At 53.6% G+C, this 1088457-nt stretch overlaps 13 protein-coding genes, 6 long non-coding RNA genes, 4 other non-coding genes and 5 pseudogenes across 117 annotated transcripts, besides 242 other annotated features; 15 read left to right on the forward strand and 13 right to left on the reverse strand.

Moving 5' to 3' along the window:
* Positions 8128-8422: a silencer, noted in NCBI's record as "tiled region #13438; K562 Repressive DNase matched - State 12:CtcfO". NCBI's record gives its function as "represses a minimal TATA promoter and a strong SV40 promoter by Sharpr-MPRA in K562 cells {active_cell/tissue: K562}" and the evidence as "EXISTENCE:reporter gene assay evidence [ECO:0000049][PMID:27701403]".
* Positions 48590-49091: an enhancer, noted in NCBI's record as "H3K4me1 hESC enhancer chr7:1847611-1848112 (GRCh37/hg19 assembly coordinates)". NCBI's record gives its function as "activates a minimal SCP1, AML or CMV promoter by ChIP-STARR-seq in naive H9 embryonic stem cells {active_cell/tissue: H9 hESC(naive)}" and the evidence as "EXISTENCE:reporter gene assay evidence [ECO:0000049][PMID:30033119]".
* Positions 49092-49591: an enhancer, noted in NCBI's record as "H3K4me1 hESC enhancer chr7:1848113-1848612 (GRCh37/hg19 assembly coordinates)". NCBI's record gives its function as "activates a minimal SCP1, AML or CMV promoter by ChIP-STARR-seq in naive H9 embryonic stem cells {active_cell/tissue: H9 hESC(naive)}" and the evidence as "EXISTENCE:reporter gene assay evidence [ECO:0000049][PMID:30033119]".
* Positions 53646-54221: an enhancer, noted in NCBI's record as "H3K4me1 hESC enhancer chr7:1852667-1853242 (GRCh37/hg19 assembly coordinates)". NCBI's record gives its function as "activates a minimal SCP1, AML or CMV promoter by ChIP-STARR-seq in primed H9 embryonic stem cells {active_cell/tissue: H9 hESC(primed)}" and the evidence as "EXISTENCE:reporter gene assay evidence [ECO:0000049][PMID:30033119]".
* On the reverse strand, positions 56410-473560 carry MAD1L1 (mitotic arrest deficient 1 like 1). Of its 6 annotated transcripts, none has more exons than NM_001013837.2 (19): positions 473487-473560; positions 471164-471339; positions 470599-470758; positions 466025-466165; positions 463190-463369; positions 459947-460071; positions 458577-458658; positions 456772-456902; positions 456500-456614; positions 453827-453888; positions 389767-389853; positions 309809-309953; positions 255117-255257; positions 242680-242736; positions 221068-221156; positions 198244-198334; positions 177302-177512; positions 138815-139005; positions 56410-56843 (listed from the first exon to the last, which is right to left on the reverse strand). In NM_001013837.2, exons 3-19 carry the CDS (start codon positions 470746-470748, stop codon positions 56685-56687), a joined length of 2157 nt encoding a protein of 718 aa, NP_001013859.1. In that variant the 5' UTR covers positions 470749-470758; positions 471164-471339; positions 473487-473560; the 3' UTR covers positions 56410-56684. The 6 variants fall into 6 exon arrangements, with proteins under 6 accessions (NP_001013859.1, NP_001013858.1, NP_003541.2 ...); NM_001013836.2 differs by having other exon boundaries at positions 471164-471342; NM_003550.3 differs by having other exon boundaries at positions 471164-471379.
* Positions 79256-80161: an enhancer, noted in NCBI's record as "H3K4me1 hESC enhancer chr7:1878277-1879182 (GRCh37/hg19 assembly coordinates)". NCBI's record gives its function as "activates a minimal SCP1, AML or CMV promoter by ChIP-STARR-seq in naive H9 embryonic stem cells {active_cell/tissue: H9 hESC(naive)}" and the evidence as "EXISTENCE:reporter gene assay evidence [ECO:0000049][PMID:30033119]".
* On the forward strand, positions 79282-88397 carry LOC100127955 (uncharacterized). Its single transcript, XR_108730.5, has 2 exons — positions 79282-79483; positions 87863-88397. It is a non-coding gene; the product is annotated as an uncharacterized LOC100127955 (long non-coding RNA).
* MIR4655 (microRNA 4655) lies at positions 84795-84868 on the reverse strand. The gene has a single exon (NR_039799.1). It is a non-coding gene; the product is annotated as a microRNA 4655 (primary transcript).
* Positions 88428-89137: an enhancer, noted in NCBI's record as "H3K4me1 hESC enhancer chr7:1887449-1888158 (GRCh37/hg19 assembly coordinates)". NCBI's record gives its function as "activates a minimal SCP1, AML or CMV promoter by ChIP-STARR-seq in primed H9 embryonic stem cells {active_cell/tissue: H9 hESC(primed)}" and the evidence as "EXISTENCE:reporter gene assay evidence [ECO:0000049][PMID:30033119]".
* Positions 97322-98129: an enhancer, noted in NCBI's record as "H3K27ac-H3K4me1 hESC enhancer chr7:1896343-1897150 (GRCh37/hg19 assembly coordinates)". NCBI's record gives its function as "activates a minimal SCP1, AML or CMV promoter by ChIP-STARR-seq in primed H9 embryonic stem cells {active_cell/tissue: H9 hESC(primed)}" and the evidence as "EXISTENCE:reporter gene assay evidence [ECO:0000049][PMID:30033119]".
* Positions 98130-98937: an enhancer, noted in NCBI's record as "H3K4me1 hESC enhancer chr7:1897151-1897958 (GRCh37/hg19 assembly coordinates)". NCBI's record gives its function as "activates a minimal SCP1, AML or CMV promoter by ChIP-STARR-seq in naive H9 embryonic stem cells {active_cell/tissue: H9 hESC(naive)}" and the evidence as "EXISTENCE:reporter gene assay evidence [ECO:0000049][PMID:30033119]".
* Positions 98938-99744: an enhancer, noted in NCBI's record as "H3K4me1 hESC enhancer chr7:1897959-1898765 (GRCh37/hg19 assembly coordinates)". NCBI's record gives its function as "activates a minimal SCP1, AML or CMV promoter by ChIP-STARR-seq in naive H9 embryonic stem cells {active_cell/tissue: H9 hESC(naive)}" and the evidence as "EXISTENCE:reporter gene assay evidence [ECO:0000049][PMID:30033119]".
* Positions 101364-102181: an enhancer, noted in NCBI's record as "H3K27ac-H3K4me1 hESC enhancer chr7:1900385-1901202 (GRCh37/hg19 assembly coordinates)". NCBI's record gives its function as "activates a minimal SCP1, AML or CMV promoter by ChIP-STARR-seq in primed H9 embryonic stem cells {active_cell/tissue: H9 hESC(primed)}" and the evidence as "EXISTENCE:reporter gene assay evidence [ECO:0000049][PMID:30033119]".
* Positions 102182-102998: an enhancer, noted in NCBI's record as "H3K27ac-H3K4me1 hESC enhancer chr7:1901203-1902019 (GRCh37/hg19 assembly coordinates)". NCBI's record gives its function as "activates a minimal SCP1, AML or CMV promoter by ChIP-STARR-seq in primed H9 embryonic stem cells {active_cell/tissue: H9 hESC(primed)}" and the evidence as "EXISTENCE:reporter gene assay evidence [ECO:0000049][PMID:30033119]".
* Positions 103933-104607: an enhancer, noted in NCBI's record as "H3K27ac-H3K4me1 hESC enhancer chr7:1902954-1903628 (GRCh37/hg19 assembly coordinates)". NCBI's record gives its function as "activates a minimal SCP1, AML or CMV promoter by ChIP-STARR-seq in naive H9 embryonic stem cells {active_cell/tissue: H9 hESC(naive)}" and the evidence as "EXISTENCE:reporter gene assay evidence [ECO:0000049][PMID:30033119]".
* Positions 113448-113617: an enhancer, noted in NCBI's record as "experimental_98143 CRE fragment used in MPRA reporter constructs". NCBI's record gives its function as "activates a minimal promoter by MPRAs in K562 erythroleukemia cells, with activity observed for both the introgressed and non-introgressed 7:1912554 or rs73046375 variant alleles {active_cell/tissue: K562}" and the evidence as "EXISTENCE:reporter gene assay evidence [ECO:0000049][PMID:34662402]".
* Position 113533: a transcriptional cis regulatory region, noted in NCBI's record as "Neanderthal adaptively introgressed variant 7:1912554 (GRCh37/hg19 assembly coordinates) or rs73046375 in the experimental_98143 CRE". NCBI's record gives its function as "modulates activity of the experimental_98143 enhancer by MPRAs in K562 erythroleukemia cells {active_cell/tissue: K562}" and the evidence as "EXISTENCE:reporter gene assay evidence [ECO:0000049][PMID:34662402]".
* Positions 114248-115220: an enhancer, noted in NCBI's record as "H3K27ac-H3K4me1 hESC enhancer chr7:1913269-1914241 (GRCh37/hg19 assembly coordinates)". NCBI's record gives its function as "activates a minimal SCP1, AML or CMV promoter by ChIP-STARR-seq in primed H9 embryonic stem cells {active_cell/tissue: H9 hESC(primed)}" and the evidence as "EXISTENCE:reporter gene assay evidence [ECO:0000049][PMID:30033119]".
* Positions 123989-124778: an enhancer, noted in NCBI's record as "H3K4me1 hESC enhancer chr7:1923010-1923799 (GRCh37/hg19 assembly coordinates)". NCBI's record gives its function as "activates a minimal SCP1, AML or CMV promoter by ChIP-STARR-seq in naive and primed H9 embryonic stem cells {active_cell/tissue: H9 hESC(naive and primed)}" and the evidence as "EXISTENCE:reporter gene assay evidence [ECO:0000049][PMID:30033119]".
* Positions 130989-131489: an enhancer, noted in NCBI's record as "H3K27ac hESC enhancer chr7:1930010-1930510 (GRCh37/hg19 assembly coordinates)". NCBI's record gives its function as "activates a minimal SCP1, AML or CMV promoter by ChIP-STARR-seq in primed H9 embryonic stem cells {active_cell/tissue: H9 hESC(primed)}" and the evidence as "EXISTENCE:reporter gene assay evidence [ECO:0000049][PMID:30033119]".
* Positions 131490-131990: an enhancer, noted in NCBI's record as "H3K27ac hESC enhancer chr7:1930511-1931011 (GRCh37/hg19 assembly coordinates)". NCBI's record gives its function as "activates a minimal SCP1, AML or CMV promoter by ChIP-STARR-seq in primed H9 embryonic stem cells {active_cell/tissue: H9 hESC(primed)}" and the evidence as "EXISTENCE:reporter gene assay evidence [ECO:0000049][PMID:30033119]".
* Positions 141253-142113: an enhancer, noted in NCBI's record as "H3K27ac hESC enhancer chr7:1940274-1941134 (GRCh37/hg19 assembly coordinates)". NCBI's record gives its function as "activates a minimal SCP1, AML or CMV promoter by ChIP-STARR-seq in naive H9 embryonic stem cells {active_cell/tissue: H9 hESC(naive)}" and the evidence as "EXISTENCE:reporter gene assay evidence [ECO:0000049][PMID:30033119]".
* Positions 152252-152752: an enhancer, noted in NCBI's record as "H3K4me1 hESC enhancer chr7:1951273-1951773 (GRCh37/hg19 assembly coordinates)". NCBI's record gives its function as "activates a minimal SCP1, AML or CMV promoter by ChIP-STARR-seq in primed H9 embryonic stem cells {active_cell/tissue: H9 hESC(primed)}" and the evidence as "EXISTENCE:reporter gene assay evidence [ECO:0000049][PMID:30033119]".
* Positions 152930-153563: an enhancer, noted in NCBI's record as "H3K4me1 hESC enhancer chr7:1951951-1952584 (GRCh37/hg19 assembly coordinates)". NCBI's record gives its function as "activates a minimal SCP1, AML or CMV promoter by ChIP-STARR-seq in naive H9 embryonic stem cells {active_cell/tissue: H9 hESC(naive)}" and the evidence as "EXISTENCE:reporter gene assay evidence [ECO:0000049][PMID:30033119]".
* Positions 153564-154197: an enhancer, noted in NCBI's record as "H3K4me1 hESC enhancer chr7:1952585-1953218 (GRCh37/hg19 assembly coordinates)". NCBI's record gives its function as "activates a minimal SCP1, AML or CMV promoter by ChIP-STARR-seq in naive H9 embryonic stem cells {active_cell/tissue: H9 hESC(naive)}" and the evidence as "EXISTENCE:reporter gene assay evidence [ECO:0000049][PMID:30033119]".
* Positions 171327-172275: an enhancer, noted in NCBI's record as "H3K4me1 hESC enhancer chr7:1970348-1971296 (GRCh37/hg19 assembly coordinates)". NCBI's record gives its function as "activates a minimal SCP1, AML or CMV promoter by ChIP-STARR-seq in primed H9 embryonic stem cells {active_cell/tissue: H9 hESC(primed)}" and the evidence as "EXISTENCE:reporter gene assay evidence [ECO:0000049][PMID:30033119]".
* Positions 172529-172698: an enhancer, noted in NCBI's record as "experimental_98173 CRE fragment used in MPRA reporter constructs". NCBI's record gives its function as "activates a minimal promoter by MPRAs in K562 erythroleukemia cells, with activity observed for both the introgressed and non-introgressed 7:1971635 variant alleles {active_cell/tissue: K562}" and the evidence as "EXISTENCE:reporter gene assay evidence [ECO:0000049][PMID:34662402]".
* Positions 180534-180583: an enhancer, noted in NCBI's record as "active region_25500". NCBI's record gives its function as "activates an Ori minimal core promoter by ATAC-STARR-seq in GM12878 lymphoblastoid cells {active_cell/tissue: GM12878}" and the evidence as "EXISTENCE:reporter gene assay evidence [ECO:0000049][PMID:35858748]".
* Positions 180580-181165: an enhancer, noted in NCBI's record as "H3K4me1 hESC enhancer chr7:1979601-1980186 (GRCh37/hg19 assembly coordinates)". NCBI's record gives its function as "activates a minimal SCP1, AML or CMV promoter by ChIP-STARR-seq in naive H9 embryonic stem cells {active_cell/tissue: H9 hESC(naive)}" and the evidence as "EXISTENCE:reporter gene assay evidence [ECO:0000049][PMID:30033119]".
* Positions 181004-181093: an enhancer, noted in NCBI's record as "active region_25501". NCBI's record gives its function as "activates an Ori minimal core promoter by ATAC-STARR-seq in GM12878 lymphoblastoid cells {active_cell/tissue: GM12878}" and the evidence as "EXISTENCE:reporter gene assay evidence [ECO:0000049][PMID:35858748]".
* Positions 181214-181263: an enhancer, noted in NCBI's record as "active region_25502". NCBI's record gives its function as "activates an Ori minimal core promoter by ATAC-STARR-seq in GM12878 lymphoblastoid cells {active_cell/tissue: GM12878}" and the evidence as "EXISTENCE:reporter gene assay evidence [ECO:0000049][PMID:35858748]".
* Positions 181284-181383: an enhancer, noted in NCBI's record as "active region_25503". NCBI's record gives its function as "activates an Ori minimal core promoter by ATAC-STARR-seq in GM12878 lymphoblastoid cells {active_cell/tissue: GM12878}" and the evidence as "EXISTENCE:reporter gene assay evidence [ECO:0000049][PMID:35858748]".
* Positions 186451-187266: an enhancer, noted in NCBI's record as "H3K4me1 hESC enhancer chr7:1985471-1986286 (GRCh37/hg19 assembly coordinates)". NCBI's record gives its function as "activates a minimal SCP1, AML or CMV promoter by ChIP-STARR-seq in naive and primed H9 embryonic stem cells {active_cell/tissue: H9 hESC(naive and primed)}" and the evidence as "EXISTENCE:reporter gene assay evidence [ECO:0000049][PMID:30033119]".
* Positions 187267-188081: an enhancer, noted in NCBI's record as "H3K4me1 hESC enhancer chr7:1986287-1987101 (GRCh37/hg19 assembly coordinates)". NCBI's record gives its function as "activates a minimal SCP1, AML or CMV promoter by ChIP-STARR-seq in primed H9 embryonic stem cells {active_cell/tissue: H9 hESC(primed)}" and the evidence as "EXISTENCE:reporter gene assay evidence [ECO:0000049][PMID:30033119]".
* Positions 195433-196157: an enhancer, noted in NCBI's record as "H3K4me1 hESC enhancer chr7:1994453-1995177 (GRCh37/hg19 assembly coordinates)". NCBI's record gives its function as "activates a minimal SCP1, AML or CMV promoter by ChIP-STARR-seq in naive H9 embryonic stem cells {active_cell/tissue: H9 hESC(naive)}" and the evidence as "EXISTENCE:reporter gene assay evidence [ECO:0000049][PMID:30033119]".
* Positions 198440-199120: an enhancer, noted in NCBI's record as "H3K27ac-H3K4me1 hESC enhancer chr7:1997460-1998140 (GRCh37/hg19 assembly coordinates)". NCBI's record gives its function as "activates a minimal SCP1, AML or CMV promoter by ChIP-STARR-seq in primed H9 embryonic stem cells {active_cell/tissue: H9 hESC(primed)}" and the evidence as "EXISTENCE:reporter gene assay evidence [ECO:0000049][PMID:30033119]".
* Positions 201916-203115: an enhancer, noted in NCBI's record as "P300/CBP strongly-dependent group 1 enhancer chr7:2000936-2002135 (GRCh37/hg19 assembly coordinates)". NCBI's record gives its function as "activates an origin of replication core promoter dependent on BRD2, BRD4, P300/CBP, MED14 and CDK7 cofactors, with strong dependence on P300/CBP, by STARR-seq in HCT116 cells {active_cell/tissue: HCT116}" and the evidence as "EXISTENCE:reporter gene assay evidence [ECO:0000049][PMID:35650434]".
* Positions 220379-221578: an enhancer, noted in NCBI's record as "MED14-independent group 3 enhancer chr7:2019399-2020598 (GRCh37/hg19 assembly coordinates)". NCBI's record gives its function as "activates an origin of replication core promoter dependent on BRD2, BRD4, P300/CBP and CDK7 cofactors, and independent of MED14, by STARR-seq in HCT116 cells {active_cell/tissue: HCT116}" and the evidence as "EXISTENCE:reporter gene assay evidence [ECO:0000049][PMID:35650434]".
* Positions 220773-221424: an enhancer, noted in NCBI's record as "H3K27ac-H3K4me1 hESC enhancer chr7:2019793-2020444 (GRCh37/hg19 assembly coordinates)". NCBI's record gives its function as "activates a minimal SCP1, AML or CMV promoter by ChIP-STARR-seq in primed H9 embryonic stem cells {active_cell/tissue: H9 hESC(primed)}" and the evidence as "EXISTENCE:reporter gene assay evidence [ECO:0000049][PMID:30033119]".
* LOC124901573 (uncharacterized) lies at positions 221124-226954 on the forward strand. Its single transcript, XR_007060190.1, has 3 exons — positions 221124-221204; positions 224278-224391; positions 226868-226954. It is a non-coding gene; the product is annotated as an uncharacterized LOC124901573 (long non-coding RNA).
* Positions 238683-239404: an enhancer, noted in NCBI's record as "H3K4me1 hESC enhancer chr7:2037703-2038424 (GRCh37/hg19 assembly coordinates)". NCBI's record gives its function as "activates a minimal SCP1, AML or CMV promoter by ChIP-STARR-seq in naive H9 embryonic stem cells {active_cell/tissue: H9 hESC(naive)}" and the evidence as "EXISTENCE:reporter gene assay evidence [ECO:0000049][PMID:30033119]".
* Positions 242203-243191: an enhancer, noted in NCBI's record as "H3K4me1 hESC enhancer chr7:2041223-2042211 (GRCh37/hg19 assembly coordinates)". NCBI's record gives its function as "activates a minimal SCP1, AML or CMV promoter by ChIP-STARR-seq in primed H9 embryonic stem cells {active_cell/tissue: H9 hESC(primed)}" and the evidence as "EXISTENCE:reporter gene assay evidence [ECO:0000049][PMID:30033119]".
* Positions 255653-255909: a silencer, noted in NCBI's record as "fragment chr7:2054673-2054929 (GRCh37/hg19 assembly coordinates)". NCBI's record gives its function as "represses an EF-1alpha promoter that drives an FKBP-Casp9 reporter gene in an ReSE screen in phorbol 12-myristate 13-acetate-treated (for megakaryocytic differentiation) K562 erythroleukemia cells {active_cell/tissue: K562(+PMA)}" and the evidence as "EXISTENCE:reporter gene assay evidence [ECO:0000049][PMID:32094911]".
* Positions 260227-260276: a silencer, noted in NCBI's record as "silent region_17862". NCBI's record gives its function as "represses an Ori minimal core promoter by ATAC-STARR-seq in GM12878 lymphoblastoid cells {active_cell/tissue: GM12878}" and the evidence as "EXISTENCE:reporter gene assay evidence [ECO:0000049][PMID:35858748]".
* Positions 260417-260566: an enhancer, noted in NCBI's record as "active region_25504". NCBI's record gives its function as "activates an Ori minimal core promoter by ATAC-STARR-seq in GM12878 lymphoblastoid cells {active_cell/tissue: GM12878}" and the evidence as "EXISTENCE:reporter gene assay evidence [ECO:0000049][PMID:35858748]".
* Positions 260608-261427: an enhancer, noted in NCBI's record as "H3K27ac-H3K4me1 hESC enhancer chr7:2059628-2060447 (GRCh37/hg19 assembly coordinates)". NCBI's record gives its function as "activates a minimal SCP1, AML or CMV promoter by ChIP-STARR-seq in primed H9 embryonic stem cells {active_cell/tissue: H9 hESC(primed)}" and the evidence as "EXISTENCE:reporter gene assay evidence [ECO:0000049][PMID:30033119]".
* Positions 272027-272708: an enhancer, noted in NCBI's record as "H3K27ac-H3K4me1 hESC enhancer chr7:2071047-2071728 (GRCh37/hg19 assembly coordinates)". NCBI's record gives its function as "activates a minimal SCP1, AML or CMV promoter by ChIP-STARR-seq in naive H9 embryonic stem cells {active_cell/tissue: H9 hESC(naive)}" and the evidence as "EXISTENCE:reporter gene assay evidence [ECO:0000049][PMID:30033119]".
* Positions 273391-274070: an enhancer, noted in NCBI's record as "H3K27ac-H3K4me1 hESC enhancer chr7:2072411-2073090 (GRCh37/hg19 assembly coordinates)". NCBI's record gives its function as "activates a minimal SCP1, AML or CMV promoter by ChIP-STARR-seq in naive H9 embryonic stem cells {active_cell/tissue: H9 hESC(naive)}" and the evidence as "EXISTENCE:reporter gene assay evidence [ECO:0000049][PMID:30033119]".
* Positions 290081-290684: an enhancer, noted in NCBI's record as "H3K27ac-H3K4me1 hESC enhancer chr7:2089101-2089704 (GRCh37/hg19 assembly coordinates)". NCBI's record gives its function as "activates a minimal SCP1, AML or CMV promoter by ChIP-STARR-seq in naive H9 embryonic stem cells {active_cell/tissue: H9 hESC(naive)}" and the evidence as "EXISTENCE:reporter gene assay evidence [ECO:0000049][PMID:30033119]".
* Positions 295743-296258: an enhancer, noted in NCBI's record as "H3K27ac-H3K4me1 hESC enhancer chr7:2094763-2095278 (GRCh37/hg19 assembly coordinates)". NCBI's record gives its function as "activates a minimal SCP1, AML or CMV promoter by ChIP-STARR-seq in naive H9 embryonic stem cells {active_cell/tissue: H9 hESC(naive)}" and the evidence as "EXISTENCE:reporter gene assay evidence [ECO:0000049][PMID:30033119]".
* Positions 296747-297300: an enhancer, noted in NCBI's record as "H3K4me1 hESC enhancer chr7:2095767-2096320 (GRCh37/hg19 assembly coordinates)". NCBI's record gives its function as "activates a minimal SCP1, AML or CMV promoter by ChIP-STARR-seq in naive H9 embryonic stem cells {active_cell/tissue: H9 hESC(naive)}" and the evidence as "EXISTENCE:reporter gene assay evidence [ECO:0000049][PMID:30033119]".
* Positions 297301-297853: an enhancer, noted in NCBI's record as "H3K4me1 hESC enhancer chr7:2096321-2096873 (GRCh37/hg19 assembly coordinates)". NCBI's record gives its function as "activates a minimal SCP1, AML or CMV promoter by ChIP-STARR-seq in naive H9 embryonic stem cells {active_cell/tissue: H9 hESC(naive)}" and the evidence as "EXISTENCE:reporter gene assay evidence [ECO:0000049][PMID:30033119]".
* Positions 304369-304663: a silencer, noted in NCBI's record as "tiled region #15277; K562 Repressive non-DNase unmatched - State 8:EnhW". NCBI's record gives its function as "represses a minimal TATA promoter and a strong SV40 promoter by Sharpr-MPRA in K562 cells {active_cell/tissue: K562}" and the evidence as "EXISTENCE:reporter gene assay evidence [ECO:0000049][PMID:27701403]".
* Positions 310228-310783: an enhancer, noted in NCBI's record as "H3K4me1 hESC enhancer chr7:2109248-2109803 (GRCh37/hg19 assembly coordinates)". NCBI's record gives its function as "activates a minimal SCP1, AML or CMV promoter by ChIP-STARR-seq in naive H9 embryonic stem cells {active_cell/tissue: H9 hESC(naive)}" and the evidence as "EXISTENCE:reporter gene assay evidence [ECO:0000049][PMID:30033119]".
* Positions 310784-311338: an enhancer, noted in NCBI's record as "H3K4me1 hESC enhancer chr7:2109804-2110358 (GRCh37/hg19 assembly coordinates)". NCBI's record gives its function as "activates a minimal SCP1, AML or CMV promoter by ChIP-STARR-seq in naive H9 embryonic stem cells {active_cell/tissue: H9 hESC(naive)}" and the evidence as "EXISTENCE:reporter gene assay evidence [ECO:0000049][PMID:30033119]".
* Positions 312824-312973: an enhancer, noted in NCBI's record as "active region_25505". NCBI's record gives its function as "activates an Ori minimal core promoter by ATAC-STARR-seq in GM12878 lymphoblastoid cells {active_cell/tissue: GM12878}" and the evidence as "EXISTENCE:reporter gene assay evidence [ECO:0000049][PMID:35858748]".
* Positions 313511-314064: an enhancer, noted in NCBI's record as "H3K4me1 hESC enhancer chr7:2112531-2113084 (GRCh37/hg19 assembly coordinates)". NCBI's record gives its function as "activates a minimal SCP1, AML or CMV promoter by ChIP-STARR-seq in primed H9 embryonic stem cells {active_cell/tissue: H9 hESC(primed)}" and the evidence as "EXISTENCE:reporter gene assay evidence [ECO:0000049][PMID:30033119]".
* Positions 314084-314584: an enhancer, noted in NCBI's record as "H3K4me1 hESC enhancer chr7:2113104-2113604 (GRCh37/hg19 assembly coordinates)". NCBI's record gives its function as "activates a minimal SCP1, AML or CMV promoter by ChIP-STARR-seq in primed H9 embryonic stem cells {active_cell/tissue: H9 hESC(primed)}" and the evidence as "EXISTENCE:reporter gene assay evidence [ECO:0000049][PMID:30033119]".
* Positions 318842-319411: an enhancer, noted in NCBI's record as "H3K27ac-H3K4me1 hESC enhancer chr7:2117862-2118431 (GRCh37/hg19 assembly coordinates)". NCBI's record gives its function as "activates a minimal SCP1, AML or CMV promoter by ChIP-STARR-seq in naive H9 embryonic stem cells {active_cell/tissue: H9 hESC(naive)}" and the evidence as "EXISTENCE:reporter gene assay evidence [ECO:0000049][PMID:30033119]".
* Positions 319412-319980: an enhancer, noted in NCBI's record as "H3K27ac-H3K4me1 hESC enhancer chr7:2118432-2119000 (GRCh37/hg19 assembly coordinates)". NCBI's record gives its function as "activates a minimal SCP1, AML or CMV promoter by ChIP-STARR-seq in naive H9 embryonic stem cells {active_cell/tissue: H9 hESC(naive)}" and the evidence as "EXISTENCE:reporter gene assay evidence [ECO:0000049][PMID:30033119]".
* Positions 319981-320550: an enhancer, noted in NCBI's record as "H3K27ac-H3K4me1 hESC enhancer chr7:2119001-2119570 (GRCh37/hg19 assembly coordinates)". NCBI's record gives its function as "activates a minimal SCP1, AML or CMV promoter by ChIP-STARR-seq in naive H9 embryonic stem cells {active_cell/tissue: H9 hESC(naive)}" and the evidence as "EXISTENCE:reporter gene assay evidence [ECO:0000049][PMID:30033119]".
* Positions 320551-321118: an enhancer, noted in NCBI's record as "H3K4me1 hESC enhancer chr7:2119571-2120138 (GRCh37/hg19 assembly coordinates)". NCBI's record gives its function as "activates a minimal SCP1, AML or CMV promoter by ChIP-STARR-seq in naive H9 embryonic stem cells {active_cell/tissue: H9 hESC(naive)}" and the evidence as "EXISTENCE:reporter gene assay evidence [ECO:0000049][PMID:30033119]".
* On the reverse strand, positions 329527-329667 carry SNORA114 (small nucleolar RNA, H/ACA box 114). Its single transcript, NR_145797.1, has one exon. It is a non-coding gene; the product is annotated as a small nucleolar RNA, H/ACA box 114 (small nucleolar RNA).
* Positions 341074-341123: an enhancer, noted in NCBI's record as "active region_25506". NCBI's record gives its function as "activates an Ori minimal core promoter by ATAC-STARR-seq in GM12878 lymphoblastoid cells {active_cell/tissue: GM12878}" and the evidence as "EXISTENCE:reporter gene assay evidence [ECO:0000049][PMID:35858748]".
* Positions 344003-344669: an enhancer, noted in NCBI's record as "H3K27ac-H3K4me1 hESC enhancer chr7:2143023-2143689 (GRCh37/hg19 assembly coordinates)". NCBI's record gives its function as "activates a minimal SCP1, AML or CMV promoter by ChIP-STARR-seq in naive H9 embryonic stem cells {active_cell/tissue: H9 hESC(naive)}" and the evidence as "EXISTENCE:reporter gene assay evidence [ECO:0000049][PMID:30033119]".
* Positions 344889-345183: an enhancer, noted in NCBI's record as "tiled region #12408; HepG2 Activating DNase unmatched - State 12:CtcfO, and K562 Activating DNase matched - State 5:Enh". NCBI's record gives its function as "activates a minimal TATA promoter and a strong SV40 promoter by Sharpr-MPRA in HepG2 and K562 cells {active_cell/tissue: HepG2 | K562}" and the evidence as "EXISTENCE:reporter gene assay evidence [ECO:0000049][PMID:27701403]".
* Positions 346003-346670: an enhancer, noted in NCBI's record as "H3K27ac-H3K4me1 hESC enhancer chr7:2145023-2145690 (GRCh37/hg19 assembly coordinates)". NCBI's record gives its function as "activates a minimal SCP1, AML or CMV promoter by ChIP-STARR-seq in naive H9 embryonic stem cells {active_cell/tissue: H9 hESC(naive)}" and the evidence as "EXISTENCE:reporter gene assay evidence [ECO:0000049][PMID:30033119]".
* Positions 350132-351036: an enhancer, noted in NCBI's record as "H3K4me1 hESC enhancer chr7:2149152-2150056 (GRCh37/hg19 assembly coordinates)". NCBI's record gives its function as "activates a minimal SCP1, AML or CMV promoter by ChIP-STARR-seq in primed H9 embryonic stem cells {active_cell/tissue: H9 hESC(primed)}" and the evidence as "EXISTENCE:reporter gene assay evidence [ECO:0000049][PMID:30033119]".
* Positions 350132-351753: a biological region, named in NCBI's record as "CDK7 strongly-dependent group 2 enhancer GRCh37_chr7:2149574-2150773".
* Positions 350554-351753: an enhancer, noted in NCBI's record as "CDK7 strongly-dependent group 2 enhancer chr7:2149574-2150773 (GRCh37/hg19 assembly coordinates)". NCBI's record gives its function as "activates an origin of replication core promoter dependent on BRD2, BRD4, P300/CBP, MED14 and CDK7 cofactors, with strong dependence on CDK7, by STARR-seq in HCT116 cells {active_cell/tissue: HCT116}" and the evidence as "EXISTENCE:reporter gene assay evidence [ECO:0000049][PMID:35650434]".
* Positions 350749-350918: an enhancer, noted in NCBI's record as "active region_25507". NCBI's record gives its function as "activates an Ori minimal core promoter by ATAC-STARR-seq in GM12878 lymphoblastoid cells {active_cell/tissue: GM12878}" and the evidence as "EXISTENCE:reporter gene assay evidence [ECO:0000049][PMID:35858748]".
* Positions 351195-358355, forward strand: LOC105375127 (uncharacterized). Its single transcript, XR_001745063.2, has 2 exons — positions 351195-357130; positions 357275-358355. It is a non-coding gene; the product is annotated as an uncharacterized LOC105375127 (long non-coding RNA).
* Positions 364306-364806: an enhancer, noted in NCBI's record as "H3K4me1 hESC enhancer chr7:2163326-2163826 (GRCh37/hg19 assembly coordinates)". NCBI's record gives its function as "activates a minimal SCP1, AML or CMV promoter by ChIP-STARR-seq in naive and primed H9 embryonic stem cells {active_cell/tissue: H9 hESC(naive and primed)}" and the evidence as "EXISTENCE:reporter gene assay evidence [ECO:0000049][PMID:30033119]".
* Positions 368762-369360: an enhancer, noted in NCBI's record as "H3K4me1 hESC enhancer chr7:2167782-2168380 (GRCh37/hg19 assembly coordinates)". NCBI's record gives its function as "activates a minimal SCP1, AML or CMV promoter by ChIP-STARR-seq in naive H9 embryonic stem cells {active_cell/tissue: H9 hESC(naive)}" and the evidence as "EXISTENCE:reporter gene assay evidence [ECO:0000049][PMID:30033119]".
* Positions 369361-369958: an enhancer, noted in NCBI's record as "H3K4me1 hESC enhancer chr7:2168381-2168978 (GRCh37/hg19 assembly coordinates)". NCBI's record gives its function as "activates a minimal SCP1, AML or CMV promoter by ChIP-STARR-seq in naive H9 embryonic stem cells {active_cell/tissue: H9 hESC(naive)}" and the evidence as "EXISTENCE:reporter gene assay evidence [ECO:0000049][PMID:30033119]".
* Positions 369959-370556: an enhancer, noted in NCBI's record as "H3K4me1 hESC enhancer chr7:2168979-2169576 (GRCh37/hg19 assembly coordinates)". NCBI's record gives its function as "activates a minimal SCP1, AML or CMV promoter by ChIP-STARR-seq in naive H9 embryonic stem cells {active_cell/tissue: H9 hESC(naive)}" and the evidence as "EXISTENCE:reporter gene assay evidence [ECO:0000049][PMID:30033119]".
* Positions 379136-379275: an enhancer, noted in NCBI's record as "active region_25508". NCBI's record gives its function as "activates an Ori minimal core promoter by ATAC-STARR-seq in GM12878 lymphoblastoid cells {active_cell/tissue: GM12878}" and the evidence as "EXISTENCE:reporter gene assay evidence [ECO:0000049][PMID:35858748]".
* Positions 380577-381182: an enhancer, noted in NCBI's record as "H3K4me1 hESC enhancer chr7:2179597-2180202 (GRCh37/hg19 assembly coordinates)". NCBI's record gives its function as "activates a minimal SCP1, AML or CMV promoter by ChIP-STARR-seq in primed H9 embryonic stem cells {active_cell/tissue: H9 hESC(primed)}" and the evidence as "EXISTENCE:reporter gene assay evidence [ECO:0000049][PMID:30033119]".
* Positions 387988-388174: a silencer, noted in NCBI's record as "fragment chr7:2187008-2187194 (GRCh37/hg19 assembly coordinates)". NCBI's record gives its function as "represses an EF-1alpha promoter that drives an FKBP-Casp9 reporter gene in an ReSE screen in K562 erythroleukemia cells {active_cell/tissue: K562}" and the evidence as "EXISTENCE:reporter gene assay evidence [ECO:0000049][PMID:32094911]".
* Positions 398353-399302: an enhancer, noted in NCBI's record as "H3K27ac-H3K4me1 hESC enhancer chr7:2197373-2198322 (GRCh37/hg19 assembly coordinates)". NCBI's record gives its function as "activates a minimal SCP1, AML or CMV promoter by ChIP-STARR-seq in naive H9 embryonic stem cells {active_cell/tissue: H9 hESC(naive)}" and the evidence as "EXISTENCE:reporter gene assay evidence [ECO:0000049][PMID:30033119]".
* Positions 399303-400251: an enhancer, noted in NCBI's record as "H3K27ac-H3K4me1 hESC enhancer chr7:2198323-2199271 (GRCh37/hg19 assembly coordinates)". NCBI's record gives its function as "activates a minimal SCP1, AML or CMV promoter by ChIP-STARR-seq in naive H9 embryonic stem cells {active_cell/tissue: H9 hESC(naive)}" and the evidence as "EXISTENCE:reporter gene assay evidence [ECO:0000049][PMID:30033119]".
* Positions 406578-406907: an enhancer, noted in NCBI's record as "active region_25509". NCBI's record gives its function as "activates an Ori minimal core promoter by ATAC-STARR-seq in GM12878 lymphoblastoid cells {active_cell/tissue: GM12878}" and the evidence as "EXISTENCE:reporter gene assay evidence [ECO:0000049][PMID:35858748]".
* Positions 406578-406942: a biological region, named in NCBI's record as "ReSE screen-validated silencer GRCh37_chr7:2205752-2205962".
* Positions 406732-406942: a silencer, noted in NCBI's record as "fragment chr7:2205752-2205962 (GRCh37/hg19 assembly coordinates)". NCBI's record gives its function as "represses an EF-1alpha promoter that drives an FKBP-Casp9 reporter gene in an ReSE screen in K562 erythroleukemia cells {active_cell/tissue: K562}" and the evidence as "EXISTENCE:reporter gene assay evidence [ECO:0000049][PMID:32094911]".
* Positions 408897-409570: an enhancer, noted in NCBI's record as "H3K27ac-H3K4me1 hESC enhancer chr7:2207917-2208590 (GRCh37/hg19 assembly coordinates)". NCBI's record gives its function as "activates a minimal SCP1, AML or CMV promoter by ChIP-STARR-seq in primed H9 embryonic stem cells {active_cell/tissue: H9 hESC(primed)}" and the evidence as "EXISTENCE:reporter gene assay evidence [ECO:0000049][PMID:30033119]".
* Positions 436049-436343: an enhancer, noted in NCBI's record as "tiled region #12216; K562 Activating DNase matched - State 5:Enh". NCBI's record gives its function as "activates a minimal TATA promoter and a strong SV40 promoter by Sharpr-MPRA in K562 cells {active_cell/tissue: K562}" and the evidence as "EXISTENCE:reporter gene assay evidence [ECO:0000049][PMID:27701403]".
* Positions 440333-445815, forward strand: LOC105375126 (uncharacterized). Its single transcript, XR_001745062.3, has 3 exons — positions 440333-440408; positions 444906-444954; positions 445739-445815. It is a non-coding gene; the product is annotated as an uncharacterized LOC105375126 (long non-coding RNA).
* Positions 443310-444284: an enhancer, noted in NCBI's record as "H3K4me1 hESC enhancer chr7:2242330-2243304 (GRCh37/hg19 assembly coordinates)". NCBI's record gives its function as "activates a minimal SCP1, AML or CMV promoter by ChIP-STARR-seq in primed H9 embryonic stem cells {active_cell/tissue: H9 hESC(primed)}" and the evidence as "EXISTENCE:reporter gene assay evidence [ECO:0000049][PMID:30033119]".
* Positions 449363-449896: an enhancer, noted in NCBI's record as "H3K27ac-H3K4me1 hESC enhancer chr7:2248383-2248916 (GRCh37/hg19 assembly coordinates)". NCBI's record gives its function as "activates a minimal SCP1, AML or CMV promoter by ChIP-STARR-seq in naive H9 embryonic stem cells {active_cell/tissue: H9 hESC(naive)}" and the evidence as "EXISTENCE:reporter gene assay evidence [ECO:0000049][PMID:30033119]".
* Positions 450392-450541: an enhancer, noted in NCBI's record as "active region_25510". NCBI's record gives its function as "activates an Ori minimal core promoter by ATAC-STARR-seq in GM12878 lymphoblastoid cells {active_cell/tissue: GM12878}" and the evidence as "EXISTENCE:reporter gene assay evidence [ECO:0000049][PMID:35858748]".
* Positions 473059-473478: a silencer, noted in NCBI's record as "silent region_17863". NCBI's record gives its function as "represses an Ori minimal core promoter by ATAC-STARR-seq in GM12878 lymphoblastoid cells {active_cell/tissue: GM12878}" and the evidence as "EXISTENCE:reporter gene assay evidence [ECO:0000049][PMID:35858748]".
* Positions 473456-473834: a silencer, noted in NCBI's record as "fragment chr7:2272476-2272854 (GRCh37/hg19 assembly coordinates)". NCBI's record gives its function as "represses an EF-1alpha promoter that drives an FKBP-Casp9 reporter gene in an ReSE screen in phorbol 12-myristate 13-acetate-treated (for megakaryocytic differentiation) K562 erythroleukemia cells {active_cell/tissue: K562(+PMA)}" and the evidence as "EXISTENCE:reporter gene assay evidence [ECO:0000049][PMID:32094911]".
* Positions 473469-473763: an enhancer, noted in NCBI's record as "tiled region #7916; HepG2 Activating DNase unmatched - State 1:Tss, and K562 Activating DNase unmatched - State 1:Tss". NCBI's record gives its function as "activates a minimal TATA promoter and a strong SV40 promoter by Sharpr-MPRA in HepG2 and K562 cells {active_cell/tissue: HepG2 | K562}" and the evidence as "EXISTENCE:reporter gene assay evidence [ECO:0000049][PMID:27701403]".
* Positions 473549-473678: an enhancer, noted in NCBI's record as "active region_25511". NCBI's record gives its function as "activates an Ori minimal core promoter by ATAC-STARR-seq in GM12878 lymphoblastoid cells {active_cell/tissue: GM12878}" and the evidence as "EXISTENCE:reporter gene assay evidence [ECO:0000049][PMID:35858748]".
* Positions 474413-474945: an enhancer, noted in NCBI's record as "H3K4me1 hESC enhancer chr7:2273433-2273965 (GRCh37/hg19 assembly coordinates)". NCBI's record gives its function as "activates a minimal SCP1, AML or CMV promoter by ChIP-STARR-seq in primed H9 embryonic stem cells {active_cell/tissue: H9 hESC(primed)}" and the evidence as "EXISTENCE:reporter gene assay evidence [ECO:0000049][PMID:30033119]".
* Positions 474810-482820, reverse strand: MRM2 (mitochondrial rRNA methyltransferase 2). The gene is made up of 3 exons (NM_013393.3): positions 482777-482820; positions 480033-480322; positions 474810-476179 (listed from the first exon to the last, which is right to left on the reverse strand). Exons 1-3 carry the CDS (start codon positions 482782-482784, stop codon positions 475737-475739), a joined length of 741 nt encoding a protein of 246 aa, NP_037525.1. The 5' UTR covers positions 482785-482820; the 3' UTR covers positions 474810-475736.
* Positions 477430-478629: an enhancer, noted in NCBI's record as "MED14-independent group 3 enhancer chr7:2276450-2277649 (GRCh37/hg19 assembly coordinates)". NCBI's record gives its function as "activates an origin of replication core promoter dependent on BRD2, BRD4, P300/CBP and CDK7 cofactors, and independent of MED14, by STARR-seq in HCT116 cells {active_cell/tissue: HCT116}" and the evidence as "EXISTENCE:reporter gene assay evidence [ECO:0000049][PMID:35650434]".
* Positions 477915-478314: an enhancer, noted in NCBI's record as "active region_25512". NCBI's record gives its function as "activates an Ori minimal core promoter by ATAC-STARR-seq in GM12878 lymphoblastoid cells {active_cell/tissue: GM12878}" and the evidence as "EXISTENCE:reporter gene assay evidence [ECO:0000049][PMID:35858748]".
* Positions 481353-482204: an enhancer, noted in NCBI's record as "H3K27ac-H3K4me1 hESC enhancer chr7:2280373-2281224 (GRCh37/hg19 assembly coordinates)". NCBI's record gives its function as "activates a minimal SCP1, AML or CMV promoter by ChIP-STARR-seq in primed H9 embryonic stem cells {active_cell/tissue: H9 hESC(primed)}" and the evidence as "EXISTENCE:reporter gene assay evidence [ECO:0000049][PMID:30033119]".
* Positions 482527-482746: a silencer, noted in NCBI's record as "silent region_17864". NCBI's record gives its function as "represses an Ori minimal core promoter by ATAC-STARR-seq in GM12878 lymphoblastoid cells {active_cell/tissue: GM12878}" and the evidence as "EXISTENCE:reporter gene assay evidence [ECO:0000049][PMID:35858748]".
* NUDT1 (nudix hydrolase 1) lies at positions 482841-491760 on the forward strand. 11 transcript variants are annotated; one of them, NM_001367554.1, is made up of 6 exons: positions 482841-482904; positions 483540-483590; positions 485178-485341; positions 490472-490617; positions 491257-491350; positions 491444-491760. In NM_001367554.1, exons 3-5 carry the CDS (start codon positions 485190-485192, stop codon positions 491310-491312), a joined length of 354 nt encoding a protein of 117 aa, NP_001354483.1. In that variant the 5' UTR covers positions 482841-482904; positions 483540-483590; positions 485178-485189; the 3' UTR covers positions 491313-491350; positions 491444-491760. The 11 variants fall into 11 exon arrangements, 10 of the variants coding, with proteins under 10 accessions (NP_001354483.1, NP_945190.1, NP_945188.1 ...); NM_198952.2 differs by lacking the exon at positions 491257-491350 and having other exon boundaries at positions 482841-482907; positions 483540-483663; NM_198950.2 differs by lacking the exon at positions 491257-491350 and having other exon boundaries at positions 482841-482907.
* Positions 486571-486620: an enhancer, noted in NCBI's record as "active region_25513". NCBI's record gives its function as "activates an Ori minimal core promoter by ATAC-STARR-seq in GM12878 lymphoblastoid cells {active_cell/tissue: GM12878}" and the evidence as "EXISTENCE:reporter gene assay evidence [ECO:0000049][PMID:35858748]".
* Positions 489877-489956: an enhancer, noted in NCBI's record as "active region_25514". NCBI's record gives its function as "activates an Ori minimal core promoter by ATAC-STARR-seq in GM12878 lymphoblastoid cells {active_cell/tissue: GM12878}" and the evidence as "EXISTENCE:reporter gene assay evidence [ECO:0000049][PMID:35858748]".
* Positions 491761-492384: 624 nt separating the features above from the next.
* On the reverse strand, positions 492385-595112 carry SNX8 (sorting nexin 8). 5 transcript variants are annotated; one of them, XM_017012084.3, is made up of 11 exons: positions 594837-595112; positions 518715-518920; positions 515727-515844; positions 512465-512586; positions 510174-510254; positions 504913-505073; positions 503845-503977; positions 498350-498418; positions 497980-498129; positions 497489-497638; positions 492385-495784 (listed from the first exon to the last, which is right to left on the reverse strand). In XM_017012084.3, the coding sequence occupies exons 2-11, from the start codon at positions 518853-518855 to the stop codon at positions 495671-495673; spliced, it is 1239 nt and encodes a 412-aa protein (XP_016867573.1). In that variant the 5' UTR covers positions 518856-518920; positions 594837-595112; the 3' UTR covers positions 492385-495670. The 5 variants fall into 5 exon arrangements, with proteins under 5 accessions (XP_016867573.1, NP_037453.1, XP_011513631.1 ...); NM_013321.4 differs by lacking the exon at positions 594837-595112 and adding an exon at positions 554943-555056; XM_011515329.3 differs by lacking the exon at positions 594837-595112 and adding an exon at positions 553019-553285.
* Positions 492780-493129: an enhancer, noted in NCBI's record as "active region_25515". NCBI's record gives its function as "activates an Ori minimal core promoter by ATAC-STARR-seq in GM12878 lymphoblastoid cells {active_cell/tissue: GM12878}" and the evidence as "EXISTENCE:reporter gene assay evidence [ECO:0000049][PMID:35858748]".
* Positions 498130-498192, reverse strand: MIR6836 (microRNA 6836). Its single transcript, NR_106895.1, has one exon. It is a non-coding gene; the product is annotated as a microRNA 6836 (primary transcript).
* Positions 498527-499306: an enhancer, noted in NCBI's record as "H3K27ac-H3K4me1 hESC enhancer chr7:2297547-2298326 (GRCh37/hg19 assembly coordinates)". NCBI's record gives its function as "activates a minimal SCP1, AML or CMV promoter by ChIP-STARR-seq in primed H9 embryonic stem cells {active_cell/tissue: H9 hESC(primed)}" and the evidence as "EXISTENCE:reporter gene assay evidence [ECO:0000049][PMID:30033119]".
* Positions 499307-500086: an enhancer, noted in NCBI's record as "H3K27ac-H3K4me1 hESC enhancer chr7:2298327-2299106 (GRCh37/hg19 assembly coordinates)". NCBI's record gives its function as "activates a minimal SCP1, AML or CMV promoter by ChIP-STARR-seq in primed H9 embryonic stem cells {active_cell/tissue: H9 hESC(primed)}" and the evidence as "EXISTENCE:reporter gene assay evidence [ECO:0000049][PMID:30033119]".
* Positions 499407-499496: an enhancer, noted in NCBI's record as "active region_25516". NCBI's record gives its function as "activates an Ori minimal core promoter by ATAC-STARR-seq in GM12878 lymphoblastoid cells {active_cell/tissue: GM12878}" and the evidence as "EXISTENCE:reporter gene assay evidence [ECO:0000049][PMID:35858748]".
* Positions 500007-500076: an enhancer, noted in NCBI's record as "active region_25517". NCBI's record gives its function as "activates an Ori minimal core promoter by ATAC-STARR-seq in GM12878 lymphoblastoid cells {active_cell/tissue: GM12878}" and the evidence as "EXISTENCE:reporter gene assay evidence [ECO:0000049][PMID:35858748]".
* Positions 510672-511282: an enhancer, noted in NCBI's record as "H3K27ac-H3K4me1 hESC enhancer chr7:2309692-2310302 (GRCh37/hg19 assembly coordinates)". NCBI's record gives its function as "activates a minimal SCP1, AML or CMV promoter by ChIP-STARR-seq in naive H9 embryonic stem cells {active_cell/tissue: H9 hESC(naive)}" and the evidence as "EXISTENCE:reporter gene assay evidence [ECO:0000049][PMID:30033119]".
* Positions 511892-512501: an enhancer, noted in NCBI's record as "H3K4me1 hESC enhancer chr7:2310912-2311521 (GRCh37/hg19 assembly coordinates)". NCBI's record gives its function as "activates a minimal SCP1, AML or CMV promoter by ChIP-STARR-seq in primed H9 embryonic stem cells {active_cell/tissue: H9 hESC(primed)}" and the evidence as "EXISTENCE:reporter gene assay evidence [ECO:0000049][PMID:30033119]".
* Positions 512502-513110: an enhancer, noted in NCBI's record as "H3K4me1 hESC enhancer chr7:2311522-2312130 (GRCh37/hg19 assembly coordinates)". NCBI's record gives its function as "activates a minimal SCP1, AML or CMV promoter by ChIP-STARR-seq in primed H9 embryonic stem cells {active_cell/tissue: H9 hESC(primed)}" and the evidence as "EXISTENCE:reporter gene assay evidence [ECO:0000049][PMID:30033119]".
* Positions 528426-528485: an enhancer, noted in NCBI's record as "active region_25518". NCBI's record gives its function as "activates an Ori minimal core promoter by ATAC-STARR-seq in GM12878 lymphoblastoid cells {active_cell/tissue: GM12878}" and the evidence as "EXISTENCE:reporter gene assay evidence [ECO:0000049][PMID:35858748]".
* Positions 528526-528575: an enhancer, noted in NCBI's record as "active region_25519". NCBI's record gives its function as "activates an Ori minimal core promoter by ATAC-STARR-seq in GM12878 lymphoblastoid cells {active_cell/tissue: GM12878}" and the evidence as "EXISTENCE:reporter gene assay evidence [ECO:0000049][PMID:35858748]".
* On the forward strand, positions 528530-529043 carry IMMP1LP3 (inner mitochondrial membrane peptidase subunit 1 pseudogene 3; annotated as a pseudogene).
* Positions 529706-529825: an enhancer, noted in NCBI's record as "active region_25520". NCBI's record gives its function as "activates an Ori minimal core promoter by ATAC-STARR-seq in GM12878 lymphoblastoid cells {active_cell/tissue: GM12878}" and the evidence as "EXISTENCE:reporter gene assay evidence [ECO:0000049][PMID:35858748]".
* Positions 541809-541858: an enhancer, noted in NCBI's record as "active region_25521". NCBI's record gives its function as "activates an Ori minimal core promoter by ATAC-STARR-seq in GM12878 lymphoblastoid cells {active_cell/tissue: GM12878}" and the evidence as "EXISTENCE:reporter gene assay evidence [ECO:0000049][PMID:35858748]".
* Positions 541859-542359: an enhancer, noted in NCBI's record as "OCT4-H3K27ac-H3K4me1 hESC enhancer chr7:2340879-2341379 (GRCh37/hg19 assembly coordinates)". NCBI's record gives its function as "activates a minimal SCP1, AML or CMV promoter by ChIP-STARR-seq in naive H9 embryonic stem cells {active_cell/tissue: H9 hESC(naive)}" and the evidence as "EXISTENCE:reporter gene assay evidence [ECO:0000049][PMID:30033119]".
* Positions 542862-543362: an enhancer, noted in NCBI's record as "H3K27ac-H3K4me1 hESC enhancer chr7:2341882-2342382 (GRCh37/hg19 assembly coordinates)". NCBI's record gives its function as "activates a minimal SCP1, AML or CMV promoter by ChIP-STARR-seq in naive H9 embryonic stem cells {active_cell/tissue: H9 hESC(naive)}" and the evidence as "EXISTENCE:reporter gene assay evidence [ECO:0000049][PMID:30033119]".
* Positions 548308-548607: an enhancer, noted in NCBI's record as "active region_25522". NCBI's record gives its function as "activates an Ori minimal core promoter by ATAC-STARR-seq in GM12878 lymphoblastoid cells {active_cell/tissue: GM12878}" and the evidence as "EXISTENCE:reporter gene assay evidence [ECO:0000049][PMID:35858748]".
* Positions 550094-550603: an enhancer, noted in NCBI's record as "H3K27ac-H3K4me1 hESC enhancer chr7:2349114-2349623 (GRCh37/hg19 assembly coordinates)". NCBI's record gives its function as "activates a minimal SCP1, AML or CMV promoter by ChIP-STARR-seq in naive H9 embryonic stem cells {active_cell/tissue: H9 hESC(naive)}" and the evidence as "EXISTENCE:reporter gene assay evidence [ECO:0000049][PMID:30033119]".
* Positions 550604-551114: an enhancer, noted in NCBI's record as "H3K27ac-H3K4me1 hESC enhancer chr7:2349624-2350134 (GRCh37/hg19 assembly coordinates)". NCBI's record gives its function as "activates a minimal SCP1, AML or CMV promoter by ChIP-STARR-seq in naive and primed H9 embryonic stem cells {active_cell/tissue: H9 hESC(naive and primed)}" and the evidence as "EXISTENCE:reporter gene assay evidence [ECO:0000049][PMID:30033119]".
* Positions 551115-551623: an enhancer, noted in NCBI's record as "H3K27ac hESC enhancer chr7:2350135-2350643 (GRCh37/hg19 assembly coordinates)". NCBI's record gives its function as "activates a minimal SCP1, AML or CMV promoter by ChIP-STARR-seq in primed H9 embryonic stem cells {active_cell/tissue: H9 hESC(primed)}" and the evidence as "EXISTENCE:reporter gene assay evidence [ECO:0000049][PMID:30033119]".
* Positions 552706-552775: an enhancer, noted in NCBI's record as "active region_25523". NCBI's record gives its function as "activates an Ori minimal core promoter by ATAC-STARR-seq in GM12878 lymphoblastoid cells {active_cell/tissue: GM12878}" and the evidence as "EXISTENCE:reporter gene assay evidence [ECO:0000049][PMID:35858748]".
* Positions 552796-552965: an enhancer, noted in NCBI's record as "active region_25524". NCBI's record gives its function as "activates an Ori minimal core promoter by ATAC-STARR-seq in GM12878 lymphoblastoid cells {active_cell/tissue: GM12878}" and the evidence as "EXISTENCE:reporter gene assay evidence [ECO:0000049][PMID:35858748]".
* Positions 553166-553245: an enhancer, noted in NCBI's record as "active region_25525". NCBI's record gives its function as "activates an Ori minimal core promoter by ATAC-STARR-seq in GM12878 lymphoblastoid cells {active_cell/tissue: GM12878}" and the evidence as "EXISTENCE:reporter gene assay evidence [ECO:0000049][PMID:35858748]".
* Positions 553286-553415: an enhancer, noted in NCBI's record as "active region_25526". NCBI's record gives its function as "activates an Ori minimal core promoter by ATAC-STARR-seq in GM12878 lymphoblastoid cells {active_cell/tissue: GM12878}" and the evidence as "EXISTENCE:reporter gene assay evidence [ECO:0000049][PMID:35858748]".
* Positions 554732-554971: a silencer, noted in NCBI's record as "silent region_17865". NCBI's record gives its function as "represses an Ori minimal core promoter by ATAC-STARR-seq in GM12878 lymphoblastoid cells {active_cell/tissue: GM12878}" and the evidence as "EXISTENCE:reporter gene assay evidence [ECO:0000049][PMID:35858748]".
* Positions 555072-555341: a silencer, noted in NCBI's record as "silent region_17866". NCBI's record gives its function as "represses an Ori minimal core promoter by ATAC-STARR-seq in GM12878 lymphoblastoid cells {active_cell/tissue: GM12878}" and the evidence as "EXISTENCE:reporter gene assay evidence [ECO:0000049][PMID:35858748]".
* Positions 555072-555660: a biological region, named in NCBI's record as "H3K27ac hESC enhancer GRCh37_chr7:2354180-2354680".
* Positions 555160-555660: an enhancer, noted in NCBI's record as "H3K27ac hESC enhancer chr7:2354180-2354680 (GRCh37/hg19 assembly coordinates)". NCBI's record gives its function as "activates a minimal SCP1, AML or CMV promoter by ChIP-STARR-seq in primed H9 embryonic stem cells {active_cell/tissue: H9 hESC(primed)}" and the evidence as "EXISTENCE:reporter gene assay evidence [ECO:0000049][PMID:30033119]".
* Positions 555661-556161: an enhancer, noted in NCBI's record as "H3K27ac hESC enhancer chr7:2354681-2355181 (GRCh37/hg19 assembly coordinates)". NCBI's record gives its function as "activates a minimal SCP1, AML or CMV promoter by ChIP-STARR-seq in primed H9 embryonic stem cells {active_cell/tissue: H9 hESC(primed)}" and the evidence as "EXISTENCE:reporter gene assay evidence [ECO:0000049][PMID:30033119]".
* Positions 594233-594788: an enhancer, noted in NCBI's record as "NANOG-H3K27ac-H3K4me1 hESC enhancer chr7:2393253-2393808 (GRCh37/hg19 assembly coordinates)". NCBI's record gives its function as "activates a minimal SCP1, AML or CMV promoter by ChIP-STARR-seq in naive H9 embryonic stem cells {active_cell/tissue: H9 hESC(naive)}" and the evidence as "EXISTENCE:reporter gene assay evidence [ECO:0000049][PMID:30033119]".
* Positions 594459-594528: an enhancer, noted in NCBI's record as "active region_25527". NCBI's record gives its function as "activates an Ori minimal core promoter by ATAC-STARR-seq in GM12878 lymphoblastoid cells {active_cell/tissue: GM12878}" and the evidence as "EXISTENCE:reporter gene assay evidence [ECO:0000049][PMID:35858748]".
* Positions 594701-621360, forward strand: EIF3B (eukaryotic translation initiation factor 3 subunit B). Of its 9 annotated transcripts, XM_047421000.1 has the most exons (21): positions 594701-594810; positions 595139-595731; positions 595849-596035; positions 601325-601517; positions 603260-603379; positions 603685-603742; positions 604247-604375; positions 604987-605144; positions 606932-607063; positions 607140-607206; positions 607614-607660; positions 610087-610297; positions 612392-612464; positions 613288-613410; positions 615143-615221; positions 616004-616142; positions 617565-617690; positions 619304-619381; positions 619749-619857; positions 620009-620126; positions 620796-621360. In XM_047421000.1, exons 2-20 carry the CDS (start codon positions 595537-595539, stop codon positions 620110-620112), a joined length of 2328 nt encoding a protein of 775 aa, XP_047276956.1. In that variant the 5' UTR covers positions 594701-594810; positions 595139-595536; the 3' UTR covers positions 620113-620126; positions 620796-621360. The 9 variants fall into 9 exon arrangements, with proteins under 9 accessions (XP_047276956.1, XP_011513901.1, XP_047276957.1 ...); XM_011515599.2 differs by having other exon boundaries at positions 595139-596035; XM_047421001.1 differs by lacking the exon at positions 595139-595731.
* Positions 595329-595468: a silencer, noted in NCBI's record as "silent region_17867". NCBI's record gives its function as "represses an Ori minimal core promoter by ATAC-STARR-seq in GM12878 lymphoblastoid cells {active_cell/tissue: GM12878}" and the evidence as "EXISTENCE:reporter gene assay evidence [ECO:0000049][PMID:35858748]".
* Positions 595649-595738: a silencer, noted in NCBI's record as "silent region_17868". NCBI's record gives its function as "represses an Ori minimal core promoter by ATAC-STARR-seq in GM12878 lymphoblastoid cells {active_cell/tissue: GM12878}" and the evidence as "EXISTENCE:reporter gene assay evidence [ECO:0000049][PMID:35858748]".
* Positions 595789-595898: a silencer, noted in NCBI's record as "silent region_17869". NCBI's record gives its function as "represses an Ori minimal core promoter by ATAC-STARR-seq in GM12878 lymphoblastoid cells {active_cell/tissue: GM12878}" and the evidence as "EXISTENCE:reporter gene assay evidence [ECO:0000049][PMID:35858748]".
* Positions 617375-617874: an enhancer, noted in NCBI's record as "H3K4me1 hESC enhancer chr7:2416395-2416894 (GRCh37/hg19 assembly coordinates)". NCBI's record gives its function as "activates a minimal SCP1, AML or CMV promoter by ChIP-STARR-seq in naive H9 embryonic stem cells {active_cell/tissue: H9 hESC(naive)}" and the evidence as "EXISTENCE:reporter gene assay evidence [ECO:0000049][PMID:30033119]".
* Positions 619963-620463: an enhancer, noted in NCBI's record as "H3K4me1 hESC enhancer chr7:2418983-2419483 (GRCh37/hg19 assembly coordinates)". NCBI's record gives its function as "activates a minimal SCP1, AML or CMV promoter by ChIP-STARR-seq in naive H9 embryonic stem cells {active_cell/tissue: H9 hESC(naive)}" and the evidence as "EXISTENCE:reporter gene assay evidence [ECO:0000049][PMID:30033119]".
* Positions 622597-632890, forward strand: KIF19BP (kinesin family member 19B, pseudogene; annotated as a pseudogene).
* Positions 630065-630961: an enhancer, noted in NCBI's record as "NANOG-H3K27ac-H3K4me1 hESC enhancer chr7:2429085-2429981 (GRCh37/hg19 assembly coordinates)". NCBI's record gives its function as "activates a minimal SCP1, AML or CMV promoter by ChIP-STARR-seq in primed H9 embryonic stem cells {active_cell/tissue: H9 hESC(primed)}" and the evidence as "EXISTENCE:reporter gene assay evidence [ECO:0000049][PMID:30033119]".
* Positions 633713-634801, reverse strand: NGRNP3 (NGRN pseudogene 3; annotated as a pseudogene).
* Positions 640518-641205: a transcriptional cis regulatory region, noted in NCBI's record as "candidate enhancer chr7.493 targeted for multiplex CRISPR interference". NCBI's record gives its function as "positively regulates CHST12 gene expression with high confidence in K562 cells {active_cell/tissue: K562}" and the evidence as "EXISTENCE:mutant phenotype evidence [ECO:0000015][PMID:30612741]".
* Positions 643703-643802: an enhancer, noted in NCBI's record as "active region_25528". NCBI's record gives its function as "activates an Ori minimal core promoter by ATAC-STARR-seq in GM12878 lymphoblastoid cells {active_cell/tissue: GM12878}" and the evidence as "EXISTENCE:reporter gene assay evidence [ECO:0000049][PMID:35858748]".
* Positions 643893-644262: a silencer, noted in NCBI's record as "silent region_17870". NCBI's record gives its function as "represses an Ori minimal core promoter by ATAC-STARR-seq in GM12878 lymphoblastoid cells {active_cell/tissue: GM12878}" and the evidence as "EXISTENCE:reporter gene assay evidence [ECO:0000049][PMID:35858748]".
* On the forward strand, positions 644063-689099 carry CHST12 (carbohydrate sulfotransferase 12). 16 transcript variants are annotated; one of them, XR_007060070.1, is made up of 6 exons: positions 644141-644165; positions 673178-674661; positions 678419-678535; positions 683165-683389; positions 684238-684361; positions 686232-689099. XR_007060070.1 is itself a non-coding variant. In XM_011515444.3 (2 exons), exon 2 carries the CDS (start codon positions 673255-673257, stop codon positions 674497-674499), a length of 1245 nt encoding a protein of 414 aa, XP_011513746.1. In that variant the 5' UTR covers positions 644063-644165; positions 673178-673254; the 3' UTR covers positions 674500-675815. The 16 variants fall into 16 exon arrangements, 6 of the variants coding, with proteins under 6 accessions (XP_011513746.1, NP_061111.1, NP_001230724.1 ...); XR_007060074.1 differs by lacking the exons at positions 644141-644165; positions 683165-683389 and adding exons at positions 644226-644260; positions 679808-679945 and having other exon boundaries at positions 686569-689099; XR_007060066.1 differs by lacking the exon at positions 644141-644165 and adding an exon at positions 644226-644260 and having other exon boundaries at positions 683162-683389.
* Positions 644353-644522: a silencer, noted in NCBI's record as "silent region_17871". NCBI's record gives its function as "represses an Ori minimal core promoter by ATAC-STARR-seq in GM12878 lymphoblastoid cells {active_cell/tissue: GM12878}" and the evidence as "EXISTENCE:reporter gene assay evidence [ECO:0000049][PMID:35858748]".
* Positions 646623-646742: an enhancer, noted in NCBI's record as "active region_25529". NCBI's record gives its function as "activates an Ori minimal core promoter by ATAC-STARR-seq in GM12878 lymphoblastoid cells {active_cell/tissue: GM12878}" and the evidence as "EXISTENCE:reporter gene assay evidence [ECO:0000049][PMID:35858748]".
* Positions 647593-647712: an enhancer, noted in NCBI's record as "active region_25530". NCBI's record gives its function as "activates an Ori minimal core promoter by ATAC-STARR-seq in GM12878 lymphoblastoid cells {active_cell/tissue: GM12878}" and the evidence as "EXISTENCE:reporter gene assay evidence [ECO:0000049][PMID:35858748]".
* Positions 649350-649409: an enhancer, noted in NCBI's record as "active region_25531". NCBI's record gives its function as "activates an Ori minimal core promoter by ATAC-STARR-seq in GM12878 lymphoblastoid cells {active_cell/tissue: GM12878}" and the evidence as "EXISTENCE:reporter gene assay evidence [ECO:0000049][PMID:35858748]".
* Positions 649420-649539: an enhancer, noted in NCBI's record as "active region_25532". NCBI's record gives its function as "activates an Ori minimal core promoter by ATAC-STARR-seq in GM12878 lymphoblastoid cells {active_cell/tissue: GM12878}" and the evidence as "EXISTENCE:reporter gene assay evidence [ECO:0000049][PMID:35858748]".
* Positions 672750-673642: an enhancer, noted in NCBI's record as "H3K27ac-H3K4me1 hESC enhancer chr7:2471770-2472662 (GRCh37/hg19 assembly coordinates)". NCBI's record gives its function as "activates a minimal SCP1, AML or CMV promoter by ChIP-STARR-seq in naive H9 embryonic stem cells {active_cell/tissue: H9 hESC(naive)}" and the evidence as "EXISTENCE:reporter gene assay evidence [ECO:0000049][PMID:30033119]".
* Positions 673643-674534: an enhancer, noted in NCBI's record as "H3K27ac-H3K4me1 hESC enhancer chr7:2472663-2473554 (GRCh37/hg19 assembly coordinates)". NCBI's record gives its function as "activates a minimal SCP1, AML or CMV promoter by ChIP-STARR-seq in naive H9 embryonic stem cells {active_cell/tissue: H9 hESC(naive)}" and the evidence as "EXISTENCE:reporter gene assay evidence [ECO:0000049][PMID:30033119]".
* Positions 683241-683741: an enhancer, noted in NCBI's record as "H3K4me1 hESC enhancer chr7:2482261-2482761 (GRCh37/hg19 assembly coordinates)". NCBI's record gives its function as "activates a minimal SCP1, AML or CMV promoter by ChIP-STARR-seq in primed H9 embryonic stem cells {active_cell/tissue: H9 hESC(primed)}" and the evidence as "EXISTENCE:reporter gene assay evidence [ECO:0000049][PMID:30033119]".
* Positions 689078-689261: a silencer, noted in NCBI's record as "fragment chr7:2488098-2488281 (GRCh37/hg19 assembly coordinates)". NCBI's record gives its function as "represses an EF-1alpha promoter that drives an FKBP-Casp9 reporter gene in an ReSE screen in phorbol 12-myristate 13-acetate-treated (for megakaryocytic differentiation) K562 erythroleukemia cells {active_cell/tissue: K562(+PMA)}" and the evidence as "EXISTENCE:reporter gene assay evidence [ECO:0000049][PMID:32094911]".
* Positions 691851-692506: an enhancer, noted in NCBI's record as "H3K27ac-H3K4me1 hESC enhancer chr7:2490871-2491526 (GRCh37/hg19 assembly coordinates)". NCBI's record gives its function as "activates a minimal SCP1, AML or CMV promoter by ChIP-STARR-seq in naive H9 embryonic stem cells {active_cell/tissue: H9 hESC(naive)}" and the evidence as "EXISTENCE:reporter gene assay evidence [ECO:0000049][PMID:30033119]".
* Positions 692507-693160: an enhancer, noted in NCBI's record as "H3K27ac-H3K4me1 hESC enhancer chr7:2491527-2492180 (GRCh37/hg19 assembly coordinates)". NCBI's record gives its function as "activates a minimal SCP1, AML or CMV promoter by ChIP-STARR-seq in naive H9 embryonic stem cells {active_cell/tissue: H9 hESC(naive)}" and the evidence as "EXISTENCE:reporter gene assay evidence [ECO:0000049][PMID:30033119]".
* Positions 692507-693168: a biological region, named in NCBI's record as "H3K27ac-H3K4me1 hESC enhancer GRCh37_chr7:2491527-2492180".
* Positions 693089-693168: a silencer, noted in NCBI's record as "silent region_17872". NCBI's record gives its function as "represses an Ori minimal core promoter by ATAC-STARR-seq in GM12878 lymphoblastoid cells {active_cell/tissue: GM12878}" and the evidence as "EXISTENCE:reporter gene assay evidence [ECO:0000049][PMID:35858748]".
* Positions 711707-712310: an enhancer, noted in NCBI's record as "H3K27ac-H3K4me1 hESC enhancer chr7:2510727-2511330 (GRCh37/hg19 assembly coordinates)". NCBI's record gives its function as "activates a minimal SCP1, AML or CMV promoter by ChIP-STARR-seq in primed H9 embryonic stem cells {active_cell/tissue: H9 hESC(primed)}" and the evidence as "EXISTENCE:reporter gene assay evidence [ECO:0000049][PMID:30033119]".
* Positions 714537-715082: an enhancer, noted in NCBI's record as "H3K4me1 hESC enhancer chr7:2513557-2514102 (GRCh37/hg19 assembly coordinates)". NCBI's record gives its function as "activates a minimal SCP1, AML or CMV promoter by ChIP-STARR-seq in naive H9 embryonic stem cells {active_cell/tissue: H9 hESC(naive)}" and the evidence as "EXISTENCE:reporter gene assay evidence [ECO:0000049][PMID:30033119]".
* Positions 715343-717013, reverse strand: GRIFIN (galectin-related inter-fiber protein). Its single transcript, NM_001394787.1, has 5 exons — positions 716987-717013; positions 716535-716614; positions 716284-716443; positions 715756-715922; positions 715343-715500 (listed from the first exon to the last, which is right to left on the reverse strand). The coding sequence occupies exons 1-5, from the start codon at positions 716996-716998 to the stop codon at positions 715485-715487; spliced, it is 435 nt and encodes a 144-aa protein (NP_001381716.1). The 5' UTR covers positions 716999-717013; the 3' UTR covers positions 715343-715484.
* Positions 718455-718524: a silencer, noted in NCBI's record as "silent region_17873". NCBI's record gives its function as "represses an Ori minimal core promoter by ATAC-STARR-seq in GM12878 lymphoblastoid cells {active_cell/tissue: GM12878}" and the evidence as "EXISTENCE:reporter gene assay evidence [ECO:0000049][PMID:35858748]".
* Positions 719174-719769: an enhancer, noted in NCBI's record as "H3K27ac-H3K4me1 hESC enhancer chr7:2518193-2518788 (GRCh37/hg19 assembly coordinates)". NCBI's record gives its function as "activates a minimal SCP1, AML or CMV promoter by ChIP-STARR-seq in naive H9 embryonic stem cells {active_cell/tissue: H9 hESC(naive)}" and the evidence as "EXISTENCE:reporter gene assay evidence [ECO:0000049][PMID:30033119]".
* Positions 727801-728685: an enhancer, noted in NCBI's record as "H3K4me1 hESC enhancer chr7:2526820-2527704 (GRCh37/hg19 assembly coordinates)". NCBI's record gives its function as "activates a minimal SCP1, AML or CMV promoter by ChIP-STARR-seq in naive H9 embryonic stem cells {active_cell/tissue: H9 hESC(naive)}" and the evidence as "EXISTENCE:reporter gene assay evidence [ECO:0000049][PMID:30033119]".
* Positions 735300-736061: an enhancer, noted in NCBI's record as "H3K4me1 hESC enhancer chr7:2534319-2535080 (GRCh37/hg19 assembly coordinates)". NCBI's record gives its function as "activates a minimal SCP1, AML or CMV promoter by ChIP-STARR-seq in naive H9 embryonic stem cells {active_cell/tissue: H9 hESC(naive)}" and the evidence as "EXISTENCE:reporter gene assay evidence [ECO:0000049][PMID:30033119]".
* Positions 739963-740929: an enhancer, noted in NCBI's record as "H3K4me1 hESC enhancer chr7:2538982-2539948 (GRCh37/hg19 assembly coordinates)". NCBI's record gives its function as "activates a minimal SCP1, AML or CMV promoter by ChIP-STARR-seq in naive H9 embryonic stem cells {active_cell/tissue: H9 hESC(naive)}" and the evidence as "EXISTENCE:reporter gene assay evidence [ECO:0000049][PMID:30033119]".
* Positions 740930-741895: an enhancer, noted in NCBI's record as "H3K4me1 hESC enhancer chr7:2539949-2540914 (GRCh37/hg19 assembly coordinates)". NCBI's record gives its function as "activates a minimal SCP1, AML or CMV promoter by ChIP-STARR-seq in primed H9 embryonic stem cells {active_cell/tissue: H9 hESC(primed)}" and the evidence as "EXISTENCE:reporter gene assay evidence [ECO:0000049][PMID:30033119]".
* LOC107986759 (uncharacterized) lies at positions 746472-749686 on the reverse strand. Its single transcript, XR_001745066.2, has 3 exons — positions 749345-749686; positions 748620-748732; positions 746472-748239 (listed from the first exon to the last, which is right to left on the reverse strand). It is a non-coding gene; the product is annotated as an uncharacterized LOC107986759 (long non-coding RNA).
* Positions 748376-749231: an enhancer, noted in NCBI's record as "nonconserved acetylation island sequence 106". NCBI's record gives its function as "activates a minimal heat-shock promoter by reporter assays in Jurkat T cells {active_cell/tissue: Jurkat}" and the evidence as "EXISTENCE:reporter gene assay evidence [ECO:0000049][PMID:17135569]".
* Positions 748578-749105: an enhancer, noted in NCBI's record as "H3K4me1 hESC enhancer chr7:2547597-2548124 (GRCh37/hg19 assembly coordinates)". NCBI's record gives its function as "activates a minimal SCP1, AML or CMV promoter by ChIP-STARR-seq in primed H9 embryonic stem cells {active_cell/tissue: H9 hESC(primed)}" and the evidence as "EXISTENCE:reporter gene assay evidence [ECO:0000049][PMID:30033119]".
* Positions 748751-748904: a silencer, noted in NCBI's record as "fragment chr7:2547770-2547923 (GRCh37/hg19 assembly coordinates)". NCBI's record gives its function as "represses an EF-1alpha promoter that drives an FKBP-Casp9 reporter gene in an ReSE screen in K562 erythroleukemia cells {active_cell/tissue: K562}" and the evidence as "EXISTENCE:reporter gene assay evidence [ECO:0000049][PMID:32094911]".
* Positions 751999-752048: a silencer, noted in NCBI's record as "silent region_17874". NCBI's record gives its function as "represses an Ori minimal core promoter by ATAC-STARR-seq in GM12878 lymphoblastoid cells {active_cell/tissue: GM12878}" and the evidence as "EXISTENCE:reporter gene assay evidence [ECO:0000049][PMID:35858748]".
* LFNG (LFNG O-fucosylpeptide 3-beta-N-acetylglucosaminyltransferase) lies at positions 753144-769792 on the forward strand. Of its 4 annotated transcripts, none has more exons than NM_001166355.2 (9): positions 753144-753316; positions 753772-753943; positions 765310-765358; positions 765834-765933; positions 766029-766182; positions 766300-766385; positions 766859-767024; positions 767451-767536; positions 767761-769044. In NM_001166355.2, the coding sequence occupies exons 1-9, from the start codon at positions 753270-753272 to the stop codon at positions 767825-767827; spliced, it is 927 nt and encodes a 308-aa protein (NP_001159827.1). In that variant the 5' UTR covers positions 753144-753269; the 3' UTR covers positions 767828-769044. The 4 variants fall into 4 exon arrangements, with proteins under 4 accessions (NP_001159827.1, NP_002295.1, NP_001035258.1 ...); NM_002304.3 differs by lacking the exons at positions 753144-753316; positions 753772-753943 and adding exons at positions 758478-758559; positions 759163-759213; NM_001040168.2 differs by lacking the exons at positions 753144-753316; positions 753772-753943; positions 767761-769044 and adding exons at positions 760389-760908; positions 769489-769792.
* Positions 759915-760444: a silencer, noted in NCBI's record as "silent region_17875". NCBI's record gives its function as "represses an Ori minimal core promoter by ATAC-STARR-seq in GM12878 lymphoblastoid cells {active_cell/tissue: GM12878}" and the evidence as "EXISTENCE:reporter gene assay evidence [ECO:0000049][PMID:35858748]".
* Positions 760455-760564: a silencer, noted in NCBI's record as "silent region_17876". NCBI's record gives its function as "represses an Ori minimal core promoter by ATAC-STARR-seq in GM12878 lymphoblastoid cells {active_cell/tissue: GM12878}" and the evidence as "EXISTENCE:reporter gene assay evidence [ECO:0000049][PMID:35858748]".
* Positions 762496-762625: an enhancer, noted in NCBI's record as "active region_25533". NCBI's record gives its function as "activates an Ori minimal core promoter by ATAC-STARR-seq in GM12878 lymphoblastoid cells {active_cell/tissue: GM12878}" and the evidence as "EXISTENCE:reporter gene assay evidence [ECO:0000049][PMID:35858748]".
* Positions 762666-762725: an enhancer, noted in NCBI's record as "active region_25534". NCBI's record gives its function as "activates an Ori minimal core promoter by ATAC-STARR-seq in GM12878 lymphoblastoid cells {active_cell/tissue: GM12878}" and the evidence as "EXISTENCE:reporter gene assay evidence [ECO:0000049][PMID:35858748]".
* Positions 763592-764104: an enhancer, noted in NCBI's record as "H3K27ac-H3K4me1 hESC enhancer chr7:2562611-2563123 (GRCh37/hg19 assembly coordinates)". NCBI's record gives its function as "activates a minimal SCP1, AML or CMV promoter by ChIP-STARR-seq in primed H9 embryonic stem cells {active_cell/tissue: H9 hESC(primed)}" and the evidence as "EXISTENCE:reporter gene assay evidence [ECO:0000049][PMID:30033119]".
* On the forward strand, positions 767689-767760 carry MIR4648 (microRNA 4648). The gene has a single exon (NR_039791.2). It is a non-coding gene; the product is annotated as a microRNA 4648 (primary transcript).
* Positions 768984-769958: an enhancer, noted in NCBI's record as "H3K4me1 hESC enhancer chr7:2568003-2568977 (GRCh37/hg19 assembly coordinates)". NCBI's record gives its function as "activates a minimal SCP1, AML or CMV promoter by ChIP-STARR-seq in naive H9 embryonic stem cells {active_cell/tissue: H9 hESC(naive)}" and the evidence as "EXISTENCE:reporter gene assay evidence [ECO:0000049][PMID:30033119]".
* Positions 769959-770932: an enhancer, noted in NCBI's record as "H3K4me1 hESC enhancer chr7:2568978-2569951 (GRCh37/hg19 assembly coordinates)". NCBI's record gives its function as "activates a minimal SCP1, AML or CMV promoter by ChIP-STARR-seq in naive H9 embryonic stem cells {active_cell/tissue: H9 hESC(naive)}" and the evidence as "EXISTENCE:reporter gene assay evidence [ECO:0000049][PMID:30033119]".
* Positions 769964-770023: a silencer, noted in NCBI's record as "silent region_17877". NCBI's record gives its function as "represses an Ori minimal core promoter by ATAC-STARR-seq in GM12878 lymphoblastoid cells {active_cell/tissue: GM12878}" and the evidence as "EXISTENCE:reporter gene assay evidence [ECO:0000049][PMID:35858748]".
* Positions 770544-770643: a silencer, noted in NCBI's record as "silent region_17878". NCBI's record gives its function as "represses an Ori minimal core promoter by ATAC-STARR-seq in GM12878 lymphoblastoid cells {active_cell/tissue: GM12878}" and the evidence as "EXISTENCE:reporter gene assay evidence [ECO:0000049][PMID:35858748]".
* Positions 771364-771513: an enhancer, noted in NCBI's record as "active region_25535". NCBI's record gives its function as "activates an Ori minimal core promoter by ATAC-STARR-seq in GM12878 lymphoblastoid cells {active_cell/tissue: GM12878}" and the evidence as "EXISTENCE:reporter gene assay evidence [ECO:0000049][PMID:35858748]".
* Positions 771908-772880: an enhancer, noted in NCBI's record as "H3K27ac-H3K4me1 hESC enhancer chr7:2570927-2571899 (GRCh37/hg19 assembly coordinates)". NCBI's record gives its function as "activates a minimal SCP1, AML or CMV promoter by ChIP-STARR-seq in naive H9 embryonic stem cells {active_cell/tissue: H9 hESC(naive)}" and the evidence as "EXISTENCE:reporter gene assay evidence [ECO:0000049][PMID:30033119]".
* Positions 774066-774986: an enhancer, noted in NCBI's record as "NANOG-H3K27ac hESC enhancer chr7:2573085-2574005 (GRCh37/hg19 assembly coordinates)". NCBI's record gives its function as "activates a minimal SCP1, AML or CMV promoter by ChIP-STARR-seq in naive H9 embryonic stem cells {active_cell/tissue: H9 hESC(naive)}" and the evidence as "EXISTENCE:reporter gene assay evidence [ECO:0000049][PMID:30033119]".
* Positions 774987-775906: an enhancer, noted in NCBI's record as "H3K27ac hESC enhancer chr7:2574006-2574925 (GRCh37/hg19 assembly coordinates)". NCBI's record gives its function as "activates a minimal SCP1, AML or CMV promoter by ChIP-STARR-seq in naive H9 embryonic stem cells {active_cell/tissue: H9 hESC(naive)}" and the evidence as "EXISTENCE:reporter gene assay evidence [ECO:0000049][PMID:30033119]".
* Positions 776616-777117: an enhancer, noted in NCBI's record as "H3K4me1 hESC enhancer chr7:2575635-2576136 (GRCh37/hg19 assembly coordinates)". NCBI's record gives its function as "activates a minimal SCP1, AML or CMV promoter by ChIP-STARR-seq in naive H9 embryonic stem cells {active_cell/tissue: H9 hESC(naive)}" and the evidence as "EXISTENCE:reporter gene assay evidence [ECO:0000049][PMID:30033119]".
* Positions 777118-777617: an enhancer, noted in NCBI's record as "H3K4me1 hESC enhancer chr7:2576137-2576636 (GRCh37/hg19 assembly coordinates)". NCBI's record gives its function as "activates a minimal SCP1, AML or CMV promoter by ChIP-STARR-seq in naive H9 embryonic stem cells {active_cell/tissue: H9 hESC(naive)}" and the evidence as "EXISTENCE:reporter gene assay evidence [ECO:0000049][PMID:30033119]".
* BRAT1 (BRCA1 associated ATM activator 1) lies at positions 778425-796139 on the reverse strand. 21 transcript variants are annotated; one of them, NR_146879.2, is made up of 15 exons: positions 796097-796139; positions 794920-795062; positions 787939-788093; positions 785524-785671; positions 784205-784577; positions 783819-783938; positions 782735-782826; positions 782333-782451; positions 781913-782099; positions 781594-781667; positions 781386-781509; positions 780401-780503; positions 780159-780257; positions 779794-779966; positions 778425-779379 (listed from the first exon to the last, which is right to left on the reverse strand). NR_146879.2 is itself a non-coding variant. In XM_011515179.3 (15 exons), exons 2-15 carry the CDS (start codon positions 795044-795046, stop codon positions 778684-778686), a joined length of 2727 nt encoding a protein of 908 aa, XP_011513481.1. In that variant the 5' UTR covers positions 795047-795062; positions 796102-796139; the 3' UTR covers positions 778425-778683. The 21 variants fall into 21 exon arrangements, 20 of the variants coding, with proteins under 20 accessions (XP_011513481.1, XP_011513483.1, XP_011513479.1 ...); XM_011515179.3 differs by having other exon boundaries at positions 778425-779559; positions 780401-780522; positions 781445-781509; positions 785524-785668; positions 796102-796139; XM_011515181.3 differs by having other exon boundaries at positions 780401-780522; positions 781445-781509; positions 796102-796139.
* Positions 787828-787994: a silencer, noted in NCBI's record as "fragment chr7:2586847-2587013 (GRCh37/hg19 assembly coordinates)". NCBI's record gives its function as "represses an EF-1alpha promoter that drives an FKBP-Casp9 reporter gene in an ReSE screen in HepG2 liver carcinoma cells {active_cell/tissue: HepG2}" and the evidence as "EXISTENCE:reporter gene assay evidence [ECO:0000049][PMID:32094911]".
* LOC124901849 (uncharacterized) lies at positions 791485-791580 on the reverse strand (annotated as a pseudogene).
* Positions 795894-796133: a silencer, noted in NCBI's record as "silent region_17879". NCBI's record gives its function as "represses an Ori minimal core promoter by ATAC-STARR-seq in GM12878 lymphoblastoid cells {active_cell/tissue: GM12878}" and the evidence as "EXISTENCE:reporter gene assay evidence [ECO:0000049][PMID:35858748]".
* Positions 795894-796723: a biological region, named in NCBI's record as "H3K27ac-H3K4me1 hESC enhancer GRCh37_chr7:2595065-2595742".
* Positions 796046-796723: an enhancer, noted in NCBI's record as "H3K27ac-H3K4me1 hESC enhancer chr7:2595065-2595742 (GRCh37/hg19 assembly coordinates)". NCBI's record gives its function as "activates a minimal SCP1, AML or CMV promoter by ChIP-STARR-seq in naive H9 embryonic stem cells {active_cell/tissue: H9 hESC(naive)}" and the evidence as "EXISTENCE:reporter gene assay evidence [ECO:0000049][PMID:30033119]".
* Positions 799476-799985: a silencer, noted in NCBI's record as "silent region_17880". NCBI's record gives its function as "represses an Ori minimal core promoter by ATAC-STARR-seq in GM12878 lymphoblastoid cells {active_cell/tissue: GM12878}" and the evidence as "EXISTENCE:reporter gene assay evidence [ECO:0000049][PMID:35858748]".
* Positions 799594-855343, forward strand: IQCE (IQ motif containing E). 15 transcript variants are annotated; one of them, XM_017011902.2, is made up of 22 exons: positions 799594-799832; positions 807640-807778; positions 809569-809614; positions 812141-812269; positions 812807-812941; positions 814033-814103; positions 818857-818970; positions 819091-819141; positions 823195-823265; positions 824252-824324; positions 824851-824900; positions 826823-826986; positions 828437-828492; positions 830522-830721; positions 833637-833741; positions 835501-835591; positions 839080-839247; positions 842056-842079; positions 845496-845606; positions 846491-846612; positions 847739-847842; positions 850659-855343. In XM_017011902.2, exons 2-22 carry the CDS (start codon positions 807674-807676, stop codon positions 850775-850777), a joined length of 2109 nt encoding a protein of 702 aa, XP_016867391.1. In that variant the 5' UTR covers positions 799594-799832; positions 807640-807673; the 3' UTR covers positions 850778-855343. The 15 variants fall into 15 exon arrangements, with proteins under 15 accessions (XP_016867391.1, NP_689771.3, NP_001397794.1 ...); NM_152558.5 differs by having other exon boundaries at positions 807731-807778; XM_017011903.2 differs by lacking the exon at positions 799594-799832 and adding an exon at positions 800030-800135 and having other exon boundaries at positions 807731-807778.
* Positions 800206-800275: a silencer, noted in NCBI's record as "silent region_17881". NCBI's record gives its function as "represses an Ori minimal core promoter by ATAC-STARR-seq in GM12878 lymphoblastoid cells {active_cell/tissue: GM12878}" and the evidence as "EXISTENCE:reporter gene assay evidence [ECO:0000049][PMID:35858748]".
* Positions 807167-807346: an enhancer, noted in NCBI's record as "active region_25536". NCBI's record gives its function as "activates an Ori minimal core promoter by ATAC-STARR-seq in GM12878 lymphoblastoid cells {active_cell/tissue: GM12878}" and the evidence as "EXISTENCE:reporter gene assay evidence [ECO:0000049][PMID:35858748]".
* Positions 807458-808060: an enhancer, noted in NCBI's record as "H3K4me1 hESC enhancer chr7:2606477-2607079 (GRCh37/hg19 assembly coordinates)". NCBI's record gives its function as "activates a minimal SCP1, AML or CMV promoter by ChIP-STARR-seq in naive H9 embryonic stem cells {active_cell/tissue: H9 hESC(naive)}" and the evidence as "EXISTENCE:reporter gene assay evidence [ECO:0000049][PMID:30033119]".
* Positions 807627-807676: an enhancer, noted in NCBI's record as "active region_25537". NCBI's record gives its function as "activates an Ori minimal core promoter by ATAC-STARR-seq in GM12878 lymphoblastoid cells {active_cell/tissue: GM12878}" and the evidence as "EXISTENCE:reporter gene assay evidence [ECO:0000049][PMID:35858748]".
* Positions 807877-808046: an enhancer, noted in NCBI's record as "active region_25538". NCBI's record gives its function as "activates an Ori minimal core promoter by ATAC-STARR-seq in GM12878 lymphoblastoid cells {active_cell/tissue: GM12878}" and the evidence as "EXISTENCE:reporter gene assay evidence [ECO:0000049][PMID:35858748]".
* Positions 808061-808662: an enhancer, noted in NCBI's record as "H3K4me1 hESC enhancer chr7:2607080-2607681 (GRCh37/hg19 assembly coordinates)". NCBI's record gives its function as "activates a minimal SCP1, AML or CMV promoter by ChIP-STARR-seq in naive H9 embryonic stem cells {active_cell/tissue: H9 hESC(naive)}" and the evidence as "EXISTENCE:reporter gene assay evidence [ECO:0000049][PMID:30033119]".
* Positions 812267-813466: an enhancer, noted in NCBI's record as "CDK7 strongly-dependent group 2 enhancer chr7:2611286-2612485 (GRCh37/hg19 assembly coordinates)". NCBI's record gives its function as "activates an origin of replication core promoter dependent on BRD2, BRD4, P300/CBP, MED14 and CDK7 cofactors, with strong dependence on CDK7, by STARR-seq in HCT116 cells {active_cell/tissue: HCT116}" and the evidence as "EXISTENCE:reporter gene assay evidence [ECO:0000049][PMID:35650434]".
* Positions 825573-826144: an enhancer, noted in NCBI's record as "H3K27ac-H3K4me1 hESC enhancer chr7:2624592-2625163 (GRCh37/hg19 assembly coordinates)". NCBI's record gives its function as "activates a minimal SCP1, AML or CMV promoter by ChIP-STARR-seq in primed H9 embryonic stem cells {active_cell/tissue: H9 hESC(primed)}" and the evidence as "EXISTENCE:reporter gene assay evidence [ECO:0000049][PMID:30033119]".
* Positions 850688-851261: an enhancer, noted in NCBI's record as "H3K4me1 hESC enhancer chr7:2649707-2650280 (GRCh37/hg19 assembly coordinates)". NCBI's record gives its function as "activates a minimal SCP1, AML or CMV promoter by ChIP-STARR-seq in primed H9 embryonic stem cells {active_cell/tissue: H9 hESC(primed)}" and the evidence as "EXISTENCE:reporter gene assay evidence [ECO:0000049][PMID:30033119]".
* Positions 851262-851835: an enhancer, noted in NCBI's record as "H3K4me1 hESC enhancer chr7:2650281-2650854 (GRCh37/hg19 assembly coordinates)". NCBI's record gives its function as "activates a minimal SCP1, AML or CMV promoter by ChIP-STARR-seq in primed H9 embryonic stem cells {active_cell/tissue: H9 hESC(primed)}" and the evidence as "EXISTENCE:reporter gene assay evidence [ECO:0000049][PMID:30033119]".
* On the reverse strand, positions 855198-862803 carry LOC107986760 (uncharacterized). 2 transcript variants are annotated; one of them, XR_001745069.2, is made up of 3 exons: positions 862493-862803; positions 858265-858416; positions 855198-855591 (listed from the first exon to the last, which is right to left on the reverse strand). It is a non-coding gene; the product is annotated as an uncharacterized LOC107986760 (long non-coding RNA). The 2 variants fall into 2 exon arrangements; XR_001745068.2 differs by lacking the exon at positions 862493-862803 and adding an exon at positions 861928-862010.
* Positions 862810-863104: a silencer, noted in NCBI's record as "tiled region #835; K562 Repressive non-DNase unmatched - State 7:EnhWF". NCBI's record gives its function as "represses a minimal TATA promoter and a strong SV40 promoter by Sharpr-MPRA in K562 cells {active_cell/tissue: K562}" and the evidence as "EXISTENCE:reporter gene assay evidence [ECO:0000049][PMID:27701403]".
* Positions 863894-864403: an enhancer, noted in NCBI's record as "H3K4me1 hESC enhancer chr7:2662913-2663422 (GRCh37/hg19 assembly coordinates)". NCBI's record gives its function as "activates a minimal SCP1, AML or CMV promoter by ChIP-STARR-seq in primed H9 embryonic stem cells {active_cell/tissue: H9 hESC(primed)}" and the evidence as "EXISTENCE:reporter gene assay evidence [ECO:0000049][PMID:30033119]".
* Positions 872026-872757: an enhancer, noted in NCBI's record as "H3K27ac-H3K4me1 hESC enhancer chr7:2671045-2671776 (GRCh37/hg19 assembly coordinates)". NCBI's record gives its function as "activates a minimal SCP1, AML or CMV promoter by ChIP-STARR-seq in naive H9 embryonic stem cells {active_cell/tissue: H9 hESC(naive)}" and the evidence as "EXISTENCE:reporter gene assay evidence [ECO:0000049][PMID:30033119]".
* Positions 872026-872951: a biological region, named in NCBI's record as "H3K27ac-H3K4me1 hESC enhancer GRCh37_chr7:2671045-2671776".
* Positions 872542-872951: a silencer, noted in NCBI's record as "silent region_17882". NCBI's record gives its function as "represses an Ori minimal core promoter by ATAC-STARR-seq in GM12878 lymphoblastoid cells {active_cell/tissue: GM12878}" and the evidence as "EXISTENCE:reporter gene assay evidence [ECO:0000049][PMID:35858748]".
* Positions 872601-905417, forward strand: TTYH3 (tweety family member 3). Its single transcript, NM_025250.3, has 14 exons — positions 872601-872893; positions 887468-887637; positions 887757-887868; positions 888033-888253; positions 888574-888669; positions 890182-890254; positions 890528-890603; positions 892802-892857; positions 893533-893625; positions 896707-896799; positions 897013-897149; positions 898901-899074; positions 899555-899630; positions 902283-905417. The coding sequence occupies exons 1-14, from the start codon at positions 872771-872773 to the stop codon at positions 902352-902354; spliced, it is 1572 nt and encodes a 523-aa protein (NP_079526.1). The 5' UTR covers positions 872601-872770; the 3' UTR covers positions 902355-905417.
* Positions 873490-874222: an enhancer, noted in NCBI's record as "H3K27ac-H3K4me1 hESC enhancer chr7:2672509-2673241 (GRCh37/hg19 assembly coordinates)". NCBI's record gives its function as "activates a minimal SCP1, AML or CMV promoter by ChIP-STARR-seq in naive H9 embryonic stem cells {active_cell/tissue: H9 hESC(naive)}" and the evidence as "EXISTENCE:reporter gene assay evidence [ECO:0000049][PMID:30033119]".
* Positions 874002-874111: an enhancer, noted in NCBI's record as "active region_25539". NCBI's record gives its function as "activates an Ori minimal core promoter by ATAC-STARR-seq in GM12878 lymphoblastoid cells {active_cell/tissue: GM12878}" and the evidence as "EXISTENCE:reporter gene assay evidence [ECO:0000049][PMID:35858748]".
* Positions 874955-875687: an enhancer, noted in NCBI's record as "H3K27ac-H3K4me1 hESC enhancer chr7:2673974-2674706 (GRCh37/hg19 assembly coordinates)". NCBI's record gives its function as "activates a minimal SCP1, AML or CMV promoter by ChIP-STARR-seq in primed H9 embryonic stem cells {active_cell/tissue: H9 hESC(primed)}" and the evidence as "EXISTENCE:reporter gene assay evidence [ECO:0000049][PMID:30033119]".
* Positions 877714-878387: an enhancer, noted in NCBI's record as "H3K27ac-H3K4me1 hESC enhancer chr7:2676733-2677406 (GRCh37/hg19 assembly coordinates)". NCBI's record gives its function as "activates a minimal SCP1, AML or CMV promoter by ChIP-STARR-seq in naive H9 embryonic stem cells {active_cell/tissue: H9 hESC(naive)}" and the evidence as "EXISTENCE:reporter gene assay evidence [ECO:0000049][PMID:30033119]".
* Positions 878388-879059: an enhancer, noted in NCBI's record as "H3K27ac-H3K4me1 hESC enhancer chr7:2677407-2678078 (GRCh37/hg19 assembly coordinates)". NCBI's record gives its function as "activates a minimal SCP1, AML or CMV promoter by ChIP-STARR-seq in naive H9 embryonic stem cells {active_cell/tissue: H9 hESC(naive)}" and the evidence as "EXISTENCE:reporter gene assay evidence [ECO:0000049][PMID:30033119]".
* Positions 881662-881801: an enhancer, noted in NCBI's record as "active region_25540". NCBI's record gives its function as "activates an Ori minimal core promoter by ATAC-STARR-seq in GM12878 lymphoblastoid cells {active_cell/tissue: GM12878}" and the evidence as "EXISTENCE:reporter gene assay evidence [ECO:0000049][PMID:35858748]".
* Positions 881662-882481: a biological region, named in NCBI's record as "H3K27ac-H3K4me1 hESC enhancer GRCh37_chr7:2680771-2681442".
* Positions 881752-882423: an enhancer, noted in NCBI's record as "H3K27ac-H3K4me1 hESC enhancer chr7:2680771-2681442 (GRCh37/hg19 assembly coordinates)". NCBI's record gives its function as "activates a minimal SCP1, AML or CMV promoter by ChIP-STARR-seq in naive H9 embryonic stem cells {active_cell/tissue: H9 hESC(naive)}" and the evidence as "EXISTENCE:reporter gene assay evidence [ECO:0000049][PMID:30033119]".
* Positions 882242-882481: a silencer, noted in NCBI's record as "silent region_17883". NCBI's record gives its function as "represses an Ori minimal core promoter by ATAC-STARR-seq in GM12878 lymphoblastoid cells {active_cell/tissue: GM12878}" and the evidence as "EXISTENCE:reporter gene assay evidence [ECO:0000049][PMID:35858748]".
* Positions 882424-883095: an enhancer, noted in NCBI's record as "H3K27ac-H3K4me1 hESC enhancer chr7:2681443-2682114 (GRCh37/hg19 assembly coordinates)". NCBI's record gives its function as "activates a minimal SCP1, AML or CMV promoter by ChIP-STARR-seq in naive H9 embryonic stem cells {active_cell/tissue: H9 hESC(naive)}" and the evidence as "EXISTENCE:reporter gene assay evidence [ECO:0000049][PMID:30033119]".
* Positions 885500-885619: an enhancer, noted in NCBI's record as "active region_25541". NCBI's record gives its function as "activates an Ori minimal core promoter by ATAC-STARR-seq in GM12878 lymphoblastoid cells {active_cell/tissue: GM12878}" and the evidence as "EXISTENCE:reporter gene assay evidence [ECO:0000049][PMID:35858748]".
* Positions 885850-886144: a silencer, noted in NCBI's record as "tiled region #8408; K562 Repressive non-DNase unmatched - State 7:EnhWF". NCBI's record gives its function as "represses a minimal TATA promoter and a strong SV40 promoter by Sharpr-MPRA in K562 cells {active_cell/tissue: K562}" and the evidence as "EXISTENCE:reporter gene assay evidence [ECO:0000049][PMID:27701403]".
* Positions 885850-886419: a biological region, named in NCBI's record as "Sharpr-MPRA regulatory region 8408".
* Positions 885856-886419: an enhancer, noted in NCBI's record as "NANOG-H3K27ac-H3K4me1 hESC enhancer chr7:2684875-2685438 (GRCh37/hg19 assembly coordinates)". NCBI's record gives its function as "activates a minimal SCP1, AML or CMV promoter by ChIP-STARR-seq in naive H9 embryonic stem cells {active_cell/tissue: H9 hESC(naive)}" and the evidence as "EXISTENCE:reporter gene assay evidence [ECO:0000049][PMID:30033119]".
* Positions 893126-893893: an enhancer, noted in NCBI's record as "H3K4me1 hESC enhancer chr7:2692145-2692912 (GRCh37/hg19 assembly coordinates)". NCBI's record gives its function as "activates a minimal SCP1, AML or CMV promoter by ChIP-STARR-seq in primed H9 embryonic stem cells {active_cell/tissue: H9 hESC(primed)}" and the evidence as "EXISTENCE:reporter gene assay evidence [ECO:0000049][PMID:30033119]".
* Positions 900768-901268: an enhancer, noted in NCBI's record as "H3K4me1 hESC enhancer chr7:2699787-2700287 (GRCh37/hg19 assembly coordinates)". NCBI's record gives its function as "activates a minimal SCP1, AML or CMV promoter by ChIP-STARR-seq in primed H9 embryonic stem cells {active_cell/tissue: H9 hESC(primed)}" and the evidence as "EXISTENCE:reporter gene assay evidence [ECO:0000049][PMID:30033119]".
* Positions 901577-901646: an enhancer, noted in NCBI's record as "active region_25542". NCBI's record gives its function as "activates an Ori minimal core promoter by ATAC-STARR-seq in GM12878 lymphoblastoid cells {active_cell/tissue: GM12878}" and the evidence as "EXISTENCE:reporter gene assay evidence [ECO:0000049][PMID:35858748]".
* Positions 901727-901826: an enhancer, noted in NCBI's record as "active region_25543". NCBI's record gives its function as "activates an Ori minimal core promoter by ATAC-STARR-seq in GM12878 lymphoblastoid cells {active_cell/tissue: GM12878}" and the evidence as "EXISTENCE:reporter gene assay evidence [ECO:0000049][PMID:35858748]".
* Positions 905490-905784: an enhancer, noted in NCBI's record as "tiled region #3776; K562 Activating DNase unmatched - State 8:EnhW". NCBI's record gives its function as "activates a minimal TATA promoter and a strong SV40 promoter by Sharpr-MPRA in K562 cells {active_cell/tissue: K562}" and the evidence as "EXISTENCE:reporter gene assay evidence [ECO:0000049][PMID:27701403]".
* Positions 920137-1005753, forward strand: AMZ1 (archaelysin family metallopeptidase 1). Of its 12 annotated transcripts, none has more exons than NM_133463.4 (7): positions 920137-920286; positions 940849-941370; positions 943337-943504; positions 949203-949331; positions 949690-949859; positions 950255-950431; positions 952945-960298. In NM_133463.4, exons 2-7 carry the CDS (start codon positions 941067-941069, stop codon positions 953491-953493), a joined length of 1497 nt encoding a protein of 498 aa, NP_597720.1. In that variant the 5' UTR covers positions 920137-920286; positions 940849-941066; the 3' UTR covers positions 953494-960298. The 12 variants fall into 12 exon arrangements, with proteins under 12 accessions (NP_597720.1, XP_011513453.1, NP_001371671.1 ...); NM_001321766.2 differs by lacking the exons at positions 920137-920286; positions 952945-960298 and adding exons at positions 928817-928911; positions 1005327-1005753; NM_001384740.1 differs by lacking the exons at positions 920137-920286; positions 952945-960298 and adding exons at positions 928817-928911; positions 979474-980445.
* Positions 921436-921941: an enhancer, noted in NCBI's record as "H3K27ac-H3K4me1 hESC enhancer chr7:2720455-2720960 (GRCh37/hg19 assembly coordinates)". NCBI's record gives its function as "activates a minimal SCP1, AML or CMV promoter by ChIP-STARR-seq in primed H9 embryonic stem cells {active_cell/tissue: H9 hESC(primed)}" and the evidence as "EXISTENCE:reporter gene assay evidence [ECO:0000049][PMID:30033119]".
* Positions 929516-929785: an enhancer, noted in NCBI's record as "active region_25544". NCBI's record gives its function as "activates an Ori minimal core promoter by ATAC-STARR-seq in GM12878 lymphoblastoid cells {active_cell/tissue: GM12878}" and the evidence as "EXISTENCE:reporter gene assay evidence [ECO:0000049][PMID:35858748]".
* Positions 939997-940076: an enhancer, noted in NCBI's record as "active region_25545". NCBI's record gives its function as "activates an Ori minimal core promoter by ATAC-STARR-seq in GM12878 lymphoblastoid cells {active_cell/tissue: GM12878}" and the evidence as "EXISTENCE:reporter gene assay evidence [ECO:0000049][PMID:35858748]".
* Positions 950159-950258: an enhancer, noted in NCBI's record as "active region_25546". NCBI's record gives its function as "activates an Ori minimal core promoter by ATAC-STARR-seq in GM12878 lymphoblastoid cells {active_cell/tissue: GM12878}" and the evidence as "EXISTENCE:reporter gene assay evidence [ECO:0000049][PMID:35858748]".
* Positions 950159-950873: a biological region, named in NCBI's record as "H3K27ac-H3K4me1 hESC enhancer GRCh37_chr7:2749197-2749892".
* Positions 950178-950873: an enhancer, noted in NCBI's record as "H3K27ac-H3K4me1 hESC enhancer chr7:2749197-2749892 (GRCh37/hg19 assembly coordinates)". NCBI's record gives its function as "activates a minimal SCP1, AML or CMV promoter by ChIP-STARR-seq in naive H9 embryonic stem cells {active_cell/tissue: H9 hESC(naive)}" and the evidence as "EXISTENCE:reporter gene assay evidence [ECO:0000049][PMID:30033119]".
* Positions 950419-950578: a silencer, noted in NCBI's record as "silent region_17884". NCBI's record gives its function as "represses an Ori minimal core promoter by ATAC-STARR-seq in GM12878 lymphoblastoid cells {active_cell/tissue: GM12878}" and the evidence as "EXISTENCE:reporter gene assay evidence [ECO:0000049][PMID:35858748]".
* Positions 951019-951238: an enhancer, noted in NCBI's record as "active region_25547". NCBI's record gives its function as "activates an Ori minimal core promoter by ATAC-STARR-seq in GM12878 lymphoblastoid cells {active_cell/tissue: GM12878}" and the evidence as "EXISTENCE:reporter gene assay evidence [ECO:0000049][PMID:35858748]".
* Positions 951249-951298: an enhancer, noted in NCBI's record as "active region_25548". NCBI's record gives its function as "activates an Ori minimal core promoter by ATAC-STARR-seq in GM12878 lymphoblastoid cells {active_cell/tissue: GM12878}" and the evidence as "EXISTENCE:reporter gene assay evidence [ECO:0000049][PMID:35858748]".
* Positions 951939-952098: an enhancer, noted in NCBI's record as "active region_25549". NCBI's record gives its function as "activates an Ori minimal core promoter by ATAC-STARR-seq in GM12878 lymphoblastoid cells {active_cell/tissue: GM12878}" and the evidence as "EXISTENCE:reporter gene assay evidence [ECO:0000049][PMID:35858748]".
* Positions 953757-953956: a silencer, noted in NCBI's record as "fragment chr7:2752776-2752975 (GRCh37/hg19 assembly coordinates)". NCBI's record gives its function as "represses an EF-1alpha promoter that drives an FKBP-Casp9 reporter gene in an ReSE screen in K562 erythroleukemia cells {active_cell/tissue: K562}" and the evidence as "EXISTENCE:reporter gene assay evidence [ECO:0000049][PMID:32094911]".
* Positions 956192-956241: an enhancer, noted in NCBI's record as "active region_25550". NCBI's record gives its function as "activates an Ori minimal core promoter by ATAC-STARR-seq in GM12878 lymphoblastoid cells {active_cell/tissue: GM12878}" and the evidence as "EXISTENCE:reporter gene assay evidence [ECO:0000049][PMID:35858748]".
* On the reverse strand, positions 968720-1084923 carry GNA12 (G protein subunit alpha 12). Of its 4 annotated transcripts, NM_001282441.2 has the most exons (5): positions 1055492-1055845; positions 1054927-1055004; positions 1035543-1035758; positions 974066-974116; positions 968720-972365 (listed from the first exon to the last, which is right to left on the reverse strand). In NM_001282441.2, the coding sequence occupies exons 1-5, from the start codon at positions 1055543-1055545 to the stop codon at positions 971796-971798; spliced, it is 969 nt and encodes a 322-aa protein (NP_001269370.1). In that variant the 5' UTR covers positions 1055546-1055845; the 3' UTR covers positions 968720-971795. The 4 variants fall into 4 exon arrangements, with proteins under 4 accessions (NP_001269370.1, NP_031379.2, NP_001280021.1 ...); NM_007353.3 differs by lacking the exons at positions 1054927-1055004; positions 1055492-1055845 and adding an exon at positions 1084468-1084923; NM_001293092.2 differs by lacking the exons at positions 974066-974116; positions 1054927-1055004; positions 1055492-1055845 and adding an exon at positions 1084468-1084923.
* Positions 974354-975341: an enhancer, noted in NCBI's record as "H3K4me1 hESC enhancer chr7:2773373-2774360 (GRCh37/hg19 assembly coordinates)". NCBI's record gives its function as "activates a minimal SCP1, AML or CMV promoter by ChIP-STARR-seq in naive H9 embryonic stem cells {active_cell/tissue: H9 hESC(naive)}" and the evidence as "EXISTENCE:reporter gene assay evidence [ECO:0000049][PMID:30033119]".
* Positions 998603-998892: an enhancer, noted in NCBI's record as "active region_25551". NCBI's record gives its function as "activates an Ori minimal core promoter by ATAC-STARR-seq in GM12878 lymphoblastoid cells {active_cell/tissue: GM12878}" and the evidence as "EXISTENCE:reporter gene assay evidence [ECO:0000049][PMID:35858748]".
* Positions 1002646-1003175: an enhancer, noted in NCBI's record as "H3K27ac-H3K4me1 hESC enhancer chr7:2801665-2802194 (GRCh37/hg19 assembly coordinates)". NCBI's record gives its function as "activates a minimal SCP1, AML or CMV promoter by ChIP-STARR-seq in primed H9 embryonic stem cells {active_cell/tissue: H9 hESC(primed)}" and the evidence as "EXISTENCE:reporter gene assay evidence [ECO:0000049][PMID:30033119]".
* Positions 1003706-1004234: an enhancer, noted in NCBI's record as "H3K27ac-H3K4me1 hESC enhancer chr7:2802725-2803253 (GRCh37/hg19 assembly coordinates)". NCBI's record gives its function as "activates a minimal SCP1, AML or CMV promoter by ChIP-STARR-seq in primed H9 embryonic stem cells {active_cell/tissue: H9 hESC(primed)}" and the evidence as "EXISTENCE:reporter gene assay evidence [ECO:0000049][PMID:30033119]".
* Positions 1012061-1012205: a silencer, noted in NCBI's record as "fragment chr7:2811080-2811224 (GRCh37/hg19 assembly coordinates)". NCBI's record gives its function as "represses an EF-1alpha promoter that drives an FKBP-Casp9 reporter gene in an ReSE screen in K562 erythroleukemia cells {active_cell/tissue: K562}" and the evidence as "EXISTENCE:reporter gene assay evidence [ECO:0000049][PMID:32094911]".
* Positions 1013542-1013591: an enhancer, noted in NCBI's record as "active region_25552". NCBI's record gives its function as "activates an Ori minimal core promoter by ATAC-STARR-seq in GM12878 lymphoblastoid cells {active_cell/tissue: GM12878}" and the evidence as "EXISTENCE:reporter gene assay evidence [ECO:0000049][PMID:35858748]".
* Positions 1048533-1049390: an enhancer, noted in NCBI's record as "H3K27ac-H3K4me1 hESC enhancer chr7:2847552-2848409 (GRCh37/hg19 assembly coordinates)". NCBI's record gives its function as "activates a minimal SCP1, AML or CMV promoter by ChIP-STARR-seq in primed H9 embryonic stem cells {active_cell/tissue: H9 hESC(primed)}" and the evidence as "EXISTENCE:reporter gene assay evidence [ECO:0000049][PMID:30033119]".
* Positions 1049391-1050247: an enhancer, noted in NCBI's record as "H3K27ac-H3K4me1 hESC enhancer chr7:2848410-2849266 (GRCh37/hg19 assembly coordinates)". NCBI's record gives its function as "activates a minimal SCP1, AML or CMV promoter by ChIP-STARR-seq in primed H9 embryonic stem cells {active_cell/tissue: H9 hESC(primed)}" and the evidence as "EXISTENCE:reporter gene assay evidence [ECO:0000049][PMID:30033119]".
* Positions 1054255-1054457: a silencer, noted in NCBI's record as "fragment chr7:2853274-2853476 (GRCh37/hg19 assembly coordinates)". NCBI's record gives its function as "represses an EF-1alpha promoter that drives an FKBP-Casp9 reporter gene in an ReSE screen in K562 erythroleukemia cells {active_cell/tissue: K562}" and the evidence as "EXISTENCE:reporter gene assay evidence [ECO:0000049][PMID:32094911]".
* Positions 1061622-1062311: an enhancer, noted in NCBI's record as "OCT4-NANOG-H3K27ac hESC enhancer chr7:2860641-2861330 (GRCh37/hg19 assembly coordinates)". NCBI's record gives its function as "activates a minimal SCP1, AML or CMV promoter by ChIP-STARR-seq in naive and primed H9 embryonic stem cells {active_cell/tissue: H9 hESC(naive and primed)}" and the evidence as "EXISTENCE:reporter gene assay evidence [ECO:0000049][PMID:30033119]".
* Positions 1062312-1063001: an enhancer, noted in NCBI's record as "OCT4-NANOG-H3K27ac-H3K4me1 hESC enhancer chr7:2861331-2862020 (GRCh37/hg19 assembly coordinates)". NCBI's record gives its function as "activates a minimal SCP1, AML or CMV promoter by ChIP-STARR-seq in naive H9 embryonic stem cells {active_cell/tissue: H9 hESC(naive)}" and the evidence as "EXISTENCE:reporter gene assay evidence [ECO:0000049][PMID:30033119]".
* Positions 1065076-1065718: an enhancer, noted in NCBI's record as "NANOG-H3K27ac-H3K4me1 hESC enhancer chr7:2864095-2864737 (GRCh37/hg19 assembly coordinates)". NCBI's record gives its function as "activates a minimal SCP1, AML or CMV promoter by ChIP-STARR-seq in primed H9 embryonic stem cells {active_cell/tissue: H9 hESC(primed)}" and the evidence as "EXISTENCE:reporter gene assay evidence [ECO:0000049][PMID:30033119]".
* PFDN4P1 (PFDN4 pseudogene 1) lies at positions 1076224-1076700 on the forward strand (annotated as a pseudogene).
* Positions 1079921-1080090: an enhancer, noted in NCBI's record as "active region_25553". NCBI's record gives its function as "activates an Ori minimal core promoter by ATAC-STARR-seq in GM12878 lymphoblastoid cells {active_cell/tissue: GM12878}" and the evidence as "EXISTENCE:reporter gene assay evidence [ECO:0000049][PMID:35858748]".
* Positions 1084230-1085047: an enhancer, noted in NCBI's record as "H3K27ac-H3K4me1 hESC enhancer chr7:2883249-2884066 (GRCh37/hg19 assembly coordinates)". NCBI's record gives its function as "activates a minimal SCP1, AML or CMV promoter by ChIP-STARR-seq in naive H9 embryonic stem cells {active_cell/tissue: H9 hESC(naive)}" and the evidence as "EXISTENCE:reporter gene assay evidence [ECO:0000049][PMID:30033119]".
* Positions 1084230-1085304: a biological region, named in NCBI's record as "H3K27ac-H3K4me1 hESC enhancer GRCh37_chr7:2883249-2884066".
* Positions 1084397-1084446: a silencer, noted in NCBI's record as "silent region_17885". NCBI's record gives its function as "represses an Ori minimal core promoter by ATAC-STARR-seq in GM12878 lymphoblastoid cells {active_cell/tissue: GM12878}" and the evidence as "EXISTENCE:reporter gene assay evidence [ECO:0000049][PMID:35858748]".
* Positions 1084787-1085116: a silencer, noted in NCBI's record as "silent region_17886". NCBI's record gives its function as "represses an Ori minimal core promoter by ATAC-STARR-seq in GM12878 lymphoblastoid cells {active_cell/tissue: GM12878}" and the evidence as "EXISTENCE:reporter gene assay evidence [ECO:0000049][PMID:35858748]".
* Positions 1085010-1085304: an enhancer, noted in NCBI's record as "tiled region #5898; HepG2 Activating non-DNase unmatched - State 4:PromP, and K562 Activating DNase unmatched - State 4:PromP". NCBI's record gives its function as "activates a minimal TATA promoter and a strong SV40 promoter by Sharpr-MPRA in HepG2 and K562 cells {active_cell/tissue: HepG2 | K562}" and the evidence as "EXISTENCE:reporter gene assay evidence [ECO:0000049][PMID:27701403]".
* Positions 1085287-1085416: an enhancer, noted in NCBI's record as "active region_25554". NCBI's record gives its function as "activates an Ori minimal core promoter by ATAC-STARR-seq in GM12878 lymphoblastoid cells {active_cell/tissue: GM12878}" and the evidence as "EXISTENCE:reporter gene assay evidence [ECO:0000049][PMID:35858748]".

The raw sequence follows: 1088457 nt of genomic DNA on the forward strand, positions 1-1088457 counted from the left end.
ACCCACCGCGGGTGCCTGGAGCGCCACGGGATCTGCCGGCCAAACGGCCCAAGTGGCAGGATTCCTTGGACCTGAGCCTCGAGCTGTGGCAGAGTCCTTGCATCAAGGCGCCACTTGAACCTGGCATTTTCCATGCCTGTTGATGAGTGTGGCAGAGCCGTTTTACCTAACGCAGAATAATCTGCTCCTGCATCTAACACAGCCTACGGAGCCCGGTGCTCCTGTCTTCGTGGTAGAAGGTACTAGGCACCGTCGCTTGTCTTTTACCTTTCAGGAAACATCCCAGCCTGCCAAAGACTGTTACCAGGGGCCCCCTGGCCACCTGCCGAGTGGGTGGGGGCAGTATCAAGAGGTCATCCTTCAGGTCTGCAGGGCCACGTCTGGTACTAACTGTTTTAGGCTGAGCTTGCTCGAGGCAGAGCCTGAGACAGGAATTCTTTGCAAGTGATTAGGGGGTTCTCTCAGGAGGAAGAGGAGAGTTGTTTGTTTTTGTTTTTGAGACGAGTTTCGCTCTTGTTGCCCAGGCTGGAGTGCAGTGGTGCGATCTCGGCTTGCTGCAACCTCTGCCTCCCAAGTTCAAGTGATTCTCCTGCCACAGCCTCCTGAGTAGTTGATGACAGGCACCTGCCACCATGCCCAGCTAATTTTTGTATTTTTAGCAGAGATGGGGTTTCATCATGTTGGCCAGGCTGGTCTCGAACTCCTGACCTCAGGTGATCCTCCCGCCTCGGCCCCCCAAAGTGCTGCGATTACAGGCGTGAGCCACCACGCCCGGCCGGAAGAGGAGATTTGAACACGGACCACAGAGGGCCGGTGTTGTGAGGCTCCAGGGAGGAGACGGCCATCCACAAGCCAAAGAGAGAGGCCTCAGGAGGAATCAGCCTTGCCACACCTTGACCGAGGACTTCCGGCCTCCAGAGCTGTGAGCAATAAATGTCAGTGGTTTAAATCGGCCAGCCTGGGGTGTTCGTTATGGCAGCCCTCGCAGACCAGCACGGCCAGGACGCTGCCAGTTCCCGGCTCCACCTGCCCTTCCTCTGACAGGGAAGGAGAGTGGAGAAGTTGAGCTGCTTGGATGCCCTATGCCCTATGAGGCCTCTGCCTGATCCCACAGAGGACTCTGCAACACAGAAGGAATCACAGAATCTGCCCTGCCCTGGGTCCGTCAGGAACTTACTGCAGGCAACCAGGGGTGGGGACCGAACTTCCTGATACATCATTGCATTAGGGTGGGCAGCTCCAGGGGCTAAGTCTCCAGGGAGGGCTGCAGGGCCGCCACCTGCAGCTATGGGACCTGGGGGGCCAGACAGGCAGACAGACCCCACCCACCAAAAAGTCACACCGAGGGCCGGGTGCGGTGGCTCACACCTGTAATCCCAGCACTTTGGGAGGCCGAGGTGGGCGGATCACAAGGTCAGGAGTTCAAGACCGGCCTGGCCAATATGGTGAAATCCCATCTCTACTAAAAATACAAAAAAAAAAAAATTAGCTGGGCATGGTGGTGGTGGGCGCCTGTAATCCCTGCTACTCGGGAGGCTGAGGCAGGAGAATCGCTTGAACCTGGCAGGTGGAGGTTGCAGTGAGCCAAGATTGTGCCACTGCTCTCCAGCCTTGGGGACAGAGTGAGACTCCATCTCAAAAAAAAGAAAAAAACAAAAGCTGCACCGAGGCATGTGCCCATGGGCCCATGTTTATTTTGATGTGAAGATGTTTTGAACGCTTATTTAACAAAATTTATCCATCTCTTGTCTTTACAGATTCTGTTTTGTTTCAGAATTTCATAATAGTCCCATTCACAACAGCCAAAAATAGAAACGACTGAAGCGTCCACCAACAGGGGAAGGACCGAATTACAATATGACCAGAGACTAAACGCCGGCAGCGGTGAAGACGGATGGATCGCTGGCATTCTGCACAGCACGGGTGAGCTGCACCACACCATGCCATGCCGCAGAGGCCTCACCTGGAAGATTTCCACAGGCCCTATTTTTAATCACTAAGAAACCCAGACTGCTCCTAATAGAAAATAATATATAATTTGCTTTTTGTTTTTCGATATCTTTTTTTTTCTTTTGGAGACAGAGTCTTGTGCTGTCGCCCAGGCTGGAGTGCAGTGGTGCGATCTCGGCTCACTGCAACCTCCGTTTCCCGGGTTCAAGAGATTCTCCTGCCTCAGCCTCCTGAGTATCTGGGATTACAGGTGCCCACTACCATGCTCGGCTAATCTTTGTATTTTTAGTAGAGATGGGGTTTCACCATGTTGGCCAGGCTGGTCTCGAACTCCTCAACTCAAGTGATCCGCCCGCTGTGGTCTCCCAAAGTGCTGGGATTACAGGCATGAGCCACCGCGCCCGGCCCAATATCCTTTTATCTTAAACATTTACTACTCTGGGATTTATTTCAGTTTGGCATACAAAGTAGGGAGCTTTGGAATTTTCTTTCAAATGATTGACCAGGTGTTCGGCACGGTTATCGAGCAATCCATTGTACACCCACTGACGCGAGACGCCACTCCCACCTCTCACTAAATCCTCGTCTAGGTGCTGTCTGTTCCCGGCTCCTGCGTTCTCACTCATTGATCTATCTGTCTCTTCCTCCCCAGATTCAGGTTGCTTTAGCTGGTTTAGCTAGTGATGCATTTTAATGTCTGATAGGGTAAGCCCTCTTCATTATTCCTTTCTATTCCCACATTTTTCTCTGCTGTTCTCATGAGAGCATTCTTCAGATGAGCCTTAGAATCACGATCCCACATTGCAGAACGCTTGCTGGGCTTTTGTGTGGGATTGCTTTAAATTTATAGACTAACTTGGAGGGAAATTACATCTTTATAATATTGTCTTCAATGCAGCAACATCGTAACTTTCCTTTTATGCAAAGTGGGTTTTTATATGCCCCAGTGGAGAAGACATTTCTTTTTCTTTTTTCTTTTTTTTCTGTGTGTGCGTGCGTTTGCGTGCGTGCGTGTTTGTGTGTGCACGTGTGTGTGCATGTGTGTGCGTGTCTGCACGTGTGTGCGTGTGCATGTGTGCATGCGTGTGTGCGTGTGCATGTGTGCGAGTGTGCATACGTGTGTGCTGTGTGTGTGCACGCGCGTGTGTGCATGTGTGTGCCTGTGTGTGCATGTGTGCCTGTGTGTGCCTGTGTGTGCATGTGTGCATGTGTGCATATGTGTGTGCATGTGTGCATGTGTGTGCCTGTGTGTGTACGTGTGTGCGTGTGTGTTAGTATCTACCCAGCAACCACTACCCCGGCCTCAGAGCCTCTTTCCTTCGCACTCCCAGGGATGCCGTCCCCACCAAAGGGGTGAAGCCATGAACCAATCGGAGCCAATCAGAGAACTCCATCTCCCCAACCACAGCAATGGATCACAGCCCGGCCGTCGGTCCCTCCGTGAGATTGGGTATATGGGTGTTGGGAAATGAAAGCATTTTCTTTCTCTGGAATTACCATCTGTAAGGATGGGATGGGTCTGGGGAGAGTCTGCCTGCCTGAGAAACGCAACAATAAAAACATTCGCGGAGCCCTTGCTGTGTGCCAGGCCCTGCTCTCCAAAGTTTACAAGCATGGACTCCTGTTGTCCTCACAATAACCGCATGGGGACAGATAGGAGTGATGTTCAAAACATTTAATAACTGGGCTGGGCGTGGTGGCTCACACCTGTAATCCCAACACTACGGGAAACTGAGGCAGGAGGAATGCTTGAGGCCAGGAATTCAAGACCAGCCTGGGCAACATAGTGAGACCCTGTCTCTAAAAAAATTAATAAATTAGCCGAGCGTGGTGGTGAGCACCTGTAGTTCCAGCTACTCAGGAAGCTGAGGCGGGAGAATTGCTTGAGCCCAAGAGGTCGAGGCTGCAGTGAGCTAGGATTGCACCACTGCATTCCAGCCTGGGCCACAGAGCGAGATCCCGTCTCAATAATAACAATAATGATGATGACTGGCAGGACCCCAGCACTGCCTGGTTGAAACGGACCCCACACCGGTATGTGCCAGCCGCATCTCAGCTCCGACAGAATCATCGTCATCCCATTTACGAGTGTGGAAACGGGGCACAGAGAAGTTTCATAACTTGCCCAAGGCCAGGAAGCTGGTCAGTGGTAGAGCCTGGGCTCTTTCCTCAACCTGGAAAGTGGTCCAGGAGTGAATGCTGCAGGCGACAGACCCTCACAGTGGCTGGCCTGAAGGGGACAGGTCCAGGGAGAGGTGGGGACCCTCACCCCCAGCTGGAAGGACAGTGGCCCTCGTCTGAGGGTAGCACGTTGGTTTAGGGGCCTTGCTGCTGGGATGCATCCCCTGCCTGCAGAGCCTGGAGCCCCAGCGTGGGAAATGCCCCCAGCGTGGAGTGCCCCCAGCATGGGAAATGCCCCCAGCGTGGGAAATGCCCCCAGCGTGGAGTGCCCCCAGCGTGGGAAATGCCCCCAGCGTGGGAAATGCCCCCAGCGTGGAGTGCCCCCAGCGTGGGAAATGCCCCCAGCGTGGGAAATGCCCCCAGCGTGGAGTGCCCCCAGCGTGGGAAATGCCCCCAGCGTGGGAAATGCCCCCAGCGTGGAGTGCCCCCAGCGTGGGAAATGCCCCCAGCGTGGGAAATGCCCCCAGCGTGGAGTGCCCCCAGCGTGGGAAATGCCCCCAGCGTGGGAAATGCCCCCAGCGTGGAGTGCTCCCACCGTGGAGTGCTCCCAGCATGGAGTGCTCCCAGCGTGGAGTGCTCATGGCGGTTCCTTGTGCCTTTTGATACAATCGCATAAGAAGGCTGTGTGGTGGTTCACACCTGTAACCCCAGCACTTTGGAAGGCCAAGGAAGGAGGACTGCTTGAGCCCAGGTGTTTGAGACCAGCCTGTGCAACATGATGAAACCCCGTCTCTACTACAAATACAAAAATTAAGCAGGCATGGCCAGGCGTGGTGGCTCACGCCTGTAATCCCAGCACTTTGGGAGGCCGAGGCAGGCAGATCACGAGGTCAAGAGTTCGAGACCAGCTTCACCAACATGGTGAAACCCTGTTTCTACTAAAAATACAAAAATTAGCCGGGCATGGTGGCACACGCCTGTAATCCCAGCTACTTGGGAGGCTGAGGCAGGAGAATCACTTTAACCCGGGAGGCGGAGGTTGTGGTGAGCTGAGATCGCGCCACTGCACTCCAGCCTGGGCAACAGAGCGAGACTCTGCCTCAAAAAAAAAAATAAAAAATTAGGCAGGCATGGTGGCACAAGCCTGTGGTCCCAGCTTTGTGGGAGGCTGAGGTGGAAGGATCACCTGACCCTGGGGGTAAGTCAAGGCTGCAGTGAGCCATGATTGTGCCACTGCACTCCAGCCTGGATGACAGAGCAAGACCCTGTCTCAAGAAAATAATAATAATAATGCAAGGACAGGAATGCAGCTGTGAACATTTTATTTTATTGCATTTCATGTATACGATCATTCCAGTCAAAAAATAAGTGACTTTTATAAAACCAAAATATCTTCAAAGCTACAATTTAGGCAACATCTTTATTTTCTTGAGTCATTCTTTAGTTTTAAAATAAAATTGGCTGGGTGTGGTGGCTCATGCCTGTAATCACAGCACTTTGGGAGGCCGAGGTGGGTGGATCACCTGAGGTCAGGAGTACGAGACCAGCCTGGGCAACATGCCGAAACCCCGTCTCTACTAAAAATACAAAAATTAGCTGGGCATGGTGGCACATGCCTGTAATCCCAGCTACTCAGGAGGCTGAGGCAGGAGAATTGCTTGAACCCGGGAGGCAGAGGTTGCAGTGAGCCGAGATCACACCACTGCACTACTACCTGGGTGGCAGAGCAAGAGTCTGTCAAAAAAAAAAAAAAATAAGAGTAAATTTCAATTAAAAATATATTAGCCAATTTTAGTAAAATATCTCACATATGAAAGAAAATTTGCATTCACCAAATCAAAATATGACACTTTGCAATTCATACTCTGTGTCACTCTTGAATTTTAAACCCAGATACAATCTCCACGTGGTCACAGAGAATAAAGGGCTGGCGGAAGTGGGGTTCCGTGTCTGCGCTTTTACGTTGCTATGTGCGGTGGGCAGAGCGATGGCCCTGAAGATGCCCAGGTCTGGACCCCCGGGACCCGTGACCCTCGTGCTTTGTGTGACAATGGGGACTTTGCAGACATGACTCAGGCAGGGCTCTGCAGAAAGCGAGTTTCCTGTGTTCTCCAGGTGGGCCTGAGGTCATCACAAAGGTCCTTATAAGAGGGGGGCCTGGGACATCTGGGCACAGAAGATGCTACTCTGTGGGCTCTGAAGATGGAGGAAGGGCCCCTTGCCAGGGAATGTGGGCGCCTCCAGGAGCTGGAAAAGCCAGGAAACAGATTCTCCCCGAGCCTCCAGAAGGAATCAGCCCTTTGGACGCCTTGATTTTAGCCCACGGAGACCCGATTTGGACTTTACACCTAACCTATAGAACTGTATGAATAAGTTTGTATTATTTTAAGCCACCTAAATGTGTGGCAGTTCATTACGGCAGCCATCGAAAACTAAGGCACTGGGTTAAATTTTGTTTTGCTTTTTGTTTTGTTTTGTTTTGTTTTTTGAGATGGAGCCTCGCTCTGTCACCCAGGCTGGAATACAATGCTGCAATTTTAGCTCATTGCAACCTCCTCCTCCTGGGTTCAAGTGATTCTCCTGCCTCGGGATCCCAAGTAGCTGGGACTACAGGCGTGGACCACTACACCTGGCTAATTTTTGTGTTTTTAGTGGAGGCGGGGTTTTACCATATCGGCCAGGCTGGTCTTGAACTCCTGACCTCAGATGATCCACCCGCCTCGGCTTCCCTAAGTGCTGGGATTACAGGCATGAGGCACCATGCCCAGCCTGGGCTACAATTTTTTTTTTTTAAGACAGGGTCTTGCTCTGTCACCCAGGCTGCGGTGCAGTGGCGAGATCATGGCTCACTGCACCCTCCAACTCCTGGCCTCAAGCGATCCTTCCACCTAGTCTTCCTGAGTAGCTGGGATTACAAGCATGCACCACCATGCTGGCTAATTTTTAAATTTTTTTGTAGGGACCAGGGTCTCACTATGTTGCCCAGGTTGGTCTTTTTTTTTTTTTTTTTTTTTTGAGACAGAGTCTTGCTCTCTTACCCAGGCTGGAGTGGCACAATCTCGGCTCACTGCAAGCTCCGCCTCCTGGGTTCACGCCATTCTCCTGCCTCAGCCTCCCAAGTAGCTGGGACTGCAGGCACCTGCCACCATGCCCGGCTAATATTTTGTATTTTTAGTAGAAACGGGGTTTTACTGTGTTAGCCAGGATGGTCTCGATCTCCTGACCTCGTGATCCGCTTGCCTCAGACTCCCAAAGTGCTGGGATTACAGGCGTGAGCCACTGTGCCCGGCCAACCCAGGCTGGTCTTAAACTCTTGGACTCAAGCAATCCTCCGGCCTCAACCTCCCAAGGTGCTGGGATTACAGACGTGAGCCACTGTGCCTGGCTAATTGTTTACTTTGAACCTATTACTCAAACCTAGGAAAATATAAGACCACAAGGTGAAAACCCAAAACAAACTGTGAGCCCAAATCATTCCAAACCTTTGTGAACTTACACACAGAATAAGCATGTGTCACTGTGTGTGTGTGTGTGTGTGTGTGTGTGTGTGTGTGTGTGCTGGGGCCTGGCATGTAACTGGGAATTCTCTGAATTAACTTCACGTCTTCTATGGTGTTTATTAAAGGCTAAGTAGTGCAAACCCACTAAGTAACAGCGTACACACTGCCTCACTTTGCTAGAGCTGCCTTTACAAAGTGCCACACACTAGGAAGCTCCAACAACAGAGACATATTGTCCCACAGCTCAGGAGGCCGGACCCCCAAAAGCAAGGCATGGGCAGGGCTGGTTCCTTCCCAAGGCTGTCAGGGAGAGTCCGTCCCTGGCTCTCTCATTTAGCTTACGATCGTTGGAGGGCAGCCTTGGGTGATCCCTTGGCTTCTAGAAGATTCACCCGATCTCTGCCTTCATCTTTGCATGTGCATCTCTGTCTCTGTGTCCAAATGTCCCCCTTGTAATGGGGTCACTGGTCATATTAGATTAGGGGCCACCCTAATGATTTCGTCTCACCTTGATCATCTGGAAAGACCCTGTTTCCAAACAAGTTCCCGTTCACACGCACTGGCGGTTAGGACTTGAACACTCAACCCATGACACCCACGCACACACGCCACCCATGTCACGTAACCACCACCCAGCCATTTAACTCTGTGTGTGTATGTGCCTGTGCATGTACAACACACACAAACACACACACACACACACACACACACACACACAGAGTTAAAATTCACCAGGGAGAGCAGCAGTTGTTTAGAGCAAAGACACCACAGCGCCCACACGTGCCTCGTTTGAGGTCCTGCAACCAGCTGGCCTGGGGAGCCGGTGACACCACCCACCCCCGTCTGCTCATGCAGCTTCCAGTGGGCTCTGTCACTTCCATCAAGAACAACACCCCAGGGCTACAGGAGCAACACCCCAGTGCCCACTGATATTCACTCTAAGGTCGTGGCATTTTTTCCGAGACCTAAAGCATTTTTAATTTCATGTTATTATTATTTTGAATGGGCTATTTCCCCCATGTTATTCTGATGGCTGTTGCTAATAGGCAGAAAAAAAAGTCTTTAGCTGGGCGCAGTGGCTCATGCCTGTAATCCCAGCACTTTGGGAGGCTGAGGTGGGTGGATTACTTGAGGTTAGGAGTTCAAGACTAGCCCGGCCAACATGGTGAAACCCCGTCTCTAGTAAAAATACAAAAATTAGTCGGGTGTGGTGTGGTGGTGGGCACCTGTAATCCCAGCTACTTGGGAGGCTGAGGCAGAAGAATCACTTGAACCTGGGAGGCAGAGGTTGCAGTGAGCCAAGATCGTGCCACTGCACTCCAGCCTGGGCAACAGAGCAAGACTCCTTCCCCAAAAATAAAAATTATTTTGAAATACATCTTTCTTTTAAAAGTTTGTTTGAATTTACATAGGTAAAAGTCAGCTTTTCTGGTGTGCAATTCTAAGAATCGGACAAATGTACAGAGTCACGCAACCACTGCCAAAATCAAGGTGCAGCTCCTCAAAAATAGCTCTCAGGTGCCGAGCCTCTGCAACCAGCCTTCCTTGAACCCCTTAGCCCGCCCTGTGCCCCTCCCAGTGCTGTTGGCTGCCCGGTCCAGCCACCCTGCGGCATCACCCAGACCCAGGACTCCTCCAGCGGGAACCTTCAGAGGTTCCTTCAGCTGGCGTCTGATTGATCCCAGTAGGTATGTGTGTCATTTTAATTGCTGAGTGGTATTCCTCGGTATGAAGGCATCACGGTTTCCTTATGCACCAGTTGAAGGCTGAGTTCCGTCTTCAGTAAATATGAACAAAACTATGAACTTGCAGGCATCGGTTTTTGTGTGAGCACAATTTTTCAGTTTTCTGGATAGATATCCATGATATTGAGGCAGGAGAATAGAGAATGAAGGTAACCAGGGGTTAAGGGAGAAGCAAAAGACCAGCAGGTGCAGCCAGTTCTAGGCAAGGTGAGGCAGCACACAGGCCGCCTTTAACCTGTGATAACAAGACAGACCCCTCTACTTCAGCCCCTGATTGACTGCGGGCCGAGCCTCCACTTCAGCCTCTGATTGGTCAAAGGCCAATCCTTCATAGGTGGGTAACCAATCGGAGACCTCTAAAGGGCACCGAGGGGGTGGTGCCAAGTTTTCTTGGCCTTATAAAAGCCCTGGGAGCCTTGCAATCAGGAGACTCTTGAGCCACATGCTGGGGCGTCTCTTGCTCCGTGAATTGTGCCTTTTCTCCTCCCCTGTCCTTTCTCTTGTCTTTCTTTGCTTCATTCTCTTGTTGCTTTGTGCGTGCATTTTGTTCCATTCTTTCTTCAACACGCCAAGACCCTGGACAACTCGCAGCCGAGACCTTCCATCCGGCCACCCGTGTTGGCGAGCAGGCCGGGAGGTAAGCCCGAATTTGGGGATGTGTTTTTTTCTTCTTTCTTTGTCGAAGCTGTCATCTGTGGGCGCGGGTTGAGCAGTGAAAAGCCACCAGGGCACCCGCCGCTTGAAGTCTCCGGTGACACGATAACTCGGTCAGGGAACGGGTCGTTCAGGTCCTGCCGAGCACAAGACACGTCCGCGCAACAGCCAGGGCGATGTTTGTGCTGCAGAATGTCTTTGCGGAGCCGAGAGCCCCCGTTCCGGTCGGTGTCTGTGTCCCTGTGCCGGAGGCGGTGGTGTGGAGTTACGTTTTTAGGGTCCTCTTCTGAGAGCGGGACAGGGGCCCCCCGTTTTATGTGTGAGTCTTTCTGCGTGAGAACCCGGAATTCTTCATGGTTCCGAGGGACGGATCCCTGACTTTGCTGTTAATAGTGTTAAGGTCTGTGGTGAGGTCCCGTGTCTCACGAGGGTTACCGGCTGAAGAAGCTTATTTCACTTGGGACGCAAATAGCTAAGCATTGCATCCCGGGACTAGGGGAATCACAGTAAATCAATCCATCGCCTACGGGGGACGCCTCCAAACCAGCGCCAGGGCCCACCCTGGGGTTCGGGATGTCTGACACCCTAAGGCTGGGGACGTCGCCTGACCCCCTGAGGTCAGAAACGTCTGCAATATGCAGGCCCTCCCTAGGCCAGACCACTATGGGAAACACCTTCCAGAATCCTGCAATCTGTAAAGCTTCTAAGACGGGCCCTCAAAAAAAAGTCCTGAGGCCGGGCGCGATGGCTCACACCTGTAATCCCAACACTTTGGGAGGCAGAGGCAGGTGATCACTTGAGGTCAGGGATTCAAGACCAGCTTGGCCAACATGGTGAAACCCCGTCTCTACTAAAAATACAAAAATTTAGCCAGGTGTTTGATGGCTCAAGCCTGTAATCCCGGCTACTCAGGAGGCTGAGGCCAGAGAATCACTTGAATTCGGGAGGTGGAGTTGCAGTGAGCCTAGATCGCGCCACTGCACTCCAGCCTGGGCAACTCGGTCTAAAGAGACTGAGTTTTAGACCTGAGACTTGTTCTTAAAAAAAAAAAAAAAAATCCTAAGACTGAGCTGGATGTTGTGGATGACCCCCTCTTACAAGGGCCACTTGTCTCTTGTCAAATCCTCCTCAGCCCCCCACATCCCCAGAGCGGATCACCCTCTTCCGCAGGTCCCATGGCACCGTCCCTCTCGGGAGGAGTGGGGTCCAGTCCAGTGCAAGTCTCATTTCCCACAACTGATACCCAACAATGTCAGGGAAAGTGGGGAAGGTACTCGGAGGACCCTGGCAGGTTTGTGGACAGGTTCCAAACCTTGGCTCACAGCTAACACCTTCCAGCCAGTAACAATGGGATTGCTAGCTCAGAAGGTCACTGTAGGTCTGAGAAACTGTGAAACTGTTTTCCAGAGTGGCCGTGCATGGGACGTTTCCTCCCGCCACCAAAAATGATTCTGTTTGCTCTAAATACTCACCAGCATTTCATGTTGCCCAAATTCTTTATGTAACCATTCTTTATTATCATTATTATTTTTAGAAACAGGGTACTCTGTGGCCCAGACTGGAGTGTGGTGGTTCAATCCCAGCTCACTACAGCCTCCAACCGCTGTTTGTTGCTAGTCTATAGACATATATATTTTTTTTTCACTTTTTACTTATTTTTTTGAGACAGACTCTGACTCTGTTGCCCAGGCTGGAGTGCAGTGGTGAGATCTTGGCTCACTGCAACCTCCGCCTCCCAGGTTCAAGTGATTCTCGTGCCTCAGCCTCCCAAGTAGCTGGGACTACAGCGCCACCACCACGCCTGTATAATTTTTGTATTTTTAGGTAGAGATGGGGTTTTATCATATTGGTCAGGCTGATCTCAAACTCCTGACCTCAGGTGATCTACCTGCCTCGGCCTTTCAAAGTGCTGGGATTACAGGCCTGAGCTACCGTGCCCGGCCAATTTTTGTATATTGACCTTATTTCCCATGACCTTGCTAAACTCATTTATTAGCTGGAGGAACATTTTTGGAGATTCTATGGGATTTTGTTTGTTTTAATTCAATTTGACAATCACTCTCTTTCAACTGGTGTACTTAAACTATTTACATTTGCTTTTTTTTTAGTTTTAAATTTTAAAAATAATTTTATTAAAAAAATTTTAGGCCAGCCACGGTGGCTCACACTTGTAATCCCAGCACTTTGGGAGGCCGAGGCAGGCAGATCACTTGAGGTCAGGAGTTTGAGACCAGCCTGGCCAACGTAGCGAAACCCCGTCTCTACTAAAAATACAAAAATGAGCTGAGTGTGGTGGTGGGTGCCTGTAATCCCAGCTTCTCAGGAGGCTGAGGCAGGAGAATCATTTGAACCCAGGAGGCAGAGGTCACAGTGAACCAAGATCGTGCCACTGCACTCCAGCCTGGGTGACAGAGCGAGACTCCAACTCAAAAAATAAAAAAATTAAAAAAATTTATATTGACAAATTATAATTATTTATGGGGTACAAAGTGATGTCATGATACACATATACAGTGTGGAATGATTGAATCAAGCTAATCAGTATATCCATCCCATCAAACACTTACCATGTATTCATCCTAACTGAAACTTTGTCCCCTTTTACCAATATCTCCCCATTTTCCCCACCTCCCCACGTGCGACAACCACCATTTTACTCTGCTTCTGAGTTTCGTTGTTTTAGATTCCACGTGGGAGCGAGAACATGCAGGGCGGGCGCGGTGGCTCACGCCTGTAATCCCAGCACTTTGGGAGGCCGAGGCGGGCGGATCACAAGGTCAGGAGATCGAGACCATCCTGGCTAACACGGTGAAACCCCGTCTCTACTAAAAATACAGAAAATTAGCTGGGTGTGGTGGCGGGAGCCTGTAGTCCCAGCTACTCGGGAGGCTGAGGCAGGAGAATGGCATGAACCCAGGAGGCGGAGCTTGCAGTGATCCAAGATTGGGCCACTGTACTCCAGCCTGGGTGACCGAGCGAGACTCCGTCTCAAAAAAAGGAGTGAGAACATGCAATATTTGTCTTTCTGTGCACAGCTTATTTCACTTGGCAAAATGTCCTCTGGGTTCATCCATGTTGTTACAAATGACAAAATTTCATGCTTTTTCAAGGCTGAACAGTATTCCATAGTAGTATACCACGTTTTCTTTATTCATTCAGCCACTGATGCACACCCAGTTTGATTCCATAACTTGACTATTGTAAATAATGTTCCAGTGGACATGAGAGGGCAGATATCTCTTCAACATACTGATTTCAAATCCTTAGGAGAGATATCCAGAAGTGGGATTGCTGGATCACATGGGCATTCTGTTTTTAGCTTTTTGAGGAAGCTGCATCATGTTTTCTATAATGGGTGTAGTAGTTTACATTCCCACGCAAGTATACAAGGGTTTCTTTTGCCCCACATTCTCACCAACCCTTGCCATCTTTCATCAATTTTTTTTTTTTTTTTTTGAGATAGTCTCACTCTGTCGCCCAGGCTGGAGTGCAGTGGCACAATTTTGGCTCATGGCAACCTCCGCCTCCCAGGTTCAAGCAATTCTCCTGCCTCAGCCTCCTGAGTAGCTGGGATGACAGGCATGTGCCACCACACCCAGCTAATTTTTTGTATTTTTAGTAGAGATGGGGTTTTGCCATGTTGGCCAGGCTGGTCTTGAACTCCTGGCCTCAAGTGATCCACCCACCTCAGCCTCCCCAGGTGCTGGGATTACAGGCGTGAGCCGCCGCACCTGGCCTCTTTCATCTTTTTGATATTAGCCATCCTAACAGACATGAGGTGGTATCTCATTGTAGTTTTGATTTGTACATTTCCCTAATGGCTTGTGATGATGAGCATGTTTTCATTACCTGTTGGTCATTTGCATGTATTCTTTAGAGAAATGTCTATTCAGGGCCTTTGCCCGAGTTGTTTGCTTACTGTTGAGTTGTTTGAGTTCCTTATGTATTTTGGATATTAAGCCCTTATTAGATGTGTGGCTTGCAGATATTTTTTCTCAATCTGTAAGATGTCTCTTCACTCTGTTAATTATTTCCTGTGCTGTGCAGAAGCTTTCCAGTTTGACATAATCCCTCCTGTTATTTTTGCTTTTGTTGCCTGAGCTTTTGGAATCAAATCCAAAATATCATTGCCCCGACCAATTGCCTGTGGTTTTCCCTAGTTTTCTTCTAGTAGCTTTACAGTTTGAGGTCTTACGTTAAGTCTCTAATCCATTTTGAGTTTTTTTTTTAATGTGGTATGAGATAAGGGTCCAATTTCATTCTTCTGTCTGTGAATACCCAGTTTCCTAAACTCTTTGTTACAGACACTGTCCTTTTCCCACTGTGTGTTCTTGGTAACTCTGCTGCAAATCAATTGAGCATCAATGCATGGGTTCATTTCTGGGCTCTGTACTCTTGTTTCATTGGCTGATGCGTCCATTTTTATGCTGGTAACATGCTGTTTTTATTTATTTATTTAGAGATGGAATCTTGCTCTACCGCCTAGGCTGGAGTGCAGTGGTGCGACCTCGGCTCCCTGTAACCTCCGCCTCCAGGGTTCAAGCAATTCTCCTGCTTCAGCCTCAGAAGTAGCTGGGATTACAGGCATGTGCCACCACACCCAGCTAATTTTTGCATTTTGAGTAGAGACGGGGTTTCACCATGTTGGCCAGGCTGGTCTGGAGCTCCTGACCTCAGGTAATCCACCCACCTCAGCCTCCCTTTGGGATTACAGGCATGAACCACCCCACCCGGACCAACATACTGTTTTAATTACTTTAGCTTTTGTAATATAGTTTGAAGTCAGGTAGTGTGATGCCTCCAGCTTTGTTCTTTTAGCTCAAGATTCCCTTGGCTGTGTGTGTGTGTGTGTGTGTGTGTGTGTGTGTGTGTGTGTGTGGTTTCATATGAATTTTAGGATTTTTTTTTCTATTTCTGTGAAATAGGACATTGGAATTTTGATAGGGATTGCACTGTATCTGTATACAACTTTGGGTAGTATGAACGTTTTAACAATATTTATTCTTCCAGTCCATGAACATGAAATCTCTCTCCATTTATTTGTGTTTTAATTTCTTTTATCAATGTCTTAGAGTTTTCAGTATACAGATATTTCTCCTGCTTGGTTAAATTTATTCCTAAGTATTTTCTTGTTTTGTGGCTATTGTAAATGGGGGACAGTTTTCTTGATAGTTTGTTGTTAGTGTGTAGGAATGCTACTGACTTTTGTGTGTTGATTTCGTATTCTGCAACTTTACCATAATCATTTATTATAAAAGTTTTTAAAGAATCATTTATGGCCAGGCGCAGTGGCTCACGCCTGTAATCCCAGCACTTTGGGAGGCCAAGGCGGGTGGATCACGAGGTCAGGAGTTCGAGACCAGCCTGCCCAACATGGTGAAACCCCATCTCTACTAAAAAAAAATACAAAAATTAGCCAGACATGGTGGCGGGCGCCTGTAGTCCCAGCTACTCTGCAGACTGAGGCAGGAGAATCGCTAGAACACAGGAGGCAGAGGTTGCAGTGAGCCAAGATCGTGCCACTGCGCTCCTGCCTGGGTGACTGAGTAAGACTCTGTCTCAAAAAAAAAAATTATATTTAATGTGATTATGAATATGGCTGAATTTAGAGCCTCCATTTTGTTTTTGTCATATCTGTTTTAAATTCATCTGTTGGATTATTTGAGTATTTTTTGTTTTCCACTGTATATATCTATTGGCTTTTTTGCTATATCTTCTTGTATTTTTTAATGGTTGCATTAAAGATTATAGTGTATATGGTGCAACTTTTCACGGTCTACATAGAGTAAATATTTTACCACTTCAGCTACATTTCGTAAGTGGAGAATTCTCTCCACCTTTATGTTAAGACTGTCATACATATTTATGTCTGCATACATTGAAAACCACCCAGGTAAATGTTACATTTTTTGCTATCAATAGTTATATGTATTCTAAAGAACTTAAGAAGAAACACTCTGTTATATTTACCCTGATATTTGTGTTTCTACTGGTTTTCCTTTATTCCTAAGTTCCAGTTTCCCTCTAGCATTACTTCCTTTCAGTCTGAAGAATTTCCTTTAGAATTTCATTAAAAGAAGGTCCACTGATAACAAATTCTCTTAATTTTCCTTCCTCTGAAAATATCTTCATTTCCCCTTCATTCCTGAAAGATATTTTTGCTGGACATAGAATTGTAGGTTGACAGTTCTTTAGGCACCTTAAGTATGTTGATTTTCTGTGTTTTCTGAGGATAAACCCAAAGTTACATGAGGTATTGTTTTTCCCACGGTTATCACGTCCTCCAGCTGCCCTCAAGGCTTCTTTATCTTTCTTTTTCAGCATTTTGATAATGATGTGCCTGGGCATTGTTTTCTTTGTGTTTATCCTATTTGGAATTTGCCGAGTTCTTGAATCGGCAAATTTATGTTTTCTACCAAATTTGGAAAAGTATGGCCACAATGTCTTCAAATATAATTTCCTGCTCCAATTACTTCTCTCCTTTTGGGATTTCAATGACAGGAACAATCGAGCTTATCGTTCCACAGGTTCCTGAGATTCTATTCCTTTTCCACCCAATCTTTTATACTCTCTGTTCTTCAGAGTGGACCGTTTATAGTGACCTGTCTTCAGGTTTCCCAAAGCCTCCTCTTTTCATCTCCATTCTAATATTGAGCCCATCCTATGAATTTTTTATTTTGGATAATGTGTTTTTTTTTTTTTTCAATTCTAAAATTTCCATTTAATTCTAGTTTCTCTCTCTCTGCAGAGAAATTCTATCCTTCCATTCACTTCCAGATTGTTCATCTTAACCTCATGAATTAAAAAAAGTTACCTGGGTTATTCTGGGACTGCTGTCTGTTGATTGTCTTTTTTCCTTAAGTATTGAAAAACTTTCCTTTTACTTTTTTCTTTTCTTTCTTTCTTTCTTTTTTTTTGAGACAGGGTCTCACTCTTAATTTTTTTGTATTTTTAGTAGAGACGGGGTTTCACCATGTTAGCCAGGATGGTCTCGATCTCATGACCTCGTGATCCGCCTGCCTTGGCCTCCCAAAGTGCTGGGATTACAGGTGTGATGCACCGCGCCCAGCCCAGAATACACATTTTTAAGCTGACTGCTTTATTGGGCTCTTATGAATTCTAATACTTTTTTTTTTTAAAGAAAGCTATTTGACATACAATAACATATAAAAATAGATATAAAAATCAGGGAGTTTAGGAACAGAACAAGTACCCGGGAACCTGTTATGCGCCTTGTACCATTCTTTTATCCCATGCTCTGGACCCCAGAGGTGACCACTAGTCTGAATTAATTTTTATTATCATGATATTGCTTTTCCTTATAATTATTCTAATGATACTACTTTTAGGTACATCCATAAATAGTGTTTACTTGTTAATTTTAATTATACATAAAAATGGTGTCGGTGTATGTATTCTGTTTTTTTGCACCTTGCTTTTTTTTTTTTTTTTTTTTTTTTTTTTTTAAATAAGCTGGGTCTTTGTTGCCCAGGCTAGAGTGCAGTGGTGCAGTCATGGCTCACTGCAGCCTCAAACTCCTTGGCTCAAGTCATCATCCTGCCTCAGCCATCCAAATAACTGAGATTACAGATGCACGCACCACCATGCTCAGCTAATTCTTTTTATTTTTGTTGAGATGTGGTCTTGTTATGTTGCCCAGGCTGATCTTGAACTCCTGGACTCAAGCCATCTTCCCATCTCAGCCTCCCAAAGCACTGGGATTACAGACGTGAGCCACTGTGCCTGGCCCTTACGACTTGTTTTTTATTCAAAATTATTTGAAGATTCATCTACTGGTGGGCATGGCTGTAGTTCTTTAATCTCCAGTTCTGTGTTGTGCTTCATTGTATGAATATACATCCATATATTTATTCATCTGTTACATGGAAATCGAGTTTTTTCTGGTGGTTTGATCTTGTGAACCATGATGTAGTGGTCTGTCCTGTCCTGGAGCTCTGGTGCAGAAGTTTGTCTCGGGCCTGTACCTAGGAGCGGAATTGCTGGGCCAAAGGGTATCACATCATCGGCATGGCTAGATCATTTGAAATTCATTTTCAGAACAGCCATCAGTGCACGAGAGTCTCTGCCAACCAACATCCTTGCTAACACTGGACATCATTAGACGTGATCATTGTTGTCAGTCTAGTCTATACAAAATGGTGCCCTGTTAAAGTTTTCATTTCCATTTCTTGTAATACTTTTTTTTTTTTTTGAGATGGAGTCTCACTCTATTGCCCAGGCTGGAGTGCAATGGTACCATCTCAGCTCACTGCAATCTCTGCCTCCCAGGTTCAAGCAATTCTCCTGCCTCAGCCTCCCGAGTAACTGGGATTACAGGCGTGCACCACCACGCCTGGCTAATTTTTCTATTTTTAGTAGAGACGGGGTTTCACCATGTTGGCCAGGCTGGTCTTGAACTCCCGACCTCCTAATCCGCCTGCCTCAGCCTCCCAAAGTGCTAGGGTAACAGGCATGAGCCACCACGCCTGGCCATTTGTTGGAATACTTTGAGATGGACCATCGTTGGCCATTTGTGTGTTGTTTCCAGTGAAAGCCTATTCATGCCTTTATCCATCTTTCCATCAGGTTGTCATTTTTCTCTTTTGGATTTTAGGAAGTCTTCATTCTAGACGCTAACCCTTTGTCAGTTAGGTGCATGCTGGAATTGTCTTCTCTGAGTGTGCGTCCTCTGTTTTCACCTTCTTTGTGTTGACTTTTGATAAACAGACATGCTCATTGTGATTATAGTTGCAGATAGTACTTTCTCTCTTTGTGGTGTGAGTCTTCTGCGTCACACTGTGCTTTTTGTATCTTGTGCTCTTTGTATCTCATGTTTGTACCTTGATTTCTGTTTTTTGATATGAAGTGATGGTTGAATACCATTCCTGCTCCCCTCCCCACGGGGATAACCAGTTGCCCAAGCACCATTTATCGAATGTCCGTTTCCTCCTGCTGATTTATGGCACCCCCTTTGCCATGCATCGAGTTTATATAGTCACACGTGCCTCTCTGAGCTCTCAGTCTATCCTGTCCCTTTGACTAGAATGACATAACTCCTTTAGTTACTACAGATTTACAATATGCCCTATGACCTGGGAGGCGAAGTCCCTCCTAGCTTCTTCAAGAGCGTTTTGACTGTTCTTGACTCTGCTCTAAATTCTAGAATCAGTTCATCAAGCTTCATGAAAATCCTGTGTGTTCTTCCAGAAGTCATCGCTGCTATACCATGTGGCTGAGGTTTGGGGTTAAGGAAGTTGTCTTCCCTTTGCTATGCATTTTTATTATGGATACATAGATATTATGTTTTTTTAAATGTTTTTCCTGGCCAGGTGCAGTGCCTCACGCCTATAATTGTAGCACTTTGGGAAGCCGAGGCAGGAGGATCACTTTAGTTCAGGAGTTTGAGACCAGCCTGAGCAACACTGTCTGACCAGTCAGACGTTGGAGACCCTGTCTCCAGTGAAAGTTTAAAAAATACTAGCCAAGCATGGTGGTTGCACACCTGTGATTCCAGATACTTGGGAAGCTGAGGAGGGAGGATCGCTTGAGCCTGGGAAGTCAAGCCTGCAGTGAGCTGTGATTGCACCACTGCACTCCAGCCTGGGTGACACAGAGAGCCCTTGTCTCAAAAAATAAAAACAAAATTAAAAAAGCATTTTTCCTATGCTAGCGAGATGACCAGAGATGTTCCTTCCTTATTCTGTTACTATGGAGAATGTATAAATGTATTTCCTAATGTTAAGGCACCGTTTCAATCCAGGGATAAACTTGATTTGGTCATAATGTGTTACAGATACAGGCACACACATAAAGAGATCATGCTATCACATTATAACCAAATTATATAGATAAAGCACATTATGGGCCAGGCACAGTGGCTCACACCTATAATCCCAGCACTTTGGGAGGCCAAGGCGGGAGGATCGCTTGAGGCCAGGAGTTTGAAACCAGCCTGGGGGCAACATAGCAAGATCCCATCTCTACAAAAAATAAAAAAAAATTAGCCAGGTGTGGTGGCATGCACCTGTAGTCCCAGCTACTTGGGAGGCTGAGGTGGGAGGATCACTTGAGCCCAGGAGTTCAAGGCTGCAGTGAGCTATGATTGTGTCACTGCACTCCAGCCTGGGCAACAGAGTGAGACACTGTTTTTTAGAAAAGCATTATGACCAAATGTATACACAGTCGTGCGCCGCGTAGAAACATTTTGGTCAGTGACTAACTGCACATCCGACAGGGGTCTCATGAGAGATTGTAGTGGATCTGAAGATTCCCTGTCGCCTGGTGCTGTGGTGGCCATCGTCACGTCACCGTGCAGTACGTTACTCGTGTGTGTATGTGTGTGTACGCACCCGTGATGCTGGGGTAAACAAGCCCTCTGCACCACCAGTCATAGGAAAGTCTAGCACATACAATTACGTCCAGTGCACAGTACTTGCAAATGATGATAAACCACTGTGTCACTAGTTCATGTATATACTATCCTATACTTTTTTTTTTTTTTTTTTTTTTGAGATGGAGTCTCACTCTGTCGCCCAGGCTGGAGTGCAGTGGCGCGATCTCGGCTCACTGCAAGCTCTGCCTCCCGGGTTCACGCTATTCTCCCGCCTCAGCCTCCCGAGTAGCTGAGACTACAGGCGCCTGCCACCGCGCCCTGCTAATCTTTTGTGTTTTTAGTAGAGATGGGGTTTCACTGTGTTAGCCAGGATGGTATCGATCTCCTGACCTCATGATCCGCCCGCCTCGGCCTCCCAAAGTGCTGGGATTACAAGCGTGAGCCGCCACACCCGGCCAACTTTTTTATCATGATCTTAGAGTATACTACTACTGATTAAAAACAAAAACAAAGTAACTATAAAGCAGCCTCAGGCAGGTCCTTCAGGAGGGATTGCTGAAGCCCTCCATTGGGACAGGATATGGAGGGGAAGTCAGTGATATTGGCGATCCTGACCCCGTGTAGGCCTAGGCTAATACTGGGCTAATATGTGTGTTTCTGTTTGTAACAAAAAATTTTTTAAGTAGAAAAAAGGGTACAGTGGGTCATGCCTGTAATCCCAGCACTTTGGGAGGCCGAGGCAGGAGGATAACCTGAGGTCAGGAGTTCAAGACCAGCCTGGACAACATGGTGAAACCCCGTCTCTACTAAAAATACAAAAATTAGCCAGGCATAGTGGCATGTGCCTGTAATCCTAGCTTCCCAGGAGGCTGAGGCAGGAGAATTGCTTGAACCTGGGAGGCGGAGGTTGCAGTGAGCTGAGATCGTGCCACTGCACTCCAGCCTGGATGACACAGCGAGACTCCATCAAAAAAAAAAAAAAAAAAAAAAGGTAGAAAAAAGTTTCAAAAATACTAGGTTGGTGCAAAAGTAATTGCAGTTTTTGCCATTAAAAGTAATGGGATTAAAAAGTAATGGTATTATTTTTGCACCAACCTTAATAGAAAAAAACTTACTTACAAAATAAAGAAAGAAAATATTTTTGTACAGCTGTACAACGTGTTTGTGTTTTAAGCTAAGTATTACCAAAAAGTAAAAATTTTTTTAAAGTTTACAAAGTAACAGTAAGCTAAGGTTACTTTATTATTGAAGAAAAAATATTTTTAATAAACAGAGTATAGCTTAAGTATACAGTGTTTATAAAGTCTTCAGTAGGCCAGGAAGGGTGGCTCACACCTATAATCCCAGCATTTTGGGAGGCCGAGGCAGTTGGATCACAAGAAGTCAGGAGTTCGAGACCAGCTTGGCCAACATGGCAAAACCCCATCTCTACTAAAAATACAAAAATTAGCAGGGTTTGATGGTGCACGCCTGTAGTCCCAGCTACTCAGGAGGCTGAGGCAGAAGAATCGCTTGAACCTGGGAAATAGAGGTTGCAGTGAGCCGAGATGGTGCCACTACACTCCAGCCTAGGCGACAGAGCGAGACCCTGTCTCAAAAAAATAGTCTCCAGTGGTGCACAGTAACGTCCCAGGCCTTCACACTCACTCACCCTCTCTCACCGACTCACCCAGAGCAACTTCCACTCCCGCAAGCTCCGTTCGTGCTAAGTGCCATATCAGGTACGCCACTTTAAAGTCACTGATCCTGTGTTTTCACGGCACCTTCTCTGTGTTTAGATGTGTTGAGACATACAGACATACAGTATTGTGCTGCAGTTGCCTGCAGCGTTCAGTGCTGTCACCTGCTGTGCACATTTGGAGCCCTGGAGCCCAGGAGCCACAGGCCACACCGTACAGCCTGGCCATGGGGTAGGCTCTGCCATCTTAGAGTACACTACTGGATCTGTGGAAGGTCACTTACACGTGACGAAATCGTCCAACAACATGCGTGCAGACAAACAGATATGGTGCTATAACATTATAGCAATATGCATATAATATTCTACGCATGTCTCAGAATGTATCCCCAGGGTTGAGCATTGCTTGACGGTACATATAACACTATTGAGGTAGGAGGTGGGAGTCAACTCCAGACCTGATTGAAGACTAGCTAAAACACAGAAGAGGCACTGAAAGCTCTTCTCCCTAAGACAGGCCCACCAGCGCCGCAACAGTTTAGCATTGCCATGGCAACACCCGAAAGTTACCACCCCTTTTCATGGCAGTGACCTGGAAGTTATCATCCCTTTTCTAGAAATTTCTAAATAACTTGCCCTTTAACTTACGTATATTTGAAAGTGAAGTTTGGGCGTAGTGGCTCACAGCTGTAATCCCAGCACTTTGGGAGGACAAGGAGGGCGGATCACTTGAGGTCAGGAGTTTGGCACCAGCCTGGCCAACATGGTGAAACCCTGTCTCCACTAAAAATACAAAAATTAGCCGGGTGTGGTGGCGGGCACCTGTAATCCCGGCTACTCGGGAGGGTGAGGCAGGAGAATCGCTTGAACCCAGGAGGTGGAGGTTGCAGTGAGCCAAGATAGCACCACTGCACTCCAGCCTGGGTGACAGAGCGAGACTCTGTCTCAAAAAAAAAAAAAGAAAGAAAGAAAGTGGGTGTAGGTATGATTGCAGAACTCCTCCCAAGTTGTTACTCTGGACACACTGCCCGCGGGGTGGCCCTGCCCTGTGGGAACAGCCATGGGGCTGTAACCCCGCCACCTCAGTAAAGCTGCCTCATTCTACCCCACTGCCAGCTTTCCCTTGTAGTCTGTCCTAGGCGAAGCTAAGAACCCTCACCAGCTAAGCCCTACTCTGGGGCTCGCCTGTCCCACATCACTGCTAGATGGTTTGATTTTTGTTGTTGTTGTTTCAGAGATTTTGTGTATATGCTTATTAAAGAGAGTGTCATTAACTTCACTTCTCTTACCACCCTTGTCTATCGGGCACAAGGATTTTCTAATCATCAGAGAATCTGCTCGGGAGCACTCCCTTTGGCTGTCTTTCCTGGAAGACTTTGAATAAGATGGAAATCATCTGTGCCTGGAATGCTTTGCTAGAACTTGCTCACAAAACAAGCTGAGCCTCGTTTTTGTATTGTGAGAAGATTTCTAAAATACTGATTAAATCTTTGTTGTTGTTTATAGTGCGATTCAGGATGTCTCTTCTGAGTCTGTTTTGGGAATTTGTATTTTCCTGGGAATGTGTCCATTTCATCTAATTATCAAATTTATTTGCAAAAAGATGTTCATAATATTCCCTTTTTCTTTTTTTTTTTTTTTCAGATGGAGTCTCACTGTGTCACCCAGGCTGGAGTGCAGTGGTGCAATCTCGGCTCACTGCAACCTCCACCTCCCAGATTCAAGTGATTCTCCTGTCTCAGCCTCTCAAGTAGCTGGGGTTACAGGCAAGTGCCACCAAGCCCAGCTAATTTTTTTTTTTTTTTTTTTTTTGAGACAGAGTCTTGCTCTGTTGCCCAGGCTGGAGTACAGTGGCGGGATCTCGGCTCACTGCAAGCACCACCTCCTGAGTTCATGCCATTCTCCTGCCTCAGCCTCCCGAGTGGCTGGGACTATAGGTGCCTGACACCACGCCCAGCTGATTTTTTATATTTTTAGTAGAGACAGGATTTCACCATATGGGTCAGGCTGGTCTCGAACTCCTGACCTCTGGTGATCTGCCCCCCCCCCCCCCCGCTCAGCCTCCCAAAGTGCTGGGATTACAGGCGTGAGCCACTGCGCCCAGCCCATAATATTCCCTTATTAACTTTTCAGCCTCTACTCTCCTGTGTAGTAATGTTCATTTTCTCTATCCCAATAGTTCTTGTGTTTTCTATTTTTTAAAAAAATTGATTAGTCTTGCTAGAGGTTTAGTTCAGCTATATTAGTTCTTCCAAAAAATCAACTCTATAATTCCTCCCCATTGTATTTTTATTTTCTATTTTATTAATTTCTGGTTGCCTTTATTATCTTCCTTTCATTTTCTTTGGAATTATTTTCCTGTTCTAACTTTTTAAGTTGGGTACTTATTAATTTTTAGGGGATTTTCTTCTAATATATGCGTTTATGACTACAAAGTACTTATCACCATATGGTGTTACAATTCATGATCATTTTTGGTATTTTCACTATTTAGTCTTAAGTATTTCTGAATTTCCATTATGAGACTTTTTTACCCGTGGGTAATTAGAAATATGTTTTTAAATTTCTAGATTTATTAAGATTTTTAGGCTTTAGGTTTCTTTCATTGTTATTGACTTCTAAACTACTTGGCGTTGTGCTCAGAGAATGCTGTTACTATGGTACCAGTCCTTCCAGGTCTATTTAGGTTTGATTGATGGCTGAATATGTAGTCAGTTCTATAATGTTTCTTGGGCCCTGGAGAAGAAAGCATATTCTCCGGTTATTGTATACAGAATCCTATAAATATCTTGCGGATCAAGTTTGTTACTTTGTCGCTCAGATCTTCTAAATCCTTACTGATTTTTATTTGCTTGTTCTATCAATTACTGAAGGAGGCGTGTTAAAATCTCCCTGTGTGCTGCTGGATTGATCAGTTTCTTCTTGTAGCCATTTCTTGTGTAATTTGCTTTCTTTATAAAATTTAAAGTTACCCTAATAGGTACATACACGTTCAGAATTCTTCTGTAGTTCTCCTGAGTCAGCGCCATATTGTGACCTCTTTATCCCTGGCAATGCTTTTTGCATTTTGATCAGAATATTATTTTCCTGGCTGGGCACAGTGGCTCACGCCTGTAATCCCAGCACTTTGGGAGGCCGAGGTGGGTGGATCACCTGATGAGGTTGGGAGTTCGAGACCAGCCTGACCAACGTGGAGAAACCCCGTCTCTACTAAAAATACAAAATTAGCCGGGCTTGGTGGTGCATGCCGGTAATCCTAGTGACTCGGGAGGCTGAGGCAGGAGAATCACTTGAACCCGGGGGTGGAGGTTGCAGTGAGCCGAGATTGTGCCACTGCACTCCAGACTAGGCAACAAGAGCAAACTCCGTCTCCAAAAAAAAAAAAAAAACAAAAACAAAAAGAATATTTTTCATTCTTTTTTCAACCAATCCCTGTACTGTATTTTTTCATTCACCCAATCCCTGTACTGTATTTTTCAACCAATCCCTGTACTGTGTTTTTCAACCAATCCTGTACTGTATTTCAGTCTCACACAAAAAAAAGAATATTTTCATTCTTTTTTCAACCAATCCCTGTACTGTATTTTTTCATTCAACCAATCCCTGTACTGTATTTTTTCAACCAATCCCTGTACTGTATTTTTTCATTCAACCAATCCCTGTACTGTATTTTTCAACCAATCCCTGTACTGTGTTTTTCAACCAATCCTGTACTGTATTTCAGTCTCCAAAAAAAAAAGAATATTTTTCATTCTTTTTTCAACCAATCCCTGTACCATATTTTTTCATTCAACCAATCTCTGTACTGTATTTTTTCATTCAACCAATCCCTGTACTGTATTTTTTCGTTCTTTTTTCAACCAATCCCTGTACTAACATTTTAGGAGTGTCTTTTTTGTTTTTTATTTTTATTATTTATTATTTTATTTTTATTTTTTTGAGACAGAGTCTTGCTCTGTCACCCAGGCTAGAGGGCAGTGGTGCAGTCGCGGCTCACTGCAACCTCCACCTCTCAGGTTCAAGCAATTCTCCTGCCTCAGCCTCCTGAGTAGCTGGGACTACAGGCACCTGCCACTACACCCAACTAATATTTTGTATTTTTAGTAGAGATGGGGTTTCACCATGTTGGCCAGGCTGGTCTCGAACTCCTGACCTCAGGTGATCCACCTGCCTCGGCTGGGATTATAGGCATGAGCCACCACGCCTGGCCGTGGGCATACAATTTTAGAGCTTTTCTTTAACAGTTTTTTTCTGTCTAAACTTGGAAGATAGTTGTTCCTGTTCCTTTTTTGCTTCTTTTATGTGTGATAGGAAGTCGTAGGTGGTCTGTTTGTTGTAGTGTATGGGTGACCTGTATGTTCTCTGGTGCAGCTTTTAAGCCCTGTGTGTCATGTTCTGCAGTTCCACTATGAGGCACCTCTGAATGGATTTCTACTCTTCCTGCTTGGATTCATCTGGGTTTCCTTATCTGAAAGACTATGTCTTTCATTCATTCTAGGAAATCCTTTGCCATTATCCCTCCTGACAGTGCTTCTCTCCTATTCTGTGCAGAATTTCTTTCTGCAGCACCAATTAGCCCTGTGCCGGACCTTCTCCCCTGACCTTCTGTGTCTCAGAGCCTGTCTTTTCACCTCTGATTTTCTTGGTGCTACATTCCCTGTAATATCAACTTCCAGTCTACTAATTCTCCCTTCAGCTGTGTCAGTCTGTGTTCAGCCCTTGTGCTGCAGTCTGTGGATTTTCCGCAGGTCTACCTTCTAGTCTGCCAATTTTTTCTTTTTCTTTTTCTTTTTCTTTTTTTTTTTTTTTTTTTTTTCGAGACAGAGTCTCACTCTGTTGCCCAGGCTGGAGTGCAGTGGCTCAATCTCAGCTCAATCTCAACCTCCATCTCCCGGGTTCAAGTGATTCTCCTGCCTCAACCTTCGAAGTAGCTGGGATTACAGATATGTGCCACCATGTCTGGCTAATTTTTATATTTTTAGTAGTGACAACGTTTTGCCATGTTGGCCAGGCTGATCTCTACCTCCTGATCTCAGGTGATCCACCTGCCTCGACTTCCCAAAGTGCTGGGATTACAGGTGTGAGCCACTGTACCCGGCCCCAATTTTCTAATTCTCTGTTTAGCTGTATTTATCTGCTGTCTAATCTTCCCAGTGATTTAAGATTTATTCATGACTATATTTGTTTTACTTTGTTTCTTTCCTAGTTTTTAAATTCTCTTACTATGTTTTCATTTCCCTATTTCAGGTCTTTAAAAATATTAAACGTTGTGTTTTATATGCTGTTTTCATTAAGACCAATATCCCAGGTCTTTCTGGGCCAAGTTCTATTTGTTATTTGGGCTGATCTTTTACATGGTGTCTTGCTTTCTGGTAGTTTTTTTATTAAAATCATATTATTGTACATATTATATGTAAATATATATTTGAACTTGACCTTGGACATTCTCTAAGGCCTGGGTTGAGGCATATTCCTCCAGAGGAAAATGTGTTTGTTTTGGGCAGGTTCCTGAGGCACTACAAATCCACATTAAATTACAATTCTCAGTTGGGCACGGTGGCTCACGCCTGTAATCCCAACATTTTGGGAGGCCGAGGCAGGCAGATCACCTGAGGTCAGGAGTTCAAGACCAGCCCGGCCAACATGGTGAAACCCCATCTCTACTAAAAATATAAAAATTAGCTGGGTATGGCGGCGGGCACCTGTAATCCCAGCTACTCAGGAGGCTGAGGCAGGAGAATTGCTTGAACCTGGGAGGCAGAGGTTGCAGTGAGCCAAGATTGCACCACTGCACTCCAGCCGGGGTGATAAAGCGAGACTCCATCTCCAAAAAATAAATAAATAAAATTAATTACAATTCTCACCTTGTCATTTTGGGGTCATGCAAAGAGCAGAAGATTTAGGAGCCAAGCCCGTGGCAGGGCTGGTCAGTGCTGCACATTCTCTCGGGATTTAAGAAATAAACTTGCCTGGTACTAAGGTTAAGACAGTTTCCCTGCCGACTAAGGCTCAGGATGTTTCCTAGTTCGCCTTTTCCTGAAGGGGGCAGCCATTCCAGAATGCTGGCTTCAGGCTGGGTGCTCTCTGACCCCTTCCCAGTGTGGTCCCCAGGCTTGGTGCCCCGTCCCTCTTAGGACAGAGTCGCCGTGTCAGAGCCACCTTCGCTCCCCGAGTATCTGCTGGCTTCAGCCCCTCTCCTGCCTCTTGGACTCTGGCTGTCATTTTGTCCATGGACTCCCAGAATTTCTTTTGGTTGCTTGCAGGTTCATTCTGGCAATGTAATTTAGGTGTTTTGCAGGGAGTAATTGCAGGGTCTCTAGTCCAGAGCTCTCAACCTTAGCTTATATCCGAGTCCTTGTTAGCAGAGCTTGTTAGCAGAGGTTCCCAGCACCCCCTCCAGAGTTTTGGACCAAGACAGGCTGGGGCAGGCCTGAGAATCTGCATGTCTCAGGAGCTCTCGGGTGATGCTGGTACTGCCGGTGCATGGGCCACACGTTGGGGGCATCTGCCCCTTTTTCCTCTACAGCACCTGGCGGGCACAGGCGCTCTCATCAGGCACGGAGGAGCGCCACATTGGGGGTGTTCAATTAATCTGGTGTATCTGCCTCGAAAGCCACCTTCACAGTGACTCAGATTTTAGCATGTGTGAGCATCACCTGGACAGCTTCTTAAAACACACAGTGGCCGGGCGCGGTGGCTCGCATCTATAATCCCAGCACGTTGGGAGGCCAAGGTGGGCGGATCATTTGAGGTCACGAGTTCGAGACCAGCCTTGCCAAAATAGTGAAACCCCGTCTCTACTGAAAATAGAAAAATTCACTGGATGAGATGGCTCATGCCTGTAATCCCAGCCACTTGGGAGGCTGAGGCAGGAGAATTGCTTGAACCCAGGAGGCGGAGTTTGCAGCAAGTGGAGTTTGTATCACTGCACTCCAGCCTGGGTGACTCTGTCTCAAAAAATAAAATAAAATAAAAACACATAGCGTACTTGCCATCAGACTGTTAATATTAGTTACAAAGAATCAACTTAGAGTTTCTACGTGTCACTAATAAACTATTATTCACATAAATTCTGTTTTTATGTATTGCTTCCTCCTGCTTTCTTGACATGTGTCTTGATGTCTTTAACCCACTAGCTTCATTTCTGCTTGTTAAATAATGAAAACATTTAATCCTATGTATTTTTTTTTCATAGTCTTAGCTGGATCTAAGTTTAAACAGCGATTATTTTCTCCATCGTTACAGAGTTTAAGTGCAGTTTTTATTTCCTCTTTGACCCAAGACTCATTTAGCAGAATGCTTTACACGTGCAACTGAATCATAAAATGCTTCTTAATTTCAAGTTATAATGCATTGCTGTTTGAGAAAATGCTCCACTCAATTTTTTTTTTTTGCATCTCAATGTATTGTCAGTCTTTCTGTCACATAGACACTCAAAAGTTATATTCTCTGCTTGAATAAAAAATAATTTGAACATATATTTATCTCTTAAGTATATCTCTTTTACAACATTTAGATTTTCTCCGATTTTTCCCTCCTTGAGCGAGCCTTATGATTCTCCAGAATCCTGCCTGGAGAGTTCACAGACCATGACACAGGGAGGGGGACCCCGGCTGAGCTGCTGGACTCACAGAGCTGAGGAAATGGAGCTGAGGGTCCAGGGAGATAAGGACGGATGGAGAGAACAAAGCAGAATCCTGGGGAGGAGGGAGCTGCAGAGAGAGCTGGAGCTTTGTAGAGGCTCCTCCTCACCCACTCCGGAAAGCGATTCGTGGACTTTAATGCACCTAACAGCAGAGTTTCAAAATACACTAAGCTGGCCGGGCGTGGTGGCTCACGCCTGTCATCCCAGCACTTTGGGAGGCCAAGGTGGGTGGACCACCTGAGGTCAGGAGTTTGAGACCAGCCAGGCCAACATGGCAAAACCCTGTCTCTACTAAAAATACAAAAAATTAGCCGAGCATCGTGGTGCTTGTCTATAGTCCCAGCTACTCAGGAGGCTGAGGCATGATATATCCTTGTACCCAGGAGGTGGAGGTTGCAGTGAGCCAAGATTGAGTCACTGCACGCCAGCCTGGGTGACAGCGAGACTCTGTCTCAAAAAGCAAAAACAAAACAAAATCCCCCCAAAAAAATACACGAAGCAAAACCCAACAGAATGGTAAAGAGACGTAGAGAAATCGATGACAGTGATTTCAACACTGCCCTCTCAATGACCAATCAGACAGGCACACAGAAAACCACTAAGAGCTCACAAGATCGGGACATCACCACTGGCCACCTCGATGGACTTGATATTTACAGAATGTTCAACCCAGCAACAGGAGAATGAGTTCTTTTAAGTTGCACGTGGAATATTCACGAAGGTAGACCCTATTTAGGGCCATAAACAAGTCTCAATAAACTTGAAAAGATTCAAATCATACAAAGTGTGTTCTCTCACCTCAATCGAATTAAGTTAAAACCAGTAACAGAGGCTGGGCATGGTGGCTCACGCCTGTAATCCCAGCACTTTGGGAGGCCAAGGCGGGTGGATCACCTGAGGTCAGGAGTTCGAGACCAGCCTGATCAACATGGTGAAACCCTGTCTCTACTAAAAGTACAAAAATCAGCTGGGCATGGTGGCAGGCACCTGTAATCCCAGCTACTCAGGAGGCTGAGGCACGAGAATCACTTCAACCCGGGAGGCGGAGGTTGCGGTGAGCCAAGATTGCGTCACTGCCCTCCAGCCTGGGTGACAAGAGCAAAACTCCATCTCAAAAACAAACAAGCAGTAACAAAGATTTCTAGAGAATACCCAAATATTTGGGGACAAAAATAAACACTTCTAAGCAATCCACAGGTCAAAGAAGAAATCAAAAAGGGAAATTAGTAAGGAGTTTGAAGTGAATGATGATAGAAACACAACATAGCAGAATTTTTGAAATGCTGCCAAAGTGGTACACAGGAGGGAATTTAGAACACTGAATACTGGCCGAGCGCAGTGGCTCACACCTATAATCACAGCACTTTGGGAGGCCAAGGTGGGGGGATCACTTGAGGCCAGGAGTTCGAGACTGGCCTGGGCAACATAGTGAGGCCCTGTTTCTACAAAAAACAACCAAAAAAAAAAAACTCCCCAAAAAATGAGCTGGGCGTGGTAGTGCACACCTGTAGTCCAAGCTACTCACAAGGCTGAGATGGGAGGATCACCTTAGCTTGGGGAGTTTGAAGCTGCAGTGACCTGTGACTGTGTCCCTGCAATCCAGCCTGGGTGACAGAGTGAGACCCTGTCTCAAAAACAAAAAATGCTAATGAGATGGAATAAGCAAATTAATATAAATAAGTGATGAATATAGAAAAGGAAAGAAGTAAAAATGGAACATAGAACGTTTCAGACAAGGCCAGACAAGGTGGCTCACACCTGTAATCCCAGCACTTTGTGAGGCCGAGGCGTGCAGATCACTTGAGGTCAGGAGTTTGAGACCAGCCTGGCCAACATGGTGAAACCCCATCTCTACTAAAAATACAAAAATTAGCTGGACATGGTGGCACGTGCCTGTAATTCCAGCTACTCGGGAGGCTGAGACAGGAGAATCGCTTGAACCCGGGAGGCAGAGGTTGCAGTGAGCCGAGATCACGCCACTGCACTCTAGCCTGGGTGACAGAGCAAGACTCTGTCTCAAAAAAAAAAAAAGTATCAGACAAATATAAAATATATAAATACATAATGTGATGTATTTAAACTTATCTATAGTAATTATATTAAATATAAACTGACTAAACACTTCAAATAGAAGGTAAAAATTGGATGAAAAAGACTGAAGTATAAGCTATTTAAAAGAAACATTTAAATATACACTGAACTCAAAACTTTAGAAAAGGAATAGCAAATTTCATTGATTTTTGAAATCATCATTTTTTTTTTTTTAAGATGGCGTTTCATTCTTGTTGCCCAGGCTGGAGTGCAATGGCACGATCTTGGCTCACTGCAACCTCTGCCTCCCAGGTTCAAGCAATCCTCCTGCCTCAGCCTCCCAAGCAGCTGGAATTACAGGTGCATGCCACCACCATGCCCAGCTAATTTTGTATTTTTAGTAGAGATGGGGTTTCTCCATGTTGGTCAGGCTGGTCTCGAACTCCTGACCTCGGGTGATCCATCCGCCTCAGCCTCCCAAAGTGCTGGGATTACAGGCATGAGCCACTGTGCCTGGCTGAAATAATCATTTTTTTCTATCTAAAAATGATTGCAAAAATCAATGACATAAAAGGAACATATACAAGAGAAATTTAATAAAACCAAAAGATGCTTCTTTTAAAAATATTAATAAAATTAACAAATCTCTGGAAAAACTGATCATAGAGAAGAGAAAGATAAACAATGTGCTGACATCAGAAATGAAAAAAGACATCAGATCTTAAAATCAGTAAAAGGATCATTAGAAATTATTATGGGCCAGGCATGGTGGTGGCTCCCACCTGTAATCCAGCCCTTTGGGAGGCCAAGGCAGGAGGATTACTTGAACCTAGGAGTTTGAGACCAGCCTGGGCAACATAGTGAGGCCTTGTCTTTACAAAATTAAAAATTACCCAAGTCTGATGTCATGTGCCTGTCGTCCCAGCTACTTGGGAGGCTGAGGCAGAGGCTTGCCTGAGCCCAGGAGGTCAAGGCTGCAGTGAGCTATGATCCTGCCATGTCACTGTACTCCAGGCTGGGAGACAGAGTGAGACCTTGTCTCAAAAAAATTATGAACAACCTTATGCCATTGCAGTAGACAATTTAGAGAAAACAAAAATTTACTTGAAAAACACATCTTATTGAAACTGACACAAAAAGAAATAGAAAATCTGAATAGACATATATTTGTTAAGGAAACTGAATATAAATTTAAAACCGGCCGGGTGCAGTGGCTCACGCCTATAATCCCAGCACTTTGGGAGGCCGAGACAGGCAGATCATGAGGGCAGGAGATGGAGACCATCCTGGCTAATACGGTGAAACCCCGTCTCTACTAAAAATACAAAAAATTAGCCAGGCGTGGTGGTAGGTGCCTGTAGTCCCAGCTACTCAGGAGGCTGAGGCAGGAGAATGGCATGAACCTGGGAGGCAAAGCTTGCAGTGAACCGAGATCATGCCACTGCACTCCAGCCTGGGCGACAGAGCGAGACTCTGTCTCAAAAAAAAAAAAAAATTTAAAACCTCCCCCATAAGAGAACACCAATCTCAGATGGCCTCACTAATTTTTCCACTTAAGAAACAAATAATACCAATGTCATGTGAATTCTAGGGAATAGAAAATGTGGAAATACTTCCTAACTCATGTTATAAGGCTAACATACATTTGATAGTAAAACATGGCAAGGGCATTATAAGAAAAAAATTACAAGCAAATTTCTCACAACTATAAATGCAAACATTATCTTAAAATTAACAGATTGGTAGCATAAGGGATCCTTATGGTATAAATATAAATACCCTCTACTTCTAGGGGGTGATCAGGAAACCATGGGCTGAGATTATTACAGGATTCTTTTTTTATTATTTTTTAATAGACACAGGGTCTTGCTACATCGCCCAGGCTGGAGTGCAGTGACATGATCATGATTCACTGCAGCCTCAAACTCCTGGGTGCAAGCGATCCCCCCAAGAGGATTCTTGTAGTTGGTGGAGGAGCAGGATCACCGGGAAAGCCTCACCCTGAATTTTAGGATCTGCCCCCTTTTCTAGGTTACCAAGGACCAAGTAACCATCAACAGTCTATCACTGAGAGACAATTGCATAGAGACAAGTTCTTTTTTTTTTTTTTATTTTGAGATGGAGTCTCACTCTGTCCCCCAGGCTGGAGTGCAGTGGCACGATCTCGGCTCACTGCAAGCTCTGCCTCCTGGGTTCATGCCATTCTCCCACCTCAGCCTCCCAAGTAGCTGAGACTACAGGAGCCCGTCACCATGCCTGGCTAATTTTTTGTATTTTTAGTAGAGATGGGGTTTCACCATGTTAGCCAGATGGTCTCGATTTCCTCACCTCGTGATCCACCCATCTCGGCCTCCCAAAGTGCTGGGATTACAGATGTGAGCCACCGCACCCGGGCGCATAGAGACCAGTTCTAAGGAACAGTCACACAGGAAAGTCTGAAAGCTGACTGTAGGGCAGGAACATGGAGAAAACCTCTATAACACAATCCCCACACTAGATCAAAAGGTAACGTTAGAGGAATTTCAAGCCAGTGTTAATCACAACAATAACAAAACCCAGGTCCAGCTGAACTTCTGACTAGAATAACTCAATTCTCTATACTAATGATCTGGCAGCAAAAGAGGTATGCACATTTTCAGTCATTACTACCATCTACCCTTGTCTCTACTAAATACTCAGCATTACTACCATCTACCCAAGTCTCTACTAAGTATTCAGCATTCAACCAAAAATTACAAGATACACAAAGAAAGCAAGGAAATAAAACGATCTACTATGAAGAGACAAAACAATCATTGAAACTAGGTTTACAGATGATGCAGATGTTGAAACTACCAGACAGGAAAATTGAAACTATTAAAAGCATAACCATGATTTGTATGCTATTAGCTATGAGAGAGAAGGTAGAAAGTATGTGAACAAATGAAGAATTTCAGCAGAACAATGGAAAGTATAAGTCAAATGGAAATTCTAAAAGCAAAACAAAAACAACCAATAACACAGATGAGGAATATCTTCAAAGGGTTCCTTAGCAGATTAGACACTGGCAAGGAAAGAATTATTGAACTTGAAGACAGATCAATAACAGATGCCCAAGTGAAAGCATACAGATAAAAAAAAGTGAAAATAAAAACAATAACAGAACAGAGTATCTAAGAGCTGTGAGACTCTAAAGGAACATACTACATGCAGTTGGAAACCTAAAACAAAAGAGAACAGGACAGAAGAAACAGTTGAAGAAATAAAGGCTAAAAATTTTTCAAAAATAAGAGATATCAAACAATGGATTCAAAAGGTTTGAGAACCCCCCAAAAGATAAATAAAAAAGGGACACCTGAATACAACATATGAAAATTGCTGGAAACAAAAGGTAAAGAGGAAATCTTGATGTCAACCAAAGTATAGAAAGTACATTACGTAGAGAGGATCAAAGGTAAACATTGCAGCAGATTTGTTGTTTGAAACTATATCAACAAGATAATGGAATGATATCTTTACATAAGCTAGAGAAAAAAACTCAAACCAGAATTCTATACTCAGAAAAAATATATTTTAGAAATCAAGACAAAATGACTTTTTGCAGACAAACAAAAGCTGAGGGAATTCATTAGTAGCAGATCTATCTGCATTACAAGAAAAGTTAAAGTTCTTTGGAGAAAAGGGATTATGGTGTCAGACATAAGTTTGGATCTACTCAAATCTTTGGAAATGATTAAAATAAATATAGTTAAGACTCCTTATATTTAATCACTGTAAAAGGAAATTGACTTTCTAAAGCAAATACAGTAGCAATGTATTACAGGTTTATAGCATATGTCAAAGTAACATTAAAGAAAAAGCACAAAAGATGAGAAGGAAGAACTGGAACTATACTTTTGAGCAACCATTAAAAATTTTTGAAAAAGAGTTACAGACAAAAGTGGAGACAAAATGGAAAAGGAAACACCAAATTTATCCAAAATTAGGCAGAAAAAGTAGAAAACGGAAAAATGGAACAAAACAAGAACAAAATGGTAAACTTTAATGAACCATGTCAATAATTGTATTACATGTAAATGGTCTAAACATGCTAATTAAAAGACAGAGATTGTCAGACTGCATGAAATACTAAGAACCAATTATTTGTTGTTTACAAGAGATCAAATTAAGTATAAATACATAAACATTAAAATCAAAAGGATGAAAAATATATACTATGGGTTCTATAATACTAAGCAATGTATTCTCAGCTCCTAATTCACCTTCAATGCCTGATCTTTGAAATTGGTTATTTTTCCTTTACAGTTGGCAAAACATTCATCAGTAGAGGGCACTGGAGAGACATGGCAGGAAGAGGGGTCTTGATTCTTGTGGCTTATTCACCATTATCCTGAAGAGCACTGTTTTCCCCCTGACTGCTTCTGGTTTTCTGTGGTGCTAGATGCCACAGGATTCAACTTTCTCCAGAGTATGGCTCCATGTGTTTTTTCCATATCTCAACCTGTGCAGATCTCAACCTGTTCCCACCTGGTATAGGTAGGAATCTGAGACAGTCTGGTCACAGCTTCTTGCCAAGTCCTCATCTCCAGGAGCATGCACAATGGGGATGCCATGGGGGTGGTCATCTATTGAGCTGGCCATTCAAATTTCATCCACACAGACACCCAGAGCTGCCTCAGCTCTCCACATCCTCTTCTCAGCCCCAAACACATGCATGTTGGGGTCCTGGCAGGGCTGGCTCACTGGGTGGCCAGTCCCTCAACCTGCATCCCCGACATTGGCCCAGAGTGATGCTGGTCCGAGCCATACACAGAGGTGTGCTAGGTTACACACATGAGGAAGCCTCTCTGCATGAAGAAGCCTCTCTAGCTCCCAGTTCCAGCAGAGCCTGCATAGAAACTTGTCCCACCACCCTTACACCTGACTCCTTTGGCCTGCCTCCATCATCCACAGCTTACCTGTATTTTCTTCAGCCCTCCAAATGCAGACATCATGAGTTCTAGGACTCTTTCCGACAGTGTCACTGAATACTTCTTTATGCCTGACATCCTCTGCACACCTGTTTGCTAGTGTTAGCTCACATGCTCCCCAGAGGGCTGTTCCTGCTTTCCCAGTGACCATGGACCAGCTCTTGCTCAGGCAACCCAGAAAACATCTCCACCTTCCAGTAGCTGCAACCACACCCTTTTCAATGAGGCCTGAATCTCCCCGCTGCCCCCAGTCTGTCTTTGCTCTCCTCAATGAAGAGTGTCCTTAGAGTTCTCTTTCCATTTTTATACTCTTCTATCCTAGCTTGATAATTTCTAAATATTAAACCTCTCCTGTTTAAATTGCTGTGTGATTTCTGTCTGATGATTGGATCCAGATTGGAACTTGAAAATTAAGAGCAAATTAAACCCAAGGCAAGCAGCAGGAAGGAAAAAATATTTTTTAAGAGGGCAGAAACAAGTGAAATTGAAGAGAAAAATAGACAAAAATGAATGAAACCAAAACATGGTTCTTTGAAAAGATCAATAAAATTAATATGTCTTTAGCCAGACTGAAGGAGGAGGAGGAGGAGGAAGAGGAATAAATTATTATCATAAATGAAGGGGGGAGCATCATTACAATCCCTACAGACTGCTAAGGGATGATGACAAACAACTTTTCGCTCATAAATTCTACAACTTAGAAGAATATATTTCTTGAAAGGAATATATCCCTTTCCTACAAACTACCAAAGCTCACTCAAAAAATAAAAATGAAAAATAAATGGTCCTATATCTATTAAAGAAATTAATACTTGCAAACATTGTAAAAATAAAACTCTGGGCCCAGATGGTTTCACTGACGAATTTTACCACATATTTAAGGAAGAAGTAACGCTAGTTCTACACAATCTCTTTCAGCAGTAGAAGGAAGACTTCACATTTGTTTATGAGGTCAGCATTACCCTGATACCAAAATCAGACAGACATTACAAGAAAAGAAAACATCAGAACAAAAGCTTTTTAACATAGACCCCTTCAAAATTCTTTTTTTTTTTTGAGATGGAGTTTGCTCTTTTTGCCTAGGCTGGAGTATAGTGACATGATCTCGGCTCACTGCAACCTCTGCCTCCTGGGTTCAAGTGATTCTCATGCCTCAGCCTCCCAAGTAGCTGGGATTACAGGTGTGCACCACCAGGCCTGGCTAATTTTTGTATTTTTAGTAGAGGTTGGGGTTTTACCATGTGGTCCAGGCTGGTCTTGGACTCCTGACCTCAGGTGATCCACCTACCTCGGCCTCCCAAAGTGCTAGGATTACAGGTGTGAGCCACTGTGCCTGGCCGCAAAATCCTTTTTTAAAAAGGACAATATATAACAACTAAGTGGGGTTTACTTCAGGAATGAAAGGTTGTTTCCACGTTTAACAGTTAATGTAATTCAATTTCTTGATAACGTAGAAACATATGATTACCTCAATAGATGCCAAAAATACACTGAAATAGCGCAACTTTTCAAATTAAAACTTTCTGACAATTACAAATAAAACAGAACTTAAGTTGACCAAATATACCAAAATAACTTATAGATAACATCATATCAATAGTGAAATATTGAATGTTTGCTCCCTTTGTAAACAAAATAACACTATCACCACTTTGGCATGACATTATGCAGTAGATTCTAGCCAATGCAATGAGGCAGGACAAATTTAAAATGGTGATAAAAAATGGATCTGCAGAAGTAAACCGTCTTTATTTGTAGGCACCATGATTGTGAGCCTAGTAAATCTAATAAAAAATCCACAAGCTATTAGCCGGGCGTGGTGGTGCATGCCTGTAATTCCAGCTACTCAGGAGGCTGAGGCAGGAGAATCGCTTGAACCCAGGAGGTGGAGGTTGTGGTGAGCCAAGATCGCACCATTGCACTCCAGCCTGGGTGACGAGGGAAACTCTGTCTCAAAAAAAGAAAAAGAAAAATCCACAAGCTATTAAATTAATTTAGCGAAATTCACCGGATACAATATACTAAAACTAATATACAAACATCAATTGTATTCCTAGAGTTTCAAAAAATTAGAAAATTAATGAATTTTTACAACACTGTGGAAAAAGAATCAAATACCTGGGGATCTAATGAAAAATATGTAAGGTCTCTATACTAAAAACAATAAAATGTGGCTGAGAAATTAAAAACTGCTATGTAAATGAAGAGATATACTGTGTTCATTAATCGACTCAGTATTAAGATGTCAGTTCCCCTCAAATTGATCTGTAGATTCAGTGCAATGTCAAAATCCTCACGAGTTTTATTGTGAAAACTTAGAAATGAACCACCACATCCATAGCCCTCTGACTTATGACAAAGGCACCAGTGTAATTCAGAGAGGAAGGGATGGGCTTTTCAATGAATCGTTTTAGAGTAACTGGATATTCATAAGGGGAAAAGTGAACCTTGACCTCACACCATAAGTAAAATTAATTTGAGATTAATCATACATCTAAACATAAAAGCTAAACCATAAAGCTTCTACAATAAAATATAGAAGACTATCTTGATCACCTTGGGCTAAACAAAGATGTCTTAAATAATATACAGAAAACATTAACCATTAAAAAATGCCAACTTAGGGGCTGGGCACAGTGGCTCACACCTGTAATCCCAGCACTTTGGGAGGCTGAGGCAGGTGGATCACCTGAGGTCAGGAGTTTGAGACCAGCCTGACCAACATGGTGAAACCCCATCCCTACTACAAAAATAAAATTAGCTGGGCATGGTGGTACACACCTGTAATCCCAGCTACTCGGGAGGCTGAGGCATGAAAATTGCTTGAACCCGGAAGGCAGAGGTTGCAGTGAGCCAAGATCATGCCACTGCACTCCAGCCTGGGCGACAAAGCGAGACTCCATCTCAAAAAAAAAAAAAAAAAAAAGGCTGGGCATGGTGGCGCACACCTGTAATCCCAGCAATTTGGGAGGCCAAGGTGGGAGGATCACTTGAGTCCAGGAATTTGAGGTCAACATAGTGAGACCCTGTCTCTGCTAAAAATACAAAAATCAGCTGGGCGTGGTGGTGGTACATACCTGTCGTCTCAGCTGGTCGGGAGGCTGAGGTGGGAGGATTGCTTGAGCCCAGGAATTCAAGGCTGCAGTGAGCTATGACTATGCCACTGTACATCAACCTGGGTGACAGTGAGACCCTGTCTCAAAAATAAACCCATGGTAAGATACCACCACACACCCATCAGAATGGCTAAAATGAAAAAGGTGAAACATACCAAGGGCTCTGAGGACATGGAGGACCGGCATTCCCAAACACTGCTTATGAGAGTGACGCCAGTCACTAGAAATCTGTTTGGCAGTGTCTGCTAAAGCCGATGTGATGGCCAGGCATGGTGGCTCACGCCTGTAATCCCAGCACTTTGGGAGGCCGAGGTGGGTGGATCACCTGAGGTCAGGAGTTCGAGACCAGCCTGGCCAACATGGTGAAACCCCATCTCCACTAAAAATACAAAAATTAGCCGGGCGTGGTGGTGGGCGCCTGTAATCCCAGCTACTTGGGAGGCTGAGGCAGGAGAATCACTTGAACCGGGAGGCAGAGGTTGTAGTGGGGTGGGATCATGCCACTGCACTCCAGCCTGGGTGACAGAGCGAGATTCTGTCTCAAAAAAATAAATGAAGCTGAGGTGGATGTCCTTTGACCCAGTGGTTCCATTCCTGGGTCCGTATCCCACAGAAATGCACACCTGTGTTCCCCAGAAGACGTGAACAAGAATGCTCACAGTGACCCATTCTTGATGCCCAAAGTAGAAATCTACCCATCAGCAGCAGAATGGATAAACTATGAAATCATCATGCAGTGGAATCTACGCAGTAACGACGATGAGTGAAAATAACCACCCAGGCCGGGCGCGGTCTCTCATGCCTGGAATCCCAGCACTTTGGGAGGCCGAGGTGGGCAGATCACGAGGTTAGGAGATCGAGACCATCCTGGCTAACATGGTGAAACACTGTCTCTACAAAAAAATACACAAAAATTAGCTTGGTGTGGTGGTGGGCGCCAGTCCCAGCTACTCGGGAGGCTGAGGCAGGAGAATGGTGTGAACCTGGGAGGCGGAGCTTGTAGTGAGCTGAGATCGCGCCACTACACTCCAGCCTGGGCGACACAGCGAGACTCCATCTCAAAAAAGAAAAGAAACTAACCACCCACAGCAATACTGCTGAATGTAATGCATACAGCATTTGGGCAGAAGCCAGACACAAGTGAAGACACGCTGTGCGCAGTTTCATTTCCATGATGTTCACAGCAGGCAAAACGTCTCCCTGGTGGGAGGGGTCGCCCTCGTGGGCACAGGTGGTTCTGTGGGGGCGTCTGATAAAGTTTCCTGTTGGGAGCTGAAAAACGAAGATTCACTGAGCTGCACCCTCATATTTGTGTATCTTTGTTACACTTCAATAAAAATTTACATGTTAAAAACTCAAGGCCGGGTGTGGTGTCTTACGCCTGTAATCCCAGCACTTTGGCAGGCTGAGGTGGGTAGATCACTTGAGGTCAGGAGTTTGAGACCAGCCTGGCTAACATGATGAAACAGCATTTCTACTAAAAATACAAAAAATTAATCAAGCGTGGTGGTGGGCGCCTGTAACCCCAGCTACTTGGGAGGCTGAGGCAGGAGAATTGTTTGAAACCCGGGAGGCAGAGGGTGCAGTGAGCCAAGATTGTGTCATTGCACTCCAGCCTGGGCAACAAGAGCAAAACTCTGTCTCAAAACAAAACAAAACAAAAAAACACTCTTAGGAAAAAAGGAATAGATTGGATTTATTCCAGATTTCTTATCTGGAAGAAGGGATCCAACTATAATTTATAATAGTGAGACACTTGATATATTCTCCTTAAAAACAACAAAAACATTGCAAGAAGCTAGCAGCCCCCTCGCGGCCCCTCCAAGTCACTGCCCACCACCCAGGAGTGACCCTGATCCCCTGTGTGTGGAGCTCAGTAATTAAGAGAGTTTGGCAGGAAGGCTGGGATAGACGTCGTGACTGAGGAAGAAGAACAAAGGCGCAGACGCTGATCCACGCGTGTGTGGAGGCCTGATTTATGACAGCCCGGGCGGTGGAACCAGCTTGGGAAACAGGAGACTGTTTAATAAATGCTGCTGAGACAATTCGTTATTCATGTGGAAAAAATGAAATTGAGTTTCTGTCTCACGTCATAAATAAAAGTCATTTGCAGAAGACAGTGTGGGAGATTATGTTTATGTCCTCACTGTGTTGGGGTTTCTTAAGACGCAAGAGCGCCAACCATAACAGAAAAGATTGATAAATTCAACTACATGAACATTGAGAACTTTGTTTATCAAGAAATGACATAAAGAGGATAAAAACAAGTCACAGGGTGCAAGGAGATCTTTTCCACGCATACAACAGCAAAGGATGGGTATCCAAGTATAAAAAGAATTCCACAAGATCAGTAAGAAAGAGACCAAGCCCACAGAAAAATGAGTAACAGACAGGAACAAACATTTTACAACAGAAGAAACGTGAATGGCAAATACTTCTATAAGAAGATATCTAGCTTCTTTGGTATTCAAGAACAAGTATGTTCAAGTTGCCATTTTGTACCCAGTAGACTGGAAAAACTTGGAAAGTCTGGTAGTACAAAGCATTGGTGACAAGATGTGGCAAGATCTTGCACCTTGGCTGGGCGCAGTGGCTCACACCTGTAATCCCAGCAGTTTGGGAGGCCACAGCTAGAGAATTGCTTGAGGCCAGGAGTTTGAGACCAGCCTGGGCAACACAGTGAGACCCCATCTCTTAAAAAAAACATTAGCCAGATGTGCTGGTATGTGCCTGTCATCCTAGCTACTTGGGAGGCTGAGGCAGGAGAATTGTTTGAGCCCAGGAGTTCAAGGCTGCAGTGAGCTATGATGGTGCCACTGCACTCCAGCCTGGGCGACAGAGCAAGACCCTGTCTCTAAAATTTAAAAAAGAAAAAGATGTTGCATCTTGTTAGTGGAAAGGTAAATTTGTCTCAGCACTTTGGAAAGTAATTTGGCTTTAGCTTGTAAAGCTGAATATTGACAGGTGCAATGCCCCAGAAGTTCTACTCCGAGTTAAATCCTAAATAAACTTTTCTACATGAGCCCAAGGAGACAGGTAGTGGGATGTTCACACCACACTGTTTCTAGTAGCAAAAAATTGGAAACAGACCAAATGTCCATTTGATGGATAAATACATCTTTGTTATATTCATACTATGGAATTTTACACCGTGGTGAAATGAATCAACAACAATCCAAGAATAATATGGATAAATCTTAGAAACAGAACATTGAGTGAGAAAAAGTTCAGTTGCAGGCCAGGCGCAGTGGCTCACGCTTGTAATCCTGGCACTTGGGGAGGCTGAGGTCAGTGGATCACCTGAGGTCAGGAGTTCAAGACCAGCCTGGCTAACATGGTGAAACCCTGTCTCTACTAAAAATACAAAAATTAGCCAGGCGTGATGGTGGGTGCCTGTAACCCCAGCTACTCAGGAGGCTGAGGCAGGAGACTCTCTTGAACCTGGGAGGCAGAGGTTGCAGTGAGCTGAGATCATGCCATTGTACTGCAGCCTGGGCAACAGAGTGAGACTCTGTCTCAAAAAAAAAAAATTATTATTCATGTTTCATTCAGCTTCATAAACAGGCTCACAAAATCATTTTGGCTTGGTTCTGTGTAAACTGTTTAAGGTTCTGTGTCCATTTCCTGCCTCCAAGGGGCACATCTGTCCTGCCCACACCTTTCAGTTTCCTCAAATCCCTGCCTTGTCCCCCACTCTCACGTCACCATGTTTACCTTGCACAGACGGCATCTTTCAGCAGCAGTTTTCTTGGTCACTTAAAGTTTTTCCGATCACTCATCCCTAAACTAGAAACCGGGCTTCAGGAGCCCCTTGGTGGCTTGAACAGAGGAGATGGCCAGTGGCTGGTGTGGGGACAGCCCAGGAGAATGACTTGTTTTGTGACATCCGAGGCCTCTCTGGAGTCCCTGGCTGGGGGTGGAGATGGTGCTCACTCTAGCAGAGAAATTCAGCTTCTGCCTGACTCCAGGTCACACTGGGCCAGCAGCCTGCAAGAGAGACCTGGCTTCACACCCTCTACATGGGACAAACTCTAAGATATACACAAAGAGGAAAGAAACACAAAAAGCAGCCCAACAGTCAGAGACAGGTTTATTTTGGAGGAATAAACCAGAGAGGGGCTTCTGGCCGATTTTTGGTCAGGAGTGCTCTTTTTTTTTTTTTTTTTTGAGATGGAGTCTTGCTCTGTCGACCAGGCTGGAGTGCAGTGGCGTGATCTTGGCTCACTGCAACCTCTGCCTCCCGGGTTCAAGTGATTCTCCTGCCTTACCCTCCCGAGTAGTGGGGACTACAGGCACCCGCCACCACGCCCAGCTAATTTTTTTATTATTAGTAGAGATGGGTTTTCACCATGTTGGCCAGGCTGGTCGCAAACTCCTGACCTCATGATCCGTCCGCCTTGGCCTCCCAAAGTCCTGGGATTATAGGTGTGAGCCACCACACCCAGTCAGGAGCGCTCTCTCTTACAGAGTAAGGGTATATATTGGTTTTAGGGTGAGGGGGCTTATCACAAGTTTGGAATGTTTCTGTGTGGGGCAGAAGTTTTATGGTGGGGTTGGAATGTCTCTGGGAGGAGGGCAGGTTGTCTGTGGGCTGACTTCTTTCCGGCTGGAGGGGGGTTATCTCAGGGCTGGCGTATCTCTGGTTGGGGAGGGGTTTGGAATGTTTCTGGACGGAGATGTTATTTGTGGTTTATGGTCATGCTGACCTTAGCCATTAGGCTGATGCCCTTTGGATGTAGGCGGCTTTTGATCAAAGTGAACTTTAGAATGGTGGTATTTGTCCAAGATGGGAAAACTCCTGCTCTGTCACAAACTGTTACCGGAGAGGGGTCCCGATCCAGACCCCAAGAGGGGGTTCTTGGACCTCACACAGGAATTCAGGACGAGTCCATAGCGTCACATGAAAGCAAGTTTATTAGTGAAGTCAAGAAACAAAAGGGTAACCACTCCATAGGCAGAGCTGCCGGGGCCGCCGGCTGGCTATTTTTATGGTAATTTATTGAACATATGCAAAACAAGGGGTGGATTATTCATGAGCTTTCTAGGAAAGGGGGCGGAGAGTTCTTGGAACTGAGGGTTCCTCTCCTTTTTAGACCATAGAGGGGAACTTCCAGGCGTCCGCATGGCATCTGTAAACTGTGGTGGCGCTGGTGGGAGTGTCTCTTAGCATGCCACTGTATTATAATTAGCACATAATGAGCATCGAGGATGACCAGAGGTCATGTCCGTCGCATCTTGTCAATAATGACCAGAGGTCACGTCCGTCGCCATCTTGGTTTTGGTGGACTTTGGCCAGCTTCTTAGCCACGTCCTGTTTTATCAGCGGGGTCTCTGTGTCCTGTGTCTTGGGACCCCCTGTGTCATTCTGTGACGAGGAACACCCAGCCTCCTGGGCTGCAGCCGCGCAGGTCTCAGCCCCATTTTTCCCAGCCCCTGTTCAAGATGGAGTTGGTCTGGCTGGAAGGCCTCTGACGAAAGCGCCTCCTCGCGTCTCTGTTCCGGGATCTTTCATCTCCAGGGGGCTCCTGCGTATGCGGAAACGCCCTCCCGCCTGTCTCTGCTTGTCTCCTGATCAGTTCACTCGCCTTACAAACCTCCTAAGTCTATGTCCCTAAGTATTTAAACACAATTGCACAATTAATGAATCCCAATTTAAAAAATTAACCAATAACATTTCCCAGGTATTTAAGTATTGATTACAGACTTTAATCAAATACTTCTAAATATTAAAATCACAAGCTAAATGTGCTTAAATCACATAGCTAAACGTGCTATGGACCAAATTGCGCGCTCTCCAAATCCACGGTGCAGCCCCAGCCCACGTGTGACCGTGCTTGGAGATAAGGCTTTAAGGACGTGATTAAGGTTGAATGAAGTCCTAAGCGTGGGGCCCTGATCTGATAGGACTGTGGCCTTATAAGAAGAGAGCTCTTTCCTCTCTCCTCCTCTTTCCCTCTCCCCCTTCCTTCCCTCCCAGCCATGGGAAAAGACACCACTCACAAGCCACAAAGAGGCCTCCCCAGGAACTGAACTAGCCCGCACCTTGATCTTTGCCTTCCAGCCTCCAGGACGGAGAGAAATGGATTTCTGTTGTTTGTAAGCAGCCTGGTCTATGAGATGTTGTTGCGGCAGCCTGGGGGGACGCACACACTACAAGTTATTCCCAGGACTTAAAAGCATAGTGCCAGCTGGGCGTGGTGGCTCACACCTGTAATCCCAGCACTTTGGGAGGCCAAGGCGGGCAGATCACGAGGTCAGGAGTTCAAGACCAGCCTGGCCAACATGGTGAAACCCCGTCTCTACTAAAAATACAAAAATCAGCTGGGTGTGGTGGTGTGCGCCTGTAGTCCTGGCTACTTGGGAGGCTGAGGCAGGAGAATTGCTTGAACCTGGGAGGTGGAGGTTGCAGTGAGTAGAGATTGCACCACTGCACTCCAGACTGCGTGACAGAGCGAGACTCCGTCTTGGGGGAAAAAAGAAAAAAAAAAAAAAACCCAGTGTCAGAGGGTGGGAGGGTTTTGGGGTATGATGGAGTGGTGGGTTCACGACTGCATGTTTTTCTTTTCTTTTCTTTTCTTTTTTGAGATGGAGTTTTTTTGCTCTTGTCGCCCAGGCTGGGGTGCAGTGGCGTGATCTCGGCTCACCGCAACCTCCACCTCCCGGGTTCAAGCGATTCTCCTGCCTCAGCCTCCCGAGTAGCTGGGATTACAGGCTCGCGCCTCCACATCTGGCTAATTTTTGTATTTTTAGTAGAGATGGGGTTTCACCATGTTGGTCAGGCTGGTCTTGAACTCCTGACCTCAGGTGATCTGCCCGCCTCGGCCTCCCAAAGTGCTGGGATTACAGGTGTGAGCCACTGCACCTGGCCATGTTTCTTTTCTTGAGACAGAGTCTTGCTCTGTCGCCCAGGCTGGAGTGCAATGGTGCGATCTTGGCTCACTGCAACCTCCATCTTCTGGGTTCAAAAAATTCTCCTGCCTCAGCCTCCCAAGTAGCTGGGATAGCAGTCATGTGCCACCTCACCCAGCTAATTTATTTATTTTTCATTAATTAATTTTTTTTTTTGAGACAGTCTCATTCCATCAGCCAGGCTGGAGTGCAGTGGCGTGATCTCGGCTCACTGCAAATTTTGTCTCCCAGGTTCAAGCAATTCTTGTGCCTTAGCCTCCCAAGCAGCTGGAATTACAGACATGTGCCACCACACCTGGCTAAGTTTTGTATTTTTAGTAGAGACAGGGTTTCACCGTGTTGGCCAGGCTGGTCTCGAACTCCTGACCTCAAGTGATCCACCCGCCTTGGCCTCCTGAAGTGCTGGGATGACAGGCATGAACCACCGTGCCTGGCCAGTGCTTTTTCTTTAAACTACAAACTCCGTCTCCTTCCCACGTACATTTCTCCCGCTCTCAGTGACCACCACTGTATGGCTGTGTTGCTGGTCTCCCTGAGCCTCGGTTTCTCTTCTGCAACCTGGGGGCCCACTCCGGGAGTGAATTGGGAAAAAGCAACTCAGCTGAAGCCTCCAAGCCTCCTCCCGCTCCCTGGCGATCTCCCGGGAGGCTCCTGTAAGGCATGGGCTGGAGGTCGGGGGGCTCGTGGCTTAGAGGTGACTGCTGAGAAATAATCATAACGAAAGGGAAAAACTGAATTTCCTGACAAAAAGGGGGAATCAGATATTTAAGGCAGTCAGTGGGGCTCTTGGCGGCCGTTGAAACCACACTTCTGGAGGAACATAATGGCGTGGACAGAGCCTCATATTCTAATTTTCAGTGAAAACAGAAATAACGTAAAACAGCATATGCAGTATGGTCCAAATTCCCTGAAAAAATTATTTGTGTCTTCATAAATATGGTATATATTGTCTGTAGAAATGTGTACATATTGAGATATTTATCTGTGTAGATATAAATATATGTATAAATATGTGTGCATAGGCCAGGTGTGCTGTCTCACTCCTGTAATTTCAGCACTTTGGAGGCCGAGACTGGAGGATCACCTGAGGTCAGGAGTTCGAGACCAGCCTGGGCAACGTGGCGAAACCCCGTCTCTACCAAAAATACAAAAAATCAGTCAGACGTGGTGGTGGGTGCCTGCGTTCCCAGCTACTCGGGAGGCTGAAGTGTGAGGATTGCTTGAGCCTGGGAGGTGGAGGTTTCAATGAGCTATGATCATGCCACTGCCCTCCAGCCTGGGCAATAGTGAGACCCTGTCTCAAAAAGAAAAAAATGTGTGGGCCAGGTGCGGTGGTTCACGCCTGTAATCCCAGCACTTTGGGAGGCTGAGGCGGGTGGATCACGAGGTCTGGAGTTTCAGACTAGCCTGACCAACATGGTGAAACCCCGTCTCTACTAAAAACAAAAAAATTAGCTGGGCGTAGTGGCGGGCGCCTGTAATCCCAGCTACTCAGGAGGCTGAGGCAGGAGAATCGCTTGAACCTGGGAGGCGGAGGTTGCAGTGAGTCGAGATTGCGCCACCGCACTTCAGCCTGGGTGACAGAGTGAGACTCCGTCTCAAAAAAAAAAAATATGTGTATATATGTATACATTTCCGTGTGTATATATTTAAATATATAGTACATATTTCTCCGTAGACATATATAAACGTGTGTGTGTGTATATATATATATATTTCTATGTGTATTGTCAAAAAACAGTATTTAAACAACTTGGGTTTAATGATGGGAGTGGCTCCTGTTAGCGATTCCCGAATTTGGCAGCTCCATCTGTGTAGCTGCTTGTCTATATGACACGGTGCACACATGATGACTGTAACTGTCTATATGACACAGTGCACACGTGATGTCTGTAGCTGCTTGTCTATATGACACGGCGCACACATGATGTAACTGCTTGTCTATATGACACGGTGCACACGTGATGTCTGTAGCTGCTTGTCTGTGACACGGTGCACACGTGATGTCTGTAACTGTCTATATGACACAGCGCTCACATGACTGTAACTGTCTATATGACACGGCGCACACGTGATGTCTGTAGCTGCTTGTGTGTGACACGACGCACACGTGATGTATGTAGCTGCCCGTGTCCACATGTTCTGGGCATTTCTGTTGTGTGTCTCCAGGCGTGTGTTGCATGTATAACTCCAGTGTCTGTATAACTCCAGTGTCTGTACCTAGAGCCCACTTGGATGCGAGCTGTGAAAGCTGCCAAGATACCCCCTTCCTGAAGATTCTGGGGTGTTAGGGGAGGGCACCGCACCCGTCCTCACCCCACACATCCATGAAAAAGGTGACCAGGGCCCCCGACTGCACCAGGGCTCTGAGCAGCTGTGGGGTGGCCCTCATGGGGTCATGCAGGGCTGCGTCAGAGGAGGGTGGTCCCACCTGCAGAGCGTCCACCTGGTGTGCAAGTGAGACCTTGATGAGGACATATATGTGAGAGCTGCGGGTCCCAGGGGTGCTTCTGCCTGTGTGTGCGTGTGCATGCAGACAACACACAGGTATGTGTGCACACTCACAACACACACGTGCACACAACACGTGTGTGCACACTCACATGTACACATGAGCACTCACACAACACACGTACACGGAGGAGGGGTGGGAAGACAAGAGCCTCCAGGAGCATTGCTGAGTGGGCGTGTTTAAGTGACTTTTTGAGATGGAGTCTCGCTCTGTTGTTCAGGCTGGAGTGCAATGGCATGATCTTGGCTCACCGCAACCTCTGCCTCCTGGGTTCAAGCGATTCTCCTGCCTCAGGCTCCCGAGTAGCTGGGACTACAGGTGTGCGCCACCACGACTGCCTAATTTTGTATTTTTAGTAGAGATGGGGTTTCTCCATGTTGGTCAGGCTGGTCTTGAACTCCCGACCTTAGGTGATCCGCCGGCCTCAGCCTCCCAAAGTGCTGGGATTACAGGTATGAGCCACCGCACCCGGACTTCAGTGACTTTCTTTTTTTCTTGAGACTTTCCCACATTTTCTAAATATGTTACAGTGACTGAGTATGAATGTTATAAAAAACCAAAATTCTAGTGTATGTTTGTTTTTAAAGTAAAAACTCCTGAAGCCATCTCCTGTCACAGGGCTGCCATGGGGCAGCTGTGAAGGCTCCAGGTCTGGGGCCCACTCAGCCCTGCCATACTGGGCTCGGGGGGAGGCTCCCTGCCAGATGGGTGGCCCCAGGAAGGGGCGGCAGGAGCAGCACCTCTAGCCGTCCGCCTGAGGCTTCGTTTACCACTGGGCCTCAGGGCCTTCCCCTCTCCGGCCAGCTCTGAAGGGGTTAAAATGCTTCACCAATGCAAATAGATTTAATTAATCCTTTCATCAGCTGCAAATATACCTTCTGAACCCTATTAAAAACATGAATATGCAAATATAGACCTTTTTGAATTCTCATTTTCGAGGACTTGGTGTTGGGTTTGATTAGCGAATTCCGTTAACAGCCTGTAAACCTGCTGCAAAATTTAATTTCCATTTTAAATTAAAAAAAAGCATGAAAGCGGTGGGTAATTGGGCTAATTATAGTGTTATGCTGAAGAGGCCACATACTGCGCCCTGGGGTGTCCCCTACCTGGGCTGGGTGCTGGGCCAGGTGGACACCCCTGGCAGGTCATGTGGTCCGTTTTCCAGATGCGAAGACTGAGGCCCAGGGAGGGGAGGACCCTTGCCCACGACCATCCCGCAGGCTGGGCTGAGCCAGCATTCAACTGAGGCCTCCTGATGTCCCGGCCGGGGTGCGCCTGGCTGCCCAGCCCCTGGCTCCGTCTGGGAGGAGGGGGTGCTCAGAGGAAGCTGAGGGGCCATGAGCTCCAGGTCCCCGGTCCTTGGTGGGCAGTGCTCACTGCTCACCTCTGTCCCTCTGCCCAGGAGGGAGCCAGGCCTGGCTCTGCCACCGCCTCCGCCCGTGCCCAGCGACACCAGAGCTGGGACAGCCGCTTCCCCTGTTCTCTGGTTCCAGTTTTCTCATTAGTCGAGTAGGGACACAGCACAACATCACCTGTCACCACGCAGCATGGATTCACCCGCACACACCTGTGCACCGGTGTGAGCCAGGACTGTCAGGCGCCAGCTCCCTCGGTGAACGTGACAAGGCCCCTCCTTCCCCACGGGGGTGACACGCCAGAGCCAGGGGCGCCCGGGGTGGCTGGGCCCAACCGAGAGGGACAAGTGGAAAATCCAGCGGGATCCCCGAGACCAAAGCCGACTGTGGAAGGTCCCATTCACCGTTCGCATTGGTCACACGTCGACACGATGCCATGTTGGATAGATTGGGTTAGAGGTGTATTTGCTAACATTAATTTCACTGGCTTCTGCTTACTATTTAACGTGGCTACTAAAAAATGTCAAGTTACGTATGCGGTTCGCGTGGCGTCTCTATTAGCGCTGTTCTGTGAGGACGCTAATCTGTCTGAAACATGACTGTATCTGCTGGAACAGATGTGCAGTCTATGTCTATCAAAAATAAACTATGCATTGAACAAAACGCCAGGTAGTGGGGAACGCCGGAAGAAAGGATAGAGCTGGCTCAGGAGATGAGGGGAAGGGAGGGCTTACTCATGGGTAAGGATCAATTGGGCAGCTCCTGCCGCTGTAAACAAACCCCAGACTACGACCCGCCGGGGCGGCCTCCGCCGCACCAGTTCTTTCTCGAGGTTCTGGGGGCCCAGGTCCAAGATCAGGACATCAATCGGCAGGGCCTGTTTCCCCGGAGCCTCTCCCCGTGGCTCTCAGAGGGCCACCTCTGCTCGTTGGGATCTGGGACTCGGTGTTTTGTTTTGCTTTGAAAGATAGTGACACAAATGGTTCAGAACTATGGAAGTTCTGAAAAATGCTGTCAGTTTTACTTTAAAATGAGAATCTGGTGTTTCTGTGTGTCACCGTTTTCAATAAAATTTCTTGAGAGTGTTGGCAACAACAGCAAAATCCAGTGAAACAGATCAGTACACGCGTCTATGGAAAATTTCCAAGACATATTGTGAAGTGAGAAAAAGCAAGCTGCGGAACAATACGTAGGGATTTTAAAAGCACACAGACCACCCAGGGAGGCAGAACCGTGTGTTTTCGTGTGTCCATATGGTAGGTGTGCACATCCACCCACAGGCGGGAGAGTCTGGGATGGGGGCCAGAAGGGACTTCTCCTTTTCACTCTACGTTCCTCTCATATTGTTGGAGGGAACTTTGTTTTGTTTTAGTGTTAAAAATGTATTTGAATTGTGCAGTTAAAGAAAACATAAAACAAAACGAGACTGCCAGGCTGGGCCAGCTGATGTCTGGACCGGGCTCCTGGCGCCTCCTTGCCGGCCGTCTCTCACTGTGCGACTTCGGACAGGGAACTCCTCCTCTCTGGGCCGCAAGCAGCGATTTAAGCATTCTGGTGAAGCCGCCTGTCCTCAGGTGCACACACATGCAACCATGTGCACACATGGCTATGCACCAACACACATGCAGTCATGTGTGCACACATGAACACGTGTACACATGGCCCACACCAGTACGCACATGTGAAGTCATGCTTGCACACAGGAGCACATATGCACCTATGTGCACATATGACACACCAATACACGTGGTCACACATGCACACATCACATGTACACACATGCTCATGTACACAAACCATACAGGGATACATGCACGTACACACATCTGTACATACACATGTGCACACAGGGCCACACACCAATACACAAATGCAGTTATGCACACACACGGCACATGTATACACACAAACCAAGCCTGGGGACATGCACTGCACATGCCTATATGTGCACGTGTACACGGGTCATGTGTCCAGGAGTGGCAGTGGTGCATGCCCACACCTCTGCATGTACATGCCTGTAAACACACTCCTGTATGTATAGCCCGAGGTTCTGAGCCCCTGGACCTCTGAGTCTCCCTCCAATGCTGTCTCTGGATGAAGGTCCCAGCCCTCGCCTGCCCATGGTGTCCTGGTGACATTTTAACAGGAGGGCAATGGGCCAAGTTTAACTCAGACGCTGGGGCCTGGAGGGGCAGCTGAATTTGCAGTCAAGAGAGCAGGGTTTGAGTCCCTGCCCAACACAGACTTGCAGGAGGCGTTGGTGGGCCAGTCCCTGGCTTTCTGCACTGAGGTCTCCTCTCCTGACAAGACCAGACTTGCAGGATCAGTATGGGATGAGGATGAGCATTGCCAATTGGCAAGTTCCAAGCCGATGAGAGCCTCTGTGTGTACGAGCTGCGGGAGAGACTTGTTAAAGGTAGATTCTCACAGTTGCTCCAGGCAGGACCTGAGGACCTGCCTTTCTCAGGTGCTTCCAGGGACCCCACTCTGAGAAGTGAGGGGCTGCAGAAAACCCAGGGATTTCTCCAAAACTTGCACGAGTTGTCTGTGGGAAGGAAAGAGACAGACTAACCCTGCAATGGTCTTGTGCTGGCTGCCCGGTGCCAGGTGCAGTGGGAGGGAGGGAGGGAGGTTGATCCCTCAGAGGCCCCGGCAGGTGGCACTGTCCTCTCCAGCCTGCCGGGAGGCTGGAGGGAGCCCTGGGGCCCCCCAAATCCTGTTACATCCTGGCAATTACAGTTGATTGCTGTAGCACTAATCCCTTAAAATTAGTCATTAGCGGCTTAAGAACCATTTAGCGTTGGGTGCCCACTAAGGAGCTGGGGGGAAGCGGGGAATCTGCCAGAACCAGAACTTTCTCTGGCCCGGCAGCCAGGGCTGGGCAGGGACAGGGGACCGGTGGCGCCTCCTGGGGTCCTCACACGCTGTTTCTTTCCCATTCCACCTGGCAGACGCGTGAAGAGGATTTGACAAACTCGTGGGGAAGGTTTATTAAATCAGCCCGCAAGGGACACATGTTATCAGAGACCTCTGCTCTCTCCAGCCCACCCAGACACGTCCCTTGGGGGTGTGAGGGCTGCTCCAGCCCCGCCTCTGCCTCTTCCCGGGGAAAGGAAAATCCCATGATCAGAGCAGAGCCGCCTGCCGGCCGGAGCTGGTGCATCTCAGCGCTGGCTGGGGGGCCCAGCCTCTTGTAGACCCTCCCGGGGAGCCGGCAGGGGAGGTGCCGGCCCCGGGCTCCCCGAAAGGAAGGTGCTTTGGAGATCCCTGGCTGTGGAGGGGGAAGGGGAGACCAAGGCAGGAGGGTACCCCTGGTCCGGATGCGGATGTGGACGGGGAAGGGGAGACCAAGTCAGGAAGGCGCCCCGGGTCCAGATGCAGACTTGAGATTGCACCTGGGGACAGGGGGCTTGTTTGTGGCCCTTTAGCTGCCAAGCCCGTCTTGATGCCACAGAAGCCGGGGTGGAAGGCAGGTGTGGGCCGTGGCCCAGGCTGCAGCAACCAGAAGGTTCAGCAGCCTCAGATCTTGGGAAGGTGACACAAGGGCTTGGGGACAGTGGGTGGAGTCCTGTGGCCATGAGGGTCTGTGGCTGTGGGAACCCCTGCTGCGGTTTTTCTGGTGTGGTTGGAGGCCGTGACCATTGCTCCTCAGCCACCAGGTTATGCATCGGTGATGGCAGAGCCAGTGGTCCCAGGGTCCCGGAGCTGAGGGGTGTGTGTCCACCGGGGGAGTCAGTGGGGTGTGTGTCCACCGGGGGAGCCGTGGGGTGTGTGTCCACCGGGGGAGTCAGTGGGGTGTGTGTCCACCGCGGGAGTCAGTGGGGTGTGTGTCCACGGGGGGAGCCGTGCCAGTGCCTCCTGAGGCTGAGCCCACCTCCCCACTCTCCATTTTCTCAGCCTCTGCCCCAAATCCTCCTGGTAAGTTCCATTCCCACCTGGGCTGGCTGGAGTTTAGCTCTGGCCTTGCAATCAAGACCACCACCTTTGGGGGGGCTCCTGCCTGGACCTGGACCCGGCTGTCGCCCACCAGGGACCACTCCCCCTGCTGCCCCTGGGGCAGAGGCTGCGGGCTTCTGTTCTGCCTGAGGGCTCAGCCCTCTGTCCTCCCCCAGGATGGCCCCTGACCTCCAGCCTCTGGGCCCACCCTATCCCCGCTTCCTACCTGGTGGGGTCCCATCCGCCTTCAGGGTCCAGTCGGACCCCATCTCCTAAATTGCCTTGACAAGAACCGGCCCCTGTCCCTCTGTGTTCACAGCCAGGGTGGTGCTGGCTCCCTGGTCCTGAAGGGCCAGCTGAGTGGGGCTCGGTCCCAGAAGCCCCAGGTCCATGAGTGTGTGTGGGGGCCGTCACCGGGGCTGCTGGCGGTGAAAGGGTGGGTGGAGGCAGGCACCTCGGCTCTCAGGCTGTGGCACGGCAGGAATGGTGATGGGGAAAGCAGGGTGGTGGGGGCTGGGGTGCCAGGACCCTGGGATTGACCTGGGGGGTATTGGCAGAGGACAGCCCAAAGGCTAGACCAGGGCCCCGTTCTGATTATCTGTGGCTGTGGGAGCAGCATCCTGTGTGGGCCCCGCTGTGCTCAGCTGAGACATGGGGCTGTGGCCACCCCAGGGCTGCGATGGGGCCGAACAGTCTGGGACTCCGGGTTTCAGTGTGAGAGCCAGTGGTTGCCCAGCTCTGGCGGGGCTGTGTGTCTGTCTGAGGCACATGTGTGTCCAGGGGCCGAGCCAGGGCAGAACAACCTTCACGTGACATGGAGACATCTCACTTCTCTTGTCTGCACAGCCTGCGTCCCGCACAAAGCCTCGTGAAGCTGAACCCCATGGGCCTCCGAGGACCCCTCCGTCAAACCCCTTGCGCCCAGGAACAGAAGCCAACACTGAAAGGTGACATTGGGGGGTAGGGAGAGGACACGCAGGAGGAATCAGGGGCTTCCTGTCTCGAGGCTGGGGGACACAACACATCCGTCTCTCCCAGTGGGCCTCTTAGTGGACGGCCCCCCAACTTTCCCCTGAGACCTGGAGGAAAAGGGCTTTCATGAAGGGTTTGTGGAACCTGACGGAGTGTTCTAATGGTGGGCGGGGGGGGGGGGGGGTTGCTGGGAGTGGGAAGTGGGACGTGAGGCGGGGGTGGCAGAGCCGGAGCTGCCCCACCTTTGAGGAGTCTGGGTGGAGGCGGCAGTCCCGGGCGTGGCCCTGGCCCAGGCCCACAGTTCGCAGGCAGGTGGCAGGGTCCACGCCTCCCTGCTCCTTCCTCCCCCTGCCCCCGCCCCCACCATGGGTCTCCCTCCGTCTCAGCATTGGAGGCTCTGGAGCAAGGCCGTTCCCCTGGCTGCACCAGCTCCCCTCTGCTGGGCTCAGATAGCGGCAGCTGCACCTCTGAATCATCGGCTCATATTCCCCATGGCTGGAGAAGGCCGGGGCCGCCGAGTTGGGAGGAGGGGACTCGCTCTCCAGCCTCCAGGGCCAGATGCTCCATCTGCCCCATGGGGCGGAGCCACCCCACACCCCTGGGTTTGGTGCTGCCAGCCGGGTCCAGGCCCTCTCTTGGCCCTGGAGAGATGGGCACAGAGGGCAGTCTCCCCTCGATGCACCCTTATCTGTGAGGACAGTCCCCCCAGCCCCTGTGCCTCCATCCGGGTTCCATCAGCAAAGGGAAGTCCTGGAGCTGGGGCCCGGCCTTGAGGCAGAGCTGGAAGCTGCTACGCGGAGGGGCCTCAGCCCATGGTGGTGGGGAGGGCACCCCAGCCACCCTTGGTCCCAGCTGCCACCTGTGCACTCCCTGAGCAGAGATGCCTGACTCACCCTAACGTTGTCCGGGCTGCAGATGGCGGCGGCTGCTGAGGGAGCTCCTTCCCCTCCTCCCGCCCACCCTGCTAGGGCTAGGCCACAGATACACAGGGCGAGTGGGAGTGTCTAGGGGAGAAGATTTTATTTCACAAGGTGAGGAACCCAGGCTGGTGGCCGACGCCCACACACCAGGCTCCGGGACGCATGGGGTCTGCACGTGGAGAGGGTGCTGGCCGCCCCAGCAGGAAGCCCGACGTAGGTCCCAGCGTGTCTGTCAGTCATGCTGCTGCCCTGTGGGGCTGGAGAGGCAGGACGTGCACCCAGCCTGTGGCTGGCGGGGCAGGGGACCTGCAGGTCAGGCCAAGCAGAGTGGCTCCGGCTATGCCCCCGAGCCTGCAGGCTACGCCACGGTCTGGCGGCTGAAGAGCTCGAGGGTGAGCGAGCTGAGGAAGGCAGGGATGCTGTCCTGGCGCCGCAGGTGCACCTCGATGAGCTCGCCCACGGTGTGTGAGAACTCTGTCTCCAGTAGCTGCATCTTGGAACCCGAGGGGCTGGTGGCCTGCGGGGCAGTCAAGAAAGAGACAAGACAGCGGTCAGCCCGACAGGCCTCTCCCTCTCCCCTCCCTCCCTACACAGCCCCTCCAGCCATGGGGGCTTCCCTCAGTCTGAGGACCTGGACAGGGGTAGATGCGTCCTCAACCCTGCCAGGCCTTATTCCAGGTCACCTAAAGGGACTGAATTAACCCAGGGCAAGGTCTCTGTTGTCTACACTGTCATCTACCCAGGCAGTTGGGGGTCCCAGGCACTGTGGGGTGTGCCCACCCAAGGGGCTGCCACCTTGCTCCTTCCTCCACCTGGGGGGCTCCAGCACCTGTGCCAGGCCCTAGTGCCACTCTTCACTGAGGCTGGAGGACCCCACGCCCTGGGCAAGTCCTGCAACGCCTTCCACACTGCCTGGGCCCCATGACCTAGTTTCCCCACTTGTGCAGGGGGGCGCTGGGGGCCCAGGGGGAGTCTGGCTCTGTGGATTCTGCAGCCCAGAGGGCGGCCTCCTGTAACTGGAGAACGGGCAAGGAGGAGCTTCCAGACAGCGCTGCAGGCCCCAGGGGACACAGGGCAGGAGTCACACAGCAGGTCTGAGCAAGCTGCTGTGCCACGGTCCTGGGCTGTGTGGGGAGTGGACAGAGGCCCTTCTGAGCTGCCCCCGAGAGCCAGCCCCACCCCGGTCAGCACCCACACAGCCCCAGGTCAGGCAGGACACAAACCCGGCCCACCACAAAGCTCCCTCTGAAACCACGTCCCTGAAAAGTCCTGTACCCAGAATATGCCCAGAACTCCCACAACTCCACCATGAAGAGGAAAGAGCCAATTAAACAAGGGGCCCTTGAACATTTCTCCAGAGAAGAGCCACACACGGCCAATGAGCTCATGCCAGGACGCTGGGCACCGGGGAAACGTGAACCGCAACTGAGCGAGACACGGAGCCGCCTCGCGCCGACGGCCACTGAGAGCAACCACCATGAGCTGCTGGGTCGAGGGGAATCAGACCCTCCGCGTCGCTGGCGGGAGCGTGTGTGGTGCGGCCACTGCAAACAGCCGGCAGCTCCTCAAAGAGCTGGACGCAGAGTCCATGGGCCCAGCACCCGCCCGGGCGCGCAGCCAGGGGGTCTGAGCGCAGTCCACGCACAGACCTCGGCACGGGTGTCCACGGCAACACGATCCCATCACCAACAGATGGAACGCGGAACCAGCCCTCAACCGCCGGAGGGAGACACAAAACCGGGTTTACCCGTCAACACCGCTTCGTACAGCCGAACTCTGATACACGCTGCCACGCGGGCAAACCCCGAAAACACGCCCAGCCAGTCACAGAGACCTGTCGACACAACTCCGTGCCCAGGGGATGTCCTGGAGGGGCACGTCAGGGCTCAGGGCCAGTGGAAATGTGCCACGGTTAGACTGGTCGCGGCTGCGCACTGAATGTGCCGGGAGGAACGGAACGGTAGACTAATGGAGCGCTAGACGTGAGGGTGAGCTGCATGTGTGTGCATCGGAGCTCAGGAAACCGTTTTGGAAAGCGCTCCCTCCGCCCGGCAGCCCTCTGGGAACCCTCCCCAGGAGCCACAGGGCGGCCTGGCTCCATCCAGCTTGGTCCTGGCAGCTCCCCTGTCCACCGGAGCATGCCTGGGCTGGGCCCCGCCCTGATGGTGTCGCCCCTCCCCTCACCACCTTTGGAGCACGTGCTGCCCCAGAGGCCCTGCGACCTGACCTGTTCCTGCACCTCCTGTTTCTCAGGAGCCGTCCCCGTGCCCTCCCCCTGCCCTCCCCCTGTTTCTGCTGCCTTAGTACATTTGGCCTTGTCATAGTTCAACACAAACCATTTTTAAACAAAAACAAGAGAAACCACTCTGACCTTTCGCTGAGAAAATCCTTTCACTTCTGCCTTCTGCTCTTGATTCTGAATTTCTCCCCCTAAATGTCAGAGGGGCTGATTCTCCTGCAGCTGCCGGGCAGGGGTGGGGAGGCAGTGTGGGAAGAAGTCTCCTCAGCCGGCCCTTCGCCCTCCTCCCAACCCAGGGCTGGCAACCTGGCTGGGCCTGACGCACTGTGGTGCAGACTCTGGCCAGGCTGGACCAGAGAATAGCTGTTTTCCAGGCACCCGCCTTCCCCGGCCCTCAGAGGCTGGCAGGCTTTGGGAGCCTGGCCGTTCATTTCTAAAAATATTTTTTTTTAGAGACGAGTCTCACTCTGTCACCCAGGCTGGAGTGCAGTGGCATGATAACGGGTCACTCAGCCTCGAGCTCCCGGACTCAAGTGATCCACCTCAGCCTCCTGAGCAGTTGGAATGACAGGCATGTGCCAGCACACCTGGCTAATTTTTAAATTTTTTTGAGAGATAGATAGACTTTAGCTATTTTGCCCAGGCTGGTCTCAAACTCCTGGCCTGGCTGGTCTCAAACTCCTGGCCTGACGTGATCCTCCTGCCTCAGCTGCCCACGACGTGAGGATTACAGGCGTGAGCTCTGATCATTCTTTATTTGAAACAGGTGCACCCCGCCAGCGTCAGCAAGACAGCTGCTCCCAATGGTAGGCCGGGCAACCCACTCACGGCTCCTACAGCACCTCCTCTCTGCCGGCCTCAGGCGGCTCTGGAAGAATGATGCCCTAATATACCGCGCTGCCCTCCAGGTGGGGGTGGGGGTGGACGGAGACAGGCAGGAGTAACCAGTGCTACTCTCCCAGCTCAAACCCCACACGAAGGCAGACCCAGCGTTTGCAAAACACCAGCCCCCGGTGAACAAGTCGACCTGCTGTGCAGCCCACCTCTGACTCCGTTTCCCCCAGCGTACCCAGCCACATTGGGAGGCTCCACCTCGGTCTAACGCTCCGGCATTAGCAGGACCTGCTGAATGAGTGGCGCCGGGCCCATCCATCTCTGCCATCGCTGCTCAGCCCTCTGCCATGTTCAAATATCACACAGTCCCCAGGTACCTCGTAAATCACTGTAATTACGGGCTGCTCACTTAAAATTAAACTGCAATTTTTTAAAAAGCAAATTGCCAGTAAGACACGTTGGCTGTGGCTGGAAATACTTCTGAGGCTGCCTGCGCGCAGGCTCTGGCTTCCTCTCCCTCTGCCTGGCCGGCCCGAGCTGCCACCTGTCTAGTCTGCGCACATAGCGGCCCTGTGGCTGGCGGGCGCCCTGGGGGAGACTGAGACACTCACTCTTAATGAAGACACTCGCGGCGTCCATTGTGGCCACTGCACTCTAGTCCAGACCCTCGCTGGCCTGGCCTGGGGCTCACCTGCCCCTCTGGAAGCAGAGAGGGCCTGCCCTGGAGGGCCGGGGACCTCTGCAGCATGTCCGTGGAACACGTGGGCCAGGGATTGTGTGCCCGGCCCCCATTCCAGCTCTGCCACGTGAGCAGTGCTCACTCGGTGCCTAGGGCTGACTAGTCTTACTAAGCGCTGGTCCCACCATCCCCTGAGCCGAGCCCCATGGTGTCCCAGCGGGCACGGACAAGAGGCACGGAGTGAGGGAGGGGTGGGGGCTGACAAAGGGCTTGGAGAGCAGAGACAGCGCACACCACCAACTCTCTCCACACACCACTTTCTCCACACACCACCAACCGCAGGATGTGGTGGGGCTCGGAGGCCAAGGGGGAAGTGTGAGGGATTCCTGTCAAGAACAAGACCCCCTGCTGCTGAGGGTCCAAGAGAAACTCCATGAACTGGGAAACTCGAGGGGAGGAAGCTAGAGATGGAATGAAGGAAGCCCTGAATCCTGGCTCAAACAAGGAAAGCTGAAATAATGCAGTAAAATGAGAAGACACGCAGGAAATGGAAACGATGCTACTTCGAGATACTGGGAAGTTATGTGAATGCTGTTCATCTGTGGGGTGGCGTGAAGAGGTGGAGGCCACACCAGTGGACATCAAAACCAGAAACCAGTCAGAGAAAGACAACAGGAAAACTGTAAGTGCCTGGAAATTAAACAGCACACTTCTAAGTAATCCACGAGTCAAATGGGATGCCTCGAAGGAAATAAAAAAGAGAACAGAATGGAAACAAGAATACAGCATAATGAAATTTGCCAGACGCACCCAAGGCAGTGCTTAGAGGGAAACGGACAGCACTCAATGCCTGTATCAGGAAAGGAGAAAGATCTCAAATCGCTTCTCTAAATTCCTACTTCAAGAAACGAAGGGAAAAACAAGCCCGAAGCAGGAGGAGGAAATAATACAAGTAGGAATGAACAGGAAAACAAAAGTTATTAAAACCAAAAACTGCTTCTTTAAAAAATAGCAATAAGGCCGGCCAGGAGCAGGGCTCACACCTGTAATCTTTGCACTTTGGGAGGCCAAGGTGAGAGGATCACTTGAGCCCTGGAGTTTGAGACCAGCCTGGACAACACAGTGAGACCCCATCCCTATAATCAATCAGCCAGGTGTGGTGGCATACACCTGTAGCCCCAGGTATGTGGGATCACGTGGGCCTAGGAGTTTGAGGCTGTAGTGAGCTATGATCACACCACTGCACTCCAGCCTGGGCAACAGAGTGAAACCCTGTCTCAAAAATTTGTTAGAAAGACCAGCAACGATAAATTGATAAACCCCTGGCAAAACTGACAAAGATTAAAAAGGGGGAACGCCTGTAATCCCAGCACTTTGGGAGGCCGAGGTGGGCGGATCACGAGGTCAGGAGATCAAGACCATCCTGGCTAACACAGTGAAACCCCATCTCTACTAAAAATACAAAAAATTAGCCGGGTGTGGTGGCGGGTGCCTGTAGTCCCAGCTCCTTGGGAGGCTGAGGCAGGAGAATGGCATGAACCCAGGAGGCGGAGCTTGCAGTGAGCCGAGATCGTGCCACTGCACTCCAGCCTGAGCAACACAGCGAGACTCCATCTCAAAAAAAAAAAAAGGGGGGGGGGAGAGTGAAATGACCAATATCAGAAATGAAATGGAAATATTATAATAGATCCAGAAGCTATTAAAATAACAATAAAAAATACTACAACAAAACTTGATGCTCATAACAAACTGGATGGATTCCTCGAAAACCACATACTACCAAAACGTGCCAAGATAAAATAGCCTCGGTAGTCCTATAACCATTAAATAAATCAAGTTTGTTCTAATTAAAATGCTACTCAAAATCTCCAGTCCCAGATGGTTTCACTAGAAAGTTTTACCGAACATTAAATATGAATTAATACCAATTTTACACAATCCTTTTTCAGTTAACAAAAGACAGAGAAACACCTTTCCACTATGAACCCTGTACTGAAACCAACAAGGATGGTGCGCACACAAAGAAAAATAAGTATCAGTCTCTCATGAGCTTAGCTGCAAAAATACTCAACAAGGACTAACAAATGGAATCCAGCAACACACGAAAAAGAGTATCACACCCTGACCAAGTGGGATTCAGTTTAGGTGTACAACGACGGCTAGTTCAAATTTGAAAATCAATCAATGTTATCCACCCTATCAACAGGCTAAAGGAAGACAATGATATGATCCTATTGGCACAGGCAAAGCATTTGAAAAAATTTAATCTCCATTCCTGACAAGAACTCTTGCAAAGCAGGAATCAAGGGAAAGTCCTCCGACTTGGTAAAAAGCACCACGAAGAACCCTCAGCTCACGCTGCTTCACGGAAGAGTCTGGCCGCCTTCCCTCATTCGGTCAGCGGAGAGCTGGCTTTCCCCACTCATCCTCAACCCAGCATGGGAGCTCCTCACGCCAGGGCATGCAGGTAAGAAAAGGAAAGCAGCAGCATAGGGATTGGAAAAGAACAGAACTGTCCCTACTCGGAAATCACATGACGGCACACGTGGAAAACCCTAAGCAATCTGCAGAAAACTCCTAGAATGACGTGACGGCCCACGTGGAAAATCCTGAGCAATCTGCAGAAAACTCCTGGAACACTAAGTGAGTCCACGAAGGTTGCAGGAAATAAGATGAACATACAAAAATTAACCACATTTCTATAAAGCAATTGCAAACAAGTGAAAAACAAAATTAAAAGGCAATATAATTTACAGAACATCTTAAATACTCGGGTATACATCTAACAAAAACTTGTATAGTGTCTGTTTGCAGAAAGTTAGGAAATACTGATGAAAGGAATCGAAAGGAATAAAAAGAATGTTTGTATAAATAGATACAATGTTTATGAACTGGAAGACTTATAGTAAATCAATTTTTCCAAAATTGATCTTTGGTTTTAAGGTAATTGCTGTCCAAACCTCAGCATATATATATATATTTTTTTTTTTTTTTTGGAAAGAGGGTCTTATTCTGTCACCCAGGCTGGAGTGCAGTGGTGTGGTCTTGGCTCACTGCAGCCTCAGGCAATCTTCCTGCCTCAACGTGCCAAGTAGCTGTAACTACAGGTGCGCACCACCACTCATGGCTGTATTTTTTTCATAGAGATGGGGTCTCCCTGTGTTGCCCAGGCTGGTCTCCCAACTCCTGGGCTCAAGCGATCCTTTTGCCTTGGCTTCCCCAAGTGTTGGGATTACAGGCGTGAGCCACCATGCCCGGCCAGCATTTTTTTTTTTTTTTTTTGGTAGAGAGACACAAGATTATTCTAAAATGTATATAGAAAGCAATTCCAAAAAAGAAGAGTAGAGGAATTGCCCTTCCTGATGTTGAGAACCGTACAGCTACAGCACAGCGTTATACGGCTCCTACGTCAGACAGACATGGCTGGGGCAGCGCTGGAGGGGAGATGTGGAGACCAGCAGAACAGAACAGAGGAACTCGAAAGAGACCCACAGACGCGTCCAGGCCACTTTCTAACAGAGAATATTATGCCGTGACCAAGTGGGACTTCGTTTAGGTGTACGAGGCTAGCTTGGTATTTGAAAATCAATCAATGTAATCTGCTATATCAACAGGCTAAAGAATAAACAACATATGACCCTATTAATCGATACGGAAAAGTCACAGAAAAGTCACAAAGGCGCTTCAGTGGAGGAAGGGCAGCCTTGTCTTTGCTACAGCTGGAGCCGGAGGAGCTGGACACACTTAGTTAAAAAAAAATTTTTTTGACCGAAACCTCACATCTCAAATAAAATTTAACTCAAACTGTATCACGAACTTACATGTAAAACACAGAATTATGTTAAAAAAGAAATCTTCAGGATCTGGATGAGGCAGAGCTCTGACACTCAACACCAAAGCACAATCCACAGAATAAAATTAAAATGGATAAATGGGCCTCGCCAAAATTTTAGGAAATTGCACAGTGGAAGAGCCTGTGAAGCAGATACAAGGATAAGCTACACGACAGGGCGCCAGCGTCTCCCTGCCCATCTCTCCTAGAACGCCACGGCCACAGGGGACCCTGGCACCTGGAGGGGTGACTGCAGCGTCTTAACCCCAAGTGGGATTCCTGCCTGTGCCCTGGCCCCACAGGGCAAGGCCCACATCTGTCTTGCTTCTCTCTTTTCCCAGAACAGACCTCACCAGGCTGGAGAGTGGCCTGGGCACAGAGGCCGGGCCTGTGGCATCAGCGGCCATCGTGAGGGCAGAGCGCCCAGGCATTCTCAGACACACCCCTGCTCCCACTGGCCTTCCTGGGAGAAGCACCCCCTTGTTCCAGATGAGAAGCCGCAGCTGCTGGGCCGGGGGAGGCATGAATATTTCATGCTTGGATCTGCAAGCGCCACGCACCTAACTGGACACAGCTCCAGGCGCCTGCTTCCCTGAAGCCCAATCCTCCTGTCATTGGTGTGCTGCAAGCGCCGCTCCGGAGCAGGGCTCTGTGTGGGGAGAGGAAAGGAGCCCTCGGGGGAAGTTATGCTGGGAGCCCATTTGTGGGGGGACGGAGAGCGGGAAGCAAGGTCCATGAGGATGGGGTGTCCTGCAGCTGGGTCCTGACCGGGGGCTGCTCCCTCTCCTGGGCCTAGGCACTGCAGGAAAATGGCAGGTAGTCAGCCTGCCACCACCTCCCGGCCACCAGCACACACCCTCAACAGACCTTCCAGATAGACGGCTCAATCCTGACTTGAGCACTGCCGGCCCCAACGCCTCCCCTCTTACACCACCTGCTTGTGCGGGCCTGGTGGCAGAGCTGCCGACATCGGGGGCTTTCGCACCCACCAGAACTAGCTTCTAACCTCGGCTTGGCCACCAGGAAGCTGCGTGACCCTGGGCACACCGACACACCTCTCTTGAGCCTGGTCTGCACGCTGGGCATTGCCGAGAAGACTAACGAAGTCAGGTGCGTAAAATCACCGGGCTCAGGGGAGACACAGAGCACAGTGGGATGAGGAAACCCTGTGCCCACGTTACCCCGGGCCATGAGGACAGCAGCTGCCCCGTGCCCTGGCGCCATCGGATGGCCTCTACTGGGAAGTGAGCTGCTCCCGGCCTTGTCCCCACCTCGCTGCAGCAGGACTGGTTGTCTGCCAGGCCCCGGAGCCCCCAGGCTTCCCACAGAGGCTCCCCCACCAGGACCCGCGGGAGAGGAGAGGGGCGTGCCTGGATGGCATCTGCCGGGGCAGCCATAGGTCCCTGTGAACCTCGCTTGTAGAATACACCTGCTCTCAAAGCCAGCGAAGGGGAGATTTTTTTTTGTCTTGAGGCTGTCAGGAAATCAAAGTGTTTTCAACTTCAAAAGACTCTCCGGGCGTCTCAAGTTGAGAATCTGACGCGTCCCAGGCACTTTCATGCACACATGGGGCGAGCCGGGGAGAAGACTCAGCAGCGTCCGCCGAGAGTCAGCCCTGAACTTCAGGGGTGAGAAAACCCTTCAAGTTCACACTGCAGCACGACACACACTCTCACACCCACACTCACAGAGTGCAAAAGGACTCTTAGAAAATCAAAATGTTAATGGCGGTTAACTCGGAGTGCTGGGACGGAAAGTGACTCATGGTTCTCTGCATTTTCCAGATTTTTTTATATGCTGCATATTTGTAATTAGGAAAAATGTATATCTAAATTATATCTGCAAGAGCGGAACAGCTTCAAGACAGGCCGCTGAGCACACGGGTTCCCCACTGCGGACACATGCAAGCCCCAATCCTTATCCACCTGGCCTGCAACCCTCGGGCGTCTTGCTCATCTGCCCGTCTGCCTGGAGTGTCTCCAGACACTCTGTGGGAGGCCCCTCTGTGGGCTGCTGAGGCCGGTGCTGCCCACCCACCTGCCCCAGATGTCCTGGGCCTGGGGTGCCAGGCTGGCGTCATGGCTGGCATCTTGGCTGGTGGCACCACAGACGCCAGGCGTGGGTCACAGCGTGAGCCCAGCCAGCTGGTTGGGGTGGGTGGCGCTGGTCAGGTGGCCACAGCAGAGTCCGCTGAGGCTACCTGTCATAGGGCTGCTGCTGAGGTGTGAGAGACACGGGCCCAAGCCCCTCGGCACCCAGCGGCCAGGGCACCCAGGTTGGGCTTGTGCAAATCCCAGGTGGGGCACAGCTCTGTCCACGGGTCTTTGCGGTGCCCGTCTGAGCGCCTGTGAACAGTGCTGGGCAGTCTCACCATGCACACAGCTCTGCACGAGCCTCCACGGCCAGGGCTGCCCTCCCTTCCCTAAAACGTCTCAGGGGCTGAAGGCCTTGGACCATGGCATCAGGGTCCAGAGGTGATAAACCTGGGTAATGTGTGCTCTCATCCCAGCAGGTGCTGCTGGGGGTTAGAGGTCAGCACAGTCCCAGCCCCGGGGTTGGAGGTCAGCATAGTCCCAGCCCTGGGATGAGCACAGTCCCAGCCCCAGGGTTGGCGGTCGGCACAGTCCCAGCCCCAGGCGGGGTTGGAGGCCAGCACGGTCCCAGCCCCAGGGTTGGAGGTCGGCGCGGCCCCAGCTTGGCTTCATGACCTCGGCAGCAGTGATCTGTATCCCAAAGTTCAGGCGTGATAACGTCAAGACCGTGCTGAGCCTGCCGGGTACAGCGTGAAAATGGCTGGTGCTACCGTGGTCTACGCAACCTGTTAGACCGGGATACCGAGGACTCCTGGCAGCCTCACAACTCACAGCTGGGCTCTGCACAGGAGTCTCAGGTGCTGTGGGGCCAGCCTGCCTGCTGCACATCCACGGCCCGAAGGTGATCCAGGAGCAGCAGCCACCACCGAGCCCTGACAGTCACTGCCTGGCCCGTCCGCGCTCTGAGGAGGGAGAGAGCAAGCTTCTCGCTGCTGGTGTATTACCTCGGCCGAGGGCCTCCTCCTCCAGGCTGGCCACAGGACTTGTTACAGCCTATGCCTGACTCCCCCGCTCATGGCCTCACTCCCTCATGGATGCCCATGGCCGGCCCAGCCCCACCCTGCACAAGCCCTCCAGCTCCAGGCCCAGCCCAGCTCAGCTCCGCGGAGCTCCTGGTCCAGAGGTCCAGGTTTGACCCCAGGACACCCTGCTGTGTGCACGACCCTCAGCTCCCACCCCTCTCTGCCCCACTGTCCCTCCGGCGTCCCTCGGGGGAGACGACACAGCCGGGCCCAAAAGAGGCCTCGCAGATGCTGCCGCGTGAGCACCGCGCTGAGGGCCTGGCGGCAACTGGGTCAGGACAGCTTGGACAGAACGCCGAGAACAAATGTCCCGGCATGAAGTTCCAAAGAACGGAAGCTGGCAAAAAGTGTGTCCGGCACGGGGAAAATAGCTCAGCCAATTATTCCTGCCTAATTGTACCGAGGAAAGCATCTAAATACTGCCTGTGCTAATTATACCAGCGTTATTGGGGTTTATCTTCCCGGCGAGGGTGACCTTTCCTTCAAGAGTGACTGGCGGGGCGGGCAAGGCCAGGCACCCCAGCAGTCGCAGAAAAATCCCAAACCAACAATTATTATTATTATTATTCTATTTATACAGCTCCCCCTCGCACACGGGCGTTCTGCTTTACAGCCACACGCAGCTGCTCCTGCAGCCGCAGCCGGAGGGGAGCCGAGGGAGTGGGGGCGCCGGCTCGGGGTGGGGCGGCCTGCGCAGCCCCTGCTGTGAGTGGCATCCGCCACGGGCGGCTCCAAGGGCCGTGGAAGGGCATGGAGGCCACAGGGATGAGTTAGAGGAGGTGGCGGGGATGGAGAAGGTGGGAGAAGGGGCTGAGTGTGGGTTAAAAGACAGGGACTGGCCCCGAGGGCAGCAGGAGCACAGAACACAATGAAGGTTAAGGGAAGAAAGGGGACGCAGCGGGCAGGGAGGACAGGTGCTCAGATCAGGCACACGGGTGAGGAGGGAGGAGCTGCAGCACAGCCCTCGCCCAGTGGCTCCCTGAGCCCCGCCCAGGTGTGGGGTCCTCCCCTCCTGAGCCCGTCGCGGGTGTGGGGTCCTCCCCTCCTGAGCCCGTCGCGGGTGTGGGGGCCTCCCCTCCTGAGCCCGTCCCGGGTGTGGGGTCCTCCCCTCCTGAGCCCGTCCCGGGTGTGGGGGCCTCCCCTCCTGAGCCCGTCCCGGGTGTGGCATCCTCCCCTCCTGAGCCCGTCCCGGGTGTGGGGTCCTCCCCTCCTGAGCCCCGCCCGGGTGTGGGGGCCTCCCCTCCTGAGCCCGGCCCGGGTGTGGGGGCCTCCCCTCCTGAGCCCGTCCCGGGTGTGGGGGCCTCCCCTCCTGAGCCCTGCGTGGCTGTGGGGTCCTCCCCTCCTGAGCCCGTCCCGGGTGTGGGGTCCTCCCCTCCTGAGCCCGTCCCGGGTGTGGGGTCCTCCCCTCCTGGGCCCGGGCTAGACAGCACCACCCTTTCCAGATGTAGCCGAATGAGAACAGGAGAGGACGTCAGCGGCCTCTGCGCCTTCTCACCTCCCACCCAGGCGAGGCCCATGCTGCTGGCAGTGACGTTTCGTGGAGCGCCACGCTTAGGGCAATGTGATGCTGGGGATGCGGGGTGAGGAGGGCCGGAGATGCAGGCCCGCCCTCCTGTGAGGCTGCCCCTCTTATGTGCTGTGGGCCCCGGGGCCCATCAGTTTGTCTCTCTGAGCTGAAGTTTCCTGAATGTAAAATGGAGACAAAATGCCTATTTTCCCACCTCAGAGGGCGGCCGGCAGCTTCCGGCCGAGACAGAGCCACAAGGACAGATGCACCTGCCATCTGAAACAGCCAGAATATGAGGCATCAAATGTGAAACAACAGTTTTCAGTCAGGAAGGGTGGCGGGCCCTGAGAGACGGGGCGAGCCTGGGGAGACAGTCACAGCCCAGGCAGGGCCTCGCGGGACCCGAGTTGAGGGACAGGGCTGGAGCTGGAGCCAGGGCGCCGAAAAGAGTGCCACAGAGGAGGGCTGAGTTCGCTGGAGTGCTCAGTGAGAGGCTGAGAAAACCTGGAGCATTAGAGAGAAAAACCCAGAAAATGGCACCCGAAGCTCACACTGGGCTGGACCAGTGCCTGTCTCCGGCAGCCTCGCGGGAAAGCCTGCGAACTAGGCGGCTCCAGGGCACAGCACTGAGATGGACACCCCGCAGCAAGGGGCGGTGTGAGCCCCAGACAGACGCTGCCCTGCTCCCACCTCACATTTCCTAAACCGAGACCCAGAGAACCAGGCTGTTTCCAAGTACCTGAACTGTGTCTCCGAACAGAGCTCACGAATATTTATAGGAACACACACACACGTGCATGCACAGGCACACGCACACATGCACACACAGCCTCGCAGCACTCAACAAAGAGAAAATCAGCTGAGTGAAACAGACCTAGGGCTGACCTGACGTCAGAAGCGGCAGATCACATTAAGTCACTGTAACTTTGCTCCATATGCCCAAAAAATTGAGGATAGACATAAAAGGGACAAAAAAGAGCCAAATTGACCTTCTAAGGATGAAGACAACAAGTACGGGGGACGGATCCATGCCAGATCAGACATGGCGAAAACAGGATCAGTGAAGCTGCAGATACAACCACGGAAACCGTCCGAGATGAAACAGATGAGAAAAAGAAAGAAAAGCGCATACAAACAAAAAGGAAAAAACGGAAAGACAGACATAAAGGAGGCAGCACATTGGGCGTGGGCTGTGGGGCGACGTCACATGGCCTGACACGTAGGGCAGGAGTCCTGGAGGCAGGCTGGTGGCACTTCTGAAATGGCTCCTGATGGTCCCCACCTCCAGGCACCACCCGCATCAGCGCCAGCCCTTCAGCGTGACTTACAGCGGATGCAAAGTGGGGCGCAAGTGCTGGCTTCCCCTCTGCAGTCACGTCACAGCAGCCGTGACTTCTGCGGCTCCCACCCTGGTTCTCAGAGCTCTGACCCGCCAGCTGCCATGCGTGAGCGGCCCACACGGCGAGGAGCTGCCATAGGACCAAGCGCGGCAGCCCAACCACGGATAGAAGCAGAATCCTTCCGACGGCCACATGGGTGTACCTGGACGTGGGACCTTCCCCAGCAGAGCCAAGAGGACTGTGGCTGGTGAGGTCTCTGAGCAGAGAGCCAGCTCAGCCACACTTGGATTCCTGACCCCAGAAGCCACGAGCCAGTGAGTTCTGCAGCGATGTTATTCAAGGACTGGTTGCCAGTGGTGGGGACAGCAAAGAGTCTTGAAAAAGTAGTGGCCCCAATTTTCTGAAATGTGTGGAAAAGTGTAAACTGAGAGATCTGAGAAGTTCAAAGAACCCCAACCACCAAAAAAAAAAAAAAAGGCAGGGGGAGGAAACAACATTAAAGTACACAAAGTACATCATAATCAAACTGCTCAAAACCAGTAGTACAGATGAAATCTTAAAAGCAGTCAGAGGAAGAAATGACAACTGACCGACAGAGGAACAAAGATGAGAATGACAGCAGACTTCTCAGAGGAAATACTGGAATTAAGAAGACAGTGAGATCACCTCTGTAAAGTACAGAAAGACAAAGCCCAGAATTCTCCACCCAGTGGAAATATCTCCCCCCAAATAAAGACTTCTTCAGGTGTGCAAGAGCTTAAAATATCCCAAAAAGCAGCTGATTCACACTGCAAGAATATTAAAGGAAGCCCTTCAGACAGAAGGAAAATGAGGATGCAAACAGGGGCTTACACAACAGGCCAGGCCGGTGGCTCACGCCTGTAATCCCAGCACTGTGGGAGGCCGAGGTGGGAGGATCACCTGAGGTCAGGAGTTCAAGACCAGCCTGGCCAACATGGTGAAACCCTGTTTCTACTAAAAATACAAAAATTGGCCACGTGCAGTGGCACATCCCTGTAATCCCAGCTACTCGGGAGGCTGAGGCAGGAGAATCGCTTTAACCTGGGAGGCGGAGGTTGCAGTGAGCCGAGATCGTGCCACTGCACTCCAGCCTGGGCGACAGAGTGAGACTCTGTCTCAAAAAAAATAAATAAAAATAAAAACAAACATGGGCCTACACAAGAAGAAGGAAGAACAGCTCTACTCCTTCCATGAATGAGGGGTGGGAGCTGCATGGGCAGACATATACAACATTTACAATTATTATTTACATCTCTTTCAAAGATAGCTGACTAAACAGAAATAAAAACAAAGTATTGTGGGGTTTATCATGTGCATAAATAAAATATATTATAAGCAGATGACTAAGGCAGGAAGGAGAAGACTGGAAGTATGTGACTGTCAGGTTCTCACACTACACATAAGGCGGTGTCGTATCATTCGAGGATGACTGTTAAAGATCTACGTGCCCTAAATCCTAACACAACCTGTAAAAAATACAGTTAACAAATCAAAAAAGGAGGCACATGAACTTGTAAAAAATTCAATCCAAGAAAGGCAGAAAAAGAGGGAAGAAAAAAGAACAAAGGACAGACAGGACAAACAGAAAACAAATAACAAGATGATAGACTTATCTAATCAAAGTAGTAATCAATTTAAATGTAAATGGCCCAGTGAAAAGGCAGAGAATGTCAGATTCTATGCATATTTAAGACTCAGCTATATCCTGCTTTTAAGAAGCACATTTTAACTATGAAGACGCAGTAGATTAAAAGTAACGTGAAGCAGATACAGCGTGCTCACAGAAGCCAATTCGCCCTGTGTTCACATGAGCACACCTCGCTTCATCCGTGGCCTGACTGTGCCTCACAGACACTGCATTTTTTACAAGTTTAAGGTCTGTGTCTGGCAAGTCTATTGGCACTATTTTTCCAAAAGCGTGGATTCACTTCATGTCTGTGTCGTATATATTTCCAACTTTTTCATTACTAGTATATCTTTTATGGTACTCTGTCATCTGTGATCTTTGATGTCACCATTGTAATGGTTTCGGAGCTCCACAAACAGTGCCCATAAGAGAGCAAACTTAACTGATAAATGTGTGTGTTCTGACTGCTCCACTGACCAGCCATCCCCCATCTCTCTCCTTCTCCTTAGGCCTCCCCATTTCCTGAGACACGACCGTCACAACAATATTGAAACCAGGCCCATTAATAACCCTAGAATGGCTTCTAGGTGTTCAAGTGAAAGAAGACTCACATGTCTCTCACTTTAAATCAAAAGCTAGAGATAATTAGGTTTAGTGAGGAAGGCATGTTGAAAACTGAGGCCAAAAGCTAGGTCTCTTGCACCACACAGCTAGCCTGCAAAGGAGAAGTTCGTAAAGGAAATCACAAGGGCTATTCCAACGAACACATGAATGATAAGAAAGCAGAACAGGCTTACTGCTAATATGGAGACGGTAAATGAGCTCTTGGGGCCCTTAAGAATGATGCTAAGTCTTCTCTGTCTGTGCTCTATCAGTGGAACAACAAAGCCTGGATGACAGCACATCTGTTCAAACGTAGCACAGTGCACTGAATATTTTAAGCCCACTGTTGAGACCTCCTGCTCAGAAAACAAAATTCCTTTCAAAATATTATTGCTCACTGACAATGCAACTAGTTACTGGGCTCTGATGGAGATGAACGTTGTTTCTATGACTGCTAACACAGCATCCATCCTGTGGCCCCTAGATCAAGGGACAATTGACTTTCAAGTGTTATTATTTAAGAAATACATTTTCTAAGGCTATAGTTGTCACAGAGTGCTTCCTCTAATGAATCTGGGCAAAGTCAACTGAAAACCTTCTGGAAAGGAGCTGTCATTCTAGATGCCATTAAGAACATCAGTGATTTATGAGAGGAGGTCAAAGTATCACCATTAACAGGAGTTTGCAGAAGTTGGTTCCAACCCTCATGGATGACTTGGTTCAAGAAGAGGTCAGTGGAGGAAGATGGACAGATGTGGTGAAAATAGCAAGAGAATTAGAATTAGAAGCAGAGCCTGAAGATGTGACTAAACTGCTGCAATCTCATGATCAAGCTTGAATGGATGAGGAGCTGCTGCTTATGAATGAACAAAGAAAGTGGTTTCTTGAGATGGAATCTGCTCCTGGTGAAAATGCTGTGAACATTGTTGAAAAATGACAGCAAAGTACATCAACTTAGTTGATAAAGCAGTTTGAGGGGTTGAGAGGCTTGGCTCCAAGATAGAAAGAAGTTCTACTGTAGGTAAAATGGTTTTAGAGAGCATTGCATGCTACAGAGAAATCTTTCATGAAAGGAAGAGTCAATCAATGTGGCCAGCTTCATTGCTGTGTTTTTTTTTTTTTGGCGGGGGGGGGGGGGGTGGGGATGGAGTCGTGCTCTGTTGCCCAGGCTGGAGTGCAGTGATGTGATCTCAGCTCACTGCAACCTCCACCTCCCAGGTTCAAGCGATTTTCATGCCTCAGCCTCCCAAGTAGCTGGGATTACAGGTACGTGCCACCATGCCCGGCTAATTTTTGTGTTTGTAGTAGAGACAGGGTTTCACCATGTTGGCCAGGCTGGTCTCGAACTACTGGCCTCAAGTGATCCACTTGCCTCAGCCTCCCAAAGTGCTGGGATTACAGGCTTGAGCCACAGCACCCAGCCCACTGGTGTTTTTAAGAAACTGTCACAGCCACCCCAACCTTCAGCAACCACCACCCTGATCTGTCAGCAGCCATCACCATCAAAGCAAGAACCTCCACCAGCAAAGAGATTACAACTGGCTAAAGGTTCGGGTGATCATTAGCATTTTTAAGCAATAAAGTATTTTTAAAATCAGAACATGTACATTGTTTTTTAAAGACATAATGCTATTGTACACTTGACAGACTATAGCATAGGATAAACATAACTTTTATATGCACTGGGAAACAAAATGCATGGCACTTGCTTTATTGTGATATTGGTTTAATCACAGTGATCTGGAACCAAATGCGTGATATACCCAAGGTTGCTTACTGACAGTGCAACTCTGTATCAAACAAAGCAGATTTCAGAGCAAAGAATATTACTAGCAATAAAGGTCATTTCATAATGATAAAAGCGTCCATTTATATATGAAACAAAAACTGGAATGCAAGAAGGAATAGAGAAATCTGTAATAATAGTCAGAGATGTCAATATTCATCTATCAATAACTGATAGAACAGGAAGACAGAAAATTGGCAAGGATATAAAAGCTTCGCAAACATTATTAAAAATGTCAGCTACTTGACATCGATATAGCACATTCCAGCAGGATACAGGATACACACAGATTTCAAGTACACACACAACATTTACCAAGGCAGTAACATTCTGGATGGACCTTAAAACAAATTTCAAGAAATGTGACCAGATGCAGTGGCTCACGCCTGTAATCCCAGCACTTTGGGAGGCCGAGGCAGGTGGATCACCTGAGATCAGGAGTTCGAGACCAGCCTGGCCAACATGGTGAAACCCCCTCTCTACTAAAAATACAAAAATTAGCCAGGCGTGGTGGCACGTGCCTGTAATCCCAGTTACTCGGGAGGCTGAGGTAGGAGGCAGGAGAATCACTTGAACCTGGAAGGCAGAGGTTGCAGTGAGCTGAGATTGCGCCATGCACTCCAGCCTGGGTGACAGAATGAGACTCCGTCTCCAAAAAAAGTAGAAGGATTTAGACCGTTCCGAGAATGTTCTCTGACAATAATGAAATTAAATGAGAAATTAGTAACAGAACGGCATCTGGAGATTTTCAAAAAATGTGGAAACTAACACACTTCTAAATAACCCATACGTCAAAGAAGAAATCAAAAGGGAGGTTAGTTAAGTCATTTGAACTGAATGAAGATAAAAACAAAATATCAGAATTTGTGGGATGCCACTAGAGCAGAAACTAGGGGGAAACTTATAGCACTGAATGTCCACATTAAAAAAAAGAAGGTCTCAAATCAGAGACTTCAGCTTCGACCTTAAGGAACTAAAGAAGGGCAAATTAGACAAAGTAAGCAGAAGAAAGAAAATAAAGATCAAAGCAACAATGGTGAAAGAAAACAAAAAAGCAGTAGAAATAATAAAACCCAAAGCTGTTTCTAGCCAGACTGACCTGGAATAAAAGAGAAGAGACAAATTATTAACATCAGGAAGAAGAGGGATGATAGCACTACAGATCCTACAGATGTTAAAAGGATAGTAAGAGAAATTATGAACAACTTTATGCCAATACCTTTGAAAACAGATAAAATGGACAAACTTCTGAAGATACAAACTACTAAAGCTCACCACAAAAGAAAAAGACAATGTGAATAACTCTATGTCTATCAAGACACCGATGTGTAGTTAAAACCTCAGGAAGAAAACTTCAAGGTTCAATGGGTTTACCGATGAATTGGATCAACTATTTAAAAAAGAAATAATATCAATTCTACATTAACTCTTTTCTTCCAGTTTGTTTTAATCAAGAATTCTACATGAACTCTTTAAGAAAACTGAAGAGGAGGAATGCTTTCCAACTCACTCTGTGAGACCAACATTACTATGATATACAAATCAGAAGACATTACAAGCCGCACCCCCCCAAAACTATGGAACAACCCTAAGGAATATTTATGCAAAAATTCAAAACAAAACGGTTAGCAATTCACATCCAATAACATATAAAAAAAGATAATGTAGTATGACTAAGTGGGGTTTATCCTAAGAATACAAGGTTGGTTTAACCCTAGAAAATCAAAGTAATTCCACATATTAACAAAGTACAAAAGGAAAACCATATGATCAACTCAATAAATGCAGAAAAAGCATCTGATCAAACCCAACAGGCATTCCTCAAAAAAAAAAAAAAAATCTCAGCAAACTAGGATTAGAAGAGAACTTCCTCAGCCTGAGAAAGGGTATCTATGAATGACGTACAGAGAATACCACACTTAATGGCTGAAGATTGGATGCTTCTCCCTCAGATCTGAAACAGGACAAGGATGTTCACTCTCACTGCTTGTATTCAGCATCATCCTGAAGGTTCCAGCTAGTGAAATAACACAAGAACAAGGAACTTCACAAGCATCCAGTGTGGGCAAGTGGAAGTGCAAGTGTACTTACAGATAATATCATTGTCTAAGGAGAAAATCCCATCAGATATACTAAGAAGCTACTGGAACTAACACATGAGTTTAGCGAAGTTGCAAAATAAAAAGATCAATATACAAATGAATTGTTTTTATATAGTAGCAACAGAAATTAAATGTAAAAACAAAACTCTTTTATAATAATATCAAAATCTAAAATACTTGGGATAAATCTGAAAAAGATGTGAAATACCTATGTTATCAGGAAGGGGTCTCAATCTAGACCCCAAAAGAGGGTTCTTGGATCTCACACAAGAAAGAATTTGAGGTGAGTCCATACAGTGAAGTGAAAGCAAGTTTATTAGGAAAGTAAAGAAACAGAAGAATGGCTACTCCATAGGCAGAGCAGTGACGTGGGCTGCTCGACTAACACTTATACTGTATTTCTTGATTATATGCTAATGAAGGGGTGGATTATTCATGAGTTTTCCGGGAAAGGGGTAGGCAATTCCCAGAACTGAGGGTTCTTCCCCCTTTTAGACCATATAGGGGAAATTCCTGACATTGCCATGGCATTTGTAAGCTGTCATGGCACTGGTGGGAGTGTCGTGTCATATGCTAATGCATTATAATTACAGTATAATGAGCAGTGAGGATGACCAGAGGTCACTTTCTTTTTTCTTTTTTTAAGACGGAGTCTCACTCTGCCGCCCAGGCTGGAGTGCAGTGGCGCAATCTCAGCTCACCACAACCTCCGCCTCCTGGGTTCAAGCAATTCTCCTGCCTCAGCCTCCTGAGTAGCTGGGATTACAGGCATGCACCACCGTGCCCGGCTAATTTTTGTATTTTTAGTAGAGATGGGGTTTTACCATGTTGGTCAGGCTGTTCTTGAACTCCTGATCTCATGATCTGCCTGCCTCAGCCTCCCAAAGTGCTGGGATTACAGGCATGAGCCACCGTGCCTGGCTGACCAGAGGTCATTTTCATGGCTGTCTTGGTTTTGGTGGGTTTGGGGTCAGCTTCTTTACTGCAACCTGTTTTATCAGCCAAGTCTTTGTGACTTGCATCTTGTGCGGACCTCCTATCTCTCATCTTGTGACTACGAACGCCTAACCTTCTGGGAAAGCAGCCCTGTAGGTCTCAGTCTTATTTCACCCAGTCCTTATTCAAAATGGAGTCACTCTGGTTCAAATGCCTCTGATACCCGCACACTGAAAATGAGAACACATTGCTGAGAGAAACTGTTCATAGATTAGAAGTTTCCATATTGTTAAGATGTCAATTATCCCCAAAATGATCTATAGAGTCAGCGTAATTCCAATTAAAATCCTAGCAGGCTGACAAAGATGCAAAAGGCTATTCAGTAAAAAAGAATGATCTTGATGCTGGAGTAACTGGACGTTCATATGCAATAAAAAATGAAAAAGAGTCAATCCAGACCTTGCACCATATAAAAAAAAACTCAAAATGGATCATGAACACAAATGTAAAATTTAGAACTATAAAACTTCTAGAAGAAAAAAAAATGGAGGCAGTCTTTGTGACCTTGGGTTAGGTAAAGATTTCTTAGATACGACAGCAAAAGCACACTCCATAAAATAAAAGACGGGTAAGTTAGACTTAATCAAAATTAGAAATGTCTGCTCTTCAAAAGACATTGTTAAGAGAATGAAAAGACATGTCATATATAAGGAGAGAACACCAGCAATGTACATATTTGATGAAGGATTTGCATCTGGAGTATACAAAGAACTCTCAAAACTCATTAAGGAAACATAGAACCCCATAAATAATTAGCAGAAGATGTGAACAGGCACTTCAGCGAAGACCAGCAAGATGGCACAGGGACAGATGCTCAGTGTCATTCGTCATGAGGAAAATGCAAATTAAAACCGCAATGAGACGCCGTCAGTCACCTCTTAGAAGGACTGAAATTAAAAAGACTGATCATGTCAAGTACTGGTGACCGTGTGCAGAAACTACAAGTCTCCTATACTGCTGATAGGAATGGAAAATGGTGCAGGCACTTTGGAAAACAGCTTGGCAACTTCTTGTAAAGTTAGGCGTACACTGACCACACAATCAAGCAGTTCCGATTTAGCCAAGAGAAAAGAAATAAATGTCCGTGCAAAGCTTGCATGTGAATGTTCACTGTACACTTTATTTGCAACAGCCCCAAGCTGGAAGCCACCGGAATGCCCGTCAACATCTGGATGGATGAAGACATTGTGGTCTATCCGTATGACTGTAAAGGGATAAACTGTTGATACCATAGCAACACGGATAAATCTCAAACTAACTACGCTTAGTAGAAGCAGCCAGATGAGAAAGGCTAGATACTGCGTGATGCCACTTACAGAAACTCTGGAAAACGTGGATGAACCCGTGGTGACAGGAAACACAGAAGGATCAGTGGCTGCCTGGGGTCGGGTTGCAGTGGGAGGGGCAAGGCAGGCTGCACAGGGCCTGGGATCTGGGGGCGAAGGGTCTTGCCTTGATGGCCTCACGGGTGCGTGTATACAGATGGTAGCTCATCAATAACGCAGACTCAGCAAACAGGGAAGCCCTGGCAGGAGGAGGTGGTGGCATCGGGGGCAGGTCCAGCTGTCACAGGCCAGCCTGGTGAAACACGGCAGCGTGCTGCTTCTCCAGACAAAACTGCTCCCTCTTGGGTGTCTAGAGGTGATTCCCGCGTAGCTCTGCCTGGACTGGGAAACATATTCCTAACCCCGTGCAGGGGCTGCAGTCCCTCTACCCGAAACCCACGCCAACACCCACTTCACATTTTGCATTTGAATCTCAGGAGGTTCACGGACCCTCTAACCCAGCGGCACCCGCAGCCCCTGGGATGGAAAAGCATCATAAAAGCAGACAGTGGCGCGTGCTGGGGAGGACGGGGAGAAGCTGGGAGAACAGGCAGCTCCTTACAAAGCTCAAAGTTAAATTACCATGTGACCCTGGCACTTCCGCTTATGGGTGTACACCCAAGAGAAACAAAAATGCATTTCCACACACAAGCTTGTACACGAATGTTCACAGCAGCACTGTGTGTAATAGCCCCAAACGGAAGCAATTCAAATGTTCTATCAACGGATGAACGGATAAACAACCATGGTCTATCCACACACTAGACCGTATGATTCATCAGTAACAAATGGAGCGTCAGCACGTGGTCCAATGTGAGCGAACCGTGAAAACCTTACGCTCAGCGAAAGATGCCAGATGCCAGAGACCACTCGCCGCTGAGCCCATCTCCCTGCAACACTGCAGGTAGCGGAGTCTAGAGACAACACAGACAGCGGCTGCCGACGGCTGGGACTGGGAGAGGATGGCTATGGGGCACGTTTCCTTCCAGGGTGATAAAGGCATTCATTCCAAGATAGACTGTGATGATGGCTGCACGCTCTGTAGATGACATCTCAATCAAGCTGCTTCATGAGAAAGGCCCAGCCACTGACCACGGGGTGAACGTCCTGCCATCCACAGTCCCTGGCCGAGAAGAAGGTATGACTGACAGGTAAGACTACCTAAGGTTCCAGGCACACCCTGGGGCGGGGAGGAGGCTGGGGACAAGGACAGAGTGTGCAAAGACACGCCGGGCTCTGGGAGGTCAGCAGAGAGTCTGGACCCCAGATTTGAGGCAGCCAGGAACTGCCTGCCAGTCCCAGCTCATATGGCCTGAGCTTGGCCAACCGCGGCGGGTCCCACTCGCAGATGGCCAGCTGCCTCCGTGCCCTGGGGCAGGGATGTCCTGTTCCTGCTCTTTAGAGCAACAGGGAGGCCCTCCCTAACAGACTCCTCAGTCATTTAGGTTGGGGGCAAAAGGGGCTGGCCGCAGCTTCGTGTAGGTGGAGCAGGGCTTGGTGGGAGGGCGGGGCTAGGTGGGCTTGCCCGGGGTCGAGGTGGTGGTCACCGTCTAGTCCCCACCCAGGACAGACACTCGGGGTCCCAGGGAGGGCTCTGCCTCCTGCCTGGCAGGAAAGCGTCCTGCCCCCTGCCTGGCAGGAAAGCGTCCTGCCCCCTGCCTGGCAGGAAAGCATCCTGCCCACCCGGTGCCATGGCCTGGGGAGTGCTTGGCTCTCAGGCCAGCTGCCCGCAGGACAAGCTGGGCCTGGGGCGGGGAACCAGCCTGTTCGCTTCCGAGTGGGGCTGACAAACCCCCAGCCTCTTCACAAAGGCTCCAAAAACAGAATGTCGTGGAGAACTGGACGCAGATCCACAGGGCCATAGAGAGCATTTCCGGCTTAGTCAAAGGAGTAACTTTCTAACAGTTTAAACGCGCGAGATGGGATGTGCAGGCTTGGGAGGCAGTGGACCAGATAAAACCATTGGCCAGAAGATACAGAAGGGCTCTAGGCTGCCCAGGCCCTTCAGTTAGAACATCCCCCCCGCCTCCCCCCGGCTCCCAGGGCAATGTCAGAGACCATCTGGATGGAGGATGGGGCTGGTCCTGGCTTCTCACAGCTTGGGAGGTGGGGCAGCTGGGCACCAGGTCAGCAAGCCACAGGTCCACCCACGGCCAGGGCCCAGGCTCCCCGCCTCCCCCCATAACCACCTAGGCATGGAGCACAGACCCTGCCTGGCCATCGGCCCCCCAATCCCTGCTGGAAGACGTGCCCAGGCGGAGCAGGACCCCCGCATTACTGCTGCGCATCCAGCACCTGCAGCGGGGCCCAGCACGGCGGGCATTCCACATGGGCGAGGGCCAGACGAGTGAGCCACACCCCACCCTTTCCTCAACCATCCCCCATGAGGACGACATCAGAGTCATCCCCCAAGCCCAGGTCTGACACTCTCTTTCCCCAACTTTGGCCTGGAGCCCGAGGCCTACCCCTCTGCTCTCCCTGCACGCTGGATGCCCTGGAGCCGGTGAGCGTGAGCAAGTGAGATCCTGAGGCCAGAAACATCTCCCCAACCCAGCCAGACAAACTCTAATTCACCCGTGAGCCCCAGCTCCAGGCCACCTCCTCCAGGCAGCCTTCCTTGACTGCAGTGCGCCCCGGGGTATCTGGGAGACGCCTCTGCACAGTCTTTGAATCGGGCTGTACAAGTATCTGTCCTAGCAGCAGCAGAGCCGCGTCATAAACAGTAAAACAAGCCAGGCGTGGTGGCTCACACCTGTAATCCCAGCACTTTGGGAGGCCAAGGCAGATGGATCACCTGAGCTCAGGAGTTCCAGACCAGCCTGGCCAACATGGCAAAACCCCGTCTCTACTAAAAATACAAAAAAAGCCAGGCATGGTGGCGGGCGCCTGTAATCCCAGCTACTCGGGAGGCTGAGGCAGGAGAATCGCTTGAGCCCGGGAGGCAGAGGTTGCAGTGAGCCAAGATCGCGCCACTGCACTCCAGCCTGGGCAACAGAATGAGACTCCATCTGACAACAAAACAAAACAATAAAACAGCAACAGCAGTTCAGGGCTCCTGCAGTTCAAGGTTTTAGCGGCCTGGGCATGCGGTTTCTCTGCCTACTTGGACCTGAGCAGCCTCCCTCTGCCCAATGTCACTGCACACTCCCTGCATGCCCCAGCCCTGACTCGGGTGAGTGGACCGTGCAGACGGCGAGAGGCCACGCAGGCCAAGCCAGGATAGAGCAAACCCTGGCGGGGCCAGGTGGTCCCCGTGCGTTTGCAGCCTGGATGTGATGCCCAAATCTCTGGGCCAGGCACAGCTCTCCACTGCCGGCGGCTGGTGGGATTAGATGTGACCAAGGCCGCTCCCGGGCCGGCTCTACTCTGTGGGGGGCAGGTGCGGCTCTGGGGGTCCTGTTGGGCCTGAGCACGTCCCGATAACCTGGCTGCTGCCCACTGCCCAAGCGCCAGAGCACACGGCCACCAATGAGAGCTGTGCTTCCCTGGTCCTGGGTTAAAAATATCCCCGTAAGTGACAAGACTTTGAGAATTTCGTCTCTCCAGTCACTCACATGGGGGGCGAGGACAGCTCTTGGCTCCGCGTCTCGCCCGGCTGCATCTGATGCCTCCCTGGGCTGAAGCTGCATCTCATGAAACAGACGAGAAGTCATTCACAGCCCGACAGCACAGGCACAGAAATTTGCTGTTTTATACCAAGTTGAGCGGCCTGTCATCTAGAAGCTTCTGTCCTGACCTCCTCAGCAAAGAGGAAGTCACGGAACCGGCTGCTGAGCCTCCTGACCTCGGCCTGGCCTCTCCTGGCAGCTGTGGGCCCCAGGATGAAAGCGGGCACCACGTCACTCACGAGACAGAAGCTGTCGTTCTCAGAGCCTCCCAGGTGAGTGGCCGGGCGCCTGCCTGAAGCTGGACGAGCCCACAGTGGCTGAGGCCGGTGGGGACCCAAGGGGCCAGTCCGGCCTTCCCGGACCACCAAGGAAGGTGGGCGCTGCTTCCCTCGCGGGGCAGATGGTCTCGGCCGTCACTCTGCTGTCCCCGTCCTGGCTGTGAGCTCAGCCTCAGTGTCCCCACCTGTGAAATGGGGAGACCCCCAATCCTTCTGGGCGGGTGCCTCGCTTCTGCCCTCGCATGAGTCTCCCCTTCCTGAGCTGGGATTCCATCTCTGCTGGGAATGAGGTGCTCCCTGGCTGAGAACCCGGTAGCCAGGCACAATCACGCCGTCACCACCCCAGCCCTCAGCCAGACCCTGCCTGCTCGCCGCGCTCGGCCGCCATCTTCCTGTGGACGCCACTTACCCTCCGGCGTCACCATCCGCTGCAAATTGCCTTGTTTTTCGTCTTTGGCAGGGCTGAAAATTTGATCATGAAAGGGAATTTTCTTTTTTTTTCTTAATTAGTACTTGGTAATATCACCAAGCTGTGAGTTTATGGCTTTGTAGATCTTGTGTGTTTGACACTAACTACTCACAAAGGCTTTTAAAGCTGCATTTCAACTCTGCAACTACCATGCCGGTAATTAAGCCAGAGGAAGCGGCGACAGATTTCACTTTTCACAGACACCCTTCCCACCTGTGCTCCCGCTCCGTGTGGCCGCAGCCCCCGTGGCCCTGTGGAAACCCAGCAGCTCCCTGCGGCTCCGGCCCTGGAGGCCTGAGGTGGCCTTGCCTCCAGGAGCCCGGCCTCAGCCGTCACAGCCGGGCTTGGCCCTGCACTTAGGATCCAAAGGGCAACTCTTGGCAGCTGGAAAGGTTCTCCCAGTCCACAGGCCGCCAGAATCCCTTCCGGCGCATGCCTGCCTGAGCTGCCACAATGCCGCGTGCTCACTGGCCCCCCAGGCCTGTCCCAGGCGAGCTGAGTAACTGCAGCCACCTGAGCCCCGGCGAGGGACAGACAGCTATGCTTCTTCAGGTCCCCGAGGGAGGCCTTCGTCCTTCGTCCATCGCTGGGCCCATCATTTACTGAGTAGCTACTGCCTGCAGCTGCAGAGGCCTCCACCTCCCACTCCTCACCTGGGCCCCTGCAAGGCAGCCGAGGCCCAGGGCACGGTCAGGCTGTGTCCTGGAGGGGAGGGTGGGCAGGGCCTCTGAGTGCTGCACAGCTGCGTCCCACATGTCAGCCCCTCGCCCAGCTGGCCCTCCCTGTGGCTCAGCACACGGGCTGCCTTGCGGCTGGTTCCCGGATGGGGAGGGTACACTGCCTGGAGCTCAGGGGCTGGCTGGGGTGAGTCCGAGGCCGGGCTCCAGCACAGCCTTCAAGTGAGGCCCACAGTGGGGCTGCTGGTACTGAAATGGCATCCTGGCTTCCCAGTAGCACATTCCTTGAGTGTGTCAGTCCCTCTGGGGACCATCTGGAGGACGGGGGCTAGAGAGCAGCCCTGGTCATTCTCCACCAAGACCACACATGAGGCCCCGATGGCACAGTGCCGGGATCCTGTGTAATTAGGGTCTGGGTGCCCTCGTTGCCCTACTCCTCTGAAAGCGAGCCAGGTTCACCTTGAACCCTGCAGAATGATGCTCTTTCTGGCGTCTTTCTCTGTCTTCCTGGGCCTTACAGGTTCTTCGGCAGTAAATCAACTAAACGGTAACACTCTTCCCTCCATCTTCCACATTCAGGCAAAGCTGGCCCCGGGGAGCTCCTGCGCAGACGTCCCTCACGGCCAGGGAGGCCGCAATGAAGGCTGAACCTGGGGAAGGGGCCCAGGTGCGGTGTAGACCTCCTCTGTCATCCAGCCCCTCCTGAGGGGGCTTGATGGGCGTCCACAAGTGGGCAGCTTTTCCGCGCTTCCCCGTGTCTGACTGTGCTGAGGGCCTCCTGAAGTGCAATTGGTTAGTCACGGTTTAGTGTTCTTTACTGCAATGCTATTTTAAGATGCAATTAAAACGTCTCATTGCCAAAGTGCGTGCTTCCTCCTGGGGGCCTCCTTCCTAACACGAAGGAGTCAGAAACCAAGGCCGGGAGGAGACCTGAGCTGAAGACTCACTTCTGGAGTGGGCACACTTTGTCCCAGCTCCGTCTTCCTGGAGCACCCAGGAGAGCCCGCTGCAAGAAGAAGCCCCACGGCAGGCCACGTGGAGGCGAATTCACCTCCTACCCAGACAGCGTGGGCAATGCTGAAACGAGCGTGAGCTCCGAATGATTTTAGTGAGGTTCAAACCTCCCCTCGGCTGTCAGCCTCTGAATCTCTTCCACTTCAGCCACGGCCACTCCATGGCTAGGGGCGGGGAGGGGACACTCAGAAGTTTGGTTTCTTCTGAGGGGCCTGAGCACACACTCAGGATGTGAGTGGGGCCGGGAAGGGCAGCAAGTGGAGCCTATGCAGGAACACTTGTGCAAGGCTGCACGGTTTCACTACCACCAGAAGGCAACTAAAAATCCCCACAACTCCAGGTGTGTCCTGGCTGGTGTCACGGAGCCTCACACACGGCTGAACCGCTTAACTCACATCCAGCCACAGAACGGCCTGCCAGGGGCTCCCCGGGGACCTGACGAGGGTCAACACTTTCCCACGACCCTCTGCCATCCCCGGTGTGCCCTTGGGGAGAAGTGTGGTGGTCCCACAGGCCCCCCTGCCAAAACCTCATGCTTGAGGAAGCACTCCCAGTGGACAGGGAGCCCCAGCTGCTGCTGCTGGACAGGTAGGGGCCCAGGGGCACAAGGGGCCACCTCCAGGCTGGGGGGAGACCTGGGGAGAGACGCCGGTTGGGTGCTCCACTGCAGACCCTGACACGCGAGGTGTGGGACATGGACGGCATTCGAGGTCCCACCCCGCTGAAGGAGCTTGACACGGAGCCCTGCAGGGGGCAGAGGCGGCCCAGGGAGAGGCGCAGGCAGGGGACGCAGCTTGGGACGGGCCTACAGCTGGCCCAGGAAGGTGCTCCCCGAGGCTGCCACGTGCCCAGCACCTCCCCTTGGTGACCATCCCCCCAAAGCTGGGGGGAGTCCAGGGCCCAGCACTCCTTTCTCCAGGCTTCCCCCAGGACATCCTGCTGTGGCTTGGCACAGGCCGGGCACTGACAGAGGGGACCCGTCTGGTTGCATCCGATCCTTCGATGCTCCTGCAGGGGTGGAGGGGCGCGTGGGTACAGTCAGCAGGGCTGTGGCCGTACCGTGCAAGCCACTCCAGCACCTGAGCGTGTCCTCCTCTGCGAGTGGGACAGGAAAGCCTGCCTCGCACAGCTGCTGCCAGGACGGAGACAGTATGCTGCTGGTCAGTGAGTGGGCACAGCCAGGGTCACTGTCCCGCCATCAGAAGGAGGACAGGGGTGCGGGGAGGAGGGGCCTGAGCCCGAGGCTCCTGGACTCACAGTGGGCACAGGGTCTGTGCAGCCAAGGCCCCACCTGGCGGGCGCGGGAGGCAGGCCCTGACTGCAGCGGGGAGAGCAGAGCGAAGGGGTCTCCTCTTCCCTCCTAGCAATGCTGTGTGGCTGATACGCTGACCAGCTACTTGACACCTGGCACAGCCTGCTGGGCTCAGGGTGGGGAGACGCATGATTCCTATCTTGTCTGTAGCTTTCCTGAGGCTGACGCAGGGCCCAGCGCTCCGGAGGGAGACTTGATCACACACAGGCAGTGCACAGAATGTCAATGTGGGAGAGGCCGGCGGCTCTGACCTTGGTGTGTTACAGCCCTTGCCACCTCCCTCCGCTGCCCTGCATGGGGACTCAAACCACAAACAGCAGCTCGGAAACAAGCAGACACGCGTCGGACTCTGGTTCACGGGGAAGAGCGCTGTTTAGGAGATGGACGTGCTCCACGCAGAGACGCGTCGGGCTCTGATTCATGGGGAAGAGCTCTGTTTAGGAGATGGACGTGCTCCACGCAGACACGCGTCCGGCTCTGGTTCACGGGGAAGAGCGCTGTTTAGGAGACGGACGTGCTCCACGCAGACATGCGTCCGGCTCTGGTTCACGGGGAAGAGCGCTGTTTAGGAGACGGACGTGCTCCACGCAGACACGCGTCCCGCTCTGGTTCACGGGGAAGAGCGCTGTTTAGGAGATGGACACGCTCCACGCAGACACGCGTCGGGTTCCGGCTCACGGGGAGGAGCGCGCTGTTTAGGAGATGGACACGCTCCACACCACCTCTGGCGTCCTCTCTGCCCTCAGGCTCTTGGGCATTCAGAGCCAGGAGCTGTTTCTGGGGAGGCAGAGATCCCTCCAAGCCCCAGGAAAGGCCTCCTGCTGCCTCGGGGACAAAGCTGTGTCAGGCTCTTCTCTCCACGCTCCCCAAGGGAGGGGAGGTGCTCAGAAACAGACCAAGAGACTCAGTTGGTGCCAGGATGGTGCCCGTGACCAGGGAGATGTGCACATGCGTTCAGCGTCACTGGGGAAGGGACAGCCACACAGGCAGTCTCAGGCTGTAGCTGAAACCCCAGGCATTTCCCTAAAGCACCAGCGTCCAGAACTGAAGAAGGGACCAGCCCCATCCGGCCCCAGACCACAGTGGGGAACCTTCCAGGGCCAGTCTCCCCCTGCTGCCCTTCCCGCAGGGCCAGGGGCTGGTCAGCAGCACAGGCCGCCCCCGGCGCTGCAGTCCTGGACGTCCATGGCTGACAGCTCCTGGGCCTGGAACACTGCCCTTTCCTCCAGCTCTGCAAAGACACTTGAGGTTCCAGCCAGGACACGGGACATAAAGGGGGTCAGCCCTCACGGACAGTGTTTCCATAGAGGGTTCAGGAGGTTTATAAACACCAGCAGGATGGATGACACCACAGCCACCACAGGAGCCAGCATCCAAGAGACCCCGTGAGATGCCAAGGGTCACTCGTGCCCGAGGTGCCCTCCGGAACCGGAGACTACAGATACCAGGGGATGCTTGGGCCAAGTGTGTCCAGCCACGAAGGTTACTGCCCGGCCCTGGGAGGTCACTGGGACCAGGAGCTGCCCCCACAAGGAATGGGCGGAAGGAAAGGGTGACCGAGTGCCCGGCCCCGTGCCCGTGGCTCAGGAAGACATGCTGTGTTTGCATTTCTGTTGTTCCCAGAGCGAGGGGATGAGAAGCCTGAGGCCGGCCCGTCCCTGCTCCAGACGCCCCCCCACCGCTCCCCCTCATAGGAGCCAAGGAGGAGGAAGTGCTTCATTCTTTGCAAAGAATACTCCGCCTGATGCAATTTGCGTGTGCAAGATGTGTGAAGTGCCTTTTCCATTTCATCAGCACCCGCAGCCTGTATGAAGCTGCTGTTTGCTCTCTGCCAGCTCGTGGGGCTTGAATGGTATCACGGGAGGTTCTTCATCTTGCGGTGGGACGGTCGCCTCCTGCTGATGGCTCCGCGTTTTCATTGACCACATTCATTACAAAGAGACATTTCAAAACATGTTCTGCAGCTGATTTGCTCCTTGGCCCCAAGAATGGAATACAGATAATCTGCTCACATCCATCAGGTATCTTTCTGTGATTTCATTTTGGAAATGATGTTTTAAAGGCCTCTGACTTTCCCGTCTGTCCTGGGAACAAGGAGTTCCTCCCTGGTCCAGGGTGTTTGTTTGAAGGCCACACATCTTTTCCAACTGACGCTTGTCCTTTTCTGTTTAGGAAGCACTGGTTTTCTTTCGGGACACAACCGAACGTGCCAGGACTGCAGGAGCCGCTGGATTACAGAGCAGCAAACCAGGCATGGCAGGCGGTGCTCGCGGAGGTACCACGGGGCGGACCAGGGTGTGCAGCGTTACGTGACTTGGGAAGATGTGGGGGGCCCGATGTATCTACCAGGAGACAGTGGAGACCTCTACCCTTTAGCTGTCCTCTGTCCCACACAACCCAGCCCCCACTGGGCGGCCACTGCAGGGGAAGCTCAGCTGGAAGGTTCCATGGGAGAGACCAGACCAGTCCTGGCACTGTCCAGCAGCTGCCTTCGGCCCATGTTCTGAAACCGGGATGCACACAGCATGGAGATCTCAGCCCTGGGCAGGCCTCGCCCCCTCCAGCAGCTGCCCTCGGCCCATCTCCCAAAGCCTGGACGCATACACTGGGGAGACCTCAGCTCTGGGCAGGCCTGGGTTCCCATCGCTTCGGCGTCCCTGGGCCCGGGACACGGAACACACTTGCTGCGTGCTGTGTACAAGAATGAACGAATCGGCCTGCCTAGCACCCCTTGGCCGGCTCCAGGCCTCCACTTGCTGTGTCAAGTGAGGCTCCCACGTGCTGAGGGGACAGAGGGTCCCTGTGACCTGCAATGCTCCCACTCTCACCCACGCAGCTGCTCACCTACACAGCCGGTTTCTCCAGGGCTAACAGGCCACCCAGATGCAAGCCAGTCTCAGCCCCTGACCACACTGGTTTTCAAATGAACTGTGGACTCTCATGACAGAGAAGCGGCTGGGAGTCCCAGCGTGGGATGTGGTGGGACGGGGCTGGGGTGTGCAGAGACGATGATGGAGGAGCTCCTGGGGGCACACAGACCTAGTGTCGCTCTCAGGGCTGGGTCCGCAGGCCACTCTCCCTCCCTCAACAACACTCACGCCTGCTGCAGCCCCAGGAAGGGTCAGGACTCACAGATGCCAACAAGCAAGCAGCCCGTGCTGGAAGCATCACCACCACCGGCCCCAGCAAAGGCTTCCTGGTGTGTGCGGCTGACCATCGGCCACTCGGGTAGACAGAAGTGTGGGTGGGCTGTGTGCATGCCAGGGCAGACGGACAGCCCGGGGTCTCAGGCCAATGGAAACAGGAAGTTTCCGGCTCCATTTGAATACTGGTGGAAATGCCGGGCCCTCATGCTGAATAGGACACTCCATCCAAGCTTGCCGCCTCCTCGGAGGCTTGGGCCAGTCACCGGGCCCGGCTGTGCTTTCACAGCTGCTTTTCTTATGGGAGAGCAAGATCTCCTGGGATTCAAGACCCTACCAGGAGTAGAAGACAAGGGTCATGGGAAGGCTGTGTGAGCCCTCAAGGGGCACCATGGACCCCGAGCACCAGCGATTTGCGCTCCTGGTTCCGAGAGCCCAGCGCTGAATCCTGGCAGATGGGGAAGCTGAGCTCTGTCTGACCTGCTCTGGAAAACAACTGGTCCAGAGAAGGACGAAGATGTCACTTAATTCTGAGTTGCTGAGGATAAGCCAGGGGCCCTGGAGGTGACTGTGCTGCCCACAGCATCCCAAGGGATGCCACATCCCCACAGGGGCAGCCCAGGTCCCCCAGAGGATTGTGTGCCCCCCACCACCAAGGTCCTTGCCCACTGGTCTGTGCCTCAATAGGACAGCCTCCTTCTCACACTATTTTGAAATATAAAAATAACACTCATCACCCATCACCCAGTCACTCAGAATCACACCAGCGGGGGCACAGAGGCGACGGCATGTAGTTCTCCAGCCTGTTTGTGAGCACGGGTGTACATGTACACACACACACACACACACACACACAAATGCACATGCACGGACACATGCACACACACATACACGTGCACACACAGACATGCACACACACGTACACACATGCACACACACACACGTACGCACATGCGGGGTCAGGGAGCTGATGCTGTGCGAGGCTGTCGAGGGCTTCTTCACTCAGCGGCACTTGGGAAGCGCTGCTCTGTGGGAGGCCCCTCATCCATGTCCTCGTTATTGGCAGCACAAATCTCCAAGTGAGGAGGGGCCATGTTTACCAGCCGTCCTTCCAGCCCACGTCTCCTACGGTTCCTTATTTTCACAGGTACTGTTTTGCAGACACAGAGCCCCCAAGCAGCCCACACGTCTTAGCCGGGTGAAGCTTTGCTTTATGAAGTGCTGCCTGGACCCCTGATGGTCGGCCCTCCCCGTCGAGACAGTGGCAGGCAGGCGGGGGTGCTCAGGGCTGTCTGCAGGGGGCAGCCAGGACCTCACTGAGGTGGCCGACTGGGTCCACGCCCTCCTCAGCCTGCACTGCTGGACAGGCCCCAAGAAGTCGTGCTCGGCGTGGCCCAAGAACGGGAAGCGGCAGCGTCCTGGCGTCCTAGGTGAGACTTCAAGACGGCTCCCTGCTCCCACCTGGGCTAAAGGTGGAACCCCAGGTGTAAAGAGCCCCCTGGGGTACAGGGGAGGCTGGATCAGCAGACGCCGGCTCTGGGAGGGCCCTGAGGGGCTGTGGAGGGAAGGTGACCCCGCAGTGGCAGCGGCAGCGGAAGCAGGACGGCGCGGTGCCCGACACCTGAGGCCACTCTCCCTGGACGGGGGGCGGGCGGCACTGAGAGGCGGCCATAAAAACCGGAGTTTATTTAATAAAACAAGAGCCCACGCGGCAGCAGTTGCCTCCAAGATGAATGACAAGCGCTGGAAGGGCGGCCACCTTCCTCCAAGGAAGAAACAGCCCCGCTTTGATTAGGAAAATATTGGTTAATTTTCCAGTGGAGTGAGTGACCTTAAGGGGAAAAATCTAATTTCCGGAACAGCTCTGTGAGGCGTTTGTTCTCACCACTCTCGTTCGCCTTAATCTGAGTGGTTGTGGGTGAGCGGCGGCCGGGGCAGCGGCTTCCCCTGGACCTGGTGTTCGGTCCTGAACCCCTGGGCAGGCCTCCCCTTCTGGGGCAACAGGACGGAACCGACAGGCGCCCAGTCAGGTCCCGAGGGCCCCTCTGGACCCACGCCTCCAGGCAGCTCCCATCGCTAGACATCCTTTCCCACAAGAGTTCTATCTTACGAGGCGCCCACCCTGCCTCCTAGGAACTCACCCCCTGCCACCTCTGGAGCCACCCAGCTGCCTGGGCCCAGCTCAGCCCCCTGGTACCATGAACAGAAGCTGCTGCTTTACACTGGCTGTGGGGCCCAGGCTTCCTCTAGTGGGTCCAGGTGGGGGTACCCCAAGTTCCTGCAGGGCTCCAGACGGTGGGTCAGGGCCTGGGCAGATGATCTCACTGCCCCGAGCCTGTGCTTGACTCCGGGGAGCTGCACAGGTGACTCGGCAGAGCCGGCCTGGGCCGGAGAAGGCACGGGGCTGGACCCAGGTCCGGGGACCCCCAAAGCCATGGTTGCCCAAGTTCGCAGAGGGGAACAGGCACCCCAGGGCACAGGGCTAGCCCTGTGATCAGGCACCGCACTATCCACCCCTGCATACTGGCCCTGCCCAGCCACTGGTGACAGCAGTGATTGCGACAACAGCAAACACATGTTCACTGCAGGCCAGACCGTGCACAGAGCAGCCTCAGAACTAGGAGCTCCTCCCCTCCTGGGATGGGGAGTGGGGAGGGCACACCGAAACCTGCCTGACCCCGTGTGGGACCCCCATAGGAAGCAGCTTCCGGGCATCAGAGAGCAGGAAGAGACACGAGAAGGGCCTGGCGTCGCGTCCGTGGGTCGAGGACCACAAATGTGTTGCCCTAAGCTTCTGTGACCCTGCGTCCACCGTGGCAGCCCGGCTGGAGCCAACAAGGTGGCAGGGAGGGCAGGAAGTAAGCCCACAGGCCACAAGCGTCTGTGCCAGAATCTATAGGCACTCATGTGGCCCTCCCAGCCCAACTGCTGACTGATGGCGGCAACCCTGTGGGGTGACCCATGCCCAGACCAGAGCGGGCGGCAGGAGCCCGGCCTCGGCCGGCACAGGGTGGAAGGTGGGGGTGACCCACGCCCAGACCAGAGCCGGCAGCAAGAGCTTGGCCTCGGCCGGCACAGGGTTGGGGGCTGATGGCTGAGCCCATGGAGAAGGTGGGGGAGGGTGTCTGCACGTTCGTCCTGGAGATGGGACTCGAGGTCACGGGAAACCCCGACAGGGAGGCCGTGCTGGGACAGCTCAGACCTCGAACGTGCCATCCTCGTGGATGAGAGGCGTCCCCAGCAGTGCCCAGGAAGCCCCTGATGAACTGTGCGTCACCCCAGTGACCAGGGCCAGAGGAATCTGCTCGGGGCCCCGGGACAGCACGGCTAGTCTGAAAACTCGAGGAATGCACGATTCCTGGAAAGTCACCAATCACCAACCAAAACGGTCCCAAGAAGAAGAAAACTAGAATGGAACAGTTAGTGAAGGCGTGGCGAGGAAGACGGCAGGAGGTCCACACAGGGGAAGGTGCTGGGGACACAGCCTTCAGTGCCGGCGACCTCTGCTTTCTCAGGAACAGGCACTTACAGTGTCGCGAAACCTGTTCAGCATCCCAGGCAGGCGCAGAAGGGCCTAACTGATCTGTGACGCCTGCCTGCCAAAGGCCAGGCCTCCTAGGTGCTGCCCAGGGAGCTAGAGTCGCCTGCCTGCCAACAGCTGGTTCGCCTGGCTGCTGCCCGGGAGCTGGAGTGGCAGAAACAATGGGTGGGACCAATGGTGGGAAGAGCTCGGGGAGGCAGGGCCCGGCACGGGTGGGCGGACAGTGTCAGCGGCAACGAGAGGGGCTGGGAACCTTCACTGGTGCCCACGTTGGGGGCAGATGTCACAAGATTGTTCTGGAATCTGTTGGCCTGGGGAGGGGCCCTCCTGAGGCCCGAGACCCAGGGCAGGACCCAGACTTGGGGCAGAGCGGGTCGGGGAGAAGCCCCAGGGAAGAAAGTGCTTCCTGTGGGGACACAGGTTGGGATGGACGTGACCCAGCACTGGGCGAGGATCCTGCTGACCTGGCGAGAGGCACCGTTTGGGCAGTTTCTCAGGGATGACGGCAGCTGGGTTCAGGCCCCCACACCTGCAGCGTAGCACTAGGCTGTGGAGCTCACTGGGTTTCCCGGACTGGGAGGACCTGGCTTGGGGCTGGTGTCTCTGCCACCCTTAGACTCAGAGCCCCAGGAGCTACCACTGCCCCTCCAAGGGTCCCCCTCAATGGACCTTGCACTGGGGGGAGTCCAGGCTCAGGATCCCTGAGGCTGAGATGGGGCAATGCCCCGCTCCCTGGGCGGAGAGGCTGGGGCAGCCAGGCTTCCACCCTGGCCCGACCGCCGCCATCTGAGAGGTCCGGGTGACGTTATGTGATTTAAAAGTTAATTAAACTGAGTGGTATGAAGTATAACAGCCCCAGGTGTTTATTTCCAAAGAGACTTTGGAAGGAAAAGGGGAGAAATCTAATAAAAAGCTTTGCGAGATACTGCATTAGGAAGTAATCATACCGCTAAATCACCCGGTGTCGGCACAGGCCTTGTAATGACTCCGGACTTGCTGTTCCCCTGCCTCCTGAGCCCACCCAGCCAAGACGCCCTGCTGGGACCCTCGGGCTGCCCTCTAAGGCCAGGAGAGCCAACAAATGAGACTCTGAGAGCCGCACGTGCTGAGCCTGGAAGGGGCGCCTCCGAGGACGGGCCGCTGTCCCTGGAGCCCATGTCTGCATCATTTATCCGGGCCTTCACGTGCTCCTCTAGCACGCACCAAGCACTGAGCACATGCCAGCTCACAGCGCAGGGCGGCCGAGGCACCCGCAGGACTCAAGGCTCAGGGTCCTGTCCCAGTGTGGAGTGGGAGCTGATAACGACATGCACCAGGAGACTGGAGCCCGGGAGAGCCAGGGAGAGCCCCGAGGAAGTGCATCTGGGCTGAGACCCCAAGGATGTACAGGAGGTGGGGGCCCTGATGCGGAAGGGACTGCGGATGTCATCTCAGTCCACCACCACCTTCTAACAGCAGCGGCACTGCTGACTGTGGGAACTTGCCACCTCACGGGACTGCCCTCTGTGTCGGGACAGGCCTGGCGAGAAGGCCCCACGCGTGTGGAGCTGACACCTGCCTCCCCTGTGGGTGGCACAGCAACAGCAGGTAGCCCGGTCCCTCTGGAAAGAGCGGAGGTGGAGGGGCCTGGCAGGGAGGACGCACACGGCAGCCCTGCCTTCATTCAACAAACACACGCTCAGCCCGGTCAGGCATCAGACGGCAGTGACAGACAGAAGCAGGTGACAGCAGACGCTTAGCACCAGTGTCCTCCTGGGCACAGAGGACCTTATGCCATGCTTCCTTGCCACTGCCATGCCTGACCCCGCTCCAGCCCCCACCCTGCCTGCCTGACCACAGCAGACTGATCACCAGCTCAGAAACACTGTCCCCGCCGCCCTGCACACCCACACGCCTCCCTCTGCACGGGGGCCCCCTGCCTCTCCCAGGCTGAGCTCAGAAGGACACTGCCTCCTTCCTGTCCCACCCTTCCATCCCCGCCCAATGACAGGAGGCAGCTGGGACTCGCCTGCAAGGGGCCCTGCCTCTGCACCCCCTCCCAACCTACGATTTCACTCCGAGCAGCCTGGGTGGCCGAGCAGGGGAGGACCGGGCAGGCCCCACCTGGCCGTCTGACAGGTGGACTCTCGGCCCTGTTATCAGAAAGTCCTGTCAGGAGCCAGCCAGAAAGGCCATCTTTTGGTCATTTATCAGGCTAATAAATGGCTTCTCCTGCTGCCGCCAGCTCCCGGCGCCATTCTCATGCCGTGCACTGGGAGCTTCACGATTAATATCACTCATTGTGAAGGGTAATTACCAGCTCGATCACGGGCGTCGGGTACATTTATCCACCCCATCCAGGCGTGGCGGAGGCCACATCACTCACGGGGCTGCCCAGCCTCTGCCCCTGGGGCACCTCCACCCCCGCCCCAGGCTCTTTACATTCTCTGAGCCCCAACACTGAGCACCCAGGACAGGCCGCACCCACCATGGCCCCGGTGCCTCGGTGTTGGGTACTGAGCCCGCTGGGGCTGGGAGTGGCTGAGACTGCCCCAGCCCCAGCAGCGAGCGGACGTCCTGGGCCCCGGCAGCTCGTCCCCAACCCCCGCTGTGGGGGAACCTACCCTGTGGAAGCCTGTATTGGTCCACTCGGCCGCTGCAGACTAGGTGGCTCGTAAACAGAGTTCACTTCTCACAGGCCTGGAGGCCACAAGGGCAGGGTAAGGCACAGGCAGACTTGGTGTTTGGTGATGGAGCTTTCTCACTGTCTGTCACACGGGGGAAGGGGCGGGGGGACTCTGGGGTCCCCTCTATAAGGATGTTAATCCCATTCACGAGGGCCCCACCCTACCACCTCAGCACCTCCCGAAGACCCCGCCTCCTCATGCCCCTCACAGTGGGGATTCGGTTTCCACGTGGGAACTGCGGGACACAAACCTCGGTCCCCAGCATCCTGCCCCTGTCCCCACAGAACCCACATCCTTCTCCACCCCAGCAGCCCCAACAGTCTCACCAACCATCAACTCCAAAGTCTCCTCTCAACCTCACTGGCGTCACATACGGGGGAGACAAAGGCAGGACAGGAGGGGACGGACGCTCCCATTTCAAAAGGGGGAAAGGCAAGAGGGAGGGTGCCAGGCCCCAGGCAGGCCAAACCCCGAGGGGCAAGTCCCGTGAGGCCCAGAGGCCTGAGAGCTGCCGCTGTGGCTCCATGCTCCACCTCTCGTCCACTGGGGAGGCCCCGCGCCCACCGCTGGCAGAGCTCCTGGCCTGTGGGAGGCACGTGGGCTGCGGTCCCCTCTGAAGAAGGCATCGGCGGCTGGGAGTTTTCCGAACCACCTTCAGGGTCACCCTTCCTCTGCGGTGAAGAGCCGCGCGTGTTTGCCGGCCGACAGCTCTGTGGTCCTGTCATGTCAAGTCCAAGTCGACAGCCTCCCTCATCCTTCCCGTCTCCCTCCTCTTTGGTTCCAGCTGGCGGTGTCTCTGCCGCAGTGGCAGACGGGGCCTGAGGTCACACCCACACGAGCCTCCCTATCAAACGGTTGCGGGCCACACCCTAGGGTTCTCTCCCTAGGGTTGCTCTCGTTTTCTCCAGCAGCGATGACAGCGACAAGCTGAGCATTCCCCAGGTGCTTAAGTTCCGCTTCCTTCTGCTTGATGCCATCCTAGGCCGCCCCTCTGTGCCCGCATCTGACTATAACAGCGGGAGGAAAGGCTGCACCTCAACGCCTGGCCTGGAAAGAGCTGTGGCCAAATCTCCAGTCTCATCCCTCACACACTCACTTTCCAGAAAACACGGCCCGGGCCCAGCCCAGCCCAGCCCAGCTCCACCCGAGGCGGGTCTCCCCTCACCACCACACACACCCACGGCCTCCTCAGAGCGGCCTTGTCCGTGCCCCCTCCTAAGATTCTGGGAGCATTCCTTGTGCAGGAAGATGGGGGCTCCCTCCACAGTGCTCCTCCCTTCCTCCTGAGCCCTCACCAGCATCACCTTTCATGGCCTGTTCTCGGCAACATCTGCTTTTCACAGGCTCCACCCCAACCCTTCCAGCCTCTCCCACTCCCCAGCTCCAGAGAGGCTTTCGGGGTCTGTTACAGCTGCACCCCACTCTTGGTACCAATGCTCTGTCTCTTTGCGTCCAGCTGCTGGAACCCCACAGACAGGGTGGCTTATGAGCAGCAGACATTGGCTGCTCAGGTTCTGGAGTGGAAGTGGGAACTCAAGGCGCCGGCAGACGTGGTGTCTGCTGAGGGGAGGCACTTCCTCGCGGTGCGCTCACGTGGGGTGCGGTGAGGGAGCTCTCGGCTTCTTCATAAAGTGCTAATCCCAGTCCAAGGGCTGCACTTCCTAATCCCTCATCTTGGGCGTTAGAATTTCAACGTATGGATTTTAGAGGGACACAGACCTTCAGCCTGTGGCAAGGCCCCGCGCCCTCCTGCTTCTGACGCCTCTCCACACGTGCCTCTGAATAGGGACATGGCTGGACCGGGGAGGGGTGTGCCTGTGGGGCCAGCAGGTCGGGTTGGGCGCAGGGAGAAATGAAGGGAAGGAACATCTCGCTTCGGTTCTGGCTGAAGACGTGGGGCCACGCTCTGGGCTCAGCCTGTCCCAGGTGCTCGGGGAAGAACCCGCCAGTCCCCACAGGCCAGCCTCTGTGGGGGCCCCCTGCCTCCAGCGGCCCCTGCCGGGGTTGGGGGATGGGAAGGGGGAACCAGCGCGCGGAGCACCGCCCACCCCCACAGCCCCCGCTGGCCAGCTGTCGGCTAATCTGCTGGCTACGAGCAGGTAATTTCTCATTGGGGCCTGCTCGCTCTCTGCTTATCACCCGCGGCCTGTATCCGCTGCGTGCTGTGTGAGCAGAGATAAGATTCATTAATAAAGAAAAGTTCAGGAGGAGCTGCTCGCGGCTCCTCCACAAACCCAGAAGGGAAGATGGCACAGCCCCGAAGATGGCATAGCCCCGCCGCGCTCCAGACCAGTCCCTGCTTCCTGCCAGCGGCAGGGCCCACGCGCACCCCGCGTGCCTCCACGTTCCACACGTAACCCAACCCTGGAACGTGGTCTCGGGCCACAACGGCTGGAGGGACTCCTGCGGGCCTCTCCCAGGCTCTGTCACCCTGGGGGAGGGAGAGGGAGCCTGGACCTCGCTGCCTGTGTGTCCCCAGGGAGGCCTTCAGACCGAGCTGACCATGAGCTGCCACACAGCAGCTCATCCTGTTTCCTGGACCCCCCAGGAAACCCTGACTGTGCTGGACCCTGCTGGTCACGCCTCCTGCCAACCCTCCAGCAGCACTCGGGTGAGGACGAGGAGCTGCGGGGAGCAGACTGGTGGGGCAGGCAGGACAGTGTCAGGGTCTCCCCCTCGGTGCCCGAGGCTCTGGGAACCTCCAGGACTCCTCACCAACAGCAGCCAGAGCCACGGTTTCTTAGGCAAGAGCCGCGAGCGCGGACCGTACTGGCACCTTCCCGAGGATTTCATCAGCAGCCCCACCAGGAGGCACGGCTGTCCCACGTCTCGGGCGAGGGTGGGTGCGATGACTTTCCACAGCCTCTGACTCAGTGCTCAGGGCCCCTGAAACCCGCCTTTGCTGTGCTCGGGGGGCGGCACAAGGTAGGGCTGCCTGCCGGTGTCCTGGTCATGCCCCGGGAGGCAGCCAGCCACAGCCTGGTCCCTTGCTGGCCCCATGACCCACAGTCAGGCCTCTGCTGTCACATAGGCACTCCTCACAGTCCCCCACCCCGCGTGTGCAGCTGAGTTTTCAGACAGAGGAACAGGACGGTCCCCTCGCTGCCATCTTTTGAGTTTCTGCCCTGCTGCGGCTGGGATGAACGGGGCTCAGGTGAGGGGGCTGGGCCCGAGGATGAGCCCCTGGACCAGGGCTGCCTGGGAAAGGACAAGGAAGGGCTGGGCCAGCTGGACAGGAGGAAGAGGGGCCTTGGAGCAAAAAAGAGGACACAGGAGTGTGGGCAAGGCCAGGGCTCACCAGGGGCCGGGGGACGTCCTGGTCCTGCTACATCTGAGGCCTGCCCGGCTAGGCCAGCACGACGCCCCCTCTGAGGCTCTGATGTCCCAGCCAGTCCTTGTCTTTCTCATCCACTCAGTCCAGGAAGGCAGGTGGTGCCTGGGGACCTCCAGGCTGGGGGCCCAGGGAGGCTCTTGTCCACCCCGGCCCTGCAGAACCTGCAGAGGCAGCCCTTCCTCCCGTCCCCAGGGCCGAGTCCCTTGGCTGTGGCCCACGCTGGCAACCGCTGTCCACAGAGCCCGAACTTTCCTCCCTGCCTGTATTAATTATGACGGAGTAAACAACAGAGTTCTGGAAAATGCACGTTTCCATGTGACTGCTTTTTTTTAATTGGTAGGTCTAACATTTAAAAGCTGCTTTAATTTCTTAGGCTTGCTTTTCCTCAGCACGGGCTCAGGCTGAGAGCAGGGAACTCATCACTGGCGCGCCCGTCGGTGGCAGTGTTGGGAGTCTTGGAGCACAGGCAGAGTCCCCTGCTCGCCACAACCAGGAGATAGCGGTGCTGGGATCTGAGTGGGGACATGGGCTGGCCAGTTGCACCCCAAGGCCGGACCCCAACTCCGTTCCTGGCCCACTCTGGGCATGACAGGGGATGAATGGCTTTTGTTTTTGCCTTGGCTCAGCCTCCACCTGGCTTGGAGATCTCTGAAATCCTTGGTTTCTGAGGCCTCCCTTCCACCCAGGGGCTCTGCGTGTGAGAGGGTGGCGTCCACGGCGTCTCCGGCTCCCATGTGGTGCCCCCACCTCTGCACACCTGAGGGACAGGCGTCCTGGGGTCAGCCCTGAAACTCATTCAGGTCTTGCTGACCCTGTCCCGGCACCAGGACGCCCGCGGTGCCTCCTCCTACCTGGCGGGGCTGCTAGGGTCAGACCCACGCCACAGTGCAGGGCAGACTGGGATAGTGAGAACATGCGCAGGGCACATGGTGGCGAGGACGCATGGGCTACACAGACACGAGGCCCACAGGAAAGCCACAGAGGCCACAGACTAGGCCACCATGGGGTCCCAGGGCAAGGGGCCCCCAGCTGGAAAGTAGGCCCAGCAGGAATGCTTCACGAGCACGGGCAGTCAGAGCCTCTGCCCCTCCTGGCTTCAGGGACAGGGCCTGACCACCTCTGGGAGATCCCAGGTCAGGGCAGGGGGCCCAGGTCATGACTTGCAACCCACCTGGACCACCACGCCTTTCCACTGAGGCTCTGAAAGGCCACCCAGACACAGCTCAGATCTGGGGGGCGTCCCCCGACTCGGCCTGCATGGGAGAGGTGGAGGGATGGAGCAGACCTCCACACCAAACCCCATACGCAGGAGGGCCAGGCACCTGAGAGAGGCCTGCAGAGACGGAGCAGACCTCCACACACAACCCCACACGCAGGAGGGCCAGATGCCTGAGAGAGGCAGTGGGAGATGGCGCCGGGCTTCCCCAGCCTGCCTCCCCCTGGTGTGAAGGAAGAGCCACTTCCCAGAACGCTCAGGCAGACAGCTGGGTGCGCAGCAGCTGTGATGATCAGAACCCTGACCAGGCCACAGTGGCAACGACAGCCTCCTGGGGCTGCAGGTTCACCAGGCGTCTCCATATCGGCCCTTCCAGCTTGCATCTCCCCGTTGATTCCAACTCATTCTGCACAGGGAAGGATCAGGGCAGAGCCACAGGGATATGTGTTTCGGCTACCGTGCAAAGGGCTTTGAAAAGTCAGTGCTGCCCACAGGTGGGGCAGGTGGCTGCGAGGCGGAGCGCATCCCACCTGGAAGCCCCACAAGTGGGATCTGAGTGGCCCCAGGTGCCAGGACTTTATGTTTTTCTCTGGGGACCTTATGGCACCCATGATGGGGACCTTGCCAGCAAGGAGTGGATGCCAGTGGCAGCCCTGCAGAGGAGGGAGGAGACAGGCCCCAGGCACAGCCCCAGCCCCTCAGCTGGTGCTCTCCGTAGACCTGACACCCTGCAGGGCTCCCTCTGTTCCCTAGACGTGACATCCTGCAGGGCGGCCTCTGTTCCCTAGACCTGACATCCTGCAGGGCGGCCTCTGTCTCCCTAGACGTGACATCCAGCGGGGTGGCCTCTGTCTCCCTTAGACATGATACCCGGCGGGGCGGCCTCTGTCTCCCTAGATGTGACATCCGGCGGGGCTGCCTCTGTCTCCCTAGATGTGACATCCTGCGGGGCGGCCTCTGTCTCCCTAGACGTGACATCCTGTGGGGCTGCCTCTGTCTCCCTAGACGTGACATCCTGTGGGGCGGCCTCTGTTCCCTAGACCTGACATCCTGCGGGGCAGCCTCTGTGTCCCTAGACCTGACATCTGGCGGGGCGGCCTCTGTGTCCCTAGACCTGACATCCTGCGGGGCGGCCTCTGTGTCCCTAGACCTGACATCTGGCGGGGCGGCCTCTGTCTCCCTAGATGTGACATCCTGCGGGGCGGCCTCTGTGTCCCTAGACCTGACATCTGGTGGGGCGGCCTCTGTGTCCCTAGACATGACATCCTGCGGGGCGGCCTCTGTTCCCTAGACCTGACATCCTGCGGGGCGGCCTCTGTGTCCCTAGACCTGACATCTGGCGGGGCGGCCTCTGTCTCCCTAGATGTGACATCCTGCGGGGCGGCCTCTGTGTCCCTAGACTTGACATCCTGCGGGGCGGCCTCTGTCTCCCTAGACCTGACATCCTGTGGTGGCCCCTGTCTCCCTAGAGGTGACATCCTGCAGGGCAGCCTCTGTCTCCCTAGGGGTGACATCCTGCAGGGCAGCCTCTGTTTCCCTAAATGTGACAACCTGCAGGGTGGCCTCTGTTTCCTGTCCCTCGTCCCTCACAAAACGCTTTGTTCTTCCCCAGTGAAGGTCTGGAAAACGAAGCTGCCCAGCTCTGCCTGGGGGCTCCCTTGGGTGCCTAACCGAGGGCAGGGGCTACTGGCGACTGCACCCACATGGCTGCCGGCCTCAGGGAATAAGGATCCCCTGGGCATCATCCTGGGCATCACCCCGGGGCCTGACCTCCGCTCACATCTCAGGATTCTCTGAAGTGCTCTCTCTCGGCCTCAGGAAGGGATGCCGTGAGCATCCCGAGCACAAGGGCACTGCACTGAGGACAGCTCAAGGCTGCCCTGGGTCACCCCTGTGCCTTCTGGGCTCTCCGGCAGCTCCAGCTCATGGCAGACAGGCCGGCCGTCAAATCTCCCACCCAGTTCTGGGTCTTGCCTGGAGGGGCTAGTCTATAGGTGGTTGTACCAGCAGCTGCCCCGATGGAGTCCACCTCTGTCCTGGCCCGCCCCTCCCCTCGGAAGCCGTCACTGGGACACCCAGTCTGTACCGCACAAGTCCCAGCACGCAAGCCCAGAGGCGGCCGCTCACCCTGCCCCTGACTGGACAACTGCCTCCATATTCAAACCACAACCACCAAAGACGGGCAGGAGGCTGGTGACCCCCCGGGGCTGAGGCTGGGGCTCGGCCACGGCTAGGCTCTGGGGAGCAGGGCAGGTGCTGGGTCCGGTGGGGGCTGGGCTGAGACCGGGCTGGTCCCCCTCTAGGCAAGGGCCCTGGGCACATGGCTCCACCTGGCTGAAGCTATCCTTTCCCAGTGACAACGGGGCTGAGGTGGGGACTAAAGGCCACAAGGGCCAGGACACGCCTCTAAACAGAAGCGTCACTGCTCCGCCTGCCCCCTGGTTGGAGGGACACTGCTCCGCCTGCCCCCTGGTTGGAGGGACACTGCTCCGCCTGCCCCCTGGTTGGAGGGACACTGCTCCGCCTGCCCCCTGGTTGGAGGGACACTGCTCCGCCTGCCCCCTGGTTGGAGGGACACTGCTCCGCCTGCCCCCTGGTTGGAGGGACACTGCTCCGCCTGCCCCCTGGTTGGAGGGACACTGCTCCGCCTGCCCCCTGGTTGGAGGGACACTGCTCCGCCTGCCCCCTGGTTGGAGGGACACTGCTCCGCCTGCCCCCTGGTTGGAGGGACACTGCTCCGCCTGCCCCCTGGTTGGAGGGACACTGCTCCGCCTGCCCCCTGGTTGGAGGGACACTGCTCCGCCTGCCCCCTGGTTGGAGGGACACTGCTCCGCCTGCCCCCTGGTTGGAGGGACACTGCTCCGCCTGCCCCCTGGTTGGAGGGACACTGCTCCGCCTGCCCCCTGGTTGGAGGGACACTGCTCCGCCTGCCCCCTGGTTGGAGGGACTCCTGGCCCCCCAGCCCAGGAGCTGCTGGGAACGTAGAGGGCTGGGGTGTGCCCTCAGCCTCAGAGCCCCACCGCCATGCAGGGGACGCAGAGTGACTAGAGAAGTGAGTCTCTTGAAGGCCTCCTAGACCTGCAGAGCCTCTGGCATCAGCCATGGCTGGACACCCCCACCCATTTCCTCCACAGAGAAACTCGGGGAGCTGCTCAGGGGTGTCTGGGGCGTCCCCAAGAGCGGCACCCCGCAGCCTCGGTGCTCTGGACTTCGGGAGCCAGGTTACTCCGGGTTGGTCTCCTCAGCACACCGAGCAGCACCCCGGGCCTCTGCCCACCAGAGGCCAACAGCCTGGCCCCAGCTGTGAGGACTGAAATATCTCCAGATGTTGCCACGGGTCCCCTGGGAGGCAGAAGCAGCCACAGTTTGAACTGTGCCCTAGAAGACGGCAAAGCTCCACAGAGGCCTTCCCTCCTCATGTCCCTGTCCTGTGCATGAAGTCTGGTGGGGACCCCAGAGGCAGGGGCTTGAGGATTTGTGCCGGAGAGTCCCGAGACTGCAGCAGGGCCGACCTGGATCCCTCCCTCCCTGCCTTGCCCCTCCCAAGCTGTGTGAGTCTCTCAACCTTTCACAGTGTCAGAATCCTCTGTACAATAAAGTTCATCAGATCCACTCAGGGGGCATTGCTGGAGGCTGAGGGCATCGGCCCTGGCCGGTCCAGCAAGTGGCTGCCATCTAGGTAACGGTCTGCCTACAGGCCTGTTATTTACTTAGTATTTTCTTTAACCCAACTTTCCTTATTAGCTTCAATAGGCCCAGTGAAAAAGGAAGCTTTACATCACTGCTGTAAAATGAAAAAAAACAGTGCTTGCTATAAATAGAGTGACGATGAAAACAAACTCAAAAGAGACAAAACAATTCACCGAAACCCTCATCTACTGGTCTGAGGTGGGCTCTGGGCCCACAGCTACTTGCCGGCCGTAGAAAGGGGCCCGCAGGGTCAGATGTCAGGGTCCCATGGGCACTAGACTGAGTCCGTGTCTTCAGGGGATCAGACAAGTCCCACATGTGTTGGGGAGACCCAGAGCCTCCTCCTCACTGCCTGGTTGCTGATTGTGGGGCCGTCTTGCACAGGCCTGGAGGCTGGGAGGGGACGCTGCACTCCGCACCCTCCATCCAACCCCCCAACCAGAGGAGGGAGCCCCAAGCCCCGCAAGCCAGGTGGCGTCCAGATCTGAGCGCACGAGGAGGCCGCCTCAGCACGGGCTGAAGACCTCACTCCTTCGGCCTCCGAAGACGGGGTTAGCGGAGCCCAGGGCGGGGTGAATGCCGGGTGCGGCTCATCAGGCCCGAGAGGGCAGGGAGGAAGGCCTGGGGCCAGGATCTAGTTAGGCACTGGTGAGGGTCCGCAGAGAGCCTGTTAACAGTCTGGCTGCAGAAAGGCAGCTACCGGCAGGCCCGGGGCCAGCGGCACGGCCGTCACAAGGCCTGGGCGGGGAGACCTCGCGGTCCACTGAGGGCCTCTGTGAGGAGAAAGATGAGACAGCACTTCAGTCCTGGGGAGGGTCTGGAACAAGCCCCCGCACAGCACGGCCTGGCTGAAGGCCCGGGAGCCAGTACTGAGGCTGACCCCTGAGCAGCACTTCAGCCACATCTCACCCCCAGACCCAGGAGGAGACTTGGGCTTGCAGAGACCGTCACCTGCCCACACCCCACGCGCTGGGCTCAGCCTGTGTTCTCAGCTGCCCTGCCCTGCCCCATCTTGCCCCTCCGCTCCCTGGAGCTCCTGGGTGGAGGGTGGCCGGCCTGCAGTCCCGGAACACCGTGGGCTCCCGTGCTCCTGCAGCCCCGTCAGGCACCCGGGGGCCCAAGGATAGAAAGCCCCGAGGAAGGCCAGGCGCGGTGGCTCCTGCCTGTAATCCCAGCACTCTGGCAGGCCGAGCCAGGTGGATCACAAGGTCAGGAGTTCAAGACCAGCCTGGCCAAGATGGTGAAACCCCGTCTCTACTAAAAATACAAAAAATTAGCCAGGCATGGTGGCACGCACCTGTAATCCCAGCTACTCTGGAGGCTGAGGCAGAGAACTGCTTAAAACTACTCTGGAGGAGCAGAGGTTGCAGTGAGCCGAGATCGCGCCACTGCACTCCAGCCTGGGCCCCGAGGAAAGCCGAGGGAGAAACTGGCCAGGATGGGGACGGGGCGGCCCTGCGGAGGAATTCCCGCAGCCCGGTGGGACTTGCAGAGGAACAAAGACCCCGGGCCAGGGTCTCCAGGAGGGTCAGACAGTTGGGGAGCCGCTTTCCTGGCCACTTGTGTTGCTAGCAGAGACACCTGAACACCTGAAGGAGGAGGGGAGGCGGCTGCAGGGCTCATGGCCTGTCTCAGCTCAGCACTGGCTCCCTGCAGGGCAGACCCGGGGCCCCTTTCCTGGACGGGACTCGGGGGAACTTGCCTTTGGCCAGAGCTCCAGGGAACCTGCAGATCAAAGGTCCAGCCCTTCCTTTTGACTGGGGCTCAGGGCTGGATGGGTCATTATCCAAATTGCTTCTGGCTTCTGAACACCCCCCTGCCGGGAGTCTTTAAAGGGTGGATTTGCAAAGTCCCCATGACACAGTTGCTGGGCAATTTGTCAGGACGAGGAAATATTCCTTAGACATCCACACGAGCTGATGCCCAGAACTGCTGCAGCGGTGCCCTTCCCCCATGCGGGGCTGTGGCCTGGACGTCTGTCTCCCGACCTCACGTGGACCCCTGATCCTCGATACTGGAGTGGGGCCTAACCGGAGGTGTTTGGCCGTGAGGGTGGGCCCTCGTGAACAGACTGGCCCCCTCCCTGGGGTGAGGGGGTTCCCACTGTTGGGAGAGCCTGGTGCCCCCCGCCCCCACTCCGCCCCTTTCTCGCTGCGTACTCTCTGCACACAACAGCTCCCCTCGACTTCTGCCAGGAGTGGATGCGGCCTGAGGACCTTGCCAGATGCAAATGTCCAATTTTGAACTCTGCAGCCAGCAGAATCCTGTGTCGAATAAGCCTCCTCATAAACCACGCAGTCTCAGGAGCTCTAGTATAGCCACACTGAAGCACTGAGACACCTACCACGCCCGCAGCTCAAGTCCCCACCTCACGCCCACTGACCACGCTCTCACTTGTCTAGTGACACCCTTCCGGGAGCATCCCTGTCCCCAGTCTGCCCTGTCCAGAGCAGGTGACCAGGCCCATCCTGTCTGGGACTCCCGGAAGGGGGCACATGCGTGAGGCGTGCACAAGCACCCACCCTATGGGATCTGGCCCACAGAGTCAGGGGCCCAAGGCTTCCCACCAAGACCCCAGCTCTCCACAGTGGCTCCTCCTTGGGGAAAGAAGGGCCAGAGAGAAGCTCTTGGGGGTCTGCAAGGCCTGTCTGCCTGTCCCTTGAGTCAAAGCTGACCTTGCCGGGCACAGATGGGGCCCCCAGGCCTGGTGCCAGCCCCGGGGCATCCCAGCCCTGCTGCTGCCCGGCTGTAGCCCTGAGTGCCCACAGCAGAGCTTTCAGAGGTCTCAGGACACCCTGCCCTGCAAGCTTCCCTTCAGTCTCCTCAGAAGAAATTGCTTTAATATTATTTACAAGCGCAGGGCGACGGAGCAGCCAGATGGGAAGATGAGTCTTTTTACGATGCAGGGAGGACTGGAGACCTGAGAAGGGATACTCAATATTAATACCATCACCTCAGTGTGGAATTGAGGCCTCTTGGTAACCAGAGGCTGTTCACACAAGATCCCTTGAGGAATGCCTTCCACAAACTTTGATGTGAACTAATTAAGTTTGCACAGTTAATCAGGACTGGCTGCCTTGGAGACGCAAAGGCACAGACCCAGAGAGCGGCTGCTACGGGATCTACAGCGACTGCTCTCTCTCTCGAATGGCAGCCCCTCCTGCTTGCAGGCCCTGTGCACCGCCTGGGGGCTTCGGGGCTCCACGAGCCAGATGACAGCCTCTAGTGAGCCACTGGGCCCTCGGGGAAGCCCTGGACAAGCCTGCCAGCGTGACAGGCACCATCGGCCCGCAATGGGCCAGGCAGACAGCCGTGATGCGCCCCAGGGGAGGGTGGGGTGGTCCTGGGTCTGGAGAACCATGCTGGTTTTGAAGCAAAACTCTTGGGATAGCCAGGGATGTCCATGTCAGAGACCACGAGTGCCCCCTGACAGACCGTGGGTGGGAGCACAGATGCTCAGCAGGGCTGGTTGGTGGGAGGGGGGCCAGAACGCCCGGGTGCACACTGGGAGCCAGGTGCCTGGGTTGGGAGTATAGGGCCTCAGTACATGCTGGAAGCCAGGTGCCCAGGTTGGTGGTGCAGAGCCCGGGTGCGCTCTGGGAGCCAGGTGCCCAGGTGGGAGGAGATAGACGCCTAGGCCCTTGCGCTGTGGGTCCCGACAGCCTCTGCCCTCCAAGACAAGGGTGGAGCCTTGCAGAGCCTGCTCCTGGAACCCTAACTGGTTCTGTAAAGCTCCCTGTGCCCCCACTGCAGGCTGAGGCCGTAACATGCTCCCAGGAACAAAGGGCTGAAGCAAGAGATGAGAGCGAGCTCCACCCTCCAGACGGTTCCAGTCTCTGGGGCAGAGACACGAGGGTGCACTGTGCTGAGGAGAGGTCTTAAGTGGGGAAGAGGAGGCTCAGGGAGCGCTACAGAGAAGCTGCTGGTGTGAGACGCCACGGGAGGCTGCGGACAGGCAGGCAACGCAGAGGCCATGGCACCTCTTGCCGGCCAGCCCCAGAGCAGTCCTGCTTGGCGGGAGCGTTGGGGGCAGGCAGGGGTGAAGGGCAGGGAACATCGTGAAAACCAACTAGATCTGTTCCACGGGCTGACGGGAGCCCTGAGGGCCTTCAGTGAGGGTGTACCATGACTGGGGAAGCAGCAGGAGGCAGCGACATAGGGCCCGGTGAGGGCCAAGGAGGAGAGATGGGCAGCTCAGCTGCCAGCGCTGGCTGGGCCAGGCTCCTGCAGGCGTCTCACTGTGCTGGCCTGCTCTCCATGCCCACAGCGGTCCTCCTGCAGTAGGGATGGGGAGGTGCAGCTCGGAGGTAGGGGAGGTAGTGGGCAGCACTCACTACAGGGCCCGCTGGGCTCCTGACCGCAGAGTGGGTCACCACAGCAGCACCTGCTGGCCCAGTGGGTGAGGGGCTGAGGTCGGCTGCAGTACTTGGAGATCTAGGGCCAAGCTGGGGCGAAGTGGGAGACAGAGGCAGGCAGAAGCTGGTGAGATGGATGGCACGGTCAGTGCCACAGACATGGGCACCGTAGGCCTCCCCTGGCATCACTGACCACATGCCAGGGACACACATGAAGCTCATGCCCAGCCCAAGCTCCAGAGGCCTTCGGGGCTAATGGAGGAGGGGAATGCCGGGACAAGGAAGTGTGGGACAAGGAAGAGGTGCTGGCTGCCTCCGCAGGACCCCCCCGGAAGATGTAGAGGAGAGAAGCGGGTCCAGCATGGAAGGCGGCACTGCAGCCTGAGCTCCAGGTCTGGATGAGGCGGTGGCAGCAGCTTCCTCTGGGGGCCGCAGGAATTGGGACAGATCTGGCCCTTCTGCTCGCCCAATCTTCTGCAGAGTGCAAAGCGGGCCATGCATCCCACTGCAGGTGTGCAGTGAGTAGGAGCGAGGTGGGCCATGGGGCGCGGAGGCTTCTGCACATCTCAGCAGCACTCTGCCAGATTCTACCGGTGGCTCGGGCCCAATTTCCATTCCAGGAACCTGCGCCTGAGGCCTCCTGCAGGCAGGGAGAAGGGCCACGCTTCCTGGCCTCCGGGGCAGAGCTCCTGCAGGGTGGCTGTAGGGGATGGGAGGGGTGGCACAGGGAGGTGACACAGTCCCTCATTGGAGGGACTGGACGGGCTGAGCACTGGCCCCTGCCATCAGCTCTGGGACAATAATTGGAGCTGAAGTTGTTCCAACGACTTATTAAAAATAAATGGCGATGCATCGGAGGCAGTCCCTGCCCAGATGAGAGCCACATAATTAGAGCAGTGTCTGTGCTCGCTTCTCCCGTCTTCCCTAATACGGGGCGACAACCGTCTCTGAGGGGCCCTCCACATCTGTCCTCTGTGTGGCCAGTGCCCTGCCCTGCCCCACATGGCGCTGAGCAGACGCCAGCAGTAATTCCCCTACTGACCTCTGTAAGCACTGTCCCTGCCGTGCCCGCTCAGAGTGGGCCCTCCTGCACCCTGCCATTCAGCCCAGCGAGGTGCACTGTGGCCCCCCAGACACCAGCACTCCTGACCCCACAGTGGCCCCTGGGGTGGACAATTTGGCCAAGATAACCTTGAGGCAGAACAGGGAGCCAAGCCCCACCTGCTGATAACCGAAATCAGTTAGAACTTTCTGGATTTTTAAGGAATTGGCTCTGAGATTTCAAGTCACTGCCTCCCCAGCTCCTGGGTACTGTGGAGGCAGCGTGGACTTCCATGGCTGCTGCCGCCCAGCACACACCACGCTTCCCGGGCTGCTCCCACGCAGGCCGCGCCTCCCGGGCTGCGTGCTGCTGGAGTGGGGCCCTCCATGTCTGTCCTCCCCAGCGAGGCCTCCCACCCACCCCACCCCACGGATAATTTACACAAAGAAAGTACAGGCTCAGCAGGGGGTGGGGAAGGGAGCTCCTGGAGGTCCCTCCAGGGATGGAGCATCATCCTGGGGTCCTGGGATTAGGCTTGGATTTCTCCAGCGCGTCATGCGATACCCTTGCGGCCTGCCTGGAAGTCAGCACAGCCCATGCCGGGTAGGAGTGACACGCACTGCGTGTTCACAGCCTTAACCAGAGGCGAGAGTTCTCACAGTTGGGGATGCGGCTCAGCACCAAGGGGCCAACAGGACGCAGTGACGACCACCAGGGGAACGCCCAGAAGACCAGCATGTCAGCTAAGGAGCTGAAGGTGTGACCTCCCCACACAGGGGCCCAGCGGTGCAAGCCCTGGCACACCAACCCTCTGCATGGAGAACCTGGCCTCTTCCCCACACGGACGAAGCTGAGCACGGAAGCGCCGCCTCACCGCGCCAGGCAGAAAGCTAGCCCGGCACAGCCCAAACCCTCGCGTGTGTAGGACTCCCCCAAGGCTCTGTGAAAGGCAGGCTCTGGCTCGGCAGGCTGGGGTGGGGCCCGAATGGCACCGACGCAACTGGTCCAGGCCACACGTGGACGGTGAGGCCCGGGACGGGAACATCCGAGCAACGATCCATGCCCAGGCACCATCGCCCGCCCCCATGGCTGCCGGCATGGGGCGGGGTTGGGTCTCAAGGAGAAGGCACACACGCTGCTGTGGGGGCCACAGAGGCCCGGGGGAACGCCAGGGAAGGAGCAGTCAGCCCACGTGGAGAGCACCCCTTGCCTGGGACCCCCTCCCACAGCCTCTCCCAGAGGCCTCTCTGAGTTCCCAGCATCTACCTCGGCGCAGGCTCTTAGCTCTCCCTGAACTCCACCTTATAGGCTCTCAAGGGCAAGAACCAAGTCCAGGTTCCTAAACTCCCCAGGTTTCCTTAAATCCCCAGCCCAGGGTTGGGCACAGCGATGGCCTGCAAGAGCTCAGCCCACGTGCAGCTGGGAGCAGGTGACCTCCCCAGGGCCCTCTTCCCAGCGCCTTTGCTGCCTCCCCTTCTCTCCAACCTCAGTATCACAGGGACCCGGGAAAAAACACTGAAAAACGTGACAAAACGGAACATAACCATGTTCCAGCCTGGCTGTGCCATCCATCTCCAGCTGCCGAAGGGTAATTTAATTAGCCTGCGTCGGTAATGAGCTACGATTGTCAATCAGCACTGTCACACTAGCACGGGTTGAGGGGGCCGAGGACCACAGCCTCATGGAGATCACGTGCGTGGGCTCCATGGAACACATCACGACTGTCCCTGCAGGAGGTGATGCCACACCACACCTAGACTGGGCTCCCGCAAGTGCCTCCATGGGGCAGGCAGGTTCAGGTCCAGCTGCTGACGGAGGACCCAGGCTCGTCCCACAAGGCAGGCTGTGAGCCCAGGAAGCAACGGGGTCCAACAGGCGGCTGGCTGGAGCACTTCATAAGCCAAGGGGTGCCTCGCCCGTGCCTCCCCTGCCCCTGCCGTGCCAACCCGGAGTCCACATTGGTAGGTGAGGTGTGGGAGGCCCAGACACGGCAGAACAAGCCTGACCTTGAACCGAGACAGGGAGAGTGACTGACCCCAGATGCGAGCCGCTGCCCAGAACTGTCGGCAGGAAGGCTGTGCAGGTGGCAGCTCACGATGTGTCACATCCGGCCTAGTTGGTGCCCAACATATGCCTGCCATGCTGAACCCAACATATGCCTGCCACGCTGAACCGACCATAACACCTGCCACGCTGAACCCAACATATGCCTGCCACGCTGAACCGACCGTAACACCTGCCACGCTGAACCTAACATACGCCTGCCACGGTGAACCTACCGTAACACCTGCCATGCTGAACCCAACATACGCTTGCCATGCTGAACCCACCATAACACCTGCCACGCTGAACCCAACATACTCCTGCCACGCTGAACCCACCGTAACACCTGCCACGCTGAACCCAACATATGCCTGCCACGCTGAACCCAACATACACCTGCCACACTGAACCCAACATAAGCCTGCCACGCTGAACCGACCATAACACCTGCCACGCTGAACCCAACATACGCCTGCCACGCTGAACCCACCGTAACACCTGCCACGCTGAACCCAACATATGCCTGCCACGCTGAACCCAACATATGCCTGCCACGCTGAACCCACCGTAACACCTGCCACACTGAACCCAACATACACCTGCCACACTGAACCCACCGTAACACCTGCCACGCTGAACCCAACATATGCCTGCCACGCTGAACCGACCATAACACCTGCCACGCTGAACCCAACATATGCCTGCCACGCTGAACCGACCATAACACCTGCCACGCTGAACCGACCATAACACCTGCCACGCTGAACCTAACATACGCCTGCCACGATGAACCTACCGTAACACCTGCCACGCTGAACCCAACATACGCCTGCCATGCTGAACCCACCGTAACACCTGCCACGCTGAACCCAACATACGCCTGCCATGCCGAACCAACCGTAACACCTGCCACGCTGAACCTAACATACGCCTGCCACGTTGAACCTACCGTAACACCTGCCATGCTGAACCCAACATACACCTGCCACGCTGAACCCACCGTAACACCTGCCACACTGAACCCAACATACGCCTGCCACGCTGAACCGACCATAACACCTGCCGCGCTGAACCCAACATACGCCTGCCATGCTGAACCCACCGTAACACCTGCCACGCTGAACCCAACATACGCCTGCCACGCTGAACCCAACATAAGCCTGCCACGCTGAACCCATTGTAACACCTGCCACACTGAACCCAACATACGCCTGCCACGCTGAACCCACCGTAACACCTGCCACGCTGAACCCAACATATGCCTGCCACGCTGAACCCACCGTAACACCTGCCACGCTGAACCCAACATACGCCTGCCAAGCTGAACCCACCGTAACACCTGCCACGCTGAACCCAACATATGCCTGCCACGCTGAACCCAACCTACGCCTGCCACGCTGAACTGACCATAACACCTGCCACGCCGAACCCAACATATGCCTGCCACGCTGAACCCAACATACGCCTGCCACGCCGAACCCACCGTAACACCTGCCACGCCGAACCCACCATACGCCTGCCACACTGAACCCAACATACGCCTGCCATGCTGAACCCAACATACGCCTGCCACGCTGAACCCAACATAACACCTGCCACGCTGAAGCCAACATACACCTGCCACGCTGAACCCAACATACGCCTGCCACGCTGAACCCAACATACGCCTGCCACTCTGAACTCCTGCACCTGTGATGGCGGTGCAGGCTTCCCCGGAGGGCCAGCAGCTCGGAGCCCCAGAGGAGATGTGGAGGGGACATGGAGGGGACAGGGTCTAGGGTCCCCACACTTGGGGGTGGAGGAGATGAGAAGAGAGGGGGCAGAACTACGGTGGCTCAGAGCCCACAGGACAGAGAAAGCAGAGGGAGGGAGAGACAGGATGAAGACCTCTCATCTCCAGGCTCTGCTGTGTTCCAGCATGACTCCCAGGCGGCAGCTCCTGCTGACAGATACAGGCCCAAACAGCCCAGTCCAGGCCCCAGGCCTTGGGGAGCCTCCTCCACACCCTGCAGGCCATCTGCGCTCCCTCTGTCCCCTGTCCCGCGACAGAGAGGCTGACACCTACCCCGCAGGGCTGCCTGCAGGGTCAGACATGCACACTGTGAGCCCCACGGGGTGCTGCAGGCCTGGGACTCAAACACTCTATAGAGAGGATCGGGGCCACACTGGGGCTGCCGCACCGTTTCCCAGATGACAGGTCATGCCCAGCGGCCTGGCCGATGGCCCTGAGCCCCAGGAAGTGAGGCCCCTGGTCCAGGTGCACCAGGCCTCCCCACAGCACCTGCTCCTGGGTGAGCCCTCACCCTCTGCGCTGCGGCTTCCCCGTCTGTCTCTGCTCCCAGGCCCTGAGCCTCAGGGCAGGCAGCTCCTCCTGTTCATGTCTAGCCCATGTCTGGCATCCAACAGTCGCCTGCGACACCGAACTGGGCTCAGCTGAACGAGAGGCCTTTCTTTCCAGAACAGGATCCAGGCTGAAAATCACCTCCAGGACGCAGCCCAGGGCAGAGGCCGCTCTCTGCTCCCGCCGGCTCACACTCACACGGGCAGGTCTCCAGGGCTGTCCTCCTGGCTGCGGACTCCTGGGCACTGGACCGTGCCTCTCTCATCTGCCCCCAGCACAGGGCCAGACACGGGTGATATGGAGAAACGCTTGCTGAACGAATAAACACAGGAATGAAAAGCCAGCTCCGAGCCTTCTGTGTGCTGAGATCGAACTCCACAGTGAGGATCGTTCTGTTTGGAGAGGACACCGCGATGGACGTCAATAAAACGTCAACGCTTCCAGTCAATTCAAACACCCAGGGTGGGGGGCGCGTCAGAAGGAGAGAAAGCCGGAAACTGTCACGGAGAGAGAGATGGCCGTGATCTTTAATCCAGAAATCCCACTTTGGGGACTTTATCCCCAGGTGAGAAACGGAGAGAAGAAAGGGCCCAGCCCAGCAATGACGCAACGAGTCACACAGGGAAGGGCTGCATGCCGAGCCGTGGAGGAGCGGGGAGGAGCCCCCCGTGGGGCTGGTGGGCCCGGTTCCAATTCTGGTGCAGCCTCTCCTGCCTCAGTGTCCCTTTTCATAAGGGGGGCCTTGACCCCCACCGTAAATGTGTGCAGGGAGCCTGGCTCACAGGCCCCATCCCCGGCTGGGGAGTCCCCTCTGGACCTCACGGGCTGGGGCGCGAGTCCGGGTCCTGTCCTGGGGCCTCAATGGGCTAGAGAGCGCCAGCCCTAAATGGGGTTGTAATTACAGCAAGAGGGTGGGAGCAGGGGCAGGGCTCTGGGAGGAGGTTGGGGAGGCCTCAAGGAAGGTGGCATTTGGGCTGAGTCCTGGAGGATGCGAGGGGCGGTGGGGAGGGGCAGGTGGGGAGCCCTGGTGGAGAGCTAGTAGGAGCACGGCACGGCCGGGGCTGGACAGTGCTGAGGGGTACGGGCAAAGCACCTGGGCTCTCTACGGATGGGGGCCAAGGGGCTCTTCTGGGGCTGGGCAGGGGGCTCTGCGGTGGATGGAGGGGTAGTGGGAGATCCTGGCAGGGGACACACCAGCTGCCCACTGCTGCCTCCCTCACTGTAACCCCCGACCACCATGGGGGAGTGGGCACCCCGGGTGCAGGATGTGCCCTGACAAGGGCCGCAGCTCACCCCTGATGGACACCCCCACCGAAGCCCAAGCTGGCCCTGAAGCCCAGTGGGGAGACGTGTGTTTGGGGAGCAGGCAGGGCTTATCCTGCCTCCAGATGCTGAGGGACTCCTGGCCCTGAAACTGCTCCCCGTGGCTGAACGAGAATGGATGCTGAGCCCATCAAGTCGGCACCAGGGAGGAAGCGTGGAGCACACAGGCCCAGGCTGAGGCCAGAGGGCCTCTTGGAGCACCCCACGCCAGGGTCAGTTCCGGTGGGGAGGCGTGGAACACACACAGGCCCAGGCTGAGGACAGGCGGGCCTCTCTGAGCACCCCATGCTAGGGTCGGTGCTTCTGCCTGGCCACCGGGGATCCCGGGACGGTGTTCCAGGCTCTCCATCTGCACCGGAGTGGGGATGGAAAACGAAGGTCAGGCTGCCCAGCAGACAGTGGCTGGCGCCAGAGGTCAGTGCAGCGAGGCCGTCTCGGTGCACGGCTGGTAAGACCCGGGGTCTCCCACCAGCGCATCAGCTTTGGGGAGGTGACACACACTGGCAGACAACCGTGTCATCGCACGGCCAGGCTGGGCCACAGTGCAGAGGACAGAGGGGGTGACCGTGGCTTGGGATGGTCAGGGAAGCGTCTCAGGAGGAGACGTTGCAGCAGCACCGGGACGGGGGTAAGACGGTGGCCAGGCCGTGACATCGAGGGTAGCACCCGCCGTGGCCAGGGTGAGGCTCTGGTGGAGGAGAGGAGGCGGAGGGCTGACCTTTTGATCTTGATAATCCTATAGCTTTCCGCACAGCTTGTGGCTGAGTGCGGCTTCCTTAAAAAAAAAAATAAAAGCGCTGTTGAGTGGCTCTCACCTATCAGCATTACCCAGAGGCAGGTGGCTCTTCATCGATCGCCTGGTGGGCTTAGGAATTGACCCAGGAGGGAAAAGCAGCTCGCAGCACACCACCTGCTACCTGCTCGATTGGGGCCTTGTGTGGCTCAGCAGGACCCACAGGCCCTCCCGCCTGGGCACTTAGTGTACACGGGGAGGGGTGGGGCTGGAGGGCTCCAGGAGAGAGAGGTTGGGTAGGATGGTAGAGAGGAGGGGCAGGTATAGGGAGGAGGGGAAGGCAGGGAGAGAACACAGAGGCCTCCGGCTCTGCAGCATGGAGACCGGCCACACCCCAGGCCTGGCCATAGGCACCCTGCACCTGTGCCCAGTGAGTGGCCCCCACCCCGGGCCCCGGCTGGGCCTGGGAGCTCCAGGGCAGGCATACTCCGAGCCAAGGGCCTCCTTCCCCTCTGCAGGGCAGGCTGGGCAGGTACAATCAGGACAAGCTCCCTGTGAGACTGGGGACCCAGGCCCAGTCCCAATCCAGGTGAAGGTCCCTTCCTTCTGCCCCAGAGACGACTAACGAGCAGCTCCCCTGGCTGCCCCAGAGCCCCCCACAGGGGCCATGGCTTCTGACCCTTCAGACTCAGCTGTTCCCAGGGGCCCTGCTGCTGCCCTGCCCGCCCCCACGGCTGCACTCAAGCCTGCGCTGTGCACACCGAGGCCAGCTGAGTACCGGATAGGACCTGGGCTGAGGCTGCCCAGCTCACAGGGAAGCAGAAGCCGAGAGACCAAGAAGAAAACATCCCCCAACTGGCTGACAGTCGCCCTCCTCGACCCCAGATGCCACTAAGAACAACGCGAAGTTCTGGCACGCAGGGAGGGAAGTCCGTGTTGACTTGGGGGCGGGTCTGCAGCAGGAAGGCTGGGCACACCCTCCACTGGCTGCTCACTAACTCCCCTGCTGGCAGAACCTTCCGCTGCACAAGCAGAGGAGAAAGGAAGGCGTGGAACACAGCAGGTGGCCCACACGGGCTGGGAGGGGCAGGGAGAGGAAAGGCGGCAAGGTTCCCAGCAAAAGAGAAGACGCCACTCCAGGAACCCCGGGAGGTATAAGGGAACCCTGTTTAGTAACGCTGCATGTGCAACAGATAACAGGTAGTTCACGTGCACAGACGTGTGCGAACATCTATGATGTAACCGAGCGGGGCTGTGCAGAGCAACTGTTACAGGCTGAACTGTGTCCCCCAAATTTAGATACTAACCTAATCCCCATGTGACTGTATTTGGAAATAGGACCTTTAAGGAGGGAAGTTAAGTCTGATGAAGGTCATAAGGGTGGGTCCTGATCCAGCAGGGGCACCAGAGCTCTCCAAGTGCACAGTGGAAAGGTCACACAGGAATACAAGGGGCGGCCGTCCACAAGCCGGGAGGAGAGTCCTCCCCAGGGGCCAACTCCGGTGCCCTTTGATCTCAGATTTCAGCCTCCAGAATTGTGTGAGACACACGTTTGCGGTCTCAGCCCCCCGCCGTGGGGCTCTGTGACGGCAACCCCAGCCAGACCAGCAGAGTGGTGGACACGGCCAGGTCTTATTTTGGTGAACTAGCCCCTTGGCTCCATAGATCTCTGTAACGTACTTATGCGGGAGGATGGTAGCGGCATGGCAGCCCCACCTAGGAAGCAAGGTCTCCACAACCATTGGTCATGTTAAACCAGCTCCTTCTCTGGAGGCTAAGGGCCTCACGTGGTCAACTGCAGCCCAAGGTCCCGAGCCCCCCGTCTGGTCCAACACCAGGTGCTTTGTCTCTCTTCTCCTTCGCACAGGTGGTCACCCTGCCGGACGCTGCCCCTTTCCCCACCGTCCTCACCCACCGAGACCAGGTCCTACCACAATAAAAGGACTCTGGTTAGGGCTTTATGGAGTCACCAGCCCTTCAGAGACACATGCTACAATACTTGAATGATTGCAGCTAAATTAATTACGATACCTTGGATTTGCTTCAGAATAATCCAGGAAGGGGGAAGAGGGTGGGATGGGCTCACAGGGACTTCTCGATGCTGTTTTCCATATTTTTATATATATGCTTAAAACTTTCCATGGCAAAAAGTGAAAATAAACACAAACAGAAACCAAACCAAAAGCTAAAAGATGACAACTCATCCTAACCAGGCCAGGGTAACCTCCTCTCAAAACCTAGGCTCTGGAAGGACATCTTGCTCCTACCCCCAGAAGGTGATGTCCTTGGCCCCAGAGCCCCTGCCAGGGCTGCCCGGTCTTTACCCCTCTGCTCAAGGCCACACGCACAGGATGTCAACAGTATTTGTAGAATTAGCGAGGCAGCATGGGAAGGTGCGGTTCCATCTCCAGGCCCCCCGCCCTGGTCCTCCTCCCACTACTGCCAGAAGCAGTAAATATGTGAATACAGTTCACGTATTTAAATAGGTGAATACACTTCAACAAGCATTTTTGAATCATTTTAATTTAGAAGATAATGTACTCTCTAAAGTGAAAAAATAATTTCACAAAAAAATTTTGTGTAAAAATTACATAAAAAGAAAAAATGGAAAAATACTTTTAAAATGCTCTATGTTAACTAGTAAGATTATTTGAAAACAGACTGACATAGAGCTGGGGTCATCAAACTCCAACCCATGGGCCAATTCTGGCCCACCGCCCGCTTTTGTAATAAAGTTTTACTGGCACACATTTGAGCTCATTATGTAACAGTTCCTTCTGTGCTACAACAGCAGAGGTGTGACACAGACAGTATGGCTCCCAAAGCCTAAAATATTTGATACCTGTTTCTTTACAGGAAAGGTTTACTGACCCTTGCCCTAGAGCAATAACTAAACCAAAACAGAAGAAAACCAAAGAGGTATAATTAATAAGCCAATGTTGGAGAAAACATGGAATACCAAAAAACAGCCCAAAAGAGGCAAGAAAAATGAAAAAAAGAATATACGAGACAAAAAGAAAACAAATGACAAGATGGCAGATTTAAACTCAATGTCATAAAAATTATATTAAATATAAATGGCATAGATTATCAGTCTGAATAAAAAAAGCAAGATTCAATTAGATGTTATCTTCAAAAAATCCATTAAAAATATACAGACACAGGTAGATTAAAAGATTAGAAATATAGATAGGTATATATAAATATTAAAATTGTAAGAAAGCAGGAGTGGCTATATTAATATTACTCAAGTCAGACTTCAGAACAAGAATATTTAAGAGATGAAGACAGACATTGCATAATTATAATTACAATTGCAAGTGATCAAGAAGATATAACAATCTTAACTGCGTATGTACCCCAAAATAGGGATTAAAAATATAGGAAGCAAAACCTGACAGATCTGAAAGGAGAGAGATAAAAAAATCGATAAAACTTAGAGTGATGACGAAAAAAGAGATGATATGTATTGCCAAAATCAGAAATGGAAGAAGGGATGGCACTACAGATGCTATGGGTAATACAAGGATAATAATGAATTATTATGAATGATTTTATGCCAATAAATTTGACAGTATACACAAAATAAGCAAAAACTCAAGAAGATACAAATGACCAAAACTGACTCAAAAAACATCTGAGTAGTTCTATATCTATTAAATTAAATGCATAATTTAAAAAGCTTCCCACAGAGAAAATGCCAAGCCCAGATGACCTCACTAGTGAATTCTATCAGATATTTAGGGAAGAAATATCTCACACAAATTCTTCCAGAAAAAAGAGGAGGAGGGAACCCTTCCCAATTCATTTTTGAGGCTAGCATCATCCTGATACCAAGGCAAACAAACACATTACAAGAAAAACTAAACCACAGATGAATATTGCACAAGATCATAGATGCAAAAATTCTCACTAAAAATTAGGAAATTGAATCTATCAATTGTATAAAAAGGGACCCAGTGCGGTTTATCCTAGGAATGCAAGTTAGGTTTAACATTAAAAAAAATCAACCAGTATTACTTACAATATCAACAGAATAATTAAGTTCATATGAACATCTCAATAGATGTAAAAAAAAAAACTGACAAAATTCGACTCTTAGCAAGTAGAACAGAAGGGAACTTTCTCAGCCTGATAAATGGTATCTATGAAAAACTCATATTTAACAGCATACTAATGTCAAAATACTGGATGCTTTCTCGCTAGCATCAGAAACAAGGTAAAAATGTCCCCCCCCCCCCATTCTTATTCAGCACTGTACTGAAATTCCTAGCCAGTACTGAAGGGCAAGATAAGGAAATATAAGGCATAAAAGTTGAAAAGGAAGACATAAAACTCTAACTTTATGCACACGATACAATTGTCTATGTTGAAAATCCTGAAGAAACTACAAAAACTTTCTAGAACTAATAAGTAAATTCAGCAAGGTTACAGAATACGAGACCAATATATAAAAGTCAATTATTTCTATATATTAGGAATGAAACATTGGAAAATAAAAATTTTAAAGCACATTTACAAAAGCATGAAAACATGAACTAGTTAAAGCTAAGTATTTTAAAAATACACATAACCTGCATGTTGGAAAATAAAAAACATTGCTGGGAGAAGGTAAAGACCTATATAAATACAGAAATATACCATTTTCATGGATTGGAACACAATATTGTTAGAATGTCAGTTCTTCCCGGCCGGGTGCAGTGGCTCATGCCTGTATTACAGGCAGGTGGATTGCCTGAAGTCAGGAGTTCGAGACCAGCCTGGTCAACATGGTAAAACCCCATCTCTACTAAAAATAAAAACTTAGCCGGGTGTGGTGGCAGGCGCCTGTAATCCTAGCTACTCAGGAGGCTGAGGCAGGAGAATCGCTTGAACCTGGCAGGCAGAGGTTGCAGTGAGCCGAGATCACTCCATGGCACTCCAGCCTGAGTGACAAGAGTGAGACTTCATCTCCAAAAAAAAAAAAAAAAAGAATGTCAGTTCTTCCCAAATTGATCTACAGATTGAATGTAATCCAAATCAAAGTCCCAGCAGGCTTTTTTCTAGAAATTGACAGGCGGATTCCAAAATTTATGTGGATCTAGAATAGCTATAATTTTGAAAAAGAACAAAATTGGAGGACTTATGTTACTTGACTTTGAGACTTACTATAAAGCTGCAGTATTCAGGATAGCAGCACAAGGTCACCTGAATGGAACACAGAGTTCAGAAACAGAACCACACATATGGCAAACTGATTTTCTTTTGAGACGGAGTCTCACTCTGTCGCCCAAGCTGGAGTGCAGTGGCGCGATCTCGGCTCACTGCAAGCTCCTCCTCCCGGGTTCACGCCATTCTCCTGCCTCAGACTCCCCAGTAGCTGGGACTACAGGCACCTGCCACCACACCTGGCTAATTTTTCGTATTTTTAGCAGAGACGGGATTTCACTCTGTTAGCCAGGATGGTCTCAATCTCCTGACCTGGTGATCCGCCCACCTCGACCTCCCAAAGTGCTGGGATTACAGGTGTGAGCCACTTCGCCTGGCCGGCAAACTGATTTTCAACAAAAGTACCAAGGTAATTCAATCAGGAAAGGATATTCCTTTAAACAAGAGTTGCTGGAATAGGCCAACTAGGACTCGCCACAACTCCTACAGGAGTGACAGGTGAGAACCGGACACACCTTCCGTATCCTCACAGTGTTCCTAATCAGCACCCCTCAAACCTGGGCTGATGACATCCATGTTTCCTGGGAGCCTGCCAACACCCGGGTTCCTGGATCCTACCTGTGGTGACCCAGGCTGGGCAGATGGGGCCACAGACAGCTTTGGGAAGCCCTGCACCAGGTCATGATGTCTCTGCAGGGCCCCCAGAAACTGAGGCTGTCCTGGTTAGAGGAGCTGGGGAGCTGCTAGGACCTCCCTGCAGAGCCCAAACTTGAGGAAAGCTGGAGCCTCAGAAGGAAGGGAGGCCACTCGACACAGTGATGACAAAGGGCCATGGCCAGGCTGCCCCAAAGTCCTCCCCTCCTTGAGCCTCCTGGCCTTTCCCCGCTCACTACAAACTGACTTCCTGCAGTCACAGTGGGCCCTCAATTTGGCAAACAGTGTAGTTCTTGAACCTGCGTGCGTCCCATCTCAGGGGCCCCACACCAAACCCCAGAAGGATGCTCACATACAATCTTCACTGCCATTTCCAAAGCAAGAGGAAGTACGGTGTGGTCAGCAGAAAGCACCCGGCCCCTGAGGGCAGGCAAGCTGTAGGGCGTCCCAGTCACTCACAGGACCCTGTGGAGGCAGGGATCTCACTGCTGATGGGGAGCCTGGGATCCAGAAAAGAGATGGAACTGAGAGACGGTGAGCTGGGAACAGCCCCATCTTCCCCGCTGCTCCCTGCCCAGGCCACTGCAGCCCCATGGTTCAGCTTAGGAGTGGAGCCTGGAGCCTGGAGGGGAAGTCTGGGCTGCAGAGCTGAGCTGACAGAGGGCTCTCTAGGCAGGATGCCTGGTTCTTTGCTCAGACCCTGTCCATCTGCAGAACCTTAGGTGAACCAGGGCCCCGGTGTGCTGATCTTCATAAGATGGAGACAGGAACTGCTCCATTACATACCTGGGGTTTCATTAAGATTATGAGCCATGACAAAGTCCTCCCAGCTCTGCAGTCTCAGAATTACACGAGATGAGCCAAGTCTCATTCCCGGAAGTCTTACATGGCTGAAATAGATGCAAAACAACTCAAATATGGGTTTAAATGGTCACGCATTTGAATTAACCCATTTATGCCTAGTGTTCCATTATTGGAACACTAAGCTTGTGGGAGTTATTTATATCCTGGTGTTCAAGGTCATCGCCAAGGTCTGATTTTTCACAAAAAAATTTGCAACCTCCAGCATAAATGGGTTAATAATTTATCCAATTAATTAATTTTATCCAAACTAATAATCAATCTACGAGGACCCTAATCTAAAGAAGTAGCCAGAGAAAGATCTGTGTGGACAGATGATTGCTGAGATGCTTTGTTACACAGCGAAAGATAAATCAACAGGTGAGTAAATAAAAAGAGGAGCTGGCTAAATGTCCTACAACAAGGAAATATTTTAAGTAAATTATGGCACAACTGCGAAATAGCACATTATGCAACCATTAAACACCATCATCGAGGAAATATTTAATTGAGCGTAAAATGCTCACGATATAGTGTCGAAGGGACAGAGCAGGAAACAAAACGATCTGTCACAGACCCGACTTCACCAGGAAACAGACATGAAGATGTGGGGAGGCAGAGGTGGTGGGAAGGCAGCAGACACGACCCGAGGCCCATGGTGCCCCCTCACTCCAGGTGACGGGTGATGAGCCACTGGCATCTTCTCCTACATACTTCATTAAGCCATGAGGAATTCTCTATGCGGATATGAGGAACGCTGTGATTTTGGTCAGCAGTCCTGTGTGGCTGGTGCCACGGTAGAAGGGTGATCTGAGCCACAGGCTTGCCCGTGTCCTTGGGCCCCACAGCTGGCGACCTCCCCCACACCCTCTCTAAGGGACCGAGAATCACTCTGAGCCTCCGCCTGCTTGAACCTGGCGGTGGGCAGACACCGTTCACCATGCACATCCACCAGGAAGGTCTGTGGCTGGGGCCAGGGCACGAGATGAGGAGGGGCAGCCTTGGGAGGGCAAAGCTCACCTTACTGCAAGTACCCCACCCTGGGCTGGATGCCCACACCCCGGGGTGCCTCGGGAGGCGAGTGTGCCGGGCAGAGGGCACCTGGGAGATGTTAGCACACGCGAACATAGTGCTTGGACATCCTGAACCACAGCTGAAGCAACAAGATGGGACGTGAAGTCAGCATGCGTTGAAAGCAACTCCACTCTCAATTCAGGGGACCCAGAGAGGCAAATTCAAATTAAGCTGTCTGTGTAGACCTCATTGCTCCAGCGGGAGATGGGAAGGCTTCAGAAGAGACTGTGAATGGCCTTGCCTGCCTGTCAGGGAGGGAGGGAAGGGGTGAGGGGCGCGCGGGCCGTGTTTGACGTTGCTCTGGCTGGAGTCTCCCAGGGACTGCTGGGGTGGCCTTGTCAGTTAACTACTTCCTATCAGCAACACCCGTGGCCACAGGGTCCTGCTCACCTCCTTTCCTCAGCCAGGCCTGGAGCGTGAGCACCTCTGAGGATGCCACACACCTGCACAGGGAGCAAGAAGGCTGCTGGGTGGGCATGACATGGGCTCCAGCCACTGCCCTGCCACAGGCCCGCTGCATGGCCCCTCGCCCCCCTTCCCACCGCTGGGGTCCACACCCAGGCCTGCCCTCCATCACCAGGGCGGCCGTGACTCTGATCCTGGGTCGGTGCTGAGGTGAGAAGGCACTGGCAGTTTTGCTCCTTTAGAAATGTAGAGAACTGAAGTCTTGAGAAACACCAAACCCTGCACCACAAACGGCCCCAGGAACCAGCTCTTTAACACCAAACCTGGTGTCACAAACGACTCCAGGAACCAGCTCCTTATCACCAAACCTCGTGCCACAAACGGCCCCAGGAACCAGCTCTTTAACACCAAACCTGGTGTCACAAACGACTCCAGGAACCAGCTCCTTATTACCAAACCTCGTGCCACAAATGGCCCCAGGAACCAGCTCTTTAACAGCAAACCTGGTGTCACAAACAATTCCAGGAACCAGCTCCTTATCACCAAACCTCGTGTCACAAACGACTCCAGGAACCAGTTCCTTAACAACAAACCTTGTGCCACAAACGGCCCCAGGAACCCAAACTACCAAACTGTGAATCACAAATGTCCACCCCTTCCCCCACCATGAGCTCCTTAACACCCGAATCCTAATTCACAAATGACCCCTGGTATGTAGGAGCTCCTTAACACCAAACTGTGACTCACAAACGGCCCCGGGGATGAGCTCCCTTTCCAGAGGCAGCAGTCTCTTCTGAATGCCTGGGGCCATGAGTCATGGGGAGGGCTGCCCATGCCCGCAGGATGCCCATTTCCATGGGAATCAGCCCAGCTCCCCACTGGCTGCTGCCTGAAGGCCAAGCTCCAGTGTCCCGGAGACCCTCGCTGACTTCAGCTTCAGCACCAGGGGACGGACAACTCCCTGACCTCTCATGTCTCCAACCTCCTCAGGCACAATCCACACAAAACACTTCTGCCCTGTCCAGGGCGGCAAAGAGGGTACCGTGGCTGGGGTCGCGGGGTCCAAAGCCTGATTTCACGGAGGCCGAGGCAGAGGGTGCAGGTCCAGGCTCAGAGGGCAGTCTGTGTGCCCCAGGCCGTATTAAAAGGAAGGCACCATGTGTCTCTATTACCCAGACAGCTTCAAACCAGATGCCAACTCCCAGCTCCGAGTTCCAGGACTCGACCGGAGCAGGAGCCTCGAGCGAAGCTGACTCTGACCTGCAGACCCTGACACACGGTCAGGCCAGGGAGCCTCCTGGATACCCGGGCCAGGGGAATCGCGTGCAGCTGAAGGAAGCCTGGAGGAGGAACCGCAGGCCCCGCGCTGCACAGTGCAGAGCCAGCTGGGGACTCCCCAGCATCTGACCGCTCCATCCTCACAACCACGCCAGAGCGAGCAGCTCATTCGAGAGAGCATGTGGCCAACAGGAGGCAGCACTGGGACCGCAAGCCAGAGTTGGCGGCTGGGCCAGTCTCCACTTGGGGCAGGGCCAGTGGCCAGGAGGGACGCAGCCGAGGCATGCACGGTGTTTGGTGGCACAGCCCTGCTCGCAGCTGCCCTGGCTGAAGAGACGTGGCCACCCACCCTCACACCTGGGCGCCCAAGAGCATGCCCCTGGCCACCCACCCATGGATCTCTGGCCATCCACCAGTGCACCCCTAGCCACCGACCCACATGTCCGGGCAGCCACCAGCTCCCCTGCCTCTGGCTTGGGAAGCCTGAGGTGAGCCCTGGACTCCTGCAGCCTCAGCGCCTCTGGCTGAGTTCCAGGCCTCAATGCTCTTGAGGAGCAACGTTGGGTCAGGGGCCTAGCCGGGATTCCCCACCACATGGAGGCCCTGAGGCCGTCCTGCTGACCTTCCCTCAGCCCAAACTCCCATTGCATCTTCCTGCCTCTCAGCCCAATCACTGCCGAACTTTATTTCTGTTCCAAAATGTCACCAGGTCTAAGAGACGACCGAGAGTGGCCTGGTGAGACAGCCCGAGAGGGGCTGGGCAGCAGGGGAGTTGTCTGAGTGGGCGGAGGAGAACCCCTGGTCCCACATGGGAAGACTGTGTGGAGCGGACCACGCCTGCGCCCTGAGGCCCCCAGCCCAGGCCTCCTGTCTGCTGTCCCACAGGTCAGAGCCCTGGGGGCAGCCTGAGCCACAGCAGGGAGGCCACAGCGCCCTCAGACGCAGGCGGGGCAGGCCGTGGGGCAAGGGGGCAGAGGGCATTCTGCAGCTTGGGGCAGCTGCTCTGGGGACACAGTGTGGTGGTGCGCACCCCTCACGTCGCCCTCCGGGAATAGGCAAAGTTCATCTCAGCTTTAGAATCGGGGATCACTGTGCATGAAGTTACCCGTGTTGGTCAAAACCCATACATGTGAATGGTGAGCACACTTCTCCAACAACCTAAGTACTTAGTCATCACCACTGGACCCAAGGCGGGGACCCAGGAGCAGAGGCCCTGTGGTAGAGTCATAGCAGGACAGGGGAAGAGAAAGGACCTCGCTGCTCCAGCCTCAGAGATGGCTCCGGGCTCCTGCATGGACGCCCCCACACACAGACACTACTTTCAAGGAACTGGTCTCAGGAACCACTCCCTGCCCAGAGCTCCACGAAGGGCTGCCTCTCACATGCCCTCTGCCCACACCACAGCGTCCCTCTCGCGGGTCCTTTGTTCTCGGTCTATCCCCAAAAACCCTGTGTCCCAGCTCTGCCTAGAGAAAGATGGAGAGGGCTTAACGAGGGCTTTGAAGCTCAAACTCACAGCAGTGAGCACCAGGCAGAGGCCAGTGCACTCAGACAGGAGAGAAGTCCAGGGGGCTGGGCTGCGGGTGTGTGTGGGCCACAGGGGTGCGGTCGGAAGGGCAGATTTCAGGCGAATGTGTGACACGTGGAGCTGTCCCACGGTGGGCCGCTGTAGCTCCTGCTTCCTGAGTGGCCCTGCAGGGTACGGGCTCCCAAATGTCCGGCCTTCAACCCCCCAGTTCCGTCCACCTCTGGCTAAGAGCTGTTGCCATGACAACCCCAAGGTGCCCACTCACCTGGCCCCGTGGCTCTGACTGCTGCCCCGTGGAGCAGAGGCAGATCCCCGAGGGCTCGGCAGCCCGGCGCCCAGAGCCTCTCCCTGTCTCGGCCCTTCCAGTCCTGTCTCTCTCCCTCCAGCCTGGCCCCTAGGCCGGGTGGGCCCACTCCTCAGGAAAGGAATGAGGAAAATGGAGCAGGGCAGGCAGACACCCCAGCAGGGACCCCTGCCCGGCATCTCTGGCCCCAGCCCTGGGGGCCACACGCCTGGCTTCCCATTCTATGCCCCCAGCAGCAGCTCTGCCTCCTCTCCTCCACCAGGTCCTACTGCCTCCACCCCACGACCGCCCCACCTGGGCCCTCACCAGCCCTCGTCCGCGTATCAGGGCAGCCTCATCCCAGCAACCTGCAGAGACCCGTGGGCATGTTTACCTTCTCGTCAGCCCAGCAGCACTGTGAGGGCCAGGTTCACTTCTGGGCACCTGGCGGCAAGCTCTGGGCCTGGAATGGCACAGGGCTAGTCACTGTCTAAGGGGCTTGTCCTCTGGGGGTAAGTACCCCTCCAAGAGCCTGGAGTCCTGAGTCCTGATCTGTGCAAGATCAGTGCACGGGAGATGGTGGGCTGGCAGATATGCCCACTTATTCACAAGCCTGCTTCAGAAGGAAAGAACAGGGCAGCTACCAAGGTCATGTCTACACCCGTTGGCAGCAAAGCGGATGCTTCATCTGAGAGTGATAAATCCTGTGCAAATCTCAGCCTGTGTCAACACGCCCCAGCTAGACAGCAGGTCCTCGATTCATGAGTCGACACCTCTGCATGGGCTCGGTGACAAGAATGGGCGGCTGAGTGGGAGAGCACGGTGGCACGGGCGGGAGAGGGCCCACCTGGGGCTCGCACACCACACTGTGTCTGCAAACAGGCGTGTGGGCGTGTGCAGGTTCTCTGCTCTCAACACTTCCAGGACAGCAGGGGTCAGCAGGACCCTGGGCCAGCCTGGCAGGAAGGAAGGCCTGAGCCTGGGCCTGTGATCTGGGTGACCCTGGGCAGGCCCTGCTCTGCTGGTGCCAGCTGTGGCCAGGCACATGGCACTGTGTGCAGACAGGCAGAGACCTGCTGCAGGGCTGGGGCAGCAGGTGAGGAGTGAGCACAGGTCTGTGGCCCTAGCCCTGCACCCTTCCTGGCCCAGGCCAGCAGCTCCCTGGGGACAGTTGGGGTGTGCAGCCGGACTCCAGAAGGTGGTGCCGCAAGCTGCTTCTCTCACACAGTCCTGCCCCGCAGGTTCCTGGTGAGAAGGCTTCAGGGCTGTCAGTGACCGCATGGCAGCGGCAGGGAGAACAGGAAGAAGACTCCACATCTCTTTTTCTAACATGGCGCTTTGCATACCATGGGCCTTCACAGCCCTTGAAACACTCACTCAGGCTAGGGGGGCTCCGGCTGGGCCCATGCTGCCTGACTTGCTTTCCCTGCCTCCTCTGGATCCAGATCACAGAAGCAGGTGCCACATGGGACGCCTGGGAGAGACAGAGGCCAACTGTGAGCATGTGTGTGTGAGCATGTGTATGTGGGGGTGGCTGTGCATGTGTGGGCATGTGTGCATGCATGTGTGTATGTGGCTGCCTGTGTGTGGGCATGTGTGTGCATGCATGCGCATGCGTGGCTGCCTGTGTACGTGTGAGCATGCATGTGTGTGGGTGGCTGTGCATGCGTGTACATGCATGTATGTGGCTGCCTGTGCATGTGTGTGTGTGCATGCGTGCATGTGGCTGCCTCTGTGTGTGCGTGCACATGTGCATGCATGTGGCTGCCCGTGTGGGTGCATGTGTGCATGTATGTGGCTGCCTGTGCGTGTGTGTCTGCATGTGGCTGCCTGTGCATGTGTGCAAGCATGCGTGTATGTGGCTGCCTGTGTGTGTGACCATGCATGCGTGTATGTGGCTGCCTGTGCATGGGCATGTGTGTGCATGCATGCATGTGGGTGCCTGTGCATGTGTGTGTGAGCATGAATGCATGTGGGTGGCTGTGCATGCATAGGCATGTGTGTGCATACATGCATGTATGTGGCTTCCTGTGCATGTGTCCATGTGTGCATGTGGCTGCCTGTGTGTGTGCATGTGTGCATGTATGTGGCTGCCTGTGTGTGTGTGCATGTGTGCATGTATGTGGCGTCCTGTGCGTGTGTGTGTGCACGTGTGTGTGCAAGCATGCGTGTGTGTGGCTGCCTGTGCATGTGTGTGCATGCATGGCTGCGGCTGCCTGTGCACGTGTGTGTATGCACATGTGTATGTGGCTGCCTATGCATGTGTGTGTGCATGCATGTGTGTATATGGCTGCCTGTACGTGTGTGTGCATGCGTGAGACTGAGCATGTGTGTGTGAGCCTTCATCCGTGTGGGTGGCTGTGCATGCATGAGCATGCATGTTCATGGGGCTGCCTGTGCCTGTGTGTGAGCATTGTGTGCATGTGGCTGCCTGTGCATGTGTGTGCATGTGTGCAGCTGCCTGTGCGTGTGTGCATGCATGTATGTGGCTGCCTGTGCATGTGTGTGCATGCATGCATGTATGTGGCTGCCTATGCATCTGTATGCATGGGTGCAGCTGCCTGTGCATGTGTGTGCATGCATGCGTCTATGTGACTGCCTATGTGTGTGTGTGCATGCGTGCGGCTGCCTGTGCATGTGTGTGCATGCATGCGTGTATGTGGCTGCCTATGCGTGTGTGTGCATGCGTGTGGCTGCCTGTGCATGTGAGCATGCATGTGGCTGCCTGTACATGTGTGTGCACGCATGTATGTGGCTGCCTGTTCATGTGTGCATGCATGTATGTGGCTGCCTGTTCGTGTGTGTGCATGCGTGTGTGGTTGCCTGTGCGTGTGTGTGAGCATGCATGCATGTGGCTGTACATGTGAGCATGCATGCGTGCATGTGGCTGCCTATGCATGTGTGAGCATGCATGCGTGCATGTGGATGCCTGTGTGTGCGCGCATGTGTGTATGTGGCTGTCTGTGCATGTGTCCATGCGTGTGTGTCGTGTGTGGCTGCCCGTGCATGTGGGTGGCTGTGCATGGGTGGGCATGTGTGAGCATGCATGTGTGTGTGTGGTTTCATGTGTGTGTCAGCATGCATGCATGTGGGTGGCTGTGCATGCGTGGGCATGTATTTGTGTCCATGTGTCAGTGGGAGCGTGCATGATGCCAGTGCGAGGGCAGGGCCTAGGACACGAGAGGTCGACCTGCTCCTCCCGCAATCACCCTGCAGTTCTCACTGATGAGCCATGAAAGCTTCCATGATGCACTCACTGACCTGCAGATCCTCGTGGCCTGATGTCGGCAGACAGTGGCAGGGATCCACTCAGCGCAATGTGGCAGGCATACGGGGTCCCCAACGTGCCTGGCACTTGCATACATACTGGCCAAGGTCACTGTCACCACGACCCTTGGGCAGATGCGATGATCCTGGCCCACATAAAGGAAGACAAGGCTTGAGGAGGTGAAGCCATGTGTCCAGGTCCCGGGGCTGGCAGAGGCAAGCGACATCCACACCAAGGCAGTTCTGGCCCGGGTCCAGTCCCTCCCACCACCCGACGGGGGCTGACTAGCAGTGACACCGCCAAAGACCACCTCCATTCAGCAAACACTCGGGCAAGGCCTCAGATGCTGAGGAGGCTGGGGGATGGCGTGGCTGGTGTGCCCAGAAAAGGTGGCATCCTCACGGGCACTCTTGCCATTTCCCTGGCCTCTGTACTGCTAGGGTCCCTCAGGAGGACCCCAGCAGCTCTGGACCCTAGGCCAGGCCCAGCCCAGGGGCTCCACAGCAGCCCAGCTGCACATCCTGAGGCTTGTCGGGGCCAGGCCTGCACCGGTGGTTCTGAAAATGCTCTCCCCAAGTGGAGCTGCCCCTGCACCATCTCCTATGTTCCCTGCAACGCAGAGAGATGCTTCACGGAGGCAACAGGCTCAGCCATGCGGCCTCCGTAGGCTCACCCAGCCAGGCTCTTGGAGTTACACGCTTCTTTCCCCTGGGCTGACTCATGCAGGACCTGGGCCACGTCCCCTCTGCAGGCCGGATGCTGCTGTCAGCTGAGCCTGCCATGTTTGTGGCTTGGCCCTTCCTCACCTTCTAAGCAAGCATGGTGGCTCCAGACCCAGCTAATTCCTTCCCCTCACCCCACCCAGGCAGAGGCCCAGCCACCCATGAGACTCCAAAGCTCAGAGCTGGGGGGCCTGCTGCCACAGCTCGTCAGGGGCCACAGCAACAGCTGGGCTCTGGGCCCCAGGCTGGTGGTGCCCTGAAGGCTGCCCACCCACAGGGCTGTGAAGGCAGCTGGGAGGTGGAGCTGCCTCCACTCTCAAGACACACAGGACCTGGGCCTTCCTGGCCCCTCTCTATGGCAAGAATGGGGAATCATCTCCTGGGAGGGGCATGTATCCGTGGGAGGGTCTCACTCCTGGACCACACGCTCTGTCTGGTGTGGGTATGGTGGGCTCGGATCCCCGGGAGGGTCTCACCCCAGGACCACGTGTTCTGGTGTGGGTACTGTTGGTACGTCCCTGACAAGTCTCATATTGAAATGGGATCCCCAATGTTGGAAGTGTGGCCTATGGGGAGGAGGTGTCTGCGTCATGGGGTCACAGGCCTCACCCACAGCCTGGTACTGCCTTTGAGGGAATTAGTGAGGTCTCTCTCTGTTTCCATGAGAGCTGGTTGTTAGAAGGAGCCTGGCACCCCACCCCTTTGGCCTCCTGCCATGTGATCTCTGCCCAAGTGGGCGGTTCCTCTTCATCTCCCGCCATGAGTGGACGCAGCCTGAGACCCTCACCAGGTGCACACGTGCCCACTTTTGAACTTAGCAGCCACCAGAATTGTGAGCCAAATACACTCCTTTTTCTCTAGAAACCACCCAGTCTCAGATATTCCTTTATAGCAACATAACAGGCAAAGACACCAGGCAAGCCCATCCTGCCAGTTTCCACGGAGGCCCAGGCTGTGCCGGCCACTACAGGTATGTCGGGGAGAGGAGGAGGGAGCCCCGAAACCAAGGCCACCTGTGCTGTTTTATCAGCTCTCCATCGCTCAGCACCTGAGAAGGGGTGCTCACGGGCCCCACTTTGTCCTTGGGGAGCTGAGGCCAGAAGTCATTTCCCAGGGCCAACCTGCTGTGGTAGAGGAGTCTGGACCCTGTCTGACGCCCATGTTCTCATTTTTCCTGGGGAGGTGCACAGCCTTCCTGTCTGGGATTTCCACAGTCCATGCAACAGTGAGAATGCGGGACCCCAGCAAGATCAGACAGACGCCAGCAGCGGGCTCTGTGCGGGACCTCGGCGGGATCAGACAGACGCCAGAAAGCGGGCTCTGCGCCACCTCCCCTTCCCCTGCTGAGGTCCGGCAGGGGCAGCAAGGATGGGCAGAGGGGAAAAAAGGGTGCACAGAAGCGACACCCCGGGCCAGCACAAGGACGAGGGGTGCGGGGCTATTTCTTCTTCCCAGGAAGGCTGCTATACAAAAACATTTTTCTATAGCTGTAGGATGTGCTTGTGCTTTAAGCTAAGTGTTATACAAAACAAATTTTAATAGGCTGGGTGCGGTGGCTCACGCCTGTAATCCCAGCACTTTAGGAGGCCGAGGAGGGAGGATCACCAGGTCAGGAGATTGAGACCATCCTGGCCAACATGGTGAAACCCCGTCTCTACTAAAAGTACAAAAAAATTAGCTGGGTGTGGTGGCGCACCCCTGTAATGCCAGGTACTCAGGAGGCTGAGGGAGGAGAATCGCTTGAACCAGGGAGGCAGAGGTTGCAGTGAGCCGAAATCGCGCCACTGCACTCCAGCCTGGTGACAGAACAAGACTCTGTCTCAAATAAATAAATAAAATTAAAAAGTTTATAAACTCAAAAAGTTACAACAAACTTTATTCTTATTATTATTAGAGATGGGATCTCACTCTGTCACCCAGGCTAGAGTGCGGTGGCGCGATCATAGTTTTCACCGCAGCCTCTAACTCCTGGGGCTCAAGTAATTCTCCCGCCTCAGCCTCTGGAGTAGCTGGGACGATAAGCAGGCGCCACCACGCCTGGCTAAGTTTTAAATATTTTGTAGACACAGGGTCTTGCTATGTTGCCAAGGCTGGTTTTGAACTCCTGGGCTCAAGCGATCCCCCCACTTCAGCCTCCCCAAATGTTAGGATTATAGGCACAGGCCACTGTGCCCAGCCATTCATTTATTATTGAAGAAAAGAACAGTATTTTTAATAGTTGAGTGTAGCCTAAGTGGTACGGCATTTATAGTCTCCAGTTGTGCACACTCATGTCCTAGGCCTTCACACTCACTCACCCTCATTCACCAGCTCGCCCAGAGCACCCGCCAGCCCTGCGAGCTCCGTTCACGGTGAGCACCCTACGCAGGTGCACCGTCTTCCACCCTTCATACATCATGTTTATGGCACCTTTTCCATATTTAAACACGTACAGACACGCAGATGCTTAGCACTGCGCCACGGTGGTCTACTGCATTCAGCACAGTCACGCACTGCACACTTTTGCAGCTTGGCAGCAGCCGGCTAAACCATGCGGCCCAAGGGTGCGGGAGGCTGCACGGCCCAGGCTCGTACAAGTCATTCTAGGAAGTTCCCGCAAAGACAACACTGCCCACCAGCACGTTCCTCAGCATGCATCCCTGTCATCTGGCAAAGCGAGACCGTACTAGACTTACACATATACACACAGGTGAGTGCTGAGTATCCCTTATTGGAAACGCTTGGGACCAAGTGTCTGGGATTTCCAGATTTTCAGGTTGTCAGAATATCTGTATTACGTGCTTACTGGTTGAGTAAGCATCTCATGCAAATATTCATCCCTAATCTGAAAATCTGGTATCGGAAACGCTCCATTAAGCATTTCCTTTGAGTGACAGACCCACAATAAAAAAAGCTGTGGATTTTGGAACATTCCCGACTTCAGGTTTTCGAATCGGGGAGGCTGGACCTGTATACCTTTCCCCCTCATCCATATGACAAACCCGGTAGGTCGACATCGCCACATGTTTGTGCAGTTCCGGAATCTGTGCCGTCCACGCCTCTGGCCCTGACGCCCACCCTGCAGGCCTCTGAGCCGGGGAAGGCCCTGGACAGCAAGGAATGAGGAGCCTGCTGGAACCAGTGTGTCTCCCAGATCCCAGAAGCTCACGGTTTTGCCCCAAACTGCATTTGCTCTGTGTCCCCGGCCTGGTCACTCCACTTCTTCTTACCACTGATTTTCTCCCTCTCGTAACAGAAGGCTTCCTTCCCTGGGTTTTGAGAAGAGGGGAAAAGGGAGGTGGGGAAAATTCCGTGAGAACCACTGGGAGGAGTGCAGCCGGGATGGAGAGACCAGGAGCTGAGCCTCCCCGCTCCAGGCCCAGGCAGAGTATGGCCTTCCCAGGAAGCTCTAGGGACTCTGGAATCTCTATCCCCTCTCAGGAGGGAGAGGAGCAGAGGCAGCAGGTTCCCGCTGGGAAGAGCTGGAGCTGAGATTTGCCTGCCTTTCCCCCAAACGGCAGCCCAGGCAGCCAGCTCCCTCCACCCACGCGGCAACAAGAGGTTTGGTCCCGGCTGGGATGGGAAGTCCTGGCTGGGATGGGAAGTCCTGGCTGGGATGGGAAGCAGAGTGGCGGGGGACTGTGCGGCAAACCCTCAATTATCCCAGCACACATCTGTGGAACCCGCTTGACTGGAAACGGCTTCGGCTATTTCTAACTCTGTCTGCAGCCCCCTTTCTGCCTGAAGAATCATTTGGGGGAAAATCTGATAAAATAAATGACATGGCCAGGAGGCTGGGGTTTGGCGAGATCTTTCAGGAGCACGGGAGCCACGTATGCCAGCCCCCAGGTGGAGTGGGTGGGGCAGGGGGCCTGTCTCCCTGCTCTCCCTGCCCTCCCACACTGGCCTCTGCCCTCCGTGGCCCTATCTCAGGAGGGTAGCTCAGGGAAGACCCTCCTGGGCACACCTAGTGATGCTCAGCCCCCTGAGGATGCCTTTCTGAAGCCAGGAGGCCAGGGTCAGGGCCCCCAGGGAGCACCCAGACCACATTCCTCATGACAGATGGGGAAACTGAGTCTCACAGGAGTGCAGTGGCCTGGCCAAGGCTGCACACCAGGGTCAGGAGCTGCCCGGGACAAGGTGACTCCACAGTGTCTCTTATCTCTCCTCTGGACAGTGGAGACCAGGGCCACCGCTGCATGGCCCCAAGGAGTCAGTGACCATCTGCAGGCAGAGGTGCCAACATGAGCCCTGGCCCTACAGGTTGGCTGTTGTCTGTTCACTGTTTGTCTCTTCCCTTTTGCTCCACTGAAACCTGTTTTTCTGTCTGTCTGGCAGAGCCCTAGACTGCCCTCTCCATAAGCCAGGCCCTGAGCTGGGGGCGTGGAGCTGCTGCGAACAGTACAAGTGCCTCTCCTGTCACCAAGCTTGGTGTCCTGGATACAAAGGAGGCAGGAATGACAGGTGGATGGGGCAGGACTGATGCTGATCTCCTGGTCAGAGCTCCTGCCAGAAGACTTGGCAGCTCTAGCGCTGTCTTCTTGGAACCCAAGGGGGAGGATTTCTCAGGAGGCCAACGGCCTCACCCAGTGAAGGGCAGCTCGGAGGAGGACTTGGGAAGAGTCGGCTTACAGGGAGCCTTTGAAAGCTCCCTAAATGTTGCAGGCCCTCCAGAAGGTCTGCAGGGACCAGGACACACAGGGCCGGCAGAGCTAGTCACAGCTCTGGGAGAAGCACGGGTGCACCGTGGGCTGGAGCTGAACCAGCCAACAGGGATCCCGGTGCAACATGACCCCTCCCCAGCTCCACAGGTGGCACTTATGAGACTTGCCTCTTGCAGCCTCCGAAGTGAGCCACAGTTACTTCTACTCCACAGGTGAGGAGACTGAAACTTGGGGAGGTGAGGCTGCATGCCCAGTGTCAGCCCTCATGAACATGCTCTAAAGGCCCATATCCAGCAGGCGATCCCTCCACATCAACCAGATGGGGCGCAGGAAGGTCTGGGAGGCCCCAGCCCTCCAAAGAGGGGAGGGGGCGAGCGGGGTGCTAGGCACAGCTGCTAGCAGGGCACATCAGCTGGGCAGGACAGAGTCTGGAGGAGGAGTGGGAGAGGGAGGAGGAAGAGCAGGAGTAGAGGGTGGGGGTTGGGTGAGGCTGGGGGAAAGAGGCTGTGAAAAGAAGCCTAGGGAGAAATGGAGCAAGAAGCATCTTTAAGAACCAGGCACCCAGCAGTGGGGGAGAAACACAGGAGGGGCACACTTAGGCCCCCTGGGGACCCTCAAGGGACAACGAACCCAACAGGATAAAACCTCCGGCAGACTCGCCTGTCAGGAAAAACACAAGGTGGCACGTGTCCTAGGAGGGAAGCCAGCGGAAGAAGGGTCCCACATCTGGGGAACCCAGGAGGGCTTCCTGGAGAAGGTGTCTACAAGCGAGCTGGGCCCAGGTGAAGAGGATGGAGCAGGTGGGCCTTGATGCTGGGGTTCCAGGGAAAACCGCAGACACAAGTTGGCAGCTTCTTCCTGCGGGGACTTCACTGCTCAGAAATGAAACCGATGGACCAAGGTGGGGTCTTGGCAACCATGATGGATGTGCCAGGAACATGGCCCCACTTACTCCTGTGGGTCAGACGTAACTGTACCTGCTTTACAGATGAGGCAGAGGCCCAGCCAGCACCCCCCTGGCAACAGCTGCACTTGGGCACCAGCCCACAAGCTCACCTAGAGTCAGCCCCCTGCCTGGGTTGCCCAGAGCTCCCCATGCCAGGCCCACCCCGCAGCTCTCAGCCCCGCCTGCAAACATCAACTTGTAAAGCCCTTCCATACTTTACTTAATCTCCCTGATCCTGTGAGCTTCAAGCATGAAAACACAGTGCATGTCACACATGGGGAAAGTGGGTAAGCTAAAAGCAACCTCGTTCCCTGACACTGTCCACCTGAGCCAGCCCCCGGAACACGGCCCAGAGCAGGCATGGTGGGTGGCCGGAAGGGTGGGGAGCGGGGCCTCTGCGGGCACCAGGCCTTGCTGGTGGAGCACTGGGCCAGTGGACCGTCTGTCCTTCCGGAGGCGGCTGCCTCAGCTCCATGGCTTCTGACCCAGCACATCCAGCCCTCAGGACCTGCAAAGTCACATTCACACGGGCCTTGGGCCAGGACAGGCCGTGGTCCAGAAGGTCAGGTCAGGCCAGGCCTGCCACTGGAAAGAAGGGACAGCAAGGGCTGGAGGATGGGCAGTGAGGGGGCGGCCTGGGGAGGCGCCAAGGCTCCAGATCACAAGAGTCTAGGAAGGCGGGCAGGATGCCTGGCAAGAGCTGCGGGGCCCAGGCCAGACCCCTGCAGGAACCACGGCTCCTCAGGGCGAGCCCGGCCTCCCGTACGCTGTGTGTCCTTTAGGCCTGGGGCGAGCAGGGCTGGGGAGCTGGCCAGCTCCTGGGCTCTCTGTCCGCCTGCCTCCTCCTCCTGGGGCCCCCTTCCTGCCTCTCCCTGACCTCAGGAGCCTGGGGGCTGAGAGGGCTCCAAGGCGGAAAGGAGGGCAGGGGTTCCTGCCCAGGCCATGGGGGCTGAAAGTCCGGCCACTGGCAAGCTGAGGCCAGCCCAAGCCTTCTGGTCTCAACATCCTGCCATGGCTGGGATCCTGGGCGGGCGGATGAGGGCCGGGGGAGCTGAGATGCTGGCTCGAGCAGGAAGAGCGGCAGGGCCCATGCTCGAGGGTATGACGGGGATGGACCTGGTGTCCAGCAAACCTGAGGACATTGGGCAGGGCTGCGCTTCAGAAGCCCATGCAGGGCTTACAGTGGTCAAGATGCTACTTGCTGACGGTGTTTTTAAAAAGTGACACAGGAGCACACACAATGGAACCCCAGGATCCCGAGTTCCCAGGTGTAAATGAACATGCCTAGGCATGTGCCTACGTATGAAACACCGAAAGGAAACACGGCGAAGCAGGACAGCGGCCACCTTTCGCGGGAAGATGACGAGTGGCTTGCTTCCCTCTTTTGGATTTTCGACACTCTCAACAGAAAACACTGTGGAGGGTGCCCCAAGGTTCCGCTGCAGTTAGTCTTCCTAAGATTCGCTTCAACTACAGCACACGCAGGGATCCGGGGAAAACGCTGCCTCTTAATTTGTAAATGTTGATGTAACGAGTGATATGTTAAGTGATAACTGTTCATGGTACACCTTTATTAATACCTAATCATTTTAGAAACCTATGGAATTCGTATAATGCATTAAACACCTCTGTGAATTATTCAAAGTATACAGAATTATACAAAAGCGAAGAAGTACATTTCTGATAGCTTAAAGACTTGGTGTGTTTTTATTATTCAAAGGTTTGAGAGTTTCAAGAGTGTAGAAATGGATGACTGTGATCTGAGAAGCAGGAAATCCACAAGGAACGCAGAGCAAGCCCGGCACGGTGCCCCCGTGCAGCGCAGGCTGTGAAGACGGGCGGGTTGTGCAGAAGGAGGAGGAAGAGCCGGGCTAAGGCTGAATCAGACAGGCAGCGGCTCACCGCTGTGAGACGCTGACGGACATGCGTAGGCCGCACTGGGTACAGCTTTTATACAAATCAAAGTTGGTTCTCGGTTCCATAAAGACACGCAGAGGCTGCAGACTGCAGGCAGTTTAGACGCCCGTTCCAGACCACAGCAGTCCCAGGTGGGGCCCGTCTCTGCCTGTCCTCATCTCCCACAGCCACCGCCCCCTCCACCCTTCCTGAAGCAGCCACATGCCAAGACGGGGCCACGAGGTCATGCCGGGGCCACAATGCCACACCAGGCCGACGGCACCATCCTCACAAACCGGAGGTTAGCTCACCGGGGCAGTGATGAACAAGCCCCTGTTGCCCTGGGTCTCCAGCTGCTGGAGGTCCAAGTGGGGCCACCTCCACCCTGAGGGTCAACACATAACACCCCAATTTCTGCTGTTGGACCCCGCTCGCCCGAGGACTCTTCATGTCCACAACGGTGGACCCAGTCTGGCTTCACCAGCAAACCAGAAGAGCGCCTGCTGGCTCGCAGGACGCGAGTGTAGAGATGCGGCTGGCTCTCCTTTCCTCTTCTAGTCTGTCTACCTTGCCCTGTGCTGGCTTCTGGGACTGCGCTGTCCCACTGCGCAGCCTGGCATCTTGGAAGGCGTCCCCTGCCCCGGCCCCACACGGACTTCAGTCCTCCCCAGGCACCACTGCCTCTGGACACACTGACACACACGCCTACGGCCGCAGCCCTCATGGAACGAAGCCCAAGTTGCGACAGACAGAGGCTGAGAAAGTCAGGGGGACAGCCTAGGGTCTTCTGCACCCAGGAGGTCCAGGGCTGCAAAGCCACATAGGGTTGGCCCAAGGCTGAGAAGCCTCAGGGGGTGACGAGGACGGGCCAGTGCACCTCCTTCCCGCCCAGCCCTCCACACCATCCCCTTTGGACGCGAGGCTGCTCCTTTGCTGAGGGCTACGGTCGGATCTCCCCACAGGAGGAGACAGAGAGCGAGACAGCCGGAGAGCCGTCACACGCAGGACCCACCTTGAAGATGAGGCAGTCGCCTGGGTGCTCGGCGTACAGCGAGGTCAGCCGGTACTGGTTCTCCGTGGTGATGTCGATCTGGTAGCCGGTGAGCGTGTAGCAGGCCTTGCGGAACTCCTGGATCTTGGTCTGGAAAACCTCCTTGAGCCGCTGGTTCTTCAGCTCGGCACTCTCCACCTGCTTCTTCAGCTCTGCGGGAGGGACGGAAGGAGACAGTGAGTGCGGCACCAGGCCGGAGGGGTGGGGACCCGGGAGCGGCCAGGGCAGGGAGGAAGCCGAGTACAGGTGGGAGTGGCGGCTGCCCAGGGACACAGCAAGCCCCCGTGTCACACCAGCCAGCCTCCATCGGCATGCATGAGGGAACGGGAGTGAGGGGTGAGCTGATAACGGCTGACCCTCTGGTGGTGGCAATAATAAAGTTACTGCATTAAGAACGGTAACTCTGAGAGCCAGACTACAAGCAGCCAGGGCCCCTCCACAGGGATCAGCCCTCGGCCTGCAGAATGACAACCCCTGGAGCCAGCACAGTCACTGCCAGGAAGCCACAGGGTCAGGAAGCCACAGGGTCAGGCGTGACTCGGGGTTCGCTTGCCCCAACACTCCGGGGATTTAGGCGAGAACCGCGTGAGGAGCCGGTGCTGAGGATGTGGGTCCCAAAGCGAAGGCCTGGGCTGCCACGCCACCCAGTGATCCTGACCATCCATTCCCAGGTTGCCGCCTGGGTCCTTTCTGAGGCTGGACGCCTACCCCACAGGAGCCAGCACCGACAAACAGGGAGGCAGGCAGGAGGCCACCGGGACGTTCCGGATCCTACTGCCCCGGGGCTTTACCTGCCAGCCACCTCTGAGGTCAGGCCATCGTGAGACGACAGCCGGCACCCCCAGGCCCACTGCCCCTGACATGGCTCTAAGTGACTATTCAGGGTACAGCCCCACACCCTGCCCGTCAGAGTTTACGGCTGCTTGGGGAGGAACTGCTCTGCAGAGCCATCAGGAGGATAACAGCGATTATCATGAATTTCTCACCCGAGAGGCCTTCCAAGTAGTTAAACCTCGATTTATCCCCGCGTTAATTATCAGGACTGGCTCCACTTAGACGCACACAGAGCCGTCCCCTAGGCCGGGTGCTTCCCAGCAGTGCTGTCTGGAGCTGGCAATGGGGAGCCCTCCAGGGGCCTGGGACTGCTCCAGGCGGGGACGGGAGCCTGCTGGACCCTATCCTGCAGGCCACGGGAGCTGGGCCAGCTGCTAGCCTCCCTCCACTATGACGAGGGACTGAATCACAGGACTGCTGTAGGCGCCCACAACCAGGCACGGGATGGTCAGCTCCCTGGCTAGGCTGAGAAAGAGGATGTTAAAGTCAACCATGGCCATATGGTTGGAGAGAACAAGGGTTCCAACTCCAGGCAGCGCCCGGGGGGAGGCTGGTCCTGAGTTAGAGATGAGTCTGAAGGCCCCAGAAAGGGTGTGGGGTCCCCCACAGTCCACTCTAGGGGAGTGTGAGGAAAGGTGCAGTGTGAGTGCCTGCTGGCCAGGTCACAGTGAGTGAGAGAGGGGCTGCCGGGGAGTTTGTGCACAGCGGCCCGAAGAGGCTCTGATGGGCCAGTTTAAGGTGGACGATGCAGTCCAGGTTGCTTCCTGGAGGTGAGCAGGGACAGGGGAGCCAGGTGCAAACCAGAAGCCCTCAAGTCTGCAGAGGAAGATGGAGGACGCGGGAGGGGCCGCGGTTTCAGCTCGGCTCTGCCTCCCTGACCTGTGACTCTGAACCTACCCCTTCACCCCATCTCCCAGGACTTCTGCCTGCAACACGGACACAGGCAGGCAGCTGCCTTCAGAGGTGTTAGGCCAGATCACGTGCCGGAGGCCACCGCCGAGAGCGCAGGGCCGCTGGGCACCCCCGATGGCGTGAGCTCAGTCGAGCAGCCCGTTCCGAGTGCAAGCTCACTCACTGCCTGGCTATGACAGCTATGAACACGATCCGATCCCCAATCCACACACAATGACACCCAGGCTCACAGAGACTCGCTGCTTAGCTGCAAAAGCAAGGGCGCTGCCTGCCATGGGTTCTGGAAGGAGCAGCGGTGCAGGGACCACGTTAGCAGCATCCAGATGTCAGGGGCTGGGAGGATATGGGGCCTGTACAACCGCAGGCCTGTCAGCAGAGGGGCCCTGGCGCCCATCCACCTGTGGGATGGCAGCATTGGCACTGATTCAGCCCTCGCCCCAACCTGGCCTCCTCCCTCCGTTGCTGGCAAAGACGGCCCTGGGGGACACTGTTATTCCACGGCCCAGCCCCTCCAGCAGGACGAGGCTGGGGCCCTTGATGAATCGAGCAATCAGGCTGTGAAATCTGAAGGCTAATTGGCAGCTCTGACCCCAAGACTCTTCCCTGCGTCCCTCGGCTGATCCTCCCGAAGATGGGGCTATCGGTAGCAGGAATTGCCACGTGCACAAGGAAGAACGCAGAGACCACATTTCAGAGGCCATATTTCACCCTAACATGGCCCGTGCTGCCTTTGATAGATCTCAGGCGTCCAAAGGGGAAGAATTAGATTTTGGTAATAAATGCAAGCCTGACCTTGGAGAAGGAAACAGCCCTGTTTTCCGATAGACTTCAAAGCTGCCTGTGCCGCTCACAGACCTCTGGAAGTTCCGGGGCTCCAGGCTGTGTTTGCCCACCCATAGCAGGTTGGTATGAGGTCCCAGGGCGAGGAAGGCAGTGTGTGGGGCCCCCTCTCAGAGGCGAGACCACCACCCATGCGGCTGGGAGCAGCATGGGCCGCCGCACTCACTCCTGGGGCCACTCTCTCACCCTCTGACAGACAAACCCAGGGCCCTGGAGGGGAAGGGTCCATCCTCCATGCCACACAGACCCTCGGAGGTGAGGGGGCCCTGATCCTGGTCTCCTGTCCACGTAGGGAAGGGTCCATCCTCCAGACAAGGCTGCCTCGACGGAGTCGGTTCAGTTTGGGGCAGATCAAGCCAGCGTTCTGACCCCCCTTTATCCCTGTAGTTCAGTGGCTTACATCAACGTGAATGAATAATTCACACGATGGTTTGGATTAAATAAATAAAAGATGGGTTTTCCGCCTTGGAAATGTCATTGCTTTCTTGTCGGTTGCTCTCACGTGGTCTCCTCCCAAGTGAGCCAAGAGCCCGGGGTTCCTCTGGACTGGGTTCTATGGGCCTGGATCCTGGGCAGGCTCCTCTCAGAGACCCCAGAAGCCAGTGGCAGAGACCCCCAGGGTGAGAGGCGACAGCCCTGTGCCCGACCCCAGCCCTGGGACCACATAGGCACTGCCCAGGCTGTTCTCAGGCCCGACCTGCAACAGCAGTGCATGGGCTGAGGCGAGACAGTGGTGCAGCCTTCAGCGCTCCCATCCCCTGCCCAGCCCGGCTCGCTGTGTGCTCAAGGCCTGCTGGGCCAGGGGTGCTCAGGGAGGGAGCCCAGCTCTGCAGCCCTGCTCTCTGGGGTGGCCTCACCAAGGCTTTTAGGCCCTCTCCGCTGACCTCCAGGGCTACCCCAGGCTTAGAGCCAAACCGTAGGGAGGCCTTGAGCCCAGCCCACCCACAGCCCTGGCTCCTGCCTTCCCTGCCCGGGGATGTTGAACTCTGGCCACACTGACCAGGAGCACCTGCCTAGGAAGCAGCAACTCCCCTCTGCCTAGATACCGGCCCTCCTCGGGCCCCTCCTCCACACCCCTGGGACCCCTGCTTTGGGCAGAACCGGCCCTCTTAGAGGTACCTGCTACCACCTTGCAGGGATGCAGGGACACAGGCCTGGTACTGATGGGCTCTCAAGGCCTCGGTGAGGGGCAAGAGAGGAGGAAGAACAGCAGGTGTTCAAGTGGGAGTCAGAGAGGATGCAGCGGCGGCTGCCCAGGGCCCGGCCCAGTGGGGTGTACCAGGGGGCTGAAGGCATCCACGACACTGGTGCCTGAACAGCCACCCCCTCACCACCTTAGCCCCACACCTGCCTCCTCCTGGAATCACAGGAGGCAGCTGTGAAGAGGACAGAATAAAAATAAATTGTGCTCCATTAGGTAAAGGCTAGCTAGCAGGAAAGAGAGGCTTTACAGTACTGAGGGCCGGGATGTCAGGATAAAGGAGCATTTACAGCACTTATCTCAAGAGGCCCAGTTCACAGCCTGAAACGCAGAAAATGCTTCTACCTTGGCAGGGCAGGGAGAGCCAGCACACAGCTGTGACCCACGGGGATAGGGACAGAGATGCCGGGGCCCAGGCCTTTCAGAAGGAGGGAAAAGGAAAACGCGGTACTTTTCTCTACATCCTCTTTACTCCTTCGAGTGTTACGGGGCACACGCAGATGAGAGCAAGCAGAGAACCTTTTAAAGGTACCGACGGATCTTAGGAGTGCAGCCCCAGGGCACTGCCTGTCCACTTCCGCCCTTCCCCGGGGCCTGAGCTATACCCACGCAGAACCAGGTCGGCCGGGCTACGTGAGCCTCAGGGTGCAGGGAACCGTCTCAGGCTCCAGCCTCGCTGTACGTCCTGCAGTGGGAAGGAGGACCCAGCAGCAGGCACCGTTCCAGAAAGCAAGGACGCAGTGGCCTACGGAAGACGATCTTGCGGAACTCATGATTGATGAAGCACTGTTCCAGGCAGCAAGGATGCAGTGGCCTATGGAAGACGCTCTTGCGGAACTCATGATTGATGAAGCACTGTTCCAGGCAGCGAGGATGCAGTGGCCTATGGAAGACGTTCTTGTGGAACTCATGATTGATGAAGCACTGTTCCAGGCAAGCGAGGACCCAGTGGCCTACAGAAGACGCTCTTGCGGAACTCATGATTGATGAAGCACTGTTCCAGGCAGCGAGAATGCAGTGGCCTATGGAAGACACTCTTGTGGAATTCATGATTAATGAAGCACTGTTCCAGGCAGCGAGGACGCAGTGGCCTATGGAAGACGCTCTTGCGGAACTCATGATTGATCCAGCACTGTTCCAGGCAGCAAGCACACGGTGGCCTATTGAAGACGCTCCTGCGGAACTCATGATTGATGAAGCACTGTTCCAGGCAGTGAGGACGCAGTGGCCTACGGAAGACACTCTTGCGGAATTCATGATTGATGAAGCACTGTTCCAGGCAGCGAGGACGCAGTGGCCTACGGAAGACACTCTTGCGGAACTCATGATTGATGAAGCACTGTTCCAGGCAGCGAGGACACAGTGGCCTATGGAAGACGTTCTTGCGGAACTCATGATTGATGAAGCACTGTTCCAGGCAGCGAGGATGCAGTGGGCTACTGAAGACGCTCTTGCGGAACTCAAGATTGATCAAGCACTGTTCCAGGCAGCGAGGACGCAGTGGCCTATGGAAGACGCTCTTGCAGAATTCATGATTGATGAAGCACTGTTCCAGGCAGCGAGCACGCAGTGGCCTATTGAAGAAGCTCTTGCAGAACTCATGATTGATGAAGCACTGTTCCAGGCAGTGAGGACGCAGTGGCCTATGGAAGACGCTCTTGCGGAACTCATGATTGATGAAGCACTGCTCCAGGCAGCAAGGATGCAGTGGCCTATGGAAGACGCTCTTGCAGAATTCATGATTGATGAAGCACTGTTCCAGGCAGTGAGGACACAGTGGCCTATGAAAGATGCTCTTGCAGAACTCATAATTGATCAAGCACTGTTCCAGGCAGCGAGGACGCAGTGGCCTATGGAAGATGCTCTTGCGGAACTCATGATTGATCAAGCACTGTTCCAGGCAGCGAGGACGCAGTGGCCTACGGAAGACACTCTTGCGGAACTCATGATTGATGAAGCACTGTTCCAGGCAGCGAGGACGCAGTGGCCTATGGAAGACGTTCTTGTGGAACTCATGATTGATGAAGCACTGTTCCAGGCAGCGAGGATGCAGTGGCCTACTGAAGACGCTCTTGCGGAACTCAAGATTGATCAAGCACTGTTCCAGGCAGCGAGGACGCAGTGGCCTATGGAAGACGCTCTTGCAGAATTCATGATTAATGAAGCACTGTTCCAGGCAGCGAGCACGCAGTGGCCTATTGAAGAAGCTCTTGCGGAACTCATGATTGATGAAGCACTGTTCCAGGCAGTGAGGACGCAGTGGCCTATGGAAGACGCTCTTGCGGAACTCATGATTGATGAAGCACTGCTCCAGGCAGCAAGGATGCAGTGGCCTATGGAAGACGCTCTTGCAGAATTCATGATTGATGAAGCACTGTTCCAGGCAGTGAGGACACAGTGGCCTATGAAAGATGCTCTTGCGGAACTCATAATTGATCAAGCACTGTTCCAGGCAGCGAGGACGCAGTGGCCTATGGAAGATGCTCTTGCGGAACTCATGATTGATCAAGCACTGTTCCAGGCAGCGAGGACGCAGTGGCCTACGGAAGACGCTCTTGCAGAATTCATGATTAATGAAGCATTGTTCCAGGCAGCGAGGATGCAGTGGCCTATGGAAGACGCTCTTGCGGAATTCATGATTAATGAAGCACTGTTCCAGGCAGCGAGGACGCAGTGGCCTATGGAAGACGCTCTTGCGGAACTCATGATTGATCAATCACTGTTCCAGGCAGCAAGCACGCAGTGGCCTATTGAAGACGCTCCTGCGGAACTCATGATTGATCAAGCACTGTTCCAGGCAAGCGAGGACGCAGTGGCCTATGGAAGACGCTCTTGCAGAACTCATGATTGATGAAGCACTGTTCCAGGCAGCAAGGATGCAGTCGCCTATGGAAGACGTTCTTGTGGAACTCATGATTGATGAAGCACTATTCCAGGCAGCAAGGACACAGTGGCCTACGGAAGACGCTCTTGAGGAACTCATGATTGATAAAGCACTGTTCCAGGCAGCAAGGATGCAGTGGCCTATGGAAGACGTTCTTGTGGAACTCATGATTGATGAAGCACTGTTCCAGGCAGCGAGGACGCAGTGGCCTACGGAAGACGCTCTCGCGGAATTCATGATTGATGAAGCACTGTTCCAGGCAGTGAGGACGCAGTGGCCTACGGAAGACGCTCTTGCGGAATTCATGATTGATGAAGCACTGTTCCAGGCAGCGAGGACGCAGTGGCCTACGGAAGACGCTCTTGCGGAACTCATGATTGATAAAGCACTGTTCCAGGCAGCAAGGATGCAGTGGCCTATGGAAGACGTTCTTGTGGAACTCATGATTGATAAAGCACTGTTCCAGGCAGCGAGGATGCAGTGGCCTACGGAAGACGCTCTTGTGGAACTCATGATTGATGAAGCACTGTTCCAGGCAGCAAGCACGCAGTGGCCTATGGAAGACGCTCTTGCGGAACTCATGATTGATGAAGCACTGTTCCAGGCAGCGAGGACACAGTGGCCTATGGAAGACGCTCTTGTGGAACTCATGATTGATGAAGCACTGTTCCAGGCAGCGAGGACGCAGTAGCCTATGGAAGATGCTCTTGTGGAATTCATGATTGGTGAAGCACTGTTCCAGGTGCTTGGAATAGCTCTGTGGGCCTGGGCTCTGTGACCTCCCTCTGGGACCTCTCCCGTGAGTGAGGCCGGCCTGACCCCCATCTGTGTCCTGGGATGATTTTAAGAGGAACCTGGGGCTGGGCACAGTGGCTCACACCTGTAATCCCAGCACTCTGGGAGGCCAAAGCAGGCAGATTATCTGAGGTCAGGAGTTCAAGACCATCCTGGCCAACATGGTGAAACCCTGTCTCTACCAAAAATACAAAAATTAGCCGGACGTGGTGGCGCACATCTGTAATCCCAGCTACTCGGGAGGCTGAGGCAGGAGAATTGCTTGAGCCCAGTAAGCAGAGGCTGCAGTGAGCCGAGATTGCGCCACTGCACTCCACGCTGGGTGACACAGTAAGACTCCATCTCAAAAAAAAAAAAAAAAAAAAAAAGAGCCGGGGCCTAGCTGTTTACCAAGCACCCGCAGGCACCAGGCAGCACTGCCCTGAGGAGACCAGCCCCTGCACAGCTGAGGCAGCTGGCCCACGTGGGAAGACCCCACAGGAGGAAGAGACGCCAGCCCTGGTGCTTCTGTAGGGTCCCCGAACCCCAAGCAGCCTCTTCCCAGGCTGGCCTCGGTTGTGTATGCCAACACCGCTCCTGCTACCCCGTCCAGGATAACCCCGGCCATGCAGACAGATCTCCATGCTCCCACAGCAAGACTTGAGCTGAGGCAGGGCTCTCTCCTGGGATATTCATGCCCTGCTGGGTGCCCCGGCCTGGCTGCCACTGCAGCTGCATCTGGCCCTAGCCTGACCTGGTCCCAGCCCCGCCCCAGGGCCCTGAGCCACCCTCCCTTTCCAGCTGCCTCTCCTGCACCCTGCTTCTCCATCGCTCCAGTCTCTGGCTCCTGTTCTCCGCATGCTCTTTTCCTGCAGGGCACAGATTGTGGCGTCCACAGAGCTGTTTGAGATGCCTGGGCCTCACGCTCTTTCCCTGCAGTGCAACTGGGCCTCATGCTGTTTCCCTGCGGCGCACCCTGAGCTCAGGTGGGCTGGGCCAGGCCTGTGCGCACTGTCACACCTGCCCTGCACCTGAGAACCCGGAACATGGAAGTGCGCGACGGGTGCGTGTTGAACACGCAGGTGAGCGAAGCCACCATCCCCTACAGACCTGAGCTCCTGCCCCTGCGCAAGCTACACAGTCAGCTTAACCACAAGCAAGCACACACACAGCGGACGGGACACACACGCCTACTGCTGAACGTCCGTTTATCCCCGAACACGTGTGCGTCTGTCCCTGAACACCCGTGTTCATCCCTGAACATACAGCCTTCCCATGGCCTCAGATGAAAAGCCCTTAAAATCAAGGCAGGCCGAAGAGAGGCCATGCCACTGCCCCGCCCCCAAGCCCCCAACCCCATCCCTGCTGTGGCTAACAGGGTCACTGTGAGAGCCAGGGGCCTCCAGGGGCTTCAGCCTGCGAGGGGCGGTGAGGGCACCCATGGCCTCAGAGCAGCTCCCAGCTGCTCAGCCCTTGCCACGCCCCCATCCCCACTATCTCCCCACTGCCACCGCCTTGCCCCTGTCCCACGGTCCCCCAGCTCCTGCCCGACCTGGACCGGTGCCCCAGTGAGGAGCTGGCCTGGGTCTGGGCCCTGCACAGCTGCCACCGAGGACCCCAAGCCCCAGACTCTGCAGCAACTCTCGATTTAGGGACTGGAGGCAGCTTCGGAACTTTTCCTTCAGGGACTCACGGCACAGCCATTTTTCTTTCTAAACAATGAATCAAATACAGTTAACCAATGTTGGGATTTTCAGGCTTTAAAAAACCCACAAAAAGGGACTAATATTTCACCATTAAACAAGGCAGCCCCTGAGGCCCAGGCCAAGCCAGGAGGACAATCCTACTCGGCGTAGGCCCGGCCCCACTGATGACGCCGCCACGGGGCCAGGAGGAAGGGAGTGATTCCAGGCTCCATACACTGCCTGTGCGTTCACGGACAAGTCACCTCATCTCTCTAAGCCCCCTTTCCTCCCTGGGTGTGGCAGGAGTGGGGGAAACATCACCTGCCCCCGGGTCAGTGAGACAGTGGAGGCGAAAACCCTCTCGGCAATAACGTGTTCCTCTTAATAAAACACATCCCTGTGTCGTCAACAACCACTTGGCTGTCTACGGACATCACGGGTGCTCGGCGCGGGATCTGAGTGGCGGGCCTGAGTCCAGGTGTGGAGTGAGGGGGCAGTGCGGTCTGGGCCGCAAGGACACCCAAAAGATCACCTGAGCATGGTCCGGAGAGACAGGGTGACCGCCCTGGCCCCTGCAGTGTGCGGCCCCCTCAGGAGACAGCGGCCCGTGACCCCAGAGCTCAGGAGTCCGGCCAGGGCCACCCTGCAAGGGTGAGATGAAGGCTCTTAGCAGACATGGGTGACCAGACAGTACGTTTGCCCACACACGGTCCCAACGATGTAGCACAGCCTGGGCACAGCACCTTTCCCAGCTCAAAGGTTGGGATTCCAGCATGACAGGCCCAGCAAGTCTGTCCAGGCTGCTGCAGCTGGAACTGGGGACCACCTGGCTCAGGGCTGCAGCTGCCCCGCAACTCTCGCGATCATACCCTTCAGCAGGTCCCTGATGACGTGAGACAGGGAACAATGTCTGGAACCCTGCATGGCTGAAGACATCTCTACCTCACCATCAGAGCTGATGGGTAATTTGGCCAGATGCAGAATTCCAGGCTGTATACACTCCTCCTTCAGTTGTGTTTGTTTTGTTTTTTGAGACAGGGTCTCACTCTGTCACCCAGGCTGGAGTGCAGTGGCGCGATCGTGGCTCACTGTAGCCTCGAACTCCGGGGCTCAAGCAATCCTCCCACCTCAGCTTCCCAAGTAGCTGGGACCACAGGGAGCACACCACCACACTGGGCTAATATATATATTTTTAGGGTCTTTCTATGTTGCCCAGGCTGTTGTTGACCTGCGGGCCTCATGTGTGCCTCCCACAGTGTTGGGATGACGGGTGTGAGCCCCGCACCCGGCCTCTCTTTCAGTGCTGAAGGCATCGCCCTCAGGTCTCAAGTGCTCAGCACTGCTGTGGAGAAGCCTGAATCCGTTCTGACTTCTGGTCTTCTACAAGTGACTGGTTCTCACTCCCCGGAAGTAGCAGAGCCGTGTCTCTGTTCTCAACATTATGAAACTCCCCCAGCATGCATTTCTCTCATGACCCCCACCACACGGCCTGGCTCCCCCAAGTGTCTATTTCCCACCTCTCGTTAGATGTCTCCCTGGCGGCGGCTGGGCGCCTGGCATGAGCAGCGGCCCCAGGGGGTCCTGCTGGACTGTTTCTGGGAGGCTGCCAGCATTGGCATCTCCAGATCTTCCCTCTAGGATGGGTCTGATGGGTCAGAGATGACTCTCAGATGCTCAGTGCCAGTGGGAACACAGGGCAGGAGGGAACGTGCCCAGACTCGGAGCAGCGGGACCAGCCTCTGAAGGAGCCCGACACCGGCGTGGTGTACTAGTAGGTGACGCAGAGGCCTCCACATCAGGCCGAGGTCTGACCTCGACGAGAGACGACCAAGGATCCCCTGCACGCTGCGGACACAGGAAGCCAGTGGAGGCCCAGGGCTGGGGGAGCCGCCCGAGTGTCCCTGCAGAGAGTACTCTGGGCCCTGGCAGGCACTGGCAGCCCCGGTCCTGCCCAGGCCCAATGCCGAGCCAGGCTTCCCGGGACTGAATTATTCATGTTTTGCAAGCTTCTAAACTATTTCAGTTTTACATTTTTAAATATTTAATAATTAGGCATCAAATATTGATGCAATTTTATTAGCAGCCATGGGCATGGGGCATTGCAGTGGTTATGGCTGTGCGATTTGTATCCGGGTCCTGGCTGGCTCTGCAAGAGACTGTAGGAGGTGGGGACGCACCTGTAGGCTGGCCGGGACCCCCCGGGATGTCACCCGTGAGAACCGTACCCCAGCATGCCCCACAGCGCCCCACCTGGCTCATCCCAGGGGCTGCCGGCCCCAAATCCAAATTCCCGGAGACCAGCCCGAGGGGCTGGCAGGCATCATGGTCCCCAGGAACTGGCTTTGGCAACAGGAGGATGGGACGCCACCACCTGCCAGCCAGGGCCTGCTGCTGCCCCAAGAAGATGGTCGCTTCAACTCTGCTGGTACCAGACGGCCCTTGAGACACGGCCTCCATGATGAGCCATGAGTTCCCCTGCTGGGCAGAAACTGCACACTCTGCTCCAGTGAGAAGACACTCGCCCTGGAATTACACACGGAGGAGCCGCTCCCTGGCCCACCACCTGGCAGGCGCTGGCTGGGTGAGCTCTGTGCAGCTTTCAAACAGGGCACCTCTTGTGTGATTAACGACTTACTCCAGCAAGCAGCTTGTCACCTTGCACAAAACTGATATGAAAAGACACCAGCAATTACAGCCACCAGATTACGGGGTGGGAGAGTCCTGGGGTGACAGGCGGGCGCGGATATCATATTTGGAGAAGAATCCTCCCCCAGCACCGAGAACACAGCAGCTGAACCCCAAGGGACAGCCCCCTCCCCCGGCACCAGGCTCCACAGCCCCCATGGGGTCCTTCGGCAGCAGAGGCCCAGCGGAACCTTGGCGGAAGGAGGGACATTGGCCCCCGTGTCAGTGATCCTCCGGACACCCTGCATATGTGGGGGGACGTGGCACCTGCTGAATGGACAGAAAGATGCCTGCAGGAGGCCAGAATCCAGCTCCACGGTCTCTGGCCAGCAACAGGACTACAGGGAGGGCTGGTCGCAGCAGCCGTCCGACGCGTCAGCACAGGGCCACCTCTGCGATGCCAGCACTGTTGAGGGGACCCCTTGAACACCCGCCGCGGAGCCAAAGCTGGAGCCCACGCTGGGCACTGCCCTGGGGGCTGAGCAGCTGTCTCCATTGGTCATTCAGGCTTCAGTTCAGAAAAGCCTCCCTGGGCCACCCCCACCAGTGGTCTTCTGGGCACCCCACATTTGCTTTCTCCCTAGAGCTCACGAGCATCTGAGATCGCGTGTTTGCCCGTGTCCTGGCCTCTCTTCCACCTGGAACACGTTCGTCAGGTGAGAGCCTGCTCGGGCTTTGAGTAGGTGCCTGTCCGGGGCAGGAACACGCAGCCTCGCTGCACCCATCCCAGCCGGGCCCCGCCCTGGGGAGCATGGCTACGTTTGTCCCCACCTTCTGGATGGGGAAACCGACGATGAGAAAGCAGGGAGAGGGCTCCCTGTGACGCCAGTCAGGCGGGACATGGGCTCCAGCATGGCGATGTGGGGCCACAGTGTCTCTCTCCTGACCCCCAACCCTGCACCCATCCCGTGACCGGAGGCCCTGGCGGGGCCTGGTCTGGGCGCATCAGTCCTTTCAAGTGGCCTCAGCTGCCTGTGCCCACAGCCCTGATTAGCCGTGAGGATTCATAACTGCAGGCGTGCCTCATGTCTAAGTGCTACTCCCACAGTTCCCGCTCCTGGGCGGCCGCCTCTCCCTCCATCCCCCGCACCCCTTGAGCCAGACAACTTGAGTTGCCTTCGGCCTTCCTGGATTCAGCACTCAACACCCGCTGGACACCAGGTTTCAACGCTCTGTCCTCACCAACCCTCCCTGGCACCACCTCTGCTCGGGGTCTTTCTTTACTAGAGTCCAAATTCTACTTCCTGTCACCCTCCTCTCCCTCCTCCTCAGGCCCCAGGGGTCTTTCTTTTGACGCAGAGCCCAGCTTCGGAAGGGGAGCACTGCCCCCGGCGCAGTCACTTGCAGAGTCAGAGCCCAGCTTCGGAAGGGAAGCGCCATTGCCCAGCACAGTCACTCGTGTGCAGCCCAGGTGTTCTGTCCTCTGCCGCTACAAGTCCACAGTCCTCCCAGACACCCCAGGCACACTCAGAACGCATGGTGCTCATTTCTGCTGCCACAATGTGGCGGGCACATTTGCCTTCTGCCAGGGGACGATGTTCACCAGCGAACTTCTGCAAGGCCAGACTCCGGCGTCACCTCCAGATGAGGCCCCTCTTGGGCATCCCAACCCTCTCCAGTCCGGCGTCACCTCCAGAACAGGCCCCTCTTGGGCATCCCAACCGTCTCCAGTCTGGCGTCACCTCCAGATGAGGCCCCTCTTGGGCATCCCAACCCTCTCCAGTCCGGCGTCACCTCCAGATGAAGCCCCTCTTGGGCATCCTATCCCTCTCCCCTGGACTGGGTCTGAACCTCTGCGGCACACACACGCCTTTCCAGCTGCGGCCACCTTTGCAGGGCTGCTTCCCTCACTGTGTGAGCTGCCTGAAGGCAGGGGCTGGGCCTCACCTGTCCAACCCGCCCTCCATGCAGCTGCAGGGCAGAAGTGGTGGGAGTGGGCTGGGTTCCACATCCCCTCAGACACTTGTCGGGGGTCTGGGGGCTGACGGGAACCATGGCCAAACCCAGAAGTCTGCAGGAGTACACATAGCTGTCGGGATAGTTTCCTTCTGACCCAAAATCCTGAAGTGGGGGAAACTGGGGTGGCAGGGGTCCAGATGGCGGCAGGGGCCCTGCGTGCGGGTACAGACCCCAGAACCAGCCAGCTCCGTGTGTGTCAGCAGTGGAAACCGCAAGGCCAGCCCTGTCGACTGGATGAAGGATGGCCATCTGAGAGACAGACAGCAAATGGGGGCATGTGTGGCTCAAAAGGAAAACTTAACCTATCCTTTTGGGGAACATGAGCTGAGAAACTCTGGTAAAAGGAAGCAGTTGGGGTCAGAGGTGACTCCTCCTGTTTGGGTGAGGTGAGGCAGGCGGCAGGTGTGGGCACCAGGAGAGATAAGAATGGGTGGCCACTGCAGAGACTGCAGGCCCTGCACGGAGATGCCAGCCCACAGAGGGCAAGGGGTGCCCATCCTCTCACGGCTCCTCCTGGCACAGGCAGGGCTGCGGTCCCTGCCGCCGATGCATCAGAGCCACCGGGACCCTGTGCTCCCCATCCCTGCACCAGTGGGGGAACGGTCCTCAGAGCACTCCCCTCTCATCCCACCAGCTCCAGGCAGACCCAGCCTCACAGGCCCACAGCCAGGGCCCCTGTGCAGGCAGGGAGCCCACCGCGCACGCACCTCCCAGAGCCAGAAACACTCCAGAGGGAGCAGTGCCCCACAGCGATATCACAGCCGAGTCAAGACGTGACCACAGAACACGGCCACCTCATCTGTTTCCGGAAGCTTCCCTCCAGGAACATGCCCAGCAGCTGGTCCGTGGAGAGAGGCCTGGGGTGGCGGCGGCGAGGTCCTGGGAGACGTGGGGGCGGGGCTGTGTGGGCTCCGGCCGCTTTGCATGCCGCGTTCATGATTAATTTCCCACCGAGGCTTGCAGAACCTCAGCTCCCCGGCAGGCGAGCCCCCTCTGAGAAGAGGGAAGCCTTTCCAGAGCTCATCTTTTATTGACTGGGTCATTTTCGAGTCAATCTGTCTGCTTTCGGCAAGACGAGAGTTTTAAATCTCCTGTCTCTTTTCCCCTTTTGGAGATGTGGCAGTCTATGAAAACCTGCTAATGTAGGCAGCGAGGCCTCGGATTCCTATGTAATGAACTCTTCAGATAGCAGGAGACTCGGGAAGAGGACACGGAACTGCTCCAGTAATTGGAGCAGCCAGACACAGGGCTCTGGAAGGAGAGGGGCAAGGAGCAGGGTTCTGGGCGGGGTGGGTGCAGGGAGGACCCCTGAGTGCTGAGGAGCACTCCACCCGGAGGAAGCGGCCTGGGGTGGCGTGGGGTGGGGGATCCATCAGGGCAGACGGGCTCTGCATGAGGAGGAATCCGCGCGTGCACGCCCGGCCTGGAGAAGGGAACCGTCGGGGGAGGCTCTCTGAGGCCAAAGGCTTTACCTTCTGGGAGCTGTAGCGGCAGCCAGGCCCCTTGCTCCCCCAGGTCCTGGAGATGGCCCTGGCGTCCTGGGGGTTGGCGTGGGGTCAGCAACCTGGGACCTCGCAGGGGCTCTGGCTCTAGAAGTGGCGGGGAGGGGGAGCCCTCGGCTGACACCATGAGGATTTCATGATTTACAGCTGCTATGGGGGGAGGGAGAGCAGCCCCCAGTGGCCTCTCCCCCAGGACAAAGCTGAGGCTGAGAGGGAAGCAGCTGGTCGGGGACACAGCAGAGCCACTGGGGCTGCAATGCAGGCCGTCCGGATTCCGTGGGGAGTGGAGGGGAGGCTCCCTGGCTGCCTCCGCCATACAGACTTCACCCCTATGGGAAGAATCCTGCAGGAAACGCCACAGACTCAGTCATGCCCCCTCACAGTTCCTCCTGGGCCCTGCTTGGAGTCCTGGGTGGCCACGCTGGAGGGAACGCCCCATGTCCTGCTGGACGCCATGCTGGGGGGGGAGAGGGTAGACAAGCTCCCAGGGCAGCGTGGGCAGGTCTCCCCCCCCAGCACGCCTGTCCACCTCTCCTCTCCTGCAAGCCCAGGCACCGCGTCCAGGTCCCAGGCCCGACCCCACAATGGGGGACATACTCTCCACTCTGCCACACGCCCTCACTGGCTCTTCCCAGCCCCCTCCCCTGGCCAGTGCTGGCCTGGAGGCCTCAGGACCTGGGAGTCGGAAGGAGGAGATGGCGCTGTGATGGGTGGCAGGAGACCAGACAGGCATCAGCAAGCGGTGGCTATGCCTGGGCCCAGGACCGCACGTGGGAAGGGACTCTGCAGATGTGTCCGGGGCAGGGATGGTGAGACCACGGGCGTTCCTGCATTATCCTGGTGGCCCGCTACAATCACGCGGGTCTTCACACGTCAGAAAGGGAGGCAGGAAAGTCGGCTAGAGATCCGAAGATGTGCGCTCCGGCTCTGAGGGTGGAGGAAAGGCCGTGTGCCAAGGCACGTGGGTGCTTCTGGGAGCCAGAAAAGGCCGGATGTGGATTCTCCCCAGAGCCTCTGAAACGAACCGGCCCTGATGACCCCTGGCCTTTAGCCCAGGGAAACGTGTGACTTCCAGAACCCGAGATCACATCGTGTTGAGTTTTTGGTTTGTTTTTTTGAGACGAGGTCTCACTATGTTGCCCAGGGTAGCGAACAGGGGTGCGATCACAGCTCACTGTGGCCTTGACCTCCCAGGCCCAAGCCATTGTCCTGCCTCAGCCTCCAGAGTAGCTGGGATTACAGGCAGGTGCTACCACACCCGGCTAATTATTATTATTATTTTTATAAATAGGGTCTTGCTATGCTGCCCAGGCTGGTCTCCAACCGAGCCTCTGGCAATCCCCTGTACCTGGGCCTCCCAAAGCGTTGGGATGACAGGCATGAGTGCCGCGCCGGCCCTGCTGTGTTGAGTAACTCAGTCAGTGCTGGTTTGTCATGGCAGCAACAGGAGCCTCATGCGGTGGCATCTAAGGATAGTGTGGGCCTCTGGTTTTCCAGAGCCGAGCCCTCCCTGCTGGGCCACAGAGCAGCAGGAACTGGGGTCTCACTGGGAGCAACCCTGGTGCCAGGGTCCTCAGAAGCGCTGCTCAGCTATTCATTCACCCAGCAGGTATGTGTGGAGAGGTGCTGGGCGCCTGGTAACACCCCAGGCCCTGAGGACACAGTGTGTATGGAGAGATGAACCCCCTGCCCTAATGGATGTTGCTTTTCAACTAGGGAAACAGATAAAAAATAAACGAAGTGCAACAGTAGCACCTTGGAGCGGAAGTGCTACAGAGAACCGCAGCCGGGAGGGACGGGGAGATGGGAGGGGGAGGGCTGCGGTCCGAAAAGGCGTCCTGGCAGCACCTGGCTGGGAAGGAGACCTGGGGCAGACTTAGGGGAAAAGCCACGCGCTTCCCGGGACAGAAAGCTGCAGGGCCAGGGGACGGCGCAGGCAGAGGTGCTGAGGACGGTCAGGGGCAGCGAGGAACGCCACAGGAGGCCGACGCGGGACGTACGTGGAGCGGTGTTCCACGGCGGGCTGGAGGACGCACGCTGCCTGCCTCCAAGTCTCACAGTCAAGGAAGGACCGATGGTCGGCTGCGTGGGACTGCTGCGGGTACAAGCAAATGTGTCGCCGGCACAGAAGACAGCCAGGACGAAATGTTCAGCGTTGAGTGCTTTTCAAAAAGCAAGTGAAAGCAACTCCACGGGGAAAGAAAAGTCTTTTCCGCCAGCGGGGCCAAAACGACCCAATGTCCACACGGAGACAGTGAGATGTGGACCTCCCCTCACGCCACGAACAGAACCAGCGGGATAAGGGGCTTAGTCTAAGGTCGATTCAACACTGGGGTCAGCAGGGAATTCTTGGGACAAAGCACTACCACCATCACTACCACAGGAAAAAGTGATTCGTTATACTTCATCGAGATTTAAAACTGCTTATCAAAAGAAAGCATTGAGAAAATGATGAGAACACAATCCAGTCGAAAATGGCAGGGATTTAAGTAGGTATTTTGCAGAAGATGACCTAGGAGAGGCTAACAAGCCACGTCGGTGCCCATCATCCTCACCTGTGAGGAAGTGCAGGCATCCCCACACACTCCGCACCCACCAGTGGGGCTGTGGTCAGAAAGAGAGATGCCACCAACACCGGGAGGGTGTGGGGCCCCTGGAGCCTCACGTGGGACATGCAAACGGGTGAAGCCGCCTCGGAAACCGTAAGGCAGCTCCTCTCCTCCCTAGAATGTGGAAATTCCCCTCCCGTCTGGAGGAACGAAAACTGTATCCACACAAAGACTTGTACCCAAACGTCCACAACGTCCACAGCATGACTCATGACAGCCAAAAAGTGGAACCACCCAGACGTCCCTCAGCTGAGGACTGGATGAGTGAATTGTGGTCCGTCTGTGCTAGGCAGCACGCTGGGCAGTACAGAAAGAGGAGCAAAACACACGTCATGGCACGAGGCGGGGACAGCACGCTGGGCGGTATAGAGAGAGGAGCAAGTCACACGCCAGAGCATGAGGCATGGCGGGGGAGGCGGGGACACACGCCCAGCAGACAGTGAGCCCTCAAGGAAGGGACTCGACTTAGCCCCTCGGACTACGCATACCCTCCAGGCCCTGCAAGGGAGTCAGCAGCTGCCCAGGCCAGGCCTGGGGGATGATCACTGGCGGGGAGATGAATTCGTGTCCATGCCCTGTGCTGCGGGTGTCTTGTTGCCTCCCTGCAGCTCCCCTCCCTCATGAGTAGAAATGACAGTAGTCCCGATCCCACGGTGGGGGCCAGGCTGGGCTCCCAGGAACTCCACTGCATGAACAGCCCGGGCACCCCCATTTGCCTACCAGGCACGACCCTGGCGCATCTCCCGAGCCAGCGAGAAGCGAGACCAGGGCACCCCCATTCACCTACGAGGCACGACCCTGGCACATCTCCCATGCCAACGAGAACCGAGGCTGGGGCTGGCAGAGGACACGGCTTCTCCAGTGTCCTCCAGTCATCACAGCATCTTGTGACAGGAATGTCCTCCACTCCCCACTGCAGTTTTCCTCCTGCTTTTCCAGGACAAGGATGCCCACAGCTCGAGGTTGGTTACCCTCCCTGGACCAGGCACCCAGTTCCCTCCATCCATGTGCCCCAGGGCCGAGCGTCCAGGCGATGCTCAGAACACACACGGACAGAACAGTGTGGGCTTGGCGCTGGGGTCCAGCGAGGGAGCCGCGGCATGGAGCCACCCGCCCTGCACTGCCAGCACATGGGCCTCCCGCTCGGCTGCCCACCTAGCATGCAGACCACCCAGCCCTGCACACGTGCGCTGTGCTCACAGGAGCCTCATGACAGCCTGGGGCATGAGGGGCCACACCCCTGACCAGAGATAAGGACATGGGGGCCGAGACAGGGCTGGGTGCCCACCCCGGGTGAAGGGCGCACCTCCCCTCCAGACAGCCAGAGCTCCCAGCAGCGCCGCCCCTCTCCGCCCTCAGCACCGCCTGGCCGGGGCTCAGGGGAAGCGCCTGTTGGATGTGTCAGGCACTGAAGAGCTCCCACTTCAATCAGGTTTAAATGCAACTGTGAAGAAATCCCTAATTGGGTACTTGGCTTGAGTTACAAGCAAAGTTTACAGACGTGCCAGAAAGAAAGAGGAGAGAAGAAGGGTGTCGCGGCGACGGAGCTGCTTGCCACGGCTGGGGACCGTAGCAAGAGCAAGAGGGCTCCTCAGCAGTCCCTGTGGCTGGCACACGCTGCCCGGGCGTGTGGCCGTGCACAGCCAGGACAGAGAAGTCATCCTGGGCACTTCTGCCAGACACAGCAGGAAGGGTGGGGCCACCTGGCTGTGCCAGGAACATTCTTACCTATCTCTGGTTCCCCAGGAAGACAAAGCCCCCAGAGCAGCAAAGAGAAGGGCTAGCGGGGACGGAGGGCGGCCCTGACTGTGTTGCATCAGGCCCCACCCTGTGGTTCAGCCCAGAGCCCAGCAGACTAGATGTGGGGCTGGGGAGGGGCCCAGGCAGCGCTGTATCCCTACAACCTGAATCGTGGGCCCACATATCACACCCCACCTCGCAGACCAGCACCTCTGCCCAGTCCACGGCCAGCGCCCGGCTCAGCCTGCCCCGGACCGTGCTCCACTCTGCAGCCAGGCCACCTTCCAAATTGACAGAATGCCTCCGAGGCTCTGTGTGACCCTCAGGATGGAGCCCAGAAGCCCCACGATGGCCCAGTGGGGACCGCCCCAGCCTGGTCTCTGGCCCTGCTGCAGTGAGGCCCACCTGTGTCCCAGCCCTGGGACCTCAGCCCCAGCGCAGTCCCCTCCCCACACCTCTGCTGACTTCTCACTGGTGCTGCAGAACCTGGTTCTGGGAGCGTCTGTCTGGATCCTCCCTCGGCTCCGTCTTGGGGCCCCCGAGCATGTTCCCAACACACAACCGCAGTCACGCCACTGGGGACGGTGCTTCAGCCCTCCGCACTGCCCAGGAGCTCCGAGGCCCAGGCCGGGTCCACGGCATGGGGGGCGCCCAGTCCAGGGAGGATCTGTTTGCAGGCAGCCAGGCGGGTGTGCCCAGCACAGAGGGTGGTACCCTTCCTCTACCCCGCTCACCTGCAAACCCTGTGATTAAATCCCATGATTCCTTTACAACTCTAATTACACACCTAATTAATGGTGCTGGCCTTTATTACCCAACACCAACACCAAAGAACAGCATGGAGAGAAGGGCCTAGGGTGTTTAACTGGAGTGCCAGCCAGCCTTCAGCAAAGCCACTGTGCTCTGAGGCCACTGCCCCACCTGGACTGCACTTGGGCCCACCTGAGGAGACCACAGCTCCCGGCCCCAGGGCGACTGGTGCTGTGGCTACTCCTGGCCCCAGCCCCCCTCCCCTCCCCTCCCCTCTCTACAGGGCGCCTCAATGAGTGCACAGGGTGAGAGCACGTGGCAGGGCAGGGGCACTGATCCTTCCAACACCCGTCCTGTCTCTGGGTCACCCCAGGCTCTGGCGGCTCTTGCCAGCAGGGCAGTTCCCTCCGGCCCATGCCGCCGTGATCCGGCCCCTCCCCAGCAAGGACAGGGACCTCCTCCTATCGTTCAGTCCCAGGAGTCTGCAGAGATCGTCCGCCTGTCACGCTCACCCTTGGTGCGGGGACAGACGCTCACAACTGCCCCAGGACCTGGGCCGGTGGTCCCGTTTCTCAAATGGGGAAGCTGAGATGCAGAGAGAAAAGGGTCCACCCAGACCCCCAACTGTTACGACGTGGAGCAGGACCTCCATCCAAGCCTTCTGACCTCAGGCTCCCAGGCCGTCCAACACGGCTGCCCCGGCCTCAGATGGACACACGGTGTGTTGGAGCCAGGGACACCTGCAGCCTGCAAGGTCTCCTCTGCCTTCTCTCCCTGACCTGGTGCAGGAGGTCCAGGTGGCTGGCACTGAAGGCAGAACTGTAAAGCCAAGCCTGCCGTCCTCGCTGGGGACCTACCACACAAAGGGAGGACCGCACTGGGGAATGGGCTCATTGGGAGCCACTTTTGTTTCTCTACCCACCAGCCTGGCTCAGCTTCTACCAAATGGGCTCCTGCACGGGCCCAGAGGCCAATGGGCTCAGGCCACAGCCGCCATCGTCGCCATCACCATCATGCTGAGCACACATCATGGGCCAGCGGTGCCTCTGCTATAAACACACCCTCCACAATGACCGTGATTGGAGTGAGCCACATGTCAGAGCTGAGAGAGCTGAACCCAAGGTCACATGGCTGCTGGTGCAGAGCTGGGACCATGGCCCAAGTCCAAAACAGCTGACAGTGTGTGGCAACCCCTCCTCCATCAGCTCAGGAGCAACTTTGCTTTGGAACTGAAATTTAACTTTGATCAACAAAAAGAAACTGCAGATGACTCTGGGGAGGGAGCTGAAGTTGCAAAGTGCCCAGGGGTGGCAGGGCGGAGTCAGCCTTACCCACACCCCTCCTCCAGTCCACCCAACGCTTATAGAGGGCCAGTGCCAACAGCTCCAGTGACACGGAGGTCCCCAGTGACACGGAGGTCCCCAGGAGGGCGCACAGCAGGGCTGCAGCAGCGTTAGGAGACAGCAACCCCCAGAGTCAGAAGCCGGGGCTGTGTGGGCCCAGCATCCCTGTCCTTCCCCAGTACATGAGTGCTCCTGGGTCCCCGGCTTGCCCCCAACCCTGCAGCTCTCGGGACTTGCCTGTCATTGCGTGAGCCAACTCCCTGTAACAAGCATCTCCGTGTGCGTGCGTGCGTGCGTGTGCATGTGCGTGTGTACACACATTCTACGAGTTCTGTGTTTCGGCAGAACCCTGCCCAGTAAGCTCGCCCGGGGCTGTGTTGTCTGCAGATGGAGCAGCGACAGTGTGTGGGAGGAGCAGGGGCAGAGAAAGTCGGGGAGACTCGGCTGCCGTGGCAGCCTCACACTGTGTTGTGGACCCAGCGATTCCTCAGAGGCACCAAGGGAAGTGGTTAAAACAGGAAGACCCGCTGCACGCTCTCACCCACGGGAGCGGGGGGAACCCATCGCATGGAGTTGGGGGAGAAGGAGGGTGCAGGTGTGGGGTGGGCGGGGATGAACGGAGGCTGGTCAGTGGGTACAGACGCACAGCCAGATGGAAGGAGTAAGACCTCACGTTCCACAGCCGAGTGGGGGCGGACTACAGTCAGCCACATGTGCTGTCTACTTTAAAACAGTGAGAAGAGAGGACAGGAGGTCTTCCCAACACTTAGAAATGACCAGTCCATGAGGTGACGGATACCCCAAATACCCCTGTGTGGCCACTGCCCATTCTGGGCATGCAAGACAACATCACCTACACCCCATAACGATGCACGAACACTGTGTATCCATTTAAAAACCGACAGCAAAAAACCCTAATCTTCATTGACTGAATAAAAAAGATTCACGGGACATCCGGTCCAGACAGAAAAGGGTGCAGATTCATGTTCCCTGCTCCTCCTGCAAAGCTCGGCTCTGAGCCCTGGAGACGACGAGACAGGCAACCCAAAGAGAGGGTGGGGAGGTGGGAAGAGGGCGGAGAGGCGGCCTGGAGCCAGCAGTGGGGACTCAGGACCCCTGCCCAGCAGATGGCAGCCCAGATGACACACTCCTGCCTGGACCGGAGCCTGCAAAGGGAACCCCGGCACGCTGCGGGTCTGAGACGTGGTATCGGTGAGGGAGGCGGCCCTGAGGCGCCCTTCCCTGCTCAGACACAGACGCTGGAAAGCCAAAGATTCTTCCACTAGATTAACCTATAACTTCAGTGTAATTTCAGTAAAAAATAAAACCTTGATACCTTTTTTTTGAATTTGACTAATTCTTTTTTTTTTTTTCTTTTTGGAGACAGGGTCTATCTCTGTTGCCCAGGCTGGAGTGCAATGGTGTGATTTTGGCTTACTGCAACCTCCATCCCCCAGGTTCAGGCGATTCTCCCACCTCAGCATCTATAGTACCTGTAGCTGGGACTACAGACACCCTCCCGCCACGCCTGGCGTTTTGTGTTTTTAGTAGAGACAGGGTTTCACCTTGTTGGCCAGGCTGGTCTTGAACTCCCGACCTCAGGTGATCCACCCGCCTCAGCCTCAGTGCTGGGATTACAGGCATGAGCCACCGCGCCTGGCCGTGACAAAGTAATTCTAAAATTAACTTAGAATAATAAACAGGTAAGAAAACCTTTAAGTCAAAAAAAAGGATAAATGAAATTAAAAAAAACAAAAGATCTGAATACAGACCCGATTTTGCCTAAGTTTTAATAAAGATGAAGGTATAAATCTACGGGGAAGGAAGGATTCTGAGATAAATGGCCCTAGGGCAATTGTTTAGTGATCTGGAAAAAAAATCAATTTAGATCTCGACCTCATACCATACACCAAAATAAGTTTCAAGTAGATTAAATCTTTAAATATAAAAATAAGCTCAAAGAGCCCAGAAGAAAATAGAATTATTTATCAAATCACTAAAGTACTTACTAAGCTTAAAAGCAACGGAATTAACAGATAAGAGAGAACCTGAAGACGAGGGGTTCAGGTTCTGGGAAAGATGAAGAAACCAATCAGCCCTGTCTCTCCCTGAGGCAGCTCTGACGATGGAGGGAGTGCAGCCAGCAGCCGACTACAGACCTGGAGAGCCACAGGCTGCAGGCGGGCTGAGGTCGGAACCCAGAACCACTAGCATCACCAGCCCAGCGGCGAGCGCCCTGCTTCCAGCTGCGAGAGACATGCAGCTGGACCTGGCCGCGCCGCGTCTTTACTGCGCTGCACCCCACGAGCCACGAAGGCAGAGTCTCCATTCACACAGACCTCCCACGCCTCGCCTCAGCAGCTTGCCGTTGTCGGCGTGCTGTGGTGTTAGTGATGCCTGCAGATTTCATCTTCAGAAGAGTGAACAGAAACGGCATGTTTTTAATTTCGGTTTCCACATGTGCACTGCTATTGTGTAATATTTACAGAACTACACAGACACACGGACATATTTCTCATAAAGTGAGCTCAGCAAGGTTGCAGGATACAAGAGCCACACACAGAAATCCCGGGTGAACTCGCTCGACTCGTTTTTATCTTGTGATTTTCGACATAATCACGCCACCTGTGAAGAGGAAAAGGGTCGGTCCTGCCTTTCCAGTCCGTGTGCCTTCGACCTCCTCACCCTGCTGCCCATCTGGGGCTCTGGGACATGGACCAAGGCGGTGAGAGGGAAGGCCTCTGCCTGAGTCGGCGTTTCCCAGTCCCTCACCAGCCAGGTCTGCGGTGAGCTGCACGGTTTCTGCAGATGCTCTTTGGCAAACTTGGGGGTTCTCGGCTTCTCCTGGTTTGCCGAGTTTCCCCATGAACGTGTGTTGGGCCTCGCTGACTGCATTTGTGCATCCGTTGGTTTGGCCATGTAATTTTTCCTTTTGGCGAGCTGACGCGATGGATTGTACCAGCTGACGCTCGACACCAACCCAGCCTTGCACTCTCAGAAAACAGAAAATAGCCCCGCAGTGTTCTTCAGTTTTGCCACTGGTTTTGAAGTTGGGGTAAATGCTTGCTTCACAGAGTGAGTTGGGAAGTGCTCCCTCTTCTGTTTTCTTGGAGAGTTTTGGCAAATTGGTGCTAAGTTTTCTTTAAGTGTTTGGTAGAATTCACCAGAAAACCATCTGGGCCTGGAGATATCCTTTTTTGGAAGCTTTTTGATTGTGGATTCAGTTATTTAATGGTTCTAGGATTAATGAGACGATCTATTTCATACTGGGTGAGTTCTGCAGTCTGTGGTTGAAGCTTGCTGGAGTTTCTGTCACTGGTTGGGTGTTTGCCCTGGTGCTACCCAGTCTGGACTTGGGGACCCCTAAAACCTGGGAGTGAGCACAAGACGCACACAGCTTGTCAAGAGAAGCCTGAGAGGCAGTGTGGGAAATTCTGTCTGTCTCCATCCTCTTCTACCCTGACACCCAGGCAATCCTGCGCTCTTCCGCCCCGGCACCCTGGCACCCCCGCGCTCTTCCGCCCCGGCAGCCGGGCAACCCCGCGCTCTTCCGCCCCGGCACCCGGGCAATCCTGCGGAGGTACAGCCACAGCTGGACAGACGCCTAGAGCCCAAGAGTGGGCCCCTCCCTCCAGACAGGGTGCGTGGGGCATGTCCTGCCCTGTTCCAACGCTGTGGCTGGCGTTGGCCGTGAAGGCGGCTGTGGCCGTGGGACTGACTGCACAGCACAGTGGGCAAGCCTTGCCTGGCTCTGTGGCCAGAAGGCAGTGAAGGGAACCCTGGGTCACCTGGGAAGTGCTGGGTGCTCAGAGTGGCTCTGGAAGGTGCCCTCTAAGCTGGGCATGGGGCTCTGACCCTAATCAGCACCCCACAGGTGTGAGAGTTGGACTCTGAGCTAGACCACACCAGGACCCAGCCAGGACTGTGGAGGACACAAGGTTCAATGGCCTGGGAAACTCGGCAAAGAGCCTGAAATGGAAGTGCCATCAGGAAATGCTGAAACCAACAGAAATTTACATTCTCCAGAGAACTTAAGAAAGACCTAGAATCTCGGGATATTCAAAACATCCAGAATGCAATCTAAAATTAAGCAGCATGAAAAGAACCGGGAAAACAGAAACCTGCCAGGGAAAACACGACCAACAGGCGCCAAGATGACGGAGATGCTGGAATTATCGAGTGAGATTTTAAAGACGCTCCAAGAAGCAAGTGATTGGAAAACACAGACTTAACTTTTCACAGTATCTTAGAGATGATGCCGTGCCACTAAGCTTGGTGTAGAAAGCACATCACCACAGGAGTCCTTCTCGCGGCAGGGTGGCAGGCATTACACCCACACACGCTGGAACCCAGCAGACAATGTGGGCACATGAATTCCTTCCCGTCCTTTAACTTAAAACACCACCACACTTGGAGTGTCTGAAAGCCTCTCTCATCTGCACGGAGGGGAAAGGGGAGATTTCTTTGAGTGACTGCAGGTTGCTCATCAGAAACCACAGAAGCCAGAAGATGGGGAAACAGTGTCGATTTTTAAAGTGCTAGGAGACAAGAACCACTCTCCCAGAACCCCACATCCAGCAATGGTATCCTTCAGTAACGAGGTGGGGTGAGGACACTGCTGGGCAAGCAAACGCTGAGAGAACCTACTCTAAAGAAGCCCCGAAGGAAGTCCTGCCAAACCAGAAATGATCCCAGGGGAACCCAGGAACGCCAGGAAAGAAGGAAGAGGCAAAACCACAAACTACTTTTTGCCTCTTATGTTTTATAAAATAGGCATGACAGTTAAGAGCAAGAATTGTAATATTTCTTGGTGGGGTTTTCCACATATAGAGAGTAAGTACATAGGACTACTACAACATAAAGGGAGGCAGGGAGAAGCCTACGTCGTGGTGAAATCCTGACGTTTCCACCTGAAATGATAAAATATGAATTATAAGTGCACCGTGAAATGTTAAGCTTGCACATTGTAAACCACAGAAAAATCACTTTAAAAGTATACAAATAGATATAATAAAGACATAGATACATCAAAATGGAGTATAAAAAAGGCCAAATAACCTGAAATAGGTAGGAAAGAGAAAACGGGAATAAAAAATGGAGGACAAACAGAAAACTAATCATAAAATGTACCTAAATCCAAATGCATAAAAAATTACATTAACTATAAATGGCCAAAACACATCTATTAATCGGCAGAACACACATACCTATCAGGTGCACATGGGACATTTTGAGGTTATCAAATTATCAGCTACCAAATAAACTTTAAATTGCAAAGAAAGTGAATCGTAGAAAGTGCGTTCCCTCAACATAATGAAATTGAACAGAAATTACCCAGAAAATCAGGGAGAGACACTTTGAAATTAAAAAGCATCCTTCTAAATCTGTATGGATCACAGCAGGCATCCTAGTCTATTGGCGGCGCTATCACAGAATACCTGAGATTAATTTATAACGACCCGAAGTTTATAGGCTCACAGTTCTGGAGGCTGGCAAGTCCGAGATCAAGGCACCAGCTTCTGGCAAGGGCTTTCCTGAGGCGCCATCACATGGTGGACGGCAGGAGGGCAGATACAGAGAGCCAACTAACAGAAGCCCCTTTTACAACAGCACGAATCCACTCACCAAGGTGGAGCCCACGTGACCTCAACGCCTCCCAGGAGGCCCCACCTCCCAACACCATCACTCTGGGATGAAGTTTCCAACACGTGGACTTTGGAGGCCACGTTCAAACTATGGTACATCTTAATGGAAATTTGAAAATGTTTTGAACTGAACACACATAAAAATACAACATTATCAAAATGTGTGAAATGCTGCTAATGCAGCACTCAGATGCAAATTTCTAACACGGAACGCTTACGTTGGAAAGCAGAAAAGATCTCAAATATGCAATCTAATCTTCCACCTGAAGAGGCCAGAAAAAAAGGAGAGCAAACTAAAACTAAAGCAGGCAGAAGGAAGGAAACACAAAACTACAACAGCAAAATATCAATGAAACCAAAAACTAGGTCTCTAAGGAGATCAGTGAAATTTATACATCTCCAGAAAGGCTAACAGACAAAAAAAGAAAAAAGAAAAAAAAAGACATAAACGACCAGTATCAGGAAGGAAGGAGTACCGCTACGAACCCAGCAGGCACGATAAAATCAGCGAGGCAAGAGCACAGACAATTCACTGCTCATACATTTGATCACAGATATAATGAACCAGTTCCTCACAATAAAAAAAACCCCAAAACCTACATTCTACCAACATTCAGCTGAGATGAAAGAACTCACTATTCCTGTAATGATTAGAACCTGCCACAACCACAATCCCTAGGCCCAGATGGTTTCACCAGCAAATTCTACAAAACATTTAAAGAAGTAACACCAATTCTATATAATCTCCTCTAGGACATAAAAGGGGGAATACTTCCAATTCACTTCATTCATTACGTGTATACTACAACCAGACAAGGGCAGTACAAGAAAGCTACAGACCAATATGAACACAGACGTGAAGATTACTGACGATGTCAGCAAGATGAACTCAGCAACATGTAAAAATACTATGCCATAACCAAGGGGGGGGTTTATTCCAGGAATGCAGAGTTGGCTCAACGTTGGAAACTTCCCAAAAAAATCACAATGACACACTGTCAATCACACTAACGGTGTAAGGGAAAAAAAACATACGATCCCATCAATTGATGCAGGAAAAGCATCTGACAGACGCCAACATCCTACATGATAAACACTCTCAGCAAACTAAGAATGGAAAGAGCGTTTTCAGCTTGATAAGGAAAAACCACAAATAAACTGCAGCTAGCAGCACGCCTCATGGAGGAGGATGGACTGCTCTCCCTGCAAGGTGAGGAGAAAGGCCAGGATCTCTGTTGCCCCATCTCCTACTCAGCACCATACTAAGGTCCTAGACAGGGCAACACAGCAAGAAAACAAAATAGAAGACATATGGATCTTAACAAAATAAGCAAAACTGTCCCTATTCACAGGTGCTATGACTGCAAAGGATTAGAAAACAAAATCAAAACAGCAACTAACCCAGATGTAAGAAGTGAGTTCAGCAAGGTCATGGGTTACAAAGCCAGCATAAACATCCGTCATACATCTACACACACGCACTGAACACCTGGGACCCATAAAAACAAGCCTACAAATAATTACATAGCTCCAACACTAACAATAAAACCAACAAAACCATGTGTATTTCTAACAAAAAAGGGGTGGGTGGGTACGGTGAAAACCACAAAATGTGGATGAAAGAAAATAAGAAGAACGTAAATAAATGGAGAGCTACATTGTGTTCATGTATCGGAAGACTCACTGCAACCAAGATGTAGATGCTCCCCAGACTGACTGACAGATGCAGTAATTCCTCTAAAAATCTGAGCAGGCGTTTTGCAGGTAAAGACAAGCTGAATGTAAATCTTGTCCATAAAGTGGGGGATTGTGCTGCTGATTTCGAGACTTACTACGAAGCTACAGTAATCAATACCGTGGGGTGTTATTAACAGCAAAGGAACAGACGCTTAGATCAAGGGAACAGAAGAGAAGGTGTAGAAAGAGACCCCCATAACGCATGGCCAACTGGTTTTGGACAAAGGTGCAAACATAATTCAATGGTGGCAGGACAGTCAGTTCAATAATAATGGCACAATTGGACATCCATATAAAAACAAAAAAGAAAAGTAGCTTGAACTCAAGCTCACACCATGGGCAAAAACTAACTCAAAATGGGTCACAGATTTAAATGTGAACTTAAAACCTTTTAGTAGAAAACAAGAAAAAATATGTTTGGCCTGGAGTTATGCAGAGAGTTTCTGGATCTGACCCCTATAAAAGAAAACCTGATCATCAGCATGCACCCAGATGAAAAGCATTTGCTCCGAGGAACACAGGGTCAGAAAATGAAGAGGCTCGTCACGGGCTGGGAGAAGATATTTATCAGCTATATACTCAACTTGGATTCACCCCAAACTCAATACTAACAATTCAATTAAAAAATAGGCAGCACCAAGCAGCACGTGGGGGGCAGCTACTTCTCCAGACAGTGGAGAGCCACCAGCTCGTGCCCGAGGCCTTGGCTGACGTCACATCACTTCTGTCTCCAGCACTACAGTCGGAGCCCACGACGGAACACCTGCCACACCTGCTGCTGCTCCCCACGACCCGCCGGTCCCTAGAGGAGCCCATGACGGAACTCCCGCCACGCCTGAGACTGTTCCCCACCACCCGCCGGTCCCTAAAGGAGCCCACGACGGAACTCCTGCCACGCCAGACACTGCTCCCCACCACCCGCCAGTCCCTAGAGGAGCCCACGACAGAACTGCCACACCTGACACTGCTCCCGACGACCCGCCGGTCCCTAGAGGAGCCCACGACGGAACTCCTGCCACGCCAGACACTGCTCCCCACCACCCACCAGTCCCTAGAGGAGCCCACGACAGAATTGCCACACTTGACACTGCTCCCCACGACCCACCGGTCCCTAGAGGAGCCCACGACGGAACTCCTGCCACACCTGAGACTGTTCCCCATGACCTGCAGGTCCCTAGATGGCAGGACCCAGGCAGACGATCTCAGCTTGGCACAGGACTGGGCCAAACAGGCATGGTCCTGCACTTCAGACGCCAGCCCTTCTTCTCCAACTCCCACTAACTGCCGAACAGGGCTGGAGCCCCTGCACCCCCATCCCATTTGAACCGCTCAGCTGTCGGCATTGCACGGTGTTTGTACTGAGCAAACAGAGGCGTGGGCAGGTGGCGGCCCTGCCCAGGTGGCACGGGGTGGGGGCATGACGTAAACACAGGCCTGTGCCACGTGAGAGCTGGGCACTGATTTCTGGCCGTGGGAGGGCACAGCTGGCTTGGCACTGCCAGGCCAATGGGTAGCTCTCCACAGTGCTTGTCCTGGTGGTCCACGGAGCAGCCATTAGGGCACCTCACTGAGGCCACCTGTGGGGCCAGCGCCAGCCAAGCAGGAAAAGTGTGAGTCCTGAGACTGCAGAGGACACGCGCCGATACAGACAGAAGCAGTGCACAGGACGCAACAGAAAGGCAGTCACTGCTCCCGTCCTCAGCCCAGGCAGGGACACCAAACCAGGCCTCCCCTCGAGGGCACCCTCCTCCCTGAGGCCGAGCAGGTGGATTCCAGGCAGAGCAACTCTGTGGCCAACCATCTTCCCCTCCCTCCTCCCCTCCCGGGCCTCCCCTCTTTTCTTCCACCTCCTCCCTTCTCCTCCCTGGTATCTCTTCTCCCTCTTCCTCGCTCCTCCATCCTCCCCCTGCCTCCCTCCTCCCCAAAGACACCTCTAGGATCAGCTGTGCCCACACAGGCAGTGACAAATTTGATCACCTTCAATGTGCTGCTAAGATTATTTTAATATTAATGCATTCCCTAATTAAGCTGCAATTAACAATCTCCCTGGCCCAGCCTGGACGTGGCAGGGGGGCTGAGTGAGGAGTCAGAGCCAGCACGGGAGGCCGGGCTTTGGGGCTCCTATCCGCCAAGGGCCCGTGCCGATGGCAAGGGTTGTTTAGTGACTGCCTTGTCAAAGACACCAGGAAAATCACAAGGGTGTTCCTGCCTGAACTTCCGAGCAGGGACTCAGATCCCCGAGAGCAGGGGCCTCTTTATGTGTTTCTGTGTCTTCTCTGACCGGAGGTCTGGGGCCCACACCAGAGACAGCCCTTGGGGAAGCCGTGGCAAACACGAAAGGGAGCTCTTGACTCTGCAGCCCCGCTGCCACGTCCCCTCGCCCATCCCCCACTGCCACGTCCCCTCGCCCCGTCCCCACTGCCACGTCCCCTCGCCCCGTCCCCACTGCCACGTCCCCTCGCCCCGTCCCCACTGCCACGTCCCCTGCCCCGTCCCCACTGCCACGTCCCCTCATCCCGTCCCCACTGCCACAACCCCTCATCCCGTCCCCTACTGCCACATCCCACCACCACGTCCACACTGCCACGTCCCCTCGCCCCGTCCCCCACTGCCACGTCCCCTCGCCCCGTCCCCACTGCCACGTCCCCTCATCCCGTCCCCACTGCCACAACCCCTCATCCCGTCCCCTACTGCCACATCCCACCACCACGTCCACACTGCCACGTCCCCTCGCCCCGTCCCCACTGCCACGTCCCCTCGCCCTGCCCCCACTGCCACGTCCCCTCATCCCGTCCCCACTGCCACAACCCCTCATCCCGTCCCCTACTGCCACATCCCACCACCACGTCCACACTGCCACGTCCCCTCGCCCCGTCCCCACTGCCACGTCCCCTCGCCCCGTCCCCACTGCCACGTCCCCTCGCACAGTCCCCGATGCCACGTCACCTCGCCCCATCCCCCAATGCCATGTCCCCTCGCCCCGTCCCCAGTGCCAGGTCCCCTCGCCCCATCCCCCAGTGCCACGTCCCCTCGCCCCATCCCCCAGTGCCACGTCCCCTCGCCCCGTCCCCACTGCCACGTCCCCTCGCCCCGTCCCCACTGCCACGTCCCCTCGCCCCATCCCCCACTGCCACGTCCCCTCGCCCCATCCCCCACTGCCACGTCCCCTCGCCCCGTCCCCACTGCCACGTCCCCTCACCCCATCCCACCACCGTGTCCGCTCACCCCACCTCACCGCTGCGTCCCCTCGCCCACCCCACTGCCACGTGTCCCCTTGCTTCGTCCCACCGTCACATCCCCTTCACCTTGTTCCTTGGGGGCCCTGATTCCCCAGAGCAGGAAGAGACATCTGCTGACCCCCGAGATGCTGGGTGATCAGGGTGTGAGGGGACTCCCCTGGGACTTGCTTCCTGGTGGGACACTGGGCGCTGTCTCAGGCCACGCGGCTCCCCCTTAAGCCAGTGACAGGCCTGCCATCTGCAGACCTGCTGGCCTGAAGCCCTCACAACTTACCCTGGTCTCTCTCGTGACCCAGGAGACCCACCCCTAACCCATGCTCAGGGCCAGCCAGGCCGGGGAGGAGCATCCGTCTCTGTCTCAGGCTCACACCTGCCATCTCACCCTTTGCAGGGACTGTGCAGGCAGCCTACCCACGGTCACAGGAGCGAGGGCGCGTCGTGGGGTCCACGTCAAGGGTCTGCTGACACCACGGGAACACCCCCAACTCCTCACCCCACCCACGGTCACAGGAGCGAGGGCGCATCATGGGGTCCATGTCAAGGGTCTGCTGATGCTGTGGGAACACCCCCAACTCCTCACCCCACGCACGGTCACAGGAGCGAGGGCGCGTCGTGGGGTCCACGTCAAGGGTCTGCTGACACCACGGGAACACCCCCAACTCCTCACCCCACGCACGGTCACAGGAGCGAGGGCGCGTCGTGGGGTCCACGTCAAGGGTCTGCTGACACTGCGGGCACACCCTTGCTCCTCATCTGGAGAATGGGGAGGGGACAGCCCTCTCTGGCAGCAAGCGGCGTGACCTGGACTTTTCTCTTTTTAACTTTAGATTTACATGCACATGAGTTAAGAGCCCAGGAATTCTGTGGGGTGTGTCAGGGAACAGCGGTCTCCACACTTCTCATTTCCTTCCTTTCTCTCCAGAGTCCACCATGTTCACCTCTCAGCCGATCATGTCGGTATTAACTGCATTTCTCTGGAATACACATTCTGTGGCTCCTTCTGGACTTGAGCGCTCGGACGTCCTGCTGACTTCCCGAGAGACAGCGAGGCTTCAGCTCTCCCTCCCTCCCACCCTGCAACACGCGTCTCCCTCCTCCTGGTCCCCTTTCTTAATATGAGGCTCAGGGCTGTGTTCAGATCAGGCCTCAGCTCCCTTACGACTGTGTGAGGCTGCTCAGGGCCAGCTCAGAATGCAGGACACTGCTGCTTCTGCTGCTTCTCATGCAACTCTGCTGTCCCCAGAGCCAATGGTCGTCCTGCTTCCCACGCACTCAGCCTTCTAGGTGCTCATGGCTCTTGGCAGCCATCCCTCTTTGCCAGCTGTCTACACAGGTGCTTCCCAGTCTTTTTGTGCGGGGCAGCAAACCTAAAACCTGAGAAATGTGTGTGGCACGCAGGGAAGGAGGAGGCTGCCAAAGAGTGACCCAGGGACCTGGGGACCAACGTCCATGGCAGCCCACGCCTGGCACACACGTGTGGAAAGCTCCGGTCCGCATCATGACACCCAACGCACCAGGTTCTGTCCTAGAATCTCTGGTGGGTTCCAGCCCCCGCTGGAGGCTGCCCAGGCTGGGGGCTTCCTTCTCTGCTCTATATCCCAGAAACTCTGGCCCGTTCTGGCCCCTGCCAGCTGCTCCCCAGGCCTAAGGCTTCCTTCTCTGCTCTATATCCCAGAACCTCTGGCCTGTTCTGGCCCCTGCCGGCTGCTCCCCAGGCCTGAGGCCTCCTTCTCTGCTTCCGCGGCAGAAGCCCCTGTGGTCTGCTCTGCGTGCCACAGCCACACTCTTTCCTGGTTTACTCCCTCATCCTTTGGGAGTGCATCCTCTGCCAGCTTCCTGAGAGACGGTGCGGGGCCGTCAAGTTTTTAAGGCCTTGAACCCTGCAGATGCCCGTACTTCTTCCTTCAGACCTGATGTGGGGCTGGGGGGCTATGAGATCCCGAGATGCAGGTCACTCTGCTAGAAACTCGGAGGTGCTGCTGCTAGGAAACGCTAGATGACTGATCCCGGATCCTTTGACAAGTGACCTCTGTGTTTCTTCTCTGAAGTTCTCAGGGTCTTCCTTTCGTCCTGTGTCCTGAATCTTCATGCTGCCGCACACTGTGCGGGTCTATCCCCAACCACAGACAGCCCAGTCTGAGCCTCTCCCGGGAGGCAGGGAGCTGCGTCCTTCCTTCAGGGAGACGTCCTTGAGGCACTTCTGTTATCATCTGCTTTTTCCCTGTTCCCTCCTTCCATGTTCCTGTTGTTCAGACAGTGGGCTGTACCTCTAATGTTCTTACTTCTCTTCTCCTGTTTTCCATCTCGTTGTCTTTACTTTCAGACTTTCTCAACGTTACTTTACAAATCTTCTTAGATTTCCATTCACTGTTCCCTACTTTTGCCTTCCCCCTGCTCACTGCTTTCTCTTGGTGTGTGTTAAGCTGCCCTGTTGTTTGGTTGCTGAAGCCCCGTCTTCTCTCTGAGGAGATCCAGGAGACAGTTTTTGGAGATTTTCTTTGCTGGGACAGTGGGTTCCCTCCCCGCTGACGCTGTGTTTCTCTGCGTTTCGCTGTGCTCTGTTTTCCCTGCTCGTTTCCTGTCCTTTCCCTTGGGCTGTCTGACAATCCCTGGGTATCAGCTCCTCACTAGGGGAGGGCACTAGGGGCCCAGGGATACTCCGGGTAGGAGCATGGAGCCGTCTGCCACGGTTTTCCCCAGGGAGCGATCCATGGGAGCTGTCGAGCTGGGGAACTGCCAACGCCAGGTCCTTCTGGGCTGCTCGGATACACAGGGAGGTCTTTCCACCATAGCCTACAGGGTCACACCTGCTGCCCGTGTTCTGCAGGGCACGTGGCGGGGGTGTGCGATCCAGGCCCACACCTGCATCTATCAATCCGGGCTCAGTTCAAGCCTGTTGTCCTGACTTGGGTCTGTCCAGGGACCTTGCCAGCCCTCTCCAGAGCAGCGGTCCACAAACGCGCTGAGCATCCGCGTGGTCTGTAGGGCTGCCTAGCACAGACTGCCGGCCGCCCCCAGGCCTCTGGCTGAGCAAGTCTGAGATGAGACCTGAGAATCCACATTTCTAAGAGGCTCCCAGGGAGGCAGCGGCCGACCTGGGTACTGCACTTTAAGTATCACTGCTCCAAGAATAAACTGCTGGCTTGTTTTGGAGTCTTCATCTTTCCCGGGGAGCGGCAACTGCCCAGGGCACACAGATGGACAGATGGTTCCGGGGACCCATCTCTTAATTCAGCAATCAAGCCTCCAGATCCACTGTGCTTCAGTCAGTGGCATCCCTCCCCTAACGCCACTTGCAGCCAGTTCCTGGGCTGCGTTGGAGTTTTGAGGTGTAACTCAGGCGGGTTCTCAGCTCCACCCGCCGCCGGCTTAGATTCCGGTTTCCCAAGTCTACTCAGTCCTTTCACTGCTCACCCGCCAATTCCAGACTCCAAAAGTCTGCCTCTGTATCCTCTCCCTCTGTGGGGTTAGGCCTTACATAAAACAGAGGCCACCAACACTGTGATTTTTGGGGGCACAGACACGCGCTGCATCAGCCACTGGGGCCTGGACGCCCGACCCACCCTCACCTCCTGGTGGCGCCATGTGGCGCGGCCCCCACTATCCCAGGCCTCTGCTCATCCTCCCCTTCCTGCTTCCAGACCACGCTGGCCCTGACTTCTCCATGGTCAGCTCAGACACGCCTCTTCGCACCCCCCACTCCCAATCAGCCATGGCCCGGGCACCTGTCACAGCCAGATGCCGACCACCCGCGTGCCTGAGACGCGCAGAGACCCAGACAAGAGGTTAACGAACAGACGGGCGAACCCGAGACAGGCAGAGACCCAGACAACAAGGGAAGGAACAGACGGGAGAACCCAAGATGCGCAGAGACCCAGATAACAGGTGAACAAACACACGAGCGAACCCTAGACAGGCAGAGACCCAGACAACAAGGAAAGGAACAGACAGGTGAACCCGAGATGCGCAGAGACCCAGACAACAGGGGAACAAACACACGAGCGAACCCGAGACAGGCAGAGACCCAGACAACAGGGGAACGAACAGACGGGCGAACCCGAGACAGGCAGACACCCAGACAACAGGGGAACGAACAGATGGGCGAACCCGAGACAGGCAGAGACCCAGACAAAAAGGGAAGGAACAGACGGGCGAACCCGAGATGCGCAGAGACCCAGACAACAGGTGAACGAACACACGAGCGAACCCGAGACAGGCAGACACCCAGACAACAGGGGAACAAACAGATGGGCAAACCCGAGACAGGCAGAGACCCAGACAACAGGTGAACGAACAGACGGGCGAACCCGAGACGGGCAGAGACCCAGACAACAGGGGGACAAACAGACGGGTGAACCCGAGACGGGCAGAGACCCAGACAACAAGGGAACGAACAGATGGGCAAACCCGAGACGGGCAGAGACCCAGACAACAAGGGAACGAACAGACGGGCAAACCCGAGACGGGCAGAGACCCAGACAACAGGGGAACAAACAGACAAGCGAATGGGTGCACAGCCAAGGCACAGGCCCGTGACAGCAGGGGATGGAAGGCCCCTTCCCAAATCCTCTCCCAGGGTGCAGAGCCACCTAAAAATATGGCTCCAAGTCTGCATCCTCAGCTCCGAAACTTGCCAATAACACCTGCAGAATGCAGGGCGGAGAGGGAGCCACGGCTGGACCAGAAAGGGGGCTGGGGACATGGGGGCTCAGGCCCTCACAGCCACAGTGGAGACCGGGAGCAGCCCTTGTGCAGGTGGGGAGCTGGAAAGGAGCCCCCGACTGCCATCAGCTCGCCCCTCAATCTGGCAACACAGGCCCCCCCTTCTGGCTTTTGTCCTCCAACCCCACCATACTACTCCAGGAGGGCACACCACCCGCTAGCCAGCCACTAAGCCCCTACCTGCCGGCAGGGTGCGCCCAGACTCAGGGCAGTCTTGGCTTATGGGGGTGGGGCACAAGAGGGAGGGAAGACCCCACCTAAGACCCTCCCCACAAAGGAGCGGGGCAGAGGACAATCACTCCTGATACATCAGCCTGGGTGCTGGGCTGTGGGAAGCGGACAAGTCACCGCCACACAACCTCTGCACCTGCATGCTCACAGGGAATGCTCTCCCACAGTACAGGGCGCGATGGCAAGTAGGTGGGAAGAAACAGAAGAAGGTATCATCGGATGAAAGCTGAGTCTGAAATCACCTCGAGATGCCAAAGGCCAGAAAGCAGCAGCCTCCAGGCCCCACCACAGATGAGCCTGCAGACACCCCCAAGGGAGGGGGCTGGCAGCCGGGTGGCTCTAACACAGGAGCAAGGGGACGCCGGGCCACGCTCCAGGCTGCTGCTAAGGGCTGGACAGGGAACCCTCCCCCAGGTCCCCCCAGAACCAGGAGCGTGGGGCAGTGCCCAGCTCCCTCCAACAGCAGAGAGCAACACAGGGGGCAGGGGTCTCCTGAGCCCCACAGCCTCGCTGGGGGTGCAGACTGCACAGTGACTCTGGACTCCCAGCCCTGCTCCTTCAGGGGCACCCTGCAGAGTCGACACAGCCCCGGCAGCACCCTCCGAGGCTTGGCGTGGGCAGACCCCAGCACCACCTCCCCACATCAGGGGATAGGCTGGCGTTCCAAAGGCCGTGGGCCTCATGTAGACCTGGAGGGTGTGGGCAGGCCCTGCTGGCCCTCATGGAGGCCTCATTCTTCCCTGGGACGCCACAGGCCTTGGCCTCAAAGGGCTCTCTGGACGCCATGAAGCACACTTAAGCTGGTGAGAGATGGACTTGTTTTCGTGGAGGACTGGATTTACTTGTGATTAATGGGGTACATATAAACTGACAAATGATACGAATTAGTTTAAGGGCCTGAAATTTCAGCCCCTTGCTTCTCCACAGCTGCCTGCAGACTCGGATGGCTCCACCTGTTTGCACAACCCCACGGGGCCATGGGGACACGGGGCCAGGGTGCTCTGCCCCAGCAACCACCAGACCCGGCTGCCCACAGGGGAGGACAAACCCTCTGGGGATGACAGGCAGGGGCGCCTGAGGCTGCCCCAAAGGCGCACGGATGGACCTACCCACGGAAGGTCGAGGATGGCAGGGACCGGGGGTGGGGGGTGCCTACCTGCCACCTCCTTGGACGATGGCAGACTCGCGGCGGCAGCCTCAAGGTCGGCTGGGACGGTGCCTCCTCTCTCCATGGCGCGCAGGAGCCCGCGCAGTCGCTCGCACTCCGCCTGCAGCTGGCTGTGGTCCTCGCGCAGGCGCTGCCTGGCCACACTGGTGGGGTTCAGGCTCATGTGCAGCACTTTGGTCCTGCTCTGGTCATAGTCACCCTGCAGGAACACACACAGCACAGGTCACCATGGCCCAGGCACACACGCAGCACGGGTCACACACAGCATGGGTCACCATGGCCCAGGAAGACACACAGCACGGGTCACACACAGCACAGTGCTCAGTTCTTTTGTCTTCTTGAGCCTGCCTGGCAGCCATCTCTCCTGGAAGGAGTGGCTCCTTCCCTGTGCCCTGTGGACAGGTGCAGGAACAAGGCCTGGCCACCTGCTGGGTCCCTTCTGCCTAACCACAGGAACAGGGTGAGAGGGGACATGCGGCCTTTGCTCAGCCAAGTGCGGTGCTTCCCAGAATTCCACACTCAGTGCCCGGGAGGGAGGCTTCCTCTCCTCTGAGGTTCCTGGCTGGGATGAGACTGGGAGCCCGTGTGGCCATGTTCCCATCTCTTCCCTACCAGCCTGGAAGGTGCCCCGTGCCACAAGAGAAACAAGGTCAACCACACAGAGATGGAAGGCAAGGGAGCCTGGCATCAGCGTGGGTGGCTCAGGAATGCGCCTCGCAACCTGATGTTCCCACGAAACCCAGGGCCGGGATGTGTGTGGCATCCTTGAGGGAGGAGTGCGCCTGGAGGCCCAGCCTGCTGACCTGTGGTGGGTGACCGACCCCCAGCAACAAGCACCATGCAGCCCTGCAGCAGGGACAGCCCCCCACAGCAGGGGACAGCCGCCCACAGCAGGGAACAGCCGCCCACAGCAGGGGACAGCCGCCCCCAGCAGGGAGGTGCAGGGTCACTGCGCACCCGAGACCCCGACCTCACGCCACACACAAACATCAGCCGCCCACAGCAGGGAGGTGCAGGGTCACTGCGCACCCGAGACCCCGACCTCACGCCACACACAAACATCAGCCGCCCACAGCAGGGAGGTGCAGGGTCACTGCGCACCCGAGACCCCGACCTCACGCCACACACAAACATCAGCCGCCCACAGCAGGGAGGTGCAGGGTCACTGCGCACCCGAGACCCCGACCTCACGCCACACACAAACATCAGCCGCCCACAGCAGGGAGGTGCAGGGTCACTGCGCACCCGAGACCCCGACCTCACGCCACACACAAACATCAGCCGCCCACAGCAGGGAGGTGCAGGGTCACTGCGCACCCGAGACCCCGACCTCACGCCACACACAAACATCAGCCGCCCACGGCAGGGAGGTGCAGGGTCACTGCGCACCCGAGACCCCGACCTCACGCCACACACAAACATCAGCCGCCCACGGCAGGGAGGTGCAGGGTCACTGCGCACCCGAGACCCCGACCTCACGCCACACACAAACATCAGCCGCCCACGGCAGGGAGCTGCAGGGTTACTGCGCACCCGAGACCCCGACCTCACGCCACACACAAACAACAGCCGCCCACGGCAGGGAGGTGCAGGGTCACTGCACACCTGAGACCCCGACCTCACATCACACACAAACATCAATTCCACCACATTCTGTCTCCTGGGAGTAGACACAGGTTACTCAAACAGGGTTCAGGAAGTGCTGGCCGTAAAAGAAAAAAAAAAGAGTACAACTGACCTTATAGAAATTAAGAACTTCATCCACTGAAACAGTGGAAAGGCACCCACAGAGCAGGAGGTGCTGTTTGAAAATCACATTTCTGAGAAAGGGTTCAGATCCAGAACATACGAAGAAGTCAGAAATAACCAAGGGCATGTCAGAAATAACCAAGGGCATGTCAGAAATAACCAAGGGCATGTCAGACAACCCACTCTAAAAATCTGCAAAACATGTGAGCAGACACTTCCCAAAAAGACACCCAAAAAGCTGATAAACATATGAAAAGGTGCACACACATGGGCCAGGGCTGGGGCCAGAGGCGCGCACGCACACACACACACACACACACACGCACGCACACAGAGACCAGGACTGGGACCAGAGGCGCACACACACACACGGGCCAGGGCCGGGGCCAGAGGCACACACACACACACACACACACACACACACGGACACAGTCCAGGGCCGGGGCCAGAGGCGCGCACACACACACACACACACACACACATACAGGCCAGGACCGGGACCAGAGGCGCACACACACGGGCCAGGGCCGGGACCAGAGGCGCACACACACGCACACACACACACACACACACACATGGGCCAGGGCTGGGGCCAGAGGCACACACACACACACACGGGCCAGAGCCGGGACCAGAGGCGCGCACACACACACGGGCCAGGGCCAGAGGCGCGCACACACACACGGGCCAGGGCCGGGACCAGAGGCGCACACACACATACGGGCCAGGGCCAGGACCAGAGGCGCTCACACACACACACACACACACGGGCCAGGGCCAGAGGCACACACACACGGGCCAGGGCCGGGACCAGAGGCGCGCGCACACATGGGCCAGGGCCGGGGCCAGCGGTGCACGCACACACATACACACACACATACACACACACACAGGCCAGGGCTGGAGCCAGCGGCGCACACACACGCACACACACGGGCCAGGGCTCCCGCCAAGTGCTGAGATTCTGCAGCTTGTGGCTGTGAGCTGTGGGGCAGTGAGACTGGATGGGCACCCGGTCCCTCAGGCACAGACATGACCATGGTCATGACATGGGTCATGTCAGGCACAGACATGACCATGGTCATGACATGGGTCATGTCAGGCACAGACATGACCCAGCAAGCCAGGCCAGCACCACGCATAGCAATGGCCTCCTCCCCTTTGGCAATGAGTTCCTGCCACCCTTGGGGCTTCTGCCCACGCACTCTCCTATCTCCCAGAGGGGAACAGGGAAACACATCCTGTGTTCAGATCACCCCACGCTCTCAGGAGAGGCCGGTGTGGACACACCCCACGGGGTGAAGAGACCGGGCGCAGTAAGCCTCCAGCCTCCCAAGAGCTCAGGCTGCTGTGGGCCACTGCTCTCCAAGTCCCCGAAGGACGGCGAGGCCTGGCTTGGGCTGTACCCTGGGGACCTCACTTGGGCTGGAGCTCATCAGCCATGGGCAATCGTGGTCCCAGAGCCCAGAATGTGCCTCCAACAGGGAGAGAGGAGAGGATGGGGAAGAAGGGAAGAGACCTCACCCCTCCTGGTGCCACCCCGGACTCTAAGACATCCCCCTGACGTCACGTCACACAAGCTAACTGCTGGCCCTGCCACCCCCCTCATGGAAGAGGCCAGTGGAGATGGACATGCTGACCTGGACCAGGGACCTCCGGCCCCATGGCACGATGGCAGAGGCCGCCGCAGAGGGAAGCGGGGTTTGCAGACACGGCTCGCTTGGCCGCTCCCTCTGTGCTTCTCCTGGGAAGGAGGAGGGGAGGGGAAATCCACCCACTCAGGCCCAGGGGAGAGGGAGGCGGCAGCCCTGCCGCTGGGCCGGGGCAGGAGAGGATCCGCGCAGCTCTTCACAGGTTTTCTGAGAACCTTGTAAACCTCAGAGGATGAAGAGACATCTTGTAACTCTGGCTGAATCACAGACTCTTGGGGTTGAAAGGATTGCTACTTCATCCAGTTTTCACAGCCGGGGTTAAGATAACCCAGTATGCAGAATCCAGCCACCCACACGCACTCAGGAGACCCCTCTGACGGGCGGCACTGGCTTTCCGGGGCCTCTGTGGGCTGGACAGCATCTCAACCTCTTCACCATCCTACGGAGCCTCGAGGAGCCAGGGAGGATGTGGGCAGAGGGTGGGGCCGCCTCCTGCGGAGAGCAGCCAGTCACGGGGCTGTGCAGTCACCCTGCCCCCGTCCTAACCACGTAGCGCTGCAACTGCACCCAGAAAGCCGCAGGGCACACAAGGCCAGCATGGGCCCCGCTGACGGAGCTGCGGGCACGGAAACACGAATCTGAATTTCAGATAACCCGCGTGTGTCCCAAAATATTCTTCTTTTGATTTTCTTCAACCCTTCAAAAATGTACAACGGTTCTTAGTTGAGGGGCTGCACAGAAGGCGGGGCTGTAGTCAGCTGACCCCTGGCAAGAACCAGGCCGCACAGCGTGTACTCAGCCCTCCTCTGACCCAGAGCAGTGAGACCCTCCTCCCCCAGGCCTCACCCTCCTCTTCCTCCCCCCGCAGGCCTCACCCTCCTCTTCCTCTCCCAGGCCTCAGCCTCCTCTTCCTCCCCAGGCTTCAACACCGCGGACCTCCTGAAGGGACCTCCAGGTGGGAGGAGGTAGTGACCATCCTAGAGGCTGCCCAGCAAGGCCTCGCCTGGCCCCAGCATCCTCCTACTTAGCAGATAGGGGGACTTGCAGGAGGGGTCGGGGGTCAGCGGTGGTGCGCCCAGCGCTGGCGTTGGACCCAGCAGTGCCTGAGGACGTCAAGTTCCCCGGGGTGGATGTCCTGGCAACGTTCAACGTTCCACGGGCAGGAACGAGAGCCAGAGGCACAGCCCCAGCCCCCAGCCCCCAGCCAGGGTGCCCCACGACCGGCCCATCATCCTGGGATGAGGTTTCCCCCCTGATGGGGGGCTTGAGGTCCAGGAAACAATTCTGTATATTAGAGGATTTAAGGACCAAAAGCCCAAGCCAGTAGAGATGAAGGAAACCAAATCAAAACAGAGAAAAGATAAAACTGAGAAGTTCTTCTTAAACACCAATCCTGTCACCCTCTGGCCCCCAACAGTGCAGCGCCCTGCACTGCTGGCCCCGCTGGGGGCGAAGGCTTGGTGTGTGCAAAGCCACCGTGTCCGGGCTGGGACCAGCCCCCAGGCTTGTCCTCCTCAGCCGCTACGCATGCACCACCAGGTCCTGCTCTCCCGGAGCCACAGTGTGAGGCCAAGGTCGGCGCAGGTTCCCGTGGCCCGGCTTCCACCTGCAGCAGGAGGCCCTGGGTCACGGAGAGCATTCACTGGGCACCTGCGGCTGGGGCTGGAGCGACCTGCGATGGCACCGCTGACCAGGGCTGAGAACAAGCCTGGGCTCCATAACTGGTGGCGTGGAGAACCCACCTCCCAGGAGGGCGAGGGAAGTGGGAGGACAGGCGCTAGGGCTCTGTGCAGATGGCAACATTCCAGGCACCTAGTCGTCTTTCTGTAAGTTCAGGGGACTTTCCCTGCCTAACGCCTGGAGAAGGCAGAGCCCCTAGAGGCAGCACGGGAGGGGCAGACTGGGCACCACCCACCCGCTCACGTCCCCACCGTGATTCTGGGCCAGGCTCTTGACCTCCACGCGTTCGTTCCTGCCATCCTTCCTTTCTTCCCTTAGTCCATCCACCCGCACACCTGTCTGTCCATCTGACATGATTTCCAGGCCCTGGATGCCCTCAGCACAGCTGTGAATACAGGGGTGGAGCTGCCACTCATGGTGGGAGCAGCTGGCATCCCACAGAGGAGCCTCCTGGGCCAACACTCAGCAAGTGGAGGGGACATTCCCGGCCCCTCCAGAAGGAGGCCACGCCTGAGCCCCTGGGGGCCCAGGACCTCTGCTCCAGGTGAGACAGGACCGTGCCCCAAGGTGGCTGGGGGCGACAGCCAAACTTCCAGCCTGCTGCTGTGACCACAGCCTGGGCAGCGCAGAGTCAGGCACACCATTCCATGCCTCGGAGCCCGCGCGCCACACATTTCAGCAGGTGCTGGAAGTGCAGGGGTAATGGGAGCCCTGTGCTGAGGCCCGTCTCCAGGGCAGCCGAGTGTCGGGATGGGAGGACGGCCCTATGTCCTATACAAACAGCACCACTCCTGCACCCACCCCACCAAGAGGAGCCATTTCAAACACACAGGCAGCAAAACAGCATGGGAGGAAACTAGGCGGGATCTAGGTGATTAGGAAACATCCCATGTCTCGGATCAGAAGACCCGGCGCTGTCGGGACCAGAGACTCCCAGGGCTGATCTGCACATTCTGTACAATCCCAGGACTCAGCCGGCCTCCCTGAAGAACTGATAAGCTGATTCTGAAACTCACACGGAACTGCAGGGGCTCAGAAGAGCCACCACAGGCTTGCAAAGGGGGAACACGGGAGGAAGACTCAGTCTCCTGATTTCAAAACTTACTACAAAGCCACTGCAATCAGGATGGTGTGGTGTGGGCATGAGGACCGACGTACAGACCAACAACACAGTGGAGAGTCCAGGAACCAACCACACGTTCATGTTAAGTGATTCTGAGAAAGGTGTTAAGACCTTTCGATAGGGAAAAATAGTCTTTTCAACAAATGCTGCTGGGACAATGGGCTGGCGCATGCCAAAGAATGAAGCTGGGCCCCACCTCCCACCATAAACAAAAACTAAGTAACAATGGATCCAAGACCCACGCAAAGCCCAACCGTAAAACCTGTGGAAGAAAACAGAGGAGGAAACCCTCCTAACCTTGGATTTAACAAAGAATTCTTAGCCCAAAGCACAAAGAACAAAAGAAAATAACAGGTAATCAGACTTCATCCAAACTAAGAACTCTTGTGCTTCAAAGGACGCCAGTGACAGGCAAAAACAAGCCACAGAATGGGAGAAAATGTCTGCAAATCTATACCCGAAGAACTTACACCTCAACACATGAAGCACTGTCAGCAAACGACCCAGTGTCACAATAGGCAAGGCGTCTGCAGACAGACTCCTATGAGGACCCAGTGTCACAATGGGCAAGGCATCTGAAGACAGACTTCTATGAGTTCAATAGACACATGAAAAGCTGCTCGGCATCATCCGGCATCCAGAGACAGAAAGTGAAATCACAGCCAGGTATCACTTTGCGCCCCCAGGACGGCTGGGAAGTCACGCAACAACACGTTGGTGAGGATGGGGATAAACTGGAACCCTGGTGTGCGGCAGCCCTGGAGAACAGTCTGGCAGTTCCTCCAATGGTGAAACGGTTACCATGTGATCCAGCAGGCCCAGTCCCAGGCAGACCCCCGAGAGAACTGCACACACATCTACACAGACTCGTCCGTGAATGTTCAGGGCAGCTGTGTTCATAACAGCCCCAAAGCGGAAACCATCCAGATGTCCATCAGGCGATGACTGGATATGTAAGATGTGGCCGTGCAGACAGTGGGGTGTTTCAGCCACAAGAAGGAACACAAGGTCCACCAGTTGATGACTGGATATATAAGATGCGGCCGTGCACAGTGGGGTGTTTCAGCCACAAGAAGGAATACACCACCGACACCTATGACCACATGGGTGAACCTTGAACAAGGGAAGTGAGAAAAGCCAATCACAAAGGCCACAGGACTCCCTTCCCAGGAAATGCTGGTAATGGGCCACGGGACTCCCTCCCAGGAAATGCTCAGAACAGGCCACGGGACTCCCTTTCCAGGAAATGCTCACAACAGACAGACCCACAGAGGCACGCAGTAGCCGACTGGTGGCTGAGGGTTTGAGGGCACGGGAGACAGCAGGGTGATGGATAACTAGAGGGTTCGGGCTTCCTTGAGAGGGGATCAAAACGTTCTGCGAAGGGTGACGGTGGTTGCACTAGCCGTGGACATAAAAGTCGCTGAACTGCCCCCTTCAAAGGGACGAGGTACGTGGAATGTGCGTCGCATTTCAATAGAGCTGTTAGAAATGGCGGGCCGGGTGGGGAGTGAGAAACAGCAGGAAGCGTGGATGCAGCTGCCAGAGCCTGCGGGGCTGAAACCAGCCTCTTCCTTTGCATGTACCACGATTTCAACTTCAAGAGCAGCTCTCCACGGGGAGGACAAGGGCTGAGAGGGGCTGCCTGGAGGGAGCTCCAGGGTGAAGGAGAAACTCTGGGGCTCCGTAAGGAAATGTCCTTACTTGTATCCTGCTTGGGCTGGGAAATGTGAGGCTGAAGGGGATCCCTGCCCCCAAGACCCTCCTCCTCCACAGCCGGAAGAGCCTCTAGGGCACAGTGGCCTGACCATCACCCCCCACCCCGTCGGCCCTCTCCCACTCCTGCCAGCTGGGCCCAGACACCAAGTGCAGTGACCACAGTCTGCAGGACCAGGTGACGTCAGGGTGTGCCCACAGGGCCCTGCCTTGGTGGCTTCTTGGAGCCTGCAGGCCACCTCTGCAGCTGATGGGGACAAAGACCCCTGTGAGTCAGCAGCTGACAGGCAGGGGACCGGCTGGCCTGGCTTCTGTGGCTTGGCAGCCCCTGCAAGTGCACAGTGCAGTGGCCACCAAGGGAGCCGGAAGCAGAGGGAGACGGGTACGGGCAGCCCCTCACCTGGGCCGTCGGCCACTGGGAGAGACAGTGGACACCGAGACCCTCCCGCTAGATGGGGGCTGCGAAGGGCCAGGCCTCCGTCTCTCTCTGCAGAGCAGGGAAGCAGCACGGTGCCTCGGCGCCCGCTCAGCAGGGGCCCAGCAGAGGCCGGCTGCCAAGGGTGACTGCTGTTGCCAGCGGGACACCCCGATCAGCCTAAACACTCATCTCAGTAGGCGTCCTCCACGCCAGAAGTCCAGCTCCGCGGTGACAGGGACTCCTGTCCACCACCACAGCCCCAGCACCGAGGACTATCCCGGCACAGGCTCCATGTGGAAGATGTGTTTGCTGAATGAATGCATGATGATGATGAACACTTACTACACTCGGATGTGCTCCTGGGGCTTAAACCAGGTGGCTAGAGTGGTTAGAGTAACGCAGGAAGTAAGAGCAAGTAGGTCCCACGAAAGGGCTTGGAACCCTTCTCCAAGTCGTGGAGAGTCCCACTCTCACTTCCTGGGTCACAGCCGCAACCCAGGAGAAGCAGAGGGTGTGGGAGAGGTGCTGCTGCTGCTGGGCCCACCCTGGAGATGAAGGGAAGGAGGGTGAGGGCAGCGGCCATCTGCAGACGCCATGGGGTGCCGGGCCCGGCCAGTGCTCTGTGAGCCCTCTTTCATGTATTCTGCTGCTTTCTGGAGGAGAACGGTCATGCAGCACTCACGCGACCCCTCAGAGGTGCGGGTAAGGTGGCGGCGCTGGGCCGCAGACCGGGGTTAGGGCTCTGCATGGCGTGGCTGTGGCTGGGGGCCCCAAGGGACTCAGAGGGTGGCCTGAGAAGTCTGGAGGCAGTGGGGGAGGGACCACCAGGGCAGGAGGTGGTCCAGGGGCATCCCAGATGAGGCACAGGCCAGTGCAGCCTCAAGATCCTCCTACGCAAAGACCCAAGCACTTCCCACCATGGACATACCAAGCCTCCAGCCCAGAGGAAGGGCCAGTGGGTTCTGCACTGGGGCCAGGAGGCAATGGACACACCAAGCCCCAGCCCAGAGGAAGGGCCAGCGGGTTGTACACTGGGGCCAGGAGGCAGCGGATGTGGGGTGGGCTCTGCAGCCCAGGAGGCAAGATCACTTCCTCCCAGGCCCCATCTGCCCATCCGCTCAGGGCCACCCCTGCCCTCTGTGCATTCTGGCAGGACGCCTCCTGCTCACAGAACCCACCTCTAGCTGCAGGCCCAGGGGGTCAGTGTGAGGCTCCAGGCGTGGGGAGAAGCCCCTCCAGTGCTGCCCCGGCCCCGTGCACCCCACCCACCTAGGGCGCTGAGCACTGTGTGTGCCAGCAAGCAGGAGCACCGTTGGGGGCTGGCACCACTCAACTCAAGCAGATGGGAGATGGAGCAACCTTGCTGGAATCGGCTGTTAGCTGACAGCTTCCAGGAAGAAAGGGGAAAATGGCTATAATCTTCTGCTAAAATTTGTTGCCTTGTTTGATTCACAGCTGAGAAAACTGTTGAGACGCTGACGAGAATCTCAAAAGGAAAAGTTTGGAGCCTTCCTTTGATGCGATGGTGCAATCATTGACTCAACAGAAATCTTTCACTTGCAGAGCGAGCAGGCGCTCTGGTGCTGCTACCCAGCGCGGTTAAGCGGAAGAGCCGGCTGGCGGGTGCAGCGGGAGAATGCTGGGACGGGCAGGGCAGGTCCCCGGCCACTTGCAGGCCTACTGTCTGTCCAAGCTCCCCTCCAGGCTGGGCCTAGGGTTCTGGAGATGACAGGGCCCCACCTTCAGACAAAGCGGTCTTGGAGGGGTCTGCACAGGGAGAGACAAGGCCCAGAGAGGGTGCGGGTGCTCCCGGGCTGCCTTGTAAGCCCACACCTGTGCCTCCAGGAGGCCTCGGCCTCGACGGCCCGTTTCTCTCTGTGTTCAGGGGACTGTCTACAGCCCAAGTCCTGGAGGAGGAGGCTGGGTGGGGGCTGGCGTTGGCTCCATCTCTGTTCCCACTGTGAGTTCCGCCCCTAACTCGCTGGTAGGTCTCCGTCCTCTCTGGGCCTCGGCTTCCCATCTGTGAGGGTGAGTGTGGTGAGTTTCACCTTAAGGACCTCCCTTCCGGCCAAAATGCTCATAAGACCCGGAGCAGAGGACAGGAAAGCCCTGAGCCCACGCCCTGGTGCGTGCAGGAGCTGGGTGCCATGGGCCCTTGGCTGCCCCGGGCAAAGGAAATGGCTTCTGAGGGGCCCTATCCTCAAGGTCCCTGCTGGGGAGGAGGCTGCCTCCAGCAAGGCCCAGGCAATACTTGGGGAGGGAGGCGCCTGTCCCCGTGTGCCTGACGCGCATGCCGAGAGCAGAGAAAGCGCTGGAAGGAAGCAGCGACAAGAGGGGAATGGAAAACACAGTTAAATAACCACCAGTCCTTATGCATATTTATAGATCGTCCGGCGTCAAAATTCAATCAATACCTCTCCTGGCTGAAGGAAATGGCTCACGGAGGAGAGCGAGGCAGCTCGGGCTGTGCCTGTTGGGCCAGGGCATTGCAGAACCAGGCCCACCAAGAGGCACAGGCAGAGGCCCGGCCTTCCCATCTCCTGCCCGTGGCCTTGCCTGCTTGGCCTTCCCATCTCCTGCCCGTGGCCTTGCCCGCTTGGCCTTCCCATCTCCTGCCCGTGGCCTTGCCCGCTTGGCCTTCCCATCTCCTGCCCGTGGCCTTGCCTGCCGCACACGGCTGGGTTGTGGAACCTGCCTCTGTAACAAGCCCAGGCGAGGGTCACACCTCCCAGCCCTGCCCTCAGCAGCGGCCTGACCTTGGGCAACTTACTCAGGGCCAGCAGGAGGGCTGAAGGGCTGGATGCACCTATACACACCTGTCGCCGAGGGGCCTGCGGGGCCGTGTCCCACCTATTCCAGGAAAGCAGCTCCCAAGCAGGTAGAGGCACATGGATGGGAGAGGGCAGCCTGAAGCAGACAGAGAAACTGAGGCCCAAGGAGGGACAGAGGCCATGCTGCTGTCCGTGACCAGTGCCCGGGAGCGGTGGGAGGATGAGAACTGGATGGGGGTAGGACAGAACCCCGAGAGCTCCCTTTCTGCAGAGCTGAGTGCTCCACCATGGGGAGTGAGTGTCCCGGGCCTCATCTGGGGCACCTGCAGGGGGCGAGGGAGTGGCCCGGGGTCACAGGGCGGAGCCCCTGGAGGCCCCTCCAGCACACGCACCATGGCCAGGCTTCACCAGAAGTGGAAACTCCCCACAGCCAAGGCGTCCACGGCAAAGCCAGCCTGCGAGTGAGCCCACCCACCTGCGCCATGGGCCCCAGCAAACGCCCCCCATGAACCCCCTCCACCCCCCAGTGACCGTGTGCTGTATAGCCTCCGCTCAGGGCCCTGCCCAGAGGCTAAGCGAGGGTTCACCAGGGCCTGAGGGAGGGGCCGCAGCTTTCCCCAGCAGGACACGCCCTGTGAGCCAGCACGTCTGCCAAACCAGTGGAGCCGGGACACTGGCACCCAGGAGACGGCGCTGAGGCCACCGCACAGCTCCGGAGCTGGCCTTCCCGGCCTGAGACCCTGCTGGGCAGCTCCACGTGAAAGGCCAGGGGAGGAGGGAGCTGGGAGGGGTCATGCCTGTCCTGGTTCCAGCAAGGGTCAGGGGCTCCTCCCATGACACCCCTGATAACAGCCTCTGTGGTTCCATAGCAGAGAAAGGGCGGGCGGCCTGCCGTGGCCAGGGAAGACGGCATGTGAGAGTCTCCACTGGTCAGCGGGGCGGGGACAGCATCCCCTTCCTAATCTGGCCAAGGCTGAGACCAGATCACCCTGGGCTGAACTCCTGGGCTCCAGGGGCTGTGCCTGTGGTGAGGAGGAGATGGTCCTGATGGCACCCAGCAAGGCTGACATCTGCCCCACCTGCCTGGAGCAGTCCCTGAACAGAGACGAGATGCATAGCTCTGGAGGGAGACCCAGGCCAGACACTCGTACAACACAGGAGGGGCTGGGCCCGACACACACACAGGATCCAGGAGGAAGGACACACAGCTGCTGCCCCAGGACGCCATGTGGGGCTTCCCTGGACCTGTCAGCAAAGGAAAAGCCCAGCTGGGGCAACGCTGCCCGGGCCCTGCTCCTTGAGGCTCCAGGGTGGCTCTCCTAGGAGGGGCCCGGGGCACGGCCCCTAGAGCTGACACTCTGCGGTCCAGAGTGTGTGCACACGCACTAGCTTGCTCTCTGAGCCTCGATCTGCTGTCTGTAGAGTGGTGGCTATGGTGACCTACCAAGTCCATGGAAAGGTCGGGCGGGTTAACGGACGTGCACATGGTCTCAGGCTCTAAGGAGCTCTGCCGGGCACGCAAGCATCGCCCGGGGGGACCCGCGCAGTGAAACCAAAGACGTGGATCTCCTCCCTCTGCCACATGCGCCCGGCTCTGAGTCCCTCTTGAACTCCATCCCTGTCTGAGGACTCAAGACGTCCTTGAGAACCGAGGGGCATCTGGCAAACCAGGCCATGGGCAGGCTCCAGGTCCAAACCCAGTTCCTCATGAGAGAAGCAAAGTGCTTCCCCTTCCCCAGAGTCCTGCCAAGTGGAGGCGGCGGGGAGGGGCCTCTTCCTGGCCCCCAGGAGAGCCGCAGCCACTTTCCACCTCCCCTGAAACCCCACAGGCACCGGCAGGGCCCTGTGCTTCCCTTCTCCTCTAAAAAGCTGCTCTCATCCGTTTCTCTGCAGATACGCCCAGGAACCAAAGGACATCGGTCCCTTGGACGCAGTGCCTGCAGCAGCGGCTGCTTGGGGAGACCTCCATCGTGCCATGTCCAAGAGCCGCGGGGACTGGCACCCCGTGCGGGGCACTTGCAGACAGGGCCACGGCCCTTGCTTCCCAGAGGAGGCCCCGGGCCTCCAAGAGGCTGCAGACATGCTCAGGGATATCAGCTTTGAGGAGCCCGGACCCCCCAGGTCCCGCCTTTGAGTTTGGTTTTCTACCCCAAGTGCAAGACATGGCTTCAGTCCAAGTGGCAGCAGCAGGGACAGGCTGGGGGAGATCGAGGTGCTCAGCAGTGGGTCCCTGGGCACATCTCTACTTGAGGGGACAGCAGAGACTACTAGACGATCTCTAGACAAAGGACAAGGGCTCGTGGGCCAGGCGTGCATGCCCATGCCTGCCCAGGCAGCAGACGCAGGGGTCTGGCAGAGCCCGAGCTGGGTCCCAGTTCCACCAGCCACAACTGTGTGACTCTGGGCCAGTCCCCAGCACCCTGACCTCAGTCTCATGTCACCCAGCGGCGAGAATGGTCACCATGTGATAGGGAAGTGAGAACTCGGGCACACTCACACCATCCGTCTGTCCGTCCGTCCAGTGGCTCTGCCGCCCTCCTGCACGTCCCGCGCCACCTCGAGGCCCGCAAGCCCTCATGAAAGCTCCCCTGACCTCAGGCCTCATCAGCAGATGAAGGACTCTCAGCACAGCCAATTACCCGGTGCTGGTAATCACCCGCTGACTTCCACCCGAGTCCTTCAGAAGGTAATCTGCGGAGGGCGACTTGTAAACAATTTGGAGGGAGAAGATAAAAACCCCAATCGTCAGAAGGGTTGGACAACAGTGACTTGGGCTGAGGCCTGGCTCTGAGCGCCAGTCGACCCCACACGGGAGCCCCTCAATGTCTGCCCCCAGCTGCAGCTCTCACCTCCTCCCCTGCACCCAGGCCCTTCGCCACCCTCTGCTGCCTCTGTGAGCAGCTGCAGGCCCACAGGGGGAGGGTGCTCTAGTGGGGCCGTTGGCAAAGCTCAGCATGGGGGGAGCAGCACACGTGGGCAAGTGGGGGATGAGCGGGCAGAGCCCAGTGAGCACCGCGGTGGGTCCTGGCTCTGCCACCCGTGCTCCTCGTTCAGCTCACAGCACATCGCCTGCCCCATCTGCAGACGAGGCATCTACCTGAGCTCCCACCACGGCAGTGTGGTCAGTGCACAGGGCACCCACTGGCCACCCACCCTGGGCACGAAGCCCATGCTTCCTGGGAGGAGGAGGCGGGGGACCAGCACTGTCCTGGTCCCGCTGCAACCACAGGTCCTCCTCCTCCTTCCCAGACACGTGGGCTTCACCCGGGAGGCTGCTCCCCTGGCCTGCCGAGGAAGTGAACTGGGTCCCTGCCAGACTGGCGGATGAGCAGGAGCCCTGGACAGCCTCTGCTATCCCAGTCTCCCCACTACAGGGCACAAACAACAGCCAGCGCCTAAACCATCCTGCCTGAGGCTCAGCCAGAGCTGGCAGGAGGCCTCAGGGGCTCAGGCAGCAGGTGCAGGACCAGCTGGTGGATGAAGGGCCTGAGGAAGGCAGGAGTGACCGAAGGACAGAGGCCGTGTGAGGGCAGGGTTGGAGTAGTCACCTCAAGCGCCCTGCCCCTCCCGTCCGGGGTGTGGCTCACTCCTAACAAGCTGCCTGCTGGGTCTCACTGTGGTGAAACGCACGTGACAGGAAGCTGACCGCCATAACCATTCTAAGTGCACAGCTCCCTGGCATTCAGCACACTCTCAGTGCTGTGCGGCCACCACCACAGCCCATTCCCAGAGCTTCCTCATCTCTCCAGGCTAAAGCCCACATCCATCAACACTCACTCTCCATTCCCCTGCCCCAGCCCCAGCCCCTGGCACCGGCCTCTCCACCTCCTGTCTATGGATCTGATGACTCTAGGGGCCTCGTGTAGGTGGAATCACATAGCCTGTGTCCTTCTGGGACTGGCCGGTTTCACCCAGCTCAGCGTCCTCAGGTCCATCCATGCTGCGGCAGGTGTCGGGACGCGCCTCCTCCTTGAGGCTGTATCTATCATGCTCCACCGTATGGAAGGACCACACTGTGTCCATCCATGCATCTGTCCACAGACGCTGGGGTGCGCTCACCTCTGGGCTACCGTGAGCGAGGCTGCTGTGAACGTGGGTGCCCGTATCCATGAGTCCCTGCTTTTGGTTCTTCTGGGCATGTACGCAGCGGTGGACTTGCTGGTCAGTGTGGTGAAACAAAGCCACTCTTCCATCAGTGGCAGCACCATGGCCAAGCCCCCATCGGTGACATTTCTTCTAGAATCTCAGGCTTAGTCTGCAAACTCCCATGGCAGGAATTACCTAAGTGATCACACTTTCCTTTCTCCCTAGGCTGCCAGGAAGCTCCGATTAAAACAGACGCCCAACTTCACCAGCACCTTCAGCCCTTGTGGGCAGAACATTCCTGGTTTCCCACACACAGCATCGGCTGCCGGGAATCTGTGGAGCAGTGAGATCTCATGGAAAGAAAACGAGCACCATCATAGAAAACACGATGCTGCTCCGAGGACTGCGGCCGACTCAGCCTCCCCGGCGGCCCGGTCCGGAGTGGGCGCTTCTCCTGTCCTTCCACGAGCCACGGGAGGAAACCAGGAGCCCTTGGTCCCGCCAGGACCTAACGTGGGTCCCTGGGGCCCCGTGCCAATGACCTGCTTCCTTTCACGGACGGGAAGCACCTCATCCGTCTGAACCATCAGCTCGCTGTATGACTCCCACAGAACAGGGGCCCAGAACATCCGGGCTGTGGCTCCTTGGCCCCCGCTGTGCCCTGGCTTAGAGCAGCGCCTGGCACAGAGGTGCGTGAAGGTGGCTCACGCATGGGAGGGGAGGGCTGGGCTGGTGAGCATGGAGTCCCATGGGCCCTGCAGAGCTGCCCTCCCGTGATCCTGCCTCCCAGGAAAAGTCCAACCCCCTTGCCTCACAAAGGAGGCCCTCAGGGCACAGAGAGGAGCACTTCCCGAGGCCACCAGGTAACACCAGGCCCATCGTCCCGGTCCAGAGGCCACACTCTGTCCAACATGGTAGAAGGTTCAGGAGAAAGAGCCGAACACAGAATGAAGGTCCCACTGATGAGCCACATGCGTTACTAAGAGTCCAGCGAGCGGGAGAGGCCAGACCTGAGGAGGTTGGCTCAGAGCACCCGCCGGGAGGCCCCGGTACAGGGACACGACCCCAGCCCACCACACCTGGGCATGGACGCCAGCACAAAGGGGGCAGCTGTGGCTCCAGGAGGGAACGCGGCCCTCTCCCAGGGCAGCTGCAGCGTTGGTGGCTTCAGAATTCCAGGGATCTGGGGGCCACAGGGATGGCATCTCAGGGAGGGGGTGAGGAGGTCTGAGGAGAGGTGACGGGCCCGCCCCACCCTGGTCCCAGGGACACGGACCAGGGATGTGAGGTACCGCACCACCTGCCTGCTGGTGCAGACGGGAGCAGAACGGTCTCCGTGTGCTTCCAGCTTCTGCTCACAGGGAACCCGGCAATCTTCTACCCACTCCTTCCCAAAACAGATGCACTTATTTAAACGTCACAGGGCTCTTGTCTGGTCTCTTTCCTGAACAGCACTTGGGACATTGAGGTTGGCCCCGGCCACAAACCCCACCCAGGCCCCCGCCAGGGAGGAGCAGGCAGGTGGGGCGGGGAGGGAGCCGCACTGGGGGGCTCCACCAGCCCTGACCACCAACCTGCCCAAACAAGCACCATGATGAGGCCACATCGAGGAACGGCTGGAGCACGGGCTTCAGAACCCAAAGATGAATTCTACTTAATTACACGCACACTGAGGCATTTAGAGGAAGCGTGCAGATGTCTGCAATTTACTTAAAGCGCGTCAGAAGAATAAAGTGGCGCGGCGGCTGGGCGAGGGATAAAGAGATGTCAGGAAGCCCCGCGGCGGAACATCCGTGGTGGAGCCTTGGTGGCGGGTGACCAGGCGCTCGCTGCAAACTTCCCTCAACTTCACAACGTATCTTTAAATGTTCATCATCAAATGCTGAAAAAACCCAACAGGGTTGAGTCTGAATGCTGCTCCCATCACTGCTGGGTGACACGGGGGCCCCACGGGGCACAGGTGCCGGCCCAGGCTGCACACTTCACACACACAAGCTGGAGGCTCCTGGGTGGGACTGTCAGGTGGGGATGCGCCCGCCCAGCCAGAAGGTCAGTGTCCTGCCCAGTGCGGCCTCCACTGGACGTGCCCCTCTCTACCCAGGGCGGCCTGTGAGCCCCGACTAGCCTCACTGTGTGTCCTGCCCCGTAGCCTGTGAGCCCCGACCAGCCTCACTGTGGGTCCTGCCCCAGCTCGGTGCCCTCCATCCCCGCATGTGGCCCATCAGAACCACAGACGTGGAAAACGTCCAAGTGTCTTGGAGGTAAGGACGACGGTATTATGACAGACAACAGGAATGGCCACCATGCAGGCCTGGTTCACCAGGTATGTGCAGGGCCCCCCAGGAGCCATCACCGGAGATCTCCAAAGACAGCCTGCGGGAAAGGCCCGTGCCCTCCACATCCTTGGGAGCACACTAAGGCCAGGCTGCAGCCAGTGGGAGACAGAGCTGTGGCCCACCCCAGGCTGTGGGGTCCAAGCTGACAAGGCCCAGTGTCCCAGCTATGAGGTGGCGCATCAGAGGGCAGCCGGGAGCCAGAAGAGAACAAAGCGCTGGGGCCCCAGCTCCTCAGTTCTAGGCCTGGGGAAGAGCACAGGGCACACTCAGGAGGTGGGGACAGGGGTGGGGCAGGAGGCCGTGGCTGCAGGTGGGGTCAGGGACTGTGCCGCCCACCTGACCTGACTCCTGCGGCTGCACCAATAGCCATGGGGGTCCCTCTGCCGCCAGATCTGGAGTTCCACGGGGTCCGCCCGATTTCTGTCTTCACTTCAGAACACTGCAACACGTTCAAGACTCATTCTGCCTCCTAACATGGAGAGTCTGAGCTCCTTCCTCCTTCACACGCAGGCTCCCTGTGGGCCTCACTTTCCCCATCTAGAGAGGGGGCGCCAGAAGCCCGGCCAGCCACCGTCCGTGGGTGCCCCGAGCTCTCCCACCCCCACCACGGGATGGGAGGGCTTGCAGTCCAGGAGCCCCGCCCACCCACTTCCAGCCCCTTCAGCGACACAAGGGTGCACCCAGTCGGCCCTAATGAGTGTGTGGACAGCTCTGGGCTCTTAGGGAGACCCAGAAAGGCCAGTGCCACAGCAGGGCCCAGTGACGGCCCTCCCAGGAAGGCAGCACGAAGACCTCCCAGGCCTGGTCTCCTGGCCTCAGCACCGCGGGAGGGCAGCGGCACTCGCGCCCAGCTCTAAGGGGTAACTGAAATTCTCTTTCCTCGCCAACCAGCTGTGAACTAATTACAAAAAGTTCTAACTAGTCAAGCCCCTCTCCAAGCATATGTTCCCAATTAAGTCAGACTGCAGCTGATTTTAATCAATCTTCCTTGAAGCGGCCCAACTTGAAGGCTTCTCCAGAGGGAGCGGGAGCAGGGAGAGGAGAGGGCATCGCATAGTGGGTGCAGGGGCGGCAGCCGGCTCCTGGGGCCTCGCTCTGTCACCCAGGCTGGAGTGCAGTGGCGTGATCTCGGCTCACTGCAATCTCTGCCTCCTGGGTTCAAGCGATTCTCCTGCCTCAGCCTCCTGAGTAGCTGAGACTACAGGTGCCCACCACCATGCCCAGCGAATTTTTGTATTTTTAGTAGAGGCAGGGTTTCACCATGTTGGCCAGGCTGGCCTTGAGCTCCTGACCTCAGGCAATCCACCCGCCTCAGCCTCCCAAAGTACTGGGATTACAGGCGTGAGCCACCATGCCCAGCCAAAAGAGAGATTTTCAATGGTCTTGCAAGATTAGGTGTCTGGTGGGCAGGCACACCCAGCACGGTGACAACAAGCCATTTATCCCCTAGTGCGCAGGCCCCTCCCCCGGTTCCTCACAGGCTGAGTACTCTGGGGTCACAGTCTTCCTGGATGTTGCCTACTGGTTGTTGGGCAGGGGCTATAGGTGTGTTTTTAGGGTTGTCCTGTTGCATTTTGTTGCAGCCCACAATGCACTGCAATCCTCGTCAGCTCAGGGGCTCTTCAGTTATTTGACTTGTGACCTAAGTAGCTGGGCAGGCTGATAAGAACAGATGAAACGAACTATTTTGCAGAGTAGTATAACTTCCATCTTAGACTAAACTTCTTTGGTTTGGATGAGGGCAAGTAAGGTGGGTGGGGGGGTGGGGTGGCAGGGGGGAGCGGGAGGCCGACAAGCAGGCATTGGTGATCCAAGCAGGGGCCTAGTATATCCTGTTTCTTCTGTAGTTTGGTGACCTAAGCCGGTTCAAGGCACTTTATCTTGGAAATGGACCCCTATTTACAGTATTTCCTTCAATGGCACAGCCCTGGGCATCCAGAGCCAGGGGCAGCCTGAGCCACCACAGGGCCTGTGAGGCCTCACCTTCCCCAGGGCCACCCTGGACGTCCCCCCACTAAGGGTGTAATCGCAGGGGGTGTCAGAAGTGGTGGCAGCTGGAGGGCTGTCTGGAAGTTTCCAACACTCCACAGGCCGAACCCCAGTGGCCTCCCCGCTTCACTGCTCTGCACTTGCTTCTCCCACGCCATCCGGGCACAGTTGTCCCTGTTGCCCTGACCCAGGGAGGAACAGCTCCTGAATCCTGGGCTAGGCTCGAGGTCACCATATCACGGCATAAACATCTGCTTCCCCAGGACCACCAGGCCCAGCCCTGTCCTCTCCCCAAATGGCCACACTGGCCACACTGCAGCACCACGCCTCAGCTCTGAGCAGCTTCAGGACATGCCTAGGGGCAGAGCCCCCACCCCTCCAAGGCCCTGGCAGAGCTCAGGAGAGGGTCACAGGTGACACTGCCAGCCACTCCTCATGCCAACCCCACGGTACCTGACAGCCCTTGGCATCTCCCACAGAGGAGTGCTCCGCTAGTGAGCTCCCGAGCACACGCCGTCTGCGCAGAACAGGGATGGTGGCCAGGCCCCATCAGGTGTTCACCAGTGCTGGCACCGCACTCACCCACACCCCTCACCTCATTCAAGCCTCAACAAGCTCCAAGGGCCGGCCACTGAGGACACCTTGGGGAAAGGGCTGGAAGCTGGAGCAGGGAAGCCGTAAGTGGTGCCTGCAGGGATGCCTGGCCCCCAGTCAGCAAGCAACGTGGGCACCAAGGAGCAGGGTTCAGGCTCTGCTCAGCCCAACACCCAGAAAGACGTTCAGCAGCTCTGACGCAGAGCCTCTGGTGGGCGGGCAGCAGCCCCGTGACCGCTCCCTGTACACCACGGCCCAGTTAAAACAAGATGACAGGTCCTAGGCTGAGGACAGGCCAGCGCGGCTCGGAGCCGCCCATCACCACAGATGTCACTCCTCCCATCGTCAGAAACTGGTCATAAAAAATAGATTTGATCTGCCTCTAACAGGTGCCAAGATAAAATCAATGGCCTGTCCAAAAACCCGGTAACCTCGAACCTGAGGGCTTCCTGCCATGCAGCAACTCAGGAGGATGAAAACCAAAGAGAAAGTACAATTAAAAGAACACAAACAGCAGTCCAGCCTCGCCACAGCAGATCCCGGGTGGGCATAGTGCAAATCTGCCCAGAGCCCACTCCACCGACACCAGGCGTGTGGGTGGTGCGGGCCGCAGAGGACTCCAGAGGCAGCCAGTGCAGGCCTGTCAGCGGCATGGCCTCCCTGCCAGGCAAGGGGGTGCACATGGGAGGGAGGAGAGTTCAGACAGACGAGCCAGAAAACGGGTGTTCTGTGGCAGCAGGAACCACGGTCGTTCACGACGCCCAAAGAAATGAGAGGCCCAGGCAGTGCCTCACCCAGAGGCTGCCCCGCCCTCACCTGCAGAGCTCGCCGCTCCAGCTGTGCCTCCAGCATCCTCTTTTCCTCCTCCAGCCGACTCCGCTCGCCTTCCAGCTCCTCGACCTTCAACCTGCAAGGACAGCAAGACGGTGACCAGGTGTCCGAGGCCAGCCATGCTGGGGAAGTCCCACCCTCTGGGTGATAAGGAGGTGAAAGGTTAGGAGACCCAGCTATACAGCTTTATTTCTAAATACATATCTGTGAAGCTCTCAGAGTCCAGCGATAACATCAAGAGAAAATTGGAAAACGACACAAGTACAGGATGGGGGAGTCCGTGGCGGCCCCTGCTCAGCTGGAGGAGCCTGTGCGGAGAAAGTCTCTGTCGACCACACCTTGGCTGGAAGCACAGAGGGAACCAGCCCGAGGCAGGACGCCTGGGAGTCAGTGTGTCCGTGTCCGTCAGCCACTCCCAGAGGGTGATGTGATGGCGGAGTGCAGGGGACACTGAGGGACAGGAAAGCAACCTCGGGACATCTTCAGAAATGAGGAAAAGACAGGAAAGGACTTCTACTGCGGGGTGTGGAAGAAGCTGATGACAGGGGACCACAGAGGCACAATTCAGATGAGAAACAAAAGCACGCTTCCAGGCGACCCATGGTGAGTTCCCTTCTCCACAGTGGGAATAGAATACAAAACAAACCTCCATGGCCGCAACCGGAATGGGGCCAGTTTTAGTTCACTGTAAAAAGCTGTCTAGTTTTGTCTTCATTTCTAGATCTAATATTTTGAATGGAAAACATATTCATGTGGTTTAAAAATAAAAAAAGTCTGTCAAGGCCTGTAGTGATGGAAAGATTACTCGACACCGCACAGGGACAGGAGCAGGGACAGCTATTCCAGCCTGAGAACTGCTCCAGGGCGTCCCAGCACACCACAACAGCAAGACCCGAGGAAACCCAACTCTTTCCAAGAAACCTAACTGCATCTCTGAAAAAAGATCAAGAAGATTGATACAAATGCAAAAACATCTAGAACACAACAAGCTAAAATTCACAATGCCTGCCATCCAGTCAAAGATTACCAGACATTTAAAGCAGCAGGAAGACACGGCCTATAATGAAGAGATTAACCAAACAACGAATACCTACCAAGACGCAGCATTGCACAGACGGCAACACTGGCAAACAGGGACATTTAGACAGTTGTTAAAACTACTGGAAAAATGCAACAGTTCAGACTCGGAAGAGACACAGGTAGAAGTGGAAACTACCTGTCAGATAAACATGCTGGATGGGATTAATGACAGATTAGAATCCGTAAGAGAAAAGTTTAATGTCCTCGAGGGCACAGCAATAGAAACTATCAAAAACAAAACACAGAGGCCAGGCACGGTGGCTCACGCCTGTAATCCCAGCACTTTGGGAGGCCAAGGCAGCTGGATCGCTTGAGGCCAGGAGTTCAAAACCAGCCTGGCCAACATGGCGTAACCCCTTCTCTACTAAAAATAAAAAAATTAGCCGGGCGTCGTGGTACACCCCTGTAGTCCCAGCTCCTCAGGAGGCTGAGGCATAAGAATCGCTTGAACCCAGGGGGTGGAGGCTGCAGTGAGCCAAGATCACCCCAGTGCACTCCAGCACTGACAGAGCGAGGCCCTGTCTCAAAAACAAATAAATAAGCAAACAAACACAGAGAGGAAAAGATTCCTGAAAAATGAAAAGAGAATCACTGAGCTGTGGGACAGCTTCATGAGGCATAAAATTCATGAACGAGAGTCCCCAAAAGAAAGAAGGCAGAGGAAGCGACGGGACAAATACTATAAGAAAGTTCCACTTTCAATGGAAAGGATAAAGCCACAGATGTAGAAAGCTCAACAGACACGAGGCAGCGCAAGGAACACAGGCCCAGGAAAGAAGACGCTGGCAGCCCCAGAGCACATCAGGACAAGCCTGCTCAGGACCACGGCACGGAAAACCATCTTAAAGGCAGAGGTGGTACCTACAGAGGCACAAGGCGGGGTTCTCATGAGAAACAGTGCAACGGAGAAAAGAGGAGGGAGAAATTTCTGAAATAACGAAAGAAATAAAAACCGCCACCTTAACGGTGAAAACATCTCCCAAAACAGAAGCAAATAAAGATGCCTTCAGATCAGACACGAAAGCTTAAAGAATTCATCATCAGCCGACCTGCTCTACAGAAATGTCAGGTAAGGCCTGCAGGTGAGGGAGGACGAGGGCGGGGCGGGGCAAATACACCCAGATCTGCACGGAGAACCAGGAGGGCTGGAACAGCAGCTGCATTTAGGGAGGATCTTTCTTACATTCAGGTCTCTTAAAAAAATTTAAATTATTAACTTTTTAAAGTGATTAATAGATTAAACAAAACTAATGAAAATATATTGGGGATTTAATATATAGAATAAATAAAATGTATGACAACAGTATAAAGGCTGGAGGAGAAAAACCAACACTGTGGCTGTAAGGTGATTATACTGTGTGTGAGAAGACGTAATATCACTTGAAGGTAGGCTGTGGTAAGTTAAAGATGTATACTATATACCCTACAGCAAGCCCTAAAATAACAAAGACTTATAGCTAAGATGCCAAAAAAGGAAATAAAACAAAATCAGAAAAATACCAAAGTGGATTGAAAAAAGGTAAAAAGAAAAAAAAAAAAGGAAACAGAAATGAAGAAGAGACAGATGAGTAGAAAACAGTCAAATGACAAGATCAAAACTAATTATATCATAAACAAATTAGATGTAAGTAGCCTAACTACCACAATTAAAAGGCAGACACTCAAACTGGATTAAAAAGCAACACCCAATCAGACACCGCTGACAATAATGCACTTTAAATACAAAGATGCAAAAAGACATAACATGCCATCACTAAGAAAACCAGCAAGAGAAAGCCAGAGACGCTACTAATACCAGAAATAGTAAATTTCAGAGCACATATTATTACCAAGAAGGTAACTTATAATAATAAAGAGATTGATTAATCAAAGGAAAATAATAATCCTAAACATGTGTGTGCTAATAAAAGAGCTGCAAAACAAATGAAGCAAAACCAGCCAGAAATGCAGGGAGAAATAGACGGGTCCTCAATGACAATCTGAGACTTCAGTATCCCTCTCTCAATAGCTGATAGAACAACGGGCAAAAAATCAGGAGGACAAGGACCACATGATCAGCCAACTTGACCTATTTCACCTGGATAAATGCTTCGACTCTTAAGAGCAGGAGACCCAGTCTTTTCAGGAGCACTTGAACTATGTACCAAGAAGACCTCATGCTAAACCATAAAAGAAGGCTCAGTCTATTTAGGAATTTCATAATTCTAACTATGTTATAGGACCATCATGGAATTAAACTAGCAATCAGCACCAGAAAGTCATCTGGAAAATACTACTGACAAAAGCATCCAACACCATGAAATACACAGAGATGGAACGGAACAGGCCAAGAAAAACCTGCACGTGACAAGCTCCGAGCACTGTGAAGAGAGCTCCAGGGCAACCTCCACACAGGGAGAGAGAGAGGCCTTGTCCACAGGCTGGGAGACTCTGGGTGTTGGGAACGCACTTCTCCCCCAAATTAATCCACAGAATCAGCAACCTCAGTCAAAATCCCACAGGCTTCTTTGTACAAATTGGCAAGCTGATTCTAAAATTCATATGGAGATGTAATGGACCTAGAATAGAGAAAACAACATTGACAATGAAAAAGGAGGGGCTACCTAATTTCACCAACTACGTTAAAGCCGTAGTAATCACAACAGTGCAGTACTGGTCTGCAAGACAGACAGACCGATCAAACAAAACAGAGTCCAGAAATAGGAGCACAAACACAACCAATTTTTGAAAAATATATGAAGGCAATTCAGCGTAGAAAGGACAAACTCTTCAACAAATGGTTCTGGAACAACTGGGTGTTCTTGGGGGAAATAAAGAATTAAAATCTTGTACAATAAATGAAAATCCTGCTCAATCCTGAACCAAAAGTTACAAAGTTATTAAAAGAAAATACAGGAGAAAATCTTGTAAATTTGGGACAGCCAAAGATTTCTTAGCTATGATACCTGATAGGGTTTGGCTGTGTCCCCACCCAAATCTCATCTTGAATTGTAGCTCCCATAATCCCCATGTGTTGCGGGAGGGATATGGTGGGAGATAATGAATCAGAGGGCAGTTTCCCCCATACCATTCTCGTGTGTTGTGGGAGGGACATGGTGGGATATAATGAATCACAGGGCGGTTTCCCCCATACCATTCTCGTGTGTTGTGGGAGGGACATGGTGGGAGATAATGAATCACAGGGCGGTTTCCCCCATACCATTCTCGTGTGTTGTGGCAGGGACGTGGTGGGAGATAATGAATCACAGGGTGGTTTCCCCCATACCATTCTCGTGTGTTGTGGGAGGCCTGTGGTGGGAGATAATGAATCACAGGGCGGTTTCCCCCATACCGTTCTCACGTGTTGTGGGAGTGATGTGGTGGGAGATAATGAATCATAGGGCGGTTTCCCCCATACCATTCTCATCTATTGTGGGAAGGACACGGTGGGAGATAATGAATCACAGGGATGGTTTCCCACATACCATTCTCGTGGTCGTGAATAAGTCTCACAAGATCTGATTTTATAAGGGGTTTCCCCTTTGGCTTGGCTCTCATTCTCTCTTGTCTGCCACCATGTAAGATGTGCCTTTTGCCTGCTGCCATGATTGTGAGGCCTCCCCAGCCATGTAGAACTGTGAGTCCATTCAATCTCTTTTTCTTTATAAATTACTCAGTCCGGGTATGTCTTTATCAGCAGCATGAAAATGGACTAATATCCAAAGGATCATATATAACAGAAAACATTGAAAAATTGGACTTTATCATAAAAAAACTTCTCTTCAAAATACCTGATGAAAGAACGAAAAGACAAGACACAGACTGGGAGAAAATATTTGGAAAGCAAATAATCTGATAAAGGCCTTGTATCCAGAACATATAAAGAGCTCTCCCAAACTCAACAGTAAGAAAAATAATCAAATTTTAAAATGGACAAAAAAACAGGTGCTTTACCAAAGAAGATCTACAGATGACAAGTGAGCTGAATGAAAAGATGTTCAACATCATTAGTCATTTGTGAAATAAAAAATAAAAGGCCACAGTGAGACATGACTGCCAACCTATTAGAAAGCCTAAATGAAAACCTTTAAAAAACTAGCCGGGTGTGGTGGTGCACACCTGTAGTCCCAGCTACTCAGGAGGCTGGGGTGGGAGGATCACTTGAGCCCAGGAGTCAGAGGCTGCAGGCAGCTATGATCCCACCACTGCACTCCAGCCTGGGCAACAGAGCAAGACCCTGTCTGTAAAAGAAACATTTAAAAAAATAAAAGAGGGACTAAGGAAAAAGACTGTGCTGCATGCTGGTGAGGAGAAGCTGCACACCAACTACTCTGGAAGACGGGCAACCTCGGAACACGTTACACACGTGACCGCCAGCCACTCCACACTAGGCGTTTACCTGAAAGAAAACGAAGTCGATTTCTACATGGGACTTTATTTATAATATCCAGCAGTTTCAGAATAGCCAAAAACCAGAAAAACTCCAAATGTCCATCGCAAGGGAACGTATAAACTGGTGTCTCCATACGACAGAACACAACTCAGCAGTGAAGACAACACAGCTGTGTGCACAGTGATCTCTCCCCCAACCAGCCATGCTGCGTGGAAGAAGCAAAAAGAGGGAGACCACATGCTCCAGGACCAACGCCATGCCCAGAAGACTCGACAGCCGCCCGCCAATCTACAGTGATGGAAAGCACGTCGGCGGGTTTGGGGTGGGGAGAGGAGGCAGGGAGGAGGGATTCCTGTCAAACAAGAGCACATGTCTGGGGGTCTTGAATATGAATGTGGTAACGGCTCCATGGGTGTATGTGTGTGTACATGCAAATTCACCACACTGCACTTGACATCGCGCAGCTTACTGCACACCAGTTATACCTCAGGAAAGCTGTAAAAACCATACTGTAGTGAATGACCTCTGACATCTGCTTCCTGCTTGTACGGCGCACCTGCAGGACATGCTTCCGGAGGCGAGGCTGCTGGCCAGGGGCAAGTGTCTCTGTCATCCCAGCAGACGCCGTGCGCTGCCCTCCCTGGGTGTCTGGGGCACTCCCACTCACACCAACATCCTGAGCATGGGCCTAGAAGGTACTTCTGCAGCAACAATGCTTCGCTCCTCTTGAGGCAGGGAGCGCCGGCAGGGGAGACATCTGAGCACAGCCCAGTGTCACCGTCTCTCGGCAGGGTGGCCGTGCAGTGTGAGACCTAGCACACACCTCCGGCACCAGCTGATGCCTCCTGGAGAGGTTTTGGGAGCCCCGCAAGTGCTGTGGCTTTACAAACAACCCCCTCAGTCTTCACATCAATCTAGCAGGGAAGTCCTGGTGCCTGAGTAAAGGGGAGACTGAGGCTCAGAAAGCCATCTGAGAGGCCCCTGATCACAGAGCTGGTAAGGGGCCTGGCCGAGGGCCCAGGGTGGGTGTTCCTGACCCTCGCCTCCCAGGGCTTCATAGGGGAGTGAACCTGCCCAAGGTGATGAGTGACGACATGGTGGGGGCCTCCAAGGCCATCTCCGAGAAGCTGCCTTCTGCAGGGGCTTCTTGACTTAGGGAGACGCTGGATGAAAAGGCCCCTTTTAAAATGATATTATGGATTCTGAAGGCTTGGGAGCAAAATGCTTTCAAGGGCTGAATTGGAATGAGCGCACGCGTGTAGCTGCAGCCATGTTAACAGAATGACCTGCGTGACCCACCCTCGCCGCCAGACAGCAAGCCCACATGCGGGCTCATTTGTGCACCGAAGGGGTGCGCTTTCTTCTGCTGCCCTCCTTTCAGACAAACTGCTACCGCACAGAGAGCGAGAAAGAGAACAAACGAATAAACAAGTTGGGGGGATGGTGCTCAAAAGCTCAGAATTCTGGTTTGCCTTCAAATGGCTCAAAGCAATCAGTTCTGGCATAAGCTTCTTGAAATTGACTTACTGCAACTTTTTTAAACACGAGGAGCGCTACATAAATTAGCTGCCAGCCTAGATCTTTCCTCGAGAAGATGACGCCAATCAAAGCAGGTGCCTGTCTCCGAGCGTGTGCGTGGAAAGCAGGTGGAGGGTAGCCGGGATCTTGCTTATAACAAACCCATCACACACGGGGGAAACTTTTGCAAGAAAAATGATTAGTTGTTTTTGCTGAACTAAAAGATGCATAATGGGGGCGGGAGGCCTGGGTGCCGCAGGTGAGGCTCCTGGGGCCTGGAGAGGGGACAGTAGGGAGACCCGAGGCCCAACGGGCAGACAGCATCCAGTCCAGGAAGCCCCTCACCCAGGCCAGCCTCCCACGGGTCCCAGACCCCTGCACTGCCCGCCAGCCCCTCCCCAGTGGGCCTTGACCACCACACTTCACATTTTACTTCTCTGTCCCCTTCATCAAATGGCTAGCTCCACGTTTCCAGCCCTGATCATGGTGTCTGGCTCACAGCAGGCATTGATGACCATTTCCCTTGAACAACGGGTGTGGGAACCCCACCAGAGAGGCTGGCGAGTGGGGTACGTAGGACCCCCAGCCCTGGAGATGGTCACACAAGGGTGGGTGGGGCCCAGCTTAACCCAACACTCGCTGCGTGTCCTGACACGGAGCACCTCGCCCCTCCAGGCTTGTTTGTCATAAAGAGAGCACGTGACAAAGCCGCGCAGACATGGCAGTGTGACGGGTGCCCACGCCTGCCCTTCCTCTCCCACAGACAGGGCTACAATGCCTGGACACGTGCCCGGCTCTGGAAGGCCCACCGCACTGGTGGGTAGGGAACATCGTGGCTCTTCTCTCGCATCCCCTGACCTCAACCTCGTGCCACCATCCAGGCAGTGGTGAGGCTGCTGTACCAGGAGCTCAAGGCGAAGTCCTCCAGCACTCACCTGGGGGCCGGAAAAGAAAGCCACTGAGCTTCAGGAGCGTGGGACCCTCCCTGCTCGGAGTATGGACTCCCCGGCCCCCGTGGCCCCTGCCTCTGCTCTTCGCACACTACCACGGGCTCAGCCCACAGGGCTGCAGTGGCGGCAGGGAGCCTGAGGCAGGAGCCGTGCTCTCTGTCTGAAGCTGCTGTCGTTCCAGATGGGCAGGACAAACTCTAGCTGCGTTTTCCTCCCTGTCCTCCCTCCTGCAGGGCCGGGCGTGGGCCCAACCTCCATGACACCAGCAAAGTGCAACAGACGGTGCGAAGAGAGCCCCACGTCCCTGGAGGACCACAAAGGGGAGACCCAGAAACGTGAAAGGACCCGAAGATCACAGAATGGAAGGACTGAAAAGCGTAGTCCTGGAGAGTTGGGGGGCATCCCTGGGTCGGCCCATGCCTGGGTCCCATCCACACTGGCATCTGAAGCCGGTGAGAGCTGAGGGCGTCCCTGGGTTGGCCTGTGCCTGGGTCCCATCCACACTGGCCTCTGAAGCTGATGATAGCTAAGCTGACAGGCACTGCCAATGTCCCAGGCCAAGGCCAGGAGCGCTGCCAAGGCTTCACAACCTGAACTGGGATGGGAACCGCGCCCCACAGAAGGTCGCTGGGACCTGGGCTAGAAACCACCCAGGTCGGCTCACTGCTAAACTAAAACACTCTCATTTCTCACAGGACTTAAACACAAAACCTCTTCTCACAATGCTCAGGACATAACCCCAAATTACTCGGCACATGAAGAACCACAGAGATTTCAAGTCAGCCTGGAGAGAGGCAGTTCCAGCTGCTGGGGCTGAGGAGATGGGGCTGGGTTATCTGGGAAGTGCGGCGGAGAGGGGCCACAAGACGGCCCATGCAGACGAGTGTGCACGCTCTCACAGCACACGGAAACCCAAAGGTCTCAGCAAATTCACAGAAAAGTGAATTGCTGAAAAAGTATTTAAGGAAATAAATGGCTGAAATATCCCAAACTTGGCAAAAAAAAAAAAAAAACAAAAAAAATCCCTAGAGATTCAAGAAGCTGAGCAAACTCCAAACAGAATAAACCCAAAGAAATCCACACCCAGACACATCCAAACGAAACTGCTGAAAACTGAAGGCAAAAAAAATGGTGAAAACAGAAAAAAACTGTGTGACCTCAAAGGGAACAGCGATTCGAGCGTCTGCAAATCTCTCCCCAGGCAGGAACCGCGGTGAGGAGGAGGAACGCCGCAATCGTGGCGTGCTGGGAGGCGAGGGCCGCGGGCCGCGCTGCGTGCGCAGGGCAGAGCTCCTTCAGGAACACGAGAGGAATAAAGACGGACCCACCCGAGGGAAACCGTGAGGAATCGTAGCCACCTGCTCTCCAGGAGAGGCTGCCGGAAATCCTTCAGAAGGAAAGAGGACATGAAGGATACCTGGAGCATCGACAATGAAGGAGGAACAGATGGCAGCTATCTGGGCTTACAGATAATACCCGGGTCTCTTACTGCCCTTTTCAAAACACTGTATGACTGAAAACAAAACCTGTGGCATTTCCATGTAGGTAGAGGGACAGCAGGAAGGGAGAGGGCAAGGGACCTGCCGGGAGGGGCTTCCAGGTGTGACTTCAAGTGGGATGAGGCTGATTCTCAGTAGGCAGTGATAAGTACTCTAATTCCCAGAGCAAACACTCAAAACATCAGACTGAGAAATAGTCAGATGCCCATCTGCTAAATTAAAATGAAATACTAAAAACCATTCAAGTAACTCAACAGAAAGCAGGAAGCATGAAAAGGAAAAACAAAAATGGAGGAGACACACAAACAAATAATAAAATGGTAGCAATGAAAAGACAGAGATTGCCATGATGGTTTAGAAACTGACCCGATGACATCATGTATACAGAAACTCAAAGAACGGGTACAGGTACGCTGCAAGTAAAAGGACAGAAATATTTACAGCACGCAAACACTACGGTAAAGGCAGCTGGCGGGAGGGTGTAGAAGCAGTGCCGTCCCAGGAGCCACAGGCATACCCAGACCCTGACCTGGGCTGCTCAGGACTGTGCTGCCAAGAGAAGGCTCCGGGCTCCCTGGAGGAACGGATGATTGGAAAGCTGGGGCAGAGGACACGAGGTGAGTCTGGAGCACCCTGTGGTGCCAGAGAGTGAGGAAGGGCTCAGAAAACCCAATGACGGGGCACAGCAGGGCGCGGCCGGCCGCGGGGAGATCACGCAGCGAAACAAGTCCCGCTGCATGCACCGGATCAGAACACAGAGCACACGGCAAACACCCTCCAGTCCACACTGCTGGCAATAAACAAGTTCCGGTGCGTGCACCAGATCAGAACACAGAGCACGCGGGAAACTCCCTCCAGTCCACACTGCTGGTAATAAACAAGTCCTGGTGCGTGCACCAGATCAGAACACAGAGCACGTGGCAAACTCCCTCCAGTCCACACTGCTGGTAATAAATGAAGAAGTGAATAAATGGGGAAGAGGAGACACCTCCCTCACAGAACTCCACATCATACATGTAGAACTCATCCCTCCAGAGGGGGAGCGTCGCCTGTGCCCTGAGGGATTCGCTTCCAAGGAAGAGACTGGAGAAAGTGCAAACAGCTTCGCGGACGAGGCACCCGGCAGAGCACGCCTCAATCCGGCGGTCAGGTCCACCGTCGACGCCTCAGTCCGGCGGTCAGGTCCACCGTCAACACCAGCGGTCTTGTCCACATCAACGCCTCAGTCCAGCGGTCAGGTCCACTGTCAACGCCTCAGTCTGGTGGTCAGGTCAACCGTCCACACCTCAGTCCAGTGGTCAGGTCCACTGTCAATGCCTCAGTCCAGCGGTCAGGTCCACTGTCCATGCCTCAGTCCGGCGATCAGGTCCACCGTCAACGCCAGCAGTCATGTCCACCATCAATGCCTCAGTCCAGCGGTCAGGTCCACTGTCCATGCCTCAGTCCGGCGGTCAGGTCCACCGTCAATGCCAGCGGTCATGTCCACCATCAACGCCTCAGTCCAGCGGTCAGGTCCACTGTCCACGCCTCAGTCCGGCAGTCAGGTCCGCTGTCAACGCCTCAGTCCAGCGGTCAGGTCCACCTGCTGTTGCGTGGATGTCAGGGGCTCCCTGATGGGACGTGGTGAGAAAGGACTTGTCGTCTGTGATCTTCCTTCCAAAAACCACCATCTCAGGTTAACAATGAAACACATCACACAAGCTCGCTTCGGGGGCGTTCTAGGGACTCCTAAACATACTGAGGTCAGGAGAAGCGAGGAAAGACAAAACTGTCACCGACCAGCGGCAGAAGAGATGTGACGACTAAAATCAACACGGTGCCCTGGCTGCAACATGCAGGAAAGCCTGGTGGATCCAAACAAGGGCTGGAGACAGGCCCAGAGTCACACGCCGGTGACGAGCACCATGGCAGCGTGAGATGTCAACAGCGAGAGAAACCGGGTGAAGAGGGTATGAGAACTCTCCGTCCAATTTCCGCAACTTGCCTATTGAATCTGGTAAACAGTGTGGCAATTCCATCTTTTCAAAAAATCGACTGTTGGCCAGGTGTGGTGGCTCCCGCCTGTAATCCCAGCACTTTGGGAGGCCGAGGTGAGTGGATCACCTGAGGTCAGCAGTTTAAGACCAGCCTGGCCAACGTGATGAAACCCCATCTGTATTAAAAATACAAAAATTAGCCAGGCATGGTGGCACATGATTGTAATCACAGCTACTCGGGAGGCTGAGGCAGGATTCACTTGAACCCGGGAGGCAGAGGTTGCAGTGAGCCAAGATGGTGCCACTACACTCCAGCCTGGGTGACAGAGCGAAACTCCACCTCAAAAATAATAAATAAATAAATAAAACAAAAAACCTATAGCTTATGTCAATCTCAATGGTGAAAGGCTAAAAGCTTTTCCCCTAAATCAGGAACAAGACAAGAATGTCTGCTTTTGCTGCTTCTATTCAACATAGCCAGAACAATTAGTCAAGAAAAAGAAATAAATTGTATCCAAATTGGAAAAGAAAAAGTGAAACTACTTCTCTCTCTTTGCAGATGCCAGGCTACAGAAAACCCTAAAGAAGCTGCAAATAACCTGTTCTAGTCAATAAACAAAATCAGCAAAGTTGCAAAATACAAAGTCAACACACAAAAGATCAGTTGTATTTCCCTGTATTAGGAACAAGCAATCTGACAAGGAAATCAAGAAAACAATTCCATTCATAACAGCATCAAAAAGAACAAAACACTCTGCAATACATTTACCCAAGGAGGCATAAGATTTGTACCCTAAAAACTGCCAAACATTGCTAAAAGAAATGGAAGAAAACCTAAGTAAATGTAAAGCCATCTGTGTCAGGGAGAAGAAGACTGCCCACTGTTTACCCGTCAGCGGAGTCAAACCCCCTGAAAAAGAACCACCACCAGGGAGACTCATAGCTCCTGACCTCAAAATTTATGAGAAAGCTACCTAAGTGAAAAAGGAACTGACTTTTATACACAAACAACCTGGATGGATCTCGCTCGAGGGCGTTGTGCTGAATGAAAGGAGCCAGTCTCAAAAGACTGCATGTTGTAGGACTGGGCTGGAAAAAGCCGAGCCGCAGAGTTGAGCAGACATGTGCAGCTGCCGGGAGGTCCCTGTGTGGCTGGGTGAATGGAAAGGGGGACCATGGAGGATTCCTGAAGGGTTGATGTTATTTTGCACTCTGATTACAGGGTGATTAGAGTTCATAGAGCTGTATCCTATAAGAAAAAAGTTAATTTTACTATATAATTTTAATTTTTACTTTTTTTTTTTTTTTTTTTTTTGAGACAGTCTCACTCTGTTACCCAGGTTGGAGTGCAGTGGCACGATCTCGGCTCACTGCAACCTCCACCTCCCAGGTTCAAGTGATCCTCGTGTCTCAACCTCCCAAGTAGCTGGAATTACAGGCACGCGCCACCACGCCCAGCTAAGTTTTCCATTTTTAGTAGAGACGGGGTTTCGCTATGTTGGCCAGGCTGGTCTCAATCTCCTGACCTCAGGTGATCTGCCGGCCTTGGTCTTTCAAAGTGCTGAGATAAAAGGCGTGAGCCACCATGCCCAGCCTATTATATAATTTTAAAAGTAAAAAATTTAAACACCTGCTGGGCTGTGTCCTATATCTTACTGTGGTGGCTGCATGCTTGTGCATACATCTATTGAGACGTGACGGTGGCATCTGGTGGGGGAATGGTGGTAGAATTGTAGATCATTGCTGGCATTCTTTAGAACTGCAGGCATGTGGTGGTAAGAAGTGCATCCACTTTTATTTACTTATTGTTTTAAAACTCTGAAGATAATGTAGCCTCTATGACCTGCTCCCCGGATAAGGGTACCACCGCCCGCCCTTGGTACTCGCCGACCATGAACTCAGGTTTAAATGAATCCCTTCCATTGTGTGCGAGTTGCGCTAATACAGTAGATATCCTTAAACTCCTTCTCAGGCCTGCAGTTAGAATTCAGTAGTGTGGAGATGCATGCAGTGCCACCCGGGGCCCACAGCCAGCCCTTCGGTGTGCGAGTTCCACCTCAATACAGTGAATATCCTTAAACCCCGTCTCAGGCCCGCAGTTAGAACTCGATCAACGTGGAGATGCACGCAGTGCCATGCGGGGCCCACAGTGAGCCCCGCACAAACATCACTTGCCTCTCACTGCAATCATGGCCACCGCTGCTGCTGGGGGCTGTTGCCGTCACCAGTAAGAAACACAAGCGATGGGATTTCTCAGTGCAGCCAGGCTCCTACAGGCTACAGTTGGTCTTTCCAGACACACAGAATTCTCTCGCACAGAAGTCAAAACATGGCCAACAGTTCACCTTCATTCTCACTAGGTGAAAACGCGAAACCACTCAAGCTCCAAAAGGGGTTAATCAACTATACATTAAGACTTACAAAAACCTATAAAAACATGGGGAAGTGTTTATGTTATAATATATAGTGGAGAAACAGGATGCAAATGATGTGTGTTTCACTTAAAATATATATTATATAAACGGAAAAATCATCAAAGACTTCAGTTAAAGACGGTAGCTTGAACACGTGCACTTAAGTGTAATCTCTCTCAAAATCCCGGTAAAACAAGGGTAAAGGTTTTGCTTACTTTTTTTGAGGCATTTACCTGAAGACAAAGAAAAGAAGGCACAGCATCAAATAGCCTTTAAAATGGAAGCTGGAAAGCTTCCAGACAGATGAGTGGCAAACGACCCCAGAAAAGCTGAATCCCACGCCAGCAATGGAACAGCCAAGAAGCTTTGACACCACAAGCTCCCCAGGTTCAGGGATACCCACCCCAGCAACAATTTCCGGAAGCAGGGAGGAGGGAGCGCTGGAACTGCAGGGCTGGCTGGAGACCTTTAAAACAGAATGAAGACCTCATCACAGATTCACAGCAATTTGTGGGAAACGTACAAGGAGGTCCGTGTCCTCTTTACCCAATCTCCCTCGATGGTAACAACTTAAACAGCAATATCAAAAACGGGACAACTAACATGGGTACAATCCAGAGACTGCTCGCCTGCCGCCAGCTCACAGACACTTCCCTCCATGTCTACTCCCACGTGATCTGTCATATGTGTGGATGTGTGCGCCCACAACTGCCATCCAGACACAGGCCTGTCCTGACACCGGAAGGCTCGCCCCGCTGTCCTTTTGTACACACATGCACCCCCGTGCCTAAACCCTAGCAATCTCTTCAATTTTCTGTGTCAAATTGATCTTAATTATTAACTGTTTGGTAGATTTCTCTAGGGAAACCATTTGGGCCTAGGGATATCCTTCGCATCTTTATGACTTCAATTTTTTTTAAAAAAATAGTTTACAAGATTATTCAGATAACCTATTTCATCTTGGTCGAGTCTGGTGGCTTGTGGGTTCTGAGGAGTGAGTCCGCTGCTTCAAGTTGTTTGTGGCATAACACCCTCTGCTTAATGGCTACAGGGCCTGTAGTGATGGCCCCTATTTCATTGCTGATATTGATGATTTTGGTGGTGTCTTTTTATTTTTGTCAAATTTGCTAGAGATTTGTCAATTTTATTGAATTTTTTTTCCAAAAAAGCCAGAACTTATTGTTTTAATAATTTTCTCTATTTTTTTTTTAATTTCATTGCTTTTTGCTCATGTTATTTCCTTCATCCATGCTTGCTCTGGGCTATTCCACTCTCCTTTCTCCAGGTTATTGAGATAGGAACATAAATTAAGAGACCATTCCTCTTTCTCAACGTGAACACTGAGCATGACGTACTTCCTTCTCAGCACCGGTCTAGCTGGACCCCACTTACTTAGATGTGTGTATTTCCATTATTGCCCAGTGTACTTATTTGTACCGGGAGACCTCCTCCCCCACACGGGCAATGCAGACATGTGTTGCTAATCTCCTAATGCTTAGAGACTTCCCTGTTGTTCTTCTGTTACTGACATCTAGTTTGGGTTCATTACACTCAGAGCACACAGTCTGAGTGAATTCGATTCTTTCGAATTTACTGGGGTCTCTTTGATGACCCGTGATGTGATCTGTTGTGACTGTCCCAGGTGAATGCAGAGGCAAGAGTCCTCTGCTCTCGGACAGGGTGTTCCACAGACACTGATTAGGTCCTGCGGGCTGATGAGGACACTCAGTTCCGTCAGTCGTGGAGGCTGAGGTGTGAGTTCTCAACTGTAAATGTAGATCTGCCCGATTCTCTGTTCATCCCAGACACTTCTGCGTCCTGGGTTTTCTAACTGTTATTTGGCTTGTGTACATCTAGGAGTGCCAGACCTGGGGGCAGAGTGGGAGTTCTGCCACCGCACAGACCTGGCGGACACCATCCTGGTACACGCGGAGTGCGGACGTGCACCTGCTCACAAGGGCGACAGACAGGCAGGTGTGAACTGGGCCCCTAGAGTGGGGATGCGTACCCCACTCACGAGGGCCACGGAAGGGTGGATGCGAGCTGGGCCCCTACAGTGGGGAATGTGTACCTGCTCACGAGGGCCGCAGACAGCTGGGTACGAGCTCAGCCCCTAGAGCGGGAATGTGTACCCCACACACGAGGACCACAGACAGGGGGGTGCGAGCTGGGCCCCTGCCTGTCTCGCCACCACCACGGACAGGAGGCATGAAGGGCAGCGGCAGCCTCCCTGCTGCAGGGTGTGGGGAAGGCCCTGCTGAGCCTCTGACATGGGGTCCTGGGGGTTGAAGACCCCCCTCCACATCCTGCTCTGCCTCGGTGCTGGGTGAGGTGTAGGCTCCGATCCCTGTTGGGCATGGCAACACTACTGGACCAGAGAGCCAGAGCTGGGCCTGCCTCTGCTGAATGGCACCAAGGTCCCTGCCATCAGCCCTGCTGACCCTGCCCAGCACAGACACAGGAGCAGTGCCGGCTGCTGAAGGCTGGGGCAGGAGACGCGCTCCCCGAGGGGCCACGCTGATGCTGCTGGGCGGGGACAGGGCACTCTGCTGGCTTCTGCTTCTGGGAGTGAAGGGCAGGAGCCTGCATGTCACTCTGCACATCCTGCATAAGATCTCCGGGCTGAGACAGGCCCTTAGGTAAGGCACGGACAGGGTGCCCCACCGCAAGAGGAGTCCTGCATTGGCGACACACTTCCCTGCTCAGCCCCCAGGAGCTGGCAGCACAGGCCCCCACGCCAGAGTCACCCAGGCTGGAGAGGAAAGATCAGAGGCCCCTCCCAAGGGCTCCCCAGTGGAAGACCCAGCCGGATTCCTCGGAGAAGCACAGGGCAAACCCACCCTGGCACAGGCAGCTGGGACCACCAAACGCTTAAGGAAATCATCCAGAAAGAAAAGAGTAAGGTCCAACACTGGCAGAAAAACAGCAACTTAGAGCAACAGAGAACAGGGTTCACTAGGAGAAGAAAACTCCAAAAAGCACTATTATTAACATCAAAGACACAGTGACCCCACTGCACTCATGAACACTGACAGGATGCTTTATACATAAAAGAATCCTCAGAGAACAGAAACAGACTCTCAGGAAACGAAGAGTATAGCAACAAATAAAATAAGAACAGGTTAACAAAGCTGAGAAAATACAGAAGGTAGGACAAAAATAAGGAAAATAGGATCAAAAAGATTTAAGAGAGAGAAAACTATTCGAAAATCCAACATCCAAGTAACAGTTTCAGAAAGAAGACACAGAAAACAGAGGAGAGGAAATGATCAGTGAACAGAGCCAGGAAAGCTCTCAAGAGCGGAAGGGCGTGAGACGCCAGAAGGAAAGGCCTGGAGTGCCCAATGCAGCGCACAGAGCAGGCCCCGGCCAGAGTGTTCGGGTAACCTGAGGATGCTGGGGACCAGGGGACCAGGGGAGGTGGGCAGGCTTTCGGAGAGAAAGAAGCAGGTCCGGGGTACAGGACCCAGGCAGGCAGGGCCCTGAGGACCCAAGCTGCAGGCCGGACCTGGGGAGCGCACCTGCCTTCACTGGCTGTGGTCACCGGCACCACCTGCAGAGCCCAGGCGCAGGGGCCGCTGTCGCTACCGGCAGCCAGGCAGTGGGCTGGGGACAGCTCTGGTGGTCACGGGCCTGCTGACAGTGCTGCCCAGCCAGGTGGAGGCAGCTCACCAGCCTTCACCCTGTTGACCTGGCTGCCTCAGCCTGCTCCTGAAGCTGCTCGGGGGAGGGAGAATGAGGCCACAAAGGCTCCCCAGGTCCTGCCCTGGGCTCCTGATCCCCAGATGGGCTGGGCAGTCCATCACCAGGCCCCCTCGGGGCCACGCCTTCCCACCTGGGACCATAGCATCTGAGGGTGACCTCTTTCCAGCCACAGCTGCCCTTCCAATGGGACCAATCACTTGTACTCCAGACCCGGCCCAGCCAGCAGGTTCTCCACGGTGGGCAGCAGGAGCGGCTGCAGAACAGGACAGAACCAGGGAAAACCAGTTCCACTTTCCCAGGCTGAACTCTCCCTGGCGGCCTGGGCTGGGCACGGTGAGCTCAAAGATCAACCCACTGCCCTAGAAGCTTGGCAGGCAGGGACTGTCTTTCCAGTTACCTCTATGTAGTTTCATGAGGGGACTTAGAGCAGCGGTGTTTAATGGAGATTTGTTGGATGAAAGATGATAATTTCTACAAAAGAACATTAAAAGTCTAGCACCTGGCCCTCTGGAAAGGACGTGGGCCTGGGCACTGGGTCCCTGGGGTGTGAGTGGAGATCACAGAGTGTCCTGAAGAGTGGGGACCTCGGGTGAGTGGGGTCATGGGTCACCTCTCGTCCCCTGAGGCAGGCCGGCGTCTCCAGGGCCCCCAGCACCTCCCGGGACCCAGAAGACATCACACGGCCGGGAAGCGAGGGTCCGAGTGTGACTAGCAGGCACTGGCACAGATAGGCAAGCCTCTGGAATTAGCAAGCGTCTAACCAGTTGCTGAATCTACAGGCAACATTTAGGATTTGCTAGAGCTGCTATTTGACAGCAGAGAGGACGGGCTCAGATTTGTTCTGGCTGAAAGGGCTCCTCAGCTGCTGCCTCTTAAAAATCCCCACCGACGCTCTCTCTAGCTTCAGTGTTGAAAAACGATGCTATGTGATACATGTCATTCACATACAACAAATAAATGGATGTGAAAATGTGAGTGTGCATCTGGGCAAGAGCAGGCACACATGTGTGGCTGTGCATGTGTGTGTGAGGACCATCCCTGGTCCTCCTGTGTCCGAGATTGGTGGGTTCTTGGTCTCACTGACTTCAAGAATGAAACCGTGGACCCTCATGGTGAGTGTTACAGTTCTTAAAGATGGTGTGTCTGGAGTTTGTTCCTTCCGATGTTCGGACATGTTCGGAGTTTCTTTCTTCTGGTGGGTTCGTGGTCTTGCTGGCTTCAGGAGTGAAGCTGCAGACCTTCATGGTGAGTGTTACAGCTCTTAAGGCAGCACGTCTGGAGTTGTTCGTTCCTCCCAGTGGGTTCGTGGTCTTGCCGGCCTCAGGAGTGAAGCTGCAGACCTTCGTGGTGAGTGCTACATCTCATAAAGCAGTGCGGACCCAAAGAGTGAGCAGCAGCAAGATTTACTGCGAAGAGTGAAAGAACAAAGCTCCCACAGCGTGGAAGGGGACCCCAGCGGGTTGCCGCTGCTAGCTCTGGCAGCCTGCTTTTATTCCCTTATCTGGCTCCACCCACTCCTGCTGATTGGCCCATTTTACAGAAAGCTGATTGGTCTGTTTTGACACGGTGCTGACTGGTGCGTTTACAAACCTTTAGCTAGACACAGAGTGCTGATTGGTGCATTTACAAACCTTGAGGTAGACACAGAGTGCTGACTGGTGAATTTACGAACCTTGAGCTAGACACAGGGTGCTGATTGGTGTATTTACAATCCTTTAGCTAGACATAAAAGCTCTCCAAGTCCCCACCAGATTACCTAGACACAGAGCACTGACTGGTGCGTTTACAAACCTTTAGCTAGACACAGATTGCTGATTGGTGCATTTACAATCCTCTATCTAGACATAAAATTTCTCCAAGTCCCCACCGGACTCAGGAGCCCAGCTGGCTTCCGACAGTGGATCCCACGCCGGGCTGGGGGCAGAGCTGCCTGCCAGTCCCACGTCACACGCCTGCACTCCTCAGCCCTTGGGTGGTCAATAGGACCAGGCGCCGCAGAGCAGGGGGCCGCGCCGTCGGGGAGGCTGGGCTGCGTGGGAGCCCACGGCTGGGGGTGGGTGTGGGCTCAGGCATGGCGGGCTGCAGGTCCCAAGCGCTGCCCCACGGGGAGGCGGCTGAGGCCCAGTGAGAATTCGACTGCAGCGCAGATGGGCCAGCAGTGCTGGGGGACCCAGTGCACCCTCCGCAGCTGCTGGCCCAGGTGCTAAGCCCCTCACTGCCCGGGGCCGGCAACGCTGGCCAGCTGCTCGGAGTGTGGGGCCCGCCAAGCCCACGCCCACCCAGAACTCGCACTGGCCTGTGAGCACCACGCACGCAACCCCAGTTCCTGCCTGCGCCTCTCCCTCCACACCTCCCCGCAAGCAGAGGGAGCCGGCTCCGGCCTCGGCCAGCCCAGAGAGGGGCTCCCACAGTGCAGTGGCAGGCTGAAGGGCTCCAAACAAAATGGTGGGGACGAGAAGCTTTGACCTTGATGTAAAAGATATCAATGATAAAGGCCTTTTCTTAAATTGTAAAAATGAATAAACCCCAAGCATGCCAGCCCACACAAATCTGACACACGCCTGGCCATGCTCCCATCAACTGCAGAACGAGAGGTTCTAGGTGCCAAAAGGCCCAGCAGAAAGCAGAGTGCCATCTCAGAGAGCGGGGAGCCGTGCAGCGTGACGCAGGCTCCTGCGTGGGCAGCCACGGGCCGGGACACGCTGACCTTCCTGAAACCTTCACAGATGCTGGAAGCCACAGCTGCAACTCCCCAGATTTAAGAACCTACTCCACCACCTCCCACGTGGCTCCTGGGGACTGGAGGACAACGGTGGAGACCACCCTGCCTCGCGTGGCATTCAGGACCTTGCAGGGTCAGGCACCAGCCACACCAGCCCAGACCTTCCCGATGCGCTGCTGTGCACGGCCTCTCCCCCTGCGCCCGCGTGCCTCCAGAGGCCCTTTCTCCATGATGACAAGGTGTGGCCTCTGCTGCTGGTCCCAGCTCCCCCTCTCACTGCAGACACACATTGAAGCCTGTCTGGCACGTCATCCAGCCTTGGCCTTGGTGAGCTCCTGACCTGCCTGGGCTGCCCTTCTGGGCCATTCCTTCTGTCTCACTACACACTACCCCCTCTCCGAGGCCTCCAGGCCCGCTGCTCTGTGTGGCAAGGGTCTTTCTCCCCAGGTGGGGCTGCTCTTGCAAGTCAGGGTGTGTGTGGGAGGCATATTTTGCTCATCTCTGCAAAGGAAAAGCCAACTCCGGCTTCGGAGGGGCTCCCAGCACCAATGCTTGGTGAGCAGGTGGTGGGGACGGCCCCTCTGCCACTCTCCTTCCCCTCCCCAGGCCTGGCAGCCAGTGCTTTCTCCAGTCACATTCTTCCACTTTAAAGCCTCTAGTGCCTCCCACTGCTGCTAGGAAAGAGACTGCATGCTCACCATGGCACCTGCCCGGTCTCCAGCTTCCCCCACCCCACACCCACACTCACACACAGCCCCCAACCCCATCAACCCGAAGACCACACGCAGACGCACTTCCAGGGGGAGACATCCACTGTCACAGGACCACGTGCACCTCACAGGCTGTAACGACAGAGCCTCTAGGTGAAGAATGGCCCCCAGGTCCCCGAGACATGGAGACGCAGATGAAGACGGAGAGCGCGTCGGGGCCCACTCACCACTCCATCAGCCTCCATGCTCGGCCCTAAGGACGCCACGGCACACACTCAGTATCTGAACACTTGAACGGCTGAGCAGATGTAAATGAAACCGCTCAGACTCCGGCAGATCCCAGAGAGGGCGATGTGTAAGGCACAGCCCATGCATGAGGAATGCTTCAGAGACGCTGGAGGAACATCGAATCTAGAAGGCATCATAGCTGCCATGTGCAGAGCACTTCCTGGGCCGGGGCCACACTAAAGGCAGCCCTTTTCCTGCTTTACTCTCGGCAACCCTGAGAAAGAGGGGCCATCCACAGGTGAAAACTGGAACCCCAGGGAGTGGGTGTGACGGACGAAGCAGAGGCTGCTGCCGCGGGGGGTCCAGGGGCCCACACACCAAAGCTGTGTGGCCTAGGAAGGGTGCTCTCTCCCCACTGCCACCCCCATCTCACTGCAGGGCCATTTGATGTCCCCTGGAGCTGTCTCAGTCCCCTGTTCTCAGTTCCTCTGATGACCAGGAGAAACCCTGGATGCCCAGGGCCTGGCCTGCTGCAGACACTCAGAGCAGAGGAGTGGCCAATGCAGGAAAGCCATGGGCCTCCTGCCACCCCACCCTGTGCCCACAGCCACCGCCTCCCACATTGGATTCTGGCAGGATACTCGGGTTGCCCCACAGCCACTTTCAATCCGCACTGGATGGGGCAGCGCCAACACAGGCACCAAAGCGGAGCCCGGAGCTCCACCTGCATCTGCCTGGAAACCTCTTGCCTGAGGACCCTGATGGGTCCACAAGGCGGGGGAGAGGCAGAGAGCTCTAGAAAAGCAGCCCGGCCTGCAGACCCTGCTCTAGGGGCGCCGTGTGCAAGCAGGAGCTGGGGTGAGGGTGGCCTAGGACAGTGCAGTGGCAGAGAGCTGGCAGCATGTCTGAAGCGGAGCCCAAGGGCTGCTGGACACGCCTGGCTGCTGCACTGCCTGGGCTCTGCTCTGAGCCACACTCCCGTGCAGCCATCTCGGCACAGCACTGCCATGCAGCCCCTGCGGCTGCAGACCCGGCTCCAGCGCCGCCCCCTGATGGAGGACCTGCTCCCTTCTGAGCGTCAGGGACACTGAGAGACCCCTGCTGTCAGTGCTGGCTGGAGAAGTGCTGCTGAAGAAAGGGCCACACCAGCAGAGACGAGTGTCCCTGCAGAGAGGAACCTAGGTGGATGGGATGGGACTTACAAAGAAAAGCCCTTCCAGGAAGGCAGCAGAGGAGCAAGACTTTACTCCAGCCACCCACGGGGGAGCACACAGAGAAGGTCACGGCCTGGAGAGGGGGACAGGAGGCTGCCGGTGGACGTGTCTCCCGCACTCCCCTCCTCTGGAAAGGGCACACCTGAGCGTGCGCACCTCCCCGCTGGGGGACACGCCTGAGCATGTCCACTTCCTTCCTGGGGGACACGCATGAGCGTGCCCACCTCCCCCCACCCCACAGGACACACCTGAGCACGTCCGCCTCTTCCTCCGTGGGACACACCTGGGCGTATCCGCCTCCTCCCCCACAGGACACACCTGGGCGTATCTGCCTCCTCCCCCGCAGGACACACCTGGGCGTATCCGCCTCCTCTCTGGGGGACACACCTGGGCGTGTCCGCCTCCTCTCTGGGGGACGTACCTGAGCGTGTCCGCCTCCTCCCTGGAGAACAGGAAGCTCTGTTCGGCAGAGCTGGACTGAGACTTCAGCATCTTCAGCTCCATCTCCAGCTAGGAGAAAGCAAAGGATAGAGGGTCAGCAGACACGAGCGCACCCAGGTGTGTGGGGAACCCCAGCCCAGGCCCCTGAGACCACCCCTGGCAGCACCCCCGCCCTGGGCTGGGAGCTGCGGGAGAGACCTCTCTCCTGGAAGCCTGAAGCTGCCAGGCCAGACAGCACTCTAACTTTGCAAACTCAAGTTCTCTCATTTTTTTGTCACTTCCATCTCCTGAATAGCAACAGATGCACAGGCTCACGGTGAGGTGTGTGGGGTGCATGTGAGAGTCTCTGGAGAGTGGACACGCAGCTGGGGAGAGAGCACGCTCCAACGCTGCCGTCGGTTTGGTTTAACAGCCACAAGCCGTCGTTTATTCCGCTACTTCCAATTCCTCTACAGAACAGCGTGAGATGCTGCACCGCCCGGGAGGGAGCCTGGATTCTGTTTTTCTTTTCTGAGATGGAGTCTCGCTCTGTCACCCAGGCTGGAGTGCAGTGGCACAATCTCGGCTCACTGCAACCTCCACCTCGCAGGTTCAAGTGATTCTTCTGCCTCAGCCTCCTGAGTAGCTGGGACTACAGGCGCGTGCTGCCACGCCTGGTTAATTTTTTGTATTTTAGTAGAGATGGGGTTTCACTGTGTTCTCCAGGCTGGTCTCGAACTCCTGACCTCGGGTGATTCACCCGCCTCCGCCTCCCAAAGTGCTGGGATGACAAGCGTGAGCCGGTGTGCCCGGCCAGGAGTGTGGATTCTAACTCGCCCCTACACACCTAGGGTGGGAGGCATCAGGGGCAGCAGACGGTGGGGAGGCCAGGAGCCAGAACGGACTGCGGGCTCAAGGAAGAGCAGGGCACAGACGGGGGCCTGGTCAGGCAGGCTGGCGCAGGCTGAGGGGCTACGTAGGCACCAGCTCCAGGGCCCGGGGGTGCTAAGGAAGGCCCACCCAGAGACGCCCCTCACCACTCCTGGGGTGTCTCATGGACAGGATCCGATGGGTTTAGGGAGGTAAATCCTGCCCCTGGCCCAAGTCAGAACCTTGTTCCCACCAGTCCTGACCCACTCCAAAGCCCAGCTCACTCCGTCACGAAGGGAGGAGGAAGGGCAGTGTGGCCTCAGGGAGGGAAGGACAGGTGCCAGCAGGTACCACGGCAGCCGGAGGCCCCCAGCAGTGAAGCTGCAAAGCCTGCCAGACACCCAGGGTGGAATGATGTGAGGGGGACAACACCCCCTGGGCTGGGGGCCAGCAGGAGCCTGGGAAAAAAGGCACTGGGGCAGGGGGTGCACAGTGTGCAACAGGGCAGGATATGCTAATTACCCTGATCTAATCACCATATGTTACATGTACTGAAACATCACTATGTACCCCATAAATATATACAATTATCATGGGTCCATTAAAAAGAAAGATCCACAGTTCAGACAACAAACACGGATGCCCATGCCCTGAGCAGCCTGTCCCCAACTTCCAACCCCAGCGCCCCAGGCCCCCGACTCTCAGCCAGCCAACGTTCTGAGGTTTGAGCATATGTTCCTTCCGGAGGCTGCTGGTGCGCATGCCAGCAACATGTCTATGTTCTTCCTCCCACCACACTTCATTTTATTTAACAAAAATGGTAAGATGTCCTACACATCATTTGGTACCTTGCTTTTTTTCACTATATATATAAAATATAAAAATATATACATAAATATACATATATATTCTGAGACAGAGTCTCGCTGTGTCACCCAGGCTCGAGTGCAGTGGTGTCATCTCAGCTCACTGCAGCTCCCAGGTTCAAGCGATTCTCCTGCCTCAGCCTCCCAAGTTGCTGGGATTACAGGTGCACGCCATCAAGCCCAGCTAATTTTTGTATTTTTAGTAGAGACGGGGTTTCACCATGTTGGTGAGGCTGGTCCCGATCTCCTGACCTCAAGTGATCCACCTGCCTCAGCCTCCCAGAGTGCTGGGATTACAGGCGTGAGCCGCCGCGCCCAGCCTTTTCTTCTTCTTTCTAACTTATCTTTGTATACGTGATTTTAAATTTTTGTTTCCCGCCCCCTTCACTAAATTCCGACCGACAGCAGCAGTTCTCAGTTGATTCTCTTGGCACATAATCTTATCAGCAGCAAAGAGGGACGATTTTCCAATTTTCCTCCTCCTTCCCAATATTGATACCTTGGGTTTCTTTCCCTTGTCTACTTTGGATGACTAGTATCTCCAGAATAATACGAAATCACAGTTGTGATACTGGACATCCTTAGGTGGCCTGTGGCTTCACTGGAGCTGAAGCCAATACTTTCTTATTTACAGCACATGACCTTTTTTTTCAAATAGGTATTTTCTATCACAGTGAGAAATTACCCATATATTCCTATTTTATTAAGAGTTTTTAATCAAGGCTGAGTGTTGGATTTTGTCAAACGCCCCCATGAAGAGGGTATTCTATAAATTGATATCCTAAAATCAAGCTGACAGGCTGGTCCTGGAATAAATCTTACTGCATATGATGTATTTCAACCTGCTGTTGAATTTCACTCGTGACATGTTAACAATGACACTGATACACGTATGCGCGTGCATGCACACACACACACGTGCACACACGCACACACACCCACAGACGCGCGCGCGCGCGCGCGCGCGCACACACACACACACACACACACACACACACACAGGCTTGTAAGGCCTTTGCAGTTGTTGGTGTCAATACAACACTTCCAGAATGCCTTCCCCTCCTTTTCCCACAGTCTGAACTGGTTTACACAGTGCTCAAAGTATCTGCGCTTTGAAGATCTGGTAGAATTTTCCCATGAAACTGGCTTGGCCTGATGCATCTTCTGTTTCTTTCCTCTTGTGGTGGGGGAGAGCAGCCATGGCAATTTTGGGACAACGTTTTTCTACAGTAATTGATCTGTTTAAAATTTCTCTCTCTTCTGGAGTTGGGATTGATAGGTAACATTTCCCTAAAACGTCATTCATTTCCCACAGATTTTTAAGTTTATTAAAATGGAACTGAGATATAATTCATAATTCTTTTTATAGAAATCAGACAAAACTCATAATTCTCAATTTTTTAATTTTTGCTTTTCTTTCCCATCGAGGTATACATAATTTACACGCAGTAAACTTCTCAATCTTATGTGCACAGCCTGATGGCTTTTTATACATGTCTTCACCTACGTATCCACCGTCCAGATCAGGACACAGAATTCTCAGCACGCCTGAAAGCTCTCGCATGCTCCTGCTCAGTCAATAGCTCCAGGTAATTAGTCTTGTTTCCTATTTTGGATGGTGATACTTTCTATCAATTTTTTATTAGAACTGTGAATAATTCATATGTTTTATTGGTTTTATTTCAAATAACAGGTATTTGGACTTATTTATTATTTCTACCATTTTTCACTTTCCTATTAACTTCTGCTTTGATCTTTACAAATTCCTACCTTTTTGTTTCACTAAGGTTTACTTTCCTTTTGTTCTCTGACTTCTTGGGTTGAAGGTTTAATCCATATATTTACATGCTTTCTTGTTCAATGATATAAATATTTAAACTTGTGAATTTAGGTGGTTCCCACAGGCTCTGATGAGAAGTGTTTTCATGACAATTATTTTCTACATCTTATGCACTTTTGAATCGTACTTCTTTGAACCAAGAATTGTTTAAGACACAGTGTTTTGTTCTGTTTGGGTTTTGTTTTTTAAATTCCAAGTGTTAGGAGCTTTTTTTTCCCTGATTTTGTTCTTGATTTCACATCACACTGCAATCACAAGAAGTTGTATTAGTTCTACTTATTTTAATTTATAAAGGCTTTCTCTATTACCGAATACACAATTAATCTTTGTGAATGTTTTCTATGCACTCCTTTTAACATGAGTATATTCTCTAATTTGGGGGATATGGGTTTTACGCACATATGTATTTTTCTGTTTTCCATTATTCTTTGCCCACTTGCTATATCGCAGATTAGGACATAAATCCTGCTACTGGCATCTTTGACAATTTCGCCTTGAATCTTTCCTCATTTCTGCTTTTCCCAACAGCGGTGATGTGTTATTTGGCTAACCCATCTGAACCTCACTGTGAAAAGCGCCCACCTTTGTTTCTGAGCGGCTTCTGGCTTGAACTCACACTGCATGGAGATCATAGCTCCTGCTTTCCAGGTTCACTTCACCAGGATGCCTTTGCTTCCCGTACTTTCCAACATGTTTGGTTTTGCTTTGCAATCCAATCAGGAAGTCCTTTCCTTTTAATAGGAGAGTTTAGTCCAACTATAACTGGATTTGTGTCTATTTCTGTTGTATTATGTTGTTATGCTTTCGATTTTGTAGCTTTTACATCTATCTCATTCTGTGGCCTTTTTAATCTAGTTTACTTTTTTGCGTGTAATTCTCTCGAGGCTTAGAAAAGTGTGCATGTTTTACCCTGGTTGCTTTTATAACTCAGCTTTGTTTCACACCGATACTTTCCTACTAGACAGTACCTACTGTATCTCCTATGTTGGGTGCCTAACTAGTCAGATACATCATCCTCCCTGTTGAACTTTATAGTCTGTGACGGTTCATTCCATGTGTCCACTGGACAGGACCTGGGGTACTCAGATCAAAACACTTTCTGGGTGTGTCTGGGAGGGTTTGTGGATGAGATCAGCATTTGAATCGGGGACTCAGCAGACGGCCCCGGGCAGCATGGGTAGGCCTCCTCCAACCCCTTGAGGCCGGAATGAAATGAAAACTGGAGGAGGCGACCGTTCCTCCCTTGCCTGCCTGGTGGCCTGAGCGGGGCAGCTCCCGTTTTCCGCCCAGGACTGGGGCTTTCACCACAGGCTCCGCTGGTTCTCAGGCCTGCAGAGCGGACTGGGCACAGCACAGGCTCTTCCAGGTCTGCTGTGCACAGATGCAGACCACGGGATCCTGGCTCCATGGCCAAGAGCGAGGGCCTCACAGTCACTCTCTCGGGATAGACCAGTCTACCGCACCTGGTGCTCTAGGGAGCCTAACATGCAGCTCGATCTGCTCTCCCCACCTGATACTACCTTTAGATGGTGTGTCTGTGTCTTCGGCTCTCAACAGCGAAGCCGCCATCCTCATGTTCTCTCCTCCCTCTGCCATCCTGACACTTCTTTTTGAATACATGACATGTAGCACTTACATTTCCAGGCTTCCACATTCACTTCATCTTCCAATTCAGGAGATGGAACTCTTGCTGCGGGTTCTTTAGGTAGTTTTCCCCGTGATTCGCCTCCCCGTGCATCCGGTCACCTTCCTTCCTGTACTGCCCCCTACTGCCCCCTCTCCTGCTCTGAGACCCTCCGGGTCCTGTCTCATGCAACCCCCGGCCTCACCGTCTCTTCTTGGAGCGTGTGCGTTCCGCCCAAGCCTCACAGACTCTACCGCCTCGTTAACTTTTGTTTCTTGGCAAAATGTCTGGATAGAATTTTCATCTGCTCAATGTCCACCGTTTTTCTGTGAAACTTTTTCTGCCACTTGTTTTTGTTCTTTTTCTCCTTTGCTCTAACACAAATGCATGGAGTAACCTTTACTGCTCACTGCTGAAGATGAGTTTTATTGAATCCGGCTCCGTGCACAGGTTCACAGTGGGGAAGGACAGGCCTGCTTCCTTTTATCTGAAATCCAGTGACAGTTTTGCTGCGAGTCCAATCAGCCCCCAGTAGCTCCCTCCGGCAGGAGAGAAAGGACACCGTGAGTTTTCCTAAGAGCAAATGTTCTGTCTGCCACAGATGCGGCTTCAAGTACGTGTGATGCACCTGTGTGACCCCTCAGCTCAGCACCAACCTCTGCTGCAGCTTGGAACCACACGCCAGTCCAGCTTGGAACCACACGCCAGTCCAGCTTGGAACCACACGCCAGTCCAGGGACCCCCGTTCCAGCTGCCGCCGGCCCCCGCACTGCGGAGCCAGGGTCAGGGGCCGCCTCTCGCAAGGGCTCACGCCGGCAAGGGAGTTCTACTCCGCGGCTCCCTCGCGCCGGCAAGGGGGTTCTACTCCGCGGCTCCCTCGCGCCGGCAAGGGGGTTCTACTCCGCGGCTCCCTCATGGAGCTGCCTCCACCCGCACTGCTCCAGGCTTCCCCGGGGATGTGTCTGCTCACTGCGTCTGCTCACTGCACTCTCCTGCACCACGGGCTTCCTGCCTCTGCCTGGGGCTTGGTTTGCAGCTGCATTTCTGTTTTGTCAAAATTTAAGTGCCATTTTGGTTTTCACGCTTCTTGTTATTTGTAGATGATTTCCAGGAAACAAGGGGGAAATGCTGACGTGTGCCACAATGTTCAGAGCAAAAAATCAAGCCCTTTTATTTTAATGTGTAACCTTAGACTCATAAGTAAGCTCCCAACTGTATTCTCAGAGTAGCCAATGCCTGCCCCCTTGAGCCTGTGCCCGACACCCCCAGCCATGCTGCAGGTCCTCCACCCACCCTGCACCTCCCCGCCAGGCCAGCTCTCACCCCTACATCCCCCTCCAGGCCCATGGCACAGGACAGTAGCCACAGAGGGCCAGACCCATGATCCATGTCTGTGGGCCACCTTCCACCTACACCCCCCGCTCCCATCCACCATTTAGATCCAGTGGAAATGCCGCCTTCCCCACAATCTGTCCTGGCAGCTCCCTCACCCCTCCCCTGCCAGCTGGAAGTGCCCACCCCCACTCCTCTGTGACCGCACCCTCTACTCCACCACACCACATGGTGACTGGGCACGTGACTCTCCTCCCCACTGGATGGGACGTTCCCTGGAGGAGACGTGGTAACCATGTAGGGCCCCATTGCCAGCACAGAACCTGGCACACAGTCGGTGCTTGGACGGGCACACGGGTGGGCAGATGGTGGGCACAGACGCGGCAATGGCCACTTCCCAGGCACGTCCAGCGTGTGTGCGGCCGAGCTCGGAACGGGGAGGTACTGGGGCGGGTCTAAGTATCCCGGATGAAGCGAAGAGAGCCGCCCATGCTGAGCACACAAGCCCCGGAGTCTGCTCTGCTGTCCGCCAATTTGAGAAGCCGTGTAGACATATCAGTATTTAAGGGAAGGAAAGCCATCGGGGAGGGGGGGAGAGGCAGGTGGGGGAAGAGCAAATGCGAGGATGGTCCCGGGGTGCTCTCGGCACCAACTGCAGTGCCCTCGCCCAGCCGCCGGGCCCGCACGGCAGGGCCACGGCCGCCCGGCAGCCCCGGCTCCACGTCTTTTCTCCTGCGGGCTCGGCAGCCGAGAGTGGAGGGTGCAGAGGGCTCCTTGTGAGGACCTGTGGGACTCGCTGGCAGGGCACAGGCCCGGGGCAGCAGCGTTCTCAGAGGTAACTCACAGGCACCTGTGCCTCCAGCCCTCACCGTGACGACGGGGATACCACCACCTGTCCCTGGGTGGGAAACCCGGGCTCCCAGGCACGGGACCATGTCTGAAGCTCCGATCTCTGGGGCAGCCTACAGCCTAGGGAGGAGGCTGAGCTGGCAGGAAGTCAGGCAGGCCCCTAGGAGGCATCCTCACCGAGGACCTGTAGAACACCTACTCACACCCGGGGCAGGCCCATGAGAGGCGAGGAGCGGCAGGAGGCCCGTGAGGGAGGGGAGACCCAGAAGAAAAGGAGTAGCAGGTAGATGGAGCAGCGTGCGGAAGCACGGGTGGGAAGGTGGGATCCAGGAAGAGGGCGCTGGGGACAAGGAGAGGGCCCTGCTGAACGCTTCCTGACATGGCGGAGGGCCCATTCATTATTCATCCAATGGTCACAGAGCAAGACTCACCTCCCACACCTCCCAGGGGCAACTCTGCCGCTGCATCAGGCAGCGCACACAGCAGCCCGGCCGTCCCCCGTTCAGGTGGCACACAGCAGCCCAGCCATCCCCACCACAGGGACCTGAGGCCCAGGCACTTTGTGGAGCGCCCAGCCTACAAGACTTCAGCGCAGACAGATCAGGGCCCCACCAATGCAGTGACAGGGCAGGGAAGCCCTCCAAAGCCAGGCCTGGGGACAAGACACTGCTCTGGGCCTGGCCCAGGCACAGAGCACTCAGTACCTAAAACTTCGTTTTCTGTGTTTACTCCCTCATGCCTGTGTCACGGTGGCTGTGAAGCAGCAGCACAGTCCCTGACGGACTCTCTGGAGGACCCGGCCGCGCTCCAGGGTGGCCCAGGCGCACAGCGTGGCTGGGGAGGGCAGCGCCACAGGCAGACTTCTTGGGAAGGGCCGTGATCCCACGGCAAAAGCCTGGAGGACAGGATTCCCGGCGGCCAGGGCTGCCTTCCAGGGGCCCTGCGTGTGCTCCGGGCAGTCCTAGCACTGAGCCTATCCTGTGGAAATCATTCTCTCTGGCCAAACCCTGTGCCCGCACCAGGCTGCAGGAGGCAGGGCCACGTGTGCCTGGCCCCTCCATGCCCCTTCCCAAGGCCCACAGATGGCCATCTCCTCCCTGACAAGGCCCTGATGCCCAGCAAGACTGAGAGCCCTTCCTGGGCTGCCTCACAGGAGCCCCTTATATCACATACCTGAGAAGGGTCTAGTGTCTAGAACACATGAAGACTTACCACTAACCAACAAAACAACCCATTTACAAAGTGGGCAATGGATGGGGCAGACACTTCTCCAGAGAAGACAGATGCGTGGCTGATAAGCACAGGGTGAAGTTCAGGACCACTGGCCTCAGGGTAACGCAAACAAAGCCACGGGAGCCACTCCACACCCGCCAGGACGGCTCTAACGAAACGTGGAAAATTTCACACCCGCCAGGACGGCTCTAACGAAACGTGGAAAATGGCGGCACCACTGTCACTTCTCTCACGCCCAGGAGCGTTCATTTGTGTCCTCTTAGTTACGATTAGTCTGGCTAGAGGTTTATCAATTTTATCTCACAGAAACAGATTTTGGTCTCATTTACGGAACTCAACTGTATGTTTGACTGAGATGAAGCAACCTGTTGATCTCCGGTGGGGCCGACAGGGAGAGGGGAGCAGAAAGCCAGGCACGGGCTGGGAGCCCTCGGCGGCGGGAGCCGCCTCACCCTGGAAGACGGAGCTCGCACAGCAGCATGTGCGCTGCCCAGACCCAAACTGGAACAGGTGTGGGGACCCTGGGAGAGCAGCCTGAGCGCGAGCACAGACGTCCCGGCAGCGCTCCAGCCTCAGCGTGGACCAGCCCCAGCGTGGACCAGCCCCAGCGTGGACCAGCCTCAGCGTGGACCAGCCTCAGCATGGATCAGCCTCAGCACAGGTTGGCTTCAGCATGGATCAGCCCCAGCGTGGCCCGGCTTCGGCATGGCCCAGCCTCAGTGTAGGCCGGCTGGCCCCATGTTCCTCTGCCTACAAGGTCCCTCCCTCCTGGAGTACAGGCCTGGCCTACCAGATCCACTCATAGCCCCAACCTTCATGAAACATTCATGCTAATGGTCCTTGTGGCAAACTCACTAGCGCAGCATAACCTTTAAATAGAGACCTTGCATTCGGTTTAATTTGGGAAGATGCAGGGTGTGCTCCCAGGGGCCTTCCCTAATGCCACAAACTAATAACAAGAGGAGGAGCTGGGTAACTCCCCCCACCGCAATTCTAATTAACGAGGCTGCCGCTGAGTGCCAGAGTGAGGGCGTCCACATGCGCGTGCACCCGCCGCCTCATCGCCAACTCACGTGGCATCGCTGAGTCTCAGCTGCAACCTGTGCCCGGGAGGTGGTGAGGCTGAGGCCCAGAGCCTCACAGAACCCTGGCTGCAAGGTGAGGGCTCACATCCCAGGGCTCCCTGGGGCTGACTGGGGCAGAGGCTCCAGGTCTCCAAGAGATGAGAGGGTGCTGAGGTCACAGCTGGGCATCCTGGCCAGAGGCCACCTTTCCGCTCAACTCTGCACCCTCTGGCACCAGGAAGGCTTCTGGAGTGGCTGTGGCTTCCTAAGGAGGCCTCGGGGGGATCTTAGGTGGAGTCCACTCTCCAGCTTCCTTTCCAGCCTGGAGGAGACACAGGCGCTGTGGGCCATGGACAGCCCCCTTGGCTCACCCAGACATTTCCTCGTGAGCACAGATGTGCGCCTGAGCTGGGAAATGCTTTCTCCTCAGAAAAAAACAGCCCAGCCGGAGGGCATGTCCCGGCCGAATGTTCGCCTGATGCACCGCCCCTGGGATGAGGCCGCTGCAGAACCAGAGCAGCTGTGCTTGGAGGAACCGGGGCCTCACCACCAGGGCTGCAGCGTGCCCAGGGCCGCCACTGCTGGCCTCACGAGCACCGCTGGGTGCCTGAGCACCTGCCCCACCAGAGCGCCACTGCTGGCCTCACGAGCACCGCTGGGTGCCTGAGCACCTGCCCCACCAGAGCGCCACTGCTGGCCTCACGAGCACCGCTGGGTGCCTGAGCACCTGCCCCACCAGAGCGCCACTGCTGGCCTCACGAGCACCGCTGGGTGCCTGAGCACCTGCCCCACCAGAGCGCCACTGCTGGCCTCACGAGCACCGCTGGGTGCCTGAGCACCTGCCCCACCAGAGCGCCACTGCTGGCCTCACGAGCACCGCTGGGTGCCTGAGCACCTGCCCCACCAGAGCGCCACTGCTGGCCTCACGAGCACCGCTGGGTGCCTGAGCACCTGCCCCACCAGAGCGCCACTGCTGGCCTCACGAGCACCGCTGGGTGCCTGAGCACCTGCCCCACCAGAGCGCCACTGCTGGCCTCACGAGCACCGCTGGGTGCCTGAGCACCTGCCCCACCAGAGCGCCACTGCTGGCCTCACGAGCACCGCTGGGTGCCTGAGCACCTGCCCCACCAGAGCGCCACTGCTGGCCTCACGAGCACCGCTGGGTGCCTGAGCACCCGCCCCACCAGAGCGCCACTGCTGGCCTCACGAGCACCGCTGGGTGCCTGAGCACCCGCCCCACCAGAGCGCCACTGCTGGCCTCACGAGCGCCGCTGGGTGCCTGAGCACCCGCCCCACCAGAGCGCCACTGCTGGCCTCACGAGCGCCGCTGGGTGCCTGAGCACCCGCCCCACCAGAGCGCCACTGCTGGCCTCACGAGCGCCGCTGGGTGCCTGAGCACCTGCCCCACCAGAGCGCCACTGCTGGCCTCACGAGCGCCGCTGGGTGCCTGAGCACCTGCCCCACCAGAGCGCCACTGCTGGCCTCACGAGCGCCGCTGGGTGCCTGAGCACCTGCCCCACCAGAGCGCCACTGCTGGCCTCACGAGCGCCGCTGGGTGCCTGAGCACCTGCCCCACCAGAGCGCCACTGCTGGCCTCACGAGCGCCGCTGGGTGCCTGAGCACCTGCCCCACCAGAGCGCCACTGCTGGCCTCACGAGCGCCGCTGGGTGCCTGAGCACCTGCCCCACCAGAGCGCCACTGCTGGCCTCACGAGCGCCGCTGGGTGCCTGAGCACCTGCCCCACCAGAGCGCCACTGCTGGCCTCACGAGCGCCGCTGGGTGCCTGAGCACCTGCCCCACCAGAGCGCCACTGCTGGCCTCACGAGCGCCGCTGGGTGCCTGAGCACCTGCCCCACCAGAGCGCCACTGCTGGCCTCACGAGCGCCGCTGGGTGCCTGAGCACCTGCCCCACCAGAGCGCCACTGCTGGCCTCACGAGCGCCGCTGGGTGCCTGAGCACCTGCCCCACCAGAGCGCCACTGCTGGCCTCACGAGCACCGCTGGGTGCCTGAGCACCTGCCCCACCAGAGCGCCACTGCTGGCCTCATGAGCACCGCTGGGTGCCTGAGCACCTGCCCCACCAGAGCGCCACTGCTCTGACTTCCACGCTGGATACCCAGCCCCATTTACACTCACGGAGGAGCGTTGGGAAGCCAGATGGGTGGTGTCTCTCTATGTGGCTTCCAAGGGCTCCAGAACCTTCACTGGGATCAATGAGGCTGCCTCCTCAATAGGAGCAGTTGTTAACGCTGGGGAAGGGGAACAGGTGTCAGAAACCTTTTGAAGATGGCAACTGCTCTCTGGAGAAAAACGTGTGCAAGTAACGGAAATGTGTATGCAGCCTCAAGCGCTTTGTGGAGAACTGAGCACCTGCCCTGGGATGCTGGATAAAGAGCCCCTGCTTAGAAACAAGCCTGAATTTGAAAGTTCTCCCTACAGAAAGGGCCTCCCTCCCTCCTATCAGCTCCAATCCTACATCTGCCTTTTTAGGACATCTGAGGCCACCTCCTGTCCCTGTGAAGCCTCTCACTGTGGAAGTTAACTCTGCTGGGGGAGCTTGGGGAAGGCTGTCTGCCAGGGCTGCTGGCTGAATCACAGGCAAAAACAAGCCCCCAGGCGGCCCAGTCCAAGGGAAAGTCCCAGTGTCTCCAGGACAGGTGGATGTGAGGATGGCATGGGCTCTACGTCAGGGAGGCAGGCGGCAGGGGCAGGGGCAGGGGCAGGTGACACCATTGTGGGCCTGGGGCCAGAACGGGATCAGCTTATGGAAGATACACGTAGCTGAGAAAAAGCTTAAGCCAGAAAGGGCCACTGCAGAGACACGACAAGTTTAAATCACAGGAAAATGCTTCGTACTTAGGATGAGGGTACTATATTTCCCCTATACAGAATTACTCCCATAATTTTTCAAGATAAATGAACCGATTTCCTTTCTCGTGGTTATTATAGACTCGATCTAAGTTTCGTGGAGTGGAATGCACGGGGGACTTCACTGCTCTGAGTCTGAAGTGCCCACCTTCTCCTCATCCCCGCCCCCAACGCCCAAAAGATGCCCCCATGGGTCATATGGCAAGTGTGCAGACAGCAGTGACATGCAGGTGACTGAGATTCTAAACCACCCAGGAATAACCCTAGTAAGCAGTGGGCAGGACCCACAGTGCAGGGAGGGCACAGGGCTTCTGGGGGAGCCACAATGCAACCAGCTTGCCTTCCCATGTCAGTCCGCAGACCAAGGCAATGCAAGAGGACTGGCAGGAACCTTGGCAAGCTCCCTCTAAAGTTTACCGGAAAAAACATTGGAGAATATCTAAGATCATTCTGAAAGAGAAAATAACACAAAGGTCACGACGTATCAGACACACTCTGAGGCTCTGCTAGCTCACACACTGTGGCACTGGCCCAGATAGAAAACAAGCTTACGCCTTCCCTCTGCACTGAGATTTTCTTCTGTTTTTTGGAGGAGAAGCAGGGATCCAAATCCTCTACAACCAAGGCTCAGACATTATGCCTGAGAAATCTATTTTCTGGGCGAAGAAACCATCTTCTCAGCTACTTTTTCTAAAATGCAGATGATCCTTACAAGGTAACGACATTAAATCACCAGCATCTTCTCATAAGATCTTTGCAAACTGGTAAAAACTGAAAAGGCTGGGTCCTCACACTGGGAAAGGGGACAGAGGGAAGATGAAGCATCCTCCTCCCACCTGTCCCCACTCAGCACTCGGCAGATGCTTTAAACTCCCCAGCTGAATGCCTGGCCCTGGGCTAACGCTGGAGCCCCAGAAAGCCCTGGGTCCTGTCCTGGTGGATTTCACAGACAGCCTGATATGAGGAAGCCCCTGCAACTGCCCTGGCCACAGGGTCTGGGGTCAGCCTGCCTGGGTGTGAACCCTGGAGCACTCTCCACCACTGCCGGTGCCAACACGGGCAGGTCACTAATCCTGGCTGCCCCTGTTCCTCGTCTGAGTATCTGGGGCCACAACCAGCTTGTGGGTTTGCTGCCAGGATCACAGGGGGATAATCTGTGTAAACAACAAGTGTGTACTCATGACATGGTGAGCAACAGCACACACTGGCTTTGCACGTGCCACCGCCACACCCAGGGCAGCACAGGGACGATGGTGGCGGTGATGGTGAAGGTGCAGGCCCCGTGAAGGCAGGGAGGGAAGAGCGTGTCTGCGATGCAGGGGCAGCAGCACGGGTCCAGCTCAATTCCCAGGGGGCCTGAGGCTCCGCTGAACTGAAAAGACATCCTCAGAGGGGGAGCAGCACAGGGATTGCTTGGAAGGGCGTGAGAAGATGTGCTCAGAGGGTGGGGACATCACCGTAGGCAGGGCAGGCCCATCGGGCACTGAGGGACCAGGCAGAGACCCCCCAGTAGGAGGACTGGGCAGGGCAGTGAGCGCCCACCGGGTCTCACACAGCAGGAAGGAGGTGGGCCCATGCCATGGACTGTGTGCTCCCGCTCTCATGCTGAAATCCTAGGAGGGAGCCCGGGGAGGTGAGGAGGCCACCGGGCGGAGCCTCGGGGGGGGGATTAGCACCCTCATAAAAGGGACCCCAGAGCTCCCTCGCCCCTCCCACCGTGTGAGGACACAGTGAGAGGGCGCCATCTGGAACCAGGAAGCCTCAGCAAACACCAGACCGGCCAGTTCCTGATCCTGGACTTCCAGCCTGCAGAACCGTGAGCAACAAATGTCTGCAAGGGTTTTGTTTTATTTTATTTTTTTAAACAGAGACGAGGTCTCACTCTGTTGCCCAGGCCAGTCTCGAACTCCTGGGCTCAAGATTTCCACCCACCCCAGCTTCCCAAAGTGCTGGGATTACAGGCGTAAGCCACCACGCCCGGCCAACATCTGCTACTTTAAGCAGCCCAGTCTGCGGTGTTCCTGTTAGGGCAGCTGAATAGACAGATGCGCAGCCACAGGGTCTCTGTTCCCTCAGACAACAGCCTAGAAGAGGCACTCAACAAATGCTTGCTGAATTAGACAACTTCCCTCCAATGCAAGAGGCATTTAAAGCAAAGGTTGCTCCATGTGACACCTGCTGTGGCCAGCACGATTCCTTCCACTCTGTGGAGAAGCCTCGGGGGGCACCTCGGGGCACGCACTGAGGATGAGGCTGGACGCAGGGAAACCTGAGCTGGTGAACGGGCAGCGAGCCTGGAACCAGCCCCGGGGCTGCTGAGGAAGATCAGGCCCCTGTTCTCACCCAGAATCACTTCCCAGAACAGCCTGGATCTTCCCAGCACACGAACTCACTTAGCTTTGTGAGACTCCAGGGAGGCTCCCCGCTTCCTCTCTCCACCCTGAGGACCAGGCAGTGAAGCACCTGCCTGTGGCCACACAGCAAGAGAGGTGACAGGTGTGGCTGAGGGAAGGGACCAGTTGTGTGGGATGGAAGGGCGGGCGCAGGAGCCCCAGGCGGGGGGCCCAGGAGAGGCCGCCTCCAGGGCTGGAGAGGAGGAGAGTGAGCTAAGGACACAGTCTCAGACTTTGAGCCATTCCCCAGACCTGCCCCAGACACATCCCTGGCCCCAAAGAGCCTCTCCAAGCTCAGGACACCTGCACACCAGCGCGCGCGGGGACATACATGCTGGTGCAGCGTGAACTGAACAGGTTTCCAGGGACCAGGAGGCTGCCAGCAGCCATACAGAACCCCGGTGCCACCAGCCATACAGAACCCCGGTGCCAGCAGCAAGCCCCTCCAGCATGCCAAGCACGAAGCACTCCAGTCAGAAGTAGCACTTCGTCGTGGAGCAGGATGGGTCCGGAAGGTGAAATGAGGTACTGTCAGTTACCACACCAGGAGGCTCTCATGATCATTCATCTGCAGGCACTGGCCATGCTGCTGGATGTGACCAGACAGATTCCGGGCTGGGCACAGCCATGAGGACCAGCACTGACGAGGGGCTCACAGCTGCCTGGTCCATCTTCAGTAGCAGCACCAGTGAAGATAGAGGCACCAGCCACGCCTCCCGTGTGTGCCGGGCCCTGCCGGTCTACACACAGCTCCTGGGCATGCAGGGTCCCCCGGGTCTACACACGGCTGCTGGGCGGGCAGGGTCCCCCCGGGTCTACACACGGCTCCTGGGCGGGCAGGGTCCCCCCGGGTCTACACACGGCTCCTGGGCGGGCAGGGTCCCCCCGGGTCTACACACGGCTGCTGGGCGGGCAGGGTCCCCCCGGGTCTACACACGGCTGCTGGGCGGGCAGGGTCCCCCGGGTCTACACATGCCTCACTGGGAGTCTCTTCAGGGAAGCTCCGCCGGTGTCCTCAGCCTCCCATGAGAAGCCAGAGGCTCTGAGAGCCACACGGACCACAGGCTCCTGCACAGGAGACCCCAGAGAGCCTAGAGCTTCTTCATGGGCCCACGGGACCTGCCCTGCTCACGGTCGCCAGATTTCAGAATCTGTCTGTAAAGCACCTGCCGCTAGGCCCGACTCAGAGTGGGCCTCGACACCCTTCCCATTTCAGAGATGGACAAAGAAGGGTGGGGGACGGGAAGCAGCCTGTCCGGGCCTCAGTGCTGCTGTAGCCACGGCCCTTGGTGAGGCAGACTTGGCACAGGGTGCCCCTGGGAGCAAGGAGCAGGCACAGAGGGGCCACAAAGGGAAATCAGCAATCAAGGAAGATGCTGCTTAATCAGAGCTGAGAGCGGCGTAATTCCCTCTGAATCGGAAAATAAAGCTTCACTCCTCACTCCCCAAAGTCTATAAAATATTAGAGGATATTTTAGAGCTGAGAGCGGCGTAATTCCCTCTGAATCGGAAAATAAAGCTTCACTCCTCACTCCCCAAAGTCTATAAAATATTAGAGGATATTTTAGAGCTGTAATCAAAAGACTCCCATCTCCAGCCACTGCGGGCCTAGCTAATTAGGGGGGTTCGCTAATGATACGACGATGGCCCAGGAAATCTCTCCTTGCGATATTAATTGCATTTAAAGAAAAAAACATGAATTGTACTTATGCTTACTAATTAGTACGGGTTTGCTAATTAATAATAAGAAAGTCAGAGTGCCTTTGTCTTGTCATTGGCAATTAACTAAAGATTTAAATTTTTCTTTTTTCTCTCTTTTCTCATTTCCTAAATAACAAAATGACTTTGGGTTGGAAAATAGCAGGTAAAGGAGCTGCAGGCTGGGAGACGGGACGGGCACTAGGGCCATGTCCCAGACCACTGTGGACAGAAGGCGTGAGTGACACAGTCAGCCCTGCCTAGAATGTGGCTTCTCCACACAAGCCCTGAGGGTGCAGACCACCTAGGCCCCAGCCTTTCCAGGGACAAGGGAGCCCCTTCCCCAGACAGCACCCACTGCCGAGCCAGTCACAGGGAACTGGGTGGGAGGGGCCTCAGAGCCAGACCTGGGTGACTCCAGCCATCCCAGCTCAGGGCGAGCTCCCGCTCAGGTTCCTCCACCATAAAATGAAAAGGGAGTCAGGCTGTCCCGCAGCCCAGAGACCCCCTTCAGACAGGAACATGCACCTGTAACCCCCGGGAAGAAGCCATGACACTGAGGGCTCTGGGTCACACAGAGAAGGGGCAACCTGGAGCCCAGGGCTGCACAGCCCAGTGCGGTGGCGGGGGGCAGGGGAGGGAGGCCACTGGCCTTCAGGCATGCCTGGCAGGGGCCAGCCCCAACCACGGTGTCTGTAGCCCCCTTGCCTGGCACTGCTCTCCCCAGGACCTCCTCTGAAGGGCTTTGCATGGCAAGAGGGGCACACAGCCAGCGAGACCCCTCCTCTCGTCCCTCGGGAGCCCTGCGGCTCCAAACAAAGGACGGGGCCAGGAACAGGAGCTCAACCCAGGGAGGGGTAAAATCATGATTCTGCTTGGGGGCAATCCTCCCACCAAATTCGAAGTCAAATGCTGCAGCTTGGGGCCCAGGCATTAGCGCTTAAACGGTGCTGCGTACGATGAATAAGGAACAGAAATTATATGGGCTAAAAAAGAGAAAAAACACAGGTTGAAAAGCAGCCAAACCTCCAGCCCAGCGCTGCACCAAGCGCACCTCACAGCCCCCTGACCAGAACCAGATATCTGGAGAAGCCAGCACTCCAGGGGCGGCCACACCCACCCCACCTGAGGGCCCAAGACCAGTTTCTGTCTCTCTCCCCACAAAAGAGGACTGGAGTGAGCAGCTCCTCCAAAACCACCTGCAGCCAGACAAGGGCCGATGCCCGGGTCAAGATGCCAGCTCCGAGGCGTCCGTGCCTCTGTTGGACATGGGGAGTCCATGCTCCAGGGCAGCTGCAGGTGCCGGGCAGGTGGCTCAGCCATAATGCCGAGGGCTTGGCCTGTGCTCAGACAACTCCATTTCTAACCCTCCTGGCCTCCTGCACATGCAGAAGCATGGCCCCCAGGCACGTTTCAATTCAGGCCAACAGTGAGGCAGCCAGCGTGTTGACACACAGAACACCAGGGTCTCCACAGGGCATCTTCAGATGGGAGCATCCCTCCACCCACCCCAGGCTGTTCCAGAGGCAACAGGAAAAGGGTCCTCACTGAAGGGTCCAGAAAGCTCAGTCACTGAGAAGGAAGCACCGACAGCCCTCAGGGCTGGGAACTAGGAAGGCTCTGGGTGTGTCCCCCACCAACCCCCTGCCAACCCCCCGCCAAGCCCCCACACAGGCAGAAGAGGACCCTGGCATCCTTCCTGAACACCTGCACTCAGGGGAACCAGACCCCACAGTCCACAGACCCCCTAACCCCACTCACTGCTGGACACCAGACCCCACAGTCCACAGAGTCCCCTAACCCCACTCACTGCTGGACACCAGACCCCACAGTCCACAGACCCCACAGTCCACAGAGTCCCCTAACCCCACTCACTGCTGGACACCAGACCCCACAGTCCACAGACCCCACAGTCCACAGAGCCCCCTAACCCCACACACTGCTGGACACCAGACCCCACACTCCACAGAGTCCCCACTAACCCGCTCACTGAAGCAGGAGCATCTTTCAGGCCTGCCCTGAGCCATCTCAGATGAGGGCAGAGGAATGGAAACCGAGTCTCAGACCTGCCATTAAACAATACAGTTACAATGGGTTCCCCTGCAAACTACATCAGCAATGAAAGGTCACAGCAGAACACAGAGAGGAAAATAAACAAAACAACAACCCCACCCCCCAGTATTTCTACAGCCTAAAGAAAAACATGGTTGATACTCCAATTTCTCCAATTTTAAAACCCAGACCTGAGAAAGGCCTGTCCTGGAGCCCCCAACAGCCTGATTTTCCCTCCGCTGAGCAAAGCGTCACATCTCCGCCTCCCTCCCTCCACTGCGCTCCCCTGGCAAACCCGCCCTGGTAAACCCCATTCCCCATGACTGTGTCTGCTGGGAAGCACCTGAGCGTGGCAGACAGAAGCCTGACGCCCAACCTGGCTCCAAGTTTACACCACAAACCTCAGCGGGACTGCGGGGACCCTCACAGGCCAGTGCGCCTCATGCCCACTTCAGGAGGAGACAGGAAGCTCCAGCAACCTGCTGGCCCCAGCCCCTTTCGATGCCCCTCCACTGCCCCAGCCCTACATCATGCCCGTCACTACAGTAAGGCTCCCTTCAGCATAAACCGCTCTCCCACTGCCCATCGGTAAAGCGAATCTTCCCTCCCGGCTCCAGGCCCAGCCCCTGACCAGGCCCTTCTGGGCCTCTCCTCTCATCAATGAAACGCCGGCCGCAGGGCCCAGGGCAATCCTCTGCTCCCCTTCCGGGTCTTCTCTGCAGTCTGACTGTCCCCTGAAAACACTTCCTTCTCCAGGGCTCTGTGACTGCACCTGCCCTCCACGGAGTACCCCAACTCATGGCTGCTCCCCAAGACTAGATGCCAGGATGCTGGAATGCCCCAAAGAGGCTTGAGCCTCCAGTTCTGACTTCTCTGCTACCTACTCATTCCCAACAACAGAAACACCATGCAGAGCAGATGGGCACCTCTGACCCCAGGGCACCGACTCAAAGCCTCCAGCCCTGTGCATCCAACGTGTGGCAGGCGTGAGACTCCCACACTTCACCCTCAATCTCCCCACCCCATACCATGAGCCCACCCGGGGCGGAATGCCGAAGCCGTCCTTGATTCCCAGCCCTCACGCTCTCTACCTCACCTGCATCTCCCTTCAACGCAGCGGACTCGGACCACGCCTCCGCACGCCATTGCAGTCCTAGCCCAGGGCACCTGCGTCTCCCACCCCGGCCTGCCACTTCCCACCCATTGCGGCCCTGCACAGAGCAGCCAGGCATCCTTTACGAATGGACACCAGGTTGTGTCACCACCTCCTCCACCCATGAAACCACAGCCCTGCCGTGACCACACAGGGCCCACAAGGTTGGACTACCAACCACCGCGGACCCCGCTTCTGTCACCCCTAACCTCACTGTTGGGTCCGGGACCTGCCTGCCCCACCATTTCCACCACCAACAGTCGGGTCCCCCAGGCTTGGCTCAGGACGCTCTGCAGAGCGGCCCCGGGAGAATGCGGCTCCTCCATTCGCCACCACCGGAAGTTCTGTCTTTCACTCTCCTATGGGCCACTGACTACTCACTTGGCAACAGTGTGCCTCCAGGAGGGCAGGAGCCTGTGTTGCTGGCTGCCGCGTCCCCAGCACCAAGAAGAATGTCCTTAAGCAGCTGCTGAGTGAACAGCGACCATTCCAGAGGCTCAGGACAGCTGTTGCCAGCCCACCTGGCCTTGGTCCTGCAGATGCCAGCTCTGCCCAGACCCGCGCGGTGCCCTGCTGTTGCCTCTCTGCGCCGCTGGGCAGCTTCTTCCAGGGTCTGCAGACAGCCCTCGCCCATTCCCAGCCTAGGCCCTGGTGCCCGTACCTCTCAAGACGGTGATTTCCAACCCCATCCAACCCTGTCCCATGAGAAGGGCCTGTAACCATGGCCGCACCCACAACCGCCACAGGCTGTGCTGCCAGCCCCAGAGCCTGTCAAGCAATGAACCCTCAGCACACCCCTGCCGGGTGGAGAGGAAGGCCCTGAGGCCCTGAGAGCCAGGACACCGGCTCACAGTCACGAGCTGGCAAGCAAGGATGCCCGACGGGAGCCTCGACCTGGGCTGCAGGCCCTGGGGTCCGTACAACGCCGACAGCAGCTCTGCCTGTGACCCAGGCCAGCCTGACGCATGGCCCAGGGCAGAACATGCAGACACACGCACGCACGCATGCCCCAGGGCCGTCCTTGTCCTTCACAGACATGGCCAAGGCCAGGGCAGCATGGAGGGAACCTACACTTTGTTTAGGCCAAAACGCTTCAAAAGCAAAGCCCATTTGTTCCCTAAAACAGTGGGAAGCTTTTGACACTGGAGGTCCAGAAACCAGGAGAGCCTGCCTGGTCCCCCACGGGCCCACACTGCGGGCCCCCCACCCAGGCTCGGAGGCAGCCAGGAGAGTGGGGCCCATGTGGGCTGAGGAGAAAACAGCTTAAAAGCACGCCTGCTGCATTCACAGAGGGCAGATAAGCACTCACTAGAGACGTCCCTCTCCTGGTCAGGACCCATGCTGAGTGGCGCCCAAGCCCCGGCTGAGGCACTGTCCCACTGGGGACTCGGGTCCTGTGTGGTCGGGACAGGGGTCCATGAAGCCACAGCACTGATGTCCAGTTCGCTGCTGGACAGACCCCTCGTAGGCTCTCACACCTGCTTTGCCCCGACACCGTGGCCTCATGCGGCAAACATGTCACTGGCCCCCTGCCACAAACACGGTGGTGGGGCCCGAGGGGCTGTGCTCCCCGCCGGCGCATGCCACCTGTCACTAGTAGAGATGGGACTCAGGCTCCTCACACACCCTTCCCCGCTCAACGCAGCTTCCGACGACAGAAGAGGCAGCCATGCACTGGCGCCTGCAGCCTAAAGGCTTATGGGGACAGGCGTCCCTGCCCAGACCCAGGGTCCAGGTGCCCTGAATCCCAGCCACTCCCGCGTCTGACTCACCATGTCTGCTCTTTGTTTCTGGCCTCCCAGCTCCTCCAGGGCCTGCGACAGCTGAGCCTGCAAGACAAGACAGGATTCGGCCTGAGACTGTGGTGGGCCAGGCCCCATTTCTAGGACTGCAGGGAACACAACCCCCACCACCCCGCAGCCTCCACTCTCTGGGGAGCAACGGGACCCAGGAGCTGGGAAGTGGGCAGCCAGAGGGTGGGCAGGGGCCAGTGTGGCTGCCCCGCGAGGCCGAGAGCCCAGTGATGGAGACAACTGATGGAGACGAAGACCGAGTGGGCTGCGGGAGGCTTCACAGAACCAAGGTCCATTCCTAAAACCTGCCTCAGGAAACTGACTGTGAATGGGGTGGACAGGGGTGGGCCCAAGAGGGACTGTGGAACTGGGGAGAGACGGAGGGAAAGGTTCAGCATGGGACTTTCAGTCAGAGGAAATCAATTCACTCTCCCTGGCAGGCTCGTGCTTAAAGAACAGAATCAGGTGACCTTCCAGGCAGAGGCCCCACCTCAGAGCATCTCCTCCACCACGGCCACCCCCAAGCAGGACCCCGACCCAGGCAGGAAGGGTCTCCTGCCCCGACACACTCCCCAAAGGGCACCAGGCTTGACCCCACACTAAGGGTAGAAAAGCCAGCAATGAAAAGCCAGCCGCCTCCTCCTAACAGGCCTCATGGAGCAGCAAGGCTGGGTCTGGTTGTGGGGCCAGGATGTCAGCAGTCCAGCTCCCTGCTGGGGACAGTGACCCTGCACCCATGACCTGCACGGTGCATGGGGCTCAGGACCTCGGAGACCCCCGCCCTGGGCCTCTGCCCCTGCGGTTCCTACCTTCCCCCACATCCTCTCCCTCTGCCCCTTCCTGACTCCTTCCCACGACCCCGCTTGGCTCCCCACTGCCCCCACCACCTAAACACATTGCGGCTCTGTCCTAGAACCTGGGAGGAAGGGCGAGGCAGGGGGCCTTGTGAGACCCCCCCAGGCCACAGCACACAGGAAAGTCCGGGAAGGAGATGGAGGGCCAGCCCAGGAGTGAGGCAGGTGGCTGTGGTGGGGTGTGGGATCTGCGGGGTGGAGGCCCAGCAGGCCTGAGGGTGAGGGAGAAATCGAGAGGCAGGCAGATGCCTGGCCCAGCGGCAACTGGAAACCACCAGGCAAGTCACCAGGAGAAACGGGAGAGAGGCGGGGAGGCGTGTGTATGTGCGTGTACACAAGTGTGGGTATGTATATGCACACCTGTGTGTGGCATGTGCACATGTGGTGGGGATGGGGGAAGTATGTTTGGAGACACAGAAAACAAGGCACTACAGCCCCTGGGGACACAGCCTGGGGAAAGTGGCTGAGGCAACAGCCCACAGTCCTCAACCTGTCCGCTCTGCAGACCATGGGCCCCCAAGCTCCCCTACAGGCCCAGCCAGAGCCAGGCTCTGGACTTCCCACGGGCTATCCTGGTGCCTGCTGGTTCTGGACGCCACAGCAGAGTCAAACCCAGGCTCCAGGTGCTCCCGTGGAGGCTGCAGGTGTGAGCACCTGAGCCTCCCAAGCCTCTGGTGTGGGGCCTCACTCAGTGGGGCCACCGGAGGGACCCCCATTGCCCAACACCCCTGTGCAACGCCTGTGGATGAGGGGAAGGCCTTGAGCTCTGCCCATGACCAGCCCCGCCTGCTGCCCTCACACTGCCCTGGGGGAGGCCCTGGAGCCAGCCTAGCCACTGTCATCAGGAGGCAGGTGGCCGTGGCCACGCTGGGCTGTGTGGACCCCACACTGGAAAGCTTGGTGCCTCGAGGCCTAGGAGCAGCACACTGCCCTCCTCACAGCCAGCTGAACCCTGGATAATCCGGCCACTGCTGGGGTCACCAGCAGCTGGGACTGGGAACGGCAGATGGAAGAGGGACATCCCCCAAACTGGGCCTAGACACAACGCACTTCACCGAGCTGCAGCCCTGGGCACTCCCGGGGGCACAGGGAGCCGGGTCGGGGCATCCAGGGCACCCCATGCCCCTGGGCAGAGCCTCAGCACATGGGAGGCAGCTGCAGTCCACACTCAGGCTCTCCTCACGCAGCCCTACACCCCGCCCAGGTCTACCAGCACCCACAGGCCACCAGGCCAGAGAGCAGCCCAAACAGGGGGGACGACAACAAGGCTCTGAGGTGGCCTGGGCAGTGAGACGCACCCATGAGAGCTGCCCGCACCCCTGGCAAAGCTCTGAGCTGGCCTGGGCAGCGAGATGCACCCGTTAGAGCCACCCACACCCCTGGCAGCCCGTCCATGTCCGCCACACCCGGCACACTGTCCTGGGCACACAGGCGGCTGGCACGATGGGCACCGGCCTCAGGTGACAGCTACAGGTGAGGCACATCGTCATCCCCATTTACATCAGTTCACATGGCAACCTTGCAAGGTCAAAGGCACTTTACAGGAGCAGCTTAGAAGAGGCAGGGTCGTCCGGAAGCAGCAGGGCTGAGAGCTGTGCGCGAGGCCCGGACCAACCACGCTCTCCTGTGCCTCCCGACACAGAATCACTGCAGGGTGGAGCCGTGACCACGGTGGCCAGCCCAGGGTCCTGCCGAGGCCAGGCAGGCCACAGCAGCCTCAGCCTTCACAGCCTCCGGCGCCACGCGGGCAGGCTGCAGGCATTTTCCGAAGGCTTCATCAGGTTTCTGTGAGGACAGCACTGAGTGATGTGTGTCTGAAGACAAGTTCATTCACAAGCGGCTCATCAGCCTGAGGCCGAGGCGTCCACCTCCGTACCAGCCCCATTCAGCCTAGCACTTCCATCGATGGCTGGAAAAAACAGAACGCATGCATCTGAAATCCTCACATGACCCAGGGCCTGGAAACACAGACACCAGTGAGATTTCTGATACATCCTCAAAGCCACAGTCGCTGGCGAAAGGTGACTCGGAGCCAAGGAGCCCTGAACTCAGACTCGCGCACTGGTCTCGGGTACCTGGGCAGGGCCTGCTTGGAGCAGCTCCCGTGAGAGTGCAGCCCCGGGATGCGGCCAGGAGGACGACCGCACGTCAGCAGGAGCAGCTATGGCTCGGCTCACACGCAGGGCCCTGGGTTCAAGAAGGCAGACATCGACGAGCTGAGTGCTCCCCAGGAGGCGACCAGGACAGCAGAGGGCATCACAGGAGCCATCCAGCCATGAAGACAGACGGCTTACAGACAGTGAGAGCCACCTTTCACTGAAGACTGAACACACAGGTGTCACTCAGACTGCAAAGAGACATCCACGGGGTCCTGTGTGACCCAGGAAGTTCTGTGTCTTCGCCTGCATTAGGGGGGTTACACACACACTCGCTCTGTCGTCCGACAGGCTGAAAACTTACAATCTGTGCACTTTGGTGTATTGTGTTATATTTCCATTAAAACATATACTCTAGCACCCTGGGGGACGAATTAGGGAGGAAAAGAAGGACGGTTCTGTTACCATAAAGAGAAATGGTTTCATCCAGGCACCGTGCTCATGCCTGTGACACCAGCATTTAGGGAGGCCAAGGCAGGACAACTGCTTGAGGTTAGGAGTTCGAGACCAGCCTGGACAACATACAGAGATCCTGTTTCTATAAAAAATTTAAAAATCAGCTGGGTGTGGTAGCACACAACTGTGGTCCCAGCTACTCAGGGAGCTGAGGCAGGAGGATCTCTTGAGACCAAGAGGTTGAGGCTGCAGTGAGCCATGACTGGGCCACTGCACTTCAGCCTGGGCAACAGAGTGAGACCCTGTGTCAAAAAAACAAAAACGAAGATGTAAAACAAAACAAAAAAAGTTCGTTTGTAACCGGCTGCATCTTCCCAAATGGATGGCCAAATGGGACACTGCACAACCCTGAGTCAGAGGTGACTCCAGGCGGAGGGTTCTCAGCAGAGCAGCCACCAGACAGAAGCTCAGCACGCAGAGGGGCCGGAATTCCAGGAGTGTGAAATGGAGAGCACGCTCCATGGGCATGGAGATGGGGGAGCGGCAGGGAGGCAGGAGGGAGCTCAGGTCTGGCTTATAGACATTCTACAGCACAAGGTTTGTGGGTGCAGGACACCTCAGCCACCTCTCACTCATAACCTGAAAAGACACGTGTGGGTGCTCCTAAGAACAGAGCCATGGAACACCGAGAGAACACAGACGAGCAGGCCCTGTGGCCATTCAAGGACACACACTGCTGTCTGCAGCTCCAACAGGGTAAGTGGTCAGACATGAAGTTTCCAAGTAACAAAAAAGAATGTTTTACATGGGAGCGGGTGTGGACAGGGCAGGAGGGAGTTGGGAGAACGAAGGTGGCTGTGGCCTGGGGTGTCAGCCACAATGCGTGCCTGTCCTGGGCCTCCCCAGGTTCTGTGGAGGGAGGGTGTGAGAAGCTCACAGCAGAGTCCCAGCACCGAGGAGCATTTGGCAAACGTCCACTCCTCCCTCACCTTATTGTTCCAAGAACACAGCTAAAGTAAGAAAAACAAAGAAAACACCGAAACCCGCACGGCCCAGCACAGGAGAGACGGGACATCACTAAACCCGCACGGCCCAGCACAGAAGAGAGAGGACATCATTAAACCCGCACAGCCCAACACAGGAGAGACGGGACATCACTAAACCCACACAGCCCAACACAGGAGAGACAGGACATCACTAAACCCGCACGGCCCAGCACAGGAGAGGCGAGGCAGGACATTGGGGTCCCGAGAGACCCAAGACGACGCTCTCTGTGTGCGCAGAGGAGGCTCCCAGATGGGGCACCAGGAAGCTTTGGGGGACAGGCTCTCATGGGCTCCAAAATGCGCTAGAACTTCTCCTTCTGGACAAGCTGTAGGAACCAGCACAGACACACCCCCCACCTCAGTCCCCAGACACCAGATACAACACAAGGAACAGTGGGATTCCTGCGAGGGAGGGCAGGCAGCTCAGAGCTCAGAGCCGCGGGAGGGGATGGGGTGAGTCCCCCAGGACGCAGGCCGGGGCAGTGCCACAGACAGAGCCCAGCAGGCCTGCTGGGTGAGGAGAGAGGAATGGGAACTCCAGGAGGCACAGATGGGCAGCTGGGCCTGGCAGGCCAGCACCAGACAGAGGGAAGGGACCTGAACAGACGCCACCAGAGAAGAGGCGCCGAGGTGGAGAAGCACGGGAAACGCTGGGCACGTCAGTCACTGGAGACACACAGATTGAAGCCAGGGCTAAATGTGCTGCTGCCCCGCTGGATCCAGATACCAAAGCCGACAGTGCCACAGCGGAGCGTTCTCCCAGCTCTGGTGCCGACAGCCTGTGCAGTAACGCGTCACTGGACCCCGCGTGTTGCCACGGTATGGCCGCTGGGAAGAGCCTGGCAATGTCTTAAGAAGTTAGGGCCCGGCCCGGTGGCTCACGCCTGGAATCCCAGCACTTTGGGAGGCCGAGGCGGGTGGATCACCTGAAGTCAGGAGTTTGAGACCAGCCTGGCCAACATGGTGAAATTACTAAAAATACAAAAATTAGCTGGGTGTGGTGGTGCATGCCTGTAGTCCCAGCTACTCAGGATACCAAGGCAGGAGAATCACTTGAACCCGGCAAGCGGAGGCTGCAGTGAGCCAAGATCACGCCACTACATTCCAGCCCGGGCGACTGAGCGAGACTCTGTCCCCACACTGTCCCCGCCAAAAAAAGTTAAACCCCACAATCCTACTCCTGGATGTAGAGCCCAAAGGAATGAAAACCTGCATTCACAGGAAGTCTGGCACGCAGATATTCACAGCAGCTCTGTCCCAGCTGGCAAGAATGGGAAACCACCCTGGTATTGGTCAGTGGGTGAACAGACGAGACCATTTTGGTAGAGTCTCAGGATAGAGAATTATTTTGTAATAAAAGTAAATGAACTGCTGATACAACGTTGATGGGTCTCAAAAGCTCTGTGCTCAGTCAGAGATGACAGACACAGCAACTGCAGGACTCTGTTTACGTGAAGTTCCAAGAAAGCCCAAAACAACAGTCACAGGCCCCAGACCGGTGTCTCTACGAGCCAGGGGTGGCAGGAAACTGACGGTCAACATGGATCAAATCATACAGATAAAGCTGGGGGATTTTACTGAGTATAAATCATATTTCAATAAGGCTGCCTTTAAAACATGGAATCCCCAGAGCTCGGGGAGAACCACACTCACAAGGGCGAGGAGCTGGCACAGCCCGTGTGTGCACTGGAGAGCAGCTCCCGCAGGGCCTCAGACAGCGCAACTCCAGGCTGGTCTCGGTAGGGTTCCTCCAGGAAACCGCATCTGTGATGGAGGCAGTGGGTGGGCGGCAGAGCACCCCCTGTGGAAACACCCTGGACAGTGCACTTTAGCACTGACTGTGGGGCTGCCCAGTCACCTTCGGGGGACACAGACACCTCTCACTCTCTGGGTGACCGGGTGGAGCCCCCAGGCCCTGGCCACAGCGTCCTCACCTCTGAGACAAGAGCTCCCCAAGCTCAGGTTGGCTCCGCAAGGCAGTGTAGGGTGCAGCCTGTTCTGATGCGGAGATGGTGGGATGGAGAGAGAGCTTCCCAAGGCCCGGGGTGGGGGCTGGGCTGACGGCTGGGAACACCAGATGCCAAGCCTGCTCGCAGGCAGGCCAGGCACTTCCCCAGCCTCAGCCCCTCCTCCACAGCCCACCCCGGGCTGGGTGCAGACACACAGGAAGCTCAGGTGGGAAGGAACACGGCTCCATCCCAAACAGCCTCAGACGCAGACACGCAGGAAGCTCAGGGGGGGAAGGAACACGGCTCCATCCCAAACAGCCTCAGACGCAGACACGCAGGAAGCTCAGGTGGGAAGGAACACGGCTCCATCCCAAACGACCTGACGCAGTGCTCGGGTTCCCCAGGAGAGGCCAAGCCCACTCGGAGCCAGGCTTCAGGGGCACACACCAGGGAGCACTGAGGGGTGCGGAGGCTGTGGGGAGAGGGTTTCATCACATGGCGGGAAAACCAGTACGAGCAGGCCCCCAGCGCAGCCACGCCCCGGCCCCGCAACCCTGGCACCGAGTGACCAGGGAGCTGCCTCCACCCAAGCAGCTGAAGGGTCACACACAGCTCTTTCCGGGTGGGACCACGTGTCCCGGGTGGCTACGTGTGCTGAGACACGAGCCCCGGGCCCTGGCGCCCTTGGCACCACCGAGGTGCTGCACAGAGGCCTCAGCCGGGCTATTTTTATCCTGAGGTGAGAAGTTGCTGCCTGTGATCCAACACTCCTGCCAGCCAGGACATGGCAGAAAATGGCTAGGACAGGCAGCCACAGACCCCAGCAGCCACAGGACAGCCGGACTGAGGAGGACCAGAGGGCACCAGGCACAGACCCCACACACGGTACAAAGGCTGGAGCTAGGGGAAGGCAGCCCCACCGGTGGTCATGGTCACGGTCACGTGGAAAAGGATGGGACGGAAGCTCAGGCCTCCACCTTCCTGGCCAGGTCTCCAAGTGGCTTGTGACACAACGTGAAGAAGCAGGAGGCGGCACACCACAGGGTCCCCACAGGGCTAACCAGGCCACAGCCCCAGCACCTGCCCCTGGGTGAGGCTGTACACAGAAGCTCTCCCTGTGGGTGGAGGTCTGAGGATGACTGTGAGCCCAGCGCTGGCCACAGAGCACACAACAGGCAGTCAGTGCACGGTCAGGGGCTCCACTGCAGCCCCTGATGCAAGGAAGGCTAGGGGGTGGACGCCCAGGCCCTGGGGGATGCTCTGAGGGTGGCAGCAGGTCCTCCCATGGTGGAGAGGACAGAGCCTGCCCTGGGCTTATTCCTCACGCCCAGCAACGTCAGCTCCTGTGCTGGGCAGCGGTGCTCTAAGTGTGTGCTGCCGGGGGTGGCACCGGCGTGTCACGGGGAGCCCGGCTCAGCGCAGTTCTGTACTGCACAGACGCCCCGTTCTGGGAATGGAGCCAGCACCTCGCGATTCCCACTGAGGACCTGTGGCCACACAGCAGAGGCTCCCACAGCCCAGACTCCAGGGTGGTTTCCATAAACCCCTTGGCCCACTTTTCTTCACTGCATGATTTTTAACAGGTTTTTTTTTTTTTTTTTTTTTTTGGCTTTATCTCTGCTTCGTACAGTACAGTCATCTCAAGTTCTTTCAATGAGGGAAACATCACCAACACACTCACAAGTATTGGGCCTGGTGAACAACCCGAGGCCCTGAAGATCAGGCTCTCCCCAGCCCTCCTGGAGCCAAACCACCCACGGCAGCCAAGTGACAGCACCCGCAGAGCTGCCCGAGCCTCTGGGAGGTCACGGGGAGGAAGGGAAGACGGAAACACCGTGACGGCCACTTCTGCCTAAATCGTTAGGAACTATTTCAGAGTCCCTGCAACCTGAAACGGGGATTCTCCACACACCTCCACACGGCCAGCAGCGCAGTAATCGCTTTTAATTAAATAAATCGGAAACACAAATCAGGCCAATGTGTTGAATCAAGGTGGCGTGCACTGCGTATTTATAGCTCTATCCACAGAGGACTCCTGACACATGCTACGGGCTCCCGCAGCCGCTTTATTAAATGGAATAAATAACACCGTGCAAGACGGCAAAACTTCACCAGACGGGTCTGGGGTTCTCCCAACTCAACACTGTTTTCCTGCAACGTCTCTGCTAGAATGAAAACATGGTCCAGATGAGAACAGACTGGTGTCTGGTTTAGCTAACGGGTGGGTGGAAGGGAACCACTCTCAGAGCGATGCTGCATCCTCCCGCTGGCGACTACCCCGAGCCCACCTGGCGGTCAGGTAGCAGATCCTCACCTGCCCCGAGAGGCGCCTTCCCCAGGGGCATGCGCAGGGCCGGGCAAGCTTCCAGGGAAGGCTTGCGAGGCCCGAGGTCAGAAGACATAGGAGTGTGAGTGGGGGACAGAGGGGTGAACAGAGGCCAAGGGAGAGGGAAAGATGGAGACAGGAACTATCAGACATGCGTGCAGAGGACAGAAAGAAAATCAAGAAGGGAAAAGGAGACGGGAAACAGAAAGAAAAGAAAAACCGGGTGGAGGTAGCAGGGAGAGAGGGAGGCAGGGGGTTCGGGGGGAGCACCTGGGCTCTGTGGGGTCAGGAGCCCTCCCCGGCTGGGGCGATGGCGGCCCCCCACCCCCCGACCGTGAGGAGAAGAGGAGACGGGCCCTTCACAGAAACCAACAGCCAGAGACACGCGGCATGTGCAGGGTCTCCAGAGCAGCCCCTTGGCCCTCCACGGGGGCATCCCTGGCTTGGGCTGGCGTCCCTGCCCCAGGGGCTCCCTGTGCACAGAGGGTGCAGCCACCCTTGCCACACTTCATGTGCAGCCGCGCCCCAACCTTCCCTGGAGCATAGCACTCCTGCTGGGCCCCCGCCTTCACCTTGCAAACATGCTTAGTTCCCAGAGTTGGGGCCACGTTCTCCCGAACTTGCGCCACATCCATGAGGAGGTGGGGAGCCCCCAGCAGATGCTCCCCTGAGGCAGGAACCCAGCCCAGGAGCTGGCGGCACCCCCAGCCTCCCACCCGACTGTCACTTCAGGGAAAGGCAGGGCACAGGCTCCGCAGGTGACCTGGTCCCGCTGAGGCAGAAAGGCAGGGACACCTCTCCCAGGCTCCTGGGAGGAAAGAGCTGACGCGGAGGTGCCCCCTCTGATGAGGCAAGGCATCAGGTCACGCTGTCATGCAGGATGTGGTGGTGGCTGCTCCACAGACCCCAGAGGGCAGTGGCACCTGCACAGGCTCAGGGAACAGCCAGGGGCCTGGAAGACCTCTCTGGAATCTGTGCCAGCAGCCGATACCGTGGCTGTCTCCATCAACACAGACAGGCCAGTGCAGCGGGGTCCTGGGGGGAGACTGCAGGTGCTGGCCTGCTTCTGGAGGGTACCCAGGGGGATGGGCAGAGGAGGCTGTGAGGGCTCAGGGAGGACCAGCCGTGTGAACTCCCACAGTGAGGACTAGTCAGTGCTGGTGGAGTCTGACCCTGCTCTAGCCCTGCTGGGCCCAACTCTTCTATGTGCCTAATTCTCCTGAAACCCCAGGAGACAGACAGGAAGGGGAGTAACCTGCCCCCACACCCCACCATGGGAAGGGAGGGGCAAGGTCCGCAACATACATCCCACTAGCAGGGTGAGGGCTGAGGCTCCAAGCTGCCCGGCAAGGGGGCAAGCACGGTGCCCAAACAGTGCCAGCATCTGGTCAATGAGTCCTGAGGTCCCTGACAGCCCTGATCGCCTTAACACACAAAACACCAGAACCCAGGACTCTGGATGTGCCCACGGCCAGGCCCGTGACGAGCCAATCACAGTGCAGAGGGCAAGCACAGGCTGGAGAAATCGCTCAACGTGGAAAACGCCAGGGACGGCAGAAGGGGTCAGAGACCCTCCCCGCAAATCTCTCTTCATTAATGCTTCACAGGGAGCCAAGGGTGTTGCAATGAGATGGCTATTAACGCACTTAGGTTTACGACAGCTCCCAGGTACAGCCGGAGCTAGCCTTTCCCGTGACGACTGAAGGTCAGTGTGCAGCCCTCCGCAGCAGGCCCTGCACGCACGGGATGGCTAGACACAGAAAGGAAAGCCAGGAGCGGGAGGAAGGAGGATGGACAGAGGGGGCAGGGCATCAGAAGAACACACCAGGGGGCAGTACCAGTGCCTGAGGGTGGTCTCACACCCAGGGTTCACTCTTGTCAAGCGTGGTGGTGGTTGAGGGCTCACCCATAGGTGGGGACACGGCATAGTTCCAGGGCCCTTCGGCGTGGCCTCCATGTGAGCAAGGGGTAGCGAGTGCATGTGGGCCCTGGGCCTGGGGCCTCCTGGGCTGGGACCTGTCATTCTCGCCAAGTGCCATCCCCAGTGCCTGAGCCTCTGTGCCCACGCCCCCTCTAAACCACTGAACCATCTGCCAAGCAGCTTTCTAGATGTAGTTTGGCGACCTCCTTCTCCCATCTTCCCTGAACAGCTGCTGGGACGCCCATGCAGCGCAGCTCCCTGAGACCCTCCATTACAATCCTTTCTCCAGAAATTCAGCTCCTCCTAACATCCCACATGAATTATGTTTGTTCATTAAATGTCTCCCCTACCCAGCAGCTCGGCTCCAGGGGCCAGAGGCTCTGTCAGACTTTCCCTGGCACACGGCCCAGCCTGCTGTGTGTGCTCAGCAGCCCGGCTGGAAGGTGGCTGTGGTCACGCCTGTGAGGCTGGCTCTCCATCGGGGGACCCAGGTCATCTTCCAGCTGGTCACTGGCTGAATGAGGAAAGGACACAGCAGCCTACAACAGGGCAACAGGCCACACCGATGCCATCATCTGCATCTCCATCTCACCGCAGTCTCCACCATCAAGGCCCAGCCCAGACACAGTGACCCTTGAGACCAAAGAGCTCACAGAGCTCGGCTGTTCAGCTGTGCTCGCAGACACCACAGGCCCAGGCCCTCTGAGATGTGGCCTGGCGGTGTCACACACCAGCTCGGTGACCTGGGCATGTCCCTTGACGCCCCCAGGCCTGGGTTTCCTCGTGAGCGAAATTCGGATCACAACGGCACCCACTCCATAGGATACGGTGACAATGAGACTGAGCAGTCAGGTAAAGGGCCAGGCAGAGCAGAATGGTAAGGCACCCGGCGGCGGCGTGTGCCAGCGAGGCCAGAAGACCCTGGCAGGTATCCCACCACGCCCAGGCGGGGCTGCACTGTGCCCACGGAGAAGTGGTGCAAATCCTGAGAGGAGAACACGGGCCTTTCAAGCTCCAGGCTGGGAACGGTGTGCTAGGAGCCCCCGGCCCCAGTGTAGATGAGAAGTGTGGATGGGGAGTGTGGACGTGGCCTCCGCCCAGGCCCTGCGATACCCAGCTCCTTCTTCCCACTGCACAGGTGAGAGCTGCTCAGAGCTAGACAAGGGCACGGAGCGTCACGGTGGCCCATGGGGCAGGGAAAAGGCAGAAGCCAAGGCTGAGGCCACCTCTCCTGGGAGAACCCTGGAGCCAGGAGAGGGATGCAGCCTGGAGGCTGCAACAAGGAGGAACACCTCTCCCAGTTCCACAGGGAGCTGGGCGCCCTGGGCCTCACACCCTGCCCGTCAGGCCCCAGCAGAGCCTCCCCAGCAGCGGGGACTAGAGCCCTGGCAACAACTCTGAGCACCCGGAGACCAGGTCTCCTTGGCAGATGCCCCTCACAGGGGAAGGACCTTGAGTGCCCCTTTGGCAGGCATCATGAGGCGGTCCTAACCAGTCAAAGGGGCACTGTCCCTCTGTCATCCGCTTGCAGGCTGGGACCACCTGAGACACCCTGACAGCGGAGGATGCTGCAGGTGCCATCGTGAGAATTAACGTGGATCCACATGCAGAGGAAGCAGCCCGTGGACACCCTCCCTGACAGACACCTGCCAGCCGGGAACTGGGGAGGCGGGGTCCAGACCTCCACCTCCCCGCCGCAGGCTCTGCCAAGGCCCACCGGGAAGAAGCCCCACCTGGCGACGTGAGCCCCACGCCCGCGGCCCCTCACCTCCATCTCGGCGCTGTGGCTGTGCACCTTCTGCACCATATCCTCAGCCTCCCGCATGCGCCGCGTCAGCTGGGGTGAGTACTCGGCCGGGGTCAGCTCGCTGTCGTAGGACCCCAGGATGGCCCGCATACCGTCCCGCTCCTGTGGACACAGAGGGCAGCTGATCAGGACCCGGGACGGGGGATGAGGTAATGATGGAGACGGCTCAGGGAAGGCCCCACGAGAGCTGGGTCACGCGGGGGCTCCCTCGTGAGGACCCAGGCCAGCACTCAGAGCCCACCCCTGAGGGCCCACCAAAGTGAAGAGGGCCCCAGAGTTCAGCATCCCCAGACCCAGTAAATGCCAGCAGCCCTGGCTTTGCCTCGGCACCCGCTCTGACCACGTCAGGCCTTCACTACAGCGGGTGTGGGCTCCACCTCGTACCGGCAGTATGGCTATGGGGTCGGCTGGGAGCAGACGCCTCTGCCCCTGTGGACACAGCACACACAAGGCGAGGGCGCACAGTGGGCAGAAGCCCAGGTTCCCCACCCCAGCCTGTTCTATTGGGTCTGCGTGACTCCTCTGAGTCCCAGTCACACTGGGCCCAGGGAAACGACAGTGGGCAGGCCCAGAGCTGGGTGAGTCCCCCTCTTCCTGGGACCTCTGCCCGGACCTGTCGAGGGAGGGGACAGTGTGCACCAGGAAGCTGCTGCGTTCCAATGGGACAGGAAACCCATCGCTCGTCCAACCGCCCAGGGCTCTCGGGAAGGCTGAGTCCCCGCTTTTCAGCTCTGGGCTGGGGAGCTCCTTGTCTTCCCACAGAGCTCCCAGGATGTCGGAGGCCACACGCAGATCCCTACAGAGCAGCCAGGCCCAGCAGGGCTCAGCTTCCTGGGATGACACTGACCACAGTGTCAGGGCTGATTCCTAGAGCCGGGCAGAAACCCCTGCTCAGTTGTGTCCTGCCAGCCAGTCAGGGGCCCCGGGAGCTGTGTGCTGCCTCCAGACCCTGCGGGTGCCCATGGGTCGGGAACTGAGCTGCCAAGATGGCCCCCAAAAAGGACGTGCTGCTGCGGGGAAGTGTGGTCTTCCCTCTGGCCTCCCATTGCCTGCACTCCCTGCCCCAGGTGTGGGCCTGAACCACAGCCCCCGGACCCTTCTGGTCTCAGACGCTGAGTCTGGATGGAGCAGATTCCAGGCGCAGGCTGGCGACCTTCTCCTGCCTGTCCGCCCTGCGTGAGCCCACAGGAACCACATGATCAGGGAGCCAGCCCTCCAGACACCCACCCAGGTGTGCGGGAGGGCAGCTTCCAGATCTTCACGGGCATCTGGATGCCCTGGACGTAGATTCAGGGTGGGCCTGGGAATCTGCCCTTCTAACATGTGCCCCAGGGACATCTAACTGATGCTCTCAGCAGCCTCTGCTGAGGGGCTCTGCCCCATTCTTGAGAGATGGAGGATGAGGATGCTGGGGTAGTAGAGCCCAGGAAGAAGCGGATGGGTATCTATAAGATGCAGGTTCAAGCCCCAGCTCTGTCCTGAGGCCAGCTATTCAACCTCCCTCCCCAAGTCTCAGTTCCTTTGTTGATAAGATGGGAAATGGGGTGGCCATGAAGACTGATGCTGTCAGGAATGAACTGTCCAGCCAGCTGCCCTGGAAACAACAGGTGCTCAAGAAGCGAGAGCCAGGACCTCACAAACCCGGGAAGCGGTCTCCACTGGCCCACACCCCTTCCCAACACACATGCTGCGCAAGGGGCCAATGCTCCGGCACAGCCCTGCACCACCTCATTGAGTTGTGGCCAGCGTGCTCCCCACCAGGTGAGGGCAGGAGAGCTGTGGGGACCGCCCCCACCAGTACTGGCTGAAAGGGCAAATTCATGGCCCTGATAGAGACCAGCTCACTCAGGCAGCCTGGGGAGCAAGACCCCCACCCAGAAGCGGAGTGCACAAAACTGCCAGGGTCCCTTCCGTGCGGCCTCCTGAGTCTGCACGTACACAAGCTGAGCCCCCGCCCAGGCCCCGCCTGGCTCCTAGGAGAGACCGACCCAGTGCTCCCCAGCACTGATGACTGCCTGGCCCCTGCCAGGCCCTCGGTCTATCCCCCACAGGCGAGGAGGGCGAGGCTGCAGGGGCTCAGGAAACCCCGGCCTGCTCTCTCAGAAGACCCTGGAGCTCAGGCCGCCACGTCTGGGGCTCTCCTGCCGTCTGTCTCTTGAGCCAGGGACACAGGTGCCACCCTGGTGTGGACTTCATAATTAGCTGATGACAAAAAATTCAAAATTCAATAAGTGAGAAATTAAAGTTACAAATCCAACTAGAACGGGTCACGTATCTGTGGAAAATTTGTTTGCACAGGAAGGTTTATCGTGTGTCATAATCTTATTGAAATCCTATATCTTCCCATTGACTTTTATCGTTTCAAGCCAGTTACCGGAGTTGTCAGTACCAACGCGCGGACGCCGCGCAAGGCCGGGGCGGGGGACTTCCCTTGGTAAACAAGCTGTAATTGTCTCTTTTATTGATCAGTAAATCTCTGAGAGCTTCTCTTCGTGACGGCTCTCTTCAGCCTAACTCCAGGCTAGCACTGGCTGGCACAGAAGAAAAGCATTAGAAAGTTTGTTGTTTGTACCCTTTCAAGAACCTGTTTTGTCACCGGTAGTGAAACAGCAGGCACGGTGTGGGTGTGACTTGCTATGACTTTTTAACAGCTGACTCCACCTGCGGGCAAGTCCACTTCATTTCCACCTCAGCAAATGCGGTGATTAACTGCTGAACAAACAGGCGGCTGGCAGTGCTGACGGGGGCGTCCCAGACTCGCTTTAAGAAGCACCCAGCAGAGTTACATTGTCCACTGGCTGCTCCTCCTTAGGTACAGAAACGTCCCGGTTCTAAGGAATAGAATGTGCTCATCATGCAACGAACGGCCATGTGAAGAGAAGGTGAGCAGTCGGCATCACCTGGAAGAAGTCAGCTGAGGACAGGGCCTCGGTGCCCTGGATACACCGGCCGATGGGGGCCGGGGGCAGCAGTAGAGGGCGGCTCTGCCCTGGCCTGCGATAGTCGGGCAGAGGGGCTGCTCACCCAGGGAGGCTGCAGGAAGGATCTGGGCGCCCTGGGAGGCAGCGGTGGGGAAGGGCACTCCAATCAGAGGGAACAGCGTTGAGTAGGCGCCCAGAGGACCCTTGCGAAAGAGCAAGAGAGATAATGACGCTCATTCCCTCATCAGCAGGTGCTCCGGCGCGCTAATTACCACAGAGCTTTTGAGTATAAGCCCCAAGCATGCCGATGATTCCCACGCAATGAGAGACAGATTCCCAAAGAGGCTGAGAACGCCATAGCAGGGGGCAGGACACCTGGGCAGCAGGGGCTGAGACAGTGGGCAGAATAGGGCCCAGTGCCCTTGGAAGAAGAAACCCAGGGCACAGCCCTTGGGCCTGGGCTTGGGAAGGGCAGGGGAGATCAGAGCAGCGAGACCAGGAAGCCGAGACAGAGACCAGGGCTGCGGGTGGTGAGAGCACCCACAGGAGCGGGAGACTGCAGGACGCCGGCCCTGTTGGAGGTGCTGCAGGCAGGGGAGATATGGACGGAGGCACCGCAGTGGGCAGAGACCGGCCCCGTGGCCCCCAAGCAGCGGTCACTTGAGGTGTGCATGCCCAGGCCAGCCCCCAAGTCAGACCCAACACACACACCCAACGAAGCCCACATCCTGCCTGGACCGTAACTAGATGTGTGACCTTGGGAAAAACAAAGAGCCTCTCTGAGTGTGAGGACACTCAACCACACAGGAGAGGGCAGAGAACGCCTCAGCCTCACTGCGAAGTTCAAATGCAGCATGGCACAGAAAACCAGGCACACGGAACCCGCATACACAGGCGATGAATGCACGGCAGCCACGGTGGTCACTTCTGTCCTCGCTGCTGTCTGCCTGGTTCTTCCACTATGACTACAGCTGCTCGTGAAAGATGGCCAGGAGAGCAGGCAGGTGGGGCAGGCGCGTCCCGCACGATGGGGACAGCCTCTGGCCATGGCCACGCCTGGTGAGGCAGGCGCCCAGCACTCCCTAAGTCCACACCATGGACACAGAGGGCTTCCCTCCTGGGAGTCAGTGGCAGCCTGAAGGGGCTGTGTGAGGCAGGCAGGCAGCTCCATATGCAGAGGCCCCTCCTTAGAGCCCCAGCACCAACCCCCACTTTCCAGAGAAGCCCAGAAGTAAGCTGAGTACCGCGTGCCCCCTCCAATGAAGCAGCAGCCCCTCACCCATCTTCCTCCCTCACCCAGCCTCCGCCACCCACTCCCGCCCGGCCTCTGCCACCAGTGCTGTGGAGCCTGCCTCCCTCCCTCCGCCCCCTCCAGCCCAAGGCCGAGGCCCACTCTGCAAGGGCTCCAAGGCTGTTCTGCACATGCGACATTCTCTGCAGGGCCTCTTCCCAAGCCCATCCCACCTCAGCTCAGCCACCTCCACCCAACTCTGAGTCACTCCACAACTTCTCCTTTTTTTAGAAAAGGAAATGTATGGTCATAAATAGCTGAAAAGCCCTGTTCTAATTACCTCTCCCGACGCATGGAGCCACCACAAGAAACTGAATAGATTCAGGCGGGAACGTGGGGCTGCAGACACGGCTCTGCCCACTGACGCCGGCACCATCTCCTCGCTGCCACCCGCCTCCCCAGAGTCCTCTGCCCACTCTTTCCCCAGACCCCCAGTCACCAGCCTGGACAGGTCTGCTGTGACCCCAGCAGCAAGATCGCCCCAGACAGGAGAAGGCCCTGCTGGGACAGAGGCTGGGAGAGGCAGGAGGCCTCTCTCTGGAACCCTCATCCCAGCTGGTCGTTTCCCAAATGAGCAGGACTCTGGCATCCGTGGGGCCCATCGAGAACATGATGACAGGCGAAAGCGGCAGTAATAAGCGCCTCGGAGGACCCACGCGGGTCAGACAGTCCTGCGCTCCAATCTGACACAGACCAGCTGTGCACCCTTGGGCAAGGGACCTAACGTCTCTGAACCCACCCTCCTTGTGCAAAACGGGGGCACGAATGCCCCAAAGAGTGCTTAAAAGGTGCACCAGGATTAATAAGTACATGGAGACAGCACCCGTCAATGGAAAGGGCAGCAAGGAGGGCCACTTACGGCCACAGGGGTTGGGGGTGGGGGTCGGGCTGCCCGGCCCAGCCCCAGCCACCCCCCACACAAGGCCACGCCTCGCCACCCTCCACCCACGCAAGGCCACGCCTCACCACCCCCAACGCAAGGCCACGCCTCGCCACGCCACAGTGCTGAGTGCACATGAGGCGGCGTCCCTGTGCTCGGCCCACGCCTGCTCCTGGGCCGGATGCCCTGGCCCCCACAACCAACTACAGAACGCTTCGCCTCCTGTCTGTCCCTCGCTTCTCTTTCCTGGGCCTGCTGCCCCTAAACGAGGTTTTTTTTTTTGACAACTGACTGTTTTCAAGTATGATTCACTCAGGCAGATTTTAATTGGTGACATCAGCACAGCATGCTAATGCTACATATGACTTAAGCACACGTTACCTCATTTGATCTTCAGAACCGCCAGGCAGGCACAGGGCTGAGGGAAGAGGACTCAGCAGCTGCGAGCTGTTGTGGCTGCCCTGTCGCTCAGACCACGGAGGGGCAGAGCCCCGGCTGGTGCTGCAAACAGAGGAGCCGCCCAGGCTGCGGCCCTACAGTCCCGGGGTCAGCGCCCAGCCCGGGGAGGCAGTGCCATGGACAGCCTCACTGGTGAGACCACTGGAAGTGGCTCTCCATGATCGGGGGGGGCACTAACCCCCGCTCTGGGCTGCCGGAAGGAGGAACTCACGAGGCCCGAGATTGCTATCCACAGCCCCAGCGTGACCCCAGCATTCCCATCAAGGCGTGCACCCGGCCCCGGCACCATGCGGCCCCCACCCTTGCCTTCCTGCGGCTCTGACCCTGCAGTTCCCAGCAGCCTTCAGAGGACGGAACGCCATGGGCACACGGCAGCTGTGAGACCGAGCCGCAGGGGGACGCCCGGCCCTGACATCATGGGAACAAGCTAGAGCAGAACACCATGAGGACCCCGCCTCTGTGAGAGCAAAGCCAGCTCCCTGGGTCCTCTCTCACCTGCCCGGGCTGCCCTGGTACCCGGAGTCTAGGGGCCTCCTGGGAGGGAGGCTGACCCGGTGGCTGTGGGCAGAGACGAAGGAAAACATCGGACGGACTTCAGGCACTAGTTAAAAACACACACAAGACAGGAGAAACTTCATCTGAGACGACAGCGGCCTAAGCAAAAAGAATACTTTTTTTTTTTTTTAAGACAAGGTCTTGCTCTGTCGTCTAGGCTACGGTGCAGTGGCACAATCTCAAGAATGAATAACTTAGAAGAAAATGTATTAATTTAATGGTTAGAGTAGAAAGGCTAAAACTGAAAGTAGCAAGCTAACTAACCAACATAAAAAATGAAAAAAAACAAAACAACATATGCAGAAAGTATAGGAATAAAAATAAAGATGAGAGCATAAATGAGCAAATGTAAAAACAGGTCCACAGAAACTTCCCGTACTAAAATGCACTGAGGAAAAAGCAATGAAAACAAAAGAAGAGGCGACCTAAGAACAGTGGGATGACCGTGAAGGTGGAACCTACTCATGACAGGAAAACCAGAAGGAGAAGGAGGCGAGGAGCGAACACAGTAAGTATCTGCCGTGATAATGGCCGAGATTTGTCAAATCTAAACCCCAGATCCAGGAAGCTCAGAGAACATCAAGCAGGAAAAATACCAAAAACTCCACACTTAGCCATATCATATTCAACTGTGGAAAATAAGACAGCCTGAGAAGGGAGAGCCCTTCATTATCAACCAAGAGAGTGAGAAATGCATCAGACCTCCTGACCGAAGCCACTCAGGCAGCAGAGAGGGGAGGGAGGTATCCAAGTACTGAAACAAAACAGCACCAGCCTGGAATTCTGCATCCAGCAAGATGATCTTCTGTAAGAAAAGCAGAAAGAAAAACTCTCAGCGGGGCACACTGGCTCACACTTGTAATCTCAGCACTTTGGGGAGCCAAGGCAGGCAGATGGTCTGGTGTCAGAGGAGTTTGAGACCATCCTGGACAATGCGGCGAAACCTCGTCTCTACTGAAAGTAGAAAAGTTAGCTGGGCATGGTAATAGGCGCCTGTAATCCCAGCTACTCGGGAGGCTGAGGCAGGAGAATCGCTTGAACCCAGGAAGTGGAGGCTATAGTGAGCCAAGATCGCACCACTGCACTCCAGCCTGGGCAACAGAGTGAGACTCTGTCTCAAACAAACAAACAAACAAAAAACACTCTCTTAGACAAACGAAAACTGGGGGAGATTGGTCATTGGCAGCCCTGGCCCCTGTAAGCAGTGTGAGGTGGATTCTCCAGAGAATCCCATGAGAGGTCAGAAACTCAGATCTATGTGGAAAGACAGAGCAGAGAAGTAACAAATAAGGAAAAATAAAATCTACTTTATTCATCTGTTTTTTTCGAGACAGAGTCTCACTCTGTTGCCCAGGCTGGAGTGCAGTGGTGTGATCATAGCTCACTGCAACCTCTACCTCTGGGGCTCAAGTGATCCTCCCACCTCAGCCTCCCAAGTCGCTGGGACTGCAGCTGTGAGCCGCTGAGCCTAGCTTACTTTCCTTAGTCTCGTTCATCTAATGGACGATTGTTTGAAGTATAGGAGCAGCAATGTGTGGGGTGACGATGGTGCAGGGATGGGTGAAATGAAGCAGCAGGTGGCACGGGAGGCAAGGGGAATGGGCGTGTTCTGCGGGAGGCGCCCACCCTGCCTGTGACCTGGTCAAAGGCCATCTGACCATGGGCTTAGATTCATGCTAAATGTATGCTGCAAACTCTAGGATAATTCTGTGCTTGGCTCATGCCTGTAATCCCAGCACTTTGGGAGGCTGAGGCAGGTGGATCACCCGAGGTCAGGAGTTCAAGACCAGCCTGGCCAACATGGCGAAACCCTGTCTCTACTAAAAATACAAAAATTAGCCGGGCATGGTGGCAAGATCACGCCACTGTACCCCAGCCTGGGCGACAAGAGCAAAACTCTGTCTCCAAAAGAAAAAAAAAATTCTGTGCTAACAGAATTAAAAAATTAAATCATATAACATGCTCAGTTAAAACCAAACAAAGCAGATAAAGAAAAGAAGATTTAAAAAAAACAAAGAACAAGTGTCCCAATAGAAAAGAGTAACAAACATGGCAGGTATTAACAGTATCAACGATCATTTCGAATGTGAATGATCTAAACACACCAATTAAAAGACGGTCAGGATGGATTAAAAAAACAAGACCCAATTATATGCTGTTTATAAGGAACCCACTTAAAATATAAACACACTTTGAAAGGAAAGGAAGAAAGCTAGACCACACTAAGCCCAAATAAAAGAACGGTGGAGCAGCTTGATCAATCTCAGGCAGAACAAGGAAACGATCAGGAATGAAAAATGGCACTCCATTCCGATAAAAAGGTCATTTCTCCAAGAAGACATGACCGCCCTTAACATGCATCTACTTAACAACAGTGTCTCAAAATATGCGAGGAAAACCTGAAAGAACTACAAGGAGAAATGGCTCAATTCACTGTTACAGTTGGAGGCTTCAACACCCTCTTATCAGAAACGGACAGATCCCGCAGGCAGAAAATCAGTGAGGACACAGCAGAATTCAATAGCCCCATCAATCAACTGGGTCTAAATGACAATGACAGAACACTGCATCAACAGCAGAATATATATTCCTCTCAAACTCATATGGAAAATTTACCTAGACAGACCACATTTGGGCCATAAAACACACCTAAAGAAATTAAAAAGAATATAAAGTATATAAAGTAAGCTCTCAGACCACACTAAAATTAAACTGGAAATCAGTAACAGAAAGATAACTGAAAAATCCCAAGATATTTGGAGACTAAACAATCCACTTGTAAATAACGCATGGGTCAAAGAAGTCTCAAGAGAAGTTTAAGAATAGTTTGAACAAGAAAATGAAAATACAACCTATCAAAATTGTAGGATGAAACAAAAGCCATGCTTAGAGGAAAATTTATAGCATTGAATGTAAATGTTAGAAAAAAAGAAGGATCTAAAATCAATCAACTAAGCTTCCCATTAGGAAACTAAAAAAAGAAGAACAATGTAAGCCTAAAGCAAGAAATAATAAAAATTGGCCAGGTACAGTGGCTCACGCCTGTTATCCCAGCACTTTGGGAGGCCAAGGTGGGTGGATCACCTGAGGTTGGGAGTTCAAGACCAGCCTGGCCAACATGGTGAAACCCCATCTCTACTAAAAATACAAAAATTAGCCAGGCGTGGTGGCAGGTACCTGTAATCCCAGCTACTTGGAAGACCGAGGCAGGAGAATCGCTTGAACCTGGGAGGCGGAAGTTGCAGTGAGCCGAGATCACGCCACTGCACTTCAGCCTGGGAGACAGAGCAAGACTCCATCTCAAAAAAATAAATAAATAAAAATAAAATAAAACAAAATAAATAATAAAAATTACAATAAAAAACAGTGAAGCTGAAAACAGGAACTCCATAGAGAAAAACCAACAAAACCAAAAGCTGGTTCCTTAAAATTCATAAATCTGTAGCCAGGTTAACCAACATTAAAAAAAAAAAATAAAAAAAAGGAAGACACAAATTACTAACATCAGAAGTGAAAGAGGAGCCATCACTACTAATCCTATAGGCATCTAAAGGGTAATAAAGAAACATTATGAGCAACTCTACGCCCAGAAATTTGATAACTTAGATGAAATGGACCAATTCCTTGAAAGACACGAACCACCAAAACTCACATGAGGAGGAAGAGATCACATGAATCGGTCTTTCTAGTGGCCTGCCCACCCCCAGCTCCCTTTCTCTTTCCTGACTGAGACACACAGAGGGCCTTCACCACCATGTGAGCCAGGCAGCTGCATACTTCCCCTGTGGGCTTGAGCATTCCATTACTGCCTGAAACAGAAAGATCAGCATGTTGCTGTCACATAGAAATTGGCGGTGAGCCAATTTCCTTCAACTCCCATAGAAACTCCACAATGAGACCCCTCCCTGTAGACATACTCAGGTCTTGCTGTGGTCACAAGGAAGCTGCTGCCCCCTCTGTAGGCAAGTTCCCCTAATAAACGCTTCAAATGATCACTCAGGGTTTAGTGCTTCTCTCTTTGGAATCCCAGCCAGCCCCATCTCAGGCGGGTTTGTGGCTATCCCTTGTGGGCACTTCCTACAGTCACTTTGGCGACGACCCCAGCCCTGGGTTCAGCCAGAAAAAAAACAGGCTGTATCTATGAAAGAAATTAAGTTGATCACTAATAACCTCCCAAAAAGGAAAGCACCAGACCTAGATGGCTTCACTGATGAATTCTACCAACTACTTCAGTGAGAAATGATACCAATTCTCCAAAATCTCTTCCAGAGAATAGAAGCAAACTATTCTGTATGACACTGTAATGAGGGAAACATGATATTATGAACTTATCAAAATCCATAGAAAGACACCACACAAAGAGTAAACTTTAATGTAAACTATGGGCTTTGGTTAAAAATAATGTGTCAGTACTGGTTCATGAACTGTAACAAATATACCACAGTAATGTAAGACTTTAGTAACAGACAAAACTGTGCTGTGGAAAGAATCATATGAGAGCTCTATGCTGTCTTCTTAGTTTTTCTGTAAACCTTAAACTCTCCCGAAAACAAACTTTATTAATTAAAAAATTATAGATCTAGAGGAACATTTCAACAACACTTCTCCTGCCAAAAAGAGAACAATCAAAAGAGCTAGGGAAGAGGAGAGGAAGACAGATTAACTTAAAAGAAGCAACAGTGAGACTGACAGCTTGTTTCCGAGCAGAACCAATGGGAGTCAAAAGACAGTGGAATGATAGGTTCAAAGGGTTGTAGGCTGGTGGATAGGACAGGCATTGATAACCTATGATTTTATACCCAGCAAAACTGTTCTTCAAAAATAAAAGTGAATTAAATATGTTCCGGACCCCAAGAAAATTAGATAATTCCTCAGCATTAAATCTGTATCAAAGGAAACAAGGGGTATTTTGCAGACAGAAGAAAAACGATTGCAGATGGATGCTCAGAGATACAGGTTGCAACACAGGGGAATAAAAAGGGTTAGAAATGTGTACATATAAATGAATATACAAAAACAGTATCTTTTCAAACACGTAAGTGTATGAATAAAGTACTTTATAGCAATAGCCTACGAATGGAGCAAAATGTAAACAGAAGAAAGGATTTTAAGACCCTTGGATTGTCTAGAAGGAAAAGAAGTATTAATTTTATTAGACTTTGTTAAGTATATAATAATAGTCTATCTTATAATCACCAACATAGCCACTAAAATTACATAAAAGCACACATAACAAGATAACGATCATAAAAAAATTTATTCTACGATTAAGATGTTTTCATAAAAAACGAATAAAAACTAAAGGCAACTATTAAGATGGTTAATTTCAATGCAAATGTATCATTAATTACATCAGTTACAATTAGATTAAATATTTCGACTAAGAAATGATTTTTACGCTGAATATAAATACTTATATATTTATAGTATACTACATTTATAATGAAACAATTTAACAATGCTCAAAATGAAAAGTGAAAAAGTAAAAGGTGCCAATGCTATTAAACACTGGAAGCTGACATACCCGTATTAATATCCCAGAAAGGAGATTTAAAAATCAAAACAATCCGCAGAGATAAAGAATGTCTCATAATAACAAAAGGCAAAATTCACCAGGAAGATAATTCACAATTTATATGTGCCTAATAAAACAGCATCCAAAGACATACTGCAATAATTGACAAAATTAAAAGAAGAAATAGACAAAACTCACAATCATAATGGGAAATTTCAACACAACTCTTGCAGGAGCTGAGAAAAAACATCATTAAAGAAATGTGAAGAATAAGATTAACAAATGATATGTAGCTATTTACAAAACACTGCACTCAACAATTGCAGAATACATACTATTTTCAAGTGTGTATGGGCCATTTACAAAACTGACTTCCGATGGGGCCATAGAGCATTTCTTGGTAAGTTTTATGGGACTGGGGTCATTCAGAGGATAGTCTCTGAGCACAGGGAGATAATGCTAGAAATCAATAAGAAGATACCTGAAAATCACCAGATGTTGGGAATTTGAGAAATTTGTTTCTGAATAGCCCATTGGTCAAAATAAAAATCACAATGGAAATTGATAAATGACTTGAGCCCAATGATAAGGAAAATACAACACATCAAAACGTACGGTATGCAACTAAATTGACAACCTTAAATGCATATACTGTAACACAAGAAAGGATAAATATCAATTATCTACATATACAACTCAAAAGTTAGAATAACATCAAATTAGACTCAAAGAAAGTAACAAATTAATGAAATAAAATACATATGGGAAAAAATCAATAAAGCCAAAAGATGGTTCCTCCAAATGACTAATAAAATTGATAAACTCTTGATGAGACAGATTACAAAGAATAAGCAAATAACAATATTGAAAAAGACATAACTAGAGATCACAAAAATATTAAAAACATGACAATAAACAACTTTACACAAATGAATTTTAAAGTTTTGATAAAATGAAGTTTTAAAAGTTAAAAACTAACTTTTACCACAACTGAATAAAGAAAAAAAAAGAAAATCTGATGTTTCAAAGCTATTAAAATAAATCAAGCCCAAATTTAAAATCTTGTAAACAAGAAACCCCTAGGCCCAGATGCTTTCACTGGTACACTCCACCAAGCGGTTAAAGAAGAAATATCACCAACCTTATAAAACGATTACAGAAAACAACAGAAGACAACTTGCTAATATTTTCTAAGGCCAGAAAAGCCATAACATCACAACCTGAAAACGACATTCTGAGAAATGAAAAGTAATGACCTTTCTCCCCAATAAATGCAGATGCAAAATCCCTAATTAACGTACTGGCAAACCAAATAAAGCATTACACACAGAGCATAACCCATAGGCCATGCTCATTTATTCCTGGAATGTAAGTTTGGTTTAACATTTGAAAATCAATTAATTTAATGCGCATTAACAAAATATAGAAGAAAATCAAATGATCATCTCAATATTTGCAGAAAAGGCATTTGATTAAAATTCAACATCTATTCACGATAAAAACTATGAAACAAAACAAAAGCAAAACCCTCTTGGCAAATGAGGAATAGGGAGAACTTTAATCTGAAAAGGATTTCCTTACTAAAGTCGTCAGCACGATCTTTAACAGTGAAATGTTGAAAGCTTTTCTTCTGATGATGCAAAACAAACACCAGCTATCAGCATGTCTGTCCAAAGCAGCACTGGCTATGCTAAGCCACAGATAAGAAGAGGCATGAAAGGTACGAAGATCAAGAAGACAATGAAAGCTATTATTAAATCACTCAATTATGAACATAGAAAAGTCAATATAATCTACAAATAAATTATTAAAATAAGTAGATTTAGCAATGCTGCAGGACCAAAGTTAATAATCAAAGTCCAATTAGATTTCTACATTATTATTCAAAGCACAAACATTATTATTCAAAACAACAAAACCCATGATATGTCCACCCAGAAAACATTATGAAACAATTTCGAGAGAAAATAAGTATGACCTAAGGCCGGGCGCGGTGACTCACGCCTGTAATCCCAGCACTTTGGGAGGCCGAGGCAGGCGGATTACGAGGTCAGGAGATCGAGACCATCCTGGCTAACACGGCGAAACCCCGTCTCCACTAAAAATACAAAAAATTAGCCGGGCGTGGTGGTGGGCGCCTGTAGTCCCAGCTACTCGGGAGGCTGAGGCAAGAGAATGGCGCGAACCCAGGAGGCAGAGCTTGCAGTGAGCCGAGATCATGCCATTGCACTCCAGCCTGGGCGACAGAGCAAGACTCCATCTCAAAAAAAAAAAAAAAAAAAAGTATGACCTAAACACATGTTAGCATATAGTACGTCCATGGATTAGAAGATTCAATATTGTGCAGATGTCATTTAATCAATGCATTCTCAATAAAAACTCTAGCAAGTCCACTGGTGAGACTGACAGGTTGAGCTGTAAAATCTACGTGAAGAGGCGGATGGCCAGGTAGAGCCAGGGCAGCCCTGATGCAGACAAGCAGAGAGGGCCACCCTATCAGGTAACGAGACTCTAACATTCTCAGGAATTGAAACTTGTGGTTTTGCCAAAAAGAGATGAACACACCAACGAAACAATACAGATTCCAGAAACAGCCAATACAGACAGAGCCACCTCACGTGAAGGTGTAACCAGCACTGTGGCACAGGCGGAAGGAGCAGCTTTGCAGTAAGGAGTGCTGAGTCCACTGGATACCCACGTTGACAAGAAAAATGAAAAAAAAAATAAGGCTTCACACAGTGCAACAAGGCTGCGCAGGGCAACAAGGCTGCGCAGTGCCACGGTCAGTGTGAAGAAGCAAAGCCACCAAGAAGACAGGAGTGAAACCCTGGAACAACCTGGAGGGTGGCGAAGCTTTCTTAAACAGGACACACACAAATCACAACCACAAAGGGAGGTAAAGATTGATAAATTAGATTTCATTCAAATTAAGAATTTCTGTTTAGAGTGTGAAAAGCTGCTACAGAATGAGAGGAGACATTTGAAATACAAATACCTAACAAAAGATGATATAATCTCCCATTCTGTAGTGTTAGTCACAGTAGCCAAGAAATAAAGAAATTCAAACGCCCATTCACAGAAAATTTTAAAAATTATGACGTGATATACCCATAAGATAGAAATGAAATAACACAGCAACAGAAACCAAACACGAAAGATTACACGCTGCATGGCTCCATTTCACAACATTTTTAAATGGGCAGAACTGGCGTGTGAGAATCGGGAAGGCAGGGCTTTGGGGGAGGTGGAGGAGCCGGCAGGTGAACTTGGGAGCCCTGGTGACACCGTGTTCCCGACCGTGGAGCTGAGACATGGATGGACTGATTTCATCATAGCCCTCTAAGATGTACTCTCAGGACAAAGCACTTTCTGTATGTCTGTTATGCTCTAATAAAAAGATTAAAAGGCAGTAATTTTTTTTTTTAAACGGAACTCCATAATTTGAAGAGCTTGGCTGTGGTTGTAAGTCCCATTTACAAACAGCTCAGGGCAAACACACTCAGATGGAACCGTGAGCCCAACTCGGACTCCAGAGGCCTGGAGGCCTAACTTTCTGGCAGTGGGAGAGCAAGGGCGGTGGGAGTTGGTGGCAGGCGCAGGGCACTCTGCATGACACACCCAGGGCAGCAGAAGAGGAGGAGCCCAGCAAGTTTCTAGGCAAGAGAGTGATTGATAGAGGGTAATTTGAGGTTGATGTGCGAGTTATGATTACAATGAAATGAGAGAGGGGAAAAGCTTCAGATGGAGCTGAAGAGAAGTAAAAATCCAAGGAACAGAAACAAGATCATCCCTAGCGCCCAGACACGAGTGCCAGGAGAAAGGTCTCTGGAAAGGGCAGATGCTGGCTGTCCCCTCCTACACAGTCCTGTGGACACCGGGCTCACCACATTCAGGGAGCAGATGGAAATCGAGTCTTTGGCCCAAGCTGCTCCCCGTGTAATCCTAGCCTCATTTCTGCAGGGCACCCCTGGCTGGCAGAGAGTGCCCCAGAAACGCGGAACCCAGAGCTGTGTACAGGTGCATGTCCGCTACGCCCCGCCCCGCGCTCCACGGAAGGTCCACACACAGCCTGAGGAGGTTCCCCCAGCCCACAGTGACGCCCGGGGTGGAGGTCACAAAGTTTTCAGAGTCATCCAAACTCATTACCTTGCTAACTGGGTAAAAAGTCCAGTTCAATGGATGGTGACTGAATTAGAGGGCGATTGTAACAGAATGCAATTCTACTATTAATAATTTCCGTATAGCAGCTCGAACAAAGCACTGACAAAGTGTCACCAAATGCATTTCTTGCTTCACTTCTTTCATGAACAGATAAGGCTAATTCACTTGCTTACGCTAATTAGAGCCTGTTACACGCGGGCCCCTGAACAGCCTTGATGTGCAGAGGCCCCTGGGTAAGCCAGGGCGCCAGTGACAGGTGGCCGGACCCCGCAGGAGTGGAACCTGCCCATCTGCGCTTGACGAAAATGCCTCCAAAACAAACCAGACGCCGCCCCGGCAGAGGAAACTGAGAATGAGGAGAAACGGTCTCTTTTCCCGATGAAAGGGTTCTCTGTAATGGGCACCAATGACCAGGTTTTGAAGGGCAATACTGTGGGTCAGCGAGGGTTTCCGGGGCCCCGTGGGAGGCGCCCTGCTGTCAGACGCGTTTCTGTCCTCCTCAGCCCCCAACCTGCGCCTGGTGCTCTCGGCCAACCTTGCTCAGAGCTTGATGATACCATGTCTCTCCCTTGTTCCCATTCCATCCTCTCTGTTCTTCCTCATTTTTGCCTCAAGTTCCACAAGTCTCATTACAAGGTTATCTTATCTGACCAATAAACCCGGTTTACTGTTGACAAAGCTCTATTTCTGCTGGGCGACTGGATTCGGAGGAGCCCCCAGGAGAAAAAACGGTCCCCAGCCTTCAGCAGCATCCTCCCTCCAGCAGCCAGCTGTGCATTCTCCATGAACTGCACCTACGCGAGCTCTCCTGAAGGCAGCAGGAGGCTGAACACCAGGCCGCTCAGAGAGGAAGCACGGGGTCCTCTCCCACTACTCACCCCTCTGCCTGCAGCTGCACCAGGCACACAGAGCACGCTCCCTTCCCTGCCCCACAGCTGTCTTGGGGTTACCCTCAGCCAGCTCCTCCTCTGGCTTCCTGCCGTCACACCCTCCCCACTGGCCTCCACCACCCACGTGTAGCTGTGGGGGAGGGGGAAAAGGGGCTGTTCTGGGCTCCCCACCAGCAAGCCTGGTTTTTACAATTTCAACCTCTGATAAAAAGCTCTACAACACCTATTGTAGGAAGGAGTGGAATCAATTATGATTTCCCGAGGCAATTTTACTTACATTTCACACTGCTCTATGACAAATTCCACTTCATTTGTGTTCGCTGTATAAATGCATTCCCCAGCATCCACCTGAACCAGCACCAGCCTTGTTACAGCAGCTGCTCACACCTGCGCTATGACGACGTGGGTGCCGTGCACATCTGGGAGGGCACTGGGACCATCCTGACAGGAAGCCATACCCAAGCCACAGTGGCTGCAGACGGCCCCTCACCAGGGAGGAGGACGTGACCCTCGCAAGGTCTCGCCAGCATGCCTGACCCACGCGGATATGGGGCCATGGGCCTGAGACAGGCCCTGTGCCGCATGGCTCTATTTTGAGTGCAGTTTATTTGACAGGACAGGGAGAAAGGAGAGCAGGGCAACGTGGGAAACAGACAGCACAGTGGAGTCACGGCTCTGGGGCCACTACTCAGCCTGAGCAGTCAGACGGGTTCCTTTCCTCTCTAGGCCTCCAGCGTTCCTATCAGCAAAACAGGGAATTAGATGGACTTGGTCTTCTACAGTTCAAAAATCTTACAGTGCTGCAAAGTCTAGGTGGCTTTCTCCACCGACGGGTAACAGGCAGGCAGCCAGTGCCCAGGGTGCCAGGCACACTCCGGGCCTTGTGCCAAGGAGTTTCCATGCATCAGCTCCCTGACCCCTCATTCATGCGGGACGCCCGGCCCCAGTCCCTGTCCAGTGCCTGGAACAGAACAGGTGCTCAGGAACTGTGTGTTCAATTAAAAAATGAACGAGTGAAACCATCAGCCAATCAGTCCTCGGAACCACCTCCTGAGGCAGGCTGGAGTCCTCCCTTTCAGATGAGGACAAGGCTCCAGGGGAAGGCGCGCGCCCCAGGTCTCCAGCCTCCGTGAAGCCGAGCCTGGGCTCTTGGCCATCATGCTAACGGGCAGGTGGGAAAGCGCTTGCCCAGCCCTGGGCTCTAATAGCTACCTAAAGCCCCCGGGCAGCAGTGACCCCACGAGTCCTGAAAAGATTTGGTGCACATCCATGGCCAGGGGCAGGCCATTACCCAAACAGCTCTGACATCAGGGTCCTTCCTCAACTGAAAGCTCATCTCAGCTGGGGAGAGCTGGCCTTGCCTTCGTCTCCTTCAGAGCTGTGCTGGGCTGAGTGGGGCCAGAAATCAGCATGAGGAGAATTCAAAACAAGATGACTCGCCCATGGGAAGTACCTCCCACCAGGCTCGAGGGACCCTGTGCTGCTTCTGGCATTTTGAATTCGCGCCCAGGGCTGTGGGCTCCCACCAGGGTCAGGCCAGCTCCTAGCAAGTGGTGAGGGGGGTGGCGCCGGCCTGCTCTCCCAGAACTCAGCCTGGAGAGGGAGGCAGACGTGAGCACTGTAAGAACAGGCGAGGACAGGCAGGGCACTCAGGGAGCCCCACACCAGGAAGGAAGACCCACTCTGCACACAGGGAGAGTGTGCATGGGGCAGGGGGGCAAGGCGCCCCCGCAGAAGGACGTGGAGAGGGCACCAGCTGAGAAGATGCCCCCAGCCCACTGGTATCACGTGTCTACTGCCTTCTTGGGGTACAGCAGCGTGGGCTGAGGACACCCAGCTGACGCTGCCACTGACTGGCCATGATAAACAGACGCAGAACTCCGAGAGCTCACGCTCCCAGCCCAGCACCCCACTCATACACTCGCCAGCCAGGCACCACGTGCCAGGCCCTGTGCTGGCCAGGAGGTGGGCCCTTCGATCATCCCATTCTCACAGAGACAGCCCGGGTGCTGCAGGTGTGAGTAACGCACCCCGGGGGCACAGAACACCTGGGTGCGGAGCCCCAGTTTGAACCAGCCCAGATGACCCGGTCACCCCTGCCCTCGCCTGCTTCACTGCACTAGAACTAAAGGAAACAAGATGGATACTCCATGGAGCAAGGCCCTGAAAGGCTGTGGGCCCCGAAGCAGTGGAAGGAATGACAGAGAAAGACCAGCACGCTTCGCCACACCAACACCTCCGTGGGTCCCAAAACGCCACTTAAAAACACAAAAGGTAAAAGACAAACTGGGGAAAACGTGCCACAAATACATGAAAACCTTTTACAAATCAATAGGAAAATCACTAACACGGTAATAGAAAACTGGGAAAAATCAACAATCAACAGAAGAAACGTAACTGACAAACACAAAATTCATTAAGACCCGTTCCTCACCTGGAGTGGCAAGAAGTAAAATGCTAACACTCAGCACGAGTGAGGCCATGAGGGCTGCACGCTACACCTGCTGGGACAGCAGTCACGGGCGCTTCTGGAAAACGAGTCAGCAAAACTGGCCAAGGGTCCTGAAGGTGTTCACACCCTTCCACTCAGTAACAATTGCCTAAAAAGTAATCAGACTGCGGTGGCTCACACCTGCAATCCCAGCACTGTGAGAGGCCGAGGCAGGAGAATCACCTGAGACCAGCCTGGGCAACATAGTGAGACCCCATCTCTACAAAAAAAATTTTTTTTTAATTAGCCAGGCGGGGCGGCATGCACCTATAGTCCCAGCTACTGGGGAGGCTCAGGCAGGAGGATATATTGAGCCCTGGAGTTCAAGACTGCAGTGAGCCAAGATGGCGCCACCACATTGCAGCCTGGGCGACAGAGCAAGACCCTGTGTCTAAACAAATAAATAAATAACAAATGAATCAGATATGGGGAAAGCACTGAGTCCAAGGATGTTGCACACATTAGCAATAATCATGAAAAAATTAAAAACAAAGCTAAATTTCCAATAAAGAGTCTCCTTTTTTTTTTTTTTGGAGACGGAGTCTCGCTGTCGCCCAGGCTGGAGTGCAATGGTGTGATCTAGGCTCACAGCAACCTTTGTCTCCCGGGTTCAAGCGATTCTCCTGCCTCAGCCTCCTGAGTAGGTGGGACTACAGGCACACACCACCACGCCCAGCTAATTTTTTGTATTTTAGTAGAGACGGGGTTTCACCGTGTTGCCCAGGCTGGTCCGAACTCCTGAGCTCAGGCAATCCACCCGTCTCAGCCTCCCAAAGTGCTAGGATTACAGGCATGAGCCACCGCAGCCGGCCAAGAGTTTACTTTTGGTATGTCTACACGAAGAAACATCGTACAGCCAAAAAAGATTTTATTTTCAAGGAATGCTTAATGGCACAGGCACTGGCTGCAATAAAATGTCACAAGTGCAGGAAGCACACAAGGCTGCCAGCTCTGCCACAGCAGTCCCCACACTCGGCTGCCTCCATGGCACCTGCGCACGTGGGTGTCCGTGAGTGCTTACTGGTTGGCTGATAGATTGGCTGAATGAATGAACAGGGGAGGAAAGGAGAGAAGGGAGACGTGGAGATGAAATGCATGCCATGTTCTTGGTGCTACCTCTGGGTGCAGGAGTCAAGGTCTTTTTCAATGGCCTCTTTATACTTTTTGATCAGTCCCCAAGCTTTGCACATGTCCAGTGTCACAGTCAAAGAGGGCTGCATGTTTTAAGAGTCCAGTGGTCAGAGCACTCACACCCATGTACTCCGCAGACCCAAACCTGAGGCCCAGCAGCACAGGGGGCCACAAGTCCACACTGGGGCTGGCCCCACAGAGGCGGGAGCTCAGGGAGGGACACAAACTCCACAGGGAAGCCAACAACAGATGCCTCATTTCTGAATAAAGAAATGCCAGACACGATGTGGGAGAAAAGGAAACCAGGCAGCCCAGAGGGGCCACATGACCCCACAGACAACCCCAGGGACACGCAGACCACACACAGCCCAAGGACACGCTGAGAAATGTAAACCGGAGTCCAGGCTCCCAGGCATGAGCGCGGGAGCGCTGACAAGTCGGGACAGAGCTGGGGTCCAGGCTCCCAGGCATGAGCGCAGGAGCACTGACAAGTCGGGACAGAGCTGGGGTCCAGGCTCCCAGGCATGAGCGCGGGAGCACTGACAAGTCGGGACAGAGCTGGGGTCCAGGCTCCCAGGCATGAGCGCGGGAGCACTGACAAGTCGGGACAGAGCTGGGGTCCAGGCTCCCAGGCATGAGCGCGGGAGCACTGACAAGTCGGGACAGAGCTGGGGTCCAGGCTCCCAGGCATGAGCGCGGGAGCACTGACAAGTCGGGACAGAGCTGGGGTCCAGGCTCCCAGGCATGAGCGCGGGAGCACTGACAAGTCGGGACAGAGCTGGGGTCCAGGCTCCCAGGCATGAGCGCGGGAGCACTGACAAGTGGGGACAGAGCTGGGGTCCAGGCTCCCAGGCATGAGCGCGGGAGCACTGACAAGTCGGGACAGAGCTGGGGTCCAGGCTCCCAGGCATGAGCGCGGGAGCACTGACAAGTCGGGACAGAGCTGGGGTCCAGGCTCCCAGGCATGAGCGCGGGAGCACTGACAAGTCGGGACAGAGCTGGGGTCCAGGCTCCCAGGCATGAGCGCGGGAGCACTGACAAGTCGGGACAGAGCTGGGGTCCAGGCTCCCAGGCATGAGCGCGGGAGCACTGACAAGTCGGGACAGAGCTGGGGTCCAGGCTCCCAGGCATGAGCGCGGGAGCACTGACAAGTCGGGACAGAGCTGGGGTCCAGGCTCCCAGGCATGAGCGCGGGAGCACTGACAAGTCGGGACAGAGCTGGGGTCCAGGCTCCCAGGCATGAGCGCGGGAGCACTGACAAGTTGGGACAGAGCTGGGGTCCAGGCTCCCAGGCATGAGCGCGGGAGCACTGACAAGTGGGGACAGAGCTGGGGTCCAGGCTCCCAGGCATGAGCGCGGGAGCACTGACAAGTCGGGACAGAGCTGGGGTCCAGGCTCCCAGGCATGAGCGCGGGAGCACTGACAAGTCGGGACAGAGCTGGGGTCCAGGCTCCCAGGCATGAGCGCGGGAGCACTGACAAGTCGGGACAGAGCTGGGGTCCAGGCTCCCAGGCATGAGCGCAGGAGCGCTGACAAGTCAGGACAGGGGAGGACGATGCATTCCTGCGCCACCTCCGTGCGGGGAACCAGAGCTCCAGCCTGAATCCCTTAGGGTTGGCTCAGAGTCCTCTCTGGATGAAGTGTCTAGTCTGAGGAGGACAATCCATCCGGTCGTGAGTTTGGACTCTTCCTACACACAAAGGCCAATATATCAAAATTAAATCCCACGGAAGCCCAGGTTGTCACTGGAGAGCATTCCCCAAGCTCCAGGCAGTGGTAAATCAGAGGCCTGAATCCACTGTGGGCCCTCTTTTGAACAGAAGACAAAAGGAAGAGCTTACCCCTAAAGGCAACCCAGCAACCCAGACGTGTGCCTGTCCCACCTCCCCAAGGCCAGGGCTCCTGATCAGAGGTGCTGTAAAGACTCAACAGCCCTGGCAGTACAGGGAGCCCAAGCAGGTGTCGGAAATGACACTGGGTACCTAGAATCCTAAGAACTAAGCTGTCTACAGATGCAGACCAACCAGGTGGGAGGTGGTCAGCTAGATCCCACCAACGCCACTCATACCCACCAACGCGCACGAGGCACGCTCCGCCTCCTGAACACTCCTCCCAGGGCTCCTCCAGCACTCCTCCCACAGCTCCCCCCACAGCACGAGCTTCCGCGTGCCCACCCACGCGCAGAAGACCTCCACCTGCCGCATGCTCCTCCCACAGCTCCCCCCACAGCATGAGCTTCCACGCGCCCACGAAGGTGTCCAGCCATGCAGCAAACGTGGATCAGGCCCAGGTACACATCAGATCTCACCGGTTCCAGTGCCTTCTGCCACGTGGAAATTTCGGCTCCTTCTTTGTCTTCTTAATAGACTCTTCTTTTTTTTTTTTTTTTTTAGAACGGGTTTAGATTTAGAAGAATGGAGAAGATGGTAGAGACTTTTCACATATTCCACACCCAGGTGCCCCACTGTTAACATCTTACACGAGCACAGTGTGCTGGCCACAATAAGGAGCCAGCATGGACCCAGGCACGCCTTGCTCTCCTGGACTACACAGATACTGTGCTTCTTACAAATGGAAGGCTTGTGGCCGTCCTGCCTTCGGCGAGGCACCATGTTCCCAACAGCATGTGCTCCCTACACGGCTCTGTCACATCTGGTAATCCTCATGGCGTTTCAGACATTGTATCACTATTATATCTGTTGTGGTCTGTAATGGGTGGTCTCTGATCTTACTACTGTCATTGATTCTGGGGCGCCACGTCCTGACTGTACTTCCGACATTGCATCACTGTTATGTCTGTTGTGGTCTGTGATCGGCGGTCTCCGATCTTACTGCTGTCATTGATTCTGGGACGCCACACACTATGCTCCTCAGACGGCAAAAGCTTCACCGACCAACGCTGCTTGTGTCTGGCTGCTTCACTGACCAGCCATCTCCCTCCCTCCCTCTCCTTGGGCCTCTCTATTCCCTGGGCGACACAACAGTATTAAAATCAGGCCAATTAATAACCCTACAACAGCCTCTAAGCATTCAAGAGAAAGGAAGAGTCGCATGTCTCTCCTTTAAACCAAAAGCTAGAAAGGATTAAGCTTAGTGAGGAAGGCGTGCCAAAAGCAAAGATAAGCCGAAAGCCAGGCCTCTCGTGCCAAACAGCTCGCCAAGTTGTGAATGCAAAGGGAAAGTTCTTGGAGGAAATTAAAAGTGCTGCTCCACTGAACACACCAACGATAAGAAAGTGAAACTGTCTTATTGCTGATACGGAGAAGTCTGAGTGGTCTGGATAGATCAAACCAGCCCCAACATTCCCTTAAGTCAGAGCAAGTTCCACGAGGCTGAGAGAGGTGGGAAAGCTGCAGAATTCAAGTCTGAAGCTAGCAGAGGTGGGTTCATGAGGTTTACATTAAGAGGCAGTCCCCATCACATAAAAGTACAAGGTGAAGCCGCAAGTGCTGACGGAGAAGCTGCAGCAAGTTCTCCAGAAGATCCAGCTAAGAGCACCAATGAAGGTGGCCACACTAAACACCAGATTTGCAGTGCACATAAAACAGCCTTCTGCTGGAAGATGCCGTCTAGGGCTTTTACAGTTACAGAGGAGAAGTCGATCCCTGCCTTCAAAGTTTCAGAGGACAAGCTGATGCTGTTAGGAGATAATGAAGCTGATGACTTTTTTTTTTTTTTTTTTTTTTTTTTTTGAGACACAGTCTCACTCATTCTGTCACCCAGGCTGGAGCACGGTGGCACAATCTTGGCTCACTGCAACCTCCGCCTTCTGGGTTCAAGCAATTCTCCTGCCTCAGCCTCCCAAGTAGCCGGGATTACAAGTGTGTGCCACCACGCCTCACTAATTTTTTGTATTTTTAGTAGAGACAGGGTTTCACCATGCTGGCCAGGATGGTCTCGAACTCCTGCTGACCTCAAGTGATCCGCCCACCTCGACCTCTCAAAGTGCTGGGATTCCATGCATCAGCTACTGTGCCTGATCTAAGCTTTTTATTTTGATCCAATTACAGATTCACTTGGAGCTATAAAAAATAATACAGAGATCACAAGTAGCATTCATCCAGTTCCTCCCAATAGCAACATCTGGCACAACTACAGCACAGTATCACAACCCGTATGCCGACAATGATACAGTCAAGATACAGCACATTTCATCACCACAAAAACCCCTCGGGTTGTCCGTTCACAGCCACGATTCCTCCTGTGCGTCTCCGTAACTCACGGCAGCCATCCACAGGCTGTCTATCACTTCAGCCTTTTAATAACGTCATGCAAATGGGATCATGCAGCACACGACCTTCAGGGACTGGGCTCTTCGCTCCGCTAAACTCCCTGGAGATCTATTCAAGTATGTTTATCCACAGTGAATTCCTTCTTAGTCCTGAGTATTACTCTGTGTGACGGAGGCACTACCGTTGTTTAACCATCACCACCGAAGGACATCAGAATTCTTTCCAGTTTTTGGCCATTATGCAAAAGCTGCTAGGAAGAGTCCTCTGTCGGGTTTTGTCCGAACCTCGGTTTTATTTCACTGGAATCGACACCCAGGAATGCGACTGCTGGTCATATGGGAGCTGCAGTGCAGTTTTTAAGAAACCCTCGAGCTGGTTCCAGGGTGGCTGCACCCTGTCACTCTCCCATCAGCAAGGCACCAGAGATGGAGTTTCTCTACACACTGACTGGCATCTGATGGTGTCCGTTTCTGAACTTTGACAGGTGTGCAGTGACACCTCACTGTGGTTTTAACTTGCATTTCCCTCATGACTAATGATGTTGAACATCTTTCCACGGGCTTAACTGTCATCTGTATATGTTATTTGGTAAAAAGGTCTGTCTATATCTTTTGCTTGTTTGCTAATTAGGTGTGTCTGTTTTGTTTTTCTATTACTGAGTTTTGAGAGTTTTCTCATCTATTACAGATAACAAATCGTCTTTGTCAGATATGAAGCTTGCAAATAGTTCCTCTTTATCTCTACCTTGTCTTTTCATCTCTTCACAGGAACTTTCACGGGGCAAAAATTTTAATCTTGATGGAGTCCAACTTCAGTTGACCCAAGCAGAAGGAACGAAATAATAAATATTAGAGCAAAAATAAGTGAAATAAAGAACACAAAAACAATAAAAGAAATCGGTCAAGCCTAAAGTTGGTTCTGTGAGAATAGCAACAGAATTGACAGAAACTTTTAGCTGGGCCAACCAAGGAAACAAGAAAGAGGGTGCAGATCACTGCAGTTGGGAGTGAAAGAGACACTAGCTGACCTTCCAGAGATAAAGGCTGTAAAGGAATACTACGAACAGCTGCATGCCGAAAATTAATAACGGAGGTGAAATGAACAAACTCCTGAAAAGACAAAAGCTACCAAAACTGACTCAAGAGAAACACAGACAACCTGAGTAGACCCACAGAACAGCAAAGACACTGGATTAGTTTTGAAGACGCTGCCTGCTGCCTCTGCGGCTCCATCTCAGCTCCTCCGGACCCTCCCAGATCCCCACAACTGGAATGCTGGATCTTGTGTTGTGGCCCCACCGGCACCGGGGACTTTGTTCCTTTTATTCCATCGTATTCCCAGGTCTCATCGGTGTCGGGAACTTTGCTCATTTTATTCCATCGTATTCTCTCTGCTGTTCAGAATGGGCAGATGGGCAGTTCCTATCGGTCCATCTCTGAGTTCACGAACGCGCTCCTGTCGCCTCCATTCTGCTGCTGACCTTATATCCATTAAGTTTTTCTTTCCATTATTGCTAGGCATTAACTACATTTTCTGTCTTCCCAGCTGCTATTTACCTAGTCCTTTGCTGGGGAGCGTCGGCATTTTGGGGATGTGCTTCCTTAGCTCCAAGTCTGGGATGAAAGAGGCAGACGAGGAAACCTGGGCAGCTCCCCGCCAGGCTGTTCCGAGGCCCAAGGCCCCTGGCCTCCATCCCGCAGAGGCTCACTATGCTCATTCCATAGATAATGTCCAGGACTCTTCATTATACTTAACAGAAGGATCAAAGAAAATGCGTCAACTCCATCTTCCTGCAAACAGAGGTGTTGGCTGCTCTTTGGAATCGCTCATTCAGCCAATGCTGATTTAAACCTTCTACGTGATGTGTGCCGTCATAGGGGCTGCCCTGAGAAGCCTGGCTTCACAATCACGTGTGTCTCTCACTGTTGGCTGCTGAGAACCACAGAAGAGCTCTCAGCACACAAGGGCTCCATCCTACCCCCTGCACTGAGACACCGCCCACCACAGCAGGACTTCCTGAAGCCTGAGCTACAGCACCCCCAGAGTTCCTGTCGGAAAAAGCTCAAGGCTGTCAGGAGGATTTGCCCTTGGTTCTACCACACCTGACAACAGGCCCCTGCCCTGCCTCCCCTTCCTAGCACAGTTACTTCAGAAAATCCGAGCTGACAACTGTGAATCCTTCCTCAGTCCCTTGGAGACACACATGCCCGCACCTCCTACAGCTCTGGGATGTCCTTCTCAAGGACCGAGAGCCAACCCTTTGGAACGTAATCATCAGGAAAACAGGCCTGTCTCCTAGTCTGGGGCTGGGGAAGGGGAGCAGGAGCCCATCCCTGCCAGCCCCAACCTGCCAGCTCGTAGCAGAGTCAGCTCATCACATTCATGCTACCCAACCCTCTTGCTGCTTTCTGTAATTTTTCACTTCCCTGACTCCATTTGGGCACCTGTTCCCCACACTCCCTTTAAAATGCCCAGTCACATCTGCACAAACCTGAAAGGAGCTCAGCTCTGTCCCCTGCTGTCAGCAGCGACTGAATAAAATCTGTTTTCTCCACTTTAACTTACATCCAGCTGCATATACCTTTGACATGGGTCACGACTGACGCTTGACATGAGTTGAATGAAACCAGATGAGGAAGAGCTTTGAAGGCATACCATCAGGTGTCAGGTCACTAACCCTCTCTTTGCCCGAGAGGAGTAGAAAACTCCACAAGACAGTCTCACTTCCACGCTGCAAAAATGTCAACTCTCACCATGGCAGCCCACAGGGGGGAGGGATACTGAACACAAAACTCACTCAGGTGCCTGCTTTGGCCTGGCCACGCTGCACCCAGCTCCCCGCAGCACCTCCTGCTCTGTTCCAGAGAGGCGAGCAGAGCCTGCATCCTACCCAGCCAAGGCCAGAGAGAACTAGCTCCCTGGGAAAGCAGCAAGGGACCATCCAAGAAAGACTTAGACACACACACGCACACGGACATGCACACAGACACACAGATGCACGTACACACATATGTACACACACATCCACACACGCACATGTGCACACACACACGCAGACACACATGCACACGGACATGCAGACATGCACACACATATGTACACACATACACATGCACACACACACGCACATGGACACAGACACGCACACAGACGTGCACACACAAGCGCATGCGCACACGTACACAGACACACATACGCACATGCACACACACGCGCACATGGACACAGACACACGCAGATGTGCACAGACACACAGGCACACGGACACACGCACAGACACACACATGGGCACACAGGCACAAGGGCATGCACACGGCATTCCTAACTGCCACCACCGACCTTTTCACACTCCAGCCACCCCAGAACCCTGGCGTTTAGAATCTGCAGCTAAAATACACCCAATGATGGTATCAACGTTCATTTATTCATTCAACAAATACTTGGCGATATGGTTTGGATGTCTGCTCCCTCCAAATCTCAGGTTGAAAAATGTTTCCCAAAGGTGGAGGTGGGGCCTGGTGGGAGGTGTTGGATTATGAGGGCGGATCCCTCACGAATGGCCCAGAGCCATCCCGAGTGAGGAGTGTTGTTGGAAAGATTCTGGAACCTCAAGTGTCTCTCTTGCTCCTGCTCTTGCCATGTGACGTGCCTGCTCCTTGCCTTCTGCCATGATCAGAAGCTTCCTGGTACCTCAGCAGAAGCAGATGCCGGCGCTGTGCTTCCTGTACAGTCCGCAGAATGACCCAGCCTCAGGGATTCCTTTATAGAGACACAAGAACGGACTAATACACCTGAGGAGCCTTCACGCACACACATGTCCACGTCCACGTCCACGTCCACATCCACGTCCACGTCCACATCAAGGCAGTGCTGCTGAGGGCCAGAGGACGCTGCCACAGGCCGACCCCGTGAAGCTGAAAGTCACCTTCGCCAAGAAGGATGGGCTTCTGGAAAACACAGCCCTGCACTTAGAAACTTCAGACCCTACTCTCCACAATCTCTTTATTTATAAAATTGCTTATGCGAAGATATTTCCACGCAGAATGCATTCAATTATGCAGTGTAAGGGGGGGCCTGAATGGAGAACATCCAAGTCAGCCACGAAGACACTTCAGGAAATACAAGAAAACGACCCTGCCACTGACTTTCGAATGTGTCTGCATCCACGCCCCTGTCCCATCGGAGGGGCACAGGGTAATACATAGCACTGCGCTCCCCTCCTTCTCCTGTGGTTCCCCTCCTGACAGCGCAGTGCAGTGCGGCAGACACCCCTCATCCTCGGTGTCAGGGCAGCATTAGCATGTAAATAGCTGGCAGACACAAGGACGTGAAAGCAAGGAAGAGCTCTTTAATTAACTTTAATCCTCCAAAAATCCATGCTGCAATCTGTTCTGACAATCCCACGCTCCTTAGGAGGCCCTCGGCACGACCTGGCACATCCTGTGGGCTGGAGGTGGCCGGAATGGGCGGGCTTGGGAACGTGATGCCCGGGTACCGTGCCTACAAGGACGCTGGGTCATGACTGTTCTCTGGAGGCTACGGGTGCCCTGCAGAGTGGAGGCACGCGGAGGGCCTGGGGGGGCTGGGGATCCAGACTGGCTGAGCGCCTGTTTCCCACCACAAACAGCCCTGCGGAGTGCCAGCCTTTTTCTCGAGAGTGGGGGCAGCACCACCCCAGGCCTCCTGCCAGGCCCCAGGGAGCCCTGAGGCAGGGGCCTCTGCCCATTCTCTCCTCCCAACACCCCGCACTGCCCAACATAGACATAAGCTGGGCCCAGGGCTACTGAACAGGGCCAGGGAGGGCCGGGCAAAGCCTGCCCCTGGAACGTGGCAGACCTCACCGTGCAGGAACAGGGTGTGGGTGGCGGCCGCGGGCTCGGACGTGACTCAAGCACAGATGGGTGCCCGTCCCGTCAAGAGAGCACACGCAATGGACGGCGGCAGCAATGCTCCAGCAACCACAGCAAAGGCCTGATGGAGAGAGGAGGGGAGACAGCAGCATGGGAGGACGAGCTGCCTAGAGCTGGCGGCCACAATGCGCCGCAGGAAGGGGAGCAGCCAACGGTCTGGAATAAAAATCATAGCGAATGCTCACAGGACAGAGGCAGCTACTACAGGTCCTGATCCAAGGGTCACTCTTGCTCATTCCTCCCAACTTGTTCAGTCCGCCAACAACACTGTGAGGACACGCTGGGACAATCTCCGCTCTCTCCAGCAACGAAACTGAGACACAGACGAATGACTTCGGCTGGGTTCCACACAGCCAGCACCTGGGACCAGGATTTGAACTCACGCACCCAGGCTCCTGAGAGGACGCTCCTGCCACAAAGCACCTCAGGTGTGAGAGGCCAAAGAGAAGCTGCCCGGCGCACGTGGAAGAAGGTGGGGACGCTGTGAACACACTGGGAACAGTGCTTTAGAAACAGCAGCAGTGAATCCCAGAGGAGCCCGCAGCATGTGTGAGATGATAACACAATTTCCCAAATGGTTCAGCAGGGCACAGAACCAGCACGGGGGTGCGGCCGGGAGGTCTGGGTCCTGAGTACACATGAAGTCCCCAGGCGATCGACCACACAAGCCTCTCCACTGCTCCAGCCTCGGTTTCTCTTCCTGTACAGCGAGGGCGACTCAGCACAGCCCACGTGTTTCCCGCTCAGCTTTGTGAGATTCAGTGAGGATGACAAGAACTGGAACTGGAGTCCCAGCTCAGTGAGACAGACCCCAAGAAATGGAGGCCATCAGTATGGCGTAGTCCCCCGGGGCGTGGACACCCTCTCAGCTCCTGTGCCAGTGGTGTAGACAGGGGAGCCCAGGGGAGGCAACAGCATGAACAAAACCCGAGCCCCGGGCCAGGCCTGTCACCTCCCCACTCTGATGAGCAGCAGCAACCATTCTCCGCACTTCACAGAGGAAGCAGAGGCTCTGACAGGGGCCACACGCCCAAGCCACACGGCCGCAGAGGCACGATCTGAGCCAGGGCGCCCTGACGGCAAGCCCCGGCCTCTGATCACCTCCCAGGGTGAAGCCATTCAGCAAGGGAGCTGCTGCCACCAGGGGCCAGAAAGGACATGAAAGGCTCCGGCCTCCCACCCGGCCTCCACACCCCTCTCTGCTCCAGGCCAGGAGCACCAGCCCGTGTCTCAGTGGCTGTGAATCCCTGTAAGAGTCCCCTGTATCCCTGTGAGAGCCCCCGTATCCCTGTGAGAGTCCTCGTATCCCTGTGTCCCCGTGAGATACCCCACGTCCCTATGAGAGTCCCCCATGTCCCTGTGAGAGTCTCTGTGTCCCTGTGAGAGTGACTCCCAGCCCTCAGGCTGCCGGGTGCCCTCTCAGGTGCCTCTCATGGCCAGCCCAGCACTCTGCGTGTACATAGCACTATCCCTCTCGGGAGCCCGCAGGGTCACACCAGCCTGGCTTACACAGAAATAAATTGTGCTTCTGTAACCAGCAATATTTCTTTAACTGGAGGTTAATAAAAATCACCGTTGGAGGCTAACCAGTGGATCTAATTTATTTAGAGACTTTTCTGAAGCTGTGGATAAAGCCCTTTATTAAAGCTTAGTACAGCACCTGACGATGCCCTGGAAAAGCGACAGTCGCTTAGTGGGATTTGGAGGCCGTGGAGCAAAGTGAAAAGTCTAACAGGATTCCTTGAAGGAAGGAGAGTGGGGTGGGGGAGGGGAGCGGGACATGGGAGCCAATTTCTCACCTGAGGAGCCCAGCCTCAGCCAGACAGCACTTCAGGGCCCGTCCCAGGCCTTCCCTAAGCCTCGGAGCACATGGTGAGCCCCAAGTAGTCCTTAAATCCAAACGTTCTGCCGAGGGCCCCCCATGGAGCTGAGCCATCATCTTTAGGAGACATGGCACACGTCCCCTGCACCACAGGCCGCCACAGCCCTGCTCCCTGAGGGCCTGCCCATGACAGAGGCGGCAGTGGAGGCCCTGTAAGGGAAGGACTTCCTGGGGAAGACCAGCTGAGTGCTGCAGTGGCCACCTCGGCTGCCTCTAGGGAGTCAAGGAGGGTCCCATGTAAGCCCCAGGCCGAGCCCTGCAATCAGTGCCTCTCCTGGGATGCGGGTGGTGGCGCAGGCCCCACGCCCCAGGTGGACTGAAGCCCCGCCCTCCCTACAGAGGGGAGTCCCATCCCTTTCCAGGCCTGCACTCACAGGCACCCTATGTCCCTGTCCTCAGCTGGACGGCAGCGCAGGCAAATAAGATCGCCTTTCAATGTGCACAGAAATACAAGACCCCTTTCAGCCACCAAAGGCCCCCACAACCTCAGGGCCGTCCAGCGAGCTAGGAAACCCATGTTGTCCTCCTCCTCCCAGGCCCGGCGCCCGTGCCCACCCAACCCTCCCCTCCAGACAGGCTCCGGCTGGGGCACTGCCCATGAAATGATTTCGACACACAGAAGCTCACTTAAAACTTCTAGTCTACAAGAGGTGAAAACTTTGGAAGGGTGAAGTTCAAGAACTGTGCAAATCCTCTTATTTTTCTGGAGACGGAACTCTGCGTGGCGATCATCTCCTCAGCTGCTAAACCCCTTCCAGATCAGAAGCGACACAAACCCCGCCTCACCCGCCTGCCCTACACTAAGCCGTGAGGACGTCTTAGTGTAGGAAAGGGGTGAGCGCTGCCCGCCTGTGCCCAAGGGGCCACATTCAACCAAGGGTGGGAAAAGAGGTGAGTCCTTTCCAGACCATCTGTCCCCACTGAAGATTCCGTAAGCTCCTAGGTGGAGGGCTAGACCTTGCCCAGACAGGAGCCTCAGGTCTAAGGAGGAGGAGCAGCGCTCCCTGTGCCCACACGCACAGTGCCCGGCCCCCTGTCCCAGGTGCTACCTCTGCACCACACGCTGCGCACACAACACCCCCTGGGCTGAGCGCACCCACTCACAGACGACAAAGGAAACTGGAGGATCAGTAATGAATGGCCACCAGCGCGCACATCCATGCCCCAATGCCAGCTCCCGGGTTGAACTCCTGGGTTGAACTGTTTACTGCGTGCCACCCTCCTGGGCAAACAGTCTTCGGCTAAGGCCCTCCCTTCCCAGATTCTCAGGTTCTACAAGTCAGTGTCTTTCCTCCGTTCACCCCAGCTCCCCAGGGCTGCTGATGAGCTGACCTAAGGCAAAGCAGGCAATGAGAACTGTGGAAAGGGACCCTGAGACACCGCTTGCTCTGAGCCGCAGCTGCGTAACAAGCTGCAGAAAACCCACCGGCACGAGGAAACCCTGGGGGCCTGTCTGCAGACCGTGCCGATGATTGCTTCCGTCTGGAAGAACCTCCCTTCCTCCCCTTGGTGTTTTATTGGGGGCAGTTTAGCTCTTTATGGGTGAAGTTAACCAAAAGAATATTAACTCCATTCTACACTCCCTGCATCTGACTGTTTTCCATTTGATGATGGATGATGTTTAATACCTCCCAGTCTGAGCACACTCTGGGTCTGTAAATACAGATCCTGCTTTATTGCTGTTTAATAACTATCACAATGGTTGGGGCTGGCCTTGTCTGCTGGGCTTAATGTTCCATGAGGGTCTCGTGGGAAAAGAAGCCAAAATGCATAAAAGAACCAGTGTTCCAGAATGGTAAGCACAGATGCACACACATGTGCGCACACAGCACTCACACATGTGCATGCTCAGACACATGCACACACAGAGCTCACACAGCACAGACATGCACACTCACATGCATACAGAGAGCTGCCTCTGCAGACACATGCACACTCACACACGTGCACTCACATATGCAGAGAGCTGACTCCACAGACACATGCACAATCACACACGTGCACTCACGTGCACACAGCTCACCAGTACAGATACATGCACACTCATGCTCAATGCACAGTTCACACAGATGTGCATGCACAGCTCACAAAGCACACGTGCACACTCACATGATCACATGTGCACACAGAACTCACACAGCACAACATACATGCGCACACAAGTACACACGTATGGACACACACATACACAGCACTCAACACAGATATGCACACACGTCTCCTACACAGAGCTCATGCAGCACAGACACGCACACAGTAATGCTCATGTGTGCATGCATGCACACTGAGCACCGACACGGGTGTGTTCATGAACACCCGGGTGCACGCATGTGCACACTGACGCACACGCGTGCTCTCAGACACCATGCTCCAGCACCCTAGTCGGGCAGCGGGGTAGGTGTAGAGGGACTCGGAGAATGAGCAGCTACCTGGGCTGCGAATCCTGCCTGTTCACCCAGGCAAGTTCCTTCATCTCATCCAACGACAAATTCCTGTTGCACAAACACGGGATTTCCAAATCTGAGCTCAGAATTCTCCAAGTGAGTTTTAAGTGAGATGATTAGAGGGATGTTAATGAAATGAGAAGTTACTCTGACGAATGCCAGCAGTGACCGCTATACATCGAATGCCCACTCACTGCAGGTCCCATGCCAGGTATTTAACATAGGATTTGTCAGGAAATAAATTTGATGAATGGTAATAAGCATCAACCACACTGCATAAGGCCTGGCACAGGGCAGGCAGGTGGGTCAGCCAGGAAGGGGCTGTCCCATAGGATGTTGAGTGATGGCCAAAAAGTCCCCCTCCGCCCCTCTGTGAAGAACCTCCTCCAAGACGAATGCAGAAAACCGCACTCAGCTGAACGGAGCTGTGATGGGAGCCTCCCGAGCCTGGCTGAGCCCCCTGTGCCACACCCCTCCAGCTTCAGGTGCTCTCCCCACTCCACAGTGACTCACAAGCCACCACTCCCACTTCCCCAAGCCAGCGCCAGGCCTTCTCGAGGCGAAGAGCTGTGCCGATTGTCACACTTGCCTGTGTCCAGCCACTGACCGCGTCAACCATGCTGCCATTTTCATCAGGGTCCCATCTTATTTTTAATGTGATTTTGTGTAGCAGGGTGACTTTTAGGAACACACATCACCTTAGAATAGAACTAACCATATGTTTGTTGAGTGAGTTGATGATGAACTACCTCACACATATATTTGAACATTACAATTTAAAAATATTTTCAAAGCATTCCCTCATGTAATCTGTGAATCGGCTCCCCGTGCAGATGGGGTGAGGCGTGCATGCTTCATTCTTCCAGAGAGGAAGCAAAGGCAAAGAGAGGGAAAGGGAGCTGGCGCCAGGCACAAGTGAGAGAGTGACAGAGCTCAGGTTCTAACAGGTTTTCTGATTCCAGCTCCTAGGCTTCCTCCCCCTAGAAGAGAGGAATTCCAGCAGGGCTGGCCTCAGGCCTCCACCTCCCTTCCCGGTGCCCCGCCCAGGGTCAGACCCTCTCCCTGCACAGTGGGGGCCCCCACTCCATGGCCTCTGCTGACTCGGAGCCGACTCAGTAGGTGGCTCATGCCCACCATGGGTGGCAAAAGGCTCGGGGGCAGCTCACCAGCTCACGGGCCTTCTGATGGCACTCAAGAAATTTAGTTTAAACACACACAGATTTTCAAAGAGGCGGTAGGAGGAAGGACTCACCTAGTCCGCCCAGGGGCCTCCTGCAGAAGCAAGATCTGTGCCTGGACCTCACAGACACCTGGGTCCAGCAGCATCCCCATGTCTTGCTGGAGGGCAGGAGCCACCCAAGGGGCACTGGGCACTGCCTGGCGTGGGTGGCCAGACTCGCTTCATCAGCACCAGTGTCCAGGAGGACTATCGAGCACTGTAATTCCCAGGGCACCTCATCCAATGTCTGCAGGCACCAGACCACAGGTTCACAGGGCACCTCATCCAACATCTGCTGGCACCATCTGCGGGCACCAGACCACACGTTCACAGGGCACCTCACCCAACGTCTGCAGGCACCAGACCACACGTTCACAGGGCACCTCACCCAACATCTGCGGACACCAGACCACACGTTCACAAGGAACCTCACCCAACGTCTGCGGGCACCAGACCACACGTTCACAGGGCACCTCACCCAGCGTCTGCGGACACCAGACCACACGTTCACGGGGCACCTCACCCAGCGTCTGCGGGCACCAGACCACACGTTCACGGGGCACCTCACCCAGCGTCTGCGGGCACCAGACCACACGTTCATGGGGCACCTCACCCAGCGTCTGCGGGCACCAGACCACACGTTCACGGGGCACCTCACCCAGCGTCTGCGGGCACCAGACCACACGTTCACGGGGCACCTCACCCAGCATCTGCGGGCATCACCGCCCCTTCCACCTGTTGCACTCCTACGAGAGCTAAGCCAGGTATGAGGCCAGACCAGAAACCAGAGACCAGGATGGAACCTCACGCGCCTGCTGGAAGCAGGGAATCCCCTAGCCAGTGCCTCAGACCCATGTCCACACCCACACGGGCAGACGGAAGCACCAGGCTGAGGGTGGTGAGCCAGGGGGTTCCTGGGCCGCCTCCACTCTGGCTGGTGTCAGGCTGTGGCTTGACCTTTCTGGCAGCTCCGTTGAAGCACCCACAGAACCATGGAGACCACAAGCCAACAGTGGCCTATCACCGGCCTGGAGAAAGTCCAGACACTTCACACCTTCTGACTGAGGCCAGGGACCTCTCCCAGGACCATGGACACAGGGACCCAGGCACCCACCCAGACTGTGGTGCAGGGAACTTACAAGGCTCTTGGGTGTGCCGTGACACCAAGGACAACTGAAGGGGCAGAGGCTGCGGAGGGAGCAGCCCAGTACCCCCGAGGGCGGCTCAGTCCTCAGCAGGCCCACCCACCTGTGCCTCACAGGCCAGGAGCAAACACACCTGTGCGGAACGGCCAGGTGAGGCTGGCTGTCACCTTTAACATCTCTGAATGTCTCCAGGAGGGGCCTAGAGAGGGTTCAGACACCACCACCAGGATGCTGCAGCTATTTTTAGTAGAAAGACTCAAGAGGCTTCCTTGGCAGGGAACCATGCCTTTGAGCATGACCATCAATTTTCACCTGCAGCTAACTTCCTTTCCTTTCAAGATCAAGGTTATTCAAAGATTTGGATTTCTTCGAAACTGAGTTTAAAGAGAGCATGTTTCTCTACCAAACAGGATAGGGGATTTTAAAGCACAAACAAGGACAATGTCAGGCCAAAGCCTGGGTAGGCAGGACAAGGTTCCGGGCCTGGTCCCTCCAGCCCTTCCCAGACACCCTGCAGGCCCTGCTTGTGTCCCCCCGAGGCTGGGCTAAAGCCACCTGTGCCAGCTGGATGATGCCTGGCCTGGGCACTGGAGGAGCCTCCCTGGGCTCCTCTCTAAGCCTCGGTCTCTCTGGTATAAACCTCCAAAGCTGAGGGGGACTGGGAATTCCACAGCCTCTCTCCTAGCAGGACACTCCAGGTTTCTCGTCCATAACCCACGTGGTGCTGTGGAGCCTTGGCCTACAGGACAGAAGGGGCTCCTGGGATCTGGATGAAGTGGTGGCGAGGGGGGCGCTGACCTTGTCCTTCAGGAAGAGCCACGTGGCTCAGCAGGCAAGATCCAAGACGTTTCAACGTGGTATGTTAGAAACTCACACTTAATGCAGAAAAGCCCAGGAACGAGACATTGAAACCGCACATGAAGACTGGGCCTTCCCTGCATCCGCCGGGTCACCTTGCTGTCCCCCACCTCCCCCACCCCCCCACCAGCTGCCCTGCGCCTGCCGGGTCACCTCGCTGTCCCCTACCTCCCCCAACCCCCCACCAGCTGCGCTGTGCCTACTGGGTCACCTTGCTTTCCACCCCCCACCACCCCCACCAGCTGCCCTGCGCCCGCCAGGTCACCTTGCTGTCCACCCCCCAACCCCATCCCCCACCAGCTGCCTGGGGCCCCTGAGGGCTCCTCAGAGCCATGGACAAGCTGAGCAGCAGGTGCCGTGTCAGGCTATACCACATGGGGTGCCAGAAACTGATTTCACTGGGAAGTCTTTTGTTAGGAGTACTCCAAGGGCAAGCGTCCTCTGGGAAGCGTGTTGGGAATGGATGTTTACAGGGGCGTCAGGCAGGGAAACAGCCAGGCGGAAAGACAACCATTCATGCAGAGTCAACACCTGTGCACCCCCTGCATTCCACGAAGGAGCCCCCGGCAGGCCAAGACCCACGCTCCGCACACATCAGAGAGGAGGGGCTGGCCTCAGAGAAGCGAGAGCAGGAGCAGGGTGACCACGGACAAGGGCAGAACCCTATCGTCCTCGCCACGCGCACAGCCACAGCTCCGCCACAGCCAGCCATGGCATGACTCCATATGCCAACAGGCTTCCCTGGCCCCTTCATGTGAGCAACAGAGCACAGGCAGCGGCGTAGTAGGAGCCCCAGGCCTGCCGCCACCACAGTTGGTAACAGCCTCAGGAAGACCACACAGACAGAATGCCCAACAGACAGCAAGCAACAGCACCCAGGAGGGCGCCGGACAGCTCACTAGGGCCCAGGCACAGCAGGCAGGGAGGGCGCCGGACAGCTCACTAGGGCCCAGGCACAGCAGGCAGGGAGGGGGCTGGACACTCACTGGGGCCCGGGCACGGTGCCCAGGGAGGGCACCTGACAGCTCCCTGGGGCCTAGGTATACAGTGGAAACCCTACTTACGTTTATAAGTCCTTATATCTTACAAATAAATGGGTGTGTTCATTATTGGCCGCAGGTCATACCTATCCTTTTTAAACAAATATGCACGTATCAGTGTGCAAATTCCACAGTTTTTATAAAGGGGTACACCATCAAAATAAACCTGGAGCAAACAGCTGGGACACAGCTACGGCAGCTGGCATGGGCATGGCCCTGGCGCCACAGACTGCTGCCCGGAACAGACAGAGGAACCGGGAGGGAGCTGGGGCCCCAGCCTGGAGCATGGGGGAGGGAGGCGCTGGACCTCCGGGGCCATGGGGAGATAGGAAGCCATGTGTCCCCAGCAGGACATGTGGGAGGAGGAAATCCAGAAGGGAGAGCTGCCCCAAGTCCCGGGACAGCGGAGGCTCCTCCACCAGCCTGAGGAGGGAACGGGTGGGTGCCGCCTCCAGTGCCTGCATCTGAAGGCCGAGCCGTCCCTGCCCTGGCACCTGCTCCCAGCCACTGCCTACCCTCCTGCTCTGCCACTGACAGCTACACGTCTTGCGACTTTGGTTGTTGGGAAAGTTGAAAGCAAGTAACACCCTCTTCCACATTGCTGACATTAGCTCAGGCATCAGAAGCAGAAGCCTCGGGATCTGCTACCTGGTAGCAGGCCCTTCCTGAAAACCGGTGAGTTTGGGGGCCGCGGAGGCCCATGCAGACGGTGAGGCTGGGACCAAGAGTCCTCCGGGCGGGGGCAGAGCACAGGGCAGGTGAGGCAGAGGCAGGAGAGCTGCTCCCTGGCCACTCCAAAGGCCTCAGCACCTCCTGTAGGTGAAGGAGTCCAATATTCACCAGGCATTTACTCAGAGCCTGCTGTATGCAAGGAACTGTGCCAGCCGCCGGTGAACAAGGGAGAAAAGGGCCTGCCTCAATGCTATGAGCCGGACGCCGGGGATGATCTGGGTTCCGGGAAGTAGAGAAGCTGTGTGAAGGCCCCAAGGCCCTGGCGGGCGGCAGGAAAGCAACGGGGAAGCAGAGGAGGCTGCAGAGGTGGGGCCCATCTTCCCCGCACAGCACGTTCCAGCCAGGGCCTGGGGACACGGGTTATGGGGGTGCCCCAGGCCAACAGGGTACAGGGCCAGGGACAGCCCCTGGGTGAAGCCAGGGAGCCTGTGACCCAGGCCCTGCATTCTGGGCTGCAGGTTTCAGTAGGCTCCTGTGACCGAGCTCTCCAAGTGTGATTTGCCACCATTAAGTGGACGCAGGCCATGACTCCTCAAAAAAGAAAGTAGACCTGGCTTCCACAGTGCTCCAGGGGCACCCGATTCTAGCCACCCTCAACACGGAGACCCGAGGAGACAGCCTTATCTCAGCAGCACCATCCAGAAATGCCCTCATCGGGGTTTCTGATGACACACCTGCCACCAGCACCCTTCTGCAGAGGGAGGCAGGGCGGGAGGGGTCAGGGCTGCACCCGGGTGCCCGCAGACAGGGCACTCCCACCAGGGCCAGAGCCCACGAGCACTGCTGCTCCCAGCCCACCTCCCCCAACACAGTGCTGTGGCCATCTCCTCAAATCTCCCTGAAAGGGCCAGGAGTTCCACAGCCTCACCTGGAACTGTCCAGAAAGTCCCACCCATGGGCGGGTGGGGACAGGACTGTGGTCTTTTCAAAGAGCCAAGAGTAAAGATGGGTGACCTGAATCCAGTGTAACGCAGCCTCCAAACTCCACGCACCTGAGGCAGAGACGGCGGTCGGGCGCACGTGGAGGGCTCGGGCTGGTGGAGGCGGTCCACGCTCCCACAACCCAACCTTCATCATCTTCACACTGGAGACGGGTAAAATGCATTGTTTTGATTTCACCGTATTTCCTAAAATTGCTTTTCTCCCTGGAATTTTTTTCTGCCACAGCCAGGTCCAGCTCCCTCTCGGAGGGAGAGTGCAGCAGTGTCTGTGACAAGGTTGGCTTTCTAATAACTGTGCAAATGGCTTTGTCCCATAACAAAGTGGACATTCTTTCCTGAATGGATGTAATAGAAATGTCAGTCTAGAAAGGTAATGGGAAAGGGCGATATATTAACACCTGGAAATTAAATTCCAAAGCCGAGAGAACCCTGCTTATCTGTGGAGGGAAGAGGCCCTCTCACTGAGCAGAGCAAACACGACCCTGGAAGCCGGGCTGGCCAGCGTCTCAGGGCCCCTCCTGCAGGCTTTGCACCGATCCAGGTGTACGTGGAGGGATGTGCTTTAAGTATGAACAAAGCAAGGTCTGAAGCTGAACTTGAGCTGCGCTCGGCTGGGCCGTGCCCTCGCAGTGATGGGAGAGCGGGGAACACATGCGGTACTCAGGGCTGCTCCTTGGACATCCCCAGAGGCTAAAGCCCAGGAGACAAGATGGGTTGCATGGGTCACAGTAGCAGGAGGAGCCGAGCGGTGGGGCCGGGACTCAGGGACGACGGCAGGGCCCGAACTCCATCTGTCCTGTGTTCACGTACACAGTGCAGAGCTTGTCACAAAGGGCGGGGGCAGCAGAGACAGAGGAAGCGGGGCCAAGCCTCCCTCCAGGCACTAGGCAGGCAGCACAGCGAGGCGGTGCGTGCCACGACAGCACCAGGCAGAGGCACGCCACAAACCCTGACAGAAAGCAGGGAGTGAATGAGCACACGCCAGGACGTGTGTCCTCTCGGAGGCAGACAGTGAGGACAGCAGGTAGGCAGTGGTCTTCAGAGGGAGCTGGGGGTGAGCCAGGCCTAGGGCCAGTCAGCAGCATCCACATCAGCTGTGTGACCCGGCCCCTGTGGCCCGCATCGTAGGGCACGATCCAGGCCTCTGCCACCCCTGACAGAACTGGCCCGGAGCAGCACAGGAGCGCCACCAGGGAACCGGTGAGACATGGGGACCGCAGGCTGCACCCCAGAGCTACCAAGTCACACTCAGATTTCCACGATCTCTACAAAAACACAAAAGAATTAGATGGGCACGGTGGTGGCACCTGAAGTCCCAGCTACTCGGGAGGCTGAGGCAGGAGAATCACCGGAGCCTGCGATGTCGAGGCTGCAGTGAGCCGAGACCACACTACTGTACTCCAGCCTGGGTGACACAGAGAGACCCTGTCTCAAAAAAAAAAAAAAAAAAAAAATCTAGGACCAGGCACAGTGGCTCACAGCTGTAATCCCAGCACTTTGGGAGGCTGAGGTGGGTGGATCACTTGAGGTCAGGAGTTCGAGACCAGCCTGACCAATATGGCAAAACCCCGTCTCTACTACAAATACATAAATTAGCTGGACATGGTGGCAGGCGCCTGTAATCCCAGCTACTCGGGAGGCTGAGGCTGGAGAATCGCTTGAACCCAGGAGGCAGAGGTTGCAGTGAGCTGAGATCATGCCACTGCACTCCAGCCTGAGTGACAGGGCAAGACTCCATCTCAAAAATAAATAAATAAATAAATAAAAAACACAAATCTAGCATCAAGGCTGGCCGCATGGCCTGGGCAGTCTCTATGCCACTCTTAAGCCTCGACTTGCTGGGCTAAAACGGGGCCACAGAGCTGACCCCCCGACGCCTCAGCGGGCGCCACAGGGAACATGATGACTGTCTGACACAAACCCCTGGAGGGTCACAGAGGATGATGCTTTCCAGATGACACAGCAGGTACTGGGTGTTATAAATACTCCCTTCAGTGCTACCTAAGACCAAAAATTTTCAGTATTAAAAAAGAAAGAGCAAGAGAAATCGTGCCGATCATGAAGCCTCAGACCTAAAGAGGGGTGTGGAGCAGAAGAGACGGCGATCAGAAGCAGCATGGGGCTCGCGCAGGCTCTTCTGTGGGAGGGATGGAGGCCCTCTGCTCTGCTCTGCTCTGCTCTGCTCTAGGGAAAGAGGGCTAGATCTCACACCCTCAGGGGAGGGAGGAGCACACAGCCAGATTTAGGCTCCCACTGGGGCAGAGGAAGAAACCACAGAATGGCTATCCAGGAAAGACGTGGAAGGAAGTACAAGACTGGCTCCACGACCCATCTGCAAAGCGACCCAGGAGATACCCACGTGAGCGAGGGCGGTGCTCACCTCGAACCAAGGCCCACCACAGAGCTCCCACGGGCTCCCACCCAGCGCCCATTATCACAGAGGGGTGAAGGACAAGTCCTACTCAACACTAGAACCAGGACAAGGAGTTGGTGTGGCTCCAAGAGGCAGCCCAGGGGGACTGTTGTGGGGCCACAGAAACCTACACAAGCGGCCGATCGCGGAGAGGAACACAGGCTGTGCTAACGCCAAAGCCCCTGGTCTTCCCACTGCACCACGACCACCTACGGCATTGCCACGGGGAAGCCGGGGAGACGTGGCACCTCGCCCCACAACCTTCCCAAGTACCCGTGCAGCTATCATTACCACAAACCAAGCCCCACCACGGTCTAGCACGGCAGATGGACACAGCTCTCCCCGCAGTGACCTTCTGGGCTCAGCAAGGGCGCCTGTTCACCGGCTTCCCACACCCTCCCTGACACACGAGCCCTAAAGCGCCTCCCTTTCTTCACAGCAGCCATCACCGCCTCAACGCGACTGACACCTGCCCCAGCCCCACCTAGAGAGGGGCCCTTGAGCTCCGAGTCTGCTGTGCAGCTCCCTGCTGTTTTCCACAGCACCTAAATGTGCCAGGCTCACAGGAGACGCACAGTAAGAATCTGGGGAATGACCGAGCGCGGTGCCTCATGCCTGTAATCCCAGCACGTCGGGAAGCCAAGGTGGGCAGATCACTTGACGTGAGAAGTTCCTGGCCAACGTGGCAAAATCCATCCCTACTAAAAATACAAAGAATTCACCGGGCATGGTGGTGTGCACCTGTAGTCCCAGCTACTCAGAGGCTGAGGGGAGAACTGCTTGAACCCGGGAGGCAGAGGTTGCAGTGAGCCAAGATTGCACCACTGCACTCCAGCCTGGACATCAGAACAAGACTCCATTCCCCCCACCGCCCCCCCAAAAAGAAGAAGTTGGGGAATGAAACATTAATGATCGAGTGAGTGAACTGAGTCTGGGTTTCTCCTTCTCAATCCCTTTTCAGCTGGCCAGTCCACCTGTATTATATGCTTTGTATGCGTTAAATCCTGCTGGAAGGCCAGACTTTCTAAATCCACAGAGAATATCAGAAAATGTTTTGAACTCAACAGTAACAAAAACAACCCGCATCAAAATTTATGGGGTAGGCCTTCGTGACAAAGACTCTTAGAAAAGCACAAGTTGGAGAGGATTTCATTAATTCAGTAAAGAGTATCACACAGAACATCTAGCACACACCACGCTTACTGATGGATTACCAAAGCGCCCGTCACAGCCTGAAGGAGACAAGGTGCCTACTGTCATCATTCCTCCATGACACTGCACCTGGAGGAAAGGGGCATGGAGAGAAGCAGGGCCGGAGAGGGAGTGTGGCCAGAGGAGAGGAGAGGCGCGGGGCTGGAGAGGGAGTGTGGCCAGAGGAGAGGAGAGGAGAGGCGCGGGGCTGGAGAGGGAGTGTGGCCAGAGGAGAGGAGAGGCGCGGGGCTGGAGAGGGAGTGTGGCCAGAGGAGAGGAGAGGCGCGGGGCTGGAGAGGGAGTGTGGCTAGAGGAGAGAAGCAGGGCTGGAGAGGGAGTGTGGCCAGAGGAGAGGAGAGGCGCGGGGCTGGAGAGGGAGTGTGGCCAGAGGAGAGGAGAGGCGCGGGGCTGGAGAGGGAGTGTGGCCAGAGGAGAGGAGAGGCGCGGGGCTGGAGAGGGAGTGTGGCCAGAGGAGAGGAGAGGCGCGGGGCTGGAGAGGGAGTGTGGCCAGAGGAGAGGAGAGGCGCGGGGCTGGAGAGGGAGTGTGGCCAGAGGAGAGGAGAGGGGCGGGGCTGGAGAGGGAGTGTGGCCAGAGGAGAGGAGAGGCGCGAGGCTGGAGAGGGAGTGTGGCCAGAGGAGAGAAGCAGGGCTGGAGAGGGAGTGTGGCCAGAGGAGAGGAGAGGCGCAGGGCTGGAGAGGGAGTGTGGCCAGAGGAGAGAAGCAGGGCTGGAGAGGGAGTGTGGCCAGAGGAGAGGAGAGGCGCGGGGCTAGAGTGGGAGTGTGGCCAGGGGAGAGGCGCAGGGCTGGAGAGGGAGTGTGGCCAGAGGAGAGGAGAGGCTTGAGGCTGGAGAGGGAGTGTGGCCAGGGGAGAGGAGAGGCGCAGGGCTGGAGAGGGAGTGTGGCTAGAGGAGAGAAGCAGGGCTGGAGAGGGAGTGTGGCCAGAGAAGAGGAGAGGCGCGGGGCTGGAGTGGGAGTGTGGCCAGAGGAGAGAAGCAGGGCTGGAGAGGGAGTGTGGCCAGAGGAGAGGAGAGGCGCGGGGCTAGAGTGGGAGTGTGGCCAGGGGAGAGGCGCAGGGCTGGAGAGGGAGTGTGGCCAGAGGAGAGGAGAGGCGCGGGGCTAGAGTGGGAGTGTGGCCAGGGGAGAGGCGCAGGGCTGGAGAGGGAGTGTGGCCAGAGGAGAGAAGCAGGGCTGGAGAGGGAGTGTGGCCAGAGGAGAGAAGCAGGGCTGGAGAGGGAGTGTGGCCAGGAGAGAAGCAGGGCTGGAGAGGGAGTGTGGCCAGACGAGAGAAGCAGGGCTGGAGAGGGAGTGTGGCCAGAGGAGAAGAGAGGCGTGGGGCTGGAGAGGGAGTGTGGCCAGAGGAGAGAAGCAGGGCTGGAGAGGGAGTGTGGCCAGGAGAGAAGCAGGGCTGGAGAGGGAGTGTGGCCAGGAGAGAAGCAGGGCTGGAGAGGGAGTGTGGCCAGAAGAGAGAAGCAGGGCTGGAGTGGGAGTGTGGCCAGAGGAGAGGAGAGGCATGGGGCTGGAGAGGGAGTGTGGCCAGAAGAGAGAAGCAGGGCTGGAGAGGGAATGTGGCCAGAGGAGAGGCACGGGGTTGGAGAGGCAGCGTGGCCAGAGGAGAGAAGAGGCGTGGGGCTGGAGAGGGATTGTGGCCAGAGGAGAGGAAAGGTGCGGGGCTGGAAAGGGAGCATGGCCAGGGGAGAGGAGAGGCAAGGGGCTGGCGGGGAAGCATGGCCAGGGGAGGGGAGAGGAGAGGCACGGGGCTGGTGGGGAAGCGTGGCCAGGGGAGAGGAGAGGCGCGGGGCTGGAGAGGGAGCATGGCCAGGGGACAGGAGAGGTGTGGGGCTGGCAGGGAAGCGTAGCCAGGGGAGAAGAGAGGCATGGGGTTGGTGGGGAAGCATGGCCAGCATCTCTCAGAGAGTATGAGTGTGCACGTCAAACACCAGCATCAGAGCAAGGTTGTCATGTGCAGGGTCAATGTGCAGGACCCAATGGTACATCCACAGGCCAGGAACACATACATAGAAGATCAAAGTCCAAGAAGACAACATGAAAACTGCGTCGAATGTTCAAATACGCAGGGCAGAAAGTCTAATGACATGTAAGAATCTACCCTAAAATCCATCAAACTTGCTGAGAGAAATTAAAGGCCATCAAGGTAAATGGTGGAACATGTGGCATTCATGGTTCACAAGATACGCCGATGCCGAGATACACCGATGCCGAGGTATCAAGATACGCTGATGCCAAGATACGCTGATGCCGAGATACGCCGAAGCCAAGATGCCGAGATGTCGAGATACGCAGATGCCAAGATACGCCGAAGCCGAGATACGCCGATGCCGAGATACACCGATGCCAAGATACGCAGATGCCAAGTTACGCCGATGCCGAGATACGCCGATGCCGAGATACGCCGATGCCGAGATACGCCGATGCCGAGATACGCCGATCCCGAGATACGCCGATCCCGAGATACGCCGATGCTGAGATACGCCAATGCCAAGATGTCGAGATATGCTGATGCCAAGATACACCGATGCCGAGATGTCAAGATACGCTGATGCTGAGATACACTGATGCTGAGATACGCCGATGCTGAGATAACGCCGATGCCGAGATAACGCTGATGTCGAGATATGCCAATATCGAGATAATGCCGAGACCGAGATAACGCTAATGTCGAGATACGCTAATGCCAAGATAAGCTAATGCTGTGCTTCACCTGGACACAGGGAAACACTGGAAGGAGGAGGCAACGACGACAGCATGGAATCGTAAACAAATAAAAAAAGAGCCCATGGAACACACCAGAAAGCCCTGAAGTGGACGGCCACGAGGGGTCCCCGGGCCACGGCCATGGCAGCGCCACGCGTGGGGAGAAGGCGGCCTTGCAATAGAGGCTGCCAGATCAACAGCATGTTTCACAGAACAAAAGCAGCAACATATAAAAGGTAAACAATAAAGTGTTTAGAAGAAAACCACTGAGTATCTTCACAACTTTGGCAGGCAAAGACTGTTTAATCATGACTCAAAAGCACCAGCATCAGCAAACGTCGGTGAGCTGGCTGCATGAACATCAACAGAGAAATTCCGAGAGTGAAAAAGCAAACCACAGGCTACGAGAAGATAACTAAATACGTTTCAACAAAAGACTTTCACATCCAGAGTAAAGAACTACAACTCAGTAAGAACAAGGCAAACAATCATTTAAAGGCCCAGGACGGATACAGTGGCTCACGCCTGTAATCTCAACACTTTGGAAGGCTGAGGCAGGCAGATCACGAGGTCAGGAGTTCGAGACCAGCCTAACCAACATGGTGAGACCCCATCTCTACTAAAAATACAAAACTTAGCTGGGCGTGCTGGCGCGTGCCTGTAGTCCCAGCTACTCATGAGGCTGAGGCAGGAGAATTGCTTGAACCCGGGAGGCGGAGGTGGCAGTGAGCCAAGATTGAGCCATTGCACTCCAGCCTGGGCAACAGAGTGAGACTCCGTCTCAAAAAATAATAATAAAATTAAAATAAAATAAAATAAAAATAAAAGCCCAAAGGGGTAGGAACAGAAAGCCTGTCCAGGTGCCCCCAGGAGTCGGTGTCTAACCGGCCAGTGAGCATGTAAAAAGCAGCTCAGCTTCACCAAGCCTCAGGAAAGTAAGAACAACAGCTTTCGAGTACAGGCCCCCACCAGGGAGAAAACCAAAGGCAGGAGGTGAGGACCCGGAGGGACCAGCACCATCCACACCCCAACAGGAGTGCCACCTGGCACAGTAACTCTGGCGGGGGTGGCAGCCCCGGGAACTGACCCTATGCCACACCTGGGCATGCCCAGCGCAAGGGCACCCAGGGGATCACCAAACGTCATACACGTGTTAAAACGTCCACGTCAGCAAGAGTCAACACCCCCATGCTGGAAACCATCCGATGTCGGGTACAGCCAAGTGTATTTTAAAAAGTGGTATTTTTATACAATGGAAAACTTAACAGAGTAATTAAGAAAAATCAACAAATCTCAGCTATACACAACACACATGACTCTCACAAAGATAACGTGTAATGGAAGCCAGGGACTAAAGAGTACAGGTATGTGATTCCAATATGTGACGCTTAAAAACAGGGAAGTGGGCCAGGCGCAGTGGCTCACGCCTGTAATCCCAGCACTTTGGGAGGCCGAGGCAGGCAGATCACCTGAGGTCAGGAGTTCAGGACCAGCCTGGCCAACATGGTGAAACCCCGTCTCTACAAAAATACAAAAAAATTAGCTGGGTATAGTGACAGGCACCTGAAATCCCAGCTCCTCGGGAGGCTGAGGCGAGAGAATGGCTTGAACCCAAGAGACGGAGGTTGCAGTGAGCTGAGATCGCGCCACTGCACTCCAGCCTGGGTGACAGAGCGAGACTCCATTTCAAAAAACAGCAACGACAAAAAAAAAAAAAAAAAAACAGGGAATTGAAGGCCGGACACAGTGGCTCACGCCTGTAATCCCAGCACTTTGGGATTGGGAGGCCGAAGTAGGGGGATCACGAGGTCAGGAGTTCGAGACCAACCTGGCCAACATGGTGAAACCCTGTCTTTACTAAAAATACAAAAATTAGCCCGGTGTGGTGACGCACACCTATAATCCCAGCTACTCGAGAGGCTGAGGCAACAGAATTGCTTGAACCTGGGAGGCGGAGGCTGCAGTGAGCCGAGATCACGCGACTGCACTCCAGCCTGGGCAACAAAGAGAGACTCTGTCTCAAACAAAAAAAAAACAGGGAAGTGAAGTCAGGAGGCGCTTGCCCTGGAGCTGAGGGAGCGGCTGGAACCAGGCACGAGGGTCTTGCTGGGGTTGCTAACTACCTGCTCTTCTAGAGTCTGTCCTGGGTCTGTAATTTGTGCACACTAAACTTCAACACGGAGACTACTGAGAACAAGCCTCCCGAGGTGGGGCTGAGCCACACCCACTGTGCAGCACCCACCGCAGGAAGGCAAAACTGGAACACCTCACACGTCAGGTCACTAAACCGTGACCCACTCCCTGCACACAGCATCACAACAGCAGCAAAAAGGAACACGCTGCATTCCCAGGGACGAAGGTCAAAAGGATAACGCTAAGATAAAAACAAAGAGAAGCCACAGAAGCGTGGCTCTATGTACAGAAAACATAAAAATGGGAAAAGCGGAGCAATGTTTAAAGATATACACACAATTAAACTAGAAAGAAAAATGAGGGAAGGGACTGCTCTACGTTTAGAGCACGGCTCCGTCTGACAGCGGAGGCTGTTCTGTTTCTTACACTGGGACTGAGACACGGGAACTTGCTGTATTCTTTGAGCTGTATGTATATGTTCTATATGATCTTTGCACACGCAATGTGTTTCACGAGAACAGTGAAAAGAAAGACTGGACGTGGGGTGGGTGGGACCTCACTGCGCCAAAATCTTGCTCTCTGATCCAAGAGTGGGCAGAGTCCTGGGCCCCTGGGAGTCCCTGGCTCCGCGTCCTCACTCCAGGCTGTGCCGGATCCCAGGACTTAAACAGACACCATCAGGGAAGATCAGGGCTTTGAAATAAAGGCAAGCCAGTGACTTGAAGTGGCACTCAGCTGGAGGAACAGCGGCCTTGTCTGTGGCTGGGACAGGCATGAGCTACATTAACCTTGTTGGGGTGGTCTCCAAAGTGGAAGCTGCCCAAGCTGTATGAACACAAAATAAACAACAGCGCTTGCCTCTGCTCCATGTCCCTTCCACCCACACGTCCTATGGGAGCAAAAACATGCATCAGGTGTGTCTCCACCGTGCTATTCCAGGAGAGATGAAAATAACCTGTTCAAAAATAAAAACACTCCAGCAACGTGGGCCCATTTCTAAATCGCTGCGCAGCCTGGGCACGGTGCCAGCGAGGCCCTGCCCTCTTCCCGTGGGCACCACACCCGCCTTTGTCATGGCCAGGGTGCGGCCACCAGAACACACTCCTTCATGATCCACGGGCCACTCTGACCCTGAGCACCTGTGGCCTCAGCTCCCTCGGGGCAGCCAGCCTCCCTCGCTCTGCCCTCAGCACACACAATCCTGCAGAGGAGAAGAGACACAGTCAGAAGGAAATGGAGGGGCCTCCTCAAACCCCAGGCCTGGGAGAATCCCAGCGAGGACTGCACTGCCTTCCTAGGATGGACCAGAAGGGGGCCTGGAGCCTCTCCCGTAGCAGGCCGGCTCCACAGATGACACTGAGCTTCAGCAAGGAACACGCATGTCCTGTTCTGGGCCTGGCCTCGCGGCTAACCCTGCCGAGACACTGAATCCAAGGAGGCTGGGGATGCAGCCCAGCAACCCCCTGGCGAGGGAGCACACAGGAGCCCAGCCTCAGGCAGCCGAGTGAATACACAGGACACGAAGAGCAACATGTCTTCAAAACAATCAACACCAATATCCAGGCGGGCCCTCCACCAGAAAGGGCATGGGAGACTCCAGCACAGCATCCTGGGCACAGAAACGACCCCCAAGAAGAGAGGAGGCCCTGGCAGAGTCAACTGAGAACGCGCAGGGGTCCCTGAGCTAAGCCTGGCTCCCCTGCCCCAGATTCCCTCGGGAAGGCACCATAGCATGGAGAGGAGGCCTCAGGAAGCGGCTCTGGCCCCTGTAAGAGGCTGGGATGGCTCAGGCTCACAAGAGCTGCCTCTGGGCCAGGAACATAGCAGGAAGAGAGCAGCTTCTCCGAAGAGGACAGAGGCTTCTCCCCGGAGGACAGAGGATTCTCCTAGGAGGACAGTGGCTTCTCCCGGGAATGTGGCAGCTTCTCCCAGGAGGACAGAGGCTTCTCCTGGGAGGACAGAGGCTTCTCCTAGGAGGACAGTGGCTTCTCCCAGGAATATGGCAGCTTCTCCCAGGAGGACAGCGGCTTCTCCCAGAGGATACCAGATTCTCCTGGGAGGATGAGGATGGCAGCTTCTCCTAGGAATATGGCGGCTTCTCCCAGGACGGAGGCTTCTCCCAGGACAGCGGCTTCTCCCAGGACAGCGGCTTCTCCTAGGAGGACAGTGTCTTCTCCCAAAGGATGGCGGCTTCTCCAGGGAGGACGGTGGCTGCTCATGGGAGGACAGAGGCTTCTTCCAGGAGGACAGCAGGTTGTCAAGGGAGGACAGAGGCTTCTCCCGGGAGGATGGTGGCTTCTTCCAGGAGGACAGTGGCTGATCATAGGAGGACAGCGGCTGCTCATGGGAGAGCAGAGGCTTCTTTCAGGAGGACAGCAGATTCTCAAGGGAGGACAGAGGCTTCTTCTAGGACTCTCTTCTGGATGTGAGGCAGGAAGAACATGGAACTCTTCTGAGGGGTCCCCCCTTGTACTTCCTGCATTCTGCCCCCTATTTAACTGTTTCTTAAACAGCAGCAGCCCCCGCCTTCTTGGGCCCAGTCTCCATCTGCCTTCAGCTGTCTCCTGGATGGATCTGGCCTAAACTGCACCCAGCGAATACAGACACCAGCTCTCCACACTCTCCCATCACTGAGGGTGGCAGCCGTGTCCAGGGTCCCAGCCCTCCTGTTAAAGCTCATCCGCTCCCAATCCCACAGCAGGCCCAGCCACGTTGGTTTTGAGACCGTGGATCATCAGGAATGTTTGTGGACGGTTTTTTGATTGACAAAAGGAACTTTATGGCAGTGGGCAGATCTGATGCCCCAGGCAGCGAGGACGTGGGAGAGGGGAATGTGTGTCGTCACCAACCCCAGCTTCGGAGGAGGTGGCCGAGGAACGTGCTCATTCAGCCAGCCCAGACCCAACACCCCAGCCCAGAGCTCGAAACTCAGACCCTCAACAACTCCAGAAGACACAAATCTGTCTTTCCCAGTGTGCGGGTTCCCAGGGCAGGGTGTCACCATGACAACCACAGTCTGTGCTCAGCAGCCACGACGTGAGTCCGACGCCGCTGGACACCCAGCGTCAACTGCTCCCCCCAAGCCTGGGGCCTCCAGTAACTGATCTGCTGTGAGACAGGGCGGGAGGGTGGAGTGCAGACAACAAGGGGTGGGAAGCGGAGGCTTTTCTGTCATTTGAAAAGTTTCTTGCTAAAAGTTAGCTTGTATCACTGATATTCCAGAAACAAGACTCTGCAGCCATACTGCGGAAGCTTGGGGCACTGGAGAAACGGCTCATTTCAAACAGGAAAATGGTTTGTGTTCACCCAGTTCCAGAAGCCAATTTTCAACTGCTTAAAATAGTCATGATATTTTACCAAGGTAATTATACTCTTAGCTATCAGTAACAATTAAATCCTTAGACTAGAGCCGTTTAATAAAGGTCTCGAAATAAAACCACACACTCCAAGCACCGTGTACTAAAATGTCAAGCACACAAGGAGAGCCTCCAATGGGAAGCAGAGGCCCAGAGCCCCCACCAGCCGGAGGCTCGCAGCCCTCCTGGGTGCGCCTTGAGAGAAGGCGCTCCTCGACCACCCCAGCTGGGCGGGCTGCCATGCAGAGCTGAGGTGGGCACTGGCCGACACCAAGGCACACAGACCCAGAGCAGCAGGCACGCCGCTCCCTCCAGATGGCTGAGTGAACAGCTTCATCACGGCTGGCTGGACGGATCCTGCATCCCTGGCCTGGGGCTACACGGGCGACTGGGATCAATCCTTCGTCAGGATAAACAACCAGTCCATGCCCGGCGATCAATACCCACCTTCTTGCTAACACAGAGCAGGCCCGCGAGCACAGCAGGGTCGGGGTGAGGCTGGCGCGGGCCAGAAAGTGCCAGAGGCTCTCCACCTGCAAAGCAGAGCAGAGAAGAACAGAAACTTCCTGCCCTGAGCGGGCCGGGGTGGCCATCAAAGAGCAACGGCAGGAAGGAAGCCGGGCACAGACTTCCCAGAAGGCTGCGGGGCTCCACTAGACCATGAGGGAGCCCCACAGGGATGAAAACCACACCAGACATCCAGTGACTGCATGTAACTCCTCATCACGGCCGGGAGCCCTGGCACTAAGAGGGTGTGGGCAGCAGCACCAGTGTCGCGTGGGTCACAGGCTGCAGGCCAGACCCAGCACACAAGAACACTCAGGCCCACACGTGACCTGTCAAGGGAACTCTGCCCATCAGCTTCCAACCGCTGGCCTCACTTAAGAAACCAGGAGGTTCCCAAGGGATGAGCCTCAGCTGAGGCCGGGCGGGGCTGCCCTCCTGTGGGGGCCACACTTGTAGCCCAGGCCAAGACCCAGGCCACGCATGGAGGACCAACCCAAAGTGCTGCCCGCCTGGCCGGTGTGGGCCGATGTCACTCCCCAGCCCCGACCCAGAATCGGGGACTGGGCCCAACAACAAGGTGCACTCAAGGGGGTGCCACCCGAACACAGCACGTTCGCAGGCACCCGGGGTCATCAGGCCACGTTCGCAGGCACCCGGGGTCATCAGGCCATGTTCGCAGGCACCCGGGGTCATCAGGCCACGTTCGCAGGCACCCGGGGTCATCAGGCCACGTTCGCAGGCACCCGGGGTCATCAGGCCTGAGCCCAAAGTTTAGCAGAAAGGAGAACTGAGACCCAGAGAGAATGAGGGACATCTGAGATCCCAGAGAAAGGCCCAGCTCCCAGCCCAGCCCTCCCACTCTTCCTCCCCCAGGAAGCTCTGAGCTTCCAGCATCACGGGACCACAGCACGTCATCACGCACCCAAAGATCACCGAGCTAAGGTGTCCCGCCACTCTGAAAGAACACAGTGTCGCCCCCTCTGCTTCCCGGGCCTCTCCTCGGCGGCAGGGTCGGGCTGCACTTGCCTGAACCCCCGCAGTGGTCAGCCCAAACCCCCGCAGTGGTCAGCCCGAACCACCGCAGTGGTCAGCCCGCGTGCTGTGGCCTGTGGGCCCAAGCCGCTGTCTCCTCCCGCTCCAGGCCTCGAGGTGACTGCAGCAGCGCTTTGTGATGACCTGCCTTCTCTCCCTCCGCCGTGGTTCTCCACACACACTTTCGCAAAGGGGAAATTCTTGGGTCCCCACAGGAATGCCACCTCCTGAGAAAAGCCCTTCTGCGGCACCACCACGGCGTCCACCTCTGTTGAGGTGCGTGGCAGGTGCTGGTCTGGTGCCACTGCCTGGCCCCGCTAGAAGAGCGAATCCTCCAAGGGCTGTGCCCACACATCCACGCCACGTGCACCTCACGCATCTTGCTTAGAAGCTCACACACTAGCAGACACGGTGTGGAAGAGAAGGGAACACAGAGGAAGGTCGAGAGCTTGCTCCACAGAAACGTACCGTGCCTGACCATGCAGCAGGGCTGGGTGTCCCCTCTGCCAGAGGCAGCAGACAGCTCCGGCTGAAAAGCCATGTGAGAACATTTTGGAGTGTCCCCTGTCTGGGGTGCACCTGCAAAGCCAGGGCTTTGGGGTCAGCATCTGAGCTATGCGCAGGGGCCAGCTCAGCCTGTGTTCCGGGTGCCCACACAGTCAGTGCCCGAGGGACCTAGGCCCATGTGAACTTTTCCTTTAGGAGACAGCATGGAGCCGCCCAGAGCGAGCTGGAGAAGCTGTAAAACAGCATCTTTGGAACGGAAATGTTACTCATTTTCTAAAAGCTCCACAACCAAGAGGTCCCAGCAGCAAAGAGGCTTGGTTTTCATCAAAAACGATCAAGAACAGGTAAACATCCATGAGGCACAACTCCCAGTACTTGACAGGTGCAGCATGCATCCTGGGCCAGGGTGGCACAGCCCTCCGCCCACTCAGCACTAGCTGGAGGCAGGCAGGGGGAGTCTCCGCCCAGCAAACTGGACACCCGCCCTGGCCCAGAGAGCATCTGGGGACAGATTGACTTCTTTCCCGCCTTGTCTTCTGAAATTTCAGTGCCCAAGGAACATTTTAAACAGAACTCACAAAAACCGTCTTTCATGCTCCAGCGACCTCTGCTCACGGTGCCAGGCATCAGAACCCCCGCAGGCACTGAGGCTTAGAGTCGGGCCATGGAGCCACCCACAGGTGGGGCACACCTGGAAGCAGGTGACAGCCTTCATCCCAAGCCCAGGCCAAGACCCACACAGTGTAAATGGCATCACTGGATGGGAAAGCATGAGGGTGCTGACTGCAAGGCACGTGGGAGCCTGCAGGGGGTCCGCAGTGACAGGGAACCCTCTCCAGAGCTCAGCACCAGGCCAGGGGTGGACACTGAGATGCTGGAGGAACTGAAAAGGGTGGGGCACGCAGCAGGCCCAGAGAGTCCCACAGGGAGCACCGGGGCTGAGCACTCTCTGGCATTCCCAGAACCCTCCTGGCAACCCAGGGCCAAAGTGCCAACCCTGACCCGGCTGCAGCACTCCTGCCTCCACAGTGAGATCCAGCTAACCAGGTGTGCACTGACCCGCAGCTCCCTGCGACTCTGATCAAGATGTAAGGGCATACATCACCTTGGTGAGCAGCAGGACCCGTTTCTGGAGCCTCCGGGCCAGCGCCTCGTGGGTCTCGCGCTTCTTCCTCTCCTCCAACAGCTGGCCGCTGACCTGCCGGAGCTCCTCCTGCAGCTGCTGCCTGGCCTTCTCCAGCCCCCGGGCGCTGCATGGGAGAGACAAGAGGGCAAAGCAATGAAGCCTGGGGTGACCACCCCACCAAGCCCCGCCCCACCCCAGGAACGAGCCCACCAGGACATCCTAAAATAGAGCTGCACGTGCAACCCCCTCACTGCCATTTCCGCACTGCTGAATAGCTACTTAAGGCCTTTCAGGAGTTTCTGGATTTCAAATAGACTCCCAGGGTGATCCCAGAACACGGCAGGGAGGGGGAAGGGAGCTCAACTCCACACACAATGGGAAAAATTGTCGGCGACGCAGCCCTTCAGGAGACGGGACTTCTGAATGAGCGAGATTGCAGAGCCAGCGCTTCCCCTCTGAATCACCGCAGATGTGCAGCGTGGTGCGGGGAAGCAAGCGCCAGGCGCCTGGTTGGGGGGCCTGTTCTAAAAACATTCTGTGAGGTTGAAAGCCCAGCCTGGCGCTAAGCACTGGGAACCCGAGAGGCCTCCTGTGGGCCGACGCCAGAGGCAGGGCCAACTCCAGGCTGCCCAAGAGGCCTCTCCCTGTCCGCCCCTTCGGGTGGCTGATGGTTCCTTTCAATTCTGCTTTTGAAACCTCCCTTTTCCCTGCATGGTCCCCACAGCCACTGCCTCAGTCCCTGTGCTCGTTGCCTGTCACCTACGTTACCACAATAGCCTCCCAACGGCTCTCACTAGACCCCTCTGCCACTGGGCACCAAGCTGTCTCCTCAGACAGCAGAGAGGGGCTGGGTCATGCGATTTTTAAGCCTTTGGTGGCTCCCAACCACTCTTGGTGAGCTTCCGAGTTCGTGGCCTGGCAGTAGCGGGCCTCAGGGGTTTGGATCTTGCCCCTCTCTCTCTGTCCTTCAGGAGCTGACTTGGGACCGGACAAATGACAGCGTCCACTGACCCTGACTGCAGAACCCACCCATGATGCAACGGCTTTCTGTGATTCCGGGAACCCCAGGACTCCACCTCCTCACGGGAGGGGCTCCCAGGAAGGGCACAGTGAGGCGCAGAGAGGAGAGGCTGTCCCAGGGAGAGGGTGAGTCAGGACTCCACCTCCCACATGGGACAGCCGGGCACACAGGTGCTCCCAGGAAGGGACACAGCCAGGAGAGATGAGAGGCCGCCCGAGAGGAGGAGAGTCAGGACTCCACAGTGAGGTACGAGAGCTCTCCCAGGAAAGGACACAGCCAGGAAAGAAGAGAGGCCACACCGGGGAGGGTGCGAGTCCGCGGAGGGAGGGCCCATCCCTACTCAGACAGCCCAGGCAGGCGCAGAGCGGAACGGCGCTGGAACACGGGAGCTGCACACGACTCTATTGAGTACCACAAACTTCTTTCCAAAGGAAATCTTAACTAAATCTCAAGGAAATAAAACACAGCACTGGGATAGAGAAAAGCTAACAGGGACCACAGCCCTGTGAGGCAACCATCAGGGAGAGCCAGGAGGCTGCTTGGAAACAGGAATGTGGGATGGGGCCATGACCTCCACCCTCACGTTCACACCTTCCCAGCCATTGATTGCTTCTGCTCGGCCTTAGTTGCATGACTTGAGGAAAAGTTTCATCCCTGGACTGACAGATGGCGCTTTCTTGGGCAGTGGTTTGGGGAAGGGAAAGCTTCATCCTGGGGCTGGTGGATGGTGCTTTCTTGGGCAGTGGTTTGGGGAAGGGAAAGCTTCATCCCAGGGCTGGTGGATGGCGCTTTCTTGGGAGGTGGTTTGGGGAAGGGAAAGCTTCATCCCAGGGCTGGTGGATGGTGCTTTCTTGGGCGGTGGTTTGGGGAAGGGAAAGCTTCATCCCGGGGCTGGGGGGATGGCACTTTCTTGGGCGGTGGTCTCCACTGGACTCATGTTTGAGTGAAGTGAATACGGGGTTTTTAACTGTAACTTAGTAGAAGTCTTGAAATAAAGGATAAGTTGAAAGTGAATGTGAATCCAACACTCACAGAACGTCAGAAGGGACTTGGTGGCGGTCCTGACCCAGCCAAGCATGGCGGGAACCCCAACCTGGCCACCCTCAGCCGGCCCCAGCAGAAGCCACACAAGCCCACAGACTGGGGCCAATGTACTGGCGTCCAGGACGCGGGCGTCTCATTTCAGCCGCGTGTGATCTTGTGAAATATGTAACTGATCGTCAACCCATCTACCAGAACACAGCTCCTAAAACCCTCGGGCTTTCCCGACTGAGGCCTTCCATGTGCCAATGACTGACGGTGGCTGCAGCCCCTGGGCAGCTGCAGGATGGGGCGGGACACCAGGAAGATCGAGGCCGGACTAGAGGCTCGGGACTTCAGCCCCACCCCTAAGCTGGGGAAGGAGAGGGGCTGAAGGCTGAGTGGTTCACCAATGAGCAGGGGCGGAGTCAATTATGTCCGCCTGACAAGGCCTCCATCAAAACCCAAAGGTTTCTCACCGGAGCAGGGAGCGCTTTCACTGTTCCTGGAGGGTGGTGGCCTCCATCAAAACCCAAAGGTTTTCCACCAGAGCTAGGAGAGCTTCCACTCTTCCCGGAGGGTGGCGGCCTCCATCAAAACCCAAAGGCTTCTCACGGGAACTGGGAGAGCTCCCACTGTTCCTGGAGGGTGGGGAGGGCACGGACGCTCTGCACCCTTCCCCCACATCTCGCCCTGCGCATCCATTCATCTGCATCCTTCGCAGTAAGCTTCATAATAAACTGGTGAACATACGTTTCCTTGAGTTCTGTGAGACACTCCAGCAAATTTATCAAACCCAAGGGGAATCCCAACTGGGTGGTAGGAACCCCAGTTTACAGCTGGCCGGTCAGAAGCACACCTGCGGCTCGCGACCAGCACCAGAAGGTGGGGACTGAGCCCTCACCCAGGGTCTGACAGCACCTCCAGGTAGACAGTGTCAGAACAGAACTGAGTGAGACTGAGCTGAACGGCTGGTGTCCCAGGCAGAACCAACTGCTTGCTTGGTGGGTGGGGAAACACCCCACATCTGGTCAGAGTCTTCTGTGTTGACTGCTGCGACGTGAGAGCAGAGGAAACCGTTCTGAGTCTTTCCTATCCCATCAGCCGCCTCGGAAAGCCCTACACTGACACTGGCCCCAGGTGCAGCACTGGCCAGCGGCCCCCCTGCCCCCTCCAGGCGCTCCATAACCAAAAACGCAAGACAAAATAAAAAGCAGGCACAAAGCTCATGGGAAACACATATTATGAGGCTACTTTGGGACCCAGTTCAATTTTAAACTACTCATGGGCCAATTTAATACTCAAGGGCTGTAAAATCTACTCTTGAATCACTGAATTCAGGTGGGAACGTTCACAAGTGCTTTAAATCACGGCTCCGTGTGGTCATTTAACTAGAAGAACGCCACCATTCCCTGTACTCTGCTTCAAAGCCAGAATGTGCAAAGGCAAGAATGTGACAGGTGCTGTCTTTCAGGTGACAGGCACAGCACAGGCATCTGGCCAGAGAGAAGGGTAAGGGGCTGCGCTGGGAAGCACCCTCAGCTCAGCACAGGATGGCTGGGCAGCCTTGAAGGGGGCCCAGCAAACCCACACCCTGCATCCTGAGTGAGGGTGCGCTCACATCTGTGTGGGGGCACATGTGGGGCTGGAGTCCCCCCGCCACGCAGAGCAGATGTGAGTAACGCACACCCACAGGACAGTGGCTGTCTTGCTTCAGAGCCCAGGCTCCCGGCACTTGAGGACCAGGGCTCAGTGCAATAGAGCCAGGGGCCAAGACTGGGTCCCAGGAACTGGATGTGGCCTGAGCTGCTTCCCTCAGGCCCACATCCCACTCTCTGCAGCCTAGGCCGCCTCGGTGAGGCAGGACGGCAGGCACCGAGGCGCCCCAAGCCCGGCCCTCGGCCTGTAACAGTGGCTCAGCAGAACTAGCATATCCCTCCGCCACTGCTTAAAGGGTCTTTACCTACTCCTAGCTTTTAGAGTACTGAGATAATAATGCAAAAATAGCAAAGAGTAATAATGCAAAAACTCACTCTGGGATCAAAGGGGAAGTGTGGAAACAGCTAACTAGGCTTTGTTAAAGATCTGCAGGAGTGCTGTGGCCTGGCCAAGGACAGAGCAGTTCCCGACCCCTCGGACCCTTGCTGGCACCCAGATCTCTACGATCGTCAGTCACCTCTTGGACCCAACCCCCTCCTCTTGCCCCTACCCTTAGCATAACTAGAGCCTGGGATCTGTACTGACTTCAGATGGTCTTTGTGACTGTAGGTCACCATCTCCCCGATCCGCTGGCTCCCCGAATACGCCTGCTCTTCCTCCGCCACTCTCGCCTCTCGTGTCTGGCTGTCAAGCATCGAGCAGCTGAACCTGGGCTTCCTTACAGACCCGGTCTGAGGAAATGCAGTGGCTGCAGGATGTAGCGTGAAGCGTGTGTTCTGCAGCACCCCAGAGGGTAGACAGAGGCATAGGGGCGTGGGGCTGAGCACAGGCTGGAAAAGCTCATCCGCCAGGTTGTGAAGCAAACCTCTCCTTCCTGGCAGTGAAATCCACATCATGAACGGAGATGGGAGAAGTGAACCAGAGCAACACACATTCCCGGCTGAGGGACGGCGTGGGCAGCAGAGAGACACCCACTCCAGGACCGTCCAGGTGCAAGCACTCGGGCCCGCGTCATCAGGGCCACATCCCCAAGGCCTGATGGCTGACACTGAAATCTTCTGAACAACAGAACTAGACTGTAAAAATCCAACACCAAGACGTGACAAGGAGACGACACTGTGGAATGCTCGCCAAGAACCATGTCCGGGATGTTTGCCACTCACACCTGACTGGCAGGCGAGTCTACCCAGTCTGTTCAGCACACGGGATGTGGGTGAGGACGGCCACATGCCGTTCCAGGCAGCAGAGATGGCAGCACGGAACACCGCAGCCAGCCTGGGCTCGCTGGGCCTCCATTCTACTGGGGTGGGAATCTCAAGCAAAGAAGCCACGCGTGTGGCATGAGCAGAGAATCTCACGGCGGGTGCAGGTACTGAGGTCACCGAGAGCAGAAGGAAGACCCTCAGGCGCCAAGGACGCAGTGACTTCAGGAAGCAGCTCCCAGCCCTTGGGCTGTGGGAACACGGGGCAGAGGCTGACATCATTAAAATGTAGACACTCAGAGATGGGCCCCATGGAACAGGAACTGAGGCTGCTGAGGGAGGCCATGCTGGTGTCTGCATGGGGACCCTGGAGGGCCTGGACCCAGGCCTCTGAGAACAGGGCAGCAGCCCATGGAGCTGGCACCTCTAGGCGCTACGGAATCTGCAGGCTGGCAGGCTGCTGGGAGGGGGCAAGGCCAGCGGCTAAAGAGCTGCCCCACTTGCCTGCAGGCTGACCCCGGGCCCTCTCCAGCGCCCCCAGGACAGGCACTCCCTGGCGAAGCGCAGGTGTGGGCTGCAGCCCTGGCACCGCAAAGTAGGGCTCAGAGAAGGGAGTGTGGAGCTGCGAGGCAACAACTCAGTAACCACAATGGGCAGAAGACAGGCCATCAGCAAACCAGCAAGCAGGTGCCTCCTGACACTGGAGGGGAAACCGGAGGCTGGGGGGGCCCTCGGGGAGGGGTGGCGGGACAGCCTGTGGTGTCAGAGACAGGCGGTGTCAGAGCCGGGGACGCTTCCAATGGGCAGCTGGCGTGCTCATTCGTGGTCAGCCCAGTGGGCCCGAGGTTGGGCCAACCGGGAGCAATGGGCAAGGTCACAAGAGGACGAGCAAACCAGGAACGGCCTCTGCACGGGACGTGGAGAGCGGGCTGAGCCAGAGGGGCAGGAAGGCAAGGAGCAGGCTGGCATGTGTCCATGAGGTGCCGGCGTCTCGAGAGGAGGGGAAGGTCCAGCAGAGGCAGCCCTGTCCTGAAGACCCGAGGAAGTGGCAATTAGGAGCCAAGCCCTGGAGGTGCAGGAAGGGCCGGCACAAAGTGGACGGCCCCAGAGTGCAGCCTAAAGGCCCCCCATCTAGCGTTTCAGACACCGCCAACAAGTGGTGCTGCCCACCCAGGCGTGCAGGTAGAGGCGCTCCGGCAAGATGGCCTCTGCCTCCCACCCCTCAGGCCCTGCAGGGCACCGGGACCCAGCACGCTGAGCCACAGCGGCACCAGCGACGGCGGGCTCTCCCCTGTTGGGGATGTTCTCTCTGTTCAATCCCGGCCTTTCTTCTGAGGTACAGAAGAGAAAACTCAAAAAATTAAGCCTCTAGTTCCATGCTTGGACTGAACTCTGAGGTCACTGGCATTTCCGTGAGCCTCTGGGAGTTCAGAATGAAGTTCTTAGTTCCTCAAGGAGAAGCCAGGCATGTTTATCAATCAATGGCTCTCTGAGCCAGCCTCTACTCAAAGAACAAGCTCTGAGCTTCTGAGCATCCATCTGCGCTGTGACCAGCCACTGCCGGCCACTTTAATGTGATCTTCATCAGAAACTCCCGGCCTAAGAATACCGACTTTCAAGGAACAACGAAAGGACACAATGTATCCCAAAGTGGCAGGAGACATTTTAACGACCTTCCTCAAGACACTGCTGAGCCAGCTCTTCCACGCACGACCCATTCCTCCCACACACTCTTTGTCTACCTTCTCCCAAGTCCCAGCCCACTGTGAGCACCCGCCAAGGCAAGGGCAGGCATCGCACAAACAGGCATCACTGGACTCTCCCCAGAAACCATGGGGCTCTGGAGCACAGGAGCCCACGGCGTGGCCACCGCGGGAGACAGGCTCTGAGAGAGGCCAGGACAGGTGGTGCTGGGGTCTAAGGCGAAGCAGTTGTGTGCTCCCGGGACCTGATCCGACCCTTGGGATGGTATGAGGCGGCTGTTCCCGCCCCAGTCACAAGGCTGAGTGGTGCCTGGAGTGTGGATCCACAGGGTATGAAGACGCCTCCACAGCCACGCCCGGGCCCAGGGCAAAACCAGCACGTTTTGGGCAGTGCACAGAATGCCTGTGTCGTCCCAAGTTCACCTGTGAAAACCCAGATCCCCAATGTGATGGTGACCAAACGGGGGCCCCTGAGAGGGCATTCGGTCCTGAGGGCGGAGTGCTCCCAATGGGATGCGCAAGTTGTAAGCAGCACAAAGCTCGAGTCCTCTCCCTCTGCCCTGTGAGGACAGGGGCTGGTCATCTGCAAACCAGGAAGAGAGCCCTCCTCAGACCCGGCACTGCCATCCTGCACTCCTCAGCTCCACAGCTGTGAGAAACGGACGTCTGTTCAGATCCCCGACTATGGTACTTTGTTAAGTGAGCCCGAACACAGACGGTCTCCTAACCCATAACGCCCAGACACACTGTTCACACATGGGCATGGGGTCACACCGAGGCTTCCGGGCTGATGACTGCCCCAACACAGTTATGACACAGTGAGCCCACAGCACAGTTAGCCTGCAGCACAGTGAGCCCGAGACACAGGTATGACACAGCGAGCACATGGCATGGTGACCCTGAGACAGGGTTACGACTTGGTGAGCCCGCAACATGGTGAGCCCAAGACGGTTACGACATGGTGAGCTCACGGCACAGTGAGCCTGAGATGGTTACGACACGATGAGCCCGCAGCACGGTCAGCCTGAGACGGTTACAACATGGTGAGCCTGTGGCACGGTGAGCCCAAGACAGGGTTACGACATAGTGAGCCCACAGCATGGTCAGCCCGAGACAGTTATGGCACAGTGAGCCCGCGGCACGGTGAGCCCGCAGCATGGTGAGCCCGAGACGGTTATGACACAGTGAGCTCACGGCACGGTGAGCCCGAGACAGAGTTACGACTTGGTGAGCCCGCGGCATGGTGAGCCCAAGACAGAGTTACGACTTGGTGAGCCCGCGGCATGGTGAGCCCGAGATGGTTACGACATGGTGAGCTCGCAGCACGGTGAGCCTGCCAGTGGCCTCAAGGGTTAAGATGTAAACACAGCCGCATGCACGGTGATCCTCAGTGATGACGTCTGGCATGAAACTAGGAAAATACTAATAAAATTGTATTCGAACCTTGGCAAAATCTCTAAAAGCACCTTTATTCTTAGCTATCTGAGGAACATAGATCAAGACCCACCCACAAGTATGATTTTTAATCATCTCGATTTTACAGATGAGTAAATTCAAGCCTTGAGCGACTGAGTCATGAGCATGAAGCCACCGTGTCCCCCAGGACACCACTGTACTGACCTCCAGGGTCTCCAGGGCCATGCCTTGAGCACCCCCATAGGGCTGGGGGGAGACGCCCCAGTCGGGCCAAGCAACAGCACTGCCACACAGGTGACACGTTCCATGTGTCTCTCAGGAAGAGAGCAAGTGCACGGGCTTGGCTGAGCCAGCGGTTGGGAGGGCTGCGACCCAGCGGGGAGCAGTGAACTCTAACTGGTGGCCTGGAGCAGGTACACGAGACAAAAAGCAGTGCCGTTCTGCAGGAGGCGCGCGGGAGCAGGAGACAAGGATCCAGGAGGCTAGCAGGGAGCAGAGGACAGGCTCCAGCCCCAGTGGACAGCCTGCCCTGCTCTGCTCCGGAAGCACCCACAGGTTCTGAAAGAGGATATCGCTGGACAGAACAACCTCCCAAACCACACGTGCTCGTCCTCCAGTCACAAGAACTGTACACAGAGCTGTGTTCACAGGCGCCCGTCGGGGAGCCTCGCAGCAGCCTGGATCTAGAGGCAAAATTTTAAATGGAGCACGAACTGGTTTCAGAAATACTCTCCCGGAAGGCCAGGGTTCCCAGACAGGGCAGAAGCAACACTGAGCATGTTCAGGCATCCACATTCGCTCCTTGCTAAGAGGGAACACCGGGGAAGGGCCCCCACTCACCACAGAGAGGAGCCGTCTCTGCCATCGAAGCCCCCAGCTCCGGCCTGGAGACCGGCACGACAGACGCAGGCTCCTTGTGTATCTGAGGAGCCGCCTGAGAATGGGAATCAATAGCTGCCTCTGCAGAGAGGCAGGGAAACAACTGCCCTGGGACCTACAGGGTTGAGAGGGTCCCGCCTACCTGCAGGATCCCCCACGTCAACCCACTATCCGGAGGCTCTGAGCGCTCCATCCACCTCTGGCCTTCTCCTTCCTCTTGGATGGAACTGAGGCCACCAGGCCCCTCGCTGCGAATGGGCAGGGGAGGACTGGATCAGACGCGTGCGTCCGTCGTGAAGCACGAGAGCATCAAGAGGTCCCAGTTCCTCCCCTGCCCCACGCTCACGGGGCCTCCGCGGCTGAGCCAGGAGATGCTCCCTGATCAGGAGCTGCTGGAGATTCAGATCAGAGTTTATGCTTCTCATCTACCCAGGACTGAAGAAGAAAGCAGAGGAGGCTGGCGGCCAGGGCCCCTCCATGTCTGAACTCGGAGGCCGAGCCTCCTGAGCAGTTTCCCACTCTCGCCCGAGCAGCTTTCGGCTGCAGGGGGTGCTCCTGGGTACATGACCTCGTTTAGTCTGCACCAGAATCTGGGAGGAAAGCAGCAGCGCCACCCCCACCCCACATCCCTGAGGAGGAAGGGGCTCAGAGGTGGCATGCCTCGCTGAGGACTTGGGTTCAAATCTCCACCAGAATCTGGGAGGACAGCGGCAGCACCGGCCCCAGTCCCCACATCCCCAAGGACAAAGGGGCTCAGAAGCCACCGTGTCCCCCAGGACACCACTGTACTGACCTCCAGGGTCTCCAGGGCCGTGCCTTGGGCACCCCCATAGGGCTGGGGGGAGATGCCCCAGTCGGGCCAAGCAACAGCACTGCCACACAGGTGACACGTTCCATGTGTCTCTCAGAAGAGGGCAAGTGCAGGGGCTTGGCCGAGCCAGCGGTTGGGAGGGGGTGAATGCCTCGCTGAAGACTCGGGTTCAAGTCCACGTGGCCAGCTCAGCCCCCACACCGTCATGAGGTTGGGGCCGGGCAGCCGCACTCAGTGGCACAGGTGGGCACTTGCAGGTGAAAGAGAGGGGCAAGCCCTCCTCCCTGGGGGGCAGGTTCAGACTCGGAAGGGGCTGGGACTCCGAGAGGGCAGGTGCCCCAGGACATCAGGCTCAGCGTGGCACGCAGCTGTTGTTATTTACTCTATCTAATCCCAATCTTAAATGCCTCCAAGTGTCAATACACATTTTTCTGAAAAAAATAAAAATCCAAACAGCGGAAACAAAACCAGAGAATGAGAAGACCAAAGGCTGAAATAATTACCAATCAAAGGAACGGCCAGGGGAGCAGGCTCTGAAGCTGCAGCCTGGCCTCCCGGTCACTTCTCCCCGACTCTGCCTCTGATGAACGCTCTGTTCCCAACATCTCGTCAACTGGAATCACCAAATTCAATTTGCATTCCCAGATAAACAGAGGCCACACGGCAAATACTCTCATCTGACCTTGAAATGTGAGAAGGAAAATTGCCCTTTGCAATTTCAATTCACTCCCAACCATAATGAATAATCCAGTTTAGCTGATCAGCTACCAACCTGTAATCGCCTGGGCAGGGCTCCTCCAAATGCTGGGTGGGGAGCCCCGGCAAGCACGGCCGCAGGGAGACCATAAATTCACTTCCGCCCCAGGCTGCTGGAGATTAGGAAATGAGAACTGCAGAGACAAGGGGGCAAGTCACCTCCCCAGGCTCTACTAAACAACCGCCCCATGCCCTCCAGCTCTGACTTGGAGAAAAAAGAGAAGCCACAGAAGATAATCCGGTGCCTGGAGTGACGCAGAGAGGCACAGCAGGTGTCCTGGACACATCTACCGTCTCCCGAGGTCAGAGAGAAGGAGACCATCCGTGCGTCCGTCAACCCTGTCAGCGCTGGCTGCCTGCTCGCCTAATGCACAGGACAGAAGCCCCAAGGGGCCACATGGCCAACAGGCAGGCAGCAGGCGGGTGGGCCAGCCTCGAGGCTGGGGGCTTTCTCTGCACTGCTGCTCAGCAAACAGCCCACCACCTATGGTTGTAAGGAAAGTTTTCCTGGAACAAAGCCACTCCCATTCATTGACATATGGCTTACGGCTGCTTTCCTGTGACAGAGCCCGTGGCTCAAAAAGCCAAAAGTATTTACCATACGGCTCTTTACAGAGAAAGGTTACCAACCAATACCCTATACCACTACCCTATACCACAGATATGAGGTTTAGAAACGCTAGCATGGGTAACTAAAGACATGAGTTCCCACCCACCTGAGGCCGGGCGACTGCATGTCCCCCACAAGAGAGCAAGCTCCTGCCGGCTCCCCGCCTCGGCCACTGCAGATGCACAAATTCAAAGGCAAAAACAGTAATAACCACCCTCTGACTAAACCCACCCACCCACCCTCATGTGCAGAGCGCCTCCCCCACGATCACAGGCCTCTGGTAGGAAGCCCAGGATTCCGGGGCCCCTCATTTCCAAATGGGAGCAGGACTCAAAGAACAGCGCTGGGCTCTGACGCCAAGTCCATCCCCAGGCAGCTGGAAACTCCCGGGTCGCAGAGCAGCCCTGCTGTCGGCTGCACAGGGCCGTGCATTCAGATGAGGTGCGGAGCCAGATTTTCCCAATGAAGATGCGTGTGGTTGGGCAAAGGGAACTGCCATTTCTTCAAACACACCCTGAACCTCCCTGCCAGGGAGGGAGACGTTTTCGCCTCATTTCTCGGTTAGGGACACAAATGCTGGGGGAGAGTGGCATTCCAGGGGACCTGGCTCACAGGCGGTACCGCCGGGACGTGGCCTGCACTTTGTGACATTATATCTTGGCCTCATTAACCCTCAGCTGCCTCTCAGCATGCCCAAGGTCCAGACTCTGTGCCCCCTCTCCCTGGTTCCCCGTTCCTGAAGGGTGAGAAGATGCCTGAGCCCAGGAAGAGAGAGGAGAGAGCTGCTGTGATGGTCCAGGAGCCAGGCCAGGAACCAAGGACAGGACTGGGGATGACGCAGGGTGGGAATGGCAGAGCCAGCGGGAAGGGTGTTTGGAAACAGATATGGACAGACAAGCTGGGCCGGGGTGGGGAGGTGGGGAGGCTCTGAGCCGGTGGTGGAAAGCGGCCTGTGGGCAGAGGAGTCACTTGGGGCCAGGGTTGCCACACTGGGCTCCTTGCCCCTTCCTCATCTGGATCATAGGTTCTAGCGAAAGTCCATCGAGTTCCCTCAAACTGACGCGTAAAGGAACGAAAATCACAGCATCCACGTATCAGTCCCACTCCACCAACACTTCTCCAATTTCCAGAACGCCATCGTGCGACCCGGGAAACCTCAGGACACATCTCAGCTGGAGGACACCAGCCTGTGGAGGGACTGTGGGTCTCAGGGACTGCCAAAAATCCCCGCATCGGGCCGGAACCCACCCCACACAGGAGGCGGGGGGCGCTCCCTGCATCACTGCAGCCCAGGACACCATCATGCACCCCTTCACTCCCTCGACCAGCCAGCAGGCCCCAGGACTTCTCTCTTCCGGGCTCTGTCCTCCACACAGGGGTCCGCCGTCACTGTTCCAGCCCCCGTGGTCGGCGGAGCACAACGGCCCAGGCCCGGCGGAGGGGGCAGGAGCTAAGTGCGAGGGAGAAAAGCCGGAGCACAGGTTAGAGAGGGGAAGGCCGCCTGGCCTAGCTGGTGGGAAAGCGGGAGACACACCTGCCGTCAGGGTGGGGAGGCTGGGCCTTCATGCGAGTGGCCAACAGAGATCACGGGACCCCTGGGGAGACAGCAGGGCACGCCTGACATGGCCCCAAGGTCAGGAGCAATAACAGCAAGGTAGCAGCTTCCAGGGACAGAGGAAAATCTGATCATGGAGATTAGGAGAGAGGTTGGAGCCAAAGATAGAGACTCTGAAGTCTGGCCACACTGAAGTGACAAGAAGAGATGTCAAAGCACAAGAACTTATGTAAGAAGGAAAAGCAGAGACCGAGGAATAAAGAACGGAGAACAAGCTCCCGGGAACACCTGCGCAGGAGATGCCAGAGAAAGGGAAGGGAGGCAGGAGGGGGAGGGGACGGGGACCAGGAGGCCATGTGTGAGTGTGAGGGGGCTGTGCACATCCCACAACAGCTGCACGGGAAACCAGAAAAGCCAGGGAAGGAGGGAGGGAAGGGAAGGAGAGCGGGGACCATGGGGCCGTGTGTGAGACAGAGTGCAGGAGGGAGAAGGGAGAGAGCGGGAGAGACAGGAGGGAAGGAGCCAGGCCTGGGGAGCTCAGCAAGGGAGATGGGAGAGACAGAAGGAGAGACCAGAGGGAAGGAGCCGGGCCTGGGAGCTCAGCGGAGCTGCTGTCGGAGCCGTGACTTCAGCACCATGTGGCCAGTGAATCAGAGCCGTGAGGCATGGAGCTGGGCTCTGGCCGGCGTCGCCGGGTCTGGTGTGGGAGTGCAGCACTCTAGAGAGGCAGCAGGCCAAGTGGAAGGACCAGGCTGAGGAGATTGAGCTCTGAGGATCAAGGGGCTCACATACCCCGTTTAACTGAGGCTTGCATCAAATTAGACAAATAGTTAAAAGAAGAGGCAAAGCGATCTCTGTGGCGTCTCTCTTTGGAATCACCCGATAGCCCAATTAGCAGCTCTGAAGCTGAGGCTCTAGTGCCCATGACAATTGATGGAGCCCGGCGCCTGCACTCGGCCCAGCCTCCGCCCACGCCTGTGCGCCGCACGACCACTCCAGCTGCTTCAGCGCTACCTGGGTAATGAAGCACATTCGGCCTGTTTATTTTCCCATTGATTTTGCCATCCTTGACCCAAAGCACAGAAGTCAATACCCCGTTAGGTGTGGCACCTTCATGGGGCCTCTGCTGTCTCTCGCGCTGCAGGGAGAGCTCCCCTGCCCGTCAATCAGGAACGGGTGGCACAGGCCCCCAGGGGGAAGAGCCGTCCCTCCCTGCGCGTGACGTCCTGGGTACCCAGGGCTGACAGCCTCTAAACGCTGTCACTCGACCAATAAAGAAACATCTCCAAAGCATTCCCCGTGCTGAGTAACAAAACTTTAAGGAGAAAATGAGATTTTCGGAATTATTAGTTTCCCTTTCATTCCTTTCTAGCAGGAGCTGGAGAGAGGAAGGCACCCATTCGCCCATCACTGAGTCACCCGGCAGCTCATTTATGAACCTCGCTTCCTCCGTGCCGGGCGGGGGGCTTGGAGGGCTGACACTTGACTTGAGAAATGCCAGCTCTAAGCAGTTTATTTCCTCTTGAACTTTAAGAACTGACAAAGACAGGAATGACCTTTAAAAGGCAGGGTTAGTGCTTGTTGGAATCACTGAGCACTTCTTGGCTTACACAGCACGGAGAGGAGGTGCGGGGTGAGTGCCCCCAGTCTCGAGGCACGGCGCTCAGCACTCGGGCAGGTAAATCAGCGGAGAGGCCTCCAAGGTGGGTCAGTGGGTGGAGGCCAGCGCAGGGCGGGCTGTCGGGAGACTCCAGACGTAACAGACTGCAAGATGTCCCCCGTGGCCAAGATGGAAGAGGCAACGGCATCGGACGCTAGGAAGACCTGGGAGACCTGGGTTGAAACCCGGCCTCCGCCACTGACCTGCAGCAGGCTGTGTACCAAGAAGACCAACATTTCCTCCTCCCAGTTCTTCAGGGAAAAGCACGTGGGAAGAAACAGATCTGTTCCTGATACTGCAGGAGCGCCCGTTCCCATCTCCAGGACCTCCTGGTTGGTCACTGTGAGTGTCTGCTGGGCCCATCCTGTGGGCCGGCTGCAGGATGCTCCCAGTGATTCCAGCGCAGTCAGACCCTGGGGTGGGGAGGAGCTTGGGCAAGAAGGCACTGGGGAAGCGGGCGCAGACTGGGCATGGACCCCCACCCAGTGAAGGTCCGGTTTTCCACATGCACCCAACTCGGAGAAGAATGCTCACATCCGAGCCGCCATTCCCTTTCTCGCTATCAGTTAACCAGCGGCTTCCTCTGGACACCCGAAAGGCATTCCAAGGCAGCACTGCTGGCAGGGTGTGCGGTGGACACTCCGCAGGATCTGGAAGACTTGGGTCAAAATAATTCAGGAAACACAATGGAAGTTTCTGCGTATGTGTAGAAAAATAAAGCTCTGCTGTGCTGGTGAATACTGACTTCATTTCCTCAAAGTCCAGGGGGGACAGAAAGGGCCTGTCCACAGGTGTGGCCGGACCCGCCACAGAGACAGCCACGGGCAGCGCGAGGCCAGGAATGCCAAGGGCCATGACCTTCACTTGCTGGGAGCAGAGCACTGCAAGGGGGCAGAGCATGCGAGTGGCGCTGCCCGGGCAGGGTGATGCCAGAGAAGGCCCTGCGCCCACGCAGACGTGCCGGGGACGAGGGAGCAGGTACCTGTGCTCACGGAGGTCCCCAGGCTCTGGCAGGCCTGACTGCTGGAGAGCAGATTAGAGGCAGGAAACCCAGCTCAGTGCGGAGTCCTAGCCCAGAAAACCTACTTCCTGAGCCACGGTGGCGGCCACTGCAGCCGCCAGCACACCACTCAATGTGTCACCTACCGCCAGCTTGATCCCTGCATTGGAGAACCTCCCTCAGAACTTGCCTCGCACCTCTGGACATCTCCTGGAACGTCCTGATGTCCGGCCCCAGATAACCCTGGGAGCCACCAGAGCCAGACTGGGGCAGGGAGGAGAAAAAGGAAGGAGCCGTGACAAATACAGGGCCAAGCACGGGGGCAGGAGGGTGCTCCCAACCCTCCAGGTGAAGAGCCTGCGACTCTGTAGCCTTGTAGAGTAAGAAACTCGCCACATGTGGGTAAAAGAGACCTTATCATTGCCGTCATCGTTTCCTGAACATACATCGTCACGTTTATGTGTTTCCCACCACCCCAAGCCAAGGACTATCATCATGTCCTTTACAGACGAGATGGCCCAGCTGAGAAGACATCAGAGAGCCTGCTAAAGGGCCAGCAGTCAGTGATGAGCAAGAATTCAACGCCGGTCTTGCTCAGTCCTGACAGTGACTACACTGTTCGTTACTGCAGCTCACATGCTAGCCACGGGTCTCAGAACCGTAACTCCACGCTCACCTCAAGCACCCACTGTGTATCAGCCACCATTCCAGGCAAAGCAGACACAATGGTGACTGTCCTCAAAGAAGCTCAAAGGTAGAAAAGGTTAACAAAAGACAAGTGTAACGGAGCAAGTAACGGTGCCTGCTAACAAGCTCCACCCTCCCACCTCACCGTGTGGTCTGTCTCCCCGCCGCACAGCCACGCAGTACACACCCCAGGAGAGCAGCGCATGTAGCTGTCCCTGCCTGCAGCCGCCATTGCCTCTCGGCCACCTGGTTCTCCCAGGGCAGTGGCCACTCTGATATTTCTGCCCACAGTGAGCACATGAGGCCACGGCAGTGTCTCAGGAATGCCCTGCTTTGAGTTCGGGACTTTGCCTATTCTGGGCACTTCATATTAATGTCATCATACAGGTGGTGGCCTTTCATACTGTTGAATTGACTTGGCATCATGTCTTCAAGGCCAGTCCCTGCTGCAGCATACATCAGCCTCCATCTCTTATGGCTCAATAACTCCTCGCTGGGTGGACAGCCGTGTTGTTTTTAGTCACAGCTGAGGGGCATTTGGGTTGGCCCCATCTCTTGGCTACTATGAGCAATGCTGCTATGAACGATGACACGAGTGTTCGTGCAAACATGTTATCAATTCTCTTGGGTGCGCACTTAGAAGGGAAGTTGCTGGGTCATCCAGTGACCGCCTAACCTCTGAAGACCCACTGGACGCTCACGGCAGATGCAGCTTCACAGGACCACCAGGTGCGTACGAGGGCGCCGACTGCCCACTCCCGCCAACTTCACAGGCCCATCAGGCATGTATGAAGGCCTGGAGGATGGTGAGACCCATCACCTCCGTGCGCAGCTCCACCTACCCCCAGGAATCCCACCCTGCCCGGGAGGACTCCACGCTGCGGGGGAGGACGGCAAGACCCGTCACCTCCCTCCCTCCTGGCCAGCAGCCCCAAGGAGCTCCTAAAGACAAGCAACTGAGCTCCTAAGGATGAGCCCCTCCCTCCCCACAGGCCCAGTGAGGACAAGATGCCTGGTAGGGAAGAAGCTCAGATTCTCCGTCCTCCTCCCCAAAATGCATCCCATCCAAAGGAAGGTGCAGCTCAACAACTCAGCACTGGGTAACGCATCACTGAAGCACAGGCACGCCCTCGCTCACACCACAGCCACAAAACCTGCCAAGTCCTTATGGCATGGTAATTAGGGGAAGTGCTGCCAGTGACCTTTAATTGGAGGCTCCAGACAGGTCAGTCAGTCAGTGCCAAGGAGCACGACAGAGACAGCACAGCCGGCTGGGGACGGAGCCACACACGGCCTCTGCCCATGGGAAAGCCGTAAACGCTGCAGGCAGGGAGACAGGCCAGCCACAATTGCTCTTTTTCTTTTTTTTTCTTTTTGGAGACAAAGTCTCGTTCTTGTCCCCCAGAGCTGGAGTGCAATGGCACGCTCTCGGCTCACTGCAACCTCCGCCTCCCAGGTTCAAGCAATTCTGCCTCAGCCTCCAGAGTAGCTGGGATTACAGTTGCCTGCCACCACACCCAGCTAATTTTTTTTGTATTTTCAGTAGAGACAGGGTTTCACTGTGTTGGCCAGGCTGGTCTCGAACTCTTGACCTCAGTTGATCCACCTGCCTCGGCCTCCCAAATTGCTGGGATTACAGGCATGAGCCACCGCGCCCAGCACAATTGCTGTTATCTTCTGCGACTAAAAGCAAGGGTGGCAGAGAAATCACGTGCAGGAAGACGGGAGATGTGGCCAGGAATCCTAAGAGTTACAAGCTGAGTTCAGGAAAAAGTTTTAAAACAAGAAAAAGCAACATCACTTTGAGAAGAGCATGGAGGAGGTGGTGGTCATGCATGGAGAAACTGGGCTTCAAACCTCATGGAAGCTCTTCTCTTTAAAAACGTACCCACATGGCTGCTGGCGGCAGGGGAAGAGCGCTGTGACCAAGGGGAGGCAGGAGAAACTCTTAGGGTGATGGAACTGAATCATGGCTGTGGTGGGGGATGCTCAGTGCAACTGTCAAGACCCACAGAGCCACACACCTCAAAGTGAATTTTACTACCAATAAATAATCGGGAAATGGACCAGGCATGGTGGTTCATGCCTGTAACTCCAGCACTTCGGGAGGGTGAGGCGGACAGATCACTTGAGGTCAGGAGTTCAAGACCAGCCTGACCAACATGGCGAAACCCTGTCTCTACTAAGAATACAAAAATTAGCCAGGCCTGGTGGCGCGCGCCTGTAATCTCAGCTACTCATGAGGCTGAGGCACGATAATCACTTGAACCCGGGAAATGGAGGTTGCAGTGAGCCGAGATCGCACCACTGCACTCCAGCCTGGGCAACAGTGTGAGACTCCGTCTTGAAAATAATATTATTAATACTACTACTAATCAGGAAATGGAGAAGCCCAAATGGAATACAACTGTTGAAGGCAGCTTCTATACCACAGTCTGCACAGCTCCACTGACCCAGGCCTGGCAGGGCGGACCTCTCCTGCCTGTGCCGATCGCAAAGGAACAGTGGTACTTGGGAAGAGACAGGATCCTCTTTGTTGTAAAAGGAATGATGTCCCATGGCCAGGAGCAGGGACTGGGGAGCTGAAAGAAAGCTAGCGCCAACTGTATGTTTAGAGAGATCCTGCCTGTCCACAGAGAACAGCTTCATGGAACACCGTAGGCGCCCCTTAGCATCCAAGACAGCACGGCGCTAGCAGCTGAAGGGAAAACCACAACAGCGTGTGGGGAGAGGAAACAGAATTCAACAGCCGGTGCCTCTGAGAAGATCCAGTGAAACTCAGCAAAGCTGCCACTTCCCCTCTCACAGCTAACTGGATCCGTTTCCCAGCAGATCGAGGCTTGAGGCTCTAGGAGAGTTAGAGAAGAAGAAGACTGGGACTCGGACCACACTGACTTCTCCCCTTTAAAAGTCTACACACAAAGCACCCGCACAGGCTGAGTGGAAATATGGGGGCCCACGTGCATGGCCACAGAACAGTGGACGAGGTCGGGCAGCAAAGCGACCTTGGATCACACATCGCGCCTCTTCACGCCTCCTCACACCCCTGCCTGAAACCTGCCGACGGGCCTGTTGCCGCTGGAACACAATCCAGGCCCCCATCACAGGCTGCGCCATCTGGTTACCAGCACGGTGGTCTCGTGCTACCCTGGTTCCGTGTCGGCGCCAGCCCTCCAACCTTCTGGCCCACACTGAGCCACCTATTCCCACCACAGCCCCCGCCCCGCTCCGTCCCACCATGGCAGTCTGAGCTCCACTGAACCCCAGAGAGGCTCCCCGCTTGCCTCCAGGGAACACCGCCCCAGCCTCGAGTGCCACCATGACAGCTCTGGAGCTGCCACTGCACGTGCACATCCATCTCCCTGGGAGGCCGGGGAGATCAGGACGGTGTGGCACAGCCTGGGGCACTCCCAGCACTCAGCAGTGGCCATGAGCGAGAGGCAGCAAGGGGACGGGTGGAGGGAGTGCCATCTGTCACACTCCATGCAGCTCTTCAGCCTGAAGGAAGGACACCGACGGAGCCGGGCCATCTCTCAAGTACAACCTAGACGCCCTCAACTCCATTTCCTGGGTGCCCCAAAGCACACACCAGATTCTCACCAGCAGTGAAGCCAAGTCCAGGGTCCACAGAGGAGTTGTGAAGGTTCACACAGGGCTGGTGCTCACCCTCTGCCACCGACCCGCACGCCTCCCACACAAGCTGCCAGGCCCACGGTGGGGGTTGTGCCTGCAGAAGGCCTCCGAGCCACGCATGCAGGCGCCTCACCCGGTGGCTGCCATGAGCCAGGACAGGCTATTCATTCTGCCCCACTCCACTGATGGCCTGAAGGTCACCAAGTTCAGGTCAAAGCAGGCAGGGATGGGTGTGCTTTGACAGGGAGAGCGGCTCACACGGCCGACTCGGGCCCTGCTGTGCAGCTTCCTCGAGACCACGCAAACAGGCAAGGAGAAGGCAGCCACGGAGACACAGCTCTCTGTGGCCAGTCCCAGGCACAGTGGAGGCCACAGCCAAGGTGATATGGTTTGGCTGCGTCCCCGTGGAAATCCTAACTGGAATTGCATCTCCCAGAATTCCCACAGGCTGTGGGAGGGACCCAGGGGGAGGTAACTGAATCATGGGGGCCCGTCTTTCCCATGCTATTCTCGTGATAGTGAATAAGACTCACGAGATCGGATGGGTTTATCCAGGCTTTCCACTTTTGCTTCTTCCTCATTTTCTCTTGCTACCACCATGTAAGAAGAGCCTTTTGCCTCCCACCATGATTCGGAGCCCTCCACAGCCATGTGGAACCATAAGTCCAATTAAACCTTTTTGTATTTCCAGTTTCAGGTATGTATCAGCAGCATGAAAACAGACTAATACACAGGGAAAGCAACCAAGCCCCAACACCTGTCCCTGGGGCCCACCGCACACGCCCACCCATCACGTGCATCGTGTTTAATCACACTTCCAATACCTGTCCCCGGGGCCCACCCCACACGCCCACCCCATCACGTGCATCGTGTTTAATCACACTTCCAACACCTGTCCCCGGGGCCCACCCCATCACGTGCATCGTGTTTAATCACACTTCCAAGTGCACACCTTCTAAAGGAACGGGCTTCCAAAACAAAGTGTCCAATAATCATGCTGTTCTGACATCCATCTCGAAGGCCAGGCTTAATTAAGGCCAGGCTAACACACACCTGCCATGAGATCAGAGTGGGCTGAAGGGCTGCTCTCCCCAGACCTTTCGAGCTGCAGAAGGAGCTCCGGCCAGGGACAGGGAACACCAACCCTAGTGATGTTGGTTTGCTACCAGCTATGCAACGAAAGCTTTGAGGGCAGGCGGACAAGGAAGAGTGACAGGAAACGGCAGGTTCCCTTGTCAGGAATGGCATGGTCGTGTTTAACTTCATTAGGAAGAAGTCATTCACCGCCAGGGACTCCTCACCAAACACATCCAAATGGTCGGTAAGGGGCCTCAAAGGCTAGTGCCGAGCAGGCACCACCCCTGGGGTTCTAAGGTGGAGGTGAGAGAAGGGTAGGCCAGAAGACAAAGCAGGTCCACTGAGTCACCGGCGCTCGGGGAGGGGCCAGGTCCACTGCCAGTTGAATCTGGTTCTGCGGTCGCTTGCTTTGGGGAACTCAGGCAAGCGTCCTGAACACTTCAAAACCTCCCAATGATCCTTACCTCAGGGGTTTTTAAAGTAAATTTTGATTTTGATTTTGGAACGACTAGGTGTACAGAAAAGTTGTCAGGACAGTACAGTGAGTTCCCAGGAACCCAGCCTCCCAGTGCAAGCACTGGAACGGTGTCACGAACGGACCTGGGACTCTGCCTGGACAGCACCAGTGTGTCTGTCCTTCAGCGTCCTTGTTCCTTCCCAGGGTTGGATCAGGGTGCCATTAGTTGCCACACCTCCTGAGTCTCCTCTCATTTGTCAGCCTTTCCTTGTTTCTCATGGACTTGGCAGTTCTGAGCAGGACTGGCCCAGGCAGGCCCCCCGCAGGGTCAGGTGTGTGTTGAGGCTGGACTGGAGCTACAGGTCTGTAAAGAACCACAGACGCAGCGTCCCCATCATCCCTTGGAGCCCGGGCGGGGCCCTCATCGCTCCGGGAAGGTGCTGCCCACCAGGCCCCTCCAGGCAGGCAACGTTACCTTTTGGGTACTCCACTCTTTGGAAGGAGGTCACGGAGCCTGGCCTACCCTAGGGGGATTAAGTTCCATCTCTTGAGGGCAGAGAACTACATCCATTTTATCTGCAATCCTTCCGGAGGGAGGAGCTGCATCTGCCCCATTGAGTCACGCCATCATTTATTTCGGTCAGCCTGATTCACCCGCGTTTATTTGACGCGTCGGGTTATAAGTCACTCCACTTCATTTTCTTGCTGCAAGTGTTTCGCCTTCAGCCACAGGAATGCTTTCCTCTGGCTCCTGTGTCCCATCCACACGCCCCATCCTTTTGGGTTTTCTGCATTTCCTTACTTTCTGGAACTAGAAGACACTCCAGGCTCCTCCTGTGTATTTCCTACCCCAGTCCTAAAACCAGGTATCTTTCCAAAGACGCCCAGGTCCTCCTACCGAGAACAGTGCTTGGAAGCCCTGCTCTGGGCCCCGGTCAGCTCCCTGTTGCTGGGTGTGCCTGCCTCCGGGCCCCGCAGCAGTACAGGTATGTGCCAGCCCTGCATACACAGACGCATCTGCCTGCAGTTCCTTCTGAATCTGTCTACTTGTGTTGAGCCAGTCAGGAGTTCATGCTGATGTCTGGCTGGGGTCTGGCTTTTCTCACTTAGAAAAATACATTCAAGATCCATCTGGCCGGACACGGTAGCTCACGCCTATGATCCCAGCACTTTGGGAGGCCGAGGTGGGCGGATCACAAGGTCAGGAGATCGAGACCATACTGGCTAACAGGGTGAAACCCCGTCTCTACCAAAAAATACAAAAAATTAGCCGGGCTTAGTGGTGGGCGCCTGTAGTCCCAGCTACTCTGGAGGCTGAGGCAGAAGAATGGCGTGAACCCAGGAGGCGGAGCTTGCAGTGAGCAGAGATCACGCCACTGCACTACAGCCTGGGCGACAGAGCGAGACTCCATCTCAAAAAAAAAAAAAAAGATTCATCTATGTTGTTGTATGATCGATACCTTGTCCCATTCTCTCACTGAACAGGATTCCATTGCACAAATGTACTAATTTGTTTATCTGTTCCTCTGTTACAGGGTGTTGTGGTGCTTCTGGTTTTTAGTTAACTATGAATAAACCTGCTATAAACACGCACATTCAGGTCTCTGTGTGGACACAATTTTCAATTCCCGTGGTTAAGAGCCCACAGACAGGGCCATCAGGTCATACGATAAGACCGTGTTTGGCTTTGTAAAAAGCTGCCACGCTGCCTCAAAGTGGTGGCACCATTTTGCACTCCTCCCAGCAGTGCGTGAGAGTTCCTGTGGCTCCACGTCTCCACCAGCATTTAGTGCCGTCAGTGATCTTACAGTTTTTAGCCATTCCCACAGTGTGTGGCCATGTCTCATGGTTGTACTAATTTGCAATCCCCCAAAGACAAATACTCCTGAGCATCCTCTTTTTATTTTTTAATTTCTGAGACAGGGTCTCTCTCTGTCTCCCAGGCTGGAGTGCAGTGGTGTGATCACAGCTCACTGCAGCCTCAAATTCCCAGGTTCAAGCAATCCTCCCACCTCAGCCTCCTAAAATGCTAGGATCACAGGTGTGCATGACCACGCCCCACCCAAGCATCCTCCCTCACGCATCTGCCCTCTGGATATCGGTTGACTGTCTTTTCAACCACGCCCCGCCTAAGCATCCTCCCTCACACACCTGCCCTCTGGATATCGGTGACTGTGTTTTCAACCATGCCCCGCCCGAGCATCCTCCCCTCACACACCTGCCCTCTGGATATCAGTGACTGTCTTTTCAGACATTTTGCCCATCTTTCAATTAGGTTGCCTGTTTTCCTATTATTGAGTTTTAAGAAGGCCTTATATATTCTGGATACCAGTTATTTGTCAAATATCTGACTTGTAAATATTTTCTCCCATTCTGTGGTTTGTCTTTTCGTCCTCTTAACAGTATCTTCCACAGAGCAAGAGTCTTTAACAAGGCAAATTTATCAAATTTTTTCTCTTATGGATTTCCTTTCAGTGTTATACCTAAAAACTCATCGTCCAACCCCAGGGCACACAGATTTGCTCCTCTATCTTCCTCTAGCAGATCAGAGGGCCTTCTTCATGGGTAACCAGGTAATGCATATAAAAGCATTTGGGCCGAGTGCAGTGGCTCACACCTGTAATCCCAGTACTTTGGGAGGCTGAGGCGGGTGGATCACGAGGTCAGGAGTTCAAGACCAGCCTGGCCAATATGGTGAAACCCCGTCTCTACAAAAAAAAAAATATATACAAAAATTAGCTGGGGATGGTGGCACAAACCTGTAACCCCAGCTACTCGGGAGACTGAGGCGGAAGAATCGCTTAAACCCAGGAGGCAGAAGTTGCAGTGAGCCAAGATAGCACCACTGCACTCCAGCCTGGGGGACACAGAGAGACTCCGTGTCAAAAAAAAAAAAAAAAAAAAATTCAGAGGGAGGGCAGTACATAGCCAAAAAGTTATGTTTTAAAAGAATATTTAACATGGAAAATGTTCACAAAAGATTAAACAAAACAAGATGACTCAGTAAATAGTGCATGCAGTATTTTCTCCTAAAATCCCATTAGAAAAACATGTTCCATGTATATAAAAATGCCAGGAAGGATCCTGGCCAAAACAGTCACAGCAGCTTTCCCTGGGAAGAGGGACGACGGGAAACCTTTCTTCTCAGCTTTGCTGTCTCCTCCACATTCTCGAGTGTTCTGAATCAAAGTGTGTTGCTTTTGTAATCAGACTCAGAAAGGAATTCAAATAAAATGCTGACATCCCCTTCGCTCTCCTCCTCCTTCCTTCCAGGTGTGGGAACACAGCTCACAGAATGTGGGGAAAGCAGATCCGGCGAACCTAGAAGAGGAAGTGGCCCCCAAGACAGCTCCGTCTCATCCACCCCTATGAGACACACTGGCACTGGCTGGGCAACGCACGGGAGAGTCCACAGCTGCGCTCCATCAGCCAGAGGAGCACGGAACGCGGAACCCAGGAACGCAGACAAAGCCACTGTGGGGCACGGGGCAACAGACAAGGAGAGGCTCCATCAGCTGAAAAGCCTCAGGTGACGATGTCAGGTCGGCAGTCGGAACCCCCAGAAGCTGCTCCCGAACTCATGACAGCAAGGCAGGGAGAGGACAGGAACCTCAGAGCCACAGCATCCACACAGAGCTCTCAGGCCACGCGGGCGCAGACGGTCGTCTGTGCAGCTTGCAGGGCCAAGGAAAGCAGAGGCCAGGGAGGACAGCACTGGTGAGTGGGGAGCCCGCTGGGAGCACACGCCCAGCCATGAGCAAACTCACAGCCCTTGCTGAGCTGCTGGGAACAGGTGGCCTCAACGCCAGCCACAAGGGACAGCCCTCCCAGGAGGCTGAGCAGGGACCCACCCATGGTCAGTGTGGAGGAGTGTGTCCCTAAAGGGCTCCCAGTGGCCAGCACTCCCTCTGGATGCAGAATCCCTCTGGATGCAGAATCCACAGCTCTCACATCGGGAACGGGACACGCACTCACCCACACTCTCGACAGAGGATGCCCGAGCACCCCTGTGTGTTGGAACCTGTTCACAACACTGCTGAGGAGGCGCTACCCTTCAAGTGACAAGACGGATGAGAAATAAGACACAAAAAACCAAAGTCTATAATGTGCTTGACGGGAAAAAGTGACAGCAAGACAGGGAACAGACAGTCATGATGTTTCACAGGTGGGCAGGGAAGGCCCACGAGGAGGTAACAGTTGTGAAAGACAGGAAGGAAAGTCAGGAAGGCTGCTGCTATCCAGACAGGGTGCTCCAGAAAGAGGACTGGCCAGTGCAAAGGCCCTGGGGCAGGAGCGGGGCTGGCAGGTGAGAAGGCCCCGGGACAGGAGCGTGGATGGCAGGTGCAAAGGCCCCGGGGCAGGAGCACAGCTCGCAGGTGCAAAGCAGCAAGGGGGAAGGACTCCAACCAACGAAACCACATGACCCATCTACATAGAGACCAAACACGGCAAAAGTGACCCAGGGCGATGGGAACTGGGTGGGAGTTCCAGGAACAGGAAGTGGGGGGGCAGGAGGGACTCAGCTGATCACGCTGTTTCCTGACCGGGTGATGGTGATGCCGTGTTCATGGATAATTTGTGCAGCTCTCTATATACACACTACATACACTACAGTGAAACATGAGCAAAATGAAGTTTTTCAAACTGAGCAATCATTAAATAGTAAATATATATATATATATCTCCCCATATTTTTTTTTGAGGCAGAGTCTCGCTCTGTCGCCTAGGCTGGAGTGCAGTGGCTCCATCTCAGCTCACTACAAGCTCCGCCTCCGGGGTTCACGCCATTCTCCTGCCTCAGCCTCCCAAGTAGCTGGGACTACAGGCACCCGCCACCACGCCTGGCTACATTTTTTTGTATTTTTAGTAGAGCCGGGGTTTCACCATGTTAGCCGGGATGGTCTCGATCTCTTGACCTCGTGATCCACCCGCCTCGGCCTCCCAAAGTGCTGGGATTACAGGCATGAGCCACGGCGCCCAGCCTGCAAGAAATATTTTAAAATAAAATGTTTTTGGAAAGATAAAAAAAGAAAAGAAAAGAAAAAGCCAAGCACACATCCCTTTATCCACACACCCTTAACTTCAAATAGCAGAAGAGATGCAAAGCAGCCTGAGTGGGTTAGCGCGGCTCCCAGGCTGCAAACGGAGATGGGCAGTGCTGAAGCCGCGGTCGCTGTTAAAGAGAAGGGCAGCGTAACCAGAGGGGAGATAGTGCGTGCTGTGGCTGTTGCTAAACAGAAAACGCAAGGAGGCGAGGTGGACAGCAGCAATGCTGGGCAGGGTGGGGCGAGGCAGCACTTCCTCCCTGAGCCGCTGTCATCACCTGCCTACTGCGAGAGGGGCACAGGGACACACAGGCGCACAAGGCTCAGCCGGCGGGGCCAACGCAGGGAAGCCGTGAGGAGAGGAGGGCAAGGACAATAGGGACAGCTGTGGGTGCAGGCCGGACACCCCAGCCGTCTCTAAGGGGAAGGGCAGAGTGCATCCACGCACACTTGCCGGCAGCCCTAGGGTGGGTGGGGGTGCCTGAAGGAGAGAGGCGAGGTGTCTCCCTCAAGGGAGCTTTGCTTCTGTGAAGGAAGGAGAGCGCGGGTCCGCGGGGAGACACAGCAGGAGAGACGGGGTCCCTCATGAGCCTCAGGGTCGTTAGAATCGGGCTCCCCCAGGCCTGATCAGGACTCAGTCACGTAATGACAGCTCGCAGCCCACAAACAGGAGAAAGCAAGGCCGGCGGCCAAGGTGGCCTCTGGGTAAGGCCATCAGAGCACACGACGCCACACAGGCTGTGCTCAGAAGAAAGGTGAATTCCAGATGAGGACAGGGAGGGTCCTGAGGGACCAGCCTCCAGGACACTTGCCAGCCACAAGGTCGTCCTCGTCGGACACAAGGGCTCCCAGGAGGAAAGGGCCCTGTGATCCCAGGGAGAACTCACACAAAGACCCAGTCCTCCGGCGCAAAGAGCTGTGGTGCTGACCCTCTGCGCCTGCACACATCTGGGGGTGGCGGGGCTCATGCCTGCAATCTGGCTCTGGGCACACATGAGCCTGGCCGAACCTCAGTGCGGACTCGGCTTTCACTCTCAAAAGCCAGGTCTCCTCCTACGCTGCTTTTCCACAGAGCTTTGAATTTGTTAGCTGCCTTCATGGGACCAGGGGACTCTTCTATTTTATTCTGTGTGTGCATTGGGCAGGGCGGGGCGGGCACTGAAACAGCTCTCCAAGGGGCATCTGAATTGAAGACTTCGAGGACAGCTTCCCCCGCTACAGCGAGACCCTACAGCTCCTCGGCAGAGGACAGGAGGAACGAGGCCAGACTCAGCCTCAGAGAACCTTCCTGCATGTGTCTCAGGCAAACTCGTCAACTCAGGCCCCTTCACGAGGCCCAGCCACAGACATAAGGGAGGGGGCAGGCTGCAGCTGCCCCACGACCACCACCACCCCGCCCAGCAGAGGCTGGGGGCACAGACCCATGGTACAGCCCGACAGCAGAGGACGCTGGCCCAGGCGTGGGCCCCACCCTCATAGCCGGTGACCCCCGGCCAGCAGGTCTGCCACTGTACCTCCAGGCTGCCACCCACAGGCGGGCACCCTCCAGGACTGCCAGGAATGACAGCGCACCCGGGGACCCTGCCAGGCACAGAAAGCAAGCAGTGGACCACAGTTGACATGGTTATGATAAACGCACCACGGGTATCCCCCACACCAGCTGCAAGGCGGGAGATGTGAAAGGGGAAGGGGGCAGCCTCCAGGCTCCTGGCTCCACCACACCCCATGGCACCCAGGCACAGGCTCACCCTACTCGGCTCCACCACGCCCCACCCCACGGCGCCCAGGCACGCGCTCACCCCTCTTGGCTCTGCCACACCCCACCCCACGGCACCCAAGCACGCGCTCACCCCACTCAGGCCTCAACGTCCTTGTTTCCGGGACACACAAGAGGAGATGACCGCTAAGGCCTCCTCAGCCAAGACCAAGTGGACAGGACTCAAAACCAGCCCAAAATCCAAAGCAGCACAATGCAGGCAGCGAGGACGTGGGGGCCAGAGCCGGGACACCTGGGGAGGGGGTCTCACTCCGCCCAGGCCTCAGACAGGCGACTGCTCCAATTCATCTCAGTCCACACCACTGAGAAAGCAATGGGGCCGAGGAACAATGGGTCCGAGAATGCCAAGGAACCCAAGCTGGGAGCCAGGCAGTGAATGAGAAAGTGCTTCTCACACCTAGAGAAGCTATGAGGGTGAGAACCCAGGCAGCAGGAGGTGCGGACACCCACAGCCACAGCCGGCCATCCACGGGCACCAGGCCTCTGGAGGTGCAGAAGGGCACGCCCCTGGCACAGGGGATGAGGCAAGAGACACACAGCAGCAGCAGGGGCTGCCCGGACCAGCAGGGAGTGGTGCTGAGTGGGGAAGGGAGACAGTGAGGCCTTGAGGCTGCAGAGGCGTCTGGGACCCCTGGGAGCAGCGCCTGCATCGAGACTCAGCCCATTCTGAGGCTCATGCCTGGGCAGTGTTCCTCAGCAAGGGACGAGGGCCGGGAAAGCAGAAGGGGTGCCCCTGCTGTAGGCTTCTGCACTCAGGTCTCCCAGACCAACGGGGAGGGCACGCTCAGCAGCGCGGTGTCGCACTGGATCAAAGTAAGACGGAACTGAGAGGAAGCTTCACCTCCAGCGGGAGGAAGGCAGCGGAATCACTCATGCGGCGGCTCCATGCCACACAGCTCTGTCTTCTCGGGGCACAGAGGACAGATCAGTGAGGACGCCCGCGACTTCAGACTCTGAAGACACACTTGGAATCACCTTGCTTTGGAGGACTCAAAATGACCTTGAGTCTTTGAGGCCCCAGGACTGGGGCTGACTGCACAGCGCCGTCCTCTGCCAAAGCCCCGTAGCACCAGAGCGCCAGTCACACACCAGGCCTCTGCGCAGAAGGCGCATGGCAAACACCCTCCGTCCACAGATGAGGCCTGCGCAGCACACGCCACGGGGACCCAGGTGCTCAGTCCAGACAGGAACAAGAGACCTCGGGCCCTAAACCCTGTGACAACCAGACACAAAGTGGGCAAGAGTCCCTCCCACTCACCGCAGAGATCCAAATAGCCAGGGTCCCTCTCCCCTGCTGCCTGGGGTCCCACCAACCATGCCGTACGCAGCAGCAGTCACCCAAGCCATCATGTGTATGGTCTCTTGCCTGGTTAACAAGTCAGGAAGGCTACGCTAAGGACGGCCCCCTCAAACAAATGGGCAGGGAGCACAGCACGGCAGACACGTCCATCCAGCACAGCCCTGGTCACGGAGGACACGGCACATGCAAGAGCCGCCTGCTGCCACTGCTCCAGGAGGCCCAAGGGAGCGCACTACCACACCCGATAGCTGCCCGGCATGAGCCAGAGGCAATGAAGATCTACACACCACAGGGCTCACACCACACGCCAGGCATCACGCACCAAGGCCCGGCGTCCCCAGAGGTGGGCCCAAGGGGAAATGGAGGAACAGAAGGAAAGCCCCTGGAGGGCCAAATAAAGGGGTCAGAAAAGACGCTACTCGAACTGGACCTCAAAGGCTGAGCTGGAATTTGCTAAGCCAAGAGGGCAGGTGGGAATTCTTATAGAGGAAACAACAGGAAGGTGCCGGAATGTCTGGGGATGGAGGGCACCCTGGCATGGACACGGAGGCCTCCTGACACGATGGGTGGCAAGGGTGACAGAAACACAAGTGACCCCAGTGCACGTGGCTGAAGAGGGTGAGCTTCACTGAGGCTCCTAAGCGCAGTGGTAGCACAGCCTCCCATGGTCCAGGAAGGAGCATCCCCCAACGCACCGCTAACACTGGTGACCAGACTCCACCCCGACCGCCAGGTCAACATGCAGCAGCCACAGCCTGTCTCACCTGGACCCACAGCCCCGCCTGCCCTGTGCACTCCGGCGCCCGGCCCACTGTGGAGGGTGCAGGTCAGGTGCTCGCTCTGTTCCTCAACAGGAGTTGTTTCCCGCAGCCCCTGCCGCCTTGGCTTCGTTAGCATTCAACAGCAATTTATTCCTCTCTCGCTGCCTTCTTTTGTGCAGCAGAGATAAGTAATGTTTCTAATCTGTGCTATCTCCCAGCTGCAAATGTTCAAGCACTTTTTTCTTTTTATTTAAAAAAATGAAATCTCATTTTAGATTTGCAAAAGAGACAGCTAGCAATCTTTACTGTACTAACAACCCGCCACCCAGAGGCCAGGCGGGAGCGTGGACGGAAGTGAGCGCATCGGGCTGGGAGACAGCCGAATCTCAGAAGTCAGCACTGGGAGATTCATTTCTCTTCTCTTCAAAAAACCCATTAGACGTGGTTCAGAAGAGGTACTCCTACCCGAGACCCAGGAAGCACCCGGGCCGTGGCTTCCTGTGAACAGTCCTCAGGCGTGAGCTCTCAACCCTGCAGGGAGGAGCCCCTGGTAGGCCATTCTGGCCATGAAACTATCCCCAGTGGGACTGGCTGCCGACTGTGAGGAGTCACCTCCCACCAGCCCAGCCCTCGATGCCCCAGGCATGACTCAGAAGAACCAGCACCAATGCTCTTGGTGTCATCTGGGCTAACCTAGCACATGGATTTTCAAACTTCTCACAGCTCAAGCCAAGGGGCTGGCTGTGAGCTCCTTACAGGTAGAGGTCATTCCTTACACTTCGCCCCCAGCCACACAAAGCCCAAAACCGTCTCAGGGACATGGGCATTTAATAACTACCTGTTGATGGATAAGGACATAGGTGAGAAGCAAATCCCAGGCAACCATTGAGGTTTGAGAGACAGGTGCACACTGCTTTACGACGGCCAGCGCAGTCAGCTGCAAGTACTTTCTGTTCCAGACCAGCAGGGAAAATGAGGAGGAAAAGGTCTCAAAGCCCAGCCTGTTTCTGAGCAGAGCTAGGAATCCCAGCTGACTAGATCTCCGCGTTCTCCTTTACTCTTGAAACTCTATGGCAGAAAGCACGGCCTTTTGACCTTGAGCCTTCTGACAGATAGTAAGAAGCATGCCACAGCCAGGCGCTTCTGAGCGTGAAGCACCTGCTTCCTGGAGGGGGTGCCACACTCCAGACATTACAATGCTGGTGCCTTGCTCTGTGGTACTGCCGCTTTGCTTCTGCTTTACCCTACCCACCTGCCCACCCGGCGCGTCTGCCTCGTCCTGGCAGGACAAGCCCTGAGCGGGCCCTGCACCATCTGCAGGCCTCCTGACACCTGAGAGCAGAGATGCTGTCCGTGTCCTGGGCCCTGGCTGCAAACCGGAAGGCGTCCTTGGAAACGGCCGCACTGGGCCAGCACACAGCAAGCAGGGAGAGTGGGAGCCGCGTCCACCCAAGCCCCAGGTCCTGGCCGCAAATCATCACTTCATCTTGGCAGCTCATTCTGTTTTTATCATCAGTTTTAAATAATTAAGCTGGCCCTGAAGGGGGTTGGAGGGTGGGAGGGGAACAGCTCGTTGCCCAAGGCCAAGCCCCAGCGACTGGAGGCGCGGCTCCAGCATGACTCCTGTCGGGAGGGGCGCAGGGGCCTCCAGTGCCCCCCACCTCCACTCTGCAGACACGCCTGACAACTTGACGTTGGTGTTAAAGTCGTATCATTTCTGTAACAGTGCAGTTATTAACGAAGCCTCATTTGCACGTGTCAGGGGAAGAGAAAAATCACCTAATTAACCACTTTCCCCATCAGCAAGAGGATGGGGGGAGTGCTGCCAATTTGTTTTCAACGGCTTCCTTCCCACCCTCAGAAACTTGCTCCCCTTCAATGGGAAAAAACTCATAATCCTTTGTCACAAGGGACTGGAAAAACCCTAGTTTCCACTGTGGGAACATTCATACACCAAAGAGGATGCGGGCTTTTGTGCTATGGGGTCTGCCCTGGGGGGAAGGGCCACAGCCACTGTGCCTGGCGCGAGACTGGGGCTCCACTCCTAAAGGGTCTCCATTCAGGTGGGTGGCATGAGACTGGGGCTCCACTCCTAAAGGGTCTCCATCCAGGTGGGTGGCATGAGACTGGGGCTCCACTCCTAAAGGGTCTCCATCCAGGTGGGTGGCATGAGACTGGGGCTCCACTCCTAAAGGGTCTCCATCCAGGTGGGTGGCATGAGACTGGGGCTCCACTCCTAAAGGGTCTCCATCCAGGTGGGTGGCATGAGACTGGGGCTCCACTCCTAAAGGGTCTCCATCCAGGTGGGTGGCAGGAGACTGGGGCTCCACTCCTAAAGGGTCTCCATCCGGGTGCCTGGCGTGAGACTGGGGCTCCATTCCTAAAGGGCCTCCATCCAGGAGGCTGTGCACCTGGACCCTGAGAGCCAGTAAAGAACAAAGACGCTTCTTCCCTCAACTTACCAAAGTGAGCAGCCTCTATGCTGCCACCCACCAGACTACCGGCTCCATGCTCACCAAAGTGAACAGCTTCTATGCTGCTCACCCACTAGACTGTTGGCTCCGTGCACACAGGGCCACAGCTGTCTCAGTCACCATCACAGCCCAAGCTGGCCCACGCCTGACACATGCTGGATAAACACATACCAGGCAGGAGAAGGAGGAGTGCAGTCCAGTGCACACAGGGGGCTCTGCAGCTGGGAAGACCCTGACTGGAGGTCTGAATCTGCCATGGGTGGGAGTGGGCAGATCACACAGCCTCGCTGACCTTGGACCCTCCTGTCTGACTCAGGACTGAGTCTCCCCAGCAGAAGAGGCTGAGAGCACAGGATAAGGTGAAAACGCAGGCTAGGTCCTGGCACCAGTCACAGGGCAGACTCTCAACAGATGCCAAGTCCTGCCACTGCACCCACCATCATCACCAACACTGCCACTGTCACCACAACCACCATCACCACCGTCACCGTCACCACCGCCACCGTCGCCACCGCCACCACCACCACCGCCACTGTCACCATCACCACCATCACTATCACCACCACCACCGCCACTGTCACCATCACCACCGTCACCATCACCGCCGTCACCATCACCATCACCACCGCCACCATCACCACCGTCACTATCACCACCGTCACCATCACCACCACCATCACTAGCACTCTCACCATGTCACCATCACCACTGTCACCCTCACCACCACTGCTACTGTCACCACTCACCACCACTGCTACTGTCACCACTCACCACTGTCACCAATAACCACCATCACCACCATTCTCACGTCACCATCACCACCACCGTCACCATCACAACTGTCACCATCACTCTCACCACATCCCCATCACCACTGTCACCATCGGTGACACCACGGTCTCCACCACCCTCGCACCATCATCGCCACTGTCACTATCTCCACTGTCACCAGCACTCTCAGGACCACTCTCCACACCATCACCACCGTCACCAGCACTCTCACCACGTCCCCACCATCACCACTGTCACCATCAGTGACACCACGGTCACCGCCACCCTCGCACCATCATGGCCGTCACCGTCTCCACCGTCACCAGCACTCTCAGGACCACTCTCCACGCCATCCTCAGCATGAGACGCATCCTTGTCACTCCAGAGACAATGCCCAGAGATGGCGTCTTCTCCTACCCACTCCTAAAGCGGGCCTCTCCTCAGGTGTATAAGGCACACGGAGAAAACAGGTTCGGCAGAGGTGGCACTGTCCCCTCTCAGGACATCAGCTCCACAACTCAGAGGAGGCAGCCTCCGTGATGCTGCCAACACCTGGGTCAGCGCTGGGTCAGGCCTGGCCACGCTGCCTGCCTGCTGGAGACGCGCGTCCTCTCCCACCTCAGGGCCCCTGCGCTTGCTGCTGCCTCTGCCTGGAACGGGCTCTCTCCCCTGCCCCTGCACCCTACAAAGGGGCAGCTCCGACCACGCTTCAGCTCTCAGCCCACATGGTGTGTCCAGAGGGAGGCCGTCCATCCGGCCACGCTGAGGGCCGGGTCGCAGCCCAAGCCATGGCTGCCCCGACGGGCCCTGCACACACAGTCATACCTGCGCTCCTGCACTCAGTGAAGGCCTGGGCCTGCCTGCCCCGCCGCTCAGTAGACGGCACATGGGACATCGCCATGCCTAGTGATGACGTTTCTGTTTGGAAGAAGTGGGTGAGCACCTGAGAGGACAGAGGGTGAGGCGATACAGCAGTGCAGCAGATCTCACCCGCCCCCGAGGCCACTGCACAGCGGCGGGGCTCTCGACCACCGTGCTCTTTGTTGGGCGGGGCAACCGCAGATGGGCCAGCACTGGGGCAAAGCCCACCACCAGGCAGCCCTGGGAGCCCCTGCGAAGGCCTCTCAGGAGCCGGGCAGCACAGCCAGAACACTGAGACTCGATCCCACAGGGGAGAAGGAGGGAGCGGCCACGAGGAGGAGCCAGGGAGGCGGCTACTCAGAGGGCAGGTGCTGTCCTCCTCCCTGCCCAGATCCCAGCAGTGTGGCATAAGCAGACCCCCTGAACCACTGTGCACGGAGTCCCTCCGCATCCCCAGGCAGAGGGACAGTCTCACAGGTGGTGTCCGGACTCTGGAGATGGGGTGGGAAAAGGCAAGGAATGCGGGGAGACCACCAGTTCTGATGCCACGCCATACAACACTCCACCCCGCTGGACGTCGGAGAAAGAGGCCCCCAGACACATGGCAGAGAATCAAATATGCAGCCGGTGTCTGGAAATCATTCAATGAAGGTAAGGAGTGTGCTCCTCAGCAGCCTGCCTTGAGCAAAAGCATCTCGTGGCAGATAAGTAATGATCAGAGCTCTCCGGGCCAACTGCACAACAGGCCATATCTGTTATTAAAGGCATGCTGCTTTGATGACCAGAAACCTGGATTAGAACCACGGCAGGCTGGGCCTCCATTTGGGGAACCAGGACAAAGGCAGAGCAGATAGCGGCAAACTCCTCCACAGAGGCAAGCCCGGAGTCCCCTGTGCACTGGCGGAGGCTGCTCAGCCCGAGTGGCACTGCACAGGCTCCTGAAGGCAGATGAGGCCCCGGAGAGAAAACACAGGAAGACAGCCCCCACAGCCCCGCCCCTCCGCGAAGGAGAGCCGTCACGGCGGCGCAATAGCAGGCCAAGGGGGACGCAGTCTGGCATGTGGAGGCGGCCTGTTGCGTCAGATCCCTGACCCGCATGTCAAACACGCTGGTGCCTACAGGGGGCGGCTGCGGCACCTGGACACTCGGAACACGCGCTCTGCCACCAGAGACAGGCTGGGCTCAAATGAGAAGGAATGAAATGCCAGCAACTACAGATCTTCCACGAAAGCTCCCCTTAAGCCAGCTCTTCGGTTTAAATGAATTTACTCCTCGTTAAATTCTTAACCTGAAAACATAACTGTTTTATACTTACATGCCTCATTGTGACATCCCTAACGCCTTTGAAAACATAACTGTTTTATACTTACATGCCTCATTGTGACATCCCTAACGCCTTTGCCATGAAAGACCTCACTGCCAAATCCCACTTTAATTATCTGAGCACAGGTCACATAAATCACTGCAGCTCCCACGCCAGGCCGTGCACAGCCATGTGGGCTCAGCCTGCAGCTGCCTCTCCTTCCAACGTGCAATGCAGGGTAGGTCCCCCCGCAAGCCCTGGGGACTCTTTCCGGAGCTCAGGGAAGGAAACCGCTCACCTCCTAAATGTTAAAACACGAAGGGAACTACGCACAGCCCGCCTGGAGATGGGATTCCTGGCACAGCCTGAGGGCTGACCCACCCAGTCAGAGCCCGGCTTCCCCAGGGGCCGGACACCGCAGTGAGGGGCTGTTCTGAAAAGAGGTCTGCCGGGAAGAAACTGGCTGTGCCTCTGCAGCCCGGGAGAGCCTCACTCTCTGAGGCCACAAACACCGCACCGTCCTGCTTGGGGATATTCCAGTGAGCAGAAAGGGAAGGTCTCTGCCGACAAGGGGTTGGTTACTAACAAAGGGCACTAACACACGAGCTGGCTTCAGGTGGTCACAGCCTGAAAGGCAACAAAGCCAGCAGCGAGGTGGAGTGAGGGGGCCCAGCTAAGAGCAGGGGAGGAAGGCCACTCAGGGCAGAACAGGCCGCAGAAACCGCAGTGCCCTACGGGGCGGTCTCTGCTGGCCTGGCAGCAGCAGGCAGAGCAAAGCGTGGGCTCCACGGGAGGGTGGGCGGGCACAGCCTGCGCTGGGGCAAGGCAGGGAGCGTGGATCATCACCCGAGGCATTCATAAAGGACAACCCAAATGTCTGCTTTGTGGCTGCTCCTACACTGCCCTGAAGCCAGGAAGTAACGAGGCCAGGAAGCCCTGGGACCAGCCATGCAGCCTTGCCAAGGCCAGCCACGCACTGTGAAGGTTCTGAGGGAAAATGGGGCCTCTCTCACCACAGCCCTGCTTTACCTGGTGGCCTCGGCCTGTCTCCTCACCCCCGCACGGTCCAGTAAGAGACCACCTTCCAGATGAGACCAGAAAGTCCAGGCACGTGAGACGCCCAGCCAAAACCCCAGTACCACCAGCTCCAGCTCTCTCCTCCTCAACGCTCCTCACCCACCCCGCTCCCCAGCTCCAGGGTAGGGCAGCAGGAAAGGCCCCCATCGTCACAGATGCCACCTAGCAACACCTTCTGGAGCACAGTCCCAGAGCCCTATCCAGCTGCGGCCCCACAACCAAAGGGCACCAACACCTCAGCCCTGCCCCTGCCCCTGCCCCACATATGGCCCCGCCCCTGCCCCACACATGGCCCCGCCCCTCCATTCTGCCCAGCACGAAGCCCCACCCCCCAGACCTATCTATCACACACAGCGCCAGCCATCACACAGCCCCGCCCCTCCACCCTGCCCAGCACACAGTCCCGCCTCCCACCCCCAGCACAGGGCCCTTGCCCCATTACGCCTAGGCTAGGAATTGGGCCCTTAGTGCTGGCACATCGGCAGCACCCCTCCACTGCGTCGGTGCCTTGCGTGAAAGGTGCGAGCACGGCAGGCCGCTTCTCTATCGGATCCACATGTCCATCCCTGGAGACGGCCATGGTCACTCACACTCCCCACTTCCCAGGCCCGGCCCCACCCTGCCCTTCCTTCTCTATCGGATATACATGCCCATCCCTGGAGACGGCCATGGTCACTCACTCTCCCCCTTTCCCAGGCCCGGCCCCACCCTGCCCTTCCCACATGCGCTCCTGGAAACCTGTGCCAAGCCAGCAGGCTCTCCGAGGCTCCCTCTCCAACCCTGCCTAACACCAAGGAGGACACGTGAGCTCCACTCTCCCAGGGGTGGGGGGAGAAGGCAGGCCAGGGGCACAAATCCCTCCTAGGAGACCGCCTCCCTCCTCTCCAGCCCACCAGACCCAGGCTAGCATAGCCCGTCACACTCTCGGCCCATCCCGCAAAAGACGCCTGCAGCTGCACTGGAACGTGTTGTCCCGCATGGGCTGTAGGGCCTCCACGAAACCTGAGAGAGGAAAGTCACCATTCAGTCCCTTCTGCAGGGCTGCCCCTCCCCAGCTGTCATGAGTCCATGCTGCAGCCGGCTCTCTCAGCTGGGAGCCAGTCACCCTTCAGCCCCCAGGAGGACTCGTGATGGAGACCCTCCTGGCCCTGGCTGAGAGACAGCTGAGTGCAGACCTGGGCAGGGGCCCGGGGGTCCAGAACGCAGCTGGCCCAGTCCCCTAGAGGAGCGTAGTCTAGTGTGAAAGAGCCAGGAGGCTCCTGACGCCGTGTGTTCTCACAGGGCCCGGCCCCACAGCCTGGCTCCCAAGGACAGGAAGGGCACCCACATACAGCATCACTCAGCACCTGGCTGCCTGGGACAGCCGGAGGGCCTGAGGATGGCAGCGCACCGGGAGGCGTGGAAGGAGGCAGGGCCAACATCCCTAGCAACACAGAGGAGTCGCAAGCACCTTCCCTGCAGGCGGTAAGCCAGGAGTGTGTGGGGCGGGACAGTCAGAGTTGGTGAGGTCTCGCTGCCGGAGCATCCGGTGGCAGGAAGCCCAGTCCAGAGGCTGCAGCCCAAGCCACAGCAGCCCTGGGGCAGAGGGGGCTGGCCCTCGAGGATTATGTGGTCACTGCAGGGTGGTCTTTGCCACCCCACCACCTCCCCCTGAACTACCCACAGCCTCTTCGCTGGACCCCTGCATCCTCACGCACCGACACACTTCCTGCTCCCCATCCCGAAGGCCTCTTTCTCCAGGTCGCTCTTCCGACTGTGTGAGGTAACCATGCCACTGCCGCGCTTCCAGTCTTCAACAGCTGCCCGCTGCAATCATGCTGTGATCCCCGCACTGTGCCAGCCCTGCTGGCGTCCCAGCAGCTCGTCTGTCCCGCTTGGTCACCCCTGCCCAGCCCCCGGCTGCCCTCAGGCCTCTGCTCAGATGCTGCCTCCTGGTAAGGCCCTGCCTGGCCCCCAGTGACGTCTTTCCCACCCTGTCATTCCACAACACCCAAAGCATTTCCTTCACAGTGCTTTCAATAATTTCAACGCACTTCCTATGTTTCAAAACATTAGAGGGTATTTGAGGGTCGGAGATGGTAAATGCTTGGACACAGTGATGGGTGAAAATGGTTTCTCAGCTGCCACCCAGACCTGCAAGGGCACCCATGGGGATGGTGCCTGGCACATGTCGCTGGACTGTGTCCCGGGCTGTGACACCATAGCTCTCCACAGAAGAGTCCAGGCAGGGGACAGGAGACACCGGCACCCCCCCACCCCCCACCAACAGGATGCTCAGTGGGGACATGAAACCCATCCAGGTGCTCGGAAAACACCTGTTTTAAAACTTGCTGACCAAAAACCCCAAAATGGATCATTTTTAAATACAAGGAGCACTAAAGATTTTCATTATGTACGATAACATTCCCATCAGAAGAGAACAAACTTGGGGGCTGTAGCAAATGAATTCCGGTGGGATTCATGTCCGCTGATCACTATTCAGGCCCCACCTCATTATCATAGCAGGCTTAATTGGCATTTCATCCCCACATTGTGTCTCACAAACGAACAAGGTGTAATTATGGTAAAAAGAGCGCTCCGACGGTTTTGGTTTAATTCATGTCATTCATCCGCGTCAGAATCAGCACAGATGTTCTACTGGAGGACAGAGAGGAAGATGAGTGGCTTTCAAATTATACTTTTTTAGTTTAAAACTTTATTTAAAATAAAAAGTTATTTAAGTAAAATTTACAACACAGTGTTTTTCTCCCTTTGTTTTACTTGCTATAGGGCATTAACTTTCAAAGGCTGGTTCTGCTTAATTTGATTTTTCATTTTCAAATGAACATCTGTGTTTAGGTCTAAAAAGCTCTTTGTTTAAACATACAGAGCCCCAGAAAGGGTCTGAACAAAGCCTTCCTCTGTAAACACTTGATTACCAGGAAGGCTTTTCACAGGGAGCCAGGGGTTGGCAGAGGGGGTTTCACTCTGGCTTTCTCTCTAAGGTCAGTAGAAACTTTCATCTCCTTTCAGAATGGGAGAAACAAAGGCAGCAGCCCTGGGGAAACGGCTCAGCCTCGAGCTCCTTCTGAGCTAGGGACGCGGCAGGAGCGGCTGTCAGAAATGGGCCCAGGTGGCCTCCAGGAGCCGGCCCGATCCACGATCAGTTCCATCCCTTCTTCACTGGCACATCTCTGAGGCAGCTCCTGGGGAAGTGCAGGGCCCCCGCGAGGGCTCGCAGGAAGAGCACGGGACAGACCAAACAGGCGCTACCAAGTATGGGTTCCAGACCCCCACCCGGCCATTCCAGACGCCTCCCTGTGCTGCGCACACAGCCTCCCCGCACCCGCTCTGCAGCTCAGAGCTGCTCACCCTCAGCTCTGGGTCCTCCGCACCCACTTCGGATTCCCATCAGAGGACAGGCCCTGCCTGTGGGCCCATCACCATCCCATCTCCCACCTAGACGGAAAACCCGAGCTCTGCTCCTCCTGAAATGAGGCCAGCCCTCTGGTGTCAATTACATGCAACTTCCCCGGGCCTCGGCTTCTTCTTCAGGCCACATGGATAGTCCCTGCCTTAAGCAGCCCATGAGAGCACTGGAGGCGCACACACAATCAGGTGACGAGAAGCGGCTGCAGCAGCCGCAGGGAACACGGCAACACAGGAGCCGAACCCGGCACAGCGGGAGCCCCACGCCCGCCAACCCCAGGAGGACACTCAAGAGTGGGGCCCCAAGGACTCTGTCATTTCAACTCACTTCCTATGTTTGTAAACGTCAGAACTCATAGCAGGGAGGTGTGCGGCCTCAGGATCCCAGCAACAGCCCCCAACAGCCTCGAGATGCTCTGGCGTGTCAGCTTTAGGGACTACATCAGAAGACTTCCCCACAATCCAAGATTGTCAAGAGCTGGTTAACGTAGGAAGTTTAGCAAGAGCTCACTGCGGCTGCGTGGGTCTAAATAGTTTTAAACACTTCTGTGTTTTTATAGCATTATATTTAGAAACCTCTAAATAAAACTCATGGCGAGTGTTGCAATAATATACATTTTTTAAACTAATTGAATGTTGCCATTACAAGTGCTATTTTGGACAATCTGCTAAATATGTAATTTAGGAATTAAGATTCATATCTTACAGGATACGCTAATTATTCCTTTGAATCCGTTTGGGTACTTTCTGAACACACACAAGAAGTCTGAGAGTTGGCGACAATATCCACCCTTCTCCACAGCGCAGAGGTCAGGCCACTAGTAAGGGCACAAGCGTGGGCTCAGCACAGTTGTGAGAGTGCAGACCCAGCTGCGCAGGCCGGAGGTGGCCATGAGGCCCACGCCTTTCCAGTCCAGGAGGCTCCGGCTCAAAGCAGCGGGAAGTTCAGTTTATTAAACCACAGCCGATTTTCCTAAGGCTCCCCTCCACTGATCTCACACACGTTATCAAAATGACACAGATGTCCAGATGGCAGCACCTCGAAGATTCTTGAAGCCTCCTCCTGTGACTTCAATGACACAGATGTCCAGATGGCAGCACCGCAAAGATTCTTGAAGCCTCCTTCTGTGGCTGGACTGTGCGCTCACAGCCGTGCCGCCATGCCCCACGCCTCGGTACACAGCAGGCACAACCAAGCGAGCAGCTGCCCGGCTGCTCCTGTTCCCTTGGCGCCTCGAGGTCCCGGCTCAGAAGCCACGCCCAAAGCGGAAATCAGACCCCGCAGGGCTGTGACTCGCACAGACACCTCCTCTCCTGTGAAGCATCTACTTCTATTAATACAGCCTGAGACAGAGTTCACTTCTTCTGAAGTCACAACCCAACAGTGATTCGCTCTGACTCACACTGGCAGTGGAGAAAACTCTGGAGTGACTCAGACGTGCGGCAGATGAAGGCCTCCTTCCCATCCTCAACACAGCCAAGTCATTTTGGGTCTCAAGTGTCTCCCTTTTGTCCCAAATCAAATTTTTCTTGCTGAAGAGCCATCATTTCAGACTATTAAGATGCTTTCAGATCTGTGACGGGCTTCACCAATTAATAAAAGCTACTTCTATACCGATACTCACCGCCTGCCCCCAGTGCGGTCCGAGCAGGGAATTCCATGGTGCACGCCCATAAGAAGCGCTTTCTGCATCTCACAGGACAACAGCCGTCTGCGCTCAGACCCCACCATCTCCCTCAAACACAGTTTCCCAGCAGAGCCGAGGAGATGACGGCGCGGGCAAACCCTTCCTGTCCAAACAAAGCTCACTACATCCCTGGCTTGCTCTGCTCTCACCCCATCCCTCCCTCGAGTCCTGTACACAAGTGAGGGGAGGAAGAACGGATCAGGAAGCAGCAGGGTACAAAGAGCAGAAGAGAGCTTCGGTCTCAAGTCCACAGGGCACGCTGCGGCCAAGTCCTCCGACGAAAAGTAAATTAAAGACAAGAGGAACAAAGAAGAAACAGGGAGAGAGGAGGAGCACACACACCGAGCGTCCACTGTGCCCGCCCCTCGCTCCCCCCACACCATGCGGTCTGTGTGATCGTCCCACAGATGAAGACTAGAGGGGCTCGGGAAGCCAGGCCTCAGAGCCCGCAGGCGCCTCCATGCACCCCTCCACCTCTGCACGCTGGCTGCCCAGCCCCCAGTCCCAGGCGTGGAAGCCTCCCAGGCGGCAAGGAGCTTTCGAGACCGTGGCTGCTCAGCCCTTGCTCTCTGCTCTAGTCAAGGAGCGTGCCTCGGAATGAATGAGGTACAGTCTTTCCCTAAAGTCACCGGAGAACAGAGATCAATGAAAAAGGAGGAAGGGAGGAAAGACAAAAGACTTGAGAGGAAGCAAAACGAAACCAGCTTAGATTTGATCCCGATACGTGGGAAATCAGGTGGGGAAAAGGGGCTACAACTCCATGATGACCACAAGTCCAGAGGGCTGTGCAAGCCAACACGGCTGGGGGCTGCAGAAAGCACCACAGCAACTGTCTGACGCCAGGTTGGGGCCAGCAGCCGCACGCTGGAAAACGCAACACACAGCCCACACAGCCCTGTGGGGGCAGCTAAGCCCAAAACCCTGGCGTGGCCCAGCAGGAGCAGGCCTGTGCGGAGTGGACCTGCACACACAGCAAACGCACACACCGCGAACGCACACACCGGATGCTTCCCGCTGTGGAGACCCACAAGGCAATGTCTTCTGAAGTTAAAAGGATGCCAGGATCCAGCAGTCCCACTCCTAAGTATGTGCTCAAGGAAAAGTAAGAGTTTAGATCATACAAAGCCAACATTTCCAGCAGCTTTACTCCATTTCACCAAACCCAGAAACAATACAGATGTCCTTCAACCAGTGAACGAATAAACAAGTCCCAGAGCAGCCGTGCCTGGAGCATCACTCAGCAACGAAAAGCAGCGCTGCGATTCACACAGCCACGCGGTGAGTCCCAAATGCACCTCCATGAGCCAAAGATGCCATATTTGTATGACGTTCTGGAAAAGGCAAAATCACCAGACAGAAAGCATGCTGGGGTGGCCAGGGAGGGGAGTCTGGGGTGGTGGGGCCGCAAGTCAGCCCCAGGCATGTGAAAATGCGCAGCTGCACAGCAGAAGGGCAAATGAGGCTGTATAGACAGTTTTTTTTAATCAACCAGAATGAAAAAGACTCAAAATGAAACACCAGCTCTAAGCGGTAAACCTAAGGGAACCACAAACAAAGAACACAACACCAGGCAGTGGGAAACACAACGGCACCCACGGTGCTGAGAAAACGCCACTTCCACTGGGAACGGTAGGCCAAGGACAGAACGGCCTGTCCACAGACACTGCACCCTCGCAAGTCAACCTCTCCTCACAGAGCCATGGATTAGCAATTCCAGAAAGACCCTGTGCGCACGTGAGGACTGGATGGGTAAGTAAAACATGGTGTGTGCTGACACCTGGGCTTCTCAAGACCAAGGAGACAGCACAGGAGGCGAGGACAGCCCAGGGGTGCTGGATGGAGCCAGTGTCAGGGTGTCCACCGAGGGGCCCTGGGGCCCTGACACACCCGGAGCAGGCAGCACCCCACACCCACATCTCATCTCTAAGCAGCACTCGGCAACAAGAGGAAACAGGGCTCACTGGGAAAGTGGCGGACTGCAGGAAAAGGGCAGGAAAAACATCTAAGTTTAGAGCATCCTGCAGTGCCAGATAGTTTGAAAAAAAAAAAAGGCTTTAAAAAAAGATGAGGGCAAATCACAGGGCACGAGAGCCCAACTGTGAGAGCTCCCAGTGACCAAGGCTGAAATACCGTGAATGAACCGAATCCGCAGAGCACTGGGTCACGGCCGTGAAGTAAAACAGAGAAGGAAGCAACTGACACAAATAACCTACTCGACGAGGGGCAGAGCCTCCCTCAGCAAAGCGTCCCACTCAGGAAACGGGGACGAGGGGCAGAGCCTCCCTCAGCAAAGCGTCCCACTCAGGAAACGGGGACGAGGGGCAGAGCCTCCCTCAGCAAAGCGTCCCACTCAGGAAACACGGAAGAGACGGGCGGACAGAAAACCGCCCTGGGGCCATGGTGACAAGCCCCGCAGCTGAGATGCACCAATAGATGCTTGAACTAGGAGGAGAAGTTTTTGTAAGAAATGGGGGCTGGGCACGGTGGCTCACAGCTGTAATCCCAGCGCTTTGGGAGGCTGAGGTGGGTGGATCACCTGAGGTCAGGAGTTCAAGACCAGCCCGACTAACATGGCGAAACCCCCTCTCTACTAAAAATACAAAAATTAGCCAGGCGTGGTGGCAGGCGCCTGTGGTCCCAGCTACTTGGGAGGCCGAGGCAGGAGAATTGCTTGAATTCGGGAAGCAGAGGTTGCAGTGAGCCAAGATTACACCACTGCACTCCAGCCTGGGCAACAGAGCGAGACTCTATCTCAAAAAAATAAAATAAAATAAATAGGATATTTGCATATTCTCAAAGCATCTTCCCCAAGATACTTATTATCAGAACAAAAGCCGCAGCCATGCATTTAGGGAGGCCTTCGCCAGGTGACCGGAGTGACCACACCCGCAACAGAACATGGTGATGTCGCACACCCCGACATCACACACCCAGAGGGACATGACATCCCTTTTAAGATTTTCTGTCCAAAAATGCATAGCTTCAACCTAATCATGTATAACATCAGACTCGCTCCAACTGAGGAACATCCACAAAACACCAGCCCGTGCTCTCGAAGAGGCGGGGTCACGACGACAGGAGAGACCGAGGAGCAGATTCTCTCCTGTCCCAGAGTGCAGGGCAGGACAGGGCCACCAAACGCCATGGGGATCCCAGGCCAGATCCTGGCACAGAAAAAGGAGCTCAGTGGGAGAGCCGGCAAGACCTGAACGCAGTCAGGACCCGCGCCTGCTGCACCCAGGCCTTACAGCTTCTGATAACTGTACACGGGCTCACAAGACGTTACCCTCGGGAAAGCTGGCGGAGGGTGCGTCGAAACATTCTCCACGACTTCTGCAACTTTCCTGTCAGTGTAACATTATGTCAAAATGAAAAGTTCCCAGAAGAACATGCCAGACACATGAGAAAGACAAAAGGGCAAATGGCCGGATGGTAATGACTCATCCCAAAGGCCATCTCAACACACCTCGGGCGGGAGAGCCCTGAGCCAGCCCACGGTCTGAGCAGGGAACCAGGGGGCCTTCCCTACACAGAGCACAGCTCCCACCCTGCAGCACCGCCCAGCCGGGGCCAACACCAGAGGACGCCATCCTCCTTAAGGCCACAAAGTGTATGGTCCTAGGGCATCTTTCCTGAAAGAGACAATTGCGAGAAATGAAAGCCTGGCTGCCGGGATCAATCTTGCGGGTCACCTCCCTGCAGCAAGGCCCAAGCCGACGTCACGTGGCAGAAGGATCTTCATGAAGATGAGCATGGCTACGACTTGAACGGTGGTTTCTTAACAGGGTCCAACAACTACAGCCTGTGGCCAAATCCCACCCACAGCCTGTTTTTGTAAACAACTTTTGTTTTTTTAACAAAGTTTTGATGGAGCACAGCCACCCAGAATCAAATACGAATCGCCGCTGCCGCTCTCACAGCACGATGGCAGAGTTCAGCGTCTTCGACAGAGACCACCTGCCCGGCAAACCCCAAAGAGTCCGTTCTGGCCCTTCACACAAGACACTTGTCAGACCCATCTTTTGAGGCCCACAGGTAGTTCTGGGATCTCGGTAAGAATCTGCTTTGCAAACACAAGGGCCTCGAAGCCCCGCCTTCCGGTGAGCACCGCTGCAGCAGCAGGGAACCTTCCGGAAGAATCTGTTCCCAGGGTAGAAACAGTGACGGGCCAGTGCAGCAGAGAAGAGCAGAGCGCCTGGGAGACCTGCATCAGAGCCCGAACAGCTGGAGGCGCCAGCTCAGTCTGTATCCCCGCCCCGCGACCCAAGGCTCCCCCAGAAGCCGGGGCCCACCACTGGCACACTGCGGAAGCACTCCCGCAGGAGGACATGAGGCCACGTTCACACCACGGGGCGCTGGCTCAGGACCCTTCCCAGCAATTCCCGCATGTTCCGGGGTCAGAGGAGGCGCTGGACAGGGTCCCCACGTGTTCCAGGGTCAGAGGAGGCGCTGGACAGGGTCCCCGCGTGTTCCGGGGTCAGAGGAGGCTGGACAGGGTCCCCACGTGTTCCGGGGTCAGAGGAGGCACTGGACAGGGTCCCCGCGTGTTCCGGGGTCAGAGGAGGCGGTGGACAGGGTCCCCACGTGTTCTGGGGTCAGAGGAGGTGCTGGACAGGGTCCCCGCGTGTTCCGGGGTCAGAGGAGGCTGGACAGGGTCCCCACGTGTTCCGGGGTCAGAGGAGGCGCTGGACAGGGTCCCCGCATGTTCCGGGGTCAGAGGAGGCGCTGGACAGGGTCCCCGTGTGTTCCGGGATCAGAGGAGGCGCTGGACAGGGTCCCCGCGTGTTCCCCGGTCACAGGAGGCTGGATAGAGGCTCCACATGGCGTGTCAATGCCGGGCCTGTGGACACTCAGTCTGCATGGTTCCCGCATGGCCACATCCAGGGAAGCCACGGCCCTGCCCCCAAGGTCAGGACTATTCCTGGCCAAACAGAAGGACCTGCCGCGCATGACCTGCATGGAGCGCTCGGAGCAGAGGGAACGCACTGAGGTGCTGCCATCAGGAGGGGAACGGTGGCGGGCCCTGCGGGAAGAAGCTCTCAGAGCAGGGCGGGCTGTCCCACTTCCCCTTCCTCCTGCCCCAGGCCCACACCCTCTCCTGCCAGCACCCCACCACCTAAACACAGAATGCGGCTGCGCTGCCGGAGACGGTGGAGGGGGGATAAGGCTCAGTGGGAATGGGGCCCAGCCCCACTGCCCACCACTTAACCACACTCCCTAACCCGAATATCCCTCTGTTTCCTCAACACTAAATAAGGGCCAAGGTGACCACAGAAAAAGCTGAAGGGCGTGAGCAGGACCTCACTGTCCACACTGACGTGTTGGCTGCTGCTCCCAGTGGCCCCAGCTCCAGGATCCTCTTGTGCCCCTTCCCAGCACAGAAGGGAGCGAGAGCCAGGCCCAGGGAGCGGAGTGCGTGGGTGCAGCTGGAGGGCAGGCGGCTGTGTGTGTGCCAAGTGCCGGGAGGACGAACAAGACTCAGGCCTGACTCATCTCATATTCCTGAAGCACCTAAAGTGGGCTGCACACAGCAGGTGTTGAACAAACGCTTCCTGAACGGGAGCGACAAGGAGCCTCTGTCCTCTAAGAGACAAGAGCCTTGCCAGGGAGGACTGGGGAGCCCCCAGAGAGCCAGCGCAGACGATGAATGCCAGGGCAGGGAAACCGAGGTGTCCCCAGCAAGACCCCAGGTGGGCAGGGCCTGGATAAGGCAGGTACCCACACGTGGCAGGCCAGAGGGTTGGGGGGGGGGGGGGCTCCTGTGTGTACACAGGGCTGCAGGAGGTGGCGGTCAGCGGAAAAGCAGTAACAGGCCATGTGTCATACTGTTGCAGGGGGCCCAGGTCCATCGGACTGGAGCAGAAAAACCAGAGAAGAAGCCTGAGGAAGAAGCAGGACAGGCCACCAGACCCAACGGGGAGGAAGGCGTCTGGATGTCCCAGAGTTAGTGAGAGGGCCTTAGCCAAGGAGGCAGGCACATCACCAAGTACGAGGTGGTCTGCACCCTGCCTCTGCAGGCCTGGGCGGTGCTGCACAAAGTCCCAGGAGATCCTGAAGTGTGCCCTTGGTAAAGAGGACAGTGGAGACAAAGAAGTATTTGCAATGAACAAGTGAAGGCCCACAGCAAACACCCAGCATGGCACAGCACTGGGCACCACCCGAAGACAAGGAAACCCGACCTTGGGGAGCTCCCAATGCAGCAGGAGAGGGATCCAGGCTCTAACGCTGGGAACACAGCCTTTTCTAGAGATAGGCCTGGCAGAGGCAGCCAGGCAGGCAGCCAAAGCGGGCAGGAAAGACCAGAAGCAGCTAAGAGTCTCCTGCAACATCCACGTTCCCCAGGCCCCTCCTTCCTGAACAGTCTAGCGGGCCCTGGGGGCCACCGTCAGGGAGGAGCAAGGCTCTGCAGGGAAGCTGCACCCCATTCCCAAGGGCACCTTCCCAAGCCAAGTCAACCCCTGTGCAAACTAACAGGCAGTCCAGCTCCACAAGCACTGCTGGTGCGGACGGCACAGAGGCTGGGAGAAACCCACAAACAGAGGCCACCCACATGGTCGTGGTCTCTACAGACAGGCAGCTGCCCATTCACAAGGAGGAGGCATGATATGATATGGTCTGACTGTGTCCCCACCCAAATCTCATCTGAAACTGTAGTTTCCATAATGCCCACATGTCATGGGAGGTGAGTGAATCACAGGGGCAGTTACCCCCATACTGCTGCTCACGTGATAGTGAGCTCTCGAGAGAGGTGACTGTTTTATAAGGGACTTTTCCCCCTTTTGCTCGGCACTTCTCCTTCCTGTCACCATGTAAAGAAGGACGTGTTTGCTTCCCCTTCCACTATGATTGTCATTTTCCTGAGGCCTCCCCAGCCATGATAAACTGTGAGTTAATTAAACCTTTTTCCTTTATAAATCACCGAGTCTCGGGTATGTCTTCACTAGCACTGTGAGAGTGAACTAACACAGGGGTAAGAGAAGAGAGAAGCCCTGCCAGGGAGAGGACAGCAGCAGGAAGCACCCAACCATGAAGTGTGTGTATCCACAGGGCCCCACTGGCCTTTGGCGCAAAGCAACTCACTTGTATCCACAAACATCCCAACAACTGCCAGACACTCAGCATCCCTGGCCCCAGTCCCTTGCACAGCAATGGCCCCTCAAGTACACCCCCAAATGTTCCCTAGTGTCCCTCAGCATGGGGCAGGACAGGAGAGGATCAGGCCACCCAACTGCCCTAGGAGGCTCCAGCCCATCAGGCCAGCTCAGTGCCCCTTACCCACCCTCCACCCTGTGCACCCGACACTCATCCCAAGCCGCCAGCCGGCCACTCCTGACCACAATGCCGGACGCTGTGCTGCCAGGGGTGCCACTCAGCCACAGCCTGTCAGACCCTCCACTGGAGTGGATGGGGCAGCATCCAGGGCACAGTGCCAGCCCTGCTCTGGGGGCTCCTCTGCAGAACGGGGCCTGAGCCTGACACACGCAGGACGTGGTTGGCGGTCACAGATCTACACGGCACACTGTGCAGGTGAACCCTCCCTCCTGACCAGCAGGACCTCCCCCTGTGCTGCCATCAGGCTCCCAGAAGCAGGAGGTCAGCCCTGAGTGGTGTGTCAGAGCCACGGGAGCTTGGCCGTGTGGGCGCGGTGAGCACACAGGGGTCTGCCCAGCATCCGTAGTGCGTGGCATGAACGCGGCAAGATACACACTACTCAACACACTGGGCCAGCATTTTCTCCCCAGCAAGCACTATCAAGGCTGTTGTTGGTGACAGGCCCTCGATGTCCAAGTTCCCTGGGGCAGGTGACGGAAGTGAAGGAACAGGGCCGTCCCTCCCAGCCCCTGCCCACATACTGCTGCCCACACACTGCCTCCATGGCAGGTTCATGCCGCCAAGGAGCAGGCTCGGCTCACAGTCTTCCTTCCGGATAAGGGGCTACCACCAGCTAAGCACATCCCTCCAAAAGCCACGTCATATCTCACAGGCATTTCACAGGTGACGTGAGGCACGCGCAGACACGTCCCTAGCATTCCACAGCCGTCTGGGTCACAGCCTGCTCTCAGAGGAGAAGCCACCCCGCGATTGTGCCTCCCGTCTCTCTCCTTGACCTGCAGTGCAGACCTGGAGCTGAGACGTCCTCCATCAAGGCCAAAAGCTCCACACGCCCAGCTGCCTGGGCTCGCCCCAGCCTCCAGCCCCACGTGACGGTCTGCCTCCCAGACCCCTGCGCGGACAAGCAGGAGCGGCTGGGCTCGAGCTCCAGGGCTTCAGGGTGACTGCTGCCCGGTGCTCTTGGTGAAGCCGTGTTTCCACAAAGCAAGAAGGTTCAGGCCAGGCAGCCTGGACTCCTGCTGTGTTTCATCTACTGTGACATTTCTCCTGTCCCAGTGCCCTCCTCTCCCTCTCCATTATCCCCCCAAAACAAGTGACCAAAGGAGTGCCCCGCCCCTGGTTCACAGACATGAGAAGCTCCCAGGCCATGGCTCTCCGCAGCGCCTTCCCTATCGCATCTCCATCACCCACCCTTTCTGACAGTGGCCCACATGGTTTAGGACGGGGTGAGAGTCCTCCATCTCCCACCCAGATGCGATGAGCAGGAGCTGTCGTGGGGCGCACACTCTCTGTAGCTGGCCAAAGCTGGACGACGCCACAAGAGCAGCTCTTTACATCCTCCTGGCCCTGTGCAAGTTGACCCCAGGCAGCTCTCAGGTCCCGACTGTGGGGACAGCACGTGCCCGAGCTCTGACCCACATGCAGACATCAGAGGCCTCCAAGCCCTTGACTTAGTGGCAGGTGGGCTACAGCTGCAGGACAGAGGGCTGGAGCTCTGGAGGGTAACCTGTGCTGAGTGACAATGCACCCCGAAACCCAGAGTGCTCCTGAGGAGGGAGAGCCTGCCAGTCCAGCAGGGGACCCCTCAGCACAGTCCTGGCTGCACCCATACAGCTCACACAGATGGCAGCCACACACGTCCCACGACAACTGTTCCAGACCCCTAGGCTCTTTCCTGCTGGCTCCTCGCTGGGGTCCAGGACTCTGATCTGGGATCTCCCCTCCTTCCAAGCATCCAACCAGGAGCTCCTTATTCCCTGAAAGCCGCCCTCAGCATCCTCCTCACTCCACCTCCTCCCAGCATGCGCCCAAGGCATCCCTAGCAATGCCCCAGGTGGAGGAGCCCCAGTTCATGCTCTCCATCCTCAGATCAGGCCCTCCAGCTCTCCCTGGGGACCAGGTGGCACCTGCCTTTTCACTCCTCCAAATGAAGTGGAGCCTCCTGCAGTCCCACGCCCCACACTGGGTCTATGGTAAGGCCACCTCCCCCTCTCTTGGCCCTCTCCACCTGCTGGCTTTGCCCAACACAGTCTCCCTTCCCCAGTTGCCTGTCCTTCAGGACCATTCCTTACAGACTGGCTGCGGCGTGTGCTTACCCCAACAGCCCCGCCTGTATGTTACAGCAAATGGCACCTCCTAAAGTCTGACCCAGCTCAACACCCGCCACCACTTCCTCCCAGCTGATAACGAAGGCTGCGCTGCAGCAGCCTCTGCCTCCACAGCCAGCACCACCTTCTGAGAAAGCCTAGGACTGGCCGCCACACCCTGGAGAGCCTGGGGGCGCAGCCTTGGGGTCACCACCCTGCAATCTGCACGGCTTCCAGAGCCTGGCACAGGGAGGAGGCACTCGCAGTGCAGGAACCAAGCGGAAGCCCCACACCCAGGGCGCTGCCTTCTGCCAGACTCCCCGTGCCCCCACGGGTCTGACTCTTGCCCACCCCACCCAGAGGCTTCCTCAGAGCCAGGAACTGTGTCTTCTGTTGCTCTGTTTCCCCAACAACACAAAACCAAGGCGTTTCAGAAACATAATAATTATCTGAGAGTATCACTTCGAGAGAGACTTGTAAACAAGAGTATATGCCAAGAAAGACAGGGGGTGCGGGACAGGAGGCGGGAGGCAGCCTGCGAGCCCCCATGGGAGGAACTCGGGGGACAGCAGGGCCTCAGGAGCTGCTTCCGTTTCCAAGGCTGCAGGCAGGGATCAGAAAAGGATCCCAACAGGCTGGTGTGGCCTCCAGGGCGGGGCGAGGAAGGTCTTCACCCCTGCACCTGCTCTAGGGCAGGCGCAGACCTGACGTGGGGAGGCCCAGCAAGGAAGACAGGCGGCTGCCATCACAGCACAGGTGGACTCGAGGGAGATGGGCCCAAGTGGAGTCGCACGGTGACGGCAGGGCTCCTGCAGAGGCACACCAGCCCCAGCCGCAAGGACACTCCCGGCGCAGGCTCCCAGGGCAGGCGCCCCGCCACAGCATTCACCAGGACGAGCTGGACCAGGTGGCTCTGGGGCCCTTCCCGCCTGAGGCCTCACGATCTGAGTCTCCACTCACTGGTGAGCCCCATTTCCATGTGAGGTGTAGGCGCTGGGTGCTGCCAAGAGGACAAGCCCAGATGCGGCTCCTCCGCCTCTCCCAACCTCTGTTCAGCGTCAGAGCGAGGCTCTGCACCAGGCCCCCAGCACCTGCCAGGCACCGTGGGGACAGGCAGGGATGAGGGAGGCTGCGGATACGCCACACACACTCGGTCCAGCTGGAGCCTCCCGGGCAGTGGCAGGCACGACCTCACAGCCCCCACGGGAGGGTCGTTAACAGAGTCCCGGTGGCCAGAGGTGTACCACCAGGCAGGTGCTCACTGACACTGTCCCCATGGGTCAGGCTTCATTAGAAACCACAGACCTCAGAATAACAGGCCTCTGGGCTCCTGGGAGGGAGTGGGGCAGGACTATGCTGCAGATCACGGCATCCTGGAAATGTTGCCAGCAGGAGGCCGCTTGGGCCCAGAGCCAAGGTGGCCAAACTCAGCCTCCAGCACTAGAGCCTGGGGGCCAGGAGTCCTCGAGGGTTGGGTGGGGAGGGAAAGGTCACACCTTTCTACGAGCCTGATGATGTCCCACCTCCCTCGCAGGCCTGTGAGGTCTGTCTCACTGTCCCTCCAGACGGTGAGGTGTGTCTGCCTCGCTCTCCACCCTCTCCAGCACCGGGCAGGGGCTGGCACAGCAGGAACACAGACCCGTGCAGCAGCCAGATGTGGGGACACGTGGACACCTGAGGGACCGGCAAAGGCGCACAGAAGGGCTAGAGAGCCAAGACGCACCAAGACACTGGGGAAAAGACCCTGGGTGTTAAAAGTAGCTTCTGGGGTGGGGAGGGGGAGACTGGAGGGACAGAGGAACTCTTGGGAAAAGGCCTTGAGTTTTAAAAGTGTCTTCCTGGCTTGTCTGGAGGGACAAGCAGAACTGCCACTGTCTCATGTCATCCACAGAAAAGCCATCACCAAGAGAGGTCGGAGCAGTGGCCACCCCGCATGTGGCCAGAGGGCTGGGACAGAGGAAACCCGCGGGGGCTGGAGAAATGCTCAGACTGCCCGCGTCAGACCTGTCCACCTCGTGTGCCTTGCCTAATCTCATACCTCAAAGTGTCTTAAAATATTATCTAGCACCTTGATAACTGTTACTTAAAACAGCCAATCCCTGGCTGGGTGCAGTGGTTCACGCTTGTAATCCTAAAAGTTTAGTAGGCCGAGGCAGGCAGATCACCTGAGGTTGGGAGTTCGAGACCAGCCTAACACGGACAAACCCCGTTACTACTAAAAATACAAAATCAGCCAGGTCCCAGCTACTCGGGAGGCTGAGGCAGGGGAATCACTTGAACCCGGGAGGCGGAGGTTGCCATGAGCCAAAATCAGGCCACTTCACTCCAGCCTGGGCGACAGAGCGAGACTCTGTTTCAAAAAAAAAAACAGCCAATCACCAGGTCCCAGAATCACAAACCAGGGAGTTGACGCTGGCCTGCTCCAGGCAGGTGAGACTCAGGCAGGAAGGATGCAGCCTTGGTCCAAGCAGCTGGCAAGTCAGCCCCAGTGCCAGAGCCACGACTGCCACCTGTGCAGGTGCACGGGTGAAGGGTTGCTAAAGCTCACCCCCAGGCGCAGCTGGGAAGTCAAGGCGCAGGATCTGTCCAGAGCTGCACATGTGCAGGCCATGGCGTCAGTGTGGGTGGTGACGGCCGCCGTCCACCCAGCGCCCCTCCCAGGTGAGCTTCCCCGTCACCGTCTGCCCATCCTGCCCTGGTAGAGAAGTGTATTATCAAGGCGACCGGTACCTCACCTGCCTCCCTTCTGCTGAGTCTGGCTTAAAAAGCAGCAGGGGAGCCGGGCGCAGTGGCTCACACCTGTAATCCCAGCACTTTGGGAGGCCAAGGCAGGTGGATCACGAGGTCAGGAGATTGAGACCATCCTGGCTAATGTGGTGAAACCCCATCTCTACTAAAAATACAACAAATTAGCCAGGCGTGGTGGTGGGCGCCTGTAGTCTCAGCTACTCGGGAGGCTGAGAGGCAGGAGAATGGCATGAACCCGGAAAGCGGAGCTTGCAGTGAGCCGAGATCGGGCCACTGCTCTCCAGCCTGGGCGACAGAGCGAGACTCCATCTCAAAAAAAAAAAAAAAAGCAGCAGGGGAGCTCAGCCAGCTCAGGGACTGAGATGAAACTGCACGCTACAGCTTGGAGACATTGCGGGAGGGCTCCCAGCAAGCGAAACTGGGCTGGGGTGCAGGACGGAGAGAGGGCGCTGGTGAGGCCCTGGTCCTGTGTGTGAGGGCGGCTGACACCCGGTGGGCTCTGTTTGCGCTTGAGCTGGTGACGGTAGGGTTTCCTTCCCTGTCAAGCAGGAGAGCACCCCAGTCCACCCAGGGAGCACCCAGGAGGAGCCAGCCCCGCCAAGGGCACGCATGGGAGGCGTCAATCCGCTGGAGGGCAGCAGCCCTCAAGCGAGGACTCACGGGGACATGCGATACCAGGAAGCGAGTCGGAGGCAATTAAGCCTGTTTCAGAGTGCACTTCGCAGGCGGCGCTGAATCGATAGATCCTCCGGCGGCGTGGTGCTGCAGGTGAGGAATCAGTCAGGTAAATGCCTCCCAATCTGTTCCTGCTGTGCAAAGAATCAGCGCTGTTTACCACTCAAGCCAGAAATAAATAAATAAAGCTGCCAATTAGCCAGCGCCCTTTTCCGCTCTGGCAAGGGCTTTTTAGCTTCTCCAAATACACCAGAGTCCTGCAAGGCTGCACACAAGCAAAGGCAGCCCAGGCAGCAAGGGGCGGGGGCTTAGGCCCCGGGGGCAAGAACTCTGCTTCCTGGGAAGCCCCCTGTAGCCAGGTCAGGCTCCTCCTCTAGACGGGGAAGCCGGGCAAACACCTCCAGGAGCAAGGCGAAGGCTCTCAGTACCCCCAGTACAGATGCAGCCGGGAGCCCCCAGCTCTCCACAGGTCAGAGGCCACGCCACGCCCCTGCTCAACTCGCAGAGCAGCAAGGCAGGAGGGGCAGGCCATCGGGCAGCGGTGCAGGACCCACAAGGGTCGAGACATGGAGAGGAGGCAAGCCCACCCAGACAGGCCTCTTCCAAGACTCCAGGGGCACGAGGGCTCCAAAGACCCTCGCCCAGGAGCAAAACGCACAGACACGGGGGTGTGGAACTACCACGGGGCGTGGAACTGATTTGGGAAGAGCCCAACGTGCCGAAAGGAAGAGCAGGCTCCCCCAGGACAGAGAGTAAGAAGACCTGGGAGATGAGTGGGCAGAAGGCCTGCCTGCTACCAGGGCTAGTGAGGAAACAGCTGCACCCACAGCCTGAGGGGACAGCCGGCCTGCATGTGGCCCACCCCAGCCAACAGAGGCAGACTGCCCAGGGGTGCAGTGAGGGCAGGATGGCTAGGAAGACTCTGGCAGAGAGGAGGTCACGAAGCCCCCGCTCTGAGCTCGGCAAGGAGCGTATGGGGCTCCACGCCTCCCCAGGGGCAGACCTGCTGGGTTCTCACACACCCCGGGAGGGCCAGGCCCACCCTGCCCCACCCTCCTCTGGGTCAGGAGACAGCCATTCCACCTGGGTGCCCGGCGCTTGTGGGAGAAACTCTGAATTCAGGAGCCTTGCTCAGTGCCAAGCACGGTGACATCACATACAACAGAGGCACCTCCGGGTGAAGGAGGACGCAGGGGCTCGGCCAGTGATGCCAGCGGGCCTCCCTGGAGCTTGAGAAGGGTGCAGGAGCTGCAGGCGGCCTTCCAGCCCCAGGGCAGGAGACACCAGTGAGCACGGAGGACACACATGGGCATGGCTGAGGGCACAGGGATGCAGGTGGTTCCTGCTCTGCATCCCGGGCCCCTTCCCTGCTGGGCTCCCGGCCCACACTAAGGATCCGGTCCTCACAGCGACCCCAGGAAGTCCCTGCTGTCAGGGCTGCACTTTACAGACACAGGACCTGCCACAGAAAGGTTGCGTCAGACCCCGGGTCATGCAGCCCACAGTGGCACAGCAGCAGCAGGGCAAGTCACCGCCACTGTTGCCAGGTGCACTCCAGCAGGTCCTGGACCCAAGGGTGGGGGCGGCGCCACGAGGCAGGTGCTGACAAGGTGGGTGGGGGTGGTGCCCCTTCTGATGACTGGACAGATGCCCAGGTGGGGACAAAGAGGACACAAGCAGCAGCCCTGAGCCGAGCCACCCACGCATCCTTCCTCCTCATGCTGGCCCCATGTGTCCCCCGGGCGACAGCTCAAAACAATGGGTAGTGATGTCTCCGCAGCCTGGTGAGCGAGCTCCACCGTACACTCAGGATGAGACTGTAACAGGGCATCTGAGATATCCTTTGAATATTTACGAGTTCTCATCTGCCCAGGTGAGCGAGGGCCTGCTGTGGCAAACCCAATTCTAGCTACAACCCCCACCAGGTGAGGCAGCACCTCACCGGCAGGAGGCTGGCTCGAGGTTTCTGACGACTCCAAACAGGGCAGTGAGCCACTGGCCCTCTCACCCAGAGGCAGGCGCCCAGACACCAAGCAGCACGAGTGCTCCAGAAACTGCAGCTCAGACTGAGCTCCCACCTCCAGCTAAGGGCTTCCTGGGGTCATTTACCACAGCTCTGAAAAATAAACTGAGGAGACAATATCAAGAGAGACTCCTGACATTTGTCCCGCTTTAAAATCAGGAGAACGGACTACCTGAAAGTCAGCTTACGCGTCTGTTTTAAGCGTTGAGCCAGCACTGGCATCTGAGGAAGCAGCCAGTTGGCCCCTGGGCCTCCTCACGTTTACAGCGCCACAGGTGAGAAAGTGAGTGGGGCCAGGCGGCCTCCTGGAGAGGGGTCATCTTCCATGGGCTGCTTTCCACAGGTGGGGCTGCAGCCCGGGGCGCTGGAGCAGTGGACTCGGGGACAGACCCAGGCTTCGGTCCTCACTGCCACTTCCTGCCAGGCGGCCCTCCTGTGAAGCGAGGGATGGCACCTCTGCCATATGGCCTAGGTTCCTGCAAAGACCGGGCAGGATGAAGGAGAGCGTCTCGGGAGCCGAGAGCAGACACAGGCAAGGCTCAGTGCGCGGCCCATGGACGGGGGACGCCCACAGAGTGCAACCCTCGGAGGGCCCCAGGTTGAAGACTCCACCTAGAAGGGGATGGTAACAAGGGCAGCTTCGAATTCCATTTTCAATAAACACACAGGCACTCGGGCATGCACAGAAAGGGCAGAACCCCAGGGCAGCAGATGTGGACCAGACCACTGGAGGCCCCCAGCCTGGACCCCAGGAGCCTGGAGGTCCTGTGCACAGCTGCGGAGCTATCTTCCCCCCTCAGGCCTGGGGGGCAGCGGGGACACCTGACCTGACAGCCCAGGCCAGGCACAATGATTGTGCACCATATGGCCACTAAGAATCGACACAGGCCGATGCCGCCAGCCTTCCTTGGGACCAAGCACAACCCAGGCCCAGCCCAGCTCTGAAAGGCAGTGTGAGGAGGCCCAGGAGCATCTCTGGGGACCGGCCTCTTCTGTCACTCAGAGTTTTTAAACATGCAGCTTAGTAGGTTCCTTCTGCAAGGAAGCAGAGTGACCGCTGGGCAGCTTTACACCTGTCGTCAACCCTGCAGTGAGCCACGAGCCTCCGCCAGGCAGGTGCTCACTGACACTGTCCCCATGGGTCGGGCTTCATTAGAAACCACAGACCTCAGAATGAATAACCCCCTCTCACACTGCCAGGCAAATCAGCTGATCAGCAATGCTTCTATGTATCCAGTAGGGCATTTTAAACAACGGCAGATTACAACTGAGAACCTGGGATAAAGCCAGCGGGCCAAGTCAGGTGTGAGTTCAGTCACGAAGCACATCCGAGGCCTCGTTCCCAGGGAAGAACAGAGCAGACGCGGGTGGGATGAAGACATCTGAACACTCTCCTGGAGGGGGCCTCTCAGTGACCCCACTTTGGGGACAGTCTTCCACAGTGCTGGCCTGACCCGCTTGTTCCAGAAGAGAGGTGCTCAGGGCTGGCATGAGCCCACGGGCCTTTGCTAGTCATGGGAGTGCCACAGAGAAGACGTCCCCGCCCTCCCCTACTTATGACAAGGGGGAGATGGACGAAAATCTGAAGTGATCAGAGGGGCACAAAGGAGCGGCAACTCACCCAGCCCCAGCAAGACACAGGAGGCTGTAGAGTGGGGCCCCTGATGGAGCACCCAAGGGGCAAGGAGAGGGCAGCAGGGACAGCCCAGCACACTTGCTCCAGAGGGGATTCTCCTGAGGGCAATGGACACACAGCCTCTTGGGAAGCTGCTTCGTGCTGTGCCACGGAGGAGCAGCTGCACACGGGGGAGCGGGCCCGACCACACCGACCGGTAGGAAAGACCAAGGTCCAGACGTCAGGAACCTGGTGTAGGTGGGCAATGAGGGAGCAGAAACGACCTGGGGTCTAGGGTGGGGAAAAAAGGCAAGAGAGGAGGAGACCCACAGGAACCCACCTGCAGAGAGGAGCGGACCCACAGGAACCCACCTGCGGAGAGGAGGAACCCGCAGGAACCCACCTGCAATTACAATCTCACGCCCACCAAAGACCCCTGCACTCCGGGAAACGTGCAAGAGCAGCCGGCACTGTGGGCGTCAGGGGAGCAGACGCCTGCTAGGAATGAGAAAGCCTAGGGTGGAGTTGCTGGGGCCTCAGAACCCCACTACCCACGCAGGCACGCAGCTGGCAATGGCCCCAGAGCCGGTCTGAACTGACTCCGACCAGCGGCTGTGACCTCAAGCAAGAGACTTCTGCTCGCACCTGAGAGATTAAGACAGTGTCCACCTCTCGGAACTTCATGATGAGAACAAATGGATGAAAGGCCCTGACACTGAGAGACATTCGATAAATAAAACGCTTTTTAAATCACAGTCGTCGGTTACAACTCATCAACTCGGGCTCTGGTCCGGCCTCATCCCCTGTTGAGGAGCTGCTGACGCCCTCCCAGATTATTTCTAAATTAACATGGTTCTCATGAAGCCGGACAATTGTCCTGGTTTGCATACATTCTTTAGAGTTCTCTGGTCCCAGACTAATTATTCTGCATTTTCTGTCACTGAATCGCATTTGTCATCAGCAGCTCAGCCACCTCTCATCTCCCAAACAGCACTACTGAAACCTGGCAGGGCCATCCATGCCTAGAGTCCCCGAAATGCAGCCCTGGTGCCAGAAAGAGAGGGCGGAGGAGGCCAGACCACCGTGAAAGACCTAGGCAGTTCAGAGTTCATGAAACACTCGCTCATCAGCACGGGAGTCACAAAAAGCACAGAACACGAACAGGAAGGCTGCTTCTGGAAGATGGCCGTTCAGGAGAGGCCAGGTGACCTGCCCTGCCTGAGGGAAGGCCCTGACGGGAGTCCCTACACCCAGAGGCCTCGCAAAGGGCACAGGCACGCCACCAGAGGCTGTGTAACATGGAAGGATGAGCGGCAAAGCAGAAAACACGATGTGTCTGCAAGAGGGCTGAAGGCTCAGCTGGGGCCTTGGCCATTGCAGGGATCCTGGCGGGGACACAGAGGGGCTGAAACCGGCTCCCTCTGCCCTTCTCACCCTGGGGACAGGACAGGTGGCTGCTGGGACCTGCCCTCAGAAGGTTCATTCGGCCACCCTCAAGCCCGTCAGGCCACACCACGCCTCCCCAGGAGCACAAGGCCCCATCTTCAGCTCACACTGCAGTCTCTCTGCTCCCACACCTTCAGGCTTCCCACGCGGCAGTCAGGCACACGGACCACAGGGAGGAGGAGAAAAGCCAGAGGGGGACACAGACCTTCCCAAGGCTTCAGGGCATCTGGACCTTGAGGAGATGGGGAGTGCTGCTGGCGCTGACCAACTGGGCAGAGTGGAGGTGGTGCACGACCCCACCACGAGGACAAAATTGGGTTTGTGGGCAGGCAGCTCTCTGATCGGAAATTCCTTCCAGTCCCAGAGCCAGCTGGAAGGGGCAGGGACCGGGCAGGCGCATTCCATGAGGGGCCCGCAGGATCCCGGGGGAGCTGGGGCCACCAGGGCTAACCCACCGCCAGGCAGCTCACATGTGCAGCAGGCCAACACCAGGCAGGCCAGGGGGCAGGGAGGGAGTGAAAGAACAAGACGCCTGGAAGAGGGAAAGCCCAGGTTTTTGCCTGTGGACATCTGAATGTGCTGTGGCAGGTATAGAAGAGTAAAAGGTCTGTCTCCGCGGGACTGTGAATGTGGACAGGCACGAGCAGGCCAAGCCACCCAGCAGGCTCACGGCGGCTCCTGTCCACACGGCTCCTGCTAGGCAGCGCCCCTCCTGCCGTGGGTCTGAATCCGTCACCTGCCAGTGACGAGGACGCGAGGAACACGCGCTTCTCAGAGTCCAGTCACACACGAGGCAGCAGGACAGGAACCCCAGGTGCCTCCCGTCATGAGGAGAGAGCACACACACGATCCCATCCCTCTGGAGGCTGCCTGTCTAACAAAGATGGTCTCCCTGACGAGAGCAAGGTGGCAAGACAGACACAGCTGGACACGCAGGCTCGAGCTTCTGCCCAGAGATCAGAAAAACAAATGCAGTTATTTTTACACGCATGTCAGAGACAGTCCAAGGAGTGCTCTCTGCACCCCAGGCTCGAGCCAACGGCCTCCCCCAGGATCCTGTCTACACACAAGGAAGGTGCACAACACAGCCACCACCGTCGGAGGGGCACACAGGCAGGCAGCTGGGTCAGCAGGTGCAGACGGACTCATGGTTCCCATGGCACCCGCTGCCAGGAAGCTCCCAACCAGTCCAAAAAGCTGTCCTTCTGGGGCCCAGCAGAAGGGTGAAGAAAACACTACCCAACAGAGGGGCAGGGATGGGGTTAAAAGCACCTGGGCAGGCAGACAGACTCCAGCACCAAGTGGGTGCAGGAAATGCCACCTGGCTGCCCCGATGCGCCTCACTGCATCAAAAGCACCTCCACATGTCAGGAGGCAAATGCCCTCCTCTTGGATTTCCCTGCCCTGCCTTCGGCCCGCAGCAGGTGCCTGGCTGGGCGCAGCCATGGAGCTCACCTGAGAGGTCCAGGGAGCTGTGCCAGCAGCATTCAGGTGCCTCCCCGCTGAAATATTTCAGTCACCACGTCCTGGGGCTAGAGAAAAGCTAGCCTGGACACACAGCACCTCGAGGCCAAGTCCCCAAGCCCAGAGCTCTCTCCACGCCATTACAGCCCCCAACTCCCAGGAGTTCCCCAGGGGCACACCAGATGAACAGACCGAGAAATTTGGAATAAGGAAGCAATTGAGAGGCCAGAGCTTAACTCTCTACGTCGTCTGCGGCAGGTCTGGGAAAGGAGACCAGCTTCCCACATAGTCTTGGGCCTCTCTCTCTCTCTGGGACCCCAATGATTCCAAACATAAACTCAATTCCAAAGGTGTGTCCTATCACTCCTACTTGTAAAAGAAAATAAAATGTCAGGACCCTCTCAGTTTATTATGCCAGGGGGAAAAAGTTAAGCCCCGGAGGCCGAAGCTGGGAGCGTGTCCGCGACTCTCTCTTCCTCTTAGCTCTTGTTCCGTAAATAACTAGGAGAGACCAAACACCACACCTCTCCCACTTCCAGTCACCGATCTTTGTGATGGATTCACTGCCTCTTTCACTGTCCTGCACCTACAGACCAGATGGCACAAGATGCCTGCTACATCTTCAGTGCGAATGCCAAATCAACCTTCCCGGAAAGATAAAGGCCACCGCATCGAATCCGATCTTTCTAATGATGCATTAAGCCTCTCGCAGAAGGATGCTGAGATCTGCTAAGCTTCCCTAAACTTGTCTACATGAATGATCCGGAACTTCCACGCTTCGGAACACTGACTTCCATTCTTTGGAATCTGTGCTTCCCTGGTGGCCGTCCTGGAAGAACCTTGCACTTGAATAAGCTCTCTTTAAACTAGATTCGGACGCTTTGGAGTATTTTGGGTTGACATACTGCACTATGAGCTCCTTCAAGAGATGGATGAGCAGCGTGTCAGCCTTCTTCGGGCCCCAGAGCGGACCCTGCACACGATAAACACTCATCCCAGGCACTTCAGGAATCTGCAAAGGCAGTCTTGGCCCAAATGCTTAAAAACAGAAGGGACGCATGTACTATGGTCTGGAGAGGCACAATCCCCCTCACTTCTCCACCTTGTGATGAGAGGCTACATTAAAAATGGCTTACGCACCATAAAATCAGTTCTATTCATGGTGAGGAAATACGGAAAGGCAGTAAAATTGGCAGAGCATGGAGATGAGAGGACACTAAACTCCCTGGCTCTCTAAGGAAACAGGGAGCAGCTGAGACTGTGACAGGAAAAGGAATTTAACCAATTTAAAATTCAAAGCGCTGCTTCTGTTCCCCGACGAGCTTGTCAGTCCCAGGGGACCTCTGCGCAGGCACTGATGGTGTCCTTGCTCAAGGCCTCCCAGCTCATCCTCACAAATGTGCTGGAACATTCGTGCCTGCACCAGCTGGGCCCCCAGGTTCTCATCCAGAGAGCAGCAACAGGGACAGCTCAGGTGTGTCCCCCAGGCCCACACGCCTCCCCAGGGGTGCTCTGTGCCCTTCAGCCCCCATCAGCCCTTGTCCTCACCCTGGCCCGAGCTGGCTCAGGCTGGGAAGGTCAGCAGGATGTGACAGCCATCGCACCTGGGGTCTCTCTGGTCATGACAAGGGACCTGCTTCCTTCTTTCGGCAACTGGCAGTCACACAAGTCCTGTGAGCCCCCCACAAGGGCCTGACCATGCACACGTGAAATGATGGAGGGCTGCTCAGGTGCCTCTAATGGAAAGGCTGGTGAAAGATGTGCCTCGTAGACCCGCCGCGGCGCTGCCTCCTGACGCTCAGCGTGGTCCCTCTCTTCTCCAAGCAGTCAGTGAGGCTGACTCAGGAGGAAGCTGGCCCCAACTGCATTTTGTCTCAATCTGACCCCTGGGACAGCTCTCTCTAGCCTCATCTTACTTGCTAATTTTTGTTTTAAATTTACAGATATTCTTTTTTCAAGCAATTATAGGTTTACAGGAAAACTGAGGAGAAATGAGAGTTCTCATCTACCCTTCAGCCCCCAGGCAGATTCCCCTGCACCGTGCACGACTGCAGTCCATTCATTACAACTGATGAACCCAAGTCCACAGTGGACACGTGGGCTCACTTGTCATGTCTTACATTCTCGGGTTTAGACGAACGCATGTCTGCAGTCCCTGTGCGACCGCGCGTCCACCATCACGGCCGCGTGCAGTCGGTTCACTGCTGCGTGCGACCGCGCGTCCACCATCACGGCCGCGTGCAGTCGGTCCACTGCTGCGTGCGACTGCGTGTCCACCATCACGGCCGCGTGAAGAGTAGGTTCATTCCCCAAAAATCCTCTGGGTCCGCCTGCGCATCCCTCTTGTCCATCCCTGGCAACCACCGATCTTTTTACTGTGTCCACAGTTCTGCCTTTTCCAGAATACCACGGAGGAGAAATCCCACAGTACACCGCCTTTGCAGACTGTCCTCTTTCACTGTGCAATATATATTTAAGATTCTTCCACGTCTTTTCACAGCTTGGTAGCTCATTTCTTTTTAGCTCAGAACAGTATTTGAGTGAATGGACATACCATCTTTTATCCATTCACCCATGGAAGGACACTGTTACTGTGTGGTTCCCGACCCCTCCAAATCTCAGGTTGACAACTGATCCCCACGATTGGAAGCAGGACCTGAGAGGAGGGGTTTGGGCCATGGGGGTGGGTCCCTCATGACGGCTCATGCTGAAGAGCAGTCCTCACTTCATCAGTTACCAGGAGAGATGATTGTTACAGGGAGCCTGGCGTCTCCCTGCTCTCCCCCTTCCTGCGTCTGCTTTGGTGAGGCGCCTGTTCAGAGCTCACCCATTTTCAATGCTGAGCATCTCCTCACGTGCTTCTCCGTCACCCACGTGTCTGCTTTGGTGAGGCACCTGTTCAGAGCTCACCCATTTTCAATGCTGAGCATCTCCTCATGTGCTTCTCCTTCACCCACGTGTCTGCTTTGGTGAGGCACCTGTTCAGAGCTCACCCATTTTCAATGCTGAGCATCTCCTCATGTGCTTCTCCGTCACCCACGTGTCTGCTTTGGTGAGGCACCTGTTCAGAGCTCACCCATTTTCAATGCTGAGCATCTCCGCACGTGCTTCTCCGTCACCCGCGTGTCTGCTTTGGTGAGGCGCCTGTTCAGAGCTCACCCATTTTTTAATTGGGTGGTCTGTTTCCTTACCACTGAGTTTGAAGAGTTCTTTGTATAATTTGGATAACAGCCCTTATCAGATATGTCTTTTGCATGACGGTGAAAAATATTTTCTCCATTTGGGGCTTCTCCTTTTATTCTCAACAGTTTCCTTCGCAGAGCAGCCATTTCCAACTCTAACGAGGTCCATCTCATCAATTCTTTCAGACTGTGCCTTTGGTGTTGTACGTTAAAAGTCACTGCCTAATTGAGAGTCAGCTAGATATTTCCGCCGCTATCTTCTAGGAGTTTTAAAGTTTTGTGCTTTACACTCAGGTATGTGATCCACTCTGAGTTGATTTTTGAGGAAGGTGTAAGGTCTGTGTCTAGATTTTTCCCCTGTGGCTGTTCCGCTGTTCCAGCACCATTTGCTGAGAAGACCGTTTTCCTCTGAGCTGCCTTTGCTCTGCGGTCCACGATCAGCCGAGTATATCTGTGTGGGTCTATCTCGTGGCTCTCTGACCTGTTCCACAGACCTGTTCGTCCATTCTTCCATCAACAGCGCACCACCTTGATCACTGTGGTTTTACGCTAAGTCTTGAGGTCGGGGAGTGTCAGTTTTCCGGTGTTGTTCACTGGTGTTGTGCTGGCCATTGCCATCTTTTGCCTTCCCATATAAACTTTAGAATCTGTTGATATCCACAAATATAACTTGCTGGGATTCTGACTGGGACTGCACAGACCCTCTGGGGAGAACTGATAATATATTGACTCCTCCTACCCGTGAACATAGAATGCCGCTGCATTGATTTACGGCTTTGATTTCTTTCATCAGGTCTGGTGATTTCCTCACACATAACCTGTACCGGTCTCTGTGTCTACACTGTTTTTTGGTGCTAATGTAAATAGTACTGGGTGTTGATTTCAAATTCCCTCTGCTTGTTGCTGGTACACAGGAAAGCAGCTGACGGCGTGTATGGCCCATACCCTGCTCTCTCTCACCACTCATTATTCTACAAGTTCTTTTGTTAGTTCTCAGAATTTTCTACATAGACGATCATGTCATCTGCAAACAAAGACAGTTTTATTTCTTCCTTCCTTTATTCCCTCTTCTTGTCTTACTGCACTATAGCTAGTACTTCCAGTACGACAGCGAATAGGAGTGGTGAGTGGGACTCCTTGCCTCGTGCCTGATCTTAGCGAGAAAGCTTCTAGTTTCTTACTTGGTTTTAAGACGGAAATAGTTGACAAGTAATAAGAAATTAGCTTCTCTATGACAACAAAAAGAAAAATCTGCCCATTTAAACAGGACCAGTCACCAGAGCCCAATTGTGTCCAGCAGCTGCACACGTCTCTGGAGAGGCCACCCTCTCTTAAGGACTAGTCTTGGATTTGTGGGGTTCTCAGAGAGCAACTTGTGGCTGCCCAAGTTCCTGGCTCCACCAGAAATCAGGTGGGCATGATCTCCAGGCCCCAGGGACACCCCTGCTGCTCATCTAGGGCAAGAACACCTGAAAGAAGTCAGCTCTGCTGCTTATGGGTTGAGCCATCTTCCTTCAACTGCCCGGAATGCTGCAAAGTGGGCCTTTTCTAGGATACATGAGTCACCGTTTCCAGAAAAACCAGAACTGAGGACACCTTCCCAGACATTCAATGACTGACGTTCATTAATGATGTTCATGTTCAACACACAAAAAACACCCCCTACAATCTAATCAGAATTTTGAGCAAACACTACCCAGAAAGGTAAGACTAGCCACGAAAGGTGTGAAGGAACGGTGAGCGCACCTGCCTTCAGCCCTCACCCACCCAGCAGGCAAGGCTGAGCAGAACCTGTGTGTGGGGCCCTCAGGCCACTAGGCCCTCCTTCTTCCAACTGCACACCTGTGCGGGGCCAGACTTATTCCACAGACTCCAAAAGAAGAGACCGTGGCAGATGGACGCAGACACGAGATGCTCCCATCTTCTATTTCACCAGACACTGAAGAGATTTGTAAAAAGTAAAAAACAATGCCATTCCTCTCACTGTCTCGTTTTGTGTTAGAAAATGCATTTTTCATAAATATATTTTGTTAAGTGATAATGAATTGTTTTTAATGAGATTATAAATATAATTGTAAATAATGATTTAATTTTAATTTTAATTTCCAAAGATGGTAAATACTGATAGTTATGATTCCCCACAAATAAAAACTCTTTGTTTTCGGTAATTGTTTATCATTAAAGGGGCCTGGACTGACAAGTGAGGGCAATGCTGGTGCAGAGGAAGGCTCAGGTGGTGGGCAATGTCCGGGCCTCCTGCCCCCCAGCTCTCACAGCGACCCTCGGGACAATGCCCACCAGCTCTCGCCACCTCTCACGGCCACATATGGGAGTCCTGCCTGCCACCTCTCATGGTGACGTGTGTGCACATGTCCCAGGCCCAAGGGAAAGTACACTCATGAAGGGAGCAACGGCCTCAGCAGAGACCTGAATCTGAGCCTTTGGAGGTGAGTCCAAGGATCTCTATTTTCAGGCTCTTTTCGCCATATAACTCACAAGCAGCCAGGCATTTGGGAAGCGTGGCCATGATCAGGACCACGCGGCCCAACGCTCTCTAGTCCCCTAAGGGATTCACTGCTGGTTTCTCTTCCCAGGCAGAGGGAAAGCTCCTTCAGGGCAGGGGTCACAGCCTTCCTTCTCCTAGAGCCCCTATGTCCACTCCAAGCTCAATGAGACAGAAACAGGAAGCCGCACTTGCCCCACGCTGACCAAAAATGCCTGTCACAGCCACGTCCACACTGTTCCTCCTGCAGACTCTGCGCAACTGTGTTTCTCGGCCACAGTATTAAAAAAGGGTCAGCATTAAGAGGCTTCATGCCCTGCGGAAGCGACCTGTGATATCTGAGCTTGAAAAAGCATCGCCCTGATGAGAGGCAACGTGGTGAGAGGGCACAGGCTTAGGAGACAGCCAGCCCTGAGCTCACAAGCAGACTCCAGGCTGAGTGGCTCCACAACCTTGGGGAAACTGGGGCAAAGCGAGAGGCTCCCCGCCAGCAGGCAGGATCAGTGCCAGGGCAGGGGGACACGTGTGGAGTGCCTGGTACCCACAGGTGCCTAGCAGTGGATGTTTCTTTGTTCCGACTCTCTTACCCAAGTTTCCTAACAGGATCGAGAGACCCTCCCAGGTCTATGGCACCAACTCGAGCTCAGGATGCTGGCAACACCAACACCCTCCCTCAGACCAAGTGCACTCACCTGCCCAAAGCCTGCCCCTTCCAGGGGCTCCTGTTCTCCACAGGCAGACTCTGAGCCAGCTGCATTCCTCGGTGGGGGCCCTTCCCATCTCTTGGCATCTCCTCGGGGCTCAGCAGTGGAGGCCATGGTGGGAGGGCCTGAGACTGATTTTATGTTCTGCCAAACAAGGAAGGAAAGCGTACTCCAATCGCCTGATGGCACCGGAGCTGCTCTCCACACCTGCACACCAAGAATCCCAGCTCGGCATGGAAAGGAGCCGGCAGTGGCCAGCTTCAAGGCTAAGAAGGAAGCTCTTGGCTCAGAGCTTACAAAGTTTACAACAAGTTACAGGGAAACTCAAGAAAAGCGTTCATAAGAGGATGCTCCCAAGTCCACTGATGATGCCCTGGGCTTGGCAGTGCCGGGCATGAGAGAGGAGGCCTCGAGGACCCCACCTCAGTCTCCCCAGATAGCAGCTCCTGGCAGCCCTGACCCTGCTCTAGGCTCCGCTGTGGGGTGTGGGCTGCTCTCCTGGGGTTAGGCTCACACAAACCCCTTCAAAATAAGCAAGGAAACAGAAGTTCAGGGCACCAAAATACTTAGGGACCAACCCCAGCAAGGGCCCTTCTCCCATCTCCCTATTCTCTTCCTGAAGCAACAATAAACAACATTCAAGTAGTATTCATTTCTGTGTTTTCTCCAAATGTTTGAGGAAATCTACATTCTACTACCACCTTTTGGGGGCCAAGAAAGATGTTCGCTTGCAAAGGACAGAACTGACCCAAGCACCCTCTTCTCAAACGTATATGGCACTCCAGATGCCGTTTTCTGATTTGGGGAGCTGAGGTCAGACACCTTCCGCTCTCTAACAGAAACGTCACAGAGCGGCAGGCATGTTACCGGTCTGCTTGGCCCATGCAAGTGAGGGGCCCACACTGCCTCCTCCTTCCCTTCTGCACCTTGCACACACCACCTCTGGCCCAGGTGAGTGAGGGGCCCAGGCTGTCTCCTCCTTCCCTTCTGTGACTTGCACGTGCCACCTCTAGCCCCAGGTGCAGACAGGCTTGTGCCATGGCACTGCCTGAAAACCTCAGCCAGGAAACAGAGCGCTTTCCCCATGGTCCCGGGTCACCTCAAAGATGCCACCTCAGGCTCCCACACAGGCCAGATCCACAACCGGAACAGAAACTTCTCCAGGAAAGGTCTCCTGACCAGCAGTTTCTGAACTGTGCTCCTCTGGCCCTGGAGGCTCCAAAGAGGGGAAGCCAAGCAGGAGGTGGACGTATGGGGCAACTACACGAGGACACGATACCGGCCATGATGGCAGCTGCTGCTCACAGAGCGTTTCTGTGCCGACGGTGCCATGTCGGATAACTATGCGAGGGCCACACGACACCAGCCACACGACACAGGCCATGATGGCAGCTGAAGTTCACAGGGCGTTTCTGTACTGACAGCGCGGGCCAGCCCATGATCAGAGCACAGAGCTGTGAGTCCCAGGCCCTTCACCAGGGCTGCACCCACGCTGCGCTCTCACCACCACTGGGCAGCCCCTGACACTGCGGACCTGAGACTGCTGTTACAAAGGGTTTCATGGGGGTGGGAGGAAATGCCAGCTTTTTTTTAACTTGCTAAAGAGGGTGAGAGAATGCAGGGGTGCATACAGGGTCCAAAGGGAAGGAGAAAGGAAGGGGATGCATCTGCTGCCCCAGGGGACGTGCTCCCTGGCCACCGTCCTGGCTGCGGCAGCGCTCAGCAGGCTGGCGGTGGGGCGGTCAGCTCTGCAGGTGCACTTAGTCCAGAGCCACTCAGCCTAATGAAATGAGGCATCCTGAGAACCACGACGAGGTGGGCGCCAGACCAAGTGGCCTAGAGAGATGAGCACTTCAGCATGCAGAGGTTGAAAACAGATCCTACTGACAAAACGGAAGGAACCACATCAAGAGGTGGGGATTGGGGGCATGAATGCCAGACGCACACTTCCGGCTTGTTAGGAGAAGTCAGCCGGAGGGGAAGCAGCAGATGGGGCCTCCCCCGCTCTCAAGGCCACACCGCCATCGCCTGCAGCACCTCACTCTGAGAACCCCAGGCCCAGGGGCCAAGCAAGCACTGAGAGGAAGGCCAGCACTCCGCTGCCTTCCCCCAGGCAGGCTGCACATACCCTTCAAAGAAACCCATTGAGGGTGGAACTGACCCTAATACAAATGAGGAAAGAAAGGCTCGGGGGTCAAGTGAGCAGGACCCAGTGACAGAGACCACAGACCCCACTCCTGCAAACAATGCCGCCATTCCCTGAGCACCTGCTTGATGTTGGGAACTTCTGAAATCTTCAATTCTCCACTCATCTTGCAAAGCAAGAGTCCTGGACCTGATTTTCCAGATGAAAAGCAGGACAGGCAAGGAGAACACCTCTCAGCTGGAGTCAACATGCATCGGAGAGGCCCAAGGTCCCAGCAGGACAAGCGGTCTTCCTCCTCAGCAGACGCCCCGGTACCGAGGCCAGAGGCGAGGAGGAAGAGCAGGCGAGGCTGCCTCAGCCTCACCCTCCTGTGTGGCCAGCCCACCCAGACAGGGCGAGGACTGTGAGGAGGGCCCAACCCCCAGGAAGCACCCCACACCATGTCCACAGCCTAAGCCCTGGCTGCCACGGGGATCACACGGCCCGACCCCCTGAGCCAGCAATGTACTCTCAGCCAACCCATGGGAGCACCCTCCCCGCACCCCCACCCCACCCTAGCTCACGGGACCACCCTCCCTCTGAGCTCACAGGCTGCAGTCCAGGGCTTGCCAAGGCGGGAGCGCTGCGGGCCCCAGGACGCACACTGAGATGCCCCCCACCCTCAGCAGTGAAGGTGACTCCCCCAGCCATGCCCCCAGGGCCACAGCCCTGAGCTCTGTGTCCTGCCTCTGGTCTCAGGAGGAACCAGACACTACCAATGACCCAGCACCCTGAGAGTATGGAAAATACAACACTCATGCTGGGAGAAGCTGCCAGGGGCTGGGGCCAAAGGCAGACTGCTGAGAACTCCACAGCCACAGAGGACACCCGCCGCTCTCCTTCAAGGCTGAGAACTCCACAGCCACAGAGGACACCCGCCACTCTCCTTCAAGGCTGATGGGGGAGGAAGCCGGGCTTCGGCAGACCCCCGTCCAGATGGCTCCAGCAGGGGCCAGTGTGAGGGGCTCTGCGTGGAGAGGCCAGCTGCAGCTCGGACCACACTTCCCCCGACCCTCAAGGCTAAGGTTTTGTGGGTGGTTTAGGCCTGAGATGATAAAAAACAATTTTATGCCTAAAAATATTAAAAAGTAACAATACAGATCAGAAAAATCCATGCTCTAGGCTTCACTCCACCAAGTAGAGTCTCTTTCCCCCCACAGGCCTCAGTTTCCCTGTTTTTATGGTCTACTATCTGGACCCCGCCCCCCCCCAGTCCCTGCCCTGCTCCACTGCAGCACAGCACGCCACAGGCCAGGTGGCCAGGCTTCCAAAGCCCTCAACTACTTCCCTGCAGGACGTGCATCCTTCTGTGACCTGTGCTTGGCTCAAGATCACCTACACAGCGTCCAAGCCCAGGTGGCCCCTGCAGACGCCTCTCCCAAGGCCTCCCACTCTTGTCAATCCTTGGTGGCTTCCTCTGGGCCTTCCCCAGGCCAGTGTCCCAGAGGCAAAGGCTCAGCCACATTCACCACTGCCCAAACGTAAAACAGTGACTCCAGCACCCCTCCAGCAGCCCCCGTCCGCCCTGCACATGTTCTTACACAGGACCCTCAAAGGACCCTGAAGGGTGAAGGGTGCCGGTGCCACCCTCCACGCCTCAGAATCGGAGAGTGCACCAGGGCCGAATGGCCCTCCGAGGCCCTAGCTGCAGCCGCAGCCGCAAAGCCGGGAGCAAGAGGCCAACCAGGGCAGGGACGCCGAGTGACCAGGGAGAAGGGAGAAAAGAAGCCAGGCATCCCTGGCTTAGCCACTTCCAAGATGAAGAGCCTCGTCTGCCTTAGACACTTCCTCCAAAACAAGAGCCATGGATGTGGGTGGGAGCCGGCCCCGCATCCCAGCACGAGGCCAGGCCCCCGCCAGGAGAAACCCCAAGGAGCAACCAGGCCTCCATGCCCAACCTCGGCTGGAAAGCAATGCTGATGGCAGTTGCCTTCCCCCAGTCCCTGCATGCCAGAAAGGGCGGCTCCATGGCCCTGGGACCCACTGGCTTCTGGAACAATCTCCTATGGCAACTGCCACAGAGCTAAACACTCAGAAAGTGATTGCATTTGGGATGAAATTTTTTTCTAGTGCTTGAATAAAAGGGGGAGTTTCACATTTCATCCACTTCCACATCCCTTAACAATAAAAACTTATTTAAAAAGCCATGAATATGTAAATGCCATTTTAAATATGGAAATGCAAAACATTCAGGGAAACAGTCTGGGTGTGAAATATTAACGGCAGCTCATCTTGCTGAAAGAAGCAACACAAGCTGGCTAAAGCAGCAGGCGGAGGCACCCCGGACAGACCCCAGAGCCCAGCGGCAGCGGACGCTGGACCCGGCCCCGTCATGAAGGAGCGTGTGCTCGCCTTGCGGGCTCTGCCTGGGGAGGGAACAGGTTCAGACACCCACCTAGAGCAGGGCCAGCCTTGCCAAAGCCTGCCTGCATCCTACAGGGCCACGCAGTGCCCCACTGCGGAGGCCCCTCCAAGCAGGCAGACACCGCGTGCTGCGGGGCACAGCCATGACACCCGACCATGCCTGCTGATGACCCAGGCTTTCCCCTGGAGCCAGGATGGGCTGGACCCCCTCTCAGGAGAGATGGGGCTCGATCTCAGGCCCAGCAGCCAGCTGCAGCCTGAAACATGATGGTGCCTCAGACAGGCCCCCAGACCATACTGGGGGGCCACAGAGAACCCGGCATTGGCAGGATGGGCACCGGGTCTATGTCCCCCAACCCGGGACTTCACTAGCCCTGATCAGGAAAGGACTGGAGGAACAAGAAGGCACCGCATGAGGGAGGGAGGCCCCAAGACAGACGCCCGCTCACCCAGACATCTCCATGCCATGCCCCCCTTCTCTCTCTCCCTCTAATTGGCCACAAAATGTACAGGCCTGGTACCCACCCACCCCCGCTGAGGAGGCCCCACGAGGAGGTTCTAAGCTGAGCACAGAGGAGCGGGCGGCTGCACATGCCACAGGCACCATCTCACGTCCAAGTCTGGGCACTGCAGGCAGGTGCCGCACAGACAGCCTGGGGAAGGCCCAGCTCCTCCACATGGCCTGGCTCCCGGGACAGGTGCCGCCAAGTCCTCTTTTCCTACTAAAGTCCCAGTGGAGAAGAGAGGGGGACTGAGAACCAAAAGGACAGGCAGAGGCCACCAGCCAGGCCAGGGTCGCCGGGGCAGCCATCACCGGCCAGCAGGTGGACCGCACAGCCGTGAGCACAGAATGGGCCTGCTCCCCTGTCACCTTGAGCAGCGCACTCTGGGGCACCTGACTCACTGAGGGGTCCATGTTCAAGTGCATGGTGCCAGACCCCAGGCACAGGGATGTCCCTCACATTTCCCCAAAAACCCGCTCACTGGGGCTATCCTACAGACAGACAACTGACTCACGAGAGAGACGGCTTTTCAAAGGGCCCACACTAGCCAAACTAACCCGAGCAGCCTTCGCCAAAGAACAAGGCAGGCACGTGCCAGCATCCGCACTGGAACCACCACAGGAAAGCAGATGCCATCAAGGGCCCCGTTCTAGAGACAGACAAGGAGCCTCAAAAGGCTGTCCCCTGGTGCAGGGCTGGGTTGGGGGCTGAGGCCTCTATGGCGCAGGTGCACTGTGCGTCCCAGGCATGGTCCGGGGCTGCGGGAGAAACTCTTGGGACCAGCCCCACATGGGACGCACAAGGGGCAGAGGGGGACAGGAGCAGGATACAGACAGATCACGCGGGTTCTCTGCTGCCGGACGGAGCGCCCCTAGCTGCCACTGAGCCCACGGTGAAGGGCACGGTGCCACCCAGAGCTCCTGGCGCGTGCCCTGCCACAGCCCTGGACCAGACAGGCATGGCAGGCTGCCACCGTGGAATACATGGAGACAGCCCATTAGACTCAGGCTGATTCCACACCTTCTGCCAAAGACCATTTACATCGAGTGGCGCCAAAGCCGAACGGACGCAACAAGGCCTCTGGCCATGTCAAACCCCAGGGGCCCCCTTATGCCGAGAGCAGGTGGTCAGGTTGAGCATGAGACTTGCTGGGAACACATGGCTGAGGCCATGGTCAGTTCAAGGGCAGGCCAGAACTGGCCATCCCGATGTGCTCTCTCACCCACACTGATCCACGGCAAATTCCGTCACCTTGACCTCCCAGATGCCCCCACCGCCTAACCCGTCTGATCATCACCACTGGCCACACACAGGAGACATCCTGCCCCACAGAGTCCCCTGGAAAACTTACCCCTGCCATGCCCTGAAGGCTCCCAGAAATTGTACTTTCCCATTACCTCAAAAAGTGACAGCAGGACACGGTGCCAGTGATGACAAGGACTAGCTAAAAACCTGCACCCTGAGCCAGCACCGTCCACAGGCTCCATAGAGGCGACTGCACTGAGCCTCAAAACCCCCAACAGGAGTCACCATCACCAGAAAGACTCGCTCGGAGAGCCACTCCTGGTAGAGCCAAATGCAAACACAGGCCCCAGGAACCTGGGCCAGTGGTGGCTTCTCCAGCGGGAGGCCCCTCAAGTGCAAGAGGGGAACAGCCCAGCCACCATGGATCTCGTATGCCTTGCTGGTCTCTGGATGACTCAAGTGCACCATAATTCAGATGCCAGGTGACAAGGCCTTGTTACGTCCTTGAGAGGACGGCCTAACCACCTGGGACCAACAGCAGGAAAGACTCATAACTAGTAAACTGATCTTCACTCACTCTTGGGAGGTGACAGAAACCTGAGGCAGGAAGAGGCTCAGAAAAGCACCGTCTGTGACAGAAAACATGGTGATATCCACTCATCACACCCAATGACTCTCGAGTCCCTTATGCTTGACAAGGGCCTGACTCCTCCTGACGCTGCCCAGGCCCCTGATGGCAGCAGTAGATGAAACAGGCCAGGCCCAGGCACCTGGAAGCACCACACGGCCAGGTGCTCCAGGACATGCCAGCCTTGTGGCTTCAGGCCAAGGGCTCTTCTGCCTGGAGGCAGCAAGGTGGGATCTTCAAAACAAACTGCGGCGATCACAGCCCAGGCTGGAATGCACTTCTGGGAAAGCCGATGCACAGAGGGGAGGCAGGGGAGGCCAGGGCAGACCCCAACATGAAGAGCTCCATCTGCATCCACGGCCCTCAGGGGCTCCCCTCTGTGGACTTCTCAGCCGGCTCTACCTTAAGTCAGCATCGAGGAGGATGCCTGGGGCTTCAAACAGGCAAAACAGCACCAGGCAGGATCCATGACCCAGGGTCTCTGCTGAGGCAGAGAAGCAAGGCCAAAGCCGAGACGGCAGCCACACAACGTGTCCCACAGGGACCCAGGAGCCACCTGCAAACACATCCCACAGAGCTCTGGAGACCCACAGGCCTGGACGCACGTCCTGCTTTCACCACCTCCCAGCTGTTTAGCCCGGGGCTCAAGTTCCTCCCTGCAAAAGAGGGAATCATAAGAGCTTCCAGCTGGGAGCGTCTGTGAGGCTCAAGTGAGAGGCTGCGCATGAAGCACAGCGCAGCGCATGGTGAGGGCAGATGCGAGACAAACACTGACTGCTCTCAGCGTCCCCATCGTCATTCATCGCCGGGATTACAGATGATACACCTGAACCCTGGAGCCCTCACGGGGTCCTGAGAGGCCCCGCTCCCGCCACCAGCCCTCTCCAAAGCACGGTCTTATTTCCAGCACAGCAGAGAAACCGCCAAGAGCATGGCCCCACGCATCCCTGCCCGAGCTTCCCAGCCCTGTTCTTCACGAGCCCTCAGAGCACGCTGGCCTATTCCCCCCCAGATCTGAAAGATGACAGCATGGCCACGGGCTGGGCCACAGAGGACTGCAGCCTCCTGTCCCGGCTCTTCCCACGGCAGAGCTGGGGACGCCAGGCAGAGGGGTGCTTGGGTCCCTAAGGGCCAAGGAGACTAAGAGGGCCCGGAAAGGGAAGGGAGGCTACAGGGCAGCCCCGGGGTGCCCTGTGTGAAGCGTGAGCAGAGGGCGCACCAGATCCACCCACTGATTCTGAACAGTATGCCCTGTCCTCAGCCCCACAACCAGGAGGTCCATTCTCAGATTCTAAGAGCCGAAACGAGGCTTGAGCGTAAACCAGGCCAGGCTCCCCTACACTGCCATGAAGCTCCTGCTCCAAGGTAAAGAGGCCCAGGATCTCTGACACGCTCTGCTCACACCAGTGACCAATGACGCCCCATCTGTCCACGGCTAAAGGAAGGGAGAAACACACAGGAGGCAAGGTTTGGTGGTTCTGACCCAACCCCCAGGCTGCAATGCACTCAAGCACCCCACCCTCCTGGAGCGCCTTACGGCCAGTGCCCTGTAGGCTGCCCCGCTGCCCACTGAGAGCCCTGCCTGCTCCTGGCTCCACAGCCAGCCCCGGACCCTTCGTCACAGCACCACGTCCCGGGGACTGCCGAGAGCTGCTGCACCAGGCACGTTACCAACGTCATCCCGCTGAATCCTCAAGCAGCCCCACAGACACTCTCTCTGCTGTAAGACAGGAATTCCAGTGCAGCACCTGAGCAAACCCGCATAAAGCTAACAAGCAGGCTCCTCGCAACCCTGGAAAGCAGTAAGTCCTACACTGAGAGTTCCAGAAGCTTCTTGCCTCTACCAACTCCAGCCCCAAGACCAGAATGCAGCACAGGTGCCACCGTGGGGCTTCCAGCCTCCAGTCCTAAGAGCGCAGAAACATTCAGACAGAAACTTCAGTCCAGCTCACAGCAGCGTTTGGAACTGTGCTTCACCAGTAAAAGGGGTCAAAACTATAGCTCAATGCTAGGAAAATTCCTTCTTGCTCCAGGCTGGTTGGTGGCCCAGCAGCTAACTCCGAGATATGGTGTCATTTTCTCTTCCTCAAACAAGGGAGGTGATGGCTTCCGGCTCGGCATCTGCTCACTGCGGGATGATCTGTTTCCTGCACCAGGTTGCACGGCAAGCTGACATCAGACCCTCCCTGGGCGGCCTTCCCTACCTTGGAACTCCTCTGGGTGGGAGAGCTCCAGGATCCTCCCTGAAACAGGCTGGAATGCTACTGCAGTAACTATGGAGAGAAACTGAGGCAAACTTTAAAAAGGCAGCAACGGCAGGAACTCCGCAGAGGAGCCCGACCCACAGGACCTGCTGAGGTACCTGCTGGCTTCTGGCTTCACGGACGTGGACATGTGTCATGTTGGTGAAAGGAACACCAAGTCACCAAGACAGCGACTGTGGGAAGGGCGCTCTGTTCCGCACATCAGATCAGCAGAGAAGGAAAGTTACACAACACCCAGGAAGTGCATCAAGACTGCGTGGTGTAGGCTGCTCACAGCGGCACACTACGCCGGCTGATAGGCAACATTCATCTTCTAAAAGCCAAGCTCCTGAAAACAGGCACACGAATGACCCAGCCGTCACTTCAGAAGCTCGGCCTGAGGCACAAGCATTCCGAGATGCTGCCACGTGAGCTACCCCAGCGGCACCGTCACAGCAGCACCGCCTGGAAGAGGGAGCACCGGGCACTGGGCTACGAGGAACAGGGTACCACCTCGATGAGGGAGCACCGGGCACTGGGCTACGAGGAACAGGGCACCGCCTCGAAGAGGGAGCACCGGGCACTGGGCTACGAGGAACAGGGCAACGCCTCGAAGAGGGAGCACCGGGCACTGGGCTACGAGGAACAGGGCAGTGGAGCCGCACCCTGAGAAGCTCCTCAGATGGCGAGAACAGCGTTCACTACCAGGGAAAGATGGACACGGCCAACATACTTGGTAAAAACTGCAGAGGAGAACATACGTGGTCACAAGCACGTGCCCGCTGGTCCGCACAGACGAGGGAAAATGCCCAGCAGCTGCTCTCATGACCCGTGACCTCAGCTGGACCAGGGCTCTGTTCTTCAGTGACTACAAGCTACTTTCAATGAGAAACAAACAAAAGTGACTTTAAAATGAGGCCCGCCTGGCAAAGCCCTCGGGGATCTGGGCCACCGTGGCCTCCCATCTTCTGCCATGCCGCCTCCTTCACGCTCATCTGAATTTCTGTCCAACTGCCTGTAAGAGACTTGTAGAAATGTGCTCAGCTGTTCAACCGTGCGAGGCTCCCTGACCCCGCCACGGCAGGCCGCGACGAACACGGTGTCCCGCCACGGAAGAGAGCAGCAGCCCAGAGGCCAGAACGCAAGCACCAAGGCCACGACGGGACTCATCCACACCTCATTGGCCACTGCCAGCGCTGCCTGTCCTAGGGTCTGCCTCCTTCCTGGGCCTTGGAAGTGCACAAAAGGGCCAGGCACTCAGCGTCACCAGGCCCCAGAAAGCCTTGGTCGGGAAGTGTCCACCCACCAGCAAGCAGCACTGAGACCCGGGGACGGCTCAGTGCCCAGGCGCAGTTCAGGAGGCTCAGACCTCACAGCAACCCAGTCGTTACTGCCAGTACCTTTCAGCTCACAGAGATGAAGAGAGGACCAGGTGCCTGCCCAAGTCACATGACCAGCAAGGAGCAGACCAGCCGCCCCCCAGGACCTGCAGGCAAGAGGGACCGGGAGCTCCAACCTCACGCCCAGAGGCCTCCTGCGCCTCTCCACTGCCCCATCTCAGGGAAGCGTCTCCAGCGCTCCTGGCGACGGGTGACCAGCGCCATCTGGAGCCTGCACCTTGGCTAAAGAAGCCCACACAGGGCAATAAGCCACACGTGGGACAGAAGCCAGCATACAGACACACACATGAAAGCAAGCTGGAAACGCTTGTGAGAACCCAGGATTTCAGGGCAGCTTCTCCCTTTGGCCTCCCAGACCAGCGCAGTACTGAGGACCTCGTCTCACCCCCAAGACCCCATTTCACAGAACAGGACGGAGCACCAAGCGCGTCCATGGGATGCCCCAAGACTCACCCTTCCCCAGGGCGGGTGCCCCAGCTCTCAGAGGGAGCCCACAGGTCCTGAGAGGCCAGCCACAGCTGGGGTTGTGAGGACCACCTGCCCACTGTAGAGGCTGCTCCCTGAGACAGAGACCCCATTCCCAAACCAATCCCCCCATGGGCTCAATCCACATCTCTGACCACAGCGAAGGCAACATGGGCAGCATGCAGATGCGAATGTTCCCTTCCGTGTGGCCCTGGACACAGAGATGGGCCTGCTGCTGCTGGTCAAGGCAAATAATTTTAGGAAGCACCTCCCTGTTTGGTGGGAGAAAAGTACAGGCAACTTTCCTTTCCTTTAATAGTTCATTCTGTTTCATTTCCAAAGTAAAATGATGAGGATCGCCTGGTAAAGTGTGAACGCTTTAACTTCAAATCACTTTTAATGCCTGTTTCATCTGACAGCGGCTTTGAAAGCAAAAGGCAATCTTTATCATTTGAGGTTTTTCAGTAAATTGATGTGATTATGTCCAACACAACCAGATGCTTCTAAAAGCCAATTTTCAAAGTGACATCAGCCCCCAAAATAAGAAACCTCCTTCTGGCTATTAATAAATTATTAAAACACTCTCTCCACAGGAGGACAAGGCTGAGCTTGATCATCAATGGCAAACAGGTGAGCTTCAGGCCCTCCGCACAGACCCACGGCCTGGTCAGCCGTGCAGGGCGCAGAGCTCCCCTGGGGCCCCGTTGCACGGCCCTTCCCTCTGCCGCAAGCCCACCCCACTGCCCACCAGCCCCACAGGTCCCACCGGATGGGGTTCAGTCCCTCATGGTAGCTCCACCTTCTGGTCAGGGGCAGGCATAAGACCCCTTCTTAGCCAAGGAGGCATAAGGGGCCCTTGCTGGCAGTGGGGGTCCTAGGAAACGCTTTCTTGTACAGAAAAGATCCAAAAAAGAGGCCTCTCATTTCCGCCTCTGGGTGTGATGCCGGAGCCTGGATGGCCCCTCACAGCCACGAGCGAAACCAGAGAAGAGCCGGGCTGTGGGATAAGAAGAAATACATATCTGATCGTCATCCCAGGTTCCCTGAAGCCCTTGGGACTTCCTGAGTGAGGGGCATGTCTCTTGGTATTCATAGTGAGCCCCTTCCAATCACGCCTGCATTCATGCTGACGTGAAGACTCAGGGTGGGCCCGCTAGTGACCGACGGGCTGGTTCCCAAGACCACATGAGGCCCCAACCCTGCTGGGAAGACAAGAACCCTCCTGATCCAAGGAGGGACCCCACAACAGGAGGCCAACCCCCAGACCCCATGGCAGTTTAGCACATTGTCAGAACGATGGACGGTGGTGCCTCAGCGGAGGCTCACAGCACATGGTGGAAACATGGGGCAAACCCTTCCCTCAAATCCCTGCTCCCCCATCTCCTCCCAGACCAGGGCCAACCACATGATGAAGGACAGCCATCCCCCAAGAGCCAGGGGGCACACACTCTCACTCACCCCTAACTCTCCAAAGCAAACGCATCCCCACAAGCACCCTGGGCGGCCAGGTCTACCTGCTGGTGACGGCGCTGTTCTTGTCCTTCAAGGCAAGCTCCCTCTGCTGCAGCTCAACCACGAATCTGGAAAGGTCTTCTGGAGTCCTGCAGGATAAACAAGGCACACTCAGTTCCAGCTGTCCCCGAGAAGTAAACCTGATTCTGCACACAAAACAGAAGGCCAAAAGCAACCTCTGTAGCTGATGCTCTGGGACCCAGGATGTGTGAACTCTGTGGACCCAGGTCCAGGGCAGCATGCACGCACTACAGCCTGGGGTCAACCACAGCCCCCACCCCTATGCAACACCGGGGAGATGACCTTAGAAAGCCCCGATTTTACTTCACCTGTAGAAACAGAGACACGACCTGACAGTGTCACTCTTCAGAGGAAACGAAATCATGTTTAAAAAGCACCCGCCAGGCCCCTGGCACAGGGGAGGTGCTCAGCGAGTTTTAAGTTCCTTTCCTCACCTCTCCTTCAGAAGACCCACATATAACAACAAGAGTAAAATCAGCGATCTCCAGGTGTAGCGCTTTCTACTTTCCAGGACGATTCCAGATTGTCTCAGTGAATGCCCCAGCAACCCTGTTGTTCACCGTTTCCATTTTTTAAACGAGGAAACTCAGACTCCAATGTGAAACAGCCGCTTCAAAGTTCAAAGTGCACCCCGATGATCAGCAACAGCTGAGCTCGGCCCGAGCCACATCTTCTAACTCAACGCTGGGACTCCGGAGGACACAGCAAGGATCTGAGCCATGCATGCAAAGTTACGCCAGTGGTGTGTGAGCATTCCCAGCCTCACAACCTGGGGCACAAAGCCAAGGCTCCCTGGCTAGACTGACCCAGTGGCATGTGAGCTCAGGCCCGAGGACCCATCCTTGTTCTTCTCTTCACCTGTCATGGACCAAGCGCAGGTCCACATAGAAAGCAGGCGCTGGCAATGCTGTGAGAGCCCCACCCAGCCCCACTCAGGGAGCCCGCACCGCACCACTGAATGAGCAACGGGGACCCCGACATTGGCCAAGGAGGCTACCTGCACCCCTGGAAGGAGAGGTCCCAGTCACTCTGTCAGCCAGGCCCCCAGAGCAGCCTCGGGTGGATCCCGGGCACACCCTCCCAGCAGCCTGCCCGGGAGCTCCTCTCTGCGAGTCAGCCACGGCCACGGAGAGGCACACTGCAACCACGGACCCCTAACAGAAGCCATCCTGCTGCCTAAAACGCGCACGCTGCAAACCTCACGCACTGGGCCCGACCAGACTCTGCCCTGAGACAGCCACTGACCTTTCCTGTCACTTGAGCACCCTACCCATGGGCCCCCGAAACCCTCATCAGCTCATCCAGCGCTCACACAGCCCCTCCCCCGGTCTTCCAGCACCCAGCTCCTCCTCCAAACAGAGGAAGGGCCACTTCCTTACAGTGTCTCTGGCCACCCCCACGCCCCTCGCCATCCCATGCCTGTTTTGCACGGCACAGAGGACAGCTGGAGGCCGCCTTGCCCAGCATTAGTTTGGTGTTTCTGGAGTGTCTTCCATCACTGGAACAAAGCTACCAAGAGCCTGTGAGCAGATGTCCTGCGGCCTGGCCCAGGCCCTGAGCCCTCACACACACCCAGGGCTGGTCATAAGCCCTCCCTCTGACCACAGCCAATTCACACAGAGCACGCCACGGCCTTCTCCCTTCCACGTCCCCCAGAGAGGCCTCCTCTGCCCACCCAAAGAACAGGCCCCTTGCTGAACATCTAGTGGGGACAGCGATGGGTGCAGAAGGAGTAGCTGGCACCGGGGAGACCCCATCTGTCCTCACACACACAGGCAAACCGGGGTTAGAAAGCAGCTCCGTGGAAAAACCATTTATGACTGAAAGACCTTGGAAGAGAAACTGAACTCTAGGACAGAGATGAAAGGTGCAGCTGCCCTTGAACGCCGTGACCATTCTCTCCAGTTTCCCAAAGCTTCCAACCTCAGGGAGTTAAAAATATCAGTACGAAAGTAAGGAAACCTTTCCAAGCCAAGAGATATTTTTTCTGAAACATTTGAATGAGATATTTAAGTTGTTTTGCATTAATCAAAGGGGCTTGTAAATTTTCACTAACTCAGTGCAAAGAATTTATTTACAACAAATAAATAAAAATCGCATATATCCACATCTGCAACGGCGCCTCCCAGCCCCTGTGCCCAGAACCAGCGGCAGGTGGGGTGGTCACAGGCGGCAGGCTACAGGCTCCACCTACACAGCCAAGACCACCCCGCCTCACACCCCTCAGGGACCTCACATGTCACTGGACCTGAAACAGCAGGAGGCCAGTGGAGAGGCATTTGGCAGGCAGTACCAGGCCCCAGGGTTCTCCCAGCTGGGATGGTTCTCTCTCACCAGAGGGCACACTGCCTGCCACCTCCCTCTGTGGGGAAGCCTCCCTGCAGCCTGCAGAGCAGAAGGCAGGGTCAGGAGCATTTGACACCGATTTAGAAACAAGCTTCTTGCCCCAAGGTACGAACCCACCCAGCAAAGCTGGGAGCTGGGGTAAGATCTCAGAGGGCCAGGCTCTGCTAACCATGTTCTGCGATTCCCAGTGATGCCAAGACCATGATAAATGCAACCATTTAGCAATGAGGGGGGAAATGGGAGTGGTTCAAATCAACTGAAAAGTGACAGTGACAGAGCTCTCTTCTGAAGTGCTGGGCGCCCACAGATGGCACACGCACCAGGCAGTCTCCTACGTCACCCAGGAAGGCCTCTGTCTCATGTCATGGGGTCAACGCCTCATTCTGGCACTGATGGGCCACAGGAGAAACCTGAGTACTCTGGAGCCCCGGGGCATCCATCTCCATCACCCAAGGAGCAGGCTGGCTCTCCACATTCCCACCGACTCTGCAGGAGGCTGCTTCCGGGTGGCTCCCCTGCACGCTCCTCCTTGCCTGAGGTGGGTGTGACCTGGAGTTGTCCTGCCCCAGGCAGGAACAGAGAGCATGGCTTGCCCTGAGGCAGAAGGCTGGCGCCTGAGGCGGATGGTCCCACACAGACCCCAGCCCTCGGGAGCACTGTCACGTGATGGGCTCTCAGCCTGGATACTTGCTGGCCACATCCCTAGGCCCCCAGATCCCTGCCGGCTCTCAGTCCCCATGCGACCAGGCCCCCATCATAGGGAGGACTGAAGCTGCAGGGCTTGCTATTCCAGAGCCCTCCAACCACAGGGGCAGCCGTGCCCAACACCTCCCACGGGCAGAAGCCGCTGGAGGGCACAGGGGCACCAGAAGGAATCCCTCCCTTCGCAGCCTCTTGCGCTGAAAAACCCGCAGTCACCACTTTGGCTAAACCAAGCCTCACGAGCCCTGTCTGGCCATTCTTGCTCATGACCAGGGTTCAGCTTCCACTCAAAAGCACAAGCACAGTGAGCTCGATGACAGCCTTCAAGAACGTCACACGGGACCAGTCTACTCTACTTGCAGAGACAGAGGGAAGGCCAGGACATCCTTAAAGGAAAAGGAGATGGACCCATGGGAGAAAACCTGGGTCTCAGCCCCAGCCCTGACCCCTCCAGGCTCAACTCCCTACCTGCTCGGCTGGGCTTCCTAAGGCTCACTTCCAAAACCCTACGGCACAGGTACAGTGCACTGCTATTACCTGACAATCCCTATGCCGTTAACTTTATGGATGTGGAAGGGACAGGGAGGCTGGAGGCTGTTTTCAGGGTGTGCAATCCAAGCCCATTTTCACACTGGCATTGGGAGGCCGGGAGAGGACATGCACCGTGGAGGCGGTGTCTGGATGTCGCCGGGGACATGAGGAGAAAACACTTCAAGTACAATCATCAACCAGCATGTTAAAAGTTGTGAAATTTTGTATACCCTTTGTTCGGCAGTGTCAATCAAAAGAAAATGTGTTCCCCATATACAAAAATCAACTGGAGATGGATTACAGGCTGAAACCTAAGACCCAAAAATATAAAAAATACTAAAGAAAACAAGGAAAACACTTCAGGACATTGGTCTAGGCAAAGATTTTATAGCTAAGACCTCAAAAGCACAGGCAACAAAAACAAAAATAGACAAATGGGACTACATCAAAGTAAAAAGCTTCTGCCCATCCAAGAAAACAATCAACAGAGTGAAGAGACAGCCTCTTGAATGCAGGAAAATATCTGTCAACTCTTCGGCCAATAAGGGACTAACATCCAAAATACAACTCAAAAGAAACTCAAATAACAACAATTAAAAAAACATAAATAATCCCACGAAAAAGTAGGCAAAGGACACAAAGAGACATTTCTCAAAGGATGACATGCAAATGGCCAACAGGTATATGAAAAAATGGTCAACATCACTAATCATCGGGGGAATTGCAAATCAAAACCACAATGAGATACCACCTTACCTCAGCTTAAAATGGCTAATAAACAGACCAAAAAACACACAGACAGATGCTGGTGAGGATGCAGAGGAAAGGGAACTCTCAGCTGCTGTTGGAAGGAATGTAAATTAGTACCACCGCTATGGAACCCAGTATGGAGATTTCTCAAAAAGCTGAAAACAGAACACCACCACATGATCCAGCAATCCCACCACTGGGTATTTACTCAAAGGAAATCACTGTATCAAAAAGATACCTGCATTCCCATGTTTATCACAGCAAAGATGGCAAAGATACGGAATTAACCTGTGTCTATCGACAGACGAATGGATAAAGAAAATGGGGATGTACACACAGTGGAATGCTATCCGGCCGTAAGAAAGAACAAGAGCTGGGCCGAGCGCGGTGGCTCACGCCTGTAATCCCACCGCTTTGGGAGGCCGAGGCAGGTGGATCAGGAGGTCAGGAGTTCGAGACCAGCCCGGCCAACATGGTGAAACTCCATCTCTACTAAAAATACAAAAATTAGCCAGGCGTGGTGGCACACGCCTGTAATCCCAGCTACTCAGGAGGCTGAGGCAGGAGAATCACTTGAACCAGGGAGTCAGAGGTTGTAGTGAGCCAAGATGACGCCACTGCACTCCAGCCTGGCAACAGAGCAAGACTCCATCTCAAAAAAAAAGAAAGAATGAGAGCCTGTCATTTGTAACAACGTGGCTGGAATGGGAGGTGACCGTGTCAGGTGAAACCACCAGGAACAGAAAGAAACTGCACGTCTTCACTCATGGGAGCTGTGGAAATTCACCTCCTAAAGGCAGAGAGTAGAATGACAGGAACTAGTGGATTGAAAGGTCTGGGTGAGCGGAACCACAGATGAAGAGAGTTGAGTTAATGGGTACGAACATACAGTTAGATGAAAGGTATAAATTCAGTTGTTCCACAGAAGAGGAGGGTGACTAGAGTTAACAGTGTATTGTATAATTCAAAGTAGCTAGAAGAGAACCAGAATTTTTCCCAATACGTGGAAATGATAAATACTCAAAGTGATGGTTACCCCAAATACCCTAAACTTGCCCATTCCACATTCTGTGCACGTAAGAAAATATCACAGGTACTCCATAAATATGTAAAATATTATGTATAAAAATAAATAAATGGTAAATAAATAAATAAAAGAAAATGGGCTCTCTGGGGATGAAGTGTATGAGCTTTAGCTAGTGGAAACAGAATGGGTTTAAGGCAATGGTTTCAGAGCACTCCATATCAGAAAAAGAAAAGATGAAATGGTTTTGCCAACATGTGGACATTTCTGAGGCCACAAAGGAGGTCCCATCAAGAACAAGGTGGAATCCGATCAAACGGGTCAGGAGGTCACCTCCTGAACTCTACAGGAAGCATTCCGGCGCCCTCTTCTCGTATTAACAGCAGCCTGTGGAGAAGGACGGAGGCCACCATCTGGAGTAAAGGACATACCCTTGAACCAAGCGGGGTGGGGAGGAGGAGCCCAGGAGGCTCTGGGCACGCGGAGGAGTCCACAGGGGTGGACTGTGAGCTCTCAGAGAGGCTTGCACGGAGAAGCAGCACGGGAGCCGGAGAGCCGCTCCTCCGGCTTGGGGCTTCTGTGGCCTGGCAAGAAGGCTTGCTACCTGAGGAAGACTGGACCCTCCAAAAGGACGAGGCTAAGAGAGCGAGCAAAGGGGGGTCCTCAGGCCTGACCTGCTGACCTGCCACGCTCTTCCAAGAGGACATCCTGAGGAAACCCAAGACAAGCACCACACCTGGCCACGGTGGCATCCTGCCACCGTGTTGGGATGTTTTTAATTGTGGTAAAATACACTTAACATAAAATATACCATCTTAACCATTTTTAAGTCCCCAGTTCTGTCGTGTTGAGCATATTCATGTTATTGGGCAACCAGCACCACACCTATCCCCAGAACTCTTAATTTTGCAAAACTGAAACCCTGTCGCATTAAAGAGGAACTCCCACAGCCCCTCTGCTCCCAGCCCCAGCCACCTCCATACTACCTTCCGTCTCTAAGAATGCGACCACTCCAGCCACATGAGTGGAGCCATAGAGCATTTCTCTGTGACGGGCTCACTCTACTTGGCATCACGTCCTCAAGGCTCATCCATGTTACAGCATGTGGCAGACTCTCCTTCCTTTTGAAGGCTGAGTAATACTCCATTGTGTGGCTACACAACGTTTATCCACTCACCCGTCGGTGGACACCTGGGCTGCTTTCACCTTTTGGCTGTTGTGAATAATGCTGCTAGGAACATGGGTGTGCCAATGCCTGTTCCAAACGCTGCTTTTAATGATCTCGGGTGGATACGCAGAAGCGGCACTGACAGAGCATCCCCTTTTCGGTTTTTCCGAGAACCACCACAGGCTGTTTTCCACTGTGGCTGCACCAACTTACTTTCTCCATCTCATAGTTTTTAATTTAAAAAAAAGCTCAACAATAAAAAAAATAAGCAAGTCCTCATAGCCATAACATTGAGCACTGAACACCCATTAAAGCTGATGCTGGGCAAAAAGGTGGTCAGGCAGTTGCTGCAAAAAGCGCAGGACACGAGGATGTGCTCGGCTCTAACCAGGACAGTGGGCGCATGGTTTCACGGCGCGTGTGGCGAGGGCAGCGGGCGCACGGTTTCACGGCGGGTGTGGCGAGGGGAGCGGGCGCACGGTTTCACGGCGCGTGTGGCGAGGGGAGCGGGCGCACGGTTTCACGGCGCGTGTGGCGAGGGGAGCGGGCGCATGGTTTCACGGCGCGTGTGGCGAGGGGAGCGGGCGCATGGTTTCACGGCGCGTGTGGCGAGGGCAGTGGATGCATGGTTTCACGGTGCGTGGCGTCATGACGTCGGGCTAATGGCATGGACCACCTGCACCAGAGTCATCTGAGGCAACTCCAGCCTGCCCCGCCCCACCCCACCCCACTGAATCAAGACCCCCCTGAAGGCGGGGCTTAGGGGCTGCACACAAACTCCCTGGTGATTCTTACACACAACTACTTCCGGAACTACCGATCATCTGCATAAATAGAGAGGGGAGGCTGGGCGCGCAGTGGCTCACGCCTATAATGCCAGCACTTTGGGAGGCCGAGGCAGGCGGATCACCTGAGGTCAGGAGCTCAAGACCAGCCTGGCCAACATGGTGAAACCCCGTCTCTACTAAAAATACAAAAAATTAGCCGGGTGCAGTGGCAGGTGCCTGTAATCCCACCTACTCAGGAGGCTGAGGCAGGAGAATTGCTTGAACCCGGGAGGTGGAGGTTACAGTGAGCTGAGACCACGGTATTGCCCTCCAGCCTGCGCAACAAGAGCAAGACTCCATCTCAAAAAAAAAAAAAAAGAAAGAAAGAAAAGGAAAAGAAAAGAAAAGAAAGAAATAGGGGAAAGTCTAAGCAGAAAATAACCCTACAGCCTTCTGGGCAAGTTACCAAAGGCAATTCTTTATGTCACCAGGATGCCACCCACCACACGTGTGACAGAGAAAACACTGCCTGCGGTTCTCTGTCAATCTGAAGGACAAATATTAGGTTACAGAATTTGGTCCAAGTCTAAAAGAAGAATCCTACAAATGTCATCACAAGAATTCTGGAAACTCGAACACCTGAAACTGCATGACACCTTTGGCTTCTACGTAGGACAAGGTTATGGACTTTTGATCATTTGATATATACTGGAACGTCTTCAAAAGAGTGCTAAGTAATACAATATTTTAAGAATAGAAATCAATAGTAAGAAGGCGATGGGAACACTGTTGTGGGGAGGCCTGGCTCCACTGACCACTCCAGCAGTGCAGGTCACCGTGATCAGGAAGCGGTAATGATGGAACAAATCACAGCACTCAGAGGGCTCCTCCCCTTCATGTTACCATTTGAGCTCCCCACCATGCAAGTCCACACCTCACATGCGTAAGAACCCGCAAAAACTAAGAGACTGAGAAGAGAAAAGCAGCACAGCATGCTCCCGACACGGAAGACGCTGCCCATCTGGGAGGAGTGGGAGAGCCGGTCCCCTACAGTCTCTGCTCAGTGCAGCACAGGCCCAGGGCCCTGGGACACAGGGCAGAGGGTGTCTGAAAGAGGAGGGCAGACACCTCCCGAGAAGCCCTGGGACTCAGGAACCCGGCTTGTGCCTGTGGGAAGAGAGGGCTGGAGCTCCACCACCACTGGCTGTCACGAGCTCCACACAAGAACAGAGGAAAGTTCTTGAAGAGCTGTTGAATCATGAAGGGTTATTAAACAATTGCAGCCTTCGCCACACATCAAATCCAAGACCAGAGCCCCAACACCTCCAACTGGCAGGAAGAGTGTTTATTTTCCAGAAGCCTCCTGACCTGTGTGTGGTTAAAGCTACTCAGAGATGTTTACCAAGGGTGCTCTGGGGATTAGCTAAGTGCTCGTAACCAGGAGGAGCCGTGCCAAGTATTATTACGGCCTAAGAATAACTCCCGACAGTCCATTCTGAAACCCGCACTTCACCAACTACAAAGTGGAAGGCATTCAGAGGCCTCAGGAGCCTCAGCTCGGAGATGACACGGCAGTGACAGTTCCAACTGCAGTCCAAGCTGTGACATCTGCTGCTGAACACGCGGGCTTCAGCTGCGAAGCCTTTTAAATTCTAACTGGTGGGTTTTCAAGGGGAAGAAAGTCTTTTTGTTCTATCTGCAGCTGAATTTTGACTCAAGCCCAGCTGCACGCAGAGCAGCAGAGGGCTGTGGGGAGTCCGGCCTACTGCTTTCCTTCCGAGGCGAGAGCAGCTCCAGCCCAAGCCACAGCTATTTTGGGGCTAATAGCAGATGTTGGGGCTCTAGCTGAAGCCCAAAGTGCCAGTTTCACCGAGTCTGAAAAACTGGAGACCCAGAGGACTCCGAGGTGGAAAATGAATGAAACAGCAACAGCCATCAAACTAATTAGCAAACAAGACACCTCAAGCTTTCAAAGAATAGAAATCCACAGGGCCTAGGACCACAGTCCAAAACTGCTGAGGCTGGGGCTCCAGCCAGAGCCCTGCGGAAGGCAGGGAACACAACCCAAGCGACACAGGCTGTCTCTGCAGGGCTTGTTTTGCGAAAAGTATGCAGAAATAGGAATAAAATACATTAGACAGCAAAACCTCAGTGCTACAAACCAAAGGACAATCAGCATTCACAACTGCAAAGTCACAAGGGCAACAGGGCGTCATGTCAGCCGGACTTTTCTGGCTGATGCAACACAATTGTGTGGAAAGGTGGGGTCGCCAGGTTGGGAGAGATGCATGGCCCCAGAACACGGGAGGAGCAGCTGGTGTTTTCCTGAAGACAGGGGACTAATGCCATGCTGTGCAGTACCCGGCCCTGGGTCAGGTTCTGCAGGAGCCACCTGCCTGAGGCTGCACCTGCTGCACCTGCTGCACCCAGCCTGAGGCCACTAAGCTGGAGCTCAGACTCTCTGGTCCCAAGATCAGAGGAACCCCAAGTCAGGGGATTCACATGGGGCACCAGTCCCTCTCACCAAGAGCCTGGGCCGCTCCGTGACACCCTGGCCACATGGCAGACGATGCCACTCACACTCTTCCCAGCAGACAGAGGAAAGGTCACTCTTACCCCATGGAAAGGGACCCAGGCAAGGTGTGGTTTCAGGCCTGGCTGCTCCACCACTACTCTCCAGCCCCATCCATAAGCCCAAAGGCCCACGCAGCAGCAAACCCTCGTCACGCTGTGACTCCCACAGGGAGCAACCACTTTCCTACGGGGATGTGGGTCCCACACACTGCCTGTGCAGGACAGGGGTGCAGGAGGCATCTGCTTCTCCACGTCACTGCCTCAAAACCTCCCACAACGGGAGCCACATTCCCACCTCAGGTCCTCTGCACAGCCCTCTTCCACAACACCGCACCCCTAGATGCCTGCGTGGCCTGCCCCCTCTTCACTTGTTTGAGTCTTCAATGGAATGTCACCTGAGCCCTGGCTCCTGGCCGCTCCTCCTGGTGCTCTCCTCCTTCACAGAACACCACCAGCTGAGATCCTGCATCTTTCTACCTGCTTATTTAGTGTCTTTCCCCCTCCACTGGAATGCAGGCTCCAGAAAGGCATGGGACTGTTTTTTATTTTGTTCTGTTTTTTTCCACTGGCCCAATAATACGTTTTCAATAAATACTAAGAGAATGAGCAAAAAAAATCATATCATTCCAGAACAGTAACTATCCGACTAAATGCTACGCAAGTCATTCTACTGAACTCAGACCACTGGATTAAAAGTTCGGTATAACAGGTTAAATGTCGTAGTCTATCCATACAATGGAACTTGTGTAAGAGGAAAAAAACACATCTTTTCCTATATTAACATGAAAGATCACCAAAAAGGCAGTGCTAAATACAGACACAAGAAGCGGACTATAAGTATGCTATGCTGCCGTGTGCAGAAAAGTCAAAACCTGCATGGCTGTGTTGATTCATTTTTGCACAAAAGAAGTCTGGCCAGGCGCAGTGGCTCATGCCTGTAATCCCAGCACTTTGGGAGGCAGAGGTGGGTAGATCACTTGAGCCCAGGAATTTCAGACCAGCCTAGGCAACATGGTAAAACCCCGTCTCTGCAAAAAAAATACAAAAAATTAGCCAGGCCTGGTGGGGAGTGCCTATAGTCCCAGCTACTCAGGATGCTGAGGCGGGAGGATCTCTTGAGCCTGGGAGGCAGAGGCTACAGTGAGCTATGATCGCGCACGGCACTCCAGCCTGGGTGACAGACAGAATGATACCCTGTCTCAAAAAAAAAAAAAAAATCTAAAAGATAAACAAGAAAATAACAATGGCCTCCTGCTGGAGAACAAGAACATGGCAGGAGGCTTGCCACTGGATCCTATTTTTTTTTTTTTTTTTTTTTGAGACAGAGTCTCACTCTGTGGCCCAGGCTGGAGTGCAGTGGCGCAATCTTGGCTCACTGAAAGCTCCGCCTCCTGGGTTCACACCATTCTCCTGCCTCAGACTCCCGAGGGGCTGGGACTACAGGCGCCCACCACCATGCCCAGCTAATTTTTCTGTACTTTTAGTAAAGACGGGGTTTCACTGTGTTAGCCAGGATGGTCTCGATCTCCTGACCTTGTGATCTGCCCGCTTCGGCCTCCCAAAGTGCTGGGATTACAGGCGTGAGCCACCGCCCCCGGCCTATTTTTTTTTCTTTTTTGAGACAGAGGCTCGCTCTGTCGCCCAGGCTGGAGTGCAGTGACATGACCTCAGCTCACTGGAATCTCCGCTCTCCTGCCTCAGCCTCCAGAGTAGCTGGGATTACAGGTACCCACTACCATGCCGGGCTAGCCACTGGATACTTTTTGAATGTTTTCAATATTCTGTACCAAGAAAATACAATAGCTGTTCAATAAGTAATTTTCAAAGCCTAGTATTGCAACCTTATATTGCAGAATCAGGTACTACATAAAAATTTTATAAAAAGAAAAATAATTCCCACAACAAATTAATGCAGAGAAAATCTAATTATAAACATTTGTAACAAAACAATTCTATCATTCCTAACTGACGCTCAGCTATGCATAACAATGCAAATAACTGGCACTATAAATGGGGCAGCAATATATCACTGCAAGGTTTCCTACCCAGAATCATCAAGACGATAATGGAGCCCCTGCCCCTCCCCCTCCCTCTCCCCTTTGCACGGTCTCCCTCTGATGCCGAGCCGAGGCTGGACTGTACTGCCGCCATCTCGACTCACTGCAACCTCCCTGCCTGATTCTCCTGCCTCAGCCTGCTGAGTGCCTGAGATTGCAGGCGCGCGCCGCCAAGCCTGACTGGTTTTCGTATTTTTTGGTGGAGACGGGGTTTCGCTGTGCTGGCCAGGCTGGTCTCAGCTCCTGACCGCGAGTGATCTGCCAGCCTCGGCCTCCCGCGGTGCCGGGATTGCAGACGGAGTCTCACTCACTCAGTGCTCAGTGTTGCCCAGCCTGGAGTGCAGTGGCGTGATCTCGGCTCGCTACAACCTTCACCTCCCAGCCGCCTGACTTGGCCTCCCAAAGTGCCGAGATTGCAGCCTCTGCCCAGCCGCCACCCCATCTAGGAAGTGAGGAGCGTCTCTGACCGGCCGCCCATCGTGTGGGATGTGAGGAGCCCCTCTGCCCGACCGCCCAGTCTGGGAAGTGAGGAGCGCCTCTTCCCGGCCGACATCCCGTCTAGGAAGTGAGGAGCGTCTCTGCCCGGCCGCCCATCGTCTGGGATGTGGGGAGCGCCTCTGCCCCGCCGCCCCGTCTGGGATGTGAAGAGCGCCTCTGCCTGGCCGCGACCCCATCTGGGAACTGAGGAGTGCCTCTGCCCCACCGCCACCCCGTCTGGGAGGTGAGGAGCATCTCTGACCGGCCGCCCTGTCTGGGAAGTGAGGAGCCCCTCTGCCCAGCAGCCGCCCTGTCCGGGAGGTGGGGGGCAGCCCCCGCCCGCCAGCCAGCCCGTCCGGGAGGTGGGGGGCAGCCCCCACCCGGCCAGCCACCCCGTCCGGGAGGTGGGGGGCGGCCCCCGCCCATCCGGGAGGTGGGGGGCGGCCCCTGCCCATCCACCCGGCCGCCCCGTCTGGGAAGTGAGGAGCCCCTCTGCCCGGCCACCACCCCGTCTGGGAGGTGTATCCAACAGCTCATTGAGAACGGGCCATGATGAGGATGGCGGTTTTGTCGAATAGAAAAGGGGGAAATGTGGGGAAAAGAAAGAGAGATCAGATTGTTACTGTGTCTGTGTAGAAAGAAGTAGACATGGGAGACTCCATTTTGTTCTGTACTAAGAAAAATTCTTCTGCCTTGGGATGCTGTTAATCTATAACCTTACCCCCAACCCTGTGCTCTCTGAAACATGTGCTGTGTCCACTCAGGGTTAAATGGATTAAGGGCGGTGCAGGATGTGCTTTGTTAAACAGATGCTTGAAGGCAGCATGCTGGTTAAGAGTCATCACCACTCCCTAATCTCAAGTACCCAGGGACACAAACACTGCGGAAGGCCGCAGGGACCTCTGCCTAGGAAAACCAGAGACCTTTGTTCACGTGTTTATCTGCTGACCTTCCCTCCACTATTGTCCTATGACCCTGCCAAATCCCCCTCTCCGAGAAACACCCAAGAATGATCAATAAATACTAAAAAAAAAAACAAACAAAAAACCAACTTAAAGGGGTAAATGATATCTTAAAAAAAATCCATTAAAAGAGGAAAACACAAAGAATAAAAATAAAGTTATCTATAATCCACCACTCACAAAAAAAAAAAAAAAAAACGTAATGGATCCCAGAAGTTGGCTAAGTGAGGAATCAAATGATGCGTGTATCTCAAACATTTCAACTTAAAACAGAAAAACACACAATTATCTTTCAAGCTGCAAACTTTTTCTTCGAACATGAGTCCATTAATTGGAGTTTCATCTTTTTTTTTTTTTTTGCATGAACCATGTCCACGACACACCGCTCATGATTGTTAGCTTTGTTTCTTTAAAGTGGATCCCTGTCATCTTCCCAGACCTTACAACTTTTCCTCATAATCTTTCACTATTTGCTTTATTCAATAGCAATTTTTTAGCAATTTTCCTTTGGGACTTTCCAAAGCATTCAGCTTTGTCTTCACAGAAACATTGCTCTACACATAATTATTTTTCATCAGCTTCCATATTTAATTAAATGATGTAATTACAATGACGTGCAACAGGCACAAACCGGCACATTAAGGATGGGCGGCCAAGGCCTCCAGGGAGCAGGACTGAGTGAGCACCACAGTGTTTACAAAACTCAGGAGTGATCACAGAGCCCAGGGGCTTGCTCTGGGAGTGTGGGTTGGGGGCGTAATGGGATGGAACTAGGGAAGGTCCACATGTTTTCAAAGAAACTTTCCTTTTTCTTGAGAATGGGCACACAGGCGACAGTATGTATTCTTTGTTTTTTGTTTTTTGAGACAGAGTCTCACTCTGTCGCCCAGGCTGGAGTGCAGTGGCACAATCTCGGCTCACTGCAACCTCTGCCCCCCCGGTTCAAGCGATTCTTCTGCCTCAGCCTCCAGAGTAGCTGGGATTACAGGCGCATGACACCACACCTGGCTAATTTTTTGTATCTTTAGTAGAGACAGGGTTTCACTATGTTGGCCAGGCTGGTCTCCAACTCCTGACCTCATGATCCGCCCGCCTTGGCCTCCCAAAGTGCTGAGATTACAGGCGTGAGCCACAGAAGCACACTTTTCTACGTATAATGCATTTTAAACTTGGTCATGAGAGTTGCTGTGCAGCAGGAATCGACACTCTCCTAGGCAAGCCTGGGGAGCACTGGACGCCCTGGAGGCAGCCTGGGCCTGGCTCCTCTCAGAGCTGCCCCCTCCTCACCATGCGAATCTGACACAAAGCATCTCCCTCATCCATGCCAAGAATTACTGGGAACAGAAACGTGCATGTAAATAGTCTTGTTTTCAAAAAGCAGGTTCTGCAAACCATCCCAAGCATAAAGAGGCAGCAGAGTTAACACCTTAGTGTCTGCAGTCAGTCAAGCACTCAATTCTAAGTCCATTCATTGCGAATCTGTGACTCTGAGCTCTCCAAACCTCAACCCCCCACCTCAGGAAAATGGGAACAGTTACAGTCCAGCATGGACTCACTGAGAAGCGGATGCATGCAGACACCTATGTCCTCTTCTCAATAGGTTACTTGTATAACGAACCGCTGTATAAACAGAGACTACAAGATCAGAAATAAATATTTCTCTATCCACTGGCCTCTTTCCAGAGGAGACATAAGGTGATTCTAACATCCTCAGGCACTGTTCCAGAGTGCCGACTGATGCAAAGGAATGGGAGAGGCAAGAGAACAGCCTGGCACAGCAGAAAGCCCGCACTCTGGAGGCAGCCAGGTGAAGGGCCCAGCTGAGCCTCAGTTTTCTGGTCTATGAAACAGACAATTCGACCCTCCTGCAGGAGCTCTGCGCTGAGGGCACCCGGCAGTCAGTGGAAAACCCTGGACCCCTGTGACGGTTGCTGGTGCCCACGCCCATCGCCCGAGCAGGGGCAGACGGCATGCCTATCAGGTTGTAGGTCACATCAAATGGAGACAGCAGATATGTTAAGTGACAGAATCAGAGTCTAAAACCACACTAAGAAGCAGGAAAAATGGGGGGGGGGGGGGTTGCGGGTGGTAGAGGAAAAATAAATTTTTTGACAGTTGCACCAAAAAAAAATCAATTGTAGAAACATATGGTGGTAGGGCACACCTGCTCCATCAGCATAATCTGTGAAGATGCCTGCAGAATCTGCATCCAGTGAACAAATTTAACTGAGCACCTGCTGTGTGCCCAGCAAGGACACTACATGGACAAACAGACAGAGTCCTTGGCAGCTAGAGCTGAGTGGCTCGCTAAGGAGGCCGACCATGACAAGAGTGGGCAGGTGACATCCCCAAGGCCCAGAGGAGGTGACAGTGGCTTGATCCAGTGGCCGGATCTGGAGAAGAGTGGAAAGCCTGAGGCTGAGGGAAGGGGGCATGTTGACCCGGGAGGGCCAGGAAAGGGCTCTAGCTAGGGAAAGGTGACACCTGAGCACAGATTCAACGAAACAAAAGGTGGGCAATACAAATACGGCTGGGCGCAGTGGCTCACGCCTGTCATCCCAGCTATTCTGGAGGTTGAGGCAGGAGAATCGCCTCAACCCGGGAGGTGGAGGTTGCAGTGAGCCGAGATCGCACCATTGCACTCCAGCCTGGGCGACAAAGTGAGACTCCATCTCAAAAAAAAAAAGAAAAAGAAAAAAAATAGAAAGGGAAGAATTTATAGGAAGTTCTACAACAAACAAGGCTAAGCTACAGCTGCCGGGGATGAAGGGCTGGACTGGGGGGACCCCGGGAACTCTGGACTGATAGAAGTGTGTTATCTGGACGAGTGCACATGTTCCACTTGTCATGACTCATCCAACAACACACCTCAATCTGTACACTTCAGTGTCCAGGCTCAGGGGATGCCTGAGCCGTCAGCATGAACCCACGGTCACACTCTGGGATGCGAGCCACCATGGGAGGATGCTGCTGCCTGCCGCACTCCAGCCACCAGGACCACCCTCTGCAGAGCGGGAAGAAGCAGCCGTGCACAGCAGGGAGCTGAAATGGGGAAACGTGGTCCAGGGGAGAGGGGACTCTGCGCCGTGTTTCACTAAACCAAGGTGGTGTCCACGGCACGAAACGACCAAAACACGCGTCTCAGCTCAACAGAATGGAAGGGGTGGGACAAGTGGGTGCTTTGCTAGGTGGCAGACTCCCCATCCCCAAGAGGTACAGGGAAAGACTGACGGGCAAGGTGGCTGGAGGCTCAGGGCGAGACAGAGTGCCCCTGAGGACCACGGTGGGGCTTGGAGCAACATGGCCATGGCTGGATGGCCACCCCATGCTGCCCACAGCCCCGCTGACAAAGGCAGGTCTGTGTACGCAGAATGACCGGCCCCCAGGGTACACCTGTGCCTGGAACTCCAGTGTGGTTACTGTGGGTCCACATGCTCTGCGAAAGAGGAAGTAAGTCCTGGGGTCCATACTGATGAACGTCTTAGAGCTATTAGGGTCACTCATTAAGTGACTTCAGTAAAACCACACGTTCTCCCATGTGGAAACTTCTGACAAGAACAGGCCGCCAGCAGCAAAGTCCACGCCACCACGACTGTGACGTGGTCCATCCAGACCTCGCCTCCCAGGAGGGGATCCCGCCGCAGCCCTGGACCCAGGCCATGTTTTACAGCTCTTTTGCCAGAAACTGGCCCCCATCTCTCTGAGCTGTCCACAAGTCAGCAACTTGGCTCAACTGCTGCAGGGACATGAGTTACAAGGGTCCCCAGACACATGTAAATAAAATGAAGAAATGCCGGCTTTACAGTTGCTGCCCTCGCACTCTTTCTCCCAGCTCAGGAAGGATCTCAAGGGCTTCAAAGCAGCCTGGGTTCCAATTAAGCCCGTGTGACCACCCCAGGGATGCCAGAACATTCCTGATTAACAAGAGGCGCTGTTTGAACTGTTCAAGCTAAAAAAAAGCCCTCAGAACCTTTCAAACAAATGCCATAATTTTCTCTCCCTGTTTCCTCACTCTTTGGAAAAGCTGATCTTTTGAATGCTTTAAACGTTCAAAAAGAAAGCTAGATAATGGCCCCAAACACAACTTCGGCAAGAAGCTCAGAACAGGGGCAGCAAGTGGAGAGCTTGGGATGCAACCACACACAAGCAGGCCCGCTTCCGGGAGGCGTGGCCCGGCCGGCCTGAGGCTGTGACAGCGTGTGTCCACTGTCCACAGCAGCTGGGCCGGGAGAATGACCTGGGCGGAACCACGCCTGGCAGGGAGCTGCAGGGCCTCCATCATCATGCCAGGCGAACCCAGTGACAAGGGCCTCAAACAGAAGAGGCCCAGGGAAGGGCAGCCCATGGGCCTGAGAAGCACCACTACACACCTGGGCGGCGCACTCCGCTCACAAAGCACTCTTCCAGGAAGGGCCCCGGGCTGCTGGAGACTGAACCGGAATCTGCCTAACTGGTGGAATCCCCTTTTACAAAGAAGTGCCTGTAGCTCACGGGGCTAGAACCCAGGAAGGCCCCAGGTGAGCTCGAAACCCTAAAGCAACCCCGCTGTGGACAGTGGCATCGCAGATAGGAGAGTGCCGGTGAAACAGTAAGACCAGGGCAGCATGCTTCACTGGGCAACGGAGGTGCTGCTGCAAGTGGGCGCAGTAGCAGGCAGGTCAGGGAAAACCAAGGGACTATGACTTCAGAGATAACAGGTGACATTCCTGACTGTTCTACCTTTAGTCATGATTAGCAGGCCGGGCGCGGCAGCTCATGCCTGTAATCCCAGCACTTTGGGAGGCTGAGGCGGGCGGATCACGAGCTCAGGAGATAGAGACCATCCTGGCTAACACGGTGAAACCCCGTCTCTACTAAAAATACAAAAAAAATTAGCCGGGCATGGTGGCGGGCGCCTGTAGTCCCAGCTACTCGGGAGGCTGAGGCAGGAGAATGGCGTGAACCCGGGAGGCGGAGCTTGCAGTGAGCCGAGATCACGCCACTGCACTCCAGCCTGGGCAACAGAGCGAGACTCCGTCTCAAAAAATAATAATAATAATAATAATAATTAAAATTAGCCGTGCATGGTGGTGGGCACCTGTAATCCAGCTACTCAGGAGGCTGAGGTGGGAGGACCACTTGAGCCCGGGAGTTCGAGGCAGTAGTGAGCTATGATCACATCACTGCACTCCAACCTGGGCAACCTCATCTCTTAAAAAAATTAAAAAAAAAAACACAATATTTTAGACCAGGCATGATGGTGTATGCCTGTAATCCCAGCACTTTGGGAGGCCAAGGCAGGAGGATCGTGTAAGCCAGGAGTTTGATACCAGCCAGGGCAACATGGCAAGACTCTGCCTCTTAAAACAAAAATTTTTTAAGAAGCAAAATAACCATTCTGTAATAAATTTCACACTCCCCACCGCACCTATCTTACCTGCAAAGATTTATTTTGGCAAAGAGGCAGCAGATTGCAGAGTAAAGAACAGTAAATTGGACGGGCATGGTGGCTCACGCCTGTAATCCCAGCACTTTGGGAGGCCGAGGCGGGTGGATCACTTGAGGTCAGGAGTTCAAGAACAGCCTGGCCAACATGGCGAAACCCCATCTCTACTAAAAATACAAAAATTAGCCAGGCGTGGTGGTGGGTGCCTGTAGTCCCAGCTACTCGGGAGGCTGAGGCAGGAGAATGGCTTGAACCCAGGAGGCAGAGGTTGCAGTGAGCCGAGATCGTGCCACTGCACTCCAACCTGGGTGACAGAGCGAGACTGTCTAAAAAAAGAAAAAAAAAGAACAGTGAATTGAAAATCAAGTAAATCTGGCTTCTAGAGAAACAATCAAAGGCAATGTGGGAACAAAGGACTTTAACGAACAGAAACTCAGAAAAAGGTGCATCATTAGCGAGATGTTCTTTGAACTTGCTGAGCAATAAAGGGAGAGAAAAGGCCTCAGAACTCTAGAAAGGCAACAGCCATGCACCTGCAGGCCTGGGCTGTGGCCCCAGCTGGTCCCTGGCCTGCTGTGTGGCCTGGGCTTTCCTGAACTTCAGTTATCTGTCCTTAAAAGGGAGGAAGGGACCAGGAGACCTCATCCTGATCTGTGATTCTCCTTCAGCAAACAAAAATCGCCTAAGAATCTCTTCCTTCTGATGATGTGGCTGGTGTGGGTGAACCAGCCGCGAGAAGGCACAGGACGATACTCCCGCGTGGAGGGCGCCACGAGGTCAAGGTCCTGAGGCCGGAACACCAAGGAGCTCTGGGAGGGTGGAGGAAGAACACAAGCCTGGAGCAGGGGGCAGACACACGGGGCGTGGGGCCCAGAGGCCACCGGGAGGACTCAGGTTTTATTCCGAGTGTGCTAAGGAGCCAGGGATTGTGGCTGAAGCGGGAGGAACACGCTAAGGAGCCAGGGATGGCGGCTGAAGCGGGAGGAACACGCGCTCGGACTTGCTGATGGGCTCTTACGTGGGCTTTTCCCCAGCTGAAGAATGAGTTACTAAATGTGTTTTAAAATGCAAAAATGTGTACCCGGTGCTTGTCCTGGCGCTGTTCAGAACAGGAAGAACCGGAAACAACCTGAATATTCACAGGAGGCAAACGATCCGTGACAGGACAAGCGTGGGATGGCCTCCTGTGTGGCAGAAAGGACATTCGGGACCTATGACGCAAACGCAGGCGGCTACACATTCGCCTGCAGGACTGCACCTTTTAAAGTCCGCATGTAGACAGTGAAAATCTACAAAGGTAAACCGGAATCTCCTAAGAGCGGGTAGGGATGCGACTGGTGGGATTACGGGGGATTGGCAGTCTTCTTTTTATGTATCTGTATTTCCCTACTTTGTAAAGAACATTACTTGTGCAATAAAATTAAGAAAAAAAGTTCTATAGCCACCTTGCTCAACTTCGTCATGTCAAGGAAAAAAAGTATTTAGGAACATAAATTGTTCTTTACTTGGAAAAAAAAAATCTCTTGCTCCAATCCAAAAAGGCATAGGAAAAAAGGCATAAAGAGCTGTGCACATTAGCAAAGGGGCCCTCTTGCACTGAGCGGTGGCCAGTGTGTCTACACTGCAGGTGCCAGGCTCCGCGCTGCGTGCAATTAACAGGTCAGGTGCATGGAGTTTAAAGGAGAGCAGAACAAGCAGCGGGTCAAGGTGCCAGGACTGAGATCACAAAGACCCACAGGGGGCACATGGAGCAGAGGCTGGACCACAGTCTGGGTGGAGGGGTCGGCCAGGACTGAGAGCACAAAGGCCCACTGGGGGCACTCGGAGCAGGGGCTGGACCACAGTCTGGGTGGAGGGGTCGGCCAGGACTGAGAGCACAAAGGCCCACTGGGGGCACTCGGAGCAGGGGCTGGACCACAGTCTGGGTGGAGGGGTCGGCCAGGACTGAGAGCACAAAGGCCCACCGGGGGCACTTGGAGCAGGGGCTGGACCACAGTCTGGGTGGAGGGGTTGCGGAAGGCTTCCTGAGACGAGACAGGATGCAGATAAACCCTAAATGATGAATGCATCCGAAGGGGCCCTGCCTCCCGGACTCGTGCCCTCAGGTCGTCCCTTCCACAAACACCCGGGCCAGGCTCTGGCCACAGCTACTGCAACCACAACCAACAGGCTTAAGGAACCTGCATGCCAGGGCTTGTCCCTATGGGCTTTGGCAGCCACGTGAAGCAGCTCGTCCTAGCCAGAGAGAGCCCCTGAGGAAAGAAGGCAGCCCTGCCTCCTGGCCATTAACAAGGCAGCACACGTGCACATAAAGCCATCCTGGATGTCCCATCCCCAACTGCCACCAGATTGGCCCCAGGCAACCTGCAGAATCCTGAAAAATTACCAAGCACTGTTCAAAGCCACTAAGTGTTCGGGGCTGGAGTGGGCCGTAACAGGGAAAGGGGAGGGCAAGTGGGAGGGCAGAGGGAGTGGGAGAAAGCACAGAACTCATGTTCGGTGTGGCTGGTGCAGAGGCTGAGGCGAGGGTGACAGAGAAGCGGGAGAGCCAGGCAATGGCAGGAGGCTTCTGGTCAGCCACATGGAGACATGAGGACTTCATCGTGACATCGGCAGGGACAGACAAACAGCTTTGAGCAGGGTCTCGTGGTCATTGCTTCATCTCAGGCAGATCCCTCCAAGTGCTGGAGTGAAGAATAGTTGCAAGACGCAAAAGTGAAGCCAGGGACGGTAAGGTGGCCACTGCACGAGAAAGGGTTTCCAAGTGGCGTAGCGGCAGTGGGGATGGGCTGGAACTAGCAGGATCCCAGGAAGGCAAGGAGAGGAAATCACAGGAAAGGCGACACAGGCTGAGAAGGGAAAGTCGGGGCGTCAGAGATGAGAACCAGGTGCCTGCCGTGGGTACTGAGTGGATGGGCCTGCCTCTCCCAAGGATGGGAACCGGAGGAGCCCCAAGCTCCCTGTGACCAGTTAAACACAGGCAGAAACACATGGGGGGTTGGCGGTTATAGGTGATCAAACGCAAAACAACTTCTGGCCTTCAACAGTTCAAAGAGCACAGTTGGAACACAGATGATTTAGCAAGACAGGCAGAACTCGATAGTGCTTCAAAACGGCCCAATTTTCCTTGCTGCTACGCCACTGGTGGCTGCCATTAATGAATGGGGTAGAAAAGAGAACTGGGGAGAACTTTCAGAGAATCCTAATAATCTGCTGAAGAGAAGCAACGTTTCCTGCGTATCGTGCCAGCAGAGCGAAGGGCACTCTCATTCTCCCCAATTTAAAGATGAAAACATGGGTGCAGTTCCATAACCTGCCTGAGGCCACACAACCAAAGGAGGCAGCAGGCCTCAACCTAGGCTCTTACCCAGTAGGCTCACAGGACTGTCAACACTGTGGTGCTGGAGCCACAGCATGCACACACGTGCACACATGCCCCACAAAGATTCCTCAACCTCACCCCCGGAAGTGCTTGGCGGATTACAGCAGGGCCACGTATGGGTCACCTCCACCCTGCAAAGGACAGCAGAGAAGGACAGCAGCCGGAGGGTGGAGATGGGACACGTATGGGTCACCTCCACCGTGCAAAGGACAGCAGAGAAGGACAGCAGAGAAGCCCAGCAGCTGGAGGGTGGAGATGGGCCACGTATGGGTCACCTCCACCAGGCAAAGGACAGCAGAGAAGCCCAGCAGCTGGAGGGTGGAGATGGGACACGTATAGTCACCTCCGCCATGCAAAGTACAGCAGAAAAGTCCAGCAGCTGGAGGGTGGAGATGGGACACATATGGGTCACCTCCGCCATGCAAAGGGCAGCAGAGAAGCCCAGCAGTTGGAGGGTGGAGCTGCTGTGTTCCTGAGGCCTCACCGTGCCCAGTAAGAGGGCACCATGCAGGCTGCCAAAGGGGCCATGAGACCACGCAGCCCAAGACCAGACCCGTAAGAGATGCCAGAAATCAGCCACATCTGGAGGGTCCCTGGGATAGACACACAAGCTCATCACCACGAGGCCTAAGTCTGATGGGAAGAGCACACGGCAATGCAACACTGCTGTGTGGGTTCAGATCCCAGCCACTCATCGGCTGTGAGTCCTCAGGACAGCTGCTAACCTCTCCTGCCTGTACTTCCTCACTCATAAAATGAGTATGACAACAGTGCCCCCACCTCAAAGGGTGGCAGGGAGGACTGCTGGAGTGAAGGCCCAGGAAGTGCTTGGAGCAGCACCTGGAAAGGGCCTGGTGAGTGTTCTCTGCCATTATTCCTCACCACACAGCTTTCATTCTTCACAGCCTTGCGAGACACCACGACCCTTCCCATTCAACAGACAAGCACACGAGGCTCGGGTGGGACGTGTCTGGCCCAAGATTACACCGCTGGGAAGCTGCAGAATCCCATGTGAACCCCAGACTCCAACTCTCGTCTGACTCTCGCCCCTGCAGGCCTCGACTCCACACAGGGCCCAGGGCCCAGCAGCAGGAAGTCACGGTGCCGCTGCGAAAGGCCCCGGGTCTCCAGAGAACATCCACGCCTCCTCAGGACAAAGGGCTCCTCTGGGAAAAGGCACAAACACTGCCTGCACCGTGTGCTTCCCAGAACAGAAAACGGGAGGGCGCCGCCGCCAGGACGGGGCAGCCCAGGCGCAGCCACTCGCCACCTTGGCCGGCTCAACTTCCCAGCAGCATCCAGCAAAGCCGTCAGTAGTCCTCGTGGTGCCAGCTCGAGTGCCTGATGGGCCCTCGCACGGGTCTCCGTGGGACAGAGGTAAGGGATAGAGGACCGAGGCCCTAACCAGCTGAGAACCCACGTGGCTGGCCGCAGTCCCATCCCAGCCCTGCTGGCTGCCAGGTCAAGGCTGGAGCCCCAGATGGGCTCCCGTGGGGCGAAGTCAGAAGTCAGAGGTGCTCGAGGCTGCCCCATCAGATGGCTCCTGGGAGCGTGCACACCGCGGTCTGTGCGCACAGAAGACCCCAGACGGTGCCAGGCACCCTGCACACATGCCTCTGGCTGAGACTACAGCACCTGCTAGCATGCCCCTGGCATTCCCAGTCGAATCTCCTTTTCTTCCATGTATACGTATTCCTCGTGAAGTTACATAAACAAAGTGTACATAGTCAAACTACAAGGCTTGTTATGGCAAGCAGCCATCCCCAACTCCACTCTGCATCTCCTGGCCCAGTTCCCAGCCTCAGAAGCAAACACTCTAAGTTATTTGAGTCAATTATGTTGAAACGGACCTCCCTTCCTCTAGACGATAGGCTTTCATTGCCACTTTCCTAATTCTTCAGTTTGGGGCATTACCTGTGACTTCTCAGGATGGAAGAGGAGGCCATGGCTCTGTGCTCCCACCACCCCTCTGCCGCCCCGCAGGTACCACCATCACCACAGCTCTAGCTGCCCCGCGTCTGGCTGAGCCCCGCGTCTAGCTGAGCACAGCTGGGTGCTCAACCACTCACACTGAGGCCACAAAGGAAACCATGGTGACTTCCAACTCCTTCCTACTTTGTGCTTCCCCTCAAGCTAACAGGAGAAGGGGTTTTTCACTTGCTTAGCTGTCTGTTTATCGCTCATTCCACCCTGGCTCTTTAAACTGTTCAAATCTCCTCTGGAGATGTCCATGCTCACCCGGCATCGGGCTGCCTGGCAATCTCGTCTTTGGGGAGACTTTCTCGGCACCACTTCCTGCTCTGAGGACTGAGCACCATCTGCCCGGGCACAGGCATCATCTTCAGCTGCTTCTCCCCCAGTGACGGATATCCTGCTCCCTGCGTTCCAATCCTTCCTCAGTCATCAGTCTCTCTCTTCCTTAGTACAATGCACCCTCCAGTAGCTTTCTGAAAAAAGATTTGAGGGAGATAATTTGTTTTTAAGATAGGGTCTCACTCTGCCACCCAGGCTGGGGTGCAGTGGTATGGTCATAGCTCACTGTGGCCTCCACCTCGTGGGCTCAAGCGATCCTCCTGCCTCAGCCCTCCGTACCCTGAGTACCTAGGACTACAAGCAGGCCAGCACACCCAGCTGCTGCTGCTATTGTTGCTGTTGTTGGACAGATGGGGTCTCACTCTCCTATACCATTACCCATAATGGTCTCCAACTCCTGCGCTCAAGTGATCCTCCCACCTCAGCCACTGAAAGTGCTGGGATTACAGGTATGAAGCACCATGCCTGGCCAGGATGACTGACTTTTTTAAAGACTTTGCAAATCTCCATTGTGCCTTTAGTCTGCTCTCTCATGCGACTGTTAGTTTCACTGGGTATAGAATCAAAGGCTGAAAATTATTTTCCTGCAACTCTAGACCACATTGCTTTACTGTGCACTAAATTCCAATGCTGCTGTCTAGAAGCACAAAGCCATCCTGATTCCCGCTTCGTATGTAACCTATTCTCATCCTTCTGAAGGTGTGTAGGATGCTGTCTTTACCCTGATATTTGGGGTCCAGCAACATGCCATGGCAATGGTCTTTGATCACAGACGTTCATCCACTGGACTGGGTACTTGGTGGCTCCTTCAGTCTAGAAGAGGATGACGCTCAAGAGAGGGTTTTTCAATTGTTTCATTATGCTGTCCTCCCCGCCGTTTCTTTGCGGTACTTGTTGAATGTGGTCCACAGAACCCGATCCTCAGAGTGTATTCCGTTTCTCCTGTTTGATCTTTTTTTTCTTTCCGGATCTCCTTAACTTTTCCAACACTTACACTGATTTTTTCCCCATATCTGTTCATGTAGTTTTAACTTCCCAGAACTCTTCTTGTTCACTGAATGTGCTTCTTCCAGAGGACATTTTTCTTGTTTCATTATCTTCTCTTGTTAAAATAACCACTTTTATCTCACTGAGGATGCTTATGAGAGGTTTCTTCCTGGAAGTTTTATCCTTGCATAATTTCCATTTCCTCTACACTGTTTTTCTGTTTGCTTGGTCTATACCTTTTACATCAGAGACTCCTTCAGATGTCTAGGAGGCTCTGAATGAGCGACTGTGACGGCCACCTGTAAGTTTCACGGCAACAGAGTTGTGAGGTGGCGACTTCAGTACCTTTCTGTCCTCCCTCTGGATAGTCTCAGTCCCCACAGGAGGCCCTTCTACTCTTGCTTAGTGGACAACGCTCCACCAGCCCAGACTCAATGCTGAGTGGGGACAAAGCTGGTCATCTCGGCGGTCACACAGAGTTCACTTACCGTAGTCCATAAGGCACCCCGTCCCGAAAAGCGCCAAGTGCACGACCATCGGCTTTACCGCCTGCTCAGCACGCCTAATGCCCGCCCCGGCTGCACTGGGCTGAGCAAGGACCAGGGCCTCTGAGCAGCCGGCTCACAACACACTCTTATGTCCTCGTGTGGCCACTCTGGAAGTAAGCAGTCACAGCTCCCAAGCGTGGTCAAAACTCTGCAGCACAGATCAAGCTAGCTCTCAGCTTTCCCCACTCCCAAATTAGCATTTGGTTTTCTCAAGTCAGCTAAGTCCATCACCAACTCTCCAATTACATTCCAGCTTCTGAAATAGGAATGCTATGACTTTACTTTCTCCTTATTCACATGAACCTTTGCCAAAAAAAAAAAAAAAAAAAAAAAACCCACCACACTTCTCACTGCAGTATGAGGTTTCAGAAAGAAAAAGGTAGGTGTATGTATTCAATCTACCATCCTCTCCATCCCCCAAACTGGTCCTAGAAAAACTCTGGCAACATACTTTTCTATTTTACCAGTAAGCCACATTCCTCAGGCTTGTTGAATGACTGCCAAAGTAGGAGCCATGTGCAGCCCAACAGAGCTCAGGCATTCCCACCACAGAAAGGGTGGGGCTCATCCTCCTCCTGAAGCCCTGGTCCCTTCCGTCCAGGCCATCCCACACAATCACCCAGGAAGTTTTGTAAGCATGCAAAATAAACCCAAAGACAGGAAATAAAGATTAAAAACAGATGGAAAAACTACAACGGTGAGAAATCAACCAAGTCAAAAATCAGTTACTTTAAAAGGCTAATAAAGTTGCAGACATCTGAAGATATTAAGAGAGAAGAGAAAAAGCACAAATAACCAAAATCAGGCAGGAAAAAAGGACTATCATCAGCCATCCTGTCTGCATTGTACATTTTCTTTAATTAAATACGAGTCTAAGGATGAGTCTGGGTGCGGTGGCTCACACCTGTAATCTCAGCACTTTGGGAGGCCAAGGTGAGTGGATCACTTGAGATTGGGAGTTCAAGACCAGCCTGGCCAACATGCCAAAACCTCGTCACTACTGAAAATACAAAAATTAGCTGGGCATGGTGGCACATGCCTGTAATCCCAGCTACTACGGAAGCCGAGGCAGGAAAATCACTGGAACCTGGGAGGCAGAGGTTTCAGTGAACCGAGATTCCACCACTGCACTCCAGACTGGGTGAAGAGTGAGACTCCGTCTCCAGGAAAAAAATAAATAAATAAAAGAGTGAAATATTGAACATTTTCCCCCAGATCAAAAATAAGAACAAGCTATCTGCTACCACCACTGCTATTTCACGTCGTACCAGAGGTCCCGGCCAATGTAATAATGTGATAAAAAAGAAACAAAAGGTATAAAGCTCAAGAGGAAGGAGTAACATTGTCTTTATTTGCAAATAGCACTATTTTTATACAAAAAAAGCCTAAGGAATCTTAAAAAAAAAAATTTACTGGCACTAAGACTGAATTCAGCAAAGTCACAGGACACTGTCAAAACACTAAAACTATACTGTCTCTATACACGAGAATCCAGCAAAGTCACAGGACACTGTCAACATAGTAAACTATACTGTCTCTATACACGAGAATCCAGCAAAGTCACAGGACACTGTCAACATAGTAAACTATACTGTGTCTATACAATAACAGCAAATATTGGAAAGGTGACAGTCTTCAAAATTCTACTCAAATTATCATCAATAATACAAAATTCTTAGGATTAAATTTATCAAAAGATAGGCAAGAGCTCCTCTAAAAAACATACGCTAGTAATAACTGTTTGCTTGGTGAGCTGTGTGGCCAGGGTTGTGAAATCAGAAGAGACACCCAGCCTTCTCCAGGTGAACTGTGAATCGCTAATATGTTATTAAAAGACGTATTTCAGAAATGGTGCGCTTCAGTGGAAATCCCTGGAGATCTGTCAATGCCTTCACATTCCATAATATGTTTTAATGTCAGGAGAAACACAGACCAAAATGCTTATGAAATAGTCTGGTCAAGTTTTTCTGTATCCGAGTCCTTCAAGTGCTCTCCCTGATATCAGGCAGTAACAACATAGTGTTACAGCCACAATTTCAATGACCTAAAATGATTAGCCACATTACTTCTTTAATTTGAATCTGGCACTTTCTAGGCCACTGGTTCTCAAGTGGCCTAGTGCTATGCATTCATGTACAGCAGATGTATTCATGAGGTTTTATGAAATTAAAAATGGTTCACTCTATCTCAGACTTACCCAGTCTCTTCATTTGATATGCTTTGGTATATTCCGGGAATATTTTGTCTCAACATTGTACATCTCAAGACTGTTTTCTTCATAAAAATTATGTTCACCCATTTCAATGAATCAGATGTTAACATCCACTGACTTCTTTGAAACAGGCTGAATTATTATCCTTAGTAATATTTTGTCTAATTTTTTAATCGCCTTTTTATCTTTGTTTTGGATGCCACAGAAACAACCCAATTTCCTCATTAGTTGCATTACTATTAAAACCACATCAGACATTTCATGTTTGAAAATTATATAAAACCTCATCAGGCATTTCACACTTAAAAATTATCAGTAAGAAATTAACCATTGCCATCAAGTCTTTGTCATCTGTGAAAAGTTTCTGCTCGACTCTGTAAACGCCTGCCTGAAAGCTCGGGATAAACTCACAGGCCAGAGTTTGCATCTTCAACAAGAAGGGCAGTCTCAGTGGCTCTGGAGAAGGACTGCAGCCGACATCGCCATGACTGACACCTGTGGGGACAGGCTCTGGAGGCAAGAGCAACCCTTACACCACTTTCAAACACACCAGGAGGTTAAGTCCACATTTCCAAATTCACTTTAGGCAAGAAGCAATGGTTTCATGAGTTTATAAACCCTAGATCTAACAGGATAAGAATTAATTACACAGAACTAAATGAACTGAAGAGGGAAGTTTTACTGAGGTTATTTGTGGATGCTGGTTTTATGTTCTATTTTCTGGATACAAGGGGAAGTCATTGCCTTTTCTTCTTAAGCTATTTAACCTACAACAATTTGTTGAACTCAGCTTTGATAAAAACGAAATATTTTCAAATGATCTTTGACCTTCACTGGTATCCCAGAATTCAGAAACTCTTACTGAGTCTCCTTAATTTTCACAGCAGTAGGTTCAATAAGAACCTTTCCTCCTTTTTAACGTGATAGAATTGGACAAACCGTACAACCAGTGCCTTACCTGCGTGTCATCTGAGAACAATGCTCATTCAATAAAGCATGACAAACTACTCTGAAGGGTCAAAGATGGCGGTGCACATGCAGCCAACAGCAACAAAACTCTCCCATCTTCCAGATGGTTAAGACCACTTGCTGGAAAGACAGGAACCTCAGGATACTGGGAGGACCTCAAGAAGAGGGGAATTCACCCAAATGTACAGGTAGAAAACATAAAATAAATTTGCAACCATGAAATGGAACAGTTCTTAAAACACAGAAATTAGGCTGGGCACGATGGCTCACGCCTGTAATCCTAGGACTCTGGGAGGCCAAGGCGGGCAGATCACCTGAGGTCAGAAGTTCGAGACAAGCCTGGCCAACATGGCGAAACCCTGTCTCTACTAAAAATACAAAAATTAGCCGGGTGTGGTGGCGGGCGCCTGTAATCCCAGCTACCTGGGAGGCTGAGGCAGGAGAATCACCTGAACCCAGGAGACGGAGGTTGCAGTGAGCTGAGATCACATCACTGCACTTCAGCCTAGGCGACACAGAGTCTCAAAAAAAAAAAAAAGAAAAGAAAAGAAAAACTACTATCACAAAAGAAAAAATTGATGAATTGGATTTCATCAAAATCAAAAATTTTTACTCATCCAAAACACCATTAAGATCTCAGTAAAAATGTCAGAGTAAGAGCCTATGGAAGTTCACTCCACCATAAAAGCAACAGAAGAGTGACTAAAACGGTCAGAATCAGATTTTTGAACTCTGAAAACTAACCAAAGGCTTACAGCAATCCGGGAACGTTTGGTCAAGAAAATCAGGTGGCTCTCAAGAAGAGTGCGCCTGGGGCATTTTAACTCACCCTGGTCCCAGCCCCCACACCACAACTCCATGGTGGCCTTGAAAAATCAGTCTAGACCGGGCACGGTGGCTCATGCCTGTAATCCCAGCACTTTGGGAGGCCGAGGCACATGGACCACAAGGTCAGGAATTTGAGACCAGCCTGACCAACATGGTAAAACCCCGTCTCTACTAAAAATATAAAAATTAGCCGGGCATGGTGGCGCATGCCTGTAATCCCAGCCACTCAGGAGGCTGAGGCAGGAGAATCACTTGAACCCGGGAGGTAGAGGTTGCAGTGAGCCAAGATCGCGCCATTGCACTCCAGCCTGGGCGACAACAGCGAGACTCTGTCTCAAAAAAAAAAAAAAAAGAAAAATCGCACTCTACATTCCCAGGACAGAGGGAACAGAATGGGGCTGGCATCTCTCAAAATACCATTCCCAAAGAAGAGTTATTACTTGACCCATCTGGGTCACTTACTACCTTAAGATCCCAATTAAAAGTCCTGTCTTAGGCCGAGCATGGTGGCTCACGCCTGTAATCCCAGCACTTTGGGAGGCCAAGGTGGGTGGATCACCTGAGGTCAGGAGTTTGAGACCAGCCTGGCCAACATGGTGAAACCTCATCCCTACTAAAAATACAAAAAATTAGCTGGGCGTGGTGGCAGGCACCTGTAATTCCAGCTACTCGGGAGGCTGAGGCAAGAGAATCGCTTGAACCTGGGAGGCGGAGGTCACAGTGAGCCAAGATCGTGCCACTGCACTCCAGACTGGGCAACAAGAGCAAAACTCCGTCTCAAAAAAAAAAAGAAAAGAAAAGAAAGAAAGTCCTGTCTTGATTTCACCTCCCCTAATCTCTCCCAGGGCAAAAACTTGGTTGGGGAATGAGTCTGTCAACCACTTCAACATCACAAATGCCTGAGTGACAGCAGTGGCAAACAAAAGACTCACCAGAACGCTGACACAGAAAAGCTAAGAAATGAGCTGTCCATGGGGACTGAGATTCTAAGGGGCCATGTCCGTGCATGTTGCGCACAGGCTCGGAAAGGCCTGTGAAGGCCCTGGGTTCTCCCTCCTGCTCACCTTGAAGCTCTGAGCAAGCAGGAAATGAGGGCAAAGGCAGAGTGGCCACCACCTGGCCCAGCGTGCACCGGAGCTCCTCATCAAGGACTCACCAGTTCTAGGTATCTCAGGAAATCTCTGGCTAATATTCATTCTGAGACTGGCCTTTGCTTAAGACCGAGCATCTAGCCTAAAGCATGCCGAACTTCCAGACAAGCATTAGAGGCAAACAAAAAACTGTCCACAGATCACAGAGACTTGATGGCCATGGTTAATTTACGACTGAGAGTTTTCAAATGTGAAATGTCTAGTGAGGTTTTGTAATAAAAATAGTGCAACTGTCAAGGAAACTGGGCTTGTTTCTGTAGCATCTGAAACAAAGCAAAATGCCAATGAGAAAATTAGACAAAATATCTCTGGGGATAATAATTGTTGTCAGATTGTTCACTGCTAACGTATAATATTAAACATTATCTTATATTAAATATAATATTAAATATTGATCTTGTATCCTGCAACTCTGTTGAACTTGTTTATTAGCTCTAATAATTTTGTAAATGTGTATTCTTTCAGTTTTTTAATGTATAAAATCATGTCTTCTGCAAATAGAGACAGTTTTCTTCTTCCTTTCCAATCTGGATGTCTTCTATTTCCTCTCCTTGCATAAACGTCCTGGGTAGAGCCTCCAGCACAATGCTGAACAGAAGTGGAGAAAGCACGTATCCTGTCTTCATTTTTCTTCTCTCTCTGCTTTATTCCCCTTACCGGAGAATCCTGACGGACCTATCTTCAGGTTTGCTGATTCTTTCTTCTGCTGCTCAAATATGCCGGTGAGCTTATCTACCAAATTTTCATTTCAGTTGCTGTACTTTTCATCTGTAGAATTTCTATGTGGTTTCTCCTTATAGTTTCTTTTTATTGATATTCTGCTTCTACTGATTGATTGCTTTCTCCACCATGTATGAATTATACTTTCTTGCTTCTTGCATGTCTTCCGAATTTTGCGGCAACTCTGGAATCAGATTCTCTGCCCTTGCCAGGGCTGGCTGCTGGTGCTGCCAGCTGTAGTTGTTTTTTACTTGTTTCATGACTTTTCTGAACTAATTCTGTAATGTTTGTGTCTCTGTTCTATGCAGCCACTGACGTTTCCACACGTTAGCCATGAGAAATACAAATTAAAAAGCACATAAGATTTAAAAAATGCTAAATATCATTAATTATCAGGGAAATGCAAATCAAAACCACAGTGAGATACCACCTTAATCCTGCCAGAATGGCCATAATTTAAAAGTCAAAAAATAACAGATGTTGGCGTGGATGTGGTGGAAAAAGGAACACTTTTACATTGCTCGTGGGAATGGAAACTAGTACAATCACTACAGAAAACAGTACAAAGATTCCTTCGAGAACTGAAAGTAGAGCTACCGTTTGAGACAGCAATCCTACAGAGGAAAAGAAGTCATTCTACGAAAAAGACACGTGCACACGCATGTTCACAGCAGCACAATTTGCAACTGCAAAGATACGGAACCAGCCTAAATGCCCATCAACCGAGTGGATAAAGAAAATGTGGTCTCTATATATATATATATATCATAGAATACTACTCAGCCATAAAAAGGAATGAAATAATGGCATTTGCAGCAACGTGGATGGAGTTGGAGACCATTCTTCTAAGCGAAGAAACTCAGGAATGGAAAAACCAGACATCTCACATCCTCACTTATAAGTGGAAGCTAAGCTATAAGGACACAAAGGTGTAAGAGGGATATAATGGACTCTGGGGACAGTGTACACTGCTCAGGTGACAGGTGCACCAAAATCTCAGAAACCACAACTAAAGAGCTTTTCCATGCAATCAAACACCACGTTCCCCAAAAACTATTGAAATAAAAAATAAAATCCCATTAAAAAAATAAACTACTACTGATATAAACAATGAAGATCATAAAATGTAACTGGAAATAATTTTTTGTCCCACAATAAGTCATTGTTTAAATTATGGTATATCCATCCAATGAAAAATCATGCAGTCATTAAAAAAAAAAATCCACTTTAAGATACCACTCCACACCCACGAGGCTAACCATAAGAAAAAAGACATCATAATAAGGGTTAAAAATTCAGAGAAACCGGAATCTTCATATACTGCTGGTGGGAATGTAAAATGGTGTAGTTACTATGGAAAATAGTTTGGCAATTCCTAAAAAAGAAAGAGCTACCATGTAACCCAGTGTTTCCACTCAAGAGAAGTGAAAAAAAAAGGTCTCATACAAATATCTGTACTTGAATGTTCGTAATAGCCAGAAAGTGAAACAACCCAAATGTCTACAGCTGATGAATGGGTCACTGAAATGAGCTCTGATGACACAATGGGGTATGACCACGTGCCATGTGGTGGAAGGGAGCGCTGATCCGTGCCACAGGGTAGACGCCCCTTGAGAACGTGCTGAGAGGAAAGCGCCAGCACAGAGGCCACCTATGGTGCGATTCCACTGATACACAACGTCCAGAACAGGTAAACCCAGAGACAAAGAGCAGAGGAGTGACTGCCAGGGGCTGGGGAAAGGAGAACAGGGAACTTCGGCCAACTGGGCTTCCTTTGGGGACCATGACAATCTTCTGGAATTAGACAGTAGGTATGAGTGTACAACCTTACAAATATACTAAAAACCACCAAATTAAACACTTTAAAACAGACAAGCGGCAGGGCATGGTGGCTCACGCTTATAATCCCAGCCCTCTGAGAGGCCAGTGTGGGAGAACCACTTGAGGTCACAAGTTCAAGTCCAGTCTGGACAACATAGTGAGACCCTATCTCTACAAAAGAGAAAAAATTAGCCAGGTGTGGTGGCTCACACCTGTATTCCAAGCTACTCAGGAAGCTGGATCACTTGAGCCCAGGAGTTAGAGGCTGCTGTGAACTATGATCGCGCCACTGCATCCTGGCCTGGGTGACAGAGCAAGACTCTGCCTCAAAAAAAAAAAAAAGAACAACAGTCAGTCTTACAGTAGTAGTCATGTATATTTTAATAATTTAAAAACTAAAGAAAATGACAAGCCACAGACAGGGCAAAAATGTTGACAAGACATACACTGGATGAAAAACTTGTATCCAGAATAAAGAACTTGGAAAAATCAATAATAGAAAGAAAGCAAACCAATACAATTTCCCAAAAGACTAAGAACAGACACTTCCCAAGGAACAGATACAAAGCTATGTTTATTGCGGCACTATTCACAATAGCAAAGACTTGGAACCAACCCAAATGTCCAACAATGATAGACTGGATTAAGAAAATGTGGCACATATACACCATGGAATACTATGCAGCCATAAAAAATGATGAGTTCATGTCCTTTGTAGGGACATGGATGAAGCTGGAGACTATCATTCTCAGCAAACTATCACAAGGACAAAAAACCAAACACCGCATGTTCTCACTCATAGGTGGGAATTGAACAATGAGAACACATGGACACAGGAAGGGGAACATCACACACCGGGGACTGTCGTGGGGTGGGGGGAGCGGGGAGGGACAGCATTAGGAGATATACCTAATGCTAAATGACGAGTTAATCGGTGCAGCACACCAACATGGCACATGTATACATATGTAACAAACCTGCACGTTGTGCACATGTACCCTAAAACTTAAAGTATAATAATAATAAAAAAATAAAAATAAAAATAAAAATAAAAAACAAAGCTATTAAGCAAAAGAAAGAACTCAGCCGGGCGCAGTGGCTCACGCCTGTAATCCTGGCACTTTGGGAGGCCGAGGCGGGTGGATCACGAGGTCAGGAAATCGAGACCATCCTGGCCAACACAGTGAAACCCCATCTCTACTAAAAAAATACAAAAAATTAGCCAGGCGTGGTGGCGGGCGCCTGTAGTCCCAGCTACTCGGGAGGCTGAGGCAGGAGAATGGCATGAATCCGGGAGGCGGAGCTTGCAGTGAGTGGAGATCGCGCCACTGCACTCCAGCCTGGGCAACAGAGCGAGACTCTGTCTCAAATAAAAATTTTAAAATAAAAAAAAAAGAAAGGGCTCAACATATTCACTGACTAGGGAACTGGTCATTAGGGAACGTGAGTTAAAGCCAAAAGTCGGTAACGCCACACAACCGCTGGAATAAATAAAGGATGTTTTAAAAATAAACAGCCACACCAAATACTGGTGAAAATATAATGCAAATGGAATCTCATACATTCCAGGTAGGAGCATAAAATCATACCACCACCTTGGAAGACAGTTTGGCAATTTCTTATGAAGTTATACACGTACTCATTAAAAGGCCCAGCAATTTGACTTCTGGGTGCTCACTCGAGAGAATGGAAACATAGGAGCACATGAGATGTGGATGTGAATTAACCACAGCTATACTCACAAGAGGCAGCTACTGGGAAACAACCCAGATGTCCTCGGACAGCAAACGGGGAAACAAACAAGCAGATTCGTACAAGTTAAAAATGAACCACTGGGCCGGGTGCGGTGGTTCACACCTGTAATCCCAGCACTTTGGGAGGCTGAGGCAGGCGGATCACCTGAAGTCAGAAGTTCGAGACCAGCCTGGCCAACATGGTGAAACCCTGTCTCTACTAAAAATACAAAAATTAGCCAGGCGTGATAGCGCACGCCTGTAATCCCAGCTAGTCGGGAGGCTGAGGCAGGAGACTCACTCGAACCCAGGAGGCGGAGGTTTCAGTGAGCCAAGATCACACCATGCCACTCCAGCCTGGGAAACAAGAGTGAAACTCCATCTCAAAAAATAAATAAATAATAAAAATAAAATGTAATGTACCACTCATCTCCCCAAAACAGGGCTGAACCTCAAAAGCACTCTGTTGTCCAAAAGCAGGGCCAGGACAAGGGTGAAGCAAGAGAGATGCCGGCGTACAAACTTTCAGGAGGTGATTGCTCGGAGAATCTCACTCTTGGGGTGTGCAGTGTAGATCCCACACTCTCTTGCCTCCCCCCTAGTCCCAGCCCTGGGCAAAAGATGACAGCAATTTAAGAATAAACACAGTACAATTCCATTTATTTACAATTCAAGAACACACAAAACTAATTTATGGTAATAGAAATCAGAACAGTGCTTGTCTCCCGGGGGTAGGAATTGATTGAAGGGACGAGAAGGAACTTCCAGAGGTAATGGAAACTTTCTGCAGCCTGACGGAGGCAGTGATGACACAGGTGGTACATTTTCAATACTCACTCAATTATATACATAAGATCTGTCCATTTCACTGTATGTAATTATTATCTCAAAAAAATGTTAAAGGAATAGATAGTTTCTTTTTTTAAAAGACCACATTGAATGCCACTGTCAAAGCAAGGGAACTGCATCTGGCAACACAAAGGCATTTTCTAAGCCACGTGCATGCTTCTAGATTTTTTTTTTCCTTTTTTTAATGCTTCTAGATTTCTAAACAAGTTTCATGAGAGAGAGACCATTTTAATCCTGGGAAGCTAGTGTGACTGGGGATTGAGGTGGAAAAGGTGAGAACGTGACGGTCAGGGTGAGGAGAGAAAAAAATCGAAATAACAGGCGAGAATGCGTCCTCTACCTCCATTTGTCATCTAAGCCACCGGACTCACCCCCACCCCCAGCCTACCTGTTCAGGAGGCCCTTGGGCCAGGGTGGGCAGCATTTTCAGAGCCCTTGACCCCAGTCGGTCCATTAGGGAGGGTGCCTGAGAGCCTGAAAGCTACCAGGGCAGACAGATGAGCCTGCAGGCAGGAAGCACTGTCATCTGAAACATCTGTCACAGAAAGCACTGTGCTAAGAATACAGCAGCTGACTTTAAGTAAAGGGCAAAAATCGGAAACACTAACAACATCAATGAATGTTATCAGAAAAATGGGCAATCTTAAGTACTGTTAACAGAAGTATAATTTTGGAACGTAATTTGGCAAAAATTATTAAAGTGTTAAATATTCATACTCTATGTCTTAGCATTCCCATCAATAAAAAGAATGTTTCAGATACACTTAAAAAATATGTTTAATGAAATGGTATTCACTAAATCTGTGTGTTAATAGCAAAAAGAAAAAATTGGCAACAACTGTAGTGTATGCTAATAAGGAAATAGTTAAAATATGTGCATTCTACGATGGAATAATGGCTACTAAAGAGTAAACACCAGACATTTCAAGTAACTCAATCCAAGGGAAAATAATATAACAATACAGGCCGTATGATGCCATTTGTTATGTACGTAAGACGTCCATGCACATAAAAATTATGTAAGGACTTATAGCAAACTGCTAATGTTAACCTGGGATACAGCAGAATTTGAAAAAGCAGAGAAATCCAAGAAAGTTTCACTTTAATTCTGTACTGTTTGAGCTTTCTTTGTAGTGAGGATGGATTTACATTATCCTGTACAATATTTTTGAAAAGCATGTCACAGAGCTGTAGGATCACATGTGAGTCCAACTTGTGAGCCTCTTCTCGCCTTGAGGGACTAAGCGCTAGGACAACAGTTCACTAAGTGTGGTCTGCAGACACCATTCTAGGCAGTCTTGTAACATCAAAACTATTTTCTTTTTCTTTTTTTTTTTTTTTCTCTGAGACGGACTCTCGCTCTGTCCCCCACGCTGGAGTGCAGTGGCACAATCTCAGCTCACTGCAAGCTCCACCTACCAGGTTCAAGTGATTCTCCTGCCTCAGCCTCCCCAGTAGCTGGGATTACAGGCATGCGCCACCACGCCCGGCGAATTTTTTATTTTTAGTAGAGACGAGGTTTCGCCATGTTGGCCAGGCTGATCTTGAACTCCCAACCTCAGGTGATCTGCCCACCTTGGCCTCCCAAAGTGCTGGGACTACAGGCGTGAGTCACTGTGCCTGGCCATCAAAACTATTTTCATAATAATACTAAGTGGATCACTTGAGGTCAGGAGTTCGAGACCAGCCTGGCCAACATGACAAAACCTCATCTCTACCAAAAAATACAAAAATTAGCCAGGCATGGTGGCGTACACCTGTGGTCCCAGCTACTGGGGAGGCTGAGGTGGGAGAATCACTTGAATCCAGAAGGTTGAGGTTGCAGTGAACCAAGATCATGCCACTGTACTCAAGCCTGGGTGACACAGCAAGACTCTGTCTCCAAAAAAACAAGGAATAATAATAATAAGCTATTATTTGCCTTTTTTCTTCTAACTGTGCTGACATTTGAACTGAAGATACAAAAGCACTGATGGGTATAACACGTTAGCAAAACAAACCAGGGGCACCACGTGGGGTCTCGCTATGCTGCCCAGGCTGGACTGCAATGGCTACTGACAGGCACAATCACAGCTCCCAACAGCCACAAACTCCTGGGCCCAAGCCATCCTCCCACCTCAACTTTCCGAGCAGCTGGAACTACAGGAGTACTGGGCCCAGTTAAAATATTCACTTCATTAAATCTTAACCCCTTGATAAGATCTCAACATTCTGTGTGAAGAAATAGAAAGCACATGTAAGACATTTCTGGTGCATACTAAAGTGCGATGGTTGGTCTTCCATGTTTGAGTTGTGAACTGAACTAGCCCTTTTTATGTAAAATATTTTACTTAAAAACTAACTGACCAACAATAGTTACTCAGGCTTGAGCATCTGGTAGACATTTTCTCAAAAACGAATTAAATAAACGTTATCATTTGAAAGAATACAACCACGAGTATTTGTTGACAATAATAAAACTCAAGCTGCCAAACACATATCTAAATTCTTAAAAATTTGTATCTACCACCACAAGCTTGATGGATTCCTAACGTTTAAAGACTTTTCAATAACTTGTGGTGATTAGCTTGTAATTTCTTTAATAAGGCATAATAAAAGACCTACATAATTCAGTGCGTCGATATTTTCAAATGAGCAATGTATGATGTTACATAACCATGCATGGATAAAGGTCCATTCAAAGTGCAAGAGACCAATGAATTTTAGTACGACAGTTTGAAAAGATTATTCCGTACCACAACTAACCTTCCAGAAACCACTACGTGTGGAACACTTGCTGTTAAGATGTCAACACCGCCCAAAGCCATCTAGACGTTCAATGCAATCCCTATCAAGACCTAACTAAATATTTTGCAGACATAGGAAAATCTATCCTAAAATTCATATGGAATCTCAAGGGACCCAAAGGTCCCTCGCCAAAGCAATCTTGAAAAGTTAGAACAAAGTTGAAAGAGTCACACTTTAAGTCAAAACTTACTACAAAGCCACAGTAATCAAAACAGTGTGGTGCTGACAGAATGACAGGCATATGGACCCATGAAATACAGTAGAGATCCCAGAAATAAACACTTTCGTATGCTCAAATAATTTTTGACAAAGGTGCCAAAACCATTCAATGAGGAATGGACAAGCTTTTCAACACATGGTGCTGGAAAACTGGTCTCCACATGCAAAAGAATGAAGTTGGGCCCTTAAACCATACACAAAAAATTAACCCAAAACAAATCAAAGACCTAAATGTAAGACCTAAAACTATAAAACTCTTAGAAAAAAACAGGGGAGAAGGTTTATGACATGGGATTTGGCACAGATTTCTTGGATATGACATCAAAGGCACAGATAACAGCAAAAAAAAAATAGACAAATGAAATCTTGGTAAATTTTTAAATTTTAAATTTGTCAAAGGACACTATCAACAGACTGAAAACACAACCTATAGAATGGGAGAAAATGTTTGGAAACCGTATCTGTAAGAGAAAAATATTCAAAACATACAAGGGAACTCCTAAAACAACAATGAAAATAACGCGATTCAAGAACAGGCGAAGAACCTGCATAGACATTTTTCCAAAGAAGACACACAACTGGCCAAGGAGCACATGGAACGGTGCTCCACACCACTAATCATTAGGGAAATGCATATCAAAGCCAGAACAAGACACCACCTCACACTCATTAGGATGGCTACCACCAAAAAAAAAATCACATCACATGGTGATGATGTGGAGAAACTGGAACTCCTGTGCACTGCTGATGAGAACGTAAAATGGTACAGCCACTGTGGAAAGCAATGTAGTGGCTCCTAAAATAGTTAAAAGTTGAACCACAGGATCCAGCAGGTTGAAAGCAGGGGCTCTAAGAGATATCTGCCCGCTCGTGTTCAGAGCAGCATTATTCACAGTAGCTACAATGTGGAAGCAACCTAAGTGTCCATCAACAGGTGACTGGATAAGAAGAACGGATCGTCTATCCATACAACAGAATATTACTCAGCCTTAGAAAGAAAGGACATTTTGGCACATGCCACAACATGGATGATCCCTGAGGACATTATGTTAAGTGAAATAAGCCAGTCACATAAGGACAAATATTTCATGATTCTCCTTCTATGAGGTCCCTACTGTAGTAAAAAATCACAGAGGCAGGAAGCAGAATGGTGGGTCCTAGAGCCAACGGGGGAGCACAGGGAGCGAGCGTTTAATGGGTACAGAGTTTGGCTTTGGGAAGATAAAGTTTTGGAGGTGGATGGTGGTGATGGTTGCACAGCAATATGAATGTTCTTAAAGCTACTGAACTGTACACTTAAAAACAGTTAACAGTCAATTTTATTGTATATGTATTTGACCCAATACAACAAATCGGGGAAAAGAAAAGCATCCTCCTCAACCTGATGAACAGTATCTCGCAAGACCCTAAAACTAACCTCATGCTTCAGGAAAATCTAAACGCTTTCCCTCTAAGGCTGACAAGGCCAGGACAGCCATTCTCACCATGCCCAGGTAAAACTGCACTGGAGGTCCCAGTGAGTGCACTAAGGCAAGAAAAAATAAACGAAATAAAAAGTAAATGGGGGGAAAGAAAACAAACTGAAAGCTAAATCTAAAATTTATCTGAAAATAAAAAAACTAAAATAGCCAAGACAATTCTTACAAAGAAAAAGCTGGAGGGCTTACTATGTTCTTTCAAAGAGTATTAGGAAGTGACAGTAATTACGACCTTACCATACTGGAGAAAGGACAGACACATGATTCAATGAAAGAAGACCTCGAGCAAAGGCCCATGAATGTATGGCTGACAGGCTTTCATCAGAGGTGCCAAGGAAATTCAAATGGGAAACAGACATACGTATTGTGGGGCAGGAAAGCGACCCTCAACTGTGACCACACTACACACAAAAATTAACTCAAAATTAACAGTAAAGTTAAAGCTAGAAAGTTTCTAAAAGCTTGGGTTAGGCAGATACAAAAAACACAAACCATAAAGAAAATGAATTGATAAATCAGACTTAGCAAAATTAAAAGTTTTTACCCTTCAAAAGACACTAAGAAAATGAAAAGGAAGCCACGTACCGGGAGAAAATATTCACCATACATCTGACAAAAGACTCTGTCATGAATATATATAGTACTCTGCCAACTCAGAAGATGACAGTCCAATTAAAAAATGGGGAAAAGACTTTGAAAAGACACTTCACAAAAGAAGATATATGGCCGTCAAGTTAAGTACATGAGTAGATGTTCAACATCATTAGTCACCAGGGCAACAGGAATGAAGGCCACAAGGAAATACCGCACACACCCACCAGGATGGCTAAAGTGAAGGTGGCCAATGAATGCATTCGGGATGCGGGGCCAGCGGAATTCAATGAAAGAGCTCGGGATGTGGGGCCAGCGGAATTCTCACACACGGGTGGCCAGGGGACAGAATTAGGCAGCCACTTTGGCTCATCAGCTTTTTCTAAAATTAAAACATACCATATCACCCAGAGGCCCCACTCCTAGGTATTATCCCAAGAGACAGGAAAACATACATAAAGAGACTTCAATACAAATGTTCACAGAATCTTTATCTGCAAGAGCAAAAAACCGGATTAAAAATTATGGTATATCCGTTCGATATAACAAGGACAACCGATACAAGCAACAAATGTGAATGAATGCTTTTCAGAAAACATTCTGCCAGTGAAATCACCAGACACAAATGACTGCATGACGTATGATTCCATTCCCACATAATTCCAGACGAAACAAAACCACGGTGACAGCCAGACTGAGGGCAAGTACGCTGGGAGCCTGTTACCTCCACCTGCCACTAGGAAGTCGCAACAGGCAGCATGAGTCCAGACACAATAGCAAACAGCCCTCCTGGAAAAGTGGGATTTCTCAAAGAACAGGAACATGGCCCTTTGGAAATTTCTTGTTTATTTCACCTAATGGTCATTTAGAGTTTGTTTTTACTTTTTTAATAATACAAATGTATCTAAAACTAGGGTGGAGGCTAACACCTGTAATCCCACCATTTTGGGAGGCTGAGGCAGGCGGATCACTTGAGCTCAGGAGTTCGAGACCAGTCTGGCCAACATGGTGAAACCCCGTCTCTACTAAAAATACAAAAATTAGCTGGGCGTGGTGGCAAGTGTCTGTAGTCCCACCTGCTCCAGAGGCTCAGGTGGGAGAATGGCTTGAGCCCAGGAGGCAGAGACTGCAGTAAGCCATGATTGTGCCACTACACTCCAGCCTGGGCCACAAAGCAAGACTCTGTCTCAAAAAAATTAAAAAAAATTAAGCCGGGTGCGGTGTCTCACGCCTGTAATCCCAGCACTTTGGGAGACCAAGACAGGCGGATCATGAGGTCAGGAGTTCGAGATCAGCCTGGCCAACATGGTGAAACTTCGTCTCTACTAAAAATACAAAAACTAGCCGGGCGCAGTGGCAGGCACCTGTAATCTCAGCTACTCGGGAGGCTGAGGCGGAAGAATTGCTTGAACCCGGCTGGCAGAGGTTGCAGTGAGCTGAGATCGCGTCACTGCACTCCAGCCTGGGTGACAGAGCGAGCCTCTGTCTCGATAAAAAAAAAAATACATAAAATAAAACTTAAAATTAAAAACTAAAATTAAATCAGGGTGGAGGTAGCACGTTAAATATAAATCCATGGGGTTTTTTGTTTTTTTTGTTTTTTTTTGAGATGGAGTTTTGTCCTGATTGCCCAGGCTGGAGTGTAATGGCATGATCTCGGCTCACTGCAATCTCTACCTCCTGGGTTCAAGCGATTCTCCTGCCTCAGCCTCCCAAGTCATTGGGATTACAGGCACATGCCACCACGCCCAGCTAATTTTTGTTATTTTTAGTAGAGACAGGGTTTCACCATGTTTGCCAGGCTGGTCTCGAACTTCTGACCTCAGGTGATCCACCCACCTCGGCCTCCCAAACTGCTGGGATAACAGGCGTGAGCCACCACACCCGGCCAAATCTGCGTTTTAAGCTGACAGGGAAGACACACCAGCAGCTATGATCGTGCATGCTCCTCTTCCATCTTCCGAAAGACAAGAGCTCTGAGTATTGAAAAACAATTCAGGAAAACTATCAGCCACCTAAGCCGGTAAAGCAGCAAAGATGAGAATGAAAGTGTGACTATGCCCCAGGCTCCTAGGGAACTGATTCTCCACAGAGTAAAGTTTTTTAAAAAATTCTAAGGAAGGGCGGGGAGAAGGGTGGTGTTTCTCCCCACCTCCCTCATGCTCCTAAACTAACGTCATGCCCCAAGGAAACGAGAGAAAAGGATGTCATTAATAAATTTATACCAAGTTTCTTTTCAATGGTGCTGAAAAGTATATGCAAATCCATCTGTAATTAGGTTTAAAATTCCATTTCATGGGATAATCAGACTTCAAAAAACTCAATTTTAGTTTTAATCAGATTTTAACAAGGATATTAAGTCCATTTCGTTTAGAAAAGGAAAAAACTGTGAACTTAACACAAAATGTATTCAAGCTTAGCCCTGGGAGATAATTAAATAAAATTAATTTGGCAAGGGTTGTCAGTAAATGGAAGTGCTCCAAACAGTGGTTCATGTTTTTGATGGAGACAAAAGCAACTCCTCACAGTACAAATAGACCCGGAGCTCAGCACTCGTGGAGGAGGGTGGAGCCTCTTCCCAGGGGCAGGGAGGCTGGAAACCCTAACCCAACCCTCAGTCAGAACAGGGACTCACACGCCCCACAGGGAGCCCAAACTGAGGCTGACAGGTGCAGGCTCACAAACCATCGGCCCAAGCCACGCCCCAGCATACTCACTTGCCCAAGCAACCGGGGTGAGACAAGGGCCACCCAGCTCCGACAGCCACCACGTCCTGGAGAGAAAGCGTCCCCGCCCAGAGGACGGTCCTTGTCCTAGAACAGCAAGGCCCTCCAACTCTTGGTCCTCAAAGCCCTTCCCCGCCTCCGCACCCAGCACCACATTGCTGTGCTGAGTTTCAGCACAGGGACCGTGCGTCCTGCTCTCTGCTGCATCTCCCAGCCAGTATACACCACGGTACGTCATAAGCCCTCAACAAATATTTGTTGAATGGAACAGACGTGATCACAATATGTGCTCCTGGGAACCCTCGGCTACCAGAAAAAAAGGCGAGACAGAAATGAGCACTTCTCAACCCTGGGAGCAAATTTATAAGGGTTTTATCCCTTCAAAATTATTACCAAGGGGTAACACGGCCGCGGGTAACTCCAGATTCCTCCGGAAAACCTCACTGTGCACTGCCAAGGCTCCAGCCAGAGCAGGTGCTGAGCCGCGATCCGGGAGACGCCAGTCTCACCCTAGGCTCTCTTCCACAACCACCCTCAGGCAAGGCCACACCGTCGCCCAACTGTCCCAAATCTGGAAAGGAAGAAACCACCATGATGCTGTGTGGGCAGCAAAAGGCTCTGCATGGGAAAGAAAAGCTGCAGGGAAAAGGCAGCAAGGCTCTGCATGGATTTTTTTTTTTTTTTTTTTTTTTTTGAGTCGGGTTCTTGCTCTATCACCTAGGCTGGAGTGCAGTGGCATGATCTCGGCTCACTGCAGCCTCGGCCTCCTGGGCTCAGGTGATCCTCCTGACTTGGCCTCTCGAGTTGTTGGGACCATGGGTGCGTGCCACCATGCCTGGCTAATTTTTTTGTGTGTGTGTGTATTCTTTTGCAGAGATGAGGTCTCACTATGTTGCCCAGGCTGGTCCTGAACTCCTGAGGTCAAGCAATCTGCCTACCACCTCAGCCTCCCAAAGTGCGGGGATTACGGGCGTGAGCCACTATGCCCAGCCTCTGCATGGATTTTTTAAACCAAAATTAAATGGCTAGCCCTGTATCCTCAGGTAGGAGTTAGCAGGCATGGCCTTCAGGCCAAACCTACTCCCACCCCAGCTGTCTTGAAAATAAAGTCTTACTGGAACACAGCCATATCCATTCATTTACGCACTGTCTACAGCAGCTTTTGCACTAAAATCAGTGACAGTCCTGTTTCATCCTGGGTCATCTCAGTTTTCACATGAAAGGTCCCACCTCCCAAGCAAAACTCCTCAGTCTCAGACAAGCCGTGAGGGCTAATCACCCTATTCTGGGCTAGAAAGGCAGAGCCAACTAATTGTAACAGAGACCTTATGGCCCCCAAAGCTACAAAGTAAATATTTACTATTAATACCCAGCCCTTTACAGAAAAAACGTACCAGACTCTGCCCTAAATCCATCCCAACCTATCATAGGTACCCACTGTTTAGTTACAGAAACTCAAAGAAAACCTAGCATACTAAATGATGAAACAAGAGAAAGTACCTTTTCTATTATTAAAAGTCTTTGGGCTGGACGCAGTGGCTCATACTGATAATCCCAGCACTTTGGGAGGCCGAGGAAGGCAGATCACCTGAAGTTAGGAGTTCAAGACCATCCTGGCCAACATGCCAAAACCCCATCTCTACTAAAAAAACAAATACAATAATACAAAAATTAGCCAGGCGTGCTGATGCGCACCTGTAGTCCCAGCTACTCGGGAGGCTGAGGCAGGAGAATCGCTTGAACCTGGGAGGCTGAGGTTGCAGCAAGCAGAGATCATGCCACTGCACTCCAGCCTGGGCAACACAGCAAGACTCTGTCTCAAAAAAAAAAAAAAAGTATTTGAATCTAAAGCTCAAGCTTAGAAAACTTACAGATAACTTAGCAGTGACCCCTACTGGGTTATCTATGCCACTTCAGCTAAGCTCTCGTAAACAATAAAAACACCTAAACTAAAAGAAATGCTTGTAATAGCTACCAATGACACTCTTTTCAACTCAGTCTACTAAAAATACCTACTTTTCTTATCCGAGTCAATAAAAAGTGAGCTTTGATTTAAAGGAACCTAGTTGATACCTGCATTTTGTAATTGCAATCCTAATAAAAGGCAAAATACTCCTGAGACCTAATTGCAGTAAACGCTAGCAATGCAGGAAAAGTAAAAACTAGAAAGAGCAAATGGGAATACCAAGAATTGTGTGTCAAAATGTCCTCCAAATAGACTCGTAAATAATTCCTATCAGCTCAAAAGCAGACAAACAGCAGTGCTCTGAAAAATTACACGGGGTGGAAGCCTGCCCCTCCCTTGCTGTGGGAGGACTGTTTGATTCCATGAAACTGAAGAGTAGTTTGCACCTGATAAAAAATTAATTGCTAATCTTCTAACTCAGCCACCTCCGCGAACAAGATAGTATTGTGTTGCAGCCTCAGAAGTTAAACGCTTCCTCTCCCAAGTAATTACTGCTCTTACTCTACCTTGCAGAGAGCCTCCTCCCACTGAAAACCAAATCCCAGAACTGCCAGGAGGTGCTTGGCTCCCAGCAAAGGCAGGCAGGTCAGCCCTCCAGCAGGCTGGTAGGTCCTTCTTGCCAAAGTTCGGCTGGGAGCCATCAGGTCTGAAAAAGAAGCTATCAGCTGATGGGCTTCATGCCCGCACATGTGCTGAGTTCCGCTCAGGCTAAATGGATGGCAGCTCCCAACAGAATCCTTTCAGTGCCAGCATCGGGCTGATCAGCTCACAAAAATGCAGGATCCAGCTGCATGGCACCATGTGGCCAGCCAGATGGATGGAGGTTATTGAGGGCACAGCTCACCATACTCCAGGATCAGCCAAGCATTCCGGCAACAGGGCCACAAATTCACTGGATGCCCTTGGGCCAGTCAGCCCCTCCCAGAACCCAGCTTAGTCCACAGGGTTCTGAGGAAGAACGAATGAGACGCTGATTATCAACAGGCTTTGTCAACTACACAGCAGCTCTCCAGAGCCAACCACCACCGTCAACAGTGCCATCCTGCCAGCAAAGTGAAGACCCTCTTGAGAACAGGCTCTGTCTTTAAACAAATAAACTCTAGAAACTCTTGTAAGCCACCTGTTTCCAAACCAGGGAAAACGTCTGGCCTTCATTCCCACCAGCGTCATTCATATCCAACAAGGCCGTCTCCAACTAAGATACTCCCGCAAAACGCTCCTGCGGCATCTTCCAAAAGATTGCATCTGAGGAGGCACCCCTGTTGTTTTCATTGTTTAAAGCTGTCTGTGTGTGTGCACTACGTGGGCAGACTGTGCTGTGCTCGTCACAGCGTCGCCAGAGCCAGCCCAAAGCCTGGCAAACGGCAGGTCTCCAAATAAATGTTCAGATGAACAAACAAACGAGCGTCTCCAAAATCACAGTGCTACCCACAGACACTGTGGTCACAAAGGAACAGGCATTCACCTGAAGAGGAAACAGAAAAACAGGGAGAGTCTGGCCTTCAACACGAACCCTCTTCAGAAGTCAGAAGGCCTCGGGCTCCCTGCTCACAGGAACAGTGCGGCTCAATTCTAACTCTCACTACAACGCGGCTGACTCCACGGCTCCTACTCCATGAGGCTCTCAACTGACAACAGGAAACACCGCCCACCCTCCCCACACTTCGGGGCTGCTGAAACCTGCAGCGGGTCAGACAGCCCCAGGGACTTCCACCAGCAGGGTCCTGCCAAGGCGCCAGGTCCTCGCCCTGCGAATTCAGTGAGGAAAGAGGCCCCTTCACAATTGGCGGATGTGCTCCTCCCTGATGAAGACCTTCTGCGGCTCCTGTGACCTGCAGGACGCGGTCCAAACCACCCTCAGGACAGGACAGATCCCTGCCAACCTGTCCAGCTTCTGCCACATCCCAGGAGAACTGTGGTTAGAACCAGCTGGAGCCACACAACACTGTCCGAACACGCAGCATCTGGCCAACCTGTGTGCTGCCAGCACCCACCCTATCTGGAACATGCTGCCAGCCTCTCAAGTGTCATCTCTTCAGGAGCCACGCTTGACCTAGCAGACATATGCCCGGCTAGATCTGAGAGGACTGGAAAACAGCCCCTGACTTATAGCTGTATCCCCAGCACCCAGCACCAGGCCTGCACACCTATGTGTTCAAGAAGCACTCACCAGTGAAGAAGAGGAAGAAACCCCACTGCTCTGGAGGCTTCTAGCCTCTCCTCACTCCTCCTCTCATCTCCCGCCCCGACCCACGCATCACTCCGCCGACGCCTGGTACACACGACGTGCACTGCACAGCCACCTTCTCCCTGCACACGGGCCCAAGCTCGGACACAGGCACGACCAGGACTGGCGGGCTGCAGAGCTCTCTGACCCGGTGAGGCACTGGCCCTCAGGCTCAAAGCCACCTGCAAACGCCAAAATCCCTCCAGACTCGGGCCAGCTGTCTGCTCCTCTGGCTCTGCCACTCCCCTAGGCCGGCTCATCCCTGCCCCTCACTGGGCAGGCCAGCCCTAGGGCTCCTCTAGGAGCCATGCAGGCCTGACATCGGCTGCTGTCTGACACCTCCTTCTGGCTACATCACTGACACTTCAAACACACATTCCCAAAACAGAGTTCACAACCCCTCCCTGCCTGAGAGCCAAAACTGGTCCTAGCCCCCGGGTCCCAGCCCCCAGGTCCCAGCCCCCAGGCCCCAGCCTGTGACTGACCCCATCTCCCTGCACCCACAGGGCCCATCAGCCCCTCCTCTAAGAGCAGGCCTGGGAACAGGCCCAGGACGGGGCAACCACACCCAGTTCTGCCCCACAAGCGCCCCCGCTCATCCCAAGGTCCACCATGAGTTTGGGTTTTTTTTTTTTTTTTTGGAGGAAGGGTTATCTTTATATTTTTATTTTTAAAAATAGAGATAGGGTCTCACAGTGTTGCCCAGGCTGGTCTTGAACTCCCAGGCTCAAGCGATCCTCCCACTTCAGGCTCCCAAAGTGCTGGGATTACAGGTGTGAGCCAAGGCACCCAGCCCAGCGTGGATTTGTGCCAGGAAGAGCCAGCAGGAGCTGACCAGCCCCATGGAAGCCTCCAGGCCGGCTGCCTGCTCTCATCTCCCAAGAGCCCGCCTTTGCTTCTGCCAGCCACTCACGCTCTCCACAGGCTGCAGCCAGGTACACACCCCCCTTCAAGCAACAAAACCACTGCCTGAGCACCTGGCCTGCTCTAAGCCCAGGGCTGAGACAAGGGGGAGCCAGCCACACACAACACCAGGAGCGCTGGCATCGCCGGAGCAAGGAGCCCGTGATGGCCGTCCACCCGGGACAGCAATCGCGCTCTGCGGCACGAGGCTTTCAACAGAGGCGAGTGCTTCCTGGGGGTCAAGAGCATGGAACACACACTTCAGGCCCCCTCTCCAGGCTGCAGGCCAACAGGCGTCCATGAGACAGACACTCCCTGATGTGTCCCACTCAGTTCTCCTGCCGCTGAGTGACTCTCCCAGGGAGGCCCAGAGCCACATGCTCTTGGTAGCCCCTACTCCTCCAGGTGTTAAAGCAGGTGCCCATGTACAGTCCACAAGCACAGGCCATCAGGCTGGGCAAGGATGGGCAAGGAACCAGGCCCCTGCCCTTTGAGGCTCAGGAGCTCCAAGCTACAGAATAGGGTTCCAAAGCTCCAGCCACTCGGAGGACACACAGGCCACAGGAAGCCGGCGACCAGTCCACAGAGAGACGCGCTGTGGGGCCCGACAGGCTGAGGTCAGGCAGTGGGATCCCCCCTTCACAGTCCTCCCGGCCTTGGGCGGGGCTATCCAGGAGGGGGCTGCCCCTCCCTGCCAGAGTGCACTGGGGCCTGTATGATGCCAGCCTGAGAAAGATGCGCAACTCCAGCTCCACCTGCACGGAGATGCCCCACAGCAGATCCCTGCCAAAATGGCATTTGCAAAGCGAGGAAACTGAGCCCCAGGAAGGCCACAATGATCAAAAACGGTCTCACTGCAACTTCCAGATACATTTTCTAGGCCTCTGGTTTTGGCCTTTTTAAATGTTGGCATATGGACTAAGGAATGGAATACCTAACTGCTCTCCAAGAAAGGAGTTTGTTACTTCTGGGTCACAGATTCCACACGTTCACCTTTCTGGCCTTCATACCTCACGTGTCACAGCCAAGACTCCTAGGAGGTCCCCTGCCTGCCGTCATGAAGGGCGCCTGCAGCCTGGTGCGCCACCCCCACATGCCCTGCACGCGGCAAACCGCTCAATAAGGACTGCAGTGAACACTTTCTTTAAATCATTGATGGTTTTCTTAATCATCTTAGAATCACTCTGCTACACGGATGTCCCTGGAGTTTCGATTCCTAAATCAGCAGTCTTCCACTCCGCATCCGCGCCCCCGCAGTGCCCCGCCTGGCACGGGCAGGGGTGCCTCCCAGACAACGGAAACCAGACGAGGGCCAGGCCAGGCAGACACACCGGGCAGCCACTGAACTGCTGGGCCAAGACCTCCAGCCTCCCAAACCCAGATTCCTGGTCCTAGGAGACGGCTTTCTCAGCTGCAGCCCAGACTCCGCGGTAAGGCCACAACCCAACCCACCACCCACCTAGGTGCTTCCCAACGCCATGCTGGCCAGCAGGGCCCACACTCCGCACCATCCAGGTCAGCTGGACCAGTCCCCAGCTTAGGGCAGACAGTGAAGCCTGGATGAAAGGGATGGGAGAGCCCCCTGCAGTCACTGGTGACAAATCCCCCAGAGTTCCAGGAAGCCACACTCACAAAGGCCCGAGGGCAAGGGAGGGGTAACTGCCCAACACTCTCCATGAAGCCAAGGGTCTCAGAGCTCTTCCCACGCCTGCCCTCCATCCTCCACCCCTCCCGGGGCGCACCCACGACAGGTGGAGGGTGAAGAGCGGGACCAAGGCCTGCCGGCCAGGTGTGCACCACCCTACGCTAACATAGCACGCGGGGCGCCCACCCAACCACCCCACACCCGCCCCGGGCCGCCTGCCACCCTGGAATGCAGGGTGGACACTTGCGTTCACCTGGAACCTCTTCTCCACCTCATCCACATCCTCCTCAGGACTCCCCACCAGACGAAAGTCCCATGGCAACAGCCGGATCTTGTTCTCCACTGGGCCCCCGACACCAGGCACCAGGCCTGCACACAGGGGGTCTAAGGAAGGTTCGCTGGCCTGGCTCGGAGCCCTGCTCCTCAGCACCTGGCTGTGTAACAGAGCCCCAGGGTCCACACACAGCTGCCAGTGAAGGTCTCTGCATTCTGCCCAGGTAAGACACGCACACGGTACTTCCGATCGTGGGAGATCAGAGCTCTCTGCACCTGGATAACAGTGGAAACATCGTCAAACAAAAGCCAGGAAAGTCAGATCACTTAGTCCACATGAGCCGCCCCACAGGCTGGTGCTGACTGGCTTGTGATGAAGTGATCATCTCACAGCACTTCTGTGAACGCAAGCCCGCTCTCCCCACCGCGGCTCTGCACAAACGGTGCTACCACGAGGACCGCCTGCTTCATGCACACGGCCCCCCTGCAGCCACTGAGCGTGCAAAGGCTGGTCCACCCTTCGGCCCAGCCTCCCCTCCCGCCTGTCCAGCAGAATCAGGGCACCTGATTCCAGGTGACCACACCAGTGAGAAGCGTGCAGGAGCTGGGAGGAGCGGGATGCGGGTGCCGAGTGACCGTGGGTTCCAGGAATTCAACAGCTCAGGATCTCCTGTTCCTCCCAAGAACCCAGGCCACGCAGGGTAGGTGGAGGGCGGGAAGGGTGGGTGGTGCAGGCAAGACCAGCAGCTCCTGACACAAATGACAGCTACAGCTGGCTGCAGGGAGTGACCCCAGGTGATCCTGTAGAGGTCACACCTCACAGCCCCAAAGCTGACGTTGAGGAATGTTGGGTGGGGAGCTGTGGAGCCCCGTAGCCTGCCTGAGACCCCAGCTCTCCGAAGGCCATGGCACTGCTGGGAAGTCCTCGGAGAGAAGGGCAGGTAGTGGTGGGCTGCCCAGAGGAGGCCTTCAGCTTCTCTGCCTCTGGCCCTCGGCTGGCGCTGGCTTCAAGCCGCCTGTCAAAATCCCCCTCCTACCAGCCCTGTCACAAAGCTGCCCAGACCCTTCCTCCATTCCACGCCAGGGCACCCCCTGCTCTACCTGTAAAAGTAGGGACGTGGACACCCTGGGAGCCCCTAGCCCACAAGGAGGGGACAGCACGCAACAGGACCCCAGTAAGCACCCATGAGTAAAAACCAGCCCAGATACCACCAGGGATGCCACCGCCTCCTCTAAAATAAATCCTGGAACCTACGGCAGCCGGACTTGTCTAAAGCCTGTCACTCTGGCCTTAGACTTTTTAAAATCAATTTAAAAAGAGACCTATAAGTAGAAGAGCCCTATCTACAAAGCTTGGAGAAAAGCCCCAAAAAGAGCTCCGAGACCAAGTGATAGCGTTTCCACCCGGACACGCCGCAGAGCACTCAGCTGTCTGTGCAGTCAGGCACATGCAGGGGTGGAGCCCAACGGTCTCTTCTGGGAAGCCCTTCTCTCGCCTCTCCCTGCGGGGTCCCAACACCCACAGCACCGCCCCCAGACTCTGACAGTCTCCAGCCTGCCCGACCGTACCTGGAATGAAGCCCAAGGGCGGCGTGAGCCTGTCAGCACTGCTGGGAACGCCCATCCGAAACTTCACAAGGGGGCGGAGAGGGGCACAGGCTGCACCCCAGCCAGGGCCGTCGCCAAAGCGAGGCAGCTGTCAGGAAGCTCTCTGCTGGCCTTGCTTTGGGGGTCTCGCTGGGATAGTGCAGGACCCCAGGGGGGCCCTGTCACAGCAGCCAAGAGCACTGGAGGCTCCGCCCATACATCACCACCAACTGCAAGGCACAGAGACGCCCTCGCTCGGTCCTCCACTCTTCAAAGGCTCAGCACACGCCTACTGCACGTCTGGCTCAGGGGCGCTAAAGGGAGACCCCAGCTCTTAACTCACAATGCTCAGGATTGAGAGGATGCGTTTACGGAAAACCAACACAACCCCAAGGCAGAAAGCGGCCAGGACTCAGCCACAGGAGGAGCTGGGGTTGAGAAGAGGAGAGATGGCAGGCACCGTGCTCGGACGGAGCTGGGAACCTGGCTCACGCCCCACCCTGGCCTGCACCTCTGGAGGGCAGCACACTCGCCACTCTCCAGCTCCAGGGTCCTGGGACCTGCACACCACAGACGCACAGGCCTGAGGGATCCTTCTCCCTCCAGATCATGGGCTCCACAAGAGCAGCTCATGGTGAACGAATGAACAAACGAAAAGGGGAAACGTGGCCCAGACCACGAGGCATCCGGCATGCAGGCCCAGAAGAAGGGCCATGCTCACACAAGTAGCCAGAAGGCCAAACGCTTCTCCCCCTCCTCCTCCCATGCCCCAAAGAAAACCAAACCGGCGCCAATTAAAATGGACCAACATACCTGACAGTCGCCCACCTTCCCAAGCACCACCAGGGCGTCTGGTATTGATCAACTCAACAGCCGGGTAATTACAAATCACGCGCACGGTAACTAGGATAATAAAACTGTCCAGGCTGGTCAATTAGACCCTTCCTTAGAGGAAAATCATGCATCCCCTCACTGTCCTCCTAATTGGCCTCACACATCAGGGAAGCTGGGCCCTGAGACTTGTCATCTGACCAGTCTACAAAAGTTTTTGGGAAAATGTCCAGGTCAGCACTGACAGGTGCCCAGCTTTGACTACAGGGGATGGGTCAGCAGTTCCAGGTGGGCACAGCTGCCAGGACTCTGAGCCAGCAATGCCCGCCTCCCACCTCCCCAGCCCAGCCTCCTCTGCAGCCCCTCCTCACCCCCTCAGGCCTGCCCTTGCTGACGGGTATAATGCCCACCCGCCGGGATGGGAAGCAAGGCCAGATTCAGGCACAACGGGACAGGCAAGGAGCCAAAAACAGCGGCATCTTGGCCACGAGCAAATGATTTCCTCCCTGAAGTGGGGGCTCGGCTACAGGACTTGACACCCACTCCCTTCCTATTTCATAGGGTCCCCCTCAGTGGGAGCTGCTAAATGACAGTTTTGAAAAGCCAAGCCTTTGAAGATGCCTGCTCTCCTCACTGTACTGTGACTTCGAGCTGAATCTCTCTAGAAACGTTGAAAGCACACCACCCCCATTAGGTGACGGCAGTCACACGCCGTGACGGGAGCGCACAGCACTCATGCTTTTCGGGAGGGCGGTGTGGCACCAGCTAGGAGTCTCAAACGCACATCTCTTTTGAACTAAAAATCATCCTTTTAAGAATTTACCCAACCAGCATAGCATGGCTAATTGGGGAAAGAAGCTGGAAACACCCTAAGTGTCCATCAACAGGGGCTGCTGGAGTCTGAGTCCGTCTGCACTCCAGCACACCCTGCAGTTCTTTAAAGTAGTTCAGCAGACCAGCCTGCGCTGGGGCCAAAAAACTGTCAAAAACTGAGTGAAAACAGTTGCAGAATAAAACTGTGGAAGGAGCCCCAATTTTAAAAGGTGATGGGAGTACATAAAGAGCTTCTATGTACACACATTTCCAGAACGACACACAGGAAACTCATCAGGCATTGCCTAGAAAGACGAACCGGGGCCAAGCACAGCACGCCCTGCTGCCCACCTCCGGGGCAATCAGTTCTATTCTGGAACAGCCCCCCAGGAATACTGAGAACACAAGGTGACGATGGCTAGGAAGCTGTGACACAGGGCACCCAGCCCTGAGTGAGGTCACCAGGGAGGGCAGGAAAGGAAGAACACGTTCCACTTTTCATTCCATTCATTTGCATTTATGCAGCTTGTTCTGCTTTTCATCAAATGTGAAACTCCTTGACCCTCTGCAGCCTGCACTGACCCCACATGCTGCCACTCCTCACAGCACTCCTGTGACGTAACAAAGACCCAGGAGGTGCACGCAGCCGTGGCCGTAGGCCTTCCATAAACTCAGGGGATGGGTCCCTCCCCAAATGAAGGCTGGCTTAAACAGCACCCCCAGGCCACTCTCCAATTCAGTCCAAGTCGCCACTAAGGAATTTTCCTTCCCCTCACAGCTAATCCGAAGAGCTGACCGTCTGCTGTTGACAGGCCAGCTTGAGTGAGGTATGATCTGCGCACGTGAACAGTTTGACAAGAGCAGTGTCATGAGCTTTGCTGCGTGTACACCTGTGCGGCGATCACATCCATTACGCCAAAGGGTATTTCTAGCACCCCATAAGACCCCAATCATATCCCAGCACGAGACTCCAGGGATCACTGACCTGCTTTCTATCACTGTTGCTCAGTTTTACCTTTTTAAAAAGTTCAAATCAATGGGATGGTATAGTAAGTATAAACTCAGTAAGTCTGGCTTCCTTCACTCAGCAAGAGAGACCCTTTCATGTTTCCAAGCACCGCCGCTGCCGCGCATTACACTGCGTGGAGACGCCACGGTCCACGTATCCCTTCACCTGCTGACAGGCACCTGAGTTGTTCCTGCTCTCAGACTGTTAGAATAAGGCTCTACAAACATTCCTGTACAAGTCTTCATGAGACCACATTTTCTCTTGGGTTTCTCTTAGATTAAATACCGAGGAATGGAACTGCAGGGTCACACCGTAAGTGTGTACAAAGCTACCAAACCATTTCCAAAGTGGCCGTACCACTTGCTACTCCCAGGGGCAACAGGCCTGGCTGCTCTGCATCTCTGCCAGCAGTCAGGATGGTCAGTCTGCTTAATTTTAGCCATTTTATTGGGTGCCCAGTGGTATCTCACTGCAGTCTTGAAACCGCCTTTACAGAATTTTAAGTAACGAGAGAAATCTACATTACTGACTCCACCTTGCTTCTAACCTCACAGGATCTTTTCTTTTTTTTTTTTTTTTTTTTTTTGCTTATTCTAATACAGAGGCCAAGATAACTATGAGAGGAATGTAGTTTATAGTTAAACTTCAAGGCAAGGAAAAATGACACCCGTCCTTGTTTGGAGATTAAGACTGGCATTGCTACAGGGGCCTGAACTTTGCTAAAGAACAGGCACGGGTAAACCATGACCTGTCACTGCTTACTTAGCTTGCTCTTCTACAGTGCCTGCTACCCGGAGTCACGTAACCAGACGTTGTCAGATTCGGAACTTCCCTAACGGCTCCTACAGACATCACTGCTGTGAAACCTAAAAAACTGGTCTTTGGGATATTTTTCAGATTTAGCATTTCAGCAGATCAAGAGATGCCACCTGGACTTGTGACCCCATCTCCCAGGAACTGACTCAGCTGCACGGAGACAGTCCTGACACCCCTATCATTGCATCCCCAACACAACCAACCAGCATTCACCACTCCCTAGGCCGCTGCCCGCCAAAACACCCTCAAGCCCTCGCCTCCTAATTCTCAGGGAGACAGATGTGAGAGTTATCTCGCGTCCACCTCCCTCGGCTGGCTCTGCAATCATTAAACTCCCTCTCTGCTGCCACACCTGCCGTTCTCAGTGCATTGGCTTTCTGGGCAGCAAGAAGAACCCTGTTGGGCGATTACAGTCTTAATTTGCATTCCCCTAATAACTAACAATGTTGACCATCTTTTCATGTCCTTATTTACCACCTATATATCTTCTCTTGTAAAGTATCTGTTAAAAGCAGGCCGGGTACAGTGGCTCACACCTGTAATCCCAGTGCTTTGGGAGGCCAAGGCAGGCAGATCACCTGAGGTCAGGAGTTTGAGACTAGCCTGGCCAACATGGTGAAACCTGTCTCTATTAAAATACAAAAATTAGCCGGGTGTGGTGGTGCACGCCTGGAACCCCAGCTACTCAGGAGGCTGAGGCTGGAGGATTGCTTGAACCTGGGAGGCGGAGGTTGCAGTGAGCCAAGATCATGCCACTATACTCCAGCCTGGGCGACAGAGCAAGATTCCATCTCCAAAAAAATAAATAAATAATAAAGTATCTGTTAAAAGTCTTTTGACCATTTTTTAAACTATGGTAATCTTACTAATTTGTAAGAGTTCCTTCTCTATCCTGGAGCACATCTTTGGTCAGATACATGTTAATATCTCGCAAATATTTTCCTAGTCTATGGTCTGCCTTTTCACTGTATCTTTTGAGAGCAGAAGTTTTCAATTTTGATGAAGTCTAATTTATCAATTTTTTCATTTATGGTTCATGTTCGTTGTATTGTAAGACCTCTTTGCCAAACCCTAGCTTCCAGATTTTGTGACTTTTACACATAGGTCTATGCGTCATTTGAGTTAAATCTTGTGTCCAGCATGAGACAGGTGTTAAGGCTCATCCTCACCACGAAGAGCCTACTGGTTTACCACCCTCGGTGAAAAGATTCTTTCTCCCACTGAATTATCTGGACACTTTGACAACAATCAACACTGTATTCTTCAATCATTTCTGAACATTCTACTCTGTTCTCCTGATTTACATGTCTATACTTAATACCACAGTGTCTCAATTTATGCAATTTACAACGTGTCTTGAAATTGGCCAGTGTAAGCTGTATAACTTGTTCTTTTTTGAAACTGTTATGGCTATAACAATTTATAGGTACTTTACATTCCCATAGAAATTTTAGAAATTGTCAGCCGGGCACAGTGGCTCATGCCTGTAATCCCAGCACTTTGGGAGGCCAAGGCGGGTGGATCACTTGAGGTCAGGAGTTCAAGACCAGCCTGACCAACATGGCGAAACCCTGTCTCTACAAAAATACAAAAATTAGCCAAGCATGGTGGTCCATGCCTGTAGTCCCAGCTACTGGGGAGGCTGAGGCAGAATTGCTTGAACCCAGGAGGCAAAGGTTGCAGTAAGCCAAGATCGCACCATTGCACTCCAGCCTGGGCGACAGAGTAAGATTCCGTCTCAAAAAAAAAAAAAAAAAAGAAATTTTAGAGATCAGTTCATCAATTTCTGCTGGGGCTTTGATTGGGACTATGTTAAATATTTGGGTCAATTTGAGCAAACTGCCATCTTAACAATAATGAATCTTCCAATACACGACCACAGTACCTTTACGATACTCTGAAATATATATTTGGTCTTTCTGTTCCCTGACATACATGCAGCTCCTTATCTGGAGTGAGAAGAGTGTCTCTTGTGAACTAATGAGCTGAGTGCTGGTTGGCAGCCCCCAGGCAGCTTCAGATAGGGTGGTTATCCGAAACACCAAGGTGAGATTAGAGGGTTGGGACTTTGAGTCCCACCCCTCAACCTCCTAGGAGGGGAGAGGGGCCGAAGGGTGAGTTGATTTCCAACGGCCAATGGTGTAATCAATCATGCCTCTGTGATGAAGCCTCCATAAAAACCCACAAATAAGGCCAGGGTTCAGAGCTGCACACACAGAGGCTCCTGGAGGGTGGTGTGCCCAGAGAGGGCATGGAAGCTCCGCGCCTCTCCTCACACCTCACTCTGCCAACCTGTTCACCTGTATTATTCGTAACATCCTTTATAAGACATGACTAAACATAACAAAGCATCTTCCCGAGTTCTGTGAGCCACACTAGCCAATTAATGAAACCCAAGGAGTGGGTAGCAGGGGCCTCGTTTAACAGCCTGTCAGTCAGAAGTACAGCTGATGTCAGTGAAAGAGGAAGAGAAGAAAACCGTAAAATGAAGCAGAGATGCCGGCCTACTACTTGCACCTGGAATCTGAAGGGGGCACAGATGTGTGGGACTGGGCCCTGACCCATTGGAAGCTGATGGAACTCCAGGTGGAGAGTGTGCAGATGAGGCTGCAGGACATCCAGCTGGTGACCCCTGGAGAACTGCTTGGTGTGGGGGAAACCTTCCAGTATCTGGTGTCAGAGGCTGTGTGAGAGCAGAGGGGAAAAGAGTTCATTTTTCCTCTTACAATGTCTCCATTTTTCTACATCAGGTGATCTTTAATGTCTCAGTTGCGTCTTAAGCTTCTCAGTGTACAAATCTTACACAGATTTTCTTATATGCATTCCTAATATTTCATGGACTTTGATGCCATCATACATGGTATGTACCTCGAGTGGCTCACTGCTAGTATACAGAAACATAACCCATTTTGGTACATTGTCCTTGTATCCCGTGACCCTGTAAACCTCACGGTTTAGTCCTACTGGCTTGTCATTTATTCCCTGGGAATTTCTATAGATAATTATGTTGTCTCCAGGTACAGTTTTACTTCCTCCTTTCCAGTCTGTCCATCTTTTCTTTTTGCTTCCCTAATTATACTGGTGAAGATCTCCAGTACAGTGCAACCAGGGGTGCAGGGAACAGACACCCTGCCTGGTCTCCATGTCAGGGATGCAGTCCGTCCACCTTGTATTATATCAGCTGGTTTTCTGCAGGTATCATTTAGCTGGTTGAGGAAGTTCTCTTCTCTTCCTAGCTTGCTGAGAACTTTAAATCACAAACGAGTCTTGGATTGTTACAAATGGTTGTGCTGTTCGCCTACAGAGATGGCCTGCACCCCCTTTCATTCTACTGAAACAGGTGATTTTCCAAAGAGAAGCAAGCATCCTGCATTCCCAGATGGGCTCCAGCCTCACGCCATCTTTCCCACTGGCCTCTCTGTATTACTCCTCCTCCCCCTCCTGTGCCCGAGGTCTTGCCGAGGATGACACGTACCTCAAAGGGTGTGTGCTGGCCTCCGCTTTCCTCACCCGTAAGTCACTCCCCGAGACAGACCATGCTCCTGGGAGACCAAGCTGATCACATCGCTGCCTCCAGACACACGCCTCGCACTGCTGCTAACTCCCTCAGCCCAACTTCCAGCACCCTAAGGATGAGGGTGTCCACACCACACTCCCGGCACTGGCATCCTGCCCTTCCCCACGTGTGTTCACGCAGGCTCATCCACACGCACTGTGTCCCTCCTTGCCTGTGACTTCAAAGTCGTAGAAACTAACATGCCCCCAGCCTGCGTGAACCCGTGTGCTGCACATGTCACATGTGCCCAGGCCTGTGTGACACATAAGGACCTCGTTCCACAGGGTCTTCCCATGGTTTCACTGACCCACCCCAGCCAGCCTGCCCAGCCTCCTCTCCTAAGACATAAGAAGCCCTACATGGGGAAGAGGGTGACCAGGCCACTCTCTCCTGGGGCTCAGCCAGGGTTTATCCAAGCCCGGGGCGAGGCCGAAGAGCCCTCTGAGGACTGCAGGACGTCAGCACCCTGTCCTTAGGGAAGGGCCCACACAAAGGACGTCTGACCTCAACGCCAGGAGCTCACAGCCCAGAGCCCACAGGCCTGAGGGCCCCAGGACACTGGTCAGAAACAAGGCAGGCATGGGACAGCCAGAAGCGCCCCCCTGAAGGCAGTCAGGAACAGTGGCCACAAGCCCCTCACATCCCCATCGACCAAAACCCCAGTGTCAGCAAGCAAGTCCCATGGTGGGAGAGCAGCGGTCCACTAGGCCAGAGAGACCCAAGGGAAGCTGCTGTGGGAAGGATCACCAAGGCGGGGGCACCACCTAGTGGCAGCAGCTCCTCCACACCCACGGGGCCTCGGGCCTCGGCAAGCCCCAAATCCCAGCAAAGCCTGGGCCCGAAGGCAAGCAGACGCCAGCCCACCCGGCACAGGCCCAGGGCACTCCCAGCCACAGAGCCCTCTGCTTCCAGGACATCTGATGTCACCTCAGGTCCCCACGGCTGAGAGGAGGGGATCCCCAAGCTCGCCCACAGAGGCACGCATGTCTCCACACAAGAACAGCAAATGCACTCAGCCCTCCCATGGGGGCCCCCGTGGCCCCAGCTTCTCACCACATCTGTGTCCCTGTCGCCGACTTCACCACCACATTCAATGCTGCCAGACACGGGAAATTCCTAAGAACTACCCCAAACCTGGTCCCTAAAAACAGAAAAGAAAGCCCAGTGCATCTCAGGTTTACCCAGAAATCCACTTTGGTTTTTGTTTTTGTTTTTTAGAGACAGGGACTCACTCAGTCACTGGAGTGCAGTGGTGCAATCACAGCTCCTCCTGGGCTCAGGTGATCCTCCCACCTTAGCCTCCTGAGTAGCTGGGACTACAGGTGCACACCACTGAGCACCGCTAATTTTTGTTTTGGTACACACGGGGTCTCAACTGCGTTCCCCAGGCTGATCTCAAACATCTAGGCTCGAGCAATCCCCCTGCGGCAGCCTCCCAAACCACTGGGACTACAGGTGTGAGCCACTGTGCGCAGCCAGAAATGCACACGTTTACCAAACCCTCCCGGTGATTCTAGGAGCCGTATTCGGGACCGCCAGCCCGCATTCCCGTGGACTCTCTAGGAGCCGTATTCGGGACCGCCAGCCCGCATTCCCGTGGACTCTCTAGGAGCCGTATTCGGGACCGCCAGCCCGCATTCCCGTGGACTCTCTAGGAGCCGTATTCGGGACCGCCAGCCCGCATTCCCGTGGACTGCGGCATGAGCACCACCCCACTGACGTCCAGCGTGAGTCACCCGAGATCACGGCCTGATGCAGAACCACACTCAGACACCCGCCCTGTGGAGCACAACACAAGGAGCAGCGGGGAGCCCTGAAGGGGCCCAGGCATGGCAGGCAACCCAGCACGTGAGGAAACCTGCCCTCTACCAGGCCCACAGCCAAGGCCAACGCAGGAGACTAGGGGTCGACCCCCACAGCGAGGACGGCTCCATCCACCTTCCTGGCCATCAGCCTCCGGCTGCTCAGAGAGGACGCTCGCACCAGCCCCTCTCCAACTCACAGGGCCCTCCACAAGTACACGATCACGTCGGATCTTCACACGCAGTTGGGGAGAAGAGCTCCGTGTCCCCCTTTCAATAAAGAGAACACTGGCCCAGAGCAGCGCAGTGACTTGACACAGGTCTTACTGTTGGTGGCGGGGGGCAGGGGGAGCCTTGAATCCAGCCTCCGAAGAACTATCTGTGTTCCTCATCAAAGCTGCAGGGCGCCACACATGCATGCCACTTGCTTCCCGCCCACTTTAAGCTGGTGGTGGGCACAGGCAGCCCACCTCCACCAGCCCTACAGACCAACCCCTCCTCTCCCTCATCCAGGGCCTGGCCACCAGGGAGGGCAGAGTGAACACAGAAGACACAGGCAGGCAGAACCCCTGGGGCCAGCATGCCCTCATGCTGGCCACGCCCAGGCAGCACCCCCAGGCCAGCTCGCCCTCACACAAGCCATGCCCAGGCAGGGCGCTCAGATGCGGGAACAGGGCTGAAAGGATCCACAGTACTTTGAAACCAGCCAGAGACAGCAGCCAGCTGTGCCAGGTCTCGTGCCCGACTGACACCCAGTGCTCCAGGGCAAACTGCACACTGGACCCTCCAGCAGGGCCGGGCCCATCAGGCACGTGGGGGCCTCTGATGTCCCTTCACAGGAAAGAAGTCACAGAGGTTTCTCATCTGGCCAGAGTATGCCTGGGAGCAGAAGGGTCGCCTTCCAAGCAATTAATAAGCCCAGAGAACAGACAGAAGCACAAAGCATTTAGGCCCCGCTGAGGCCGGCCCTACAGAAGTCTGTGTTCTACAGGGGGAGTTCAAGAGGAGACAGCAGCCCGGGCCGTGCTCTGACTTAGCAAAGCTCAAAGAAAATGAAGAGGCACTTTCAGGTGACAGAGAACTGAAGCCAGTAATGCTGATGAGAAGGTAATGGATTCCAGAACCAGCAGTCGGACGGTGTGGTCAAAGGATAGCTCTTTCAGAGAGTCTCAGTCTCAGCCTAGTTTCCAAGAACAGCAGGAAAGACAGGCAAGAAGCGGGAAGCCTTGAAATCTCACAAGCAAACACAATAAGAGGCCGCCTCGGCACCAGCACCTCGGGCCCTGAGCCCCGGGCTCTGATGGCTCCTTCAAAAGCATCGCTCCTGCACCTCCTCGAGACCTGGCGCACACAGGGCAACCAGGAAGAGGGGTCCAGACCAGAGCTGCCAGGAGGTGGTCACCTGCAGGGGCACCGCGACTGAAGGGCAGGGGCCAACTGAGCGGCTGCTGGAGAAAGATGAGCACAGGGTCCTGGGAAGGATGGGGCAGGAGGACAGACAGGACCAGACCTGGGAACGGTCCAGCTACCTGTCTATAAGAATACCATCCCCAGCACCCAGGGTGGTCCCCCGGCAGCTCCACCCCACATCCCACCACCCAAGCGCTGGCACTCAGCTTGGCACAGACTGCGTGAAGAGGCTGCTACAAGCACCAGACAATCGTCTTCCACTATGGTGGGTGAGAACCGTTTGGATCTGTGTCCCTGCCCCATGCCTCATGTTGAATTGTAATCCCCAGTGCTGAAAGTGGGGCCCCGTGGGAAGTGTTTGGATCCTCGAGTGGATCCCTCACAGCTTGGGTCTGTCTTCATGATAGTGAGTTCTCATGAGATCTGGTCATTTAGAAGTGTGTGGCACCTCCCTCCCAACACTACTCACGCTCGCTCACTCTCTCGCTCTCTCATTCCTGTTTTTGCATTGCGGCGTGCCTGTTCCCCCTTCACCTTCCGCCATGACTGAAAGCTCCCTGCGGCTTCACCAGAAGCCGAGCAGATGCCAGCACCATGCTTCCTGTACAGCTGCAGAAGCGTGAGCCAATTCCACCTCTTCTCTTCATAATTACCCAGTCTCTGGTATTTCTTTATAGCAATGCAAGAACAGCCTAATACAGTGGGTTTTTCTTAATTCTAAAAACTCAGTTCATCTCCACTGGTTACAGTTCCCTAAAATGAATGATTTCCCCCAAAAGCAATTATTTCCTCGGTATACACCAAAAAGAGTCCTTTCACAAAGCCCCGCAACGCAGGGCAATCAGACGCCTGCCACTGGTTTGCTGTGGATATTCCGCTTCTGAATGAAGATGTTACTAAGGCTTCAGCAGGATGAGTCACTGGGTTCCACTGCCCCATCCGCTGGGAAAGGCCTCATTAAACCTGAGCAGCCCAGGACAAATGCCCCGCACCAGCCACAGAGATGCCTGGCTGGAGACTGCGCTGGTGAGCCGGAAGCAGGCTCTGCTCTTCACCCAGGACCCTTCAAAGAAGGCGGGACCCCGGAGACACCTGCCCTTCCCTACCTGATGCTCAGGCCCATGGTCTGGTCCAGTCTCTCCCAGCTTTGCAGCTTGGCCAGCAGCCTCTGAAAAGACAACAAAAGCACAGACCCTGTCATCACCTGCCACAGGATCATCACATAAGACTGACAATCATGATCACGGTGCTAAGTCCCTGACCTCTCAGGAGAGCCTGCCCTCATCTCTGAGCTGGGCGCTACATGCTCCAAGTCTGCTTGGAAGTGGCCGGGTTATTATTCCCCAACTGCAGAAGCCACACTGGCGCTTCCTGCCTCACTCCTTCCTGGCCCCGTAAATTCAAGTGTGAATCCCAGCAAGCTAAAAGCAACGTGTGGCTGTGGAGGGAGAAGGCAGACAGCCTCAGAAAGGATCCTGGGGTTGACTGTGCCCCAGGGAGCAGCCTCGGGTCCTTGAGCCGTTAGGACTCATCCCTCCCCCATCTTCCAGGGGCTCCTCAGGGAACCAAGCCCTGGAGCAGACAGACTCAGTCCTGGAGCCAAACTTCCTGCCATCACACAGCAGACCAGGACCAGCAGGCCCTAGGAGAGGAGGGCAGCCACCCTGGAGCATGAGGGAGGGTGAGACACTGCCTACAGGCCAGCCCACCCCTCTGTGTCACATGCCTGTCCCATGCTGAGCCGCATCCCAAAGAGGTGAGTCTCACGGCCCTTCTAGGACGGAAGCAATCTGAGGGCAGGGACTCTGTGCCTTTGTTCTGGCCTCGCTTCACCTCCACCCAGTGCCAAGCACCATGCTGTTATCAACGCTCCACTCGGCAAGTCAGTGAGGTATTCTCACAGCCCCTCCTATGCGCAGGCACGCACTTGACTAGTAACTATATGACAGCCAACGCTACAGAACATTCGCTACGCGCCAGGCACTGCTCTGAGCACTTTGCATAGACTCATGTGAGCCTCACAGTCCTGACAAGGCAGCCAGCACCACTCCTCCCTGTGCAGACGGGGAGACAGACAGGGAGATGAAGGAGCTGGCCCAGGGACATGGAGCAGCAAGCACCCAACTACGGAATGTGGCTTGAGAGCCCCAACTCTTCAACCATCAAACAATAAATTACACCGCGGGAGAGAGAAAAGATGTCGCATGGGAGCTGTCTTTTCAGGCTAAGCTCCTACAGAACCCAGCACCTGAGAGAAGAGTCCCTGCCAGATACCCCCGCTGACAGGGAGCCACCTCACCGTGGGTCACAGGGCCAAGGCCCCAAAACGACCTTGGCTGTATCACAGCTCTGAAGAGGACAGAGACGCCACGCCACCCAAGGGGACTCTGGAAGTGGCCAGCTGGACAGCTGGGCAGCTGCAGAGCACTGCAGATGGAGTCTGCCCTCCTGCCAGGCCCCACAACCACCGGAGAAAGGCGGCATAGGTGTGCCAGGCACAGAGGGGAGTGGCTGTGGCCACAGGGAAGTGGCATGAAGGACAGAGGACCCAGGCAGGGGCCAGAAGGCCTAAATTCTGGTCCAAACTTGCTGTGCACCGGGCAAGAGAGGGAGCTTCTCTGAACCTCAGTTTCCTCCTCTGCCCGCAACATGACTGCAGGATGTTTTCCAGCACTGACACCTTCCTACCAACTGCCGCGGTGAAGACAGAACACCCCCAGCACAGGGCCCTGCCAGCCCTGATCCTCACAGTGCCACACGCATTCTGACTCACCCTCTGTACCAGTTTCCTGCTGCAACCGAAACAGATCACCACAAACTAAGTGGCTTCAAACAACACAAATTGGTGCGGCACAGAGGCTCACGCCTGTCATCTCAGCACTTTGGGAGGCAAAGGCGGGAGGGTCACTTGAGCCCAGGAGTTCAGGACCAGCCTAGGCAACACAGGGAGACCCCATCTCTACAAAAAAAAATTTAACATTTAAAAAGCCTGGCCGGGCATGGTGGCTCACGTCTATAATCCCAGCACTTTGGGAGGCTGAGGAGGGTGGATCACGAGTTCCAAGAGATCAAGACCATCCTAGCCAACGTGGTGAAACCCTATCTCTACTAAAAATACAAAAATTAGCCGGGTGTGGTGGCGCACGCCTGTAGTCCCAGCTACTCAGGAGGCTGAGGCAGGAGACTCGCTTGTACCCGGGAGGCGGAGGTTGCAGTGAGCCGAGATCGCACCATTGCATTCCAGCCTGGGGACAGGGCGAGACTCCATCTCAAAAAAAAAAAAAAAAAAAGCCCACAAATGTAATATTTTATAGTACTTTAGATCGGAAATCCAAAACGGGTCTCCCCGAGCTGGAATCCTGGTGTTGGCAGGGTTGTGTTCCTTCTGCAGATTCCAGGGGACAGTCCACTTCCCTGCTCTTTCCAGCTTCCAGATGACCCACATTCCTTGGCTTGTGGCCCGTCCTCCATCTCCACACCCAGCAAGAGCTGCCAAGTCCCTCTCACATCACTCTGAGCCCCCAGGATGGCCCAGGAGCCCCTCCCCGCCGTGGGCCAGCTGACCAGTCACCTCATTCGCCCTGCCAGGGAAGGTGCTGTGTTCACAGGCTCTGAGGATGAGGCATGGACCTCTCTGGGGACCACGATTCTGCCTCCCACCCCATCACAGCAACCTCCATGTTGTAGGTGAGCAGCTGGTGGGCGTGACCACAATACCGAGGCTCCTCCAGGCAGGGCAGAGGACACCCACAGGAACCGCACACCACACAGGCCCTCACCTCGTTCTCCAGCTCCAAGCCAACCAGCGTCTCCTGCATCTTCTCCTGGCGCCCCAGCTTCCTCTGCAGCCCTTCCAGCTCTTCCTGGAGCAGCCCGTTGGTCTCTCTCATCTCCCTGGCAGTGCCACAAAGAGTCGCTCAAATAGCCACACACCCTAGGGATAAGGCCAAGAGCCCGGGAGCCCTGCCCCTACAGGGTCTGCACAGTGGGCTCCATGTGCACAAACCCAGACTCACTCGAGGCGGCTGCCCCATCCCCCGCAACCCCTCACCGCAGGTGCGCGCTCTCCTCCCGCAGCTGCTTCAGCTCCCGTTCCAGCCTAGGGAGCCGTACCAGCTCAGACTTCATGTTCTTCACAATCGCTGCATCCTGCTCTTGCAGGGACAGCTTCTGCTCCAGATCCTGATGGAGGCCAGGGACAGAGAAGAAGGGAAAAATGAGCCACGAAGAGACCTGGAGAAAATCACACGCACACGGCTAAGAGAAGGAAGCCGGTCTGCAACGGCTATACACACTGCAGGATCCAACCACAGGACGTTCTGGGAAAGGAAGGGGTTGTCAAGGGCTCAGAAGGAGAGAGGCAGGGATTGACTGGGGGAGCAGAGAGGATTTTTAGGCAGTAAAACTTTTCTGTGTGACACTCTAATGGCAAATATAGAACATTTTACATCTGCCCGAACCATACACTGTCCCACTCCAAGAGTGACCCTCGCATGACCCGTGGACTCTGCGTGACACTGATGTGTCCAGGCAGGTTCATCACCGTCACACGTGCTCCACTCTACCAGGGTAGGCTGTGTGTGTAGGAGCGGGCGCAGGGGGTACACAGGAGCTTTACCTTCTGCTCATTTTGCTGTGAACCTAAAATTGCTCTAGAAAATACCATCCATTAAAAATTAAAGTCATTGAGGTCACAAAGTTCCTTCGCTAAACTGCCCCAGGTCCTCAGCAGCCTCCATGCCTCAGGACTCTCCTGTGGGAGGCCTTCCTGGGCTGCACCAGGGGCCTCGAAGCTGCTTCCAATACTGAGCCTCAGCATCCACTCCAGGGCAGCTCTTCCCAGCGCCGACCTCCCAGCCCTCCGCGTACTGGGAGCTGGCATTCACACTGCACACTGCCGGGCTGCTGTGCTCACCACCTGCCCTCGGGGAGCTCTCCAGGAGCAAAAGTCTGTCTCAAGTCTGGTCCAGGATGGCACTCCATGGTAAAACATCCCACCCCTCCCGTGTCAAGCCCACTTCTGCCACTCTAGCAGCACGTGTGACAGCTCAGTCTTTCCAATAGTGAGGACAGGCTTTTCCCTACGGTACCCAGTCCCCTTGGGACACAGACAGCTGGCATCTGTGAGCAGCAAGTCACTGAACAGGCAGAGTATGAAACCACGACCAAACCAGACGGTCATTCAACAAACACTAACAGAGTCCATCGCCCTGCCAGCCAGAAAATCCTGAGAGGTGGACTGAGGGCTGCGAGGGGCCAGGGACCACCACCAGGAGCGGACATGGCAGAGGCCAGGCTGGGGGTGCCGGGCAGCTCTGCAGCCAGGAAGAGCTGGTGTGAAGCCTGGAGGTGAGGGTGCATAAGGGCTGAGAGGGCACGGCCAGAGCACAGGGTCTGGAGGCTGCTCTCCAGGCAACAGGAGGCAGGAGAGGGATCTGGAGTCAACGTCTCCCTGGCACGTCCTCCGCAGGGAAATGGCACAGCCTGAGCTTGAGTCAGATGCCCTGACTGAGACCCAGCTCCAGCTGTGCAACTGTGGGCAGCTTTCTCAACCTCTCTATGCCTGTAGCATCTTCTCACGCTCATCAGCACTTGACGTCATCACACACACGGACATTTTCTCTTGGTGTTTGTGGTCAGTCTCCCTCCTCTAGAATACACGCTCCCAAGAGCGGAAGCATCTGCCTCATTCACCATGGCATCCCTGGTGCCCAGCACAGTGCCCAACACACAGGGCAGCAGCTAACCTCACAGAAGGACCACGGAGCTCGGCACCAGCGCAGAAAGGCCGACAGGGGCAGGAGAGTCAAGGCCACCACAGGGATGTCCACAAGGCACTGACAGGGAGTGACTCACCTTAATCTGCTGCTCGTGGTCTGCTCTTGCTTCTTGGCTGGCCTGGAGTTCCTGGATTTTCTGATTGGCTTCCTGGCATTTTCTATTGAAAGAAAAATACATCACACACAGAAACAGGCATGCGGCAAGGCCAACAATTCTCCTCAGCCTGAGACCCGCCCCAGCACAGACCCACATACGTTCATTCCCACCCCAAGGTTCAGGACCTCCCACGGCACAGACCCCCCGCCCCCCGCCAACACACACTCCACTGCATGGGTACCCCAAGGTCCCAGGCCCCAGCCCCTGTGGGCTGGCTCTCAGGCCTCAGTCTGCTCATTCAGACGGGGTGCGTAGTGAGCCCAGGCCACCTGCAAGGACCTCTCCAACAGTGGAACCCACAGCTCTCACCTGCCTGCGGCAACCCCCAGCCCTGGTGCAGCTGCGGTAGGGCCCCACCCAGGAATGACCTCTCCTCTCTACTACGGAACTAGAACTCTCCTAAAACCACATCTGCTGATGGAAGGGTCCAAGTCTGCAGGAGATGCCCACAGTCTCCTGACTGCACCTCCAGACAAGGCTCTCACGTCTGTGCCTCGGCTCAGCCCTGTGCCTGGACATCCCTTCCCAGCCACGCCCCCTCCACCTCCAAGGCACATGATGCTGCCCTTTCAACCTAGCCCTCAGCAGGGTACGGCGGCTCAGCCTGGGATCCCAGCACTCTAGGAGGCTGAGGCAGGAGGATCGCTTGAGGCCAGGAGCTCAAGACCAGCCTGGGTTACAAAGCGAGACCGCCATCTCTACAAAACGTTTTTTAAAATTAGCCAGGTGCAAAACTAATCCCAGCTACTCAGGAGGCCGAGGCAGGAGAATCACTGAACCCAGGAGGCGGAGGCTGCAGTGAGCCGAGATGGTGCCACTGCACTCCAGCCTGGGTGACACAGCGAGACTCAATCTCAAAAAAAAAAAAATTAGCCAGGTGTACTGCACATGCTTGCAGACCCAGTTACTCGGGAGGCTAAGGCAGGAGGATCACTTGAGCCCAGGAGGTTGAGGCTACAGTGAGCCATGATTACACCATTGCACTCCAGGCTGGACGACAGAGTGAGACCCTGTCTCAAAAAATAAAGTAAAATCTGGCTCTGCAGGAGCCCTCTCTAAGAAGGAGGGGGAGGAAGTTGCTGCCCCCATTCTGCTCCAGGAACATCAGGACACTTTCTGGGCTCACGGTCCTGGCTCCAGAGGCCTCAGCATCTGCCCCTCTTGAGTGTCTGTGAATTAGGACAGCATCTGGGAGTGTATCCACATCCCACCCAGCCACCAGGAGAGAGGTGGGACGCATGCCCCCACACGTGACCCGACCCCCGACCCCACACCCTGGCCCCGCCCACTTGTGTTGCAGGTCCAGCTGCTCCTGCAGCTCCTGCTTCTCCGACTCCAGGCGCTTCACCCGCATCTCCTGGTCCATCACGCTCCACTGCAGTTCCGAGATCCTCCCCTTCAGTGCGTTGATGGTCTAAAAGTAGAGGGGACCAGAGAGCCGCTCAGTGAGTGGAGCCCGTGCGTGGAAGGAGCCTGCACATGGAGATGAGAAGAGTGGAGAGGCGACACCACCCACGTGCTATAATCAGGGCAGGAGGCAGAGGGGCAGAGGAATAAGGGGGCAGAGGGGCATCGGGCAGAGGGGTAGGGGGGCAGAGCGGTAGGGGGGCAGATGGCAAGGGGGCAAGGGGGGCAGAGGGCAGGGGGAAGAGGAGCAGGGGAGCAGAGGGCCAGGGGGCAGAGCCACCTCCTTCTGGAGGATGCAGGTCAGGCAGACGCTCACACGCAGGGCCCACCCTCCTCCTGGTGCTCCAGAGCAGCACAGCCCAGAGCCTGCCACAAGCCACCCAGGAGCTGACAGAGGAGACCGGGCCCCAGCCAGGGGCCCTGGAAAGGAGGCTTGGTGAGGCGGCTTCAGAAGCAAAAGCCTCCACCAGCCAAGATGGGCCCGGACTCTCAGGCCTGGCACCTGGCAGTCTCTGTGCCAGTGCCCCACGCTCCCAAAGTCCCATCAGACATCCACATACCCGCCACACCATCACTTCGGTCTTCCCTCCAACCGTGGCTCCTGTCATCCCTCCCTAGCCACCCCAATGCTACCATGACGGCTGTTTGCTAGCGACATCGCCCTCACACCACAGCAAGGCACTGGCCAACCAACAGGACAAAGACGGAGGCTGTGCAAGGGGCAGGGCGGTACCTGCTGGGGAGGCCGTGCGCTTGGAACGGGAGCACGCGGCACGGGCAGGAGCGCCCCTGGGGAGGCGGCCCCTGAGCAAAGCCAGCAGCCCCTCTGGCAGCCTCCAGGACAGCAGGTCTGCCTGACATCATGGAACCCGCACGCGACAGAACCGCCAGGCTTCCTCCTGACCACTCCCACCAGGCGACCTTCTGAGGACCCTAACCCTCTGGAAAAGCTCAGAAAACCCCAGGTGTCCTCAGAGAAAGAAAGAGCACGTGGGTCGAGCCAATGTGAAAAGCCGGACAGACCCTGAGAAGCATCACTGTAAGTTAACACACGGAAACACACGGGCGTGATGTCAGCCCTGGGGACCACGCACCCAGGACAGGACAATGGCAAACTCACACAGCAAACGACCTGGGTGGGCCTGGCTGGGCGGCACCCTCCGCAAACAAGGAGGCCTCAGCACTCATTTCCCTGTCCCTGAGAACGTGCCCAGCTTAGGGCCTGCTGAAGCCTATCACCGCTGTCCACCCCACGCCGCTCTGGGAAGGCCCGCATGGGGGCTGCGTGCTCCCCACATGCCCACAATATGTACGGTTTACTTCACCACAACAGTGAAGCATCAACCTGGGAGTCAACAAAGAAGAAAGGTATTAAAAACATACTAACAATAAACACATCCTCCCAGAGGTCTTCCGAACTCAATTAATACGCACCGTGTGCCAGGGGCAAGGCCAGATGCAGGGCCGAGCCCACCTGCCCACAGGGTCACCCGTGTTGTAGGGGACGCCGGACAGTTGGCAAGGAAGAGGCGCATAAGATAATTCCAGAGTAAGGAGCGTGACAATCAGGACCCTGTGACAGGAGAAGGCAGTCAAGGCCTAGTGCGCAGGGAGGGCTTCCCTGAGGAGCGGCCACCTCGGCTTAGACATGACAGGCCAAAGCAGCAGCACCTGCAGCGCCACCATCTTCCCCTCACTATGCCCCACCCCACCGGGCACCGCCCTGCGGCTCCTGCAGTCTCCTGCTCCTCTGCCCCTCATGAAGTGCTCGGCACGACTCACCCTCCCCCATGGAACCACAGGTGCCCGCAGGCAGCGGGGACAGCCCCCGGCCCAACTCCAGTACAGCCCAGCACATGGGAACTGGAACCCAGAGCATGGGCAAGGCAAGAGCAGCTTCTCGGGAGCCAATCACGCCTCCTCTCCTGCCAACGTTCCCTCCAGAAGCAGATAGGGGAACAGCCTGAACACGCCTCCCCAGCACGGCCACAGGAAGGACCCGCGGCCAGTTTCTGGACCCCTCCAGGACCCCCGCTGCACGCCCACCCCACCCCTACCACGCCTCCACCCCCACACCAGCAGATTTTCATGTTTCCTCTTGGCACCAGCGATCTTGATCGCCACAGACAAAGGACAGGAGAGGTCAGAAGATTCCAATTTCCACCAGTGCCCATGTCTGGGCTGTTTCTAAAATGCAAGCAACCTTCACCAGGACTGCAGTTCACACAGGCTCCAGTTCAGAGGCAATTATCCGACGCCATCAGATGCCTGTAGACCTTGCAGACAGTCAAAGATATGCAAATCCAGACGTGCCTCCTTAAGCCTCCTGACAAAACAACAGCTATTTCCAGAAAAGACCACCATCCACGACAGGGAAGGCTACGGGGAAATTGGAGCCCTCAGCCAGGCCTCTGAGCACAACGGCTGCAGAGACCGCCATCGCTAGGGACCTTATAACCCAGTCCTAGGGGTCTGTCCAAAGTCAACAGAAGCGAGGGCTGAGGGAAGGGCTACCTGTCGCATACATACATGAGCGAACACAAACACACTAAACGTCCACAAACAACAAAAAACAGATTCATCATCCATTTAAATTCATAATTACAAAGGCAAAAAAGTGCTTAACTTTTTTTTTTTTTTTTGAGACAGAGTCTTGCTGTGTTGCCCAGGCTGGAGTGCAATGGTGTGATCTGAGCTCACTGCAACCTCCACCTCCTGGGTTCAAGCGATTCTCCTGCCTCAGCCTCCCGAGTCCCACAGGCTGGGACTACAGGTGCGCACCACCACGCATGGCTAATTTTTGTATTTTTAGTAGAGATGGGGTTTCACCATGTTGGTCAGGCTGGTCTCCAACTCCCAACCTCAGATGATACACCCACCTCGGCCTCCCAAAGTGCTGGGATTACAGGCGTGAGCCACCGCGCCCGGCCCAAAGTCTCAACTTTTTAACTGAAAACTACAGAATGGAAAATTAATACTTCTACTGATGACAACTATGTACAAAACGCAGCTGCCCGTGTGGGAAGCACAAGTGAAAACACAAGCGGGCACTGCAGTGGCAAACAAGAGCATGCACTCCCTCTCCTCGGGAAAACAGCTCCCTGCGCAGCAGAGGCCCCGCTCACCTCGCCAGCCTGGGCCAGACTGTCCTCTTTCTCACGCAGCCTCTTGCTGGCAGCATCCAAGTTCTGCTGACACTGCCTGTTGCGCTCCAGCTGCTCCTGCATCTTCTCCTCCGCCCCGGCCTCCCGCTCCTGAAGCTGCCGGATGCGCGTCAGGAGCTCCTGGTTGCGGTCGACCTCACGCTGTTAAGAGAGCAAGAGTCAGATGCCACGTGCCGCCCACGGGAGGGTCAGCGGGGAGCCCTCACCCCCACACCTCTCTCAGAACATGCCGAGGCACAAAAAAGAGCCGAGCAGGACCCATGAGCCAAGTCATAGGCAGAACCAGGACGGGACCTGGGACCCAGCCCCAGCGTTGGCACCCCCGCTGTGGCACCATGACGGTGAGCACTGTGCGAGGTCAGGGCTCCCAGGAAGGGCACTTGGCACAGATCACACACACATTTATCACACCGTCTGCTCAGCAGTTGCCTCTGCAGGGAGAGGGGGCATGGGAAATCTAAAATTCAGCATTGACCTTGGGGAGAAGCTGAGCTTTCATAGCACCAGCAAATCCTGTCTAATTACGCTCTGTCCGGCACTGAAAGGAGCTGGCACTCCCCCAGCGAGCAGACAACAGGGGCAGAGACAGGCAGCGTGGACAGGAGGCTGTGGGCAGAAGCAGTTTACACTGGGCTCAAATCTGCCACACATGCACCCCCTCTCACACAAACCACAAACCTCCAGACCCACCCCCCACGACTGGCCTTAGGGAGGCCGCGTGGCTCTCACTGGTTGGGATGGGACATGACCAAGCACCACGCTCAGACCTCCTGACTCTAATGACCCGCAGGCCCTCCAGAGTTCACTGCCAGGTACCGGCGTCCCAGGAGGTGAAGGCGGTGAGTCCTGGTGGAGCCCGGCACTCCGGGACCCTCTCACCCTGCCTTCCTCGGGAAGCACCAAGCACTCCCGGAGCCCCGGGTGGAGTACGAGCTTGTGCTGTCCTCATCCAGGGTACTCCAGCCCAAAACCCAGGAGAGCTGTGACAGAGGTGGCCGCCTTCTGAGAGAGGCTGACCCGCGCACCTCGGAGGGACTCCAGCCCTTGTGAGCTGCAAGGGCTGCCTCACAACAACCAAGAGACCCTTCTGTGATGCAGGACAAGAACTGGGGTTGGCACGGGGCTCCGCTCAGCACCATCACAGCCAGATGCGGCACCGGGCCTGGAACTGCCAGTCCCAGCGCAGACAGGGCAGCCAGCAGGTCTTTGGACTTCAGACACTTAAGTCTCGCCCCTAATAGGTATTTCCAGGTGGAACTCCAAGGAACAATTGGAAAACTACTGGTTCTGACTGTTCCTGGGGTCCCATGCAGCTGTGTCTGCGGGCAAGGAAGGACAGTCCTGTTAGAAGGTGGCTGGAGCTCAGCAGGGAGCCCCAGGTGTAAGCCCAGTCACCTGCATCCTTGGATTTCCCCAAGACAGGGTTCCCGGAGACCCTACAATGACCCCTCCCTCAATCCAACATTTGTGAGCACCCATAAAATGCCATAAGCTGTGCCACACAATGGAGATCCTGGGCAGAGTCGGGTGGGCCCTGCCCTCAGGGACTCTCGGCCTAGAGGAACTCCAACAGCTGCACACTGTCCCTCCTGCCTGACAGCCACAGCCATACCATCAGCATGCTGCCTCCAGACCAATGACCTGGTGGCTCCTCTCCACCCCTAACAAGGGAATCTCAGTAGTTAGGGAGACTCCTGTGGACTCTCCCTCCCCTTCCCACCAATTCCTCCAGTACTGTCCCTCCTAGGACCCACCCAGGCCATGAGCAAACGCCCCACCTCTCAGGGAAAACAGCTCTCAAAGCAGCAACGGAGCCAACCCTGAGGCAGTGGCCCCCACCCCAGCGGTGCCTCAGTCTCACTGAGCCCACACAACGCACACCGCAGTCAGGATCTGCAGGCCAGGGGCAAGCAATCCAACCAGCATCACACCCCGGAAGACGTGAGCTATTTTTCTAGGGCCCAGGAGAGTGTGTGAATACACCGCATGATGTCAGGGCGGGGCTGGACATCCACCCGCCAAGAGAGGGCACGGAGGCCAGGGAGACTTTCCGCCCAATACTCTGCCTGAACCTTGGCAGCATTTCCACAACTGATCAGCACTGACTGAAACCCTGGCAAAGTGCTGTTAATCAGAGCAGAGGGGATCCGCGCACTCAGTGGAAACCTAATTCCCTCCCCAAGGACAGGGTGTTTTCCCTGCTGCCCTGGGGAGCCAGGAGCAACACAGAGCCGCCATTGAGACCGGCACCCTTTGCTAGGGCCCTCCAACCCCAAGACCCAGCATGGACCCGAGACCCTGATCCACCCCATGACCTCCTAAGCCTGTCACTCCTACACCACTTGGCATTTCTGCCAGACCTGCATTCCAATTCTTCCAGAGGGAAGAGGAAACCAGGAGACCCAGCAAAAGAATCTGTGCCAGCACCGCAGCCTCAATGAACAGACACAGCAAGTGTTCCCATTTCATGCCACCCTCCTCTAGGACATCAAGCATAACTGATACCTGCCCCACAGCATGAGTGGCCTCAGAAGGAATGTCCTGGCAACCATGACACAGGGCGTGTCAGGCTTCCAGCCAGCTGGGTTCTCATTTCCTACGGCCTGGCAGGTACCGTGCACAGCCCCCTTGCTCCCAGGGACTGGGATCTGATTTCTTAAGACCTGGCAGGTACCATGCACAGCCCCCTTGCTCCCAGGGACTAGGATGTGATTTCTTATAACCTGGCAGGTACCGTGCACAGCCCCCTTGCTTCCTGGGGCTGTCTGGGCCGACCCTCGCCCCGCCTGAACCCACCTCGTAGTTCCTGGCACTGGTGCTGGCTGCTCTCTCCAGCTCCACTCGAGCCCTCTTGTGACTCAGCTCCATCTGCATTTTCTCCCGCTCCACCTGGATGAGGTGGGACTTCGAACGGATCTGCTCTGCTCTTTCCTCCAGCTGAGCAGGTCGCACCCAAAGAAAAACAGAATCCTCAGTGACGGCATCAAACCAGGTGAGTGACTCAGTGCAGCAGACACACTCCCTGAGGACCCATTCCCGCAGGTCCCGTGCTAAGTCTTGATGTGGCCCAGCCACTGGGCTCCAGGCTGGGGAACAGGGGAGGGGCAGGAAACGGGAAGGTGAAAAAGCCTGGGAAGAGGAAGACGTCTTTTGAGATGACATTAAGCATATTAGTGAAGGCAACGGCCTCGAATGCCACCCATTTATTTACCAGCCAACGGCTCCGTGGGTCGGAAGTCCAGACGTAGGTGGCTGCATTCTCTGACCAGGGTCTCCCAGACTAAAAATCAATGCAGTCGGCCAGGACATGTTCTCACGTGGAGCTCAGAGATGGAGAATGAGGTCTCCTTCCCGACTGGCTGCCAGCCCAGTACAGCCATCAACTCCTAGGTGCTGCCCACATCCCTTGCCACACGGCCCTCTCCATCTCCAAAGTCAACCACGTCCAATCTCCCTCATCAAATCCCTCTCCTGCTATGTCTCTTGACTGCTCGGCCTCGGACGTCTGGACTCAGACTTAAAGGGCTCAGGTGAGTACATCAAGCCCACCAGGGAGTGGATCAAGCCCACCCACGTAATCTCCCTATCTCAAGGTCAACAGATCTTAGACCTTAATTACATCTGCACAATCCCACAGCAATGAAACCTACTCAGTATTGGACTGAAACCTGGGAGGCAGTAGGAAGGTGAGTGTGCACAAGGAGCCTGGAATCTGGGGGCCCTCTCAGAAGCCTGCCTACCACACAGGGTTAGTGATTACAGGTGAGCTGAGCCTCTGGGGGCCCTCTCAGAAGTCTGCCTGCCACACAGGACTAGTGATTACAGGTGAGCTGAGCTCCTGGGGGCCCTCTCAGAAGTCTGCCTACCACACAGGGCTAGTGATTACAGGTTAGCTGAGCCTCAAAGAGCCCCAGAAGACTTGCCAAATAGTTCCAGAGCCGGCCTTTGGGTACGACCTGCTCAGCTGGAGGAAAAGGCAGAGTCACTGACTCTTCACGTGGCCCAGAGCCTTGCAGTGCAGCATCTCCCGGCACTTAACAAATGCAGAGTCGCAGACTACACCCCAGACCTACTCAGTCAGAATCTTCTCTTTAGGTTGGGTGTGGTGGCTCACACCTGTAATCCCAGTACTTTGAGAGGCCAAGGCGGGTGGATCACTTGAGGCCAGGAGTTCAAGACCAGCCTGGCCAACATGGGGAAACCCCGTCTCTACTAAAAATACAAAAATTAGCTGGTCGTGGTGGTACGCACCTGTAACCCCAGCTACTCAGGCTGAGGCAGGAGAATCGCTTGAACCCAGGAGGCGAAGGTTGCAGTGAGCCAAGATCACACCACTGCATTCCAGCCTGGATGACAGGGCAAGAGTTCGTCTCAAAAAAAAAAAAACAAAAGAATCTAGGCCAGGCGTGGTGGCTCACGTCTGTAATCCCAGCAGTTCGGGGGGCCAAGGTGGGTACATAACTTGAGGTCAGGAGTTTGAGACCAGCCTGGCCAACATGGTGAAACCCTGTCTCTACTCAAAACTATGAAAATTAGCCGAGTGTGGTGGTAACGCACCTGTAATCTCAGCTACTCGGGAGGCTGAGGAGGGAGAATCACTTGAACCCAGGAGACGGAGGCTGCAGTGAGCCAACATTGTACCACTGCACTCCAGCCTGGATGACAGAGTAAGACCCTATCTCCAAAAGAAAAAAAGAAACTTCTTTTTAGACACATTCTCAGGGCGTTCACATGCACATGAAAGGTTGAGAAGCACCAGAGTAGAGTGGTGGTTCCCAGTGGGGTCCAGTTTTGCCCCTGGGAACATCTGGCCCTGTCTGGAGACACCTGATTGTCACAGGGGGGTGGTCACATGTGTCTGCTGCTGGCTGGCGTCCAGGGGGTAGAGGCCAGGGAAGTTGTTAAACAGCCCACAATGCACAAGAAAGTCCTGAGAAAAAAGAATTACCCAGCCCAAATGCCAAGCGTGCCAAGGCCAGGAAAGCCTGGGACAGGGGAGGGAAGTTTCTCTGTCCTCCCACCTGTGTTCTCTGGTGGCCCAAGCCCACACTTCCTTTACTCCTATGTTACTGTGTCTCGATTCTCAGCTGCTGCTGTTTGGGCGTTCCTAAGACTGCCCTTCAAACTCAGCAGCCTTCCTGGTCTCACTTCTGTGTCTGCAGTCAAGCCTGAGCCTCTCGAGAAGGGTGGGCACCCCGCCTGCAGGGGGCACGACCGGCAGGGACCAGGAGTCCCAGACACACCTGATCCGTGTGCCACCTCTGCCTGGAGCTGACTACAACGGAAAGAAAGGAACCCTGAAAGTTTACCCTTACGTTAAATCAACACGATGTGTGAGAAACCAGACAGCACACATTCCCCCGGCCTGCCATGTTCTCCAGGCCCTCCCTGCCACGCCGGGGGCTCAGCAGGAGAGAGAGAACCACGACGAAGTCCAGGAATGGGATGTGACAGGGGCCAGGGACCAAGGCTGGTCTTGCCGCCATCACTCCGCTCACCACCTTGCTCTGACTACCGCACTCCATCACTGATCCCCTCACCGAGAGGCCTTTACCAGTGAGCACTGGGGGCCTCCGAGCCCCAAGACAGACTCTAGAATCCCACAGCTTTGACAGACAGGCCAAGAGGTCCCAGACATTCGCAACACTAAAATCACAGCATTTCAGACCAGAGTTGCCAACTCTGTCACCCGGGCTGGAGTGCAGTGGCGCGATGGCTCACTGCAACCTCCGCCTCCCAGGTTCAAGCGATTCTCCTGCCTCAGCCTCCCGAGTAGGTGGGATTACAGGTGCCCACACCCGCCTAATTTTTGTATTTTTAGTAGAGATGAGGTCTTACCATGTTGGTCAGGCTGGTCTCAAATTCCTGACCTCAAGTGATCCAGCCACCTCAGCCTCCCAAAGTGCTGGGGTTATAGGCATGAGCCACTGCAACCAGCTCAGAGTTGGCCACTTCTCATTTTGTCAGTGATAAAAAACAACTACCATCTATTACCTTCATAATTTCACAAAAGAACATTTACATAAATATTATATATATACACACACACATATATATATATATGACCTAATCTCAGAATAAAAAACAGTCCTCATCAAGAAAGGGCAGTGAGCAAGCTAGCAACTAGCATTCTTTTTTTTTTTTTGAGACAGGGTCTCACTCTGTCACCCAGGCTGGAGTGCGGTGGCGCAATCTCAGCTCACTGCAAGCTCTGACTCCCGGGTTCACACCATTCTCCTGCTCCAGCCTCCCGAGTAGCTGGGACTACAGGTGCCACGCCCAGCTAATTTTTTGTATTTTTAGTAGAGACAGGGTTTCACCGTGTTAGCCAGGATGATCTTGATCTCCTGACCTCATGATCCGCCCACCTCAGCCTCCCAAAGTGCTGGGATTACAGGCCTGAGCCACCACATCTGGCCACAAGCTAGCATTCTAATAAACACACATTAATTCAATTATGCAACAAAACAAATGCACACGCACACACAGTTTAACCAAATGCAGCAGGGCCTCATCTGGGCTCTGAGAGCGCAGGAAGCCAGAGCCTCCTCTAATGCGGACAGAACTACAGAACGGCTCTGGGGACCGCAGCAGGGACTGGGAAAGAGGGTCCAGGCAGAGGAGCCTAGAGGAGCCTGCGCAGCCACAGGGCCCAGGCAAGGCTGGAGACACTACTAGCCAGCACTCCACTCCCCACCACTCCCTACAACTTGGGGGCCCCATTATCGCAGCCCCAACTGGGACTGGGCTCATCACTCTTTGGAGCCTGAAGTCCTTCAGGAGGCCTGAATCCTCTGCAGTTGTGTCTACAGTGAGAAACCCCAAGAACTTGTAATGAAACAAAATACAACTATTTTATAGAAGAAAACTGTAAAAATCACCCCAAAATCTGTAAATGGCCCTCCACAGTCTGAGACCACAAAACACCCAGTCCTTCTGCTCACTGCTGTGGCTTTGTCTCTGGGCTGCCCAGGCACTCTCAGCACTGTGTTTCCAACACAGCCTTCCCGACAGTCCTGGTGCTCACTCCCCCAGGCAGTTTGGGTTCTGTCCTCAATTAGATGAATGAACTGGCTTTCCGATCCTGTCACCAGGGTCTGTGAGTGCACTTGTGTGAACGCAATGCTGAGCGCCAGGCCCACTCAGGGCGCTAACAAGGCAGGCCTTTAAGCCAGGATGGCTCAGGGCCCCAACTAGCCTCCAGCTACGACCCCAAAATGAGGAGTGCCCATAGTGAGACCTGGGAGACGAATAGCTGTCTCTAGGCTCTGCTAATACCGACCCACCTCAACTACAGAAGACTGGAAGAGGTCCTGCCCGGGCCCAGGGTCTCCCCAGAGCAGACTCCCACCCAGGCACATGCCACTCACCTGCATGCTCTGCTGGTACTGCATCTGCAGAGAACCTGGGGCCGAGGTAGAAATATCCAGTCCAGAGCCTCCCTCCACACGCTGAGAGATGAAGTTGTTCAAAGATCTCAGGGTGGATAAAACCATGGTGTTTTCCCCCAGGTCTTCCATGGTTGCTTTCCTTCCGGGGACAGACAAAGGACTGGTCAGGGGCAGCCTTTCCACGTGCCATCAGCCGTGCAGTCAGCAGAGCCTCTGGACAGCCCCACTCCCCTAACGCACATTGGAGCTCATAATACACCCATGCCTGTAACCACATTCTTCAATGGCAACTGGGAGCCATGCTGCCAATTTACCAGACAAAAAATGGAAGCAAGGAAGCATGCCACCAAATCCCCACCAGCAAGCCACCAATTGAGTCTCAGTTGCACATGGACAGATGGACAGCTGGCGCCCGGGAGGCGGGGCTCAGCACTCAGGTGGCACGTCCCCCAACTGCACTGTAAGAGGGTTCTCCAGAGACACAGAGCCAACAGGACACAGAGACAGACACAAGAGAAGGGCTTTATTGGGGAAACTGACTCACGCGATTACAGAGACTGTCCCACAACAGGCCGTCTGCAAGTTGGAGCCCTGGAAGCCTGGCAGTGTGACACAGTCCAAGTCTGAAGGCCTCAGAGCCAGGGGTCCGATGGTGTAATTCTCAGTTCGAGGGGCTGCTGGGACAAGTCCTGGAGACCAAAGGCCGGCGAGCTTGGAGTGCTGCTGTTGAGGAGAGGAGAGGAAGAGTGTATCCCAGCTCCTGCAGGCAGATGGACACATTCGCCTTTTCTCTGTTTTTGTCCTCTCCAGGCCCCCAGGCTCTTAGATACTGCCCCTGACTCTGAGGATGGATCTTCAGCACCTGGTCCACTCAGACTCCCAAGCTCATCTCCTCTGGAAACACCCTCAACAGGCACACCCAAAACCAAAAATGATGCTTTCCCAGGTTTCTAGGAATTCCTGAATCCAGTCAGTTGATGCCTGAAACTACCTACCAGGAGCACTCACAGCAAAGTCTGGCCTCTTGCCCAGGCAGGGTGGTTCACGCCTCTAATCCCAGCACTTCGGGAGGCGGAGGCAGGTCCGGAGTTCAAGACCAGAATGGCCAACATGGCAAAACCCCACCTCTAATAAAATACAAAAACTAGCCGGGTGTGGTGGTGTGCGCCTGTAATCCCAGCTACTCAGGAGGCTGTGGCACAAGAATCGCTTGAAACTGGGAGGCAGAGGTTGCAGTGACCTGAGACCGCACCACTGCACTCCAGCCTGGGTAACGGGGTGAGACAGTGTCTCAAAATAAATAAATGAATGAATAAATAAATAAATAAACATAAGCCAGGCACTGTTGCTCATGCCTGTAATCCCAGCACTTTGTGAGGCCAAGATGGGCAGATCACCACAGGTCAGGAGTTCGAGACCAGCCTGGCCAACATGGTGAAACCCCATCTCTACTAAAGCCAGATGTGGTGGCGTGCACCTGTAATCCCAGCTACTCCGGAGGCTGGGACAGGAGATTTTCTTGAACCCAGGAGATGGAGGTTGCAGTGAACTGAGATCGCGCCACTGCATTCCAGCCTGGGTGCCAGAGCAAGACTCCGTTTCAAAAAATAATAATAATTAATTAAAAAAAAAATCTGGCCTCTGGGAATCAGAAACGAGGCATGCAACAGTGACAGTAAAGATGATGATCATCACAGCTGTGCTCATTTTCATTGTTTATTTCTAGTGACATTAATAAGTACTACTACTATTTTCAACTAGGTATCAGAAAGAAAGGTATCTGACATTTCCGAGCACCGAGACTTCTTGAACTTCAGTTTCCTCATCTGTAAACTCATGACAGTGAAATCTACTTGCAAAGTTGTGGGGAACGGGGCCAATATCCCTCAAGTCTTCCACCGCTAGATGATGGGAATACGGCTGCAGGTTGACCAGCACTATATTTGTAAGCTCAGTCTCAACAGGGTGGTGAATTAGGTCTTTTTACACAGATTCTAGAGATGATGAAACCGAAGCTTCAAAAAGTTACAGAACGGAGATTGGAACTTGGGTCTGTCTGGCTTTGGAAGGCTGAAGACAAACCGCAGTAAAGAACTTTGCACCCCCAACACCGGCGCTTACTATGGGCTCATGGCAGGCCGGCCCACCAGCCACAACTAGGGAACAGCCAAGCGCGTTTAAAAGCCAAAGGTAGAACTTCTGCAGCTGCACAGTTTCTGAGTTTCCATTTAACAAGAACCTTGGCCTGGTGCAAGCAGAGGCCTGAGCTCCCCAGGCTGCCAGCCCCGCAGAGGCAGGCCCGCCTGGAAGGAGGCTCCACAGCCCAATTCCTCCATTGCCCAAACGAGATCAGGGTGGCCCTTGCCATCCCCGAGGGGAAACCGGGCCCACACGCCCCCTTCCTGAGAGCGGACCGGCGCGAGCCACCAGGATGCCAAGAGCCCCTGCAGCCCCGACTTCTCCACCAGGCGCCAGCTCAGGCCCCTTCCTCGGCGCGCCGGCACCCTAGCCCGGGGACCCACACGGTAGGCAGCGGGACCCCGGGGCTGGGACCACGAGCACGCGCCCCTCGGCCGCCCGCCCTGGCACAAGGGACGGCTGCGGAGACCCAGGCGAGGGGCCCGCTGTCCCCAGCACAGCCCAAAGGGGGAGTGGGGACAGGGGAGTGGGGAGAGGAGGGGAGAGCACAGAGAGGAGAGCGCGCCCATGGGAGACGGGGCGGGCGCGGGGTCCTGAGGCACGGGGTCTGGGTCGTTGTGCCCCACCCTGGCGAGCACACCCGGTCCGGGCCCTCGGCCCCTCCCTTGCCATTCCCGGGACCCCCGGGACCCCGGGACCCCGCCGCCCGCGCGAGCCGGGCCGCTTACCTCAGCCGCTCGCAGCCAGCTTGCCGCCGCCGCTCGGATCTCCCTCCGCTCCGCCGGCGCCCATTTATCGCGACACTTGCGCCTGCGCTCTCGCGAGACCTGCGTGGCAATCGGGCCGTAAAGAACCGAGTCTGCGCACCGGCTGATCCTGGGGACTCCGCGTCCGCACCCGGAGCCGCCACCCCTGGGAGACTCCGCACGGAAAGGACTCGGAACCGAAGGCTGAGCCAAGGCGCAGTCGGGGGCCCCCCGGCTTTGCGCAGGACGCGCTTCCACTAAGGCTTTCGCCTCGCGCCGTAATGTGTGGAATAGCCGCGCCCACGGCAGCCTCCTCGGACAAACTTGCACCGTTGACTCTTCCCAAAATTTTGCTACTCAGTATCAGCTTGAATCAATCCGTTATTTTGCTTTTTTCTGGGCCCACTAGAAATGCAATTTATGCTACTAGGCTACCTTCCCAGTGCTCTGCAAGCCAGGGCACAGCATCCAATGGGGTGAGGTCAGGCCCCACCATTATTATGGTAACCTTTGTCTATCCTTCAAATTGGAGCCTTCCTGAGAAGAGTGTGCCTTACTCGTTTCCATATTCTCTTCCTCTCCTCCTCCCGTCTCTGCCCAGCCCCTGGCTTCCCTCTAAGAAGATGCTGTTCCTAAGGGTCTGCAATGAATTTTCCTTCTTTCAGAGAAAGACTTCCAAGTTGTGTGCCCCGGGAATGAAATGGAATAAGAGAACGAGGTGGAGTAGGGCAAGAGTCCCTGGACTTAACAACCTGACTGCAACCAGAAATAAAATGAAAAGTCAAAACATCTGGCGGCCGGGCGCGGTGGCTCACGCCTGTAATCCCAGCACTTTGGGAGGCCGAGGCAGGCGGATCACGAGGTCAGGAGATCGAGACCATCCTGGCTAACACGGTGAAACCCCGTCTCTACTGAAAATACAAAAAAAAAAAAAAAAAATAGCCGGGCGTGGTGATGGGCGCCTGTAGTCCCAGCTACTCGGGAGGCTGAGGCCGAATGGCGTGAACCCGGGAAGTGGAGCTTACAGTGAGCCAAGATCACTTCACTGCACTCCAGCCTGGGTGACAGAGTGAGATTCTGTTTCTCAAAGAAAAAAAAAAATCAAAACATCTGACCCGCAGTTTCCTTCGGGGAGCTGGACAGAGCCCCAGATTCCTGATGGAGATTCCTGGGTTTCCAGACTTCCCCCACTGGTCCTTGGAATTTAATCATAGTCAACAAACTCTTCTTGAGGGATGAGTACACCTCCAGGAAATGGCTTTGAGGAAGCCAGTTTAAAAAAAACAAAACTTCAAAGCATGAAAGTACCTTAAAATAATGCAATCTCTATTATTTTATTAAATATAAAGCTGCGTCAAGTTCCTAGATGAGTAAAAGAAAATAAACACACCACATCACTGCTTGCTTTGGCAATTACATTTATGTTCTTGGGAGCCCAGACACTGATATAAATTTCCAGCAAAAACCAAAGCAGACCCACTGCCTGGATAAATTCAGACCATACGTCTTCCCTAATTGTTCCGGGAACTTTTGCTGCTTGAAGAATGCGTGAATTGCTATATTGTTCACCAGAAAGACAGAAGTTAATCCCCAGATGGAAATTTCAGATTTTTCTTTTGGTTTGCTTTTTGGTTTTTCATTTTTGTAGACATGGGGGGTGTTGCTATGTTGCCCAGGTTGGTCTTGAACTCCTGACTTCAAGCAATCCCCCAGCCTCAGCCTTCTAAAGCCCTGGGTTTACAGGCATGAGTGGCCTCACCCAGCCCCCAGATTTTCTACTTTAAACAGCCACACTAAGAACTGGAAATCTGTGCGTGGTGCTCTCAGAGCAGGGGTGGAAAGCCTGTTTGTGTGTGACAGTTTAACAGTCTATAAGATGAAGTCCCGTCAAGGCACACATGGGCACACCCATCCCTGCCTCGGCGGATTCCTTCTGATCCTTCCCACAGTCTGTTTTTCTCCATCCTTCCATCCTCACCTCTTTCTCTTGATAACTTTCTCTTCCCAAATCACAATATAGCGGACTTTTTCATTTTCCATGGCCCCTGAACTTAGTTTTGTCATCTCTTTTTGGTTAAAAAGAGAGAGAGAGAAAGAGAGAGAGAGACTCCCCACTTGTCCTGCTCCATCTCCAAAATCAGCTCAAATCTCCCAGGAACTCTTCAGGAGCTCAGGCTACGTTTCTAGCTTAAAAGGAGCTAATGACCATTATGAAAATGGCACAAGAAATCCTCACTGCTTCACAGTGCCCTTCCTTCCGTGGTACTGTGTGGCCAAGAAGTACACTTCTGATGACTCTTTCCTGCTGGCTTCAGGTTTGATGATCCTTACATTCTGGAATTCCTCTGTCAGTCTCCTCTGTAACCGACGGCTTTGACTTCCAGCCCAGGTTTTACAAAGGAATGTCCCCCCAGGTTGCAGGATGTCTGGGGTCACGCTGAGAAGGGTCAGGCACAGGCTGATGAGCCTGTCATGATCGAGGTCCCGGAACCCTGTGGCATTGGGCGCCATGTCGCTCAGAATCACATCTGCTCTCCTGCCAGGAAGCACCTCGAGGATTCTCTGTGAGGTTCTCGGGTCAGTCACGTCAGCAGGGCACAGAAAAGTTGCTCCTTCCAGGGGGAATATGTGAAGAAGATCTACCCCAAGCACGAAGCCAACAGGAGAGCTGGGATCTATGGAAGAAATGGTGAATGTGTTATTTATTTACACCCTGAATCTTTTTACAAAAATACAGTACATGCAACAAAGTGATGAAATAAAAATAAAATGTCAAGACCAAGGCAAAGAGCTAATGTGCAAATAGGTAAACACAGGCCTTCTCTATCTATACATCCTATAAAGACACATGGTGGAGATGGCGGGCCTTAACATCTGAGAAGCTGAGGCCCAGACAGGAAGTGACTGTCCTAGAGTCATCCTCAGCCATGGGCAGACCTGTGCCAGGCATCAGGACTTCTGATTCCAAATCTGGTATCATTTCACTACCCAAGGCTCACTCTCTGTGAAAGGGTTCTTATCTCTGAGTGCTCTTTTTGATAAACTAAAATAGAAAATAGGCCAGTCCCAGTGGCTCACACCTATAATCCCAGCACTTTGGGAGGCTGACACGGGTGGATCACCTGAGGTCAGGACTTCGAGACCAGCCTGGCCAACATGGGGAAACCCCATCTCTACTAAAAATACAAAAATTAGGCAGGCGTGGTGGCACGTGCCTGTAATCCCAGCTACTCGGGAGGCTAAGATAGGAGAATCGCTTGAACCCGGGAAGCGGAGGTTGCAGTGAGCCAAGATCGCACCACTGCACTCCAGCCTTGGCGACAGAGCGAGACTCGATCTCAAAAGAAAAAGAAAAAGAAAAAGAAAATAATAAACTAGTACATAAAGTGCCTCTGGATTAAATCAAGAAATCCATTCTCCAGCTTAATCCAATTGCTTTCAATGTAGAAACTACTGGAAACAAGTCAAGAGATGAGGAAAATGAACAGATATAAAATAACGTACAAAAACTGATATCGGCTAGGTGTGGTGGCTTACACCTAAAATCCCAGCACTTTGGGAGGCTGAAGCAAGAGGATTACTTGAGCCCAGGAGTTCTAGTCCAGCCTGGGCAACATAGCAAGATCCTGTCTCTACAAAAAAATATAAAAATTAGCTGTAGTCTCAGCTACTCAGGAGACCCAGCTAAAATGAGGCGTGAGGCGTCCCATTTTCCTGGGGTGAAGACTGAGGGGTTTCGCCTTTGAAAAATGAGGTAATCTTCAAAATACCTGGACTTCCAATGTTTACACTAGGAATGAAACACGGTCCCTTTCTCTCCCCCTACCGTTGGAACAGCCTTTCTGTTAAGCAGACTGAACAAGAAAATCTGTGACTGTACCCTTAGCTTATCAACTCTGACAATTTCTCAACAGAACTACGGCCCTCCTCAGTGGAGGGGACTGTTGGGGAGATGGGGGCGTTGGGCTTGTGAAGAGGGGGCTTTGAATGTAGGTACAGAGTGAGAAGAGGGGGAGGCAGATGCTGAGATCAGTTATAGGCAACAAGTCTTGTTTTACGTAAGGTGACACAAAGGCATCTTTTTAGTTTTAGCAAACTGGTGTTACTCAAATATCAGCAAGTTATCTTTGTGTGTCTTTGTGTGTGTGTGTGTGAGACAAGGCCTCACTCCGTTGCACGGCCTCAGCTCACTGCAGCCTTGACTTCCCCAGGTTCGAGCGACCCCTGCCACCTCAGCTTCCCAAGGAGCTAGGACCACAGGAACATGCCACCACACCTGGCTAATTTTTTGTAGAGACGGGGGTTTCACCATATTGCCCAGGCTGGTCTCGAACTCCTGACCTCAGGTGATCCTCCCCTTGGCCTCCCAAAGTACTGGGATTACAGGTGTGAGCCACTGCGCCCGGCCTCACGCCTCACTTTATGCTCCTGAGCTTTCACTCCTATAATATCCAGTATGTTACAACCTTCGGAAATTTCCACCGAAGGCAAACAGCTTTGGCTGCATGCTTGTGACTTCCGGGAGGACAAGCCCAGGCAGATCACGCTCACGCTCTCTCCTTCTGTCACTTCCTCCTACAAGGCACGCTGGGCCACTCTCCTGCTTCATCTCAAGAGCACTTAGGGGAACAGAAACCACTGAAATCAGTTACTAGGAGGACTCCACGGTGATAAGCTCAGCAATGAGAAAAGGAACTGACATTTCCAACACAAATTCACTTATTTAGTCAATAAATGTTGAGCTGAAAAACAATAAAAAGGCTTTCAGGCTGACCACGATGGAAGCACCAGGAAGCACCTCGAGGATGCTGGGAGGCAGAGGCGGGCGGATCACCTGAGGCCTGGAGTTCGAGACCAGCCTGGCCAACATGGCAAAACCTCATCTCTACTAAACATACAAAAATTAGCCGGAAATCACTTAAACACAGGAGGCAAAGATTACAGTGAGCCGAGATGGCGCCATTGCACTCCAGCCTGGGCAACAGAGTGAGGCTCTATAAACAAAAAAAAAAAAAAAAAAAAAAAATGCTGTTGAAAAGCCCGAAGAGGCATATCCCCGCCTAAGTATGGGCAGGGGCCACCCAAGGGGATGCAGGTAGACACCAAGAGTTCATGGCAAACCTACCGCAAACCAGCAGCGAGGCAGATGTGCAGATCCAGGGGGCCAGCATTCCATTTCTGCACTTTCAACAAGTCATGAAACCCTGAGCCTGTTTTCTCACCAATAAATGGGGACCAGTGTCCCTACTCTAAGGTATTTGGGAGAGACTTGGGAGAGCTCTGGGTGGACTGTCTCACCCTGTTCAAATGCCAGTGCATGCAGCTACCCTGGCTTTACAGCAGGAAACATAAATGGCAAGGATATTCACCACAGCACACGCATCCCAGCCAAAAGCCAAAAGCAACCTTGATGCCACAGTGAGGGAGCTGGTTAAAGAACCTACGGTGCAAGCACTACATGGAATAGGATGAAACTTTCCCAATGACGACAGTGTCTTCAGTTGCATGGGCGGTTGGCTGATCTCATTATTCAGGAGAACCTTTTTATATAGAAAATCTTACTCAAAACCCTAAGATACAAAACAGATGAAAACTGTGTCTCAGCTTCATCCAGAGCAAAGAATCCATAGCCCTGGCCATGAAGCCTCTTCTAGGTTCCGGACGGAGCAGCCCCAGTGGGGCCACCAGGAAAGCCCCAGGGCTTATGCGACTTGGAAATTTAGCTGTGCTGTTGGGGAAAGATGTCAATACATCATTAAGAGTAGCCGGGCACCATGGCTCACATCTGTAATCCCAGCACTTTGGGAGGCCGAGGTGGGCAGATCACCTGAGGTCAAGAGTTCGAGATCAGCCTAGCCAACATAGTGAAACCCTATCTCTACTTAAAAAAACAAAAAGAAAAAATTAGCTGGGTGCGGTGGCGGGCGCCTGTAATCCCAGCTACTTGGGAGGCTGAGGCAGGAGAATCGCTTGAACCAGGTAGGCAGAGGTTGCAGTGAGCCGAGATCACACCATTGCACTGCAGCCTGGGCAAGAGTGAGACTCCATCTGGAGGGGGGGGAAGAACAAAAATAATAACAATAATAATTATATATATATATATATATATATATATATATATATATATATATATATATATAATACATATATGTATGTATCATTAAGCAAAAATAGCTCCAATAGGCTGCAAATTAGCAAGAAAAGTATGGCACAACATCGCTTTTGAAAATGTGAGGGATCTATGCATGCACAAGCCTGGAAGGATGCACACCACCATGCTGGTGCTGGTACCTGCGGGCGGTCTCATGCGAGGTGATTTCCATGTTCACTGCACCTTTCTACCTTGTCTTTCATTTTGAAAATGGCAGCATCCTATTTTTATCATCACCATTGCTAAACCACCCACTCGGAAGCACACGCCTTCAAAAAAGGGCTCCACCATCCCGCATCCACTGGCAAAGGCAGCTTGCCCATGCCCACTCAGCCTCAGGGGAGCCAGAAGGTGCCAACAGCAGTGCAGAGGCCCACCTGTGCCTGCGGCGTTGACCTTCTGCACCGCCACCTGACTCCAGGCCCCAGGAGCTGCCCCACAGTCTAACACCCGAAGGCCGGGCCGCAGAATCTGGTGCCTCTCGTTCACCTCCAGGAGCTTGAAGGCGCTTCGACACCGGTAACTCTCCACCTTCGCAGCCTTCACAAATGGGTCCCTGAGATGTCGGGTCAGCCACAGGTGCTCAGCGCCTGTCCGATTCTTGCAGCGACTCCCAACAGTGTGGAACCCTTGACGCTGAAAGGAAACACACACCAGCTTCAAGTACCTGGTGGGAGAGAAGAGGAGCAGGCAGGTTGGCATCACACAGAACGGCAGGTCATGAGCTGGGAGGGCCCTCGGATCAACTCATTCATTTCTAGAGATGGGGCACCAAGGCCCAGGAGGGGAGGTGAACTGATAAGGCTACACAGATGGAAAGCAGGCATCACAGGCCAAACTGTGTCCCCGCAAAATTAATGTGTTGATGTCCTAACCCTTGGTACCTCAGAATATGGGGGTATTCGGAGACACCTGTAATTCCAGCACTTTTGGAGGCCAAGACAGGTGGATCCCCTGAGGTCAGGATTTCGAGACCAGCCTGGCCAACCGTGGCCAACATGATGAAACCCCGTCTCTACTAAAATGCAAAAATTAGCCTGGCGTGGTGGCAGATGCCTATAAACCCAGCTACTCGGGAGGCTGAAGCAGGAGAATCGCCTGAACCCAGGAGGCAGAGGTTGCAGTGAGCCGAGATTGCGCCACTGCACTCCAGCCTGGGCGACAGAGCGAGACTCTGTCTCAAACAATAACTAAATACATCAATTAATTAATTAAAGTAATATTATTTTCTCATCTGGCAAAAATGTTCATTGGGCTCTGACAGGCTGCAAGAAAACCTCATAAGGACAGATCCTTGCCTTAGTGACCTAGTTCCAGGGCTTTGACAGCTAGTACAGAGGGTCTGGCCTGTCACATTTCTTTTTTTCTTCTTTTTTTCGAGACAGGGTCTCGCTCTATAGCCCAGGCTGGAGTGCAGTGGTGAGGTCACGGTTCAACGCAGATTCGAACTCCTGGGCTCAAACAATCCTCTCACCTACATGTCTTAAATAAAATTGAACTAAACCTGTGTCAATCGTTGAAGGACAATTTCCAAGATTCTCTAGACAATTGTTACAATAAATGTAACAATTTATTCACAGCCCACAATAGCTAAGCAGGTGGAAGCTATACACACCTCCCCTTGTTTAACTCTGACAACAACCTCACCAAGGAAGTTCTATGTCCTCTTTTTCTTTTTTTAAGACGGAGTCTCACTCTGGCGCCCAGGCTGGAGTGCAGTGACAGCTCACTGCAGCCTCCGACTCCCGGGTTCAAGCAATTCTCCTGCCCCAGCCTCCCAAGTAGCTGGGATTACAGGCACACCTGCTACCATGTCCGGCTAATGTTTGTATTTTCAGTATAGATGGGTTCCACCATGTTGGCCAGGCTGGTCTCAAACTCCTGACCTCCGCTGATCTGCCCGCCTTGGCCTCCCAAAGTGCTGGGATTACAGGTGTAAGCCACTGCACCCAGGCATTTCTTTCTTCTTTTTGTTTTTTTAGAGACAGGGTTTTACTATTACCCAGGCTGGAGTGCAGTGGCATGATCACAGCTGACTGCAGCCACAGCCTCTGGGGCTCAAGTGAACCTCCCACCTCAGCCTCCTGAGTAGCTGAGACTACAGGTGTGTGCCACCACTTCCGGCTAATTTTTCTATTTTCAGTAGAGATGGGATTTCACCATGTTGGCCGAGCTGGTCTCGAACTCCTGACCTCTGGCGATCAGCCCACCTTGGCCTCCCAAAGTGCTGGGATTACAGGCGTGAACCACCTCACCCGGCCATTTTTGTTTTGCTATCATCCAGGCTGGAGTTGCAGTGGCACAATCACAGCTGATTGCTGCCATAACCTCTGGGTCTCAAGTGAACCTCCCACCTCAGCCTCCTGAGTAGCTGGGACTACAGGTGTGCACCACCATGCCTGGGCTAATTTTTTTTTTTTTTTTAATTCTTAAAAACCTTTTTTAGAGATGGCATCTCACTACATTGCCTAGGCTGGTCTCGAACTCCTAGGCTCAAACGATCCTCCTGCCTCAGACTTCCAAAGTGCTGGGATGACAGGTGTGGGCCACCAAGCCCGGTCTCTATGTCCATCTTTCTGATTTAAATAAATAAATAAAAGTTACCACCCTCATGGCTCCAAGGCCAAAGCTTCTAGCTTCTGCAACACCAAAGCGTGCTGACAAGCCAGGAGGCACTGACTGCTGACCGTGAGTCGCTGTCTTCCCCTCGCTTAAGGGGTCTCCCGGGAAAATGGCACAAGCCGGTCCCGGGGGCCAGGGCCCACTCGACAGCCCAGGAAGCGCGGGCAATGGAGCTACCCGGCCCAGAAGCGAAATCCCGCCCCGGGCTCGCCCCCGGCGCCTTGGATCTGGGCCCCGGCGCTGCGCCCCCCACCTGGACTCCGCCGCCGGCCCCGGCCTCCCCACGGCCCCGCCGGCCCTGCCCCTGGAGACCTGAGGGCGCCCTCCTCCCGGGGAACTGCGACCCGGAATCCTGGCCTCGCCCCTGTCGCGCTCGCTGAGTGCGGGGACGGTGCCCAGCGCTCGGCACCCAGCCCCGAGGCCAGGACCGAGGAAGGCGACCGGGCGGACCCCCAACCACTCCCGCTGTCTGCACGCGCAGCAGCAGCGCCCAGCTCACCCCGCCATTGGTGTTCCCCGCGCCTGCAGCGCGCCGCCGGAAGTGCCTGGCCTCACTTCCGGTCAGAGGCCACGCCCCCGGAAGCGGCGGTGCAGGTACGAAAAGCGCGCGCGGGGATTCCAGGAGTCGTGGTGACCAGGGAGGGGAGCCGGGCCAGCGGGCGGCAGGAGACTAGGGGAGCTGAGCCATGGGCTTGGGGGAGAGCGGGGCCGGGAGCTCGAAGGAGACCAGAAGAGCAGGGTCGGGGGCTCGAGGGAGACGAGGAGAGCGGGGCCGGGGGTTTGGGAGAGAGACAAGGAGAGCGGGGCGGAGGCTTGGGGGAGACCAGGAGTAAATCACAAAAATTTACTTTGGAAACCGTGGCTTCTGGCAGAAACAGATCAGTGTCGGGACAAAGTACACGGGCCTGGTGTGAAACTAAGCCACAAACCCATTTACCCTGTCTGACCTGCCTCCGCCACCAGGACCCAGTCTCAGTGAAATGGGAAAGGTTCCCTTGTCCTCCTCGAAGGGCGTGCGATGAGGATGTGGCTCACTTCTTCAGTGCCCCGCTTCTCAAGCCTCTAGGGGAACATACAGACAGGCAGGCTGAGGGGCTCCCACCCCACGGCAGTGTCTAGGGGTGAATGTTTGCAGCTCCTGAAGCCCCAGCAGGCATGTGTTAGAGGGTGCTCTTTCAGTTTAGCCTTGTAGGTGGCTTGTGTTAGTCAGCTGTTAGACTCCCTGCCTTATCGCAAGGACAGAGGGCTTTCTGTATCCCTAGGTTTCTTGCCTTGATGTACTGGAGCAATCAGATCACACGGCGGCTTGGAGAGTGAGTGCAAGGTTTTATGAGTGGAATTAGCCCTCAGCAGATGGGGGAGCCAGAAGGCAGTTGGAGTGGGAAGGTGATTTTCCCCTGGAGTCGGGCTGCTGAGCAGCCTGGGCTCTCCTCTGACCGCCCCTGCCAAACTCATGGTTCCATCAGTTGATGGCCTGCTGGTGCCTGTTGGTGTGCTTTCCACGTCCTCTTGACGTCCAGCGGCTTGTGTCTCTGCCCACTATAAAAAACCACTGGGGTTTTTTTATAGGCACAGGACGGGGACGTGGCGGGCTCGGGAAATGCAACATTTGGGCAAAAAAACAGAAATGCCTGTCCTCACCCAGGTCCCTGGGCACAGGCCTGGGTGTGGAGCCCTGGCCAGAGACCACGCCCTCCTCTACCCAGCACTTCCCTGCCCCCTTCCTTATCATCTGGTCCCTTTTCTCAGACACCACAACTTCCAAGAAGGATCACTGGTCCTGAACCCTGTGTCTTGTCCAGGTGTGGACCCCAGAAAAGTTGGTCCTGGCTGGGCGCAGTGGCTCACGCCTGTAATCTCAGCACTTTGGGAGGCTGAGGTGGGTGGATCGCTTGAGCTCAGGAGTTCGTGACCAGCCTGGGCAACGTGACAAAACCCCATCTCTACTAAAAATACAGAAATTAGCTGGGTGTGGCGGCTCATGCCTGTGGTCCCAGCTATGTGGGATGCTGAGGCAGGAGGATGGCTTCAGCCAGGGAGGCGGAGGTTACAGTGAACCGCGATCACGCCACTCTCCTCCAGCCTGGGCAACAGAGCAGGATCTTGTCTCAAAATAAATAAAGGAAAGTTGGTCCTGGCCCTCCAGCATTTCTCCAGGGTCCTTTTTTCAGCAGGGACCTGGCGGAGGCATCGCCCTCAGAGTCCTCTGGACCTGGACCTGCACACCTATGGGAGCAGGAAGGACCCTTGTGACTTCCAGTGGCCCCCCTGGGTGCCAGGTCCCACAGTAGCCACAGCAGGAGCAGAGTGGGTGGGGTATAAACTCCTATCACAGGAGGGAGGACTAGCCGGGCCTGGCTGGGTGGACCTGTGTCTACAGCCACACATTTCCTGGGAATCTGGAAGCCTGCTACAGAGAGGCCAGGTCCCACTAGACTGAAAGAAGTTCCTGTTAATCCAAAGGCCTGACCTGAGGACCACAGGATAAACTGCGTGGTTATTTTGGTGCCAATCAGGCACGGGGACTGTTGTTCCTCACTGTGTGCCTATAAGCAGGGGGTTCCTGGGGGTAGACGCAGGAGCAAGAGCACGCTCTGGAAAGGTGATGTTGTCCTCTGCACCTGAGTACTGACTTGTGGAGAAGGAAGGTAGCGCCGGCCTCTGCTCTGCTTGATCAGCCCTGCTGACCACTGGGTTCTGTTTCTACCCCAGAAAATCACTGGTTCAATGGCAGTTTTCCACCTGCCACAAGGGAAGCCACACGTGGCAGGGCTGGGGAGTTACAGCATACCCCCCCGCCCCCCACTGCCTCCCAGAGCACGTCCCCTTCCTCCTGGCCCCTGGCACGTGCTTCCTCCACGCACGTCATGGCTGACTCTGCCCTCTCACCTTCCTTTCAGAACCCAGGGACCATGGGCGCCTCCAGGCTCTATACCCTGGTGCTGGTCCTGCAGCCTCAGCGAGTTCTCCTGGGCATGAAAAAGCGAGGCTTCGGGGCCGGCCGGTGGAATGGCTTTGGGGGCAAAGTGCAAGAAGGAGAGACCATCGAGGATGGGGCTAGGAGGTAAGGATGGGGCAGGTCTGGCCATAGAACCGGCTTTCCCAGGGCACAGGGATTCGGGCTGTAGGGCCACACCCTTGGTTTCACCACTAAGAGCTAAGTGACCTGGAGCAGGGGGTTAAGCGTGAGCCTCAGTGTCTTCATCTCAGAATGAAGAACAGTCCGCAGCCCTTCGGACTCTTGTGAAGATAAAATGAGGAAATGAACTCGAAGGACTTAGAACGGTGCGCGGTGTGCGGTGCGTGCTGAGTGCGTGTTAGCTGTTGTGGTGCGGTGGTGCTGGGGGCTGCAGGGCGTATCTGGAAGCCTCTGTGCAGCAGCTTGAATTGAACCCTCCCAGCACCCTCACTGTTGCCGAAGGGCTCGTCAGTCACTTGGTTCCTCTGTCTGTTCAGTGGAGCTGATGATCGCTTTCATCTCACACTCGCTGTGCACAAAGCCTCACTGCATCCTCAACACAGCCAGCTTCACCTAGGAAGGAACTGAAGCCCAGAGAGGTTGAGCCGTTTACCCAAGATCACACAGTCCTCCAGACGCCCCTCAACCCTCACAGGGTAAATGAGATCATCTGTGTAAACATCGCTGCACAGACGTTAGCCCCCGTTCGTGTTTTTGTTCTGAGAAAGGTAGGCCAGCTTGCCTGGAGAGGAGAACTACAGAGTAAAGAGGGTCCTGGCACGGAGGAAAGCCAGGACGCTGCAGCCTAGTGGCTTTCCAATTTTTTCATCACAACCTGCAGTAAGAAATACGTTTTGTACTCTGATAGAGTGTACACACTCAGGTGTGCAGGTACAGCTAAAGTAAGTTGCAGTAGCCGCCCTTATTACATAAAAGGGGGCTCTACTTTTCCGATTCATTTCTCTTTTTTTCTCCAGAGGTGGGATCTCACCCATGGCACACTCTTGGCTCACTGCAGCCTCAAACTCTTGGGCTCAAACGATCCTCCTGCCTCAGCCTCACGAACAGCTGGGACCACAGGCACATGCCACCACGCTCAGTTCGTTTTTTAATTCTTTGTAGAGATGGTGTCTCATTAACTCCCAGGCTCAAGCGATCCTCCCTCCCGGGCCTCCCAGAGTGCTGAGATTGCAGGTGTGGGCCACTGGCTTGACCCTTTTTTTTTTTTCAATTGCAATCCACTAAGCCGATTTCCCGGGGTACATGGGTCCCAACCCTCAGTTTGGAGAGCCCTGTGTGTGCTTCCCCTCCAAGGCTTGGGACCCCAGACCGCAGCCACACGGACACGTTCGATCAGTCACTGTGGCAGGTGCCAGTGCGACAGGCTCTGTGCTGGGGGCCGCAGCTGGGGAGGAGGACCACTGGGTGTGAGTCGGGCATACAGCGTGTCCCTGCCAGGAGTGTGTGCAGAGCGACCACAGCACAGGAAACAGGAAAGGTGGCCCCGGGGGTTCTCTGCCCAGCCCTTTGTCTTTGATCTGCTAAGACTGCCCATCAGCTCATGGATTTCTGTAGCGCTGCTCTGTGTGGGGCCTGGGGACATGAGGAGGAACAGGTCAGTCCCTGCCTCTGTGGAGCTCTCGTGTCATCTGGCTGCCGGGTTCAGGAGACCTGCAGAAGGAGGTCTGGTCCATACCTCGTGGCCAGGGGCCTCCAGGAGAAAGGAAGGGAGAATAACTGGGCACCAGGAAAATGCTCTGAGGGCCTGACGTTGGCTGGGAGAGTGTGGAAGGAGGGAGGAAGGAGACATTTGCAGAAGCACAGAGGGCTGGAGGAGCGCCAGCTGTGCAGAGAAGTGGTGGGTGTGAGTGGAGCAGGCAGCGGTGCTGAGGAGGCTGGATGGAGGAACTCCAGGTGGCTGGATTTCCGCTTCTCGTCCTGCTGGTGACAAGCAAAGCACAGGCCCCCTCGGCAGCCCTGCTTTATTTTCTTCTGAACTTTGTCACGGTCGAAGGAACTTTCCTCCTACCCTCTGTAAATATTACACAAACAGAGGGACCATCACTCCAGACCCTCAAAGCTGAATACAGTGGTGGCTTGCTGTCAGACCAGGGTTTGAGGGGGGGAACTGAGGCACAGAGCCGGAAGCCTGTGACTTCCATCCTCGGGTGTAACCTGGAGACGGGGGTTTCACCATGTTGGCCAGGCTGGTCTTGAACACCTGACCTCACGGGATCCACCCGCCTCGGCTTCCCAAAGTGCTGTGATTACAGGCGTGAGCCACCGTGCCCAGCCGAGACCCTGTCTTAAAGAAAGAAAGAAAAAAATCCTTCGTTGGGGAGCATCTGCAAGCATGAGGAATGGGGGACACTGGAGCCAGACAGGCTGGTGCTTAGGGGTCCCAGGGCCCCGGGAACCCAGCAGCAAACAGCCTCGCCCTCAGGGGATGACGTACCATCAGCCACAGGCCACCAGCACGGCCCTGGGCTTCAGTACCTGCGAGTCTGAATGGATTTGCTCCTGGGGCAACCCCAGGCCCGTGCTGCTCAGGAGCGGGAGGCAGGGAGGAGCGTCGGCAGCCCGGTCTCTGGGGAGGCTGGTTCCTGCTTTATCCACGCAATACCCAGTCCTATTCTATCAGGAGGACCCCAAGATGGGCCCTAACTCCCAGGCCAAGAGCCGGTTTAGGCACCCTCCCCGCTTGCCTGCAGGGGGCAGGCCTGAGCGCCTAACCCCAGTCCAGAGGGCTGGACTCAGACCCTCCTCTGTGGGGCAGGGGACAGGCACGTAGGGAGTACTGAATTGTGGGGGTGTGCAGATTTGGGCTTCAGGCGCACAGTGTGAGCCGACCTTTCTAGACAGCATCCCTGGTCCCCAAAGACTAGCGAGGCCGGGGACACAGGAGCAGCGATGGGAAGCAGGCCCGCCGGAACCTCCGACTCCCACCTCCCCACGCCACGGACGCTGCACCACCCTGTGTTTTTGTTTCATGTATTTCTCACCCTGTTCCCCGTGTTCCGCCTGGGGAACCGAGTGCCATGGACAGAGCAGACACTTGGGCAGAACTGAACAGCGTCATCTTCGCCTGCCTGGCGCTCCCTGCCTGGGAAATGGAGCTTCAGCTCTGTCTCCCGGCGGATTCTTGATGCTTCCTACGCTGCCATGTGCTAGGGAAGATTAACTAAAATCAGTCACAATATCCCACTGGGAGGTGACGCTTTTTAAGACGAGCAACAGCCGGCCGCCAAGAGGCGGGTGAGGCCCCACTGAGCACTTCTATTGCATCTAACTGGGGAGCCATTTATACCCAAGTAGAAGCACACGTTCACTTTGTAGCTCAAGCCCAACTTTAATTAGCCATCTGTATGAATAAATGCTGATTCCAGGTCCGTTTCCTCTCCAGTCCCTGCAGTTTAAGCTGAGGAGGCATCGCTTAAATCAGACCATTTAGACCAGGCATGGTGGCTCACACCTGAAATCCCAGCACTTTGGGAGGCCAAAGCAGAAGGATCGCTTGAGCCCAGGAGTTCAGGACCAGCCTGGGCAACATAGCAAGACCCTGTCTCTACAGAAAAACACACACACAGAAAAATTAGCCGGGCATGGTAAGAGGAGGAGACTGAGGTGCCCAGCGGCTGCAGCCCGTGCATCCCCAGGGTCCCAGCACAGAGTGGGTGTTCAGAAGTGTCTGCTGAGGGACTGAGCAAGAACCCGACTGAGCACAGCAAGCAAACGCTCAGAACGGGAGGTCAGCAGCACCGCTGTGCCCAACACGGGTTTCCACCATAACCCGAAGTTGGAACGTTTTATTCTTCCATACCAAACAGGAGTTGAGAAGGCGGCTGGGTTCCTTGAGGTGTGGAATGTCATGCACTCCTCCTTTCTTGCGTGGAAAGCCCGAGGTATAAAGTGTGTATGATGTTTGCTTTTTTTTTTTTTTTTTTTTTTAAGACAGGGTCTAGCTCGGTTGCCCAGGCTGGAGTGCAGTGGAGTAATCCCAGCTCACTGCAGCCTCCAACTCCTGGGCTCAAGCATTCCTCCCATCTCAGTCTCCTGAGGAGCTGGGACTACAGGCGAGTGCCACCATGCCCAGCTAATTTCTGTCCTTTTTGTAGAAACAGGGTTTTGCCATATTGCCCAAGCTGGTCTCAAACTCCGGAGCTCAAGCAATCAATCCTCCCACCTTGGCCTCCAAAAATGCTGGGATTACAGGCATGAGCCACCCTGCACCCAACCTGTTTGCATTTTTATTTTTTAACTTTAAGCTATTAAGGGTTAATGTTTGCATTTCTTAAGGGAAAAACAGAGGAGAAAGAGCCAAAGGAAAAACACTGAAATGGTAGCATTCCTGGGTGATGAGTTTATGGCGTTTTGTTTCCTGGTTGTCTATAACAAATATGTAATTTTTAAATTAGCAACAGCGTTAGACTACTTCGGGGAAACCTGGCTCTGTGTGCCACGAAGCAGGGAAGGGCTTGTTCCCAGGCGCAGCAGCACTTGGGCATCCCGTGGTGAAGTCAGCCCCTTACACCTCCTCCAGGCACAGCTGTGGGGAGCATGTCCCGAGAAGGCGCAGGAAGAGGCCCAGGCCACGTGTCCCGTGTGGTCAGCCTGGGGACCAGAGTTAAAACCAGAGCTCCTCCTTCAGGAAACAGATCATAGAAGCCTGTGGTTTCATCCTGTGTTCTCAGAGAAGAGGCACCAGGCTGGAAAGACATTTCTTTGGGCAGACAGGCCCAGAGTATAGGGCCCAGGTTCCCAGAGCAAGCGTCCCAGGGCCCCGGCGGTCGTAACTACCGCTGCATGGGCTCTGATGCTCAGCCGCGGAAAAGCAAGTAACCGGGAATGAAGGAAGTGGGGTCAGTCCCAACCCTGCCACGTGCGGGTCTCGAGACGGTGGACAAGTGGCTGGACTCCACTGGGCCTGGGCTGTCACTGGTACACAGAGGGCACTGGGCTAGAACTGCGTTCCTCCCACCAGAGGCTCCACACCATCTCCGGGCCCCTCCCCAGAGCCTCTCAACCAAAATCAGTGTCTTCAAAGTTCAAGTTGATTCTGAAGCTCAGCCAGGTCGGGACCAGATAATGCATTCTAGGGGACATCCTCCTGGGTCTCCCATCCACCCTGGTGGCTCCCTGGGCTGTGTGTAGATGCCCAGCTCCTCCTCCCTGCCATCGTGTGGGCATGGCACCATGCCCTGACGGCCTCCCTCCCCTGCCCACCTCTGCCCGCAGGGAGCTGCAGGAGGAGAGCGGTCTGACAGTGGACGCCCTGCACAAGGTGGGCCAGATCGTGTTTGAGTTCGTGGGCGAGCCTGAGCTCATGGACGTGCATGTCTTCTGCACAGACAGCATCCAGGGGACCCCCGTGGAGAGCGACGGTGAGTCTCACAGGGCCTGCTCCCCCTCCCCACTATGCGGGTCCCATCTCCTGGCTGGGAGAAAGGCCATCCGCCCAAACCATCTCTGAGTGCCAGGGACCGGGCAGCCTGCGTCCCCCTCCACCCCACAGTGCCAGCGTGGGGCCCATGAGCCGTGGTCTCTGCACCGAGGCTCCAGTAGCGTACCTGCCCCTGCTCTGCGCCCACCCTAAAATGAGAAACACGGTAATGAGGATGAAATATAAACGATCGTCAGGTTCCTCACGATCACTCAGTGAACTCCTCAGAGAGTCAGTGTACGTTTGGGCTGGCCAGACGCAGTGGCTCACCCCTGTAATCCCAGCACTGTGGACTGTGGGAGGCCGAGGCAGGAGGATCGTTGAGCCCAGGAGTTCAAGACCAGTCTGGGCAACACAGTGAGACCCCATCTCTACAAAAAAACATGGTTTTGTTGTTGTTGCTGTTGTTGTTTTGAGACGAAGTCTCGCTCTGTCGCCCAGGCTGGAGGGCAATGGCGCAATCTCGGCTCACTGCAAGCTCCACCTCCCAGGTTCACACCATTCTCCTGCCTCAGCCTCCCAAGTAGCTGGGACTACAGGCGCCCGCCACCACGCCCGGCTAATTTTTTTGTATTTTTAGTAGAGACGGGGTTTCACCGTGTTAGCCAGGATGGTCTCGATCTCCTGACCTCGTGATCCTCCCGCCTCGGCCTCCCAAAGTGCTGGGATTACAGGCGTGAGCCACCGCGCCCGGCCAAAAAAAACATGTTTTTTAAGCATGAAGTTTGGGTTGCACCTCAGTGCCTCCTCTTCCCCCATTGGTACAGAAATGCGCCCATGCTGGTTCCAGCTGGATCAGATCCCCTTCAAGGACATGTGGCCCGACGACAGCTACTGGTTTCCACTCCTGCTTCAGAAGAAGAAATTCCACGGGTACTTCAAGTTCCAGGGTCAGGACACCATCCTGGACTACACACTCCGCGAGGTGGACACGGTCTAGCGGGAGCCCAGGGCAGCCCCTGGGCAGGAGACGTGGCTGCTGAACAGCCGCAAACCATCTTCACCTGGGGGCATTGAGTGGCGCAGAGCCGGGTTTCATCTGGAATTAACTGGATGGAAGGGAAAATAAAGCTATCTAGCGGTGGTTTTTTTTTTTTTTTTTTGGAGATGGAGTCTCTCTCTGTTGCCCAGGCTGGAGTGCAATGGCACGATCTCGGCTCACGTCAACCTCCGCCTCCCAGGTTCAAGCGATCCTCCCATCTCAGCCTCCCGAAGAGGTGGGATTACAGGCGCACATTGCCACACCCAACTAATATTTGTCTGTTTAGTAGAGATGGGGTTTCACCATGTTGACCAGGCTGGTCTTGAACTCCTGACCTCAGGTGATCCACCTGCCTCAGCCTCCCAAAGTGCTGGGATTCCAGGCGTGAGCCACTGCACCCGGCCGGTCTCTAACCTTTCAAACGTTCTTCTCCAGACACCAGCACAGCCTGCCAGGTCCCGTCCACAGGAAGCTACCAGATGTGCTGGGCTTCAGCCCGCACTGCTGCACAGAGGTGGGAGAGGATGGAGACTCTGTCCCCGAGGTGGGCAGCTGGCCCAGGGCAGAGACACACATGCTCAGTGCCACAAGCTGGGGATGTGTCCTCTTAAAACCCCCCTGCACAGTGTGGGAAGCTGAGGCTCGGCCAAGGGCTCTGGGCTAAAACCCAGGTTGAACGCCTCATAGGCTAGTCCCCTCCCCTGCCCAACTTTCATACACGTTTAATAACAGTTGTTCACACATGTTTATTGATAAACCGTCCAAAATGTAGGTCATGTGTAAACAATTCCAGTTGTTGGGTATATTGGGTATTGATCCCTGCAGCCTCCTAAAGTGCTTTGGACATGAACTGACCCGCAAAGCAAGGGCAAAGGCCTCAGATGCACAGAGCTGCCCTGACATCCCTTGGCTCGGAGTCCCTGTGCCCCATGTCAGAGCCCTAAACCTGTCTCCCCTGCCTGCACTGTGTCCGGCAGACAAAGGGCAGCTGTCTGCACGGTGACCCCGAGTACCCAGGACACGGACCACGAGGACCCAATGAAAATGTCCCCTTTCACCATGATCGGCAGCCCCCTTCCCACAGCCCCGCCAGCCCACAACCCCCCTCCCACGGCCCCGCCAGCCGTCCTCACAGGGCAGGCGGCATCTGGCATCTCCACCAGCATCACACGCAGCTGTCCCTGCCAGCTAGGCAAGGCCGTAATGACCGGCACAAGCTTGGGCTTGGGCCGTGGGCAGCAGGAGGGCTGGAGAGGCATGGGGGGAACCCCGCTCTCCCTCCGGCATGGGGCCTCCACCTGCAGCAGTAAGCAGCCTCTCAGCCCCTGAGCCTGGGGACCTGCCCGGGCAGCACAGGGCCAGGGCCAAGAAGTATTTGTGAGAAGGAAGGTGGCCTCCGCCACCCCTGCCTAGCAGGCCTCTTTCTGCTGCCCTTTAGAAGGCACTGGGTGGCAGAGGAGGAAGGGGAGGGAGGTGTTCCAAAGCCAGTGCCCACCCCTCCACAGAGCCAACCCCAGGGCACACAGGAAGCAGCCACCACACGTGGGAGACAGGCTGCCCTCGTCACCGCTGCCCTCCAGCCCCCCCTTCACCCTGCCCTCCTGACCCTCCCACCCCTGCCTTCCTGCCCCCCCACCTCCCTCCTGCCTTCCCACCCCTGCCCTCTTGCTCTCCTCACCCCTGCCCTCTTGCTCTCTCCTCACCCCTGCCCTCCTGCTCCCCCTCACCCCTGCCCTCCCTTACCCGTTCTCCTGCTCCCTCCTCACCCCTGCCCTCCTATTCCCCATCACCCCTACTCTCCTGCTCTCCTCACCCCTGCTCTCCTGCTCTCTCACCCCTGCCCCCTTGCTCTCTCACCCCTGCCCTCCTGTCCCAACGCCTGCCCTCCTGCTCCCCCTCATCCCTCTTCTGCTCCCCCTCACCCCTGCCCTCCCTTACCCCTGTTCTCCTGTTCTCCTGACCCCTGCCCTCCTGCTCCCCCAACTCCTGCCCTCCTGCTCCCTCCTCACCCCTGCCCTCCAGCCTTCCACCTCCATCCTCAGCCTCTGGACATGAGGACCCTGAGACCCTGCTCTTGAAGTTTCCAACACAGGGAGATGCCGCCAGGTATGTGGCCTCTCATACACTCACTGACCCCGGAGTCCCTGCCAGGAAAGCTCCTTCAGAAAAGCTCATTCTGAAGTCTTGCTCAATCCTTGGGGGCTGTCAGGAGCGCGTGCCTTGCCTACTCTGGAGACACAGAGGCCCCAGCACCTGATGCCCTCCACGACTCCCCACAGCCTCTATGGTCCTGCAGCTGGACAGGCCCCAGGAAGGTGCGGGGTGGACGGAGAGGCCTTGCAGCCTTCTGCCCACACGGGGTCACGCTTCATGGCTCGGGTGTCATGGTGCCATTCATGGCAACTGAGAACCTGTCTCTGCAGAGGGGCGTCAGAAGGCAGCGCAGCCCAAGACTCGGGTGGACTAGGGACTCACGGGACAGCCCACCCATCGGGCTCCAAAGGGAACGCTGCCCTCTGCTCATCTGGCCAGAAGGAAGCAGCCCACCTCACAGCAGGAAGGCAGCAGCAGAACCCACAGGGCAGGGCAGGCTGGGCCCGAGCCCCACAGCCACCGAGTCAGCACAGCCCACGGGGCCAGAAGGCACGGCCGTTCCCTCTGGCCGGCTCGCAGTGGACGATGGATCACCTGCCTGCGGGGCACACACAGGAGTCCCCTCTCCATCCCACGGCCGTGAGCTGCCCGTAGGTACAGGCGGAAGGGAAGCACCCTCCGTGAGAGGAGTGAACGCCCCAGAGGCCAGTGAGCATCTGCGGAGCGGAGGGACCTCGGAAACCCTGGAGCCCGGCGGGCCTCTTCCAGCACCCCTCCCCGGCCAGGGAGGGGCGTCAGGCTCCGGAGAAGTGCAGGGGTCCACTGGGCTCCCATGTACCTTCCACAAAAGGGGTTCGGGCAGAAGCAGACCCAGGCCTGAGGCGGACAGTCCAGCCCCACAGAGCTCAGGAGAATGGCCTTCTTCATCCAGAGCAGGGAAGGGGCCTGAAAGACCACTGGTTCCCTCTGTGAGCAGGTGGCTGGGCCGGCAAGTGCGTGACGGGAGGCTGGGAGGAGGGCTCTAGGTGCCTCAGAGAAGGAAATCCACTTAAAAGGGGGCTGTCCCTCCTCTAAAGCCTCAGCTGGAATGGAACACGCCCCCCCACGCCCCCACCTGTCCTCTGCCAGCCCATCCAGCCTCAGTGCCACACGGTGCAGACCCCAACACTGGCCACCAGAAATCAAGGGAGTCCAGGGGACGAGAACACAGCTGCTGTAGCGCCCACTCTCAGAGCCCCAGCTCTCCGTCACGCCTTTGTCTTCCAGGCCTGGGCACACACAGGGTCATGGTGTGGACACAGGCACACATGGGGTCATCATATGGGCACAGGGCATGAGGCCACTGGACCCCACAGGCCACTCCCAGACCAGGGCTCCAGGTGTTGACTGCAGCAATTTCCCTAGAAAATTCACCGTGCGTGCCCCACGCCCAATGGCCCTCCCTCCCAGCCTCAGCACCACTGGCTGTCCCCTCGCTGTCCGTGGTCAGTCCCATGCCTGGGCTGCAGGGCAGCCCTGCCCTCTCTCCTCGGCTGACCGAGCACCATGATGCTGCCCCTCCCGACTGTTCCAGCACCTGGAGGCCCTGCCTCCACGCTCCCCCAGGCACAATCTCTGTGAGATGAGAGATCCCTGCCTCCCCGCACAGCTCTGGGTGTCAGGAGGAAACCATTCCAGAGAACCCCACCACCTCTCTCGACCAGGCTAGCAGGCCACAGGGCGAAGGACAGTGTGGCCCAGCTGCCCCCATGGTCCACGGATGCGCCTCCCGACCCGCAGGCGTGAGCTCCTCTGCTCCAGCTGCAGCACGGGGCGTGGCGGGGAGGGGAGCTGCCGTCCAAAGGGAATTACACCGGGACACACCGTTTGGAAAGAGGTTTTAGTGCGGCCGCAGGGAGCACCACCTCAGCCTCAGGCGCTAGTGAGGACACAGGCCGTCCTCCGGCGGGGAGCACGGTGGGGTCAGGGTGCTGTGTGGTCCCGCAAAGAGGCAGCTGAGCTTGGGCCTCAGGTCGTTCCACACCTTGCTCATCTGAAAGGGAAGCGAAGAGAACAAGATCAGCAGGCGGGGCCGGGGCTCCTCCTCACGCTCTGATCCCAGTTCCTTCGCCTGCCAGTGACAGGGAGGGAGGGGCCCTCAGGTGCGCCAGCTCCTCAAACCTCTGGCAGAACCAGTGCTGCCCATCCTGCACAGAGGAAGCCCAAATGAGGAGTGGACCAGCGACATGTGACCTGTGGTCACAGACACCCACGCTTCGATCCCTGCACCCAGGACCAAAGGGCTGCAAATCTGCCTGCCGTGGAATCGTGAGAAACGTTACTATCGCGTCACTGCCAGTACATGCTCTAGCTGCCGTGCGGGCACTGGCCTCATGGAAGCCTTGGCAGGTCAAACACCAAGGCCAGCCTGGGCAACACACGGACACCCTGTCTCCACAGAAAATCAGAAATATGAGTCGGATGTGGTGGCACCTGCCTGTGGTCCCAGCTACTCGGGAGGTTGAGGCTGCAGTGAGCTGTGATTGCACCACTGCACTCCAGCTTGGGTGACAGAGCAAGACTCCACCTCAAAACCAAAAAGCAAACCAAAAACACAAAGACCACATCCACCAAATCAATAATACCCAAACCGGAATGCAAACGGCGGCCCCACTCGCCAAGCACTTTTGGAACCAGGGCAAGGAACGGATGCTGTGGATGTGAGGAGGGGAGCGCGGCAGTGAGGCAGGGGTCAGGCCAAGACCTGCCGTGCAGGGGCTCAGGTGGCCAGAGAAGGGCAGGGCGCACCCTGGGGGCCTGCAGGGGAGGCTGAGTCACTGGACCACAGCGCACACAGCATCACAGGGCTGGAAATTCCTCACCACCACAATAAAAAACCTGGTAGGACTGGGGTTATGGCATCATGCTCCGGGCGCCTGTTGGTCCCATTCCTTCACTGAGGACACACCCGGCCACTCACATGTCCAAGTCCAACCTGGTCCCTGAGACCCTGGCCATCTCACAGTGATGCTCCTAACACGGCGGCTGTCTACCGCCTCTCCAGCCCCACCACGGCCGCCTCCAGCCTGCCATTCCCAAAGTGCTGGACGGCACCCACGGCACCAAGCACCTCCCGGGGACAGTGTGGAATCTCGTGACCACCCCAGACACTCGGTGCCATTCCACACACACCACAGACCATGGCTTGAAAGCTACTTGCAGCTACTTAATAAACTTAATTTCAGCCGGGCACAAGGTGCTCGCCTGTAATCCCAGCGGTGCTGCAGTGAGCTGGCCACCAGAAATCAACGGAGGCCTGTCCCAGGACCTTGGGAGCGTTTCTTCTCCCAGGCTGAAGGAACCGCCATCTGCTCTGGAGGAAGCCGGCCAGGGCTCTCTGGAAGAACAGCCACCTGCGGCGCTCCGAAGCGCTAGAAACCTTCTCTCAGCCGCAGGGTGCGGGAGCTCTGCGGGCTTTACCTCCGACTTCTCAAATCCCTCCAGGAGGCAAACTCTCCCTGTCTGCTCCTCCCTCCGCCCCCCAGGAATCACAGGGACACCCTCACGATTCTGATTTTGGCTACACAGGAGACTAGAAGATCCGGGCGAGCACCGTGTTCCAAGGCCCATGCGGAGCCCAACTCCACTAAAGAACCTCTCTAGGGCGGCCGGCCACCGCGCTGCCGGGCTTGAAGGAAGGGCGGAGGGACAAAGAAAGGCCGTGGCCGAGACGGCGGCCGGAGCAGGGCGGACTCACCTCCTTGTGCCCTTGGATCTGAGAGTTGACGAAGGCGCGGAGGATGTGGGAGGTGAGGGGCAGGTAGACGTGGATGAGCTGCGTCTCCTGGTGCAGGCAGTACAGGGAGAAGTAGTTCCGCAGCTCCATCGTCTGAATCGCGTTCTCCTGCTGCGGAGCAAACAGCCGCCTTTCGCACCCGGCCCAGCCGGCGACGGGAGCACCAAGGCCCGAACACCAGCGTGCTCCCTGAGCCAGGGCGGCCCCTTCTCCTTCAGCCTTCACCAGGCATTTGGAAGGTGGCGAGGTAAGAGAGGGCCGGGGAGGGAGCACCGTGCAGGGAGCCGCATCGCTCTGGGCACGCGGGCCAGCTCCCTGCCTCCACTGCACCCCCAGCTCTGTTCCAGACACAAGGAGCCAACCCAGGGGAGCCCACCAGGACGGCTCCGGGTCCCACCATGGCCGGGAGGGGAAAGGCTCCCACGGGCCTGCTCGGCCGCCCCGCCACCCACCTCCACAATGCGGGACTCCAGCTGCTCCACGGACTCCGGCTCGCGGTTCTGCGCGGTGGCGCTCATCATCTGCCTCTTCATCAGGCTGTACTTGTGCAGGGCCCGCTGGTGCTTGTGCAACACGCCCTTCTCATGCCGCTCGCACAGGTCCTGCGGGGCCGGGGGAGGCATTCGCCCGCTGTCTGGATGCCTGCGCCAGGGCCCTGCGGAGCCGGCCGAGGGAAGCACCCCCGCCAGACGGAAGGCCCCGTCTTCCCCTGCAGCCCTGGCTTCTCAGCTCCTCTTCCGTCCCCCAGGAGTTAGACCCTTGAAGGATCCTAAGATCATTCCTGAAAGTTCTGCCCCCAGCCAAGGAGCAGCCAAGACTCACCTTATAGGACTGCAGCAGATCCAAGAAGAGGTTCAGCTTCTCCACCACGTCGTTCTCTTCCTGCTTACCCTGGAAGGCGAGGGGGAGCTCACCCACGCGGACGCACATAGGACCCGGTCCCTGCCCGGGAACTCAGACCCAAGCCTGGCCTGGGCCGGTTCCTTCCTCCCAGAGTCAGACGGGCTCCCCAGGACCACCAGCCAGGTCTGCAGGGGGCCCCCTTCCCCACCAGCCCACCCATTACCAGGCGGACACGCCTTCGAGCCCAGCAGTCTTTTTTTTTTTTTTTTTTTGAGTCGGAGTCTTCGCTCTGTCGCCCAGGCTGGAATGCAGTGGCACGATCTCGGCTCACTGCAAGCTCCGCCTCCCGGGTTCACGCCATTCTCCTGCCTCAGCCTCCCGAGTAGCTGGGACTACAGGCGCCCTCCACCATGCCCGGCTAATTTTTTGTATTTCTTTTTTTAGTAGAGACGGGGTTTCACCGTGTTAGCGAGGATGGTCTTGATCTCCAGACCTCGTGATCCGCCCGCCTCGGCCTCCCAAAGTGCTGGATTACAGGCGTGAGCCACCGCGCTGGGCCTGGCCCAGCAGTCTTGATGGGAACAAGGCCTGCGTTCCCGCGGGACAGCTGCCCGCCCTCCTGCTCATCAGCCCGGCCTGCCTTGCCTTTCTCAGGCCTTCGCAAAGCCGGCGACTCTCCCAACACATATGCTGGGAGAGCCAGATGCCCCAGACCCCCCGACCCCTAAGGCTCCATCAAGCACTGCAGAAAACCCGAGTTCCCATATAACGCTGTGAGCCGTGTGCAAAACGGGCACGCCCAGGAGGGGCACGGAGGAGAACAAGGGTGTTGTCTCCGCATCAGTAACAGGAGAGAGAAACGCAGGCCTAGGAAGGGGGCACAGGGAAGGGGGCGCAGGGTAGGTAGGAGAGACAGCAGCTGCAGGAAGGACGTGCTGCTGATCCAGGAAGAGAGGCGGCCGCCCCAGGCTGCACGCAGAAGCACCACACTCGGCGGTGGGGGCAGCGGTGGACACAGGCTCCTCTTCGGCCCTCACACAAGGCTCTGTGCGGGCAGCACAGCCACAGAGAGAGCCCAACAGGGCAGTGAGTGCACAGCAAACGGCGGGCAGCCCTGGAGTGGAACAGGGGCCCCATCACGGCAGAGGGATGCCCTGCTCCCAGAGTCACCACAGCACCTGGGGACACGAAGCAGCCCCCACGGGCGAACCCCACCCAGACGCTGCCTCGGCCTCCCCGGCTTACACCAGTAGCAGCCCTCGGTGGGGGCGCAGGCCAGGCACAGTGCACACGGCCCGAACACACGGTGCTCAGAGGCATCTGCGGTATGAAGAGTCGGTCCAAAGCCCTGGGCTCCAGCTGCCACTGAGGGGAGCATCCAAGCTCTGGAGACAGCAGGGGTCTGGGGAAGGCAGCGGAAGCGGCAGCCCATCCACCCCTGACCTGCACAGCTCACCACAGACCCCCCAGCCACAACCGCAACCAAGCCAGGCCGATGGCAGGTATCCTGGGGAAACCCCCGACACTGACGCCTTCAGTCACACCCGGGCCCTGAAGGGCTCCGGTCCCCACAGCTCACGCCCTCAGTCCCCACAGCTCACTGAGCACCTCGGGGAGACCAAGCTCCCTCCACGATTCCTCGGGCTCCACCCGTGGTAGGGGGTGAAAAGCTCACCCCACGCACTGCACGTCAAGCTCAGCAGGAGACGGGGCAGGCAGAAGTGGATGGAACGAGTTTTACGGGACACAGCCCTGGAATGGGAGCCAGGGGTGCCGCCCAGGCCCTGCTGCACCCCAGGGGACCCTAAGATACCCCTTCCACCCTCCAGACCTCAGGCCGACTGAACCCGGAGGCTCCCCGGCCACCAACCCCACACCCAAAGCAGCTGGGATTCCAGCCAGTAAAATGTGCCAGGAGAAGAGGTGTGTTAAGAGTTTCTAAAACTCTAGAGAGAAAACGCCAGCTGACCGCAGGTGCCCAGCTCCCACCTGACCAGGCAGGGGCTCAGGAGAATGTAGGCTTATTCCCTGGCCCAGCAGAAGAGGGGGAGTTCAGGGGTCCCTCTGTTCGTGTCATTTGTCACCAAGTCCCATCTGTGGTTCAGTGCTGCACAAGGCCCTAAACCAGGGGTGTCCAATGTTTTGGCTTCCCAGGGCCACATTGGAAGAAGAAGAATTGTCTTGAGCCACACATAAAATACGCTAACACTATGATAGCTGATGAACTAAAAAAAACAAAAAAGGAAAAAAGAAAGAGAGAGAGAAAGAAAGAGAGAGAGAGGAAGGAAGGAAGGTAGGTAGGTCTGTGTGTAAATCTCATAATGTTTTCAGAAAGTTTACAGATTTGGCTTTTTTTTTGAGACAGAGTCTTGCTCTGTTACCCAGGCTGGAGTGCAGTGGCATGATCTCAGCTCACTGCAACCTCCGCCTCCCAGGTTCAAGCGATTCTCTCCTGCCTCAGCCTCCCGAGTAGCTGAGATTACAGGTGCCCGCCACCACGCCTGGCTAATGTTTGTATTTTTAGTAGAGATGGGGTTTCACCATGTTGGCCAGGCTGGTCTCAAACTCCTGACCTCAGGTGATCTGCCCATCTCAGCCTCCCAAAGTGCTAAGATTACAGGCATGAGCCACTGCACCCAACCAAGTTTACGGATTTGTGTTAGGCCACATTCAAAGCTGTCCTGGGCCACACGCAGCCTGTGGGCCACAGGTTGGACAAATGTGCCCTAAACCATTAATGCATGCGCCTTTAACCAAGGCGAAGATCCCGTCACCATGGAAAACACAGACCCTACTCCGAGTCTCACGTGTCTTGCTGGGATATGGCTACCTTCAGCTCCTAATAGGTCTGGGGAGAGTATAACTGGTGTAAGTACAAGCAGACTTAGGAAAAACGGTCCTCGCTGCCCCCGACTGAACAGCAAGGGTGAGATGGAACTTCTGCTGCATCAAATGAAAGGCCTCGAGGTTTGTTTCATGTAAAAGCTCAATTTCACTACAACCAAGGACAGTGAGAGAGATTCAGGAAACAGCACTTCTCCAGACATCACAGTCCCAAAACACAACTCATGAGATGTCCAAGAGTCACAGAGCTGGGCAGAACCTCAAGCCATAAACTCCTACTGCACCAGAAGCCTCAACCTTCTCTCCCTCTTCAAGGTGGAAATGCGGCATCCAGGGCTGAATCAGAAAAAACCTTGGAAATCACCTCATGAGTGATGCTCATCCTGAGCTCTGCAGAGCCCCAGGGCACTCTGGGCACCCCGCCAACAGCCACCTGCTGAAGAGGGAGTGGAATGTGGGAAGGTTCTGGGTCCCTGTGACAAGAATGGCTTTTATGCTTTGCACACTGAGCTTGGGGGAAAGGGTCAGCAGATTACAGAAACAGCTCCTTTGGCTGGGCACAGAGGCTCGTGCCTGTAATCCCAGCACTTTGGGAGGCCGAGGCTGGCGGATCACTTGAGGTCAGGAGTTTGAGACCAGCCCGGCCAACACGGTGAAACCCCATCTCTACTAAAAATACAAAAATTAGCCGGGTGTGGTGGTGCACACCTGTAATCCCAGCTACTGGGGAGGCTGAGGCAGGAGAATCGCTTGAACCCGGGAGGCAGAGGTTGCAGTGAGCCGAGATCACACCACTGCCCTCCAGCCTGGGCGACAGAGCGAGACTCCGTCTCAAAAACAAACAAAAAAAAGAAATAGCTGTTTTAATAATCTAGTCCAACCCCCTTGTATTTAATTGATGGGGAAACTGAGGCCTGGAGACCAGAATAGCTTGATCATGGTCACAGCACAGACACACAATGCATAGGGCAGGGCCCTGAGGTCCTCTGTCTCTATCCTGAAAAGCCCCCAGCCCCACGTTCTCGGTCCCCTCCACCTGGGGGGAGTGGGCACACAGACCTGGAGACAGAAGAGACTCAGCCCCAATCTACAGAAACCAACAGTGCCCTCCCTCCGTTTCTAAAGGGAACACAGAAGCACGGGGGCGGAAGAGGAAGAAAACCCAAGACTTTCCACACCAGCAAAGACATCGAATTTCCTCTTCAGCACGAAAAACGTCACGGGCACCTGAGCGCCCCGTTTCCAGCTTAAAAAGCCCCGACTCCACAGCAGGTGGGTTCACCATTCACCAAGCCACTCAGGAGCTCCGGGGCTCAGGGGAAGCACAGCCCTCACGGGCACACTCTGATCACTCTCTTCAAACTAATATGAGTAGCCTGGAGGCCACTTTCCCAAGAAATAGGAACTAGGCAGCAAGCTCCCACATTCACAACTATGTCCACTTTTTTTTGTTTTTGAGACAGGGTCTCGCTCTGTCGCCCAGGCTGGTGTGCAGTGGCACCATCATGGCTCACTGAAGCCTCTACCTCTTGGGTTCAGGTGATCCTCCCACCTCAGCCTCGTGAGTAGCTGGGACTACAGACACGCACCACCACCCCTGGCTAATTTTTTTTTATTTTTGATAGAGATGAGATCTTGCTCTGTTGCCCAGGGTGGTCCTGAACTCCTGGGCTCAAGCAGTCCTCCTGCCTCAGCCTCCCAAAGCGCTGGGATGATAGGTGTGAGCCGCTGTGCCCAGCCATGTAACACTTTTTCTTAACATAAAAGCACCCAGATGAGCTTTCCAGTGTGATAGTAAACACCGTATCTTCAAACTGATCCCAAATGACTCCAAGATCTTGGCGAATTTCTGAAATCAGCTTCTGCCCATGCAGCAGGAGCACTGCCTGAGGTTGTGTGTGGAGCGGGAGGTGGGAGCCGCTCAGGTGCTGGGGCTTTATTATTCTGATGAGTTAAGTCTCCAGTGCCAAATCCTAGTGGACTCAGACAGCAAAGTGGGAACTATCTGGTCCACCCAGGAGTATGCCTGGAAGCCCAAGATCATCTTTTCAAAGACAGAGTCTGTCTTCCAACCTCAGCAAAATCAACACTCAAGACTACAGCCTAATCTGTTTTGTCGCTGGCAACCCCCTCTCGAAAGCGTAAACGCTCCCAGGGAGCCACCAGGAACAGATGTGGATGGGCAGCTCCCACCCAGGGCACAGCTGTCATTCACTCGGCTCAGAACTGGGAAGCCGGCCGGGCACAGTGGCTCACGCCTGTAATCCCAGCACTTTGGGAGGCCGAGGCGGGCAGGTCACCTAAGGTCAGGAGTTCAAGACCAGCCTGACGAACATGGTGAAACCTCATCTCTACTAAAAATACAAAAAATTAGCCAGGCATGGTGGTGGACACCTGTAATCCCAGCTACTCAGGAGGCTAAGGCAGGAGAATCACTTGAACCCAGGAGGCAGAGGTTGCAGCGAGCCGAGATTGCGCCTTTGCGCTCCAGCCTGGCAACAGAGGGAGACTCCTTCTCAAAACAACAAAACAAAAACGAACTGTGACGCCCATCTAAGCAGGAGGCACTCCCCATGCAAAGGCATAGCGTGTTCTCTGGAACAGGCGCCTGGGAGAACCGATCCACTCACCTGTTGTGCAGCCTTGTCGGCGAGCAGCGCGAATTCCACAGACAGGCCTTTCAGAGCCTGCTTCAGGGACCCCCACGTGCTGCTATTCAGAGCGGCCCAGGAGGGCAGCGGGGTCGTGTCAGACCCTATTGCACTGAGGGAGCAAGCACACAGGAGAGGAGACACTCAAGGCCTGGAGCTCACCTGGCAGTCGAGTCTGGCATCCCCCCCGACAGATGTCCTCCACGGCAACCTGCGTGACCCCGTCCTAGGACCCTGCTGCTCAAAGAGTGGCCTGTGGGGACCCTGGGAGCCCGGGAGAAAGGGTGGCCCTGGGGCTGCACCTCAGGACCTGCTGCGTCTCTTCTTCCCAACCAGCCCCCAGGTGACATGTGTGCACAGGTGACGGGCACTGCTGGGGCAAGCAGAGTCCCGGGTGGGGTCTCCCCTCCCCTCAGGCAAAGGAAGCGCTGCCAGCCCATGGTCTGTTCTTCCCCAAGTCAAAGGGATCTTTTTTTTTTTTGAGACGGAGTCTCGCTGTATCACCCAGGCTGGAGTGCAGTGGCGCGATCTCGGCTCACTGCAACCTCCGCCTCCTAGGTTCAAGCAATTCTCTGCCTCAGCCTCCCGAGTAGCTGAGATGACAGGCACCCGCCACCACGCCCAGAGAACTTTTTTTTGTATTTTTAGTAGAGACGGGTTTCACCATCTTGGCCAGGCTGATCTTGAACTCCTGACCTCGTGATCCACCCACCTCGGCCTCCCAAAGTGCTGGGATTACAGGTGTGAGCCACCACGCCTGGCCTGGGATCTTTTTTTAAAGTCTCATCCTGACAGTGAAAAAACTACCAGACTAGAAACTGGTGAGCATTTACTCGTGCTCAGAAATCCGTGTTTCAGGGCCGAAATTCTCCCGTGTTTCTTCCAAATATGACCCCCCATGTGCCTGAGCCACTTTCTGCCCCTTCTGAGATGAAACAGGTCAGGATGCTGGTTATTACGGTAAACGCACTTTCCGCCCAAGCCCTTCACCAGCATGGATTCCCGTCCCACCGCGCGTGCCCCTGCAGAAGCTGAAAGGTCACCTACCTTAGCTCCTTCCCGAATATGAGAAGATCTGCCGCATTGTCGATGGCCCGCGATGCGATCCGCTCGGCCCTGTCGCGAAGCTTGTGAAAGCTATTGTAGATGTTCCGGATCAGCTCCCGGCTGATGGCAAACTGAGCCTGGATGTCAGCTGGGAGGAAGTCCTGACATCATGATGGGGGGAGAGACACTGTGTTAGTCGCTGGGGAGCACCTGTCAGACGGCAGCAGCCGGTCCCCCAGAAGCTGAGCCACGGGAGACACAGCAGGTCCATGAGCCACCCCGGGAGCCCCACTCCTCCAGGCCTGCAGGGATCACTCTGTGTGTCCAAAAAAGAAACAAAAACCATCATCACCTGCATGCCACAAACACAAAGACAAATGATCCCATGGGATGAGGACCACAGAGTCCACTGAAATCTCATCACACTGGAGGACCTATCCAAAAACACTCAAATAAGGCCAGGGGCAGTCACTCACACCTGTAATCCCAGCACTTTGGAGGCTGAGGCAGGTGGATCACCTCAGGTCAGGAGTTCAAGACCAGCCTGACCAATATGGTGAAACCCCATCTCCACTAAAAATACAAAAATTAGCTGGGCATGGCGGCATGCACCTGTAATCCCAGCTACTCCAGAGGCTGAGACAGGAGAATTGCTTGAATCCGGGAGGCAGAGGTTGCAGTGAGCTGAGATCGCGCAACCACACTCCAGTTTGGGCGACAGAACGAGACTCTGTCTCAAAACAAACAAACCAACAAAACACTCGAATAATAATCTTGCCGGGCGCAGTGGCTCACGCCTGTAATCCCAGCACTTTGGGAGGCCGAGTAGGGCGAATCACGAGGTAAGGAGATCGAGACTATGGTGAAACCCCATCTCTACTAAAAATACAAAAAATTAGCCGAGCCTGGTGGTGGGCACCTAGTCCCAGCTACTTGGGAGGCTGAGGCAGGAGAATGGCATGAACCCCGGAGGCGGAGCTTGCAGTGAGCTGCGATCACACCACTGCACCCCAGCCTGGGCAACAGAGCGAGACTCCGTCTCAAAAACTAACAATACTAATCTTTAGCTGGATACAGTGACTCACACCTGTACCCCAGCGCTCTGGGAGACTGAGGCAAGAGGATTGCTAGAGCCTGGGAGTTTAAGAACAGCCTGGGCAACATAGTGAAACCCCATCTCTCCCAAAAAATCAAAAAATTAGCCAGGCGTGGTGGAGCGCCTGTGGTCCCAGGTGCTTACAGAGGGCTGAGGCAGGAGGATCACTTGAGCCCAGGAGTTCCATGCTGCAAGGAGCCATGATCACAACACTGCACTCCAGCCTGGGGACCCTGTCCCCAGAAAACAACAAAAATAAAAACAAACAATCTTCAAGTTAAACACAATGAACATAAATTCCTGAAAGACTCTCCACATGGGGGGAAGGCCTCTTCTATGCCGCGTTTATTCCCAAAGACTTTTTATAAGATTTGATACTAACTATCAGAGTTCAGAAAACAGAAAGCTCAGAGAGTAAAATGAAGGTAAAAGATTTGGCCAGGCATGGTGGCTCATGCCTTTAATCCCAGTACTTTGGGGGGCCATGCCAGGAGGATTGCTTGAGGCCAAGAGTTCAAGACCAGCCTGGGCAACATAGTGAGACTTCATCTATACCAAAAACAAACAAACAAATCAGCCAAGTACTGTGGTGCATGCCTGTGGTCCCAGCTATTCTGGGAGGCTGAAGTGGGAGAATTGCTTGAACTCAGGAGGTCGAGGCTGCAATGACCTACGATTGCACCACTGCACTATAGCCTAGAGGACAGAGCAAGACCTTGTCTCAAAAAATAAAATAAAATAGATTTTTAATTTTTGTATGAAGAAGCAGGTTTTTTTCTGGTTTTTTTGTTGTTGTTGTTGTCGTCTTTGACACAAAGTCTCACTCTGTTACCCAGGCTGGAGTGCAATGGCACGACCTGGGCTCACTGCAGCCTCTGCCTCCTGGGTTCAAGCAGTCCTCTTGCCTCAGCCTCCCAAATAGCTGGGATTACAGGTGCCTGCCACCAAGCCTGGCTAATTTTTTTTTTCTTTTTTTTGATGGTGTCTCTGTCGTCCAGGCTGGAGTGCAGTGGCGCAATCTTGGCTCACTCCAACCTCTTCCTCCTAGGTTCAAGCAATTCTCCTGCCTCAGCCTCCTGAGTAGCTGGAATTACAGGTGCACGCCACCGCACCCAGCTAATTTTTGTATTTTTAGTAGAGGCGGGGTTTCACCATGTTAGTCAGGCTAGTCTTGAACTCCTGACCTCGTGATCCACCCGCCTCGGCCTCCCAAAGTGCTAGGATTACAGGCGTAAGCCACCACGCCCGGCCGGTTTTTTGGGGTTTGTTTTGCTTTTTTTTGTTTTCCTTTTTTGTTTTGTATTTTTATTAGAGATGGGGTTTTGCTATGTTGGCCAGGCTGGTCTCAAACTCCTGACCTCAAGTGATCCGACAGCCTCAGCCTCCCAAAGTGCTGGGATTACAGGAAGGAGCCACCGCGCCAGCCTGAAGAAGAGGTTTAAAAAGAAAAAACCAAAAACAAAAAAACTACCAAGTAGCTACCTTAGTCTTTTTTGGAAAAAGACCAAACTTTAAACATTTAATAATAAACAAATGTAACAATGAATCCCCAGAAATCTGAAAAGGTGCTGACACAAGCATCCGTCTGTCTGAGTCACAGAAAAGGGCAGAGGGCACGAGGTGCCTGGAGGGCCTGAGGGCAGAGCTCAGCCGCAACCCGGCCCTGCTGCTTAGAGGCTCGGGGCCTTGGCAAATGACAGCCTCCCTGAGCCTGTTTCTCCATCCGTAAAACAGGCCTCCCAGCCCTGTGTCGGAGCAACTGAAACGAGGGTTAAATGAGGAAACCATGCGACAGATGTCAGCATAATCCCTGCCACGCAGAGGAGGCAAAATCACTTTGAAGGGTTAAAACTTGTTTCTCTGGTTAAAAAGGGATGTACTCTTCAAAGTTAGAAAAATACCTTGGCCCTCTCCCTCCCCCTCCCCCTCCCCCTCCCCCTCTCCCTCTCCCTCACCCCACAGTCTCCCTCTCATGCGGAGCCGAAGCTGGACTGTACTGCTGCCATCTCGGCTCACTGCAACCTCCCTGCCTGATTCTCCTGCCTCAGTCTGCCGAATGCCTGCGATTGCAGGCACGCGCCGCCACGCCTGACTGGTTTTGGTGGAGACGGGGTTTCGCTGTGTTGGCCGGGCCGGTCTCCAGCCCCTAACCGCGAGTGATCCGCCAACCTCGGCCTCCCGAGGTGCCGGGATTGCAGACGGAGTCTCGTTCACTCAGTGCTCAATGGTGCCCAGGCTGGAGTGCAGTGACGTGATCTCGGCTCACTACAACCTACACCTCCCAGCCGCCTGCCTTGGCCTCCCAAAGTGCCGAGACTGCAGCCTCTGCCCGGCCGCCACCCCGTCTGGGAAGTGAGGAGTGTCTCTGCCTGGCCGCCCATCGTCTGGGATGTGAGGAGCCCCTCTGCCTGGCTGCCCAGTCTGGAAAGTGAGGAGCGTCTCCGCCCGGCCGCCATCCCATCTAGGAAGTGAGGAGCGCCTCTTCCCAGCCGCCATCACATCTAGGAAGTGAGGAGCGTCTCTGCCCGGCCGCCCATAGTCTGAGATGTGGGGAGCGCCTCTGCCCCGCCGCCCCATCTGGGATGTGAGGAGCGCCTCTGCCCGGCCGAGACCCCGTCTGGGAGGTGAGGAGCGTCTCTGCCCGGCCAGCCACCCCGTCCGGGAGGGAGATGGGGGGGTCAGCCCCACCACCTGGCCAGCCGCCCCGTCCGGGAGGGAGGTGGGGGGGTCAGCCCCCCGCCTGGCCAGCCGCCCCATCCGGGAGGGAGGTGGGGGGCGTCAGCCCTCCGCCCGGCCAGCCGCCCCATCTGGGATGTGAGGAGCGCCTCTGCCCGGCGAGACCCCGTCTGGGAGGTGAGGAGCGTCTCTGCCCGGCCGCCCCGTCTGAGAAGTGAGGAGACCCTCTGCCTGGCAACCACCCCGTCTGAGAAGTGAGGAGCCCCTCCGCCCGGCAGCTGCCCTGTCTGAGAAGTGAGGAGCCTCTCCGCCCGGCAGCCACCCCATCTGGGAAGTGAGGAGCGTCTCCGCCCGGCAGCCACCCCATCCGGGAGGGAGGTGGGGGGGGTCAGCCCCCCGCCCGGCCAGCCGCCCCATCCGGGAGGGAGGTGGGGGGTCAGCCCCCCCGCCCGGCCAGCCGTGCCATCCGGGAGGGAGGTGGGGGGGTCAGCCCCCCGCCTGGCCAGCCGCCCTGTCCGGGAGGGAGGTGGGGGGGTCAGCCCTCCGCCCAGCCAGCCGCCCCGTCTGGGAGGTGAGGGGCGCCTCTGCCCGGCCGCCCCTACTGGGAAGTGAGGAGCCCCTCTGCCCAGCCAGCCGCCCCGTCCGGGAGGGAGGTGGGGGGGGTCAGCCCCCCAGCCCGGCCAGCCGCCCCGTCCGGGAGGTGAGGGGCGCCTCTGCCCGGCCGCCCCTACTGGGAAGTGAGGAGGCCCTCTGCCCGGCCAGCCGCCCCGTCCGGGAGGGAGGTGGGGGGGTCAGCCCCCCGCCCGGCCAGCCGCCCCGTCCGGGAGGGAGGTGGGGGGGGGTCAGCCCCCCTGCCTGGCCAGCCGCCCCGTCCGGGAGGTGAGGGGCGCCTCTGCCCGGCCACCCCTACTGGGAAGTGAGGAGCCCCTCTGCCCGGCCACCACCCCGTCTGGGAGGTGTGCCCAACAGCTCATTGAGAACGGGCCAGGATGACAATGGCGGCTTTGTGGAATAGAAAGGCGGGAAAGGTGGGGAAAAGATTGAGAAATCGGATGGTTGCCGTGTCTGTGTAGAAAGAAGTAGACATGGGAGACTTTTCATTTTGTTCTGTACTAAGAAAAATTCCTCTGCCTTGGGATCCTGTTGATCTGTGACCTTACCCCCAACCCTGTGCTGTGTCCACTCAGGGTTAAATGGATTAAGGGCGGTGCAGGATGTGCTTTGTTAAACAGATGCTTGAAGGCAGCATGCTCGTTAAGAGTCATCACCACTCCCTAATCTCAAGTAATCAGGGACACAAACACTGCGGAAGGCCGCAGGGTCCTCTGCCTAGGAAAACCAGAGACCTTTGTTCACTTGTTTATCTGCTGACCTTCCCTCCACTATTGTCCCATGACCCTGCCAAATCCCCCTCTGCGAGAAACACCCAAGAATGATCAATAAAAAAATAAATTAAAAAAAAAAAAAAAGAAAAAAAAAAGAAAAATACCTTGGCCCTGGTAGCCAGCTTACAGTTCAGGAATTCGTCCCCGACGCACTGTGCTGACTCCTTTAACTTGTTCTGCACATCCTGCAAAAGGAAAACACACAGCTTCACCCTCTTCTACTAGCAGCAAGAAAGCTGCTGTGGGGTATGGGTCACTGTGGAGCGGGAGGTCGTCTTTCCTCAGGAGAAACACATTTCCATATGTTGGCTTTGACATTAGTATTCTGCAATCTCTTGACTCTCCCTTAGATGTTTTTCTCACCAAACAGGACAGCCTGGCTTCACAGCAGGAGCACCACAAACCTGCAGCCTCTCTCCAGAGGCACAGCCACTCCATCCGCAGACGGGGGGCAGCTCTCCAGAGAAACAGCCACTCCATCCACAGACCAGGGGCGGCTCTGCAGAGAAACGGCCCCTCCATCCACAGACCCGGGGCGGCGTCAGCCCCAGAGATACCTGAGACCCTGGTAGCTTCCAAAAACGCAATAGAACAGGGCAAAAGTGTCTTCCTTCCTGGGAATGCATCCATGGCGCCAGGGACACCAGAGCCCAGGGAGCTGCTGGGCAGAGGGACAGGCCCAGCCCCTGGCACCGGAGCCCTCTCATCTGAAAGAGGCCTCCTGGGCAAAGCCGTGCCTTAAAGTCAGGAGCCACCCAGGAGATACAAGGGGAAACCCTAATATGCAGCTGTTTGCGTGTCCAGGAATTCTCAGGTTTCAGAGATGCCTTAAAGATCATCTGACTCAACTCTCATTTTACAAAAAAAAAAAAAAAAAAAAAAAAAAAGACCTGAGGCCCAGCATGGTGCGTGCCTGTAGTCCCAGCTACTCAGAGCCTGAGGCGGGAGGATCGCTGGAGCCCAGGGGTTCAGGGCCAGCCTGGGTAACATAGTGAGACCCCATCTCTAAAAACAGAAAGCAAGCAAGAAAACTGAGGCCGGGAAGTGACAGAGAATGATACCTGTGGGAAGGCCACAGGGAACGTCCTGCCCCCAGAACAGGGATATTGCCCACCTGTGACCCACTGCACCCCTGCCCACCGCCCCTCCCAGGTCCTGCCACATTCCTCTGCTGGCAATGCAGATCGCCTCCAAAGGAAGGTTTCCAACCCCAGGGCTCAAAAGATCCCACTGCCTGCTCCAGACATCCCCGGGGGCATCCCAGGGACATCTCAGGCACAGGGGGAAGGCCCCTCTGCCTCCGAGAGGAACGAAGACAAAAGGAACCAAGGCTTGTGTGAAGTCAGCCTGGGAGAGGGGGTGTCTTCCTGCAGCAGGGACAAGGACAGAGGCCGTCAGGTCCCCATTCAAGACGGGGTTTCCCTGAAATAGAGGAGAGCCTGGAAACCTCTATTCCAGTGGAGCCCCCGCCCCTCCCCGCACAGGGAGAGGGTCCTGCAGGCACAGGTGGAGGAGAAGCACAGGACCCGCCTTCCCTGGAGGGGCTGGCAGCTGCTTCCTCCTCCAGGAAACAGGAGCTGGGCTGCAGGGTTGTTTTTTGTTTTTTTGAGACAGGGTCTCACTCTGTCGCCCAGGCTGGAGTGCAGTGGCACAATCACAGCTCACTGCAAGCTCCACCTCCTGGGTTCAAGCGATTCTCATGCCTCAGCCTCCCAAGTGACTGGGATTACAGGTGTGCACCACCATGCCTGGCCTCAGTTTTGTTTTGGTAGAGACGAAGTCTCGCTATGTTGTCCAGGCTGGTCTCAAACGCCTGGGCTTAAGGGACCATCCAGCCTCGGCCTCTCCGAGCGCTGGGATTAGAGGCGTGGGCCACTGTACCTGCGAACTGTAGCTTCTTGACACACAATAAGGCTGTGCCGCAGCAGCTGGGAGGAGGGAAGCCCCACTCAGACCTCTGACGGAGTGCATGTACAACAAGTTAATTCCCGGATGCAGGTGTGGGCTGTGGCTCTGACAAGGAGGCTCAGCCTGTGTTCCAGTGGTCCTTAGTCAGACAGGGCCTTGTTTTAAGTCAACACTTCTTCCCATCTGGAGTCTCTGGCACCTCCCTAAACCCTCCAAACCATCCAGCCTAAATCCTCAAAGTGACCACAGAGATCCATGATCTCCACGCGGATTTACAAAATCCTGCAAAGTCAACACCAGGGACACCTCTGAAAATCACATTCAGACTGTTATCTGGAAAGGAAAGAAGTCTTGTCCATGTCATTCCTGCTGGGCGTCCAAACAAGGGACCAGGAGGATAAGAAACCACACCTGAGAGAGGAAAAGGCGGGTCCGGAGGCTCGGGGACTCCCCGGGGCCGGGACATGGGCAGGGCAGACACACTCACCGAGCCGCTGAAGGACAGGAAGAGCTTGAGGACCACATCCTCGGAGAACAGGGGGTGTCGCGCCACCAGGTTGACGAAGCGCTTCAGGGCTCTCCTCCTGGCCTCGATGAACTCCCTGTCAGCTGGAGGAGCACACGGGGTCACTGGACAGAGTCCAGGGCGCCGGCCCCCATCTTCTGCTCTGGGCGAGTTCTCAAAACTCTCCCTAGAGGTGGCAGAGGGCCCAGCGGCTAGCAGAGGGCACTGGCTGGGCCCCCAGTGCTGCTCAGACAATGGGTCTGAAAAGGCCGCCCAGAGCAATAACCTCACCCCCAGAGGCCCCCTCCAGCCACACACACTTGGGTCCAGGAGCTGCCAAGGAAAACCACAGATCTGCTTGTTTCCATCGGGAGTCCTGGGAACCACGTGAGTGGTCACTTTAATCACCTCCGTTAAAGACATCTTCCATAATCCCCTCCTGGCACTTCTCACTGCAAACAAATGGGTTTTGCTACGCTCTAACACTAACGCAACCCAGGTCTTCTTTTCTTTTTTTTTTTTTTGAGACAGAGTTTCGCTCCTGTTGCCCAGGCTGGAGTGCAGTGGCGCAATCTCGGCTCACTGCTACCTCCGCCTTCCAGGTTCAAGCGATTCTCCTGTCTCAGCCTCTGGAATTAGCTGGGATTACAGGGGCCCGCCAACATGCCTGGCTAATTTTTGTATTTTTAGTAGAGATGGGGTTTCACCATGTTGGTCACGCTGGTCTCCAACTCCTGACCTCAGGTGATCCACCTGCCTCGGCCTCCCAAAGTGCTGATATTACAGGCGTAAGCCACCGCGCCCGGCCGAGTTTTTCTATTCACTGTGCTTATAACTTACTCTGCAAAGGATGCAATTACTCATTGCTTTCATTCGGGTTAAATATTTTCACTCCAAGGGGAAAAAAAGTAAAAGCATATACTGATGCATTCAGGACATTTCAATCTGAACACAAACAAAAATGGTATTTAAATACTTTTTTTGAGACGGAGTTTCACTCTTGTCGCCCAGGCTGGAGTGCAGTGGTGTCATCTCGGCTCACTGCAACCTCTAACTCCCAGGTTCAAGCGATTCTCCTGCCTCAGCCTCCCAAGTAGCTGGGATTACAGGCACCCGCCACCACACCTGGCTAATGTTTATACTTTTATTAGAGAGGAGGTTTCACCATGTTGGTCATGCTGGTCTCGAACTCCTGACCTCAGGTGATCCGCCCACCTCAGCCTCCCAAAGTGCTGGGATTACAGGCATGAGCCACCAGCGCCCAGCCTTTAAATACTATTTTTAATGTATTAAGAAATACAGCCAGGAGTGTGGCTCACACCTGTAATCCCAGCCTCTTGGGAGGCTGAGGAGGGCAGATCACTTGAGGCCAAGGAGTTCTACATCAGCCTGGCCAGCGTAGCGAAACCCTGTCTCTGAAAAATACCATAAAAGAGGCCAGGCGCAGTGGCTCACACCTGTAATCCCAGCACTTTGGGAGGCTGAGGCAGGTGGATCATGAGGTCAGGAGATTGAGACCATCCTAACACGGTGAAACCCCATCTCCACTAAAAATACAAAAAAAAATAATTAGCCAGGCGTGGTGGCGGGCGCCTGTAGTCCCAGCTACTTGGGAGACTCAGGCAGGAGAATGGCGTGAACCCGGCAGGCGGAGCTTGCAGTGAGCCGAGACCGCACCACTGCACTCCAGCCTGGGTGACACGGCGAGTCTTCGTCTCAAAAACAAAAACAAAAACAAAAAACACCATAAAAGAGGCCAGGTGCGGTGGCTCACACCTGTAATCCCAGCACTTTGGGAGGCTGAGGTGCGCGGATCACGAGGTCAGGAGATTGAGACCATCCTGGCTAACACGGTGAAACCCCGTCTCTACTAAAAATACAAAAAAATTAGCCAGGCGTGGTGGCGGGCGCCTGTAGTCCCAGCTACGCGGGAGGCTGAGGCAGGAGAATGGCGTGAACCCGGGAGGCGGAGCTTGCCATGAGCCGAGATTGCACCACTGCACTCCAGCCTGGGCGACAGAGCGAGACTCCATGTAAAAAAAAAAAAAAAACACCATAAAAGAAAGAAAACAAACAATACAGGTAGGTGGCTGGGGCTCCCTCCTGGCTCAGCACTGGCAGGCCTCTTCCGATGAGGCTGCACTTCCTTAAATGCGCAAGCGGCCCAGCGCGCGTGTGCAGTTTCCAGGCGCTGAACGCCAGCCAGCGCTCATCAACTCGGATGCCCAGGCCTGAGCCAGCATCACACATCCCTGTCGCGTCCTCTGCTCTCTGCTGCCCTGAGCGCCCGTGTGCCCTTCAGCGTGAGCTGAATGATCTGCTCTGTGGCCTTCACATGCGGCGGGGTGAAAATCACATCATCAGACCCTGGGCTGCTTGCTCAGTGACCGATGAGAGGCAGAAGCATTTATGCATCATCGTACGATTTCAGATGCGGGGAACTGGCGACTGTGTTAGCTCCCATGCTGCGTCCCCGTCCAGGACACGGTGACTGTGGAAGGGCTGGGAACGGCAGAAAGCCATGATCAGCTCTAAGCACTCATTTCCCCAGCATGTTTTATTCAGAATTTGAGGAACGGGCTGAGGGAGAGACCACCAGTGAGATCAGAGCTGGCAGCCGCCATCCCAAGCTCTGCAGCCCAGGGGGACACAGGCCTGGGGAGCAGCTCTGAGGTCGTCTGCGATCTCCCACCTGGCCCGAGGCCATCTTCAGGCAGAGAGGTGAAGGTGAGGCAGCCGTGTGCTGCTTTTTCTCTCCTGCAAGATGCAGCTGACATTTCCTACTTGCACAACTCAGTTCTCTTCCATGAGGCCACCGAGCGCTCCCATGGTGCCCATGGCTCAGGCTGCCATGGCTTTGCAGATGCAGGCAGGGCAATGCCAGCCAGGTGAGCACACAGTGCTCCTGGCAGCCCTCTCGGGAGCTCTCGGGAGCCCTGGCCACTGCACTCTGGAGAGGAGAACTAGGGTTCTCTTTCACACCTGCACAGCAAGGGCTTCCCCACCTGTCAGTCATGCAGCTGAAGGCTCTGGTGGGCCAAGGCTGCCGGGTGCCAGTCTCCCTGCCTGCACCAAGGCTGGGCTCAAGCCACAGCTCTGTCCCAGATGCCAAAAGGCTGGAGTTTCCCCCGCAGCCCTGCACCTGCCCCGGTCTACAGTGGGGTCCATCCCTGAGCCAGGACCACAGGGTCCAGGAGATGGGCTCGCTCCCTCCGCCCCCGGTGGGCAGCACGCCTGGCTTTACCTCCCAGCATTCTCTTGGGTGGCAGGGCAGGCACCATACGGTAGGGGAACTTGTGCAGGAGCATCTCCTGGAAGACCACGAAGTCATTGTACCGTCTGTATACCGAGGACTTGAAGCGCTGCAAGAGAAGGGTCGGTGCTTAGATCCGACGTTGGAAACTATGCTGTCGCGTCACTTCCCCTCAACAGAGCCCGGGAAAACGACAGCACCAAGTGCATCTTCTCTCACCAGGCCTTTACTAAATGGAGAAACCCTGTGACGGCTTCGTATATGGAAATACAACTTTTAAACTTTGTATAGCTCTTAGGCCGGGTGCGGTGGCTCCCGCCTGTAATCTCAGCATTCTGGGAGGTTGAGGCGGGTGAATCACCTGAGGTCAGGAGTTAAAGAGACCAGCCTGGCCAACATGGCAAAATCCCATCTCTACTAAAAATACAAAAATTAGCTGGGCATGGTGGTGGGCGGCTGTAGTCCCAGCTACTTTGGAGCCTGAGGCAGGAGAATCCCTTGAACCCTGGAGACAGAGGTTGCAGTGATCCAAGATCGTGCCACTGCACTCTAGCCTGGACGACAAAGCGAGACCTTGTCTTAAAAAAATTAAAAAAGGCCGGGCGCGGTGGCTCACGCCTGCATTCCCAGCACTTTGGGAGGCCGAGACAGGCGGATCATGAGGTCAGGAGATCGAGACCATCCTGGCCAACACGGTGAAACCTCGTCTCTACTAAAAACACAAAAAATTAGCCGGGCGTGGTGGTGGGCACCTGTAGTCCCAGCTACTCAGGAAGCTGAGGCAGGAGAATGGCGTGAACCCGGGAGGCAGAGCTTGCGGTGAGCTGAGATCACGCCACTGCACTCCAGCCTGGGCGGCAGAGCGAGACTCCATTTCAAAAAAAAAAAAAAAACTAAACAAATGGTATGAAGCATAGTGGCTTCCCACCTGGTCAGTGACTGGCCCGTTACACACACATCAGGGTGACCAAACTGCCCCCTTGACAAATGTTCCCTATGTGGCAATGAATTTACTTAAGGGACGGGCAGCTTAGTAAGACTGGACAAAAGGCCAGCCGCTGGCTCCCTGGCAGGCAACGGCACGTCTCACACGCTCAGAGTTGCCTCACCCCCAGGCTGCCAGGCCCCAGAAGGAAGGGGTGGCTCGCTCTGCTCCCCCGTGGCATCCCACCAGCTGGTCCACATCCCCGACTGCGGCCCAGAGGGCCGGGAACCACGGCAAAGCCAGACAGCAAGGCGGCTCTGACACGGTCCTCCAAGGGAGTCCTCCCCTCTGACCCGCTTTGTCCTTTGGTAGCAGTACTGACAACCATTCGGACCGTGTGGCCACAGGCTCTGGAACACAGTGAAGCACAGCAGAGCAGACGGCAGGGAGGGGAGACCGGCTCGCTTGTCCTTAAGGCCAGGTGCAGTGGCTCATGCCTGTGAGCCTAGCACTTTGGCGGGCCAAAGTGAGAGGACTGCTTGAGCCCAGGAGTTCGAGACCAGCTGAGACAACATAGCAAGTCTCCATTTGTACTTTAAAAAAAAAAAAAAAAAAAAGACTGGGCATGGTGGCTCACGCCTGTAATCCCAGCACTTTGGGAAACCAAGGCAGGAGGACCACTTGAGCCCAGGAGCTCAAGACCAGCCTGGACAATATAGTGAGATCCCATCTCTACAAATAATTTAAAAAACTGCCTGGTGTGGTGGCATCCGCCTGTGGTTCCAGCTACTCAGGAGACTGAGGTGGGAGGGTTGCTTGAGCCTGGGAGGTTGAGGCTGTAGTGAGCTATGATCGTGCCACTGCACTCCAGCCTGGTTGACAGAGCAATACCCTGTCTCTTTAAAAACAAGCAAACAAAAAGACACAACTTTTACCCAGGACCATCTGCTCATGACGCTTTTCAAACAAGCCCCTGGCAGTGCCGTCCGGCCGGGGCTGGGCCAGGGCCGCCCTCTCCCACACAGGAGTGGGCCCTGCTCTGTCTGTGCGAATCCCACAAGCCCTGCTGACTCCACACCTCCCAAGGACAGTGTTAGCTCATCAATTACTCAATGCCCAGGATGAACAATGAAAACTCCCATCAGAATCTGTCGTAATGGAACTGAGACAACGAAGCAAGGGACAGAGAGAGCCACGGTGTTGCTCCAGACGGGCATCAGGCACTCGGTGTCTGTGTCTCACCTGCCCAATATCGGGATGCCCAGCAACAGGAGGGCCGTGTTATTAAAGGGGATTAGAGTGACACATATTGATCCTGCCATGCAAATTTCATTCACTGTTTGGGGTCCGGAGTCGATGGGGCTGACATTCTAATCCTCGGGGGTTTCCCACTATTACAAAGCGAGGCTGGTGTGGATCCCGCTTTGTGCTCTGTGGACCGTCCGCGGGAGATTCCTAAGAAACAGGCCTCCAGGCCGGGCGCGGTGGCTCACGCCAGTAATCCCAGCACTTTGGGAGGCCGAGGCGGGTGGATCATAAGGTCAGGAGATCAAGACCACCCTGGCTAACATGGTGAAACCCTGTCTCTACTAAAAAAAAAAATACAAAAAAATTTGCCAGGCGTGGTGGCGGGCACCTGTCATCCCAGCTACTTGGGAGGCTGAGGCAGGAGAATCGCTTGAACCCGGGAGGCAGAGTTTGCAGTGAGCCGAGATCATGCCACTGCACTCCAGCCTGGGCGACAGAGCAAGACTCCACATCGGGGAAAAAAAAAAAAGAAACAGGACTCCAGAGCACAGTGGTGGGGAGGACAAACTGGACCAGGGGTGACCAGGTGGGGACGTGGCTGGGCCAGAGTGAGGTGCGGGGAGCAGAGGTGTGGAAAAGTCACCTCCGCAGCCTGACTCTGCTGCGAGTTCTGGATCTTGCCTGTAAGCCAGCCACACAGACTCACCCTTCAGCCTTCTCCTGTCACACCACTCCTGCCCTGAGATGTTGAGACGTGACCCTTTCTTCCCCCTCCTGCCCCGACACACACACAATTTGCCAGTTACCTGGCTGGAAACCTCATACTCCACATGCTTCAGGAAGAGGCCCTTCTTCTCCGGAATGAGCTCCACCTGCACGGTGTCCCTGGCCAGCAGCTCCTGCAGGGTGTGGGACAGCAGCAGCGGGTTCCCCTGCGGCATCTGCATTCGACTGGGGGCTGGGACCTGCTGCACGATGGCCTGGGGCTCGATGGCCTGGGGTGTCGGCAGATCTGCAGGGGAGATGGTGAATGACCAGTGAGAATAGCTGCTCAAAAGCTGGAGCCTTGGCTGGGCACAGTGGCGCAGCCCTGTAATCCCAGCACTTTGGGAGGCCCAGGAGGGAGTATCACTTGAGCCCTGGAGTTCAAGACCAGCCTAGGTAATATGGTGAGACCCCATCTGTACAAAAAATAAAATAAATTGAAAAGTGCAGCCTCCCTCTGCTGTGTGCTAGCTCAGCACATGGACTCTGGCCACGTCATGCAACAGGTCCCATCGTCAGCCAGCCACACTCACTCACTCACACTACGGAGTCGACGCCGGACTCACTCACACTACGGAGTCGAAGCCGGACTCACACTACGGAGTCGACGCCGGACTCACTCACACTACGGAGTCGACGCCGGACTCACTCACACTACGGAGTCGAAGCCGGACTCACTCACACTACGGAGTCGAAGCCGGACTCACTCACACTACGGAGTCGACGCCGGACTCACTCACACTACGGAGTCGACGCCGGACTCACACTACGGAGTCGACGCCGGACTCACTCACACTACGGAGTCGACGCCGGACTCACTCACACTACGGAGTCGAAGCCGGACTCACTCACACTACGGAGTCGACGCCGGACTCACTCACACTACGGAGTCGACGCCGGACTCACTCACACTACGGAGTCGACGCCGGACTCACACTACGGAGTCGACGCCGGACTCACTCACACTACGGAGTCGAAGCCGGACTCACTCACACTACGGAGTCGACGCCGGACTCACTCACACTACGGAGTCGAAGCCGGACTCACTCACACTACGGAGTCGACGCCGGACTCACTCACACTACGGAGTCGAAGCCGGACTCACTCACACTACGGAGTCGACGCCGGACTCACTCACACTACGGAGTCGACGCCGGACTCACTCACACTACGGAGTCGACGCCGGACTCACTCACACTACGGAGTCGAAGCCGGACTCACTCACACTACGGAGTCGAAGCCGGACTCACTCACACTACGGAGTCGACGCTGGACTCACTCACACTACGGAGTCGACGCTGGACTCACTCACACTACACCCACTCATGCTACGGAGTCAACGCTGGACCCACTCACTCATGCTACAGAGTCGACGCTGCGGGCACGTCCTTTTGTTCAAAAAAATCATGGTGGTCAGGCACCATGGCTCACGCCTGTAATCCTGGGACTTGGGGAGACCGAGGCAAGAGGATCGCTTGAGCTCAGGAGTTCAAGACCACCCTGGGCAAGATGGCAAAACCCCATCGCTACAAAAAATACAAAATTAGCCATGCGTGGTGGCTCACTGGCTAATTTTGCAGTCCCAGCTACTCGGGAGGTGAGAGGATCACCTGAGTCCGGGAAGGCGGAGGCTGCAGTGAGCCATGATTGCACCACTGCATTCTAGCCTAGGCAACAGAGTGAGACCCTGTCTCAAAAAAAAAGAAAAAAAAAAAAAAAAAACTCTTCCCTGGAAGGCTTCCACCTGCTCACGAATCAGCAAGTACACCCACATTTCTGTGACTACATCAAATCAGTCTTAACCTTGGGGAAGGAAAACAAAGTGAAATATGTACAAGTTTTGTGTGAAAAAGAATCTTCCTTTTCTCTAGAGCCAAGAGAACAGGCTCAAACCAAATAAACTAGCCATACGATCTTCTAAATGCCCCAGTGTGTTCACAGTGAACACATTACTTTCATATGCCAAAAAGTCATCTGGACAGACAGGAGGGAGGGGAGAGAAGAAGGGAGGAAAGAAAGAGAAAAAACTCCAGGCCTGCTTATAGCTAGGACTCCCAACCACATGCACGGAAGAATTAAGCCAGAAAACTCCAGCTGCCTTACAGACAAGAAGTCACCGTGCACCCTGCACAAAGCAGCAAAAGCAAATCAGAGATCCTACGCCCAGCTTGCAAAGAAAAAACCAAAACAAGGAATAATGTTTAAAAAGTCAGTTTGGTTTTTAATACAAAGTGAGTTCTAAATAGAAAAAAAAGTGTTTCTCATTTTTTTTGTTTTTTACATGTTAGCGCACACCTGTAATCCCAGCTACTCAGGAGGTTGAGGCAGGAAAATTATCACTTAAACTCAGGAAGCGGAGGTTGTGGTGAGCCCAGATCACGCCACTGCACTCCAGCCTGGGCAACAGAGACTCTGTCTCAAAAAAAAAAAAAAGTTTAAAATAAGTGTTCTCTATTAAGCATGTATTAATTTTTATGATTTTCCTGATTATTAAGATAAGATAATCTTCCAAGAAAGAATGTAAACTCAGTAATGATTACCAAGTGGTCACATGTTGGTGAAGAATTTGAACTTTGATTGCATGAGAATCTGAAAGAGCTCAAAAAACACATTTTAAATCAAAGACACTTCTTTAACTCTCGATTGTCTCAAACATCTCAATAACTTCTATGTACAAGTTCCAATCATTAGAAAGCTATGCTTTCAAATATCAATTTACTAAACTAGAATGCCCTTTTTTTTTTTTTTTTGAGAGACAGAGTCTCGCTCTGTTGCCCAGGCTGGAGTGCAATGGCACAATCTTGGCTCACTGCAACCTCCACCTCCCGGGTTCAAGCAATTCTGCTGCCTCAGCCTCCAGAGTAAGTGGGATGACAGGCGTGCACCAATATGCCCAGCTAATTTTTGTATTTTTAGTAGAAACAGGGTTTTACCATGTTGGCCAGACTGGTCTCAAACTCCTGACCTCAAATGATCCACCCACCTCAGCCTCCCAAAGTGCTGGGATTACAGGCATGAGACACCGCGCCCGGCCAGATGCCCATATTTGCAAAATAAATTTTAATTAAGAAAAAGAAAGAAAAAGACCAGGTACTATGGCTAGCACCTACAATCCCAGCACTTTGGGAGGCTGAGGCAAGAGGATCACTTGAGCCCAGGAGTTAAAGACCAGCCTGGGCAACATAATAAGATGCCATCTCTACAAAAAATAAAATTACGGGCATGTTGGCGCAACCTGTAGTCCCAGCTACTCAGGAGGCTGAGGCAGGAGGATTGCTTGAGCCCAAGAGTTCACGGCTGCGGTATGCCAAGATTGGGCCACTGCACTCCAGCCTGGGTGACAGAGTAAGACCCTGTCTATAAAAACAAAAAGGAAAAAAAAAAAAACATCATTTCAAATGGGTACACTGCCAGGTGACGGACCACACACTGCAGAACGGGCAGAAACACCAGGAGGAGGAGCCCGGCTTTCTGCAGGAATAAACGTTATGCTCACTAATGGAACTTCAATACTCTATCAAACTGACACCCCTTGAAGCAGTGCACACAGCCCATAAGACACAGAGCCTGGACAATACACCCTAAACTAACCCAGTCCCACAGAGAGAAAACAGATGAGATGAGGGAGGCCAGCTTGGCCCCCAGCTGGAAAGGCTGTGGACGCAGGATGGGATCTGGCTCAGAGAGATCCTGGCTGAAATCCAGCCTCCATCATTTCCTAGCTTTGTGGCCTAGCACGCAGCCGCCTCTGAGCTTACTGTTCAAATCCGTGCGGTGGGTGTAAGGATGCCCTCACCCCTGGGCCTGGCCATCGCCATCTATGCCCTGATACTACAGCAACCCCCCACAGGCCCCTCGAACGACAGCCCCTCCCCACTCCAACCCTTCTGGCACCAAACTGCTTCACTGTGGGCTTCAGACCCAACCCGGAACCTGGACTTGGAAGTGTCTTGCCCCTGAAATGCCGCTCACTATCTGTGAGACCCTGGGAGGGAAGCAGCCCCTCAGATCCCAGGCCAAGGGCCTCAGAATTCAGTGAGGTGGGAGAGCTGAAAATAACTAGCAAATAGAAAACATTCAATAAGTGTCCCTGACTTCCTTCCAGATTTACCACGCTCCAATCCGAAAAGATTCTGCAGATCTACCCACTAAAACTCAGAATGCATTCCCCTCTCAGCAAGTTTTCGGTGGCGGTCAGCTCCCAGACTGGCTCACAAATTGGTGCCTTCCACACAATGTGTGGGAGTCACACTTGGATGCTGCACTTGCAAAGATAAACTGTGAGAGGGGGCTGGGCAGCTGTCACAGAAACCAGGCATGCGGTGAGGGGCAAAGTCAGGCCCAAGTCAGCCGCCGGCCCACTGTGACCCCTCTTTGCAACAAAAAAAGGGGAAACAACCCACAAGCAACATTCAAGATCCTTTCAGCCTCACAAGTCTGTGAATCTCCAAGCGAGTTATCCACAAATCAGAAGGTAACGAAACTTCAAACACACACACCCATCTCCCGCCCAGTGTCTTTCACCAGGAACTTCAGACAGTAACAACACAGAGCAGGTGAGCACTACATTCTTTTCACAGCTGACATCTCGGGCCTCCCACCCCAGAGACCGCAGCTTTAGAAACAAAAAAGGATTGGCCGGGCGCAGTGGCTCACGCCTGAATTCCCAGCACTTTGGGAGGCCGAGGCAGGTGGATCACCTAAGGTCAGGAGTTTGAGGCCTGCCTGGCCAACGTGGCGAAATTCCATCTCTACTAAACACACAAAAATTAGCTGGGCATGGCCAGGCATGGTGGCTCACGCCTGTAATCCCAGCACTTTGGCAGGCCGAGGCGGGTGGATCACGAGGTCAGGAGATCGAGACCATCCTGGCTAACATGGTGAAACCCCGTCTCTACTAAAAATACAAAAAATTAGCCGGGCGTGGTGGCGGAAGCCTGTAGTCCCAGCTACTCGGGAGGCTGAGGCAGGAGAATGGTGTGAACCCGGGAGGCGGAGCTTGCAGTGAGCAGAGATCGCGCCACTGCACTCCAGCCTGGGCGACAAAACCAGACTCCGTCTCAAAAAAAAAAAAAGAAACAAACAAACAGGATTTACCGACAAACCCCATGCAAAGACGCTCCCCCTTCATTGAAGCACACCTTCGCAAATGCTGACCTCAGCAGAAGTCACAGGCCCTGCCAGCCTCGGCGCAGGTGGCACGGGACAGACACTGGAGGGTCCCAAGCAGCACAGCTGCAGCTGTTGCCTGGAGGCCAAGCCCGCCCCGGACTGGCCCGCACACTACTTCCTGCTGACCCAGCGTGGGGCTACACTGAGCACTCACACACACCCCCAGCTCCAGGTCCGCGCCGCCCAGGCACTCCCTGGGGTTCCCCGTGCCGATGGAGAGGCCTTCAGGGCCGGTGCTTTCAGAGCCAGGACAGGGCAGGGGCCTTCCCAAGGAGACCACGAGTGTGGTTCCTACTGTCCCGTTTAGTGGCAGGGAGGACCTGAATGCGCATTCCCATGGACTCCAAGTTCCCTGCTCTTCCACGACACACGGCTGCTGTCCCCAGCTGCCAGTTCCCTAGAACGGAGGGGAGATCAGGACCAGCAAGGATGGCACAGCGTCCCAGGGCTAAATTCCCCAAAGTGGGTGCGTATCAGAATCACCTGGTGGGCTCCTTCAAACACAGAGGGCTGGGCCCACTCCCAGCGTCTCTCCAACAGGAGGGCTGGGGTGGGGACTGGGAATCTGCTTTTTTTGGAGGGGGTGCCGGAGTCTTACTCTGTCACCCAAGCTAGAGTGCAGTGGCACAATCTTGGCTCACTGCAACCTCAGTGTCCAGGGTTCCAGCGATTCTCATGCCTCAACCTCCCGAGTAGCTGGGATTACAGGCATGTGCCACCATACCTGGCTAATTTTGCATTTTTAGGAGACATGGGGTTTCACCATGTTGACCAGGCTTGTCCTGAACTCCTGACCTCAAGTGATCTACCCGCCTCTGCTTCCCAAATTGCTGGGATTACAGGCACCCGCCACCACGCCCGGCTAATTTTTGTATTTTTAGTAGAGATGGGGTTTCACCATGTTGTCCAGGCTAGTCTCGAACTCCTGACCTCAGGTGATCCACCCGCCTCAGCCTCCTATAGTGCTGGGATGACAGGCGTGAGCCACCACACCCAGCCTGGAATCTGCATTTCTAACAAGTTCCCAGATGCTGCTTCTGGTCAGGGGCCACAGTTTGAAAGCCCTTGTCATAGGGCAACAGAGAGAAGGAATTCGATCCCTTGTCCTGACCCCGCCCCCGAAGTAGAATGGAAATCAGGTGTTCATAAACACTGCTTTTATTTCCTTTTTTTTTTTTTTTTTTTTTTTGAGACAGAGTCTCACTCTGTTGCCCAGGCTGGAGTGCAATGGTGCAATCTCAGTTCACTGCAATCTCCGCCTCCCGGGTTTAAGCGATTCTCCTGCCTCAGCCTCCTACTGAGTAGCAGGGACTACAGGTGCACACCACCATGCCCAGCTAATTTTTTGTGTTTTTAGTAGAGACAGGTTTTCACCACGTTGGCCAGGCTGGTCTCGATCTCCTGACCTTGTGATCCGCCCACCTCAGCCTCCCAAAGTGCTGGGATTACAGGCGTGAGCCACTGTGCCTGGCCTATTGCTTTTATTTCTTCATCTGGATGGGGAGAATGAAAAACGACAAGTCAGACTACACCTTTTCCACTGAAATCAAATGAAAGACAGTCCGCAGATGTCTTCAATTTTCAATGTGAATATTCCTTCTTCCGCTCATAAACACTTTCTACCCTGGATTAAAACCTTCTCTACTTACACATTCTGAGTCGGCTAATAAATAAATAAGTAAATTAATTAAAACTTCTTGGCTGGGCGGAGTGCCTCACGCCTGTAAATCCCAGCACTTTTGGAGGCTGAGGTGGGCGGATCACAAGGTCAGGAGATCGAGACCATCCTGGCTAACACGATGAAACCTCATCTCTTCTAAAAATACAAAAAATTAGCCGGGTGTGGTGGCGGACACCTGTAGTCCCAGCTACTCGGGAGTCTGAGGCAGGAGAATGGCGTGAACCCGGGAGGCAGAAGTTGCAGTGAGCCGAGATGGCGCCACTGCACTCCAGCCTGGGTGACAGAGCAAGACTCCGTCTCAAAAAAAAAAAAAAAAAAATGCAAAAAATTAGTTAGGCATGGTGGCGGGCGCCTGTAGTCCCAGCTACTTGGGAGGCTGAGGCAGGAGAATTGCTTGAACCCGGGAGGCAGAGGTTGCGGTGAGCCAAGTTCGCGCCACTGCATTCCAGCCTGGGCAACAGAGCGAGACTCAGTCTCAAAACAAAAAAACTTTCTCTAAGCTACTATGTTATTCTGAAATTAACAAACTGTTCTCAGGAAATGGAAGCAGAAGTTTCCTGATCCATATTATAGCCATGGCATTAGACATGAGAGTTTGGCAGCTCTGTGGCCAGGGAACAGCAGGAACGCCCCTCGAACATGGAGAAATAGAGATGCTTCTGTTACAGGTAACACACTTCACCCATGATCCTCTCATGCCCAAGACAGCTCCCCTAACTACTGCGCTAACTGCCATACAGGTCTCATACTTTCTTTTTCTATTTTTTTTATTTGAGACAGGATCTTTCTCTGTTGCCTAGGCTGGAATGCAGTGGCACGATCACAGCTCACTGTTGCCAGGACCTCCTGGGCTCAAGCAATCCTCCCACCTCAGCCTCCCAAGTAGCTGGAACTATAAATGTAGTACACGTGTGCACCACCATGCCCAGCTAATTTTTGTATTTTTTGTAGATATGCGGGGGGGTCTCACTATGTTGCCCAGGCTGGTCTCGAACTCCTGGACTCAAGCAATCCTCCCACCTCAACCTATCAAAGTGCTGGGATTACAGGCGTGAGCCATAGCACCCAGCCTAGGTTGTATACTTTAAACAGTAACTTTTTTTTTTTTTTTCTTTTTTGAGAGGGAGTCTTGCTCTGTCTCCCAAGCTGGAATGCTGTGGCGCTATCTCGGCTCACTGCAACCTCCAAGTCCCAGGTTCAAGCGATTCTCCTGCCTCAGCCTTCAGAGCAGCTGGGATTACAGGCACACACCACCACACCTGACTAATTTTTGTATTTTGGGTAGAGACGGGGTTTCACCATGATGGCCAGGCTGGTCTTGAACTCCTGAACTCAGGTGATCCGCCTGCCTCGGCCTCCCAAAGTGCTGGGATTACAGACGAGAGCCACCTCACCCAGCCTAGGTCGTATACTTTAAACAGAAACTTTTCATAGCCTCAATTTCATTAACCTTTAGGTTTATTTTTAATACCTTATTTAATGTGATGTAACATTAAGATATTTTGAAATAAACTCACTCCATCCCTACAACCTGTACACATCTATATTCATTTTTGCATATTACTTTCCATGTGCATAAAGCTGTAATGTGCCATACGGGCTATTTTATAATTTTTTTTTTTTTTTAATGGAGTCTTGCTCTGTCGCCCAGGCTGGAGTGCAGTGGCACGATCTCGGCTCACTGCAACCTCCACCTCCCGGGGTTCACGCCATTCTCCTGCCTCAGCCTCCTGAGTAGCCGGGACTACAGGCGCCCACCACCACATCCGGCTAATTTTTTGTATTTTTAGTAGAGATGGGGTTTCACCATGTTAGCCAGGATGGTCTCGATCTCCTGACCTCGTGATCCATGCCTCAGCCTCCCAAAGTGCTGGGATTACAGGCATGAGCCACCGCAACCAGCCTAAATTTTTTATAGATTTTATATTTTTAAAAAATTAATTTTTTGGCCAGGCGAGGTGGCTCACACCTGTGATCGCAGCACTTTGGGAGGCTGAGGTGGGCAGATCATGAGGTCAGGAGTTCAAGACCAGCCTGGCCAACATGGTGAAACTCCATCTCTACTAAACATACAAAAATTAGCCAGGCGTGGTGGTGGGCACCTGTAATCCCAGCTACTCAGGAGGCTGAGGCAGAGAATTGCTTGAACTCAGGAGGCAGAGGTTGCAGTGAGCCGAGATTGCACCACTGTACTCCAGCCTGGGCAACAGAGTGAGACTCTGTCTCAAAAATAATAATAATAATAATTTTTCATAGAGATAGGGTCTCGCCATGTTGCTCAGGCTAGTCTCAAACTCCTGGGCTCAAGCAATCCAGCCTGGGCAACAGAGCAAGACTCTGTTTCAAAAAAAAAAGACTGATGAAAAAAATATTAAAAGTGATTATTGTCCAGGCGGGGTGCCTCACACCTGTAATTCCAGTACTTTGGGAGGCTGAAGCAGGTGGATCCATTGAGTGAGGAGTTCGAGACCAGCCTGGCCAACATAGAGAAACCCCATCTCTACTAAAAATACAAAAATTAGACGGGTGTGGTGGCGCATGCCTGTAATCCCAGCTACTAGGGAGGCTGAGGCAGGACAATCACTTGAACCTGGGAGGCAGAGGTTGCAGTGAGCCGAGATCACGCCATTGCACTCCAGCCTGGGCAACAAGAGCAAAACTTTGTCTCAAAAATAATAATAATACAAAAATTAGCTACACATGCTGGCGGGCACCTATAGTCCCAGCTACTTGGGAGACTGAGGCAGGAGAATCGCTTGAACCCAGAAGGTGGAGGTTGCACTGAGCTGAGATCGCACCACACTGCACTCCAGCCTGGGCGACAGAGTGAGACTCCGTCTCAAACAAAAACAAAAATAAACAACAACAACAACAAAAAAACTCTATATAGAGGCTGGGCGCAGTGGCTCATGCCTGTAATCCCAACACTTTGGGACTGCAGTGAGCCAGGATAACACCATTGCACTCCTGCCTGGGCGAGCAGAAAAAAAAAAAAAAGAACTATGCTTCATGGTGTTCTGGGAAAAACCCTTCAACTTGGCTATACTCTTCAGTGTGGCTGTGTGGCTGACTGTGCTTTTGAACACACTGGTGGTGTTGTCATGTGTTCTGGACCATCCACGGAGCCTACAGTTCAATATTCAGGTACTGGCTGGGCAGAGTGGCTCACGCCCGTAATCCCAACACTGTGGGAGGCTGAGGCGGGTGGATTACCTGAGGTCAGGAGTTCGAGACCAGCCTGGCCACCATGGTGAAACCCCCATCTCTACTAATAATACAAAAATTGGCCAGGCAGGGTGGTGTGTGCCTGTAATCCCACCTACTCGGGAGGCTGAGGAAGGAGAATCACTTGAGCCTGAGAGGCGGAGGTGGAGGTTGCTGTGAGCCGAGATCGCACCACTGCACTCCAGCCTAGGCGACAGAGCAAGACTGTCTTAAAAAAAAAAAAAAAAAAAAAAATTCAGATACTGTCTTTGTAGAAAATCTTAGTGAATATTTTTATGGCATCCAGAGATAAATTTCTGTCATGGATATATTAAATTTACAGTGAAAATACACACACACACATTACAGACACACGTCATTCCCCTCCTCTCCCTTTCCCTACTCAAAGTGAGTGCTTTCTAGAGCTGATGGGTACCGTTTCCAGGCAGGTGTTTCTCGACTGCGCAGCCCAGTGAGTTTTCTACATGAGTGCCCCAGGGCCATCGCACCCAGAGAAGCAACAGCAGAATTAGCATCGATGCCCACTCAGAACCTGTCACCACCCCAAGAGTAACCACTGACTTCTCAAGCTCAGGGGTTTTTTGGGGGTTTGCCTGTTTTGGGGTTTTTGTTTTTGAGACAGGGTCTCACTCTGTCGCCCAGGCTGGAGTGCAGTGATGCAGTCACAGCTCACTGTAGCCTTGACGTCCCCGGCTCAAGCAATCCTCCCATCTCAGCCTCCTGAGTGTAGCTGGGACCACAGGCACATGCCACCACACCCAGCTAATTTTCGTTATTTTTTGTAGAGATGAGGTTTCCCCATGTTGCTCAGGCTGGTCTCCAACTCCGAGTCTCAAGCAATCCTCCTTCCTCAGCCTCCAAAAGTGCTGGGATTACAGGTGTGAGCCTCTGCACCTGGCTTGTTTTTATATTATGTAACCACGGTCGAAAGTCAGTTCCTTTGTTCCTGACGTCTTTCCCTCAGCATCAGGCTGCGAGACCTGTTGTGCACGTGGCTGTGGGGCGATGGCTGCCCCTGTGGTGGGCGCCGCTGCGTGACTATGTGTCCTCGTCGCCTCCTCCTCCCTCTGCTGCGGGGCATCTGGGAGGGTTCCAGCACCTCCCTGTTCCACACGGTGCTGTTACGAACATTCCAGCACGTGGCTCTTGGTGGACATATGTGTGCCTTTCTGTTGGCTCCATAACATATCTACAAGTGAAATTGCTGGATCACGGGATCTGCATATGTTCAGCTTGGTAAATATTTCAGTTTTCCAAAGTGACTGAGCCAATTCACACTCCCACCAGCAAGAGCTCCAGCTGCCTCGCACACGAGCCAACATTCAGCATTTTCCGTCCGTCTTCCCTCATTCCAGGAGGACTGTGCCTCTTTTAACACAGTTGCGATCCATTAGTTCACTGTTCCATCTAGATGCTTTTCCCTTTACGTTATAACCACCGTTCCATATTCCCAATCCTCAGAGAGGAAGCAAAAATTCTGTTTTTCTCTTTTTTTTAATGCGGTGAGGATACATTCACTAGATTGCCAAGGCAATACTGCAGTCACTCTCTGAACATAGTTTCGGAAGAAAAGTCTCATTTGATGCTTTTCTGTTAGTAAAACGTAGTACTGTTCACGTGGGTATAACAAAGCCATTCGGGCCAGGCACCGTGGCACGCACCTATAGTCCCAGCTATTCGGGAGGGTGAGGCGGAGGCTACAGTGAGCCATGATCGAGCCACTACGCTCCTGCCTGGGCAACAGAGCAAGACTCCATTTCAAAAAATAAAAATAAGGCCAGCGTGATAGCACACACCTGTAATGCCAACACTTTGGGAGGCTGAGGCGGGTGGATCACCTGAGGTCAGGAGTTCAGTACCAGCCTGGCCAACATGGTGAAACCCTACCTCTACTAAAAATACAAAAATTAGCCGGGCGTGGTGGTGCGCACCTGTAATCCCAGCTACTCAGGAGGCTGAGGAAGGAAAATCGCTTGAACCTGGGAGGTGGAGGTTGCAGTGCGCGGAGATTACACCACGGCCCTCCAGCCTGGCGACAAGGGCAAAACTCTGCCTCTAAATAAATGAAAAAATAAATAAATAAAGCCAGTGCAATGGCTCGTACCTGTAATCCCAGCACTTTTGGAGGCCAAGATGGGCGGATCACTGGAGGCCTGGAGTTCGAGACCAGCCAGGACAACACAGTCAGACTCGGTCTCTACTAAAAATACAAATAAAATTAGCCAGGCACGGTGATGCATGCCTGTAATTCCAGATACTCCAGAGGCTGAGGCACGAGAATCTCTTGAACCCAGGAGGTAGAAGTTGCAGTGAGCCGAGATCACACCACTGCACTCTAGCCTCAGTGACAGAATGAGACTCTGTCTCAAAAAATAAAGAAAAGAAAAGAAAAATAACAGTGCCCAGCACATAATAGATGCTAAATAAACATCTGCTGAATGAATGAAAATAATTTAATTCACGTGAGCAAGAAAGCCATATAACTTAATTTGGGGCCAGGAGGGTGGCCGAGGCAGGGCAACAGCCGCATGCCCTCCCAGCACCTGTGAGGTCTCATGGTGATGGGGACCGCGCCTCAGTCAGCCACAGCACCAAGCAAAAGCTGCTGACACAAAGAGAACGTAGTCAACAGACCCTGCCACACTGAGTCCCGAGAGTGACCTCCGCACAAAGCAGAGAATCTTCCCTCCTCCACCACGGCCTCTCTGCCAATTCTCAGCTACAACCTTTTCCCCCAGGAGAACAGGAGGAGGAACCCAGGTGAGGAAACACTGCCGCATCGTCAGAACAACCAACCTACAGTCAGAGAAGAAGGTTGCTGTCTTCCTGCAATGGTCTCAGTGTTTCTACCTTGAAGCAAAGTATAAACAGTCTTGTAGCGGGGCACTGGCTCACGCCTGCAATCCCAGAACTTTGGGAGGCTGAGGCTGGAGAGGATCACTTGAGCCCAGGAGTTTGAGACCAACCTGGGCAACACAGCAAGACCCTATTTCTACCAAAAAAAAGAAAAAAAACCAGTCAGGCGTGGTGGTGTGAATCTGTAGTTCCAGCTGCTTCCAAAGCTGAGGCAGGAGGGTCCTTTGAGCCCAGAAGTTCAAGGCTGCAGTAAGCTATGATTGCGCTACTGCAGTCTAGCCTGGGGAGCAGAAGACACCCTGTTTAAAAAAAAAAAGAAACTAGGCCGGATGTGGTGGACTACACCTGTAATCCCAGCACTTTGGGAGGCCAAGGCGGGCAGATCACCTGAGCTCAGGAGTTCGAGACCAGCATGGCCAACATGGCGAAACCCTGTCTCTACTAAAAATACAAAAATTAGCTGGCTGTGGTGGCACATGCCTGTAATCTCAGCTACTTGGAAGGCTGAGGCACGAGAATCACTTGAACCCAGGAGGCAGAGGCTGCAGGGAGCCGAGATCATGGCACTGCACTCTAGCCTGGGTTATAGAGCGAGACTCGGTCTCAAAAAGAAAAAAGAAAAAAAAAAAAAGGAAACCAGTCTCGGAAGACCCAACCCCCTGGTCCTGATTACTGAGAATTTCTGAAATCAGTTCTCTCCAGGCTCCAAGCTCAGTTCAAACCCCACTTCAACAATGAAGTACTTCCCACCCCGGTTAAGGGTCTATCAGTCCTTCCTTCCTTCACACTCCTACAACTGGCTTCACTCTCCTTTTTGAACCTTCCTCAACCTGTCTCATTCACAGGCTTCTCCCAAACTAAAACAAACACTCCCTTAGAGAGCTGTGGCTTCCCACTGCTGCCTATCATGGGAGGAGCACACCACAGGTGCACCCAGAACACGTCTAATGACGGACAACTGGGTACCCACCTTCAAAAGCATGAGGCATGGCTGGGCGCACTGGCTCATGCCTGTAATCCCAACACTCTGGGAGGCCGAGGTGGATGGATCACCTGAGGTCAGGAGTTCGACACCAGCCTGACCAACATGGTGAAACCCTGTCTCTACTAAAAATACGAAATTAGCCAGGCGTGGTGGTGCATGCCTGTAATCCCAGCTACTTGGGAGGCTGAGGCAGGAGAATCACTTGAACCTGGGAGGCAGAGGTTGCAGTGAGCCAAGATCCCACCATTGTACTCCAGCCTGGGCAACACAGTGAGACTCCATCTCAAAAAAAAATGAAGCCGGACCCCTCCCTCACACCATATATGATAACTAACTCAAAACTGATCACAGACCTAAATGCAAGAGCTACCATTACAAAACTCTTAGCAGAAAATATAGGCATAAATCTTCATGACCTTGGGATAGGCAAAGACTTCTTTTTTTTTTTTTTTAAGACGGAGTCTTGCTCTGTCGCCCAGGCTGTAGTGCAGTGGCGCGATCTCGGCTCACTGCAAGCTCCGCCTCCCAGGTTCACGCCATTCTCCTGCCTCAGCCTCCCGAGTAGCTGGGACTACAGGCGTCCACCACCACACCCGGCTAATTTTTTGTATTTTTAGTAGAAACGTGGTTTCACCATGTTGGCCAGGATGGTCTCAATCTCCTGACCTCATGATCCACCCGCCTCGGCCTCCCGAAGTGCTGGGATTACAGGCGTGAGCCACTGTGCCCGGCCCAGGCAAAGACTTCTTAGATATGACACCAAAAGCACAGCAACAAAAGAACAAAATACCCAGCAATTTGGGAGGTTGAGGTGAGAGGGTTTCCTCGAGGCTAGATTTGGACACCAGCCTGGGCAACGCGGCAAGATCCTGCCTCTACAAAACAAAAATAAAAAATTAGCCAGGCATGGTGGCTCATGCTTGTAGTCCCAGCTACCCAAGAAGCCAAGGTGGCAGAATGACTTGAGCCCAGGTTGAGGCTGCAGTGAGCTACAATCGTGCCACTGCACTCCAGCCCGGGTGATAGAGTAAGACCTTATACCTAAAAATAATAAGTAAATACATAACAAAAGAGATAAACTGAACTTCATCAAAATTTAAAACTGCTGTGCTGCAAATGACACCACCAAGAAAGTGAGACCAGGCTGGGCACAGTGGCTCACGCCTGTAATCATAGCACTTTTGGGAGGCTGAGGTGGGAGGATCACATGAGCGCAGGTCTCCAATTCCTAAGCTTAAGTGATCCACCCACCTCGGCCTCCCAAAGTGCTGGAATTACAGGCGTGAGCCACTGAAACAAGCCAAATTACCTAATTTTAAAGATGTACAAAAAATTTGAATAGTCATTTATCTAAAGAAGATGCAGAAATGGCCAATGAGCACCTGAAAAGATGCTCAGTCGGGTGCGGTGGCTCACGCCTGGAATCCTAGCACTCTGGGAGGCCAAGGCAGGTGGATCATGAGGTCAGGAGATCGAGACCACCCTGGCCAACATGGTGAAACCCCATCTCTACTAAAAATACAAAAATACAAAAATTAGCTGGGTGTGGTGGTGTGTGCCTGCAATCCCAGCTACTCGGAAGGCTGAAGCAGGAGAATCGCTTGAACCCAGGAGGTGATGGTTGCAGTGAGCCAAGATAGCGCCATTGTACTCCAGCCTGGGTGACAAAGCAAGACTCCATCTCAAAAATTAAAAAAAGAGGCCAGGCCAGGCATGGTGGCTCACGCCTGTAATCCCAGCACTTTGGGAGGCTGAGGCGGGCGGATCACGAGGTCAGGAGTTCGAGACCTGCCTGGCCAACATGGTGAAATCCCGTCTCTACTAAAAATACAAAAATTAGCTGGGTGTGGTGGTGCGTGCCAGTAATCCCAACTACTCAGGAGGCTGAGGCAGAACTGCTTGAACTGGTACCCGGGAGGGGGAGGTTGCAGTGAGCCGAGATCACACCAGTGCACTCCAGCCTGGGCAACAAGAGTGAAACTCTGTCTCAAAAAAAAAAATAGAGGCTGAGCGCAGTGGCTCATGCCTGTAATCCCAGCACTTTGGGAGGCCGAGGTGGGTGGATCACGAGGTCAGGAGTTCGAGACCAGCCTGGCCAACATAGTGAAACCCTGTCTCTACTAGAAATACAAAAAATTAGCTGGGCATGGTGGTGGGCACCTGTAATCTCAGCTACTCGGGAGGCTGAGGCCAGAGAATCGTTTGAACCTGGGAGGCAGAGGTTGCAGTGAGCCGAGATCACGCCATTGCACCCCAGCCCAGGCGACAAGTGCAAGACTCCATCTCAAAATAAATAAATAAATAAGAAAAAAAAGAAAAAAAAAAGATGCTCAACCACAGTGAGATGTCACCACCCCCACCACAATGGCTATAATCACAAAGACAGGCAGTCACCAGTACTGGCAAGGACTTGGAGATTGGAGCCCTCATACAGTGCTGGTGTCTGGAAGTCTACCGGACACTTCATAGACCATCTCTTTGTTCCTAAAAACACTGTAAGTAGGTACATTTGTGATCTCATTTTACAGATGCAGAAATTGGAGGCCCAGCGGGTGATGACCTGCCCAAGGTCACAGAGCCAGCAAGGTGGCTGGGGGGACAGAACATGTACCAGGCTACTCAGTGACACCAGAGCCTAGGCTCCCTCCCTGGTGGCCTCATTCAACACCCAAAAACATGTGAGCAGGAGCAGGAGCTGGAGCCGCAGGTCTGTCTGTGACCATCAGCAAGCAGTTCACCCCTCTGCACTCCGAGGTCCCTGCTCTAAAATGAGGCCAAGGCCAGCAGCGGCTCACACCTGTAATCCCAGCACTTTGTGAGGCCAAACAGGGAGGATCACTTGAGCCAGGAGCTGGAGACCAGCCCGGGGAACATGGCAATACCCCATCTCTACAAAAAAATAAAAAGTCAGGCATGGTGGTGCACACCTGTGGTCCCAGCTACTTGGGAAGCTGAGGTAGGAGGATCACTTGAGCCCCAGGAGTTCAAGGCTACAGTGAGCTATGATTGTGCCACTGCATTCCAACCTGGGTAACAGAATAAGACCCTGTCTCCTAAAATATAAAAATAAATAAAATAAAATAATAAAAGACAAGACCATCCACCTCACTGTTTGGTTGCAAGAATTCAAAACAGAAAATGTAGGCCAAGCGCGGTGGCTCACACCTGTTATCCCAGCAACTTTGGGAGGCCAAGGCGGGCAGATCACTTGAGGTCAGGAGTTCGAGACCAGCCTGGCCAACATGGTGAAACAGCATATCTAATAAAAATACAAAAATTAGCCAAGTGTGGTGGCACGTGCCTGTAATCCCAGCTACTCGGGAGTCTGAGGCTCGAGAACTGCTTGAACTCAGGAGACGGAGGCTGCAGTGAGCCGAGTTCGTGCCATTGCACCCAGCCCGGGTAACAGAGGGATACTCCATCTCAAAAAAAAAAAAAAAAAAGAGGCCAGGCACGGAGGCACACACCTGTAATCTCAGCACTTTGGGAGGCCAAGGCAGGTGGATCACCTGAGAACAGGAGTGCAAGACTAGCCTGGCCAACATGGTGAAACCCTGTCTCTACTAAAAATACAAAAATCAGCCAGGCATGGTGGCAGGCGCCTGTAATCCCAGCAAAAAAAAAAAAAAAAAAAAAAAAAAGGAAATGTGTTTCTGTTGCTTTTGGGGCCTTGGGCATAAATTCTTTGCCTTGGCCTATGTCCGGAAGAGTTCTCCCAATGTTATCTTCTAGAGTTGTTATAGTTTCAGGTCTTAGATTTAAGTCTTGAGTTGATTTTTGCATATGGTGAGAGCGAGCGACCCAGTTTCATTCTTTTGCATGTGGCTATCCAATTTTCCTAGCGCCACTTATTAACCAGGGCGTCCTTTCCCCAGTGATATGTTTTTGTATGTTTTGTCAAAGATCAGCTGCTTGTAAAAATGTAGCTTTATTTCTGGGTTCCTATTCTGTTCCATGGGTCTGTGTGCACGTTTATACCAGGATCATGCTATTTTGGTTACTACAGCCTTAGAGATTAACTTGAATCAGGTAATGCGATCCCTCCAAATTCATTCCTTTTGCTTAGGATTGCTTTGCCTTTTCGGGCTCATTGTTTCCATGTGAATTTTTGGATCTTTTTCTAATTCTGTGAAAAATGACGTTGGTATCTTGGTAGGAATCACACTGACTCTGTAGATTGCTTTTGGCAGTGTGGTCATTTTCACAATATTGATTCTCCCAATCCCTGAGCACGGGATGTTTTTCCATTTGTTTGTGTCATCTATGATTTATTTCATCAGTGTTTTATTGTTCTCCTTGTAGAGATCTTTCACATCCTTGGGTAACTATATTCCTAGGGTGTTTGGTTGTTGTTATTGTAGCTATTGTAAATGGGAATGAGTTCTTGATTTGATTCTCAGCTTGGTCGCTGCTGGCAGATAGCATGCTACTGATTTGTGTATACTGATTTTGTAACCTGAAACTTCACTGAATTCTTTTCTCAAATCTAGGAGTCTTCTAGAGGAGTCTTGAGGGTGTTCTAGGTATAATATCATATCATCAGCAAACAGAGATAGTTTGACTTCCTCTCTTCCAATCCAGATGCACTTTATTTCTCTTGCCTGATTGCTATATAAATGGGGCTATTTAATACCTTATTTAATGTGATGTAACATTAAGATATTTTGAAACAGCCGGGTGTGGTGGCTCACACCTGTAATCCCAGCACTTTGGGAGGCCGAGGCGGGTGGATCACCTGAGGTCAGGAGTTCGAGACCAGCCTAGCCAACATGGTTAAACCCCATCTCTACAAAAATACAAAAATTAGCCAGGCATGGTGGCGGACACCTGTAATCCCAGCTACTCAGGAGGCTGAGGCATGAGAATCGCTTGAACCTGGGAGGCAGAGGTTGCAGTGAGCTGAGATCACGCCATTGCACTCCAGCCTGGGCAACAAGAGTGAGACTCTGTCTCAAAAAAGAAAAAAATATATACAAATGGCCAAAAAATATATGCAAAATGCTCAAAATCACTAATCCATCACAGGGACATGCAAATTAAAACCACAATGAGATAGTATCTTACCCCAGCCAGAATGGCTATTATTAAAAAGTCAAAGAACAACAGATGTTGGCGTAGATGTGGTACAGAGGGAATGCTTACACGCTACCGATGGGAATGAAATTAGTACAGCCTTTGCGGAAAACAGTATGGAGATTTCTCAGAAAACTAAAGGCACATCTACCATTCAATCCAGTAGTCCCACTACTGGGTAATCACCCAAAAGAAAAGAAATAATTACATCAAAAAGGGGACGGGCATGGTGGCTCACACCTGTAATCCCAGCACTTTGGGAGGCCGAGGCGGGCAGATCACTTGAGGTCAGGAGTTCGAGACCAGCCTGGCCAACATGGTGAAACCCCATCTCTACTAAAAATACAAAATTAGCCAGGCACGGTGGCACATGCCTATAATCCCAGCTATTTGGGAGGCTGAGGCAGGAGAATCGCTTGAACCCAAGAGGGACAGGTTGCAGTGAGCCGAGATTGTGCCACTGCACTGCAGCCTGGGCAACAGGAGCAAAACCCCGCCGCAAAAAAAAAAAAAAAAAAAAAAAAAAATACCTGCACATGCCCATTTATCGCAGCACAATTCACAGTTGCAAAGATATGGAATCAACCTAAGTGCCCGTCAACCGATGAGTAGATGCAGAAAATGTGGTTCATATACATCATGGAATTCTACTCAGTCATAGAAAAGAATGAAATCATGTCTTTTGCAGCAACTTGGATGAGACTGGAGGCCATTATCCTAAGTGAAGTAACTCAGGATCAGAAACCCAAATACCACATGTTCTCACTTATAAGTGAGAGCTGAACTACGGGGACACAAAAGCAGGCAAAAGTGGGATAACAGACACTGGACCCTCAGAGGGCGGGAGGGGGTGAAGGATGAAAAATTACCTACTGTGTACCATGGACATTATTTTGGTGACAAGTACAATAAAAACCCAGCCTCGACCAACGAACAATTCATCTACATAACCAAAAACCAGCCCTAAAACTATTGAAATAAAAATATTTTTTTAAAAGAAACACTAAAAAAACACAAAAAATGTTAAAGCACCTAGCATGGTGCCCAGGGCCCAAGCTTTTCTTTATTCTTATTTTTAGAGAGGATCTCGCTCTGTCGTGCAGGCTGGAGTACAGTAGTGCGATCACAGCTCGCACAGTGCGAGATCACCTCGAACTCCCAGGCTCTAGTGATCTTCCTGCCTCAGACTCCCGAGTAGCCGGGGCTACAGGCCTGCCCCATCATGTGCAGCTAACTTTTTATTTTTTTTGTAGAGGCAAAGTCTCACTATGGTGCCCAGGCTCTGAACTTTTCTTTTTCGTTTTATTTTTGGTTTGGGTTGTTTTGTTTTGTTTTTTGAGACGGAGTCTCATTCTGTCCCCCAGGCTGGAGTGCAGTGGTGCAATCTCGGCTCTCTGCAACCGCAGCCTCCCAGGTTCCAGCAATTCTCCTGCCTCAGCCTCCCGGGTAGCTGGGATTACAGGCATGCACCAGCACGCCCAGGTAATTTTTGTATTTTTAGTAGAGACGGGGTTTCACCATGTTGGCCAGGCTGGTCTCGAACTCCTAACCTCAGGTGATCCACCCGCCTCAGCCTCCCAAAGTGCTGGGATTACAGGCATGAGCCACCACACCCAACCTGGGTTTTGGTTTTGTTTTTGTTTTTTGTTTTTTGTTTTTGAGATGGAGTCTTGCTCTGTCCCCCAGCCTGGAGTGCAGTGGCACGATCTCAGCTCACTGCAACCTCCACCTCCCAGGTTCAAGAGATTCTCATACCTCAGCCTCCCGAGCAGCTGGGATTACAGGCACATGCTACCACGCCTAGCTAATTTTTTGGATTTTTGGTAGAGACAGGGTTTCGCCATGATGGCCAGGCTGGTCTCGAACTCCTGACCTCAAGTGATCCTCCCACCTCGGCCTCCTAAAGTGCTGGGATTACATGCGTGACCCACCATGCCTGGTCTGAGCTTTTCTTTTTTAATGGGCCTATACTCCTGATACCAAATTCCCAGATCAAACCACAGACAGAGCAAGCTGCTGACCAGGGTCAGGGCTCCCCAGAGAGCTAGGTTCCTCGATAGGACAACGGCATCTTGTTCTCATCAGGAACCAGACCACGCCTGAGGTTCCGTGGATGATTACAAACAGAGCACGGGCCATCCATCGCTGAGACCCAGGGAACTGCATATGAACCCCCCACGCACACCCACACACAAGCAGGACATGGGAGATGCAAGAGACCAGACCACAAAGGGGAAAAAAAAAATCACTGGTTCCACGTCACAAAACTGAAGTGTGGTGCTGGAAATACTCACCGCTCAGATGATTTCCTCTGACTCAAATCAGAGTCAAGGGACAAGCGGAGCCAGCCAAGGACATCAGAGCCATCCGTCCCACCAATCCCCCGGAACCCCCTTCTGAAAGGGCCCATTGGACTTCAGCTCATTCCTCAAAACACCTCTCGGGTCTCTCATTTCGGGAATGTTTATCTGAGGGGAGGCCCAGCGATTTGTTCCGGAGTTAAAAAGGAATACTATTTTAGCAAATTGGGGGAATCTTGGAATAACCTACCAAGTAGGAGTTTGGAGTTCCAAAAAGAGTCCTCGTCTCTGTTTAACTAAATGCCACCCATGCCTGGTTTCTTGCGTTTTCTTTTTTAACCCTCCTCCTGGCTGGTGGTTGGTTTGGTCTGAAAGTGACTCCGGTTTTTTTCTAGGGTCTCCTGACATGAAAGTGAAAAGATTCCAAAATATCTGACGGGGCTAAGTCTGTCTTGATCCTCATAGAGGCCAAATGGAGAAGAACCTTCATTGGCCACCAAATAAGGTCCCTCCAAGAAAATTCCAAGCAGTCAGCCAGCATAATGGGCCAAGTGAGATACAATTAAATCCATTTCAGCAAACCTTGATTGATCTATGGCAAGCACAGCAAGGAAGAAGGCGCACTTCCTTCTCCTGGCTGCCTTAAGGGTAGACAACAAGGAACGCAATTAATCAACCAGAAAATGTAACGCCTCAGAAGTCAGCAAGAACAAATTAGGAACTGTGAAAAATGTCACAGGAAGAGAAATATTTAGTCAGTTTTTCCCCCACGGCTAAATTTGCACTGAACACGAAGACCTAGTTTTCCATGCACAGAAGGCTGGACTCTCATCTGGTGTCTTACAGACCCCAAAACTCCAAGATTGGTTAACCAGGATGCTCAGATTATCTTAACGCGTTTAAGGGAACTCAGCCTGTGCCTCACAAAATTCAAGAAGTGATTTGTTTTTTCAGAGCTGACAATTCAAGGAGATTTTATGTTGAACTCAACTGGAAACAGACTGTCTACACCCAGTTGTCCAGAATGAACTAAATATTTTCAGTAGACACGTTGCAAAGCTTTCTCTCTTTTTTTTGGAGACAGAGTCTTGATCTGTTGTCACCTAGGCTGGAGTGCAGTGGCACGATCTTAGCTCACTGTAGCCTCAGTCTCTTGGGCTCAAGCGATCCTCCTGCCTCAGCCTCCCAAGTAACCGGAACTACAGACACGTACCACCATGCCTGGCTAATTTTTTCATTTTTTTGTAGAGAAAAGGTCTCGCTATGTAATGCCCAGGCTGGTCTTTTTTTCTTTTTTTTTTAAATTATTGAGACAGAGTTTCATTCTTGTCACCCAGGCTGGAGTGCAGTGGTGCAATCTTGGCTCCCTGCAACCTCCACCTCCTGGGTTCAAATGATTCTCCTGCCTCAGCCTCCCGAGTAGCTAGGATTATAGGCGCATGCCACCACGCCCAGCTAATTTTTGTATTTTTAGTAGAGACGGGGTTTCACCATGTTGGCCAGGCTGTTCTCGAACTCCTGACCTCAAATGATCTGTCTACCTTGGCCTCCCAAAGTGCTGGGATTACAGGCGTGAGTCACTGTGCCCAGCCCCTGTTGTGGAGCTTAAACCCAACCTCGAACGAGACAAGTAACCATTCTCCCACAAAATGACTTCAACACTCACAACAGGCATTCTGAATTTACATGCTCTTTCATTACGTCCTGTTTCCTAACTTTAAAGTGCATTCCTGTTCTGAAAAGATAAAAAGGACCTAGCACAATTGTCTAGGGTGTTATTTATGAGAAAGGTCTGTGCAACTATCTCCCTCTAAGGAAAACCATCTGAAGAGGGAAAGCTCCATGCCTACGAATGGCTGCTTAACGTGGCCAGACGCAAATCCAACAGAGACCCTCACAGGCCAGGCCACACTGCTCATGTCCCAGCTGCAGCCCCACACCTGGTGTGAATCCCAGCACCACCACCTATTGGCCGTGTGCTCATGGGCATATGAATACAAGGCAGGCCAGCCCCCAAATTCGGGCTTAGCCCAGAGGCTTCTAGGCTTTGTCTAGGAAGGAATTCAAGGCTGAGCCGATGGTGTTAGCAACTTTTATTGAAGCAGCAGCACGCACAGCAGCAACAGAGGTCCTGCTCCTTGCAGAGCAGAACCACCCCCTTACCAGGGCACCCAGAGCAGCAACTTAGAGGCAGTGTTGCACTCATATTTATACCTACTTTTAATTATATGCAAACTAAGGGGTGATTTATGCAGAAATTTCTAGAATGGGGGTAGTAAATTCCGGGTTGTCCAGTCATTGTCATGGAAAAGGGCATCCACGTGTTGCCATGGTGATGGTAAACTGACATGGCCCACTGGCAGGCGTGTCTTATGGGAAGGTGATTCTGCCCTGGACCTATTTCAGCTAGTCCTCAATTTCGACTGCTATCCAGGCCCTGCCTCCAGCGTCGAGTTCTGTCTCCTAACTCATTACCAAACCTCTGTATGCCTCAGTTTCCTCATCTCTGAAGTGAGGCTAGGACTACCTACTTCTCAGCTTGTTAGTTCACACACAGACCCTAAGGAGAATGCAGAGCACATTGTCCAGGCTCTCAAAGAGTTGGGGATCGGCCAGGCGCGGTGGCTCACACCTGTAATCCCAGCACTTTGGGAGGCCGAGGCAGGCAGATCACCAGGTCAAGAGATCGAGACCATCCTGGCTAACACGGTGAAACTTCATCTCTATTAAAAAAAAATACCCTCTCCCCTCTCCCGACGGTCTCCCTCTCCCTCTCTTTCCACGGTCTCCCTCTGATGCCGAGCCGAAGCTGGACTGTACTGCTGCCATCTCGGCTCACTGCAACCTCCCTGCCTGATTCTCCTGCCTCAGCCTGCCGAGTGCCTGCGATTGCAGGCTCGCGCCGCCACGCCTGACTGGTTTTCGTATTTTTTTGGTGGAGACGGGGTTTCGCTGTGTTGGCCAGGCCGGTCTCAGCTCCTAACCGTGAGTGATCCACCAGCCTCGGCCTCCCGAGGTGCCGGGATTGCAGACGGAGTCTAGTTCACTCAGTGCTCAATGGTGCCCAGGCTGGAGTGCAGTGGTGTGATCTCGGCTGGCTACAACCTCCACCTCCCAGCCGCCTGCCTTGGCCTCCCAAAGTGCCGAGATTGCAGCCTCTGCCCGGCCACCACCCCGTCTGGGAAGTGAGGAGCGTCTCTGCCTGGCCGCCCATCGTCTGGGATGTGAGGAGCCCTTCTGCCTGGCTGCCCAGTCTGGAAAGTGAGGAGCGTCTCTGCCCAGCTGCCACCCCATCTAGGAAGTGAGGAGCACCTCTTCCCGGCCGCCACCACATCTAGGAAGTGAGGAGTGTCTTTGCCCGGCCGCCCATCGTCTGAGATGTGGGGAGCGCCTCTGCCCCACCGCCCCGTCTGGGATGTGAGGAGCGCCTCTGCCCGGCCGCGACCTCGTCTGGGAGGTGAGGAGCGTCTCTGCCCGGCCGCCCCGTCTGAGAAGTGAGGAGACCCTCTGCCTGGCAACCGCCCCGTCTGAGAAGTGAGGAGCCCCTCCGCCCGGCAGCCGCCCTGTCTGAGAAGTGAGGAGCCTCTCCGCCCAGCAGCCACCCCGTCTGGGAAGTGAGGAGCGTCTCCGCCCGGCAGCCACCCCGTCCGGGACAGAGGTGGGGGTCAGCCCCCGCCAGGCCAGCCGCCCCGTCCAGGAGGGAGGTGGGGAGGTCAGCCCCCCACCCGGCCAGCCGCCCCGTCCGGGAGGGAGGTGGGGGGGTCAGCCCCCCGCCCGGCCAGCCGCCCCGTCCGGGAGGTGAGGAGTGCCTCTGCCCAGCCGTCCCTACTGGGAAGTGAGGAGCCCCTCTGCCCGGCCAGCCGCCCCGTCCAGGAGGGAGGTCAGGGGGTCAGCCCCCCGCCCGGCCAGCCGCCCCGTCCGGGAGGGAGGTGGGGGGGTCAGCCCCCCGCCCGGCCAGCCGCCCCGTCCGGGAGGGAGGTGGAGGGGTCAGCCCCCCGCCCAGCCAGCCGCCCCGTCTGGGAGGTGAGGGGCGCCTCTGCCCGGCCGCCCCTACTGGGAAGTGAGGAGCCCCTCTGCCCGGCCACCACCCCGTCTGGGAGGTGTACTCAACAGCTCATTGAGAACAGGCCAGGATGACAATGGCGGTTTTGTGGAATAGAAGGGCGGGAAAGGTGGGGAAAAGATTGAGAAATCGGATGGTTGCCGTGTCTGTGTAGAAAGAAGTAGACATGGGAGACTTTTCATTTTGTTCTGTACTAAGAAAAATTCTTCTGCCTTGGGATCCTGTTGATCTGTGACCTTACCACCAACCCTGTGCTCTCTGAAACATGTGCTGTGTCCACTCAGGGTTAAATGGATTAAGGGCGGTGCAAGATATGCTTTGTTAAACAGATCCTGAAGGCAGCATGCTCGTTAAGAGTCATCACCACTCCCTAATCTCAAGTACCCAGGGACACAAACACTGTGGAAGGCCGCAGGGTCCTCTGCCTAGGAAAACCAGAGACCTTTGTTCACGTGTTTATCTGCCGACCTTCCCTCCACTATTGTCCTATGACCCTGCCAAATCCCCCTCTGCGAGAAACACAAGAATGATCAATTAAAAAAATAATAATAATAAATAAAAAATAAAAAAAAATAAAAACTTAAAAAAAAAAAATACAAAAAAATTAGCCAGGCGTGGTGGCGGGCGCCTGTAGTCCCAGCTACTCGGGAGGCTGAGGCAGGAGAATGGCATGAATCCAGGAGGCGGAGCTTGCAGTGAGCCGAGACTGTGCCACTGCACTCCAGCCTGGACGACAGAGCGAGACTCCGTCTCAAAAAAAAAAAAAAAAGAGAGTTGGGGATCAGTGGGACTCATTCTCCCACCCCTGCTCTGCAAAGAAGGACCGACTACACATAAATCCATCTCCCCGGCCGGGCACGGCAGCTCACGCCTGGAATCCCAGCACTTTGGGAGGCCAAGGTGGGCAGATCACGAGGTCAGGAGATAGAGACCATCCTGGCTAACAGGGTGAAACCCCATCTCCACTAAAAATACAAAAAATTAGCCAGGCGTGGTGGCGGGCGCCTGTAGTCCCAGCTACTCGGGAGGCTGAGGCAGGAGAATGGCGTGAACCCGGGAGGCGGAGCTTGCAGCGAGCGGAGATTGCCCCACTGTACTCCAGCCTGGGCGACAGAGCGAGACTCCATCTCAAAAAAAAAAAAAATTCCATCTCCCCAAGGACAGGGGCAGATGGGAATACGGTCCCCTCACTGAGTAGCCCACCTTGGAGGGAAGCACGCCCATTTGCACATAACACAGGGTCACTTTAAACTTCGCAGAAGCTTCCAGGAGTGTCCCTCCTTTCCTATCTAGCCAAGGAAGGAAGGCTAACCGTGCACATGCCGTCCTGAGATAAGAAACTGCACACACAGAGACACTCCCCAGACTCTGAAGAGCTGAAAATGCAATTTCAAATCTCCTTTTGGTGCAAAACACGGGCACTAAGTGGCCGGTTCTTGAAAGACAGGTCCACCCCCAGCCTGGACTGGAATTTCTCAGGAGCTGGGAGGTGAAATTTCGGTCCTGAAGATAATGAACTGTGCCCAGTAATGAATATCATCTGACTCTCCTTGACAGCTTTGGCCAGAGAGCTGCTTTTGGCTTTTGGCTGAGAGTGAGGTTCCCAGACAAGCCTTGCTGTTCCTGCAGACGCCGGAGGGTCTGGGTGCTCCTTCCTGCTGTGCTGCCGGTGGGTCACCGAAACAGCTGGACTCAACAGAGCACCGGGCTGAGCCAGCAGCACTCAGGCCTCAGAAACAGCTGGAGGCAGGGGAGCTCTTCTGCTGATCAACCGCAGTGCCCTCTGTTAGGAGCAGACACTGAGGCAAGAAAACGGATTTCACCCTAAAGGCACCTCCCTCTGGGTAAATCCAACGGGACTTGGGGCATGAATACCAAGGCAGTCAGTCCAGATAGTCCTACAAAATTATCTTAGGAACCTCAGGTTTTCCCCCAACATTTTGTATTTTTGTTTGTTTGTTTGTTTTTGAGATAAAGTCTTGCTCTGTTGCCCAGGCTTGAGTGCAGTGGTGCAATCTCAGCTCACTGCAACCTCTGCCTCCTGGGTTCAAGTGATTCTCCTGTCTCAGCCTCCCAAGTAGCTGGGATTACAGGCACCCGCCACCACACCTGGCTAATGTTTATACTTTTATTAGAGAGGAGGTTTCACCATGTTGGTCATGCTGGTCTCGAACTCCTGACCTCAGGTGATCCGCCTGCCTCGGCCTCCCTAAGTGCTGGGATTACAGGCGTGAGCCACCATGCCCGGCCTGTATTGTATTATTTTGTATTATTAAATACTTTACACATGCACAGAAAGGACTATAAAACTTCTATGAACACTCGAACAAAATTATTTACCAAACACGTGTAACCACCATCCAGGCCAAGAATTAAAGACAGCCAGACTAGGCACGGTGGCTCACACCAGTAATCCCAGCACTTTGGGAGGCCGAAGCAGGAGAACTGCTTGAGCCCAGGAGTTCAAGAACAGCCTCAGCAACGTAGTGAGTCCCTGTCTCTACAAAATAAAAAATAAAGACAGCGGCACCCTGGAAACGCTCCTTCTGGTTGCATCCCTGACAGATCTGGGTGCCTTCTTCCCGCCAGAGGGAACTACCAGCCTAATTGGTACGGCATCTTCCTCGATTTTCATTCAGTCTTATCCCTTATCAGGCTCTGTAGGGTCTCCCAAAGCATTGGGATTACAGGCATGAGCCACTGTGCCCAACCCGGGACAAGTCATTTTTTTGTTTGTTTTTTGTTTTTGAGACAGTCTTGTTCTGTCGCCCAGGCTGGAGTGCAGTGGCGCGATCTCAGCTCACTGCAACCTCGAGCAATTCTCCTTCCTCAGGCTCCCGAGTAGCTGGGATTACAGGCGCATGCCACCAAGCCTGGCTAATTTTTGTATTTTTTTTTAGTAGAGACGGGGTTTCACCATGTTGGCCAGGCTGTAATCCAGCCACCTCAGCCTCCCAAAGTGCTGGGATTACAGGCGTGAGCCACCGTGCCCAGCCTCCGGGACAAATTTTAATATGGATTCCATTTAACAAATCATTTTCTGGAAAACATGTGGCAAGAATATCTCTAACTGAAATTTTTTTTAACTGAAATTTTATCATATTAGCACTTTCGAAGCACAACTTTATATTCCTTAATGCACTATTATACAGACACTAGGTAGAAAATTACGAAAACTAGCAGTGTAGAAAAATGTCAAGTGAAAGGAACTAACTATAAAGACGCATATTCACTATGATGATAACTACATACAAAGCAATGCACAGGAAAAAAGGAAATATATTAAAATGCAACGGCTGTTAAAAGGGGTGGAACTACAGGTGATTTGTCTATGAAATTTTTGCGATTGTGGTTGTATCACTTGTATAACAAAATTTTCTGAAAGCACCAATTCACACAACAACAGCGCATTACTGGGTCTGATGACAACTCACTCATCAGGCTCCTGGTGGACACCCGCACAAATCAGGTTTTGGAAGATTCCTGGAAAATAACGTAACTGGGCTTCTTGAAAGATATTACCTAACCTGAGTTTCTCCGGCCCCTACAGTACTTCCTGGGGTTAATCAAACTTTGTGTAATTTCACTTCAGATTTCCATAACACACAAACTTCAAAATGCTTATAGGGAGCTAAAAAGACCCCCATTAAACCCCTGCTACACACAACAGAAACAGCAAAGTGCCTCCTCCCACCCAGTCAACAGAAAACAGCAGGAAGGGCAGACCAGATCCTCCCGGAGCTGAACACACACCCCTCCTCAGTCCTCCCAAAAGGGACCCTACCTGATATTTTAATGCCAATATTTTCCCAAAAACACTTCTCACAAAGCACTTCTGCCCTTTAAGTCTGGTTATGTGATTTTTTTTTTTTTGGTGATTCTATAGTAGAAATATGCAGAGCGTGGCCGCGCTCCAGTTTCTCAGAGGATGACAATGGACCAGGTGCAGTGGCTCACGCCTGTAATCCCAGCACTTTGGGAAGCCAAGGCGGGGGGATCACTGAGGTTCCAAGTTCGAGACCAGCCTGGCCAACATGGTGAAACCCCATCTCTACTAAAAATACAAAAATTAGCCAGGTGCGGTGGTGGACACGTGTAATCCCAGCTACTCGGGAGGCTGAGGCAGAAGACTCGCTTGAACCCGGGAGGCGGAGGGTGCAGTGTGCCGAGATCGCACCATTGCACTCCAGCCTGGGCAACAAGAGCAAAAACTTTGTCTCCAAAAAAAAAAAAAAAAAAAAAAAAGGTGACAGTGACAATGCTGGAGACCGACAGCCAGGCTCTCCATGCACTCTCGGGCTCTGTGCCTCCTACCTGCAGCCTCCAAGCTTCTAATCACCGCATGGCTCCTCTCAGACACAGCAGGTCCTGTGAAACCACCCACGTCCAGCCAGCACCACCATCACCCCCGGTCTCTTCCCACTACCCCAGCAAACAGGATGGGCAAACATCTCTTTTTGTGATGCTTTTCTCAGGAAAGACAAAATAATACCAAAACAGAATTCCCCTACCCGGAACACATCACTTTCTTGCTAACCACAAATTCTGGCAAAATCTGTTCTACATAACAGTGATTCAGTTAGTTCCTCTTTCTTCAAATTGACACGTTTTACCTTGCAAATTGTGTATGTGTGCGTGTGTGTGTGTGTGAGAGAGAGACAGAGAGAGAGAGAGGATGAGCAAGTTTAAAGACCAGTAACAAAACATATTTGCAGTGTTGTCAAGTCTTATCACATAAGAAATATAATACAAAAATTTATAAAAATGTAATTCTATTCAAATATTTGAGACTCTGCTACATAGCAGATAGTATTCTAGATACTGTGGTTAAAGAAAAATAGGTTTCTGTTTTCTGGAGAGAGCCAGAATTAAAAAAAGAAAAAAGTAACAAAACTATATAAACAAAATAAACTTGTAAAAAAAATAAAAATAAGTTTGCTCATCAGGAGTTTACTACCAAAATATGTGTCATGGCCAGTCACGGTGGCTCACACCTGTAATCCCAGCACTTTGGGAGGCTGCAGCGGGCGGATCACCTGAAGTCAGGAGTTCGAGACCAGCCTGGTCAACATGGTAAAACCCCGACTCTACTAAAAATACAAAAATTAGCTGGGCATGGTGGCACACGCCTGTAATCCCAACTACGGGGGAGACTGAGGCAGGAGTCACTTGAACCTAGGAGATGGAGGTTGCAGTGAGGCTAGATGGCACCACTGCACTCCAGCCTGGGCAACAGAGTGAGACTCTGTCTCAAAAAAAAAAAAAAAAAAAAAAGGGTCATGGAAGGGAGCGAAATGGGGCAGAAGGTTTTGTCCCTAATGCAAACAATACTGTGGGGCATAATTTAATCACCATAAAATGAACAAATTTTTTTTTTTTTTTTTTTTTGAGCTGGAGTCTTGTTCTGTCAACCAGGCTGCAGCGCGGCACCATCTCGGCTCACTACAACCTCTACAACCTCTGCCTCCCAGGTTAACGCAATTCTCCCACCTCAGCCTCCCGAGTAGCTGGGATTACAGGCACTCGCCATTATGCCCAGCTAATTATTGGATTTTTGTACAGACGGGGTTTCACCATGTTGGCCAGGCTGGTCTTGAATTCCTGACCTCAGGTGATCCGCCCACCTCGGCCTCCCAAAGTGCTGGGATTACAGGCGTGAACCACCAGGCCCAGACACAAATCTTTTTTTTAAATAGGGATGGGGTCTCACTCTATTGCCCAGGCTGGCCTCAAACTCCTGGCCTGAAGTGATCCTCCTGCCTTAACCTCCCAAAGTGTTAGGATTACAGGTGTGAGCCACCACACCCTGCTCAAAATGTATAAATAGGCCCAGTGGGGTGGATCACCCCTGTAATCCCAGCACTTTGGGAGGCCAAAGCAAGTGGATCACATGAGGTCAGGAGTTTGAGATCATCCTTCCTGGCCAACATGGCGAAACTTCGTCTCTACTAAAAATACAAAAATTAGCCAGGTGTGGTGGCACACGCCTGTAATCCCAGCTACTGGGGAGGCTGAGGCACAAGAATCACCAGAACCAGCCGGGCGCGGTGGCTCACGCCTGTAATCCCAGTGCTTTGGGAGGCCAAGGTGGGCAGATCACCTGAGGTTGGGAGTTCGAGACCAGCCTGACCAACATGGAGAAACCCCGTCTCTACTGAAAATACAAAATTAGCCAGGTGTGGTGACGCATGCCTGTAATCCCAGCTACTCAGGAGGCTGAGGCAAGAGAATTGCTTGAACCCGGGAGGAGGAGGTTGCGGTGAGCCGAGATCGCGCCATCGCACTCCAGCCTGGACAACAAGAGCGAGACTCCATCTCAAAAAAAAAAAAGTATAAACTTTAAGTGACAGCGCAATGAATTCTGACCAACGTATTCACACAGAGAACAGACCTGACATGAGCGAGCAGCTGCAGGTAAGGGTTGATGGGAGCCCAGGGTGCATGGAAGTCGCCCAGGCAAGAGGGGAAGGCTCGGGGCAGGGGTGAAGGAGCCCCGAGGGTCAGCAAAGGCCCTGGACCTGCCTCAATGACACTCAAGGAGTCATCGCCAGGTCAACGCGGACAAACAGCACGGAGCTTCCGAACCGAATGGAATGTATGGAATGCCATGGGATGAGCCGCAAGTGAAGCGTGACTCACCCTCGTTCTAAAGAGTCAATGTAGGGCCGCAGGACTGTATACGGCAGAGCCAGGATACGCCGTGGTCATCTGTACATATTTCTATCCATGTATTAATCGATCCCGAGAAATCAGGCTGGACGACCAAGCACACTTACCACACTCACTGCCGTTCTCGCTGGATGTCACAATCATTGAGCTTCATGACCTAAGAACAGGCCCTGAAAAAAACCCTTATCCTGCATAGTCAGAGGACAGAATGTTCCGGTCAATCAGATATTTTGACAGGAATAGTTTCAATATAAAATCCAGCCAGGCTCGGTGCCTCATGCCTGAAATCCCAGCACTTTGGGAGGCCCGGGTGGGAGGATTGCTTGAGGCCAGGAGTTCCACACCAGCCTGGGCAACACAGCCAGACTGTCTCTACAAAAAATTTTAAAAATTGGCCAGGCGTGGCTGGGCGCAGTGGTTCACCCCTGTAATCTCAGCACTTTGGTAGGCCGAGGCAGGCAGATCATGAGGTCAGGAGATCAAGACCAACCTGGCTAACACGGTGAAATGCCATCTCTACTAAAAATACAAAAAATTAGTCAGGTGTGGTGGCAGGCACCTGTAGTCCCAGCTACTCAGGAGGCTGAGGCAGAAAGAAGAATGGCGTCAACCCAGGAGGTGGAGCTTGCAGTGAGCCAAGATCGCACCACTGCACTCCAGCCTGGGCAAAAGAGTGAAACTACGTCTCAAAAAAATAAATAAATAAAAATAAAAGGAACAAAAGAAAGCTAGAGAATATACTACGCTAGGGAAACATGAGCACACTTATATAAGGAAGTATATGTTTCCTGAGTACATATATGAATAAAATGTGAAAACAGAACTAAAACGGTCCATCCCAAACTGAGAACAATGGTCACCTCTCAGGTACAGACAGGAGATGATGGCAATTAGGATGGGACTTTCACTTAATCTACAATGTTCTATTCTTTTTTAAAGAAAATACATTTGTCCATGTATGGCATAACTGAAAATTAAGTTTTTATAAAGAGGGTTGCCCTAGAGAGCATTCACAGCTTAAGCTTCAAAGAATTCAAATAGAATGAGACTCTTAATGTGGAAAAGTACAACAAGCACATTTTTTTCTGGCAACACCGAAGATGCAGGAGATTTCACAGTTCCCACATGAATACCACCAGTGGGCTCTGGCTGTGTGGCCAAAACTCTAGAGAAGAGGAAATTCACTGTATACCCGTAAGGCACAACCACTCCTTCAAACCAACCTTAGTGAACGTGTAAGTCACACACATAGTCTCCGGACAATATTCAGAGACTTAACTTTTTTCTTTGCTGTTTTTGTTTTTGTTTTCTTTTTTAAAAATTTGAGACAGGATTTCGCTACGTTGTCCAGGCTGGTCTCTAGCGCCTGGGCTCGGGCGATCCTCCCTCCTCAGCCTCCCCAAGTGCTGTGATTTCAGACGTGAGCCACAGTGCTTGGTCTCAAGGCTGAGGTTTTCTCACTCCAGCCCACCCAATCAGGGTCCCCATCAACACACATTCCCTTGACATTGCCCACTTTGGGCAAATTACTTACCTCTGGATTTTAGTTTTCTCAATGTAAAAAGACCTGCGAGGCCGGGCGCGGTGGCTCACGCCTGTAATCCCAGCACTTTGGGAGGCCGAGGCGGCTAGATCACGAGGTCAGGAGATCGAGACCATCCTGGCTAACATGGTGAAACCCCGTCTCTACTAAAAATACAAAAAATTAGCCGGGCGTGGTGGCGGGCGCCTGTAGTCCCAGCTACTCGGGAGGCTGAGGCAGGAGAATGGCATGAACCCGGGAGGCAGAGCTTGCAGTGAGCCGAGATCACACCACTGCACTCCAGCCTGGGCGACAGAGCGAGACTCCGTCTCAAGAAAAAAAAAAAAAGACCTGCTATACCACTTCACCCACCTGCCAGGATGACGACCAAGTTTCAAACAGAAGGACAGTCTACGTCCCAAGAGTCTGTGAGCCCCACTTTCAGACTTGCCTGGTTACAGGAAAGGGCACTGTGAAGCACTGCCTTGTCCCAGCAACCCCCATCTGTGGATCCCATCAGCACTCCTGATGAAATCACCACTGCCCCCAGAAAAAGCCAACTACCTACAGGAATTCCAGGCCACACCAAAGGGAGGGCGGTCTCCCAGAGACACAGCTCCCTCAGGTGTACAGCGCTCAGACTATCTCTAAATTACACCATTATGGTAGCCTCTGGAGTCTACTTCTGTGAAGCCTGAAGGAAACACAGTCCCCTACACCTGCAGAGGACCCCTCCAGCAATGCCAAATTGCTTTACAAGCTGAGATAGCAGCAGCATTCCGATCCAATCACAGCCTACCTGTTCCCAAGTGACCCCTCGGAAAGGGTCCCGCCTGAGACTCACGCTGGCCTCCAACATGTGACTTCATGGACACAATGTTCTAATCAGCGAGAACTATCACGTGCCTCCCCTTACACTGATACAAGGGAAAGGAAAAAATAACTGAAGACCCATTCTGAAAGGCCCTTCTTTCTAGACACAGTCTTCACATCGAGGATGCCCACCAAATGCAACAATCCCTCCCCTGCTCCCCGCTGCCGTTTCTCGCCGACGAAGAAACTGTCTACCAACCCTCCAGAGCTCACTTCAGTCATCACCTCCTCAGCGACACCTTGCCAGACCTCCCCACAAGGGGATTCCCCAATCTTGTCCCCCCCCACCAAGAAGAAACCGTAACTCACACCAACACCCACCTACATCTCTTCTCTGGCAGCTAGGACCACAGGAAGGAACATCCAGAAATAAGGGGCACCCTCCTGTATTCCTTCTAATGTTTAGCCTCGTTTGTTTTGTTTTGTTTTGTTTTTTTTGAGGCGGAGTCTCGCTCTGTCGCCCAGGCTGGAGTGCAGTGGCGCTATCTCGGCTCACTACAAGCTCTGCCTCCCGGGTTCACGCCATTCTCCTGCCTCAGCCTCCCGAGTAGCTGGGACTACAGGCGCCCGCCACCGCGCCTGGCTAATTTTTTTTGTATTTTTAGTAGAGACAGGGTTTCACCGTGTTAGCCAGGATGGTCTTGATCTCCTGACCTCGTGATCCGCCCGCCTCGGCCTCCCAAAGTGCTGAGATTACAAGCGTGAGCCACCGTGCCCAGCCATGTTTAGCCTCATTAACCCAAATCCCTTAAAGAGAAATACAAGAGGCCAGGCGCGGTGGCTCACGCCTGTAATCCCAGCACTCTGGGAAGCTGAGGTGGTTGGATCACCTGAGGTCAGGAGTTCGAGACCAGCCTGGCCAACATGGTGAAACTCCGTCTCTACTAAAAATACAAAATTTAGCCGAGTGTCATGGTGGATGCCTGTAATCCCAGCTACTCAGGAGGCTGAGGCAGGAGAATCGCTTGAACCCGGGAGGCGGAGGTTGCAATGAGCCGAGATCGCACCATTGCACTCCAGCCTGAGTGACAGTGAGAATCTGTCTCAAAAAAAAAAAAAAAAGAAAAGAAAAGAAAAAGAAAAAAGAAAAAGACAGAAATACAGGCCAGGCACGATGGCTCATGCCCGTACTCCCAGCACTTTGGGAGGCCAAGGCAGGAGGACCGCTTGAGGCCAGAAGCTCCAGACCAGCCTGGACAACATAGCAAGATCCCATCTCTACAAAAATAAAAAAAATTACCGGGCGTAACTGCACGCGCCCGTAGTCCCAGCACTTTGGGAGGCTAAGGCGGAGGATCACTTGAAAGAGAGAGAAAAGCAGCTACACATCTATAGATTCGGTTCACAGATGAGAAAACAGAGGTCCCGAGAGGTGAAATTACTGGCCCAAGACCACACAACCGACAGGAGCTTGGGAGAGAGGATGTGGCTAGGAAAGGCGCCCAAGTCCGGGGAAGTGGCCCCCAGTGCCATCGCTCAGCGTGACCAGGCAGGGCAGAAGAGCAGGGCACCAGGAACGGGGCGAGGAGGAAACTGTCCCCGAGGACGCCTCTGAGAGCCCCGGGAAAGCGCCTCGGAACGCGGCCAGCTGTAACCTGGACAGGGCTCTCCCGGCGCAGGAGGGCAGGGGACCCCGAGGGACGGAGGCGCGAGAGAGCACGGGGACCCCCAAAGGACAGGCGCGCAGGAGGGCAGGGGGACCTCCGAGGGACTGGGGCGTGGGGCCGAACGCGGGGCGCGGGGGCAGGAAACGAGTCGGGGACCAAGCGCGGCGGCTGAGCCCCGTCCGCCGGGGGTGGTCGGGCCGCGCGCCCTGGGCAGGTGGGGGCTACCGCCGCCCCACGCCCTACCTGACGCCGGGGGATCCGCCTCCTCGTCAGCCTCCGCCTCAGCTGCCGCCCCGACTGCAGCCGCGGGCAGCGGGTCCATCGCGCGGCCAGTCATGTGAGCCCGCGCTCCCACGTGACTTCCTCCCGCGCCACCCGGCCGCGCAGCCCTGCCGCGCCGCGCCCTCGCCCCGCCCACACCCCGCCTGGTCACGCCCCCTCCCCCGCGCGCCACGCCCACAGTCCGCCCCTGCGGGCCCGCCGCGCTCCTCGCCCGGCCTCGCCACGCCTACAACCCGCCTAGCCACGCCCACATGCCCCTCCCCGTCCACGTGGACACGGAGCCTGCTGGTGGCGCAGGTTACCTCCCCTCAGGTTGGACCTCCGGACTCGCAGGTGCACTACCTCAGGCGCAAGCCTGCACCCACCGCACCCTCATTCACTCCCATCTCTCCTCGCCCAGTCACGCCCTTGTTCGCTCATTCACCGGTTACACTGGGGTTTTCTGACTCGCACTTCCTCATTCATCCACTCACCCACTCATTCGCTCACCCACGCACTGCATCCTGCATTCATTCATTCACCCACTCACTCACTGCATCCTACATTCATTCATCCACTCACACACTCACTCACCGCATCCTGCATTCATCCAGCCACTCACTCACTCACTGCATCCTGCAATCATTCACCCACTCACTCACTGCATCCTGCATTCATTCATTCACCCACTCACTCACTGCATCCTGCATTCATTCATTCACCCACTCACTCACTGCATCCTACATTCATTCATCCACTCACACACTCACCGCATCCTGCATTCATCCAGCCACTCACTCACTGCATCCTGCATTCATTCATCCAGCCACTCACTCACTGCATCCTGCATTCATTCATTCACCCACTCACTCACTGCATCCTGCATTCATTCATTCACCCACTCACGCACTGCATCCTGCATTCATTCACCCACTCACCCACTCACTCACTGCATCCTGCATTCATTCATTCACCCACTCACCCACTCACTCTCTGCATCCTGCATTCACTCATTCACTCACTTATTGCATCCTGCATTCATTCACCCACTCACCCACTCACTCACTGCATCCTGCATTCATTCATCCACCCACTCACTCATGCACTGCATCCTGCATTCATTCATCCATTCACTCACTCACTCACTTACTGCTTCTTCATACGTTCATTCACCCACTCACTCACTGCATCCTGCATTCATTCATCCACCCACTCACTCATGCACTGCATCCTGCATTCATTCATCCATTCACTCACTCACTCACTTACTGCTTCTTCGTACATTCATTCACCCACTCACGCACTGCATCCTGCATTCATTCATTCACCAACCCACTCACTGCATTCTGCATTCATTCAGTCACTCACTCACTGCATCCTGCATTCATTCATTCACCCACTCACTCACTTACTGCATCCTACATTCATTCATTCACTCACTGCATCCTGCATTCATTCATTCACCCACTCACTCACTTACTGCATCCTGCATTCATTCACTCACTCACTAACTGCATCCTGCATTCATTCACTCACTCACTAACTGCATCCTGCATTCATTCATCCACCCACTCACTCACTCACTGCATCCTGCATTCATTCATCCACTCACTCACTCACTGCTTCTTCATACATTCATTCACCCACACTCACTGCATCCTGCATTCATTCACCCACTCACTCACCCACTCACTGCATCCTGCATTCATTCATCTACCCACCCACTCACTCATGCACTTCATCCTGCATTCATTCACCCACTCACTCACTCACTGCATCCTGCTTTCATTCACGCAACCACTCACTCACTGCACCCTGCATTCATTCACCCACTCACTCACTGCATCCTGCATTCACTCACCCACCCACTCACTCACTGCATCCTGCATTCATTCATTCACCCACTCACTCACTCTGCATCCTGAATTCATTCACACAACCACTCACTCACTCACTCACTGCATCCTGCATTCATTCACCCACCCACTCACTGCATCCTGCATTCATTCATTCACTCACTCACTCACTCATGCACTGCATCCTGCATTCATTCACGCAACCACTCACTCACTGCATCCTGCATTCATTCACCCACTTACTCACTGCATCCTGCATTCATTCACCCACTCACTCACTCACTGCATCCTGCATTCATTCATTCACCCACTCACTCACTCACGCACTGCATCCTGCATTCATTCACACAACCACTCACTCACTGCATCCTGCATTCATTCATTCATTCACCCACTCACTCACGCACTGCATCCTGCATTCATTCACACAACCACTCACTCACTGCATCCTGCATTCATTCATTCACCCACTCACTGAGTCACTGCATCATGCATTCATTCATGCAACCACTCACTCACTCACTGCATCCTGCATTCATTCATTCACCCACCCACTCACTCACTGCATCCTGCATTCATCCACCCACCCACTCACTCACTCACTCACTGCATCCTGCATCTATCCACCCACCCACTGGCCCACTCAGGTTTGCTGGCTGCCACCAGGAGGTCAGGAAGCCCTGTGCTGGGTGCTGAGAATACAAAGATGTTTCCTGTGCATTCCTTGATCTGGAGGAGGCACAGATGGCCAGAGTGGAGCAAGTGTGCTAACTGTTCCAAAACGGGAGCAAGGCTGTGCAACACACCGCAGAAGAGGGTGAAGGGTGAAGGGCGATCCCTTCCCTACATGGGTGAAGGGATCCCTGGATGGGTGGTACCAGAGTTAGGGCTGGAGGAATAAGGAGTTAAGTAGGAGGAGGGCACGAAGGCTCTGAGACATCAGCTGCAGATGCTGTGGTCATTCCAGGCTAAAAGTGTGGGGTTTGGCATGGAGATTGGTAGGCCTGCATCAGGAAGGGCTTGTTTCCAAAGGAAGGATCCTGGACCTTCTTTTTTTTTTTTTTTTTTTTTTTTTTTTTTTTTTTTTTTTTTTTTGAGACAGAGTCTCACTCTGTTGCCTGGAGCGGAGGGCAGTGGCATGATCTTGGCTCACTGCAACCTCCGCCTCCCAGGTCAAGCGATTCTCCTGTCTCAGCCTCCCGTGTAGCTGGTATTACAGGCGTGTGCCACCACACCCAGCTAATTTTTGTATTTTTGTAGAGATGGGTTTTCACCATGTTGGCCAGGCTGGTCTCGAACTCCTGACCTCAAGTGATCCGCCCACCTTGGCCTTCCAAAGTGCTGGGATTACAGGTGTGAGCCACCGTGCCCGGCCATCCTGGACCTTCTAACGCTGATGTCACACAATGTCCGGGGAGTTGATTACAGAACCAAGAGCCCAGAACCATGTCAGTTCCTAGGAAGCGTCCCCTTCTCACAAGGTAGTTACTTCCTCTGGCTATAGCTGCTGGACCCTGCCTCGGTAACAGATGACTGCACCTAGGACGCCATAGGGTCCCCGCACACCAGGACCTCCATGCAAGCAGGCACACCATTGATGCTCTCTCCACCATAACCTGGGAGGCCAAGGTTGCAGTGAGCCGAGATCGAGATGTCCTTCTGCTGATGGACATATAACAACTTTCCCTAGGCACAGTGGGACATGGCAGGATCCTGTGACCTCCCCCCATATCTGATAGCTGCTTCCTTCCTCCACCCTCACTTCCTTCCAGCTGCTGTTGCTGCCAAATAATGTACTCAGCACTTTCCCTGTGCCACGCACACATATATACTCTGCCCACTTCCTGATCATATTTTTATTAGAGGCAGGGTCTTGCTGTGTTGCCCAGGCTGGACTGTAGCTGCCCAATCATAGCTCACTATAGCCTCAAACTCCTGGCCTCAATCAGTCCTCCCACCTCAGCCTCCCAAGTAGCTGGGACTAAGGCACAGGCCACCATGCCCAGCTGTTTCCTACGTATTTTTGGTCTCAAACTAGATTATAAAATATTTACTTATTAAATTTGTAGCCAGGCACAGTTGCTCACACCTGTAATCCCAGCACTTTGGGAGGCTGAGGCAGGCAGATCACCTGAGGTCAGGAGTTCGAGACCAGCCTGGCCAACATGAGGAAACCACTACAGTCTCTACCGGGCGCCTGTAATCCCAGCTACTCGGGAGGCTGAGGCAGGAGAATGGTGTGAACCCGGGAGGCAGAGCTTGCAGTGAGCCAAGATCATGCCACTGCACTCCAGCCTCGGCAAAAGAGCGAAACTCTGTCTCAAAAAAAAAAAAGAAAAAAAAAATTAGCTGGGCATGGTGGCAGGCGCCTGTAATCCCAGCTACTCGGGAGGCTGAGGCAGGAGATTGCTTGAACCTGGGAGGCAGATGTTGCAGTGACCTGAGATTGCGCCATTGTACTCCAGCTTGGGCGAAAACAGGGAGACTTTGTCTCAAAAAAAAAAAAAAATTTAAAATTAATTGTACTCAGCTGGGCACAGTGGCACATGCCTGTAATTCCAACACTTTGGGAGGTCGAGGCAGGAGGATCACTTGAGCCCAGGAATTCTAGACCAACCTGGGCAACATAGTGAGACCCCATCTCTAAAAAAAAAAAAAAAGCCAGGCACAATGGCACACACCTATAGTCCCAGCTACCCTGAAGGCCAAGGCAAGAGGATTGCTTGAGCCCAGGATGTCAAGGCTGTGGTGAGCTGTGATCGCATCACTGCACTCCAGCCTGGGTGATAGAGCGAGCCTCTTTGTCTAAAAATAAAAAATAAAAATAAAATTGTTGCACTAAAAAACTGTAAATTGGCCGGATACGGTGGCTCACGCCTGTAACCCCAGCACTTTGGGAGGCCGAGACCAGCAGATCACCTGAGTTCAGAAGTTCAAGACCAGCCTGGTCAACACAGGGAAACTCCGTCTCCAATAAAAGTACAAAACTTAGCCGGGTGTTGTGGCACATGCCTGTAATCCCAGCTACTGGGGAAGAAGCTGACGTGGGAGAACCACTTGACCCGGGGAGGCAGAGGTTGCAGTGAGCTGAGATCACACCACTGCACTCCAGCCTGGGTGACAGAGTAAGACCCTGCCTCAAAAAAAATAAAATAAAATAAAAAACTGTAAATTGTGGCCAGGCATGGTGGCTCACGCCTGTAATCCCAGCACTTTGGGAGGCAGAGGTGGGCGCATCACCTGAGGTCAGAAGTTCAAGACAAGCTTGGCCAACCATGGCCAACATGGTAAAACCCCATCTCTACTAAAAATACAAAAATTAGCTAGGTGTGGGCCAGGCGCGGTGGCTCACGCCTGTAATCCCAGCACCTTGGGAGGCTGAGGTGGGCAGATCACAAGGTCAGGAGATCGAGACCATCCTGGCTAACACGGTGAAACCCCGTCTCTACTAAAAATACCAAAAATTAGCTGGGTGTGGTGGCGGGCGCCTGTAGTCCCAGCTCCTCGGGAGGCTAAGGCAGGAGAATGGTGCGAACCTGGGAGCCGGAGCTTGCAGTGAGCTGAGACTGCACCACTGCACTCCAGCCTGGGCGACAGAGCGAGACTCCGTCTCAAAAAAAAAAAAAAAATTAGCTGGGTGTGGTGGCGGGCGCCTGTAGTCCCAGCTACTCAGGAGGCTGAGGCAAGAGAATTGCTTGAACCCAGGAGGCAGAGGTTGCAGTGAGCCGAGATCATGCCACTGCACTCCAGCCTGGGCAACAGAAGGAGACTACATCTCAAAACAAACAAACAAACAAACAAAAAACCGTAAATCGTTATACAAGTATAAAAGTACAATAATACCTTTATTGTATTTTTACATTTTACATGTGAGGCCAGGCACATGGCTCACGCCTGTAATCCCAGCACTTTGGGAGCCTGAGGCAGGCGGATCACCTGAGATCGGGAGTTTGAGACCAGCCTGACCAACATGAAGAAACCCCCTCTCTACTAAAAATACAAAATTAGCCGGGCATGGTGTCATATGCCTGTAATCCCAGCTACTTTGGAGGCTGAGGCAGGAGATTTGCTTGAACCTGGGAGGCGGAGGTTGTGGGGGAGGATTTTTTTTAAAGTTCCTCAGATAATTCAAATGTGCAGCCCAGTTGGAAGACCCCTGCTCTAAGTTGAAAAGTTTGTCTTCTTCCTGTGAACATTTCCAGAGTATTTACTGTTTATCAAAATTTGTATGGCTAGCAGCTGGGCACAGCAGCTCACACCTGCAATCTCAGCAGTTTGGGAGGCCAAGGCAGGAGGATGACTTGAGCCCAGGAGTTCAAGACCAGCCTGGCAACACAGCAAGACCCTGACTCTACAAAAAATACAAACAAAAAAATTAGCCTGGTGGTGGTGTGTTCCTGTAGTCCCAGCTACACGAAAGGCTGAGGTAGGAGGATCGCTTGAGCCTGGGAGGTCGAGGCTGCAGTGAGCCATGATTGCCCTGCTCCACTCCAGTCTGGATGACAGAGTGAGGCTCTGGCTCCGAAAATATAAACAAGGCCAGGCGCGGTGGCTCACGCCTGTAATCCCAGCAATTTGGGAGGCCGAGGCGGGCGGATCACCTGAGGTCAGGAGTTTGAGACCAGCCTGGCCAACATGTGAAACCCTGTCTCTACTAAAAATACAAAAATTAGCCGGGCCTGGTGGTGGGTGCCTGTAATCCCAACTACTTGGGAGGCTGAGGCAAGAGAATAGCTTGAACCCGGCAGGTGGAGGTTGCAGTGAGCCAAGATCGCGCCACTGCACTCCAGTCTGGGTGACAGTGAAACTCTGTCTCACAATAAATAAATAAGTAAAATAAAAATAAAAACAAAAACGAAATGTGTGTAGCCGGTGGGAGGCACTGCAGGGACAGCCAGACAAGGTCTCTGTCCTGCAAAGCCTCCTGATGGAAGCAGGTGGAGAAGAACACAGCAGAATTCTCACACACGCAGAATAAAGCCAGGGCTACAGGTGGGAACGTGAGGGCTGTGGCAGGAAACGGTGGGGGGAATAATCAGCTCTAATCCAGAATGCCGACAGGAGAGAAAAGGCAGTCTTCATACATCGTCAGCTCCGCTGCTGGATCCCTCTAGTGTTTGGAGAGTGCCTTGGGAATGTGCACCGACACGTCTGCCTTCAGCAGATCCTCCCCACAGAATACTATTCCTGCGTATTCAGGGAACTGTAAAAAGAAAATGGAATTTCTTTTTTTTTTTTTTTTTGAGACGGAGTCTCCCTCTGTCACCCAGGCTGGAGTGCAGTGGCGTGATCTCAGCTCACTGCAAGCTCCTCCTCCCAGGTTCATGCCATTCTCCTGCCTCAGCCTCCCAAGTAGCTGGAATAACAGGCGCCCGCCACTACGCCTGGCTAATTTTTTGTGTTTTTAGCAGAGACAAGGTTTCACTGTGGTCTCGATCTCCTTACCTTGTGATCCGCCCTCCTCGGCCTCCCAAAGTGCTGGGATTACAGCTGTGAGCCACCGCGCCCGGCCTTTTTTTTTTTTTTTTTTTTGAGACAGAGTCTCACGCTTGTCACCCAGGCTGGAGTGCAATGTTGCGATCTCGGATCTCGGCTCACTGCAACCTCTGCCTCCCAGGTTCAATCAATTCTCCTGCCTCAGCCTCCCGAGTAGCTGGGATTACAGGCGCCCGCCACCATGTCCAGCTAATTTTCGTATTTTTAGTAGAGACAAGCTTTCACCATATTGGCCAAACTGGTCTCGAACTCCTGGCCTCAGGTGATCTGCCGCCTAAGCCTCCCAAAGTGCTGGGATTATAGGCGTGAGCCACTGCGCCCGGCCTCGAATTTCTCAATTCTAAAACATTTTGCTTAGTAGCAAGAACCCAGTTATATCACGATGGTTAATCTGTTTTTTTGATTCACATGTAGTGCTTTTCATTTAGGAAAATGGGAACTAGCTGGGCAAATGGACAGAACTTAGCATGCAGAGCATCGGAGTCAGAATTTAACTACACAGGAGGACGTGCAGAAAGGACCTGCTAAGGACCTTTCAGAAACAGTTACTAAAATGCTGGTGTGGTGGCTCACGCCTATAATTGCAGTGCTTTGGGAGGCCAAGGCAGGAGAAGTGCTTCAGTCCAGGAGGTGGAAGCTACAGTGAGCTATGATTGTGCCACCGTATTCCAGCCTGGGCCACAGAGCAAGACCCCATCACTTAAAAATAAATGCTGGCTGGGCGCCGTGGCTCACACCTGTAATCCCAGCACTTTGGGAGGCCAAGGCGGGTGGATCACCTGAGGTCAGGGGTTCGAGATCAGCCTGGCTAACATGATGAAACCCCATCTCTACTAAAAATACAAAATTAACTTGGTGTGGTGGCGCACGCCTGTAATCCCAGCTACTCGGGAGGCTGAGGCAGGAGAATCGCTTGAACCCAGGAGGTGGATGTTGCAGTGAGCCATAATCGCGCCACTGCACTCCAGCCTGGGTGACAGATTGAGACTCCATCTCAAAAGTAAAATAAAATAGAATAAAATAAAATAAATGCTGTAGGCCAGGTGCTATGGGTCACGCCTGTAATCCCAGCACTTTGGGAGGCTGAAGTATGTGGATCACCTGTGGCCAGGAGTTCAAGACCAGCCTGGGCAACATGGTGAAACCCTGTCTCTACTAAAAATAAAAAAAAAATCCGGGCGTGGTGGTGGGCACCTGTTATCCCAGCTACTCGGGAAGCTGAAGCAAGAGAATTACTTGAACCTGGGAGGCAGAGGTTGCAGTAAGCCGAGATCTTGCTGCTGCACTCCAGCCTGGGCAACAGAACAAGACTCTGTCTCTAAATAAATAAATAAATAAATAAATGGTGTGGGCCAGGCATGGTGGCTTACACCTGTAATCCCAGCACTTTGGGAGGCCAAGGCCAGTGGATCATCTGAGGTCAGGAGTTCTAGACCAGCCCGGCCAATACGGTGAAACCCCATTCCTACTAAAAATACAAAAATTAGCTGGACATGATGGCAGGTGCCTGTAATCCCATCTGCTCGGGAAGCTGAGGCATGAAAATCGCTTGAACTTTGGGGGTGGAGGTTGCAGTGAGCTGAGATTGTGCCACTGCCCTCCAGCCAGGGCGACAGAGTGAGAGTCTGTCTCAAAAAAAAAAAAAAAAAAAACAACCAAACAAACAAAAAAACTAATAATGGGTAATGCATTGTTTAGCGTATCTTAGAAATACTAATAATGGCTAATGAGTTGTTTAGGATAGGCTATATCATGCTGCAGTAACAATCTCAAATCCCAGAGGCTTAAAGTCACAAAGGGGTTCATGTCTGTCACCGGCATGCAGAGACCCAGGATCACAGAGCGGCCACCATCCTGCATTTCTGCCATGTTAACAGAGAGAAAGGATCTGGAGGATGCTGCAGGAGCCGCTAAATGATATGGCCCAGAAGTAAGACTCATTGCTGTTCACAACGCATTGGCCAGGACCAGTGATGTGGTCTCGCTCAACCTCAGAAGGACCAGAAGTGCAGTACTACCACGTGCCTGGCACGCCAGAAGCCAGGACAGCACCAAACACTAACCACGCTAACACGTATTGAATGCGTACTAGGAACTGAGTCTTCTTGGTTTTTTGTTTTTGTTTTGAGACCGACTCTTGCTCTGTTGCCCAGGCTTGAGTGCAGTGGCACCATCTCGGCTCACTGCAACCTCAGGTGGATCACCTGAGATCAAGAGTTCGAGACCAGCCTAGCCAACATGGTAAAACCCCGTCTCTACTAAAAATACAAAAATAAGCTGGGCATGGTGGTGCATGCTTCTAGTCCCAGCTACTTGGGAGGCTGAGGCAGGATAATCGCTTGAACCTGGGAGGCAGAGGTTGCAGTGAGCTGAGATCACGCCACTGTACTCCAGCCTGGGGTGGCAAGGGCAAGACTCCATCTCAAAAAAAAAAGAATTTATAAAAAAAGAATGTATCTCATCCTGGCCGGGGGCAGTGGCTCACGTCTGTAATCATAGCACTTTGAGAGGCCAAGGCAGGAGGGTTACTTGAGCCCAGGAATTCAAAACCAGCCTGGGCAACGTAGTGACACCCCATCTCTATTTTCTTTCTTTCTTTTTTTTTTTTTTTGAGACAGAGTTTCACTGTGTCGTCCAGGCTAGAGTGCAGTGGTGTGATCTTGGCTCACTACAACCTCCACCTCCCAGGTTCAAACAATTCTCCTGCCTCAGCCTCCCAAGTAGCTGGGATTACAGGCATGCGCCACCACGCCTGGCTAATTTTTTGTATTTTAGTAGAGACAGGGTTTCACCATGTTGCCCAGGGTGGTCTCGAACTCCTGAGCTCAGGCAATCTGCCCACCTCAGCCTCCTAAAGTGCTAGGATTACAAGAGTGAGCCACTGTGACTGACCTATTTTTCAAAAAAATAAAAATAAAAATAAACTAAGAATAAAAAAAATTTAGGAAGTGGTATGATCAGTACTTTGCAGGCAACCAAGACCAGAAAAGTTCAACACCCTAAGATCCCAGAGCTGAGATCCTAGCCTAGGCTGCAAGACACCATTCTCACAACCCTTGTGGGCATTTGCCCTGTGTTATAAAGCTACCAATTTCTTCTCAACACTCTTCCTTTTTTTAATTTTTTGAGACAGGGTCTTGCTATCACACCCAGGCCGGAGTGCAGTGGTAGGATCATGGCTCACTGCAGCCTCCGTCTCCTGGGTACAAGAGATCCTCCTTCCTCAGCCTGCTGCGTAGCTGGGACTGCAGGCATTGGCCATGTAGCCAGGCATGGTGGCACACGCCTGTAGTCCCAGCTACAGGCTATTTATTTTTTGTAGAATGGTGTCTCACTGTATTGCCCAGGCCAGTCTCAAGGACAGTCTCAAGCTATCCTCCTGACTTGGCCTCCCAAAGTGCCAGGATTACAGGCATGAGCCACCATGCCTGGCCCACTGCTTTTATAAAAAAATTTTTTTAGAGACAGAGTTTTGCTCTCTTGACTAGGCTAGGGCACAGTGGTGCAATCAGAGCTCACTGCAGCATTAATCTCCTGGGCTCAAGCAATCTTCCTGCCCCAGCCTCCCAAAGTGCTGGGACTGTAGGCATGCACCATCACGCCAGCGGCAGTGGAAAAGTTTTGAGGTGGATACAGAAAAAGCTTAGGTTTCCTGGAATTGGTTGTTACTAGAAATAGGGAAGTTAAAAACTCTGCTAGTGAGGACTTTTAGAAGGAAATGAGGAACGTGGTATAGAAAACCTAAATCATCTGGGAGGATGCCTAAATGGTCACAAACAGACTCTTGGTAACAATACAGACGTTAAAGGTGCTGCTGATGAGGGCTCAGAATGTAATGAGGAATATCAGGCCAGGTGGGGTGGCTCATGCCTGTAATCTCAGCACTTTGGGAGGCTGAGGTGGGCGGATTGCTTGAGCTCAGGAATTTGAGACCAGCTTGGGCAACATGGCAAAACCCCGTCTCTACAAAATATATATACAAAAAATTAGCTGGGTGTGTTGGCAAGCGCCTGTAGTCCCAGCTACTCAGGAGCTGAGGCATGAGAATTGCTTGAACTTGGGAGGCGGAGACTGCAGTGAGCCAAGATCGTGCCACTGCACCCCAGCCTCGGCAACAGAGCAAGACTCTGTCTCAAAAAAAATTTTTTTAAATAAAAATAAAAAAATAAAAGAAGGTAACAGGAATGTGTTCTTGGAAACTGGAGAAAGGGGGACCCCATTATGTAGTCTCAGAAATCTTAGCGGGAATGTATCTTTGAATTATATGCAAAGCCAAACTTATAAATTATAAACTTGGATATTTAACTAAGAAGACTTCCAAGCAAAGTATTGAAAGTGAGGCTTGGTTTTTTCTTGCTGCTTATAGTAAATGTAAGAGGAAAGAGATAAATCAGCCAGGCACGGTGGCTCATGCCTATAATCCCAGCACTGTGGGAGGCTGAGTTGGGAGGAATTCAGGAGTTCAAGACCAGCCTGGGCAAAATAGTGAGACCCCTGTCTCTACAAAAAATACACAAATTAGCCAGGCATGGTGGCACATGTCTGTGATCCTAGTTACTTGGGAGGCTGAGGCAAGAGGATCGCTCGAACCAGGGAGGCGGAGGTTGCAGTGAGCTGTGATCATGCCACTGAACTCCAGCCTAGCAAGAGAGTGAGACCCTGTCTCTTAATAAATAAAATAAAAGGGGCCGGGCACGGTGGCTCACGCCTGTAATCCCAGCACTTTGGAAGGCCAAGGCGGGCAGATCACGAGGTCAGGAGATCAAGACCATCCTGGCTAACGCGGTGAAACCCCGTCTCTACTAAAAATACAAAAAAATTAGCCGGGCGTGGTGGCGGGAGTCTGTAGTCCCAGCTACTCGGGAGGCTGAGGCAGGAGAATGGCTTGAACCCAGGAGGCAGAGCTTGCAGTGAGCCGAGATCACGCCACTGCACTCCAGCCTGGGCGACAGAGTCTCACTCCATCTCAAAAAAAAATAATAATAATTAATTGAATTAAATAAATTAAAGGGATAAAATGTTGTGACCAAATGAAATGCAAGCTTGGTTTAATATTTCAAAATAAATCAAGGTAATTCACCATATATATTAGTTTCCCTGGGGTGCCATAGAAAAGTATCGCCAGGGGCTGGGCACAGTGGCTCACACCTATAATCCCAGCACTTTGGGAGGCCGAGGCAGGCAGATCACTTGAGCTCATAAGTTCGAGACCAGCCTTGGCAAAATGGCAAAACCCTGCCTCTACAAAAGATAATATAAAAATTATTTTTTAAAAAATATTACGAACTTGGTGGCTTGAAACAACAGAAACATATTGTCTCAGAGTGCTTGAGGCTAGAAGTCTGAAATCAAGTTGCCGGCAGGGCCACGCTGTCTCTGAAACTCATAGGGGAGGATTCCTTCTTGCTTCTTCCAGCTTCTGGTGTTTGTCTCCTAGGGGGTTCCTGGTTTGTGAACACGTCACCTCAGTCTCTGCCTCTGTCATCACACAGCTGCCTTCTCCTTGTATGTCTGTCTTCACAAGGCATTTCCTTTTTCCTTTTATTTTCTTTTTTGTTTTGAGACAGAGTCTGGCTCTGTTGCCCAGGCTGGAGTGCTGTGGTGCAATCTCGGCTCACTGCAAGCTCCGCATCCTGGGTTCACGCCATTCTCCTGCCTAAGCCTCCCAAGTAGCTGGGACTACAGGCGCCCACCACCATGCCTGGCTAATTTTTTTATTTTTTTTTTGGAAACGGAGTCTCGCTCTGTCGCCCAGGCTGGAGTGCAGTGGCGCGATCTCGGCTCACTGCAAGCTCCGCATCTCTGGTTCATGCCATTCTCCTGCCTCAGCCTCCAGAGTCGCTGGGACTACATGTGCCCGCCACCATGCCCGGCTAATTTTTTGTGTTTTTAGTAGAGATGGGGTTTCACTGTGTTAGCCAGGATGGTCTCGATCTCCTGACCTCATGATCCGCCCGCCTCGGCCTCCCAAAGTGCTGGGATTACAGGCGTGAGCCATCGCACCCGGCCTAATTTTTTGTATTTTAAGTAGAGACGGGGTTTCACCGTGTTAGCCAGGATGGTCTCTATCTCCTGACCTCGTGATCCGCCCGCCTTGGCCTCCCAAAGTGCTGGGATTGACAGGCGTGAGCCACCGCGCCTGGCCAGCATTTTCTTTTTCTTATTTCCTTTTTTTTTCTTTTCGAAACAAGGTCCCCATTTGTCACCCAGGCTGGAGTGCAGCGGCACGATCATGGCTCACTGCAACTTTCTGGACCTGCTGGGCTCAACGGACCCTCCTGTCCCAGCTTCCCACATAGCTGGGACCACAGGTGCGCACCACCATGTCCAACCTATTTTTTTATTTTGATTTTATTTGTTTGTTTGTTTTGAGATGGAGACTCACTCTGTCACCCAGGCTGGAGTGTTGTGACATGATCTCAGCTCACTGCAACCTCTGCCTTTCAAGGATTCAAGTGATTCTCCTGCCTCAGCCTCCCAAGTAGCTGGGACTACAGGCACGTGTCACCACGCCTGGCTAATTTTTCTGTTTTTAGTAGAGACAGGGGTTTCTCCACGCTGGCCAGGCAGGCTAGTCTCAAACTCCTGACTTCAAGTGATCCACCTGCCTTGGCCTCCCAAAGTGCTGGGATTACAGGTGTGAGCCACCATGCCTGGCCTGTTTTTTTATTTTCTGTACAGACAGGGTCTCACTATATTGCCCAGGCTGGTCTTCAACTCCTGGGCTCAAATGATCCTCCTGCCTTGGCCTCCCAAAGTGTTGGGATCACAGGCATGAGCCATCATGCCCAACCATTGAATGCTTTCAATATTTGAATCGAAATACTGAATGTGGCCAGTCACGGTGGTTCACGCCTGTAATCCCAGCACTTTAGGAGGCTAAGGCAGGCAGATCACTTGAGGTCAGGAGTTTGAGACCAGTGTGGCCAACATGGTGAAACACCATCTCTATTAAAAATACAAAAAATTGCACGCTGGGCACGGTGGCTCACGCCTGTAATCCCAGCACTTTGGGAGGCCGAGGTGGGCAGATCACAAGGTCAGGAGATCGAGACCATCCTGGCTAACCTGGTGAAATCCTGTCTCTACTAAAAATACCAAAAACTCGCCAGGCGTGGTGGCTCACGCCTGTAATCCCAGCACTTTGGGAGGCCGAGGTGGGTGGATCACAAGGTCAGGAGATCGAGACCATCCTGGCTAACATGGTGAAACCCCGTCTCTACTAAAAATACAAAAAAGTTAGCCGGGCGTGTTGGCGGGTGCCTGTAGTCCCAGCTATTCGGGAGGCTGAGGCAGGAGAATCATGTGAACCCGGGAGGCAGAGCTTGCAGTGAGCCGAGATCACGCCACTGCACTCCAGCCTGGGTGACAGAGTGAGACTCTGTCTCAAAAAAAAAAAAACAAAACATACAAAATACAAAAAATTAGCCAGGTGTGGTGGCAGGCACCTGTAATCTCAGCTACTCGGGAGGCTGAGGCAGGAGAATCGCTTGAACCCAGGAGGCGGAGGTTACAGTGAGCCAAGACTGCGCCACTGCACTCCAGCCTGGACCAGAGCAAGAGTCCATCTCAAAAAAATAAATAAATAAAAATAAAAATAAAAAATAAATAAATAAAAATAAAATTTAAAAAAAAGGTAATGCCTAATGCTTGGGAACAAGGCCAGATATACAGCGTCTTATCACCCACAGTCAGCACCCTATTGCCGGCCTAGTCGGCACACAGTTGTGGTGTTATGAACTACGTTGTTTTTCGTGCGGGGGCTCTTGGCTCCTAACTCCATGGTCCTTGCTACAGTGTTTTGTGATGATGTTGTCTGTTAGGCCTCGGGCAGCCTCTGACCTTCTCCTGGTCTCCTTTTGCCTGCCCCAGGGCAGGACTCTAACCTTCCCCCACCTTAAGACTGTGGGTCTTAAGACCCTTCCCAGACTGTGTCCAGCCCTATTCCCTGGGGGAAGGAAAGCTGACGTCATGAAGCCTCCATAAAAATCCAAGAGGACTGGGTGGTGGAGCTTCTGGATGCACAACAGAGAAGGTTCCTGGAAAGTGGCACGGGGAGGGGTATGGAAGCTCCACCGCCCCTGCCCCAGACCTGGCCCTAGTCAGCTCTTCATCCATATTTTTTGCAATGTCCTTTTTTTTTTTTTTGAGACAAAGTCTCGCTCTGTTCCCCAGGCTGGAGTGCAGTGGTGCGATCTCGGCTCACCGCAACCTCCGCCTCCTGGGTTCAAGCAATTCGCCACTCCACCCACCCCCCGCCCCATGTAGCTGAGATTACAGGTGCATGCCACCACGGCTAATTTTTGTATTTTCAGTAGAGACTGGATTTCACCATGTTGGCCAGGCTGGTCTCGAACTCCTGACCTCAAGTGATCAGACCACCTCGGCCTCCCAAAGTGCTGGGATTACAGGCATGAGCCACTGCGCCCGGCCCTTTTTTCTTTTTTTTTTTTTTTTTGAGACAGGGTCTCACTCTCTTGCCCAGGCTGGAGTGCAGTGGCGGCATCTCGGCTCACCACAACCTCCACTTCCCAGGCTCAAGCGATTCTCCTGCCTCAGCCTTCCAAGTAGCTGGGATTACAGGTGCCCGCCACCACGTCCAGATAATTTTTGTATTTTTAGTAGAGACAGGGTTTCACCATGTTGCCCAGGCTGGTCTTGAACTCCCAACCTCAAGTGATCTGCCCGCCTTGGCCTCCAAAGTGCTGGGATTACAGGTGTGAGCCACCGTGCCCAGCCCTTTTGCAATATCCTTTCTAATAAACCAGTAAATGTATGCATTTCCTGGAGTGCTGTGAGCCACTCCAGCAAATTAATTGAACCCCAAAAGACGGTCCTGGGAACCTCAACATGAAGCCAGTCAGTCAAAAGTTCGAGAGGCCCAGACTTGTGATCAGGGTCTGGGGGGATAGGTAGTCTTGGGAACTGAGCCCCCAACCTGTGGTATCCAGCTCTATCTCCAGGCAGACAGTCTCAGAGCTGAGTGGAGGACACCCAGCTGTGCCTGCTGCTTGATCTGTGGGAAACCCCCACACATTTGGGCACAGAAGCCTCCCTCTGTGTTGACTGCTGTGGGGGAATGAGAATGCAGGAAAAACATGGTTTTTCCTAAAACAACAGTGAAGCAAGAAAAAGAAAAGAATGCATATGGATAGAAAAGAAGATTAAATCATAACCAATATAATATACACAGAAAATTCCTAGACACCGGGCGCGGTGGCTCACGCCTGTGATCCCAAAACTTTGGGAGGCCGAGGCAGGTGGGTCACTTGAGGTCAGGAATTCAAGACCAGCCTGGCCAACATGGTGAAACCCCGTCTCTACTAAAAATACAAAAAATTAGCCAGGCATGGTGGCAGGCACCTGTAATTGCAGCTACTTGGGAGGCTGAGGCAGGAGAATCGCTTGAGCCAGGGAGGCGAAAGTTGCAGTGAGCAAAGATTGCACTACTGCACTCCAGCCTGGCGACAGAGCGAGACTCTGTCTCAAAAAAAAAAAAAAAAAAAGAAAGAAAGAAAAGAAAAGAAAATTAATTCATAACCAATATCAATATAATAATATACATAGAAAATTCCATCAAATCCAGAAAAGCTACTAGACTAATAATCTGATTTAGCCATATTGTAAGATACAACATCAAATATAAAATTCAATTATATTTCTATATACTAGCGATGTACTATTGGAAAATAAACTTTAAAAAATACCTATATAAAAAGAATAAATAGGCCAGGCGCGGTGGCTCATGCCTGTAATCCCAGCACTTTAGGAGGTCAAGAGGGCAGATCACGAGGTCAGGAGATCAAGACCATCCTGGCTAACACGGTGAAACCCCGTCTCCACTAAAAATACAAAAAATTAGCCGGGCGTGGTGGCAGGCGGCTGTAATACCAGCTACTCAGGAGGCTGAGGCAGGAGAATGGTGTGAACCCAGAAGTCAGAGCTTGCAGTGAGCCAAGATCACACCACTGCACTCCAGCCTGGGCAACAGAGTGACACTCCGTCTCAAAATAAATAAATAAATAAATAAATAAATAAATACCATAGCATTAAAAAACAGGAAATACAGATACTCCGCAGGCTGAGGCACAAGAATTGCTTGAACCCAGGAGATGGAGGTTAAAGTGAGTCAAGATCACGCCACTGCACTCCAGCCTGGGTGACACAGCAAGATTCTGTCTCAAAAAAAAGAAATATTTAAGGACAGATTTTAAAAGATATTACAAGGCCGGGCGTGGTGGCTCAGTCCTGCAATCCCAGCACTTTGAGAAGGAAGGCAGGAGGATGGCTTGAGGCCAGGAGTTCGAGACCAGTGTAGGCAACATAGCAAGACCCTGTCTCTACAAAAAATAAACAAAAATTAAATGGGCATGTCGGCTTGCACCTGTAGTTCCAGCTAGTTGGCAGGCTGAGGTGGGAGGATCGCTTGAGCCTCGGAAGCAAAGGTTGCAGTGAACCAAGATCACACCACTGTACTCCAGCCTGGGTGACAGAGCCATAGGCTGTCTCAGAAAAAAATATATATATATGTATATATAATATATACACATATATAATAAAATAAATTACAAAACATTGCTGAGAGAAACTAAAGATGACAGATATTTACATTGACATATTAGGACGTCAGCTCTTCCCAAATGAATCTATATCCTCAGTGCAGTTCTAGTCCTAATCCTAGCATGATTTTTCCACAGATATTTATGAGCTATAAATTTCATAAAATTGATATAGATAAGCAAATCATCTTGCATAACCAACACAATCTTAGAGAAGGCTGGGTGCGGTGGCTGACGCCTGTGATCCAGCACCTAGGAAGGTCGAAGTAGGAGTATCACTTGACCCAGGAGTTTGAGACAAGCCTGGACAACCATACTGAGACCCCATCTCTACCAAAAATTTAAAAATCAGCTGGGCGTGGTGGAGGACACCTGTAGTCCCAGCTGGAAGGCTGAGGCAGGAGGACTGCTTAAGTCCGGGACATCAAGGCTACTGTGAGCTATAATGGGACCACTGTACTCCAGTGAGAGAGAGAGAGAGAGAGAAAAGGAAGGAAGGAAGGAAGGAAGGAAGGAGGGAAGGAGGGAAAGAAGGAAGGGAAGGAAGAAAAGAAAGAAAGAGAAAGAAAGGAAGGAAGGAAGGCAGGGAGGGAGGGAAAAAGAGAGAGAGAGAAAGAAAGAGAAAGAAAGAAAGAAAAGAAAGAAAGAAAAAAGGGAAAGAAAGGAGAGAGAGAGGGAACAAACTTGGAGAATTCTTACTATCTGATTTCAAGACTTCTAAAGCTGTAGTAAGCTGGGCACAGTGGCTACACCTATAGTCCCAACACTTTGGGAGGCTAAGGTGGGAGGATTGCTTGAGCCCAGGAGTTCTTTTTTGTTTCTTTTAAATTTAAAAAAATAGAGACGGGGGTCTCACTATGTTGCCCAGGCTGGTCTTGAACTCCTGACCTCAAGCAATCCTCCTGCCTCAGCCTCCCAAAGTGCTGGGATTACAGGTGTGAACCACCGTACCCAGCCAAGCCCAGGAGTTTGAGACCAGCCTGGCCAAGATAGTGAGGCCCCCTCTTTACAAAAAATAAAATTTGGCTGGGCGCAGTGGCTCACGCCTATAATCCCAACATTGTGGGAGGCTGAGGCGGGTGGATCCAAGGTCAAGAGATCAAGAACATCCTGGCAAACATGGTGAAATCCCATTTCTACTAAAAATACAAATAGTAGCTGGCCATGGTGGTGTGCGCGCCTGTAGTCCCAGCTACTCGGGAGGCTGAGGCAGGAGGATTGCTTGAGCCCAGCAGTTCAAGGCTGTGGTGAGCCAAGATTACACCACTGCACTCCAGCCTGAGTGGCAGAGTGAGAACCTGTCTCTAAATAAATATGTACATAAAGCAGCAGCAATCAAGATAATGTGGTATTGTCATAGGGAGACACAAATAGATCAATGGAACAGAACAGAAAGCCCAGAAATTAACTCACTCACATATGGTTAATTGATTTTCAATAAACGTGCCAAGGTAATTTAATTGTGTAAAGGATTAATTCAATTAACCTCATTGAATGAATCAATGTCGATTTGAAGAAAAAAATGAACCTCAATTCTTCCCGGATACCATAAACAAATATTAACCCACGTCATAGGTCTAAACATAAAAGTTGGCCAGGCACAGGATTACAGGCTCATGCCCGTAATCCCAGCACTTTGGGAGGCCAAGGCGGGAGGATCACTTGAAACTGGGAGTATGAGACCAGTCTGGGCAACATAGGGAGATCTCATCTCTACAAAAATTTAAAAATTAGCAGGCAGAGGGGCACACACCTGTAGTCTCAGCTACTCGGAAGGCCAAGGAGGGAGGATCCCTTGAGCCCAGGAGTTCCAGACCAGATTGGGCAACATAGGGAGCCTCAGTCTCTACAAATAATTTTTAAAAAGGCTGGGCACAGGCCAGGCACGGTGGCTCATGCCTGTAATCCCAGCTGAGGGGGTCGGATCATGAGGTCAGCAGATCGAGACCATCTTGGCTAACACGGTGAAACCCCGTCTCTACTAAAAATACAAAAAATTAGCCAGGCGTGGTGGCGGGCACCTGTAGTCCCAGCTACTTGGCAGGCTGAGGCAGGAGAATCACTTGAACCCGGGAGGCAGACGTTGCAGTGAGCTGAGATCGCACCACTGGACTCCAGCCAGGGTGACGGAGCGAGACTCCATCTCAAAAAAAAAAAAGTGCTGGGCACAGTGGCTCGCGCCTGTAATCCCAACACTTTGGGAAGCCAAGGCGGGCGGATCACTTGAGGTCAGGAGTTGGAGACCAGCCTGGCAAACACAGTGAAACACTGTCTCTGCTAAAAATACAGAAAAAAAATTAGCTGGGCGTGGTGGTGTGGGCCTGTGGTCTCAGCTACTTGGGGGCTGAGGTGGGAGGATCACGAGCCCAGGAGGCAGAGGTTGCAGTAAGCTGAGATCAAGCCACTGCACTCCAGCCTGGGTGACAGAGAGAGACTCGGTCTCAAAAAACAAAAACAAAAACAATTAGCTGGGTGTGGTGGCACATGTCTGTGGTCCCAGCTACTTGGAGGCTGAGGCAGGAGGATCACCTGATCCCAGAAGTTGAGGCTGCAGTGAGCTATGATTGCACCACTGCACTCCAGCCTAGGCAACAGAGTAAGAGCCCATCTCTGAAAAAAAAAAAAAAAAAAAAAAAAAAAAGACTTGTTCAAGTATTTACACAGCAACTTCATTTACAATAGCCAGAGGTACAATTTGGGAGGCCAAGGTGGATGGATGACCTGACGTCAGGAGTTCGAGGCCAGCCTGTCCAATGTGGTGAAACCCAGTCTCTACTAAGAATACATAAATTACCTGGGTGTGGTTGTGTGCGCCTGTAATCCCAGCTACTTGGGAGGCTGAGGCAGGATAACCATTTGAACCCTGAAGGCGGAGTTTGCAGTGAGCTGAGATCATGCCACTGCACTCCAGCCTGGGCAACAGAGTGAGACTCTGTCTCAAAAGAAAAAAGAAAAAAAAAATAGCCAGATGTTGGAAACAAGCCAGAGGTTCATGAACAGCCAACGGATAAACAAATTGTTCTATGCTCATACAATGGATACTACTCAGCAGTAAAAAGGGGCAAACTACAGACACAGGCAACAAGGAGAAGCCTCTCAAACAGCATGCTAGCCGGGCGTGGTGGCTCACGCCTGTAATCCCAGCACTTTGGGAGGCCTAGGCGAGAACATTGCTTGAGGCCAGGAGTTCGAAACCCGCCTGGGCAACATAGCCAGAGCCCATCTCAATAAAAAAAAGAAAGAAACAATATGCTGAGTGAAAGTAGCCAGGCGCGGTGGCTCACGCCTGTAATCCCAGCACTTCGGGAGGCCGAGGCGGGCGTATCACGAGGTCAGGAGATCTAGACCATCCTGGTTAACACGGTGAAACCCCGTCTCTACTAAAAATAGAAAAAAATTAGCTGGGCGTGGTGGCAGGCGCCTGTAGTCCCAGCCACTTGGGAGGCTGAGGCAGGCGAATGGCGTGAACCTGGGAGGCGGAGCTTGCGGTGAGCCGAGACCGCGGCACTGCACTCCAGCCTGGGCGACAGAGCGAGACTCTGTCTCAAAAAAAAAAAAAAAAAAAAAAAAAATTCTACAGTAGGCAAAACTTGATGGAATTTCAGAAAAATGAATGTTAATTTGTGGTGAAAGAAATCAGAATAATGCCAGCCTGGCCAACATGGTGAAACCCCATCTCTACTAAAATTGCTAAAAATTAGCTGGGCATGGTGTCAGGCGTCTGTCATCCCAGATACTTGAGAGGCTGAGACAGGAGAATTGTTTGAACCCTGGACGCAGAGGTTGCAGTGAGTCAAGATCACACCACTGCACTCCAGCCTGGGTGACAGTGTGAAACTCCATCTCGAGAAAAAAAAAAAAAGGGCTGGGCACGGTGGCTCACACCTGTGATCCCAGCACTTTGGGAGGCTGAGGCAGGCAGATCACCTGAGGTAGGGAATTCGAGACCAGCCTGACCAACATGGAGAAACCCCATATCTACTAAAAATACAAAATTAACCGGGCATGGTGGCGCAGGCCTGTAATCCCAGCTACTCAGAAGGCTGAGGCAGGAGAATCGCTTGAACTGGGTGGCGGAGTTTGCAGTGAGCCGAGATCGTGCCATTTCACTCCAGCCTGGGCAACTTCAGCCTGTCTCAAAAATAACAATAATAACAAATTTTTAAAAAATGCTGGGCGTGGTGGCTCACACCTGTAATCCTAGCACTTTGGGAGGCCAAGGCAGGCAGATCATGAGGTCAGGAGTTTGAAACCAGCCTGCCTAACGCAGTGAAATCCCTTCTCTACTAAAAATACAAAAAATTAGCTGGGCATGGTGGTGCGCACCTGTAAACCCAGCTACTTGGGAGGCTGAGGTAGGAGAATTGCTTGAACCCGGGAGGCGGAGGTTGCAGTGAGCCGAGATTGCGTCACTGCACTCTAGCCTGGCTACAGAGCGAGACTCCTTCTCAAAAAAATAAATAAATAAGCCTGGGCACAGTGGCTCACCCCTGTTATCCCAGCTGTTTGGGAGACCAAGGAGGGCAGATCATTTGAGGTCAGAAGTTCGAGAGTAGCATGGCCAACATGGTGAAACCTCATCTCTACTAAAAAAACAAAAAAATGAGCTGGGCATGGTGATGCATGCCTGTAATCCCAGCTACTCCGGAGCCTGAGGCATGAGAATCGCTTGAACCCAGCAGGCGGAGGTTGCAGTGAGCCGAGACTGCGTTACTACACTCCAGCCTGGGTGACAGACTGAGTCCTTGTCTCAAAAAAAAAAAAGAAAGAAATCAGTATAGCGGTTGCCTATTGTGGAGGAGGGCGTGGGGGAATTTTGCCAGTGACAGAAATGTTCTGTCTCTTGATAAGGGTCACACCACTGTGCGTAGCTGTGAAGATTCTTTAATTTGTAGCATATAAGATCCGTGCATTCCAGCCCGGTGTGACGGGTCATGCCTGTAATCCCCACACTTTCAGAGGCCGAGGCAGGCAGATCACTTGAGGTCAGGAGTTCGAGACCAGCCCGGGCAACACAAGGAGACCCTAAAAAGTAAAACAATTAGTGAGGCGTGATGGCACGCACCTGTGGTCCTAGCTAGTTGGGAGGCTGAGGAGGGAGGATCACTTGAGCTCAGGAGGCAGAGGTAGCAGTGAGCTGTGTAATTGCACCCCTGCACTCCAGCCTGGGTGACAGAGCAAGACCCTGTCACAAAACAAAACAAAAGTCTGTGCATTTCCCTTATGTAAATTACACTTTAATAAAAATCAGTAATACATTTCTAGCCAAAAATCTCCAATGTATTTGGAAATGTAAAATAATCCATAATAAAATTACAGACTATTTGAAATTGACAATGAAAGTTCTACTTATCAGAACTCAAGGGAAGCAGACAGAGAGCAATGCCTGGAGGGAAACGTATAATCTGAAATGCAAATACGAGAAAACATGAAAGATTGAGAATTAATTAGCTCAGGGTCAATTTTAGATGTTAGTTAAAGAATCACAGAGTCAACCCCTTTATTACATTAAAAAAAAAACAAGTATGCAAAAGACCTCTTTTAGCTAATTAGGAATATAAAGGAACTTCCTCAAGCAAATAAAAGGATATCTTGTAAAAAAAAAAAAAAGGGAAAAGAAAAACCCTAGAGCAACCATTATATCAAAAGCTTAAACTTCAAAATTATTCCCTTTAAAATCAGGGGGGAGAAGTATGCCTGTTATAATGAAAACTATTAAACTCTGTATTTAAGGATCTAGCTAAAGCAAGAAGACAAATACAAACAGTGTAATAAAGACTGCGAAAGGGCCAGGCGCAGTGGCTCACGCCTGTAATCCTAACACTTTGGGAAGCCAAGGCAGGCAGATTGCCTGAGCTCAGGAGTTTGAGACCAGTCTGGGCAATATGGCGAAACCCCATCTCTACTAAAAAATACTAAAAATTGGCCAGGCGCGGTGGCTCACACCTGTAATCCCAGCACTTTGGGAGGCCGAGGCGGGCGGATCACGAGGTCAGGAGATCAAGACCATCCTGGCTAACATGGTGAAACTCTGACTCTACTAAAAATACCAAAAATTAGCCGGGCACGGTGGCAGGTGCCTGTAATCCCAGCTACTCGGGAGGCTGAGGCAGGAGAATGGCATGAACCCGGGAGGCAGAGGTTGCAGTGAGCCGAAATCATGCCACTGCACTCTAGCCTGGGCGACAGAGAGAGACTGTGTCTCAAAAAAAAAAAAAAAATACAAAAAATTGGCGGGCGTGGTGGCGCAAGCCTGTAGTCCCAGCTGTGCGGAGACTGAGGCATAAGAATTGCTTGAACCCGGGAGGCTGAGGTCGCAGTGACCCGAGATTGCACCTCTGCACTCCAGCCTGGGCGACAGAGCAAGACTGTCTCAAAAAAATAAAAAATATTGGGAAGGAAGAAATACAATGATTGCTAATCTCAAATAACAGGGTTGACCCCAACTCCATAAAATATATAAACTAACTGTTAGAACTAACAAGAGAATTCAGCAGGATTTTTTGATTCAAGAGCAAAATACTGGCAGGGTGTGGTGGCTCATGCCTATAATTTCAGCACTTTGGGAGGCCGAGGCAGAAGGATCACTTGAGTCTGGGAGTTTAAGATCAGGAGTTTGAGACCACCCTGGGCAACATAGCAAGACCTTGCCTCTATTTCTTTTTATTTTTCCGAGACAAGATCTGTCCTGTCACCCAGGCTGGAGTGCACTGGCACAATCCCAGCTCACTGCAGCCTCAACTTTTCAGAGCTCAAGTGATCCTCCAACCTCAGCCTCCCCAGTAGCTAGAACCATAGGCACAAGTCACCACACCTGTTTTTTAAAAATTATTTGTAGATACAAGATCTTGCTATGGTGTCCTGACTGATCTCCTAGTCTCAAGCAAACCTCTCATCTCAGCCTCCCAAAGTGCTGGGATTACAGGCATGAGCCATTGTGCCCAGCCTTATTTATTTTTTATTTTTTGAGATGCAGTCTGGCCCTGTCGCTCAGGCTGGAGTGCAGCGGCACGATCTCGGCTCACTGCAACCTCCACCTCCTGGGTTCAGGCAATTCTCCTGCCTCAGCCTCCCGAGTAGCTGGGACTACAGGCACGTGCCACCACGCCCAGCTAATTTTTTTTTTTTAATTTTAGTAGAGATGGGGTTTCACCATGTTGGCCAAGATGGTCTCGATCTCCTGACCTCATGATCCACCCACCCTGGCCTCCCAAAGTGCTGGGAGAAAATTATAAAACTTTATTAAAAGACTTAAAAGAAGATCTAAAGAGATGAAGACCTAGAACTATTCACAGATAGCAAAGATTCAATATATCTAAAGTGACAATTGACCCAAATTGATGTATAAAATTAATGTAATTTCCATTTTTTTTGAAATCTCATCAGGAAATTACCAAGCGAATTCTAAATCCAAATGAAAGAGTATAGAATCAAGATTAGCCAAAGCAATTTTGAAGAAGAAAGATAAGGAGAATTTTCACTACCAGATATCAGAAATTATTATGCTATAATATTTAAAACAGGCAGAATTAGATATATAAGAACAGATAAATAAGAACACGTAGATTTATTTTTAAAAAGAACAGAATAGAGAGCCCAGAAACGGAACCATGTATTTTCTGCACGTGGTAGATAACAGAGATTGGCACTTCGATATCACTGGGAAACACCATTTATGGAACAAAGAGTGCTCTACAATTGGCTATTTTAAGAGAAAATAAAAATTAGACCCATCTTGCACACCAAAAATACAAACAAAAAATTTGAATTGAAACATATATCTACATATGAAAAGCTAGGCTACAAAACTTTTTTTTTTTTTTTGAGACAGAGTTCCGCTCTTATTGTCAGGCTGGAGTGCAATGGCACGATCTCAGCTCACTGCAACCTCTACCTCCCTGGTTCAAGTGATTCTCCTGCCTCAGCTTCCCAAGTAGCTGGGATTACAGGCATGCGCCACCATGCCCGGCTAATTTTCATAATTTTTTTTTTTTTATTATAGATGGGGTTTCTCCATGTTGGTCAGGCTGGTCTCGAACTCCCGACCTCACGTGATCTGCCCACCTTGGCCTCCCAAAGTGCTGGGATTACAGGCGTGACCCACCATGCCCGGCCTACACTACAAAACTTTTAGAGGAAAATAGCTTTATGAGTGGGAAAGGGTTTTTTTTTTCTTTTCTTGCTTTTTTTTTGGAATTTTCAAAATTCTATTTTTCCCTGTTTCTGTTCTTTTAATGGTTATTCTAGGACACTCTATATTTTTACAGGTTCCTTTAGGACTACTGCATGCATACTTTAGTTGTCAAACTCTAAAACTAGGCCAGGTGCGGTGGCTCACGCCTGTAATCCCAGTACTTTGGGAGGCTGAAGAGGGCGGGTCACTTGAGGTCAGGAGTTCAAGACCAGCCTGGCCAATATAGTGAAACCCCATCTCTGCTAATAATACAGAAGTCAGCCAGACACAGTGGCGTATGTGTGTACTCCCAGCTACTCAGGAGGCTGTAGCAGGAGAATCGCTTGAACCCGGAGGGCGGAGGTTGCAGTGACCCGAGGTTGCGCCACTGCACTCCAGCCTGGGTAACAGAGGGAGGCTGCTTCTCAAAAAAAAAAAAAAAAAAAAAAAAAAAACTCTAAAGCTAATCAGTACTCGGGTACAGTGGCTCATGCTTGTAATCCCAGCACTTTGGGAGGCCAAGGCAGGAGGGTCACTTGAGCCCAGGAATTTAAGACCAGCCTGGGCAACATAGCAAGATGCTGTCTCTGAAGAAAATTAGCCAGGCATGGTGGCATGCATCCCCAGCTACTCAAGAAACTGAGGTGGGAGGATCACTGGAGCCCAAGTGGTTGGGGCTGCAACAGGCTGTGATCACGCCATTCACTCCAGCCTGGGTGACATCCAGATCTTCTCTTAAAAAAAAAAAAAGAAAAGGAAAGAAAGAAAAAGAAAAGAAAAGAAAAAAGAAAATAAATAAAATTGATCAGCCAGGTGCAGTGGCTCACATGAGGCTGAGGCAGGAGGATCGCTTGAGGCCAGGGATTTCAGACCAGCCTGGCCAACATGGCAAAATCCCTTCTCTATTAAAAATACAAAAATTAGCCGGGTGTGGTGGCAGGTGCCTGTAATCCCAGCTACTCGGGAGGCTGAGGCAGGAGAATCGCTAGAACCCAGGAGGCAGAGGTTACAGTGAGCTGAGGTCGCACTACTGCACTCCAGCCTGGGCAACAAGAGCGAGACTCCATCTCAAAAAAAAGCAAAAATGAAGTTGAAGGCTAGGTGCCATGGCTTACACCCACAGTCCTAGCACTTTGGGAGGCCGAGATGGGAGGATTGCTGGAGCCCAGGAGTTAGAGGCTGCAGTGAGCCATGTTCTCACCACTTCACTCCAACCTGGGTGATAGAGGCAAGAGCCTATCTCAAAAGCAAAAACCAAAAACTAAAAACAAGCATCGGCCACGCGCAGTGGCTCACGCTTGTAATCCTAGAACTTTGGAGGCTGACGCAGGCAGATCACCTGAGGTCAGGAGTTCAAGACCAGCCTGGCCAACATGGTGAAGCCCCGTCTCTACTAAAAATACAAAAATTAGCCGGGTGTGTAATCTGAGCTACTCGGGAGGCTGAGGCAGGAGAATCACTTGAACCCAGGAGTTGGAGGTTGCAGTGAGCGGAGATCGCACCACTGCACTCCAGCCTGGATGACAGAGTGAGAAAAAATTAAAAATAGGCCGGGCCCGGTGGCTCACGCCTGTAATCCCAGCACTTTGGGAGGCTGAGACGGGCGGATCACAAGATCAGGAGATTGATCCTTGCATCTGGATCTCTCAGATGCAAGGAGAATCGCTTGCATCTGGGAGGCGGAGGTTGCAGTGAGCCGAGATCTCACCACTGCACTCCAGCCTGGGCAATAAGAGGGAAACGCTGTCTCAAAAAAAATAATAATAAATAATAAATAAATAAATAAATAAATGTACTTCAGGTAGAAAGAAAGCAATTCCAGGTAGAAGGCCTGGAATGAGAAAAGAAATGTTCAACACGCAAGATGGATAAATCTCAAAAGCACTGATTGCATGTATTAGTAATAATAATCTCAAGGGTTTTATTAAGGATAGAATTACAGGGCTGGGCGCAGTGGCTCACGCCTGTAATCCCAGCACTTTGGGGGGCTGAGGAGGGCGGATCACTTGAGGTCAGGAGTTCAAGACCAGCCTGGCCAACATGGTGAAACCCCGTCTGTACTAAAAAATACAAAAATCAGCCGGACGCAGTGGTGCGGGGCTGTAGCCACAGCTACTTGGGAGCCTGAAGCAGGAGAATTGCTTAACTCAGGAGGCAGAGGTTGCAGTGAGCCGAGATCAGGCCACTGCACTGCAGCCTAGGCGACAGAGCGAGACTCCATCTCCCAAAAAAAAAAAAAGGATAGAATTACAGTGCATGACAAAAGTATCACGTAAGTGGAGATGAGAGAAGACAGAGTAACTTTTATAGCCCAGGACACAGGGTGACAAACTATAGCCCATCAGCCAAATAGGGCTCCATCCTTGCTTTTATTTATTTATTTACATTATTTATTTATTTTTTATTTTTTTGAGACGGAGTCTCGCTCTGTCGCCTAGGCTGGAGTGCAGTGGCATGATCTCGGCTCGCTGCAAGCTCCACCTCCCGCGTTCACACAATTCTCCTGCCTCAGGCGCCCACCACCGGCTAATTTTTTTGTATTTTTAGTAGAGACGGGGTTTTACCGTATTGGTCAGGCTGGTCTTGAACTCCTGACCTTAGGTGATCCACCTGCCTCGACCTCCCAGACTGCTGGGATTACAGGTGTGAGCCACCACGCCTGGCCTGATTTTTGTATTTTTAGTAGAGGTGGGGGTTCACCATGTTGGCCAGGCTGGTCTCTAACTCCTGACCTCAAATAATCCACCCACCTTGGCCTCCCAAAGTGCTGGGATTACAGGCATGAGCCACCGCACCTGGCCTTGATAATTTTAAATATTAATTTGGCCATTTAGTATGACCAAACTGTATGATGAAAGAGACCATGAACAAAGATGCAAAGATGAGCCACACCCTGGGAAAAAATATTTTTAACATATACAAAGTTTAAAGACTAGAAGCCTGAACTTACAAAGAGCTCATACAGGCCGGGCATGGTGGCTCACGCCTGTAATCCCAGCACCTTGGGAGGCCGAGGCGGGCGGATCACGAGATCAGGAGATCGAGACGATCCTGGCTAACACGGTGAAACCCCGTCTCTACTAAAAATACAAAAAATTAGCCGGGTGTGGTGGCGTGCACCTGTAGTCCCAGCTGCTGGGGAGGCTGAGGCAGGAGAATGGCGTAAACCCGGGAGGCGGAGCTTGCAGTGAGCCAACATGGTGCCACTGCCCTCCAGCCTAGGCGACAGAGTAAGATCCAATCTCAATAAATAAATAAATAAAAGAAGATTATCTTCCCACTGTAGAAGGTAAAAATGCCAGATATGAGCCAAATGCAGTGGCTCACACCTGTAATCCTAGCACTTTGGGAGGCCAAAGGGGGCCGATCACTTGAGGTCGGGAGTTCAAGGCCAGCCTGACCAACATGGAGAAATCCTGTCTCTACTAAAAAATACAAAATTAGCCAGGCACAGTGGTGCAGGCACAGTGGTGCAGGCCTGTAATCCCAGCTACTCAGGAGGCTGAGGGAGGAGAATCGCTTGAACTGGGGAGGTGGAGGTTTCAGTGAGCTGAGATCCTGCCATTTCACTGCAGCCTGGGCAACAAGAGCAAAACTCCATCTCAAAAAAAAAAAAAAAAAAAAATTAGCCAGGTGTGGTGCCGTGCGCCTGTAGTCCCAGCTATTTGGGTGGCTGAGGCAGAAGGATTCCTTGAACCCAGGAGTTCAAGGCTGCAGTGAGCCATGATCACGTAATTGAGCCTGGGCGACAGAGCAAGACTCAGTCTCAAAAACAAGAAAAGGAAAATAAAAAGAAAATCCTAGTACTTTGGGAGGCCAAGGTGGGAAGATCGCTTGAGCTCAGGAGTTCAAGATCAGCCTGGGCAACATGGTAAGACCTCCTCTCTATTTTATTAAAAAAATTATAGACAGTGGCTCACACCTGTAATCCCAGCACTTTGGGAGGCCCAGACGGGCGGATCACGAGGTCAGGAGATCGAAACCATCCTGGCTGAGATGGTGAAACCCCGTCTCTACTAAAAATACAAAAAAATTAGCCGGGCGTGGTGGTGGGTGCCTGTAGTCCCAGCTACTTGGGAGGCTGAGGCAGGAGAATCTTGTGAACCTGGGAGGCGGAGGTAGCAGTGGGCCGAGATCGCGCCACTGCACTCCAGCCTGGGTGACAGAGCGAGACTCCAACTCAAAAAAAAAAAAAAAATTATAAAGTGGCTGGGTGTGGTGGCTCACACCTGTAATCCCAGCACTTTGGGACACTGAGGCAAGCAGATCATTTAAGTTCAGGATCATCTGAGGACAGCCTGGCCAACAGGATGAAACCGCATCTATACCAACAACACGAAAATTAGCCAGCTGGGCACGGCGGCTCACGCCTGTAATCCCAGCACTTTGGGAGGCTGAGGCAGGCGGATCACATGGTCAGGAGTTCGAGACCAGCTTGGCCTTTTAGATCCTTTTAATAATTTCATTTTCTGCTTGAATCAGACATCTACTTACATCAGAGAAATGCAAATTCAAACAACACGATACCCTTTCACGCACAGCAGATAGGAAGAAACAGCAATATTCCCACACTGCTGGAGGGAGTGTAAATTGGTACAGATACTTTGGAGAACAACTTGTTAATGTCTAATAAATTGGAATGCAGATATCCTGTGACCCGCAAATCCTACTTTTAGTCATATTCTCTAAACTATAGCTCATAGAGACAAGCATAAGAGTCTTCACTGTAATACTATTTATAACACTGAAAAAAACCAAAACAACCTACTTTTATACGAATGTGAAGTGAATAAGAAATTGTGATATATTCATGCAATGTATAAACTAGAACAGCATGTACAGAATGGATAGATCTTGAAAACATCATTGTGGGTGAAGAAAACTGCAGAAGGGTCTGTGGAGTGCAGCACGTCCATTTAAAGACGTAAATGAACCAAAGGGGACAAATAAAACTGAGGAAATCTGGCCAGGCACAGTGGCTCACATACTTGTAATCCCAGCACTTTGGGAGGCTGAGGCAGGCAGATCACCTGAGGTCAGGAGTTCAAGACCAGCCTGGCCCATGTGGAAAAAACCCCATCTCTACTAAAAATACAAAATTAGCCGGGCCTGCTGGCAGGCACCTGTAATCCCAGCTACTTGGGAGGCTGAGGCAGGAGAATCACTTGAACCCAGGAGGTGGAGGATGCAGTGAGCCAAGATCGTGCCACTACACACTCTAGCCTGGGCGAGACAGAGTGAGAATCCGTCCAAAAAAAAAAAAGAAGAAGAAATGTGAATAAGGTTGGTGGATTTTATTTGCGTCAACATTCTGGTTGTGATATTATTGTGTACTTCTGCATCATTAGAGGATACTGGGCAAAGGGTATTATTTCTTATTTTTGTTTTGTTTTTTGAGACGGAGTTTCACTCTTGTTGCCCAGGCTGAAGTGCAGTGGCAAGATCTCAGCTCACTGCAACTTCCACCTCCTGGGTTCAAGCGATTCTCCTACCTCAGCCTCCCGAGTAGCTGGGATTATAGGCACCCACCACCACTCCCAGCTAATTTTTGTATTTTTAGTAGAGACAGGGTTTCACCATGTTGGCCAGGCTGGTCTCGAACTCCTGACCTCAAGTGATCTGCCTGCTCAGCCTCCCAAAGTGCTGGGATTACAGGCGTGAGCCACCACACCCAGCCTATTTCTTATAATAGCATATGGGTCTACTATAAATCAATAAAAATACCAAACAATGAATACATTACTTACAGGTACATGATGGCTTCCTCTGAGGAACAGAGGAGAAAATATATTTTAGGAGAGGACTTGAGCCCAGAAGTTTGAGCTCACATAGTGAGACCCTGGTCTCTACAAAAAATAAAAAGAAAACTAGTTGGGTATGGTGGTGCATGCCTGTAGCCCCAGCTACTGGGGAGGCCGAAACAGGAGGGTTGCTTGAACCCAGGAGGTCAAGGCTGCTCTGAGCTGTGATTTCACCACTGCACTCCAGCCTGGCTGAAAGAGCAAGACTCTCAAAACGAAAAAAAAAAGGTGAGGCAGCCAGGCACGGTGGCTCACACCTGTAATCCCAGCACTTTGGGAGGCCGAGGTGGGAGGATCACGAGGTCAGGAGATCGAGACCATCCTGGCTAACACAGTGAAACCCCGTCTCTACTAAAATACAAAAAATTAGCCGGGCGTGGTGGTGGGCACCTGTAGTCCCAGCTACTTGGGAGGCTGAGGCAGGAGAATGGCGTGAACCTGGGAGGCGGAGCTTGCAGTGAGCTGAGATTGCGCCACTGCACTCCAGCCTGGGCTGGACTCCGTCTCAAAAAAAAAAAAAAAAAAAAAAACAGAAAAAAATTAGCCAAGTATGGTGGCTCACACCTGTAGCCACAAGTACTCAGGAGGCTGAGTTCAGAGGATCTCTTGAGCCTGGGAGGTGGAGGCTGCAGTGAGCCGAGATCACACCACTGTACGCCAGCCTGGGCGACAGAGATTGAGACTCCGTCTCAAAAAAAAAAAAAAAAAAAAGAAAAAAGGAATAGGGAAATAGGGAGCATCTGATTCCTGTCCATGCCTCACTCCTCTACATTTGAAGAAGCCAAGCATCATAGGGCAGAAAGTCAAATAAGTCTTTGAACAGGGTGTGTTGCTCACCTGTAATCCAGCCATGGGAGCCTGAGGTAGGAGAATTACTTGAGGCCAGAAGTTCAAGACCAGCTGGGGCAACATAGCTAGACACCCTCCGCCCCCACCATCTCCACAAAACAATAATAATAAGAGCCTTTGGGCTGGGCGCAGTGGCTCACGCCTGTAATCCCAGCACTTTGGGAGGCCGAGGCTGACGGATCACCTGAGGTCAGGAGTTTGAGACCAGCCTGGCTAACACGGCGAAACCTGTTTCTAATAAAAATACAAAAATTAGTCAGGCTTCGTGGTGGGCGCCTGTAGTCCTCAATCCTCAGGAGGCTGAGACAGGAGAATCGCTTGAACCTAGGAGGTGGAGATTGCAGGGAGCCAAGATAGCACCACTGCACTCCAGCTTGGGCGACAGAGCAAGATGCTGTCTCAAAAAAAAAAAAAAAAAAAGAAAAAAAAAAGAGCCTTTGGCTGAAGGCAGTAGGCGGCAGGGAAAACCAGGAGGAAACCAGCATGGTCAAACGAGACAGGGAAGTTCAGATGATTTGGGGCCACACTGGATTCTTTTTTTTTTTTTTTTTTGCTCATTTTATTTTCTTTTGCTTTGTTTTGTTGAGATGGAGTCTTGCTCTGTCACCCAGGCTGGAGTGCAGTGGTGTGATCTCGGCTCACTGCAACCTCCACCTCCCAGGTTGAAGCAATTCTCCTGTGTCAGCCTCCCAAGTAGCTGGAATTACAGGCGTGTGCCACCACAGCCAGCTAAGTTTTGTATTTTTAGTACATGGGGTTTCGCCATATTAGCCAGGCTGGTCTGGAACTCCTGACCTCAGGTGATCTGCCCGCTTCGGCCTCCCAGTGTTGAGATTACAGGCGTGAGCCACCACGCCTGGCCCACACTGGACCCTTTGAATCCATGGATGCCTCTTTGCGTCTCCAAGTGCCCTGCGAGATTGGACATAGACCGGTTTATGTAGAACATCCTGGAGAAATTACTGAGATACTGAGAAACTTGCTGGAGAGAAAGCTGCTTTTTCGGCTTCCTACTATGTAAGGAATTTAAAAAAGAAACTAAGTAAAAAAAGCAAGCCTAGTTCACACACTGAAAAGGGCGGGCTAAGATCGCCATCTGTAGGTGAATCGTTTCTTCTGCCAACTCGAATTCTGTCCACAGTTCCTGACACCTAAATGGGTCCAAGCTACCTAGCTCCCCCTCTAGCCTGCACGCTCCACCCAGGAAGGACAAGGCAGAGGCTCTGGCGAGTACAGTATCTTTTTCTTTTCTTTCTTTCTTTTTTTTTTTTTTTTTTTTGAGACAGAGTCTCGCTCTGTCGCCCAGGCTGGAGTGCAGTGGCGCGATCTCGGCTCACTGCAAGCTCCGCCTTCCGGGTTCACGCCATTCTCCTGCCTCAGCCTCCCGAGTAGCTGGGACTACAGGCGCCCGCCACCAGGCCCGGCTAATTTTTTTGTATTTTCAGTAGAGATGGGGTTTCACCGTGTTAGCCAGGATGGTCTTGATCTCCTGACCTTGTGATCCACCCGCCTCAGCCTCCCAAAGTGCTGGGATTACAGGCGTGAGCCACCGTGCCCGGCCCAGTATCTTTTTCAGGGTTACCCAGCCAGTGGCCAGGCGCGGTGGCTCACACCTGTAATTCCAGCACTCTGAGAGGCGGGCGGATCACCTGAGGTCAGGAGTTCAAGGCCAGCTGGCCAACATGGTAAAACCCCATCTCCACTAAAAATTAAAAAAAAAAAATTAGACGGGCATAGTGGTGTGCGCCTGTAATCTCAGCTACTGGGGAGGCTGAGGCAGAAGAATCATTTGAACCCGGGAGGCGGAGTTACAGTGAGCAGAGATTGTGCCACTGCACTCCAGCCTGGGCAACACAGTGAGACTCTGTCTCAAAAAAAAAAAAAAAAAAAAAAATAGGCTACCCACAAGTTAGCAAGAGAACTACAACCAAAAAATCATGACTTTCAATTTTTTTTTCTTTAAAAAAATTGTAAAAAAGCCTGGTGAGGTGGCTTACACCTGCAATACCAGCTACTCAGGAGGCTGAGGCAGGAGAACTGCTTGAACCTGGGAGGTGGAGGTTGCAGTGAGCCGAGATCACACCACTGCACTCCAGCCTGGGTGACAGAGTGAGGCTCCGTCTCAAAAACAAAAAAAAAAAAAGTAAAAAAAATGCGTAATATTATAGTAAAGTGTACATAACATAAAATGTACCATCTTAACCACGTTAAAGCATATGGTATATTGGCATAAAGCATGTTCACACTGACGCAGCCATCACCACCACTATCTCCCAAATTATTTTCCTTTTTTAAGTGTTATATTTTTAAATTTGTTATATTTTTAGTTTATTTTTTTCACCCTACCCCCTATATTTTTAATTTAACTTTTTTTTTTTTGAGACAGTTTATCACTCTGTCACTCAGGCTAGAGTGCAGTGGTGTGATCTCGGCTCACTGCAATCTCTACCCCCACCCCATGTTCAAGCGATTCTCCTGCCTCAGCCTCCCAAGAAGCTGGGACTACAGGAGCACGCCCCCACACACAACTAATTTTTTGTAAAGATGAGATTTCACCATGTTGTCTAGGCTGATGTTGAACTCCTGCCTTCAAGAGATCTGCCCACCTCAGCTCCCAAAGTGTTGGGATTACAGGCGTGAGCCACCGCGCCTGGCCAATTTAGCTTTTCTTAAGACAAGGTCTCACTCTGTTGCCCAGGCTGGAGTGCAGTGGCTCGATCCTGGCTCACTGCAGCCTCAACCTTCCAGGCTCAAGCTATCCTCCTGCCTCAGCCTCCTGTGACAGGTCCTGAATGTCCACAAACCCACCCAGGCTGGCCCATGGTGGACAGGTGGTGAGGTCAGAGTCTCAGTCCTCTCCAGCCCAGCATGAGGCTCCCAGGCTACACCCGGAGCCACCCCACTAGAGATCTCACCTGCCTGGGCCCTGGAAGGGTCACCCTGGATCTCTACCACCCGGTTCATGGCTCCCAGGCTCAGGGACTGGACACTTCCCGGCTCTGAACCTCTTCCTCAAAGACATGAAATCCCCACGCTCAGAACCTGGTTGGCCTACTTGGAAATACTTCTCATTCTGTTAAGATAAACCCACAGGAAAATAAAGGCACAGCTTTCCTACATTATCTCATCCAAACTCCCCCAAGCCTGCGAGGTAAGAAAACTGAGGCCTAGAGACGTTGAGGCTCTCTTGATAGCAAGGGAGGGGTTAGTCTCGGCCCAGTCTCCGGGCTCAGGCAGCCTCTCTCCCCAGCCAGGTCAGGCTTCCCCAAGGGGCCGTGTGGCGGAACATTTTTCATTTTCATAGTTATGAACCAATGTTAATATCAATAGAAATGCAACAAACCCATAAAACTTATAATTTCACGGAAACTATAAATTTGGCCTTAAAATGAAGTCACGTTTCTTTAGAAAGAGTTTTGAGGGAAATTAAAGCTTACCCCTGGGCCGAGCGCGGTGGCTCATGCCTATAATCCCAGCACTTTGGGAGGCCAACGCAGAAGGTTTGCTCTAAGCCAGGAGTTCAAGACCAGCTTGGGCTAACAGTGAGACACTCTCCCCCATCTCTAAAAACAATTTTTTTTTTTTGACACAGAGTCTCACTCTGTCATTTAGGTTGGAGTGCAGTGGCACAACCTCGGCTCACTGCAGCCTCTGCCTCCTGGGCTCAAGTGATCCTCCTGCCTCAGCCTCCTGAGTAGCTGGGATTACAGGCGCCTGCGGCCACACCCGGCTAAATTTTGTATTTTTAGTAGAGATAGGGTTTCACCATGTTGGCCAGGCTAGTCTTGAACTCCTGACCTCAAGTGATCCTCCTGCCTCACTCTCCCAAAGTGCTGGGATTACCGGTGGGAGCCACTGTGCCTCGCTCTCTAAATAAACAATTTAAAAAATTAGCCGGGCACAGTGGTGCACGCCTATAGTCTCAACTACTCAGGAGGAGGCGGCGGGAGGATCACGAGCCTGGGAGTTTGAGGCTGCAGTGAGCCATGATTGCGCCACTGTGCTCCCGGCCTGGGTGACAGAGTGAGACCTTGTCTCAAAAACAAAAAGAAAAAAATCTACCCCTGGAAGCACAACACAGGCCACGCTGCAGGTCAGCCTGGGAGCCTCATCCGGCCATCTCTGCTGCCAGGGTTGGTGCGGTGCCTCAGGTTTCCCACTCCTTCACCTCAGAGGCTCAGAAATAGACCAGCGGAGGCCAGGCCTGCTGGCTCATGCCTGTAGCACTTTGGGAGGCAGAGTTGGGAGAACTGCTTGAGCCCAGGAGTTGAAGACCAGACTGAGCAACATAGTGAGACCCCATCTCTACAGAAAAACAAAAAGGTAGCCCGATGTGGTGGTGTGGATCTGTACTACCAGATACTCAGGAAGCTAAGGTGAGCCTGTGAGACTGAAGCTACAGTGAGGTGCGACGGCACCACTGTACTCCAGCCTGGGTGACAGAGTGAGACCCTGTTAAAAAATAATAATAGGCCAGGCGCAGTGGCTCACGCCTGTAATCCCAGCACTTCGGGAGGCCAAGGCGGGCGGATCACGAGGTCAGGAGAGTGAGACCATCCTGACTAACAGGATGAAACCCGTCTCTACTAAAAATACAAAAAATTAGCCGGGTGTGGTGGCAGGCGCCTGTAGTCCCAGCTACTCGGGAGGCTGAGGCAGGAGAATTGCTTGAACCCGGGAGGTGGAGCTTGCAGTGATCCGAGATAGCACCACTGCACTCCAGCCTGGGCGACAGAGTGAGACTCCATCTCAAAAAATAAATAAATAAATAAATAAAGATAATAATAAAAACAAAAAATCGAGTAAGTTTTTGTTGTTGTTGTTGGTTTTTTTTTTTTTTTTTTTTTGAGATGGATTTTTGCTCGTTGCCCAGGCTGGAGTGAAATGGTGCAATCTCCGCTCACTACGCCCTCTGCCTCCAGGGTACAAGTGATTCTCCCGCCTCAGCCTCCTGAGTAGCTGAGATTACAGGCATGTGCCACCATGCCTGGCTAATTTTTGTATTTTTAGTAGAGATGGGGTTTCACCATGTTGTTCAGGCTGGTCTCGAACTCCTGACCTCATGTAATGCATCCGCCCACCTTGGCCTCCCAAAGTGCTGGGATTACAGGTGTGAGCCACCATGCCCGGCCATAATTTCCTTCTTCTAATAAGGACATCAATCACTGATTTAGGGTCCACTCTCGTCCACTTTGACTTCATCTTGATTACATCTGGGAAGACTGCTTCCAAACACAGTAGCCCCCCCGACCCCCAGTTTCACATTGCACTGTTTCAGTTACTTATGGTCAATTAGGTTGGAAAATATTACATAATGAAGAAAATTTGACAGAGAGAGACACAGACACACCACCAGACACCACATCCACATAACTTTTATGACAATATATTGTTATAATTGTTCTATTAGTTATTGCTGTTAATCTCTTACTGTGCCCTATTGTAAGCATGCATATGTAGAAAAAACATACTCCCAGGCGTATTGGCTCACACCTGTAATCCCAGCACTTTGGGAGGCCGAGGCAGGCGGATCACAAGGTCAGGAGATCGAGACCATCCTGGCTAATACGGTGAAACCTCGTCTCTACTAAAAAAATACAAAAAAAATCAGCCAGGCGTGGTGGCGGGCACCTGTATTCCCAGCTACTTGGGAGGCTGAGGCAAGAGAATGGCGTGAACCCGGGAGGTGGAGCTTGCAGTGAGCCGAGATCGTGCCACTGCACTCCAGCCTAGGCGACAGAGCAACACTCCGTCTAAATAAAAAAAAAAAAAATTGTCATCCCTTATTGTACAGATGCGGAAACTGAGGTGGAGGCATTAAGTGACCTGCCCAAAGATACACCACTGACAGCATGATGAGGAGTAGTCAAACCTGGTACTAGGCATGGGAAGACTCTGCTTCTTTTTCGCTCTTTTAAACACCGTTAGGATGGGATGGGTGTGGTGGCTCATGCCTATAGTCCCGGCACTTTGGGAAGCTGAGGGAGGAAGACTGCTTGAGGCCAGGAGTTTGAGACCAGCCTGGGCAACACAGTGAGATGCTATCTACAAATAAAGAAATTAGCTGGGCACGGTGGCACATACCTTCAGTCCCAAGTACTTGGCAATGTACTTAATGTCACTGAACTGTACACTAAATTGCATATTAAAATGGCTAGGCCCTGCGCGGTGGTTCACGCTTGTAATCCTGGCACTTTGGGAGGCTGAGGTGGGAGGATTCTCTTGAGGCTGGAAGGTCCCGATTGCAGCGGCGCTGTGATTATGCCACCGCACTCTAGCCTGGGCAACAGAGCGAGACCCTATCTCTGAAAACAAACAAAACAAAAAAACTATAGGATGAAATATACATAAAATTTACCTTTTTGGCATTTTATTTTATTTTTTCGAAGACAGGGTCTCGCTATGTTGCCCTGACTGGTCTTGAACTCTTGGGCTCAAGTGATCCTCCTGTCTTGGCCTCCCAAAGTACTGGGAAGAGAGGTGTGAGCCACCGCGCAGGGCCTAGCCATTTTAATATGAAGTTTAGTATACAGTTCAGTGGCATCAAGTACATTCACCATGTTGTACCATCACCACCGTCATCTCCAAAACGTTCTCATCCTCCCAAATTGAAGGTCCGTCCCCGATAAACACTCCCCACTCTCCACCCCAGCCTCTGGGTACCACCTGTTTTATTTATTTATTTAATTTTCGTAGAGATGAGGGCTGGCGTGCGGGGGGTGGTGGTGCTATGTTGGCAAGGCTGGTCTCCAACTCCTAAGCTCAAGCGATCTTCCCACCTCAGCCTCCCAAAGTGCTGGGATAACAGGCGTGATCCACTGGGTTGTTTTCTAGGATGATTAAGACATCCCCCAACCAGTGGTTGTCCTCCACTCCGGCAAAAAACAAGATAGAAGCCACATGCACCCAATGCCCGTCCCGTGAGCACCCGCGCAGAGCGAACCGCTCCGGTCCCTCCGGAGTCAGCCTCGAGCTCCACGCGGCGAGGACCCGCCCCCGCCCCCACGTGACCCGCGCTGTCCCGCGCTGAAGGCGGCGGCCTCGGATGGACTGAACCACTGTGAAAGCCCGAATGGGGGGAAACAGGCAGTGACGGCCGCTAGGGAAGGACTGGGGGTAAGCGATTAAAGAAACTTCCATACATTTTTGTATCGCGCCAGGCAGTCGTCCTTCTAGTCGTGTGGGCCCTCTCTGGCTCGCCCCGAATTCCTTTTCTATTTTGAAGTAGTCTGTCCTTTTGCTCAGTCAGTAGGCGAGTCCAAGTGACAGACACGGACAGGGGGGACTTTAGTAACGTAAACTAAACGGTTTCCCTAGCGAAAGGCTCAGACGCCCTGAGCAATCGCCTGTTGAGTCTCCACTCTTCCAGGGTATTAACTGTTGAGTTAGAGGACATTTTCCTAGCATTCCGGGTACTAAAATCATTTCTTGTCCCCGCCTTCAGCTCCACAAATAGTTCAGTCCCGCCCCGCAGCGTCCGACGGGAAAGGAAAGGGGGAGGACGCCATGTTGGACGGAACCATCTGCTGCCACACATGGGGTGGTCAATGCTCCCATGAGTTTACTGATGCACAGAAACAACCTTGCTGAATGGAATTAAGCACTTTCTTGTCACAAATATATCAGTTTGATGATTTTCGGGCGCGGTCTTGTGGATGCGAGTCCTCTCAGGGTCGTTCGTGAGGCCCCAGGGCGTGGGTGCGCCCCCCGCCCCGCGGCCTTGGTGCGGCCTCCCCGTCGCACGCACATGGCTGGGCTGTAGCCGTCGCGGCGCGCGGTGCGGCCTGGGAGAGTCGGAAGCGCGGCGGCCGCGGAGCCCTGCGAGTAGGCAGCGTTGGGCCCATGCAGGACGCGGAGAACGTGGCGGTGCCCGAGGCGGCCGAGGAGCGCGCCGAGCCCGGCCAGCAGCAGCCGGCCGCCGAGCCGCCGCCAGCCGAGGGGCTGCTGCGGCCCGCGGGGCCCGGCGCTCCGGAGGCCGCGGGGACCGAGGCCTCCAGTGAGGAGGTGGGGATCGCGGAGGCCGGGCCGGAGTCCGAGGTGAGGACCGAGCCGGCGGCCGAGGCAGAGGCGGCCTCCGGCCCGTCCGAGTCGCCCTCGCCGCCGGCCGCCGAGGAGCTGCCCGGGTCGCATGCTGAGCCCCCTGTCCCGGCACAGGGCGAGGCCCCAGGAGAGCAGGCTCGGGACGAGCGCTCCGACAGCCGGGCCCAGGCGGTGTCCGAGGACGCGGGAGGAAACGAGGGCAGAGCGGCCGAGGCCGAACCCCGGGCGCTGGAGAACGGCGACGCGGACGAGCCCTCCTTCAGCGACCCCGAGGACTTCGTGGACGACGTGAGCGAGGAAGGTGAGGGCGCCCGGGGCGGGGCTGGCGAGCGGCGCGGGAGCGTGGCTGGGGTTCCCGAGGTGGGAGATATCGTCGGGCTGTGCCACCGGTTCGTGCAGAAGTTCCAGCGAGGGTGTCCGTGTGTTCCTGAGAAGCCACCGAGGGAGGGGTTCCCGAGTGCCCTGGAAGTGTTCTGAGAGCCCAGCGCCTCCCCTTTTCTTTCCTGAAAAAGGGGACAGGGTGGAGCTCACTTCGGGAGCCAGGCATTTGCATGACAACCAGAAATCTGAGAGGGTGGGAGAGGGCACATGGGGTACTCCGTTATGGCTGGGTGTGCTGTGAGTGTAGCAGCTGGGGGTACGGCAAAAACCGAAGACCCGGTGGCAGGTTTGCGGGTCTACGTGTCCCCAGAGCTGACCAGTCAGACCTCCCAAGGTCTGGATCGGAGGAACAGCTTGTGGCAGAGCCGGTGATTTTGTCCTCCTGCCCCTCAGAATTGTCCATCTCCAGAGACTTCCTTAGTGGGACAGGCACCCTGTGAAATTCCAGTTTGATTTTTCTTTATCTCTTGCGCTAAATCTATAAAGAGAGTTATTTTTCCAGGTTTTAATATTGCCGATAACAGCCAGCTTTGCCTTCATCTCAACCTTGATTGGATTTACAGGCATATTTTTGCTTCCTGTCTCAGAGATTTTTTCCTGAAGCTACTTCTGATGAGAGCTGGTCTCATTTGTTTTTCTTTTGTTTTTTAGCTCTCTTAAGCCTTTAAGTTGGGAACACATCAGCCTCTGCAGATTGGCTAAGTTGATACTAGAGTGAGAAAAATAAAAATACCCTTGCTGATGTAGCCAGCGATACACCAGGACAATTTCGGGAATAACATGGAGTTGCCAATTTATGATTTAAACGTATTTTTAAAAGGCTATCAGAGGGCCGGGCTGGGTGGCTCACGCCTGTAATCCCAGCACTTTGGGAGGCCGAGACGGGTGGATCACGAGGTCACCATCCTGGCTAACACGGTGAAACCCCGTCTCTACTAAAAATAAAAAAAAATTAGCCGGGCGTGGTGGCGGGCACCTGGATTTCCCAGCTACTCTGGAGGCTGAGGCAGGAGAATGGTGTGAACCTGGGAGGCGGAGCTTGCAGTGAGCCGAGATCCTGCCACTGCACTCCATCCTGGGCGACAGAGCAAGACTCCGTCTCAAAAAAAAAAAAAAAAGAAAAAGAAAAAAAGGTTATCAGAAATACAAGTCAGCCAGGTGTGCTGGTGCACACCTGTAGTCTCAGGTACTTGGGAGGCTGAGGCACGAGAATCACTTTAACCCAGGAGGTGGAGGTTGCAGTGAGCCTAGATCCCACCACTGCCTGGGCGACAGAGTGAGACCCTGTCTCAAAAAGTGAAAAATTAAAAAATAAAAACGCTGTCAGTTACTGTGACCATTACTATATTACACTTTTTTTTTTCATAAAAGACATTTTAGCATGAAAAGCAGGAAGGACACCACAAACTAAAGACTTTGGGAACATCTAGTCTACGCCCCTCAGTCCTGAGGAAACTTGTCCCTGAAGGTGGAGTAGGCTGCTGAGAATTCCCAGTGGGTCTATACTGCTTGGCCCACCAGACTCTCCTGCTCAGAACAGTGTTCTTTCTAACGCTTCAATTGTTATTATGGTTTAAAAATCAAAACTTTTGGTTTAATGATTATTTTGAGCCCTTGGATATTCTGCTACTTTTTTAAAAAGCATTATTTGAGCCCATCGAATTCACAGATTTCTAATACGTAGATTACTTCTGGAATTGGGAAGAGTCAGAGGATGCTAATATGACGACAGGGTTGGCCAGGCTGGGTGACGGCTGTGGGTCCTCAGCGGGCCCACGTGGCCCTGAAGGTGCAGTGTTGGCCAGAGTGACAGGTGAGGCATCTGGTCCTGAGGACTAAGGCTCAGGAAGCCGACTTTGTCATGGCCCTCCTGGTTGTGGTAACGCAGGTTTTGTGCTTTATGAGAAGAGCTGCCCTTCAGGGTCATTGTGCAAGACCGTAGGTGACTGTATCAGTTCTTTCCAGAAGGGCCAAGTCTTCCAAGGAGCAGGCCAGAGGTGGCCTGGAGTCCCTGTCTTGCTTTATTACTTTTTTGGTACAGATTAGCTTCTCAAACTGTAATCATCCTTTCAGTTTAATGTTTCAGCTGATCCAGGATTTTAACTCTAAATGTCTTTTTTGGCTCATTAACTATTCTTTCTCTTTCTATTTGCTATTTAGTGTTGAGAATTGTTCTCTTCTGTTTTTCCTGGAGACCGCTTGGGAATCCATGAGCCACGTGTAACCGATGCTTGGGCTGAGAGTGATCAAGGCGTTGTGTCTTCATGGTGTAGTTACTTCATTTATTTCCTTCCTACGTGTGGGCAGTTTCTCCTAGACTAGACGCTTTGAGCTTGTGGGAAGGAGTACCCAATTTGTGTAAAAGTTGAGCTTTTTATTGCAGCCTTATAAATTCAGATCAGGCTTGTCAGGCTATTTAATTGTATGGTAAGTGCTTTAGAAGTTACCCTAGGATTTGACTAGTTTCCATAGCAGGGTGTCCGGCACTGCAGTGACTGGCAACTGCCTTTTTCCCTTTTTTTTTCTCTTGTTCGTCTCAATTTTAGCATCGTTGAAAATAAAACGGCGATTATTTTTTAAGGCAGTATTTTCAATATTTCCTTTTTTTTTTTGAGACAGAGTCTCATTCTCTTGCTCAGACTGGAGTGCAATGGCTCACCGCAGCCTCTGCCTCCCCGCTTCAAGCGATTTTCCTGCCTCAGCCTCCCAAGTAGCTGGGATTATAAGCATGTGCCACCATGCCTGGCTACTTTTTGTATTTTTAATACAGATGGGGTTTTGCCTTGTTGGCCAGGCTGGTCTCGAACTCCTGGCCTCATGTGATTTGCCTTCCTTGGCTTCCAAAAATGCTGGGATTACAGGCGTGAGCCACCATGCTGGGTCAGTTTTCAATATTTCCGAAAGTGTTTTTTTGAGACGGAGTCTTGCTCTGTCGCTGGAGTGAGCCACCATGCCCAGCCAACTTTTGAGAATAAATACAGTAAAGAATATTTTCGGACATCTGCATATTTAGTATGTTGGAATTATCATTATTATTATTATTTGAGATGGAGTCTCACTCTGTCTCCCAGGCTGGAGTGCAGTGGCATGATCTTGGCTCACTGCAACCTCCATCTCCTGGGTTCAAGCGATTCTCCTGCCCCAGCCTCTCCAGTAGCTGGAATTACAGGCACCCACCACCATGCTTGGATCATTTTTCTCGTATTTTTATTAGGGACAGGTTTCACCATGTTGGCCAGGCTGGTCTTGAACTCCTGGCCTCAGGTAATCTGCCTGCCTCGGCCTCCCAAAATGCTGGGATTACAGGCGTGAGCCACTGAGCCTGGCCGTGTTCTAAATTCTGACACGTGATGCTTTCCAGCAGCCCTGCGAGGCATTTCATCACATCAAGAACAGCTTCACCTACCACTAAGAAAAAAATACTGTTATTTAATCTCAGTGGGGGTGGCAGCTCCCACCTGTAGTCCCTGCTACTTGGGAGGCTGAGGCAGGAGGATTGCTAGAGCCCAGGAGTTCCAGGCTAGCCTGGGCAGCATAACAAGACCCTGTCTCTTTACAAAGAAAAAAAAAAGTTGTTTCAGGAGCTTGTATATTCTCCAGTCTCCTAGTTTAAGTGCCGGTCTCTGCCCTGATAGTGTTTTTCAAAAAGGCTCTTTGTGATATAATTAAGAAATGTGTATTTGGGCTCTGCCTGGCTCTTGGCACTCAGCGTCTAAACCCTTGTAATTTCCAAAGTGGTAAGTGTCTTTTTGTAGACGAGGACTTGATTGATGGCTGGGGCTCCTTGCCAGGGAACCAACCACGTGATTAGAGGGTGGGACCTTTTAGGTCTCCCCCTGCCACCCAGAAGGAAGAGGGCTGAAAGTTGAGTTGATCACCGGTGCTCAGTGATGTCATTAATCACGCCTCTATAATGAGATCTTCATAGAAACCCAAAAGGACCAGGTTCAGGGGCTCCATGCAGCGGAACAGGTGGAGGCTTCTGCAGGGTGGTGGCCTGGAGAGCACAGGGAGGCTCTGCGCTTCTCCTCCATCTGCCTTTTCGTCTATATCCTCTGTAACGTCCGTTATAATAAGCTGGCAAACCTAGCTCTCTGAATTCTGTAAGCTGCTGCAGTAAATTAATGGAACCCAAGAAGCGAGGGATAGTGGGAGCCCTGCTTTGTAGCCTGTCGGTCAGAACCGGAGGTGACAGCCCACTACTTGCGACTGCCATCTGAAATGGGGGCCAGTCTTTGGGGCTGAGCCTTCAGCCTGTGGGATCTGATGCTAATTCCTGGTAGATAGTGTCTGAATTGGATTAAGTTAGAGGACACCCAGCTGGTGGCCCCTGGAGAACTGCTTGATGCGACACCCACGTCCGGTGTCAGGCGTTGTGTTGAGTGTTACGTGAGTAGGAAAGACACTGTCACATCCCTGTCTCCTGCAGTTCAGTTGTTTATCCTTAGAGCTTTTTAACCTAAGGAATATTGGGTAAAGATTGTTCTGAACGAAGGTGCGTGGTGGTGGGCTCTGCAGCGGAGAGAGGTGGGGAAGCTCACCCCAGACGCGCTTCCTCTTTGGGTTTTTTCCCCATCCCCTGTGAATGGCCATCCAGTTCACGGCCTGAAAACATGAAAATCACTGGGAACAGGAGGTGGGAGAAGAGTTACTACTTTCATCCCAGTTCACTCGAGAGAGGGTTCCTCCTTGAATAATTTCTGGTAATTTGTATTCACAGCACAAATGTGCTGTGAATATATTGAGCATTTAAATATTTACTTGTTTGCTAAAATCTTCTGTAAAAAGTCAGTTTTCATTGACATTGGGATGGGATTCTGCCTGCCTAGATGTTGCAACAAACCTTTCAAAATCTAGGCATCTCTGGAAGATCTAATAGTGGATATTCTTGAGATGGTCTTCTTCATTTGCATTGTGCATTGTTAAAAGCTTTTCACTGTTATTCTCCTGTAGTCTTTGGTTATTACCAGAACTTAATTGACCTGTCTTGACTGTTTACATTTCCATCAAAGGGAGAGAGGAGAGTTCCAGTCCCCCCAGCTGTCATGTTTAAAATCTGAAACAAGCTAGGGTTAGGATTTCTTTTGCTCACAGTGAAAGCATTTAGACAATTCATTGTCTCTTCTTGAAGACTTGTTTAGTGTGCTCAGTTAATGTATTAATGTTTTTCTTGGTAAAAATGATCATTTGAAAAATCTCTCTTGTTCAGAATTACTGGGAGATGTACTCAAAGATCGGCCCCAGGAAGCAGATGGAATCGATTCGGTGATTGTAGTGGACAATGTCCCTCAGGTGGGACCCGACCGACTTGAGAAACTCAAAAATGTCATCCACAAGATCTTTTCCAAGTTTGGGAAAATCACAAATGATTTTTATCCTGAAGAGGATGGGAAGACAAAAGGGTGAGTGTTCTCCTGTTGGAGAAGTATCATCTGTGTCTGGCACGTCATGATGAGGGAGTGTTGCAGGAGATCCTTACTAACACAGCTCCTGCCTTGCCCAGGCACGTGGGCCGTTCACTTCTTCAGGCCGCCCTCAGCTGGAAGCTATCCAGAGCAGTGAATGAGAAGATGATAAAGTTTGTTTTTTTAAGTTAAGGTTTTAAAGTTTTTAAAATTATCTAGAATAGGCCAGCATGGTGGCTTATGCATAAACTCCCAACACTCTTGAAGCCTGAGGCCAGGAGTTGGAGGCTGCAGTGAGCTATGATAACGTAGCTGTACTCCAGTCTGGGTGACAGAGCAAGACTCTGTCTCTAAAATAAATAAATAAAGTAAAAACTAACTAGAATAGTTTTAGTTTCTAGAATTATCAAATACAGGTAATGCTGCTGCATTTTCTGTGTTGGGCAGTCAGTTGAAGGATGGCCTCTTGACCCTCAGTTACTCGTGTTATAATGAAACATTCTCTGAGGTTCTTTCTTTCTTTCTTTTTTTTGAGTCGGAGTCTCGCTCTGTCGCCCAGGCTGGAGTGCAGTGTCGCAATCTCGGCTCACTGAAAGCTCCGCCTCCCAGGTTCACACTATTCTCCCGCCTCAGCCTCCCTAGTAGCTGGGACTACTGGCGCCCGCTACCACGCCCGGCTAATTTTTTGTATTTTTAGTAGAGACGGGGTTTCACCATGTTAGCCAGAATGGTCTCGATCTCCTGACCTTGTGATCCACCCGCCTCGGCCTCCCAAAGTGCTGGGATTACAGGCCTGAGCCACCGCGCCCGGCCTCTCTGAGCTTCTTTCTAATCTTGCCTGTAATACACAATATTAGACTACTTTTAAGTTTTTTTTGTTTGTTTGTTTGTTTGAGACAGTCTCACTCTTGCCCAGGCTGGAGTGCAGTGGTGTGATCTCAGCTCACTGCAACCTCCGCCTCCCGGGTTCAAGCAATTCTCCTGCCCCACCCTCCCAAGTAGCCGGGATTACAGGCGCACACTACCACGCCTGGCTTGCTTGCTTGCTTATTTATTTATTTATTTATTTATTGAGACAGAGTCTTGCTCTGTCACCCAGGCTGGAGTGCAGTGGCACGATCTTGGCTCACTGCAACCTCCGCCTCCCAGGCTCAAGCAATTCTCCTGCCTTAGCCTCCTGAGTAGCTGGGATTATAAGCATGTGCCACCATGCCCGGCTAATTTTTGTATATTTAGCAGAGACAGGGTTTCACCATGTTGGCCGGGCTGGTCTCGAACTCCTGACCTCAAGTGATCTGCCCACCTTGGCCTCCCAAAGTGCTGGGATTACAGGTGTGAACCATTGCGCCCAGCCAAGATTTTTTTTTAAACAGCTTTATTGAGATAATTGATATACAGTAAATCTGCATAGTTTTAAAGCGTACAATTTAATACATTTTGATGTGTACATATCACGAAACCATCGCCACAGTCAAAATAATGGACGTTTTGATTAACTTTTCTATAATTATGATAATGAAACTAGAGACTTCGGATCTTCTGGTTAGGATTTCCCTGTCACTTAGGAGCTCCCTGGCTGTGGATCTGTCCCCCGTGTGACTGCCTTAGGCTCGAGGCAGGAAGAGCAGCACAGATACTCCTGGCACCGAGGGCTTGTCCGTGGAGAGGGGTGGGGCGGACAGCGCATACCTGCCTAGCCTTACAGTGTGGGTATGTGCCAACGGCCCTCTCTCACTCAGGTATATTTTCCTGGAGTACGCGTCCCCTGCCCACGCTGTGGATGCTGTGAAGAACGCCGACGGCTACAAGCTTGACAAGCAGCACACATTCCGGGTCAACCTCTTTACGGATTTTGACAAGTGAGTTCAGACTTGGCCACAAGGAAGTGGACGTTGACGTGCAAGTGACTGGCTGTGTGCGGGTGGCTTGGTGCTTCTCGGTGCTGGTGTCTGTCAGATTGTTCACATCCTTTCTGGTCAGGCTGCCGCAGAGCCATTTCACAGCCCTGCCCCACACTTCTGGCCTACAGCACCCCTCCCTGTTATGCCAGTCACAGCCCTGGGGGCGGGCAGGCAGGAGCACAGCAGGGCCATGCTGGAGCCCCCACGAGTTGCTCTTTCTAGTCGTCAGGGCGTGGGGCTCAGCAGTCTCCTTTCTTCTCCAGGTATATGACGATCAGTGACGAGTGGGATATTCCAGAGAAACAGCCTTTCAAAGACCTGGTGAGTGGCCTGAAACCTACATCTCAGTGGTTTAAAGAAATGCTGCTGGGTGTGGTGGGTCACACCTGCAATCCCAGCACTTAGGGAGGCTGAGGTGGGAGGATCGCTTAAGCCCAGGAATTCAAGACCAGCCTGGGCAACAAAGTGAGACCCCCGCCTCTACAAAAAGTAAATAAATACATACATTAGCTGGGCCTGGCATGCACCTGTATTCCCAGCTACCTGGGAGGCTGAGGGGGGAGGATCACTTGAGCCTGGGAGGTTGAGCCTGGGAGGTTGAGGCTGCCGTGAGCTATGATTGTGCCACTGGACTCCAGCCTGGGCAACAGCGTGACTCTGTCTCAAAAAAAAAAGAAATGCTAGACGGTGTCTTGACTTGAGGTTAGGGTGTGACTTGGGAGTTAAGATGTGGACTGAACTTGTCATATCTTTAAGAGCAATAGTTGTGAATGAGTTTTTTATTAAAATTAATGAAATGTTATATTCCTTGTCTTTGTTTTTAAGGGGAACTTACGTTACTGGCTTGAAGAGGCAGAATGCAGAGATCAGTACAGTGTGATTTTTGAGAGTGGAGACCGCACTTCCATATTCTGGAATGACGTAAAAGACCCTGTCTCAATTGAAGAAAGAGCGGTGTGTATTTGCTGCTGCTGGGGGCGGGGACTCACCTCTCCTGTATTTCCTTAACAAAGTGGAACTTTGTTTCTATCAGAAAACTGGAAGAGCAGGTGACGTTATATTTTCTTTGAGATTACTTTCTGAAAACAACTTCTTTTATTCCTCTTCCAGCTTTGAAGTAAATCCTGAGAAGTGAACAGGCTTTGTGTATTTCACTTAAGAGTTTGCAGAATAGGCCGGGCGCGGTGGCTCACGCCTGTAATCCCAGCACTTTGGGAGGCCAAGGTGGGTGGATCACGAGGTCAGGAGATTGAGACCATCCTGGCTAACACGGTGAAACCCCGTCTCTACTAAAAATACAAAAAAATTAGCTGGGCATGGTGGCAGGCACCTGTAGTCCCCGCTACTCGGGAGGCTGAGGCAGGAGAATGGCATGAACCTGGGAGGTGGAGCTTGCAGTGAGCTGAGATTGCGCCACTGCACTCCAGCCTGGGAGACAGCGAGACTCCGTCTCAAAAAAAAAAAAAGTTTGTAGAACAGATTCATTGTAGGATAAATTCATTGTAGGAGGGGTCTTTGTGTTTGCCATTTTGTTGTATTAACGTTGGCACTGCCTTTTTCTGCAGAGATGGACAGAGACGTATGTGCGTTGGTCTCCTAAGGGCACCTACCTGGCTACCTTTCATCAAAGAGGCATTGCTCTATGGGGGGGAGAGAAATTCAAGCAAATTCAGAGATTCAGCCACCAAGGGGTTCAGCTTATTGACTTCTCACCTTGTGAAAGGTAAGCTGCTAGAAAAACACAGGGGAGTCTATGCATTTCACCCCATGCCAGCCTTCTACAGGTGATCTTTCATTTTGTAGCATTTCAAACTTAGTAGAAAAATACGGGAGTATGCAGAACGCTAATAAGCTTTTTACTGAGATCTTCTCACATTTGGTTGCATTTACGTCATCATCTCCTATACAGATATTTTTTCCTGAGCCATTTGGGAGTGAGTTGAAATAACATGTCCCTTTAGCCCTGAATGTGTATTCCTAGAAATAGGATTTTGTTAGTGTGACCATAGTGTGGGTACTGACTTCAGGGATTTACCATTCATTTAATACTTCAATGTATTGCCATATTCTGATTTTGTTACTTGACCTAATAATGTTCTGTATAATACTTACTTTCCTTCAGTTCAGGATCTAGTCTAAGGTCACGTATTTTACAGATAATAAATTGTCCTTCCTCTATCACCCAGGCTTGGCGCCACCCAGTGGCACCATTGCAGGCTCATTGCAACCCCAGCCTCCCAGGTCAAGCGGTTCTCCCACCTCAGCCTTCCTGAGTAGCGGGGACCGCAGGCACACGCCATGACATATGGCTAATTTTATTTTTTGTAGAGATGGGGGTCTCACTTTGTTGTACAAGGTAGTCTTGAACCCCTGGGCTCAAGTGATCTCCTGCCTTGACCTCCCAGAGTGCTGGGATTACAGGCGTGAGCCACCGCACCTGGCCGAGCCGTGATTTTTGATCTAGCTAATCCGGCTGTCGGAGGCCTGCTAGGGAAAGGGGCGGTTGTGGGAGGCAGTGTGAGGCGAGCTGGGGCCACTCTAGGGAAAGGGACAGTTGTGGAAGGCAGTGTGAGGCGAACGGGGGCCACTCTAGGGAAAGGGGCAGTTGTGGAAGGCAGTGCGAGGCGAGCTGGGGCCGCTCTGTTTTCGCCCTCATGGGTTGTGTCTGCCTTCCCCTCTGGTGTTGTAAGGGACCGTCTGTTACACACTTTGTGTGAACTGAGTAAGCAGGTGCAGTAGCTCCAGACAAGCCAGCAGTCAGGTAAATCATGGCTGGGAGGAGCCCCCAGGCTCTGAAGTTTCTATCAGACCTGTGCTGGCTTTCGAACTGGATGGGACTTGTTTTTTTGTTTGTTTGTTTGTTTGTTTGTTTTGTTTTTTTTTTTTTTGAAACTGAGTTTCATGCGTCGCCCAGACTGGAATGTAGTGGCACGATACCAGTTCACTGCAACCTCCACCTCCCGGGTTCAAGCTATTCTCCTGCCTCAGCCTCCTGAGTAGCTGGGATTACAAGTGCCTGCCACCACGCCCGGCTAATTTTTGTATTTTTAGTAGAGACAGGGTCTCACCATGTCGGCCATGGTTGGCCAAGCTTGTCTTAAACTCCGGACCTTGGGTGATCCACCCACCTCGGCCTCCCAAAGTGCTGGGATTACAGGTGTGAGCCACTGCGCCCAGCCGTATTTTTTTAACTTGTTAGTCTTTATTAAACATGGGTAAAGATAGAGTTCCACACTGCGCCACCCTCTGGATCACTTAGCAGCCTTGTGTGGGATCGGTGAGATCTTCTGTGCTGATCTTGGAGAAACCGGAGCGCCTGCAGCGTATTGACACCAGAATGAACAAGCGCCGCTGCTTCCCGCTTCCGCTTGGGTCTCTTGGGGCCGGGCAGTGTGGGGTTTGGGGAGAGAGCTGGTTCCGCGAGTTCTGACGGCGTGTTCTGGCCGCACAGACAGACTGTGATCCTCTCGTGAGAGGAGGATAGTGTACAGTGTTGCCCTTCTCTTCTAGGTACCTGGTGACCTTTAGCCCCCTGATGGACACGCAGGATGACCCTCAGGCCATAATCATCTGGGACATCCTTACGGGGCACAAGAAGAGGGGTTTTCACTGTGAGAGCTCAGCCCATTGGCCTATTTTTAAGTAAGTGGACCATTGTAACGAGCTCTGTAGCCTTTGTCTTTTCATGGGAATACCCTGGCACTTTTGTTTTTCTTAGGTGGAGCCATGATGGCAAATTCTTTGCCAGAATGACCCTGGATACGCTTAGCATCTATGAAACTCCTGTAAGTGGCCTCAGTGATGGCAAACGCCCCGTCCGGTCCTTGCTTGTAACCGGGGTGTGGTGCCTTTCCTTATTTGTGCTAGAAGAGGAGGAGGAGGTTTCACAGATGCATAGGAAAGGCCTGTCTCCTGTGCCTTTTTAACTGCCCCTGCTCTGGGCAGAGCTCTTCAGTCACTCCTGCCCACCTGGCGCAGCCGTGGGAAGTCCTGGATGGGAGTTAATGCAGTGGGCTTCAGAACTGCAGTTCTGGGTGGCGGGTGGGTGGATGGGTTCACTGTCACGCTCTGTGTGCACTGCCCCCTAGGCAAACTCACATCAGACTCTTGTTTCCTTTTGTAAAAAGTTAGGTGTGTTTCTGAGACACTGACATGATTTGACTCAACTGCAGCCTTCCTTTTTTTTGGGCAGTCTATGGGTCTTTTGGACAAGAAGAGTTTGAAGATCTCTGGGATAAAGTGAGTATTCTTATCAGTTTGGTGTCTTAGTGTGTTCAGGCTGCTTAACACAATACCAAAAAAAAAAAAAAAAACACAATACCATAGGCTGGGTGGCTTATGACAGCTGAGATTTCTTTCTCCCAGTTCTGGAGCTTGGGAGCTTGAGGTCAGGGTGCCTGCAGACTGTCTGGTGACGGCCCACCTCCCTCCTAGTGGACAGCCCCTCGGTCCAGCCTTCCCTGGAGGAAGGCCTCCGTGGCCTGTTCTGTAAAGTCTCTCATCTCATTCCCAAGGGCTTCCCCCTCAGGACCTCCCACCCCCCAAAAGGCCCCACCCCATGCCGTCACCCCAGGGGGTTAGAATTTCACCCTGTGAATCTGGGGGACACAGACGTGGTCCATTGCAGTTGGTTTCCTTTATTTGCTGTCTCTCCTTTAGCACTCAGCTTTTTGTTGTTGTTGTTAGAGACAGAGTCTCGCTCCGTCAGGCTGGAGTGCAGTGATACGATCTTGGCTCGCTGCAACCTCCACCTCCTGGGTTCAAGTGATTCTTCTGCCTCAACCTCCCGAGTAGCTGGGACTACAGGCATGTGCCACCAAGCCCGGCTAATTTTTGTATTTTTAGTAGGGATGGGGTTTCACCATGTTGGCTGGGCTGGTCTCAAACTCCTGACCTTGTGATCTGCCCGCCTCAGCCTCCCAAAGTGCTGAGATTACAGGCGTGAGCCACCATGCCCAGCCTGTCACTCAGTTCTTAACCAGTTGGAGAGAAAACGGTGAGTTTGTTCTTTTTTTAAAATTTTTTTTTTTTTTTTTTTTTTTTTTTTTTTTTTGAGGCAGAGTCTTACTCTGTCTTGCAGGCTGGTGTAGAGTGGCGAGATCTTGGCTCACTGCAATTTCCACCTCCTGGGTTCAAGTGATTCTCCTTGCCTTAGACTCCCAAGTAGCTGGGACTGCAGGTGCCTGCCACCATGCCTAGCTAATTTTTGTATTTTTAGTAGAGATGGGGTTTCACTGTGTTGGCCATGCTGGTCTCAGAACTCCTGACCTCAAGTGATCTGCCCACCTCAGCCTCCCAAAGTGCTGGGATTACTGGCGTGAGCCACCACACCCAGCCATTTTTAAATCTTTTTTGAGACAGAGTCTTACTCTGTTGCCCAGGCTGGAGTACAGTGGCGTGATCTCGGCTGACTGCAGCCTTCACCTCCCAGGTTCAAACGATTCTGGTGCTTCAGTCTCCTGAGTAGCTGGAATTACAGGCGCGCAACCACTACGCCCAGCTAATTTTTTGTATATTTTAGAAGAGTCGGGGTTTCACCATGTTGGCCAGGCTGGTCTCGAACTCCTGACCTCAAGTGATCCGCCTGCCCGCCTCAGCCTCTCAAAGTGCAGGGATTACAGGTGTGAGCCACCGCGCCCGGCCTAAGGTGAGTTTGTTCTGGACACAAGGATGGAGGCTTGAGTCAGTGGGCAGCAAGGCTGCTCAGCATTGGGCCCGCCACCCTTGAGGCACCACTTCAGTGACCCCTTCCCGTGCCTAGAAATGAATTTTCAAGGCCAGAGCCTTGAGTCGGCTTCCTTCCATCTACCTCGTCTTTGATCTAGAAACTGAGGAGGGTGGGGTTTCCAGCCTTTTAAGGAAAAGAGGGGACTCTGCTTAGGTGAAAGGTTTTCCTGGTACTCTTCCATCCGAGGCAGGGTTTGGGGAGCCTTCGGCTCATTTTCACCAGCAAAGAATGGGCACGTTTTTATTTATCGCAAAACTTGGGACTGGTCAGTATCACGGCAGTGAACTTCCAACAATCCAAGGACATTGACGTTTCTTCTTTCGTTTTTACATTCTTGGGCAAAATTATGGCTTATAAAATGAAAAGACCAGGACGTTGGTTCTCAAAAAATGCAAAACAGCACATAGCGTGTATAAAGATGTTTTTCATGTAGGTGAGCTCAGGAGCCGTTCGTTACAGCAGCTCTTCTGTAGAGTAGTTGATAAAGTGGAGGGAGCTGCCCTTGTTCTTGCTCATTCCTTACACTTGATTTGCCATTTTCCCCATTTGCACCTTAATTAATCTTTAGATGACATGTAGCCAGATCCGTCAGCCTAAAACTTATTTGCCTCAAAGCAGCAGTGTGCGGTGTCTTAAGAGTGGGCTGACGGAGCCCAGGCTGGAGTCCATATGAGTCTGTGCGTGATGGTGGGGTTGCTAATATTCTGTCTGCATTCACTCCTTGTCACAGTGAGCACAGTAGTGCCACAGGGTCCTGGCGAGGACCTATGAAGCTGCGCGGCATGCCCAGAGCAGTGGCTGTGCAGAGGGAGCGCTCAGCGTCAGCTGTGACAGCATTGAGCTTCTATATAGCAAATGAGTTGTTCTATTCTCTTCTGCTTTTCAGTTTCGTCATCACTTGGTCTTTGCTTTAACATTTTATTTTCCTGTTCTGCAGAGACTTTTCTTGGTCTCCTGGTGGTAACATAATCGCCTTCTGGGTGCCTGAAGACAAAGATATTCCAGCCAGGGTAACCCTGATGCAGCTCCCTACCAGGCAAGAGATCCGAGTGAGGAACCTGTTCAATGTGGTGGACTGCAAGCTCCATTGGCAGAAGAACGGAGACTACTTGTGTGTGAAAGTAGATAGGACTCCGAAAGGCACCCAGGTATGTAGATTCCCACAGGAACTGACGATTCCTTATCCTGAGCTCTGAAGTGGCCACCGTATTGTTTGGAGGGTGTTAATGGATTTTTTTTTTTTTTTTTTTTTTTTTTTTTTGAGATGGAGTCTCACTCTGTCACCAGGCTGTAGTGCAGGAGTGCGATTTCGGCTCACTGCAGTCTCTGCCTCCTGGTTTCAAATGATTCTTCTGCCTCAGCTTCCCAAGTAGCTGGGACTATAGGCGTCCACCACCACGCTTGGCTAATTTTTGTATTTTTATTAGAGACAGGGTTTCACCATGTTGGCCAGGCTGGTCTTGAACTCCTGACCTTAGGTGATCTGCCCGCCTTGGCCACCCAAAGGGCTGGGATTACAGGCGTGAGCCACCGTGCCTGGCTGAGAATATTATTTTCTTTCTAAGCACAAGGAGTAGTATACTCAAGATTTATTTTTTTATTTTTTTATTTTTGGTGGTTGATCATTTAATATTTATTTTATCAAAAAATTGCCTGAGTTGGCTGGGTGTAGTGGCCCATGCCTGTAATCCCAGCACTTTGGGAGGCCGAGGTGGGCGGATCATGAGGTCAAGAGATTGAGACCATTCTGGCCAACGTGGTGTGAAACCCCATCTCTACTAAAAGTACAATAATTAGCTGGGCGTGGTGGGAGGCTCCTGTAGTCCCAGCTACTCGGGAGGCTGAGGCAGGAGAATCGCTTGAACCCAGGAGGCAGAGCTTGCAGTGAACAGAGCGAGATTGCGCCACTGCACCCCAGCCTGGCGACAGAGCCAGACTGCGTCTCACAAAAAAAAAGAAATTCCTGAGTTTTCCCTCTAATAGAAGTATTCTTCTTTCTTTTATGTTAAGAAAGCTTTAATTGACATGTAGTTCACATGCCTGAAAACACCCCTTTAGAGTGGTGAACTGGTTCAGTGGTTTTTCGTGTGTTCAGAGTTATGCAGCCACCACCACTCATTTCAGAACGTTTTCATCGGCTGGGTGCGGTGGCTCCCCCGGGGTGGGAGGGAGGATAGCTTGAGGCTAGGAGTTTCAGACCAGCCTGGGAAACACAGTGAGACCCCATCTCCACAGATAATTTTTAAAAGATAGGAAAAAGGCCGGGCACGGTGGCTCACGCCTGTAATCCCAGCACTTTGGGAGGCTGAGGCGGGGCATCACAAGGTCAGGAGATCGAGGGTTTAGTAGAAACCCCGTCTCTACTAAAAATGCAAAAAATTAGCCAGGCGTGGTGGCGGGTGCCTGTAGTCCCAGCTACTCGGGAGGCTGAGGCAGGAGAATGGCGTGAACCCGGGAGGCGGAGCTTGCAGTGAGCCGAGATTGCACCACTGCACTCCAGCCTGGGCAACAGAGTGAGACTCCGTCTCAAAAATAAATAAATAAATAAATGTTTTTGTCACCCTACAAAGAAACAACATACCTGTTAGCAGCCTCTCCGCCCAGCTCCTGGCATCACGAATGTCTATGATTTCCCTATTCTGAACACACAGCTGGAATCGGATACTATGCCACCTTCTGTGTTTGACCTCCTTCACGGAGCACAGCGTTCCCACAGCTGGTCCACGGTGCTGAGTGTCAGCAGTAATCTCTTGTTGGGTGGACCCCGTTTCTTGGCCTCCTTCCTCTGTTGATGGACATCAGGGCAGTTTTCCCTCAGACTCCTCGAGTAGGGCAGGACTTCTTGAAGGTTATGGCTACAGGACACCCCACTGTCTGAAGTGGTTTACCCAGCCCCATTGGTGTGCCTTTAGGGCCCTCAGGACCCTGGCCTGCAGCCTGCAGTGTGGACCCTGGGACTGCTTGTGCCCAAGTGTGGCGGGCAGGGCGGCTCCTGGAGGTGGGATCTGGGTCAGAGTTACTTCATGCATGTCCAGTGGCTTCCAGTAGACGTGGTGCCGGCAGTTCTCCAGCCTTAGAACCGTCTTCCATCCTGAGGGCTGTGGCTTTCATCACTGCACATGCTCGTGTGTGAACCAGGCATGCACACTGAATCTTTCATTGTGACGTTGATCTTTGATTTAAACCTTTTCTCATATTTTCACTGTCCAGAATGTCACCCCTTCCCCCTTTTTTTTAAACAGGGTGTTGTCACAAATTTTGAAATTTTCCGAATGAGGGAGAAACAGGTACCTGTGGATGTGGTCGAGATGAAAGGCAAGTTGTATTTTAGTCACTTTGAGGCGAATGGGGCCTACGTGCTGTTTTACTCTTGGCTTTAACACTTCCATGCGAGGGGTTGTCTGAGCAGCTGAGTCAGGACTGTGAGCCCTCACCATGAATAGTCATCTCCAGGTCACAGAACGTGTTTAGAGCCTGGGCAACATAGTGAGACCCTCTCTGTACAAAAAACAAATAAAAAAAATTAGCCAGGTGTGGTGGTGCGCACCGATAGTCCCAGCTGTTTGAGACGCTGAAGCGGGAGGATCACTTGAGCCCAGGAGCAGAGGTTGCAGTGAACTGAGATTGCGCCCCTGCACTCCAGCCTGGGTGACGGAGCAAGACCCTGTCTAAAAAAAAGAGAAAAGAGATTGAGCCTGTGTTCTTGTTTGGCTTTTTGTTTTGCCATGGAGAAAAGGAGGAAGGAAGGGTTAAAAATAGGTGAGAAAATGGGAAACATGGCCGCCCTTCCAGGCAGGGAGACCGGAGGTCAGGATCCCACTGTAGGTGCACACTGGGTGCGAGGGAAGCGGCATCCACAGCTGCTGACAATGTCGGGCTCCTGCGGTCCTGCTGTGGGTGTCCTGCTCTCAGGAAGGGAGCAGTTTCACGTAGGTCACTCCACACAAGTGGAAGCAGCTGTCTCTGAAACTCCAGGAATGTGCACCTTTCCTGCTGTTGCTTGCTCTCCCGTCCTTTTAATGAACTTTTACACGTCGGGGGATATTTCTCTGTGGTTGAATAGTGAACATTTTAACTGATCAAGAGCACTATGTTCTGAATTGACCAAAAAGGGAGGGGTCTGTTTTGTGCATTTTAGAAACCATCATAGCCTTTGCCTGGGAACCAAATGGAAGTAAGTTTGCTGTGCTGCACGGAGAGGCTCCGCGGATATCTGTGTCTTTCTACCACGTCAAAAACAACGGGAAGATTGAACTCATCAGTAAGTAACCTGGTCCCTTTCCTCTTCTGAGTAGGTCAGCACAGATGATGACCCAGTCGCTGCCCAACAGTGAGCATTTGACTGGCCTAGGACCACTGCTGGGCAGGCCGGGACTCGCCTATGAATGGGGTGTGGCCTCGGCTGATGGAAGTGAGCGATGGCCTGGAGGTGCCGCCTCCTTGCAGGGTGTCTCTCTGAGCCCCGTTGAGCCCTCACGTTTAAGCGAGTATTTCCAAGGCTTCCATTCTCTGCCATCATCTCAAGTGAAGCTTTTTCTCTTCTGGCTGTAGCTGCTGTCCCTGGGCTTGGGGTCACTTCCTGTGGACATACTCCTGCCAGTCCCCAGTCTGGGTCAGGTGCCTTTGACCAGGGTGCGCAGAGCTGTTGCACACAGCTGTACTCTGCCCCCGTGCACCCGGTTCCAGGGGTGCCACACTGCACCCACCTGGGGCTCGCTCCTCACAGTGGTGCGTGGGCCCTCGCCTGTCTCACGGCACCTGCTGCCTGTGCCCTCAGCTCCTCACTTCATCCTGGGGTCTCTGCTCAGCACAGAGCCCGGTGCCCGCGGGGATTGAATGAGCCATTGCTTGTTGCTTCATAGGCGTGGGGTGTGTGTGTGTGGTAGCCAGGAGGTGGCGATGGGCTGTGTTCCTCACACAGGACTCTGGCTGCCAGCTGCCCTCCTGCAGAGCCATGGGTTTGGCTCTGTACCAGGAAGGGGTTGGAATCTCCTGGCCGCACCTTTCGCAGCATGATTCTGTGAGGAGTTTAGTTTTCACTTTGCTAGAGCTTGGCAGGGTGCGTGGTGCCCTCAGTTGGCAGTGGATTACAAGATTGGCTGTTTCATTAATTCTGGTTGATAGAAACATATGGGCAATTGCAGACTGTCCAGAGACTTGTGTAAGTCTTCTAGGTCATAAAACATAGGCAAGCAGAGGCACCTTGTACCTTCCAAACATGCTGCGTGACACGCCTCTCCTGAGGTTTGGCATGGACGCTGGGGCCACCGCATGGGCTCCATCCCATGCCCGTGGCTGTTGGGGTTTTCGCTTGTGCAAGTCTGAGACCCCTGCCCCTGCCAGGGTGCACTGCCCTCCCACATCTCCTCCCCTCCTCCCCACGTCAGCCTGCCCCATGCCTCTTTTTTGGATGTACCACAGGCTGAGGGGAGAGAGGCCACAGGTTGTCAGCTCTGTTTGAGATGCAGGGAGCATATGCTCTGAGGGGGACTTGAGCCAGCCCCAGCTGGCCTTCACTTCTCACTGTTCCAGCGGCTCTGCCCGAGATCCATTCCGGAAGTAAGAGTTAGTACCTGCAAAGATGATGACTGTAGTCAGTTTCAACAAGCATACAGCTTATCCAAAGACGCCTTGTCGCTAGGAGAGTGGCTTTGGTCTTTTGGGGTCACACGTCTCTGACATCTCTCTGTTGGGGTCCCTGCAGCAGTGAACATTTGCTGTAAAGGGAATTCTTTGTCCAGTTACCTCAGGAAATAAGATAGTATTGTTTTGAAATACCCCTGTCGCATCTTCTTTTTTTTCCCATTTAAAGTATGGATCATGACTTAGGGGGTACTTGGCGATGGACTTTGTAAAATTGTTTTCCGAGGTGGTCCAGCATTACCAGCTCTGCCCTCATGGGCAGCATGAGCACGGCCAAGTCCTCCAGCCTTGGCTGCCCCGGCACTGTGGAAGCCCTCGCAGCTCGTGACAGGCGCGCTCTTTCCTTTCAGAGATGTTCGACAAGCAGCAGGCGAACACCATCTTCTGGAGCCCCCAAGGACAGTTCGTGGTGTTGGCGGGCCTGAGGAGGTAGGTGTCTGCGCTCTGAGCCTGTCCGCCCTGTGAGTAGCGCTCTGCTGTGGCAGAGACCCCTCAGGCGCCTGCACCCGGCTTCTTGGTAGAGAGAGTATTGTGCGCTGAAAGGGTTGCCCCAGTGTCAGTGGATAGGACTTCATTGAACCTCTGCAGACCCACGGTACTCCAGGACTCAGGCCAAGCCCGCACAGAGTGAAATAAGCGCTCCCAGATGCTTTCGTGAAGTGACCAGGCAGACCTGTCTGCGGGTTGTGGTTCTCTGTGGTTAAACAAGTGCCTTCCAGCCATCCAGTAACCTCCCCCCGGGGGTCAGTCCCTTGTCTTCTAGTGGGAAGGGTATTCGTTACACAGCTGTGAGGCTGCCTTACCTTTGTGGTTGGTGTCACGGTGTCGGTCTCAGCTGTGTTCCAGCAGTGTGTCGAAATCATGGAGAAGCTTCCAGCTTTCTGCTCTGAGTTAAAAGAATACCCTTTTGTTGCTGCTCTCCCTTGCTTCATTGTCCACACTTGCTACTGTATTTTTGGAGGCTTACTTAGCCTCAGATAACATTTCCAGTAAAAATAATATGATGGCAGTCATATGTAATACTCACTGCACACTCTGCATCTGTGATTTGGTAAGTCTCACAGCGGCCACCAGAGGCTGTTGCTGTGCTTGTTTCCATGTTAACGCCGAGGCTGGCTCCCTGGGGACCCCATGCCGCAGCACCTCTCAGGAGTGGGATGCCAGGAGGTATGCGTCTCCATGAAGCCTGACGGTCCTGTCTGTCTTTGCAGTATGAACGGTGCCTTAGCGTTTGTGGACACTTCGGACTGCACGGTCATGAACATCGCAGAGCACTACATGGCTTCCGACGTCGAATGGGATCCTACTGGGCGCTACGTCGTCACCTCTGTGTCCTGGTGGAGCCATAAGGTGCAGGCCTGTGGGGCATAGTTTTGACTGTGGATAGAAGCAGGGAGTGCTGGCTAGCTGCTGACTCTGGTGCTGTCCTGGGACCTCAGGGAAGGGGCACCAAGCCTCTGTGTTGAACAGAAGCCTTGGCTGGTGTTAGTGGCAGGAGGAGGAGGATTCTGGGTTGTAGAAGAGGTGGCGCCGAGTGCAGGAGCAGCCCCTGCTCATGGTTGCGGGGAGGTGGGGGGTCTTACCCTGGGCCCAGGGACCCCTGAAAAGGAGTGAGAATGTCTGCAGAGAGGAGTCGTTTCCTTTGAAGTCTGAACAGAGTTCCATAACCGCAGACATTAAGATCTGTTTTGGGGTCAGTGGTTGAGTCCAGCTGCCGCGTTACCCACAACTCGTATTCCAAAACTGCTGGTTAAGTTTGTCAAGGACTTTCAGTATTTAGTGACTTGTAAAAACATTGATGGAGGCACTGATACTTGAACTAGTCCATGCCAATAGAGCCTGTGAAACCAAACGCGGGTAATTTTGTTTAATGAGATACAGAATTTGTAGGAATATCAACTTCCCAAATGTTACTGCAAGTGTCTAGAGTTAGAAATCTTCGCATTCGAATCAGGATATGTTGATCACAGCCTGTGTCCAGGTATGTTCAGATGTCACTGCGGTGGGGCCTGCCTTGACACTTGAAATCACTTTAGGCCAGGCACAGTGGCTCACACCTGTAATCCCAGCACTTCAGGAGGCAGAGGTAGAAAAATCACTTGAACCCAGGAGTTTGAGACTAGCCTGAGCAACATAGCGAAACCCTAGCCCCATTAAAAAAAAAAAAAAAAAAAAGACTTTTTAAGCTGTTGACCACTCTCCTTGAGTTATGAACACTTAGCTTCCAAAATGCCGGCCTGCAACAAGGAGTTTATGCTGAGTGCCAGTGAAGGCGCCCTCCTTCATGAGAGAGGCCTGCCATGAGGAGAGCGGAACTAGGCGGCGTGTAGTGATGCAGTTAGCTTACATCCAGCACAGGGCTCCGCACAGCTCACACCCGGCCCAGGGCTCAGCAGTGAGTAGTGCTATGCAGTTAGCTTACGTTTGGCACAGGGTTCAGTCCAGTTTAAATCCAGCACGGGGTTCAGCGGCGCAGTAGTGAGGCAGTTAGCTTACATCCAGCATGGGGTTCTTATTGCCAGCCAGAATGTGCAGGCCTGTGCTGTGATGAGCGCTGCTCCAGCTGCTCCGTGCCCCGCACTCCGGGTCGGTTGCATAATGGAGGTGTCTTGCATTGACTGCCCACCTACCCTGCTGTCAGCTCAGCACAGGCAGAGCTTTGTTTGCTTCACACGTGTCCCCGATACCCAGGACCTTGTTCAGCAAGTGACATAGTCACGGTTGTGGCTCTCTGACCCCTCTGTGTCCTGGTGTGTCCCTGCCCTGGCCTAGGTGGACAACGCGTACTGGCTGTGGACTTTCCAGGGACGCCTCCTGCAGAAGAACAACAAGGACCGCTTCTGCCAGCTGCTGTGGCGGCCCCGGCCTCCCACACTCCTGAGCCAGGAACAGATCAAGGTCAGCATGCCCCCACCCCCGGGTGCAGGGCACATGGAGGCAATTGTGGCGTTGAAAAGGTGTCAGTTTTTTCTGTTATTGTTAGGGTGGTGACTGGGGGATAAAAACGTGACATTTGCAAGGATTCTTTGAAGAGACGCAGGAACAGTGAGAACTGAATGGAATAGAACAGCTTTAGGATAGTAACTTGAGGCTTTCAGCTTCTTTAGGGAAGTTTTGCATGAACCCGAGGGGTGGATAAAAAGATGCCAGGGCCATTAAAAAGTCCTGCTGGGATTAGAAGCGGCTTGTCTGGGATTTACATTATTGTGGTAAAATAGGCCGTTGGTCTTAGGTCAGAGCAAAGAGGAGGGTTAAATCCCAGGGAGAAAGTCCGTCTCAAAGTGAAAGATGGAGGAAGGAGCAGGCACGAGCGCTCCTGGGATGCTGTGTTGTGTGAATGACCCTGGGTGTCAAGGAGGAAGGAGCAGGCACGAGCGCTCCTGGGATGCTGTGTTCTGTGAATGACCCTGGGTGTCATGGAGGAAGGAGCAGGCGCGAGCTCTCCTGGGAATCCGTGTTCTGTGAATGACCCTGGGTGTCAAGGAGGAAGGAGCAGGCGCGAGCGCTCCTGGGATGCTGTGTTCTGTGAATGACCCTGGGTGTCATGGAGGAAGGAGCAGGCGCGAGCGCTCCTGGGATGCTGTGTTCTGTGAATGACCCTGGGTGTCATGGAGGAAGGAGCAGGCGCGAGCTCTCCTGGGAATCCGTGTTCTGTGAATGACCCTGGGTGTCAAGGAGGAAGGAGCAGGCGCGAGCGCTCCTGGGAAGCCGTGTTGTGTGAATGACCCTGGGTGTCGAGGAAGGAGAAGGCGCGAGCACTGCTGGGATGCCGTGTTCTGTGAATGACCCTGGGTGTCATGGAGGAAGGAGCAGGCGCGAGCTCTCCTGGGATGCTGTGTTCTGTGAATGACCCTGGGTGTCATGGAGGAAGGAGCAGGCACGAGCGCTCCTGGGATGCTGTGTTCTGTGAATGACCCTGGGTGTCATGGAGGAAGGAGCAGGCGCGAGCTCTCCTGGGAATCCGTGTTCTGTGAATGACCCTGGGTGTCAAGGAGGAAGGAGCAGGCGCGAGCGCTCCTGGGAAGCCGTGTTGTGTGAATGACCCTGGGTGTCGAGGAAGGAGAAGGCGCGAGCACTGCTGGGATGCTGTGTTGTGTGAATGACCCTCGGTGTCATGGAGGAAGGAACAGGCGAGCGTTCCTGGGATGCTGTGTTGTGTGAATGACCCTTGGTGTCATGGAGGAAGGAACAGGCGAGCGCTCCTGGGATGCTGTGTTGTGTGAATGACCCTGGGTGTCATGGAGGAAGGAGCAGGCGCGAGCGCTCCTGGGAAGCTGTGTTGTGTGAATGACCCTGGGTGTCATGGAGGAAGGAGCAGGCGCGAGTGCTGCTGGGAAGCTGTGTTGTGTGAATGACCCTGGGTGTCATGGAGAAAGGAGCATGCGAGCGCTCCTGGGAAGCTGTGTTCTGTGAATGGCTTTGGGTGTCATGTCATGTTGGCAACTCTGAAGATTGCATTTGTGCTTGTTGCTTTGAATGTTAAATCCTGAGTGATGGGTCTTTTGTTTCAGCAAATTAAAAAGGATCTGAAGAAATACTCTAAGATCTTTGAACAGAAGGATCGTTTGAGTCAGTCCAAAGCCTCAAAGGTGAGCCTCATTCCCAAAATGAGGGCTGTGCTGTGACATCCGCCATCATGGCAAAGGCGGGGCTGCGGGGAGCTGCTGTGTATGTGCTCAGAGTTGCCTCTGCTCCGAAGACACTGGTTCTGTTCCCCCCCAGGAGGGATGCACTGGGGAACTGGGGTTGGCACGGGGACTTGGAGTTGGTGACCTCACTGCTGCCTTGTGGGTGGGGGGCAGCGTTGGGGGAAAAGTGAGAATGAATGGACTAGCCATTCCTGCTTGAGTGCCTCTGTATGCTGTCCTTCTGGCACCGTCCGCCTGGGTGTGGGCTCTTCGCGATGGGGAGGCACTTGTCTTACCAGTTCTGTGCTTTCCCCAACCTCATGCATAGGAATTGGTGGAGAGAAGGCGCACCATGATGGAAGATTTCCGGAAGTACCGGAAAATGGCCCAGGAGCTCTATATGGAGCAGAAAAACGAGCGCCTGGAGTTGCGAGGAGGTAACTTAGAGATCCCTCAGTCCCCAGGAGCTGGCCCTTACGCTGCCCCTGGGCCCTGGTGCCCGCGGACTCCTGCGTTCCTTCCCACTGGCCTCGGCGGTGCCACTAGGCATGTGCCCCCATGGGTGATCTGCGCCCTTTGTCCCCTCAGGGGTGGACACTGACGAGCTGGACAGCAACGTGGACGACTGGGAAGAGGAGACCATTGAGTTCTTCGTCACTGAAGAAATCATTCCCCTCGGGAATCAGGAGTGACCTGGAGCACTGTGGTGAGCGTCTGCAGGGGGCGCGATGGGGGTCCTGTTGGCTGCTCATGCTGCTTCAGTTATCCCCGTCACTGAGGAAGCACCTCCTTTAAGGCAGGGGTGAAGGGTGAAGCCCTAGTGTCATGTGCCCAGGGTTAGCTGAGCCTCGTGTGAAATGTAGAGTCGGTGCCGACGTGGCCTCGACTGCGCCCTCTGACCACATTGCAGATGGCGCCTTTCAGGCAGTGCTGGGTGAGGGAGGAGCTGTGGCCAGGTGTTGGGAAGTGCCAGGAAGAGGAGGGTGGCCATGCCTGGCCATTTCCTGATACCTGTGCTAGTGACGGCCGCGGTGTGTCCACTGGAAAGAAACACTGGCGTGCACGGCTGTGACTGTGGTTTCAGCAGTTCTGAGACAAGAGCCTTCCAAGTCGGGGGCTGGGGAGCAGAGTGCGGGAGCTCCTGAGTCCTGGGGGCCTCCGCGCCTCACAGCATGGGCACATGTGGGACAGAAGGCCTAATGGGGTGCCTGAGGGTGGCCTGGTTGCTGTCCCCCCAGGGTGGGACCATGAGCGAGTAGGGGTGGCACACGGGCTCAGCTCTCTGTGGCCGGGGTGGCTCCTCTTGCGGGACTCAACGTCAGCCCCAAGGCGATGTTCAGGGGGTCCCTCAGCCTTTTGAGGTGGTGCCGTTTAGGGCCGCCATGCCTGTCTATCCAGGGGACGGACTCCGCCTGCTGTTCCCGCGCTGAGCTACAGGACTCCCGAGTGTGAGCCGCGGTTCCTCTGTTGCAGCGCAGCCGTGTGTGCTGTGGAGCCGAGGCCGTCCTGCAGGAAGCCGCGTGACTCCCGCCTCCTCCCTGTGCTCTCTGGCTCTGGACTGTGACTGCGCCTGGATTCTGCCATTGCGACACATTTTTGTGCCTTTCAGCCCCTGGTGTCTGCAGTGGGGGATTTAAGGCACCCGCTTCCACTTCTTTCTTGTTTGGAGTTTTCTGTTGGAACCGCCGGCGTTGGCTCCGAAGACTTAGCGACGCCACTGGCGGCACCTTCTCCTGCGCCCAGTGATGTTTCCACGGTGCCTGTACACAGCCGAGCAGCATTTCCGTTGAAGGACTTGCATCCCCATTGCGGGCAGTGCTGGACGTGTCCCGGAGACCCACCGGGAGGGCGCCGCCATGCCTTGTACCCCCACCGTGCAGGTTGTGGCCGGTTTTCTCCGCAGGTTGAACATGGAAATAAAAGCAAACTTGTATGAAAAACCGGTCTTTCTCCTCTCTTTGAATGTAGATAGAGACCTTGAACTTGGTGCCTGCCTCCCTCCCCAGTGGCAAGGGCCTGCTTGCCAAGCCAGACCTCTGCAGGGCGCTGTCCCGTCCGGTCGTCACGCACACTCGGCCACCCTGTGTCCAGCGATGCACTAGTCATGCCACAGTCTCTTCTGTTGCGTTGTTTTCTGTGAAAGATGCTGGTCATTTTCCCTGGTGAGAACCCTGTGACTTTTCCTTGGAGTTAGACACATTGGGAAACTTGTATTGAGAATGGTCAGTTCTGCCCGTTTTTTCATTTTGAGATGGAGTCTCGCACTATCACTCGGGTTGGAGTACAGTGGCGCAATCTTGGCTCACTGCAACCTCCGCCTCCCGGGTTCAAGCGATGCTCCTGCCTCAGCCTCCTGAGTAGCTAGGACGACGCATGTGCCACCACGCCCAGCTAATTTTTTGTACTTTTAGTAGAGACAGAGTTTCACCATGTTGGCCAGCCTGATCTCAAACTCCTGATGTGGTTTACCCGCCTTGGCCTTCCACAGTGCTGGAATTACAGGAGTGAGCCACCGTGCCCGGCCAGTTCTGAACTTGTTTCCTGTTGGGAAGGGAGCCCACAAATTGGGGTAATTTCAGCCCCTCCTGTTGACAGGGTGTCACTTCCCACTGGCACCTGTGACCCTGCAGTTTCATCCACCTCTTTTCAACTCCTCAAACCTGAGGCAGCCCTCAGAACTCACAGCCAAGGGCCATTTACAAACCTAAGGCAACGTTTGGAGACTGGGAGGGGCTGTAATTCACAGGGCAGAGGACCCGGGCTCCTGCCACCCTGGAGGAGTGGCCTAGAGCCTCAGGTCACACTGGGTCTCCCAGGTGTGAGGAGGGCGCCTTGGTGCGTTTGCTTTTTTGGGAGCCCTACATTTCTCTCATCTGCGATTCTACAGTTCTAGAATTGTCGCAGTCCTGCCGTTCATCCTGTGTCCCTCCAGTGCACATTTTATTAGTAATTCTTGTTTATACTCTTGCTGCTTAAATTCTAGTGTGCCGAGAAAGTTTTTCTGATTTCATCGAAAGAAGAAAGGCACACAGTTCTACCATATGACAGATTTTTAACAGATATTCTAAAAAAAATTAACTTTCCACTGTTTTAAATGTACTAGTTGTCATTGTTTCATATAATTCGTAAAGGATTTCTGAAGCCCTTGCGTTGGTTTTAACTTTGCTACGGTAGACATGGATCTCCCAGAGCCGGCCTGCTGTGGAGGGACTTCCTGGGTATCAGGGTCCCCACGGCTGGCGGGCTCAGGACATCGGGGGGGGGGGGTGTTTGGGACCCCTGCTGCAGGCATGGCCTTGGTTGTGTTTCAGGAGGCTGAGGCAGGCAAGAACGCGGGGACTTGTAAACGTGTTCCCGGCAAGTGCCGTGGTCAGACGCTGGAGCCTCATCCTCCTAGAGGACAGGGATGTGGTTGTTGGAGGGGTAGCCGAATCCACCTGGCTGGGGTTTCCTGCTGCACAGTGTTGACCCGGATGCCAAGAAAGAGATGGATGTGGCCAAAAACATGCCCTGGCCTTGCACAGCTGAGCTGCCAGGCAGTCGGCTTATGGGAAAGGCATGGTGGCTCTTGGGAGGGCTTGAGTCGCCCACTCTGGCGGGAATGGACCCCCGGGCCCTTTCAGCTCCGTGGTTGGCATCATGAAGTTGGACTTGGCCAGGCTTGAACAGCTTGGATCCGATTTTAATGTGATTTCTTTACTTTTTTTTTTTTTTTTTTTTTCTGTCAAGACAAGGTCTTGCTCTGTTGCCCAGGCTGGAGTGCAATGGCGTGATCTCGGCTCACTGCAACCTCCACCTCCCGGGTTCAAGCAATTCTGCCTCAGCCTCCCGAGTAGCTGGGATTACAGGCGTGTGCCACGCCCGGCCTGGCTTTGGCGTGATCTCTGTCAGTGCAGGAGCGGGTTTCTGTGCTTGGCACCGACCCTGGCTCTGGGCAGTGTCGTCCTGCACTCTGGTTAGCTCAGCCTGGACGGGTCAGGTGACCTTGGGGAGCAGGTTCACGGTGCGGTGCCTTTCCCCGGGCTTGCAGTGGAAAAGGAGCACAGCCTTTAGGTGTTGAATACACCTGAGAGCCAATCAAGCGCTTACTGGGAAAGGGGAGGAGACGTGGTCGCGGGCCGGGCGCGGGTGGCTCACGCCTGTAATCCCAGCACTTTGGGAGGCCAAGGCGGGCAGATCACCTGAGGTCAGGAGTTCGAGACCAGCCTGGCCAACATGGTGAAACCCCATCTCTACTAAAAATACAAAAATGAGCCACAAAATTGTGGCAGGTGCCTGTAATCCCAGCTACTCGGGAGGCTGAGGCAGGAGAATTGCTTGAACCCAGGAAGCAGAGGTTGCAGTGAGCCAAGATTGTACCACTGCACTCCGGCCTGGGTGACAAGAAAAAAAAAAAGAAACATAGTCGCCGTTGGAAACGGCAGTTGCAGTCGAAGTTGCTCAAGTTGCTGTGTGAAGTTTCAGCTGCTGCCATTTGTCTGCTTCAAGGGAAAAGCTCCAGGGCCATCCTGGTTTCTGTGTGAGGGGCCCTGAGGTGGGCAGCGCCTCTCCTGGGCTCAAGGTGGTAGAGGGACCCACCCTGCAAAGAAGAGGGGCAGCCCCTCCACCTGTGTCCTGGTGGGTGTCAGGCTGGCTCATGTGCACCGGGTGAGGCACATGGAAACCGGGGGTTGCCATAGTGAGGGTGGAGATAGAGGCTGCTGTAGCGTCTGGCGCTGTCCCTGTGTGCCAAGGTGATCGAGAGGGCCACCCTGCTCCTTGAGGCCCCAACCACATGAGTGGTGCCAGCCCGGCTCCCCAAGGCCCAGCTGATGTCACCTAGGCAGAGCAGAGCGGGGCTGAGCGCAGGCAGGTCTCATCTCTGCTGTGATAGGGAGCGCATCCCGCTGCCCATACCCTCCTGCCAGGCTGCAGGTCCCTCCCCGGCCCGGGGCAGCCCGGCGTTGAGAGATGGAGCCCAAAGACCAGCCACTAATGGTGAGCGCCCTCCCTCGTGTTCCCGCCCCCCCAGTCTGCGAGTGCCCGACGCCGCCTCCCAAGCCTGCAACCCCGGCGACCCCTCTGCTCTGTTATCAGCCCGGTCTACTCCCCAACTTTCCCTCGCTGGGAGCTAGCTGCCCCGCTCTTCCCCACTGCCTCCGCACCCCCGCCTTGAGCCTCCAGACACCCTCTCCACCCCTAATCCCCATGCTGCTGGCACCTGGGTGTGCGGGCTCTGGGCTCCCCAGCCCCCTCCCTGGGCCCAATCCAGGCCATCTGCTGGGGGACTCAGAGCCTCCGCCAACTGGACAGCGGTGAGCTGAGCTGGGGACTTGCCCCAGGGCTGTAGCTGGGTAAAAAGAGATGCCAGTCATGACTGTCCCTCAGCCACAGCTGCTGTTTCTACCAAAAAATGTGTCCCTTTTATAGAGGGGGAAACAAGCGTCCTGGGGCCACAGTTACTATCCAGCTGGGTGGGTTTGAGGCCGGGATCTGGCCCTCAGAATAGGGAGTGGGGATGGCAAGGCCCCCAGTTTCCCCTTGGGGAAGTTTCCCATGAAGGAGCTCAGCATCTCTTCTGGAGGTGGCAGGACTGGGAGGCAAGGCCTTGGGCAGGCGCTCCCTGCTGTGTGCCTCAACCTCCCCATCTCCTCAGTGAGGGAGGCCATGTCTTGTTGGGGGCACGGGCAGCCCCGTGGGAGTGAAGTCAGAGCCCACCCTGAGGGGCACGGGGCTGAGCTGCTGCCTTCACCTCTTCACAGAGACTGAGCAGATCCCAGAGCAGCCGCCCTGGTGACTGCCTGCAGGTGGCACTTCGAATCCACCCGCTCAATGACGCAGAACTGAAGGAGGGAGCCGCGGTCATCGCCCACAAAGTGGGGGACCAGGTGAGGCTGGGGCTCAGGGGGCTCCCTGCTGTCACAAGCTCACAGATGGGGCTCTGTCCTGGAGGTGTGGCTAAGACTGACACCATGCCCACCCCACTGGGCCCAGTTTCTAGTCAGGGTTCGGGGCACACAAAGGGAGAGATGAGTGCCACCAGGAGAATACAGCAGAGCCCGTGGGGGTGGGCAAAGTCAGGGCAGGGGAGCAGGCTGGAGCCCCCCAGCAGGAGCATGTGGCAGGGCCACAGAGCAGGGAGGGGGCTGGGAGGAGGGCAGAGCCTTCAGCAGGCCTGGCTCTGAAATTGTGTGGCTGGAAAGGGCCTGGGTGGCTGCAGCTCAGCAGGGAAGGGCGCCAGCATGCTGTCCAGCACGGGGATCTCTGCCACTTTGAAGCAGGCTCAGAAGCCAAGCTGTTGCCACAGGTTAGGGATGTCTATGGCCTCGGTGGTCACTCATAAGAAGAAATGCCCAGTGTGGGGTGGAACTCAGTGTCGCCAAGTGGATCAGGTTTTCCCGTTCGTCATTAGAGAGGCAGCTTCATAAGGAAGGAGACATGGCCCCTGGGAGTCATGTGCACTCAGGGGCAGGGGACCCTGGGTGTGTCAGAGGGAGCTCCCCGCTGGGCAGGGGGGCACCAGTCCTGGTCCCAGGTCAGGAGGCTCAGGGCATCGTCTGCAAGAAGATGAAATGGACGGCCGGGCGCGGTGGCTCACGCCTGTAATCCCAGCACTTTGGGAGGCCGAGGCGGGCGGATCACGAGGTCAGGAGATCGAGACCATCCTGGCTAACACGGTGAAACCCCGTCTCTACTAAAAATACAAAAAATTAGCCGGGCGAGGTGGCGGGCGCCTGTAGTCCCAGCTACTCGGGAGGCTGAGGCAGGAGAATGGCGTGAACCCCAGGGGGCGGAGCCTGCAGTGAGCCGAGATTGCGCCACTGCACTCCAGCCTGGGCGACAGCGAGACTCCGTCTCAAAAAAAAAAATAAAATAAAATAAAAAAAAAAAAGAAGATGAAATGGACCAGGCGCGGTGGCTCATGCCTGTAATCCCAGCACTTTGGGAGGCTGAGGTGGGTGGATCACGAGGTCAGGAGATCGAGACCATCCTGGCTAACACGGTGAAACCCCGTCTCTACTAAAAATAAAAAAGATTGGGTGGGCATGGTGGCAGGTGCCTGTAGTCTCAGCTACTCAGGAGGCTGAGGCAGGAGAATGGCATGAACCCGGGAGATGGAGCTTGCAGTGAGCCGAGATTGCGCCGCTGCACTCCAGCCTGGGTGACAGAGCGAGACTCCGTCTCAAAAAAAAAAAAAAAAAAAAGAACAACAAAAAAAAAGAAGATGAAATGGACAGAAGATCAGGTGCACAGACATCCCCAGGGGGAGTGGACTGCAGAGGGGGCAGGTGAATCAGTGCTGAGTTCACGGAAAAGCAAACGAAAAAACCAGACAGGCGTTTAATTCGAGGGGAGACAGGCTCTGCAGGAAAGGACATGGCAGAGGGGGTCGAGACCCAAGGAATCAGCTGAGAGAGTGGGGACAAGTAGGGTGGGAGAGGACGGTGGCTTCATAGGATCTTTGCAGAGGTCCTTATCCTTTGCATGATGCACCTGCATCATGGATAAAAAGAATGGAAGTTGGCCAGGTGCAGTGACTCACACCTGTAATCCGAGCACTTTGGGAGGCTGAGGCTGGTGAGTCACTGGGGTTAGGAGTTCGAGACCAGCCTGACCAACATGGAGAAACCTCGTCTCTACTAAAAATACAAAATTAGCCAGGTGTGGTGGTGCACGCCTGTAGTCCCAGCTACTTGGGAGGCTCAGGCAGGAGAATCACTTGATCCCAGGAGGCGGAGGTTGCAGTGAGCTGAGATTGTGCCATTGCACTCCAGCCTGGACAACAAGAGTGAAACTCCATCAGGAAGGGAGGGAGGGAGGGAGGGAGGGAATGGAACTCACAAGAAAGAACAGAGTTTTGCTCTTGTTGCCCAGGCTGGAGTGCAGTGGCGTGATCTTGGCTCACTGAAACCTCTGCCTCACGGTTCAAGCGATTCTCCTGCCTCAGCCTCTTGAGTAGCTGGGATTAACAGGCATCTGCCACCACGCCCTGCTAATTTTTGTATTTTTAGTAGAGACGGGGTTTCCCTGTGTTGGCCGGGCTGGTCTTGAATTCGTGACCTCAAATGTTCCTCCTGCCTTGGCCTCCCCAAGTGCTAGGATTACAGGCATGAGCCTCCGTGCCCAACAAAGCCTGCTTTCTTAACTACCAGTGCCCTCCTGCTTCCTGTCAGATTCCTCCTGCAGCCCAGGCCTGGCCGATGGCTGGCACACGCAGTGGGGCTGTGTGTACAGGAGCTGCCCCAAGTCATCCTGTCTTTTGATTGTCTTCATCTTTGGAAGGAGAAAAACATAAAGAAAAGGGAGTTAGTTCACTTAGGTAGTGGAAAAGTGCTGGCTAGAAGCCAGGAAGCCCCAGGGACCCAGCCCCAGCCCTGCCACTGACTCCCGAGAACCAGTGGCTGGCCCTGGTCTCCTGGGATCTCAGTTTACAAATTTGTGAGCCAGCGTGGGGTGGGGTGGGCTGTCCGATGGTGGGGTGCTTGGTCCCACCCATTGGTGCCTCCCTAGACCCCGTGGCTCCTCTCGGCCACTGGGGTCCCCAAGATCCTCCCGGCCAGGGAACTGCTTGCTGGATTAACCAGCTGAGGGCGAATGTGGTTTCTAATTGTCCTGTGTCCCCCTCCCAATTCTCTGGGAAAGGCTCCTTTGAACCTATCTGTCCCCAGGGACCCGCATACACTTTGCATCATAATTAGGTATTTATACGAGATGGTCCTGGGGGCGACCCGGCGCTCAGAGAGACAAACAGCAGGGCTGGTGATCTTGGCTGGATCGTCCAGGCTGGAGTGCTGCGATGCGATTACAGCTCACTGCAGCCTTGAACTGCTGGGCTCAAGCAGTCCTCCTGCCTCAGCCTCTGATGTAGCTGGGACCACAGGCATGCACCACCATGCTCGGCTAATTTAATTTTTTTTTTTTTTTTTTTTTTTGAGATGGAGTCTCGCTCTGTCGCCCAGGCTGGAGTGCAATGGAACAATCTCAGCTCACTGCAAGTTCCACCTCCTGGGTTCAAGCGATTCTCCTGCCTCAGCATCCTGAGTAGCTGGGATTATAGGTGCCCGCTACCACACCCGGCTAATTTTTTGTATTTTTAGTAGAGATGGGGTTTCGCCATGTTGGCCAGGCTGGTCTCGAACTCCCGACCTCAGGTGATCCACCCGCCTTGGCCTCCCAGACTGCTGGGATTACAGGTGTTATTCACTGTACCCGGCTCGGTCCTTTGTTCTCCCGTTTCCTGTGTATGGTTCAGCCCCAGTGAGCCACAGGAGACAGGGCCAGGAGCGGAAACACTCAGGGTCACTCGCAGAAACCCTGCGCACAGCAGCCAGGCGCCAGCTCAGCACTTCCCATCTCCTTCCCATCCCCGCCCTGTGGGTTCATCAAAGGAACCTGGGCCCTGAGGGAGGCTGGTGGGTGCTGGGCCGCTGTCCTCGATGTGTTTTGACCAAGGCAGCGTTTCCCAGTGTGGGTGCTGGGCTGCAGAGCCCAGCAGGCCTGGGGGGGCTTCCTGCTGTGCTTTGAGGGTGCAATAGCGGTAAATGCTGCTCCTCAGAAGCAAGTGGAGAGGGTGCCGGGCCGGGGGGTGGGTGCAGGCCCCCAACTCTGCTCCTGGCTCAACCACAGAGGCCCACAGCCCTTTCCAGACCCGGACCAAGCCTCTTGGAGGGGTCCAGGGTGGGTGCCAGGCCTGGGGTCCATCCAGGGTGCAGACCCTGCCCTATCCTGACCAGCCTGGTCGGCTCGTTGCTTGCAGATGGTGATGCTCATGGACCCCAGCGAGGACCCCGAGGACGTGGCGCGAACACGCCGGTCCCGGGAGCGGACCTTCATCTTCGACAGGGTGTTTGGCCAGCATGCGTCTCAGGTCTCCACCTGCCCCTGCCATCCCTGCGTCCTCCTGTGGGGCTGGAGTCCCCTGGTGAGGACATGGTGGCCGGGCAGTCTCGGCCCCGTCTTCTCACAGGGGTCTCCCTGAGGACAAGGAGACTGTGCAGAAAGCCCAGGGGTGGCAGGAGGAGACCCTTTCACAGAAAGCCCATCCCAGGGGTGGCAGCAAGAGACCCTTTCACAGAAAGCCCATCCCAGGGGCTCCAGGAGGAGACCCTTTCACAGCCCATCCCAGGGGTTCCAGGAGGAGGAGACCATTTCACAGAAAGCCCATCTCAGGGGTTCCAGGAGGAGGAGACCCTTTCACAGAAAGCCCATCCCAGGGGTTCCAGGAGGAGGAGACCATTTCACAGAAAGCCCATCCCAGGGGCAGGCAGGGGGAGACCCTTTCACAGAAAGCCCATCCCAGGGGTGGCAGGAGGAGACCCTTTCACAGAAAGCCCATCCCAGGGGTTCCAGGAGGAGATCCTTTCACAGAAAGCCCATGCCAGGGGTTCCAGGAGGAGACCCTTTCACAGAAAGCCCATCCCAGGGGTGGCAGGAGGAGACCCTTTCACAGAAAGCCCATCCCAGGGGTTCCAGGAGGAGGAGACCGTTTCACAGAAAGCCCATCCCAGGGGCAGGCAGGGGGAGACCCTTTCACAGAAAGCCCGTCCCAGGGGTGGCAGGAGGAGACCCTTTCACAGAAAGCCCATCCCAGGGGTTCCAGGAGGAGACCCTTTCACAGAAAGTGAAGGGGTGGGTTGCCCCTCCACACCTGTGGGTGTTTCTCGTTAGGTGGAACGAGAGACTTGGAAAAGAAAAAGACACAGAGACAAAGTATAGAGAAAGAAATAAGGGGACCCAGGGAACCAGCGTTCAGCATATGGAGGGTCCACACCGGCCTCTGAGTTCCATTAGTATTTATTGATCATTTTTGGGTGTTTCTCAGAGGGGGATGTGGCAGGGTCATAAGATAATAGTGGAGAGAAGGTCAGCAGATAAACAGGTGAACAAAGGTCTCTGCATCATAGACAAGGTAAAGAATTAAGTGCTGTGCTTTAGATATGCATACACATAAACATCTCAGTGGCTTACAGAGCAGTATTGCTGCCCACATGTCCCACCTCCAGCCCTAAGGCGATTTTTCCCTATCTCAGTAGATGGAACATACAATCGGGTTTTATACGGAGACATTCCATTGCCCAGGGACGGGCAGGAGACAGATGCCTTCCTCTTGTCTCAACTGCAAGAGGCATTCCTTCCTCTTATACTAATCCTCCTCAGCACAGACCCTTTACGGGTGTCGGGCTGGGGGACGGTCAGGTCTTTCCCTTCCCAGGAGGCCATATCTCAGACTATCACATGGGGAGAAACCTTGGACAATACCTGGCTTTCCTAGGCAGAGGTCCCTGCGGCCTTCAGCAGTGTTTGTGTCCCTGGGTACTTGAGATTAGGGAGTGGTGATGACTCTTAACGAGCATGCTGCCTTCAAGCATCTGTTTAACAAAGCACATCCTGCACTGCCCTTAATCCATTTAACCCTGAGTGGACACAGCACATGTTTCAGAGAGCAAAGGGTTGGGGGTAAGGTTATAGATTAACAGCATCCCAAGGCAGAAGAATTTTTCTTAGTACAGAACAAAATGGAGTCTCCCATGTCTACTTCTTTCTACACAGACACAGTAACAATCTGATCTCTCTTTCTTTTCCCCACAGAAAGCCCATCCCAGGGGTTCCAGGAGGAGACCCTGTCACAGAAAGTCCATCCCAGGAGTTCCAGGAGGAGACCCTTTCACAGAAAGCCCATCCCAGGGGCAGGCAGGAGGAGACCCTTTCACAGTGCAGTGGCCGCCAGGTTGCGGCTTTGCACGGGCTCTTTCATTCATGTACTCAGCCCTTCATTCCACAAAGTGGCCCTGTGTTCCGTGGGGCTGGAGCACAGCCCTGCCTACACGCCCACATCCTGGCAGGGGGGCCGACCAAATGGAGAAGCAGGCGCGTTGTGAGCACATGTGGTGTCAGCGAGAGCCTGCGGAGGGGCTGGACACTAGACCCGGGGGAGGAGAGAGCCAGAGGGACAAGGATCTGGGCAGAGGCTTCATCGTGCCTGTTTCACAGAAGAAGCACCCTACAAGAGGTCGCATGGTGAGGCCCGGAGCTGAGCATTTGGACCCAGAGTCAGATCACACTCCCTCCTAGTCCTCCATGCCAACACCCTCTACTAGGGACAAACGCTGTCAACACGTCACCTGACCCCCACCTGGAGGGGGGCCACAGAGGGGAGCCAGGACCCAGGGATGGGTGATGGAGTGAGGGGCACCCCCCGCTGAGTGGGGCAGGTGGGATTTGAATCCTGGCCTCCTGAACTAGGAGCGACGGACCATCACCAGGGTGAGCAGTTGGGAGATGTTTGGCCCCAAGACAAAGCCCAACGGAGGATTTCATGCTCTCTCCAGGCCCTGCAGCCAAGTGACTTCCCTTCCTGTGATGAAGGGTAAAATCAGGGCTCCCCATGTCCTCTGCACCCTACCTTTAACTTCTTTTTTTTTTTTTTTTTTGAGACAGGGTCTCATTCCATCACCCAGACTGGAGTGCAGTGGTGCTATCTTGGCTCACTGCAACCTCCACCTCCCTGGTTCAAGCAATTCTCCTGCCTCAGCCTCCCGACTAGCTGGGATTACAGGTGCCTGCCACCACACCTGGCTGATTTTTGTATTTTCAGTAAAGATGCGGTTTCACCGCGTTGGCCAGGCTGGTCTTGAACTCCTGACCTCAAGCGATCAGTCTGCCTCAGCCTCCCCAAGTGCCAGGATTACAGATGTGAGCCACTGTGCCTGGCCCCCACCTTTAACTTCTGAGAAGCCATGGGCCCCAGTTGTGCACAGCTGTCCCCTAGTGATCAAAGACGGTTGCAGAACAAATCACTCCAAAGCCAAGTGGCTTAGAACTACCATTGATAATTGTCTTGCACAGTTCTGCGGGCTGACAGGGACCTGCTGGGCAGATTCCCACCCGGCTGCAATCTGATGTCAGGGGGCTGCAGTCATCCGGGCCACATGTCCACGGTGGTCCGTTCACATGACTCTCCGTGGATGCTGGAGATGGCTTGGAGTTCCACTGGGGCTGTCGATGTGAGAACGTACAGGTGTCTCCTCTGTGTGGCTTGAGCCTCCTCAAAGCATGGCAGCCTGGGGGCTCCAAGAGGGCCAGGTGGAAGCCGCCAGGCCTCTTGGAGACATGGCCTTGCATCTGCCACCCTTTGCTGACCAAGCCAGTCCTCAGCCTGGCCAGGTTCAAGGGGAGGAGAATGAGACTCAGCTTCCCAGTGGAGCTGTGGCCATCGTTAACCTACCACCCAAGTCCTCTCGTCTTCCCACTGGAGCCTGGCTGCTGAATTCACATGGAGAGCTTCTCGGGAAGAATGCTAAGTGCAGGAAACAGGACTGCTTAGAACACCTGGGCCACCTGTTGGCACCTGAAGCTCATCCCTGGATTCAGGAGATAGAGGATTCGCTCACAACGGCAGCTCCAGCTGCTGTCTCAGAAAACAGCTTCTCCCACTCTCCAGATCTGAACGGCATGGAAAGTTACAGGGGCTCAATCGTTGACATTTGTTAAGGCCAAGTGCGGTGGCTCACGCCTGTAGTCCCCACACATTCCGAGGCCAAGGCAGGAGGATCACCTGAGCCCAGGAGTTTGAGATCAGCCCAGATGACATAGAGAGATTTCATCTGTACAAAGAAAGATTTTTTTTAATTAGCTGGGCATTGTGGCACATGCCTGTAAGTCCCAGCTACTTGGGAAGCTGAGATGGGAGGATCTCTTGAGCCCAGGAATACAAGGCCTGATCGTGCCACTGCACTCCAGCCTCAGTAACAGAGCAAGACCCTGTCTCAACACAGAACAAAAACACACTTACGCCACGTGGCGGGGAGGTGAACTGTTTTCTCCACCTATAGACTAAGAAAACGGGGGCTGGGCGCGGTGGCTCACGCCTGTGATCCCAGCACTTTGGGAGGCCAAAGCAGGAAGATGGTTTGAGGCCAGGAGTTTGAGACCAGCCTGGGTAACATGGTAAAACGCCTGTCTCTACCAAAAATTTAAAAATTAGCCAGGCATAGTCCAGCTACTCAGGAGGCTGAGGTGGGAGGATCACTTGAGCCCGGGAGGTGGAGGTTGCAGTGCGCTGAGATTGCATCACTGCACTCCAGCCAGGGTGACAGAGCAAGACCCTCTCTCCAAAAAAAAAAAAAAAAAAAGTTAATGGACAAACCTTTTAAAATCTTTTTAATTTTAAAGACTATACATTCATTGTAATGTGTATTAAAAAGATATAATGAAGCCATCAGACACTGAAGTTCATCAATAATTTAAATGAGGCTAAACTTAAAAAATGAGTTTCTTCTTTTTTTCCTGTTTATTTATTTATTTATTTATTTTGACTGCTACATTTTCCTTTATTTTGCTTGTAAGGAAAACCAATCGACTAAGTTGTCCCAAAACTGTTAGTGTTCACTGATCAAGAAGGAAATGAGGTCAGAAGGCAAACTTTTCACTTCCTCTCAAACATATATTGCAAGTATCGGCCCGGCACTGTGGCTCACGCCTGTAATCCCAGCACTTTGGGAGGCCGAGACGTGCAGATCACGAGGTCAGGAGATCGAGACTGTCCTGGCTAACATGGTGAAACCCTGGCTCTACTAAAAATACAAAAAATTAGCTGGACATGGTGGTGTATGCCTGTAATCCTAGCTACTCGGGAGGCTGAGGCAGGAGAATCACTTGAACTGGGGAGTCAGAGGTTGCAGTGAGCTGGGATTGTGCCACTGCACTCCAGCCTGGCAACAGAGAGAGACTCTGTCTCAAAAAACAAAACAAAACAAAAAAACAACATATATTGCAAATATCACAGAGAATTGTAACAACACATGCAACACAGGCTGGTTTTCAACATACAGAGAGCCCATGCAAGAAGAAGTGAGTGCTGAAGATCTACAGAGCTCAGACTGGGAGCACTTTTGCAGGAAGTTTGAATCTATCCACGCAGCTCTTTCCTCCCACAGTCCAGGCTCATCACTTATTTCTATTCCAAGGGGGCTTATCTATACGCAGAAATCCAGGCCGCTCCATATATATTAATACTTGCCCAGCTGTGTTTCACGAGGCATCTCCACGTGCCAAGCCCCGACTCAGATTCTGCACGGGAAGTTCCCGCTGCTGTCAAAGAACTCTCGGCCCCTCTGCACTACTTTGCTGCTGAAGTGACCTGGCTCCTCTGCCTTCAACTCCTCCAGCTTCTGCTCACTTGGCAACGCAGCATCGCCGGTTCTTCTGGTGCTCTCAGAATCACTGGAGTACTTCTGCAGCTCTCTCTGATGACCTAGGGGTGCAGCAGCAGGCACAAAGCTCTCCTCCGGGTCCTGGACTTCTTTATTTCTTCCCTTCCATCTCCTTGGTGTATTTGTCCTGTGAGTGACTCTATCATTTTCTTCTTCTTTTTTTTTTTTTAGATGGAGTCTCGCTCTGTCACCCAGGCTGGAGTGCAGTGGTGTGATCTCAGCTCACTGCAGGCTCCGCCTCCCGGGTTCACGCCATTCTCCTGCCTCAGCCTCCCGAGTAGCTGGGACTATAGGCACCCGCCACCACGCCTGGCTAATTTTTTGTATTTTTTTTTAGTAGAGATGGGGTTTTATCTTGTTAGCCAGGATGGTCTCAATCTCCTGACCTCGTGATCTGCCTGCCTCGGCCTCCCAAAGTGCTGGGATTCCAGGTGTGAGCCACCGCGCCCGGCCAAGCCCTCTTCTCTTTGATGGCAAGGGCAACCTGGCCATGTTGCCAGCTTAGAGCTGCTCTATACACCCAGAAAGCTAACACCTAGAACAATAACTGCCCTAAGCATGCCGAACTCTCTAAACCGATGATGAAGTACGTCACTAGTGAAGGGAGCAGTGGTCTCAGGGGATCTGAACACCTGACACTGTGCCCCTAACAATGGGTAAGAAGGAGTAACAGTGGCAGGATGCCGGGCGCCAAGGGGGTGCGGTCTGGGGCACCGGGACTCAAGGCTCTGCTTCAAGCTGAGGCCTGGGGAGAAGCCGGTACCTCTCCACCTTCTGCAGCTCCCATTCCTCCGGCAGGAATCGGGGTCCTGCTCCCAGCCGATAGGGCCTGGGCCCGCTATCCCACAGGGCGCCAACCTGCAGCGAGGGACAGCAGCGCAAACACACCCGCCCAGCAAGAGACTCACGGTAACCGCCATGTCGACGCAAACCAGCCTTCAGCAGTCCGCTACCCTTTTTTGATTTTTTTTTTTTTTTTTTTTTAAGACAAGAGTCTCCTTCTGTTGCCCAGGCTGGAGTGCAATCTTGGCTCACTGCAGCCTCTACCTCTCAGGTTCAAGCGATTCTCCTGCCTCAGCCTCCAGAGTAGCTGGGATTACAGGCACTCACCACCACGCCTGGCTAATTTTTTGTATTTTTGGTAGAGACGGAGTTTCACCATGTTGTCCAGGTGGGTCTTGAACTCCTGACCCCAAGTGATCCACCTGCCTCGGCCGCCCAAAGTGCTGAGATTACAGGTATGAGCCACCATACCTGGCCAAAAAATGAGTTTCTGTAAAGAAAAAAATTAACTCCATAATAGTCCAGACAGTCCTGGGATAAAGTAACCATTGTAGGTGTGATTTGGGGGGCCTGGACTGCGGGACACGTGGCCTCCCCTTAGGGGCTGAGTTTGGTTGCCAATAACAGAAAATCCCCACGACAGTGGCTTAAATAAGATAGGGCTTATTTTTCTCTCATGCAGCAACAAGTCTGGGGGTGGAGCTGCGTAATGTCCTCCCCAAGGTCGTCAGGGACCCAGGCTCCTCTGGGTTTCTCTGTCTTGCCCTCTGCATTGGTCAGCATTCTCCAGGGAAACAGAACCAATAGGATGGATGGATGGATGGATAGATCGATAGATGGCTAGATCGACAGGTTGATAGATGGATAGATGGATAGATAGATATACATAGATCGATAGCTGGCTAGATCGACAGGTTGATAGATGGATAGATAGATACATAGATCAATAGCTGGCTAGATCGACAGATTGATGGATAGATAGATAGATACATAGATGGATAGATGGCTGGATCGACAGATTGATAGATGGATGGATGGATAGATAGATACATAGATGATAGATGGGATGGGAGATGACTTCAAGAGGTTCATGTTGGCTGGTATAGTGGCTCACGCCTGTAACCCCAGCACTTTGGGAGGCTAAGGCAGGAGGATCACTTGAGGTCAGGAGTTCGAGGTTTGAGACCAGCCCGGCCAACATGGTGAAACCCCATCTCTACTAAAAATATAAAAATTATCTGGGCGTGGGGGTGGGTGCCTGTAATCCCAGCTACTCGGGAGGCTGAGGCAGGAGAATCACTTGAACCCTGGAGGCGGAGGTTGCAGTGAGCCGAGATTGTGCCACTGCACTCCAGCCTGGCCACACAGCGAGACTCTGTCGCAAAAAACAAACAAACAAAACAAAACAAAAAAAAGCATCCTCTGTTGCGACTATCAATACAACCAGGGTTCTGTTAATGAGGAAGGATAGGAGAATGGGTATTGGGCGAGCACGCAGAAGTCTCAGCCACCCTCCCCTTGTCACGGATGGCAAAGCTGAGGCCCAGAGAGGGATCCAATGTTCTGGCTCAAACACCAGCTCACAGCTTCCGAAAAATCAGGATGTGTGGCCCCTCTCATGCTGCCTCACCTTCCCCGGTCTCCTCCCAGGTTCCCGTCCCACCGCTCCTTGCAGAGCCAGGCAGATCACAGGACCTTTCAGAGATGCTCAGGGCACTCTGCCAGCTGCCTTCATGTTTCCCAGCTCTGCTGTGCTGATGCCTTTGTCTACGCCATCCCTTTCTGTCCCCTGCCCGTGCCTGGAAGACCCCGCAAACTCCAACTGACCGTAACCCTATCCGTCCTGCGGGAGAAGGTCCTTTCTGCTCTGGGCTTCTGCAGGGATGTAACCTCATCCCTAAAATAGGAGTGATGGCTGGGAGTGTGGCTCACACCTGTAATCCCATGGGAGGCTGAGGCGGGAGGCTTTCAGTCTTTGGTTGTTGTTTGTTGTTGTTGAGACAGGGTCTCATTCTGTCACCCGGGCTGGAGTGCAGTAGTGCAATTATGGCTCACTACATCCTTGACCTCCTGGGCTCGAGCAATCCTCCCACATCAGCCTCCTGAGTGGCTGGGGCTACAGGTGTGCTACCACATCTGGCTCATTTTTTCATTTTTATTTTTGTAGAGATAAGGTCTCACTCTATCGCCCAGGCTGGAGGGCAGTGGCATGGTCATAGCTCACCCCAGCCTTGAACTCTTGGGCTCAAGCAATCTCTCACCTCAGCCTCCCAAGTAGCTGGGTCTACAGGCATGCACCACCACATCTGGCTTTTTTTTTTTTTTTTTTTTTTTTTTTTGAGACAGAGTTTCACTCTTGTCACCCAGGCTGGAGTGCAATGGCATGATCTCAGCTCACTGTGACCTCTGCTTCCTGGCTTCAAGCTATTCTCTTGCCTCAGCCTCCAGAGTAGCTGGAATTACAGGCGTGCGCCACCACGCCCAGCTAATTTTTGTATTTTTGGTATAGATAGGGTTTTACCATGTTGGCCAGGCTGGTCTCAAACTCCTGACCTCAGGTGATCCACCCACCTCGGCCTCCCAAAGTGCTGGGATTACAGGCATGAGCCACTGCACTGTTGTTTTGTTTTTTTTTTTGTTTTTTTTTTTTTTTTAAGAAACATGGTCTCTCCCTGTAGTCCAGGCTGGAGTGCAGTGGTGCAGTCATAGAGCTCACTGCAGCCTCCAACTCTTGGACTCATGGGATCCTTCCACCTCAGTCTTCTGAGTAGCTGGGATTACAGGCATGCACTAACATGTCCAGCTAATATATATAATTTTTTTTCGCTCTGTCGCCCACACTGGAGTGCAGTGGCGCAATCTCGGCTCACTGCAAGCTCTGCCTCCTGGGTTCACGCCATTCTCCTGCCTCAGCCTCCCCATAGCTGGGATTACAGGCGTCCGCCACCACACCCGGCTACTTTTTTGTACTTTTAGTAGAGATGGGGTTTCACCGTGTTAACCAGGATGGTCTCGATCTCGGGACCTTGTGATCCGCCCGCCTTGGCCTCCCAAATTGCTGGGATTACAGGTGTGAACCACTGCACCTGGCCTATTTATTATTATTATTTTTTTTTTTTTGAGATGGAGTCTCACACTGTTGCCCAGGCTGGAGTGCAATGGTGCAATCTTGGCTCACTGCAACCTCTGCCTCTCAGGTTCAAGCAATTTTCCTGCCTCAGCCTCCTGAGTAGCTGGGATTACAGGCACTTGCCACCATGCCCAGCTAATTTTTTGTATTTGTAGTACAGACGGGGTTTCACTATGTTGTCCAGGCTGGTCTCGAACTCCTGACCTCAGGTGATCTGCCTGCCTCAGCCTCCCAAAGTGTTAGGATTACAGGCGTGAGCCACCACTCCCAGTCTCCTCTGGGTTCAAGACACAAACATCCAGTGGTCTCCTGACAAGTGTGATGTCCTGTGGGTGTCTCTACTCAGCACATACAACACCAAGTTCACAAAGTTTGCTCCCCAAAACCGTTCTCCTCTGTGGTCTCCTATCTCTCATGTGGTACCACCATCCACTCCACTGGCTGCCCAGCAATCGGGGTATCACCCCAACTCCTCTCCCTTCCTCCTTCAGCTGATCCCCACACCTGCCCTATCCATTCTAGCTGCCGTCTCCCCACTATCTATCAGCTTGGTCCTCTTCCTGTACCACTGCATAAACCTAAGTCACCATCACCTCCATTGGGGCCACAGCGGCACCTGCAGCCCCTCTCTGGGTGCAAACCTGGTAGGTGCTAGCAGTTTGCACATCTCTGTTCCATGCATGGCCATGGCAGTGAGAGGGGCAATTATTTCAAGCATTATGCAGAGAAAGAAATGGAAGTCCAAGGTCATGCAGTGGCTGAGTAACAGCCTCAGCACCCAGCCCTGGGTTCCTACCACCTCCCTCTTACCTGACACTGCCCAAAAGAATGCAGTGAAGAAAGACAGGGGGCCTGGCACGGTGGCTCGTGCCTGTAATCCCAGCACTTTGGGAGGCCAAGGCGGGTGGATCATGAGATCAGGAGATCAAGACCATCTTGGCTAACATGGTGAAACCCTATCTCTACTAAAAAAACAAAAAACTTAGCTGGGTGTGGTGGCGGGCGCCTGTAGTCTCAGCTACTCGGGAGGCTGAGGCAGGAGAATGGTGTTAACCTGGGAGGTGGAGCTTGCAGTGAGCCGAGATGGTGCCACTGCTCTCCAGCCTGGGTGCCAGAGTGAGACTCCGTCTCAAAAAAAAAAAAAAAAAAAAAAGAAAGAAAGACAGGGATGGGGTGGGGAGGAGTGAGCTCACAGTGAATTAGGAGGGCTCCTCAGTCCATTCTCTTGGATTTATTTTATTATTTTATTTTATTGTTTTTGTACAGACAGGGCCTCACCTTGTTACCCAGGCTGGTCTGGAACTCCTGAGTGCAAATGATCCTCCTGCCTTGGCCTCCCAAAGAGCTGGGATCATAGGTGTGAGCCATCGTGCCTGGCCCTCTTGGATTTGCTTTTCTTTTCTTTTTTTGAGACAGAGTCTCACTCTGTTGCCCAGGCTGGAGTGCAGTGGCATGATCTCGGCTCACTGCAACCTTCACCTTCCGGGTGCAAGTGATTCTCCTGCCTCAGCCTCCCAAGTAGCTGGGATTACAGATGCCTGCCACCACACCTGGCTAATTTTTGTATTTTTAGTAGAGATGGGGTTTCACCATGTTGGCCAGGCTGGTCTTCAACTCCTGACCTCAGGTGATCTGCCCGCCTCAGCCTCCCAAAGTTCTAGGATTATAGGTGTGAGCCACTGTGCCTGGCCCCTCTTGGATTTTCATATCATCTACATGGTTAATTGAATTTTCAATTCACAGACCTTGTTTTGTTTTGTTTTCATATCCTGTTAATGATGCTTATATGGATCCCAGGGCCAGAGGTCATCAGGATCTCCCCGCAGCAGCGTGGCCAACGTAGCGAGACCTCCATCTCTACAAAAAAACTAAAGAAATTAGCAAGGCATGGTGGTGTGCACCTGTAGTCCCAGCTACTCAGGGAGTTGAGCCCAGGAGGCTGAGGCTATAGTAAGCCATGATGGCACCATTGCACACTCCAGCTTGGGTGACAGAGCAAGACCTTGTCTCTAAAAAAAGAAAAAAAGAAAAAGAAAAAAAAACAAACAAACCAAAAACAAAAAAACCTCCCGGAATTCCATAGCTGTTACTATCAGTAGCAGCTAATGTTTCCTGGCTGGCCTCTTGCCCAGAAGCCACAGTTACCGCTTTTCCTTTGTTGCAACCCTGGCTATGAAACCAGAAATAGTTGTTGCTGGTAGAGACACTGAAATACCTCAAAGTAAAACCCAGAGGTTGGGCCAGGCTGTGGTCAGCTCCGGGGAGACCACAGACTTTGCAGAGGGGCCCAGGGTCCCTGAAGATGGGTGGCAGCCAATGGAGCTGCTGGGGAGGGGGATGGGCAGCCAGCCAGAAGGAGCCTGGAGCCTAGAAGAGGAGGAGATAAAAATCATCACAGTGAGGTGTCTCCAGGGCCGAGCTGAGGCCCTGGCCCAGGAAGTCTCAAGGCTGTAGCGTGGCTCCATCTTTGGGGTCCACAATTTGGATTCAGGTCCTGGCTCTGTCACTTACACAGCTCTGTGTCTCTGGCTAGTTGGTTACCTTCTCTGGTCCCCTGCTTCCTTATCTGTAAACCAGGAGATAAGGTATAGCCACTGCAGAGTGGGTAAGTAAAATGTATCTGCATGTTGCTGATGTAAGAGGCGAAGTTGCCATAAAGTAAAAGTAACCATTTGAAAGTGAACAATTCAGGAGCATTTAGTGCATTCGCAATGCTGCTGACGTAAGAGGTGAAATTAACATAACATAAAAGTAACCATTTTATTTATTTTTATTTTTTTATTATTATTTTTTTGAGACGGAGTCTCGCTCTGTCGCCCAGGCTGGAGTGCAGTGACACGATCTGGGCTCACTGCAAGCTCTCCCTCCCAGGTTCACGGATTCTCCTGCCTCAGCCTCCTGAGTAGCTGGGACTACAGGCGCCTGCCACTATGCCCAGCTAATTTTTTGTATTTTTAGTAGAGATGGGGTTTCTCTGCGTTAGCCAGGATGGTCTCCATCTCCTGACCTCGTGATCAGCCCGCCTCGGCCTCCCAAAGTGCTGGGACTACAGGCGTGAGCCACCGCTCCGGGCAGAAAGTAACCATTTTAAAATGAACAATTCAGGGGTCTTTAGTGTATTCAAAATGTTGCTGATGTAAGAGGTGAAGTTGACATAACACAAAAGTAACCATTTTACTTATTTATTTATTTATTTATTATTTTTGAGACAGAGTCTCACTCTGTCACCCAGGCTGGGGTGCAGTGGCATGATCTCCGCTTCCAGCCTCCACCTCTCAGGTTTTTTGTTTGTTTGTCTGAGACGGAGTCTCACTTTGTTGCCCAGGCTACAGTTCACTGGCGCGGTCTCGGCTCACTGCAACCTCCAGCCCCTGCGTTCAAGCGATTCTCCTGCCTCAGCCTCCTAACTGGGATTACAGGTGCCTGCCACCACACCCGGCTAATTTTTTGTATTTTTAGTAGAGACAGGGTTTCATCATGTGTTGGCCAGGCTGGTCTCGAATTCCTGATCTCGTGATCTGCCCGCCTACACCTCCCAAAGCACTGGGATCACAGGCGTGAGCCAACAAGCCCAGCTGACCTCTCAGGCTTAAGCGATTCTCCCACCTCAGCCTCCTGAGTGGCTGGGATTGCAGGCGCCCGCCACCAAGCCTGGCTAATTTTTGTATTTTTATTTTTAGTAGAGACAGGTTTCACCACGTTGGCCAGGCTGGTCTTGAACTCCTGACCTCAAGTGATCCACCCACTTCGGCCTCCCACAGTGCTGGGATTACAGGTGTGAGCCACTGCACACGGCTGATAGTGAGAAATTTCTAAGCTGAGACAGGCATCACAGGGTGACATTGCCAGAGGCTGTCACCTTATTTACATACGTGCAATTGCATATATGTATGTATACAACATAGACATATTATACATGCATAATACAGGTCTATATGTATGTGTACAATATATAAACATATATACTACATACATACACATAGGTAACATGTATGCATTACACATACGTATAAACATATTATCTACTGTGAGTGTGTATATAATATACACATATATTTTGTGGTGGTTGTTTGTTGCTTTTCCCCCCCACTAGAATACAGGAGGGCAGGGGCCTTGCCCGTCTCCCTCACTTCCACATTTCCAGGGCCCGGTGGGTTCGGAACTCCTTTGGGACTGGCTGCAGGGAGTGGAAGAGTGAAGAGATGACCTTGGTTGGAAGGCTGCCTCGGGAGTCCATCGGAGGGGGCCAACTAAAAATATCACGGATTGAAAAAGTTCTTGGGGTGGATGGTGGGGATGTGAAAGTGCTTAATGCCACTGCAGGGAGTGCTTAAAAATGGTTAAGATGGGCCGGGCGCGGCGGCTCACGCCTGTAATCCCAGCACTTTGGGAGGCCGAGGCGGGCGGATCACGAGGTCAGGAGTTCGAGACCATCCTGGCTAACACGGTGAAACCCCGTCTCTACTAAAAATACAAAAAATTAGCCGGGCGTGGTGGCGGGCGCCTGTAAGTCCCAGCTACCCGGGAGGCTGAGGCAGGAGAATGGCGTGAACCCGGGAGGCGGAGCTTGCAGTGAGCCGAGATCGGGCCACTGTATTCCAGCCTGGGCGACAGAGCGAGACTCTGTCTCAACAACAACAACAACGACAACAACAACAACAACAACAACAACAAAGGTTAAGATGGTAAATTTTATGTTCTATATATTTTACCATAATTTAAAAAAAAAATGACTGGGCCTGGCGCGGTGGCTCACGCCTGTAATCCCAGAGCTCTGGGAGGCTGAGGCAGGAGGATTGCTTGAGTCTAGGGGTTCAAGACCACCCTGGGCAACATAGTGAGACCCCCGTTTCTATTAAAAATTAAAAATTAGCCGGGTGTGGTGGCACCTGTCTGTAGTTCCATCTACTTGGGAGGCTGAGGTGGGAGGATGGCTTGAACCCAGGAGGTCGAGGCTGCAGTGAGCTGTGACTGCACCGCTGCACCCCATCCTGGACGACACGGTGAGATCCTGTCTCTAAAAAAATAAACAAACAAACACACAAAACTACATTGATGCCAAGAACAATTACTGCATGCTCACTATGCATTAGGCATCTTGCTAAGCTCTTTACCCGTGTCATCTCGTTTGTCTCACATACTCCCTGAAAGGTAGGGTCACTAACCTATTATATTTTACGGATTGGCGACAACCTCAGAGAGGTTAAGTCACTTGCCCAAGGTCACACAGCGAGTCTCAAGCCCCAGCCGGTGAGCATCACGATCCTTTGCCAATGAGCCGATGCTCGAGAAAGGGTCGGATAGACAACAGGCACTGCATAAAGGTTGGTTAACGGGATCGTGTTTGGCTGCAACGTGGAGCTCCCGGGTCGAACGGCGAGACAGCTGCGCGTCCCCGAGCCGCCGCGCGCCCGGTCCGCCGGGGCGGAGTCAACGCCGCGGATTGGCTGCTGAGAAAGGGGCGTGGCTCGTGGCGGCCGGTGGGCGGAGTCGATCTCTGGCCGTAAATACGGCGCCACATGGCACTGGCTCGCGAGGGCGGGGGCGGGCGGGCTGGCCGGGCGCAGGCGCGCTGAGGGCGGGCGCCCCTCGGCCTCCGTGGCCCCTCCGGCGGCCGCGACGTCTCGCGAGAAGACGACCGGTAGGAGGGGCTCCTGCGCCGGGGGCGGGGCCGGCGAGGGCTGCCTCTGGGGGGTCCGCTAGTCGCGGGGCGGCGGCGGCGGCTGCGGGCGCGAGGTGAGGGGCGCGAGGTGAGGGTCGCGAGGTGAGGGGCGCGGCGGGCGGCGGGCTCGGGGCGCGGTCTCCCTCTCTCTCGGCCAGTGCTGGGCTCCCAGGGCCCGGGCGGGGGTCCCGGGCCGCGCTGAGGGGCGCGGGTCGGCTCTCCTTAACCTGGCCTGGCGGGCGCGGCTTGGGCCTGGGTTCGAGTTCCCGCGCCGGCGCGCAGTGTGACCTTGGCCCTGCGCGCGCCCTCTCTGAGCCCCGCTCGTCGTCCTCGGCCAGGGGGACCCAGCCCTGGGGCCCTGATCAGCGCGTTCTGCGGCTCCTCGGGGTCTGGACGAGAAATCTGTGGTTCTGATTCAGCGACAGCAGAGGCTGCAGCGGCCCCGCCGGCCCCCAGGAGTCCCCCTGCCCGGCATCAGCCTCTGCCGCCCGGCAGGGGTAGGACCAATTCCCGGGCTTGGAGTTCCAGGATCCCCAGCTCCCGAGGGCCCCCGTGTGCCTGCTGTCACCTGAACGGGGCTCCCCGGCCCCGCCGACCGCAGCCCTGGAGCCTGCAGACGCCAGCAGCACCGGCAGGTCGCTCAGGGTATCCCTTAAATGACCTCTCACTCCAGAAGCCGCAGCCCTGCCCCTCTGGGAGAGGAAACCGTGCATTTAGTCCGGGAACAGTGGGACTTAGACCTCCTCTGCGGGCTCCCGGCCACCGAGACACCGCCGGCAAAGCCTTGGCTCGGGCAGAGGCTCCGTCTGGCAGGCAGCACAACAAGCCATAGTGTTTCCAGCATTATTAAATTATTTAGTTCATAAGCGGGGCTGTGGGGACTCGGAAGCCCCGGGGTGAATAGGAATGTGAGTTGCAGGCGCGGTGCTGGACGCAGTACATCTTCCAGGACACCAGGCCCTACGGTGCTGTTCCCGGCTGTGGGTGGTTGGGGACAGCTCAGCGGGTCCCCCACTTACCCCCACGCGGGGACCCGGGTTAGCCCCTCACCGTGAGCATCTGGTGTTGGGAGTCAGGGCTGGTGTCTGAGTGAGGATGGAGAGAAAACAGGGGTAATGAGGAGATTGCTACACGAAGGTGCAACGCTTGAGATCTGAAAGAGCACCTGCCTGGAATGGCATAGATGTTTGATTTCCCTGCAAAGGAGTTTATGGGACTTTGGGCTGACGCTTTGGGGCCAGCAGTAACTGTCTGCTGTCACTCAGCTGACTCCAGCTTTATTATCAAACCTCCAATCGAGTGCAAGATGCTAAGCTGGGGTAGATGCCGGTAATAGCGTGGGCCTTGCCCTGGGAGCTCACGGCCAGCCTGGCTACAACTGTGTGGAGTTGAGACTGTGGTGCAGGCGTTAACAGAATGTGGCGACATTTTCCGACATTTTCCACAGTGGAGAGGACCTATGAATTGGGGCGTTTGGAGGCAAAGGGCATGCAGAGATGTGGAAGTGAAAGTGATGTTTGGGGGAGATGGTGGGTCGCCGTGTTCTTGATGAAGTGGGGTTTGAGGATTGGGTTGGAAGCTAAGACTGGAAGGCCGGGCGAGGTGGCTCGTGACTGTAATCCCAGCACTTTGGGAGGCAGAGGCGGGCGGATCACCTGAGGTCAGGAGTCCGAGACCAGCCTGGCCAACATGGTGAAACCCCATCTCTACTAAAAATACAAAATTTAGCTGGGCGTGGTGGTGCACACCTGAAGTCCCAGCTACTTAGGAGGATGAGTCAAGAGAATAGCTTGAACCTGGAGGCGGAAGTTGCAGTGAGCCGACACTGGGCCTCTGCACTCCAGCCTGGGCAACAGAGTAAAAAAAAGACTGGAAAGATGGGTTTCTGATTGTGCAGGGGCCTGAATGCTGTGTGAGGGAGTTTAAACTTTTATCCCTTTGGTGGTGGTTTGGGTGCGACGCGATTAGATGTGTTTCAGAAAAGTGGTCGTGGTGAGAATATGGGAGGTGGGTTTTGCCTCTGGGCAGTGGAGCTGAGTTGAGTAGCCTTGTGGGGCGTGGGTCTGGGGCAGTGAGAGAGTGGGGGCGGGCATGGAGCTGAAAGATGTTGCCAAATCCACTGGGCGGTGGCGCTTTGTGAGATGTGGCGACCTGTAACAGCGAGGGCAGCCGGGACTTCTCACCTGCGATGAGGAGCGCTGCGGCCAGGTGGGAGAGGAAGGGCCACACAAACACACGTGGGTTTTAGACCTGCAGAGTTGGCGGTATTGGTGGCCATCCTGGAGGAGATGTGACCTGGTGGAGAAGAGACAGCCTGTACAAGGAGGGAATCCCCAGGAACCCCAGTGGGAAGGGATCCAGAGCTGAAGAGAGGCCCGTTGGTTGGCTGACCTTGGGCGTGCAGTTCCTTGACTACGCACAGTCATTGAGGCTGGCAGGTGATTCTCTTCTAGTGTGGGTCAGGGGCTGAAGGAGCCATCAGTGGGAAAAGACGGGTTATTGATGATACTGAAACACATGCGGCTTGTTTGTCATTTAAAAAAACCGTACATCTTGAGTTTCGATTCTTAAGTTGTCTTTCTTTTCGGAGAGTAGCTGTTAGTTTCACACTTGCTTAGTGGGTCTGTGGCTGCAGGCGGGACTGTGGTTCTCCAGCCCTGGCCCACAGATGTGCCTGGAGATAATTGACTCTCCAACTTATTACTTCCTGCTGTTAAGGTGGTGGTTTCTGTAACTGTTTAGAAACTTTAAAGATATTTCAGAGAAGAATGGGAGACAGGTACAGTTGAGTACGGGGTGGGGGCACAGTTGAGTATGGGGTGGGGGCACAGTTGAGTACGGGGTGGGGGAACAGTTGAGTATGGGGTGGGGGCACAGTTGAGTACGGGGTGGGGGCACAGTTGAGTACGGGGTGGGGGCACAGTTGAGTACGGGGTGGGGGCGCGGTTGAGTATGGGGTGGGGGCGCAGTGCTGAACAGGGCACAGGAGGAGGAAGCGAACAGGGACCCTTTGGCTCCCAGAACATGACCAGCTGGGGCTTTTCCCTGTAGACAGGAGGATGGATGTGTCTTTGGGGAATCTGAGTAGCCCAAGAGAAAAGACCTAAAATTAATGACATCAGGAGGTCCCCAGTCAGCAGACCCAGCTGGATCCCTTGCTAACGAAGCCCGTCATTAATAACCCCCTCCCAGTGTTCAAGGCATCAAGCTTTAAAAATCCCCATCCCTTAAATATGAGCAGATAACCAAGGGCATCTGAAGAAAACCTCTGCTACAGGAGATTGAGACCAGAATACACACTGGGAAACCAGAGAGCGTGCAGGAAGGAGCCTTAGAAAGCAGGCTGTCATTAATGTCCACGCGGAGGTGAGCGAAAATATCGCGAACATGAGGCAAGAACAGGAAGCTCTAAAAAAAAGCCACCAAAAGGAGTATTCGAATATCCAAAAAGAGAACTCTCGGATGTAAAAAAAAAAAATAAAAGCAGAAATAAGAAAATCAGTTAGTGGGTGAAAGATAAAGTTGAGGAACTCCCTCAGAAAGTAGAACAGAAAAGCAACGAGGTGGCAAATGAGAGAAAAAAGAAACGGAAAGGATCAGATCAGGAAGTCAGCAGCTGAATAGTAAGAGCTTCAAAGCTGAGGTGAGAGGATCGTTTGAGGCCAGGAGTTCAAGACCAGCCTGGGCAACATAGCAAGACCCCCATCTCTACAACAAAATTTAAAAATTAGCCAGGTGTGGTGGTGTGCACCTGTAGTCCCAGCTACTTGGGAGGCTGAGGTGGGAGGATCACTTGAGCCCAGGAGTTTGAGGCTGCAGTGAGCTGTGATCATGCCACTGCCATCCAGCCTGGGTGACAGAGCAAGACCCCATCTCTAAAAAATAAAATAAAATACATTTTAAAAAGTTTCCAGAAGAAAAAAATAGGGAAAACAGGATGAAATTCACAAAATAATTTCCTAGAACCCAAACTTTCTGGGTTAAAGAGGCTCACCCAGTGGCCAGTACCACGGGTGAAAATGCAGGTATCCTTCACTTTCATAGCCTCTTCACTTCTCAGCTTGGATATTAAAAGCTTGGGAAGGCTGGGTGTGGTGGCTCATGCCTGTAATCCCAGCAATTTAGGAGGTAGGTGAATCACTGAGGTCAGGAGTTCGAGACCAGCCTGGCCATCATGATGAAACCCCATCTCTACTAAAAATACAAAAATTAGCCAAGCATGGTGGTGGGTGCCTGTAATCCCATACTCAGGAGGCTGAGGCAGGAGAATTGCTTGAACCCAGGAGGCGGGGGTTGCTGTGAGCCCAGATCGTGCCACTGCACTCCAGCCTGGGCAATAGAATGAGACTCCGTCTCAAAAATAAAATTTAAAAAATTAAAAGTCTGGGCAGCAAACTTGGATAGTGAGAGAGGCTGAGTTTCAGATAAAGACTAGTGAGAGCTTGGGAGGGGAAGGATTTATTTGAAAGCATGTCTGCAGCTGTTGACCCCAGAATTTGGATAGTGAGAGTTCAGAGGCCAGGCGCTGTGGCTCACGCCTGTAATCCCAGCACTTTGGGTGGCCGAGGTGGACGGATCACTTGAGGCCAGGAGTTTGAGACCAGCCTGGCCAACATAGTGAAACCCTGGCTAATACAAAAATTAGCCAGGTATGGTGGCAGGTGCCTGTAATCCCAGCTGCCCAGGAGGCTGAGACAGGAGAATTGCTTGAACCTGGGAGGCGGAGGTAACGGTAAGTGGAGATCATGCCATTGCACTCCAGCCCGGGCAACAAGGGTGAGACTCCGTCTCAAAAAAAAAAAAAAAAAAAAAAAAAAAAGATCCTTGCGTACCCTCTCCAGGACATACTGTTGTGAAATCTCAGAACAAGAGGAGAAAGTAAAAACAAATCACAAATAGGTCATCACAGGTCAAGAGGCAGAAGGTTAGAACATGTGGAAAAAGGCAGAAGAACTAACTACAATTAAAATGAAAAGAAGCAGAAGGGCTTGGGCTTTTTCAAAGCAGCACTGGGTGGCAGGAGACGGGAGGGCCTTGCTTGAGAAATTCTGAAGGATGCATTTGCAGCCTGGAAGTCTACACTCAGGCAAGGGAGGGTAGGGTAAAGACAACTTCAGACTTGCTCCCAGATTTGTTCCTCATGCTTTAAGGAGGTGATTGGCAGATGTAGTCTCCCCAGATGAGGCAGTAAGTCTAGACTGAGAGAGACTGGCTGGTGGGAACAGGATTTCCCCCAGGTGAGAGGTGAGAAGAACCTGCTGAAGGGAAATCCCAGCCAGGTGCTGGTGTGAAGAGCAGACATGTCCTGACCCCAGCTGGTCAGAGGCTCCAAGAGGAGATTCTTTGGGAGAAGATGAAATTAGCAGGACACCTGACATGCTGCAGCATCTGGAGAGGAGTTGATACAGTTGGCAGAGTTGGGGCGGGATTAGTGATAAGTACTAAACAAAGCAAATGAAAACACAAGGCTGTTATTAGTTCCAGGGAAAATAAACCATCGTGCGGGAAACGAAAAATAATTATGGTGTACTACAAGGCGCAGCTGTGGATAGCCTCGCCGCAATGATAGTAATTTATGTAAACACTGACTGCTGCTCTAATTGAAATTATGATGCACCTGGGCAGAGAAGGTGTGGGGAGGAGAGCGCTGCATTTTCGCCTGTCGCCTTGGGAAGTCAGTCGCTAATGCCCCAAGCTGAACAACCAAGGTTCACTCTGAAGGCAGACATTAAAAGAATTAGCTAAAAAGAATTATGGAGCGGGTAGGGCGTGGTGGTTCGCACCTGTAATCCCAGCACTTCAGGAGGCCGAGGCAGGAGGATTGCTTGAGTCCAGGAGTTCAAGACCAGCCTGGGCAACATGGCGAAACCCTGTCTCTACTGAAAATACAAAAATTAGCCAGACATGGTGGCCTGTGTCTGTCTCAGCTCCTTGGGAGGCTGAGGTGGGAGGATCACTTCACTTGAGCCCAGGAGGTGGAGATTTTAGTGAGCTGAGATCGAGCCATCACACTCCACTCTAGCCTGGGTGACAGAGCAAGATCCTGTCTCAAAGAAAAAAAAAAAAAAAGAATCATGGAGAAGGGCGGAGGTGAGAAAGGGAAGCAGGGACAGAGACTGTTGAGTTTCTTAATAAACTTCACCTCACGGAATGATTTCACTCTTTCATGGATATGTATGTGTGGCATTGAATTGACCCAAATGGGAACAGTCTCAGATGGGCTTTCTGCTCTGATGGAATGGCGGCCCTCGCCTGCCTCTGTGCACAGGCCCTGTTAACAGGGAGGGTTTCCTTGCTCTGATTTCCTCTTGGTTATTGTCATTGTTCTCTGTATGCTGTCTCGTCGTTGTGGTCATTTATCAGAGATTCTGAGCACTTTTTTTTTTTTTCCTTTCAGGCAGAGTCTCACTCTGTCACTCAGGCTGGAGTGCAGTGATATGATCTCATTGCAGCCTCTGTTTCCTGAGTTCAAGCAATTATGATTACAGGCCTGAGCCGCCACGCCCGGCCGAGCGCTTTCTTTCGTCGTTTTCCAAGGGGGTTTTAAAACATACCGACCAGTAGAGAGAGCAGTATTATACATCATCCTTCACCTGTCCCCAAGTTTCAGAAATTAGGCAATCAGAGTTTGTCTGGTTTTTGTTAGAACATCACCTCTTTCTTGAGCAAGTACTGAGTGCCAGATGCTACTGTAAGCCTTGAGAATACCCGCTGTGAGGCAGGACGAGGACCTCCCTTTTAAGTCAGTGCAGGAAGACAGTGAGTGGATTAACTGGTGTATATGAGCTATTTGAGGCCAGGCATGGTGGCTCACGCCTGTAATCCTGACATTTTGGGAGGCTGAGGCAGGAGGATGGCTTGAGCCCAGCAGTTCAGGGATTCTGCGATTGCACCACTGCACTCCAGCCTGGGTGACACAGTGAGACACTACTCTAAAAATAATAAATAAAAGATTTGAGGTAGGGATGGGATAAATGCTGCTATGAAGAAAACCAGGGTATGGGGAGTGCAGGGTAGAGACTGGGATCTACTTTCTCAGGGTGGTTAGGGAAGGCTTGCTGAGGAGGTGAGCGTCAAGCAGAGATCTGAAGGAAGCGTGGGACTGCCCTGGGATTCCCCAGCTGAGGGATGGTGGTGCAGAGGCCCAGCAGCAGGAGCCTGCTGGGTGCGGTGGATGAACGGCAAGGAGACTGTTGAGGCTGGAGAGGGTCGCCGAGGGGGACTGTGATAGAAGAGGAGATCAGTGGAGTCCTGGTCACGGGCCATCAGAAGGACTCGAGATAGGAAGCCACTGATCCAACTTTTAATAGAATAACCGTGGCTTTGGGGTTGAAAATGGATTGTGTGGGCCTGAGAGCAGAAGCAGGGAGACTGGTTTGGAGCCTGTTGCAATAACGCAGGTGAGAGCTGATGGTGATTGGGGCAGGGTGGGGTGTAGGTAGGGCAGAGGGGACTTGACAAGTTAGAGCCTGGATAACTATTTACTTTTTTAAATTATTTATTTATTTATTTTTAAATTTTGAGATGAGATCTCACTCTGTCATCCAGGCTGGAGGGCTGGAGTACAGTGGTGTGATCATAGTTCACTGCAGCCTCAGCCTCCTGGGCTTAAGAGATCCTCCCACCTCAGCCTCCTGAGTAGCTGGGACTACAGGTGTATACTACCATACCTGGCTAATTTTTAAATTTTTGTACAGATGGCTTCTTGGTATGTTGCGCAAGCTGATCTTGAACTCCTGGTCTCAAAATATTATCCTGCCTTGGCCACCTAAAGTGTTGGGATTACAGGCATCAGCCACTGCACCTGGCTGAGCCTGGATATATTTTGCATGTAAAGCCCCAAGCAGGTTCTTAAACTGATCATAGTGAGATTTATTATCATTTTCTTCTGAAATAATTTCTTTGAGTTAACTTAACTCTTTTTTTTTTTTTTTTTTGAGACGGAGTCTCACTGTTGGCCAGGCTGGAGTGCAGTGGGGCAATCTTGACTCACTGCAACCTCCACCTCCTGGGTTCAAGCAATTGTCTCTGCCTCAGCCTCTCAAGTAGCTGGGATGATAGGTGCCAGCCACCACACCCAGCTACTTTTTGTATTTAGTAGAGACAGGGTTTTGCCATGTTGGCCAGGCTGGTCTCCTGACCTCAGGTGATCCACCCAGCTTGGCTTCCCAAAGTGCTGGGATTACAGGCGTGAGCCACTGTGCCCAGCCACGAATTGATTTAACTCTTAAGTCAGTTGAGTCAAGTGAGTTATCGTTTGGATTCTAGAGTCAAATACCTATGCAACAAATATTTGAGCCTTATGAGGAATACAGAAGGTACATGAGATATGATCCCTGTCTTCTAAGAACTTGAAACCCAGTTTGGGAATATTGGACTGGTATACGTGCGTGGATTTCCTGTCTACCTGGGAAGGGCCAACAGAGGGCTTAGAGACGGGAAGGAAGAGAACAGGGTGAGCTGATAGCCTCTGTGCTCTAGGACCGGCTCTGCAGGGAAGTTACTTTACTTCAAAGGCTAAGTTTGGGCTCAGTTTTCATTCAGGTCTCCTGGGATATAAATCAACATTCCATTCTCATCAATGTGACCGTTAATTACATATTTTTATTTGGATATACTGTCAGATATAGTTAACTGAACACAAATGAAGTAATTGTATAAGCAAATAAACCATAGTCCTGGAGGTACCGCGTGAAAATGTGTCTCACGATGGAGGTTTTAATGTAGTACCACTGTGTGTAAGTTCCAGGCAGCCCAGGACATGCAGAGAGCAAATATTGACACCAGGAACAGAAACTTTCCACATTTTTGTTGACTACAGCGATGGGAACTGCAGTGAATTATTTGCCTTATATAGTGTCTGTAAAGCTGGAAAAGAAGTAGGTAGTTTCTGGTCTTTGTGTCAGTAGCATAAATAAATAAACTTGAAACATTCTTGCGCTTCTTATTGAAGGTCATGTCACTTGATTTAGTGCTCAAGAGCTTGGTTATTTGGACACGAAGAAGCTACTTCCCTCAGCAGTAAAGGAAATAGAAATTTGACTGTCTAGTGAAACCTACCAATTCTGCCTAAACATATACTGTAGAGGCCAGCAGAGCAGAGTGGCAAGGAAGGGGGGCTCTCCAACAACAGCCTGAGTTCTGAGGCCAGCTCTAAACACTGCTAGCTATGTAGACTTGTGCAAGTCTGTAGCTACTTTTCCCAGTTTCATCCCAGTTCATGTGAGGATTAAACAAAGTAATATGTGCAAAGCCCTTAGAACATCACTTTTAACAACATGTTAGCTATTGGTATTGTTATTTTAAAATCAATTTGCAAATAGACAGTTTTTTTTTTTTTGACTTGATAACTGGCTCTTGGTAGAAAGCATGAGTAATAATAAAAATAACACATATTTGTGTAACAAATATTTGAGCCTGATGAAGACAGAGAGATAAGTAAGGCCGGGGCAGATTCTAAAGAAAGTGCTTTACTATTTTATCAACCACTTAGCTGTGTTTTCTCATTTTTGTGCTCTCGGTAGCTCTGGTTAGCAGAAAGGCCTAGTTTGTTCTTCTTTTGTAGATGGACTGAAAGTCAGACATAAAATGACTTGGCCCAGGCCACTCAGCAGAGGCCGGACTTGGTCTCAGTATCCCTTCCCTCTTCCTCCCAGTCCCTCCGTGTCTGTGCGGAACTCTGCACTGGTGTTTTCTTCTGTACTGTGGAAATTGGTGAGAGCTGGGCCATTGCATTCATATTAGAGAGAGAAGTGTTAGCCTCTGGAGATCAGCTTCATAAAACCACAAACATTTTCTTTTTAACTTTAAATCAAATGTATTGAGTATGATTTACATGCAATAAAACGTACCCATTTTAAGTATGCAGTTTGAGGAACGTGGCCAAACATATTCACCTTGTACCTGCCTCTGCAATCAAACAGTAGAGCATTTCCATCGCCCCGAGTTTCTGCGTGCTCCTCTGCAGTCTATGATTTTCATCACGATTTTGGCCTCTTTTAAATGTCATATAAATGGAACCACAGAACATGCAGTCTTTTACGTCTGGCTCCTTTTTCAGTGTGCGACCTGTGGCGTTCACCCATGAATCAGCACTTCACCCTTTTTACACTCACTTGCTGATGTACATTGGGGTTGTTTTCAGGTTTTAGCTTTTTTTTTTTTTTTTTTTTTTTGAGACAGAGTCTCCCTCTGTCGCCCAGGCTGGAGTGCAGTGGCGTGATCTTGGCTCACTGCAACCTCTGCCTCCTGGGTTCAAGTGATTCTCCTGCCTCAGCCTCCCGAGTAGCTGGGATCACAGGCACCCACCACCACACCCAGCTAATTTTTGTATTTTTAGTAGAGATGGGGTTTCACCATGTTGGCCAGGCTGGTCTTGAACTTCTGACCTCAGGTGATCCACCCACCTCGGCCTCCCAAAGTGCTGGGATTACGGGCATGAGCCACCACGCCCGGCCAGTTATCTCATTTTAATTTGCATTTCTTTGATGACTAATGATGATGAGCACTTTCCTATGTGCTTTCTGACTATTTGTATCTCTTCTTTTGTGAAACGTCTGTTCAAATTTTTTGCTTATTTTTTAATTGGGTTTATTTTCCGTTGTAAGAGCTCTTTATATATTCTGGATATAGGCACTTTGTTAGATATACATATTGAGAATATTTTCTCCCGGCCTATGGCCTGTCTTTTACTTTCTTTTTTTATTTTTCTTTTTCTTTTTTTTTCTCTGAGACAGAGTTTTGGTCTTGTCACCCAGGCTGGAGCGCAATGGTGTGATCTTGGCTCACTGCAACCTCCACCTCTTGGGTTCAAGCGATTCTCTTGCCTCAGCCTCCTGAGTAGCTGGAATTACAGGCACTTGCCCCCATGCCCGGCTAATTTTTTGTAATTTTAGTGGAGATGGGGTTTCGCCATGTTGGACAGGCTGGTCTTGAACTCCTTACCTCAGGTGATCCACCCTTCTCGGCCTCCCAAAGTGCTGGGATTACAGGTGTGAGCCACCGTGCCCAGCCTTTACTTTCTTTAATGGTAAAATTTGAGAATCCTAAGTTTTAAATTTTGATAAAGTCCAATTTACCACATTTTTCTCTCATATTTGTGCTTTTGGTATCCCAACAAATCTTTGCCTTCTCCCAAGTCATGGAGATTTTTTCCTGTTTTCCTCTGAATATTTTAGTTTTAGTGTTTATGTGTAAGGCCATGATCCATTGTGAGTTAATTTCTGTGTGAGGCGTAGGGTTGAGGTTCATTCTTTTTCATGCAGATATCCAGTTGTTTCAGCACCATTTGTTGAAAAGATTGTTATTCCTTATTGAATTACTTTGCCACCTTTTGAAAACAGCCACATACATGTGGATCTCTTTTGGGACTTTGTGCTGTCTCATTTATCTCTACAGGCATACTTCAGAGATGTTGCAGGTTCAGTTCTGGACCACCACAATCAAGTGAATATCGCAATAAAGAGAGTCAACAAAGTTTTTGCGTTTCCCAGTGCATATAAAAGTTATATTTGGCCAGGTGTGGTGGCTCACGCCTCAGTCCCTGCACTTTGGGAGGCCAAGGCGGGTGGATCACCTGAGGTCAGGAGTTCAAGACCAGCCTGGCCAACATGATGAAACCCCATCTCTACTAAAAATACAAAAAATTAGCCAGATGTGGTGGTGGGCGCCTGTAATCCTGGCTACTCAGGAGGCTAAGGCAGGAGGATCACCTGAACCCCAGAGTAGAGGTTGCAGTGAGCCGAGATTGTGCCACTGCACTCCAGCCTGGATGACAACAGCGAAACTCTGCCTCAAAAAAAAAAAAAAGTTTTATGTTTACACTATACTGTAGTCTATTAAGTGTGCAATAGCATTATGTCTAAGAAACAATGTACATACGTTAATTTAAAAATATTGCTAAAAAATGCTAACAATTATCTGAGCCTTCAGCGAGTGGCAATCTTTTTGCTGGTGGAGGGTCTTGTCTTGATGTTGATAGCTGCTGATTGATCAGGGCGGTGGTTGCTGAAGGCTGGAGTGGCTATGGCAATTTCTTTTCTTTTTTCTTTTTTTTTTTTTTGAGGCAGAGTCGCTCTGTCGCCCAGGCTGGAGTGCAGTGGCACGATCTTGGCTCACTGCAAGCTCCGCCTCCCGGGTTCACGCCATTCTCCTGCCTCAGCCTCCTGAGTAGCTGGGACTACAGGCGCCCGCCACCACGCCTGGCTAATTTTTTTTGTATTTTTAGTAGAGACGGGGTTTTACCGTGTTAGCCAGGATGGTCTCGATCTCCTGACCTTGTGATCCGCGCACCTCAGCCTCCCAAAGTGCTGGGATTACAAGCGTGAGCCACCGCGCCTGGCTGGCAATTTCTTAAGACAACAATGAAGTGTGCTGCATTTATTGACTCTTACTTTTACAAAAGGTTTTCCTGTAGCACGTGATGCTGTTTGATAACATTTTACTTATAGTAGAACATCTTTTAAAATTGTAGTCAATCTTCTCAAACCTTGCCACTGCATTATCATGTAAGTCTATGGAATATTCTAAATCTTTTCTGGTCATCTCAGCAGCGTTCATAGCATCTTTACCCAGAGTAGATTCCTCCTCAAGAAACTGCTCTTTCGTTCCTTCGTAAGAAGCAACTCTTCATCTGTTCAGCTTTGAACATGAGATTGCAATTATTTGGCCACATCTTCAGGCTCCACTTCTGATTCTACTTCTCTTGCTGTTTCCACCACATCTGCTGTTACTTCCTGCACCGGAGTCTTGAACTCCTCAGAGTCATCCATGAGGACTGGAACCAACCTCTTCAAACTTCTATTAATGTTGCTATTTTGATCTCTTCCTGTGAATCCCGAATGTTCTTAAAGGCATTAGAATGGTGAATCCTTTCCAGGTTTTCAGTTTACTTTGCCCAGATCCTACAGAGGAATCACTATGGCAGCTTTAGCCTTACAAAATGTATTCCTTTAATAATAAGACCTAAAAGTCAAAATTACTGCTTGATCCATGGGCTGCAGAATGGATGTTGTGTTAGCAGGCATGGAAACAGAAACAGATCTCAGTCGATTTAGAGGTGTATTTTGCCAAGGTTAAGAAAGAAACACAAGTCATTGTAGGATCTGTGGCCTGTGTGCTTTTTCTAAAGAGGGTTTTGGAAACTTCAGTATTTAAAGAGGAAAAAGTAGGCAGGAGGGGAAGAGGGGAAGAAAAGGAGGTGGAGTAGGCAATGAGGCCAGTGGTCACATTTTTGTGAGGCTTTTAGTACCATTCAGTGAATCTACATTTTACATGTGAAAAGAAGGGAGTGGGGCAGAGTCACATACGCCTTCTCCGCACAGTAAATCTGCATTTTACCTGCGATAAATAAGCACGTAAATTACTTTATCTGGGAAAGAAAAGAAGGCAGCTTTTCTTTTGCGTAACTTGGTTGTTAAGCTTAACTTTCCCTTTAGCTTGGTGAATTCGGGGTCCTGAGATTTTATTTTTCTTTTGCAATGTGTATACAAAGAGATTGATGATAAGAAATTGGCTCACACAATTACGGAGGCTGAGAAATTCAGACCCTGGAGAGCCAATGGTATGACTCCAGTCTGAGACGGAGTCCAAAGACGAAGACCAATGTCCCAGCTCAAAGACAGGCAGGCAGAGAGAGTTGATTCTCTTACTCTACCTTTTTTTTTTTTTTTTGAGGCAGAGTCTTGCTCTGTTGGCCAGGCTAGAGTGCAGTGGCGTGATCTCAGCTCACTGCAACCTCTGCTTCCTGGGTTCAAGCAATTCTCCTGCCTCAGCCTCCTGAGTAGCTGGGTTACAGGTGTGCGCCACCATGTCTGACTTTTTTTTTTTTTTTTTTTTGTGATGGAGTCTCACAGTGTTGCCCAGGCTGGAGTACAGTGGTGTGATCTTAGCTCACTGCAACCTCCGCCTCCCAGGTTCAAACTATTCTCCTGCCTCAACCTCCCATGTAGCTGGAATTACAGGCATGTGCCACCAGGCCTGACTAATTTTTGTATTTTTAGTAGAGACAGGGTTTTACCATGTTGGCCAGGCTAGTCTCGAACTCCTGACCTCAACTGATCCGCCTGCCTTGGCCTCCCAAAGTGCTGTGATTATAGGCATGAGCCACCACACCTGGCCTTACTCCACTTTTCTGTTGTACTTGGGCCTTCAGTGGACTGGCTGAGGCCCTCTCATACTGGGAGGGCATCCGATATCTCAGTTCACCCATTTGGATGTTACTCTCCTCCAGAAACATGCTCACAGACGCAGTCAGAGTATGCTTAACCAAATATCTGGGTACCCCACGGCCCAGTCCAGTTGACACATAAAATTAGCCACGTATTACGTGACCTTTTTGTGTGATCGATGTCAGTTCTGCTGTAACAATGTGGAAAATGCGCTTCTGGGGGGCTTAATATAGATCTGGCCATGTGGCAGTGTCTTCCAGAGCAGGATGGCTGTGGTCACGTCACGGTGACACACAGCTGAACACGAGTGAGCTAAGGCCATAGCTGTCTGTGCTAGCTGCCTTTTCTTTCTCTAGTGTTTTGCCCACAGTCAGCATGAGTATTTGGACCAGTGGCCTTGCGTGGGCAGCCGGCATGGACTTGCTCCCTGGGGCTGCAGAGTCTGCCCCTGGCTTCATGCCCTGCATGTTGTGTGTGAGCAAAGAAATATTTAACAGCCCCACCCGGAGCTAAGACACAACTCTGTCAGCCTAACCACAGTGTTTGCGTTTAAACCTAACCTAATAATTTTCAGTGCCATTTATGAGGGCATCTGACACAGCCGCCGTGGAAAAGCACCTCCACCGCTACAGTTTCCTGGCGGATGATGCTTCTAGGTGAAACTTTGCTCTGTGGGTTCCCTTGCTGGAGGCAGCAGCCCACGGTTGGTGTGCCGCAGGCGGGTTATACGTCTGTTCATCTGAGATGCCTCTGCGTGCTCTGCTTCAAATCACAGGGGGCTTTTTGTTGAAACACTGGGAGATTTGCATTTGGAAATCATGTCCTATTTCTTTTTAATGAAAAATTACTTTATGGCTTCAGTGTTGCCCATGATGTGTTTTGGAAGCAGGTGGGATCATGACCGCAGTGCTCAGCCCAGCGGTTCTATCGGACCCTTCCCTGAATGCTTCTCTCCTGCCCAGAAGGTAGCAAAAGTCACGTGGGCTTCAGGCCGGAGCTGTGTCAGTCACTGGGCCAGACATTCTTGTATGTCCAAGCTGTTGTTTCTGTTGCTGTTGTTGTTGTTTTGTTTTTTGGGATGTGGTCTCACCCTGTCACCCAGGCTGGAGTACAACGGCACAATCATAGCTTACTGCAGCCTTGACCTCCTGGGTTCAAGCCATTTTCCCACTTCAGCCTCCAGAGTAACTGGGACCACAGGTGTGTGCCATCATGCCCAGCTAATTTTAAAAATTATTTGTAGACATGAGGTCTCACTGTGTGGACCAGGCTGGTCTTGAACCCCTTGGCTCAAGCAATCCCCCTGCCTTGGCTTCCCAAATTGCTGGGATCACAGGCATGAACCACCATGTCTGGCTGTCCAAACCGCCTTTTAAAATTAAAACTTGGCTGGGCGTGGTGGCTCATGCCTGTATTCCCATCACTTTGGGAGGCCGAGGCAGGTAGATCACTTGAGCCCAGGAGTTCAAGACCATCCTGGTCAACATGGTGAAACCCCATCTCTACTAAAAATACAAAAATTAGCCAGGCGTGGTGGTGCACACCTGTAACCCAGCTACTCAGGAGGCTGAGGTGGGAGGATCACTTGAGTGGGGAGGTTGCAGTGAGCCAAGATCACGCCACTGCACTCAAGTCTGAATGATAGAGTGGAACCCTGTCTCCAAAAAAAAAAAAAAAAAAAAAATGGCTGGGCATAGTGGCTTACGCCTGTAATCCCAGCACTTTGAGAGGCCAAGGCAGGTGGATTCCCTGAGGTCAGGAGTCCGAGACCAGCCTGGCCAACATGGTGAAGCCCCGTCTCTACTAAAAATACAAAAATTAGCCAGGCATGGTGGTGGGAGCCTGTAATCCCAGCTACTTAGGAGGCTGAGGCAGGAGAATCGCTTGAACCCGGGAAGCAGAGGTTGCAGTGAGCTGAGATTGTGCAACTGCACTCAAGCCTAGGCAACAAGAGCAAAACTCCGTCTCAAAAAAAAAAAAAAAAAATTACCATTGTAACCATTTTTAAGCATGCAGTTTGGTGGTGTTAAGCACGTTCACATCACTCTGCAGCAATCACCACCCTCCAGCCCCAGAACTATGTTCATCTTGTAAAACTAAAGCTCTGTCCCCATTGAACACAAACTCCCATCCCCCTCCCCTGCCCCCACAACCACCATTCTACTTTCTGTCTCTAGGAATTTAACTGCCCTGGGAACCTCATACAAGTAGAATCTTGAAATATTTGTCTTTTTTTTTTTTTTTTTTTTTTTGAGATGGAGTCTCGCTCTGTTGCCCAGGCTGGAGTGCAGTGGCACGATCTCACCTCACTGTAAGCTCTGCCTCCCGGGTTCATGCCATTCTCCTGCCTCAGCCTCCAGAGTAGCTGAGACTACAGGCGCCCGTCAGCATGCCCGGCTAATTTTTTGTATTTTTAGTAGAGACGGGGTTTCACCGTGTTAGCCAGGATGGTCTTGATCTCCTGACCTCGTGATCTGCCCGCCTCGGCTTCCCAAAGTGCTGGGATTACAGGTGTGAGCCGCCACACCGGCCAAGTATTTGTCCTTTTGTTTCTGGCTTATTTCACTGAGCATAATGTCTTCAGGGTTCATCCATGTTGTAGCATGTGTCAGAATTTCCTTTCTTTTGAAGGCTGAGTAATATTCTACTACATGGGTTGACCACAGTTTGCTTGTCTGTTCATCTGTCGCGAACACTTGGGTTCCTTCCACCTTTTGGCTATTGTGAATGATGCTGACATCAGTGTGGACATGGGTGTGCAAGCATCTCTTCAAGACCCTGCTCTAAGTTGAGTGCAGTGGCTCATGCCTGTCATCCCAGCACTTTGGGGGGCCAAGGTGGAAGGATCACTTGAGGCCAGGAATTCAAGACCACCCTGACAACATAGCAAGATGCCATCTCTACAAAAAATTAGCTGGGCATGGTGGCAACCACCTATAGTCTCAGCTACTCAGGAGGCTGCTTGAGCCCAGGAGTTCAAGGCTGCAGTGAGGTTTGATGGCACCACTGCACCCCAGCCTGGACAACACAGTGAGACCCTGTCTCAGGAAAAGAACAACAACCTTGCTTTCAGTTATTTTGGGTGTATACACAGAAGTGGAATTGCTGTATCATATGGCAATTTTATTTTATTATTATTTTTTAAGACGGAGTCTCACTGTGTCACCAAGTCTGGAATACAGTGGTACAATCTCAGCTCACTGCAACCTCTGCCTCCTGGGTTCAAGCAATTCTGCCTCAGCCTCCTTGAGTAGCTGGGATTACAGGCGTGAGTCACTGCACCTGGCCCCTCATATGGTAATTTTATATGATAATTCTGTGTTAATTTTTTTTTTTGAGACAGAGTCTCACTCTGTTCCCCAGGCTGGAGTGCAGTGGTGCCATCACAGCTCACTGCAACCTCCATCTCCTGGGCTCAAGCGATCCTCTTGCCTCAGCCTCCTGAGTAGCTGGGACTGTAAGTGCACACCACCATGTCCTGCTAATTCTTTTTTTTTTTTTTTTTTTTTTTACATTTTTTTTGTAGAGAAGGGTCTTGGTATGTTGCCCAGGCTGGGATGCAGTGGCAACATCATAGCTCACTGCAGCCTCAAACTCTTGGGCTCAAGCAATCCTCTCACCTCAGCCTCCTAAGTAGCTGAGACTACAGGCACACACTACCATGCCTGGCTAGTTTTTTAGTTTGGTTTTTTTTTTTACTTTTTTTTTTTTTTTTGAGACGGAGTCTCGCTCTGTTGCCCAGGCTAGAGTGCGGTGACGCGATCTTGGCTCACTGCAACTTCCACCTGCCAGGTTCAAATGGTCCTTCCATCTCAGCCTCTCAAGAAACTGGGATTACAAGTGTACACCACCATGCCAGGCTAATTTTTTTATTTTTAGTAGAGACAGGGTTTTGCCATGTTGGCCAGGCTGTCCTCAAACTCCTGAGCTCAAGTGATCTGCCCACCTCAGCCTCCCAAAGTGCCAGGATTACAGGCATGAGCTACTGCGCCCAGCCTTTTTAAACATTTTTTATAGAGATAGGGTCTTGCTATGTTGCCCAGGCTGGTCTTAAACTCCTGGGCAGTTCTCCCGCCTCAGCCTCCCAAAGTGCTGGGATTACAGGCATGAGCCACCATAGCTGGCCCTAAAAGATATTATTAATACTTAGTTATAATCCTAAAATATTTTCCTTGTAATTAAACTGAAATCTTATTAAATTATCCATGAAAAGTCATAGGTTTTATAAAATGATGTAGTCACTGGCATTGGTTGTATATATGTAATGCTTCTTGGCTGAAAAATAAGCAGAAGTGCTTAGGTTGGCTCAGTAACGCCCTTATCTAGTTCTTAGGTACAGAATTCGTGGACGGCGGCAGCATCCCTGGCCTCTGGCGTCTGCCTATGTCGGCGATGTGACTGACTCCCCTGCAGCTTCACTCTCCTCGTTAGTCTTCATCTTAATTGGCAACTTCCCTCTCAAGTTGTTTGTCATGTTAACTTTTCCCCTTTGCTACTTTCTTTTTCTTTCTTTTTTTTTTTTGAGAGGGAGTTTCCCTCTTGTGGCCCAGGCTGGAGTGCAGTGGCGCCATCTCGGCTCACTGCAACCTCCGCCTCCCAGGTTCAAGCGATTCTCCTGCCTCAGCCTCCCGAGTAGCTGGGATTACAGGCATGTGCCACCATGCCCGGCTTATTTTGTATTTTTAGTAGAGACAGGGTTTCTCCGTTATTGGTCAGGCTGGTCTCGAACTCCTGACCTCAGGTGATCCACCCGCCTCGGCCTCCCAAGGTTCTGGGATTACAGGCGTGAGCCACTGCGCCCTGCCTCTTTTTTTTTAGATGGAGTCTTGTTCCGTCACCAGGCTGGAGTGCAGTGGTGCGATCTCAGCTCACTGCAAACTGCGACTCCCGGGTTCAAGCGATTCTCCTGCCTCAGCCTCCCCAGTAGCTGGGACTACAGGCACACACCACCACACCCAGCTAATTTTTGTATTTTTAGTAGAGACAGGGTTTCACCGTGTTGGCCAGACTGGTCTCGATCTCTTGACTTTGTGATCCACCTGCCTCGGCTTCCCAAAGTGCTGGGATTACAGGAGAGAGCCACTGCGTGCAGCCCTGCTTTGCTGCTTTCTTAGCCTTCAGAAAACCTTTTTTTTTTTTTTTTTAGTGTGGTTTCATTCACTGTCATCTGAAGAAACTGTTGATTGTTACACATCCTCGAGAGGGGTGGTCCTGAAAACTTGAACAGCACAGGTACTTAGGATCTAGTTTTAAAAATAGGCTGCAGTGGCTCACGCCTGTCATTCCAGCACTTTGGGAGGCTGAGGCACTTGGATCACTCGAGGCCAGGAGTTAGAGACCAGCCTGGCCAACATGGAGAAAGCCCCTCTCTACTAAAAATCCAAAAATTAGCCGGGCATGGTGCGTGCCTGTGGTCCCAGCTATTTGGGAGGCTGAGGCATGAGAATCCCTTGAACCTGGGAGGTGGAGGCTGTGGTGAGCCAAGGTCACACCACTGTAGTCCCGCCTGGGTGACAGAACAAGACTCCATCTCAAAAAAAATAAAAAAAAGTAGAAAAATAGGCTGTAAAATCGTGTGGTTATAACCGTTCAGAGGGTATTGAAAGCTGGTACAGGACTGCATGTTCTCGTCCCACTCACACCCTGAACACACTGGGAGGGCAGGTGAGGAATGCGGTGGGGGCCATGGAGAGACAGCAGCGGGGGCCGTGGAGAGACAGCAGCAGGCCCTCTGATGCTCACGTTTTCGTGATTTCTGTAGTGGGGTCATTGCCTTTCTCTGGTTTGAGACACGTATTAGCTGTGCGTGATGCTGGTGCACTACAGGCCACAGGGCGGGAGGAGGTTGGAGTCCTCTGGGTGCTGGGCTTCTCTGCCTCCATCAGGCATGCTGAGCTCTGTGGGTCCAGGAAGCACTGAGTGAAGGTGGCAGTAGGCAGAGGGCATCCTTTTTTCTGAGAATCATCCCAGCTCCTTTCATGTGGAAGCCCACCACCCTCTGTACACTGAGCTTTTTACTGTGATTTACCTCATTACTCTTGCCATTGAAAAAATGAATTAAGAGGCCAGGCGTGGTGGCTCATGCCAGAAGCAGAGGCGGGTAAATCATTTGAGCCCAGGAGTTCGAGACCAGCCTGGGCAACATGGCAAGACCCTGTCTCTACCCAGAATACAAAAATTAGCTGGGCATGGTGGCACACGCCTATGGTCCCAGCTACTTGGGAAACTGAGGTGCCTGGGAGGTCGAGGCTGCAGTGAGCCGAGATTGCAGCACTGTTCTCCAGCCTGGGCAACAGCGCAAGACTGTATTTCAAAATTAATTGATTAATTAAGGCTGGGCACAATGGCTTATGCCTGTAATCCTGACACTTTGGAAGGCCATGGTGGGAGGATCACCTGATCCCAGGAGTTCAAGAGCAGCCTGGGCAACATAGGGAGATCCTGTCTCTACAGAATAATTTTAAAAATGAGCCAGGTATGGTGGTGTGCACCCATGGCCCCAGCTTTTTGGGACAACCCAGGAAGTTGAGGCTGCAGTGAGCCATGATCACACCACTTTACTCTAGTCTGGGCAACAGGGTGAGACCCTGACTCTAAAGAATATAAAGAAAGAACATGAATTAAGAATCCACAGAAGTTGCAGAGGTGGATGCAGAGTACAGCCACATTTCAGCCTCATGAACTTTGAGGTTCATTTAATGAGAATCTGTGAAGGGTCAGGCAGTGGCTTTTAGAGTCTAGTCCAGTGCGTGAGAGGCAGATAGACTCCGAGAAGCTTATGCCGGAAGAAGTCCAGGAGGGTCTCCCAGTGCGAGACTCTCCCCCGGAAGACTCCCGGGCAATCCGCCTGTTTGTGCTTGGATGCCCTCGGGAACAGAGATCTTACTACAGTTTTTGGCCCCTTAACTCATTAGCGTATCTGTTCATTCACTGGGCTGACTGTGCTGTCCGAGTGTTGTCTTCTGAAGCTGCAGAGGTCAAGCCTGCTCCCCCTCCTCTGTGACAGCCCTTCAGGAGTTTGAGGCACCAACAGAAATCCTCCTCGTCCTGAACAGCCCCAGCTCCCACAGAGCTCCCCTTCCACAAGATGCTGTGGGAAAAGAGACACTGAGAGCCTGCTAGAGCCTGTTGTAATCAGGGTGCCCCCGTGGAGGAGCAGGAGGAGGAGGCAAGACCCCGCTCCAGGCCGGGCGTGGTGGCTCACGCCTGTAATCCCAGCACTTTGGGAGGCCGAGGTGGGCAGATCACTTGAGGTCAGGAGTTCAAGACCAGCCTGGCCAACAGAGTGAAACTCCATCTCTACTAAAAATACAAAAATTAGCCAGGTGTGGTGGCGGGCGCCTGTAGTCCCAGCTACTCGGGAGGCTGAGGCAGAAAATCGCATGAACCCGGGAGGCAGAGATTGCAGTGAGCCGAGATTGCACCACTGCACTCCAGCCTGGTGACAGAGCAAGACTCCGTCTCAAAAAAAAAAAAAAAACAACAAACAAAAAAAAAACGTAAAAAAACAAACCCCGGCCCAGTGAGGACCGCGCTTAGTCAGCATGTCGGTCAAGACAGGTGTGGACACAACCACAGTGCAGACAAGGGTGAGTGCCAGGAGAGAGGGGTCCAGACTGTTGGGCTCTTCCAGAAACCCCAGACCAGGTCATAGCCACTGAAAATGGATATATTTCATATTCACCTTTTACCCTCCACCCCCAAAAGGGCCTATGAGATGGCCCTGCTCAAACATCTAGAAAGAAAGAGATAGGATCTGGCCTCTGACGGAGATGAGTGCCTCTGGGGATCCATGCCCTGTGGCCACCATTGTTTCTGGATGTGGCTGAGGTCACAGGACTGTTGTGAGCACAGGTGGTGAGTCACCTGTAAGGCCCACACGCGGGACAGGTGCAGGGGGCCCACATCTGCAGATGTGTGTGTGTTCAAATGCAAAATAGCACTGCATTTGCTTTTTTTTTTTTTTGTCTTTTGTCAAGCTTGTCCCTTTTCCTCTTGTATCCAACTTGCAGGTCTTCTCCCATGCTGTCTATTTGATCTTTATTTTTTTGGGTGGAGAACTTACCACTTATCCCACTATACGTTTCCATCTCTTATTTATTTTCAGCTTTACTTCTCGTCTTTCCAGGGTGTCATCTTTCTGAATGCAGATTCTGGGGAGTCTGCACTCTGGTGGTGGCAGCACAGGTGCCAGGGGTCAGGGGTTAGACGCTCTGGGGGAAGGGCCTGGCAGAAGGCAGTAAGCTGGAGGGAGAGACAGGCTGGGGACGACGGGGCTCGCTAGATCAGCAGGGGACCTCTTTGGGGGACCTGCATAGTCCGGGATGGGAGTAGGTAGATGGGCATCGTGCGAAGGGACTGCCAGTGAGAAGAGGGCAGCTGGCTGTGGGGACGAATATTCAGGGGGCTGGGACTCATTTCTGTAAAGGAACCAACGTCCTTAGCAAGAAGCCAAGGCAGGAAGGTGGCCCAGGGTTGCCCCAGGATAGGACCTGGCATGGAACCTCAGGGGCTTGGTCACAAGGGGCTTCAGAGCCAGGCTGATGTGATGGGGGCCTCTGAGCCTGAGATTCACTCGGTATTGACTGCACCCTACCATGTGCATGCACGTGGTGAGCACAACCAGACGGAGCCCACCCTCCCCAGCTATGTGAGTGAGAGCGGGAGTAATTAAACATACACACCCCAAATAAGCACACAGTTGCTGATGGGACCTATGGAGAGTGCATAGTCTGGGATTTGACCCAACTGGGAAAGACTTCGCTGAGCTGGGGATGAGTAGGTGTCTACTGATGACGGGGCAGGGGCGGGTAGACAGATGTCCTTGCCTTGTTCATGATCTTGGTGGTAAGGTACTCACTCTTGCACCCTTAATTATGAGGTTAGCTGTAGGTTTTTTTTTTTAAAGCACTCAGATTGTTGCTAATATTAAAAAAATATAACATACAAGAGTGACAGGAGAGACATACAGTCCGGGTGTGGTGGCTTATGCCTGTAATCCCAGCACTTTGGAGGCCGAGGAAGGTGGATCACTTGAGGTCAGGAGTTCAAGACCAGCCTGGCCAACATGGTGGAGCTCCATCCCTACTAAAAATACAAAAATTAGCCGGGTGTCAGGGTGGGCACCTGTAATCCTAGCTGCCTGGGAGGCTGAGGCATGAGAATCACTTGAACCTGGGAGGCGGAGGTTGCAGTGAGCCAAGATCATGCCACTGCACTCCAGCCTGGGTGACACAGCGAGACCCTGTCTCACAAAAGAAAAAGAGAGAGAGAGAGAGACATATAAATGAAAAAGTACTCAGTTTAAGAAATTTGTAGCACTTTGCAAGGCCGAGGTGGCCAGGCTGAGGCATGAGAATCACTTGAACCCGGGAGGCGGAGGTTGCAGTGAGCCAAGATCATGCCACTGCACTCCGGCCTGGGTGACACAGCGAGACCCTGTCTCACAAAAGAAAAAAGAGAGAGAGAGAGACATACAAATGTAAAAATACTCAGTTTAAGAAATTCATAGCACTTTGCGAGGCCGAGGTGGCCAGCTTGCTAGAGCCCAGGAGTTCAAGACCAGCCGGGTTAACATGGTGAGACCACAACTCTATAAAAAATTTTTAAAAATTAGCCCGGCCCAGTGGTGTGTATCTGCAGTCCCAGCTACTTGGAAGGCTGAGACGGGAGGATCACTTGAGCCTAGGAGGTCAAGGCTGCAGTGAGCTGTGATTGTGCCACTGCACTCCAGCTTAGGTGACAGAGCAAGGCTCTGTCTTGAAAAAAAAAAAAAAAAGTTTACACATTTGTTTGAAGATGAAAAGTTCAACACAGTTTGGGCCTTCCATCTGCCACCCCCCCCTACAGAGATGATAGAAAAATGGTACAGCTGTAGGGTGTTTGTAGATGCCCTATAAGTTGAGGATATCCTCTTTGCTAAGTTTGCTGAGAGTGTTTATAATGAATGGATATGGGTTTTGTTGTTCCTTCCTGTAGGAGTTGATTTTTTAGCTTGTTAATATGATAGATTACATGGTTGATTTTTGAACATTGAGCCGTTCTTGCATACCCTACTTGGTCATGCCGTGACTCCTTTTTGTTTGTTTGTTTTTTGAGATGGAGTCTTGCTCTGTCACCCAGGCTGGAGTGCAGTGGTGCGATCTCGGCTCACTGCAACCGCCACCTCCCAGATTCAAGCGATTCTCCTGCCTCAGCCTCCCGAGTAGCTGGGACTACAGGCACCCGTCACCATGGCCAGCTAATTTTTTGTATTTTTAGTAGAGACGGGGTTTCACCGTGTTTGGATCTCCTGACCTCGTGATCCACCCACCTCGGCCTCCCAAAGTGCTGGGGTTACAGGCGTGAGTCACTATGCTGTGATTCTTTCTATACACTGCTGGATTTGGTTTATTAATATTTTGAGCATTTTTGCATCCAAGTTCATAAGTGATATTGGCCTGTAGCTTTCTCTCTCTCTTTTTTTTTTTTTTTGAGACAGAGTCTTGCTCTATCACCCAGGCTGGAGTGCAGTGGCACAATCTCGGCTCACTGCAAGCTCTGCCTCTCGGGTTCAAGTGATTTTCCTGCCTCAGCCTCCTGAGTATCTGGGATTACAGGCGTCCACCACCATGCCCAGCTAATTTTTTGTATTTTTTAGTAGAGACGGTATTGTGGGATCTGGCCAGAAGCCCACAATGCAACGGGGCTCTTTTATTTGTTCCCAGGCGGATCAGCAGGTCGAGAAATAATAGACACACACAAGACAGTGAAAGCTGGGTCCGGGGGGTGACCGCCTTCTGGTCCTGCGATGCCGCCAATGCACTGGATATACCAGCATTTATTATTAAGTTTAGTGAGGGCGGGGGTAGGTTAGTGAGGGATTTAGGGTCATTTGATTATGAGGTGAGATGGTCACATGGGGATGAAGTAATTCTTTAACATAACATCTGTATGCAGAAGTACAGTATACAGAGATAAGAATTTACAATATAGCATGTGCATCAGTAATTTCTAACAGCCTTAAAACAGAAACACAGGCTTTCCATAACCTATGATTAGCAAGATATTAATCAGCAGTAATAGTTGCAGCAAAAGCTGGTTACAAACAATCCATAGAAACAGGACGTGAAGCTAGACAGCCAGTTAGACCAGAAATTCTCAGAAGGGAGTATGCCTTAACCCTAAAGAGGCCTAGAAGAGCCGTGGCAAGATGAGGGCGTTTATAGCACTATCTTATCCATATGGACAGGCGCCCCCCATGCGTCCGTTTGTAGGCTCTCCACAAGGGTCGCATTCCATTCCCAGAGCTATGAACATCTGCTTTTCTGGGATAGGAATCTTGGTGATGTGAAAGCTCCCTGACTGCATGTCCGTTCATAGGCTCTCTGCAGGGGGAAGCATATCACGTGCTGTTGGCTCATTCTGACAGTCCAACCTGGCATTGTCTTTACACAATCCTGAATGCAACTTTGTATTTACAGTAATCAGGAGCATTTCATCTTTTATTCCATAGCAATAGTTTCAGGGGGTCTCCCTACAAGACAGGGTTTCGCCATGTTGGCCAGGCTGGTCTTGAACTCCTTGACCTCAGGTGTTCCTCCTGCCTCAGCCTACCAAAGTGCTAGGATTACAAGCGTGAGCCACGACGCCCGGCCTCTTTTTTTTTGTACTTATTTTCACTGGTTTGGGTATTAGGATGATGAGTTGGACATGTCCTCTCTTCTCCTTTCTGTAAGAGATTGTATAAAATTGATGTTGTTATTCTTTGAATGTTTGATAGAATTCTTCAGTGAAACCATCTGGGCCCAGAGATTTCTTTTTAAGGAGCTTTTACGTTACAAATTTAGTTTCTTTAATTAGTATAGGATTATTCATTTTGGTAGTTTGTGGTTGTCAAGGAATTGGTCTGTTTCATCTAGGTTGCTAAATTTGTGGGCGTAAAATTGTTTGTAATAGTTCCTTATCCTTTCAATGGCTGCAGGATCTATAATTTCATTCCTTGTCTTGTTCCTGATAAAGATAATTTGTAGGTTTTTTTCATTTGTTTGGTTGGTTTTTTGTTTTTGTTTTTCTTTTGAGACAGGGTCTTGGTCTTGCTAAGACCAAGGCTGGAGGGCAGTGGCACGATCTCGGCTTACTGCAGCCTTGACCTCCTGGGCTCAAGCGATCCTCCTGCCTCAGCCTCCAGAGTAGCTAGGACTACAGGTGCATGCCACCATGCACGGCAGATTTTTGCATTTTTTATAGGGATGGGGTTTTGCCATGTTGTCTAGGCTGGTCTTGGACTCTAGGGCTCAAGAGACCCTCTCGCCTCGGCTTCCCAAAGTGCTAGGATTATAGGAGAGAGCCACCGTGCCCGGCCTTTTCTGCTTTCTAATGCTCTTGGCACCACAGTGACTGTAACATATGTTGTATTTTCATTCTCATTCTATTCTGTGTACTTTAACTTTTTCCTTTGCTATTATTTAGAAATGTGTCATTTATTTTCCAGGAATTTGTGTTTGTGGATTTTCCTGTTGTCTTTTCTGTTATTGATTTCTAGTTTTATTCCTTTATATAAAATATTTCAATTCTTTTATTTTTATTTATTTATTCATTTTTATTTATTTTTTTGAGATGGAGTCTTGCTCAGTCACCCAGGTTGGAGTGCAGTGGCACAATCTTGGCTCCTTGCAACCTCTGCCTCCTGGGTTCAAGCGATTCTCCTGCCTCAGTCTCCTGAGTAGCTGGGATTACAGGCGCCTGCCACCATGCCCAGCTAATTTTTGCATTTTTTTAGTAGAGACGGGGTTTCACCATGTTGGCCAGGCGGGTCTTGAACTCCTGACCTCAGGTGATCCACCTGCCTTGGCCTCCCAAAGTGCTGGGATTACAGGCATAAGCCACCATGCCCAGCCTAAATTTTGTATTTTCAGTAGAGACAGTTTCACCATGTTGGCCAGGCGGGTCTCCAACTCCTGATCTCAAGTGATCCACCTGCCTCGGCCTCCCAAAGTGCTGGGATTACAGGCATGAGCCACCACACCCAGCCTAAATTTTGTAATTTCAGTAGAGACAGGGTTTCACCATGTTGGCCAGGCTGGTCTCCAACTCCTGATCTCAAATGATCCACCCGCCTTGGCCACCTGAAGTGATGGGATTACAGATGTGAGCCACCGTGCCCTGTCAAGATTTCAATTCTTTTAAATTAGCTGAGGTTTGGTCTACCATGGTGAATGTTTTGTGGACACTTAGAAAAAACTGTGTTCTCTTGTTAGGTGAGTGTTCTGCATATGTCGGTTATGTCCTGTTGGTTGCTGGTGTTGAGTTCTTCTGTATCCTTGCTGATTTTCTGCCTCATAGTTTTGTCAGTTATCAAGAGTGAAGTGTTGAAGTCTCCAGCCATAATTGTGGATTTGTCTGTTTATCCTTTAGCTCTATCGATTTTTGCTTTTTGTATTTTGAGGCTCTGTTGTTTGGTGCATACATGTTTAGGATTGTTATGTCTTCCTGGGGATTGAACTGTTTGTCATTATGTAATGTCCTTTTGTCTCTAGTAGTTTCCTTCCTTCTGAAATTTGCTTCATCTGATATTAAGATAGCCACTCCTGCTTTCTTTTCATTAATATTTGCATGATTAATGTTTTCCATTCCCGGGAGAGAGGAGGTGAGAAAGTAGAGGGCCAACTTGCCCCACCTCTAACCACCTCACGCCATGTCATGGGTGCCAGATAGGGGTGGAGTAGAGTTGGAGTTCAGCTCCTACTGGGCCCTGACCTGGCTGGGGGAGAGGGAGTCAGAGTGTGGACTCTCCTGCCTCACACCATCTCCTTCCACCTTGTGGATGCCAGGTGGGGTCAAGGCTTAGCTCCCTGCTGGACCACACTGACAGTACCCTGGTGGGACAGACAGAGGAAGCACCTCTACTTCCATGGGCAGAGGAAGGGGTATCAGCTCCCAGCTCAGCCCCACCAACACCCCCTGGTGCCTGGCAGGGGAATAGCAATGTGCCACTTACTTTTGGGAAGCCAGGGTGGTGTGGAAGGTCAGCTCTCAGGGTGGCCCTGATGAAGCTGTAGGGTGCAGTTTTTCCATTGGCATTCGACTTAAGTAGAGTGGGTGTTGCCAAAACAATTTTCCTGTTGTTGGGTCACTGTGAAGTTAAGGAATGGTTCCCAAGACCCCTCTTACTTATGACACCAATAGCAAATGCAGGCGTCCCTGAGACCACTGTGGGGTTTGATGATTTGCTAGAAAGATTACAGAGCTCACTGATCACAGTTATTCTTGTGGCTATGGTTTATTATAGGAAAAGGATATAGATTCGAAGATTAAAATCAGCCTTGGCAGGAGAATGGCGTGAACCTGGGAGGTGCAGCTTGCAGTGAGCCAAGATCGGGCCACTGCACTCCAGCCTGGGCGACAGAGCGAGACTCCATATCAAAAAAAAAAAAAAAAAAAAAAAAAAAAAAAAAAAATCAGCCTTGGGAAGAGTTGCAGAGGGCAGAGTCCAGGAGGGCTCACACCTGGAGCTGGTCTCCACTCCCTGGGAGGCGTCCTCTTCTTGGGAGTTGTGGGCAATATTACTTTCCCGCCAGTGGCGAGTGTCAGCACATGTGGAGTACTGCCAGCCAGGGAAGCACGCGAGCCTTGGCGTCCAGGGTCATTACTGGTGCTCGGGCACATGGATGTGTAGACTCCCTGCACTGCTGACCTCAGCCTCCAGCCCCTCTGGAGGGCGAGCTGATATCACGTGGCCCAGCGCTCCTGCTCCTCCGGACCCCAGTCCCCCACTGATCAGAAGGCAGGAGTCAGAGCCCCAGTGCACCTCAGTCATTAACTAGTGTGTCATTGCATCTGCAGGTTCCCAGCAGGATGCCCCGGCTCTGCAGGAAGCTGAAGTGAGAGGCCCGGAGAGGGCCCAGCCCGCCCGGGGCAGGATGACCAAGGCCCGGCTGTTCCGGCTGTGGCTGGTGCTGGGGTCGGTGTTCATGATCCTGCTGATCATCGTGTACTGGGACAGCGCAGGCGCCGCGCACTTCTACTTGCACACGTCCTTCTCTAGGCCGCACACGGGGCCGCCGCTGCCCACGCCCGGGCCGGACAGGGACAGGGAGCTCACGGCCGACTCCGATGTCGACGAGTTTCTGGACAAGTTTCTCAGTGCTGGCGTGAAGCAGAGCGACCTTCCCAGAAAGGAGACGGAGCAGCCGCCTGCGCCGGGGAGCATGGAGGAGAGCGTGAGAGGCTACGACTGGTCCCCGCGCGACGCCCGGCGCAGCCCAGACCAGGGCCGGCAGCAGGCGGAGCGGAGGAGCGTGCTGCGGGGCTTCTGCGCCAACTCCAGCCTGGCCTTCCCCACCAAGGAGCGCGCATTCGACGACATCCCCAACTCGGAGCTGAGCCACCTGATCGTGGACGACCGGCACGGGGCCATCTACTGCTACGTGCCCAAGGTGGCCTGCACCAACTGGAAGCGCGTGATGATCGTGCTGAGCGGAAGCCTGCTGCACCGCGGTGCGCCCTACCGCGACCCGCTGCGCATCCCGCGCGAGCACGTGCACAACGCCAGCGCGCACCTGACCTTCAACAAGTTCTGGCGCCGCTACGGGAAGCTCTCCCGCCACCTCATGAAGGTCAAGCTCAAGAAGTACACCAAGTTCCTCTTCGTGCGCGACCCCTTCGTGCGCCTGATCTCCGCCTTCCGCAGCAAGTTCGAGCTGGAGAACGAGGAGTTCTACCGCAAGTTCGCCGTGCCCATGCTGCGGCTGTACGCCAACCACACCAGCCTGCCCGCCTCGGCGCGCGAGGCCTTCCGCGCTGGCCTCAAGGTGTCCTTCGCCAACTTCATCCAGTACCTGCTGGACCCGCACACGGAGAAGCTGGCGCCCTTCAACGAGCACTGGCGGCAGGTGTACCGCCTCTGCCACCCGTGCCAGATCGACTACGACTTCGTGGGGAAGCTGGAGACTCTGGACGAGGACGCCGCGCAGCTGCTGCAGCTACTCCAGGTGGACCGGCAGCTCCGCTTCCCCCCGAGCTACCGGAACAGGACCGCCAGCAGCTGGGAGGAGGACTGGTTCGCCAAGATCCCCCTGGCCTGGAGGCAGCAGCTGTATAAACTCTACGAGGCCGACTTTGTTCTCTTCGGCTACCCCAAGCCCGAAAACCTCCTCCGAGACTGAAAGCTTTCGCGTTGCTTTTTCTCGCGTGCCTGGAACCTGACGCACGCGCACTCCAGTTTTTTTATGACCTACGATTTTGCAATCTGGGCTTCTTGTTCACTCCACTGCCTCTATCCATTGAGTACTGTATCGATATTGTTTTTTAAGATTAATATATTTCAGGTATTTAATACGAAATGTGGAAGGGAATGCTGGAGTAAAATATCCCCTCTCCCCTCCGCCCGCCCACCCGCCCGCCCGCTCGCCCGCTCGCCCGCTCCTGTGGTTTTTCTGAGCGTGCGGGCGCCGGGAGGGGATGCTGAGGCTGATGGAGCTGCCTCCAGGGCTAGGGCCACTCACCGGAGGAGGGCGGGGCCTGCACTTGAAGTCAGGCCGCACCTGTCTGTTTTTGGAAGGGTAGCCGACAAATCCTTCCAGAGGGAAAGTTCTTTGTTTAAGTGTTGTACTTGAAAAGGTCAATCTTCAGGGCTTCCTGTTTGAAGTCAAGTCAGAGGTAAACCGGTCAGTTACAGAAGCAGGATTTCTAGGATTTCTAACTCCAGCTGTTCCCATACTGTCTAGTTTAAATTATGGCTGTTAAGGCCGGGCGGGTGACTCAGGCAGGTAATCCCAGAACTTTGGGAGGCCCAGACAGAAGGATCGCTTGAGGTCAGGAATTTGAGACCTGGCCAACATGGTGAAACCCTGTCTCTACTAAAAAAAAAAAAAAAAAAAAAAAAAAAAAAAAAAAAATGAGTCGGGTGTGGTGGTGTGCACCTGTAGTCCCAGCTACTCAGGAGTTCTGAGATGGAAAGATTGCTTGAACCCAGGAGGCAGAGGCTGCAGTGAGCTGAGATCGCGACATTGCACTCTAGCCTGGGTGACAGAGTGAGATTCCATCTCAAAATAAATAAATAAATATTAATACATTATGGCTATTAAGGCTGGGCACGGTGGCTCATGCCTGCAATCCTGGCACTTTGGGAGGCTGAGGGGGGAAGATCACTTGAGCCCAGGAGTTCAAGACCAGCTTGGGCAACATAGCAAGGACCTCATCTCTACAAAAAATAAAAAGGACGTGGTGGTGCACATCTGTAAACCCAGCTACTCAGGAGGCTGAGGAGGGAGGATCACTTGAGCCCAGGAGTTCAAGATCAGTTTGGACCACATAGCGAGACCCTGTGTCTACAAAAAATAAGAAAATCAGCCGGACATGATGGTGCACACCTGTAATCCCAGCTACTCGGGAGGCTGAGGCAGGAGGATCGCTGGAGCCCAGGAGTTCAAGGCTGCAGTGACCTATGATCGTGCCACTGCACTCCAGCCTGGGCAGCAAAGTGAGACTCTGTTTCTAAATAGACAGATAGAAGATAGGTAGATAGATAGATTAAATAGAAAGTAAACTATGGCTGTTGAGGTTTACAGTTGGCAGGAGTGGAGTGGTTTGGCGTTTATCTCTAGACCGTGCTGGATGACAGTACCCAGTGTCACCAAGAAGAGGCTCCGTGTGACTGTCTCTGTGGCTTTCTGGTTGGTTTAGCTCCAGTGCCTTCACCCTCAAGGACACGACTGACCTTGAACCCTCAGGTTTGATGGGCCCTGTCTTGATAAAAGTGTCAGAGGAGGCTCTGGAAACATCTGGCTGAAACTCCTTTGCTATTTCTGCTTCTAAGCTGTAGTTGGAGAGATGGTTGCAATCATTTCGTGGTGTCGGGCACCCTGCTTGACCTGTCTTCCTCGTGTGTGGTATTTGTCACCACTGCCCAGTCCCTGGTTGCTGGCCACGCTCAGTTGGGACATACCCTGGTGTCCTCTGTGTGTGGTGTCCCTGTGTTTCCCAGGCTCAGGTGGGCTTGTGTGGGTCTTGGCCCCCAGTGCCTGCTAGCCTCAGGTGTCCCCTGTGTTAGACACCTCCTGCCTTCCTTTCTGAAGCTTCGCTTTCTTTTATTTTTGTTTTGTTTTGTTTTTGGAGACAGGGTCTCGCTCTGTCATCCGGGCTGGAATACACTGGTGCAATCACAGCTCACTGCAGCTTCAACCTCCTGGGCTCAAGTGATCTTCCCATCTCAGACTCCCAAGTAGCTGGGGTTACAGGTGAGCGCCAGCCTGCCCAGCTAGTTTTTTATTTTCAGCAGAGATGAGGTCTCACTGTGTTGCCCAGGCTGCTCTCAAACTCCTGGGCTCAAGTGACCCTCCTGCATCACCCTCCCAAAGTGCTGGGATTACAGGCATGAGCCATCACACCTGGCCCCTCCAAGTTTTTTATTATGATAAAAATGTTTAATTTTAAACGTACCATCTTAACCATTGTTAAGTGCACTGTTGTGTGGCATTAAGCACATTCGTATTGTCGTGCCACCACCACCATCATCTCCAGAGCTTTCTCATCTTCCCAAACTGAAACTCTGTCCCCATTCAGCACTCGCTCCCCATTGGTAGAAGGCAGCAGCTTCCACTCTCTGATTTCTACTACCCGAGCTCCCTCAGAAATGGAGTCACACAGTATTGGTCCTTTTGGGACTGAAGTACTTCACCTCATGCAATGTCCTCTAGGTTCATCGGTGTCGTGGCAGGTGTCAGAACTAACTTCCTTTCTGAGGCGGAATAATGTCCCATTGTGTGGAAGAGGCATGGTTTGTTTATCTGTTCATCAGTTGGTGGACACTGAGTTGCTTCTGCCTTCCTGCGAATGTGAATTGAATGCTGCTGTGAACAGGGTGTCAGTGAATCTGCTGAGGGCTTGTTTTCCGTATTCTGGGCATGGCCCTTTGTGTCTGCCTTTGCTGGAGCACCTCCCCGGGATGCGTTTGTTTATAGGATGTTCAGACGAATGTCAGAACCCACTGGGCGGTTCACTCACTGAGGGGGGCCCGCGTCCCCTCCATTTCTGCATTCCCAGTTCTTGGTATGGTTCCTCTGAGGTTCGGTTTTCCTGAGCACCTGGGGTGTTTGCAGGGATGTGGAGGGGTTCCTGCAGAAGACACCACCCACATCCACGCACCTGCTCAGATTCCCGGGCCATGGTCGGGGCCACCGCCCGTGGGGATGACTCCGGATGGGAGTGGCAGAAAAGGGCCTGCTGGGCCGAGGGGAGGCGTCTCCGGGAAGAGAGGGAGGTGTGAGCGGGGAGAACCCACTTTGATTCTTCGCTGTTTGCCTGATGCGCAGCACCACACTGCGTAGAGACCTTTGGCTCTGGTTTTTTCTTTTTCCACTGAAACACAGCAAATTATACATTTTATGAAAATTGGCATCGTACAACTGGAAAATTTAACCATAAACTTAAAACTCTTTTACCCTGTTGGCCCCCATCCTCCAGCTGTGTCCACACTTTGAGCACAGTCATGAGAATGACTTGGTTGGGTGCGGGGTGGTGTCACAAAGCCCTGTCTCTTGTGTGATGGCTGCGCCTCGAATCAGTGGGAGGGCACCTCGCCCGTTTACAGTTGGGCAATGCTTGGGCTGGGCGGCCTGGCTGCTCCTGGACTCGCCTCCCAGCGTCTGATGCTGTGTATTTTCCATCTGCCCCAGGAATTTGACACAGGTGTGACTTGCAGGTTGTGTGGGTGATGCCTCCCTCCCTCTTTCCTCTTAAAGCATCTCATGCTTCTTCATTCGCTGATACTTACAACCCCCAGTGGATATTTAGTGGAGTTTGCTGTAGTGCTTTTGCCATTTATTTGGACTATTGGAAAAATTTCAGGTTTGGTTTTGGCCCTATGTCTTGATGGAGGGCAAGGGTTAGGATTTCAGTTTATCTTCCCGGTGAGGTCTGAGCACGTCTGTGCCCTGAGGTGGGTGGTTTGGTGAAGGTGGGGCTTTAACCTAGCTCTGCCACTTAGGAATCAGAACACACACACACACGCGCGCACACACACACACACACACACACTCTCTCTCACACACACATCGGGATATTTTTCTTGTTTCCTTCTTCCAGAGGGTGTAGGAGTTGTGTTCCAAGTTTGTTCCTGCAAACCCTCCGATGAGGCCAGCTGCATTCATCGGGGCCTGGATGGCCGCACCTCTCTCTCCCCGCCCTGTCTCCTGCACTCAGGTGAGAGGCTGGCAGGGCTGCCGTAGGGGTGGAGAGTGAACGCAGGGTGGCTAAGCCCTCGTCCCTGTGAGGGACAGTGACACGGATGGGAGCAGCCATCTGAGCTGGAAGCTGTGGACATGGTCCTTGTGTGGGTCCAAGCAAAGTGGGTGGCGTGTGCATTTTGTGAACACGTGGTCTGCTTCCTGGTGCAGACCAGGTCTCCCCAGAGGGACCCTCCTGAGCTGAGCTGCCCGGGGCACCTGTCCCTGGATGTGAACTGCCTTGGTTGTACCTTGGTGGGGGGACCTTTCCTGAATGTGTTGGTTCGGCATGGTGACAGGTGTTTCCCTGCGGCAGAATGTTGGGGCCACACCAACGTCCCCAGAGTCTTCTCCCTAGAGTCTCTGAAAGGAAGCCTGGGTTCCTGGTGGTGCTCCCCTCCATGTGTGCTCACCCGCCTGTATGGAGGCAGCCCAGGGGAGCGGCTGAGACTCTTGGCAGAGAGCTGGGGACGCTCTGTTCTCATTGGCAGCCCCACCCTGAAGAATAACAGACTCCCAAATATCACACAGGCTGCAGATACCACCCAGCCCCCAAGGATGCCATCACCAGGCTGGGGCGCTCCCATGCCCATTATCCAGGGGTAATTTTTGCTCACTTATTTATAAGCCACACATCCTCTTCTATCCTACCAAACCTAAGAATATCAAAAGGGAAAGCTTGGCTTGCATGGACGTAATTAACCTAAAAGTCTTTAAACGTTTCTCCCGAGTGTTGGAGTGACTGTTTGCACACATCTGTTGTGTTTTGCCTGTGTGCATTCCTCCTCCTGGTCAGAGAGCCCGTCTCTTCCGCCCTCTCCCTTACCCTAGGAGGGCTGAGTCAGGCCTCCCTACCCAGGCCCAAGGGCAGATGCACCTGAGCCATTGTGTCCCATGGTTGATACGGGACGGGGCTGATTTCCTGACCTGGACCCCTGAGACCCAGTGCTCTTAGCTGTGAGCCTCTGGGAAGAGGTTCTGGCAGGTGGAGGGGATGGACGTTACAGTGCTGTGGCCACCTAGAAAAGCCGTCCCGGAACTGAGACCAACTGCTGAGGGAGGAAGGGCCACCAGATCGGGGGCCGGGCCGGGGTGAGCACCTGAAGCCGGCTCCACCTGCTCTTCTCAGCTGTGCGCCTCCAGGAATTTGCACTCGCTTCAGCTGATTTGGGTTGGATTTCTAGCGTTTCACATACAGGATCTAGACTCGCACACAACTGCATTAATATGTTGGTGTTTGATAAACTAGGGTTGAAGGAGTTCCATCAGTGAAGAGAGAAGCCACGTGACCTGAGGATGCAGGGCACTGTTCACGTGGACATGAGCCGTTTCTTAGCATCATGAGATTTTAGAAACATGTTCTTACTCTGCCAGGACCCAGGGATAGGTGAGGCTCTCCTATTGGGATACCATTTCACCAGCAGAGAGATTAATTGGAGAATGTGTAATTTTTTCCCCTTTGGAAATAATTTGTTCTTTTTTTTTTTTGACAGAGTTTCTTTCTGTCATCCAGGCTGGAGTGCAGTGGTGTGATCATAGCTCACTGCAGCCTCGACCTCCTGGGCTCAAGTGGTCCTCCCACCTCAGCCTCCCAAGTAGCTGGGACTACAGGCATGCACCACCATGCCCGGCTAATTTTTACATTTTTGGTAGAGGCCGGGTACGGTGGCTCATGCCTGTAATCCCGGCACTTTGGGAGGCCGAGGTGGGTGGATCACGAGGTCAGGAGATCAAGACCATCCTGGATAACATGGTGAAACCCCGTCTCTACTAAAATACAAAAAAATTAGCCGGGCGTGGTGGTGGGCGCCTGTAGTCCCAGCTACTCGGGAGGCTGAGGCAGGAGAATGGCGTGAACCCGGGAGGCGGAGCTTGCAGTGAGCGGAGATTGGCGCCACTACACTCCAGCCTGGGCGACAGAGCGAGACTCCGTCTCAAAAAAAAATTTTTTTTTTTGGTAGATACGGGGTCTTGCTTTGTCACCCAGGCTGGTCTCAAACTCCTGAGCTCGAGTGCTCCTTCTGCCTCAGCCTCCCAAAGTGCTGGGATTACAGGCGTGGGCTGCTGTGCCCAGCAGGAATAATTTCTCAGTGCATCTCTGATGGGGAGGCTAATGAAGAAAGGACACCTGGTTTGAAGGCTTCTCTGTGTCTGTCCGTGGGCGCTACTGATCTGAGCCAAGCACCATTCCGCAGGCATGCCTGAAATGACTCCCATGGCTGTCATGGTGCCATCTGGAGAGCATTTGCTCACTGTAATGGTCCCGTCACACTTGTCTGATGAGGATCTGTTGGTTGACTTTGACAGTGATAAACGAACACAGCCTATCTGGGTGTTTTTTGCACTTATAGTTTGGGGGTTTGAAGTACTGGCTAGAAGCTGGCGGGGTGTGTGTGTGCAGGTGTGCGAGTGCATGTGCAAGTGTGCGTGCAAGTGTGAGTCTGCACTTGTGTGCAAGAGAATGTGTGTGTGTGTGTGTTTGGAGATTTGGACTTGAAAATTCTAGCTCAGGTCTTTGGGGTAGTGTTTGACCTGAACTCTGAAAGGCAGAGGGTCCCAGACTTTCCTGGGATGATGGGAACTGGGCACCCCAGATGAGGCTCGGTTGTGAGTAGGAGCGGGGTGGGCCACCGAAGAGAAGACAGAGTGGGCCTGTAGGGCCAGCCCGAGGTACCCACAGTGGAGGGTCTACAGGCTGATTTGGGAGGTGGTGGTTTATACCTGTAGTCACCTTCTATCTTAGTTAGGAATTCACCTTCACACTTCCAGAAACTGCCAAGAAGAATGCCGCCGCTCAGGTTTATCTGGTAGAATAAGCTGTTTGAACAAAGATCTGGAGGTTGCACAATCCTGTGTCATTCTGGATTTATCTTGGGGTCGGGAGTCAACGATACTTCTTGTGCTGTCGTTTCTCCGGCCGTGTGAAGTTACCACCTCGTGAGTGGTCATAAGTTAGCGTGTCTAAATGCACTTTGAAATCCTAGGATGAAAAAGCCAGGCCCTGTCTTTTTTCCTTGTCTAAGCACCATCCTTGCTTAGGAGAGACACGGCTGTGGCTCTCAGGCTGTGGGGCAATGTTCTGCTTATAATGTTTCAAGAGGTTCAAAGCGTGCAGGCCCCATGCTCCGTGAGAGCCTTGACCTGGGTCAGCAGGGGCGGCTGGGCTTGACTCGAGAATTCCCACAGGGCCCGAGGGAAGAGCAGAGCAAGAGGGAGGAGCGCGTGGAGCCCTATGTGGCCTGCGATATTGGGGTGGCGTCCAGGCCCGCCTAGATGGGGGAGGGAGACAACAGAGCTGCCACCTGCTCACCGCAGACCCAGGGGCCCAGGAGGAGCGGACTAGGACCGGCAGTGCCTTCCAGCCTAGGTCTCCTGCCCCTGGGCTGGAGTTCATCTTTTAGGCAAATTTGGAATAGGAACCTTAAAAATGCTTTCTTCACTCGTTTAAATAGTAATGATAAGAATATGGCTGCAGGGGGCAGCTTATGCCTGTAATCCCACCATTTTGGGAGCTCAAGGCAGGAGTATTGCTTGAGCCCAGAAGTTTGAGACCAGTCTGGGCAACATAGTGGAAACTTGTCTCTCCAAAAGCTAAAAGAAAAAGCCGTGCATGGTGGTATGCACCTGTAGTCCCAGCTACTTGGGAGGCTGAGGTGGGAGGATCGCTTGAGTCTGGGAGGTCGAGGCTGCTGTGAGCCATGATTGCACCACTGCATTCCAGCCTGGGTGACAGAGCAAGATCTTGTCTTAAAAAAAAAAAAAAAAAAAAAGGTGTTGTATTTTATCATTAGAAGGCCATCCTGTTTAGAAGAGTGGGTTTCTCATAAGAAAAAAAAGAAAAAGGTTGACCTTGTAAGTATATTTTCTTGGGTGAATTGTGGTGGTGGTAATGGTTTTAACTGGTGTTAATTTCAGTTCTTTTAAAAGTTGTGGTAAGATACATGCAACATAAAATGTGCCCTCTTCCCCATTTTTAAGTGAACAGTTCAGTGGCATTAAGCACATTCAGTTTGCCTGCCACCGTTACCACCATCCATCTCCAAAATTCTCTCCATTTACAAAACTGAAACTCTGTCCCTATTAAACACTAGCTCCCCATTCCCCACTGTGCCGCCCCCCCAAAGCCCCTGGCACCAACCATTCTACTTCCTGTCTCTGAGTTTGACTAGGGACCTCCTGTAAGTGGATTTGTACAATATTTGTCCTTTTGTGTCTGGCTTCTTCATGTAGTATAATGTCTTCAAGGTTCATTCATGTTGTAGTCAGGATCACCTTCCTTTTAAAGGTTGAACGATATCCCGTTGTATGGACAGACCACATTTTATCCATTCACCCAGGGATGGACACCTGGGTTGCTTCCATCTCTCGGCTCTTGTGAATAATGCTGCTGTGAACACGGGTGTGCAGATACCTGTTCAAGTCCCTGCTGTTTTCTTTTGAGACGGAGTCTCGCTCTGTCTCCCAGGCTGGAGTGCGGTGGCACCATCTCAGCTCACTGCAAGCTCCGCCTCCCAGGTTCAGGCCATTCTCCTGCCTCAGCCTCCCGAGTAGCTGGGACTACAGGTGCCCACCACCACGCCTGGCTAATTTTTTGTATTTTTAGTAGAGACGGAGTTTCACCATGTTAGCCAGGATGCTCTGGATCTCCTGACCTCGTGATCCACCCACCTCGGCCTCCCAAACTGCTGGGATTACAGGCATGAGACACCACGCCCCGCCGAGTCCCTGCTTTTAATTCTTTGGGGCAGGGATCCCCAACCCCCTGGTGATGGACCAATACTGGCCTGCGGCCCCTTAGGAACTGGACTGCACAGCAGGAGGTGAGCGGCAGGTGAGCGTGCATTCCCGCCGGAGCCCCGCCTCCCGTCAGATCAGCGGCGGCATTAGATTCTCATAGGAGCGGGAACCCTCCTGTGAACCCTGCATACCAGGGTTCTCCATGCAACAATCTAATGCCTGATGATCTGAAGTGGAACAGGTTTTTGTTTTTTTTTTCCAGACAGAGTCTTGCTCTTTCGCCTAGGCTGGAGTGCAGTGGCATGATCTCGGCTCACTGCAACCCCTGCTTCCTGGGTTCAAGTGGTTCTCCTGCCTCAGCCTCCCAAGTAGCTGGGATTACAGGTGCCCGCCACCATGGCCAGCTAATTTTTTTGTTTATTTGTTTATTTATTATTTTTTGAGGTGGAGTCTTGCTGTCACCCAGGCTGGAGTGCAGTGGTGCAATCTCAGCTCACTGCAACCTCTGCCTTCTGGGTTCAAGCCATTCTTGTGCCTCAGCTTCCCGAGTAGGTGGAATTATAGGCGTGTGCCACCATGCCCAGCTAATTTTTGTATTTTTAGTAGAGGCGGGATTTCACCATGTTGGCCAGGCTGGTCTCACTCTTGACCTCAAGTGATCTGCCCGCCTCGGCCTCCCAAAGTGTTGGGATTACAGGTGTGAGCCACCGTGCTCAGCCTGAAGTGAAACAGTTTCATCCCAAAAGCATATACCTCTGCCCCATCCATGGAAAAATTGCCTCTCATGAAACCAGTCCCTGGTGCCAAAAAGGTTGGGGACCGCGGCTCTGGAGTATATGCCTAGGAGTAGGAGTGTGGGGTCATATGGTAATTTATCTTTAATTTTTGGAGGAATTGAATTTCAATTCTTATTATTACCAAAAATACTTAAAATTCTTACAGATGGCATGGGAAAGTAGCACACAGTCGGGACTCTGCAGCCGAGTTTGCCTCCTTGAATGCACACATAACACAGGAACAAAGACAGAGCTGCTTCCCTCCTGTTGGGTCTCTGGCGGACAGTCAGGTATGCTGAGGGAGACACTGTTCTCAAACTCCAGGCCAGGGTGGTTTCCGGAGGGTCCACCGGTGGTCTCATCTCTTCTCTCTCAAACCATGGATGGTGCCTTTTAAAGAAAATGACACCGGCCAGGTGCGGTGGCTCATGGCTGTAATCCCAGCACTTTGGGAGGCCGAGGCGGGTGGATCACCTGAGGTCGGAAGTTCAACACCAGCCTGGCCAACATGGTGAAACCCCGTCTCTATTAAAAATACAAAAATTAGGCCGGGCGCGGTGGCTCACGCCTGTAATCCCAGCACTTTGGGAGGCCGAGGCGGGCGGATCACGAGGTCAGGAGATCGAGACCATCCCGGCTAAAACGGTGAAACCCCGTCTCTACTAAAAATACAAAAAATTAGCCGGGCGTAGTGGCGGGCGCCTGTAGTCCCAGCTACTTGGGAGGCTGAGGCAGGAGAATGGCGTGAACCCGGGAGGCGGAGCTTGCAGTGAGCCGAGATCCCGCCACTGCACTCCAGCCTGGGCGACAGAGCGAGACTCCGTCTCAAAAAAAAAAAAAAAAAAAAAAAAATACAAAAATTAGCTGGGTGTGGTGGTGGGCACCTGTAATCCCAGCTACTGAGGAGGCTGAGGCATGAGATTCGCTTGAGCCTGGGAGGCAGAGGTTGCAGTGAGCTGAGATCGCGCCATTGCACTCCAGCCTGGGCAACAGAGTGAGACTCTGTCTCAAAAAACAAACAAAAATCAAAGTGCCAACCTCTGGGCTGTCCCCTCCTGGCCTGCCTTGTTCCTGAGCTCACCAGGGTCCTTCACTCTGTGGCACTGGCCTCAGCCAGCACCAAGGCTGAAAGAGCCCATTCAGAGGCCAGAAAGAAACTGTTAGGCTCTGAAGCCGTGGGCCAGGCCAAGACAGAGATTCTGAGGCATGGTTCTGGAATGGGTTTTTCCGCCCACAGGCACTCAAGGAGGACAGCATTGGGAGATGGCTGGGTGGAGAGTCTGCGGGAGGCTACAAGGCAAAAATCCCCTACTCCCCCTGGGCTCCTTCACAGTTTGTGTGTCCTCACAGAGCAAGGAAGTTCTGTGAGCCTCATTCAATCATCTGAGGTTCTTCCCAGGAAAATTATAGTGGGAACTCTGGCTTTGATGAAACTGCTTTTTTTTCAAAGCAGTTTGCAAAATAACCGGGGCCTTAAAAAACAATCTGGATGAAATGGTTTTTGCCATTTCAATTGGTTCTCTTCCAACGTGTCTTCCTTCCAGTAGGTTTCCAGAATATTTTGGTTTCAAAATTTGGGGGCACAGATTTGCAAAGTGGATTTCAACATGTCGGGTTTCAAAGGGGGCTGGCTTTGAAAGTGGTCTGGGCTTCTAAAAGGTTTGATTGAAAACTGGTTTGGTTCTCAGACATTCCAGAAGCTTCTCCCGGAGTCCAGAGCCTCCCAGTGGTGCTTTGGGAAGGGGGCCAGGCAGGGCGTCCTGGTGAGTGGACGTAGGGTGGGCAGGGCCACCCTTGTCCTGGGATGTTGTGGAGGACTTGGCACGCCCTGTCTCAGGCCTGGCTCTGGCTCTGGGTGGATGTTTTGCATCTTCAGAAAAAAGCTCCTGTGGGATATTTCTCCTCCAGCCGACCCCGCCCCCCAGGGCATTCGAGAAAAGGGTGCTTGTCTCTTGGTGAGAGGGCCACGGTTCCTTCAGTTTCTCCGTTCCTACGGGCCTCTTTCTTTTTCCTTTTTGAGACGGAATCTCACTGTGTCGCCCAGGCTCACTGCAACCTATGCCTCCCGGGTTCAAGTGGTTCTCATGCTTCAGCCTCCTGAGTAGCTGGGATTACAGGTGTGTGCCACCACATCCAGCTAATTTTTTGTATTTTTAGTAGAGATGGGGTTTTCCCATGTTGGCCAGGCCGGTCTCGAACTCCTGACCTCGTGATCTGCCCACGTTGGCCTCCAAAGTGCTAGGATTATAAGTGTGAGCCACCACACCAGGCCCGTTTCATCCCTGCCTCAGCCTGCATGCCAAGCTCCCTGGGTGCCCGCCCACAGGTGTCACCCTTTAAGGAGAAAGTGGCCTGGGGCTGGAAACAGGACTTTGTAGGGAAGGACAGCGCGTGTGAGAAAAGGCCTGTTGATGGGCACGCCAGGGTTTAATGGACGGCTCTTTGAAGTCATGGGCTGAGCCAGAAGGAATTGTCATGATGTCAGTCTCATTTCCAGATGGGGAAAGGGAGACCCAGGCTGCGGTGACCCACTGAGGCACAGGATCAGTGAGAACCCAGCCCTGGCTTTGCCCAGACCTCTCAAGGGCACTTCGTGGGACCATTGCCGGCCGTTGTGGCATCTGTCCCTGGCCTTGCCCCCATCCGTCTCTGCACAGCCCAGGTGGGTCCGAGCCAGCCCCAGGTCTCCAGGGTCCCAGCCCAGCCTCTAGAAGAGCCAGCAGCAGGGCTGGAAGGGAGAGCACATGCTGGGCCTTGGGGCTGCCTTGGACCTCAGGCCGTTGACAAGGAAAAGCGGAGAGTTGGGAAAAAAGGACAAATAGCTGAGCGCCAGCCGCAGTCTGGGGGACGGGAGCCTCGTGCGACTCTCGGAGTGCTGGCCAGATTGGCAGAGGGGAGGAGAGAGGAAAAACCCAGGCTCTGAGGAAAAACCTCTCCAGCCCAGCGCGTGGCCTGGCATTAACCCACTGCAGCCCCAGGAAGTGGTTCCACCCCAGGCAGCCAACAAGGCGGTGCCTGAACTATGTCTGTGGATGACGGAGCCACGACCTGTCCCTCAGGGCTCAGCGCTGCGGCTATGTCCAGGGACCCCTGGCTGTGCCCACGTCGGGGCTTCCCGTTCCTTACCTGCCATGAGAATGAGATGTCCAGGGACCTCCCTGCTCCAGCTGGGACCTGTGGGGCTTTGTCTGTTGTCCCGAGCACCTTGGAGATGTCATTTCTAACATTTTAACCCAGGAATCCCCCCACCAAGGGACAGAGTGCAAGGACATGATCGAACAGAAAAAGTTCTGGTACAAGATCAACCCCGTGGGGTGGTGAGTGCTGCAGCCCCGGGCCTCACATCCTGCCGTCCCTGTGGGAGATTGGAGCGGTCCCAGTGCCCACCGCTGATTCTCTGGCTCCAGCAACCCCTCCAGGTGGATCCGTCCCACGCAGCCTGGCCTGAAACACTGCCCAGCCACTGGGTCCAGTAAGACAGAGCCTCGAGTCATTCTGCCAAGAGGATCCAGAAACACAGACTTTTTCTGGGGTCCTGGAGGCTTCTGGCCCATGGGGAGCCCCTGGGTCCCAGCGATCCAGCCCTGATGTGCTGAGGGTGCAGGGCCCAGCTGCAGAGCAGAGGAGAGTGGCCCCCAGGGACCAGCAGCACGAAAGGCACACTGAGGCACACTGGCAGGCCTGGGCTGCAGAGAGCCTGAAGGTCATGGGGTAGCTGGTGGAAGCAGGAAGACCCCATACAGCAGCGACCACTGAGGCTGGTGCTGCACTTTCTCAGGGAATTGAGTGTGGGCTCCCACCATCCCGGCCACTGGCTTCCTCCAAAGCCTCCTCCTCTTACATCAGCAAACCTTCTGTTCGGTGACCCCCTCAGTGACCCTCTGTGCTTGCCTTCGTGGTCTTCCTCATGGAGGATTTCGGGTCAGCGTGGGGGTCAGAGGTCATTTCCCATACCCCCTCAAAGGTACTTCTTGCTGTGGTCCCCACACTCTGACACCCTCTTCTGAAATGAACACTTTTTTGTTGTTGTTGTTGAGACAGAGTCTTGCTCTGTCGCCCAGGCTGGAGTGCAGTGGCACAATCTTAGCTCACTGCAACCTCCACCTCCCAGGTTCAAGCGATTTTCATGCCTCAGCTTCCCGAGTAGCTGGGATTACAGGCATGTGCCACCAAGCCCAGCTAATTTTTGTATTTTTAGTAGAGATGAGGTTTCACCATGTTGGCCAGGCTGGTCTCGAACTTCTGACCTCAAGTGATTCGCCCGCCTCGGCCTCCCAAAGTGCTGGGATTACAAGCATGAGCCACTGCGCCCGGCCACAAACACTTTTTTTTTTTTAAACAAGTGAAAACAAGTTTATTAACAAAGTTAAGAAATAAAGAATGGCTATTCCATAGGGAGAGCAGCCTGAATAAACACTTTTTTTGTTGTTGTTGAGGCAGAGCCTCACTCTGTCGCCCAGGCAGGAGTGCAGTGGTGCGACCTCAGCTCTCAGCTCCCTGCACCGTCCACCTCCTGGGTTCAAGCGCTTCTTCCCCAAGTAGCTGGGACTATAGGCACACACCACCATGCCCGGCTAATTTTTCTCTTTTTAGTAGAGACAGGATTTCGCCATGTGGGTCGGGCTGGTCTCGAACTCCTGGTCTCAAGTGATCCGCCCTCCTCGGCCTTCCAAAATGCTAGGATTACAGGCATGAGCCGCCGTGCCTGGCCACAAACATATTTTAAATTTGAACAATAAAGGAACTGGACCAGGAAGTGTGGAGTTGGGGAGACCCTGCTCTCGCCAGGTGCCTTCCCGGCAGGTTGTCTCTGCCTCCCCTTGCACCCCTTGAATGGCGGGCTCCCTCTCCCATAGCCCCTGCCAGGCTGGATAACCAACTTCATTCTTATACCCGTCCGAATCTGCCCCCTGTTAATGGCACCCACCAGTCCTTGTCCAAACCTCGAAGCTCAGGACCTCACAGAGCACCACGTCCTCTTCTGTGTCATATGCAGCTGGATCTCAGTAAATGGCAATGTCTTCTCTACCCGGGACTGAACAAAACCCATTCCTCCTATGAAAGCCGATAAGACCTGGGGGCAGAGCAGCCCGCCTTCTGTCCCCGCGGCTTTAGGGGACACCGGCCACCCACCCTCAGCTTCTTCCCCCACTTCTTGGAGAATGTCTGCGATGTGGGTGAAGACTGGCAGAGAAAAGCTGGTGTAACCTTCTGCAGGGGTTTCGAGCAATTCTGAATCTCAGCTGGTGAGGAGGCCAAAACCTGCTCTGCCTAGCAGACTGGTCATGTCTCCCTTTCCCTTCCCTTCCCTTTCCCTTCCCTTCCCTTTCCTTGTCCTTCCTTTTTCCTTCCCTTTTCCTTTCCTTTCTTTTTCTTTCAGAGTTTCGCTCTTGTTGCCCATGCTGGAGTGCAGTGGTGTGATCATAGCTCACTGCAGCCTTGAACTCCTAGGCTCATTTCTATTTATTTATTTATTTAGAGATGGAGTCTCGCTCTGTCGCCCAGGCTGGAGTGCAGTGGCACGATCTCTGCTCATTGCAGCCTCTGCCTCCCGATTCAAGTGATTCTCCTGTCTCAGCCTCCCGAGTAGCTGGGATTACAGGCGTCTGCCACCACGCCGGGCTAAATTTTTGTATTTTTAGTAGAGTCAGGGTTTCACCATGTTGGCCAGGCTGGTCTCGAACTCCTGACCTCAGGTGATCCACCCTTCTTGGCCTCCCAAAGTGCTGGAACTACAGGCATGAGCCACTGCACCCAGCCTTCTTTTTAAATATACATTTTTTGAGACAGGGCCTTGCTCTGTGGCCCAGGGCTGGGGTGCAGTGGCATGATCATGGCTCACTGTAGTCTCCACCTCCCAGGCTCAAGCCATCCTCCTACCTCAACCTCCTGAGTAGCTGAGACCACAGGTGCCTGCCACTATGCCTGGCTAAATTTATATTTTGTGGAGACAGGGTCTTGCTGTGTTGCCCAGGCTTGTCTCAAACTCCTGGGCTCAAGCAATCCCCCTGCCTTGACCTCCCAAAGTGCTGGGATTACAGGCCTGAGCTGCCGTGCCTGGCCTGGTCACATCTTGAATGGAATCGGGCTCCGTATTGTCCAGATACCTCCCATATTAAAAAAGAACTGGGGCCGGCAGCAGTCACACTTCCCAGCCCTTCCCTGAGCTTGGGTCTGGTGGGAGTGTGGAGACAGCAACAGGGTCCCTGTGTGTGCAGTCTGGCTGCAAGACTCAGGGGTGTGCGTGTGTGCACCTGTGTGTGCACCTGTGTGTGCACGGGTGCAAGGGCATCTGTGTGTCGTTTTCTTACAGGAAGGCGTGGGCCAATGACCAGCTGGAAGTGCAGGTTCATGTGTCCTCAGACAGTGGCTGGTGCCTCACGCTGGCTTCTGGCTGTGACCAGGGTAGCAGAGAGAGCAAAGAGGTCCTTTCCTCAGGTGGGTGGAGTGGGGCTTGAGCACAGTCCACATGCAGAGATGAGTGTGGACTCGGAAGACCCTGACCCCCTTGTATCAGTGTGTAGGGGAGGTCTCAAGGTCATTGCCCTACAGAAACCAGGCTGGGTGCGGTGGCTCACACCTGTCATCCCAGCACTTTGGGAGGCTGAGGCGGGTGGATCACCTGCGGTCAGGAGTTCGAGACCAGCCTGGCCAACAAGGTGAAACCCCGTCTCTACTAAAAATACAAAAATAAGCTGGGTGTGGTGGCACATGCCCGTAATCCCAGCTACTCAAGAGGCTGAGGCAGGAAAATCGCTTGAACCCGAGAGTTGGAGGTTGCCGTGAGCCGAGATTGCGCCATTGCACTCCAGCCTGGGCGACAGAGTGAGACGCCATCTGGAAAAAAAAAAAAAAGCGTAAAGAATTCCCTCCCTGGGGCCGAGGTGGCAGCTCTCCACACCTTCCCACAAGGGTGCCAGCTGAGGAGGGACAGTGGAAGGGGCCCCTGCAGGGCTGGGGGATGCCTCTGAGCGTTCCAGGCAGGCAGGCACAGGCAGGAGCTCCTGGAGCTGTAGCCTCCTCACCCAAGGCTTCCAGCTCCTTCCTGTGTGGGGTCTCAGACACGCGACCCACCCGGACGTCCGTGACAGTGTAGCTTCTTCATCTCCGGCATGACCCGAATTTCCTCGGGGCCCCCCACTCCCTGGGGAACAGGAAGAAAATACCCATTTCACCCTCACTGATATACACAGCACACAGGCACCTACGTACACACTTGCACACATCCAGTGTCTCAGCCCGTGGCTGCTTCCGCCCCACTGCCCGTCTTTGTAGCAGGACACAGGTGCACGCCTGGGGCCCAGGGCTCTCATCCAAGCTGGTATGTCCCACCGCCCCCCACCCTCTCCCAGGCACCCAGCATTTTGAGCCCAGAATCATGGGAAACTCCCGTCAGGTCCACACGGTGCTGAGCCCAAGCCTGCAGGGCTTGGGGGAGGTGGGCTGCTCTCAGCTTCCCCCAGCCTGGCCTGGCATCTCCTGGACCCCCGCAGGGGTGGCAGCTCAGCCCCTTGTGGGTTTTTTCTTTGGGGGGACAGACTCTCGCCCTGTCACCCAGGCTGAGGTGCAGTGGCACGATCTCGGCTCACTGCAACATCCACCTCCCGGGTTCAAGCGATTCTCCTGCCTCAGTCTCTTGAGTAGCTGGGATTACAGGCGCCTGCCACCATGCCCAGCTGTTTTGTATTTTTAGTAGAGATGGGGTTTCGCCATGTTGGCCAGGCTGGTATCGAACTCCTGATCTCAGGTGATCTGCCTGCCTCAGCCTCCCAAAGTGGTAGGATTGCAGGTGTGAGCCACTGCGCCTGGCCCTGTTCCAGGATCTTGGCTCTCTGTCCCGGGCAGGGTGCTTCCGGGCCTCTTTGATTCTGGCCACAATGCTGAGCCTGTCCCGCAGCCCTGGGAGTGGCCCCCAGACCTTCCACTGCCCCAGGAATGGCTGACGCAACTATTCCCCCCAACCAGTGAGACCTGTGCCTGCCCGAGGAAGGTGTGAGCCGGGCCATTTAGAGGAGCTCCCTCGGGTGGATCCACCTCTGAGTCCTGGGCCTGCAGCCTGGCACAGGGCTCCTGGAGGGGCTGCATGGAGCTGGGCAGGCCGGGCCCTGGGCATCTTCCACCAGGGGGCAGCCACGGCTCAGGAACGCGACCTGCGGCGCACCCTTGGCTAAACGCGGCTGCACGCAGGGCATGGGGTGGCCGGCCAAAGCGCATGTGAACCTGGTAATGCAATGTCCCCCGTGGGTCCGAAAGCCCTGAGGCCACCCGAGTGAGCATCCCTCCAGCCCTGAGGCCACCCTCCCGGGCCTCTGAGACACGGTCCCTGTGTGGGTGGCTGTACAGTCCCGGTTCTGGACAGGCCGTGGGGGGCACAGGAAGTGGCTGCTCAGCCCCCTGGGCGGCTGGACCAGGAGGGCACTGGGTGATCTGGGGGCACCGTGGCAGGGCTGGGCCTGGTCACCCAGGCTCTGACGCCCTCGTGATTCCTGTCTGCTGGGCCCCACAGCGCCCTCAGCACCATGCTGGCCATGCTGGCCAGAGCTGTCTTCCTCCCACCAAACACTGTCCGTGAGGGCGACCTGTTTCCAGTTTGAACCAAGTTCACACTGACTCCACCACTCACTTGCTGTTGGGTCACTGCTCTGGGCCCCTCTGGGGGACTCAAGGAGCTGAGTGGCTCCGACTCCCCAGGCCTGAAGCCCCAAGACGCGCTGCCAGGACCACGCTGGCTGAGGCCACTCTTTGAGCCCCTCCCCCACAGGTGGCCGAGCACACACAGTCCAGTGGGCTGAGGTGGCCCCAAGGGCAGGAACGTGGCATCTCTTCCCACCAGTCAGTGGCTCTGGGGGCACAAGGACTTGTCGGGGGAAGGAGGCAGCAACCGCAGGTCAGAAGCTGGAAGCAGCGGCCACTCAGCAAATGACACAGCTGAGCCGGAAAACCCAGTCCCAGGGCTGTGAAGAGCTGGGGCCGGCCTCACGGGGGCTCCCCAGTTTCCCCTGCCCGGCCCTGGGCCGGCCTCACGGGGGCTCCCCAGTTTCCCCTGCCCGGCCCTGCCCTGCCCTGCCCTGCCCTGCCCTGCCCTGCCCTGCCCTGCCCTCCCCTCCCCTCCCCTCCCCTCCCCTCCCCTCCCCTCCCCTCCCCTCTCCTCCCCTCCCCTTTCCTTCCTTTTTCTTTCCTTCTTTCTTTTCCTTCTTCTTTCCTTCCTTCCTCCCTCCCTTCCCTCCCTCCCTTCCCCCCTTCTTCCTTCCTTCCTTTCTCTCCCCCTCCCCACTCCCTCCCTCCCCTCCCCCATCCCCTCCCTCTCCCCTCCCCTCCTCGTCCCTTTGTCAGGGTCTTGCTCTGTTGCCCAGGCTGGAGTGTAGTGATGCAGTGAGCTGTGATCGCACCACTGCAGCCTAGAACCTCCCGGGCTCAAGGGATCCTCCTGCTGCAGCCTCCTGAGTAGCTAGGACTATAGGCATGCGCTACCAGGCCTGACTTTTTTTTTTTTTTTTTTTTTGTAGAAATGGGGTTTTACTGTGTTGTCCAGGCTGGTCTTAGGGTTGAATTCCTCCTGCCTCAGCCTCCCAAAGTGCTGGGATTACAGGCATGAGCCGCCACACCTGGCCGGGATTGTGCTGAATATGTAGATCAATTCGAGGAGCACTGCCCATCCATCCTTGAACATGGGCCCCGTCTCCATTTACTTAAGCCTCTTTTAATTTGTCTCAACAATATTTTGTCTTTTTCAGCATATAAGCCTTGCACTTTTTTTGTTACATTTATTCCTAAGTATTTTGTTATTCTTTATGCTATTGTGAATGAAATTGTTCTCTTATTTCTATTTTCAGAATGTTTGTTGCCAGTATATATAAAATAAAACACTATTTATTTATTTATTTATTTATCTATTTATTTATTTAGAGACGGAGTTTCATTCTTGTTGTCCAGGCTGGAGTGCAGTAGCACAATCTTGCCTCACTGCCACCTCCGCCTCCTGGGTTCAAGCGATTCTCCTATCTCAGCCTCCCGAGTAGCTGGGATTACAGGTGCCCACCACCACGCCCGGCTAATTTTTGTATGTTTAGTAGAGATGAGTTTCACCATGTTGGTCAGGCTGGTCTCAAACTCCTGACCTCAGGTGACTGGCCTGTCTCGGCCTCCCAAAGTGCTGGGATTACAGGTGTGAGCCACCAGGCCCAGCCTACAATTTGTTTTTATACATTCATCTTATATCCTGCCACCTTACTAAGCTTTATTAGTTCTAATAGCTTTGGGGTTGATTTCTTAGGATATACAGGACCATCATCTGTGCATAAAGATAGTTTTACTTTTTCCTTTCCAATCTGGATGCTTTTAATGTCTTTGTTTTGTCTTATTTCATTTTTGTTTTTCCTTATCACACTGAGTAGAGCCTGCAGTATAATGCTGAATAACAGTAGCGCATCAGATGTCCCACTCGCTTTGTCCCCCTGTTAGAGGGAAAATATTCTGGGATTTACTGTTATATACTTTAGCTGGGCCAGGCACAGTGGCTCACGCCTGCAATCCCAACACTTTGGGAGGTCAAGGCAGGAGGATTGCTTGAGCCTAGGAGTTTGAGACCAGCCTGGGCAACACAGCAAGATCCCATAAAAAATGCAAACAAAATTTAAGTTAGCTGAGTGTGGTGGTGTGCACCTGTAGTCCCAGCTACTTGAAAAGCTGAGACAGGAGGGTCCCTTGAGCCCAGGAGGTCAAGGCTGCAATGAACTATGATTGTGCCACTGTGCTTCAGCCTGGGCAACAGAGTAAGACTCTGTCTTCAGAAATGTATATATATTAAATACAAAAATTTTAATATATTGTATATATTTTATATAATATAAAATATTTTCATATATAATACTTTATATATAATATACATATTAGCTGTACATTTTTCATAGATGCCTTTATCAGCCTGAGGAAATTCCCTTCTATTTCTAGTTTATTGTGCGTATCTATCTTAAATGGGTTAGATTTTCTCAAGTGCTTTTCCTGTAGCTATTGAGATGGTCATGTGGTTTTTGTCTTTTATTTCATCAATGTGATGTATTACAGAAATTGCTTGTTGAGGGCTGGGCGCAGTGGCTCACGCCTGTAATCCCAGCACTTTGGGAGGCCGAGGTGGGTGCATCACAAGGTCAGGAGATCGAAAGACCATCCTGGCTAACACGGTGAAACCCTGTCTCTACTAAAAATAAAAAAGAAAAATTAGCCAGGCTTGGTGGCAGGCATCTGTAATCCCAGCTACTCGGGAGGCTGAGGCAGGAGAATTACTTGAACCCGGCAGGCAGAGCTTGCAGTGAGTTGAGATTGCGCCACTGCACTCCAGCCTGGGAAACAGGCAACCCCATCTCTCAAAAAAAAAAAAAAAAAAAGAAAGAAAGAAATTGATTGTTGAATATTAAACCAACTTTGCATTCCTGGAGTAAATCCCAGTTGGTCCTCGTGTGTGATCTTTTTTTTTTTTTTGAGACGGAGTCTCGCTCTCTCACCCAGGCTGGAGTGCAGTGGCGCGATCTCGGCTCACTGCAAGCTCCGCCTCCCGGGTTCACACCATTCTTCTGCCTCAGCCTCCCCAGTAGCTGGGATTACAGGCGCCAGCCACCACACCCGGCTAATTTTTGTATTTTTAGTAGAGACTGGGTTTCATCGTGTTAGCCAGGATGGTCTCGATCTCCTGACCTCGTGATCCGCCCACCTTGGCCTCCCAAAGTGCTGGGATTACAGGCGTGAGCCACCGCGCCCGGCCGTGTGATCATCTGTATATGCTGCTGATTCGGTTTGTAATCTTTTGTTAAAGATTTTTGTGTCTATGTTCATGAGGCTAGTCCTCTGTACTTTTCTTGTTGCATCATTTTCTGACCTTGGTGGAAGGATAGTACCGGCTTCACAGAGTGAGGTAGGAAACGCTTCCTCCTCTTTTATTCTACGAAAGATTTGGCATTATTTCTCTTTCAGTACTTGGTAGAATTTACCAGTGAATCTATCTGGGTTGAACTTTCATTTGTGAGAAGATTTTTTTTTTTTTTGATATGGAGTTTTGCTCTGTCGCCCAGGCTAGAGTGCAGTGGCGCAATCTTGGCTCACTGTACCTCCACCTCCTGAGTTCAAGCGATTCTCCTGCCTCAGCCTCCCGAGTAGCTGGGACCACAGGCGCCCGCCACCACGCCCGGCTAATTTTTTGTAGTTTTAGTAGAGACGAGGTTTCACCGTCCTAGCCAGGATGGTCTCCATCTCCTGACCTTGTGATCCGCCCGCCTCGGCCTCCCAAAATGCTGAGATTACAGGCATGAGCCACCGCGCCCGGCCGAGAAGATTTTAAATGACTAGTTCAATGTCTTTCGTTGTTACAGATCTTTTCCAATTTTTGGTTTCTTCTTAAGTCACTTTTTAAAGTTTGTGCCTTTATAGGAATTCATCCATTTCATCTAAGTATTTTACTTTGTTGGTATAAAGCATTCATAATATTCTCTAAGAAGCCTTTTAGTTTCTGCAGGGTCCGTGACATACGCTCTTTAATTCCTGAATTTGATCATTTGTATGTTCTCTCTCTCTCTTTTTTTTATTACTTTTTTTTTGAGATGGAGTCTAGTTTTAGATCTCTTTGTATTTATCCTACTTTGAGTTGACTGAGCTTCTTCAATTTGTAGATGAATGTTGTTTTAATCAAATTTGGGAAATGTCTGGCCATTTTTGTCTTCAAATACTTTTTCTGCCCCTTTTTCTCTCCTGGGACTGCCATTACATGCATGTTGGCACAGTTCATATTGTCTCACAAGTCTCTGAGGCCCTTTTCATTTTTCTTCAAATTTTTTTTCTCCGTTCTTCAGATTGGATAATTTTTTTTTTTTTTTGAGATGGAGTTTTGCTTTTGTCGCCCAGGCTAGAGTGCAATGGCACGATCTCAGCTTACTGCGACCTCTGCCTCCGATTCTCCTGCCTCAGTCTCCCAAGTGGCTGGGATTACAGGCGTGAGCCACCATGCCCAGCTAATTTTTGTAGTTTTAGTACAAATGGGGTTTCACCATGTTGGCCAGGCTGCTCTTGAACTCCTGACCTAGTGATCTGCCCGTCTCGGCCTCCCAAAGTGCTGGGATTACAGGAGTGAGCCACTGCACCTGGCCCAGATTGGATAATTTCTATTCATTGATCTGTGGTCAAGTTCATTGTTTCTTTTTTCTGTCATGCGACATCTGCCCCTCTAGTGATTTTTTTTTTTTCATTTCAATTATACTTGTCAACTCCAGAATATCCATGTGTTTCTTTTTTATAATTTTTTTTTCACTTTTTAAATATAATCCATGGGGTCACATTTTTTATATTTCGTTTCTTTATTGAGTATCTCTATTTGCTGATTCATTGTTGATATGCTTTCCTTTCATTCTTTACACATAGTTTTCTTTAGTTCTTAGAACATCTTTATATTTCCTGCTTTGGAGTTTTGGTCTGAAAAAGTCAACATCAGAGGACACTCAGGGACAGTTGTTTTTGGAATAGGGATCATAAATTTGTGTTTCTTTGTATATCTTGTAATGACTTTGTGGAAAACCAGACATTTTAAATGACACACTGTAGCAGCTTTAAAGTATTATTTTTCTCCCTTGAGGGCTGATGTTGCTGCTATTTTTCTGTTTGTTTCTTTTGTAATTTGCCTCAACTTAGTTTGTGAACTCTGTCCCCTCCATGATGTGCAGCCACTGATGGCTCTGATTGTGTCCTTTTTTTTTTTTTTTTTTTTTTTTTGAGATGGAGTCTCGCTCTGTCGCTCAGGCTGGAGTGCAGTGGTGCAATCTTGGCTCACTGCAATCTCTGCCTCCCGGGTTCAAGCGATTATCGTGCCTCAGCCTCCCAAGTAGCTGGGATTGCAGCTGTGCACCACCATGCCTGGCTAATTTTTGTATTTTTAGCAGAAACGGGGTTTCACCATGTTGGCCAGGCTGGCCTAGAACTCCTGACCTCAGGTGATCTGCCCGCCTTGGCCTCCCAAAGTGCTGGGATTACAGGAGTGAGCCACCGTGCCCGGCCTCTGATTATGTTTTTATTATTTATTTATTTTAAGACAAGTTCTTGCTCTGTCACCCGGCCCGGAGTGCAATGGGATGATCATAGCTCACCGCAGCCTCAACTTCTGGGTTCAAGTGATCCTCCCATCCCAGCCTCCCAAGTAGCTGGGACCACAGGCACGCACCACCATGCCCAGCTGGCCATGGGATATACTTATATTGAAAAAGTGAATTATTATTTATCTGAAATTCAAATTTAATTGTACATCCTGTTTGTGTTTTTCTAAATATGGCAACCCTACCTGGGGGGATCTTCTTGTAGTAATTAATATGGTGAACTGAGGGTGCTCCCACATACCTGTTTCCTTCCCATCCTCATTCCCATTTGATGACCTCGCTTTGAGATGGAGTCTCGCTCTGTCCCCTAGGCTGAAGTGCAGTGGCGCGATCTCAGCTCACTGCAAGCTCCGCCTCGTGAGTTCACACCGTTATCCTGCCTCAGCCTCCCGAGTAGCTGGGACTACAGGCGCCCGCCACCATGCCCGGCTAATTTTTTGCATTTTTGGTAGAGACGGGGTTTTACCGTGTTAGCCAGGATGGTCTCGATCTCCTGACCTCGTGATCCGCCCACCTCGGCCTCCCAAAGTGCTGGGATTACAGGCGTGAGCCACTGCGCCCGGCAGATGACCTCACTTTTTATTTCACCAAGGAAATTACAGCAACCACAAGAGACCTGCTGGGAGCCCTCACCACATCCTCCCTCCACCCACCCTGAGTCTGCACTCTGCCCCCTCCACTGCCACGAGGAAAGGACTGCTCCCACCTGCCACAGACCCCCATTGTGCACATGTCACATGAGCCTGTGGACAAGCCCTGCCACGCAGGCCCCTTCCTGTTGTGTTTGTATTGCTGACAGCACACCATTCCTGACTGGTTCCTGTATGTACCAACTTTACAGATAAGAAAACCGAGGCTCAGTTTAAGGCACAGATTAAGATTATACAATCAGCCGGGCATGGTGGCTCATGCCTGTAATCTCGGCACTTTGGGAGGCCAAGGTGGGCGGATCACTTGAGCTCAGAAATTCAAGACCAGCCTGCCCAACATGGTGAAACCCCATCTCTACTAAAAATACAAAAATTAACCAGGCGTCGTGGTGGGCACCTGTAGTTTCAGCTGCTCTGGAGGCTGAGGCAGGAGAATGACTTGAACCTGGGAAGTGGAGGTTGGAGTGAGCCAAGATTGTGCCACTGCACTCCAGCCTGGACGACAGAGCGAGAATCCATCTCAAAAAAAAAAAAAAAAAAAAGATTATACACTCAATAAGATCTGATAGCTACAGTATAGTGTAAAAAATAACACAGCGGTAATCCCAGCACTTTGGGAGGCTGAGGCAGGTGGATCACTTGAGCTCAGGAGTTTGAGACCAGCCTGGCTAACATGGCAAAACCCTGTCTCTACTAAACATACAAAAATTAGCCAGGCGGGGTAGCATGGGCCTGTAGTCCCAGCTACTCAGCAGGCCAAGGTTAGGAGAATCACTTGAACCTGGGAGGTGTAGTTTGCAGTGAGCCGAGATCACGCCACTGCACTGCAGCCTGGGTGACACAGCGAGACTGCATCTCAAAAACAAAACAAAACAAAATAACAAAACCTAAAAAAAAAAAAGGGCCGAGCACCGTGACTCATGCCTGTAATCCCAGCACTTTAGGAGGCCAAGGCAGTCAAATCACTTGAGCTCAGGAGGTCAAGACCAGCCTGGCCAACATGACAAAACCCCATCTCTACTAAAAATACAAAAATTAGCCGGGCGTGGTAGTGGGCGTCTGTAATCCCAGCTACTCAGGAGGCTGAGGCAGGAGAATTGCTGGAACCCAGGCGATGGAGGTTGCAGTGAGCTGAGGTTGCACCACTGCACTGCAGCCTGGGATACAGATCCAGACTGTCTCAAACAAAACAAAACAAAACAAGACAAAACAACAACCAGAAGGAAGTAGAGGCAGGTTTGACCCCAGGGCTGTTCCTCTGAAGGGTTCCCCATTCGTCCATCTCTTCTCTGAGCCCAGGACCTGGCGCTGTTTGGCCTGGAAACCTCCAAGGAGGAGCCACTGCCACCTCCCTGGGGCCTGGTGGGGGTCATAGGTTGGCCGGTACAAGCAATAGACCTGCTTTTATCCTTCGTTCAACACCCGAGTCTCAGCAGACATCACACAACCCATCCTTGGCTGATTCAGGCAGTGAGAAGGGTCCCTCCAGAAGACCCCCAGGTACCCTTCAGTCTCTGCAATGGGAGGGTGGACCCTGAGATCTTCTGCACCCCAAGACCACACAGCACAGGAGAGGAGCACGTCTCCAAAGAGAAGCTGGGCTATGTCTGGAAATGGGCAAGCAAAACAGGACCTGTGGCCCTTCCCACTGGATGGGGAGGAGCTGAGGAAGGCATTTCGGAGGAGGTGACGTCTTACGGGGAAATTTGTGTGTTGGAATCAAAGTGAGGGAAGGGCTTTGGGGTGGAGTGGCCAGCAGGAGCAAAGGCTTGGAGGCCAGAGAGAATCTGAGCGGCACACAGGCTGGGGAGGGGTTGGCCGTGCCTCGGACACCGGCCTCTGCAGCTTGAGCCTATTACTGACCCAAGTCCCAGTATCACCAGGTCCCAGTGATTCCTCACAGCAGCCGGCGTCCCTCCCCTTGTCTCATTCCTGCTGGCCCCGACTTCCTAGCTCCGTGCTTCTCCAGGCCTCAGTTTCCCCTCTTCCAAGGCCAGGGCCCGCTCCCCTTCCTGGGGCTGCCAGGAGCCTAGAGCGTGGGAAACGGCTCTGCTGTGTGTCCGGGGCCAAAGACACGCAGGGGCGGTCGTGCCAGCCAGGCTCTCGGGCTCTTGGGCGCTCGCCACACTCTGGCGGCCAAACAATGCCCACCTCTGAGTAGAGCTGTGGGTGGCGGTAACCATGGTGAGGGGCCCTCCACGCCAACTGCCCATCCGGGGTCAGCCGGGCCCGTGGCCCTGGTTCCGGCTTTGTCTCGGGGCTGGAACTGGGCCCAGGGATGGGCTCTGAATGGCTGGCGGGTGGGAGGGCACTGCCCACCACATAGCGGCGGCTGCTGGCCGGAGAGAGGGTCTGGGGTTGAGGAGAGGGCAGCCCAGCTGTTTCTGGGGTCCTGAATTCGCAGTGGTGTCTGGGTGGGAGCCCCAGCTGGTCGCTGTGCCCATTGGCAGCACCTTCCTTAACACCCCAGCCCTCTGTGCCCACTGTAAGGACAGGGCCTGGTGTGCCCCTGGAAGGAGGTGAACCCCATCTCCAAGTTCTGGGATGTTCCAGGCAGTTGGCCAGAGCACAGCGGGTCCGCTCCAGCCTCTCAGCCTGGACGAGGCTCCATCTGGCCACTGGCTTGCCCACCCCCAGTTCCCCCAATCCCTCCGTGACTGGCGGGAAATGGGCATGAGTGTGAGGCCTCTGCCAGGGCACAGAGTGACTAACCCTCCCCAGCTGTGGGGTTAGAGTCCCCCAAAAATTGTGGTTGCAAAACCCATGTTTGCAAACTCAAGACCTTGTTTAATAAAAAAGAGTAAGGAGGCCAGGCACTGTGGCCAGGGGGAGGAGAGCTGGCAGGGGCAGCGAGATGGGGGCTGCACCGTACTCTGGGCACTGGGTTCCCTCGGGCAATGTCCCTGGTGGGCCAAGGCTGCCCTTTTTGTCCCTCTACCTGTGCTTGGCAGTCCAGGGGCTACGGAATTTGAGAGGGGAGGCCTTTGGGTCTCACCCAAGCCGGGTGATGGCAAGGGAAAGGGACTCTCATTTCCCAGCCCCAGAGAGACCACGGTCCTCCTTCAGTGAAGTACCCACAAGACAAGAAGGCCCCAACTCCCCCTCCCCTAGGCCACTCCTGTCCCAATCTGGCCCCTGCCCCAGGTGTGGTGTGGAGGCCACGACCCCACCCCAACCGCTGGTTCCCTCGGTCCCTCCCTGTCCTAAGACACCATGGTCCCCCAGTGCCCCAGCCCCTGTCCCCTGGGACCCCAGCCCACCCTGCTCCTCTTCTCACTTCTGGGGTCTTCTCATGTCTGGGGCTCAGGTGCCTCGCCTGTGCCTTGCTGGGCAAGCGGAGGCACTGCCTGGTGCTGAAAAGACAGCTCCGGCCAGCCAGTGCCCCCAGAGAGCAGACCCAGACAGATGCAGAAATGACGCAGTGGATGAGGGGCACAGAGACCTGTCAGGGAGCGGGAGCTGGGCCAACGTCTGGGTACATGGGATGCCCTTGGCTACTGCTGAGGCCGTGCCCCAGCCCCAGGTCTACGCATTAAACTTCATCCTCCGCACAGCCCCAGTCTCCCACAGGCCCCAGCTTATAGAGACTGTTGTTGCTCCATTTTGCAGAAGAGGAAACTGAGGCAGAGCAAGGGAAGTTTCCCACCGTCCCCATGTGGAAGGAGTGTGGCCCCCACTGGGGCACTCATCTGCAGGCACAGTCCAGAACATGTGTGCCTGGACACTGGACCAAGCACGGGGCCTCTGCCTCTCCATGATTTTATTTATTTATTTATTTGTTTGTTTGTTTGTTTGTTTGTTTTTGAGACGGAGTCTCTCTCTGTCGCCCAGGCTGGAGTGCAGTGGCGAGATCTCGGCTCACTGTAAGCTCCGCCTCCTGGGTTCACGCCATTCTCCTGCCTCAGCCTCCTGAGTACCTGGGACTACAGGCACTCGCCACCACGCCTGGCTAATTTTTTATATTTTTAGTAGAGACGAGGTTTCACTGTGTTAGCCAGGATGGTCTTGATCTCCTGACCTCATGATCCACCCGCCTCGGCCTCCCAAAGTGCCGGGATTACAGGCGTGAGCCACTACGCCTAGCCGATGATTTTATTTTATTTTGAGATGGAGTCTCACTGTCAACCAGGCTGGACTGCAATGGTGCAATCTCGGCTCACTGCAACCTCCGACTCCTGGGTTCAAGTGATTCTTCTGCCTCAGCCTCCCAAGTAGCTGGGATTACAGGCATGTGACACCACACCCGGCTAATTTTGTATTGTTAGTAGAGACAGGGTTTCACTATGTTGGTCAGGCTGGTCTCGAACTCCTGACCTCAGGTGATCTGCCTGCCTCAGCCTCCCAAAGTGCTGGGATTATAGGTGTGAGCCACCGCGCCCGGCCCTCCATGATGATTTTATTTTCTAAATATTTTGTCTGGAGATACATAGCACGCAGATTACAGGCATGAGCCCCAGTACCCAGCCAGTGGGCTGGATTCTGAAATGCAGAATTCAAGGACATCAGTGGAAAATCTGTAGAAAATGGAATAAATTCTGTAGCTTCGTTAATAGTGTTACAGCAATGCTTTTTCTTAGTTTTGATGCAGATGCCCTGGGGATGTGACATGTTTACTCTGCATCTGCACTGCCTTTGCAATAAATAAAATGTGGTCTATCATGCAATGGAATACTATTCAGTCATAAAAAAGGAAGGAAATTCTGACAACTGCTACAACATGGATGAACCTTGAGGACGTTATACTCTGTGAAATAAGCCGGTCCAAAAGGGGCAAACTCTGTATGTGTCCACTTATATAAGAACAGTCAAATCTATGGAGACAGAAAGGAGAATGGTGGTTACAGGGGCAGGGGAGGGAATGGGGAGTGAATGTTTATGGGGGATGGGTTTCAGTTTGGGAAGGTGAAAAGTTTTGTGGATAAAGGGTAGTGATAGTCACACAACACTCTGAATGTGCTTAATGCCACTGAACTAACCGTACACTTTAGAAATGGTTACAATGGAGCTGGACAAGGTGGCTCATGCTTGTAATCCCAACACTTTGGGGGGCTAAGGCAGAAGGATCAATGGAGTTTGGGAGTTCAACACGAGCCTGGGCAACATAGTGAGACCCCCTCATCTCTAAAAAAAACAAAATGTTTACTGGGTGTGGTGGCGCATGCCTGTGGTCCCAGCTACTTGGGAGGCTGAGGCGGGTGGATCACGAGGTCAGGAGATTGAGACCATCCTGGCTAACACGGTGAAACCCTGTCTCTATCAAAAATACAAGAAATTAGCCGGGCGTGGCGGCCGGCACCTGTAGTCCCAGCTACTCGGGAGGCTGAGGCAGGAGAACGGCGTGAACCCGGGAGGCAGAGCTTGCAGTGAGCCAAGATCATGCCACTGCAATCCAGCCTGGGCGACAGAGCGAGACTCTGTCTCAAAAAAAAAAAAAAAAAAAAAATGTTTACTGGGTGTGGTGGCGCATGCCTGTTGTCCCAGCTACTTGGGAGGCTGAGGTGGGAGGATTGCTTGAGCCCAGGAGGTCAAGGCTGCAGTGAGTTATGATTGAGCCACTGCACTCCAGCCTGGGGGACACAGGGAGATCCTGTCTCAAAAAAATTTAAAAAGGCCAGGCACAGTGGCTCACACCTGTAATCCCAGCACTTTGGGAGACTGAGGCAGGTGGATCATGAGGTCAGGAGATCGAGACCACCCTGGCTAACACGGTGAAACCTTGTCTCTACTAAAAATACAAAAAATTGAGACCGGGTGTGGTGGCAGGCGCCTGTAGTCCCAGCTACTTGGGAGGCTGAGGCAGGAGAATGGTGCGAACCCGGGAGGCGGAGGTTGCAGTGAGCTGAGATCACGCCACTGCTCTCCAGCCTGGACGAAAGAGCGAGACTCCATGTCAAAAAAAAAAAAAAAAAAAAAGAAAAAATTAAAAAAAGAATAAAAGAATCCATGATCCTACATGACACTTAGGTATCATTCCAATCTGTATTGATTTATTTTAGGGTAAAATCTACACAGTAGAAGATTTGCCATTTTAACCTTTTTTTTTTTTTTTTTTTTTTTTTTAGATGGTGGGGGGGTCTCACTGTTTCTCAGGCTGGTCTTTAACTCCTGGCCACAAGCGGTCTTCTCGTCTCAGCCTCATAAGTAGCTGGAACTATAGGCACCCGCCATCATGCCTGGCTAATTTTTGTATTTATAGTAGAGACGGGGTTTCACCATGTTGGCCAGGCTGGTCTCAAACTCCTGACCTCAAGTGCCGCCTGCCTCGGGCTCCCAAAGAGCTAGGATTACAGGCGTGAGCCAGCACATCCAGCCTTTTGTCCACTGTTTTTTGTTTTTATTGTTTTTGTTTGTTTGTTTGTTTGAGACAGAATCTAGCTTTGCTGCCCAGGCTAGAGTGCAGTGGCACGATCTCAGCTCACTGCAACCTCCATCTCCCAGATTCAAGCAATTCTTCTGCCTCAGCCCCATGGAGTAGCTGGGACTACAGACACTTGCCACCACACCAGGCTCATTTTTGTATGTTTAGTAAAGACAAGATTTTACCATGTTGGCCAGGTTGGTCTCAAACTCCTGGCCTCAAGTGATCCTCTTGCCTCGGCCTCCCAAGTGCTGAGATTATAGGCATGGATTGTTGTTTTTGTTGTTGCTGTTGAGTTATAGGTGTTCTTTATATATTCTGTATATTAGTCCCATGTCAGATATATGATTTGCAAATATTTTCTCCCATTCTGTGGCTTGCCTTTTCACTTGGTTGATGGTTTCCTTTGATGCACAAAAGTTTTTAATTTTGATGAGGTCTAATTTATCTCGGCCAAGCACCCGTGGCTCACGCCTATAATCCCAGCACTTTGGGAGGCCAAGGCAGGAGGATCACTTGATCTCATGAGTTTAAGACCAGCCTGGCCAACATGGCGAAACCACGTCTCTACTAAAAATACAAAAATTAGCCGGGCATGGTGTGTGCCTGAAATCCCAGCTACACAGGAGTCTGAGGCAGGAGAATTGCTTGAACCTGGGAGGCAGATGTCGCAGTGAGCTGAGATTGCACCACTGCACTCCAGCCTGGGTGACAGAGCAAGACTCTGTTTGAAATAATATTAGAGGCCTGGTGCAGTGGCTCACACCTGTAATCCCAGCACTTTGGGAAGCCAAGGCAGGTGGATCTTTTGAGGTCAGGAGTTTGAGACCAGCCTGGCCAACATGGTAAAACCCTGTCTCTACTAAAAATACAAAAAAAGTAGCTGGGCATGGTGGTGGGCGCCTGTAATCCCAGCTACTTGGGAGGCTGAGGCAGGAGAATCACTTGAACCTGGGTAGGCAGAGGTTGCAGTGAGCCGAGATCGGACCACTGCACTGCAGCCTGGGCGACAGAGAGAGACTCCATTTCAACTAATATAATAGAAATAAAATAAAAAATAAAAGCACATCACAATAAATGAGATGTGCTTGAATCATCCCAAAACCATCTACCCTCTGGTCAGTGGAAAAACTGTCTTTCACGAAACCAGTCCTGGGTGCTAAAAAGGCTGGGGACCGCTGGTGTAAAGTGAGGGTCCAGTGTCTTTTCTTGTGCATGGAGACGCAGCCTTCCCAGCCCCATGGGTTTATCTGTGCTGATTTTTCACTTCTTGTTCTGACCAGGAGACGCCTGGCTCCCATGATGCACAACTTACTTATTTGTTCAATCCCAGTGTTCGTTGTTTCAGAATTGCTAAGATGTACCCCTGGGAGAACCAAACCTACTAACTAGAGTCCAGTGTTTGTACACAGTTGGTTTTGTCCTGAGCTTCAGGATGTAGACAAAACAGTGTTGTCCAAAATCATTGAGAGCAGCCTCTCCCCCACTCCCTCTCCCTGAGTGATGTCACACATTTGTAATTCAATTAGAGTCCGTTGTCACAGGCCGCGTTCCTCCTGGGTTCCCCTGACATCCTGGCTCATTTAAAAAAATTTGCATACAGCGAAGTTCATTCTTTGTGCTGTGGACTTGCATGGGTTTTGAAAAATGCAAGGAGTCACGCGTCCACCGCTGCACCCGACAGAACAGCTCCAGCTCCGAGACCATTTCCCGGGCAGCGAGAACCCCTGCCCACCACTGCCTATGATATTTAAGAAAAAAAGACAAACAGATTTTTTGAGATGCAATTCACATACCATGCAATTCATTCATTAAAGGTAAAATTCCATCATTTTGGGCATGCTGTATTGCCATTTTTTTTTCCTTTTTGTGGAGAATGGGGTCTCACCATGTTGCCCCGGCTGGTCTTGAACTCCTGGGCTCAAGCGATCCTCCCGCATCTGCCTCCCTAAGTGCTGGGAGTTCAGGCATGAACCACCATGGCTGGCCTAAACTTTCTTGTATGTGTGTGGTAAAATACACATAACAAGCCGAATACAGTGGCTCATGCCTATAATCCCAGCACTTTGGAAGGCTGAGGCAGGAGGATCACTTGAGCCCAGGAATTCAAGGCTGCAGTGAGCTGTGGTTGAGCCACTGCACTCCAGTGTGGGCAACAGAACAAGACTCTGTCTCTACAAAAAAAAAAAAAAATACGTGTAACGAACAATTTGCCACTGTAACCATTTTTAAGCGTACAATTCAGTGGCATTGATTACGTTCACGATATTGTGCAACCATCGCCCCATTACCAAAACTTTTTCATCATCCCAAACGGAAACTCGGATGATTTCTTTTTCTTTTTTTGTGATTTCTTAAATGAGCCTGCAATGTAACAAAGTTTCACAGTATTGTAGGTACACATGGAAAAATGCAATGAATATTGGCTCATGCCTGTAATCCCAGCAATTTGGGAGGCCGAGGCGGGCAGATCACCTGAGATCAGGAGTTCGAGACCAGCCTGGCCAACATGGTGAAAACCTGTCTCTACTAACAATACAAAAAAAAAAAAAAATTAGCTGGGCTTGGTGGCGTGCACCTGTAATCCCAGCTACTTGGGAGGCTAAGGCAGGAGAATTGCTTGAACCCAGGAGGCGGAGGTGCAGTGAGCTGAGATTGCACCACTGCACTCTAGCCTGGGTGACAAGAGCAAAACTGTCATAAATTAAAAAAAAAAAAAAAAAAAAAGCATGAAACCCAAGATAGGTAGGTAATGTGTGGGGCAACTGCAGTAAAACCTTCACGTTGAATCCAGGGGGTGGGTATGTGGGTGCTGGCTGAAAAATATTTCAACTTTTCTTTTCTTTTGAGACAGGGTCTTGCTCTGTCACCCAGGCTGGAGTGCAGCAGGGCAGTTAACAGCTCACTGCTGCCTCCGTCCTCCCGCCTCAGCCTCCCAGGTAGCTGGAACTACAGGCACATGCCACCATGCCCAGCTAATTTTTTTATTTTTATTTTTATAGAGACGAGGTCTCACCATGTTGCCCAGGTTGGTCTTGAACTCCTGGGCTCAAGCAATCCTCCCACCTCAGCCTCCCAAAGTGCTGGGATTACAGGTGTGGGCCACTGTACCTGGCCTATTTCAACTTTTCTATGTGTTTGAAAATTTTCATAATAAAATGTTGGGGAAAATGTTTGTGGATTTTAAAAGTGCACCCTGGCCTACCATAGCACCCCCAGCTCTCGGTCCCCTATTCAGGGGCAGCCTCTGAAGCCAGGTTTTCCAAATCCTTCCAGAGGCAGTCAGTCAGCAGTCAAGCATCTGCACGTCTCTTCTCTGTCCCACCAGTGAGGCAGGCCTTGGCAGCAGACGGGTCTTGGCCTTGTTCTGCCCTTGCCTTTTTATTGTTGTTTGTTGTTGTTTTTTGAGATGGAGTCTCACTCTGTCACCCAGGCTGGAGTGCAATGGCACAATCTTGGCTCACTGCAACCTCCGCCTCCCGGGTTCAAGCGAATCTCCTGCCTCAGCCTCCTGAGTAGCTGAGATTACAGACGTGTGCCACCATGCCTGGCTAATTTTTTTGTATTTTTAGTAGAGACATGGTTTCACCATGTTGGCCAGGCTGGTCTCGAACTCCTGACCTCAAGCGATCCTCATGCCTCGGCCTTCCAAGGTGCTGGGACTACAGGCACATCCACCGCACCTGGCCCCATCCTCTGCTCTCAGAAGGGAGGAACCACCCTGGGGCTTCATGGTCACCCCCTACACATATGGCCCTGATGGGTCCCCAGCCCTGCCTGGGTGGTGCTGAGCCCATGTCGGCCTCCCAGGAGCCCAGGCTGGCTGAGCTGCAGGAAAATCCGTGTCATCCCTGCACTGACATTGGCCACAGAGAGAGGCAGGACAGCTGTCACTGAACCTGCAGGAAGCAGGTGAGTGAGGCACAGGAGTCCCGGCCGCGATGGGGGTGTGGGGGGCACTGGCAGCTGCAGCAGGCCAGGCTGAGACTTCCTGGGGCTGGTGGACCACTCACTTCCTTGGTGGGGATGGAGGCAGGTGGACCCACGTGGACCATATCCTACTGCACTTGCCCGGCCCTGTACGTGCCCCTCCTCACAGCCACCCATCTTACAGAAGGGGAAACTGAGACTGTGATTCACTCAGGTCCACGCAAGGTTTCTTCTCCCACCATTCAGCTCGGAGCCGAGCTCTGGGCTCTGCAGCAAACGGGACAGGCTGGGCCAGCTCCCCTCCCTGGTTCTCCTCCTCTCAGCCCCTGGACTCAGGCCCAGGCTGTCCTCTTGTGGAAACCAAAACTGTGGATTCAGGAATGCGGGTCCGCCTGCCCCGAGCTGGAAATGCGGGTCCACCTGCCCCGAGCTGGGAATGCGGGTCCACCTGCCCCGAGCTGGGAATGCGGGTCCACCTGCTTGCCCTGAGCTGGGAGTGCGGGTCCACCTGCCCCATGCTGGTAAAGGAGCTTTGCTCCCTGGCTTTGGGTTGAGGCCATGTCGGGAGTGCCCTCTGCTGGCCGGTCTGTTCCTCACGGGGCCCTGAGAGGGCTCCCGTGGGGAGGGATCAGCAGGGCATCCCCCCACCCTGGGGAGACCACCAACCTCTGTCCTGGTGGAGAGGGAGGAACAGAGCAGAGGCCAGAACAGGGGAGAAGTTGGTTTTAAAGCAGAGGTTTCGGCCGGGCGCGGTGGCTCACGCCTGTAATCCCAGCACTTTGGGAGGCTGAGGAGGGTGGATCACTTGAGCCCAGGAGCTCGAGACCAGCCTGGGCAACATGGTGAAATCCCGTCTCTACTAAAAACAAAAATTAGCTGGGCGTGGTGGCTCATGCCTGTAATCCCAGCACTTTGGGAGGCCAAGGTGGGTGGATCACCTGAGGTCAGGAGTTTGAGACCAGCCTGGCCAACATAGTAAGACCCCGTCTCTAATAAAAATACAAAAATTAGCCGGGCATGGTGGTGTGCGCCTGTAATCCTGGCTACTCAGGAGGCTGAGGCAGGAGAATTACTTGAACCTGGGAGGCGGAAGTTGCAGTGAGCTGAGATTGCGCCACTGCACTCCAGCCTGGGTGACAGAGCAAGACTGTGTCTCAAGAAAGAAAGAAAGAAAAGAAAGAAAGAAGGAAAGAAAGAAGGAAAGAAAGAAAGAAAGAAAGAAAGAGGGCAGGGAGAGAGGGAGGAAGGGAAAGAAGAAAGAAAGAAGGAAAGAAAGAAAGAGAGAGAGAGAGAAAAGAAAGAGAAGGAAGGAAGGAAAGAACGAAGGAAAAAAGGGAAGAGGGGAGGGGAGAGAAGGAGAGAAGAAAGCAAGCAGAAGTTTCAGGCCAGGCACTCCTGGGGGCAGCTTTGCCTGCAGCCGATACCTTCTTTAAGTCTCACCATAGTGGCAGGTGTTTCAAAACAGAGATAGCAGACAGCACTTGAACCTCAGATGTTTTAAATTCAGAAGATCTGCCTGCTCTGGGTCCACAGGTCCCTGTGCATGGTTGGAAGGAGCTGGGCAGGATGGGGGTGGGGGCAGTGTGTGTTTCTGTTAGGCACAGACCCCACCAACCCCTATTGCCCTGTGTCCGCCTGCCTCACTTAGGCACGTTTGCCCTCCTGGCCCTGTGAGCATTTGAGTCGCTCCTTGACCCCGCAGAGAGCCTGGAGCTTTTGGCCGGCACGTGTCGTTAGGAGGCCTGTGGACCTGACCCTCCAGGGGCTGCAGCCTCCTTACCCGGGCAGCTGTGTTTCCCTGGACAGGCCCAGCCCAGGGCATCTGCCTGAATCTCACCCCAACTCCAGACAGAGAACTGAAGGGGAGACAGGTTCTCCCAGAGACGCGGCTTAGCGCGCCGGGGGCAGGGGCTGCCCTGCTCGACCTTCCGCAGCCGCTTTAGCTGGAGACAACACCCTCCTGATGCCTTTTGGTCTCTGGAGGCGTCAAGGAGTGTGTGGGCACTTTCTAAGGGGCCTCTGCCATGACACAGGGGAGGAGCAGATTTAAGTCAGCTCTGGAATTTGCTTCTGGTCAGCAGAGCGATGGGCTGCTCTGGGGAGGTAGTGAGCTGGCTGTCCTAAAAAGAGTTCAAGTGGAATGTGCTCTGGGCCAGCCTGGGGGCTGGGGTAGGACCTGGTCCCTGGCATCCAGATGAGGCAGTGTGATGGGAGGGAAGGGCCTCAATGAAAGCCAGGGCTGCAAGAGCCCAGCAGGAGGTGAGGGAAGGCTTCCCAGAGGAGGTGTCTTCTGAGCTGAAGGGGCAGGTGGGGGAATGGGCCACTGGGGCTGCAGCTCTGGGCTGAGGCCAGATCAGAAAGGAAGCTGCGCTTTGTGCTGAGGGCGGTGGGAGCCATGGAAGGTGTGATAGGAAGGGCAGCAGCTCCTCCAGCAGGATGCGTGGAGACCATAGCTCCCTGCACCCCATTTTATGGATGGGGAGACTGAGGATCAACATTGCTTCAGGGTCTGGGGCCCCTGTGGTCTGGTTTGCAAACTGGAGTGAAGGGCCAGCTCCAACTCTCACTTGCTGAGCAACCCTGAGTGAGTCACTCAGTCTCCCCGAGCCTGTTTGTACGTCTGTAAAATGAGCCTCACACTCCACACCTTGCCAAGTTCTTGGGAGAAGGTGCAGGCCTGGTCCCCGGGTCGTCCCCAGCCTCAGCCACCCCACAATAAGAAAAGAGCCTGTCATCTCACACTTTTGCACACTCTCACCTTGCATGGCTGTTGGGGAGGCAGAGCTTTGCGGGGAGGGAGGCTTTTGTTTGCAGGGAAACTGAGGCCCAGAGAGGGTGAGCAGGCAGCTTGGGTCTCAAGGCAAGGCCCTGGCAGGCCAAGCCGGACATCTTCCCTGCCGGGCTCAGAGACCCCAGGACCAGGAGCGGGCAGGCCTGAGCACAGATCCAGGTCCCGCTGTGTGGGTCCCCACTTCCCCACGCCCCAGTCCCGCCCAGGGCCAGGGCTTGTCAGTGCATGTCTCCCAGCTGTCCTCAGCCCCTCCCGGTGGACACAAAGGCCAGGCCTCTCGAAGAGGCGAAGAGGCAGCAGGAAGGGGCTCCTGCCAGCTGGGCTGTGGATGCAGGCGGGGAAGTGAGTGGAGACAGGAAGGAAGCCGCACAGCTGGAGACTGGGCCGCCATTGTGTCACCTGGAGCGGGGGCGCCGTGGTCTGCCCTCAGATGCCTCCCCAGCGCTGGAGGGCAGCGGGGGTTGCTGGGCCCTCCTCTCTCCGGGCCCCACCCTTCTGCTGACTTCCTGCCCCCACCCCAGCCTCAGTTTCCCCATTTATAAAACCTTAGGAGGCAAGACCTGTGGGAATTATACAGTAGCATTATAACAAGTGCCAGGCCGGGTGCGGTGGCTCATGCCTGTAATCCCAGCACTTTGGGAGGCCAAGGTGGGCAGATCACCTGAGATTAGGAGTTCGAGGCCAGCCTGGCCAACAGGGTGAAACCCCGTCTCTACAAAAAATTTAAAAATTAGCCGGGTGTGGTGGCGCACACCTATAATCCCAGCTACTCAGGTGGCTGAGGCACGAGAATTGCTTGAACCCGGGAGGTGGAGGTTGCAGTGAGCCAAGATTGTGCTACTTCACTCCAGCCTGGGCAACAGAGCAGGACTCTGTCTCAAAAAAATAAATAAATAAATAAAGAAATTAGTGAGGGGTGGTGGCTCACACCTGTAATCCCAGCACTTTGGGAGGCTGAGGCAGGCGGATCACCTGAGGTCAAGAGTTCGAGACCAGCCTGGCCAACATGGAGAAACCCCATATCTCCTAAAAATACCAAATTAGCCGGGAGTGGTGATGGGTGCCTGTAATCTCAGCTACTCGGGAGGCTGAGGGAGGAGAATCGCTTGAACCTGGGAGGCAGAGGCTGCTGTGAGCCAAGATTGCACCACTGCACTCCAGCCTGGGCAACAGAGTGAGACTCTGTCTAAAAAAAAAAAAAAAAAAAAAAAAGACTGGGCGTGGTGGTTCATGCCTGTAATCCCAGCACTTTGGGAGGCCGAGGCGGGCGGATCAAAAGGTCAGGAGATCGAGACCATCCTGACTAACATGGTGAAACCCCGTCTCTACTAAAAATATAAAAAATTAGCTGGGCGTGGTGGCGGGCGCCTGTAGTCCCAGCTACTCGGGAGGCTGAGGCAGGAGAATGGCGTGAACCCGGGAGGCAGAGGTTGCAGTGAGCCGAGATCACACCACTGCACTCCAGCCTGGGTGACAGAGCCAGACTCCGTTTCCAAAAAAAAAAAAAAAATCAAGTGCCAGCCATTGTCTAGGCATGCTGTCATCTGAAGTAACTCATTGAGGCAGAAAGATATGCTGAAGGCACTCATTTTCCTGTTTCACAGAGGTCCCCAGAGCTCAGGGCCTTGCCGCGCACAGAGAGTGGCAGAGCTAAGGCTCAAACCCAGGCAGCCATTCCCAAGTCCAGCTTCCCGTCTCTGCTCTCCTGTCTGTGCCACTGCAGACCTAATACTTTTATTCATCAATTCATTCATTCATTCATTCGAGACAGGGGCCTCTCTCTGTTCAGGCTGGAGAGCAGTGGCATGATAATTGCTCCACCTCCTGGGCTCAAGCAGTCCTGCTGCCTCAGCCTCCTGAGCAGGTAGGACCACAGGTGTGAGCCACCATATCTGGTTAATTAAAAAAAAATTTTTTTTTTGGTTTGGAGTTTCGCTCTTGTTGCCCAGGCTGGAGTGCAATGGCATGATCTCGGCTCACCACAACCTCCACCTCCCGGGTTTAAGCGATTCTCCTGCCTCAGCCTCCCGAGTAGCTGGGATTACAGGTGTGTGCCACCATGCCTGGCTAATTTTGTATTTTTAGTAGAGACGGGGTTTCTCCATGTTGGTCAGGCTGGTCTCAAACTCCCGACCTCAGGTGATCCACCCGCCTCGGCCTCCCAAAGTGGTGGGATTATAGGCATGAGCCACTACACCTGGCCAATTTTTGTATTTTTTGTAGAGATGGGGACTTGCTGTGTTCCCCAAGCGGGTCTCCAACTCCTGGGGTCTCAAGGGATCCCCTTGCCATGGCCTCCCAAGGTTCTGGGATTACAGGCATGCACTTGGCGTAATACTTTCCTTTAATAACTCACTTGTTAAGGCTAAATACCTGTTGAGTTTCATCCTAAGCTGTGACGTCACTAGTTTCATGTGGATAAATAATAGATTGGTAGGTGGGCACATAGATGAATAGATAGATAGATGATTGATGTTGATGACAATGATGACGGATATAGATGGTATATACATGATAGATGATAGATATTGATGATAGGTAGAGATAGAGATGAAGAGATGCCCGGTGTTGGTAATTGTAGTAGAATTAACATGCAATTACGAAATCTCATTGTGTGTGCCCCTGAAGTCACCTTCCCACCCCGGGGCTCTTCGGCTCTTCGAAGGCTGAGCCCTTCGCATACAGGAGGCAGGAGCCACAACTCCCATTGTATAGGTGTGGAACCTGAGGCTGGTTGGGGGGACTTGTGGATGGTCACGCAGCCAGGAGGGGCAGGCCTGGGGGACTCTCCCCACAGTGCTCATGTCCCCTTATGAGGCCTCCGGGGCCTTCCTGCTCCCACCACACACCAGCCTGGCTCTCACCACCACACACACATGAGGCTGCTGGGACAGGCTCACGTCTCCCTCCAGGTGGGACAGGAGAAACAGGAAAGGCCCCTGCAGGAAGTAGGGGGAGAGGGAAGCCTTGGGGCCTCTGAGGAGATGGCTTGGACCAGGCAGGACATGAGTGCCCCAGGGCTGACCCTTCCCACCAGGGCTGAGCCGTGGCAAGAGCCTGAGCCCAGTGGTCCTGGGTGGGGACTGGCCCAGGCCATGCCTGCCCCTGCCTTTCAGTCCCCTGGGCCCCGCTGGGACCTTCTGGCCCATGGCAGGTGCCCTCCCCACACAGGATGCCATCCGACACCCCTCCCCGGTCCAGGTCCATCCCGGCCGTATGCGAGACCGTATACGGCGAGGCCGTATGCAGGCCGCCGTATGCGAGAGCTTCAGCATCCTGGGGACAAAGTGAGGGGGTTGGGTCGTCTCTGGAGTGTCGGTCTCAGGGTCCCCCAGCCCCCCAGCTTCCAGGGCTGCGTAGCACCGGCCCCACCTGAGCCTCCCCCTGCCACCCCCTAGCAGCCAAACGCCTGCAGCCTTCTCAGAGTTTATTGAAGGTGGAGCTGCGAGGAGCACACAGGACCACAGACCCCCTCACCCAGCTGCCCCAGGGTGGGACTCCAGGTACCCTGGACATGGGACAAGCCGAGGCTGGCTCCTGGGGTGCAGGTGTCACTCAGTAGCCCCGGTCCCTGCAAACATCCAAGGCACGTCCCTAGCTCCTGCCCTGCCCATGCACAGACCAGGGTGGGAGGTGGACCATGGCCCTGCTCCCGTGGCCGGATATGCAGGGCTGGCAGGGAGAGGAGCAGGGTGGGACGCCAGGCAGACAACCCCTCCCCAGGCGGAGGAGGGTCCCCGGATCAGGGTGAGAAGCAAAATCCCTGCTGGGGTGGGCAGTGTGGGGCAGGAATGGGCAGGGACCTGGGTAGAGGCAGGGACTTTACCCCCAGCTCAGGCCCCTCTTGGCCAGCTCCACCTGGGCCAGGCAGTGGTCACTCAGCACGCGCACCCTGGTGGTGGCGCCCAGCGGCCTCTGACGGCATGGGAACTGTAGCACCTTGTGCTCCGGGGCGTAGACGTGGAAGTGCTCCGCGTCCCAGCTGACCTCTATCTGGGCAGGCTGGGGCCAGTGACCTCAGTGCCAGCCCCCAGGGCCTGGGGTCTGGTCCCGCTTTTAACGGTGATGTGCCTGCCGGCCGTCTCCAGGAAGGACAGCCTGGCAGGCCCCGGGGGTCCCTTGGCTTGGAGCCCCCAGCCCAAAGTCCCCTCCTTTCTCCCAAGATGGGGTGGCTGGTAGCCAGGGTGGTGGGTACCTACTGCACACGTAGGGAAACTGAGGCCAGGGAGGCCACCCAGACCTTGCCCTGGCCCACTGACCTGTAAGCGTCCACCGTGAACCCGCTGCCCACTGGCCCCCTGTTCCCCCACGGGCCTTCCCTGCCTAGCCCAGGCCCCACCCAGGCCCCTGTCACCTCAAAGGGCTCCCCCGGGGCCAGCGGGAAGATGCTAGACACCTGCTCCGGGCCCCAGCGGCCGTACTGGAAGGCATTGCCCACCACAGTGGCGCTGGAGAACCGGGGCTTGATGTGGAAGGCAATGTCCCCCGTCTCCAACAAGAAGTTAGTCTCGAACCTGGGGCGGACATGGTGCGGGTCAAGAGCTGCAAAGAGCTGGGCCGGCCACCCAGCCCAAGGCCCAGCGAGGGGAGGGCGGTGCCGCTGACCTGTCCTCTCCAGAGTCAGCATGTCCCTGGACCAGCAGCTTCCAGCCGGGGGCCAGGCCGCCCGCACAGAAGGCTTTAGACTGAGTGGAAGAGACAGGGGGACCAGCCTCATGGGGCTGCAGCCTCCTCCCTCCCACCCCCACCCCCACCCTATCCCATCTGTCCAGGAAGGTCCCTGCCCACCCAGCCTGCCCCCAACCCAGTGCCAGACATAGGCTAAGGCTCTGTTCATCTGGTGTCTTTGTGACAGGGTGACCAGGGCTGGGGTGGGAGGGACACACCTGCCCAGCAGGCCAGCTCTGGGGGGACCTTCACCCTGACGCCCTCTCAGCCCTGAGATCTGATGAGAGGCCAGAGCCCATACCCCATCTCTGTGCAGAGAGAGCACGGGTGGCTCAGGGAGCCCCCAGCCCTGCACCGTTCTCCTTCTCCAGGTCCAGGGTCTCACCCACCTGCACTGCCATCTGCTCCCAGCCACTGTGGGAGGGCGCGGGGAGCCTGGGGTATAGATGGGGGGCTAGGGGTGGGAAGTGCCGGGGGGCTGGGGGTGGGGAGCGCCGGGGGAGGGCTGGGGGTGGGGAGCGCCGGGGTGGGGCTGGGGGTGGGGAGCGCCCGGAGTGGGGGGGCTGGGGGTGGGGAACGCCGGGCCCCACCCCCGGGTGACTTGGCAAGGTCTCTGGGCCCTTCCCAGCCCATATCTCCCTACCCCTCGGGCCTCTCCCTTCCAGCTGGTTCTCTGTGCAGGCGCAAGGGAGATGGGTCACCTGCCCCTGCTCCCCCAAGCCCTCTCCTGCCTGACTCTCACCCACTTCACTCCTTCAGGATCCAGGAAAGCAGCCACTCCTTTCTCACTGGGACGGCAAGGTCTAGGCAGGGACCCTGGCCCGGCTCTTCCTCCGGGATCACGGGCCCCTCCAGGGACTCGAACCCTCCCATCCGGCCAAGGGCAGGCTTAGGAGGGGAGGCTTGGCTGCCGACCCCTGCCCTGGCTTCCCAGGTCCCGTCTGACCACGTGGTGCTGCAGGGCCTGTCCCCCAGCCCACCCTGGCCCCCGCCGCCTGCCCCCACTGGCTCAGCCACCCCATGGGGCATACAGCAAGGATTAGGCCGGCGCTGGTCAGCGCATTCCAGGCTCTGGCAGGCGAGGGGAGGGCTTTTCCCACACCCAGGATGCTCCCCACCTCAGGCTGAGCATGGGGGGGACCAGCTGGGCCCTCAAGGAGGAAGGGAGGTGAGCAGAGAGAGTCTCAGGCTGTCGGGCAGCTTTGGGGCCTCCGAGGACGGGAACCGGCCCGAAGTGGACCTGGAGGGGGCACAGAGCCCTAGGGCTGCTGCAGGTGGGTGTGTGTGCAGCCATGTGCAGCCATGTGCAGTGCGTGTGCAGTGATCTCGTGGGTGGGTATCCTGGCTGCAGGCCGGACGATTGTGTGAGCCCATGAGTGTGCGAGGCATGGGGTGTGAGTTCCAGAGACTCTGGGTGACAGGGAGGTTTGCTGTGTCCCTGCCTGTGTGTCTGAAGAGGCCTGGCCCCCAGGATGCCCCCGCCAGGATTCTCCATTCTCACGTCTCCTGCCGCCCTGTCCCCGTGTTCGAGTGGGCCCTCCAGTCCCCCATCCGCAGGGGTCCCTTCCAGCCATTCTCTCCAAGCCCTGGCAGGGCTGACCTGGGTCCCGCCTGACCTCTCCATGGGTGCTGCCGCTGGGGCCTGTGCCCGGACGTCCTGGTAGGAGGGTGGGACTGCTGAGGCCGGGAGGGGCCTCAAGGTGGTCGTGACTGTCCGCCAGCCCCCTGGGTGGTGCAGAGCAGTGCGGAGCCTGCGGCTGTGGAGCCCGTCTCTCCTGCCTGGCTCGTAGCAGGGCTGGCCGTGGCCCTGCAGGGGGCAGCCCTGGGCAGCAGAGGATGAGCGTGCCTGCCCTCCCCGGCCACATCCGCGTCCCCATCCTGCCTGGCCGTCCTGGGGCCCAGCAAGCCGCAGGTCCCTCCTACGTGCCTCCCCCAGAAGAGCACAGAGAGGGAAGCCCTCACCACAGCAGGAAGGGGAGCCAGTGCTTCCTCCCCCTCCCTGTCCTGCCCCCAGCCCCAGGGACAGCCCTGGTTTCAGCTGCGGAGTGAGGACACAGAGCAGGACTCTGGGTACAGGACTCAGGGCCAGGGCTGTGCAGAACATAGAGGCAGGGGGCTGGAACAGGCTTCCCACCAGCTGACAACCTGGCGCTCGTGGCCTCTGAGCCTCAGTCTCCCCCACCGTCCGCTGGGCACAGCAGTCCAGCAATGCCATCTGCTGTCCATGCCTGGGTCCTGGCAGGGTAGGGTGGCCCAGGCAACCACAACCCTGGACACAGGAGCCCGGCCGTCATCCCCTCGCTTTGGGGTCTGTGGGGGCAGCGGTAGAGGGCCTGGGTCTCAGGAGCTGCCTAGAGCCCCAGACATCAGGGGCCCTGTGGGTGGGGCTTGAGCCCCAGACTTGCCAGACAGAAGGCCTGCGTGCCGCTGCCTGGGATGAGGGGGGCCTGAGGTCCCTGCTTCTGCCAGGCCCACTCCTCTCTGAGCTTCAACCTCCCCATCTGGGCAGTGGGCTTGTGTTACAGGAAGCTCAGCAGGCTTCGAGGCCAAAAGGGCTGTGTGAGCCCAGTCCGGGCACCCACAGTTCTCAGAAAGCTGCATGCCTCCTAACACCCAGGGAGAAGCAGGCTGGCCCTCGTCCCCATGGTGACACGTGTACTTGGCCTGTGTGTAGACTTGTGACCTCACCCCGTTTACTGTGGCTTCAGAGCCTCTCCCTCCTGGGGCGGGAGCCAGGAGCCGCCAAAGATCTCGGCAACCCGGACAACCAAGGGCCCAGAAGTCAGAACTGGGTGGGTGACAGAGAGAGACCCCGAGCTCTGCAGGCACAGCCCGTCCTCAACCCTGACTCCAGGGAGTGCAGGTCCAACCCCGGCCCACTCCCCGCTGGCCAGCCTCAGGGGTCGGGGTGGCACAGCAGGCAGTGCCCATGCTGAGTTGCTGGCTGGGCACCAGCCACTGGGTGCTGTGGCTTGGGGCCCGGGAGCAAACAGACCTCTCCTTCTCCTGTCCCACACGCCCACCCGGATGCGCGGTTTGCCCAGGGGTTTTGACCTTCACGGGCTCCCGTCTGCACCCGGCTGAGCGAGGAACTTCACCAGGAGAGCGCCTGGACTCCGAAGCCCGTTCTGTCCTGAGCCTCTATCGCGAGGCAGTGCCCAGCATGGAGCTGGAACTCAGGGATGTGGGGGAAAAAATCCTGCCCATCGCATAACAACCACCACCGTCTACTGAGAGCTCACGCCGGACCAGGCGGCAGGCTGAGTTGTTCACACGTGTTACGGGTGGTTTTCTTTCTCCCCTTGAGGGAGGCTACGAGAGCACAGAGAAGTTAAGGGGCTTGCCCAAGGTCACAACAGCAAGGGAGTCACAAAGCCAGGATGTGAACCCGGCAGCCCGTCCCAGAGTCTGTGCACCCAAAAACCATGCTAGACTGTCCCCTGGAAACAGAGCCCCTCACCAGGCTGGGATATGGGGCTAACAGCGTTGGCTTCCTGGAGGAGGAGGCACCTGAAACGGGTCTTGAAGAATGAGTAGGAGTTAGAAGGTGGTGAGGAAGGGTGTCCCAGGGAGCAGGAACAGCAGGAGCAACAGCAGGATAGTAGGCCCGAGAGTGGGAGGCTGGACTGTGCTGGAGGGGGACCAGCCACGCTGGGCACCAGCCAGGATCTGACACGCCTCAGTGTCCCCAGAGCTTCCTGGCATAAGCTTCCCAGGGACCATTTAACAAGGATGGCCTCATCTTTCCGGGAGCCTGGCAGAGCTTCCGTGGAATTCCTGGAGTCAGGTGTCAATGTACCCATTTGAGGATGAGGAAACTGAGGTTTGGATGAAGAAGTCACCCCGTGGCCCCACAGCGAGGAAGCAGCAGAGCCAGATGCAAATGCAGCCTCTGGACTCCCCGTCTGGTGCTCCCCTCGGCCCCTGCCCTCCTCTCCTGTCCCACACTCCAGCCAGCACCGAGCACCCAGCCTGGCCTGAACATGGGTGATTCCAGGGGCCCTGGCTCGAGGGAAGTCTCAGGCTAGGCTGGCAGTTTTCTCAGCCTCAGTACCCTCTGAAGCTTCCAGGACCTTCCCAGGAACCCCCTCCCCGCCCCCGGCCACATCTGGAACCGCTCGTCCAGATGGTGAGGTCAGCACGGAAATTCTCAGCCCCCGCTGGAGGAGGCGCGGGCAGCTCCCGCCGGACTGGAACAAGAGCCGACCCCAGGACGGATGGCTGCAGCCAGCTCTGCCTCAAGGAGGGCCAGCTCCTCGCCCTGTCAGGCCGCGGTGCAAGTACAACCTTGGGTCAGGAGGGAGGCGAGCCGCACAGGGAGAGGGCCAGGGCAGCTGAAAAGCACCATGTCCTCATTACACGGATGGGGAAACCGAGGCCCGCCCAGGAGGTGAGGGGCTTGCTGGGAGCCGGCAATAGCAGGGTGGGCACCAGAGCTCTGGCCCCAGCACTTGCTCCAAGGCCCCTGTGGAACTTGGCCATGGGTCCCGTTAAAGGCTGGGGTTGGCCGTGACTGGGGAGCGCTGATCCCAGGCTGACGAGGACCCTGGAGCTCTGCAGAGGGGCAGCGGGGTCCATCACTCCCCGATACTCCCTCACCTGTCCCTTCTAAATTCTCTCACAGCTGTCCCCAGCCACCGCCTGTCCCATCAACTTGCCTGTCCCGAGTGCCTTCTCTCCACAGTCCATCTCGTAGAAGCTTCCTGGGTCCCTCTCTGCCTCCCTCAGGACGGAGGGCACTTCCCATCCAAACCATTAATTGAGGCCCTGCAGTGCGCCCAGGGCTGCCTAGGACCGTGAGAGGCTATAGGAGAGGAACAGGTCTGCACCTGACCCATGTGGGACCCCTGATCCTCCACCTCCCGCCCTCCTGCGTGGCACACAGTAGGTGCCTGGGCAGTGCCGTGACGCTGCCATCCCTGATTCAGGGCAGGTGAAGGCCTCCCAGGTACCAGAAAGAAGCTAGGGAGCCCCAGCTCATCCCACCCATAGCTGAGCCCCTGATATGTGCTTCACTGGGTGCTCAACTCTGGGAGGGGGGCCACCTGCCCCACAGCCCCGATGGGGGAGAAAACCAGCTGGCCATTCTGTTATTCCGCAAATATTTGTTGAGCACCTGCTAGGTGACAGGTCCTGTGTGGTAGTAAACAAGACGGAGAGATGGATACAATCCTTGTCCTCACAGAGCTTCTGGTGTCTGGGGGAGGGGGCAGACACTAAATGGCAAAATCCAGCATGCCGTTATTTAAGTACTATTAATATTATGATAAATGCTCTGAAAGGGAAAAGATGGGGAGTGAGAGTCTTATATGCTGGGGGGACCTGGCCTTGATATGGGCAGTCAGGGAAGACTTCCTGGAGGAGGTGACATTGGCACTGAATCTGGAAGAGAGAAGGGAAGGGTGTTTCTGGCAAAGGGAACGTCCCGTGCAAAGGCCCTGGAGTGAGAAGAGTTGGGAAGAGTAAAGAACCAAGATGGGGATGGAGAAGACACGTCCCCACCCCAATCTCTGCTGCCTGGCTGGGGTCTGGCCCTTCCTGGCTCCCTGATTAACTCTCAGTGGTCCAGCATTTTTCCTGGACCAGTTGCCCACCTAGTGCCTGGCCATTGTCTGCAGCCGGTGTATGCCAACCTTGAGTCTCTTATTACACAGAGAATCTGCTCACTCGGGGGCATTTTGAGGGCTGATAAGATTTGGCTGGAGCCAGCACCAAGCAGGGGCTGCCCGTTCTGATGCCACTCCCTTTCCCTGGCACAGGCAGGCGAGCATACGGCCCCAAGGACCTTGGACGTCACCTGGCTCCCTCTTGGTGGGCCTCCCTCCTGCAGGGTCTTAGCCAGGCATACCTCCCTGGGACTTCCCTGCTTCCTCTGCACCTTTACCCCTACATCCCCCGAAAATCAAACCAGGCCCAGCTGCCTCCAACAGGTGAAGGGCCTTTTTATTTTATTTTATTTTATTTGAGATGGGGTCTTGCTCTGTCGCCCAGGCTGGAGTGCAGTGGCACGATCTTGGCTCACCGCAACCTCCACCTCCTGAGTTCAAGTGATTCTCCTGCCTCATCCTCTCATGTAGCTGGGGCTACAGGCACGTGGTACCATGCCTGGCTAATTTTTGTATTTTTAGTAGAGATGGGGTTTCACCATATTGGTCAGGCTGGTCTCGAACTCCTGACCTCAGGTGATCAGCCCGCCTTGGCCTCCCAAAGTGCTGGGATTACAGATGTGAGCCACCGCACCCGGCCAGGTGAGGGGTCTTGAGAGAGTCCTTGCCCCTCCCTGGGCCTCAGTTTCTCCAAGTGGGATAATGAACGTTGCTCTGCACTCAATGCTGTAATGAAGGTTGTCTCCTGGGCTGGGGACAGAAGCAAGGCTGGCCTTGTCCCAAAGGAGGGACATGAAGGGTGAGAGCTGCAGAACTCAGGGCTGCTGAGATGCCCACTGTGTGGGTGAGGGACTGGGGGATTCTTCCTCCCTGTCTGGCCTGGAGCCTGGGACAGCACATGGAGGCTAATGCCCAGACAGGGGCTCCCCCAGGAAAGGACAGAGCCCACATTTACCAGACACCTGCACCAGGCTGGGACCTTCACCCAGAGTGCTCATGACCACCCTGGGAGGGAGCCACGGCACTCCCATTTTATTTTACTACCTATTTTATAGATGTGGCAACTGAGGCTCAAAGGGGCGCTCTGCCTGGCCCAGGTTCACGCAGCCAGTCACTGTCTGTGCTGGTGATTTTCACCGCTGCCCTGCAGAGGCAGGGCCAGGGTTAGGGAGGGCTTGCCCCCCTCATTTTCTCAGCTTCCACAGCTGTGCTCAGCAATCGTTAGCAATGGCCCCTCACTGTACAGTCCTCAAAGCAAGTTCACATCTATTCCCGTCCCTGATAGATGAGGGCTTTCATTCCCATTTTATTGATGGAGAAACTGAGGCCACTCTGCATGTTTCTAGGGTGAGTCTTGCTGTGAACAACCTCCAGGGGTCAGTAGGGAGCCTGATCAAAAGGATGTGCCTGAGAGACTCCAAAAGCCCTTGTAAATTGTGGTGCTGCTTGGGGCGGGGGACTGGGCTGAGGGGAGGGCTCCCTAATGATTCTGAATGAGGGGAACAGGGAGTGGAGTAGTGAGGATGAGGTCTAGAACACATGGGGGCTGGGACCTTGCTATGCTGTGAAAACTCCTTGGGCCTTGAGCCAGTACCAACAATGAGTGAACTCAACGTGGCAGCCATCTTTGAGGAAGCTCAACTACTCCAGACAGACCAATCAGAAAGGGCTGGCTGGACACTGGGACTATTGGCCAGGCGCCAATGGGGGCCAGGCAAGGTGGCTCACGCCTGTAATCCCAGAACTTTGGGAGGCCAAGGTGGGTGAATCAGTTGAGGTCGGGAGTTTGAGACCAGCCTGGCCAACACGGCGAAACCTGGTCTCTACTAAAGATACAAAAATTAGCCAGAAGTGATGGTGCATGCCTGTAATCCCAGCTACTTGGGATGCTGAGGCAGGAGAATTGCTTGAACCCGCGAGGTTGAGGTTGCAGTGAGCCGAGATCACACCACTGCACTCCAGCCTGGGCAACAGAGTGAAGCTCCATCTCTAAATAAATAAATAAAAGCCAATGGGAGCCAGCTGAGCAGGATGGGGTGGAGTGGGGTGGAGCAGCCCAGCTGACATCTGGCCTGGAGGAGGATCGTGATGATTTCTACAGATGGGTACTAGGCTCCAGGGATGCAGTCTGCACCAGGTTTATAAACAAACACAGCAGTGACCTGGAATTGAGGAAGGAAGAGCTGGGAATCCAATTAGATGAGAAATGGCTGGGGGATCCTGGAGCTGGCCTGAGATGGGGATGCTGGAGTCTCCAGGGCCGCAGGATCCCTCTCCCCCAGCACCAGCTTCAGAGCCAGGGGGGCCAGGGGGGACAGAGGTCAAGCAGGCACGGGTTCAAGCCTCCCTGTCTACAGACCTCCCCAGCCTGAACCTCGGCGTGCTGCTCTGTAACCTGGGGCCACAGAGTACTAGGTTTTTTTTGTACCAACTTTTGAAAACTTTTAGTACAAAAAAAGGTGAAATATCTCATTGATTTTTATATTGATTACATGTTAAAAGGATAAGGATTTTGACATATTGGGTTAAATAAAATATATCGTTAAAAGTAGTTACACCTGCTTAATTTATTTTTTCTTTCAGAGACAGGTTTTCCTTCTGTTGCCCAGGTTGGAATACAGTGGCAAGATCACAGCTCAGTACAGCCTCAGACCTCTGGGCTCATGCGATCCTCCCACCTTAGCCTCCCAAGTAGTTGGGATTGCAGATGCACGCTACTATGCCTAGCTAATTTTCTATTTTATTTTATTTTTTTGTGGCTGTGGTCAAATTCCTGGCCTCAAGAGATCCTTCTGCCTCAGCCTCCTGAGCAGCTGGAAGGGTGGAACTGGGGCGAGGGGAGGAGAGCCGTACCCTTGCCGCCCTTACTCCTCATCCATAAACATTTCCAGAGAGAGAGAGTGCCTACTGGGTGGCGGTTGTGGGTACGGGGATGCAGCGGTGAACCAGACAGGTCTCTGCACTCACAGAACTGATATTGCTGTGGGAGAGACAGATGATAAATACCTCAACCAATAAACAGGGTATTCTGGATAGTGATAGGTGCCAGGAAAAACGTACAACAGGACAACGGCATAGAGCTGTGCCGTCCTATCCAACAGCCGCTGCCTGCACGTAGACATGAAGCACCTGGAACATCCGAATTCAGACGTGAGCATCAAAAACACCCTGGGGCCCAGCACCCGGGCGCAATGGCTCATGCCTGTAATCCTAGCACTTTGGGAGGCCGAGGCGGGACGACTGCTTGAGCCCAGGAGTTTGAGACCACCCTGGGCAACATAAGTAGACCCCGTCTCTATAAAAAAAAATTAAAAACTTAGCCAGACATGGGGATACGCACCTGCAGTCCCAGCTACTTGGGGGTGCTGAGGCAGGATTGCTTGAGCCCAGGAGTTTGAGACTGCAGTGAACCATGATTGCACAACTGCACTCCAGCCTGGGCGACAGGATGAGACCTTGCCTCAAACACACACACACACACTCACACACACACACACACTCACCACTCACACACACACACTCCCACAGACACACACAGACACACACCCACACCCTCACACGCGCGCGCGCGCGCACGCACACACACACACACACACACACAGGAATTTGAAAACAGTTCAAAAAATGTAAGATTTCTGGGTAATAAGTCTCATATTGGGGCCAGCGAGGTGGCTCATGCCTGTACTCCCAACACTTTTGGAGGCCAAGGTGGGCGCACAGATCGCTTGAGCCCAGGAGTTTGAGACCAGCTTGGGCAACGTGACAAAACCTCATCACTACAAACGATACAGAAAATTAGCCAGATTTGGTGGTGCATGCCTGTAGTCCCAGCTACACGGGAGGCTGAGGTGGGAGGATCGCTTTAGCCTGGGAAGTTGAGGCTGCAGTGAGCCGTGATGGAGCCACTGCACTTCAGCCTGGGTGACAGGAGTGAGTTCCTATCTCAAAAAGAAAATGATAACAGTAATTTTCATATTGATTACATGTTAAAAGAATAATAGTTTCGACATAATTGGGTTAAATATCTTTTTTCTTTTTTTTTTTGAAATCGAGTCTCCCTCTGTTGCCCAGGCTGGAACGCATTGGCAGGATCTTGGCTCACTGCAACCTCTGCCTCCTGGGTTCAAGCAATTCTCTGCCTCAGCCTCCCCGTAGCTGGGATTACAGGCGCCTGCCACCACGTCCGGCTAATTTTTTTTGTATTTTTAGTAGAGACGGGTTTCACTATCTTGGCCAGGCTGGTCTCAAACTCCTGACCTCATGATCCACTCACCTCGGCCTCCCAAAGTGCTGGGATTACAGGCGTGAGCCACTGCGCTCAGCCAAAATATCTTATTAAAAGTAATTACAGGGCCAGGCGTGGTGGCTCACGCCACACAGCACTTTGGGAGGCCGAGGTGGGTGGATTACCTGAGGTCAGGAGTTCGAGACCAGCCTGGCCAACGTGGTGAAACCCCGTCTCTACTAAAAATACAAAAATTAGCCAGGTATGGTGGCGGGCACCTGTAATCCCAGCTACTCGGGAGGCTGAGGCAGGAGAATCACTTAAACCCAGGAGGCAGAGGTTGCAGTGAGCCAAGGTCATGCCACTGCATTCCAGCCTGGGCAATAAGAGCGAAATTCCATCTCAAAAAAAAAAGTAATTATAACTGCTTAAATTTTATTTTTTCTTTTAGAGACAGGGTCTCACTCTGTCACCCAGGCTGGAGTGCAGTGGCATGATTATGGCTCACTGAAGCCTCTACCTCCTGGGCTCAGGTGATCCTCCTGCCTCAGCCTCCTGAGTAGCTGGGGCTACAGACACATGCCACCATGCCTGGCTGAGTGATTGATTGATTGATTGTAGAGACGGAGATCTCACTATGTTGCCCAGGCTGGTCTCAAACTCCTGGCCTTAAGTAATCCTCCCCCATGACCTCCTAAAGTGCTGGGATTATAGGCCTGAGCCACCATGTCTGGCAAAAAGATGTCTTTCATGTGGCTAGTTGAAAATCTAAAATGGCAACCGTGGCTTGTGTCATACTTTTTTTTTTTTTTTTTTTTGAGACAGAATCTTGCTCTGTCGTCCAGGCTGGAGTGCAGTGGCGCAATCTCGGCTCACTGCAACCTCCACCTCCTGGGTTCCAGCAATTCTCCTGCCTCGGCTTCCTGAGTAGCTGGGATTACAGGCCTGTGCCACCATGCCTGGCTAATTGTTATATTTTTAGTAGAGACAGAGTTTCGCCATGTTGGCCAGGCTGGTCTCGAACTCCTGACTTCAAGCAATCCACCCACCTCGGCCTCCCAAATTGCTGGGATTACAGGCGTGAGCCACCTTGCCCGGCTGAGTCATATTTCTTTCTTTCTTTCCTTTTTTTTTTTTTTTCTTTTGAGACAGAGTCGTGGTCTGTCATCCAGGCTGGAGTGCAATGACGAGACTTCGGCTCACTGCAACCTCCACCTCCCTGGTTCAAGAGATTTTCCTGCCTCAGCCTCCCGAGTAGCTGGGATTACAGGTGCCCGTCACCACACCCGGCTAATTTTTGTATTTTTAGTAGAGACGGGGTATCACCATGTTGGCCAGGCTGGTCTCAAACTCCTGGCTTCAGGTGATCCACCCGCCTTGGCCTCTCAAAGTGCTAAGGTTACAGGCGTGAGCCACCATGCCCAAACTTGTGTCATGTTTCTATCAGACGGTGCAGGATGAAGATGATGGGTGGGGGGAGGGAGGGAGGGAGAACTGGAGCAGAATGTGGGGTGGGAGTGGGAGGCTCTTGGGCTCTTGAGGGTGACCCAGGACAGGACGCTGGAGGAGGAATGCTGGCACAGGGACAAAGCATGGTGAGATGGGGGTGCTTAAGGAGCAGGAAGGAGATCCGTATGGCCAGAGCAGGGGGTGCAGAGAGGATGGGGTGAGGGACATTGTGGGGTGGGTCCGAGGCCATGAGAGAGACAGGCTGGGGCTGGACGCCGTGGGGTCCTCCAGCATCCCTCAAAAGGCAGGACCCAGATGCCCAGGCCTGGGGAGTGGTGTGGGAAGGAGCTGGTCGGGGTCTGCTCCCACCCCTAATCCTCATGGGGCAGACCGTGGCCCACACAGCCGGAAACCCCTGCCCCACCTGGGACTGGGAAGTCAGGGCCCAGCTTTTCCACACCAGCTTCTGCAGAGACATGCAGCTGGGCTGGCCTCGAACTCATGCTCCTGCCAAGGCTGCGGGGAAAAGACCCAGGGGAGCCATCAGCTCCCAAAATAACTTCACACCAGCTCCAGGACAGCTGTGGAGGGTGGAGGAGCCCAGCCCAGAGCTGGGAGCACTGCCAAGTCCTGGGGAGGGTGGGCCTGGAAATGGATGGAGAGAGGGGGGCACGCAGAGAGGGCCAGAAGAAAACAAGGGATGTGGAGACAGGTATCCTCACCTGGAGAAACAGTCTGGGGGAAGGAGGGGAGAGGGACCCCCCAGTGAGTACAGGTCGCCAGTACTCCCTTAAGAGAGGCCTCTGCCGGACGCGCCCCCTCTCCCCCGCCCCCAGCCAGGAGGCCCTGCAGAGAGAGAGAAGACAGTGTCCCCAAGCCGGGGTCAGAGGGATGAGCCTCGGCAGGGATGGGGCCCCCACGGTGTCCAGAATCCCAGGAGCCCTATCTGACCAGGTTGGGCCCCACAGAGGGCCCATCTCCCAGCACCCCTGTTTTCCCAGAGGAGAAACTGAGGCTCAGAGAGACGGGGGAGTTAATCTGAGGAACCACAGCATGGCTGTCAGGCGAGGGCACAGCTTGGCCAGGCAGTCTTCCCCCATGCCCTGCACACTTGGTCACCACTAATTCAGCTGGCCAGCAGGCTCCGATAGAATGTTCCACCCACTCCTTGGGTCCCCAGGGCATTGGGAAATGTCCTCAGCGTAGCATGGCCAGCCCTGGGCAGAGCTGGTGGAGTTTCCCCAGCCCGAGGTGGTCAGGGGGCAAGGGAGAGCCGGGAAGGCTGGCAATGACGAAGTTGGGGAAGGTGAGGAAACTGAGGCAGAGAAGGAGCTCCCAGGGAGCCTGGCTGTCCCGTCTTCAGGCCCAGGCCCAGGGGAGGCTGGGAATTTAGGAGCTGGAGGTATTCTTCTGAGAGGAAAGCATTTTTGATGCAAGAAGCTTTATCCAGTTCTACACGAGCCAGTCATCTCCTTCATGTATTCAAGCAACATTTACGAATCGGTCACCGTGCCCTGGGAGCTGGGAGGCCACAGAGAACCACGACAATCTGGACCAAAAAAAACTAACAAGGACCAAAGCTCAGAGGGGGTTGGGGCCAGCCTGAGCCCACTGGCTGTGGAGGGGGCTGTCTGGCAGGCAGGGAGGTGGGCAGCCCGATGATGGGGCTGGAGTTGGGGGTCAGGGGCCAGGGGCTGGCCTGGAGTCTGCATGGGTCAGTGTCAGGGCGGGGTCTGCAGGGCCTCCCGTGCCCCCAGCTCACCCCTGCCCGGAAAGAGAGGCACTTCCTTCTGAAAGCCTTAAGCATCTGCTGAATGACCCACATTGCTTGCTCCCCGGTGCTAACTTTTTGCCACGTGTTTTTCAGGATAGAAAATATAAGCAATGAAAAACCGTGTGTGTTTAACTCAGGTATTGGATGGAGGGCCTTCTACAAGATGGGATGGGGACACTTGAGTGAGGGCCAAGTTCAAGAAGAAGAGACAGTCTCAAAGGAGAGCCTCACAATCAACGAAAAAAGAAGAGAGAAGACAGAGTGAGCCTGAGGTATCCAAGGGCGCAGCTGACCAGGGAGGGGGCAGGCTGGGCCCAGGCAGGTGTCTGTGGTGCTAGAAGACACCTGCCCCATGAGCCAGAGGACACTGGGCCCAGGACAGAGCCCAGAGCCACCTTCAGGGGACAGGAGAGGGCCTGGAGGAGGGGTGGGAGAAAGGTGGGCTTGTGGCTGGGTGCAGTGGCTCACGCCTGCAATCCCAGCACTTTGGGAGGCCGAGGCGGGTGGATCACCTGAGGTCAGGAGTTCGAGACCAGCCTGGCCAACATGGTGAAACCCTGTCTCTACTAAAAATACAAAAATTAGCCAGGCATGTTGGCGGGCATCTGTAATCCCAGCTACTAGGGAGGCTAAGGCAGGAGAATCGCTTGAACCCTGGAGGGAGAGGCTGCAGTGAGCCGAGATTGTGCCACCGCACTCCAGGCTGGGTGACAGAGTGAGACTATCTCAAAAAGAAAAAGGAAAGAAAGAAAGGTGGGCTTGTGCGCCAGGCTGGGAGCCAGGCAGAGGGTTCTGGGCGCTGACTGCCCAAGGAAAATGGTGTGAGAGGTGCTGGCACAAGGCCTGGGAGGGGATGCTTGGATTTAGCAACGAGAGGTCCTCAGAGGGCATGGAGTGAGTGGGCAGTGAGGAAACGGGGACCCTTCCTCCCCCTTTCACCCCCCTTTCCTGTCTCCCTCGGTCTCCACCCTCTCCACCCACCATCCCAGGACCCTGCGCTCTGGGGGCAGAGCAGACACAAAGAGGGGCTCAGGGGCTGGAGTCTGGCTGCCACTCACCCTGGCCCCCAGGGCCACCAGGGGCCACCCCCACCCACCCGCTATCCCCGCTCCAACTGCTGCTCCCACTTCCCTCGGCCGGGACGGGACACAAGAGTCTTTCAAAAACATTTCCTTTGCAAAATAATCCTTCCAAAAATGTTTTTGGAAACGGACTCCTGATCTGAACAGGAAGACGTTAATTATGGTCCCTCCCCAGAGGGGCAGGGGGAGGAAGCCTGGTGGTCGAAACAGGAGCGGGGGCCAGGACAGCCCCAGCCCACACCCAGCCTCAGCCTCCTGCCCCCCAGGCCCCTGGGCCCAGCCCCTCCACCCACAATGGGGAGACAGAGACTTAGGGAGGGCCAGCGACATGGCCAAGGTCACAGGTCAGAAGCTGAGCAGGGTGGAGTCTTCTACTTCTGCTGCCACGTGGCATCCGTGCGAGAGCGTGGCGAGGCGTTGTGCATTCGTGTGTCTCTGTGCCTTTGTGTGCAGGAGTGAAGGTGGGGCGGGGGCAGGCAAGGAAGCTCCCAGGGTCCACAGCCTCCCCAGGCCTGACTTCCTCCCCCAGCAGGCCACTTTCCCCTGGTGCCCAGGTGTTGGCCGGACTCCGACTACAGCAAGGAGGAAGGAGACAGGGCTGAGGACCTCCCTTTCTGCTGCTGCTCTTAAGCGCCAACCACCCTCCAAACAAGTGCCATCTGGGATCCCCCTGGGCCTAGATGAGGTCCCACCATAGACGTTTTCTGAATGTACCTATGTCCATCTCAGTCAGCCCTGATGCTTATGTTCTGTGTCATGTAGTCTAACTGGTAGTAGGGATTGTAGTTAGCTTGGAAGTTTGGGGTATCTAAACCCGCACCTTTGCTGAGCCATCTAGCCAGAGATCCCACCATCCAGCATATGGCACCAGGGTTCATCTGAGTATAAATTCAAGGAATGAGCTAGGAGCCATCCTTCCTCTCATCCATCCTTCTGACCATCCACGCACCCATCCCCCATCCATCCATCCATCCATCCATCCATCCATCCATCCATTCACCTATCCACCCATCTATCCACTCATTCATCCATCCATCTACCCACCCACCTACCCATCCACCCATCCATCCACCAACTCATCCATGCACACATCCATCCATCCATTCACCCATCCACCCATATATCCACCCATTCATCCATCCATCCATCCATTCACCCATCCACCCATCCGCCCATCTATCCACCCATTCATCCATCCATCCATCCATCCATCCTTCTGACCATCCACCCACCCATCCCCCATCCATCCATCCATCCATCCATTCACCCATCCACCCATCCGCCCATCTATCCACCCATTCATCCATCCATCCATCCATCCTTCTGACCATCCACCCACCCATCCCCCAACCATCATCCATCCATCCATCCATCCATCCATCCATTCACCCATCCACCCATCTATCCACTTATTCATCCATCCATCTACCCACCCACCTACCCATCCTCCCATCCATACACCAACTCATCCATGCACACATCCATCCATCCATCCATTCTTCTACCCATCCCTATCCACCCATTCATCTATCTATTCATTCATCCATCCATCCATCCATCCATCCACCCACTCATCAGTCCTCTGTCCATCCATCCATCCATCCATCCATCCATCCATCTATCCATTCACCTATCCACCCACCCACTCACCCACCCATCAGTCCTCTGTCCATCCATCCATCCATCCATCCATCCGTCTATCCATTCATCCATCCATCCATCCACCCACCCACCCACACATCAGTCCTTCTGTCCATCCATCCATCATCCACCCACACATCAGTCCTTCTGTCCATCCATCCATCATCCACCCACACATCAGTCCTTCCGTCCATCCATCTATGCATCATCCATTCATCCATCCATCCACCCACCCACCATCCATCTCTCCATCCAGCTGTCCCAACCTGCACTTTCCTCTTCATCCATCCACCCACCCACCCACTCACCCACCCATCAATCCTCTGTCCATCCATCCATCCATCCAACCATCCATCCACCCACTCACCCACTCACCCACCCACGCATCAGTCCTTCTGTCCATCCATCCCTCCATCCACCCACACATCAGTCCTTCTGTCCATCCATCTATCCATCATCCATTCATCCATCCATCCACCCACCGACCCACACATCAGTCCTTCTGTCCATCCATCTATTCATCCATCCATTCACCCATCCATCCATCCATCCATCCATCCATCCATCCATCCATCCACCCACACATCAGTCCTTCTGTCCAGCCAGGCAGCCAGCCTGCCAGCCAGCCATCCATCCACCCACTCACCCACCCACACATCAGTCCTTTTGTCCATACATCCATCTATTTTATTTTATTTATTTATTTTTTGAGATGGAGTCTCGCTTTGTCACCCAGGCTGGAGTGCAGTGGCACGATCTCGGCTCACTGTAACCTCTGCCTCCCGGGTTCAAGTGATTCTCCCACCTTAGCCTCCCAAGTAGCTGGGATTACAGGCATACGCCACCAAGCCCAGCTAACTTTTGTATTCATCTATCCATTTATCCATCCATCCACCCACCCACCCACACATCAGTCCTTCTGTCCATCCATCCATTCACCCACTTACCCACCCACCCACCTACCCACCCACCAGTCCTTCTGTCCATTCATCCTTCCATTTACCCCTCTGTCCATCTATCCATCCACTCACACGCCTAGCTGTCTGTCTGTCTGTCCATGTGGGACAGAATACTAAGGGGAGGAGGATCAGAGAGTTATGGGGACTGTGGAGGGGAGATATTGCAGGTTGGAGTCAGCGCCTCTGGTCAGTCTTCCTCTCCCCCATACTTCTTCATGGAGGCCTCAGTTACTGCCTGCCTTCCAATGGATAAACAGCTTCATCGGCTGCACCCACCATGCCCTAAGAGGGGCTGTTGGAGGACAGAGGCCGTCACTGGCCCTTCCCTGTCTCTGAAGCTGGTAGATGTTTGCCGAGTGAACTCAGACCTGGTGTTGTCCAAGGCACAGCCCCAGCACAGAGAGGTGCAGCCCACAGGCAGCCATGGAAGGGACTCACTGCCTGGATGGACAGTGGGGGCATGGACCCGCAGAACTCGCTGATGCCCTTGAGCTCCCTGTTGCCCCACTTGAGCTCAGCACAGCACGAGCTCTGGGTTCCAGGAGAGGCTATGGGAAAGGCCCCTTTCAGGCCCCTCAAAGGCCATAGGGCATCTTGTCGGGGACAGTTTGTCACCCCAGGGCTTGGGGAGAGAGACTTGGACCAAGCCCAGGATGATTTGATGGGGAAAAAATGCCCCCAGGAGGAGCATCATATCCTGACTGCCAAGTCAGCCCAAGCTTATCGCAGTCTCGTCCTCAGCGTCCCCACTGGGAGAGCAGGGGGGCTGCAGGCCTGGGGCGGAGTGGGGAGGGCCTGTGGCCCCGAATCAGAGGGTGGGGCCTGGGTCACCCTTGTACTCCCTCTTCTCTGTGCTTCCCTGTCTCTTTCCCTCCTGTCTCTAGCTCTCCCTATCTGTCTCTCTCCCAGTGTCTCTGTCCCTCCCTGTCTCTGTCCCCTGCTCTCTCTGTTTCTGTTCTATCTCAGCATTCTCTGTCTCTTCATCTCTGTCTCTCCCTCCGTCTCTCCTTCCTTGCTTCCCTCCAGGACATCCAGCCCCTCTCTGGGCCTCATCCTGCAGACGAGCCCTGCCCCCACCCCCACCCTGCCTTGGGTCCAGAACCTCCTCCCCTTCTTGGGGCCACTAGAGGTGACTGCAGTCCACACAGCCACCCCACGCTGGCCTGCACGACCTGCTTCCCTCATCTACCCACCTAGAGTGCTGAGGTGGGGCCATTCTGGGATCCTGGAGCAGGGCACAGGTGTGGTCAGGGCACAGGTGTGGTCAGGACACAGGTGTGGTCAGGGCACAGGTGTGGTCAGGACACAGGTGTGGTCAGGACACAGGTGTGGTCAGGGCACAGGTGTGGTCAGGACACAGGTGTGGTCAGGACACAGGTGTGGTCAGGGCTGTGCTTCAGCATTGCCCAGGGTCTGCAGAAGGCACTCAGGTTAGGATGAGACTGATGGGTGGTGAACAGAAGTCCCACCCCCAGTCCCAGTGGGGAAGGGGCAGTCACAGGTGCCCGAGCCCACCCTGCCCCACCCTGGGCCTCATCAGTGGCCCCCTTGAGGTCCTCCTATAATCTCCAGCGGTGCAGGCCACAGAGGCGCGGGGACTTCTGGCACGCGCCCTCCAGGAACAGGCGTGCCTGTCTTGTGGGCCAGGACCCAAGGAAGCGGTGGGGGCAGGAAGGGAGCGGGCAGTGCCCCGGGTATCCCAGGGGTCAGCCAGGAGGTGGGTGGGGCAGGGGCAGCTAGGGAGCCCCCCGTGGGCCCAGCCGGGTCTCTGCTGGCCACGGCTCCCTGGTATCCTGCTCCAGGAGACCCCTACTCTATGGCCGGCTCTGCTCACATCCAGAGGGGGAAGGGGTCAGGCCGAGGGATGTGCAAGAGGGGTGGGACCTGAACCGGACTTGGAGTCCTCCCGTCTGCAGGACCCTGGGCCCAAGGAGGACCCTCCGTGGTCTCTGTGGTGGGAGCAGAGCACCGCCCTCCCTTCCAGACGACCCCTGCCTCACATCTTCCCTCTCTGCCCTATGCTGGGTGGGGCTCTGGGCACTTCACACACGTGGGTTGCTGGAGCCTGGACTTGAGGAAGCCTGACTCCAGCACTGCTGGCCACCAGGGTCCCAGGCATCCTTGCCTTGTCACTTCCCTCTGGCTTTAGCTCAGATGCGAAGGTGCTGTCATCTGCGACCCCTCTAAGGGAGGCTCCCCAGGGAGGCCCGAGGGGCAGTTTAATGAGGAAACAACGTGGCCAACACGTGTCTCCCGGGGAGCAGTCAGGGCCTCCTGCTCTTGTCCCTGCCCCCGAGTCCCTTGTTCTCGCCATCCCCTCCACTGCACCTGTGAGGGGCCTCCAGGCTGGGTGACATCTGAGCATTCGCGGTCCAAGTGGTGTGGGGACTGGGGTCGAGAAAAGGAGAGGGGGGCCGGGCCCGGTGGCTCACGCCTGTCATCCCAGCAATTTGGGAGGCCAAGGTGGGCAGATCACTTGAGGTCGGGAGCTCGAGACACGCCAACATGGTAAAACCCCGTCTCTACTAAAAATACAAAAATTAGCCGGTCATGGTGGCGCATGCCTGTAGTCCCAGCAGCTACTCGGGAGGCTGAGGCAGGAGAATCACTTGAACCTGGGAGGTGGAGGTTGCAGTGAGCCGAGATCTTGCTACTGCACTCAAGCCCAGGTGACAAGAGCGAAATTCTATCTCAAAAAAAAAAAAAAAAAGAAAAGGAGAGAGGCTGGTGGCTGGAGGCAGGGGTGGAGGCAGGGGGTCGCCTGCCCACTGGCTGCTCCTCCGTCAGCCTCCTGTCATGCACACCCCGCACACGTGTGCACCACCGCTCAAACCATAAATATGGGCAGGGCCAGGAGCAGCACGTGGGGCTGAACACTGGGCGTAGTGGCTCCTCATCCCCCGCCACCATGCACAGCCTCGCTGAGCCCCCAGGCCCAGCCCTGTGCCTGCCCGGCCCTCAGTCTTGCCATCTGGTCAGTGGGTGGGGCTCCCACATCTCCAGGGGTGGCCCCCCGAACACCTACAGTCGGGTGAGTCTGTTTATGAGCCGGGACTCCCACCCCAATCCCAATTCTCCCAATTCTCTTTGGGTCAGGAGGGGAAATTGAGGCCCAGAAGGTCACTCTAGCCTCCTCTGGAGCACGGCCCCTCAGGCGCTGGCAGGGTGTGGGCTGGTCCTGTCTGTCTGTCCATTGTTCCACGGCCACCAGGGCCCCTGACCACCCCACCCCCACTGCAGAGAGGAGGCCCTGTGGGGAGGGAGTGGGGCGGGGTGCCGTGGAGGGGGCCTGGGGGGTGTGGGGAGGGCCAGACCTGTTAACAAGCTTCTTCCCAGCCTCACCCGCCTTCAACTCCCCAGCCCTTCCCAGGCGGAAAATTCAATTAGTCTCGAGCAACTGCTTTGCTGAAGAGCCAGAGAAAGGGGACCCGCCTGGCGGCTGTTGTGTGTGTTGGGGGAGGGGGGATGAGGGGGATGCAGAGGCAGCAGGAGGGAGGGTTAGGAGGTAAACAGGCTGCTGGTGCATGCAGTCCACCGGGTCCCTGTCTCTGTGCGTCTCTAGAGGTGGGTCTTTGTATGTGACTGTGTGTCCTGGGCCCCTGTGTGCCCACCTCTGCTCCTGCACAAACACAGCCCCTGGAATATTCCGTGTGTGCCCCTCTGTCCCCTTAGCCAAAGCGTCAAACCGGCTCATCTTAAGTCAAGCTCGGCTCTAGGTTCTCATGGCTGGGTGCCTGAGGTGGGGAGCACCCCCCTGCAAACTGCATCATGCCACGCTCTACTCACAGGGGTGTGGTGTGGCCCCAGGTCTCCCAGACTAGGTGTCCCCGCCCCCACCTTGGCTCCACACTGGCCTCTTGTCCCATCCTCTGTCAGCATCCTGGCCACAGGGCCTTTGCACATCCTGCCTCCCCCACGCCTGGTAAGCTTCCACTTACGAACCTTGCCTCCAGCAAGCCCAGGCCTCTTCTGTCTCCCATCACCACTGGGCCGCACAGCCAGCTGCCAGAAGTTTCCTCTGTCGAGGGGTGGAGGGCAGTCTTGTGTGGACTACCCACCGTCCCTGTGACCAGCACCGGGCCCAGCACACAGCAGGTGCTCAGTACATTTTTTGTTTGTCTGTCTGTTTGTTTGTTTGTTTTGAGACAGAGTCACTCTGTCGCCTGGGCTGGAGTGCAGTGGTGTGATCTCGGCTCACTGCAACCTCCACCTCCCAGGTTCAAGAGATTCTCCTGCCTCAGCCTCCCAAGTAGCTGGGATTACAGGCACGCACCACCACGCCTGGCTAATTTTTTGTATTTTTAGTAGAGACAGGGTTTCGCCATGTTGGCCAGGTTGGTCTCAAATTCCTGAGCTCAAGCAATCCAAACCCACCTCAGCCTCCCAAAGTGCCGGGATTACAGGCATGGGCCACCGCACCCAGCCAAGTGCTCAATAAATGTTGAGTACATTGATGAAGTGCCCAAGGGGGTCTGAGCACAACTCTCAGGCCCACATAGGAGTTTAGAAATGACAATGAGTTCTGCACGCCCCTCTCTACCTGGTGGACTCCTATGCATCCTGCTATGGCCTGATTTTCAGTACCCTCTCCTCCAGGAGAGGCTCTGAGGATCAGTGAGAACAAGCATTGCAGCTTGGCCTCAGCCTGAGGTGTCTGTGCTTTCCTCTGGGACCCTCTCCCCTGGTCTCTAGCCCATGGTCTCCCAGGTCCCACCCAGGTACCCCTGATGGGATGAGGGGCAGACCTCCTTACTCTGCTGTGATTGCATCCCGGACCTGCAGGGAGAAGAGCCGGCCAGCCTGGCCTCTACCCAGAAGCAATCTGTGCTGCCCGGAGTGCAGGATGGGGACAGAGCTGCCCATCTGACCAGCCCTGCCGCACTGCCCTCTTCCTCCCTCCACCTTCCCTGGCCCTAAAGCCCCCAATCCCTGCATGAGGAGTGGGGGGTACCCAGTTGAGTCAGACGCTCGTGGGTGTCCAGGAGCTGGGGGCAGCCATGGACAGGGCGTTCCTTCCCAGGTCGGGGGGGCCCTGCTCCCAGTACACAGGAGGGTCTGGGGCCACCAGGCGCACAGGAAGCCTCGGGAAAATTTGTCAAAGGGCTGAGGGAGTCACCCACAGGAGGAACAGGGGGTGACGGGCATGGACAGGGTCCCCAGACCCTGCCGGGGTGGGGCCCGGTGCCCATGTGACCTGTCAAAGCGGGTTTGGGATGGGGAGGGGGCCCCAGGGTCTGCTGGGGAAGGAGGGGGCGTGGGAAGGGCCAGATGTAGGGAGGGGCAGCGTGTGCAGGAATGCGGGCGGCCCCTCCTCTTCCCCGAGAGACAGAGGCAGATGGCAGGCTGGGGGCGCTGAGGATGGAGGGGGAGGCCAGCCAGCCCCGGCTCTGATGGGTGCCTATGGCCCCTCCCCCAGAGTTGAGGGGGACACAACCTTCTCAAGTTCCCAGCCCCATAACCTCTGCCAGCTGCGTGCAGCTGGGGCCATGCCCGGAGGAAACCCAACACCATGGGGGGGTGGACCCCGGGCCCGGCTGCTTCCTCATCAGGACTGTTTGTGAGCTGCTGGGATGCTCATCCCAGGGGCTGCAGGCCGGTGCTACAAGAAGTGACAAGGGTGGCCCCCAAGCCCGGGTGTCACCACCCCAGTAAAGGCTGGAGGGTGCTGCGTAGATGCAGCTCCCTGCTTGGAGGACCGCCTAGCGCACCCTGTGATCACAGTAGCCCCTCACGAGCTCCAAGCTGCACACAACCTCCAGGAAGAACAGGATCCTGAAGCTGGAGAGGTCGAGGCCAGGTTAGGGTATGGGGTACCCAGGGTAGGGGAGGCAGGAGCAAGAAGCTGCTCAGCCTCCACTCTTGAGCCTCAGTTTCCTCACAAGGGCCCTGGCCCCCAGCAAAGGGCTGTGATCTCACCTCCTAGCTGGCCAACCTCCCAAAGCTCCTTTCTCACGTGCGGGCCTCATCGAGTCCCTTAGTGGGACAGGGCAGAGCCCACCCGGAGGTCCCATGGAGAGCCTGCCTTTGCCCCCATCCCTACCCTGGAGCTCTGCACTCCCTCAAGTATACCCTACTCTTCAGGCAGGGAGACTGAGGCCCTGCCCAGAGCTGCCCCGTCTCAGCTCCCTGGTTCCTGCCCAGAGCCCGGAGTGGGGGCTGTGTGGGGAGGGGCTGCCAGATGGCTGTAATCCCATGTCAACAGGGGTTTAGACACCTGCTCAGCTCCTTGCCACCCCCTCAGGCCTGCCCCGCATTCCGGCACATCTCGGCTTCCAAGGGGCTTTCCCCACTTGGCTGGAGTCTGGGCCTCCCACACTGGGGTGGGGGTGCTGTCTCCCCACCCCTGCCCCATCTGAAGCACAGACTTCACAGCCTGGTCTCAAAGGCCAGGCCTGCCGCTGCCCCCACTCACTGTCCTGCCACGGGTCCAGGCCTGGGAATGGGCTGGGCACTGTGGCAAATCACACGAGTGAATTTTCTGGACAATTGGGGCTGGAGATGTGGTGGTGTCTGAAGCAGCATCATGGGGCTGGGTCAGGGAGGCTGAGGCCCCCACTTGGTGCTGAGCCGCAGAGGAGGGATGGCAAGAGGTCTTGGGAAGGGGTCTACTGCTGGGGCAGAGGGTCCCAGGGCTGAGCTCCGGGGTGGCCAGGTCAGGTGGGCAGGACCTGGTGGGTGGAGGCTGGGGGAATGGTGAACGGGGCAGGCAGAGCTGGAGGCCAGGGCCCTGTGGAAGGAGCCAGGACCGGGGTCTGTGAGACAGGAGGGCCCAGTGCCCACATGGCTGAGGCTAGCTCTGGGACAATCTCCTGATGCGGACATGGGTCACGTCTGGAGACAAGCCCTTGGAGGAACTGGAGCTTAGAGTTGTAGTTGGAGCTGGGATCAGCTGGGAATGAGGACAGGGGTCAGGCGAGCCTCGGGGGTGCTAGCTTCTTCCCATGCTGGGATCCCTGCTCTGTCTATCCAGGTGACCTTCCCCTGCCCTACGCTGTGGCCCACAAGCCTGACTTGAGCCAGCTCATCCACTTAGGAAATGCAACCCCTGGCCAGAGCACGTCCACAATGAGGACTGCCCCCAGCGACGCCCCACCCTGGACCCCTGTTTAGTGGTAGCCAAGCCAGGTAACACTCAGCCCCTCTCAAGCCTGGGAGTCAGACCAGGTAACACGCAGGCCCTCCCACTCAGGGTCTGAGTCTACGTGGGTCCTGGACATTCCGTTCCGACCTGCAGGGGTGCCGAGAGGGTTGGGGAGGAAGGTGGAAGCTGGTTCTTGTTCCGGCCCAGCACCTGGCCCCCTGGCCACCCCACCCACCCTGGAAACCCCCCTCCTGGCTCCCTTCTTTCAGAGTGGGACAGGCCTTTCAGGGCTAGGAACGGAGGGCCTGGATTTCCATGTCAATGGCGAGGCAGGCCCGCCTGGTAAGCTGCTTAACAAGCCTCCAGCCCCATTGGGGTGTTAACTCAGGCCCCATTCTCCGGGCCCAGTCTCGCGGTTGCCATGGTGCCCTGCGTGGCCCTTTGGGCCGCGGCTAATCCCTTCTCTGGGCCTCTCATCCCGGCTGTCCCACCCCCGGGCTGGTCGCTGGTGACTTGGCCATGCCCAACAAGGCTGGTTTCTCTGCCGGGGTCAGGGGAGGTCATAAATCCAGCCCCCGTGGTCCCCAGCCCCTCGGCCCCGGCGCTTTGTCCCCGCCACTGTCCCCACATCCCCGGCCCTCCCGCTCTGGGAACTCCAGTGGTGGGAAGCGCGTTTGCCAGGTGGTCAGCCCCTCTCCCTGAGGAGAGAAGGGTCCCCGGCCCTGCCCTGGCTCTCTCCTGCACCCTGGTCACTATCACCCCTTATTCTCCCTCCTTTCCACTCCAGCCCTTCCAGGAATGAGCCAGGCTCATCCCTCAGGGCCTTCACTCCAGTCTTCTCATCCTTGGGTCGGGAGCGGTGAGCTCTTCCCCAGCCCGCGTCCCCGAAAGTCTCCCCTGGAATGACCCTTCCTTCCTCCGAGAGGCTGCAGGCCTGGCCCCCCCATCCTGTGGCACTGTCCCTTCTAGCACTCCATGAGAATCACGTGCTGTCCACCCTAATCCAGGGGGCAGGCCTGCAGCACCCAGGATGTGGCTGGCCTGTGGCAGGCTCTGCCACTCTGCGTGAAAGATAGCAGCTCTCGGCTGGGCGCAGTGACTCACGCCTGTAATCCCAGCACTTTGGGAAGCCGAGGCAGGTGGATCATGAGGTCAGGAGACCGAGACCTCAGCCGAGGTGGATCATCTGAAGTCACGAGTTAAAGACTAGCCTGGCCAACATGGTGAAACTCCATCTCTACTAAAAATACAAAAGATTAACTGGGCGTAGTGGTGCTCACCTGTAGTCCCAGCTACTCGAGAGGGTGAGACAGGAGAATCACTTGAACCTGGGAGAAGGAGGTTGCAGTGAGCCAAGATCACGCCGTTGAGCTCCAGTCTGGGCAACAAGAGTGAAACGGTCTCAAAAAAAAAAAAAGAGGGCCGGGCGCGGTGGCTCACGCCTGTAATCCCAGCACTTTGGGAGGCTGAGGCAGGCGAATCATGAGAGACCGGTGAAACCCCATCTCTACTAAAAATACAAAAAATTAGCTGGGTGCGGTGGCAGGCGCCTGTAGTCCCAGCTGTTCGGGAGGCTGAGGCAGGAGAATGGCGTGAACCCGGAAGGCAGAGCTTGCAGTGAGCCGAGATCACGCCACTGCACTCCAGCCTGGGCGACAGAGCGAGACTCCATCTCAAAAAAAAAAAAAAAAAAAAAAAGAAGAGAAAGATAGTGGTTCTCAGCTGCAGAGGGGGTATGGCCTGAGGTCAACAGCAGTCAAAGGGTTGGTCACCCCCGGGGTCCGGGCTGACCTGACTCCACCTTTGGGGTCTCACCTGAGCCAGCTCCTCCCTGGCCCCAGAATCTCACCTCAGAGACCACCTTCCCTCCTTCCAGCAGCGTCTGTTCCCAGAAGACAGGATCCCGGGATCCTGGAATTCCCGGCCGAGGTGTGATCTAAGGTTCACCAATTAGCCTGGACTCCAACTTCATGCTTGCTCCCCGGCCCTCCTCCCCTGCCAGCTTCTGCTTACCTGCCTCCCAATAGGGAGCTCACCATCTGGGCAGTTCGGACAGGGAGAAAGTGTCTCCTTGGGTGTTTGCTTCCAGATCTGGGCTTGGGCTTGGACGGCCGGGAACCATAGCTCAATGGGCTTTGCCCCTGCTGGTGGCTCCCAGCCTTGGGGTGCAGTGGGTGACTGCTCGCTCTCAGCTCTCAGCTCCCTGGCTGGGCCGTGGGTGAGTGGCTGTTGGCCAGGGCCTAGGCCCTATATACCCAAGCATCCCCTGAAGGTGCAGTGCAGAGGGGCCCAGCCTGTCCCCTAGAAGTGAGGTGCAGAGGGACCCAGCCTGTCCCCTGAAGGTGGGGTGCAGAAGGGCCCAGCCTGTCCCCGGAAGGTGGGGTGCAGAGGGACCCAGCCTGTCCCCTGGAGGTGGGGTGTGGGGGGCCCAGCCTGTCCCCTGGAGGTGGGATGTGGGGGGCCCAGCCTGTCCCCTGGAGGTGGGGTGCGGGGGACCCAGCCTGTCCCCTGGTGGTGGGGCATTGGGTCCCAGCCTGTCCCCTGGAGGTAGCTGTGGGAGATCTAGCCTGTCCCTTGGCCATGGGGAGTGGGGGTCCCAGCCTGTCCTCCCCACAGCTGGGCATGTACTGAGGGTTGCCCACAGCCTTTATTGCCCTTCGGTGTCTCATGGAAATTTCGTGGGGTTGGAAGGACAAGAAATGGTCCCATTTGGCAGCTGAGTAAACTGAGTCTTAGGAGGAAAGGCTGAGGCCTCCTGGGGGAGGCAGAGGCTGACACTGACCCTGCGGGTCCTGCAGCTAGAGGGAAACAGCCCCAGCCCACGTCTCACTGACGCCCTCTCCCCTCGGGATGGCTCTCGGACTCCTGTGGCCCAGACACCCACGCCCAGGCCCCCTCCCACGAGCCACCACCAGGGCTCTCGGCTCCCTGAAGCCCACCCTGCCAGGGGCAGTCCCGAAGGTGGGGGCCATCGGGGTGGGACGCTGAGCAATGCTGGGGTGAGGGGACAGGAGGTGCAAGATGAGGTGAGGGTGCTAGGACCCCGGGAGGTGGGCGGAACACGGAGGTCATTTGGGGTGGGGGGTGTGTGGTAGGGGGTGTGCTGGCTGGGCGGGACCCCGGGAGATGGGGGGAGCGAGGAGGTCATTTGGGGGTATGGGGGGTGTGAGGTGAGAGAGGCCAGCTGGGGGGAGGGTCACGGAGGCCTCTGGGCAGAGTGGGAGGAGGAAGCTCCTGTCAGCCTCAGTTTCCCCATCTGCCACAGGAGCTGAGGAGGGGTTTGGCACCTCTAGGGCTTCTCAGGAGGTCTGGCAACAAGGCCTCCCATACACCCCGCATTGGGGAGGGATGGTCAGGGGCCGGGACAGCAGGAAGAAGGGATTTCGGGGAGGACAGGCGGGGGAGCTTCTCCCTGCAGTCTGTGCGTGGGTGAGAGCGAGATTCCAGAACTCTCCGGGGAGACTGTGGAAGATCTGCAGCCGCTGTGCTGTCTCAGCCTGTGGCTGCCCCGACCCTGCGCTTCCTGTCCGGACCCCCTCCCAGAGACCCTCAGCTGACACATCGTGGGGGTCGGGCTCCTCTGCCGAATGGGAGACTTCACAGCCCAGAGAAGACATGAGACTTGCCCAAGGCCACACAGCAAGAACCCATGACTGCCTGCAGAATCAATGCACGAATGAATGAATGTCCTGGTGGGCTGCTGTGTGAGCTGTCTGTGCCATGGGCTGACTCTTGGAGTAGCAGAGCCTTTCTGCTGCCCTCACGGCTGTACCTGCAGGTGGTCTCCTGTCCCCGGGTTCTGTCCTGGGGTGGAGGTGGGCAGAGACAGCAGACTTGCCCACAGCCACCCCTCTGGCTGCGGTGGCTGGCACAGGCTGCGCTGGGGGTGCACGGGTCTGCCGTTGTGTGGGCACCTGCAGCCGTGCCAGGCAGCGAGTTGGAGCAGGCCCGCCCACATGGGAATGGGCCCAGCCTCCTGCCTGCAGGGGCCCGAGGCCCCCAGCCCCCAGCCCTGCCTTCCTCCATCCACCCCCAGCTGATCCTCCCACTCCTTGGCACCCACTAACCTCACATGGTCTTTCCTCAGGCCTGCCCTCTCTGGGGCTCAGTTTCCTGGCTGTGGCAAGGCAGATAAAAGCAACCCCTAGGGCACAGCTGTGGGACTCAGAGACCCCGTGAAGGGCACAGGCTTGGTGGAGGGGGTCTCACTGGGGAGTCCGGGGGGAGAGGGCTCAGCCTCCAGGCAGGCAGACCTGCATTCAAGCTCCTGCTCCTATTTTAAAACCAGTCCCTGATCTAAACCGTATGCCCATGGCCAGGGCTCGGCAGTGAACAAGACAGGTGAGGCCCCGGCGCTTTGAAGTTCCCAGCACAGCTGGGACTGTGAGACAATTATAATGGTCATGGTAAGAATAACAGCGGCCTGGCACTGCACCCTCACCGTGTACCATACCCGATGCCTTGTGTCATCTGCACAACACCCTTCAAAGCGGGCCTTCTAGTTATTCCCATTTTACAGCTGAAGAAACTGAGGCACAGACAGGTTGTGCCACTCACGTAAGGCCACCCAGCTAATAACTAGCAGAGGCAAGATGGAAGCCCTGGGAGTGTGGATCCAAGAGGCAGATGAACTGGGCTGGCTGACGGCCTTGAGCAAAGCACCCAGCCCTTCTCAGCCTCAGTTTCCCCCTGAGGTTCTGCTGCCAAACCCAGGGCAGGTCTGGGAAAGGGCAGACAGGGAGTCGGCTTGCAGAGCTGTCGGGCTGTGGGCCCCCAGCACCAGGAGTCTCCCTTTCAGGACCTGTGAAATGGGGTCATGGTCCTGACCCCTAAGGAGGACTGCGTGGCTAAGGAGCTGCTTGGAAGCCCCTGGCCTGCAGCCCACCAGCCTCACCTGGGCCGACGCCCTCCACCAGCACGGGCCAGGGGCTGCAGAGAAAGCCTCAGGCATGAACATCGTAGGGGGCGGGCACAGGGGTCGTGGGAAGGGGCTTCGGGGGAGGTCCCTGTGGACACACCTGAGCAGCCCGGCCTCCTGGGGGCTGCGGGAGAGGCAGCAGAGCCAGCCCGCTCAACAGCAGGGCCACAATTGCCTGTGGCCCCTGGGGAGTGACACCCCCCCCCCCCCCCCCCGGCTCCACAGAGGCGAGGATGGGAAGAGGCGGAGGAACCGGCTGTGCGGGACACCTGAGCCCCGGACCAGGCCTCCCAGGGGGTGGCCGCCTTGGGGCTGAGAGGCAGAGAGGAGGTCAGTTCCCACCGCCTCCCCGCAGAGGCCCTGGGAGGAAGCGGGTCAGCAGGTGGTGGGCCAGCTGGGGCCTGGGCCTGCCCCAACCCGCATCTGCTGGGCAGGGGCGTCCAGGCCAGCGCCTCCTGGCCTCAGTTTCTGGATCTGTCACTAGGGACACTGTCCCTCCCCTCTCTGGCCCCTGGGAGCAAGGCTGGTGTGCAGAGCCCTTATCCCATTTCGCAGACGGGGACACTGAGACCCCCGGCAGGGCTCATGGGTGATGCAGGAGTGTTCCCAGCTCTGCTGCCGCCTGGCCGCATGTCAAGGTCGAGGAAGGCATCAGCAGGTGGACGCTCGGAGACCTGGCTTCAAATCTTGACCCTACCACCTCCGGGCTGGGGGAGCACCGAGCCTTGGTTTCCACATGGTGTAAATGGCGCTTTGGAAGATCAACTGAGCCTGCGCTTGGCACAGGTGATTATGGGGTGGAAAGCACCTTCCGGCTGGTGGAGCAAGTGCTGGAAGCCGGGACTCGCTGGCCCAGGGCCTGGTGGCCGCTGGCCCGGAGCTCATGCCCGGACCTGAGGGCTGGGGGAGAAACATCCTGCCCGTGAGTGGGCCTGGCATGAGGTCTATGGCGGGCCTGGGGCTAAGGGCCCATCTCTGTGTCTATGTGCGCCCCTCTGGGCCTGACGTGGGGTCTATGGCAGGCCTGGGGCTTAGGACCCATCTTTGTGTCTGTGTGCACCCCCTGTTTCTTGTGCCAGGCAGGTGCCTGCAGTCCCTAGAGCTGGGCAGGGGGCACAGGGGCCAGGCGTTTTCTCTCCATTCTTTTCACACAGGGGCGGGGACCACAGGCCGTGTTCCTAGTGGGCAGGCACGGTGCTGGCCTCTCCTTGAGAGGCCTGCCTGCACCATCAGGCCTCAGCCCCCCAACTTATACTTCCCAGCCCTCCTCGCTGTCCCCCAACTTACACATGCCAAGGGAGGCCGCCATGGCTCCCGAGCCCACCTGGATGAAGTGCAGGGGACCTGGCTCAGCAGTGAAAGAAGACCCAACTTCCCAGATTCCTGGTATTTTGGGGTGTTGTGGGTTGAATAGAGGACCCCCAAAATGATGTGTCCAAGTTCTAACCCGCAGAACCCATGAAGGGGACGTTGTTTGGAGAAGGGCTCTTTGTTTTTGTTTTTTTGTTTTGTTTTGAGATGGAGTCTCACTCTTGTCACCCAGGCTGGGGTGCAGTGGCTCAATCTCAGCTCACTGCAACCTCCGCCTCCTGGGTTCAAACAATTCTCCCGCCTCAGCCTCCCAAGTAGCTGGGACTACAGGCATGCGGCACCATTCCCAGCTAATTTTTGTATTTTTAGTAGTGCCGGGGTTTCACCGTGTTGGCCAGGCTGGTCTTGAACTCCTGACCTCAAGTGATCCACCTGCCTCAGCCTCCCAAAGTGCTGAGATTACAAGCATGAGCCACCACACCCAGCCTGGAGAAGGGCTCTTTGTAGAAGTAATTAAGTTAAGGATCTTGAGTTGAGAGGGCACACAGGCTCAGAGAGAAGGCCGTGTGAAGAAAGAGGCAGAGTTGGGGTGAGGTCTCCCTAAGCCACCCAAGTCTTGCGGGCAGCCGCCAGACACTGCTGGGGACAGAGCGGACAGAGGAGACCCTTCCTGGCCTCGGGAGGAACCAGCCCTGTGGGCACCTTGATCTCGACTTCTGGCCTCCCAAACTGTAAGATAATGAATATATTTTGTTTCCAGCCAAGTCTGTGGCCATTTGTTAAAGCAGTCCTGGACACTAACTCGGGGGGACAGCAGGAGGTTTCGAGAACCTGGGAGGGAGGGGCGAGGGCTTGGGAGAGGGGCTCAGTGGGGTGCCACGTGGGAAGCCCTCCCTCAGGGGCGACTCCACGGATGGATCCCTGAACCCCGGCTCAGGCTTCTGCTCACTGGTCGGGTGGGTTGTCGAGGTGGGCTCACAGCAAAGGCCTCCCAGACCCCCATTCCCCAAGGGACCAGGTCTGGCTGGGAACTCCTGCAGCCCAGCCACGGGATGCCTCCCAGCCCCCACAATCCCATGCACTGGGCAGGGATGCCAGGGGGCCTTTTTCTTTCCCCTCGAATTCTATCTCTGTAAGGAAGGACATCCCCTCACCCTCTGCACTGCCCAGCCCTGGCCCCCACCCCCCTCAGACCTGGGAGCCCCCCGAGTTCTCTCTGAAGCTTGGCCCATGCACACGAGCACAGCCCTGGCTTCTGGGAGGTGCTGCTCAGATGCTCCCTGAGCGAGGGAGCCAGCAGCTCAGCCGGCCCCGGGGCCTTTGCACCTGCCGTTTCCTGCCCCAGGATGGTGTCCCCAGGTACCCTCCATGTCTCGGCCCATGCACCTGCTTGTCTGTCCCTCCTCGGCTACCCAGGCTTGCCCGGCGTTCTCCACCCACTTCTCGCATGTTATCGCGGGACCCCCTCGCGGAGTTGTTTGCTGGCCCTCTCTCTCCCTGCCGGCCGCTGGGATGCTGTGAGTTCCGGAGGGCAAAGCTGGGTCTGTGTGGCTCCTGTCCCATCTCCAGTGTCCGACATCACAATGATATTTCCAGCTACAGGAAAGGGAGAGTTCGGTGGCTGCGCGGGGCTGGCCAGGGTGACCCTGAAGATTCTCCTGCCTGAATGGCCCATCCGTTTGCCCGATGCCGGCCTCCCTCTACCAAAGGCCTCAGCAGCAGCTGCCTCTCAGCCCCCAGCCTCTGCCCCATGCCTAGAGGAGTCACCAGGCCTGGCTCTTGGAGGACACACCCAGCCCAAATGCCCTCTGCTCCTAAAGCAAAGCTCAGTGGGGCCCAGAGTGGCCCTCCGGCAAGAAGCCCCAAGAGGATTTCAGGGCAGCCATAGTCACAAGTGCCCTGACCTGGGAGGGGCCCTCCTTGGGGTCTAGCCCCATCCTGCCAGAGCTGGCTGTGTGCCCCTAAGCAGACCCTACCTGTCTCTGGGAATATGTCCGCTGGGTCCAGGGAGCAAGTAGACAGCCTCCTTGCTCCACCTGCTCTGGAGACAGAGGCCACTGGGATGACAGCAGAAGTCACGGAAGGCTGCCTGGAGGAAGAGGCAGTCACATGTTAGGATGAATGCAAACACTGGGGAAGCTGACCCCACTTCTTGAAGCAAAACCTTCCTGATGGGGCCCAACCTCCTGTCCAAGGTTGCCGCCACTACGCTGGGCAGAAAACATGTGTTAGGGCCATGCCCCAGCCCGAGCGAGGCCTGGCCCTGGCCTCCCACCTTGGCCTGTTCGTCTTACCCCCATCAAGCAGGAGGCCAGCCCGACCCGCCTCCTCCTTCCGGAGTCTCCAGCTGTACAAGGGGAGGGAGCCATCTCGGGGCAGCCGGGTCGGGCTCTGGGTGTGTGCACACAGGGACACACGTGTCCCTGCACATGGCCAGCCCACATGTGCAGAGTGGCAGCGCGCCATGCTCCCCACGGGCTCACCCGTGCTTCCGCACACACGCGTGAAGCACGTAAGCACCGCACGATCACAGGCCCCTCTCGCGCTCCGAGGCATGTGCCGGCCGGCATGCATCCTGCCAGGGAATCTGCGTCTCTGTCGGTGACATACTCCGTTTCCTGCCACAGCCCTGGTATGCCCCAGGAGTAATTACTAACAGAGTTCCCTCCCAGCCTTGAAAGACGATATACTATGTGGTCACCTCTGTCTGGGCCACCAAGAGGATCCCAGCTGGGCTTTTGCTGAGCGGGGCACAAAAGCCATCAGGAGCCAGTCTTGGGGACTACAGCTGGGGGTCGGTGACCTTGATCAGGCCCAGGGAGGCTGAGAGGAGTCTCGCCCACGCTGCACCCACAGCCCCGCTCATTCCACACCTGAGTCTTCAGAGAAGGAAATGCAAGACCGTGCAGTTAGGACCTGGAATTGTCAGCCTGTCCCCATCCTGCCAGCGGGGATTGGCCTGTGGTTTTGTCAGCTGCCAGCCAGCGGCTGAGGACCAGCCCTGCAATCTGAGTGGGGGCCTGTGGGAGGATGCAGCTGAGGGGAGTGGCGAAGCTGAAGAAACTCTCGAGAAAGGTGGGAGGGGCCGGGGCAGTGTCAGGGCCGCTGTGCACATCCGTGCAGGTCGTGCACTGACTGGCAGCACACATCTGAGATCCAGCCCGTGCTCCGCTCATCGGGTTGTGAAGAAGCAGTACCTCTTTCCAAGCAGTGGCCCAGGCAGTAAGCGGAGCATCTGGCAGGCGGGGTCCACACTTCCCCAAGACCCTGTGCTGGCTGTGGCTGTATGTGCACACTTCTACATGACTTGCAGGGTGCCCAAACGGCCCGGAGGAGGCCGGGACCCCAGCCCCCAGGCCAGGGCTCCCGTGAGTAGGGAGACGCATCACTCTCTGGCCCCGGAGGCTGTGCTTCCCAGGCCATCACAATGGCCACACAACAGGGGCCCTCAGGGACGGAACCTAATCTTGAGCTATTGAAGACCTGAAAGCCGTGGCCCCTGGCCCGAGCCAGCAGACGCGCCTGCCGGCCCCACCAGAGACACCTGATCCACCGGTCGCCCCGCCACAAAGGGGGACACTGTCCCCCCAGGGCCGCCCGCCCCACCAACAGAGACAAGGAGGAAAACTGGGTCGCTGAGATAGAGTGACAGCCATGGCAGGTGGGGATGAGACAGGAGGGAGGGGCGGCCACCACTGGGCACAGCCCAGCCTCTGGGGATGCCCCAGGCCTGAAGATCTGCCCGAGGGGGGCTCAGAGCCCCGAGGAGGGCTCAAGTGACTGCCGGTTTGCAGGGAGTGGGGTGGAGGCTGGAGTGGGGGGCGCAGCTGAGACCAGAAAGAAACAGCTAGGACCCCACCTGAGGCTGGAGACACAGCCAGGACAGGGGACTCTCCACCCAGAGAGACGCCATAGGCCAGGTTGTTGGGGACAGGCCTGGACTGGTCCCCAGGCCCCACCCTGCTGAGGCAGGCCAGCCAGCTGCCCACCCCTTGGCCTGGGCATGTCCAGCTTTTGCTCAGTTTCCCAGCCTGGCAGGGCTTTCCGAGGGGTTGCAGGGAGAAGCAGGCCTGGCCAAAAGACCGCCATGCCTGAAGGTTCACCTTCACCCCCTGGCACCACCAAAGACCCCGCCCAGGGGAAGTCTTGGAGCCTCAGCGCCTCAGAACTTTGGGACTTCCTGGCATATGGGAGGCACCCGGAGGTGTGAGCCTGAGGGGTTCACTTTCAAGGGTGGCTGGAGACACCTGCTGCTGGCCATGTGGGCCTGGGAGGCCTTCTGGGGCCTCCATCTTCCCATCTGTGAAATGGGACTTGGACCTAGATGCTCTTCAAGGTCCCTTCTTCCAAGTCTTCTGGCAAGAGCCAAGTCCAGGAAGCTCAGCTCCATTGCGTCGGCATCTGGACTGAGTACTCTGTGGGTGCCGGGCTGTGCTGAGGGCTGGACGGGACCCAGGAACAGACAACAGGTAGAGTGGAGGAGGGAGCAGCGAGGAGACTTCCCACAGGGGTGGAGACGCTGAGCACTCCAGGCAGACACAGAGGGGCGGCTGGAGTGTGGGGATCCTGGGCCTGGCAGGGCCTGGGGGGTTCGGCAGGCAGAGTGGGCCAGGGGGTGGCCTGAGGACGCCAGGGGCAGAGCCAGCCCTCCCAACTGGGCAGTGGGGAGCCAAGGGAGGGTGGCAGAGCCGAGCCCCATCTCTAAGATATGGGGACAGCCCTCAGAGCCAGCTCCCACCCAGCTCCAGCTCAGGACAAGCAGTGGGCATGGAACTGAGATGCAGGAAGGCCGAGGTCTGGAGACGCACGTGGGCTCCCCGAGGTGACCTAGGGGTGGGCGGCCCTCAGCCCTGCCCGGAGATCCCTGGTCCTACTGAGTCAGCCACCGGGGAGAAGATAAGGGACCGCCAGGCTCTTAAGGGGCCTGACGTTGCTGTTGGGTGAAGTGCCCGCCCAGAATGACCTCAGAGGCTGCCGGGGCCACCTGGCATATCACCCTGCCCGTCTCCGCAGCTTCCTCTGGCAGTGGGTGGATGTATAATGTCCGCCCGCTGCCAGAGGGTTCACGGCACCACAGCCCTGCTGAGCCCTGCTGAGCCCCAGCTGGGTCCGACCTCCTGGGTACCCCAGGGACGGGGAGGCCAGGCACGGGGGTTGCTGTGCGGGTTGGACAGTGGTGATGGTGGACAGAGCCACTCCCAAGAGTGTTAGAGACCTGGGGTGGGGGCATCCAGGCAGACCACCCTCACCCCACCCTGTGGGACCCAAACCAGCTCACTTCCCTCTCTGGGCTCAGCTTCCTCATTTGCAAAATGAGGCCAAGAGTCACACCCGGCCCGGCCTGTGACCCCGGAGCCCCCTCCAGCCTCCTGCCTCACTCTGGCACCAGGCCTCCCTGCAGCTTGCAGAGCAAGCGGGGTACCGTCTCCCCGAGGTGCAGCCTGGGGGGCTGTGGCAGGTGATGGGAGCAGCTGTATTTGAGGGCAGGGTCTGTCGGGGAGCCCCCCAGCGTGGGGAGAGGAGGAGGGACCAGGGAGTGTAACCTGGCAGCCCGCAGCAGTTCCGGCTGCTGCTTCTGTCAATACGGCCTTCCTGTTTTGGAGATTAAACCCCGGCTGAGCAAACAGCTTTCCAGGCGGCCCCTCCCTCCACCCCAGCCCCAGCCTTGTCTTCAGGTCCTAAGGCTGGGACCACCTGGAGGCTGTGGGGGTGGTGGGGGATGGAGGGGACCAAGCTTTGCCATCCCTGCCCTCACCAAGGCCTGGACCACAGCCTGAGCAGCCCAGCCCCTGCCCCTGCCGCAGCCTCCTCCCAGCCCCCCGCCGTGGGCTCCCCCGGAACCCCCCCGTGCGATCCTTCCAATCCAGGGCAGCCTCACTGTCCTGGACGCCCGGCCACTGCATCCTCTGCCCTTGTGTGACCTCCTGCAAGAAGGCGGGAGCACGCCGTTCCCGGGCCTCATGGCCAGACACAAGCCCACCTTGTGAGGACCCCAGGCGAGGCAGGAGAGCCACCGCAAGAGCCCCACCAAGGCACGGCCAGGGGAGGGCCCGCCATCTCTTGGATGGTTTCTGCGCCGTGGCCACTGACATTGAGGGTGGATCATTCTTGGTTGTGGGGCTGTTCTGTGCATGGGGGGCTGTGGGGCAGCCTCTCTGGGCCCTATAGGCCAGACCCTACTGTCTGTTCAGCCCCAGCCCGGTGGCGACAAATGAAAGTGTCTCCAAACATTCACTGTCAGGTGTCCCCAGAAACCAAGACGAGCACTGGATAACCCCGTCTGGGCAAGTCCCTAGCAGATGGCGTGCACAGAAACGGGCTGCAGAGAGAGGACGGTGCCTCCAATGCTTGGACTTTCCTCTGATGCCAGCCTCAGCCCAGCCTCTGCCGCCCTGAGAGAGACTCTGCCCCACCTCCCCACACCCGCCTCCACCATCCCCTCCTGCCAGGGTCCCACCCCTGAGCAACACGGCCCTGCCTTCTCTCTGCAAATCCTTCCCAGACTAAGCTGCAACACTGGCAGAGCCTCCCAAGGAAGGGAGGAGGGAGGACAGAGGCCAAGGCGGCTCCTGGCCACCCTCGCAGCTTCCTCCCTCCCTGGCCACAAGGACCCAAAGCTCAGAGGGATGGATGAACAGACAGGAAGGCTCAGGCTGGACACGTATTGTATGAGGTGGGCCTCAGGGTTGCTTTTCCTCCTAGAATGCCACTCAGAGCCGTCCCTCTTGCTCGTGAACCTGGAGCCCCCTATGTCTCCCCCAGTACCCCTGCATTCTACACCTAGATCCTCAGGCTTCTCTTTATCTCCAGCCTCACCTCCATGAATGCCCCACACACCTGTGCCTGACCACACAACCTCCACCTCCACCTGCTCCCACACCCCTGCCCAACTTCCACCTCCACCTGCTTCACACACCCCTGCCTGACTGCACAACCTCCACCTCCACCTGCCCAAGCCTTCAAGCCCCAGGGCAAATGTCACCATCTTTTCCTGGAAGACTTTCCAGAAGTCCCCTGCCTCCCAGCCCCAGCCCACAGTGGGTTCTCCCTCGTCTGGGCCCTGGGCACCTTTGGGCTGGACCCATTTTTCTAACCCCTGTTGAATCCTCACCTACTACCTTCCCCCAGTGCCAAGCAGATCTGGGCATGGAGCAAATGCTCAGGAAGGCTGTGGGATGAGCACATGAAATGGATGGAAGGATGGACGGACAGATGGACAGATGGATGGATGGATGGATGGATGGATGAGTGGAGCCCAACACCAGCTCTCAGGTCCTACGGAGGTGGCCTCTCTCAGCAGGTGTGATCGCCATTCCTGGGGACATAACCTCCCCTTCTTCTGCTTCCAGAGCAGCCTGGAATATCCTTTGATGCTGTATCGTCTTCCCTGATCCTTTCAAGGGGGAAAGATGGCCCATGGTAGCGATGGGGAGCCTGGGATCAGGGAGGTACACAAGCCCAGGATCACATAGCAAGCAGGGCTCCCCTGGGGCCAAGACTGACCCCTGCTCCCTCCACCCGGCCTGGAGCCCCTCCTCCCACTGCTCTGTATCCCATCCCACTGACATGGGCACGGGGTCATGACTAGGGTGGGGGGTCATGCCTGGGGCCTGACAGGCACCACCGTGGCCACAGCCCACCCCCTGCCTGCTGTGGCTGCCACACAAGCCAGCCATTCTTGGCAAGACAAAGGCCGGCTGGGGCAGGGTGGCTCTGGTGCCTCCCTGGTGGGTGTCTGGACTCTGCAGGACGTCAGTAAGTGGATCCTGGTGGCTGCGCTCTGATGCTGGGGGCTGCAAATCAGATTAGCCCCATCCAGCCCCATGGCCCAGCTGGCCTCAGACAGAAGCGCCAGAAAGAGGCGCAGCTGCCAGCCCAGGCCTGCCGTCCTCCTGGTGTGGACAAGCCCTGGCCTCCAGGCTGAGGCCCCTTGCTGTTCCTGCTGTGGGCTTAAGGGTGTGCCACCTCTTCTTTCTGGCCCCCTGGACCCGTCTGTAAGACCAACAGTTAGAGTGAGACCCCCTGAGGCCTTCTGGAGGTGGTGTTTGGAAATGCCCCCAGGGCAGGGCAGGCACATAGTGCCTAGGCACTGGGAATTCACCTTCAGCACAGCCCTCCCCCAGGCCCCAGGCCCTGTGCGGGCTCAGAGGCCAGCGGCAGCCCTGCCAGGTCTTCTCACCCTGAGACCTATGCTCCCCAGGGCTGGGCATTTGGGAGACAGAGTCAGAGAGGCGCCTTTGAGCCCTCTGTGTATCTGCACATCCACCCATCCATCCTTCCATCCAACCTCTACCAACCAATGTTCATCAAGCACCTGATACACACAGGCACTGCTCTAGGCCCTGGGGCACAGCCAAGAATCACATCACGGTCCCGCTGTCAAGCAGCTGACATCCAGCACCCTCCCAGCCACCCGCATGCCTCTGTGTCTATGTGTCTGTCCATCTATCCATTAGACCATCTGTTGGTCCATCTGTCCATTCACCTGTCCATCCATCCATCCATCCATCCACCCATCCATCTGTCCATCCATCCATCCATCTATCCATCCATCCATTCATCCATCCATCTGTCCATCCATTCATCTGTCTATCCATCCATCCATTCATCCATGCATCCATCCATCCGTTAGTCTGTCTGTCCTTTCACCTATCCTTCCAGCCATCCATACATCCATCTATCCATCTGTCCATTCACCTGTCCATCCATCCATCCATTCATCCATCCATGCATCCATCTGTCCATTCATCCATGCATCCATCCATCCATTCATCTGTCGGTCTGTCTGTCCATCCATCCATCCATCCATCCATCCATCCATCCATTCATCTGTCTATCCATCCATCCATTCATCCATGCATCCATCCATCCATTCGTCTGTCTGTCCATTCACCTATCCTTCCATCCATCCATGTATCTATCCATTCATCCATCTATCCATCTGTCCATCCATCCATCCGTCCGTCCATCCATCTGTCCATTCATCTGTCTATCCATCCATCCATCCATCCATCCATCTGTCCATCCATCCATCCATCTGTCCATCCGTCCATCCATCCATCCATCCGTCTGTCTGTCTGCCCATCCATCTGCCCCTCCATCTAACTGTTCATCCATCCACCTTTCCATCCATCCATCTATTCATCCATCCATCCATCCGTCCCTCCATCTGTCCATCTGTCTATCCATTCATTCATCCATCCAACCATCCATCCATCTGCCAATCTATCTGTCCATCTGTCCATCCATCTGTATGTCCATTCCCCCCACCATCAGTTCAACCAGTGTTTACTGAGCACCTACTTTGTGCCAGGCCCTGACAAGCAGCAAGAGGCAGCCTCTTCCCCCAGGGACACAGACGTAAAGGAGCAGCTACAACCTCATGTGATCAGCACCAGGATGGGGGTAGCAGAGGGGGATGGGGAGGACGTTCTAGGAGGGGTAGCCCTTGGTGGGCCCTGCAGGGTGCCTCAGGCCAGGATGCCCCCCGAAGCCTTGCTCAGCCACTGAGGCCAAGTCGGCTGAACTCTAATGGGCCTGGCCTCTCTGTCCATGCCTGACCCCAGAGTGCAGGCAAAAGGGCCAGGCCACTGTTGGAAAGGCCGTGGCTTCACGGCTGCAGAGCACCAACCCCAAGGCAGCCTGGTGGGCAGGGCGGGTGAGGCACCAGCCATATCCCTATTACAGAGTCAAGTAACGTCCCAAGACCCACAGAAGGGCACTGGCCCAAGACCACACAGTGGGCGAGGGGTCTGGGCATAGCAGGCAGGCAGGGTTGGGAATGGTGGGGGTGCTACTCACAGCTGGAGTCTGCTAGTCTCAGGGCAGTGCCCACTCCAGCTGCAGTAATGGGAATCAGCTGTGCCACCCTGCGGTATCCCTCCCCCGGCCTTGGGAGCCGGCTGTGCTGAGCCCAGCCAACCTTCCCATCACCCTCCTTCCTGCCACCAAGGGCTGCTCACAGAAGCTCCTGGGTCGGGACACTCACTAGGCCACGCCTGCCTTTTGGAAATCCATGGGCCCCCTGGCATCTGGGGGCTTCAAACACTGCCAGTTCTGATGCCTGGCCCCAGCCTGGGGGTTGGCATTCCTGCGTCTGTGTCAGGAGAGGACAGGGAGGTGCAGGCTTGCCCGAGCCACAGCCACCACCATGCTGAGTCCTGTCCAGGAGTTTCCATCTCTGGGCACTGCTACTGGCCCAGAGGAAGCTGGTTCCCAAGACACTGAGTGGGGCCGCTCTCCATCAGCCGATGAGTGGACAGGCGCCTCGGATGGCTTCCTGCCGAGTTAATGGGTCACCCATTATGTCTCCACAGATCTTCCCAGGACCCTGCAGGAAGGCAGGCCAGAGCAGCCCCAAGGAACAGCCCGGGGGAGGGAAGGCAGATGGCCACCTCAAAGCCAGCCCCGAGCCCTTCCCCTCTAGGCCTGAGTGTCAAGGGCAGACCCAGCCCATGGCTTTGGGGACCTGGTGGCACTGACTCCAGCAGGAGAACCCCCGGGCTGAGCCCTGGCAGTTAGAGGAGGCCTGGACTCAGATGGGGACAGAACACTGTCTCAGCCTGATGGCGGCTAGAGGAGGAGGGTAGGGCCCCTGGTCATGTGGGTCCTGGCTCCGTGGGCCTGCTTTCCACCTGACCTCAGCAGGCAGGTCTCTCGGGCCATTCGCACACCCAGCTGCCTGGGAGCCCCAAACTGGGACTGGTGGAGGGGCCCTGCAGAGGGGAAGACTAGGGTCCAAGAAGCCCATGAAGCCATGCGCCAGGGCCAGAGCTGGCCTGCCTGGTCTGGATGGTATGTCATCCTTGTGTTACAAGTGAGGAAACTGAGGCTCAGGGAGTAACACCACCGGTTCAAGGTCTTAAAGCCGAGAAGTGGCCCCTCTGGGTTCGGAAGGCAGGCTGGGCCCTGGGGCAGCCTCTATCCCCAGCCCCTCTTCCCCAGGACCCTACGGCCCCAAGAGGCTTCACTGGCAACTCGGTCAGCCCTCTCTAGCCCCCTCCCCAGCTCCCCTTTGTCCTGTCCAGGGCTGAGCACCATCCCACAGCCCACTTCCCTACCAGGGCTGTGTGGCCCAGTGGGCCCCTAGAGGGAGACCTGGGGTCTGGATGGGGAGGGAAGTGTTTCAGGCTGAAGCTGAGCCTGGGGAAGCGGGCGGGGGTGGCTAGGCGGGCCACCCCCTCAACAGTTTTCAGACCTCAAGAAGTCACCACGAAATTCCATTCTCCTGACAGCAAAGAAATTGATTCACTCTTGCCAAAGCCTGCGGCCCCCACAAGAATGCTGTAAAGCTTCCTCCCGCTGCTTCCAGACAGGCAGCAGCATCAGGTCCCCCACTCCTCCCATTCCTGGCTACAGAGAGACGCGGGAACCCCCCCTACCCAGTTCTATGCATGTGCCCCTGCCAGGCTGGGCCATCCACCTCTGTATGGTCACTCCCTTGGTACAATATCCCCCTTGCTTTCTCTACAATGGGCACATTGCTCCCACGACCTGCTGGGTCAAAGGCACCGCAGTCAGGGGTAGCTGGGGAGCAGGAGTTGCGGGGGTGGGGCGGCTCAGGGCAGGAAGCCCCATCCCCTGGCCTGGGAACTGTGGGGAGATGGACTCACAGCATCTTGTCAGGTGGGGTGCAGGGTGGCATGGCACCCACCATCGGTGCCACTGATGTAAAGTCCAGGTACAGAGCACAACCCGTGCACATATTTGGGGGCTTGGCCATGCTTGGCTGCAGGGGATTGAGGAGGGATTGGGCCTCAAGAAACGGGGCTGGGACTAAGTCACGAGGTGCGTGAATATCAGGCGGGACTTTAACTCAGCCAGTGGAGAGCTATGGAGGGTTTTGCTCTTTGTGTGGGTGTGTGAGTGGCTATGATCCTAGTTGTCCAGCTGCTGCGTGGAGAATAAGTAAAGCAGGTAGGATAGGAGTGGGTGGGATGGGGGTGGAGGCTGCCCAAGTGATTCAGGGAAGAGATGATGGGGATGGATGAGGCTCCGTCTCTGAAACAATTCAGATATGGGAGAGCCTGAAGTCAGCGGTGTGACTGAAGCACGTGGGGTCATGGACACCCCTCAGTCCGGAGGCTGGGGCTGGGCTGGGACTCAGCTGACTTTGTGGGGGCAGCCAACCCAGTCACTGGGTCCTTTTCTCCCCGGCTCACCCTCAAGCCTCTCCAGCTGCATGGAGGCTCCAGGGCTAGGCTCTGGCTGATCGGAAGGGGTTTATGGCAGGAGGTGACGCCATGGGAGACTTGTCACTTGGGCACAGCCAGCACCATCTGCTGGGGCATCTGCTTTCGGAGGTGGTGACTGCTAATTACCTGGGGCCAGGAAGAGGCCTGGGAACCCCCATCCCCCACACCACCCAGCGGGTACAGGGGCTAGGGGTGGGGCCCCTGGGGCCCTAAGAGCAAATGGGCTACAGCGTCCTTAGCGGGGGGAGAGGGTCTGACAGTGGGGCCAGACATTTATCCAGTGAATTTTTTCAGAGCACCTACTATGTCCCAAAACCTGTTCCAGGTCTGAATGACACCAGGTCGCTGCTGTCTTGCGGCTGACATTCAGGTAGAGGTAAGGAGAGGGGCTCCAAGGGCACTTAAAGAATTTAAAATGCCATCTCAGGCGTGAACATAACTCCGAGGGGGGCAGTTTAGCCACGGTGGTGGCGGTGGTGGTCGTGGTGGTCGCAGAGACCCTGCTTAGGAGGGCACGGGAAGACAGCGCAGCCACGGGCAGAGCCGCCTCCGTCCACGCTTCCGGAGGACGTGGCGGGCAGGGGGCTCACACCCTGCTCAGGCGACCCTTGGCCACTTCCGGGCCCCTCGCCCCTCACCCTCGGCTGCCGGCGCGCATTCCTGCCGCCCCCGCTCGTGCGAGGGGCGGGCCCGGGCCCGTGGGAAGGGCCGGGGATGGGGGCCGTGTGCCGGGGAGGCGGGGTGGGGAGGGCGCACAGCTGGGCCGCATCTGGCCCGAGCGCAAGGAGACCAAATGGGACAGAAGGCGGCCTTTCATCCGGCGAGGGAAGTGGCGGCCTTCGTTTCTCCTCGCCATGGGGCGCCTGAGGATTTCGGGGAGCCAACCCTCCCGACGGAGGGCCAGGATCGAGGAAATCAGCCAGGGAGGAAGGAGTGGAATTTGGTTCTGGTGCTTTCTCGTTAGAACCTCGTGTCCCCACCTGCGGCACAGGTGGCCAAGCTCTTGCTCTGTACAAATAACGGCTCCCCTGAACCGAGCGCTCGGGAAGACCCAGGCGCCACCCCAGTTTGCAAGGCCTGCCGCGTCCCAAGGGGAGGAAGCCGTGCTCAGGAGGGGAAGCGCACAGCGAGGAAGTAGGATGTCCCCCGCGGTGCGTCGGAGCCCAGAGCCCGGGTCTCAGCACCCTGCCCGCTGCGCCGAGGGCGCGCCCCTCCCGTGCCGGGACGCCCGGTGCATCCCCGGACGGCGCTGGCCAGGCTGGGTTTCCTCTTCAGGGACACCGGCGCGGGCCGGGCCCGTCCCCAAGCCCCTCGGCGGCCCGCAGGGGCTACCCGGGGCGGGGGGGGTGCGGGGCGTGCACGTGCGCGCCGGGGGCGGGGCCGCTGCGCCCTCTGGGCAGTTCCCAGCCCCCAGCCGCGGCCCCACGTGGGTCTGCGGGCGTGGAGCGGCGACCGGCGCGAGGCCCCGCCCCCGAGCCCGGGAGCCAATGAGCGCACGGGGGCGGGACCGGGGCGGGGAGGTTTAAGAGCGCGGGACACTGGTGCTGCGCTGCTGGACTGCGCCGCCGGAGCGACGGGCTTCGGGTCGGTGCAAGGCAGGCGCACGGGGAAGGGCGCGCCGCGCGGCCGCCACCCCACCATGCTCAAGCGCTGCGGCCGGCGCCTGCTGCTGGCGCTGGCGGGCGCGCTGCTCGCCTGCCTGCTGGTGCTCACCGCCGACCCGCCGCCGCCTCCACTGCCCGCCGAGCGCGGCCGGCGCGCGCTGCGCAGCCTGGCGGGCCCCGCGGGGGCTGCCCCGGCGCCCGGGCTGGGGGCGGCGGCGGCGGCGCCCGGGGCGCTGGTCCGCGACGTGCACAGTCTGTCCGAGTACTTCAGCCTGCTCACCCGCGCGCGCAGAGATGCGGGCCCGCCGCCCGGGGCTGCCCCCCGCCCCGCCGACGGCCACCCGCGCCCCCTGGCCGAGCCGCTCGCGCCCCGAGACGTCTTCATCGCTGTCAAGACCACCAAAAAGTTCCACCGCGCGCGCCTCGACCTGCTGCTGGAGACCTGGATCTCGCGCCACAAGGAGATGGTGAGCCCCCCGCGGCCTGGACTGGCGGGCGAGCGGGGCGGGGACCCACCATCTGGTCCAGCTGGTGGCAGTGTCCCATGGGAGTCAGGCTGCATCCCCATCCAGCCACTAGGGCCATCTGTGGGCGACGCCAGTGCACCCCGGTGCACCCAGTTTGCCTGCTGGGGCCACTCTCCCGTTACAGTTGTGTTACTGTCCCCGGGGCCCCGCCTCCTGTCCAGCTCCAGAGTCCTGGATGGCTGCAGGACCCTACACCAGTCTCCAGTGCTTGGGGTTGGTGCCCTGTGATACTTCTCACCCCGTAAACATTGGAGCGCATTCATAGGGCATTATGTCCTCAAACTTCCACAAGCAAATTCTGTTCGGACCCACCCTCAGCTCAGACCCCTTCCTGGGGAGAAAGGCTCTTCCTTTAGAGAAGTGAGGGGTTCTGACCTCTGGGCCCTTTCCTCATCACAGTGTTAAGGTACGGGGAGGGAGGGAAGTCATTGCTGGTTGGTGGGTCCTGGGGAGTACATCTCAAAGAACTCCAGGTTTTGGGGTCTGTGTGGGGACCCTCCCCGCACAGTGCAGTAGTCTCTGAGGCCTGCAACCTTGGGCACAGCCCACTTCAGTTGGGCATCAGCTTCTTACACACACATAATTAAGACACACCCCACTTTGAACATTTCCCTCGAGGCCACAGCAGGACGGTTGGGCTGGGGCGGGATGGGGACAGTGTGTGGGGCTTGCAGTCGGGGACTGGGGGGGTGTCTCTGGGCTGGGAGATGCAGAGGCATTTGCTGTGAGGGTGGGGGCTCAGGGAAGACCCTGCACGCCTTCCTCCCTGCTCAAACCCCGGAGACCCAGGGCCTTCTGACCTGGCGCTGTCCTGTTTTGGGGCACTGTGGGTGGGTGGGAGCAGGGCTTGGTGAGGTCATGAGGGCGACGGGGAGGGGCAGGGTCCTCCCTGGTCCTGGCGTGGGGAAGGGGCCCTGGGAACCCCATGGCAGCCTCCTGGGAACACAGCGTCCCATTCCCAGGGGCTCAGCGGGCTGGCGGGAGGGGGCGGCGGGGGCCGTGGGTTTTGTTTGGCGGCCGGGCCGTTAGGATTCCCAGCGCCGGGCGGCTCTCACGCCGGCCCCTTGGGCAAGGTAACAAAGCCCCTTTCTCCAGCGAGAAAGGCGTCGGGCCCCTTGTGTGCAGCTACGCGCTCCGTGGGAACCGCTGCTGGCGTGCTGGCCACTCAGGTTGCCTGGCGATGAGGGGACCAGCGGGCCCCCCCAGCATCTCTTACTGACAGTCCTTTTGGGGCACCATCCCTGAGCCTGGCCCCCCCACCCCCAGCACTCAAGCCTTACTGCTATGTGATCTTGGGCATCCTTCAGCCCCACTCTGGGCTACCACCAGCTCTGAGCACCTCTCATCTTGGAATTTGGGGCCTTTCTCCAACAGAGGGGATGTGGTCAGAGGGCTGGGCTGTGTGATCCTGAGCAAGACCTGGGGCCTCTCAGACCCTCACTCTGATCTCTGAAATGGGGGAACATGGTCCTTCCAGGAGCACGTTGTAAGAGACTGGCAAAGCCTGCAGGCATGGGGTGAACCCGGCGGGCACTCAGGGTCGAGGTGGGGGCCATCACTCCCTTGAGCCCTGAGGTCCCTACTGGAGGGTCACCCCACCAGGGGACAGGTTGAATCTGCCCTCAGCATCAGTTCACCAGCACACAGCAAGCAAAGACCCCCTTGTGGTGGGTGATGGGCAGGGGTCCTGGAAACCCACAGAAGAGGGCCCCCCTCTCCCAGCCCTGCACGGAATGACTCAGACATGGTCTGATGGGGGAGATAGAAAGATGTCAGGGCTGTGCGGGGGGAAAACCCCGAGAGGCTGTGTGAGGCAACAGTGGGCATCTGACCCACATGCTGGGGGAAGGGAGGGAGGAGGGAAGACTTCCTGGAGGAGGCGCCATTTGAGCTAGACTAAGAGTAAAAAAGTGCCCAGAAAGGGCACTCCATCCGGGCATGGTGATGACCACAGCATGGGGGTTGTGCAGGAAACTTCTAGCAACTGGAGTGGTGGCTGGGGGGAGGGTCGGTTGGTCAGCAGGGGCCGCGCTGAGATGGGCCTGGAGTCCAGGATGAAGAGCCTGGCCTTTGGCCCAGAGGTTCCCCGCCCCTCCCAGGAGCAGCCAGGCTGCCGCGCTGCCACCACAGCGGCCACAATTGCTGGGGAGAACTTGGCATCCTGTGTTTCTTTGAATCGCGGCTCCAGGAACAATGCTGCTTCCTGTGGGTGTCCCCCGGCCCCCGCCCCCGTCCACCCTCATCCACCCGGCTCTTCCTCCTGCAGCCCCGTCTTCGTCTGGAAAGTTAGGTGGCACTGGGGGGTCTGGGTCCCTAGAAGGCAGGGACTGGGCTGGTCTAGCACCGCCTCGGCCCCAGGGTATGACCTCAGGCTGGTGCCTGCACCTCTCTGGGCCTCAGTTTCCCCACTTGGGCCTCAGCTGGTAATGGCACCCACCTCCGAGGGCTGTCAGGGAGAGGAAGGGAGAGAATCTGTCTTTGCACTTTGTTCTCTGCCCAGGGGAGCTCTGTTATGCCCATTTTACTGAAGACGAGACTGAGGCTCTGAGCGGCAGGTGAGGCCTATAGCCCAGCAGCGCCTTTTTCCTCCCCTCCTGGTGGCTCAGGTGTCGGGAGACAGTTCGACCGGCACCCCCGCACCCCATAGCCCCGCCTTCTCAGATGCTGTTCTAGAGGCCTCCCTGCTCCCTGAGCTGAACAAAGGTGACTTTAATCTCCGTAGCCTTGGGCTGGGTTTTTAGGGCACCACCAAATCTCGGGAGAACAGGCCTCCCTTGATCTCATTAAGAAAGCATTTTCCTTTTAACCCAGCGGCGCAGTGGAGCGTCTGCAGGGGCTGGCCCTCCGCCTCCCACGGCATTCCTGGGCTGAGATTCTGGGGAGGCCAAGGGGCTGGGTGCGAGTCTGTGCGTGTGGCTGCCCTGGGGTGTCTATGGGTGCTGCAGGAGGGGTGCATGCATGGAGAGGCGGAGACCCAGCCTGCCACCCCCTTAGCTCTGGGCCTCACCCTAGTGAGCATGTGCCCAGGGCTGGGTCAGGCTGGATAAGGATCTGAGACTACCAAGGTGTTCCAGGGCCTCTGCGGGACCTGTGTGTACAGGGAAGGAAACTGAGGCTGGGTGGGCATCAGGGGGTTGTCCCTTGGTCAGAGCATTGCCCGTACACCCTGGGTTTTGCACTCAGCCATGCCAGGGTGCGCCGGGCGGCACGCGCTGGGCGGGCCGGGCAGAGGAAGGAACATTCCTCCCCGTGTGCCGGCAGGCCCAGGCGGGCGCCGGCGACTCCTGGCCCCGCCCTGGCGGCCCCCTCCTCTTCCGCAGAGCGCTCCTGGCAGGGGGCGGCCGCGTGCTGGCACAGGTGGGCTGTGGCCTTGGGCAAGCCTGGGTTTCCTTGCCTGAGCAGTGGGAGGGGTGCTGGGCTGCATGGGTACTGGGGGCCCCTGACCTGGGGGCTGGGGACACCTGAGGTTTCCTGCCACAACCCTGCTGACCGTTGGCAACTTTGCAGAACTTCAGGGCTGCTTTGGCTCAGAGTGGGTAGCTTGTCCTGCAGGTCACCCAGGACAGGGGTGCTGGCCCAAAGGGCAGCTGTGGGGTGGCTGCAGTGCTGGTGGCTGCACCCTACGCGCGGGACCTCATGCCCAGCCTGGCCCGGTTAACCAGGCCAGCTGTATGGTAATGGGCGGCGCGGCCACTCTGCTTAACTCGGCCGAGTTAAGGCCGGCCCGGCGCCCCTCTCCCGCCAGCCCAGGACAAAGCTGGCGGACAATGCCTGGTGATTCATCCTCCCTCCAGGCCCTTTGTCCGCCAGGGCTTGGCAGCCGCCCAGCGAAGGCCTTTGTCCCCAACCCCGAGTGATTGAGACTTGGCTTCCCACAGCCGACCTCCTCCGCCTGTCCCTCCCGCCACCCCGCCTGTCCCCCGCCTTTCCAGCAGCCTCCAAGTGGCAGGCTGGGTGCTGTGTCAATAAGGGTGTGTGCCCTGCCAGGTGCACGGGGCGGGTCGGGAACCGGTTACCTGGCGGGCGGGCGAGGCGCACCACCTGGCTCGTGCCTCACCGCGCCTGGACGACCTTGGGTGCAGCTGTCGAGGTTGGGGAGTGAGGCCCCCATCCCCCACCCCCAGGGCGAGTGAATGCGTGAGCTCTGGCCCAGATGGCACTGAGATGGGGCACTTGAGCCCTTCTCAGCACGAGTGGGGAAACCAAGGCCCGGAGAAGGGTGGGTGTCAGTGTGACGCAGCTGCAGCTGCAGCAACTCCAGGGCGCCCCGTCCGGCCCCCACAGATGGCCCTGGGGTGGGGATGAAGGGCTGCCTGCTGAAGGCCGATTTTCTCCTTCCAGACGTTCATCTTCACTGACGGGGAAGATGAGGCCCTGGCCAGGCACACGGGTGAGCCCTGGACTTGGGGCGGGAGGGGGCCCAGGCCTCCATCCAGAGCCGAACGCTCCCCCTCCAGTCTCCCTGCCCCTCTGGGCCGAGAGGTCACCAAGGGCAGGACAGGGAGGGCAGTTTACTCATGGGGTTTGCTCCATGCCCCGCCCCACCACTCGGGCCCCCCAATTCTCATGCAAATGAAGCCCATTCAGCCCCCCGGGTCCCTTTGAGCCCAGGCAGCGGCAACAGGTGGCGGGTGCTGGGAAAAAGCTGCCTGAATGGGCGGGGGCGGGGCCGCCCTGGAAGGGGCTGGGCTGCGGGAGGGTCCACAGGCCCAAGCCCCGAGCTAGGGTGGGGGAGGCTACGGCCGCCGGGCCCAGCTTGAACTAGGGGGCTTTTCTCGAGCCCCTGGGCCCTGTGGCGTCCCCCAGGCCAGGCCCCTCTCTGGGAGCCGGCTCAGACCTACTCACAGCCGCTCCCCTGTCCACAGGCAACGTGGTCATCACAAACTGCTCGGCCGCCCACAGCCGCCAGGCGCTGTCCTGCAAGATGGCCGTGGAGTATGACCGCTTCATCGAGTCCGGCAGGAAGTGAGTGTGGCCCCGGGGGACCCCCATCTCCCTGCCCGAGCCTGGCAGCGCCCGCCCCGGCATGCCCTCCCCCGATGGCCCTGCCTTGTCCTCAGGTGGTTCTGCCACGTGGACGATGACAACTACGTCAACCTGCGGGCCCTGCTGCGGCTGCTGGCCAGCTACCCGCACACGCGGGACGTCTACGTCGGCAAGCCCAGCCTGGACAGGCCCATCCAGGCCATGGAGCGGGTCAGCGAGAACAAGGTGGTGAGTGCCTGCCCCTCCCAGTCCCCCACGCCCACGCGGAGCGCACACCCGGAGTGGGGGTGGGACCGTGAGGGGCAGCAGCGCCTGGGTCTCAGGACACCTTCTCCCTTCTCCCAGCGTCCTGTCCACTTCTGGTTTGCCACGGGCGGCGCTGGCTTCTGCATCAGCCGTGGGCTGGCTCTGAAGATGAGCCCGTGGGCCAGGTGAGTGCCCTGCACAGGTTAGGCCAGCCCGGTCCCAGGCTCCTCGCCACTGTGGGGCCTGGCTTAGTTCATCTTCCCAGCCATGGGGTGTCCCCAGCCTCCTGTGTGGCACTGCCCACTTACTTCCTATATTCCACTTCCCTCTGGGTTTCAGAGGGCAGCTGTGTTTACGGCGGCTGCCCCCAAGCCTGACCTGCTCAGAGCAGCCAGGGGGGCGATGAGCACCCCAGGCACCATCCGGCAGGACTCTTCCCTGCACCCAGATTCCCTCCACAGAGAGCCACGGAGCACAGGAGCTGTGCAGGGAGTGTGCCCTGGCTGTGGCCAGGGGAGGCAGAGGGAGCTGCAGCCCAGAGCTCTCCTCAGGGCTCCTCTCCCTGAGGAGTGCAGCGCCTTTGCCTGGTGGGGCCTCCCCAGCTCCCAGCAGATGGCTCCCGCCTCTGCTCACTGGTCTGGGCCCTTCCCTCCCGCAGCGGGGGTCACTTCATGAATACGGCTGAGCGGATCCGGCTGCCTGATGACTGCACCATCGGCTACATCGTGGAGGCCCTGCTGGGTGTGCCCCTCATCCGCAGCGGCCTCTTCCACTCCCACCTGGAGAACCTGCAGCAGGTGCCCACCTCGGAGCTCCACGAGCAGGTGCACCATCCTCCGGGCCCCGCCAGGACTCCGAGAGCACAGGAAGGGACGTGTGGCTGCCGAGAGGGGCGCAGTGGGGTGGGGCACTGTTCTAAACAGGGAGGCCAGGCAGCACTCCACTGTCAGCCAGGGGGGGTCACTCCTGCCATGAGCTCAAAGCTGTTTATGGCGGGTTGTTTTCCTGCCGTCTCTTCTCTTCACTGTGATGCGCCTACTGTGCGTATTTTGTCCACGCTGGCAATGCAGCCAGCCCCAGCTGGTCCCCAGTTTGGGACCTTATTCCTGGGGTGTGCAGGGCAGGTGTCCTTCCAGGTCCAAGGGAGGCCAGGGCAGGGCCGTTGCCTCACTCAGGGCTGTGTGGCCAGCCTGGGGCGGGGCCCAGGGATGTCGGGCCCCTCCCGGCATCACTCCGCCCGCTCCCCACAGGTGACGCTGAGCTACGGTATGTTTGAAAACAAGCGGAACGCCGTCCACGTGAAGGGGCCCTTCTCGGTGGAGGCCGACCCATCCAGGTAAGGAAACCCCGGCCCAGATGGGCTTGCGTAGGGTGGCCTAGGGGCGTCAGGGGGCCTCGTGGAGCTGCAGCAGGGTCTCTCTAAGCGGCATGACTCTACATAGAGGTGTCCCCCGGAGTCCTGCTTGCTCGGGGTGGGGCCGCCAGTGTTGTGGGACTGCAAATGGGAGCTCAGCACCTGCCTGCCACCCACGCAGACCAGCCCCTGCTCTGTTCCCACAGGTTCCGCTCCATCCACTGCCACCTGTACCCGGACACACCCTGGTGTCCCCGCACTGCCATCTTCTAGTGGCCATGGCTGAGACCCAATCCCTGGGCGCCCCTGGTATCCAAAGGGCCCAGGGACCCTGTTGCGCTGCCCTGGCCTCGGCATTCGAGGCTCCCCTAGGGCCGTGCCTGTGCGTGTGCGTGTGCGTGTGTGTGTGTGTGTACTGCATGCCCACCCGGGTAGCAGGCTGCTGGGCAGTTCTGCTCTGTGGAGGGGCGGGCACCAGCGCCACTTATGTGCCTCTGCTCCGAGGGCCAGTGGGCTGCAGGGCCTGCTTGGAGGAAGGATTTGTGTGTCGGAGGCCACTCCGAGGGCAATTCTGTTAGGATTTTTGGATCTTTCTACAGCTACGGGGCTCCGGGCTACTTTGCAGGGATGCGATGCGTAGGTGCCTTTCTCTTCCTGCTGACCACAAGCTCTGTGCTGGGGGTACCTGTGCCCTGAAGTCCTGGCCCCTGTGTCATAGCCCCAAGTACGACTCACTGAGCCATGCTCATTGCAGGGGAGGCTGGGTCTGGGGGTGCGTGACCCAATCCCCTTCCTCCTGGCCTGGACGCTGTGGCTTAAGAGTAACAGCAGCCACCGCCCAGTTCCAGTGGCCCCACGAAGCCCCCAGTGGCTGGCTGTCCAGCTGGGCAAACAGTGGCACCCCTCCCAGCTCTTCTGAGTGGGGAGTCTTCCAGGCCTCCTCAGAGGTCTTCCCTTTGCCTCCCCAGGACAGGGTGAGTCAGAGCTCAGCATTTAATCTCCTCTCCAAAGTAGAGAGCAAGTCGCCCACAGTGGGCGTGTCTGTAAATATTGTGACAGTATTTTTTTACTGTGCTGTTTTTTTTGAAAGGGGATGGGTAAAAAGTAGGGTGTTCTTGTTTTTTGCTTGGGAGGGTGGGGGTGGGGGAGGGTCTTATTTTATCTTATCTTTTCTGTGGATCAGAAAAAACAGAAGCCAAACTCGGGGTCATCTTTGTTTTTAAAGCTGAAGTGGGACTGTCTGGCACTCTGTGTATTTATGCGTTCCAGCATCTGGAACCTCCCATCCCTGCCCTCCTCCTGTGTAGCTGCCACCTCCCCGCTGGGCCCAGCATGGCTCACCTGTCCCGTGGGCTGTGTTTCTTGTTGTTTTTCTCTTTGCAAAGACATAGCTAGGAAAGCGAATGATAAGGGAAAAGTTCTCAGGGAATTGAAGTGTTGTTGCTATGGTGACGTCCTTTTGCTGTGAATAAAGGTGCTCTTTGCAGCAATCCTGGGGGTCCTGGTCTTGGCTGGAGGTGGGGCCTAAGCCCCAGGGCAGCCAGGGTCAGGAGAGGCACACAGGTGAAGGGGAGGCTTGGCCTTGGGTGCACCGCATGGAGCAGGTAGATAGGAAACGCTTAGAGACAACTATTTTGGAACGAAACCTGGCGTCACTATAGCTGCCTGCTGGTGACTACAGGTGCGGCCCACCCAGGGTCAGGGTGGTCGCTGGAGCGTGAGCCCTGTGCTTCCAGGAGGAACAGGTCTAGGATGCTGGGGGCTCTAGGTCCCAGCCAAAAGCACAACCCCAAGGCTCTGGCCTGGTCTGGCCACTGGGGAGCCCAGCCCCTGCAGGAGGGACAGTGACTCCTGTGACCGGGCCTGGGGCCTCCTTATCCAACTTCACTCCTGCCACGAGCTCACAGAGTCCACATCATCGCCTCACTTTGCAGGTGGGGAAACTGAGGCACGGAGCAGCTGATGCCCAAGGTCCAGCAGCCATGCTGGTGGGCTGGGGAGGCGCTCAGACTCCAAGCCAGGCAGGCCGTGGGTCCGGCCGCCCCACAGCTGGTAATGCTGCACCTCCCTCTCCTGTGATGTGGCCCCAGGCCCCGACCCCGCTCAGGGGTGGTGGGAAGAGTCCTGGAGAGCAGGAGCAGTGCCGGAGCCCCCACTGCAGCTGGTCCCAGCCCCTGCAGAGATCCAGACGCTTGTTTTTTAAATACAGCAGCTCTGCGGTGCTTTTCCTTCCTCAAATCCAGCCTTTGAGGGTGACTGAGTAGGGGACGGGTGCTGCAGCCTCTGCGGGGATTCCCTCCCCTCACCCTCCTGGCAGCCCCGGGGCGGCTCACTTCCTCTTCACCATGAGCCCCCACCCCTTCCCTGGGGCTTACACCCTTGGCCTGGCACTGCCCTGGCCGCGCCCCTTGCAAGTTCCTGCTCTGGCCTGACCCTGCTTCCCCCGACCCCAGGGCTCCAGGTCCCCCTCCTGGTGCCTCTGCACCCCCCACTCTGCTCCAAGGAGACGACACACTGTGAAAAGTGCCTCTCTATGGGGGGGTGCCTTGCCCTCCCCCGTCGCTGCCCCCTCCAGAAGAGTGCTGACGTGCTGAATGGGCCTGCAGAGACCCCCTTACTCTAAGCCTGGCTGGGGGCTACCCTGGCCTTGGGGGCGGCTGGCAGGGCTGTGACCCCACCTTGGCCTTGGACGGTCCTGAGTCAGCAGAGCAGCTGCCTGGGGGGTGTGGACAGTGATGGGGATGGCGGGAGGATGGAGGGCCCTCACCGTCACGTGGCCTGACCCCCGTCTGGGTGGCTGTGGTCCTCCCTGAGCACCCACCATGTGCCCACCCACTTCTCATAGGACGGCATAGGCCCCTCTTCTGAACGAGGAAGCTGAGACTCTGGGGTGGGGCGGGGGGGTCGTGACGGAACAGGCTGCGGGCAGAGGCTGCTGGCCTCCTTCCTGCCCGGCTGACTCAGAGGCTTGGGGCCTTCTGCCCTGGCCCCGACGCTGTCCCCGCCTGCAGCTGGCATCGCCTCCCCACAGAGCTGGTGGGGCCCCGGGGGCAGAGGTGTGGCTGGACCCAGGGGTCGGACAGACCCATGGATACAGCTGTGGGGGCCCTGCCAGGGCTTGGGGAGTCCCCATTAATGTTCATATGTCCCTGTGTGTGGAGCGGGGTGGGAGTGGGGGCTAAGTGGGCATCGGGGAGAGCAGAGGAGCAAGAAGTGGGGTGGGGAGGAAGCCCGGCTCCTCCCGAGGCCTCGACCTCTCCATCTGACAAATGGGAACAAAGGTAAATGCAGTCCCCGGGTGCTGGAGGTCAGGGGGTGTTTTGGAAGGTGCACAGGACAGCGCATCTGGCCCCTTCCTCTTCCAAGCTGAGGGAGGGACGTTTCTCTGCCCTCAAAAGGGGAAGCAGGCCCAGCAGTGTCTTAGGGGAATGAGGCAGCCTGACCTCTTCCATCCACCGCCCCCCCACCCCCCAGAAGGTGACTCACCCGGCAGGGGAGGTGAAGTCATTCCTCCCCCAGGTACATTCTGGGGACAGCTGTGTCCCACCCACCAGTGGTGCCATCACATCAGATTAGAGGTCTGGTCAGAAAGGGGCCTGGCTGGTCCCTGGGGCTCCATGTCCCCCCAGTCTAGCCCAGCCAGGCCCCCTTTCCCAAACTTCTGATCATTAATGGGGCTTTCAAAACAAGTAAAACTGCAACCACAGGGGCTGCAGGGCGCTCAGCGAGGGTGGCAGACCTCAGCCGCCACCCCTGCTTCCGTTCTGCCAGGCGAGTGCCTGGGGAGCCCCAAGGCTGCTTGGGGTCTGGGAGGGGCTGCTAGGGTGGGGCGCCTCCCCACTCAGTTGAAAGGAACTTCCCTTCCACTGGGGCCATCAGGGCCAACTTCCTGGAAGAGGTGCCTCTGAGCTGAAGCAGGAAGGCTTTGTCAAGATGGAGTAGGGAGAGAAGGGGCCTTCCAGGTCTCAGCACAGCCTGGGCAAAGGTGCAGAGGTGGGATCCACTGGGAGGACTGGAAGCCTGGGAAGGAGGGCAGGCAATGCAGTTGGGTCTCTTGATCCCCCCTCCCCAATCACAGACAACTAGGGCTCTCCACAGGCTCAGAGGGGCCAGGGCCAGGCTGCTATGTGACTTCAGCCATTCTTGCCGGGTGGGCCTGGGGTCAGAGGGAAAGCAGGGACCAGGGCCAGATCCATCTTCGAGTCTGTCAGAACAATGGGCAAGTCTTGTTCCCTGCTGGGTCCATGTGCCCACACAGCCTCAGCCTTCTTAGATATTCTGCAGGGTGACCCCCTGCTTCTGAGCCCAGAATTGGACACACAGGAAGGCCCTTGGGGCCAGGCGTGGTGGCTCACAGCCGGGCTGTGCCCTCTGCCTGGAGCCGCAGCCTGGATGCCTCCCACCCCACATTTAGGCTTCAGGCCCCACAGCTGCCTCTTCCCAGAACCCTCCCGGCACGCACTTCGGCGACTCTTACAAGTACCTGTTCAGCGTCAGCCTTCGCCCAGGAGTGCAGGCTGGGGACGAGGGCAGTGGCCACCTCTGCCGGTCCTGTCAGCACCTAGTGCAATGTCCAGCCCACCGTGGGCACTCAACGCAGGCGGCTGTGCTGCCGCAGGTCACAGCACCAATCAGACACCCCCATCCCCACACACACCCTGCACCGGCCCACGCGGCCATCACACTCGGAGCACACGCGCTCCGATGTGGCTGCACTGTTGGCACACGCACAGGCGCGCACGTGGGCGCATACACGCCGGGGCGCCCTGACCTCCCCGCACGCCCTCCCGCAGCCGCCCCGGCCTCTGTCCCCACGCGTGTCACACACGGCTGGGTGTGCTCGCTCACGCCGTCCCGCGACGTTGCTCCAGCCGGTGCCCGGAGCTCGATCGGGAGAGCTGCTGTTGGCCGCCTCTGCCTGCCAGCGTTTGCCAAGCGGTTTCCATGGTGACACATCTTGGCTCCGACAGGAACCAAGGAGTGTGGGGAAGAGGGTCCCCACGGAGGGGGCGAGGCGAGGCAGGAGGTCTCTGCGTCTTCAGGCTCCCGGCAGGCATGGGGGGCTCCACGAGTGCAGACACCCCCCAATCCCAAGCCAGGCTTGCACCCCGAGAAGGAGGCTCTGGGCTGGTCCCTCTGGGCTGCCTGGCACAGGGACTGACTTAGGTCAGTCAGTCATTCAACAAACTTTCTGGAAGAGCCACTCTGTGCTCACAGCCGGGTCTACGATGCTGCCCAAGACGTGGTCTCGCAAGAGGCTCGGAGTCGAATCCTGAGGCTAAACTGACGTCCCGCCACCCTACTGAAGGCCCCATCTAGCAGGTTGGTCCGTGGCTGCGTAAGCACCAAGGCCCACCAAGCACTTTCTCAAAGGGGGGCTCCCCTCTGTGGTAGATCAGTTACAAACGTGTCCCCGATGCCCCACTCCTCCCTGAATCACCACGCCCTTTGCTGTGTGACTTTGCCCCAACTCCTGTCTAGAGGTGGCGTCTACTTCCCCATCCTTCAATCTGAGCCTGTCTTATGACTTGCTGTGGCCAATAAAAGGTGACAGCAATGACATTCCCAGCTCTGAGCTTAAGCCTCCAGGGACATGCGTGCCTCTGCCTGCTCTCCCCGACTCCTGCTATAGCACGAGAACGGGCTGGGCTGCTTTGCTGGAAGGCAAGAGGGCGATGGAGCCTGGGTCACCCTAGCTGAGGCCATCCTGGACTAGCTAGCTCCCAGCTGCCCACAGATGTGTGAGTGAGCCCAGCTAGGACTTGCCAGGCCTAGCAATGAGCAGCAGTACCACCAGGCCCTTTAATACTAAGGACATGTGAAGTCATGTGTTTGGAGCTATTTGTTACTCAGCACTAGCTACCTGATACCCCTCTCTCTAGGGCCCTGGCCAGCAGCTGCCCAACCTCAGTTAGCACAGGCCAGAGGCTCTAAAAGTTCCCAGGGGTGCTAAGAACCAGGCCATGGTGACAGCTGGATTCCGCTGGCTAACAGTGCCAGAGGGTGCCGGGGACAGAGCTTGTGGGAGGGGGTTCCCATGACAAGTCCATGGCAGGAGCTACTGAAGCAGAAGCACGAGTCTCCACTGCCTTTCTTTGCCTCGGTTTTTCCCCCTGTGAAATGGGCCCATCACCCTGTCCTGTCTCTTGGGGACCCCTGGTAAGGTAGCGTGTGTGGCAGCTGGAAACAGACCTACTACGTGCCAGCCCCGGGTTGCAACCTAGGGAGAGAGGCCCATTGCTGCCTTCTAGGTTCCCACAACTGAGAAGGCAGCGTCACTAATCCCAGCTTACAGACTGGAAACAGTGGGGAGAGGATGAGTGGCTTGCCCGAGGCCCAGGACACACAGGAGCAGGTGGGCATGGCCACAAGCCCCGGCTGGGTCTGAGCTGGTGGTTATCTTCATGTTTTTCTCCCTGTGGTCACCTTTTTGGAAATTTTTTTTTTTTTTTTTTTTTTTTTTTTACATTTGACTATTTTCTTGTTTATTGGTATTTCTTTGGGAGATTTTTTTTTTTTTTTTTTTTTTGAGATGGAGTTTCGTTCTTTTTTTTTTTATTTTTTTTTTTTTTATTGATCATTCTTGGGTGTTTCTCGCAGAGGGGGATTTGGCAGGGTCACAGGACAATAGTGGAGGGAAGGTCAGCAGATAAACAAGTGAACAAAGGTCTCTGGTTTTCCTAGGCAGAGGTCCCTGCGGCCTTCCGCAGTGTTTGTGTCCCTGGGTACTTGAGATTAGGGAGTGGTGATGACTCTTAACGAGCATGCTGCCTTCAAGCATCTGTTTAACAAAGCACATCTTGCACCGCCCTTAATCCATTTAACCCTGAGTGGACACAGCACATGTTTCAGAGAGCACGGGGTTGGGGATAAGGTGACAGATCAACAGGATCCCAAGGCAGAAGAATTTTTCTTAGTACAGAACAAAATGAAAAGTCTCCCATGTCTACTTCTATCCACACAGACCCGGCAACCATCCGATTTCTCAATTTTTTCCCCACCCTTCCCGCCTTTCTATTCCACAAAACCGCCATTGTCATCATGGCCCATCCCCAATGAGCCGCTGGGCACACCTCCCAGACGGGGTCGTGGCCGGGCAGAGGGGCTCCTCACTTCCCAGTAGGGGCGGCCGGGCAGAAGCACCCCTCACCTCCCGGACGGGGCGGCTGGCCGGGCAGAGGGGCTCCTCACTTCCCAGTAGGGGCGGCCGGGCAGAGGCGCCCCTCACCTCCCGGATGGGGCGGCTGGCCAGGCGGGGGGCTGATCCCCCCACCTCCCTCCCGGACGGGGCGGCTGGCTGGGCGGGGGGCTGACCCCCCACCTCCCTCCCGGACTGGGCGGCTGGCCGGGCGGGGGGCTGACCCCCCACCTCCCTCCCGGACGGGGCGGCTGGCCGGGCAGAGGGCTCCTCACTTCCCAGTAGGGGCGGCCGGGCAGAGGAGCCCCTCACCTCCCGGACGGGGCGGCTGGCCCGGCGGGGGGCTGACCCCCCCCCACCTCCCTCCCGGACGGGGCGGCTGCCGGGCGGAGACGCTCCTCACTTCCCAGACGGGGCAGCTGCCGGGCGGAGGGGCTCCTCACTTCTCAGACGGGGCGGTTGCCAGGCAGAGGGTTTCCTCACTTCTCAGACGGGGCGGCCGGGCAGAGACGCTCCTCACCTCCCAGACAGGGTTGCGGCCCAGCAGAGGCGCTCCTCACATCCCAGACAGGGCGGCGGGGCAGAGGCGCTCCCCACATCTCAGACGATGGGCGGCGGGGAAGAGGCGCTCCTCGCTTCCTAGATGGGATGGCGGCCGGGAAGAGGCGCTCCTCACTTCCTAGATGGGATGGCGGCCGGGCAGAGACGCTCCTCACTTTCCAGACTGGGCAGCCAGGCAGAGAGGCTCCTCATATCCCAGACGATGGGGGGCCAGGCAGAGACGCTCCTCACTTCCCACATGGGGTGGCGGCTGGGCAGAGGCTGCAATCTTGGCACTTTGGGGGGCCAAGGCGGGCAGCTGGGAGGTGGAGGTTGTAGCGAGCCGAGATCACGCCGCTGCACTCCAGCCTGGGCACCATTGAGCACTGAGTGAACGAGACTCCGTCTGCAATCCCAGCACCTCGGGAGGCCGAGGCTGGCGGATCACTCGCGGTTAGGAGCTGGAGACCAGCCCGGCCAACACAGCAAAACCCCGTCTCCACCAAAAAAAAAAACGAAAACCAGTCAGGCGTGGCGGCGCGCGCCTGCAATCACAGGCACTCGGCAGGCTGAGGCAGGAGAATCAGGCAGGGAGGTTGCAGTGAGCCGAGATGGCAGCAGTACCGTCCAGCTTTGGCTTGGCATCAGAGGGAGACCGTGGAAGGAGACCGTGGAGAGAGAGGGAGACGGAGAGGGAGAGGGAGAGGGGGAGGGGGAGGGGGAGGGGGAGGGAGAGGGAGAGGGAGAGGGAGAGGGAGAGGCTGTGTGTCAGAGGTTTTCCTCGGAGTTTCGTTCTTGTTGCCCAGGCTGGAGTGCAATGGCACAGTCTTGGCTAATTGCAACCTCTCCCCTTTTTGGAAATATTGTACTTCCTGAGCTAACTGCACTTACGAGGTAATGATTGGTGTGAGTTTCTAGTCTCTGTTTGTTTGTTTTTTGAGACAGAGTCTCATTCTGTCACCCAGGCTGGAGTGCAGTGGCACAATCTTGGCTCACTGCAACCTCTGCCTCCCGGGTTCAAGCGATTCTCCTACCTCAGCCTCCTGAGTAGCTGGGATGACAGGCACCTGCCACCATGCCCAGCTAATTTTTGTATTTTTAGTAGACAAGGTCTCACCATGTTGGCCAGGCTGGTCCTGAACTCCTGACCTCAAGTGATCCACCCGCCTCGGCCTCTCAAAATGCTGGGATTACAGGCGTGAGCCACTGCGCCCCGGCTCGCTCCTTTTTTTTTTTTTTTGAGACAGAGTCTCACTCTGTTGCCCAGGATAGAGTGCAGTGGTGTGATTTTGGCTCACTGCAACCTTTGCCTCCCGGATTCAAGTGATTCTCCTGCCTCAGCCTCCTGAGTAGCTGTGATTACAGGTGCCCACCACCATGCCTAGCTAATTTTTGTATTTTTAGTGGACGGGGTCTCACCGTGTTAGCCAGGCTGGTCTTGAACTCCTGAGCTCGAGAGATCCGCCCACCTCGGCCTCCCAAAGTGCTGAGATTACAGGCGTGAGCCACCACGCTGGGCCCTGCAGTCTCTTTTCACTGGGTACTGCGGTTCAGTGTTACTGCCTAGGGGCAGCTGATCCGCAGAGCCCCTCCCTCTCTGAGTTCCCCCAGGCCAGAGCTGAGAGCCAGGCTCTCCAGATCCCTGTGGGAGGGCCTTGTATCTGAGTCCAGTTTTCCTCCAGCACGAGGCCTGGCATTTAATTACCTGCTATCTTGTCAGCTGTTCAGTGTTCCTGGCCTTTGGATATTTCACCCAGCGTGTTTCATCGTCTTCAGGGAAACGGCTGGTCCAGGCACCTAGCCTGCTGTCACCAGGAAGGGACATGTGCCCCGAGGCGGGGCTGATGTCACTGCTGCACCCTGGTGGGGCGCACCAGCCCACGGCTGTGCCACCCGGGAGGTGCCCTTTTGTTGGAGGGCATTTGCCAAAACCAGCAAACTTGGGTTCTCATTCTGTGGCCTTGAGGGGTCAGGGGGACAGAAGTCAAGGGCCAGTCCTGCCCAAAATGGGGAGCATTATAGAAAACCCTTCCCACCTTAAGCTGAAAACCTAAAGGTCTACACTCTTAGGGTAAGAATGAAACGGAATTAGCCCTGCTCCCTCCACACGAAAGACACTTGGTGCTAAGAGAAGCAAAAAGAAAAAGTTCTTCAGAAGTTAGGGCTACAGGTCTTCTCTAGCACAGATTTGAGGTGCTAGCACAGATTTGAGGTGCTGCCAAGAATGCAGAGAACTCCAAGCACTCAATGCGTTGTTTTGACATAGGGTCTCTCTCTGTCACCCAGGCTGGAGTGCGGTGGTGTGATCACGGCTCACTGCAGCCTCGAACTCCTGGGCTCAAGCAATCCTCCCACCTCAGCCTCCCAAGTAGCTGGGACTTCAGGTGCATACCACCATGCCCAGCTAATTAAAAACAAAAGAGATACGGCAGGTGGATCACCTGAGGTTAGGAGTTTGAGACCAGCCTGGCCAAACTGGTGAGATTCTGTCTCTACTAAAAATACAAAAATTAGCCAGGCATGATGGTGGGCGCCTGTAATCCCAGCTACTGGGGAGGCTGAGGCAGAATTGCTTGAACCCAGGAGGCGGAGGTTGCAGTGAGCCGAGATCACACCACTGCACTCCAGCCTGGGCAACAAGACTGAGACTCCATCTCTGAACAAAAAAAAATGTGTAGAGATGGGGTCTTGCTATGTTGTCCAGGCTATTCTCAAACTCCTGGCCTTAAACAATCCTCCTACCTCGGCCTCCCGAAGTGTTGGAATTACAGGCGTGAGCCACTGCGCCCAGCCCCCAGGAATAATTTTAACCAAAATAAATTGGCCGGGCGGAGTGGCTCACGCCTGTAATCACAGCACTTTGGGAGGCTGAGGTGGGTCAATCACCTGAGGTCAGGAGTTCGAGACCAGCCTGGCTAACATGGTGAAACTCCGTTTCTACTAAAAATACAAAAAAATTAGCCAGGCATGGTGGCGTGCGCCTGTAATCCCAGCTACTCGGGAGGCTGAGGCAGGAGAATCACTTGAACCCAGGAGGCAGAGGTTGCAGTGAGCCGAGATCGTGCCATTGCACTCCAGCTTGGGCAACAAGAGCGAAACTCCATCACAAAAAACAGACAGACAGACAGATAGATAAAAAATAAACAGTGCTGGGAAAACTGGATATCCACATGCGAATGAATGACACTGGACCCTTGTCTCAGATCATTATTATTAAATTAACTCAAAAAGGGTTAAAGAAAGACTTCAATGCCATTTATTTTGAGTAGAAATAAGTCATTTCTTTAATACATCAAACTGTGGGATTTCTTGACCTTGCTTCTCTCCTGGTCCTGGCTTCCCCAGAGGATCCACCGGGCTGGGCTGGAGCCCTGGGGCTGGCAGTGTCCCACAGAAGGACATGGTGCTGCCTCCCTTGGTCCTGAGCCCCAGTGGCAGACTCTGGTTCTGCTCAGTAGCAGTCGGCCTCGTCCCCCTGCAGGAAGCCTCCCGTGGCCAGCATGTCCTGCAGGAGGGACTGGGGACTCTTTTCCACGTGGTCGCTGCTCTCGGCCAGCGTGCTCCGCAGGCCCTCCAGGTCTAGGGACCTGAGCATGGCCAGCACAGCCTCAGGCTCCTGGTCCCCTGGGGGCTGGGCCTGCTCACCCGCCCGCCACCTCGGCAGGGTGGCCTCTGCGGAGGCAGTGTTGGGGCTGCCCCTGGCCTCCCGCAGGCTGCTGTAGGAAGCAATCTTGTCCCTCAGGAAGAGAAGGAGGTCACAAGACTTCTGCGCCACAGGGCGGTCGCAGTCAAACAAGGCACAAAAGGCGAAGTCAAAGAGCCCCACGTGGCAGAGAGCCCTCAGTGCCTCGGTGAGTGGCTGGGCTGGGGCCACCTCGGGTAGGGCCACGGCATAGGGGCAGTGGGTACGCGGCGGCCCCAAAGTCTGGCCCAGGAACACGAGGGCCAGCTCCAGGCCCTGGGCGCGGACCTCCCAGTCCAGGTCTCGGCTCGCCGCCTGCAGCACAGTGGCCACGAACTGCTCCGTGTCCTGGGCCGCGTCGGCGTGGCCGTCCCGCAGCCACTCAGTGAAGACTTGCATGACCGCCCGCCGTGGGAAGCCCTCCGAGTCTACGGAGAGGATGTGCAGGAGCTCCAGGAACAGGCTCTGGGGGACAGGGAGCAAGTGCGGATGGTTGGTGGGGTGGCAGGAGCGAGGCTCCCGCAACAGGACTCCGGTACATGATGGGGGCTGGCCCCGGACATGCAGTCTAGGGCCACAGCCCGCTCTGACACCTTCCCATGCTGCGCAGTGAGCACACGGCCCTCCAATCCTCAGTTTACCCATCTGTCAAATGGAGGTAACCATGTCTAAGTGGAGGGGTGCTGGGGAGACAGAAGGCGAAGCGCACAGGTCCCACACCCAGCACAGCCCCAGGGCCTCGGCAGTCACTGCTGCAGGCGCTGCCCACAGCAGCAGCTGCTCCCACGCTGCATGCTGGCCGCTCGACCACCCGCAAGCAAACGAGCACACACGATGGCCAGGCGGGAGTTGCTGGCTGAGGAACCTGCCACCTCCTACCTGCCGGGCCTCTGCATGCTCAGGGCTGGTGGGGGCGTGCAGGCCCTGGCTGGACAGCTGCCCCATGGCGGTCACTGCACTCGCTCGGACATAACTCTCAGGGTCCTGGAGGAGCTGCAGGGCCAGCTGAGGCACCTCTGAAGCCAAGAGTGCGCATCTGAAGTCAGCCTGTCCTGGGGGTCGAAACGGCCACATGCAGCTGTGACTGAGGGCCGAGCCTTGTCGCCTCGGCCTCTGCCTCCATCCCCTTGTGGGCAGCCGACATGGCCCAAGTTTCTAGAGCCAGCAAGAGGCTGCTGGTGCACCCTGGCTCAGTGAGCCCCCCACAGGCGGGGAAGGCAGCCCCTCCACCTGCCAGCACTCACCTCCCCAGTGCCTGCTCAGCTGGGTCAGGAACTCGAGGGCGGAGTCCCTCACCTCCCAGCAGGGGTGGCACAGGCGTTTCTGCAGCACAGGGAACAGCTCTAGGGTGGGAAGGGACAGGTCAGGGTGACCTTGGGGCCAGGCTCACCCTGCCCTCAGAGCCAGCTGAGCCATTCCACCCAGCCCCTGCTGCCTCCACCCCTGCGACTCCAGCTCCGTTCACCCCTGCAAGGGGCTGCGTTACCTCTGAGGAACTGCGGGATGAGGGGGCCGAGATCAGAGCAGCCGGGGGTCTTGGGTGAGCTCAGGAGCCACCTGAGCGTGGCCTGGAAGGCCTTCTTCAGAACCTGGAGCAGATAGGGTGGGCTGCAGGGCCACGGGAGACGGAGGGGCAGGCTGTCTGTCTGTCCCCCTCGCCTTCACCTGTGCTGCCCGTACTCCAGGGACAGCAATGGGGACAGGAAGTGGAGAGAGAAGGGAACGCTGGGCTTCCTTCTTTTTTAGAGACAGGGTCTCAATGTGTCATCCAGGCTGGACTGCAATCACAGTTCACTGCAGCCTCCACCTCCCAGGCTCAAACAGTCCTCCTGCCTCAGCCTCATGAGTAGCTGGGGCTAGAGGCACACATCACCACGCCTGGCTAATTTTTGCAGTCAAATGCTCTACCCCTGAGCTATACTCCTGGGGCTAATTTTTCTATTTTTTTGTAGAGATGGGATCTTGCTATGTTGCCCAGGCTGGCCTCAAAAGTCCTGGGCTCCATTGATCCCCCCACCTCGGCCCCCCAACGCACAGTAATCACAGCTGTGAGCCCCACGCCCCTCCTGGGCTGATTTTAATAGGGCAGAATATGCTGCAGAACCGGCTTCCCAGACTGTGAGCAGGAGGAGGTGGTGGCAGCCCTCACCAGAAGACCCACAACCCAGGCAACGGGATTTCTACATCAAAACATGACCAATTACGCAGGGCACCTTTTCCTTAGGATCCCAAGAAGCCCTGGGCCCTTCCTCCAAAGTTGTCTGCTGTCTGCTCAGCGGCAGGTGGCACAAGGTCTGTACCTGCCAGGGCCCAGCTCCGTGAGGGGCTGTGGAGTAGGCACATTCACAAATGGCGCTTAGGAGAACCCAAAGCCCACGCCCAGGGCCGTCTTGGTGCCACCTCATTTCCCTTGTCCAGAATTCCCCGCAGGCCGCCTGACCAGTGCCCCTGCTCCCCACGGCCCCACACACCCCTGCGTGCTGATGTATCTTCACCAACAAGAGGCCCTGGGCCCGCCCCATGCAGCCACCTGCATCGTGAAGCTCTCTGAGCAGCAGCTCTGTGGCCCTGTGTGAAGGCCCCATCCGCAGAGGCCTGCACGGGACGGGGTGGAGTCAGGGGTGGGTCCCACTGCCTCTGCCTCCCTCCTCTCCTCGCTCTCTATCCCCACCACCGTACCGTGGGGCTGGAGCCGGGGCTCTCGAGGCACTCCAGGAGGACAGCAAGCGCCTGCGTCACCAGCTCCTGGGGGCCTGAGACAGAGGTGAGTGGATAAACCACCCCCACCCCCACCCTAGGACCCTCCCCATCAACTCTGGGAAGGAGCAGAACAAGGCCTCATCCGCCAGCTGAAACCTCCTGCACGGCCCCTGCACCCCTCAGCCCCCACCCCAGAGAAGAAACAGAGAGGGACAGCAGTTCCCGGGTGCCTCCGAGCAGAAAGGAGAGTGGGGGCACAGGGATAGCCCCACGCCAAAGCCGTACAGAACACACTCACCTGTCCCCTGTGACAGCGTCCCCAGGAAGTCGAGGGCTGCTCGCTGGACCCGGACGCAGCCCGCCAGGGTCCCACAGAGGTGGCCCCCCACACTGGAGGCAGGGGCAGCCGAGCCGTCACAGAGCCGCAGGACAGTCACTGTAGCCCCCAGTAGAGACGCCTGGGGCCACGGTGAAGGGCGCTGGGGCTGCGAGGAAGAGGGCCGTCAGCCAAGGTTGCGGTCCCACTGCCGGCGTGGATGCAGGGGTGCTGGGACTTCGAGGCATGTGGGGCGGGGGACATCAGCCAAGGTTGTGGTCCCACTGCTGGCGTGGATGCAAGGGTGCTGGGGCAGCAAGGGGTGGGGGGCGTCAGCCTACGTTGCGGTCCCACCGCCAGCGTGGATGCTGCTGGGCTGCATGAGGACCGGGCCGCACCTACCAGCGGCTGCAGCTCCTCCAGGTGAGCCAGGGTGCGGCACAGGAGGCCGGCGCAGGACGACTTGGAGGCCAGGAGTGTGTCCACCGTCGTGGCATCGTCTGCCGTCCCGTCCAGCAAGCCTGGGGGCCAAGCCAGGAAGAGCTCCCTTAGAGAGCACTTCAGCCTCCCCACGGTCACCAGCCACCCCACGGTCACCACCCACAGCACAGGCCAGGACCTAGGTGCAGAGCAGCAGCTCACCAGGGGAGATGGCCATGTCCCCGGTCCCCTTTGCTCTTGGAGGGAGGCCTGGGTGTGATTAAAGTGGGGCGGGGGTGGCGAGCCAGCTACTCTCATCCATCTCCCTTCCCCCAGCCGCAGGGACCCAGGTTCTGCCCTCCCAGCCCTTTCTAAGCAGCACACCTGGGGGTCCGGGGGCCTGAACCGTGGCCTTCAGGACACAGGCCAGGGGCTGGAGAAGGACCTGGAAGGCCTGGGTCCTCAGTGCCTGTGGACTGGAGACAAACGCGAGGTGAGTGCCGCGACCCTGGCTGCGAGACAAGTTGGCTGTGCTCCTAATGTCCCCAGCAAGCCTGGGGCAAATCAGCCAGGGGGTTGGGACACCCCCCGAGAAACATTCTCTGCAGGCCACTGGCCAGGGGATGCCATGGGACAGAGTGGCGGGGAGGACAGGCCTGACCAAGGAGATGGGCCTGACACTCCTGATGTCCTTAGGAGCAGATACTGAGGGGCCTCCAGGAGGGCCTGGCCATGCACCCAGAGAGAGGGGCAGTGCCCGCTCAGGGGGACAGGGATGGGGTGCCCCCAGGTGTGTACAGCGTCCACTCTGTGGGAGGGACCTGCCCTCACGTCTGGGCCTAGGTGGAGGCAGTGTCCCCACAATGCATTCCTGCAGGGCCGGGCCTGTTCCTCCATCCTCCCCCGGTCTACTCTCTCCTAAACATTCGGAGACCCCGGAGCTCAGAGCTGGACCCTCATGGTACCCCTGGGCCCTGTGGGCAGCAGGTCCTGAGGTCACTTCCACCCCTATTGTGAGCCCACCTGGAACACTGGCAGGCCATCCACGGCCTTCCCACCTGTCCTGACCCCAGGCTCTGCCGTTGCACCGCCCCCAGGCCCCCCACCCGCATGGTGTGTGTGCTGGGGAGCTCCGAAACCCCCAACCAAAGCTGCGGTGGGGGACAGGTGGGAGGGCAGCGGAGCGCAGGGCGTCGGCAGGACCACCCTGCTCTGAGCAGAGCAGCTCCCGCATCCTTCTCACCTCTGGGGATCTCGCAGAGCTTTGGTCTGAAACAATTATTCTGTTGCTAAAGAACCTTCAGAAGCTGCCGCGCGCAACCCACGCACCACCCAGTCACACCCCGCACGGCCGCCTGACTGTCCCTGGTGTCCGGAACTCCCCTGCCATGAGGGCTGCGCTCTCAACCTCCCTGCCTGCCCCAGCTCCCAGCACCCGCCTCGGAATGAAATGCACCCCAGACCATACCAGTGCTCGAGCTTCAGGATCCCCAAAGCCAGGGGTCCCATGTGGGTGGGACCCAGGCAGCTCAGAGCCCGCGCCACTGTCTCCCACAGGCTGCCGTCGGAAGAACTGAACACGGGAGAACTGCAGGGAGACCCCAGAGAGAAAAATTACTCCCCCACCCTCAAAACCCCATTCGAGGCCTGGCTGAGACTGCCATGGCTCCGGCACTGGAGGCGCCCAGCCCAAGACAGGCCTTTCCCCATGAGGGTTCCAGGGTCACCCCGGTGCCGCTTCACTGCAGGCCATGTCCTCAGAGAGTCTCCGGCTGCCAGTGGGACATCCCTGGGCGTTATCCGAGGAAAACAGTTGCCCACCCAGGCCCCCCAGCTGCGTCCCGGGGCCCTGACCGAGCCACACAGAGAAGCAGGTCCACGAACGAGTGTGCGGCGGGGATGGGGTCTCTCTCCAGCAGACAGGCCACGCGGGGACTCAGCCGCACCCACAGGGCTTCCGTCCAGGGGCTCTGGCAGCGCCCGAAGGTCGTGGTCAGGACGTTCAGGGCCTGAGTGACCTTGGGGGTGGCCGCGGAGCACAAGGACTCTTCAACGTGATCCATGATCTTCTGGGCACACGCGGGCCAGTCACCCCCCGGCAGGCAGGGCTGCCCCTCGGCTCCACCTCGCATGGACAAAGCCAGGACGTGCACCAGGAGCTGACTGGCCGCCGAGGCCACAAACAGGCTGGAGTCTCCCTGCAGGGAGAAGATGGTGTCGACCGCACCTGGGTAGGGGATGGGGGAAGAGAGGGAAAAGGGGGTGAGCCAGAATAGAGCTGGGGGAGGCAGAGGGCCTCAGGGAAGATACAAATAGCAGAGGGCCCCCCAAGATGCCCCCAAATGCCTCTCCACTCAAAAGCAAAAAAGAACAGGAACTGAAGCTCCCTGGAGACAAGCACCTCCTCCCCCCGAGCGTTAAACACACACAGCTTGTGATGCTTCCCAATTCGTTCCTTCTTGTTGTTTTTTTTTTTTTTTTTTTTGAGACAGAGTCTTGTTCTGTTGCCCAGGGTGGAGTACAATGGTGCGATCTCAGTTCACTGCAACTTCCACCTCCCAGGTTCAAGCCATTCTGCCACCTCAGCCTCCCAAGTAGCTGGGATTACAGGCACCCGCCATCATGCCCGGCTAATTTTTGTATTCTCGTAGAGACAGGGTTTCACCATGTTGGCCAGGCTGGTCTTGAACTCCTGACCTCAGGTGATCCACCCGCCTCGGCCTCCCAAAGTGCTGAGATTACAGGCGTGAGCCACCGTGCCCAGCCTCGTTTCTTGTTTTTTTGAGACGGGGTCTTGCTCTGTTGCCTAAGTTGGAGTGCAGTGGCTCAACCACTGCTCACTGTAGCCTCGAACCCCTGGGCTCAAGTGATCCTCTTGCTTCAGCCTCCCGAGTAGCTGGGACTATAGCCACGCATCACCACGCCTGGCTCCCAAATAGTTTCAAAGACTGAGTCCTCACGGCTGATCTGTAAGTGGCTGAGAAAGCCGTCCTGGCTCCTAGGGCCTGACCTGCCAACCAGAGAACACTGGACAGCCGTACTGTCACAGTGCAGTCTTTGCAACAACCCTGAGACATCGCACAGACCAGACACTCAGATTCAGCAAGGTGCAGTGAATTCCCTGGGATCACACAGGCAGGATGAGGAATGGGGTGGGGTGTGGGCGCACTCACCATGGTCGGCCAGGAAGCGCAGGGCGCTGGGGTGCTGTGCCAGGGAGCGCAGGCCCTGGATCCAGCCGCTGCGCACGGTGGGGACGGCCCAGGTTGCTCGGCCGAGGGGTCCTGGCTCCCCAAAGAGCCCTGGTAGTAACTCCCCCTGCTGGGAAGCAAAAAAAGAAGTGAGGGTGGCCAGGCGCAGTGGCTGAAGCCTGTAATCCCAGCACTTTGGGAGGCCGAGGAGGGCAGATCACGAGGTCAGGAGTTCGAGACCAGCCTGACCAACATGGTGAAACCCCATCTCTACTAGAAATACAAAAATTTGCTGGGTGTGGTGGCATGCACCTGTAATCCCAGCTACTAAGAAGGCTGAGGCAGGAGAATTGCTTGAACCCGGGAGGCGAAGGTTGCAGTGAGCCAAGATCGCACCACTGCACACCAGCCTGGGTGACACAGCGAGACTCCATCTCAAAAAAAAAAAAAAAAAAAAAAAAAAAGAGGTGAGGGGACCTGGTAGGTTTCCAGGGATGTGGAGCAAAGCAGAGATGGGTTTTCAGTTTTCCAGGGCTGGTGGAGATACTTCTGGAGGACACTTTCTTCTTCTTTTTTTTTTTTTTGAGACAGTCCCACTCTGTTGCCTAGGCTGGAGTGCAGTGGCACATCTCGGCTCACTGCAACCTCTGCCTCCTGGGCTCAAGCTATTTTCCTGTCTCAGCCTCCTGAGTAGCTGGCATTACAGGTGCCCACCACCACACCCAGCTAATTTTTTCATTTTTAGTAGAGACAGGGCTTTACCATGTTGGTTAGCCTGGTCTCGAACTCCTGACCTCAGGTGATCCGCCTGCCTCAGCCTCCCAAAGTGCTGGGATTATAGGCATGAGCCACCGTGCCCAGCCTGGAGGGTACTTTCATACCAGCTGCTGACAGACAAGGGCCCCCGGATTCACTGTACGGCAGCACCCTAGGACACCTTGGAAAGTCTGTCCTGCAGCAAGATGGTGCCTGGGTGGGCTGCTAGGGAGCCTGCAGCTGCTTAACTGGGGGGCATCGTGAACGGCAAGCTAACGGTACTGGATGTGCCTTCGCACAACCTGGCGAGGGCCTGTGAGGCACCAAGAGAAGCCGTCGTGGTAGACGGGCAAGGGCCCTGAAGCTCACACCACGCATCCCGACAGACTCAGCGGTGCCTGTCTGAGGCACTTGAAGCTGGAAGACACAGCTCTGGGAGGCTCTCGAGCTCTCATGCCTTGCTATGTAGAAATTCTTGGCTGGGAGCAGTGGCTCACGACTGTATCCCAACACTTTGGGAGGCCGAGGCAGGATGATCGCTTGAGACCAGGAGTTTGAGACCAGCCTGGGCAACATAGTGAGACCCCATCTCTACCAAAGATAACAAAGTTAGCCAGGTGTGGTTCATGCACCTGTGGACCCAGCTACTCGGGAAGCTGAATGGGGAGGGTCACTTGAGCCCAGGAGGTCAAGGCTGCAGTGAGCTGCCACTGCACTCCAGCCTGGACGACAGAGCAGGACTCTGTCTCTAAAAAACAAAACAAAAAAAGGCCGGGTATGGTGGCTCACGCCTGTAATCCTAGCATTTTGGGAGGCCGAGGCAGACGGATCACTTGAGGTCAAGGAGTTCGTGATCAGCCTGGCCAAAATGGTGAAATCCTGTCTCTACTAAAACTACAAAAATTAGCTGGGCGTGGTGGCAGGTGCCTGTAGTCCCAGATACTCGGGAGGCTGAGGCAGGAGAATCGCTTGAACCTGGGAGGTGGAGACTGCAGTTAGCTGAGTTCGAACCATTGCACTCCAGCCTGGGTGACAGAGCAAGACTCTGTCTCGAAAAATAATAATAAAATAAAATAAAAATAAATAAAATTAATTTTTTAAAAAAAAGACATTCTCATTAGTCATTCACATTCTCATTAGTTATTCATTCATTTGTAGGCTGGGTCGCTGGAGGTGCAGGATGTGCGGTCTCATTTGGTCCTCACGACAACCCCACGGCGCAGCTACGACTCCTGTCTCCGTCCCAGGAAGAGACGGGGGCCACGGGGCAGCTACGACTCCTGTCTCCGTCCCAGGAAGAGACGGAGGCCACGGCGCAGCTGCGACTCCTGTCTCCGTCCCAGGAAGAGATGGAGGCTTGCGGCCGTGGGCAAGCTCAGACAGCTGGTCAGAGCTGGGAGCCCGTGCCAGTCATCTTATTCCAAAAAACCTCAACTCCTTAGCCCCAGCATCACTCCGGGCGAATTTTTCAAAGGGGGCTACAGTCGGGGGTAAAAAACATGCAGTTCTAGTGAGGACACAGGGTCGGGGCAGGCCGCTGGGACTTGGGATGGTGATGGCTACAAATGCCCCACCTGGCTGCGGGAGGAAAAGCCTGCCCACCTCTCCACGGGACACTCAGGTGGGAGGCCCCAGGCTCACCTGAAGATACTGGAAGCAGTTTTCCTGGGCTGCGAAGGTTCCTGCCAGGCGCAGTGAGAAGGAGAGGACCCCAGAACTCAGGTCCTGGACTTTCAGCACATGGGACAGCAGCTCCACCAGGCAGGGGTGCTCCTGCAGCAGCACGACACTGGACTCTGTGGGGATGGCCCAGCCCAGGGGTCACCAGGGGTACGGCACCAGGTGTCCCCCTGGATGACCGCTCTTCTCCTAGCAATTCCCAGACCCTTTTCTTGCAGGGTGTTAGATTTAGGGATCCAACTGGGAAAAAAATATCTGCAACAAATACGGCAAATGACTCATAATTTTAATTCAGTAAGGGCTAGAAAGCCAACACCTTAACAACAGGTGAAAGGCGGAACACTGTCACCTTTCACAACAGGTGAATGGCCAAAAATGCTGAAAAAATGTTCTGTCTCACTGATAGTGAAAAAGAAATGCAAATTAAAGTGAAAGACCAGGCTGGGCGTGGTGGCTCACGCCTGTAATCCCAACACGTTAGGAGGCCAAGGCGGGTGGTCACTTGAGCTCAGGAGTTCGAGACCAGCCTGGCCAACATGGCGAAGTCCCATCTCTACTAAAAATACAAAAAATTAGCCAGGTGTGGTGGCTCATGCCTGTAGTCCCAGCTAATTGGAAGGCTGAGGCAGGAGAATCGCTTGAACCTGGGAGGCAGAGGCTGCAGTGAGCCAAGACCACGTCATTGCACACGGCACACTCCAGCCCTGGGCGACAGAGCGAGACTCCATTCCAAAAAAAAAAAAAAAAAAAAGTGGAAGAGCATTTTCACCTTCCAAATGGGTACTTTTCCTTAGACAGTGCTCCATGCAAGCAGGTACAATGGAACAAACATTCCTCTCCAGAACTGGCATCCTGTATTTCTATAACCAGCTATGCTATCGCTCAAAAGCACCAGTGGGGGAAAAAGACATTTTGAGGCAAAGGTTGGGAGAGTTTCCCAGTGAGAAGCCCCTGTGGAAAGAATGTGGTTCAGTAAGGAGAGTGAGGAGCATGCAGAGGAGGAGAACCAGGCCAGGACCCAAAAAGCACTATGTCCACCTGAATCAGCACTGCAGGCTGGGTGAGGTGCTCATACCTGTAGTCCCAGCACTTTGGGAGGCCAAGGCAGGAGAACAACATAGCAAGACCCTGTCTCTACAAAAAATAAAAAAAAATTAGCCCGGCATGGTGGCACACATCTGCAGTCCCAGCTACTCAGGAGGCTGAGACGGGAGGATTGCTTGAGCCCAGGAGTTCGAGGCTGCAGCAAGCTATCACTGCACCACTGTACTCCAGCCTGGGCGACAGAGGGAGACCCTGTCTCTCTAAAAAAAAAAAAGGCGGGGCGTGGTGGCTCACGCCTGTAATCCCAGCACTTTTGAAGGCCAAGGCAGGCAGATCACGAGGTCAGGAGATTGAGACCATCCTGGCAAACATGGTGAATGAAACCCTGTCTCTACTAAAATATAAAAAATTAGCCAGGCATGGTGGCGGGCGCCTGTGGTCCCAGCTATTTGGGAGGCTGAGGCAGGAGAACTGCTTGAACTCGGGAGGTGGAGGTTGCGGTGAGCCGAGATCGCACCACTGCACTCCAGCCTGGTGACAGGGCAAGACTCTGTCTCAAAAACAAACAAACAAACAAACAAAAAACAATGCCACTGAGTTCAAAATCTAAAAAATCATTGTTGAAGGGTTTTGAAACAAAACAGAATTAAAATACTAACGACAATAATAGAAGGTTGTGATGGCCTGAAGTTCAAGTGCTCTGAGGTCCTTCGGTTGCCTGGATAGAGAATGGAAAGTCTAATTAACTTCAGACTTTTTAAAAAATCCGGTTCTCATGTTAAAAATATAAGGGTAGCCACTGAAGAACACAAATAAGCCTGTGGTCCCAGCATCTTGAGAGGCCGAGGTGGGCAGATTGCCTGAGCCCAGGAGTTTTAAGACCAGCTTGGGCAACACAGGAAGATCCCCTCTCTATAAAAATTCGCTGGGCATGGTGGCGCGCATCTATAGTCCCAGCTACACTGGAAGCTGAGATGGGAAGATCACCTGAGCCCAGGAGGTCAAGGCTGCAGTGAGCCGTGATTACACCACTGTCCTGGACAACAGCACAAGAACTTGTCTAAAAAGAAGAACATAAATAGAATGTATAACTTCAAAACCAGAAGAGGAAAGATTTAAAAGAAAAAAAAAAGCTTTATCAATCTGATGGAGGGCAGAAAAGGAGGATAAAGGCACAAAGGTAAGGCACAGGAAATTAAAAAATACAAAAGAATTCAAATCTAACAGTCGCCTCAACAAATTAAAGAGATCAAACTTATCTGTTAAAAGAAAGAGTTGCTGAGATTAAATTAAACACTAAAAACAAGCAATGTGGTGTTTCTAAAAGCAATAAAATGCAACGACAGGAAAGGCTGGGAGCAGGAGAGAAAAGACACAGTAGGCAAATTCTAACTTTAAAGAAGCTGATGTAGCAACAGAAATAGCAAACAAAATGGGCTGTAAAGCAAAAAGCAGTATTCATGCAGAAGTAAGTTAACTGATCACGGAGATAAATTCCAGAAAGACACAACATTCCTACATCTATGTATACCTAACCTCACTTCAAAACGTGTAAAGCAGCCTGGGCAACGTGGTGAAACCCCGTCTCCGCAAAAAAATACAAAAAATTAGCTGGGTGTGGTGGTGTGTCCCTGTAGTCCCAGCCATCCAGGAGGCTGGGGTGGGAGGATCACTTGAGCCCAGGAAGTTGAGGCTACAGTGAGCCGTGATCACACCACTGCACTCTAGCCTGAGTGACAGAGTGAGACCCTGTCTCCAAAAAAAAAAGAAAAAAAAAATGCCAGGCACAGTGCCTCACACCTGTAATTGCAGCGATTTGAGAGGCCAAGGCGGGCAGACTGCTTGAGCCCAGGAGTTTGAGACCAGCCTGGGCTACATAGTGAAACCCCGTCACTACAAAAAATACAAAAACTTAGCCGGGCGTGGTGGCGGGCTCCTGTGGTCCCAGCTATTAGGGAGGCTGAGGTGAGAGAATCATCTGAGCCCAAGAAGTCGAGGCTGCAGTGAACCGAGATCATGCCACTGCACTCCAGCCTGGGCAATAGAGCAAGACTCCATCTCAAAAAAAAAAAAACAAAAAAAAAAAAAGAAAGAAAAGAAAAAGAAAAAAATAATATGTAAAGCGAAAAAAAAAAAAAGGATGCATCTCAAAGAAAAATCATGAATCCATGATCTTGGTGTAAGCTTTTTACACACCTCTCAGAAACAAGCAAACAAATTAGCAAGAACATAGCAGGTCTGAACTAATGAACGAGTGTGGAAACTACACTCTTTCCATCAAGTACAATGCAGGAGAAATGACAGAGGCTGGGAGGGAGGAGGAAACAGGGACTCACTGTGAACCCAGACTCGGTTTCTTTAGGGGGAACAAAATTAGATTGTGCTGATGATTTCAGAGCCCTGTAAATTTACTAAGAACTGTTGAATTGGTACCATTTATTTATTTATTTTGTCCATTTCTCATGTCAGACGGGTCACGTACCGACATCATACCAGGGTTCCATGGTGCCACATCTCACACATGCGCCTGAACACTCAATTATCATGCTTAGGTTGGGTGCAGTGGCTCTCCACTGTAACCCCAGCACTTTGGGAGGCCAAGGTGGAGGGATCACCTGAGGTCAGGAGTTCGAGACCAGCCTGGCCAACATGATGAAATCCCACCTCTACTAAAAATACAAAAATTGGCCGGGCATGGTGGCATGCACCTTTAATCGCAGGTACTCAGGAGGCTGAGGCAGGAGAATCGTTTGAAACCCAGGAGGCGGAGGTTGCAGTGAGCCAAGATTGTGCCATTGCACCCCAGCCTGGGCAACAGAGCAAGACTTGGTCTCAAAAAAAAAAAAATCTATATCTATATATATATCTATATATAGATATATATATATCTCATGCTTACAAACTGTAAAAGGATCTGGTACACCTTAAATGGGAGAATGGCATGGTATGCAAATTATATCTCAATAAAGCTACTGAAAAATACTTCTTAAAATTTAAATACAGGCCAGGCATGGTGGCTCGCTCCTGTAATCCCAGCACTTTGGGAAGCCCAGGCGGGAAGACTGCTTGAGCCCAGGAGTTCCAAGCTGGCCTGGACAAGATGGTGAGACCTCATCTCTATGGGAAAAAAAAAAATAGCTGGGCCTGGTACACACCTTGATCCCAGGAACTCAAGAGAATGAGGCAGGCGGACTGCCCAGGAGGTCAAGGCTGCAGTGAGCCGTGTTCACGCCATTGCACTCCATCCTGGGTGACGCGCAAAAACCCTGGCTCAAAAAAAAAAAAAAAGAAAAAGAAAAACTGACTACTACAAACTAGGCCACAGTTGAAGACCTTCAAATACCAAAACATCAAAATCATATAGTGAAATCTCTAGAACATTGAGAAAACTCGCCTGGGTCCTATGTCTCAATAAAAGTCTCAACAGCTATAAAGATTCAAAACATATGTTATGTTTTCTAACCTCCACAAAGTAAATTAAAAATCAATAATAAAAAGACTGGAAAAATCCATATTTTGAAACTAAAGGATACTCTTTTAAGTAACTTGTGGGTGAAAAAAAAATTATAATGAAAAGCATAAAATACTCAGAACTAAATTAAAACCAAAGTACTGCAATGTAAAACGTGTAAGATGTAGCTAAAGTCATACTTTTAGAGAAATGCATAGTCTTAAATATATATATATATATATATATATATTTTTTTTTTTTTTTTTTTTTTTTTTTTGAGACAAGAGTCTCACTCCATTGCCCTGGCTGGAGTGCAATGGCGTTATCTCGGCTCACTGCAACCTCTGCCTCCCAGGTTCAAGTGATTCTCCTGCTTCAGCCTCCCGAGTAGCTGGGATTACAGGCATGGACCACCATGTCAGGCTAATTCTTGTATTTTTAGTAGAGACGGGGTTTCACCATGTTAGCCAGGCTGGTCTCCAACTCCTGACCTCAAGTGATCTGCCTGCCTCAGCCTCCCAAAGTGCTGGGATTATAGGCATGAACCACCGTGCCTGGCCTTAAATATATATATTAGAAAACAAGGAAGACCTAGATATTTAGCTCAAAGAGGGTAAAAGGCACTTTGGGAAGCAGAGGCAGGTGACTGCCTGAGCCCAGGAGATCGAAAACAGCTTGGGCAATACGGTGAGACCCCATCCTTAAAAAAAAAAATACAATATAATTTAAAAATAAAAAGAATAAAAGAACACGGTAAACCAAAAAAAGGAAGTAAAGAATAGCAGAAATTAACAACATGCAGTCTATCCCAATGCAATTATCAACCATGAGAATAAACATTTACATGCGAGAATATTTATGTAAAAGGAAAGCCATTATGACACTATTTTTTTTTTTTTGAGACGGAATCTCGCTCTGTCGCCCAGGCTGCAGTGCAGTGGCGTGATCTCGGCTCACTGCAAGCTCTGCCTCCTGTGTTCACGCCATTCTCCTGCCCAGCCTCCCAAGTAACTGGGACTACAGGCGCCCACCACCACGTCTGGCTATTTTTTTTTTTTTTGTATTTTTAGTAGAGACGGGGTTTCACCATGTTAGCCAGGAGGGTCTTGATCTCCAGACCTCGTGATCTGCCTGCCTCGGTCTCCCAAAGTGCTGGGATTACAGGCTTGAGCCACCGCGCTCGACTGACACTATTTTTTTGAGACAGAGTCCATTCTGTCGCTGGAGTGCAGTGGCACGATCTGGGCTCACTGCAACCTCCGCTTCCTGGGTTCAAGCGATCCTCCCCCTCAGTCTCCCAAGTAGCTGGGATTACGGCGCATGCCACCATGCCCGGCTAATTTTTTTATTTTTAGTAGAGACGAGGTCTCACCATGTTGGCCAGGCTGGTTTCGAACTCCTGACTTCAAGTGACCTACCCGCCTTGGCCTCCCAAAGTGATGGGATTACAAGCATGAGTCACCGCGCCTGACCTATGACACTACTTAAAATGATGAAAAATGAGAAATATAAACATCTGACAGTGGAGTGATTCAATTAATTATGGTCTATTCCTACAGCAAATAACATGTAGTCAATAACATTAACATATTATGTGGAGAAAACACTCACTATGATAGCAAGAGAGAAAGCAAGACACCAAAATTGTGTTTACAGTATGACCTCATTTTTTTTTCCCCAGAAAAATACAGCTTTATGTGTTATGAAAAGGCTGGGAGTAAATTAAAACGTTGATGGTTTAATTTTCCTCTTTACTCTTTTGTTCATGTTTTAAAGAACATGTATTACTTTGTTTTTTTTTTTTGAGACAGGGTCTCACTCTATCACCCAGGTCAGGGTGCAGTGGCACAATCATAGCTCACTGCAACCTCTACCTCCCGGACTCAAAGGATCCTCCCATCTCAGCCTCCAGAGTAGCTGGGACTACAGGTGCGCCACCAGGCACAGCTAATTTTTGTTTTTTTTTTTTTTAGAGATGACGTCTCGCTATGTTGGACCAGGCTGGTCTTGAACTCCTGGACTTAAGCAATCCGCTCGCCTCAGCCTCCCAAAGTGCTGGGATTACAGGTATGAGCCACTGCATCCGGCCCCTACTTTCATAATCAGAAAGAAAACAAATCTGATGTCTTAAACACACTAAATACAACGAGAACAACAATAAAACAAGTTTGTTCACGCCTTCTGTAGAACTGAACCTTGGGGTGCCCTGATCGTGGCTCAACTGGCTGAATTTCAGGCTCTAACTCTCCAGATCATTCTCTCGGGCTTCATCTTAACTTGCCCTCAGTCTGCCACAGATAATCCTTAGGAAGTGAAGGAAAGACATCTGATTGGCAGTTTCTGCCCTTCCTCCAGGACAGGGGAGTCCCCATCTGGCCCCTGCTCCCTGTCCCAGCCTCTGCGTCTGGTCTCTGGATAGGCAGTAAACAGCAGCACCACCTCCTTACCTCCTTCAGTGACCGTTTTAAACCAGTCCAGGAGCTTCTCCAAACAGGTGTCATCTGCCACCGGCTGCCTGGGATCTACCAGAACAGCACAGAGAGCCGGGAGCAGCTGGGCGCATTCTGGGTCCATGGTGAGGCCGCAGGCCCTGCAAAGGCAATGTGAGAGCCAAACCTCAATGCCCACTCCAGACCCAGCTCGCTCTAGTCACAGCAGCCCACCATGCCTGCTCAGGCCTGGGAAGGGGCCCCAGAACTTTCATCTCAGACCAGGAGAACCATGATCCCCAGACCAGAGGTCTGTACTGCAGGGATGGATGCAAAGCTTTGGTCTAGGTGGGGCCCTGAGCGCTGGTGGCGGGGCTGAAAGGGGCAGATGAGGGTCTAGCTGAAACCACAAGGCCTCCGGAACTCAAAGTCTGTCACCCTTGGTCTTTGGTGCAGTCGGGGCAACAGCGTGGTGCTGGCCCAGGCTGCAGGTGGGCCAGAGTCAGGGGCATCTTTGAGTTCCGGGGTCAGCCATGTGTGCAAGGGGATGTCTACCCATGCCCCAGGGCCAGCCTGGGCTGGAAAGTTTCTGTCCCTCCCAGCGTCAAGTGGTGGCTGCATTTGACGTCCTGAAGCCAGCAGGGGGGTGCGGAGGGGAAGGGGCGCCTGTCCGTGTGTCTGTCCCTCTCAGGGTCAGTGGTGGCTGCATTTGCTGTTCTGCAGCCAGTAGGAGGGTGAGGAGGGGAAGGGGCACCTGTCCGTGTGTCTGTCCCTCCCAGGATTAGTGGTGGCTGCATCTGAAGCCGGCGGGGGGGAGAGGGGGGCGGCGGGGTGCGGAAAGGAAGGGGCGCCTGTCTCTCCCAGGACCAGGTGTGCATCCGTGCGTCCAGCCTCGGGGGTGGGCGGGGTGGTCAGCGGCTCTGTCTAACCGGGGCACCGTCTGCCAATGCCCGGGAAGGCTGCGTCCCGGGAAGAGGAACCCTCCCCACACTTTGAAGTCAGTTTTGGCCGCGAGCGCCAGGCCCGAGAGTCCAGAAGGGGCGCCAGAGCAGGCGGCCACAGTCGGGCTGGGAAGCGAGCCCAGGTCGCGCACGCCCCGGGCTGGGCTGCTCCCTGGCCCGCCCGCCCCCCTCGGCCGGGTCTTGGCCTCCCCGCGCCCCACTACCACGACCTCGACCCCCGAAGGCCCACGCGCCTCACCGCTCGGTTGCGTCCTCCGCCGCAACCACCCCTCGCCCAAGGCTCCGCCTCCGGACAGTGCCACCTGCCAGGCCCGGAGGAGGCGGAGGACGGAGACGGCTGGCGTGGGGAACTGAGACTGCACCCCTGGAGGCCGCTCTGGAAGCCTCGAGGGCCCAGACTTGAAGGAAGGAGTTCAAGCTGAGAGGGGCTGGGGACAGGCAGGCGCCAAGCCGGTCGCTCCGACAGATCACCCCCGCCAGGCGCCTAGTGGTTCATGCCGAGCATCCGGTGGGTGGGCGGGGCGTCTCGAGGGCGGGGATCTCTGAGGAAGGCGCGGGGTTGTGTCCGGAGGGGCGGGGCTTCGCCTGCAGGGCGCCCAGTGTCTGCACCGGCGGGAGCGAGAAAACTATGTGCCGGAGAGAAGCGTCCTGATCCGTGCACCAAAGCCCTTGGTCATTTAGCTTCAGGTTCTCAAATTAAGTCCTCCGCGGCCGCGCTGTGGCTCATGCCTGTAATTCCAGCCCTTTAGGAGGCGCAGTTGGGAGGATTGCTTGAAGCCAGGAGTTGAGACCAGCCTAGGCAACAAAGCGAGACCCCATCTCTTAAAATTTAAAAAAAAAAAAAAAAAAAAAAAAAAAGGCCAGGCGTGGTGGCTCACGCCTGTAATCCCAGCGCTCTGGGAGGCCCAGGCGGGCGGATCACGAGGTCAGGAGTTCGAGACCAGCCTGGCCAACATGGCGAAATCCCGTCTCGTCTCTAATTTTTGTATCTCTAAGATATCAAAATTAGCCGGACGTGGAGGCGCGCGCCTGTAATCCCAAGTACTCGGGAGACTGAGGCAGGAGAATCTCTTGAACCTGGGAGGCGGAAGTTGCAGTGAGCCAAGATGGTGCCACTGCACTCCAGCCTGGGCTACAGGGCGAGACTCCGTCTCAAAAAAAAAAAAAGAAAATCAGCCAGACCTGGTAGCATGCGCCTGTGGTCCCAGCTACTCCAGAGGCTGAGGCGGGAGGATCGCTTGAGCCCAGAAGTTCAAGGCTGCAGTGAGCTATGATCCTGCCCCGGCACTCCAGCCTGGGCAACAGAGCAAGACCCTGTGTTTTAAGAAAGCAAACAGGCAGAAAAACTAGGTCCAAAAAATTGAGTTCAAAACACTAACTGTGTGTTCGAGAGTCTCAAAGCCAGTGGATAGACAAGGCTCATGTTCCCAAAGCATTGTTTTATAGCAAGATTGTTGGGAGCCAACACCAGATTTAGGAAACAAAGCAGAATTCCTATGGATATTAAAATTTAAAAATTTAAAAGCACTGACTTTGCTGGGTCACCTTTATTTTATTTATTTATTTATGGAGACGGAGTGTCACTCTTTTTGCCCAGACTGGAGTGCAATGGCTCAATCTTGACTCACTGCAACCTCCACCTCCTGGGTTCAAGCGATTCTCCTGCCTCAGCCTCCCGAGTAGCTGGGATTACAGGTGCGGGCCACCACGCCCAGCTAATTTTGTATTTTTAGTAGAGACGGGGTTTCACCATGTTGGCCAGGCTGGTCTCGAACTCCTGACTTTAGGTGATCCGCCCACCTAGGCCTCCCAAAGTGCTGGGACTACCAGCGTGAGCCAACGCGCCCAGCCGTGCTGGGTAACCTTGGAAAAGCAACTTCCCTGACGCTTGCATGCCCCCTGCACACACACACACACGTACATCCTTAGAACTACATGTGTGAAAAAGTTTGAAATGCACAGTTATCTTCCCTGAAATTTGGTTCCTCATTGTGAAATGAGATACTAACATTCACCCAGTTAGGTAATTGTGGAGTAAAGAAAACTCAACAACAGCACTGTGCTAAGTGCTTCACTTACTGTAAACTTGTATGATTCTACAGCAACGGTAGGAGAGTACCACTACCAGCCCATCAGATGAGGAAAATGAGGCACAGAGAGGCTAACTCATAAGGCCTTACAGCTACTGGATTGGCACAGTTTGGATTTGAACCCAAGCAGTCTGGCTCCAGATTTGAATATTGTATTGCACAGGTCCACAATTTTTTTTTTTTTTGAGGTGGAGTCTCGCTCTGATGTCCAGGCTGGAGTGCAGTGGTGTGATCTCAGCTCACTGCAACCTCCACCTCCCAGGTTCAAGCAATTCTCCTGTCTCAGCCTCCTGAGTAGCTGAGACTACAGGCACCCACGACCCCTGGCTAATTTTTGTATTTTTAGTAGAGACAGAGTTTCACCATATTGGTCAGGCTGGTCTCAAACTCCTGACCTCAAGTGATCCACCCACCCTAGACTCCCAAAGTGCTGGGATTACAGGCGTGAGCCACCATCGTGCCTGGCCCAGGTCCACAATTTCTTATCTCAAACTTTTGGGGACAAATGTTTTTTCAGAATTCAGAACTGTTCAGATTTTAGAAATGTGACATGGCACATGTACATTAAATATGAGATTACAGCAGAGTGTGACACACACCCCATAATTAAACGTATTAATAGTTATTCAGGGCCGGGTGCAGTGGCTCACGCCTGTAATCCCAGCACTTTGGGAGGTGGAGGCGGGCGGATCACGAGATCAAGAGAGCGAGACCATCCTTGTCAAGGTGGTGAAACCCGTCTCTACTAAAAATACAAAAATTAGCTGGGCGTGGTGGCACGCACCTGTAGTCCCAGCTACTCGGGTAGCTGAGGCAGGAGAATCGCTTGAACCCAGGAGGCAAAGGTTGCAGTGAGCGGAGATCGCACCACTGCACTCCAGCCTGGGCCACAGAGCAAGACTCCGTCAAAAAAAAAAAAAAAAGAAGTTATTCAGTGAAACTCACTCATGTACACCCCGTGGGATAAATAAGCACTATAAATAGCCTCAGCTCAGAGTTTTCCTCCCGGAGAGTTGAGGTTAGGACTGGTCTGGCCTTCAAATGAGTTGTGAAGGGCTTTCGGAAGTTTGTGGAATTCAGAATCACAGATAAAAGGTCGTAGATAGGCGCTGGCTCTATAATTAGATAAGAGAAGGGCAAAAAGTTTGCGAAGCCCAAGGGTGGGAGAGTGGCAAGAGGTACTTATGCACAGGGAGCACGTAGAGCAAAGCGCCCTGGGTGAGACCCTGAAAGCAAACGAAAGTTTATTATGTGTGTTTGTTTGATTGAGACAGGGTCTTGCTCTGTCGCCCAGGCTGGACTGTAGTGGTGCAATCATAGCTCACTGCAGCCTCGACCTCCTGGGCTCCAAGCGATCCTCCCACCTCAGCCTCCCGAGGAGCTGGGACTATAGGCGTGCACCAGCATGCCTGGCTTTTATTTTTATTTTATTTTTCGAGAGACGGGGTCTCGCTACATTGCCCAGGCTGGTATCAAACTCCTGGGCTCAATTGAATCTCCTGCCTTAGGCTCCCATAGTGTTGGGATTACAGACGCGAGCCACTGCGCCGGGCCGGTTTTTTTCCCCCTCTCAGCCCCCGCGCTCCGCCCCGGGAACTCCGGGAGCGCTCCTGGTCGGCCGGCCGGCGCCCGCGGACTCTGCGCACGCGCATGGTCGCCCCAGGGGGAACGCAGGTCGCTTACCCGGCTGGGTAGGTCGGCGGCCTGGTTGCCATGGCAGCGGGGTCGCGGGCCGGCGCCAGGGAAGGCCCCGAGGCTGCGGGCGGCCAGGGCTGCCCGCGGATTCCCAGACCCGGACGCCCGAGCCAGCAACCCTGAGGGGCGGCCGGGCAGCGCCGCCACCATGTTCCTGGGCACCGGGGAGCCGGCCTTGGACACGGTAAGAACGGGCGAGGGGGCGACGCCGGGCGGGCGTCCGCGAGGCCTCGGCTCGTCTCCGTCGCCCGCAGCCTCGGGGCCCCGCGCAGGGGCCGGCCCGGGGCGTGAGGACGGGGCGCACGGCCGGGTGACAGCTGCCATTATTGTTACCGCACAAGAGCGCGCTGCAGGCCCCGCGCCGCCTGCAGCCTCGCCCGCGCCCGCTTTCGCAGAGGCCGCCGCTTCCAGGAAGCTCTCCGGGACGCCGCGCCCTCGCCTCTGGGCGCCTGCGAGTCTGCGGCCCGCAGGTGACGGAGCTCACGGTGTAAGTGCCTCCGGGCACCCCCGATCTAAGGCGGGATCCACGGATCCCGTGTGGCCCCAAGCCTTCGGGGTGGGAGGGAGGCAGCCCCAGGGTCTGGGAACCCAGCTTGGTCAGAGGAGGCTTCCTGGAGGAGGGTGGGGCCCGATGTACTCCCCAGGGCGAGGGTGCATGAGCCTTAGGTTAGTTACTTTGCCCGGTAAATATCTACTGTGTGTTAGAGACACGGGAATAAGCTGCATTCCAGTGGGGGGGGGGGGGGGGGCGGAGGGACAAGGTAATAAACAGGTAATTAAGATCGTGTCAGAAAGTGAGAAGTGCTGTGCAGAAAATGAAACAGGCCCATATGGCCGGGAGCCGTGGCTCAGGCCGGTAGTCCCCCGGTAGTCCCTGCACTCTGGGAAGCCGAGATGGGAGGATCGCTTGAGGCCAAGAGTTCCAGACCAGCCTGGGCAACATCGCAAGACCCCATCTCTACAAAAAACCATCACATTAGCCGAGCTGTGGTGGTGCCTGCCTGTAGTCCCAACTACTCAGGAGGCTGAGGTGGGAGGATCGCTTGAGCCCAGGAGGTGGAAGCTACAGTGAACTGTGATCATGGCCCTCCAAGGCCTGAGAGACAGAGTGAGGCTGAGGTGGGAGGATCGCTTGAGCCCAGGAGGTGGAGGCTACAGTGAACTGTGATCATATCACGGCCCTCCAGCCTGGGCAACAGAGTGAGGCCCTGTCTCAAAAAAAAAGAAAGCCCGTTGGGACGCGGGCAAGGAGACTGAGCAGAAGATGGGCATGAGCCTGACTATGGGGAGTCCTGCTGGCCATGCAGGGAATTTGGATTTTATTGGAGAAACAGAGGAAGCCTTTGGAAGGTTTCACATCAAGGGAACTGTGCTCACCTTGCTTCCTCCTAAGGAGACCACAGGGTTCAGCACAGCTGCACCCGCAGTAGGGGCTTGGTGCTGCTGGCCAACTTGGAGCAGCTGAAGTTGCCTGCTTGTTCCCCAGGGCACCACGTCCTGTCTCATCTGGAGGGCCTGCCTGTCTACACTGGCCTTCAGTTACTGCTTCTTCATCTTTAAGAACAAAACTGCTTGTTGTGATTATAAAAATAATTTATGTATATTATTTATTTTTTATTATTTTTTTAAGACAGAGTCTCTTGGCCGGGCACGGCGGCTCATGCCTGTAATCCCAGCACTTTGGGAGGCTGAGGTGGGCAGATCATGAGGTCAGGAGATCGAGACCATGCTGGCTAACACAGTGAAACCCCATCTCTACTACAAATACAAAAAATTAGCCGGGCGTGGTGGCGGGCGCCTGTAGTCCCAGCTACTTGGGAGGCTGAGGCAGGAGAATGGCGTGAACCCAGGAGGTGGAGCTTGCAGCGAGCCAAGATCGTGCCACTGCACTCCAGCCTGGCAGCAGAGTGAGACTCTGTCTCAAAAAAAAAAAAAAAAAAAAAAGACACAGTCTCGCTTTGCCACCCAGGCTGGAGTGCAATGATGCCATCTCAGATCACTGCAGTCTCTGCCTCCCAGGTTCAAAGGATTCTCCTGCCTCAGCCTCCTCAGTAGCTGGGACTACAGGCGCCTGCCACCACACCCAGCTAATTTTTCTATTTTTAGTAGAGGTGGGGTTTCACCATGTTGGCCAGGCTGGTCTCTAACTCCTGACCTCAGGTTATCTACCTGCCTTGGCCTCCCAAAGTGCTGGGATTACAGGCGTGAGCCATTGCTCCCAGCCCTATGTAGATCTTTGATTTCTTTCAGCAATGGTTTATATTTTTCAATGTACAAAGCCTATGCTTTTGTTAAATTTATTCCTAAGTATTTTATGCTTTTTGATGTTATTGTATATTGAATTTTCTTAATTTCATTTCAGCTTATTTACTGCTAATATATACAATAATTTTTTTTTTTTTTTTGAGATGGAGTCTTGCTCTGTTGCCCAGGCTGGAGTGCAGTGGCGCGATCTCGGCTCACTGCAAGCTCCGCCTCCCGGGTTCATAGCATTCTCCTGCCTCAGCCTCCCGAGTAGCTGAGACTACAGGCGCCCGCCACCATGCCCGGCTAATTTTTTTGTATTTTTGGTAGACACGGGGTTTCACCTTGTTAGCCAGGATGGTCTCGATCTCCTGACCTCGTGATGCACCCGCCTTGGCCTCCCAAAGTGCTGGGATTACTGGCCTGAGCCACCACGTCCGGCCTTACAATAATATTTTTATATGAATCTCATATCCTGCAAACTTGCTGAACTCATTTATTATGTTTACTAGTTTTTTAGTAGATTCATTAGGATTTTCTATGTATAAAATCATGTTGTCTGTGAATAGAGATAGTTTTACTTCCTTCTTTTCAATCTGAATGTCTTTTATTTACTTTTCTCACATTAATGTCCTGGCAAAAGACTCAAGTATAATTTGAATTGAAGTGATGAGAAAGGACAGCCTTGTCTTGCTGCTGCTATTAGAAGGGAAACATTCCGTCTTCCTCTGTTAAATATTGTGTTGCCCTGGATTTTTGTAGATGCCATTTATTAGGCTGAGGAAATTCTCTTCATAGATTATTGAGTATCTTTATCATGAATGAGTGTTAGATTTTGTCAAACATACCTTCTGTATCTTTTGAGAAAATCATATGTTTCTTTTTCTTCATTTTATTAATATGGAATATTGACTGATTTTTGTATGTTAAACCAATCTTTCATTCTTGGTCTTGGGGTGTGTGTGTGTGTGTGTGCACATAAATATATACCAGTACCAATTAGGGTACATATATATATATATATAAAATCCTTTTCATGCCTACTAGCATTTTGTTGAGGATTTTTGCAACTGTATTCATAAAGAATGTTGGTCTGTAGTGTTCTTTTCTTGTGATATTTCTTTGTCTGCTTTTGGTATCAGTGTAATATAGGTCTCATAGAATGAATTGGGAAGCATTTCCTTCTTTTCTGTTTTTTAGAAGGGTTTGTGAAGCATTGGTATTAATTTCTCTTTAAATGTTTGATAGAATTCACCAGCGAGACCATGTGGTTCTGGGTGTTTCTTTACTTCTATAAGGTCAGTAGTGAGGCCCCCTTTTTTTTTTTTTCCCCCTGTATTTTGGTAATTTCGTGTCTCTGGGTTTTTTTTCTTGGCTAAAGGTTTGTCAGTTTTGTTGATCTTTTCAAAGAACCAACTTTTGGTTTCATTGATTTTTCTATTGTTTCTATTTTCTATTTCATTTATTCACTGTAATTTTTATTCCTTTCTTTTACTTCCTTTGAGTTTAGTTTTCTATCTCCTGGTTCTGAAGGTGAAAGTTTAGATTATTGGATTATTGCCTTGAGATCTTTCTTTCTTTTTTTTTTTTAATATAGGCATTTACAGCTACAAATTGCCCTCTAAACATGGCTTTTGTGTTTTTGATTATTTGTTTTTGTTTTTCAGAGACAGAACCTCACTCTGTTGTCGATGCTAGAGAGCAGTGGCACAATCACAGCTCCCTGCAGCCTCATACTCCTGGGCTTGAGTGATCCTCCTGCCTCGGCCTCCCAAGTAGCTGGGACTACAGGCGTGTGCCACCATGCCTGGCGAATTTTTTAATTTTTTGTCAACACTGGGTGTCACTATGTCACCCAGGCTGGTCTCGAACTTCTGGGCTCAAGCAGTCCTCACTCCTTGGCCTCCCAAAGTGTTGGGATTACAGGCATGAGCAGGTGCTCAGCTTGCTTTTGTTTCTTTGCGCCTGGAGTGCAGTGGTGCGATCATGGCTCACTGCAGCCTCAACTTCCCGGACCCAGGTGATTCTCCCACCTCAGTCTCCTGTGTAGTTGGGACCACAGACATGTGCCATGATGCCCAGCTAATTAATTTTTTGTTGTGTGTGTGTGTGTGTGTGTGTGTGTGTGTGTGTGTACAGGGTTTCTCCATATTGCCCAGGCTGGTTTTGAACTCCTGGGCTTTGAGTCCCAAAGTGCCGGGATTACAGGTGTGAGCCACCACGCCCGGCCCTGCTTTTGTTTTTTAAGGTGGAAGATTAGGTTATTTATTTGATGTGATCTTTTTAAAATATAGACATTTACAGCTGTATGTTTCTCTTTGAGCCCTGCTTTAGGTACATCCCATAAATTTTGATTTTTAAAATTCACTCACTTTCGGAGGCCGAGGCGGGCGGATCACGAGGTCAGGAGATCGAGACCATCCTGGCTAACACAGTGAAACCCCGTCTCTACTAAAAATACAAAAAATTAGCCGGGCGTGGTGGCAGGCGCCTGTATTCCCAGTTACTTGGGAGGCTGAGGCAGGAGAATGGTGTGAACCCGGGAGGCGGAGCTTGCAGTGAGCCGAGATTGCGCCACTGCCCTCCAGCCTGGGTGAGAGAGCGAGACTCCATCTCAAAAAAAAAAAAAAAAAAAAAAATTTCACTCATCAGCCGGGCACAGTGGTTCACGCCTGTAATCCCAGCACTTTGGGAGGCTGAGGTGGGCGGATCATGAGGTCAGGAGTTCAAGACCAGCCTGGCCAACATAGTGAAACCCTGTCTCCACTAAAAATACAAAAAAAAATTAGCCTGACATGGTGGTGCACACCTGTAGTCCCAGCTACTGAGGAGGCTGAGGCAGGAGAATTGCTTTAAGCTGGGAGGCGGAGGTTGTGGTGAGCCAAGATCATGCTATTGCACCCCAGCCTGGGCAACAGAGCAAGACTCCACCTCAAAAAAACAAAAAATTTCACTCATCTAAGATATTTTTAAATTTCCCTTGTGATTTCGTCTTAGACCCATTGATTATTTAGGAATTTGTTGTTTAATATCCAGGCCAGGCACAGTGACTCACACCTATAGCCCCAGCACTTTGGGAGGCTGAGGCGGGTGGATCACCTGAGGTCAGGAGTTTGAGACCAGCCTGGCCAACATAGTGAATATAACCCCATTTCTACTAAAAATACAACAATTATCCGGGCGTGGTGGCGGCACCTGTAATCCCAGCTACTCAGGAGGCTGAGGCAGGAGAATCGCTTGTACCCGGGAGGTGGAGGTGGCAGTGAGCCGAGATTGTGTCACTGCACTCCAGCCTGGGCGACAAGGCGAGATTCTGTCTCAAAAAAAAAAAAATCTATACATTTGTGAATTCCTTTCTTTTGTTGATTTCTAGTTTTCCTTGTTGTAGAAGAATATACTTTGAATGATTTTCTCTTTTAATTCATTGAGGCTTTTTTGTGGCCTATGGTCTGGTTTATGTTTAATGTACACTTGAGTAGAATGTGTATTGTGCTGTTGTTGAGTGGGGTGTTCTGTAAATGTCTGTTAGGTTTTTAGTGTCTGCTGATCAAGTTTTTCTAACTCCTCGTTGATCTTCTGCCTCGCTCTCCTGTCTGTTAGGAGCCTGGCCCTGCCAACACCTTGATTCTGGACTTCCAGCCTCCCAAACTGAGACAGTTAATTTCAGTGTGAAACCACCCCATTTCTTCTGTTACAACCACCCTGACACAGGCTGATTGAGCTTAACCTACTGTGGAAATAAGTGGCAACCTCAGATAGTGCTTGAAGGAGGCGGAACAGATTGGCCATTTTGTGTGAGTGCATGTGTGCGTGTGTGTGCGTGTGTGTGTGTGAGTGCATGTGTGCATGTGTGTGAGTGTGTGTGTGTGTGTGTGTGCTGTGTATGGTTGTATTCTGCTGACTGCAGTCATGGATCCTTGGACTGTTGTGTGATTTTAGGTGCGTGCATGAGTGTGTGTGCGTGTGTGTGTGTGCATGCGTGTGTGTGTGTGCGCTGTGTATGATTGTATTCTGCTGACTGGTGTCATGGATCCTTGGGCTGTTGTGTGATTTCCGGTCCTGACTGCGTTTCACCTCTTCCCTGCACTATGACCGGCAGGCTGGAGGCAGCACGGCTGGAAGGGAGTGGTGGAGAGGGCAGCCGTTGTGGGTGAGATCAATGCATTTTGTTTACTACACATAAAATCTCATTCCTTTGTTGAATTTCAGGTCATTCAAAAAGTCTTCAAGATTTTATTCACAGCAAGGAATAATGACAGATGTTTACAGAGAAAGTTGCTGCTGCTTTTCTAGACAGTTTTCAGCAGTTTCCCCTCTGTTCTCTGCAGGCACGTCCTTGTGATGCCCAGGGCTGACTTGGCTTTTCTGATCCCCCGCTAACCTGTGTGTCCAGTTCCCGGCCTGCCCTTCCTCAATTTTGTGCATAATTTCAATACACTTTGCTAAAAGGAAAACTTCTCTCTATAATTGTCATATGCTGTTTATGTCTTAAAAGGTCACCTTAAATAGGTGATATAAAAAATGATATAAAAAATTTCAGTCAATGGCTGATTTTTTTAAACGCTCCATTTATTTGGAATGCACCGTCTTTCCTTTGCCCCTCGAAATGCAGTCACATTGCACTTGTGTCCTGGCCTGTCTAGTTGCACCTTATCCATGTTATCATGCAGCCAGGCATTTCTAATACAGTTTCACACTGCTAGCAAAATTGGCACTTCATGTACTATTAGCCTTGTAGAAAATAAGTTTGCTTTTCAGAACGCAGTAGCATCCCATTATGATACTGCGTGGACTCAGCTATACCAGGGACAGGTAGCACAAATGTCATCACCTCCACCCCAAGCTGTAGAACTATTGGCTCATAATGGGGCATTCAGCTCTAACTTCCAGTGTCCGCATTGGAAAGCACCAATATGATCTTCCGAGGGACTTTAAACATTTTATGCTTCTCTTTTTGGATTTCAATTTGAGTGAATGAGTTAATACAGAAACACTTTTGTCTTCAAAAAGCTTCCTTTTTTTTTTTTTTTGGCCATCCTCGTGCTGAAATCAGACAGTACAAGTCTTATTTCATTCCCTGGACCAGGACAAAGTCACTGGAATAAGAAGGCAAGAACCTTTATAGGCCCAAATGCCTTCTCATTGTAATGCATATGTTTTGGTTTTTGTTGGTTTTCGTTTTTTTTTTTTTTTTTTTTCCCAGCTGGGGTCTTGCTCTGTTGCCCAGGCTGGAGTGCAGTGGCATGATTATGACTCACTGCAGCCTCGACCTCCTAGGCTCAAGCGATCCTCCCACCTTAGCCTCCCGAGTAGCTGGGACTACAGGTGTGTGCAACCACAGCCTGGCTTATTTTTTAAATTTTTAAGATTTTTTTTGTAGAGACAGTGTCTCACCATGTTGCCCAGGCCGAGTTTGCTTTTTAAAAGATGACTCTCACCCGTTCTTACCAGGAGACAGTCACAGATTCGTTGTGCTTTGATGTAAAGATGAATAAGAGTGAGAACATTTATGTAAAAATGAAATGCTTTCAGCAAGAACTGGTTTTGTTTTTCTTTGTCAAGACACAATTCTGTGGGAAATAGTGTTACTAGATTTGCAGACATTTGCACGCCTGCTGGGCGGCGTTTTGTGTTTTGTTCCCCCCACCCACCCATTCCTTCTGATGAGACTGAGGAACTGGCTGCTGCCCAGCTGGAGTGTTCTGAGTGGCCTCAGAGCTGGATTTCTGGAGTTTCTGTTTCAGCAGCTGTGGACGGGCTGTTTTCGCTTTTGTAAACGTGATGGTCGGAAGCCCAGCAGGTGCCGTCGAGTTACAGTGTTTGCCTCTCTTCCTCCAGGGAGATGACAGTCTGTCTGCAGTCACCTTTGACTCTGATGTGGAGACGGTGAGTGCCGCTGGGTGTCAGCCGTGCGACCTCGGGCTGGTTGCGCTGCCCTTGCAGACTGCACTCGGAAGCGTAAAATAGGCCGTTCTCCACAATACTGTGTCGAGAGCTGGAATGCATATTCCGAATGCTCCTTGGTGTTTGAAAAGTTTCCAGCCCTTAGGTTTAAATACCTGTGGTGATAACTTTAAAACTTTTATCTGGACGTGAATCCTGAGCAGGGCTCATGTGAGACAGATTGCTAGTCCCTGGCCTGCAGCTGGTTTTGCCCTGCACCCCACGCCCTCATCCTGACACTTGAGGGGAGGAGGAGAGCCCCTGCTAATGCCGTCGGAAGGACCCGATGGGAGAAAGCAGACCTGGGCAGCCGCCATCCCAAGCTGAACTGCTGCCTGGCCTCCCAGCCCGGAAAGGAGAGGGGCAGGAGTGGTGTCCGATGGCCCAGTGGCACACTATGGCCCCGGACTGGGCTTTGGGTTTGTTTGGCAAGCTGTGCTGGGTAGAAAAGGAAGTGTGCCAATTGCTCTTCTCGTGTATGAGCGAAAAAAGCTTTTCTTACTGGAGACGCAGATCTAGCAAACCTGCAGCCAGCAGAACGAACCCGGCACCAGCAGATCTCAATTCCACGTTTGCTCTGTGGACTCAAGGGGGAGCCTCAGCTCCACTGTCTCCCTCCAGGGACCTCTGTTCGCAAAGTTAAGGATTTTCCCTCCATGTCACAGAGGGCAGGGGATGCTCCTCTGATGTTCCCCGGAGGAGGAGGGATCCAAACCAAGCCCCAGGGAAAATTCCCCCCGCGCAGAACTTGGGGCTCAATGTTTCTGCTGGAGGGGAAGTGAGGAGACCTGGCCGCGGTAGCCTTATCTGCTCGGTCTAGTGCAAGGTGATGAGGAAGTTAAGGTTGGAAGCATGGCAGCATCTTCCCCAGGCCACGGCACGACGGGTTGTGTGTCTCTAATGCAAAATCCAAAATGCTCCAAAAATGGAAACTTTTTGAGCACCCTCATGAGGCCACAAGTGGGAAATTCCACCCTTAAGTACTTCACACAAGCTTTGTTTCATGCACAAAGTTATTAAAAACACAATATAAAATTACCATTGCACTATGGGTATAATGTATATATGAAACATAAATGAATTTTGTGTTTAGACTTGGGTCCCATCCCCAAGATACCTCATTATATGGATGCAAATATTCCCAAATCAGAAACACTCTTGGTCCCAGGCATCTCGGATATGGGACACTCACCCCGTAGTAAGCAGTGGAACCAGATCTGGACCCCGTTCTGTGAGATCTGGACCCCATTGGGTGTTTGGCATCGTGGTTGTCACAGGAGACCACCTTCCAGACAGGGTCTCCCTTTGCTCGGCTTTCTTCCATAGTGGGCTTTGCAGTTGACTTATGTGCAGGGATTCATCTGACCACCTCCACCTGAGTGGACAGAGGTGCGCTGGGCTCCCAGGCTGGCTGTGCGGGCGGTTTGGGTGGGGGCAGATCCGCCATTTGTGTGGGACCCTCAGTCTGAACGTCAGGAGCCCGGGCCCGATGGTTTTCTGTAATTGGAACTTGTGCTCTGAGAGCCCAGCCCTGAGCACTGACGTGAGTGCATTTTTGTGGGGTCTGCATCGGGCCCTGCGTGTCCTGTTCCTGGACCCTCCTTACGTCCCCGTAAGCTCACGTCCTCTTGCTGCTCTTACACGACCCCTGACCCTTTCTGAACATGGTAGGGTCTTGTGATGCACCACTGTGGGAGCTCAGCAAGCCTTATGCCATTTCTTCTTTCTTTCAGAAAGCAAAAAGGAAAGCTTTCCACAAACCTCCACCCACATCGCCAAGTAAGTATGACGAGGCCTGCCTTCCCTCTCACGCCGACGTTCCCTGGTGTCCTGGAGAGAATGAAGGGTATTTGCTTTGTACATTTAGGTAGCTGAGACCTGACGCCTCAGCCAGTTGGCCCCATTCCCACTGGGGTCTCCCAGTTCGCGCTGGAGTCTCCCCCTTTCATGTTGGGGTTCATGCTGGGGTCTCAGGAGCACGTGGAGTCCCTGTTGGTGCCAGAGTGACGAGCCCTTTCTCAGGGCTGAGGCTGCCACCAACTCCCCAGTCTCCCCCGACAGTGCCTCTAGGCCTTTTGTTTTCTTTTTCTTGCTTTCTCAAAGGCTTACCTCTTCTGAATGCTGCCAGAGTTAAAGGATTTTTGACCTGGGATTTGTTCCTGAGAGTCGAAGTTACTGAGAAGGTGTAGTTGGTGGGACGGGTGGCAAGTTCACCTTTTTCCCCTTTGGATCATCCTGGGCTTGTTTTGCTGCCAGGGTTCTATTCTTCCTCACCCTCAGCAGGAGGAGGGCAGCATTTGCCACCCTGCTTGTCCAGGAGGGTGCCGCGGAGGTGGGGTTAGTCCAGGTGGCCCCGAGGCCCCTCTGTCTCTAATGCCGCTCTCGTGTACAGCAGCCCGTGTGCCGACCTTGTGCGTACGAATGTGTTCGTGACCCTGTAAATCCTAGGCCGGCATCCTGTGCTACCCCAAAGCCTGTGGCCTTCCCTGGCTGTGCCATCTGTAGATGTGTGTCTATTTTATATACGCGTATCATATATTTCAAAGGTTCAGTCAAGTATATGACGCACTCAGAGAATATAAACAAACTTTGCTACTAGCCCAAGGAAAACATAATTAGGTAAATCCCTGCACAGAAAAGAATGCATGTTATATGTTACAAATCAATATAAACACTAGAAGGAAATCACCTAGCAATTTGGATTTTTGATGTCCTTTCTCTCCTTCCATGGAGAAAATTGAGAATTGATATAAAGTAAAAGGCCAGGACCGGGGGTGCCTCCTGACTCACACTCGGGACCTGTTTTTCTCCGGGTTTCTAGTTTCGTGAGTGTAGGGACCATGTCTGTCCTGTTCACTCAGCAAGTGTTTTTCTCCAAGGCCTGGTCAACCTGCTTGTAGGTTTGCAGCTCCCACCACGTTCCGAGGCTTTTCATCGTCCTGGTCACTCTGCCAGGAGGGCGAGGCAGGCGATGATGTTTTCCTGCTTTCCGAGTTTGTCGTTTTCCGGGCAGTATCAAACGCTGGCATCTCTCCACCACCCTGTCTCCGTCCTCTCTTCTTCCCTCCCCGCTTTTATCCCCGCTTTCATGCTTTCCTGAGGAACCCTTCCTACTCGCCGATAAGCCCACACACTCTTAGGAGGGAAATGTAATGTGTAGGGCTTTTTTCTGCTCACTCATTTACTTGTATAAATGACAACTTAAATCTTTACGTTTTGGAAGAATTTGAGACTATCTGGGAGGCCAGGTTCTGTGGTCCCGGGTAAGTGAAGATGCAGCAGGGTCCCTGCGTCTTTATTCCCTCATTCACAGTTACGGTGGCGAATTTCACATAAATTGTGAAACCGCGGGAAAAACTTAGAAACTTAAACATTTTGAACATATTAGACTTAAATTTTCAGACCCTACTGACATACATTTTGCAATTTAAGATATATAAGAATGTTTTAAGAGTGCCTTAGTTTTTGCATACGTTTATTATCTTTTTTATACTTAAAGAGGGAAAATCTCAGATAAAGAATTTTAAAACATTTCCCTTACTTTCATACAAAATCAAGAATGCCCTGAAACAGTAAGATTTTTCTCATTTATTTTAGATATTTTACATATTAAGTTCTAAATATTGCTCTGTCACTATGTAGTGACATTAAAAATGTGACATGTTAAAAAGGCACAAAACGATGTGTTCACTGTGGCTGTGAGTGTGTAAGAACACGCACATCTCTCAAAATTGGGGGTGAGAAATTAAATGCTATAATAAATGTTGGTAGAATTCATATATTTCCCATTATATTCTTCCCATTCTTTTCTTTTCTTTTCTTAAGAAAAGCCTGTTACCCAGGCTGGAATGCAGTGGCATGATCATAGCTCACTGTAGCCTCGACCTCCTGGGCTCAAGAGATCCTCCTGCCTCAGCCCCCTTGAGTAGCTGGGACCACAGGTGTGAGCCACCACACCCAGCTAATTTTTAGATTTTTTATAGAGACAGGGTCTTGTTGTATTGCCCAGGCTGGTCTTGAATTCCTGGCCTCAAGCGATTCTCCTGCCTTAGCCTCCCAAGGTATTGGTATTATAGGCATGAGCCACCATGCCTGGCCTCATTATGCTATTTCTTTATAATAAAAGTTAAAGGAGAAATGTCAGTATATAGGTAAAGTAACTCTTTTTTCATTTTTGCCAGAATGTTTGACTAGAGTCACCACGCTCGTGGATTTTGTTTTCCTATTTCTGTCTTTCTGAAGTTCATGTGTTGAGCTCACATGTTGCTGTCCGGCACCTCTGAATCCACGTGTTGGCTTTTCCAGAGTCACCTTATCTCTCTAAGCCGAGAAAAGTGGCCTCCTGGAGGTCCCTCAGGACGGCAGGGAGCATGCCTCTGGGCGGCCGAGCGTCCCTGACCCCGCAGAAGCTGTGGCTGGGAACCGCAAAGCCAGGTATGTGGTTGTCGCACTGGAGACCCTTCCTGCTTGAGAGAAGAGTTCGAGAAATTTCAGGGAGTGGTTTGAGATGGAGTTTTTAATATTCCTTGTTTGAATTACATTGTCTTTAGTTTTCTCGAAGACATCAAATATACACATCGTAGTTTTATGTCATGCATAAATGTGGTTTCGCCAAGTGGCGCTTTAGCCTCCCTTGGTCCCGTGTGGTCTCTACATGGGAGTGGTGAGTTGTCTTGCCAGAGCCAACTGTTATAGTCTTAGGAGTTTGGTGGGCTGGTCAGTGTCATGCTGGCAACCTGATATTAGACATGGTAGAAATATGTATACCGTGGAAATAGGCAAACATTGTAATCAGGACTGTATTAATTGATATTTGGGAGCTGGTTGGTTAACCATTTACCAGCACGACACTGACGGCTGGCGTCTATCAGTGATTCAGCTTTCTTCAATCCAGGAAAGTTGATTAGAAACAAAACCTCCCATTGTGTGTGCTTGTATCTGTCATATTAAACCCATGCACATTCAAACCAGGAAGTCTGACCCAGGCCCTGAACTCACCCCTCACCTGGGAGCATGCGTGGACTGGCGTCCCCGGCGGCACTCCTGACTGTCTGACAGACACCTTCAGAGTGAAGAGGCCACATCTCAGGCGCTCTGCCAGCAACGGTGAGCATGCCGATGGTGGCGAGGCTGAGGCCAAGGAAGAGCAGAAAGGAAAGGACAGTCTCTGGGCTGGAGGCGTCCTTCGTCAGAGCAGGATTTCTGGCTTCGTGCATGAGCTCCGTCACTGGGAGGTTTTGGGAGGTCGTGGGAGCAGTGACTCACACAGTGACTCACAAAAACCCGCCTGCCCCAGAAGGTAGCTTTCCTCGTGGGTGCAGGGATATCTCGCCAGGTGTCATCTGTACCTCCCTCCCTAAACATAGAGGCGTACTTAAATTTATTCATTGAGTAAATGATATTAGGAACAAATACTAATAAATAAATAATGATAAAAAGTCCAAGTCGCACCAAAGAGAATCAGCTTGTTTCTGTGTTTATGTTCCTGCCTAGTCTCTTTTTTTTTAGAGACGGAATCTCGCTGTGTTGCCCAGGCTGGTCTCAAATTCCTGGACTCAAGTGATCCTCTCACCTTGGCCTCCCAGAATCCTGGGATTACAGGCATGAGCCACCGTGCCCGGCCTCTCTCTTTATCCACGTGTTTCCCACCTATCCTCCTTAAGGAAGAACAGCCTCCAGGGTGTATTGAAAACCTCCTCACTGTACTCCAGGAATTGATTACCTTCCTGCTTTTACTGGTTGGGAGTTATCTTTTAGGCTGAAATTTAGATGTTTAATATACTAGGTATCATTAAAACCAAAGTAAGCCTGACTGTTTTTACATTGGAATGGGTGTTGAGATGCTCTGTGCATTTTTTGTGTTTGGTATTTGTTTGTTTTGCTATTTAAATCTGAACATGTCCCTCCTCCTTCCGTGAGTCCCTTCTTTCATCCTTTTACTGTCATGAAACTTGGTCTTCACATGTTTATTTATTTACTTTTTGCTTCATCTCTCTCTATCTACCATTTTTGCTTTTCTTGCTACTTGGTGTGAAGTATCATGATCAGGCTGGAAAACATGGAATTATTTTGGCTTTTTTATTTTCTTCTTTTTTAAAAGGAAATGTTACTAACTTCCAGGTTTTCCTTAAAGTATAGCCAAGAATTCTTTCTACTTTGTAGATAGTCTTTGAAACGATTTGTTTATGTTTCTCTAGGTCATGTCCCTGGGACTCCTGTCTACAGAGAAAAAGAAGATATGTATGACGAGATTATTGAGTTAAAGAAGGTAGTATTTCGGTTTGTTCTCTATTGATTTGAAACGGTGAAAGCTTCCTATAACAATGTATTAGAACATCAGTGCCTGTGCTGGGAGGTGCCCAGATGGGAAGAGCGGGAGCGTTAGGGTCGAACCTGAGTTTGAGCCGTGGCGTAGTGCCCTAGGAGCTGGTGTCCCTGGTTAAAGGCCGTAGCACCAGCACATAAAAGGCAGCAGAGCTCATGTTCCATCCGTGCTCTGCTTCTCCAGCACGATGGAGAAGACTGGATGAGGACTAGATTAGCTTCAGAGTCGCCTTGCGTCCTGAGATTGGGTACTGTGATAAGGTCACTGGTAGAGTCATCAGTAACCTTCCATGCATGCCACGCTTTATGTTATCAAGACATCTCACATGCCCTGTCTCAGGCCCTCTACAGAAGCTCTGTGGGACGGGCAGAACCACTTGTTACAACCACAGTCTGCTGATGAACTTGAGACTCAGCGACGTTAGTGGTCTGTCCAAGGTTAACCAGTAGCAGAACCAAGATTCAAGGTCACCTGCCTCCCAAGGCCAAGACTCTGTACTTCCCCATGGCCCCTCCCATTTATGAAAGCATGAACTGCATTGAGCTGTATCGTCATTGTCACTGCCACCAGCACCGTGACCATCACACTGGCTTTCAGTATCCGTAAATGTTTGCCCCTGGAGAAATCATCTGCGTTCATTTCCTTCCATAATTTTAGTCTGTTTATACAGCTACTGTCTCCACCAGTTGATGTGTGTCTGAGACACTGCGTTCAGTTGGGGCACCAGAGGGCAATAGGGCATTGGCAGCCTCGTCCCCAGAGCACGGAAGAGGATCTGGAAGCCGTTTCCATTGGGGAGCTGGGAAGAAACTGGGGAACCTGGTGTAGACCATTATACAAAAGACAGCGCCTTCTCTGTTGGCCAGAGAGAACAGTCAGACTTGAGGCTGTGTGAGAAGAACGCTCTAACCACGAGAGCTGTCTGACAGAGGCTGCGCTGCTGAGGAGCAAGTGCGCACCCTGGCCATGGAGATTTTGAGCACAGGTGGCAGCTGTGTGTCGGGGATGTTACAGAGGGGATCCTCATTCCGGTTGGAAGACTGCGCTGAATGAACTCAGTGTGGATTGGGGGGATTATCTCGTTTGGGATTTTCTCAGTCTCTTGAATCTATAGGTTTGTCTTTTGTTAAATCTGGGACATTTTCAGTCATCAAGTCTTGAGTTGTTTTTTCAGCCTTGCCCTCTTTGGTTACGGCTGCTCAGGTCCCTTGTCTCTGTTCAGTGTTTTCCCCTCCGTCTTCCCTCGTGAAGATCGGGTAGCTTCACTATTCTGTCCTCGAGCTCACGGATGCTTTCTGCTGGCCTCTGCATCCTGCAGTTGAGCCCGTTGTTTGTTGGGTGTAACCTTACTGTCTCGGTTCAGTTCTGAAATCTCTGTGCGGCTCCTTCTGTCTTGGTCTTCGCTGAGACGCCCACCCTGTGCCTCTTCACTTGTTTCAAGCGTGCCTGTCATTGGTCACTGGCGCATCTTTGTGGCGGCTGCCCTAAGTCTGTGGCGGGATTCCAATGTCCAGGCCATCTCAGTGTTGACATTATGGCTTGTTTTTCTTCATTCAGGTTGAGCTATTCTTGGTTCTTAGTATAAAAAGTGATTTCCTTGAAACCAGGACGCTCTGAGTGTTTCATCGCGAGACTCTGACTCTTGCTCAATCCTGTGTTGTGGCAGGCCTCCTTTCACGCTGCCCTGTAGGTCAAGGGGGTACCACCTCGTTATCACCCGCGAGGGTGGAGGTCCAGTTCCCACTCAGCCATCATCGACACCTGCACCGGGAGGGGCTCCTCATTCCCACTGGGCAGGGTGGGAGTTCAGGCCCCTCACTCAGCCTCTGCTGATGCCGCCCTAGCTAGGAGGGAAGGTGCTGACACCGCCCTAGCTGGGAGGGAAGGGCCACCTGTACTGCTCCTGCTCAGCCTTTGCTGATGCAGGGATGGCCTTGTTGCCGCCAGGTAATGATGGTCCCGACTCTGCCCGACCTCCTCTGGAGCCCCACCAGTGCGGGAGGGGAGGGTACTGGGTGCAGCCGGGCAAGGGTGAGTGTCTGGGCTCCCCACACAGCCTGTGCTGTGGGGAGGACTGTGGTGTTTTCCGTGGTCTGCCTGGGGTAGAGCGGTTCCTGCCTGTCGGTTTCTGCCTTGTCGGTCTGCTCCTCTCCCTGACCTCTGGCTGGAGAGAAGAGGCTTTGCGTGGGTTTTTATGGTCTGCACCCATTGGCTTTTTTAGGCAGTTGGTTTCTCCAGCATCCAGCTCAGATGAGGCAGAAAGAAAACTGAAGGAGCTCCCTGCCGTGTCGATCGCTGGCCCCCCGGCTCCCGGCCCATCCGCCTCCTTCTCCACCTTTCCAGTCTTAGGTTGCATTACACATGGAGCGCAGGTGTTGAGTGGTACTGACAGGAGGAATTGGGAGGAGTGAATCTGCTTCACGCTCTTGGAAGCGGCAGTCCCGTTACTAGAGCTCCCATCTTCCTTGACTGCTGGGCCTTCGCTAATTTACTTCACAAGCTGAGTACCGGCTTGCTATCATGCCTCCTGAATCTGTGGGTTTGTCTGCAACGATCTTGCCAGCTGTGGATGTGGCTGAAGTGCCGAGCCGCCCCCGCGGGGTGTGCATTCCAGATTGTCTTTTGCTCAGAGGTCCAGTCTCTGGAATACCACAGTCTTTTGCAAGGAGAAGGCCGTGTATGAGGATGGCTGGTGGTTAGATGCAGGCTGAGGCTGGGAGCTGGTGAGCTGCGGCACAGCCCAGCCTACACGCTGTTTCTTTCCTGGACTTTACCACGAAAATAGTAGGAAGAACATAATTTCAAAGTACAGGATAGTTGTAGAGATTGAATAAACTTAGTTTTGTGAGAAATCCACTACAGAGTCTTTTTTTTTCTTTTTTTTTGAGACAGAGTCTCACTCTCGTCTAGGCTGGAGTGTAGTGGTGCAGTCTTGGCTTACTGCACCCTGCCCCTCCCAGGTTCAAGCCTCAGCCTCCCAAGTAGCTGGGATTACAGGTGCGTGCCACCACACCTGGCTAATTTTTTGTATTTTTTGTAGAGATGGGGTTTCACCGTGCTGGCCAGGCTGGTCTCGAACTCCTGACCTCGTGATCCACCCACCTCGGCCTCTTAAAGTGCTGGGATTACAGGGGTAAGCCACCGTGCCCGGCCCCGACTACACAGTCTTTTTTGTCCCCACTCACGTCACCACAAATTGGTAAAGAATTTGTCCACAGATAAAGATTGGGAAGCACTGCCTTCCACCTGAGCTGTAACTGAGGATGAGCATTTGAAATGCATGTTAGCCTTGGATGAGTTTTATTGATAAAAATGCGAACAAAACGGACTTTCTTGTGTGGTCATGGGAGAAAACGCGTGGTGCGGCACCGTCCAGCCCCGGTGTTGGCGGTATTCGTTTAGGCGCGCATTCCGTGGGACGGGGTTTCTCATCACGGGTTCCGTTGGTATCTAGGGTGGGACCGTTCTTCTCTGTGGGGGACTTCCTGTCTATCCAGCCTTCCACGTCCCCACCCACTAAATGCCAGGCGTGCCCTCCGGTGCCCTCACGTGACATCCAGATTTCCCCCCACCCACCACACACAGAGCCCTGAGTGGGAGCCACGCAGCTTTCCAAATCCCCCAGCTCAGTGCTTCCCTGGGCCTGTGCGCGGTGTGGTGTGCGTGGCTGTGTGTGGTGTGTGTGCAGTGGTGTGTGCATGGCTGTGTACGTGGGGACGTGTGTGCGGTGTGTGCGCAGTGGCGTGTGCTTGGCTGTGCCCGTGGGGATGTGTGTGCGGCGTATACACATTGGCGTGTGCGTGGCTGTGCGCGCGGGGACGTGTGTGCGGCGTGCGCGCATTGGCGTGTGCATGGCTGTGCGCGCGGGGACGTGTGTGCGGCGTGCACGCATTGGCATGTACTTGGCTGTGCGCGCGGGGACTGTGTGCGGCGTATACGCATTGGCGTGTGCGTGGCTGTGTGTGCGGGGACGTGTGTGCGGCGTGCCCGCATTGGCGTGTGCGTGGCTGTGCGCGCGGGGACGTGTGTGCGGCGTGCCCGCATTGGCGTGTGCGTGGCTGTGCGCGCGGGGACGTGTGTGCGGCGTGCACGCATTGGCGTGTGCTTGGCTGTGCGCGCGGGGACGTGTGTGCGGCGTGCACGCATTGGCGTGTGCGTGGCTGTGCGCGCGGGGACGTGTGTGCGGCGTATACGCATTGGCGTGTGCGTGGCTGTGCGCGCGGGGACCTGTGTGCGGCGTATACGCATTGGCGTGTGCGTGGCTGTGCGCGCGGGGACGTGTGTGCGGCGTGCGCGCATTGGCGTGTGCGTGGCTGTGCGCGCGGGGACGTGTGTGCGGCGTGCCCGCAGTGTCGTGTGCGTGGCTGTGCGCGCGGGGACGTGTGTGCGGCGTGCCCGCAGTGTCGTGTGCGTGGCTGTGCGCGCGGGGACGTGTGTGCGGCGTGTGCGCATTGGCGTGTACTTGGCTGTGCGCGCGGGGACGTGTGTGCGGCGTGTGCGCATTGGCGTGTGCGTGGCTGTGTGCGCGGGGACGTGTGTGCGGCGTGCGCGCAGTGGCGTGTGCGTGGCTGTGCGCGTGGGGACGTGTGTGCGGCGTGCCCGCATTGGCGTGTGCGTGGCTGTGTGCGCGGGGACGTGTGTGCGGCGTGTGCGCAGCTTCGTGTGGATGGCTGTGCATGGCCCTTGTTTTCTTCAGTCATTGCACGTGCAGAAGAGCGACGTGGACCTGATGAGAACGAAGCTCCGGCGCCTGGAGGAGGAAAACAGCAGGAAGGACCGGCAGATAGAGCAGCTCCTGGATCCCAGCCGCGTAAGCTCCTGGCGCTTCACGGACGGGGCAAGGGGAGGGTCCTCGGGGCAGCATCTGCCAGCCAGCCCTGCTGGGGGCTACACCGAAGGCCGTCTTCATGTCTCAATCTGCTTACCACAGGGCACGGATTTTGTTCGGACTCTGGCAGAGAAAAGGCCCGATGCCAGTTGGGTGAGTATGGTGTGTGCAGGACAGAGCCTTTCCCCAGACGCTAGTTACTGGGGACAGCCACAGAGGGACGCCTTTCCCTGCAGCACCCACGCGTGAAGAGCAGCAGGCAGGGGGGAGGCTGCGGACCCCCAAACCCTTCTCCACTGACACCTGGGGACACCACGGGGAGGGGGGCCAGCAGGCTCACCACAGAGGCCAAGCAAGACACTGTAGGAAAAACCCATCACAACGGGCGACTTCCCCCTCACACCTGAGAAAATACATTAAGCTTAACAAGCGCTCCCAGCGCTTTGGGAGGCCGAGGCAGGCAGATCACTTGAGGTCAGGAGTTCGAGACCAGCCTTGCCAACGTTGTGAAACCCTGTCTCTACTAAAAATACAAAAAAGCCGGGTATGGCAGCATGCTCCTGTAGTCCCGGCTACTCAGGAGGCTGAGGCACAAGAATTGCTTGAACCTGTATGGCAGAGGTTGCGGTGAGTTGAGATCGCGCCACTGCACTCCAGCCTGGGTGACCAAAAAAAAAAAAAAAAGGTGCTACAGATGTAAATCAGGGAACCAGGGCAGCAATAACGTCCTTCAGATAGATCCAGACCCCCCTCAGATACTATGTGACAATATGTAAGAAGTTGAATGAAATGGAAGCAGGGAAGATGTTGCGGTTCGGTGGTAATGCTGTGGCGATCAGCTGTAGGTGGCACAGTACACCTCCTAGCAGTCAAGGAAGTACTTCTCTAAAGTGGGACATGGTGGAAGAAAACCGAAAGGGATACGATTTTGAGATTATTGAACGCAAAGAATAAAATAACATTAATGATGTGATTAATGGATTTGATAATGTAAAATTAAAAGTTACATAATAAAAAGCCATGGGACTAAGGTAGCAACCAGATCACTGTAATGGGGGAGGAGAAGGATATTATGGATCAATACAACAAAGTTTTCTGTTTAGAAAATACAAAAAAAACTATAAATCTCTAAAGAAAAAAGGCCGTGTCCTCTGAACTATGTCACAGATATAGAATGTAGAAAGATTGTATAATCATTACATGTTTAAAGTAGATGGTGAAAGCCTAGCTCGGCACCTAGGACGGCACAAAGTAAATCCTTAACAAATGCCTGTAAGTAGTGGGTACTTTTGTAAAGAAAAGGCTCCATGTTTTTGTTGTTCTGGTGGTGTGTGTGTGTGTGTGTGTGTGTGTGTGTGTGTGTGTCTGTGGGTATTTTTTTTTTTCTTGAGACAGGGACTCACTCTGTTGCCCAGGCTGGCGTGCAGTGGCAGGATCATGGCTCACTGCAGCATTCAGCTCACGTGATCCCTGGCTTAGGGGATACTCCCACCTCAACCTCCTGAGTACCCGGGACTACAGGCACGTGCCACCACAGGCAGCTAATTTTTTTTTAGTTTTGGTAAGATGGGGTCTTGCGAAGTTTCCCAGGCTCATGTGATCCTTCTGCCTTGGCCTCCTAAAGTGTTGGGATTACAGGCCTCAGCCACTGCACCTGGCTGAGGTTAGTTTAAAGTAGGAATTCCAGATCCTAGGGTATATGCAGTATTCATTATCATATGGCAAATTGTCCATCAGTGTGGCTGTGCCCTGTGGCCTGCCGTGTCTACGTGTCATCACCTGCCTTCAAGAAACATTTGCAGATGTGCCTGAGGAGGCCTGGCCAAGGATTTCGATTGGAGGATTGACCAGAATCACAAAAATGGGCTACAACTTAAGTATGTGTCAGTAGGCTACAGTGATAGATTTTAGAGCATAGCCAAAAAAAAAAAAAAAGATTTTAAAAGTGTCTATCTGCCGGGCACAGTTCCTCATGCCTGTAATCCCAGCACTTTGGGAGGCTGAGGCAGGTGGATCACCTGAAGTCAGGAGTTCAAGACCAGCCTGGCCAACATGGTGAAGCCCCATCTGTACTAAAAATACAAAAAAATTAGCCAGGTATGATGGCGCGTGCCTGTAATCCCAGCTACTCAGGAGGCTGAGGCAGAAGGATCACTTGAACTTGGGAGGTGGAGGTTGCAGTGAGCTGAGATCGTGCCACTGCACTCCAGCCTGGGCTACAAGAGTGAAACTCTGTCTCAAAAAAAAAAAAGTGTCTATCAATAGAGGCTGGATAGAGATACTGTGGGAAATAGTGTGGATTCACAGGCGCCAGCAGGGACAGAGCACCAGGAGGATTTGTTGAATGTTAGAATAAAAAAAAAGAAAGATGCAGAGGGATGTGTGTGGCAGAGCCCCGTTTCTGTGAGAACAGAGGGCCTGACTCCCTGAATGCACACACACGGCCATGCACAGAACCAGGTGCTGAGGGGCACGCAAGCGGAAACAGGATTTGGTTGGCCGAAGAGGGGAGTGGCCAGGTCAGAGTATTTTAGCCTCTATAACATCATCTTTTTTTTTTGAGACGGAGTCTGCTCCAGCTACTCAGCTACTCCTGAGTAGCTGGGACTACAGGCGCCCGCCACCATGCCCGGCTAATTTTTTGTATTTTTAGTAGAGACGGGGTTTCACCGTGTTAGCCAGGATGGTCTCGATCTCCTGACCTTGTGATCTGCCCACCTTGGCCTGCCAAAGTGCTGGGATTACAGGCATGAGCCACCGCGCCCAGCCCTGTAACATCTTCTTTTTTTAAAGGAAAATGTATTCATCTATGACTAACATAATTTATTTGTTTATGTATTTATTTATTTTGAGACTGAGTCTGGCTCTGTCGCCCAGGCTGCAGTGCAGTGGCGAGATCTCGACTCACTGCACCCTCCACTTCCCATGTTCAAGCGATTCTCCTGCCTCAGCCTCCTGAGTAGTTGGGATTACAAGCACCTACCACCATGCCCGGCTACTTTTTGTATTTTTAGTAGAGATGGGGTTTCACCATGTTGGCCAGGCTGGTCTCAAACTCCTAACCTCAGGCAATCTGGCTGCCTTGGCTTCCCAAAGTGCTGGGATTATAGGCGTGAGCCACTGCACCCGGCCAACTAACATAATTTAAAATGACTTTAAAATCCAATTTAAAAGTTGTCTGTTCAAGCCTGGTGTGGTGGCTCACACGTATAATCCTAGTACTTTGGGAGGCCAAGGCAGGCAGATTGCTTGAGTCCAGGAGTTCAACACCAGTCTGGGCAACATAGTGAAACCCCATCTCTATTTAAAAGTTGTCTATTTAGAAGAAAAGAATGTTCTTTTTTTTTTTTTTTTGAGATGGAGTCTCGCTCTGTCACCCACGCTGGAGTGCAGTGGCGCAATCTCGGCTCACTGCAAGCTCCGCTTCCCGGGTTCATGCCATTCTCCTGCCTCAGCCTCCCGAGTAGCTGGGACTACAGGCGCCCGCCACCGCGCCTGGCTAATTTTTTTTTGTATTTTTAGTAGAGACGGGGTTTCACCTTGTTAGCCAGGATGGTCTTGATCTCCTGACCCCATGATCCACCCGCCTCGGCCTCCCAAAGTGCTGGGATTACAGGCGTGAGCCACCGCGCCCGGCAAAAGAATGTTCTTTAAAGAATATAAGAATATTGTCTCCTCTAAGCAAGACATTCACAGAAAAGGAGGTGAGGAGGCCGCTGGAGCTGTTCTCCCTTCCCCAAATAGAGGGGAGTGGCTCCTCAGGCCCCTACGGCCGCGCTGTCTCCCACCCTCACTCACTGCCCCATGGAGACTGAACTGGGCGGCCCTAGGGGCTTCAGGTCTGTGGTTTATCCAGCTGGTGATGGGGCTGCTTCTTTTATTTAATATAATCAAGGGCACACCCTGCTCTGTCCCCCAGGTGTGCAGTGTGCTTGGGGGAGGGCTGCCAGTCGGTCAGTGTGCCCACGATGGCTGCCACCTCCTGCTCCAGCCGGTGTCGCACCCCTGCCATTCACCCAGCCTTACTCAGGGACAGGACAGCACAGTGGGGCCCTCCCTCTTCCCTGGGCCCGTAGTCTAGAAGAGAGCACAGCGCTGGAGGGAGGAAGGACAGTGAGGTGTGCCGGTGCTCTGGCAGGAGGGGACAGCCGCTTCTACTGAGGGAGAGAGGGCGTGGCCTGCCTGATGGGCACGTTCCCCGGGCAGGTCATTAACGGGCTGAAGCAGAGGATCCTGAAGCTGGAACAGCAGTGCAAGGAGAAGGACGGCACCATCAGGTGGGCGCAGGGCTGCACCCTCTCCCCTGCCTTCCGCCCCGTGTTCTGCTTGCTCAGACGCCCGCCTTTGTTCCTCCCCCACCCCGTCCTGTGTCCCTACTCCCAGCCCAAAGCCGAAGGTGAATGTTAGCTGCCTCTTTTTAATTTTTTTATTGTCTTTGTTTCCTCCAGATAATTCCCTTTAACTTCTTCCTGTTATATTTAAAAGATGCTTTCTCGAAACCTGCTTGTTCTGTGGACCCCTGTATCTTTCCAGGATGAGGTTTTAACGCCTCAGTCCTGCGCCGTCCTTGTGCTGTTTTTGGCGTGGCTACTCGCATTTCTGTACCTGACTTTCGAGTGCGAAGGGAGAGTCTTTCTGGGCTGTGTTTTGGTTTCTTTAAGGGAAACTGAGGCCACACGTCCATTGCCTTATGTCTCCTGTTCGTACAATAGTTCCCCCCTCGTTTCCTGCCGAATTTTGTCAACTTAAGTTTGCAGATTTTGTCTTATTTCAGTGCAGAACCTCCATGACTTTGCTTTCGTTTCTCTATCGATGTGTCTATCTAAAGTCTACTCTCTTTTGAGACCGAGGGGATGGCCTGACAGTGCCAGGGAAAAGTGATTCTCTCTTCCTTACAAAACCATCCATTCAAAGACGGCTTGTCCTTTCTAAGCTCCAAGGCCTTTCCGCACCATTAATCTAGTCTTTTAAAGACAGCATCTTACTTGGAGAAGAATATCTCTGGAAAAGCTGTTTACTCACTTTGGAAAGTGGCTGGTCTACACAGGAGATGCTTTCCAGCGTGAGGAATTCTCCCATCAGGCTCGAAACGAGTCACTTGTTCAAGGAACAAGTCAAATGAAGGCCCGTTCAGGCTTTTCCCTCCCATCCTGGGTCTTTTCCAAAGCCTCTCCTCTTCTGAACGTTCTGGGAAACTCTTCCTCTTGCTCTGTCCCCTGGGAACGCTGGCACATCCCTATTAACGCTGAACTTGGGTTTTCAGCAAACTCCAGACCGATATGAAGACTACCAACCTGGAAGAGATGCGGATCGCCATGGAGACATACTACGAGGAGGTGCGCCGTGCTGGGCGGCGGAGCGGAGGGCGGGCACCGAGCTGGGCGGCGGGGCGGAGGGCGGGCACCGAGCTGGGCGGCGGGGCGGAGGGCGGGCACCGTGCTGGGCGGCGGGGCGGGCACCGAGCTGGGCGGCGGGGCGGAGGGCGGGCACCGTGCTGGGTGGCGGGGCGGAGGGCGGGCACCGTGCTGGGCGGCGGGGCGGGCACCGAGCTGGGCGGCGGGGCGGGCACCGAGCTGGGCGGCGGGGCGGAGGGCGGGCACCGTGCTGGGTGGCGGGGCGGAGGGCGGGCACCGAGTGGGAGGGGACCGGCGCTGGCCCCGGGTGGTGGGCCGAGCCCAGGTGGCCCAGAGCTGTGCTCCTGGAGCCTGCTCCTGCTTCAGCCCAACGGAAAGATGAAGTGCGGCCACTTAGTTCCCGCTTCTGGCCGTAGGCAGCGGTCAGGACTGTGATGTTGGTCTTTTCAGATAAGGTCTTCTCCATGCTAGCCTTGTGTTTTCATGCATTTCAATTTGGTATTTACAGGTGCATCGTCTCCAGACCCTCTTGGCAAGTTCTGAAACCACCGGAAAGAAGTATGATGGCCGCTTGCAAGCTGTGTTTTGTGTGTTGCCTTCACGTTGTGGAAGCTCCTCTGAGAATGTGTGGCTGTCACGTGGGTGCGGCATATACTGCCCTTAGCTTGGCAGTGCTGCCAACACTGCACCTGTTCTGTTCAGGGTTAGAGTTGACACGTTTCCATTTGCAGTGTTCACAGACTCCTCATAGTGACCACGTGTTGATGGCCAACGCGTGTTCAATGCCGCCCGTGTTCGTTATAGATTCTACATCCTGCCTTCCAGCTTAGAGCTAGAAAGTGCTGTTTCAAAGCAGAGCCACCTTTTTAGGAAGACATTGCACACAAGGACAAGTTTACTTTGCCACCTAATGTTTTCCTAAATAAGTTTATCAGGAGAAACACCGAGGTTCTCCTTGTCTGGTAGATCTCCCACATCCCTTTCCCAAAGCTTCCATCTGCTTCTGGGTGGCTGATCTCTGATCATGGCTTTGGCCACGTCACTGGCCTCTGCAGCAGTTTGCTGACGTCGTGGACTGCTTTCCTTTTTCTTTACCCCTAATCCTTAAAACTGGTTGGAAAACTTTTTCTGTAAAGGACCAGATGCTAACTACAGTCGATTCTCATTATTCAGTTATAAAATGTCTGCAGGTTTCTGTAGTGTAGTGGTAATCACGTCCGCCTTACAGAGTTATAAAGTCTCCATGAACATAGAACGAGCGAATACTAAACCACTGCTCCAATGGGAGGTACAGGGCTCCTGCGAGCTTCTGCTCATAACATTTTTTTTTTTTTTTTGGCAAATGTTGCCCAGGCTGGAGTGCGGTGGTGTGATCTCAGCTCACTGCAACCTCTGCCTCCTGGGTTCAAGTGATTATCTTGCCTCTGCCTCCCAAGTATCTGGGACTGTACAGGCACATGCCACCACACCCAGATAATTTTTGTATTTTTAGTAGAGATGGGGTTTTACTATGTTGGCAAGGCTGTTCTCGAACTCCTGACCTCAGGTGATCCGCCTGCCTCAGCCTCCCAAAGTTCTAGGATTACAGGCATGAGCCACCATGCCCAGCCTGGTCACAGCATTTTCATCAGCTAGTCAATGTATAACCTGGCTAACATGTGTCTCTGTTTAAAGACACCCTGTTTAATAGTGATTGTGGATTAATTTTCATCAAACTCATGGCTGGCCTGAACGAGGCTTCTTGCACGCGCATAAGCGTCTCCACGGGGGCCCACACAGCCTTCCTGAGCTTAGAGGCACTGGACGGCACTCAGCACTGCAGTCCAGCCCACGCAAGGCAGCGTCACGAGCAAACAGCACAGAAACGTGAGAGCCACAGCGCCAGGCAGGCCACAGAAAGCACACTTGTTTTTACCTGAGCTGAGGTGAGGAGCTGAGCACCACCTGGGTCAGCCCCAGCTGGGAACGTGCGCGCCAGCGACTGGCATTTTTCATCACCTGTGCACGTGCAAGAATCCCCACAAAACCTGCATGAGTATTGATTTTCGGCTGATGGATCCATTTTAGCAGCAAGCACATTTGCAATTACGGGACCTGCAGATAATGAGGATCGACTGTACTTTACACCTCCTGGGCTAAGAGGCGAAACCCGAGCTATCCTGCAAGCACCTGGCGTAACAAGATGCCTTTCCACAGCCCTTCTAGTGATGGCATGGAAAGTATAATACTGATGGTTGAACACGGTATTTTGTTACACAGGTTTACCTTGCATAAGGATGGGGTTCCATTTTGGGTGCTAACATTTTGCTTATTTAGAGTTCAAAGTTATTACTGCCTATTCGATTTCAAATACTCACCTGCAAAAACCACTCTGAGCTCACAACCAACAGAGCAAGCTGTGATTCACCTGTCCCTCGTTTCAAGCATGTGTGAAACCAGCTTAGCAATGCAAACCTCAGTCCACGATTTGGTTGTTCCAGGCCCCTGGGGGAGAAGAAGACGGGCGCCAAAAGGCAGAAGAAGATGGGCAGTGCCCTCCTGAGCTTGTCCCGGAGTGTCCAGGAGCTCACGGAAGAGAACCAGAGCCTGAAGGAGGACCTGGACCGCGTGCTGAGCACCTCCCCAACCATCTCCAAGACACAGGGTACCTTCCTGAAAGCCACTCCAGGAGGGAGGCCAGGGAATGGCAGGGAATGGCAGGGCATGGCCACTGGGTAGGCCCAACTGAGGACAGGCACCACGAGGGCAGATGTGAACCCTTGGGCAACGCCAGTTCCCACATGTGCCAGCACCTGCCGCGGGCCACGCGATGCCCCGGGGATGGAGCCGCAAACAGAAGCTCACAGACATCCCTGGAGGAGACAATGCTGTGGGAGGGAGAGAGGAGCTGGGTCAGATGCGTGACATGTGTCAGATGGCTGTAAGTGCCATGGAGGAGGGGAGGAGGACACATTTTGGGGTGAGGCAGGTGGTGTGTGCAGCTGCAAGCAGGGTTGACAGGAAGGCACCCCCAAGACGGTGACAGCTGAGCGGGACCTGGAAGGGGCGAGATAGCCATGAAGACGGCAGCAGGCGTGGGACAGGCGGGGCAGAGCTGAGTGCCTGGGAGACACGTGGAGTGTGGCCCCTGAGGCCCAGCGGGGCGAGGCAGGGTGCCATGGGAGCCTTAGGGGTGCTGTGGGAGTGTTAGGCAGAGGGTGGAGGGGGGCCGTGCTGCTTCCCGAGGCCCCCTGGCTTCTGTGCAGAGATGGGGATGGTGGCAGACAGAGGCTTCTGCGCTTGTCTAGTCGGGCTGCTGGTGGCCTGGATGGGGGCAGCAGTGGGTGTGGTGAAAGGTGTTCAGGGTCTGGTTGCATCTTGTAGCTGGAGCTTAGGGAAACTGCAGAGAGGGTGTAGGCTCTGAGAGGGAGCAGCCAGGCTCCAAGGCTTTTTGTCCCAGCAGCTGAAAAAGACAGAGTTGCTATTTCCTGAGATGGGGGAGGCAGAGGGGCAGGTTTGGGGAAAGGCCACGGGAGGTCTGAGTGTGTGGGAGTGGGGGCCAGGCAGTGGCTGTGTGGGGGTGCGAGGCAGAGGCCTGGGCTGGAGAACTGAGCATGTGGGTCACCAGCACTTAGGTGGATCGAGTGAGGTCACCTGGAGTGAGAGGAGCAGGGGGTCAGGCCCTGAACTTGGCGGTATATGGGGGAGGCGAGGGGCAGCCAGCGAGGCAGAGGGGAGGAGTGGCTAGCGAGGGGCTGTGCATGCCAGGAAGGGGACAGGCTGAGAACCGATTGTTGGATTTGGCAGACTGACAGTCATCGGAGATCTTGATGAGAACTGTCTTAATGGCCTGGCCAGGTGGAATCGGGAAAGGATGTCACCCCGAGATGCTTGGAGGCTGTTAATACAGACATCTATCTCTTCACGATCCAAGGGGGCAGAGACTGGGCCAGCGCTGGCAAAATTCTCTGGTAGCCAGGACCTGTCGGTGTGGCTCTGCAGCCCCGCAGGCTGCTCCGGCTGCGGAAGAGGAGCCTCAGGCCATACCTGAGAAGGGTGGCCCTGCTGGCAGTGCCCACCAGGATGCCGTTTTGAAACCGCATTGCTTCCATCAGGTTATGTGGAGTGGAGCAAGCCCCGGCTGCTGAGGCGCATTGTGGAGCTGGAGAAGGTGAGCGGGCGTCTCAGTGCCACTGTCGTTGGGGACCAGGGGCCTCATGCTGTGGGGACGGGCTCACAGGGTGCGGAAGGTGGCGCTGAGCATGGCACTGGCTGTCTGCCAGGCAGCGCCACACACAGACCGCAAGGAGACTTCTTCCAGGTCTAGACAACGCTGAAGGCAGCTCTCATGCCCCTCGCTGGGCTGTGAGCTTCTGTGCGTGGCCGCAGGCAGACGCGCTTCGCACTGGAGCCCCTCACAGTCCAGCCCGCCTGTGCAGGCTGTGGGCTGTGCACTGCCCGCTGATGACCAGGCACTGCTTCCCACCACTCAAGTCGTGTTGGAATCCACAGGAAATTGTTGACCCAACTCCTGGCCAGGCAGAAATGTCGGGAAATGAACATTTCCCCACATCCCCTATGCGACTGCAAAGTAGGAATTAGGCTGATTCTATTGGAATTGGACCTTTGTTTTGTTTTTGTTTTTGTTTTTTTTTTCTTTTTTTTTGAGATGGAGTCTCACTCTGTCCCCAGGCTGGAGTGCAGTGGCGCGATCTCAGGTCACGGCAACCTCCGCCTCCCGAGTTCAAGTGATTCTCCTCCCTCAACCTCCCCAGTAGCTGGGACTACAGGTGCCCACCACCACACCCGGGTAATTTTTTGTATTTTTAGTAGAGACGGGGTTTCACCATGTTAGCCAGGATGGTCTCGATCTCCTGACCTCGTGATCCACCCACCTTGGCCTCCTGAAGTGCTGGGATTACAGACGTGAGCCACTGTGCCTGGCTGGTTTTTTTTTTTTTTTTTTTTTTTTTTTTGAGGTGGAGTCTCACTCTATCGCCCAGGCTGCAGTGCAGTGGCGTAATCTCGGCTCACTGCAACTTTTTGCCTCCTGGGTTCAGGCAGTTCCCCTGCCTCAGCCTCACCAGTAGCTGGGATTACAGGTGCCCACCACCACGCCCAGCTAATTTTTGTATTTTTAGTAGACATGAGGTTTCACCATGTTGGCCAGACTGGTCTCGAACTCCTGACTTCAAGTGATCTGCCTGTCTTGGCCTTTAAAGTGCTGGGATTACAGTCGTGAGCCACCGCGCCTGGCCTGGACCTTTGTATTTTAAATAGTAAATTAGAGCATCTGTGTTGTTTGGCCAAGCAAAATAAACCTAGAGGGAAAAACGTTTTTAAAAAATAGTTTTTTACATATTTACAACATAGAAAACTAGCCAGGTACAATGACTCACACCAGCAATCCCAGTACTTTGGGAGGCTAAGCTGGGAGGATTACTTGAGCCCAGGAATTTGAAACCAGCCTGGGCAACATAGCAAGACCCCATCTCTACAAAAATAAAAACAATTAGCCTGGTGTGGTGGTGCACACCTGTATTCCCAGCTACTTGGGAGGCTGAGGCAGGAGGAACGCTTGAGCCCAGGAGTTCAAGGATGCAGCAAGCTGTGATTGCACTCCAGCCTAGGTGACAGAGCCAGACCCCGTCTCAAAAAAAAAGAAGAAAAGGTTCTATAAATTGTGGGCATTTAAAATATAGAACTTGTTGGGAAGTCAAGGCACCCAGAGGTGGTTCGGAAGCACAGTGGGCAGCACGTCCAAGATCCGGGAGAGGCAGGAGTGGAGGGCGGGGACGGGCTCAGCGGCACTTTGCAGGCGACACCAGGATGTCACTCGAGACTGAAAGCATGAAGGCTGAAAATGTCGGCAGTTCCAGGGGACAGGAGGGAAGATGTGCAGAGTCGTTTGAGTCCCCTCCCCTCGTGCCCTCCTCTCTGTTTTAATGACTTCTGCCTGCGCCCTGGCTTGGCGGGGGTCTGCGCGTGCCTCACTTCTGATTAAAGAGACTGAGCAGGGATCATGCTCTTCCAGTAGCTTGTGCCCGGCAGCTTCTCTGGGTAACTCGGGTCCCCTCAAAGCTTTCTCATGGCCCTGCTGGAGACTCAGTTTGCCCTGGTTCAGTGTCTCTTTTCTGGGTTTGGTAAATAGAAAGTAGAAATGAGAACTAGTATCTAACACATGTCTGTGTTGCCTCCAGAAACTAAGTGTGATGGAGAGCTCAAAATCACACGCCGCAGAGCCAGTCAGATCACACCCGCCAGCCTGCCTTGCATCCAGCTCTGCGCTGCACAGACAGCCACGAGGGGACCGCAACAAGGACCACGAGCGTCTCCGAGGGGCTGTGAGAGACCTGAAGGAAGAGCGGACCGCGCTGCAGGAGCAGCTGCTGCAGAGAGAGTAGGTCCTCCCAAGGCCCCGCCAGTGTCCCCACGGGCACAGGTGCTGCAGAGAGAGTAGGTCCTCCCCAGGCCCCGCCAGTGTCCCCACAGGCACAGGTGCTGCAGAGAGAGTAGGTCCTCCCCAGGCCCCGCCAGTGTCCCCACAGGCACAGGTGCTGCAGAGAGAGTAGATCCTCCCCAGGCCCCACCAGCAGCCTCACCAGGGAAGCAGCTCTCACTCCCTATGGAAACTGATTGTTGCCGGGGTTAAACAATTGTCAATTTGGAAAACTGTTCAGCTCGTAGTAGTCACTGCATAAATATTTTTATATGATTCTAAAACTGCTTACATTTTGGTGGTAAAATAAAGGCAGCTTTAGTGATAAAAAGATACTGGCCGGGCACGGTGGCTCATGCCTGTAATCCCAGCACTTTGGGAGGCCGAAGTGGGAGGATTGCTTGAGGCCAGGAGTTTCAGACCAGCCTGGGCAACACAGCAAGACTCCATCTGTACAAAAAATTTCTTAAATTAACTGGGCGTGGTGGCTCATGTCTGTAGTCCCAGTTACTCAGGAGGCCAAGGCAGAGGATCACTTGAGCCCAAGAGTTCGAGGCTGCAGTGAGCTATGATCATGTCACTGCACTCCAGCCTAGGCAACTGAGTGAGACCTCAACTCAAAAGTGTAGGGAACGGTGGGAGAGCACATTTAAATCTCTCTACCCTGAATTCCAGAGGAATCTTCAAATTGTCTGTTAGAGAGGAATTGACTTTCATTGGTTTATGTAAAATCAATTCGATTTTATGCAGCATGGTCTTAATTCAGTAATATGTTTATGGGGGATATGATCTATTAATACGTAGGAAATAAAGCATAAATGCTCCAGCCTGACGCAGTGGCTCACGCCTGTAATCCCAGCACTTTGGGAGGCCAAGGTGGCAGGATTGCCTGAGTCCAGGAGTTCGAGACCAACCTGGACAGCATGGTGAAACCTCGTCCCTACAAAAAATACAAAAATTAGCCAGTTGTAGTGGTTGAAGCCTGTAATCCCGCCTATTTGGGAGGCTGAGGTGGGAGAATCGCTTGAGCCTGGGAAGTCGAGGCTGCCGTGAGCTATAATCGTACCACTGCATGCCAGCCTGGGTAACAGTGAGACTCTGTCTCAAAAAAAAAAAACGAAGGAAGACATAAATGCTATGAAATAGTTGGTGTGACCACAGGGCTGGGAAGGCAGGGCCTCACCGGGGGTTCTGGAGTTCCATGACCTGTGGCCGTGGAACACCCGGCCTGGCTCCTGTCCTCCTCCTGTTGATAGCTCCTCAGGGCTCGGCTCCTTCATGAATCAGCCACCTCCATCATCTTTGGAATGATGTTTCTCTCTAGTTTGCAAGAACTACAGTGACTGCCCCTCAGAGTGGCCTGTGAGGCCAGCAGCAGCAACAAGAGCTAGGAGCTGGTTAGAATGCAGCCACCGAGGCCCTACCCCAGCCTTCGGAATCATACTCTGCTTCCAGTGGGATCTGCGGGTGATTTTTTTTTTTTTTTTTTTTTTGAGACAGAATCTCACTCTGTTGCCCAGGCTGGAGTTTAGTGGCACAATCTGGGCTCACTGCAAACTCTGCCTCCCCAGTTCAAGCAATTCTCATGCCTCAGCCTCCCAAGTAGCTGGGATTACAGGCATGTGCCACCACACCTGGCTAATTTTTGTATTTTTAGTAGAGATGGGGTTTCACCATGTTGGCCAGGCTGAGTCTGGAACTCCTGATCTCAAGTGATCTGCCTGCCTCGACCTCCCAAAGTGCTGGGATTACAGGCGTGAGCCACCGCACCCGGGCCTGCCTCGGCCTCCCAAAGTGCTGGGATTACAGGCGTGAGCCACCGCACCCGGGCCTGCCTCGGCCTCCCAAAGTGCTGGGATTACAGGCGTGAGCCACCGCACCCGGGCCTGCCTCGGCCTCCCAAAGTGCTGGGATTACAGGCGTGAGCCACCGCGCCCGGCCCTACAGGTGATCTGTGTGTACTTTAGGGACTGAGAAAAACTTGGCCGGTGCCTCCCGGCCAGCTACGTTCTCTGCTGCCTGCTGTGAACAGTAGAAGGCCAACCCGTCACCACTGTCCTTACCCCTCACGTGAGGTCTCGGAGTGCATTTATGCCAATTGATAGGTCCTTTGTAAAAATTAGTATTTCACGACAAGCTTTTCCAATTAAACAATCATTACAGAGTTCATAGACATTAGGTAAAAAACATTAAGGTAGTCATTATGAAAGGTAAATCACTTCTGGAAGGATCTGTGATGCTGTCAAGTGGCGTGACAAGAGCCACCTCTTAGGAGCCCTTACCGTGTGACAGGGGCTCTGCGAAGCACTCTAGGGTTGCTGGCATTTAATACAGAGACTCACAGGCCCTGAGCAGTCGGGGCTCGCAGACAGCATACAGTCCATCTGAGACTCGGACAGAAGTCTCCGTCGAAGGCCAGTGTGTGGCCATCACACCGCATGGGACGCAAGAAACGCATCTGGGAGCAGTTCAGCTGGAGCCCCGCACAGGCAGTGCCACGGTCTAGGCGGGGCAGGCCCCTGCCCCATTCACGGACCCCGCGCCTGCCTGCAGCACCCTCACACGGGTGCGAGGTCCGTGCCAATGAGTGGCGGCTGGAGGGGCAACTCCTCATTCTATGGCCTGATGGCAGGGCCTTCTCTGGCTTAGTCCGGTTGATCCCCTGCACACAGCAGGTGCTCGGTTCAGGGCAGGCAGAGCCCTGAGGTCTGTCCTTGGCAATGTGTGATTAGAAATGGGCCTTTTGTGCTCCTCCTGCCCCACCATCCACTGTCCTAAGGAAGGGCTGAGCACTGTCATTTTCTGAAGTGCCTTCCTGCTCTGACATAACCTACAGTTTTTGTGAACGCTGACGAGTCTCCTATTCTTGTGTGCAGTTTGGAGGTGAAGCAGCTCCTGCAGGCGAAGGCCGACCTGGAGAAGGAGCTGGAGTGCGCGAGGGAGGGCGAGGAGGAGAGGAGAGAGCGAGAGGAGGTTTTGAGGTATGTGACCCGGGTCAGGGCTGGAGAGGACCCAGGCGAGTCCGCACTCCTGCTACCACTGCGGCCCCCCGTGGCGTCTCAGCCTTGCTGCCAGCCGGCTTCTTAGAAAGGCCACACCTCCTCACAGTCTTTCATGGTTTTCTGTCACCCAGCCCGGGACTAACCTCTTGGTGCTGAGCAGGGCCTGCCCTCTGGCATCGTGGCCACCTCTCAGGGGCGTCCTCTGCTCTGGCTGTGCCAGCACCTGCCCCTTCCCAACCAGCTGTCACACTGGCCTCTGGTCAGAACCACCCAGGTGTGGGCCACATCCTTAAGAGGGGCCGCCCGTGCCCTCACAGTAATGCCATTCGCGAGAGCCAGGAAGCAGCGCCCACCCCACGGCCCATCAACTGCTGGTGGACAAACACCCTGAGGTCGACCACGCGTAGGCGCAGAGTGGACGGAAGCCCTGACCGGCCCGGCCCGGGGACCCTGGAAAACCTGGTGCTCGGCAAAGAAAGCCAGGCACAAAAGGCCGCGTAGCACACGATTCCTTGCGCAGGAAATGTCCAGAACGGGCGGACCCACGTGACAAGTGCTGCTGCTAGGGGCTGGGAGGGGAGCGAGGACTGCTGACGAGCATGGCTTCCTTTCTGGGGCGATGTAAACGTTCTGGAATTAGAGAGGGGTGGTAGCTGCACAGCATTGTGAAGATGCTAGAATTCACTGAATTATACCCTTTAAAATAGTGAATTCTATGTGATGAGTCTTAACTTTTTAAAATGCACAAAAAACTAGGTTAGAAATCTGAGCAGACATATTTAGCACTCAGAATAATTAGTAAGACATAGACTACCGGAATGAAGAAAACTGTGGCCGGGCACAGTGGCTCATGCCTGTAATCGCAGCACTTTGGGAGGCCGAGGCGGGCAGATCGTGAGGTCAGGAGTTCAAGACCAGCCTGACCAACATGGTGAAACCCCGTCTCTACCAAAAATACAAAAATTAGCCGGGCACAGTGACAGGTGCCTGTAATCCCAGCTACTTGGGAGGCTGAGGCAGGAGAATAGCTTGAACCCGGGCAGCAGAGGTTGCAGTGAGCAGAGAGCATGCCACTGTCCTCTATCCTGGGTGACAGAGCGAGACTCTGTCTCAAACAAACAAAAAAAAAGAAAACATTTCATTTTCAGGAGAAATCTGACTGAATTCTGTCAGAAGACTTGAATTAAAGTAAATCTGAAAGGGCACATGTGCAGAAATGAATTTTTTTTTGTTTTGCCTTTAGTACCTGGAATGAATATCTAAATTGCAATGCCTTCTGTTCATACTGTTTACTAAAACCCCAGTGGTCAGTGGTCCCTGCTTATTTATCTCAAATGCTTGGGCTCAAGCGATCCTCTGGCCTTGGCCTCCTAGAGGGTTGGGATCACAGGCGTCCGGCCTGGCCTCCTACTTACTTATCATTCACACAACGGATTCTTTTTTTAGTTCTTAGTTGTTTCAGGAGAGGTGCTGGGCCCTGGGGGTCCTCAGCCACGGCCTCGTGGGGCTTCCAGCCCAGAGCAGGAGACAACAGGAAGTCCCGGCCTGCGATGGTTTCTGGTGTTGTCAGGTCATAGCTGGAGCCCTGTGGCTCAGGGAGACATGGCCCCACCAGCTCTCTACAGGCTGCCTGGTGTCCCCCTGTCTCCGCCTGGACCGCCCGCCCCACCCTGCCCTGTGCCGGCCTTCATCACATAGTGACAGGTGAGGTGTCTCATCTTTTCCCTTTCCGCCTTAGAGAGGAGATTCAGACACTTACCAGCAAGCTCCAAGAATTGCAAGAAATGAAGAAAGAAGAGAAAGAGGATTGCCCGGAAGTTCCTCATAAGGTACAGTGACCATTCAGTTGAGTCTCCCGTCAGGTGCGGTGAGACTTTGGTCGTGACGGTTCTGACCGTTTCCCTGTCCAGAGTTTTTTCTGACCAGCCACTGAAAATCCCACTCCCCTTTATCATCACCATTGATTTCTATAACTCATGTCGTGTGTATCGAAGTCCGGGTTTTGGATTAATTGACTGTCAGCAAATTGACTTCTCGAACTGATATTTGAGTCTCAAGGCTGGTGAGTAAAGAGTTTTCCAAATCTTGGTCATGCGGAGGGTGTAGTTATGCGGCCGGAGCTGTCACTGAGAGGCAGGAGGGGCTTGGGGGGAAAGGACGAAGGCTCAACCAGGCCCCTGCATGGACCTGGGCATGCGTCCTCTCCTCTCATCTAAGTTCCAGAACACAAGTTGGCAAAGCCTCAGCGGGCACTGCCCTCTGGGTGGGGTGGGGCTTCCTGTGCCCTCCCTGCCGTCACTCAGCTGTGCACGGGTTGAACGTGGAGTGACTGTTAGCAGGGACCCGGCAGGTGAGCAGGGACCCTAGATGGATGCTCTCCTGCCTCTCCACTCCCTCAGCGTGTGTGGACGCTACCCGGGGGCAGCTAGTCGCGGCGGCGTCTCTGTGGCTCCGAGGTCCCTGGCTCTCTGCTGCCTCCCTGGAGGGTCGCAGCCATGCTCTGCTCACCATGGCCGGTGCTGCACTTGCCTCCCTGGAGGGTCGCAGCCATGCTCTGCTCACCATGGCCGGCGCTGCCTGCACTTGCCTCCCTGGAGGGTCGCAGCCATGCTCCGGTCACCATGGCCGGTGCTGCACTTGCCTTCCTGGAGGGTCGCAGCCATGCTCTGCTCACCATGGCCGGTGCTGCACTTGCTTCCCTGGAGGGTCACAGCCATGCTCTGCTCACCATGGCCGGTGCTGTACTTGCCTCCCTGGAGGGTCGCAGCCATGCTCTGCTCACCATGGCCGGCGCTGCCTGCACTTGCACTTCTGGTGGTAGAAGGGCGTCCTCACAAATCCCCTTCCAGTGGGTAGGAGGATCCTTCAGAAGGCAGATGTGAGCCCATGCATGTTCAGACGAAAAGCAAGGAACTTGGTGTCACCATCCTGAGGCTGCAGTTTGCTCTAAGAGGAGCTCATGGATAAAACCAGTAGAAGCCACCACCTATGGTCCCAGCTGCTCGGGAGGCAGCGGTGGGAAGATCGCTCGAGCCCAGGAGGTGGAGGCTGCAGAGAGCCAAGGTAGCACTGCTGCACTCCATCCCGGGCCACAGATCCAGACCCTTTTCTCACTAAAAAAAGAAAAGAAAGAGAGAAAGAGAAAAGAAAAAGGTCTGAAAATAGAGGAGAGAGAGAGAGAGAGAGAGAAAACAAAAGTGTCTGAAAACACTATTGAAATACAGCCTTTTCTGTGTGGTGGGGTTATAAGCATTTTTTTTTTTTTTTTTTTACTTTCTTTTAGTATTGTCTGAATTTTTCGTAATAAGCATGTATTAGCTTTGTGTTATTTTCCTACTCAGGAAACATTTCTATTTTAGAGAAAAGGAAGAGTGGGATTAATTGAGTGATCAGCTCTCCAAGTAGGGGATCAGCTCTCAGCATTCACATGGGAATGATTAATTGTAGGTTAAATGGAGTGAGGAGAGTCGGTTTAAGAGTTGCCTCAAGGAATTTATAAGCGTGTGAAAATTTAGACTTTTTTAGCTGTCTGTAGTTGTGTGAGTAAATGTTCATTTATCTTCGGAGAAGCTGATTTTCCTTTCTGATCACATTGGCACAGGCCGCGGACTAACAGATGATCTCACTTTAGCGGAACAGAGGCCTGAAAATGTGTCAGGACTGAGGGAAGATGAGGCTCTTCTTAGGGTTACAAAATCAGAATGTGGAAGCCAAGGGCCGGAATGCTGGTGCCAAGCAACTTGTTGCCACAGCTAAAGAGATCTGGAAACAGCTGGCTGTGTGGATGTACCCAGGGCATCTTCGTCAGGGATGTTAAGATGTGCAGACACCCAAGTGACCATCCTAGGAAGATTACACTCCCAGGTCCCTAGAAACAGGAGGCAGGGCACGCAAGGCCACGCAGGAGCGGCGCGTCGGCCAGGAGGCGGCAGGGTCGTGCGGAAGACCTGGGCCAGGGCCTTTATCATGAGAAGGAGAGGGCGAGGTGAGGTGAGCCGGCTGGTTAGGGCCGGCGGGCTGGAAGCTTGAAGAATTTCAGCAGGATCTGGGCCACAGGGTGGTCTTCAGCTGTCCCGCACCTGGCCCTGGGTGATTAAGGCTGAGAAACACTGCCTTCTGGAGTGTGGGGCCCAATACAGGAGGCGATTCTGAGTATGGGCACCAGATTAGCTGCTCGCATAGGATGGCCGTGCCCGAAGGCAGGCCCTTCACTGTCTAGGAATTGGCCAGGCCCAGAGGGGCAGCAAGGCCCCAGATGCCCAAGCATCGTTAACACACAGAAAATGAAAAGCCAGAGCAAGCCGTTCTGTGTTTGTTGAAGTCTGTGGACAGGCCACCTGCGCCTGGCGCCTGGCCCGGTGTGCACTGGGAGCAGTCTTGTGTCTCCCTCCGGGGAGGGCTTTCAGCAACAGCGTGCTCTCCACCGAGCTTGCATTCTTGACACGAGAGGCCTTTTCATTTGTATTGGGTAGTGTCCTATGGATGATACATTTGGAGTCATCAGTGTTAGAAATCATAATTTTTCTTTTTTCTTTTTAGAGACAGGGTCTCACTCTGTTGCCCAGGCTCGACTACAGCGGCACAATCATGGCTCACTGCAGCTTTGACCCCTGGGCTCAAGCGATCCTCCTGCCTCAGCCTCCCGAGTAGCTGAGACCACAGTGGTGTGCCACCACACCCGGGTATTTTTTAAATTTTTTCATAGAGATGGGGTCTCGCTATGTTGGCCAGGCTGGTCTTGAACTCCTGGGCTCAAGGGATCCTCCCTGCTTGGCCCCCCACATTGTTGGGATTACAAGCATGAGCCACTGCGCCCAGCCTGAAATCATGGTTATTTCAATGGTCGTTATAGCAATCCTGGCTTGTTTCTACCTTAAAAACCATGCTAGAAATATATATCAATCCCAGAAATCCCATGTTTATAATTTAGAGTATTAAACTAGAAAACAGAAAAGGACCCCAGAAAAACAGACAATTCTTGCAGGAACAAAATGTGACTGAGTGTAGTGAGTGTGTGACGGCCGTGTGAAGAAGCGTCCTCTCTCCCTCCCAGGAGGCACTGCCAGACAGAGTTAAGGGAGTTTAATGAGAAGCACGTCTGCACTTGTGTGCTCGCCTAGACGCTGTCTCTCAGCAGTACAAGAGACCGCTGTCATGTGGTCTGCAGACCAGTGTGGAACAGCTCTCTCCTCCACATTAGTGAGACTCACCTGATAAGCGCAGCCGCACCATGCCGGGTAATATCCTGTCCCCTTGCCGGATACTGGTTGTCCCTGCCCTGGCTTCATTGTCCTCTTACTCCTTCAATTTCCTGCAGGCCCAAGAGCTCCCAGCTCCCACTCCCAGCAGCAGGCACTGCGAGCAAGACTGGCCGCCGGATTCCAGCGAGGAGGGGCTCCCGCGGCCCCGCTCCCCCTGCTCTGATGGGAGAAGAGACGCCGCGGCCAGAGTCCTGCAGGCCCAGTGGAAGGTGTACAAGCACAAGGTGAGGCTCCCCGGGGCGACCCGGGCTGCTCCCTGTGAGTCTTCGTGCTCCAAGGCAAGCCACTCACTCTCCAGGAATGACTGGGCCTGGAGGGCCAGCCAGGCCCCAGGTGTCTGAGCACCGTAACATACAGAAAATGAAAACCTCATTCACACGCTGACACCTCCGTTCTGGGTGCGTTTTGTGCAGTAGTGGATAACTCGCCAGATTTCTTTCCATCCAGTTTTCTTCCAGAACTATTCGAAAGTAAGTTTTAGACGTTATGAAACATCGGCATGTATCTTCTAAGAAAAAGTGTCTTCTCCTACCTGACCACAGCACCGTGACTGCACCTAGGGCTGCCAGCAGTTTTACATCCTCACCTAACGGCCCTTCCTATTCACATTTCCCAAATGTCCCCATATGCCGCCTGCCGCTATCTGTTTCCCGCCAGCATTCGGTCACGGCGGTTCTCAGTCCACATCCCATCGGAGCCTGGGGGTCGGTTGGTTACGTCTCCTTAGTGTGGTTCACAGCAGCCCCCACCCTTTCTTTTCTTTAACCAACAGTTCACCCTGACCGATTTTGTTTGTTTGTTTTTCTGAGTTAGAGTCTTGCTCTGTTGTCCAGGCTGGAGTGCAATGGCATGATCTTGGCTCACTCCAACCTCCGCCTCCTGGGTTCAAGTGATTCTCCTGCCTCAGCCTCCCAAGTAGTTGTGATACAGGTGCTCACCACCACGCCCAGCTAATTTTTGTATTTTTGGTAGAGACAGGATTTCACCTTATTAGCCAGGCTGGTCTCGAACTCCTGGCCTCAGGTGATCCACCCATCTTGGCTTCCCAAAGTGCCAGGATTACAGGCATGAGCTACCACACCCGGCCTTTTTTTTCTTTTTTCATAGAGACAGGGTCTCACTCCATCACTCAGGCTGGAGTGCAGTGGCACAATCACAGCTCACTGCAGCCTCGACCTCCCAGGCTCAAGCAGTCCTCCGGCCTCAGCCTCCCAAGTAGTTGGGACTACAGGCAGGCACCACCACACCTGGCCAATTTTTGTAGAGACGGGTCTTGCTGTGTTGTCCAGGCTGGTCTTGAACTCCTGAGCTAAAGCCATTTACCTGCCTCCGCCTCCCGGAGTGCTGGGATTACAGGTGTGAGCTACCACACCTAGATTTTTTTTCTTTTCTTTTTTTTTTTGAGATGGAGTTTCGCTCTTGTGGCCCAGGCTGGAGTGCAGTGGCGGGATCTCAGCTCACTGCAACCTCCGCCTCCCAGGTTCAAGCGATTCTCCTGCCTCAGCCTCCCCAGTAGCTGGGACTACAGGCACACACCACCATGCACAGCTAATTTTTGTATTTTTATTAGAGACAGGGTTTCACCATGTTGTCCAGACTGGTCTTGAACTCCTGACCCCAGGTGATCCACCTGCCTTGGTCTCCCAAAGTGCTGGGATTATAGGCGTGAGCCACTGTGCCTGGCCTTTTTTTTTTTCTTTTCAAAGACATTTTCTTTGGCAATGGGCAGGCCAATGTGTTACAGAACGTTCCCTTTCCTGGATCTGTTTCCTTGTGGGGTCATAAACTTATTCCTCTGTCCCCTTAATTTCCCATAAATGAGAAATAAGGTCTCCAGCTCTGATTCACCCGGGTTTGCTTTTGGCAAGAATGTCTCACGTCGAGGCTGTGTACCCCATCCCCTCGGGACGTGGATGGACCAGGCCGGCCCCTGTTTGTGTTTCTAACCTGGCCATGGCTGCTGGCTTTCGCCATTTTAAAGAAACGAGTTTCCCTTGGTAACTGGCCGGCAGTCTACAGGGGAGAGTTTAGCTCCCTGAGGTCTGTCCCCACCACCTTTCCCCTTGTGGTCTTAGTGTCCTTCCCGTCACAGCTGTCTCCGTCTGAAAAGCAGTTTCCTTATTAGCGGGGCCAACTCCTCGTCCTCCCGAAAGCGTGGGAGAAAACTTAGTGACTTCCCTTTAGGTGCTAAGCAGATGCTGGCTTGTCTGTCTGTCTCACTCTTATTCAGTGTATATATTTCTTTGCTTCCATCGTATATTCTGCTGGTCCTTGTACTCAGTTCCTCCTTAATCTCCCAAGGGAAAGATCCTGTGTACAGTAGTACAAATGTGGGACGTGCACTCTGATGTACCTGTCATCCGGCCGTGGTGGTCATTCCGTGCCATTAAGTGCACATTGATTAACTTGGCATCAACATCTGGGGAGGACTTCGCTCACATCTATAAGAACACATGCTCCGAGGGACCCTCTCTACTGATTGTGACGCTGCGTGTCAGCTGCAGCCTGAGAAACTTCCCAAGACACCCAAGGGTGACTGATGACCAGTCAGGGTGGGGCCAGTGATCCAGACCCCTGAACCAAAGTCCCCTTCATAACGTCCCCAGCAGGCAGCCTCAGCCTCCGAGTTCTGGGGCTTATCCAGAGAGCACAGTGGTCCGGACACCTGTGCTGTGAGAGAGCTCTCACATTGGGCCCACATCCACCTCCATAGGTGCACAGCTTGGCCTAATGGAGTCCCTTCTGCACAGCCAGGGGACTGGCACACGGCACAGAGACGTCCCTTCATCTGCAGCTTGGGCCACCTCATGTGACTCCTGGAGAATTCCCGCCATCCTAATTCTGCCTCTCACTTTCGTCCTCCTTACAAAGGCGTTTGTTTGCTGGGTCCCGGCAGCTCGGGAGGGAGGAGCCAGGGCAGCCAGGCCTCTTGTTGGCTTGATGGACACCTGTTGGCAAGATGAAGGAATCAAAACCACATTCATCCTTCTCGTGTTAATTCATGTATTTTTTCTTTCTTTTTTTTTTTCCAGAAAAAAAAGGCTGTTCTGGATGAGGTAAGCGAGGTTTATTTCTTGTTTCAAAATTCGGATTTGTATTTTGTTGAAAAGTAGGTGAGGGGATATTTAAAGATGTGTTGATTCCTTTTCTTTTTTTTTCGAGATGGAATCTCGCTCTGTGGCCCAGCCTGGAGTGCAGTGGTGCAATCTTGGCTCACTGCAACCTCCGCCTCCTGGGTTCAAGCGATTCTCCTGCCTCAGCCTCCCTAGTAGCTGGGATTACAGGGATGCACCACTGTGCCCAGCTAATTTTTGTATTTTTAGGAGAGACGGGGTTTCTCCGTGTTGGCCAGGATGGTCTCCAACTCCTGACCTTAGGTGATTTGCACATCTTGGCCTCCCAAAGTGCAGGAATTACAGGCGTGAGCCACCGCGCCCGGCAAGTCCTTCTTTTCATGAAACCAAACCAGACCCCAACGTTAAGTATAAAATACATGAGAAATAGAGACATCAAATAAATATTTCGATAATTTCCCACTTTCAAAATCTCTTCATTCATTCCTTCCTTCCATTCATTCATTCTTTTCATGCACACTCACTGATCACCAGCCCTGCGTGGGGCAGTCTCAGAGGCCCTGGGACGCAAAGGCTCAAACACACAAGTGAACGAGTGGTTACAGCCCGGGGTGGCGCTGGGGGTGGCCAGCCCTGCACACAAAGGCCAGGAGGTCCCTGCGAGGGGTGACATGCAAGGTGGGCCTCGCAGGATACATCAGAGCTCACTGGACCGGGAAGTGAGGGGAGGGCATCCCAGCAGAGCCGGTGGGACAAGGAGTCTGAGACGGGGCCAGGGCATGGAACTGGAATGGAGGTTGAGTATGTCACCCACAGCTGAGAACTGACAGATTGATGAACAGTGCAGTTCCAGCCATGACCCTTTTTAGGGAGGAGCTAGAAAGTGAGATCTTTATTTTGCTGGAGTCCTGGTGGCCTCTGAGATGCTCCCCTCTCCTCTAGGGCCCCTTCAGGGACAGCAGTGTATTTCCACTTAGACTGCAGGAGAGGACCCCGCCTCAGTCACTCAGAGCTGGCGCTGGGCCACAGGGCTTCTCACGCTGCCTTCCTCCTCACCCACAGCTGCTTCTAAGTGGCAGGGCAGACTCAGCACCCGCTTGTCCTCACACTCCCCAGGTGCATCTGATGTCAGCAGGGTTGACAGCTCTGCCGTCAGGGCGGGGCTTGACTTCCCCCTGCCCCACCCATGTCCCCTTCCCCTTGGCCACATTACTCATCCACAAGTGTTTGCTGGGCTCCTGCCATGTGCCGGGCACCAGAGGAGCTTGTAACAGACCAGCCAGACACTGTCCAAATTGCACGGGGTTCATACTCTGCAGTCAGGACAGCCAGTATGGTCGCGGGTGTGGGCGGCACACCAGGCTCAGTGGCCTGCGCGCAGCTGCAGTGGGAGCATGTTGCCATCTGATGGCCAGGCCACAGCCACACGAGCGCCCTCCACGAGCAGACAGCTGGACTGCCCACCTGGCCCACCACACTGCCCCTGAGGAAGGGACCCCTGCTCGCCACTGCCCTAGTCCTCAGCCTTCGGTTCTGCAGCCCCTCCGTGCCTGGCCTCCTGGTCCCTAGACCTGCCCCACAGACACACCCTTGTCCATACCCATCTCACACATCTGCAATGGCAACTTCCAACATCCCCGTCTCTGACAGTCCCTCCCATCCTCCAGCAGCCCTCAGGCCCTCATCCCGAGGTCTCCAGCATGTCAGCCTCCCACCTGTCCACCCACCACAGCCTGCCCAGGCTCCCGGTCCCCACAGCCCGCTGCGGTTCCTAGCACACGCCCCTGCCTGGCATCTCACTTTGTGGTTATTCTTGCCAGCCTCCCGTCAGAATGCAAGCTCTGTCTTTTTGCCACCACACCTCTGGTGCCTAGACTGGCGCCTGGCATGTGGGAGGCATGGGGTAAATGCCCTCCAGTGAGCGGGTGAGGGGATCCGGGCTCCTTGTCCGATCGGCCAGTCAGTGGTGGGTGCCGTCTCCCCATCCTGCTTCTCTCCCTGGCGCCCCCCATGCCTCAGGGGCCTCGTCTCTAAGTAAAGACAGCAGTGAGGCTGCCTGTGTGGGGCTGTGGTGAGCGTGGGGTTTGCCAGTGTGTGCGCAGTGTGTGGCGTGACGGAGATGCGTGCCCCTCTCACCCCTCCGGCTGGTGCAGAGCCTCCCGTACCTGGCAGCCACTTTACCGGAAGCTTCTGGGCAGCCTCCACATGGTCACCACACTCTGGCGGGTCGTTCACCGTTAATAGCCGGCGCTGCCTCGCCCTCCTTTGCTGAGCTCTTTTCCCACCCTAGCTTTAAGACAAAACAAAGGTGCTTTCTGTTCCAACAGCGGCAAGCCTGCTAAACTCACGTGGCATGGGGCTCGGTGGGCATGCTTGTCATTCTTCTAACGAGTTTGAGAGATGCCCATCTATCAGGCTGGGAGGGTTCACAGGGCTAGAGGCAGATCGTTCAAAAATAAGTGCTTCCCCGAAAATGGAGTGTGAACTTCTTACGGAGCTTCCCTGTCTTTTTTTTTTTTTTTTTGAGATAGAGTCTCACTGTGTCACCCAGGCTGGAGTGCAGTGGCCCAATCTTGGCTCACTGCAACCTCTGCCTCCCAGGTTCAAACGATTCTCATGCCTCAGCCTCCTGAGTAGCTGGGACTACAGGCATGCGCGCCACGTCTGGCTAATTTTTGTATTTTTAGTAGAGACAGGTTTTTACCATATTGACCAGGCTGGTCTCAAACTCCTGGGCTCAATGGATCTTCCCACCCCAGCCTCCCAAAGCACTGGATGACAGGTGTGTGCCGTGCCCAGCTAATTTTCTGTAGAGACGAGGTCTTGCTGTGTTGCCCGGGCTGATCTGAATTTCCTGGCCTCAAGTGATCACCCTGCCTCAGCCTCCCAAAGTGCTGGGATTACAGGCATGAACCACTGCACCCAGCCACATAGCCTAAGAAAATCATTTCAGGATAAATAATTCTCTTAAGATCACTTCAGAGGTCTTGTGGCCCCTTGCTTGATTTAGAAGACATCTATGGAAAGTAGATGAAACCAATAAACTATTCCAACCTGAAAAAACGCTCCAACATGAAAACCTAACCATGTGTGAAATACCAGCTCCTATTAGCCGCTGAAAGGGACTGCAGTGAGCAGCGGGCACCTTGCCATTCCCAGAGTCCCCACTGTGCTGACAGGTGCCATGCCCTGTCAGCTCCCTGGGGCGCCAGTGAGTTTCTCCCAGACTGGGGTGAGTGGGAGCACGGACGGCTCTTTGAGAGAACGTGGCTGCACAGCAGTGAAGGGAGTCACGTTCCCTGCTGCCGTGGCAGCTCTCTCCTCGGCGCCTCCCTCTCGCCCGCCGTTGCCCCGGGCACTCACACCCACTTTTCTCTCCCTGCTTCCTTCCCTGACAGGCGGCTGTGGTGCTTCAGGCAGCTTTCAGGGGACATCTCACGCGGACAAAGCTCTTAGCAAGCAAAGCACATGGCTCAGAGCCACCCAGCGTGCCAGGCCTCCCAGACCAGGTAATGTCGGGGTGCTGGACGTCCCAGTGGCCATCTGCAGAGCTGCTCGTCTCGCACTCCATCCATCGAGAAAGCGTAGGGCACCCCTCAGCCTCCACATCCCCGCCCGCCCAGCAGGCGTCCCCTGCGCTCCATCCCTGGCCACGCAGGCCATGCAGGCTTCTCTGCGCAGGCCCCTCTGCACAGGCCCCGGATGGATGTGGCGTTAGGGCCAGATTGCGTTAAGCTGCCGGAGAGTCAAGTAGCTCCATGAAGATGTAGCTAAAAACTACTAAAGACAGATGCAGGCCATTGCGGCCCCTCCTCTGTATTGAGGACCAGGTTTTTGTTTAAGAATCCCTATAGTAGGCCGGGCGCGGTGGCTCACACCTGTAATCCCAGCACTTTTGGAGGCCGAGGCAGGTGGATCACAAGGTCAGGAGATCGAGACCATCCTGGCTAACATGGTGAAACTCTGTCTCTACTAAAAACACAAAAAATTAGCCGGGCGTGGTGGCGGGCGCCCGCAGTCCCAGCTACTCAGGAGGCTGAGGCAGGAGAATGGGGTGAACCCGGAAGGCGGAGCTTACAGTGAGTCGAGATCACGCCACTGCACTCCAGCCTGGGCAACAGAGCGAGACTCCATCTCAAAAATAAATAAATAAGTAAATAAATAAATAAATAAATAAATAAATAGATAAATAAGAATCCCTACAGTTTAAAAATTCAGAACCTGCCACCAGGAGGCTGTTCACTGACCAGCAATTCCCGGGAGGCAGGGCCATCTGAAAAGGAAACTGAGCTCTTCCTGTCTCCCTGACGCCCAGGGTGCCCTGGGGGTTGAGTGCTGGGAGCCAGCAGGGGGCTGCCAAACAGTCGTCTTCCCTGCTGTCCTTGCACCCCAGAGCTCTCCTGTGCCCCGCGTTCCGAGCCCCATCGCCCAGGCCACGGGCAGCCCTGTGCAGGAGGAGGCCATCGTCATCATCCAGTCCGCTCTGCGGGCACACCTGGCCCGGGCCAGGCACAGGTGAGTCAGGGTCACGGGGACGTGGGACACAGACATGGCACGAGAGGCTGCCCACCGCACTGGGCCCGGAGCACTGGGTGCAGGGCATGTGGCGGAAACTGGAGCAGCGCCTGCCGCCTGCCAGCGGGACCTCGGTTTGGAGCCAGAGTAAAGGCTTCACATCCTGAGGACTCCCTGCTGCACCACGGACGTGGAGTGGGCTGGAAGGTGTGATCCTCGGGGGAGGCCTTTCCAGAGTCGCTTCTTCCCTACCGGGAGGAGATGAGAAGAGGAGCTTCACACACCGTGTAGCTCAGGTCACCATCAGTCTGTGGCCTGGCTTTTGGCTGTGCTGATAGGTCATCCCTGTGAAAGAAAACTGTGTTGTGACCTCCGTGTTGGACACGGCATATGACAGGCGACGCGTGCAGGGTCTAGATGGCAGCGTTCCCACAGGCCTCTTGGTGGGTTTGCTAGGACTCTCGGTTGCAGAAATCAAAACCCCTTGAAGTGAGCCTGGCCGGGGGGAGTTTACAGTAAGGGGAAGAGACGGCCCCGCTCCGTCACCCCCGTCTGCTTCACCCCGCATGGGGTTTGTTCCCCTCTTATCACAGACTGCTCTGGTTCTCAGCCTCTGTGGTGGAGCCGCGCGGCCACCCAGCACTTCCGAGTGGGCAGTTTCTCCCTCCAAGGCCGCATCTGCATCTCATGGTCCTGACCCCATGTGACCTGGGACACACTGTGGGCTCAGGAGTCAGGGACCCATCCCTGGGCGGCGAGCCCCAGCCAGGAGGTGGAGGGCCATGCAGCCTGCAAGCATGTCCCCGGGGAATGGCAGCTGGGCTGACCCAGACAGGAGACAGGGAACGGAGCCGTCTGAGGCCAGCTTATAAAACCATGCCGGCCTGACCTCAGCATGGTCCCCGAGGAGATGGACGGGGACGTGTCTGAGGCTCTTCACCGCCGGACGTTTCTGGACCCTGGGTGCATATTGGGTACAGCGCTGGTCGTGGGGCTCGGGACTGGCTCTGTGTTTGCTTTCATTGGAATACTTGCCTCCAAGCAAATTACTGAGGCTGCTGTAAACCTCAGAGAGGTTTGTACTCTCTAAAAGCAGAATCAGCTGGCGTTTTCTGTTTTTTTCCAGTGCTACCGGTAAAAGAACCACCACCGCAGCTTCTACCAGGAGGAGATCGGCTTCAGCCACACACGGGGACGCCTCCTCCCCACCCTTCCTCGCAGCTCTTCCTGGTAATTTCATTCATTTGGATTCTGGCACCAGGGCAGCTGGTCTGCTGAGGTCTCAGCCAAAGAGTGGCCACCTCCAGGAAGCCCGGGCTGTGTCGGGACGGAAGGGAGGAGTGTCCCATCTGGAGCTGCCTCTGAACTAAGCGTCGCCTTATGCCAGGAAGGCCCACAACAGGGCCCCGCCTTGGCCCAGCTTGTCCTTTGTGCCTGGAATTGCCGAGGTCCTTGCTGTCTTTATTTTTTGCTCTCAGCTCCAACAGGACCGAGGTGGCTTCCTCCTTCAGGCCAGCATTTCTCCTGTTTGTTTGTTGAGTAAAACCGTGTTATTGTTTCCTTTTCTACTTTGTTAAAGTCCAAAAACAGTCAGTGAAGAAGCCGCTGGCACTGCAGGATGCCACACCCTGGTGTGAGGCCTCATCCCTGCTCTGCCCGGAGCTGACGGGGATGCCCCAGCAGGCCCTGCCTTTCTCTGGCCGTCAGTCCCTTCATGTTTAAAGTAGAGAACGGGCTAGACAGCTGGAAAGCCACTCTCCACCCCAAATCTATGCTGCTCTGCGTGGACTTGAGATCCCGTGTCTTATCCTGCAATTAGAAACCCCCCATTGACACCTCCTGTAAAGGGAAGATGAGTGCGGAGGCACGCTGTTGAGACTCGGGACTGTCGGGAGATGGAGAAGGGCAGCCTTAAGACCCTGTTGAGGAGGGGAGTGTGGCGTGCGGGGCTGTTTCACGTGGGAAGTGTCAGGCGAAGGGCTTTGCTGTGCTGAGTCCTTAGGTCTCCAGGGTGGAGTCAGGGAAGGAGGAGAGAGAACAGCAAGGAAAACCACAAAGGAAGAGGCTCTTCTGAGCCCAAAGGGTGAGGGTGAGGAAGGCCAGGGGGTGAAGGAAGGGTGAGGCCTGCCCAGGACCCACATGCCTTAATTTGAATGTCCCTTCAGGACGGGCCCAGGGAGCCGGCAGCCCCCCAGTACCACTCCAGTAAGTGTGGGGGCCCGTGGCGGGCGGAGGCCTCGCTTTCCTGGGAGATCCCTCCTGTGCTGACGCGGAGTCACGGAGTTGGGAAGAGGCCGTTTTGAGGCCCGCATCAGACCTGGAGCCCGAGAGCCTTCCCTCCCCAGGGGGTCCCGCTAGGGGCTGTGTTTTAGAGAGTCTCCTGCACGAGCTAAGAACCGTATACCACGTTTGACCTGGAAATACCACGTATGAAATCACATTTTATTTTCATTTTTTAACCTAGTTTCGTCAGAGCTAGAAAACTTTGAACTTTGATATTCTCTCCAAAACTTCCATTTGTAAAGCTCAACACAAAGATGAGCAGCCTGGGGTTTCGGGGAGAATGTACAGACACGCAAAGCGGTCGGGCCGGCCTGTGACTCGTGGGCTCTGCAAAAGGCTTTCAGTTGTTCTCCGGGAGCCGATTCTACCGGCTTCGCCAGACCCTGCCTTTGGTGACCTTTAGAGGCTTTGATCAGGGCTAAAGCGTGCGTTGATGCTGCCCTTTTCTCTTGCTCAACGCAAGTGATTTTAAAGACGCAAGTTCATCCCCGTGACCCAGGGATTCAGCTTTATTGACCTAAGGAAATGTCTCTGTGAAAAGTATAAATCAAGCTTTTGTTTGAGCTGATTGGTTGTTTTTGAAGATAACCATGAAAGCTGTTTTTAATTTCATAAGGTTCCCCTTTAATATGAATTTTCTTGAAAGTTGCAGGAAAAAAAAGCTGACACAGTTACAGTATCTGCGGCATGGCCGAATTGCCATTTCCTTCCCTTTTTAAAATCTCACATGAGCAGTTCATTACTTTTTTACTTTCGTCTTTCAAGGCAGCGACACTCAGGCTCCCCGGCAAGGAGCTCTGGGGCTGCTGCTGTGGTAGGACCCGTCCCTTCTTCAGCTCTGGTACCCACCTCCATCCCGTCTGTAGGTGGCGTCCCATTCTAGAATGGATTAAAAGTTTGGAACGCTCTAGATGCTTAGGAAGGAGCATCCAAGGGGGAATGGCCGAGCAGCTTGCAAGCTCACAGCGATCCGTGCCTTGCCCCCTCCTGCCCTCTATACCAGTGGCCAGCGAGTTAACAGGGAAGTTGGCTTTTTTTTTTTTTTTTTTGAAGTGCAGTCTAGCTGTGTTGCCCAGGCTGGTCTGGAACTCCTGGGTTCAAGCCACCCTCCCACCTCGGCCTCCAGAGTCCTGGGGTTACAGGCATGAGCCACTGCACCCAGCAGAAACGCTCCTACACACGGGTAGCCACCCACCCAGGCCCCAGACTCCTGGACTGCTGCTGTGGGAATGGCTTTCAGGGAATGACTCCAGTGTGGACTCGAGGTTCCTCCATGCTGGCAAATGTCTGCTTTTGCAGGTGTTTTGACTGGGGGAAATGGTGAGAATACTCAGAGCTGAGTTTGAAGGTGAGGAGAGTGAGGCTTTCTGGCAGGTGTGTAAGTTGGTCCTGAGGCTGGAGAGTGAGGCTTTCTAGCAGGTGTGTAAGTTGGTCCTGAGGCTGGAGAGTGAGGCTTTCTGGCAGGTGTGTAAGTTGGTCCTGAGGCTGGAGAGTGAGGCTTTCTGGCAGGTGTGTAAGTTGGTCCTGAGGCTGGAGAGTGAGGCTTTCTGGCAGGTGTGTGAGTTGGTCCTGAGGGCGGAGAGTGAGGCTTTCTGGCAGGTGTGTGAGTTGCTCCTGAGGGCCTGTGTGCCCCATGGCTTACTGCTTCTCGGGGTGGCTGCCGTCTTGCCTGCCGGGGAAGAGCAGACAGTGTAAGGGTGTCCGTGGTGGCAGCCCCTGAGGTCAGCGTGGCTGACCCCTCTCCCTGTGGTTCATTTCTGCAGACCCCTCTCCCTCAGGGCCACAGGCCTTGGCACCTCTACCTGGGGATGACGTCAACTCCGATGATTCCGACGATATTGTCATTGCACCGTCTCTGCCCACGAAGAACTTTCCAGTTTAGGTCCCCGTCACTGTCTCCACGCCGTGATGGCAGCGCTGCCGAGGACATAGGAACCACGACTGGAAAGATAATTTATCGTGTTAGGAGAAGAACGATGATACCTACTTAACACCTCAGCATCTGCGTCGTGTCTCTTTGTGCTTTTGTTTGTGGAAGGAGACCCAAATGCCTTTACTTTATTCTCTGGGGAGGGCCAGCGGCTCGCATCCCCCTCATCTCCAGCTGCAGCTCGGATGGTGGATTTTCAGTGCCAACAGACACATCTGCCGTGAACTCGCAGATGCCAGGGAGCCCTGTAGTGACACGTTCTCTGACAGCACCTTGCCGCCTGCCCACGACCTTGACCGTGAGGAGCTGCTATCCGCAACCAGCGCCGACACCATGCCCCCTCTTCCTGGTGACACCCTCAACAACCAGGATTTGCTCGATCTCAGCCCAGCAGGCCAGGCAGACACACCCCGCTGTGCCTTAGGAAGGTGTGAGACCGGCTTCCCCCATCCCCACAGCAAAACACGGCCTGTCCCAAGCCAGTGAGGAGCTAAAGACACCCAGGTCCCCAAATGATCTTACTCCATGCCCCACCCGCTCACACCGTCCTTTCCCGTCACCCTTGCTATCCCCTGGAGCACTGCCCTCCAGAGCTGCCCTTCCCAGGAAGGAATTTGGTTGGATTCTGTCACTGTGGAGACCAAGATTTTTTAAAATTCCCAATTACAAAAGCAGCATCACACTTGCTTCTGAGAACAGCAGGGTGATGTCTGTTCCCAAGCTGGTGGCGGGAGCCTTAGCCTGTGTGGGGCCACCCGGGGAAGAGGAGGAGAGGAGGGTGAGGAGGCAGGCTCGCCGTTCCAAGGGACAGCATAGGCTCGTGGTGGGGCGTGTTGCATCTGGTGTCTGGGACAGTCCCCGTCACCCCATGTGTGCGGCCTCTGCACTCCCAAGCTCCATGGCTGGGCTGGGCTGGGCTGGGCTGGGCTGGGCCGGGCGTGCGGAGCCTGTGGAGCCAGCAGCTGCAGAGGCCTAGGAGGGAGTTCCTGGGGGAAGCGCACAGTGTCCAGTGCCCATCTCTTGCTTGTGTGTGAGATTAGCCCTTGCTGGGGCGTCAAGAGGAAGAGCCTTAGACCTGGGCGGGCCTTCAGGGGCATCTAGACCCCTGCACAGCCCAGGCCTGGTGTCTGCATTTCCACAGCACCCCTGTGGGGACTCCTGCCGGGGCTGGCCGCTGTCTCAGGAGAGACCCAATGGTTAGAAAGCCCCTTTTTACACAGCTGACAGCTTCTCCCAAGGCTTCCGTCCACGGGGACAGGCTTAACCCCTGGGCGCCTTTTCTGCAGCATGGCGGCCTTCTGAGTCACCTAAGCTGAGCCTGGGTCATTCTCTGTGGCGGTCAGAAGGCCGATGGCCCCAACACAGTGGCTTGTGAAAGGGAGAGAGGAGGCTCTGCATGTCCACCTGCTCTATGGGAGGAGGACACAGGTGTCCCCAGCCCAGCCTGTTCTCTCCCAGTCACTCAGGGATGGGGCCACCCAAAGTGCAGGACCCGCCCCACCCTGCGGTTCGAAGCCTGGCCCCTGTCTCCACTTAGCTTCTGTTTCTGCAGTGGGTGGAAGCGAGTCAGCGGGGGGCCTGGCTTGTGTACGTGTTTTCCTTATTTGGTCTGTGGGTTGCCAAGTCCATTTTTTTTTCCACTGAACTGGCTGGTAACTTGATGGACTGTGTAACTGACACAGGCCCTCTTTAGACCCCTGCCTTCACCCCACCCGCCCGGGTCCACTCCCTGGGGCGCTGTCCCAAGCCATCCCTGCTTGCCAGCTCAAAGCTTCAGGTCCTAGGAGCCAGTCCACCTCGAAAGCCCTGAGAAAGTGAGACACCTGCACATTCGCTGGGGGAGACCCTCCGTTCTCTTGTGGCAGCTGCTCCCACTTGTTAAACCAAGCTGTTTCTGCGGGACGTGCTCACTCTTGGGAACCAGTGGCCTAGAGCTTTGGGTTACAGGCATGGAGAGGGCTTTCCTGCCTCAGGCTTGGAGGCCAATGTTCCATACATAAACCGCCATGTCCTCTGGTGCAGCTGGGCTGCTCTTTTAAAAGCCAGCATCCATCTTGAAGCTCGCTGGGTAAATGGCAATGCATTCTCAAGCCAGTGTCTTCAGCTGATGCCCAGTGTCCAGTGCTGGTCACCAGTCCCCTTTGCTGGGTACAGCCTGCCTGGCTGTTCTGTGGTCCTGGAACGCTGCAGTGTGGTTTTGTTCCATGGAGACAGTACCAAGCGGAGAGGCCTCCTTGCCCACGGCCCCAGGGCCTGGGGGCCAGGGGTTCTGGCCCTGCGGGGACTTAGGCAGGAGGGGAAGAGAAGCCCATGGAGCCATGGGAGGGGTGAGCTGTGGGCGGGGCCTAGTCATGGGAGGGGTGAGCTGTGGGCGGGGCGAGCTGTGGGTGGGGCCTAGCCATGGGAGAGGTGAGCTGTGAATGGGGCTAGCTATGGGTGGGGTGAGCTGTGGACAGGGCCTAGCCATGGGAAAGGTGAGCTGTGGGCGGGGCCTAGTCACGGGAGAGGTGAGCTGTGGGCGGGGCCTAGTCATGGGAGGGGTGAGCTGTGGATGGGGCCTAGCCATGGGAGGGGTGAGCTGTGAGTGGGGCTGAGCCATGGGAGCAGCAAGCTGGTGGAGTGGGCTGGGCGGAGCTGTGGGGGCTGCTGGCAGGGCCTAGGAAAGTAGACAACTCCCGGGGGAGACGAAGTAGAGAGTGAGTCCCCAAGAAAGGGACTCCTGCCCCAGCGTCAAGTGCCAAAGCAGGCCCCATCTACCACTTCAGGGTCGACGTTGGTGGCAGGTGTTGTTCACGGTGTACTGATTGTCACTGCAACACCTCCACATCACCTTGAACTTCAAGAACAGCAGCAAAGCTGTATCTGCTATCAGAGGCTGTTAGGTAGTCCAGCTTTAAAATAACACACTCTTTCTCTATCCCATGCCCTTTAAACAAGCAGCCACAGGAGATGTCAGTCTCCAGGGCCTGGCCCCACTGTGTTGACAGCAGTCACGTCTGTTGAGCTGACACTGCTGAGGCTGAAGCTGGCCCCGTGCAGGTGGCTGGTGAGCCACAGGTGCAGTACCCGGAGGTGTGCTCTCCCCTAGAGGCCTGTCCCCAACTCCTCCCCTAGAGGCCTATTCCCGCTGCTCACAGACCTCAGCAGAGGCACCAGCTGGAGGGCTCCAGGGACATCCTTGGAGATACAGGAGGCTTTCCTGGCACAGGGCACAGCTCTTAGGAGGCCTTTGTAGGACGCTGTCTCCCCAGCGTGTCCTGCTCATCCAGGATGGGGAGAAAGAGGAGGAGGCCCCAGGCTCAGAAGCCAGGGACAGACTGCCGACGATTACCAAACTGAATCCAGGCAGTGCCATGACCCTGGGTGTCCCTTGGTTCACATCACCCACCAGACAGCTGCGGAGAGAGTGCAGGGAGGGGCTGGGACCAAACAGGCCAGAAACCAGCAGAAAAGAGGCAGAAGTGAGGTGGGTGTGCCTGGGGCACGAAGCCAGCGCCGGGGGGATTTCAGTGGAGCCTTACAGCCAGGCTCCGTGCGGACTGTGATGCCAGAGAGGCGTGCAGCCTCTGGGCAAGTCGGGAGAGGGCTTGGGTGGTCCCCACAAGGCAGAAGAGGTGGAAGGGCCAGAGAAGACCACCAAGACCACCGTTCCCGCAGGCCTGGGGTGAGTGACCTGACTGAGACTAGCGGGCAGAGCCAAGCAGGGCTAAACTCCAACCCAGGGCCCGGTGTTGGACAAAGTAGCTTTTTCTTTGCTCGTTTGTCTGTGTATTAAGAAGAGACTAAAATAGCCAAACGACGCTGGTCGCATGCGCTGGCTGTGGTCTGTCTGCTGAATGTCTATTTTTGTCTCCTGACGAGACGTGAGGACCATGCCCTTGATCCCTCCGATGGACCAGAAACCCCCTTCCTTGCAAAAAAAAGGCAATTGAATTAGGAAAAGATAGCCCAACCTAGCTCAGATCCACCAAGATAAGCACAGCAAAGCTTGGCTGCATTTTTGAGGAATAAAAACCTGCAGAAAGCACCGATAACCTTCAAGATCTGAATGAGATTCTATTATAACCCGTCTAAACGATTGCAAAATTCCTCCTTTGGTTTTGGAAGCAGCGTTTGCTCTCCCGTGGCTCGGATTCTCTGAGGACCAGGGAGTTGACACACAAACCCCGCCATGGGTCCGAGCCAGCTATTTCTCAAGGCTCCCACCTCGCCAAGCTCCCAAGGGCCTGCTGGCAGTGCCTACGCTGTGCCAACTACCCTGTCTGGTACAGACCACGGCTGGGTAAGCACCCTTAAAAGCAACAGAAATGACGTCTGGAAGCTGAAATGTGAAACTGTCAAGATGGCTTAGGAGAGGAAGGAGTGGACCCGCTGGTCTTTGGCATTTTGTATTTAGAATTATTCTAACTTTATACATAATGTATAGGCCGATCTTTTGGAAGGGATAAGGTTTTCATTCTTGTGCAACTCATTATTCTCATTATTGGCCTTTTAAATAAAAAGTTGTTTTGCAGTGTGCCTTGAGTGCCCCGTGAAGACTTCTCTTTAATGACCTCCAGGTGTGTTCCTGCCCCACGCACTCGGGCTGAACAAACGATCCGCTTCAGAAACCCCGCTTCTCTGGGCTTCTGGCATTTTGCCGTGGTCGTAATGCAGGCTTGGGGTTGGAGAGCCAGCTGGAGGGACGGGTCCCGCCGCCAGCTCCCTGCCACGCATGAACTCGGATACATCTGTTGACACCCCGGTCCCCCGTCGAATATCTATTCCTTAGATATGAGGACACAAAAATGTGCGTGCGTGAGGGAGTTATTTCTCCATATTTGATTTCATTTTTGTTTCAGGAGCAGGGAAAGAATAATTTACTGAGGAATCAAACACAGATGGAAACGACCAAAAGGAGCTGATATCTGGGTTTTGTTTTCCAATATTTTGTTGCATAGAACAAGGAGCATCTGTGGCTTTGTGTGCTTGTGGCTGCCTGCCCTGGGGCCCTAAATCCTGAGTGGAGTTTGTCCGAAGCCTCCACAGTTACTGTGGTTGGCTCTGGCATTTGCCCAAGCCTATTTTCTCTCTATCGATCTTATATGTGTGTGTGTGTGTGTGTGTGTGTGTGTGTGAAAATATATGTATATTTTTAAATTGAGATAGGGTCTTGCTGTCTTGCCCTGGCCGGAGTGCAGTGGTGCAGTCATAGCTCACTGCAGCCTCAAACTCTTGGGCTTAAGCAATCCTCTTGCCTCAGCCTCCCAGATAGCTGGGACTATAGGTGTGCACCACTGTGCCCAACCACTTTTTAAAAAATTTCTGTCACGCCTGTAATCCCAGCACTTTGGGAGGCCAAGGCAGGCGGATCACGAGGTCAGGAGTTCAAGACCAGCCTGGCCAATATGGTGACACCCCATCTCTACTAAAAATACAAAAATTAGCCGGGCATGGTGGCGTGCGTCTGTAGTCCCAGCTACTCGGGAGGCTGAGGCAGAATTGCTTGAACCTGGGAGGTGGAGGTTGTAGTGAGCCGAGATGGCGCCATTACACTCCAGCCTGGGCGACAGAGCGAGACTCTGTCTCAAAAAAATAAAAATAAAAATTCTGTAGAGATGAGGACTTGCTAAGTTGCCCAGGCTAGTCGAACTACTAGGCCCAAGTGATCCTCCCACCTCAGCCTCCCAAGTGGCTGAAACTACAGGTACGCACCTGGCTAATATACAAAATTTGAGGGGTGGGGCACAGTGGTTCGTGCCCGTAATCCCAGCACTTTAGGAGGCTGAGGCAGTGAATCACCTGAGGTCAGGAGTTCGAGGCCAGCCTGGCCAACATGGTGAAACCCCGTCTCTACTAAAAATACAAAAAGTAGCCGGGCGTGATGGCACATGCCAGTAATCCCAGCTACTCAGGAGGCTGAGGCAGGAGAATCACTTGAACCCGGGAGGTGGAGGTTGCAGCGAGCCATTGCACTCCAGCCTGGGCAAGAAGAGCAAAACTCCGTCTAAATAAATAAATAAAATTTTATTTTGGTGGAGGTTGCAGTGAGCCATTGCACTCCAGCCTGGGCAAGAAGAGCAAAACTCCATCTCAATAAATAAATAAATAAATAAATAAAATATATTTTTCTGGTAGAGATGGGGCCTTGCTATGTTGCCCAGGCTGGTGTCCAATGCCTCGCCTCAAGCGATCCTCCCACCTTGGCCTCCCAAAGTGTTGGAATTACAGGTGCGAGCCACCGTGGCCTGCCCCGAGCCCATCTTTACACTCCGATGGCCTGTGTGCTGTCCTGGCAAGCGGTTCATTTGCAGACTTGCACTTTGCAGACGAGCTGGTAGGGCCTGAGGGAGCCTGTGGCATTGGAGAGCATGGTGCACCAGGCACTCGCCCGCTGCAAGCTCGCTGCCCCCGCAGTCGCCAGCTGTGATCTCCCCTAGGGGTTCAGACCCAGGAGCAGAGAGGAGGCAGCCTGTGGGGGCTTCTCAGCTAGAACTGGCGAGAGGAGGAGAGAGAAGGTCCAACCTCAGGCCTCCACCCACCGTGGGCCGGGGTATGGATAGACATGGAAGTATGTGAGCGTGGACATCCATGCGCACGCGCACAGGCACACGGGGAGAACCCTCTTCCTCTTCCCCATCCAGCCCTCTGGTTTTTGGTGCTCCCAGACGTGCGCTGAGTGCATGAGGGCCTCCTCAAAGACCGAGTGAGGGTCACCACAAGCTCTTGCCAAGACAGTTTTAAATATGAGATTCCTCCAAGGTCCCTGGGGGACATAGGAAAAAAAAGAAGTAAGCCTCTGAGTCCCTCGCTCCTTTCAGCACTGCTGTCGGGCTTGGAATATGAATGACGGGCTGCAGAACAGGGTGGCGTGTCTCTGCGTGGGTGCCAGCTAATGGCCTTTGGCCAGCACCTCCCCACTGGATCCCGGGAGCAGGGCCCAGTGTCAGCCCCGAGGGCCAGCCCCATTAGATGGGGCCTGCCTCAGGAACCTGGGGACGTTACCATGGTGCTGTGTCCCTTTCTGAATAAGAGGAGAGGGTGCCCCTGAGCTATTCGTTAATTAAGTCCCAGAGCAGCCTGGGATTCAAAGGACAGAGTCCAGCGCTGCCAGGGCTCCCACGGCTGCCATTCATGGCAGCCCTGTCTGGGGGCTTCCTCCCCACCAGCCCTTCCCTTCCCAGGCCCGGCTCGCAAAGGAATGAAAGCAGGGAAGGGTGTGAGTGGGTGGGCTGGGGCGAAGCTCGCATAAAATATACAAAGGGAGCTGGTTCCCGCTCATTGCAGCCTCGCCCCGCCCCATTCCCTTCTCTCACCCACTTCCCCCTCCAGCACCCTGTGGGCTGCTGGCTCCACTATGCTCACCGCTCCTGCTACCCTCGCCCGAGAGTGCACCCTTCCCGCCTCATCACTCCTCCCTGCTTTCGGGATTTCTCTTCTGCTCTGGCACCCGGTCCTACCCTCTGCCTGTTGAGTATGGGTGTATCCACGGCTCCGTCCCCAACACCCCAGCCTGCCTGGATCGTCCACTGGGCGTCCGCACGTTCTTGTCTCAGATGCCTCCAATTCAGCTTGGCTCGGCTTCAATTTATCTTCCCTCATGACCTGCTCCCTGTTCAGTAAACCACATCACAAGCCACATGGTTGTCCCTGCCAGAAACCTAGAGATCATCCCCGTCTCCCTGCCCGTTCTCACCAGGCCCCACAGGGGCTACCCCCTCAGCAGCCCTCAACTCTGCTGCCACATCTGCAGTGAGGCCAAGTGACCCCACCAGACAGTTCCCACGGGCTCCAAGACAAAATTGAACTCCTGAACATGCCAGACTGCTGCATGTCCACGCACACAAAGACACGTGCACACACAAAACACCACAATGCAACATACATGCAAACACCTGCACATGAGCAGACATATGCCTGCAAACACATGCCCACACATGAAACAATGCAAACTTGAAAACACACACAAAACCAACATGCACACACCAATGCATGCACTCTCAGACACACACACACTTCGCACAGACGTGCACACAAACACGTACAAATACACACAAACCCACATGCAAACATACAAACATGCATGCAAACACACCTGCAAGGGCAGAAACATACACAAATTTGCATCCCACACACGTACACACAGGCACACACACATGACAACATACATACACATAAAACGCGCACACACACACACACAAACATGCACACACACGCGCGCGCACTTGAAGCTCAAGCCAGCCTGAGCTATGTGAGGCTCCACTTTTCCAAAGAGGAGACTGCAAAAAAGAAAACCCATCCAGCCAACTTGAAAGTGTGAGCTTTTTATAGGTGTGGACGAAAGTGTCAGATGCCAACTTGTGAATAATTAATATGTTAATTTGGTCACACATCATGCATATTTCAAGTCATAGCTAAAAGAAGACACTGATCTAGGAGCATGCCTCTGGTGGTGCTCCCAGGACTTGGCTGCACCAGCAGCTTCGTCCCCATGTTTTGGATCCTCTAACACAGTTTCCCGTGCACGACATCTCCACTTCCATCTAAGCTGTTTGCAATCCACGTGACGGCTGAGAAATCTGCTCCTGCCGGGCGCAGCGGCTCACGCCTGTAATCCCAGCACTTTGGGAGGCCGAGGCGGGTAGATGGCTTGAATCCAGGAGTGTGAGACCAGCCTGGATAACATAGTGAAACCCCTTCTCTACAAAAATACAAAAATGAGCTGGGCATGGTGGCATGCACCTGTGGTCCCAGTTCTTTGGGACGCTGAGGTGGGATGATTGCATGAACCGGAGAAAGTGGAGGTCGCAGTGAGTTGAGATCGCGTCATTGTACTCCAGCCAGGGCGACAGAGCAAGACTCTGTCCCAAAAAAAAAAATTCTGAACAGGGTGTGCCATGATTGGAGCATTTCTCCCCAAGCCACGAGTGCCGGTGTGCTGGACCTGAGGACGGTGGTCCAGGTGGTGTCACTTTATGATCGCGTTTCCACAGTGGAACCGCTGGCTGTATTTTTAAACGTTTTAAAGTCTGATTCACAAAGACAGCCAATGCTTGCAAATGTGAGGTTCTGCTCCTGGAAAAATGACTAATCTGAGTTAAATTTATTTCTGACATCTTTTTAGTGGATTCTGCCAGGCGACCTCCATACACATTGCTCCCAGCTTTCAGACTCCTCCGTCGGTTCCCAAACAGTGTGTGGCTGTCAAAATAAACTAATTGAGAGCCTCATGCTATGAGATACTTTCTAAGGACTTAAGAAGGCAGCTCCCTCTTTTGTGAAGGATACTTTAAAAATTTTATGTATTTATTGATTTTACAGACAAGATCTTGCACCCCAGGCTGGAGTGCAGTGGCACAATCACAGCTCACTGCAGCCTTGACCTCTTGGGCTCAAGCAATCCTCTGGCCTCAGCCTCCCAAGTAGCTGGGACTACAGGTGTGTGCTACCATACCTGGCTAATGTTTTCATTCTTTTTCCTTTTCTTTTTGAGACGGAGTCGCGCTCTGTCGCCCAGGCTGGAGTGCAATGGCGCGATCTCGGCTCACTGCCATCTCCGCCTCCGGGCTCAAGCGATTCTCGTGCCTCAGCCATCTGAGTAGTTGAGACTACAGGCCCACACCACCACGCCCAACTAGTTTTTGTATTTTTAGTAGAGACGGGGTTTTGCCATGTTGGCCAGGTTGGTCTAGAACTCCTGGCCTCAAGTGATCCACCCATCTCAGCCTCCCAAAATGCTGGGATTACAGCTGTGAGCCACCGCGCCAGGCCTCATTTTTATTTTTGTAGAGACAGGGTCTTGCTCTGTCACCCAGGCTGGAGTGCAGTGGTGCAATCATAGCTCACTGCAGCCTCGACCTCCTGGGCCCAAGCGATCCTCCCACCGCAGCCTCCTAAAGTGCTAGGATGACAGGTGTGAGCCACCAGGCCATGAAGGATAATTTTTTTGGGGGAAGGGGAATCCCCCACTTCTATTTGAACTGTCCCAGAATGAAACCAGGGCCTTCTTCACCCCTCAGCCTCAGCCTGCAGAACCACCCTCCAATGCCAAGCTCAGCGGCCTCCCAATCTCAGCCCCTGCCTCATCCTCCCACCTCCTAAGCCTGATGCTCCTCCCTTTCTGACCCTGAGGGATGCTCCCACTCCGATCCGATGCCTCCCCTCACATACTCACCTGGCTGTTTCCCATGGGCCATTTCTATTTTACAGTCACATTTTGTTTCTTTTTTTGAGACGGAGTCTCGCTCTGTCGCCCAGGCTGGAGTGCAGTGGCGCGATCTCGGCTCACTGCAAGCTCCGCCTCCTGGGTTCACGCCATTCTCCTGCCTCAGCCTCCCGAGTAGCTGGAACTACAGGCATCTGCCACCACGCCCGGCTAAATTTTTTGTATTTTTAGTAGAGACAGGGTTTCATCGTGTTAGCCAGCATGGTCTTGATCTCCTGACCTCGTGATCTGCCCGCCTCAGCCTCCCAAAGTGCTGGGATTACAGGCGTGAGTCACCACGTCCAGCCAACATTTTGTTTCTTAAAAAAGATATCTGGCCAGGCATGGTGGCTCACGCCTATAATCCCAGCACTTTGGGAGGCCAAGGCGGGTGGATCATGAGATCAGGAGTTCAAGACCAGCCTGGCCAAGATGATGAAACCCCGTCTCTACTAAAAATACAAAAATTAGCTGGGCGTGGTGGCGGGTGTCTGTAATCCCAGCTACTCGGGAGGCTGAGGCCGAGAATCGCTTGAACCTGGGAGGCTGGAGATGCACTGCACTCCAGCCTGGGTGACAGAGCGAGACTCTGTCTCAAAGAAAAAACAAAGATATCTAACACATTATAAAAAGAAAAACAGAAAAGTATAGAGTAGCCTCATCTCCCTCTGGCACCACTGATTCTGGGGTCCTGGGCTTTTGTCTCGCCTCCCCACCGCTACTACGGGACTCTTAGTCCAGAACCAGGGTGAGCCGTTCCTTAGCCCCTTGCTCCACAGACTTGCTCAGGTCCCACGTGGCACCCTGGATCCCATCAGCAGCTCCACGCGGCACCCCACGCCTGCCCTCGTCTGGCCTCCCCTCCAGCCACACACCCCTGACCGCGGGCCTTTGCGGAAAACGCCGGGCCCTCCCCCACCTCCAGCTGGCCTCTCGCCTGTGCTGTTTCTGCTGCCAGGAATGTCCTTCCCGTGGAGCCGGCCTGGGTGATCCTCTGCTGAGAAGCTTTTCACGATCAGCTCCTCCTCCCTGTAATCTCACTGCACCCAGCCCGCGTGTGTGTTTTAGTATTTATTGCACCTGAGGGCACTTTGTACACATTATATTGGGGTTTATTTCGTCTGTTTGCAACTAGACTAAGCTCTGTGAGGACTGGATCTTTGGGGCCAGGAAATAATTTTTTTTTTTTGGCAAGGTCTCACTCTGTTGCCCAGGCTGGAGTGCAGTGGTGCAATCATAGCTCACTACAACCTTGAACCCCTGGGCTCAAGCAATCCTCCCACCTCAGCCTCCCAAGTAACTGGGACTACAGGTGTGTGCTCCCACACCTGGCTAAGTTTTAAGTTTTGTTTTATTTTTTTTTTGCCATGTTGCCCAGGCTGGTCTCAAACTCCTGGCCTCAAGCGATCCTCCCACCTCGACTTCCCAAAGTGCTGGGATGACAGACATGAGCCACTTCACCCATCCTAAATTCATTTACTCACCAAATTTCCACTGGCTTAGGTGTGGAGAACCCAAGTGGGGCAGACCACAGCCAAGGGCTCCCCTCTAGGGTGGTGTGGACCCAGGTGGTTTAGACCCAGTGTTGGGGAGCCGTTCTGGTATCCCAGAAAAGGGAGTCGGGGCTGCAGCTGAGCAGGTGGGGGAGGCGAGTACCTTCCAGGCCCAGGGAACTATCAGCCTCCTTCCAGAGGAAAAGGGAGCAGGGCCCCCACCTCCAGGATGGGAAGGGCCCCAAGGTGGCCAGACACAGTGGGTCAGGTGTGGCAGGGGCGACAGGGCTCAGGAGAGACACAGAGGCCGGGCTGGGGGACCTTGCCCTGAGAGCTGTGGGAACAGGATCGGATTTGCATTTGAGAAGGGGAGGCTGGGAGCGGGAGGGGACGTCATGGGCTGATGAGGAACCACATACGTGCTGACCCCATGGAGGAGAGAGCCCAGGGCCCCCGGAAGGGGACAGCCTGGCTGTTGGCCAAGAGACGCAGAGGGGAAGGAGGCCTGGCCAGGCAGGGGAGGGGGAGCACATTCCACCTACCCCTCCCCCTGGAATGGAGCCACATCCTGGCCAGCTCCTCCTGCCCCAGCTCCTCCTGCCCCAGCAAATCCTGCCCCAGCTGCTCCTGCCCCAGCTCCTCCTGCCCCAGCTGCTCCTGCCCCAGCTGCTCCTGCCCCAGCTGCTCCTGTCCCAGCTCCTCCGGCCTCAGCTCCTCCTGCCCCAGCTCCTCCTGCCCCAGCTCCTCCTCCTCCTCCTCTCAACTCCTACTGCTCCTCCTGCCCCCACCTCCCCCTGCTCCTCCTGCCCCCACCTCCCCCTGCTCCTCCTGCCCCCATCTCCTCCTGCCCCAGCCTTTCTGTGCTCACAGGGACCCTGTGGAGCAGAGAGGGCTTTCTGGGGTCCACGGAGGCTGGGCTGGGTCCCCAGAGCTGGGCCTCCACTCTAGCCCAACTGATTAAGCCCGGCAGGGCCTCCTGCATCCCACGTCCTCCCTGCCAGGCTGCAGGCCCAGCTGGGATGTCTGGGAAGGAAAATGGGGGTCCTGGGCCTGCAGGTAAAAGAATTCAGCCCAGGGTTCCAGCCAGCACCACCCCCCGCAACACACCCCCCACCCCCCATTGCGGGCGACCTGTGGCAAGCCTGAGGTTCACCATCTGTACCCAAGGGTGTGCTGGCCCTGTCTCTGGGTAGCTGTGAGCCAGTGGGCGGGGAGGGCCTATGCCAGCCGGCAGAGCTCTGGAAGAGCAAAACACCATTCATCCCAGACACACATCCTAAGCGTCTATCCCAGGCCCGGCCCTGGCCCTCATAATATTGCCATCACCATCTCACTTCCAGAAGCCTCTGCCTGCTCCTCTCCAGAGCCCTGCGCCCCTGCACTGCCCCCCACCCCCGGGAGCGATGTGGAGGCTTCGCCAGTCCTGGGAGGACTCTGGACTTGGTCCTGAGGCCCTGGGAGGCCAGGGAGGGGCTGGCAGGGGGGCAGCAGGCCAGATTCCTTGACAGAGATGAACTGGGGCGGTGCAGAGAAGTTCAGGACAAAGGGCAGGGCCTTGCTGCCCCGTGCTCCGGGGGACCTTGAGCAAGACACTTCCTTTTCCGAGCCTCCAGAGCTGAGACTGGCAGGAGTGGAGCTGGAGAGCCCTTCCTGAATGGTGGCTGGCACTGGGTGTGCCCGGAGGAGGCGGCCCTGCCAGGGGCAGGATGGTGATGCCTCTGAAGGGCTTCCCCAGGTGGCCCCTGGACATCTTCACGTGACCCAAAAAAGGCCCCACCTCCTGCCTCCAGACCTTTCCCATGAGATGAGCCCCTCCGGGCAAGTAGGCCACCCCTAGAGCGGCCTCTAGAACCTTCCGTGCTTGTCCTAGGCTGGGGGCTGGAAGAGGGGTGGAGGCCACGGAGGGGCTGCCTGTTGCCCACCTCCACGCACAGCACTCCTCCCACGCTGAGCCGGGTCTCCAGGGTGTTGTGTTCTGGACAAAGCCTCCGGGGTGCTGGGGGGGCCTGCATTCCCTCCTGGGCCCCCTGCCTTGGAAATGGCATGTCAAGGGGAGGATCAGCTCTCCAGAGGATCCCCAGACCCAGCAGCCTGCCCGGCCCAGTGAGGGAGACCCCGGGTTCCCTGGGCTCCTGGGCCCACCCTGACCAGAAAACCAGCCAAGGAAGCTGAGCTGGCCTTTCCCCATGCGTGGGGGAGTGAAGTTTGTCAGATCCAGGCTTTGAAACCTAGAGGGTGCAGGACACTCCCTTGCCCAGGCCAGACAGAGACACAGTGGATGTGGGGTGAGGACAGGGTCCCCCAAGGGGACATGGGGCAGAGCACGCAGGTTATGTGGGGCCTGGCCTTGGACACCCCTTTTCCAGCATAATCCCAGTACCCACCCAGGGAGAGAAGCATGACCCTCCTCCTGTTACAGCTGGGGAAACTGAGGCTTAGAGAGTTGCCTGGCCGAAAGGTCTCTGCTCTTGGAGGGGGAGCAGTGTCTCCTTGGCAGCTCAAGCCTGTGACAGCCTGTGGTCCTGTGAGAGCAGCGGGCGGGGCTCCCGAGAGGGAGGTGAGAATCCATCCGGCAACCCCTCCCCACCCACTCTGCCCCAGCGCCTCCCTCCACGCCCGCTGCTGGCCTGTTTCTGAAGGTCGGTGAAAGACGTCTTACTCACCAAGCTCAGGCAGTGGGGTCGGTGGTCCACCTGCCAACAGCGACTCAGCCAGCCTTTGTCACCAATGCCAATTGCAGCCCACAGAGTGGCCAGATACCCTCTCCCACTGCTCCTGGAATTGGGGCACTGGAGGCCGCCAGGAAGAGACGGTAGTCCTGGGTCTTGATGAATATCCTGCTCAGACTCAGCCGGCTCCCGGCACCCCCAGAGCAGGAATTTACTGGCAGACAACGAACATCCCTTGAAAGCATCAGAGCATTAAGAAAGCTTTCCCCATTTTGTTTTTTGTTTGTTTGTTCGTTTCATTTTTGTTTTTATGTTTTTGAGACAAGGTCTTGCTCTGTTGCTCAGGCTGTAGAGTGCAGTGGTGCAATCACCGCTCACTGCAGCCTTGACCTCCTGGGCTCCGGCGATCCTCCTGCCTCAGCCTCTCAAGTAGCTGGGATTACACACATGTGCCACCACACCCAGCTAATTTTTGTATTTTTAGTAGAGATGGGGTTTCGCTATGTTGGCCAGGCTGGTCTCGAACTCCTGACCTCAAGTGATCCACCCATCTCGGCCTCCCAGAGTGCTGGGATTACTGGCGTGAGCCGCCGCGCTCGGCCCTTCCCCCATTTTGGAGTCCCCGGTATCTATTGTTTCCCTCTTTCTGTCCATGCTTACTCATTGCTCAGCTCCTGCTTATGAGTAAGAACGTGCGGTGTGTGAGCTCACTTAGGATGATGGCCTCCAGCTCCATCCATGTTCCGGCAAAGGCCATGATTTCATTCTTTTTTAAAAAAATGGCTGTTTCCTCAGTGAGTCAGGGCTATGGGTGTGGGATGAATCTCTTCCCTTCTCGGAGCCTCAGTTTCCCCATCTCTAAAATAGGAAACTGGACGCTAAGTTCCCCCGTCGGTGACATGGGTTCCCAAAGGGGTCATAGCAGTTGGGCCAAGCCTGACATAAGTCCCAGGTCTCACAACTCTCAGCACAGTGCTCATTGCAACAAAACCTAGCTGGTGGGTGGGGCTGCGTGGACAGGCTAATTTTTTTTTTTTTTTTGAGACAGCGTCTTGCTCTGTCGCCCAGGCTGGAGTGCAGTGGCGTGATCTCGGCTCACTGCAAGCTCCGCCTCCCGGGTTCACGCCATTCTCCTGCCTCAGCCTCCCGAGTAGCTGGGACTACAGGCACCCGCCAACACGCCCGGCTAATTTTTTGTATTTTTAGTAGAGACGGGCTTTCACCATGTTAGCCAGGATGGAATCGATCTCCTGACCTCGTGATCCACCCGCCTCGGCCCCCCAAAGTGCTGGGATTACAGGCGTGAGCCACCGCGCCCGGCCTCTATTTTTGAAATGTTTTGTAGAAATGGGGTCTCCCTGTGTTGCCCAGGCTGGTCTGGAACTCCTGGCTCAAGTGATCCTCCCACCTGGGCCTCCCAACGCGATGGGATTACAGGCGTGAGCTGCCATGCCTGACCTCAGGGCACTATTTTCTTTTCTTTTCTTTTTCTTTTTTTTTATTTTTTATTTTTGAGACGGAGTTTCGCTCTTGTCGCCCAGGCTAGAGTGCAATGGCGTGATCTCGGCTCATTGCCTGTGATCACTGCAGTCTCCGCCTCCCAGGTTCAAGCAATTCTCCTGCCTCAGCCTCCCGACTAGCTAGGATTACAGGCATAAGCCACCACGCCTGGCTAATTACGTATTTTTAGTAGAGATGGGGTTTCTCCATGTTGGTCAGGCTGGTCTCGAACTCCCGACCTCAGGTGATCTGCCGTCCTCGGCCTCCCAAAGTGCTGGGATTATAGGCATGAGTCGCCATGCCTGGCCTCAGGGCACTATTTTCAATCTACACTGGGCTTGGGACTCTGAGACCCGGTCTTGATAGTCTTATGTGGCAAGTAGGGAGGTTCTGAATGAGACACTCGACTTAAGTGATGGGACTTGGGACAGAATTCTTGGCAGCTCAGAGGCCATCCCCACTGGTCTCCTGGCTCCCAGTGGCTTTCTGGACAAGGCGAGGCTGCTGGCCAGGTGAGCCCAGATAATGAGAGGTGCTCACATCCTCACTCTGGCCAGGTGTGCGTGGCTTGCTCCGTGGTCCTCTTGGGGACCATGCTGGCTGGCACCTCTCCCAGCCTCCAGAGCTGCGGGCCAGTTGCCTCAGACCCAGATTGAAAGCAGTGCTTCTGTGGCTCCCCTGCGGCCGAGATCCATCAGCCAGGTGTCTGTGGTCCGCCAGGCACCGGCTGGCTGTGCGACCACAGCATCACCCAGCCTCATCTTAGCAGGCGCCAGGAAGCCCAGCCCCGCAGCCTTCTCTTCCCGGCCAGTGAGGTCCGTCTCCACAGAAAATGTGAACCTCTTTGGATGGGGCCCAAACACAGGGAATTCCATTGTTCTGGCTTCCGCCCCAGCATCTGGAGGAGCGGTCCAGGCCTGGCCATGCTCAGCTCAGGCCTGGCCTCTCTCCGGTGCCTGCAGGCCTTTGGACAACCATTCGGGAGCCTCAACCCTGCCGCCTTCCTGGCGTAGGGGAAAGACCCTGGGAGCTCCTGGCCTGGCTGCTCCCCTCCCTCCGTGCCAGACTGCCTCAGCAGTCTCTCACAGACTTTCCCAGGCCTGGTTTTTGCTCACAATCCCTATTTCACTTGAAAGAAGGAAGGGAAGGAGAGAGGGAGGAAGAAAGGGAGATAGGAGGGAGAGAGGGAAAGAGGGAGGGAGAAAGGAAGGAGGGAAAGATGGAGGGAGGGATGGAGGAAAGGAGGGAGTGAGGAAGAGGAGGGAGGGAGAGAGGGAGAAAGGAGGGAAGGAGGGAAAGAGAGGAAGGGAGGCAGGAAAAAAGGGAAAGAGGGAAGGAGGGAGGGAAGGAGGGAGGAAAGGAGGGAGGGAGGGAAAGAGGGGAAAGAAGGAAGGAGGGAGGGAGGAAAAGATGGAGGGAGGGAGGAAAAGATGGAGGGAAGGAAGGTGGAAGGGAGGGAAGGAGAGAGGGAGGGAGGAAACGAGGGAGGGAGGAGGAAGGAGAGAGGAAAGGAAGGTGGGGGGAGGGAGAAAGGAGAGAAAGGGAGGGAAGGCAGGAGGGAAGGAGAGAAGGGAGGGAGGACAGAAGGAGGGAGGGAGGGAAGAAGTGGGGAGGGAGGAAGGGCCCCTGGAACTAGGCTGAACCCTGGTTCCCTGACCAGCTTGTGATTCTCAAGGCCTCCCATGCAATGGCGGGGACCGGGCCTCAGTTGCTCCGTCTGTAGAGTGGGACTAAAGTCCAGCCTCCAGCCACAGTGGTTGCAGGACAGATGGGAAGAACCACACAGCTCTGGGCAGTGACTGTCGGGTCAAAGCAGGTGGGATGGTGGGCGGAGCTTCCTCCATGCCCTGGCCCACACTAGATCCTCTCTCTGGCCTTCTCTCCTTTACCCTTCCTGGCAGCTGGAGGGAGGGACCCACGGAGTTTCTCTTCAACACCCGGATCCCAAGCAGCATTGCACGGGGGTGAGGTAGGGACTCTGGCTGTGTTCTTCCAGAACCTTCACTGTGGGCCCCTTATTCTCTCCACCCTGGATCCCTTTTACCAAATTCTTCCTCCACAGGCCCCTTAGGAATAGATTTCATGGCCCAAACACACTGCAAATATTACTCAGTCATCAGTACCTTTTCATCCCATACCATCAGAGGCACAGGGCGCTGGCCACCAGGAAGCTCTGAGAAAGCCGGTGTGTTTGTTTCTGGATTTGCCGTGACAAAGCTCCACAAACTGAGTGGCTTCAAACACAGACATGCATTGTCTCACGGTTCTGGAGGCCAGAAGGCTGAGATTGAGGCGGGGCGCTCTGAGGGAGGGAGCGCCCCAGGCTTCTCTGCCAGCTTCTGGTGGCCCCTCGGCGTTCAGGGCTGTGGCGGCATCCCTGAGATTCTGCCTCCGTGTTCACACGGGTGCTTCCCTCTGTGTCTCTGTATCTCTGAGTCTGTGTCCAAATTTATCTTTTCTTATAAGGACACCATCTTTGCATTAGAGAACACTTTAACCCAGTATGACCTCATCTTCACTGGATTACATTTGCAAAGACTCTCATTTATTTATTATTTTTTTGAAATGGAGTTTCACTCTTGTTGCCCAGGCTGGGGTGCAATGGCGTGATCTCGGCTCACTGCAACCTCCGTCCCCCCGGGTTTAAGCTGTTCTCCTGCCTCAGCCTCCTGAGTAGCTAGGATTACAGGTGCATGGCACCACGCCCAGCTAATTTTGTAATCTTAGTAGAGACAGGGTTTCTCCATGTTGGTCAAAGTGGTCTGGAACTCCCAACCTCAGGTGATCCGCCCGCCTCAGCCTCCTAAAGTGTTGGGATTACAGGCATGAGCCTGTCACCCAGGCTGGAGTGCGGTGGCACGATCATAGCTCACTGCAGCCTAGATCTCCTAGGATCAAGTGATCCTCCCGCCTTAGCCTCCCAAGTAGCTGGAACTACTGTGGTGGCACAAGCCACCACACCCAGCTGATTAAATTTTTTTGTAGAGAAGGGTCTCACTATGTTGTCCAGGCTGGTCTCAAACTCATGGCCTCAAGCGGTCCTCCTGCCTTGGCCTCCCAAAGTGCTCGGATTTCAGGTATGAGCCACTGCTCCCGGCCCCTTTCTTCAAAGAAGGTGACGTTCACAGGTGCCAGGAGTTAGGACTTGAACATATCTTTTTGGGGAACATAATTCAATCCACTACACCTGAGTTATCATTTCTTTCTTTCTTTTTTTTTTTTTTTTTGAGATGGAGTTCGCTCTGTCACCCAGGCTGGAGTGCAATGGCGCAATCTCGGCTCACTGCACCCTCCACCTCCCGGGTTCAAGCGATTCTCCTGCCTCAGCCTCCCGAGTAGCTGGGATTACAGGCATGTGCCACCATGCCTGGCTAATTTTTGTATTTTTTTGTAGAGACGGGGTTTCACCATTTGCCCAGGCTGGTCTCGAACTCCTGACCTCAGGCGATCTCCCCTGCCTCGGTCTCCCAAAGTGTGGGGATTACAGGCGTGAGCCACTGTGCCTGACCCTAAGTTATCATCTCACATCATGTCTGCATCAGACTTTCTGGCTTTATCAAAAGGAAAGGTACAATTTTGCCAGGCTTCTGGAAACAGGGGAAGGAACTCCTGTACCCCCTGCCTGCATGTGTGTACCCTGGCAGGGCTGCCAGGCTGGTGTGGAGGGCACTGGAGTTGTGGTGGGGGGAAGCAGGAGGTCTGTTTGTGGCCATGGGAGCTGCTGCTAACAGCAGGAACCAGAAACGATCTCAGGCCATGAGGACAATTTCTGCAGCTGGCCAGGGACTGCCCTGTTCATCCCTGGAGTTATGCGACACAGAACTCTGAGGTCAGAGTCAGCCCAGGGCACGGGCCGTGCAGGCGATCCCCTGGCTGTGGAGATGAGGTCACAGGCTGGATGCTGGAGCAGTGTCAGGCTAGGAGTGGGCGTCCTGCCTAAGCCACCTGTTCACAGTGAGCAATCAGCTGGCGCCAAAGAAGAGGACTCACCTGGCCAGGTACCAGCCCACTCCAAGTAGGTAGCCTTGGTCTTAGGGGGTTGGGGGGGGCTTCATTCTGCCTGGAGCTCCCACCATCCTTGGCATTGGAGAGAGAGGAACCTGAGCCAGTATCCCCACCCCACCCCAAATTTCTGGCTCTTCGGCCTTTAGGGATGGAGAATGCGACCTCCCCCCTTCTGCCTGGCTGTTATTTCCCAGCTGGGTGGTGTCTCCAAGTTATCCAGCGGGTGGAAACCGCAGCTCAGCTAGTCCCTCTTGCCCGGTGCCCTATCACAGGAAAACAGGCGAGTCAGGGCAGTCAATGAGCCAAAGTCCAGGCCTCCTGGGAAGACACTGCCCGGAACCGTCCCTGCCTGCAAAGAGCTCTTCCTGCCAGGAACGGCCTGCCTGCCCACAGAGCTGGCCAAGTCGGGCACAGCAGATGGTGGAGCCCGGGTGTGGAAACCTGTTTCTCAGTACACAGGAGGTCCAGGAATAAGGCCCCAGGTGATGAAGCAGAGCCAGGATGCACCCACTGCCCTAGAGTGCGGAGGGAGGCGTGCACCTGGGCCCAAGCACGCACTATGTCCATCCTCCTGGCTCTGGCAGCTCCCATCTCCCCTTTAGCAAAGGAGGAGGCACAGGCATGGGGAGGCCCTGTTAGGAAATTTGGCTGTGTGGCTCCAAAGCCCATGATGGGCCCTCTCTGGCAGGTGCCTGAATTTTTAGGCCCCAGGACACCAGAACAGGGCACCGTCTTCATCTTAGGTCTTGACAAAAGACTCAACCTTCCCCAGAGGGAAGGCCGGATGGGGACTGAATCTACCTGCGGATCCACTTAACACTCGTACCTTTTTAAAAAAAATTTTTTTTATTTTTGAGATGGAGTCTCACTCTGTTGCCCAGGTTGGAGTGCAGTGGCGCAATCTCCACTCACCGCAACCTCCATCTCGCAGGTCCAAGCAATTCTCCTCCCTCAGCTTCCAGAGTAACTGGGATTACAGGCGCCCGCCACCACGCCTGGCTAATTTTTGTATTTTTAGTAGAGACGGGGTTTCACCATTTTGGCCAGGCTGGTCTCGAACTCCTGACCTCAGGTGATCCGCCTGCCTCGGCCTCCCAAAGTGCTGGGATTACAGGCATGAACCACCACCACGCCCTGCCAACACTCGTAGCTTTATCATCCCCTTTTACAGACAAGGACACCGATGCACAGAGTGGTTAAGTAACTTGCCCCAGATCACACAGCTCTAGGTGCCCCAGCCAGGCCCTGAATCCAGATCATGTCCATTGTACAGATAGGCCACTCGGTGCCTTGCTGGGCGCTGCGGGCTGTGGGCTGTTGTGTGTGCAATGGGGAGGCCAAGACCAGCCCAGCCCACCAGGCCGGACCCTCGAGTCAAATAAGAAACATGCAAAGATCCAAACGAAGAGCGAATTCATGGAATGAAGCGCAGCTGCATATGCAGCCAGGGTTCCAGCCCCCACGGCCACGTGGAAAGACTGGCTGGCCCGGGTCTTACAGCGCTGAGGGTCGGTCTTCCAGCGCCTTAGGGGCCAGGCGTCCCTCCAAGAAGGCGAGGAAGTAGGCGGAGCTTCTGCCGGCGGACTAATGACGGTACAGAGGCGGGGCCGAAGGGCGGGGACACGTGGAGGGGCGGGGCCATTGGGTAATGGGCGGGGATGCGAGTGGAGGGGCAAAACCATCAGGTAAAAGGACCAATAGAGGTTCAGGAGCGAGTGGGCGGGGCACGCTGTGGGGCGGGATCGGCGGGGGATAGACCAATGGTGGGTAAGAGGCGGGACAGAGGGCGGGGCGCGCGGGGGCTGGGCTGGCGGGAGGCGGGCCAATGGAGGCTCGGGGGCGGGGCCGGCGGGCGGACGGGCGGGGGTGCGGAGGGGGCGGCGGCGGCGGCGGCGAACAAAGAGGCGGCGGGCGCGGGCGGCCGAGCGGAGCCGAGCGCAGCCGAGCCGGGCCGAGCCGGGCCGGGCCGGGCCCAGGAGCGCGCGGATGATGCGGGCGGCCAGGCGGGGGTCGACGGGTCCCTGAAGCCCGCGCCCCGGGCCAGCAAGGGAGCCCCGCGCAGGCCGCGCGCATCCGGAGGCGGCCGGGCCCCGCCATGGCCGGGGTCAGCTACGCGGCGCCCTGGTGGGTGAGCCTCCTGCACCGGCTGCCCCACTTCGACCTGAGCTGGGAGGCCACTAGCAGCCAGTTCCGGCCCGAGGACACCGACTACCAGCAGGTGACATGGGCCTCTCGGGGTCGCGGGGTCAGGGACCCCAGGTCACGGCCCCCTCCTCTCCCAGGGTCACGGCCCCCATCCCCGAGGGCCTAAAGACCCCTCATCCCCCCCTCCAGGGTCACGGCCACCTCCTCCTCGCAGGTACCGGCCTCCTTCCTTCTCGAGGGTCCCTTCTGAGTCCTAGGACCCTTTCTTCCAGGGTCATGGCCTCCTCCTCAAAGGTCTAAATACCCTCCAACCCCCAGTGAGGGTCCACGGCCCCCCTCCCGATTCTGGCCTTCCCTTCTGGTGTCACTAAGGCCCCTGGGTTTCATGGAGCTGCCTCTCCCCACTCCGTGAGCCCCCTTGGCCAGTGGAGGGCCTCTCCACCATCACTGTTGGCGGCCTGGTGCTGTGTCCCAGCAGAGACCCCTCCCCAGATGACCCCCAGGCTCTGAGATCAGAGCGGGTGCCTGAGCACATTGGGTGCAGGCAGGCAGAGACTCCTCGCCCACTCACCCCCGACTGGGGAATCCCACTGCCAGGCTTCCAGTGGGTGAATGGCCTGGGCCGCCGCCAGCCCTCTGTGGCCGGTAATGACCCCCTGCTTGGCGGTCAGGCTGTGGGATGTACACAGGGTGCCGTGTGTGGCCGTGGGAGACCAGGCTGCCTGTAGCCCCCGGGGGAGGGAGGCCCGGCGGCCAGGAAGCACCGTGGGCCTCAGGCAGGGAGGCTGGAAGCGGCTGAGCCCAGGCAGACCTGGGGGGCGGCTGGGGGCCCTTTGCAGCCCTCTCCCAGGGGAGCCCTTAGCCTGGCATCATGCCAGGCCCCAGCACCACCCCCATCGCCAAGCTACTGTCATTTGAGTGCGGGGCAGGGGACCAAGCTGTGGGCATTTCCTTCCTGCCTAGAGATCCGGATTCCAGAAGCCCCGTGACCAGGGTCCCTGGTCACCCGGAGTTTCTCTCTGGACGGATCATGGCAGAGCCCCATGGTGGGGTGGGGATGGCTTTGCTTATCAAAATGGCTTGGGAATCCGGTATTCCGCGGGCAGCCTAGCACCTGGACTCTTCAGAACTGCGTTGTCTGTGGCCTCCCGCATCCAGAGGAGGGAGGCGGAAGTGGAGGAGCAGGGCACCTGGGAGCCCACTGCTCCCAGCCTCGCGCTCACTTGCACCCAGGCCCCCCAGCCGAGCCGATGACGTTTCCTAACAGATGAGGAAGGGGGCGAGGGATCGGCCCAGGCACGCCCAGACACAGCAGGGAGGAGGGAGGCGGAAGGATTGGTATAAAATCTCACGCCTGCGTTCTAGAAGCCCAGCCCTGGGGGACCGTTCAGTGTGGGGGCAATGCACATTCAGGAACTTCTGGAACTTATTCCATGCTGATGGCTTTGCCACTTGTCCCTGGAGGACTCTGTTGAAGCTGCAAGGAGGGTGTGCTTCACTTTGGAAAGTTCTCTGCCCTGAGGGTTTGGCCCATTTGTCAGTTCTTAAGCTCCGGGGCAGCCCTGGGGCGTGGGGGGCGGCTGTTTCCTGCTGCCCCTTGGGCTGCCACCTGCCCGAGCTGCCAGCCACAGTTGGACTTCCTTCCAGCCCTCCGGGGTGCCTGCATTCCCACATTCGAGACAGGCAGTGAGAGGGAGTGAGGGGCGATGATGTCTGCAGCCCACAAGAGCCTCCGGGCAGTAGCCAGGCCCCTCTGCTCAGCCTGACCTGCCTGGCCTCCAGCAGGGTGCTATGGCCCTGGGAGGCCCTGGCTTCTGCCCCCTTTCCTCCCCTGCCCTGCGCTCTGCTCTGCTGTGGGAGGGCTCTGACTCACTCTCTCTCCTGCCTCATCTCCACAGAGCAGAATTAGCCACTGAATAATTCACGATGTGGAAACCGGCCTGCCTCCATCCCCCGCCGCCTCCACTCCCGGCTCTTGGCGAGGGGCTGTGGCGTGAGCTGGTCCTGGCGTGCGTCCTGCCCCTGCCCTTCCAATACTGGTGCTTTTCGGCAACTGCTTGGTGTCTCTGAGCCTTCATTGCCTCATCCTGAATCTGGGCTGGCCGTGCCTCCTGTGTAGGGTCACCCCTGGGAGGCAAGGGCCAGGAGCCCCCTTCCTGGGAGAATGGGCAGTGGGTGGGCCTGGGCTGTGGCAGGCGCCCCTTCCTGCCTCCCCTGGTGAGGAGTTGCTGGCTGTAGTGGGGGGTGGACCCCTCACCCATCCTGACTGAGGGCTCCCTCTTAGCTGTCTCTGTGCTGCCCCAACCTGGGCTGTGCCCTGCTGGGGAGTGGGCATCTGCCCCGTGGTTATGGGGGCGGGGGGATGGAGGGGAGGTGGGGCCTGGGGTTGGGAGTTGGGGGTGTGGCACGGGGGACTGGCCTTTGTCCTTTGCTATTTCTGGCCCCCGTGGTCTGCTGTTGGGAACCCTGGTGAAACCCCCGGAGGGACCAGGGCCAGGTCCTGTTTCAAGGCCCTGCGTGGGACTGCCTGTCACTAGTCACTTTTCCCACAGCCCCAGGAGGTGGGGAGAGTTGTCCATTGTACAGATTAGCAAACTGAGGCTCCGAATCACATAGTGAGTAAGTGGTGGGGCCGCAGCCCTGCTGTAGGTCCCTCGTCCGGCCCCCCGAGGAGCCGGGGTCAGCCTGGAGTCGCAGGCTCCCCGGATTCCCCCACGGCTGCCTTGCCGCTGGGGGTGTGACCGTGGGATTAGAAGCTGATGGGGGCTGAGGGAGCTGTGAGAGGGCAGGGGGTGGAGGGGCATCTGGGGTCGGCTCTGTGCAGCTCCCCAGCCAGTGACTGTCGAGAGGGGCTCCCGTGCTGCCTGAGCATCTGAGTGAATGGGGGGCTGTTGTTCACAGGAGGGATTTGGAGGCCCACAGGAGGCCTGAGACTCCCTGGTGGCCCTGCAGCTGAGCTGGCAGGGCTGGGCCTGAGGCCTCTGGCGTGGCCCGGGGCCAGTCAGTGCTGCATAGTGAGTCCTGAATGTCAAGTGGGTCTGGCTGTCCTGCCCCGGGCAGGGGCCCTTGAGGGCAGCAGAGCCTTCTCTTCAGCTAGAGCATCGCAGGCCTGCACCCTCGCTCTGTCGCTTCTTCCTGCGTGACCTTGGGTGGTCCAGACACTGTCCTGGGCTTTATTCGGGGGAGGCCTGCCTGCTCAGCTCCCACCAGCCCTTTGTGACCCCGTGTCCTCAGGCAGGGATCAAGTTCATGCCCACTGACCTCAGCCTCTCTCTCGGGCTGTCTCCTCCAGCTCAGGGCAGGCCAGATGCAGGACAACAGCTACGGACTGTGGTGGGTTGCGAACCCAGGCGGTGGGAGCCCAGTGGTCAGGGAAGGCTTCCTGCAGGAGGTGGTGTTAACTGGCTTGCCATGGAGGTTGCAAGCCCGGCTGCCGACAATCAGAGGGTTAGGATTTGCCTGCTCATTTCTGACTCCTCCATGGGCCGTGCTGGCCCTGGCAGGTGATGGTTTCACTGGGACATCTGCCTTCCAGGGCAGATAGTGGGCCCTGCCTCAGTTTGCCTAGCATGGGGGACGTGTTTTCCACTAGAGCCTGGAATGCCCAGATGTTTCTGTTGAGACCTTAATGATAAGACTGAGGTCACCATACAGAGACCTTGGGGAAGAGCTTCTGGGCTGGGGGAACGGCAGGTGCAAAGGCCCTGAGGCAGAGAGAAGCTTGAGCCTCGGGGAGAGGCCTCAGCCCCACGTGCCAGAGGGTCGCTCTGGTCTGACTGCGCACGGGGAATGTGCTGCCTCAGGAACTGGTGAGCCCTCTGTTCCAGGCACTGTGCCAGCCCAGGCTGGATGGCCACTCAGAGGGGATCTGAGCTCTGGGAGTAGGGCCAGTGTTCTCCTAGCAGAGTTGGGAGCCTGGCTCCTAAGAGCACAACACCTCTGTCTGTGCCGCCACAAGGTGAGGTCAGCCTTGTGCCCAGTTGCAGCCTGGGGGGCAGTTCCCTGGGGCAGGGCTGGCCTGTTATCATCCTCCCCACTCATCAGAAGGAAATGAGTTCTGGTTAAAACGGCAGTGTTGGTCGCCTGTCGCCTGTCTTGTCATTTACGAAAGCAGTACACGTTCATGGAACATTTGGGGAAAAGGGAAGAGCGTGAGACAGAAGCGTCCCTCCAGCTGGGTTCAGTCCAAGAGCATAGAGCTGTAGGGTGGGTGTCCCTGAGAACTGGAATCCTATTGCTTTTGACATGTCTCGTACTTTGGACCGTGTTCCAGATGCTTGTCCAGCGTCCCACGGTGCCAGGCAGGATTCTGTACCTACAGATGACAGAAGCGGGCCAGACACGGAGGCCCCCGGGGAGCTGGGTGGAAGCTTCAGGAGCAATCCCTGAGTGGACAGGAGCTGATGAACTAGGCTGGGGGTGTACAGCGAATGGGACCCTGCATTGGGGGGTGGAGGTGGGCAGGAAGCCCCTGATGGCTGGTCCCAGTCCACTCAGGATTTCCATCTTGGCCGGTGTCTGCATTCCTGGGGAGACTCCGATTGGCTGAGCTTGCCTTTTGGCCAGGGGGTGTGAAGCTGTGGGCCCTGGACCTGCTTGGGGTGGGTGTCAGGCCACCCTTGGCCCGGCCGCTGCCCGCATCAAGGGTTCCTATATCTGGGCTCCTGGTTTTTGTGGTTCTGAGGGTACTCTGGCCACCTCTGTCCCCAGGAGACTCTGGGGTTCTCAAGCCCCTTCCTTGGAGTGCAGCAGCCTGGGACCCTCTAGAAGTCCCCGAGGTCTTCACGGCTTTTTGTAGGTGTGGATGTTGGGGTGGTTATTCTTGCTCAGGGTGCTGGCTCCCTGATCTCCCCAGTTCTAGCATCACCAGGGGCCACTCCAGTCTGTGTGTGCGGGACCCCCGCCTGCCCCCCACTCGCCTGAGACTCGAGGGCCAGCTCTAGGACCCCTCTTCTGGGCATCTCCATGGTGACCCTTCTTCCTCCCCTGACCCCTGGGCAGGCCCTGCCAGCCAACCCCGTCTAAGGGATTTGCAGTGTCAGCCGCTCTGACCCCCGGCCGGGGGCTCTTGGTCAGGCTCTGGGGGAGCGGGGAGCCCTGCAGCTTGGTTCCCCAGGCCACGGCGGCTCTCCCCGGATGCTTGTGCTGCTCGTTTCTAAAGCACTTTTCTTGGAGAGCCACCCAGTGGCCCTGGGAGGTGGACACTGTGTCCCCGACATAAGCAGAAACGGGGGCCGGCCAGCATGGGGGGCCGGAAGACTGGGCACGGGTTCCAGCTGCAGCCCAGCCACGTCCGTCCCAGTGGATACAGCGTCAGCACAGTTCGTGAACCCAGGGGTGCAGGTTTAGGGGGCTCAGGGGCATCTACACTTCCCCCACCTGCCCCACCGTCAGTTCTGCTGAGGCCTCGGCTAGAGAAGAGGAACCGAATCTGCAGCCAGGGGCCTGGGGTCAAGGACATGGGAAGTGCCTGACGTGGCCACCGGGGAATTGGCATGTGACAGCGGGTGGATGGTGGGTGTGGGAGGGTCACAGGAGGGCCTCCTGTACCCGGGCCTGCCGCTATGTTCTGCAGGGAGCCCACCCAGGCCCTGTGCTGGGCCTCACACCATCCGAGGGGGCTTCTCACAGTCTTGGGAGGCTGGCTGAGACCTGAGTCCTGTGGGGCAGCACCCACTGTGGCTGGGTCAGGCCCATGTTGGCCGAGGGTGTGGGAGGAAGCCGGGCCACCCACAGAGTGCCAGTGCCTTCGGCCTCTGAGGAGGGTACCAGCCACAGTGCCCCTAGCCGTTCTGCCCCCCTCGGGCCTGTGCACGCTGGCTGGGTTCCTGGCCATCGTGGAAGAGCACTCCTGAAGTTCTGGGGTGCACCCAGCTCTGAGCCCTGCAGCCCTGTGTCTGGGGTTCGGCCGTGCCCTCTGGGCTGCCTCTCCCTGGTAGGGAGCTGATCCCGGAGATGGGGCTCCAGTCTGGCGGCTCCTGGCTGGGTCTGAGGCCTGGGGCCCGGTCCCCAGGCAGCTGGTGCAGAGGGCTGCAGACAAGTGGGAAGAGCAGGGGATTTTCCGGGTGTCACGCTGGGAGATGTGTCGGAGCACGGGGACCAAAATAGACACGCTTGCTGCAGCTCTTTGGTGTCTGTTCCTTGCACGAGGGGGAGGGCGGGCGTGGGCAGCGGGAGAGCTGGGGTCCCCCGGCTACAGGGTGCAGGAAAGGGGCCCGGCCTGTGGGGAGACGGGCAGGAGCGGCTCTGAGCCTCAGCCCCAGGGCTGCCTCTCTGGCCTCCTTCCAGGCCATTCCTGGAGGGTGAGGGCCAGCCCGGAGGGAGCCCCGGGGGGTGTGGGGCCATGTGCAGCCTGGCGACCTGGACCTCGGACCTCAGGAGTTGGGGACAGGGACACAAAGTTGGCCCCGACCCCGGCTCCCACGTGGCCGCTGCTGGCTGCACGTCCTCCAGGCACGGCCAGGAGCTCACCGTCATGGAATGCGTGAAACCCAAACCCAGCCTGGTGGAAAATCTGTTTTTAATTTTGGGCCAGTGTCGCTGGGAGCCTGGGCCGAGTGTGCTATGGGTAGGGGCTGGGGCCACGTGTCCAGCTTGGCCGCATGGGGGGCTGAGGCCTAGCCAAAGACTGTGACCCTGGACCCCCCACTTGTGCAAGGGGACCCACGAGGCAAAGGTAGGGGGACCCACTTCCCAGTGGCGGGCCCCTGACATGGGGGTGGTGGTAGTGGCTCGCACACGCCGAGCCCACCCTGGCCTCCCCAAACAAGTCTGGGCCCTAGGGATCCCGCCCCTTTCCTGACCCTGGCCCAGGACACCTGGGGGGTTCTCACAGTGCTGGGGGCCAGAACCCCTCGGTCTGCACTGGGGTGTGGGACCCCAGCCAGCCTCTCAGACACCCCCAAACCTTGTTGCTTCCTCTGGAGGAGGGGCCTTGGGAGTTCCAGGGCTGGAGTTCAGCATCCGTGGAGGCAGGTGGGGGTCACTCCCCTCCCACTCCCACCTCTCGCCTGCCACGTCCTCCCGGAGCCCCGTGCTGCTGCCATACGCACAGGCTCAGGCCAGGGCCTGGCTGGTCCCTGCTGCCAGTGTATCTTCGGCATGCAGGAGACGTTTGCCGCCTGGACCCTGTGCCAGGCCTTGGCTGACACTGTCCCCGGGCCAAGAGTGCCCTCCCCCACCTGTTGCGGTACCCACGATGCTCCCCACAACGGGAGTTTCAGTGACCGCCTCATTCCTCTTCCTGCCTCCCACAGCCTCCGAGCTCACGGGGCCAGCACTGTGGGCACAGGGGAGCCCCCGACCTAGCGCGGCCGAGCTGTCTGTCCAAGCCTGGGCCCCAGCACCCAGCGCAAGCTGCTGCTAAGATGCCCTGGAAGCTGATGCTCCCAATTAGCCCGGAGCCCAGCCAGGACCACAGCCGTCAGTGTGGGGACTCCGTCCCCATCCAGGAAGCCGGGGGTGACTCTGTCCCCACTGCAGTCAGGCTGTGTGGCCGTTACCATATTGTGTGTCTGTCACATGCCGGCACCTCTGGTGGGGTTCTGGCCCCTCAGTGGCCTCTGTGGAGCCTGTCCCTTTCCCTCCTCCAAGCTGTGTCACTTCCACACGGAGCTGGCACGAGGGGCGGGGCAGGGCTGGAACCCACCTTCTGCCCACCCCTTCTCTGGCCACCGGGGGCTGCTTCTCCTGCCACCCCTGCTCACCGTGCCCCGTGGCTGCACCCCTGGGGCTCGCTGGTCTCTCCCAATGCCTCGGGCAGCCATCATCCTCAGCTGTGGTCACGCTGCCTGGCCTGCCAGCTCACCCGCCCCCGCTGTGTGACTGTGGACTCTGGAACTCCCTGTGCCTAGCAGCGTGGCTCCAGGACACGGGCCCTATGTCTTCGCTTCCCTCCCTGCTCAGGGCAGACCCGCAGCAGTGTCCAGCCGAGGAGCGAGCAGCCGTGGCTGGAATGGCAGGGTGGTGGGATCGTGGCCACTGCCTGTGGCTGGGGCTGGAGGCTGCATCGGGCCAAACTTCTCATCAGAGTCCCTGTGAGCACCCCCCAGTGGGCCAGGGCCTCCTCAGCCCAGCCACGCGCCACGGTAGCCCACAGGTTGGTGGCACAGAGCGGCGTGTGGGTCCGTGGCGCAGGGTAGCGGGGTGGGCAGCTGCTCCCAGGCGTGTGCATGTAGAGCAGCCGCCTGTGTGTGTGTGGGGGGGGACGTGTGTTCCATAGGCCGGCCGTGACTTGCTGTGCACCCTCCCGAGTGGCATGCTTCCTCACACGCTGCCAGGCCCAGGTCCTGCCACCAGGTGCTCCGGGAGCCACCAGGATGCCCAGCAGCAGCCACCTGTGCAGGTGGCAGGCAGTGTGCCCTGCCCTGCTGTCATGCATGGCCCTCCCACCTTGGCAGCCTGGTGTGGTGTGGCCTGTGCTGGCGCTGAGCCTGGCATTGCGTTGGGGGGTGCCTGTGTCTGTGTGGCTGATGGGAGTCACGTCCAGACAGGGCCTGGAGGCAGAGTGGGCATGGCCAGGAGGCCGCGGCAGGCGTGGGGCACAGGCCTCACAGCTGCTCGTGCACGTCGTCTGCTCAAGTGCCCCGTGGGCCGTCCTAAGGCCTTGTGGCTCACTGGGCCCTCCCTTCTCCAAGCAGGGCTGGGTTGGGGCCACCCACCTGTGCAGGCAGCCAGGTCAGGTTGGGGGTCTCGCCTTACAAGTGCGGAGCCAGCCGAGGTTCACACAGAGCAAAGGCTGCAGCACCGGGTTTGGGCCTGGGTCTCTAATATCCTGGGGACATCCTGGAGGAGATGGCCTGTGTATGGGGACAATGGGGCTTCCCTGAAGGGGAAGGCTCCAGGCCCAGGGACAGCATATGCCTGGGTGTAGAGGCCACAGAGCCCTGCCCCGAGCCACACCCCAGCCCTGCCCGCTCCTCACCAGCCAGTGCCCCAGGCATCCCTGCCAGGCCAGGGAGGTCTTGCTCTGGCCCAGGGTATACTGGGATCCTATCGGTAGCAACCTGATCTGGGACAGAGTAAGGCTTCAGGCCCCGGCTCTCTGGCTGGCTGGGTGTTTCCAGAGTTGGTGGGGTTTTGGGGGCTGCATTTTGGGGGCTGCGGGGCAGTCGGGGGAGTCTGGGCTCACGGTGGGAGGGGGCATCCCCCATGGATGCCGTCTGTGGCTGTGGGGCTGCAGGGGCTTGGAGAAGGAGGGGGTGGCCCAGGGCCGAGACCAGGAGCCCTAGGGTGGGGGCAGGGGGACTGAGGCTGCAGGAGGGGGTCGCCCCCAGCCCCCTTGGCACATGTGTGGCAGTTGAGTCCTCTCCGTGTGCTCCGCGGAACCCAGCGTGCAGTTTTCGCCTCGCCTGACCGAGCCCTTACATCACTTCCACCACAGACGGAAAATTCCATTTGGTCAGAGCCCAGCTGCTGATCAGACAGTTCCCATTCTTTCTCTGAATGGGCCAGGGAGGGGCGGAGGGGCCGCCAGCCCGGTGGAGAGAGGTGGCTGGGCCACCGTAGGAATGCCGCTGGCCCGGTGCCCCGCAGGAGACCGTCTGCTGGGAATCTGGCTTCGGGAAGTGGGTGCAGAGGCCAGGCTGGCCACGGCACGCTCCCCGCAGACAGCTGGGCTCAGGCCTGGCGCGTTGGGTGCCGGGGCTCTGACGTGGGATGAAGCAGCTGCCCGGTTTGCTGAGCACCCTGACACCCAGGCTCTGCATGCTCGCAGTGGTGGGCTGGGACCCGGGCAGCCCAAGTGGGCTCCCTTTGAGGGAGGCGCCATCTCCTTCCTCAGTTGGGGGAAGCCAAGTGAGGCTGTCCTGGCAGGGGCCCCGAAGCCTGGCCTCTGGCCCCCAGGGGCTGAGGAGCGAGGCTCCGTTTGCAGCTGGCCCCATCCAGGCAAGAACAAGAGAAAGCTGCCTCAGCCAATCGCGGTGCTCACACCTGTAATCCAGCACTTTGGGAGGCCGAGGCAGGTGGATTGCTTGAGCCCAGAAGTTCAAGACCAGCCTGGGCAACATAGCCAGACCCTGTCTTTACAAAAAATTTTTTTAAAAATTAGGGCAGAGGCCAAGCACAGTGACTCATGCCTGTAATCCCAGCACTTTGGGGGACCGAGATGGCAGATCACCTAAGGTCAGGAGTTCAAGACCAGGCTGGCCAACGTGGTGAACTCCCCGTCTCTACTAAAAATACAAAAATTAGCCAAGTGTGTTGGTGCATGCCTCTAGTCCCAGCTACTCAGGAGGCTAAGGTAGGAGAATCACTTGAACCTGAGAGGTGGAGGTTGCAGTGAGCCGAGATCATGCCACTGCACTCCAGCCTCAGTGACAGAGACTCTGTCTCAAAAAAAAAAAAAAAAAAAAAAGAAAGAAAGAAAAAGAAAATTAGCCAGGCGTGGTGATATGTGCCTGTGGTCCAAGCTACTTGAGAGGCTGAGGCAGGAGGATCACTTAAGCCCAGGAGGTTGAGGCTTCAGTGAGTGGTGATCGTGCCACTGCACTCCAGCCTGGGCCACAGAGCAAGACCCTGTCTCTAAAATAATTTTTTTCTTTTCTTTTTTTTTTTTTTTTTTAAATCGTAGACTTGGGCTGGGTGTGGTGGCTCACGTCTGTAATCCCAGCACTTTGGGAAGCTAAGGCGGGCAGATCACCTGAGGTCAGGAGTTTGAGACCAGCCTGGCCAACATGGTGAAAACCCATCTCTACTGAAAATACAAAATTAGCCAGGCATTGGTGGCGGGTACCTGTAATCCCAGCTACTTGGGAGGCTGAGGCAGGAGAATGGCTTGAACCTGGGAGGCGGAGGTTTCAGTGAGTCGAGATCACACCACTGCACTCCAGCTTGGGCATCACCAGTGAAATTACATCTCAAAAAGAAAAGGCTGGGCACGGTGGTTCACGCCTGTAATCCCAGCACTTTGGGAGGCCGAGGCGGGCAGATCATGAGGTCAGGAAATCGAGAGCATCCTGGCTAACACAGTGAAACCCTGTCTCTATTAAAAATACAAAAAATTAGCCAGGCTTGGTGGCGGGTGCCTGTAGTCCCAGCTACTTGGGAGGCTGAGGCAGGAGAATGGCGTGAACCCGGGAGGCGGAGCTTGCAGTGAGCTGAGATGGCGCCACTGCACTCCAGCCTGGGCGACAGAGCGAGACTCTGTCTCAAAAAAAAAAAAAAAAAAATCGTAGAGTCCCCGGTACTCCAGCTCCTGTGCTGCCTTTTCTGTTTTTCTCAGCGTCTCTCACCATCCAGCAGGCTTCACAGTTCACTTACGATGATGCTGAGTGCCTGTGTTCCCTCACCACCCTGCAGGCGGCGCCAAGGGCAAGGGTGCCTGGTGCTTAGCAGCCTCTCCCCACCGGGCATGGGCGTCCCCTGCCCACTGCCCCTGGGCATCAGCCCTCTGCACCAGGGCAGTGCCATCTGAGGGACGGGCTTGCCTCGCCCAGATCCTGTTTGGCCAGGGCTTATCTCGCTCTGCCTCCGTTTTCTCATCTGGCAAGTGGGAGTGGGTGGCTCTGGCGCCGCTGAGGAAGTGATCTGGACCTGGAAGCCCTTTGATGTACGCTGATGCCCCGAGCTCTGGGTGGACATGCCAGGCCGGTGGCTGCGGAGGTCACACCTGTTTAGGCTCTGCGTAATGCGTGTCTGGGATTGACCTGCTCTTCCAGTCCCCAGCTCCTCACCCCAGGAGGAGTTTCCCTGCGAGGCTGTGAGTCCCAGATGTGGGGTGCAGTACAGACAGGCCCTCCTAGAGTCATGTCCCACCGGAGCACAGGGTCGGGGGAGCGAGGGTGACTCCAGCCAGGGACTGGGGAGGCCTCTGCAAGTGGAGAGCAGAGGGAGGGCTCGCTGGAGGAGTCTGACCAGCCCGGGGCCAAGATGCGGCTGGTTGACATGGCCCCCAGGCCATGGGAGCCCAGGGGAGGCCCTGTGGATGGAAGTGCAGACGTGGGCATGGGTCCTGTGGAGCTCTGGTCCCGGGGGGCATGGTCAGCTGCCCCTACAGGTCTGTTCTGCCGTTGGCCTCTGAGCTATAAGGAGGGTACTGGCAGGGCCTGCAGTCACAGCCGGTGGGGTCAGCACCTCCACTCCATTCCCAGCCCCACACAGGCAAGGGCAGACCCAGGGAGCCCCAGAGCGTGGCTTTTCCAAGCTCCCTAACGTTTATAGACAACCCACTGAGCACAGAGCATGGGTACCGTGCTGGGACTGTTAATATGAGGCCCTGCCAAGTGACTGGACTGTCTCCGCCTCCCTGTGTGATCTTGGGTAAGCCCTACTGGGCCCTGAGGACCCCTCTGTGACATGAGCTCCCTGGGACCATGAGACCGCCCTGAGCTGATTCAGTTTCAGTGGCTCTGGTGCCAGCCCTGGGTCCTGCCCCTGGAGGGTGGGGGTGCAGGGCCCAGCAGTCCTCCTGCCATTGCAGGGGCGGTAGGCACTTGTGCATGGCTGAAGGAGTGGGAGGGTGCCCGCCCCTGATGCTCTGCAGTGCCCAGATTGCTGGCTGCTGGGCAGCCGTGGACACACCGGTGTGGCTTTGGACCATGGCGGCTCATTTCTGGGTGTGCCGGGCTGGTCAGCACCTCCCTGGCTGGGTGGAGGTGGAAAGGCCGCCTTCGGGTGTGGACGTCGGCCGGCTTCCTGGAGGGCAGGACACGGCATCCTCCCACTGCCTGGCAACCGTCTCCTGGGAGATCCAGCAGCAATCCCATTGCCCACTGTGGCTGAGCCTCTCATCCCAAGGGGGGGCCAGGCAGGGGACCATCTGCCCCAGCAGCTCCCAAGGCTGGGGTCCCAAGAGGGCCACACTGCTGAAGCATTGAGATGTGGGGAGAGAGGCGTTTCTCTGCAGTAGTGCCAATGAGGGCAGCGCAGGTGTGCCTGGTGGCCACCCCACAACACTGAGGGCCCCAGCTGCTGACACCCCCCAGGGCACCCCCAAGTTAGCCTCTAGGTGGTCCCTGGCCCCATGATGAGGCGCAGCCCTGTATCAGCTCCCCATCCCTCCCCCGGCACAGGAAGTGTGTGGAGGTTCTGGAGGGCTGAGCCGGGGGCAGGGCTATGCTGAATCCAGGGACCTGGGGTTGCAGGGCCTGTGTGCTTTCTCTGTAGCTTCTATGAAGCCCAGTTTCCCTGTGGATGAAATGGGGTGAGAGCACTCGGCCAGGCAGATCGAATGCAGTGCCAGGAGAAGGGACAGCTCTGGGGCCACGTTACCCTCCCTCCCCGCAGCGGGTGCTGAGGAAATGTCACTGTTGCATCAAATTAGCCACTTCCTGTGGGGGTCGCCTGGCCTCGGGACAGGGGAGCTCTGGTGTCTGTTCTGTGGTCTGTCTTTTGTGTTCAGAGACCTGGGGAGAGCCACACTGGAAGGCCGTGCTTGGAGCCAGACAGGGCTGTGTGTCCGATGGGGCGCCTGTATGCAGCCTGTAGCAGTGTGGGGCCAGCCCCACCATCTCATCCAGCGTGGGGGCACGCCATGGACGGTGCCCACCCCTGAGTGCAGCTTCTCGGTGCACAGACCCCAGACAGGATCAGACTCCTGATGGGGCCTCTTCCATGTTCACCCCTCAGAAACACTTTCATGGTCAGCAAGAGGGGGTTCAGTCCCCCACAGGCTCCCAATTTCCCTACCAGACCTGAAAACCTCAGGACTACAGCTGGGGTGGGGGATCCTGCCAGGACTCAGGTAGGAGAGTTCTGGGCCTGAGACGGGGACGGGCTCTGGGGTCCTGGGGCTGTCTCGGGCTGGGGGTGAGGACAGTAGCTGATGCCGGCAGCCCCCTCCCCAGGGCTTCGCTTCTTCGGGGGAGCAGCAGCACTTTTTTTTTTTTTAGACAGTGTCTCGCTCTTGTCGCCCAGGCTGGAGTGCAGTGGTGCAATCTCGGCTCACTGCAACCTCCGCCACCCGGGTTCAAGTGATCCTCCTGCCTCAGCCTCCTGAGTAGCTGGGATTACAGGCACCCGCCACCAGGCCTGGCTAATTTTTGTACTTTTAGTAGAGATGGGGTTTCGCCACGTTGGCCAGGCTGGTCTCAAACTCCTGACCTCAGGTGATCCGCCCGCCTCGGCCTCCCAAAGTGCTGGGATTACAGGCGTGAGCCACCCTGCCCTGCTCAGCAGCACTTCTTTCTACAGAAGATAAACCAGGCTCGGAGAGGTGGAGGGACCTCCCTAGTGGGGCTGTGGCTGCAAAGATGGTGGCTCACCAGCAGCGTCCTCGTTTGTCACCCACATTCTCTGGCTACCTCCATCCAGCGCCTCTCCTTGGGGCCTGGTGGGGCAGACGTCCTGAGCACCTGCCCTGGACTCTGGGGACCCGGTGGGGAGGGGACATGTGCCCTTGCTGGAGCCACAGAAGCCTGGAGTCGGTTCACCCGGCCCCTCCTAGTGGCTATGGAGTCTTCATGCTGTGCAGCCTTGAGGATGGCGAGACCGGGGTCCCAGGTGTGGGGTCCAGGCCTGGGTGACCCCAGGTGCATCACTGAGGTGGTGGGAGACTCCATGCCTCACCTACAAGTCGGGGATGGGGCCCACCTCCCAGGGCTGGGGGCAGGATTAAATGGGAGTCTGCGCCAGGTCCCCTGCTGGGGCGGGGCGTGGGACTCTGAGCTGGGGGTCCACCCCTCCAGCGCCGCTTCCTGCCTGCCCTCAGGCCCTGCTGCTCCTGGGGGCCGCCGCCCTGGCCTGCCTCGCCCTGGACCTCCTCTTCCTGCTCTTCTACTCCTTCTGGCTGTGCTGCCGGCGGCGCAAGAGCGAGGAGCACCTGGACGCCGACTGCTGCTGCACGGCCTGGTGTGTCATCATCGCCACGCTGGTGTGCAGGTGAGCGCGGTGGGGCGGGGACGGAGGGCGGGGCCAGAGGGGGCGGCCCGAGGGGGCGGGGCTGGAGTGGGGTGTGTGTGGGTGGGCGGGGCTACATCTCACGGGCCCGCCCTCTCCAGCGCCGGCATCGCAGTGGGATTCTACGGCAACGGGGAGACCAGTGATGGCATCCATAGGGCCACCTACTCGCTCCGCCACGCCAACCGCACGGTGGCCGGGGTCCAGGACCGCGTGAGTGGCCGCGGAGTTGGGGCCAGGAGCACTCTTGCTGCTCCGGAGCCCCACGTCTGCGCGAGGACGGGCGGGGCAGCCGGGACTGGGGCTGTGCAGGAGGGGCCCAGACTCTGGGGCGAGGCGGGCGCGCTCCCAGCCTCACGCCCGCGGGTCCGGCGCAGGTGTGGGACACGGCGGTGGGGCTGAACCACACGGCGGAGCCCAGCCTGCAGACCCTGGAGCGGCAGCTGGCCGGGCGGCCCGAGCCCCTGCGAGCCGTACAGAGGCTGCAGGGCCTGCTGGAGACGCTGCTGGGCTACACGGCCGCCATCCCCTTTTGGAGGAACACGGCGGTGTCGCTGGAGGTGCTGGCGGAGCAGGTGGATCTCTACGACTGGTACAGGTGCGGCCAGGCCCTCTTCCCTGCCCGCCCCACGTGGGAAAGCATCACCCTCCTTGGGCCAATTTTTGCTCTCAGCACCTAGTACATGAGGCCTGATGGGCAGGGTGTGGCCCAGGGCCACTGGAGGTCACAGGCAGTGGCTGGAGTTCCCCTAATGGGAGCCTTTCTCAAGAACTGACACCAGTCCCCATGACCCAGACGCTCTGAATGCCCTCTGGGGTGCCAGGCTGCTGGCCTCAGCTCCCCCTCAAGGGCCCCTGGCGCCCCACTCCCAGGCCCCGGGTCCCTGTGCCCTGGCGCACTCCCAGGTTTGCCTGCAGGTGGCTGGGCTACCTGGGCCTGCTGCTGCTGGACGTCATCATCTGCCTCCTGGTGCTGGTTGGCCTCATCCGCAGCTCCAAGGGCATCCTGGTGGGGTGAGTCTGGGGGTGTCGGCCCCCCGTGGGCCCAAAGCGGAGGGGCAGGGCAAGGCACCATGTTACCCCTTCCCCCACCTCATCTGCAGATCCTAGCCACAAGCTCTGCGGTGGGGGCTGAGCGGGACCCCCCTGCACTGGGCCTGCTCTGAGATGCCCCTTCTGTGCCTGTGGCCTGTGCCCCTGTGGCCAGCATCCCAGCACACTTGCCCCCAGCCCTTGATTTCCTGCAAGAGTCTGCACGTGGGGCACTTGTAGCCCAGGACCTGAAGCAACCTGCCCAGGTCTCCGAGTGCCTGGGGCCACCCAGAGACCAGGCTGGGGCTCCTTCCTCCACCCCTTCCATCCTTGGCCCTGGGGCAGCCTGGGTTCCAGCCCCAGCTCCGGCTCACTAGGAGGGTGACCTTGGGCAGGTGGCTTATTGTTGCTGGGCCTTGGTCTCCTCGTTTGGAAGGCAGAGAGAGCGGCAGCTCCTCTGTGGGAGGTAAGGTGTTGTCACTGCCCTTCACCACGCAGCTGCACAGCCATGGCTGGTGCCTCCCTGGGCCAGGCCTGGGAGAGATGGGAGAACACACAGCCTCCCCCCACGTGGCACTCACAGGCCACAGAGGAGCAGAATGAGGGAAACGTGGCATGGGCCAGAGGTGATAGCACCCTGGAGAGGAAAAGCCGGGGTGGTGTGAAGGCCTGCAGTAGGGTGGTGGGGGGGGGTGCAGCTTCACGCTGTGCCCAAGGAGACCTGAGCGAGGAGGGATTGAGCAGGGGCCCAAGGGAGTAAGGGACGCCTGGACAGACAGGAAGGATGACAGTGTGCAGTGGGTTGTGGGGTCCTCAGTGGGGTGTGCAGGCCTGCAGTGGGGTGTGGGGCCCGCAGTGGGGTGTGGGGCCCGCAGTGGGGTGTGGGGCCCGCAGTGGGGTGTGGGGCCTGCACTGGGGTGTGTTTTGGGGATCTGAACTGGGATATGGGGGACTCGTGGTGGGGGCACCTGCAGTGGGGTATGCACAGGAGGCCTGTGTATCTGGATCAAAGGGAGCCAGATGTGGGTGAGGTGAGGCCTCAGATGAGGGAGAGGCCAGTGCCGTAGCAAGAGCTCTGAGTCCCCAGTTGCTGAGCGAGGGTTCAGCACAGGAGGGCTTGATCTAGCTGACGTTATCAGGCCCCTTGGGCTGCTACGTGGGCGGCGGGATGCGGGGACCCACGTGAAAGTGGACACTGTTGCCTGTTCAGGAGAGGGACCTGGGGGACAGGAGGGGCGGGGCCCCAAGAGCCACGTGGCCCTCCAGTCCTGCTTCCAGCTCAGATCTCTGAGCCCCACCCCACCTAGGAGAGGGATCCATCTGGGCCCTGGGCTGTGGGCAGCTCTGGCTGAGGCCAGGCCACAGGAAGAGCCCCAGCCCATGTGTGGGCTGACCCCTGATGTGCACTGGGACCTGCCTTCTGGCCTGCAGCCCAGCAGGTGGCACGGCCCCCACCCTGGCCTGGGGGCTGCTGACTGGCTGTCTCTGCCCCAGGGTCTGCCTGCTGGGAGTCCTGGCCCTGGTCATCAGCTGGGGCGCGCTGGGCTTGGAGCTGGCTGTGTCCGTGGTGAGTGGCAGAGGGGGTGAGGTCCCCGGCTGCTGGACCTGGGCACTGGGGGAGGGACGAGGGGAAGCCACACTCCTCTCCCCTCCCATCTTCCCGGGCACTGGGTCCCGAGAGCGGTGGGGACCCACCATGGGCACAGTCCACCTGTAACCCCAGATTCACAGTCCACCCTCCTGAGTTGAAAGCAGACTCCAGGGGACGGGTTCTACCCCCGAGAGCTTCCCTTTAGGCCCAGCTTGGTCAACCCCTCTTGCTTGCCCACGCCCACCTCAGGGCTCCAGCGACTTCTGTGTGGACCCTGACGCCTACGTGACCAAAATGGTGGAGGAGTACTCGGTGCTGAGTGGGGGTGAGTCTGTGTCCACGGCCGTGTCCCAGCGGGTTCCCCAGGGTTGGGCTGAGCCAAAAGAGTGGGGTAGCTGAGGCCGAGACACCCCTGCCCTGTGGGTCCATGGTCTCAGGGAGACAGGTCCCAGGCCAAGATGCTAGTGAGCAAACAGGACCACCTTTCCCAAGTGGGAGGCTCTGCAAAGAATGACAGGAACTATGTGGGGTGGCGGGTGCCCGCGTGGCAGGGGGAGCGGCAGGTGACCCAGGGCTGCTTCGAGTAGATGCCCAGGGGAGGCCAAATGGGTGGCATTAAAGTACAGCCAGAGGTCTGGGTGCAGTGGCTCACACCTGTAATCCTAGCACTTTGGGAGGCCGAGGCGGGTGGATCACCTGAGGTCAGGAGTTCAAGAGCAGTCTGGCCAACATAGCAAAACCCTGTCTCTACTAAAAATACACAAATGAGCTGGGTGTGGTCGTGGGTGCCTGTAATCCCAGCTACTCCGGAGACTGAGGCACGAGAATTGCCTGAACCCAGGAGGTGGAGGTTGCAATGAGCCGAGATCGCACCACTGCATTCCAGCCTGGGCAACAAGAGTGAAACTCCATCTCAAAAAAAAAAAGTAGAGCCAGAAGGACGCTGCATCTCTTCTAAGAGCCCCGAGGCAGGAGGCAGACCCGAGGGGAGAATGGAGGGTGGGAGGCCAGTGGGGCTGAGTCTCTGTGGCAAGCTTCGCTTTATTCCAGGGGGAGGCCATTGGAGGGAGGGAGGCAGGGGAGAGATTTGACCCATGATTGAAGGTCCCTTTCAAAGCTTCCTCAGGCCTCAAGGGTTACAAGAGTGGGTGAGGAGGATACCTCAAGCAGGAGACAGCAGGGGCTTGAATAAATGGAGCAAAAGGTGGACAGGGATGGGCTTTGAGGGCGGAGCTGGCAGGACTTCCCGGTCAGTTGGATGTAGGGAGCGAGAGGGACGGAGCAGGAGTTGGCGTCCCTGGTTTCAGCAGCTCTGTGCTGCGGGACCATAAGCTGTACTGTGGGTGGGGGAGCAGGTCTGGAGGTGGGGGGCAGGGAGCTGGGGCATCGGGAGTTTCGGCCCCCTCGGGAGGTTTGCGATGTGTGTCGGACGGCACAGAGGCAGGTGGACGTGGGAATCTGGAGATCGGGGTGCCGTCAGTGTGTTAAGCTTCTCAGGCCCCCCTTGTGGAATTATTGTGTGTTCCCCAATAGGAAATAGAAGGCCTGTCCCTGTGGGGGTGAGGGTTACTGAATGACCTTGAAGGTGACCATCCTGCCACCCTTTGTCCCTGGAGGCCACAGGATTGGCTTGTGGGCTGGTTTTTTACCTGCCTTTGTTGAAGGAACCACTTCCACCAAAGCCTGAAGAGCCTCCTGGAGGAAAAGTCATCTGCCGCCCACTGACCTTGTCCTCGGGGGCGAGGGTGGAGGGGTGGGCCCGCTCTGCTAGGGGCGGGGAGGGCTGGTGACCGCTCAGTGCTACCCACCACTGTCCTTGGCCCCGGTGCTATCATCCTGGTCCCTCCAGGTCCCTACTGTAGCCGGCGGCCTTTGGGGGGATCTCATCAAGTATGAGCAGCGCCCCCTACACGTGTACATGTACACACGTAAGTGTGAGCTCCAGCCTGCGGGCCAGACAGCCCCTCCCAGAAGGCAGCAAGGCCAGCCACGCTGGCTTCACTGCACAGGCGGCCACAGTGATGCCTGGTGCTCTCCTATGTTGTTAAATACTTTCATCATTTTTTGAACTTTTAAAATGTTTTTTTTTAATGTTCTTTTATAATTGGAAGAACTGAACTTGTAAAGAGTTCGGAAGGTGGAACCCAGGCAAGGGGCAGTGTGTGGGGACTCTGGCTTGATGGGAGCCCAGACCCCACTGCCACACACACAGACATAGGCATGTGTGTAAATGCATGCAGACACACATGCGAAGACATGTACACACAGACATGCACACATATAAACACACAGACACATGCACACCGGCACACGTGCACACGAAACGTGCACAGAGACACATGCACGTGTAAGTAAACATGCAGACACATGCACATGTGTAAACAGGTGCACACAGACACACATGCACACATGTAAACATGCACGCAGATGCCCTGAAGATATGCGTGCAGACACAGGCAGACGTGCACGCAGTCTCACAGGGACAGCTGTTGCAGCTCAGCCTTCCCTGATGTCTCTCCGCAGACATCCTGCAGTACTACCTGGCCTGCTCGCCCCGCGCCGCCAACCCCTTCCAGCAGGTGAGAGCCTGGGAGGCCGGGACTGGGCTTCAGGAGAGTCTGAAGCACATTGCTGTGTGTGGAGGGGCCCAGCAGGCCTGGCGCCTGGCTCCTCAGCCTGCAGGACTGGGGAACTGGGGGAGGGAGCTGGACAAAGGCTGTGTGGATGTCACCAACAGCCCCTGGGGTTACCATGCCGGTGACCTGGTGACCTGGCTGAGAGCCTTTCGGGGGGACCTGCTCAATGCACCCGCATCGCTGGGACTGCTTTTGCTCCTTGGATTGGCCTTGGTGGGGGAAGGAGGAGCCCCAGGGATGCCTCTGTAGGGTAACCGTGTTCAGGCGTCCTGGTGGGGGAGTTTGAAGAGGTCGGCCGCACCAGCTGGTCAAGCCCTGTACACACTGCCTGTCATTGTACCGGTAGCATGTGACCCTTTGAATCCTGAGGGCCGTGTGACTGTGCTTTGCTTGCTGGTGTGGGTGCGTGGTTGGCTGTTACCACCTCAGGGCTCTGTGGTCTCTGGGTGTGTCCCGGGGGAAGCAAGGGCAGGGAGTGCCCTGTTGGCCTGCAGAGCAGAGCCTTGATGGTCTCCCAGGCTGGACGTCTTGCTGGTGTCCCCGCGTTGGAGGGTCCTGGGGAGGGAGAGGCGGGCGGACCCAGCAGCGCCCATGGACTTGGTCTCCTCTCTGGAGCAGAAGCTGTCGGGCAGCCACAAGGCACTGGTGGAGATGCAGGATGTCGTGGCTGAGCTTCTGAGGACCGTCCCCTGGGAGCAGCCGGCCACTAAGGTGAGGGGCTGCGGGGTAGGCACTGGGGCAGGCAGGGCTCCTCTTTTCTCAGCATGAAAGGAATTTGTGGTGCAAACACAGCTCAGGGCAAATTTGGAGAAGGCACCAGGCTGGCCGAGTGGGGACCTGGTGTTGGAGGTGGCATGGGAGGTGTTCCTCTTCCCTCCCCCAGCCCTTTCCGCGTTAGGCCTCATTTTTTCCTCCCCTTCCTCCCTCCTTCATTCCTTTCCCTTGGGAATTTTTGGTAGGTTTTAAAAATCATTTCTTTTGAGATGGGCTCTTGCTATGTTGCCCAGGTGGGTCTCAGGGCTGGGATGACAGACGTGAACCACCACACCCAACGTTTAAAAAATAACTTTATTCTTTGTTTAAAAATAATACAAGCTCTTTATATTTAAAAAAATTGAAGAAAATGGAAAGAGATGAGGGAAGAGAGTAACAGAATCAGATCCATTCTCTGGGTGAGTGCCCTGGGGGCATTGTGGAAATTTGAGAGGATTCTTGTTTTTCCCTGTAGTGTTCTGGGCCCGGGCATTTCTACATTACAATATGTTAAAAAAATAAAATAAAGGCCTGGCGCGGTGGCTCACGCCTGTAATCCCAGCACTTTGGGAGGCCGAGGTGGGTGAATCACTTGAGCCCAGGAATTCAATACCAGCCTGGCCAACATGGTGAAACACCATTTCTACTAAAAATACATAAATTAGCTGGGCGTGGTGGTACACGCCTGTAATCCCAGCTACTTCAGAGGCTGAGGCAGGAGAATCACTTGAACCTGGGAGGCAGAGATTGCGGTGAGCGGAGATCACGCCACTGCACTCCAGCCTGGGCAACAGAGCGAGACTCCATCTCAAAGAATAAAATAAAAATAAAAAATAAATACGTTGCTATACTCTTGATAAAACCCAAATCTCTTTGGAGGTGTTTGGTCCACCCGTGGGGATCCCTGCCCCCACACACACCGCCCCAGGACTGGACATGAAGAGGGAGGAGTGCGTCTGTGGGCACAAGTGTGGGTCTCAGACTCCATTTGGGAGCAGCTGGCCCTTCTCCAAGGAGCTCTTCACAAAGATAAAAGCAAACAAATGTGTATACACACACGGGGCCGGGCACGGCACTCATGCCTGTCATCTCAGCACTCTGGGGGGCTGAGGCAAGGGGATCACTTGAGCCCACGAGTTCAAGACCATCCTGGGCAACATAGCAAGACCCCATTCTACAAAAAAATACAAAAACTAGCTAGGTGTGGCAAAGCATGCCTGCAATCCCAGCTGCACAGGAGGCTGAGGCAGGAGGATTGCTTGAGCCCGGGAGTTCAAAGCTGCAGTGAGCTGTGATGGCACCAGTTCACCCCAGCCTGGGCAACAGAGCAAGACCCTGTCTCTCTCTCTCTTTCTCTCTGTATGTATGTGTATATATATATAACATATATACACACACATAAAAAAAAATTAAAAATAAAAATTATACACACACACACACAATTGCTTTGATTTAAAGTTACTTTTTAGAATTTCTGTTACAGCTAGAGCTCCCTCTTGGCGTTTTTGCACTCGAGTGGGTAGGGAAGTGGATTCGTTTCCTGGGACCCCCATAGCACAGCAGCCCAGATGGGGCAGCCTCCGCAGCAAACGTTTATCATCTCACAGCTCTTGGCAGGGCCGGCTTCTTCCAAGGCCTCCCTTTTGCTTGTAGACGCTGTCTTCTCCCACTGTCTTCACAGGACCATCCCTCTGTGGGTGTCTGTGTCTTGATCTCCTCTTCTTTTTTATTTTTATTTATTTATTTTTTTGAGACAGAGTCTCTCTCTGTTGCCCAGGCTGGAGTGCAGTGGCGCAATCTCGGCTCACCGCAACCTCTGCCTTCTGGGTTCCAGCGATTCTCCTGCTGAGTAGCTGGGATTACAGGCGCCTGCAGCGCACCCAGCTCATTTTCCTCTTCTTATAAGGACACCCGTCCCATGGGGCTAGGACCCACCCATGTGACCTTGGTTTACCTTCAACACCTCTTTAAAGGCTGTGTCTCCAAGTGCAGCCCCTTTCTGAGGTCCTGGGGGTTCAGACCGCAACACAGGAATTCTGGAGGCACCATTGAGCCCGTAACAGTAGGCTCTGTTATCCCGAAATCCATTTCTTTTTTTTTGGTGTTGTTTTTGAGATAGGGTCTTACTCTCTTGCCGAGGCTGGAGTGCAGTGGTGTGATCTCAACTCACGGCAAACTTCGCCTCCCGGCTGAAGCGATTCTTCTGCCTCAGCCTCCTGAGTAGCTGGGACTACAGGCGCGTGCCACCACGCCTGGCTAATTTTTGTATTTTTAGTAGAGACAGGGTTTCACCATGTTGCCCAGGCTGGTCTCCAACTCTTGGCCTCAAGTGATCCACCCACCTTGGCCTCCCAAAGCGCTGGGATTACAGGGGTGAGCCACCGCTCCCGGCCCCAAAATCCATTTCAGGATTGTAGTGGGTCCTTAGAAAACGTGCCGTAAAAGGCAGCAATGGGCCCAGTCACTGCTCCTGTGGAGTCGCTGTCAGCCTGGCAGTGTTTCTGTGCAGCCGTTTCTCCAGGCATGAGACAGAGCTGGTGGTGTCCGTGCACAGGTGCACACGCATGCACACACGTAAGCACCGGTGAGCACACGGACACATTACAGGACTGCGCTCACTCTGCATGGAGAGTTTTGTCAGTCAGTATGAGACTCTTCCCTTGTCTTTAGCTGTTCCTTGAAATAATACTTTCAAAAGCAGAGCAGGTCCGTGTCAGTAGACACGTGGGGGTTCGCTGTTTCTCCCATTACAATAAAGGGAGGTCTGTCTTCACGTAGTGGCGACCACACTGGACAGGCGCTTCTGGGTCCTCATGTCCTTGGTAGACCCCACGGGTCTGAGGAGGGGCCTGGGGTCACCATTTCTCAAGGCCCAGAGTCCTTGTCCTCAGGACCTGCACTGAGACCCCAGGGTGGGGGGTATCTCAGTCGAAGATTATGGGCTGGAGGGAGACCTGGGGGCTTCCCAGATGGGGCGAGGCTGGCTCGAGGTCCCCCGTCCAAATGAAGTGCTGACCATCTGCGGTGCGTGCCCCCCAGGACCCCCTCCTCCGCGTCCAGGAGGTGCTGAATGGCACGGAGGTGAACCTGCAGCACCTCACCGCCCTGGTGGACTGCCGCAGCCTGCATCTGGTGAGAGGCAGGGCCTGGGACAGGGCCATGGCAGCTTGTAGGGTGGGAACAGGGGAGCAGCTGTTCGGGAGGATGGGGACCCTCAGCAGACAGTGGGTCCTCAGCCCTGCCTCTGGGGGGCGGTCCAGGCCGCCGTGGCTGGGCTGAAGGTCTCACGCTGCCCCCTCCACCCTCCCTGTCTCTGGATCCTGCCATCTCATCCCACGGCCTCAGGACTACGTGCAAGCGCTGACCGGCTTCTGCTATGACGGCGTGGAGGGCCTCATCTACCTGGCCCTCTTCTCCTTCGTCACAGCCCTCATGTTCAGCTCCATCGTCTGCAGCGTCCCGCACACCTGGCAGCAAAAGAGGTGAGGGGCCCTGGGGGGTCGCAGGAGCTTGCCCCAGGCCACATGGCATGCGGGACACTTCAGGGGCATGCCTTTATGGACACCCATGTGCCAGTCCCAGAGGTGAGGGACAGACACCTCCTCACCTCGTGACCCTCCCTAGGCCTCTCTAGTGTCTCTGAGGCTGCCGGTTCCCAGGTGAGCATCATCATTTCACAGGAGGAAAACAGCCTGGAGGAGCTCCCGGCCTGGGTTGCAGGAGTCCAGAGCAGACAGTGGGGAGGACTGGGGTCTCTTGCCTCCCCAGACTGGCTCTGTGCCCTATGCCCTGAGAGCTGGCCTCAGACTGTCTACTCTGTACCGCCTCCCAGGCAGGTGTCCCCCACCATGGGGTGCAGGTGCACGACGCTGTGGGGGAAAGGTTGGTGGTCCACTGTGCAGGCTTAGCTCTGCCAGGGGTAGTCCAGGTAGCTGTGGCCTCCAGCTAAGTGACCAGGATAGAAGCCAGCTCCCCTGGAGCCACTATGTCCTTACCTTTGAAGTGGGGGTCCTGGTGGCCCCTGCCTGAGTCTTCCCATTCAGTACTGGTTTGAGTGGTGTATTGGGGTGACAGGCTCCTTCCCTTGCCAGAGCTCCTATGGCTTATCTTTGAGACCTTCACCTCCTCTCCCACTTGGACTGTGGCTGCTGCTTGGTGGCCCAATATGGATGGCAGGTAGCTCAGCTCAGATTTCTTCCTTTTGTCTGGATTTCTATTATTTTCCTTTGTGATGGTGATGGTGATGCTGCCAACGATGATGGTGATGGTGATGGTGGTAATGATGGTGATGGTGATGGTGGTGATGATGGTGATGGTGGTGGTGATGGTGATGATGGTGATGATGGTGGTGGTGGTTGTGGTGGTGGTGATGGTGATGGTGATGGTGATGTCATTGTTGATGTTGGTGATGGTGATGGCATTGGTGATGTCGGTGATGGTGGTGGTGATGGTGTCAGTGGTAACAAAGATGGTAGACATAGGGGAGTAGATAAGAGCATAGCCCTGGACCCACAGGGCTAGATTCAGATTCTGTCTCTATCCTTGCTTATTGTATGATGTGGGCAAGTCACTTAACCACCCTGGGCCTCAATTTCCCTCATTGTAAGAGGACACAGCTGGAGTGTCGAGTGGGCACTTGAGCCACTGCACGTGAGGGGCTTGGCTGGTGGCCCCTGCGCAGCCAAAAGCTACCACTGTCCTGTTTCTGAAGTGCTTGCTGCCAGGCAGCCCACCCTGTGTCCCATGTGGGACCTCCTGGGGCGTGGAGGCTCCAAAGTGCCAGAGGCTCGCGCAGAGTGGAAGACAGAAAGCCAGAGGGCAGCAGGGCTAGGAAAACTGGCTCAGGCCACCCAAGGGTGCAGTTGGATCCTGCAGAGCCAAGAGGCACCCCAGCCTCCTGTGCCTTCAAGAGGCACCCTGGCCTCCTGCACTCTCCCAGGAGGGGCCCTGCACTCTTCTTTCAGTAAGCAGCCAGCCAGCCTTGCCATGCACAGGCCGCAGTACAGGGCCTGGCACTCGGGTGACCACACAGGTCTCATAGCACCCCACCTCGCAAGGGCAGGGCTGGATGCAGAGCCAGGTGACCTGCCCACAGTCCCACATGGAGTGTGCACACGGCCGAGCCAGAACTGGAACCAGGAGTGTCTGTCTGCACCAGAACTGACCCCCATGGGTCTGTGGCCAGCTCCTTCCTGCTGGGGCCTGAGCCCGTGCTGCGTGTCCCTCCTCACAGAGGCCCTGATGAGGACGGGGAGGAGGAGGCCGCTCCAGGGCCGCGGCAGGCGCACGACAGCCTCTACCGCGTCCACATGCCCAGCCTGTACAGCTGTGGCAGCAGCTACGGCAGTGAGACCAGCATCCCGGCCGCGGCCCACACCGTCAGCAACGCCCCGGTCACTGAGTACATGTGAGTTGACGTGGGCCTAGTGGGGCCAGCGGACACGTCAGCTGCGGCTGAGAGCGCGGATCTGGGCTGGGGCTAGCTCGAGGCAAGGGGCTGGAGAAGGGGCGGCCTCCGGGCTGGGCAGCCCTGGCCTTGAGTGCCTCCTGCCCCAGGTGAACACGGTCCAGGGGCCATGGAGAGGCCACATGGTCACATGGAGGTTCCGTGTCCAGGGCACAAGGACTCTGTGGCCAAGGACCTCAGGGCCCAGCTACATGGTGAACAGGTGGCTCGGAGGGAGTGGACTCTGGCTGGGCCAAGGTGGGCAGGGGTCTCTCTGTGGGCCCTCTCTGAGCCCTTTGTTACTGTGCTGGGTTCGTGGGACCCCCAGTGAGAATGGATGTGCCCATCTGGGCACAGCGGGCCTACCCATGGGCCCCCCGACCTGCAGCTGGGACTGCATGGCCAGCAGGCACTCACAGCCTCTCTCCCCTCATGCCTCAGGAGCCAGAACGCTAATTTCCAGAACCCCCGCTGTGAGAACACCCCACTCATTGGGCGCGAGTCCCCGCCGCCCTCAGTAAGTCTTGGGGCAGGAGGGTGGATGGGGGGCTGCTCAGCCTTGGGGGTCCGCTGTTCCACTGCGTCGGTGGGCTGGTGTGGCATGTGCAGCCAGTGTGAGCTCTGGGGGCAGCTGTGAGCTGCCACCACCGGGGTCCCAGGTGACCCTTCCCAGCTGGGACCTCTCTGCAGGACGCCTGACCTGAGTTGACGGGGCTGGGTGGGACTGCCAGCTCCTCCCCGCTGGCCTTGGAGTGTCCTGGGGCCAGAGTGGGCAGCCTCGGGACCAGCCGCCCAGGGGGTCAGCTCTCAGGCCCTTTCCTGGGGAAGGAGAGTGGGTGGGCGGGCAGATGTGGCCCCACTGTGGCCCTCCCAGCTTGTAGGCACGGCCCTGCACCAGGCCCTCCCTGGCCTCTTACCTGCCATTCTCTGTGCCTTCTGGACCTGTGGGGTGCCACCGCTCCAGTTCCCAGGGGCCCCGGCCCTGCCTCCTTTTCTTTTTCTTCCTTGAGTCTTTTCCTGAGTGTCCACACATGGCTGTTTCAGCCCAGGCCTGGTGTCCCCTTTGACTTCCCGCGTAAGACACAGGCAGGAGGGGACAGGGTGCCGAAGAGAAGGAGTTGGTGGCGAAGCTGGGGGACCGGGGAGGGGGCGGCCGGGCTACCAGGACAGGGCTTGGGAGGCCGAAGGCTGCCTTGCTCAGAAATCCCCATCCCGGGGCCACTGTCATGGTCCCCTGTAGCACAGAGCTGGGCCTGGGGGGCCTGGGAGGGGCCGGGCCTGTGAGGTTCAGGCCACACAGGTGCAGGCCCAGTCCCGCTCGGCTGCCCTCGTCCTCGCCATCACACGGCCCACAGCCCACTCCTGGCCCCACACCCTGGCGTTGAGGCCACACTCTCTCTCTCTCTCTCTCTTGCACCCCACCCACCCCGGGCCCTCCTAGCGCTATCTGGCTGCCCTGGACTCTGGCAGCCACGCGGGCTGGCAGTTTAAGCCCATGGACAGTGCCCGAACGCTGTGGTAGCTGTTCCCTCAGAGCGACAGGTACTGACCCACCGGTCCCCCATCCCGCACGGCCACCCGCCTGCGCCTCCCGCCTCCACCCTGCACTCACTGCCGCCCTCCCGTCGGCACTGAGCTGGGGCTCCATCTGTCCGGCTCCTGTTGGCAGGGCCAGCTCTGAGTGCCACGGCTCAGCCAGAGACTTCTAATGCCGGCTCTGGGCCCGCCAGCCTCACAGTGGGGTTGGCAAGTCCCCTTCCAGGCTCCCCCTGCCCAGTTGCTTGGCCTCTGGGGACTCTGCCACAGCTCCAAGTGGCCCCAGCCCCTTCTGTCACCTCCCAGTGAGGAATCCATGCACCCAGACCCCTGTATGTGCCCGGGCCCCTGGGCATGTGGCCAGCAGGCCCTGCCCTGGAGGCACCAACTGCGTGTCAGGGGCGTGCACACGGACAGGCACGTGCCGGCGAGCACGTGAGCTTCTCCCGCTGGCCCCACGGTGGTGCGGGTGCCTGCTTGGGCTCCTTCAGGGGTCTGCGCGTCTGCCCCGTCCCGTCCAGTCCCGCCCCGTCCCGCCCCCATCCCCTCCCCTTGTGCTGCATGTCAGTGGAATGACGAGGCTCCGGGCCGTGGCTCCTCCCCCCACCCCCTCCGTGGCGTCCCCACAGGCTGCTCGAAACCTTCTTGGTGTCCCAGGAGGGCCCTCGGGGACCCGGGGAGCTCTGTGCCTCTGAGTCTGGGGACTATGGGGATGGGCCTGGGGCCCTGGGGTTCTGAAGCCCTCCTGGGATGGGAGCCAGCCTGCCAGGTCTCCTCACTGCCGCCGGCCCCTGACACGTGCCAGGCCTGTGGGTCCTTTGGCCTCAGCACATGCCTCGCACATGTGGGTTTCTCTGTGAGCACACACATGCATTCTCTTGCACACACACGTGCACTCAAGACCTTCACACTCCTGCCTGGACGAGGGCACCCACGAGGTGCAGGCCAGCTGCAGAGCCAGGCACAGGACAGCGCCCCCTGCAGCCGCCTCTGTTCCTAAGTCCAAGACCCCCAGGAGCCCACAGTTGGGTCCCCCACGGGAGGGGGGGCTGCATTGCTCCAGCCTCCTGTGTGGCTTAAGGGGCCCTCCTTCCATGGCGTGAAGGGGCAGAGTAGCCCGGGGGATGTCCTCAGGCTGGGGCCTCCGTACTCCTGCATGCTGTGGCCTGGCTGTAGGTGGACCCGGCCCTGAGCCCGGAGGAGGCCTTGGCCCGGCCCTGGAGGGTGGCTGGTTTGTGTCCTTCAGGTCCTGGGTGCGTAAGGTGCAGGTAGGGCCTTGGAGCTGTGGCTCCTGGGGGTGGCAGAACTCTGCCTGGCCCAATGCCCAAATGCCGCTGGTGTGGGCATGGGAGGCTGTGTGTACGCCCCTCCTCAGAGGAGACATCCCCTGTCCTGAGCCTGGAGAGTTCGGGGGCTGCCCCTCCCTCAGCCTCAGCCAGACCTAGAGCGCAGGGGCCCCCAGCCAGCGGCCCCTCCTTAGCCCCTCCCTATAGGCTCTGTCAGGGCACCCTGTACTGTCCCATTCTGCCCCCAGGGCTGTTGGCTCAGCCAAGTGAGGACCACGCGGAAGGCGCCCCTGGCTGCGTGCGCCATGCAGGGGCCCTGCTGATGCCTCCCCCTTGTCTCCCTCCAGTACACCTCCAGCATGAGAGCCAAATACCTCGCCACGAGCCAGCCTCGCCCTGACTCCAGCGGCAGCCACTAGACCGCGCCCGGCAGCCACCCACCCCACGTGCCAACTTCCCCTCCCCGTGCCAGCACTGCCGCTTCCACCTGGGCCACCCACCGGACCCTCGCACGCCGTGCCAGGCCTGCCCCAGACGCGTCTGCAGGCCGCTTGCCCTCCTGTCCCCTCCCCGCAGGGGCACAGTGGAGACGCAGGGGCTCTGGGCCCGTACCGCCAACTCGGGTCACACCTGAACGCTGCTGCCAGCCGATGCCCCAGCCCTGCACGCCACCCACTATCCCGGCACGCTCCCTCTGCAGATGGTCGCCGCACCTACAAGCCCTGGCCGCACCCAACCTGTGTTGTTGCCGCCCGGCCCTTCCCTCCACAGCTCTCCTTCCTCCCGCCCGGCACTTCTGTGGACCCCTTCTTAGTTCACAGGCACGGCTGGGGCCGCTCTGTGCTGGCGCCTGCTGGCCACTGAGGGACAGGGACACGTGCCACCTGCTCATCTCTGCCCTGAGGTCACCCCGTGGTCCCTCCACGTGCCCATCTCTCTGCAGTGCCCTCCTCGCCTGTGCAGCCCGCCCACCCACAGGCTCACCCCTCCTGCCGGCTGCCAGAGGCCCCCTCCAGCAGGGCCTCTCTCCGTTGCCCCAGCTTCACTCTCTCCCTCAGCACCTGCCCTGCTGGAGGCCCCAGCCCTCCGTGGACAGCAGGGGCCACGTGGAGCCCGGGCCGCTCACCCGCCACCCAGTGCTGGCCGCCTTCTTGGTGCCAAACCCCCTTCCCCCACCCAGAGACTGGGCAGCTGTGTCTGGTTCGTTCTTTGCACTAACCACATTTGTCATCTCTAGGGCAGGCTGGGGCTGCGGGCTGAGGGGGACCGCTGGCACCCCCCTTCCCTCCCTTCTTGGTTCCATTTCCATCCATGACAGGTACAGCATCCCAGGAGCCCGGCCTGAGGGGCTGGACCCGAGCCGGCTGTGAACATCCCTCAGCCCCTGCTGTCCCCCCTTGGGACTAACCACTAACCTCACCCCCAAACTCCACGGGTGCCCCTAGCTGGCCCAGAGCCGGCAGTGTGAGCCCAAGTCCGGGCTGGAGCCGAGGCCGGAGCAGCTGTCTGGGAGTCAAGGCTGCAGTAGCGTTTCTTCATGGGGTGCTCCAGGGGGTGCCACAGACCGACAGGCAGCCCAAGGGCCTGGACACCCCTCCCCAGGCAGGTGCTGCCCCAGGAGGACTGTCCTCGGGAATGAACCTCCCGCGGGCTTTGGACTGAGGTCCCTGTGGCCTCGGTCTCCTCCCCATGAAGTGGGAGCGAGGCTCCCCAATGGTGCTTTTGGCTTTAGTGTACGATGTTTGCTGTGCTTCCCGCCGTGGAGGGCAGAGCCACCCCACATCAGGATCGGACGTGCTACCCCTCCCGGTCCCGGCCCTGGCCCAGCCAGCCCAGCCCTCGAGGCTCGATGCCTGTGCCAAGGCCAGGGGCAGCCAGAGGGCAGCTGGATGGCCACGTGCAGGGGTCAAGGCTGGGCCCTGCAGTGGGGCGGGCCGCCAGCCCCAGCAGTTTACAGACGCATGGCTCTTCCTCCCAGAGCAGCCGGCAGCTACCTGGACCGGAAATGTCCTCATCCCCTCCCTGGGGCCAGGCTCTGCCCTGGCCTTCCTCTGTGAACCCCTCCTTTCTTTGTGCTGGTGTCTGGGACCAAAAAGGGGGAATATGGGAGGGCAGAGTGGGGAGGGGAGTCCATGGGCCTGGGGCCCCAAGCCGGGGCGTCTGAGCTCCCCAGGCATGACCAAACCTCAGTGGAGGGGCCTCTGCTTCAGGCCCCGCCTGGCTGACATTCTGAGCCCCCCTCGGAGGCCCCGCCACAGCCAACCTGCCCAGTCTTTCCTCTGGGCTTGACCCGCCAGGGGAGTTCTCCAGGCCTAGGGCCAGGAGAGAGGCCCTGGCACCCTGGCGTGGGTGCCCGCCAAACGCCCTGCGACCGCTCAGAAGCACAAATGCTGTCCATGGCCGTGAGGCTGCCTGCCAGGTGAATGGACATAGCGTGAGAGGCGGTGAGGCCAGGGCTTCCAGCCTCGTGCTGTCTCGGGACTCCTGACCGTGGTGTGCGTGTGTGCCCGTCTGTGACTTTCTACTCACCAAGGTTGAAGAAAGGAAACGGGGAAAATCAAAAGGGGTTCAAACCCCACCTCAGTAGGTGGAGGGGAGCGCCTGCCATTGGTTGTATTTTTGTTCTGAGTTTTCGGTGCCGTGTTCCTAACTACTCCATCCCATGACCTCGCCACACCTACTGGGGCATCTGGCTGGTGCCTGCTGCCATGGCCAGCCCCCACTCTCACCCTGCACAGGGGGTCTTGCAGCCCCCAGGCCCACAGCCTCGTTGGGAGGACAGGGTGGCCCTGGGGACAAGAGGGAGGAGCCCAGGGGCTTACCTCACTGAGAGTGCTCCCCAGCAGGCATCCACTACCCCAGGGCCCCCCACATGTCATGGCAAGGTTGGTAGTGAATGGGCCTGGTTGGGAGCAGCCCCTGGCCCATTGCCCACCCACCCATCTCACTATGCAATTCGAGTTCCAAGCAACATTTGCTCCTGCCCTGGGGCCAGCTCTGCCCCAGCCCTGAGAGGGGTGGTGAGGCAGCCCCCTGGACCCCAGAACCCCAGACAAGGGGGCAGGCGGGGGACCAGGGCCTCTCCTGTGGGATCTTTGTTTTGTGTTTAACCATAATGGTTGTGTACTGAACCACTTCATATTTGTTATATATAATATATATATATATAATCTCCTTAAGACTCAGCCTCCTGGTTTACCCCCCCGGCCTGGGCATCTGACCTCCCCCACCCCAGTGTGATTTAACATCCAGGAACTGAGGCCTGAACCATTTTGCATTTCCCCCTCCTCCAGCCTCTGTAGGGCCATGGCTGTATGTACTGTCGCTGTGTTTTTTTGTTTTTTTAGAACTGGGTTTGGGGGCTGATTTTTATTTCTTTGGGGGCTTTTTTTCTTGGCAAATACTAAAAATCTCGTCAATGTAATTTCTGTGGTTTCTATTCAGCTTGGGTTTCATGTTTTAAAATAAATTTTAAAAAGCAAGCCTCTCTTCCTGAGCTGCTTTGGCTCCTGGCTGGGCGCTGGTAGGGAGTCCACGGCTCCAGGCAGGGGCATTGGGGGAACAGGGGGACACTGAGGGTGGGGCCGACCAGGTCAGCTCCGAGGGGTCGGCTGGGCGGGGCCTCTTGTGGTTGCGGGCGGGGCCTCTCGGGGTTGTGGGCGGGTCTTCAGGGGTGGGCGGGGCCTCGGAGTGACTGGGCGGGGCGCCGGGGACAGGCTCTCCAGGGATGGGGTGGGCGGGGCGCCGGGGAAGGCTTTCCAGGGTTGGGGTGGGCAGGGCTTCTGGAATGAGTGGACGAAGGCCTTGCAAAATGGGTGGCCGAGGCCGGGCGCGGTGGCTCACGCCTTTAATCCCAGCACTTTGGGAGGCCGAGGTGGGCGGATCACGAGGTCAGGAGATCGAGACCATCCTGGCTAACACAGTGAAACCCCATCTCTACTAAAAATACAAAAAATTAGCTGGGCGTGGTGGCGGGCGCCTGTAGTCCCAGCTACTCGGGAGGCTGAGGCAGGAGAATGGCGTGAACCCGGGAGGCGGAGCTTGCAGTGAGCTGAGATCACGCCGCTGCACTCCAGCCTGGGCGACAGAGCGAGACGCCATCTCAAAAAAAAACAAAAAAATGGGTGGGCGAGGCGCCGGGAACGAGATCTCGGGGCATGGAGTAGGAGGAGCCTCTCGGAGCGAGTGGGCGGGGCCACGCTCGCTGGGTGGGCGGCTTCTGGCGGGCTCAGGGCGTCGCTCAGGGCGTCGGTGTGCAAAGCAGCGATGGACCCGAGGGTCTGGAGCTGGGAGTGCTGATCCGATCGACGTAGTGAAAGCCTCACTTTGCTGTCTGGACAAGTACTGCCAGGGGCCCGCGGGGACCGGGATCGCTGTGCAGAGGCCCCACTGGCCCTCAGGAGAGGTGAGGGTGCCTGGCCAGGAGCAGGGATGATGGAGGCGTCGAGTGGCCGGGTTGGAGCAATGATGGGTTCCGGGCCGAGCTCTTCCTGAGCCCCCAGTGGCCATCACTCCCCGTCCTTCCAGAAGCAGCATGGAGGCGGGTTCCCGTGCTCCCCGGCCTGGGGGTCCTCTGGCGCCCTTCCTGGAGGCCCGCACAGGGCCCACGTGTTTCAAGGACCCTCCCCACCCCAAGCTCCTGCTAAGAAGCAGGCTTGGGAAGGCACATAACCCTGTAATAACACACTCACCCCACAGGGAGATGTTAGGACCTCCGAAGTTGGGGGAGGCCCCCTTTTGACCAGCAGAGCACAGGCTTGGAGCACAGGTGGTGAGGGAGCCACCAGGCCCAGCAGAGGATGCGGGGGCTCTCTGTGGCTCCCAGCTCTCAGGGCACCTGTGGGCACCTGTGTATGTGGGCGGGGGGGGGGGGGGTTGGGTCCGCTGGGCAGGGCCCCTTCCTCCTGCCACCAGCAGCTTTGCCCAGTGTGCTTGGATTTGACCGTGGCTGCTCCAGGATGGGACCCAGGACGGGCTGGCTCTGAAGGAAGGCTGCCAAGCTCCCCAGAGTGGGGACGCCAGAGCTCTGAGGCTTCTGGGAGTCATGTGATAAGGGACATCTGGGGCTAGGAGCCCATAAGGTCAGAACCCCAGCCTTGGAGCAAGAGCCAGTAGCCACAAGGGAAAGACCCTGGGCATGTCCTTCCCCTTTCAGATCTCAGTCCCTGTCTCTATATCAGGAAAGGTGGAAAACAACATCCTGGTTCCTAACAGGGCAGGGGAGGGAGGGTTCGGGCGGTGGGAGGGTGGGGAGTGGGGCTCATACCACTCATCCACGTACCGGGCCGGTATTTCTAAGTCCAGCCAGTGTTCTGGGCACTGGAGTGCGCCCAGCGAACCAAAGGACAAAGGGCTCTGCCCTCAAAGAGCTGATGCTCCGGTGGAGAGAAACGACAAAATTAACCAGCAGATGACAGACCACGTGAGAACGTGCTGCAGGAAAAAGATCGCGGTGGAGGGATCGGGAGGGCAGGGACAGGGGTGTTGGCCAGGTGCAATTTCCAACAGTCAGGAAATTCTCCCTGGAAAACTGGCAGCCAAGAGAGACTGCTGGAGGCCAGGAAGTGCATGAGGTCCCAAGTGTTGCTATTGCAAAGCACAGCAAGCTCCGTGGGCTTAAGACAACACACCGTCCTACTGTTCTGTGGGCCAGAAGTCTCCATGTGCTAAAGCCAAGGTGTTGGCAGGGCTGGTTTCTTCTGGAGGCTCTGTGGGGAGAGAATCCAGGCGAGAGTCCATTTCCTTGCCCTTTCCAGCTTCTAGAGGCACCCACATTCCTTGGCTGGTGGCCCCTTCCTCCACCTTCAAAGCCAGCAGCAGAGAGTACCATGTCGTCTCTGGCTCTGACCCCGACCCCCCTGCCTGTGATTACACTTGGCCCACGTGGGTAAGTTCCAATCATCTTTCCATCTCAGGATCCACAATTAACTCTTGTTTCCAAAGTCCCTTGGCTTTGCCACGCTAAGTCTGGGGGTGAGGACATGGACAGCTTTGGGAGCCATTATCCTGCCTACCATGGGAAGTCAGGTTTAGTTTTGAGGCTATCTGAGGAAAGCAGGTTCCAGAAGAGAGAACAGCCAGTGCGAATGCCCGGAGGCAGATGCATGCCTGGTGTGTTCAAGCCAGGAGGTGAGGCTGGCCGGAGTGGAGGGAGCTAGGACGAGAGTGGGTGGCTGGAGGTGGGAGAGACTTTGACATTGAACCAGAGGGAGGTGGGAGCCATGAAGGGTCTATGAGCAGAGTGGCATGACCTAACTTTTTTTTTTTTTCTGAGATGGAGTCTCACTGCGATGCCCAGGCTGGCGTGCAATAGTACGATCTCACTGCAACCTTTGCCTCCCGGGTTCAAGCCATTCTCCTGCCTCAGCCTCCCAAGAAGCTGGGATTACAGGCACCCGCCACCACACCTGACTAATTTTTGTATTTTCATTAGAGACGGGCTTTCACCATATTGGCCAGGCTGGTCTCAAACTCCTGACCTCAAGTGATCCGCCCGCCTCGGTCTCCCAAAGTGCTGGGATTACAGGCATGCGCCACTACACCCGGCCCCTAACATTCATTTTAATAGGATTGCCCTGGCTGCTGCACTGGGAAGGGGACAGAGCAAAAGTGGGTGACCAATTAGCAGACTGCTGCAGGGGGGCAGGCGAGAGCTGACGGTGGCCGGGCTGGGTGCAGGGAGTGATAAGAGATTGGGTTCTGGAGGGTAACACCAGCAGCATTTCCTGGCAGACTGGGCATGGGTGTGGGACTTTGATCGAGCAACTGGCTAGGGGGAGGGGGGTAGGGTATTGTCATAAACTGAGATGGGGAGGGCACATGATTGGGTCAGGGGAGGTCAGAGGTCCAGTTTGGGGCACCTTGAGCATATTAGCCATCAAGGGGTGTGGGACGGTGGTGGGATGTACAGTCTCTGGGGTTTGGGGGGAGCACTGGACTGGAGATGCTTTGGCAATTGGGGTCTTTGGCATGGATACAGTGTTTAAAGCCACCAGCCTGGGTGAGATTGCCAAGTGGGTGGGTGTCAAAGAGGAGACAGAGGACCAAAGACTGGATCTGGGCACCCCCCCTGCCCACCTGGTGTTCAGAGTCTGGGAAAAGAGGGAGCTGCAAAGGAAGAGGGGAAGGGGTGAGCTGGAAGGAAGCCCAGGAGAGTGGGTGTCCTGGAAGACACATGAAGACAGCATGTCATGGAGGGATGGAGGACCACGTCAAACGCTGCTGACGGTCAAGCTCAGCGAGGACTAGAATGTAGCCTGCACGTCTGGTGACCATGAGTCACCTGGGGCACAAGACAGGTCTGGTGAAGCCCTCCAGCTGGTCCAGGACAGCATGGGAGAGGAGGAATAGGCACAGCAGCAAGTCTTTTTTTTTTTTTTTTTTCCCCCTGGCTCTGTTGCCCAGGCTGAGTGCAATGGTGCAATCTCAGCTCACTGCAACCTCTGCCTCCCGGGTTCAACTGATTCTCCTGCCTCAGCCTCCCGAGTAGCTGGGATTACAGGTGCCCACCACCATGCCTGGCTAACTTTTGTATTTTAGTAGAGATGGGGGTCTCACCATGTTGGCCAGGCTGGTCTCCAACTCCTGACCTCAAGTGATCCACCCGCCTCAGTCTCCCAGAGTGCTGGGATTACAGGCGTGAGCCACCACACCAGCACTCTCCCAGCACTTTGGGAGGCCAGCATGTGCCTGTAATCCCAGCACTTTGGGAGGATCGTTTGGGCCCAGGAGTTCAACACCAGCCTGAACATAGCAAGACCTCATCTTTATAAAAGATAAAATAGGCTGGGTGTGGTGGCTCACCCTGTAATCCCAGCACTTTGGGAGGCCGAGGTGGGAGGATCATGAGGTCAGGAGATCGAGACCATCCTGGCTAACGTGGTGGAACCCTGTCTCTACTAAAAATACAAAAAAAGCAAAATTAGCCGGGCTTGCTGGTGGGCGCCTGGGGTCCTAGCTACTCAGGAGGCTGAGGCAGGAGAATTCCTTGAACCCGGGAGGCGGAGCTTGCAGTGAGCCGAGATCGCGCCACTGCACTCCAGCCTGGGCGACAGAGTGAGACTCTGTCTCAAAAAAAAAAAAAAGATAAAATAATAAAAATTAGCCAGGCATAGTCATGCACACCTGTAGTAGCAGCTACTCGGGAGCCTGAGGCAGGAGGATCCCTTGAGTCCAGAATTTGGAAGTTGTAGCCAGCTGTGACCGTGCCACTTCACTCCAGCCTGGATGACACAGCAAGACTCTGTATTTAAAAACAAAATCCACACACGTGCCCACACACGAACAGGCACACTTACACGGCTTCTCTGAAGCAATTCTCCTGCCTCAGCCTCCCGAGTAGCTGGGATTACAGGCGCGAGCCACCACGCCCAACTAAATTTTGTGTTTTTAGTAGAGACGGGGTTTCACCATGTTGGCCAGGCTGGTCTCCAACTCCTGACCTCAGGTGATCCACCCACCTGGGCCTCCCAGAGTGCTGGGATTACAGGTGTGAGCCACCACACGCACCCAGCCAACGTGTGTGTTTTCAGATGGGGAAATAACGGCATGTTCGTAAGGTTAATAGGACTGATCCAGTAGACAGCAAATGCATGCAGGGGAGGAGAGAGGCAATGTCATCAGTGGCACAATGTTCTTGAGTAGCCAAGGGGAGCTGGACCCAGGGCACAGTGGAGGCTGGCTGCAGACAGGAGTGTGGCCCCGTGGGGACATGTGGGTGGGTCTCGGAGGGTCTCGTGAAATAGCAAGGCAGTCAGGTGGGCAAGAGCGGGTGGGAGCTGAGGAGAGAGGAGGAAGGGTGAGCCCCAGGAGAGGAACAGTGGGATCCCTGAGGCCCCCTGAGGTCTGGGACTCCAAGTGAGACTCAACAGAGGGTGAAGTGGCTTTTCTCCAGCGGTGTTCGGCTGCCCAGGTGCAGGCAGTGGGCTGGGTGCAGCCACGGGACAGGTCCTGCCAAGAGATGATGATGAAGGCAACATCGAGCCCAAGAGGCTCGGCCCTGAGTTTGCCGCCAGGTGAGGGTACGCTTGGGTGGGAGGGCGGAGATGGGGAGGGTGGAAAGATCATGAGGGATCATCAGGACCGGCAGGTGGAGGCAGAGTGGGAGGCGGGGATGGCTGAGGGCAAGGCCACGGGCAGGGCCAGGCCTGGAGAGTGACCATGAGTGGGGGCCTGGGGGAGAGGGTGTTTGGAGGGAGGGGACACCAAGGTCACCGAGAACAGACCCCTGAGCAGTGCAGAAGAGGGGGCGCTGCAGCTGGGCACGGGGCTCACACCTGTTAATCCCAGCACCTTGGGAGGCTGAAGCAGATGGATCACCTGAGGTCAGGAATTCGAGACCAGCGTGACCAATATGATGAAATCCCGTTTCTACTAAAAATACAAAAATTAGCCGGGCGTGGTGGCAGGCGTCTGTAGTCCCAGCTGCTTGGGAGGCTGAGGCAGGAGAATCCCTTGAACCCGGGAGGCAGAGGTTGCGGTGAGCCAAGATCGTGCCACCACACTCCAGCCTGGGTGACAGAGTGAGAGTCCATCTCAAGGAGGAGGAGGAAAGAAGAAAGAAAGAAAAAAGAAGAAAGAAGAAATAAGAGTGTCTGGGAGTGTGAGCCAAAATCTCCTCGGAAAGAGGGAGCCCGTGGATTCCCGCAGGAGGCCAGGTGGGCAGCAGGTGACAGCTCCCGTCCCAGAAGCCAGAGAGTTCAGGATGAGGGTGGGAGGACGAGAAGGGTCCGGGATGGCAGTGAGAGCTGCTGTGTGGACCGCAAGTGCCCAGCAGGCGGCGCCGGGTGCTCAGAGGAGGAAAGACCGGGCGGGCCCCTTTCTGCAGTTCCCGCCGTGCTGGGCGAGGCCTGGGAATCTGCATTCCCCACCTTGCCTGGAGGCTGCTGGTGGGTCTCTGAGGACAGGGGGAGCCATGGCTTAGCTGAGATTGCGATGCCATCCCCCAGAGCCGGGGCAGACAGCAGCCACAGGAAGCTGGGTCAGGCGTGCCCTCGACAGGACCCAGGCTGCATGAACCAGGCTTCGGTCGTGGTGCTGTGAGTTGTGCTAGGAACTCTGAAGAGCAAGCATGGGGCTGTGGGGTCTCCTTCTTCCCCACTCCTTGGGGCTGCACCCCTGGGCCTGGGTTGGGGGCTTGGGAAAGGTGGGATTTGGAAGGGGTGAGAACCACCTGCCATCACCACCAGCCAGCGCCCAGGGACTGCTCAGGTTGTACAAGGCAGGGAAGTGGGGTCCTAGAGGCCTGCACGGGGGAGGCAGAGGGTGCGTGGTGTAGTTGGCGGGGGTGGGGGGGAGCGGTTACAGCTCTGAGCCTCCAAACTCAGCACAGTGACATCATCAGGGCAACCTCCAGCCTCCAGGGGCCGAGAGGAGGAGCCCCTGTCCTGGGGTCACTCCTTGGGATGCACCAAGTCCAAGTGCCTTTTTATTTTGTTTATTTATTTATTTTGAGACGGAGTCTTGCTCTGTTGCCTAGGCTGCAGTGCAGTGGCACAATCTCAGCTCACTGCAACCTCCACCTCCTGAGTTCAAGCGATTCTCCTGCCTCGGTCTCCCAAGTAGCTGGGATTACAGGCACCCGCCACCACGCGCAGCTAATTTTTGTATTATTAGTAGAGACGGGGTTTCACCATGTTGGCCAGGCTGGTCCTGAACTCCTGACCTCAAGTAATCCACCCACCTCAGGCTCCCAAAGTGCTGGGATTACAGGCATAAGCCACCACGCCCAGCCCTATCTTATTTTTATGTATTATTAGATGAGGTCTCGCTGTTTCCTAGGCTGGTCTCAAACTCCTGGCCTCAAGTGATCCTCCTGCCTTGGCCTCCCAAAGGGCTGGGAGTACAGGCATGAGCCACCAAGCACAGCCCTTCTGTTTTTAAAAATATTTTACGAAGCCAGTTATGGTGGCTCATGCCTATACTCCCAGCCCTTTGGGAGGCCAAGGCAGGAGGATCACTTACTTGAGGCCAGGAGTTCGAGACCAGCCTGGGCAACATGGCAAAACCCTGTCTCTGCTAAAAAACAAAAATTCGCTGGGTGTGGTGGTGTGCACCTCTAATCCCACCTACTTGGAAGGCTGAAGTGGGAGAATCTCTTGAACCTGGGAGGCAGAGCTTGCAGTGAGCTGAGATTGCGCCACTGCACTCTAGCCTGGGCAACAAAGCAAAAAAAAAATTTTTTTCAGAGACAGGATCTCACTCTGTCACCCAGGCTGGAATGCAGTAGTGCAATCATGGCTCACTCACTGCAGCCTCGAACTCCTGGGCTCAAGCGATCCTCCCCACTCAGGTTCCTGAGGAGCTGAGACTACAGGTGTGTGCCACCTGTTTGTCTAATTTTTAATTTTTTTGTAGGGATGGGGTCTCACTATGTTGCCCAGGCTAGTCTCAAACTCCTGGCCCTAAGCAATCCTTTCACCTTGGCCTCCCAAAATGCTGGGATTACGGATCCTCTGGGGAAGCCAGGACCAGGAGAGAAGCAAGGTCAAGAAATCCCACATTTTGATGTATTAAATAAATGACTTATTTCTACTCAAAATAAATGGCATTGAAGTCTTTAATCCTTTTTGAGTTAATTTAATAATAATGATCTGAGACAGGGGTCCAGTGTCATTCATTCGCATGTGGATATCCAGTTTTCCCAGCACTGTTTATTTATTTTTTATCTATCTGTCTGTCTGTCTGTCTATTTTTTGTGATGGAGTTTCGCTCTTGTTGCCCAAGCTGGAGTGCAATGGCACGATCTCGGCTCACTGCAACCTGTGCCTCCTGGGTTCAAGTGATTCTCCTGCCTCAGCCTCCCGAGTAGCTGGGATTACAGGCGCACGCCACCATGCCTGGCTAATTTTTTGTATTTTTAGTAGAAACGGAGTTTCACTATGTTAGCCAGGCTGGTCTCGAACTCCTGACCTCAGGTGATTGACCCACCTCAGCCTCCCAAAGTGCTGTGATTACAGGCGTGAGCCACTCCGCCTGGCCAATTTATTTTATTTTTATCTTTATTTATTTATGTATTTATTTTGAGATAGAGTTTTGATCTGTCGCCCAGGCTGGAGTGCAGTGATGCAATCTCAGCTCACTAGCCTGTGCATGCCAGGCTCAAGTGATCCTCCCACCTCAGCCTCCCACAGTCACACATCATCATGCCTGGCTATTTTTGGGGGGTATTTTTTGTAGAGATGAAGTTGTGCCATGTTGCCCAGGCTGGTCTTGAACTCCTGAGCTCAAGTAATTTGCCTGCCTTGGCCTCCCAAAGTGCTGCGATTATAGGCATGAGCCACTGCGCCTAGTGCTGTTTTAGTGTTGTTTTAGAGATGGGGTCTTGCTCTGTGGCCCAGGCTGGAGTGCAGTAGCACAGTCATAGTTCACTGCAGCTTCAACTTCTGGGCCCAAGCCATCAGCCTGCCTCAGCCTCCCAAGTAGCTGGGACTATAGGCACATGCCACCACACCCAACTAATTTTTAAAATGTTTGTAGAGATAGTCTCCCTAGGTCCTCTTTTATTTATTTATGTATTTATTTACTGAGACAGAGTCTCGCTCTGTTGTCCAGGCTGGAGTGCAATGGCGCAATCTTAGCTCACTGCAACCTCTGCCTCCCAGGTTCAACTGATTCTCCTGCCTCAGCCTCCTGAGTAGTCTGTTCCTCTTTTATTAAAGGGACTGTCCTTTCCCCACTGTGTATTCTTGGCACCCTTATCAAAGACTAATCATGTATGTGAGGGTTTATGTCTGTACTCTCTTCTGTTCCACTGGTCTGTGTGTGTGTTTTTATGCCAGTACCATGCTGTTTTGCTTACTGTAACTTTGTAGTATACTTTGAAGTCAGGTAATGGGATGCCACCAGCTTTGTTCTTTTTCAGAATTACTTTGGCTCTTTGGTCTTTTGTGGTTCCATATGAATTTTAGGATTGTTTTTTCAACTTCTATGAAAAATGCCACTGGAATTTTGATAGGAATTGCATTAAGGCTATAGAGCACTTTGGGTAGTATGGACATTTAAAAAATATTAGTTACTCTCATCTATGAACATGGGATTTCTTTCCATTTATTTGTGTCCTCTTCAGTTATTTAAATTGGTGTCTTAAGAGTTTCCAGTGTACAGATCTTTCACCTTTTTGGTTAAAATTATTCCTGGGGGCTGGGCGCAGTGGCTCACGCCTGTAATTCCAGCACTTTGGGAGGCTGAGGTGGGCGGATCACCTGAGGTCAGGAGTTCGAGACCAACCTGGTCTCAAGTGATCCTCCTGCCTTGGCCCCCATAAGTGCTGAGATTACAGGCGTGAGCCACCACACCACATCCAGCTAGGCAGTTACTTTCTTGTAGTACATTGGTTTGTTCAGCACATCCCAGCGTCCTCCGACTTCTGTTGCCGTGTTCGAGAGTTTGGCTGTCAGTCTAATGTCTGTTCTTTCAAAGTAACCTCTCTTTTTCCTCTGGCTGCTTTTAAGATTTATTTTTTTTGAATTGTCCTTGGTTTTCTGCAGTTTTACTGTCTTATGTAGGTGAGAGTTTCTTTTTATTTATTCTGCTTGGAATTCGCTGGGATTCTTGAATCTGTGGATTAGTGGTTTTTTCATCAGTTCTGGGAAATTCTTAGCCTCTATCCTTTGAAATATTCTTTCTCTCTCCTTTCTCCTCTCATCTCCCATCTCCTCTTCCCCGTTTCCTCTTTTTTTTTTTTTTTTTTTTTTTGAGACAGTGTCTCACTGTGTCACCCAGGCTGGAGTGCAGTGGCACAATCTTGGCTCATGGTAACCTGTGCCTCCTGGGTTCAAGCGACTCTCCTGCCTCAGCCTCCCGAGTAGTTGGGATTACAGGTATGTGCCATCACACCCGGCTAATTTTTGTATTTTTAATAGAGATGGAGTTTCGCCATGTTGGCCAGGCTGGCCTCAAACTCCTGACCTCAGGTGATCCACCCGCCTCTGCCTCCCAAAGTGACAGGATTACAGGCATGAGCTACTGCACTCGGCCCTCCCTTAACTAACTTCTTTGAGAGTTTATTATCGGCTGGGACTGGAGGTTGCTCCTGTCATTATCAACCACATTCCATCGTCCAGACTTCAGCCATGTGGCCGTGCCCAGCCACGAAGGATTCTGGGGACTGTGGTTAGGCCAGGTGCCTGGAAACAACTCAACAGGACCACCTGGCCAGTGTCAGTCATAGTCATAGCACACAAACACCCCAGTGTCTGGCACAGTGTGTGACCGTCCTCGTGTCTGCAGCCTGTGCAGGTCACTCATGGTGCCTTGTTTCCCTGTGTTCTTGGTCATCTTTAGCTGCATGCTGCTCTTTGGCTTTGAAAAATGTTGATGGAGAGATTCTTTGAGGCCTGGGATGAAGGTGGAATCCGCTAGGGAGGAGCTAATTTGGGGCATTACCCACTGGAGGCCACAGCAAACCAAATATACTGGCCCCCCAAAGGTCTGGGCGCAGTGGCTCATGCCTGTAATCCCAGCACTTTGGGAGGCCGAGGTAGGAGGATTGTTTAAGGCCAGGAGTTTGAGAATAGCCTGGGCAACATAGCAAGACCCCATCTCTACACATTTTTTTTTGTTCGGAGATGGAGTCTCAGTCTTGTTGCCCAGGCTGGAGTGCAGTGGTGTGATCTCGGCTCACTGCAACCTCCGCCTCCTGGGTTCAAGCAATTCTGCCTCAGCCTCCCCAGTAGCTGGGATTGCAGGCGCCCACCATCATGCCTGGCTAATTTTTGTATTTTTAGTAGAGACAGAATCTCACCAGTTTGGCCAGGCTGGTCTCAAACTCCTAACCTCAGGTGATCCACCTGCCGTATCTCTTTTGTTTTTAATTAGCTGGGCATGGTGGTATGCACCTGAAGTCCCAGCTACTTGGGAGGCTGAGGTGGGAGGATTGCTTGAGCCCAGGAGTTCGAGGCTGCAGTGAGCCGTGATCACACCACCGCACTCCAGCCTGGGTGACAGAGAGAGACCCTATGTCAAAACAAACAACGCATTGAGTGCTTGGAGTTCTCTGCATTCTTGGCAGCACCTCAAATCTGTGCTAGCACCTCAAATCTGTGCTAGAGAAGACCTGTAGCCCTAACTTCTCAAGAACTTTTTCTTTTTGCTTCTCTTAGCACCAAGTGTCTTTCGTGTGGAGGGAGCAGGGCTAATTCCGTTTCATTCTTACCCTAAGAGTGTAGACCTTTAGGTTTTCAGCTTAAGGTGGGAAGGGTTTTCTATAATGCTCCCCATTTTGGGCAGGACTGGCCCTGACTTCTGTCCCCTTGACCCCTCAAGGCCACAGAATGAGAACCCAAGTTTGCTGGTTTTGGCAAATGCCCTCCAACAAAAGGGCACCTCCTGGGTGGCACAGCCGTGGGCTGGTGTGCCCCACCAGGGTGCAGCAGTGACATCAGCCCCGCCTCGGGGCACATGTCCCTTCCCGGTGACAGCAGGCTAGGTGCCTGGACCAGCCGTTTCCCTGAAGACAATGAAACACGCTGGGTGAAATATCCAAAGGCCAGGAACACTGAACAGCTGACAAGACAGCAGGTAATTAAATGCCAGGCCTCGTGCTGGAGGAAAACTGGACTCAGATACAAGGCCCTCCCACAGGGATCTGGAGAGCCTGGCTCTCAGCTCTGGCCTGGGGGAACTCAGAGAGGGAGGGGCTCTGCGGATCAGCTGCCCCTAGGCAGTAACACTGAACCGCAGTACCCAGTGAAAAGAGACTGCAGGGCCCAGCGTGGTGGCTCACACCTGTAATCTCAGCACTTTGGGAGGCCGAGGTGGGCGGATCTCTTGAGCTCAGGAGTTCAAGACCAGCCTGGCTAACACGGTGAGACCCCGTCCACTAAAAATACAAAAATTAGCTAGGCATGGTGGTGGGCACCTGTAATCACAGCTACTCAGGAGGCTGAGGCAGGAGAATCACTTGAATCCGGGAGGCAAAGGTTGCAGTGAGCCAAAATCGCACCACTGCACTCTATCCTGGGCAACAGAGTGAGACTCTGTCTCAAAAAAAAAAAAAATAAAATAAAAGGGAGCGAGCCGGGGCGCAGTGGCTCACGCCTGTAATCCCAGCATTTTGAGAGGCCGAGGCGGGTGGATCACTTGAGGTCAGGAGTTCAGGACCAGCCTGGCCAACATGGTGAGACCTTGTCTACTAAAAATACAAAAATTAGCTGGGCATGGTGGCGGGTGCCTGTCATCCCAGCTACTCAGGAGGCTGAGGTAGGAGAATCGCTTGAACCCGGGAGGCAGAGGTTGCAGTGAGCCAAGATTGTGCCACTGCACTCCAGCCTGGGTGACAGAATGAGACTCTGTCTCAAAAAACAAACAAACAAAAAAGAGACTATAAACTCACACCAATCATTACCTCGTAAGTGCAGTTAGCTTAGGAAGTACAATATTTCCAAAAAGGTGACCACAGGGAGAAAAACATGAAGATAACCACCAGCTCAGACCCAGCCGGGGCTTGTGGCCATGCCCACCTGCTCCTGTGTGTCCTGGGCCTCGGGCAAGCCACTCATCCTCTCCCCACTGTTTCCAGTCTGTAAGCTGGGATTAGTGACGCTGCCTTCTCAGTTGTGGGAACCTAGAAGGCAGCAATGGGCCTCTCTCCCTAGGTTGCAACCCGGGGCTGGCACGTAGTAGGTCTGTTTCCAGCTGCCACACACGCTACCTTACCAGGGGTCCCCAGGAGACAGGACAGGGTGATGGGCCCATTTCACAGGGGGAAAAACCGAGGCAAAGAAAGGCAGTGGAGACTCGTGCTTCTGCTTCAGTAGCTCCTGCCATGGACTTGACTTGGGAACCCCCTCCCACAAGCTCTGTCCCTGGCACCCTCTGGCACTGTTAGCCAGCGGAATCCAGCTGTCACCATGGCCTGGTTCTTAGCACCCCTGGGAACTTTTAGAGCCTCTGGCCTGTGCTAACTGAGGTTGGGCAGCTGCTGGCCAGGGCCCTAGAGAGAGGGGTATCAGGTAGCTAGTGCTGAGTAACAAATAGCTCCAAACACATGACTTCACATGTCCTTAGTATTAAAGGGCCTGGTGGTACTGCTGCTCATTGCTAGGCCTGGCAAGTCCTAGCTGGGCTCACTCACACATCTGTGGGCAGCTGGGAGCTAGCTAGTCCAGGATGGCCTCAGCTAGGGTGACCCAGGCTCCATGGCCCTCTTGCCTTCCAGCAAAGCAGCCCAGCCCGTTCTCGTGCTATAGCAGGAGTCGGGGAGAGCAGGCAGAGGCACGCATGTCCCTGGAGGCTTAAGCTCAGAACTGGGAATGTCATTGCTGTCACGTTTTATTGGCCACAGCAAGTCATAAGACAGGCTCAGATTGAAGGATGGGGAAGTAGACGCCACCTCTAGACAGGAGTTGGGGCAAAGTCACACGGCAAAGGGCGTGGTGATTCAGGGGAGGAGTGGGGCATCGGGGACACGTTTGTAACTGATCTACCACAGAGGGGAGCCCCCCTTTGAGAAAGTGCTCGGTGGGCCTTGGTGCTTACGCAGCCACGGACCAACCTGCTAGATGGGGCCTTCAGTAGGGTGGCGGGACGTCAGTTTAGCCTCAGGATTCGACTCCGAGCCTCTTGCGAGACCACGTCTTGGGCAGCATCGTAGACCCGGCTGTGAGCACAGAGTGGCTCTTCCAGAAAGTTTGTTGAATGACTGACTAAGTCAGCCCCTGTGCCAGGCAGCCCAGAGGGACCAGCCCAGAGCCTCCTTCTCGGGGTGCAAGCCTGGCTTGGGACTGGGGGGTGTCTGCACTCGTGGAGCCCCCCATGCCTGCCGGGAGCCTGAAGACGCAGAGACCTCCTGCCTCGCCTCGCCCCTCCGTGGGGACCCTCTTCCCCACACTCCTTGGTTCCTGTCGGAGCCAAGATGTGTCACCATGGAAACCGCTTGGCAAACGCTGGCAGGCAGAGGCGGCCAACAGCAGCTCTCCCGATCGAGCTCCGGGCGCCGGCTGGAGCAACGTCGCGGGACGGCGTGAGCGAGCACACCCGGCCGTGTGTGACACGCGTGGGGACAGAGGCCGGGGCGGCTGCGGGAGGGCGTGCGGGGAGGTCAGGGCGCCCCGGCGTGTGTGCGCCCACGTGTGCGCTCGTGCGTGTGGGTGTGTGCGCGCCTGTGCGTGTGCCAACAGTGCAGCCACATCGGAGCGCGTGTGCTCCGAGTGTGATGGCCGCGTGGGCCGGTGCAGGGTGTGTGTGGGGATGGGGGTGTCTGATTGGTGCTGTGACCTGCGGCAGCACAGCCGCCTGCGTTGAGCGCCCACGGTGGGCTGGACTTTGCACTAGGTGCTGACAGGACCGGCAGAGGTGGCCACTGCCCTCGTCCCCAGCCTGCACTCCTGGGCGAAGGCTGACGCTGAACAGGTACTTGTAAGAGTCACCGAAGTGCGTGCCGGGAGGGTTCTGGGAAGAGGCAGCTGTGGGGCCTGAAGCCTAAATGTGGGGTGGGAGGCATCCAGGCTGCTGCTCCAGGCAGAGGGCACAGCCTGGGCAAAGGCCAGGAGACCAGGGAAGAAAGGACAGAGTCTGGAGCCCGGGAGAGGTGGCGAGGGGCCATAGCCCTGAAGGAGCTTCATCCTGGGGCTTCATCCGAGTTGAGGAGGCCCAGCTGGGGGTGAAGGGTGCCTCGTAGGCAGAGGGACCCCGGAGGTAGGAACTAGGGATGTGAGGCTGGGGCAGACAGAGCTGAGGGACGCAGCTCACAGCTGGCGGTAGTGAGACGTGGTCTTTGAAAGGCTTCCTGTTGGGGCAAGTGGCTTGGCAGGGGGTGTGTGGAAGCTGGGGAGTCTATAGCCGGCCTGGGTGGGGCGGGCAGTTGAGAGAGATTTTGGAGGTTGACTAGATGCTCCTTGGTGACAGTGGCACTTGAAGAAGGAGGGCAGGGCTGGGATGATGTGGTTTCCTGGGATGGGAGGCGCTGAGAAGGTCTGGGTGCTGGTGGCGGTCTCACCAGGGGGCTGCTTCTGGAGCCCCCATTAACAGGCACTCGGCTCTCTGGGGACCTGCCTGGGTCTCCGGCCCCACAGGCTCCCCGAGCCCTGCCAGGCTGGGCAGGTGTGCAGCCCACCCAGCAGGCACTGGAGACCCCGGGAGACCCCGGATCCTGCAGGGCTTCTCCAGGTGTTTCCAGGAGCCCAGACATGCAGCCGCCCTGGGCCGCGAAGCCTCAAGAGGGAGCCGGGCACGTCCTTGGCACCCCAGCTTTCCTTGCTACCTGAGATCCCCTCTGTGGCTGGGGTTGCTGGAGATGCCCAAGGAGTAGGGGCTCCGTCCTCATTTTCACCCCCGACCCCAGCTCCGACTATGTGGGAGGTGGAGGTGATGGCTCAGGAAGGTCTTGGCTGCTTCAGGCCAGCTCTGGTCTCTTGGACGAAGCCGCTGGGCCGTGGGTTCAGCCTCCTCGTGCTGGCCACAGAGTTGGGGCCCCTCACGTGCCTCACAGGCCTGCCCAGCGCAGCCCATGCGCTCACTGGGGGCTCCTTCCCAGGGCACGACCCTGATGGATGCTGGGCCTCCCTGACGACCCTGCTGGTCAAGCCCGGGGCCAGGCGTGTCTGAGGACTCCGAGGAGATTTCCATGGTCCGTGGTGTGGCCCTGGGTAGGCGCCTGGCCAAGTCACCAGACACCAGGCCTTCGGGATCCCCGCATCCACCAATGGGGTACTGACCCACAGGCGCCGGGCAGGGCGGCCTCCAGGTCAGAAACCTTCCAGGACGCTGAGCACCGACTGTTTGCTTCCCTGCCCACGGATGCCCCCTCGTGGCCAATCCCATCCATCTTAGAACTACGTTTCAGAGTTGAGGATGCAGGGCTGGAGCGGGGCCATGGCTGAGCTCGGTGCCACTCAGGCCCGAAAGCCCCAAGTCAGCCTGGCTAGCGTGCGCCTGGCCATGGGCATCATCAACACAGCTTTTGTTATTCATTATTATTTTTTGAGACGGGGTCTCACTCTTGCCCAGGCTGGAGTGCAGTGGTGCAATCATGGCTCACTGCAGCCTTGACCTCCCCGGCCTCTGGTGATCCTCCCACCTCAGCCTCCTAGGTGCATGCCACCACGCCCTCAGGTGATCCTCCCATCTCAGCCTCCCAGGTGCATGCCACCACGCCCGGCTAATTTTTTTTTAATTTTTGTAGAGATGGGGGTGTCTTGCTATCCTGCCCAGGCTGCTCTCAAACTCCAGGGCTCGAGAGATCCATCCGCCTTGCCCTCTCAAAGTGCTGGGATTACAGGCATGAGCCACGGTGCCCAGCCAAGCCTTTGTTATTCTTGTTGTTGGGGTCCAACTGTGGGGGCTGTGGGGAAGTCTGCAGACAGCTCAGAGTCAAGACAGACCCCGACAGGGACAGGTGGTGCAGGGAGATGTCATTGGAGATTCGTCCCCACGTGCCTGGTCCGTGTGTCTTTTCCTGCTGGAGAAACTACATGTGGGGTTACTCCTGGGGCCCCTGACTACACACAGCATGAGAGGGTAGGAGACAGGGATGGAGGGAGGAGGGAGATGGTGACAGAGAGAGAGACCAAGAACCCCAAGAGACAGAGACAGACAGACAGAGATAGAAACTCAGAGAGACAGACAGACAGACAGAGAGATGGACAGGCGGCCCCTCCCTCCCAGTCCCCCAGCCTTGCTGAGCCCATGGGAGCCCAAACAGCGGAGGAGGGGTCCTGGGGGAGCGGGCTAAGGGCCCCAGTTTATGTGCTGGGGCTGTCACTTTGCACTGAGCGCGCCCCCAGCTCCAGCCGCTCTGGCTGCTCTCTGGAGGGAACAAGGGCTTTCAGAGCTGGGGACCCGACGTGAATACTAATCCAGAAGCTCAAAGGGCGGCCTCACAGGCTGGGCACAGGGAGGCTGGGCCGGGGCCAGGGCCAGCTGAGCCTGTCTGGGAGCTCGCCCTGCTTGGCCTCCCCCCGCTCTTCGTGCTGGGGAGCTCCTGTCCTCCCCTCAGGCCTGAGAGGGTCCCCAGCTACCCCAGGACAGGGTGGGGGGTGGGAACTGCAGCTCCAGGAGTCAGGGTCTCGTGTCCAGCATGAGATGACACCGGGTGGGCCCCCAGCACACAGTCCCTTGAAGAATGGCTGCCCAGGAGGCCTCAGGCCGATGCGAGGGTCCTTAGCTTTGCTTTGCATTCCTACAGTGCTCCAGCGACAGCTCCAGGGAGGCCTGGGGAAACGGAGGCACGGGCACGGAGCCCATGGCAGGGAAGAGGGCTTGACTGTACTCTGTGCTAGGACACCCCAAGTCCCGCAGGCAGTGCTGGGGTCAGGCCCCGTGCATCCTGCCTGGACCAGGATTCAGACCCCTTTGCCTCCTTCCTGGACGTCACCTACTGCACCCAGGAGACCTCAGTGTCGGGCCATGGAAACCCCTGCTTGGGCCATACACGGCTCCCCTGCTTGTGTTCCGAGCCCCTTCACCCCCCAGCCCCTGGCCCTCAGCAACCCCCCTCCCCAGATGCGGCCTCATCTCTTCTCCAGCTTTTCTGACCCTGCCCCACTTCCTGCACCCATCTTTGCCCAGATCCCTGCAGGCATTCTGTACAGGGAGGCCTGTGCTCGCACGGTTCCTTCCACCTGGCACACCCCCATCTCTGCCGTTGACCCGGGCTCATCTTGCTGTGCGGTGAAGCCAGCCTCAGAGCCGTCCTCCTCTGTCCCCACAGCACTGTCTGCCTGCACCCTCGCCTGCTGGCCTTGGAGCAGGGCTGAGCTGCAGAGAGGCCAAGCCCCTGTTCTGTGGCTCGAGTTTGCTGGGTGAGCAGCTGCTGCTTCCCAGGACTCCTTGTGCCAATGCCCCGGGAGAGTTTTCCTCTTCCTTATAAAACCCGTGTGAAGCATTTTCCTGTTTTCCAATGTGGATGAGTTTCCTGCGGCTGCCGTGACAAATGACCACAGCTGTGCGGCTTCAAACAGCACACATTCACTGTCAATTCTGGAGGGCAGTGGTCTGAAGTCAAGGCTGGGGCAGGGCCGAACTTCTGCAGAGGGCTCCAGGGGAAGGTCCTTCCTGCCTCTTCCTGCTTCTGGGGGCTCCAGGTGTCCTTGGCTTGTGGCTGCACCACTCCCATCTCCGTCTTCTCCTCTGTGTCTCTGTGTCTTCAACTTTCTGTTTTTTTGTTTGTTTGTTTGTTTTTGTTTTTGTTTTTTTTGAGACAGAGTCTGGCTCTGTCACCCAGGCTGGAGTGCAGTGGCACGATCTCGGCTCACTGCAAGCTCCGCCTCCCAGGTTCACACCATTCTCCTGCCTCAGACTCCCGAGTAGCTGGGACTACAGGTGCCTGCCACCACGCCTGGCTAATTTTTTTATATTTTTAATAGAGACGGGGTTTCACCGTGTTAGCCAGGATGGTCTCGATCTCCTGACCTCGTGATCCGCCTGCCTTGGCCTCCCAAAGTGCTGGGATTAGAGACGCGAGCCACCGCGCCCAGCTCTGTCTGTTTTTTACAATATTTTGTAGAGATGCTGCCCAGGCTGGTCTCCAACTCCTGGGCTCAAGTGATCCTCCCACCTCGGCTTCCCAAAGTGTTGGAGATTACAGGCGTGAGCCACCTCACCCAGCCTCTTTCTCTCTCTTTTTAAAAAATTGTTGGCTGGGTGTAGTGGCTCATGCCTATAATCCCAGCACTTTGGGAGGCCGAGGCGGGTGGATCACTTGAGGTCAGGAGTTTAAGACCAGCCTGGCCAACACAGTGAAACCCCATCTCTACTAAAAATACAAAAATTAGCTGGGCTTGGTGGCACGCGCCTATAATCCCAGCTACTCAGGAGGCTGAAGCAGGAGAATCGCTTGAACCTGGGAGGCAGAGGTTGCAGTGAGCCAAGATCACGCCACTGCACTCCAGCCCGGGTGACAGAGCGAGACTCCATCTCAAAAAAAAAAATTGTCATTATTTTTTACATTGTCTTGTTCCTCCAATGAGGAACCTCTTTCTGTCTCTTACAAAGTCACTTGCATTGGATTTAGGGCCCACCCTGACTCTGACCCAGGATGACCTCATCTTGAGATCCTTACTTTAACCATATCTGCAACGACTCGGTTTCCAAATAAGGTCCCATTCTGATGGTGCAAGTAGGCACATTTTTGGGAGCCGCTATGTAACCCACCCTGGGGAAACTGAGGCAGGGCAAGGTGAAGCAGCTTCCCCAGGCCACACAGTTCTCTTTTAACCCCAAGTCGGCCTGGGTCAGAGGATGGTGATGGGGTCAAAGTTGGGGGCGGCCCCCTTTGTTCATCACTGAAAGGACAGGGGTCCCCATATCACGGCCTCTTTCTAGAATAGACTCTGACGAGGTAGCTTCAACCAGAAAGGGGTGTGCAGTCTGCCGGTGGGAGACCAGCGTGTCCCGGGTGCAGTGTGGACAGGGCGTTGGCTGAGTGAAGCCTTGGCTGGCAGGGGCCAGGTCATCAGCAGGCTGCCTCTGTGTTTCGGGGGTCCTGGCACTGGGCATGGCGCCACCCAACTTGGGGCACCCAGGAGGGGCCCTACTCATCTGGGCTTCCAGTCTCCCGGGCTGACCCAACAGACAGAGGAGGAACTGCCACTCTGGGCTTGACACATAATTGCTTTTTTTTTTTTTTTTTTTGAGACGGAGTCTCTGTCGCCCAGGCTGGAGTGCAGTGGCGCGATCTCAGCTCACTGCAAGCTCCGCCTCCCAGGTTCACGCCATTCTCCTGCCTCAGCCTCCTGAGTAGCTGGGACTACAGGCGCCCGCCACCACGCCCGGCTAATTTTTTGTATCTTTAGTAAAGATGGAGTTTCACTGTGTTAGCCAGGATGGTCTTGATCTTCTGACCTCGTGATCCGCCCGCCTCGGCCTCCCAAAGTGCTGGGATTACAGGTTGAGCCGCCGCGCCCGGCCTCGATGCATAATTTCCTTTCCGGTGGCTATTCAGGGAGGGGCGTGGGGGTTGGGGGGAGGATATTCCACAACTTCTTTGTAATAAGCAGCTTTAGGACAGAACATTCAGGCCAGGCTCGGTGGCTCACGCCTGTAATCCCAGCAATTTGGGAGGCCAAGGCGGGTGGATCACTTGAAGTCAGGAGTTCGAGACCAGCCTGGCCAACAGGGTGAAGCCCTGTCCTTCCTAAAAATACAAAAATTAGCCGGGCGAGGTGACGGGCACCTGTAATCGCAGCTACTTGGGTGGCTGAGGCAGGAGAATCGCTTGAACCCAGGAAGTGGAGTTTGCAGTGAGCCGAGATCGCGCCACTTGTACTCCAGCTCTGGGCAACAGAGTGAGACTCCGTCTCAAAAAAAAAAAAAGGCCGGGTGCGGTGGCTCATGCCTGTAATCCCAGCACTTTGGGAGGCCGTGGCAGGCGGATCACGAGGTCAGGAGATCGAGACCATCCTGGCCAACATGGTGAAACCCCATCTCTACTAAAAACACAAAAATTAGCTAGGCATGATGGCAGGCGCCTGTAGTCCCAGCTACTTAGGAGGCTGAGGCAGGAGAATGGTGTGAACCCGGGAGGTGGAGCTTGCAGTGAGCCGAGATCACGCCACTGCACTCCAGCCTGAGTGACAGAGCGAGACTCCGTCTCAAGAAAAAAAAAAAAAAAAAAAAAAGAACATTCATCTTTTCTCAGGTTCTGGGTTCTCCATCCCCAACAGAAATAACCTGGAAAATCCCTGCGGCAACACGTGTGAAGAAGTGCAGCTTTCTGAGTCACAATCTATTTGTAGGAATTTATCCCAAGGTGAGGGGGACCAGATACCTGTACAAAGATCTGTGGAAACAAGATCGTCTATCACAGTGATATATGCTAGTGAGACACCAGGAGAAACCAAAATATCCCAAAGCAGGTGACAGATCCATGACACGGAGTCCAGCGCAGACCATCAGGGTGTGGAGACGGACTTTTGGCTATTGATGAGTGTGAAGTCACGGGCCGCCTGCAGAACGCAGTATGTGACGTGAATCCCTTAAAATATGTATTTAGGCTGGGCACGGTGGCTCATACCTGTGATCTCAACATTTTGGGAGGCCGAGCTGGGAGGGTTGTTTGAGCCCAGGAGTTTGAGACCAGCTTGAGCAACATAGCGAGATCCCATCTCTACATAAAAGTTTCAAAATTAGCCAGGTGTGATGGCACGTACCTGTAGTCTCAGCTACTCAGGAGGCTGAGGGAGGAGGATTGCTGGAGTCTAGGAGGTCGAGGCTACAGTGACTCGCGTTTATACCAGTGCATTCTAGCTTGGGCAATAGAGCAAGATCCTGTCTCAAAAAAAACTTTTTAAAAATACATTTCAATGTGGAGGAGAAGGCGATCAGAAGGATGTCTGACAAGAAGGTGAGAGAGGTTACCTCTACACAGTTGGCTTATGGGGTCTTCTTTTTGTTTTTATTTTTCATAATTTTCCAAATTTTGCACACCGGACACCTAGTGTTGTGTTGTTTTTCTCTCTCTCTCTTTTTTTTTTGAAACAAAGTCTTGCTTTGTCACCCAGGCTGGAGTGCAGTGGCATAATCTCGGCTCACTGCAACCTCCGCCTCCCGGGTTCAAGTGATTCTCCTGCTTCAGCCTCCCGAGTAGCTGGGACTATAGGCACCAGCCACCACGCCCAGCTAATTTTTTTATTTTTAATAGAGACGGGGTTTGACCATACTGGCCAGGCCGGTCTTGAACTCCTGACCTTGTGATCTGTCTGCCTCAGCCTCCCAAAGTGCTGGGATTACAGGCATGAGCCACCACGCCCAGCCGTGTTATTTCTTAAGGCTTAAAAAAATTCTTTGAGGCTGGGTGTGGTGGCTCACGCCTGTACTCCCAGCACTTTGAGAGGCTGAGGCGGGTGTATCATGAGGTCAAGAGTTTGATACCAGCCTGGCCAAGAAGGTGAAACCCCATCTCTATTAAAAATACAAAAATTAGCTGGACACAATGATGGGTACCTATAATCCCCACTACTCAGGCGGCTGAGGCAGAAGAATGACTTGAACCCCGGAGGTGGAGGTTGCAGTGAGCCCAGATTGCACCATTACACTCCAGCCTGGGCGACAGAGCGAGACTCCATCTAAAAAAAAAAAAAAATTCTTTGCACTGGTGTGGGACGATGGTGACGAATCCCTCAGCCATCTGTGGGGCGCTGCTGAGGGCGTGGGGGGCATTTCTGCACGGTGAAGCAGAGCTGGTGGGAGGCTGCCCGAGGGAAGCTGGTGCTGGGAGGGTTTGCAGAGAGGAAAAGGGCAGTTTATGGAAAAGGCCTCTGGGCTCTGTCTGGAGCCGTCATGCCGGCCTTCACGGCATCCTTCCGCACTTAGAGTCCTTTCCATCTCCTGGTGGCTGGCACAGGGCCAGGGCTGCACTCACAGCTGGCCAGGGTAGGGCAGGGCGCCCGTCCTCAGGGCCACTGACTGTAGGGCTAACCTAGGGGCCTGGTTCACCCCTCTCACCTGGGGCTTCGCTGATAAGCCTGGTTCACCTCCTCACCTGGTGGCCTCGTTCACCCCCTCACCTGGCGCCTTGCCTGATAGCCTGGTTCACCCCTCTCACCTGGGGCCTCTCCTGGTGGCCTGGTTCCCCTTCCTCACCTCGTGGCGCTGGTTCACCCCTCTCACCTGGGGCCTTAACTGGTGGCCTGGTTCACCTCTTCACCTGGCGCCTTGCAGAGTAGCCGGGTTTACTCCTCTCACCTGGGGAGGCACGAACTGGCCCGGGCTGACTGACCTCCCTCACCTGTTTGGCTTTAGGCTCTGGGGCCCCCCTGCCCGGGTGTTTCTGGGAGGCTGGAGGGTCCCACGTGAGCTCCACCGCGGGCAGCTGGAGGGAGTGGGGCAGGACGCTGAGCGCCGGGAGGGGTGTGGCCCTCCTGTCCTGCCCGCGGCCCCACACCGGCCCCAGTCCCGCCCGCCTCGGTCCCTGCCCCGCGCGCCGACGTCACCGGGACCTCCCGATCCTCCCGGCCCAGGCCGAGCTGCCCACGCTGCTGCCCGGGGCTCGGTGCCCGGCGCGGCCTCTGCCGGCTCCGGCGGGCGCGGGACTGCGAGGTAGGGGGGCGCGCGGGGAAGACTCGGGGGCGCAGGGACCGAGAGGGACCTCCGTGCCGGGGCGGGTGGGTAGGGGCAGCTCCGGGTCCAGCCCGGCCCGCGCACCAAGTCCCGAGGGCGCCCGGGCGGCGGCGGCTACGGGCGCGCGGGGACCGCGGAGACGCGAAGGGCGCACTTGGCGAGGGTTTGGTGCAGCGCCGCGCCGGGGTCCGCACAGCCCCGGCAGGTCCTGCAGAGGGAAGGCCGGGCCAGGGAAGGGCCACGCGCCCCCTCCCCGCCATCCTCTCCCAGGCCAGGGCGACCTGCGCGCTTCCCGATGGGAGCAAACTGGGGACGGGTCGGGAATCCAGGGCCAAGCGCCCGAAAGAAGGCGTTTCCGGGCTGGGGCGAGCCAGGTGGGTGCGGGACGTCCCCGGGGAACCTCCAGGGCGCCGAGAATCTCGTCGTGCCCAGGGCTCCCCGCAGCCTGTGTATGAGCCGGGGAGGGAGAAGGCTTCCTCCCCCAGGAGACTGAGGGAGAAGGCTGTGGATATGATCCCTGCAGGGATGTAAGACAGGTCTCAAAACCAGAAAAGCAAGGGAGGGGTGACAGAGAAATGGCAAACTTTACAAAGGACAGGGGAGGGCAGGGACCTGGGTCCTTTCTGCCCCCATCACGGGAGGGAAACACTTGGCAGAGGAGTTTGGGGTTCGCAGGTGAGGAGAGAGAACAGGAAGCCAAGAGTCTGGCCCGGAGGCCACTACCCCTGCGGTCTAAGCCCCCGGTTTTCCCTCCTAGCGAATGGAAACTGAGAGGTGAGAAACCCCCAAAACCATCCGTCCGTCTGGTTCTGCCTGAAGGTCTCCGCTGTCAGCTAATGAATAGCTCGATGCAGCTGCTGGGAGGTTTTGCAAAGCGCATTCAGAATAGCGAGAATCAGAGCATGGTTTCTTGCCCAAAGGCCAGGCATCTGCGTGGTCAGATGGGGGAGCATGAGTGCCCGGAGCTGTGCGGTTTAGGGCAGCCTGACCTTGGATACCTGGTTACTGGGCCAGTCTGGCGGCCCTTGTTGCTTAGAGCGGCAGAACCTCCCTGGGGGGGGGATGCGGACGTGCTCTTTTCCAGTCTTTGGACAAAAAAAGGCAAGGGGAGGAGGAAGGAGAAGCGTCTGAGTTTACCCATGGTATTAATAGCAGCAGGGCTGGAACTCGGGTGCTCTGGGAGAGGAGACGTCCTACCCCCTGTCCCCGTCAGAACATCCCTGCTCCAGGAGCAGCTGGGGTTCCAGTGTGAAGCGTGGCTTTGAAACCAGGCCCCGCTGGCCCCCAGCTGTGTCGCCAGGGCCAAGTCACTTAACGTCTGAGCCTCAGTTTCCCCACCTGAAACACCGCAGTGGCACCTGCGGCTCCGTGTGTGGCTTGGAGGACGCAGGCATGAGACCTGTTGGCTGCTGTCATGACTGCAGTTAGCAGAGGAGGGGGACACACTGTGACAGGGTCCAAAGGACAGCGAGAAACCTCCATCTGGGGGTCTCCTTTTTGGAGCATGGATGGGTTGGTGAGTGCCAGAGGGTGCTGCGAAGCTGACCCCCACTAAGGCGGCTCCCTCCCCGTGGGTACCCCCAGGGCTCACATGCAGCTCTGGCTCTATGTGAGGAGTGGTCTTGTGCAGAAATGACCTGGCAGGATGGAAGGACTCAGCTGGCAGCTGACAGTGGGGACCGGGGTTTTCCTGAATGACCCACGAAGACGAATGTGGCCACAAGGCTTCTTGAGAGGAAATAGTATGTGGGCAGACGTCATGCCCTGGATGCCCGAGAGCTGTACCCGTGTTAAGGGATGGAGGGAGCTAAGCGTTCTCATTCCTAGCTTGGAGCCTGTCACACCATTCTCCAGTCTGCACTAGGAGGTGGCTGTGTTTTTGTGTGTGTGTGAGAGAGAGAGAGAGACAGACAGACAGACAGACAGGGTCTTGCTCTGTCTTCCAGGCTGGAATGCAGTGATGCAATCATAGCTCACCACAGCCTCGACCTCCAGGGCGAAAGCAATCCTCCCATCTCAGCCTCCCTAGTAGCTGGGACCACAGGCATGCACAACCATGCCCAGCTAATTTTTAAAATGTTTTGTAGAGACGGGGTTTTGCCATATTTCCCCAGGCTGGTCTCAAACTCCTGGACTCAAGCGATTGTCCCGGGAGGTGGCTATTTTTAGAGCTTGCCTCTCACATCCTGTTGATCTTCCAGCCGGGCTAGTCTGGAGCTGGCGTGGCCACTCCTTCCCGGGCGGCTCAGGTTGGCTGAAGGTGGTGTTGTGTCTCTGGCTGGGTTTCCGATGTAGATGCTCTTGAGTTACCCACGTGCCCGCCACTGCTTGCGGGTGTGCAAACGGCCTCTGTGGTCGTGGCTCCTCTGTGCGTGTGCTCTGGTCCCCTGCAAAACTTGTCGCTGTGGCCCTTCCTGTTGCTCCCATTCGGTCCTCCCTGAATAACTTAGATGGGCCTGAGGTTGGCAGTTTGGGCCCAAGTCACACCTGGAACCAATGTGGTAGGGCTTGTGAACTTTTGGTAAAAAGAAGGCATTTCTCAGCCGGGTGTGGTGGCTCACCTCTGAAATCCCAGTGCTTTGGGAGGCCGAGGCAGGCAGACCACTTGAGGCCAGGAGTTCGATACTAGCCTGGCCAACATGGTGAAACCCTGTCTCTACTAAAGATAACAAAATTAGCCTGGCATGGTGGCATGCGTCTGTAGTCCCAGCTACTAGGGAGGCTGAGGCATGAGAATCGCTTGAACCCTGGAGGAGAAGGAGGTTGCAGTGAGCTGAGATTGTGCCACTGCACTCCAGCCTGGGTGACAGAGGCAAAAAAAAAAAAAAAAAAAGCATTTCTCATTTCCTGATGCTTTGCCTGGAGTAGGAGGGTTTGCTGGCAGGGAAGCCTCTGACCAGGGTTTTCGGGTGGTCAGGTGGGTGTGGGTGCTGGCAGGAAAGCCCCCTCAAGAGTAGGGGAAGGTCCGTGTGTGAGGACTGGAGTCAGGGGTCTCTGTGCTGGGAGTCAAGATCCAGGTGAGCTGTGTAACCCTGGGCAAGTGGCTTTCCCTCTCTGAGCCTCAGTCTCCTGGGTTATGACATGGGTGAATCTCAGGATGGCTTTGGAGGTCGGACAAGGTGTTGCATCAGAAAGTGATTTTGGGCCGGGCGCGGTGGCTCACACATATAATCCCAGCACTTCGGGAGGCCGAGGCGGGTGGATCACAAGGTCAGGAGTCTGAGAACAGCTTGGCCAATATGGTGAAACCTCGTTTCTACTAAAAATACAAAAATAAGCTGGGTGTGGTCGTGAGCGCCTGCAGTCCCAGCTGTTCGGGAGGCTCAGGCAGTGAACCCAGGAGGCGGAGGTTGCAGTGAGCCGAGATTGCGCCACTGCACTCTAACCTGGGTGACAGAGCAAGGCTCCGTCTCAAAAAAAAAAAAAAAAAATAAGTGATTTTGGGGCTTTGCAGGGTGGCAGGCACCGGAAGGGGAATGTTGATCAGGGCTGGTCCAGGGTGCCCGCAGGTATTGCTATCTGTTTTACCATGTCATTCTCTGGAAAGCTGGGACACAGACCATCCTGGGCATCTGGAAGGCCCTGGGCTGCTCCAGAGAAATAATTGATAGGCCCCTGTGGACAGAACAAATAATTCTGAGCTGGCTGCGGCGCTAGGGGAATGATTTGGAGGTAACTGGGAGGTTATGGTGCTTGCCCCTTGTGGGCGGCAGTGCTGGTGAGTGGAAGGTCTGGGAGCGAGAAGCCGGTGAGCAGGTCATGTCACCGGTACCCAGAAACTACAAAAATAAGCTGGTGAGTCTCCTGTGGCGTCGGGTGCTCCGAGGCCGGCTAAGTGCCTCCTCCTCCTACTTGGGCCAGCCAGGCTCCTGGAGGAAGACAGGTGGGACCACACCCATCTCACAGGGAGGACACAGTGGGGTTGAAAGAGGACCGAGCTTGGCCGGGCGTGGTGGCTCACGCCTGTAATCCCAACACTCTGGGAGGCCGAGGCGGGCGGATCATGAGGTCAGGAGATCGAGACCATCCTGGCTAACACGTGAAACCCCATCTCTACTAAAAATACAAAAAAAAATTAGCCGGGTGTGGTGGCGGGCGCCTTTAGTCCCAGCTATTCGGGAGGCTGAGGCAGGAGAATCGCTTTAACCCGGGAAGCGGAGGTTGCAGTGAGCCGAGATTGTGCCACTGCACTCCAGCCTGGGTGATAGAGTGAGGCTCCATCTCAAAAAATAAAAAATAAATAAAGAGGACCAAGCTCATGCCAGAGCCCTCGGAGTTGTTGAGGGCATTCCAGCTTCAGGGGTTTCCTGGGCGCCTCTTCCGTAGCGAGGTCCCCAGGAGTCCCCGAGGGGACTCTGAGAGGTTGCAGGGGGTGCTGCCTCCACACGCTGACACCTGGCATGGCTAGGGCAGGAGTACCCCACCCCTTGGCCACAAGCCCAGCAGCGGTTCCCCACCTCACCCAGAGCAAAGGTTAAAGCTCTTCCAACAGCCTCCCGGCTCCTGCGCGATGTGTCCCCATCTTCCCCCAATCTCGTCCCCTGTTCTTTCCCCCAATTTGTTCCAGCCACACTGGCCTCCTCCGGCTGTCCCCTGAGCCCCCAGACGTATCTGCTGCGGGCCTGTGTACACCCACCTCTGTCTGGGACGGTCTGCCCCTCCTCCCCGCTGCCTCCTTGCTCAGAGATCCCACCTCAATGGAGCCCACTGTGATCACCCTCTCAGGAATGGGAGTGTGGGCCTGGCACGCCTGAGCCCTGCCCCGCTCTGTAGGGGGGTGTTTGTTTGTTTGTTTGTTTTGAGATGGAGTTTTTGCTGTTGTTGCCCAGGCCGGAGTGCAGTGGCGCGATTTCGGCTCACCGCAACCTCCGCCTCCCGAGTTTAAGCAATTCTTCTGAGTAGCTGGGATTACAGGCATGCGCCACCACGCCCAGCTAATATTGTATTTTTAGGAGAGATGGGGTTTCTCCATGTTGGTCAGGCTGGTCTTGAACTCCTGACCTCAGGTGATTGCCCGCCTCCCAAGGTGCTGGGATTACAGGTGTGAGCCACCGTGCCTGGTTGGTGGGATTGTTGTTGTTGGACACAGGGTCTTGCTGTCATCCAGGCTGGAGTGCAGTGGTGCGATCACAGCTCACTGCAGCCTTGGACTCCTGGGCTGGAGACTTCCTCCGACCTCAGCCTCTCGAGTAACTAGGACCACAGATGTGTGCCACCACACCCAGCTAATTTTTGTTTTGTTTTGTTTTGTTTTTTGACACGGAGTCTTGCTCTGTGGCCCAGACTGGAGTGCAGTGGCGCGATCTCCGCTCACTGCAAGCTCCGCCTCCCGGGTTCACTCCATTCTCCAGCCTCAGCCTCCAGAGTAGCTAGGACTATAGGCGCCCGCCACCACGCCTGGCTAATTTTTTGTATTTTTAGTAGAGACAGGGTTTCACCGTGTTAGCCAGGATTGTCTTGATCTCCTGACCTCCTGATCCGCTCGCCTCGGCCTCCCAAAGTGCTGAGAATGCAGGCATGGGCCACTGCAGCCAGCCAGCCTTTTCTTTTTCCAACAGGACCTGTCACCTTCTAACCTACCTTCTATGCTATTTACTTAGCACTTTTGCCACCTGCCTTCCTGCTGGAGCACCTAACTCCATGGGGCCAGGGACCTCTGTTTTGTCCACTCATGTTGGAAAACCCCCAGCACAGGGCCCAGCACCCAGGAAGCCCTTGGCAGCTAATGTCACTGTCATGAGTCCGCTGAACTGGGCCACAGGGTGCCTGATGCAACACCGTTCCTGGGCGTGTCTGTGAGGGTGCTCGAGATGACATTAGGATTAGGACAGTGGGTTCAGGAAGGTGGACTGCCCTCCCCAAGTGGCTGGGCACCTTCCAATCCCTCCAGACCCTGAATAGAACAGACGGCAGAGGGAGGAGGAGTTCACCCCTCATTTCCTGCCTCGCCGCTGGAGCTGGGACATGTCATCCTCTCTTGCCCCGGGACTGGATGTCCACCATCGGCTGCCCTGGTTCTCAGGCCTTCGGACATGAGCTGAGTTTGAATCACGCCTTGGGCTTCCCTGGGTCTCTGGCTTGTAGGCAGCACACTGTAGGACTTCTCAGCTTCTGAGGCCTGTGAGCCAATTCTCATAATAAATCCTTATTTTATTTTCATAGAGTAGAGATGAGGTCTATGTTGCCCAGGCTGGCCTTGGCCGCCCCTGCTCAAGTGATCCTTCTGCCTCCCGAAGTACTGGGATTACAGGTGTGAGCCACCGTACCTGGTCATAATCCTATAAATATACATGTGAGATTATATTACATTAATATATTATCGTATATATTAAAATCTCATATATATAATATATATTTTATTTATTTTTTTTTTGAGATGGAGTCTCGCTCTGTCACTCAGGCTGGAGTGCAGTGGCGCGATCTCAGCTCACTGCAACCTCTGTCTCCTGGATTCAAGCGATTCTCCTGCCTCAGCCTCCCGAGTAGCTGGGATTACAGGCATGTGCCACCACGCCTGGCTAATTTTTGTACTTTTAGTAGAGACAGGGTTTCACCATGTTGGCCAGGCTGGTCTCGAACTCCTGACCTCGAGTGATCCGCCTGCCTCGACCTCCCAAGGTGCTGGGATTCCAGGCGTGAGCCATCGCGTCCGGCCTATTATTTTATATATATTGGATAAATGAATGAACCCGTGCGTTCACCTGCCCTGGGACCCGCCTGGCCTCTTTTGGAACCACTGATCGTGCATCTCAGCTGCTTCTGGCTGACTTGGGTCTGTCCTCACGGCTCCTCCTTGCTCAGCCTCTGGCCCCGCTGCAAGACTTGCCCACTACGGCCCTTTCCATGGCCACAGGATCTGGTCCTGTCCATCGTCTGTGCATCTGATGTTTCTTTCTTCCTTTATGGTCCAGAGGCGGGAATTCCACCCTGGTGTGAACCTGCCAGGACTGCCCTGTGCACTCCAGGAGTCCAGGAGTGAGACCCACGCTGGAGTCTGGTGGTGGGCATGCGGGTCTGGGCACAGGCTCGGTCTGCATAGAACCCACGTGGTCCCAGCAAGGTGGGGCCCTGCTTCCCATGGTGATGGGAACCATGATGCTTGAAAATCTGCATGTTCAGGCCCATGTGGTGGCTCAGGCTTATAATCTCAGCACTTTGGGAGGCCCATAAGGGAGGATTGCTTGAGCCTCGGAGTTCAAGACCAGCCTGGGCAACATAGTGAGACTCTTCTCTACAAAAAAAAAAATTGACTGGGCGTGTTGGTACATGTCCGTAGTCTCAGCTACTCAGGAGGCCAAGGCAGGAGGACTGCTTGAGCCCAGGAGTTGGAGGCTGCAGTGAGCTGAGTGCACCACAGCACTCCAGCCTGGGCAAAACAGGGAGATCCTGTCTCATTTAAAAAAGAAAAAAAGGCCGGGCGCAGTGGCTCATGCCTATAATCCCAGCACTTTGGGAGGCCAAGGCAGGTAGATCACATGAGGTCAGGAGTTCGAGACCAGCCTGACTAACATGGTGAAACCCCGTCTCTACTAAAAATACAAAATTAGCCGGGCGTGGTGGCGGGCACCTGTAGTCCCAGCTACTCGGGAGGCTGAGGCAGGAGAATCGCTTGAACCCGGAGGCGGAGGTTGCAGTGAGCTGAGATAGTGCCATTGGACTCCAGCCTGGGTGACAGAGCGAAACTGTCTTGGGGGGGAAAAAAAAAAAAAAAAGGAAATGGACATAACTATTATTAGAAAACAAAATCTGTGTGTTCCAACCCCCCTCGCCCCGCCCCCCACAACCTCTGATTCTGGGTGGCATGGTGTTGCTTAAGTTAGATTTAACCCTACTCCACCTCGGTTTTGAAAATGGGGACAAAAACTGCACCCACTTTTCTGAGGGTTAAAGCAATGAAGCCCTGCCTGGAACACAGTGCGGTTTGTGGCTCTTGATAGTCATTTTTTTTTTTTTTTTTGAGATGGAGTCTCGCTCTGTCACCCAGGCTGGAGTGCAGTGGTGCGATCTTGGCTCACTGCAAGCTCCGCCTCCCAGGTTCACGCCATTCTCCTGCCTCAGCCTCCCAAGTAGCTGGGACTACAGGCGCCCGCCACCACGCCTGGCTAATTTTTTTGTATTTTTAGTAGAGACGGGGTTTCACCATGTTAGCCAGGATGGTCTCGATCTCCTGACCTCGTGATCTGCCCGCCTGGGCCTCCCAAAGTGCTGTGATTACAGGCGTGAGCCACCGCACCTGGCCAATAGTCATTTTTATCTGCTGCTGATGACTTAGAACTTCCAGGGCTGGCCGGGCACGGTGGCTCATGCCTGTAATCCCAGCACTTTGGGAGGCTGAGGTGGGCAGATCACCTTGAGGTCAGGAGTTCAAGACCAACCTGGCCAACATGGTGAAACCCTGTCTCCACTAAAAATACAAAAATTAGCTGGGCATGGTGGTGGGTGCCTGTAGTCCCAACTACTTGGGAGGCTAAGGCAGGAGAATCGCTTGAACCCAGAAAGTGGAGGTTGCAGTGAGCAAAGATCGTGCTACTGCACTCCAGCCTGGGGTAGAGGGAGACTCTGTCTCAAAAACAAAAAACAAAAACAAAAAACCTTGAGGGCTGGTGGGATTGTAAACTGGTGTGATCTTTCTGCAAAGCAATTTGCAATACAAATCACGATCCTTCAAACATCCACATGTGGAATTTTCCCTTCTAGGAGTCCATCTTGAGGAGATGGAAACACAGACTTATGTACAAAGATGTTCATTACGGCGTTTTTGGGCAGTGGTTGAAAGTAGCATTTTAATTTATTTTTTATTTTTGAGACAGAGCCTTGCTGCAATGCCCAAGCTGGAGTGCAATGGCGCAATCTCGGCTCACTGCAACCTCTGCCTCCCGGGTTCAAGTGATTCTTCTGCCTCTTGAGTAGCTGGGATTACAGGCACGTGTCACCACGCCCGGCTAATTTTTGTATTTTTAGTAGAGATGGGGTTTCACTGGGTTAGCCAGGATGGTCTCGAACTCCTGACCTCGGGTGATCCAGCAGCCTCGGCCTCCCAAAGTGCTGGGATTACAGGCGTGAGCTGCTGCGCCCGGCTCTATTTTTTATTTTTTAAAATAAAATTTAAATTTGTTGTTTTTTTGAGACAGGGTCTCACTCCCTCCTCCAGGCTGGAGTGCAGTGGCACGATCATGGCTCACTGCAGCCTTGACTTTCTGGGCTCAGGTGATCCTTCCACGTCAGCCTCCTGAGTTGCTGGGACTACAGGTGCGCGTCACCATGCCCGGCTAATTTTTTGTGTTTTTAGTAGAGATGAGATTTTGCCATGTTGCCTGGGCTGGTCTTGAACTCCTGTGCTCAAGTGATCCACCCGCCTCAGCCTCCTGAAGTGCTGGGATTACAGGTGTGAGCCACCACACTCAGCCAAAAACAGCATTTTTGTAGAATGTTTAAGAATTTGGAAAATGCTCAAGATTTATGAAGCAAAAAGATACAGGATTATATATGCAGTTGGATCTTAAATTTGTAAAATATATTTGGAGAAAGAAGTTATAGAAAGCTCCAGGCTGGCAGTGATCTCAGTGGAAATTCAGTACCAGCCCCTCCCCTACTCTAAGCCAGTACGTTCCTCTGGAAAAAAAATATATTTGTGTATATTTGTGTGCACACATGTATATACAGCTGTGTCACATTTTCCCCAAAAGAAAATATATAAATTACATATATCAAATTTATTTATGTATTCACATATACATAGGAATATGAGCACATATACATGTATTTTCCAGATGAATGTGTGACACTGGAGTTAGTGGGCCAGGCGTGGTACGTATGCCCATGTTGCCACTACTCAGGAGGCTACTGTGAGCCATGATTGTGCCACTATACTCTAGCCTGGGCACAGAGCTAGAACCATTCTGTTAAAAAAAACAAAACAAAAAACAAGCAAAAAAACCAAACAGGCGTGGTGGCTCATGCCTGTAATCCCAGCACTTTGGGAGGCAGAGGCAGTCGGATCACTTGAGGTCAGGAGTTTGAGACCAGCCTGGCCAACATGGTGAAACCCTGTTTCTACTAAGAACACAAAAATTAGCCTAGCATGGTCGGGGGCACCTGTAATCCCAGCCACTTGGGAGGCTGGGGCAGCAGAATTGCTTGAACCCGGGAGGTGGAGGTTGCAGTGAGCCCAGATCACGACACTGCATTCTAGCCTGGGCGACACAGCAAGACTCCATCTAAAAAAACAAAAAGAAGTTGGGGCTCGGGGGGTCTGTGTGCAGTGGCTGACGCACTTTGGGAGGTTGAGGAGAGAGGATTGCTTGAGCCCAGGAGTTTGAGACCAGCCTGGGCAACATAGTGAGACCCCCGTCTCTACAAAAAATACAAAAATTAGCAGGACATTGTACACACTTTGTATTCCCAGCTACTTGGGAGGCTGAAGCAGGAGGATCGCTTGAGCTCAGGAGTTGGAGGCTGCAGTGAGCTATGATTGCACCACTGCACTCCAGCCTGGACGAAACAGCGAGACCCTATCTCTAAAAAAGAAATCAGGGTTAGTTAGAGAATAGGGCTGTTCATTCTCCCTGCAAAAACATAGCTGTTTCTGGTTTTCCGGCTAGGACTGGCAGGTCTTGCAACTTGACGGTCGCAGACAAGTGGGTTTTGCGTGTCTAGCTCAGCTTTCTACAGGAAGCTTGTCCGAGGGCTGCTGATTCATAAGGGTCTATTCACACGTCCTTAGCTGCACCTGCCTTGCTATATTATTTGTGCATCCCCCTTCTGTGGTTTCTGGTTCGTTTCTAGCCTCTCCCCACAACCACCCCTTTGCTTTTATCTGTTCTGCGAGGCTTCCCCTGCCCAGCCCACTCTCCATCCGCCCTGGCAGGTCTCACAGTCTCTGAACAGAGACATAAATGTAGCCCGGAACCAAGTGTGCGGTGACGACTCTCAGGCGTGTTCCTAAGTGTGGGGTTGCCTAGCTGCTGCTGCTCCGGTCAGAGCATCTGTTTTGCAGGGCGGCTTTGTCACGGTTCTGCCAGCTCCACACCCCCCACCGTCTCCTCCCTACCTGGTCCGTCCTGGGTGTTGAAATCCGCTGTTGCTTCTCCACTTCTCCCTGTTTCTAGCTGGTGGGGTTTGGCACAAACGCCTGCCCTGACTGCTTCATCTGGATCTCGGGCCCTCACGTGTGTCCTGGGGACGTCTGCGTGCTGTTGGGGCTGCGTACCCCCGCCCCCCCCCAAACATATGCTTGCTGGGCGCACAGGGACCTGCTAGGAAAGCTTGTAATTGGGATGAAGAGCTGCCGTGATGGGAGTTCTTGGGTGTTGGGGGGTCCCTAGGTGATAGGGGCTCTGGGTGAGGAGGAATCCCAGATGATGGGGGCTCTGGGTAAGGAGGAACCCCAGGCGATGGGGGGACCCAGGTGAGGATGCACACTTTGTGATCATGCCGTGGAGAGGAGCATTTGGTTTCCACCTGGAGGGGCCCTTCTAGCTCTGCAGGGAGGGGAGGAGGTCTCTCTTCCCTCCAAGGCCTCTAGACAGAGTTGGCTGGTAAGAGGGAATGGAAGAATGGCCTTGGGGGCCCTTGCCCTTCTGTGGGGGCCCATGGACACATGTCCCTGCCCCTGCCGAGTGGGAGGTACTTCCCCATACCCAGTTCTGGATGAGGGAAGCTTCTGGAAGAGACTGTGACCGTCCCCTGGGTGGCCCATGGGACCCAACCTGCTAGAGAAGATGAAGTGGTTGAATGTGTCCTTCCAACCTCGCTGGGTGGCAGTGCTGTGTCCTGGAGGGGCCAGGGCTCCCTCTGACACCCTCGTCCTCTGCAGAGCTTCTCCCCAGGCCTGGGCAGGAGCGGCCCATCCCTTGCCTGGGACATCGGGCCCTGTGTGCTCGGCAGTGAGGGGACCCCTGTTCGTGTCATCCACAGGGTGCTGTGGGCCCAGAAGCGCCCATGCCTGAGAGCGTCCAGGACCAGGCAGAGCTGGGCCTTAAGGGCCCTTGGACCAGTGTCTGTCTGCAGGGAGCCCCCGGTAGCCACTCGGATCAGCCCGAGGGAAGATTCTGGACGAGACCGTGGCCGTCCCCCGGGTGGCCCATGGACAGCAGCAGGGGCTCCCAGGAGTGGCCAGGCCCTGCCCGCCCACCATGCTGCAGTGTAGACCCGCACAGGAGTTCAGCTTCGGGCCCCGGGCCTTGAAGGACGCTCTGGTCTCCACTGACGCAGCCCTGCAGCAGCTGTATGTGTCCGCCTTCTCCCCTGCCGAGCGGCTCTTCCTGGCCGAGGCCTACAACCCGCAGAGGACGCTCTTCTGCACCCTGCTCATCCGCACGGGCTTCGACTGGCTCCTGAGCCGACCCGAGGCTCCCGAGGACTTCCAGACCTTCCACGCCTCCCTGCAGCACCGGAAGCCCCGCCTGGCTCGGAAGCACATCTACCTACAGCCGATAGGTACGGGACGCCTGCAGCCATCGGCACGCTCCTGGGGGACCAGCTTATATATAGCACAAGTGGGGGATGTCTGTGCATAGCCCCCAGGCAGGACTGAAATGAGGGAAGAGGGTCCTGGGTGTATGGGATGCCAGGGTGGAGGCAGGGAGGTCCTGGCTGGGCCAAGGCTTCCTTCCTCCCACCCCATCCTGACACGATGCTCAGACGGCCCAGGCTCTGGGACTGGTCCACATGCAGGTGTGGCCTCATCCAGATGTGCACGGTCCTGGCTACGCCTGTTGAAACTAGAGCCATCCCAGGCACTGTGCTGCGGGCTGTATAAAGATCACGCCGGGTGTGGTGGTGCACACCTGTAATCCCAGCTATTCAGGAGGCTGAGGCAGGAGAATCGCTTGAACCTGGGAGACAGAGGTTGCAGTGAGCTGAGATCATGCCACTGCATTCCAGCCTGGGTGACGGAGTGAGACTGTCTCAAAAAAAAAAAGACCACTTTCTCTTTGGGGTGCTGAAATGAGGATCAGCCCATTTCGCCGGCAAGGAGATGGAAGCAGGGAGAGGTCCCTTGACCTGTGTGACTGGCAGAGCTGGTCACTGGTAGGGACGGGACTGGAACGCAGTTCTATTTGACCCTGGGGCTGGGGTGCTCATCCTGATGCTATAGTGGGAGGGGCTGGGCTGAGCAGGGTGGGGGCTTGAGGGCCCAGAGTGGTCACTGTCCTCAGAGCTCTGTGTCTGGCAGAGTCTGGGGGACCCAGGGTGAATGGGGGGCCGAGACAACAGGCATCCGTGCTCAGAAGGGAACGGCCCAGGCAGGTGCGGGGAGCGCGAGGGGCAGGGCCAGCTCTGTGCCTCTCACATGCCAAGAGCAGCCTGGCAGAGACAGCACACGGGACGGGGGCCCTTGGGCTCGGAGAGGAGGAAAGGGCTGGTGTCCGCTTCTGACCAGCGCACCACGCCTTTCGGCATCTCGACAGCAAGCCAGAACAGGGCTGACCTCGCCTGGCCTTGCCCCACGCAGGCTTGTCACCAGCCCTGGTGGTCCACGCAGCCCCTTTCCTGCCCCTCAGGACCCAAATCCTGCGGGTGTCCGTTGGTCTCAGCATCCACCACCCCACAGCAGCCAATCCAACAGCTTGGGAGCTACCCGCTTCCCTCCACCTCCCTGCTAATGGCTCAGAGCCTGGTGTCCCAAGCTCTGACGCACTGACACATGGGCATGTTGTTGAAACACAGGGGCCGGGTCAGGAGGTGGGGACTGGGCCAGGCTCTGCATTTCCCTCCTTTCCTGGGTGAGGCTGATGCTGCTGGCCTGGAGTCCTGGCAGCTGATTTCTCACTGGTCTCCTGGCCTCTACCCTTGGTCCTTGTCCATCTGTCCTCCTGACCTGTGATCTGGTGTGTGCATCCCTTCAGGGGCTGCCCTGGGAGCTCCCTGCTGCCTCTCCAGCCTCGACCTGCACCCTTGTGTGCTACTCTGCCCCAGCCAGGCTGGCATTTTGCAGCCATGCAGCCTGGCTCTGTGTCCTGCTGTCTGCCCCAGCCAGGCTGGCATTTTGCAGCCATGCAGCCTGGCTCTGTGTCCTGCTGTCTGCCCCAGTCAGGCTGGCATTTTGCAGCGAGGTGGCTCGGCTCTGTGTGCTGCCTGCTCAGCTGCAGTGCCTGGCGCTAACCCTAGAAGTCCCTGTCCCTGGTGAGTCCCTGCCTGCTCTCTCCCTGAGCTCATATGCGATTGTCACTGCTGTCCTTTCATCTGTGCATGAATCTTTCCTCTGTGTCCCTCGGTGTTTGCCCTTTTGAAAAAGTCATGCTTTCCATCCCTTTTCTAAGCCTGACGCTCTGCTTGCTGTCAGGGTAGGTCCACATTGGCCTTGTTCACCCAGCAGGCCGGTGTCTGCGAGTGATTCCCGGGGAGAGGGTCCCAGGCGGGCAGGGGCGTCGCAGGGCTGACGGTGCTGCTCTCCCACCAGACCTGAGCGAGGAGCCGGTGGGAAGCTCCCTGCTGCACCAGCTGTGCAGCTGCACAGAGGCCTTCTTCCTGGGCCTGCGCGTCAAGTGCCTGCCGTCGGTGGCAGCCGCGTCCATCCGCTGCTCCTCGCGGCCCAGCCGGGACTCTGACAGGCTCCAGCTCCACACAGGTGAGTGAGGACGGCAGCCGCCGCTCAGGCCAAGGCAGGCCCCTTCTGGAAGGAAGAGGTGGGAGGAAGGCGCCCAGGAGAGGAAGGGAACCTTTTCTTCCTTTTTGCTGGGAAACATCCATTTCCCAGGTGTTTGGGAAGCAGGACCAAGCCGGAGAGCTCCTTCTTCCCACCCAGGAGTGTCTGGGGACCTGACCATACAGCCAGTGCCCACAGGAAAACGCCAGAGCATGCAGAGCAGGAGAAGCGAGCCCTTCTTTTTTTGTTATTTTTTTGAGACGGAGTCTTGCTCTGTCACCCAGGCTGGAGTGCCGTGGCGCGATCTCGGCTCACTGCAACCTCCCGGTTGAGGCAAGCGATTCTCCTGCCTCAGCCTTCTGAGTAGCTGGGACTAAAAGCGCCCACCACACCCGGCTAATTTTTGTATTTTTAGTTGAGACAGGGTCTCACTGTGTTGGCCAGGCTGGTCTTGAACTCCTGACCTCAAGTGATCTGCCTGCCTCAGCCTCCCAAAGTGCTGGGATGACAGGCGTGAGTCACCGTCACTGGCTTGAAATGAGCCCTTCTAAGGCCACTCAGCATGGCTCCAACCTTCCGTCTTTGCATAGTACTTTACACGTGCCTAGATCTCAACCCTCAAGCCCTTGCCCCTTCCCTGAGGGTCGCTGGTGACTGGAGAGTGTGAGGCAGGGTTGAGAGGCAGAGGTGAAGTGAGGGCTCTGTTGGTGGATAGGAAACCTAGACTCAAGTTTAGGGAGGGCCTCAAAGGGGCTGGAATGAGCGGATGGACAGCTTTCATCAGTTCTGGGATACTCTCAGCCATTGCTGCTTTTGTCAGTTATCACCTCTGCCCCATTCTCTTCTCTCCTATGACTCCAACTGAATGTATATTAATCCATCTTACTCTCTTCTCTATAATATCTTTTATGATCATTCATGCTTTAGTCTGAATTTATTCTCATCCTTTGGCTAAGGCTTACTCTCTCTGGAGTCACATCCAAGGTACTTTTTTTTTCTGAGACAGAATCTTGCTCTGTCGCCCAGGCTGGAGTGCAGTGGTGCAATCTCGGCTCATGGCAAGCTCTGCCTCCCGGGTTCACACCATTCTCCTGCCTCAGCCTCCCGCGTAGCTGGGACTACAGGCGGCTGCCACCATGCCCAGCTAATTTTTTTGTATTTTTAGTAGAGACGGGATTTCACCGTGTTAGCCAGGATGGTCTGGATCTCCTGACCGCATGATCTGCCTGCATTGGCCTCCCAAAGTGCTGGGATTATAGGCGTGAGCCACTGTGCCTGGCCTCATCTAAGGTACTCTTAAACCCATATATTGAGGCTGGACATGGTGGCTCACACATGTAATCCCAGTACTTTGAGAGGCTGAGGTGGGAGGATAGCTTGACAGCAGGTGTTCAAGACCAGCCTGGGCAACTAGGCCAGACCCTGTCTGTGCAAAAAATATAAAAATAGCTGGCAGTGGTGGCACACATCTATAGTCTCAGCTACTTGGGAGGCTGAGAGTTTGAAACTGCAGTGAGCTGTGATCGTGCTACTGTATTCCCCTCTATCCTGGGTGACAGAACAAGACCCGATCATTAAAAAAAAATCACAACCCCCATATATTGTGTTCCTAATTTCAGTTGTCATGTTTGTGAGTTCTACAGTTTCCAGTGGATTCTTTTTGAAATTAGCAGTGTCACGCTTTTTTTTTTTTTTTTTTTTTTTTTTAAGACGGAGTCTTGCTGTGTCACCCAGGCTGGAGTGCAGTGGCATGATCTTGGCTCACTGCAAGCTCCGCCTCCTGGGTTCATGCCATTCTCCTGCGTCAGCCTCCCGAGTAGCTGGGCCTACAGGCGCCCAGTACTGTGCCTGGCTATTTTTTTGCATATTTAGTAGAGACGGGGTTTCACCGTGTTAGCCAGGATGATCTCGATCTCCTGACCTGGTGATCTGCCTGCCTCGGTCTCCCAAAGTGCTGGGATTACAGGTGTGAGCCACTGCGCCCGGCCCAGTGTCACATTTTTATAGGTCTCAGTTGCCTATGACACTTCTTTAAGTTCAGCATTGATGTCCATGAACATAGTTGCTTGACCGTCTGTCCGATGATTACACTATCTGGAGTGCCCATGTGCCTGTATTTGTTATTTCTGCTAATTTTGTCTCAGTTATCCTGCTTCATTGTGCCTTGTTATTTTTGATTGTTAGTTACGCATCTTATTGGAAAAATTAGTTTAACTTTGAGAATTTTTGGCCTGGGCCGATGTTTTTCACCATAGAGGATTTTCTTTTCCTTCTGCCAGGCACCAAAGGGCTGACTGTGGGACAAAGACATGAAGCTTTTCTGGGTCATTCTGATGGTCCCCAGGGCTCCGCATCCCTCCCAGGGCAGGAAGCATGTCAGGGTCATCCTGCCCACTCCCCCACCCCAGAAACAGTCCAGCTTCATCTGTTTGAGCTCCAGTCCTCCCCGTTTTTCTCATTAGGTCTCTGCCTTGGTTATTGAGGTATAATTTAGATAGTAAAATTCATCCTTTTTAGTGTAAGGTTCTGAGTCTTGACACACGCATACATCACGTGGCCATCACCATAATCATATAGAGGGCGGCTCTCTACCCCTCTACCGGCCACCAAACCTTTCTCCTTAATCCACTCCTCCCCATCGTGGGTGTTGGAAGCAGCTGTTCTTTATCATTCACTCTGCCTGTCTGGCCATCTTTTGGCGGGAGGGTTGTCTAAATTCCCTAGGGTACTGTTACAGGGAGCAGCCACTGTTGAGATTTGGGGGTTGATAGGGGTCCCCTGGCTGGGGTGGGGTGCCATCCCCTGGGTGGCATGTTTCTTTGTCCTGGCCTGCTTTCTGGGTACAGCCTACACTCCACAGGCTTCCCCAGCCCCTGAGGTCCTACAGTGGGGTCTGGGGACAATGTGGCCTGCCTTGGCCCTGGCCCTAAAACACAGCCGGGGACCCCGTGCCTCTCAGGCTTGGCCTCTGCAGCCTCAGCTCTCCTCACCTCCCCCACGCCGTACACGGTGCGTCTCACCTGTTATGGCCTCTGACCTGTTGGTGCCAGGCCTGTGGCAGCTCAGAGACAGCACCAAGTCCCACAAGGGTCACTCCAGGGCTTTCCACCCCCTCTGCTTAGTGGACAAACTGCTGTTTTCCCCAGCCCCACACTTCAGAAGGTGCACGGGGGAGCCCTCGGGAAAAGGACATGCACTCGGGAAGGTTCAAAAGCAGGTGGAACTCAGAGGGTATGCCAGGTTGCATTTGTGGGGTCAGCTCAGCCTGGTTTTTAATTTTTTTTTAGAGATGGGGTCTTGCTTTGTGACCCAGGCTCAAGCGCAGTGGTGCGATCATAGCTCCCTGCAGCCTTGAACTCCTGGGCTCCTCTGCCTCAGCCTCCCAAGTAGCTGGGACCGCAGACACGTGCCATCACACCTGGCTAATTATTTTGATTGTTGTAGAGATGGGGTCCTGCCATCTTGCCCAGAGAGTAGCATGCTTTGGATCACTGTACTGGTTTCCTGGGACTGCCGTAACAAAGTACCACAAACTGAGTGGCTTAGGGACATTTCTTGTCTCACATCGCTGGAGCCTGCAGTTCTTAACCAAGGTTTTGGCAGGGCCACGTGGTCTCAGAAGGCTCCGTGGAGGGTGCTTCCTGGCTGCCTCCAGCTTCTGGAAGTTGCTGGCAATGCCCAGCCCTCTGTGGCTTCCAGATGCACAACTCCAACCTCAGCCTTTGACTTCCCGTGAGCTTTACGCCATGTGCCTCTGCGTCTCTTCTAAGACTCCAGTCACTGGGTCTCCTTCATGACCTCATCTTAACTGGATTACATCTGCACAGATCCTGTTTCCAAACAATGGCAGGTTCCGGGGGTTAGGACTTCCACCTGTCTTTTTGGGGGACATAGCCTGATCCACAACAATCATCACTGTCAATCATCATCACCTCATTAGCATCATTGTCAATCAATTACCCAGCTGCTCAGGAGGCCGAGGCAGGAAGATTGCTTGAGCCCAGGAGGTGGAGACTGCAGCGTGAGCTGTGATTGTACTCCAGCCTGGGTGACAGAATGGGATGTTATCTCAAAAACAAACACAGGGCCAGCTGTGGTGGGTCATGCCTGTAATCCCAGCACTTTGGGAGACCGAGGCAGACGGATCACGAGGGTAGGAGTTTGAGACCAGCTTGACTAACATGGTGAAATCTCCTTTCTACTAAAAATACAAAAATTAGCTGGGTGTGATGGCACGTGCCTGTAATCCCTGCTACTCAGGAAGCTGAGGCAGGAGAATGGCTTGAACCTGGGAGGCGGAGGTTACAGTGAACTGAGATAGATAGCGCCACTACACTGCAGCCTGGGCAACAAAGCAACACTCCATCTCAAAAAAAAAAAACAAAAAAACACACACACACAGAACAACCTCCTTGTCAATCTGTTCCTTTTAATGGTAGAACTCCTTGGAAAACACTTCTCCGGTGTGCCTCTGTGCCGCAACCCCTCTTCTCTACACTAACTCTGAGACCCTCTCCGGGTTTCCTGGGCCCGTGGTGGCTGCTCTGCCCCCTTCCCTCCCTGGGCTTCTGGTTTCCCGGCTTTGATGCCATCGTGCCCAGGTTCAGCCCCTGGGCCTCTCCTGTATCTGTCCACACTCATGCTCCGGGGAACCATGCTAACAAGTTACACAACTTGCTAGCTTGGATGACCCACTGTGATCTCACAGTGCTGTGGGTCAGGAGCGCCCCCACTGCCCAGGCTAAAGTCAAGGGTTGGCTCCAGGAAACTCCAGGGAGAATCCATTTCCTGCCCTTTCCAGCTTCTAGAGGCACCCGTATCCTTGGCTAATGGTCCTTCCTCCGAGCCAGCCCTGCAGTGCCCTCAGGCCTCACGTTCTCACCCAGACCCCCTGCTGCCTCTAACGAGGGCTTTTTTTTTTTTTTTTTTTTTTTGAGATGGAGTCTGGCTCTGTTGCCCAGGCTAGAGGGCAGTGGCGTGATGTCAGCTCATTGCCACCTCTACCTCCTGGGTTCAAGCAATTCTCCCGTCTCAGACTCCTGAGTAGTTGGGATTACAGGCACGCACCACCAGGCCCGGCTCATTTTGTATTTTTAGTAGAGATGGGGTTTTGTCATGTTGGCCAGGCTGGTCTCGAACTCCTGACCTCAGGTGATCTGCCCATCTTGGCCTCCCGAGTTGCTGGCATCACAGGTGTGAGCCACTGTGCCCGGCCTTACCGAGGGTTCTTGTGATGGCATCAGGCTCAGCTGGCTGCTGCAGAAAAACGCCTCCATCCCAAGATCTTTAATCATCTGCAGCCCCTTTGGCTGTGGGGACTCACAGGTCCCAGGGCTGAGACGTGGACTCTCTGGGGCTGTCGCTCAGCTGCTGAGGTGGCTTCTCCTTCCTGGGGCTGCAAGCGCCAGTCTTGTTGGCCCGGCTGCCTCTCCAGCGTCCCCACTGGGCTGTCCATGGCCTTTGACTTACCATGTCCTGATCTCCAAATGGCCCTGGCTGTCACTCCACATCATGCAGTACTGTGTGCCCTCAGGTCACACCAAACGCTGGTGGCCCACACCTGACTTGGGAAGGGGCAGGGCCCAGGCAGAGGAAGAGGATGACGGGGTGCCAGCCTGAGCCTGGAAGATGGGGGTCCCCGGCTGCCTCCTGACCCCATCCTCTGGCCCTCTCCCCGCAGACGGCATCCTGTCCTTCTTGAAGAACAACAAGCCAGGGGACGCGCTGTGTGTGCTGGGCCTCACACTGTCTGACCTGTACCCCCATGAGGCCTGGAGCTTCACCTTCAGCAAGTTCCTTCCAGGGCACGGTGAGCCGGGGCCCCAGCAGCTGTGCGTGGGGGGTAGCCTGGCATGGGGCTGTGGCCTCCGTGGCTGCAGGGCACCCTCTTTGCTTTTGCTTCAAGCACCCTCCTGGTGGAAGTCAACACCTGTGCATGGGAATAGATGGCCCCTTCCAGCTCCTCCTGAGGAATGGCATAGGGGCTGTTCCTCAGCTGTGGCGTCTGCCCCAGGGCCCAACTTCATGTGGGCAGGACAGGGCCTCCCAGGACTGGTATGTCTTTGGGCCATGGCCAGCTTGCATGAGAGCATGAGGTGGGTTTGACGGTGGGCCCCCCAGAGCCAAGGCTGACCCCTGAGAGTGCCCTTCTCTCCATCTCTCTCCAGAAGTGGGCGTCTGCAGCTTCGCCCGGTTCTCAGGGGAATTCCCGAAGTCGGGGCCCAGCGCCCCTGATCTGGCCCTGGTAGAGGCAGCAGCAGACGGCCCCGAGGCCCCCCTGCAGGACAGGGGCTGGGCCCTGTGCTTCAGTGCCCTGGGGATGGTTCAGTGCTGCAAGGTGGGTGGGGGCTCTGGGGCTGGTAAGAGGGGACAGGAGGGTGCTGTCTGAGCCCTTGGTGCCTCGGTCTGTTACACTGCCCCATCCTCACAGTGAAGTGGATGGACCCCTAACTCTATGGAATGAGGAAAGCAAGGCTACACAGCTATGAAGCAGCAGGGGAGGGATTAGAGCCCCAAGCCCCTATCCTGTGTGGCCTCCCACCCTGACTCACCTTTCCCCTGGGGCCCTGAAAGTGGCCTGTGCCGCCTGGGGCAGGGGGAGGGCGCCTGGACCACCTCCCGGCCATCTGGCCTCACCCAGGTCCTCATTTTGGTCCTGCTGGGGCTGCCTGGGGATCTGCCGGATGCAGGGGCAAGGCAGTGAGGCAAGGTGCTTGGTGGCCTTCCCCCCAGGTCACGTGCCACGAGCTCTGCCACCTTCTGGGCCTGGGGAACTGCCGCTGGCTCCGCTGCCTCATGCAGGGTGCGCTCAGCCTGGACGAGGCCCTGCGGCGGCCCCTGGACCTCTGTCCCATCTGCCTGAGGAAGCTGCAGCATGTCCTGGGTTTCAGGCTCATCGAGAGGTACCAGGTGAGTGGCTGAGTTGCGCTGCCCGGCTGCTGGGACCTGCGCTCCGGAGGCCCGCGAGCGCCGCCTGGAGGCTACGCAGGGCATGGGGACCGCACACAGGCTTTGTCAACTGCCGGGTTCCAGGCAGTGCAGAGCCCTGGGACCTGCGCTGGGGTTGAGCTCCATCCGGATCTCACTGGCAGTAGATCGAGTCCTGCCAGGGCCCGCGTGTGGTGGCTGTGACTGGGAGGTTGCAGCGGGGTCGAGTGGGGACGAGGGCTTTTCTCCCTCTGTCAGGAAGAGCTGGCATTGGAGCCCAGCCGGCGGGTGGCACGGTCTTCCCAGGGTAACTTTCTCTTTGCTTTCCCGTCACCCACACTTGGGTCACTGCTGCTCAGAGGAGGCACAGGCCCCTTGCGAGGAGGTGGGAGCTGACACAACAAGGCTTGTTGGAGGTGGCCTCCATTCCTAACTCCCTCTGTCGCCTGGGTGGGGTTGCCGAGCAAAGGGCTCGTCCGTATTCATGGACATTTGTTTGCAAGCTCAAAAGCTTTACTCTGAGTTCTGAGTGCAAAGGCAGGTGGTGGTAATTTTTCTTCAAACCCAGCTTTGGACTACAACCAGTTATAAGGTGCTCACTGCGTACAGGCACCAGAGCAGTCAATGAAACCGCGCTGGAAAGCCCCTGCATCCTCCTCCCGCCCGTTGAGGCAAGTGGGGGTGTGGTTCCCGGACCGAGCCTGTCAGAATCCCCTGCAGGGCCTAGCTGGGCCCTCCTTCCTTCTGGGGTAGAGTGAGGAGCTGTATCTTGCAGGGTCCTGGGTGACACTGAACTAGAGGCCGTGGCATTTCTAGCTCACAGTGCTGGAATCTCTCTGCAGGGATCCTCTCTGAAGACTCTGGCAGTCAAGGGAAGGTGAAGGGGGCACAGAGGAAACAGCTTTTCCAAGTGTAAGGAGAAGAGCCTGTGACTTGGGGGGAACCCAGGCGCAGCCATGGCTGAGGGTAGGAGCATCTCCCGAGGGTACAGGTGGCGTGATGGCTGGTCAGCACCTGGTGATGCCTTGTAAAGGTTGCTGCTGCCAGCTGTGCCCCGTCAAGGGGCAGCTCTTAGTACCTTCCTGAGGCTGTGTAACAGGCACAGGGGCAGCTTGGTCTGCAGAAAGGGTTGAGAGCTCTCATTTGATGCCTTCACCTGGGGTCTTGTGCAACCATCTGACATGAACTTTTAGAAAGTGTATGCCCCTCCCTACACGTGCTGACCTGGCATAGCCTGGATCCACCTGGATCTGAGCTGGAGGGTGTAGCTCCTCCTCCTGCCCAGAGCTCTCTCCGTTCCGTGAGCACCATCTCCTGAGGCTGTGGAGGGAAGAGGGCCAGGGCAAAGGCACTCCAGGGTGGCCTGGCCCTCCTGGCTGTTGTAGGGAGGGCAGTGGTGTGGATGTGAGGTCACCTGCTGTCCCAGGGCTTGGGGAGGTGCTGGAGAGCTGACCAAGGGCCTGGCCAGAAAAGGTCACTGCTGTCCACTGACAGCAATCAGTGAAATGCCTCTTGAAGAAAGCCTGACTTGTTGTGGTCTCTGCCACTTCCTGTGGTGTAAACAGTCTCACGATGGCTGATGTGAGCTCCCAATGTGATGTCAGTGAGTGCTGAGTTGGGAACAGATGTGCAGTGGGACCTTGTTAAACTGTGTGTCCCCTGTACAGATGCAGGAGAGGAGACTAACCTTGAGAGCAGAGGTGAGAGTGAAATGGAGAAAACATTTAGGAAGTGAGTTTCAAGTACTGCCTTTGCTTTACATTTTTTTCCCCCTGGTGGTCTCACTATGTTGCCCAGGCTGGTCTTGAACTCCTGGTTTCAAGTGATCCTCCTGCCTCTGCCTCCCTGTGCTGGGATTACAAGCGTGAGCCACCATGCCCACACCTTTGCTTTAAAATTTTAAATTTTATTTAATTATACGCTTTCTGGGTGGGTGCCGTGGCTCACACCTGTAATCCCAGCACTTTGGGAGGCGGAGGTGGGTGGGTCATCTGAGGTCAGGAGTTTGAGACCAGCCTGGCTAACATGGTGAAACCCCGTCTCCACTAAAAAATGTAAAAATTAGCCAGGCATGCTGGCAGGAACCTGTAAAATCCCTGCTACTCAGGAGGCCAACGCAGGAGAATTGCTTGAACCTGGGAGGGGGAGGTTGCAGTGAGCTGAGATCGCAGCACTGCACTCCAGCCTGGCCAACAGAGTGAGCCTCTGTCTTAAAAAAATCGAAAAATGTTAAGTGTTCTAACTTTGGATGACAAGGAGCTTGCGAAGTTCCTGAATGGTGAGCTCTTGGGGGTGGGTACCTCTGACTCTGGCACAGCCTGGACATGAGTCCTCAAAGGGTGCTGGTCACAAGAGCCCTCACACCACCAGCCTGACTCCCGCCCCTGGGTAACTGAGGACGGTGGGGTCCCCTTAGGTAAGGAGGTCTCCTGGCAGTTCCCTGGCTAGACAAGGGCTGGCACGGAGCAAACTCAGCCTGTGTTTCTCCCTCTTAGAGACTCTACACCTGGACTCAGGCGGTGGTGGGGACGTGGCCCAGCCAGGAGGCGGGGGAGCCGTCAGTGTGGGAGGACACCCCGCCTGCCAGCGCCGACTCGGGCATGTGCTGTGAGAGTGACTCGGAGCCCGGCACCAGTGTGTCGGAGCCCCTCACCCCTGATGCCGGGAGTCACACCTTCGCCTCGGGGCCAGAGGAAGGGCTGAGCTACCTGGCAGCCTCAGAGGCTCCGCTGCCACCTGGGGGCCCTGCGGAGGCCATCAAGGAGCATGAACGGTGGCTGGCCATGTGCATCCAGGCCCTGCAGCGGGAAGTGGCAGAGGAGGACCTGGTGCAGGTGGACAGAGCCGTGGACGCCCTCGACCGCTGGGAGATGTTCACGGGCCAGCTCCCGGCCACCAGGCAGGACCCACCCAGCAGCAGGGACAGCGTGGGGCTGCGCAAGGTGCTGGGGGACAAGTTCTCCTCCCTGAGGAGGAAGCTGAGTGCCCGAAAACTCGCCAGAGCAGAGTCGGCCCCCCGTCCCTGGGATGGGGAAGAGAGTTAGTACAGCAGGGGCTGCCCTACGTCTCCTTCCCTAAGGATGCTGGCCAGCACTGTCCAGTAGCTGAGGCCACTACTGACCTGCCAGGGATAAAGAGGAAGGGTCTGCCTGGGTGGTGGCTCAGGCCTGTCATCCCATCACTTTGAGAGGCCAGGAGTTTGAGACCAGACTGGGCAACATGGTGAGACTCTGCCTCTACAAAAGAAAAATTAAAAAATTAGCTGGATGAAGTGGTTCATGCCTGTGTTCCCAGCTATTCAGGAGGCTGAGGTGGGAGGATTGCTTGAGCCTAGGAGGTCGAGGCTGCAGTGGGATGTGATCATACCACTGTACTGCAGTCTGGGCCACACAGAAAGACTGTCTCCAGAAAAAAAAAAGTTCTTTGGAGAAGCCACAGACCACCTGTCTTCAGGCGCCTCCTTCAACTCCTGAGTCCCAGCCAGCCGCTCCCAGGGGCCTGCACACATGGAGAGGCCTCCCTGATCCTGGGTGCTTCTCGTGGAGTACAAGCCGGACTGTGCTGAGGTTGGGACAGAGCCCCCTCCCCTGCAGAGGCAGAAGGAAGCAGCGTGCGTCCTGTCTCCTTCCAGGCTGTGGGCCTGCCCTTCAGTTATTTATAGCTGGAGCTGGAGAGGCTGGCTCAGATGAGGAGTGACCCCGGGGGCACACAGGCTCCACACTGCCACCCAGCTTCCAAGGCTGAGTCTCCTCCCTAACGGGGAAGTGACGGGGTTTTGTCTCTATCATCTCAGGCGTCAACCACATGCACACACACACTGTCACGTTCTGTGGCGCTAACAGCATCCTGATCCTGACGGACTTCACCGGGGCTCTCCAGGCATCTCTTCTGACAAACACTGCAGGAGGTGAGGGTGTCTGACGTGCACTGAGGGCAGAGGCCCCCTTATTCCTGAGGCGGCTACAGCTCACCGTGGGGAAGATCAACTGTGGTGATGTTTTTGGGACAGTTTCTTGGCAAAGGTGGCCGCGCTGTCAGTACCAAGTAGCTGGAGGTGGTGATCAGATGATCTGTCTTTCCTTTTTTTTTCGGTCTAGTTCTGTCAGTTGCTGAGAGAGGGGTATTATTGCCATGGCTGGGCGTTTGATCTGTCTCCCTTTAGTTTTGCCGGATTTTGCTTCCTGCACTTTGAAGCTCCTTTACGTCCCTGCACATTTGATTGTTGTGTCTTCCTGAGGAATTGACCCTTTTATTGTCACACGTACCCCCTCAGCCTGTGGTGGAGGGTCTCTGGGAGAGAGACTTCCGGTTCTGACAGCGGAATCCCTTCGGAGTGACGAGGGCGGGGTCACAGCTCGCGCACCCTCATCTGGAGAGAGGCAAGAACAGGGCAGCTTGGACCTTTTGTGGGTGGGTGGCTCACACGGTTATGGAGGGCTTCTAAGAAAAACAAAATACAAAACTAAAACTAGAAGGGCTATGCAGGTGAGGTGGGCTGAGGCTTCCTTGTGAATCTGACATTGGTGGAGGCCGACTGAAGGCTCCCGGTCCTGGTCCCACTCCGTGTTGACTTCAGAGAAGCAAAGATGCAGCTCAGAAGTAGCATTAGGATCTTCGTCCCGTTCTCTTTTGCGTAGCTTCAAAAAGGCGTAACAGTGACCTGGGAGGGGAGATGAAGAGCTAGGCCTTTCAGAAAGTGACCAATGGAAGGTGCCGGCAGAGCACCCTGCAGTAACAGAAGGTGAAAGCCGGAGCCTGGTGGCTGTTGCTGCAAACAACCACCCAAAACTTAGTGGCTTAAAATCACCACAGTCTAGCTCATGAATCTGTAACTTGGGCAGAGCTCGGTGGAGACGGTTTGCCCCTGTGGCTCGACTGGAGTGTTCGTTCACACGGCTGCCAAGTGGAATTTGGCTGGGAATCTCAGGCCTTGGTTCCTGCCCACGTGAGACTCTCCATGGAGGAGGGGCATCTTCTTAGGAAGGCAGCTGCCATACCGTGAGGAAACCCGACAAACAGGGCAGCCAGAGCCAGACAGCAGGCTCCTGGTCCCAGTCCCGGAAAATGCAAAGGGACAAGTATGTGTTGATTTCAGAGAAGCTCAGATGTAGCATTAGGACCTTCATCCATACCCTTCTCTTTTGCATGGCTTCTAAAGGGCATGACAGTGACCTGGGAGGTAACTGTGCCAGAATAAAGAGGGGAGACGAAAAAAAGAGGGTCACTTTCAGAAAGGGACCTGGGCTTCCTCACAATATGGCGGTTGCCCTCCTAAGGTGGACATCGGGAGGGTCAGATGGAAGCTCTGTGGCCTTTCCTAACTCGGCCTCACGTCACAGAGCGTCACCTTTCCTGCACTCCACGGCGGCAGTGACAAGGACCCCACCCCAGGTTCACGGGGAGGGGACGTGGCAGGGAATGTGAGACAACACAATATTGCTGTGGCCATTCATGAACAGTCAGTCAGCCCCACTCGGCGTTCACTGTGGGGATTTGGCTGGTGCACCTGCGAGGTGGCCTGACCTGTTTTCCGATTTCCTTCATCTTCTGCAAAAGGTTAACCGCTGGAGTGATGCGAGATTAAACAGAGGTGATAAAAATAGAATGCCTGGCTCATGCTGAGGGTGGGAGCCCACTGGGGTTATGACCAAAGCCTCGGCGCTCTCTGTACCCGTGTCCTTTGACCCTCAGCTGTGATGTGTGTCCCAAAAAAGCGTTTTGAAGTGGGAAGGAGCAAACCACTAAAAAAAACTCCTTTTATCCGCAGCGTTTACCAACTTGCAGATGTCAGTGAAATTTTTTAAGACAGCTGTTAGAAGGACTGTTTTGAAATGCAACTTTGAGGAAGAGAAATTGGTTTCCCTCCTCTCCCCCGTGTTAGCCCCAGGTTCTGTCTGTGCTGTGGTGAAGAGTGACTTGGGACAGTCACCAGGAAAGACGCAAGGCAGAGGAGAGAGAATGAGGGCTGCCTTCTCGAGGAAGGTCACAGCTCACGAATCTTTCTAAACTTAAGTGCTGCAGAAGTTGAACTGAGATTAAATTTAGAGATGATGGTTTCCAAGACACACAGGGCCACGGTTCTTTCAGTTTTTAAACACGTGCAAAGTCCACTGAATTGCTTTCTCGTCTCATCTGTCAGAAGCCCCTGCATTCACAAGGATGGGTCTTCCAGCTTGACGATGACCTCTCTTCGGAGAGCCTCACCCATCTTGGTAAGCCAAGTCAGCGGGGCCTCATGGAGCTAAAAATAGTTTCAGGTCATGACAGATGTTATCTGTATTGCTGTGTGTGCGATGAGTCTGGGGAAGCTAACACATGCCTTCTGAAGTGGCTAGAATACACACTCCCACGTCACAGCCATGCTATGATGAAGGGGTGAGAAGCAGTGTCCCCTCTGAGGCAAATCTCTCTTCAGGCAGCCCCGCAGTCCTCTTCCGAAATCTCATTCTTTTCCCTCTCTTCCTCCCCAAAAAGCCCAAACTCATTGTCAGAGTGGGGAGAGGGGAGAAGCAGCATCCTGACTCCTGTCCATGGTGTGAACCCTGAGGGCACGGGACAGTGAGTGGAGCTCTGCCACCACCCGTTTCCAGAGCATGGGTGAGGAGGGAGGGATGCCGACCTGTTAATATTTGCTTCAGACCTTTCCCCGATGAACGAAATCTCCAAAAGCCTTAAACATAAAATGGCTTAGTCAAGCACGAGTGATAAAGCTGGGAGTCCAAATTTAGATCCCACCAAGTTCAAAGGGGGAGGCTAGAACATTCCAGGGACACACCTACACGCAGAGGGTCTCCATACAGTGCCAAGGGAGCTGCTCTGCAGACCCACCAGGCAGGGACGGCCAGGCCTCGGAGAGAGGGACCGGCTGCCCTGCCCAAGGCCCACCTGGACAGGCAAGTCTTCCCTAGTGGGTCAGTCAACTCCACCGCTTAAGGGGTCCTTCCTATGTAACGGAATTTTTTTACATCATCATCGAGTCTCGAAATGACCTGTAAGGCAGATGGCTGCATCCCCACCATATGGCTGTGGCTGTCGAGATGGGACTGGGAAGGGCTGGAGCCTCAGAAACGGCAGAGCGGAAGTTGAGGCGCAGTCTGTTCTTGCTTGAACCCCGAGTTCTCCCGCTGTTGTGCAGCTTTCTAAAAGCAAGCTGGAGCGGTCTGAGCAGGAAGAGAGTAAGAAGGCGCACGGACGCGGGAGGCCTGCACCCTGATCCCTGAGCAGCCCCCACACACCGGCACCCACGCCCCTCGGTTCTGATAACCAGGAGGCTTTCTGGCCCGTGCAGCTCCTTCGGACTCTGAGGAGAGGCCTGGGTGGGTGGCCGGCACTCTTAGGTGAGGTGCCAACGAAAACACCCCCGTGATTGCTGGGGCTTCACTGATTTGTTTTGTTTATAAAAGGAGGGCGAGGCCTGCACAGGAATATTTTTATCCCCGTGAAGACGGAGAGAATCAGGGCTTCGCGACGGGGCTCATAGACCTGAACTGGGTCTGCCTGCCTGTGTGCTGGAAGCAAACGACGGCCCGTCCTCTAAGCTGGCTTTGCAGCTCCAGTAAGAGTGAGAGACTCACGGGGGCCTGGCTGCCGTCCTGGGAGAGGCCCCGGGAACCGGCTCGCCCTGTACCCAAGGGCTCTCTGGAGCTCACCCCGCACGCAGGCTGCTCCAGAGCTGAAATCTAGCTGTGATCCCTGTGGGGCAACTGCACACAGAGGTGCCCAGTTTCAAGGAAACCTAAAGCAGCAGCAAATTTATGGCTCTTGGAACACGAGGCTGTCAAAGATAAACACCGCAGGGTAATCTAGGAAACACTTCCGGCTTGACTGTAAAGAGCCCTGGCCTGCGAACGCTGTTAAAAACAGATGCAGATCGCGGGTGGAGACGGCCGGCCGAGCCTTCCCTTTTCTGACATCCTACAGCAGCACCTTGATGAATGAGAACCCGGAAGAATGGAGGTTTATTTTTGAACTCAGCTTCTTGGGTAGGGAGGCAAATGAAAACAGGCTGATGTCAGGGGTTTATTTTAAAAAGCAATTTCCAAGAAGCGTCCTGGGGTCACCACGCGTTCAGTCCAACTCTTCCCCGCTGCAGTGTTCCCGTGACGATGAGGCAAATCCAAATAGTCACCGGAGTCGAGCAAACACGGCGGCCCCTGCCTCCCCCGGCGGCTCCACAATGGCCCTCAGAGGGTCCGCGGCAGCCAGGCCCGTCCAACCTCCTGCCCTCTCTGAGAGGGGCCCGAGCTCTCGCAAGATTAACCAGAGACGACACCTACCAGATTCCACCACTGAGGCCTCCCTCGATGCCTGCTCCCTGGGCTTTTTAATGAACGCACTTCTGTCACATGGAAACTGAGCCCGGCATGGAGTCACGTGGCTCCACCCTGGGGCTCCTCTGATGCCGAGAGCTCTGGCTCTCCTGACTGTGGGCCCAGTGTCCATTTTCTCTCTCAGGCAGGGTGCTCTGCCCGCCACAGTGTGCCTGGTTTTCTGGATACAGCATGACTGAACCGCCCCTTCTCAGCAAAGGCCAACACGTCTTTCTCGAGTCCAAGACCATCTCCCGTTCAAGGGCCCTCACCGCGCTTTGTGAGTCTGTCTCGTGGGCCTCCTTCAGTGGTCTGTGACCAGCGGGAATGAATGGGGACGTGTTTTGTTCAGCCCTGACTCTTGGACGCTGGTGGCAGCCGCGGGCGCCCACTCACCTGGCACGTGGACGAAGGTGATGAGCGCGGCTGACGGCTCCCGGGGGCAGTGTGGGGTCCAGTCTGAAGCCGACGCCCCTCTCGGTCAGGCTTTCAGCAGCAGAAGGCAGTGGACTCTTCACCATTTCTTCCAACACTTTCTCACGTAGGAGCTCCACTGTCCCTTCTAACAGGACAGGGCTTGTGCAGCCGGGCTTGGTCTTGTGGTCAGGGAGAAGCGGGCAGGCCAGGGCCGAGCTGCGTCCGGCTCTCAGGGACTTCCTCTCCCTGTGCTCTGCCCACCTGGGGTAGGCCTCTGGGAACAGGGGAGTCACAGAAACCACGGGAAACGGAGTGGGTTGGAAGAGGCAGAGAACACGCTTTTCTCAGGGTCGCTTAACACAGGCAGGGGTACAGGAGAGCTCCGGCCATTTATTCCAAATGTATGAGCAGGAAGGAAAGAGGGAGGGAAGCTGCAAGAACAGGCGACTTTTTTTTTTTTTTTTCCCCCCCATCTGAAGTGAGATCAAACTTCTACCACATTCTACCTGTGCCCTTCTGGGTGGGTGGTGGCCGTCCTCTTGGGCGCCCCCTTGTGAGGGCTCGAGGCCTTTACTGGATGGGCAGGATGCGGGCAGCAGCTTTGTCGGCTGCCAACCCAACTCCTCCGACAGAACGGCAGGTGGCCCCTGTCGGAAGGGGGGTGTCTCTTTATTCCTGCCATCCTCCGGCCGCCTCTCCCGCCTGCACCACTTGGAGGCAGTTGTTTCACGTGGGGCTCTTGATGGCATAACCTGATGTCTGTCACGGACCCCCAAGCAGGAGCAATGCCTAAAGAGGGCAAAGGCCCGCGCGCCTGGCAGAGCTCCCTCCTCTGCTCCAACAGCAGAGCCCAGAGCATCCCTTGGCCCGACGCACAAGTCCCACAATAGCCTCTCCCAACGGGAACGACTTAGCCCTAATTACATGAGCTTTGATCACCGCTCGATTGTATGGCACAGTTATTTTTAAAAATCCAGTCCAAGTGGAAATACACCTGGAACATTTTATACTGCAATGACTGATGGACGACTTTGATATACAAAATAAATTGTTACTCAGCTTTTCTATAATGCTTACATCTTACATTTTCATTCTCAAAATTAATAAATGCTATCAACCCCAATTTTTTTTTTTTTTGAGATGGAGTTTCGCTCTTGTTGCCCAGCCTGGAGTGCAATGGTGTGATCTTGGCTCACTGCAACCTCTGCCTTCCAGTTTCAAGCGATTCTCCTGCCTCAGCCTCCCACGTAGATGGGATTACAGGTGCCTGCCACACCATGCCCGGCTAATTTTTGTATTTTTAGTAGAAATGGGGTTTCATCACCTTGGCCAGGCTGGTCTCAAACTCCTGACCTCGTGATCCACCCGCCTTGGCCTCCCAAAGTGCCAGGATTACAGGCGTCAGCCACCGTGCCCAGCCTCAACTCCAAATTTTAAAAAGGGCTTAAACGAAGAGGATGAAATTCTGGAAGGCTAAATGAAAAGAGAATGTGTCTGTTGAATTCGATAAGCAATTCCTTGCATTTGAGAAGGCAAGGAGCCGACGGGAACCTACCGACAGGGCTGCCACGCACTGCTGCAGAGCTTTCCGTGCAAAGCGCGGCTCCCCTCTGAGACTCGGCTCCTCTGCTGACATGGACCGGTTCATCTACCCACGCGGACGCCCATCCACAAACACTTAGTCACTGCTGGAGGCTTTTAAAACACCTGTCAAATGAAGAGTCACTTCACAAATGTTCACTCCCCGTTTCCATGTCTCCCCACGTCAGGGTGAACACTTTTTATGCGCTGTGACAAAAAGAGAAAGACTAGTGTGTGTTTTGGGGGCTGGAGGGGATCATTATTTTTTTGAATTTTTATTTATTGAGACAGAGTCTGTGTTGCCCAGGCTGGAGTCCAGTGGTGCGATCTTGGCTCACTGCAACCTCCGCCTTCTGGGTTCAAACGATTCTCCTGTCTCAGCCTCCCAAGTAGCTGGGACTACAGGCGCCTGCCACCAAGCCTGGCTAATTTTTGTATTTTTTAGTAGAGACGGGGTTTTACCGTGCTGGCCAGGCTGGTCTTGAACTCCTGACCTCAAGTGAAACACCGAAGTCTCCCAAAATGCTGGGATTATAGGTGTGAGCCACTGCGCCCAGCCTTTAAAAAAAAAAAATTATTTTAGATACAGGGGTCTTGCTATGTTGCCCAGGCTTATCTCAAATGCCTGGGCTCAAGCGACTCTCCTGCCTCAGCCTCCTAAGTAGCTGGACTACAGGTGTGTATCTCTACACTGAGCTAACTAAAAACTTGTTTTTGGTAGAGACAGGGTTTCAGCCACGTTGCCCAGGCTGGTTTTGAACTCCTGGGCTCAGGCAATCCTACTGCCTCGGGCTCACGAAGTGCCTGGATTACAGGTGTGAGTCACCACGCCCAGCCCGTTATTTCTGTTTATACGAATGTCACAGCATGTTTCCTGTGTGACCCTGCGGGCTGTCATCGCTGGCTGCCTGCCTTACGCCCACAGGTCTGGTGGTGGCGACCAGCAGCTGCAAAACGACCGACTCTATTGAAGACACACTGGGTGGCGCGGGAGGTTCCTGCCAATGCCGGGAGGAAGAGCAACCCAGGACGCCTGTGCCTGGGAGGGATGGAAAGGCCAGGGGAGGGTGGAGCTCAGGAGTGGAAGCACAGGGACTAAGGCCTGAGCCGGGCCCTGTGCTGAGCGCTCACCTCACTCTCCTGCCGCGCACCGCAGATGTGTGGAAGATGTGAGGAGGCCTCTGCTTCGGGAAAGGTGCTTGCCCCACGGTGGAACGCACTCTGGAAGCCCGTGGATGCGACGCATGCTGCAGAATCCACTGCCACACACATTCTTCTGTTTGAAAGCAGTAGGTGGGCTGGGCGCAGTGGGTCACTGTAATCCCAGCACTTTGGGAGGCTGAGGTGGGTGGATCACGAGGTCAGGAGATCGAGACCATCCTCGCTAACACGGTGAAGCCCTGTCTCTACTAAAAATACAAAAAATTAGCCAGGTGTGGTGTCAGATGCCTGTAGTCCCAGCTATTTGGGAGGCTGAGGCAGGAGAATGGTGTGAACCTGGGAGGTGGAGGTTGCAGTGAGCCGAGATCGCGACACTGCACTCCAACCTGGGCAACAGAGCGAGACTACGTCTCAAAAAAAAAAAAAAAGATAGCGGCGGGTGGGTGCCACACTCAGGGGCCCCCCACTTCTCAGCAGTGGCGGGGGAGGCAGGGACATAACACGCCAGGAAAACAGGTGTAATTTAAGGCACATTTTAATAGATTTATAAAAATCATATATACAAAACATGTTAAACTAACCACCGTGGCTATAACATATATTTTTACACTTTATCATATCTTAACCTCGTACACTGTATTCGTAAACCAAGTCCGGTCACGGCATGATGGCCCGGCGCAGGTGGTGCTGGCGCTGTAGCGACCGTCTTGGAGGGGCTGCACAGAGCACTCGGTTCCTTTCTGTATTTAAGGTCCTGAAAGGCACAGGCGCTAAAGCCAGAAGGCCGTCCAACTGGTCCCTTCGGCAGTGTGTCCTCCTGCTGCGTGGGCTGGGGCCTGAGCACAGGAAAGGGAGTTCAGGACACGGTGGCCATGAGTAGGTGCCAAGCTTACCACACTGAATTTCCTGGCGACGCTTGTGCCCATCGATGTGAGCTGGTTCAAATGGAGTTAAGAAAAAGGGCATTTCGAATTTTTTTTTTTTTTTTGAGACAGACTCTCGCTCTCTCGCCTGGGCTGGAGTGCAGTGGCGCGATCTCGGCTCACTGCAAGCTCTGCCTCCCGGGTTCATGCCATTCTCCTGCCTCAGCCTCCCAAGTAGCCGGGACTACAGGCGCCCGCCACCATGCCCGGCTAATTTTTTATATTTCAGCAGAGACGGGGTTTCACCGTGTTAGCCAGGATGGTGTCGATCTCCTGACCTCGTGATCCATCCGCCTCAGCCTCCCCAAGTGCTGGGATTACAGGCGTGAGCCACCGTGCCCAGCCAGGACATTTTGAATGTTTTAAACCAATTTGCCTGACAGGTCAAAAGGTAATTTTTTGAGATTCGAGACTGACAGATGCAACAGAGATTTTAAATTTTGCATAGGCTTGTTAAGAACCCAGACTGGGTGCAGCGACTCATGCCTGTAATCCCAGCACTTCAGGAAGGCTGAGGTGGGAGGATCACTTGAGGCCAAGAGTTCAACACCAGCCTGGGCAACACAGTGAGACTCCATCTCTATACAAAATTTAAAAATTAGCCAGGTGCGGGTGGTGGCCACATGCCTGTGGTCCCAGCTACTTGGAAGGCCAAGGTGGGAGGACTGCTTGAGCCCAGGAGTTTTGAGGCTGCGATGAGCTATGATCACACCACTGCACTCCAGCCTGGGCCACAGAGCAAGACCCTATATTTAAAATAAAATAAAGTAAAATAAAATAAAACAAAATAAAAATCAAGAAGGTTCACTGTGTAAAAAAAAAGTAAATCTGAAATGCATTTGCATGGCAGTTGTACAACCTGTGAGTGGTGTAGAAATTATATGTGACTTGAGTACATTTTATAAAAGAAGAAAAAAAAATTGAACAGGTTGACTCCTAATAAGAAAGCACCACAGAGTGTACAGCCCACGGTGCCTGTGGGCTGTGTGGGGGCCCTGCTGCAGACGCGTGCTCAGCACCTGTCACCCACAGCTAAGTCACAAGAGCTGCTGGCACCTGTTTGCAGGGGAATGTGGCAACATGCACCCGGGTGCATCCAGACAGCCTGGGTGAGCGGGAGAGCCACAAAGAACCAACTTCATTCGTGTGATTTCCAGATGCAGGTCTGGTTCAGTTCTTGATGCCCGAGTTTCAAAGTCTCCTACCTGACCAAGTGTCCTCGGCCTAGTTTGTACTGACCTTCTTTGAGGAGCACAGATGGGAAACACATTGGTGGCGAAGATCTCCTGCATCACCCCGAGGCTGCGGGAGATCCCTTGGGAGCCAGCTGTCGGACTGAGGAGGAGGAGGGGTGCCACAGTCTCGAGGGGTTCACGCTGCTGGCCACAGCCCTGCATGCCCCCTCGGCGCTCCCCAAGCTCTCGGGGACGATTCAGATCAGCTTTCCCCACAGCTTCAGGGCAGAGGCTGAAGTTGCAGACAGCAACGATGGAGGCCTGCAGGTCAGGCACCGCGGCTGTCCCCAGCAACCCTGTTCTCAGAGACTCCCTCTGCGCCTGGAGCTAGTACCAGAGAGCCCCGGAGCTGGGCCTGGAGGACTTTACATCCTCCTCACAGAGGGCCACGCTCTTGACCACCCCTACATCTGTCTCTGCGGCGATAAACTTTCCCTCGACTGGACTTCTGGCCAGATTTTTTTTTGAGACAGTCTTGCTCAGTTGCCCAGGCTGGAGTGCAGTGGCGTCATCTCAGTTCACTGCAATGTCCACCTCCTGGGTTCAGGCAATTCTCTGCCTCAGCCTCCCGAGTAGCTGAGATTACAGGCGCCTGCCACCACACCTGGCTAATTTTTTGTATTTTTAGTAGAGATGGGGAGTGGGGGGGCGGGTCTCACCATCTTGGCCAGGCTGGTCTTGAACTCCTGACCTCGTGATCCACCCGCCTCAGCCTCCCAAGGTGCTGGGATTACGGGCATGAGCCACTGCGCCCGGCCACTTCTGGTCAGACTTTAACAGACGAGCTACACGGTCTAAGCCAGCTGGGGCTCACCAGCGCCGGGCAAGGCCAGACCTGCGACCTGTCGAGAAGATGTGGTCCTCCAGGAAAGCTCTACTTCAACGACAAATAGGTGGGGTTACGTTCATTTGGGTGAAATGCATCAGCTTTTAAAATCACAGAATGAAGTGAGTTCACTGTTAATTAAAGGGTGCCAAGGTGACAGGCCTGGAACAAGAGCCCTTCATTTTCACCAACAGGACCAGGCAAGAGACGGGAAGCCCTTCCACCGACCATGGCCCTCTGTGCCTCTCTGCACCCTCCCACCCCACCCACGAGGGCCAGGCTGTGTGTCGGCCCGGCAGGAAATTCAGGCTGACGTGGGACCCCACGGTAACTGCACCTGTGTCCCGCTTTGGTTCATGTTACAACACACATCCGAAAGAAAACCAAAGGGAGAAAATAACCTCCTTGAACCTGCTTAAGAAAAAGCACCTAAGTTTTGGGTGGAGCTGTTTCTACTACTGTGAAGTCAGCCACTGAGCCGCATTTCCAACACGACTTCCAGCAAATCACCGTCAGCCACGTGCCGAGGCTGCCGGGCGCGTGAGAGTCTCACAATGACAATGTCCGGGAAGGATTTCCAAACGTCAGGGTTAAGCATGGGAGCGATTCTCGTCCCCGCCACACCCGGATCCGCCAGGACAGAGAAGCCGGTACCCCAGCGGGTGGTCTGCTTTTCTGCGCAGAAGCACTGTGGTCTATTTCTGAGTTCTACCCACTTCCTACCCCTCACCGCACACAAACACTAACTTGCAGCAGCATCCACCAGGACGGGGTATCTGGAACTCCCTCACTTCTAGGGACCTCCTGTTCCCTCCTGCTGGGTTCTGCGAGCGCACCCTGTGAATGGGAAATTCAAACACTGAGAAAAGCTTATCTGCCAGGGACTAGTTCAGTGGGATGTGGATTAGCTAAGGCCCAAAGCATGGCTGTTCTGGGCCCTCAGGTCCTCCGGGTTCAGGGGCTGGAGCCATGGCCATGGCCTGCGGTAGGCAGAACCACGCCACGCCAGCATCTCCTAGAAGGGGCTGCCCTGGGCCCGCGGCACCAGACGGACACAGCTGCGCGAGGGGAAGGGCGAAGGATGCTTCCAGGGAGCAGTGACCTGTGTCTGAAGTGAGCTTCCACCCGAGGAGATGCCAATACTGCAGCCCAGAAATCCAATGCGTCTATTTCAATATGGCGCCCTGAACACCGCAAATAACCTGCCTCCAAGTTCCAGAGGGTTCTGGAGGGAGAGATGGAGCAGCAAGTGAATGAGAAGCCATAGGGCAGGTCTCAGTGACCTGAAGACTTTCCTCCAGAGAGCGTGCAAGACAGGCCATGAACCTGGGACCTGGAGGCAGGAGCAGCACGTCCACACCCTGTGGGCTCCACTCCCAGAGCTCAGTTACCCCCGAAAACCGTAGACTCTGCCTCTCCCTGGTCGCCTGTCAGCCGCCGTTGAGGCCTGCTCAAAAGGCGGCTTCAGCTCCTTTCTTGGGAAACCTAACGCTTTTCTGTTCCAGGTCCAACACAACGCCTCACAAAACGATCACGAGATTGAAAGGCTGATGTCAGTGAACCATCCCCTTCCAGGGCACGCAGTGCCAGACCCTCCCCTGGTGCCTCTGTATACAGGCGTCCAGCCCGCCCGCTGCAGTCCCCCCACCGACTCTCAGGTCTGGACCAGCTCCCCTGAACGCCAAGGCTTCAAGGAAACACCAGGATCCCATATTTCAGGACCATCTCTCCCCGGGGCTGCTGTGCAAATTAAGCAAGTCTTAAAGTGGCCTGTCCTCTTCAAAGCAAAGCCTCCTGAATTTCAAGCAATCATTTCGGAAAGAGACTGCTAAGCACATGTGATGCACCTTACAGAGAAATGGCACTACCAGATTTGGAAAGGCTGCATGTGCGTGAGGAAAGATTAGCAAGGATTTCATCTCTGCCCTTAAATCACCAAAGAAAACCCACCATCCCCGCAATTCTCGAGGCAGGTTGCTGGCCACAGTGAGAAGACCTTGGTGGCACGTTACACGGTGAAATACAATCCTCACCACATTAAACATGGATGTCCCCAAACCTGGAAGGAACCTCCCAGCTTGCCTCTTCAGTGACTGTCAACCCTGGCTGACATCAGAACCGCCTGGGACATGGAGAAACCTGTATGAGTTGGTGTCTCAGGCCTGGCGGCTCAGCACACTGCCCGGGTGAGAGCTCCTCAGGTGATTCGACTGTGTCCCCAGGGCAGAGAGCCACTACATCATCCAGCATGGAGACGTGAGGACATCCAGGCTCCCAGAGCTCAGCCTACAGTCGGAGCACACTGTGTGCTCAGGGCAGGTGTTTTTCTGGCGCACTCTCTGCCTTTCCCACTTGTGGTCAGTTCAAGCCCCCACCAGCCACACATGGGCTAATGGTGCTAAGTGGCATCCCCACTCCTCTTTCCAGAAAGCTGCTTGTTTGGGCAAGAAGAGAGATGCCCCGTGATGCCGAAGAGCAAGTTATGGTGGAGGCCTGAGCATGAGAGCTCTGGTCACACCACGCCGAGGACCGGACGGTGCCCTTGCTTCCTGTGAGTGGTCTCTTCGCTTTCTGGCTGGAACGATAACCCCAGGGGTTGTGAGGACAGAACCTCCACCTGCCATCCCCATGGGCACCGCTGGTCTCCAGAGCACGTCAAGGTCCTTCCCCTCCCAGCTTCTGATCTTGGAGAGCGAGGCCTCTCATGCTCACATGCATGTGTTTAGGTGTATATGCTGCCATGCCATGCTTTAAAAATAAAAAGTGTTTTGAATAAAAGCCTCTGGAACACAACTTTATTTATTTACTTTTTTGGAGACAGAGTCCCACTCTGTCACCAGGCTGGAGTGCAGTGGCATGATCTCGGCTCACTGCAACCTCTGCCTACCGGGTTCAAGCGATTCTCCTGCCTCTGCTTTCCGAGTAGCTAGGATTACAGGCGCCCACCACCACACCCAGCTAATTTTTGTATTTTTAGTAGAGTTGGGGTTTCACCATGTTGGCCAGGATGGTCTCGATCTCTTGACCTTGTGATCCGCTCGCCTCGGACTCTCAAAGTGCTGGGATTACAGGCATGAGCCACTGCGCCCGGCCATCTTCATTTATTTTTAAGATGGGGTCTTTGCTCTTGCCCAGGGTGGAGTGCAGAGTGCGATCGCAGCTCGCTGTAGCCTCAAGCTCCTGGGCTCAAACGATCCTTCTGCCTCAGCCTCCCAAGTAGCTGGCACTACAAGCATGCACCACCATGCCCAGCTGATTCTATCCGTAAAGATGGGGTCTCTTGTGGCCTGGGTTGGTCTCAAACTCCTGCACTCAAGCAATTCTCCCACCTTGGCCTCCCAAAGTGCTGGGATTATAGGTGTGAGCCACACCTGTATTATTTACAATGGTTCTCCTACATGCCAGGCTTTGTTTGGTATGTGGAAATAAAAACTGTGATGAATAAATAATAAACCACCTTCAAATAACATTAGGATTAGAGCTGGGTGTGGTGGCTCATGCCTGTAATCCCAGCACTGTGGGAGGCTGTGGGAGGCTGAGGTGGGCCGATCACGAGGTCAGGAGATAGAGACCACCCTGGCCAACATGGTGAAACCCTGTCTCTACTAAAAATACAAAAAATTAGCTGGGTGTGGTGGCGGGCGCCTGTAGACCCAGCTACTTGAGAGGCTGAGGCTGAAGAATCGTTTGAACCCACGAGGTGGAGGGAGACTCTGTCTCAAAAAAAAAAAAAAAAAAAAAATTAGGATGAGAGTGATCTGCTGTGAATCCTGGGGAATGAAAAATCAATTTAGTGTTGGTTTTGAATACTGGCACTATTTTATATTAAGCAAAGAAAGACTAAATTTATTTTAATAAACATTCAGAGGCTGAGGGTGGCCAAATTTTCAAGCCAGACCCTCCCAATGTTAATACACTGTGCAAAGCTTACACCATGAACAACTGACCCGGACCACTACCATTCCAATGGGAGCCTCTGCCTTACAATACCAGGTTAGATGTCTGTGCCCAGAACCCCTAAATTAGTTACAACTAATAATCTTCTTTCAAGAGTTTTTTTTTTCAATCTTGGAGTTAACAATCTGACTTATTTTTCTTTTATCAAAGAAGTAGGAAAATTACAATAAGAATTCTAGAGATCTCTATAAATTACAGACCTATGACTCAAAATCCTTGAAACAATTTCTCTACGAACATAAGAGTTAAAAATAGATTTCAGTAAAACCCTATATGCGTCTTATGTGTACACAGTATAGCTATGAGGAACAGATCTTATTTTGAGGAACTTTATTGTTACATTTTTGCAATAATTGAGGCACAACTACCTCCTGCTTTTCCAACATCTTAATAAAAAAGACAATAAGGATTAACAGTGAAATTAAAATTAAAAAATACAAAAGCCTAAGGTTCTGGAGACAAAACTGACTAGAGTCTATGTGTAGCCAAGTTGTGAATGACAGTTTAGCCTTGCAGAGTTTCCTTCTTCTCCAATTACAATGTGTTACAGAATTTGGAAGGGGGTGTCTTTAAAAACGTTCTAATTCACCCCGGTCATGAGGAGGAGGAGGAGGAAGTCCAGCTCAGCAAGGCCAAGTGCCTCGGCCAGGGCGGTGGGGTCAGCGCTGAGCGGGTCAAGAGCCCGCGCCGGGGGCCATCCCCCTGCGCTTTCTATCGAGTTAAACGGACCCCACAATATCTCCTTCCTCTCATGCTTCTGGTTTGAAAGTGACGAGTAAATATGTCAGACTGTTTAAAGGAAAACAAGCACTCATTGACAAGGCCGGACTACTCAGGAAGGTGTTTCAAACAACTCCCCTGCTACGCGAATCACAGCGCTGCTGTCGCCAACAGCGCCGCGAAGAGGCTCTCCCCGTTGGCGGAGGACCCGCTTGCACTTCCTCTGGGCTCTGGATTCTAACACACACAGGAGACACAGCGAAAGCTGACCCAGAAGGCAAACAAAGCTCACCACGCTCCGGACCGGGCTGCGCGTCACTGTTGCAGACTGCAAATGGGACCTGAGACCACCCCGAGGGCCCCACCAGGAGCTCTCTTTCTCCTTTAAAACGTGGTCATCGGCACTCATCTCCGGTCACATCCGTGAGGTCTGTGAAGAGCCACAGAAGCAGTACAAAAACAGCGACTTCTTTATCCAGCCAAAAAAGGAGCCACAAGCCCAGCAAACACTGACACACAGCCTCGAGCACTGCGAGAGAGAGTTCCATGCTGTCTCCCGATGAGAACGCTGTGCTAACAGGGTGACCCAGAGGCAGGTTTCCCCTCCCTCTTCTGCTTCTGCATCTGCCCCAAGGGCTTGCGTTTACCGGGTTTGCGGAAAACAAGCCAAGGGTGAGCTGCAGAGGGGCTCGGGGCTCGGGGCAGCACGGCCTCGGGACGAGGGCCCTGGGATATGTGACTGAGCCACAGCAACATTCGGGTGCCAATTAAGAGGACGCTTTTCATTTTCTTGTAAATGCTAGGACACATCCCAAAACACACTAGGCAGGATTTCTCAGTAGAGTGATACACAGAGGGGACCAGCTTGGAATGCAATGTATTTTAAACACAGTGAAAGCCACCTGGCAGGTAGCTGGACAAGTGAGCTGGGCCCAGGACTGGCCAGCTCGTATCAACATTCACAGGCTCCCGCGGGCTCCCCCAGGACAGCGGCATCCGAGAGTGTTTACTCTTCTGCAAGCACAGTCATAGAAGCGAGGGGCCTCGATGAGAATCAGACTTAGGGAGAGCGGCGAACAGGCACGGCTGTCCAAAGGCACTGGTGGAGCGGCAGTTTGGAGAAACTCAAGATTCCTCCAGCGTCTGTGGGCTTCCCGAAAGGTCAGCTGTTAGCTCGCCAAGCAGCTGGGGCATTAACAAAAGCTCTGCTAGTGGCCTTGCCAGCTTTCTGAAGCCCCAGAAGAGGAATGTTTCTGAAAGAAGGAAACGCTATGTGCTGCCAACTGTGTGTGAGCAGATGACTTGCAGGAAGATGGGAGAGCCGTCTGCAAGGGGACCTGGTTTCTGTGTCTTTGCCGTTGGGTTGGGCAGTGGGTGGCTAAGGGGAGAAGAGCACCGCTGTGTGTGCACGGACGGAGCGGCAGTCACCGTGGGCATCCTGTCTCACTCCGTGTTGTGCTGCTGGGCATGGGGCAGGGTGGGAAGGGCTGAGCCTGCTGTAGGGGCGTAAGGTGAATCCACACCTGCAGAGCTCTGCAGCCCGTCCTCAGAGCTGGGAAGGGATCCTAGGCACGGCTCCTCAGCTTCATCTGAGAGGCTTGGACTAGGGGCTCTTAGGAAATCGGCACGGGAGTTTGAAAAGGCAACGTGCTCCCTTTGGGAGGTGGCCTTCAGACACTGCGGCTGGGGCTGCAGGGCCGGGCTCAGGCACTGAGTTTAGCAGCATCGGCGTGCACTGGATCTCTACAAGCTACTGTTAGGCAAAGCTTTCAGGTTAGTCTGTCTCAGGGAAGACTTGTGAGTTAGAAAAGCCGTCTGCAAGGCCAGCTGGTTTTTGTGTTTCTGTCATTAAAGACAGAGCGTGTGTACACACATACACACACAACACGGTCCTCAATTAAACTGCGTCAGAAAAAGAGGAACGTTTCTGTAAAAGCAAAGCAAGCTGTGTGATTAGGTGTTCCGTATTCACAACATCATCACTCGGATTTTCAGTAGTTTCACTCGCCCCCAGGATTCAGTAGCTAACGTGACAGTTTCCATGTCCTTTTGCCTAGAGCTCGCTGGCTGGCTGGTCTGACAGCATTCCTGAGCCAGGTATTCCAGGGCACGGATCCGAGAAACCCACTCAAGGACCACACAGACAACACACACCCAAGAGTCTGACCGACAGCCGTGGGGGCTGCTCAACGACGACAAACCCCGGGGCTTCCTCGCTCACTGCAGCATGATGTCCTTCAGGTTCTCCTGCAGGATGGTGTCTTTCACAGCATGGAACACGAAGCGGACGTTCTCGGTGTCGATGGCGGTGGTGAAGTGGTGGAAGAGTGGCTTGCTGCGGTTCCGTCTCTTCCTGTCGAAGCACTGGACCAGGTAGCGCTGGACGTCCTCCAGCCTGTGCGGGTCGCCCCTGAAGTCCGGGAAGTGCTTCTTGATGCTCACGGTCTTCACCTTCTCCACCAGGAGGTCCATCTTGTTGAGGAAGAGAATGATGGAGACGTTGAAGAAGAGCTTGTTGTTGACGATGGTCTCGAAGATGTTCATGGACTCCACCAGCCGGTTGGTGCGCCTGTCCTCCATGAGGACCTGGTCGTACTCGCTGGAGGAGACCATGAACAGGATGGACGTGATCCCGTCGAAGCACTGGAACCACTTCTGGCGCTGGGACCGCTGGCCGCCCACATCCACCATCTTAAAGGGGATCTTCTTAATAACGAAGTCATGCTCCACAATTCCCTTGGTGGCTTTCCTAGCCAGCAGGATATCTTGCTTACTAGGAAAGTAATTCTGTAAAATACAGGATGAGGCAGAAATTTAGGGGGAGGAAGAAAGAACAGAGAAAATAGAAACAAAAAGATGGCAAAAAGATAAGAAGGAAAGAGACTGACTTTTGCAACAGGTTGAACCAGAAACCAAAAGCAAATTTCATTTATAACATTATCAACTGGCCGTGAAACAGAAAGAATCAAATACTTCATTTCAAAACGAACGGAGGCTCACCAGTCTGAGGACGAATGCTCAGAACACTCGTGGGCAGGCCCAGCGCAAAACCACATCCATTTTCTTCTCCAGAGGAAATTTACCATCTTTTTTGTTTCCATACCAGAGATACCTTTTTATTTTTCTAACTCCTAAAGCTTATAGCTTCCAAAACCTTACTGTGAATTAATTTAGGTTTTGAATGTGATGTAAATTCAATCTGCAATACATTTAATGTTATTCTTAGACAATTCTTTAAGTCTTTAGCGACACACAGGCAAGCATACTCTTCACTCACTTTGACTTTGCACTATTAATAATCCTCCAGGCCAGGCACGGTGGCTCACACCTATAATCCTGGTGCTTTGGGAAGTGGGAGGAATACCTTGAGCCCAGAAGTTCAAGAACAGCCTGGGCAACATAGTAAAACCCCATATTTACAAGAAGTAAAAACATTAGCTGGGCGTGGTGCCTCATGCTATAGTCCCAGCTACTTGGGAGGCCGAGACAGGAGGATCATTTGAACCTAGGAGGTTGAGGCTACAATGAGTTACGATCGTGCCACTGTACTCCAGCCTGGGTGACAGAGTGAGACCCTGTCTCAAAAAATCGAAAAACAAAACAGAACAAAAAACCAACAAAACACCTCCCGTGATGAGTGCACACACCACTCAGGCAGCTTCTTGCCAAAACACCAAACACGGACATGATCATGCCTCGATCTAGAGGTCTGACTACCACCCACGGGGTGTGCAGGGGACAGAGAAACATCTTCAATAACACTGCAGGGGTGGAAGAGCAAAGTCCACATGGTAAGAAACCCTACAGGATAAATAATCCAGTTACTCCAATAAACAAGTTGAAAGAAAAAAAGGAGAGACATACAGATTAACACTTAAGTGATCCTGACCAATGGCAATGCATGACCTTATTAGGTTGTTGATTCAAACTCTGCTAAAACAAAGCAAAATCAACATGAAAACATTAATGAGACAACAGGGAAAATCTCTAAACTGACTAGGTTGACATTACGGAATTACTGCCAATTTTTCAGGAGCCATACGGTACTGCGGTTGTCATTTTTCGTCTTGTCTTTTTGAGGTACACTCTAAAATATTCTCTGCATTTGCTCCCGGAGGCCGGGGGAGGGCTGCTGAAACAAGACTGGTAATCAGTGATAACTGCCATGCCTGGGGTTTCATTAGACTATTTGTTTTTGAGTATGTTTGAATTTTCCATGAGATAAAGGAAGTCCTCCTTTCACTCATGAACTCCTCTGTCTGTCTCCTTTATGGTGATCTGGGCAAAGGCAGTTTCCTCCCCTCCCCACTGAGACGGGGCCCAGATCCAAGTGAGAGCGTGCCATTACAGTACTATTCGTGGTAATGTGACAGAACAAGCTCGGCCTGTCAGTCCAGCCAAAGTCCTCACAACGTGGACTGCTTTGGTCTCTGGACACGTTTTCTAACCCTGGAGCCCAGCTTCTTCGGGCGGGCGTGCTTACTCACCAGCTGGCCGATCCGGTCCAAGTTGTCCAGGAAGTACTTCACCGACTCCCCCTGTCAGGAAGGAAGAATATTCACAGCTCAGTCTGGACTGAGGAATCCTGATGTGGCAAATACAAGAACTGAACAGGGTAAGAGCAGTGGCATTTCGCCTCCGTGTGAATGGGAAAGCAAAGGAAAAAGGCAGAGAGTGTCCGTGTGTTTTCTAAAATAAAAAAACTACCATTAAAGAAAATGTTTAATGCAGGTTCTTTAGCTCCAACCCCAAGGTTCAAATTCTGGCTGTTTTTCAATTTTCGCTGCTGGGTTTTGGTGTGTGGTGCGATGCAGGCCCCTCTGATGGGGGACTCTCTTTCCAGACATGAAGGCTGGCCCACTCCTGGCCATGCGGCCAGCAAAGGACAGGCTAGAATAGGATTTTAGATTTTGGCTCCTGGGTACAGTCTTGCTTCTGTCGAAGATGGCCTAAGGGACCCAAGACATTGTCCTTAAAGACAAAACATCCTGACGAAAAGGAGCATCTAGCAAAACATCTTCCAGTTTCTAGAAAGAGTCCATTATTCCTTCCCACATTTTTATGACCTGATTTATAGTAGCAAACACAGGGGAATCTTCCATTTGGATTGTTGTGGTGGAATGATGGCCAGTCTTCTCCTGCCTGGACCAATCATCGATACAATCTGAGACGTGTTCCATAGTGCGAAGGGCCCTGCGGAATCACCCAGGACCCCGTTTCAGGAAGCGCTGAGCCGCCAAATGCGAGGCACACACGGGGCACGGGAGGAGCCGGGAGAGCGCAACCACCGACCACAGAGCAGCCCGCATATGAACAGGCACGCAATGAGTCCCTTCAAAGGTAGCGTATTAAAAACCAATTATACCACTTTCTATAAGATTCCACTTTGAACCCTGCTCTAAAGACAGACACCAGCAGGCGGGGTCAAGGCTTCCAGGCTGCCCTGACATCAGGGCTTGTGGGAAGAGCAGTCACTTTCTGTGTTCTCATGGAAATGTACAGGGGCAAGGTCATACACATGTGGCGAGCTGACGCAGGAGAATTTTAAGGAGAGAAGGCCATCAGAATGGACTACGTGATGGCGCTGAAGCTCGTGGCGTTGTAAGGGATGGAGAAAGGCGGCCAGCACCTGCTCAGTCTATCTCTTCCTCCTCTGTCCCAGACAGACTGAGGGGAGAAAGCAGAGAGGAAGCTCCTTCAGGGAGGAGCCCACCTTCCTACTTTAGAACGAAGGCCTCTGGATGTTTTCAAAGTGAGTGTTTTGTTTGAGGGGACAGAAACACACGTCTCCCCATCCCAGCACTGCCTGTGTTGAGCGAGCACACATCCTCCTCCTCTGTGGCAGGACGGGGCGAGCACGTGCACCTCGTGACCACCGGCTCTCTAGAGCCCCAGGCAGAGGCCCAGCTCTGCAGTAGGGAAGGCATCGGGAGTGCCAGGGTGAACGTACCCCAAGGGCCCGGCACGACTGACCTCTCGTGCCTGCTCTCTCCCTTCCTCGCCAAGCCCCCGTGATGTGGGAAGCCAGCGTGAGGCCGGTGGGGCAGCCGCCTTCCCGTGGCTGTGCCAAGTCCCCCCGGTCCTCTGCACATCATGCCTCCTTCCACACCCTGACAGGAAGCAGCTGGGAGAAGCCGTTGGGTGCACTCACTCCCTGATTTACGACAAGTTCCTTCCTCAGCGCCTCTCTCTCCTGCCTCCTCCTGCTCTCCTGCCCTCCCCTGGGCCTCGGGAGGTGCCACGCAAGCCCAAGAAGCATCAGCATACTGTCCCTCCCTCTCCTGTGGCCACGGGCTCCCCCAGGGAGCTGAGAGTAGCAGCAGCTCACAGCCCAAGCCACCCTTGCCCGTTTCTAGGCAGGTGGTGGCACCAGGCACGAAGGAAGCAGAGGCAGTTCTCCTGCAGGGTTCTAGCTGGGTCAGGCATGGAGAGTCACAGTGGCACAGATGCCCCAGCCAGTGCTCTTATCACCACAGGACACAAAGCCCTGGACACACGTGCTCCGCCCAGATAGTACGGACGCAAGGGGAAAAGCACCACAGAGGGCACAATCAGGACAAGCTCGATGGGAAGCAGAAAACAGGAGGGACGTTTCCCTCGGTGTGAGTCTAAACACCCCTCGAGTCTGCAATCAGTCCCCCAGCTGCACTTCACAACACAGCAAACACTCACTGCTGCTTTCTCCACGATGACTGAATGAGGATGGCTCATTTAACTCATCACAGCATTTGTATCACTACTTGGAATGCAGGAAAACTTATCTGTGACTCTCGGTCATCTTGCATGAGTGGCGGAGGAGAGGAGTCAAATCTAGTTTCATGTCAGGGCGGCCTCATCTCGAGAAACAGCCCAGGGGGTCCGTGGGAAAGCTGCCACTGAACTGTAAGGTGCCAGGGACTGTGCCACAAGCTCTCTAATGGGGGCTGGAGGGGAGGGAAGAAGGGGACACAGAGCAACCCTGTGTGATCCAGAACGCTGTCACTCACATCCGCACTCTTGCTGTCCCTGAGGTTTGGTGCACTGCGGTTCACCAACAGAGACTGGACAATGCACCTGCTGATTGGGCACGCAGCCCACGGGACGATCGTTTGCGACGGACTCCTCAAGTCTTACAGCAGCAGCTCATTAAAAGGGCCAGGTTTACAATCCCATGCATTTTCAACACTAAGAGAATTCAGTCATTTCTTTAGAGAAAATGCATGTGGCAGAAACTGAGATGTCCACATGAAATTAACCGCTTGGTGGGTTTATAAAGAGGCACTGTGCCTGCCAAGACGAGCCCAGAGTCCTCTCAACGGCTGCTGCGGTCACACGATCTAGAAACACGAGTGGATCCAAAGTGGGCTCTCGGGACTCTCCTTGGTGTGAAAAACCTACACCACTCAAGATTAACACAAACTTGGACTTGCGGATTAAATGAAATGAATTTCATTAGGCTGGGGCCAGCGGCCACTGAGCACACACCTGACAGGGGCCTGTCCCCTGCCTCAACTGTCCCACGAATGTGTCTGTCCTCTCACGAGCAACAGAAGGGATGAACCTGAGCAGGGGCTGGTGGCAGTGAAAGAGGGGTTGTCTGTTTCAAGCAGCAGCAGCAGGTTGATATGGGGCCTGTGCACCTGTATTGGGCACAGCCGGGCAGATGTGATGTCGTGACACTGGGCAGGACCTAGGCCGACACACGCCCATGAGGAGACCGCCTTTCTGCAGAGGCCTGCAGCCTTCAGCAGTTTCTGGAAGCACCTGTCACCCACACCTCCGGTGGGAGAAAGACACACGCTCGGCTTGCTGCCGCTCAGAACTCCGTCAGCACCGTCAGGCAGGCACTGCAGCAGCCTCGCCCGTCACCTCTGTCTCTGCACACAGCAAGCTGCCCCTTCACAGACCCCTGCTGGCCTCACGCACTTCCTTCAGCTAATTTAGGACCACGAGAAAAGAGCTTCAGATCATTCAACCCTGCACAGGACCAGACCCTCGAGATCAGTACATGAGGGGCTGACTCTGGTTCCCTCTTGTCCTCTGCTCCTAATTGGAGCCTTTCTACCCACATGCTTGGTTCAGTTCCTGCCTGTCAATGTCACAGACTGACAGGGTGTGCATTAAAGACAGCCCATGTGTGGGTCCCACTGGGGAGTGAGAGGAAAAGGTAACCGTGGATTGGTCTCAGATGTAAGCGTCTAAGTAGGGACAGATCAAGGACCAGAGAGTGGTTACAAAGAAAACAAACACCAACTTCCAGCTCCTGGCCAGAGGGCCTTTTAATTTTAAACCCTATCTGCCCATTCAGGAGCTATCTCACAGTTTTGTTTTGTTTTTTTTTTTTTTGTTTTTTTTTTTTTTTTTGAGATGGAGTCTCGCCCTGTCGCCCCGGCTGGAGTGCAGTGGTGTGATCTTGGCTCACTGCAACCTCTGCCTCCTGGGTTCAAGCAATTCTCCTGCCTCAGCCTACAGAGTAGTTGGGACTACAGGCGTGCACTACCACACCCGGCTAACTTTTGTATTTTTAGTAGAGACGGGGTTTCACCAGGTTAACCAGGCTGGTCTCGAACTCCTGACCTCAGGTAATCCACCCACCTCAGCCTCCCAGAGTGCTGGGATTACAGGCGTGAGCCACAGCGCCCGGCCCTGTCTTACAGTTTCTGCACTTAGTGAGGTTAACTCTAAAATCCTAAAGCGGGGTCATTCACACTGTGACCGAAAACAGGGCTTGTTAATGGTGAGCTAGAGGATTCCAAAATCTAGTTCACTCACTTCAACGTGACAAATTACAAAGACAAATTTTAAAACTGCTGTGTATGAAAAGTAACAGCAAACTATGCCAAAGGCCCAGGTTTTCAATTTCATTACTTAATAAATAAATATTAAAGTTAGCATTTGATTTCCACTGAATAGAGACGCTAGCCAAACAACAGAGAATCTTTCAAAATACTTTTAAAAACAGTATCTAGTTCCCCAAAAGAAATCCTCATTTTGAACTCAGGCTTTGCTCAGTGAACGCCTGTGACATCTCACAGGGCTGGCGTGAGATTAAATGATACCACAGCTGTGAAAGTATTCTGGAAAAGAGATACAACACCACATTCATATACATTAGAAAAAGGAAGCTTTTCAAGTTTTAATTTGGGTACCTATGAATTGTTTGTTGCTAATTTATCATCCCCAAATATTAGGTAAGAGGACCAGGCGTGGTGGCTCACAGTAACCTCAGCACGTTGGGAGGCCGAGGCAATCACTTGAGGTCAGGAGTTCGAGACAAGCCTGGCCAACATGGTGAAACCCTGTCTGTACTAAAAATACAAAAACAGAGTGAGGCTCCATCTAAAAAAAAAAAAAAATTAGGTAACAGATTCACTGGCAGAAATACAAAGTGACGCAGGCACAAGCTGTCACTGCAGGAAACGTCTAGTAGGAGAAGCTGCTTGAGGAAACTGTGATCTCCACGCAGTCAGGGGCTACGCACCGGCGAAGGAGAAGAGCTCCGTGGCTGGAAGGAGGTTTCCGATACCCACTGCCAAAGGAAAAGCACAAGGCACGAAACAACGCAGAGTATCTTCCTTTTATGTAAGAAATGGCGGGAGACTAAAACCCATATTCTGCTTGCTTATATTTGGAAAAGGAAACGTGGATACACCAGCAGCAGATAAAAATGACTTCTAGGGAGGGAGGGAATGGGGGATGGGACAGAGACAGGAGTAGCCCTCTCTGAGTATGTCTGACTTTGGAACCATGCTAACATCTTCCATAATTAAAAAAAAATTAAATAAAAAACCAACCCCTCAAAATTGAACCCAAATTAAAGCAAATGAACCCAATAGGACAATAAGGTTAGAGGCGGAACCTAGAATTCTGGCCTCCTCCTGTTTTTTATTTTGTTTGTTTTTTTGTTTTTTGCCAGAATGTGAAAGTACAGAGGAGCTGGCCCCTGACTCTGGCCACGCTTTGGCCCCCTTGCCCTGTGTGTAGCCTCGTGGCTGTGCCTGTGGACACCTCGTCTCCAAGCCTGGCACACAGCCACCCCTTGGTCACAGCAGTGAGACCCCAGGAAGAGCTGCACAGGGTCCTTGGCCGTGGAGCAGCCTCTACAACTGTAAGCTCAGGCTCCGCAGGGTGTGTCCTCGGCGTGTGCAGGGTTGCTGTCACAGGGGTGCCACGCCGGGCCCCTAAAGCACCAGCCCCCTTGCCTGGGTTCTTCCTTTATGTTTTCATTAGGTAAGATCTACATAATAGAAAATTCACCATTTTGACATGAACCATTCAATGGCATTTACTACCTTCAAAATGTTGTACGGCCACCACTTCTACAGCCTATCAGCCGCCACTCCCACTGCCCTGGCCCAGACCCTGACAACACGAATCTGCTTTCTGTCTCCATGGATTTGCCGGTTCTGGATCTCTCATTGGAGCGCATTCACACAGCATGCAGCCCTTTGTGTCTGGTTCTTTTACTTGGTGCGGCATTTCCGAGGCTCGCCCATGCTGTGGCACAGGCCAGTGCAACATTCCATTTTACGGCCAATATATATATATGTATATTACATGCCATTGTATGGATATGTGGTTTGTTTTTCCATTTGTCAGTTGATGAACACTTTGTTTCCAGTTTTTGGCCGTTGTGAACAGTGCTACAAACAGCTGTGTGGAAGTTTTTGCTTGAATATCTGTTTTCATTTCTTGAGTATACACCTAGGAGTGAAACTGTAGCATCCTATGGTAGTTCTTTTTTTATTTTAAAATGGAGTCTCGCCCCGTTGCTCAGGCTGAGTGTAGTGGTGCGATCTTGGCTCACCGCAACCTCTGCCTCCTGGTTCAAGCAGTTCTCTTGCCTCAGCCTCCCAAGTAGCTGGATTACAGGCGTGCGCCACCAAACCTGGCTAATTTTTGTATTTTTAGTAGAGACGGGGGTTTCACCGTGTTGGCCAGGCTGGTCTCGAACTCCTGACCTCCAGTGATCCGCCCGCCTTGGCCTCTGAAAGTGCTGGGATTACAGGTGTGAGTCACTGTGCCCGGCAGTCCTTTGGTAATTCTGTGCTTAATTTTCTGAAGACCACCAAGCTGTTCTCCACGGCGGCTGCACAAGTTTACATTCCCATGGGCCATGTACAAAGTTTCCAATTTATCCACATCCTTGCCAACACTTGCTGTTTTCTGATTTTTAAAAACGGTGGCCATCCTACTAGCTGTGAAATGGCACTCCAGTGTGATCTTTTCTGGGTTTTCTGGCATTTCCTGGTGATCTTTTCTAGGTGGTTCTATTTGTATCATCATTATAGACTGCATGTTTGTATGCTCCCAGAATTCCCATGTGGAAGCCCTACCTGCAGTGTGATGGTATTTGGAGATGGGGACTTTGGGAGGTGACTGAAGGTAGGGACCTCATGATACGATAGTGCCTTCATAAGAAGAGACCGGAGAGCTCTCCCTCTCACTCCGTCCTATGTGAGGCACCAGGACACAGTGAGAAGCTGGCCGTCTGCAAGCGAGGAAGACAGCCCTCCCTCACCAGAACCTGATGGTGCTGCCACCCAGATCCTCAATTTCCAATCTCCAGAGCTGTGAGAAAATTAATTTCTGTTGTTTAACCCACCCAGTCAGAGTATTTTGTTATGGCAGCTTGAGCCGACAAATATAATTATGAACTTGTGGATTTTCATCTGTCAGAGGCAAAGATGGTGAAATGTAAACAACATGTTAATACTGGGCAATGGGTTTATGAGTATCTGTTGGGCTCATTCTTAAACAGTTTCATAAGATGTTTAATAGTTCAAATTATAGATTCAGCCCTTAAAACTACAGATTTAGGGCTCGCCGCGGTGACTCATGCCTATAATCCCAGCACTTTGGGAGGCCGAGGCGGACGGATCACGAGGTCGAGAGATCTAGACCATCCTGACTAGCATGGTGAAACCCTGCCTCTACTAAAAATACAAAAAAATTAGTCGGGCGTGGTGGCAGGTGCCTGTAGTCCCAGCTACTCAGGAAGCTAAGGCAGAAGAATGGTGTGAACCCGGGAGGCAGAGCTTGCAGTGAGCTGAGATCGGGCCACTGCACTCCTGCCTGGGCGACAGAGCGAGACTCCGTCTCAAAACAAACAAACAAACAAACAAACAAATAATCAAACAAAAAACCACTATAGATTTAGATTCTTCATTTGTATCACAGGGATCATCATAGAAAAATGAGCTAGAAAGAAATTTTACAGTATGTTTTAAGGTATTCCCCTGCCTCTAGATAAAAAGCACCTAGACTAGGTGTGGCGGCACGCACACCTGTGGTCTCAGCTACCTGGGAGGCTGAGGTGGGAGGATCACTTGAGCCCAGGAGGTTGAGGATGCAGTGAGCCATGATTGCGCCACTGCACTCAGGCCTGGGCAACAGAGTGAGACACTGTCTCTTAAAAAAAACCCAAAAACCTAAATAACAGGGCTAGGGGTGGGGAGAGCTCACCCAGTTTCCAGAGGCTTCCACCACAGAATCTCTAAAACCCAGCAAGTGCGGCACCAGGCATGTCACAGTTGGACTGCCTGTTAGCTTTCTACTTTTTGGGGAAATTCACAGCAGAATTCCAGCCTTTGTAGTAGCCAGAACCCAAATTCCAAGTCTCTTTGGGGCTAGGACAGAGGTATGTGTGAAAAGTTGCAAGAATAGTACAAAGAGCTCATACAGTCTTTCTCTAGATTCACCTGTTCACATCTTCTCTCATTTGCTTTATCCTTCGCTCGCTCTCTTTCAATACACAGACTTTTAAAAATCCGTCATCATTTGAGAGCAAGTTGTTTACCCCTAACAACTTCAGAGGGTATGTCCTAAGAATGAGGACACCTGCTTCTACAACCACGGCAACTTCAGGTGCTGCTTCAGGAGAACGCCGCAAGGATAAGAGTATTCATCTAGGATGACTGTCTCATAATTACCACGTATTAGACACCGAGGTTTATCTAATATATACAGATACAGCATTATAAGACCATTTCCCTCCTCTAGCACAGAATTTAGTATATTACTTACATGTAGTTATCATGCCTCTTTAGTTTCATTTAATCTGAAACACTTGAATTTTTTTATTTTTTTATTTTTTTGAGATGGAGTCTCACCCTGTTGCCCAGGCTAGAGTGCAGTGGGGCGATCTCAGCTCACTGCAGCCTCCGCCTCCCAGGTTCAAGAGATTCTCCTGCCTCAGCCACCCGAGTAGCTGGGATTACAGAGGTGCACCACCATACCTGGCTAATTTTTGTATTTTTACTACAGACAGGGTTTTGCCCCATTTTGGCCAGGCTGGTCTTGAACTTAAGTGATCTGCCCGCCTCAGCCTCCCAAAGTGCTGGGATTACAGGTGTGAGCCACCACGCCCAGCCTACACTGAGATTTTTGAAGAAGAGGGCTGCCTCCCACGGCCCTTGGGGTTTTTGCGATGTCTCCAGTGTTTAACATGACAGTTTCGAGATGATTTTCCAGTCAGTGCCACTCCATGCTTGCTGGTCTGTGAGTGACATTCCACTGTCAACAAGAGCCCTGCTCCTGTTTATCTCATCGCTGTCCACATGGACTCACAGACGCTGTCATTTTCCAGGGGCTGTAATTCATCTCTGTCCTCGCTTACTTTGGTGCTCAAAGTGAAGAAAGCACTGAGTCTCGCCGGCCCTTTGCGTTTCCATATTAGTTCTAAAGTCAGCTGTCAATGTCTACCCTCCCTGTCCCCGCAAACACCTGCAGAGTTTTGATTTTGAATGAGGCCTTTAATTCCTCTTGGTAATGCTTATAAATTTTCTGTACACAGGTGATGCACATCTTCCCTTAGATTTATTCTCAGGTATGTAATCTTTTATGGTGCTTCTTAAATGGCATCTTTAAACATTTCCCATTTTATAATCCTTTGTTGCTAGTGAATAGAAATACAACTGATTTCTGTATATTGGCTTGTGCCTAGTCACCCTGCTAAGCTCTGTATTCATTCTAATAATAGACCTGTAGGTTCTTCTCAATTTTCCAGGTGCACACTCACATCACCTGTGAGCCACAGGCATGGTGGTGTGTGGCAACAACAACATTCAGACAGAAAGCCTACCATCTTTTTGGCCAGGAGAACAAGAGGACAGAGCTGGGGCAACCAGGACTGCCAAGGGGTAAGGTGGGAACACTCCAAAAAGAAAAGAGTCAGTGAGGGAGACCTCAAGTTCTGTGCATAAACTTTGCCTAAGAGCCTGGCTGGCCCCTGAACCGTATATATGGGGGCAAACTGAAAGGGGTCTCTGCTGTGATCTAAGCAACCACCAGCACAGGCATGACCAAGTTGGCAGTTTGGGTCTCACCAAGTTAAATGTCTGCTAAAGCAAAAATATCAACATTAGATGGATGAACAGAACAGGATTTAAGTCTTAAAACGACATCCATAATACCCAAGATATAATTAAATTATTCAAAATATGGAAGATATTCATCATCAGGGGCAAAAACAATCAGAAGTTATCAACTCAAATATCCCAGATACTGGGATGGCTTGACACAGACTTTAAAGCAGCTATTATAATTAGGCTCAATTAGGTTAAAAATGCTCATGTTGAATAAAGATACACAAAATCTTATCAGAGGTCAGGGAGGATCCAAGATGGCCGAATAGGAACAGCTCCGGTCTACAGCTCCCAGCGTGAGCAATGCAGAAGACGGGTGATTTCTGCATTTCCAACTGAGGTACCGGGTTCATCTCACTGGGGTGTGCCAGACAGTGGGCGCAGCGCACTGTGCGCGAGCCGAAGCAGGGCGAGGCACTGCCTCACTCGGGAAGCGCAAGGGGTCAGGGAATTCCCTTTCCTACTCAAAGAAAGGGGTGACACATAGCACCTGGAAAATTGGGTCACTCCCACCCTAACACTGCACTTTCCCAACAGGCTTAAAAAACGGCACACCAGATTACATCCCGCACCTGGCTCGGAGGGTCCTACACCCAAGGAGTCTTGCTCATTGCTAGCACAGCAGTCTGAGATCAAACTGCAAGGCAGCAGCGAGGCTGGGGGAGGGGTACCCACCATTGCCGAGACTTGATTAGGTAAACAAAGCAGCCGGGAAGCTCAAACTGGGTGGAGCCCACCACAGCTCAAGGAGGCCTGCCTGCCTCTGTAGGTTCCCCCTCTGGGGGCAGGGCACAGACAAACAAAAAGACAGCAGTAACCTCTGCAGACTTAAATGTCCCCGTCTGACAGCTTTGAAGAGAGTAGTGGTTCTCCCAGCACGCAGCTGGAGATCTGAGAACGGGCAGACTGCCTCCTCAAGTGGGTCCCTGACCCTGAGTAGCCTAACTGGGAGGCACCCCCCAGTAGGGGCGGACTGACACCTCACACGGCCGGGTACTCCTCTGAGACAAAACTTCCAGAGGAACGATCAGGCAGCAGCATTTGTGGGTCACCAATATCCGCTGTTCTGCAGCCACCGCTGCTGATACCCAAGCAAACAGGGTCTGGAGTGGACCTCTAGCAAACTCCAACAGACCTGCAGCTGAGGGTCCTGTCTGTTAGAAGGAAAACTAACAAACAGGAAGGACATCCACACCAAAAACCCATCTGTACGTCACCATCATCAAAGACCAAAGGTAGAAAAGACCACAAAGATGGGGAAAAAACAGAGCAGAAAAACTGGAAACTCTAAAAATCAGAGCACCTCTCCTCCTCCAAAGGAACGCAGCTCCTCACCAGCAACGGAACAAAGCTGGATGGACAATGACTTTGACGAGTTGAGAAAAGAAGGCTTCAGACAATCAAACTACTCTGAGCTACAGGAGGAAGTTCGAACCAATGGCAAAGAAGTTAAAAACTTTGAAAAAAAATTAGACAAATGGATAACTAGAATAACCAATGCAGAGAAGTCCTTAAAGGACCTGATGGAGCTGAAAACCAAGGCATGAGAACTACCTGAGGAATGCAGAAGCCTCAGGAGCCGATGCGATGAACTGGAAGAAAGGGTATAAGTGATGGAAGACAAAATGAATGAAATGAAGTGAGAAGAGAAGCTTAGAGAAAAAAGAATAAAAAGAAACGAACAAGGCCTCCAAGAAATATGGGACTATGTGAAAAGACCAAATCTACATCTGATTGGTGTACCTGAAAGTGACAGGGAGAATGGAACCAAGTTGGAAAACACTCTGCAGGATATTATCCAGGAAAACTTCCCCAATCTAGCAAGGCAGGCCAACATTCAAAATCAGGAAATACAGAGAACACCACAAAGATACTCCTTGAGAAAGGCAACTCCAAGACACATAATTGTCAGATTCACCAAAGTTGAAATGAAGGAAAAAATGTTAAGGGCAGCCAGAGAGAAAGGTCAGGTTACCCACAAAGGGAAGCCCATCAGACTAACAGCTGATCTCTTGGCAGAAACTCTGCAAGCCAGAAGAGAGTGGGGGCCAATATTCAACATTCTTAAAGAAAATAATTTTCAACCCAGAATTTCATATCCAGCCAAACTAAGCTTCATAAGTGAAGGAGAAATAAAATACTTTACAGACAAGCAAATGCTGAGAGATTTTGTCACCACCAGGCCTGCCCTAAAAGAACTCCTGAAGGAAGTGCTAAACATGGAAAGGAGCAACTGGTACCAGCCACTGCAATAACATACCAAATTGTAAAGACCATCAAGGCTAGGAAAAAACTGCATCAACTAACGAGCAAAATAGCCAGCTGACATCATAATGACAGGATCAAATTCACACATAACAATATTAACTTTGAATGTAAATGGGCTAAATGCTCCAATTAAAAGACACAGACTGGCAAATTGGATAAAGAGTCAAGACCCATCAGTGTGCTGTATTCAGGAAACCCATCTCACGTGCAGAGACACACATAGGCTCAAAATAAAGGGATGCAGGAAGATCTACCAAGCAAATGGAAAACAGAAAAACGCAGGGGTTGCAATCCTAGTCTCTGATAAAACAGACTTTAAACCAACAAAGATCAAAAGAGACAAAGAAGGCCATTACATAATGGTAAAGCGATCAATTCAACAAGAAGAGCTAACTATCCTAAATATATATGCAAACAATACAGGAGCACTCAGATTCATAAAGCAAGTCCTGAGTGACCTACAAAGAGACTCAGACTCCCACACAATAATAATGGGAGACTTTAACACCCCACTGTCAACATTAGACAGATCAACGAGACAGAAAGTTAACAAGGATACCCAGGAATTGAATTCAGCTCTGCACCAAGCAGACCTAATAGACATCTACGGAACTCTCCACCCCAAATCAACAGAATATACATTCTTTTCAGCACCACACCACACCTATTCCAAAATTGACCACTTGATAGTTGGAAGTAAAGCACTCCTCAGCAAATGTAAAAGAACAGAAATTATAACAAACTGTCTCTCAGACCACAGTGCAATCAAACTAGAACTCAGGATTAAGAAATCAAAACCGCTCAACTACATGGAAACTGAACAACCTGCTCCTAAATGACTACTGGGTACATAATGAAATGAAGGCAGAAATAAAGATGTTCTTTGAAACCAACGAGAACAAAGACACAACATACCAGAATCTCTGGGACACATTCAAAGCAGTGTGTAGAGGGAAATTTATAGCACTAAATGCCCACAAGAGAAAGCAGGAAAAATCTAAAATTGACACCCTAACATCACAACTAAAAGAACTAGAAAAGCAAGAACAAACACATTCAAAAGCCAGCAGAAGGCAAGAAATAACTAAGATCAGAGCAGAACTGAAGGAAATAGAGACACAAAAAACCCTTCAAAAAATTAATGAATCCAGGAGCTGGTTTTTTGAAAAGATCAACAAAACTGATAGACCGCTAGCAAGACTAATAAAGAAGAAAAGAGAGAAGAATCAAATAGATGCAATAAAAAATGATAAAGGGGATATCATCACCAATCCCACAGAAATACAAACTACCATCAGAGAATACTATCAACACCTCTACGCAAATAAACTAGAAAATCTAGAAGAAATGGATAAATTCCTCGACACATACATCCTCCCAAGACTAAACCAGGAAGAAGTTGAATCTCTGAATAGACCAATAACAGGCTCTGAAATTGAGGCAATAATCAATAGCTTACCAACCAAAAAAAGTCCAGGAGCAGATGGATTCAACAGCCGAATTCTACCAGAGGTACAAGGAGGAGCTGGCACCATTCCTTCTGAAACTATTCCAATCAATAGAAAAAGAGGGAATCCTCCCTAACTCATTTTATGAGGCCAGCATCATCCTGATACCAAAGCCTGGCAGAGACACAACCAAAAAAGAGAATTTTAGACCAATATCCTTGATGAACATTGATGCAAAAATCCTCAATAAAATACTGGAAAAGCAAACCCAGCAGCACATCAAAAAGCTTATCCACCATGATCAAGTTGGGCTTCATCCCTGGGATGCAAGGCTGGTTCAACATATGCAAATCAATAAATGTAATCCAGTATATAAACAGAACCAAAGACAAAAACCACATGACTATCTCAGTAGATGCAGAAAAGGCCTTTGACAAAATTCAACAACCTTCATGCTAAAAACTCTCAACAAATTAGGTATTGATGGGACGTATCTCAAAATAATAAGAGCTATCTATGACAAACCCACAGCCAATATCATACTGAATGGGCAAAAACTGGAAGCATTCCCTTTGAAAACTGGCACAAGACAGGGATGCCCTCTCTCACCACTCCTATTCAATATAGTGTTGGAAGTCCTAGGCAGGGCAATCAGGCAGGAGAAGGAAATAAAGGGTATTCAATTAGGAAAAGAGGAAGTCAAATTGTCCCTGTTTGCAGACGACATGATTGTATATTATCTAGAAAACCCCATCATCTCAGCCCAAAATCTCCTTAAGCTGATAAGCAACTTCAGGATATAAAATCAATGTACAAAAATTACAAGCATTCTTATACACCAATAACAGACAAACAGCCAAATCATGAGTGAACTCCCATTCACAATTGCTTCAAAGAGAATAAAATACCTAGGAATCCAACTTACAAGGGATGTGAAGGACCTCTTCAAGGAGAACTACAAACCACTGCTCAAGGAAATAAAAGAGGATACAAACAAATGGAAGAACATTCCATGCTCATGGGTAGGAAGAATCGATATCATGAAAATGGCCATACTGCCCAAGGTAATTTATAGATTCAATGCCATCCCCATCAAGCTACCAATGACTTTCTTCACAGAATTGGAAAAAACTACTTTAAAGTTCATATGGAACCAAAAAAGAGCCTGCATCGCCAAGTCAATCCTAAGCCAAAAGAACAAAGCTGGAGGCATCACGCTACCTGACTTCAAACTATACTACAAGGCTACAGTAACCAAAACAGCATGGTACTGGTACCAAAACAGACACATAGACCAATGGAACAGAACAGAGCCCTCAGAAATAATGCTGCATATCTACAACTATCTGATCTTTGACAAACCTGACAGAAACAAGCAATGGGGAAAGGATTCCCTATTTAATAAATGGTGCTGGGAAAACTGGCTAGCCATATGTAGAAAGCTGAAACTGGATCCCTTCCTTACACCTTACACAAAAATTAATTCAAGATGGATTAAAGACTTAAATGTTAGACCTAAAACCATAAAAACCCTAGAAGAAAACCTAGGCAATACCATTCAGGACATAGGCATGGGCAAGGACTTCATGTCTAAAACACCAAAAGCAATGGCAACAAAAGCCAAAATTGACAAATGGGATCTAATTAAACTAAAGAGTTTCTGCACAGCAAAAGAAACTACCATCAGCATGAACAGGCAACCTACAGAATGGGAGAAAATTTTTGCAACCTACTCATCTGACAAAGGGCTAATATCCAGAATCTACAATGAACTCAAACAAATTTACAAGAAAAAAACAAACAACCCCATCAAAAAGTGGGCAAAGGACATGAACAGACACTTCTCAAAAAAAGACATTTATGCAGCCAAAAGACACATGAAAAAATGCTCATCATCACTGGCCATCAGAGAAATGCAAATCAAAACCACAATGAGATGCCATTTCACACCAGTTAGAATGGTGATCATTAAAAAGTCAGGAAACAACAGGTGCTGGAGAGGATGTGGAGAAATAGGAACACTTTTACACTGTTGGTGGGACTGTAAACTAGTTCAACCATTGTGGAAGTCAGTGTGGCGATTCCTCAGGGATCTAGAACTAGAAATACCATTGGACCCAGCCATCCCATTACTGGGTATATACCCAAAGGATTATAAATCATGCTGCTATAAAGACACATGCACACGTGTGTTTATTGCGGCACTATTCACAATAGCAAAGACTTGGAACCAACCCAAATGTCCAACAATGATAGACTGGATTAAGAAAATGTGCCACATATACACCATGGAATACTATGGAGCCATAAAAAATGATGAGTTCTTGTCCTTTGTAGGGACATGGATGAAACTAGAAACCATCATTGTCAGCAAACTATTGCAAGGACAAAAAACCAAACACCCCATGTTCTCACTCATAGGTGGGAACTGAACAATGACAACACATGGACACGGGAAGGGGAACATCACACACCGGGGACTATTGTGGGGTAGGGGGAGGGGGGAGGGATAGCATTAGGAGATATACCTAATGCTAAATGACGAGTTAATGGGTGCAGCACACCAACATGGCACATGTATACATATGTAACAAACCTGCACGTTGTGCACATGTACCCTAGAACTTAAAGTATAATAATAATAAAATAAAAAAAAAGAAAATCTTATCAGATACACAAAAAACATAGTGGAAAACAAATGGAAATTTTAGAACTAAAACACACAACATCTGAAATTTTAAAATTTACTGGATGAACTTAATAAGAGACTGGGGATGAGAGAGGAAAGAATCAGTGACCACTGAAATTAGATTAATAGAGATGACCCAATGATCCAATCTCAAAAAGAGAAAAAAGATAAAGAATGAGGTGCAGGCATCTTTGGGGCAATTCCTAAAGGCCTAATACACAAGTAGTTGGAATCTCACAGAAGAGAACAAAGAGAGTGGGGCAGAGAATGTTTTTAGAAGCAGAAAACTTTCCAAATTTGGTGAAAGACATAAATTTACAGATTTCAAGAAGCTCCACAAATTCCAAATATGATAAGTATGAAGAAACTCATAGCAAGGATGCTATACCACACACTTCTGAATAATCCACAGGTCAAAGAAGTCAGACTCTCCGGTCTGACATGTAAAGGGCCTGGAAGTCGTCACTCCCATCCTCACAGCAGCGACACCGGCAAGGAGAACAAACTGCAAGTCCCAGCTCTGCTTAGACCCATCAGAGAGCTGAGATCACAGGACACACTGCTGCCCCCAAACTGCAGAGGCAGACAGGCAAATGCAGAGAATCGCAGTTTACCAGGAACAGAAGATGATGCCAGAGCCTGCAACTGATAGGTTATGCCTGGCTTTTAAGAAAAAATACTGGAGTCCCCTCCTTATCCTCAGGGGACACATGCTGAGACCTCAGTGGATGCCTGAAGCCTTGAATAATACCCAACCTTATCTATATTGTTTTTCCCTTTACACATGTACCTATGGTCAAGTTTAATTGATAAGTTAGGCAGAGTAAGGTTAACAATAAAACAGAACAATTGTAACAACACACTGTAATAAAGTTATGTGAATGTGGTCTCTCAAAGTGTCTCACTGTACTGTATTCATCCCCTTTTGGACCACGGTTGACTGCGGGTAACTGAAACCATGGAAGGTGAAGCCACGGACACGGGGGACTATTGGACAGGCATGTTAACAGACACACACACAGTGTGAAGAGCAAGGGGGACTATCGGACAGGCATGTCCCATAGTGTGAAGAAACACAGTGTGAAGTTACAAAGTGAGGCCTCAGAACCAGATTCGGATATGGCGAAAGTTTTAGAGTTATCAGCTTGGGAACTGAAATAACTGATTAATATGAGGGTGCGAATGGAAAGGTGGACAGATGGGAACAGAAGCGAGAGATATGCACACTCCAGGAGTGGTACCCAGACATGCCAAAATCAAGAAGAATTCACAATGTACATCAGAAAGTATTTTGAACTTCAAGACAATGTTAAAATATCAACACTTTTATCTTGAGATGTTGCCACTACAGCATTTCGGGGAGAAATCTGTTGCTTTACATGCTTATATTAGGGCCGGGCCCGGGGGCACACACTTGTAACCCCAGCACTTTAGGAGGCTGAGGCAGGTGGACTGGTTGAGGTCAGGAGTTCAAGACCTGGGCAACATGGTAAAACCCCATCTTCTCAAAAAAAACCCCAAAGTTAGCCGAGTATGTTGGCACATGCTTGTAGTCCCAGCTACTCAGCAGGGGGAGCTGAGGTGGGAGGATCACTTCAACCCAGAAGGCCGAGGCTGCAGTGAGCCAAGACTGCACCACTGCAATCCAGTATAGGCAACAGAGCAAGACCGTTTCAAAGAAAAAAGAAAAAAAAAAAAAACAGCTTATAGAAGAGAAAAAATGATCAAAAATCACTGACCAAAGGTACCACCTCAAAGAGCTTAATGAAGAGCTCTTTAAACTCAAGGTAAGCAGGAGAAAGAAAATAACAAAGATGAGATAACAATGAAATGGAAAATGAATTTTGCAATAGAAACAATTAACAAGGCCAAATGTTGGTTCTTTAAAAATGTCAACAGAACTGATAACCTCCTAAGGGAATTAAGAAAAAGAAAAAACAAATCTCCAGTATCAGGAATGAAAAAGTTATACTATAGCTCCGTCAAACATTGACAGGTATTAAGAGAATGTTCCAAACAACTTTATGCTAACAGATTGGACATCTTATACGAAATGGACAAATTGCTTTAAAAAATTTAATTTCCCAAAACGGATACTGTATGAAATAGAAAATTTGAACAGCCTTTAAAAGACTGGATTTGTTCTAAAACAACAACAAAACTTCCCCAAAGGAAAACTCCAGGCCTAGATGACCTCACTATCAAACACGTAAAGAAGAAATAACACTAACGAACGTGAACTTTTTCAGAAAATCAAAGAGGAAGAAATAATTTCCAACTCCTTTTATGAGGCCAGCATCATCCTGGTACCCACACCGACAAGATTATCAAAAAAGAAAAATTACAGACCAACTCTCCCCTTGAAAAGACACAATATCTTTAACAAAACTTTAGCAATTTAAACCTAACTACATAAAAAATGTCAATAGAAGACAGCCACTATTTTAGCAAAATAAGGAAGAAAAAAATACGAATGTTTCAATAGATGCAGAAAAAAAGCATGTGAAAAAATTCAACACATGCTCAGGGCTTAAAAAAAAAGTCCTCTCTCACCAGACTAATAGAAAGAAACTTCCTCAGTTTGATAAAGGGCATCTATGAAAACCATGCAACTAACATCCTAAGTCATGGTGGACCACTGAGTACTTTCACCCTAACACTGGGTGTAAGGCAAGGATGCCCACTTTTACTGCTTCTGGTCAATGCTAAGTTAGAAAGACTAACAGCAAAAAGCAAGACAGCAAGCAAGCGAACAAATGAAACAAAAGACACAGGGACTGGAAAGCAAGAAATAAAACAATCTGCAGATCGCCTAACTGTTCAAACACAAAATCCTAAGGAAGCTATAAAAAAGCTAGCAACAGAATCAATCCGTGAGTTCAGCACATTCACAAGATAAGAGATTACTACACAAAAATCAAGTATATGTTTTACATACTGCCAATAACCCAATGGAATCTAAACATTGTAAAAGCAATTCCGTTTTTAATAGTACTAAGAAACGTGAATTTTTTTTTGCCGTAACTTTTCATCTTGAAATAATTATAGATGCATAGGAAGTTGCAAAGATTGCCTAGAGAGGTATAGGTGGACCTGCCATGCATTTTCCCCAGTGGTTACATCTGTTGTTCTTATAGTACAATATCAGAACCAGGGAACTGACGTTAGTACAATGTGTGTGTGGTTCCATGCACTTTGTCACCTGTCTAGATTTGTGTAACCACCACTGCAATCAAGAGACACAACTGTCCCACCACAACGGTCTCCCTCGTGCTACCAATTTATAATCACAGCCATCCTCCTTCTTCCACCATCCCTAATCCCTTGGTAACCACGAATCTGATTTCCATCTCTAGAATGTATAGTCACTGATCTGTTTTCTGTTCCTATAGTTTTGCCTTTTCTAGAGTGTACTTAAAGTGAAACCATACAGCATGCGGCTTTTTTTTTTTAAAAAAAGAGACAGGGTCTTACTGTGTTGCCCAGGATGGAATGCAGCGGCATGATCATGGCTCACTGCAAACTCTCCTCCCAGGCTCAAATGATCCTCCTGCCTCAGCCTCCCAAGTAGCTGGGACTATAGGTGCATGCCACCACGATTGGCTAATTTTATTTTTTGTAGAGATGGGATCTTGCTATGTTGTCCAGGCTGGTCTTAAACTACTGGGCTCAAGCCATCCTCCCAAAGTGCTGGGATTACAGGTGTGAGCCCCTGCACCTGGCAGCATGTGGCCTTTGGAAGTTGGCTTTTTTCACTCAACATAATGTCCTTGGGATCTGCTCACACTGTTGCATCTGTCAGTAGCTTGCCCCTTTTTACTGCTGGGAGAATTCCATGGTCTGAACGTGCCGCAGTTTATTTAACCATTTACCAATCTAGAGACATTTTGGTTGTTTCTGTATTTTAGCTATTACACATAAAACTCTGTGAACATTCATGTACAGGTGTGGTGTGGATGTAAGTTTCATTTCTCTAGGGTAAATGCCCAGGAGTGTGACTGCCGGGCTGTATAAGTGTATGTTTAATTTTTTTTTCCTTTTAATTACATTTATTTTAATGCTGAATTTACTCCTGTGCCATAAGTTTTTGTTTCTTCAGTTTCTTCTGGGATATCTTTTTCTTCTGGGCAACCTCCTCTTCTGGTTTAGGAACAATCTGTTCCTTTTCAGTAAGGATCATCTCAATGTGGCAGGGAGAGCTCATGTATGGGTTAATCCGACCACGAGCTCTGTAGGTCCGGCGGCGCATCTTAGGTGCTTTGTTCACTTGGATATGCTCAGTGACCAGAGAATCTACATCTAAACCCTTAAGTTCAGCGTTACTCTCTGCCAAACTCTTTTCCAGAACGGTTGTACCCTTTTACCTCCCCACCAGTGATGAATGAGACCCAGCTTCTCAGTATCCTCACCAGCATTTGTTATTTTCACTATTTTCTATTGTATCTGTGTTAATAGGTGTGTAGTGCTAGCTCACAGCAGTCTGAGTCTGCATCTCCCTTAATTGGCAGTGACTCAATGGCTGGAGAGGCTGGATGTCTTCTCGTGCTTATGTGCCATCGGCATGTCCTCTTTGGTGAAATCACTTCATATGTTTTGTTATTTTCTGTTTGGATTGTTTTCGTACTGGTGAGTATTGTTTTGAGAGTTCTGTTTTCTAGATAATGAGTCCTTTGTCGGATATGTAGTCAGCAAATACTTTTCTCCCAGTCTGTAGCTTGTCTTTTCATCCTCTTACTAAGAGGATCTGGGCAGGGCACGGTGGCTCACCCCTGTAATCCCAGCACTTTGGGAGGCCAGGGCAGGAAGATCCCTTGAGCTTAGGGGCTCGAAACCAACCTGGGCAACATAGTGAGACCTCATCTCTACTTTAAAAAAAAAAAAAAAATTAGCCAGGTATAGTGTTGCGTTCCTGTAGTCCCAGCTATTAGGGGAGGCTGGGACAAGAGGACTGCTTGAGCCCAGGAGACTGAGGCTGCAGTGAGCTATGATCACACCACTACACTCCAGTCCGAGCAACAGAGTGAGACCCTGCCTCAAAAGGAGGACTTTTGCAGAGCAAACATTTCAAATTTTGATGAAACAAAAATGACCGTTTCTCAAAATTTGATTTCAACGGATCACTAGGGCGTCATGTCTAAGAATTCTTCACCAAGTTCTAGGCCCCAAGGAGTTTCTACTGTTATCTTCTCTCAAGTTTTAGAGTTCTGCGCTTTACACTGAAATCTGTAACTCAGTTTGAATTAATTTTGTATAAGAGATTTAGGTCAAGGTTCACTTTTTCTTCCCTACAGAGACAGTCCAGCACCCTTTGTTGAAAAGGCTCTCCTTCTTCACTGAGTTGCTTCTGCCCTTGGCTGCAATCAGTCGGGCGTGCTGGCGGGGAGCGATCCACGGGTCTGTCCAGTGACCTCGTGTCTCTCCCTGCGCCAGCACCACACAGGCCTGACCACTGCAGGGAGACAACAGGCCTTGGAATCAGGGAGAGTGGCCCCTCCCACTTTATTCTTTTTCAAACATTTTTGGCCATTCCAGTGCCTTTCCGCATACATTTTACAATAATCACATCCATGTCTACAAAAGATCTTGCTGCGATTTTCACAGGAATTGTGTCAAATCTGTGTATCAATCAGGGGAGAACAGACATCTTGACAGCACTGAGTTTTCCATGAACACGGCACATCCCTCCATTTGTTTAGATCTCATTTCTTGAGTGTTTCGTGCTTCTTATCAAACAAGTCCTCTAGATGTTGTGTTAAATTTACACCACAGTATTTCATTTTTAAAATGACTGTTAATGGTGTTGCATCTTAAATTTGTTTCCATGTGTCTATTGGTCATTGTTAGTCTATAGAAGTAAAATTTATATTTTGTATATGGATCTTGTATCCTGTAGCCTTGCTAAACTGACTCATTAGTCTATGACTTTTCTGGTAGATTCCTTGGGATTTTCTGTGCCATCTGCCAACAGGAACAGTCATATTTCTTTTTCTCTGATATGTCTACCCTGCATTTCCTTTTCTTGCCTTACTGCATTGGCTAAAACAGGAAATTTTTTTTAAATGTGAAAAATTTCTTTACTGAAAACTGAAGAACACTTGGGCAAAAAATTTGAAACCTAAATAATTGGAGAGTTATGTCATATTCATGAAATGGAAGATTCAACATTGTTGTTTATGCTCCCCAAATTGATCTAGATTGAATACCAGTCTCAATACAAATCCCAGCAGGCATTTTTTTTGGTAGAAATTGACAAGCTCATTTTAAAATTTATCTCTTCAAAACACCACAGAATAACAAACCATTTTATAAAGAAGAACAACGTTTTCATAATACCAACTTTCAACTTGCTAGAAAGTGACAGAGTTTATCATCGGCAAAAGAAAAGTAATATGGATCAACCGAATAGAAATGAGAGTGCAGAAACAGGCCCCCACATATATGGCCAATTGATTTATAAAAAATTGACAAGGCAACTCAAATGAGGAAAGGAAAAGTTTTCAACAAATGGTGCTGGAAAAACTGGTGATCTGCACATAACTTAAAAAAAACTCTCATTTGGAGGATCAGAAAATCAAAAAAGGACATTGATTCTAACTATGTCCTATATAAATCTAATTCAAACTGGATCACTAAAACTAGACTGAAAAAAACATAGGATGTCAGGTATGGTGGCTCACATTTATAATCCTACGAGTTCAAGACCAGCCTGGGCAATAGAGTGAGACCTCATCTCTGCAAAAAATTTTTAAAAATTAGTCAGGTGTGGTGGCACACGCCTATAGTCCCAGCTACTCAGGAGGCTGAGGCAGGAAGATCTCTTGAGCCCGGGAGGTCGAGGCTGCAGTGAGCCACAATCGTGCCACTGCACTACAGCCTGAGTGAGACCCTGTCTCAAACAAACAAACAAACAAACAAAAACATAGGAGAGGATCTGTGTGATCTTGGGTTAGGAAAAGATTTCTGTGCTGTCAGAATTCTAAGATGAGCCTCGATGACAGACGCCCCTGTCTTTCCCTGGAGTGTGGAAGGGACCTGAGAATATGATGGAACATCACTTTTGTGATTTGGTTACTTTAAGTTAGTCAAAGAGGAGGTGCTCTTGGGCCAGGTATGGTGGCTCATGCCAAGGTGGGAGGATCCCTTGAGCCCAGGCCATTTGAGGTTGGTCTGGGTAACACAGTGAGACCTCATCTCTATTAAAAATTTAAAAAGTAGCCGGGTGTGGTGGCACATGCCTGTAGTTCCAGCTACTCAGGAGGCTGAAGTGGAAGGTTCTCTTGAGCTGGGGAGTTCGAGGCTGCAGTGAACCGTGATTGTGCCAGTGGCACTCCAGTCTGGGCAACAGAGCGATACTCTGTCCCAAGGCGGGGGAAAAAAGGAGGTGACCTTGGCAGGCCCGATCTAATCAGGTGGGCCTTTTTTTTTTTTTTTTTTTTTTTTGAGACGGAGTCTTGCTCTGTCACCCAGGCTGGAGTGTAGTGGCACGATCTTGGCTCACTGCAAGCTCTGCCTCCCGGGTTCACGCCATTCTCCTGCCTCAGCCTCCCAAGTAGCTGGGACCGCAGCGCCCGCCACCATGCCCGGCTAATTTTTTGTAGTTTTAGTAGAGACAGGGTTTCGCCATGTCAGGTGGGCCTTTTAAAAGAGGTGCTCTCCTGCTGACCTAGAAGAAAGCACACAGCCGTGTTATGAGGAGGAGCCACGTGGCAAGGAAGTGAGGGCACCCCTAGGAGCTGCCAGCTAGTAAGAAAATGGGACATCAGTCAGAGGACTGCAAGGAAATGAACTCTGCCAGTACCAGTGAGCTTGAAAAAGGATGACAAGCCTTAGATGGGAACGCGGCCAGGTGCACCAGCCTGCGAGGTTCCGAGCAGAGCACGTGGCGAACTCTGGATGCCCAGGCTGCTGACCCAAGCACATTGGGAGATCATTACATCTGTGCCGTTTTAAGTTGCTAATTGGTGGTAATCTTTTCATCCAGCAACAAAAAACCTTTAGTACTTCTTAGGGCAAAATAACCATGAAGCATAAAGGAAAATGTCATCTTCCCTGCACATTCTCAGCCCCAGGGACCTCTTGCACTTAGTACGTACTGAACGCTTGCTGAGTCAATGAAGACATGTGTTTTTTCAAACCTGACTTTTTAAATGGCAGCTTAAATATTTTTTCCTTTAATAGCTTAGTGGTTCTCTGACTCCTGTTCGCTGTCCCCACATCAGAATAGCAATAATAAGGAATGATTCTTCCCTCCCCCTGCAAATGTAGCTGCCTGGTTAACACAGAACACAAGCTCTACAGACCTAATAAATGTCTGGAAAACCTCTTGCTTGGGGATGAGTCACTCCCTAACTCAAAACCAACAGGATGAGTCAGCAGCTGTTGCTTCAGGCTCTTTATGGAAAGCCCCTCTATTTTTACTATCCTATTCTTAAACAAAGACAAAAACCCAAAAACTCAACATCTCCCCAACTATCGATGCTTACAGTATTAGAAATGAAAACTCAGAGCTTTTAAGAAAACAAGGCTTTAGGGCCGGGTGCAGTGGCTCACACTGTAATCCTAGCACTTTAAGAAAACAAGGCTCTGCAAACACTTATCTCATTCGCCATCCAAGTGATGACATCCTCATACGTCGTGTGGCCTCTGAAAAGCTCCAATGCAGGCTTGCACATGAAAGAGGGTGTAAAGGGCAGACAGTGTCTCAGCAGTTTCATGTGTTCTGTGCTGTCAGGGTTCTAAGACGAGCCTCAATGACACACGCCCTGTGCAATTTCTTCCCCTGCAGCGTGGGAGGAAGCTGGAGTGTGATGGAACGTATCTCCTGTGATTGGGCGACTTTCAGCTAAGCCAAAGGGAGGTGATCTTGGTGGGCCTGATCTAATCAGGGGAGCCTTTCAAGGAACCTGGGGGAACCCCTGAAAGGGTCTCGGGGGCCCCCACAGCACACTTGGAGGAACCCCTGTGCTAGAGAGGTTGGTGCCTGTGTAGCAGCGTGCCCCTAACAGCAGAGTCACAGCCCTAGGCTGGAAGCCACCAGTGCCCACCTCTGGTTCAGTGGATAATCAAGTGCAGTTTACTCATCTAATAGAACACCACAGAAGAATGGATATGAGAGGGTTATCACCGCATGTATCAACATGATGGGTCTCTGCTGGGCGCGGTGGCTCATGCCTATAATCCCAGCGCTCTGGGAGGCCGAGGTGGATCACCTGAGGTCAGGAGTTCGAGACCAGCCTCCTGATATGGTGAAACACCGTCTCTACTAAAAATACAAAAACTAGCGGGGCGTGGTGGTGGGCGCCTGTAATCCCAGCTACTGGGGAGGCTGAGGCAGGAGAATCACTTGAACCCAGGGGGCGGAGGTTGCAATGAGCCGAGATTACACCATTGCACTCAGCCCTGGGCCACAGAGCAAAACACTGTCTCAAAATAAATAAATAAATAAATAAATAAATAAATAAATAAATAAATAAATAAAATAAAAATAAAAACCCCATGATGGATCTCAAAATATAACGCTGAAGAAATAAGTCATAAAATGGTTATACTGTCCTTATTTACATGAAGTTAAAACACAGGCAAAAGGAAACAAAGCGCTAGCTGTAAGAACTCACACCTACCTTGCACTTCCTATGTGCCTGCACTGTTCTAAGGGCCTCCCCCATATCACCTTCATTCTCACAATACTCACGGTGTGTTATTACTGTTCTGTCCATGTGACAGATGGGAAGACTGAGACAAAGTGGTTAAATAACATGCCCAAGTGGTAAGTTACTACTGTTTAGGAATAGGTGGTAAAAAGACAAGTAAAAGGAAAGGAATAATTAGCCAAATACTAGAATAGTGGTGACGCTGGGGTGGCGGTAGTGGCTCACATGGGGTTTATGAATTACTGTTGATGTTTTTCATCTGAGTGGCAGGTTCAGAGGTGTTTGTTCATGCTGTTTCACGCTGTGCCTATTTTTTCAGACCCTCTTCTGTAGTCATACAGGATAGGAGAGAGATGTATACACTTCAGAATTTTAAAAAGAGCAAAAGAGAAAAAACACAGACTGAAGGCCATGAAAAAAACTGTCCTTAGGGCTGGGCCGCTCCCTCCAGGCAGTTTCTGCAACGGGTGCAGATGCCGTCCAATGCGATTGTCCGCCCCCGTCTCAGAGCCCCACGGCCAGCTGAGGTCCTTTGAAAAGCTCCGCTCCCTGCTTTCTGCCACCTGCTCCTGCCAAGCAGGCTGTGTAGGCTGGAAGCCACCAGTGGCTTTGTCACATGACCACAAATGCATAAAAATGACAGGAACACTCAGTTTTAAAAGTATTTTTTAAAATATGAAAACACTAGGATGTCAAGGTTGAGGAACTGAAGGTCAAGAGCTCCAAGGCCTCTGTTGGCAATGTGTAGCTTGGATGTGTGGACAAAGAGAGCCCCACGTGATGGACGTGCTTTCTTCCCATCGCCCGCCTCTGCCTGGGGAAGGAGTGGAGATTGAAGACACACCCAACGCGTGCAGAGTCCAGGCAGGAGGGCACACCCCAGCACGAGCTGCTCAGGCTCGCCTCCCAGCAGCGCTGCCTCCCTAGGTCCACAACCTGCTGTGTTCTGCACAGGCTCGACTCAATAGAATGCCTTACCAGTACACCAGGGGGACACCAAGTCAGAGGATCTGAACTGGCTCACTGCCAATCACCCAGGAGATCAAAGCAATCAATGTCAGTGGTCTTTCCCGGACGCTGTGGTAAGCACCTGAGAACCACCCAGGCCCTTCTGCCTGTCAAATCAACACCGTGGCTTCACTTCCTTCTGGGCAGAGCCTATTCTTCATTCCAAAGACCTAAGATGACTATGGCACCACGTCACATCAGGGCGTCCCTGACGAGCACTGCACCAGAGCCTGTGAAGACTTTCCACACACATCCCTCAAGCAGGACAGACCTGTCACTGTCCCTTTAAACCTTCCCAACCTCCACCCTCCAAATCCATCTCCATTTCCTTCTACAGGCAGCTTATCCAGAGCTAAGTTTAGCTACGACCATTTCTAATCTTTCCTCTAGGGACAGCGTCGAGCTCCCTACTGCTGGACCGTCCCAGCTGCGTGGCTTTACCAAGTCACCAGAGGTTAGCTTGTCTGCAAGAGGCTGGTGACACGAGGAACAGAAGTTGTCACATCCTCACAGCAATGTGGCTTCTTTGGTGGGGAGTGGGGGGTTCTGGCTGGCACCTTCCCCACTCCAGCTCCCCCTGTCCTTCCCACAGTCTTGACGAAGTTGCTTGCTCTCAGTCCTCACAGTTCATGGGTAGTTTTGGGACAGCATGTTGTTTTAGACCCAAAACAATGACATGTAAACGGAGTCAGGAACGTAGCACGCATCTCATAGAAAGCATTTCCTACACGTCTGGCTCTCGGCTGTGGGGCTCCTCTTAGAGTTATGCGGATGGGAGACAACCACGGCCGCCTCACCGAGCCACCGTGCACGGCACTGCGCAAACAAGCTCCCAGCACAGCAGCCCCGGCTCTGCTACCTCCCGGCCGTGGATGGCACAGTCCCCCTCTGGGTCTCAGTTTCCTCTTCTATGAGGTCAAAGCCACCACCCCATGCTCACAGAGCCGTCTGCTGGCTATGCCTAGAGGCACGGGGTGGGCACGCAGATGGCAGCTGTGATTTCCCTGAAACCAGACATCTGTGCCACACAGACTCCCAAGGACGGCTGACTTCATGGCAGAATTTGAGATATTTCAGAAGCCTAGTACAAATAAAGAAGAAAACCAGAAACTTTTTCCTAAAACCTGATGCAATTCAGGATGACTAAAAAGAGCTGGAACGGACAGCATCGCCCTCCAGAATTGTCACTACCTCATCTACCGAATTCCTAGGATACAAACAGTTCTCACTTTACACAGGGCACGTTCCCGAACCGGCCTCTCAGGACGGAACCCAAAGACAATTTCACAGGATTTACAATTTGCAGCTATTGGTTCTCCTTTGACCGAATCCTTGAATTTGCTTAAAAAACAATGAAGAGTTGACAAGATGGGCCACTGGAAAATGAAAAGAGCATCGGCACTTCACGTTCATTAAAACGTGAAGAGATGACCAACTAATGCTGCTTTCATACCCTGGATAGTGCTGAGTACCTAACAGCTCTTTAGGTCACAACGTAAAATTCGGCTTCCAGCTGGTCCAGTTTTCCCATCTGTCGTATCCACGGAATGTCCAAATGTAAGGGAAAAATGTGGAGTGTCCAGCCGCCCACCAGTCCACCCAGCACCACAGCCTAACCTCACCGAGGCCTCCCAGCACTCACACAGAACACTCGCAGAGAACTGCGGCTCCATCCGCATTCCTTACCTTCATTACTGTCCCTACCTCCAGCCCCTCCAGAAAAAAGCGAAAGCGGCAGAGAAACCTGTGAAAACAAGACATGCCAAAAATACTGACTCAAAATACCAAAAGCTCTCACCCTGAGGTGGAGGGGTCAACCCAGGCTTCGTTTCTAGGAGAAGTTGTAAGGGCTTCGTGTTCTGCACTGCTAGGAAACACCACCCTGACTTAGGGTCGTCACAGAAGGTGCACATGGCGGGGCCGGCGTGCACCCACCACTCACGCCAGGCGCTGCGCGACTGCTGCTGGACACACACGATCCCACCGAATCCAGACACGGTATGGCGGTTCCCACTTTCCTCACTGAGGAAACCAAAGCTTAGACGTTAACTTGGCCAAGGGCAAAAACGCTACTTAACTCCAAAGTCCAGCCTCTGAACCCACCCGTGTGCGGGGCCTGAGGTGTGAGTAGCCTAACTGTGGACTACAAAAGCAGTTCCACCACGCCTTCTATTCTGGAGTTAGATCCAATGACATTTCCTGAAAATTACATTTACAAACCCAAAAAAGGACAATCCCCTTCCGGATAAGACCCCAATGCCATGAAGCACAGAGCGGCAGGACGATGAGAGGATAAATCATTTGGAAAGAAACCACGCTGCCCGGGTGGAGGAGCGCCAGAGGGAAGCAGGCCCCATGTCCTCCCTCCCGCAGGAAGTGCACCAGGCCCGTCCTTTCCACCCAGGCTGTACAAAAGGGAGGAGGAGCACTCAGGGCGGCCTCCCATCCGCCACACACCCAGTCAGCGCGGCTCCGAAGCAGGAGAGGGCCAGCTCCGAGCCCTGCTCGTGGAGCCATTGGTGCTGCGGCGGGGAGAAGAGGCCACAGGCGGGGACGCCCCAGACACTCCCGTGGGGCCCGTGCCAGGGTCTCCTGCTCCTCAGAAAGAGCCCTTGTGTGCTACTGTGGTCGCCAACAGCCCCGCCGGCCACTGGCCCAGGACTCAGCGTGCCGTTCCTCCAGGACGCAGACCGGGGCTCCCTACCAGCCTTGAGTGAGAGACCACAAGCAGCCTCTGAAGTCATCTTCCTCTCTCTTCTCAGAAGCATTTCTCGAATATTCTGCTGACAAGAGGTTAGCAGGACTTCACAAGACACCCCAACACACACACACACACACACACACACACACACACACACACGGTCTCAACACAGTTCAGAAAACACATTTGCCTTCCCAGGCCCGTGGGAGGAGTGCTGTGAGGCTGAGACACAGCCCGGCTTGCTGACGGCACAAATGCCGGTGCGCCCTCGGCACAGTTTGTTTGCTTCATCGGGCGGAGAAGGCCGAGTTCCAGCTCAGGGAGCCCACAAAGGAGCTCTTCCTATGGCCCTGCCAAACGCCTGGAGCAAAGGTTTTGTCTGGAAAAGCTCCCCGAGCTCCCTCAACCCCGGCAGCAGTGCTGCTCTATGGCTGAGGATGAAGCTCCAGTCCATGTCCCAAGCAGTGTCTCAATTCTCAATGGTCCTGTAATCTAAGGCTAGCTCGAAACAAAAAACAATTATTTTAAGGTCTAAAATATGCAGAAAGAGCTGCAGTGAACACATTTACACTTCCCAAGGACAAGCATCTAAGGAAGATCCCTGGTAAGAATGAGAAAGCCTGGGCTTGTCCAGGAAACCAAAGCTTCTTCTAAATGTGCCTTCCCTGCACAAAATGCCTCCCCCACAGGCTCTGCTTTTCCTGTCGCCTGGAACAAGAAAGCTCCCTGGGCAGGCGAGGCCGGGACCTCTGCACTGAGATCCCCACTCAGTGGCCTCCATGGCTGGCAGAGAGCGAGGGAGACGGAGAGAGAAGGAGCTCAGCTGAGCTGTTGCTTTAGAGTCTTGGTTAAAGTGAATCCAATTATGCACCCTTCTTTCCTATAGCAACACTACAGGGGCATGAGAACAGGGTACGCACCTAAAGTGAGGCTTGCCTATACTTTCTAGAAGTCTTCCTAAGGCTGCTGTGCTGGTGTCCTCTGATTGGTTGAGTATTTTTTATCATTTTGGTTTTGAGACAGGGTCTCACTCTGTTGCCCAGGTTAGGGGGCCGTGGTGCAATCATGGCTCACTGCAGCCTCAAACTGAAGTGGGCTCAAGTGATCCTCCTGCCTCAGCCTCCTGAGTAGCTGGGACCACGGGCACGTGCCACCTATCCCCAGCTAATTTCTTTTTTTTTTTTTTTTTTAATAAAGATGGGATCTCACTATGTTGCCCAGGCAGGTCTCAAACTCCTAGGCTGGAGTGATCCTCCCATCTCAGCCTCCCAAAGTGCCAGGATTCCAGGCGTGTGCTCCCGCATCCAGGCAGTCTGGTTTATTATTCACACAGAAGTACATCTGATATTGCTGACCAGAGGAGAGTTGAGATTCCGTATGAAGTCTATTTGTTCAATTACCTGAATCCTCTGAGACGCCCCAGTTGCCCAGTATTCACAGTGGTTGTGGTCGGGCTCAGCGTTTACTTCACAATCCAGACTCCTGGGCTTTGTCTCTGACATGTGAATGAATGATCTCCTCTGCCATGGCTTAGGGAGCCAGGGCCTGTCAGCTGGTCTCATCAGAGCTGAGGCTGCCCTCGAGGTGGGGTTCTGTCTGAATGCATCTGAGTTTTGCTTTATTTCTCTGTAAACTGTAGGTGAGCTGGGTGAACCCAGTAGCTTCAGCCACAGCTGGGAACTGAAGCAGCATCTGAAGTCCCTCTCATTCTCCCAGCGTGAGCCGGCGGACCCTGAAGGGAACACTGAGACTGACCACAGCTGGACTTGCGCCGCCTCGTCCTCTTAGTGAATGAGGTCCTCAGAGGCTTAAGCACGCGTTAGTTATCCAAAATGCTTCTGTTCAGGTGAATGCACAAAGCGTTGAGGTAGGTCAACTGCATTTTGTACGGTGGAAAAGTAATAAGCAGTTTGCTTTTTGTATTATAATGAAAATGAAAACCTTTCCTTAAAGGAAAGGAAGCATAATCTCAGAAATCTGAATCCAGGGAATCCCAAATAACCCCCCCAAATTTTAATCCTTGACATTCATAATCACTTGGATTAAAATCTAAGGGAAAAAAAGAATCACAGGCTGACTTTTTTTTTTTTTTTGAGACGGAGTCTCGCTCTGTCGCCCAGGCTGGAGTGTGGTGGCGCAATCTCGGCTCACTGCAAGCTCCGCCTCCCGGGTTCACGCCATTCTCCTGCCTCAGCCTCCCGAGTAGCTGGGACCACAGGCACCCGCCACTGCGCCCGCCTAATTTTTTTGTATTTTTAGTAGAGATGGGGTTTCATTTAGTAGAGATGGTGTTAGCCAGGATGGTCTAGATCTCCTGACCTCGTGATCCGCCCGCCTCGGCCTCCTAAAATGCTGGGATTACAGGCCTGAGCCACCGCGCCCAGCCTACAACAGGAAGACTTTGTTAAATGAATGAGCGCGCAGGGAAGAGCAGGTGCTTTGTGAACTTGAGAGCTTCACTTCCTAATCCTGTGACTCCAACATTCAATTAAAGGTAAAGAAAACCAGCAAGACGAGGTAGGGAGTTCTGTATCCTGTGTTTGTTTTTTTTTTTCTTCTTTTTATTTTTTGCTTTTGAGACAGAGTCTCACTCTGTCACCCAGGCTGGAGTGCGATGGCATGATCTTGGCTCACCACAACCTCCGCCTCCTGGGTTCAAGCGATTCTCCTGTCTTAGCCTCCTGAGTAGCTGGGACTATAGGCGTGTGCCAATACACCCAGCTAATTTTTGTTTTTTAGTAGAGATGGGGATTTCACCATGTTGGCCAGGCTGGTCTCGAACTCCTGACCTCGTGATCCAGGGCCCCCCTCCCCTCCCCCCAAGTTTCCAAAGTGCTGGGATTACAGGCGCGAGCCACTGCGCCCGGCTCCACATCCACTTTTTTAAAAAGTGTAGTAAAAAACATATTGACATAAAATTTACCATCTTAATCATTTTAAAATGCACAGTTCAGTGGTGTTAAGCATATTAACGTTGTTGTGAAACCGATCTCCAAAACTTTTTCATCTTGCAAATGTGAAACTTTGCACTAATTAAACAACTCCCATTTCCCCCCATCTGCCCAGCCCCTGGTAACCAGCATTCTACTTTTTGTTTCTATGCATTTGACTACTTCAGGTTATCACATAAGCAGAATCATACTTCTGCGACTGGCTTATTTCACTTAGCATAATATCCTCAAGGTTCATCTCTGTTGTAGCTAGTATGTTAGCTGCAGTCTTTCCTTTTTAAGGCTGGCTAAAATTCCATTGTGTGTATGTACTACATGCTGTTTACCTGTTCATCCATTGATGAACATTTGGGTTGCTTCCGCCTTTTTTTTTTTTTTTTTGAGACGGAGTCTTGCTCTGTCGCCAGGCTGGAGTGCAGTGGTGCCATCTTGGCTCACTGCAACCTCCGCTTCCCAGGTTCAAGCGATTTTCCTGCCTCAGCCTCCTGAGTAGCTAGGATTACAGGCACCCACCACCATGCCCAGCTAATTTTTGTATTTTAAATAGAGACAGGGTTTCACCATGTTGGCCAGGCTGGTCCTGAACTCCTGACCTCAAGCAATCCACCCACCTCGGTCTCCCAAAGTGCTGGGATTACAGGTGTGAGCCACCGCACCTGGCCAGCTTCCACCTCTTAGGCATTGTGAATAAAGTTGCTATAAACATGGGTGTGCAAATATCTCTGAGACCCTGCTTTCCATTCTTCTGGATAAATACCCCGAGGAGGCACTATTGGATTGCATCTGGGTCTCTTCCTACTATATGGCTGTGCCATTTTACATTCCCACCAACAGTGCACAAGGGTTCCAGTTTCTCCATTCCTCACCAACACTTGTTATTTTGTTTTTCTTCTGATAGTAGCCATTCTAATGGATGTGTGGTAGTATCTCATTGTGATTTTGATTTGCATTTCTCTGACCATCAGGGATACTGAGATACTTTGCATAGGCTAGATGGCCACTTGCTTATCCTCACTGGAGAACTGTCCATTCAAGCCCTTTGCCCATTTTTTAATTGGGTTATTTAACTTTGCTTCTTGTTGAGTTGTAGGAGTCTTCATACATTCTGAATGTTAACTCTTTTCACATATATGATTTGCAAATATTTTTCCCGTTTTATAGGCTGCCTTCTCACTCTGTTGATTGTGTCCCTGTACCCACAAAAATGTTTACATTTGATGTGCTCCCATTGGTCTATGTTTTCTTTTGTTGCCTAGGCTTTTGGTATCATACCCAAGAAATCACTGCTAAATCCAGTATCTTGAAGCTTTCCCTCTATGTTTTCTTCTAGGAGTTTTAGTTTTCGTGATTATGTTTAAGTCTTTAAGCCATTTTGAGTTATTTTTTGTATACAGTATAAGAGTTGTGGTACTTAAAAAAAAATAGCTATGCTGCATTCCACTGAATAAATGTACAATCACTTATGTGACCCTTTCGATAGCCACCTGGGGGCATTTCCAGTGTTTTGCTGCCATCAACAACTGTGACATGAATACCCTTTATAGTACCCTCTCTCACACACAAGAACAACTGTTTCCCTGTCTTCTTATTTAAAATCAACTCTTGGCTGGCGCGTTTCAAGTTTTTTACTTCTTCATTTGTATTGTAACTCCTAACCTTTAAACCCTTAGCACCAGATATATTTTGGAATTCAGAAACTTTCAGATTTTGGAAAGATAACATGGTACATATGCTATGCATTACCAAATCCTCATCGTAAATAAAATCTGAGAATATTTCTACAATAACATAGATTTGTGTGTGTGAACAGTTGTACTAATGGAGACTATATTTTATTTTATTTTAGTTTTTGAGACGGAGTCACTCTGTCACCCGGGCTGGAGTGCAGTGGTACAATCTCGGCTCACTGCAACCTCCGCCTCCTGGGTTCAAGCAATTCTCCTGTCTCAGCCTCTTGTGTAGCTGGGACTACGGGCACATGCCACCATGCCTGGCTAATTTTTTTATTTTTAGTAGAGACAGGGTTTCACCATATTGGTCAGGCTGGTCTCGAACTCCTGACCTCAGGTTATCCACCTGCCTTGGCCTCCCAAAGTGTTGGGATTACAGGCATGAGCTACCGCTTACAGACCTAATGGAGACTATAAATGGCCACGGGTATGTGAGGCCAGGCTTTGCTACTAAACAAGTCCAAATTGAGTTAGATTAGGTTTTGCTGCCAAATAAGTGATCGGAAATGGTTTCTGTTTTCCAAGTTTAAATACAGCAAATGTAGTGACTAAGGAATTGCTAATTCAAACCTGGATCTCTCAGCTTCAAAGTCATGTCACTTCATCCAGTGAAGATCAGTAGCCTTCCTTTTTGAGGTCCTGGCTTAGCAAGCTACGTTTTTCCTAGTATTTCTCTGCTTCAGAGAACTCAGAAAAACACTAACTGCATTCGAGGACTGCGTGAAATGAAATCACATCCTAGAGTCCTGAGACATGCCCTTAAAATCATGGATGTAACACTCAGGAAAACAAAGGTTAGAGTAAAACCTAATGCTAATAAGTTTTCTTTCAAAATGGTTATAATGCAGTTACGTACATTTAGAAAATTAATTCAGTTATAAAATTAGGTAACAGGTGAATATGCTCTCAAGGTAAAAAAAAAACAAAACAAAACAAAAAAAAAAACAGTAAACCTATGGATAAAGGAGAGTTCATTCCCACTCATTCCCACAACTATTAATCACTGTTATCAACTTGGCATACACTTTTCTACCTTTGTTTCTGTATTTAATATGTGTATATTGTATGTGGAGAAATCTACACTTTAATGATTTGTTTGGTTTATATAAATGGGATAAACTACTACACATTGATTGTTTTCCAAGTTGGTTTTTACCCTTACCATGCCTTAGATATATTTCCTTTTCTTTGAGATGGAGTCTCGCTCCGTTGTCCGGGCTGATCTCGGCTCCCTCCACCTCCTGGGTTCAAGCAGTTCTCCTGCCTCAGCCTCCTGAGTAGCTGGGATTACAGGTGTGCACCACCACACCCAGCTAATTTTTGTATTTTTAGTAGAGACAAGGTTTCACCATGGTAGCCAGGCTGGTCTCGAACTCCTAACCTCAAGTGATCCAACCGTCTTGGCCTCCCAAAGTGCTGGGATTACAGGCGTGAGCCACCATGCCCAGCCACCTTAGAGCTGTTTCTGTGTGGACCTTCATTCCTTCTAATAGCCATCTGGTATTCTACTTAAACAGCATCACTGGCAGGTATTTACGTAGTTTTAATTTCTGCTACTACCATCAACATTGCAGAAACCATCCTCATGCACACCACTTCTGGGACATGTATAATTATGTCTGTAAGCTAGGTATCTGTAAATAGAACAGCTAGGTCAAAGAGTATCCATATTAATTTTTTAAAACAGCTCTGGCCGGCTGGGCACGGTGGCTCATGTCTGTAATCCCAGCACTTTGGGAGGCCGAGGTCGGCGGATCACGAGGTCAGGAGATTGAGACCATCCTGGCCAACACGGTGAAACCCCGTCTCTATTAAAAAAAATACAAAAAATTAGCCGGGCGTGGTGGCAGGCGCCTATAGTCCCAGCTACTCAGGAGGCTGAGGCAGGACAATGGCACGAACCCGGGAGGTGGAGCTTGCAGTGAGCCGAGATCGCACCACCGCACTCCAGCCTGGGTGAGAGAGTGAGACTCTGTCTCAGAAAAAACAAAAACAAACAAACAAAAAAAACACAGCTCTGGCCAAATTCTCTCCCAAAAAGGTTGTACCAATTTATATCCTAATGAACAAGGGTTTAAGATACCCACTTCTTTATACCCTTAACACACTGGATATTATCAATTGAATTTTTTTCTGAATTTGATGGGTGAAAAGTGATATGTCATTACATTTTAAGTCTAAGTGTTTTTGTTTTTTTAAATCATGGGGGGGCAAGTACTTTTTCAAAATTGCTTTTATAAAATTAAAGGTTTATAATAGGAAGTTACAATAAAATAGATCATAGTGACATGCAGAGCTAAGATTCAATTCAAGCTATAGACTGGCCTGGTACTGTGAGGAAAATAAAATATATCCTCAACATTATTCAACTGCATAGATAGCAACAAATAAACAAACCTACAATGTATGACTTTACTGAGGTTCACTGCCATAATATACTATAAACAGGATAACCATATGCCCCACTTGCCCTGGAGAGTCCCAATTTGAGTCAATCATCTTGGCAAAATTGTTTAATAGGGTCTTGTTTTATTTATAAACATGTCCCGTTTGGAAATTAAATTAAATGATCACACAATTTTAAATTTAGGCTCAAATTGAGGCTCAATAGCCTCTAGAACCATATCAAGCTCAAAGAGTTCAATTCTGACATAGTTCAGCTAGGCTTGTGACAGGGCAATGCTTGTCCATTGGAGTTGGCATTAGATTAAGTTAGAGTTAGCTAGGCGTGGTGGTGCACACCTGTAGTCTCAGCTACCCAGGAGGCTGAAGTGGGGGAAATCTCTTGAGCCCAGGAGTTTGAGGATGCAGTGAGCTACGATAAGCGTGCCTGTGAAAAGCCACTGAGCTCCAGCCTGGGCCACATAGTGAGACTCCATCTCAACAACAATAACAACAACAAAACAAAACAAAACAACACACAGAAAGAAAGAAAGAAAAAGAACAAACAAAAACAAAGCAACATGGATGCTTCACTGGGCAGCAGAGCTAATGGGATCCTGTGCTTGTTGCTTTGTGTTTCCACGTAGGACGATTACAAATCAGAGTTACTGAAACCGAATGCCCCTTCACTGTATACCATAGGAATACTGGCACTGCCTAAGTGCAAGGCCATCGTGCAAGATTATGGCAATGTTTTAAGATCATCTAAACGTGGACCTGGGGGTACTGCAAGCGCCAGGCTCTGATGACTCCTTGCAGAGCAAATGGACAGGGAACAGACTTAGTAAACCAAATTATTAAAATCAAAGAAAAGGCCAGGCGCCGTGGCTCACACCTGTAATCCCAGCACTTTGGGAGGCTGAGGTGGGTGGATCACTTGAAGTTAGGAGTTCAAGACCAGCCTGACCAACATGGCGAAACCTCGTCTCTACTAAAAATACAAAAATTAGCCAGGTGAGGTGGCAGGCACCTATAATCCCAGCTACTCGGGAGGCCGGGGCAGGAGAATCGCTTGAACCTGGGAGGTGGAGGTTGCCGTGAGCTGACATGTCGCCACTGTACTTCAGCCTGGGCGACAGAGCAAGACTCCCTGCCACTCAAAAAAAACCAAAAAACCAAAAAAACGAAACCGCACATAGTGAACTTGCCCAGTCTGATGACTTCTGACATATGCATACAGCTGTGGGACCATCATAACAGCCAAGATCATGAGCAAACACCCAAACAACTCCCACTGTGGCCTTATCAGCCCTTCCCCTCCCCTGCACTCCCTTCCTGCCCAGGCAACCCGTGGTCGGCATCTATCCCTCCATGTTGGTCTGCATATTCTAGATTCTCATGTAAGTCAGATCTTAGAGGACACTCCCTTCTTTGTGTGGCCTCCTGCACTTGGCACAATTCTTTCCAGATTCGCCCATATGCTGCAGGTTACCAGGTGCTCCCTTTCCTGGCTGAGCAGTATCCCCACAGAAGGGTGCACCCCAGTCTGTTCATCCATCTGCTTGTTGATGGCCACGTTCCCAATGTTCAGCTGCCATAAACATGTGTGTGCAAGTCTTTGTGTGGACAAATATTTTCACTTCTCTTTGGTAAATATCTACATGTGGAAGGGCTAGCTCATGTGATAATTGTATGTTTAACTTTTAAGAAAGTGCCCCGCTTTTCCAAAGCAGGAGTACCATTTCACATTTCTACCAGGGGTGTGTGAGAGCCTGAGTTCCCACCCCCGCCCTCACTGTGCCTTGGGTGGTCGCCTTCCAAAGGGCAGCCTCCTAGGAGAGCATGTGGTGTCTCACCACGGTGTTCAACTGCATGTGTGTCATGACTGATGACGTCGACTGAGCATCTTTTCATGTGTTATTTGCTTCAGGAATCTCTTCTTTGTTCAAATCTTTTGTCCTTTTAAAAAAATTGTTTTCTTGAGTTTTGAGAGTTCTTTACATATTCCGGATAATCTGACAAAGGACTCATATCGAGAATTCCCAAGAAAATGACCAACAACCCAACAGGGCAAAAGATTTGCACAAACCTGTTATAGAAGAGGATATCCCACTGGCCAACAGATGTACAAAAGGTGCCAAACATGCTGGGTGCAGTGGCTCACGCCTGTAATCCCAGCACTTGGGGAGGCAGAGGCAGGCGGATCACGAGGTCAGGAGCTCGAGACCATCCTGGCTAAAATGGTGAAACCCGTCTCTACTAAAAATGCAAAAAATTAGCCGGGCGTGGTGGTGGGCACCTGTAGTCCCAGCTACTTGGGAGGCTGAGGCAGGAGAATGGCGTGAACCCAGGAGGCGGAGCTTGCAGTGAGCCAAGATCGCACCACTGCACTCCAGCCTGGGCAACAGAGTGAGACTCCATCTCAAAAAAAAAAAAAGAAAAAGGTGCCAAACTTATTTAGTCAGGAAAGTTCTTACTTAGAAATGCAAAGTAAAACATCAATTGATACCCACCAGGAGGCTTAAAATCAAGAGGACAATGCCAAGTGTTGGTTAGAACGTGGACTAACTGTCCCACACTGCTGGAGAGACTATAAACCAGTACGGCCAGTTTGGAGAAATAGTTGGCAAACCCAGCAATCCCACTCCTAGGTATATTTCCAAGAGAAATCAGTGCATATATCCATTAAGAGACCTGTCCAAGAATGTTCAAAGCAGCTTTACTCACAGTAGCCAAAAACGAGAAACAAACACCATGTCTGTGAACAGGAGAAGAAATAAATTATGGTGTATTCATTTAATGGAAGGCTATAAAGAAAAAAGAAGAAAATACCAATCCACGTAGCAACACAGATGAATCTCTCAGTCATTAAGCAAAGAAGCCAGCTAAACGATTCCATTTAAACAAACTTCAAAAACAGGCAAAACACTAATCTACAGTGATGGAAGTGAAACTAGCGTGGTCACCAGGAGGAGTGGTATCAATGGGGAAGCAGCGGGAGGGACTTTCTTGGATGCTGAAATGTTCTTTCACGTGGGTGGTGGCTGTGTGAGTAGATACATACGTAAATCTCATTGTGTTGTATACACCTAAGATTTGTGCATTTTGCACACAGAAATTATACTTCAATTAAAACAAATAAACAAGGCTGGGGGCGGTGGCTCACGCCTGTAATCCCAGCACTTTGGGAGGCCGACATGGGTGATCACCTGAGGTTGGGAGTTTGAGACCAGCCTGGCCAACATGGCAAAACCCCTTCTCTACTAAAATACAAAAATTAGCCAGGCGTGGTGGTGGGCATCTGTAATCCCAGCTACTCGGGAGGCTGAGGCAGGAGAATTGCTTGAACCCGGGAGGCAGAGGCTGCAGTGAGCCAAAATCACACCACTGCACTCCAGCCAGGGCGACAGAGTGAGACTCAGTCTCAAAAATAAACAAACAAACAAAACCAGAATGAGATACCTCTACACGGCCACCAGAATGGCTATTTGAAAAAGAGGACAAGCACTGGTGATGAGGTGGAGTAATGGGAACTTGGCCTCTGCTGGTAGAGCACAAATACAAACACTGTGAAAAATCCATGAACACTGAACCCAGGCACACCTGGATGCCCCAGCAAGTCCACCCCTGGACAGCCCTGAGGGAAATGCCTACATCTCTTCACCAAAAGACAGGTTCTTGAATACCTACAGTAACATTTTTGTAATGACGCTGAGCTGGCGTCTACCCGGACGCCCATCACCAGGAGGGCAGGGAACTAAATTGCGGGACATTCACAAAATGGAATTACCATGCAGCAACAAGGAAGAACGTGCCGCAGAATTGGAAGAACCGCACAAAACGAAATGGCGACGAGAAGGAGCCAGTAACACAGGAGTAAATACCGTGTGAGGCCACAGATGAAGCAGCAACGCAGAAATACCCATTCTACAGAACAGCTGGTGTTCACGGTCAGAACTGGTTACTTCTGGAGAGCAGAAGGTGGTGTGAAGATGAAAGGGGTTCTGGGGCACAGGTCATTGTTTCCTGAGCTGGCGGCAGGTCACACAATCTGCTCAGTTTGTGAAAACTGAGTTAATATAGATGCACTTTTATTTCTATACATGTATATGCATATATACACACATGCATGCATATATATGTGTGTATATATATGTAATTCTCCAATAAAAACATTTTTTAAATGAAATAGGGAAAGGTAATAGGTAGTGGTGGGTGCGGTTTTGACTTTAATCAAGATTGTCAGGTAAGATTTCATGAAGATAACATCTGAGTCAAAACCTTGATGAGATAAAGGAGGAAGTGCATTCCAGGCAGAAGGAACAGCAAGCACAAGGGCCCTGATGGCGCTGGGAGGCCCTGAGTGTGCAGGGAGCAGCAGGAAGGCCAGTGCGCCTGCAGCAGTGACAGAGAGGAGGGGAGCAGGAGATGGGCTTGCCGAGGCAAAGGGGGGGTCCAGGTTGCTAATGTGTCGAATGCTTTAATGATATAAGGGTCAAAAAAAGTACAAGGTTTGAGAACCTACAGTCAACACGTGTCACTGAATCTTCATTCCTTTTGCACTTACAGGTTTGTCTTCCTTTTTATATAACTTCTTTCAAAGGTAAATAAAATCAGGCACGTCTAAGAATAAACATAAGTACAAAGCCCAGGGTACTTGTTTTTCCCCCCTTTTAAACACTGTCACATATTTACGCAGCTATCTGTGTTACTGAGCCACCTTCTTACCTGGGGTTGGGTTGACTCATGCACAGTGGTTGGCACAGCAGGCAGTCAAGATATGAGAGTCAATATTAATAATATTCTCAAAAGAGTATGAATTGCACAATTTAATTTACCGACATCCCTTCCCAATTTGGTGGCACCAGACGTGGCTTAAAGAGTTAAACAATTTGGACTTTTCACTATGTGATGAGTTACTTCCCCTCTACTGAGGATGACTAACATCTTTCAAGTTTTTGGATAGACAATACATGCACAGAGTACCAAATTCGTAACAGGGGAGGAGGACGCTAGAGAAACCAGTGTCTCAGCTCCCTAGCTCTCCTTTCTGTAGGCAGCCGCTGCGCCAGCTTCCAGGGTGTTGAGGTTTGATTTGAATAGGCTTAAGATATCCTTTCTCTGGTGCTAGTATGCTGCTTTTAATTTTGCAGCCTCATTTAGGGTTAGATACGGTCATATTAAGTTGATGGGAAGGAGACAGAGCCAGCCTGAATGTCCTGGGTGATGAGGATTGAAGTCATGGGGTCTAAAAAGGTTCTGGAAGACGAAGAGTGGGAACGACAAACCGAGAGGAGGAAAATCATCTGCAAATAAAGCCTCCATTGCTGATCCCTTCTATCTCAGCCACAGCAGCTCAGGAGGAACGTCGTGCCCAGTGTCTCGAAAAGGCCTGGAGCCGAAGCACTCTGCCAGCTCTTTTCATAAACGCAGAAGCAAAACAGAGCTGCCTGGTCTATGGGCATCTGCGAAACTTGGATACTAAACGCCTGTGTCCTACCCAACAGCCTGTTCTAACGTGACGGGCTTTCTTAGGAGAAGATATCTGCCATCAAACTCTGCCTATGAATTAAAGCAGAGGGCCAGGCTCCGAATCACGTCACAAGTGGAAGAGACCTCAGAGGCTCATCAGTGGCTCTCAATACAGGCCAGGCTCAGAATCACCTAAGGAGCCTCCCACAGAGCTGGCAGAGTCCTCCCCTCCCTTCATCCCTCACACTACCTGGACAGGTTACCCAGGGGCACAGGGCCCAGACCCGTACTGTGGAAAAGGTCCGTACAGCTAGGCTTAATGCAGCCATTCTGCCTGCCAGCTGGAGAGACAGAAACTGCCGGTGGCTATGGGGCAGCTCCCCTGGTGGGAAGGCCCTGGACACAGCTGGCAAGTATAGCCCTGGGGGCTAACAATGGGTCTTTTGATTTTTTTTTATGAGACTGGGTTTCACCCTGTCATCCAGGTTAGACCGCTCATTGCAGCCTCAACCTCCTGGGCTTCAGCAATCCTTGCTCAGGCTGGTCTCTAACTCCTAGGCTCAAGTGATCTTCCCATCTCAGCCTCCCAAAGTGCTGGGATTACAGGTGTGAGCCACCGCGCCCAGCCAACAAATGGGTCTTAACCAGAGTGAACACTGACTCTGGACTGGGCTTTGCTTGCCTGGTGGAAGAGGCCAGTGCTCAGAGTGCTATAGAAAGAACAGAACAGAAGACACTGCTCGGATCTGGACACCGACCGTCATTTCCTCAGACCAGGGGACACACTGTACATCCCACGGTGTCCAACAACGGGCAGAGACGCATCCTCCTCGGAGTGAGTCTGACAGAGCAGCGGAACGGGGAGTTAAAACCCTGGCTAAGACAGGGGCGATGAAAGCATGAAGGGCTGGCCCACATTCAACGGCTAAAGGACGTCCCCATTCGATGTTCCTGTTTTGTGGATCAGGGAAAGAGGGGCTGGGAAGGAGGCTGGTGTGACCACACAATTCTTGCCGAGAGAGGAGCAGGCTGGCATAAGGATTACACATTTTTCTTCCTTCCTTGCATCACCTCAGCTTGGCCACCCTGCTCCCACTTGGTGCAGTGATCCTAGGACCAGGTCTTGCAACCCCAGTGCTGGAAGCAGAGCTGGTTCCTAAGCAAGAAACTGTACTGTTTTTAAACCTTACGTCGGGGCCAGGAGAGGTGGCTCATGCCTGTAATCCAGGGACTTTGGGAGGCTGAGGTGGGAGGATCACTTGAACCTGAAAGTTCAAGCCTGCAGTGAGCTGTGACTGTGCAGCTGTGCTTCAGCCTGGGTGACAGAGACTCTGTCTCAATAATAAAATAAGAATAAACCTTACACTGGAATTCCAAGGACCTGATGGGGGTGGGTTGTGCCTTTACCCCATCTGGGAGAACTGGGGTTCACGGTGACTGCAGCTGTACTTCCTGGTGGTAAATACAGCCCCCTAGTCCTGCACCTGTGTAGCCCTACCCTATCTGAATGGGAGTGGACTGAGGGGAGACACTGGCTAGGTTATTGCTGCCTGCAATCCAGACCAGCACAGTGACTGAACCTAATGCTCCTTTCAAACGTGGACGCTTGGGTATAAATGAAGAAAAGGAGGACTAGTAGCAGAGGGTAACGGAATGAATAAATGGGCCATATGATAGAAATCCAATGGTATATTAATACCTCGAAAGCAGCTTCAAAACAAGAGATGATATTGTCTCTTAGTTCAATTATACCAGATGCCTGAAAGGGCGAAGCTATATGTTTGGAAATGGAAAGGAAGACCAAATGTATACTTCACAATATCACAACACTGTTATGAATGGAATGGCTGTGCCTCCCCAAATTCCTATCCCTAATTCCCAGTGGGATGGTATCTGGAGGTGGGGTCTTTGGGAGGTGATTAGGGTTAGAAGAGGTCATAGGTGGGAGCATGACCTGATTAGTGCCCTTATAAGAAGACGGAGAGACATCAGAGCTTCTCTCTCTCTCCACCATGTGAGGAAGCAGCAGGAAGGTGGCTGTCTGCAAGTCAGGAAGAGAGCCCTCACCAGGAACCCCACCGGCCAGCACCTTGATCTTGGGTTCACAGCCTCTGAACTGTGAAAAATATATGTCTGTTTTCAAGCCACACAGTGTGTGGAACTGTTATGGCAGCTCCAGCTAAGACAGAAAACATGATGAAAATACTACTCCTGGGGAATCTGCCCACTCAGATGTGAAAGGCTCATAAATAAACTCAGATTTGTTTCTAAACCTTGAACTCATAAGCAAGGAAATTTTAAAAAGATCAACTAAAACTTGTGAGGTGTCCCTGGTGATCCCAGCAAAGATGTCTTCCAACTTCAGAAGAGGAGGGCCTTTCAATCTCCTATTTACCAAACAGCAAATCACAACTGCACTCACATCACAGGAATGTCTCCGAGGAAATGCTCAAACACGAGCTACACTATGCCGCCTTAGCGGCATAGTCTTTTCCAAAGACTCGCTGGGATACATGTGTCCAGTTGTTAATACTGGTCTGCTAGAAGGTTTAGTGAGAAGAGACTTAAAAAAAAGCATATTTCGCCACAATTTTTTCAAAAAGAGAAAAGAAAAAAGTCATAACAACTTAATAAATCAAGCATTTCATTTGGCTTAAACGCAAAATTCTCACAAAACCTCTCCTAAGAACAGCCAGAATAGGGCAGGCCTTGCTTTTTCACAAGAGCAGGCTGGCTTCTGAGTCTCCGATCACCACTTATGGATTGCATCAGCCCATCTGTGCCACCTCCCTCCTATCTCTTTTGAGAATTTCATCTTTCATTCAAAACCACCCAAGTTAAAGTCTGATTTCTTCCATGACACTCACACCAACAGCTCCCTACTTACATAGAGCTGGAGGCTAAATTGTGATCATCTCTCCACAAGTTGGGTAATACAGGCCCCTACTTCAGGAGTTCAGACCCCTGGCTCTCAGGGAGATGAATGGAAGAAAATCGTTCCTCCTATAGCTCATAGCCCACTGCTGAGCACAAAAGAAATTCAAAATCAGAGAGCCAGGTAGGTAAACAAATACTACTTGCTAAGCATGGTGCTAGATGTTTTCACATCTCTCAGAGTCAGTCTAAAAGGAGGGTATTAATACCGCCTTCCTTGATAGCTAAGGACTGAAGCTTCAATAATATGTAGCGAAAATGGTGAGAGTCCAGGGCTCTTCTCATTCCCTGGGCTTTACTCAGTTCTTGTGGAAGCTGATTAAATTTGTTGAAATCTGGTAAAAGTGGATGGGGAATGGGGTTGATACTACCACCCTTTGAAACTTTCAGATTAAGGGTACGTTATATTTAACCAGAATTATTTCAACTGTAAGCCTTCTTTCAGGAATAATACATAAACTTTATGGGAGGCCGAGGCAAGAAGACTGCTTCACAGTGAGACTATCTCTACAAAAAATAAAATTAAATTAGCTGAGGCTGGGCGTGGTGGCTCCTGCCTGTAATACTAGCATTCTGGGAGGCCAAGGCGGGTGAATCACTTGAGCCCAGGAGTTTGACCCCAGCCTGGGCAACATGGCTGTTTCTCTACAAAAAATTAAAAAGCCTGATGTGGTGGCATGCCTGTAGTCCCCCAGCTACTCAGGAGGCTGACGTGAGGAATGCTTGAGCCCAGGAGGCAGAGGTTGCAGTGAAACAAGATTGCGCCACTATAATCCAGCTTGGGTGACAGAGCCAGACCCTGTCTCATAAATAAATAAATAAGTTGGGTGTGGTGGTGCACACCGGTAGTTCTAGTTACTCGAGAGACTGAAGTGGGAGAATTGCTTGAACCTGCGAGTTCGAGGCTACAGTGAGCTATGATCACGCTACTACACTCCAGCCTGGGAGACAGAGTGAGACTCTCAAAAAAAAAAAATTCCTGTCACAGTAATTTTTATAATTCACTCTAAAATTGTTCTCATGGCCTTTTCTGATTATAAAAACACTTCATTTTTAAAAACTTTTTAACTTTTTTAAGACAGAGTCTTGCTCTGTCACCCAGGTTGGAGTGCAGTGGTGTGATCTTGGCTCACTACAACTTCAGCCTCCGGGGTTCAAGTGATTCTCATGCTGCAGCCTCCTGAGTGGCTGGATTACAGACATGTACCACCACGCCTGGATAATTTTTGTATTTTTAGTAGAGATGGGGTTCTGCTGTGTTGGCCAGGCTAGTCTCAAACTCCTGGCCTCATGTGATCTGCCCACCTCAGCCTCCCAAAGTGGTGGGATTACAGGAGTGAGCCAGCAGGCTTGGCGAATAATACATGTTTTGGCCACAGTTAAAAATAAAAATAATTTAGAAAGTGAATGTTTTCATAAACATATATAAAAATAAGAAAAATAGAACAACTGAGGTAGCTCAGTGGATGTACTTACACCACGTACTAGTTTTTTACACATTTCTGTGTACATATATATATATATATATATATATATATATATATATATATATGCCTGTTTTCCCTTCTAAACAGAAACAGGATATATATTTTGCTACTTACCTCACTTTTTCACTTGATGCGTCAGGGACTTCTTTCCATGTCAACATAGAGAGTTCTCTCTCAGCTTTTCTAACCGCTGGACAATATTCTATCACATGGTCAGTATTCCAGTTTAGTCAACCAACCCCTACCAGTGAATAATTAGGTTGTTTCCTTTTTGTTTTTATAAGCAATACAATAAACATCCTTGCAAATAATCTTTGCATATTGATCTGATTTTCCTTTTTAAAATTATTATTGTAAATTATAACAATATAGGAAAAATGCATAAAAGATACATGCACTAACCGATAAAATAGCAATCACAAAGGTCAACAAATGGACTGCAACCAGCACCTCAGAAGCACCCTTATCAAAACACTCGCTCTGTCTTCTAGAAGCAACCACTGTCTTGATGCTGGTATCCTTTCCAGTAGTTTTATCTCCTGTGTATGCACTCTTCAACAATGTGGTTGAATTCTCAATGTAATCACACTATATATGTGCTTATGTATGAATGTAAACACACTATATGTACTCTTTTGTGTCTGGTATCTTTGGGCCAACATCATAATGTTTGTGAGATTGATCATATTGCTGAGAGCTGTCCTCTGCTCATTTTTCCTGCAGCATTCAGAAATTAAAAAAAAACAATTTACTCACCCATTTTACTGTTGAGGAACATTTGGATTTTTTCAATTATATATAATGCTATGAACATTTACATACATGGCTTTTCATACCTAGGATTGGGATTACTGAGCCACTGGAAACACATATCTTAACTTTAGTAAATCATACCCATCTGTTTTCCAAACTAGAGAAACCAACTTGTGTTCCCACCAGCACTGCAGTGTATGAGAGTTCCTGTCATCCCACATCCTTGCCAATTCTTGGCATTGTCACGTTTTAATTTTTGCAAATCTGTGAGTATATCATAATATCATCTCCTCTTCTCAGAAGTGCCTATTGAAAGCCGTAACTCATACTGAATTGCCTATTTCTGGATACTCACACCTTTGTAGGTTACAGATAGCAAATGACTTCACTGTCACAGCTGGTGCTATCTTTGAAAATATACAGCAGTTCTTAATTTTATGGGAGTCAAATTATTAATCTTTTCCTCTTGGATTTGTACTTTTAGTTCTTTAAGAAATTCTCTCCTACATCAAGATCATGAAGATTCTCTCATATATATGTGTATATACATACACACACACACACACGCACACGTTAAATACATGGTTTTGCCTTTCAAATTTGGTCTCTAATCCATTTCAAAGTAAGTGTCTGTGTGTGTGTGTGTGTGTGTGTGTGTGTGTGTGTGTAGGGTACAATTTCATTGTTCTTTATGTGGTTTGACTACTCTACTTATCTAATTCTGCACCAACACCTCCACTGTATTGAAGTTCTTAAAAAGATAAATCTTAATATCTGATAATTAGAGAAAGGGCTAGCAAACTTTTCCAGTAAACAGCCAAATGGTAAATATTTCAGGCTTTGTGGGTCTAAAGACATGTAGCTGTCTTTACTGTATATTCTTTTTTCTCAAGCCTTGAAAAATGTAAAGAACAATCTTATTTCATGGGTGGGCGTACAAAAATAAGCTACATGAAATTTAGCTTGCAGGCCAAAGTTTGCTAATCTCTGTGATAGAGCAAGTCCATGTTATTCTTCATCAATAACAACTACAACTTGACATCATTACTCCTCAAGGGAACGCAAATCAAAACCACAATGAGGAAAAGAAAACAAAGCTCAAAGACTCACAGTTCCCACTTTGAAAACTTACTACAAAGCTACAGTAATCAAAGTGATGTGTTCCTGGCATAAGCATAGATGTATAGATTGAGAGAATAGAATTTGGAGTCTAGAAATAAACCCACATATCTATGGCCAATTGATTTTCAACAAGAATGCCATTAAATGGGGAAAGAGGAGACATTTAACAAATTGTGCTAGAACAACTGAGTGTCCACATGTAGAAGAATGGATTTGGACCCCTACCTCAAACCATATACAAAAATTAACTCAAAATTTACCAAAAACCTAAATAGAAAATAACTTAAACATAAAAAGAAAATGTAGGTGTAAATCTTAATAACCTTGGATTTGGCAACAAATTCTTAGCTTTGACACCAAAAGTGAAAACAAAAGAAAAAAGAGATGTTAGTCTTCATATTATTTCTTACACATTTCAAACCTTCCATCAGAAATCACATTCTTCCTGTTTCAAGTGTAGTTCCTATGATTCCTGTTGGGAGGATTTGCTACCCATCAACTCTCTGTGTTTGGAAATGTCTCTGTTCTGCCTTCTATTTTACAAAACTCAATTAGATTGAGAGTTAAGCTCTCTTGTAGACACCACCTCGAGATATCATTCCACTCTTTCTGGCGCCTGCTGTAGCTTTTGGGAAGAAAGCTGTCAAACTGTCACTCCTTGAAAGTTCACGTCTACCTTTTTCTGTAGCTGCTTTTAAGATTTTCCTCTTTGTGTTTGGTTTTCTGCAGTTTTATTATGTCTATAGTGTTTTGGTTTTTTTTTTTTAATCTTGCTTGGGATTCACTGGGTTTCTTGACTGTTTGATATGATTTACCAGCCACCGTCACTTCAAACATGGTGCTGCCCCGACTTTTCTTCCTGTGACTCAGTGTTAAACGTGCATTACACCTTCTGACCCCATCCTCCTTCCTCCTGACCTTTTATATTCTCCCTTTTTGTCTCTCAGCTCTACATTCTTGATACTTTCTTCCATTATTTCTTCTAGTTTACTAATACTTTGTTGCCTAACATAGCCATTGAGTTTTTTAGTTTTAAATGTTCAATTCTAGAATTTCTAGTTTGTTCTTTTAAACATATGCCATGTCACTTTAAATAGTGTCCAGTTTTCTAACTTTTATCTTTAAACAAGTTAGGGCAGCTGTTTAAAGACCGGTGTCGGAGTCCAATATCTGAAGCATGTAGGTCTGACCTGACCCCACCGTCTGCTGCAGCCTCTGGTTCCAGGCACTGTGTTGTCTACCTGGGAGTCTGGCTGTCTCTGTGATGCCCCTGCCCCTAAGAAACCATCTGTGGGGAATCTCCATGGTTTAGGGTTAAAGTGTCTTTCCAGAGAAAGTTGGCTTCTACCAGGCACTTGGGTATGTTATCTGTTTGGTGTCACTTTAAACTGGATCCATCGCACAGGGGTTGCCTGGACTGCCATGGTGCTAGGTATGTGGGTGACAGGTCTCCCGGGGAGCTGGCCCATGGGTGGGATTTAGTTTGTCTCCTCCCTCTCCCTGCCCTGCTTCTCTGCTGTCCCCTCTTTGTGCGTATCCTTTCCATTCATCCTCACCCTCTGAGGTCCCCATTCATTACACGGCAGTCTCCTATCAGATCCCCCAACTTCATTTCCACCTCCACTTCGGGACCCCCAAAAGATCTGTCAGAAACTGCAGCTCAGGCTCTGCTTCTCCCACCAGGCTCTTGTAAGGTTTCGCCTGGTGGTGCTTTACAATCCTGTCAGTGCTTAGAGGCTGTAACACATTTATTTATTTATTTATTTATTTATTTATTTATTTATTTATTTATTTATTTTGAGATGTAGTATTGCTCTGTCCCCCAGGTTGGAGTGCAGTGGGGCAATCTCGGCTCACTGCAACCTGCGCCTCCTGGATTCAAGCGATTCTCTTGCCTCAGCCTCCCGAGTAGGTGGGATTACAGGCACCCACCACCATGTCTGGCTTATTTTTGTATTTTTAGTAGAGACAGGGTTTCACCACATTGGCCAGGCTGGTCTCAAACTCCTGACTTCAAGTGATCCACCTTCCTCAGCCTCCCAAAGTGCTGGGATTACAGGCGTAAGCCACCATGCCTGGCCTAATAAATTTATTTTTAACATTTTATCTAGCATTTTAAATTATTTTCAGCAGGTCTTTAGATAACTAGTCCACTATAACTAGAAGCTGGAAATCATTTTTATCTCATTTTATTTAATTTAAAATTTAACATTTATTTTATTATTTTATTTTGACACAGGGTCTTGCTTTGTCACTGAGGCTGAGGTGCAATGGTGTGATCATGGCTCACTGCAGCCTCAACCTCCCAGGCTCATGGGATCCTCCCACCTCGGCTTCCCGAGTAGTTGGAACTATAGTCACATGCCACCACACCTGGATAATCTTTTTGTATTTTTGGGAGAGAAGGGGTTTTGCCCCGTTGCCCAGGCTGGTCTTGAACTCTGGACTCAAGCAATATGCCTGCCTCACCTACCAAAGGGCTGGGATTACAAGTATCAGCCACCATGCCCAGCCAAGCTGGAAATCTTACAATTACTATATTAGGATAAATTCCTGGGACGATGAATTACTGCCAAAGAATAGAATAACACTTTATGTTTTGACACAAACTGTGGAACTTCCTCACTGTATACTCCTACCTTTTATGTATGATAGTACCTACTTCCTGAGACCCAATCAGCCCAAAGCATTATTCTTTAAAATCACTCCCAACCTAGCTGACAAAGCTATTTCACCATGACTTTAATTTATGTTTCCACAATGAGTGGCATGGATGATGACCCTCTTCCTTCTTTCCTTCGCTTTCTCCTGGGGATGCATCCCTTGTGTACTGATTCGCAAGCGCCCTCTCACTCCTTTAGCATACAGAAAACACCTTTGTTATAGGTTGCAATTTTCCCCAAATTTGTCATTTGACTCTTAATTTATGTTGACTTTTGCCATACAAATGTTAAAAACGTTTATGTATTCAAATCCATCATTATTTTCCTTTAGGGTTTCTGGTCTTGCTGTCACATAAAGTATTTCATTATTAACTCTATTACATCACACATTTTTACCCTGGGCCACTATGTACTGGCTTAAGGATCTATGTTAAAATACTTAACACTTCATTTTTTTCCCCTAGAGGAGTAGATTTTTAGAGGTTTATAAGTATATAATACTCTTCGTGATTAATGAAATGAAGGGGAAAGGCCAACATCACAGGCAGAAACACATTAAGTTTCTCACCAGTGCAGGATCCAAGAATAGCAAATACCTCAGCTTCCTGCTTCTGTATCCTCAGGCAAGAGCCACCCCAGAGGAAAAGCAAGTGTCCCACCCGCTCCAGAGCTGGGATCAGCACCCAAGTAAGCATGAGACTACCCAGGCTACTCTAAATTCTTCTCAAGCCTGTCTGGGTCATTCATTAGCTTTGTCACGTCAGGCAAATTTCTTCAAGTCTCAGACCTCAAACGGTGTCAATATCAAATAGGATTTGGTAGGGGAATTTCTCAGGTCCTTCTGACTGTAACAGTTAAGAAAGCTCTGAATCACACTATGGAAGTTAATTTAGCGTGAAAGGTTAAAAACGGTCACACATATATACAGTACCAAACCAAAACTAAGAAAGTAAATTCTGATGGTTTAATATCTGAAATAACTCTATTTTCTCTAGAAATTATTCACTTATTTCTGACATTGTGACTTATCCTATGAGCTGAAAAGTGATGCGGTCTTCATGTGTAAGTGTATTGTACATGTGCATATACACACACATTTTTCTTCATGTGTAAGTGTATTGTGTATGTGCATACACACACACATTTTTCAGATAAACAAGCTGTGGTACCTCCATACTAGGGAATACTACTCAGAAATAAAAAGGTACAATGGCTCATGCCTGTAATCCCAGCACTTTGGGAGACTGAGGTGGGTGGATCACCTGAGTTCAGGAGTTCAAGACCAGCCTGGCCAACATGGCGAAACCATATCTCTACTAAAAATACGAAAAATAAAAAAATAAATAAAAAATTAGTCAGGTGTGGTGGCGGACGCCTGTAATCCCAGCTACTCGGGAGGCTGAGGCAGGACAATCGCTTGAACCCAGGAGGTGAAGGTTGCAGTGAGCTGAGATCGCACCACTGCACTCCAGCCTGGGTGACACAGCGAGATTCCGTTTAAAAAGAAGGTACACTGGAAAGGGGCGGCATGAGGGAGGCCATGGTGGGAGATGGTTCTGTATTTCGACTGTGGTGTTACACATGTAATACAGTGACACAGTACTACATGCACACGCTCACCAATGCCAGTCTCCTGGTTTTCATCCCGTGCTATAATCCTGTAAGATGTCATCATTGGGGGGAGACCAGGTGACACACACAAGGACTATCTGTGTAACTTCCTGTGAATCTGTAATTAGTTCAAAATGAAAAATTGAAAAAAAGAAAAGGGAGTTGGAAAAAACGGGCGCCTGGCGATAAGACTGGTACGAATCAAAAGATGCTTATTCCCAAAGAAAAATAAAGCAGCAAAGAATGTCAATAGCCAACTAAGAAGAGAATAAATGTAAATGGCCAATAAACATATGAAAAGAACCAATGATTATGAAAAGTTCGACTTACCAAGCTGGCAAAACTTACAGAAAACTAAACGTATAAACATATTATATCTCTGTCTGTCTGTCTATCTATGGAAGACTAAGCATATAGAAGTCTAAAGCCATATAGCTGAGGTATGGGGAAAATCCTCTCATGCACCTGGTAGGGGCTGGTGCGATTTGCTGACTTTAGTTTTCACTAATTAAACACTAATCGAATGCTTGAGAAGTCAGCTAGTCCGTGACCAGCACAGACCGGGACTGATGCTGTCCCTGGGGCAGGTGTCTCTGAGCTGCTATAACCTCTCCCTGCCCCATTCAAGATGGCGACTCTGGGCATCCCCAACCCACCATGCCCATCTCGAGACCTGAAGGAACGATGGGTGATGGCCTTCATGGGGAGACTGGGGACTCTGGGTCTGAAACATGTCTCCTGGCAGAGAGCCAAGCCCCCGGCAAGGAAGACACCAGATGCCACTGTGAGTGACACCATGAACACGGGGTTCAGCTCTGTCTGCTCTGCCCTCCAGGGGCAGGGTCCAAACACACAGAGGCAGCCTGGGCGTACTCACAAAGACAAGCGGTGGGCTCCCCAGTAAGCACCCCAAATCCACAGACAGAACACAACAACCCTGGGGCTCGCTCTTCCTCAGGGCGGACACACCAGCAATCCTGAAGCTGTGTGAGCAATAGGCGAGGTGGCCTGTGAATCCCTCCCGGTTCTAGGGTGTCTGGAAACTGATGGCAGCTCACCGCCTCCGTCACCGTCACCTACATTACTTCAAGAGCCTCCATGGGACCCTCACTTTTATTATCAACATGGCTACCAACGCAATCCTATTTAAGTGTCAGTCAAACCACAGCACGCCTCTGACCAATTCCTAAGTCCTTCCGGCAGCCCTCAGGCGCCCCTCCACAGGCACCACGAGCTGTCGCCTGTCACCCACCGCTCTGGCCCACCTCCCGTCAGCCTCCCTGCTGCACTCTGGAGCACGAAGCCTGCTCCCGCCTAGGGGCCTCTGCGCTTGCCATTCTTCCAGCTACAACACTCTTCTCCCTTCCCCCAGGCACCCACCATCTTCTGAGCTTTCCGGGAAACGCCACTCTGGGAAGCTACGTTGGTGAGAGCTAAAGCCAAGACACAGAGGCTTAAACAAGATAGGCTGAAGGCCGCTTCCGTTGTGGGTCCACGCTGACTGCTCAGATTCTTGACACTGGCCAGGCATCGGGAAGGGGGAGAGGCCGGGGGTAAGTGTCATTTCGCCCCTACAGCAAGGCCCAGCACTCAGTCCCACGGCTATGCTAAACCACAAGAAGGCAGAAAATGTAGTCCAGATTTGTGGTCATCTTCTCAACTCTGTTACCACGGCAGAGAGAAAACAAATGCCAGGGCCGGGCACCATGGCTCACGCCTGGAATCCCAGAGCTTTGGAAGCCAAGGCAGGAGGATCACCTGAGGTCAAGAGTTGGAGACCAGCATGGCCAATGTAGTGAAACCCTATCTCTACTAAAAATACAAAAAATTAGCCGGGCATGGTGGCAGGCGCCTGTAATCCCAGCTGCTCGTGGGAGGCTGAGGGAGAATCGCTTGAACCCAGGAGGCAGAGGTTGCAGTGAGCTGAGATTGTGCCACTGCACTCCAGCCTGGGCAACAGGGCGAGACTGTCTCCAAAAAAAAAAACAAATGCCAGCAAAACCAGAGAGCCAAGAATATGTGGAAGCTGCTCCCATGGCCACCCCATGGATCCATCCAGGCTCCCCCAGGCTGCTCAACAGCTCCTCCCCGGGACAGTTTGCTGGCTGTGAGTCCACGCCGCACAGCCTGCCTTGTCGCTGTGGCCAGGTAACTGTGTTCCCGTTCAGGAGACTTCTGAGGATGTGTTGGACGGCACGTCTAGGAAGTCACTCTAAAAGAAGAGGGGAGCTCTCCCTCCCCACCCTCCTCTGGCTCATATGCAGCTGAGGACAGGAGCGCACACTCTGGACCGAGCAAGAAAAGACACAACTTATATTCACAACTTAGTTACTACATGTAATTGACTGGCCACAATTTCAAAAGTAAGTCATGAAAAACAATAAGTAGTTCCACTTATTCAGGCAATTCTGTACCTAAAGATGCTACCGGCCTGCTCACAGGCCATGTTTGGAGGAAAGTTAGATAGTGAGGATATTAACTAGGTAGGAAGCAAAGAGCTGTGCAGCCAGGAAAGAAGCAGATGGGGTGATGAACAGTAGGACATGAGGGTAAGGATCAAGACTACCTCTGCCCTGCTATGACCACACTGCCTCTCTATGGAGCCCAGGAGAGCTCAGCCGGCCTTGCCCCATCTTACCTCCCCTTTTTTTTTCTGACAGGGTCTTGTTGCACACACACGTTGCACAGGCTGGAGTGCAGTGGCGTGATCTCTGCTCACTGCAACCTCCATCCCTGGGCTCAAGCGATTCTCCTGCCTCAGCCTCCAGAGTAGCTGGGATTACAGGCGCCCCACCACCATGCATGGCTAATTTTTGTATTTTTAGTAGAGGCGGGGTTTTGCCATGTTGGCCAGGGTGGTCTTGAACTGACCTCAAGTGATCCACCTGCCTTGGCCTCCCAAAGTGCTCCCGAAGTACAGGCGTGAGCCACCGTGCCCGGACCCCTTCAGGCATCTTTTTTTTTTTTTTTTTTTTTGAGACGGAGTCTCGCTCTGTCGCCCAGGCTGGAGTGCAGTGGCGGGATCTCGGCTCACTGCAAGCTCCGCCTCCCGGGTTCACGCCATTCTCCTGCCTCAGCCTCCCAAGTAGCTGGGACTACAGGCGCCCGCCACTACGCCCGGCTAATTTTTTGTATTTTTAGTAGAGACGGGGTTTCACCGTTTTAGCCGGGATGGTCTCGATCTCCTGACCTCGTGATCCGCCCGCCTCGGCCTCCCAAAGTGCTGGGATTACAGGCGTGAGCCACCGCGCCCGGCCCCTTCAGGCATCTTTTACATGAGTCACAGTGATTTCTGGAAAAACAGCAACTCAGATCTGTGATTTACTGCTCTGACACCTCAGTGGTGCCTCACTACTCCCCATAGGTGAGTTCAAACTGCTTGGTACATGTGGCCGCAGAGAACGCTGTGACCTCTGAGACCTGCCTGCACCCACCTTACAGCACACAGACCGGGTGGCAACATCCCACCCACTGCTCCAGTTAGGCGGCCCCTACTTCTCCAGTGGTGAGGACAGGGATCCAGAGTTCATCCATGCCTAAACCAACCACGCACAGCATCTCCCTGGCCATGTGCCAGGTCCCCTCCTTGCTCCTGGTGGTGATGTGTGTGTGTGAGGCCTCATTCTGCTGCCATCATTTTGCAGCCACAGAGGAAGCCAGGCCAAAAAGGAACCAGCACAGAGAAGCCCAGGAAAGCCCAGGAAAGGGCAGAGAAATAGCTCACAGTGCACATAAAGCTACCGCCTGTGTCAGTTTTTGGCTCACAAAGCGCCTCTGGTTAAGCCAGTTTGAGCTGGGGTTTCTGTGCTTGCATCCACGTGCATGCATACTCTTCTTGCCTAAAGCCTGCTCAACTCTGCAGGGCAGCCTCTGGCTGAGCAAGCTTCTGCCCTGCCGGCTGCTTTCCCAGTCCCTGCCTGTGTCTGCTCCCTCTGCCACCTCACTCCGCACTGTCTCCTGGGTCATTCTACCTGCCTTTAGAAAAGTCTCCTCCAAAGCACCTCTGACCTCCTCCTGCCGGATAGAATTGTCTGCTTTTTTCCTTTATGCTTAACATAGCCTGATTATTTTTCAATTACATATTTTTTGAGACAGGGTCTCGCTTTGTTGCCCAGGCTGCAATCAGTGCAGTGGCGCGATCTCAGCTCACTGTAGCCTGGAACTCCTGGGCTCAAGTGAACCTCCTACCTCAGCCACCGAATAGCTGGAACTACAGGCGCGCAACACCTTGTCTAACCTCAATTATATTTCTTACCACATTTATAACAATTATTTGCTTGCATGTCTGTCTGTCCTACCGGCTATGTGAGGAAATGAGACCTGACTTCAGCACAGGGCCTGGCACACAGAAAGGACTCACTGAAAGAATACCCTTCCGTGGCACAGAAGGAGGACTATGACATACAAATCCAGGTCACATTCAGGTCAGGATCCACACACCAAAGACACTGATATATCTATATCATACCATTCTAATTAACTAGATCCTAAAATTCAAAGGTACACCAAGGCTGGGCCTGGTGGTATGCACCTGTAATCCCAGCACTTTGGAAGCCCAAGGCAGGAGGATTGCTAGAGCCCAGGAGTTTGAGACTAGCCTGGGCAACATAGTAAGACCTCAATGCTATGAAAAAGAAAAAGTAAAAATTAGCCAGGTGTGGTGGCACATGCCTGTGATCCCAACTACTCAGTAGGCTGAGGTGGGTGGTTTGCCTGAGCCCAGGAGATCCAGGCTGCAGTGAGCTATGACCACACTAGTGTACTCCGGCCTGGAAGGCAGAGCAAGATTGTCCCTTTAAAAAAAAAAAAAAAAGGTAAAGAAATAAATGGTATACTCAAAAGTAGATAATTCATCCACATTTGTAGTATGTAGGCAATATCATCCACATACTATATTATAAGCACATTAGTTAATGAGCAAGCTATATTTAAAAATGCTAAATTTTATTTTATTAAAAAAGAGGACAGACAAGAAGATAATATTTATATTAGTTATACCGATGACCAAAGTCTTTCTGTTGAGCATCCTGCTCTGTCTTACTTAACTGTGTTTTGGAAGATAAGGTCTAACATGGCGAGATCATCTTCCTTTTAACTGAGCCACAGAAGTGATGCTCATGGGGTGTCTGCTGTCTGTGACCAGCAGTGGACAGCAATGGCCAGGCATGGCAAGGGGCCAGTGGGGAAGGCGGCCAGGCTGCCTCCCCTATGGAAAGGGAAGATTTCCATCCCCCACCCCGGCCCACCCTGCTCCTCTCAGAGGAGAAAGGGTCGTCACAAGGTAATCACCAGACACAGCCTTTTTTCCTCCTCTTTTTGTTTCTATCTCTGACTGGAATGGCAGGAAAAAGCAAGACGGCAGAGGGAACAGGGAGGCGCCTAGTACCTGGCTGACAGCAATTCTCAAAGCAGCTGCAGCTCTTCACAGGGACTGTCAAATGCTGTCAGCTGGGGAAGAAAGACAAGCAAAAAACAAGGTGATGAAGCATTGCCCTAGAAAAGCTTTGACACTCAGGAAAAGATTGGAAGAGAAACAAGGGTCTACTGCAGGGGTGGGGGAGGGAGCCCTGGTAACGGTGACTTCAGATGGGTATGGTCTTTCAGTTTTGCTGTAATTGTGTATTTTGACAACAACGACTATTAGGGTCCTACTATCTAGCTATTTTAATAAAATGCTCCATCATTTTTTTTGAAGAATAAAAAGAAGGGCAAATGTATAAAGTATAGGAATAACAGTCATGCACCCACCACCCAATAAACAAGAATTTCACATCATCATCTCTGCATCTGATTATTACAGACTTTACAAATGCATCACTGACTACAACAGTATATTTTCTGTATCTTCACAAAGTCTCATGGTCTGAAGCATAAGATCGAACCAAAGGGACGACTACTGACCCACCTGTGGCCACCTTACCCTAATCACCCGCCAAGTGCACGTCTAGATTAAAAGCTCACTCGCTGGAGACAGGCTCATGTTTGGTCTTCTTCACTGCTATATCCCCAGCATGTAGCACCGGGTCTCACACAGTAGGTGATCCATGAATGCAGAATGAATGAATGAATGAGTGAAGAAGGGGAGAAACAAGCAGACTGGGCTTTGAGGCCCAAATTTCTCACAGTGATTACCAAGATGATGTGGCCTCAGGCACAGCATAACTGGTACGGGCTTACTTCCATGTCGTGACAATACAAGGGCTTGACTTCCTAAATTGGGAGGTCCCTTCCAGCACTGACACCCTGCACTGACGGAACAGGGCAAAGACAGAAGCCTGTCAAAGCTGCTGCACCATGCCGAATCCCAGACAGAAGCCTCACTCAGTACGATCAGCCCCAGACACTTCTGCTTCCTTCTTTGGAAAATCCTCAATTTCCATCCAAGTTCTAAATGAATGAGAATCTTCTTTCCCAGACTCTGTGAGTGTATGGGGAAAAGGTGTAAACCTCAATTTCACATTGAGATACTGACATGTATTTCCCAATTGTTTCTTCCAGCCCTGCTCTTTAGGAGATTAAAATTTCCTTTCTACCGCAACCACATCTTCCACTCTCTTTTGATTCTTTTACCTTAACTGTTAAAGTTAACTTGAGAAGGAATGTGCAGATGGAAAGGGGCTAGTAAAAACGTCATCCTTAAGATGCCCTGGAGGACATTAACATTTACAGGCAAAAGCCTGAGGAGAAACAGGCTATTTGCAGGGTCTCAATGTATCTCCCTAAGATATGTGTTAACAACACAGAGAAAATACTGACTTCCCAGTGGAGAAAGGTGGCCAACAGTGCCTCAACCAAGCAACCCAGGCTTGCATCACCAGCCACTGGACAATATCACGCACTTCCTGATCAGATGATCTGAGCAGGGCTCAACGGCACGCCTGCGGTTTCTGTGCCAAAAAAATGCATCCCCTCATCCTGATGACGAGAAAATACCAGACAAACCCAAACAGGAAGATTCTACACAATACCTGGCCAGTGCTCTGGACATGTCAAGGTCATGAAAGGCAAGGAAAGATCAAGGAGCTATCATGGACTGCAAGAGACCAAGGGGACACAATGACTAAACACAATGGGGGATTCCAGGCCAGGATCCAGCAGACAGGAGCGCGAGAGGAAGCAGCGGACAGGACGCGAGAGGAAGCAGCGGACAGGACGCGAGAGGAAGCAGCGGACAGGAGCGCAAGAGGAAAGGTGGGTCACATTCAGACAAGGTCTACAGTTAATTGATGCTTTCATACCGATGTCAACTTCTTAGTTTTAATAGTTGTATAGTGGTTAAGATGTTAACATTAGGGGGACTTGGGAGAAGAATATAAGGAAATTGAACTGAGGGGACTATTAGCAGACTATATAGCACCTCTCAGATGATTGAGAAAAATAAAAATTACTCTGCAGGAAAAGGATGGGTAAAAGATATGAATAGGGTGGGGCATGGTGGCTCACACCTGAAATCCCAGCACTTTGGGAGGCCGAGGCGGGTGGATCACCTGAGGCCAGGAGTTCGAGACCAGCCTGGCCAACATGGTAAAACTCCATCTCCACTAAAAAATATAAAAATTAGCTGGTGTGGTGGTGGGTGCCTACAGTCTCTGCTACTCGGGAGGCTGAGGTGGGAGAATCACTTGAATCCAGAGGTGGAGGTTGCAGTGAGCTGAGATGGCGCCACTGCACTCCAGGCTGGGCAACAGCGCGAGACTCCATCTCAAAAAAAAAAAAAAAAAGGAAAAAAAAAGACGTTTCCAATAGCAAAATATGAAAAACAGTTCAAAAGTACCTCAATGAAAGAAGGAATGGATCCTAGTATCTTTCCACAGTGGAGCATCAGACAGCAGTGAAAAGGGAAGAACCGCTGCTATGTGCCTCGCCTGATGAAATTCCAACATGTGGAGTGAAAAAGGCAAGTCACAGAAGCATATATACTATACACTAAGAAATGACTTATATGAAGGTTAAGAATCAGTAAAACTCAAGACTGTCGTGTTTACAAATAATAAATGGGTATTATGGCAAAATCATAAGAACGGCAAAGGATTCATGACTTCAACTTGACTCTGGGTGCTAAGGGGGCAAACGGCTGTGAGAGTGAGAGGCATTTCTGGATACCCTGGGTGTGTATTAATATCAGCTGTGCACATTTATGCTGGTTATCAGAAAAATTGTACATTTTACTTTATATACGGTTAATTTTGAAAGGTAGAAAAAAACAAAAAGCAAACAGGCAAAACCCCCCAGATTTTCTGGTTATAGATTCAGACCCCAAATGAATCTAAATAACTGGGCTTTGTGAAGTTTTTAGACCTTAAAACGAAAGGAACAAATCTGAAGGGAACAACTGGGAGGAGTTGGATTTGCTTCCGAGGCGCTGATCTGAAGGCGTTCGTGAGTTGCCCATACCCACAGGTCCAAAGTGGGAAGCTGTTGTGGGGGGTGTTATTTCCTACTATGAACAAGATCTCTAAAAAAAACTAAATTTCTCGGGTTGTGCCAATGCTGATGATTCTAAGAACCCTCCGTATTCCCAGAAGAAAGCTATTGATCTTACCTGAGTGGCTCTTGCTCCTTCCCCTCTTGAGCCTTTTATATAGCATCTGCCTCCATCCCGTGTTTTGGTTGTTGATCATTACAACTTACGGTGATTTAGAGCTTGCTTGGACTGTTACACAGTTTTTAAGGAAATTCAACTAACGGTCCAAAATAGTCATGTAAAAAACACACTATCAGGTGCCCAGCAAGAAGGCCTACTCACTCACCAGCTGAAACTCGCTTCTCCGGCTGAAAGCCTCCCTGATGCCAGAATCCCTCCAGAGTGCGCTCAGGGCCGGGACGTACAGCTGGAAGGTGGCCGGCTCCACAGGCAGCCCCGCCTTGTTCTCGAAGGCCATCAGGAACATCCCATGCTTCTCATTTTCAGAATACTGCCAAGGAATGCCAAGCTTATCTCGTGCATCAACAAGAACCCTTGAGCCCTAGAAAATAAAAGAAAGAAGAGAGGATTTAATTGCATTCCAAAGACTAAACCACGCTAGAGAAGCTCAAAATGGGCATCCATTGTCATAACGCAGAAAACTCACAAGCTCTGAGCTGTGCAGCCTGAGTCTGTCTCTTGGTTTGTTTGTTGTGATGTGGAAAGTCTTAACTCTCAGCAGTATAACCTCACCAAGACAGACGCACATGGCCGAGAGCAGTGGCTCACACTGTGAGCCTCCCCTTTGGGAGGCCAAAGAGGGAGGACTGCTGGAACACAGGAGTCTGAGACCGGCCTGGGCAACAGAGCAAGACCCTGCTTCTACAAAAAATTAAATCAAATTAAAAACAGCTGGGCTTGGTGGTGGCACACCTGTAGTCTCAGCTGAGCGGGGAGGATTGCTTGAGCCCAGGAGGTCAAGGCTACGGTTATCTATGATTGCTGCACTATATTCTAGGCTGGGCAACAGAGCAAGACCCTGTTTCAAAAAAAAAAAAAGAAAAGAAAAAAGAAAAAAAAGAAAACAGATGTACATAAGCACCACAGAAAGAAGTCTGCTTTCTGCTATCATTCATTTGCAAAGCTACTGGAAAAAAGACAACTGGGCGGGGAGGAGGTGGCAACAATTTCAGAAAATTTCACTGGAAAATGAAGTGTATCAGTAAAAAAACAACTTTTTTTTTTTTTTTTTTCTTAGATGGAGTTTCACTCTTTTTGCCCTGGCCTGGAGTGCAATGGAGTGATCTCGGCTCACTGCAACCTCCGCCTCCCAGGTTCAAGCAATTCTCCTGCCTCAGCCTCCTAAGTAGCTAGGATTACAGGTACCTGCCACCAGGCCCGGCTAATTTTTTATTTTTAGCTGAGATTACAGACCACCACGGACTGCTAATTTTTGTATTTTTAGTAGAGAGGGGGGTTCCACCATGTTGTCCAGCCTGGTCTCGAACTCCTGACCTCAGCTGATCCGCCCGCCTCAGCCTCCCCGCCAAAAAAACAATGTTTTAACAACAACTATAGTAGCCTCCACCCCTTATCCGTGGCATAAGTTCCAAGACCCTCAGTGGATGTCTGAACGGTACCAAGCCCTACCTGTATTGTTTTTAAAGTTTAATTTAATTTATGAATTAGGCACAGTAAGAGATTAATAATAGCTAATAATAAAATACAACAATTATAACAATATACTGTCATGAAAGTTAAGTAAATATGGTCTCTCCTTCTGTCTCTCAAATGTGGTATCACCGTCCGCGCCTATTTTCCGTTGGCGGCTGGCTGTGGATAACGGGAGATGACTGTACTGCCAAGAGTACTACCAGCGCTACTATTGTCATCATCACTGAAATCTGGCAGCTCCTCTATTCCAAAAGATACAACTGCTTCTTCCAGCTTAAAACGGGTGGGAAAACATACAAATCCAGGCAGTCAGCAGTCATGAGACAGGAAAAGACTAAAATACGACAAGCCAAGTAGCCCGCCCACCAAAACGGGAGCCAGGGGATCATGTTCTAGATTTAACGTCACCATCGTTTGTGATGAGAAACTACTTTTCATTCTTTTGCTTGTTTCCTCATTGTTAAAGATAAAGTTAATGTTGTTCTGCCCCTTCTTACCTCATCAACAGGGTCAAAGGGATGAAGAAATAACTAACATAGTATTAGGGAATGCAGCCAGCCTTTGGAAAATATTCTCTCAGCAAAAACAGCACCCCCTGAGCAGTTAGGAGGTCTGTTCCACCATCCTTAGACTAATGTTTCGAAATCAGCAAGGCAGTGTTTATGAGAACTTCTGTGTTCTTCTGAGGGGCACACTGCATACTCTCTGGTATGGTCTACACTGGGGGTATACAGAGTGGTCAAGGGCCCTGAGAAGGCTATCAAGTACACATCTGTCCATCTGGAAAAGCCTTCTCATCTCAGAGCAATCTGAGGGACTCAGGCCAGCTGAGAGCAGCATCCCATCCTCCAGGACAGAGAAAACCAGGGTCACCTGCTCACTAGGCACTTATCTATGTTCCTTTTTTGGAGACTGGGTCTTGCTCTGTCACCCAGGCTGGAGTGCAGTGGCATGAACATGGCTCACTGCAATCTCGACCTTCTGGGCTCAAGTGATCCTTGCCCGTAGCCTCTCAAGGAGCTGGGACCACAGGCATGCCTCGTTACGCCCGGCTAATTTTAAGATTTTCGTAGAGTCAGGGTCTCACTATATTGCCCAGGCTAGTCTCAAACTCCTGAGCTCAACTGATCCTCTGGCCTTAGCCTTCCAAAGCACTAGGAATTACAGGTGTGAGCCACTGCATCCGGCCTTTTTTTTTTTTTCCTTTTTAAATAACAGTTTTACTGTGCTATAATCCATGTACCATATAACTCATCAATTTGAAGTGTACAACTTAATGATTTTTAGTTGGCACTTATCCTAAAAATCTTCATTTCTGACACCCAGGGCAGAGCAGATGAATCCATTCTGCCTCCTTCATCTCTCTCCTGCAGCATCAATTTGGTGCCTATAACTTCCACTTCTGCCTTGAACCACTGAGTCAGACGTAATGATGACCAAAGAGTAGTTGAAAGTCTCCTCCAGACCCAGCTGACCAGGACGGTCTGGTTAGAGATGCTCCCTGATTTTCCCCTCAGGACCTTGTCTGTCTGCCGTTGGAGACCATGCCTAGTTCTACCAATCCACAAACATTTGTTCAGTGTGTTTGTTTGTGGGGGAAACAAACTTTAAGAAGCAGTATCTGACCCCCAGAAACTCAGAGTCTGGCTAGAAAGACAAATGTATGGATAAAAAAAATACTTACCACCCACTCATGATTTTAAAAAACCTTTGCAAACTAGGAACAGAGAAATGCTTCAACTTGATAAAGAACACTGACAAAAAAACATACAGCTAACCTCATAATTAATGTGAAAGACTGAATGCTTTCCCTCCAACACTAGGAAAAGACAAAGATGCCTACTTCTGCTACTGCTATTCAACATGGTTCTGGAAGTTCTAGCCAGTGCGACAAGGTAGGAAAATGAAATAAAAGATCACACAGCTCAGGAAAAGCAGGGGGGAAAACAAATAGATTAGACACACAAAAAAAGAAAACACACAACTAAACCCATTTGCAGATAAAAAGATGATCTATGTTGAAAATCCCAAAGTAATCTACCAAAAAAACTCCTAGAATAAACAAATGAATCCAGAATAGTTGCAGGATATAATGTCAACACACGAAATTCAATTGTCTTTCTATATACTAGCAATGAACATGTGGAAAGTGAAATGAAAGATGTACTACTACTAACTATCACTAAAAAAACGAAACAGGTATAAATCTAACAAAATATGTGTAGGACTTATGTGCTGAAAACTGCAAAATGTTGAGGAAAGAAATTTTCAAAATCTAATAGATATACCACGGTCACGAATTAGAAGATTCAACACGGTACCAATATCCTTAAATTAATAAACAGGTTTAGCACAATTTCCATAAAATCCCAGCAGGATCTTTTGTAGATATAAATATGATTATTTGAAAATTTATATGAAAAAGCATTAAATTAGCTAAAGCAACTTTGAAAAAGAAAAGTGGGAACAATCAGTCTATCTGATTTTAAGACTTATTATATAGCTATGATAATCAAGACTGTGTGGTATTGGTGAGGTGACAGACCCACAGATCAATGGAACATAACAGAGAACCCAGGGATAGCCCCTGATACAGCTAGGTAATTTTTGTAAAAGTGCAAAAGCAATTAAAAAGAGGAAGCCTGGTCTTTTCAACAAACGCTGTTGGAGGAAGTGGACTTCCACAGGTAAAGAAAATTGGGGGGAGCGGGGGAGGGGGTGGGGAAGAACCTTGACCTAAACCTCACAGCTTATACAAAATCAAATCAAAATGTAGAACTATATATAACATAGGAGAATATCTTCAGGATGTAGGGTGTGCTCAAAGTTCTTAGATGTGACTCCAAATACATGATTCACACGAGAAAAATTATCAATAAATTGAACTTGATGAAAACGAAAATATTTTGCTCCGCCAAAGACCCTCTTAAGAGGCTGAAAAGAAGCTATGAACTGGGAGAAAATATTTGCCAACCACACATCTGCCATATCTGACAAAGGACTCATTTAGAATATACAAGGACATTCAAAACTCAACAGTTAGGCCAGGCACAGTAGCTCACGCCTGTAATCCCAACACTTTGTGAGGCTGAGGGGAGAGGATCACTTGGGGCCAGAAGTTCGAGACCAGCCTGGGCAACATAGTGAGACCTCGTCTCTACAAAAATATCAAACAAATTAGGCAGGCATGGTGGCACACGCTGATAGTTCCAGCTACTCAGGAGGCTGAGGCATGAAGATAGCTTGAGCCCAAGAGTTTGAGGTTACAGTGAGCTATGACAGTGCCACTGCACTCCAGCCTGGGTGACAGAGCAAGATCCTGAGATACATACATACATACTCAACAGTTTAAAAAGCAAACAAATCCAGTTAGAAAATGGGCAAAATTCAGCAGGTCACAGAATGAAATGAAGAGAAAAAAAAAATTTTTTAAAGAAAATGGGCAAGACATGATGAGATATTTCACTGGAGAACATATATAGGCAGCAAATACACAAGTGAAAAAGATGTTCAAGATCACCAGCCATCAGGAAAAAGCAGATCGAGACCTCAGTAAGATACTGCTGTACACCTGTTAAAGCAGCTAAAAAACCAACCACCAAACCAAGACAACCAGCGGCAACACCAAGCGGAGGTGAGGAGGCGGAGACCCCGGACCTCTCATACACTGCTAGTGGGAATGTCAAATGGCACAAACTAGAAAACAGTTGGGTGGATTTATAACTACTAAAAATGCAACTCCCATACAGCCTAGCAGCTGTACTTGGGTATTTATCTCAGAAATTTGAAAGCTAAGTCCACACAAAACCCTGTAATGTTCACAGCAGCTCTGTTCATCATAGCCCCAAACTGGAAGCAAGCTGTGGTGCACCATACCATGGACCATTACCCAGCAACAAATGGGAGTTCACTACGGAAATGCAACAACTTGGATGAAGCTCTAGGATGTTATGTTAAACGAAAAGTCAGTCTCAAAAGATCACGCACTATGCGATTCTGTTTAATAACATTCTTGAGGTGACAAGATTACAGAGATGGACAAGAGATTCATGGTTGCCAGGGGTTAGTAATGGGAAAGACAGGGGGAGAAGTGACTAGAAAGGGGCAACACGAGGAGATCTTTGTGGTCTGGACTGTGGTGGTGGTTACAGAAACCTACACAGGTGAGGAAAGGGCGCACAACCACACACAGTGTCCCAAAGCCCGTCTCCTGACTTCAACAGCATACTGAAATTATGTCTGTCATAACCACTGGGAAAAACTGCCTGCCTCTCTGTACTATCTTTGCAACCTCCTGTGAACCTATACTTATTTCAAAATAAAAAGTTTTTAAAAAGTTAACTAGCGACCACGGCAATGTAAGTTCCAACGATGTGATGTGGAGAGGGAGGGTTAGCAGAGGCCGAAGGCAAAGAGATAGTAGGGAAGGGAGGCTTGCTAAAACCCTAACTGGAGGTGGGCCTCAGACGGAGCTTTCCGAAGGGTGGGTTCATCTGAGCGAGTGGCAGTGGTGGACTGGAATCTACCTAGAGGGAAAATGTGACTTGAATAAACTCTCCACTTTCCTTCCTCCCGGCTCCCCCACTGTGATTCCTCCTCCGGGTCCTCATCTCCCCACTTCCTTTGACTACACCACACCAAACTCTTGCCTTTCCAAAAGGACAAAACCAAAAAGGTTCAAGAACCCAAGGAAACAAAGGCAATTCCTCTTTTCCCCACTATGCACAACAAAAACTATCTCGGCACGGAGAAGGTAGCACACAGATTTCTCTGGCGAGGTCTCGGGCAAAGGGTCTCGGTGCCTTTGTACAAATCAGAAAAACGCTCTCCATCATCCAGGCAGATGCGGCCCAGCCTGGCAACAGTGGCTTGGATGGGGTTTCAGCCTCCATGCCCTCCCAATCAAGTCACCAACCCTCCCGCTATCCGGGAAGGCCCTGCTCGTCCAACTCAAATACAGAAATTGGGTCCGACCCACCAGGTATCTATTCAGGTGCTATTTTTACAAATGAAAAGTTTAGCTTCACAAGGAGTACAATCTCACTCAGAAGTTAAATCAATAACCCCTAGGAAGTTTCATTTTTATGTCAAAGACGAAGTCAGGGGGCCAGGTAGGACTTGGAAGGCCAAAGGTCACTTACGAAGACTGCAGGACTGCACACACCAGGCCTTCCCCAACTATCAGGGTGAACATAGGTTTGGCTTAAAAACACACACACGCAAAACTGGCCCATGCAACAGCAGTCTATTCCCACCGCACAATCCGCCCAAGCAGGCTGGAGCTGGTCCAAATGAACTGCACCCAACCACAAGAAAAGACTCCTCCTTTCCCTTTTTCAAAACACAAGAAAGGTGGCTAAACTACTGATGAGCTTTGAACAGTTAAGTAGTAGTTTTGTAAGCTTTGTAGTTACAGTCCATTTTCCCTTCCTTTGAAGGAAAAAAGGCATTAAAAAAAAAAGATGTCTCTCTTTTGCCCTTTTACATTTATTCTAGTCAAAAACTGCTCTCTGCCAACTTTGTTCTGAAAATCCACATCTGAGTTCCAGCGAAGTTTTCTACTTGGGGACATTTGGCTAAATTCTGAGTCCCCTTTTCTTCCTTTTTAGAGAGAGACGTAAGCTCTCTCTGGAGTTTAAAGCCTGTAACAATAATGTATTTACCGTACTTTTGCAGAACTGATAGTTACACTTTTACCATTGTTATATAGAATTGCTAAAGTCTTAAAAGTAAAATACTAGTATAGGAGGCATATTATAATAAACCTCTTACTCCTGTCCTTTTCCAATGAAAGACCAATTTTCTAAAACACAAAAGCCAAGAAAATCCTAAAACTCACATACACTTAAAATAAATAAGAACGACAACTCATTCAAGTCTCTTTAATAGCTAAGAGAAAAATCCTTTTTTCAGTAATGGTATTACTGAAGTATTAATTGTTTGAATAACCATACATTTTATTTGGTTACCCAAATATAAACGGTTAAAGTCTCAAGCAGTTTGATGACTTCATCTCAATACAATGTCACACTTCAAACTGTTCAGACAGCATATTTTTAAGACAACTTATAAATCCAGCAACTTAAACTTCTAGTCAAAGTATAGATTCCCTCTCTGCTGGGGATGTAGATTTTTTTTGGGGGGGTGGGGGGTGGGGTTCAATTTTGCTGGATGAAGACCAAAAACTGCAAATCCTGTTATCTCATTTCAAAATAGATTATGTTAGTTTAGCCCCTAATCAAACCAAATCTTTTAAGATTAGTCATTCCTTAGTAAAATCTTCCCACAATAAATACCAAAGCTACGATAGACATAAAATGCTTTAAGATAATATGAGCCTTTTTCTACAAGATGAAACAGTTCCATTAAGACAAACTGAAGATTCTGGATGTTCACTCGGGCAACAGCATGTGGACTTGGAAAGCTCTGTTTTTTAAAAACCCACTCGGCTGAGTTGTTTGCCTTTGGCCACCATCCAAATAAAAGAAACGCTGCCAGAAGTGTAAACAGGATGCATTTCTTTACATTGATGAATCCAGCAAACAAAGACAGCGCCTCTTAGTTCCTCTCGAAAACTGAAGTGCAAGATACCTTTTAGTGTAAAGGTCAGCGAGAAACTGACGAAGGGAGGCAGTAAGCCGTCAAACCAGCCATCAGAGCCTCTGCCATTTCACAGCGCAGCCCTGGCCCCACCATAACTCCGCGGATTTGCCTTCCGCAACAAATGCACTGCCGTACGGGATCAGGCCTATTATTTCTCTAAGAAAGCCCCCTCTTGGCTCTGCCAGTGACTATACCGAGGGCTCACCTCAGGCAATGAAAAGTGGTGGGTAACGAATGGGGAAAACCCAAAAGGCGGTAAACTTGGCTCCTGCTATGGGAGAACTTTCAAAACAAGCGTAGCAGCAAGACAGAGCACGAGCAGATAAGCGACAGTCTCAGATGCAGAGTACAGAGGCCAGCCCCATAACTGGAAGGACAGGACCGTCGGAGGACAGCCAGAATCGCCACCGCTGGTGAGGCCTCGCTCACAGACAGGCTGTGGAGAGCTAAGAAGTCTGTGTGAGAAAGGGGACGATCGAGGGCTTTGGAAAAGGAGAATGGCAAGGTCTGAGGCTGCCTGCAGGTCCCGTGGCAGGTGGGACAGGAGGCAGGGAAGGAGCAGCTAAAGCAGGAGAGTGATCAGGAGCCCCCTAAGTGCTCTCACCCCAAGTGCTCTCAATAAAAGATGGAGAGATCCAAAACCAGGAATTCACCAAACCTGCAGAGCACGGAGAGCAGTGAGGGCCCTGTTGTGTAAGCACAATACCCACCAGTTCTCCCAAGTCAGGTCCACAGGAGGGGATGGCTTAGAAGGGGTGACATTTAGGTAGGTTTTCAACAAATTTAGTTCAGTTGGACAGTGGGAAATCCAAGCTAAGCTTCTCAAGAGGAGATGGAACTGCAGAGAAAACTCTGGGTTTAGGAATGGCATAGGAGAAGCAAATTATCATCATTAGCTTTTTTCAGCTGCCTTGAAAAGGTTTTCCTAAAAGTCCAAAACAAAACAAAACAAAACAAACAAACAAAAAAACAACTCCAAACCAATCCAGATTTCCCCAGATCTCCTGAACTGGAAAGTGAAAATCCAGGGCTCCATTTCAAAACTCACAAGCCAGCAGGCTGGAAACTCCTGGAATCATCTCCCCAACCCCCACCCGCCAGCCATGGCCATGGGCAGACCAACTTCTTCCTCTCCTGTTCTTCCAGGGGTCAGGATAAGTCTCGGAATCTCCCTTCACTAAAAATTTCACTACATGACAAACACTAGTACAAGGGGGAACGAAATCGTCCTCTTAAGTACAGAAAAGATCAGCAAAACTTGAGAACACAAACACACAAAATATCATTCTAAGGGGGAAAAGCTTGCACACACTATCAACAGGTAACAGCTTCATGTGCTAATTCAGTGTTTTCGAAATTCAAGTCAGGATCTGCATTGTGAAATCATTTAGTAGGCATTTTAAAAAGGAAAAGAATATACTGGTAACTAACTGAATAGACTGCAAATAATAAAGGTAAGTGTTTCAAAGAATTTGTTTTAGCAGAGACAGCTATATATAGACGGGTGTGTGTGTATGCGTAAACCCATAAACCCATAAACACACACGCGTGTACATACACCGGGTTCCTCTGGACTATGGTCTGAGTGCCACTGGGCCAGACTCTTGTAGATGAGCCTGCTACAAGGCTGGCTTTCCTTGGTCCCACCACTTCAAAGCCAATAGGACTGGGCTGAGTGTCAAAAGTCCAAACAGTAACAAGTTGGGTTTTGTGAAAAACTGATAAGAGTGCAAAGAAACTGTGTGAGGAGGTGTGAGAAAATGGTGAAATCTTTGTCCTCTGGGGGCAGTGTCACTAGGTTGGTTTTCATTAAACATATTCTTGGCCCATTCGTTGGGGCCATCTTGGATTGCATGGTGAGGTCTGGGAATCACAGAGCTACCACTCAACATTTTCTACCACTAAAGACGTTGAAGAGAGCTGGGCGTGATGGCTTAAGCCTGTAATCCTAGCGCTTTGGGAAGCCGAGGCGGGAGGATCTGTTGAGCCCAGGAGTTGGAGACCAGCCTGGACAACTTACCGAGACCCTATCTCTATTAAAATAAATTAAAAAAAAAAAGATATTGAAGAGGATACGCAGCTAATGTTCATTTTAGAAAGGCTGCTTTTGATTATCAAACATGATGTGTGCAGCGCATGGTGGTGGTGGCACCCCCAGGCAGTGTTCTTTAGAACCCTCCTCCTGATCCAACCTGGTCAAGCTGGGGCCTCAGCACACTGTGGTAAATAAAGGCCCAGAGCCTTTCCACAAAGCCTTTAAACACCGACCAAGGTGCCAAATAAATAAGCAGATGCAGACATGCATAAAATTCATGCCAGTCTATCAACCAAAAGGCTGCTTCAGAGAGGCCATAACAATCTGCGTTCATGGGACTAAGCGCCTGCCATGTGAACGACACTGTGTTAAGTACTCACTGTCCATTAGCTCATTTAGTCTTTATAAATAACTCTGCGAGGAATAGCATTATGCCCATTTTACAAATGAGAAAGCGGAAGCTCAAAATCACACAGTTATCAAGCCTGACCGATTTAGTTTAAGCTAGAGATTTTCTTTTTTTTTGTAGAGACAGGGTCACACTGTGTCCCCCAGGCTGGAGTGCAGTGGCGCAATCAAAGCTCACTGCAGCCTTGACCGCGCGGGCTCAAGCTAGAGATTTTTCAGCTCTGTTCTACACTGCTGTGAGTATCTGGAGAGATAAGGGAGCAGAGGAACAGGCAGGAGGCAGAAGATGCCTGGGCTGCCGCCTGCTCTCACGCAGCTTACAGCAGGCACGGAGACTAGAGCCAGAGCTGAGCTGACCTCTGAGGACCCAACACTTCTGAAATTCTCTAGAACATTTTTTAAAAATAGTAATTAAAATCTGGAAGTATGGGATATACTGTTAAGCCTGGCTACATTAGAAGACATTTTGTGCATTCAGACACTACTTGAGTCTAATATCTCCAGACACTGAAAACACTCACTCATCTACGCTATCTTGGCAGCCCAGCAAGAGACCATCTAATGGTGGCTCTGTCCCAGCCACGAGGGCCACCGAGCAGTGGACGTGCGGCCCAGCTGAACTGAGAGGTATTATAAATACATACTGGATCACAAAGAGTACAAAAAGAACACGTAAACTTCTTTTGTTTATACTGATTACATGTTGCAATTGTAATATTTTGGATATGTTGGATTCAATAAAATCTATTATTAAAATCATTTTTCTTTCGTTCTTTCTCCTTAATGTGGCTACTAGAAAATCTGAAGTACACACGTGCCTTACATTTGTGGCTCACATTCGATTTGCTATTGGACAGCATTGCTGTAGGATAACATATCTAAAAGAATTTGTCTTGGTCGGGGGCGGTGGCTCACGCCTGTAATCCCAGCACTTTGGGAAGCCAAGGCAGGCAGATCACCTGAGGTCAGGAGTTCGAGACCAGCCTGGCCAACATGGTGAAACCCTATCTCTACTAAAAACACAAAAATTAGTTGGGTGTGGGCACATGGTGGCAGGTGCCTGTAATCCCAGCTACTCGGGAGGCAGAGGTTGCAGTGAGCTGAGATTGCACCACTGCAGCACTCCAGCCTGGGGGATAGAGCGAGACTCTGTCTCAAAAAAAAAAAAAAAAAAAAAGAAAAAGAAAAAAGAAGAAAGAACTTGTCTTTTTCTGATTATAAAAGTGTATTTTTAGTGCAAAAAATAGAGGAAATATAGAAATACATAAAGAAGAAAATTAAATCCTTAAAAATATCACTATCTAGAAATAACTTATTAACATCTAGGAATGTTATCTGTCTTATTCTTTACAGAACATTTTGTAACACTTTAAAATTTTTCTAGCGATGTATCGTAAACACTTTCCTATGTCATTCAAGATTTCAAGATCTGTAATGGCTGCAGAGTAGTCCGACATGTGGGACATGCTAAGATTGAGGTAATCCCTATGGCTGGACATCGGAATTCTTTCCAGTGTATGGAAAGAATAAACAACGATGCAAGGAACTCCTTGATACATCCCTATTTTCACATATATGGCTATTTTCTTGTGACAAATTCCTAGATGTTGAATTATAAAACTGCTGGGTCAAAAAAGTATACACACATTTTTGAGGTTTTGATAAATATTACTAAACTGTTTTCCAGAAAGGTTCTGCCAATTTACACATTTATGTTTAATAACTTTTAATTTTCCTTTATTTTCCCCCAAATTGTTTTTTAGTTGATCTATTTGCTTCACGAAAATTGTCCTCCAATAATATCTAAGCAGTCATGACCTCAAACCACAGCTCAAAGAGAAATCAGGATAACTAGCAACTGAAAATGAGGAAAATTTAGTGTATGTATACTGACAACTGAAAATTAGAAAAAATGGAATAGACATTTGGCTTCTCTACTTCAAATAAGCTTTTATACTGATTTTTATACTTTATTTTCCTCTAAGTCCCATTATAATACAATAATAAGTAATAAAGTACCAATTAGTAATAAAAATGCTTAAATTTCACAAACATGTTTGAATTTCTAGTCTCTTGTTTCCAGTAAGAAAACTAGGCTCAGTCAACACTTCCAATAAAACGTTTCATGAAGGTATAAAGAACAATTTAAAACATTTAGCCTGAGTTCTTAGAAGTTTCAAAATCAAGAGAGCCTTGAATTTGATGGGAGATTTACTATTAATTACTGTCTCCATAAACAGAAATCTCTTTGAATTAATGAGCATTAAAATAAGGTATAAGAGAGAAAAAAAAAAAAACCTAGCCAGGATAACACAGCAGCTTGCTCACTGTTCTCATCCGTTGCCTCTAAGACTATCTGGAGGAAAGTTCAAACTTGCGATAAGACCAAATGGAAAAAAGCTGGAAGAAGTAAATTTAAGTAGTAAATTACTACTGCAGAAAATAAACTCAATGGTAACTTCAACAGCACCAAAAACGCACTTGGACATGGCAATAATTAAATATCAGCATCAGGCAGCCTCACTAAACAAGACGCTGCAGCGTTTCAAATTAAGGGGCCAACCTTAGGCACACACACGACCGAAGAGCAGCCGCTGAGCTCATGAAAAACCTGTTCGCGCAGAAACCGCTCTGTGCCCCGTGGAGGAGCTACGATGAATTATTAGGTGAAAGTACCACAAGCTCCGTGATCATTTTGGGCGCTTCCTCCACTTAGGACTCAGGCTGCTGCTTAATGAAGTCCTGCTCTGCAGGCATCCATCTTCTCTTCTATGGACTGCATGGGTAACTGTTTAGACAACTAAACGGAAAATCTTAATTTATGCTTCATTTGCAATTACAGAGTTGGCCTCTGCAAGTTTCAATATCTCTTTCGGGAATCTGTGAACATGTTTCCTTCTCACGCATACCCAACTCCCTCCTGTAAGCAGTGACCATCATGAGTAGTGCTACCCGACACCCACCTAGAGCAGCGCCTTCAGTGCTTACGGCCTGCACTTGGGTTAAGCCAGAGCTGGCCTACCCAGGCCCTGCTACCATGCTGCCTGAAAAGCTGCTTCTGCACCTTCTGCAGATCAGCAAGGGTGTGGGCCGAGCTGACTGTGGCCTTGGAGGCTGTCTGTCCCTGCAGGCTGGCCACTGGCTGTAGTAGGAGAGTGCCCAGGTGCTGTGGGTTACCCTGGACCATCCTGTGGGCCTGAATTTGGATGGGATGGAGAGGGACCTGGGCCGCACAGGAGGACCTCACTCCCCACAGAGCAGCAGCGGCCTGCAGCTAGGGGAGATGCACCATCCTGAGGTCTGGCCCAGCCTGTCAGCCAATGCCGTGGTTCTACCTTCCAGAGACAGCTACAATTTCCCTACTTCCTGCTGCTCCCATGGCTCTCACTTGGGTCCGGCCACCACCATCTCTCACCTGGATTATGGCAAGTCTTCTAATTGGCTGCTTTGTGTCCACACTTGTCCCCTTCAGTCTACTGTCAAAACCAGTGGTCAAGTTAGCCTGCTAAGCCTAGGTCAGCTCTTATCACCCGCTTTGTTCAAAACCCTACAAGGCTCCCATCTCATTCATGGCAAAAACTCAGGTCCTCAAAGAGGCACATCCTCACTTCTGCCTCAGGCCTTTGCACTTCTGGTTCCTGACAACTGAAACCCTTTGCCCCGGATAGCCGCACGGCTCACTTCCTCAATGCTCAGTGAGGACTGGGGCAGGGAAGCTTCTCAGGGTGGCCTGCCCTTGGCCATCTTATCCAAAACTGCACCCCAGGCCCATCCTTCCCACGCTCCATCCTCGCTTTACTTCCTTGACCACTTCCGGCTGGCTACCCGCCTTCAGAGTCCACTCAGCATCTCCTGTATGATTCTCTCCCCACCGAGCACAAGCCCCACAAGGACAGGGCTCTGCTCTGTTCACACCCGTGTCCCCAGGGCCGGCACAGAGCAGAGGCTCTACCTGTTGGCAGGATGAACTAAGGGACCCCAGGTCCTCATCCGCAAAGTAAGGGCAGCAGTCCTACCTCATACCTGCAGTGAGGAGCACTCAAGTAACAGGTGTTTTATATTAGATAGTCATTAGATCTGTCTTGTACCAAAGTTGATAAAAAATACACAAACCAAACATCATTAGCGTTTCAATGTATTTTTCATTGGAAATTCCACCCTATGATGACTCATTATTGACATTAATACATAAATATTGCCCCATACTTTATTTGAAAAAAAAATTAGTTGTACAATGGATCTGAAAATTCCTCCTAAAACTACCTCCTTTTCGTATGTCAAAGACAAAATTAAAAAGCCGGCTACTCTGGGTACACCGCCTTTGGGGTAGCCCTGCTCCCCAAGGAACAGTACAATAAAAATGAAAAAGCCTATTGACAGGAAAAGATCAGCCAAAAAGACAACAGCTTACTTTACTGTGGTGGATAAATTAAAACTGCAAGTGACTGATAGCGTTTAATAGAAGAAGCAATTTTCACACATCTGTAAATATGTAAATATTTATGTAAATGTAAATATTACTTAGTAATAAATTCATAGTAAAATTATGTAAGTATTGTTAGTAATAAATATTACTTTGTAATAAATTCTATGTAAATAGTATTTAGTAATAAATTCATAGTAAAAATTTCTATGATTAATACAATACAGATACTCCTTTAAAGGCATTCTGAATTCGGAACAGTCTTCTAGTATCATTACAATCACCTTCTTAGAGGGAAATGGTTTGACATTAGAAAGGGGTCAACCCCAGGAGGGGAGAGGATCGCTTAAGAAGTACGCAGCTGAATATTTCAGGTTCGCTGCATGTGTTAGTCTGGGCTGCTATAACAAAACCTCACAGGCGGGTGGCTTGAACAGCAGAGATTTCTTTCTCACAGTTCTGGAGGCTGGGACTCTAAGATGGAGACTGGTGTCTGGTGAGGGCCCACTTTCTGGCTCCTAGACGGTGATTTCTCACTGTGTCCTCAGATGGTGGAAGGGGTATACAAGCTCATTAAGGTCCCTTTTATAAGGACACTAATCACATTCATGAGGGCTCTGTCCTTGTGATCTCATCACTCCCCAAAGGCCCCACCCCCTAACACCAGCACCTTAAGGGTTAGGATTTCAACATAGGAATTTTGAGATGGACACATTCAGACCATAGCACTGCAAATGAGTAAAATAATAACAGTATTAGTAATACTGCTAACAAAAACCATGCTACAGCCTTTAGAAGGAACTTACTCCTTGGGTTTTGTCAATAATTTTTTTTTTACAGTTGGATTCCAAATGATGGACCTCACGGTCACTGGCAAGATAATGAGAAAAGTCCGGGCACAGTGGCTCACTTCTGTAATCCCAGCACTTTGGGAGGCTGAGGCGGGCAGATCACCTGAGGTCGAGACCAGCCTGGCCAACATGTTAAAGCCCTATCTATCTCTGCTAAAAACACAAAATTAGGTGGGTATGAGCATGGTGGCAGGTGCCTGTGATCCCAGCTACGTGGGAGGTTGAGGCAAGAGAATCACTTGAACCCAGGAGGCAAAGGTTGCCGTGAGCCATGATTACGCCATTGCATTCCAGCCTGGGTGACAAGAGTGAAACTCTGTCTTAAAAAAGAAAGAAAGAAAGAAAGAAAAAAACAAAAAGATAATGAGATAACATGTGGAAGGAGGCCCTGGAGCGCTCTCATTCAACAGGGACACCCAGGCCCGCAGCTCAGCCTTTGGAGATGGCAAGTCCCAAGAATCAGAAGAAACAGATGCTTCCTGAGTCGTCAAGTGAGGGGATTTCATCTCCCAGCAGCAAAAAGGAGATCAGAATTGGAAAGGAAATACAGACTACAAGGAACCCTGGCCCAGAGCCCCCAGGCTGTGCACACGTGGGCTCCAGGCGAACCATTTCAGGTTCAGGGAAGACGGCTCAGCCTAACCTGGGTGGGGCTGACTTCTGTGCACAACATCTACACCTGGCCCTCTGTGCACAACCAGAGCTCCCCGCTCCACCGATGCCCAGAGCACAGCGACTGTGCTGCAAGCGGGGTGACCTGGCTGATGACACCGCGGCTCACACAGAAGACAAAGGAGCAACAAAGCTGCCAGAACTCTAGTTTCCCAGCCTTGGCAGAGAAAGCCCAGAACAACCAGGGTGCTCACATGTTCCAGAGGTACAGGAGAATAAGTGTGCTGCTTCTTCTTACTCAGATAACTTTATGTCATGACCAATGAAGTAACTTTTATCAAATTTTTGCCAACTATATAGACTTCTTAAAAAATCATTTGAGAAGGGACCTCAAAGTGAAATCCATTTACCTGAAAGCACACGGCACAGATTTCGTAAGGTTGTAAAGAACGATTGCAAAACCAGAAGCGCTTCCCCTGACAGGCTCTGGTTAAACCCTAGCCGCCAATGCTGCCCAAGGGCTGCTGTCCAGTTTCACCCACAGCTGTGCTGGTCTCTGATGTTGCCATGTCTTCCCTGCGGCACGGACGCTGCTGAAACTGGTGCTCCCTTCAGAGGGGTTCTGCTGACAGCTGAAAAGACAGTCCGGCAGGCCACGCAGGACACCAGTGTCTACTTCTCAAAAAGCCCCTCCCTTAAGAGCCAAGTGAAAAGTCCCATGTCCCCGTCCATCTTATAAAACGAAAGGAAATCTGTTTTTTTCACGCACAGAGCAGCGCTTATTTGTTTCCCTAGAGAGGCAGCACCACAGCTTTCCCAGGGGCAGTGGGAAGGGGCTGTAAGTACTCAAGAGAACCCGCGTTTCACGCGACTCCTCTCCAAAAACCTGAAAAAACTCTCAAGAGAACTTGCGTTTCAGGCAACTCCTCACCAAAAACCTTAAAACCGGGCAAGTAAGTCCCTGTGTTACTAATTCCATGAAAAAAACTAATCTGTTTCAAGAAAGTCAGAATTCCTCCCTTAAGGACTCACATTTGCTTTTCTTCAGAATTATGGTAAATAACTCAATGTTTTTCTTGGCTTGCTTTTCCTTCTAAAGCTGCTAAGACACGGGCAGAGTCCTTAGGCCTTGGTGCTTTGCTAAAATCAGAGGCTTTGTAGGCTGGGTGCGGTGGCTCACGCCTGTAATCCCAGCACCTTTGGAGGCTGAGGCGGGCGGACCACTTGAGGTCAGGAGTTTGAGACCAGCCTGACCAACATGATTAAACCCCGTCTCTACTAAAAATACAAAATTAGCTGGGTGTGGTGGCGCATGCCTGTAGTCCTAGCTACTCAGGAGGCTGAGGTGGGAGAATCACTTAAACCCAGGAGGCAGAGGTTGCAGTGAGACAAGATTGTGCCACTGCATTCCAGCCTGGGCAACAAGAGTGAAACTCCATCTCAAAAATAACATCACATCACATCACATCACATCACATCACATCACATCACATCACATCACATCACATCAGGGGCTTTGTGCTCCTGTCAGTCACAGCCACCTTCTACGATGGTGCTTCACCAGGGCCACATGAAGGCACAGACGTTACATTTATAAAACTCAGCATCTGTCTAGATGCCTAGGAAACCCCACCTCTAATGAGAAAGTTGGTAAACAAAGCAGTTATTTGGCCCCTTTTTTGTTAGGTTTAAGGATAAAGGATAAACACATATATAAAATCAAAAGAATCCAGTGACCTTTACTTTTCAAACTTTAAAAAAAATTTTATGTTTAGAGACAGAGTCTCGCTCTGTCGCCCAGGCTGCTGTGCTGTGGTGCAATCATGGCTCATTGCAGCCTCAAACTCCCAGGCTCAGTCTCCTGAGTAGCTGGGAATTACCGGCATTCACCACCATACCCAGCTAATTTTATTTGTAGACACACAGTCTTGCTATGCTGCCCAGGCTGGTCTTGAACTCCTGGCCTCAAGTGATCCTCCTGCCTGGTATCCAGCAACCTTTAAAAGGTAATTGTTTCCCCTTCTATAACAAGAGGTTACAGTTTATATTTTCAAGCTCTAAGATGAAACAAAGTTTCAAACTATAAATATTTATGAGCTTTGAGGAAACCGGCTTTCTCCACAGTCATGTTTTCATTTAAATTATTTTAAAAAATAGATGACTCCATGCCCATAGTACCAATTTCACTGGTTATTAAGGGGCATCCAGGGGAGAGTCTCCTCCTACCTCCCCTTCCCCAGAGGGAACAGAAGTTCCCAGTCAGTGTAGCTTGCGTAAGGGGACATCACTGAGTGATGCCAGCACAGCGCTCCTTGCAGGAAGCCACCACAATATCTGCTATACCTCCAGAGGGAGAGGCTGGGGACATTCCGGGAGAGCTCTCAGGTGGGGAAAAAAAAACAAACAAACATGCTGGATGGTGAGCAAACCAATCTGTGAAGGAAATGAAAATGGAAATGGAGGCAATCGCCCCATGTGAGCTGTCAGAGTGCAGCTGGAGGAGCAGGAAACAGCGTATTCGTTAGGAGATCTGGGAATCTGGGGCCACGCCTAAGTCTGCCCATCTGCAAAGACCCCTTGTCCAGAAGGTGTGGACCACGGAGATTGTGATGTTAATTTCACTGAACTGGGCCACAGGGTGCCTGATGCAACACCGTTCCTGGGCGTGTCTGTGAGGGTGCTCGAGATGACATTAGGATTAGGACAGTGGGTTCAGGAAGGTGGACTGCCCTCCCCAAGTGGCTGGGCACCTTCCAATCCCTCAAGACCCTGAATAGATCAGACGGCAGAGGGAGGAGGAGTTCACCCCTCATTTCCTGCCTCGCCGCCGGAGCTTGGACATCTCATCCTCTCTTGCCCTGGGACTGGATGTCCACCATCGGCTGCCCAGGTTCTCAGGCCTTCGGACATGAGCTGAGTTTGAATCACGCCTCGGGCTTCCCTGGGTCTCTAGCTTGCCACACAGAACATGGGACTTCTCAGCTCCCAGAATCACGTGAGTGAAATTCTCCATCATAAATCTCCTTTTATACATCTATGTATCCTGTTGGCTGTGCTTCTTTGGAGAATCCTGACTGAGATCAGGGAGATCTGTGGCCGAGGAGTTGAACGGAGTGAGACTCACCCTGGACCCAGGGTGTGCAATGAGTAGGTGCTCAAAACGGCAGCACTTTCGGTTTCCATCTGGTGTGCTTCCCGAACCCTGCAAGTCAACATTTAAGAATTCCTATAATCTGAATTAAAGACAATTAGAGACATCAGAATAAAGCCCTGCTCAAGCTTCTCCAAGCTCACAAATAAAATCAAAGACACAAACCAAGACTTTGAGGAAATTTCTTCTGCACCCATGAAGTCTTTACTGGGAAGGCCTTCTCAGTGCGGCCTTACTGGACCATCCTATTTAAAGCCGCAACTCCCACCAAAAAATTCCTTATTTCCTTTTCCTGCCTTTTTTTTTTTTTTTTCGTGGCATAGAATCTCAGAGCTGGAAGGAGCTCTAAAAGGCTGGACCAGTCACCGTCCAGATGTGAACTCCTTGCATATAACGGCCTTCCACAGAAGTTTATCAGCCTGTCCAACACACATCCTAGAAAGGGTTCCCTGACCTGCCCCGCACTGCTCCCAAGCACCCTTCCTGTGCTCCCGACAGCACCGGGTGTGCACTGCTCCCCTCCACAGCACTCACTCACACGACTGCCAGGCATCCTTGCTAGGCACGGCCTGGGAAACATTCTCCGTTTCATTTCAAATGCCTACAATACAGTAGGCGCTCTGCACTCGGCATGGCTGACAAGGACGTCACTGTATCCAGGTCTAATCTCGCCCCTTCCACCCAATCCAGTCCCCTGTCAAAGCCACCAAGCGCCGCCACTGTGGCAGGCTCCGAGGACACAACAGAGAACCAGACAGACAAGGCCTTGCCCGCATGAGGCTTCCAAGCTCACTGGAGAAGGAGCAATACAAAAAGCAAGTGGACAGGAACATCGGCGAGGTGCCTGCGGTCCGGCACTGTGAGTGTGCTCTCAAGGAGGAAGCCAGTCAGCGGACCTACAGTCAAGGAGGCTGCTTAAATGAGGGCTGTTGGGGAAGGCGGCTCAGGAGGAGGCATTTACAAGACCTTAAGGAGGGGCCGGCTGCGCAGCAGGGGCAGGAGGAGCTTTCCTGGTGGAAGGAATCTCACGCACGAAGACCCTGAGCTTCGCATTTTTGAAACACTAAAGAAAACATGAGGGAGGCTGGAGCGTGTAGGAGAGATGACTCAGCGCAGGTTGGAGTGCAGGGCTATATTGGCGGCCCAGGCTCCACACTGCAGGCAGCCATATGCCTCTGCCAACCACCCCAGGGCCAAGCACTGGACAACCAGGGACCACCCTGATAGCACAGAGGCTGGGGAAATTACTCAAACCAGCCAATCCTAAACCGCGGATGCTGCCTTGCCCATTTCTTTTCAGAAACCACAATCGAGGCTCTTGCCCACAAGTACCCCTCCGCCTCCTGACCCAGCGTGGTGCTCCCTGGAGCCTGGTGCTCCCCGTGTGGCCCCGTGTGCTGTGCCTCCTGTTTCTACAAATCTGTGAGCACAAGCTCCTTCCTCACAACAGTCCCGTCTGTGTCTTAGCACACCTGATGACGTCCAATCCCAGAGACATTTCCCATCACTCCTCTGCTCCTCTCCATCTACACAAACACTGAATTTTTCATTCATCTGAAAATAAGGGAGATAGTTTTTGAGTTCATTTAATAGCCTTGCTGAGACTTTCCATGAGAAGCAATGGTTGACAGCCCCTGGCAAAGCTGGGCCTGCGTGGAACTGACCCAGCAACTCTGCGTCTAAGTACACATCCCGGAGAGACCCTGGCCGCCGCGCACGGAGGCGTGGACACGGACACACAGTGCAGCACTGTTGGTCGCAGGGAAAACGGTAAACAACCTGAATACGCATTCACAGGGAACGGATCAGCAATTATGGTAAGTAATGTGACGGTGGAAAGAAGTAAACCAGATCTTCACGCACCCCCATGGACAGCACGCACATGTGCTGCTCACCAAATCCTTTTTTTTTGAGATAGTCTTGATCTCGCCGCCCAGGCTGGAGTGCAATGGCACGGTCTTGGCTCACTGCGACCACCACCTCCCTAGTTCAAGCGATTCTTCTGCCTCAGCCTCCCAAGTAGCTGGGATTACAGGTGCCTGCCACTATGCCCAGCTAATTTTTGTATTTTTTAGTAGAGATGGGTTTCACCATGTTGACCAGGCTGGTCTCAAACTCCTGACCTCAGGTGATCCACCTGTCTTGGCCTCCCAAAGTGCTGGGATTACAGGCGTGAGCCACTGCTCCCAGCCTAGCAAATCCATTTTTTAAATGATATATTCAAAATAATGCCATTTCCATAAATTCTTAAAAACAAGTAATATACATATTGATTATGGACTCAAAACATGTACAGAACACAAATTGAATAATTATCCAGCTCATGCCAGGGTTTCCTCGGTGGGAAGGGCAGTAGCAGCAGTGACAGTGAGAATGATATTGAAGCTAACATTCACTGAACACCTACTCTGTCCAGGCACAGGTCTAGCACACATTAACTCATTCAATTCTTAAGAGCGGCCAGGAGACATCCATGATTACTGTCCCCATTTCACAGATGAGAAAACTCAGGCTAGAGAAATGATCAGGAATGTGCAATGCACTCCGGTGACTTCTTACCGCCTCCTCTGCTCCCATCAAGTCAGTCTGGGTCTCTGCTGCTCTTCACTGATGCCCCTGCTCTCATTCTTGCCCACTTCCACCTCCTACCCCTGGAGGAGGTCTACACTCCCCACTTAACAAACAATGACCCTTTTAAAAACACAGTTGGGTCAGTTCAACTCTCTACTTAAACTTTCCAATGGCTTCCCATCATACTCCACTTTATTTTTATTTATTTATTTTTGAGACAGAGTCTCGCTCTATTGCCCAGGCTGTAGCGCAATGGCGCGACCTCGGCTCACCGCAACCTCCACCTCCAGGGTTCAAGCGATTCTCCTGTCTCAGCCTCCTGATAGCTGAAATTACAGGCACGCGCCACCATGCCCAGCTCATTTTTTGTATTTTTAGTAGAAACGGGGTTTCACCACATTGGCCAGGCTGGTCTCGAACTCCTGACTTCAGGTGATTCCTCCCACCCCTGCCTCGGCCTCCCAAAGTGCTGGGATTACAGGCATGAGCCACCACACCCGGCCCATACTCCACTTTAAATGAGAATCCTTACACAGCCTGCAAGACTGTATATCCTCCCTTACCCCAGCCACCCCATGTCCACCTGCTCTCTCGCCCTCACTCACTCTGCTCTGCCCACACCAGCCCCTCAGCTCTCTCTGTGGAGACATTATATATTTCTTCACTTACTCATTATTTGTCCCTAACCTGCCCATTACGCAGACAACATGGACTCTGACTTTTGGCCACTGCTGTTATTCCCAATGCTGAAAACAGCCCCTGGCACTCAGATGTTTGTGGAACAAATGAATGAATGCAGCTGATCCAAGGTCACTCAGGATTCTGGTCTAAGCAGTTTGGTTCCAGTATTAGGACTGGGGAGGAGAACGGAACATAGAAGAAACATCTAAAGTTATGACAAATGTTGTCATCTATTAATTGTGAATAAGGAATTCTTTGTTAATTATCATCTCCTCCTTCCATTCCTCCTTCCCTCCCTTTAGTTTTATTTTTAAGTCTCCATAAGTACACTACACATGAATTATTAGTTCCAAATGTATTAGAACACCTGCTTTCATAGTTAGGAAACTAAACAAAAAAAGAAGAAAAAGTACTAGCACACTGTAAGATTGCTCTTAATGTTTCAAGTGGGACTGTAGTTCACTATAACGTATTAAAATTAATTCAATGAACACGGAATGACTCCCTACACAGCTAACAGGCATGTCAGGGTTTTGTAGGTTCTGGGGGGAGTCATCATTAAGAACATCAATTATTTACATAATAGTGTAATTCTGCCATTAAAAAACTGGCCATCTGACATAGAACAAAGTTTGTTTACCACATCAGTACTGACATCTGGGGGCTGGGGAATTCTGTTTTGGAGCGCCTCACACACTGCAGGACAGTCAGCAGCATCTCCAACCATCAGATGCCGGCGGCACCCATCAGTGTCACAACCAAACACGCCTGCAGACGCTGCCAAATGTCCCCCTGGGGAGCATAGTCTCTCCAACGGAGAACCACTGATTAGAGGCTAGACAAACTACAGCTTGTAATAAAGAAAATACAACTTATAATAAAGAACAGGAAGCCTGGTGCGGTGGCTCATGCCTGTAATCCCAGCACTTTGGGAGGCCAAGGCACACAGATTGCCTGAGGTCAGGAGTTCGAGACCAGCCTGGGCAACATGGTGAAACCCCGACTCTAATAAAAATACAAACAATATTTGGGCATGGTGGCGTAGCCCTGTAGTCCCAGCTCCTCAAGTGGCTGAGGCATGAGAATTGCCTGAGCCCAGGAGGTGGAGGTTGCAGTGAGCCGAGATCGCGCCACTACACTCCAGCGTGGGTGACAGAGACCCTAACTTGAAAAAAAAAAAAAAAAGCAAAGGACAAACGAACAAGGGAGGGAGGCGACTCAAAGTGGCCTCTCCCACAGGTTTCGCTTGCCGTTTTCACTTACTCTCTCTGACCAGCCTCACAACCCTTTCATGGTCCCCTGTAACTAGAAGGCTGTAAGGCAGGCCACAAGCCCGTGGCACGGGCAGAATTCTAAAGATGGCCGGGGGTATTCATCAATTGGGAACCTAGGTGAAAGGTCTTTGCAGAGGTAATTAAGGCTACCAATCAGCTGAGCTTAAAATAGGGCGATTATTCTGGATTACCCTGCGAGCCTGATGGAGTCACCAGTCCTTACAAGCAGATGTGGAAGGTGGAAAAGTCTGGCAGGTTCCTTGTGAGCCGCTCGCTGCTGGTTCTGAGTTGCAGGGGCTGCAAGCAAGACTGGAGGGAGGCCTCCAGGAGCCGAGGGAGGTCAGAAAAGAAACCGGACCTCAGTCCTACAGCTGCAAGGACCTGAACCCTTGCCACAACCTGAATGAACTTGGATGCCGATGCATTCCCAGAGCCTCCAAAAAGGAACACAGTCCGGCTGGAACCTTCCTGTTAGTCTCATGACACTCAGGGCAACCAACTGAGCCACACTGTGCCCAGACCTCTGACCCAAGCAACTAGGAGCTAACAAATAAATGTTTTAAGTCCCGAAGCCTGTGGTAATTTGTTACAGTGGCAACAGAAAACCAAAACAGCTGTGGAGGTGTATGTGACTCATTACTGAAAGGTGAGTTTATAAGTGAGAAACACAATAACCAAAAGCAGTCCCCTTAAGAAATTCCCTAGTCTGCATAAAAGACAAATAATCCAAATTAAAAAAATGGGCAAAGGATCTGTATAGCCATATCTCCAAAGAAGATACGCAAATGGCCCATAAGCACATGAAAAGATGCTATACCTCATTCACCATCGAGGAAAGGCAAACCGAAAACGGGATGGCTGGAATTCAAAGGACAGATAAACACAAGCACGGTTAGACCCCAAAGACGTTATATTGGTGGGAACAGAAATGTTGCGGCCAATTCAGAAACACTCGGGTAGCTCGTCAAAATGTTAAACATAAAGCAACCATTTGACTCAGCAATTCCACTCCTAGGAATACACCCAAGAGAAAACATGTTCACACCAAAACCCGCACATGGATGTTTATAGCAACATCATTCATAACACACAAAAGATGGAAAGAACCTAGATGCCACTGACTGAGGCACGGATAAACAAAACGGGGCGTAGCAAAAGGGAATGCTATTCGGCCGCTTAGAGGGATGACGATGCCACGCTACAGCATGGATGAACTTTGAAGAAACGATGCTAAGAAGTCCGTCGCAGAAGACAACATACTGTATGATTCCATTTACATAAAATGTTCAGAAAAGGCAAATCAACAGCGTCGAGAGAAATCCACGGTGTCGAAAGTGGGCTGGTGGCCGCCCGGGGCTGGGGCTGGGGCAGGAGGAAAATGTGCAGTGGCTGCAGGGTTTCTTTCTGGGGTGATGAAAATGTTTTAAAAATTGACTGTGGTGATGGCTGCACAGCTCTGTAAATAGACTGAAGTCCACTGAATTGTAGGCTTTAAATGAGGGCATGGTATGATATGTGAGTTATAGCTCAATAAAGCTTTTTTTTTTTTTTTTTTAAGCTGAGGCCAGGCATGGTGGCTCATGCCTGTAATCCCAGCACTTTGGGAGGCTGAGGTGAGAGGATCGCTTGAAACTAGCCCAGGAGACATGCAAAACCTATCGCTACAAAAAAATAAAAAATAAAATTAAAAAAGCTAAAAAATTGAAAAAGAAAGTCCCAAGCGCTGTAAAGCACAGAGCACGGAAGTGACACACAGTGTGGCAGCTGCTTGTTGTCCAGACCTGCCCCACCGGCCAGTCACCAGCTCCTGACTCACTGACCACCCTGGCCTCTGCCCTGTAATCTTCCAAAGAGGAAACTCCAACTGTGTCTTTTAAAACTTTTTACTTTAGAGACAGGATCTCACTCTGTCACCCAGGCTGGAATGCAGTGGTGCAATCACAGCTCTCTGCAGCTTTCAAGCTCCTGGACTCAAGCCATCCTCTTGCCTCAGACTCCCATGTAGCTGGGATTACAGGCATGCACCACCATGGCCAGCTAATTTCTAAAAATTTCTGATAGAGATGGGATCTCACTATGTTGCTCAGGCTGGTCTTGAACTGCTGACTTCAAGAAACCTCCTGCCTTGGACTCCCAAAGTGCCAGGATTACAGGCGTGAGCCACCGCGCCCGGCCTACATCCATGTTTTCATCAACATGGACAAAACTCCACAGGAATCACTCCCATTTCACAAAAATGTTGTCTAGGTGAAAGATGCCAATCAATTATTCTCTGGTTAATGTTCTGCTTATTCTTGGCTTAAGAATTTTTGTGATGACGCTTAGATTACAGATGTTCTGCAAGACAGGCTGAGAAACAGAATCATTCCAATCACTCCTGCTGTATCCTGAGGGGAGACTCTCCGCCTGTTCAACACAGGGACACGCTGCCTCCCGTGGCAAGGTGACTGTCTTGCTGCTGACTCGGGCAAAAAGACCATGAGAATGAATTCACCAACCAGGGTTCCCTTCCCTCGTAAATACTGTGAGAAAATGGATGTCAGTCTCCAGCTGACCGCAGAGAAATCACGGCCAGGTGTTGGCACTTACAGAGAAGAATGAATACAGAACTGCTTTAATCATCCACTCAGGAAACTCCCCAATTGTATCAATGACTCTATATAAGGAAGCGAGGCTTGCAACTCCAAACGAACTCACTGGGTGGCCCCAAGCAAAACAATTCACCCCAAACGGTGTGCCCTATGGACAAGAGAAACTCCTGCAGTTATTCTATTTTCTCAGCTCCCTGCTCCTCGTTTTCCTCCACCTTAGCAAGACAGTGATGAACAATGCTAGGTAAGCTCTTTCCCTTCCTGTGGCAAGTCTAGTAGCAAAGGGCTAGTTGCCAGGAAACATGAGGTTACACCATATTCCTGCTTAGTGGAATCCTGACCTTCATGTTACTAAAACATGAAAAATACTTTGTTTACAAGATCATCAATATTAAAATTTGGCTTTCAAGTTCCCTAAGACCTTTTTCCTGTATTTATTACAAGAATTTATTTATGCATCCAACAAATACTCAAATGCCTACTATGTGCTGCCATGGTGCCAGGCCCTAGGGACACAGGGGAATCAGACCAGGCCCTCGCATGCCCGCCCAGGCTGACATTCCAGGATGTGATGACTAGAACTATGTAAAATGTGATATACACATCAACAAGGGTGATTCAGATTACCACCAACATTTCTTAACAAACCTAGCTAAAAAACGTTAGAATGTGCTTAGCCTTCCCATTCTCTTTTAACTTTTTATCTAAACCTACAAATTCTGAAGCTTCTGTGGGAAGCTATGCCTCCTCCGAGATGTTGTTCTTCGTACGTTTTCAACCATACAGCGGCAGCGACTGGAGTGGTTGTTTTGCATGTCAGGCTTCACTGGGCAATTTCTTCAGAATTCAGAGATCTACCTACTGGAACTAGCATCTGTAGACAGTCCAGTAACTAAGAGTGGTAGTTCTGAGTTAGGTGGGCCTGAGACCTGGCACACTCTTAACCTCCCCAATCTAAGACATATCTTATGGAAGTCCCCTTCTCAAACCCTGATAAAGATTGAAGGGCCAAGCGTGGTGGCTCTCGCCTGTAATCCCAGCACTTTGGGAGGCCAAGGTGGGAGGGCTGCTTGAGCCCAAGAGCGTGAGATCAGCCTCAATCAACAAAAAGAAAAAGGACTGCAAGCCCAGGGCAGGAGGACTGCTTGAGCCCAGGAGTTTGAGACCAGGCTGGGCAACATAGTGAGTCCTTGTTTCTACAGAAAAATTAGCCAGGCGTGGTGGTGCGTGCCTGTGGTCCCAGCTACACAGGAGGCTGAACTGAGAGGATCACTTGAGTCCAGAAAGTAAAGGCTGCAGCGAGCTATGATCGCCCCACTGCACTCCAGCCTGGGCGACAGAGTAAGACTCCGTTTCCAAAAGAAAAGAAAGATTTAAAGACAATGACTTGGAAAGGAGTTGAAGGAGATAAACACTCAACCCCCTCAGTCCCTAAGAGAGTCTGCTCAGCCCCCTCCTAGATGTGATAAAAAGGTGCTCCCTAGATTCACTATCAGTCCTCTGCCCATTCCCTGGCCTCCCATTACTGGAATTCAACATGGTTTAGGAGATTAAAGACACTGAGTCTTTCAGGGACATTACAGTTACCAACCACTCTGATGGCCTTGAAGAAAGTAACTTTAATTCTCAGTAACTATTTGTATATTATTTGTAACTAAAAACGTGGGGTCCGAGGCATCATCTATGGCAGGCTTTGTTGGAGGGCCTTTTCCAGGCTTCCTGGTGTAGTCCAGAGACGGCCCCATACCCTGAAGAACCCTTCTGTCTGCTTCATCCAGCATACACACAAACCCAAGGGACCCCGCCTTCCCCAGCTCTACAGAGACAAGAGGGAACTATTTATATAAAAAGGCTACTTATCTGACTGAAGGCTGATAGCAGTAAGGGCAAAAGCGTGTTCTGACACTCCAACTTCAACCGCAGCCCCAATTCAGGACTTTGACGGCATATGCAGGAGGAGTGCTTGGGGAAGGTAACAGGAACAGAGGGCATAAGGAAGAACAAATGAGAACCTTCAAGAATTAGACAATCATTCTTTGGTCTTTCAAGCATGCTAATAATAACCCTCTGCAGATTTAGAAAAATAAAACTGTTCGGGAAGAGGCCAGTCGTTGCTTAAAAGAATTAGAACAATTCGTTCAATAAGCACTTAGGAAGTGTCTGTTACAAGCTGGAATACAGGAAAAATAAAAATGCAATACTCAATGTCAAAGGATCTTTCATTCTAGTTGGCTAGGCAAGCTAAAAAAAAAATTAAAAATTAAAAAAGCATGTTGCAGACATAATAAAGCACAAACTACCTACTAATATCTATAAAACCCAATGCAAATGAGTAAACTTCATAGAATAAAGATCATGCAGTAAAATTACTTAGAGAAAGAAGCAATGTCTTTTCTAAGACTCTTTTTCCCATGAAAATAATGCGCATTCTAGAAAACAGAGATAAGGGCAATAAAAATAAATCCCCTTTAATTAGAGAGAAACGCTCATTACATGTTAGTGTCATTACCATATGCCACCACCATTCTTTTTGCTCACATTCAAAACATGGTTCCTAAAAGATAGTTGACTCCTTTTCCAGTTGAACAGATCACACCCATGTCTGCCTGTCTCAAAAATGGTATTTTCAACATCAACACTTTCACAACATTTCTAGGATCTGACCGCTTCCCAGCATCTCCACTCCTAACACGCTGGTCCCACAGATCAGGATGACAGCCTCTCACTGCCCCCACGTCCACCTGGTCTCCCTCAGTGAGGGTGGCCAGGGCAACCCCGTGAATGTCCAAGTCAGATCCTGCCACTCCTCTGCAGAAATCCTCAGGGACAAAGAGCCCCTCACACACAGAGTTAAGGCCCGCGTCTTCCCAGTGGCCTGCACCCGCCTCTGCCCATCCAGGGGTCTCCTCCCTCACTACACAGCCATCACACTGGCTCCTCTGGGTCTGCGGAGGCCTCTGCACTTGGGGTGCTCTCCCCATCACCTCTGCAGGCGGCTCCCTGCCACCCCTGACATGGACACGCTCTCGCCCTGCTTTCTCCTGCCCCCAGCACTTGTTGCTTTCTAACATTTCATAAGACGTGCCTGTTTACCCTGTGGATCGTCTGTTTCCCACACTAGAATGTAAGCTCTACATGGCAAGCATTTGTTTCCAATGATGTATCCCGGGCACTTGATATACAGAAGGTGCTCGATAAATATCAGCTGATTCACCGACTTATTAAAAGCTGTGTAGTGCCCATCACACACCACAGTTCAATCAGTCAGCCCCAACAGGTGGCGATTAGGTCATTCCAGGATTTTAACAATGCAAATCAAACCGCAATAAAAAAATCCCTGCTGCTCAAAGCGTAGCTGAGGGCCGGTGGCAGCACAGCCATCACCTAGGAGCTCACAGACCTCCCAGGCCTACTGAATAGAATCTGCATTTGAACAGCATGGCCAGGTGACCACAGGCACAGGAAGTCCAAGAACCACTTTCCGACTAAAGACAAGGGAGGAGGCCCCTCTCCCTCAGGCCCCGTGAGGGTGAGGTCTGCACCTGCGGGTGGACAGACACCTGGCTTGCCTCCTCCTAGATCTCGCTCTGGGTAGTACCCAAGACTCCATGACCATCTCTAAACATCAGACTGCCACCAAAAGACAGGTTACAACAATTTACATCCTAAATCCAGGCACCCAACAGGAAACAAGCAGGACACTCAAATTAGGAACTAATCACAAAGGTGTGGGGGAAGCCCGAGAAACAAGACAGAAGGAATCCTGGGGCGTGGGAGGGGAGAAGAAATACTGAACCTCACTCTCTCCCCTCCCTCCCTCCGAGCTCTTGCCAGGACTTCCCACTGGCCAACCAGAAGCCAGAAAGCACAACACTCGCTGCTACAATCTATACAGGTCACCCCAAGAGCAGAGAGCTGACAGAAGCAGGAGAGAGGGCGGGAAGGGGCGGACAGAAGCTTCCCAGCATGTGCGCCCCCAGCAGTGTATGAAGACGCTTTCCTCTTTTCCCTAAAGGGGTGTGTTTTCATTTCACATAATATGAAGACGCCATGAAGAAGATGTAAACTAGGGAAGGAGGTGCTGGAGAGAAGGGAGCTATCTCAGAGAGGAGGAGAAGTGCGTTTGTGCCATCATACAGCTACTGTGGTCATTTCTGGCTGAGAAGGTATCGAGCTGATGGGAGGCTGAGGGCCGCTATAGTTTTGTAAACAGGAAAGCAGCCTTATGAAAAATGCCTGAGAAAACGTGTGCTGGCGTTTGCGTCCAGGACACTGAAAGAAGGAGGATGCAGGACAGAGAAGCCAGGGAAACGGCTGTGGTGGGGCCGCAGACACAAAGCAGCTGCGGCAGCTGAAGAGAACAAGTCTTTAGAGTACGCTCATTCCAGCGTTCATCCCAGCATTCCCACCACCCAGGGGACAACCAGCACATAGAAAGACGCTCCACACCATATATCATTAGGGCACTGCTAATTAAAATACTGAGATGCCATTCCTCACCTCTTAGGGCGGCTAAAATCCAAAACAGACAATGCCACATGGTAGCCAGGAAGTGGAGCAACAGGAACTCTCATTCCCTGCTCTGGGAATGCAAACTCCGGAAGACAGTTGGGCAGTTTCTTACAAAACTAAACATACTCGGGCCGGGGGCGGTGGCTCACACCTGTAATCCTAGCACTTTGGGAGGCGCAGGCGGGCAGATCACGAGGTCAGGAGTTTGAAACCAGCCAGGCCAACATGGTGAAACTTTGTCTCTACTAAAAATACAAAAAATTAGCCAGGCTTGGTGGTGGATGCCTGTAATCCCAGCTACTTGGGAGGCTAAGACAGGAAAATCACTTGAACCTGGAAGCAGAGGTTGCAGTGAGCCGAGATCACGCCACTGTACTCCAGCCTGGGTGACAGAGTGAGACTCCATCTCAAAAAAAAAAAAAAAAAAACCAACAAAAGCAAATACTTGTACCATATAATCCAGCAATTAACTGCACTTGAAATGAGTTGAACACTTATGTCTACACAAAAGCCTGCACACAGGTGTTTACCACAGCTTTATTCATAAGTGCCAAAACTTAGGAGTCACCAAAATGTCCTTCAGCAGGTAAATGGATAAACAAAGTGTGGTATATCCATACAAAGGTATACAACTCCATAATGAAAAGAAATAAACTAACATGCCACGGAAAGACACAGAAACCTTAAATATGTATTGCTAAGTGAAAGAAGCCCATGTGAAAAGGCTACATATTCCTGATTCCAACTACAGGACATTCTGGAAAAGGAAAAACGATGGAGACAGTAAACGCTCAGAGGCTGCCAGGGGTTGAGGGGAGACAGGGAAGGAGGGATGAACAGGTAGAACAAGGAGGATTTTTAGGGCAGTGAAACTATTTTGAATGATGCCATAACGGTGGAGACATTTGTCAAAACCCACAGAACTATGCAACACAACGAGTGAACCCTAATGCAAACTATGGACTTCAGTTAATAATATATTCATATTCACTCACAACTTTCCCAACCCTAGCACACTAATGCAAGATGTTACTCACAGGGGAAAACTGGTGTGGGGGAGGCAGGCAGTATGTGGGAAATCTGTATTTTCTGCTCAGTTTTTCTGTAAACCTAAAATTAAGTGATAAAGTATATTAATTTTAAAAAAGTGAAGGAAGCCAGACACAAAAGGTCACATATTATATGATTCCATTTATATGAAATATTCAGAATAGGTAAATTCATGGAGACAGAAAACAGATTAGTGGTTGCCAGGGGCCGGGAGAAGGAGGGAATGGGGAGTCACTACTAACGTGTCCAGATCTCCTTTTGGAGTGATTGGAACGTTTTGGAATTTGATAGAGGTGGTGGGTGAACAACACAGTGAATGTACTAAATGCTACTGAATGTACACTTCCAGATGATTAATTGTATGGTATGTGAATTTTACCTCGATTATTTTAAAAAACAGAGTGAAAACAGAAAGGTTGTATTAACGAAACTTCAGCTGGTCAGGTGAAGTCTGTGATGTCGCGTGAGAATTCAAGCACTGTGGCCCGGACTGAAGGCACCTAAACTGAGGGAATAACCACCAAACTGACTGGAAGGGAACCACAGTGGCTTCTGCATAACCACGCTGAGGACAGTGGGGCTGGGCTGGTCCGTGAGCAGTGCAGAGGACAGAACAGGACTCCTGACTGCAGTGACACCAGGACATGACTTAGAATAGGGCAGATGGCAGGACCAATGTCAGAACCACTCAGAGAAAGGAGTTATAATGAAGGAAAGAATCACCTAATTATAAAAACATACCAAAGAAAATATTCATGTATATCTATCATGAGGTATTGCTAATTAACTACAAAAACATCGCGCAAATTTTTTTAGAAGACTCAATTCAAGATTGAAGTCTTTTAACCTACTTCAAAAACACCTACATTTGAAACATTCTCCCTACCCCCGATACTTTATTTAAAATTTTTTTTAATTAATGAAAGACTAGAAAAAGGGCGTCTTACTTTACCAGAAGAGTTCTAATTTGCTCCAGATAACAGGAAAGAACTCAGGCAAGTTGGTGGCTCTTTTCCTGAAGTTACCAAGAATTAAGAAACAAGACAAGTTTCCAATTAAAAAAGAAAATGCCGAAGATGTTGTGGTCTCCTTGGCAGATATTTACACATTCTAAAAATATTCAAGATTACAAAAATTGTAAAGCAAGATTCAAACCAGAAATTAAAACACCTACAATTCAAAATGAAAACTTCCTGAAAACTGCAGAGGAATACAGGGAGAAAAGGCTTTAAATAATCACTACTGGACAGCTAAATTATATTCCTAAGGATTTGTACTATAAAATAACTATCACCAATGCAGTTTCTAAACTAATGTTTGCTGTAGACAATAGTTATTTTTATTTTTTCAGAGACAGGGTCTCACTCTGTCAACAGCCCGGGCTGGAGTGAAGTGGCACGATCCTAGCTTACTGTAATCTTGAACTGCTGTGCTCAAGCGATCCTCCTGCCTCGGCCTCCCAAACTGCTGGGATTACAGGCATGAGCCTCCACATCCAGCCGGTATTGTTATATGGTACCAGGGACGCAGCTGGGGAAAGATCAAAGTGTTGTCTACCAAGCTGGCTGCAGGTGGCTGCCCCCAAGTCCTCTAGCTCCTGTTACCTTAGGACGCTACGTTAAAACACCAGGAAAGGGAAAACAAAACTATTCCTGCTCTAGTGACTTCAGTTTAGCAGGTGGTCAAAGAAATAAATTTCCCTCTACTCCAATGGAGTCTTCTTTAGTGGATATACCCATATGAAAATGGCCTGCTTGGCCAGGCACGGTGGCTCACGCCTGTAATCCCAGCATTTTGGGAGGCCAAGGTGGGTGGGTTGCTTGAGCTCAGGAGTTTGAGACCAGCCTGGGCAACATGGCAAAATCTACAAAAATCTTAATTTTTCTCTACAAAAATTTTTTAAAAGTGAGCCAGGTGTGGTGGTGTCTGCCTGCAGTCCCAGCTACTTGGGAGGCTGAGGTGAGAGGATGGCTTGGGCCCAGGAGGTGGAGGCTGCAGCGAGCCAAGATCACATCACTGCACTCCAGCCTCGGCGACAGAGCCAGACCCTGTCTCAGGAAAAAAAAAAAAAGAAAAGAAAAAAGAAAATGGTCTGCTCATTGTATGAAGTACAAAGGGCTCACCTCCATGAGAGCAGAGACCAGCTATTCGTACAAAAGGCCCTTTGCTGCTCTTGGCCCTCACAAACAGGTCCCTGCCCCAGGCAGTTTAAAATCAGGCACACAGGAGGAGAAAGCCTAGAATTGGGAAATCCTCCACCCATATTTCCCTCTGTCGGAGAGATAAGAAAAACTAAGGCTTCTTTAAACACTGAGGTTTAGGTTCATGTTTTTTGTGCAAATGCCTGAAGGAGTCCAGTGTCTCTCTGACTCCCAACTCTACAGCCATGGGGACGCTGACAGTGGGTAGGATTCAGAGACATCCCCTTGCATCGTTGTTCATTACTATTCAGTTCCTTCCTGTCTCCGATGCACCTATGAGATCTATGACGATGCTGAGTTTTCAATCTATTACTTCTGCCATTTCCCTGTGCATCTCATGTTAATGCTTTCTCATACCCTGGAGCTCTTGTTTTATATCATCTATATACTTATTATTCTTATACAATATAGAGCACTCTTGGACAGGCTACTTCTCTTTCATAGTTTCTCTTCTTACCCTGTTTTTCATCTGACTTTTGTGTGCTAGTTTTCCTCTCGCCCTCTTTTCTTTAGGGACGGTGTTTCGGAGCTGCCATGTTGTCCCTTTCCAGCATCCCTGTGGTAGCCCTCCACCAGCCTGTTCTCAGACGTGCTCGAGGCCAGTTTTTCCTGATTCTGTTTCTACCTGGTTTGTCTTCTTGGACCAGAGCTAGAGTTTGACAGACAGACGCTGCTTTCAATCCCTGTCTGAGGAAAGGGAGATGATGAGAGCTGGGAACTTGTCTGGGGCTAGTGGATTTTCTCCTGCTAGCTAGTAAGTGTCCCAACCTCCAGTGGACTCCTGCCTCGAGCTGTGGTCAGCACAGAGCTCTGGGTGCCTCCACACTTCCTGGCTCCACCAAGGACCCTTTCCTTTTGAGTGTTCTCCCCGAACTTTTCCCCGGCTTCTATTCCCGACTCTGGGTCTGTTTCTTTCTAGATGGGAAGGTGTCAGAATGTTTAGGGTTGCAATGGCTCTTTCTTGCCTCAATACTACCTTAAGGGACTGGGGCTGGGGTCAGGAAATGCACTACACACCCTAGAATCTTCTTTTTGCCTTGGGTGCTGTGTTCATGCTCATACGAGTCTCAATATTTCTTCCTCTGCTCCCAGTCTAGAATCCATTTGGAAATCAAAACAGGAGTCAGGTGGATGGAGATGAAAATACTGGCCTTCTGACTAAAGAGTCTGGTTTTGGGTTTGTAGCCAAGTAGGCTCCTGACCACTGCCATAGTGGGACAAACGCAGGGGAGGTGGCCCTACAACTCTGGCAGGAGGAAGGCATGTCCCCTGTGGGGAGGGCGGCTCCCAAAGAGAGAACCTGGAGGGAATCTACAGGGCCTGAGCCCCACCTGCTTACTGCCTTCCCCAAAATCCACCAGTCAAGCAAGTCACTCCTTCCCCGAGCAAAGGGGGATAAGGGATGGCAGGAGAGGCAAGAGAATCACAGTAGCTGAGATCTCTCTGCAAGGAAACATGAGGCTAGGAAAGTGAGAATCCCACCCATCAGAGTAAAGCCCAACCTGACCTTACAGGTTTACTCGGAGGATCAAAGACATAACAGATAAGGTGCTTCAAACACACAAGCTCCCTGCCAAGTGGGCTATGGCGGTGTGCACCTGTGTCCTAGCTACCCAGGAGGCTGAGGTCGGAAGATCACTTGAGCCCAGGAGGTCGAAGCTGCAGTGAGCTGTGATTGCACCACTGCACATCAGCCTAGGTGACAGAGCAAGACCCTGTCTCAAAAAAATTAATGAAAAAAAAACAAAAAACAAAAGCTCCCAATGCACAGAGAAGGTATCAAGGTATCATTCCTTCCAGGCCATCTTCTCATCTCCTCAGCTTCTGCAGTACCTAGCACATAAACACACACTTAATAGGCATTTGTTGACTTGCTGTCCCAAGATGATTACTTTTCATGAGGCATCTGCTTTAACTAGTGCGTTCCAGCAGTCCTGGTATGTTTAAAAACAGTCTCATTGTGCTACGGTCATACCAGATAAGTACTGATAAGAAAGTAAATGACCGGTTTTCTATTTCTCAATTCTGACCAGCTCATCTCCCAGGGAGTTTTGCCTCCTGGTCCACATCACTCCATACTTTTAACAGAGTTTTCGATCCATATCTATCTAATCAAGTCATCAGAACCTTAGGGAAAAACAGTTCCTCTCCCCACCCTAAAACTAAAATTATGGAACTTCACTTTCTTTTTTTTTTTTTTTTTGAGATGGAGTCTCACTCTGTCGCCCAGGCTGGAGTGCAGTGGCGCGATCTCTGCTCACTGCAAACTACACCTCCCGGGTTCACGCCATTCTCCTGCCTCAGCCTCCCGAGTAGCTGGGACTACAGGCGCCTGCCACCACGCCCGGTTATTTTTTTGTATTTTTAGTAGAGACGGGGTTTCACCGTGTTAGCCAGGATGGTCTCGATCTCCTGACCTCGTGATCCGCCCGCCTCAGCCTCCCAAAGTGCTGGGATTACAGGCATGAACCACCGCGCCCCGCCTGGAACTTCATTTTCTTAAAAAAAACACAAGTGGTCACAAAAATATAAATAGTTATTAGTCACCTCATGTGCGCCAAAAATTGTAGATATAAAACTGAGCATGAGTGGAAAACACACATTAAAAGTGTTCTTAGTATTATACAAGTAAACATCTGAACCAGCTATTCCCTCTTACCTGTAATGGAAACCGGAAGGCAGGTGAGACTTTAAGTAATGACTCCCTTATCACAAGGGTTTTGCCTGGAATACTGTGTATCTTGTCTACAAAGATGTGCAAAATTTTACCTTAAAATGAATGTAATTTGCATCCCGTGGAGTTGTCAGTGACTGCCAGTATCTCACCTTGACTGAGCATCAAACTGTTTTGTCACAAATTTCTCCGCAGCCCAAATCCCTGATTTTGGCCCCAGGACATCGTTAGACTAGTCCAGGTGGATGTGTTCATCCATCTTATGGACAGTCGAAAGGCCTCTTCCACTAGGCAAGGCCTCCCCTCTCCTCCAAGTGACTTTCCCAGTGATGTTCCGGCTCATGCCCTGTCCTCCCGTTGTGTTTCCTGTCCCCAGAGAAGTGAACTAGGAATCAGCTCCACGAGGCCAGGACTGTGTCTCCTCCACTCACTACCATACACACAGCAGAGCACAAAGCCTAGCTCTGAACGACAGAGCAGGTCCTCCCGTGGACCCCGCATCTAGCCTGGCCTTTCCCAGTTGAGACCAGGCAACCTCCACTGACTGCCCCAAACAGGCACTCGAGGGCTGCGAGGAGTCCACGCCATGCACCATCACTGGAACGTTCCACCACGGTGACGAGAGAATTAGCACAGATTCTTCGGGTCTCAGTGTTCCTCGGGCTTAGTTTCTGTTCGGCTTGGCTTAAGTAGCTATTGATTACCCATGCCTGGCACACTTCCACCAGCAAATACCCACTACAGCTGGTTCTCTGCTGCTGTGGTCTGATTTAACAGGGCCATGTGACAAAGTTGGTGCTGTGGACTTCAGACTAGACAGTAAAATAGATGCTGACGTTCACAGAGAGGTGCCGTCTACTTGGTCTCTACTTAAGAAAGTGGGGGTCAGGGATGTTTTCTTCCCCTTGCCGTCCAGAGCGGCTGGATGTGCTGCCCTCCAGCACCTTTCTAGCTGCTTGCAAGAGCTCCCACCCTCTGCTTCTCTGTCCTCTGGATGCCGCACTTCCAAAGCAGACGTTCCAAATGCATTTGGTCAACAGAATCAACCAGAAGCATGAGCTTCTCTAACGGCTAACACAGGATACAAGTCATGTTTTCCATTCTGCAAAACCTGGACACACCTGAGCATTTATCCTCACAGAGAGAAAGACTAACCCATCACACGGTCAGCAACAAATATTCACATTCGGCTTTTAGGATTAAAAGGCAATCCGGTGGTCCTGAGCAGCTGCTCTGTCCAGCCCACTTGAAGCCTCCATTTCTTTTAAGTACAAACAAACCATAATAGTTACGGCATGAAATGAGCCGGCCTGTCATCATGGGATGGCACTGCCCTTCAGGTGATGCAAGTTAAGCCCTAGGTCCATTACACAACATCAGCTTCTTTGGTTTGAACATCACCCTATAATTACATCTCTAGATAAGGCCGAAGTTTAAATCTTCAGTTCCATTTAAAACCGGTACGATCCATGAACCCACTCTCAACTGAGTAAGAACAGAAAATAATTACGAGCTGTCAACGGAACACTATCTCACATCAAGCACAGCTGGCTTCCAAATCTCACATGACAGATGACTGAAGGTCAAACCCTGCTCCCCCTAATTATTTCGTTAAGATAATCAACATGTAAACTCGAAAGCCAGGGGACAAGACCAATCACTCATGTGTTCTGAATCCCCAAAAATGGCCAGAGGAGTCTCTCTGGACTTAGTTAGCTGACGGAAAAAGATGTTTTTGCATTTGTTTTGTTTGGTTTTTTGGTATTACGAAAGGACCAACCCCGTATGTCAAAGCATAAGGTAAACCTGTTAAATGCAATTTGCCAACAAGGCCATAAAAACCAAACTGTGCTTCCAGACCCCAGAAGCAGATGTATGCTTCTGCCGCCACGCAAACCCGCCGCAGCATCAAGCCTAAAGAGGCACTTCTGAACTCCCAAGACAGAGACTCTTAAAGGCCAGAACAGCAGAGGAGGCTGCTTCAAAGTTCCGTACGTCCTGGCAAAAAGTACATGTGATACAGCAAACAATTCTTCAAAAAAAAAATTTAATTTCCAAAATTTTTACATAATCTTTGATATTCCACAACAAAAGCTGTTAACCTGCAGTGCATGGGCCACTAGTAGGCCCACTCTTGGGATTCCGGATGTCCAAACACTCCCCTGAAACCCTACACAGATACATGAATTTTCTAGGGAGAAGACCCACAGCTTTCAGCTAGAGTGCTGCGACTGCAGTCCAAAGAAAGCCACCACATTACAACCACTCCTTTGGACTAGAAAGTTCTGATTCTTTAGTATCTCTATGTATTCGAATTTTCTGTCTTAGCTGATAAATGTAGAGGCATTAAGATGGTTCTCATTTGTGTATTCTTCTCCACTTGCTGAAATCCTACAAAACCTTCAAAGGCCAGCTCAAATCACAATTCAATAAGGCTTTTTTAGATACCTCAGCCAGAATTAATCTTCCCACTGGCCTCCTGCAACACCTCTCCAGTGGCATTTACCATGGTATCCATTCACGCTGTATGTTAAAGTTACTTGTGCAACTGTCTCCCCAGCTTGAGAGTGCGAGTGGAGAGTAGGGGCTCTGCAATATGCACTGAATATCCCTTCTGCATCAGCACCTAGCACAATGCCGTGGAGATTTTGTTGAACTTGATCTTTTTGTTTCAGTGGCAACAAGAGACCACCCACTCTAATCATCTAATTCTTCAAAAAGTTTCTAAAATCAGCCAAACAGTCACGCACTGCATAATGATGTTTTGGTAAAAGATGAACCACATATACGATGGTGGTCCCATAAGGTTATAACACCAGATTTTTACAGCACGTTTTCTATGTTTAGATACATAAATGCTTGCCATTGTGCTACAATGGCCCACAGTATTCAGTATAGTAACATGCGGTACAGGTTTGCAGTCTGGGAGCAATAGGCCTAGGTATACGGTCAGCTATATTATCTAGGTTTGTGTAGGTCCACTCTAGGATGTTTGCGTAAGAACCTCACCTAACGATGCATTTCCTGGACGGGATCCCAGTCGTTAAGCAATGCGTGACTATGCATCGCGATGCATGACTATACATTGCGATGCGTGACTATACATCTGCATATAAGACAAGTCTACCTTGGGGTGGCTAAAGGCTACACTAATGCAATCATGTGGATGGTTAGGACTTCTAGTCTATATAACAAGGAACCTTCAGACAGCTAACATTTTATCCACTTCTAACTGGATGTGAAATTTAGTAATGAAAACGCTCTTGGGATTTAACGCATCACACATAAGTCAGGGAATGGAAGCACTGTGAGATAAATCTAAGCTGGCCTGATGTCTTCCAACAGCCTGAGGCACACCCCACCACCAGAGGCATTATTACACAACTTCGGGAACACCAAATACACAAACTTTAAGGACAGCCCAGTCAGGAAGTGACGAGATATCATCTGTAGAATTAGAAAAATAAAAAGAATAAACTAGGCTGTTCCCCACACCCCCATTGATGTTGGCCCACGGGGGTTGCCGGTCCCTTTAACTGGCATGTACCAAGTCCTTCCAGGTGACATTTCCTCCCTGTGTCCCAGCTTTTAGGGATCATTGGCCATGGGTCCAAGGGGAGGGAATGTGGAGACAGGGTTGTATTTGCCAGGGAATTCTGGGCCGACAGGGAGCAAGAGCGCGCTTGGGGGCAAAGTCCCATTGTCTCATGCTGTTCTCCAGTCCCGAGATGGTGGCCACCATGAAGAAGACGGCTGCAGAAGATGTCAATGTTACTTTCGAAGAGCAACAAAAGATAAACAAATTTGCATGGAATACAAGTAGAATCACAGAGCTGAAGGAAGAAATAGAAGTAAAACAGAAACAACTCCAAAACGTAGAAGATGCTCGTGACGGTACCATGCTTGCAGATGCTGACTGCTTAATGATGCCTTATCAAATCGGTGATGTCTTCATTAGCCATTCTCAAGAAGAAACACAGGAAATGTTAGAAGCAGCAAATAAAAATTTGCAAGAAGCAACTGACGCCTTAGAATCCAAAGTCGAAGCAATTCAGTGGGTGTGAGCAGATTTGAAAGTTCAGTTGTATGCAAAATTTGGGAGCAGCATAAACCTTGAAGCTGATGAAAGTTAAACATTTTATAATACTTAAAAAAATTTGTTTAATAAACTTGATTATTGTTTAAGAAAAAAAGAATAAACTAGAAAGTCTTACTGGCAATCTTTACAAAAAAATCAAAGCAACTAGTAGATTCAAATAATGAACTGCAGAGGATAGAGTGAGGTAATGAAGTCCTCGCACTATCTAACAGAAATCCTATGTGCAAATTCAGGCACAACTGTGATCAAGATGGAAAAGCCCCAGACACTGAGTAAAAAGACCAGGATGATGGAGACTTCCACAAAGTAACAGCTCTACTCCTCCCAGGTCTGCCCCCTTACAGCTAAAAAGAAAGTTCTGAATGTAACACAACCAGCAAGTGCAGAAAGCAGGTGGAAAGAAGGCGGCAGGCTACCCAGCGACCTCAGGACTTGAGGGATGACAAGGCAGTGAGTTCTCTGGGTGTCCTTACTGCCTCCTACTTACCCAGGATGGGCGCTGCAGAAGCCTCCAAGCTGGAACAGCCAAAAGGTACAGAGAAAAAGAACTCCAAGAAGAGCCTGTTCTTGGCCAAAGGACCCAGAAAAGGATGCTCTTACAACAGCAGACCTTTTTGGCAATGCCCGTCCTATTCCAAATAACAAGAGAAGGCCAGGTGCGGTGGCCCACACCTGTAATCCCAGCACTTTGGGAGGCCGAGGCGGGTGGATCACCTGAGGTCAGGAGTTCGAGACCAGCCTGGCCAACATGGTGAAGTCCCATTTCTACTAAAAATACAAAAATTAGCTGGGCATGGTGGTGCGTGCCTGTAGTCCCAGCTACTTGGGAGGCTGAGGCAGGAGAATCGCTTGAACCTGGGTGGCGGAGGTTGCAGTGAGCCAGGATTGCGCCACTGCACTCCAGCCCGGGCAACAAGAGCGAAACTCCATCTCAACAACAACAAAAAACAAATACAAGAGAAAACATCAGCAGAGAAACCACATATACCACCCACTGAGGTTTCAGTGGAATTGAGGGGGAAATTGATCTTCTACCCTCAAGGAACCAGGTGACATGCTCCAAGTGGCATGTCAAATAGTGCTGGCAGGGCCAAGCAGGGATCTCACCTCCCATTCTCTGCCTGGAAGAAGCAGGAGGTGCTCCAATTCCCTCACCAGGGTGGTGTCAGCAGGGCCCAGTGGGGAAGTGCACCCCCACCACGAGGCAGAAAGAGGGGATGGGAGGGTGGGAGGGGGGAAGGCTGGATTAGCTGTCGCTTTGCTACCCCCTCCCATTCCCTAGAATCAGCAACGCCCAGAGGGGAGCTGATGTTCCAACCCCACTCAACAAGGCCACAGGGTCTCAGAGACCCGGAGGTCATTAACAAAAGTGCTAACAGCCGTATGTCAGAGTCCCAGAAGGAGATGAGAGAGAGGGACTGAAATAGTCATTCAAGAAATAATGGCTGAAAACTTCCCACATTTGGCAAGAGACATAAATGTACAGATTCAAGAAGCCAAGCAAACCCCAAATATAATAAATGGGATGAAGCCTGTGCCAAGACAAATCATAATGAAACTTCTGAAAACTAAACATAAAACTCTTCAAAGCAGCCAGAGAGGAGCAATGCATGAACTCGGAGAGGAGACCAACTCAAACGACAGTAGATTTCTCTTCTGAAACAATGTGAAGGTATCCTTCAGGAATGAAGAGGAAATACAGGCATTCTTGGACAAAGGAAAGCTAAGAGAATCTGTTGCAAGCAAACTGATCGTTAAAGAATGGCTAAAGGAAGTTCTCTAAACAGAAAGGAAATGACAACAGAAGAAGGCTTAGAGCCTCAGAAAGAAGACCATCAGAATAGGTAATAAAAAAAAAAGGGACAATTTTATTCAGTCAAAAGGGGGGAAAAGATAATATAATCTCCTACTCCTAATGAGTTTTTAAAATCACAGTTGATGACTGAAGTAAACCACCTGATGTGGCATTCAAAGTCTGTTAAGTGCTAAGACATTTATAGTGAAGTGGGGTGGGTAAATGGGCCCAAGCAGAAGTAAAGTTTCTACACTTAAAGCTGTAAAACATCAGGGCCAGGAGACTGGGATCAGTTACACATGTATACTGCAAACCTAAGGCAACTACCAAGAAAATAATACAAAGCATTATACTTAAAAAAAAAAATCAATCAGCCAGGGAGGACAGTTCATGCCTGTAATCTCGGCACTTTGGCCAGGAGACTGGGATAAGTTACATATGTATACTGTAAACCTAGGGGAACTACCAAGAAAATAATACAAAGCATTATACTTAAAAAAAAAAAAAAATCAGCCAGGGAGGATCGCTCATGCCTATAATCTCGGCACTTTGGCTGAGGCAGGAGGATGGCTTTGAGGCTAGCAATTCAAGAGCACCCTAAGTAACATAGTGGAACCCTATCTACAAAAAATAAATATAGATTAAAAATTAGCTGGGTGTGGTGGTGCACATCTGTAGTCCCGGCTACTAGGGAGGCTGAGGTGGGAGGATGGTTTGGGTCCAGGAGGTCAAGACTACAGTGAGCCATGATCGTGCCACTGCGCTTCAGCCTAGGCAATAGCAAAAGACCTTGTCTCTAAGATAGTAACAGTCATAATAATGACTTTACCCTAAATGTAAAGAGTGGATTAAAAAATATGATGCAACAATATGCTGTCTATATGAAACTCACTTCAAAACAAGGGTATTAAAAGAATGGAGAAATATATATTATGAAAGCATTAATAAAAACATAAGTGGCTATATTAAAATATCTGATAATGGAGACTTCAAAGAAAATTACTGGAGAAAAAAGAAGGACATTACATAATAAAAAAGGTTAATCTATCAAGATATAATAATCCTAAACATTTATGCACCACACAACAGAACCTCAAAATACAGGAAACAAAAACTGATAGAGCTAAAGAAGAAATAGACAAATCCACAATTATAGTTGAGGACTCTTAACTGACAGAACTACTGAACAATCAGCAAGCATATAGAACTCAACACCACTATCAATCAAGATCTGACACATGTAGAACATTCCGCCAAACGAGCATACGCGTTTATCATGTACTTACGGGATGTTCACCAACAAAAGACCACAGAACATCTGCCAAATAGACCGTATCCTAGGCCAGAAAACAAACCAATACATTTAAAAGAAGTGAAACCATACACAGTATACTCTCTGTCCATAGTGGAGTCGAACCAGAAATCAACAAAAGAGAGACAACAGGAAAATCTTTTCTTTTTTTTTGAGGCAGGATCTTACTCTGTCGCCCAGGATAAAGTGCAGTGGCACGATGTTGGCTCACTGCAACCTTTGCCTCCCAGGTTCAAGTGATCCTCCCACCCGCCTCCCAGGTTCAAGTGTGCACCACCACACCCGGCTAATTTGTTTGTTTTTGAAATGGAGTCTTGCTCTGTCGCCCAGGCTGGAGTACAGTGGCGTGCTCTCTGTGCACTGCAACCTATGCCTCCTAGGTTCAAGTGATTCTCCTGCCTCAGCCTACTGAGTAGCTGGGATTACAGGCACCTGCTACTGCACCCAGCCAATTTTTGTATTTTTTGTAGAGATGGGGTTTCACCATATTGCCCAGGTTGGTCTTGAACTCCTGGGTTCAAGCAATCTGCCTGTCTTGGCCTCCCAAAGTGCTGGGATTACAGGCATGAGCCATTGCACCTGGCCATGACATGTATGAAATGACAAAATTATCGAATTAAAGAACAGAGGCGGGGCACGGCGTCTCACATCTGGCACTTTGGGAGGCCGAGGCGGGTGGATCACGAGGTCAGGAGTTGGGGATCAGCCTGGCCAACATGGTGAAACCCCGTCTCTACTAAATACACAAAAATTAGCTGGACGTGGTGGTGGGCGCCTGTAATCCCAGCTACCTGGGAGGCTGGGACAGGAGAATCGCTTGAACCCCGGGGCGGAGGTTGCAGTGAGCTGAGATTGTGCCACTGCACTCCAGCCTGGGCGACAGAGCAAGACTGTCTCAAAACAACAACAGAATAGATTATTCACTGCCAGGGTCTGGGACAGGAAGGGGAGAGAGTGGCTACAAAAGAGCAACATGAAGGGTCCTTCTCTGATGGAAAGGCTCTGTATCGTGACTGTATCGACGTCAATATCCTGGTTGTAAGATTGTGCTATCTAGTTCTACAGAACATAATCACTGAGGGAAAGCTGGCAGAGGGTATGTGGGATCTCTACTATTTCTTACAACTGCATAGGACTCCAGAATTATCTCAAAATCAAAAGTTTAATTTTTAAAAAAGGCATGTTTAGTTCCTAGCTCTGCCATCTGCTAATTAGGTAGCTGACTTTGAACAGATTTTAATGTCTCTATCCTCAATTTCCTCATTCACTAAATGAGGTAATACCATCTGAAGCATTATGAAAATTCAACACCATATTTGAAAGGATCAGGCACGATGTGTACAGCACACAGTCCGTGCTCTAGAAGGAGCCTGTCAACACTAACCCTCTATATAGCCACAAGTATTATTCTAAATGGTATCATTCAAATGTCCAGTACTAAAGGCACTGCAGAGCAATTTATTTAAAGTCCCTTCCCTGGCCAAGTTTAGTATTTCACACATGTAATCCCAGCACTTTGGGAGGCTGAGGCAGGTGGTTCGCTTGAGTTCAAGAGCTCAAGACCAGCCTGGGCAACATAGTGAGACCCCATCTCTACAAAAATGAGCTGGGTGTGGTGGTACACACCTACAGTCCCAGCTACTTGGGAGGCTGAGGTGGGAGGATTGCTTGAGCCCACGAGGCGACGCAAGGCCACAGTGAGCCATAATCCTGCCACTGCACTCCAGCCTGGGTGACAGAATGAGACTCTGTCTCAAAAAATAAAAATAAAAAAATAAAATAGTCTCTTCTCAAAGTGATCTGTTCGAATAAAAATGCGGGGGTGGGGGCTGAAGAGGAGGAAACGATTTTTGGTTTTAAATTGAAAGATGAATTTCTAACTTGTTATTGAAATGGTCACGACACATGAAGTGAGTTTAATATGGAACTATAATTAGTAAAAAACAAAGCTGGAAAGAAGAACTAGGATACCAGTTAACACATTTTGTTTCTGCTGATAAGAAAGTCAGTGGAAGTTAGTGTTTCTATGCATCAGGAGGTTGAGTTTTCTTTTTTTCTTTTTCTTTTTTTTGAGACGGAGTCTCGCTGAGTTGCCCAGGCTAAAGTGCAGTGGTGCGATCTCGGCTCACTGCAAGCTCCGCCTCCCGGGTTCACCCCATTCTCCTGCCAGGAGGTTGAGTTTTCTAACACGCACTTCATACAGGGATTTAGATTTCAGATTCTATGTTTCCAAATACTTTCTCCATCTACTGAGTTGGAAGAAACTAGAGACAGTCAAACTGCTATACTTTTATGCCTGCCTGGTTCTGAGGTCTGGGCAAGCAGCAACAATAAAATCAGGATCTTTAACAGAGAAGTTACAGGGCAGGCCCTGAGACAGCCAAATGCACTTGAACACAGACGCTCCCAGTGAGCTAAGCTGGGCACCTAGTCTTCAAAGTTCACGAAGTATCTGACCAGAGCTCTGACGCACCGAGAGGCTTGGAAAGAGGTAAAATGAAAAAGGGTGTTTTATCAAATTATTTTCTTCCCTTCACAATCCTAAAGGAGCTCTATTAAAATGAAACATTTCCATGAGAAGTATGTCAAGTGCGAATACTGGCCTGGAAGTCTGGAGGCCAGGATTCCAGCACAGAGACCCCAGGAAGGAGTCACTTCATCTCTAGGGCTGAGGCAGGAGTCCTTATGGGTAAGTGATACAAATGTACCCGATAGGTTTCTACGGGGCTTTGCTAAATTTAAAATCTCCCAGGCACCATAAAACCTAGTCTCCAGGCAGGTTTTCTGGCATGGCAAACTTCTCTCCGACTCTGCTTTGAGATGATTGTCCTCGCCTCTAACTTGGTTTCCCCAAAATGGGCTGGGGAAAAAGTGGTGAGGGGACAAGGAAAGGGTAGAGAGGTAGGGAGGGAGGGAGAAAGGAAGGGAGGAAGGAAGAAAAGAAAAAAGGAAGGAAGGTAGAAAGAAAGGAAGAAAAGGAAGGCGGGAAGGAAAGGAAGGAAAGGAAGGAAGGGAAGGGAGGAAGAAAAGAAAGGAAGGAAAGAAAAGAAGGAAAGGAAGGAAGGAAAAAGGGAGGGAGGACAAAGGACGCTATCTAGGTGTAAGCAAGGCTGCACTGTTCCCTCATCATCAGTTTCCTCCAGATCTTCCTTGAGGCCCTTTAACACAGGCTCACGGTACTGAGAGACTGGAACCCCGACTTTATCAACTCTATGGTTCTTTTATTTTTTTTCACTGCCACTCAGGCTGGAGTGCAGTGGCCCAAACATGGCTCACTGCAGCCTCAACCTCCCAGGCTCAACCAATTCTCCTACCTCAGCCGCTCAAGCAACTGGGACTACAGGTGCATTCCACCATGCCCAACTAATGTGTTCATTTTTGTGGCACTGAGGTCTTGCTGTGTTGCCCAGGTTGGTCTCAAACTTCTGGCCTCAAGTGATCCTCCTGCCTCAGCTTCCCAAAGTGCAGGGATTACAGGCACGAGCCATCACACCTGGCCGACTTCTACAGCTTCTTTCACAAATATGGCGAAGAGAAAAAAGGAAGCAAGAGACAGGAGAATCTGGAGATTCATTGCAATGCATGTCGAGTCACACAAAACAATTATGCCACAATGGAGGAATTCTGAACACTGGATATCTGGTGATAATGAGCTATTACTAATGTTTAGGTTTGCTAATGGTACTGCGGTTGTGTTTTTACATGGAGGCCTCATCTTTTAGCCACTCATATACATCCTAAAACGTTTCCTAATCCAACTACACAAAGTTGGATTTGCTTGGAGACCATGGGGAGGGCACAGGTGAATAGGATTGGCACAGAATTGATGACTGCTTTAGTTGGGCTGTAGGTACTTTACAGTCAATCTACTATTTTCTCTACTTTTGTATACATTTGAAGTTTTCGTATTAGAAAGTGTGGCTCACACCTGTAATCTCAGCACTTTGGGAGGCCCAGGTGGGAGGATGGCTTGAGACCAGCCTGGGCAAGAGAGTGAGAGCCTTTCTAAAAAAACAGAAAAGTAAAAAGAGACTCATGGCTGGTTCCCGTCCAGTCTCCACTGCTCTTCTTCTAAGCTCAGCCGGAGGGCACGGCCGGTTGGGCTCCTATCCCACAAATCTTCCAGTGGGAAATGGACAGATACCATTCTGCTAGGGCACATCCAGGAGGGGGCTAAGTGCCAAGCCCCCACTCCCCATCCCCAGAAGCTGGCCCGAGTTCCCACTCCCACGGTCCCCAGGCACCCTAGAGAGGGCAGAGGCAGACCGGGCGCCATGACTCATGCCTATAATCCCAGCACTTGAGGGAGACCAAGGCAGGAGGATCACTTGAGGCCAGGAGACTGAGACCAGCCTGGGCAACACAGCAAGACCCCATCTCTACAAAAAAAAACTTAAAAATTAGCTGGGCTGGTGGTGCGCGCCTGTAATCCCACTACTTCGGGAGGCTAAGGAGGGAGTAGGGCTTGAGCCTGGGAGGTCGAGGCTGCAGTGAGCTGTGAGGGCGCCACTGCACTCAAGCCTGGGAAACACAGCGAGACCCCATCTCAAAAAGGGCGAGACGGGGTGGGGCAGAGACGACGCCAGCAGGCCTCGGGGAATGGGTCGGGGGGGAGTGGGGTGCAGGCGGGGCTGGATCCAGCATCCTCGCCCCAGGGGTCCCCGCCCGCGGCGGCGGACCACGGAGGGGCCCGGGGCGGGGGTTAGCGCCCCGGCCCACCTGGGTGCAGGTGCTGGGCGGGGGGCGCGCGTCACCTTGAGGATGTTGTCGAAGATGGTGTCGCGGAACTCCAGCAGCGCCTTCTGGTCGAACTCGCGGCCGTGGATGATGCGCATCTGCTTGAGGAACGTGGACTTGCCGCTCTCGCCCGCGCCCAGCAGCAGGATCTTCACCAGGCGCCGGACCGCGCGCCGCTCGCGGGCCAGCAGCGCGTCGATGTCGCGGCTACGCCTCCGGGCCTCGCGCTCCGCGTCGCGCGCGCCGCTGCCCGCCCTGCGCTCGCGGGCCCCGCCGGCCTCGGCCGGCAGCAGGCAGCGGCTGAGGGTCCGCACCACCCCGGACATGGCCCCTCAGGCCGCGGCCGCGCCCCGCCGGCGCCCGGGGGCCATGGACGCTCCCGCCGGCGAGGGCGAGCCCGGGCCGAGGCACCGCCCCACGCCCCGCCGCTCGCCTCAGGCCGCGTCCGCCGCCGCCGCTGCAGTCGCTCCGAGGCCCGCACTCGTCGCCCGGCCGCCACTCGGGCCCGGCGGAGGGGCGGGCGGCGCCGCGTGAGGCCCGGCGGATTGGGCCGGCTGCCGTCCATCTGGCCGTGAGAGCCCTTCGATTGGCTCATCTCGCCAAGGGAGGCGGGCATCCCTTCCGGCCTCGGGGCGGGGTCGACGCCGAAAGAGGCGGGATCTTTGAGGTGAAGGCGCTTCTCATTGGACGCCCAGGCTGAGGTTCTTTCTTTCAGAATGAAAGGGAGGCGGGGTCGCCCGGGAGGCGGAGCGATCGTCCGCCATGGCCAATTATAATTGCTCTGAGTGGACATCAGACGTGCCCAACGGGCTTTGGATTGGGTGTTCGGGGGACGGGGCGTGACGAGAAGTGCCAGGTGTACAGAAAGATTCTCCCTTGGTTCCCAGATTGGGTCCGCCTGTGAGACCAGGACCTCGCGGAGTAGCCCAAAGGCTGGGAAATGCTGATAAGAGGTTCAGCTGCTCGTCGTATTCCCTCCGATGATCTTGTTTCTACACTATTTTCCTTCCAGAAACACTGGAGGGGGATGGGCCATAAATTTCAAACACATGCACCCTTTGAGAGTGGCATGGGCTTCTAGGAGGCTTTGCGAAAAGCTGACTAATCACTAAAATCACCAGAAGCTCCCCCAAAAGTCTTATGTCTCACAGTGATTGAGAGAGTGGGGTCTGGAGTTGCTGGGCCTGAGTTGGAATCTCCAGTCGACCAGTTACTAGGTGTACTAGTTGCATAACTTTTTTTAGCAGCTTTCCCCACCCCCCCCAACAAACCCTTTTGGATGTTCTTAGCTTCCGTTTCCTCATCTGTAAAACGGGGGTGTCATTGACGACATTGGTTATGGCTTGACATTGCTCAAATCGTCATGAAGATATAAACTGAGAACATGAACTTACCAAACACTTAGCACGTGAGCTAGCCCAAAATCAGCTCTTGATAGAGATCAGCTGATTACAGATTCTTGACTCTCCCAGATCTACTGAATCAGAACCTCCTAGAAGGAGCTCAGGTATCCCTTAAGATTAAAGGCGTGAGCCGCCGCGCCTGGCCCAGTGTGTAGTCTTTTATCTCTCGCCACCCCCCACCTTTTACCCTGAGTCCCCAAAGTCCAATCTCTGTGCGGTGTCTGTTAACTCTGCTGATTATTTCTTTTGCAGTGCCGAAGCTTTTTAGTTTAATTAAGTCCCATCTATTTATCTTTGTTTTTGTTGCATTTGCTTTTGGGTTCTTGGTCACAAAGTCTTTGCCTAAGCCAACGTCTAGAAGGATGTTTCCGATGTTATCTTCTAGAATGTTTATGGTTTCAGGTTGTAGATTTAAGTCTTTGATCTATCCTGAGTTGATTTTTGTATAACGTGAGAGACGAGGATCCAGTTTTATTCTTCTACATGTGGCTTGCCAATTATCTCAGCACCATTTGCTGAATAGGCTGTCCTTTCCCCACTTTGTTTTCATTTGCTTTGTTGAAGATCAGTTGGCTGTAAGTATTTGGCTTCATTTCTGGGTTCTCTATTATGTTCCATTGGTCTCTGTGCCTATTTTTATATTAGTACCATGCTGTTTTTGTGACGATAGCCTTATAGTATAGTTTGAAGTCAGGTAAAGTGATGCCTCCAGATTTGTTCTTTTTGCTTAGTCACAGATCTAAACTCCCCAGAAGGCTGGGCACGGTGACTCACAACTACAGTCCCAGCAGTTTGAGATGCTGAGGTGGGAGGATCACTTGAGCCCAGGAGGTCAAGGGTGCAGTGACCTATGATCGTGCCACTGTACTCCAGCCTGGACAACGGAGCAAGACCCTGTTTCAGAAACAAAACAAAACAAAAACCAACTCCCTGACAACCTTGAATGCACATAATATGTATTATTTGTCACTTGCTACAAATACTACAAATCATGCCATGAATTTGTATCACTTATGAGTCAAGATTTTGTAATCCTTGGAAAATGATTAGAAAGTCTTGCTTGTTTGTGGAAATGACCTCCCATAGGAGGCCAAATATGGCTGGGCACGGTGGCTCATGCCTGTAATCCCAGCACTTTGGGAGGCCAAGGCAGGCAGATTATCTAAGGTCAGGAGTTCAGGACCAGCCTGGCCAACATGGCGAAACCCTGTCGCTACTAAAAAATACAAAACTTGGTTGGGTGTGGTGGCGGGCGCCTGTAATCCCAGCTACTGGGGAGGCTGAGATAGGAGAATTGATTGAACCCGGGAGGCGGAGGTTGCAGTGAGCCGAGATCGCACCATTGCACTCCAGCCTGGGCAACAAGAGCAAAACTCTGCCTCAAAAAAACAAAAAAAAAAAAACAAAAACGGGAAGGCCAAATACTAGGTCTGGCATGGTAGCTCACACCATGTAATCCCAGCACTTTGTGAGGCTGTAATCCCAGCACTTTGTGAGGCTGAGGTGGGCAGATCACTTGAGGCCAGGAGTTTGAGACCAGCCTGGCCAACATGGTGAAACCTCCATCTCTATTAGAAATACCAAAATGAGCCAGGCATGGTGGTGAACGCCTGTAATTCCAGTTACTTAGGAGGCTGAGGCATGAGAATTGCTTGATCCCAGGAGGCTGAAGTGGCAGTGAGCTGCGATCACACCACTGCACTCCAGCCTGGGCAACAGAGCAGGACTCTGTCTCAAAAAGAAAAAAAAAAAAGAAAAAAAAAAAAAAGGCCAAACACTAGTATTGAAATAGAAGGGAGGAGAAATTGGAGAATCCAAAGAAAGCAATGTTTCTGAGACAGAAATAGGGAATTTTGAATCACTAAAGAGTGGACTAGAATTCAGAACAGGTTTTTGGCTCATCCAGTTCACACAGGGTTTATTCCTCATTCAGTTTTAAGAAATTAAGAAAAACTGATTCACAAAACAGTTTCAGCAAGTGCTCCAGACAGCACTCACAACTAACTTTAAATCCTTATAAATAAGCCAGGTATGGTGGGAGGCTGAGGTGGGAGGGTTGCTTGAGTCCAGGAGTTTGAGGCTGCAGTGAGCTATGATTGTACCACTGCACACCAGCCTGAACAACAGAACAAGACTCTGTCTCTATTTTTTTTAAATCTTTATAGCTTTATGCCTTGTGTTTATGTAATCATTAAACATTTTAAAGAGTTATTTACTTTTCTTTTTTTTTTTTTTTTTTTTTTTTTTTGTGATGCAGCTCTGTTGCCCAGGTTGGAGTGCAGTGGTGCAATCTCGGCTCACTACAACTTCTGCCTCCCAGGTCCAAGCTATTCTCCTGCCTCAGCTTCCTGAGTAGCTGGGATTACACGCACACACCACCATGCTTGGCCAATTTTTGTATTTTAAAAGAGGTGGGGTTTTATCACATTGGCCAGGCTGGTCTCAAACTCCTGACCTCAAGTGATCCACCTGCCTCGCCCTCCCAAAGTGCTGGGATTACAGGTGTGAGCCACCGGGCCTGGCCAAGAGTTACTTACATTTTTAAATGACACATTATGGCATTTTATGGGAGAAATTCTTCTGCTGTCGGCAATATTCGATTTG

This window comes from Homo sapiens, chromosome 7, assembly GCF_000001405.40.
Source record: "Homo sapiens chromosome 7, GRCh38.p14 Primary Assembly".
NCBI classification, from domain to species: Eukaryota; Metazoa; Chordata; class Mammalia; order Primates; family Hominidae; genus Homo; species Homo sapiens.

What these genes read in the sequence shown, in the direction of transcription:
- GNA12 (NM_007353.3), bottom strand. Translation starts at nt 1,084,776, where the DNA reads ATGTCCGGGGTGGTGCGGACCCTCAGCCGCTGCCTGCTGCCGGCCGAG. An exon ending in TCTTCGACAACATCCTCAAG is followed by an intron (nt 1,035,759 to 1,084,467) that starts GTGACGCGCGCC and finishes TTTATTTTCTAG; the next exon opens with GGCTCAAGGGTTCTTGTTGA. An exon ending in TGGACCGGATCGGCCAGCTG is followed by an intron (nt 972,366 to 974,065) that starts GTGAGTAAGCAC and finishes TGTATTTTACAG; the next exon opens with AATTACTTTCCTAGTAAGCA.
- LFNG (NM_001040167.2), top strand. Translation starts at nt 760,477, where the DNA reads ATGCTCAAGCGCTGCGGCCGGCGCCTGCTGCTGGCGCTGGCGGGCGCG. An exon ending in TTCATCGAGTCCGGCAGGAA is followed by an intron (nt 765,934 to 766,028) that starts GTGAGTGTGGCC and finishes CCTTGTCCTCAG; the next exon opens with GTGGTTCTGCCACGTGGACG. An exon ending in GTGGAGGCCGACCCATCCAG is followed by an intron (nt 767,537 to 767,760) that starts GTAAGGAAACCC and finishes CTGTTCCCACAG; the next exon opens with GTTCCGCTCCATCCACTGCC.
- GRIFIN (NM_001394787.1), bottom strand. An exon ending in GCTGACTCTGGAGAGGACAG is followed by an intron (nt 716,444 to 716,534) that starts GTCAGCGGCACC and finishes TGTCCGCCCCAG; the next exon opens with GTTCGAGACTAACTTCTTGT. An exon ending in CCCCGGGGGAGCCCTTTGAG is followed by an intron (nt 715,923 to 716,283) that starts GTGACAGGGGCC and finishes CAGCCTGCCCAG; the next exon opens with ATAGAGGTCAGCTGGGACGC.
- EIF3B (XM_011515599.2), top strand. Translation starts at nt 595,537, where the DNA reads ATGCAGGACGCGGAGAACGTGGCGGTGCCCGAGGCGGCCGAGGAGCGC. An exon ending in GAGGATGGGAAGACAAAAGG is followed by an intron (nt 601,518 to 603,259) that starts GTGAGTGTTCTC and finishes TCTCTCACTCAG; the next exon opens with GTATATTTTCCTGGAGTACG. An exon ending in GACTTCTCACCTTGTGAAAG is followed by an intron (nt 605,145 to 606,931) that starts GTAAGCTGCTAG and finishes CTTCTCTTCTAG; the next exon opens with GTACCTGGTGACCTTTAGCC.
- CHST12 (XM_047420571.1), top strand. Translation starts at nt 645,646, where the DNA reads ATGAATTGGGGCGTTTGGAGGCAAAGGGCATGCAGAGATGTGGAAGTG. An exon ending in AGTGATGTTTGGGGGAGATG is followed by an intron (nt 645,716 to 673,177) that starts GTGGGTCGCCGT and finishes TTGCATCTGCAG; the next exon opens with GTTCCCAGCAGGATGCCCCG.
- NUDT1 (NM_198952.2), top strand. Translation starts at nt 483,607, where the DNA reads ATGAGTGGAATTAGCCCTCAGCAGATGGGGGAGCCAGAAGGCAGTTGG. An exon ending in AAGGCAGTTGGAGTGGGAAG is followed by an intron (nt 483,664 to 485,177) that starts GTGATTTTCCCC and finishes CCTTCCTTTCAG; the next exon opens with AACCCAGGGACCATGGGCGC. An exon ending in GACCCCCGTGGAGAGCGACG is followed by an intron (nt 490,618 to 491,443) that starts GTGAGTCTCACA and finishes CCATTGGTACAG; the next exon opens with AAATGCGCCCATGCTGGTTC.
- MAD1L1 (NM_001304523.2), bottom strand. Translation starts at nt 470,748, where the DNA reads ATGGAAGACCTGGGGGAAAACACCATGGTTTTATCCACCCTGAGATCT. An exon ending in GAGGAGAGCGCGCACCTGCG is followed by an intron (nt 456,615 to 456,771) that starts GTGAGGGGTTGC and finishes TGGCACTGCCAG; the next exon opens with GGAGATGAGAGAGACCAACG. An exon ending in AACAGCGCCGTCACCAGCAG is followed by an intron (nt 309,954 to 389,766) that starts GTAGACCTGGCC and finishes TCTCCCATGCAG; the next exon opens with CGCCCGGGGGCTGGAGAAGG.
- SNX8 (NM_013321.4), bottom strand. Translation starts at nt 555,036, where the DNA reads ATGACTGGCCGCGCGATGGACCCGCTGCCCGCGGCTGCAGTCGGGGCG. An exon ending in CCGACAAGGCTGCACAACAG is followed by an intron (nt 498,419 to 503,844) that starts GTGAGTGGATCG and finishes CTCGCCTTCCAG; the next exon opens with GGTAAGCAGGAAGAGAACGA. An exon ending in ATCTGCTGCAGTCCTATAAG is followed by an intron (nt 498,130 to 498,349) that starts GTGAGTCTTGGC and finishes CCGGCCCCGCAG; the next exon opens with GACCTGTGCGAGCGGCATGA.
- MRM2 (NM_013393.3), bottom strand. An exon ending in GGTCAACGCCGCAGGCACAG is followed by an intron (nt 476,180 to 480,032) that starts GTGGGCCTCTGC and finishes TTTCTTCCATAG; the next exon opens with ATCCCAGCTCTCCTGTTGGC.
- AMZ1 (NM_133463.4), top strand. Translation starts at nt 941,067, where the DNA reads ATGCTGCAGTGTAGACCCGCACAGGAGTTCAGCTTCGGGCCCCGGGCC. An exon ending in GGATGGTTCAGTGCTGCAAG is followed by an intron (nt 949,860 to 950,254) that starts GTGGGTGGGGGC and finishes CCTTCCCCCCAG; the next exon opens with GTCACGTGCCACGAGCTCTG. An exon ending in GGCTCATCGAGAGGTACCAG is followed by an intron (nt 950,432 to 952,944) that starts GTGAGTGGCTGA and finishes TCTCCCTCTTAG; the next exon opens with AGACTCTACACCTGGACTCA.
- TTYH3 (NM_025250.3), top strand. Translation starts at nt 872,771, where the DNA reads ATGGCCGGGGTCAGCTACGCGGCGCCCTGGTGGGTGAGCCTCCTGCAC. An exon ending in TGGAGCTGGCTGTGTCCGTG is followed by an intron (nt 890,255 to 890,527) that starts GTGAGTGGCAGA and finishes CGCCCACCTCAG; the next exon opens with GGCTCCAGCGACTTCTGTGT. An exon ending in ACTGCCGCAGCCTGCATCTG is followed by an intron (nt 896,800 to 897,012) that starts GTGAGAGGCAGG and finishes CCACGGCCTCAG; the next exon opens with GACTACGTGCAAGCGCTGAC.
- IQCE (XM_047420081.1), top strand. Translation starts at nt 807,674, where the DNA reads ATGGTCGGAAGCCCAGCAGGTGCCGTCGAGTTACAGTGTTTGCCTCTC. An exon ending in AGATTATTGAGTTAAAGAAG is followed by an intron (nt 814,104 to 818,856) that starts GTAGTATTTCGG and finishes TGTTTTCTTCAG; the next exon opens with TCATTGCACGTGCAGAAGAG. An exon ending in CTGGCCCGGGCCAGGCACAG is followed by an intron (nt 846,613 to 847,738) that starts GTGAGTCAGGGT and finishes GTTTTTTTCCAG; the next exon opens with TGCTACCGGTAAAAGAACCA.
- BRAT1 (XM_011515177.3), bottom strand. Translation starts at nt 795,046, where the DNA reads ATGGACCCAGAATGCGCCCAGCTGCTCCCGGCTCTCTGTGCTGTTCTG. An exon ending in ACTGCTTCCAGTATCTTCAG is followed by an intron (nt 785,672 to 787,938) that starts GTGAGCCTGGGG and finishes TTTGCTTCCCAG; the next exon opens with CAGGGGGAGTTACTACCAGG. An exon ending in CAGAGAGCTTCACGATGCAG is followed by an intron (nt 780,523 to 781,444) that starts GTGGCTGCATGG and finishes GTGGCCCTGCAG; the next exon opens with CCCACCCTATCTGCTCCAGG.